This window comes from Pristis pectinata, chromosome 9 (assembly GCF_009764475.1).
Source record: "Pristis pectinata isolate sPriPec2 chromosome 9, sPriPec2.1.pri, whole genome shotgun sequence".
Lineage (NCBI taxonomy): Eukaryota > Metazoa > Chordata > Chondrichthyes > Rhinopristiformes > Pristidae > Pristis > Pristis pectinata.
The window spans coordinates 7,066,771-8,220,203 of NC_067413.1; the positions used below are offsets into that span (position 1 = coordinate 7,066,771).

A 1,153,433-nucleotide genomic window follows, 5' to 3' on the forward strand; every position below is an offset into this window, starting at 1 on the left:
GTGATTGACAGGATATTCACAGTAAAGAGAGAGGTCAGATTCATTCTCGGTCATTGTCATTCATTTGCATGCTATGAATGTATTTAACGTATTAGTCCATGCCTGAATGTGGTCCAATCTTCCTGGAACCAGTCACAAATGCTTCAATGTGCGAAGAATTTCAAATGGAAATAAACACTGCAATTAATCATCAATGAATATCTCTACCTAACATCAGTGTGGCAGCTGTACTGGAATAGCCTGGCTAGGAACATGATTTGATTTTTGGAAAACTCTTAAAACTTATGGTACAGAGGCCATCTTTGGGCATCAAGTTGATGCCAGCTTCCAAAAGAGCTATCAATCATCCCTTTCCTTCTGCTCTTTCACTACACCCTGCAAACTCTCGCTCAAGCACTAAAAGGAATCTACTTTAGGCCTTTAGTTTGTGAATTTCAGATCATAACTTTGCAGAGTAACAGTTTCTCCTCACATCTCCCTTGTAATCTTGCCTTAAAATTTAAGTATGACCTCTGGATATTAAACCATTTGCTAATTGGAACAGCTTCACCTATTTACCTGATCTATTATATGGTGCTATCAAAGATCCACTCAATTTTAATTGCTCCAAAGGGAATAATTCCAGTTTCCTTAGTCTAATCTTGTGGATGAAATCCCTTACCCTGGAATCATTCTAGTCAGTCAATCCCTTCAATGTAATGATCAGAAATAGACATAATTTTCCAGTTATGGTCTGACCAATGCTTTGAAAAGATTCAACAGAAACCTCCATACTTCTATATGCCTGTTTACAACCTTCAGGATTTCATGCGTTTTACTTACCACTCTTTACATGCCCTACCATTTTCAATGAAACATCAAGGTCCATATGTTCCAACGTGCCCTTTAGAACTGTGCTACTCTATCTATATTTGTTATTATAGTAGAGGCACTATAGTTACCACTCATTCTAATCACTTTCCTACAATGAGCAGCCATCCTATCATCTGCTTGTCTCCACAGTTTAGCTTTTTATTTGCATTTAGAGCAAGGATGCAGAACTCCGGTCGACTGTTGTTGCGGCTCATGCATTTGCTGTATCTTATGCATTCAGTTGTTCCTTGATATGATGTGCATTGAGTCAAATTGGATTCCTTTATGATGGCTGGGATCCCATGAGACACCCAAGATGAATCACCACTCATCACTTCTAGTTGAGCCCGGTTACAAATACTTCACTTGATTATTCAAGGTGGGAAAGTCATGGAACAAAGCTTTGATCTGATTTGCTGGAAGGGATTGCCTGTTAGCAGCAAGTTACCTTTGATATTTCAGGTTGATATTCCAGCGTATGCAATTTTGTTTTGATTTTTATTTCATGTTACCTTTGGTGTTTGATTTGCATGTAGTCTTGTGTTTCTAGATTCACCAGGTTGGCATGTGATTGGAAATATGCTTTGTTTTTACTCTGAGCACGTTCTTCTACATTTAACAGTATACCTATATTAATCCCCTGGCTCTATGGTAATAGTAAGGAATGTGTCAAGTCACGAAATAAAAGACTGTGGTGGAATACAATTCTACTGCTAACAGCCCTTTACAGATGCTTAATTTTGAGCTGCTGGACTTGCTGTGAATCAACCCATTTTAGCAAATAAGACAGATGTGCTCTGTGTGAAGACAGGACTTTGCCTGCATAAGGTGTGTGTAGTGGTCACTCATGCCACTATCACACATTTGTAAAAGCTAGACTGGTCAAGTAAATCTTTTCCCTTCTGTTGGTTATCTCACTACTATCACAGGCCCAGTCTGGAAGCTGTATCCTTTGATGGTCAGCCAGTGGTGTGACCAATCTACTCTTTATGTAGCTCCCAATCCATGCCCATTTTAGGTCCTTATTTCTGTTTCTAATTAGTGGCTCAATGTGGAGAACTGATTCATTAGCAGAGGGCAGGCAGTATGTACCAAACAGCAAGAAGCTTACTTGCCTGCATTTGATTGATGCCACTTTTCATGTCATTTGGAATCAAATTTATTCAGATGAACCATTCTGCCAGCTTTGTACCCATCATTGAAACACACTCTCCAAGAATCTTCCTTGATCCTTCAATACTGGTTCTTGATGTTTGCTTTTATTAATCCTTAGTTTTCCCATTTATGTATTTCTTTCAGTGATAAATTTCATTTCTTACTCATTAAAAACAGTGAGTGCCTTGGATATACTGTAGAACTTCAACTGCACATCCATAATGTTCTATCAATTTCAGTAGTTCATACATTTTGTGTATAGCTTGAAAGAGAATTAGTCCCTTCAAAAAATTTAAGTACCTTTTTAAAGATGTGAGAATTAAGACAACATTATGTTTGTGAAAACTAAATGGATAGATGTTGCACACAATCATTTAAGTATTTCCATGATTCTACCTAATTAAAAAAAAATACCATGCCAACTATAATCAAATCTAGTTACAACTTTACATACTTTCTCAATTATATAACTTCCAAATAAAATTAAAATTTAATATAGCATTCAGCTTTGCAGTGAAATAAAACCTTAAATTAATTTACAATATTTCAAAATAAGCTAAAAGTGCAACTTTGCATAAAAAGTTGCAAGTGAAGTTTGTAGGATTGAACTTTGCGACAAGTCCTCTTCCTTTACAGTAGTGCTAAAGATCGAAATGTTAATAACATTTTCTTTGCTGAAGGAACCTCTACACGCCCAACATCGCTTTAAGCTCCTAGCAGTTTCTGGTTTGTAAATGAGCTGAAGTGAAAAAGCTACTTTCAACAGTAATGACTGTCTTTTTTAAAAAAAACTAAGTGTGCGTTTGAAGAAGGTCCTTACACCTTTCTAGGTGAACGTACGAGAGCGATATGCCTGCGGTTAAAAAACCCAGCTGTGACTCGCAGGTCACCCAGCAACAAAACTCAAATGCTGGAAAGCTGAAATAAAACCAGAAATTGCTGCAAAGACTCAACAGGTCAAGCAGCGTCTGTAGAGAGAGGAACACGAGTTTAATGGGGGAATGGACGAGAGGGGAGTTACCTCAACCCCGGGTCAATGGAAGGTCCTATCAGAGGGGAACGGCCGTGGCCTGGGTGGCAGTGGCTGAAGAAGCCCCAAGCTCCAGTTCGAACGACACTGAGGAAGAAGGAGAACCGCCACCATTACAACGTTCGTTTAACTGATCGTTCGCGCTCGACGGTCGCTCCAATTCCCGCCATGTCCTCCCGGAGTACACCGCGCATGCGCCACCCTCGTCCCGCCTTCAGCGGGCGGGACAGCCTGCCGGAAATGACGCGCTTTCGTTTTCGGCGGGAGGGTGGAGGGACGACCTCCCTCCCTCGGGCCGGCCGATGCGGAGGAGTGCGCAGGCGCAGCAGCGTTGCGCTTCGGGATACTGGAGGAGAGCGGCGTTGGTCCTCCCGCGGGTAGCGTTAGTGACAGGAGGAGGAGGAGGATGTTGGAGGAAGCGGCGTTTCAACGTGTGATCGGAACTAGGCGCTCACTGTAGCCGGCCGCTGGTGGCCTGGCGGCTCCCGATGACAGGCCGCGCTCCTGTGATCTCGGGCAGAGGTGCGTCTCTTGAGGGGAGTTTTCTGAGGCCTTGTTTACTCTGCTCCTTAACCCCAGGGAGACCTGGTTTGACCCAGTGTCCGGTTAAGGGATGACGCATACCTCTGCGCTTTGTTTTTTTGTTGTTTTACAATGTACCTGAAACAACTTAACTTGTTAAATTGATTCCTTCTCTACGTGGCACTTCATATTGTGGGATAATAATCTCACGTTTTATGTAACTTCGATGTATGGATAGTTTGACAGATGTGTAGGATTGGCCGCAGTTCAGCGAGACCGACGCATGTGTTTTGCTGTCAATCCCAGCCCCAGTTAAAGTCAAAATACTCTCCTGATTTTTTAAAAATGCTGATTTTAACTTCCTTGGTTCATATCTGGCTCTGTGAGAGAAGCTGGGTCCTGGTTACGTTTGCTTTCCAGATGCCTCTACCTGTTGCCTTCTTGCTTGAGGAATCTTGAACGTAGCGTTGTTGCCTATGTATATGCAAATGCTACCGGATGGGGCACCAAGCACGCTAGTAAATTAAAATAAAAGTTCGATTTATTTTTGCTATTTAAAAGTAATAAATAACCAAATATCGGAAGCGGAAAATGCGGAGGAACTAGTGTCCAATGCTGTTGTCAGATGGTGCTTTCACATTGTTTTAAGAGTCATTCCAAGGAAGCTGCTGTTATTCTTGACTGAGCGAGGACATAGGGATATTGTATATCAAAGGGCAAATTATAGTTGCTTGGTACTTCTGCAAATGTCGGCTTGCTGTGCCTTTAGTATTATACACGTGATCAAATTAGGTTTTTATTTACCCATCCCCCTCTACTCAAACATGCTACCAACATCACCACCATTGCTAAAAGAGCAGGTGGCTTGCTTTATTACCCTTTATCAAATTACTTTTAAATGGAGACCAATTTCTTGATGAGCTCTTTAACTAAATTGAATTATACTGCCTTCTCAGAGCAATTGTGTTTTCTGAACTTCCAGAAAGTTCCAGCATGTCACATCAGTTCAGAGCAAGCTGTTACACTATCGTATCGCTACTGAAATTTTATTATTCATGAAGGATGTTGATTGCAGACAGGCAATGTATCTGGGATGAGGGTCTGGGATGAGGTGTATTACACCCTTGCTCACCTCACTTGATGTCCATAAAAGGCTGATAACAGTTGATTTGGAGTACTTTTGGCTATTTGTTTCGTGACCAGGCTCAGTGAATTTGCATTCCAGTCCAACGACAGCAGAATCATGTTTGCCACCTGCCATGGATAATGCATATCAGGCTTATAATCAAACTTAACATCTTTTGGTCTTTGGAGTAGCTGTCCAACAGTTGAACGCAATTGAATCAAGTAAATGTCAAATATTAGATTCTAACAGTACGTAGATGGGTTCCTTATGGTCGGCATGCACAGAATGAACCAAAGTGCCTGTCTCTGTGTGATATTAAAGAATATTTACTATTTGGCCTTGATTCTTCAGTGAATAGGAGCTTTTGCAGAATTATCCCACACTTCCATAAGACTTAGACCTGTTCTTCACTTCACTCTTTCCCTAGTTCACAATTCATTGTTCACTATTTGTCAGTGAATGATAATTAATTCACACTATCACTTAAATGCATAGCCTTACTAGGGCATATGGTAGAATAACAGTGTAATGATAGGCAATAAATGTTTGGTGGCTTGATTAGATCAGCTCAAAAATTCTTTTGTAACCAGGAAGGTGCATATTGTGTGGAGTAGATGTCAAAATTATGTTCCAGACATGATAACCCATGATTTCAATAGCTGCATAAGCAGTACATTGAGTTGGAAGTCATAACTTTGAAATGATTTGTAACTCACAAGAAAATGCACTTCTAATAAAAAATTGTTCAGTGTCCTATTTTAAAAAGCAACAAATCTATCCATCTGTATAAAACAACAAAAACAGTTGTCAATCTACAGACATATGTATAAAGTACATGAAAAGTCATGCTGTATAGTCTTGCAGACTTGGGTAATTCACAACAATTATTTAGACCTCTTGCCAACTGAAAGAACTTGAGTGGTGGCATAAAACGTAGAGGCCAGGGAAGCGTGCAACTGGATCTCAAATTATTTTCAAATGTCACTTGAACTCAGTTGAAATTGGAAATAACTGTATATTTCTTATGTAGTGATGGATACTCTTTTCTTTTTGTATTATTCACAGCAGCAGAAGATTTCCAGAATGTTGGAGTCTTACGTGACTCCGATCTTGATGAGCTATGTGAATCGTTACATCAAGAATCTGAAGCCATCTGATCTTCAGTTGTCATTATGGGGAGGTGATGTGGTGCTTAGTAAACTGGAATTGAAACTTGATGTGCTGGAACAGGTACAGACTTGATTTCACTTGCAACTTGAATGACTATCACTGCTGTTTAAAGTTAATAGGTTAATAAGTTAACAGCGCAGTAGATTTCAGATTGAACATGTTAGAATGGCTAATCAGTGATGGTTGGAGCCTTTGGTTTTCTATTATTTTTAGGTCTATGAATATACTTGAAAATTATCTCCACAATAAAATAAAGTTTATTTCATGCCAATTTATGGCTGGTTGAGCTTTGGTGACTTCCACCACTTTCAATTTCCCGAGTGGAGGGAAATTAGACTGCAGTTTAGTTAGTTAAACATAGCAATTTGAAGTAGAGTTTTCCATTTTCAATTTGTTATCGGAAGGTTTTAATAGAAAAGTACGGCACTGTTCTTGTCTTTTGGATATGTACTGATTGAGTTTTGGAATGATAGCTCCTGGCTTTAAGGGTGAGAGGGAAATTATACATTTTATGAAATTTGTAACTGAAAGGCAATATAATATGAGGTATTTTAAACAATGGAGTTAAATAATTCTTCCAAGGATAAGTTTACTGTTAAAACAATTCTCCATTTTTTGAGGAACAAATGGTAAATGCAGGTATGTCAGTTTCAGAATAATAAACATTATTAATCTGGTTTATTTATCATTTCTGATCTTTGTTTTACTTTATTTGCATTTGATACACATTGTAATTGCTATTGTAACCATAACTTAAAATGTATTTTCCATCTACCAGTTTGGCTAACGTCCTGCTCACAATAATGTCCATCAAGATCATGGATACCACTTTGATTAATTTATCAGCCTTTGTCACTGTTCCCTTTTTTTCTCAACCTGTGTGCTCCTTTTGATTCTGTGTACCACTCTCAAAAATTGAACACATGTTGCAATAGAAGCATTAACGTTGCAGACTGCAAAATGATTCCCCAAATTGTACATCTTCAGTCCATTCATCAGATCACATAATTATGATACAGGTGATAAATTTCAAGTCTAACTTTGAGATTGCATTCAAACTTGTGGTCCTAATTCACATATATTTCCTTGGGTGGATCGAGAACAAACTTCAAGAAATTACTTTTTAGGGTGCCTTTATTCACAGTACCACTTCTTAGTAATGTATATGGGAGATATTAGAAAAAATATTCAAGTAGTGTTGGAATTTCCAGAGTACCTTTCTTTTAACTTTCTGCTTCCCAATCCATTGTTTTGGTTGCTTACTTTCCCTCCCACATTACGCACCTTCAGCGTCTTTCTTTATTTCTCCCCACTTCTGCACACTGATCTCTCCTTTTGGCTTTCTCTTCTCTCCTTTCCTCTCCCACATTGTACAGTAAATCTTCAAGAGGCAGCACCTCAAGAAGGCGGCATCCATCACTAAGGACCCTCACCATCCAGGGCATGCCCTCTTCTCGTTACTGCTATCGGGGAGGAGGTACAACAGCCTGAAGACACACACTCAATGATTCAGAAACAGCTTCTTTCCCTCCACCATCAGATTTCTGAATGATCCATTAACATGACCTCGTTATTCCTTTGTTTCTGATTGATTTATTTATTTTTGTAATTTATAGTAAATTCATGTCTTTGCACTGTATTGCTTCTGCAAACCAACAAATTTCACATCATCTAAGTCAGTGATAATAATCTTGATTCTGAAAACTTGGTTCATCCAGCATGCATGAGACTTTGGTGCCAGACTGGCAAATTTTTCTGGCTATTGGATGTTATTCCTTATTAATAGTTAACACACCTTTATTTCACATTTTTTAGATGTTACACAACAGTATAATAAGTTTTCTAGTGAACCTGGAATGTTTAAAGGGAGCATGGGAACCAGGGCTCTTGTGTGCCAAAGGGAGCATGGGAACTGGGGCCCTCTTGTGTTGAAGAGAGTGTTGGAACTGGAACCCCGGTGTGATAAAGCAAGTGTTTGAACCAGGGCTCGGTTGTGTTGAAGGGAGCATGGGCAGGCACGGCAGTGTAGCAGTTAGCATAACGCTATTGTAGCGTCAGCGACCCGGGTTCAATTCCCGCCGTTGTTTGTAAGGAGTTTGTACGTTCTCCCCGTGTCTGCGTGGGTTTCCTCCGGCTGCTCTGATTTCCTCCCACATTCCCCCACAACACTCTACGCAAAGTGTTTCGATGGACATGTGACTAATAAAGATATCTGATCTGATCTGAATCAGCACTTAGTGAGCCAGGTGCTGAACCATCTGGATTCCTGAACAATGGGATAGTGGATTATTGGAGTTCCATCAGGTCTCTCAGTAATTATAGTTCCCTTCTGTTCCCTCTACATTTCCTTTGTTCTTGGTTTGTTGGTTGCGGAGGAAAGTTCAATAAGCACCAGGGAGAAGTTAAGATACTATCCTGACCAGTTCATTCTCTGCCTTGAGTTATTTCCAAGCTTCATACTTGTTTTGAGTATCGCCTTCAAACTCCTTTACTCCTGATTTTTCATCAGCTCTGTTGTTGACAGATACTAAGAGCTACCCACCGGTGAATGACTAGGGAGAAATTGTCCTGGCAGGCAGTCATAAATGGTGATGGTACAGGGAATGTGACTGGTTGGGAATGATCCTGGGCATATCAAAATGGTCATGTGGAATTGGTCAGGAACTTCATTTGAAGTGATTGAGCCAAAATATACTGCAGCCATCAGAAAGAAAATTCAAATTGATAATTTTTTAAAACTATTAGTTGACATTTAAACATCATCTACACAGATGAATGGTAAATATTTGAAAAGATGCTCTTCAGGATTTTGCAATGTTACAAGAAATCTCAGTAACTATTACACTTCATTTTCATTTGCTTGTGTTTTTTCTATGAGTTAGAAATACTCAGGATTCTGCTTGACATTAATGCCACAAAATTATTTCAGTAACTACTTGGTTCCTGCTATATTGCCAGTTGGGATTTGTAGCATACAAAATTAAGTTGAGCAATTTGTTGAATTTCTGCAAATAATTCATTACTCCTTGCTACTTGCCAGTTGATTAGAATACTTTTTCATTCCTAATATTCATTTTCACAATCAATTTGTTACTTAACAGTCAGTCTTTAATTCAGCAACTCTCTAAGTATTACTGCCTCAGGAAAGAGAGGATCTTGGATGTGTACTTAAGACTAGACATAACTATGGATATCTGGTGTAATATGTGGAAGGCTGTATAAAGTGAACACATTTTAAAAAGTTTTAAATGAGCACATATACATAATTTTATTCATAAACTTATTTGCTTAAACGTGGTTCAATTCAATTATCATCTGAATTATGCCTTGAAGAAACTATAGCTTTTCTGATAAATTAGTGAATGTACCTTCACAAATACTGTGTAGGCAAGGCATTTTGCCTGGCTAATTTCTATTCTAATGTGGTACCTATCTAATTTATATTTCCTGCTTCGTTACACTTTGCCACATTATAGCAAATGTCTAATAATTTTTGTTTGAAGTTGTTTTACCCCAGTAACTTGCTAATAAAAAAGCTGGATCATTGTATTGTATAAGTTGTTTTTCAGTGAACAAAACATTTAATTTCAATTGTGTTGCTTTTTCAGGAGTTGAAGTTGCCATTCACCTTTTTGAGTGGACAAATTCATGAGTTAAGGATACATGTGCCATGGACAAAGTTGGGTTCCGAGCCTGTTGTCATCACCATAAATACTATGGAATGTATTTTAAAGCTAAAAGATGATGCACATGTAAGTTAGCATTGGTTATTTATGTTCATTGTTAACTATTATCAAAATGTGTAATATTTCCTTTAACTCCCGAATTACTTAGTGAAAATAAAATTCTTAAATGCTGGTTTCAAAGCATTGATGTACAAGAGGAACAATGAAATTTATTGAAATATTGGCTATGGAATATAGTCAAATTACTAGGCATAAAGTAGTTTAATGTAAGCTAATATTGTTTTTGATTTTCTACTGACAAGATGTTATGAATGAGGAGAGTTTGGATTTTATTGAAATATGTGGAAATAAAGTAGATCAACATTGCAACAATGTTAGAAAAAGTATTTTGTTTTGAATGAAGTTGAAAATAGATATATCTGCAGATGGACTTCTCACTTGATGATTATTATCCCGTGATAATGGGATCAGAGTATGAGGGAATCAGTCAATATAATTGTGTGTTTAAGATTAAATTGATATTCTGGAATTTTGCTTGTCAGGAAGATTTAATTGGAGTTTAAATACATTGAATTGTATGGAATAACTGCTGAATAGCATGGACATTCTTCGTTTCTTTAGATATCATTATTTAAAATCTAAGTAGAGTAGGAAGTTCAAGTTATACTTCATCGTCATTCGCCCATATGCTGTAAAACATGTGGAGGAACGAAATGTCGTTTCCCCCAGACTCTCACGACAGAGGACATACATAGAACAGAGGACGTATAATAAACGTAGAGAAAAAAATGTCGCAAGTACAAATAGTGCAAAAAATGGTATATACCGAATACAAAATTAGTGCAGGGTTAGTGCAAAACCGAGTTGGACAAAGAAAATACAGAACTCAGTGTATTGCACTAAATGTACAAACATGTTCAGCAGCAGCCAAAGTTCTTGTATGCCGTTGTGCAAACCAGGGCTTTTGACACTGCATTTGTCTGAAGCTGCCTCCAGGGTATTCAGGAGCCTGACAGCCTGGGGGAAAATACTGTTGTAATTAGGAATTGGAACAACTGGAGAAATAAGGTATTGGTTTACTATTGTCACTTGTACCGAGGTACAGTGAAAAATTTGTCTTGCATGCCGATCGTGCAGGTCAATTCATTACACAGTGCAGTTACATTGAGTAGGATCCAAGATGAATTAAAACGTGCCTTTGAAAAGGTTACCAAGCTTCAATAGTTTTGTAGTAGTGATCGTCATACTATGCGTGATCACTCATCAGTTTTGAAGAAAAGAAATGAATGCAGATAGATACTTGCATGCCAGACTTTCTAACAGAATTACTTGAGATGATATGTCAGCAACTGGGGCTGCAGACTCCATGAAGCGAGAGAGGTTTTAGGAGAGCTAGTGGTAGATGGTAATAAAAACTGAAAATGCTAGAAATAAATACTCAGCAGCTCAGGCGGCATCTCTGAAGAAAGAAATTATTGTTTTAGGTTGACGATCTTTTATCAATGCCAGAGTTAGTCAGCTGCTGAGCGAAAGCCTGTAACAGATGTTGGGAATGGTGGTTATACCTACAGTAGGTCAGGGGAAGATGATGAGGAATGTGCTGCAACAGGTAATATCAGCAGCTGGAGGGAAGATGATCCCCACATTTACTTCCTTTGGGAAGGATGATGACTAAAGGCAGGATCATGAAATGGATTAGAATGCATAGAACATAGAACAGTGCAGCACAGGAACAGGCCCTTCGGCCCACAATGTTGTGCCGAACCAATTACATTAGTAATAAAATGCCCAATTTAACTAATCCCTTCTGCCTACACAATATCCATACCCTACCATTCCCCTCACATTCATGTGCCTATCCAAAAGCTTCTTGAATGCCTCTATCGTATTTGCCTCCACCACCGCCCCAGGCAGCACATTCCAGGCACCCACCACTCTCTGAGAGGAAAAAAAATTTCCCTCACATCTCCCTTGAATTTACCCCATATCACCTTAAATGCATGCTCTCTGGTATTAGACATTTCAACCCTGGGGAAAAGACACTGGCTGTCTCCTCTATCTATGCCTCTCATAATCTTATAAACCTCTGTCAGATCTCCCCTCAGCCTCTGCTGCTCCAGAGAGAAACAATCCAAGTTTGTCCAAACTTATCCTCATGGCACATGCCCTCTAATCCAGGCAGCATCTTGGTAACCTCTTCTGCACCCTCTCCAAAGCCTGACATCTTCCTACGATGGGGTGACCAGAACTGAATGCAATTCTCCCGATGTGGCCTAACTAAAGTTTTATAAAGCTGTAGCATAACTTCCTGACTCTTGAAATCACTGCTTTGACTAATGAAGGCAAACATGCCATATGCCTTCTTTATCGCCTATCAACCTGTGTAGCTACTTTCAGGGAGCTATAACCTTGGTCCCCCAAGATCCTTCTGCCAGTAACAGTGTACTGTCTCTTTACATTTAATCTCCCAAGGTGCAACACTTCACATTTGGCCATTTCCCTGCCCATATCTGCAACTGATCTATATCTCGCTGTATCCTTTGCCAGTCTTCTACGCTATCCACACCACCACCAATCTTTGTATCATCTGCAAACTTACTAACCCACACATATACATTTTCATCCAGGTCATTTATATACAACACTAACAACAGAGATCCCAGTATGGATCCCTGAGGAACACCATTAGTCACAGACCTCCAGCTAGAATAAGTCCCATCAACGACTACCCTCTTGTCTTCTCCGCAAAAGCCAGTTCTGAATCCAAATGGCCAATTCACCATGGATCTCATGCATCTTAATCTTCTGGTGAGCTTCCCCTGAGGGACCTTGTCAAACGCGTACTAAAATCCATGTAGACAACATCCACAGCTCTACCTTCATCAATCACCTTGTCACCTCATCAAAAAAAAAACTCAGTCAAGTTAGTAAGGTACAACTTGCCCTGCACAAAGCCATACTTCAAATGCACTTCAAATAAAGGTGATGGCTTGAGTGAGAAGTTAGCAATTCATTTGAGAATAGTAGTTATTTAGCAGATGCCATAGTTGCTGTATATGTTGTTGTTTACATCTCTTTCTGTAAAACTTACTTTCCACCATTAAGCTACTTCTTAAAACCTGTTTCTTGGATTGACCATTTGGCCATCTACTCTACTATCTCCTTTTTGCAGCTTGGTGTCAAATTTCATTTGATAATGCTGCTGTGAAGCACCTTGGGTTGCTTTATTATTTTAAAGGTTCTATGTGGATTCAAGTTGTTATGGTGCTGCCGTGAGATTATTTATTAGCAGGAAGCAGACAGAATTTTGGATTAATCTGTCATCAGAAAGGTAGCTCAAAAAAGATTGAACCTTTATGTTACACTGGAAAGGCCACACTCGATTATTGCATACAATTTTGGTTACTATATTTTAGGAAAGATGTACGGTCGCAGGAAAGACTTACTGGAATGGATTCAGGAACAAAGGATTATGGCTGTTCCACAGGTTATGATAGGGTTCTGTTCCTGAGAACTGTTCATAACCCGAACAGATCACCAGTCGGAAATGCAGCCACCTGGGAATATGTTTAAATAAAAAACATAGGCCAACCAAGGGCAAGGTGTAGTTAAACCAGAGCGTTTAACTCAATCATTCAGATCTCTCAGCAAGATGCAATGATATTGCCGCAAACTGAGCTCCTACACAGCAGGAGACATCTGTAACCCCACTGCAGCCTGCAAATCCATCCTGCTAGTCTCCCAAATGCTTGTTCGTATTTACAGGCTGTACTTAAGTAGGAAGTCAGGCATTCGTAACCTGGGGAGGACCTGTATAGCTAAAAGGTATGAGGTGGAGAAGCTGCAGTTCTCTTAGTAGCTATGGAGGTTGAGAGAGAGATTTACTAAACATATACAAGATAATGATGTGTTTAGATTGTATATGTAGGGAGGACCTCTCTCAGGCCAACATCCCAGTATTAAGGCCCCAGTTACACACAGTCAACTGTGTTGGGTAGGCCATGTCTTTTACATGCCCAATACCAGGCTCTACCATGAACACTATTCTGAGCTCTGTCATGGGATGGGATTATCAGATGTATAGAAGAAAAGATCGTGGATGTGCTCAAAGCCTCCTTGAAGAAATACAACATCTCCAGAGTCACCTTAGAACCTCTGACCCATGATTACTTAAAATGATGGAGCATTCAGGATGGAATTGAGAGCCATGCGTTAGGAACAAAGAAAAAGTCCTGGGTAAATTTGCAGAAGGAATGTGTCAGCTCAAACTTTCCACCCATTTGCCCACACCCACCCCCACCCCCAGGATGAATTTAAGCTAATCAAAGATGATTTCTGGTTTTACTTTTCAGCGGTTTATTATAAATTTTTTTGAGTCATTATACACTACATTTGTCTTTTGTAGGTTGAAGAACATTTCTGTAGACTGTAATGATGCAGTTGAACATTTTCCCTTTATGGCATGCTGTATGAATGGTGACATTTATAAGAATTGTATGTCAGAACCATAAAACACCATGATGTGTGCAGCACTTCTTCCTCAATCAATATATATAACTGAAAGGTGGAGGAATTGCTGGATATTGGGTCATAGTGTTGTACAGCTCAGAAACAAGCCCTGTGGCCTACCACATCCCTCTGTTCATCAGTATTCCTTGCCACAGTATCATTTACAGTATATGTCCTACCCCTATTTGACTTCCGAAATTTGGCTGACCTTTTTTCCCATCTACACTGATCCATTTTCCAGCATTAGGTTCATATCGTTCTATACTTTGCCTGTTTAAGAACCTGTCTAAATGTTACTTAATGTATCTGACTCCCCACCTCCTCTGGTAGTGAGGTTCCAGATATCAACCGCTCTCTCTGTAAAAAAAAATCTTTCTCCTCAGTTCTGCTTTAAAACTCCTTCCTTGCACCTTAAACCTATGCCCTCTTGTTTTTGATACCCCTACCATGGGAAAAAGATTCTGATTACCTATCCTATATGTGCCTTTTATAATTTTATATACCTCTATCACGTCATCCCTTAGCCTCATTTGCTCAAGGGAAAACAAATTTAGTTTTTCCAATCTCTCCCCATAACCAAAGTCCTGCAGTCCAGGCAATATCCTGGTGGACTGGAGGCACAAAAGGCTTCGACTTGAAATGTCAACAATTGTCTCCACAGATGCTGTTCGACCTGCTGAGTTCCTCCAGCAGACTGTTGGGTTTAACGTCCTGGTGAATCTCCTCTGCACTTTGTCCAGGGCAACCACATTCTTCTAAAGTGTGGCGACCAGAACTGCACATACTATTCCAAGTGCAGTCTAACCAGTATTATGTAAAATTACAACGTAACATTTCTATTTTTATATTCTGGGCCCTGACCTATGAAGTCAAGCATGCCACATACCTTCTTCACCACCCTATCTAATTGTGTTGCTACTTTCCTTGGACAATGACCTCAATCCCAAGTCGTTCTGTTCAGTGACATTCCTTGCCGTAGTACCTTTTACTTTTTATGTCCTACCCTGACTTGTTTTCCCAAAATGCATCACCTCACACCTAAATTCCATCTGTCAATGCTCTGCTTAACTTTCCATCTGATTTATATCTGCTTCAGTTTCAGACGGCTTTCCTCACTATCCACAATTTTCATTTAATAAGACGCAAACTTATTAATCATACCTCTATATTCATGGTCAATTCATTAATATCTATGAAAAACGACAAGTTTCCGAGTACCAATCCCTGTGGTACACCACTGGTCACAGACTTCCAATCAGAAAAGCATCCTTCCAGAATCACCCTCTGCCTCCTATCATCAAGGCTATTTTGGATCCAATTAGCGAGGTCATCTTGGATTCCATGTGTCTCAACCTTTGGACCAGCCTACCATGTGGGACCTTGTCAAATGCCTTTAATAAATCCATATAGCACCATTTACTGCCCTGCTTTCATTAATCTTCTTGGTTACCTCCTCAAAAAACTCAGTCAAATTGGGAAGGCAGGATTTCCCCTGCAAAAGCCATGCTGATGATCCCTGATCAGTCCTGCCTTTCCAAATATGCATAAGTCCTATCCCTTTAGGATTTTCTCCCATAATTTCTTTCCACTGATGTAAGCCCCACAAGCTTGTAGTTACCTAGTCTTTCCCTGCTGCCATTCTTAAAGGGGTGACATTATCTATCCTCCAGTCTTCTGGAACCTCTTCTGGCTAACAAAGTTATAGAAATTTCCATCAGGGCCCCAGTTATCTCGTCCCTTGCTTCCCATAGCAAACTGGGATGGATTTTATCTGGCCCTGGGAACTTATCAACCCTTATGTGCCCATGACATCTAACTCCTCCTTAATACTGACCTGCTCCTTATTATCTATGTATCTTTCCCTGAACTTACTATCTTCCATGTCGTTTTCCTGGATATATTTATAAAAAGTGAAATATCCAGATAGATGCATATCAAAGTCAGCATAATATTCATTTTAAGAGTTTAGGTTAAAATAGAAAGGGATAAATTTAGTGCAATAAAAAGGCCATCAGATTGGTTCAGGTCAGAAGTTGTAAAGATATTGTGCGTGATCAGTGGTGAATGATTACCTCCTATGCTCCAATGATTTTCTCTCTCTGAGATGAGTGCTAAACTTCCAAGATAAGATGAAGATAGGAATTGGCATAAATGTCTACAAAATGACAATAGGATACTTTTAACAATGGAGATTGTGAAGATGTGAATTAAATATAGGGCATTACAAGAGAGAGGATCTTGTGAATTGAGATTCCAAGGATAAATGGAGCTTAGAAATTAATAAAAGGTTATATTAGTCCGATTAAGATAGAGACAATATGAAAAAATATGCAATACCTAAGAGAGAATTTAAGGAGAAACAAAAAAAGTGTTAAAAAGTATAATAAAGTATTCTCCAAATACATCATTGAATTAAATATTGTTAAGTGTGACGAAAAACCCTCAAATGGTGAAAATGGTGCTGGTAAATAATGAACAGATATTGTCAGAGATTCTTAACAAGTTCCTTATATTAGTGTTTTCTTAATGACACAATACTAATTAAAAGTGGCATGAGTTTCAATAGATTAAAGGGAAATAATGGACAAGCTAGTTAAATTTATGATTACTTTAAAAATGGTAGTTGTATATAATGCTGTTGTCTTCCTGATCATCTGGACAAACTGTATGTTAGCCTTTGGTGACTTCTGTTGAAGTACACATAGGTCTCTTGGAATGTCAACACTACTCGATCTTTCACCTTTGAGAGATACTCTGCCCTTCACTGATGTGTACCAAAGGAGCTGCACAGTGGTGCAACTAGTGAAGCTCTTGCCTTACAGTTGCAGCAATTCTGGCTCAATCCTGACCTCCAATGCTGTCTGTGTAGAGTTTACATGGTCTCTCTTTTGTTGCATGTGTTTCCTCTGAATGGTCCAGTTTTTTCCTGCATCCCAAAGACTTGGTAGGTTAATTGGCCACTGTAACTTACCCTAGGTGTGTTACTAAATGGTAGAATCTTGTGGGAGTTGATGGAATTCTGGGGAGAATAGGCTACAGGACAATATCCAGGCCTGGGCGGATAGGTGGCGAGTAATATTCACGCCACACAAGTGCCAGGCAATGAGGACATCCAACAGGGGAAAATCCATCTATCACCCCCTGACATTCAAAGCATTACCATCACTGAATCCTCCACTATTGATATCTTGGGAGTCCAGAAACTGAACTGGAGTAGTCATATACACAAAGTGGCTATAAGAGTAGGGTCAGAACTAGGAATCCTGTGGCGGAATATCTCACCTCCTAACTCTCCAAAGCCTGTCTACATCTACAGGGCTCAAGTCAGGAGTGTGATGGAATACTCTCCACTCACTTGGATGAGTGCAGGTTCAAAAAGCTTGATACCATCCAGGACACACCAGCCCATTTGATAAGCACCCTGTTCACAACCATTCATTCACTCTACCACAGATGCATAGTACCGGCAGTTTGTATCATCTACAGGATACACTGCAACATTCACTCATCAAGATTACTTGGACAGCATCTTCCAAATCCATGACCTTTACCGGCTAGAAGGACGTGGGCAGCACAAGCATGGGAACACCACCGCCTCAGAGGAAGTTGTCCTCGAAGCCACACACCATCCTGACTTGGAAATATATGGCTATTCCTTTACCTTCGATAGGGTCAAAATCCTAAAACTCCCTCCCTAACAGCATTGTGGGTATACCCACACCTCGAGGACTGCAACGTTTCAAGAAGGCAGCTCACCACCAAGGGGAACTAGGGATGGGCAATTACATGCTGGCTCAGCCTATGAAGCCCACATCCCTTGAACGAATATATGAAAAAAATCATGATATTCTCTTTATAAATCCATGTTGTCTCTGCTCAATCCTTTTATTATCTTCAAGGTGTTACATATTACATCCTTCATTATAGATTCTAGCATTTTCCCTATGTCACAAACCAGCAACAAAAGAAACACACTGAGCATGATTCAGTGTTAAAAACTATTTTATTAATCACTACTTATGATAATAAGTAAAATAAAAGTAAAAATGTTAGTATGTTAGAATTCAAGAATGTTAAACCTCGAACGTTAACCCCAAAACTAAACTCTTCGTGTGTGTGTGTGACAAAGTCCAAAACTCCCAGTTCCTGAATGGTTCTTAAAGTTCAGTTCCGCAAGCCATAAGGTGAAACATGAGCAAGGGCTTCTTCAACAACCACCGTTGTCTGAAGATAAGATGTAGATGTAGAAAAATATAGAGAGAGTACATACGAAATCCAAATGTTCCACGATGGAACCCAAACGACACTTCAGTGTTTACTCGGTAGTGACTTGCTCACCCCGAAAAGCATCCGAACCGTGGTCGTCCACACACAAATACCTGTTTCCTTCTACAGGTCAGCAACAAAGTGAACTCCACCGGATTACTTCCAACTTCCATACATGGATTTCAGTGGCAAACACAGTTATTGTTTCTCATCCATCGATAGAGAAAACAAGCAGGCTGGTGTCTCTCTCCCTTCTCTCTCTCTCCTTCTTCTTCTGACTTCTTCAACAACGTCATTACGTCCTTTATCTTCTATTGACGTAAGCACGCCCCACACACACATACACACACACTCTCCTATCTTAAAGGGGACTTTCACTGAGTCCATAACACCTCCCACCTAAAAAACCATTGATATGGTCGCTAGTTCCCTGTTTTCTCTTTCCCTCCTTTCTTAAATAGTGAGGTCAGATTTGGTACCCTCCGATCCACAGGAGCAATTCTGAGGACCCAGAACATCCACTATCTCTAAAGCCCACTGTAGTATGTGGATCATCAGGTCATGGTGATTTATCAGCCTTCATGCTTACTAACTTCTCCAGTACCATTTTTTTTGACTAATGCTTAGTTTCTTCAGTTCCTCATTCACACTAGACCCCAGATTTTCTGAGCTATTGGCAGGTTTTTGTCTTCTGTGAAGACAGACGTAAAATAATTTAATTTCTTTCCCCTTTATAAATTCTGTCCTGCACTGTAATATTATAAGAATTATTCAAAATGACCACTGTTGCCTCATTTTCATGTACAATATGTGCTATCATTATTGAAGGAAACTTTTAGAACTGATCAAGTCGTGTTTATTGTCATATAGATGTATGGTGAGGTACAGGTGTAATGAAAAACTTGGAGCAGCACCACAGGCATGTGGGGACAGACAACACACGGAACATAAATTATGCATGAATTATACATAAATTAAGCAAGGCAGTGAAGAAAAAGACACTGCAAAACAAGACATTATTGCAAAAAAACACAATCAGAGGACAAGTCTGTGGTAGTGCAAGAGGTGGTCCATAGTGTATTATTGCTGAGGAGTGCGCAGGATGGTTCAAGAACCTGATTGTTGGAAAGTAGCTGTTCACCCCTGTTTCTTATTTTAATTGTCAACAATTTTTACTTTGATATTCCTTTTGCAAGTAGCTCTATGTAGCTCTTAGCTTTATGTTTTGTTACGAACTGATGTTCTTTGCCACCAGGGTCTGTGCCAGTCTTTGAAGTTTTGTATGTTTTTAGTTTCATATTGTTCGTTGCCTCTTTGTTCATGTCTGTTTTTGTTGGCAAGCAGACCTCTTTCCCTCTGGGTATATGAACTGATTCTGCATCACATTAAATTGTATTTGACCACTCCTGTTGATCTTATGGAAGACCACATTTGGAGTGTTGCATACTGTTTAACCATAGAACCATAGAACAATACAGCACAATACAGGCCCTCTGGCCCTCCATGTTGTGCCGACCTTCAAACCACTCCTAAGACTACCTAACCCTTTCCTACCGCATATCCCCCTCTTAAATTCCTCCATATGCTTATCTAACAATCTCTTGAACTTGACCAACGTATCAGCCTCCACCACCACCCCAGGCAGCGCATTCCAGGCACCAACCACTCTCTGGGTGAAAAACCTCCCTCTGACGTCTCCCTTGAACTTCCTACCCATTACCTTAAAGCCATGCCCTCTGGTATTGAGCAGAAGTTACTTATTGCTTGTAAGCCTCGATGGGGAAGAACAACCAAGAGATTCTGGAATATCAGTGCACCAAATTGGCATTCAGTAAGATCACAGTTGATTTTTTATCTCAGCACCACTTTCCTGCTTTAGCCCCATATATCATTGATTCCCTCACGTGTATGATTGAGAACAAGAAAATAAAGATTCAAGGTGATTACAAGAGAACTCACAGGAAAACAGGACATTTTCCACATAGTAAATAACTGCAATCTCAACCTGGAAACAGATTTAAATGTGGCTTTCAAAAACAAAAACTGGATAATTCACAAGGAAAAATTATGGGGGAAAGGAAGAGCTAAAAATTCTATCTCGGGTATTTTAACAAAAAAACTGTTTAATGATCTTTACAATGTCTGTTAGGCTGTTGAATGCACTGTTTATGATGGAAGCAGAGGTGATGTTGACATTTTAAATATATTATGTAACTGGTTGAAAGAATGGGTGAGAAACGGATATTGGAGTGGGACAGATGCATTTCTATTTTCATATGCACAGAGACATGCACGAAGCAGATAACTATTGTTTCTGAACTTGAATAGAAAGTTGGAGACACAGTCTCTTTTTGCATAATTGTGTCATGCCTATTATGGAAAGAAAAGTAATGGACACTCAGCATGGACTTGAAGACGGAAGATTTTGCTTGACTGATCTTGAACTTTTTGTAGAGTTAATATGAGAGAGGACAATGGTAGTGCAGTGCGTGTGATTTATCTAGATTTTCTAAAAGGCCTTTTGTTAGAAACCTTATAATAAACTAATGAATAAAATCAGAGAATGAGAATCAGAGGACAAATCACAGAATGAATTGCTAGCTGGTTGTAAGACAAAGTGGAGGGTTTGTGTCTTACTGCCATAAAGATGGTGAGTAGTGGTGTTCCATCAGAATGGGCAGCACAGTGATGCAGCAAGTAGAGCTCCAGTGACTTGGTTTCAATCCTGACCTTTGGTGAAGTTTGCATGTTTCCCTTGTGATCGCATGTGTTTCCTCCAGGGTTCCAGTTTCCTCCCACATTCCAAAGACTTGCAGGTTGGTAGATTAATTGGCCACTGTAAATTGCCCAGTGTGTGTAGATCACTGGCAGGATCTGGGTGGAGTCATACAGTTATACAGCATAGAAACAGGTCCTTCAGCCCAACTCGTCCATGCCAACCAAGATGCCCATCTAAGCTAATCCCATTTGTCTGCATTTGGCCCTTATCGCTCTAAACCTTTCTATGTAACCTGTCCAAATTTCTTTTAAACATTGTGGTTGTTCCTGTCTCTACCACTTCCTCTGGCAGCCTGTTCCATATACCCACCACTGTGTGGAAAAACTTGCCCCTCAGATCCTCTTTAAATCTTTCCCCTCTCTCCTTAAATCTATGCCCTCTAGTTGCAGACTCCCCTACCATAGGAAAAAGACTGTCACTATTACCTTATCTGCACCCCTCATGATTTTATAAACTTCAATAAGGTCACCCAACAGCCTTCTTTGTGAGGAGAATAAAATGGGTTAGGGTAGGATTAGTGTAAAAATGGGTGCTTGATTGTTGGAATGGACTCATTGGGCCTCAGGGCCTGTTTCTGTGCCGTGTCTCCTTATTAGTCCGTGATTATTTTGCGTGATGGATTTGGACTCTGAAATTGAGATCAAATTTCTAAATTGGAAGATGATATCAAGTTCATCGGGAGAGGTGGTCAGTCCTGAAGAGAACTGTGATGTATTATGAGGACACTAATGAACTTGCATAATGGACAAATAATTTGCAGATGAGGTTCAGCACAGATAAATGTGAGGTTGTACATTTCAGTTGAAAAAACAAGGAGGTGACCTAATACTTTGGAAGTACAAATTTGGCACAACATTGTGGACTGAAAGGCTTGTTCCTGTGCTGTACTGTTCTATGTTCTATGTGGGATAGAGATGTTGGAGTACTATTACACCTATCACAAAAAGATGTAGCAAGTGGTATAGTTGGCAATTTTTGGGATTTCTACCCAAGGGGGGCTGTGAAGGCTCAGTTACTTGGTATATTCAAGATTGAGAGATTTTTTAGATAGTAACAGAATTAAAGGATAATGGGTTGGTGCATATCAGCCGAGATCCCATGGAATAGTAGAGTGGGTACAAGGTGCTGAATAGCCTACTCCTGCCTCTACTTCTTATATCGAACATAGAAAACCTACAGCACAATTCAGGCCCTTTGGCCCACAAAGCTGTGCCGAACATGTCCCTACCTTAGAAATTACTAGGTTTACCCATAGCCCTTTATTTTTCTCAGCTCCATGTACCTATCCAAAAGTCTCTTAAAAGATCCTATCGTATCTGCCTCCACCACCGTTGCCAGTAGCCCATTCCACGCACTCACCACTCTCTAAGTAAAAAAACTTACCCTTGACATCTCCTCTATACCTACTCCCCAGCACCTTAAACCTATATCCTCTTGTGGCAACTATTTCAGCCCTGGGAAAAAGCCTCTGACTATCTACCCAATCAATGCCTCTCATCATCTTATACACCTCTATCAGGTCACCCCTCATCCTCTGTCGCTCCAAAGAGAAAAGGCTGAGTTCCCTTAACCTGCTTTCATAAGGCATGCTCTGCAATCCAGGCAGCGTCCTTGTAAATCTCTTCTGCACCCTTTCTATGGCTTCCACATCCTTCCTGTAGTGAGGTGACCAGAACTGAGCACAGTACTCCAAGTGGGGTCATGTTTTGTTCTTGTGTTCCTTAGCAAGGCGTAAAGACAGCAAATCAGGCATTTGGGTTTATTTTCAAAGTGGTAGGGTTGAGAATTACAAAAGTTATGCTAAACATGTATTGAACCTTGGTTAGGCCACACTTTAGTACTTTTTGCATTTCTGGTCACTATATTATGAAAAGAATATATAGAGGCTCTGGAGAGAGTGCAGAGATGATTTACAAGGATGACACTAGAAATATGAGCATATACATTATTAGGTCAAAGACTGAACAGACTAGGCTGTGGCGTGACCTAACGGTCTTCAAAATGCTGAAAGGTTTGGATAGAAGAGCATAACCGGAGGCCACCAGTGTTAGAAAGTCATCAAGAATCCAGTAGTCAATTCAGAACAAATATCTTTACCCAAAGATGTAGAGCAGTTGAAGCAAATAGTTTCAATGTAAGAGGAAGCTGGACAAGCACATGGGGGAAGAAAGGTTTATGCTGATAGATTTTGATGAAGAATCCCCTAGGAAGGTTCATGTGGAATGTAACTGACAGCCTGGACTGGTTGGGCTGAATGGCTTATCTCTGCGTAGTATATGTTATGTAATCCTGTGAATTCAAAATTGGTGGAGGGTTGCCAAGTTGTATTTGGGGAAAATTAATCTCGAGTTTCCAGCACAGAATATCATGTGAAAATTCATTGATCTCAAAAATTCATTGATCTCAAAAATTCATTGTTTGAATCGGCTGTGTTATAATTGGTCTGCTGCTGATTACCTAACAAAGACATGAATGACTAGTGTGATTGCATAACTTAAAAAAATTTGTTGTGTTTGATCCTTGCTTGGTGTTTTGTTTGAACTGTTAGACTATAAATATTGTATTGCTATGCTTAATTTTAGTACAAAAATTTAAAACCTCACTGCATATAATGAAAAGTTCTTCTTGTACATAAATTTGAAGCCAAAACGTGATGCCAAACTGAATTTGTACATTTGTTAAATGATTAAAATGTTGTTTTGTTTTAAGCAGTAAATAACGTTTAAAAAGTGTGCCACCCGTGAAGCCAAATGGAAAAGGGCCTTTTTTAACAAAAGAAAAAGCCTTGTGGTATTCTGAGCACTTCAGTGTGAAGGTGACTGTTTCAAGGCCAGATGTCCCAAGGGAAGCCCATTTTTTGGTGCAGCCAATTATAGATAAATATACAGGCAGCAGAAATAGATTTGGAACATATGAGTTTGAACATTACAGAACCAGTGTTTGATGTTGTACCATGCAGATGGCTACTGGCATAAAGATCAGGTTTCCTACTTGCAGAAAAATTTGAACTTGAATTTAGTGCTGCATACAGTGTTGGATCAAAGGTCAACAAAGTAGAAAACTCTTTTAAAAACAAGTATTTGTTACAGATGTTTTAAAACTCTTGGTTAACGTTTGAGTTTGTAAAATTGCTTATGACGTTTGGACAAATTATCCTGTGGTATGCACATCCCCAGAGGCCAATGATTGGGTCTTGCCAATGCTTGACTTCTTTACTCTTTCTTCTTTCCTTTCACTCCCTCCCATTCTTATTTTTTAGGAAGGAATATGCCAAATCTATTTTTTTTCTCCTTGGGACTTTGGAGACTATTCACATACTTCATGCAAGACCATTTTTTTCATTAACTATATTTCAGAGCCTAACTTAACTTTTTTGGTTTTTTGCATGTTTGGAGCTCTCAATTACTTTCCCAACCCTATTTTGAACATACATTTTATTTGAGAGCCAGAACCTTCATCAAGATTATTTTCTTCAGTTATAAAATTGTTGAGTACTTTTTGTTAATAGTATAATTGGGAATGGTTTTATTTTGTATGTTGGTGACTGAAGGAGTATCATCTTATACACTGTGTTGAGATACCATATGCAGTGTTGCTAAGGGCTGTTTAAAAGTAAAATTAATGCTGGTGAATTAAAAGTTTTGGCACATCAGATATACTGAGATTAAGTATAACATAGTATAGATGTGGTATTAAATTCCTTTAAACTTTCCCCAACAATTTGCAGAAACTTTCAGCTTTAGGAGATGTTGCAAACAGGCTGCAAAAGGATCTAGGTAGATTAAGTGAGTGGGCAATGATCTGGCACATGGAATATAATGTGAGAAAATGTGTACTTCCATTTTGGCAGGAAAAAAAAGGCAAGTTAACTAAATAGTGAGAGAGTGCAGAGCTTTGAGATGGAGAGGGTTCTGGTGTCTTAGTACATGATTCGCAAAACATTACCATGTGGAGATAGATCAAGTAACTATGAAAGTTAACAGTGTTATTGTTTATTGCTGGGGGAATTCAATACAAAAATAAGGAGGTTAAGCTTCAGTTCTATAGGTTATTGGTGAGATTACATCTTGAGTACTATATATTGGTATTATTATTTAAGGAAGGATGTTAATGTATTGGAAGCAGTTCATAGAAGATTTACTAAATAAAACCTAGAATTGTGGGGGGGGGAAGGGAGGGGGAAGGTGGGGGTTGTCTTATGAGAATGGCTTGACAGTCTAGGCTTGTGTCTGTTGGACTTCAGAAGAGTGAGAGGGGACTTGAATTAGACAGAAGATCCTGAGAGTTTGGGACAAGGTGGATGTGAATAGGATGTTTTTTCTTGTAAGTCTGGAACTAGGGTTCATCCACACCAAACTGAGATGAGGAGAATTCTGAAGGGAGCGTTGTAAGTCTTTGGAACTCTCTTTTTAAGGCAGAGATAGATACTTGATAAGCAAAGGGGGCAAATGCAGGAATAATTTAGATTAGTTAACAAATGTTGGCCAAGCAATCTCATTAACAATTTGTTATGTGTAGGTTTATGAATATTTTCAGATTTTTTTTTTCATTTGTTGCACAGATTTTCAAATGAGCAGCAGAGCAACAACACTTGTTGCTGTCCTCAAAGAAAGTTGCTATCAAGTAGCTAGTGATTTCTGTTCTGTAGCCTTCCTCTTTTCAATTGGTTCCTATCTGATATCTGTTTGAAAGGATTTCTGGGTCTGTATGCTCTTGAGTTTTGAAGGATGAGAGGTGATCTCATCGAAACAAACAAAATTCTTAGGTGGCTTAACAGGGATGATGTTTCCGTTGGTTGGGGTATCCAGAATCAGGGTTCGTCTCAAACTGAGGGTTAGCCATTATGGACAAATATAAAAGAAATTTGTTCACCCTGAGGGTAATGAATCTTTGGAATTGTCTACCCAAGGTGGCTGTGAAAGTTCAGTCACTGAATATATTCAAAGACAGAGGTTAATAGATTTTTAAATATTAAGGAAATCAAGGGAAATAGGATTCATGGAAGAAAATAGAACTGAGACAAAAAATCAGCCATGATCTGACTGAATGAAGTAGCAGGCATGAGGGGCTGAATGGTCTACTTTTGCTACATTTTCTGATGGTATGGGCCTGCTATGCTCTTTTCATATTGTAACCTCAAGTATGATCCCCAACTCCCACTTTTAGGCTTTAAGGTTTTGCACCATGGAAGCCCTGGAAAAGGTTCCATGGGGGGCTGCTAGAATAGTACCCAGTTATTAGTTTTGATAGCCGAAAAGAACTAGGTCTTTTTTAGTCTGCAAGTACTGGACCTTGGGGAGTTTTGATTGGTGCATTTAAAATAATGAAAGTACTGAACTATATAATTTTGGATTGACTACTTTAAATCGGGTAGAATAGAGGGAACTAGAAGATGAGTGCTTAAGTTGAATGAGCACAAAACTAAGTGAGATGTCAAGATGCTTTTCCTTTTGCAGACTACTGTAAAATAAAAATTGACCAGAAAATTACAATGAATCCAAACCAAACCATCAAGCACTTCACATTTTAACCTTTGGAAGAAGTGGCTATCTTTAGCATTGAGTTCAGCTTTACTGTAAACATTGAAAATGGAGCAGCTGGATGAGATTCTCTGTGATGCTATTTGCTACTTCAAAAAATTGGTTTGATGCTTTGTTTTGATGCTGGGTGATATGGTTCATGTTCACTTCATGGTTGTCTTCTAGAATTGGAGGTTATAGATATATTTCTTCAATTTTTTTATACCCCAAATTGAAAAAGCTGGTTTATTATTTTCATACAACCAGGACAATCACGTGGTTCCATATGGCTTGGAATACAGTGGTCATGATGCATTAAATACATGACTATACCAGCCAAGATTAATGGTCCAGTCTGTCATCTGATGTTTCTTATGTCCATGTGTTCATATATTAGTGACTGTGTTGAAGTAAACCAGAAACAATAGGCCAGAGTATGCTGCCAGCACGGCACTCTTTTTGCAGCTCCTTTGTTGTCAACTCTCAATCTCCAAAGGTTGTGATTCTAGAAGACGTCTGTGAAGTGAGCCAGCATGAGCCTCAAGGTGAATCCTTGAGCAGCAGCAAGGCTTCGTGTGAAGTAAAGCTGTCATATGAGGGGTCAGAATAAGCCCCAGTATAACAGATAACTAAGCTCCATCCATTGATTTAGCTGGCTGCCAAACCTGTCATAAACATCAAATTTTTTTTAGACTTCACCGATTATTCCCTTTTGGAGGTTTGAGGACTTAAGTCATTGAAATCTTTCCACTGTTGTCACTGTGGAACTCAGTATTATTGTCATTAGTCACTGATCTTGTATTAGCAGGTATTCTAACTCCTACAAAAATTACAATGTTATGGGATTTAGTTTGTCTTGGAGATACAGGAGATTGCAGAAGCTGGAATCTGGAGCAAAAACCAAACTGCTGGAGGAACAGCAGGTCAAGCAGTATCTGTAGATGCAAAGGAATGATCGACATTTTGGGTTGGGACCCTGCATCAGGACAGTTTCTCTACTCGTTGGCCCAAAATACTTATTTTTGCTCAGTGATTCCCTTGAAAACCTGTTCCTGGGTCTTCTAGCCGTAGTTAAAATTTGATAGTGAAAATTGTCAAAGTTGAGTTTATTGTGTTATGCATGTACATGTGTGCACAGGTGCAATGAAAAACTTACTTGCAGCAGCATCACAGGCACATAACATCAGATAAGCAGCATTCACATGAAAAACATAAATTAAACATAAATTATACACACTTTTTACAAGAAAGAACACAATTAGAATAAAAACAAAGTCCATTTTAGTGCAAAGTGATCAAAGTGGTCATAGTGTTGCTGAACTGTGGTGATTAGGGTTTTGCCAGTTGATTCAAGAACCAAATGGTTGAAGGGAAGTAGCTGTTCTTGAACCTGATGGTGTGGGATTCTGTACGTCCTGCCCGATGGTAGCTGTGAGAAGATGGCATGTCCCGGGTGGTGGGGATCTTTGACGATAGGTGTTGCCTTCTTGAGGCAGCGCCTCCTGTAGATACTACTGATGGTAGGCAGGGATGTGCCTGTGATGTATTGGGCTGAGTCCACTATTCTCTGCAGCTACTTACGTTCATGTGCAGTTGAATTGCCGTACCAGACCATGATGCAACCAGTCAGGATACTTTCAATTGAAGGCAATTGTGTTGCCTAGTCTGTAGTAGTGACACCTGAGCTTTTCATTGGCAGATTTCCCATTGTGTTTGGAGAAATTCATCTCAACCATGTACTGCTTTTTAGTTCTACTCACACCTGTTCTTTTGACTAAGGCACCAATGTCCTGATTAACTTTTCCCTCACCTCAATATAGGAACAAGATTATTTGGTTGCATAGTGCAGTTTGTTGGAGGTTGCTACGTACAAACTGGCTGTCTCACTTCTTATGTTGCACTAGTGACTACAGTTCAGAAGTAGAGTGCTTTGGAATGTCCTCAGGCTACATGGATCGTCCTGAGGCCACGATAGCTCCTGTATAAATGCAAGTCTTTCTTTCAAGTCCTGATCTTTCTCTGAATATTTTCTTATAATGCATGTTTGTGTTCACATAATTATACTTAAATGCTTCATTACATGCTATTAACAGACCCCTATTTTCCACTTAAAAATATTTTTAATACCATAACTCAGGCTGAAATGAAACTAAGATTAGATTAAACTGCAGGAATAGTGTACATTAAACATTAAATATACAGTGGTAGGTTCATAAATATAGCTTGTTAAATTTCACTTTCAGACAAAAGGCTCATACTATTCTTTGGGCCTCCCCATTAAGGGTACTCAGCCTTTGCAAAATATTTCCTTAATGTCTGACGTTATTAATTTGATGGACAGACTATTTCCATAAGCACATGCTGAAATGACTTGCAAAGATTTGGTTCTTTATCCTTATTATTAATAACAATCTTACAACCTTGGACTTGTGCTGTATTGTTGGCAAAATATTTGGAACAGTAATTAGTGTGATTTTTTTGCTGCCAGTAATGCATTGGTGGTTCAGTGAGCTATCCTGCCATTTAAAACTACAAATTATTGGAAATATAATTTGCATTGAAATTTGAATATTGTTCTTATGCAGGCACGGTAGTGTAGCGGTTAGCATAGCGCTATTGCAGCACCAGCGACCAGGGTTCAATTCCGGGCCGCTGTCTATAAGGAGTTTGTACGTTCTCCCTGTGTCTGCGTGGGTTTCTTCCGGGCGCTCCGGTTTCCTCCTACATTCCAAAGATGTACAGGTTAGGAAGTTGTGGGCATGCTATGTTGGCGCTGGAAGCATGGCGACACTTGCGGGCTGCCTCCAGAACACTCTACACAAAAGATGTCTTTCACTGTGTTTCAATGTACATGTGACTAAAAAAGATATCTTCTGTAGGTGGTCAGACAGGTAGGGTGTTGTTTTTTAAAGAGCTTTAAGTTCAGATTCTATCCTGCACCCTCAACCTTTTAGTCTTACCATCTGCCTCTCTTGTCCATTGAGATGCTGCTGAAAACCAACCACATTGATTAAGCCTGATGTCTATTTTTAAAGCTTGGTGTAAATAGCTATCGATAATACTCCTATTGGGAAGTTTTGCTACAGTATATGTGTAATTATAGCTGCAAATTATGATTGGTAAAAATATTATACTGTGGGAATGAATGATTGCACCTGTCTAGCATTTCAGGACCTTGGGAACTCCCAGTGTACTTTGAAGTGCAGGTGTTGTGCTAAAGGAAATGGAGCAGTGAATTTCCACACAGAGAGGGAATGCAAGAGGAAACGAGGATTAGTGCAAATGGGTGCTTGATGGTTGGCACAGACATAGTGGGCTGAAAACCCTGTTTCTGTGCCTTATGACTCCAGCAAAAGATAATGCAAGTGAATAAAAAGGAAAACTTAAAAATGATGCACACAACAAGTGTCTCTTAACTATGGTACTATTTTGAAAACAAAAAAATGGATGATAGCATGGGCTGTCAATTTTCTTCGGTCTTGTATTCCTTTTTAGTCAAAAAAGATTGTGCTGTGAAAAAGTGCTGTGACACTTTACTCTGTACTGTTATTGTTTTCACCTGTACTACATCAATGCACTCTGTACTAACTCAATGTAACTGCACTGTGTAATGAATTGACCTGTACAATCGGTGTGCAAAACAAGTTTTTCACTGTACCTTGGTACGTGACAATAATAAACCAATACCAATGCCAATACCAAAAGATTGTATTTGATTGGGAGTGGAAGGGTGTGAGAGTTGTGAGACAGGCAGGAAAGTCAGAACAGTCCATTTATTTGGTCAGGGTAATTGGTATTTTCTTTCCTTTTGTGTTAATCTTTATCTGCAGGCCTGTCTCAATAGGTTTTGGTGCACACATAGATTTTAAATGTGTACATTTGAATCTAAACTAAATTACCAAATATTAACTGTTTAGATTTGAACTCTCAGCACTGATTCCCTGGTAGTCACGCTGAAGAATTGTGTTGGTTGTGTTGGGGCGGGAGTAGAGGTGAGATCACAGGGAGAGTGGGCATTTCCTACAGTGTCTTGAGGGATTTTAAGAATTTTGATTTAGCTTATTATAATAGCTCTCATCTTTCATGCCATTGAGAAGATCTTATTGCATGATTGGCTTTGGAAGAAGTCAGGATTCAAGTGTAATTTTAAATGTTAATGCATAACCAAAGGCTGGAAATTGGATATTCCCTATGGGATAATAACTCTGAGAAAATGTTGGTCTAATTCATGACTTGTACAAATTAGTATAACTTTCTTTAATATGGGATGATTTTTCAGATGGTGTTTGATGTGATCCAAGCAGTATTACTTGAGTGATTTATTTTTTTAAGTACTTGTATAGTTCATAAATCTCTCACTTGAAGATTAAAGAAAATTATTTATTCTGCAATCAAGCAGGGAACTGTGCATAATAGCCTCTTTGGATATATTCTTTTTAATTCTTAAGGTACAGTTAATTGATAATTAAATTGATATATACAATATGGTGTCAAATTCTAACTTTGGTTTAAAGTTTCTTTTTGATATACTAAATATTTCCAGGAAGTGCCAGATCAGAGTCATTCAAAATTAGTGGCATTCCGAGAAAAAAGTGTAAAAAAAATTTGAGCTATTTAAAAACAGTAGAACACATAAAGATGTATTTTCATGTAGGCGCATACTCTCAAGTCTTTGATTGTTGACTGAAAAATGTTAATCTTCTGGTAGCTTCCTGTCCTCTTAGTATAATGAAGTTTGTACTTCATTATTTTATATATTTTTAAGAGTTTCCTTATTTGGATTTTGTTTTTGTCTGGTCTAATAGAAAAAATGCTCATATTTTAGTTGAAAAACTTAATGCAACAAATTTCCTGGAAAGGATAGCAGAATTCAAGTAGTGTCAGATTATGAAAGAAATGCTAATTTGGTATAAATACTAAGTGAAACAAGTTTGTTCTCCTGACATATGCTTTGCTTTAGTTGTTGGAAGTCCATGTTTAATTTGTATGCACCGGTGTTGTTAAATTAAACTTGAAGCAATCTGTACTGATTTAATATTCCTTTGTTTTTGTACATGTGAATGGGAATGAATTTTATTACCTTGTTTCCTGACCAAAGACAGCATCATTAATTATATAACATCTTTGAAGTAGGTAAAATGTTTCAAGGAGCTTCAGAGGAGGAGCTTGGTACGAAACTTCACACCAAGCTGCGTACAGATATTACAATAGACAACTGAAGGTCTTGTCAAAGAAAAAGGCTTTAAGGAACAACTTAAAGAATGTGAAGAGGCAGAGAGATTCAAGGAGAGAATTTCAGAACTTTTCTGCCTGAGCAGTTGAATCCTTGGCTATCATTGAAGCAATGGAGTGGGAGGGCTGTGAGGTTTGGTGTAATGCAGAGATCTGAAAAGGTGGTCAGGTAGGAGGAGATTAAAGAAGTAGAGGGGAGGTGGACCACTGGGGGGTCTTGAACAAGATCAGCCTTGTTTTGATTTGTCCTTTGAATTGTCTTTAGAATCCATTTCTTAAGTGTACGTATGATTCAAAATTAGATATAGCGATTGTGACATTGATCCTATTTTTAAAGGCATTCTTGAAATCTTTCATGTTGCATGTTCTTTCAACAATACTTAAATATATGTAGCTGCATTATCATGGAGCAATACCTCAAGGTATTTCTCAAAGGCACGAAGAAATCCAGTCAGTATACCAAATAAGGAGAGATTGGAAAAGGTGACCACAAACTTAGTCAAAAAGTGGGTTTTAAGGAGGAAAGGTAAGCAGAGAAAGGAGATTTGGGAGATTTGATATGAAACCTTAGCAGCTGCAGCACTATCACTAGTGATCAAGTAAAGAAAGGGGCAGATGCACAAAAGTAGCCTTAGAACAATAGACTGAAAAATGGATATATTATAACATTGGAGGGAATTACAAAGATATGGAAGGATGAGGTAATGTAAGGTCTTAAGCACAAAGATGAAGGTTGCTGATTTTAGGTTTGGGAGCCATGGGGCCAGTGAAATAGATCAGTGAGTGGACCAAATGAGCTATAAAATGGTGAGGGGCTTGGTCACGCGTCCTTAAGTTCTTGTTCTTGGGCCAAGTAGAGAATCAGTAAGGATGTCATTCAGTCTTATTTTTATTACAGTGTTTATATTTTCTTTCCCTTGAGAGCTCACAATCAGCCAATACATCATACTTGTTGACACTTGCTTTCCTTCCTAATTATTGAAGCTTGCCCTTTGTTTCCTTGAAAATTAAGTCAGAGATGACAGAGATATTAATTGTTTCACTCATATAAAAACTTGAAAATTAATCGAAGAGAAACTGGAAGATTGAAATAAAAAAGTTTTGTTTCAATACCCGATTCTTCCGTGTGTGTGTGTGTGTGTTTATGTTTTTTCAGAAACAGAAAAATGTGGTTTGACTTAGAATAATTGGCTAGGTTGTCACTTGCTATAGAAGAAAGTTTTCTCAAACATATGGTCAACTGAAAGAATAATAAACATTGGTATATTGTCAAATACATACCACACAGATTGAAAAATACCACATTGCTTCTTAAATTAGTAAAATTTTAAAGAATTCACACAATTTGTAATTTGAATATAATTGTTTAAACCTTTTCACACAACTGTGTGACAGTTATAATTTCCAGCCTGCTTTATTGACTGTTCTGCAGAAAAGATTTTGTCACATGTTGTAAATAGCCTGGGGATGTGATATAAGTAGCAGAAGAAAATAAGACTGTAGGATTGGCCAAAATAAAAATTTTGCCCGATAAAGCTAATGCTTGAATAAATGATTAAGCTGTTCAAAATATGGCTACATTGGAAATATTTCTAAGCACATGATTTTGTTTTAACAATGTAGTAAGGACATTCTCAATCTTGCCACCATAGTTTTTCTGAGATTTCAACACTGCATAGGCCAGACTCACTTGTTAATTGTCTTAAAATGAGCCTGTGAAGAACAGTACAGCTGGAGAACCAGTCTTTTTTGAACCATTGAGACCATGGTAACAGCATTAGTTTAAAAAAAATGAATTCTACAATGATAATATTAAACTAGCTTATAAAAGGTGTAGGCTATCACTGTTTACATTCGACTAGGCCTCAGAGTATCAGTGCAAATAGTTTGGAGGCTTTGTGATTTGAAGGTGCTTATTACACAGGTATTTTTCACTGTAATCTCACCTATAAATGTATATAGAGAATCAGTTGGGTAGTTTTAATGGAAAATTGGTTGTATTTTGTTCTGCTGTTTGGTGCACTTTGAAATCCGGGTTGAAGTATTTTGTTTGAGATCAACATCTTTAATTCCTCATTTATAATCAATGTTTAAATAATGGTTAGACTCTCATGCCTCCATGAACGCTACTTCGTTATTCCTCTTGTTTTGCATTATTTATTTATTTTGGAATTTATAGTAATCTTATGTCTTTGCACTGTACTGCTGCTGCATAGCAACAAACTTCACGACGTATAAGTCAGTGATAATAAATCTGACTCTGACGTTGTGGCACTTTCATCTGTTTCTAGGAACACTTTAGCTGTAATGCATTCCAAGCTTTGTGTTGTGTTGATCCTGGAGCAGGATTTGGTTGATTGAACCCCTCAACCTTTCTGTTATTGAATAAACAGGATCTCTGATCCCAAGGGAAAAGTTTAAAGGGGATAAGCTATGTGAATGGAGTAAGGAAGCTCTTCCCTGAGAGTTTAACAAGAGTTGCAGGTGCATCTTATTAAGGTTGGTAACTTATTAATGACTTATGGTGGATGTCAGTGGATGCTCAGTTAGTAGAAGTCTCATTTCTGAGTCAGAATGATGTTGGCTCAAGTTCCACCTCAGGGATCTCAACATGAAATCTAGGCTGTATCTATAGTGCTGTTCTGAAGGAGTGTTGTGCTGACGGAAATTCCAGCTTTCAAAAAATGGACATTAAGTTCAGATATTAGAATTTTTTATGGCATCATTTAGAAATAAAGGGTTATCCCATGTGTAGAGACCAGTGTTTATTCAACATCGCTTCATTGTTTAATCAACATTACGAAAACAGAGATTCTGTTCACAGTCACATAGATGTTTGTGGAAGCTTGCTGTATGCAAACCAGCAGTTGTATTTTCAACATTTCAACAGTGACTATAGTTCAAAGAGGACTCCATCCGTTATAGAACAACGGAACAACAAAGGTTGTGAAATGTGCTATAAAATGGAGTGACGTAGAACATAGAACAGTACAACACAGGAACAGGCCCTTTGGCCCACATTGAATGTGCTGAGATTACAGTTGCAGTTGCAGTTAGTTTGCAGTTGACACTAAAATTGTAGAGTTGTGGAGAGTGAAGAATGTTGTCAAAGGAAAGAGCAGGATACAGATCAGTTCAATATATGGGCAGAAAAATGGCAGATTGAGTTTAATCTGGACAAGTGTGAGGTGTTGTACTTTGGGATGTCAAATATAAGGGGAAAGTACACAGTAAGTGGTAGTACCACTTATTAGGAGTACAAATTAGGAGTACCACTCCTAATTTTTAGCTTAAATTTGAAGATATTTGGAATCCATTTATTCAATATTTTCACATGATATAGATCCCCTTTCAATAACTTTCCAATTTAGAGGAACAGAGTCGACGACATAATATTGCTCTGTTTCTACTGAGAAATTTTAGTCCAGTCTTTTTGTTTTGAAATTTTTCTGTTTAGTTTGGTTTGATATATTGTTTATAATTTTCTTATTGATTTGGGGATTTTTTTTCTTTCTCTTATTTTTATATATATATATATATATAAAAAAATCTTTTTCTTTCCTTTCTTTTATGTTATATTCATTTACTAAGAGATCGCTGGATCTACAGATTTTTTAATATTTTATTGTTCTTTATGATTATCTATGCCATGATTGTTCTCCTGATCTCTTTGTATTACATGTACAAACATTGATGTTATATATTAATCTGTATTAATTTGAAAACTAATTAAAAGATTGAAAACGAAAAGAAATGTCTTCAAATTGAAGCGAAGGATCAACATTACCACTCCTAGTTTTTTCCAAGTTTAAACATGATATAGTTTGAGAGAACCATTGAAAAGTAGTAGGGGGTATTGGATTCTTCCATTTAAGCAAAATGGATCGTTTGGCCATTAATGTAACAAAGGCAATCATATGGTTAGTGGAAGCAGATAAATGGCCAGACTCTATCCTTGGTAATCCAAAAGTTCCAGTGATAGGGTGAGGTTGTAAATCAATATTCAATACATTTGAGATAATGTTAAAAAATTCTTTCCAATATTTTTCCAAAAGAGGACAGGACCAAAACATATGTGTCAAAGAAGCCACATACGATTTACATCTGTCACATATAGGATTTATATAGTGATAAAAACAGGCTAGCTTATCTTTTGACATGTGGGTCCTGTGAACTACCTTAAACTGTATCAAAGAGTGTCTGGCACACATTGAAGACGTATTAGGTGAATACTGATGTAAAGTACTTATTTAGTGCCTTGCCCACTTCCTCTGGCTTCGGGCATCATTCCCTCCCTTGTCCTTGAGTAGTCCTACCCTCTCCCTAGTTATTCTCTTGTTTTATTGTATGTATAAAATGCCTTGGAATTTTCCTTAATCCTACTCACCAAGGACATTTCCAGTTCCCTTTAGGCCCTCTTGACTCCCTGTTTAAATTCTTTTCTGCTTTCTTTAAATTCCTTAAGGGCCCTGTCTGATTTCAGCTTCCTAAACCTTACATACACTTCCTTTTCTTTTTGACAAGGTTCCTGAATCTTGCCATCCTTGCCTTTCTTCCTCACTAGAACATGCTGGTCCTGAATTCTGATCAGTTGGTCTTTAAACGACTCCCACATGTGAGATGTGGACCTACCTAGTAACAGCTGCTCCCAATCTTAAGAAATTTAAGATTGTCTCTTAACTAAAACATAAAATCTTGGACTTATTTAGTCAGGAAGTAATTGTGACTCCAACAAAGGACTATTGACATGAAAGGTTATCTTTCTACTATTGATTCATTTTTTGGGATCTGGCTAAGGCACACATTTATTATCTACCTTTAAGAAAGTGATGGTGAACTGGCATCTTGAACCACCACAGGCATGCTGGTGAAGATACATCCCCAATGCCATTGTGAACAGTTCCAGGATTTAGACCCAGTGACAATGAAAGAGCAGGTAAATGTTTCTAAGTTGGGATGATGTGCCTTTTGCAAGCCTTGACCATCTTTATGCTGAAGTGTGTCAGTTTCAGAGGTACTGTTGAAGTAGCCTAGAGGAGTAACTACAGTGCAGTTTGTAGATAGTGCACACTGCAGGCACTGTGTGCTAATGGTGCAGGGAATGAATGTATATGGTCGTGGGTGAGCAACCAGTCATATGGGCTGGTTGTCTTGAATGTTGTGGGAGCTGCACTCATCCAGATAAATGGAGAGAATTCCATCACTCTCCTGACTTGTGACTAGGTGGAAAGGCTGTTTCTCTTTCGCTTTTTCAGTGTAGTGGTTGTAATACAACTGAGTGTCCTGCTGGGCTATTTAAGAGGCAATCACGAAGGTGGGACTCCACAAGTGCTCACACACCTACTGAATGTTCCCGGCTATTTTTGCTTTAGTTTGAATTCCAAGCATCTAAGATGATAAACAATATTTTATTTTTGAGTAGATTGAATTCTTTCTTCTGGATTATCAAAGTTTATTCTGTAAGTGTTTGGAGCTATTTGCCAAGGATAGTCAAATGAATGAAAATGTCGTACTGTTCTGAAAAAGGAATTTGTGATCTGAAACGTTAACTGTGTTTCTCTTAACACAGATGCAGCTTGATTGGTATTGGTTTATTATTGTCACTTGTACCAAGGTACAGTGAAAAACTTGTCTTACAAACCGATCTTACAGGTCAATTCATTACACAATGCAGTTACATCAAGTTAGTACAGAGTGCATTGATGTAGTACAGGTAAAAAAAAACAATAACAGTACAGAGTAAAGTGTCACAGCTACAGAGAAAGTGCAGTGCAATAAGGTGCAACGTCACAACAAGGTAGATCATGAGGTCATGAGGTCATAGGTCATAGTCCATCTCATTGTATAAGGGAACTGTTCAATAGTCTTATCACAATGAGGTAGAAGCTGTCCTTAAGTCTGGTGGTATGTGCCCTCAGGCTCCTGTATCTTCTACCCGATGGAAGAGGAGAGAAGAGAGAATATCCCGGGTGGGTGGGGTCTTTGATTATGCTGGCTGCTTCACCAAGACAACGAGAGGTAAAGACAGAGTCCAAGGAGGGGAGACTGGTGTCTGTGATGCCCTGGGCTGTGTCCACAACTCTCTGCAGCTTCTTGCGGTCTTGGGCAGAGCAGTTGCCATACCAAGCAGTGATACATCCTGATAGGATGCTTTCTATGGTGCATCGGTAAAAGTTGCTGAGAGTTCAAAGGGGACAAACCAAATTTCTTTAGCCTCCTGAGGAAGTAGAGGCGCTGGTGAGCTTTCTTGGCCATGGCATCCACGTGGTTTGTCCAGGACAGGTTGTTTGTGATATTCATTCCCATGAACTTGAAGCTGTCAACCCTCCTGACCTCAGCACCATTGATGTAGACAGGTGTATGTACACCACCCCTTTTCCTGAAGTCAATGACCAGCTCTTTAGTTTTGCTGACATTGAGGGAAAGGTTGTTGTCATGACACCATTCCACTAAGCTCTCTATCTCCTTCCTGTACTCCGATTCATCACTGTTTGAGATACGGCCTACAATAGTAGTATCATCTGCAAACTTGTAGATGGAGTTAGAGCAGAATCTGGTCACACAGTGAATGGTTCCACTATTTCCTGTTTTTAATTTCGGATTTCCTCCATCTGCAATTTCTTGATTTGTATTTACTATCAGAATGTTTTGCCTTTGCGAAAGTTTATTAATTGGAAGTGTTAGAGATTAAAGGGAGTGGTGGGATGTTTCATATGGACAAGTGCACAGGCCAAGTAAGTGTAAAATTGATGGGAACTGACCTTAGGAAATAGCAAGAGGAAAGCAATTTGACGGAAGTTGTTATGGTATTGGGGGTGGATGTGTTGGGAAATTGTAGAATTACATGGTGGTCCTTGGAAAGTGAATTTTCATGATCAGCACAATTGGAGCTGTGGTGAAAGAGGTATGTTGTGTAATTTGAGAGATCAAGAACAAGTCTCGGGAGAAACAATTTGTTTGGGGGAAAAACCCTTCTTGATTCTACATGTTGTATAAGTCGTTGGTGAGGCTGCACTTGGAGCAGTGTGTGCAGTTATAGGAAAGATGTAGTTAAACTGGAAAGAGTGTAGAAAAGATTTATGAGGATGTTGCCAGGACTAGAGGGCCTGAGTTATAGGGAGGGGTTGGCTTTATCCTTTGGAACATAGGAGAATGAGGGGCAACCTTGCAGAAATGTTTAAAATTATGAGAGGCATAGATAAGGTGGATAGTAACAGTCTTTTCCCCAGGGTAGGGGAGTGCAAAACTAGGGGGCATAGGTTTAGAGTGAGAGGGGAAAGATTTAAAAGGGACCTGAGGGGCAACTTTTTCTTGCAGAGGGTGGTCAGTATATGCAACGAGCTGCCAGATGAAGTGGTTGAGGCAGGTACAATAGAATCATTAAAGAAGCACTTGGATAGGTATGTGGAGGGGCGGGGCTTGGCAGGATATGGGCTGAATGCAGGAAATTGGAACTAGCTGGGTGGGCATCGTGGTCGGCATAGACTGGTTGGGCCGAAGGGCCTGTATCTGTACTGTATTGCTCTATGACTCTGATACTATTAGAGGAAATATCCTGGATCTGGGTAAACATATAAATAAAGGCAACCACTTTGATAGGTTAGATTGTACATTAGTTATAAAGTAAGACTACTACTAAGAGTGTTTACATTAGGGAAAAAACATAACTTACTGTTCTTATGAATAGCCATGTGTTCATAAGAACATTAGGTGGGAAGGGGGGGATATGTGATGGCCTGGGAAATGAGTGTGTGTCAGGAGGAATTTACATGAGGGAATCTAGAATTCTCTCTGGAGTTTTCCAAGAAATTGTCCAACTCTTTCAGTGTAACTAATAGTTGGAGACGATGGTTTCTGACCTTGTGCAATTTGGCAAATGTGATGTCCATCAATGGACTTGAACTTTTGTTGTCACCATTGTTTATTCAAAAATTCATTCAGGGATTTGTGAAATGAATGCTGTCATCAGTAGGCTGAACGCCCTTTTTAAAGTTTGGTTGTTGTGCTAGAAAAGCATTTGGAGTGGCTTCCTGTTTAAACAATGAAATTATATAACACAGAAGGAGTCCATTCGGTCTATCTTGCCTAGTTAGTGTCTCTGAATGAGTTACCAATTAGCCCACTTCATGCCGAAACCTTGCACAATTTTTCTTTTGAAGATCCAAATCCCTTTTGGAAGTTATTATTGAATCAGTTTCCACCACTCTTTCAGGCAATGTGTTCCTTATCATAACAACTCACTCAGTGGAGGGGAGAAAGAAAACAGCCCCACCATTCCACCCACACCAGCTTTTTGCCAGTAATTTAAATTTTGTCTCTTCTGGTTACTAATCCATCTGTCAGTGGAAACTGTTCCTTCCTTTCTAATCTATCAATTGTTCTCTTTATTTTTGAACACCTCTTTTGAATCCTTCAGCTTCTCCACTTTGAAAAAAGAACAAGCCCAGTCTTTCCAGATAATCAGAATAGTACATCCCATTAGATTCCATCTGCCATTGAATCATGGCTGACACAAGAAATGATAATGAAAGTTAAAGTGATGGAATGTCAGTCAGTTCTGGATTAAAGTCTGAAAATTGTTGTCTTAGAATTTTTAGGTAGAGTTTCTACATGGTTGCACTAGTTAGTTTGGGTCCAATATTGAATACATGTTATTTTCCATGTAAGTCAAATTTCTGTGATTTATCGCATGAGCTTTAAAAACACTGGATTATAAATCGGCTCTGCGTTAAAACTGTCCATGCTCTCAAGGTGACTTAATCACCATTGTGAGTTTCCACTCATTCTACTCATTTGCAGGCTGTTGATGAGGCTAGAAGCATTAAATTGGGTGTAAGGATACTGATTTACACTATAAAAAGCCTTTGAATCTAATTTTTTAATTTACTAAAGAACTAACTGCCCTGCATTTTGGTAGAATCATTATTGTACAAAAGGAAGCCATCTGGCCTGTCATCTATGCCAATTTCTGAAAGAGCAATGGCGTAAGTCCCATTTCCCGATTCTTTTTCCCTGAAAATTATTCATTCTCAAGTGCCCCTCTAATCCCCTTTTGAAGGCACTTATTAATTCAGTTTCTATCACCTCTTAAGGCAGTAAATTTCAGTAAATATACACAGTAGTTTCACAAACTACTGTGTATATTTGTGTATATTTTTTAATGTTACATTTTAGATTGGCAATTGGGTCAGTTTATGGCAGTTTTTGTGCCCAGCTATATTTGAAAATTAGAGGGTAAAAATTTCTCAAATTGTTGCAATTTTGGCAGCACCCAGAATAGAAATTTATCCCTCATTGTTCATTGTTAGTAAGTGTGATGGCACAATGCTTCTTCTAAAAAGGGCACTCTTTGATATTAGGTATTATTTTTTAGCTGAATATTTAACATGGCTTATGTACTGACATATTTATGATGGAGTTTATTGTCAAAAAGTGTTGTTCTTACAAATATATTTGATACTGAGCAGATATTAACTGTGCATTTAAGTGTATAACAGTTTTCTATAAATTTACTTGTATTTTTATTATATTGCTTCCTCAGATTCGAATGGAAGGAATTTTAATTTCTAGTGAGGTGAATTTTTTTTTGAAGATAATATTAACCAAGTGATTAAAATTTTCATTGACAAACTTGTACAACTAATTTCACAGCTCTTCAAAAGGTAGTAGAGCAGAATTGTTGCATTGTCGTCTTCAGTTGTTTCCAGGCACACACATTTTACTTATTAATGAGGACCTGTGACTGATGCCAAGATGTTGCACATGCTGTGCCTGGGGTTTTGGTTTGCTGATGGAGACATCTGAAGGATTATAGTTTCTTTAGAACTAAACCGGAAAAGATTTCAAAATAGGCAGGAACTGAAGTCCTGCCTGTTACTCTGCTAAACTCAGTAAGATTTCTTTAAGAAGTTTTTGGAAGATCTATATTATTGCGTAGTTGAACTTCCTTAACACAGCTGGAATAATACAAAGTTAATAAATGAATAACAGAAAATCTACTGCCATAGTGTAGAGGGCCAGAAGAAAGTTTTTTTTTAAATTTAGTGGGCTTTTTTAAAGTGATGCTCTGACACTTCTGATTGTATTGAGGAAATTGTACACTAAGACTGGTTAAGATTTAAAAAAAATTGTTGTATGGGTAATACACTTGTGCAAAAGAAACGGAAAAACACTAGGAAAGTAGAGTTCATGGCAACAATAAAATTATCCATACATCACTAAAATTCTGTAGACCAGATTATCAATCTTTGAAAAATCCAAAATTGACAATATATTCAGGTTTCTTTCTTCCCCTTTATTTGCATCCTGTCACAACACAATTTCTATCTGCTTACTTGCAAATCTGCTGTTATATTTTTTGCCTTTATTCATGATACTCAAAACTTTTAAACTATTTTATATTTAAGAGTGGAAGCCATCTTAACTTTTAAGTATTATGTGAGAGTGATGTCACTGGTAATGGCAGGAATAAAATATATTGTGTAATTCAGAGTTCCAAAATGATTTTAGAAAGCAAGACACAATGTAATGAGAGTTACATTTGATCTTGCCTTGGAATTGCAAGAATTTTTCAAATAAGGTGATTTAATCCATCTCAGAATACGTATTAATTTCAAATGCTGATAGAATAACTTGCAAACTGTGTTCACGATGGTGATGTATATGGTGATGTATATTTTGATGTGTAGATGGCCTAGAGTGATTATAATCTGGAATTAGGATCAGGTGATTTTGGGCTTTTTTTGTGTCCCTTGGTTGATGAGAACTGAATCTGATTGTTTATGTAAATATTATTCACCTTTTAAGCTTTTGACTTAATTTTGACATGCCAGAAGAGGAAACTATTTTCCTGCCTTCCCTGAAAAATGCCAATCTGTATTGGGTACATTGTATTTTCAAGTGTGTTCCCTGAACGCTAAGATAAAGATAGTTTAGGATATCAGCCATCCCAGAGTTATGGTGCCATCATTGAGATTTTTAATGGGCCCTGGTGTTTCCCTGATTTTTTTTTTAAACAAGTTTAGAGAAGTCCTTCACATGTATTTTATACTGTCTGCCATCTTGAATGTGCTTTTGTATTTTAGCTGCTGTGATCAGGTTCTTGGCCATCCTTGGTTGGTTCTCCTTTGGACTCTCTGCACAACCCATTTGTGCTTGTGCATATGACAAACTCGACTTTGTCTTTGACTTTGACAATCCCTAGCTTGAGATCCCTTACCACCTGCTCTTCCCATCCACTAATCTGTAGACCCTACAACCCCCCTGATGTCCAACTACTGATAACCATGTCTACCCCCGGCTACGAAGCCTGCTAGCCCCAACAACCGATTAAGGCCTCAAGAGATCCCTTGCAACCATCACTTAGAACATACATAGAACAGTACAGCACAGAACAGGCCCTTCGGCCCACAATGTTGTGTCGACATAGCTATTCCCTCCTAACTACAGAATGCCCGTATCCCTCCATTTTCCTCTCATTCATGTGCCCATCCAAGCCCCTCTTAAAATCTCCCAATGAATTTGCCTCCACCACCCTATCAGGCAACGCATTCCAGGCATCCACCACTCTCTGAGTAAAAAGCTTACTCCTCACATCTGTTCTGAACCTGCCCTCTCTCACCTTAAATGCATGCCCTCTTTATTGAGCATTTAATCGCTCAATAAAGGGAAAAGGCTATTGCTTGTCCACCCTATCTATGCCCCTAATAATTTTTTACACTTCCAACAGATCACCCCTCAACCACTGTTGCTCTAGAGAAAAAAAAGAGCCCAGGTTTGTCCAGCCTCTCCTGATAGCACATGGCCTCAAATCCAGGCAGCATCCTAGTAAACCACCTCTGCACCCTCTCTGAAGCCTCAACATCTTTCCTATAGTGAGCCGACCAGAATTGCACGCAATACTCTAAATGCAGCCTAACCAGAGTTCTATAAAGATGTACCCTTCTAATCATTCAATTGGCCCTGATTTCCTTCCTGCATTCCTTGACTCTCTCTCATGGACAGTCATCCTCTGCCTTGAGCATTTGAACTTTGTTCAGTGGTACATTACTCACATTTTCATTATTCCTTACAGCATAGGAGGCTACTTAACCCGCTAAATTTATGCCAGCTCTCAGAGCAATCCCATCCCCCTACCTATTTCCTTGTAACCTCTCTCAAGTTCCCCTGATTCTCCTTATTTCCACTAACATGGGGTAAATTACAATAGCTGATTGACCTGTTGATCAGCATGCCTTTTTGATGTGAGAAATCCAGGTGATCACTGGGACATTTTGCAAATTCCACTCAGACAGTACCCAAGGTCTTGATCAAGACAAGGTCATTGGAACAGTGGGGCAGCAGCATCATCTGCTCCGCCACTGTGCCACCCAAGGCTCCTCAGATGTTGTGCAGCACAGAATTTCAGAGCAGCCTGTTGTGTACAACTTCAGAGATGCTGACCCATCTCTCGGCATCTCCTTCTTTTTGTCTCCTACATTATTTCATTGATCACGTTATTTACTAGATATTTCCTCAGCGAGCTATGTTGACTTTTTGTTCTAAATTCTTTTTATTCTTGCTTTTTAAACCTCTAACAATATGTTTAATTTATTTAACAAGCCGCCTTGGTTATTTCCTTGTGCCCTCAAAATCAGCCTTGCTAAAATTGTCTCACCCTGCTCTTGCTTTCTGTTTCATTAGCCTAACCTCAAGAGCATCAATATTGTGATTGTTGCTTTCAAAGTTTCTTCGAGCAAATTGTCAGAATTGGGCAATTGCTTTTTTTTAACAATTTATCACAGAATTTTTTAAATGGTCTTTTATGATTGCTGTCTTCTCTTACCCACCCATCACCCCTGACTCTTTCCAACTCTCACTCTTAAACCCACTTACTTCCATCCCTTTTCATGGTTCTTAAATGCTAATGTGGCTTTCTTTGTTAAATGCAGTTGACCCAGTTTAACCAACTGAGTTTGCACCTTCCCACTTCTTGAAGTTCTTTTGAGAATTATTTGAAGAAAGTGTTTTTTATTTGAATGTTGAAAGGAGACTTTGAAAGTTCTCTTCATTGTAAGTTTGACTAGGCTAAGGGACAGAGCCTCTTCCCCAACCTTGTTTCCTTTTTTATGCAATGAGTACATTGAGCTAATAATGGACTTTCTGACAAAAGAAATCAAGTGGAATTGCCTTGGGTACGATAAATATTGTCGACATGAAGGAGTAAATCATATGGTAGTGTGATGCATTGCACTTTGGAGGCCGAATTTGAGGAAAGGATTAGTTATGGGATTTGCCAGATCCAGAAATATGCAAAAATAGAGCATTTTCCAGCAGGGAGACTATGACATCATTTGAAAATAGTTGGAAGAGTTTTGTTGGATTTGACTGTTTACTTGGAGCTATTCTGTTACTTATTAAATGCACTGTATTTCTTATTGTGGAGGACATCATTTGGAAATTAGGTTTGACTGTATGAGTTTTAAAATAGTTGTCAATATTGACTACACAACTATTGTTAGTTATTCTAGTGTATAGATTATAGCAATAAAAGGAAATAGTTAAATAATTTTAAATTCACTGAAGGACAGTGGAGTCATCAGAGTATTATTCTTTAAAGTTCACCCTGCTTTCAGACTGAGATTGCAAAGAAACTTAAAGACTTAATGAGAAATGTTGTGGAGTTCTGCCTCCATTGTTATCTATACCATTTATTTCACAGTTATAAGATGCAATTTCTTTTTTGAAAATTGTTTCTGGGAATGACATTGGCTGGCGTTTTTAATGGAGCTCTGCAAGTGCTTATGCTTTTTTAAGTGAAGGGTGACATAAGGAAACAAAACCAATTCTCACCAACATTGAGATTGGAAAGGAAGTGAATAAAAATAAACACATTTTAATTTCCAAATTTGAACTTCTCTAGTTCGTTTTACAATTACATTTTGGGGGAGGCATTATCTTATGTCTGATTGAAGAGTCATTGACCCACAAAATCAAGTTCATGCCACTTTTAATGCATTTTGAGAGGATTTCCTATCTCCATAAATTTTCTTCATAATTTTCTGTTGCAATTATTAATTCATGCAATGTAATGACAACGTAACATGACCTAAGTTAGTTTTTGCATTAATTTGATTGCAAAATCTTAATTTTTTGGATTTTCAATTCATTGGACAGCATAATACCTCTGCAAATTGTGTGATTACTAATGAAATTACATTGGTATTACTAAGGACATTTACGACTGTGGTACTCAATGATCCTAGTTTGAGAGCCCACAGTTGGCATGTTAAAACTTTGCCTCTTATTGGTGCAAAGCCACTTTCTTTTATAGTTCTTTATTTGGCTGTTAAAAGAAAAAAATGCAAATTTTATTTGAAATCTTGCTTAAAAATTAAAGCTAGAAGCTTCCTCTTTGTCCCTTCTTATCTAATAATGGGCAAGTTCAGCTAACAATCAGCTGTATTATTAAAAGTTAGAACTGTCTATTCTGAATAAATAAAAGCCAGTGTAAATTTTGTTCTTTGATGAAACAAGGGTAGATGAGGGAAGCATGGTTAATGCACAGAACGCTAGAGGTTAATCTTGGGTACGTGGACTTCAAAAGACATTGATACCAAAATTAAAACCTAGAACAGAAGAACAGGGACAGAGCGGACACAAAATTAGCAGAGGAATCGAAAGCACAGGGTAGTGGTGAATTGCTGTTTTTCAGCCTAGAAGTGTGTAATGGTTTTCCGGTGGCCATTGTTGTGTTCTTTTTTTTTGTTGTATATAGGTGTAATTTTGAAGTTTTCAGATCGCATGTCAATCATAAATGTTGTAAACATTGGGGAGGGTAGTAAGGAAATACAGAAGGATATGTAGCAATGATTCCTAATTATTTTCTGAGCATGTTCCATTTTAAATGCTGGAGATATTTGGGTCTTGAAATCATGCCGTTAACTTTTCATAATATGTATTACACTACCCATTTGTAGTTTTTATATTTTAATTGAAAACATCTGAAAATCATTTTTTTAGATTGTAAAAAGAATATTGATCACATAAGATAAGAAAAAGGAGCAAGAGTAGACCAAACAACTCCACAAGGCTCTTCCACCATTTGATAAAACCATGGGTGATTTGATCTTGACCTCAACTCCAACTTCCTGCTTGTTCCTGTAATCCTCTAATGTTCAACAATCTTTTTCTCTCAGTCTTGACTCTATTTGGCTCAGCCCCCACAGCTCTCTGGGGCAGAGAATTCCAAAGATACACAGCTCTCAGTGAAGAAATTCTTCCTCATCTCTTTCTTAAATTGGTGACATTTAATCTGAGGAAATGCTTCCTATTTATAGACTCCCCACCCACCCCTCCTGCCCTCAAAAGGAGAAGAAACATCTCAGTGTCATGAATTTGATTGAAACTTTTGAAGGGGTGACCAAGAGGATTGATGGGCAGGATGGTAGGTGTTGTCTACATGGGCTTTATCAAGCCTTTGACAGGGTCCTGCATTGTAGGCTGGTCCAGAAGGTTAAAACACATGATATCCTGGGTGAGCTGGCCAGCTGGATACAAAATTGCTTGGTGGTAGGAGTCAGAGAGTGGTAGTAGAGGGTAGTTTTTGAGATTGGAGGCTTGTGCTGCAGGGATGGGGGTTCTGGGACCCCTGTTGTTTGTCATATATATTAATAGTTTGGATGAGAATGTAGGTGGCACAGTTAGTAAGTTTCCACATGACACCAAAATTGAAGATATAGTGGACAGTGAAGAAGGTTATCTAATGTTACAACAGGATATTGATCAACTGGGAAAGTGGGCAAAAGAATTGGTAGATGGAATTTAAGATGGAAGTGATGCACTTTGGTATTGGTATTGGTTTATTATTGTCACTTGTACCAAGGTACAGTGAAAAGCTTCTTTTACAAACCGATCATACAGGTCAATTCATTACACGGTGCAGTTACATTGAGTTAGTACAGAGTGCATTGATGTAGTACAGGTAAAAACAATAACAATACAGAATAAAGTGTCACAGCTACAGAGAAAGTGCAGTGCAAAAGTTAAACTAGGGCAGGATATACACGGTGAATGTCAGGTCCCTGGGGAATGTTGTAGAACAGAGAGACCTCGGGGTAGAAGTACATAGAACCCTGAAAGTGGCAATATGAGGAGACAGGGTGGTGAAGAATGCCTTAATCAGCCAAGGCATTGTGTTGGGATGTCATGTTTACAGTTATACAAATCGTTGGTTTGGCTGGACTTGAAGTATTGTGTGCAGATGAAAAACACGATGATGCTGGAGAAACTCAGCAGGCCAGACAGCATCTGTGGAGAAAAGCAGGTGGTCAACATTTCAGGTCAGGACCCTTCTTCAGGACTGAAGATAGGAAAAGGGGAAGCCCAATATATAGGAGGAAAAAACAGAGCAGTGATCGGTGGACAAAAGGTAAATGCAGGTAAGAGATAGTGATAGGCAGATGCAGGGGAGGAGGGGAGAGCAAATCCACTGGGAGATGGGTCAAAGGTAGGGAGAGAGAGGAAAAAAAAATTTCTTCTTTGGACTCTCTTCACAACCCATTTGTGCTTGTGCATATGACAAACTTGACTCTGTCTTTGACTTTGACAATTCCCAGCTCGAGATCCCTTACCATCTGCTCTTTTCATCCACTAATCTGCAGACCCTACAACCCCCCTGATGTCCAGCTACTGATGACCGTATCTACCCCTGGCTACCTATATTATTGGGCTTCCCCTTTTCCTATCTTCAGTCCCGAAGAAGGGTCCTGACCCAAAACTTTGACCTCCTGCTTTTCTCCACGGATGCTGCCTGGCCTGCTGAGTTCCTCCAGCATCATTGTGTTTTTCATCCAGATTCCAGCATCTGTAGTCCTTTGTTTCACAAGTATTGTGTGCAGTTATGGTTGCCACCCTACAGGAAAGATGTGATTAAGGTAGAGAGGGTGCAGAAAAGATTCACAAGGATATTTCGTGGATTGGAGGTCTTGAGTTATAAGGAGAGACTGGATCAACTGGTTCTATTTTTCCTGGAAAAATGGCGGTGACATGATAGAGGCATACCAAATTATGAGCATTGGTATAGATAAGCATGATGGTCAGCATAAATGTGGTGGCCAAAGGCTTTTTTTCTCTGCTGTACAGCACAATATGATTCTATCTATTCTTGTCAAGCCCTTGAGAATCTTATCTTTCATAAGATCATCTCTCATTCTTTGTTCAATGAGTAGAGGCTCAATCTCCTCAATCTTTCAAAACCATTTGTCTTACTCCAGGTATAGTGTCACCAAACCCCTGGAGCATGCTGCAAGTCTTTCTTATTTTTATACAGTTTGTGATAAGGGTCAACATTTTATCTGCTTTTGTAATTATTAGCGGATATTCATTTCCCGTTGAACAGTAGCATAGTGTTGTCTCTTGCCATTTAAACAATATTCTGCATTTATGTTCCTCCTACCAAAATGGATAAGCTGTATCATTTCCATATGCCAATCACATTATCTATCTATATCTGTTTGCAGATTCATAGGGTTCTCTTCACAACTTGCTTTCCTGGCTATCATTGTATTTTCAGCAAATTTGGCTACAATACTCCGGGTCCCTTCATCCAAGTAATTAGTGGAAATAGTGGCCCTAGTATGGATTCCTGTGACATCCCACTAGCTGTAGCTTGCCAACTTGAACATAACTCACTTCTTCTGACTGTTAACCAATTCTCTGTCCACGTTAATGTGGCACTGCCAACACCAACATCTTTTATGTGGAAGCTTATTGAAAACCTTTTGGAAATTCAAATACACTACATCTACCGTTTCCTCTTTAATCACTTTGTTTGTTACATTCTCAAAATGATGCAAATGTAAAATGCTGCAGGTGCTCGAAATCTGAAATAAAACATAAAATACTGAAAATGCTCAGCAGGCCAGGCAGCATCCAAGGAAAGAAGAGGTTAATTCCCTTTCTTCATAAACAAAATAGCATAGTTTTAAAGAGGATGTAGGAACTGGAGAGAGACTGGTGGCAATGGAATTGGAGCAGCTGGGGTAGAGTGGTGTACCTGCTCAAAAGTTTAAAAGAATAAAGTCAAATTGATGAGACTATTAAAAATGATAAAATTGTGGATTACAAAAGCAAAGATGTTATCTTCAAGCATTTGGAGTTCAAACTCATTAATGGTTTGTATAGAACAAATAACTGTTCCTTATATTAGTGTAGTTTGGTAACCAGAGGGCATATATTTAACAGAAGAATACACAGTGAAATGAAGGAAAGAAATTATTTATCTTTTATTCGTGCACTGCCCAAAAGTGAAGTGAAAGCAGATACAAAAATGGCTTTCAGTAAGAAATTAAATAAGTAGGATGAATTTTTAGGCTGGTGGGAAGAGAGCAGGTTGAAGCTAATTGGATAGTTCTTTCAAAGTGCGAGCATTGGCATGATATACTGACTCTTCTGCACTGAATCATTCTTTGGTAGTCTATGTGAGGGAGAAATCAGATGATAATATTTTGTTAAAATTTCAATTAGTGAAAAATTTTCAATGCCATCAGGACTGCCTGCTCTCTGAAGTCTGGCTTTGTTGTTTGGTGAATTCAAAGACATTAAAAATGTTGAAAATGTAGTTAGAATCTAGAGCAGGAGACTTGCCTGTACCAGAGGCATATGGATGGATGGTTAAAAGCCTTCACCTTTGACTGCCAAAGTCCAGAGCTCTGGAATTACCTATTATTGTTTTTAAAACCCTCCTTAAAACTTACCTCTGACTGCTTTTGAACTTTTGCCTCTGCCTCAATATTGTTAATAGATTTTTATTGTCAAATTCTGCTACTGAATATTAAGTGGAGTAAAAATTGCAGAAAATTATTAATTTGTTTTAGTCTTCTTTTAATCAATTTATGCTTTTATCTTTCAAGGACTTCAGCAAACTTCATCTTCTCTGCACTGAGTTGCATTGTCCCCACCAAATCAGTGGCTATTGTGTTTAAAACCTGTGGTGCAGAATTTCACATCGTTGGTGCATGTTTGTAACAACTTCAGGCTGCCGTTACTTCATTGTCTTTCTATAGCTTTTACTTTAAACATAGATGTAACCTGTAGGGGGTTGACTTCTGTGGTTTATTTAGCTTTTCCTTGTTTGGTGACATTCACTGATAGATTGTGTTTTGTTCCTGACTGAGGTAACTATTCTTTCCACTTAATGTAATCTGATGTCTATTTTAGTACTTTAGAAATCTGGCACAGACTCCAAAGATGAGCAGACATTCGCCAGGAGTTTGCTTATTTTGGGAGATGTTTGCTGTTCTAAGAGTCCAACAGAGCATGTTGCTTCATGGGGAAGCTTCAATTAGGTTGGTGGAGGGGATGTAACTGATTTGTTTGAGCTGTTGGAGTTTGTTTTGTGAGCAAACTTGTAGTCTAATCTGAGTGTGAATCAAGTTTCTAACATTTTATTTAACAATTTGCACCGGTCCAAAGATGCTTTGGTCAGGAATAGTTATTATTTTTTATATTCTTATTTACTTCCTTTCTGATGTCTTGGTTGATTAATTTACCTAAAAAGAAGGATTTAGGACAGGAAAGGCAAAAACATTTTTTTAACCTTGTTCTTCCAGCTAATAATTTGAATCGTTTCTTGTTTATTGAAATAATGTTTTAATGATTTAAATATATGTTTACATATCTCTGAGAGGGAGGGAGTCATTGATTTCAATTATGATTTTGCATATTTTCAAGTTATTAAGAACATAAGAAGCAGGATCAGGCCAGTGGGCCACTCAAGTCTTTTCTGCCATTTGGTAAGATCATGGTTGATCCAATCTTGCCCTCAACACTACTTTCTGGCGCTCTTCCCACTCTACTTGATTCCCTTGTTGTTTAAATGTTTGCCAAACTCTGCCTTTACAGCTTTCTGGGATAGAGAATTCGAAAGATTCATGACCCTCTGAGAGAAGAAATTGTTCCTCAACTCCCTCAGAACTGGGTGACCCTTCATTTTGAAACTATTCCCATCAGCTGTAGAAACCTCCACTAGGGGGAACATTCTCTCAGCATCCACTGAAAATCTTACATGTTTCAATAAGATCATCTCTCATTCTTTTCAACTCTCACGGGTATCAGCTCAATCTGCTCAACCGTTCTTCATATGTCAACTCCTTCATCCCAGGAATCAACTCGGTTAACCTTCTCTGCGCCATGTCCATTGCAATTATATTTTTCCTTAAATATGACCAAAGCAATATGCAGTGGTGCAGCTGTGGCCTTACCGGCAGCCTATAAAATTGTACCAAAATTTCCCTATTTTTATATTCCATGCCACTTGTAATTAAAGCCAACATTCCATTAGTGTCTCTAATTACTTGTGTTTCTTATGCCAGGACCCTCAGATCCCTTTGTACCACAATATTTTGTGGCACCCCTTCATTCAAATAATGATTTTCTTCTTTGTTTTCCCTTTCAAAGTCAATAATCTACATTTTCCTGCATTATACTCCCATCTGCCCACTCACTTAACATATCTATATCCCTTCACAGCCTATTAGTGTCCTCTTGACGACCTGCTATTTTCATATCATCAGCAAATTTGGTTACACATGTTAATTGTGAATGAAGTGGTTTATGAATGTCAGCTCAGCCACAGACCTTTATTAAAGTTTATTACTGTGTGCGCTTGGTAACAATGGAGCTGAAATTTCAGGTGACTTTATTAACTGTATTGAAATATTTATTTGTACTAAAAGGAGATAAGAGGTGGATGAAGGTTCAGAAAGAATTCCAGATCTTAATGTTTAGGCAGTCAGTGGTGTGTAAAGGTGGAGTGAGGTGCAAGAGGTCAGAGTTGGATGAGTTATTAATTCCTTATGATGGGGAAAATGTAGTGTGGAAGAATGCTGCAGTGATTGTGAGGCTGTGGAAGGATCTGAAGGTGAGAATTGGAGGGTACTCAAACGAGCATTGGAACAGTTAAATCAGGTGGAGACAAAAAGTATGGTTAAGGCTTCAGTGAGTAGAAGGGTGGAGGCAGAAAGGAGATGAGTGATTTAATGATGGTGAAGTTTGTTGTTCTATGTCGTGAGTGGATATGAGTTTGCAATCTCTGGCTGGGGGTTCAAGGATGGTAAGATTGTAAACAATTTGCTTCAGGTTGAGACATTTGCCAAGAGTAGAGGTAGAATTGAAGGTAAGGGTACAGTATTTGTAACAAGGGCCACAACAGTGGCTTTGTTCTTGTCAGTATCTAACCAGAGGAAACCATGCCCTGTTTCAGACAGGACGTTGGGCAAGTAGGCTTTTAAAAGAGCAAGTAGAACACAGAACAGTACAGCACGGGAATAGGCCCTTTGGCCTGTGATGTTGTGCTGAACTAATTAAGCTAATGACAACTAATTAAACTAATCCCTTCCATCTGCATGTGGTCCATATACCCTCATTCTATGCATTTTCACGTGCCTATCTACGAGCCTCCTAAACACCTCTATTTTATCTGTCTCGACCACCACAGCTGGCAGTGCATTCCAGGCACCCACCACTCTCTATGCAAAAAAAAACTTGCCCCGCACATCTCATTTGAAATTTCCCCCTCTCACCTTAAATTATACTGGCACACTCTCCAGTATTAGACATTTCGACCCTAGAAAAAAGATAATGGCTGTATATTTTATTTGTTCCTCTCATAATTTTGTAAACTTCAATCAGGTCTCCTCTCAGCCTCCGCTACTCCAGAGAAAACAACCCTAGTTTGTCCAACCTATCCCTATAGCACATGCCCTCTCATCCAGGCAGCATCCTGGTAAACCTCTTTTGCACTCTCTCCAAAGCCTCCACATCCTTCCTTCAATGGGGCGACCAGAATTGAATACAATTCTCCAGATATGACCTAACTAGAGTTTTATAAAGCTGCAACATAACTTCCTGACTCTTGAACCTCAACTAATAAAGACAAGAATGCCATATGCCTTACTTACCATCCTATCAACTTGTGCAGCTACTTTCAGGGAGCTATGGAATTCAAGATCCCTCTGTACGTCAGCGCTGTTAAGGGTCCTGCCATTAACGGTGTACTTTCCCTTTACATTTGATCTCCCAAAGTGCAACACCTCATATTGTCCGGATTAAACTCCATCTGCCATTTTCTCCTCCTGTATCTGTACTGATCTATATCCTGCTGTATCCTTTGGCAATCTTCTACACTATCCACAACACCACCAATCTTTGTGCCATCTGGAAACTTACCAATTCACCTGTCCATGTCTTCATCCAAGTCATTTATATATATCACAAGCAGAGGTCCCAGTACGATCACTGCAGAACACCACTAGTTTCGAACCTTCGGCCAGAATAAGACCCATCGACCTCTACCATTTGACTTCTATGGGCAAGGCAATTCTGAATCCAAACAGCCAAGACACCATAGATCCCATGGCTCCACACAAAGCCATGCTGACTGTCCCTAATTAGTTTTTGCTTTTCCAAATGCTCATAAATCCTATTCCTAAGAATCCTCTCCAATAGTTTCCCTACCACTGATGTGAGACTCACTGGTCTATAATTTCCAGGATTATCCCTGTTTCCCTTCTTGAACAAAGGAACGACATTAGCTACTCACCAGTCTTCCAGGACCTCGCCTGTGGCTAGAGAGGACACAAAGATCTTGGTTAAGGCCCCAGCGATCTCATCTCTTGCCTCTCTCAGTAGCCTGTGGTATATTCCATTTGGCCCTGGGGACTTTTCCACCTTTAATGTTTTTCCCAACACCACCTCTTTCTTTATCTCAAAATACTCTAGCATATTGTCATGCTCCACACTGATCTCATTATCCTCCATGTCCTTCTTGGTGAATGCCGACGCAACTACTCATTTAGGACCCTGCCCACATCCTCCACCTCCAGGTACATGTTCCTTCCTTTTCTTTGAGTGGTGGTACCCTCTCCCTAGTTATCTTCTTGCTCTTGATGTATGTATAGAATGCTTTGGGATTCTATTTGCCAAGGACTTTTCGTGGCCATTCCCTTCCTGAGTTCTTTTCTGGTTTCTTTATGTTCCTGGTGGGGGTCCTGTTCGATTTTAGCTTCCTAAACCTTACATATGCTTTTTTTCTTTTTGACTAAATTCACAACCTCAAAGTAGGCTTATGTAAAGGCAAGGAGGCTTATATATTAAAAAAGGTGGAAGGATCAAGAGAAGTGGTGAAGTAATGGAGCTGGATATCACTTCTTCCCTTTTGGTAACTGATGCCAAATCTTAGGATAATGTCAGCCCCATTAGATGGAAAATTTAGAAAAAAGGACCAAAGGGGGATCCTTGGGTGACTTTTTGTGTTTTAGAGAGGCATTGTTAAATAGCTATTTCAAGTTTAGAGTATTCTGGGAGTTTTCCAGAGCGTTCATCTGTAAAGAGTACTTATTAGTGTATTGTTGAGAGCCAAAAATATTACATCTATCATTGTGATAATTATTTTGCAGTTTGACAATATGGGATTATACCTCATAAAATATTCTTCCATCCAAAAAAGTGTCAGATAATAATTTGCTTGATAATAATATGTCGGATAATAATGTGATTGAAATGCATTGGTTCAAGATCTAGACGATTAGCTGCTTCATAAATCATGACCTTGCGTACAATCATGGGAATGCCATCATGGAGCTTAACACCTCCAAAATGGAATGTGGAGTTGTTATTTTGCAATCTTTGGTCTATCTTGTGGATAGTTCTGACATTAGGATGAAAGTTGCCCCTGGTGTCCTGGCTTGTCATAATCCCTCAAACAACATCCCAGAGATGATTATATAGGTCTTAGTGCATTGCTTGATGTGCATAAATTGGATGCAGTGTTTGCAGTGTAACAACAATACCCAGCTACACTTCAAGGCTATACCGATAAACTTTTGAACGTTCTGAAAGGGGCATGGAAGGTGCATTATAAATGCAAGTCTTTATTACTTTCCTTTTCTTTCCTTCCTTTTCTTAACCTATCTACGTGCAATGATATGAAATTTCTAAATTGAAACATTGAACTTTATTGAGGCAGTGCATTATCTTTTATGGAAATTGAATGTTAATGAAAACTTACTGGATGTTGTTGTATGCATTACATATACAAATCAGAACAGCTCTTCACTTAGTTATCAGTTTGTGTAGTAGGCAGTGGAAACAATTGTTGTAAATACAAAAAAAAATCCTAATCCACTTTAATTTGAAGATTTTGGATTTTGTGTAGAAATGTATCCAGTTGTCTTAATCAGATTTGTTGCTGTTTTGTAGAATGATCACGAGAGCTGTGGCTCCAGTTCAACCACCCGTAGCACGACTGAGAGCGTAAAATCATTGGCTAAAACTCGTCGCGTCCAGCAAGTAACCTCAACTGACCCTGACTTACCTCCAGGTGAGTGACATATGAAAGGATGTGATCCAGGTGGAGGTGGGGAACATAAAAGTTAAATAACATATAATAGAGAAATATTAATACAAGAATAAACAATAATGTTATGGTGATTAGCTTTGAATTTTGGGTATCCTGAAGATATTTTAGTTACATCGATGACCTTACCTTCGTCTCAGGGAGTAGGTTAGTTATCAATATCTATTGCAAATCCATAGGCTCCCAGAACTATCTTGATGACACCTCCTCCCATCCTGCCTCCCCAAAGAGCTTTATTCCACTCTCCCTGTTTCTTTGTCTCCATCATGTTGTTCTGTGTCAAAACCTTCACACCAGGAACTCTGAGATATCTTCCTTTTTTCTTAAGCATGGCTTCCCCGCTACCACCAGTTGATGGGCTCTCAATAGTGTCTCCACTGTTTCCTGCACTTCTGCTCTTGCCCTTTCCCATCTAGCTTGAGCAAGGATAGCGTTGCCATTGTCCTCACCTTTTACTCCACCAGCCTATACATACAATGCATTTTCCACTGTAATTTCTGTCACCTTCAACAAGATTTTACATCTTATGCTCCCCTCCAATTTTCGTATTCCGAAGGAGCCATTCCCTCTATGACTCCCTGCTTTGCTCTTCCATCTCCACCAACCACATCCCTTGTCATGCCTCTTTCCAATTCAATTCCAGGAGATGTAGCTCCTGCCGTTTTACCTTTTCCTTTCCTACCATCCAGGAACCTAAACAATTCTTCCACCTGAAGCACAAAATTCACTTGACCATTGTATTTGGTGCTCCTGATGTAGTCTCCTCTACATTGGACAGACCAGATGCAGATTTGGTGACTGATTTTCAGAACACCTCTGTTCATTTTGCAAGGGTGCCCTGAGCTTCCAGTTTGCTTGTCAGTTTAACTCTTCATCTTACTTCTATCTGACTGCTCATTCTTTGACCTACCACACTTTCCAATGTAAGCTCAAGAAACAGCATGTCACCTTCTGTTTGGACACCTCGCAACCCTCAGGACTCGAAATTGAATTCCACAACTTTGGATAACCAGTTTTTCCTATTTGTGTCTGAAGTGGCCAGTTCTGATACGAGGTTATCCACAGGTAAATTAACTCATTTTTTCTGTCTCCACATATATTGACTGATCTGCAGGGTATTTCCAACCATGTTTTTTATTTCAGATTTCCATAACTGCTGTGTTCTCTGTCCCACAGTTCCAGTATGATTTTTTTCCCCCTTCTCTCTCTAACTGCCTTCATTCATCTATCAACCAGATGGCATTGAAAGCAATTGTGTCACCTACAGAAGCTTATTCTCTATCCAAACACATATATTCCCTTTGTTCTCTCCAACCCTCCCCCCTCTGCAATTTAAAATATGCTTGTTTTCTTGCTCCTGTGGCTCTGATGAAGGTCATTGACCTGAAATGTTAACCCTGTTTCTACCTCCACAGATGATGACTGACCATTTCCTGTATTTTCTGTTTATGTTTTGCATTTGTATTAGTTTGTTGACCAATATTTTAATTGGCAAGAAACACTCACCACGTGTCTCGTTAATATGAGCTCATCTTTCTTCTAACTCTTTCCTAGCCTCTCCCATTAACTGAGGAAAAAGCTTTACACCGACAGGAATATGGGTATAGTTAGTTGTTGTACCTACAAAGGGTTGACCCAAGTGATTCAGTCTTGTATCACTGGATCAATAATTTAGGTCTCTGGTTACTGATCTAGTAACTGAGCCACCATGTTACTGACCCTTTAAACAACAACTTTACCTTCCTTAAATTTACTTGTAAGATCATTTACTGAGTGCTGTAGTGATTAGAAAGTATTTGTGATTCTGAGGATGTTCTATCAAATAACCATTGATTCCAAATGTGAATATGTGGGTTTAAAATATTTTTATTTTGTTCCTTACCTAGCCTGTAATGAGTACCGAATTTAGTAAACTGCATATAGGTAATTTTCAGGCTGAGCATCTTTCAGTGCTGTAAATCCTGTATAATTCCATGTGGAGAGCTTAGTATCATGGTCCCCTAAATAAACATCGCCAACAAAAGAGCTCCTGTAATCTATCTTCCAGTTATACACATTGCAGCATTGTTTTGGAGGACCTATTGTCTAGAAAAAGCAATAAGCAAAAGGCAGCATTTTCAAGTAAATTATTCAGTTTCTGGGATGAATAAAATCAAGTTTGTTATGGATTGTTAGCTTTTGCAAAAGAGGCACAAGGCAGGTTCTGGTCAATGTCCTTGTTCGGAGATTGGCACTATTTACTATATTGATCTTCAGGTGTATCATTCAAAACATTAGCATTTAACTTGACTGGGGTCGCTATTTTAGGCCTTGAAATCAGTTTATAAAACAGATTTTAAGTGCATTTGTTAACTACTCCTAATAAGCCAAATAGACTAATAGGCACACTGCACATTTTAGTCACCTCAGTTGTCAGACTAAGCAATGTTGTTGTTTTGATCTTAATCTGTATTAACATATTTCTACCTTGATATGGATGTTATATATTTTCAGGATTAGTCTTTTTAAAAAAGATATGTTTAGATCTTTCTTATCCAGGAAAGATTTACTTAAAATTTCTTCATTGAACTTAGATGTTACTGGCAATGCTGGCATTTATTGTCTATCCCTAATTGCTTCTGAATCAATGAGGCGATTAAAGGCCAACCACATTGGTAGGTCAGGAATCAAAGGAAGGCCAGACCAAGTAAGGATGGTAAGTTTCCATCCATGAAGGGCATTAGTGAACCTGATGGTTTTCACAGCAGTGTTGTAGTTTTATGGTGACTTATTGAGATGAGCTCTCTTCAAATTCCAGATTTATGAAATGATATAAATTTAAATTCTCTGGTTATTCAGGTGGGATTCAAATTCTCATCCCTGGGTCAAAGGTTTAGGACTCTGACTGCTAGTCCAGTAACTTAACCTCCATGCTGCAGTACAGACTGGAGTCTGCCCAGCCTTTTCACTGATTTCACCTTCCATTTCAGTCAGTCTTAATTTATTTCCTGTCCTTCCTCCCTTTCTCCAGTACTCCACAATCCTCTGCCAACCTCGCCACACCCCATCAGCTGAGCTTTTCACATGTTCTTTTGCAACATGAGTGTCTGTAAGTTGTTTAATAATGCTTTCTGTCTCTTGTTGGTTAATATTCTCCCTTCGCTATTCCTCTCATTCTCATAGTTTGCACATGCGGTAATTTTCTTCCAGTTTTGATAAAAGACTCATATCTGACACATTAACTCATCTGTTTTCACCAATCGAGTATTTTTGGTTTTTGTTTAAATTCCCTTTGATATAGTTACAGTTCAGAACTGGAAACTATATTGAAAGCTCCCAAGATTAGCCTTCAGTGCCAATTGTCAGCCTTGGATTTTTCATCCTCTTCAAACTGGAAAGAATTAGGTCAAGCTTCAGAGCAGGTATGTTGGGCCACACAGTCAGCCAGCAGATGGCCGAGGTATTTGGGCACAAAAAGACCATTGGCTTGGCGTGTCAATTGGCTGGAACCAGAAACAACACATTTTGCTGTTTATATATGAAGGCTTAGATAATTGATATGATTGGATACAGTTGTACATGGTTTTAGCATCTTTCAAAGTGGGATCCATTCTTGTGTACTTTGAATAAATGACAATTGTAATGATTTCTGACACAAACTACCATAATGGTAAGACAACTCCTGTGCGCCCTCCCACTCCCAACAAGTAAGAGCATGTCTTAATGAGAGGACATTTTGGGAATTAGGCGGTCTCTGTTCAGATAATTTTGCCGAATCTGGGCGGCCTTCTTTCAGGAATGGGTACTTGTGTTGCATCTGTGGATATGATGTCACTAGATGGTATACCTATTGCTATGGCAAGCTTCAACTGCTGTTGCATCAGCCATGGGTACTCTAGAGGATGTGAGTGGAAGCCTTCTCGGACTTTGTACAGGTGTTTGTTTTTGAGCATTTGGTCTGATATTGCTTCACTAGAAGGATCTGCAGTGGTTATCATTCCCAATCACACTTGCCTCAAGAAGATCCTCATTGCTATTTAATACGTTTGCCATGATCTAGTATTCATCTGGATAGCTAACAGTAAGGTTTTCCATAATTAATAACAGACCTTCACTTGTGTAACTTCTATATAAGAGAATTTGTTGATGTTTCTTGCATCTTTTCTCGCTGCAAGGTGAAGCACTTCTTTTTAATTCTGTATTTGTTGGTTATGCAGCTCTCTGAGTTCATCCAGCATTCTGTTATTGCCCTAATACTTACTTAAGACCTTATTAACCAAAGCAGTGGGTTAAGCAGCATCTGCTAAGGCAAAAGATGCAAGTCAATGTTTTGGCTTGAGACCCTGCATCAAGACTGAGAGGGAATAGGAAAGATTGCCTTTATACACAGTGCGTAGGGGAGTGGAATAGAAACTGGTAGGTGAGAGGTGGAACCAGATGAGAAGGGGATGATGGGCAGATGGAACCAGCTGGGGGAGGCCGATGGGTCAGAGGTTGGTAGGTGACAGGTGGAACCAAATGGAGAGGAGATGATGGGAAGATGGAACCAGGTAGAGGATAGGAGGGATGAACAAAAGGGAGAAGAATACAAGGTGGACAGATAAGTGTGTGTGGGAGGAAATCACCTGAGGGGTGTGGGTTGTCTGAAATTGGAAAATTTAGTATTCATTCAATTGGGTTATGAGCTACTCAAGCAGAATATGAGATGTAGTTCTTCGAATTTGTGTTTGGTGAAGGCCAAGGACAGACAGACCAGTGTGGAAGTGGGAAGGAGAGTTCAAATGACATGCAACCAGAAACACAGGATGGCCATTGTGGACAGAGTGTAGGTGCTCTACAAAATGATCGTCTGGTCTATGCTTGGTTTCATCAGTATAGAGGAGGCCTCATTGTGAGCACTGAGGACAGTAAACCAGGTTGGAAGAGGTACAGGTGAACCTCTGCCTCACCTGGAAGGCTTTTTTAAGTCCCAGGATGGTGGTGAGGAAGGATGTGAAGGGACAAGTGTTGTACCTTTAGTTTCTGGGGAAAGTGCCAGGGGACAGGGAGTGGTGGGTAGGGAGGGATAAGCGAATCAGGGAGTCCTCAAGGGAGCAGTCCCTGCAGCAGGCAGAAAGTGGGGGAGAGGAGATGTGACTAGTGGTGGGATCATGTTGGAGCAGATGGAAATGGTGGAGCTGGATGTGTTGGATGCAGAGGCTGGTGTGGTGATAGGTGAGGACCAAGGGAACTCTATTGCTGTTCTGCCTGGGGGGAGGTCAGAAGTGACGTGCTATAAATGGAGGAAATATGTGTGAGGGCACCATCAACTAAGGCAGATGGAGAGCCGCGCTTCCAGAAGAGCAACATTTCAAAACCTCTAGAGCAGAATGATGAGGCAAGGATGGAAGAAATGAAAAAAGGGATGGTACCTTTATAGGAGGGTGGGTGGGAGGAGATGTAATCGAGGTAGCTGTGGGATTCAGTGAGTTTATAGAAGATGTCAGTGGGAAATCTGTCTCCCGAAATGGAGACACAGAGATCCAGAAAAGGAAGTGGTGTCAGGTGAATTGGAGGACAGAGTAGAAGTGGGTGGCAAAGGTAATGAAATCGATAAGCTCTGCACCAGTGCAGGAGGCAGCACTGATGCAGTTGTCATTTTAATAGACAAAGAGCTGGGTGAGTGCGCAGGAATAAGCTTGGAACAAGGACTGTTTCACGTAATCAACAAAAAGAGTGCCCATGGCTACCGCTTTGATTTGCAGAAAGTGTGAGGAATTGAAAGAGAGATTGAGGGTAACGGCAAGTTCTCCCAAGCAGATGAGATTGTTAGAGCAGGGTAACTGGTTGGGACTTTGTTCAAGAAAGCAATGGAGGGCCTAAGACCTGCCTGATGGGGTATGGAGGTATTTAGAGACTGGAAGATGAGGCTGTTGGGACCATGGAGTTGGAAGTTATTGAAATGATTGAGGGTGCATGAGAGAAATGTCCTGGTTGTAAGTGGACGGGACAGGAGAAGGGAGACAGTTATGAAGAAATGAGTTAGTTGGGGCAAGAGCAGGCAGAAACTTGGTCTACCAGGGCAGTCCTCTTATGGATTTTGGGTAAGATATAGAAGTGGGCAGTGCAGATGAGGGCACTGTAATCTAGAGGCTGTGGGGGGGAGATTGCCTAATGTGATGAGATCTGTAAAAGTTCAGGAGATGCTGGCCTAGAGTTTGTTAGTGGGGTCATGATCCAGAGGGGGGTATAAGGAGGGTCAGAAAACTGGCGTCTGGCCTCTGCAAGGTGGAGGTTCAGTGGCGGCAGGTACCAGCACATCCCTTGTCTGTTTGATGATATAGAATAGTAGAGACAGTTACAGCACAGGGACAGAGGTCTTTCAGCCCACGATGGCTATGATGACCACGATACAAGATAAACTAATCCCATCTGCCTGCACGTGGTCCATATCTCTCTATTCCCTGCCTGTTCATGTGTCTGTCTAAATATCTTTAAATGTTGCCATTGTATTTGCTTCCACCACTTCCCCCGGAAGCACGTTCCAGGCACCTATCATTTTCTGCATAAAAAAAGATAAATACATGGATCTCCTTTAAACTTTTGCCCCTCTCATGTTAAAGCTATGACTCCAGTATTTGACATTTCTACTCTGCGGGAAAAAGACTCTGACTGTCTTCCCGATCTATGCCTCTCATAATTTTATATACCATCAGGTCACCTCTCAGCTGCTGACGTTCCATAGAACGCAATCCAAATTTGTCCAACCTCCTTATAGCTAGTACTTGCTAATCCATGCAACATTCTGGTGAACCTCTTCTGCACCTTCTCCAAAACCTCCACATCCTTCCTGTAATGCCATGTCCAGAACTGGTCAAGGTCAGTCTGAAGTGAGTGGGGTGCTACATGTTTGGAGATGGTGAGGTTGGAGTGGCTGAGGGGAGTAGAGGTCAAGGTCATATCAGCAATTGGAAATGTAAAGAAAAAAAGAATTCTGGATTCCGCCATATGCCCTAATATTAGAAGTCTCTTTTGCCTTCTAATATTAGGGCATATGGCTTCTTGGTCTGTCATCAATAAAATCACTGCTGACCCTTGAATGCCTTTCCACTCCGCCATTCCCCCCCCCCCCCCCCCCCCCGATTTCCATTTTGCTTTTTCTGCTCTTGAAATCTGAATTTAGTAATCCTTCAATCTATCAATTAAAGTGATACACAGTTGTCCTTGTTCACTCGGGTTTCAGATGCTCAGTGTCTTGTCGCTTACTAGTACCAGTTCGCACTTGCTGCAGTTTTCAGTCCAAAAAATTACAAATCTGAACATTCAAGGGCAAACCTAATTAATATCAGAAGATTATAGATGCCCTGCTATAGCTAGATTTACCCTTTTACATTTCACAGCAGCAAATCTCAGGAAAAATAACTTAATGGATTTGAACTGAAGTGCTAATGTTGTATGTAATGCTACTTCTGTGATGTATTTTGTTTGTATTGAAAGAGATCAGTGTCGCCTAAATATATGGCATATTAACAAATTCACATCAAAGGTTTAAGTTTGCAAATATTTGGATTTTTTGTATAAGGAAAGCTTCCTTTGACTTTTATAAGTGTTATTCAAATGGTGAATGAAATGGTAGAGGCATTCTCCTATCGCTGAAAAGGATAATTAAGTGATAAAAGATACCGTATGCATTCATCTCCAAAATCATAATATTTTTCCGCATCATGAATGGGAAAAGTGAAACATGAAATACATTAAAATGAGAACAGTGAGTGGGAACGATTTCAGGGATAATATTTTCAAGGGTCTCCTACTGATGTGTCAAACCACAGAGGAAGCATTTTAGTACAAGAATAGAAAAGTTTTAAAAAATCTTCCTATTTTTGTATCTCTCCTGACATCAACCTGTGTAGTGTAGTCAACTAGAAGGAAATTACCAAAAAATTCAGTTTTACTGAGCTCAAAATGTGAAAGTGCTACACCTTGGTTATATAGCTGTCAGCCCAACTTTATGTGCATTCTCAGCTGAGGCAGAAGGTCATGAGTTCCCACTTAAGGACCTAAAGTCTTAACCTTGGCTAGCATTCTAATGCATTATTCCAGATGCCTACTGTTGGATGAAATGTTTAGCCAAGGTCCCATCTGCCCTCTCAGATGGACGTATAACATTGCGTGAATTCTTCTGGCTGGACCTGTACTTATCCCTCAGCCAATATCATTAAAGCATTACATATGGTCATTTATTGCATTTTTTGTAGGATCTTACCTAAAAATTTGTATCATTGTTCTGACAGTGATGGTACTTATATTTAATATCCTATGACACAGTTTGAGATGCCCAGATATTGAGAAGGGCATATTATTAATCCTGTTATTTTATTCCCAAATGAATTTTGTGAGATAGTCATACAGAAGACATAAGAACACAAGAAAATAGGATCAGGAGTGGGCCATTTGGCCTCCCAACCCAGTCCTGCCATTTGATATGATCATATCTGATTTGCCACAGGCAAACTCTCTTCAACTCCTCTCTTGTGTGCTAGTTCCACACATCTCAATCCCCTGATCTTTCTAAAAAAATGCACCTGCCTCCTCTCTAAGTACCTCCATAGCCATTGCCAGTAACTAGGTGCCATTTTTAAACTCTATGATATTTTATATCCTGGTTTAATGCATGTCTTGCTAACAGAACAGTTGGACTGTGTTGGTGCGGTGTGTCGCCTGGCACAGGCACATGAAATACATTGCATAAATAAAAACAAGCTCTGTGGATGAGTTTTCAAATCTACACCAATATCTGTCCACAGCATTAGCAGATCATTTAGATTCATCAGTGCTGATGCTCTGGTATCTAGGAAGCTTCATTGGTAGCAAGGATTTGCCAAATTTAATTCGTGCTAAGACAAGACCAGTATCAGGTTCCCTACATACACTTAGATATACCTTCATAGGAGTGCAATGAGGGTTCACCAGATTGATACAAATACTAGAGTACACAGCTTAAAGGTGAGAAGGGGAAAGTTTATATAGAGAGTGGTAGGTGCCTGGAACACTCTGCGAGGGAAGGTGGTGGACACAGATACGATAGTGATATTTAAGAGGCATTTAGTCAGGCACATGAACAGGCAGGGAATGGAGGGGTATAGACTACATGCAGGTAGATGTGCAGTTTAAATTGGCATCATGGTCAGCATGGACATTGTGGGCTGAAGGGCCTGTTCCATGCTGTACTATTCTATGTTCTATCCTTTCACAGCCTCTTTTGTTCCAAAGAGAACAGCCCCAGTTCTCAAGTCTGTCTACTTAGCTAAGTCCCTCATCCTGGAATCATTTTAGTGAATCTCTTAGCACTCTCTCTGAAGCTGTTACATCTTTCTTAAAGTATGTGTCTGAGAAATGAACACAACATTCCAGCTTTGGTGAAACTAGTGGTTTATACTTTTTGCCCTTTATTTGTTTACCTGCACTGCACTTTCCTTGTAGCTGCTACGCTATATTCTGCATTCCTTCTTCTTTTTTACTACCTTGATAGACTTATGTATGGCATGATCTGCCAGGATGGCATGCAGACAAAAGTTTTTCGCTGTATCTCAGTAGATGTGACAATAATAAACCAATTCAAAGTCTAATTCCAATAAAGATTCATTAAGACTCCCTTGGTCTTTAACTTTGTGACTCTTCCTGTAAAGCCCAGGATCCTATGTGCTTTTTCAAACAGTTTTCTCAACCTGCCTTTCAACAACCCCTCCAGATCTTTCTCTTCTTGTGTCCCTTTTAGAATTGTGCCCTCTAGCACTCTTTAAAGAATCAAATTTTAGTTTGGCTATCCCTCGATGTGCAGGGGATCTATTTGTACATGCACATGTGTTGTTTTAGGTTTGTTTCCTTTGATATTTTTACATTCTTTTTCTGGACAGGAATATTTTAGAACACAAGTGAATTGTGAATTAGGCATTGTTTACCAACATGTGTAAATCAGAGAGAAATCACCTCTTGTGCAAGATGGTTATAAAAGCCTAACTCACTGGAATGAGAAGAAGCCCAAGTGTTACACTAGACTGTCCGAATTTACTTGTGGACGACTGAGAACAGGAATTCAGAGGGAATACAATGTAATAAAAATCTCTCACATATCTCAGATCCACCTATTCATCCCTATCACCTTATATGTATACAGATTATAGAATTTTATATTACACAGGAGAAAGAATAAACCTACGGTCTCGCCTCTCTGCACTGTTATGACATTTACTTGGATGTATCTGTCATATGGTCTCTGAAGAACCTCTCTGATAGTCTCTTGAAAATATTGACATTTAAAATACGTGGCTAGTTTAAACTCTTAATAGCTGAACCAAAAGGGCCTAACATCTTTCCAGTAAGATTTCCACAAGAGCCAATATAAAATGGGTGGTTGAAAGTACATTTTTCTGGTGACATAAAGGGGAAATGAAGCTGGTACATATTCGTCTACAGCTTCTGCACTACTGTCAATGCTCACTTAAGCAGTCATTAAGTAGAAAAATTTGCTTTGCATCCCTTGCAGACACATTTCAGCATGTTGTCATCTATCAGCCAGGGCTCCAATTAAAGAGATTCCTCATCTTGGTTCCAAATTAAACCAATCACTCAATTCTGATGCTTTATAAACTCATATGTTCGTCATTAAAGTCTACAGCCACATATGTGCTGCAGTTCTCTTGGAGGATGGCCCGTCTCATCTTTATTACCTCTGCAGGGGAATCAGTCAACTGTTAACTCTTAGTTACAGATTCTTTTTGCGGAAAGCATTCAATGATAGAGTTACCATAAGTTCAATTCCTAAGGTCTTTCCATGGGGAATTTCTGATTTCCTTGTTAGTGCAAAGGGAAGAAACTATTCTTGCAATGGATATAAAAATACTTCTGCACAACAGAAACTCTTGGCACCATATGTTTATTGGTGAGAGAATTGAAATAAGCTCTTGGAGGTTATGATATTTCACTCCTGCATTTTGCAGATGATGTTGTTTAATATGCACTGGGAATGCAAATGGAGTTCGTTTTTCCAGCTAAGATATGGTTGAACAATTTTAAATAGGTTTCTTCCCAGTAGGCTGTTATGCAGGTGCCGACTGTGTCAATTGTTGACACAACTCAAGTCTCTCTGCTTAATAGAGAGTGCACCGTAGAGCACCAGTATGCTGGCCTTTACAAATTAGATCCAGAAATAAAAATAGTAGGAGGTTAAATGTTAGCTTACTGTTTTTTTGCAGTGGGGTGGGTGCGGATTGGGAGAAGAACTAGTGGAAGCAAAATTCATTTCAAAACCTCATGAGGAGATAAAGTGTTGAATATGATTATACAGTTTCTAGTTTAACTGTTTGTACTTAAGCTGGTTTAACAACAGATTTAATAGAATAGTTCTATCAGTTCTTGAGCAGAATTTGTAAGCAAATAGTTTGTGAAAATAGCTCATTTTTATAGTCAAATAAATGAATCATTTTCAGTAATGGAATATCTACAAACAAATTTAATTGTACACAGAGAACAAGCTAAATAATTAATTATCAATGGCAGTGGAAGAAATTAGAAGTGAAATGCAAACAAATTCAAAGTGCAGGTTTAGAAATTAAATATTTTTTTCTTAATTTTTATTAATTGCTTCTCTTTTTTCTCTTTTTAAAATTTCAGTTAAATCGTGCATTACATTTTTATTTTTAATGGGAATTAATTTATGTTTTTTTAGAAAAGGAATTGATCTGCTTAAAACCCCAACACCTACAGTTCCATTGGTGATTGGTGTGTTTTCTAACTCCATTGAATTGCTTTACAATTTCTGTTTAATCTGGGTGGGATATGAGAATTCTGGAAGCCAGTTGAGTGTAAGAATAACAATCTGAAATATTTTGTCCTTCTCTTTATTCCTTGCTATTGCTAACAAGATAAGACAAAGAAAGTTAGAAAGGTAGCATGGTTGAAAGTATTTCGTTTGTATCTGGTAGCTCTGTGCTACAGTGTGGGATCAATAGGAATCATCCACAATAGATTTTCTCTCTGTTGTAAAAACACACTGAGTGACATTAATTGTGCCTTCCTCTTTTACCCCGCTACAGGTTATGTGCAGAGTCTGATTAGGCGTGTTGTTAACAATGTAAACATTGTAGTAAACAACCTCATCTTGAAGTATGTGGAGGATGACATTGTTCTGTCAGTCAACATTACATCAGCAGAATGTTACACAGTGGATGAGTTTTGGGATCGAGCCTTCATGGACATCTTAGGTGAGTGAAAAAGATTATTCCCTCATTTCTTCGCTGTAAGGGTGAGCATTCAAAATATCCAAGACAATTTTTCATAAAGTAACATAATTACAAAATGAAAACAAGTTTGTTCTTTTGTGTGAAGTTCATAGTTATCTTTCTAGCACCTTATAATAGCTTATATAAAAGGTGGAGTTGTTCGGGGAGGGTCCGGAGATTTGGACATAGTCAAGGCCACCTTGGCCCAAGTAATTAAAATTGGGGGGTGGGGGGGGGGTGGTGGTTTGCAAAATGCCAGAATTAAATGAGTAACAAGACCCCAGAGAGTTTTATAATTGAAGGAGGGATGAGACCATGCAGAGATTTGAAGATGATTCCATTTCTCTCCTTGGGAACTGTAGCTGAAACACTCGTTCTCAACCTTGCCCAGTTTTGCCATCTCTTTTCACCAGCTACTGAAACCCTATTCGTGTCTTTGTTACCTTTGGACTTTACTATTCCAATGTTCTTCCAGCCTTTCATTTGTATACAAAAGGAAGAATTATAAAATTGAGGTATTGTTGAACTGTGAACCAAAGCAGATCAATGCAGTTGGCATTTGGTGTGAGTTTGAATGTGAGCAGCAGTTTTAGATAATAGACAAAATGAAATGGAGATGGGAATAGTCATCATACCTTCAAAACTTGGCATATTTTTACATTATTTTGGCATGGGACAGATTACAGATGTGATATAAGGTTGGGCCAAGGATAGATCCTTGAAATGCTTAAGAGATAATGAGTGTTGGAGTACAGTCAGAAGCCATTGCAGGTTATTTTTGATCTATAACTCTTAGTAAGAGTGGAATTAACTGAAGGCAATTTCACACAAATTGATGATGGAAGAGAGGGGTTGGAGAAGGATAATGTGTTCACCCATCTAATAGTGGTACATAGGTTGAGGAAGGATAGCCATTTGCCAATTTATTAAGATTTGTTTTGGTTCTTGATGGAACCAAAACATGATTAGAAAAGGTGATATTGAGTTATGGGAAAGATGGTATGGTTTTTGGTGTTGACGACCTATTCAAGGACTTTGAAGGGGGAAGGGAGGTCAGAGATGAGGACTGTACAGTTGGGTGGATTTTTTGAATAGGCAAGTGATGACAATGAAGTTGAAGAACAGAAAAATGTTATGTGAAAGGTAAATTGTAATAATTGTTAGCTAACGCTGGGGAGTCAAGAAAGGAAGCTTGGTACTTAGTTGTTTACTGGGAATAGTGTTGAGGGATTAGGTAGTGACTCATCGAGAAAATGAGCCAAGATCATTTGGTCATTAATTACATTAATGTTGATGGGAACTTGAAACTCTTTACCATGCTTCTTCCTATAATGCGAGTTCCTTTGTCACTGGGCCCAATCTCTCATTAAGCCTTATTTGTAACATAGCCAATGAATTGGAAGCAATGGTATTAATTATATAATTAACAGTCTCAGTCATGACCTGAAGAAACCCAGGACTAGCCATGATCTTATTAAAAGTCACAGGTGGCTTAAGGAGCTGCAGCCCACACTCAATTTTATTTTTTATGTTGGATTCTTTTGATTTTCCTGATTTTCCTGCTTTTCCTTATTATTGCCACAAAATGGAAGATTCTCCATATTTCATAGCAATTTTGTTGATAACAGTTAATAAATCTTGGCCTTGTCAGCGATACTCACATCTCAGAGATAAGTAACTTATAGTACAGCGATGTCTCTTGGACTACTTTTCAAAAATTCATATTGTTTCACAACTTGAGGTGCTGTGTTTTTTTCCCTAAGTTAGACTGCTTTTGACCTATCTGACTTTTGTCTGAAATTAGCAGTGTGCATTATTTGGATGTCATGCTTCGTAGTATAAATGCACTGACAATCTGCTGCTGCTCAAAATATTTGCATTTAGAAGTTTGGAACATTATTTCTGTTAATTTCAAATAAAGTTGACTGTCAGACACACTCAGCTGTCAACAAAGTTCTTCAGTTAAAGGACCCCTGTATACTTTAACTTGAGAGTTGAATTTTAAAGACAGATCAGTTAAAAATTTTGATATAAACTTATTGAATTTTCTGTAATTTCCTCCACCTTCAATGAGATTCCACTATCAAATATATCTTCGCCTTCTCTTCCTTTTCGGGATTCTGTAAGGATTGGTCCTTCTGCAACTTAATGGTTCTCTCTCCTATCTCCTCCAACTTTTCCCCTGCTTACACCACTTTCCCAGATGCAGCACTTGCCATTTTACCTGGTCCTTTTCCGCCGTCCAAGGACCCAAACAGACCCCCAGATGCAGTAGAAATTCACATATTGCATTCAGCACTTACCATTTGTCTCCCCTCTGTTGGTGAAATCAGGTGCAGATTGTGTGGACCCTTTGCAGAATGTCTCCATTCAGCATGCAAGGATCATAGAGTCATAATATTGTATAACACAGAAATGGGCCCTTTGACCCACCGCGTCCATACTGACCTTTATGCTCATCTACACTAATCCCATTTGCTGCATTAGGTCTGTATCCTTCCATGCCTTCCTTTTCAGTGCCTCTCTAAGTGTTTCTTTAATGTAATGATTATATCTGATTCCTCCACCACCTCTGGCAGCTCACTCCAGAAATCAGCTACTCCCAGGGTGATGCCGAGTTTCCAGTAGCCTGTCATTTTAATTCTCCATCCCACTCCCGCTCTGACCACTAGGTCTTTGATCTTCTACACTGTTACAATGAAACCCAATGTAAGCTTGAGAATCAGTGCATTTTATGCCCAAACACTTTGCAGCTCTCAGAACTCAAGATTGATTTCAACCGTTTTAATAACTTTTTTTTCCACTGCTTGTGTCAGAACTGGCCAGTTCTAATGCAAGGTCACCCACCTGTAACATTAACTCAGTTTTTCTCTCTCCAAGGCTCTATTTGATCTGCTGATTTATTTCCAGTATTTTCTTTTATTTCCAGCAATTTCCAGCAACTGCTGTGCTCTGCATCTCTCAGTTCCAATGTTGTTTTTTCCCTCCTTACAGACCTCATTTGTCTCCCTCTATGTATGCTAGTACAGATGAATCGGCTATGAAGGCACGTTAATCATTATCCTCTCAGAAGCCACCATCAGTATTGATGTTACCTGGGAAATCTGATAAGCTCACACCTCAAGGACTGCAGCGGTTCAAAAAGGCAGCTCACCACCACCTTCTCAAAGGCAACTAGGGATGGGCAAAATGTTGGCTCAGCCCAAGAAGCCCACATCCCTTGAGTGATATAAAAAAACTCCCTTTGTTCTCTCCACCCCTACTACTCTCTACAACTTAAAACAGTTACTTTCTCAATTTTGCTATTTGTGATGGAAATTCATCAACCTAAAATATTAACTCTTGTTTCTTTCTTCATAGATGTTAGCTGTAGACTATGTAGTTCAACTTTTTTCTGTGTGATTGGAATTTTCAGTGATTAATGTAAGGCCTTTACCAAAATTAACTTAAAAAAACTTTCTTTTGCAAATGTTGTGATCAAATTTACAAATTAGATTGATTTTAATGAACACATTTAAAACACTAAAGTTTTTTCTCTTGAAGATTTCAGTTTCTTTCAGAAGCTTATCTTGGAACTTTTTGGTTGTGATTATGTTGAGATAAGTACAGTCTGTGTTGCCCAGACATGTGCACACCTCCAGTTTCTGAGAATGTACTGTTACCAATTAGCTCAAGAAATTATGGTGGCTTAGTGCTAAGCTACTGGACCCGGCTATGAGGAGCAAGCTTTTTGACAGAGCATGCTCCAAGGCCCATTCAGTATGGTCAATTGCTGTGTGCTTGGAATATAGTCAATGAATGGTAACCTGTTGAGATAAAGAAGTCCAAAGATTTTAAAGGCATCTGTGCAAAGTTATTTCTCCTCATCTCAGTCTGACATGGCTGACCCCTTTACCCCAACCCTTTCTTTATCTGATTATCATCTGTCCATTTCACCCCACTTTGTGGCTACCACTTTGCTCCAGATCTAGACTCCCACTGGAGAAACTACCTCTGAGTTCTGTATCTCTCACTGAAATCACCTCTTACCCTTCTAAATTCTAATGAGTTTAGGCCCATATATTTAATCTCCCCTTTTAAAAAAACCTCTTTCCAGGAATCATCTGTCTTGTAATCAATGCTACCCTGTCTTCTAAGGGAAGTTTAGCGCCCCTTTGGGTATGGAGGCCAAGACTTCATATATTGAAGGATGAGGACTCCAAAAGTCTTGTACAATCTTAAAAGACTTCCTTACTTTTGTACTCTAACCTTTTGGAATCTAGGGGTGGATTGATGATCTGGGATCATGCCTTTAGCTTAACACTTATGATATTAACTAAGATAAGATATCTTTATTAGTCACGTGTACATTGAAACACATCTTTTGCGTAGAGTGTTCTGGGGGCAGCCCGCAAGTGTCACCACACTTCCAGTGCTAACATTAGCATGCCCACAACTTTCTAACCATATGTCTTTGGAATGTGGGAGGAAACCGGAGCACCCAGAGGAAACCTCCGCAGAACACGGGAAGAATGTACAAACTCCTTACAGACAGCGGCAGAGAACTGAACCCGGGTCGCTGGCGCTGTAAAGCGTTACGCTAACCGCCACACTACTGTGCTCACTGGTTATATAACTTGGTTATAACTTTCTGCAATAAGTTTGATGGAAAATTTGTGTGTAAATACAACTCCTTTTTAATCATGAAGAGGCTAAGAGTAAGGCTAATAGACTAGTTACAACAAAGGAGGAGGCATTTGGCTTGTGTCTATTCTACCACTCTATCTTTCTCTAAATTTCTTGCCAGCCTCTTCTTTGCAGCCTTGCAGATTTTTCTCGACTATATATTCAATTCCCTCTTGAAGGCTACAGTAGAACCTACCTCCACCACATCTGCAGGCAGTGCATTCAAGATACTGACCAAAAGCTGCATGAAAAAGTTTTTCCTCAAGTCACTCTTGATTCTCTCCCTCTTTATTTTATACCTGTGAGCTCTAATCCTCAACTCCTTTAACAAAAGGAACAGCCTCTCACTATCCACTCTGTCCAGACTCTTTTTCATTTGTTATGCTTCTATCAGATCTCCATTCAGACTCAACAGTGAAACAGTCCTGGCCGTTCCAATCTGTCCTTGTAACAGTACTCCCTCATCCCATTTTCTGGACTTCATTCTTTCACAGCCATCATATAATATGGTGGCCAGTTAAAACTAGTCTAACACTTTATAAAGGTTCAGCACAACTCTTCTCCTTTATGCTTAATACCTCGATTGAAAAGGCGCTAAATTGTGCATGTCTTATTAAAAGTTTTCTGAACCTGCCACTTTTATGATATGTGCAGACAACACCCCCTCCACCCCCACCCGGTTACACTGCTCCTGAACCTTTCTACAGCAGTTTCCTTTATTCTATATTGCCTCTCCTCATTCTTCCTACCAAAATTTCACCAGCCTCTATATCCCGCTGCAATTTATCAATATCCTCTTTGCAGTTTACAATACTACCAGATTTTGTGTCATCTACAAATTTAGAAATTTTGGTTTGCATCCTGAAGTCTAGGTCATTAATTATTGATTACAATGAACAATGTCCCTATCACTGATCTCTGGGGAATTCTACTATTCACTTCCGTCCAGTCTGAGAAACAACCATTTACCTACACCCTTTTGTTGTCTGTTACTTTGCTAACTTTGTTTCCAAGCTATCAATGTCCCTTTTATGCCATCAGTAACCTTTTATGCAATCAGTAAGGAAAGGCAGCAACACCCCCGGCACGATTGTTCTCAACACTGGTGCCCCACAAGGCTGCGTCCTCAGCCCCCTACTCTACTCCCTATACACTCATGACTGCATGGCCAGATTCTGCTCTAACTCCATCTACAAGTTTGCAGATGATACCACCACAGTGGGCTGTATCTCAAACAACGATGAGTCGGAGTACAGAAAGGAGATAGAGAGCTTCATAACATAGTGTCATAACAACAAACTTTCCCTCAATGTAAGCAAAACAGAAGAGCTGGTTATTGACTTCAGGAAGGCGGGGGCGATGCACATGCACCTGTCTACATCAATGGTGCTGAGGTCGAGAGGGTTGAGAGCTTCAAGTTCCTCGGAGTGAACATCACCAATAGCTTGTCCTAGTCCAACCACATAGACACCACAGCCAAGAAAGCTCACCAGCGCCTCTACTTCCTTAGGATGCTAAAGAAATTTGGCATGTCCCTGTCGACCCTCACCAATTTTTATCGATGCACTATAGAAAACATCCTATCTGGATGCATCACGGCTTGGTCTGTCCATGACTGCAAGAAACTGCAGAGAGTTGTGGACACGGCTCAGCTCATCACGGAAATCAGCCTCTCCTCCACAGTTTCTGTCTATACTTCTTGCTGCCTCGGTAAAGAAGCCAGCATAATCAAAGACCCCTCCCACCCAGGACATTCACTGGTCTCCCCTCTCCCATCAGGTGGAAGATACAAAAGCCTGAAAGCACGTACCACCAGGCTCAGGGACAGCTTTTTATCCCACTGTTATAAGACTATTGAACAGTTCCCTAGTACGATTAAAATGGACCCTTCACCTCATAATCTACCTCGTTATGACCTTGCACCTTATTGTCTACCTGCACTGCACTTTCTCTGTAGCTGTTATACTTTATTCTGCATTCTGTATTGCTTTACCTTGTACTACCTCAATGCACTATGTAGTGAATGAATTGATCTGTATGAATGGTAAGCAAGACAAGTTTTTTCACTGTACTTAGTGCAAGTGAAAATAATAAATCAATTCCAATTCCAATGTGCTTCAGCTTTAGTTGATAAGACTCTTATATGACACCTTATCAAAAGCCTTCTGGAGAACCATGTATGCTTCACCAACTGCATTGCCTTCAACTTTTAGCTCATTGAAAAAATTTCATCAAATTGGTTAAAAGTGATTTTTCCTGAAACAAGCCATATTGGCTTGTAGATACCTTAGTCCATAGATACCTTTTCCTCAGGTGACTGTTAATCCTGCGCTGGATAAATGTTTCTTTCAGCTTTCCTCCCACTGAGTTAAACTGTCTGGTCTGTAGTTGCTGCAATTATCCCCACTCCCTTTTTTGAACGTTACTTCTCTCAAATCCGAGGATGCATCCCATTCAGTCCTAGTAGCTCTCCTACTTAAGTCAGCCAATTTTTCCAATACTTTCATTCATCAAATCAAATTTTAAAGAATCCAATGTCTCAACCATCTTGCTTCACTATTACTTTGGAGCACCTCTTTAATTTTTAAATAATAGAGTCCATCTTGAAACAACTTAGCAGAAATGACTTAATACTAAATTACTGCCCAGAATCAGTAATTTAGTGTTTAGTAATTAAGTACCCATTCAGTACCTTTACAATGCCCTCAGTATCCATGTGCAAGCTTCCATTATTGTCCTCAATGGGCTCCACTTCACCCTTTTACTATTTTTATTTAGAGGACTATAAATTGAGCAACAATTTGTGATGATGCAGAATTCAGAGTAGCTCATCCTTGCTGTAAGTTGCTGGCTGATATATTTAATAAAACAGTTGTTCACATGCTCCCACTATTTGAATAGATTCTGGGCAGTAATTTAGTGTTTAATAATTTCTGCTCGAGTTGTTTCAAGATGGATTCCATTACTTAAAATTGCAAATTTTAATCAGTTCCATTTTTGCAAAGCAAATGTTGAATTTTAAAGCAGCTGAAAACCTCTAATCAATTATCCTATTGGCAGAGAATATAACTTTTTAATGCCTGTTAGTCATGGAACAGCAAGAGGGCTGAGAGACGTGGATAGACAGGATGTTTTTATCATTTTTTTTAAGATTAATTTTTTTGAAACAAACTGCAGTTCGTATAGTAATGAATTTGTTTAATTTTTTTTCCTGATGTCTGGCACTGCCATTTTATTTTCTCGACTTCTAAGCCATCTCCAATGACATGATTTGTTCTTGGGGCGATATAGTTGTGTGGATTCTGTTTTATTTTTAATTTCTGGCTTTCTTTCATGCTTCCTTCTTTCTTTATTGTTTCACTTTTATCTTCTTCCTCTTACTGCCTGCCAGTGAAATAAGACTCCTAACAAACATTATAATAGGGGGAATTCAGCAAATGCATTCAATAAAGTTATTGTAAAATATGTGTAATGCTTCAGTTTTTAAAGAAGAATTATGTTTAATATCATATTTTGCAAATTTTAAATAATTTTACTTTGAAATGTCAAAATATCAAAGTAATGAGATTTCTGTACGTGGTTAATGTTCATATAACTTCCACCCATGTAGAAATGTTGAATTAGCTAGCTTCAGTGTTAAATTTTCACATAAAAATATTAACCCAAAATTGTGAAGTAAGTCTTATCAACATGTTTTAGTTCATGTAATTGTGACATTTTAAAATTATACACAGATATAATATGTCAGTTTTCTGTTTTGGCTAATTGTACACAGTTGCTGTCTTCATTTATTTTTACAATAATTTCAATCTGCTGAATGGTCTTTAGCTCCAGAATTGGTGTTGAGGAAGGTGATCAACTTTGCTGATTGTACAGTTTGTCTGGACAAGCGAAATGCAAGTGGAAAGATTGAGTTTTACCAGGATCCTTTGCTCTACAAGTGCTCCTTCTGCACCAGACTGCACTTCACTTATGACAACCTCAACTCTAAAATTCCATCAGTTATTAAGGTACGTTTCTAAGAGGGTTTTGTAAAATGGGGCTAACAACTCCTTCATTGGGTCAGACTAAATTATTATTGGGGGATGGTTGTGGAACATTGTAAGTGGGTGTTATTGATTAAGCTGTGAAGTTGCAGTTGCAGAATGATTATGTCATAGCACTTCATTCCCCAATTAAAGCAATGTTCTTAGGCATTCCCTGATCAAATTGTTGAAAATCTACAGCTGAGGAAATTAAATTCAGTAAATTATATTAATCTGGAATAAAAACTGGAATCAGCGATGGTGGACTATGAAACAGCTGGATGTTGTAAAAACCCATCTGGTTCACTAATTTCCTGAAGGGTAGAAAATTTGCCCTCTTTCCCAGGTCTGGCCTGTAAATGACTCCTCATGTGTTTGACTCTTAACTTAGCCTCCTTGAAAGGTAAGGCAGCAAGCACAGATAATGTGCTCTGATTAAAATTATGGTCAGAAGGAGAGGTGTTTTACTGGTAATTGCAGTTTCATTTGGAGCTTCTTAGATAATGAAGCAGTCTGTGCCGATATGCAGCAGGTTACGGACAACATTCAGACTTAGGCTGATAAGTGACAAGTAGTGTAAGTGACATCCAGTGAGGGGGATTCCAACCACCCATTGTTAATGTTCAATGACATGCCATTCTGAACCTCCCAGTACCAATTTATTAGAAACTTAACTGGACCAGCCAAATGGCTGGAATTCATGCGGCAAATAATTCATATTCTGACAACCCAAATGTCATTCCACCAAATGTGAGGCACAAGATTCTCATATTGCCTGGATGAATCCAGCACCAACAGCTTCAGGGAATCTTGAGAGCATACATGATGTAGCGACTTCATTTGTCTGTCCAGTTACACAAAAGCACGATTAGAATGGTGGAAGCCTCTAACAAATTTGGGCTTTTGAAGAGATGCCCACAAAATAATACAAATCTAGATAAAAGTACATTTTTTTGGTCCAAGTCAGAGAACAACTCTCAGAGATTTTTGCCAGAAACAAATAATTATGTAATTTGGGAGAAGGAAATGAATCAGTTTTAAGTCTTTCGCACCACCTTCTATTTGCTGTTGAAGTAGCTTGAACTTATTACTGAACATAAGTTGATGATAAACAATTGCAAATGCAAACTTGTTATTAGGAGTTTGTGAACCAAATTAAACAAGAAAGGGAAATGTTATGCCTGACTATGATACTTCATTAGCATCTACACCAGTGAGAATAACTAGTTGATTATCAATATCAATCGGGGAGCTCTTCTGTTGCCTCAGAATTGTTGATTGTCAGTCACTGGGCCATGCTGTTTATTCTAGTTTAGGAGGCCATCTCCCAGCACTTTGGGGTGGTTGATTGGAGAATGGGAGCATCACAGTACAGACAGACAGCTTTTACAGTGATGGGGCTTGCCCATAGGCTCACTAGATGTCAAAGCTGTCACTGTTACTTCATGTTTGTGAATGTTTGGTTACAATTGAGACCACTTCTTAAAATTTTTTTTTGTTGAGCAATACAAAATACACTCTAGTGTAGTGGTTAGTGTAACGCTTTACAGTGCCAGTGACCCGGGTTCAATTCCGGCCACTGTCTGTAAGGAGTTTGTATGTACTCCCCGTGTCTGCGTGGGTTTCCTCTGGGTGCTCTGGTTTCCTCCCACATTCCAAAGACGTACGAGTTAGGAAGTTGTGGGCATGCTATGTTGGTGCCGGAAGCGTGGCGACACTTGCAGGCTGCCCCCAGAACACTACGCAAAAAGATGCATTTCACTGTGTGTTTCGATGTACATGTGACCAATAAAGATATCTTACCTTTATCTTAAGAACAACTAAAAGCATTGAAAGTATCTTAATCAAATATAGTCCTGTATTTATCTTTTTTTATGTCCTTCATTCATTTTAATGGGGACTGCTGTGTTTGTGTCAGATTTAATCTGATATAAACTCAGTGAGCAGATATCCTAGTGTGAGAGCTGGGAAGCCTTGTTTGTAAGGCCCTATAGAGTCTGAGGAGTCTGCTGGTGTAGCACAGGGATAGTCCAGATGCCGCCTTTGGTTTAGCTCCATGCCAGTGCTGCAATCCAGGTTTTCTGTGAGATAATAAAAAGTTGGAGGAACTCGATGTTTTGGGATGAGACCCTGATGCAGGATCTCGACTCGAACCATTGAACATTCCTTTCCCTCCACGGATGCTGCCTGACCCACTGAGTTCCTCCAGCAGCTTGTCTTTTTGCTCCAGATTCCAGCATCTGCAGTCTCTGGTGTCTCCTGTGGGATTCATGTGCAAGTGCCAGGACCAATGCTGGTGTGGAGCTGGAACATTTGGGCCAATGAATTAAGTGGATGTAATTGCTTTACTGATAACCAGTTGCTCAAATTGAATTTGGCAGTTTTGCCAAAAAAAGTGAGAATAGATTCCTTTGACAAGAAAATAAGGGGTTGGCCTTCAGGACAGAGATGAGATGAAATTTCTTCACCCACGAGGGCTGTGTCAGCTCATTTGCTGTGGATATTCAAGAGAGATGAATAGATTTTTAGATATTAAGAGAATCAAGTGCAGGAAAATGGTGCTGTGCTAAAAGATGAGGATGATTTTACTGAATGGCAGAGTAGCTATGAGGACCCAAATTGCTTATGTTCCCATCACATACTCGTTGGGCTGAATGGGTAAATTCTATACAATTCAATGTCGTAATCTTTCAATATCAAATGCCATAGATTCTACGTTGATCTCCAGTATATTGCTCTATCATTTACACAATTTTTCTGTCACTGAACATTTTTCATATAATGGAAAAGATGTAATAATCCAGTGTTTTGAAGTAAGAAATATCATGAAATCCAGTGTGGAAATTTTATCTTAATGCATGTTTTTCTTTTCACTTATGATCCTGGGGTTGAATTAACACACCTATGTGAACCATTTGATGCCTTGGTGTGAAAATCATTGAGATAATGTTTGCATTAGTTTTTATTGTAGCAGCAAATGAGTTTAAGGCTGTAATTCATTATGGAGTTCTGCTGACATTTATAAACTGCTCAAGCTTCAGTTTCACAGTTGGACACTATTGAAACTGCTTGATTTGAATTACTGCTATGTAATATGTTGCCAGTGATAAATTAACCTATAAGTAACCTATCATTCTTGCAATATGTCATCCTACTAGTGCAATAAATCATTCTTTGGTTTCCATGTTAGTTTTGTAGGAAATGCCCAAAATGTATGGAATTTCCAATATATAATTTCTATTATGCCCATACATTTTGGGTCCTTTCTCTGGTTCACTGTCTCATGCTTAGTTATTAGTTACCATCCTAATGTATCCTTCCTTGGTCAAAGCCTAGGTCCCTAGTTGCAAAGCCAAAGGTTGAACAGAAAACTCTTCATTGAATTTCAGTATATCATGTGATCTGATGATCTTCCTTGACTTCAGAGGACAGTAAAATATTTCATCAGACTGTGGCTTGGCCTGTAAATTGTTACAGTGGGTAAGTGGAGAGCAGCAAAGGCTTCCTGCAGGTTTGTAGTCAGTACAGGCTTAAAAGAATGCAGGGCATTCTCCATGGATGATAGCAAATAACCAAGTTGCAATGAACTGCAGCATAAACTAGTTAATTCACTTAATATTAGTCTCTGTAGAGCAGATTATTGCTGGCATTAGTTGGAATGCCTCTGTACTCATGAAGACTGATTACTTCAATGATGCTCCGATTCAAGCTTGTCTGAGAAACAGAAAATGAAGAAAAAAAATACGCACAAGAAATTTAAATATACTTCTGGTAAAAGTCCCAAAGAGCTGTCAATAAAAGCTGCCAGATGTTTATTATTTGAACTGAATGACTTAAGCTTTTCCAGGCCATGCATAATATGTATTTTCTGGGCTGTTGTATCAAAACAAGATGAACAATTATCAGTGAGTCAATCTGTTGTTTCACCCTCTATCTGCCCTGCCAAAAATGTAATAAACCAGTACCATGGTACATTCTCGTGAAGATATAGCCAAGATAACAAATATATCTGTAATTCTTATAATTTGCTTCCTGGCAATAAAATGAAATAATTTTACAGAACAGAAGGAAACCATTTGGCTTATTGCACCTAAATCTCTGTGAAAGACAGTTCCTCTTCTATGCTTTTTCCACATACTCCTTTAATGTATTCCTTTTTAAAATGTTTAACTAATTTTAAAAGTGTTATGATTTCTTCTTTGCCATTAATTTGTCTCTTCTAGGATATTCCACATCCTGACAACTCTTTTAAATAAGTACATCTCATTATGTTGTTCTTTTAAAATGATCTCAAATTTTTCCTTCTGGTTACCAGCTTATTTTTATATTGTTTTTAGAACTGTGGGTATCACTGGTGTGCGTTATTTATTGCTTTCTCCAAATTGCTTCATGGACATTAAGGATCAATATGAACAGCAGCAATTTGCAGTTATATAGCACCTTTTTCCAGATAAAATGTTACAAAATGCTTCACTGGAGCATGATCAAACAAAATGTGGCACAGAGCCATTTAAATAAATTTAGGGTAACTGACCAATCGCGACAGGTTAGATGGGCATTTTAAAGGAGCAAAAAGAGGTAGACACCTGGTGAGGTTTAATAGGAAATTCCAAAGCTTCATCAGCTAAAAGCATGGCTACCAATGTAGTAATTTGAGGTGCATAAGAGGCCAGAATAGGAGCAATATGGATATATTTAAAGGCTTTTGAACTGGTTACAGATGCCAGCATGGGTGTGGTCACTGAGGAATTTGCAAATGAGGTTGATCATAAAATGTAGGCTGTATCAAGGGGTGAATGTTCTTTACCTTGATAGGGACAAGTCGATGTTTGAAAATTTTACTGCAGTGTATATAGTCATTGAACATTGCAAGTTTTCTATGAAAAACATTTCTGCAACACAGAAGGAGGCCATTTGGCCCATCACATCATGCCAGCCAACAAAGAGGTACCCTGCCTAATTCCACCTTCCAGCTCTAAATCTGAGGCCCTGCATGTCAAACTCCAAGTATTCATCCAAGTATTTTTTAAAATCCATTGAAGTTTTCTGCCTTTGCCACCATTTCAGGCAGTGAATTCCAGACTCCTACCACTCTCTGGGTAAAATGTCCTCATCTCTCCTTTAATCCTTCGACCAACTATTTTAAATCAACTCCCCCTAATCTAACTACACTGCTAAGGGAAATAAGTCTGTTTTAGTTACTCCCTCTAGGCCCTTCATAATTTTATACATCTCACTTAAATTTCCTCTCAGCCTCCTCTGTTCCAAAGAAAACAACACCAGCCTATTCATCCTTTCCCTCCAGCAAAAATTATGCAGTCCTGGCACATCTTCATAAATCTCTGTACCCTCTGCAGTGTAATCACAGCATTCTGGTTTGTGGTGGTTGGAACTGTACGTAGTACTTAAGCAGTAGCTTAGCTTGTGTTGTAGAAAGCTTGAATATAACTCCCTTACTCGTATATTTTGGTCTTGGCTAGTAAAGGAAAGCATCCTGTATGTCACTTTTAATTATCTTATTGACCTGTCCTCCTCCCTTTAGGGATCTCTGGGCATCAATTTCTCTCTGTTCTTCCAAACCTCCCAGTGTTATTCCATTTATTGTGTATTCCCTTGACTTTTTGCACTTCCCCAAATGTATTACCTCGCTTTTACATGGATCCAGGCCATGTACGGTGTAATGTTCTAGTGTTTCAATCGACTTCCCTTTTTTTGCCCTGTCTTCCCCTCTAAGCACCTTATCATTCAAGGGACTCTAAATTTGGCAGGTCCCCTCCCCCCCGCCCCCCCTTTTACTTTATGGAACATGTTTATTCTGAATCTCTTGAATTTCCTTATTGAATATCTCCCATTTAGCTTCAAGTAACCATTCTCAGTCTGCTTTTGCTAATTCACTTCTCAGCTGAGTAAACTTGGCCTTGCCCAATGTAGAATTTTCTCACCAATTTTATCTTTGTTCTTTTCTGTAAATATGTACATTAAATTGATCATTACTGTAAAGCTGCTGCCCCATTGATATTCCCTTAATCTGCCCATCTTCTTAAACTTTTCTGTTCCAGGAAGAATAATTTTGGTTTCTCCAATTATACTTCATAATTATAATCTGGGGTGACACCAGTGAATTTTTCCACATCACTCTCATATCCCCTCTATTCTGCCCATAACTTGTGAAACAAAGGACTGCAGATGCTGGAATCTGGATGAGAAACGCTGTGATGCTGGAGGAAATCAGCAGGCCAGGCAGCATCTGTGGAGAAAAGCAGGTGGTCAATGTTTCGGGTCAGGACCCTTCTTCAGGACTGAAGATAGGAAAAGAGGAAGCCCAATATATAGGAGGGAAAAGCAGAGCAGTGATAGGTGGACAAAAGAGGGGAGGTGGGCTGGGCACAAGGTGATGATAGGTAGGTGCAGGTAAGAGATAGTGATAGGCAGGTGCGGGGGAGGAGGGGAGAGCAGATTCACCGGGGGATGGGTCAAAGGTAAGGAGAGAAAGGAAAATAATGGGTAGAAAAAAGAGAGAGGCTAGGAAAGGGAAGAAAAGAAGCATGGTTGGGGGGGGGGGGGTGCGGGGGTTACTTAAAGTGGGAGAATTCAATGTTCATGCTGTTAGGCTGCAAGGTTCCAAGACAGAAAATGAGGTGCTGTTCCTCCAGTTTGCACTTGGAATTCTCCTGGCAGTTAAGGAGGCCGAGGACTGACATATCAGTGAAAGTATGGGTGGGGGAGTTGAAGTGACTGGCAACGGGGAGATGCAGATTGTGGTTACAGATAGAGCACAGGTGTTCTGCGAAACGGTCACTTAGTCAGTTTTCAGCTTTCATCTATTTTTCCCCAAGCATAGTGCCTATGTAGAAATAAAGTGCAGAGTGAATGAATTGAGTAAAATTAATTTGAATTCAGGAAATTCAGCTTGACAGTTGAGAGTGGAATAACTTAAAGTTGGTAAAGTCAAATTTGGAATTATTGTCAAGAAAGTTTTCACGTACAAATCCATACATAGAATAATGTAACATAATTAAAAATCTTGCAAGCATTTGAGAAATAGATTCCAGGGAATTATTTGAATAGATGAGTTCATTTAAATCTTCGAGTAACTTCTGAATTGAAATTTAAATGGCTGCAGTGTAAACAAAGATAAGTTTAGTGTTGTATTGTGATGAAGGAATTTATTTTGAATTAATTTGAGTTTGACATTGATTTGATTGTGTCTTCAGCTCTACCTCCTAATAGAAGACTTCCATTATAAAGTTGAAATAGCTTTTTATTTTTTTCTCTTCCTACAGATCCATGCTCTTGTTGAAAGTTTGAAGCTCTCTATCACAGACCAACAACTTCCTATGCTAATCCGTATAATCCAACTTGGAATTGCCCTCTACTATGGTGAAATTTGCTCTTACAAAGATGTTGAAGTGGAAGAAACAGGTTCAAATGCAAAGGAAACATCCATTACTCCAGTGGGTAAGTAAAAAGTATTACATTTTTAATCATGCTGAAGGATTGTGGAATAAACCAGTCAGGTTAATTGACATCTTCCTCGTCAGCTTAAAGGGAAACAGACCTCTATTTCTGATGAAATGTGGCGTAGTGTACCATCTACTGGATGTACCGTAGCAATTTGCTAAGGCTTCTTTAGAAGAATCTCCCAAAATCAAGTTTTGGGAGATATAGATCTAGTCAACAAACCTCTGCAATTCTCATCCAAAATCTCCAAAATCAAGTTCCACTACCAAAGATGAAAAGGACATCAGATATGTGTGAACACCACCATCTCCAATTTGCACACCAATCTCATTAGAAAATACATTGCTGGTACTTCCTACTGTCTGGATAAAAATCCTGGAATTTATTACCTTGCAGCATTGGCAGAGCAGGAGTTTCACATGGATTATAGTGGTTCAAGAGGAGTAAGCAAGAGATTCTGGCCTGCTTTGCCAGTGATGCCCACAATTTGAGAATTTTATTTTTTATACTTTTTCACCAGGCGGCCTTAAGATGTAACTTTAGTGTTCCAAGCTTCTGGTAACAACATTACGAATCCAGTACTCATAGTCAGTAATTTAGTTACATAAGTAAATTGGCACGCATGCATTTGTAGTTGCTTTTTTTGACAAGATATCATAAATTGTAAACTGGACTATTGCACATAAACATTATCCATGGAAAGTTCAGATGTTAATATTTTGAGTTGACAGGATAGGGATCTACATCTCCAAGTTTACTGATGACACACAGATGGCATTGTATACAGTATAGATGCAAGCATAAAATTACAGAAAGCTGATGCAGGTCAATCCCCAGTTTACAATGCTGACTTATGTACAGCCGGTGGTTATGAATGAGTGTTTGGAAAACTGGCAATATGGATTTGCTGTCTGCAGGGGCTGCAGGCATCTACTGCCATGTGAGAACTCAGTTTATGGCTGCATTTCCAACTTGTGAACTGTTTGAGTTACGAACAGTTCACAAGAATGAAACCTGGCTGTAACCTGGGGATGAGGTGTATTAGATTTAAATGAATGGGTAAAACAGTGGGAGGGAAAAAGCACGTATTTGTACAATCTTAACATAGCGAAATACGCCAGGACACCAAGGAGCTTCATCAAACCATTCCACGTAAGAAAATTTGGGGAAAGACTGATAAAAATAGACTCAAAGAAGCTGGTTTCACGGTCTACTACAAAGGAGAAAAGAGAGATTTTGGATGAGAATTGCAGAGCTTTGTTGACTAGATCTATATCTGCCAAGATCCAATGATAAAAATTGGCATTCTGCAGGAGACCAGCAGAACATAGTTACCTTGTGGGATTTAGAGATAGTGAACTGTCAGAGAATAAAAGAAATTGAAAACATGATTCAGAATTTTAAAACCAAGGCTTAACTGGGAGCCAGGTATGAGTCAGTAAGCAGAGAGTTGATGGATATAAAGGTGAAATGTGGTGGAGCTTTGACAAATGCAAAGATAATCGATGAAGCTCATGGGATGTGGGCTTTTATAGGTGGTCAAAGCCATGCTGCAGCTGCACTAAGCTGGGGTTTGTCCTGGAATTCTATGTTTAGATCTGGGCACCACACAACAAGTGAACTCGAGAGAACACAGCATTACCAAATGGTTAAATTACAAGATGAGATTAAAAAACGAGGGTTGTATTTTTTGAAAATGAAATCTGACATTGCTCCTTTGCAGCTCGTGGCAGCTGGAGTTGAAATTGTTGTAATGTTATTCAGGTATCACAACAATGTAGCACATTGTAAATCTCCAAACCAGGAAATAGTTGTAATTCTGATTCTTAAAGTACTATATTTATGTTTTCTTCTAAAAGTTATTTGATGTTATGGTTTATTGCTCACAAGTGCTACACAATTGAATCTTATTTTATGTGTTCAAGAAGAATCTGACAAAGGAATGACCTCCACACACTCGCCCATGGAATACTGCCTAAGAACTCGGTGAACTAGTTGTGAAAGAATAAGTAGGAAATCTTCCAGTTCAATGAGCGTTGCTGCACAGATTTTTAAAATATAAAGACTTGCATTTTATTTGATTTGCAGAACACCTCTGTTAGTCTGCAGGTCTGAACTTGGGCTTCTAGTCACCTGTTGTTATAGAGTCAGAGTTAGGCAGCATGGGAACAGGCCCTTCAGCCTAACTCATCCATGCCAACCAAGTTGCCTACCTGAGCAAGTCTCATTTGCCTGTATTTGGCCCATATCCATCTAAACCTTGCCTATCCATATATCTGTGCAAATGTCTTGCAAATTGTAACCTGTGTCTACCACTTCCTTTGGCAGATCGTTCCACTTACTCGCCACCCTCCTGTGAAAATGTTGCCCCTCGCGTCCTCTTAAAATCTTTCCCCTCATAAGTTTATGCCCTCTAGTTTTAGATTAATCTATCCTGGGGAAAAGGTCTCTGACTTTTTACCCTATCCATGTCGCTCATAATCCTGCAAACCTCTATAAGGTCACCCCTCAGCCTCCTACTCTCTAGTGAGAACCAACGCAGCCTATCAATCTCTCCTTGTAACTAAAGCCCTCCTTTCCAGGCAACATCCACAACTGCAGATTCTCTATCAGGAGGAATTAGAAGACCCCATGGGATTACTTATAGAGGACAAGAGAGCTCTTCACAGTGTCCTTCCAATACCTTCTCATCAATTTAAACAACCTGTGATCATAGTAACATTGTGTGCCGGCTTGTTGTCAAGTTTCCAACATCACAGCAATTCAGATGTACCATACAAAATAAAAGGTCTTCCACTTAAGACTAAGAAGAAGAGGAATGTCTTTTTTCAAAGTTGTAAATCTTTGGGATAGAGAACTGTGAATGCTAAGATTGTATACTGATTTTGGAACTGCAGGAGAATTGAGACACTGGTGATCGGGCAGGAATTTTCATTAGAGGCTGAAATTTGGAACAGTCCTGATTCTGCTGAATGAATGTAGGCTTGAAGTTCTCAGTGGCCAACTCCTGTCTTATTTCTTATGTTCTTGTAGCTGCAGTCTGCCTGTGAAGTGTTTTGGGATGTCTTAATCCTGAAAGATAGTTTGTCTTTTTTTCAAAACTAAATCAACTTAAGAAGTGTTATTGTTTTTTTTAGTAGAAAGGTCTCATCTGCATCTTGGAAATACTTTACAAGCTGCATTTATTCTAATCTCTTTGCATCTTGAAGTGCTGATTTTTGTAGAATTCTAATCTAGTGACTTCAATGCCTGATCAACATTGGTTGTGAAGCTGAATCGCAGCTTCCAGAGGGTCATGGTAATTTATTGAGAGAAATGCTGGGTAGTAAGATCTGCAGAAACTGCGAGAAACCTAAGCAATTAGTGTTGGCTGGCATGAGTAGCATTCTTCATTCAGAGCCAGATGTGCAGTTTGTTGTCATGCTGCTGCTATGTGAAACCATGCAAGTGAATTAGGGATCCATCAGAAAAATATACAAGTGGGATTAGTTGCTAGAACAGAAATTTCAAACGACTGTTATGAATGCACGTCGTGTGGATTTAAAGCTTTCATCATTTGCAAAGTATCTTACAGTTTCATTGCTACTGCCAATGTTACTTTTTTTTTTAAGGACACCAGAGTAGTGAACTCTCAAGTAGCAGTGCACAATATATTATCATTTTTGTCAGTTTATTATCTTTATGCACAAGGGGTGGAGAGCATGTGCTTTACCCATACATAACCATTGTAATATGACGATTCAGTCGGTATAGGTAATAGTTGTATTATCAAGCTATTGTTCGAACTTGATTTTGCTTCTTAAGTTCTTGTTTTATTGGTATTGGTTTATTATTGTCACTTGTACCGAGGTACAGCGAAAAACTTATCTTGCATACCGAATGTACAGGTCAATTCATTACAAAGTGCAGTTACATTGGGTTAGTACAGAGCGCATTGATGTGGTACAGGTAAAAACAATAATAGTTAGTGACATAGAGTTTAAATTTAAAAGTGTAGAATGATTATAGTAAGGGTAATGAGTAGATCTGTAGAGAGCAGCTTGCAACGAGTCGCCACCTGTTCATTCCACATTCCCTCCTTTCCCTGTTTTAGACAACAATTAACAAATGTAGGAGCATGAAGTCAGCTAATTTGAAATTATATCAATTGTCAAATGAGAACTGTATGACAACAAATGAGAATTTCCTCAATTGTCACAAAAATTGTTCCTTAGATGCTCTCTGGCCCAAGGAACTCAAGTGTGCAGAGTTGCCTGCCAATGTATGCCTAGAATCTCTCTGAAGGATTGATAATTATCTTGATGTAATCCTTGAAAATATTGTCTGAACAAAACATGATCCTAATACCCAAGTAATCTTTTAAATATTTTGTTGAAAAGTTCAAATGTATTTATAAAATGTCAGTATTTGTGCTAAAATACTTTGCACAATAGATAATGTATGCATTGGCACCAAATTGCAAGTAAGAAAAATTGAAAGAACTGGAATAAGGAAGTCGATTGCACAGTAAAGATTTATGATTTTTATTTTCATGTGACTTAACACTGCAACAGCAACGTGCCATTATATTGCACTCTCAATAATGAAAAATATCTGAAAAGATAAAATCAGATGTTGAATTAAAGCAGAGATTGGGGCATGTGAGAAAGGTACAAGGTAAAGGGTTTTGAGTACAAAATTCCAAACAGAAGGGTAAGATAGCTGAAGTTAGAGTAGCCAGTTGTGGCATGAGTTATAAATCATGGCTTTGGGGGACCAGCAGCCGCTACGGATGAGCAATGATCAAATTACTGGGTGAGTAGCATTATTGGTATGATAGCATGCAGGCAGCAGAATTGTGGAGGTGTGAAGTTTAGATGGTAGATAATGGGAGGCAACTAAGGATTTTCATGAGACAATCTATTTCAACTAATGTACCAAATAACAAGAGTCACTTATATGGGCTAGTTCAGTGTGCAATGCTGGAAATATGAAATTACAAATGAAGTATGCAGGAAATACCTAGCAGCACAGCCAGCATTTATTGAATGCTGTTTCTCTCACTCCACAGTTGCTGCTGGATCTGTTGAGTATTTCCAGCATTTTCTTTTTCTTAAGTGAATGTACCCATTGTGTACTTAGAATTGTGTAATATTTGTCAGATTTTTATCATTAAATCCAGTATACAATTTAAAGGAAAATACCTCTTGCTTTTATTGTTTCTCTTCAAGATAAACAGTTGGAGAACTGCCATTAGGGATTCTGGGCACATGATGCACAAATACTTTTGCCCTGCATTTCATTCTGTGGGAACAGCATTTTATTGTGTGGAACTTTTAAATTGTTGCAATAGAGCACACATTTAGATGTCAGTTCTGCATCCAAAGATTCTCCTTCCATATCTGGACTTAATTTAAAATATGGCATTTGTGGTTTAAGATTTTATCTGACTCTTTGGCTACAGTTGTATCTACATTACATGCCCATCATTTTGATCCAACTTGCAGCCATTAAATTTACAGGTCACAATAAGAGTACTTGACAAAATTCTTAACAGCCTTTGCTGGCAAAAAATGATGTTTCTTTGTGGGTTTTGAAAGTGTATTAATGTGCAACATATTGCACAGTATTCCATGTTATTATTATTTAAAATGTTCAAATGTTGTAATGATGTTGAAGAGTCATAGAGTTGTACAGCACAAAAACAGGCCCTTCAGCCCACCACATCCATGCTGACCTTTTTGCCCATCTGCGCTAATCCTATTTGCCTGCATTAGGTCTGTATCCTTCTGTGCCTTGTCTATTTAAGTGCTTGCTAAATGTCTCTTAAATGGAGTTGACTGTATCTGACTCCTCCATCTCTGCTAGCAGTGAGCTCCTGATATCAACTGCTGTCTGTATATATAAAAAAAACTTTCCCCTCAAATCCCCTTGTAAACTTCCTTTCACTTTAAAGCTATGTTGTCTTGTTTTTGATACCCCACCAAGGGAAAAAGATTCTGATTACCCTATCTGTTGCTCTGATAATTTTATATACCTCCTATTAGGTCATCCTTCAGCCTCCTTCACTCCAGGGAAAACAAACCCAGCCTATTCAATCACTCTGCATAACTAAAATCCTCCAATCAAGGCAATATCCTGGTGAATCTCCTCTGTACTCTCATGTGCAACCACATCCTTGCTACAGTGTGGTGACTGGAACTGCACACAATATTCCAAGTGTAGTCTAAAAAGTGCCTTGTAACATTGCACCATAATGTTCCAATTTTTATATTCTATGCCCTGACCTATGAAGGCAAGCGTGCCATAGCTACCTTTCTGGGTACCCTGATAGTACCCATGTACCCTATCTACCCATGTTGCTACTTTCAGGAACTGTGGATTTGAAACCCGGGTTCCCTCTTTTCATCAATATTCCTCAGCATCCGACCATTTACTGTATACACCCTGCCCATTTTTGACTTCCAAAAATGCATCACGTCACACATCAGATTAAATTCCATCTTCCAGTGTTCTGCTCTACTTTCCATCCGATCTTATCCTGCTCTAGTCTTGGATAACCTTCCTTGCTATACACATCTGCAAACTTACTAATCTCACCTCCTACATTCACATTCAGTTTGTTAATATAGATCCAAACAACAAGAATCCGAGCACCAATCCCTGCAGTACACCACTGGTCACAGACTTACAATCAGAAAAGCATCCTTCCACCACTACTCTCTGCCTCGTATCACCAAGGCAATTTCCGATCAATTAACCAGTTTATTTTAGATCCCATGTACCTTAACCTTCTGGACTAGCCTACTGTACTAGACCTTGTCAAATACCTTACTAAAGTCCATCTGCTGCCCTGCCTTCATCAGTCTTCTTAGTTATTTCCTGAAAAAAAACTCAAATAAGTGAGGCAGGACTTCTCCCATACAAAGCCATGTTGACAATCCATGATGAGCTGCTACCTTTCCAAATATACATAAATCCTATCCCTTAGAATTTTCTCTAATAATTTCCTTACCACTAATATAAGGCTCACTGGCTTGTAGTTACATGGCTTATCCTTGCTGCCCTCGTTAAATAAAGGAACAACATCAGCTGTCCATAAGTCTTTTGGCACCTCACCTGTGGTTAACAGAGGTCCAAAAGTCTCTGTCAGAGCCCCAGCATTCACTTCCAAGCTATCTGCTCCCTTGTTTTCCATAATAACCTGTGATAGATCTCATCTGGCCCTGGGGATGTATCAACCCATATACATCCTATGACATCTGACATTTCTTCCTTAACATTGACTTGTTGTAGATTTTCCATGTACCTTTCCCTGAAAGTGTCTTCCATGTCCTTCTCCTTGGCGAATACAGATGAAAAGTATTCATTTAGGATCTTGCCCATATCGCCTGGCACTACACATAGAGTATTTCCTTTGGTCCCCAAGGGGACCCACTCTTTTCCTGGCTACCCTATTGCTCCTGTTATACTTATAAAATGTCTTGGGATTCTCCTTAATCTTACCAGCCAAGGATATTCTAACACACTCTATATTCCTCCAGAGACTCCCTTGATGCCAGTCCCCTATACCTGCTCTATGCTTCCAATTTTTCCTGATCAAACCTTCAATAACCTTTGTCGTCCAAGGTTCCCAAATCTTTCCATCTTTGCCTTTCACCCTTACTGGAACATGGTGGCCCTGAACTCATACAAAGACTCCCACTTGTCAGCTGTCATTTTGAAAAGATGGACATGAGCCAACAGTTCAGAATTATTAGTTGGAATTGTTGGTTTGTTTATGTTCTTCCAGACTAATTGTTATAGTGGTTCACCAAACTATTTATTCAAAAGCTTGGTTTTAAATTCAGCTTCAATAAGTGACTATTAAGGATCACAAGTACAAAGAGTTCTGGCAGTCTTCATCCAGTTCTCAGTGGAATGAGATAACTGCATAAAAATCCCTCAAATTAATCAGTAATTAATGTGCTATTATTTGAGGTCACAAGGGTATTGTAAAACAATACAAAGACACTTTGAGTATTGCAAAATACTTTTTTTGAAGTTGACGTATAACCATAATCAGAGAATGAGGCAGTATGACTTGGTTTTCTCTGAAATGCTCATTCTGTTCCAGTTGCTGGATGTAATCTTTAATTATATTTGTTTTGTAACCCCATGCTATTGCATTGTACAAACTGATCTTAGTGGATGATAGGAATTGCACCAGAAAAGTATGGGAATGTTGAGTCTGGAGGAGATAGAGGTTTGGAGGATATAATCGGCAACAAATGACTGAAGGGAGGGGTAGAGCCACTATTTTTAGTGAATCATCCTAATGTGGAAAATGCTGGTGAGGGCAGAAATAAAAACAGAAAATGTTGGAAACACTTAGCAGGTCAGGCAGCATCTGTAGAAAGAGAAGCAGATAATGTTTTGGGCCAAAGTCTCTTCATCATTCTCTGTTATTTCAGATTTCCAGCATTAGCAGTTTTTAAAAAAAATTTCATTCAGCTGGAAAGAGTGCAGAGGAGATTTACCAGGGGGTTACTGGGACTTGTGGGATTGAGTTATGGAGAGAGGTTGAGCAGGTTGGGACTTTATTCATTGGAGTGTAGGAGAATGAGGGATGATCTTATAGGGGTGTTTAAAATAATGAGGGGCATAGATAGGGTGAATGTGCACAGTCTTTTTCCAGGGTTGGGGAGTCAAAAACTAGAAAAGATAGATTTAGGGTGAGAGGGGAGAGACTTAATAGGAACCTGAGGGACAACTTCTTTACCCAGAGGGTGGTGAGTATATGGAATGAACTGCCAGAGGAAGTGGTTGAGACAGGGACATGAGCAACATTTAAAAGGAACTTGGACAGGTGCATAGATAGGAAAGGTTTAGAGGGACATGGGACTTGGTTGGCATGGACCAGTTGGGCCGAAGGGCCTGTTTCCATGCTTTATGGCTCTATCACTATGTTTACAATTGAGGGCACCATTTATTGTCCAGTTGTCTGCTAACATTTCTCTTTGACAAATGTGAAGCTAGCTGATCTGCAGTTTAATGCTTTCTGTCTCCTTTTTTTAAAAAAAAGGAGATATATTCACTGCTTCCAAATAGGTCCTTTTATGAATCTAATAATTTTGGAACAATAGAACAAACTGCCTCACCAGCCACTTCTTTTAAGTCCTTAGGATGAAGTCCATCACGAACTGGGGATTTGGCAGCCGGCAGCTTCAAATATTTGCTCTGTGCTTGATGATTATAATTTTCCTGAAGGCCTCCCTCTCTTCTTCCTGATTTATAGCCGTTTTTGTGATGTTACTTGTATCCTTGAAAATGAAGACCAATGCCAATTACCTGTTTTAGTCATCTACCATCTCCTATAATTAATTTCCCAAACTTGTTTTCTGTCAAATCAATATTCACTTTATTAATTCCTTCTGACTTACCACCTCTCTTTGATCAGGTAAATGCTTTTTAAGTTAACTGTGAATGGTGGGTCCTCCCCTTGGTATTTTCCTTATCATCGGAATATATCAATTCTGTGTGTTCTAACAGATCCCCTCAAATGTTTCTCAATGCATTTTGATTGACAGATCCCTTAATCTAATTTGCAAGCTCATTTTAGCTAGCTTGCATTCATGCCCTCATAATTGTTTTTATTTAAGTTTAAACTACTAGTGTTGGAATCATTCTTCTTTCCCTCAGACTAAATGTAAACTTCAATCATATTATGAGCATTGCCTACCTTGAGGCATTTTTACTGAGGTTATTAATTAATCCTGTCTCCTTGCATAATGACAGGTCTAGTATAACCTGCTCTCTGGTTGGTTCCAAGAAACTATTCCAAAAACACTCTATGAATTCGTCATCTAGGCCACTTATATCCATCTAATTATTCCAATATGAATTAAAGGCCTCCGCCCCATCATGATTATTGCCGTCTTTCGTACAAATTCTCGTTATTTCTTCCTTTACAATCCTACCCTGGAGTTACTGTTAGGAGACCTGTACATCACTCCAATATGTGATTTAGTGCCTTTATTATTTCTTATCTCTACATAAACTGCTTCTGTATCTCAGTTTCTTAAATTTGGGTCGTCCCTCTCTATTGCACTAAGATCTGCATTAATTAACAGAGGTGACTCTGTCATTTCTCCTGAATATTCAGGTCCCAATCTATTGTCAGCCTGCACTAATGTCTATCAGATCACACTCATTTATTTCTATTTACACTCTGAGTTCATCTGTTTCTTTCCAATGCTATGTGCATTCAGATGCATTGCCTTTAATTTTGTCTTTTTAATATTTTTGTAACTTCAAGCCGTGTTTTCAGATTTGTGGTTAGATTTGCATGTTTTATCCCTTCCTGTCACAGTCCCTGACTTCTCACTACTTTTCTCACCAGTCTTGTGTCTGCTTTTTGATTTGTCATATCTTCCCAACTTTGATTCCTTGCTGCTACTAATTCATTTAAAATCCTATCTACTTCCATACGATGTAGGTTGCTAGATCATCTGTGCAAGCACAGTTCGGGTGTAGACTGTCCTAGTGGTGCAGCTCCCATTTTCCCCAGTACTAGCACCAGTGCTCCATTAACTGGAACTTGTTTCTCCCACACCAGTCTTCAAGCCATGCATTCACTTCTCCAGTTCGATTTGCCAGTTTGTATGTGGCTTGTTTATAATTCAGATATTCTTACCTTTAAGGTTCTGCTTCTCAATTTGTTTCTTACCTTTGGATTCTGACTCGTCTCAACCTCTTTCCTTGTCCTGTTGTTGGTACCTCTACATATTGCTCCGATTAGATGTCCTGAGCTCTGGTGTTGGGCAGGCAGTATGGCCTTGTGGGCTCTTGCTCTTTGCTGCAGAGAACAGTGTCGATCCCTCTCACTATATTTCCCCCTTAGAGTCATAACAGAGAAACAGGCCCTTGGCCTACTGTGTGAATGCTGACCATCATGCCTATCTATACTAATCCCACTTGCCTGCATTAATTCCTTATCCCTCTATGCCTTCCTCATTCAAGTACGTGTCGAGATGCCTTTTAAATGCTGTTACTGTTCATGCCTCCACTAGCTCCCCTTGTGGCTCATTCCAGATATCCAACGACTCTTCATGTGAAAAATTTACCCCTCGGATTGCCTTTAAACCTCTCTTGTTCATTTTAAAGCTATGTGTTCTAATTTTAGAAACCCCTACCATGGGAAACTGACTCTACCTACCATATCTATGGCTCTCAAAATTTTATGTAACTCTATCACGTCACCTCTCAGCTTCCTTTGCCCCATAGAAAACGGACCCAATCTATCCACTCTCCTTACAACTCAAGCCTTCCAATCCAGGCAACGTCTTTGTGAATCTTTTCTGCACCTTCTCTCACCTAATCACATCTTACCTGTGTTGTGACGAGAACTACACAATACTCTTTCTGCCATTACATTCTTGTTTGCTTACCTGCAGTGTGTGTTTCCATGCACCTGCTGCCTTTGTCTTTCTTGGCTGTAAAGGTCCTGCGTTTGGGAAGTGCTGTTAAAGTAGCCTGGGTAACCTGCGGTGCATTTGGTAAATGATGAAATGAGCATGTGGTTGAGGGAATGAATGTTAAAAATCATTGATGATGTTCTAATCAAGCTGGCTGTTTGTCCTAAATAATGGTGAGCTTCTTGAGAATTGTTGGTGCTGAACTTATCCAGAGAAATTGAGAGTATTCCCTCCACTCTTGATGTGTGCCTTGTAGATGGCAAGCACTTGGGAAGTCGCTCATGGCAAGATACCCAATCTCTGACCTGTAGTCCCAGTATTTATGTGGCTGGTCCATAGAGTTTCTGGTCAATGCTGTCCTCCAGCATATTAATGGTGAGGAGACTCGTTGATGGTAATGCCATTGAGTGTCAAGGGTAGCTGTTTAGATACTCTCGTATTGGAGATGGTCATTATCTGGCATTTTAGTGGTGTGAATGCAGTCTTGGTCTTCCTGCATTGGAGGTATGGGCTGAGGAGTTGCAAATGGAATTGAGCATTGTGCAATATTTAGTGACCATCTCCATTTATGACCTTATGATGGAAGGAAGTCGTTGATGAAGTAGCTGACGATGGCTAGGCCTAGGACATCACCCTGAGGAACTCCCTGCCACAATATTTTGGTACTGAGATAATTTACCTCCCAACAACCACAGTCATCTTCCTTTGAGCAAGGTTTGTGCGGCTTGACTGCATTATATGGAATATAGTTAGATTCATCTTTTTAAAAGCTCTCAGAATTTCAGAACTCTGATTACCAAAGTGTGCCATATTTATTATTGTTTTTGTGTATCTCTTTCCTATAACATTCTGTAGCCTTGATGCCATTCTAAACATATTGGAGATGGGACACAATGAATAATTATAACTTAACCAGTGATTTGTACTGGTTTTACATTACAGTTTCACTTTAATGCATGTCCTGTTTGTGTCTTCCAGGATAGCTTATGTTTTAAAGCTTTTTCGATGTTGCTTTACAGGTTTTTGTATTTAAATACGAATGGGGGGGGAGAGGCTGTACATTATAACATTACATCTCTGAAATTACTTAAGAAGCATATGTTTTTAAACTTTGTGCAGGGGTTTAAAATCTTATGGGAGGCAATATCATTTTGTCTGTTCCTTACATGTTTGGCTGCAATAACTGGGGCTTTTCAGATTAACTCTAACTCAGTCAGATTTGATTTGAAAATGAGGTGAAAGGCTACTCTATAATGGGCTTTTAGGCAACATTAAGATAATTTTTCCCTGCTGAAGAAGATTTGTTGCTCCTGATGTGAAGTATCATACCCCTGTACTCTGCTGAAGGTTGCCAAAGCAATGTTGCAGCATCATGTCCATGTCAACATAAGTGTAAGTGAGGAAATGCAACCAATGTGGATTACTACAGTACATGCCAAGACGTGAAATGTACCTTAACAAAATTCAGAAGTCATGTATAACTGTTTACCTTGTGGAGTTTCATGGATAGAAGGAAAAGTATTGGTATCTTAACTTGCAGGGACATTACAGGATTCCTGTAAAAGGAACAAGTTGAAAATGAAAGATGCTCCCTTCAGCTTATGAGAAGAGCAAGTTTAGCTAATTGATTTAAAGTTATAGATACAAACAGCTGTTTGATTTGCGGCATGAACATTGAAATCTGGCTTAAGTAGTCAAAATGTTTGTGAAGTTGCTCTGGTTATAATTTCATAGACGATGGAAGTGCAACATCCCTTCAATGCTGTGGAGTACGTCGTCTGTTCTTATTCAAATGCTGTTCAGATACTTTTTCTCGATATTTTTTCCATGCTGCAGAAGATTTGTTGCTTCAAACCTTATACCTAGATTTAGATCAACGTTGCCTAAAAAATATACAGGTCTTTTAAGAGACTTTTGGATAGGTACATGGAGCTGAGAAAAATAGAGGGCTATGGGTAAGCCTAGTAATTTCTAAGGTAGGGACATGTTTGGCGCAGCTTTGAGGGCCAAAGGGCCTGAATTGTGCTGTAGGTTTTCTATGTTCTACAACTTTGTCTCCATGCCTAGTGATGCCCACCAGTGAGAAAATATGACCAATAGGAGCTACAGGAGTTTATTCCAAGAAGAAGCAGGCCTGCATAAAATTCTGAAAATATGTGGTCAGGATCCCTTCCATAAGAAATGAAAAGAATCCCCAGTCTCTCTGAAATATTTTGCCTCATTGGATAAACAATCAAACTGTTTATCATCATAATTGTGCCTTGAAAATGGCAACTGCTATTATCTGATGGAACACCAATTGAGTTACAGTTATAGAAAGATATAGCACAGAAACTGGCCCTTCAGCCCACCGAATCTGTGTCAACCATCAACCACCCATTTACACTAATCCTGCATTAATCCCATTTTTTAAAATTCTCCCCACATCCCTGTCAACTCCCCTCAGATTCTAGCATTTACCTGCACACTAGGGACCATTTACAGTGGCCAGTTAACCTACCAACCCACACATCTTTGGGATGTGGGAGGAAATTGATGCACCTGGGGAAACCCACCCGATTACAGGAAGAACGTGCAAACTCCACACCAACAAGACCTGAGGTAAGGATCGAACACCAGTGTCTGGCACTGTGAGGCAGCAGTTCTACTAGCTGTGCCACTTCTCCTCTGACTTGAACAGAAGGCTTAATACTGGTTCTGTTATGGGAACTACAGGCTGTTTGTCCAAGTTGGTTCATGCCATTAGCTTGGAATATGCCATCTCCCACCGTCTTACCCAATCAACATATCCTTCTACTTCTTTCTTCCTTATGTGTTTACTTTTCCTTTAAAGGAATGCACGTGATTCAGCTCATCTACTAAGTGTTTGCAGGTCCCACATTCTCTGAAATTTCCATCTCCATTACTGCTTTGACTGACCTTGTGTGGGTTACAATTACTAATCAGCTTTTCTTTAAGAAATAAAATAAGTAGAAGCAGAAGTCAAATAACAGGAGAAAGAACAGTACATTTGAGTTAGAAGATCTATTGCTAAACATAGAAATCTAGAATCTTTCTGTTCTCTGCTTATAATCTGAACAAACTTCCCTCAACTTCCTATTGTTGTAGCTCACTAAAATATCTGAATAAAGTTTGTTACTGTAAAATCCTGTGTTTAAGGCAATTTTCTTAGATTTTTGCTTTGAAAGGGGCAGAACAGGCAGTGGAGTAATTTATATACTGGTGCAAGATAATGTTAATTTTTTCCAAACTGCAGCAATAGTTGGAGCTCCATTTAAACTACCACTTTGCCATAGTCATTAGATTCTTTGTCCAGCAGGGGTCAGAATGGTCTCCACCACTGGGCTGGGCTGTCCACCCCTGCTGTTTGCCCATGGTTCCCATGTTGTCAGAGTGTCCTCTCCAGGCCTACTGTCTTGATAGTGAAGGCCCAACTGTCTACTGACATCCATGGACTTCACATAAGAGGGAGGTTTCAAACTCTGGTAGTCTGAATAGAAAGGAACCCTAGAAAAGAGGGAATTGGAAGAGAGATGAATGAGGTGTGAATTAGTTAAGGCCATCTACCTGCTGTGCAGCTTCAATGGGTTATACCATTAAGGGAGTCTGCAAAAAAAAAGAAAGTGAGTTGCACAATTGGATTGAAGTTCTGTGTCAGGAATACATAGAAATTGCCAGACTGGGAAATAGTTTGGCATATTTGGAAAGACCACACAAATAATGTGTAAAAGAAGCCTAAAGAGAAGTAGGCTGATAGTGGGGAAGATTGCTTACAAACCAATATGGACAAACTTGTATTTGGACTGAATTGAACAGCAGCAGGCAAACCTGACCCCTATACCAACACAATGGTAAGAATGGACATAGTGTAGGTAACCAACAAAACTTGGCCATTCACACATTATGGGTAGCCAGTACAATAGGTTCATGGGAAGAAGTTGACTACTGAATTCCATGAGTCCATTATCAGAATGAAAATAAGAAACAGCAATGGAGCTGAACAACAGTTCAGAAACAAAGCTGGAGGGAAAACCATCCAGATAAAAACTTCAGGGCACACTTCATTGTTGTCCTTGCTGTTTGCTCAGATGGAACAAAGCTGAAACTGTGGATTATTTTCAAAAGGAAGAATGCCAAAGGAGAAAATGCCTATGTGATGAGGATGAATGGAGGAATAAGAAATAGAGCTGTGGATGAAAACTGTATGAAACAGAAAATGTGGACCCTTAGTTTAAGAAAGGCAATCATAACTGGTTTTGAATTCATTTTGCAACCATCCACAGGATTCTCTGTGTAAATGGTAAAAGTATTGAACACTGACCAGGCCATAATTCCTCAGGTATGAGAGGAATTTTACCCAGTGGACCTTAAAACTTCTGTGAAAAAGGAATGGGTGGATTAACTGACCAAGAATGAGCATACCTTCATAGCTGAAGAAAATCTAAGGTGATCAGAGTGACATATGGTTTGCATCAGATTCGAGATGTCTTGGGAAAGAATTGATCCAGTTATGAGGTCTATTAAGAAGATGTGCATGTCCAGTCAACCGGATGCTCCAGAGTCCAGGTTCAGGACTGATTTACCGAGATGAAGAAACAAATTGCTATTTGTAGTCATTTACTGCCAGAGGGATTGCTTTATTTAAAGAAGAATGCAATATTTTGTCAAGAGTTATTTGATTTTAAGTATCGGCTAGCCAACAATGTCATATATTCTCATATTAAAATATGCTCAAAACTGCAAGTTGATTTCATACTTTTGTGTTTGTTTGATTTCACAGTTAATAGAATGCATAGGCTTCAAACCTTGATTATTTTACCACTCTTTAATCTTGGGGTAAAATTGCAGTGAGAAGAATAACCTTTGCAGTAGGATTAGTTGACAAGACAAATGGGAAACTTCAATTTTAGTTGGCTCCATTCCAAAACCACGGTCATTCCAGCTTCTGTCATCTTGCTGCAATATGCAGAATGGTGCTTGCATTTGTGCATGTTTGGAGGCCAATTTCTGGACTGAAGATGTGAGAAAATGGGCCTTATAATTAGCATCTGCAAGACAAGGGTCCTCTCCCAATCAACCCTGTGGTATAACACTGATCACATTTGCTGCAATGAAATGACAATCAGCAACTGATTCAGAATTAGGGGTATAGCCATTTAGGAGATAAGAAATGTCTTTACACAGAAGATGGTGAAGCTTTGGAATTCTTTGTCCCTGAGGCTCAGACCTTGGGATATGGGAATAGTGCTGAAAAGTGGCCCTTGGGTAGAAGATCGCCACAGTCTTGTTGAATAGTGGACCAGACTCAAAGGGCTGGATGTCTTACTTCTATGTTTTATGTTCTTCTGAAGGAGATCATGTTAATATTAAACTGTATTCCTCTCCAGTTTGGTTCATCTCTTTCCCTTCCTAATTCCCTCAGGCTTATAACTGCCGAGCCCCAAACCCTTTGTTTCCTTGACATTTTGTGACACCACAGTATTTACTTTGCCAGTTTGATATTCTTGGCCAGATCTTTAGAATTTCCTTTTGAAACTGCAATGCCTGTTCACCTCCATCTTCTCCTTTAACAGAGTCTCTCAAAAAACGATGTGATTGATCAAGCAAACTTGCAAGTCCATGCTGACAATCTTGCAACACGATTTATTTGGAGGCAGAATAAGGATAAAGAGAATATTCTGTGATTGGTGGAATGGTCTTCAAGAATCTGTCCTGGAGCCTTTGATTTTCACCATAGTTACCAATGAGTTGGTAATTATGGTTACCAACTCATTGATAACCATGAAAATACTCATCCAGATTTGCAGATTTGGGAGGCACGTATGGAAACAGGGAAAGTTACATAAATTATGTGTATGGGCAAAAAAATGGATAAAGGAGTGTGCAGTATATGGCACTGTTGGGAATAATTTTCAATCCAAGAAAGATATCAGAATTGTAGGAAAATAGTGTAGGAGCAAGAAGAATTAGATGTTCAAGTGAACAAATTACTGAAAGCCAGTGACTGATATAAAAAGTGATGAAAATTAATCTTTACCTTCATATGTAGAAAGGTGGATTGTGAAAAAGAGGAAATATGTTGTAAAATTTTGTGTACTGCAACTCAGGAAGACATAGAGTGGATGTAGCACAGGTGCATCAGAATAATATTATGCTTTAAAAGTATTAAGTAATGAAGATTTGATACTAATCCAGGAAATTTGGTTTTGGTGATCATTGATAAAGGAATATTTTTTGAAAATATTCTGCTTCTCTTAGAAATGTGCTATGGATAGAACATAGAACAGTACAGCACAATACAGGCCCTTTGGCCTACAATGTCGTGCTGACCTTTAAAACCTCGCCTAAGACTATCTAACCCCTTCCTACCACATATCTCTCTATTTTAAATTCCCCCATATGCTTATCTAGTAATCTCTTGAATTTGACCAATGTATCTGCCTCCACCACCACCCCAGGCAGCGCATTCCATGCCCCAACCACTCCCTGGGTAAAAAAACCTTCCTCTGATATCTCCCTTGAACTTCCCACCCATTACTTTAAAGCCATGCCCTCTTGTATTGAGCATTGGTGCCCTGGGAAAGAGGCACTGGCTGTCCACTATTTATTCCTCTTAATATTTTGTACACCTCTATCATGTCTCCTCTCATCCTCCTTCTCTCCAAAGAGCAAAGCCCTAGCTCCCTTAGGCTGTCCTCATAATGCATACTCTGTAAACAAGGCAGCATCCTGGTAAATCTCCTCTGCACCCTTTCCAACACTTCCACATCCTTCCTATAATGAGGCGACCAGAACTGGACACAGTCCTCTAAGTGTGATCTAACCAGAGTTTTATAGAGCTGCATCATTACCTCGCTGCTCTTAAACTCGATCCCTCGACTTATGAAAGCCGACACCCCATAAGCTTTCTTAACTACCCTATCCACCTGTGGATGTTTCATAGACGTTTGAATGACTGATTAGAACAAGTAGGGAGGGTTAATTGTCTCATTAACAGACTGTACTTCGGACACTTCCTCTGTGCTGTGATGGATAATGATCTTCATTATGTGCTCAAGTCCTTTGTGTACCTGACTTTGAGATGGGTCGGTTGAATTATGCTGGCACTTAATTGCTTGGACAAATTGATGAAGCAACATCAAGGAATTAGGTCTGATTTTACTGTATGCTTCCTTTTGAATGGTTGTCAGTGGTGACATTAAAAGCAGGACTGATCTAAGGTGGCCAGTTTTCTGCTTTTTGATCTTGATGACGTCCTGCTTTGTAATTTAGATCCTTTGATCTGGTTTCTGACTTTTTAAAAACTCCTGCAAAATAAACTCACCTTGCTTAAAGTTTTCACACTAGCTACATTGATTTATAGATAGATTTGCTAATAATATTGTGACCCAGAACATAAGAAGATAGAATTGTACTGTTTGGATAAGAAAGGTTTAGAAGGTTATGGGTCAAACGGTGGCAAATAGGACTAGCTTGGATGGGCATCTTGGTCGGCATGGACCAATTGGGCCGAAGGGCCTGTTTCAGTTCTGCATGACTCCACATTAACTCTGGCTCTCTGTGAACTTCATGCGTAGACCTAGTAACTCTAAGCACATGAATTGTTTTATTTTAAATAGATTGCAATTTTATATTAGAGCTTAAATATTGAAAAGGGTGGTTCTGTTCATAAAGCACATTGAAACCATTCACAATCACTGATTTCCATATGGCCATCCATATGGATGCCCAGCCCTTTGTGTTCTTTTTATTTCACACCCATACTTTTTAAAAAATCTATTCATACATTTGCAAATGACTTTTAGAATTATGCCCACCTTCCTTCTGCCATCTTCTCCTGCTAGAATATATCTTGCTTTGCAGCTTAGGGTCATAGAATAATAATGCCACTGACCATCCTGATTGTGCCAGCTCTTTGAAGGAGCTAACAACATATCTCCATTGTCCTGATCTATTGCATAGCTCTGCTAGCTTTACCTTTTTCATATTTTCATCTAGTCTGTTTTGAAAATTATATCCTGGTGGATCCTGTAGTCTTTTTTTCTCATGCTTTGAAATACTCCTAAAGTTTTCTACCTTCTATGTTAAAGGTCTGCTCAAAATCTACCTCTTTAAATTAAGATTGCCTTTATTCTTTTATTACTACTTGGCACTCATTTTTCGCCTTTGAAGACACTGTGGTGTGTTTACTCTTCAGGTGCTATATAAATGTGAGATGATGAGTGGTAGGAGTTTGTCGAGCTTGTATAGCAGTCTAATAAAAAAAACCTCTGCTGCTGGACATAAAGCAGTAACACAGTACACTAATACAGTGGATAGAACAGTAAATTGTATGGAACATTTAAAACCCTCACTTGGAAAATACAAGAGTGTATAGGAGTAACTTGAATTTTGAGTTTAACTGTAGCCAAAATAAGTAACATATAGAAACAAGGACAGCCCTGCATAGGACATTAATTAAAAGCACACAGCAAAAGGAATGATTGCTGATTTGTAATCTGAGGTGATTCGATGAGACAGAAAGACAAGAGATAAAATTAAACGAATGAGTTTCACCTTAGAGTCTGGAATTGGAGTGAGATTTGGAGCGGGAGCTTTGAAAAGAGGTGAGCCTCTGTGCTAGAATTGTTACTAGTTGATTGGCTAATTAACAGCAGCGAATAAAAGGAAGGTAGGTATAAGCGGAGCAGCCATTTTGGGAGTGGGCATTGTATGAGTGAACCAGTGTTAGAGTGGAGCACTTGAGGTTTTGGCAAGAGGAGGCAGAGGCTAAGGTAAGTTTCTTAGAACCATAGAAAACTACAGCACAGAAAACAGGCCCTTCGGCCCTTCTAGTCTGTGCCGAAACATTATTCTGCTAGTCCCATTTACCTGCCCCCAGCCCATACCTCTCCAGACCTCTATAGAACCATAGAAAACTACAGCACAGAAAGCAAGCCATTCGGCCCTTCTAGTCTGTGCCGAAACATTATTCTGTCTTTCTTTCTCTGGTTTTTCCATTAGTGTCAGACTAGTAGTTAGAATGGCCCTGGCGTCAGTGGTGTGTTCGTCTTGTGAGATATGGGAGTTCTGGGAAACCTGCAGTCTCTCTGATAGCTACACCTGCACAAGATGCATCTGGCTGCAGCTCTTTACAGACCGTGTAAGGGAATTGGAGCTGCAGCTGGATGACCATCGGCTCCTACGGCAGAACGAGGAGTCCATAAATAAGAGCTACAGGGAGGCATTCACTCCTGAGCTGCAGGAGGCAGGTAGCTGGGTGACTGTCAGGAGCAGGAAGGAGAATAGACAGGTAGTGGAGAGTACCCCTGTGGCCGTTCCCCTGAATAACAGGCACACAGCTTTGGATACTTTTGGGGGATGACCTACCAGGGAAAAACCGCAGTGACCAGGGGAGAAGAGGAGAGCGGTAGTGATAGGGGTTTCCATAGTAAGGGGGGCAGACAGGAGATTTTAGGTATGTGAAAGAGACTCCCGGATGGTATGTTGTCTCCCGGGTGCCAGGGTTAGGGACGTCTCGGATCGGGTCCACAGCATGCTGAAGGGGGTGGGCGAACAGCCAGAGATCGTGGGGCATATTGGTACCAATTACATAGGTAGGAAAAGAGATGAGTTCCTGAAGAGGGAATATAGGGAGCTAGGTTGGAAGCTGAAAAGCAGTACCTCAAGGGTTGTAATCTCTGGATTACTATCTGTGCCACGTGCCAGTGAGGGTAAGAATAGTTCGATTTGACAGATGAATGTATGGCTGAGGATTTGGTGCAGGGGGCAGGGTTTCAGATTTGTGGATCATTGGGATCTTTACTGGGGAAGGTACGACCTGTACAAAAGGGACGGGTTACATCTGAACTGGAGGGGGACCAATATTCTTGCGGGCAGGTTCGCTTGAGCTTTTGGGGAGGGTTTAAACTAGTTTGGCAGGGGGATGGGAACCCGAGTGATAGCTCAGTGGTTGGTGCATTTAGTGTACAAGTAGATGCAGAGTGTAGAAAGGCTGTGAGGAAGGATAGGCATTTGAAAGGGCAAAATTGCGGTCAGTTGGATGGGCTTAAGTGTGTCTGCTTTAATGTAAGAAGTATCAGGAACAAGGGTGATGAACTCAGAGCATGAGTAAGTACATAGAGCTACGACATTATGGCCATTACAGAGACTTGGCTGTCACAAGGGCAGGAATTGCTGCCGGATATTCTGGGATTTAGAGTTTCAAAAGGGACAGAGGCGGAGGTGAAAGAGCTGGGAGAGTGGCTTTGCTGATCAGGGGCAGTATCACAGCTGCAGAAAGGGAGGATGTCCTGGAGGGATCCTCTACTGAATCAGTGTGGGTGGAGGTCAGAAACAGGAAGGGAGAGATCACTCCATTGGGTGTATTCTACAGACCCCCCAAGAGCAGCAGAGACACAGAGGAGCAGATCGGGAGGCAGATTTTGAGGAGGTGCAAAAATAACAGGGTTGTTGTCATGGGTGATTTCAACTTCCCTAATATTGGTTGGCACCTCCTTAGTGTAAAGGAGGGTTAGAAGGGGCGGAGTTTGTTACTTGTGCCCAGGAAGGATTCTCGACACAGTATGTGGACAGGCCGACTAGAGGAGAGGCCATACTGGACCTGGTACTAGGCAATGAGCCTGATCAAGTTTCAGATCTCTCGGTGGGAGAGCATTTTGGAGACAGTGACCACAACTCCTTGACCTTTACCATAAGTCTTGGAGAGGGGTAGGAGAGGGCGATTATAGGAAAGTATTTAGCTGGGGGAGGGGGAATTATGATGCTATTAGGCAGGAACTTGGCAGTGTAAGTTGGGAACAGATGTTGTTGGGGAAGTTTTTTGGGAAATGTGGAGGTTGTTTAGGGAGTACTTGCATGGTGTTCTGGGTAGGTTTGTCCCATTGAGGCAGGGTAAGGATGGTAGAGTGAAGGAACCTTGGTTGACAAGAGACGTAGAATATCTTGTCAAGAGGAAGAAAGAAGCTCACCTGAGGTTTAGAAAGCATGGATCAGACAGGACTCTGGAGAGCTATAAGATAGCCAGGAGGGAGCTTAAGAATGGACTTAGGAGAGCTAGAAGGAGGCATGAGAAGGCCTCGGCGAGTAGGATTAAGGGAAACCCTAAGTTGTTCTACACGTATGTGAAGAGTAGGAGGATGATTAGAGCGAGGGTAGGACTGATCAGGGATAAAAAAGGAAACGTCTGGAGGTGGAAGAGGTAGGGGAGCTCCTTAATGAATACTTTGTTTCAGTATTCCCCAGTGAGAGAGACCTTGACTTTTGTGAGGATGGCGTACAACAGGCTGAATTGCTAGGGCATGTCGATGTGAGGAAAGAGGATGTACTGGAACTTTTGAAAAATGTGGGGATAGATAAGTCAGTAAGGCCGGAAAGGATATAGCCAAGTTTATTACAGGAAGCGATTGCTGCGCCTTTGGCGATGATCTTTGCATCCTCACTGGCCACATGATTGGAGGGTGGCAAATGTTGTTCCTTTGTTCAAGAAAGGGAGTAGGGACAACCCTGGGAATTTCAGGTCAGTGAGTCTTACTTCAGTGGTGGGCAAATTACTGGAGAAGATTCTTAGAGACAGGATTTATGGGAATTTGGAGAAGCATAGGCTGATTAGGGACAGTCAGTATGGCTTTGTGAGGGGCAGGTCATGCCTCCCGAGTCTAATTGAATTCTCTGAAGATGTGACCGAGCACATTGATGAAGGTAGAGCAGTGGATGTGGTGTACATGGATTTTAGTAAGGTGTTTGATAAGGTTCCTCAGGGAAGGCTCACTCAGAAAGTCAGGAGGCATGGGATCCAGGGAAACATGGCTGTGTGGATTCAGAATTGGTTCGCCCATAGATGACAGAGGGTGGTTGTAGATGGAGCGTATTCTGACTGGAGGTCAGTGATCAGTGGTATTCTGCAGGAATCTGTTCTGGGACCCCTGCTCTTTGTGATTTTTATAAATGACTTGGATGAGGATGTGGAAGGGTGGGTTAGTAAGTTTGCTGATGATACAAAGGTTGGTGGTGTTGTGATGGTGTAGAAGGTTGCTGTAGGTTACAACAGGACATTGATGGGATGCAGAACTGGGCTGAGAAGTGGCAGATGGAATTTAACCTGGAAAAGTGTGAAGTGATACACTTTGGAAGATCGAATTCGAAGGCAGAATACAAGGTTAATGGCAGGACTTTTAGCAGTGTGGAGGAACAAAGGGATCTTGGGGTCCACGTCCATAGATCCCTCAAGGTTGCCATGCAGGTCGATAGGGTTGTTAAGAAGGCGTGTGGAGTGTTGGCCTTCATTAGTCAGGGTATTGAGTTCAAGAGCCGCGAGGTAATGTTGCAGCTCTATGAAACTCTGGTTAGACCAAACTTGGAGTATTGTGTTCAGTTCTGGTCGCCTCATTATAGGAAGGATGTGGAAGCTTTAGAGAGGATGCAGAGGAGATTTACTGGGATGTTGCCTGGATTGGAGAGCATGTCTTATGAGGATAGGTTGAGCGAGCTAGGGCTTTTCTCTTTGGAGAGAAGGAGGATGAGAGGTGACTTGATAGAGGTGTACTAGATGATAAGAGGCATAGATTGAGTGGACAGTCAGAGACTTTTTCCCAGAGTGACAATGGCTTACATGAGGGGACATAATTTTAAGGTGATTGGAGGAAGATATAAGGGAGATGTCAGGGGTAAGTTTTTTTTACATGGAGTGTGGTGGGTGCGTGGAATGCACTGCCAGCTGAGGTTGTGGGGGCAGATATACATTAGGGACATTTAAGAGACTCTTAGATAGACACATGAATGATAGAAAAATGGAGGGCTATGTGGGAGGGAAAGATTAGATAGATATAAGAGAAGGATAAAATGTCTACACAGCATTGTGGGCTGAAGGGCCTGTGCTGTGCTGTAATGTTTTATGCTCTATACAGACTATGTTAGATAAGGCAACTTTATCATTGGCTCTTTATCATACCCATAAAACAATTCAACTTAAACAGCAGGATGAATGAAACATTTCTAAACAAACTTTTCTGTTTCCATCCCATCTATTTGTGGAGTAAATTTAAGAAGCTAGAATTGTATGCAATATTTGTAACATTAATGTGACGAACATCTGTTGGACAGCTGAAGTTGGTCTAAAATTTGCATTCACTGGATCAGGAAAAAGGTATAGATATTGCTTCCCGGTGTTTGCCACATACGTGACTGACTTGACTAAGCAATCAGTCAAGCTGAGTAAAACCAATTAGGATGAAAAAGCAGCTATCCACTGCACCCTTTGAATAGAATTAAATTAGTTCTGACAACTTGTATCTTTTTTGGGGTGTTGCTCCTGAATTGAACAGCCACGTTTGTTAAAATGGGTTCCGCTAAGAGAGCTAATTTGATTTGGGCGTAGTATTTTTCTTAAAGCAAATTTTTAATGCATTGTTCATGTTGACCCTTGAAACATCACCACATTGTGCATACTTTTCCTCAAACAAGATGTATGCTGTTGAACATTTGATAGATATTACGTATATATTTAAAGTAACAATATGTATATATTCGTAGTGAATCTATTGGAAAAAAACATTTTTACTAAACGGAAGAGCACAATTTGTACTGAATTCTTTCTTGTCGACTTTATAGATGTCATCAAAATATTTACTACACACGAGCTGTTATTTACTAACTTCCTTTTGGCCAGAATAACCACATTGTGAACTTTGGCAAGTTGGCATTTCGTTCTCTTCTACAAATGGTTTAAGTGATGATATTAGAAAGTTTGCAATTCTGATAGTTGATGGCTGTGGTCTAGTTGGCATAAAGTGTTTATTGACATGGTCTATTGTTATGTGTCTCCTGGGGCAACCAGAGGCACATTATACTTTAAAAAAAATGTCTTTGGTTCCCTTTATAGAATCATAGAACAGTACAGCACAATACAGGCCCTTCGGCCCACAATGTTGTGCCAACCTTTAAACCTTGCCTAAGACTATCTAACCCCTTCCTCCCACATATCCCTCTATTTTAAATTCCTCCATATGCTTATCTAGTAATGTCTTGAATCTGACCAATGTACCTGCCTCCACCACCGCCCCAGGCAGCGCATTCCATGCCCCAACCACTCTCTGGGTAAAAAACCTTTCTCTGATATCTCCCTTGAACTTCCCACCCATTACTTTAAAGCCATGCCCTCTTGTATTGAGCGTTGGTGCCCTGGGAAAGAGGCGCTGGCTGTCCACTCTATCTATGCCTCTTAATATTTTGTTCACCTCTAACATGTCTCCTCTCATCCTCCTTCTCTCCAAAGAGTAAAGCCCTAGCTCGCTTACTGTCCTTATAATGCATACTCTCTAAACCAGGCAGCATCCTGGTAAATCTGCTCTGCACCCTTTCCAACACTTCCACATCCTTCCTATAATGAGGTGACCAGAACTGGACACAGTACTCTAAGTGTTGTTGAGGAAAAGAAATATTTTCAATTGCGATATTTTATGTAATATAACTTGGTCATTTATTGCTGTGTGCCAAATTGAACAGTTATTATTCAGTGTTTATTGTTTGTTTTGTGGATTATATGTCCAACTCTTATACTCAATTGTTCTCTATAGCTGATTCTTCCAAGTTCCATGGGATTAAAATTATCCAATGGAATAATTTAGCTTATTGAAAGGCATTATGTTGTGATTTGAAGATATTGTTAGACAGAAGCAACAGTGGCAGTGTCTCTGGCACAGAGCCCGGCCCTGTGGCTCAGATGGGTAGGGAAGGAGTGAGGAGGGCACTAGTGATAGTGACTTTATAGTTAGATGGGCAGACAAGCGATTCTGTGGATGCAGGAAAGAAACTCGGATGGTAGTTTTCCTCCCAGGTGCCAGGGTCCGGGATGTTTCTGATCGTGTCCAAGATATCCTGAAGGGGGAGGGAGAACAGCCAGAGGTCGTGGTACATATTGGTACCAACGACATAGGTAGGGAAAGGAATGAGGTCCTGAAAAGAGACTATAGAGAATTAGGAAGGAAGTTGAGAAGCAGGACCTCAAAGGTAGTAATTTCCGGATTACTGCCTGTGCTAAGCGACAGTGGGTATAGGAACAGAATGAGGAGGAGGTTAAATGTGTGGTTGAGGGATTGGAGTAAGGAGCAGGGATTCAGTTTTCTGGATCATTGGGGCCTCTTTTGGGGCAGGTATGACCTGTTCAAAGAGGACGGGTTGCACTTGAATCCCAGGGGGACCAACATACTGGCGGGGAGGTTTGCTAAGGCTACTGGGGGGAGTTTAAACTAGAATTGTTGGGGGTTGGGATCCGTACTGGAGAGACTGGGGAGGAGGTGTTTGGCTCTCGAGTGGTGGAGGCTAGGAGTGGGTGCCGTGGGCAGGTGATAGAGAAGGGACATGTTCAGACAGGCTTGAGATGTGTCTATTTTAACGCAAGGAGTGTTGTGAACAAGGTGGATGAGCTTAGAGCTTGGATCGATATTTGGAGCTATGATATGGTGGCCATCATGGAGACTTGGATGGCTCCGGGGCTGGAATGTGCCGGGTTTTAGATGTCTCAGGAAGGACAGGGAGGGAGGCAAGGGAGGTGGGGGAGTGGCACTGTTGATCAGAGGTAGTGTCACGGCTGCGGAAAAGGTGGACATTGTGGAGGGATTGTCTTCGGAGTCTCTGCGGGTGGAGGTTAGGAACAGGAAGGGGTCGATAATGGTGCTGGGTGTTTATTATAGGCCGCCCAATAGTGACAGGGTTATTGAGGAGCAGATAGGGAAGCAGATCCTGGAAAGGTGTGAGAATAACAGTTGTTGTGATGGGGGATTCTAATTTCCCAAACATCGATTGGCATCTCCAGACAGAGAGGGGTTTAGATGGGGTGGAGTTTGTTAGGTGTGTTCAGGAAGGGTTCTTGACGCAGTATGTATATAGACCTACAAGAGGAGAGGCTGTGCTTGATTTGATATTGGGTAATGAACCTGGTCAGGTGTCAGATCTCTCAGTGGGTGAACATTTTGGTGATAGTGATCATAATTCTATCTCCTTTACATTAGCACTAGAGAGAGATAGGAACAGACAGGCTAGAAAGGTGTTTACTTAGAGTAAAGGGAATTATGAGGCGCTCAGGCAGGAAATTGGAAGACTAAATTGGGAACAGATGTTCTCTGGGAGAAGTACGGAAGAAATGTGGCAAATATTCAGGGGATATTTGTGTGGAGCTCTGAACAGACATGTTCCGATGAGACAGGGGAGTCATGATAGGATACAGGAACCGTGGTATACGAAGGCTATAAAAAATCTAGTCAAAAGGAAAAGAAAAGCATACAAAAGGTACAGAGAGCTAGGTAATGTTAGAGATCTGGAGTAGTACAAAGCTAAAAGGAAGGAACTTAAGAAAGAGATTAGGAGAGTCAGAAGGGGACATGAAGGCCTTGGCGGGCAGGATCAAGGAAAACCCCAAGGCATTCTACAAGTATGTGAAGAGTAAGAGGATGAAATGCGAAAGGATAGGGCCTATCAAGCGCAGCAGTGGGAAAGTGTGTATGGATCCGGAAGAAATAGCGGAGGTACTTAATGAATACTTTATGTCAGTATTCACCATGGAAAAAGATCTGGGGGATTGTAGTGGGGACTTGCAGTGGCCTGAAAAGCTTGAGCATGTAGATATTAGAAAAGAGGTGGTGCTGAAACTTTTGGAAAGCATCAAGTTAGATAAGTCACAGGGACCGGATGAGATGTAGCCCAGGTTGCTGTGGGAGGCGAGGGAGGAGATTGCGGAACCTCTGACGATGATCTTTGTGTCGTCCATGGAGACGGGAGAGGTTCCAGAAGATTGGAGGGTTGCGGATGTTGTTCCCTTATTCAAGAAGGGGAGTAGGGATAGCCCAGGAAATTATAGACCAGTGAGTCTTACCTCAGTGGTTGGTAAGCTGATGGAGAAGATCCTGAGAGGCAGGATTTATGAACATTTGGAGAGGTATAATATGATTAGGAATAGTCAGCATGGCTTTGTTAAGGGCAGGTCCTGCCTTACGAGCCTGATTGAATTTTTTGAGGACGTGACTAAGCACATCGATGAAGGGAGAGCAGTAGATGTAGTGTATATGGATTTCAGCAAGGCATTTGATAAGGTACCCCATGCGAGGCTTATGGAGAAGGTGAGGAGACATGGGATCCAAGGGGACAATGCAGCGTGGATCCAGAACTGGCTGGCCCACAGAAGGCAAAGAGTGGTTGTTGAAGGGTCATATTCTGAGTGGAGGTCGGTGACCAGTGGTGTACCTCAGGGGTCTGTACTGGGACCCTTACTATTTGTGATTTTTATAAATGACCTGGGTGAGGAAGTGGAGGGGTGGGTTAGTAAGTTTGCGGATGACACGAAGGTTGGGGGTGTTGTGGATAGTTTGGAGGGCTGTCAGAGGTTACAGAGGGATATAGATAGGATGCAGAGTTGGGCTGAGAAGTGGCAGATGCAGTTCAACCCAGGTAAGTGTGAAGTGGTTCATTTTGGTAGGTCAAATATGTTGGCGGAATATAGTCTTAATGGTAAGACTCTTGGCAGTGTGGAGGATCAGAGGGATCTTGGGGTCCGTGTCCATAGGACGCTCAAAGTGGCTGCGCAGGTTGACTCTGTGGTTAAGAAGGCATATGGTATATTGTCCTTCAATCGGGGAATTGAATTTAGGAGCCGTGAGGTATTGTTGCAGCAATATAGGTCCCTGGTCAGACCCCACTTGGAGTATTGTGCTCAGTTCTGGTCGCCTCACTACAGGAAAGATGTGGAAGCCATAGAGAGGGTGCAGAGGAGATTTACAAGGATGCTGCCTGGAATGCGGAGCATGCCTTATGAAAGCAGGTTGAGGGAACTCGGCCTTTTCTCCTTGGAGAGACGGAGGATGAGGGGGGACCTGATAGAGGTGTATAAGATGATGAGAGGTATTGATAGGGTAGATAGTCAGAGGCTTTTCCCCAGGGCTGAATTGGTGGCCACAAGAGGACATAGGTTTAAGGTGCTGGGGAGTAGATATAGAGGAGATGTCAGGGGTAAGTCTTTTTACTCAGAGAGTGGTGAGTGCGTGGAATGGGCTGCCGGAAACGGTGGTGGAGGCTGATACGATGGGGTCTTTCAAGAGACTGTTAGATAGGTACATGGAGCTGAGTAAAATAGAGGGCTATGGGTAAGCCTAGTAATTTCTAGGGTAGGGACATGTTTGGCACAGCTTTGTGGGCCGAAGGGCCTGAATTGTGCTGTAGTTGTTCTATGTTCTAGAAGCTAAGGGGAACTACTATGAGAAGTTTTCTGAGAATTAATATAGGGGAGTTTTTTTAGGTGGAGTTATAGGAGTTTCTCAAAAGCACTTTCTTTGCAGAATAGTTGCTTTGTTTATTTTAATGCTCATTAGCCAAAGTTATTAGTGGTGTGGAAATGGTTAAATGTATTTTTGAAGTAGAAATCAGTGCTTTATTAGGATTGATCTGTTTAAAAAAAAATCAAGACAGAGCAGAATTGTTTAACAGCTGACCTTCATGCTGGAAAGTGTTTCAAGCAGGCAGCAATTATTTAATAGGCAGGCAGTGGTGGGGGTGGGTTGGTGAAATGTAGAAGAGATGTGCTGCATTTGCCAGACAAGAAATTCTAAAATTCTTTAGAAATGATAGTTGTTGAAAAACTATTAACTCTGAGAGAAACTTAAGTTAGTTCAATGCTACTTTTTTAGTTCAGTTGACCAGCGTTGGTAGCTTGTTATAATCATACAAAAGTGTTGATGGAATTTTACAAAATAAAAGCCTTGTGTTTATGTGACACAAATTAGACAGTTGATTCAGTTGGCAGATCTGAGCTGAGATAGTTTGGTCATTCTGGTTTTTGTATATGCAGAAGAATTCTGAATTTTTCCCATTTAAGCATCATTTTATTTTCATAAAAGTGCTTTATTAGTCGACTTCTCAGTTTATTCTGTACATTGGTTGCTCCTAGTGTCACGACTTTTGCAACATCAGGCTAATATTTACCTTTCACTGCTGTATCCATCATTATATTTAGCTTCATTTCCCAAGTTTACATTTCCCGTTATGAAAACTTCAACAGTACAGATAAACACAAGTTTCTCATCAACTTCTGTGCACCTTTGACACTGAGAGTCAACCTTGATGTTCTTTCCTGCACTGCCTTCAGTGCTTTACTATCTCCTTCATGACCAGCTTGCCAGGACAGGGTACAAAGTCAAGTTGCAGTCTAACCAAAGCACATTTACTAGACAGAATGTTTTACTAGATGACCATATGGCTTGGTTGCTGTTCTGCTTGGGCTACAAGTGTTGTTACATCATTTCATCTCTGCCACTATTATCCTCTGAGTTTTCAGCAATACTGTTGGGGTACTTTGGCAGTTACCACGACCAAAGTCCCTGCTCTCTACGTTGTGTCCTCTCCCTCTGCCTGTGCAGGACTTCACATTTCTCTTAATTCAAATTCAATGGCAGTTTTTCTATTTCCTTACATATTTGATTTAACTAATTTTATACTTCTGTCCAGCTTTCTTTGATTAAGTTGCCCTTTCCAGTTTGTTGTCATCTGAAAATCACTCTTTTATTACAAAAACCTGTTCTTGCAAGAATTTTTTTTGCTGCAGCATTCTGCGTACTTCCAGCTTATCTGTAACTGTATCATTAATTCCAAATAATTTTAGTCAGTAAAGGTGATAAAAGCAACAGATCAATGCATTGTTAATCAATTGAGTGCTATTGTAGTAGCAAACATGGATGACTTTATCCCATCTTAGTCACAGATGAGTTTTGTGATCATCATAACTTGGCATTTTCATGGGAATTAATGTGTTTTCAGTTTGTACAATTTCAGATTTGCTCCATTGTGGAATCTTAAATTGGCCCAATAAAATACTGTTTCTAAATTTTACTTCCAAGTCCAAGGAAAGCAGATGTATATGTTCCTTTGAAATTTAACAGTTTCCATTTCTTTGAACACAATGTAATTTACAGAAGATTTGCCATGCTTCAATTGTCTCAGATTTTAGGTGGTCATTTGGAAAGTCAAAGTCAATCATCACATTAAGTGTTGAAAAATTACGTCTTTTATGGAGGTGGACAAAGTTTAAATTGCTTTCTTGCGTGTAAGTAATTTTGTGCTACTGTAATACTGGTCTGCTTTGGAAACTCAAAGATTTCTGTTGGTTACACTCCACATCTTCAGAGCATTCTAATGACTTTGGACATGACAATCTGGACACCTCATTATTCATAACATCCAGCCTCTAATTTTTCTTTCATTATTCTTCCCATTGAATGGTAGCAGATGTTTGGTGTAAAACTGCAACTACTTTTAGGTTTGAAGTTGAACCCCTGGTGCTCTGGTCAACATTTATCCCTCAATCAGCATAACTTGAACGATAAAGATTATTGTCACATTGATTTTTTTCTGATACTTTGTTGGACAGAAATTGACTGTTATATTCCCAGTGACCACAGTTCAAAAATGCTTAATCTCCTATTGAACGATTTGAGATGCCTTGGAGTTGTGAAAGGCACTAAATAAAGACAAGTCTCCCTGTCTGTCTTAAACTGTGGTAAATAAGGCAGAGGTAACTGTGACTTCACTGGAGGGTTGGTAGATATGTAAAAGGTTATCCAAGAGACCCATAACTCAGTATTTGTATGATAATTGACTTGTCTCTTTGGACATAACATGAAAAATGTATACAAGAAAGGTCCATACATAAGAAGGGTCCAAAGTTTTCTAGTGCCATTAATGATTAACATGGCTTGAGTGTTTATATTTTTATTTATTTGTTGAGATGTATGCATTGCCCATGCCTAATTGCCTTGAACAGAATGGCTCGCTAGGCCATTTTAGGGAGCATTTAAGAGTCAATCACATTGTTGTTGGTCTGTAGTCACATATTAACATTCCAATAGTTATGGAATCAAGAGATAATATTTTGTAAAGATAGATCCGGTATGAATAGCAGTATCCTTCTCCTGAATGAAATTAGTGAAACAGATGGATTTTTATGGCAAATCAATGCAATGTAACAATTGAATGCCATTGCAGTGGTAAGCATATGGAACTTTATCTAACCTTAGTTTTAAATGAATTTTCTTGGCTATTTATTGGGAATTAATGTATTTTCAGTTTGAACAATTTTCGTTCTGCTCCATTATGGAATTTTAAATTGGCCCAATAAAATACTGTTCCTAAATTCCACTGTTATTCGGAAAACCAATGAAGATGTAACTGCACTGGAAAATATGACAGTTTTGAAGTGATTTTTCATTAAATTCCAGATTATTAACAACATTTAATTTGCACATCTGTCACAGTGGGATTTAAACTTGGTTCTCTGGATTATTAGACCATTCTGCCTTTCAGCCCATGATGTCTGTGCATGGTCTAATAATCCTCAGTAAATTCACCAATGTGCTTCATGGTTAGCACAGACATCATGGGCTGAAGGGCCTGTTCTTATTCTATGTTCTATATGCCATCATAGTACCCAATGTTTGGCTACCCCTGTCTCCACAGGAGATATCTTTTGGAATCTGCTATTTTGTATTTGATATTTAATTGTTCTGCAGTTAAAGATTGTGAAATATACCAAAATAATATAATTCTTTTCCATATTCTGGGGGGGTTTTTGTATTTGTTTTGCTATTCTTTGAGATTGAGTTTTTTCCTTGGAGTTTGACCCTCTTGGCTGCTTGTGATTGTTCCCCAGCGAATGGAATTTGCATTGGTTGTGTTCGATAGCCGGATGATAATTGGTTCAGATTACATAAATTATACCATTTGTACGTGAGTTTAACCCTGATGCATTTTTATCATTGTCATGAGCTGCTTTTAGCCAGTGTTGTTGTGGACCTTTGCTTTTGGAACCAATTCCTTTCATTTGTGCAAGATTTTTATGAATGAATAAGTATTGTTTCTGGGAATTGCTTGTTTGCTCCATGCTGTCGTTGTGAAAGACATCCTTACCACTTGCTCATCCTGGTTATCTTTTACGTCTGATTATCTTATCCGTCCTTGTGTTGTGCAATGAATTGACACTATCCATGAATGCATGTTGCAGATTACATCTTCCATTCCCTGTTGTGTGGACACATATTATCTCTTAACTGCAGATTTCACGTGTTGAACTTGTTCAATGGCAAACTAAAGTGCAAGCTGCCATTAGTCAAACCTAGCTTTTTGTCTAACCTATAGATGCAGGTGACTATCAGGTGTTCTGAAATCCTTTACTGTAAAATACCTGTATTATTGTAGAAACACACACACTTCAGTATATGGTATCTATTTCTAGTAAACTGCATCTCATCACCTCACATCTCCACCACACTCTGTCCCACCTTTGCTATGACTGTCTTTTTATACTTGCTTGGTATCTGCCCTTCAGAATTAGCGACTTCTGCCTCCACAGTATTTTGTGTGCGCATGCGTGTTGGTATTTCTATATGTATTCAGTAACTGCTGGCACCCTTCAGGTGCATATTGTTGATCATTAAGTTTTCTTGTTCTGTAGAGAAAGCTGATGGTATTTTGAGTATGTAAGTGCAGTTGAAATTTTACAACTGTATTGACATTATTATGCATCATTATGCCCTGAGAATGAGTGTATATGGAGTTAGTTATATAATGCATTGTGGAATTTTTAAACATGTGATTAATATCATAGAATCATAGAACAGTACAGCACAATACAGACCCTTTGGCCCACAATGTTGTGCCGACCTTTATACCTCTCCTAAGACTATCTAACCCCTACCTTCCCCATATCCCTCTATTTTAAATTCCTCCATATGCTTATCTAGTAATATCTTGAATTTGACCAATGTACCTGCCTCCACCATCACCCCAGGCAGCACATTCCATGGCCCAACCACTCTCTGGGTAAAAAAAACCTTCCTCTGATATCTCCCTTGAACTTCCCACCCATTACTTTAAAGCCATGCCCTCTTGTATTGAGCATTGGTGCCCTGGGAAAGTGTCGCTGGCTGTCCACTCTATCTATTCCTCTTAATATTTTGTACACCTCTATCATGTCTCCCCTCATCGTCCTTCTCTCCAAAGAGTAAAGCCTTAGCTCCTTTAGTCTCTCAATATGTTACCAAGTCTTCACTGTGTATGATTTTCCAACTATAAATTTGTATTGATAGAAACTTTGTGCTGAGAATTTACAAATTCTTATGTGCACTCTGGATGCACAAGATTGCTCACTGGGAACTTAATATCCTGGTGTTAAGTTATTTTAATGACGCTTGTTTTGTCTCTTTGGAAATGGCCCTGTTTTGACAAAACAGTCTCTTGACAGCATTCTATTATAGAGATAGCAAGAATGAAGAAGTGTTTGGGGATTATGAATGTATCATATTTAGTTTATTAGGAGAGCTACTGTTTCTTCAGGAGACATGGGAGACTGCAGTTGCTGAAATCTGGAGCAAAAAAAAAGAGCTGCTGGAGGAACTCAGCAGGTCAGGCGATTTCCCTCCACAAATGCTGCCTAACCCACTGAGTTCCTCCAGCAGCTCGTCTTTCACTGTTTCTTCACTATTGTTGAAAGAATCTAACACATTAAAATTTCATCTTTAATAACTGGTTATGAGATTGCAAATTGCAATTGTTATTTTGTAATGATAGGAAATTAAAATAATTTGGATGCAAATATTAATTTTAAACAGAAACAAAATTTATGGATTGTAGCATGGTTTTGTGATGACTAAACAATTCCTCTGTATTTACATTCCTTAGCATCTTCCAAGTATGAAAACATTTTGTGGTGGTGGAATATGTCTTCCAGATAATTTTTAAGTGTATGCGTGAATTAGAATGCTTCTGTCTCAAAGTGGCAGAATCTTGGGCAATGGAAGGGGATAGTAAATGTTTATAATGGGGCCAATTTTGGTTTATGTCACCTTGGGAACACTTAATGGCCATTCAGTTGTGAATATGTGTATTTCTGCCAAATACCAATGGACTTCACATCTAGGAATCTGCTGCTATTCTCACATTTAACCTGTGAACAAGATACTTGGATAGAATCTCATATGGTTCAGAATAGTAGTTAGATCTTTTATATAAAATATGGTTCCCATTTTTACTTTTTTACTGGCAATTGTGAACTTTGCTGGGGGTGGGGGGGGGAAGGATTTGACATTTTTTTGGACAATTGTCCAAATCTGTCACGGTGACTGATAATTTAAGTAGAGATCATCAAATTGTGGGTGATTAGAGAAAAATAGAAATGTTAAGTTTTATTTTCTCACATTAAAGTAAGTATCTGGTAAAATAAATTCAGTACTGGCAGTGTCAAGAATTGAGGAACAACATAGGATGGATCACTATTGTCCAACATTGAAGTTGTCCAACTGAGCTTAAATACTGTTTGGTTTCATTAATGTTTATCTACCAGTATTTAAAAGTCATGTAATGTTGTTTACTTAGTCATTAGCTTGGATTTTGTGGTAAGCAATGAACACATAACATTCCTCTTGAGTTATACTTACAACTCATCATAGTGGGATCTTGTGCATCAACTTCAGGTCATTGAGATTCAGAAACAGCCTAGTATCTTCTGAAAAAGGTCTAGGACCTGTATAGACAGGGAATAGGCTAAGTTTTTCTCTTCAGTTAATCAGATTAAAACATTTTTACTGAGTCACAGGGATTCAAAACCCAGAAGTGTCAGTTGGAATAATTATTTCTATCTAAAAGAAAATACAGAAACTTTAATAAAGAGAAGTAAGGACAGGTAGAGCTCAACAAAGAGAGGTAAAAGAGTAAAAGTAAAATAAAGTTTTTTTTTCTAAATCTCAACAGTAACTAAAATCAGAAGGAATGAAAACCTCACTTCCTCTGCAGTTATACATGCAGGGCATGTGCAATAGATTATAAAATTTTCCATTTAATTATAGAATATGGGCTGACAAGGGCTCATGTATTGTCCAGAATTAGTTGCTCTTAACTTCTGGGGTCCTGCTGATGTTCTTCCACTGTGCTGTTGGATTGAAAGTTTGTGGATTTAAACTCAATGGCAATGAAGGAATGGTTATATTTTTACAAGTCAGAATGATGTATGATCCAGAGAGGAACCCGTGGGTTGTGTTGTGGATGTAATGATGGGGAAACAGATAAAGGGGACCAGCAAAGGTGGTAAATTTTGGTATCCAGAAGGCACTCAATAAGGCGCACAGAATATTACTATACAAGATAATAGCTCATGATATTGGTGACACTATATTAGCATGGATAGAAGAATGATAAGTGGACAGAAAACAGAGTTGGGATAAATGGGATATTTTCACATTGGTGATCTGTAATTAGTGGAGGGTGCCACAGGAATCAGTGTTACAGCCTTAAACATTTGCCGTCAGTATTCATGATTTTAGATGAAGGAATCAAGTGTATTGTACCTAGATTTGTTGAAGGTAAGCAGATGAATAGGAAAGAGACCACCCTTTTAGGATGGGGATGAAGACTTATAAATCTTCTGAGCTACAGAACTGGAGTTTTCTTCAATTAAGGTGTCCAAAACTGTGTCAGACAGGCAGGAAAATGAATCTGAAACAATTAAGCAATAAGAAGGACAAATAGTGTGTTGGCCTTTATAGCTAGAGGATTTGGGTACAAAGAATAGCAATGTCCTGCACCCATTGTATTAGGCTCTGTTGAGACCTCACCTAAAATATTGTGCACAAGTCAGGTCTCCCTACCTACCACGAGTCTCTGAAGTTCAAATTTCAAAGAGTCGCGATCCTCAGAGAGAAAACAAAATTCTCCTCATTACTGTCCTGAATGGGCGACTCATATTTCTGAAATTATGTCCCCTAGTTTGAGATATCCCCACCAGGGAAAACGTCCACTTGGTATCCACCTGTTTATCCCCCTCAGAACCTTGGATATTTCATTATGATCATTCTCATTCTTCTGTACTCCGTTGAATGTAGGCTTAACCTGTTCATCCCAGGATTCAACCCAGCTGATCTTCTCTCTGTCGCCTCCAATGCAAATATACCCCTCCTTAAATATGTCTCATCAGCATACTATGAAGTTAAATATTGCATATGTCTATACTCTCTACCATGAACGGTAACATTCCATAAGCCTTCCAAATTGCTGTACCTGTATATGAGCCCTTTGTATTTCATGCAATATTGCCTTTTCTGGTGGAGCAGGCTCGAGGTCAATTTGCCTACTTCTGTTCCTCTTTCTTATGTCCTTGTGTTCTTATGATCTTATGTGACAGTTGCTCTTATCTTTGATGATGGTGATTGCGGGTTTGGCAGATGCTGTCATAATGCCTCATTGCAGAGTATTTAGGAGGTGGCACACATTGCTGCCACGTTGTATTGGGGATGGAGAAGAATGAATGTTTCGATTGATGAATGGGGTGTTGCTCAAGTGGCTGCTTTGTCCTAGATGGTGTTGATGTTGAACATTTTTGGAGCTGCATTTATCCAGGCAGTTTGAAAGTATTCCATCATTGTCTCTTGGCATACAATCAGTGCATCAACCAATATTGAATGATAGAAAATGTATGTCAACATCCTGTGATCATTTTGAGAAGTTCTTTGCATTACTCAAAAGTCTTTGAGAGAAATTGAATTCTCAAGTCTGAGGGAATTGGTGACTTCAGTTGTTAAAGAACTGTTTTCTATTCTAAGCTGCTCAGTCACATATGATTAGTCATGCTTCATGGCTCTGCTTTCTTTGTTGACAGCCAATAGTTGTTACCAAGAATAGATTTATTTTTCAGTCCATCACCTCTTTATTTTGATTTATATTGTGTTTAAAAATTCTCTCTTCTGAGCCATTTGTGAGCCTTAAAGATTTTTTTAATGTGAAATGTTGGAAACTGCTGAAATTCAAGCATTTGTCAAGTAATATTCTTTGTTTATGGAAATTCATCTTTATTAAATATTGTAAATTGGCTGGCTCACTTACAGTGCATTGACAAATAAATTTTCATCTCTTTCAATGTTAATATATCAAGAACACACACAGGGAGAATGTGCATCTTGATTTTAAATCTGTTAATTTGAAGAATTGGAAACTTGACCTGTAATGGCTTGAAGTGAAATAGAAAGTGAAGTCAGTGATGATGGGAAGAATGTAAATGGCACTGCGGGGGATTAGGGGAAGAGCCCACTTGCTGGTCACGCTGAAGGAGGGTGGTATCGCTCTTCTGGTGATATCTCCACAGCATGGCTTGGCTTTGTCAAGTATTAGTATTGCCAGAAATCTACAGGAATACCGTGCACTGCCAGTGCTGTAAAACCGTTCTGCCTTGCTTATGTTGGATTTTAAAATTGCTCAGAATACAGCTTTCATTCCCAGTTTCCCAGCAACTGAAGAGGATTCTTTCGATTCCAATCTATAGTCTGATGCTGCTTCCGTAGCAATTGAAGCAAAAAAAATGGCAAATGCGAAACTAAAACAAAATTAAAAAGACAGAAACACTCAGCAAGTCAGGCAGCATCTGTGGAGAAAAGAACACTTTTTGAGTCAATGATCCTTCACTGGAACTGGAATAGTGAGAATACAAACCTGTTTTAAGCTGTAGAGAGAAGGTTGGAGAGGGAATGCTCATGATAGGGTTTGTCCCAGAAACTTAAATACTTTTGGTGCCCTCAGAACAAGAAAAGAAGCAAAAAGACTTGATGGCTGCAAATTTGAGCCAAAAAGGAATGCTGGAATAGCAGCACTTGTGGAGGGAGCAAAACCAAATTAACGTTACTTGTTGATGAACGAGTCCAGTTGAAGTGTTTTGTCACAGCATTAAATTTCACTGTGTTTGTGTCTCTCTAGGTGGTGAATCTGAAGCAGGGATTCAAGGGCAACATGGAGTCCTGTATCAGAATGCTGATATCCAACAGTTTTTGCAGCAGCAGGATGATGATCAAGGATGGGTATCTTGGGCATGGTCCCTCGTTCCTGCATTGGTCAGTTATTCTGATGACGGAGATGAGAACTATGAAGTCGATGAAAATGGCATTAAAATAAATCGTCTGAGATCATTACCTCCCAAGGATCCAGTGGTTTCTGTGGGATTCTACTGCACCAAAGCAACTGTCACTTTTAAGGTTTGTGAGAACCAGGCAGTAGTGGACAACTACTTGATATAGATGTTCTCTAGTACTTTTATATGCTAATCTAGATGGCGATTTTGATCATTTTATGTTAGGTATTAATATTATGTTAGGGAGTACAATGCTGTAGTATGTTGAATTCCTTTAAGTTAGAGTGATAATCTTCTGAAGAACCACCAAACCTTCCACCCCTTAATTTTTTTCATCTCGTGATCAGCTGCCAGGTCCTCAGTTTTGGAATTGCCTCTCCTTTCTTCCCATTTTGGCATTCCTTAAGAACAATGTCTACTTGGTCTAATCTTTCCTCCTTTGGCTCAATATCAATTCCACGGAAAGTTATACACACGCTAAGTACAAGTAATTGTTGTTGAACTAAATCGATGCATTCACATTATTCATGACTCCAACTCCCTGCATTTAAAGTAATGCACTGAAATTCTGAAATCAAAAGCAGAAGAAGCTGAATGTAGTAAGTCAATATTATGCTGTAAAAACGGGTTTCTGACCTTTAACATTGATTTTTTTAATTTACGTACATTTTCCACTGAGAGCCATAGATCAGTACATGGAATTACGATGTTGTGGCCATTACAGAGACTTGGCTGTCACAAGGGTAGGAGTGGCTGCTTGAGGTACTGGGGTTTAGATGTTTCAAAAGGAATAGGGAAGGGAGTAGAAGGGGTGGGGGGGTGGCATTGCTAGTCAGGGATAATAACACATCTGTAGGAAGGGAGGACGTCATAGAAGGATTGTCTGTTGAGTCGGTGTGGGTGGAAGTCAGAAACAGGAAGGGAGTGATCACTCTATTGGGAGTACTCTATGGGCCCCCAAATAGCCATTGGGACACTGAGGAGCAGATAAGCAGGCAGATTTTGGAAAGGTGCAAAAATAACAGGTTTGTTGTCATGGGTGACTTCAACTTCCCGAAGATTGATTGGCACCTTCTTAGTGCAAAAAGTTTAGATGGGGCAGAATTTGTTAGGTGTGAACAGGAAACGTGACATGGTAGCGTAGCAGTTAGCGTAACGCTATTGCAGCGCCAGCAATCGGGGTTCAATTCCCGCCGCTCTATGTTAGGAGTTTGTACGTTCTCCCCGTGACTGTGTGGGTTTCTTCCGGGTGCTCCGGTTTCCTCCCACATTCCAAAGACATACGGGTTAGTAGGTTAACTTGAGTGTAATTGAGTGGTGTGGGCTCATTAGGCTGGAAGGGCCTGTTAGCATGCTATATAAATAAATAAAGTATGTATACAGGCCGACTAGAGGAGAGGCCATGCTGGATCTGGTATTAGGCAATGAGCCTGGTCAGGTGAAATACCTCTTGGTGGGTGAGCATTTCAGGGATAATGACCACAATTCCCTGACCTTTAGCATAGCCATGGATAAAGATAGGAGCAGACATTATGGGAAAATATTTAATTGGGGAAGGGCGAATTACGATGGTATTAGGCAAGAACTTTGGTGTGTAAACTGGGAACAGATGTTCTCTGGTAAATGTACACCAGAAATGTGGAGGTTGTTTAGGGACCACTTACATGGGGTTCTAGATTGATTTGTCCAGATGAGACAAGGAAAGGATGGTAGGGCGAAGGAACCATGGTTAGCAAGAGAGGTGGAAGGTTTAGTCAAGAGGAGGAAGGAAGCATATTTAAGGTTTAGGAAGCAAAAATCAGATAGGGCTCTCAAGAGTTATAAGGTAGCCAGGAAGGAGCTTAAGAAGGAACTTAGGAGAGCTAGAAGGGGACATGAGAAGGCCTTGGCAAGTAGGGTTAAGGAAAACTCTAAGCCGTTCTACATGTATGTGAGGTACAAGAGGATGACTAGGGTGAGGGTAGGACCGCTCAGGGATTGGGGGGGGGGGGGGGAATTGTGTCTGGAGGTGAAGGAGGGAGGTGAGGTCCGAAATGAATATTTTGCTTCAGTTCTCACTAGGGAGAGGGACTTGGATGAACGTAAGGCTAGCGTAGAACAGGCGAATGTGTTGGAGCATGTCAAGGTTAAGAAAGAAGAGTGTTGGAGCTACTAAAATGCATTAGGATAGATAAATCCCTGGGGTTGGACAGGATATATCCCAGGTTACTATGGAAAGCGAGGGAAGAGATTGCTGGAGTGTTAACGATGATCTTTGAGTCCTCTCTGGCCACAGGAGTGGCACCAGTGGATTGGAGAATGGCAATCCTTGTTCCATTGTTCAGGAAGGGTAAAAGGGATAATCCTGGGAATTATAGTGGTGGGCAAACTATTGAGAGAATTCTTAGGGACAGGATTTATGAACATTTGGAGAAGCATAGTCTTATTAGGCATAGTCAACGTGCCTCATGAGCCTAATTGAGTTTTTTGAGGAAGTGACGAGACAAGTTGATGAAGGTAGTGAGGTGGATGTGGTATATATGTATTTTAGCAAGGCGTTTGACAAATTTCCCCATTTAGGATCTATGGAAAATTAGCTGTGTGCTTTTGAGATTGGCTTGCGAAGGGGAGTATTCAACCTGGAGGATGGTGACTAGTGGTGTTCTGCAGGGATCTGTTCGGGGACCCCTGCTCTTTGTGATTTTTATAAATGATTTGGATAAGGAAGTGGTAGGATGGGTTGGTAAGTTTGCAGATGACATGAAGGTTGGTGGTGTAGAAGATAGAGAAGAAGGTTGTCATAGGTTGCAATGGGATTTAGATAGGATGCAGAGCTGGGCGGAGAAGTGGCTGATTGAGCTCAATCTGGAGAAGTGTGAAGTGATGCACTTTGGAAGAACGGACTTGAAGGTAGAGTACATGGTTAATGGCAGGATTTTTAGCAGTGTGGAGGAACAGAGGGATCTTGGGGTCTAAGTACATAGATCCCTCAAAGTTGCCGCACAAGTTGATAGGGCGGTTAAGAGGGCATATGGTGTGCTGGCCTTCATGAGCTGGGGGATTGAGTTCAAGAGCTGAGAGGTAATGTTGCAGCTCTATAAGACTCTAGTTATACCACACTTGGAATATTGTGTTGGCCACCACATTATAGGAAGGATGTAGAAGCTTTGGAGAGGGTGCAGAGGAGATTTACAAGGATGCTACCTGGGTTGGAGAGCATGTGTTATGAGGAGAGGTTGAGCGAGTTGGGGCTTTTCACTTTGGAGTGATGGAGGATGAGAGGAGACTTGATAGAGGTATATAAGATTATGAGATTATAAGAGGTATACAAGATTATAAAAGGTATATAAGATTCCACTATTAGTGGTATTATTTTCAACTGACAAATTTCTAATCTTTGTAATTTCACCCTGAAACCTTTCTGCCTTTCTACCTCTCATTTCTCCTTAAACCCACCTCTGAACAAGCTTTTGCTCATCTGCCCTAATATCTACTTAGGTAGCTTATTTGGTAACATGACGTACCTCATAGCAAAGCTGCTATGTTAATGGAGCAATTCTTGCTATTCCTTTTCTAACAACTTATAATTTTTTTGATACTTTTGGAAACTAGATTATTTGGTATATTTAAGAGTCTTTGCTTTGTAAAATTTCATTTATACAACTGAAAGTAAGCATTTTAAATGCGTGTCAATCCACCATCATATTATTAATGAATGACAATGCCATCTAAACAATAAACAAAATTATTTTCTGATTACTTTGGGTGTGAATAATCAATTTCTCAGCAATTTTAAAAGGGAAGATACATTGAAAACATTTAAAATTGTACTTCTAATGGTCCGTGCATTCAAAAGATCTAATTTTTATGCTGCATATTGTGACAATGCTGTACCTAGACAGTGTGATAATGATTGGATAATTCCCCTGCCAATCAAATCACTTTACCACAAATGACTGAGGTTTATTTCATGTACACAGTTTCTATGTAACCGGCCCCCACTCGCTGCATTCATCTGGAGATATTATTCGGAGATATTATCTACTTTCTCATTTGGAGAAGTTGTTATAGTTTGTGTTTCCACCATGTTTTGAACAGACTTTGTTTTCTGAGTAAATTGACTTTGCACAATCAGCTATTTACTGTGTGTTCAGACATATGCTTTGCCCTGCTTTGCTTCCAACTTATTGACTGAGACATATTGTAAATAGACCCTCTATAATTTTTAGACCTTTTCCAAAAGTTTGAAAATAAGTGCAATTATTAGAAGCAACCAGTGGTTATAAAGTCACCCAGGGGTGATGACTGGTACTGTAGGGCCAATTTCTGGTGTGATGTTTTTAAAACTATTACAAGGGATTGTGGAAACTTAAGTTACCAGTAAATCCAATTTTCCCTTAAAATTCCGTTATCTTTTGGCCTGGTTGATTTTGAGCAAATTATGATGAGAAAACAATGCAGTGGATTGGAAACACAAGATCAAAGTATATTCTTTTTGAGACTGTTATTAAGTCACTATTATAATGCAAAGGAAGGATCCCTTGGAATATCTTTCATACTCTCAGAGTGGCATCTTATTGCCAATAAGGTGCTTCTGAAGTATATTCAGTGTAATAATGATGGAACAATGGCATCCAAAACTGAACACAACAAAGTCCACAAACTAGCTAAGACTTAAATGCTCAGGTTTCTTGAAGCTGCATTGTATCTTCGTATCCTTGAAGTCCTTAGTGTAGGTCTCTAAGTCTGGTATCTGAAATATCTGTATTTTCAGTAGGGGCTAATAGATAGTGGTTGAAAACAGGTATCCTGTGTTATTTCTTTCGTCACAGCCACACCCCACCCCAATCCACCTTAACAATTTGTGTTGCTCTGTATTGATTCAGAGTTGAATCTTACCTGGAGCAAAAAATAAACTGCTGGAAGAACACAACAGGACAAGCAGCATCTGTGGAGGCAAAGGGATGATCGACCATCCCTTTGCCTCCACAGATGCTGCTTGAACTACTGAGTTCTTCCAACAGTTTATTTTCTGCTCCAAATACCAGCATCTGCAGTCTCTTGTGTTTCTTGAATCTTGTCTGATCTAGTTGTCCCATTAGTGTTTTTATCAACTGATGTTTTCACTAATTGCCAAAAAGGGAAAAAACAAGGAGATTGGGAAGTTTCAGTTGGGATCCCAGCACTGAAGCTGAAATGTAACCAAAAAACTGATAATTTTGTCCTTTTTTGGAGGAAAAGGATCACAATTACATTACTCAAAGTCATGCTTTACTATTCTCAGTGGAGTACTAGACTGAGTAATCATTTGCTGTATATGTAATTACTCCTGGAGTAATTTAATCCTGGAAACTATAGACTGGTGAGTTTGACTATAGACATGTCAGTGGTAGGGAAGCTATTGGAGAGGGTTCTTAGGGATAGGATTTATGAGCATTTGGAAAACCATGGCCTTATTAGGGACAGTTAACATGGCTTTGTGTGGGGCAAGTTGTATCTTACTAACTTGATTGAGTTTTTCGAGGAGGTGATGAAGGTGATTTTAGTAAGGTGTTTGATAAGGTCCCTCATGGTAGGGTCATCTAGAAGATCCACAGTGACCTTGTTGTTTAGATTCAGAATTAGCTTGCCATAGAAGACAGGAGGGTAGTGGTCAATTGGACTTATTCTGGCTGGAGGTCCGTGATTAGTGGTGTTTCTCAGGGATATGTACAGGGACCTCTGCTGTTTGTGATTTATATATAAGTGACCTGGATGAAAATGTGGATGGGTGGGTTAGTAAGTTCGCAGACGATACAAAGATAGATGGTGTTATGGATAGCGTAGAAGATTGCCAAAGGATACAGCAGGATATAAACTAGTTGCAGATATGGGCAGGGAAATGGCAGATTGAGTTTAATCCGGCCAAATGTGAGGTGTTGCACTTTGGGAGATCAAATGTAAAGGGACAGTACACTGTTAATGGCAAGATCCTTAACAGTGTTGATGTACAGATCTTGGGGTCCAAGTCCATAGCTCCCTGAAAGTGGCTGCACAGGTTGATAGGTTGTTAAAGAAGGTGTATGGCATGCTTGCCTTTATTAGTTGAGGCATTGAGTCAGGAAGTCATGTTGCAGCTTTATAGAGCTCTAGTTAGATCGCCTTGAGTGTATTGCATTCAGTTCTGGTCACCCCATTATGGGAAAGATGTAGACTCTTTGAAGAGGGTACAGAAGAGGTTTATCAGGATGCTGCATTGATTAGAGAGCATATGTTATGAGGAGAGGTTAGAGAAACTTGGGCCGAACTAATTAAACTAGTAATTAAAGGCCTAACTAAACTAATCCCTTCTGCCTGCACTATGTCCATATCCCTCCATTCTCTGCATATCCATGTGCCTATCTAAGAGCTGCTTAAATGCCTCTATCTTATTTGTCTCCACTACCACCTTGGGCAGCATATTCCAGGCACTAACCACTCTCTGTGTAAAATAAAAACAAAAGCTTGCCCTGCACATCTCCTTTGAACACCCCCTCTCTCCTTAAATGTATGTTCTCTAGTATTAGATATTTTGACCCTGGGGAAAAGATAACGGCTGTCTACGCTATCTATGCCTCTGGTAGGTTCATCCAGAAGATTAAGATGTATGGGATGCACGGTAACTTGGCTGTTTGGATTCAGAATTGGCTTAGAAGACATGGGGTGTGTCATAGGGACTTATTCTGGCTGGAGGCCTGTGACTAGTGGTGTTCCGCAGGGATCTGTACTGGGACCTCTGCTGTTTGTGATATATATAATATATTCTGTATATGACCTGGATGAAAGTAGGTTAGTAAGTTTGTATATAATACAAAGATTGGTGGTGCTGTGGATAGCATAGAAGATTGCCAAAGGATACTGTGGGATATAGATTAATTGCAGATATGAATGGAGAAATGCAGATGGAGTTTAATCCAGTAAATGTGAGGTGTTGAAGTGTTGCATTTTGGGAGAATATCATTTGTTCCTGTACTGTACTGTTTTATGTACTCTGCACTGCAGATATTGACGTCCACAGTGAGTTCATGCCAGTAAACAACCAGTGAACATTGATGATAGTTTGGACATTGATGTACAGAAGGATCTTGGGGTGCAAGTCCATAGCTCCCTGAAAGTAGCAACACAACTAGATAGTGGTAAAGAAGGCGTACAACATACTTGCCTTCGTCAGTTGGGGTGTTGAGTATAAAAGTCAGGAAGTCATGTTGTGGCTGTGTGAAACTTTGGTTAGGTCACATTTGGAGTCTTGTGTGCAGCTCTGGTTGCCACATTATAGGCAGGATGTGGAGGCTTTGGAGAGATTGGTGGTGTTGTGGATTGCATGGAAGATTGCCAAAGGATACAGCGGGATATAGATTAGTTGCAGATATGAGCAGAGAAATGCAGATGGAGTTTAATCCAGCTAAATGTGAGGTACAGAAGAGGTTCACCAGGGTGTTGCCTGAACTGGACAGTATTAACTATAAGGAGAGGTTGGACAAACTTGGATTGTTTTCTCTGGAGGTCAGAGGCTAGAAGTATATAAGATTGTGAAAGGCATGGATAGGGTAGATGAAGTCTTTTTCCCAGGGCAGAAATGTCAAATACTAGACGGCATAGCTTTAAGGTGAGAGGGGGAAAGTTGAAAGGAGAATTATGAGGCAAGTTTTTTCTACACAAGTAGGTGCCTAGAATGCACTGCCAGGGGAAGTGTTGGAAGCAAATACGATAGCAACATTTAAGATACATTTAGACAGATACATGAACAGTCAGAGAAAAAGAGTGATATAGACCATGTGCAGGCATATGAAATTAGTTTGGATTGGCATTATGGTCGGCACAGACATGATGGGCTGAAGGGCAGGTTCCTGTCCTGTAGGGTTCTTTGTTCTATTTTCTATGCAAGTTAAACCCTGTAATGTATATTCTTTGTTCTTTCCAGTGTGTGTTTATGGAAAAGATAGCCTGCTGTGCCATGTTGGTTTAATGCAAATTAAAAATCGCAGACACTGGAAAACTGAAATAAAAACAGAAATTGCTGGAAGCACTTAGCACATCAGGCAGCATTTCTGGAGAACTTAATAGGTTTAACGTCTTTGGTCTCTTTCCACAGATGCTGCCTGACCTGCTGAACGTTCCCAGCATATTTTATCTTAGAGTTGATGAAAATGTGGGAAGAATAAAAAATGCGATTAATGTAGGATTAGTGTAAATGGGTGGTTGATGGTTGGTGCAGGCTCGGTGGGCTGAAGGGCCTGTTTCCATGCTGTATTTCTTTCTGACTGTACCACTCTATATTTTATTGAACAATCTTTTATCAAGTGTGGGTAAGTAGCTGCTGCAGCAGCCGTTTTTATCATGTCATTCCTGAAAATAACAGCTGAGCATAACAGTGTGAATTGTTCAATTTGCAAAAAAATACTGTTTTAGAGAAGCAAATCTAGAACAGTAGCTTCAGTAGTAGCTGCTTTTAAAAAAAAGTGCAATAATACAAACTACAACAATTTGGAACGATTGAGTTTTAACCTAATTTAGCAAAATTGAAATATAATATTTTATTGTGAACGAATTTCACAACCTCTCAAATACATTTTAAAATTTATCTTGGCATTTTGTTCTGTTTTCATTTAATATGTTAAAGGATTCCAGCTGTAATTGCATAATATTCACAATGTATGATTACCAAGCCTCATATAATCATGCCAATTTTCAGAAGTATTACTTACAATTGTTCTAATTGCCCAGTAAAAATGTTTGAAATTAATTTACACTTAACTTGGGTCAGAAATAGTCTCATGTTGCTGCATTATTGTTGTATGCTGTTGAGATCACTCTAGTATAACAAGATGCCAAATTAATCCTACTGTTGATTTAATAATGCTTAAAATTGTTCTTCTAGATTGAGTTCCTCTAATCAATTAATTGCTTTCCGCTGAAATAATTGCTGACAGATGAAGCTGGTTATGCTATGCATAACTCTTTACCTTATGGCATATTAACATAGCTATGTAAAGCCAACATGTGTAACATGAGTTACACAACATGAGCAGTGGAAATGGATTTGTAATGAGAGCTGTGGGTATTTCCATACTGTAGGAATGAATATTGCTTCCAATCATGACAGTATAATTGAGATAATTGTCAAGGGTGACTTAACCATTGGTAATTGTTTGGAATCTGAATTCAATTTGACAATTTCTAAAATTTCTTGCTGATTGACGATGATATTTTGTAGTTGTATGCTATCTGTTCAGACTTAACTTTTGAAATAATAAAAAAAATGCATGTTAGCATCTCTCCCAAGAATCTTTTCATTTGCTGGACTGCAAGTTGTTTTAATTTTCACATCCAGTTGCATAATTATTCAGTTAAATAAAGATACAGACTTGACAGTGATGAAGGTATTTGACTAGCAGATGTAAAGAAATTGTTAACATGAGAAGTTTAACATTAACCTTATGTTCAAAATACATGTCATTATCTAGATGTGATTAAATCATAGTCAACAGTGAGCCTTATATCCTGATGTGGATAATAATTTGCAGCTGTTTTTCTGCACCTGTTTCCTGTGTAATAACAGAATTTGGTTGAAATGTAAAGACTAATTTGTCTATGGCAATTTTGTGTATTGAGATGACAGGTTATGACTATTTATTGCTAATATACAATGTATTTGAAATGAAGTATTGTCATTTCATTACAGTTGACGGAAATGCAAACGGAGAGCAGCTATTATAGCCCTCAGAAAGTTAAATCCAAAGAAGTGCTTTGCTGGGAGCAAGAAGGAACTACTGTTGAGGTATTCATCAATTCTTTGCCCAAAGTTGTATCAGAGCTTCCTTTAGTAATACTTTGTCATTGGTTTACTAATTGTACATTATCAACATGCATGTATTCAAGACATCTTTTGCATACATTTTCTAAAATGCATATATGAGAAAAAAAACAAAATAACTTTAATTGATATTTTGTGGATGGACTTCCAGTTTATGAACTGACAAATATGCAGAAATCTCTTTGTAAAAATAAGTAAGTGCCAAGTAAAATCTATTGTTTCCATTAAAAGTATGTGTACTGTTCTCAGTTGGCAGTAATATCTGTGAGAAATAGCCAAGACTGAAGTCATTATTACCCTCTCGAACAGCAGATTTCCATTATACGTTAGATAAGGAGGTTGAAACCTGGCCTTAAAACTAAATCTATATTTATATTGATCATATTTAAGCAAGAATTCAAAATCAAAAAGGGGCAGAGTTTGGATGAGACTGAATATGTTTTATTTCAATGAGTTAGTATACACAAAAGGGTTTGACAATTGATTTTATTATTGAAAATGCATACAATTCACCATGTAATAATCGATCTATTTAGGTGTATGTTAAGAATAGCCAATAAAGTAGAACTCTGTTGGTGAAAATTATTTATCAGGCTACTATCTTTATCAAAAATGCTTTAAAATATAAAGAAAAAGGACCCACTGTGTGTATAAGAAGCATTTTCCTTTTCTTCCTTTGGAAGAAATTGTGCTGAAGAATATATTATCTGGGTTGTATCTGATCTTTTCCCAAGGTGCCAGAAACCGTTTACGTGATCTTTGTTGGTTTGTCAGTAGATCTGGTCATATGTTTATTTAGAACATAGAATGGTACAGCACAGGAACAGGCCCTTCAGCCCATGCCGTCTGTACTTGTATGAGGTGCCAAACATGCTTATTATAATACAGTCTTCCAAGGAATGCTTTTTGAGAGAGAAATGCTAGTCCTGTCCACAATTTCATATAGTATTTGGTAACTGGGAGGAGTTAGATTTTGAACCTCCAATGGATATCATTTTTAAAGCGGCATTTTGGTATTAGTTAATTTCCAACACCCTTTCCTGAGGGGGGGAAAAAAGGTTTACCAGAAGCTACGATGAAACAGGCTTGAAGTGCTGCAAGGCCTGCTCCTAATTCGATATCTTATTTCCTCAGGGACAGCACCATGAATTGTTAATGTAATGAATTTGTTATTGAGTTAATAAATAATTAGTTTGAGGACAGTAACTAATTTTTATTGAGAAATATATTTTTTTTATTTGCTCATTTATGTTGCATAGGGAAATTTGATATCTATTAATTTTAGGTGTATTTTCATCTTGCCTTCAACCACGTTAAAGATAGTCTATTTTTCTGCAGTAATTCATTTGCAGATATGTTTCAGAAAATGAAAATATGGACTTTTTTTGTTTGTACATGTAGCATTTATTGGTTTAATCACAATAATTCATCCTATTTTTGACAAGGTGCTGATGATGGGAGAACCTTTCTTTGATTGCCAAATGGGTTTTGTGGGTTGCAAGGCTTTTTGCCTGAAGGGAATAATGGGTGTGAAGGATTTCGAGGAAACTGCAAGCAGATCTGAAACTGTAAGTAATTGAACCAAACTTTATTTTCTGGTAGTTTTTATAAAGCATCTTTAAAATAGAAAAAAATGTTTTTGACAAGGTTCTTTAAGAAACAAGAGATTGGGTGGGGTGGTGGTTAGGAAGGGAATTCTAGAATTTGGGGCTGAGAGGATAATGAGCAGGGAACATAGACTGAATTTGAAGGATTATGAGTGTGGAGAGTGATAAGGTTCGACGAAGGTACATGGATAAGGAGGAATGCAGAAATAAGTAATCCAATTATTTGGAAATTGAAGTTCTCAGTTTCATAGCTGATTAAAAGCTTGAGTGAACCCAAGATGGTGTTGGAAAAAAGTAGTTATGGACGACACCAGAAGCATAGCTCAGGGTCAGATTGCATGTTGGAACTTTGAACAGTTGGGTCCAATATCAGACTGCGGCTGGAAGGGCGTTGGTAGTACTGACCAAAGTACAGAGCATGTTGAGATGGCATTGGCTTTGGACTTCCTGCTTTTCAGCAGGAGCAAAGATGTATGTTGACAAAATGTCTAACAAAATGGGAACAGTGAAGAGATGCTAAAGTACAGCTGGCTGTTGGTGCATGGAATTTGATACCATATCTTCAGAATACGTCATTGAGTGACAGTACTTTGTTGAGAGAGAGAAGAGTGTCCTTGGGGGAAACTTGAGAGTAAATGATGAGGGATGCTTTGGCAGTGATTGCATAGGATCCAAGAGAGGTCAGTCCCTTAGCTAGAAAATAGCTGTGAGGCTTTGAAGGCGATAATAAGGTTGACTGATTCAGCAGCAACCACATTTTAAAGAAGAACTGAGCTTTTCCTATGGTGATAGTCTCAAATGTTCAACGTAGATTGGAGCCATTTCAAAGCTGTGGCAAGAGTGACACTTTGCTGAAGAGATTCATATGTGGGTGTGGGGAAGATGGGCACAAATCTAGAAAGCACAGTGAAAAGGTTTGGTGAATAAAGGGGGAACAGATTTTGGCGTTTTACACGGAGAGAGGTTTGAAGGTGTTAATTTTTTGATGGTGATTGTGGTTTTGAAAGATTTACAAGAAATACTACACAGTGTGTACAGCAGTGTTTGCTTTTATCATGGATAGGAAGTGAGGTTGGGATAACCAACAATTCACGACTAGAGGAGAGACCATACTGGATCGAGTACTAGGCAATGAACCTGGTCAGGTGACAGACCTCTCGGTGGGCGAGCATTTCAAAGACAGTGACTACAACTCCCTGACCTTTAGCATAGCCATGGATAAGGATAGGAGCAGATGATATGGGGAAAGTTTTTAACTGGGGAAGGGCTAATGACGCTGATATTAGGCATGAACTTAGGAGCATGAATTGGGAACAGATGCCCTTGGGGAAATGCACAGCAGAAATGTAGAGGCTGTTCAGGGAACACTTGCATGGGGTTCTGGATAGGTTTCTCCCACTGATTGAGGTAAAGGATGGTAAGGTAGAGGAACCATGGTTGATGAGAGGTGAAACATTTAGTCAGGTGAAAGAAGGAAGCATGCTTAAGGTTTAGGAAGCAAAAATCAGGTATTGCTCTTGAGAATATCAAGTAGCTAGGAAGGAGCTTAAGAAGGAGCTTAGGAGAGCTAGAAAGGGACATGAGAAGGCCTTGGTGAGTAGAATTAAGGAAAACCCCAAGGTGTTCTACATGTACGTGAAGAACAGGAGGGTGACTAGAGTGAGGGTAGGACTGGTCAGGGATAAAGGGGGAAACATGTGCCTGAAGATAGGGAAGGTCCCTTAATGAATACTTTGCTTCAGCGCTCACTAGGGAGGGGGACTTTGATGAATGTGAGGTCAGTGTGGAACACGCTAATGTGCAAGAGCATGTTGAGGTTAAGAAAGAGGTAGTATTGGAGCTTCTGAAAAATATTAGGATAGATAAGTCCCTGGGGCTGGATAGGATATACCCCAGGTTACTACGGGAAGCAAGGGAAAAGATTGCTGGGGCATTGACGATGATCTGTGAGTCTTATGTCAGTGTTAGGCAAGCTATTAGAGAGGATTCTTAGGGATAGGATTTACGAGCGTGCGTGGGTTTCCTCCGGATGCTCCGGTATCCTCCCACATTCCAAAGATATACAGGTTAGGAAGTTGTGGGCATGCTATGTTGGTGCCGGAAGCATGGCAACACTTGCAGGCTGTCCCCAGAACACTCTACGCAAAAGATGCATTTCACTGTGTGTTTTGATGTACATGTGACTAATAAAGACATCATATCTTAGAAGCATAGTCTTATTAGGGATAATCAGCATGGCTTTGTGAGGGGCAGGTCATGCCTCATGAGCCTAATTGAGTTTTTCGAGGAGGTGAAAAACAAATTGATGAAGGTAGAGCAGTAGATGTGGTGTATATGGATTTTAGTAAGGTGTTTGACAAGGTTCCCCATGGTAGGCTCATCCAGAAAGTCATGGAGCATGGATCCATGGAGACTTGGCTGCGTGGATTTGGAATTGGGCTTGCCATAGAAGGCAGATGGTGGTAGTAGATGGAGAGTATTCTGCCTGGAGGTTGGTGATGAGTGGTGTTCCACAGGGATCTGTTCGGTGACCCCTACTCTTTGTAATTTTTGTAAATGACTTGGATGAGGAAGTAGACAGATAGGTTTATAAGTTTGCAGATGACACCAAGGTTGGAGGTATTGTGGATAGTGTAGAAGGTTGTCGTAGGTTACAATGGGATATAGACAGGATGCATAGTTGGGCAGAGAAGTGGCAGATGGAGTTCAATCTGGAAAAGTGTGAAGTGATACATTTTGAAAGAGCCAACTTGAAGGTGGAGTACAAGGTTAAATGGCAGGATCCTTAGCAGTGTCGAGGTAGAGGGATCTTGGGGTACATGTCCATAGATCCCTCAAAGTTGCCTCGCAAGTTGATATGGTGGTTCAGAAGGCGTATGGTGTGCTGACCTTCATTAGTTGGGGGAGTGAGTTCAAGAGCAACAAGGTAATGTTGCTGCTCTATCAAACTCTGGTTAGACTCACTTAGAATATTGTGTTCAATTCTGGTCGCCTCATTACAGGAAGGATGTGGAAGCTTTAGAGAGGGTGCAGAGGAGACTTACCAGGATTCTGCCTAGATTAGAGACCATGCCTTATAAGGAAAGGTTGAGCAAGCTAGGGCTTTTCTCTTTGGAGTGACGCAGGATGAGAGGCGACTTGATAGAGGTGTATAAAATTATGAGGTAGGTAGTGTGGACAGCCAGCACCTTTTCCCCAGGGCAGCAATGGCCAATACCAGAGGACATCAGTTTAAGGTGAGAGGAGGAAAGCTTAGGGGAGATGTCAGAGGTAGGTTTTTACGCAGAGTAGTGGGTGCCTGGAATGCACTGCTGGGGATGGTGGTAGAGGCCGATACAATAGGGACATATTAAGAGACTCTTGGATAGGCACATGGATGTAAGAAAAATGGAGGGTTCTGGGCTGTGTAGGAGGGAAGGGTTTGAATGATCATGGAGTGGGTTTATATAGGTTGGCACAATATTGTGGGCTGAAGGGCCTGTACTATGCTATACTGTTCTGTGCTCATTGGAAATGAGGTGAGAAGAATAAGAGATGTATTTCATTCACTGTATTAGCACACAGAAGGACTGAGAGGAGATGGGACAGAGAGGAAAATTTGGGTAAAGGTGAGGGAGGGAACTTTGGCAAAGTAAAAACAAAATTCTGAATGTGTTCATCATGTCAATGAACTTCTGCTGAGACAGAATAAGGTTGAATCTTTTGGGTCAAGGACTCTTCATCACAGTTAGAAAAGTGAGAAAACAATTGTTTTTTTAAAGTAGAGAGAGGGGGAGGGATAGAGGGAATTGAGGGAATGTCTGTGATAGGGTGCAGAGCAAGGTTGTCAAGGTAACAATTATTTTAAAAACAATCGTTGGAGACTGAATAGGATAAGTAGGGTACATCAGTTTGGTCAGCTTGGGATGGGGTAGGAAACGAAATAGATAGACCTCACCTTAGAGAGATGTTTTTCTGATTCAAAAAGTAGAGCTGCTGTTTCACAGCTCCTGAGACCTGGGTTTGATCCTGACCTCTGTGTGGAGTTTGTACACTCTCCTTGTGACCTGGTGGGTTTTCTCCTAATGCTCTGGTTTCCTCCCATATCCCAAAATATGGTACATGGGTATATGGATAGGAAAGGTTGAGAGGGATATGGGTCAAACATGGTAAAATGGGACCACTTTGGGCAATGTGTTTCATATGTTCACCAATTTATCATTGCCAACCTCTCCACAAGACCATGTTGACCATTATTGATCAACTCCTGCCTCTCTAAGTGTAGATTAATCCTATCCCTCAATGTTTTCCAATAACTTTCCTATCCCTGACATGAGACTCACTGGTCTGTAATTACCTGGCTTATTCCTGCTGCCCTTTTGGAATAAGGTCACCATATTTTTTGTCACTGCTGTGACCAAAGAAGATTTGAAAATTTCAGCACTATCCTCCCACAGTAGCCTTGGATCACATCAGGCCCTGGGATTTATCCAGCTTTAACCCCACAAAGGCATCTGATATTTCCTCCTGTTCAATGACAACTTGTTCTAGAACTATCATAGAGGTGTATAAAATCATGAGGCGCATAGATAGGGCGAATGCACAAAGTCTTTCTTTCCCAGGGAAAGGGAATCAAAAACTAGAGGGTATAGGTTTAAGGTGAGAGAGAAAAGATTTAAATGAAACCTGATGGGAAGTTTCTTCACACACGTATATGAAATGAGCTGCCAGAGGAAGTGGTTGAGGCAGGTACTATAACAATATTTAAAAGACATTTGGACAGATACTGGATAGGAAGGGTTTAGAGGGATATGGGCCAACACTGGCAAATAGGACCAGCTTAGATGGAGATCTTGGTTGGCACGGAAGAGTTGGGCTGAAGGGTCTGTTTCTATGCTTTATGACTCCATGTGGTAGTTGGTAGGTTAATTGACCACTGTAGATCACCCGGGTGTGTAGGTGGGTGGTAGACCCTGGGGGAAATTGGTGAGAATATTGGAAAGAATATGTTAAAGGGAAGAGATCAGGTTGGCATGGACTAGATGGGCTGAAGGGCCTGATTCTGTGCTGGAGTACTCTGACTCTATTGGAGGAATGGGATTGCTCTGAGAGCTGTATAGACTCGATGGACCGAATGGCTCCTTCTATATCAAAAGGAAATATGGAAATAAATGTGTTGTTGCTAGTCCTGAGCCACTAAGTGTTTTGTTCTGGAGAATCCATTTTGCAGCAGCTTTGGTAGGTTTGCAGGAAAGAGAAATCATCAGTCATTTTCTTTACATAACGCCTTTGCCTCATTGTGGCCAACTGTGCCAGTTAATAATAAACACTGAAAATGCTGGAAATGCTCAGCAGGTCAAGCAGCTTCTGTGAATCGAGAAAAGGAGCTGATGTTTGCAGGATTTTCTTTTTGTGTTTCATATTTCCAGCATCTGCTGTATTTTCCTTCTACCAGTCAATAGCTTACATTGTTTAAATAATTCGGTGCAGAGCAGGACGAAATACTCGGGCAGTTTTTGGAAGGAGATACCTTGGGGAATCTGTTTGCTCTTCACTTGCATGTCTCCTGCAGAAAATTGAAGGTTTGGCTCTTGATTTAATTAAGTATAAGTGGATATTAAATAACACCAAGCCATTGACTTTTATTCGTAGATCCATAGACTTCCAAAAACACATTGTCTTTTTTAAAGTACTGCCAATTAGGTACCTAAACAGTTCGTGTTTTCTGATGGCATAATAACATCCACACCGATGGTAAATGATCAGTACTGCCTCTTCTAAGCATCGTCCCAATACTGCCCTCCTCCCCCACACTCACCCGTACTCCAGTGTACAGCTTGCAGCGGTTTAGTTTAATAGGTTGGTTTCATTGCAGTAAAAATACTTGCTTGAAAAGCTGAGGGAGCTTCATGGAAGTTTTTTTAAATATGCATGAATGAAATCTGCTAAAAATCTGAACTATATTTACCCATTTGTGAATCAGTTTTGACTTTGTGAAGCCTATCATAAGATGTGGTTTCAGACCAGAGCAATTGGTAAGTTGGCAGAGAGTTATTTCTGTTCAATTTCCAGTGCTTTGTCCTTTAACATAATTTATTTCTCTCTGAAAACTGTATTGCTGGTTATCCTCCAGGCACAGTAAAACCAAAAGCAAATTATCTTTTTGATGGAGGCACAAGAAACTGCAGATGCTGGAATCTGAAGCAACAATTCTGCTGGAAGAACTCAGCAGGTCGAGCAGTGTCTGTGGGAGGAAAGGAATTGTTGACATTTTGGGTCCTGATGCAAGGTTTCAACCTGAAACATTGACAGTTCCCTTATTCCCACAGACCCACTGAGTTCTTCCAGCAAATTGTTTGTTGCTCACATCTTTCTGATTGTTTTCTCAAATGCACAACTTTCACTTTATTTTTACTTTAATGTCACTTTGGGGTCAGAACCAATGCAACTTGTCATAGGAGGAGATAAGGTAGCACACTGGATGCTGCAAGCCTAGCAAATCTTTTCATCCCAAGCCTTGTGTAACTTGAACTATATTTGAAGTTGTTTCATGAAGCAGCATGTGCAAATCTTGTGACGCAATTATAAGACCTGATTGTGAATTGGTTAACGGACAGAAAGCAGAGTAGGAATAAACAGGTCATTTTTGGGTTGGGCAGTGAGGTATTGCATCCATAAAACCATAGAACACTGCAGCACAGAAAACAGGCCATTCAGCCCTTCTAGTCTGTGCTGAAACTTTATTCCACTAGTCCCATTGACCTGCACCCAGTCCATAACCCTCCAGACCTCTCCTGTCCATGTATCCATCCAATTTATTCTTAAAACTTAAGAGTGAGCCTGCATTTACCACGTCAGATGGCAGCTTGTTCCACGCTCCCACCACTCTCTGAGTGAAGAAGTTTCCCTAATGTTCCCCCTAAACCTTTCCCCTTTCACCCTAAAGCCATGTCCTCTCATATTTATCTCTCCTAATCTAGGTGGAAAGAGCTTACTTGCATTTACTCTGTCTATACCCCTCATAATTTTGTAAACCTCTAACAAATCTCCCCTCATTCTTCTATGCTCCAAGGAATAAAGTCCTAACCTGTTCAATCTTTCCCTGTAACTTGCTTGAAAAGCTGTTATCCCATCGATTGGTGCTGTGGCCCCAGCTGTTCACAATCTATGTCACTGATTTGGATTTGGGACTGAGTTTAATATACCCAAGTTCTCTGCTAATGCTGAGATTTGTGGTGATATGGGTTGTGAATAGGTTGCAGAGAGGCTTCAAGGGAATGTAAAACAGGTCAAATGAATGGACAAAGACATGGCAGATGGGATATAATGTGGAAAATGTGAAGTAATTCACTTTGGTAACTAACAAATAGAAAGGCAGAGTATTTGTTAAAGGGTGTGATATTGAAAGGTGTGGGTGTTAAGAGGGACTTGGGCATCCTTGTACGCAAATGACTGAAAGTTAACTTGCTAGTACAGCAAGCAATTTTAAAGGGAGCAGTATCCGAAAGGAAAGAATTATCAGGGCTTTGGGGAGAGGGTAAGGGAATGAAACCAGCTGGGTTGCTCCTGCATAGAGCCAAAATGGATTCTGCAGACCAAATGGGCTCCATCTGTGCGGGAACTATTCTATGTGTCTGTGACACACAATGCCACATCAATAGTCCATCAGAGAATGTGCCGAACTTAATAAAAAAAAACACTAAACTTAACTAAGATAATTGAAAAAGTAATTACGGGTGTTCCCCTTTGTTTCCTAATCCATAGGCTCAGTAGCTCCAATAAAATCAGACTTCTCTGAACCTATGCCAGGTGTAACTCAGCATACAATCATATAGGTAATTTCCCAGTGTGATGCTGGAGAATCCTAGTAAGACTGCATCCTGCTGCTGGACATGTGGAGTCCACATGGAGTGTAGAGATGGATGCAACACTGTCTGTCAATCAGTTAGTCCAGGTCTTCAGCACTTGACAATGCAAGTCCAAGAGCATTCACCATGATAACAGCACCAAACAGTCCTCAATCTGCCGTTAATTCACTGCAAATTCTGGCCCCACATTCTTACGCTTATCAGATTTGAAGTACCAATAATTTTTTAAGTGAAATAATTTAATTATGCATGTTTACCATCAACTTAACTTCACTTATATATGCATGAACTGTATGAATGTTAAAATTGCTTTTTTCAATTTGGTCAATTAATCCTGAGATGAGGAAGTTCATGATGTGGCCTTTGGTTGATGGAACCTCAGAATTAAAAATACTGAAATTAAAAGCTTATTGCTAATGTAAATAATTAAAATGAAGTCAGGACTACTTAAAGCTTTACCAGATATATGCTGAGAAATGATTTATGATCGCTGTTTTAAATCTAACAATCGAAATGCTTTTGTTTTGAATAGGAGGCCTGTTTCTTCAGTTGTGGTGAAAGTCTGAACAGCAAAGGATTAACATACCTCACCAATTCCCTGTTCGATTACCGAAGTCCAGAGAATAATGGTGTCAGGGCTGAGTTTATTTTGGATGCTGCCCAACACAAGGTCAGGTCATTTTTATAACTAATTAGTACACTGGGAGAATCTATTTTCCCAAGATTCCATTTTAAAAGTACTGCATGAAGTATTTAGAAGATTTTGTATGGTTTTTAAAACAAAGCTTCAGATACAAAATGTGAATCCATCACAGAAACAGTAGAAGCAACAAGTCGAATAAGTTGGTTCTGACAATGTTAATTCAAATTTAACTTGATTTACTTGTGCGATCTGGCCGTGGTGATAGTGTTCCTCAGGTATAATGCCAATGGAAGAACACCGAGGACGTATTGATAAAAAAGCAAATACTGTTGGGTTATTTTACACTGGTTGTGTGCACGACAGTAACTAATAATATCTCAAATCTGAAACCAAACCTTGAGTTAGTAGAAAATCCACTGTATACAGTGGTTGCTAACGTCTATTAAATCAGTTTACAAATATCGCATTTGGTGCGATGTTTAAACATTTTTTCAAGTTTCTTAATTTTTCAGCACAGTAGGGTGTCAGGAAGTATGTAGCTACATCACAGTGCGAATGTAATGGAACACCAGTTATGATGTGTTGGCAATATGCAATTTCAAGCAACAACTTCGAGAAATTTATGCTGGCACTTTCAGCTGTGATATACTTGGGTTGATATCATAGCTCATTCCGTGAATAACAAATGTGCAAAAGAATACACTGGAATAAGAAGAGGCCATTCGGCCCATGGGTCTGTTTCACTACTTAATTAGATTTTTATTAGATCAAGGCTGGTCTGTACCAGTTAGCTCATTGTAAGATGGGGGACAAATCCATTCTAATATAATTGGTTTATTTTGTGTTTTAAAGACACAAGGCTCTTGCAGAATTTTTACAGTTTCTAATAAAAACAAAAGCAGTGGCATAACAGGTTTAAACAAACAAAATGAGGGTCAGCCCAAAACTTGACAATGCTGCTTTATTACTACTAAACAAAATGTGGGCTTTACTCAATACAACTTCTTAAATCCACTATACATCATGTATTTTTTTTATTCATTCACGGGAGGGTGTATTTGTGAACTGACTCCACGAAATGCTTAAGTTCTTCTGGTTAGATATTGAGCACCAGCAATGAAAAATGAGTGGCAAAGAAATTCCAAATCAGGCCCATGTGTGTGACTTGATGTGGAACTTAAATGTTGTTTCCATATCCTTTTAATAATAATGCATTACTAGCTATGGCAGGGGAGCTACCATTGGATAAGGCACCACAGGTGTGATTGAAGGACATGGATTAAAAGGGACTGTAACAACATGAATAAAAAAAGTAACAGAAAGCAGAAAGTAGTAGTGGAAGGTTGTCTTTTGGACTCAGGAAATGCATTGTGGAGTTCCCCAAGGGTCAGTACTGAACCACTGTTTTCCTTAATGGATATTGGTGAGTTGAACTTGGGTGTACAGAGCACATCATCCAAATTTGCAGATGACACAAAATTTGGAGATATAATGAACTGTAAGGGAGATTGTAATAGATGTTAAGGAGTAATTGACAATATAGTAGAATGGGTAGGTAGGCAGCATTAGAAATTTAAAGCTGAGAAATGTAGAGCATTAGATTTTGGAGGAAGAATGAGAAGACAGTATAAACTAGTGTGGATAAGAACTAAAAGTTGTACAAGAACAGAGGGATTTTGAGTGTGTGTTTATACTTTGTTGAAAATGGCAGATCAAGTTGAAAGTGGCTAGAAAAACAAGCGGGGCTTTATAAATAAAGGCTTAAAGTAGAAAAACAAGGAAGTCATGATGAACATTTATAGCACGTTGATGAATCCACAATTGGAATATTGTCTCCAGATCTGGGTGCTGCTCTTGGATACTGTGTCTGGGGAGGGTGCAGAAAAGATTTGCAGAAGTGATTCCAGGGATGAGAGACTTCAGTCATATGGATAGAGTGGAGAAGCTGGGGTTGTTCTCCTGGGAACAGGGGGGCTTTTGAGAGATCTGGTAGAGGAGTTTAAAATCATGAAGGGTATAGTGAGGAACTATTCCCATTGGTGGAGGGGTCAAGGACCATGGGATACGGAGTGAAGGTGATTGCCAAAAGAACCAAAAGTGACATGATGAAAAATCCTTTTTTTACATGGTGACGGGTGAAGCACTAGAATGCACTAGTAATAGTAGTGGAGGCAGATTTGAATGTACTATTCAAAAGGGCGTTGCATATGTGTGTGAAAAAGAAGTAATTTTCGGGGCTGTGGGGAGAGAGCAGGGGAGTGGGACTAGATGCATTGTTCTTAAACGGAGCCGGTGAGGATTTAACAGGTCAAGCAGTCTCGTTCTTCACTGGAACCATTATGATTCTGTGAGGATTGCATATCCCCCCCTGCTGCAGCAATGATATTTATCAAGGAAAATTGTCTAATGTTGCAGTATAGAAGAATGTTTTTGACCAATTGTACCTGTGCCCTTTCTCACCTTAAATTTTCACCAAGGCACCAGCAAATTTACTAACGTGGTAACCTTTGGACTCGCTTTGAGCTCCAGAGAATTCTGTATTCTGGGCCAAACTTTACAGAGCTTTCAGTTTGTGCACGGTGGGACTAAATTTTTACTGATATTACAGTAATAATTTTACTGAAGGCATGCCAGAAAGACTCTCATGATTTCACAATTATATTCTAGCTTGGATTTTAAAGAGTTTTTTTTAATAAATTTGCTTCTACTCGGCCTGACTCATTTCCTCTGTGTACGCAATTTCAAGTTACTTTTATATTTTTCAACCTTTTACATTGTAATACCAAGTATTGCCATCATGGAAGGAGGCCATTTCGCCCAGCAGTTCTGTGTGGAGTTCATATTCTACGTGAGTTTTAATCCACCAGTGAACTCCATCAACATTTCGTGTTCAATTCTTCCTCATGTATGAAACATAATGGTACAGAAGCAAGCTGTGCAGCCATCAAGCCCATGTTGGCTCTCTGTGGAGCAGTGGTGCACAATTTTTTTGCAGGTTGGGTCAGACTTGCAATTCAAACCACTTCCACTTGCAGGCAGCACATTGACTAATACTTTTAACCATGAATAAGAATGTAAAGAGCAATTCCCATTGCTCCACTCACTTTTTTTCTCCCTGCTCCACTAATTGCTTTCTTGCTGCTTCACTCACCACCTTTCTGGTGCTCCTTTGCACCTTGGATGATCTATGTTTGCCATTACTTTACCCATTGTAATATTGACAAACCTTATACAGACCAGTAATGTACTTGATTTAAAGTGTAGACAGTTGCCTACCAGGACAGTACACCTTTGTCAAGAGCAGAACATGGACCTGGACTAAGGCCCAGAAGATGGGACAGAGTCAGAGAGACATTAAATAATACAGCATGGAAATGGGCCCTTTGGCCCAACTCATTCATGCCGACCAAGATGCCCATCTAAGCTAGTCCCATTTTCTCACATCTGGCGGATATCACTCTAAACCTTTCCCATCCATGTACCTGTTCAGCTGTCTTTTAAGTGTTGTAATTGTACCTGCCTCAACCACTTTGTCTGGCAGCTCGTTTCATATGTGTCCACCACCCTCTGCGTGAAGAAGTTACCCTTCAGTTCCCTTTGAAATCTTTCCCTTCTCACCTTAGACTTATGCCCTCTAGTTTTTTTTTTACCCCTTTCCCTGAGATAAATACTGGGTGCATTCACCATATCTATGCCCCTCATGATTTCATAGTCCTCTCCTCAGTCTCCTACACTTCAAGGAATAAAGTCGTGGACTGCTTATTAACTCAGGCCATCGAGTCCTGGTAACATTCTCTCAAATCCCCTTTTCACTATTTCCAGCTTAACGACGTTTTTTCTATAACTGGGTATACAATTTTTATCAATCAGGAGGCTAAAGAAATTTGGTTGTCCCCTTTGACTCTCTCCAACTTTTACCGATGCACCATAGAAAGCATCCTATCAGGATGTATCACGGCTTGGTACGGCAACTGCTCTGCCCAAGACCACAAGAAGCTGCAGAGAGTTGTGGACACAGCCCAGCGCATCACGGACACCAGTCTCCCCTCCTTGGACTCTGTCTTTACCTCTTGTTGTCTTGGTGTAGCAGCCAGCATAGTCAAAGACCCCACCCACCCGGGACATTCTCTCTTCTCTCCTCTTCCATCGGGTAGAAGATACAGGAGCCTGAGGGCATGTACCACTAGACTTAAGGGCAGCTCCTACCCCACTGTGATAAGACTATTGAGATTGGTATTGGTATTGGTTTATTATTGTCACTTGTACAGAGGTATAGTGAAAAACTTGTCTTGCATACCGATTGTACAAGTATACAATGAGATGGACTATGACCTCACGATCTACCTTGTTGTGACCTTGCACCTTATTGCACTGCACTTTCTCTGTAGCTGTGACACTTTACTCTGTACTGTTATTGTTTTTTTTACCTGTACTACATCAATGCACTCTGTACTAACTTGCATTGTGTAATGAATTGACCTGTAAGATCGGTTTGTAAGACGAGTTTTTCACAGTATCTCGGTACAAGTGACAATAATAAACCAACACCAATACAATACTCCAGGTGTGGCCGCACCAACATCTTGTACAATTGCAACATAATGACCTGACTCCTATACTGAATGCCCTGACTGATGAAGGCCAGCGTGCCAAACGCCTTCTTCACCACCCTACCTGTGATGCGATAGGCCCAACGTGGTTCCTGGACCATTCATTACTGGGTCCATTGCTCCAGGCCTGGCAAATGGGAGAGCCCCAGAGATCCAGGCCTTACCTCAAGTGAGCTGTGATGAAAGCAAATGTGGGTCGGATGATCTCATCCTGCAGGCTGGATGTAATCCATGGGCAGTATATTGTACAGCGATCCAGTCAGTCCCAATATCCCACTCTAATAGTTATTCAATGCCTTGACAATTCCCATTTATACAACACCTTTAATAAAGTAAAATGTTTTAAGCTTCATACCAGCATATATCTTTGAGCCAATCTGAATTATTAATTCAAACCCAAAGCTTGGCCAAAGGGGTAAGCTGCAGGGTGTGGCATAAAGGAGGAAAGAAAGATTTAGGGGGGGGTAACTTCAGAGCTAATGCTTTTCTTATAATTGTTAAGAAAGTGAAGGAATTTTCCTTTCCCAAGGGCTGTGAATCTTTGGAATTGTGCCTTTCCACCACAGAGAGACATGGATGCTCAGTTGCTGAGCCCATTCGCGTTGAAAATTTATGGGTCAGGCAGGGTGGATTCGAAACAGGGTCAGTCACGGTCTTCCTGAATGGTGGAGAAAGGGTCTACACCTGCTCCTGCTTCCCTGGTGATTTCTGATGTTTGGCATCAGCTGCCATTTCGGTGACATTGGCAAGACATGAAACTGGACTTCATTGTCATTGATTAGTTGGATTTTGATGTTGAACTCTTGACTCTGGTTCAGTGTTCTGTTCAAAATTTGTGGCTGCAGGGTGTAGGAGGGCTCCTCTTGGCCCAGCTTCTTTGAGATAAGAGATTTATCTTCATCCATTGCAGATATTTTGCCATCGCCCTCACCGCTTAGGGTGCATTGCCATTGTTTGAGTTTAAAGTATAGCTGTGGGTATACTTATTTAGCTTCCCTTAAATGAATCTCTGCTATTCACTTCAACTGCTTCTGGTAGTAATGGATTCCACATTCTAGTCATCATCTGGGGAAGGATGTCCCTTCTGAATTCCCTATTATGCTATTAGCGATTATCTTTCTGGCTTGTAATGTTGGTTTCCTCCATAATACAAAGCTTCCACCCCTCCTGTTTACCCCACCCTGTCAGGCTTTTAAAATCTTAAAGATTTCTGTCAGATTATCTCTTGTTCTTCCTTTTGCTGGAAGAAAGAGCCTCAGCCTGTTCAATCTGTTTTTTTTATTATTTGAGCTGTTTTAAAATACTATTTCATTTTTATTACCAAATTTGATGTTTGTTTCTTCATTGACTTACCATTAATATTAGAGCCAGGATTGTAACTGTCATTGGAACTGTGCCCATGTTTCCATTGTTGTGGCTGGCCATAATCCTTTGAACAAAAGCCTGGAATTTATGTGCTTAATCAGGATACAAAATGCAGAAATGTAGGGAAAATGAATATACATTCTGTTCCAGAATCTGCATGCCGTGTCTGCAATATTTTCGTCTCAAGCAAGTCCTCATTTTATGTTAACTGATGAAGGCAAACTGATGCATCTGGCATCAGTCTGACAGATGTTAGAACCCTGAAATTATAACAAAATGTTGGAAATCCTCAGCAGTCCTGCAGCATTCTTCTAACAAAGAATTAACATGTATTTTGGATGTCCTTTCATCAGAATTGGGTGCAATGTTGACTCTCTCTATCCACAGTTGCTGCCTGTGCGCCTGAGTATTTTGGTGTGTTTTGTTTCAACAGCACACCAGTCACAGAGATCTGTGAGATGCATCTATGTTTGCAGAGGCATTCAATTGTGTATCCCTTGAATACTTTTAGAAAAGGCAGCAAAATAAACTTTTACTTTAAAAGTTAACTATAGCCAGGACTGCAGTGTATACCAATTTAATCACATAAATGATGAGTGGATTTCATAATAAATCTTTAAATATTTCCATTCACTTTCTATGTGAATTCAGATTTTTAGTTCTGTTCCAGAATTGGTCAAGAACTGAAAGCATAAAATAATTTTTTTTTATTTAATTATGTATTTTTTCCTCGTATTTACTGATTTGCTCACTGGAAAGAGCTTTTAATGATTTCCTTCAGAAAACAGTTTTTTCCTGCCTATATTGCTGTATTGAAAAGTGTCCTAAATTTCTAATGTCATTAAATTAAATTTTGAGTGTATCAATCAATTTCTCTTGTGTTCTTTCCATTACATTGATATCCTCCTGAAGGAATGTGGCCAAAACTGGTCCTCAATTTCTCTCATTTTAATAATTAGAATCTTGCTCCTCTGCTTTTTTTTAACCATTTAGTGTCTATGTCCAATGCCTACTCTTTCTCCAAAAATACAATATCTGATATTTCTCTGTATCAGATTGCTTTCATTGGCTGGCTTGAAATTGCTTACAGTCCTCTTCACAGTTATGCCACCTCACTTTGAGACCAAAGGAGGGAATACGAAGTGCACTTAAAGTGGATAAACCTCCTGGTCCAGATTGACTGCATCCTAGTTGATGAGGGAAGTAATGAAGGAAATGTCAGAGCCCTGGCCATAATCTTCTGAACAGCGAGAGGATCAGGGGGATAAAAAACAAAAAAATCTCAGCAGGCCAGGCAGCATTTGTGGAAAGAAAAACTATAAGTGTTTGAGGTTGAAAATCTTTCATCAGAACTGGAAAAGTGAGAAAACAAATTAATTTTAAGTTGCAAAGAGGGTGGGGAGAGATGGCTAAAACAAAGGGAAATATCTCATAGGTTAAGGTCAGGATTAAAGGCTGTCCCCAGTTTATGAATGTTCGACTTATGAGCACCTGTATATATGAACGAGCTCCCATAATTTTACTAAATTCAAAAGTCCAACTTACATACATATATTCGTTACCATAAATGGCAGAGCTAATTTCCCCTCTCCACATTTAGTAATTGTTCTTTCTTATCAGTCTTATTTGTTCTTGATGCCATTCATTACAATATTGTGGAGGTATGTCTATAATGTTGAGTAATTTTGTGTATTTTCCAATTTATGGACAAAATCAACTTAGGGACATCTGTAAAAACAGAACACGTTCATTACCCGAGGACAGCCTATATTGTCGTGATTCATATTTACAAAGCCATCTGGTTGATGGTGGGAGGCATTCAAAAGTGAAATAGAATTCAGAGCCAATATGTTCCTAAAATGGTGAAGGATAAGGCCTTCAAGTTTCAGGAACCTTGGATGTCAAAGGACAAATGTATAAGGTTGTATAAAGACGAGAAAGATAGCTTATGGCAGGTTTAGAGAAGTGAAGACAGGAAGCTCTGCAGGAGTATAGAATGTGTGAGTATGTGGGGGCAAAGGGGCTGGGTTTACTTAAAAAAAATTAATTAGGAGGATGAAGAGAGGGTATGAAGTAACACTGGTGGGCAAGGTTAAGGAAAATTCCAAAGCATTTTATAAGTGTATTAAGGACTAGAGGTAACCAGGGAAGAATGTTGGGCCCATTAGTGACCAAAGTGGCAATCTATGCACGGAGCCAGAGGACGTGGATGAGGTCTTAAGTGGCTACTTGGCATCTTTATTCAAAATGGAGAATGATAATATAGTTTAAGAATTGAGGGGATGGTGAAATTAGACTCATAGAGTAATACAACACGGAAGCAGGCCCTTCGGCCCAACTGGTCCATACCGACCAAGATGCCCATCTAATCCAGTCCTATTTGCTTGTGTTTGGCCCATGTCCCTCAAAACATTACCTATCCATGTACCTGTCCAAATGTCTTTTAACGTTGTTATCATACCTGCCTCAACCACTTCCCCTGGCAGGTCATTCCATACACGTGTGTGAAGAAGTTTCCCCTTGGGACCCTTTTAAATCTTTCTCTCTCACGTTAAACCTGTGCCCTCTCAGTTTTGATCCTCTTGCGGGGTTAAAGCTGGATAAATCCCTAGGGTCTGATGTGATCGAAGGTTACTGTGGGAGTCAATGGAGGAGGTTGCCGAAATTTTAAAATCTTCTTTGGCCACAGAAGTGACAACAAATGTGGTACCCTTATTCAAGAAGGGCTGCAGGGATAAACCAGGTAATTACAGGCCAGTGAGTCTCATGTCAGGGATAGGAAAATTATTGGAAAACATTCTGAGGGATAGGATTAATCTACATTTGGAGAGGCAGGGGTTGATTGGAATAGTCAGCATGGCTTTGTAGGGAACGATAGATTGGTGAACGTATGAAAAAGATTGCCCAGGGAGACCGTGAAGCAGCACCTGCTGGGAAATTGAAGCCAAAGAAGGGTAGAAATATCGAGAAATGTGAAATGCTGCAGCATTTTTGTACCTTCAGGGCTGCCAAGATGGACTGCAATGGTGCTTTATAACTCTTGGACCATGCTATGCTTAATGTTGAAGGGTACATTAAAGTTCAAGTACCCATGTTATATTTTGCTGCAAGATTGTTTTGGGCTGCGTCTGCATGAAATCTTGTGAACATTTTATTTTAGAAAGTGTATACCCAACCCTCAATTATAGTTTTAAAAAAATCTGAGCAACGGAGGTTCTGCTCCACAAACCCGACTGTGAAATTAAAGGTGAGTTCTACCTCAGTGTGATGGAAGGTACTAATGAGAGAGAAAGCATGAATTTTACTGTAAATAATTGTGATCTAACTGAAAAAGAAACTTTTTTTTAGAGCACTACAGGTAGAATTTTGGTGATTTGAATACCAACCATAATCCATATTCTTGTTGAAGTTCTATCATGTGTAAGTAATTTTTAAGGCAGAATTTGTATTGTATTCTTGAATATAGATACCATGCTTCAACAAATAGCATTAATATAATTGACTTCCAAGATACATTTGGAAACAAATTTACTGAGACTTAACTGACTCTAAATGTAACTAAAATTATATATTAACTGGTGAAGTAGTAACACAAATTGTGTCGGTCTCTTGTGCAAAACCTGTATTATGTCACGTTACCTGAATTGGAGGGTGCTTAAGATAACCTCTGTATTCCTTCCCTGATAAGACTTTGTGTAATGGCTAGACAAATATAAATAGGCATCCATGTATAGTGTTGTAATCTCTGAATTCCATCCTTCTGGAACTTAAGATTTATTTGTCTTTCTTTGTTGGTAGGAGACGTACACAGAGATAGCTGGTGTGCAGCGTTTTGGAGCCTTCTACATGGATTACCTGTATACAATGGAGTGCAGTGCTGGCAAAGGTATTGCTTTATTTTCTCTTTGATGTTTGCTTCCCTCCCCTTGAACTACACAAACAAAAGTCTTTTTATAGCCTTCTGGTCCTTGACCTGTTGCCCTCTCTTTCACCTAACTGACCAGGATAGTCAGGTGAGATTATATCTTCAAATTCTAAGTACAGAACCTTAAATAGTGATTAAACTGCAAACCTGAGAAGTGGGCTTTTAATTAGTTCACATGGTCATTGCTTCCTAAATTTAATGGTTCCTTGATGTGTAATTTCTTTAAGTATCAGTAAATAACTGTTGCATCCTCAGCTACAATTAAATGTGCTACTGCAGAGTTTAAAGTGCTGAGAATTTCATAAGAATTCATCCTTTTTCTCAGGTCGCAACATTTGTTACATTAACTGATGATGTATTTGTATTATTTAGTGGATGCAAAAAGCAATTTTGTGACTCCAATATTCACTAATGTATATCTTGAAGTTGTTTTCTATGGACTAAATATAATGGGGTGAATTTTGGTCACTAGTTCTGACCTAAATTGTACATTGGTTTAATATTGTACAGTGAAAAACTTTGTTTTGCATGCCTTTCATTCAGATCATTTCATCACATCAGTACATCGAGGTAGTACAAGGGGAAAACAATAACAGAATGCAGAATAAAGTGTTACAGTCGCAAAGCAAGTGTAGTGCAGGCAGATAATAAGGTGCAAGGCCATGATGAGGTAGATTGTGTCAAGAGTCCAACCGTTCAGTAGTTCTATAACAGCAGAATAGAAGCTGTTCTTGAGCCTGGTGGTACGCACTTTCAGGCTTTTGTATCTTCTGCCCGATAGGAGGGGGGAGAAGAGAGAATGTCTGGAGTGGGTGGGATCTTTGATTATGTTGGCTGCTTTACTGAGGAAGTGAGAAATGAAGACAGAGTCTCAAAAGAAAGTAAAAGCCATAGTTTTTAATCAAATCTATTGTACTTGCAAGGTAAATGGTATTTTTTTAAAACCAAGGCATAAAATTTATTTTGTTTTGGGTAGATTGAAATCACTCCATATTTGCATTAGACCTAGTGGGATTTGGATTACAGCTCAATTTGGTATTATTCCAAACATATTGTAGGCATGATAATTTTTGGAGCCATTCAGCAACAAGTTTTACTACCATTAGTTGAACATGACTCTTGTGGACCAGATCAAAAAAAATGTGTGCTTATTTGAAATGATATAGGGTAGTAGTATGTTAACTAATTAATGTAAGTTGAAAAGATGGATTGTTGGAGCCTTGAAAGGAACTGCTTCTCTCTGTATGCACCGATTCTCTCCCAACACTCTGTCCTCTTAAGATGTTAACATGCTAAATATATTCAATAGATGCTGACACTTCTCTGCTACCATGACTAAAAAAATTCCTTCAAATTTAAACCCATTTTGGGAATGTTTACATGGTATACTTTGCAGCTGCCTATCACCGTATTCTTTCACAATGCATTTTTTAAAATCAGCGAGGCACTAACTGAAAGCAGTAAAGGCTGAGAATGCCGACAATATCTACTGGGTCATGCAGCATCCGTGGAGAGAGAAATGGGAAGAAGTTCAAATAAGAGCGCATCAACCTGAAATGTTAATCTGTTTCTCCCTCTAAGACTGCTACTTGACCTGAGTATTTCTGCAGTTTTCCTCTTTCTATTTCAGATTTTGAGAATGTGCAGCCTTTTGCTTTTGTGCTGCCTTTTCACTTTTCTGTAGCTTGAGTACATTAAGCAAGTTATGACTCCGCTGCACTTTGGTTGGTTATGCTTAACCTAATCCAAAATGAGGTAGAATATTACACAGTGCTCTTGTATATTTCAAAACGTCATTAAGTCTTGTGTTGGAGGTTGTGAGCTGATTGGGCTATGTGATTCCATGGCATGCTGAAGTGAATGTGCAGTTTTTTAACTGAACAATTAATATTGGATCCAGCAAAGTTTTGGTTATCCACCGAATTGGAGAGCTGGTATTGTTCAAAATCTGAACCAAAAAGAAGTGATGTAAACATTGAAAGGTAGGATGCTACATATTGGTTCAAATATTGCAACAAGCAAGTAAAATTTGATTTGAAAAGCATCAGAATCCTTAAATGAGGTCTGAAGGCTGGCCACTCTGATTATTGCAGCTGTATTAGAAACTGCTAGCAAAATTAAAATGCTTTAGCACTAAATATTGGATTTAAGCAACAATATAACATAATTGAATTCAAATGTTCAACCAATAACATTCTATTATTTCCTTCGTTCAGAAACGAGGTCCATTGTGAATCAGGTACCCCACTCAATTCAGAAAATGCTGGAAACATTAAGCAGGTCAGGCAGTATCTGTGCAAAAAGAGTTGATGTTTCAAGTCAGAGACCCTTTGTCAGAATTGGAACAGAGAGAAAACAAGCTAGTTTTCAGTCGCAGAGAAGGTGGGGGAACGGTGCATAGAACAGAGGGAATATCTCTGATGGGGTGAGACCTAATGAGTTAATGTGGCAGTTGGAGTCAGATTATGCTTCTTTGTCTGTGTAATGTGCTGCTAATAAGGTTGTGGGACATGCCCAGAAAACCTAGCAATATTAATGGAAAGAAAATAAAAACTCAGCCAAAATCATAGATAGATGGCTGGCAGAAAAGACGAGTTCTGATACAGACAGAAAGAATGAGTTAGGTAAAGTTGGAGAATTTGATGTTGATTCTGGAAGGGTGTAATGTGCCCAGGTGGGAGATGAGGTGTTGGTGTAACAGTGCAGGAGACTACAGACAAATAGGTCAGAGTGGGAATTAAAGTGACAGGCGGCAAGAAGCTCAGGATCACTCCTGTAGACTGAACGCAGGTGCTCTACAAGTGATCACCCTTGTGTCTCCATTGTGTACCCAACCTGCGTTTGGTTTCTCCAGTGAAGAGGAGGCCACATTGTGAATACCGAATGTAGTACACGAGATTGGAAGAAGTGCAAGTGAATTGTTACTACACTAGGAAACTTAGAAAGACTGTTTGGGTCCCTGGTTGGGGGCGGAAGGGAAGAGGTGAAAGGACAGGCAGTTCATCTCCTGCAGTTGTATGGAAAAGTGCCATAAAATGGGAAGTGGTTGGGAGTGGACCAGGGAGACACAAAATGAATGATCCCTGCAAATGCGGAAGGGGTGGATATATGGAATCTTGTTGGAGCTGGTGGCAATTATGAAGGGTCATCCATTAAATGTGGAGGCTCAGGTGGTGGACGATGAGGATAAGGGAAACTGTACAGGAGGAGAAAGAGTGAGAGCAGAGGGACAGGATGTGGTCAAGGCTCTGTCCATTGGGACAGAGGGAAAGCCATTCTTCCTAAGCTATGATTTCTCTGACACTGAAAACTAATTTGTTTTCCCTCTTTTCCAGTTCTGATGAAGTGTCTTGGACCTGAAAAGTTAATTCTGTTTCTCTTTCCGCAGAGCGTGCTGGGCGTTTCCTGCATTTTAGGTTTTTATTTCAGATTTCCAGTGTCTGCAGTCTTTTTGATTTTTTTTTTATCTCACTCAATTCCAAAGCTCCAACGCTCTCTTTCAAGATGTAAATGAAGTGGCTGCACAAAGGTAGCACAGCATTTAGATGTTCTTAAGTAAACATTTTCCTTGCCAGTTTTTTGTGTGCTGAAAGAATCTACCACATCTTTCCATTTAAACAGGTTTAAATTATTCGGGCCATTGAGAATCACAGGGTTTTAATTGGGGAAAAAATTCCCAAACTTTCAAATAAACAGGCATACTTTAGTTCTAAAATTGAGCAAACTGTTGATTGTATTATTTAATTATGTTATTACATGTCCTTTTAATGTATAATATTTGATGTATTATGTCTGCTTACATGTTGCAAAATTTGCTAAGAGTACTGCTTGAAATATTTCACTCTTTGTTGTGGGTAGTGGAGGAGAGGAAGAAAGGGTGCTATGATCTGTTGATGTGATTTGTGCTTAAAAGTGGTGTATTTTCAGATGCTGTAGATGGATTTGATTTAAAAAAATATATGATTCATCCACTACATACCATTCAGATAGTTTGAAATTTGTAGAGAGCCAAGTTAGTCCATTTGTTTGTTCTGAGGAACAGCAGTAAGTAATTCTGGAATCATATATTTCAAGAAGGTTATGTCAATATGTACTGTGATGATAATAGTTTCCTTTCTGAAAGTTTGTTTAGTTAGATTATCATCTCTTGTAAGTTATTTTTTTTATCTGTTTAAGGGTCTTGCAGACATCCCAGTTATTTTTTCAGAGTGCTAATAGATTTGAACATGATTTTAAAAAATGGGAATAATCGATTTTGAGACAACTCTTTTTCAATAATCCTCTCTACTAGGGCTGGTATTAAAAGTTCAATTTTGTTTACATACGATTTGGAATGAAATTGCTGCTGTGCATGCTAGGTCAGGGAATAAATGTTTAAGCAGCCATTAGCTTCACTGGTTAATGTTCACTTCCTAGATCTGAAGGCTCATGTACTTCTTTGTATTCTGCCTACAGTTTTGCTAGTCTCGTGACATGATCCAAACTGGGCTTTGTGCACGTGCACAGTCGGTCCTCATTCCTTTGGGCTTAACATTTCCAGGGTTTCTTGGATATATGCCTGATCTCTGCTGGCAGGTGCTATTTTGGTCCTGATGTGGTTAACTGAGCGTAATTTTACAAGGTGTCCAGGAATGGACTTTAACTGCTGCTCTAGTTCTACATAACGTTACTGCACAGAAACAAGTTACTTATAGTCCACTTGAAGGTTCTGACATCTTTAGAGTCAGAGAGTCATCAAGTTGTATAGCATAGTAACAGGCCTTTTGGCCCATCACCTTCATGCTGACCTTTTTGCCCATCTACACTGATCACTTTTTCCCCCACGTTAGGATCATATCCTCTTACGCCTTGTCTATTTAAGTGTCTTCCTAAATGCCTGTTAAATACAGTAATTGTATCTGATGCCCTCACCTCCTCTGGCAGCATGGTTCAGATTTCAACAACTCTCTTTGTGTTTTAAAAAAAACTTGCCTCAAAGATCTCCTTTAAATCTCATACCCCTCACCTTAAACCTCTTGTTTTTGACTATCTACAGTCTTATATACTTTTATCAGGTCATCCCTTAGCCATCTTTGCTCCAGGGAAAACAAGCCCAGGCTTTCTGATCTCTCCCTGTAATCAAGGTCCTTCCTCCAGTCCAAGCAAAATCCTGGTGAATCTCCTTCCACTAGTGTGGCGACTAGAACTGCACACAATATTTCAAGTGTGGTCTAACCAGGGTTTTGTAAAGTTGCAACATAACTTCCCAATTTTTATATATAGTGCCCTGATCTATGAAGCCAGGCATGCTATATGCCGTCTTCACCACCCTATCCACCTTTGCTGCCACTTTCAGGAACTATGGACTTGTATTTACTGTATATGTCTTGCCCCTTTTTGATGTCCCAAATTGCATCATCTCTCACTTATCAGGACTAAATTCTGTCTGCCAGTGTTGTACCCAACTTTCGAACTGATCAATAACTTGCTCTAGATTTAGACAACGTTCCTCATTATCCTCAGCACTGCCAATTTTTGTGTCATCTGCAGACGTATTAATCATACTTCCAACATTCACATCCAACTCACTAATATATGCCACAAATAGCAAAAGTCCCAGCACCTATCCCTGTGGTATACCATGAGTCACAGATTTTCAATCAGAAAAGCATCCTTCCACTACTACCCTCTGACTCCTATCACCAAGCTAATTTTAGATTCTCTGGATCCCATGTAGCTTTGTTTGAATGCCATCAGCCTTCTATTTCCTTTCTTGCATTTACGTGCTTACCAAGATTCCCCTAAATATATCAATGCTGTCAAACTCGACTATTCCTTCAGGTAGTTATTGAGTGCTATGGAAGACTTGCCCTCTAATTATTTGAGATTTTGGACAATTCTGTCCCCCTTTGAACACACTGAAAGCTCTCCACTCTAACTCTTCTTGCCCCTTTGCAAATTGTGCCTCCTTGCTATCACTTCGACATAATGCATTTCCATTCACTTTAGCCCCTTACAGATTTAGCCTCACCAGGTTCAGAGAAAGGATTGCAGGGTTCTACATAAAATCTTTCCAATTAAATCTGTTCCATTTCATTTTTTTTCCAGAAAAAATAGTTATCACTGAGGACATTAACAAAAATGAAATGTATTTTAAAATGACTAAAATATGATCTTCCAAGTTGTGAGCTCCTAATTAAACAAACCTGCTGATGGAATAGTGTTTGGAATGAACTTTGCCGCATCGTGTTATTAAATTTCAGGTCCATGACAAAGGGGGATACCTTGAGCTGGGAATGTAGCTGCTCTTTTATGTTGTGTTAAGGGGGAGGATGGCATACAACTCTATCCAACCGTCCACAGTCACTGAGATCATAATACCTAGGGGCGGTGGTCAGGATGGCAGTCAAATCCCGGAAATGCTGTGTAATGTTTAATTGCTCGGTATAACTCATCACTCAATTATTAGATGAGGTAGTGGTCTGGAGAAGAGAGGACTAAGCGAGAAGATATTTTCCATTGCTAAGTAAATAGATAGTTGGAGAGAAGGACAGCTTATTCTATGTTTGGCTTGTTCACTTCTTGATTATTTGGTTTAGATGCATGCTGTTTGTCACCTGAGAGAAACTGGGGAATCAAAATGTGAAGTATTAAATTAATCTTGAAATATATTAGTAATTTTGAAAATATAAATAAATCAGCAACTCTGCTGAAGTGTTAGATTTTATTATCTGATGGTGTCACAAAGATGCTGACGCCTGCTGTTAAACTCAAATGTTTGCCAGAAATTCTTGGGATTTTGAATGCAAAGGCAACAATTACCATGTAATAAAAGAAGAACTTCTAGCATACTTGAAGTTTCATGTTCCACTGAGAAGAAAGATATTGGCATCAAATGAATGAAAAATGGCCGATGAATCACTGTTGAGTAGAGAAGAACATCTAGGTTGTTAAAATTACCTGTTGCTTAAAAGTTCTCAATACAGATGCACTAATTAAGTGTAAATGTATTGAGATTGTATTTAATTGCAATTTTGAGGTGTAAACTTTCAAGTTAAAAATAGCAATTAAACAAACAGAATAATCAGGAAGTCTGTCAAGCATAAACAGCTGCATGGATCTGTCCGGCTACATTACCTGTTTCTGTGCAATATCCTCCAAATTGACTGGAAGGATAGTCCTTTCCCAGGCCAAGATTCCCACCACTGAAGCCTTGGTTTCTGTAATTTTCTGCTGCATGTAGTCAGTGATGTAGATCAAGACCTCAGACCTGTTACAAAACTTATGGTATATGTGGCAATAGTGATTCCTGCCCTTCTATATTCTGCTGAGACCTGGGCTACCAAATGTAGACTGTGTCTGCAAAATCCTTCAAATTCACAGGTAGAGTACATCAATCAGTGTTGTTGTCCTCACCCAGGACAATATCACCAGCATCGAGGTCCTAATTACAACCAGTCTGCTCTGTTCAGCAGGCCACGTAACTGGCTTACCTGTCACCAGAGATGTGAAACTCTTATCACAGGAAGAGATTAACATGTGGACAGGTAGGCATGCAAAGAGTCAAGGGCGTCTGCAAAGCCTTCTTGGAAAAATTGCAACATTCCTACGGATTCTTGAGAATCTCAAGCCTATGACTGCTCAAAGACATAGAGTCGTACAGCCATACAGCAATGAAACTGGCCCTTTGGCCCAACTGGTATATGCTGACCAAGATTCCCATCTAAGCTAGTCCCATTTGGCCCATATCTTTTTAAACCTTTGCTATCCAAAGAATATTTAGGATGGTGTTGAGAATCTTGAGTGCATGTATCAGGAGCTCAGAGAAGCCCTCCATAAACAGCAGAAGAAGCGGACTACCTCATAAACTAGCCATGTGACCATCTCATTGGCCACTACCTGCACCATGTGTGGAAGAGTCTGCAGTTCCCATGCTGGCCTCATCAGTCATCTCAGAATTCACAATGCTGGAGTCATTCTCAATCCTCAGGGACTGCCTTAGAAGAAGCTGTTACTACTTTGCAACTGAAGAACTGGTGTAGCACTGTGGGAAGATTTTTGTCTATGAATTAGTTTGTCATTCTTTCAAATGTCATATCAGGTCTGATACTTCAGAATAGAATTGATGGCAGTATTACAAGTGAGATATGAAACTGATGCCTCTGTTGGTTCAGCTGCACGGAAGAGATCACTGATGAACAATTCTTACTCCCAGCTATAACATCTGAAAATGCTGGAACCTACAGAAGGTCTGTTTCTTTGTCCACGGATGCTGCCTGACCTGCTGAGTACCTTCAGCATTTTCTGTTTTTATTTCCAATTCATGGCATCAACAGTACTTTGCTTTTGATGGTCTCCAAAGGAATTCTTCGAGTGTTCAGGCTAATGTGAATTTCTTAATTGCTACCTCTCTAAATGGGATAGACATTCATCATAGAATCATGGAGACTTATGGCACAGAAGGAGACCACTTGGTCCATTATGCCCATGCCTGTACTAATGCAAGCCAACACAATCTTCCCACTGTGCTACACCAGCTCTTCCGTTATAAAGTAATAACAACTTCTTCTCAGGCAGTCCCTCGGGATCGAGAATGATTCCAGTTTTGTGGGTTCTGAGCTGACTGATGAGGCCAGTGTGGGAACTGCAGACTCTTCCACCCATGGTGCTGGTAGTGGGTAATGGGGTGAGCATGTGGCTAGCCTGTGAGGTGGTCCACTCAATTTCCTTATCATGCAGACTCGCTTCTGGTTATTGGTCATTTCTCTGTTGATTATTCATGGGTCTGAAGAAAACCACAGCAATATTTCAGTCAGATCCATCTCAGATCAATGGAGCAACTGCTGCCAGAATTGATGACCATGATATGCAAGTTGTTGACAAATTTAGCTCTTCAGGAAGTCTCCTGCTTTGCAATTTTGACTTTCCAAAGCAGGTTACAGTTATTTGACAATGTCTATTTACTGGCGACAAAGGTAAAAGCTTACAAGACTCTACTGCTGCCTACAGTATTGTATCGTTGTGATGCTTGGACTATCTATTGCTGTCATGTTTAGAAACTTAATGGCTTTCATCTGCACTGCCTTTGGAAAAAATAGTTATTAATGATCCAGTTTAAAAATGTTATCCTGTTGTTTAGCAGCACAATTAAAACTGGGATTGAGTTGTGATTAGTTCTTTTAATTGCTTTATTTATTAATTAGATTGCTGGTTACTGGTTTAGTTCTCCACAAATGTTGCTTGACCTGCTGAGCATCTTCAGCTTATATTTCTAATTTCCTATATTCACAGTACTTCGATTTTCTAAAAGAATTTGCTGATGAGTTTAGCTAAAGTCAAGTGTGAGGTGGCACTGGCGGAGAGCAGATGGCATGAACACTGGCACAGAATGGTCGGACAGAATAGCCTGTCTTGTGAAATGTGGATATACACTGGTGGCCTAATACTGCTCCTATATCTTATGGTCTAAAATCACTTCCAGCTCTGGGTCAGTGAAGTTGCAGGAAACAACATTTGAGAAGAGCTGGGGCCCAGGAGCCACTGCTGCCACTTGGCAGAATAAACTTGCTGAGTTCTATCCTTGGCAATGTACATAGTTCTTATAAACTGAACGGATCAGTATTGGAGTAATGGGAGTATGCATCACGGGGTTTTCATTGGACCAGTCACATTGCTGCAAGTGAAATAAGGCATGGATCATGTTATTTCCAAAAATTAATGAGCTAACCAGAAGGCAATGTGGTGGATTAAGCAAACAGATTGGAGGGTCACAAAGGGATTTAAGGTTAATGTTTTAAATAGTATGGTAGATATCCCGTTAAGTGGGAATTTGAAACATTGACCACACACTGATAAATTGTACTCAGAAATCCAGATACGTGGTTTTCACTTAACAGATTTTAAAAAAGGACAAGGATAAATTAAGACCTATTTTCTTGTCTGTTTTGTTTTATAAAATATGCTTCTTTCCCACCTCTTCTCCCACCCGGAACACTTACATGCTGAGATTTAACTGTTACGGTCATTGCCATACAAACTATTTTATTTGCCTTTATTCCTCTGTGGCAAAATCTATAGTTAGCAACTGCTTGGTTGCTATCAACAGCAAGGAGTTACAGTGTAGGAAGTCATAGTTTGGAACTGTGTTTTTAAAACGTTTGTGAAGGGATTATTTTTAAGTGGTTCAGTGAAAATGATACACCGTGCACTTTTATATCAAAGGCATATTGGAAACCTTGCGAAGACGATCTGGAGTGTAATTATGAAAAAAAATTCTCCTTGCTTGACTATGATTAAGAGCAAATAGTGTGCATTTAAATAAAACCTATATGTAATGTATAGAAGTTACACACAGTGGACTATTGACCAATGTACCAGTTTCCATGCTGTTGAATACTTAGCTCATCTCTATTATATGGACGTCACCTGGAGCAGAATTAGTTTTGACCACCTTCAGGCCTCTCTATTGGGGGAGCAGTTACACTGAAACTACTAGCCTGGGCAGCTTAATTGCATTTTGGATCTTAAGCCAGGCAAATCCCTGTCTGTATTTTTTTTGCTAAATGGTTGGAACCTCAGCTGTCCTATTAAACAGGGCTCCCTTTCACAGAGCTCCAATTGGATGGTTATAAATGTTCAGAGACCACTGTGAGGAAGAAGGGAAGAGCAGGAGAGAATTCTTCCTGTGTAAACACTTAAATTAAAATTAGATAGGACAAAAAGCGTTCGAGGTCGAAATCCTTGAATAATTCATAAAATTAGTTTGACTCCACATTGAATTTACTCCTGTTCAATGTAGACTCAGCCCTTCAGTTCATTCTTGCCTGGCTTCCCATCTTTTGACCATCATCACAGTGTAGTTTATAAAGTATGTTTTGTTCATATTGCTTATTGTGTTTCCCATGTTACAGTAGTCACTGCACTTCAGTAGTGGCCATAAAGTGCTTTGAAACAAGTTAAAAAGAGTTGTGAACAATCTTATTACCTGGAAAGTCCAATGCACTCTTCAGGTAACTGATGTTAACCAAGTGGAATGTAGACTATATTGTAATCTCCTCCCTGGACCAGGTACATGAAATTAATCACATACTTGGAGTGATGCAGCGGTGGAGGGGTTGCCTTGTGACTCAGTGGATGCCGTCTGAAACTTGGACCCTCAGCTGTAGCCTGCTGGTTAAAAGGTCAGCGGCTGGCTTAGAGGGAGATCAATGAGACTCAAGATTTCCAAGGTTGGGAGAGGGGGAGATCGAGAAGCAGCAGTTGAAGTTGGGATGGGAGAGAGTACTGGAGCATTTGTTGAGAAGGGCATTGAGGAAATAAGTTGGTGGGGGGAGAGCTGATGGGCAGGGGGCAGTGAGTGAGGACAATTGGGGAGGAAGACTCCAAGCATTGAGATAGGTTATTCACTCTACCTGTAGGCTTCTGTGGGATTCTCACTGTGTTCACCTAGGCGTGCCCTGTGAAACGTGACTCCAAGACGACATGGTCCAAGTTCCCCTGAAATAGAAACATAGAAAAACTACAGCACAATTCAGGCCCTTCGGCCCACAAAGCTGTGCCAAACATGTCCCTACCCTAGAAATTACTAGGCTTACCCATAGCCCTCTATTTTATTCAGCTCCATGTACCTACCTAACAGTCTCTTGAAAGACTCTATCGTATCCACCTCCACCACCGTTTCCGGCAGCCCATTCCACGCACTCACCACTCTCTGAGTAAAAAAACTTACTCCTGACATCTCCTTTATATCTACTCCCCAGCACCTTAAACCTATGTCCTCTTGTGGCCACCCTTTCAGCACTGGGGAAAAGCCTCTGACTATCTACCCGATCAATACCTCTCATCATCTTATACACTTTATACTTCAAAAAAGAGCAGTGCATGAGGAATCCTGCTATCCTGTGCACCCTTGATGCCAAAATTGCATCATGCTCAAAAGTTAACGTAGCAAGAAGCATCTGGTCAAATTTCAGAACTGGTGAGATTTGATCCAGAAATTATTACTGAAGCAATTTATTCTGGCAAGAATGGATTTTCATTCATTTAAAAAAAAGCTCTGCAGTCCAATTTCTATATAAATATAGATGCAGTTCTTTTTATTTAGGAAATATACATTTAATTAAACTTGTAGCTTTTGATAATCTGTTTTATTCTTGTCTTCCCTATCATGAAAGGAAAGTTTCCCTGTTTTAATGGAGGAGCTGATTCAATTTATTGATTTGCTGAGTGCAGCATTTTCTATTTTCATTTTAATTAATTGCCATTATCCCTCTTTTTTAAACATTTAAACAACTTAGCTTTCCTCAAGAAAGGTATACTTATGCCACATTGCTTTTTGTTGTATTTTCAGGTTCAGCTAGTCAACAGCAGGATGCTTCCACGAATAAAAATGAAGATCTGAGCAACGTCCAAGAGATGTCAACCAAACGCCTTGTTATAGGCTCAATGGAGCTTCGACTGGACAGTAGCTCTGTTCACAGAATACTGAAGATGGTGGCATGTGGTCTGAATCATGAGTATGAGCCATACAGCAAGCCTCACTCAGGTTAAATAGAAATTATAATGTGTCATATAAAAGTAATTACTTGGGCTGCTTAGCTGAAAGACATTTAAAATGCCACTGCTGTAGTTACTGTTGTTTCTTGCTGTAAAGTATTAGTTTACTTTACTGTATAACGAATTAAAACATAAAACTTTTTATTATTTCACCTTTTAATTTAGGGATCATTTCAAATTTGTAAATTTAACATATTGTAAAATCCAATAACAATCTGCTGGAGGAACTCAGCGGGTTGTGCAGCGTCTGTGGGGGGGGGGGGGGGGGGGGGGGGGGGGGGGGGGGGGTGGGAAGGAATTATTGACATTTTGGGTTGAAATCCTGTATCAGGACCTGCATGGACCCTTCAGCAGATTGTTTGTTGCTCCAGATTCCAGCATCTGTAGTCTCGTGCTCTCCTTTGTTTTAGGTTTGGTTGAAGAGCAGGAGGCAAGACTGTCTAGGTGGGTTGAGTAAAAATGGGTGAAAGGGCAAGGGGGCAGACAGGAAGGTAGAGAACTGACATGGAGAGGCAAGGATGGGGTAAAGTTGCTGAGGATGCCAGGGAAAAGGGAATGGGACAGAAGAAGAAGAAAAAGGGAAAGAGAATGGAAGGACACTGAAAGGGAAGGCTTGGTAGATGGCTTCAATAATCTTTGAAGCTCAGTGGAGAAGGGGAGAGAAAATGATATGCTGAGGTGAGGAGGTTGGTTTTTGGTTTCTGTTTCAGTGTACGGGAAGGGGGTGTGGTAAGAGCTGTATTCAGTTAACCAGTGTGATTGCTCATCAGAGCAACTCGCTTTGAGACAGGTAGAGAGTTCTATGGACTTAGGTTCTCTAAAGAAATGTGGACTTTGATTACCAAAACAACTGAGAGGTAGTTGTTTGACTTAAAGGCTCAAGTTGCTTCAGCATTCTGAGTGGCAATGTTTAGTGGAATGGTTTCAAACTCTGAGGGGGTTGGGGGAGTGGGATCTGAGTGTGAGGGAGCAGTTTACAAGCTCATAGTTTTCATTCTGTTCACTACAGTTCAAGGAGAAGGTCACCCTTGGACTATTGCATTTTGAGTGGAGTAGTAAAGTGGAGACACAGAAGACTGCAGAAGCTGGAATCTGGAGCAGGAAAACAAACTGCTGGAGGAACCCAGCAAGTCAAGCAGCATCTGTGGGGGGGAAATGGACAGTAAACATTTCGGGTCGAGACCCTTCATCTGGACTTAAAGGTAGAGAGGAGATAGCCAATATTAAGGGGAAGGGGTGGAGCAAGAGCTGGCAAACGATAGGTGGATCCAGGTGAGTAGGGGGCGATAGGCAGATGGAGGAGAGAAGAGTGGGAGGAGGAGGCTGGGAGGTGATAGGTGGAGGCAACAGAGGGTTGCAGATGATGAAATCTGGGTAGGAAAGGACGGTGGAGCATAGGATCAAATAAGGGAGGTGGGGTGGGCAGATGGGAGAGGAGTGTGTTTTGTAGAAAGTGGGAGGAATCAAGAGAGAAGTAGTTAGGGTAAGCACAAGTTCTGCCAGGTGGAGGAGAGTGTTAGTAGAGGGGAACAAGTTGGATCTATGCTCAGTAAAGAAACAGAGAGCTCTAAGTGCTTCCTGATGGGTTGTAGAAAGTGGGAGGAATAAAAAGAAATCCAAGTTCAGGTAAGCTGCTTTGCCTCTGTCCCTATTCTCTCTCCAACTGATATGCCCAGTTTCTCCGATACCACCCCCCCCCCCCCCCCCCCCCCAGCCCCATTGCCCTATTTCTTTCCCTTCTTCCAGCCACTCCATCTGTCCATCACCACACACTCCTCCCACTAGGTTTCCTCCCCTTGCTGAGAAGGCTCAGGGGCAAACCATTACAGATATTTAAAATTGTGTTGACATTTGAAAGGGAAGATGTCCTTACTTTCAAGTAATCCAAAACAAGTGCTCAGGAGCATGACATGTCCCGTCATCCCTGTGCTTGCTGGCCGCCTTTGACATTGTTCAGCTTTGCCTCGGTTCTAAAGATCTCAGTCTTTCAAGCCCTCCTATAGCCCTGCACATATTATTGTAACCCAGTCCAATTGTACAACCCTCTTGCTGTAAGTGTTTAGAGAACATAGAACACAGAACAGTACAGCACAGGAACAGGCCCTTCAGCCTATGATGTCTGTGCTGAACACGATGCCAAATTAATTTAACTCTCTTGCCTGCACATGATCCATATCCTTCCATTCCCCAAATATTAAAAGACTTTTAAATGCCGCTATTGTATCTGCTTTCACCACCACCCCTGGCAGCCTATTCCTGGCACCTACCACTTGCTGTGTAAAAAAAAACTTGCCCCTCACATTTCCCTTAAACATTTCCCTTCTCACCTTAAATGCATGTCCTCTAGAAGTTGAAAATACTCCAAAATTGTCCTGCTGGGCAACCCTGAATTTAATTTCTCAATCATTGGTCGTCAGATCTGGAATTCCCTCCCTAAACTTTCCTCTGAATCTCTCTTTGTATGACCAAACTTTTTGTCACTTGCTGTACCATCTCCTTTTGTTGCTTGGCATAAGACTTAACAACTTGTTACAAATTTCCCTGAGAAGTTTGCTAAATAGTTGGACAACTTTGCAGGAGGACATTAGCAAGATTCATCAGGGAACATGCAAGTATCTTGCTGTTGCTTTTAATATATTTTAGCATGTCACATTATGTTGTATATTATTCCATTGCAGTCCCACTATAGTACCTGTCCATTCACTATGCTACTGTACTGATGAAGTACTCTGAAAACAGTCACTGTTTTTAGTATATAATTGACTGAAAATCATCCAGTCAAGTGTTTGTTTGCTTTCCAAAATTCTAAAAACAGTGATATTTATACTTACATTGCCCCTTTGAAACCTTTCAGAAACGGAGGATGAGAATAGAACATTGCCAAGTCCGGAGGAGGTTGCTGCTTTGGAAGAGTATATTCCAACGAGATTAACATGTATTACTATTTTAAAATGCACATTTACAATTACCCTGGCTGAGTTCATCTTCTGGACAACTTACTTCCTATAATTTTAGGTCAAAGGTAATGAGCCTCTTTCTCCAAAAAGTTTTTCTATACGTTACGAGAAATGAAGTGGGAATTTTCTTTAGGATTTCATTGGATTTCTTCAAATAGATTAGTAAATTGAGGACAATAATTGTCTTTAAACAACAATAAATTGTTGCTTTCTGCCATATTCCAATTCAAAACAAAACACTTAAAATAAAAAAAATGCAATGTGTCCTTTGAATTGAATATGTGGAAAGTGGATTGTTTGCAATAACAATAGTGTTTAAAATGAGAATGTAAGAAATGCAAACAAGGGTGCTCCATATGTTCCTTTGAACCTGCTTTCCCATTCAATAATGATGTTTCTGACCCCTCTTTAACCTGCATTATCCTGCTTGGTGTCATAGAAGCAATGCAGCACGGATACAGCCCCTTTGGCCCAATGAGTCTATGCCAACCACAGTGCCCACCCAGCAAGTCTGAATTTTCTGTGTTTGGCCCATATCCCTCTAAGCCCTGCCCCTAGTGCTTCTCAAATGATTCTATTGTACCTGGCAGCTCGTTCCATACACTCGCCACCCTCTGCGTGAAAAAGTTGCCCCTCAGGTCTCTTTTAAATTGCCCCTCAGGTCCCCTCTCAGCCTAAATCTATGCCCCCTAGTTTTGAACTCCTCTATCCTGGGGAAAAGTTACCATCCACCTTATCTATGCCTCTCATAATTTTAAACACTTCAGTAAGGTTGCCCCTCATTCTCCTACGCTCCAAGAAGTAAAGACCTAGCCTGGCCTACTTCTCCCTATAACTCAGGCCCTCTAGTCCTGGCAACATTCTCGTAAATCCTTTTTGCACTCTTTCCAGTTTAATCACAGCTTTCATATGACAGGGTGATCAAAACTGTACACAGTACTTCAAGTGCGGCCTCACAAACAACTTACACAACTGCAACATAATGTCGAAACTCCTATACTCAATGCACTGGCTGATGAAACCAATGTGCTAAATACCTTTTTCAACAGCCCTGTTTACCTGTGATGCCACATTCCATGAACTATGTACTTGAAGTCCCAGGTCCTTCTGTTCCATTACACTCCCTAGTGTCCTACTATTCATAGTGTAAGTCTTGTGCTGGTTTGACTTTCCAAAATGAATCACCTCACATTTACCTGTATTGAAATCCATTTGCCACTCCTCAGCCCACTTCCCTAACTGATCAAGATCCCCCTGTAATCTACGATAACCTTCTTCGCTACCAACAAGACCCCTTAATTTCATGTCATCCATAAATTTACTAATCATTCCTTGTGCACTCGCGTCCAAATCATTTATATAAACAACAAATAACAAGGGTCCCAAAACCGACCCCTGCAGCGCACCACTAGTCACTGGCCTCCATCCCAAGAAACAGCCTTCAACCACCACCCTCTGCTTCATACCTCCGAGCCAATTTTGAATCGCCCTAACTAGTTCTCCCTGGATTCCATGGGACCCTGACCTTCCAAAACCGGCCTACCATATGGGACCTTGTGAAAGGCCTTGCTAGAGCCCAAATAGACAAACATCCACTGCCCTACCCCCATTATACCTTGCTGACATTCAACACAGGTGCACCTCAAGGATGTGCGCTTAGCCCACTGCTTTACTCTCTCTACACTCATGACTGTGTGGCTAGGCACAGCTCAAACACCATCTATAAATTCGCCAATGACACCACTATTGTTGGCAGAATCTCAGATGGTGATGAGGAGGGGTGTATAGGAGTGAGAAAGATTGGCTGGTTGAATGGTATCACAACAACCTCACACTCAACGTCAGCAAGACCAAGGAATTGACTGTGGACTGCAGGAAGGAGGAGTCAAGAGAACACACACCAATCGTCATTGAGGGGTCAAGGGTGGAAAGGGTGAGCAGCTTCAAGTTCCTGGGCGCCAACATCTCAGAGGATCTATCTTGGGCCCAACACATTGATGCAATCATGAAGAAGGCATGCCAGTGGCTCTACTGCATTAAGAGTTTGAGGAGATTTGGTATGCCACCAAAGGCTCCTGCAAATTTCTACAGATGTATGGTGGAGAGCATTCTGACTGGTTGCATCACCATCTGGTATGGAGGCTCCAATGTGCAGGATCACAAGAGGCTACAGAGGGTTGTAGACTCAGCCAGCTCCAACATGGACACAGCCCTCCCCACCATAGAGGACATCTTCCAGAGGTGGTGCCTCAAGAAGGCGGCGTCCATCCACTAGGACCCTAACCACCTGGGACATGCCGTCTTCATGTTACTACCATCGGGGAGGAGGTACAGGAGCCTGAAGACCCACACTCAATGCTTCAGGAACAGCTTCTTCCCCTCTGCTATCAGATTTCTGAACAGTCCATGAACACTACCTCGTTATTCCTCTTACGCACTGTTCATTTGTTTTTTGTAACTCGTAGTAATTTTTATGTCTTTGTGTCTTGCACTGTACTGCTGCTGCAAAACAACAAATTTCATGACATATGTCAGTGATAATAAACCTGATTCTGATTCTGACCTTTTTGATTGCCTCTTCCAAAAAACTCTAAAAGGTTGTAGGGAGATCTTTGAAATCATCAATGCAGTTTGAATATGTAGGTTCAGAAAATATGTTTAGGCAGCCAACACTGATCTCAGGAATGAGGTTTTGCTGGGAATATTTTAATATTTTGATATAGGTGCTGATGAGGGGTTAAGGGATGGACGTGATGAACATGGTCTTTCAGAAAGTCTTTATTAAAGTATTACACAAAATATTGGAGAAGGTTAAGATGTATGGAATTAAGGGAAGGTTAGAAACTTTGATCAATGTGACAACAATAATGCTCTAATTTTATGGACTGCAGAGTTTTTATTTTTTTTGTAGAATGTGGCCACTGTAATTATAATTACCAAAATGATAGTAACCCATTTGAATCACTGCAGTCTAGAATAAGGTTCATCTCGTGGAATGGTAGTTCCAGGATTTAGCCCCAGTGATGATGAAGGAACGAATGTATTTCCAAGTCAGTATAGTGTGTGTGATTTTGAAGGGGATTTGTGCGTGATGGCATTCCCATTCAATTCTGTTCTCCTGGAGAATAGGGATGGCAAGTTTGAAATGCCTCTTAGATTTAATAGTGAGTAGCATATAATTATGGCCCTAGCTTTAGATTCAGCTGGAAATGCCTTGTTCCTGCCACACTTTACTCCAGGTTGCTTAAGTAGGTGAAGCGTCTACATTCTTCTTGAACTCTGTGCAATAGTACCACACCTCATTTTATTTGTGCTCATAATGTACTGTCTGCATTGTGTATTCTTCCTTGGTATATGACAAAACATGATGCATAAAAGTAATGTAAGTATTTTCTTGTTTCAGCATTCCGTGCCTTACTTAAATGCTCCGCAATTTCATCCATTGCGGCCCCTGCCTGCCTTGAGAGTACAGGTGGACAAAGTTAGTTTGGATCATTCAGTGCCAATGTACGCTGGACAACTTATACCCACTGTCAGCAGCCTTAATCAGCCATCTGATAACTTGTTGCACTACTGCTATGTGCACTGTTATGTCAAGGTAATATGTTCTTTTTCAGCCTTCTGCAAATTCATTCAATTTGAAATTTCTCACTTTGATTTAAATATGTTTTTCTTTGAAATATGCCATCAAGAGTTACAGATTGTAATTGAAAGCTATGTGTTTACTCTGCTATAAAAATAAAGACTTCTGGAATAGTAATCTTGGTTTAAGTGTGGAAGTCCAAAAATATTAACTACAACTTAAGGCAGGAAATGAGACCAAAACATTTTGATATCTATTTGATATTCTTGTGTTTACTTCACTGAATGTTATTCATTGTGGCCAGATGTTTTAAACACTGAGCTTGGTGATTTATTCATTTTCACTCTTGGTTTAATGCAACAGGATTAATGAAACTTATTTAATATGAAACATTGATTAAAAATTAGAATTTCTGATAGCAAATACTTTACCTCTCTCTTTCTAACTAGATCCCTTTTCCTTTGTCATGCTTTCCGATCCTTGAATCTTGAATCTTTTTAGTCAAGAAACCAAACACGTGGTTAGGTGCTATGGAATATATTGCAGGAAATTCATCCTGAATTAAGATTCCACATCACTTTGAAACAGTTTTGTTTTGTTCATATTTCTTCTCTATGTGTTCACTATTTCTTTGCATTCTGATGAATTACTGGTTATGTTTCAGATGGACAGTTGTCTAATTCTGGGGATTGCAATTTGGGAAGAATCTCATAAGGGCTTGCAGAGGGTGCAGTGGAGGTTTACCAGAATAGTTGGGAAACACAACTTCAGTTAAGTGGAGAACCCAGGGAAGCTGGGGTTGTTCTGAAAGCAGAGAAAGAAGAGTGCAGATTTAATAAAGGTGGTGGAAATTATGAAGAGGTCTTGTACACTAGATAAGCAGAAAATATTTCAAATAAAATTTGGTCATGATGGGTGCAGGTTTTAGATAATTTGCTGAAGACTTGGATGAGCCGAATTTATTTCATGTACTAAGTTGTTTTGAACTGGAATGCACTGCCCAAGAGAGTGGGGGGAAGCAGGTTCAATAACAGCTTTCAAGATAGAAATGGATAGATGAATAGGAAGCATTTGTTGGGCTCTGGGGAATGGGGAGGAGAATGGGACTAATTTGGTGGAGGCTTCTTCTGTGATGAGATTCTCTGAAACTGGCAGTTGTGACTTTTCTAAAAAATCCCAACACTAAACTATTCTAGACAATGCCCTCTTTTGACATTCATATTATTGGCATATTTTTAACTTAAATAATTCTGCAAGGGTTTTGATGCCAGACTTATACACGTGAAAGCAATTGAATTTTTGGGTTGTAGCCTAATGAGAATTATAACCAAAGTGCAGGAAATGGTTGAGATTGCATCTTGTATATATGCTTTCTCGCTTTTCTTTCTATTTAACAGAGGTGATGGAATAATAATGTACCATTGCAAGCCATGCTTCAGTTTTGCCTGGTCTTTCTAGTTAAAGTATTTAGGTTAAAACAAAATTTTTATTTGCTAAGGCGAATTTTTGACTTGTTGGCTGCGAGGTTACTCATGTTTATTCTAAAATTGAATGTGTTTCTAACAGAAACCTTGGTTATAGGAAAGTATTTCATGAATATTTTAAAAATATGTTGGCTGGATACTTTAAATCTTTATTTATGAAAAGCAAGCAGTTTTGCTACTGCTGTTTTGAATTTAATGTGAGGGAAACAATCTCTGTTTGTTGAGACGTGCACCTTTTCATTGGGTGTGAGGTAATGTTTCAGATTTGATGTGTTTCCTTGGGTTAGTGCTTTAAATTGTTTTGGCTGTTGTGATTGCTTGGAACACTTTTGACAGAACCAACTGAGAAAACTTATTGAGCTCGACTCTTTGAGAAATCTGAATTAACAACAGCACAAATGCAATGATTCAGTCAGTTTAATTGTGTGCAGAGGTTGAGGCATTGATGGTGGTGTCCTTATGGTGAGGGCTAAGATGAGAAGCAGAGATATTAACAGAAATCTGAATTGTTTGTGGGATTATTTTAATATTTTAAAGTTTAAAACAAATGCCATGGTTGAGATTTCCTTTTGCTCTCATCAGTCGTTATCTATGGAAACTTGAGTGATTTTTGATCAGTTCTGGTAAAACCACTTGTACCTATACACATACAAAAAACTTGCATTTTGGGATCATGTTGGGGACTGCACGAGAGAAACCAGTTCTCTTTAGACCTGAAGGAGATCTCTATTCACCTGAGAATCCAAAACTTTCAAACCAATCTTTACATCAAATTTACAAGAACATGAGAAGATCAGACCCGGGATAAGCCTCCAGGCCCCTCAAGTTTTCAATCCCCACCCCAGCTGCTGGAATCTGGAGGAACAAACAATCTGTGTCCTGATGCAGGGTTTTGACCAGAAATGTCAACATTTCCTTATTTCCTTTCCTCCCACGGATGCTGCTCAACCCGCCTAGTTCCTCCATCAGATTATTTGTTGTACCGCCATTCAATATGTTCATGGCTGACCTTTGCTGGCCTCAATTCCTTGATTTTTAAAATATTTGTCTACCTCCATCTTAAATATATTCAGTGATGTGGGCTCCACAGCCCTCGTGGGCAGGGAATTCCAGAGATTCACCCCTATCTGGGAGGAAAAATTCCTACACACCTCAGTTTTAAATGACCCACCCTTGTTGGTGACTTTCCCAGTAGTGAAAACATTTGAATGTCTACCCTGTTAAACCCTCTTAGGATCTTACATGTTTGAATAAGGTCACCCCTGATTTTTCCAAACTCCAAGCTAAAGAGGTGGCCAGGGTGTGAGAAAAATACTATAATTTCAATATTGTACAAGGAAAATCTTCTTAACTTTTGTTAAAGTTTCCATGTTTCTCCTTCTGGGATACAAAATTGATATGTGTGTCAAGAGGCTGAGCCCAGGCAACTCACCAGTTGCAAGAACTTCTGGCCTATTCTGTTGATATTAACTCTAAACTTCTCTTGATAATTTGCTGAATTGATCTGTAAACTATCTACAAACTGCATGTAGTGGTTTTGCATTGCATGTGAATTTTACTCTCATATGCAATATTATTTCAAATTGCAGCATCATCTGGCTAATAAATATTTTTTTCTCTCAATTTTTGTTGTTTGCAGTTCCTTCTCCTTCTCAAATTTGTACTCTCTGCCAGCTCCAATTCTCTGCTCCTCCAAACTGGTTTCTTGTGCATCCCCAGTTTTTCTTTTGAGCAGCACAGCTTATGGAGCTGCTGTCTCTCAACTCCAATGACTCTGGTTCCAGCCAGACCCCCAGTGCTGTCTGTGTGGAGTTTGCATGTTGTCCTTCCAAGCATGTGTGTTTCCTTTGGGTGCTCCAGTTTCCTCCCATATCCCAAAGAGGTGCTGGTTAATTGGCCACCATAAATTGCTCCTGGTGTGTAGGTGAATGGTAGTATCTGGGGGGAGTAGATGAGAATGTAGGAAAAATAAAGTAGGATTACTGTAAATGGGTTCATGATGGTCAGCATGGACTTGGTGGGTCAAAAAACCTGTTTCTGTGCTGTATGGCTGTACTCCACATTTAGTTATTTTTCCATTAGTTGCCTAGCCCCTAAAGTATGGAATTGTCTCTTCAAACATTCATGTATCTCTATTTCTCTATTCTAAAAAATAACTCCTCCAAAGCTATCTCTTTTGGCAAGCTTTAGCTTATTATGTTGTTTGATATCACATTTAATTTGGTAACATATGAAGCACATTTGGGCATTATTATAAGTCATTACAGAAATGCAATTTTGTTTATGTTGATCCATTTTTGCAACTTCTACTTGAACCAGTTGGTTCACAGTGTCACCTTCTCTCCATGCCTACTGTGCTTTTGTCAGCATTTGAATACTATCTTCTACCGCATGATTACAAACATTTGCAAATAATTGCCAGCATTTCATCAAAAGCCATCATTGTCACCTGTTGGTGCTCACTGGGCAGCATGCTTTGTTGCACAGGTGTTTCCTCTCAGCTGCTGTTTTCTCCACTTTCCAGATTATCCACCAAAACTGGAAAAAAATTATTTCTTTTGTTGAAGCTGAATGTGGTTTCAGTGCCAGAATTAGACTTCTAACTCTCCTTCATTCTTGCTAACCTCTGTTGAATTTGTTTGAAATAAGTTAGTTTGGACATATGGTCTGTGTTGATTCTTAAAAACACCCCATTCATATCAGTGAGCAGGTTTCTGAACCTATCACCACAAAAATAGCTCAAGCCCACCTGCAGCTGATTTTTTTTAATCCCATGCATCAGTTCCCCCTTTCCTTGCTTTGTCTGCTATGTAACAAGATGGAGAGAAGAGAAATTAGAAGTTTCAAAAAGACTCAGTTTGCTTTCATAAGTTTATTTTTTAATTTGTATTGATAAATAAGAAAAGACAGAGCCAGTTACAGCAAGTTAATGGTGGTGGCTGTTTTGCTAGGTGCACAGGAGATAGAAGTGGAACCCATGACAATTGTGCGCTGAAGTTTCTACTGAACTAGTTGGCTTTTTTAACCTGAAACTGTGATAAATTTGAACTATTTTATTTTGGAGGATTATAGCTCTTATTGTTTACAATATTAAATAGTTTTGCCCAGATCTACTATGACCTTAATGTATTTTCTGTCATGTAAATGTTGTTAGCCGTCAAACTGTGGTAATAAATTTAAGGACAGGTGTTCTATATGGTCCATAATATTCTTAAGGACTAAGTTACTATTTCTGTTTTTTTAAAAAATTATTTCTTAGCAATGCAGATTTCCACATTAGTTGATAGTGTTGGTCTCTAAAGGCTGATGAAATCATTGCTAGTGCTTGTGCATACCTGATTTCTATGCTTGAACTAGGCGTGTCTGGTATAATTGTGATCAATTCTGATCTTTTGGAGAGGCTTGATCACCATGTTTGCATAGCTGGAAGAAAGGATTGTCCCAATATTGAATCGTGGTAACGTCCACTCATATTCACAAATAGACAGTCAGCTTGTGATATTGTATATATGCTAACTCCATCTGTAAGCCTCTGTAGAGGTAGGCATGCTCGATTCAAAAACTCAAAATCTACATGATAAATTGCACAATAAAAGTACAGACATTTTTTAGAAAATCAAACCAAGACATTGTTTTTGGTGCATAAAAGAAGTTAATGTAAATTTTCAAATTGCTGTAGTTCTTTAGAATAATCTTTTGCTGAGAAAAGCTTGTTGGGTTTCCTAGATGCATTGGCACTTTGTAACTTGCTATGGCAAGACTTCTTTCTTTCCATGTGTTCTGAAATGAATGCTTTCACCAATGAAGAAAATGTGCAGTGCGTCCTGATCACTTCATGACACAGAGAGAAATCAGATTCCTTATTTTTGCAAATTTCTACACAAATGATATTAATGAAAAGATGGGACCAGATCATTTTTAATCAACACAGCTTGAGCAAGAGGTGTGGCTGTGAAAGTAAGTCTTGGTCAACCTAACTTGGACAATATGCTCCACAGTATGAGGGACACCAAAGCAAGATGTTAATAGGTTAAATAACGCTTTAGGGCATCAATCTATTCTTGTATTCTCCTGGTGAATGGATACAAAGGACTGTCTTCAGAGATTCAAGAGTAGTCATCCAACCATAGCATAGCTGACTCGAGGCCTTGACTTCACGCAGGTCCTCAAAACTGCAGTAAAGTAAGTCTGTTGTGTGAAATTCACTCTGACTTATTTGCACTGTGTAACCTTGTTGTATAATTTTTGCCCATCTTCAAATTTATGTGTCAGTTGCATTTATGCATATTTATGGTGACCTAACGAATGCTGCATGGTATTGATTGTGTCTGGTTCATTGCCCATTGCAATTCAATCCATTTGGAGTGTTAATATAGATAACAGACACATCTGGAGTGTCATGAGGTTGGGCCTTTGAAATGATGGTAATTATTACAGGGAATAGGATCTCAGGCACTAATCACTGTCTCATTGCTGCTCTATTTTATATGGATTAAAGGATATAGCTTAGTGGTATATCTCAATTTAAATCTTCTGGCAAATTATCAGTTAAAATCCAATCTCCAGCTTGTAGAATGCTATGAAAATGCTATTAGTAATTGCCAGAAGTATTTAGTCATAAGTGACATTTGATTTTGGGTGGTACAGCAAACAGTGTGATTGTTTAGCATAACTCATTCTCTTGTTAAAGTTACACAGCTCTTCTGTTCATGTGAGCTATTTTTGGGTTTTAACACTCAAGCAACAAGAATGTCCCTTCTTATTTTAAGTTATTTACATTCTTTTGAAAATTCTTTGAAGGTTTCTTTTGCCATTGGTGAAACCTGATCCTTTACTGTAAAGTGACATTTCGATGATTAGATTATTTAATGAGTGCCAGCTGAAGTTTAGAGAATTGAAATACAACTAGTGGAGGTATAAGTTGAATGTCTTGATCACATCTTAATTGCCATTTCTCGGATAACATAAAACGTATGTTGTTTTTTGAGCTTATATTTTGAAACTAAACCTTGTATGCACAATTTCACAGATTTACTTCAATCAAAATAGAAATCAAACCAAAGCAAAAATTCTGAAGTTACTGTCAACTAACACTTTAATCTTTTTATGTCTAATGTTTATTGTGAAAATGATGCCACTAAGTAGCAGCCATAATATTGCTGGTAATTGAGGTAAAGATCTAAAATAATTTTTGATAAGTTCTATTGAGTGAGTGCTAATGATCGCTATGTAGACAAAATGGTAAAATACTGTCCTGACGAAATGTACAATTAAATCCTGTTTAGGCAAAAGATAAGTGCTCACTAATTCAGTCATTTGTTCTGGTCTCTTGGTAAAATACCACCTTGTTTTAGATGCTAAAACTGGAGAGCGTTGGCAAAATTGTATCATGCTTCAATCTGTGCTGTATGGATTTATCTGAATTAACTTATTATATGATTATCAAAGCAATTACATTTTCAATTAATAATAGGAAAAATAATGTGAAAAGGACCTCTTTCAACATTTAAAGGGTCATGACTTTGAGAAATTAGACAGTCTTGGTGGTGATGCAGTGATAGAGACAAGTGTTCAGTGTGTGTTCATTGTAAGGAAAATTGAAGTTGACATGTTTCATCCTGTCTTCATTAAACCTTTTCTTGTTGTGGAGTTTTTGATCCTCTCTGGTTTGTTATTGCAGATATTTGGTTTCCAGGCAGGCCTGACCTCCTTGGATACTGAAGGATCATTCTGTCCTCCTGCCCCGGTCATTCCTTCTTTCAGCACAGCTTTTTATGGCAAATTCCTTCAACTTCCATCATATTGGTGAGTTAAGAATGCACCAGAGGCAGTTCATTTACTATACAATCAAATTGGTCACATTTAAATTATTTGCATTTCTAATTTAAAACAGAATGGTGAAGTTACCTCATTTAATTGATAAACTGTGTATAAAATACACATGAACTTCCCGAAGTGCTTGTAAAATCAAAACTTTTTCTATTATTAGAATTGAATTGATATTTTAGTGTAGTATATTCATCTTTATATAGAGTAGGAACTTGATACTTTGCTTTGTTACAGGCAATATATAAATGTACGTTGCTGCTTGGGAATGCACAGTGTTTAGAAAGAGAGACTCTGTATTTTATTCTCTACTTGTCCATCTCCAATACAGCTCATTCTGACCCACTTCATTTGCTCTGCTTTTGATAATTTTATCTTCCTATGGATTGCTTGTACAAGAACTGACAATGAGATATGAACAAATTATCTATTTTATTCCCTTGCCAACCTATTTCACATAATTCATTGCTCAGGAATATTTTTTGCAGTTCTGTGGAAGTGAAAAGACGATGGAAGTACTTCAACTTGCATGGAATTAATATGAACAAAGATGAATCATCCAACATAGTGATTTTTTTGATACCAATTTGTTTGCAAAGTAGTCTTTGGCCAACATTGGTGGTGAGATCTATGAGCTGAACTATTCAAGGCTTGGTGAAATTTATTTGTAATCAAAAGAGATTGATTTTGTCCGCATGCATGCACCATAACTGGATAGCAATAGAGAGTCATTGCAGTGATCCAGTGGTCTTGAATTTGCTAGCGAGTCCCTGATTTCCAATATGACTGAGTCAGTTAATGCTGTTCAAGTAAGTAATTGACCCCAGGAGACTTCCTGACTGTCTGGCTTGGTATCACAGATAATTTTCCCCATTTAGCCATCTGTGACACTTCAAAAATTGTTTTCCGGTGAAATCTTGGTTTCCCAAAACTCCAGTAATTTCTTCAGTAAAGCATGCACTTACATGAAAAGCTTGCACAGGTTTACATGTTGACTAGTAAATCTCCAGCAGTGTTGGTCATGGTAAATCAAAAGGTATGCTGTTTTATAAGAACAAAAGCAATAGACCAAAAACTATTATTTGTTGCTGAGGTACAGCTGTATGCAACTGACCTCTCTGTATGGCTGTAAGATCCCATTGCTACAGATTGATATTCTTAAGGGTTGTTTGATTTTCACATCCTTGCACACTTGCCTTGAAGATTTGAAAATAGTTGAAGGATTAACAGGCTGATTAACAATATAGGCTAACTGTAAACATGTACAAACTCTGAATGTAATTCATTCTTCAGTAAAACCAGTTCTTTAGTTTTATAGGTTCAAATCTAACACTCATCTTACTAAGTCACCATTTGTCCATATATTTCCCAATCTAACTATTAGAGAAACATAACCATTCGTCCACACAAGAGGGGATTCATAACAGAGTAAGCATACTATAACTGGAATCAGCATAAAAGCACACATATCCACCAAATTCAAGAATCCCGCTGGATATTAACCTTGAATTCAGGACCAGGGCTGAGCTCGAGCCAGAGTCTCAGCTCGTTGGAACTGTTTGTTGTGGGTGGACTCTAAAACTCCTGACTCAGGCTGGAATGCTACCACAATGCCAAAGGCTCACTCATTAATTAGAGAGTAGTGCTTTTTATCGACAACAGCAATAAATTATTGGCAATCTGTTTTTATAACTTACATTTTTATGTCTGCCACAAAGTTATGACAACTGAAATATGATGAATTCAAAACGCTTGCTTACTCTGTCATGAATCCCCTCTTGTGTGGACGAATGGTTATGTTTCTCTAATAGTTAGATTGGGAAATATATGGACAAATGGTGACTTAGTAAGATGAGCGTTAGATTTGAACCTATAAAACTAAAGAACTGGTTTTACTGAAGAATGAATTACATTCAGAGTTTGAACATGTTTACAGTTAGCCTTCTTAAACCATCTCTGGATTTATTCCAAGATTAAAAACACATTATTTAATTGTGGCTTGGGGTGAATGCTTCTGGGTTGCCATTAATCTATAGAAATGTGGCAGTATCTGAGCAAGCAATCTAGTTGGCATTTGTTACTTCTCTAACTACTTGTGACTTTTAGCACAGAAAATACTTGGAGCCTCTGGCTAATTTATGTTGTGACTTGCTTTACTTTGGAATCAAACATGAAAAAGCAGTTTTAAGAACGGTTTAATACAGTGCTACACAACACCTATCATAATCATTTTGCAATTATGTTTAATGGATCAAAATTTTTGATCTCGTCCATTCGTGTGATTAATTAGCATTAACTTTTTAAGTGTGGATGTGCTTCGTTCAACATTAGGTCCAGAAAATTATTCTTGCATTGTCTTTTCATTATTTGATAGAGTATTCTGGCATGCTCTTCACATTGTATTCCATATATTAAAGTGAGGGTTAGAAAATTATTGATAGTGAATAGAAATATTGATACATATTAAGCAAAAATATTGAGGGTTATGGTGCATATACTGATTGCTATAGTTATGATGCAATTGAATGACAGGAAAGACTAATGAAGGGTCGTTGACCTGAAATGTTAATTTTCTTTCTCTTTCCACAGATGCTGTCTGACCAGCTGAATTTTTTGCAGCATTTTCTGCTTATATTTCAGATTCTCAGTACCTAGAGTTTTTTTAATTTTCAGGCTTGAGAGGTTGCTCAGACCCATGTATTACAATGTTTCTACGCATCAGGATAGTAAAGGAACCTTGGTTTTTGTTATGGAACAGACAAAATGGGCTGAATTGCCTTGTTCTGTGATGTAATTTCAATTCCATTTGTGAGCAATATAGCTGTTAACATTTGTAACCAGGTGGTGGTGGTGTCTTCGTTGTTCTAAATTTATTCACCAGATGGTCATGGTGCAATTGGTGTTTTTAAGCTAAACTGGAGAATTGAGACAAACTTAATTATATAATGTGTAAAATAATACTCTGTAAGAAGTCTCTTGTCAACTTGTCAGTCGGATTATTGCAGTTCATAGATAAAGACACCTTTTTTTCACAAAAACAGATGATTGAAAGACTTGGAAGGATACTTTTTATGCACCTGTTTTCATTTGAGCCTTTAAGATTTGCCTTGCTCTTGATCTTGATAGAGTCAAGATAATGAAAAGTTGACTATGAAAAGATTACCAGTATTTCATGTCTGGAAGCTATTCTTGCATGATGAACAATACAGATGAACAAGGAGGGCTGAGAAAGCAAGTAGCTTAAGAAGAATGTGTCGCTTTCAGCACCCCATGTTTCAGTTTGTATTAGTGTTAACGGAGCCTTTCTGTTTCAACGTGAGTTCCCACATACCTAAAGGAAATAAATTGTTGGACATATTGAAATGGGTTATGTTCTGTTTTTTTTCTTACTGTTACAAATGAGAATCACATTGTAAGTTGCTGGGCCGCATAGAAACGGTAATATGCTGCACTGTTCTTCTGCTGCTTCTTTTAGCCCTTGTGTACCTTGACCAAATGATATACTAAGTGATTGTGTTTAAAGAGTAAGGATTGGCATGTTAAGTAGCTTATGATGAGACTGTGAGTTCATTCATGCTCTCACCCAACAAAAGACTACATTGCTTGAGATTAATAAAATATTAATAGATAATTGAATTAGACAAGAGATCAAACATTGTTGGACTCTACAATGTGATATCTCTCAAGATGGTTTAGCATGTACCTTTAGCTTATGAGATTGGTATGATTACATTTTGCTATAAATATGTGAACACAATAGTGATGCCAAAATTATTATCGCTTGTGTATGTGTTTTGGAAGTTTTATATAAAAACAGAAAAATGTTGTAAGCGTCAGGTCAGGCAACATGGAGAGAGAAAGAGACCGTGAGCTAATCTATACACCGATCATAGCACAATATTGTCAATTATAAAGTGTTAGTGTTGGCTCATTGACAGCACTTTCATGGATTCAAACCCCATTCTAAAAATCTTTGGATGTAAACTAGGCTGAAATTTCAACATACTACTTTTGGATTGGTAGGGGAGTCAATTTCAAGAGAAATGAAGCTGTCCTTTCAGATGGATGTGAAAAATCCCAGAATAGCTTTTTGAAAATTAGCAGAGATATTCTAGCATCCTGGCCAAACTTTATTCCTCATCAGACATGACTAAAGCAATTCATGTGCCCCTTTTCTTATTCCTGTTTGTGTGACCTTGCAGTGTGGAAGTTTTCTGCCTTATTTCCCTACATACCAGCAGTCTCCACTTAACGCATTCTTCATTGGATATTAAGTCCCTTGGGACTGTGAAAGCATGAAAGTCTCTATATGAACATAGGTTGTTCATTTTATTTGCAGTTTCCTGTGGATCTTTTCCTGTACAGTAATCTTGTTCTGGACATAATTTATTGTTCAATCTTAACTGGTCTGTAAATATTAGATTAAAATAACATTGAAAGGATTTTCATGAATTCTGGAATGAACTTATTTATTTGCATTTTTTGCAGAAGGTATACATAGTTGAAGGCGAGTGGTCAAATAAGAATGTTACATAGTTTAAAAAGGTATTCCAGGTTATGGCCCTACAAATTATTTTATTCTTGAGTACCCCTGGGAGAGAGCTCTCCTGCTTTTTATCATCATTGCTTGTGACAGTTTTTAGTGGCAAACAAAATTGTAGTTGGCTTTGTAGTTTTGGATGAAATCTTCCTGGAGCTGCTAGAGACTAGGGTGATAAAATGTTGGAGCGTTTCTCACCCTTGGCTTCTTGTGTATCTTAACTTTGCTTCATCTCTTGTCCTTTTCTCTCCCTAGCAATTCTGGCATTGTATCGTATTTAGTAGATTCTTGGGTAAAATGCTCTCTTTTCTGCAGCAGTGTATGTCTTAATGTCTGCAAAGGACATGCTTGCTCAGCCAAATGTCACATACTGTCTGCACGTATGGACAAGATGTTGTGTTGAGATCATGCTTGCTTTCTCATAATATTGAAGAGGAACAGGGGAGTTCTTCCTGGCATCCAAGTCAATATTTATCCCCTAACCATCATTGAAAACAGATCGCATTAAAATCTAATGTTTTTAACACAGTAATATGTCCTTAAAGTGCTTTACAGGAGTACGGAATTTCATCAAAGAAACCTAAGGAACTATTAGAACAGATGAAGGTAAAATTATGTTTTATTCAGTTTTTTGGGTTGCAGGCATCAATGGCAAGACCAGCATTTATTGTGCATCCCTAATTGCCCTTGAGAATGTGATGTGAAGTTACATTTTTTAAACGGCTGCAGGCCTTCTGGTATAGTTCCTGCCACAATGCTGATGAATAGGGAGTTTGATGATTTAGACTTGGTGACAATGAGGGAATGGCAATATATTTCCAAGACAGACTGGTGTGTGACTTGGAGGGAAACCTGCGGATGATGTTTTTTCTTCATTCACTATTCTTCTTGGTGGTCAAGTTTTCGGGTTTGAGAGGTGCTGTTGGAGTAGTCTGTATGCATTTTGAAGATAGTATACACTACCGCCACAGTTGACCAGTGGTGAGGGAATGATGATGCCAATCCAGCGAGTTGTTCTGTGTTGAAAGGTTTCACTAGTGTTGGTGGAGTTGAACACGTGCAGGTTAGTTAAGAGTATTCCGCCATACTCCTTGTGGATGGTGGAAAATCTTTGAGTGTGAGTTACTTATCAATGAATATCTGCTATCCCAGATTGAAATTCTGCAAATGTCCCTGGGTCTGTTTGGCTATCAGAAAAATTCTAAGTACTCAAGCTCAGTTTGGGTTTGGATTTGGATTTGCCATGATTCAGATTGGGTTGAGGTTGAATTTTAGTTTTATGCGCAAGCAGGTGTCAAATTAGGCCTATAGTTCCCTGTTTTCTCTCTCCTTCCTTTGTTAAGTAATTGAATTAGCTTTGTTAGAAAGTTTTCCAATCTGCTGGAAACTTTATAGAATCTAGAAAGTTTGGAAGGTCATTACTAATCCATCTGCTGTATCTGTAGTCACCTCCTTTACAAACCCTTGAACACAGGCCATCAGGCACAGGGGATTTGTCAGGCCTTATTCCCATTAGTGTGCCTAGTAGTTATTCTCTGGTGATATTAATTGTCTTAAGTTCCTTGCTCTTCATTGCCCCCAGGCTACATTCTATTTCTGGAATGCTTTAAACGCTTTCTGCTGTGAAGTTAGATACAATGTATTTATTAAATCTTTCTGCCATTTCTTTATTCATTATTATTTTCCCTTTATTTTATTCTAAGGGACCATTGTTGACTTTTCATGCTCCCTTCCATTTTATGTACTTGTCAAAGCCCTTTTAATCTGTTAATATATTTCTTCTCAGCTTTTTTTGCATCTTATTTCCTCTGTTTTTGTTTTGAGTTATTTACTGTTTTTAAATTCTCTCAATCCTCAGATTCTTCACGAATTTATAAGCATTTTCTTTCAATCCAATACCATAATTAACTACTTTAGTTAGTCATGGATAGATCACTTTTCCCATGGAGTTTTTGTTTCTCAGTGGAATGCCTCTTCAGTGAGAATTCTGAAATATTTCTTTAAATGTCTGCTACTGTTTATAAACCATCATATTTTTCATACTTAAGAGAATCTAAGGGAAAACAAATGAATTTTATGGGCATAGTAACCTGTTGGATACAACATACTAATGTTTTTGTTTAATTTCCCGTAATAATGGTTTGGATTGAATGAGAAGTTAAAATTTGTGAAGTTGGCAATCAGGAATCCAACCTTCTCCAGACCCAGTCCTCTATCCTCACTTCTGATTTTTGAACAAAGTGGACAACTATCCTTGATCTCAACTTTTAAAAGACATTTCAACAGGTAGATGGATAGAAAAGGTTTAGAGGCATATGGGCCAAATGCAGGCAAATGGGTCTAGCTCAGATAGGCAACTTGGTTGACTTGGATATACAGGTTAGGTTGAAGGGCCTGTTTCCGTCCTATATGACTCCATGACTCTTTCCTGCTTTTCTTGAGCATGCCAGGCATTGAATTCTTTCAGTGAGATGGTATACAGGGTTTCTATTTTTATGTCATTTTGGTATCAGAAGGAAGGAGGCAAGAATGGGCAGATAGGTCAGGTAAATGCCTTTACAGCACAGCTTGGAGCTGATGCATTTCCTTTAGGTCCATGAAGTTAACAGGTAAGCAACCCCTCATCTCCCATGGTCATCCCATCACCACCTTTAATGCTTCTGAACCTGACCTGCTTGGTGAGCTATGGTTCTTCTCTGCTGTGCCCATTCCTCCTACCACAATTTCGGACTTCCCCCGTGATCACCTCGGCCCCACCTCCCAGCTATAATCGATCTATCCCCATGCCTTCATGCTCTCTGCTCTTAATAATCATTATGGGGCTGTAGCTATTTATGGATCCTTTCTTGCTTGACAAAAAGCCATGCTAAAAATTAAATCTGATATGGGGAACAGAATTCTAGATTTTGAGGCCTCGTAGTTGAAAAACGGATTGTTTTCTGAAGAGGAAACTTGCATGTCAAATCTGAAACCTGTTTTTCAAAAATTCTCTTAGTTTAGAAAGATGAATTAGAAAATCAATCTGTCGGGCTTTTGCTTAAAAATAGCATACAGAACTAAAACTCTGCATCTTTCCTAATCATAACCATAAAATCTTCCTTGGAAACTTTACACCAGTAAATGTCCAAACCACCATAAAATTTTTTGTAAGCACGCAGTTGATAATATCTTTTGATGCATCCTATTTACTTATGTGGATTCGTACCCTTGTTGTTACTCTGTACAGTTAGAAATGCTGACTGGGATCCAATTTTTCCTATTAATTCCTAATTTCGGGCACTTCTATTATGGCCAGTCCCAGTCTTTTTACAAAAAACAAAAGATCCTGGACAGTCAATCTTTGCTCATAAATGAACAATCCAGAGACTCCAAGTTCAAATTTAGTTATGTGAACTCGTGAAAAGGAATTCCGTAAATCTGGTAGTTTGTGGGTTGGCATCAGAAAAATGACAGTGAAGGCTGGATCATTGTAAAATCCCAACTGTTTCACTGATATCCTTTTGGAAAGGGAACCTGGCCTCCATACTGCTCTGGCTTACATCTGGTTGTCTGATTAAAGCATACGTTTTGTAGAGTGGAACATAGTGTTAGAAAAATCTAACTTTAACAACACAAATGATATGATATTGAATATGGTGAAATACAGCTTTCATACTGTCATGATTCAGAATATTTAACAAAACAGATTCAGAATATTTAGCAAAACAAAAACTTGTAGAGTAATTGAAATGCAAGAAATTGCAAATGCTGAATTACTCAGCTGCTCAAGCAGCATCTGTGAAAAGAAAAGTAGCTAATGTTTCGGCTTGATGATCTTTCATTAACCTCTGCAGTTTTGGGGGTTCTGAAGAAAGGTCATTGATCTGAAATGGTATCTCTCCTGCTCCCAAGTATTTCCAGTGTCGTCTTCTATTACTTATTGTTGGGATTTTATGTGAATGATTGGGAAGATGGGGGTGCATTATCTTTGCCTTCTAACTGGTGAGGTAGATTGATAATATTGATTAAAAAAAACAACAAGATGCTGGAGGAACTCAGCAGGTCAGACAGCATCCGTGGAGAAAAACAGACGGTCAACGTTTTTTCATCTAGATTCTAGCATCAGCACTCCTTTGTTTCTCTAATAACATTGATGAACTTAGACACAGAAATAAATGACTTGTGTAAGAAAGAACTAATATGCAGTATAGCTCTATCACATCCCGATAATTTAGCAAAGTTGTCATTATCATGAATGCATTCTCAGACTGTCCACTTAAGACAGACCTTTGGTTAATACCTCATATGGAAGGCAATTGTGCTTTCACGATTTATGAAAGTTAAGAAGTTTCAGTTGAAGTTATGTGCTGGATTGGGACTTGAACCATAGTTTGATAGTCTTAGCAATGCTCCCTTGTGTCTCCTTGTGTGACTTTGTCTCCATTTTTGAATTGATTATGTTTCTGCAAAGTAGCTTGGAATGCTTTTTCTTCAAACTATACAAAATACCAGTTCTTCTGTAGTGCACTTAAACTTAGAAGTGTTTAAGCATACTTAATTACTTGTTGAAAAGTTTGTAATTTTTTCCATTGATAATGGAGCTATTTGCAGATGTGTGTGTGCTCAAGTGAAGCAAAATCTAATAGGAAATTGGATAATTTCTCTGCAAAATTCATTAGAATCTGAATCAGAATCAGGTTTATTATCGCTGACATATGTCATGAAATTTGTTGTTTCACTAACTAAACTGTTTCACTGTTGACTAAAATATCAAATTATTAATTTAATGTTCACATTAGTTGGGTTGTTTAAATACCATATTTTAAAGGTATTATTATGTCAGTTCATGAATATCTGTGTCATATGACATAGAAGGCAGCCACTTAACACATTTCCTCTTTGTGGCACAGTGGGTGAATTACTGAACAAGTGATCCAAAGGCCTGGGCTAACGGAAACAACTGATGCTGGTAATCTGAAATAAAACACAGCATGTCTGTCAGGAAGCAGTGGTTGAGAAGGAAACAGAATCATCATTTTGGGTCGAAAACCTTTCATCAGAAGATCATCAATCTGAAATGTTAAGCCTCTGGGGATATGAGTTCTAATCCCACCAGTGTCATAGGGTCAAACAGCACGGAAACTGACCCTTTGGCCCACTGAGATCATGCCAGCCATTAAGCACCCATGTATGCTAATCCTGTTTTATTCTCCCCACATTCCCCTAAGCTCCCCGATTCTGCCACTTACCTACACACTTAGAACAACTTACAGTGACCAACTAACCCTACCAACCTGCACACCTTTGGGATGTGGGAGGAAACTGGAGCACCTGGAGGAAACCCATGTGGCCACAGGGAGAATGTACAAACTCCACACAGATAGCACCTGAGGTCGGGATTGAACCTTGGTTGCTGGAGCTGCAAGCCTGCAACTCACCAGCTGCGCCACTGTGCCACCCTATTAATCGTGGAATTTAAAATCATAAATTAAATAATCTGGAATAAAATAAGAAACAAGAAAGTCTCAGCAATTACAAAACTATCAAATTACTGGAAAAAAAAATCTTAATCACAGGGAAGGAAATTGAGACCCTTCTCGTGTGAGACCAGATCACCCAATCTGGTTGACGCTTAACTGCTCTCTGAGTTGGCCCAGCAAACTCTTCATTTATATGAAAAAAAATCACTACTAAGGTTATAGTAGCATAGTGTTTTAATTACTGGATAAGTATTCGGGGACATTCATACAGAGACATGAATTATAATTCCACCATAACTTGGAGAAATTAAAGTTAAGTACTTAAATTCAGTGTAAAATAAAACTGACATCAATATAGTTAACTGTGAACCCACCTGTTTCACTCATGTCCTTAAGGGAAGGAAATCTGCCATCCTTACCTGGTCTGGACTATGTGACTCCAGCCACAGATATTACTGACTTTTAACTCACTCCTCAAATGAGGAATTAGCAATGATTAATAAATGCTGGCATTCTGGATGATATCCACCTCCTGCAAATGAATAAATAAGAAAACTCCCCTACTCTTTCCTCTAAATGTATAATTTTCCTTTTACTTACATTAAGATAAATGGAAATACTGAAGTGAATTTAGACAACAGCATAGGTGAAATTTCTGTTAAAATGTGTGACTCACACTTGCGCTGTAAGTTTACAAAAAGCGTTTGTGTGGCAAGTTTTGCTTCAAGAGCTTGGGGATTCAAAGAACCCCTGGTGGAATGTTAGACCATGACTTCATAAATCTGTTTCAATGTTGTACTCTTATTTCCTTTCGTTATGTTCTTCTTGGAACAGCTGCATTATGAATAACTAAATGGACTGCCTACTGAAGTGATCAGGTTCATTACATGCAGTTCATAACTTGTAATGAACAAAGCAGCACCCCAAATAACTTAGGTGTGAATGGAAGTAAATAAAAACCCAGCTGAAATGAATCAAACTTCATCTGAATTGTATAAAACCCAGCATGCATACTTTGACCCATGAAGGGAGAGGAAGAGATATTCTACCTGCTTCACTGGAATTACCATTAAGCTGTAATTCCCTTTTAAAAAAAACATCTGGATCACATTGATACCTTGAATTTTGAATGAGTCAAAAAAAAACCCTTGAAGTCTCTCCACCTGATTCAATTGTTCTCTCTATCTGAAAATAAAAAAAGAAGTGGAATGTGTGAAAGAAACTAAAATTGTAGGAATGTTTGCAGATTTTTGCAATTATAATTGATATGTGAAAGTAATATTCTTGGACAGTTTACACCATACAAATCATTGTGTATTCTGGATATCTTAAGCATGATAAAATAAACATTTACACAAGATTTTTATGACTCTATCAGCAATTAATGTACTTTGATTGAAGTAGGCTTTAAAAAATATAGCATGTCATTCTAAAATTAATGAAGTTAATTTCAAGGTGAATGAAAACACCCTTTGAGTCCACCTTCATAACTGCATGACTGATACTCATAAAGTATGTGGTTTATTTAGTGCCTCATGCAAAACTTTTCCCAACTTTATAAATTTGTTGTCAGTAGACACCAAAATAGAGTCATTTACTTTTTTTCAGGTCCTGTGGCTGGTGAAACACAGCTTCTTAGTAAAGCAATATTGATACTGTGGCGACTCACCGTCTAGTCGGGCGAACCGGCTCGGCAGTCTGGTCGCGCGGCGTCGGAGCGACGAGGCCCAAAATGGCGGCGGGCCTCGTCTTTCCGAGCGACGGGGAGAACCTGCGCGCGGGAAAGTCCTGATGACGTAGGACTTACGTCATTGCCGGTTGTTTTGGGCGGGAACATTCTCCCTTAAAGGGCCCGCGCAAGGCGGGAAAATAAACCAATTCTGTTTGGCAATCCTCCGAGTAGAGTCTTGTTTTATTCCGCGGTAGCAACCGTTACAATACATATATTTCACAATAAATAGCTATACAGCTAGTTTTATCTTACATGTGCATTATTCCACTGGTTTCTTTACTTGTTTTCTCTCACTTCAAAAACATATACATATATATTTAGCTCTAGTTAAGGGAGTTGCACTAGTTAAAAATATGGGTTAATTTTTTGTTTCTGGCTTATGCCATTGTTTTGAATGGGAGTTGTCTTAATTTGTGCGATGATTGCCAGGAGTAATTGTCATGTCTGATGCCGTGTATGGATAATAAAACCATAAATAGTGTTTAAGAACAATGCTTATAAATCTATTAAGTTGACAAGCGTCTGACCATTTTGAAATATTCTTTTAAATCTTTGCAAAACTTTTCAAATTGTCGTAACTCTCCAAAATTCTCCAGCTCCAGTGAATGGTGGCTGTTGACTGTATTCAAGGCTGTGACTGACGGATTTCTGGCCACTAAGAGAATTGAGCCAATATAGGGATTGAGTAGGGCTGACTGATGACAGAGCAGCCATGATCTAATTGAACAACAGAGCAGTCTTCATGGGCTACATGGCCTGCTCTTACTCTTATTCCTTCTGTTCTTGTAGGGAAAAATTATTTTCCCTTAAGTTTGTATTTAGCAGCTGAGCAATAACATTCCATTTAGGTTTGCTTATTTATTAATTTTGTTTAAATCTGAATTAGCTAATGTCATAAAAATGAATAAATTGCTTTGTGTAATTAAAATCTGTGCAAGATTTGATTTTTAACTATGGTTCAGTTAATAGCAATTTTGCTTCTAAGTCAAAAGTTTAGGCGTGGAATAACTGAGCCATAGAAATGAACATAAGAGCACATTAAATACATAATTAAATTCAACACTGGTGGAGCGCTGCACTGTGGGAGGTGTTGCCTTTTGGTTGAGAGGATAATGATGAACCACTGCAGTCTTTCTGATGAAGTGCTATTGGTAGGGAGTTTCAGGATTAAGATCCAGTGATGATGAACAATTGGCGATATGTTTCCAAGTCAGGATCGTGTGCGATATGGAAGGGAACGTGGAGATGGTGGTAGTCTTTCCATGCACTTGTTACCCTTGGTAGATTTTGAAAATTTGGGAGGTGTTGTCAGAGTAGCCTTTGTGAGAACCGCAGACATTTTTGTCATGTTTCAGGTCTGGGAATCTTCATCAGAAGACTGTTAACTGTTTCTCTTTCCCAAAAACTGCAAGAACTGCTGAATATTTCCAGCAATTTTCTGGATTTGTCCTGTATTTTTATGCCACTATTAATAGTGTATTGGAACAGCTTGGCTAGATCGGTGTTCTAATGAAACTTCCCTCCATTTCTAACCTCAACTGCGTGAGAGAAAAGGGGAAAAGAATCTTCCTTGAGCTTGCATTAAGCTTCATTGGAATAATGTAGGCAACAGATAGATTAGGAAAGTGCGAGTGAGTTGGAATTCAAGTGACAACCTGCTGAAGGCTTGCAATACTTGAGTAAAAGAATGATTTCATCTCTGCTGTGTGGACAAAGCTGTGGTGTAACCTAAGCTGGAAGAAAAGCTGGTAAATTATTTTAGCTGGAAGATGTGCTTGGGACACTGGTCTTGTCAGGAGCATGTGAAAAGGGGAAAAAGTTAGAGCAATACACACAAAATGCTAGAGGAACTCAGCAGGTCAGGCAGCATCTATGGAGGGAAATAAACAGTTGATGTTTAGGGCTGAGACCCTTCATCATTTTCTCCATAGATGCTGCCTGACCGGCTGAATTCCTCCAGCATTTTGTGTGCGTTGCTCCAGATTTCTAGCATCTGCAGTCTCTTTTATGTCAGAGGAAAAAATTAGATGGACAGTGATGGTGAAATTGAGGTGGTGGGACAAGCAGAGAAAGATCCATTAAATGTGGAATGTGGTGGAAGATGATGAAAAGAAAGGGACGGGCGCATGTGAGATATAGAGCGGTAAGATTAAAGGCCCTTTTCACAGTTGTAGGTATCCTTAACTGATAAAAATGGAAAACGTTTTCTGAGGTCCAGTGCATAAAATGGCATATTCATCTGACAAGTTTGTGGAGTGGCAGATCTTGCATGAGGAGAGACTGAGCAGCCAAGGCTTCTGTTCTTTACTGTTTAGAAGACTGAGGGATAACGTAATTGAAACATACAAAATTCAAATGGGTAAATATGGGGAAAATGTCTACCCTGGCTTAGGAGTCTAGAACTAAGGATCATAATAAAGGATAGGGCATTTAGGACCAAAATGAGAAGACATTTTATCACTTAGAGATCCTTTGGAGTTCTCTAACCTGGAAGGCTGTGAAAGCTTATTCATTCATTTCATTCACGAGTGTGATTCATAGATTTCTGGAATCAAATAGGAGAATAGGGCACATTATGATCTTATTGAATGGTGGACCAGCCTGAATGGCCATCTGCTCCTGTTCCTTATGTGATTATTAATAGAGAAATTGGTAAAATCAAATAGTCCTTGCAGAAAGTATAATTAAGGTCACTCTGGAAGTCAATGAACTAGCAATAGACATAGGTAGAAACTTGAAGTCAAATAGAAAATGCTGCATATACTCAGGTAACATCTGGAGTGAGAGAAAAAGAGTTAATGTTTCATGAGAAACATATTACTTTATTGTCCACATGTACAGAGTACATCCAGCACTTTTTAATTTTAGCTTTCTGGTATTTGAGGTGTTTTGTTTTTTGTCGACAGTTTATTGCTTGATGTGGAGACGACGGCCTTGGATAGCAAGAGATTCTAAGAGAACAATTAAAGGTAACTGAGGAGTAGAGTTGGTGAAATATTTCAATGTAGAGCAAGAGCAAGAAGTTGGGAGTCAGAATTGTAAATGCACTGGAAAAAGGGGCCAGGCTGCTGATTGGAAAACAACATTGTAGTCAGGCAAGGGAGGGTGAGGGTGGTGGTGGATGTGGACTAGTTGCAGTTCCATGCAAGGAAGAGGCACCGGAGTTATCTATCCATGGTGAAAAGGAGAATGTTTGGATTAAGAAATTGGAAGAAGATTAAAGTGTGACAGGTGCATATTAGAAGTAATTAGTGAAAAGACAAAAAGAGCCAAAATCAAAGTAATGATTTTCATAGGGCAGGCACGGTACTTTAGCAGTTAGCATAATGCTTTACAGTGCCAGTGACCTGGATTCAATTCCGGCCACTATCTGTAAGGAGTTTGTATGTTCTCCCCGTGTCTGCGTTGGTTTCCTCCCACATTCCAAAGACGTACAGCATAGGAAGTTGTGGGCATGCTATGTTGGCACTGGAAGCGTGGCGACATTTGTGGGCTGCCCCCAGAACACTCTACGCAAAAGATGCATTTCACTGTGTGTTTCGATGTACACGTGACTAATAAAGATATCTCATCTCATCTCATAAGAAGAAATAGGCTAAAATAATGGACTGATCTTGACTCCTAAAAATAAGTGGATTAGAGTTAAAATTTAAAACCACAGGAACAGGAATTCCATCTGTCTTGAAGCTACCTACTCAGATTTTTACTAAGACAAGGCATGAGGTTGGGATCAATCATTAGGTTGTTCACGTTTATTTTATTTTAAATCAGGTTGCCTGTGTTTCCCAGACTTAGGAAGCTGTCAAGTGTAAGGAAGCAAGAAGGGCTGAACTCAATATGTAAATAACTCTTTAGTATTTGGCTTGTAAGCTAGGAGATTCAGGTGCAGAAGTGTTTCCTTCAGATCTGATGGGCTTGGTGTGATTGTTTTTCTCTTCTTCCCTACCTAATACCCACAATTGGAACTTCTCTTCCTGGGCCATCATTCGGGTCTTGAGAACAGATGTCTCCTTGCCTAGAGATCCCTATTTCCCCACACAGTTCCAACTGACAATGTTTAAGAGGCATTTAGATGGATATATGAACAGGCAACAAATGAAGGGATGTAGACCATGTGCAGGCAGATAGGATTAGTTTGGATTGGCATCATGGTCAGCACAGACATTGTGGGCCACGGGACATGTTCTTGGGCTATATTGTTTGATATGTTCTAGATATCCCTGACCTCCTCAGCTACAAACTTGTGCTGCGTTCTTTTGTTCCTAACAGGGTCCGGGTTGTCAATCAGGCTGCCAATGACCAGGAATCTGAAGGGAAGATTTCAGGTTGTCTTGCAGTTAATTGTTAAAAGGCAATTTATGGAGTCCATCAGTTTGTTCATTTTGATAAGAAGGTAGGAGTGGACTGTGCTAATTTGGAGGGGATCCAGAGGACTGTGAGGATATTTGGTGTTGTGGTCTTGGTCTAGTGAGTGAGTATGAGCTGCCAGTGAGGTTCATCCTTCATAAGGTGGATATCTTTTTAGTACAAAGAATTGTTGCAATATAATGTAATTGTAATGTATGTATTTTCAATGAATAAAGAGAAAATATTAAAGCAGAAAAAGGAACTGTGAAATAATCCACCCCATTCACATATAAATAGAGAATATTTGAAATCTCAGCACATTTAGCATTATATGTGGAAAGAAAAAGAGTTAATGTTTCATGTTACAGTTCTGTTGGAAGGTCTTCAAACCTAAACATTAACTCTGCTTTTCTTTCCACAGATGCTGTCTGATGTGCTGAATGTTTGTAGCATTTTTGTTTTTATTTCAGATTTCCAGCATCTGCAATTTTTTTAGAAAACCGTGAATAGAATGAAAATCACTTGGGTAACTTGAAGTGTTAAGCAATGGTCTGGCAATGGTTTTGAAGCTACTGTTTATCTCTTACTTTGTTTCTTAATGGCATAAAATATTCACTGAATCCAAACTTATTGACTGAAGCTGTAGAGATTTCAAAGAATCCATATGCCATTCACACCAGAATAGGTTTTATAAATGCTTCCTGGAATTCTACCTCTGCTCATTATGAAGGTTCAATACCAGTTTTGGAATAAGAGTGCCAGTGCATCATTTATGCTCGATAAACCTGCCAAAGAGCTAAGTATATTTTTGATGCTACTAAATCCAGTGAATCCAGAATAGGATCTAGCAGCATCTCTGGTAAATAGCAGAGATGTGTTGGTTATGTTGAGAATGTAAAAATCATTTAAAATAGAAGAAAGGGGAGAGCACAGTTTGCCTTTCAGTGTGACCATGGCTGTACCTTGCAATTACCTGCCTGAACTCCATATCCCATGATAACCCCACCCAGAGTCTACAGCAATCTGCTGTCCCCAATTTTGCAAGTTTGACTTCTAAATAAATAATGCCATGTAAGTCTATGGATTAGAATTAGTTTATTATTGTCACTTGTACCGAGGTACAGTGAAAAACTTGTCTTGCATACCATTCATACAGATCAATGCATTATAGTGCATTGAGGTAGTACAAAGTAAAACAATACAGAAAGTAGGACATATATGCCACTTCTAACTCTTGTACTTGCTACAGTTGAGGAAACAACACAATCCATATTAGAGTCATAGAGTTACAGAGAGATATGGCACCGAAAGAAGTCTTTTGGCCCACTGAGTGCATGTCGACCATCAATCACCCACTTACACTAATCCTACATTAATCTCATTTTTTCATTCTCCACACATTTCAATCAACTCCCCCAGGTTATACCGCTCACCTACACACTGGGGGAAATTTACAGTGGCTAACTAACATACCAACGCATAAATCTTTGGGATGTGGGAGGAAACCCATGCAGTCATAGTGAGAATGTGCAAGCTCCACCCAGATGTCACCTGAGGTCAGGATTGAACCTGGGTTTCTGGTGCTGTGAGACAGCGGCTCTACTAGGTTTGTCACTGTGCTGTCTATTGTTATAACTTTATGATAGGAAAGTCCAAAGTTCTTTCTTGGCCACATAAAGAAGTATCCTGGGAGGATTTTGTGAATTGTGTACCTTTTTATGCTGGTGACTTCATCAATAAAATTTGTTTTTTCTGCAAATTACAGACAGTATAAGTTGCTTTTATTCTGTTTTCCTTTAAATGGTGAGAGATCATAATGTAGATGTTTAAAACGACCAAGTTGTCCTTGTACACAAGTCACTGAAAGACAACATGTAGGAGCAGCAAATGATTAGGAAGGCACATGGTATGTTGTTCTTTATTACAAAACAATTTAAATACAGGAGTAAAGATGTCAGTGCAATAATATTAAGCTTAAGAGCCATGATTTTGATAAATAGCTGAGTGGGTTCAAAGGGCCAGATAGCCTACTCTTGCTCCTATTTCTTGTATCTTTTTGGTTTGCCTTTATTGTGGCCTGCTCACACAAGTGTGTTTAAGTTGAAGAACAATGAACTATTTATTCCTTTACTGAGGATATTAAATGTTTGTTGATGCTTCTCAAAATTGGAGCATCCTTTAGTTAAAGCTGAAAAAGTTTTGGAAATGTGGAGCAAAATATGCCCATGTAAACTAGTAAGATATTTAAGATAAGATATTCATTTATTAGTCACATGTACACAATGAAATGCTTCTTTTTGTGTTACTGAGAATATGCCGGGGGAAGCCCGCAAGTGTCACCACGCTTCCGGCACCAACATAGCATGCCCATCACTCCTAACCTGTATGTCTTTGGAATGTGGGAGGAAACCGGAGCACCTGGAGGAAACCCATGCAGACACGGGGAGAACGTACAAACTCCTTACAGACAGCAGCCGGAATTGAACCCGTGTTGCTGGTGCTGTAATAGCATTACGCTAACCGCTACACTACATGGTACCCACAAATTGGTGGGTACCATTTCAGGGCTGATGAAAGACCAAAACAAGTATGATTCAATAAAGTTAGATTTTATTAATTTTGTTTTTAAACCTTTTTTTTAAAGGCCTTTTTCAATTTCTTTTGTTGATATTTGAGACTGGGAGAAGATGAGTTGGACACTAATAATGTGGTTACCTTAAAACTAACATAGCTTTTATTTTGTCATCTCATTGGTAGTCAATGAATAAAAAAGTTTTGCTCAATGATCATCTGATGGAAAAAATATGGAAATGGTTGTGGAAATGAATGATAAGACCAACTAATAAATAAGTACAAGAACTAAATACAGCTGATACTGGACGCATAAAACAAACAGAATATGTGGGAAATACTCAACAGGTGAGGCAGCATCTGTGGAGAGAGAAACTGTTAAAAGTTTCAGGTGGATGATGACCATTCATCAGATGCTGTGTGGCCTGCCAAGTATTTCCAACTAATGAAGGTCTGCTCTAATGAAATTGGTAATTCCTCTTATTGTTCCTTTATATTATATTTTCTGCTTCTTGCAAGCTGCATGTTCCTTCTTGATTGGAATTCTGTGAAGGTGACCTGCCCTCCTCCCTGAACTCTGGAACGTGCTTTTGAATTGGAGATTATGAAAAATAGGTTCAAATGGCATTTTTCCTTCCTTTGCTACAGATCTCAATTTACTTTGACATATGATAAATTTGACTTTCTCTCCTAATCATGTGCTGTTGTAGTGGAAGGGCTTTTTGCATTGTTTTGTATCTTTAATTTTTAATAATTTCATGGCACCTGGTTTGAGTTTAATCTGCTGTTGAGTCTTGTCCTTGGATCATTGTCCTTTTTTTGCTCCCTACAATAATTAAGAACCTTCCCCTTTTCCCTTAATCTTCTGTTTAGTTTCTCTTGATGTGGTTTGGAGTATTATTGCTCAGTTTGCCCCTAAATCCCCTGGAGTATTTTGTTTTGTGGTTGCTGCAGTGATTGACCAGTGATTGTGGCATGATTGATGGACCAGCTGGTCTCTTGCACATCAGTTTTGTACCTTCATATGTTCAGCTTGTATTTTCCTAAACTTTGTGATGGAAATATGCAGAGAGCTTACATGCAAATGCAGCTCTGAGCTGAAACTACGGCTATAACTTTGACATGTATTCAACTATACAACAACCAATCTCAGATGTAAAGTGCAATATAACTTAACAATGGTTACTTCTGTTCAAAACTCTTGAGATTTGGTTGCATTTTATGACCACCTTGGATGCAATGCAATTTAAAATATTGCACTCGTTCTTCCTTGGTGGTACTTGTTGAATATATTATAAGCAGCTTCTTTTGAAGTGGACTTTGGTTCCTCATTTTCCATTTGACTTGATTACTTTGAAATTATTAATTACATGTGTGATATTCTTAGCTGTTGTGTTAGCTTTGGCCATTAATTTAATGTTAAAATACATCTGTAGGTTTTACATTCCAAATGTCGATTCAGTCAAAATATGTTGGACCAGCAACGTGCACAGTTCTGTAATAAAAAAAAACTAGTTAGAACTTGCTGTTATTTTGGAAAAACTGAGCCTACAGTGTTACATTGCACAGGATATGAGTAATAATCAAAATTAAATTTTTGGAAACATTCTGTGGGTTTCAAGCTTGCATTTTGGGACACTATGTAAACTATTAAAGCCAGCTGCTTGTTGTAATATTCCTCCAGTGTTAGGCAGGTGTTGATGTTGAAATCTTGAATAGCTGTTCTTTAAGTCTGCACGTATTAAATCCAGTGAATCAGAACTACTTACCTGTACCAAATAGTATGTTTTGGTCAGTGCCAGAGGGAAGTATTTTAAGTATGATTTTTATTAAAGCAGCTTAATTGTTTTGATCATCAACATTTCCAGTTTCTTTCTGCTAGGAGGAGGAAGAAGTATAGAGGGAGACCTGTCAGTCGTTCTACCTCTGTATTTATACTGGATTTTGTCCAAGTTTTGTTTTAATGAGATGCTTGATCTGCTAGTTGTATCGAGATTTATTTTCCCCGGGAGTATAGAGTTTGACCTAATTTTTATAGACCTAATCCTGGAGAACATACACATGTTTTGCAGAGAGCTATAGAGTTATTCACTCTTCACTACTTATTGGATCTGCAAGCCAAACTGAGTGAATGCAAACTTAAATCAGCAATATGATTTTTAAAGAAATCCCAATAAATGTTCATGTTGCAAAAATCTGCAAAGCTGAAAGCATCCTTCAGCTGGTCAGCTTTCAGAATAGATTTCTTTATCTTACACCCGCAACCTCTCACACTCCTGCAATCTTTACCCCTCCTTCTGACCTTTGGTAAAAAAAAAATGTGGTTGCTAGTCATGGGTTATTGTTAAATATGTTTTGCATTCATTAGCCAAGTAGGTTTTGTAACTGAGTTCCTTGGAAAGCACTTGTCAAAGGTTATTCCACCTATTTATTTCTGGTTGGGCCTGTCCTTTCCACCTTGACTCTATAAATTGTTATTGCCACACTATGAATAGAATTTTTTGACATGTAGTTGAGATGAGGATCTAGGCAATAACTGCTTGATGCAAGCTTCTGCAGTCTCCCAGTCAAACACCAAATATGACACTTGACATGTCTTATGTTTAGAGCCAAGGAAGATTCAATGTTCTATGCCTTATGTATATAGAATTATTTGATCCAAAACAGGTAGTGGGAAATGAGAGATTACCTCAGCATATCATTGTGGATGTTTGAAAATACAGTCCCAATTGGAATATACGTGTATATATAGTACAAAGGCATATTTATCTGTGGATAGTATTTAATTTATAGAATTAGGGATATGAACTTAGAAATTCATTTTGATGAAGGTTTTTTTTGGTGTTATGTGGTTGAAAATTGACATAACCTGGAGTGAAATGTGATTAGTTCGTGTAACTCCAGAAACTTGACCAGGCCCTTATTGTCATGAGTTATTTCTGCACGTCCGATGCTGTTTCCTCAGTCTACTCATACAGTCTCAATCGTTGCTCTTTCTGGTATTTCAACCTATCTCCCAGCTGTAATTGTTTATTTTCCCAATATTGCGATGTTTCCTCCTGTTTACCCCCGCCACCCCATTTTCCTCATTGGAAAAACCTTTAGCCAGAAATGTTGAGCTGCCACTCCTCATCCTGAAGCCATGTTTTGGTAACAGCCACTAAGTTACACTCCCACAGGTCTCTCTATTCATCACCTTTATTTCTTAGATTCCTTGAATTAAATTCTAAATAATTAGCCACTACCAAAACATTTACTGCTGTCTCCAGTGCCTAATGGACTAGTATACAAAACCTCTATCTTCTATATCCGATTTTGCCTTTTTAAGTCGTCGAGTTTATTGTCATATGGACAAGTACATGTACGCACAGGTGCAATGAAAAACTTCACAGCATCACAGGCACATACCATTAGAGAGACAACATTCACAAGAAAAACATGAATTATACAAAATTATAAAATAATTATTTTGAAACTGCTGTAGAGTTCCCTTCCTCCTATCAAGATAGTTTAAGTCTTCACGAATGGTTTGAGCTAATGTCATTTTAGGAAAATAAATTCTGGCTTTGAGATGCAGCCTGTTTGGTTTCTTGAAGCATTTCTCCTCTGCTTCAAGAATGTAAAGCCCTTCTTTCTACTTCATTTCTTCTGCTCATTGGCACTGACCTATTACCTGTACTCACTGGCACATGGCATAGGTAGTCATCCAGAATTACCATTCATGATATCATGTTCTTTAATCTACTTCCACACTTCCTGCTATCTCTCTACAAGGCTTCATCCTTTCTTCTACTTGTGTGGGTTGTACCCAAGTGACCTTAATCTCTAGTTGTTAATGCCCCTTCCTCAGAATATTCTGCAGGTGTTCCATGAGATCCTTTACCTTGGGAGGTAATATGCAACCTTGGGATCATGTTTGTGTCCACAGAAATGTTTATGTCCCCCTTGTTTTTGAATCCTGACCTGTCCATTCTACTCCCAGTCCATATAGTTGAGTCAACTACAGCACCATGGACTTCGGCTGCACAGTCTTGAAGAACTATCACCACCTTCAGAATTTAGGGTTATAGAATATGATGCACTCATTGGTGGGGGTAGAGTGGGTTCCTACACAATTTTCCTGTCCTCCTGGTCACCCTGGAAAAGATTCAATCTGTGGAATGTGCTATCCAGGTGGCACTCCTTGTGAATGCACTGTGGTGATGCCAGATGTTGTGTAAGATTCTCCATCCGGATCTTGAGCTCATCCGGTTGACAGCGCACTTTGTAAGTACGTTGACCAAGGCATGCGTTGTGTCTGTGGCAGGAGCTACATTTTGCTGGACTGGGGAACTCTGCCATGGTCCCCTTTATGAGAAGAAGAATTAAAAGTTCAGCTCCTCTCCCAGGTCAGCACTTGGCAAAAGATGCTGGAAATGCTTGGCGTGCAAGTTCATAGCTCCCTGAAACTGGTAACACAAGTAGAAGGTGTGGTAAAGAAGGGTACTGAATACTTGTCTTCATTGATAAGGGCATTGAGTATAAAAGTCGGGGAGTCATGTTGCAGTTGTATAAAACTTTGGTTAGGCCACATAAACTACTGTGTGTAATTCTGGTTGCTGCATTACAGGAAGGATGTGGAGGCTTTGGAGAGGGTGCAGTAGAGGTTCACCAGGATGTTGCCTGGAGTGGAGAGTATTAGCTGTAAGGAGAGGTTGAACAAACTTGGATTGGTTTCTCTGGGACATTGGCGGCTGAGGGGAGATGTGATAGAAGTATGTAAAATTATGAGAGGTTTAGATAGGGTATATAGTCACAGTTTTTGTTCCCAGGGTGGAAATGTTTAATACAAGAGGATATAGCTTTAAGGTGCGAGGGGGAAAATTCTAAGGAGATGTGTGCGGCAAGTTTGTTTTACACAGAGTAGGAAGTGCTTGGAACGTGCTGCCAGTGGGAATGGCAGAAGCAGATCCAATAGCAATGTTTAAGAGGTACTTTAGACAGGTACCTGAACAGGCAGGGAATGGAGGGATATAGACCATGTGAAGACAGATTGGATTAGTTTGGATTGGCAACAGACCTTGTGGGCCTAGGGGCCTATTCCTGTGCTGTATGTTCTATTTTCTAAATATTGTAAGGGTTTGCAGTGCAGCATTCTAAATATATACACAAAAATAGTATTGAGAGGTTTTAAAACAAATATGGGTTTTTAATGTGACAGATGTAAAGAGCATCTTTTCACTATGTGTTTATGAACGTCGGATAGTTCCTGAAAAATCCAGTCAGGAATTTTGAATCTGGTGAAAATGTGGAATTTGGTACCAGTTGGAGTGATTGAGGTGGATGGCTATGAAGGGGAAACCGGATGAAAGTACATGAGAAAAGGGGGAAAAGGATAGGGTATGTTGAATGGATGAGATTGTGAAGTGGAAGGAGGCTTATTTGAAAAATACACTGCCACAGAGTTGTTGGGTCAAAAAGCCTGATTTTGTTCTCTAAAATTTTATGTAATTCAATGTAAATTTGCAGCTTGTTTTTTTTTGTAACAGGTTGAAACGACCATTTGTTACAACATCAGAATGTATATTTGAGTTACCCAGTCTGACTCTACAAGCTACAAGGGCCCAGACTTTGTTGCTGCAAGCCATTTTACAGAGTTGGACACATAATCCAGGAGGATCAGTATCACCACCAGTAGATGAAGCTTTAATAAAGGACATCTTCAGACCTTCAGGTATGTTAGTTCAATGATGTTCTGAATAACTGTAACCTTGCTGCAATTTGTATCTCTGAACCTAGGGTATGTAGTTTAATAGATTTTTAAAAATAATTTTCTTTGCAGCCAAGTGTTGATGATTTGAATGCTGCTCATAGAGTCATCGAGATGTACAGCACAGAAACAAGCCCTTTGGCCCACCATTTCCATGCCGACCGTTTTGCTCGCCTACATTAATCCCATTTGCCCACATTGTCCATCTCTTTCTATGCCTTGCCTATTGAAATGCCTGTCTAAATGCCTCATAAACGGGATTGTATCTGACTCCACCATCTCCTCTGACAGCAAGTTCCAGATATCAACTGCTCTCTATGTTTTTAAAAAAAAGCCCTACCATTTACTGTATATGTCCTACCCCCTAGCTGACCTCCCAAAATGCATCATCTTGCACTAGTCGAACTAAATCCCAACTGCCAATGCTCCCTCCAACTTTCCACCTGATCTATATCTTACTGTAGCCTTAGACAACCTTTCTCACTGTCTAGAACACCACCAGCTTTTGTGTCATCTGCAGACTTACTAATCATACCTCCTACCTTCATATCCAAGCATATCACAAATAACAAGGGTACCAGCACCGTTCTCAGTAGCACACCACTGGTCACAAATGTCCAATCAGAAAAACACCCTTCCACCAATACCCTCTGCCTCTGATCACCAAGCCAATTTTGGATACAATTAGCCAGTTCATCTTGGATTGCATGTGCCAAACTTCTGTATCAGCCTTCCACGTGGGACCTTGTCACATTCCTTACTGAAGTCCATATAGACAGTGTCTACCACCTTACCTTCATCAATCTTTTCCCTTACTACATTGTCGCTTTGAATGATAAACAGTGTTCAGTCCAACAGCTCTGATTTTTGCCCGAACCCTGAATTTTTGCAACACCTGTACTTACCTTTAAAATTACTAATGGAAATAACTTTCCCAGAATATCATCCCAGATACTGATAATTCTGAGTGGAAAAAGCCTTCCACCTTTATAGATTCATGAGAGTTATACAGCGTGGAAACAGGGCTTTTCGCCCAACTCGTCCGTGCTGAACAACATGCATATCTATGCTAATGTTTAGGCTGGTGGATTGGAGTCAGTCAGTTGGGCTGTTTTATCTAGGATGGTGTTAAGCTTTGTTCTTACTTTCCTGCTCTCCCCTTGCCTAGTAGCTGCACTCGTCTAGGCAAGTAGTGAGTAAAAGGATAAGAAATAGGAGCAGGAGTAGACCACTCGGCCCCTCAAGCTTGCCCTGCTACTCAATATTATCATGGCTGCTCTGCTCCAAGCCTCACCTTCTCTTTAGTGCCAGTTCCCAATAGCCTTCAATTCCCTGATCTTTCAAAGTTTTTAAATTGTTCCATCATGATCCTGACTTGTGCCTTATTTGATAATGGAAAGGCTTTGGGGTGTCAGGAGGTCAGTCACTTGCCACAGAATACTCAGCCTCTGACTTGCCACTGTGTTTTCAGTATTTATGTTGGGCTACTCTCAGGATGTTAAAGGTGGGGCCTCGGCAATGATAATGTGACTGAAAATCAAGGTAGGTGGTTCGACTCTTTCTTGTCATTGGTAATTGCTTGGCACTGTTCTGACACAAATATTACCTGCCACATATCAACTTGTGCATGCATGATATCCAGGTCATACTGTATGTAGATGTGGATTGCTGCATGTTTTGAGGTGTTGTGAATGGAATTGAATATTGTGCAGTCATCAGTGAGCATTCTCTCTTCAGATCTGTGATGAAAAAAAGGTTATTGATGAAGTATATGAAGATGGTTGGCCAAGAATAGGGAATTCCTACAGCAATGACCTGAGGCTGTATGATTAACCTCTAACAAGGAATGATTCCAATCAAGATTACTTTGTTGATGATTGACAGTTGACTGCTTGGGCATTAAATAGTTGGATTAGGTTTGTCCTGTTTTGGCCGGACATACCTGGGCAATTTTCCACATTATTGGGTAGATGCAATGTTATACTTGTGCTGGAACAGCTAGGCTAGAGATGGGGTAGGTCTTTAATACTACTGTTTGGATGTTCCATTGTCTTTTCTGTATCCATTGCTGTCATTGCTTGATATCAGCAGTTGCTTGATATCACATGGAGTGAATCAGAGTGGCTATAGGTTGGCTTGACAAGGCTAATGTGGGACCTGCAGACTCTACCACAGAAGAGATGGGAGATACTGGAGGAGGCAGGCAGGTGGGTGGTGTACTCATGCTGTCATTTACAATGGGCTCTTGATGAACTGATGCGAAGATTTTCAGTGCTATCGCATGAGCCGATGAGTATATTATACTTTTGCAAGGAGGCTTTGAGAACCCTTGAATTGTTTGTCCTGTTCACCTTGTCATCTCTTGTCATGAGAAAGCTCAGTGCAAATGATGTGACTTGTGCATTCGTGCCAATGGAATCTAATTATGCTGGCGTTGTGCCCTGGGAGAGAACATTGATGTTGGTTTGCTTATTTTGCTACTGAATTTGTAGAGGCAGGATTAATGGTATCTCTGTAATAATCTGAGATGCTTGTTGTAGGCGGTTCTTATCTCCTGGCTGACCATGAGTTCTGTGTTGGATTTGAGATATTGATTTTTGGGTACACTTTTCCTCAGTGGCCTAAAGCTGTGCTGTCCAACTGAAGGGAATGGTGAATTTCATTAGTGTCTGCCTTCTTCGTAGGTGGCTCCTGAGATATGGGAATTGGTCCACATTTTCCATTGTCTCATTGTGGACATTTATTGTTGGAGAGTTGCGTTGTGCTGTGGAAGGAGATTGGTATTTGTTTCTTGCATATTGTTTAGGCTGTATTTCGTTGTATGCTTCAGTTAATGCATCAATGAAGATTTGGCCTCTAAATGTGCCCATGTGTAAATGTTGTCTGCGCACTGCAGCTGAATGATGAAGTTGGAATGACCTTGGTTCTGGAATGGAGGTTAAGTCTCCTATTTGTTCCATAATTTAGCTTCACTCCATTGGGAAGCTTATAGGAAGTGAGATGTCGTATTGCAGCGAGAAAGATTGAGAGAAGTGTCGGCTTATACCTTTGGTGGACATTACAGCTTTGGCGATGGCAATCAGTTATTCAAATTTATCCTTCAGTGAAGCATCACTTAGAAGGTGGTGCATGTAATTCAATCTATAGTTATGTAGCTGCACATCTAAGAAAAACCTGTTCTTGAAATATGTGCTGTATTCAGAAAGAATATCGCGGTATTTTAGATAAAATCTGAACATGGAACATAGAACATAGAAAACCTACAGCACAATTCAGGCCCTTCAGCCCACAAAGCTGTGCTGGACATGTCCCTACCTTAGAAAGTACTAGGCTTACCCATAGCCCTCTATTTTTCTCAGCTCCATGTACCTATCCAAAAGCGTCTTAAAAGACCCTATCATATCCGCCTCTACCACCATTGCTGGCGGCCCATTCCATGCACTCACCACTCTCCGAGTAAAAAAAAAACTTACCCCTGACACCTCCTCTGTACCTACTCCCCAGTACCTTAAACCTATGTTCTCTTGTGGCCACCATTTCAGCCTTGGGAAAAAGCCTCTGACTGTCCACACGATCAATGCCTCTCATCATCTTATATACCTCATGTTATACAACATGTTACAGGAAGTGTTTTTCTCCAGAATTTTTTCACACAGGGTGGTTGTAGTTTGGAATGTGGTGGAGGCAGATACTCTTGCAACACTTAAGGAGCATCCAGATAAGTACTTGAATTGCCAAGGCATAGAAAGCGACCTAAGGGGGGGGGTAAATGGTATTAGTGTAGTTAGGTTCCATGGGCAGTATGGACATACAGGATCAAAGAGTTTTCTTCTGTTTTATACACTTAATGACTACAGTCTATTCATTTTTAATGTCATGCTTTTGAATTCAGGTAAACATTATGTCAAGAGTAATTTAAACTTTCGGCAACTACAGATTTTTTTGATTTTCATTTTGCTGGGAGTAAATGAATAATATTTCCTTTGAAAATTTCACAGATCTAATTGGAAGAAAATTCAGTTCTAAGTTTAGGATTGTGCATTTAAATATGATTAAACAGACATTTTCACTAACAATATCTGACTTTCCGTGAACCACCACTATGTTACCAATATTAAGTTAATGACAGATTCTTTACTGTTGTGCCAAATTTAACTGTTAGATTTTTGTTTGAACATAAACAACCATGGCAATCAGGGACAGAATCATCATCTTAGACAGTTCCTCAGGGTTAAAGATGAGTTGCTTCCATTCTGCTTCATGAGCTTTGAGTGGCTGATGACACCAGTGTGGGATCTGCAGACTCTGCCACAGGTGAAGCAGGAGGTGCTTGATAGGGTGGGTTGTAGAGGAGGTGGCATGCACCATCTTCCTCTTTTTCTGGGTCTCAATATGCTCCCGATGAAGAGACTTGACGTTCTCGGTGTGAACCCATGTGTCCCATCTCCATTTTGAGCAGTCAATGGGTAGCGATTCCCAAGAATCAGTGAGGATGTTTTTTCAAAGAGGCTTTGAAAACATCCTTAAAGCATTTCCTCTCTCGTCCTTGTAATCTTTTGCCATGATAGAGCTTGGAATAGAGAGTCTATTTCAGGAGTATGGTGTTGGACATACAATTGATGTGGCCTACCCATTGTAACCAGCTGGGTGTAGTTGGAACCTTGAAGTGGAAGATGGAGGAAGTAGGTAAGTCATCTGATGTTGGTGACTTAGATACTTTAAATTCAATGAACTGCTCTAGTGCCTTGTTGCTATCAATTTTTTTTAAACCTATCTAGGTTCTCAACTATCTCTTCATTACTTCGGAAGCACCACCTTGGTGTTGATGGATGCAAAATACTTATTTAGTACCTTAACAGTTCCCTAAGCATCCATGTATAGGTACCCATTTTTGACCTCAATCGGCCCTACTCCTCCGTACCATTTATATTCCTATAAAACACCTTTCTACTCCCATTTTTGTTGCTCCCTCTGCCACTTTCTTAATTTTCACTTCTTATTCTTTTGTAATCTGGTTCTTGAGATTGGATTATTATTGTCACACGTACAGTGAAAACCTTTGTTTTGCATGCCAACCATACAGATTATTTCATTACAAAGGTGCATTGAGGTAATACAAAGGAAAACAATAACAGAATGCAGAATAAAGTGTTACAGTTACAGAGAAAGTGCAGTGCAGGTCGACGATAAGGTGCAAGGCCATGACGAGGCAGATTGTGAGGTCATGAGTCCACTTTATCGTACCAGGGACTGCTCAGGATAGAAGCTATCCTTGAGCCAGGTGGTATGTTTTCAGGCTTTGATATCTTTCTGCCTGATGGGAGGGGGGAGAAGAGAGAATTGTCCGGGGTGTGTGGGGTCTTTGATTATGCTGGATGCTTTACCGAGGCAGTGAGAAGTGTAAGCAGAGTCCATGGAGGGGAGGCTGGTTTCCGTAATATGCTGGGCTGTGTCCACAACTCTCTGCAGTTTCTTGTGGTCTTGGGCGGAGCAGTTGCCGTACCAAGCCGTGATGCACCTGAATAGGATGCTTTCTGTGGTCCATTTGTAAAAAATTAGCGAGGGTCAAAGGGGACATGCCGAATTTCTTTAGCCTCCTGAGGAAGTAGAGGTGCTGGTGCGCTTTCTTGACCGTGGTGTCTATGTGCCGTTATTCTTGCTGTTATTTACAACTTGACACATCGTACGTAGCCTTTCTTTGCTTCATTGTTCTCTGTACTTCCTTTGCCATCTGATTTGGAACACGATTAATATATCACTTGGAGGAAAATGGATTTATTTGTTCATCTTTACGGAATGTGCCTCCACCATACTGGGCTTGAGGTCTTGATCTTTAAATGCTCCTTTTGTCAGATGTCTAAAGGCTTTGCTGGCGCACTGGAGGCCGTGTGAATTCCATCATAGATGTCTGCCTGTGCCAAGAGGTAGCTTCTAAGATATGGGAAGTGGTCCATATTTCGGACCTTTATTTACCAAAGGATGTGCAGGGGGTACAGATTGGGAGGGGACCTTAGTATTGTGTGTGTTTGGTAAAAGGCCAATTCTGTTGCATCTTTCAGTGAATGTACTGAGGATGACCTGGTGTTTGGCCTTCAAATGTCTGCATATGTAAGCAGCTTCTGCGTACTATTGCTTAATGACTGAAGTAAGAGTAGCTGTGGTTCTGGAGTGGTGGGAATGTAGTTGAATAGCTTCCAGTTTATCCAGGGATTAGCTCCACTGATAGTTTCCGGTCATAATTGAAGTGTGAGTTGCCCCCATAGGGTGAGGCTGACTTTGTCTCTATTGGGGAAAGATGCACAGGAGCCCAACAGTCTGGCTGCAGTACATCAGGAGGCTGCATTCTGTCAACATCAGACAGTATCTGGCAGGTGGCTGCATCCTTCCAAAGCTTTTGATGGAGGCCCATGTGGGATCTCTGCCAAACCATGCGGACTGGGCTGGGGCAGAAGTTCCTTGAATGGTTTCTGTCGCTGTTGAGTGGTCAACTGAAAACTTCCCCGATGTTTCACCCAACAACATTGAACGGACAGTAAACTTTTCCTGAGGTTTTTCTCAAGGCTAGAGAGCAGGGGCAGATGGAGAGTGAAGGAGGTTTGTTTGGAGAAGAGTTTAATAATATTGAAAGTGAGGATCAGTCCAAATTTCCAGCAGGTTATTTTGATCCAACAGATGTTTTAATCCATCTAATATACATATATGCCTGGTTTTATTTTACTGCTTTGTTTTGTGAAATAAACCACCCATTCTTTCAAAGATGACCAAGTGTGCTGCAGTGTAATGAGCCGTTTCAGAAATTGCCAAAAAGACATTTCATACCATTTAATTGGAGAATATTGGCGGGTTTTGGCAGATGCTCAAAGTCTTTCTTTTTATTATTTCATTAGTTTGCAGCAGTAGGATTTTTTTGTTCAAAGCCACATGTCTTCAATTTGCTGTGTATTGGGATGTTGGTTGAGAGGTGTCATTGAGTGAACTGCAGGTGCAAATGCCTTCTGTTTAATTTGGAAATAATTGTGAAATAGGTCAGCCATCAGTCGTACTTCAGAGCTAGAGGGAAAAAATGATAGAAACTGCTGCTGGGTTTGAGCTGAAACTCTCTGTGCATTATGTCCAATTTGCTGATCCCTCTTGTCTTTGCTGACCTCTACTTGCTTTTGATTCCACTGTTCCTCAAATGTAAAATCCTCATTCTACTCTTTGTGCTTACAGCTCCCTTAATCCCTCCATTACTGGCTATTGTGCACCTGCTGCTTCTGGCTCCAGTGTTGATGGCTGTCCTTGTAACTGCTTTGGCACCAGTCTGTAAAATTCCTTCCTTCAATTTTCATCCTACTCAGATTTTCTTCTCCTCTAACTCATTGCACAGGTTCTCCTAATTGCTTTTTAACATATTATTATACCCCTGTCAAGCATCTTAGGGCCTTGGGAAGTCATGTTGCAGGTGTATAAAACTTTGGTTACGCTACATTTGCAGTATTGAGTGCAATTCTGGTTGCCACATTACAGGAAGGATGTGGCGGCTTTGGAGAGGGTGCAGAAGAGGTTTGCCAGGATGTTGCCTGGATTAGAGAGTATTGACCAGAAGGAGAGGTTGGATAAACTTGCATTGTTTTCTCTGGACCACTGGAGACCAAACGGTGACAAGTATATAAAACTCAGAGAGGCATAAACAGGGTCGATTGTCAGAGTTTCTTTTCCCACGGTGGAAGTATCAAATGCAAGAGGGCATAGCTTTAAGATGAGAGGGGAAAAGTTTAAAGGAGAGTTACAATGCAAGCTTTTTTACACAGAGAGTGGTAGGTGCCTGGAATGGGCTGCTGGAGAGGTGGTGGAAGCAAATATGACAGTAATGTTTGAACTTGACAGCATTTGAACAGGCATGTGAACAGGCAGGGAACAGAGGGATAGAATCAGAATCAGGTTTATTATTACTGACATGTGTCATAAAATTTGTTTAGTGGCAGCAGTGCAGTACAGATATGGATCTTATGCAGGCAGACGGGATTAGTTAGATTGGCATAGTCAGCGCAGATATAGTGAGCTGAAGGGCCTGTTCCTGTGATGTTCTCTCATAGAGCCGTAGAGCGCAGAAACAGGCCCTTTGGCCCAACTTGTCTGTGCTGACCAAGGTGCCTAACTGAGCTAGTTCCGTTTGCCTGTGTTTGGCCCAGACTCCTCTTAGCCTTTCCTATCTATGTACTTGTCCAAATGTCTTTCAAATGTTCGATATTCCTTGATTATTTAAGTGAAAATTTATTATTGGCTTTCCACTCCAGTTTTGCTTTCATTGGTTCGCACCGAATATTCTGGGCTGAATTTGACTGGCCTGACTGACTGTCTAGATTCACCATCCACAGCTTCCCCATGCTTGTCCAGGTCCATCATGGAGAGCCTATCTTGCTGATACAAGCTAGCCTAGATTCTAATGGCAGGGTCTGACTGGTGGCAGGCCTTCAACACTGCACCGGTGGAGTCTAGCCCCTGACGCACCCAAACAATTTGACAGCTAGCAATCACTTTTAAAGGCTCTCTGCCGGAATCCACGCAGCATTTATAATCCAGTAATCTTTACAGAGACATCATTGCAAAATGACCAATGTTGTGAATTAAATATTCCAGAACAATTTTAAAACTGAAAGGCAAACTGGAAAACAAGGACTCATTGAGGGAACAAGCTATTTTAGATTGTGTCTTGTGAAAGGAAAAAGCGTAATCAATAAAGTGATTTGTAAGGGACCTCTGGGAAGAGTGACCGTAATATTATGGAATTTTATTTAAAAATTGAAAGTGATTTGGTTAAATCTGAAACAAGGGTTGTGGTGTGAGTTGGTGATAATGCATCAGAAAACTGCGTTAAAAGCCATTACAGTAAATAATCAATGGCTCACATTTAAAGAATTAGTACAAGGTTATATATCCCTTTAAAGCAAATAAAAAGGTCCAGTTGTGTCTATCAGGAGAAATTGAAATCACCACCAGCTCAAATATTGCCAAGAAAGCAGTAAGACGAAGCATTTCAGAATTCATCAAAGGAGAACCAAGGCATTGAATTAAAATAGGAGAGTAAGTTAGTGAGAAGCATAAAAAGACAGGAGGAGTTTCTATAGCTTTGTAAGAAGGAAAAGAGGAGCTAAAATTAGCCTGGGTCCCGTAGAGACTGAGACAGGAGAAATTATATCGGTGAGTGAGGAACTGGCAGAGAAATTAAGCAAATATTTTGCATTTGTTTTGACGGACAGAGATAGAAAACCTGGAAATAGTGGAGAACTAATCTAGAGGGAACAGAGGGCTCAAAGAAATTAACATGAGTAAAAAAAAATTTAGGATTGAAGACATGAAGGGCGATAAATCCCCAGGACGTAGTAATTTGGATCCTAGGAGGTGACTTTGTAGATAATGGAGGAACTAGTTGATTTCAAAATTCCATAGTTTCTAGTACAGTTCGGGCAGTTGGAAGACAGCAAATGTAATCCCGCTTATTAAGCAATGAGATAAAGATAAAACATGGGACTGTAGAACAGTAAGCCTGACATCCAGTGGTGGGAAAAAGTCAGAATCTATTTTCAAGGAAGTGGTAATTTGGCACTTGGAAAATAATAAGATTAGATAGAGTCATTACATAGAATATAGAACATGGTACAGCACAGGAACTGGCCCTTTGGCTCACAATGTCAGCGCCGATCATGATATCAAATTAAACTAATTCTCTTCTGTCTGTACATGATCCATATCCCTCCATTCCCTGCATATTCATGTGTCTGTCTAACAGCCTCTTAAACACCTCTATGGTATCTGCTTCCACTACTCCCCCCAGCAGCCCATTCCAGACACCCACCGCTCTCTGTGTAAAAAAGAAACTTGCCCCACACATCTCCTTTAAACTTGTCCCCTCTCACCTCAGATGTATGTCCTGTAGTACTTGATATTTCTACCCTGGGGAAAAAATTTCTGACTGATTACCTTATCTATGCTTCCCACAACCTTTTAAACTTCTATCAGGTCTCCCCTCAGCCTCCGCGCTTCAGAGAAAACGACCCAAGTTTGTCCAACCTCTCCTTGTAGCTCATGCCCTCTAATCCAGGCAGCATCCTGGTAAACCTCTTCTACACACTCTTCAAAGCCTCTATATCCTTCCTGCAATGGGGTGACCAGAATTGCACAGTATACTCCAAGTGCGGCTGAACCAAAGTTTTATATAGTCATTGTAGAATTTAGAAAGGGAAGTCATGTTTGACAATCTATTAGAGTTTTTTGATATGGTAACTGGCAGAATAAATCAGGGCGAACAGGTATTTGGACTTTCAGAAGGTCTTTGATAAGATACCCCACAAAAGATTATTGAACATAATTAAAGTGCACACTTTTGGGGCTAACTTATTGAGGTGGATTGAGGATTGGTTGGCAGACAAAGGAGAGAATAGGAGTAAATGGATCATTTCCGGGCTGGGAATCTGTGATTTATGGGATTCCACAGGGATTGGTGCTGGAGTGCCAGTTCACAATCTAGACTAATAGAGTTGTACAGCATAGAAACAACCCCTTCGGCCCAGCACGTCTATGGCAACTGTCATTCGTACCTATACTCATCCCATTTGCCTGCCTTCATTCCATATCCTGCCATGTCTTGCTTATTCAGGTACCTGTCCAGATACTACTTAAATGTTGTTACTGTTCCTGCCTCCACCACCTCCTCTGGCAGCTCATTCCAGATACCAACTACTCTTTGTGTGAAAAATTGACCCATTAGAATCCCTTTAGCTTCCTCCCTCTCACTATAAACCCAAGTCCTTGAGTTTTAGACACCTCTACCAATCTATGCCTCTCATAATTTTCTATATCTCTATCTTGTTGCACTTCAGCTTCCTTTGTTCCAACGAAAACAGACCCAGTCTATCCAATCTCTCATTATAACTCAAGCCCTCCATTCCAGGCAACATCTTTGTGAATCTTTTCTGCATCGTCTCTGGCTTAATCACATCTCTTCTATAGTGTGGTGACCAGAACTGCACACTACGCTTCCAGAATCAGAATCAGGTTTATTATCACTGACATATGGCATGAAATTTGTTGTTTTGAGGCAGCAGTACAATGCAAGACATAAAGGCATAAAAATTACTATAAGTTACAAAAATATAGTGCAAAAGAGGATAAAGTTCATGGATTGTTCAGAAATCTGATGGCGGAGGGGAAGAAGTTGTTACTGAAACATTGAGTTTGGGTCTTCAGGCTCCTCTACCTCCTCCCTGATGGTAGTAACATGAAGAGGGCATGTCCTGGATGGTGAGGGCCCTTGATGATGGATGCTGCCCTCTTGAGACACTACCTCTTGAAGATGCCCTCTATGGCAGGGAGGGTTGTGCCCGTGATGGAGCTGGCTGAGTCTACAACCCTCTGGAGCCTCTTGCAATCCTGTGCATTGGAGCCTCCATTGATGCTTACCCTGGTTAACCAACTTAGGTAAGGTGAATAACCACACAAAGTCTAATTAATTCAAACTACTCAGAACTTCAATGTATCAACTTATTATAGTAAATGCAAATAGCCACCTAATTCCTGAATTCTTCTGTTCCTTTTGGACCAATACTCACCCAAACTCATTTTCACTGAAATAGGGGATCTCCTGTTGGCCAGCCAACTGCTCCTTCTTCTCCTTGCCCCAGGCACAGTGGTCGTCCTTGTGATAGTTGGTCTCCCCAGAGTCCTCACTTGTCAGTCTCCTGAGTCCTCGCTCTACCTCCGAAATCCTTCATTGTTATACTTTTTTCTTATCAGTTCTGAGGCGTTCCACTTTGGTACTTTGATTCTGTTGGCTCTGATTCATTAGGCCAACCTGTGTCCACCCCTCATTGGCTCTGGTCCAAGGCTGTAGGTGGCACCACCTCACCACATACCTCTGATGTCATTTCTTCATTTTTTTGCTGAATCAGGCCACTTCACACTAATTACAGCTAATTCAAGTCAGACACTGGCCTCAGGCCACTCTAGTTCACGGACACAGACTACTCCTCTTATAAGCCCGTTTTCTTCTGCCTTATCAAAGAGCATCCCACAAATCATTTCTTATTTGGAAATGACCTCCAATTCTCCGATTTAGCAGATTATCAGTAGGGCCCTTCGTTATGTCCACTTCCAAGTACTTCAATCCAAAAAGAGTTAACTCAGGAAACGACAGCCTCTACTTCTTCTGCCACCCAGTGAGAACTAAGACATTTATTTTGTCTACTCATCCACTGCCCTTGACTTGTTTCAGATATCTGTTCTGTGGATTTTTAATTTCTTCAGGCTAACACAGGCGGTGATGCAACCAGTCAGAATGCTGACCATCGTATCTGTAGAAATTTGCAAAGGTCTTTGGTGGCTTACCAAATCTCCTCAAAGTCATAATGATATACAGCTGCTGGCGTGCCTTTGTGACTGCATCAATGTGTTGGGCCCAGGATAGATCCTCTGAGATGTTGACACCCAGGAACTTCAAGCTGCTCACCCTTTCCACCACTGAGCCCACAATGAAGACTGATGTGTGTTCTCCCGATTTCCCCTTCCCGAAGTCAACAATCGATTCCTTGGTCTTGCTGACGTTGAGTGCGAGGTTGTTGTTGCGACACCACTCAACCAGCCGATCTATCTCACTCCTGTACATCTCATCGCCACTGAGATTCTGCCAACAGCAGTGGTGGCATCTGCGAATTCATAGATGGTGTTTCAGTTGTGCCTAGCCACAGTCGTGAGTGTAGAGAGAGTAGAGCAGTGGGCTAAGCACACATCCTTGAGGTGCACCTGTGTTGATTGTCAGTGAGGAAGAGATGTTACGACCGATCCGCAGCGACTGTGGTCTCCTGATAAGGAGATTGAGGATCCAGTTGGAGGGGGAAGTACAGAGGCCCAGGTTTTGAAGCTTATTGATTACTGATGAGGGGATGACACCTGTGGAGTCTAGCCCCTGAAGGATCTGAACGATTTATAGAGTCATAGGGTACTACAGAAACAGGCCCTTCGGCCCATCTAGTCCATGCCAACCTGACCCTCTGCCTAGTCCCATCGACCTGCACCTGGACCATATCCCTCCAAATCCCTCTTATCCATGTATCTATCCAAACCTCTCTTAACTGTTACAGTTGAACCCACATCTACCACTTCTGTTGACAACTCGTTCCACACTCGTACCAGCCTCTGAGTGAAGTAGTTCCCCCTCAGATTCCCCTTCTCTGTTTCACCTTTCACCCTAAACCTATGTCCTCTAGTTCTAGTCTCACCCAACCTTATGGGAAAAGTCCACATGCATTCGCCCTATCTATACCCCTCATAATTTTGTATACCTCTAAGATCTCCCCTCATTCTCCTGCGCTCCAGGGAATAAAGTTCTAACCTATTCAACCTTGCCCTATAACTCAGGTCCTCGAGTCCCGGTAACATACTCGTAAATTTTCTCTGAACCCTTTCAAGCCTATTGATATCTTTTCCTGTAGAAAGGTGACCAGAACTGCACACAATACTCCAAATTCAGCCTCACCAACATCTTGTACAATTTCAACATAACATCACAACTCCTGTACTCAATGCCCTGATTTAGGAAGGCCAAAGTGCTGAAAGCTCTCTGTACGACCCTATTCAAGGAACTATGGACCTGTATTCCCAGGTTCCTTTGTTCTACTGAACACCTCAGAGCCCTACCATTCATTGTACAAGTCTTACCCTGGTTCGTCCTCCCAAAATGCAACACCTCACACTTGTCCGCATTAAATTCCATCAGCCATTTTTCTAGCTGGTCAAGATCACACTGCAAGCTTTGATAGCCTTCCTCGCTGTCCACTATGCCCCCAATCTTGGTGTCTAGACTTAACAGCTTGATTTGACAGCTTGGAATCATTTTTGAATGCTCATTATCTGAATCCACGTAGGATTCATAATCTAATAGTCTATACAGAGACTTAATTTCGAAGTAATCAATGTTGTGAATTAAATATTCCAGGATAATTTTAAAAGCAAAGGGCAAAATGGATAAAGGAGGAATCAATGTGGGAACAAACTATTTTGGATAATGAGAAAGCATAATCAATAACCTGACTTTAGGGAGGAGTGACCATAATATTATTGCTATTAATAAAAGTCACTTTATAAGTGACTCTTATTTAAAAATTGAATGTTTTTTGAGTCACTCTGAAACAAGGTTCTAAAGGCATATGGTGTGAGTTGGTGATAGTAGCTTGGAAAACTGGAGTGGCAGCTGTTCACAATCTAGAGTCATAGAGTTGTACAGCATGAATACAGGTCCTTTGTCCCTCTGTGTCTGTGCCGACCATCATGTCTAATTATACTAATCCAATTTGCCTGCATTAATTCCATAGCCCTCTATGCTTTGCTCATTCATGTATCTGTCCAGATGCCTCTTAAAAATCCTGTCTTCCTACCTCAAAAAAGAGTGCAGTGAAGGTACACCAGGGTTTGTATTTCTTGGGTTTGGTTTATGAGGAGATATTAAGTGGATTGGGCCAATGCTCTAATATAAAATAAAAATGGGAAATGAGGGAAACTGACAGTAGCAGCAACCCAGGTTCATTCCTAACCTCCAGTGCTGTTTCTGTGGATTTTGCACGGTATCATTATGAACACATGAATTTTCGGTGGATGCTATGGTTTCCTCCCACATCTCAAAAGGTGCGAGTTGGTGGGTTAATTCCACGATGTTGTCCCTGTTATGTATATGAGTTGGTGAGATAGAACCTGGGGGAGTTCGTGGAAATGTGGGGAGAATAAAATGGGATTAGTGTCAGATTGATGTAATTGGGTGCTTGATGATTGGCAAGGACTCGTTGGGTCAAGTTTCTGTGCTGTATGACTCTGATTCTATGACTCTGGCTCTGTGATACTCAGCAGGTCAGGCAATTTCTTTGGAAAGAGAAACAGAGCTAAGGTTGAAGATCCTGTGTCAGAACTGGAAAAGAGAGAAAACAAGTTGGTTTTAAGTTACAGAGAGGGTGGAGGAGGGATGGACAGGAGAAAGGGAATGACGGATTGGTTGAAGCCAGGGTTGCTATGGTGATAAGCCATCTAGTTGATTCAGAATAGTTAGAGAGCAACAGAGAGAAAATAAACAGGATCATGTCAAAGCTGTGAGATGCAGAGCTGTAGGGAATCCCCAACAGACCAGTTCGTGTGGGTTAAAATTATAGATTTTCCCAGTTCTGGTAAAGTATCTGTGATCTACACTGTTCCTCTTTCCACAGATGCTGCCTGACCTTGTGAACGTTTCCAATGTCTTCTGTTTTTATATCATGAGCTGACGTACTCTTGAGTTTAGAAGATTAAGAAGTGATTGAAATACTCAAAATTCTTGCAGATTGACAGGAGTTAGATGCAAAGTTGATGCTTTCCTTGGGTAAGGAATCAGTGGTCAAGGTCTCAAAATAAGGGGCTGGCAACTCAGAATAGAGATGAGGGGATATTTCTTCACCCAGAGAGTAAAATACTGTCCAGAAGCTTGGTCATTGTATGTGTATTCAAGACTGAAGTGTGCATATTTTTGGACATTAAGGTAATTTAGTTAGTGCAGGAAAGTGGCACTAAGGTGAAGGATCATCTATAATCTTACTTGATGGTGGAGCAAGCACAAAATGGTGATTGGCTTATTCTTGCTTCTATTTTGTATGTTCTTAGAGCCTTGTTCTCACCTTTTCTGGCTTTCAAAGCTGTGAGGGTCACTAATCAGATTTTAAATATCTTTGGCAAATGGATATTTAAAATTGCATTAAAATTAAGTAAATAATTAAGGAAAATTTAAAAAAAAGTAGTGTATCCTCACATCATGGAGGGGTTACATTCCTAGAAAACTGTTTTGCGATTTTCTGCAATGCACATACTTTTTTCCCATTGAATCCCATATTATAAGTGGAGATGCATTCCTACGGGAAGCTTTTCTTCCAACAGTAATGCCTCACGGGTGTAAGGCCTATAGGCGAGGGAATTCTGATTGTTGTATAGGCAGAAGCGAAAGGGTTATTATTTTAATTGACTATAAATGGATGTTACATTGTTTGATAAATTATCCTTGGACAAGTATCAATAGAAGATTGCCCTATCAGTTTCCAAAGCACATCTCTTGTGGAATCCCGCTGTGAACCAGCAGCCAGTGATTGTTGTGCATGTATCAATAGAAGAGATTGACTTGTCAGTTTCCAAAGCAAATCTCTTAAGTGGCCTCCTGCCATGAACTGGCAGCCTGTCATTGTTGTCCTTGGTAAACTAGTTCAGTTCTCTGTTTCCCTTTTGTGTTTAGTAATTTATTTTTCACATAAATTCCATAAGGATGAATTTTTATTCCATATTGCAAATTTTTAGTAGTGGTTTATGAATTCCATAAGGCAAATTTCCCAAACTGTCATAATGTGGGGTACACTGTATTTAATAAAGATAAATAAACTGAACTAAATACTTCAAAAACATATTAACCTGAACTAAAATATATTTTTTAAGGAAGTGGAACATCTTCCCCTTCATTTTACATTCACAATGTTATTAAGGGGGTCATTGATACTGCGTCAACTCAAACCTGCCACAGCATCTGAGGTGTGATTCCTCATGTAGTCCAGCAATGGTATTGGTTTATTATTGTCAGATGTATCGAGACGCTTAGTTTTGCAAGCCATCCATGCAGATCATTTCAAAACATAAGTACTTTGAGATAGTACAAGGGAAAATCACTAACAGAATGCAAGAATATAGTGCTACAGTTATGGAGAAAGTGCAGTGCAGGTAGACAATAAGGCCATGATGAGGTAGATTGTGAGGTCAAAAGTTCTTTAATGTACAAGAGGTCTGTTTGAGAGTCTTGTAACAGTGAGATGGAAGCTGTCCTTGAGCCTGGTGGTACGTGCTTTCAGGCTTTTGTATCTTCTGCCCAATGGGAGAAGGGAGAAGAGAAATATCCAGGGTGGGAGGGGCTATTGATTATGTTGACTGCTTTTCTGAGGCAGCGAGAAGTATAGATGTCCATTGGTGAGGGGAGAGAATGCAGAAAACTGACAGATTTAGCTCTTGTGCTGAATCTATTAGTTTGTGATTACCAGGTCTGAGAGCACATGCCTGGAAGTACCTGGGCTAGCTTCCATTTAAGCAGGTGAATACTGGCAGTTCTGTTTGAGCTGATAATTCTTATTAAGGCCACATCATTTTGCTCTCCAGGCATGTGCTGTATATTAGTGGGAGGTGTAGTAATGAATTTCAGAGGTAGAGTGCAAAATGCCACTACCACTTTATCGTAAGTATTTCTCTGATGACTGTCATCAGCAATGTTGCTGTTCAGAAGTAATTGTGCTTGGCTTTAGGATGTGGATCCTGACTGTTTAAACTGAGTCTCTGAAGGCTTAGTTAAGGATATCGCACACTGAACTTGTGATGATTTAATCCATTTCAATGGGCAAGCCTGTATGGGAACAATGCTTTAATAATTATTTGTGTGTTTAGAAATCTGTGGTTTGCATGCATGACATTTTGAACTTCATAGTTTTCACATGAAATTTCCTCCAATTTCGTGATTTATGTCGTACAGAATTGCTATTCTAAATATTGCTTTATTAATGCATCCATGTCAGTGCCTGTTGTCCTATAGTATTTCCATCAGAATCATTGTACAGTGTTGCACTATAAATGTTCTATTCAAGAAGCAGTAGGGCAAGGAAGAATTGAGATGTCTGATATTTAACTACCTAATAGTGTTGTATGGGCTCTTGTGTTTATCGTCATTTTTATTCAGAATAAATTGCTCAACGTGACTGGGCTGCCTTGCTCTCCTGATCTGTTGGCAAGAGGAGTGAGCATGGATAGGATCAAGCTCTTCGTCACGCTGGTGAATTAAATTGGGTATTTGTATTATAATGGATTCTGAGCCACCTTTTGTATCCTTGTAAACATTAATATAAACATTTTACCTTCTAGAAAGGCTCATCTTTTGTTAATCTCCCACTTCCACATTGGTAGCGCTGCATGCAACCAGTAAAAAATTGAGAAACAATGAAATACATAAATATGAGCATGTGATTTTACTATTTTAACTCATTGTATTTTATATTGGTATTGGTTTATTATTGTCACTTGCACCGAGGTACAGTGAAAAACTTGTCTTGCACACCGATCGTACAGGTCAATTTATTACACAGTGCAGTTACATTGAGTTAGTACAGAGTGCATTGAGGTAGTACAGGTAAAAACAATAACAGTACAGAGTAAAGTGTCACAGCTACAGAGAAAGTGCAGTGCAATAGGGTGCAAGGTCAGGTAAATCGTGAGGTCATAGTCCATCTCATTGTATAAGGGAACTGTTCAATAGTCTTATCACAGTAGGATAGAAGCTGTCCTTTTGACTGGTGGTACGTGCCCTCAGGCTCCTGTATCTTCTACCCGATGGAAGAGGAGAGAAGAGAGAATGTCCCGGGTGGGTGGGGTCTTTAGCAGGCAGAATTAAACATTTTGCAGTGTGTATTGACATTACTCAATCTCTGAGAATCTATTGGTCTGAGAAGGTATTTGTCTAAACGCAACTGTATCCAAGTATTGGTATTGGTTTATTATTGTTACTTGTACGGAGGTACAGTGAAAAACTTGTCTTACATGAGTAGATTAGCATTGGAGTGTGGTAAAACTAAAAGTGAGTCTTAAAACCTCGGAAGAAAACTTTTGTCAACTTTTCTGTTCCCAATTTGTCCTCCCCTCTTTAATGTTCCAGTTTCTCAAGCCAAATAATTTGGGGAGAGAGGTTAAGGGCATTTTATGACTAATCTGCAAGAAATCAAGAGCAGTCTTGGCAGTAAGTTTGTAAGCTCCCTTAAGTATCCCCTCTTGATTTGTCTCATTAGCTTTCTAACTTGTAAGCACGAGATGAGTATGAACTGATAAAGATTTTTGCTGGGGTGAGACATAGCACAGTAAAGCATAACAATGCTGACAAAATACAAAATCTCTTCAGTTTTCTTTCAAATGGACAGTTTTGGCACTCTTTCATCTTCAAACAAGCTTTGTGTTATATATGTTTGCTAAATACCTCCTCCCTTTCTTAAATAACTGCTGCTTCCATGAGTGGTAGAAAAAAAATGCATTTAATTGGGGGAATTTTACATGATTATGTAAGTACAGCTGTGCAAGAGATATTGTGGATGTTTTGTACTCTCCCTGCAATCCTCACTTTTCAATGTATTGAGGATAAATGGATTGTTAATTCTTCCTATTACAGGCAGGTAATGAATGGATAAATTTGAGTAAGACTGCGTCAGTTTCTTGTTTCCTCTTAAAACCTGTTTTCTTTCAAATTCAAGTAGTTGACCCTTAAGTACCACCACTTTGATTTGTTTTGTCATCTTTCCAACTCATTTTGGCTTGTTGACCAACTGCTCAATGAGATTGGCATTTCATCAAAGACCAATTTCAAAACAAGAGTCAATCTAAATAGCTTCTTATTAGGTGAGTCATTGGTCAGCATGAGAATCTGTCTTCACACATTGATACAAATTCCACTGGCATAGGCATGCCACCTACATTCACTCATCTCCTGAACTGATCTGGTTTGGATGCAAGCAACCAAACTTGCTGTTCCAGACCAACCTGAAATCCAGCAATGAGTCCCTGAGCACTAGTCGGATCCTGAATGATGCAGCGGAGAAGCCTTAATCTTGAAATACCCCTGAAGGTCTTTGACAACTGGCAAAACCCAGCCCCACCCTTTGCTGGCTGACAAAGCTTGGGTATTTAAATATTTTTGAATGTCTCTGACATGTAGGGACTTCCAAAAATTATCGAAAATGAAATGAAGAAATGATAATCAAAAAAAAAGAATTAGAACACTTAATAGTACTTTAAAATAATTAAAACATTAAATGAATCACACAAAATTAAGAGAAAACATTAACTTTTTGCCTTTGTACCACACAGCCTTACAATCTCCATTGAAATCGGTGTGCAAAATAACTTTTGTTTTGGCAAAGATTCTAAATAGGAAAAATCCAAACGTTTTGAATGTGATGTTAACTCATAAACTGCATTTAATTTTGTATAACTTTGTGATGGTGTAAGCTTTAAAACACAACTGTGATCCAGTGATCAGCAAAGCTTATTTAAAAGTTCTAAGTGATACTTGAACCCACAACCTTTCTTTTTGAATGTAATGACCCATGGCAAATATAAGGTCATGCCTAGACCTACAAAACATTGATGTTTGCTCTCCCAGATGTGTAGTTATTCCTCAAATTATCACAGCACAAATTCAATTTTCAAAATTTCCACCATTTCTTGAACCCAATAAAGCTTTGATTTACTTTGCAGTGGCCACTTTTACACTGCTGATGGATGCAGCCAATGTACATCACTAATAGCATTGGCTCTGACAGCAGTCATGCAGCACACATTTAAAGTACCGCCTGCAACGTAATGAATACGCAAGAGTTAAAAGATCTGTAATCTCTGTTCTGTTTTTTGGGGTGGGGGTGATTAGATCGTTTAGCTCAACTAAATTTTACTTTAATGAGATCAAAACTTGCATTTTCGGCTCTGAGATTTATTGGATGATTGTGTTAGCCAAACAACTACAATATATTCCAAATTTGATTACTACATTAGTGCATTACCATTATATTATCATTTTATAATCCTTCAAGTAAATTTTACAATTGTAAAACCAAGTGATTGAAGCAATGCAGTTGTTTCTATAGACTATACATTGATTGTATTTCAAAGCTGTGATTCAGTTATGATCTTATCAGCACACCATGATTGAATTGCAGCCTGTAATTCTTTCAGCGTTAATTATATAAGTGTGTGTGTGTGTGTGTGTGTGTGTGTGTGTGTATGTGTATATATATATATAAAAATCTTCAAAACAACAGCAAATTAAGTCCAAGAAACGGAACATAGAGTTTATCCAAAAGTAGTGCACCAAAAATTCTTTTTTAAATGTATAAAACAGCCTTGTTCTACATCATTTCTGGCACATTTGACATTTAGCTTACTTTTCTTCAATTCTAACATGTTATTAAAAATCATTTTGTCTGGTTTTTTCATGACTTAAAATCCAAAACTAGTCTTTCAGCATTTCGTGGTTTGGCTTTTTTCAGTTCTCTTTAATTTACTGTCAAAATGCTTGTTGTTCACAGCCATACTTCACTGGCTTGCCTCAGATAACAAGAGTGTAGAAGCGTCATTTGAATCTCTTAGGAACTGTTTTTCTTGTGTCATCTCTAACGCTGGATGATACCTATGTCATAGATTGAGATTGTCAATTTTAGACATTTAAATACTGATAATTTGTTTTGCCTTTTCTACTTCAGCGGGTATTGACCACCATCAAATCTAGCATCATTTCTTTTCTCTGTTGCCAAATTCCCACTGAATATTTTGATGTGCCTGGGGTGACAAATCATATTCTTACTGTGCCTGTTGGAATTCAGTTCTTTTTCTAGTTTTGCCTCTCATTACTGAAACATGGACTAATGGAAGTACATAGAACATAGAATATAGAACAGTACAGCACAGGAACAGGCCATTCAGCCCGTGGCGTCTGCGCTGAACACAATGTTGAATTAAATGAAATCTCTTCTGCCTGCACATGATCCATATCCCTCTATTCCCTGCATATTCATGTGTCTATCCAACGGCCTCTTAAACGCCACTATCGTATCTGCTTCCACCACCAGCCCCGGCACCGTTCCAGGCACCCACCACTCTCTGTGTAAAAAAAAAACTTTGCCCCGCACATCTCCTTTAAACTTTCCCCTTCTCATCTTAAATGCATGTCCTCTAGTACTTGACGTTTCTACCCTGGGGATAAAGATTCTGACTGTCTGCCCTCTCATAATTTTATTAACCTCTGTCAGGTCACCCCTCAACCTCTGATGTTCCAGAAAAAAAAACAAATCTGTGCAACCTGTCTTTATAGATAATACTCTCTAATCCAGGCAACATCCTGGTGAACTTCTTCTGCGCTCTCTCTGAAGACTCCATATCCTTCCTGTAATACAGTGATCAGAACTGCACACAATACTCCAATATCCAAAGTTTTATAGAACTGCATGACTTGCCGACTTTTATACTCAGTCCCCCTGACTGATAAAAGCAGGTATGCCATATGCTTTCTTTACCATCCTGTCCAGTTGTGTTGCCATTTTCAGGGAGCTATGGACTTGCACCCCAAGATCCCTCTGTACCTCAATGTTCCCAAGGGTCCTGCCATTTACTATATACTTTCTTGTTGCATTTGACTTCCCAAAGTGTAACTCTTGTCTGGATTAAACTCCATCTACCATTTCTCAGCCCATATCTGCGACTGATCTATGTTCAGCTTTAACCTTTGACAACTTTCCTCACTATCTACAACTCCACCGATTTCTGTCTTCTCTGCAAACTTACTAGTTGGCCCACCTATGTTTTTGCCCTAATCGTTATATCACAGACAACAGAGGTCCCAGTAATGGTCCCTGCTGACCACCACAGGTCTCAGACGTCTCATCAGAATAACATCCCCCACCACTTCCCTCTTCTTTGGCCAAGCCAGTTTTGAATCCAGTCTACCAAGTCTTTGTGGATCCCATGTGCCTCAATCTTCTGGATACCATGAGTGACCTTGTTGAATGCTTTACTAAAGTCCACCTATACAATATCCACTGCCCTATCCTCATCAATCATCTTCATCACCACCTCAAAAAAAACCCATTCAAATTTGTAAGACATGACCACTCCTGCACAAAGCCTTGCTGACTATCCCTAATAGGTGCTTGCTTTTCCAAATGTGAGTAAATCTTATCCCTAAGAATCTTCAGTAATTTCAGCAAAAGGTGGTTAATGCAGACTGCATAATTTTGAAGTTTTGGGTAAAAAGGGCAATTGGTACCTGCACCACATTCCAGAAACATTTAGCAATTTGAAAATGTTACAAATCTAATGGTCTATTGGTTTTAAATCACTTTAAACAATAAGAATGACATATTTACTTTCAGAATTTGCAAAACACATCATAGAAGAGAGTAAATACAAGGGAAACAATAGATATTAAATGTATAAAAATTGACAATAGGACCTAGAATTTACTACTTCTATTTGTCTTCAACTTTTAACTTTCAACTGGTTCCTTGGTTTGTTTTCATGATACCCAACAAAATAAATAAGCTATATTTATTTTATAAAGATTTGATCTAGTGGATAGAGAACTGGTATTTTAAGTGAGGTAGGCCAGAAAGAGGGTGTGTAACTTTAAACTCCTTCACAAAAATGGCAGTGGAACTCTGGCTCTCTTCTTCCCTAAAAATTTGTTGAGGCTGGTGGAGGGGATAAGGTCAATTGAAAACTTCAGAACTGAGATTGTTAGATTTCTTGTTACGCCAGGATACTCAGGGTTATGGAACCAAATGGGATAAATGCAGCTTTGAACCTGATTAGTCATGGTCTAACTGTGTGGGCTGAAATGGTGCAGTTCTGTTCCTATCTTCTTCTTTTCTGCTTCTCCCATTTTTTTTAAACTTTAATTGATTATTGTCAGATAGTACAAATCCTAAAATGGTAGATTTTGTATGATTCTGAAGGCTTCTGCAGGCTCTTGCATACGATGTAACATTTCCCAATTAGCTGGGGAGGATTCCTATTTTAAAAAAAGCACTTCGTTATCATCATTGTGTATTGCATGCAAAAGGCTTTGGCGTTTTAACTAACCGCTTATTTTTTTTTAAAAGAGGCATCCTGTTGATCTAAAATTTCCTTGAGGCAGCACTGTTGAGAAACTTATATGGGAATTTTCAAATGAGATCTCACATCTTGCACAACACAGCACAATTAGTTTGTGTCTAATTGCTGTCCCCCATTGAATCTCCTGCCTGAGTACAAATTAAACAGCAGTAGAAAAATGTGAGCACTAATGAAAATCTGCAGAAACATCCAGTGAAAACATTAAACTTTTTGTTAATTATGTTGCTAAAGGTATAATTTCAACACTTAAATACAAGTGTGTGAATTGGCTTATAAAATTGAACTGCTGTGTATTTATATAGCATTAATTCAACAAGGCATAAGTTTTCTCTTTCGGTTAATGAAATGTAATGGAATGAAACTTAGAAATGTGCATTTTCAATATATAATTGTTGAGATCAAAACTTAAAGAATATATGGCTTGCAGATGTAACTTGATAGAAATGGCATATTTTGATACTTGCTAATGAACCGTGATACTCATAAGATTTAAGTGTTTATTGCAAAGCAAGAGAACGAAGAAAATAGTCTAAGTGCTTTTCAGTACAAAGAATGCAACTAAATTTAATGTGACTGGTCTGGAAACCATTTCAAATTTTTATGTGAAAGGTTTTTTTTGGTGAAACATTCCCAGTTATGTCCCATTATAGGACATTGTCAGGTGGTGGACTAAAAAGTAAAGCAAGGCATCGGACATAGAATGCACTGCCTTTTATATTATTTTCTATATGAACTGTGACATAGCAGTCCTATGACTAATATGGTGCCGTAAGGGATGCAATGGCCATATGGGTTCTTTGGATCATTGCCAGCAAGTGCATGTGAATGATTGCTTTTAGAGGGAATAGAATACTTTATAAAACATATGGAAACATTTCACTTCATTCTCGTAAGGACCTCGTCCCCAAGCAGATCTATGATCACCCTTCCTGAAATTACTTGACTACTTGATTGTTCCAGAAATGTGGCATAAATTTGCATATTCAATGTCTGAATATTTTGGGTATTAGAGATTTTTTTATATTAAAGAATACTGCATTCTTAAAAACACTATTTTCAACTATACTGTGAGTTCAAATGAATATTCTTGAACCACAATGAAACAGTTGACATCATAAGCAGTGCTCTTTCTCCTCAAAATGTCGAATGGAGAATATTGGTCTTTGATGCCAAGATCTTGGTTCCCAAATTGTGAATGAGAAGTTGCAGTAGCAGGGAGGCAAGAATGGATTATCTCTTAGACAGCGTGAAATAGTTTTAGAGCAGGAAGTTGAGCAAAAAAATGATTTGATCCACAAAATCAGCTCCCTCCATCCAAGAGCCTGTTCAATATGAATCGCCTTCATATTTGGAATGAATATTCACAGTGTATGGAATAGAAGTCAATACTACAGTAGAAATTCACTTGGACCATCATATCTGTTTCTTTGGCAGAACAGTCCCAGACTGATTGTGCTGACCCACCCTCTCTAACTAACTCTGTTCTTTACCTTTACTTCTCCCAGAAATGCACCCTGTCATTAAGTATTCCATACTGCATCATTTATGAACAACATTTTTGCCAAAACACTCTCATCAATGTAGTTTGCCATCCTTAGCATTATCTTAGTAAATCTACAATTCACACTCATAATAGGTATAATGTCCTTTGTATGTTTAGGACATTTAAGCAGTACAGTGGCCAAACTGATCTTTGTATAAATTTATCAATACAGCTTTACTCTTGCACTCCTTGCCCTGTTTAGCAGAGTATCTAGTAATCCTTTTGTTTGTATCAACCTCTAATTGTACTTTCAGGCAGTCATATGTCGGAGACCTTATGTTTCTTGTTCATTCAGGTATTTGCATTTCCCATTGTGCATGAACTTCCTGTGCAGTTTATCAACATGGTACAATTAGCATTTATATAGAGTCATTCATACAAATAAGCTACCATCTATTTATACGCATGTTAAATTATATACAGTACCTGTTCAATCATTCCATTAACTTTATGCCTACTTGAAGACTTCTATAGTTCTCATTACAACTTACTGTGCTACCTACTTTTGAGCCTTCAGCAAGCCTCAAGCTTATGCTCACGTCCATATCATTTATGCAGAACAAAATAAAAGTGGAATCTAAACTGCTGTTTGTAGTTATCATTGACAATAATTTTTCAATAAGTGCAGCAAGCTTAAGCAGAAAATCATTTTTTAACCATGGGTATTCTGACTAAGTGTCTTCCCAAATTCCTAAAGTCTCCATTGTCTGATTAAGCGGTTACTTGTTTTTAAAAATTCCTGTCCAGTTCTGCATTTCCGAATGTGTGCTCGTACTTCGTCTTCCCCTTGTGGAACTGCAGAAATTGGGTGCAATGCTGGTCGTGCTTCCTGCTTGATTTAGGCATCTGTTAAGGTCAACAGTTCACCCACCTCCCTGCCCCTCCCCCCCCCCCCCCCCGCTCTCCCCCCTTCCTCTCTACCTCTTTCCTCCGTGCTCTCCTCCATTTTCTCTCTCCCCCTTGACCTACCTCTCCCACTCACTTGCAACCTCTCCTGCTCCCCCTCTTCCCTCTCTCCCCCTCTTTGTTCTCTCCCCATTTCCTTTCCTCCTCTCCCCTCTTCCATTTCTCTCTCCCTCCCCTCCTCTCTCTTTCACCCTCCTTCTGCCCCCTCTTGCCCCACCTCAGCCCTTCCCTTTCATTCCCCCCTTCCTCCTCTCTTCCCCTTTTGCTTTCTCTTCTCCTCTTCCCCTTTCTCCTCCTTCCCTCTCCACCCTCTCTCCCCTTCCCCCTTTCCCCCTCACTCGCTCTCCCTCTTTCCCCGCCTCTCCCCACTTCTTTTCTCATTCCTTGAACATAATTGTTGCAACACTGAAGCCTTCCAGTGCAATTTTTCGATGTAAGGAGGACTGAAAAATGTTAGCAAGTGCCTATAACCAGCTTTAACAGCCTTGGATGGATGCTATCACCACCTGGTGACTTGCCGATATTAAGTTCTGCTTTTTCAGAATCAATTCTTCTTCTGAAGTTATACTTCCTGACCCTTTAAGTAATCAAGCAGAAATTCCAACATAGAAATTCCAACTAACTATCTTCTCTATTCAATTCTGGCCCTCTGCCTTGCACAAAGCAAAATTATTCTCCCACCTCTGTTTGAAGCAACAGCACTGGAGCTAACATCAATCATGTCACGTGGCAGCAATTTATAGCTTTGCCTGTAACTCCAACTCCTAATATGCTATTTATCTAGCTTGTCTTTGAAGCAGTCAATTGACACAATCAGGGATTTTTTTTGAAATTTAGTGATCTTTGTTTATGATGAAAGTGCCTCATGGAAGAGAACCAACTGTATGAAATCAGCATTCAACCTGAAACATTAACTCTCTTTCCACAGATGCTGCTCGAAAGCAACACTTCTTTTTATTTCAAGTTTCCAGTGTCTACTCTAAACTGCTTATGTTTTTATGTAAGGAACCTGTGTAATGTAGGAATTTGTTATTTTCTGCATAAGACTTTTTCAATTGTTCGAGTTCAAGTCTGTTGTCATGGGCATACGTACCCAATGTATAAGTGCCATGAAAATTAGTGTTTTGCAGCAGCAGCACAGTACATTACAAACATAAATAACATAAACTTAAATTAACATAAATTATACATGCACGGTGCAGTAAACAACAGTCGTGCAAATTGAAGGAAATATAGTTTGAGGTACAATTAGGGCTTTACAAGTCGGTTCAAGAACCTGATGGCAGTGGGGAAGCAGCTGTTGTTGAACCTTGAGATGTGGATCTTCAGGCTCCTGTACCTCCTGGCTGATGACAGCAATGAGAAGCAATGGCCTGGATGGTGGGGGTCCTTGACAATGGGTGTTGCCTTCCTGGAATAGCGGCTCATATTTGTAGCTGGAAGAACTGCAGCAGCATCTGTGGATGCTGTTAACACTTCAGTTAACATTTCAGGTCGAAGACCCTTCATCACAACTGAGCAAGTAAGTTGGGGTAACAGTGTGGTGGTGGAGGGTTATTGGTGGAACAATGGGTATGTCAGTAATAGGGTGAAATGATGTAGCCATTGAATGGACAGTTCAGCTCCTTTGTGTGATGTGCTGCTCATGTGACATCTGGGTGATGTTGTAACCCTTTGGTAGGTGGTATTAGTTGCTATATTTGGTAACTTGCTGACCATAACAAAACAGTAAAAACTCTGAAAGTTGTATAAATGTCTATCTGACCATCAGGATATGCAGCTTGCTATGGTGTGTGAAGTTAGATGAATGAAAATGATCATGATACCATCTCGTACTTTCTTTGTTCTTCATTGCTGAGGACTTTGTGGATAATATGTTTTGTGGTGGTGGTCACACCGTATTTTAAGAATATGCAGATAGAGAGGGAATGGGTGACTGTCAGACACACTAGGAAGAAGAGGCAGGTCCCTTGAGTCCATCTTGCTCATTGACAGATTTTCCTCTTTGGATACTGGTGAGGGTGATGGTTTTTCAGAGGAGTGTAGCTGTAGCTGGGAGCAGAGGAGTGGCTTAGTTGCAGAGGAAGAGGAGTGGAAGAGCAATTGATGTTCCTTCAAGATGGTCTTATCTGTGTCTTATCTGGTGCCAGGGTCTAGGATGTTATTGAACAGCTGTAGGTCATATTGAAGGTGGAGGGTGAAGAGCCAAAAGCTGTGATTCACATTGGAAACAATTACATAGGTAGAAGGAGAGATGAGGTCCTGCAGACAGATTTTAGGGAGGTAGGAAAGGTGGGAAAAAAAAGTCAGGATCTTGAAGGAAGTGCAGGATTACTCCCAGTGCCGTGTGTGCTAACAAGTGCAAAGGTAGGAGGATAGAACAAATAAATGTGTGGCTGGAGAGATGGTACAGGAAAGAGAGTGTTAGATACTGAATCTGGAACAGGTGGGACCTGTACTAATTGGATGGTTACACCTCAGTGGAACCAGGACAGTTATCCTTGCAGGGCAGTTGCTGGTGCATTTAAGGGATAAGGAGGTTGGGTGTATCAAATTAATATTAACAATGTAAGGGATATATTCCTGGAATGTATACAGTAACACACACTAGATCAGAATGTTGAGGAACAGACTAGGGAACAGACTATTTAAGATCTGGTACTGTGCAAAGAGAAGTGGTTAATTAATTATTATGTGGTAAAGGGGCCCTGAGGAATGAGTGACATAATACTGTAGAATTCTACATGAAGTTTGAAAGTAATGTAGTTCAAACTGAAACTAAACAGAGGAAACCATGAAGGTGTGTGGGGCAGGTTACAGTGATGAATTGCAAGCCACAAGTAATGGTTGTGACAGTGCAACAAATATAAATTCTTTTAAGTACGAATATCCAACCAGAAATGTAGTGCAACCCTGGATCAGAGGAGAAGTTAAAGATGCAGGCAAACCCAGGTTATGATAGTTTTCTTTGATCCACTTTGATCACTTCACACTAAAATGTTTTTTTTTTGTTCTAATTGTGTTCTTTCTTGTAAAAATTGTGTATTATTCATGTTTTTTCTTGTGAATGCTGCTTATATGATGCTATGTGCCTGTGATGCTGCTGCAAGTAAGTTTTTCATTGCACCTGTGGTTACATGTACTTGTGCGTATGACAATACACTCGACTTTATTCCATTTCCTGAAAACTGTTCGTAACCCAAACTGTTCGTAACCCAGACTTTTCATAATTTGGAAACTAACAAAAAACAGTGTGTGGGAGAGGATCACAGAAACGGCTGTGATGGGAGAATGAGCAGGCGTGGGAAGGGTGGTCGCCAGCCGGCCTCACTGACTCAGTGAGTGAATCTGCTCAGTGCTCCCAGTTCTGCCCAGCTTGATCTAGACCCCAATTATTGTGGCTCGAGGCAGTGGGGGATTGGTGGTGGGAAGACATGTGCAAATGCCTTGTTTCCACCCGACAGAAGTGGGTAGAGGCAGGTACAATTACAATGTCTAAAAGACATTCAGATAGGTACATGGATAGAAAAGGTTTAGAGAGATATGGGCAGATGGGATTAACTCTGATAGACGAGTTGGGCTGGAGGTCCTGTTTCTATAACTCTGTGACAAGAAATGGGAGAAATTGTAATTGGGATTAAGGAAATGGCAGAGGTATTAAACAAATGCATTGTGTCTGGCTTCACAGAAGACAACATGGAAAACCTCCCAGAAATACTGGAGAACCAAGGGTTCAGTACAAATGAGGAAAGAAAATAACTATTAGTCAAGAAATACTACTAGAAAAGTTACTGAGCCTGAAAACTGATGCATCTCAAGGACATTATGATCTATGTCGCAGTGCTTTGAAAGAGGTGGCTGTAGAGAAAATGGATGCTCTGGGTATCATCTTCCAGATCCTGGAATGGTTTCCACAGATTGGAGGGTAGCAAATGTGACCCATTAATTAGGAAAAGAGGAATAAAAGAAGCAGGGAACTACCGACCTGTTATTCTGTCACCAGTAACAGGGAAAATGTTGTAATTTATTACAAAGTTGTGATACCAACAATCTGAGCAGAGTCAACATGGATTTATAAAATGGAAATTATGTTTGACTAATTTGTTGTTCTTAGAGGATCTATTCAGTCGAGTAGATGAATGGGAACCATTGGCTGTGTTGTATTTAGATTTTTTAAGGGCTTTGGAATACACAGTTGTGGCAGGCAATTAGGAAAGAAAATGGTTAGCTGGCAACTTCTGGATAGTAGAGGAATCAAGGGGTGTGGGGATAGTGCAGGAAAACGATGCTGGGTTAGTACATCGACCTTGATCTTCCTAAATGACAGAGCAGGTTTGAAGGGTCAGATAGTCCATTCCTGCTCCTATGTACCATGCTTGCATATTCCTTCCCTGCATCTCTGAGTCCATGGCATGTAACATTTTAAATTAACTTATAGTACGGTAACAGTGATGGTAGGTAGTCAATTGCTTTGTAATTCCAAACTTGTTTAGTGAAACAGGGCAACAGGAATTCCAGCGTGTGTGTGGCAGGGAGAGAAAGAGATCTGCTTAACTTTTACAATTTTTGTATTGCTCCTATTCTTTCATGAGCAGCATCAAGAACTTTATTGGAGTGGCAAATGGGATTACCACAAGCACCAAATGCTTTTAACATTTGTAGTAAAAATTTAAGGTTTTTTTTAACATATCATTATATTAATAAAATGTAATACTGTCATCATATACTAGTGCATGATTTATCAGGTAATGATGTTAAAAGAATTTGGATTAATTTTAAAACTTTGGCTCTGCTGAAGTTTACTGCTTGCATTCTGCATGCCTATCTGATACACAGAATGTGCCATCAAATGAAGTCCCATGCTACTGAGACAATTGCTTCAGTACATGGAAATACATGGATTTACAATTCAGATTTAGACCAACCTGTCAGTGTTTACACACCACGCAAACAAATAGTTCCCATCATGTTTACCCACATTGTTCCCATTTCCATTCAACCTGTTTTCTTTCCTCCACTGATCCAGTCTAACCCTAAAATTTAGTGTTGTTTCTGCAACAGCGACTCACCTGGGAAACAATAATCTCACAACTCTCTTCATTAAAAAATGTCTTCTGCCCCATATACCACATCACTTTAATGCTATACCTTTGACCTTCATTTACTGATGGTTGTCTGAGCTAGAAATTGTTCAGTGCCTCAAAAGGTGATAAGTGAAATCTTCTTTTAGATGGTAGGATAGAGTTGGCCATGGGAAGATTGGGACTTCGAAGTTTAGATTGAGGCATAGATGAGGGGTGGGTGGTGGTCAGGGACACAACTAAATATAAGAACATAGAACAGTACAGCACAGGAACAGGCCCTTCTGCCCATGATGTCTGCACTGAGCACGATGCCAAATTGAACTAAATGTCTTCTGCCTGCACGTGATCCATATTCTTCCGTTCCCTACATGTTCATGTGTGCCCCCAACATCCCCTTTAAACTTTCTCCCTCTTACCTTAAATGCATATCTTCTAGTATTTGACATTTCTGCCCTGATAAGACGTGACCTGCCCCGCACAAAGCCATGCTGACTGTCCCTAATTAGGCCATGCTTTTCCAAATGCTCATAAATCCAATCCCTAAGAATCCTCTCCAAAGCTTCCCTACCACTGACTTGAGACTCACTGGTCTATAATTTCCAGAATTATCCCTACTTCCCTTCTTGAACAAAGGACCATTAGCCACTCGTCAGTCCTCCGGAACCTCACCTATTGGCAAGAGAGGACACAAAGATCTTGGTCAAGGCCCCAACAATCTCATCTCTTGTCTCTCTCAATAACTTGGGGTGAATCCCATCAGGCCCTGTGGACTTGTCCACCTTAACATTCTTCAAGAGATCCAACACTACCTCTTTCTTCATTTCAAACTGCCTTAGCAAATTAGCATGCTCCACACTGATCTCACTAACCCCTCTTAATGTAAATAATTTTCTTTCTTTGAGGTTGGAGTTCAACTGTAATATATTACTTTATATGGTCCAAGTGTGTTTGGCAGCACTACAACCGGTTTTAGTCGTGTATTCTGGTGGAAGGAAGATCTTTATATTCAAGATTCAATTATTATTATATCCCTAGACCCTGGGACTCAGCCCAAAAAGCAGTTCAGCAGCAGTAAATAGTTCTTTTAATTTTTTTTTGATAAGATGAAGTTGGGGGAAGGTCAAACAAAATTCTTTGTGGTTCATCTCTTCTGAATGCCCAATTAGAGAGGCGGGAAATACGTTTTGTGAGTAAAATAAATTGGTCCAGTAGTTTTAGGGACATTTTCCCCTCAAATATGTACATTTGTGCAAAGGCACATTATATACCCAGATAGAACGTGGTTAATTCATCAAAGTACTTGCCAATGCTTGATGCAAACACTTCTCAAGATGTCCCTTGCTTCAGTTCCATATACAGTAGAACTCCATTAATCTGCACTTTGGTGGAACTAGATTGTCAGTTTTTCCAGACTATTGGTTGATATTCCTATTAGTATTCCAACGTACAATTAATTTGTTTTTGTTTTAAGATGTTACATAGTAATAGAATAAATTTTCCAATGAACTTAGTAAGTTTAAGGGAGTGTGGGAAATGGGACCCTGGAGAGTTTCAAGGGAGTGCAGGAGTTCGGGCTGTGGTGAGTTGGAGAGTGTAGGAACCAGGGTCTCAGTGTGCCAAAGGGAGTGTGGGAATCAGCACAAAGTGAGCTGAATGCTGAACCAGTGGGATTTCTGAACAGTGGGATAGTGGATTATTGGAGTTTTCCTATATTCAATCAGGTCCCTCCTCTGCTACAAGGAAAACTAACCCAGCCTTATCCTATCTCTTCTCATTACTGAGATGCTCCATCCCAGGCAATATCCTTGTGAATGCCCTGCATCCTCTCCAGTGCAATCATGTCCTTTGAACGCATTTTGGAACCTGTTTGTTTGTTAACTTCCAGAAAGTAATATTCATTCTTAATGACAGAAGACAATGCTGACTGATAATGTATATTTCCACTAAAATTTAAAGTTTTACAGTCCATGTCCAGTTTAGAATAAGGCATCTCATAGCATTGGGCTGCTGGCCTTGATGGTGCTCACTCCAAAGTAATGGAAACTCTGCTCTGTGAAACCCTTGCTCATCATGAAGTTTATAGCTAACTTGAGTTGCAGAGAAGCTTCAGGGGGACAAAGTCAGGTGAAGTGAATGGTTGAATTCGGCAAATGGAATTTAATATTGGATAATGTAAGGTTATCTATTTCGATAGGAAATATAAACTGTAAAAAAAAGTATTTTTTAAATTGCGAAATTTTGAAAGATGGACTTGTGTGTTAAAAGTTTCTCTCCTTCTGATCCTCCTCTGGTCCCTCTTATTTTTGTCCCCTTTTCTATACCCCACCTCCAGCCCCGTCATCCATTTTCATCCCCTTCTCCTTCCCGGTTCCATCCACCTACTACCAACACATTTCATCCACCTGCCCCCTCCCCTATCTGGTTCATCTGCCATACACCTCTCCCCTCATGATTCCCATTTTCACCTCCCTTACTTATCAGATTCCAGCACTGGTAGCCTTTGTGTTCCTGCTTATAATCCTCCAGCAGCTGTCTCCACCTTCACCTTCCCTTCCTCTCTCCTGGCTCAATCCACCTCTTTTTATTTGTTTGCCTCCATTTATCATCCAACTTCACCACCCACTCCCACACATCCTTTCCCCTACCTGGCTCGATCTGCCTGTCATCCTTCACCCCACCACCTCAGTCAACCAATCACCTCTGGCCCCTGTCGCACCACTCCACCTCTTATCTTTATACTGGTTATTTCCCCTCTCCACTCTGAGTCCTGATGCAGGGTCTCAACCCGAAACATCGACAATTCCTTTCTTCCCCACAGATGCGGCCTGACCTGCTGAGATCCTCCAGCAATTTGTTTTTTGCTCTAGATTCCAGCTTCTGCAGTCTCTTGTGTCTTTGTTAAAAGTTAATAGTTGGATGCAGAAAGTAATTAAGAACACAGAGAATTTGAGAGCAAGAGTAAAGGTGACTTGGAAATTATATAGGACCGTGATGATAGCACACTTCGAATATTGCGCACAGGTCTTGTCTCCCTACCTGATATACTTTCAGGAGAGAGTATGCAACAAAGATTCACCAGATTTTTTTGGGTTGGTGGTTTTGTTGTATAAGTATTTTGGCGATTGAAAAAACTGCAGATGCTGGAAATCTGAAATAAACATTAGCAAGCCAGGCAGCAAGAGAGACAGAGTTAATCTTACAGGTCTGATACCCTCCAGAACTCTCTTCTCTTTCCACAGATGCTGCCTGACCTGCTGAGTAGTTCCAGCATTTGGCTTTTATTAAGCAGTGTTGGCTGGTACCCTCTAGACTTCAGAAAAATGAGCAGTGATCTTACTGAAACAAATGAACCTTTGGATTTCTCCACCCAAGAAGGCTGTGGGCTTTCAGTTGTTGAAGAAATTCAACACAGAAATTGATAGATCTTTGGATATTAAGGGAAGAAAGGAAAGGGCTGTGGAAGTAAAGGATCTGGATGACCATAACAGGTGCAAATGGCCTAATTCTTGTGTTTCATATGTTCTAACTGGAATTTGACATGATCTGGAGCCAGCTCTGTGCATGCTGACTTTGTGTGGAGTACAAACACACTGCAGAGTTGTTGGACTGAAAGTCCTGCTACTTTGCTGTGCAATTCTAAAAGAGAGAAGTTAGTCTGAACTGGGAATGAAAGTAACTTAAATTTCTTACTAGTCTGGTCATATCGTAAATGTACATCAGCCACTTTTGCTATTCTGGCCTGTAATCACTCACTTTCATGCCTGATCAGAGCTGAAAAATTATTTCAGTGATAGGCAAGTTGTTAGACGGGGTCATGAGAGGTAGGGCGTATGAACATCTTGATTGAGTAATAAGAAAATTATGAACTAGTTTACGGAAAAGGAGATCTTTTGGAATTGAACAGTATACTTTACTAGGCTTGTGGTTGTTCGTAAATTACTATGCACTTGGTTTTGTAAAAAAACCTGGTCATGTGCCAGAAATATGATTAGCTCCTGTGGAATTAACAAGGAGAATTTGGGTTGAATGAAAAACGTGGATAGAAGAGGTTGTCGGCAGTGAGGACTGGAGTGTGGGAAGGGTTGCTAAATGTGAATATGCATGCATTAATTAGTGCATACTTAGGACTGATGAATTGCAGTTGAACAGAATGCTAAAGTGTTTTGACCATGCCTTAAAACTAAGCAAAAGTGAAGACATTTTTGCATTGAAATACAAAACAAAAGTTGTGCAGAGGTGGCGAGGAATTTGTTTTCCAAAGTAAGTACGTGTTTGTCTTTTCTCTTATTGGATGGTTATTTGGTGAGGAACGTGGAAAGATGGGAGTTTAATGGATCTGTGCTTTGATTTTGTATGCTCAACTTAAGGGCAACAATCACTTGTATTTTTTTGTAATTTGATTTAGACTTGGATTTGTAATTCTGAGGGAAGAAAGATTAGTATTTTCTTCCTGGACCTGCCTTTTTTATGTCTTATTTTCATGCCAGTCCCTCTCAGAATCTGTTTCAATGAGATCAATTCACCAGTGGATGCAGGCCAATCTTCCTCAATCTCTTCTCCAAGAATTAAGGACTCTTTAGTTAATTTAATATAATTCGTATTTCTAATTGTCTCCTTTTGGATTCTTTCAACCCAATCTTTAATGGGAGATGCTGGATAATGTACCCAGTGTTATGCCTCTACCTATTAACTTCTGCATTCTGAATTGTTTTACCTTGTACTACCTCAATGCACTGTGTAATGAATTGATCTGTACGAACAGTATGCAAGACAAGTTTTTCACTGTACCTCGGTACAAGTGACAATAATATTCCAATTGCAATTCCAAGTTGATGTGTTTAGTGGTGATCTTAAATGGACAGCTCCCCTATTTTATTATGATTCCAAATGAGATTTATTTATTTTGCCTGTCAAGTGTATTCAATTATTTAAGCAGTCCATTGTTATACAGAAGCAATACTACTAATATATTGTATTCAGATTGTGGGTTTAACTTCAATCACTTTGTTTATTTTAATCTGTTTGAGGAAACATTGTTCATCTTTACAAATCTACAATATCTTGGTCAAAGAGCCTATTTCTCCTCAAATGTGCTTGAAACAAGATGATAAATCACCACCAAGTTTTTGCACATGTCCACTTGATCTCATCCTGATTATTCATGTATTGTATTGTAGAACCTAATATAATTTTGCAAAATTAAATACAGAAATCTTTGATATTCGTGCATATTTCATCATTTTTTGCAATTTAATAAATACCTCACAATATTTGATATTTTGAAAGGTTTAGTTTGATTCAGAATATGATACAGATCATTTCTATGCAGTCGATGCAGAGGTATTTATTGAAAATGTCTTCAAAGCACTAGTTTATTGGTTTTGGCCAATTGTGCCAGACCATGTACTTAATTCTAGATGGCAATTTTGTAAGGTTATATACTGTTGCAATAATTCACTGGGTGACTGCTCAGTGTTCTTATAACTGACAGTTTCTGTAGCTTCAGATTCCTGAGAATATTATACCTTTCAACATGTTTTCTGCTTCGCGTGTATATCAGAGGTTTTAAACTTTTAAGGAATGCTTCCAATTCTTAAGAAGTTTAGACATGACTCCAAATGCAAGTTTTGAATTTAACAATGCAAATGAAAGCAAAAAAAATGCAACTCTCAGCAATTTATTATTTGAAATCTATCTTTTGGTGTAAATATGATGCAGCTTTGTGTGGCTGCCTGTTCCTTGCATTGTCTTCTTACTTATATTTGTATTATTGCTTCTGTATAACATTGGAATCTCATTTGGAAGGGAAGTCAAAGTCCAGTTTATTGTCATATGCACAAGTCCATGTACGCACAGGTGCAATGAAAAACTTACTTGCAGCAGCATCACAGGCACATAGCGTCAGATAAGCAGCATTCACAAGAAAAGTATAAATTAGCCATAAATTATACACAATTTTTGCAAGAAAGAACACAATTATAACAAAAAGACAAAGTCCATTTTATAAGAAATAGGGGAAGCAAGCTATTCAAGGCCACCACTTAACATGGTAAACTTCTCGCTCAATAAATGGTTAGAGTCTGAAATTTATTCTATAAAGAGCCATGCAGATTTTATTTTAGGACCAAATTTTGCTAATTTAAATTAAAATTTTGTAATGAGAACAGATGACATTCATAGCATACAAATTAAGAACAGGACTTAAACAATTGGATACACCTGACAATCAAAATAAATAAATCTCATTTGGAATCATGAGGAAAGGAAATGGGGGAAACTGGCCATTTAAGATCATCACTTAACATGGCAAAACTTCTTACTTAGTAAGTGGTTAAATTCTGAAACTTATTTTACAAAGAGCCATCGAGAATTCATTGTCGGACCAAATTTCATTAATTAAAATTAAGACTTTATAATGAAAACAACTTGCATTCATAGCAAACAAATTAAAATCAGAAGTAGGTCACTTGACTCCTCAAGGCCCTGTCACTTGACCCCTCAAGCCCCTGCCACTTAATAAGATCATGGCTAATTTGATTGTAAGCTTAACTCGGCAATCCTGTCTATTTGCTGTACCCTTTCTCCTCCTTGCTTGTCAAGTATCTACCTACCACTGCCTTAAAAATATTCAAAGACTCTGCTTCCACCAACCTTTGAGGAAGAGAGTTTTAAAGAACTACTACTTTCTGAGAGAAAACATTTGTCTCGTCTCTGTCATATATAGATACACCCTTATTTTTGGACAGTTACTTGTAGTTCGAGATTCTAGTACGTGGAAATATCCTCTCCACAGCTACCATGTCAAGAACCCTTAGGATTCTATATGTTTCAATCAAGACCCCTCTCTTTGCTCTAAGTGGACACAAGCCTAGCCTGTCCAACTGTCTCTTGTAAGACTGCCTGCTGCTAGCATTATCTGAACTTCTTAAATCTTCTCCCTTGGAATCTGAAATTCAGTACTAAGCACTTTGGAATGTGCTTTCCAATTCCATAAACACAGCCTCCAGGAAAACTCAAACCCCTAACTCCCTAGCTCCAATTCCAGATGAACAACTTCTTTCTTCACTGTCTGAAACCTTCTCATGAATGAGCCAAACAAGACATCGTTCAGCTTGGCTTGGCCCACATTGGGCTTGACTTTCTTTAAATTTCCTCTCCACTCTGAATCCTGACGCAGGGTTTTGACCTGAAACATTGACAATTTCTCCCCCCCACCCCCCACTCCACCACAGATACTGCTCAACCCACTGAGTTCCTTCAGCAGATTGCTTGTTGCCCCAGTTGCAGTCTCTTGTGTTGCCAGTGTTCAGCTCGTTCTAGCATTTAACTGTTGTTCCATTATGCGCAGAGATCACTGTGGTCATGGAGTAGATTTTCTACATCAGCAGCCCATAAAGATCTGCCAGTTCTTGCACATCCGTGGAATACAAGTGCTTTCAACTAGGCATGCACTCAGGAGTCATTTTGAAGGAAAAGGGATGAGATTGAAGCTAGCAGTGGCACTGAGAGAGTGGGGAGTGGAAGCCAGGCACTTCTACTCTTCCTAGATTCTTTTCAAACTTGCCCACCAGTCCACAGCTCCTATCACTTATTGATCCCTGGGACGAATAGGGCAGCCAAAGGCTCCTCTTTACCTAGAAGGCTGGGCATGGAGCAGCGCCATGCTGATATTTGCGATGACAACGTTCGGAAGTGGACAGCTGAGCCTAGAAGTGCTGGCTGTCCCTCAGACAGCCCTGTGCTTAACCAGTCGATGACTGAAGCTCAAACTTGGCCCCTGCAAGGGAAGTGGCAGTTCAGAAAGCTTATACTCCCTGCTGTAAAGTAAACAAGCCCTCTCTATTAGATTATACATGCACTGTTTCATTATACTACAAATTATGCATACGTTTTCCTTATACGCTGGCCATCCTAACTGACAAGTGTTTAAAAGAAAATCAGTACATTTAATGCCTTAAGTGTCTCAATTGGGTCATGGGACAAAGGCCTTATTACCTGAATAATTCCGATATTGTTGGTCACCTTACCCGGAGCAAAATATTATTGCTTTAACAAAAATCAGGTATCCACGTCAAAGTTGAGTTTCTTGTCATATGCACAGGTACATGTAAACACAGGTGCAATGAAAAACTTACTTGCAGCAGCATCACAGGCACATAGCATCAGATAAGCAGCATTTACAAGAAAAGCATAAATTGTACACAATTTTTACAAGAAAGAACACAACAAGAATAAAATAAAATCATTTTAGTGCAAAATAATCAAAGTGGTCATAGTGTTGCTTAATGTAGTGAAGGTTGGTTCAAGAACTGAATGTAGCTGCCATATGATTGTATTGCAGACAAATTCGGCTGATGCTAGATGTCAAGCTTTCTGACCTGATATGTCCACTTGAAATGATCTGGAGATCTTTGTAAACTTTGTTATATTGTCAGCTCAGCTTGATTCTCTATTCATATCCTTCAATGCCACTATGATTGTGGGCTTTCAAGATTTGTTCTTGACAACATTTCCAGACAAAGGAAATCCTCCATCGTTTATTTGGCCAATTAATCTTATTCTTCTTATGCATTTGCTCTTTTAAAATAACCTGAATTGTTCTTTTTGGGCCTGGATTTGGTTGGTCCTACAGCTGTGCAGATACCCCTGGGTGCATGATCGGAATTTCGGACAATTCAGCTGCAGCTGCTGATTTCTTCTCTGTACTGTGCACCTGTGACTCCTGTCCAGCACTGCTCTACTCCAAGTATATAAAATGATCCCAGCCAAGTGACAAATAACAAATTTTCTTTTGAAATCCATACGTGTAAGTTTCAAGTGCCAGCTGTTGGATTGCACAGGTGCAGAGCTTCCTGCTGATATTACAAAGGAGACATTACTTTTATTTATTTCAGCATCCAGCACAGAGCTTCTCCTAACAATAATTCTGCAAATCTCCACCATGGTCTGTGAAGCAATTTAAATACTTCTTTTAATTAAAAACAGAAGAGGCTATATTGAAAGAAATCTTTGAAGGTTGTCAGGGGAAAAAATGCTCCTTGCATCGATTGTCCTGCTTAAGTCTGCTATACAGGCTTATGAGACCATGTTCGAAACATATTTTCTGATGTGCGGGAAACAGGAAACCTGTGGAATTGTGGTGGCCTGCTTTCTACCAAGCAATTTGGGACTTGGTGGCATAATCTTTCAAATTTAAAAGGCTGTTTCATAACAGTGCAGATTTCTGGCACACAGCATTTTATTGCATAATTTGAGATTAAGTTCCAAAGTAGAATAAAGTTGAGGCAGCTATGCCAATAGCTGATCCTGATCTTCTTGCAGTAGGTATCACTTCAAAGGTTTCTGCCGCTTCTGCAGGTTGCAAGCATATGATTGAGTACTTGTAGCTCTTGCACAGATGTCCTTCAGTAACTCTAGCCAGTAATTTCTTACAATTGTTCTGCGTATCAGCGCCACATGTCATCAATCGTAAATGGTGCTTGAGTGGAACCAAGAATCCAGCCTGACTTGCAAACAGGTGAACAGCCACAAAGCAAATTGCAATGTGTGATGACTACACTTTTAAACATGTGGCAATCAAGCACAGGCCATACTGGGACCACAAAGGCTTAATGAATGGAATTGGAAATTGTTACAATTTCATTTATTTTTCTGTCTGCTTTATGATTGCTACAGAAGGCCTTTGACCAAGATTGAAGAATATGGCTGCTTCTAATTTAGGTCCAAGTTAATGTCAGTACTTGAGTGATTCTCAGCAACAATAGCTGCAATATTTAACTCTATACTAAACAGGAAATGACAGTAGATGATGTGAGCAATCTGCAAAATATTAACTTTCTAAGTTGTAGAAGAACACAGTCTTATGTTGGTTGCAACCAAGGATTTAATCATTGGTTCTTAACCACAGCTGCTGAGCTGCCTGCTGCCCAATCAGCACATGGCTGAAGCCCAAAGGGAATTGAAAGATTTCCCACTTAAGTAAGTGTCAACGCTGATTTACTTCAACTATTAATATGCTTTTAGTTTGCTCAATTAAAATGGACGTGGTAGACACTTGACAGTATAGATATGAGAGGTTTAAAAGAATATTGAGTTATTTTAGATAACAGTTACAATACATTTTTTTTAATGGATGCACAGGAAGTTAGTTATGTTGGTGCCATATGGCACATTGAGAGCTGTAAGTGTGGTCAACATGGCTAATGGGTGATGTCCACAAACTTAGAGACACCAAGTAAATTGGAAAGCGTTTCAGTTTGCTGTCTTTATGCGACTTTACATTCATTCTTAGTCTCTTGTTTGTTTAAACTAATAAAAACAACCCACTGATTTTGGTTGTATGTAGTGTTTATCTTGCAATTGAAAGCTTTTAAAATTGAATCTGAACAGAAATGGTGCAATACACTATAATACACATCAGCAATGCCAAGTAATAACAAAAACAAAAATCACTTGGTTGAGGAGGGAAGCAATTGAAAATTTATGTACAGCTTCTGAGTGTTCTGGAAGACTTGAGCAGAAAAATCTATGTGGACACTCAATTGCAGCACTGATGGTGGGCTGTGCTGATGGAGCTGCCATTTTTCAGATGAGGTATTAAACCAAGTTCTTGTCAGCACTCTTAAGGTGGAAGTAAAGGAACCCATGGCACTCATCTGAGGTAAAGCAGGGTAATTATTCCCAGCATCCTGGCAATTTTACCAGTCATACAATATTACCGAAAAAGCTTATCTGGTCTTAATTATGCAGTAGTGTGTCGGAGCTTGCTCTGACCAAATTGGCTGCCACATTATTTTTACAACACTGACTGCATTTCTAAAGTACCCCTTTGATATTAAAGTTGGTTGGGATATCCTGAAAGGGACATAACAGGCACTGTATGAGTGCAAGTGTGGTCTCATGAAATCTCACATTGGCGCCTTGATGGCTCTCCCAGTGGAAATCAAGACCACCCTCACTCAGTTTCCTGTCTCTGGTTCTTTCTAGTTGCTTCTAGCAGTTTGCTGATCACCATTGCATTAGGCAGGTTAATAACTTCGCAAGAGGCTACCCTCTCCCTGCCCCCACTTCTCCTTTATCAGCCCCCAGAAACAGAGGAGTGATGGACATTTGCCTGCGTTGCAGGCTTCACCAAAGTGCAGGTGTTTGTAGGCTTCATTGCTAGACTTCTGAAGACCACCTTGATGAGCAGTACCTGGCTGTTGCCCTAAAGAGTCTCTGCCAGGGTAGCTCACAGAACTATATTAAGTGGGACACCCTGTATTCAAATGAAAATGGTACTATTATCAGTACCCAGCTAAATTTTCTTCATCTCTGTGCAAGAGAGTTGTTGAATTCTACAAGAAGTAGCAAGAAAGGCACCTGTGGGAAGTAAGTGAATATATTTTTATCAACAACTCTCTGAGGAGTAGGTAAGATTTAAGATATCTTTATTAGTCACATGAACATTGAAACACACAGTGAAATGCACCTTTTGTGTAGAGTGTTCTGTGGGCAGCCCACAAGTGTCGCTACGCTTCTGGCGCCAACATAGCATGCCCACAACTTTTTAACTTGTACGTCTTTGGAATGTGGGAGGAAACCGGAGCACCCGGAGGAAACCCATGCAGACACGGGGAGAACGTACAAACTCCTTACAGACAGTGGCCGGAATGGAACCCAGTTGGCTGGCGCTGTAATACGTAACGCTAACGTCGTAGGATGAAAAGAAAAGTCCTTTATTTTGGAAATACGTTGCCAGATACCATAATTATTATTGGTCCCCTTGAAACAGAGAATATCCCTTCCACTGGTGATTTGATTTTGAAGTCCCTGTTAGCAAACCTGGGAGCAAGCTTCTTAATTTTGGAATCACTGGTGCACCCATGGTGAAGTAAACAACACTTTCTCATTGCTGGAAGACTGCTGGTGGTGTTGTGCGTTTGTGCTTTTATGGGTTGGTTGATGAACTCTCAGCTGTATGTCTAAGCAAAGGCAATTATGGAGTCATACAGCATGGAAACAAGATTCCCATCTAAGCTGGTCCCATTGGCCTGCGTTTGGCCCATATCCCTCCAAACAGTTCCTATCCGTGCACCTGTCCAAGTACCTTTTAAATGTTATTAATGTACCACTTTCTCTGGAAGCTCATTCCATGGACTGATCATTCTCTGGGTGAAAAAGTTGTCCCTCAGCTTCCTATTAAATCTCTCCCCTCTCATCTTAAACCTATGCCCACTAGTTCTTGGTTCCCCAACCCTGGGAAAAAGACTGTGTGTGTTCACCCTATCTAAGCCCTTCAAAATTTTATGCATCTCTATAAGATCATCCCTCATTCTATACTCCAATGAAAAAAGTCCCAACTTGCTCAACCTCTCTTCATAACTCAGTCCCTTGAGTCCCGGCAACATCCTCGTAAATCTCCTTTGCACTCTTTCCAGCTTAATGGCATCTTTCCTATAGCAGGGTGACCAAAACTGAACACAATTTTCCAAATGCGGCCTCAGCGGTTGTGAGAAAATTTCTGCGTTCATGTTAATATCTCACATCTTTCTCTCCATCATTCCACAATTCACCTCTGATAACCTTCCCCAGTAAAGGTCAGTGGGAAATATCTGTTAAACAACAGTACTTGTACCATTTTTTGATGAACATTTCACAATTGGCAATCTCCCTTCAGAGAGATTTCCTCAAGTTTGATTGTGAATCCTTGGAATTCTTGACCTGATGAGGCTGTGGATACACATTCATTTAATATATGCAAGACTGTCAATGGATTTTCATAGACTGCAGGAGGGTAAAGGCACATGGGGATAAGGAGGGAAACTGGAATTGAGTTAGAGGACCAATTAAGATCTTGTAAATGATGGAGCGGGCTTGTGGAGCTATATGGTCTATCTCTTATTTTCTGATTCTTGACATTATAACAATCATTTTGCACAATTTTACTGTTTTCATGAATTTTGAATTTTCCTTCATGCTTCCTCTTCTCTGCTGTCATTTTAATGTCTTCTCGTAATCTTTTACTGCTCCCTTTTTTCTAGTCCACTACTTTTTTCCATTTTTAATTGGTTCCTAACTCCTTTATTTAGTTACAGATTCCTAAAACTCATTGCCACCTTATTCAATATCTTGCAATCCTTTTTTTTAAACTTACCAATGTTGCTGTGTGGTTCTGTTTGTGAACTTGGATCTTGTACTTCCTCTCTGTTAGCTCTCAGATTTCAAAATCCCAGTCTAAACCAGTATGCTATTCTAGTTTTTGCATTGACTTGATTTTTGTTGGGTCTTAAACTCTTTCATAGTGGTGTCACCATTCCCCACATTTAATTCATCCACCTGATTTATTTCATTACTCAGAACTAAGTCTGCCAATGGCTTATGTAGAAATTACAGTGCAAATAAAGGCCACCTGGCTTCAGCTCCATATGTTTATTCTCCCATCTTAAAACATCAAATCAACATCTTCTATTCTTTTCTCTGGCATGTACTTATCTTCCTTATTTATTTATTCCCATAAAAGTGTCCATGCTATTCATTTTAATTAATCCATACAGCTGTGATTTCAACATTCTTACCAAGAACTATTAGAGACCATCATAAATGCATCCACAAATTGAAGCCTCTTTTTTGCAGATGTTAAAATTAACTTCTGTGCACTTTTAAAGACAATTAGCAGGACACCTCTCTGTCTTCTCTGTAGAAACATTGTCCTAGCCTGTTCTCATTACCTCTCCAGGTATCTGCTTTGTTATTCTCATTTGTCTCCTTTTTGTAATATGGCAACAGAGCAATGAACAATGGGACCATGATCCACCCTAGGTTTTGCATAATTCCAACATAATTTTGTCAGACTTGGAACTGTAGAATTTTATTTATTTATTTTCCAGGACGTGGAGATTGCTGGAAAGGCTCACAGTGCTGTTTGGTTGGCAGTTCTAGGATTTATTCCCAATGACATTGAAGGAACTGAAACATCTCCAAGATGGGATGATGTGTGATTCGAAGGGGAACTTGCAGATGGTGCTGTTTCCTTGAGCCCTGCTGACCTTGACTTTCTTGGAGTTTTGGGTTTACGAGGCACTGTTGGAGTAGTCTAGGCAAATAACTACTGTTTTTTTTATACATGGTACACAATATAACCATGGTGTACCGTTGGTGGAGGGAAGGAATGTTTAGAATGGTAGATGGGTTCCAATCAAGCAGGCTACTTTGTCATGGATGTGTTGAGCTGCTTAAGTATTGTGGAGTTACACTCATTCAGGAAAGTTTATCCTCCTTTGAAATGGAACTCATGTTGTATTTTGTACAACTCTGTGAATCTACATTGCTACCTTTAATCATCAGTGAATCCATGTTCCCCACCCCTTTGCAACTCCATTGCACGACTTTCCAAGCAGTAGATGGCTCATTTTTTTCATCTTGACAACATTCATTATTTTAGACATGGTTTTATTGAGAGTAAGTTACCATTCACATGTTACATCTGCAAGTTTACCCATTCCTCAAAGTGATGAAGCAGTGTTAGAAATTTCCATTCCCTCTTCATTTACTCCTATTGTCAAATTGTTGTTATTCACAGAAGACTGATACCACAGAAAGGAGGCCATTTGGCCTGTTGAGGTCATGTCAGCTCCCAGAGAATGAGGAGCACTGTCTTGCTACCTTGCACATTCCCTGTGACCATTCTTTTTCAAAGTGTTTATCCAAATCCCTTTTCGAAAGCCATTATTGAATCTGCCTCCATCACCCAGACCATCAGTGAACTCCAGACGTCCTTGGAGAAAAAGTTTTCTTTCTGCTGCTTTTAGTTCCTTTGCCAGTCAGCTTAACTTTGCACCCTCTGGTTCTCAGTCTTTGGTGGGCAACTAAAATCTGCCAGAAAAAAAATCATTTTATCATTTCTGCACACGTAGCCTGACTCTAAATATCCTGGTCCACTTCCTGCTATGCTGCCTTTTTTCCACTCACAGGAGTTTGGTGTTGCCAGTAAGGTTATCATTTGTTCACCACCTCTACTTCCCTTAAATTGGCTTGCTCAGCCTCTTTAGAGGGCATTTAGAGGAGTCAATAACTTTGTTGTGGGTTTGGAGTCTTAAATCGGCCAGAACAAGGAAGGCATATTTTCTTCCATGAGGGACATCAGTGAGCCAGATGTTTGTTTTAACAATAATCTGGTAGTTTCATGTTCAGTTATTGATAGGAGCTTTTTATTCCTGGTTCACTTAATTAGTTAACTGAATTTAAATTTGCCAGCTTCCATGGTAACATCTGATCTTGGATCTCCATTAGTCCAGGCTGCTGCATTACAGACCCAGTGATATAGCCACAGTGCCACTATATATATGTGTGAAAAAAGCAAGCTTTTTTTTTATCCAACCATATTAACAAGGTCTGGACCTGTTCCTAACTTCAATCCACTCGCATCATGTTTTTACTCTTTTGCCAATCTCACCATTCTACTTCTTTTCTTCGAAATAAATAACAACCTGATTCTTTTCTGTTCTTGTTTAGTTTGTAGCCAGGTCTCTGCTTATGCTGTTAAGTCTACTTTTCTCTGTAAAACAATTGTTCTTCTGGTTTATTTTCAAAGCTTGTGTATTGTATTACAAACAATTTTTGAAACTGTTCTGCTTCCCCCACTTGATTACACAAAGTAAGGCTAACTTTCTTGAAGCTTTTCCCTGTTCATAACTTGTCCATTTGATCTGATTGCTTTACTCTTACCTATTACTAAATGGTTATCTGCCTGGATATTAAACTTACCCATTTTTCCTTTAGTTAGTTTTATCCTTTAGTACTGCCATACTCTTATTTTATATATCTTGTTTTATTCACTCATCGCTTTCTCCTTTAACATTTGTGCCACATCAAAGCACCTCCACTGCCACTGTTCAGATGTAGCTTGTCCTAGTGCTCCTACTTCTCCTTTGTCTTGTGATCTTGTGATCAATAACATAAGCTATAGAACAGTTTTCCTATCCTTCATCTGCTTAATAAACATGGAATCCTGTTTCCTGACACTGTATCTTCAGATATGCACTAATTTCCTTAACTCTCCTGCACATTTATAATGTTTTGTGATTCTAGTCATTGCAGTGCTCAAATGCATTGGGATTCCAGGGAGTTGTAAAGTCTACAGGGAGCATACTTGTTTCCTGATTTCTTGAGCTCACCTGAGAGATTTCAGATCTCTCTCTACCTAAGTGATGAGTCCCATGTTTCTCCTTGCTGCTTGCTTCTCCTTCTCTGGCTTTTTCACTCTGTTGACTATTCCCCTTTCTCTCACACCTGGGACATAACACAGATTGTTCATCCAGTTTGGAAAGGGAGGAGACAGTTCCTCTCACTATTGAATCTAGATGAGCCTTCTCTTGCAGGTTGGTACAACTGGTATTAGTTTTGCGGTTTGTACTAACTCTCATTTTCTGCTCGGAAAGGAAGGCTCTAACACTTTGAATGCATAAACTGCAAGCTGCTAACTTGTAAAAAGTTATTGAATTGATGAATTCAATTACAGTTTTGTGAAATAATATTTTCATTTGTGTTGAAGCCTTATTTTGTGACATTGAGATATCAGTTACTGAGTGTTAGCCACTGATTATCTGATGGCTCTGATTATACAGATAATATGATTGTGGAAGGTTGTTTCTAATGTCCGTTCTTGCCATTCAAGGCTGGATGGCATAAATTATGGAGACACAAGAAACTGCAGATGCTGGAATCTGGATGTGTTGTGAAATGAAGGCATTGTGGCATCTGTCAGCAATATTGGTACAGGCTGACATGCTTCTATTCATTGCTTCCATTTATATATAGGTACAATGAAATATGTTCCTGGTAGAGAAAAGGTTTCTCTCATCTTGTGGTGCAGTGATAGAAGCATGCATGTAGACAGTGATGCCCTTAAGCTCAAGGTTTCAAGCCTGCACAAAACTCATGGTCTACCAAGCAGTAGTGATCCCTGCCCTCTAGTATACATCTGAGACCCAGTCAATCAACAGTAGGAACCTCAAGGCACTCAAACGAGACCGCCAAATCTGTCGCTACAAAATCCTTGAAATTCAGTTGCATAATAAATGAATTAAAGTCATTGCCTTCTCTCAGGTGAACGTCCCCAACGTTGAGCCCTAGTTACACTTAATCAGCACCGTTGGGCTGGCCACGTTTTGTGCACGCTTGACAGCAGACTCAAGAATCAGGCACTCTTTTCTGTCGAGGGAAAAGATTATCAGGTAGACAGAAGATTCAAAGATGTGCTGAAAGCCTCCTTGAATAAAATACAACATTCCAACTGACTTTTGGGAATCCTGGCCCAAGACCACTCAAAGTGGAGAAGGAGTATTCGAGGTAGAATTGAGAACCTTCAGGAATGTGTAGTCAGAGATCTCTTGTCCCAGCTGTGGAAGAGTGTGCGGTTCCCACATTGACCTCATCCATCATCTCAGAAACCGCAAAGCTGGAGTGGAAGTAAGTCATACTCGATTTCAAGGGATGCCTCAGATGAAGAAAAAATAATACACAGAAGAAGCTGTTTAATGTTGAAATCTCAAGAGTTTTTCATTCTGGCTGGTGCAATCCATTGGGAAAGTCATATACTAATTGGCAGTATTAAGAAGACATTGGTGACCTGCTAACTCAACTGTAAATTGCAAATTGAAGCATCTGCTAGTGAATCCTCTGAAGTACAACTTTCAGTTTAGAACTTATTCTGAGAATTTGCTAGTGGATGGGACTTGTGGCTTGCGCAGTCGAAATCAGTGGAGATTGGATTTGTTACAGGAATGGAGTTTGGATATGTCATAACCTGTACACTTCTACGTAGATTACAGCGACAAATAAAAAGTTCCAGAAGCTGATGCATTTCATAAATCACACAATTTGTTGCTCGAAATTTCCGAGAGGCACTCTTGGCACTTATGTCAGTTCTAAATCAATTGAAATCAAAGATCATTCATGTAGTAAATAGAATACGCTGTGAAGAAGAAAGATTTGGCATCGAAAGTAATGTGGCCCAAGAGATTTTTAGTGGTACTTTCGATCTATGAAAATATCCAAAAGGTGAAATTTAAGTAAGCATTTTCACTTGGCCATCTTTAAAGGTTTGTTGAAACAGTTTGTTATGGGGATCTTCAGTGAATGAACTTAAGCAGCACCTCCCATTCATCAAATGGTTTTTCCATTAGTTTACATAGCAGTTCTTCAAACTGAGACCAGCGTATCTCGATTACTTTGCCCCTTTAAATAACAGATTTGATTTTCATAAGTTTAGCAATATAAAGCTTTCAAGTAAAATGATTGTATCTGCAAAGCTAAAAAACTTAAGTGCTAAACATGTAAAGATAGGTCAAAGAAATTTGAAATGAGCAATGGATATGGTATTTCATTTTTGAAATGTAAACTTCTTAAAATTCAGCTGGATTTCCCTTGTATCAAGTGAAATTTCATCATGTTTGCTATACTTCTCAGAAGGGATTAATAAAAAAAGTGGAAGGTCTTGGGCAAAATGAAGATAAATAACACTTCCTTACAGACATTTTAACTCTTTAACATGTACATTTGCTTTTGTATCTGAACAAGAACTGCTGCAGATTCTGGTTCACTAGATTGGATTGATTGTTTTGTTTTATACTGTGACCAGAACAACTTTTGTGTTTTTGACACTTTTTGGTCATAGATTCCCTATCAAAGACGTAATGGTTTTGATGAGGGATTTAGGACCACAGATGGAGCTACCTTTTAAAGTCTAAGATCATGGCCAGTTTAAGGTTCACCAGACTGATTCTTGCGATGGGAGGACTGACGTGTGAAGAAAGATTCGGTCAATTAGGCTTGTCTTCAGTAGAGTTTAAAAGAATAAGAGGGGATCTCGTAGAGACCTACAAAATTCTAACAGGACTGGATTGGTTAGATTGAGCAAAGATTTCCTGATGACTGAGGAGTCCAGGACAGGGGTCACACTGTAAGGATAAGGGATAAGCCATTTAAGACTGAGAAGAAATTTCTTCTCCCAGAAAGTGGTGAACCTGTGGAATTCTTGACCTCAGAAAGCAGGTGAAACCAAACCATTAAGTATATTCAAGAGAGAGTTGGATATTATTCTTAGGACTAGAGAAAGAAAGTGATATGAGGAGAATAGTTACTAAATTTGAATGGTCAGCTATGATCAGATTGAATGCAGAGTATGCTCAAAGGATAAAACAGTCTACTCATCCTATTTCCTGTTTTAATAACTCCATAATTGTTGTAGTACAGATAATTCAGGGTTTGGCCATGGTTCTAGGAAGGTGGGCCCAGACCAAAAATATTCTGTGTTTTGGTTGAAGGCTGTAAGTTGAATCTGTGACATTGTTAAAATGCAGGAGACCTTTTTACTTTAATTGTCCAAATATCATATAAATCCATTATTTCAGATTTGCTGCCTTCATCGTATGATACTGTTATATAAATTGACAAACTTTTAAGCGCTGCTTGATCTTGTGGTGATCTGGGGTTTGGTCCATAGTCACTCATAGAAGCCTTAAACATGTGACACAAAGGAACATCCAGGGTTTCTGTGCTATTATGAACTTCTGAAAATCCTTTGCATTTCAGGTCAAATAATTATTCTGTTAGGTTCTGATCTTGAGCTTTTGTGTACATGATGGTGACTTAAAATTCCCAATCAGGGACCATTTTAGTCATTCCCTGATGCTTATGATATCACTGTTACATACTTTTGCTTGTTGACCTTTGAAAATAATTATCAACTTGAAAAAACATTGATTAGAAGTGAGAAGGACTCAATCATCGTCTGTACCATTTCTCTCTTTACCTTCATTTCATTTGGATACCAGTGTGTTATATTTAGTCAGTCAAAAGTTTTTGAGACTCAGAGTCTCATTCCTTCCTTTCTGCAGTACTAGTCTAATCTCCATGCACAATGAAAAGAGTCTGTCATCCCTGTTTTTAATGGTAACTTTCTGTTCCTGATGGGTTTGTCCTCAGTGTTACCTAACCAGAGAGACTGAAAACCCAATGGCTTATATTCCTTGCTGTACATGCCCTAAGAAATGGTCTCTCATTAATCCTTGATACCTCCTGCCTTGATACTTTAATTGTCCAAATATCACATAAATCCATTATTTCCTATTTTAACAATGTCACAGATTCAATTTATAGTCTTCAAGAAACTTGTCCCAAGAAATCTTCTGATTGTCCTAACGATGCCAATTAATTTTTTTTCTGGTATAGTGGCAGAATGTTTAAGTTACTGGTCCAGCAGTCAGAGTTTTGAATCATTGATCCAGGGACACAAGGCAGCTGGGTAATTTAAATTCAAGTGATTATGTAAATTTGGAACTATTAAAAAGCTTGAATCAATAGCAATAATCTTGAAATTACTGGATAGTTATGAAACCCTTCTGGTTTATTAAAGGGAAGGAAAACTGCTGGTCTTAACTGGTATGGCGAATATGTGATTCCAGATAACTGATGTGGTTGCCTTTTAACGGCCTCTTTAGTTTGGGGAAAGTCAGGGATGGGCAATAAATGCTGCCTTAGCCATTGATACCAACACTAGGGCATTTTGAGATAAGGAAAGAGGTGCTCTTGGGTAATTTGAAGAAATATTCAGGTGGACAACTCTCCAGATTATTGAGAGAGGCAAGAGATGAGATTGCTGGGGCCTTGACCAAGATCTTTGTGTCCTCTCTAGCCATAGGCAAGGTCCTGGAGGACTGGCAATTAGCTAATGTTGTTCCTTTGTTCAGGTAAGGATAATCCTGGAAATTATAGACTGGTGAGTCTCACATCAATGGTAGGGTAGCTATTGAAGAGGATTCTTACAGATAGGATTTATGAGCATTTGGAAAAGCACAGTCTAAAGAGGGGCAGTCAGCATGGCTTTGTGCGGGGCAGGTCTTGTCTTTGCACTTTAAGAGATCAAATGTAAAGGGAAAGTACACAGTTAATGGCATGACCCTTAACAACATTGATGTACAAAGGGATCTTGGGGTCCACGTCCATAGCTCTCTGAAAGTGGCCGCACGTTGATAGGGTAGTAAAGAAGGCATATGGCATGCTTGCCTTTATTAGTCGAGGCACTGAGTTCAAGAGTCGGGAAGTTATCTTGCAGCTTTATAAAACTCAGGTTAGGCCGTATTTGGAGTATTGCATTCAATTCTGGTCGCCCTATTGTAGGAAGGATGTGGAGGCTTTGGAGAGGGTGCAGCTGAGGTTTACTTGGATGCTGCCTGGATTAGAGGACATGTGACAAACTAGGGTTGTTTTCTCTGGAGCGGCGGAGGCTGAGGGAAGACCTGATAGAAGTTTATAAAATTATGAGAGGCATGGATAGAGTAGACAGCTGGTATTTTTTATTCTAGGGTTGAAATGTCTGATACTAGAGGGCATGCATTTAAGGTGAGGGGGGAAAGTTCAAAGGAGATGTGCGGGCAAGTTTTTTACACGGAAAGTGGTGGGTGCCTGGGGTGGTGGGGGAGGCAAATACGATAGAGGCATTTAAGAGGCTTTTAGATAGGCACATGAATGTGCAGAGAATGGAGGGATATGGAACATGTGCAGGCAGAAAGGATTAATGTAATTTGGCATCATTGGGTTAATGAGTTTGGCATAGCATCGTGGGCTGAAGGGCCTGTTCCTGTGCTGTACTGTTCTATGATACCCGTATCCATGACCAAATAAAGAATGAAAAAAAACCCTGAAACCATTGTTATTCATGCTTTTTTTGGCCTTGAAGACACATTCTTTCAGGTTCACATTGGCATCCTTTGCACTTAGGTTTTCTTTGGCTGGTATTACATTATACTTGTGAAACAGTTTTTTACCACCTTTGTTGAGACTGGGCCAAAAAATAAACTGCAAATACGAGCCAATATTCGAGGTTTCAGATCACGTAAAAGAGTTGCAAGCTCCCTTTTGCATTGGAGCATTGGTTGCAGAGCATGGCCTGCTTTTTAATGTAACTGTTTTAATCATTTGTCTCCAATCACAGAAATTCCACAAACCTTTTTGATCATTGAATTTTGGGGGAAAAAAACCTGGAAGAACTGATCTGTGAAAGCAATTTGTCCTCATAAGGAGATCACAGGGTCTCTGCAGTCTGCAAAGAGCTTTGATTAGCACTGGATCTGTTTAAAGATCTGCAATTTGAAATGTGCAGTCCTTTAATTGGATCCAGTGCTATGACCATGTCACCGTTCCTAATCCCTCCCCACCTGGTTCCATCTGCCCATCATCCCTCCCTTATCTGTTTCCACCTATCACTGACCAGCTTCTGTCTCAGCACTCGTAGCTCTCCCTCCCCTCATCTGGTCCCCCCTATTACCTACTAGTCCCTGTCTCACTCCTCTCTCACCCTTTTATACTGGCTGTCTTCCCTCTACACTCTCAGTCCTGATGCAGGGTCTCAACCTGAAATGTCGACCATCCCTTGGCCTCCACAGAAATTGCTTGACCCGCTGAGTTTTCTAAGCACCTGAAGCGTTAACTTTGTTTCCCTCTTCAAAGCTACTATGTGATCTGTTGAAGATTTCCAGCATTTTTCTGTTTCATGTCCCAATCTAATGTTGGGAGCTTACAAGCAGAATTTTGCATGGCCACCCGTTTCCTTGAGCACAAGTCCCTTTACCCAAGAGGCTTTCAACTTGTTTGGATCGGCACCAAGACTGACTGTGTTGTTCTTTGCTTCGTGGATGTCGGCTGATCTCTTGCCTGGTTAAAATCTGTTCCAATTTGGGATTAAGTGCTCTCACCTTCAGGAGAGTTTCAAAAGTTGTCAAAAGCAGCTTTGTACTACAATATTCTTGGCACTGCAAGATTCTGTTCATCAATGGCCAAATCCCCATGCTTTAGAATCCAAGATGGAAGGTTACATGTAAGCTTGCACATGTAGTTTTTAAAGATCCTCTGTTCTTTGAAATTGAAATTTATTGTACATAAAAAGAACACTTTCCTTGTTATATTGCCTTAAGTTTTGGCAAATTGGCCAGCTCAGCTCTACTTAACATATATCTCTATTTCAATGTGACAACTTTCTATCTTGAAGCCTTGCCCTAAATTACTTCTAAAGATGGTGTCGGAACTCAATATTAAGCAGGAAATTACCATTTTCTTTGTTCTAGCCATCACCTCATTAGTCTTGGTTGGAATGTGTACTTTCTTATGTGGATGTCAAGGGTTTCACCTGTAGTGTTGATACACCTAAACCCATTCATAAAACAGGCAACTTTTCATGTTTTGTGGAAATGCACTCTTGAACCTGAATTATCAGAATGATAACATAAGAAAATAACGTAGACTACAAACTGTTCAGTAAACTGAAGGTTTAATCTGCTCAATCTATTCTATTCTGGTTATTTCAAAATGTTACACTTATGTAATCTATAGACTCACTTGGAAGTATTTGCATGGTACCAGCAAAGATTAATCCAAACCAATGACACCTTGCAATTTTTATATCAACTTTTGACTTGAAGCAGATTTCATCCAGGTTAGGATAGCTACGTCCCACTTGGTTTTGAATGTTGGATAGGAACAGGATCAATTAAGAAGATATAGCTTTCTTGTCTGTAGTGACAGCAGATGATCCTTTCTATCTGCAGAACGGATTAGCCATTTAGTTTCCTTCACTTAAAGAGTGTTGCAATCTGCTCTATTCCAAAATTTAAGATAACCCCGCTGTTTTGCTTCTTTGAGAATGTCCATTTGCAATTTTTAGCTTTTGATTATGGTGTTTTCCTGTTCTGGAATTGGTGGGCCAGAGGACTGGGATCCAGTAGCAAAAGTCTGAAAATCTCATAAGAAGGGAGAAAACTGATTTTGAGAGAAAACTTGAATGTAATATCAAAACAAAGGCTAAAGTTTCTATGAATAAATCTCTGCTGTACTGATCCCAGGCTGTTGACCACCCCAAATTTAATTACAAATTCCATTACTGATGCTCAAGCCTTCAACTAAATAGGAAGAGGGCAGCTAAGGTAGATAGGAGATCTCTAGAGAATGAAGCTGATGAATTGTGAGGAGGTGTGAGGTCATGCACCTCGGAAAGAGGAGTCAAAAGGCAGATTATTATCAAAATGGAGAAAGACTGCAAATGAGTGAAGTTCAGAGAGATCCAGACATTTTAGTGCCTGAATCACAAAGTCCAGTGGTCTTTATTGTGAGGGTTTCGAGTTTAAGAATATGGAAATTTTGTTATAGTTGTACAGGGTGTTGGTGAGGCCACACCTGGAATACACTGCATAGTTTTGGTCCCCTGACCTAAAAAAGGATGTTGTGGCATTTGAGGCAGTCCAAAGGAGACTCACCAAACAAATTCCTGGGATGAGTGTGTTGCCTTATCAATAGAGGCTATAAACTTTTGGTCTGTATTCCTTAGAATTGAAAAGAATGGGAGGGGGGGTGACCTTCAAACATATAAGATACTAAGGGGGCTTGACAGGGTAAATGTTGAGATGTTTCACCAGTCAGAGAGTCATGAACAAGGGGACATAGCTGCAAAATAAGGGGCTGGTCATTTAAAATCGAGATGCATAGAAATCCCCTTTCTCAGAGGGCAGTGAATCTCTGGAATTCTCTCCTCCTGAGGGTGTTGGAGGCCACATGGTTGGATATATTTAAGATGGAGATAGATAAATATTTGAAAGATCAAGGAATTGAGGGTTATGGGGAACTGGCACAGAAGAAGAGTTGAGGCCAGCAATGATCATATTGAATGGCAGGGCAGGCTTGAGGGGCCTGGGAGCCACCTCCTGCTCATATTTTCTTGTGTTTGTATGTCAGAATAAGGGTAAACCATCTCAAAGTGAGATAAGAACCTTCTTCACTCAGAGGTGGCAAATCTTTGATCTCCTCTACCCTGGAGGTCTGTGGAAGATGTCATCGAGTTCATTCAAAACTGAGATTAATAGGTTTCTGGATATAAGAGAATTAAGGTATATAGGGATAGTTCAGGAAAACGTTGTGAAGGCAGGAGATCAGCCATGATCTTGATGAGATCCAAAGCAGACCTTTCCCAGTTCTTATGTTCCTAAGTCAGTTTGAATAATTTTTTAAGAAATTATTTGAAAGATAAGTCATGTGAATGAAATTACTGGTATCAAAAACTGCAATTAAATAAAATATAATTGTCCTTCTGATTTCCTATAAGATATATTCATGTATGATGAAAAACACGATGATGCTGGAGGAACTCAGCAGGCCAGGCAGCATCCATGGAGAAAAACAGATGGTCAATGTTTTGGGTCAGGACCCTTCTTCAGGACTGAAGATAGGAAAAGGGGAAACTCAATATACAGGAGGGAAAAACAGAGCAGTGAGAGGTGGACAAAAGAGGGGAGGCAGGGTGGGCACAAGATGGTGATAGGTAGATGCAGGTAAGAGAGTGATAAGCAGGTGTGGGGGAGGAGGGGAGAACAGATCCACTGGGGGATGGGTCAAAGGTAAGGAGAGAAAAAAGGGTTTAGGAAAAAGAGCGAGGCTGGGAAAGGGAAGAAAAGAAGAGGCATGGTTGGGGGGGTGGAAGGAAGGGGTTTGGGGATTACTTTAAGTGGGTGAATTCAATGTTCATGCCTTTAGGCTGCAAGGTTCCAAGACAGAAAATGAGGTTCTGTTGAGGTGGAATTCTCCTGGCAGTGGAGGATGCCGATAGTGTGGGAGGGGGAGTTGAAGTGACTGGCAACGGGGAGATGCAGACTCTTACCTGCATCTACCTATCACCACCTTGTGTCCACCCTGCCTCCCCTCTTTTGTCCACTGATCACGGCTCTGCTTTTCCTTCCTATATATTGGGCTTACCCTTTTCCTATCTTCAGTCCTGAATAAGGGTCCTGACCCGAAACATTGACTGCCTGCTTTTCTCCAAAGATGCTGCCTGGCCTGCTGAGTTCCTCCAACATCATAGTGTTTTTCATCTAGATTCCAGCATCTGCAGCCCTTTGTTTCTCTGGTATATTCAAGCAAATGTCTGTAGTAGCTTGAAGACCCACACTCAGCGTTTTAGGAACAGCTTCTTCCCCTCCACCATCGCATTTCTGAATGGCCCATGAACAACACCTCGTTATTCCTCTTTTGCACTATTTATTTATTTTTATGTCTTGCGCTGCCACAAAACAACGAATTTCACGACATATGTCAGTGGTAATAAACCTGATTCTGATTCTAAAATGCCAATGATAATCTGAAGAAGATTGGTCCTGACCTTGGAATTATGTTGATATTCCTTCATTGTCTCTGTGTCCAAATCTTGGAACTTCCTACCCAATAACACTTGGGTAGGAAACACAAACCACTCAGTAAATCAGGTAGCATCTCTGGAAATAGAAATGGAGTTAATGTTTCAGGTCCAAGACCCTTTGTCAGAACTGTTCTGTTCTGCAAAAAAGGTCTGTTTTGAGGAAGGGTCTCAGACCCGAAATGATGAAGGGTCTCAGACCTGAAACTCTGTTTCTCTTTCCATAGATGCTGTCTCACCTGCTGAATGTTTTCAGCATTTTGTCTTCATTTCAGATTTTCAACACTGTTGGAGCACCATCATGAGAGGGAATGCAGCACTTCAAGAAATTGGCTCACCACCACCAACTCAAGAGTGATTAGAGCTGGACAATAAATGCTGGCAGCAGCACTCAAGCCCAATAACTTTTTTTTTAAAAAGAAGGGAAGAATAGAAGGAGTGTATTCTTTGCAATGGATTGTGCAGAAATTTAAACATAGTCTGACCCATTTTGACCTACAAATTGTATTGGTGTTTATCCTCAGGAGCATATACCTAATGCCATGTGTCCATATGGTTTAAACTTTTTTTTTATTTTCCTTCCCTTCAACCATGAATCTAATCCATTCTTATAAATTGACCTACAATACGTTTCTGTCAATACCTCTTGAGAGTGCATTCCACAATCTCACAAACCATGTGTAAGTAAAAAAAAGTTCTTCCGGCTCTCTGCCACAATTTTCACACTTAAAAACTTTCCACCTAGTCTGCTCCTACTTTGCTTGTATTTGTAAACCTCTCTATCAAATCACCGGGTTATCTTCTCATATTGTAATGGTTCTTTATGGTTTACAATAAATATTTATTTGTATTTCCCCATACCAGATGCTGTACAGTACTTGAACCAATCTATCTTTACTGGTCTATTCCAGATCTTGTCTGGTGTTTGCATTGGTTCAGCATCCACACTCTCATCTTAAAGTCAGATGATTGTCTCTCCCAGTGAATCAAGAATGTCGTCTAGACTGACAGTGCAGTCCAGGACTGAGGAGGTGATGCACTGTCATCTTTCATATGGGATATTGACCTGAGATCCAAACTGCTCTCTCACTTGAATGTAAAAAAAATTCCAGTACTTTGAAGTAGAATCTGGGAGTTTTCCCTCATTTCCTGGTGTGTTAAATAAAGGAGAAGAGAATTAAAATTAACGTTATGAAAAGCCATTCAATGCAGAGGGAGTTGAATGAATATATGGTGAGGAAAATCTTGCAAAGCGATGGAGAAGGGGCAGGAGTTGTAACTTGTGAATTGCTCAGGTAGAGAGCCAGTGTGAAAAATGTGGGCGAAATGGCCTTCCATCAGTGTTGTAACCATTCTATGATTCTATTTAAATTATTGGATTATCTGGCAGTTGAAAGCTTGAACATCAATAATGGAGGAATTAAATTTGGGGTGGTCAAGAGCCTGGGATCAGAAGAGCACTGATTTACCATGCTGAATGACATTACAAAGCGATGGAGGGTAAACCTCTTAGATAACTTTGAAAGCAAGGATGAGACTTTTAAAATCAAAGTATTGCTTAAACGGGACTAGTAAACATAGGGATGATGTGTGAGTGTATTCAAACATGGGCTGCAGAGTAATGACTGACCTCAAGATTACAGGGGAGAGAAGCAGAGAGGCCAGCCAGCTGTGTGTTGGAATAGTGGCAAGAAAGCTGTGGACAAGTGTTTTAGCTGCAGATAAATTGAGGCTGAAGTGGAGTTAGTGATACAGTGGTGGGAACCTTGTTAATATTACCTGGAAACTTCCTTTACTTTTGAGAAATATTTAGAATGCCCCATATTTTAGTAGCATCCAAAAGTTTCGAGTCATTTTCTTCTAACCTTGTATCCAAACAACTGAAGTACACAGTGAATAACAGTAAACGTAAAAGATCTGTGGAACTACTGATGAGCAATTTCCCGAGCAATTCCACACTTGCTAAAAATGAATAAAGTACGTATGTTTAATAAACCTTATTTTTCTTTATAGACCACCGTTACTGCAAATATATAAGTAGCTGTAACATAGTAATTGTGAGGCTGGGCAAACAACCTAGAGGTCAGGAATATAAATCCCACCATGGCAAGCTGTAAAATTGAGATCAATAAATCTGGTAATTTGTGAGGTTGCTAGTGCCAGTTAAAATGACCGTAAAAACCCAACTGGTTCATTAATGTCCTTCAGATAAGAGACCTGGCACTTCTGCTTGTTCTGGCCGTTTTGCGATTCAAGGCCCAGAATACGTGTTCTCCTCTGGGGAGCTAGAGATGGCAATAAAAAGTCTTGCTAATGTCACCTATATCTTCAGAAGCCAGGGGAAAAAAAAGCAGATGCATTTTTGTAACTGACGCCACAACATAAAGATGACTTTAAAATGAGGGAATGTTTAGTGACTGTTTATTGAAAGTATCCAGATCAAGCAAAGCTATTCTCAAAAGCATGATTAAAATAGAAACATTTTTATCAAGTTGGCTTTAGTTTTGAACAAATTGTAGCGGTTGCTACCGCGGAATAAAACAAGACTCTATTCGGAGGATTGCCAAACAGAACTGGTTTATTTTCCCGCCTTGCGCGGGCCCTTTAAGGGAGAATGTTCCTGCCCAAAACAACCGGCAATGATGTAAGTCCTACGTCATCAGGACTTTCCCGCATGCGGGTTCTCCCCGTCGCTCGGAAAGACGAGGTCCGCCGCCATCTTGGGCCTCGTCGCTCCGACGCTGCGCGACCCGACTGCTGAGCCAGTTCACCCGACTAGACGGTGAGTCGCCACACAACCCCCCCCCCCCCCCAGAACCGGCGAGACAGTCCCCAAGGTCCGTGGGCTGTGCCAGCTGCCGCTTAGGGGGGCGGCCTCTGCGTCGTGGCGTGGCAACCTCGACAGGCTGTTGCAGATCCAAATGGGCTGGTTTGAGGCGGTCCGCCGTGAAAACCTGTTCCCTGCCTCCAATGTCCAAAATAAAAGTGGATCCGTTATTCCGTATGACTCGGAACGGTCCCTCATATGGTCGTTGCAATGGCGCCCGAGGTGTGCCCCTGCGAACGAAAACAAACTTACAGTCCCGTAGTTCCTTGGGCTGGCAAGATGGGGCTTGACCATGCCGTGAGGTGGGAATCGGGGCCAAGGCGCCAAGCTTCTCGCACAGTCTTTGTAGGACTGCTGGGGGTTGTTCCCCTTGGTCCCGAAGGGCCCGTATACAAGCTCAGCTGACGAAGTGCGGAGGTCTTCTTTGGGGGCAGTGCGTCTGCCGAGTAGGACCCAAGGCAGCTCATCAACCCAGTTAGGACCCTTCAGGTGGGCCATCAAGGCCGATTTCTGATGGCGGTGAAAACGTTCCATCAACCCGTTTGATTGAGGATGGTAGGCCGTGGTGGTGTGCAGCTGCGTCCCTAGCAGGTTCGCTAATGCAGCCCAGAGACTGGAAGTGAATTGGGTGCCTCTGTCTGAAGTGATGTGGGCCGGAACGCCAAAACATGAGACCCAAGTTGTGAGCAGCGCCCGGGCGCAGGAATCAGTTGTGATGTCAACCAGGGGGGTTGCCTCAGGCCACCTCGTGAACCGGTCCACGATGGTAAGGAGGTACCGGGCTCCTCTTGAAACCGGCAGAGGGCCCACGAGGTCGACGTGTATGTGGTCGAACCTCCTACGGGTAGGCTCGAACTGCTGTGGTGGGACCTTGGTGTGTCGCTGGATTTTTGACGTCTGGCAGTGTGGACAAGTCCTGGCCCACTCACTGACCTGTTTGCGCAGGCCATGCCAGACAAATTTGCTGACGACCAGTCGGACAGTACATCTGATGGACGGGTGCGCCAACCCATGTACCGAGTCAAAAACGCGTCTCCGCCAGGCTGCAGGGACTATAGGGCGGGGCTGACCAGTCGCAACGTCGCAAAGTAGGGTCCGCTGACCTGGACCAACCAAGAAATCTCGGAGCTGCAGACCCGAGACTGCGGTTCGGTAGCTGGGCAGTTCGTCGTCGGCTTGCTGTGCGTCAGCTAGGGCCGTGTAGTCGACACCCAAGGATAGGTTGTGGATGGTTGGTCTGGAAAGTGCATCAGCAACGACATTATCCTTTCCGGAGACATGTTGGATGTCAGTTGTGAACTCGGAAATGTAGGATAAATGTCTCTGCTGACGAGCTGACCAGGGATCGGAGACTTTGGAGAAGGCAAAGGACAGAGGCTTATGATCGGTGAAAGCGGTGAAAGGCCTGCCTTTTAGAAAGTGTCGGAAATGCTGGACCGCCAGATACAGCGCTAGAAGTTCCCGATCAAAAGCGCTGTACTTCAGTTCGGGCGGTCTAAGGTGCTTGCTGAAAAATGCCAAGGGTTGCCAGCGGCCTTCGAGTAGCTGTTCCAGTACCCCACCCACCGCGGTGTTGGACGCGTCTACCGTGAGGGCAGTCGGGACGTCAGTCCTGGGATGTACCAGCATCGTGGCGTCTGCCAGGGCGTCTTTGGCCTTAACGAAAGCAGCCGCAGCCTCGTCAGTCCAGGTGATGTCCTTGCCCTTACCAGCCAGCAGCGAGAACAGAGGGCGCATGATACGGGCTGCTGCAGGGATGAAACGATGGTAAAAGTTGACCATCCCAAGGAATTCCTGTAGGCCTGTGACTGTGTCGGGGCGGGCAAATTGGCAGATAGCATCCACCTTGGCGGGTAGGGGTGTTGCCCCGTCGCTGGTGATTTTGTGGCCGATGAAATCGATAGAGTTAAGTCCGAATTGGCACTTGGACGGGTTAATCGTGAGGCCGAAATCGCGGAGGCGGGAATACAGCTGGCGGAGGTGGGAAAGGTGTTCCTGGCAGTTACGGCTGGCGATCAGCATGTCGTCCATTTCGCGGGTCGAAAAGCCGTTTGGACCGTCGGGGTCACCAATGTAGCGGTTGCTACCGCGGAATAAAACAAGACTCTACTCGGAGGATTGCCAAACAGAACTGGTTTATTTTCCCGCCTTGCGCGGGCCCTTTAAGGGAGAATGTTCCCGCCCAAGACAACCGGCAATGACGTAAGTCCTACGTCATCAGGACTTTCCCGCGCGCGGGTTCTCCCCGTCGCTCGGAAAGACGAGGCCCGCCGCCATCTTGGGCCTCGCCGCTCCGACGCCGCGCGACCCGACTGCCGAGCCGGTTCACCCGACTAGACGGTGAGTCGCCACAAAATATTATTATTTTTCTTGACCTTTGCTTTATGTTATAAGGAATAACTAAAATGAGTAGCTGTATGCTATTAAAATATCAATTATGTAAGTACTTTCTGCCCAAACAAGGAAAGCAGAGCATCCATGTAGATACTTGCCTCAGAAAAATGAGTGCCTACTAATAATTGGTAATTTTCATTTCACTATAAATGCAAGAGAAATCTGAATTAAGATGAATGGCAGCACAATTATAGTCAAAGAATGATTCACAGACTTTATTCCAAGCACATAAAACATGACAGATTGCCTTGATTAGCCCTGGATATTATCAGATGCCTGTCTAAAATAATTTTCATACTTGTGACTTAAGTTGAAATAACATCAGTATGGGTCATTTTGTGCTGGAGGTAGATTAAGTTCAATACTTTGTTTAAAAAGAAATAGACTAATTTATTTCTTCAGTTAAAATATCTTTGTTAGTTGAAGATGAATGGTAAATGTGGGCTTTATTATTAATGTCAACATCCTGTGAATAAGTGGGGGAAAAAAGCTGCTGAAATCCTCATCACGTTCAATTTATCACATTCAATTTTGCTAATCCATTGCTCGTTGACACCCATCTCCATCTCCAATAAAGATCAGCACACCCTCTTGGCTGTCAAACTTAACTTTCACCTAATCCTATTCGCCTTGCACCCTGGTTGTTGTGTTGGCGGTGGAAAATTCTTGCAGAAAGTCCATAGTTGATAATAGTTTGGAAGGTCCCACTCATTGCTCGCCAGTTATACAGCCACAGCATTCTCCATTCCTTCACCCTCCTTTGTATATTCCTAATGGAGTTGAGCAGTCAGCATGAGTGGTATTTGCAGCATGAAGCAAACGTAGTGGTGTGTGCTGAAGAAAATGTGACTGGTCTTCACTCATACTACTATTGTTTGTGTTAATGATTTGGATGAGAATGTAGGTGGCATGATTAGTAAGTTTGCAGATTCGACCAAAACTGGTTATATAGTGGACAGTGAAGAAGGTTGTTGAAGGATCTAGATCAACTGGGAAAGAGGGGAAAGGAATGGCAGATGGAAATTAACTCAGACAAGTGTAGAGTGATGTGGGAAGCTAAACCAGGGCAGGACATACATAGTGAATGACGGGGCCCTGGAGAGTGTTGTAGAACAGAGAGACCTTGGGGCACAAATACATAATTTGCTAGAGGTGGCAACACAGGTAGACAGGGTGGTGAAGAAGTTGTCTGACATGCTTATCTTCATTGGCAGGGCAGTGAATACATGATTTGGGATGTTAGGTTACAACTCAATTGTATGAGATGTTGGTGAGATCGCACTTGGAATATTGGAATGTTGCACTTGGAATAGGGATGGTCAATAAATGCTGACCTTGCTGGTGTCACCCAGACATCAGTCACTTCCCTGAGGCAAATATCTGCTGATGCTCTGATTTCCTTGTTTGGGTAAAAAGTACTTCCATAATTTATATTTTAATAGCACATTGCAACTCAAGCACGTTGTAACCCTTGCAACATAAAGCAAAAGTCAAAAAAATTTACGTTTTTCAAAATTAAAGCCAACTTGATATAAATGTTTCTATTTTAATCATCCTTTTGGAGAATAGCTTTGCATGATCTGTATACTTTAACTAAACAATCACTAAACATTTTAAATATGTAAAGAAAAATCTGACGTGCCATCAAACCGTCATGGTCTTGGCTGCAGGAACAGCATTCCAGGTTGGAAGGTATGCTGATTGCAGAACTGCCCACTTTCCAGGCTCTAGTTCCTTGCTGTAGCACAGAGCACCAATAGACACTCAGAATCCCCCCTACCTCCACAACAGGTAATTGAGACAGCACTGATGTCAGTAGGCATACCTGGACTGTTGAATGGCAGGTAGCCTCTGGTTCTGTGAATCCTGTGGAAGGAATCTTGACTCTAGGGTCAGGAAAATAGATTCATATTGGGGGAGATGAATAGCATAGCCAAGTATAAACCTGCATTTGAGTAGATGCAGCATAAAGTGATTACGTAATGACATAAATCAGCAGGTCATAAACATTTTCCTGCTTCCTTGCACTTTGAGCCGGGTCCATTCTCATTTTGAATCTCAATCCTCTTTAGCAACCTGCTGCTGAACTGGACCAATTAGCCACATCAAATTATCTAAATCCTTGGTCCCATGATCTATTATGTCTGCAGATCAAGTAAAGGGAAGTGGGAAACTTGTTAACTGGGATATAACCTCTAATTGAATATCGCTTTGTGAGCATAATTGATTGCCACATCTAACCATGGATTAAACATGGGGGGGTGGGTCGATCCAGGGATTTCCTGGTTGGTTTGCTTCTGGAACAGGCCAAGGTGGCCATTCATGGGTTGAGGCAGTGGGCACTCGAGGGTTCTGCCCAAGCTTGATTGCCTGCCCCTCTTCTGGGGTCATGTCTGTGCCCGTGTGTCACTAGAGAAGGAGCATGTGGTACCCACGAGTACAATGGGGGATTTCCGGGACTGGTGGGTACCACCATGAGCTCGAATGCATTCTAGATAGTAATGACTGTGTTATAATTTGAAACTGTAAATAGTGTGAATCATGAAGTACTGTAATATTGTAGTAATGTGATTCTGTAATCACTGAATAAACCACCTTCGGAAAAGGGAAAAAAATGGATTAAACTTGCTCCCAGGATCAATCAGATGATCAAGGGAGTGAAGATGAGCAGTACCTGTGAAATGTATGCAGGAAAAGTCGTCTCTAGATCTTGAAGGTGCTATCAGAGTATCCTGGGCATCTAACTGCCACGCACAATGCAGCCCAATATGATTGGCAAATGCAGCTGGGATAATGTTTAGCACCAGAACTTTCTTCCCTTTTTGCATTGTCTTCCCAGAACCCAGATTTAATATTTTAGCGTTTAAATGCTTCCTTTAGCCAGATTGTGTGACCTGATTCTGTCCTTGCCACTTCTGAATTCTTCATTCATGCAGGTGTATAACATCTGCCTTTGCTGCACCAGTGGCACTCGTACCATCAATTGCTTGGATATATCTTGGAGTTCCCTCTCTGAGTGCCTCTTGCCTCTCCACCTCCCAGGTCCTTCAACACATACTTTAATATCTACTTCGGGAACTAAACTTTGGTTCTGATTTATGATGGTTTGACTTGCATTATTTGTTCATGCAAGTTGTTGTGGTAACTGTTATAAAATTAAATATTCCAGACAAAACATTGTTAATTCTTTAAACTCCCATTGTCAAATTTCAGACATAGTGAATTTGAAGGAAGATAAGATTTAAGATTTCTTTATTAGTTACATGTACATCAAAACACACAGTGAAATGCATCTTTTGTATAGAGTGTTCTGGTGGCAGCTTCAGTGTCGCCACGCTTACGGTGCCAACATAGCATGCCCACAACTTCCTAACCCGTACGTCTTTGGAATGTCGGAGGAAACCAGAGCACCTGGAGGAAACCCACGCAGACACGGGGAGAACGTGCAAACTCCTTACAGACAGCGGCCGGAATTGAACCCAGGTCGCTGGCACTGTAATAGCATTTTGCTAACCGCTACACTAACATGCCATAAGTGAATAACCCAGGACTTTTGACTTATTTTACAGAAGCATAAATGGTCTGTGAGGAACATTGTGCCTTTCTCTGAGCAATGTCTTATTTAAGGAATTAGCACAAGGATATATTTGAAAATAGCTTCAACTTGCATTTTATTAAGTGGTGGACTGTAGGTCGTTCATCATCAATAGTTAAAATGGAATTCAAATAAAAAGCAAATAGATACAGGGAATGTTTGCAGTAGTTTTTGATCACATATGTTTTACAGAGCTTATGAAATAGAATTCACCTAAAGGTGAGATCATCATTTTCTGCAGCATTTATTTTCCATTTATCTTGCCACATCAGGCAGACATTACATTTGGAGACGGTATATTCTGAAGGTAGTTTTCTAAAATGAAAACGGCTGACTGTAAAATCATACTCTTCAAACAAATGCTGTGCTATATATAATATGGCATATGATATACAAGTAAAGCAACTCTGGGGTAGGCATAGGGTATTTGCATTAGAAATTGTGCTTTTTTTATGCTTGGCATATGTTTTTGAAGTATTAATACATGGGTTTGTAAATTTAGTTAATCTGCAATTTACCACTCGTTCTATTATACTCTCCACTAGAGTTGCTGTTGTTTCTGGCAACTATGTTTGTTAAATATAACAGAATGATGTTTACAATGCTGAGTGAGGAATAATTAACATTCTCATTATGTGCCAAAAATTCCACTGTGAAATTAGTATGTTTTGTGTTACTTTTAATGCCTGTAAAATGATTGTAATGCATACCAACGTCCATCCCAGTGAAGCAACATTTTCATTGCTAGCTTTTCTAACTATATGGTTGAAAGCTTCCCAGCTATACAGGTCCTCCCCAGGTTATGACTGGGTTCCGTTCCTGAGAAATGTTCGTAACCCAAACAGTTCACAAGTCAGAAATGTTTACTGCCTGGAAATATATTTGAATAAAAACTAGTGTAAAGTGCAGTTAAACCGGGGCATTTAACCCAACCATTCAAATATTGCTGCAAGCCGAGTTCCCACGTGGCAGCAGATGCCTGCAGCCCTGTAGCAGCCAGCAAATCCATCCCGCTGATCTACCAAATGCCCGTTCATATGTACGGGCTCTACATAAGTTGGGCATTCATAACCTGGGGAGGATATAACCTGTTTATAATAAGTAGCCAGGTATGGCAAAGGTTAAATTAATAGAGTAAATGGTTAACAAAATAACCATATGTATAAATACATCGCGTGGTTTATTAATGAACTAAGTAGCTTGTTGAGTTAAGGATGAAGCTTGCAGTCACAGCAAAAAACATCACCATCTCAAAGCCTCTTGAGTCTGAAACAACGTGGACTTCAGACTGTAATTTTCAGAAAATTTTAAACCAAGTTTGAACAAATTAAATATGGCCTTTACCTGAAAGATTTAATGTGTCTTCAGTACCTTTATTTTAGTGTACCTGTTTTTTTCTCTTTGAAGGTCTGTTGCAGATTTGCAAAGAAACATAGTTTAATTAGAAGAGCAAGGATCCTTGTAATTGTAAGGCACTAATAATTATCATAGGAGTCTTGAAGAATGTCAAGGGTAGATTTAATGGGTATTGTCATGCACACTTTCATTAAACCTATTACTATCGTTGAGTAGTGCTTATGTCAGAGACACTTCTGTCCTTCAAGTTACTGTTATATACCCTCTTAAAAATATTTTGTAGTGGTAGCTGTATCCAGTCATGATACTGTTGTGAACTGTAACAGACTTGTTACGACTGTGAAGGTAGGTGAGTTTTCTATCAGCGTTCACTAGTTTAGAGAGATGGTATGTTTTTTTGTGACAGTTTAGATGCATCTATTTTCATTCAAGTGGAACCCTGTTTACAATGCTTGGTTCCTGCCTGGCTGAAACTCCACTGTCCCATTGAGGAAAGGTCTGTGCAAGCATGGATGTGCGTACACATTCCCGTCCAACAATTAGAGATTGAAATGCTGAGAAGGCGTGGAGTGGAAGAAACTTTGAACTAAACACTTGACTTAAGCTGAGGTCATTTTAAGGAGACCACCAGAGCACTTTTATGAACTAGGTATGATGACCATTCTGGACTTGTACACCATGCTGTGTTGAAATGAAGCGGTGTGAGACTCTAGCCTCCAGAATGACGTTGCACTGCATCTTCGAATTTACACTGCCATGTGGCAGGGTGGTAGTGGAAGGTGCAGGCAAAAATGCACCTGAAGTGTCGTTAATTTACTGCCTTGTCTTGTAGGATTAACTGTCTTCATTTTCTGGAGCTATCATTCACAGCTTGTTATTGCATTTAATTTGCAAGTCTGAATAAATCTGAACATTTTGATGATTGAAAACTGCTTCACAATGTGTTTTTGAAAACATTCAAAGTTAATATTGCACTGATACTTTTTTTTGCAATTTATGTAATTCTGTATAAAGCTCTTATAATTTTATACCAACAAAGTCTGTAGAACATTAAATCTCTTAAGTGTGGAGAAATAGCTCCACCATTTAGAGTTCCTGATTATTTAAGTACAGCAGACTACTTCATTTGCAATTTTCTTTTATTAGGTGTGAAATCCCAGAATCCATTGCCAACTCTGGAGGGTTCTATCCAAAACGTTGAGTTGAAGTTCTGTAGCACATCATTGGTAAAATGTGTTTCGGGGACCATGGGATCAATAAAAGCTTGTGCCAAAGCCCCAGGTATGTGCAGCTGGAACATGTAAAAGTTTATTGCCTGTACAGGAGAATTGGCTGATCTCTTTATAAGGGAAGTCGCTGAAATTAGAGTTTGCTTTGTCTGCCATGAATCAGCTTTTTCCCCCAAAAGATTTGTTGTTTTGTCAGTGGACAATCTTATTATGTTAAAAATTGTACCTATTACATGCAATGATTAGGCAGTGAAAATAGTAATCTTTTTTACAATCCGATCTAAACTGTTTTGGTCTTTGCATGTATTCCCCGAAGTTTCGCTCTTAAGAATTACTGTACACTTTTTTGACACACAGGCATCTGTATAAGCCTCACTTAAGGTGTGTGCATGTGGTTTGCTCCACTTTGTTAAAGCAGGACATTTAGTTACACATGACAATAATAAACCAAATCCAATTCCAAAATGTTGCCAGATAACATGCATTCAGAATTGTGTTGATTAATTTAAATTAACTTCGGTTGATAGATTAAGTCTATTAAATACAGCCTTCAATTTTAACACATTTCAATCAAATTCTTATGTACATCCACAGAGCAATTCAAAAATCTAGGCGGAGCACAGTTTCTTTCATACACATGTGAGCCATAAAGTTTAATACGGTAGAAATTTGTCCTATGTATTAAGCACTAAATGCTTGATGTGGAAATGAATGTGCATTGAACTCCACCTCTAAATTCAATAGAACTGAATTTCAGAAGTGAAGTTCAATAGGCAATTGCTACTACATTGTGCATTTAGAATGCATAGCAGAGGAGAGTTTTGATCCTTTTTTAAGGAATGGTTCCAAATTCTAGATTGGAAATCTGTATACAGTTCACAATAATGCTTGGCTTTAAAAGGAGATAGTATTTAACATTTTTTTCTTCAAATTGCTTTATAAATAACACTGTTAGGAAAAAAGCCAAAAGCATAACTGGGTAGTACAGTGGATTATCATACAGATCTAAAATGATGAGATTAAAATCTTTCTTGTAGATAGTCGGTGTGAAAGCTTAATCATCTTCACCTGTTTTCTAATGACTGAGCTCGTAGCGCTATACTTCTTTCCTATCTTTGCATTAAGTTTACCGTGCTTTTATGAACCATTGCCAGGATGTCTGATTTCACAAGCGGAAAACATTTCAACTGTCCAACTGAGCTTGTTGTTTTGAAGTTAAGGCACCTTGAAGAAATTAGATGGAGTTTGAGCATCTGTCCGTCCTTCAAATAACAGCACTGTTTTTCCTTTGAGATTGGCTTCTTTAATGGAAGTTAAGTTGATGCTGCTTTCCACCATCTACAATGTACAGGCCAGGAGTGTGATGGAATTCTCTCCACTTGCGAGGAGGAATTCCGTTCCAATAATACTCTAGACTTGATACTGTCCAGGGCAAAGCAGCCTGCTTGATTAGCACCCCATCCACATGAAGTGTGTTCACTGTTTTAATACATTCTTTCTCTTCGACACCAGCATGGCTGCAGTGTGTACCATGTACAGGAATATATTGTAGTTACACAACTAGACTACTTCAACATCACTTTCTAAACCCTTCTCTCCTACCACCATGATAAACAAGAGGAACAAGCAAAAAATCTGATGATGCTGTAACTCTGACATAAAAACACCAGTGGAGTCACAAGAGAGTGCAGATGCTGAAATCTAGAGCAATTTGCTGGAGGAACTCTGCGGGTCGAGCAATATCCGAGGGGGGAAAGGAATTGCCAGCATTTCGGGTCGAAACCCTGCATCGGAACTAAGAGTGGAGAGGGAAGATAGGGGGAGTGGTGTAACAGGGGCCAGTAGGTGATTGGTGTATCCTGGGAGAGGTGAAGGGTGATGAGCAGATCGAGCCAGGTAAGGGAGGGGGGGAGTGGGTGGAGTTAGGAGACTGAGGCAGGTAGGTGATAGATGGAGGCAGACAAAAGAAAAGGCAAATGGAGCCAGGAGGATGAAGGTGGAGATAGCTGCTGGAAGGTGATAAGCAAGAACACAAAGGCTGCCAGTTCTGGATAAATAAAGAAGGTGAAAATGAAAACTATTAGGGGAGGGGTGAAGGGCAGATGGAACCAGAACCAGGTAGGGATTGGAGGGGGAGGTGAGAGAAGAGAGGAGCCAGTGGGTGAGATAAATGGGTAGTAGGTGGATGGAACCTGGAGAGGGGGGGGGAGGGAGAGGAAAATGGGTGATGGGGGGGGAGGGGTGCTGGAGGGGGTATGGGCAAGCATACAAAAATGGGAAGACCAGAGGAGAATCAGGAGGGGGTGGGGGAAGAAATACAGGATGTGAAGGTTGCCCAAACCTGGAAAATTCAATGTTCATACCATTGGGTTGTAGACTATCCAGGTAGAATATGAGGTGTTTGCTTTGGGCTTCACCCTTGCAGTGGAAAGGGCCGAGGTCGGTGTGGGGGTGGGAAGGGGAATTGAAATGGCATGCAACTGGGAGCTCGGGATCGTCACTGTGGACAGAGCACAAGTCTCTTCAAATCAGTCGCCTAGTCAAGTGTAGACATTGGCCTTGATATGCAAAGGCATTTCTCTTGTCCAGTTTCCTCATCATCAATATCCTGGAGGTCATCATTGGACAGAAACTCGGCAGGACCACCCCATAATACTGTGGCTACCTCAGTAGGACATGTCTGCATAGCCTGAAGTGCTTCACTTTTTGACTCTACAAATTATCGACTTCTGTATACCATGTAAAAGTGTCATCAGAGATGCAACAAAATTCTGGAGCAAACTGTTTGTTTGGTAGTTACTCCACTGACCAGCTTAAATATCCTCAAAGTCCACCACCTTTATATTGTGGTGGGAATATCTACAGGTGTCATGGCAACAGATTCCCATCGTTTCCTTGGCACCACCTCCCAATTCCGTAGGCACTGTCCAGAGTCATAGAGATCCATAGAGTCATAGAGCAACACAGCATGGATACAGGCCCTTCGGCCCAACCAGTCAGTGTTGACCACACTGTCCACCCAGTCCTAATTTCCTGCTGTCAGCTCATATCCCTCTCAGCCCCGCTCCTCCAGGTACCTATCCAAGTGCTTAATGATACTAGTGTACCTGCCTCCTGTCTACAAGGACAAGAGCCCACAGCAGCCATATTTTGACTTCAATGTTCAACATTGTTCCTTCATAACTGTTGGGACACTGTCCTGGAACTTTCTCACTGACAACATTATGGGAGTAGCATCCCCAGATGGACTGTGGTGGTTCAAGAAAGCATCTGCTCATGCAGAACTATGGATGGACCACAAAATGTTGACCTTGCGAGTGAAAAAGTAAATAAAACAATAGACCATATCTGACTGAAGATTCAAGCATTTCAAATTTGGAAATACAAGCCATTGGTGCATAGAAACTTATTTCATCCCACCCACCAGACTGACTGAAACTTCAATACCCCAACTCTGAATGTTTAGCTGGCCCACCCACATTAAAAATTCACAGGATGAACCTCATTTATCTTTTTGCTCTTACTACCTTGAAATGTTCTATGTCCTTGGTTTTTCAAAAGGTATATAACTGGCTCTATCATGTTTCTCTTTTATTGTTCTGCTTTGCTCTTTTATTCTTTTGCTCCTTTATTTCTTTTTCTCAAGGAATTCTGACAAACCTCTGAGGCTCCTTCTGACATTATTTAGCTTCCGTTTTGAATATCGGGCTAACAGTTCTGGCCAGTAAGTTTATTGCCTTGGTTTGAAATAATGGTACTCCAACTTCTATGATCCCAATGTCAATAATTGTCTCATTATTGAGACTGATTATTCATTCAGACAAATCCTTTTGTGAAACCTGCATTTTCAAAGGGTGGGTGGTCACCCAGAGGAATGTTTAATACACCACCAAAGATCTTAATCCAGTATCCTATTGAGATTATTGGCTCTAATAACTCCAGTTAGTTCTAAATATTTAGTTAATTGTCATGGTGCATTGCTCATATAGCAGTTTCTTGAGTCCATTATAACAGTACAGGCTGTCCCTGGGTAATAAACAGGTTCTGTTTTTACAGGCGCCCTTAAATCAATTTTGTCCATAAATTGGAAAATATACAAAAATCACTCAGTGTGGTAACCACACCACCAGAGTATTGTAATGAATGACATCAAAAACTGAAACATAAGACTGATAAGAAAGAGCAATTAATAAAAGTGGAGAGAGAGGGGAAAACTAGTTCTGCTGTTTGTAGGAACAAACGTATGTATGTACATCAGAATTTAGAATTTAATAATATTATGGGAGCTCATTTGTATCTATGGGTGTTCATAAGTCAGATGTTTGTAACCCGAATCAGAACAAGAATCCAATTTATTATCACTGACTTATATGATGTGAAATTAGAACAGAAATGAGAAGAGATTTCTGTAGCCAGAGGGTCGTGGATTTGTGGAATTCTTTGCCACATACAGCTGTGGAGGCCTGATCGTTGGGGGTGTTTAAGGAGGAGATTGATAGCCATCTAATTAGTCAAGGTATCAAGGGATATGGGGAAAAGGCCGGGAATTGGGGCTAGATGGGAATAGTTTAGCTCATGGTGAGGTAGCGGAGCAGACTCGATGGGCTGAATGGCCTACTTCTGCTCCTTTGTCTTGTGATCTTGTTTAATTTGTTTTGTGGTAGCAGTACAATGCAAAGACATAAAATTATTATAAATTACAAAAATAAATAAATACTGCAAAACAAAAGGGATAACGAGGTAGTGATCATGGGTTCATGGACCATTTAGAAATCTGATGGTGGAGGGGAAGAAGCTGTTCCTGAATCATTGAGTGTGAGTTTTCAGGCTCCTGTACCTCCTCTCCGATGGTAGTAACAAGAAGAGGGCATGTCCCGGATGGTGAGGGTCCTCAGTGATGGATGCTGCCTTCTTGAGGCACCGCCTCTTTGAAGATGTCCTCGATGGTGGGGAGAGTTGTGCCCGGGATGGAGCTGGCTGAGTCTATAACTGTCTACAGCCCTTTGCGATCCTATGCGATCCTGACCCGGAGATAGCCTGTAACTGCAAACTGTTTAACTGGCTATAAAGTCCAAAATGATGTGAAAGTCCAGAAGGATCAAAGGGGGTTAAAACTAGTTCTGGTTTCTGGTCATCCAAATTATCTCTTTTAGTTTAAATTTGGTATTTAATGATTATATATTCCTCGATCATAGTACACAAAGTTTTCAACATGCAATATCTTTCTTCCTATAGTATTGTTGTCAACCAAGGACTTCAATGTTAACGATAGGAATTTATTAGCTTTGGTATCAGACCTGTTATTCTAAGTGACCACACCCAAACTTTGGTCTGAGATAGCATCAGAACTTCATTTCTGTTGTATGATTCTTTTGCAGTCTGAATGCGAGTTGTGGAGTTCAGAGGGCAGGCCTAACCTACCTGAGCTTTCCTGTGAAAGGATTACTCCTGCTCTTCTACTTTCTCTCCATTGACCTGAAACATTTCCCTGTACTCGTATATCAAAATAAGTTTTGAATGTTACTTCTCACTTTTCCTTCGTCCTCTTTAGGGTAGTGCATTCTGGATCTGAACGGGAAGTAAGTGTTAAAGGGGACTTCTCATTTGGTTTGTTTACTATTTTTCTTAAATCTGGATATTCACTGATGCTGTGGAAAGAATTCCTCCTCCTTTATTCTATCAAAACCCCAACTTAATTTGATCCTTCTCTGCTCTACGGGTCAAATACCGCCTCCACGTAATTGGTGTAAATTCCAATTTGTGTATGGCACATGGACTCTAATAGAGAAAAATCCATACAGACATATCTTAAAACTCTTTGGGTAAATACATTTGCTACAGAAGAAAATTAACTGGCATGTTCAGTACACTGTGTGACATAATTATCAACAAAAAATATTCATCTGGGCTTTATCTCATTAGAGTTATTAAGTATCAGCTGCAGACATCCATATCCATAAGCAGCTTTATCCACTAATAAATGATCACTCTCAGTAGTGGAGGTATAATGGCCTAGAAATTGGGCGTTACCTCAATTTGAAGCTTAATGTATGTCATCCTTGTACCTAACGACAATTGTGACCACCAAGGTTGAAGTAATGGTACCCCAGCTTCTGTAATCGCAGTGTGAATCACTTCAACATTTGAGACTGACTCTTCAAATACACAGATACCAGTTAGCCACTTGTCTTTATTTACTTATTATCTGTGAGCAGCTAATGTCAGCTTGAGGTCTCAGAAGCAGCTTCCTTGTCATGGAGGAGTTGGGAGAACTGGGATGGTGGTGGGATATTCGGAGGAAGAACATTAATTCAAGCAGCTGTGACGCTAGCTGAAGTTCTTGGCAATTATGTGAGGGAAGGGAGGAACCTGAAGGTATAGGCATTGCTACCCAGATTCCACCTATTTTGTAAGGTAAAGATAAAGATTTGACGCTTACCTTTTCAGATGGCAGCCATCCTTTAAGAGCTGCAGGTTTGGATTCTTAGTGCCTGAAGCACTTGACCACAAATACATGGCACTTACTGTGGTCAGTTGTGATCACATTTTATAAAATGGGTCTTAAACAGGTGGGGTTAAGATGCCTTTTTTTTGGTTATGCACTGTGGGCTGCTATGGAGGAGCTTTAACCAGCATTGTTGCAACTTTCTGTGTTAACTGTTTGGTTGTATTCCAACCATCTCCTTGGGGAGCCTCTCTATGGCTGTAAAAGAAGCACATAGACCCCAATTTTAAGGCCATTAGGTACTTACTGACAATTCTTGGCTTGTGGCATGGATCTGTTTAAAGAAAATCAGATTCTCCTTTCAATCTTTTGTTATATTGTTGGTTTGCTGTGGCATATGATACAATATATGAAAAAAAAAGTTAAATTAATTATATTGGACAGTATTGTATTCCTATGAAATAACTCTTCAGTTGCCAAGATTCCGCACAGCAAATCCTATAGACCTTCCCCAAGGGTTTTGCTGCATATTTTTGTTACATTGGAATGACATTCTAACTCTAATGAATGACTTGCTCTTTTTGCCTGAGGGAAGTGAGTTTGTGTGAAATCATATCAATGTCCAAATATCTTCAACTAGGTGATGTCCCTTGGAAATTCCGAATAAAAGAATGAAAACATATTCCGTGAAAGTGTTATTCCTCAAAGCAGCTTATGTCAAGGATATTCCATTGTGGGTTGAAAATCTTTGGATGCATCTGAGGCAGTGGAACAGCATTTTCTTGGCTGATGGGCAAGGCTTATTGTAGTTGATTTTTTTGAATATGTTTGTCTCAAAATATCGTGTAAATTCTAAGATTCCAGATAAAATAGCCCAATGCCTTTTGCTTTCCTGATTGGTTTGTAGGTAAAAGATAAAAACCGCTATGATGCTGGAGGAACTCAGCAGGCCAGGCGGCATCTGTGGAGAAGAGCAGGCAGTCAACATTTTGGGTCAGGACCCTTTTCTGACCTGAAACGTTGACCACCTGCTTTTCTCACGGATGTTGCCTGGCCTGGTGGCTTCCTCCAGCATCTAAGTGTTTTTCATCTAGATTCCAGCATCTGCATTCCTTTGTTTCTCTGGTTTGTAGGTAGTTTGTGTATGATTTGAGGTGTTAATATATTTAAAGAAAGTTGTTGACAAGATTTTTTTCTATCAAAATTAGGAAGAGGTGATGGGATGAAGGAGAAGCTGATTCCATTAATACAAGGACCTTCAGATACAAGAGAATTGCATAAGAGCAAATGGCTGAATGAGAGCAGGAAACCCGAGTCTCTTTTAGCTCCTGACCTGCTGGCTTTCACTATCCAGATTCCTCTGCATATGGGCAGCTATCAAAACTCTGGTAAGAATTAACTCTGGATATTCTGTTTTTTCTCTTCTGAGTACTCCCATCATGATTATAGATGAGCACCATTTTAATTTATGATTTTCAAGAATGACACTCCTATTACAAATCGCACATGTACTATGGTCTTCTGATGAAGGTATGAAAATGAAAAAGTATATTCAACCCAGCCCAACATTATTTAGTATGCAGACCAACAAATGAGTGCATTTAATATCCGCTGAATGAAATAACATTTTTGTCACACACGAAGGAGAATATAATTGTTCTCCTTTTGCATTACATTACATGTTCTCTCTTTCCTGTTGACAGTGGTTAAAAGAGCAAACAGCTGGCATGAATTTTAATCTTTTAGGAATTTATTTTTATGTAATTTACAGCTCGTGTACAATATGTAACTCTTGGATCTTAAAGAAGCTTTGAATTATTTGATGTGGACAATTTAAGTATTACTGAAGTTGCACGATTGTAAAAATGAAACTATTATGAAAACTCACAGGTTTTTAGGAGATTAAATACTAAAAGGCAAAAATGCTGTAGCGCATTTTGAGAAATAACCTTGGGACACTTGAGAACCATGATTTAAAAAATGATAAATTAAAACATGAGCTCAACAATGTGAATGTTAGCATCTAGTAAAACTGAAAATTCAGCAAATGCCACAGCAACAATGGAGAGAATTCATGTCCATGAACTTTCCATCAGATGGACACCATTTTAACAAACTCCAATGTTGTTCTGAAAGCTTTGTACAGTATGGAGATAGAAAGATATTTTCACCAATAATGGGTTAGTCCCACTACATCAAAATCGTGGAAGTAATGTGTTTCACTTATACTCTACCTTTTAGCTTAGCATTGTCCATAACACATACGGAAACATAGATTCAGGGATTTGGCTATTCAGTCAATTAGTGATTCACATCTCAGCTGCATCTATTCAAGTTTGTTCTGTAACAAATAGGATCTTTACCAAACTAGGGTATACCACTTCATACAAAAAATTAAATCTGACAATTTTTTCTGGTAACAGTAACTGGATTGTTTGTCCTTAGCAGTGTTGAAAGTTTTCGTCATTTTCTTCAACTTGATGACTTTTGTTACAGGAAGTCCACCAATTTTGTTCTTAGGATATTTATAGAACAATATGTCTCACACAATGTGTCAGTCATTGATTTGGGAGTGGTGTATATACTTGGCCTCACTCCAGTTGATTGTACAACAATCTTCAAGATCCATCATTGTTTAACTGATATATCAGCCAAAATTATGTTTGAAATTTTGAAGGATTGAAATTAAATTTCTTCTCAAATGGTAATTATAACATGATTATTCCTTCCTATAAGTTATAAAGAAAATATTGTTATTAGAGGAAGGTTTTAGTGAATCCACAAAATTAACTGATGCAGTGATGAATGGTTAGGATATACTGTCTGATGTATAAAACGAAAATACCGCAGATGCTGGAAATCTGAAGTTAAAAGCAGAAAGTACCAAACAGGTCAGACAGGACTTGTGAAGAGAGAAATAGAGGTAAATTTTTAAATATGAATATTAATTGCTTTTAATAAGGAAAAAATAAAATAAAACATTTATACACAAAATAAAACATTTATACTTATACATGGTGTGGGAGTATTCCAGTAGTAATGGCAAGAATACTGAAAATATTCATTGAAAGTATGCAGTGAATTTTATTAGCTGAAGGAACAATGTTCTGCAATACCTCTGGTATGGCTGGGAATGGAATTTTGCATTTTAAGATTAATTGCATATCTCCTGATATGGCTTGGTATTAATTTTATTATTTTTAATGCTTCTGCGATGCACTTTGTTGTGTTAAAGGCCAGGTAAAAATGGCAGATGTTACTGCTGTGCAGATTTGGATTTGAATGGCTTTTCCCCTTTCTGCTTCTGAAATTCTTATCCTTGTTTTCAGTTCTTGATGCTTTCTCTCCCCATCTCTGCAATGTCTTTTTGGGCTAAAATCGTCCAAAACATTGGCAGTCCTAAATTCTGGTTACTTGATTACCATGAATTTAAATATTCTACCAACAGTGGCTGTTCCTTCAGCTGACAAGACCCAAAGCTCAGGAATTCCCTCTCAGAAAATCTCTACCTCTCCTTGTCCTGTTGCAGGACTATCCCTTGGCCTCCATGGATATCACTTGACCCACTGAGTTCCTTCAGCAGTTTGTTCTTTGCTCTACCTTTCCTTTCTTTAAGGTGTTACCTCATTGACCTTTCTGCTCTGATATTTGCATGTGTGGCTAAATTTTATATGATTTGATGATGTTGGTCTGAATCCATGAACCTTAGGGATGTAGTTGTTGTTGTTTAGTTCGATCAGCAGTTTAAGGACATTTAAAACAACACATCATTGAAACTTGCAGTTGTAATGAGGCCACTTGACCTGTTGTATCTACTGGCTCTTTGAAGGAGCAGTTACACTTACCTAGCATACTTTTTGTTCAGATCTCTGCATCCCAATTAACTCATCTTTCAAGTATTTATGAAATCAAGTTCCATCACCTTTTCAGGTGGAGTGTCCAGATCACAGTTTGAGTGAAAAAAAAATATCCTGATCTCTGTTTTTGTTCTTTTCACATTGGTTTTTATTCTAGGGCCTCTGTGATTAAACCTAGTGAGCAAAGGGAAAAGATTTTCTTACTAAAACCTCTGTTCATGATATTGAAAATCTGTATCAAATCATCTCTTAACTTTTACTGTTTGAAGAACAACCTTTAAGCTTTCCACCCTCTCTTCATAACTGAAGATGTACAGTCGAAGACTGCATGTGCTGGAATCTAGAACAAAAATAAAACACTGGATGAACTGAACGAGTCGGGCAGCAACAGGTCTATGTCAACGTTTTGGGTTGAGACCCTGCATCAGGTCTGGTGGAATCGTGGTTATATTACAGGACTAGTCTGGACTGTTAATCCAAAGACAAGGGTGTGAGTTCCACCACAGTCAATGGGGAATTTAAATAATTTAGTACTTCAGGAATAAAAAGCTCGTCTCAGTAGCAGCAAATATGGAAGCACAGGATTGCTATAAACCACAACCCCCACCATCTCCCACCCCTGGTTTATGTTTGTTCTTCAGGGGCTGAAATCTGCCATCCCTTTCTGGTAAATCTCCTCTGTACATTTTCCAAAGCCATCTCTCTTGAAGTGTGGTGCCCAGAATTGACCACTGTACTCTTATTGAAGCCTAATCAGTGATTTATGAAGTTCTGGCATGATCTGTTTGCTTTTATATAATATTCCTGTCTTTATAAACTCAGATAACGCATAAACAGCATTTTACTTCACACTTCTCTGCACTAAGCTCAATTTTCTTGCCTTATGTCAGCTTGGAAGTGGGCACTGTGGAAACGTTTTTGAGTGGCAAAGGCACCACTTCAAACAAAGGTAGATGAAGGCAGTAATGTGAAGAGAAAATACAAATCTTCCCATTGTTCATTGCATTTTTTTCATGTTTGGCCTTTGATTACTTTCTCATAAGCACAAATTCCCATGTACTGATGTAGTTTCAACACATGACGAACGGCAGCCAATTCACTTAGGAGTGTTAATTGCAACTTTTATTTTTCCACAGCTATCTGGCACAACAAAACAGTTTAGAAATTATTGCTGTGGCTTCAAAGAACAGAACTCTGTCTGAAATTTGCAAATCTCTTTTAGGAAAGCTATTAGATGGACTACACATGAAATGTGGTTATTGTTGATGAAATGTAAGAGTAGCTTTGAAAGAGTTCTGCACATGGGTTTTTGATAACTTAACAGATATTTTGCTAATCCAGTCTGAAATTTGCTTCCTATTCACTGGATAGAGCAACAAATAGAGTTTTAATCACATATTGATAATAATCAATACGATTTATTATGGAAAATTAAGGTATTATAGAACTTGAGGGATATCTGCAAGAGAGAAATGCACAGCATAATGTAATTGTCTCCATGTTGAAATGCTATCTCTGTCAACATCTCCACCCTCATCTGCTTTTGGACTGAGTAAAAGATAACAACATTTAAAAGGACAAACAAGTAGTTTTTCTCATTGCTTCCTGGGTGGTTGTCCACCTCCTTACAGATGGAATTGCCAACAATTTTGCTTTTTTATCTATAGTTAAATTTCAGCAGTTTCTGTTTTTATTTCAGATTTTCAGCATCTGCGCTTTTCTATTTTCAGTTTGGGGAAGTGGTGTTGGGCTGCAGAGATGGACTGATACGCGGTATATGCTTGTGTTCTGTTGTTTGGATCAATAACCGAATTAAGTGTGTTCAGAACTGCAAATAATTGGGTTCATTCCTCACAGTCGTAAACTCAGGAGGGCTGGTAGAGTCTGGCAAAACACCCAAAATGACATGAGGGACCTAGACAATATTGATTGGTGGATACAGGTTTTGGAGATGAAATTTAGAATATGAAAATCTGCAAAGGAAAATCATATGAGGCCTCTTGCACTGCACGAGAAATACTCAACAAATGGAATTCAACTAAGTCGAGGAGAGGTGGGATGACATCTGGAAGGATAGTAGACTTGACACTGACTATGGCCAGACATGGCAAAGCAGCAATCAGCAAATAAAATGGAATGCTGAGTTACAGTGCCAAATCAGTAAAGTACAAATCTGAGACCATCATACTGAAGCTATTTAGTGTTCTTGTTCAGACTGTTTCCTGAATACCTCATGCTGTTCTGCTCACCATAAGGCAGAATTGTAATTTCAATGTTGTGATTAATCAACGCCGTATTCGGAAAACTTGAACTCGACATCCTTAAAGGAGGAGAATGAGCGGGAATATTGTGGACCTCTTAAAGATATATATGGATTAGATAAAGTTAATCCTGAGATACAAGAGGCTGCAGATGCTGGAATCTGGATCAATAAACAATCAGCTGGAGGAACTCAGCGGGTCAAGAAGCGTCCGTGGGAGGAAAGGAATTGTTGGAGTTTTGGGTCGAAATCCTGCCTCAGTCCTGTGCACCATTTAATTTGTACCATGATCGGGAAGATTGATCTTGGGAAGTGTCCAATAGCAGCTGATAAGTAGATTAAATGAGAGTAGAGGCAGAGACCCAGGAACAATTCAGGAGGCAGATTTGATGTAATAGAAAACTTTTTGGTTGTTTACTCTGGAGCGGTGGAGGCTGATGGGAGACCTGATAGAAGTTTATAAGATTATGAGGGGCATAGATAGAGTAGACAGCCGGTATCTTTTTCCCAGGGTCGAAATGTCTAATAGTATAAGGCACATGTTTAAGATGAGAAGGATTAAATTCAAAGGAGATGTGTGGGGCAGGTTTTTTTTACACAGAGTGTGATGGTTGCCTGGAATGCATTGACAGGGGTGGTAGTGGAGGTAAATATGACGAGAGGCTTTCAAAAGGCTCTTAGTTAGGCTCATGAATATGGAAAGAATGGAGGGATATAGACTTGTGTAGGCAGAAGAGACGAGTTTATTCGGCTTTTAATGACTAATTAATTTGGCACAACATCGTGCCAGTGGGCCTGTTCCTGTGCTGTGTATTGTTCTATGTTCAAAACGTACACTAGTTCTCTAGGAAGGATATCCCTGATTTTGTTTTTTGCAAAATTGGGGTAATAATGCCAATTCTGCACTTAATACCTTTCCCAAAGGAGCAGACTGTTCCTTATTCACTGGTTGTATTCTGCTGCAATGGGTTCGCATGCTGGGTTTTAGAGGGCTCTAAAAGTCAGCCATGCTGTTTCTAAACAGTAGTTGTACATAAGCCAGACCAGGTTGGCTGCAGGTTTCTTATTCTGAAAAATATTGATGACTTTGTCGGATGTTTATTACAATAAGCAGTTTGCAAGGTCACTTGTTCCTAGATTTATTGAATGTAATCTCCCAAACTTACCATGGTGGTATTTAAATGTTACAAGTGATAGGCTGCCCAACTTTTTTTAGCTGCAGGCTGCTAGTTGTGAATGGAAATCTGATGCAAAGAATGATATGTTTGGTTGAAATAGTTAATGCCTGTATGAAGCACTGGAATACAGAAACATTAGTTAACTTCTCACAACAGGACCATTAGCAGGATCTTTTGACTTCAATAAATGTAGCAGCTCATGTCAGTTACATAAGGAAAGTTAAGCAGTTTAAACCATTTCGTACCAAATTTTATAGCATTGATGCATATTAGCTGAGTCCTAGCCAAATTATGGGTTGTGTCTTGTTAATGTTTGTAAATTTTTGAAGATTTTTCTCATTTTTTCCTCGCTACTCCTTCCTGCTGTTCTATTCCTCTCTGTTGGAAAGATGCTATGGTTGAACCATGTGTTGGATGTGACCAGTTATGGCCAGAGCGATGTGTGGATTTGGAACAAGCAAATTAGTTACTCCATCATTGCAGTAGACTTGGTTAGTAGCAATAGTTTTGTTTCAGTTCAGTGATCCACCTAACTTGCTCTTGTATGCTTCCCCACTTTCTTCCATAGCTCCACCATGCAAAAAAAACGGTCTTCTGAATTATTCTGGAACAAATTCTGACATTGAAAGTAACTATTTGATCATGAACAACTCTTGGATGTCCTAATGATATGATATCAATGCAAACTTTTTCTTTAATAGCTTTGTATCCCACTTTTCCAAACAGGAATTCATCTCACCCTTTTTAAAAACCTGTCATAGTAATTTGTTCCACAATTTCACAGTAATGCAATAATGCTTTTGGCGAGCAATGGAACATACTACTTTAAAAAGGTGAACTACAGCTGGAATACATTTCTAGGTGCAGTGGTTATGACCAGAGTAGCAGATGGATTGAGGAAACTGTTGAATGTGACAATGGGAAGATGGTAGGCTTGGGGATTCAATAAAAATGACTTTTGGAAGGTGGCATCTATTGAGTCTAATGGTTGCTCTACACAACAATTGACCAAAACTGCCGGAAACGATCCAATTGCTCATCTAGTTTCTCTAACCCAGACGTAATGCAGCCTAATTGCTCAATTAATTCAGCCCCCTACTCCACCCAGTCCCTTAATCTCTACCAGTTTACACACCCCTTAGCAAAGGCAACAAAAGCAGAAAGAACTGTGTGGACACAAACAATATATAAACGTACCATTTTTATTTTTAATCCAAACATGTAAAGTGCCATAGCAATGATGATATCCTCAATTAAAAAAAAGCTGTGGTTTCATTAAAAATCTGTGAAAGTTATTCCAATTTGCCGTGACACATTTCCTCAGCTTTCCCCTGAGATTGTATCAAGTGCTGTTGTTTTGTAATTGCTGCCAGTTTTTCCACTTGCTCCCACTGGAGTTCTGCTTAAGGGAGGGGGGGAAAAAATTATCCTCCTGATGACAGAGTTGCCTGGATGATTTCATGCTCGTAGCATTTGTTCACGGGAATTTGTGAAAAATGTAACTGCAGCAGGGCACTGAAACAATTAATGTTACTTTTAGTTTTAGACTTTGTGCTGTAGACTGAATGAAGAATTGCAGGTGTTCTACTGACCTGGTCCTGTGGGATTTTATGATGGTAGATTTTAAGAAGAAAGTACATGTGTTTGCAGAGTAAAGCAGCAGCTGTCAAGGATTTATGCCTTTGTCAGAACTGTAAGATTTAAAAATGTAACATTTAATAAAAATACATGGAAAGCAGAACAAATTTTAAAGATGTTGGTTATGAACTTTTGGTTTGATCTCTTTACCATAGCAGCAGCTTGTGGGAATATGGAATCAGAATGTTGTACTATCTTAATTTAACTATGGTAAGTGGGATTATATGAGAAAAAGTCACAGGATCCTTTTTATTACTTTGTAGCTTGTATGGGACCACACTTGAACACATAATTACTTTAAAAGGCCTTTTGTTAGTCTATAAGAATGATTACAAGTCCAGTGGGGAGGTAGGAATCAAGTAGGTGATGTACAGAAGAGTCTTAAACCATTGTGTATTTCATGAGTTGAATCCCAGACATGTTCTTGACTTTCTGCTGTTTTGGATGCTTGCTTCAAAAGATTCAGAATCAGTATGTATTTTTTCTGTTGGATGCACTGGTTTTTGCTATGCTTGCCTCATAGTGTTAATTTTTTTTAAAACAGCATGTATGCGCACAATAAGACCCATCTGATTCACCAAGCAGTCATTGGAAAGTAGTTTGCAAATAAATGTCAGTTCTCTGCAGGTAGTAGTAAGAAGCAATAGTGTCGTTTCAGAATACTCGTAATCCTTTAGGGTGGAACAGTGGCACAACAAGTAGAGCTGCTGCCTCATCGTGCCAGAGACTTGGTTTGATCCTGACCTTAGGTGGTGTCTGTGTGGAGTTTGCACATTCACCTACGGACCACGTGGGTTTCTTCTGGGTGCTCCAGTTTCTCCCACGTCCCAAAGGTTGGAAGATTAATTGGCCACTGTAAATTGCTGCTAGTGTGTAGACGAGTGGTAGAATCTGGAGTAGTCAATGGCAGCATGGGTAGAATAAAAATATGGCATTAATATTGGGTTAGTGTAAATGAATAGTTGAAGGTTGGTGTGGACCCGCAAGGCAGAAGAGCCTGTTTCTGTGCTGTATCTCTCTATGACTATGTGACTTTTTTCTTAGTGATTTGAGATTCAGATATTTACACTTATAATTTGCTTCAGAGCCAGAAAGTGCATAAATGGAAGTTACAAAGATACTGCAAAAAAAGAGTTACTTCGGGAGCGATGCAAAATTTTTAGAGAGGGTACAGAAGGAACTCCCCAAAAAGATTCTGGAGTTGAGGTATATTAGTTATGTGTATAGTCTGGAGATGCTGGGACTGTTCTCCTTAGAACAGAGGAGATTGCAATGGGATCTGCTTGTGATAATTATAATCATAATGGGTATAAACAGAATGAGTAAAGTGAAACTAGAGACTGACCATATAAGTTAAGTGCAAAGAAAGGAATGTAGGTGAAACTTCTGTACCCAGAGAATATGAAGCTTTTGCAAGGAGCAATTAAAGCAAACTGCATATAGATACATTCAAGGGGAAGCCTAGCATTCCTTATGGTTTTTTAGCCACTTTCTCAATCTGCTGTTACTTCAATGAAACATGCAAATATACCCAGATACCTCTGTTCTTGTTCTCCTTTTAGCATTGTTTCCTCTGATTTATGTTGCCTCTTATCCTTCCCAGAAAATGATTTATTTCCTTTAAATAAATTCTGTGTAATTTCAGCCATTTTAGTAAGCATCCAGAAATTTGCATTCTACCAGCATGTGACGATATTGTTTTTAAAAAAAAAACTGCTGGAAGTACTCAGCAGATCAAGCAGCATCTGTGGAGGCAAAGGGACAACTTGAAACGTCAACCATCCCTTTGCCTCCACAGAAGCTGCTTGATCCGCTGAGTTGCTCCTGATTCCAGCAATTCTGCAGCCTCTTGTTTTGCCATATTGTGTTTGCTGATTTCTGCAAAGGGAATTTGTTGGGAGCTTGATGTTGGTATAAAAGTATAATATTTTAGTATTTCCTATCATTGCATAGTTTTTGCATGGATTGTGGTGCATACCAGCAAGACCGGTTTAGGAGCAATGTTTATGACTTTAAATTTCTAATCATTTTATTAAATTAAAAATTCTGTAAAATGGCTATAACCATTTAATGCTAAAGCACAAGTTACATGCTTGTGTTTGTCATGTTATTTTCTCATAAGTGAAGTGCCACAAAAGAATAGGTACTTTTGTATATCATGACCTTTATTTAAATCACTGAAATAAATATATTTGTGTAAGTCAATCAAAAGTTAAGACAAAGCATTTGAGAGATGTCAGTTTGAACTGGAATCCAGGCAGTTATATAAATTATTATTAAATAATGAACTGAATAGCAAGGATTATTAGCTTTGAGGCATTTGACTCAGTTATTTAAGGTGCTGTCAATTTCAATGAGGTTATCACAATTTAAATCAGTTGCTCAGAAGAATTCTGTAGCTAATTTATAAATTAATATTGTTCTTTTTAGGGTATATCCAAAACTCAATACATTTTCAGCATGCTCATACTTTAAATTGCCTTATGTTGTTGACGATTTGTGTTTCATTATTTTCATTTGTAGTAAAACAGCAAATTATACCAGATAGCACTTTTTGTAGCACCTCAGAAGATTCTAAAATATTTTACAACCAATGAAGTACTTCTAAAATGTAATCACACTGTGGTAAGGGAGGAAATCCAAAAGGCAAGATGTACACTGTGAAGTCTGAAGAACAGAAATTAAATGAATGACCAGGTCACATGTATCTTTGTTGGTTGAGGCATGAATATTGGTCAAAACAACAGGAGGACTATTCTACTCTCCTTTATATTATGCCATCTGGAATCTTTGCCATCCAACTGAGGGGACAGATGAGGCTTTAGTTTAACATCATAACATCTTATCTGAGAGAAGGCATCGCCAAGAGTGCAGCAGTTTACACCACTCTGAATGTTTGGAGCTAGATTACATAATCAGACTGCCAGCATGGGCATGAAGACATGACCTGTTGATGAAAGCAAGAATAATGATAGTTTGGAAGTGCCTAACATAGATGAGGGTTTCAGTCGCAGATGTGTGGAGGAGAGCCACGTTAAGTAGGTGGAAATACGGGATCTTTGCTTTTGATGACCTTATGGGTTTTGATGTTTAGTTTGTGCAATTAAGATGTTGCACATAATCATTCAGTGTGAGACAGGAGCACAGTCAGTAGTGAAGCAAATATGGCAGGGTGCCTTGTCTGGTGCTTCTGTCTTCCGCATGCTTGTCGGGAGAAAATACTGTTTCATCTAAAACACAATGTTGTTGAAGCAATCTTACAACACCGAGGCTGATGAGGATCGGGAGAGGTGATGGAGAGGTGGTTGTAGATATCATCTGTGTGTTCATGAGTGGTGACTCTGCTTGAAGATGATTGCTGGCAGGTGGCAAGTCATTTAATTCATTAGGTAAATGATATTGAGGTGGGAAGAATAACCATTGCTGGAGCAATAAACAATCTGCTGGAAGAACTCAGTGGGTCGATCAGCACCTATGGGAGGAAAGGAATTGTCAACGTTTCGGGTTGAAACCCTGCATCAGGACTCGAGGACATCAGGACTTATTGGAGCTGCTTTGGCTGTGGTCAAATTGGGAGAATTAGAACCAAGCAAGGGCAGTGTACATTGCTGTGTACTATGTGAGGTTTTGGAGTGGGATAGTGTGGTTGATGATTTCTGCAGAAAGATGAGGAGGCATAGTATCCTATTGAGTCAGAGAGAATGCTGTGCTGGTGGAGCTACATGAGTATAGACCAATTCATGAGGTAAAAATGCATTAAAAGGGATTCAAAACAATTAGTTTGAGCATTGCAGTCTGTGAACAATAAAGCTGCTTTTGAAGTTAAGTGATATTTGATAAAAGAAACATATCTTTAACTTAAAGTACTTACTGACTTGAATTTTAAAAAATAGATATTTAAAAATAGCATTTAAAAATAGAAGCCATTTCTAAAATAATTGGAAATGCTTAATTTTTATTGTCTTTGTGCAGATACCTGGTAACATAACCTCGATATCACCTGCAAATATTTTTACTGAATTAGGTCATGTCATCAATCATTTTATGTTGGAACAGTAGAGTTCTGCTGCAGTAATAACAATGCAAAGCTGTCTTTGCTCCCAGTAATGGCTACTTTAATGGATGATGTGGAAAAATGTTGAGTATTTAACTCTTTAGTCTGAAGAGATCGGAGAAAATGAATGGTTGGACCACTGCGTTTTTTTTATTATGTTGGCTGCTCGTTAAGTTATAAGGCAACCTATATTTGTTGGTCTTTGGTTGATTTAGTCGTTTATAATAAAACAATAATAGCCTGGATATGGCTTTGGAAATCTTGGGAAATGTGGAATGTAGCAGATTGGAAAGCTCAGACATTAGCCTGTGAGCAGCTGGAAAACTTTTCTTTCCTATCAGCTACTGGCAGTGACTGAATTTGGAACAAGAAGATGGGATAAATCTAATTACTGCCTAAACTCATCAATCTCTGCAGCTGCTGCCTCCTAAATTATCGGTCCATTTATTTTCAGGATAATTTTCTTGACTTGGACTTTACCATATGAAATGGACAGTGCAGTGGATTTTTTTTGTGTACAGTTGACTAATAATGGGAGGTCATGTTACTTATTATTATAAGCAGTCCTAGTAATGGTGCTAATTGCTTTTTCATGACATATTTGAGAAAATGTTATTGCTGTTTCACACGAATGGTGCAACATCGTCTATACTTTCTGGCACCAGTGTTGCTCTTTTCAGAGATGTGCCAAGAAGTTGACAATCAAAGGCATCCTTTTGCTTTTGTAATTTGGATTATGACTTGCTGTGTAATCTTTAATGTGTCTTTTAAATAGTTGGCTGAAATATATATTTGAAGTAATTTGCTTAAACTTTAATCTATACAATTTCAGTACTTGGTGAAGGAGTATTGTTCGATGAACACTGGTGTATTTTATAAATACTCCAAATGCAGTGTGATCAGATCAAATGTAATTGTCAGGTAAAGTAGGTAGAGCAAGTGGGGATAATTGGATGTATAAATGCTATTTAATCTTTATTTCAGAATTGGGTATTCTGCCCTTTTCTGTACAATCCTTTGACTTACACTTACATATAATTCAATAGCTATGTCACTAAAACTATTCCTGTTCATCACTTTGTTTTCAGAATTCATGAGCAATGTGAAATTTATATTAGAACAGATGTCATAATGTGCACATTTTCAGTCAAATGTGCCAGGGAGCATTACATTGTTGAAAGTAATCTCTACCTGTTCCAGTGGATGTTGTTACAGGTATCTCCCTCGATTCATATCACTTTGAAAGCCAAGAAATAGACTTTAGTCATAGAGCAATACAGTATGGATATAAGCCCTTTGGCCCAACGAGTCCATGCGGGCCATGCTGCCCACCCAGCTAGTCCCAATTTCCTGCATTCGGCCCATATCCCTCCAAGCCCTGACCCTCCATGTACCTATCCAAGTGCTTCTTAAATGATACTATTGTACCTGCCTCAACCACTTCCTCTGGCAACTCATTCCATATACTCACCACCCTCTGCGTGAAAAAGTTTCCCCTCAGGTCTCTTTTAAATCTTTCCCCTCTCACCCTAAACTTTAGAGGTTCTCACCCTGCAGGGACCTCCATGCGATGCTGAGCTCTCCACAGTAGTCAGCGACCCTGTGGAATCTCCTGCTTTGTGTTGGGGGATGCACTACTCTTCTGATGATCCAGGCAACACTGACCTGAGCTGGTCCACCTGGTCTGACAAACAGTCTATTTTTGGGATGTGGGTATCGCTGATGATGATGACATTTACTTTGCACCTCTCATTGTTCCCTAACATAGCCCTTTTCAGAGGACATGATGTCAGCAAACATGACTGATTTCTTCCCCAGAATGACACAAATGAGCCAGATGAGTTTTTATGATTGGGTATTTTTGTTTTCTTCATTATTATAGTTAGTTGTTTTTGCTTTAATTTTGGATTATTAACAAAATTTAAATTCCACGGCTGCCTTTGGTGAGATTTGAATTCCGGTCTCTGGGTTGATAGTCCTCTGGATTGCTGGTGAAGTAGTTTAACTCTTGCAGTACCAACATACCTATTATCTACTCTACAGTCAATCATTTTCACAGTGAATCTGTTTAAATCAATTGGCCATTTTTCTCTTGACTTGGGGTTCTAATTATGGAAAAGAAAATTCTTTCGAGAAATTTCTTGCCGTGCACAAAAATTCATTTGTTTCAAAATACAAAAATAAAACATTTAGGTGTATCCAGAAGTTTGATACATGAATGGTTAACAATACCAGTAGAGCATCATTACAAGAATAAGTTTGTCTAAACTGAGTTAGCATCTTTTTTATCGATGGGAAAAACACATGAGAAGTGATGCAAATAACACATGAAAGCATGACATTTGCTGTGCTGACTATGGATTTCTTATTTAGGAAAAGAAGGACTATTTCAGTTGACAACATACTGCAGTGTAAATTTAAACCAATGTTTACAAGCCATCCCAGCCAAATAAACCTTGGCCTAGAAATTCATCTGTGCCATGCCCAAAAGACTTATTAACCTGGCGTTAATGAATTTTGTGCACATTTCTGAGTGACTTAATGCCAGTCATTAATAAATGACTTTCCATTGCGAGAATTTCGTATACCCTAGTGTTATATTTTCATTTGTTCAGCTTGCCCAAATGATGTCTGCGGTTGTGCAATGTTCAAGATTAATTTCTCTCGTGATTTTCAGCCAGGTTGGGTATATGTCATATGAACGTAGGGTTTAGGAACAGGGATAGGTCACCCTTGAACATCCTCTGCCATTCAGTAAGATCACATTTCATCTTATGGTAACATTCACTACTCATTCTCACCTACTCCTGTCACCTTGCATAACAAGAATCTATCTACATATACCTTAAAGATATTCAAAGACTCTGATTTCTTTTCCCCCTCCCCCATTTGTCCCCAGCCCCCCAAAAGAGTCTCATGTGTGTACCAAACTGGTGACAACTTATTTTTAATGCCAGCACTTGCAGGAGTTTTGCAGTGCAGTCAAATGCTGTTAGCTCGTGTACAGAAGAACTTGTCTTTAATAACAGTGAAGTCTCAAACTGATTGTTATTTAAAAGATCAGACATGTCTCTCTTGCAATCATGTCTGCTTGGAGTTTGCCTTTCAGAGAAACACAAATGTCTGCACTGCCCTCTGAGTCAAGCTCACCTTCAGAAATATTGCCTAAGGGTTCTTGTAGGCTGTAATAAAACAGGAAAAAATGCTGGAAACATCTAAAGTTCTGATGCAAGCGATTGAGCTGTAATGCTGTTTCAGATGCTGCCTGACCTACTGAGTCTTTCCAGCATTTCCTGTTTTTATCCAAAAATACCAGTATCTGCAGTGGTTTGGTTTTGGACCTGCTGAGATGCACCACAATGGCACTTGCTGACTGACTGTTGCATCGCAGAAGTCCAGAAAAGCTCTGGTGGCAAAGTGGGGAATCCTTTACTTTTGATAAAAGTGATCTTTGTATTCACACCTGGAAGGAGCATCAGCTGCAATTGCAAGGCTCCCAAAAGTGCAGCTATTTGTGGAGGGCACTCATGCCCTTACAGCCACCTCCCTTATAAATGCGAAGTAATGATGCAGCTTTACAAAACTCTGGTTAGGCCACACTTAGAGTACTGTGTCCAGTTATGGTCGCCTCATTATAGGAAGGATGTGGAGGCATTGGAAAGGGTGCAGAGGAGATTTACCAGGATGCTGCCTGGATTAGAGAGTATGGATTATGAGGAGAGACTAAAGGAGCTAGGGCTTTACTCATTGGAGAGTATGAGGGGAGTCATGATAGAGGTATACAAGATATTAAGAGGAATAGATAGAGTGGACAGCCAGCGCCTCTTTCCCAGGGCACCAATGCTCAAAACAAGAGGACATGGCTTTTAAGTAATGGGTGGGAAGTTCAAGGGAGATGTCAGAGGGAGGTTTTTCACCCAGTGAGTGGTTGGTGCATGGAATGCGCTGCCGGGGTGGTGGTGGAGGCTGATATGTTGGTCAAGTTCAAGAGATTGTTAGATAAGCATATGGAGGAATTTAAGATAGAGGGATATGTGGGAGGAAGGGGTTAGATAGTCTTAGGTGTGGTTTGAAGGGCGGCACAACCTGGTGGGCTGAAGGGCCTGTATTGTGCTGTATTGTTCTATGGTTCTTCTATGGTTCTAAACGCCGATATAATTGCGCCCAGTACTATGGGGTCACTTTCTGTGCATATTGTTCTTCAGAAGCCTGTGCAGGTTCCTTACTTTCCCCAACCAACCTGCCCTCTGCCCCCACCCCCACAAACTTTTCTAGTAGGCTCCTCCCTGTAGCTGATAGCATGCTGGTTGTACTGTAGTGTGACCCTGTGAAAACTACTTCCTGAAGTCCGAGTAGTGAGGAAAAGTGTGGCTAATGAGGGAAATTTGACCTTCAAATGCTGCTATTGCTGCAACGGATTGCGCTTACACAAGGGAGCTTGACAGTGCTGTTCTTGAACTGGTGCTAATAAATTTTGCAGTCTTTTCAAGGAACTTTCAGAAATAGCATGACAGTAATTGCTAAAGCTGTTGTAATGCCTGAAAAACAGTGCAGATAAAATTCTAGGCACTTGTCTCTGTACTTAGAACATGCATTACCATTCTTAATTCCAATGTCAAGTCCCAAAATTGTTCTTTTTTGAAACAATGAAGTGTAAACCTGCAGGAAGTTACCAGGGAGATGTCTATGAGGACCCTTCAAGGATATCAGCATTTTTTTGGAGCCTTGCAGTGCAGTCAAATTCCTCTTTCAGGTATGATACAGTATGCATTCATCAAAAATAGTAAGTTCCCCACTTTACCAGCAGAATATTTTCATTTGCAGACAATCAATATTCAGTTTTGCAATTACATGACAGACACATGGTATGTTAGCTCCCACAGGCTAGCAGTGGAGTGGAAATATATTAGGTATATCAAGCTCCCTACTGAAGGAAGGATATTATTTCATTGGAGGCAATTTAATGAAAATGCATTGGGATAATCCCTGCAGATTGTCCTGTGAGGAAAGTCTAAACAGGTTGGGACTATTTACATAGAAGAATGAGAGGTGATTTTATTTAAACATATGAGGTAAGAATCCAGACAGGGTAAATGCTGAGAGAGTGTTTCCACTCATAGCAAAGTCCAGAACAGAGGGCAGGATCTCAGAATTAGGTTGAGGTGAGGCTTCAGGGAAAGGGCTGAGAAGTGGACTTGAGGAATGTCAGATCACCCATGATTCTGTTGAATGGTGGATCGGGCTCGAGTGACTGATTGACCTTCTCCTGTTCCTGCTCATGGTTTCTTCCTGCAGTGCAGTAGCCAGAATTGTACACACAAGTTCAGCTTTGTCTTTCTTGTATTTTATACATTTCCAGCATTTCCTTTTTGCTTATTCATTCTTTGCCTTGGTCAGTACATGCAAGTATGACATATACTTTCTTTAACCTCTTATGTCTTTGTCTTAAGGATCTAAGGATGTGGCCTCCAAAGTCTCACTGTTCCTCAGTGCTTCTATATTCAATATTTGATTGCCTTGTTTGCCCTCAAAGGGAAAACTTTGCGTTTCTCTGGATTGAATTCCAGTTTTTTTGTCTATCTGACCAATCCATTGATATGTTCCTACAGCTTAAAACTACCTTTCTCACTGATAAACATTGCAGCAATTTTGGTATTAATCAATATTTTCACTTCCAGACCTGGGAAGTAACTTCATATTTCATGCCATCTGTAAGAATTTACATAATAGAAAATGGTCACTGTCTAAAAATTAAGGGGTCACTTATTTAAGAGAGAGGTGGGGTGAAATTCTTTATCTCAGAGGGTTGTGAGTCTTTGGAAATCTCTTCATCAAGGGATGTCTGTGAATTTTTTAAGGGAGAGGTAAGTAGATTCTTGATAACCGAGCAGTGAGGGTAGATGGGGGGATGTAGGTAGGTGGAAGCTACCATGGAGAGATTTAAATGTGGAGTTTAGGTTACAATCAGAGCAGCTGTATTCTTCAATGGTGGAGTAGACTTGAAGGGCCAAATGGCCTACTCCTGCTCCTAATTTGTACGTTTACGTGTATGGTCATACATAAGTTGCTGGGCTCATGTTGCAAATTGGACACTGATGGTTGACTTCTGAACTACTACTTGCCAAAATGGATGTGCACGTTTAAGTATTCATCGTAATGAGTTTTCTTGTTGCTGTAAAGCTATACCTATAGGTGGAAATATTATGCTTTCCTTCATGCTTCATACATTGAAAATCAAATTTATTTTTGCAAAATTTTGCAGAATTATATGGTTGTTTGGCTCTCCTGCTGTCTGCAGTAAAGCAGGACGAGGAGAAAGCACAATTTTCTGACTCTTTAGGGATTCTGTATTTGTTACTTTATTGCCAGTTGTTGCAGGGTTTTATTTTTCCCAAGTTTAGATTTTTCCTTTGTTTGACTACAGAGCAGGAAATCTATCTCCTACTGTTACAGCTGGTAGCAGAATTGGCAGTTATGAATGAATTATTCTGCCCTTTGAGGATTGCAGATGAATTTCTGAAACAAGAAAATCTCAACGAGCGCAATTATAAAGTCACCTAGTTAAGTGGTTCATTTCCTTACCAATGTGCCATCCACAGAGTGGAATCTGGTGCTGAATAAGTATCAGTAGATCCTCCACAAAGAACAGAGGTATAATTCATTGCACGGCTTATACTTTGATCCTCTTGTTCAGTGTGCAAAGGAACATTAATAAAAGATCAATCATTTTGCTTCTCTTCTTCTTGGCAGCCAGAGAAACGTGCCAAAGGGGAAAATCTGAAGAGCGAAGAATATTTTATTGACATTATTTTTTAACCAATTGTTTGTAAAGATATCTACTTTTATTCCATATATTCTTCAGATCTCACTTTAATTTATAGCATTTTAGTTTCCCATTATCTCTGCAGTTGTTACATAGTGAAAATCAAACACAGAGATCTGCAGCAGACTTTCAGCCATCAAACGATTAAAGCTAATGGTCTTTAACAATTTCCTTGCTTTTTATACTCCTTTCCTCAACACTTATCCAGTAAGATTTCATCAGCCCTTTGAGCACTGAATTCCTTCATACTTATGGTGTTGGAACATATGTTCAATCACTTAAACATATTCAAGAAATATTCTGTAAAGTTATAACTCCTTAGATAGTGGAGTTAGAAAGCACAACATAACAGATTATAAAGTTTATTATTAGAATGACAAGTGATTTAAAGATATGAAGAAACACTCTTGTCCATGTAGGAATTGAACCATTAGTCATGATACAAAAATATTTCTTACTGTCCCACATTTTTAAAAATTACAGTTAATGTGTGGAGGGATAATTTGAAACTATTTGCACCTTTTTATTCTTTGACTTTTTTCCCTGTCCAACTCTCAAAATCCTACTTAAACCTGTGTTTTCAGAGGTTTATGCTTTATTGATGTGATTTGTGATTATTTCAGGTGAGAGAGACAGAAGGCATTGTTCTTGCAGCTGGTGATGTCTCCTTTCTGTAAGGTATCTGCAATAACTCGATTGAGAAGTTGGTCCCACTTCCACAATTGGTTTGCATATGTGTCATGCCTGGGGGATTGCATTCTGGGACTTGTGAAATGAGCATTTAAATGGTTATATACTGCTTGCCTTTTTATTTAGAAACAAAACTGAAACCATATCTTTTCTGTTGCACTCTTGGACCCATTTGGAAACCAAACAGCTTCATTTTCCTTCTGGAAACCAGGTACCAGAATGAGAGAGGCCCTGAACGTTGCTTTATTCCTCATTGATGGCACCTATGACATTGTGTGATCTCATGCATCCCATCCCATGCTCTCCATAAACCACAAAAGGATTTTCATTTTGTTGGATCCAGTCAATGACTAGCAACACAGAATTTGTGACAGCAGTTAAAACATTTTCATCTGATGATAAACCTCTGCACTTTGACTAAATGAAGGACCAGAGAGAAGACGAAGAATACTGCTGAAACAGTAGTGCTCAATAGATAATTTGGTAAATTGGTTTATTATTGTCACATGCACCAAGGTACAGTGAGAAACTTTGTTTTGAGTGCCATCCATACAGGCCATTTCATTACATCAGTGCATTGAGTAGTACGAGGGAAAGCAATAACTGAATGCAGAATAAAGTGTTACAGTTACAGAGAAAGTGCCGTGCAGGGAGACAATAAGGTGGAAGGCCATAATGAGGTAGATTGTGAGGTCAGGAGTCCATCTTATCGTACTGGAGAACCATTCAATAGTCTTATAACAGTGGGATAGAAGCTGTCCTAGAGCCTGGTGGTACGTGCTTTCAGGATTTTGTACCTTCTGCCCAATGGGGGGGGGGGGGGGGGGAGAATGTCTGGGGTATGTGGGGTCTTTGATTATGCTGGCTGCTTTACTGAGCAGCAAGAGGTGTAGACAGAATCAATGGAGGGGGGAGGCTGGCTTCCATGATGTGCTGAGCTGTGTCCAAAACTCTCTGTGGTTTCTTGTGGTCTCGGGCAGAGCAGTTGCCATACCAAGTATCCAGAAAGGGTGCTTTCTGTGGCGCATCTATAAAAATTGGTGAGTGTCAAAGGGGACGTGCTAGACTTCTTTAGTCTCCTGAGGAAGTAGAGGACCTGGTGCGCTTTCTTGGCCGTGGCTGGCATCTACGTGGTATTTTCTTATTTTAATGGAAATTGCTTTACATACAAAACAGGTCAATATGCTTCTCATCCACATTTATTGAAAAAACGTAAATCATTATCCAACAACTCTACCTTTCTTTCACAAAGGGCATGACACAGCACATCACAGTGTATCCTTTAAGTTCTGTTTATCATTTGGGACTGGTACTTTCACTTTATTACGTAGATTGTTGAGAATGTACCCTATCAATGAAGCACTTCTGGGTCCCTCTCTCACATCTGCCCCTGCTCCTTGATTGAAATGTATCCTTGCTGTCCATTCCATCTGTGTTCTGATGAACAGTCTACTCTCAGATCAGATCTGATTGCATCTTGGTTGGCCACAGCTGTGTTTGGAATTGCTTATTGTTGGCTTGCCTTGGTTTTTTCTGGCCTTGAGCAGTTATTTGTTGAAGTAACTAAATGATAAATCTTTACTGCAAGCAGTGTACTTATCTCAGGCATTTTTGTCTGTAATGCACATTTTCTACCACATAACCAATTAGCAGTAACTAAGAAGCAATCTGCAGTATCAAAAAGTATTTGCATACTTTATTTTAATCTTTAAATACAATATACAAAGTTAAAGCATAGAATAAATGGCACAAATATGAGATGTGCCTCAGATGGTATCCATGTATTTATTCCCAGATTAAAAATAGTTATTCACAAGATTCCCAATTAGTTATATTTGTTTAAGTTATTGGACTATACAGAATTGGAAGGCATTTACTGTGGCACTATTGAAACAGCCATGTTTAGAGGCTGAGTGAAACGAAAGCTAATTCTCTTGCAGTAAAATAGACATTAAACCAGAAACTGGCAGTGCTTCCAGTCAGGTGTCTTGCAATATAATTCCAGCATAATACCTTAGAATATCATCATTTTCTCTACGTTAACAGTTCTGCTCCTATTCCAACACTTTGGCACTTTCATGTCTGTGCTCATTTGATTTGTTGATTACAAATAACAGACTAATTTTTGCATTGAATTTCTGTCTTGACAGTGACGGTCGTGAGTCTATAGTAATCAAAAGGTATGGTTTGGTTAACTTTTGTACCATTTTCAAAAAGAGCATTGTAAAACACACCTCTCCAGTTTATGTTTGGCTATAGGTTTTGATGGGAAAAAAATCCAAACTCAGAACTCTAAGGCATAGAATTAATATTGAATTAGAGTGAGTGAAATTGCCTCTATCAAAGATAACATGTAGGGCGATAACAATGCATCTAGTTCCTTTCGCTTGTCTTGTGTATCACTTTATTGTTTCATCTACTTTAGAACCAGTCTGAGTGTAAAGGTTTTAGAGAGAGCCCCTCATTAGTGTGACATTAGAAGGATAAACATTCTGATAAAGTTGAAACAGGACAGGTTCTTTCTACAGTCCTCATTCAGTGCTCTGCAAAACTCCTCGCACTTCACGCTCTGCCTGTCTGAATAACTCACACTCATTATTGAGGCATTATGTATAACACCATACATGTAAGTAAGGGTTATTCTGTGATGTGCGACTTGCTGTATTTTTAGGAGTTGAATAAATTTATTTGCACAACAGAAAAATTAAAAATAAATTCTCCTGCAGTCGCATTCTGAGTGAAAATGATTGGCTGTGGGGCACTATCCCTGTTCATCATGATGAATGGAACTTCATGATTCCATATTGAAAAGTTTTACACAAAACATCTGCTCCCAAGGTGCCTTTAACTTGCAGGTTTATGTTTCATTTAGTACTTAAACAGATGTTGAATTGCATAGGGTTTGAATCCAATGCCTGTATTTCTGTGAACTTCTGAAAACCACCCTGTTTCAACAATGACTTGCTCTTGGAACAGATGGGTAGTGGAGAGCATGGCTTCCTTTCCTCGAGCCCTCCCACAGCTGACTTCTGTTGTAATCATTCTCCTGTTTAACTTGGATGCAGGATGGTGGGTTTGACAGTAAGGATATAAAACTGATGTTCGCAGTTTTGGGAAGTTGTACATCCGTTCTAGTACAGAACTAATTTTCATGGATCATGCAAGGAGAAATTAAGGTGGGAACAGGAGTGTGATAGACAAAATTGGTTTTGGTACATTGCTTTTCCTTTGTCAATATTGTTAGATGGTCTTTTCTGAAGTTATTGAATGATATCATTTTTTGGTGATGAGCATCCTTCAGTAGTTCATCTAGTTGGTTATCATTCATCATTGAAGTTGATGGTCAACAGGACATGTTATATCTCAGGCCAACGTGCACATGAGCATCTTGTCGGATGCTCAGTTGTGATTGAGTTTAACAATCACCTGATTTTGAAAATTGGTTGGAATTGGAATTGGTTTATTATTGTTACATGTACCGAAGTAGAGTGAAAACCTTGCCTTAAGCACAATTCATTACACAGTGCATTGAGGTAGTACAAGGTAAAACAATAACAGAATGCAGAATAAACTGTAACAGCTACAGAGAAAGTGCAGTGCAGGTAGAAAATAAGGTGCAAGGTCATATTAAGGTAGATTGTGAGGACAAGAGTCCATCTTATTGTACTAGGGAACCGTTCAATAGTCATAACAGCAGGATAGAAGCTGTCCTTGAGCCTGGTGGTACATGCTTTCAGGCTTTTGTATCTTCTGCCCAATGGGAGAGGGGAGAAGAGAAAATGTCCAGGGTGGCTGGGGTCTTTGATTATGCTGGGTGCTTTACCGAGGCAGTGAGAAGTATGGACTGAGACCATGGAGGGAAGGCTGGTTTCCGTGATGTGCTGTGTCCACAACTCTGAAGTTTCTTGTGGTCACGGGCAGAGCAGTTGCCATACCAAGCTGTGGTGCATCCAGATAGGATGCTTTCTATGGTGCATCAATAAAAACTGGTGAAGGTTGACGGGGATATGCCAAATTTCTTTAGCCGCCTGAGGAAGTAGAGGCGCTGGTGAGCTTTCTTCTCTGTGGCGTCCACGTGGTTGGACCAGGACAGGCTATTGGTGATGTTCATTCCTCGGAACATGAAGCCCTTAACCCTCTTGACCTCAGCACCGTTGATGTGCACTGCCCCCAATCCTGAAGTCAATGGTCAGCTCTTTTGTTTTGCTGACATTGAGGGAAAGGTTGTTGTCATGACACCATGTCACTAGGCTCTCTATCCTTCCTGTACTCTGACTCATTGTTATTTGAGATACGGCCCACTACAGTGGTATCATCTGCAAACTTCAGGTGAGTGTTACACCCAATCACAATTGAGGTACTAATCTTACCTCAAAGATTAATAACTCTACCATTAGGGCCTTGGCAGCTGAGACACGATGGCCACTCTCTGGAATCCTCTTCCTGAACCTTGCTGTCTCTTTATCTCCTTTTCCTCATTTTAGGCTCTCCTTAAAGCCTACCTCTCTGACTGTCTTTCTTAGTATCTTTAAGTAGCTCATGGTCAAATCCTCATTTGATAAAACTCCTGTGAAGCATTGGGTTGCTTTGCTCTGTCGGTGGTGCAGGTTTTGCTTCTGTCTGTTATAATGAACATTTTTATGCCAACTCAACTTGTGCCTCACACACAGTGGCCAATATAAGATTGAAGTGAAGTCCCACCTGTCTCTCTGATAGCAATATTAACAGAAGAGTACTGGACCAAAATGAACAAAATCAGCAGAAAGCAGTGTTGTTGAATGTTCAGATAACTTTTCAAAGGCTTCCTACGTATTTAATACTTAATTGTAAAACTGTGCCAGAATCTGTTGAGTTCAGTAAGCCAGTTCACAGCAGTGGCAGGGTTTCTAGAAGCTTTAAAAAGTAATTTCCTCTTGTTAACCTTCAAGAAACATTTTTTCCACAGTGAGGTAAAATTAACTGTGGAATGTTCAAAACTAAATTCCTGCTTGCAAGCAGCCAGTAACTTAATGACGGGTAATCGTGAGGTGTGAACAGCCACTTGAACTGCTCAGTATAATTGGCCCACTTTATACGGTTTAAGGCATCTTTGTAATTGATGCTTATGGTAATACTAAATGGTCAGCACCATTGGTTCAAGCAAGTGGCTAGAAAGTTTAAGCGCTGAGGATTGTATATTCATTAATGCACAATCTCCCACACACAGCGCAGTTAATTTTTAAGGGGAATCCAATTGTTTAATTATAGCTTTGAAATCTGCAAAGAATCACTTTGACAATTTATTGAAAAGGGAGTATTTACTGCATTCTTCAGAGGAATTGCATATCCTTCATGTAATTGTACAAGCAGCTTTGCTACTTAATTTAATAAGGTACTTTATATCTGCTTCCAGAAAATACTAGCTCTTTAATTTTAAATTATCTGGAGCACATCAAAATCAGCAAAAAAACTTAATTGCTCAGACATTTAATTTTAAAGGGATGCCAATTTTAACAAAGAAAAGACTATTCTCCATTAAAATCATTTAATATTTACACAGTGGCGGGCTTCAATTTGGTCAGGTCCTTTATTTTTCTAAATAAAGTTTTTATAGCATTACATTTCAGTTGCACACACCATTTGTTAACAAGTTGATTTGTAGTCATTAATGCTTTTCTACTTTGTGATCAAAATGTAGATAAAATCGTTTTATATTTCAAGCTGGTCAACAATTCAGAACTAGCATCTGAACTAGAGCAAAGTTCAGATTTATGCAGAGAATAAGCTTGTGTAATTTTCTGTCTCATCAGTGGAACAAATTGGAGTTTCCTTGGTCCAGTGCAGAAAACTAAACAACAGCAGTGTGGGAGGGTTATCAGCTAGTTAGACGCACTCATTTATTGGCAAAAGACTGCAGTTAAACAGAATTTTCCCATGCCGGAGTCTTGAGCTGGATATGCAGGAGTTCTCTTGATAAATTTATGAAGTGTGCGGCAGTAAATTACCAGAGAACCAGCAATTGGAGAAGGTCATTAATTGTTGGTTTAGTGTCCTTATCCTTGAAACTGATTGAAAAACAAGTTTAAAATATAGTTTTATTGATAGTGAGACTTGGTGCTGCTTTTTATTTTGCTGAGTTATTTAATTACAGATTGAACCATTAAGGGAGAAATAATATGGACATTTTTTTTCTTGGGTCAGTGGAAATGGTTGTAATGTGGTAATGCTGATCACCCATTCGGTGGGAATGTCTATTAATGTGCAATATGTTTTTTTAAAAAAATGTAGTCTAGAGAAATTTCTGTGCAACCTTAATTGGAATTTATTATTGAAACAAAATTTATCATTTTCTCTCCCTGTATGTTCAAACAAAATTTACACATTCTCCATATCAACATTTATTGTATTTTTGGTCTTAAATTAACTATGAGAGAAGATATAGAACTGTACAGTTGCCATTAGAAGTGTACTTTGTCAGGCAATCCTGATGTATGAATGAATTTTTCAGGAAGATACCGTGCTCAGTTACAGCTCCTCTAAGTTAAGGTGGATATAAAGGTGACAGCTGGCCTCAGGGTGCTGAGGTTGGAAAGATAAAAGTTGTTTAGATTTCAGAATCCGGTTTATTAACGCTGTCATATGTCGTGAAATTTGTTGTTTTGCGGCAGCAGTATAGTGCAAGACATAAAAATTACTATAAGTTACAAAAATAAATAAGTAGTGCAAAAGAGGAATAATGAGGTAGTGTTCATGGGTTCATGGACCGTTCAGAAATCTGATGGCAGAGGGGAAGAAGCTGTTCCTGAAACATTGTGTGTGGGTCTTCAGGCTCCTGTACCACCTCCCTGATCGTAGTAACATCTTTCTTACAAATTTTCAGTAACAGATTTTCTGGTCTAATTACCGCTCAATTGCATCTGCTGGAAATGCACACAAATAGCCACGGAGTGTGTTCAGCTCTGACGCTCTTTTGTTGTCTGTTGTTGTTTATTCTTGAGTCTGATACTAAATTGGGATGGCATTAAAGGTGGGTTTAGTTTAACAAGATGCAGCATAAAAGCACCATCTTTTGTGTTAAGTTACTACTTGAATAGCCATCGTTTTAATTTATATTGATTTATTGTAGTTGTGATTAACCCTTCATAAATATTCTTGAATTGCGATCTTGTGAAATAATTCATGTGATTTCAAAAACATTGTGTTTAAAAAAAAGCAGAATACTTTTCCTGATTGCAATCAAATTTGGGGCACAGAGCCAGGAACATAAAAAGTAAGTTTTCCTTCTGGATTTGTATAGTTGTAGAATAATTTTGTATGTTTACACGATACACTGTGAAATGAGATCAGATTTATATCTGTGCAAAGACTCCTGTGTAAGCAAGTCTAAAGATCATCTTTTTGTCAAACCTTACCTATTATTGCCCCATAAAACTTTTAATTGCACATCCAAAGATCAGTGCAGAATATAGGACTTCAAATTTTTAAATCTTCACATAATAAACCTTCATGGCTTTGGAATGCATTATTTCCAGGAAAATAATTTTGTTGAATAGATTTATTCAGAGCTTAAGGAAACAGACCAATGGATCTTTAGCTAGGTTTCTCCTTCCATCATTGATCATCGAAACTTATCTGCTTATCCTTCTGTATTTAACCTGCCTTCATCATCGTATGGTCACTGTGTTAAAATCCAACAATTTCTGTTTATATAATGCCTTTAACCTAGGTAAAAACATTATAAGGTAAGAGGTAAGAAATTGGATACTGATCCTTCCAAATATTAGGACTGGTAACCAAAAAGGTAGATTTCAAGGAGTGACTAAAAGGAGGAGGGAGAGATAGAGATGCTAAAGAGTTTTGAGTGGGAATTTCAGACCAAATACAAGTTATATGACATAGTCACCTTGTTTTCCTTCAGCTGCATGTCCAACATCAGCAAGTTAATTTTATTGGGCCACAGCTCTATTTCCAGCCCAGACCTACTGACCTTTATGCAGCTGTTTCATGAGAAGACAACAACAAGATTCAGGAGTAGGCCAAGTGGCCTCCTAAGCCTGCTTCCCCATTGAATAAGATCATAGCTGATCTAGTGTTTGGCTTGAACAATTTCCTAGCCGATCCCCTTAATGCTTAATTCTTCACCACTCTAGAAATCTATATTTTAGCCTTCAGCATCCATAGCCCTCTGGGGTTGAGAATACCAAGGATTTACTGAGGGAATTAATTCCTCTTCATCTCAGCATTTAGTGGTCAACCTTTAATCTGTTTTCTGTGCTTATGGCGCAAGGAAATGTGCTCCCATGGCCTTTTTGGGTATAGAGTTGCAAAGTGTTTAGAGAAGCAAAAAAAATCAGGTGGACGTTAAAATAGTGAAACTGAAGTTTAATGGGGTGAGTTTTTGTGAATTTTAAGCTTGATTTGTTTTCTGACTGTTCTTTCCTTGTGACTAAATTAAAATGACCAAGCACTAATATGATGAATGATTCTTCTGGGCAATTTGTCTTGTAACTTGATTCATTGTGTCATTCAGATGTGTTGTTGTTTGACTCAATCTTTTTTTGTGGGAATAGATTCCAACCGTCCACATGATATTAAAACTGTAAAAGTCATGTAAACAATTCTTTAATTGTGCTGTGCCAGTAATATTCGGATAGATAGTTGACTTATTTAATAAGTTCTGGTTAAATTAGCAACTTATTATTAAAAATGATTAATTAGAAGTTGCAGCTTTTTGACCAGAACATGCAATCATGCAGGACATATATTTAGCATTATAAAACAATGACTGATTTACACATTAAAATTTGGAAGTATAGCTGAAAATTTAATAAGAATTCACATTGTTTTCTACCCTAAGTGCTGAAAACAAAGTTTCCAGACTATTCTAATTATCTTTTATTCAAAGCTGGTTTCAATGATATTTATGCCCCATTTACTCGTTCTACTGATGTCATTCTCCTTACCGCCGCCCCCCCCACTCTCCATAACCGCTCTGTACACATTCTTATCTTAGAGGTCTCCTTTAGGTCAGGGAGAGCTGTTTCTTTCCTTCTCTGAATGTTCTTGACCTTTTAGAAACCCCGTAACTCTGCTTGTCTTTGTGTTGGTTTAAAGGCTGAAGTGATTTACCCAAATTCTCAGCCCTGTTCTGCATTTCTCCAAGAGGTTCGTCTCTTCCAAGAATTTCCAAGAACTATCATGTTCTCGGTGCCAATTAACAATCTAGATTGACCTCATTTGTAGAGAAGTGTTGTAGAACTCAGGCTAAGACAGCAACATTCCTTTTCCAGATAGCGATGCAGTAAACTGTTCAGTGGGTGTCTTTTGAAACACGTAATGTTATTACTAACTATGGTCCTTTGGAGAATTATTTTCAGCATGCTTTTCAAAAGTAAATTTTGACATTTTTTTTATGGCAATCACATTGTACAGTGATCAAGCTTTTTTAATAACCTGCATAATTTTTGGTTGATTAAATTAATAGAACATGCCAAGATAAATGATCTGGTTGGAAGTGATGGCTTTATAACTTATTGCAACATCATACACCCACATATAATTCAAATACATTTGCAGTTCATCTCTTGCATAATTTAGCCTTTCATCTGTCAAAATTCATCTGGAGCTTACTGGCATTGTATGGACATTCAACAGTAAATTTTCTTAGCTGTAAAGATAATGCTATGGTGGGCGTCAGTGGATTTGTTCGTAAATATAGTAATTGGCACCATTTCAGCATGGAATACTATGAAGGAAGAACAACTGTTTTCTGGGAAGGAGAAATTATTTACTTTTAAACTGTCTGCCAGCATTTCAAGTACCGTTAATTTAGATTGACAAAATGTACAAGTTTTGTTTTCATAATATTTGTAGTTAGTTAACGGGACATATACTGAAGTTTGGACTAATCCAAGGTGTTTTTTTCTTCATTTTGGTTTCTATTCTTTTCCAATGACATTCTTTTATAGACCAAACTAATCTCTTAAAATATGAACTCTTTCATTTTAAGCATTGGCATATATTAACATTAAATGATAATTAAATTGACTACACTGTAATCAGTTTTGTTAATCACATTCAGATAGTGTAACCTGACTGTTTCAAACTCCTCATGCCTGATGGATTTCTTTTCTGATCACTGTACCTTAATCTGGCAAAACAATATTGTGCATTCCAATAGACTTCACTTTCAGCTGTCTGTAGTATACTATGTTATTACTATGTTGTGCATAGATATTATTTTAAAATGAGGATTTCCTCTGCTCCCCTCCACTTTCTATCCCCAGCCCTCACTAATTGCCCCACCCACCTCACCTTAACGACGCTTTCCATTTACCATATTTCCCTTCCCAATCTCCCCTTGGATGCCCACTCATTCCCTGTACTCCATCTAATTCTTCATTCTCCCTCTTTGGGTTGGAGACAGGGTTGTATTCCAGATGTGTAAAAAGACACTATCACCACACCATGCAACAGCTAGACTATTCCAGTGTGCAGTGAGGAATCATTTGATTTCTTGAGCATGTGTTGCGGCTGCAATTGTTAGTTTTCTCTCTTGGGAAGAATTCAAATTAATTAAGCTCTTCTCCACCTTCTTCTCCATTAATGCTCTCTGTAAAGAAGATCCTTGTTCTAAAAAGCACTGAGCAATGAAATAACATGGCAGTGTAAAATATTAAACTTCCAAAATGGAAACTTTGACTAACACCTCTTGTAGAATGCTACAGTTTTGTTTGGATTCTGTAACCAGTTTTACAGCAGTTATAAATGGTAGAAATTTTTGGCTTCTTGATTATGACTGTTCATTTTATTGATAACATTCTTACGTTACATATTGAAATTATACATGAACATTGTGGAGTATACTTCATATGCTAAACACTCTGATTTCATGTCACAAACTGAAAAATAGACATGACGATATATCTGCTGAAGAAAAAAAATGGCATTGGTCCTTTCTGAATATGAATTATCTGTCCTTGATTCAAGGCCATTTGATTATTTGTCCCTGTACTTTTCTGATGTGCTACACACATATATCATTAAGGACATTAATTTATAAAAGATACGTCATAAAATTCCTGCAAAGTGGATTTATTGAAAGATATTTTTGTTTTACTAAACTCTTGTAATTCAAGTTGATTGATACGAATAATTTTCTTAGCAATCATTCTTGATTTCTCAATTGCATAATGCAAGTAAAATACAACCATTAACTTTTAAAGTTATCAATTTTTGTAATAATATGTGAATTAGAATGCAATTAAGATATTTTACTGTCTTTCTAATCTGTCTTGCATGTAATGTAACTTGTGGGGTAGGACAGCTTTGTGTACATTAAGTTTTATTTTCATTTTAAGGCGATGCATCTCAATCTTGGTGTGGATCCATTTCTACTGAGCTAACTAATCTGCATTCATTGCATTCATTTTTGATTGGCTAAGTTTAAATTAATCATAAATTCATGTTGAATCCAAGTTAAATCTTACATGAAATTTCAATTCATAACACCACACCCACCCATTTACAGTTTCTTTGTTCTAGAGTGTGCATGTAAAGTAGCTCCACAGTTTTGATGATCATGTATTCTGTGACTTCTCCTCATAAAACTGGCAAAGTCCTTTTAGTGTGGAATGTTAATGGAGTGGAGTAATGGGCACAGCTTGTGGTTGTGACAGATCAGATAGGAGTAGGTGCTCAACACTGCAAATCTAGAGACATGAGATCCTTATGGGACAGTAGCATTATAGCAGATAAAAGCAGTGGGAAGGCTGTAAAGGCAGCAGCTGACCATGTTCTGTATTAAAAGGGTCAACAGAGTCCAGTGGGAACCTGGTTGCAAGATAGGTAAAAATGGCAAAGAAATGTTTTGGAGTATTTGGGTGGCACAGAGCAATTAAAAAAAAGCAGGTGGCTGGACTTTATTGGGATATAAGGAAAGTTGATGTGGATGAGGAAGAAGATAAAATTGACTTGGTTGAGCTGAAGGTTTAAAGGAAGGGCTATTTACATTTTCAGCAGACCAAACTGTTTGAAGAAAATGGAAGTAAAATTACAAAAGAAAGAATTAGAAAGAAGTTGGACATTCTTTATTTACAGATTGAGGGAAAGAAACTGCTGGGAACTCGAAGGAATAGAGAAACAAAGGACTGCAGATGCTGCAATCTAGATGAAAAACACTATGATGCTGGAGGAACTCAGCAGGCCAGGCTCCACAGATGCTGCCTGGCCTGCTGAGTTCCTCCAGCATCATAGTGTTTTTCAACTTGAAGGAATAGTACAGTTCAAAGTAATTTTGGATGTGTTGCTTGTTCTCACCTCTGTGAGATTGCTTATCATCCAATATTGTAAACTCTAACTGCAAATCAATGCAAGACTGTTACCTCTCTGAATTGGGTGTGGAATAGACATGGCCCCTGCCAGATTGTATTTGTCCTGGAGCCAATGTTCATTTAATGGCTGCGCTGTGATAACAGTCAAACTTAGTTTTCAATGGATATAGATTCCTGCCTATAACTTTAATTAACTTGCCAGAACACCAGGCAAAAATGAAAATTTCAACATTTAAGTTAATGTCAGGCTCTTAACTTGTACAATTTTCCCCCTTCCATAGGGGATTCTCAGTGTACTGCTGATATGGGTTCATTGCAAATGTCTTCACACCAACTCCAAAGTTTCAGGATGAATGCACTCAGTGAGTAATGAAAGCAAGCGAGTGTGAATGACACTTGAAACTGGAATCTGAGATTCATGCTTCTGTGGGTTGAGAGTTCAACACTGTTGCAATAGATACTGCATACCTCAACCTGATTAACTTTGGAAAGTCAGAAACAAGGACGTATCCTTAACCACATTTAATTACTGAATTAGATTGACATCCTTTAAGAAAACATAGCTAACTATTCAAACAAAAACTTGTATAGGTGTAAAATGAGCATTATTTAGGAATTACAACTCTGTAGGTTGTATGAACTGACTGGTAGGTGGTCAGAAACTATTCATTCTATAAAATTTTCTGCACAACCTTTTGGTTCATTGAGCATTAAAGAGTTGCATGAATTGAAAGGGTTATGGCATTATCAAGATTGTGATGACCCAAGGCCTGCAGGCAGAGTAAGTGTTATTCTGAAAAAACATCTATCGCAGAGTGGCTGACTTTATCTGATTAAGGACCAGAAGAAAATCAGATTATTTGTTATTATATGTAATGGACCTTCAGGAAAGAAATTGTATGTGACAAGCATTAAAATTCAAACAGATTTGGTGTTGGCATGTAGTACAGTGGGGTTGAAAAGGTGTGGTAGTTTTGTAATTTTTTTCAGGAAAGACTTTATGCATTCAGAAACAGTGATGGAAAAGTAGTTGTCAGGTGCCTTTTACAGTCTATCCCTGTGGCCAGGAAAATTGTTAGCCTCTATTAAGATTCTAATCCATTTGAAATTCCTTCTTGCATTCCCATTGTGCTCTTTTACACTTTGACCGAGACAAGGTCACAGGTACTGAGCAAGTTCAGCCAGCTCCAGGTGCTGAAGTAGCTGGAAACTAGATATGATGTTGGACGTCCAGATAATTCCGTATTGTTGGTAACTAGGCTTATCATTATCATAACACCTTTAACTGTTTATGGAGACCTTTGTCTCAGGAATAGTTGATCTGTAGCAGGGAGTTTGCTTCCAACCTCCCAGGCAAACAGTGAGCTATCATGGTTAATGCACACCCTGTGTTGGGTCTGAAGAAACAAATTTTTAATTGTGTTCGTACAAAGCTAACCACCTTCATTGCCCATTTTTTATTTTGTCACGGGATGTTGGCATCACTGGCGTCCCTCCACCTGCAGAGTAGGAGTCAACCACATTGGTGAACACAGAGTTGCACTTAGGCCAGACCCGGTAAAGATGACACATTTCCCTCCCTAAAGAACAACAGAGAACCAGATGAGTTTTCATGACAATTCAGTATTTTCATGGTTGTTATTACTAGCTTTTTATTCCAGGTTTATTTTATTACTTGAATTTAAATTCCCCAGTTGCCCTGGTGGAATTTGAACTCCTGTCTCTGGATTAATGGCACAGTTTCCTAAACCAACATGCCACCTTACCATTATTCACAGATAGGCCAGAACTTCATAGTCAACGTTATTTGATTATTTTTAGGAAAAATGTTTGAGGTAAATTCAGAGATGATTCATTTTCAGAATCTTACAGATTTTTTTCTTCTCAATCACATGGTGTTTATTGGTGATACTGAATAGATGGAATTTTATTGTGTTATTAGAAGATGGGACTCAATTAAATACAACTTAAGTGGCTGACAAATTGTTGGATTTACTGAATTTAATTTTGTAATATGTTATGAGTTTATTTGTGCTCAAGTCCCAGATTGGTGGTCCTGTTCTACAGTTGCCTGCTTCTGAATCCACATCCGTTTTCATCACATTATCCTGAACAGTAATTGAAATTGCAAGGTAGAAAGTAATGAGTTCTATAGGGTCGTTTGTACTGAATTAGGTTAATTCCCAATGAAAGATTATGGTGTGCAGAAGAGTGAATTTATATTATCTTAAAACTAGCAAGAGTGTACAACTTGATATTAATACAAAATCAATACCTGACAATGAAATTTCAAGATGATTTGAACATTAAAGCAGCTTACATTTATGTCTGTCATGTTGATTAAACAATGTGTAAGTCACATTTCTCAATTTAAACTGAAATGTAGCCTGTGGATAAAATGGAAATTGTAACATGTGGATATTTACTTTGGATCTGACCTGGTCCTGCTGCTGTCTACTAAAGTTATCACAATGATAAAGAACAAAATATTTTATGTACTACTGAATTATCTCATTGTTTTCTATTTAGAAGGGAAAATAGTGAAGGCGGGCTATGCATCTCATTGTACAGTTTGCTATATGCTGCATACCACATTTTGTGGTCATTCTGTTTTTATTTCATCAACTACTTATGTCCAGAATTAAAGCTATGTTAAGTGCTTAGTGTTATAGGTCACTGTATGCTGCTCTGGTGTTTCACTGGCACTAACCATGAAATAAACCTAACGAGACCAGTGACCAAGAAGCCCTTTAAAATGCATGATGCTTGTTAAATGGGAACCAGCAGCATGGAGCAGTGCAAAAAGCAGTGTTAGTAATCTTCTGGTGTTCTCACTCACTGATAAAGTAAGGCAACTTTAATTCCAGTTTATTATCATGTCAAAGGTCTGGACCTGTCACCTGCTTGATAAAGAACAGGCCTAAAGGTACAGGCTACAGAGAGGCTCAAAGTTGTCAGTAACCACATGATTGGATTATACTGCTGATTTATGAGTCTGACTGCTGGAAGAATTCATTGGTTACAGCCAACTCTAGTGTTAACACCTTTCTTATCACATTCTTTTCGAGTTCAATTTTCACTTCTTCTTCCATTTCCTGCATTAAAGGGCATGTCAAAAAAACTCCTTAGCCTTCTTCACTTATGAAGAGCCACCCAGTAAGGGCCTAAAATGGCAGAGCATCAGAGGTGGGAGGATATTTTCTTGAAAGCAGTGGCACATATTGGAGTCGAAATGCTGTTTTATCATGCTGGGCTGTGTGGGAGGATTGACATACTAGATGACTCTCTACGGAAAGTGATCTTGTTACCCCCTACTGGGTCGGAGTCTATTGGGTTGACTGCTTCCCTGGGAGTGTTAAGAGTCTCTTTCCAGCATTTGTCTCTGTGAATATGTTTATTTGTTCTGTGTCGTCATTGGGTGGAGAAAGTGCTGTGCATGATGAATATCAGGATCAATAAAAAGTTGTTTGTGTGATTGCTTCTATTATTTAATTAGATCCTGAGTTATTTAGCAATTTAGTGTTCCCAAGATATAGATTGTTCTGAAGTAACCAGTAGGATTATTGATTCAATCAGGAGGAGGAAATGTGGGAAGCCAAAACTGTTTCCGAATACTAACAGTTGCTTGATATCAGCACCTACACACTTGCCAGCTCTTGTCAGCTAATTGCATGCTTGTTCAGCTTTATACTGGTACAATTTACTGAGGTAGTATCATTAATTGTCACAAGTGGCTATGCTAAACCCTCTCAGCAATGTGCAAAGTTGAAACTGTAATTGTAATAGTTGAGAAATGCACAATGTGGAGCACCGTGGAGAAGTGTGTGGCATCTCTAGTACTTTGTGCAAACAGGTTAAAGTTCCAAGAGCTGCGGTACTTCGTGGAATATAAATTTTCTGTTCCACAGAGTTCCATTTATGGGAAGGATGTAGGAGAAAATTTTGATGCATCATGAAATCAATCAGCATTGAGGAAGGCTACTTAGAATATTATGCCTTGTTGGTTCTAATTCATTTTGTGACCTTCCATTTTCTTCATGGCCCTTTAAATTCTTTTCCCAAAATTTACTTCATTCTCAATTGAAAGATACTTTTGAACTTTTCAGACATGCATTCCAGATCATCCTAATTTGCTACGTGCAACCAAAAATATCTCTTCATCTCTCCATTTTGCCCATTATCTAAAATCTGTCTCCTATGTTGAATGACACTCTTGCCAGTGGAAACAATTACCTCTTATTTACCCAACAGAATATCTCATTTTGACCACTACTATTAAACTTTGATGGAACTGCAAGATTTGCGAATATCATGCTCTGTTTGCTTCAAAAAATATGCTTTATTCATAAAATTTGCATATAATTTAAACAACCATAAGTCATAGAAGACAGATTATATTCAATCTTTACAGTAAAAGGTACACTGGGGTGCCTCATTGCAGTTTCTTACAAGGTCATCTTTACATCAGTGTGACATGTTATTTCCTTTAAATGTATTCCCTAAAAGAAAGTTTGAAGAGATTTCTTTCCCCCAGAGGTTTTAGCCCTTCAGTAGGAAATGATGGGAGGGACATAAACTGTGGCCATTCCTGTTCCAAGCTTCAGTCCATCCTGAGTATATAGTACGGGACCTTGGACTGTGCCAGTCTGGGATATTTGGTGGTGGGTACCTCTTTGCAAAGGAAGAGCTGCAAGTTTTGGGCAGACTGAATTAATGGTTTTGCAGCAGCAGATGATGGATATCTCACTGTGTGTTGCTGGGAACAGCCTGTCGAGTATAGGACCCTGTGCTGTGCATTTGCTCAGGATGAACGTTGGTAAAGACCACTGCATCACTTTCAAAACCTTCTGTGCAGACATGCATTCCAGGAGTAGGTGAAACATTTAGAATGTTGAAAGGACTGGACAGAGTAGGTGTGGCTAAGCTGTTTCCCTTGGTGGGTGAGTCCAGGACTAGAGGGCACAGTCTTAGACTTAGAGGGTACCAGTTTAAAACAGAAATGAGGAGAAATTTCTTTAGCCAGAGGGTAGTGAATTTATGGAATTCTTTGCCACATACAGCTGTGGAAGCCTGATCATTGGGGGCATTTAAGGAGGAGATTGTTAAGTATCTAATTAGTCAATGTATCAAGGGATATGGGGATAAGGCCGGAAATTGGGGCTAGTTCAGCTCATGGGGCAGACTCAATGGGCCGAATGGCCTACTTCTGCTCCTTTGTCTTGTGATCTTGTGAGTGATGGTCTCTTCCCCACTGCAGCTATCTCAAGGGCAGTGTGTCACGGCACTTTGACTTCAACTGTCCAATGCCTTAGTGCTTGTTTGAAAGTTCTGGTGATGAGGCATCATGCTAAGTACTTATGACAGTCTACTAGGGGAGCCATTCTTTTGCTGCAGTACCTCAAGGATTTCCTGCATAGATTTGTAAAGCACAGAAATGGGCCCTTCATCCTACCACAATCGTGCCAACCTTTTTGCTGTACTGACATGTGGTCAAAGATGTTTTTCTGCACAGACTTTCCTATGTTTCATGCTCTATGCTGTGATGTAGCTGAGAATTTCAACAGACCAGGATTGTATATTGAATTTATTAGCCATTTAGAATCTCATGAATTATTTACTGTAGTTTTGTAGGAAAATGCAGCCTATACACAAAAATCACCAAATTACCATTTGGGAGAACTCCTGACTGGGAACTGAGCCAGCTGCTTATACTTTGAATAGTACTGCTCATTGGTGAATCATCTCACATTGGGGACATGTAAGCTGAGTGATGGTGCTGTCAGTGACTGCTCTCTGTCACAATATTTTAGTGAGGAAACTAAGAATAGTCAACCACTTGATTCTTTTAGCACTAACTGTAATACTGCCACATGCTTCTACTATAACAACAAAAACATTAGGGTTTACGAGGAAAAAGTGGGTATATAGAATTAGGTCGCAGATCAATCAGACGTGAGCACTACAGTTTCAATGTTCCAAAGACTTTCTCTCTGTGTCGGTCTCTTTGGCAAAAGAGAAGTGACTTCAATTAAAATACATGAGGAGATCTGCTAATGTTTAATTATATTTGCCTATAAGTTTGAAACTATTGAAACATTTTGGGCAATTTGTGTTTTGCACAAATTGCTTGTTTTTGTTTCATTTTAGTTTGAAATGCTGAGCCTTTTTTGTAATTTGCTTGTTTGATGAGGTTATGTGGCTGTTCTACTGCTGTAGTTCTTGTGCCTTGTTGGCCCTATGTTAATACCCTTAACTCAGAAGTTCATAGGTTTAAACCTCTTTACAGGATCTGAGCATATGATCTCAGTTGTAATATTAATGTGGGGCAGAATGAGTCCTGTAATTTTTTGGAAATGCTACCTTTTGTGTGAGATGTAAAGAAAGTTCCTGTCTTCTGCTTCAAGCAGTTGGAAAGGATCCTTAACATTTTTACGCAGAAGAATCTGAATTTTGAGGTAAGCAAACCTGAAGATTGGAAGCAGTTTGGACTTCAGCATAGAATGACACAGAAATTCTTAAGAGAGCAAAAGTAGAGTATGAGAGTAAACTTAGAGGAAAAGTAAAGGTGGACTATGAAAGCTTCTACAGATATGTAAAAAGAAAAAGGCTGATGGAAAGAGTAGGTCTCCTATAGTCAGAATTGCGAGAATTCATAGTGGGGAATAAAGGAATGGCAGAGCAGTTAAACAAAGTTTACAGTTCTGTCTTCGCAGAGGAGTACACAAGTAACATTGCCTAAATGTTAGGGAATCAAGAATCTAATGAAAGTGAGGAATTAAAGGAAATTAGTATTGGAATAAAATGCTGGAGAAATTAATGGCATTGAAAGCTGATAGAAACGCAGGGTTTGATCGTTTTAATTCCAGAGCACTAAATTGTGGTAGTTGCACCCCTAATACCTACAGTTTAACCAGTCTTAACCATTACCAAATTTCCCTACACGACTTTGCAGTACCACTTTATCCTGGTAAAATGTTTCACCTAGAATTGTACAAACTTTACTAGCAGTATGTAGTTCCAACTCAAGACATTAGCTAAATAAGTATTTATGGTGTTAAATAACATATTTCTCAAAATTATATTAGCTACATAATGATGCCTCTAACTTTGTTTTAACATCAAATAAAGTAATCATTTTTTTTGCTGTGGCCCTCTGAAGGTGTGGCTAATGTCGGATTGGTTGCATGTGTACAAAGCAACATTTGGGAATGTTTTCAGAATCAGGGGAAGATCTGTATTTATGTAATGCCCTTTTGCTACTTCAAAGACTCAGAGCACTTTGCAGCCAATGAAATACTTTTGAAAATTCAGTCAAGGATTCATTTAACTTATGCAAGTATTTTTTTCATTTATTCATTCATGGGATGTTGACATTACTGTCTAGGTTAACATTTATCATCAAACCACCTTCTAGTGGGTCTGGGGTCATAAATGGGCTAAACTGGGAAAGAACGGCAGAATTCTTTCTTGGAAGAGTGCTAGTGACATTATAACAGTCTGGTCGATGTTATCCCAGTTTGAATTTAAATTCCCCAACTGCCTTGTGAGATTTGTACTTAGGTTTGAACTTGTGTCTCTCAATCAATAGTGTGGGCCTCTGGCATTTAATCCAGTAATTTAACCAGAATAGCACCGAACCACAAACAACAATTATGTTTAAGTAATGTTGTTGATGGATAATAAGCAAGCCCTTGTCTTCAAGATACAGCCAGAGGTCCTTTTGCATTTACCTGAGAGGGGTGTCATATTGATGGCACATTGTAATGACACCGGAGCATCAGCCTCAACTTTGGCCAGTCTATGGAGTGAGACTGCGAGCAACTGAACCGATTTTGTAGCTCAGTTTATGATAACTCATTGTCTGGTAAACCTGATAATTTGTTACCTTCTCATCCTCTTGGTCACAAGAGATAGATGCTTAACTCCATCTAACCATTGACTTAACATTTTTTTTCAAATCTGAGTAGTTCAGTATTTAGTCCATTTTCTCAATGTAATGAATATAAACGGTTACCTTTTACCACTGTAAAAGTGAAAGGAGGCCTTTCAGCCCATTAAGTGCATACTATTTCCACAGATCATTCAATCCCAATCCCATGCCTTTTACTATGGCCTTACTACAAATTATTTTCTGTCAAGTTGCTATTCAAATTAACATAATAATTGTGTTTTTATAATTTATGATCACAATCCATAGTTGATCAGTTGTTCGCTTTGTAACTTTCCTCTCAATTTTTTGTCATTGCAGATAAAAAAATATTGCTATATTAATTGAAAGGAATAAAATGTTATACTTTTATATTGAGGCGGGATTAGAATTAAGCATTGAATGTAAGTGGATTTGATGATGTGACTCAGTAATAATTTTGAGAGGATACAATCTGACGGCTCAAGGTCAGAAATCCAGACATCATGCTCTTCATATTTTTCTTCACAGCATGGTGCTGATGGAACTAAAGCTCTTAAATACAATTTGACACATTTAGTTGGTAAGAAATGTCTTTTAGCATGTGTTCTGCAAGATGTGATACCCGACATTTATGATGCCACTTATCTTTGTGTTGTGAGAAGTTTCATATAAGCCCCTCAATCTAGAAGCATGTAAAACTTAATTTTATCCCATTGTGCCTAGTGAAGCATTCTGAAAGATTTTCTTTAAGAAGTGATGGAGCATTGATGTACAGAGGGATCTTGGGATGCAAGTTCATAGCTCCCTGAAAGTGGCAACACAAGTGGATAGGGTGGTATAGAAGGCGTATGGGATGCTTGCCTTCATTGGTCGGGACACTGAGTTTAAAAGTTGAGAAGTCATGTTGCAGCTGTATAAAACATTAGTTAGCCCACATTTGGAGTATTGTGTGCTGTTATGGTTGCCACATTATAGGAGAGATGTGGAGGCTTTGTGGAGTGTGCAGAAGAGGTTCACCAGGATGTTGCCTGGATTGGTGAGTATTAGCTAAAGAGAGGTTGGACAAACTTGGATTGTTTTCTCTGAGCATTGGCAGCAGAGGGGTGACCTGATAACAATATATATTTCTTTTTTCCAAGGTGGATATGTCAAATACTAGAGGGCACAGGTTTAAGGAGAGAGGGGGAAGGTTTAAAGGAGATGTGCAGGGCAAGATTTTTTACACAGAGAGTGGTAGGTGGCTGGAACGCACTGCCAGGTGAGGTGGTTGTGGAAACAGATATGATAGCAGTGTTTAAGAGGCATTTAGACAGACATATGAACAAGCAAGGAATAGAGGGATAGGGACCATGTACGGGCAGATAGGATTAATTTAGATTGGTATCATGGTCGGCACAGCCAGCATGGCCTGTTCCTGTGCTGAACTGTTCTATGTTCCAATTAAGTTTGGGTGTGCAGATTTTCTTGGCATTAAAACATTGTTGCATGTCTCCCTTCTGATATTTACAAAAAAGGACTGCAAAACTTGACAGCCATGTCTGGCTTTATGCTGTTTCAGAAATGGTGAGCGCTGTTAAAAAAAAGTGACTTTTCCTCAGCTGCAGGCACTTAGCGACATAACTGAAAACTCCACTGAGCCCTTAAAGGAACATGTGCACAATATCGCCTGCACCCCTTCTAGTTCTGGGACAGTACTGCACTGCTGATGCTTAAGGGGAGGGAGTATGCTTCTTGGTTTACTAATAAGGGTCTTGAGAGGCTGGTGGATTACATCTTGCTCAGAAGGGATATCCTCTCTCCAGGGCCTCAGTTAGGAGCTTCTGGCATGAAGTTGCTGGGATGAGTGGTTAATCTGTGAACGCCAGAAATGCTCTATGGGCTGAGGGAGAAGTAGATGAAATCTGCTCTTGTGAAATGGAGATGACCTCCAATCACTGACCTCTATAATGCACCAATGAGCAGCAAACTCTGTAGATTTGGCTGGAATGATCCTGAATTGAGGAAGCTGAGAGTGAGGGTGACCTTGGCTTCTGTTGTGAGAACAGTACAGAAGTGTGTGTGAGGTTGCACTTGAGGTTTTAAGAGGTCACAGATGTGAAAGAGAACTATTTTTTGGAAGCACTGCTTTGGTGGACATTGCTTCTCCAAAAACTATGAATAATAGCATAGCGCCCTGTGGATCCAAGGTGGATAGGGTGTTGGATTGTCAGCCCTCCTTGAGTGCCTGTAAGATGTCTCTTGTACATCCATGTCCTGCATAAAAAGAAATGTTATGTCTGGACAAATGCATTAACAGGCTATTTTGGTTGCAGCAAACTGTTGAAGACAAGTCTTCAATGTGAGCAGTGTGCAGAGTAAGTTGTGAGTGTGTGGACTGATGTGTAGCAGTACGTACACAACTGCAGGTTGAATGTGATTGATGTAAGAGACTGCAGATGCTGGAATCTGGAGCAAAAAACAAACTGCTGGATAAACTCAGCAGGTCAGGCAGCATCTGAAGAGGGAAAAGAAGTCGATGTTTCAATTCGAGACCCTGGACTGAAAGACTATAGACAGTATTGAGTGTGATTGATGCTGTAACTAACATTGTTTCTGAGTCTTCAGCATTAGAAAATGCTGGTTCTTCTGTGGATGAACAGCAAGTGTTGTTTTTGGAGCAATGTGATAGAAAATCTCACTGGTGACAAACTTTGAGTGTCGCATTACTGTTGATGTCAGAGAGGCATAGAGTTGCACAGCACAGAAATGGGCATACTGACTTTTTTGTCCATCTATGCTAATCCAATTTGTCCCCATCATGTCAGTGTCCTTCTATGCCTTGTGTATTTAAGTGCCTATCTAAATGTCTCTTAAATGTAGTGACTGTATTTGATTCCACCACCTCCTCTGGCGGCGAGTTCCAGATATCAACCAATCTGTGTGTAAAAAAAAAACCTCTCCCTGCAAGTCCCTTTTCAAACTCTTTCCTCTCATCTTAAACCTATGCCCTCTTGTTTTTGATACCTCTACCATGGGAGAAAGATTCTCTATCCTTTCTCTGCCTCTTACAGTTTTATATACCTCTGTCAGGTCACACCTCAGTTTCCTTTGCTCCAGGGAAAGCAAACCCAGCTTGCCCAATCTCTCCGCATAACTAAAGTCTCCCAATGAGGGCACCATCCTGGTGAATCTCCTCTGCATCCTCTCCAGTACAACCACATCCTTTCTCTAGCAAGGTGATCAGAACTGCACACAGTGCAATCTAACCAGTGTTTCATAAAGTTGCAACATAACGCCTGAACAAGAAGATTAACACCTCATATTCCACAGGTAGCCTACAACGCAATGATATGAACATAGCATTTTCCAATTTCATATGACCCATTTCCTCAGTATTCCTTTCCCACTCCTACCAGTCCACCTCGTTTCTCTCCCTTTGTTCACCTTTTCCATCCACCCCCCCACATCCAGTTACCTAGATTCATTACCCCTTCCTGATTCCAACTGACCATCACCCTCACATCTATCCTCTCTCTTGGTCTACTCTTCCTATCCCCTTTTTCCATCTGGTTCCATCTGCCTACCATCTCTCCCTTGTTCCAACCTCTGTCTGTACCTTCCCCTCTCCACCCACCCCACCCCCAACAACTTGGCTTCACCTGCCTGATTTTATTTTGTTATCCCTTTCCAGCTATTACCCACCAGTTTCGAGATAAACTTCCCTCTCCCTCTCCCTCTCCCTCTCCCCCTCCCCCTCCCTCTCCCCTTCCCTCTCCCCCTCCCCCTCCCTCTCCCCTTCCCTCTCCCCCTCCCTCTCCCTCTCCCCTTCCCTCTCCCTCTCCCTCTCCCTCTCCCTCTCCCTCTCCCTCTCCCTCTCCCTCTCCCTCTCCCTCTCCCTCTCCCCCTCCCCCTCCCTCTCCCCTTCCCTCTCCCCCTCCCTCTCCCTCTCCCCTTTCCAGTGCCATCTGCCCATCATCTTCCACCTTGTTCCGCCTATCACCTACCAGCCCCTGTCCCACCACTCCCTCCCACCTCTGTACTGGCTATCTTACCTCTACACTCTCAGTCCTGATGCAGGGACTCGAAACATCGACTATCCCTTTGCCTCCACAGATGCTACTTGACCTGCTGAGCTCTTCCAGCAGTTTGCTTTTTGTCCCAACTTTTATATACTATGCCCAGCCGATCAAGATAAACATGCCATATACCTTCTTCACCACCATATCTCCCTGTGTGGCTGCTTAGACAAGCTTGATGCTGGACAAAGAGCTCTATCAATTATGAATATCTCAATCACAAATGATGATATGGTGGTTGTGACTGGCACCAAAGCATCCTGAAATGTATGCAAAATTGTTTTACCCCAATCTATAAATTATGGCCATGTGCAATTGCAGCAAGTAGATTTGTCATGCTGGCTTGTCCTTCTGGTTGGTTCACTCATCCCTTGCCACAGACCCATTAGGGAACTGCTAACACCAAAATGATTGGAAGGGCAATTCAAAGTAAACCCCATCCATTCAGAAAGATGAAAGAAGTTGGAATGACTCCCAATATACACATTCCACTTCTTCACCATCATGGAAGAGAAACTGCAGAGAGGAGATGCACTAAGATTGAGATGTTATGACAGAAGTGACAGCCACATGCTTTTTTTCCATTTTGCCGCTGATGTACTTCTGTTTGTTTACCTGCATTTGCTTTAAGTTCCAGTGATTACTGTGCATTGCTGTTGGGAAGATTGGATTAGAAAGCGAGTAAACTATTGTCCATGAATCCGACTTAAATGTGACACAAGAAATTTCTTGACATGTAAATGTAATTTCCAAGCCCCTTCTCAATTCATTGAGACTCATCTTAAAGGATCCCGATGACTTCTAATGAATAGCAGCAGTTAAAATAATAATGAACTGAATATGTGTTAACTGACACTACACCGAAGAAAAAATTTTCATGCAAAACTGCTAGGGGTACTTCTCAAAGGATTATGCCTCTATGCTGTTACCTTCTGTTGATTTGATGTGAATGGATTAGTAGTGTTTTCACAATGTAATTTTAGTAAGATTGATGATTATTGCTGGGATAATTTTTGTTAGCCTTGCGAGCTCTTTTTTTCCAAAATGTCAGTGTTCCTTGCGCAAATTTAAACTTAATTGGTAAAAAAAATTCCTTTGAAGATCCCAGCAGACCCACATAAGGTCTGAATGAGCTAGTAAAGAATAACTTGGCAACAGCTTAAACAGTTTGTTTCTTAAGGCTCCTTTAAATTGTAATTAGTTCAAGCTCAGAAAATAGTTGAAAACTCCTGACAATGGATTAGAGTCTAGGTTTTGTGGAGGGAAAGAGGACAAAGCTTTTGCTGAATTCAGCCAAGGTTATTCAATACTTCTGGAAAGTAGCCTTGCCTCTCTGCAGTTTGTATCTACACTGCACCAAGTTCTGTTTGCTCATCTTACCGAGCTGTGGTTCGTGGTCGTCAGATTTAATTCTTTTGTTTTTTTAATTCCTCCACAATCTTCTGTAACCTTCTTCACACTTCCGGTTTTCCTGAATGCACTATTCCTTTGACAAAAGGCGTCAGTACTTTTCTGTACCTTTGTTACTGGTGGCTGCATTTGACTCCTAACCCTCTGCCCAAGCCTTTGATCACTCCACGTCTGGCTCAGTGTTTTGTGCACATCCTTGCACGATGATTCACTTCTAAGCTTTTCTGAGAATTTAATAGATGCAGTATGTCAGAATTGATTGCACCGCTGACAATTACTTCTGAAGTAAGAAGGAAAATCAAGGGTACACTGTGAATGGAAGTTTCTCTCGTTGACGGTTTACCTTGAATACAAAATTAAAAAATAAACTCAGGGAGACAAATGTACTTCTAAACTTCTTGTGTTAGTGTTTACTGACCGGGCAGTTGGTGAGTCAACCAACATGAGGCATAAACCCACTTTTTTTTTGAATTTTTATTCATTCATTGGATGTGGACAAGGCCTGAATTTAATATCTATCCCTTCTTGACCCCCTGAGCTGTCGAGGAACTTAAGACTCAACTACATTAGTGGGGCTAAAGTCACATTTAGGACCAGTCAGGTAAGGATAGTCCAGCTAGATTAGGAGAGATAAGTACGAAAGGACATGGCTTTAGGGTGAAAGGGGAAAGGTTTAGGGGGAACTTCTTCACTCAGAGTGGTGGGAGTATGGAACGGGCTGCCATCTGATGTAGTAAATGCGGGCTCACTCTTAAGTTTTAAGAATAAATTGGATAGATACATGGACGGGAGAGGTCTGGAGGGTTATGGACTGGGTGCAGGTCAATGGGACTAGCGGAATAACGCTTTGGCACAGACTAGAAGGGCTGAATGGCCTGTTTTCTGTGCTGTAGTGTTCTGTGGTTCTAAATTCCTCGCTTGAATAACATCAGATTTCACAGCAATCCAATAGGTTCACAGTTGCCATTACTTAAATCAGATTTTTATTCCAGATTTATTTAATTACTTGAATTTAACTTCCCCAGTTGCCCTGGTGAGATTTGAACTCCTCTCTCTGGATCAGTAGTGCAGGTTTACTAACCTCTATATTACTGTACCACCATAGGTGAGTGGGCCAGAAAATCACAGTAAATCTTTCAGGATTGTTATGTGCACCTGACGATGGTATTTCTGCAAAGTCTCATCTTTATATAAGGACCAATTTCTGTCATGTTGTTTAGCTGTACCATCATATTAAGCGAAATGAATTCGGAGCAAATATAGCAGTTCAAAGCCAGGCATCCATGCGGTGATGTGAGCCATCAGTGGTAGAATTGTATTCCACTGTAATCTGTAACATTATGGCCCAGCATATCCCTCCGCTCTGCCCCCACTGTCAAGCAAGGGGACCAACCCTATTTCACTGGCATGGAGAATGATATACTGGGAGTAGCTTAGGATATTTCTACACTGAGGTGCCAGATAGCAAGACTGAACCATAGGAGAGCATGTGTGTTAATCTGCAAAAGCAGCGTAGTGGCAGAGTTCCTCAATCCCACAATAATGAGAATCAGATTAGAATTCTGTGGTCAGGAATACTCAATGCTTGCCTGGATGAGTGTGGGGGGCCTCAACAAAACCAGAAATTCAAACGTCATTCAGGGCAAAACTGTCTGCTTGATTGACATCCCATCCACCACTTAAACATATGCTCCCTCTACCACTGATGTACTGCAACTACAGAATGTACAGGTCCTCCATAGTTTACGAACACCTGACTTGTGTACAGCCAGTCGAGGATTTGGGAGTGTGGATTTGCCAGCTGCTGCGGGGCTGCAGGCATCTTCTGCCACCTGGAAACTCAGTTTGCGGCCGCATTTCTGACTTGTGAACTGCTCCTGCCGTAACCTGGGGACAATCTGTACTATCTGCAAATATACTGCGGTTACTTGCCAAGGCTGCCTCAACAGTAAATTGGGCATTAGATTCTGAGTATCAATATCCACATTCTGTAAATCAATAAAAATAAGATCTGCTGTCAGAGTTGACATTGTTTGTGATGTGATGAGTGCATGGGGAAATTAAGCTCTCTTGAATTCTGGATTTGTATTTGAACACGGGTCATAAGAGAGAACCTGTGTCCTGATTGGGTTTTGATGTCTAATCAGCTAATGTTAGATTCTGCTGGCTCAGAAACATTCCAGTCATCACATAGAAATATAATGTATTTCATCACGTAGCTTTTGTCATCTTTTTTTAATCTGTTAGTGACAAAGTGACTTTTCAGATTAAAAGGTAAAATGATGTAGAATTAGTGTATTTGCGTGCTTGAAGACCAAGGCAGACAGTGGGCAGAAGGACTTGTTTCTGTGCATGATGTCTCTGACTCTGTCAGTACACTGTGAACATAAATCTTTGGGTCTCCACAAAGTAGCAGTTCAGGAAAGCTTGGGGTCTTAAATCTGGATTCTGTTCTGCAGAACTTCACGTTGGAGCTGCTTGTTTTTAGTATCTGAACAGATACTTGTTGCAAGTTGGGTGTGGGGGAGACTCAAAGTTGTGGCGTCCATGGGGAAGAAAATGATGACGGCAACTTTTGAAATCTGGCAAGGTTTTTTCTAACTTCATTGAGTGTAAATTATCCCAATGATATAGTAGTTTCAGTAAAGGTATTCTTGGCACGTCTCTTTTAACTAAAAGCTTCTTTAAAGGCATCCTGTTCTTAGATTGAAAATTAGTTTGCATAATAACTGGGTTCTATCAGAAGTATCTGATTTCTGTGGGAACAGCTCACGTGCATTTCATTGGGGTGGGGGCTGTTAACAGAAGAGAAGGCAAAAATGCATAGAATAAACATAAGGTAGAAAATAATGGCTAAGTATGGTTACATGCCAGTGATCTGAAGATAGGGTCCTATGCAGCTAAAACCATGCAGCTATTTAAAAACATTAAGTTTGCTAGGAATTTCCAGTGATCAGCATAACATAGACTATATTGTTGATGTAAAACAATGACCACATTGAAAGATTAATATTTGATAGAATTACTAGAAATTTAAGTATTTGGAGCTAGCTTTTACATAAAATAATGTATGGTACATATTGAGGGTTTTTTCTTTATCCTAAATGACAATGAGTATCTGGACTGGCAACTCAAAAAATCCTGATAAAAATTAAAATTTGGTGTCACATTGAGTATGATTATAAAGAGCTTTAGGGTATAGGTGTTTTATTTCCTCAACTCTGTTAACATATAACTTTTGAGAAAAGTTGTATTGCCTGTGGATTTGTGGTATCATTTGTGATTGGTTGTGCTTGTCGAGCTAAAGTCTAACTGCAGTTTTAAAAGACTTAAGTAAGTCTACTGCTTCCTCGCTCACTTCATGGTTGTGACTCAGGATTTTAAAGTAGAATGTTTAATGCTGTGGAAGCATGGGTTCTGGATTTAACTCTCAGCTTACAAAAATGCTGCTTTATCCAAGGACATTTGTTCAGTTCTGATTTTGGAACACAGCACTGTAAATGGTTCTTCGTCACTCTGATGGTTTTCTGGCATAACATGTACTAATGGGACAATGTCAGCAAATCTTAGCTCACCCTGTTTCCACCCTCCAGAACTCTTAACATCTGGGCAACTGCAGTGATTTTAGTTGTCCCACTGGAGTCATAAAGAGCAATGTAAGCAGGGCAGCTTTGAATTTATTTTTAACCATTAATATGCAAGTAACGGTAACTGTACTGATGTCTGCATTTCCTGTATTTTTTTAGTAGACTAAAGGCTAATTGTAAGCTCAAAAGTGTTATATAGCATGTCCTATCTGGTGTACAAAATAAATTAATTTTAATTATTGTTTATTGTATTGAATATGAAAAGCCGTCGAAGCACTGAATTTACATACCTCCCAACTTGATCAATTTCTAGTTGTATTTCATGAGGAACTTCTCTACCAATTTATGCACTTTTATGGACCACAGATCCTTTATTGATATTTTTTCCTAATAACTCATTAGCATTTAATTGGTATAACCCAACTAACCCAGGATGCAGACAAATGTAAATACTCCTGAAAAGACTCTATTCCAAAATTCAATCTGTAAAGGGATGGCTAATTTTATCTCCACGTATCATAGAAAATAAGCTTGATTTATGAGCAGGCCAGTGGACAAGAAAATAATTTAGAATTAGGCTTTTGAATTATTGATTTAAATGCTAGTGCAGTACATTCATACATGCTGACTTAGTGCATCCTTAATCGCTTGTAAATGGTGTCAGAGATAGTGTTCTCCCTAGACAAGACCTTCAGTGTTCTGGCACAAGTTCAGCTTATTCTCTTAATCTATTAGAAAAAACAACTCTGACATTTTTATTTTCTAAAGAAACAAGTTGGAAAATTAGAACTTGGTAAAGAGAGTGCTAAATTACCCATTAAGGTAGGAAGTTGCATTTCCCAAGGTTTAATGTTTCATGTTTTCACTTGATGTCCTGAGTATATCAAGCTCAAAATGCAGTCTACAATTACTGATCAAACTTGGCAAAAATGGCATGAGGATTTGATCAGATTTGCAACCGCCTGTAATTTTCTAGCATCTCTCTTCCAGGTATATTTTCAAACACCAGTACAACTTACTTTGTTGTGGAGAAATTGATCTTGGCTACAGAAATTGTATGGAGGGCTCCTGAGCCTGTGGGATTTCCCATGGCTGACCATCCCAACAAGTGAATTACCCCTACTCCTGTTGAGGCAGCCTTCTTCTGTGTATCTTGAGGCTGCCTCAGCAGGTGTAGGAGCTCCTGGATATGGAAGTCAAGCTGTAATTGCTGGTTGTAAGAATCCATGTAAAGTGTGCCGTGCAAGCTGTGGCCAGTAAGACCAAGTCTTGAGATGTGTCATCAGTGAGCCTTGAAGGGACCTCTCAAGAAATGGCTGTAAAGCTTTTAATATGCTATGTTTCTGTACAGCCAAGAGGAGTATTTAGTTTCACAGAAATACTGCTAGTGATGGTTCATTAGCTGGACCTGTTAAACAATTTAAACACGTGCTATTCTATATTGACATATGGCAGACCTGCCTGAGGAATCTGGCTGTAAAAATCCAGCGTTGAGCAAGTGAAATTGTAATGCATTTCAATTGCAAAACTGAGTAGATTGTTTTCCTTATAGGGTCAGTGGTGACAGATGGAAAATAGTTTTGGTAGGAGCTACAATAAAATGTAAGTGCTCTAAAATTATTTTGAGGGACCTCTGGATTGAACTGTAACTAAATGACAAGTTACTTTGATAACTTGGAGCACCCAATACATTGAAATATGAAGGCAAAAACTGTAGTTAAAGTTTGAAATGAGATAATGTCATTGCTTTTAAATTCCTTATCTGAATTTTATCAAGTTTAGATGCCTTTATTAAATTGATTTTAGGTTAAGTTAATGGATGCAGTTTAATTTCTGCACCATTTCCTTCAGTTATCCATCTCTCAGCTGACTAGTCTCATTGCATATCTGTGGCCAATGATGTTTTGATGATTCTGCAAGACCATACTGTCACCCTGTGGACATAGTTGGTACAGCTTAAGCCTTCCATGTCAAGGTTGAATGAAGTCCGGTGATTAACAAATTTGCAGCAGAAATGGACTATAATTTTCTCTTTTAAGAATAAAGTTGTTTGTATTTTTCTGTCACGGTTGCTGACTCTGAAAGTTGTAGGTTGTTTAAGTTTATTCTCCACTTGAACAGAGTGTAAACGTATTGTCGTAAACTCAATCCACAATGTGATTGTTCATGTTTATGCCTTACATGGAATGTTTAATAAATAGGATCAAATGTTCTTAATTTGAATTGGGTGGTATACAGTGTAAATTCCATGAATTTTCTGCAAGACCTGGTGTGGAAAGCATGTTTACATTTGTACATTGTATTGATTATATGTGCATAGTTAACTGGTCTAATACTGTGCCAAAAGACATTACAATTTGCTACCAATCAAGACAAACTTAAATACTAAAGGTCAAGAAAATAGATCACCTATTAACTAAATCATTGCAAAGCAGTGTTTTGTACTGAAGGAGCAAATGAGTTATCCTACTTGTACAAATGTTGCTCCATATTGTATTTTTTCAATTTAATTATCAATATTTAAGATCGATGGATTTGAAAAAAAGAATAATGGTAGCTTGCAACTTTGTGCAAACAGGTTTTCTGCAGATTTTTCACTGCTCAGTATTCTCCTTCTGCCATTTCATTAGCTGGCCAGTGGTCATAAATTTTCCGTTTTGTTGCGTGATGTACTTTAATGCTGGTGGATGACAATCTAAGAACCCATTTAGAGTTTAAATCAACACCATGTGCAATCTGATCCAACTGTCTTCATTAAGCAAGGGCAGAGAGATCGCCGACAGCTGAAGTTACTCGCCTCTGTTTTAATACATACTGCCTGTCCTTTCTCTGCCCAAAGGATGCAACCCTTAAGATCATGCATATGTCAGACTGGCACACACAAATTATATATTTTTGACCAAATGTTGACAAGATAGTCTTGCAGTTGTACAAGACGTTGGTGAGACTGCACTTGGAGTATTGTGTACTGTCTTGGTCGCCCTGTTGTAGGACAGGCATCATTAAACTGGAAAGAGTGTAGAGAAGATTGATGGGGATGCTGCCAGGACTCGAGGGCCTGAGTTATAGGGAGAGGTTGGCCAGGCTTTATTCCTTGGGTTGAGATTGAAGGTGAATAAAATAATTGGGGGGCATAGATGGGATGAATGCACATAATCTTTCTTCCAGGGAAGGGGAACCAAAAACTAGATGTCATTGGTTTAAGGTGAGAGGCGAAAGATTTAAAAGGGATCTAAGGGGCAACTTTGTGTAGAGGGTGGTGTGTATATGGAATGAGCTGCCAGAGAAAGTGGTTGAGGCAGGTACTGTAACAACATTCAAAAGACATTTGAATAAGACAAATGGAAAGGAAGGGTTTGGAGGGATATTGGCCAAACACAGGCAAATGGGACTAGCTTGGTGGGCAGCTTGGTTGGCATGGATGAGTTGGGCCGAAGGGCCCATTTCCATGCTGTGTTACTCTATGATTCTATGAGATACTGTGACCATCATTTTATAAATAACTTCCTCACAAAATAATTTTACATTTGATAACAAAATGATCCTACAGTTTTCTACATATTGATTGCATTAGAGCCTCTATGTCGATACACAGTGTTATGACTCCAATTGTGTTCTTATACAAAAATGAACAATTATTTCTATGAAATTTATTTTCAAATTTGGTAAATGCTGAATCTTGTATTTAAAAAGTATAATCTTAAAGTGCAGTGGTGTGTGCTTATGAATAAATATGGAGCTGCACTTGAAGATTGAGAATTCTGAATTCTGAGCTGATTCCTACCTCCCTTTATCTAAGTTCATCCAACACTCTCGAAGAGCAAGGGCTTAGGCAGTTATTGATTGTAGTAACACTTCTATTAAACAAACATTTTAATCTTTTCTAACTATGCATTTATTAAAGGACTAAATGACAGTAGATGATCATCTGGCTAATGCTTCTGAGCCTTAGATGTGATAATTCTCATTATTGTTATGACACGTTTGTTGAGTTTCATTTATATGTGAGCCAGAGCGATCAGGTTCTCCTTGTTGACAGAACACAGTCGAGTGTTTTTACTTTTATACTGGCCTTTAGCATGTTAATTGGTAGAATTGCATGTGGGAAACCAGGTTTTCCAAGGGCCACCTACTCTCTGGAAAAATTGGCAAGATAACTTCCAGGTAAATGTCTTTGAATTGTACCTAATGCGAAGTAACATAGTTAGTGATCACATAGGTCTCTTGGGAGGTAAGGTGGGTTCACCTTATGGCTAGAGGAAGATGCACAGTGACAGTTTATCTACTGGGAGGAATAATTATAAGACCGCAGTGAATATATCATGCAGCAATTTCATTCAGAGATTCACTGAATATATAAATAATCTTTGCTTCTTTAATCCAATTACCTAGGCTCCCAAAATAGTGCTCTCTGAAAGACGTAAGTGGTATCAAAAAATATTCTTCAAATTAATGCCTTAGATCAAAGTAAAATTAGTAAATTGCTTTATTATTGTCACATGTACTGAGGTAGTGAAAAACTTGGTTTTGCATGCCATCTGTACAGATCATTTCATTACATCAGTGTATTGAGGTAGTTAAAGGGAAAATAGTAACAGAATGCAGAATAAAGTATTACAGTTACAGTGAAAGTGCAGTGCAGGCAGACAATAAGATGCAAGGCCATAACAAGGTAAATTGTGAGGTCAAGACATATAATGTGATATTTACAATTCTAAATTAATATAAGACTTTTATTTCTTTGCTTTGTTTTCTTGATCCTTTCACACTCTCAGGACAGAATTGTAAATGCTGCCCAAATGATCTGGTATGAAAGATAGAAGAGGGGTGCAGTGTGCCAGTGACTTGGAGTTGTTCAAATTCCACCACAGCAACTGTGGAATTTACATAAAGTTTATTAACAAAATATAGACCACAAGGATACCAGGTTATGGAAAAAAATGCCATTTGGTTCACCAAGGGTGTTTAGGGAATCAGCACTTCTATTCTTACCCAGTTTATATATAACTCCAGATCTGCAGTAATGTGAAGTAAAAACTGAAACTTCTGGAAACACTCATCAGGTCAGGCAGCATCTATGGAAAGAGAAACAAAATTAACATGTCAGATCGAAAACTCTTGATCAGAACTGACTGTTCTGACTTGTAGCAACGTAATTGGCGCTTACCCACCATCTGAGATAGAGCAGTGAATGACTCGTTGTATCAAACTGCTACACACTGAGTCAAATTCCTGAAACTACAGGACTATACCTTCATCACAAGGAATACAGCAATTTAAAAATACTGCTGACCACTCTGTCTGAAGGGCAGTTAGGGATGAACAATAAATGTTTGCCTTGCAATGCTTGATGGAAAATAACATTTCATTTTGTATTTCAGTTTTCTTAACTATATGCAGAAGTCTTTATAGCCAATAAAATACTTCTGAGATATAGTCACAGATGAGCTATAGTCAGCCTGGAATCCAGATTGTGCACATTATGGGCTGTAGAGAGAGAATAGGAATAAATGGGGGAATGGGCTTGCTCAGTGGTTCAAATGGCTGCCTCTCATTTCATAATGAAGGATAGAAATACCTTGCATGTGGCAGTGAGTTAATAAGTGTCGTTGATGCAGGCATAAGTATTAGTTAAGACATCTTCTTTGAGAAGTGCAGTAGGATCTTTAACATCCATTTGAGAAGGCAAATGCAGTCTGAGCTTAAAATTGCACATTTAGAACTGTACTTCTGATGGTGAAACACTCCCTCAGATTCAGATTAGTTTATTGTCATATACACCAGGGTGCAATGAAATTCCTTGCTCGCATGAAGCTCACAGAGTAAACAGTAGATGTGGTAATAATAAATACAACAATAAGTACAGCGCCAAGTGCAAAAACAACAGAACGGTGCAAAGTACAGTAGTGCAATCTGAAGTAGTACAAAAAGAAATGCTAAAGTGTCGATAATGGAACAACCGAGAGGCAGAATTAAGAATGTGGCAGCACTATCGGGAAGGGGAGTGTGAAAAAGGTGATTGGTTCAGAAGTCTGATAGCCATGAGGAAGAAGCTGCTCTTGAGTCTGGTCATCTGGGCTTTCCATCTCCTGTATCTTCTCCCAGAAGGTAGAAGAGAGAAAAGGGAATGGTCAGGGGGTCAGGCATTCTTGGCGATACTATTAGCCTTCCTGTAGCAATGCATCATGAGGAATGACTGGATGGAAGGAAGTGACGAGCCTGTGAGAAACAAGCTGAATCTTCTTTGACACTGAAGAAAGTACATATGCTGATGTGCTTTCTTTATCCCCACATTAGTATGGAGGGACCAGATGATGTTGCTGGCGATATGGATGTTTCAGGAGAGCATTGAGATGCCTGGTTAGAAAGAAAGTAATTTGTTTATACAGTACCTTCCATGTCTCCTTTGGGATGTTGGAAAGATCTTTAAAGTTAATGAAGTATTTCATAATGTAGGAAACGCAGCAGTCCGTTTACTCTGAGAGACTCCCACAAATTGCTTTGTGATAAGCAGTAGATGATCTTCTTTAGTAATGTTAACTAAGTAATAAATATTATTAAGGAAACATGGAGTAACTTCTTCACAATAGTGCCAATAAATATGTTACATAGGTTTAACTTCCTATCAGCCATTACCCTTTGTTTCCTGGCAATGAGGGAATGGTGATATACATCCACGTCAGGATTGTTTGTATCTAGAATGGAAGGTGCTGGTGGTGGCATTATCATATGCTTGTTGCCCTTGTCCTGGCAGAGGACACAGCTTTCGGAGGTGCAGATGGAGTACAAATATCTACAATGCATTTTGTTCACGGCACTCATTGCAGCAATGTTCACCGGAGGAGGAGATATGAATGTTTAGAGTGGAGGGTGGCCTGCTTTATCCTCCTTGATGTTGGGTATCTTGAGTGTTGCTGGGCTGCACTCATCCAGACAAGTGGGGAGTTTCCATCATGCTCCTGACTTGAACCTTGTTGATGATGGAAAGGCTTTAAGATGTTGGCAGTGTGTAATTACCATGGAGCCAGTCTCTAATTTGTTCTTGTAGCCATAGTATCATGTATCTGGTCCAGTTGAGTCTTTAGTCAACTGTGAGGAGCAGGATATTTGATGGCGAGGGACTCAGCAATGGTAATGCCATTGAATATCACAGATATTGATATTGCCTAGCACTCTTGTGGCACAGATGTTACTTGCACTTATCAGCCCATGGCTGAATGTTGCATGGGTCTTGCTGCATGGCAATAGGGACTGCTTCATTTGTGTGGAATTGCAAACAGGATTGAACATTGTGTGGTCATTAGCAAACATATCCACTTCTGACCTTATGGGCAAAAGGTCATTAATGGATCAATTGAAGATGCTTGGGTCATTGCCCTGAGAAGTTCGTGCAGTGATATCCTAGGTCTGGGGTGATTGAACTACAACTACATTCATATTCCTCTGTATGAGATATGACCCCAGTTATTGTTACCTTGATGCCCATTAATTTCAGTTTCTCCAGGAATCCTAGATGCCACACTCAGTCAAATGCTGCCATGATATCAAAGGCAGTAACTCTCACCTCATTCTGGAATTCATCTCTTTGATCCACGTTTAGCCAAGGCTTTGTTAGATCTGCTTCTGAGTATTATTTATGAATTTTTTGCAGAAAGACTAATTGCAAGGATGCCTTTGTTATAATCCTCAATTGTCATGGTCACACACCATGGAAGCTGGCCCTTAAGCCCACCCATCATACGCCCATTTACACTAATCTTGTACTAATCCAATTTTAATATTCGCACAATCCCATCAACCGTCCCCAGATTCTCTCACTCTGACACGCACTAGGGACAATTTACAGTGACCGGTTAAGCTTCGACTCCACACTATCGGCACTGGAGGTCATGATTAAACCTGGGTCCTTAGAGCTGTGAGACAACAATGTAGTAGCTCTCCACTGTGCTGCCCAAAGTCTCCAGTTTATGAAAGACTTGTAGTCAATTTGTCTTCTGGCACAAGCTAAATACTAAGTCCTAAACAGACCTTGTATATCAAGTTTATAATAACTTTCCTGAATGAATCAAAAGGCAGAATAGTGTGTTGGTTAATTTACAATACAAACAACCAGAGTACTGGACCCTTGATCCAGAGTCATGGCAACTGGGGAATTAAATTCAAGTAATTTAATAAATCTGGACCTTTTAAAGAGAAAAGCTAGTCTGTGTGATGGTAACTATGGAACTATTGGATAAGACAATCTGTTGTCCTTATCTGGTCTGGCTTATGCGACTTCAGACCTGCCAATGTAGTTAATTCTTAACTGCCTCTCATTTCAGTGGAAAATAGGGATGGATGATAGATGCTGGACTTGCCAGCAAGATCCACATCCCGTGAACAAATAAGTGAATTGCACATGCTGTAAATTGAAATCTGTCTTTCAGTTAAGACTCAATAACGCAAATTAAAAATATTCTCAACTGAGTAGGGTGAAATATGTTCACGCTTCCTCTTTTTACACTGGGAAGATTACACAGTTTTTGGAGAATGGATCAATGGAAGGTAATTTTGCTATTGAGTACCATTAAATTGGTGTTCAATATTTTTGTAAGCTTTTTTGATTTGCCCTTTGACTAAAATGGGTTAAAGCATTAGCAATGGAACACCTGTGCTGGATGGGTGCAGTCTGTGAGCAAGGCTTTTATCGGTTGTTGCAGATATACCAAAAGAAACTGAAAATGATCCCCTTTGCATTTGTCAAGCTTGAATAGTAGAGAGTTCCCTGATAACTGAGTGTTTCTAAATGGTGTCTTTATCTTTGTGCTATAAGTAGCATTTTAATAACTAATATTATTTTTTTAAACATATAATTTCTTTCATTAATTTTTAAATAACTGTTCAAAAATGTTTAGTCTTTTTACCATTTTGACAGCTGGCTAGGCTTTCAAGGTTTTTCCTGCCAAGCAGATTTATGGGTGGGGCTGATTCTGGTATCTGTGCTGGCAGAGAAGTCAGCAGGACCTCACTACTGAGCTTTCACAGCAGTTTCAGGAGGGAAGTCAACTTCAGGTAGAGAAAGCACACAGTTTAATTTGCTTATGTGCTAATCAAATACACTAGCTGCCATTAATAGACAGTCTGCTTTGGAATATTGATATCAGTATTGCTGATGTTTAAGATCCTTCTTTAGAATATTTCCTTTACTAATACCTCTACCATCTGTCAATTGATTGGTAAAATTAAAAGTGAAATTGTATTTACTACTTTTAAAGCTAAATCAGGGGTATTAATCAAAAACTGCAAGCATCTATTAGGGCATTCTGATGAAATATTCACATAGAATTCAGGAAGATGGTGTGCAGTTCTGTACTGTAAGAAGGACACGATTGTACTGGAGAGGGTGCAGAGGAGATTCTCCAGGATGTTGCCTGAGATGGAACGTTTCAGTATAGAGGAGAGATTGGATTGGCTTGGTTTGTTTTCCTTGGAGCAGAGGAAGCTGAGGCAGGATCTGATTAAATGAATACTTATATAGAAAACTAAATTAAAGGAACAGGCCCTTTGGCCCATGATGCTGTGCCAACCGTGATGCAAATTAAACTAATCCAATCTGCCTGCACGTGATCCATATCCCTTCCTTCCCTGCCTGTTTATGTGCTCGTCTAAAAGCCCCTTAAACATCACTATCGTATCTGCTTCTACCATCCACACTGGCGGTGTTTTCCAGGCACTTACCAATCTCTGTGTAAAACAGGACTGGCCTTGCAAGTCTTCTTTAAACTCTCACCGTAAAGCTATGCCCTCTAGTATTTGCCATTTCCATCCTGGGAAAAAGACCCAGTATCAATACCCCTCATAATTTTACATACTTCTATCAGGTCACCCCTTAGCCTCCGATGCTCCAGTGAAAACAATCCAAGTTTGTCCAACCTCTCCTTATAGCTTATACCCTCTAATCCAGGCAGCATCCTGGTAAACCTCTTCTATATCACTGTAAAGCCTCCGTATCCCTCCTTTGACCTTGAGTGGTCCTACCCTCTCCTGAGCTACCCTCCTGTTTTTAATGTATGTATAAAATGTCTTGGGATTTTCTATAATCCTTCTCATCTCTATTTACTGTGGTGAAGGATGTGGAAGCTAGTGAGTTAAGGGGAGGGAAATGTGATATCTTGGAGTATATCAACATTACAAAGGAGAGAAGTGTTGGAAGTCTTGAGATGCATAAAGATGCAGAAATCCCCAAGGCCTGACCAGATGTATCCTAGGATGTTATGGGAAGCAAGAGAAGAGATTGAAGGGGTCTTGGCAGAGATTTTGTATTTTCAATAGCCACAGGTGAAGTACCCGAAGATTGGAGGCTAGCCAATGTTGTGCCTTAAATAAAGAGGGGCAGCAAGGATAAGCCAGGGGACTGCAGTCTAGTGAACCATATAGTGGTGGGAAAGTTATTGGAAGGGATTCTGTGGCACAGGATTTATTTGCAGTTGGAGACTAATTAGGGATAGTCAGTGTGGCTTTGTGCATGAGAAGTCATGTCTCACAAATTTGATTTTGTTTCTTGAAGAGGTGACCAAGAGGATTGATGAGGGCAGGCCAATAGACATTGTCTACATGTACTTCAGCAAGGCTTTTGACAAGGTCCCACATGATAGGCTGGTCTGGATGGTTAGAACACTTGTGAATCAGGGTGAGCTCACCAATTGGATACAGAATTGGCTTGGTAGTAGGAGGCAGAGACTGGGAATGGAGGGTTTTTCCTATTGGAGGCCTGTGACCAGTGGTGTGCCACAGGGATCTGTGCTGGGTCCTATATTAATGATTTGGATGAATATGCCGGTGGTTGTGATTGGCAAATTTGCAGATGACACCAAAATTGGTGGAATCAATACACAAAAAGTGCTGGAGGAAATTAGCAGGTCAGGCAGCATCCATGGAGGGAAATAAACAGTCAACATTTTGGGCCAAGACCCTTCATCAAGACTGGAAAGGAAGAGGACTGAAGGGAAAGTTGGCAAGGGAATGGCAGATGGAATTTAACTCGGATAAGTACAAAGTGATGCATTTTGGGAAGTTAAACCAGGACAAGACATACACACTGAATGGCAGGGCCCTGGGGAATGCTGTTGAACAGAGAGACTTTAGAGTACAAGTGCTTAGTTCCCTTAAAATGGGAGCACAGTTAGACAGGGTGGTAAGGAAGCCATACAGTATGCTTTCCTTTATCAGCTGAGGCACTGAGTGGAAGATTTGGGATGTCATATTTCAGTTGTACAAAATTTGTTAGGCCACACTCGGAGCATTGTGTGTAGTTCTAGTCCCCACACTTATTGGAAGGACATGATTAAGCTGGAGAGGGTTCAGAAAAGATTTACAAGGATGTTGCCTGGATAGGAGGGCTTGAGTCATCAGGAGAAAGTGGCTGGGCTAGGTCTGTTTTCCCTGGAACAAAGAAGGCTGAAAGGTGACATGATAGAGGTACAGTATATAAAATGATGAGAGGCATAGATAGGGTAGACAGTCAGTGTGTGCTTCCCACGGTAGGGGGTGTCTAAAACTAGAGGGCATATGTTTAAAGTGAGAGGGAGGAGGTTTAAAGGGGATCTGAGAGATAACTTGTTCACACAAAGAGTAGTTGGTATCTGGAATGAGCTGCCAGAGGAGGTGGTGGAGGCAGGTGCTCTCACAACATTTAGGAAGCATCTGGCCAAGCACCAAGGCGTTATCGGCCATAGGCCAAGTGCTGGTAAATGGGATTAATTCAGATAGGTACTTGATGGTTGGCTTTAGACGTTGTGGGCTGAACTGCTTGTTTCTGTGCTGTATGACTCCATAATTCTATGATTATCTAGATTGTCTAATACATTACATTTAAAAATTATCTCTTTTAAAATTGATATATCATTGTGTTTCCAAATTTGTTAGCTTTTTTATTTGATAATGGAATTTTATGCCTAGCAGTAGAACAGAACTTGTTCCACATTCACGACAGTCATTAATAATCTACAAAGAAAACAATTTAAGACATTGATAGGTAAAAGCAAATGAATAAAAATAATGCAGTGGATGCTCAGACAATAACAGTAAATACATTTCTACTGGATATACCCACGTTGATGACACTTCACCAGTGAACTAATAATTCTTTGCAGAACTTTTATTAAAACTCCCTAATTCCCTACAGTTAGGTTAGTCAGGTAGCTCTGAGATTGAGGAACTGTGCTGCTGTCGGGAAGATTGTGAGCTTGACTTGACAATCACTTTGAATGAGAATATGTATTTCCTCTTGGCTGGTTACAGAATACTGCTGTCGGTTAGATGAAGTTAGGAAAAGCAATCACAATGCATAGAATTGGGCAGGTTCTGACACCTACAGAAATGTTTGTATTTTATGATGTGTATTTAATTTGTATTGCTTTAATTATCAGTAGTAGCATTGTGCTATTTGGTGGCTTGAGAATCTGATTCTATCAGTCATACATAGAACAATCTACTGTATGTTTTCCCTGCTTTTAAATTGTCAGTATATAAAGTTAAGTCTGAAGAATGTATTGCTAAAGTTGTAGGGCCATAGGTGCCTGAGAGGAACGGTGAGTGGATGTAAATATCTAGAGCTCTAATGGAGGCGTGACAGTCAACTGTTCAATGTAAACTTCAATCTCACACACTCTAAAATGAAGTAATTGCAGTAAGATAGTTATAGAGTGAGTGATTCATCGGCCTTACTAATTTTTTTAAATGTTTCCATTTTAAGACAACTGAATATAATATTTTGGTCAGATATTTCTGCTGGCAAGTTGTCTTGCGGATGATGGATCATGAGGGAAAGCCCCTGAGCTCAGGATTTCCCTTTCTAATCTTCTCCACTTCTCTTTCCTTCTTTAACACTGCTTAAAACCTATGTCAACACACATGCAAAATGCTGGAGGAACTCAGCAGGTCAGGCAGCATCTGTGGAGGGAAATAAACAGTTGACATTTTGGGTCGAGACCTTTCACCAGGACTGGAAAGGAAGAGGACAGAAGCTAGAATGAAAAGGTAGAGGGAGGGGGAGAAGCACTAGGTGGTAGGTGAGTCCAGGTGCACAAGATGGCAGCGGAGACGAGTGCCCAGGAAGGACACGTGGCTGTGGGTGAGCACATGTTCAAAGAGCTGGAGAGCAGCAGAGATCACAGAGGGGGAGCAGTGAGAGAGGGCCTCACAGAACTCCCATTAAAGAGAGGAGGAAAACTTCTCCAGGGTAGGCATACCTCAGAGAGACTTCACAGTGGAACAGCAAAATAGAGACACAGATTATGTAGATGCTGGAATCTGGAGCAACATACACAAGATGCTGGAGGAACTCAGCAGGTCAGGCAGCATCTCCAGAGGGAAATAAACAGAAACCTTTGTCTTTCAGGACAATGGTCAGATAAGCCATGGCATTGCTGAGTGACAGAGCAGGCTTAGTCTTCAGTCCTGTTATCTCCTGGTGCAGTATGATGTTGGAGATACAAGAGACTTCAGATGCTGGAATCTGGAGCAAAAACTAAACTGCTGGAAGAACTCAATGGCTCAAGCGGTATCTATGAAGGCAAAAGGGATGTGTCAAAGTTTTGGATTGAGACCATGCATCAGGACTGGGGGAGTAGAGGAAAGATGGCTAGCATATAGAAGTGTGGGATAGGAGGTTGTAGGTGATAGGGTGGAACCAGATGAGGAGGGGAATGATGAGCAGATGAAGCCAGATGGGAAGAGGAGGGGGAGGGTTGGGAAAGGTGAATAAAGGGAAGAAAGAACCTAGGTGGACTGGTGGGAAAGGGAAAGGAACACATGGGCAGTGGGTTACCTGAAATTGGAAAACTTAATGTTCATACCCTGGGGTTTGTAAGCTTCCCAAGTGGAGTAGGAGGTGTTCTTCTTCTGGTTTGCATTTGGCCTCACTGTGGCAATGGAGGAGGCCGAGGACAGACAGGTTGGGTGTGAGAGAAGGGAAGGGGAGTTGAAATTATATGCAGCTGGAAGCTCAAGGTGGCTGTTGTGTATTGAGCACATGTGCTTTGCAAAATGGTCACCTAGTCTACTGACCATTTTAACCCCCCCAGTCCTGATGCAGGGTCTCAACCCAACAGATTGACACATCCCTTTTGCCTTCAAATATGCTGCTTAACCCACTGAGTTTCTCTTGCAGTTTATTTTTACTTTGTATGATGATGCTTCTGTGCAGGATCTAGGGAATGATTTCTAAAGTTAAAACTGTGACATAAATGTGAGTGTTGTTTACACATATACCCTTTCTACCTTTCCATCAGAGGTCACTGGATGCAGAACATGAAGTACAGCTAATTTCCTTCACTGTACCTAGCTGCAGGGGAGTGAGGCCAATTGTGTTAATTTACTTAACATCTACAGACCAATGTTTATACTAAGTCCTGATAGCTTGGTACCTGCACCATGTGATGCATTTCTTCTTAAAACCATCTGTTATATTTTAACCAAAAACGTTACTTAAGTAAGAAATTAGGATAATCCATTCAATTATAGGCCAGCTACGAGCTTTTGGGTTAACTTCTCGAGTCCATTCCATGATACAAAATTACTGCACATTTAGTAAAGGCATTGGCTTTTTAAGGACAGTCATAAGAATGTGAAAGATTAATTGTGTTTTGCTAATTAAATTGCATTTTTTGGGGGGAAATCCTTCTGTTTGGGTTTAAAGAATGTAATGAATAGCCAATTCCCTCTTGAATTTAGAAGAACAAGAGGTGATCTCATTGAAACATTTAAGATTTTGAAAAGAATTGACAGCAGAGGTGATGAGAGATTCTTTCCTCTGGCTGGAGAATCTAGAATGTGGGGCATAGTCCTAGATTAAGGCATCAGACAGTGATGAGGAGAAGTTTCTTCACTCAAGGAGGTGTGAATTTTTGGAATTCTCCAAGCCATAGGGCTGCAGAAATGCATATCCAAGACAAAGACTAATAGGTTATTGGAATAGGTTGAAGTAATCAGGGGAAGTGGGGATCAGTGAGAAAGTTGAGGTGAATGATGGAGCAGGCTCGTGGGGCCGTCTCTTGCTCCTATTTCTTAAGTTACGTTTATACAATATTTAGTAATAATAACAGTAATTGATCTGCTATGATGTCAGTGCCAAGCGCAGTATTCGGGTCCAGCAGGATTAGAAGGCAAGAGATAACCGCACATTGGAGGAGCAAGGGTGATTCAATAAGAGGGGCAAAACAAAGGGAGTGAAGAAATGGAGGAAATTTCTTAATTTTTGAAAATTGTTTTATATGCTCCCATTTTTTGATATTTCAAATGCTTCCAATTTGTTCATTGGACTCATCTAAATTCATGCTGTTTCTGTCGTGTTAGGAGTTTTAATCAAAGCATTTGTTAAAAAAAAATTTTTATTCTTCAGATTAATCCACAGTTTTCCCTCGTGTGAATTTCTTTTGATCTGCACTTGCATTGTTTTAATCATCTTGCATTTCTACCAGTTTTTGGTGCTGTTGGAGCAAATTTTCTCAATGTTTACTGGCATATATTTGCAAGTTTTTTACCCAGTAATTTTTCCTCGATACATACAGGGCTCAAAGATGGCTGTAAACTAGACTGCAGAAAGAGACCTTGTCTCTTAACACTAGTTCGTGGGCAGACCATTAACATTTGAAAAAGCTAGAACAGATACTGCTAGCTAATGCAATATTTGTAACTTTAAAACTGAATTTTCATGCATATGTCCATTGAAATTTTTAATGTATTTTGAATTAAAATGTCATGATTCATGTCAAGATGTCATGAAAGAAAGATGTAGATTCTCATGACAATTGATGAATTGTTACCAAAATTGAAAGGTCAAGATTGAACAACTATAGACCTTGGAAAAGGGAGATGGTTCAGTTAAATGCAAAATAATTGATAAGCAACTCTTGTTCAGATTTTCAAAATTCTGTAAGAGTTTGAGGACATATAGTGAATCTGTAACTAGTGTCATGGGATTCAAATTTATTGGAAGATGGTGGTAAATTGGATTTTTTTCCCTATTTAGACATTTGAGAGATCATAGGTAATTTAAAATGGATTAATATGTGGTGCAAAAAGATGAAAACTTGATATTGTGAAGGAGCAGGAAATTAAACTTGGAGTGTTTAGCTCCAGCATGAGCACAGGCATAATGATCAAAATTGCCTTTTTCCATAATGTCAGTTATGTGGTTAATTGACTTGTTATAGGCAACAATTTGTAAGTATTTTGGCAGAAATTGAATTTTCTCAGTAATGAATACAGGATATGCAGGTTTTCCTATATACTGCAAATGACTTCAGTGGTAGTGACAGAGCTGTTTCAATTAATGCCAACTACTTCTGTTGCCGTAATGATAAATTGCTGTTGATATAAATAAATTTCATAACAATTTTTGCAATTTATGAGCAACAGAAAATGTACACTTTTATTTTTGACAAAAGCACATTTTGTAAATTGATGCTGAAATTTGAAATCTCTCAATAATGAATGAAGACAATAAGGCTCTCCCGAATGCTGCAACTGGCTGCAATGATGTGTAAGAGCTTTTCAATTATTGACAATAGTAATTACAACACAGGGGTTTGATAGTGTTCTTTTTAGGAATTTTGACTTTTACTGGGGTCAGAATACAATTGCAGGAATCTGTTGGAGGTGCTTCAGAGCCAATATGTGATCAGCATAGGAACAGGAATCAGCCATCCAGTCACTTGAGCTTGTTCTGCCTTCAGTCAGATCTGGGCTGATCAGTTATCTGACACCTGATTGCCCTTGATAGCCTTGTGAACCAAAATCCTATATCATCAATAGACAACTCAAAGAATAAACTGGTCAATGGTGGCATTCCCTTGTCAATGAAACATCATAATTTCTATGTGCCAATTGTTGTTCAATGCAGTCTGCTGAGTATTTCCAGCATTTTCTGTTTTATTTCAGATTTCCAGCATCTAGGGTTTTGTTTTCAGATATCTTTATGTCTGTCCTCTCAAGAATTACAATTTATTTGGGGAGACATGACATGCATGCTTAGTATCTATAATGGCATTTGCTTTTATGCCAAACATTGATAACATCCAGTAAAATGCTTGTGGGGTGTTTCCCCAATATAAATTTTAGACTAACTATTTGTAATACCCAACATTCTGCAGCAATAGAGCCTTTTGAAAAGATGAAATGAAAACTAGGATTGATAGCAAGTTTAACAAACATTGTTCTAAATTGGGATTAGCGTGACTTGTACTTTTTTCCGTCTTCTTTTATTTCTGAAAATGCAGTGGTTTATTTTTACAAGCATTACTGTTGACTTGTTTGAAGTGCTAACAGGCTTTAGCTAATAGTTCAAAGTTAAATTATTTGTTTAATTAAGGGAGTGCGTTCACTGCCAGCAAAATAAATCTGCACCTGAACAAGCTTTATATCATATCTTCAGAGAGTTATATTATCTGCATGCCTCTGATTCTTAACTAAACAGATTCTAATTCTTTTCCTTCAGAAATGTCATCTTTTTGCTTTTGACTTGTGCCAAAAATGTCTGCACATCTTGGAAAAGCAAATCTCACTGTAACTTTGTTGCGTGACTCATAATTAATCAAGTTAAATTTGGGCTGTTTTTGCAGAGGACATAAGTGCAAATCTTTGAGCAGACAGAAAATACTTCCTCCTCAAAGCCAGAACCCACTGCGAAGCATCTTTAATTTGTAAATAATTACACTGGCTCTCTGGTTGCTATTTGCCTGAATAACATCAACTGCCACAGGCACAAAACAGCCCAAATTTGATTTTCTGTTGATTATTATTATTATTCTTGCCAGTTTATTATGAGAATAGCAGTAGGCATAATCTTTTCGCTGTGCATTTGGTTCGTACGAAACTGAGCCTGCGTTTTACAAGGTGTAAATAATTTATTTCTCAGCAAAGCTTTGCCACAACATTTTGTTGAAAAGTGGCAGAGCAATGAATGGCACACACTGATAGTTAGTTGCCTGTTTTACATGGGCAATATTATGAATGGCAAGTAGCTAGAAATGTCCTCTATGGGGCATCTGGCACTTGGTTAACAGTTGAGCATCTCCTGATCGATTTGAGTGAAGGATTTTGGAATGAACAACAGATGAACCGGGTAGGAAGTGGAAGCATGAATGTGTGAATTTATTGTCAGATCAGGTAAGAACAGAAGATCCTAAGAATGTAAGAAAATAGAGGCAATAGTAGTCCACTTGACCCCTTGTGTTCCACCGGTCACTAAAACCATTGCCGACTTCTTACTCAGCAGTCACTTTCCTGTACCAATCTAGTATCCTTCATTATCTTTGTATCTTTTTTTTTGCAAGACGGTGCCCGAGCATGGTGACTCGGTGCAAGCTGCTCTCTGCAGCCTCTACTCATTACTTCTATTATAATTGTTCTACTCTTTTAAATCTAAATTCTACGACTGTAAGAATTACTACACTTTATCTGCATTCTGTTATTGTTTTTCCCATGTACTACATCAGTGCACTGATGTGATGAATGATTTGTATGGATGGCATGCAAAACAAAGTTTTTCACTGTACCTTGGTATATGTGACAATAATAAACCAATTTACTAATTTACCAAATCTTTCAGACTCTATCTTAAATATACTCACTGACTGAACCTCCATAATACACTTGCATACAGAATTCAAAAGATTCATTCCCCTCTAGGTAAAGGAAATTTCTTCTCTTCACTCTCCTTATTTTGATACTGTGACTCCTAGTTCTAGATAGTCCAGTCGGGCAGCCTTGTATGCCTTGTTGATTCCCATAACACTTGTAATTGTTAATTTGCTGTATCAGAGAGCTCAGCTGCTCACAAATAATATACATTGGACTGAAATGAAGATGCCTTGATTTTCTGTTCAGTTTCATTCGTATCTGCTGTGCTGGTTAATGAAATTAATGCTGCTTTATGTATTTGAATGTATTTCCAGCTGGCAAGATACTAATGATGGAGTGACACATCCCTCACAGCAACTTTCTTTCTTCTGTCTCTGATCACTCAAATCCCTTGCCTGACATTGCTCTAGCATTTGGTCAGAAATAATTGGGAATTCCTATTACCTTGCCATTATTTTGACAGTAAGGTATGGCTAAATATTAAAGTAATATCCTTATATTGATGAAAATTTGAGTTTTATGACCTAAGCAATAAGATACTGCAGAGTTTCCAAATAAAAAGTAAATGTAGTGGTTCAAAGCTTATGCAGTTCAGTAGGTTTTTTGATACCGAATATAAGAAAAAATAATGTACGTTGTTAGGTCTTTTCTTTGAAGGGACATTACCTGGTACCCAGTTCCTCTTCTGACTTTCCCAGTCTTTCTGCTGAGAGGATATCTGACTGATATTCTCCCAGACCTCAGCAATGCCATACCTGAATCAGGCACTAGAGGATGCAAAAGAGTGGTCAGTGATCTTCAAATTTTGGTTGAGACTTCATTAGTTCTTCCCACTTTCCTGAGATTTGGAATTCAGTAGAATCGTAGAACATCCAAAAGCGTGAATGCCGGAATAGTTACAGCTTGGAAGGAGGTTATTCAGGCTGTTGAATGTCGACCAGCTCTATGCAAAGACAATCCAGCTAGCCACATTACTCTGTACTCTCTCCATAGCCCTGCAAGCTCTTTCCTTTCAGATACTTATCCAGTTCCTTTTTGAATGCTGGAATTGAATCTGTCTCTACGATTGTCTCTGGCAGTGCATTCCATCCACTCATTGTTGGGGGTGGGGGGGATATGTTTCTTTGTGTCACTTTTGGTTCTTTTCCTATTCACTTTCATTCTATGGACGCCAATTTTTTGATCTCTCTAACCCTGGGAACAGTTTCTCTCTACCTATTCAATCTATGCCTGTTCCAAGGAAAACAATAACTCCAGCTCCAAGTCCATCCACATAACAAAAGTCACTCATCCTGGAATTATTGTGCCAAATCTCATCTGCACCCTCCTGAAGCTTTTACATCTTTCTCAAAATATAGCACTAAGCACTGGACACAACACTCCATTTGTAGCTGGGCCAATATTTTACGAAGGTTCATCATGATTTCCTCGTACTTCTTGTCTCTATTTATAAGATCAAGTCTTGAATGGTTTTTTTAATGGCTTTCTCAACTTGTTCAGCCACATTCCATTAACTGGGCATACTCCAGATATCTTTGTTCTTATACACCTTATAGAATTACGTCCTATAATTAGATTGTCTATCCTTTTTTATCCTTTTATATATCCTTTTTTAAAGTAAGGAGACCAAAACTATACACCAATACTCCAAGTGGGGTCACACCAAGGCCTGATATTATTTAGGTGAAACACCTTTAGTCCTCTACTCAGATCCTTTATAATCAACGCTGACATGTCATTTGCCTTCTTGATCACTTACTTCACCTGCGTGTTTCCTTTCAGAGGACTGATGTACAAGGACACCACTGAAGCCCTCTGAACATCAACATTAACCAGTTTCTCAGCAGTTGAAAAGTACTTTTCTGTTTTGTGCAGCAAAGTATAAAACCTCTATTCGATTTGTCATGTTCTCGCCCACTCTCCCAGCTTGTCTACATACCCTTGAAGCCTGCTTACATCCTCTTCCTACTGTCAGTTATTATCACCAAATCAATATAGATTCATGGAAGCCGGGACCCAAGCACTGATCCTTGCTATGCCCTATAGTAACACATTAACTTTAATCTGCTATCTATCTGCCCATTCACTAGCCTGTCAATAGATCCTTGAAGTTTAATACTATTCTCACAGGTTTGTGTCATCGGCAACCTAGAAACCCAAGACCAAATAATTAATATGTGTATTAAGAAAAACAATAGTCCCAAGAAGGATCCCTGGGGAAATTCACTGTATACTTTAACTTATCTGAAAAACCCCTTTTATTCCACTGCCTTCAATCTTGATAAGAAGCCTATTATGTGCACCTTATCAAACACGCGGAGTTATGGAATCATATGGCACAGAAATGGACCCTGTTACCCACTACATTTCATACCGACCTTTTTACCCATCTACATAATCCCATTGCCTCTCGTAGTCTTATGTTTCATTACTCAACAAACCAGGATGGATTCCATTTGCACCAGCCAGTTTATCTACTTGAAGTACAACTTGTCTCAGTTGTTATCAGTCTTTAGCTCATTCAGAACATCAATTCAGTCTTCATCTGCTGAGACTTCTGCAGCACCTTCTTCCTTGAAGAAGAATAATGTGAAGAGACTCACATGATGCTCATCAGACAATATATTTAAATATAACCGGAATTAATCTTGTATGTTTTGTAAAGGGCAGGATTTTGCAGGGAAACATTGACAGTTACCTTCATAACTGACAGCAACTTTGGGATTTCAGTGCAAATCCTGTTCATTTTATTTTTCTTGGCTGTAGTCCAGTATCGAACACTGATGGAATCCAGTGGAGCAATGTTTGGATATTCACCATCACTTATGGTGGAGAATCTACTCGAATATGCCAGGCTCAGTTTGGTTGTGAAGGACTACGGTAAATGTTAGAATTTTAGTTTTACAAAAATGTTCTGAGTTTAAAACTTTAGTTAAGTGTTCTTCTTCAGTATATTTTTGTTTTTTTTTGTAATGACTTGAATAATTTATAATCTTTAAATGTTTCATTAACATTCATGGAAGGTCCTGCTGATTCATGGAGCCTTGCAGTTGAGAATCAGACTGACTTCTTTCAGCAAGTTCCTGCGAGGGAACTGCTGATGTACGAGAACTTTTCACACGTCACCATTGATTGCAAATTCTGGGACATTGCAATGTGAAATAATTCATACTGTAAATTGACAACTAAATTAGTAATTTTAACAAGTTATTTCTCCAGCATCTGAGGGAGGTAAATTGATGCTCCTAGTATCCTTTTGCCAAATATCTTTTATATTATATTCCTTTTTCCCTAATTTTTTTGCTGCTTTCATTCCTGCAAGATATATTGGCAAAAAAAATTGGGAGCATCAGTTTACCTCCCTCAGATTCTGGAGACATAACTTGTTAGAATAACTAATTTAGTTGTCAATTTACAGAATAAATTATTGCACCTTGCAATACCCCAGAATCCCATAGCTCTCCTCTCTTTTATCCTCTCTGTCCTGGTCTCTCTTGAACTGCCTCATTCCTTCTGTATCTTTCTCATCTGTCCTTCCATTATTTTCCCCTCCACTTTTCCTCTTTCATCACTTCGGACTCCTCAACCTCATTCCTCTGCTTCCTCCTCTCCACGTGCTCTCCTTCATTCTCTTTCCTCATTCCCTCTAATTACTCACACTCTCCCTTCCACCTGCCCATCATTGTTTGTACTCTTCAGTCTACTCGGCCTGAGCTAGACTCTCAGCACTCCACCCAAACCATGTGATCTCCTGGGGAAGGTGAAAAATTAGATTAAAAACCCAGAGAATTTGAGGGGAAAATATTTGGGAACATGATCTCTGACCTAACAAGGTGATCAAATTGAATCTCATGTCACTCTGTCCTTGTCTTCCCTTTGGTGCTTATCTTTATTAAGAATTTGTGGTCTTCATAAAAACCAGCCAATCCAGTGGGAGATCAACTACTTTAATAATTCACAAAGTCCACAAGTTCATCCCAGCAAGAAAAAAAATCACGTCTCACTTGAATGAACTCAATAATTTGGCAATCAAACAGTGGTAGCCTATCTCAGAGTTACACTGAAAGAGAACCAGCTCCTGATAGTGAGTCTAGACCTGACCTTACCCAACTGAAAATTAGTCCCTAAGCTAGAAAAAGTTGTTAACCAGAACACATTCTAGATTGACTTTTCACCATCTCTCACCAAAACCCTTATTCATGCTCCTCCCTCCTTTTCTTTCTTTTTTTCATCACCTTTGGCCCTGACTGACCTTCTTCTCTCCTCCTATTCCATATGCACTCACTACTCGTCATTGCCTTGATCCATTTACTTCAAACTCTATGTGACCTGAATGTGGCATATGGCCTTTGCTGGTTACGTGCAGTCCCATGGGAGATCAACTCATTTAATGATTTACAAAGATTGTAACTTCAGAGCCTGGAAACACTCCAGGTTTTTTCAAAGCAGACAATTTAACACAAGCCTGGACACTAAACTGGTAATCCTGAGAGCTCCAACCTTAATATGTCTTTTAATGTACGGTTGAGTCATGGAGCCAGAAGACTTGACCAGCTTTATGACCAATTAAATACACAATACTTTGATATTTAATATTGAAGGACTAGAGGTTCTGGAATGTTCTGACCGTCAGAAAATCTGCCGGCAGTTAATGTGTAGCTGTGCAATAACCTATTTTTCTTTTAAATCTCATTTAAGGGTTTTACTCATCTTAAGTGATCTCTGTTAGTGAAAAATTGACATAATGGCAGCAAGGAAATGGAAAACCACCTAAATGTACCTGAAATGAGAAAAGTAGATAGTTTTGTTTTGTGTTTTTAAAAAAAGCAAAGTGGTTTGAAGATCATTGAAAGCAGTATCAAAACAAGTGTGCAGACTAAGGCTAAGCAATGGTCTTATTCTGAACATCCAACCATCTCAGTTCTTTCTTTAAGCGTTATGGTTAACATTTGGCTAAACAGAAACAGAAAGGCTGGACATCATGGTGTTTTCCAAGCCAAGGCAAGTAGACAGTTTCTCCAATATCTCCACCTGCTGTTCCCTCCATCCAGCTCATTTACTTCAGCTAGTAAGTCGATTCAAGTATGTGCACCTCAGTGATGCTCAGTTTAAGCATATCAGCAATGGTTATATTTGAAGATGCAACCAAGGTAAGTTGCTCAAGTATCCATCAGGTTCTCTCAGTCCTTTATTAACAAGGGCACTATTCACAAGTCTGAAAACCCTCGCATCATTCAAATGTGGGAGACCATTAAACCAAATGATTGAAACAGGTATTCTTTTATGTGAAATACTATCATTTAACTTCAGGCAGAATGTAAAGCCATCCAATGTTGTTTATAGCTTTTGCAATAAGTACAGACTGATTTCATTAATTATACCCAACTTGCCACATACAGAAATGTGACTTCAAAGGGAAATCCTGCTGCAGTATGGCAGTTTCCAAGAGTATAAAATACTACTGTGGGTGTGAGGGTTATCTCTTTCTAGCTAGCAGTAAAATGAGCTGTTTATATTATAAATATATATACAGATGTCTAGTGGTCGACATTGTTTAAACAAAGAAAATTAATGAACAGAAAACAATAAACTTGGGTAGTGACTTGCTCTTTGAGGTAGTGATGCATTACTAACCACTTCCTACAGTAAATGATAACCTGCCAGAAGGGATTGCTTATGAGAGCTGGAAGTGGACTTTGTAACCAAACAGAAAGAAACCAAAGTAAGAATGGACCAGCTTTTGTTTATATCTGTCTTCAACTTGATCATCGCCTGAATTAAGATTCAGTCTCATCATCATTTCTGCCGAAACAAGACCCACTGCTCTCCCTACTAAGTGGTTTCTGGAGACTCCAAAGCTACTGAATGTAAACCACTTGTTAAAAGTGGGATAAAATTGATATCTTTTAATTTCCTCAACAAATCAGACATGGAGCAATTTATTTCCAGCACAGTAGTAGCCCTCATCATTCTTCTGTTGGGTGTTCTGAATGGACAGATTGATCTCATAGAGCTTTTTTAGTCCCCTCTGTGTGTGGCATTTCTGGAAACGTATGATGATTTTTCTAGGATAGTGGGTCATATAGAAATATATATAGCTTTCCTGGGAGTACTACATTCAAAGCTAGAAGTGTTTATATGAAGTGTAAACATCAGGCTTGAGCAGTGAAATTATATAAATAAATGTGGCTAAAAAGAGACTGAAAGTGTATTTAAAGTATTTAAATTGCAGTGTAAAATCCTGACTTTTACAAGTCAGACAAAAATAGGGCTTTGCACTCCCATGTTGCAGGCTTGCTTTTGTTGAAAGCAGCAAGGCAGGCCAAATTGCATTTAGTATTGGAGCTCTTCGCTTAACCTGAATGAACTGACAAAGGGTGAGAGATACTTAGCCTGCTAGACGCCAGGCTAGGGACAACAAGATCAGGAAATGTGGCATCTTTTAGAAGGGTGTCACTTGCAGTATAAAGAGAACTGGCTGTTCATAACTACATGGCAAAAGAATAACTGCAGCATTGTGTGGTTGGAGATGTGCTGCAGGAGGAACAAGAAAGCTGGATAATTCTGTTTGCAACAGAATACTTCCATTTAAACAAAAAGTAGTTAAAAACTAATCAGATCACCAACTGAGGTGGTGGTTTCTAAATGCAGTCACTCAAAACTGGACATATCATTATTGCAATTCAAATGACCTGACCTTCCCACTGTTTCTCACTGAGGTTTAAGAATGAGTAGCACTTCCTGAATTATCTGGCAGATGTGGCCTCAGCCTTATGAAACTTCTCTGCCCTTCTCTCCCTTCTTGTAGCTTCTCTTGCTGTACGTGAACTTGTCCATTCTCCCAGTCAGGCAGTAACCTAAGGGGAATGGACAAGTTTGTGTAGAGCAAGTTCATGTAGAAGAGTATAGAGAGATACTTGATGGTTGCCATGGAAGTGTTGGGCTGAAGGGTCTATTTCTGTGTTATATAACTCTATGACTCTATGAAACGTACTGGTAGCTGAGGATGACTGGTTTGTGCTGAAGCCTTAAAGTTAGGAAAAGACTTTCGAGCTGCAAGGATAGCCATAGCCTTAAAAGGGCAGTATTGATACAAATTTCTTCCAGACAGAACCATCCACACACCTTGTCCTTAATTGTTGCAATTAAGGCATTAGTGCCTTAACGTCTATGTTCTATGTTCTAACATAAGAAGTGAATGCACTTCCCAGTTCTGATGGTTAAATCCATCGAGAAGACTGAATTAAAAAAAAAATGATGGGAACTGAGCCCATCGTTCCATGAAACGTTGAAATTCCTGTGCAGTTTCTTTTTACAAAGGAGACTCGTGCTGCCTTCAGAGTCTTGTTAGTGTAGTACAGTTATCTCTTATTGAAAATACTTATTAAATTATGATTACTGGTCACACACACATTATTGGTGGTCTGGAATCGGGTACATGGTCTCGCATCTGAATTCTGACCTATGCTTACAGGAACAGCGGTGACATTTTCAGCAATGTGTGCCTAATTGTTTGAAGATCTCACATTCTAAAAAAAAGCACATTTCTACAACACATTAACAGATTACTGATCCAGACCTATACAGTCATTTAAGTATAAAAGGCTTCTTGAGTTTTCCTGTTATTTTAATGATGCTTTGTGTCATGTGATTGCATACTTGAAAGTAATTTCAGAGACATTTTAAGGTGTTGTGTGAAATTTCATCTATTTCCAGAGGCAATGAAAAGGAGGATGTAATTAGAATTATTGTGTTGAGTTAGCTCTTGCACAACAGATATCTTGAATCGTAATGACTTGATTTTGATAAGTGCAGTATTGCATTTTGATTGGTTAAAAACTCTATGCCACTGAAGTTCCTTGGAGCCTTCCCCTTTAAATAATCCACAGTTTGTCCTCCCTTGGCTATCCCTCCTCCTCCAACCCACTTCTCCACCGAGCTCTTGATCCTTGCCAGCCCTAGCTCTATCCAGCAATGTTCTAGCCGCTCCCCCCACCCCGCCCCGCTCACCATGCTTCTAATCCTTGCCTGATGACCCCACCGTACATAGTGCTAGGCTACTGACCACTTGTTGTCACTCCTACCCTCCCTGAGCATAAAGCCATCACAAAGTGTCGGTCAGACCACAGGAACCAGCGGCTGTTTGGGATTTCTTGTCTCTTTGCTCTTCATTTGCCTGAGTTCTGAAATAAGGCGGTAATTAATGAAGCATGAGCACCACTCTATTTTCATTCTTCTTTTGCCAAACTATCTGTAAAGGATTAATTTCTCCTAATCTGTCGATAACAAATCCAGTGTCCTTTTTGTGCTTCTCATCATTCCCTGGATTACTGTTCAAGAGCACAGCTAATCCATTCTGGTCTAGGGTGGATAATCCATTTTAGGTTTATTTCTGTTTCCTCCTTCTTTCTGCCTTTTTCTATGTTCTGCTGAATGCTTTTCTGTGCCTCTGATCTGCAGTCTCTTTATTGTTTTTGGATGATGTTGGAGGGCATTCCGTTGATGAGAAAGGGGGGAGGAACTTGGGTGCGATCCTGGACAGTCCCAGAGGTAACAGTGTGAATGCACGGAGAGGAGCCATTGCTGATGCTGCAACTGGATATATAAGAATGGAACCAGGCGAGAGTCTTCCTGACAAGTTGAACAATGGTGATAAAGCACTGGCAAAGGTTGGTGTGGTCTGTGATGACAAACGCTGCAGATAGATCAACAAGGGCAAGTTGACAGCTTACCTTTGTCAGAATTGCATGTGATATCCACTGGTAGCTTTGGTCAGAGATGTCTAGATACTGTAGGAGGGACAGGAAGCTAATTCCAGGAGTGTGAGGAAACATACCTAGTACTGAAGTGAAGAATGTCGAGGGGTTGTGATGGTTGCTAATTTCAGTCAGTGGGGGGAGAGATGGGGTGGTTGAAGGATGGCACAGGAAACAAGCAGGGAATGCACAAGCTTTGCTCCTAGACTCTGGTGGTGTATGCATATTCCTGAATGTAGTTACTTACCACTGGTAAGTGTGTAGCACTGCAGTTTATGGTGCAATTGGTTCCAGATCATCTTAATCCTAATGAATGCATGCAAATTGCTCCCTTCTGCCAGTAGTGCAGCCAGAAGGCACTTGTTCTCTTTCTGAATTCTTGTTCAGAACCTAGTTCAACACAACCTACCATTCAGTCACTGGGTGTCAATTTTCAGCAATGCCAAATTCATTTCTGAACTTCCAGGAGTCAAACTGAAAACTCTTTATTCTCTTGGAAAACATAACAAACTGTATGGCCTGAAGAGATAGGATTTTCGCTGTACTCTGCCAATGATTAATAACAGAATAACAATACCAGAGAAAATGCTTACAGTGTAATGTATTGGACTAATTGATCAGCGGTGAAGCAATGGTATTCACCTCGAAGAAAGCTTCCTACAAAGATTTAGTGATCTTTGCGGCCTAGACTTCCTCTTCCTCGATGTCGTGGTCAGGCATCAGTTCAAGGGATCTCTGGAGTTATACGTGATGTCATCAAGCATGCTGTGCGGCCAATCAAGTTGAAGCTCTAGCTTTTGAATGTTTTTAAACATTTGGCAGAGTGAAAATAAGATTGGGACAAAGACATAAAAATTATGGTAGAAGCTGAAACATCAGAAATTTTAAGAATGAAATCATTATTTTTATTATTTTTAAGCATAGTGCTTTAAAATAATTATTTGAGGGAGATGTGTTGTCATTCTAACAAGAAATTCTTTCGGAGGACTTGAGATCATGGGAATTGGATTTCCTCACAAGATAAGATGAGATTTCTTTATTAGTCACATGTACATCGAAACACACAGTGAAATGCATCTTTTGCATTGAGTGTTCTGGAGGTAGCCCGCAAGTGTCGCCACGCTTCCAGCGCCAACATAGCATGCCCACAGCTTCCTAACCCATATGTCCTTGGAGTGTGGGAGGAAACCAGAGCACCCAGAGGAAACCCACGCAGTCATGGGGAGAACGTACAAACTCCTTACACAATGGCAGGAATTGAACCCCAGTCGCTGGCGCTGTAATAGCATTACGCTAACTGCTACACTACCATGCCTGCCAATGCACCAATGGGTGCTGAAGATGCTGACCCATGTATTATAACTACTCCTATATCCCAGGAATGCTGAATAGCAAACTCACAGTATCCTCAGCAGCCTCATTGTCTAAGCTGCTATTCAGAATGATTTGACGTGTTAACCTGATGAACATTCGGATGGGGAGGTGGTGGGGGGAGGGGGTCATGTCATGGGTCAACTTCTGGGAGTACCAATATTTTCAATCTTGCAGAAAAGAATCAGATTTCCAAGTGGTTGATAGTCCAACTCCTGTTTGATTTTGATTTTAATGCTTGTCACATCTAGTGCCTTCCCAATCCCCCAGCCACACCCCAACCACAAATTGGCAGTGCACTATGTCAGTGGCCTCCTTAACTTCAGGAACAGTTTTTCATTGCAATCTCAATGGAGCCTGAGCCTTCTTCAAATGGATGGCTTTTTTATGGCATCTTGGTAACAGACTTAAGATTGTGCACCGCTGCAGCTGTCAATCTACCACTGTACATTTGCCGTGAACTGATTTATCCCAATGTGGTGAGGTGATTCACTTTCAGTAGAAATAATAAATAACTACTTGATATCCTGCAATGTTATTATGCGTAATCTGATTTTGGATGAATGGTCATCATGTTTAACTACAAAGATGGTGCAACATTTGAGTTGGTCTTTCTCTTTAAACTAGACCAACTATCCCCCTGTGGTAAGAAACCTAAATCTTAAGGATAATTGACAGTTGCTTGCAAATTCCTGGTTCCCGCCCTTGGGGAAGGAGAACTTGTCAAACTCAGAAAAAGTTGCAGGATGTTACCGATTTTCTTTGGTATATTCATGACTGTTTAAATGATGCTGGATGCCTTTTAGATGTCTTATAAATAATCTTCCAGCATTGACTTTTTCTCCCCATTAAACAGTGTAGTGTTCTTTACTTATTGGGACTGGAATGTTGTATAGCACAATGCATTTGATATTTCCATTAACTGTCTCATTAAGACTGCAAGGTCTCAGTTTTAATTTGGGTCACTCAGAGTTGAATTGCTAGATTACGGAACTTTGGAAATTGAATTGTGTTTGCTAATTGCAGGCTGCATTCAGCAATTAAGATAGTTTTAAGCATCTGGAACAAAACAAGTGACGTATGTATGGATAAGTTAAACACATGCACACATACTATTTTTAGTTTGTTAAGTTATTCTTTAAATCTACTGTGGTGCTCATTAATTAGAGAGCATTACAGAATCAGGGGAGTGAAGGCAGAGTAGTTATCAGTCAAATCCTGATGCAGGGTTTCAACCCGAAATATCAACAATTCCTCTCCCACCCTTCCCCCCCCCCCCCCAACTCCCCTCCCCCTCACCGATGCTGCTCGACCTGCTGAGTTCCTCCAGCAGATTGTTTGTTGCTCTAGTTATCAATTCTACCAGATTGAACTGAGTATTTATTACCTTGTACTGAGGGCTTTTTATAGGGCATATTTTAAAGAAAGATTTGAAATATAAAGTGTGTATGGCTGGAAATGGCTGCCTGGCACCAGAGGATGACAGGCCTGGCTCTTTGTTTCCAGTTCTGCAGGTTTCTGATGCAACATTTGAAGCCAGGTCTGACTGTTCCATGCTGCCCTATGTTATCCCGGGTCATTACATCATCTGGGTCAGGATGCTTTGCTTGCTATCCCTACATGTGTCCTCTATAGTCAATCAATACCAGAGAGAGTATTTTGTTTTTTGTTTTTATGCAAATGCCTTTGAGTTGTTTCTAGTCTGGGAAAAATTTTCAGGGGTTGGTTGGATTCTGATTAACCATGTTCAGGCTGGGTTTTAATTTTATACCTGAGCAGACCTTTACCTGGTGGGTTGTTCACTTGGAATTGGGAAATCATTTGTATCGCAACACTAGGGAAAGGAGTTAGGTGACATTGTGGCATTTATGGAAGTTGGAGAAAACTTCCCCAATTTAATCTTCTCTCTTGACTACTCCACAGCTGATTAATTAATTGATACATGTAATTTTTGTTAGACCTTAATATTTGCTATTATATAATTCTGTTATTGAATTCATGGTGCAGTGCTCTTCTCTCTCAATATCTGACAGAACCTCTGACCAAACAGAAAAGACATTTTATTTTCTGAGTCAAAGTCTTCTCTGAAATACAGTTTTACATTTGAATCCAGTTAACTTTCAACATGAAAATATTTTTGAGAAAACTCTTCTGAAATTGTAAGTGTTCTTCGTAAAATATGTTTAAGATTGAGATCGAAAGGTTTTTATTTGACTCCAAGAAAATGTAATGTGGATGTGAGAAGGATTAGCCCTGACCTTATTGAGTGGCAGAACAAGCTGAGGAACCAGATAGTCTTCACTTTGTTCATTTTCTTCTGTTCTTAAGCATGAGCTTTAATCAGCAGATATGTCTGACAATTTCCATTTCACGTGATGCCTCTGGGGAAAAAAAGACACTCACTACTTTTATGTGGAAGCTTTGTTGAAGAAAAGGCTTTTAGAACTTGGCCTCCCACTTGTACCCTAACACTTTTTCCACACGTTTGAAACGCAGGGGTGTGATGTTCTTTCAAGTTTAGCTGGAGCATTCGTTTGCACCATGGAGTCTAGGAATGGGTTGAACATGCGGCCAAGCTGTGCATTTTTCAGCAGACAACAAAGCAAACAAAGCCACTTTGCAGATTTTATTTGAAAAGAGCCCCCACTAACTGGAACAAATAGAAATTGAGCGTAAAATCAATTCCAGTCACTTTCACCCACAAATTTTCTGATGTGATTGACAGGTTAAATTACTCAATTACCCCCATTCTCTCTGGAAATGATGATGCCACTATATGTAACACATGGTAGCTACAGGCACAGTTGCCAATTTCTTTGGGCTCAAAGAGCATGACTTCAATAAAGAATATCATCCAAGCTGTGGCTTTATACAGATGGTCTCTAATGTGGGTGAAGATCCTCAGAGACTTAAAAGAGTTTTTTGCTGAACCTTGATATTTGCTGGTTTGTGGGCAGTAGGCAGGCAGAAGGAGAGTGAAGTGTGCCATATTGAACTATTTTTAAAGAACATTTTGAATGTTTTGATTATTTATCTTTAGTCAGGTTTTTGTATTCAGTTTTGTTTATTCATTAGGTTCAAAATATTCTCAAGCATTCAAGATATGGAAAGATATTTTGATAAAGTTAACTCATTCCATTGTTATGCATGAAGCTTCTTAGTCAGGTACTTGGGTTAGGCAGCTTTATATTGCACAGTTTATGGTAAAATAAAGGGTGATTGTTTTTAGATGAGAGTTATGCTATGTGAAGTATAACTCTTCAACTAACGTGTAGAGTGTCTTCCTTTAAAGATCCTTGTTGTCTCTGCTCTGTATTCTTAAAATCTGTGCTTGGTCTCAGTGACTGTCTGTTCCAAAAGCAGAATTTAATTTTTCAGTCATGGAGCTTCAGTCATGTGTGTTGGCCAGTTTTAGCTCATACTTTATAAAATGCACATTTCACATCACTTAAATTTACTGATTTCAATCTGTCCCTTTGTCCTTTAAATTTAAATTTCAGGCAGCCTCATAAACTACAACTTCAAAGATCTTAACTCAGCTGAGTTAAAATTGTCAGAGGCATAGATAGGATAGATAGTCAGAATCTTCTTCCCATGGTAGAGGTATCAAAAACAAGAGGGCATAGGTTAAAGGTAAATTGAGGGAGTTTTAAAGCAGATCTGAGGGTAAGGTTTTTTTCCACAAAGAGAGTGGTTGATACCTGGGATGTGCTGCTGGAGGAGGTGGTGGAATTAGATAAAATCACTGCATTTAAGAGACAATCAATCTGGCACTTGAATTGTGGCAAGGAATAGGAGGATATGGCTCTAAGGCAGGCAAATGGGATTAGTGTAGATGAGGATTAAAGGTCAGCATGGATGTAGTGGTTTAAACCCATTTTTGTGTTGTACAACTCTATGACTCATCAGCTGGGATCAGTTTCCCAGCGGAAGACTGCACATGTTAGTCTGTTCCAGATAACAGCAGACAGATTGTACTGATGAAGGATCTTCAATCCGAAATTTTATGACTGCCAAGGATCTCGAATGACCCTCCCCAGTTGCATTGAATTTTGTGATCCTCTTCAGGTTGATCACCCACTACTATCCAGTGTTGTTTACAAGGTCCAGAGAACAGTACTGGAATTGTTAGTAAATACCTTGTAGTTATATCTCCAAGTTCTAGCTTGTCCTGCAGTTGAAGACATCCTCACTATGTCTTTTTCTCTTGAAATACAATCATAATCTTCAAGATTTCTCTCAGGTCCTCCTGAAGTTACTTTTTTCTGGAGATTAGAACCCTGATTTTATTCTCTGATAGGCAGAAACTCTTTGTTCTTAAGGCCTTAATTATTTCAATAGTTATTCTTCATATGTTGGACTGTTTTGTCTTCTTTGATGGACTGGTCTTTGGGTAGAGTTACCAAATATGGGATGATCAATAATTTCACGGCAAATGAAGTATAATTATGTTTTACTGGCTATGGTTAAAGAATTGTTCAGTAGCTTTGTTACTCTTCAATAAAATAATAGAGAAACAAAAAGATTGTAATCAAGAGAGATTGGATAGGCTAGGTTTGTTTTCCCTGGAGCAAAGGAGGCTGAGAGGTGATGTGATAGAGAATTTAAATTACGAGAGGCATAGATAGGGTAGATAGCCAATGTCTGTTTCCCATGGTAGGGGGGGTTAAAACTAGAGGGCATAGGTTTGTGAGAGGGAGGAGGTTTAAAGGAGATCTGAGGGGTAAATCTTTCACACAAAGGGGAATTGGTATCTGGAATGAGCTGCCAGAGGAGGTGATGGAGACAGGAACAGCAACAGCATTTAACAGGCATCTTGACAGGTACAGTGGCAGGTACTGAAGACCTGACTTATGGAAATCTGACTTTATGCAAACTCTCCCATAAAGTTTTAAAGAATTTTTCGAGATAGGAAAGTTAGTTACGGAAATGCAAACACCTTCAGGAGTTATGGAACAGCTATAGCAGCTGGTTAATTCAAAAGACAACCAGTTTTCAAGAAAAACCTGTTGACATGAAACCTCCCTGCAGTAATCAAACAACAGCATTGTCGATTAAAAATGCAGGCTGACGGTTGACAACAGTAGGCTACTTTGCTTTGGAAACTGACAAGGCAATTTCTTCTATTGACATTTGTAAAATACTTTATCAAACAATATAACATCCATTGATACTTTAATGCCATCCAGACTAGTCACTGGATGTTGGACATTCTAATTCTCTACCATTATAACTACACAGGGAAAGACAATAAATAAAGGTTCATGTGAATCAACCCTCATTGATATTGTTTGTTTCAGACTTATGAAAAAATTGATTTAGCCATAGAGTCATATAGCATGAAAACAGGCTCTTTGGCCCAATTGGTGCATGCCGACCAAGATTCCCATCTAAGCTAGTCCCATTTGCCCACGTTTGGCCCATATCCCTCTGAACCTTTCCTATCCACAGACCTGTCCAAGTCCCTTTTAAATGTTGTTAATGTACCAGGCTCAACCACTACCTCTGGCAGCTCGTTCCATGTATGGACCAAACCTCTGGGTGAAAAAGTTGCTCCTCAGGTTCCTATTAAATTTTTTCCCTCTCACCCTAAACCTAGGCCCTCTGATTCTTGATTCCCCAACCCTGGGAAAAACACTGTGTAAATTCACCCTATCTATGTTGCTCAAGATTTTACACACCTCTATCAGAACGCCCCTCATTCTCCTACACTCCAATGAATAAAGTCCCAGCCTGCACAACCTCTCTTCATAACTAGAGTCCCGGCATCATCTTTGTAAGTCTCCTCTGCACTCTTTCCAGCTTAATGGCGTCTTTCCTTTAGCAGGGTGACCAAAACTGAACACAATATTCTAAATGTGGCCTCACCAAAGTATGGACAGTTCTCAGGAACGCAGCCCTTACATAACCCAGGGACTGCTTGTACTTGAATGAGCAGGGCAGAGAGGGATATGAAATTAATGTAGGCAAGTGGCATTAGTATAGGTAGGCATGATGGTCAGCATTGACATGGTGAACTGAAGGGCCTGTTTCTCTGCTGTCCAGCTCTTTGATTCTGTGATGGTAATTACCCCTCTCAATTAAAAAAGAACATATTGGTTAGAACCTGAGACTTTGGCATTACTTTTTCTGTCTAAGTGAGAGCGGTCATCGTGAAAGCATTTTCTAGTCTCTTATGTGCAGGGTTAAATTTCTATGTGTCTTGTTATTGGCTTGTGAGATTTTGAGCAAGTTATTGGCACACCCAAGATGGTTGGAAATATGATACACCCATCCTTTATTCCATGGTCCACTGCCTTCTCTTACTGGATTCCTCCTCCTTCAGCTCTTGGCCTCTTCTATGTATCACCTCTCAGCTTATTATATCTTCTCCCCCTCCCCCACTCACTACCTTCCCCCTCTCACCTGGAATCGCCAGGTGTACAAAATATTAAGAGGAATAGATAGAGTATACAGCCAGCGCTTCTTCCCCAGGCCACCAATGCTCAGTACAAGAGGGCATGGCTTTAAATTAATGGGTGGGAAGTTCAAGGGAGATATCAGAGGAAGGGTTTTTACCCAGAGAGTGGTTGGGGCATGGAATGCGCTGCCTGGGGTGGTGGTGGAGACAGGTACATTGGTCAAATTCAAGAGATTGCTAGATAAGCATACGGAGGAATTTAAAATAGAGGAATATGTGGGAGGAAGGGGTTAGATAGTCTTAGGCGAGGTTTAAAGGTCGGCACAACATTGTGGGCTGAAGGGCCTGTATTGTGCTGTACTGTTCTATGATTCTATGACTCGCCTATCATTTGAACTCACCTATCTCCTGCCTGTGTGTACTCTTCCCCCTCCCTCGACCTTTTTAATCTGGCTTCTGCCCTCTTCCTTTCCAGTCCTGATGAAGGGTCTTGGCCCGAAATGTTGACTCTTTATTTCCCTCCATGGATGCTGCCTGACCTGCTGAGTTCCTCCAGCACTTTTTGTGTATTGCTCCAGATTCCAGCATCTGCAGAATTTGTGTCTCCCTGTCTTGGACTTTGGGTTAAACAATCACAACCTAATTCAATACATGGTTTGCAGATCCCAAAATGCCTTTGCCTCATGTAACTGTCTTCCATCTCCCATTATTTTGCCTCCCTTAACCCGCTTCAAGTGATCTTGCTTCAACCTAAACCCTTTTTCTTGACTATACTCTCTACCTAACAGTTTTTTTGCTTTCAAATCCAGTAATAAGCCACTGAATGGCACTTTCAAAGCTTTTAACATGTTAATCAATTTACAATTCCCAAAACGAGATTCCATGTGAAATATGTTTCCAGATACTTCTTGTAGCTGATGACTAAGGATGATACTTCTGAATAAAACTTTGTGATATTTTATGCTGTTTTGTACAAAAATATGTTGGGACTGAAATACTTTGGAGCATCCTTAATGTTTCTGCAGCATCTAAAACCGATGGTAAAGATAAGTTTTTCAAATTGGCCAGGTGAACTGCAATTTGATTGTTATAATGAAGTAATAGCACTTCACATCTCCCTATTAATGGTCCAGGAGACACGTCAAGAGTCTTTTACATGGTCGTAGTTCAAAACATTTCCATAGGTTGGTTTGCTTCTGCTTTCCAGCTGTGAGTTTGCAAATGATTGCTGATAGGTTCCATTATGTCTATGATTCATGATTATTTGTCAAGATGTATGAATATCTTGTGCTGCCACAGGGTGCTATTATAATCTCGTGTTACGAGATGTAAAAGCTTTCAAAATGAAAACTGTCAGTGTTGTAAATAGGACAGTCTGATTGACTTTTTGTCAACACTAAGGTGCATTTTGCTCTTCTGTCAAATTAAGAGAAAGTAACAACTAGATGTCCATGGAGCTAGAAAAGAAAAATTGTTTAAAATTAGCCATACTGCAGTCTTTTAAAAATTATTTTTCCCATTTGTGTTTACTTTTAATAGGCAGCAAGAAAAAAATTGTTGGCTGGCCCAAAACAATTTCTGACTTGAATGATTGCCCCAAACTTAGCTGGCACAAATTCTGACCTGAGCCCTTCATACACTTGTTCACTCTTTTTTGCTGCACAACATTGCAACTGATTAGCCTTGTTAATTTATATTTGAACCGATGAGACTGGTTTCTTTTAAAATAACATGTTACTGTCTTGTATTTTTTTTCCAAGGGAGCTATCAGCTAGCTTTATCATGCATTTTTGCTCAACTTCCAATCTCATCAAGCTATAAGTATTATTCTCAGAGTGACAATTATTCACTCAAGTGCTGGTACAGTAAAGGATGTCATCAGATGAGATCAATATGTAATTAAATGTCTTTTTTAATCTTTGGAAACTTAACAACTGTGTAATTTCTTGGATGAAGGTAGCAATAAATATATTTTCATTAGCTGGAATTCTGTTCCAACCTTGTCCCTTTTCAAATGGTGGTCCAGGACTGCTGGAGCACGATTTATGATGCTTTCTTGAAAAGGCATCAAAGATAATGGCGCTTTTGTCTTGAAAAATAGACTGGAAAGGAATAAGACTTTACTGTTTGAACTTTGTATCATTTGCCCTTTTACTTGTTTGGTTCACTTGTTAAGATAAAATGCAGGACATTCTGTCCCTGCGAAGTTGCTGCTTTACAAGGAAGCTGTATTGGCTTGTTGAATGTATTCCAAAACCGCCAATAACTGCACAAGTTTTTATATGCCTTCCAATTGAGATGTATAATTTCTGCTTCAGCTTTCATTCTTATACAGAGGATGTAACTGTAAGTGATTGAGGTGCTCTGGGATAGTTAATTGTTTAAGCCTGTGTGGAATGTGGATCCCTGAGCCATTTTGGCAACGTGCTGAGTAACAATGCACACTTTTTTCCTGGCTGTGCCTAAACTAAAATTAAACAGAGCGAGATATTTCCTTTTCAGTGATTTACAACAGATTTGCAGTGAGTCATCTTAACAATCACTGCTAATAGCCTGGACTCTAGCACAAGGAGAACATCATTTCTGTACTATTTCTGGAACCTTTGGTACATATCCTGGGACCTCAAATGAGGTTATAATTCACCTTTTATATTTTAATTAAAGTGCTTAAATGTTAATTGTCTGAGTTGGATACATTTTAAATTGAACGCAGGCCTCTGTGAATCTGCCCCAACACCTGCTCGATTCTATGCTTTTTTTTCTAGAAGTTTTGTGCATGATGCCAACCTATTGTCACAATCTTGATTAATATCTAATGAATTTATTTTACTTAATTGAAAGTCAAATTTAACAACTATTGTTACACTGGCAGACAATCCTTACTTGCATTCCTTGAATAATGTTGCACTTGTTCAATAGCTTGTCACGTCTATTTAGTTATTTTTTCATTGCTCTTGTTCATATTTTCCAAGGACACAAAATGGAGGTTCTTTGGCCCATCAAGTCAATGCCAGCTCTCAAAGCAATCCCATTTCCCTACTTATTTTCCTGGAACCTATTTTCTCTCATATGTACATCAACTTCCCTGATTCTCCTGCCACTGGAACTAGCTTAGATGAGCATCTTGGTCGGCATGGACCTGTTGGGCCGAAGGACCTGCTTCCATGCTGGATACACCAGGTATAATTTACAGTTACCAGTTAACCTATCAACCAGCATGTCTTGGGGTATAGGAGGAAATAGGAGCATCTTGGAGAATCAAAGGGAGAAAGTGGAAACTCCACAAAATCAGCATCCAAAGTCGGAATTGAACCAGGGTCACTGAAGCTGTACAGCAGCAGCCGTAACTCCTCAGTACTGTTTTTGTTTAAAATCTAATGATAATTATTATGAAAACTCAGTATTTCACATTTGGAACATTTCATTTTGCACCAATGCATATCCACCCTTTTCCTGATTCATTCCAATGCATAGCTCAGTAAGAGGGACAAATAAATGATTAGCATGGATTTTAACACCTTTCACAGTCTCTGGACATCCCGGAATAATAAAATGCTTTCCTTTGAAGTGTAGTTCTTTTTCTAATGGAATTAAAATGCAGCAGGTTTGTACAAGCAAGGTTTTAGAAACAGCAATGCAGTAATGACCAGTGAACTTTTACTTTATACAGTGGCTGGTTGATCAATAAATATTTGCCAGAACACTTGCAAGAATTTGCCTAGATAGTGCCCTGGAATTTTTTATGTACATGACAGATGGCAGATCAAATCTTGGTTTAAAATCTCATTTAAAAATTGCAACCCATGTCAATGCAACACTTCCTTAAGACTGGAGACACAAGAGACTGTGAAATGTCGACTATCCCTTTGCCTCCACAGATGCTGCTCAACCCGCTGAGACTCTCCAGCTGTTTTTTTTATATTTCCTTGGTACTGCACTGGAATGGAAGCCTAGATTTTGTTGTTGGAGTGAAACCTGAATGTAGAAATCAGACATAAGACAAGAGAACTACCAGCCAACCAAACTGTAGTTTAGATTATGGAATGTTGATTCTAACTGCAATAATATTGGACACCTGGCATGTTTTAGTGGAGGAATTTGAGAGCACAAATTAATTGAGCATTAAAGGCAGATTGATGATATTTAACAAAAAAGAATGGAGTATTTGGTTTTACCATACAAGGCCCAGTGAATAAAAGTAGAAAGGAAAGTCTTGGCTTGAGTTGGAATTCAAGCACCTTCTAAGGCCCACTTGAGAAGCCTGGTCTGACACTTCTGTACAACAATGAGGGACAGCTGCACTGTCAGATGAGATAATTGACAGAGATGCCCTCTGTCTGTTTATGTTGGATGCAAGAAATCTCATAGCCGTATTCCAAGAAAATCGAGAGAATTCTTGCCAGTGACCAAACTAATATTCATTCCTCAATCAACTACAAAAAAACATAATTTTCTGGTCATTATCACACTGCTATTTTATTTTATTCCTAGCCATGTACAAATTGGATGCTGTGTTTCCAATATTACAACTGTGTCTGCACTTCAAAAGTACTGCATTGGCTGTAATCCTTGGTAGTACCTCAAGTTGTTTGCAAACTTGTAAGTTGAAGTGAAGAAGCCTATGTTGTATTTGGCAAGCCCAGCCAATCTCTCTCACATTCATTCACAGAAATGGTTCTTACTGACAGGGATGTGATTCTGCGTACATACTGCTACCTGCTTTAAACTATGAGTGTCAAAAGCCTCTTCTTACTGTTGAAATTGTGGTCACCTGAACACATTTTATTAGGTATATTTTTTAGGTACTTATATATTTCATGTAAATATTTTTTAAAAAAACTGTTGTATTGGTCACGTAGTCCGTGAAGGTCAGAAACTTTGAAACATTGATCAAAAGAAGTACACACTGTTAAATGATGTCAACTGTTGTATTTTGGCCTCCATTTCATCCATCAGATGTCCAGCACGTTTTTAGCTCTGCTGTAAGTTTCAAGCCAGGCTCTATCCTTTGAGTATTAATCCGCAATCTCTGTGAATGTGCAGGGCTTTCCTTTCTCGGCAATTAAAATATAAAAGTTTGCATTGTTGTCTGTACTCCCCTAAACATTGAAATTAACTCCAAGTAGGTTTCAAATACAGTAGATTCTGCACTTTTTAAACCAAAGTGATTTCAAACCTGGATGATAAAATATGGTATCCAAGAGGAAAGGCTCCAACCTTGGCATAGAACAGTACAGCACAGGAACAGGCCCTTCGGCCCACCATGTCTGTGCTGATCATGATGCCGAATTAAACTAATCCCTTCTGCCTTCACATGATCCACATCCCTCCATTCCCTGCACATTCATGTGTCTATTTAACAGTCTGTTAAATGCCACTATCATGTCTGCTTCCACCAGTACCCCTGGCAACCAGTTCCAAGCACCTACCCCTCTTTGTGAAAAAAAAAACTTGCCCTGTACATCTCCTTTAAACTTTTCCCCTCTCACCTTAAATGCATGTGCTCTAGTACTTGACATTTCTACCCTGGGAAAAAGATCCTGACTGTCTACCCTATCGATGCCCCTCATAATTTCATAAACTTCTGTCGGGCTCAAAGCTCCAGGGAAAACAACCCAAGTTTGTCTAACCTCTCCTTATTGCTCATGCCCTCTAATCCAGACAGCATCCCGGTACACCTCTGCTGCATCTTTTCCAAAGCTTCCAGATCCTTCCTGTAATGTGGTGACTGGTTTATGTTGATGTAATGTGGAAACTTCCTTATGTCAATGTTCAAATTTTTGTTCTTGGAAATCTTATTTGCAAACATATTTCGTCAAGTTGAGGTTCACTTGCCATTTCAGTAACAGCTCAACATTTTTAAAAAGTTTTCCCAGAGGATTTGGTGTTGCTGGGAAGGCCAGCATTAAATGCCCGACCTTAGTGTTGCTCTTGAGAAGATGGTGATGAGCTGATTTTTTTTTTGAACCGCTGTAGCATTTGTGGTGAAATTGCTCCCGGGGTACTGTTAGATGGAAAGTCCTGGATTTGGGCCCAGGGAAGATGAAAGGAACAGTGATGCATTTCCAAGTCAGAATAGTGTGCGACTTAGAGAAAAACATGCAAGTGGTAGTTTCCATGTACTGCAGCTCTTGTTCATGAAAGGAGGCCTTGCAGTTTTCAGAAGCAATGATAAAATAATTTTGAATATTATGGCATTGCATTCTGTATTTGGTGCACAATGCAGCTAAGGTGCGCTGGCGGTGGAGGGTGTGACTATTCAGGCTGGTGAAATAAGGGTGGGAATAAAGGTATGTACTTTCACCTGGATAGTTTAAGCTGCTTGGGTGTTGTTAGAGTTGTACTCATCCAGGCAAGTACAGAGTAGCCCATTACACTTCTGACTTGAACCTCATAGATGGGAGACTGGCAAAGGGAAATCCAGGAAATGATTTACTCATGTTTAGCCTTTACTTTGCCCTTCTAGTCACTGTATTTATGTGGTTCAGCCGTCATGTTGAAGGCTAACTATCATTCCACTCCATGTTAAGACTTAAAACACAATTGGTTATTAGAACAGATCTGGAATTATCTGTTAAATCATAGCCTGGAAATTGCACCAAAAATGTTGATATTCAAGGGCATGTTGATACTAAGAAGGAGGAGGTATTGGGTGTCTTGAAAAGGTGGAATCTCTCCAAATGCTGAAGGAGGCTAGGGTAGAGGTTATTGGGGCCTTGACAGAGATATTTGTATCCTCTTTAGCCACAGGTGAGGGCCCAGAAGACTGGAGAATAGCCAATTTTGTTCCTTTGTTTTAGAAGGACAGCAGGGATAATCCAGCAATTTGTAAGGCAGTGAGCCTCACATCAGTGGTAGGAAAATTACTAGAGAAGATTATTTGGGACATGATTTACTCACATTTGGAAAAACATGGACTTAATGGGTTTAGTCAGAATAGTTTTGTGCGGGGGAGGTCCTGTCTCACAAATTTGATTGAGGTTTTTTTTTTAGGAGGATTTGAAAATGATTGATGAGAGTAGGGCAGGGGATGTTGTCTGTCTGGACTTTAGTAAAGCATTTGACAAAGTCTCTCGTGATAGTCTGGTCCGGTAGATTAAGTCATATGAGATCCACGGTGAGTTTGTAAATTGGATACAAAGTTGGCTTGGTCATAGAAGACAGGGGGTGGTGGTGGAGGGGTGTTTTTCTGACTTAGAGACCTGTGACCAGTGGTGTTCTGCATGGATCAGTGCTGGGACCTCAGTTCTAACAGACTATAAGCTCCCTGAAAGAGCATAGGATGGTAAAGAAGGCACAAGGCAAGTTTGCCTTCATTGGTTGGGGCATTGGGTGTAAGAATCAGGAAGTCATGTTGCAGCTGAATAAAACTTTTGTTAGGCTACCTTTGGAGTATTGTGTGCAGTTCTGGTTGCTATTATCGTAGGAAGTACTTGGAGGCTTTGGAGAGGGTGCAGAAGAGGTTCACCAGGACGTTGTCTGGATTGGAGTGTATTAGCTATAAGGAGACGGTGGAAAACTTGGGTTGTAGTTCCTGCAACATCAGAAACTGAGGGGTAACCTGATAAAAGTATATAAAATTATGAGAGACTTGAATAGGGTAGGTAGTCAAAGTCTTTCTCCCAGGATGGAAATGTCAAACACTAGACAGCATACGTTTAAGGTGAGAGGGAGGGAAAGGTTAAAGGAGATGTGTGAGGCAAGTGTTTTACACAGAGTGGTGGGTGCCTGGAACACGCTGCCAGGGGAGGTGGTAGATGCAGGTACTATAGCAACATTTAAGAGGCATTCAGACAGACACATGAATAGACAGGAAATAGTGGGATATGGACCTTGTGCAGGCAGATGGGATTAATTAGATTGGCATCAGGGTTGGTGCAGACACGATGGGCTGAAGGGCCCACACCTGTGTTGTACTGTTCGAAATTACACCCATCATATTCTGATTGTGCCTTTGTCGAAATATGCTCAAATTTATGGCCAGTCTCAATACAAAATGTCAATATAGATGTAAATCAGCAGAAATCATCAAAACTCAATCAGGACTTGGAGAAGATGCCAAATCAAAGCATACATTCCTTCATTTAGATGTAGAAAATGCTGTGCAGTTCACAATGTGGATAATGCATTTTCTAAATAAAGCTCTCCAAAAGTTATTCTGTTCCTGCTGTAGTTTTATTTAATACTCTTTTCACTGTGTGATTTCAGTAAATAATACCTGTGCAGGCTTTTAGCTGGGGAGGAGGTAAAGCAGTCGAATGGAATAAATTTCAGTGGGAATGATCACTCAAGAGTTGTAAATATCATGGAGTTTTGTGCATATGTCTGAGTTATATAGGGCAAATCTTCCATGTAATGTTATGATTTGAGCTCTTGGGTACAAATACATTGTAAATTTCCGGCCAGGATGGGTGATTTGTTTTGGAGAGTTTTTCAGTCATGGCACTCCAGTCATTTACTGCTGAGAAGCTTTGTTATTCCCAGTCATCTACACCACGCAACTTTCCTGTGTGTCTCTTGTCATCAGGGTGTGGAAGGTGGCCTGCTCCTGAGCCCTTCTCCAATTTTATTTTTGGTGACAACATCCCCACTGTGCCCTTGACCTACCTACCCAGCACAGCATTACAGTATTCTGAGGTGGGGTCCCAAGGTGCCCTCAGATCATGTATCTCATCAGATCTGTGCTGCTCTGTCTTTTATTTTTTCAACATCATTACAGAGTATCATATCATATGATACATACCTCTGCCATGTTATAAGAAAATATGATTTTGTGTTATATAGATACTGTGATGTATGATGTATCATTAATAATTTCAGTAAACAATTCTATCTTTTCTTCTAGGGGCTGTTCTTTTGGCCTCTGTGCAGGGAATTGCAGTCAATGTGGACCCAATCTTCTACACATGGCTTCTTCACCAGCCTCAGAAGGGGAATGTGAAACATAGACCACAGGTATTGAGATATGTGTGTGAAGGATCCAGTATATCTGCTTGAAGTTTGCTGTAGACTTCTCTCTCTGTGACTTTATTGAAATTAAATATCAAAGTACTGTAAATTCCCATTATAATTAAACATGAACAGTGAATTGTTTTAATTTAGATTATATGAAAATGAAAACCCATTTGTTACATTTTTGATATGGTAGATGCTCATTCATAAATCCTTTTTACTGTTTTACATTTGTGAAAAGCAACGTTTACTTTTCTTCTGGGAAGTAAAACACAAAGTTGAATGAGGTAATGTCTTAATTTGAGATTTCTTTTTGAGCAAATGAGATACATTTTTAAACAAGAAAGAAAACTCTGCCACCTATTTTGTGTTTTGTTGATAGCTAGGAAATTAATAGATCTCAAATGCAAAGAGAGGGAGAGAGAGGAATAAGTGCCTTTCTTAAATATTTTTTATCAATTAAATTTGGAAACTAAACCATACTCTGTAAATATCATTGTTGTTTTGTTGCTAATTTGTAACTGTTTGTTTACTTGCAAGTATTAGATAGAACCATAGAACACTACAGCACAGAAAACAGGCCATTTGGTCCTTCTAGCCTGTGCCAAAACTTTATTCCGCTAGTCCCATTGACCTGCACCCAGTCCATAACCCTCCAGACCTCTCCCGTCCATGTATCCATCCAATTTATTGTTAAAACTTAAGAGTGAGCCTGCATTTACCACATCCGATGGCAGCCCGTTCCACACTCATCTGCAGCTTGGTAAGGTTTTAAATAAGCTTTGACCCACATTTTGCTTTGAGTGGGAGCCACTGTCACCACTCTCTGCACATTTAGTCTGTTCATTTCCCAATATCCTGAAATTATCTGCACCATCTTGATGTCAACCACTGAAGCTCGTGCACCACACAGGACCTCGAGTGACATAATCTGGACATCTGGGTGGGTGCAACAAGTCCTGTCTATGAAACTCCTTTGAAAACTTTAAACATATGGCAGAGTCATACTGCCAACTTTCTCAATGGCTTCTCAATGATTTTGAACATCTTTGGCATTTAGAAGCTTTTAAGAATTCTTAAAAATGGAAAAAAAAGTTTTCAATATGTTAAATAATCAACTAAAATAAAACTTAGATTTACTTTTAAATAATTAAAAATCTCAGTCAAACACAAATAATTAAAAAAAAATTCTTAATGGGTCCAACCTGCTGCAGGATCAGAGAACAGACTCCCCAGTGTAAATGTTGGAGAATCTTAATAATATCCTGTTTCACTACTGGATTCCAGCAGCAGAGTGCAGCTGGGAAAATGCTGGCAGTGCTCAGCCAAGAAGATTGGGACTTGTGTATTTGCATGGGAGCCCTGAAACTTGTCAGCACTTGCGTGGGTTAATGCTGGCCATTTGTGCAGAACTGTTGGCAACAATGAACAAAATCTAACCCATTAAATTTGATCCAATATGATTAGTTTCTTGACATGGTTTATTTGTGCAGGTATCTAGAAACTAATCCTGAAACACTAATGACTGAGGATATTACCTAATTTAACCATCCCAATATAGCCCCCCAATCAATCTAAATTATTCACTAATTTATCAATGACATCTTGTGCTGTATATTCTCATTGTTAGAAATTGTAAGGCTTGTAAGATAAAATTAATTGAATGCCACCTACTTAGTTTTTCAGAAAACCAAAAAGGCTTGAGAGGACACCCCCGGGAATCAGTAAAAGCCTCAGAATGTAATTAGCAGAAATGAAAGTTAGTTTCTTAATTTTTCAACCCCAATTTCACCTATCAGTGTATTAATACTGCTATTGATGTTAGACTGGCTCTTCTGAACACAGATGCTGGAAATCTAAAATAAAAACAAAAATTCTGGAAATACTCAGCAGGTTAGTTGGTATCTGGGAGTTGACCTGTCGTCAGATGTGTTTGATGCGTGTCTCCTAAATATGTTTGTATACATGTGTGTACAAATATATTTGTAATTATCAATTGTAAGTCTGTTTAAAGTGTGAAAGCAATGAGCCAGCTGAGAAGTGTATTCTACTCAAGCATTTTAATCTATTAAATGTAATACTTCTGCACTCTATGTTCCTATACATGCTTATGTCAAAATTAATATTATCTTTTGAAATAAGTAGTTATGACTTATTGACATTGTAAAGTTGAATTTAATTAATTGTTATCTTTAAAGCAAACAATCATACCAGTGTATTTCAAGAAAGACAGAAATGAGAAGTAAATTGGTTTATTCTTGTCACATGTACTGAGGTACGATGAAAAACTTGTCTTGCATACCGTTCATACAGATCAATTCATTACACAGTGCTCGAGAAACAAAGGACTACAGATGCTGGAATCTAGATGAAAAACACGATGATGCTGGAGGAACTCAGCAGTCCAGGCAGCATTCATAGAGAAAAACAGGCGGTCAACATTTTGGGTCAGGACCCTTCTTCAGGACTGAAGATAGGAAAAGGGGGAACCCAATATATAGGAGGGAAAAGCTTCTGTCTTGAAGAAGGATCCTGATCTGAAGCGTTGACCGCCTGCTTTTCTCTACAGATCATGCTTGGCCTGCTGAGTTCCTCCAGCATCATCGTGTTTTTCATTACACATTGCATTGAGGTAGTACAAGGTAAAACAATAACAATAAAAGAAGGCAAATGCATTGCTAGCATTCATTTCAGGAGGACTAGAACATAAAACCAAGGATGTACTGCTGAAGCTTTATAAGGCGTTGGTCAGACTGCATTTGGAATATTGTGAATTCTGAGCCCCGTATCTGAGGAAGGATGTGCTCACTCTGGAGAGGATCCAGAGGAGGTTCACATGAATGATCCCAGAAATGAATGGCTTAACATATGAGGAGCATTTGATGTCTCTGGGCCTGTTCTTGGAGTTCAGAAGAATGAAGGGGGATCTCATTGAAACCCACTGAATACTGAAAGGCCTGGATAGAGTGGACGTGGAGAGGATGTTTCCATTAGTAGGAGAGTCTAGGATCCGAGGGCACAGCCTCAGAATAAAGGGATGTCCCTTTAAAATTGAAATGAGGAGGAATTTCTTCAGCCAGAGGGTGGTGAATCTGTGGAATTCGTTGCCACAGAGGGCTGTGCAGGCCAAGTTATTGCGTGTATTTAAGGCAGAGATCAATAGGTTCTTGATTGGTTAAGGGTTACAGGCAGAAGCTGGGAGAATGGGGTTTAAAAAAAAATCCGCTGTGATTGAATGGCAGAGCAGTTTCGATAGGCCGAATGGCCTAATTCTGCTCCTATATCTTATGGTCTTTTGGACTGCTGTGTTATTGCAGCAATGCTTTATGCTGGCCACTTTATGTTCCTCTTCCTGCTGTAATAAGGATGGCATCTGGGTTGTCTTGGTGTGTGTGTGTGTGGCTTAACTATCTACATTTAAAGTTACTGAACTGTTGGAAAGCCCACTTAAGAACAAGAAATTATCACAAGATCTTTTTAGTTTACAGAGTTGTGAAATGTGATTGATATGTTGATAAATGATCTAAATCTGGGAGTTCTCCCAATCTCCTGGCATAACTTCAGTGAAGACTGGCAGAAAGGTAATTTATGCCTTTTTTCTGGGCTTCTAAGAAGGATCTGGAGAACATATGCATACTATAGGAGGCCATGTAAGCAATTAGAATGTAACATTAGTGGATTTTTCCATTTTTTTTCCTTCCGGTTTTCATGACCACAAATATTATTACTTTCATGAACTGCCTCAAACTGTCCTCCGATGCATGGGGTAGTCATTTCTTCAAGAGTTATCATCTTCCATGTTTTACTTTTAGTACAGATTTGCCTAAATACCTTCTGACAGATCATCTGCAATCATAGAGCATCTGTTCCTAATAGGCCTGACTTCTGTAGTTTTTGCTTTTCCCTGCAAGCACAAACTGAATACCCATTTTTACAGGAGCCTTTGCTCCCTTTAGCCTTCCAATTATTACCTTCATTACTTGATTCAGCCTTTAGGTAGAGAACCCAGCCAATAGAATAATAGGATAAAGACTCAAAATATGGCTGAATACCTACCTTCTGTCTCTCAAATATCACATTATCAGTCAATCTTAGCAGAAACTTACATTGATTTACCGCTGATGCTGAAACTGTAGCTAATAAGAGCTTCATGTTCTTTGCTCATTCCCAAACCATCCAGGTTGGGATCTATCTGAACCATGTCTTTTAAGTCCTGGTTCTTCATCTGTCATCATCCGCTTTGAAGGTTCATTCATTGCAAATCCAGAATCCTCTCATGACTTTATCAATGTGCCTCTGAATTGCATTTTATCCAGCCTTATGGTGCATTGCCCTTGAATCCAGCCTTCCCATTTCCCTTACTTTCATCACAACTTAATGCTGGAATCTATTATTAAGGAAGTGCAGGGGAGACAGACAATAAGAATAGAATTGGCAGAAACAACATGGATTTATGAAAGAGAACTCATGTTTGATAAATCTGGAGCTTTTTGAGGTTATAGCTGGCAGAATAAGTAAGGAGGAACCAGTTAATATGGTGTATGTGGACTTTCAAAGACCTTCAATTAGGTGCCACACAAGCTAGGGAGAGAGTAGGTCCCCTTAAGCAACAATTTGGTGATCTGTGCGAGGAACTACAGGAAATGGGTGAGGTCTTAAATGAATACTTCTTGTCCCTATTTACTGTGGAGAAGGACACGGAAGCCAGTGGGTCCAGGAGAGGCAACAATGATATCCTAGAGCATATCAACATTAAAAAGGAGGAGGAAGTCTTGGAGGTCTTGAAACGCATAAAGGTGGATAAATCCTTGGGACCTGACCAGGTGTATCCTAGGTTGTTGTGGGAAGCAAGAGAGGAGATTGCTGGGGCTTTGGCAGAGAATTTTCTATGTTCGTTAGCCACAGGTGAGGTACCAGAAGACTGGAGGATAGCTAATGTTATGCCTTTATTAAAGAAGGGCAGGGAGCTATAGGCTGGGGAGCTTTACTTCAATGGTGGGAAAGTTATTAGCGGGGATTCTGAGGGACAGGATTTTTTTGCATTTGGAAAAGCAAGAACTGATGAAGGATAGTGAACATGGCTTTGTGCATGGGAAATCATATCTCACGAATTTGAAGAAGTGACGAAGAGGATTTGTGAGGGCAGGGCAGTAAACATTGTTCACATGAACTTTACACAGTAACAACATATAAGAGGCATGTTGACAAGTAAAAGACAGAGTTAAACAGCATGAAACAGGTTCTTCAGCTCAACTTGCTGACAAAGGTGCCTTTCTGAGCTTGTCCCATTTGCCTACATTTGCCCATGTTCCTCTAAACTTTTCCCCATCAAAGAATCTGTCAAGATGCCTCTTAAATGTTACTGTTCCTGCCTCCACTACTTCTACTGGCAGCTTATTTCCAGATACTAACTACTCCTGTGTGAAAAATTTACCTCTCAGATCCCCTTTAAATCTTTTCCCTCTCACCTTGACACCCCTGCCATGAAGAACTGGCTTTCTACATAATTTTATGTACTTCTAACATTGTCACCTCTCAGCCTCCTCTGCTTCAGGGAAAACAGACCCAGCCTATCCACTCTCTTATAACTCAAGCCCTCCAATCCAGGCAACATCCTTGTAAATTTTTTCTGCACCCTCTCTAGCTTAATCTGATCCTTGATATAGTATGGTGACCAGAACTGCGCACAATATTCCAGGTGCTATCTCACCAACGTCTTTCACAGTTTTAATGTGACATCCCAACTCGTGTACTCAGTGCCCTGTCTGATGAAGGCAAGTGTGCCACATGCCTTCTTCATTACTTCTTTGAGGGGACTATGTACTTGTACACCTAGGTCTCTCTTTTTGACAACACTCTCCAGGGCCCTGTCGCTCACTGTGTATGTCCTGCCCTGGTTTAACCTACCAAAGTGCATCACTTTGCACTTGTCTGAGTTAAATTCCACCTGCCATTCCTTTGCCTACTTTCCCAGTTGATCAAAATCCTGTTTTTAACCTTAGACAACCTCCTTCACCCATTTTGGTCTCATCTGCAAACTTGCTAATCATGGCGACTAGATTCTCATCCAAAACGTTAGCATATATAACAAATAACAGGAGACGCAGCACTGGTCCCTGTGGCCCAACGCTGGTCACAGGCCTCCAATCTGAAAAATAACACTTCATTATCACCCTCTGGCTCCTTCCATCAAACTAATTTTGTATCCAATTGACTGGATCGCTTTGGATCCCATGTGATCTCCCCTTCTGGACCAGTTTACTATGCAGGACCTTATCATAAGCCTTGTTAAAGTCCATGCAGACAACACCTTGTCAATCATCTTGGTCACTTCTTCAAAAAAATTAATTTAAGTTTGTGAGACTCGATTTCCCATGTACAAAGCCATGCTGACCATCCCTCATCAGACATTGCCTTTCCAAATGCAGATAGATCCTGTCTCTCAGAATTCCCAGTAACTTACCCACCATTGATGTTAGGCTCACTGGCCTGTTGTTCTCTTTGCCTGTCTTTGCACCCCTTCTTAAACAAAGACACAACATTAGCTACCCTCTAGTCTTCCAGGAATAAGGCAGACACAAAAATCTCTGCCAGGGCCCCAACGATTTCTTCCTTTGCTTCCCAAACATCCTAGGATATACTTGGTCTAGCCCTGAGGATTTATCCACCTTTATGCACCTAAAGACCGTCATGATAGATGGGTGAGGACATGATGGATGGAACATAATGGGGAAAAGAATGAGGTCATTTGTGTTAATGGAAAAAAAAATAAATTTTAATTGCTGACAAATTGAAAAATGTTAGTCATCAGAAGGATCTGGCTGACCTTCCACCATGAATCACTGAAGGTTAGCATGGAGAGAAGTCAAACAATTAGTAATGCAAATGATATGTTGGTCTTCATTGCAATAGTGTTTGAGAATAAAGACGTCCTACTCCAATGATATAGGGTGCTGGTGAACTTGCATCTGGAATATTGTGAATAGTTTGTGTACAGGTCTGAATTAATGGAATTGCGATAGAACGAGTACAGCAAAGCTTCATTAGATTGAGTCCAGGAATGGAGGAGTATGAGGGAAAATTAAGTTGACTGGCCCTATAATTTCTTGAGTTTGGGTGATCTTGCTGAAGTGTACAAGATTCTTACAGGATTTGACAGGGTAGGTGCAGTAATAATGTTTCCCTGGGCTTCTAGAACCGGTGGTCACAATCTCAAAATAAGGTGTTAACCATTCAGGACAGAGATGAGAAGAAATTTCTTTAGGCAGAGGGTGGTGTATCTTTGGAATTCCCTACCCAGGAGGTCTGTGGAGGATCAGTTAATGAGTATGTTCAGGATGATAATTGTAAGTCTTTTAGATATTAAGGAATCAAAGGATATGTGACGAGTGCAAGAAAATGTTGCTGAGGTAGCAAATCAGCCTTGACCTTACTGAATGGTGGAGCAGGTACAAGGGACCGATTGGTCTCATCCATATTCTCTTTCTTATATTTCCCCTTTCCCTTTTTTATTAACAAAAGAACAAGAATGGCCTTTTAATTCCTTGAACCTGATCCACAGTTCAGTTCGACTCGAGTTATTTTGTATGTAATCACCAATTTGCCACCTTTGTCTCATGAAGCTTATTATTCTGGTCAAACAGTTGATTGTATATTGTACCACATCAATTTTAAACAGTTCTGCAATGAAATTGTTTAATGTGCGTTCCACACTTTGAAGAAGCATGAATCCCCTAATATTTGTCGGATTCTGGTAATGAAATCTTCTTTCCTGTGCCTTCATAGGTCTCTGGGTTTACCTAGAAGTTGTGATGAAATTAATGCAAGATAAATTATTTAATATTTTATCATCTTTAACCAAGAAAACAAGCTTAAAAGGGGATGAATGGTTCTCTTTTTTATGATTGTGGTGTTGTTCTTTTTATCCACTACAATTCTGTAGTAAACTCATCTATGACTAATAGATGAAGTAACTCACAACATTGAAATATTGAGCATTGGGCTGGCTGGGGGAGAGGAAAGTAGAAGGAGAGACTGACACACAGGAGAGAGTCAACTGTTCTTACTGTTGTGGGGTGCTGTAAGGGTATCTACTTTGGTATATGTACCTGAATATCAAGGATCTGCCACTGCATGAGCACCTTGTATAATAATCAGTATCTTGTGACTGATACTTCAGCTCAAAAGATATGAGAATTCTGTGGAGATAGTTTGAATACTTCTGCCATCACAATCTACATTTACAAATATCCAGTTACTTAGCCTGGAAATCCCAAGTCTGGAACATAAAGGTAGGGCTGGCATGTTCTGGAATGAAATGCTTGAAAGTTGCTAAGAAGTGGTAATGTGTGTTTCTGGGATACAAGAGCTGAACAGAACCAATGTGTCCTATACATCAGGCCACAATACACTCTAAAACAATATACACAAGTGGACTTAAAGGTAATGTGCTTTATGGACTTAATCTGCAAAGTTAATGTGCAAATGGACTTAAAGGTAAGTTCACTTCATCTGATAATGGTACCTTATTAAGGCAAGGTTATTAATCGGAAACTAGAGCTATCCGTGTTTGAAAAATCCTAACATAAAAACCATTGTTGATTTTATTGCTCCTTGATCATTTTGTGGAAAACAAATATTATGATCTTTGTTTATGGAAATTAAAACATAGTGGCAAATAAATTTGCATGTCTGAGAAGTTGCTCCAGTTGTACTCATTTGGTTCCATTGGCTTCAGTGCAGTCAAATGTACAGTTGTGAGAAGAATCAATGCTGGAGCTCTTGCATATATTTTGCACTGACGGCAAAGACCAATTTCTCCCTTTGACCAATATTAAGTTCCTAAGTAACACCAAATGTCCTCCTTGATTTCTAAGTTAGGACTTCTTACATTGTCATGTTAAGCTCCTCACTTGTCCACTGTATTCCGTTTGAATCTTAGTTCAGATTGTTCCACTTCAAGTAACACGTTATTTTAAGTTTAATACTGGCTCTTGATTGCATAATTCCAAGCTGACACATCTTTTAAGGAGGAAAGGTTGCCTTATTAGAATTACCCACCAAAAGAAGGGATGTTGAACTGAGGTCCTGGCGGTTTGGTTCAGTAGCTTTTAACAATGCATTGGGACTGTTTGGAAAAGAGCGGGAGAACCTGTGATGTGCTGCCCAACATTTTTCTGTCCACTAGTACTGCAAAAGAAAGAAATTACAGCTAACCATTTTACTTATGTTTGTAGGGCTTTGTTACCACAAAATAGTTCACTCCATTTCATTGTGTGAAACATTTTAATGAAGTGTTAAGTTATATAAATGGAAGTATTTCTCTGTATTTCTTTCCAAAGCACATAGTCAGACCATCTGGTGCCTTAATATCTACCAGAATTGGTTCCGTGAGGCTATTGTCTTTGTAGCTCTCTATAATTAAAAGGATTATGCATTGCATAAAAACACATTGAGAGATTATTTTAGAATAGCAACCATCTTGCATTTATTTTGCAACTTTAGTGTGAAAAAAATGCTCCAAGAATTTCAGAAGAGCATTAAAGAACAAGCATTAAACCACAAAAAAGGCATTGAAACACATGACCAAAAGCTTTGTTAAAGAGATAGACTTTAATAAGTACTTTAATGGATTTGGGAGGGGATGGCACAGAGGATTAAGAATGCACCTTAGCTGAAAAGAGGCTGAGCGTTTTCATGTCTGTATCCTGGAAATGAAGCTGGTCCAGAATTATGGCATGAAACATTTTTCTGAAAGTTACCTGCCAAGATCTAATATAAAATAAGTTTGTACAATGTAAGCTCATTTTCATATGGATATGAACCTATAATGCAAAACAGCACAATAATTATACTAAATGGGCCATGTTAAATAGGGAGGCCGTAAGGTGGCCGAAATGAAAAGTGCATCATGTCTTGCCAGATGATTCTTCCTGTGGCTTATGACTAAGGCACATGTTAGGAGCAGGAGAAGGTATCTTTGCCTTTTAGCTATGCTATACTTGAACTAGGATGAATTAGTTCTAATGCCGGGTGTTTCCTTTTCTCTTTACAGCAGTCTGGAGGAGCTGTTCAGTTAATCATGCCAACAACAAGGAAGAAAGAAGATGAGGTATCTGTTGGTAGCACACCTTTGGCAATGCAGCAGTCAAATCAGGCCTCAGAATACGCCAGTAGTCCTGTCAAAACAAAAACTGCAACAGGTATTTTGGTTTGGTTTTCACTTAGTTAAGTCAGACATCAAACAATCAGCTGCAGAAATGGTAAGATGTACCTTATGGTGTTCACAACTTGATCCAGACCATAAGAAAATATTTTCAAATACGTGAACTTAAAAACAAAATTGCCTACAATTTTGAACCAACATTGATTAATTTTGGTCAATCTGAATTGATGCTTGTACGCAGGCCATTTTCATAAAAGAATAAATTGCAGTGCATGTTTAATTGGAATTGGCAGCAAATATTACTGGAAGCGGCTTAGGTGATCTTTGGTTGTTCCAGTCAACAAGCAACAAGTGTACGTTGTTGTTTCCTTATCTTCTAATCTTACATACTTGGCAGAAATTTCCAAATTTCCAAATAAATATTTGGGTCACTTCCCCCAGTGGGAACACTATATTGGTGGTGCAGTGAAACCAAAGGAGCAACGAAATAGGTAAATTGGTGCTTGTACAGCTGCACTAATATAGTGTTTGTATTTTTTAGTTCTTGAATTTTAAATGAAATTGCCACTATGTCTTTCTTTTTCATAAGTCCTGTCAAAGTTTCCATTTCTCATAGGGGTGATTTATTATGATTAACTATATGTTTTATGCCACATACTGACATTTCATGGTTAAGTAAGTGTTTTTTCTCACTGGGTTCTATCAGACAGTACATGGCGTGCAAAGGCACATTATTAGTATTTATTGGTGTGGCTGAGAGAGTAAGCCATTTTTATTGGAGGAGATTGTCATCTAAGTGTGTAGAATTATATATAGGCATTGATTCTTCTCCATGGGCATGTATTGATAATTGTTCATACTTACTTTCAGAACATAAAAAGCAGGAATAGACTAATCAGGCCTTCGAGCCTGCTTCACTGCTCAATATGATTGTGACTTGTCCAGTCTTGGCCTTGACTTACCCTGCGCTCTCCCCTTAACCCTTTGAATCTTTGTAGTTTAAATGTCTGCCAGGCTCCACCTAGAGTAGAATTATAGATTAGGCATAAATAGATGAAGGTTATTTGGCCCATTAAACTATTCCTAGCTCTGCTACCAGAGCAACTTCCAGTTCTGCTCTCTGGTCCCTTCTCAATGGCCTTGTAAGATTTTCTCAGCAAATACATTTTCATTTCCTTCTTGAAGGCTACATTGGAACCTGCCTCCACCACGTCAGCAGGTAGTGCATTCCAGATTACAGCCACAGGCTGTGTAAAAATGTTTCCTTCATGTCACTATTAATTCTCTTCCACTTACACACTTATTCTCTTCCATTTTATACTTGTGACCATGAGTCCTCTACTTCCCCCATTAAAGGGAACAACCTCCCCCATCCATTCTGTCCAGACCCCTCCACGTTTTAGAGACCACATGCGATGGTTCAAGATTGTCACATTGTCAACATTGTCACCACGTTGACAGGAATTAGGATTAGGCAATAAAAATAGACCTGCCTGTGGCACTTAGACCATGTATGAATGAAAGAAGCAGTCTCTTCATTTGGTTTTCAGGCAGAGTCTCATTCTTGTTTCTTGCTGAGGAGAAATTGTAGTGAAGGAAGTCATTTGTACCTCATGCCACCTTCAGCAGAGCAGTTAAAAGTTATGAAGCTTGAGTTCCCACTGGCTCAGGAAGAGAAAAGTGACCTAAGAATTAGTGAAGATACCAGATGAGTTGTGAGGAAGAACTGTTTTAATGCATTTGGTAATTGAATGTTGCGCTGGATGTACATGGTTTACTTCTGCTCAAATATAATGTGTTTTATTTAGCTTGTTGTTATTTAGAAGGAAGAAACTAAAATTAGTTCCTCATAGGGTCATATAGCAATACAGCACGGATACAGGCCCTTCAGCTCAACCAGTCCATGCCAACCACATTGTCTACCCAGCTAGTCTCAATTTCCTGCATTTGGCCCATATTCCTCCAAGCCCCATATCCCTCTTGGGATATCTAGGAGTATGAACTTGATTGGTTCCTTTTTGATGTATCTATGTTTAGAAATAGTTTCACTTCAGAATGATGCAGTGATGCTCTTGTGGGTTGAACTCACTCACTTGATTCCACTCCCACCTCTGTCCTGCAACGGTTGCTCTTGTTTTTGCTTACATTTTTTTCCTCTTTAAGCTGATCACTTACATTTTTTAATGTGGAATAATGGATCTTCTGGTTGTGATATATGACATTCATTTTTGGAAAATTATTAACAGTTAGTGAGTCTATTTCTAAGACCAACTAGAATGGTGGAATGGTTTCTTTGGAAATTCAGGACGGTATGATGTCATTACCTAGTTATTGATAAATTACATTCTATATATTGCAACTCTCAAAATGTTTAAAAAATCAACAGTTCAATTTTTTGTAAATTATCAATATACCATGAAACTGAAGTGCAGACATTTGCTGGTTCTCACTAATTAGGTGTAAATGTACAAAAGAAAACTTGAATTCATCCATCATTTTCCATGATCCTAGAGCATCCTAAAGTTCTTTAAAGCCAATAAAGAACTTTTGAAGTCTAATTCCTGTAGTACAGCCAGTTTAAGCACAAAATAGTTTTGCAAATGGTATGATGTCATGATATTATTGGCCAGAGCACCAGGAGAACTTTTATTTATCCACTGGTGTTGTAGAATCTTTTGTATCCATCTCTATGGGCCGATAGTTCTTCATTTAATCATTTTATCTGACGGACAACACATTACTTCTTCAGAACTACAATGATCTATGCATCGTATGTGAGTGCGACTTGAATCCATATATTCTCGACTTGAGATGCAAGGCTCATGCCTGATAAATATGTACAAGATTTAGGAGGTACTAACAAGACATGCCAGATTAGGATGGGTGGATCATTGGGTATTTTCTGACTCCAGATTCTAGAGCTGGTGTCACAAACCAGCAACAAAAGAAACACACTGAGCATGATTTAGTGTTAAAAACTATTTTATTAATCACTACTTATGATAATACGTAAAATAAAAGTTAAAATGTTAGTATGTTAGAATTCAAAAATGTTAAACCTCGAACGTTAACCCCAAAACTAAACTCGTCGTGTGTGTGTGTGTGACAAAGTCCAAAACTCCCAGTTCCTGAATGGTTCTTAAAGTTCAGTTCCGCAAGCCATAAGGTGAAACATGAGCAAGGGCTTCTTCAACAACCACCGTTGTCTGAAGATAAGTGTAGATGTAGAAAAACATAGAGAGAGTACATACGAAATCCAAATGTTCCACGATGGAACCCAAACGACTCTTCAGTGTTTACTCGGTAGTGACTTCCTCACCCCGAAAAGCATCCGAACCGTGGTCGTCCACATACAAATACCTGTTTCCTTCTACAGGTCAGCAACAAAGTGAACTCCACCGGATTACTTCCAACTTTTCCATACATGGATTTCAGTGGTAAACACAGTTATTGTTTCTCATCCATCGATAGAGAAAAACAAGCAGGCTGGTGTCTCTCTCCCTTCTCTCTCTCTCTTCTTCTTCTTCTGACCTCTTCAACAACGTCATTACGTCCTTTATCTTCTATTGACGTAAGCACGCCCCACACACACATACACACACACTCTCTATCTTAAAGGGACTTTCACTGAGTCCGTAACACTGGTGCTATTTAATGAACTTGTTTCTGCATCCAATCAATTACTTTATTCCACGAAGTTACTCAGTTTAGAAATTAAGCCCCAAAACGATGTCATGGACCTGAATAGTAGCGATAAACAAAAGCAAAAGGAAGCAAGCAAAAAATACTGAGGGGAATGGTCACAGGGGAATTCTACAGTCCTTGCCTACCCTTTCTGTCTTTCCTGGTGGTTACCCAACTATCTGTTGCCTGTACCTTCGGAGTGACCACCTCACTGCAGCTCCTGTATATGATGCTCTTCTGCTGTAAGTAAGTTTTGAGTTAATTTAAAATTGAACTAAACAGCTCTTTAAACTATAGCGCTGTCCAAAATCACTCTTTGAAATATCAGTGAAATAGCTAATCAAAAATGTAAAATAAAAATGGAAAATGCAGGATACATTCAGTAGGTCAAACAGCGACCATGGAGAGAAAAACAGGTAACGTATCAGGTCAATGACCTTTCATCAAAATGTAGCTCCCTGAGCAGTTAGAATGTATGGTCTGTTCCTAATATTGGATGATTATAAGTAGGCATTGACTAATCGTTATGGAAGCAGTTGTATAATTTGCAGTAATCTGAGTACAAAGTAGTATAAACAGAATGATTGCTTTTCCAGAAAAAAAATAAACTTCTCCCACTAATAATTACTGTATTGTGGAACAGATGTAAAACACTGAAGTATTTCCTGTTGTAATTGAATTTGGCATGAAGGTTTAAAAAATTGCTGTAATTATGACACCGTCAACTGGTAAAATCTGCATTGTAAAGAAACTGCAATTTGATTTCTGAATTGATTTTAGTGCCAGTAGTACTTGGTTAAGAGCTTTTGCATGTAATTTATAATATGCCACATGTTTAGTTCCTGAGCTAATCACATAACTGGTGCAAAATGAATGTGAAATCAATAAAATTAGTGAGAACTTCATTCTCCTGAAGTGTGAGAATGGTTTCACTGCACATAGAAGTTATTAGTGCTTGCTTGGAATCTTTTGTATATGTTTTTGTTTGCTGTTGCTATTAGAACTATGCTGTCACTTCAGAATTTAATTTCTGTCACGAACCAGCAACAAAAGAAACACACTGAGCATCATTCAGTGTTAAAAACTATTTTATTAATCACTACTTATGATAATACGTAAAATAAAAGTAAAAATGTTAGTATGTTAGAATTCAAAAATGTTAAACCTCGAACGTTAACCCCAAAACTAAACTCTTCGTGTGTGTGTGTGGCAAAGTCCAAAACTCCCAGTTCCGGAATGGTTCTTAAAGTTCAGTTCCGCAAGCCATAAGGTGAAACATGAGCAAGGGCTTCTTCAACAACCACCGTTGTCTGAAGATAAGACGTAGACGTAGAGAAACATAGAGAGAGTAAATACGAACTCCAAATGATCCATGATGGAACCCAAACGACACTCCAGTGTTTACTCGGTAGTGACTTCCTCACCCCGAAAAGCATCTGAATCGTGGTCGTCCACACCAAATACCTGTTTCCTTCTACAGGTCAGCAACAAAGTGAACTCCACCGGATTATTTCCAACTTCCATACATGGGTTTCAGTGGCAAACACAGTTATTGTTTCTCATCCATCGATAGAGAAAACAAGCAGGCTGGTGTCTCTCTCCCTTCTCTCTCTCTCTCCTTCTGACTTCTTCAACAACGTCATTACGTCCTTTATCTTCTATTGACGTAAGCACGCCCCACACACACATACACACACACTCTCTATCTTAAAGGGACTTTCACTGAGTCTGTAACACCTCCCACCTAAAAAAATATTTTCCCAAGAAAATTTTAACCGCGCATACAGTTAGTAATGTTAATAATTATCATGCTACACAACTACAGACTATCAGATTAGTACAGATACATGTTTCCCATTTAACATCAAGAAAGACAATCAGCAATCACATTATCTTTGCCTTTAATGTGAGTTATCATGAGATCAAACCCTTGCAAAATTAAACTCCAGTTTAACAGCCTTCTGTTCTTGTTTTTGACTCGGCTCAGAAACACCAATGGGTTATGATCTGTATATACAGTCAATGGTTTCTGAGCGGTGCAAACATATACACTGAAATGTTGCAAGGCTAAAACAAGTGACAGTAATTCTTTCTCTATGGTGGAATAATTCTTTTGATGCTCATTAAATTTCTTTGAAAAGTAAGCTACAGGATGGTCAATATCATCAAGGTCACCCTTCTGCAACAACACAGCTCCTGCAGCTTCATCACTGGCATTTACTGCTAATGAAAATGGCTTTTCAAAGTCAGGTGTTTTGAGCACAGGATGGTAGCATAAAATGGCTTTCAGCTTCTCAAATGCTTCTTGACAAGAATCTGTCCAAACTTTACTCCCTTCTTCAGAAGATTAGTTAGGGGAAGAGCAATATCAGCAAAACTTTTACAAAATTTTCGGTAATATCCAACCATTCCCAAAAATCTTCTAACAGTCCTCGTACCTGTGGGAATAGGGAACTCAGATATTGCTTGAACTTTTGCCTGAACAGGAGCTTGCTTGCCTTGACCTACAACATAACCAAAATACGTCACAGTGGCATGGCCAAGTTCACTTTTAGCCAAGTTAACTGTAAGGTTAGCCTTGGAAAGTCTTTCAAACAACCTTTCTAACGCAGAGATGTGATCCTCCCATGTATCATTCCCAGTCACTAAGTCGTCAATGTAGGCATCTGTATGTTTTAACCCATGAATCACTGAATTAATCATTCTTTGAAATGTTGCCGGAGCATTTTTCATTCCAAATGGCAAAACATTGTATTCATACAATCCAGAAGGGGTTGCAAAGGCTGAAATCTCCCTTCCTCTATCTGTTAATGGAACACACCAGTACCCTTTTAATAGGTCAATCTTTGTAAGAAATTTTGCCTTTCCCACTCTGTCTATGCAATCATCCACCCTAGGAATAGGGTAAGCATCTGACTTTGTTACAGCATTCACTTTCCTGTAATCTGTGCAAAATCTAACAGTTCCATCAGGTTTAGGTACAATAACACAGGGCGAACTCCAATTTGAAGTATAATGTCTAATAATATCATTTTCCAACATGTATTTTATTTCCTGATCAACAAGTTTACTTTTTTCCACATTCATTCGATATGGGTGTTGTTTGATTGGTTTTGCATCCCCAACATCAACATCGTGGGTAATTATCGATGTTCTGTTTGGAACATCTGGGAACAGATTTTTAAATTTTAAAAATTAATTCTCTCATCTGTTGTCTTTGTGAAACTTGTAAATGGTCCAACTTCGTTTCAAGGTTCTCCAGGATATTTTGGTTTTTTAGTTTCGATGGAACAATACTTGGTCTAAATTGGCCTTCCTCAACATCAACATCAGGCATTCTAGAAACAACCTTTACATCATCCACCAAGGCCACAACTGAATCCCTCTCATAATAAGGCTTTAGCATGTTTACATGACAGAGTTGTGTTTTCTTGCATCTATCTGGTGTTTTGATTATATATGTTAAATGAGTCACTCGAGATTCAATAACATAGGGTCCAGAAAAGCGAGATTGCAAGGGATTATTTTGGCTAGGGAAAAATACCAACACCTTTTGCCCCACTGCAAATGTCCTAGGCCGAGTACGTCTATCAAAATATGTCTTCATTCTTATCTGGCTGGTTTTCAAATTCTCTCTCGCTAGCTGGCAGACTCTCTCCAACCGAGTTTTAAATTTTTGGACATGGGGAGGTCTCCATTTCCTCATTAACACTCCATTTTTGACATAATATCCAATTGGCACTTTTTTAATCTCCTCACATGAGAGTGCTTTTTCTTTCAATTCTGTCAACTCAGGGTCCTTTGTCTGTTCCACCATAAAATCCCTCCTCGACAAAGACAAATCTTTAAATTCAGGTTCACTATAAGGATGTTGATCCTCCAGTGAAGACAGAAAAGTCTCAGATAAGGCATCATAATTTTCTTCCTGTTTAGGACTGTCACAAGGAACCACATCAGACTGCACAGGACTGTCGGCCTAGCACATGATGGGTAAACATCTGGATCATTCTCAGACTCATCAATCCTTGGTTTGGTCGTTAACCGTACCACAGGAACAATTTCTCCATCTGCAAGGTCATTTCCCAATAACAAAGAAACTCCTTCCACTGGCAACCTAGGTCTTATCCCTATCTCGACTGGTCCTTCTACGAACTTTGACTTTAAAATCACCCTGTGTAAAGGGACAGATATGGTGTCATCTGTAACGCCTCACACTAGATTTACCTCACCAGTGTCAGTTTCTTCACCAAAATTTAAAACACTGTCCAGCAAGAGAGATTGGCAAGCCCCAGTAACTCTAAGAATTTTCACTGGCACCTGGGGTGACTCATCATTCAGTGAAACAAAACCCTCTGATACATAAGAACGGAATTCCTTTCTCACCTCCTCCAACTTTTCCGCTTTTACCTCTTGCAAGGACTGATCTTTAACAGCATCTCCTAAACCTTTTTGATTTTTAATTGCCTGAAAGCAAGCATTGGGCACAGCTTCCTTCTTTTTCTTCAAAAGGGCACAATTAGATATCACATGGCCAGGTTTCCTACAGTAATAACAAGTACGCTCAACAGGTTTCTCCAGCCCTGGCTTCTTTTCATCCTTTCCTTTTTGATTACCTCCCAATTTAATCTCTGGTTTACCTGGATTGTCCTTGTAACTCTTTTGAAAGGTTTTAGGTTGTCCCCATTTGGATTTATGGGTTAAAGCATAATCATCTGCCAACCTAGCAGTTTCTTGTAAAGTTTCCACTGCCTTTTCATTTAAATATGTTGTTAATTCAGCTGGAACACATCTTTTAAAGTCTTCCACTAATATCAATTCTTTCAATTTATCAAAATCCCCATCTACATTTTTAGCCATGTACCATCGTTCAAAACATATTCTCTTTCCATTGGCAAATTCCATATAAGTCTGATCTGCAGATTTCCTCAAGTCTCTAAATTTTTGTCTATAAGCTTCAGGTACCAATTCATAGGCCTTCAATATAGCTTGTTTTACCTTGGTATAATCAGCTGCATCCTCAGCAGACAAAGCAGAATAAGCTTTTTGAGCTTTACCTTTAATCACACTCTGTACCATAAGAGCCCATCCTTTCCTTGGCCAGTTTGAACTCACAGCAACCTTTTCAAAATGTTGGAAATACTGATCAACCTGATCTTCCTCAAAAGGAGGGACTAATCGAACCTCCCTGCTGGCTAAAAACCCATCATCAGAATCAGATTCCAAACTCTTTCGCTTCATTTTTAACTCATGCTGCCTCTGTTTTTCCTTCTCCTCTGCCTCAAACTTTAACCGAATTAGTTCCCGTTCCCGTTCAGCCTCTAACTTCATCCGAGTTAGCTTTTGTTTGGCCTCTAATTTATTTCGTTCTCGTTCAGCGTCTAATTTCCTTTGTTCTCGTTCAGCCTCTATCTTTAACTGGGTTTGCTCTCGTTCAGCCTCTATCTTTGCCAGCTGCACCTGTGCCTCAGAAATTGCTATTTCACTTCCAGGAAACTGTTTTAACACTTCCTTCTCAAACACCTTCTTTTCCACATAATGGCCAGCTATCAGTCTCTGAATATCTGCCTTTCTCATAGACTGCTTTACTTCTGTAAGGTTTAGCCTTGTAGCAATCTTTATCAGATCATCCTTTTTCGCCACCTCCAATCCCTTTTGGGTTGGTGACTCCAAAAATGCCTTAATATCCATTGCTGCTGGTTTCCACACACACAAGCCAATTTAAAAAGAATTTATCAGTCCTCCCTCAAAAATCTTTGGATTGAATCCCGAACAAATCTTGTCAATCTGGGGAACGATCCCAGACGACACTCGTTAACCTTTGGGTTGGATCCCGGACGAATCTCGTTAACCTTGGGAACTATCCCGGACGAGCCCCCAATTTTGTCACGAACCAGCAACAAAAGAAACACACTGAGCATGATTCAGTGTTAAAAACTATTTTATTAATCACTACTTATGATAATACGTAAAATAAAAGTAAAAATGTTAGTATGTTAGAATTCAAAAATGTTAAACCTCGAACGTTAACCCCAAAACTAAACTCTTCGTGTGTGTGTGTGGCAAAGTCCAAAACTCCCAGTTCCGGAATGGTTCTTAAAGTTCAGTTCCGCAAGCCATAAGGTGAAACATGAGCAAGGGCTTCTTCAACAACCACCGTTGTCTGAAGATAAGACGTAGACGTAGAGAAACATAGAGAGAGTAAATACGAACTCCAAATGTTCCACGATGGAACCCAAACGACACTCCAGTGTTTACTCGGTAGTGACTTCCTCACCCTGAAAAGCATCTGAATCGTGGTCGTCCACACCAAATACCTGTTTCCTTCTACAGGTCAGCAACAAAGTGAACTCCACCGGATTACTTCCAACTTCCATACATGGGTTTCAGTGGCAAACACAGTTATTGTTTCTCATCCATCGATAGAGAAAACAAGCAGGCTGGTGTCTCTCTCCCTTCTCTCTCTCTCTCCTTCTTCTGACTTCTTCAACAACGTCATTACGTCCTTTATCTTCTATTGACGTAAGCACGCCCCACACACACATACACACACACTCTCTATCTTAAAGGGACTTTCACTGAGTCTGTAACATTTCCAAATGAAATAGTTTTGTGGAAAAGAATTTTTACCTGGCGAGAAAGATATTTGATTTGACACAGAAACAAGTGCATTATATGGTCCAACTTCATTAGAAGGTGTGGAATGAAAACTAATCATTCATCCAGGAAGCCTGCTAACACCAGGTAATTCTGCACACCATTGCAATTGCCATTTATTTATTTAATTCTTGAAACAGCAGATGTTGCTATCTTCTCCATAAGTGAAGTATAAGCAAAGCACAGAATAACCATGCATTCTAGATCTCCACCAGTTAATCAAAACCAATAATTTTCCACAGTCTGTATATCCTCTGAACATGGGCAATGAGGCCATGGATTTGTGACCGAAGCACTTCACTGCTGAATCTTAGGACTTCATTGGTGATATTGTCTGCTCTCAAGGCTTGTTTATTTTGGTTGGGATCTGGGCTTCTAAATTCTCATCGGCTGTGTGTGGCAGCAAGGCTGGCCTGCATAGCTTGCTGTGGGATGGAATCAAATATGCTTGGATCAATGAGAGAGTTGCTGTTATGAGTCTTTGAAGTTTCCCTTCCTGTAGGCATGGATTGCCTCTGTGTCCCTGAAGAACTCATCCCTGTTTCTGGTTCTCAGTGTGGTCGGGCCTTGGATATTGGAGCACTGAGGAATCTGCATATTTCTTGGCCATTGGTACATGCTCTCTCCATCTCCCAGGTTCATTAGGTCCTGGGTCTTTTGCTTGGCATTTGCCTTCAGGTGCCTGTGGAGCTGTTTCTTTCAATCCAAGAATACTTTGTGTAAAATAAGATATCTTTATTAGTCACATGTACATCGAAACACACAGTGAGCATCTTTTACGTAGAGTGTTCTGGGGGCAGCCCGCAAGTATTTGTGGATAATTAACCCTTCACCTCCTGGTCATTCTTATCCAATCAGTCCTGGTTCTTCTTGCTAGAAATGCCAAGAATCTGTTCACAGGCGCCAATTATGGTGGACATCAGGGCAGCTCATGAGCTCTGGACATTTTGTGTCACCTGTAAGATGGGAACTGACGTTGCCTGTGAGGTGCTACCTTTGTGAGGATTCAACACTGATATTTTTAAATAAGAGGGATTCAACACAAGATATCTTTATTAGTCACATGTACATGGAACAATAGAGTGGATTAGGCAGTGATCTGTCCAGCAGTCATTGATGCAGGTCTGGTTACCCTCAATCCTTTGAGCTCTTATTTTGTACAGGAACCTTTGGTGTGGTGCATTATCAAATACCTGATGAAAATCCAAGTCTCACAATCCCACCTCTTTCTGAACTCCACCGAGTGCAGACCAATTTTACTTAATCTCTCTTCGTAGGATAAGCTTCTCATCCCAGAAGTCAATCTAATGAATCTATACTGCACCGACTCCAAGGCAAATTTATCTTCCTTTAGGCACAGAGACAAAAATGCACACATTGTTCCAAATATGAGCCAAGACATTGAAGGCTACAGAGCAAGTGCTGGTAAATTAGGTTAATATAGATGGGGGCAGTGTACATGCACCTATCTACATCAATTGTGCAGAGGTTGAGAGGGTTGAGAGCTTCAAGTTCCTGGGAGTGAACATCACCAACAGCCTGTCCTGGTCAAATCACGTAGATGCCATGGCCAAGAAAGCTCACCAGTGCCTCTACTTCCTCAGGAGGCTAAAGAAATTTGGTTTGTCCCCTTTGACTCTCACCAACTTTTACCGATGCACCATAGAAAGCATCCTATCTGGATGTATCACGGCTTGGTATGGCAACTGCTCTGCCAAGGACCGCAAGAAACTGCAGAGAGTTGTGGACACAGCCCAGTGCATCACGGACACCAGCCTCCCCTCCTTGGACTCTGTCCTTACCTCTTGTTATCTTGGTGAAGCAGCCAGCATAATCAAAGACCCCACCCACCCGGGACATTCTCTCTTCTCTCCTCTTCCATCAGGTAGAAGATACAGGAGCCTGAGGGCACGTACCACCAGACTTAAGGACAGCTTCTACCCCACTATGATAAGACTATTGAATGGTTCCCTTATACAATGAGATGGACTATGACCTCACGATCTACCTTGTTGTGACCTTGCACCTTATTGCACTGCACTTTCTCTGTAGCTGTGACACTTTACTCTGTACTGTTATTGTTTTTACCTGTACTACCTCAATGCACTCTGTACTAACTCAATGTAACTGCAGTGTGTAATGAATGGACCTGTACGATCGGTTTGTAAGACAAGTTTTTCACTGTACCTCGGTACAAGTGACAATAATAAACCAATACCAATACCAATGCTTGATGGTTAGCATGGACAGGGTGGGCTGAAGGACTTCTTTCTGTTCTATATCATTCTATGACCATAGTCCTACAGATTCACAGAAAGATTTTGTTGCTATTCAGTTCCAATGCCTCTTGTAATGAAGGTCAATATATTTCATAGAATCATGGAGTAATACGGCATGGAAACGGGCCCTCCGGCCCAACTCATCCATGCCAACCAAGTTGCCCACCAAGCTAGTCCCATTTGCCTGTGTTTGGCCGATATCCCTCCAAACCCTTCCTTTCCATTTGTCTTATCCAAATGTCTTTTGAATGTTGTTATAGTACCTGCCTCAACCACTTTCTCATTTGGCTTCCTAATTCCTTGCTGCATGTAATTTTTACTTCTGTGTTTCAGGAACCATGCCGTAGTCACATACCTCTGAACACCATTTTCTAGTATTTAATGTTTTTCTAGTTTCCTAATCAAATGGATGCCTTCGCATTTTCCCATTTAAACTCCATTTTCCACCTCCTTGTCCACTCACTTAACCTGTCTGTATCCCCTTTCTTTTGCTGGCTCTTTGTGTTCTCCACACAGCTCACTTTCCCACTTAGTTGATCTGTTACAATAGAACATTACAGCATAGGAACAGGCCCTTCAGCCCACCATCTCTGCACTGACCATGATGCAAATCTCAACTAACCCCATTTTCCTGCACATGGTTTGTGTCCCTCTATTTTCTGCTTGTTTATGTGTCTGTGTAAATGCCTCTTAAACATTGCTGTCGTCTATGCTTCCACCACCTGGCACTGCATTCCAGGCACCTACCACTCTCTGTGTAATTCTATCTTTTTGTCTGAATCAAATAACATTTTCTTCAAAGTCATTAGTGTAATTTGGGAATAGCTGAGGATCTAGCACTGCACTAGTAAGATTTTGCACCTTGAAAATGACCCACTTATTTCTCCTTTCTGTTTTCTGTCCCTTAACTGTTGTTATGGACTAGGTTACTATTAGTGAATGTCCCTTTAAGATAGGGCATTGTGTGTGTGTGTGTGTGTGTGTGGCGTGCTTACGTCAACAGAGGATAAAGGACGTAATGATGTTGTTGAAGAAATCAGTCAGAAGAGAGAGAGAGAGACACCAGCCTGCTAGTTTCTCTATCGATGGATGAGCAACAATAACTGTGTCTGTCACTACAATTCACGTATGGATTATTTGGAGTACTCTGATGGAGTCCACTTTGTCATTAGTGGAGGGAAACAGGTTTTTGTGTGGACGGCCACGGTTCGGATGCTTTTCGGGGTGAGGAAGTCACTACTGAGTAAACACTGAGGTGTCGTTTGGGTTCCATCGTGGAACATTTGGATTTTGTAATTACTCTCTATTTTCTCTCTACATCTATGTCTTATCTTCAGACAACGGTGGTTGTTGAAGAAGCCTTTGATCATGTTTCACCTTATGGCTTGCGGAACTGAACTTTAAGAACCATTCCTGGGAGTTTGGGACTTTGCCACACACACACAACGAGTTTAGTTTTTGGGGTTAATATTCAAGGTTTAATATTTTTACTTCTAACATTCTAACATTTTTACTTTTATTTTTCTTATTGTCATAAGTAGTTATTAATAAAGTAGTTGTTAACACTGAATCATGACTCAGTGTGTTTCTGTTGTTGCTGGTTCGTAACACTGTATCTGTAAAAGGAAGGAGGAAGTGCCAGAAATATTGGAGCACACTAGGGTAGATAAATTCCCAGGGTTTGACAGGATGCTCAAAGAAGCTAGGGAGGAGATTGTTAGGGTTCTGACAGAGATTTTTGCATCTTTGTTAGTCACGGGTGAGGTACCAGAAGACTGTGATGTTGTTCCATTGTTCAAAACAGGCAGTAGGGATAAACCTGAAAGCTACAGGCTGGCAAGCCTTACATCAGTGGTAGGGACGTCGTTGGAGAAAACTCTGAGGGACAGGATTTATTTTCACTTGGAAAGGATGGGACTGATTGGGAGCAGTCAACATGGTTTTGTGCAGGGAAGAACATGTCTCATAAATCTCACTGAATTTTTTGAGGAGATAACCCTGGAGATTGATGAGGACAGGGTGGTAGATGTTGTCTATGTGGACTTTAGTAAGGCTTTTGTCAAGGTCCTGCAGGGTAGGCTGATCCAGAAGGTTAAGGCACAAGGGATCTGAGGTGTGTTGGCAAACTGCATCCAAAATTGGCTGGATGATAAGAAGCAGAGAGTAGTGGTGGAAATCTGTAATAAGTAATGTACTGCAGGGGTCAGTTCTGGGAGCTTTGTTGTTTGTAATATTAATAAATGATTTGCATGGGAATATAGGAGATATGATTAGTAAGCTTGTGACATGAAAAGTTGTGGAATCATGGATAGTGAAAAAGGTTGTTGAAAGATACAATGGGACGCAGGTCAACTGGAAAGTTGGGTGGAGTGGTGGCAAATAAATTTTAGTCCAGACAAGTGTGAGGTAATGCACTTTGGGAAGTCAAAGTCTATAAGGACATTTCAACTAAATAGCAGGGACCTTTGGAGCATTGATATACAGAGAAAACTTGGGATACAAGTTCATAGTTCCCTGAAAGTAGAGACACAGATGGATAGGGTAGTGAAAAAGGCATCTGGTATGCTTGCCTTCATTGGCTGTGGCATTATGAGAGTTGGGACTTCATGTTGCAGGTGTACAAATCATTGGTTGGATCAGACTCAGAGTATTGTGTACAGTTCTGGTCACCACACTACAGGAAGTATGTGATAGTAAGAGAGAGAGAGTGCAGAAGAGATTCACTAGGATGTTTCCTGGAATGGAGGGCTGTAGTTATAAGGAGAGATTGGAGAGGCTGTGTTTATTCTTACTAGAACAAAGAAGGCTGAGGGATGACCTCATAGAGGTTTATAAAATTATTAGGGGCATAGATAGGATAGATAATCAGAATCTTTTTCTCAGGGCAGGGGAGTCTAGAACAACAGGGCACAGGTTTAAGGTGAGAGGGGAGAAATTTAAATGAGATCTAAGGGGTAAGTTTTTCACTCAAAGGATGGTGAAGTTTTTGAACGAACTGCCAGAGGAGATAGTGGAAGCAGATATTATTACAATGTTTAAAAGGCATTTGGACAGGTACTTGAATCAGGAGGGAATAATGGGACACAGGCTGAATATGGGCAAATGGAATTAACATCGACAGCATCACAGTTGGCATGGAAAAAGTAGGCCATAAGGGCCTGTTTCTGTCCTGTATTTCTCTATACTTCTATCATTCCAACTAATCCACCATCAGAATTAATATGTTATCCTAAACTCTGTGAGCCTTTATTTTGTGCAAGAACCTTTTAGTGTGCTACTTTGTCAGATCCTTGTTAAAGATCGAGATGTACTACATCCATTGGTTCCTCCTCAACTACCCTGCTAGTTACATTATCAAAACACCTTTGTTATAGTTGTTAAGCATAGTTTTCCTCTCATAAAGCCATATTGACTCTGCCTAATCACAGTATGATTTTCTCACTGCACTGTTATCACTTCCTTAACTTGTTTCTGGTTCCTGTTTTTGCCTTAAACGGTGGTGTTATGTTTGCTATCTTCCAAACTGCTGGGAATCATAGAACAGTACAGCATAATAAGGCCCTTCGGCCCGCAATGTTGGGCCGACCTTTAAACCTCGCCTAAGACTATCTAACCCTTTCCTCCCACATATCCCTCTATTTTAAATACCTCCATATGCTTATCTAGTAATATCTTGAATTTGACCAATGTTCCTGCCTCCACCACCACCCCAGGCAGCGCATTCCATGCCCCAACCACTCTCTGGGTAAAAAACCTCCCTCTGATATCTCCCTTGAACTTTCCACCCATTACTTTAAAGCCATGCCCTCTTGTATTGAGCATTGGTGCCCTGGGAAAGAGGCGCTGGCTGTCTACTCTATCTATTCCTCTTAATGTGTCAGGATCTCAAGAATACTGGAAGATTTTCATTAATGTATCACCTATCTCTGTAGCCATCTTTCAGAATCCTGGGATGCTAGAATTTAGTTTCTGCAGATTTACTCATGAATTGATGTGAGAAACAGACACTTTTACCTTTAACTTACTTATATGTAAAATACTTTAGTGTGGCGACTCACCGTCTAGTCGGGCGAACCGGCTCGGCAGTCGGGTCGCGCGGCGTCGGAGCGACGAGGCCCAAGATGGCGGCGGGCCTCGTCTTTCCGAGTGACGGGGAGAACCCGCGCGCGGGAGAGTCCTGATGACGTAGGACTTACGTCATTGCCGGTTGTTTTGGGCAGGAACATTCTCCCTTAAAGGGCCCACGCAAGGCGGGAAAATAAACCAGTTCTGTTTGGCAATCCTCCGAGTAGAGTCTTGTTTTATTCCGCGGTAGCAACCGCTACATTGGTGACCCCGACGGTCCAAACGGCTTTTGGACCCGCGAAATGGACGACAGCGCAGCAGCCAACGCAGTGGCCCTCAAGCTGCCCACCTTTTGGACACTTCGGCCCAGCGTCTGGTTTGACCAGGCCGAAGTGCAATTCCACCTTCGGCAGATCACCTCCGACTCCACGAGGTACTACCATGTGGTTAGCTCTCTGGACCAGGAGACAGCCCCCCAGGTTGGAGACTTCATCCAGTCGCCTCCGGAGGAAGATAAGTACCCGGCTTTCAAAGACCTTTTGATCCGGACCTTCGGCCTCTCCCGTCGTGAGCGCGCCGCCCGCCTGCTTCATCTGGATGGCCTGGGGGACAGATCCCCATCCGCCCTAATGAATGAGATGCTGGCATTGGCCGAGGGACACAAGCCATGCCTGATGTTCGAACAGGCCTTCCTCGAACAGCTCCCCGATGACATCCACTTGTTGTTAGCTGACGCCGACTTCAGCAACCCCCGTGAGGTGGCCGCCCGGGCAGATGTCCTGTGGAGGGCCAAGCGCGAGAGCGGTTCGTCCGTCAGTCAAATCACCAGGCCGCGAGCCCAACGCCCGCCTCGCCCGGCCCCAGCAACCGAGCAGCCACGCCCCAGGAACGCAGACGACGACACGGGTGACCAGCTGTGCTTCTACCATCAGAGGTGGGGTGCAGAGGCCTGTCGATGCCGCCCACCCTGCAAGTTTCAGGGAAACGCCAGGGCCAGCCGCCGCTGATGGCTACGGCGGCTGGCCGCCGACAGAGCAACCTCTTCGTTCAGGACAAGAAATCTGGACGGCGTTTCCTCGTTGATACTGGAGCGGAGGTCAGTATTTTGCCCCCAACAGGCCGCGACACTCGTGACAGGCCACCAGGTCCTCTACTCAATGCCGCCAACGGTAGAACGATACGGTCTTTCGGCACCCGTACGCTTCAATTACACTTTGGCGGCAGCCGTTTTACCTGGACCTTTACCCTTGCCACCGTCGCCCGACCACTCCTAGGAGCCGATTTCCTTTGGGCCCACAACTTGTTAGTCGACCTGCGAAGGAAGTGGTTAGTCCACTCTAGCACTCTCCGGACCTATCCCCTGGGAGAAATCAGCCCACCAGCCCCGCGCCTGGACTCCATTTCCCTTTCTGGCGACGATTTCGCCAAGCTCCTAGCCGAATTCCCATCGATTTTGGCACCTTCGTTTACAAATTCTAGGCCCACACACGGGGTACAACACCACATCATTACCACAGGGCCACCCCTTCATGCCCGAGCACGACGATTACCTCCAGACAAGCTCCGCCTGGCAAAGGAAGAGTTCCGTCACATGGAGGAGCTGGGGATTGTTCGCAGGTCAGACAGCCCCTGGGCCTCCCCCCTGCACATGGTCCCCAAAGCCACCGGAGGGTGGAGGCCCTGCGGCGACTACCGCAGGCTGAATGATGCCACCACCCCGGACCGCTATCCCATCCCTCACATCCAGGACTTCTCAGCGAACTTACACGGGGCCCGCATCTTTTCCAAAGTGGACCTCGTTAGGGGATACCACCAAATCCCGGTCCATCCGGATGACGTCCCCAAAACTGCGATTATCACCCCATTCGGCCTGTTCGAATTCCTTCGGATGCCGTTCAGCCTTAAGAACGCCGCGCAGACCTTCCAGCGGCTGATGGACGCGGTAGGCCGAGACCTGGACTTCGTGTTCATTTACTTGGACGACATACTGATCGCCAGTCGTAACCGTCAAGAACACCTTTCCCACCTCCGCCAGCTGTATTCCCGCCTCCGCGATTTCGGCCTCACGATCAACCCGTCCAAGTGCCAATTCGGACTTGACTCTATCAATTTCCTCGGCCACAAAATCACCAGTGACGGGGCAACACCCCTACCCGCCAAGGTGGATGCTATCCGCCATTTTGCCCGCCCTGACACCGTCAAAGGCCTACAGGAATTCCTTGGGATGGTCAACTTTTACCATCGTTTCATCCCTGCAGCAGCCCGTATCATGCGCCCTCTGTTCTCGCTGCTGGCTGGTAAGGGCAAGGACATCACCTGGACTGACGAGGCTGCGGCTGCTTTCGTTAAGGCCAAAGACGCCCTGGCAGACGCCATGATGCTGGTACACCCCAGGACTGACGTCCCGACTGCCCTCACGGTAGACGCGTCCAACACCGCGGTGGGTGGGGTACTGGAACAGCTACTCGAAGGCCGCTGGCAACCCTTGGTATTTTTCAGCAAGCACCTTAGACCGCCCGAACTGAAGTACAGCGCTTTTGATCGGGAACTTCTAGCGTTGTATCTGGCGGTCCAGCATTTCCGATACTTTCTAGCAGGCAGGGCTTTCACCGCTTTCACTGATCATAAGCCTCTGTCCTTTGCCTTCTCCAAAGTCTCCGATCCCTGGTCAGCTCGTCAGCAGAGACATTTATCCTACATTTCCGAGTTCACAACTGACATCCAACATGTCTCCGGAAAGGATAATGTCGTTGCTGATGCACTTTCCAGACCAACCATCCACAACCTATCCTTGGGTGTCGACTACACGGCCCTAGCTGACGCACAGCAAGCCGACGACGAACTGCCCAGCTACCGAACCGCAGTCTCGGGTCTGCAGCTCCGAGATTTCTTGGTTGGTCCAGGTCAGCGGACCCTACTTTGCGACGTTGCGACTGGTCAGCCCCGCCCTATAGTCCCTGCAGCCTGGCGGAGACGCGTTTTTGACTCGGTACATGGGTTGGCGCACCCGTCCATCAGATCTACTGTCCGACTGGTCGCCAGCAAGTTTGTCTGGCATGGCCTGCGCAAACAGGTCAGTGAGTGGGCCAGGACTTGTCCACACTGCCAGACGTCAAAAATCCAGCGACACACCAAGGTCCCACCACAGCAGTTCGAGCCTACCCGTAGGAGGTTCGACCACATACACGTTGACCTCGTGGGCCCTTTGCCGGTTTCAAGAGGAGCCCGGTACCTCCTTACCATCGTGGACCGGTTCACGAGGTGGCCTGAGGCAACCCCCCGACTGACATCACAACTGATTCCTGCGCCCAGGCGCTGCTCACAACTTGGGTCTCACGTTTTGGCGTTCCGGCCCACATCACTTCAGACAGAGGCACCCAATTCACTTCCAGTCTCTGGGCTGCATTAGCGAACCTGCTAGGGACGCAGCTGCACACCACCACGGCCTACCATCCTCAATCAAACGGGTTGGTGGAACGTTTTTACCGCCATCTGAAATCGGCCTTGATGGCCCGCCTGAAGGGTCCTAACTGGGTTGACGAGCTGCCTTGGGTCCTGCTCGGCATACGCACTGCCCCCAAAGAAGACCTCCGCACTTCGTCAGCTGAGCTTGTATACGGGGCACCACTAGTCGTTCCCGGGGATTTCATACCTGCCCTTCGGGACCAAGGGGAACAACCCCCAGCAGTCCTACAAAGACTGTGCGAGAAGCTTGGCGCCCTGGCCCCGATTCCCACCTCACGGCACGGTCAAGCCCCATCCTGCCAGCCCAAGGAACTACGGGACTGTAAGTTTGTTTTCGTTCGCAGGGGCACGCCTCGGGCGCCATTGCAACGACCATATGAGGGACCGTTCCGAGTCATACGGAATAACGGATCCACTTTTATTTTGGACATTGGAGGCAGGGAACAGGTTTTCACGGCGGACCGCCTCAAACCGGCCCATTTGGATCTGCAACAGCCTGTCGAGGTTGCCACGCCGCGACGCAGAGGCCGCCCCCCTAAGCGGCAGCTGGCACAGCCCACGGACCTTGGGGACTGTCTCGCCGGTTCTGGGGGGGGTTGTGTGGCGAACCGGCTCGGCAGTCAGGTCACGCGGCGTCGGAGCGATGAGGCCCAAGATGGCGGCGGGCCTCGTCTTTCTGAGCGACGGGGAGAACCCGCGCGTGGGAAAGTCCTGATGACATAGGACTTAAGTCATTGCCGGTTGTTTTGGGCGGGAACATTCTCCCTTAAAGGGCCCGCGCAAGGCGGGGTAATAAACCAGTTCTGTTTGGCAATCCTCCGAGTAGAGTCTTGTTTTATTCCACGGTAGCAACCGCTACATTAGTTTTGAACAGCAATTCAGTATGTTAGCACTGCTTGTTTAAGTTTATTGTTAAAGAACTCCTGGTGATTCCTAAAAATGAGTCTTGTCTTTGCCTCTGTAAATAAAGTGACTTATATACATCATTACCTAGCATTGGGGAAGAGTGTCGTGGTTGACTGTTGTGATAGATTAATTCTGATTTCTTATGCATGGTTTACATTTTATTCACTTTCTCAAGAATTATTTGACGGGGAGGCTTATATGTCTATAATTAATGTGAGATGTTTCTACCTCACGTTAATTGTGAAGGTATTGCAGTTAATCAGTTGCAGTAAAGCAGTTTTCAGCTGTCCTTGTGCAGATATTCACAATGAAGTCAAACTTACAGTTGGCAGTTTGTACTTCACATTTCAAAGTGCTTTAAAGTGGTACCCAGACTGTTGAAAACCACCTTCAAAGCTCTTTTTCCCAGATCCCATTCATTATCTTAAAAGAGCAATGATGAAATATCGCAGAGACGTATTTTTAATACGCACATTGAAGCTATGACAATCTATATGAATTATGATTCCAAATATGCAAGGTTAAATAAAAGTAATTAGCAGCAGTTGATAATGGGCTGCTTGTCTAACGAGGTTCAAAATTGTGTGGACACTTCAGTCCAGGCTAATAGTAGCCATCTGTGAGGGTACTTAATAGGAAGTGTTTTCCTAATTGATATTTCTTCCCTCTGAACATCTTCTCTCCAAAATTTCCCTTACTTCAAATGGAGAGTTCTGGCAGAATATGTAACTGGAGAATATCAAAGCCAAATTTATTCTTATCTCCATGCAGACAAATGTGCACTTTCCAAAAATAGTTTGTGGAGAGCAACCAGAAAAGCTAACGTTATTTCAAAGCTGCTTCTGCTTTTCTGTATTTTACCACCATTCACTCATCATAGTTCAGTGATCCTTAATACATCTGACAAGCAAAAGACTCTCGGATTTGAAATTTTTAGTTGTCCTTGACTCTTCCATCACAAACCTTGAGTATGTCCTTATTTACCAAATTTGGCGGCTGTGAGAATCGGTCAGGATTAAGTGTTCCTGGCTGCCCTCAACATTGACGCTGGACCCCATGAAGTCTCCTGGCACCAACAAAATGGGCAAAGGAATCATGATTACCATATATTACGGTCTGTCAGCTGGTGAATCTGTTTTCCTCAAGCTTGTTCACAACTTGGTGGAAGTGTTAAGGGTAGCAATGAATATACTCCGTTAGGGGACTTCAGTGTCCAAGTGCAGTTGCCAGACTAGGCCAGTGGCAGTGTTTGAGACGACAAATATGCTTAAAAAACAGTTCACTTGAACTTGTCCTCAATAATCTGCTTATTGCACATGATCTGTTCTGTTACGGACTCAGTGAAAGTCCCTTTAAGATAGAGAGTGTGTGTGTATGTGTGTGTGGGGCGTGCTTACGTCAATAGAAGATAAAGGACGTAATGACATTGTTGAAGAAGTTAGAAGAAGAAGAAGGAGAGAGAGAGAGGGAAGGGAGAGAGACACCAGCCTGCTAGTTTTCTCTATTGATGGATGAGAAACAATAACTGTGTCTGCCACTGAAATCCATGTATGGAAGTTGGAAGTAATCCGGTGGAGTTCACTTTGTTGCTGACCTGTAGAAGGAAACAGGTATTTGTGTGTGTGGACGACCATGATTCGGATGCTTTTCGGGGTGAGGAAGTCACTACCGAGTAAACACTGAAGTGTCGCTGGGGTTCCATCGTGGAACATTTGGATTTCGTATTTACTCTCTCTATGTTTCTCTACGTCTACGTCTTATCTTCAGACAACGGTGGTTGTTGAAGAAGCCCTTGCTCATGTTTCACCTTATGGCTTGCGGAACTGAACTTTAAGAACCATTCCTGAACTGGGAGTTTTGGACTTTGCCACACACACACACGAAGAGTTTAGTTTTGGGGGTTAACGTTCAAGGTTTAACATTTTTGAATTCTAACATACTAACATTTTTACTTTTATTTTACGTATTATCATAAGTAGTGATTAATAAAATAGTTTTTAACACTGAATCATGCTCAGTATGTTTCTTTTGTTGCTGGTTCGTGACAGTTCATAGAACATAGAAAAACTACAGCACAATTCAGGCCCTTCAGCCCACAAAGCTGTGCCGAACATGTCCCTACCCTAGAAATTACTAGGCTTACCCATAGCCCTCTATTTTTCTCAGCTCCATGTACCTATCCAACAGTCTCTTAAAAGACCCTATCGTATCCGCCTCCACCACCGTTGCCGGCAGCCCATTCCACGCACTCACCACTCTCTGAGTAAAAAACTTACCCTTGACATCTCCTACATACCTACTCCCCAGCACTTTAAACCTTGGTCCTCTTGTGGCCACCATTTCAGCCCTGGGGAAAAGCCTCTGACTATCTACCCGACAAATACCTCTCATCATCTTGTATACCTCTATCAGATCCCCCCTCATCCTCCGTCGAAAAGGCCGAGTTCCCTCAACCTGCTTTCATAAGTCATGCTCCGCATTCCAGGCAGCATCCTTGTAAATCTCCTCTGCACCCTTTCTATGGCTTCCACATCCTTCCTGTAGTGAGGTGACCAGATCTGAGCACAGTACTCCAAGTGAGGTCTGACCAGGGACCTATATAGCTGCAAGAATACCTCTCGGCTCCTAAATTCAATTCCCCGATTGATGAAGGACAATACACCATATGCCGCCTTAACCACAGAGTCAACCTGTGCAGCCGCTTTGAGCGTCCCTCTGATCCTCCACACTGCCAAGAGTCCTACCATTAATTCTATATTCTGCCATCACATTTGACCTACCAAAATGAACCACTTCACACTTATCTGGGTTGAACTGCATCTGCCTCTTCTCAGCCCAACTTTGCATCCTATCTATGTCCCTCTGTAACCTCTGACAGCCCTCTAAACTATCCACAACACCACCATGGCAGTATTGATGGGAGTTAACCACTGTGTGGTCCTCGTGTAGTCAAAGTTCTACACTGCTGAACCGTCCATTGCGTTGATTGCCTCTGCCTCTGAACTGAACAGCATGGAAGAAATCAAGCAGTTGATATCTACTCCCCTCAGCATCAGCAGATATCGGTAGCAGCAACTTGCCAAGGTTTCTTCAGCTAACACTCACAAACCTACAACTTCTGGAAAGGGAAGGGTAGCAGGCACCTCCACCACCTCCGAGTTTCCTTCCAATTTGCACACCCTCCTAACTTTGGAATATATCACTCTTAATTCTTCTTTGCTGCGTCAATGCTCTGGAAATACTTGCCAAATAGTGGTAACTTCACCTTCAGAAAAGGGCAGCTCCTCAGAACCTTCTCAAGGGCAAATAGAAATGAATCTCAAACACTAATGTTTCGGGGGATACCCATATCCTGTGTGAACATTAAAGCAGCAGCTCTTTGGAGTGTGACCAGATTGTGTTATCCTTTAGAGACACACGAGACTGCAGATGCTGGAATCTGGAGCAACAAACAAAGATCTGCTGGAGGAACTCAGCGGGTCAGGCAGCATGCTGCTTGACCCGCAGAGTTCCTCCAGCAGATTGTTTGTTATATTATCCTTTGTATGAAGAAAAGTTTTCTGATTTTATCATTGAATTTCCAATTTCTGAACTTAAGATTCTTCCCCATCGGAGGAAATGCTTTCTCCCAACCACCAGTCTTTATTTCCTTTAATTACTTAAACACTAATTAGATTACCCCTTGATTCTTTTAAACTAGTCTATGTGATGATAACCTGTGATCATAAAGAAACTCTAATCCCTCATGGATGAGCACTTGACCATTTCCAATATATCCTTTTAGAACTGAAGCACCCAGTAATGAACCTGTAATTGAAAATGAGGTGTAATTTGTCACAAAATTTCTCCTGGTTTCTAATCCAGCCCCTTTGAGATAAAATTCCACAGTCCATTGATCTAATTCTTGCTGGTCATTGCTTGAATCTAAAATGGATGAACACAGAATTTTCTACATTGAATTCCATATGCCTCAATTTTTTTTCCAGTCATCTTCTGCCCCCATTAACATGATTTGCTTTACCACCAAAGTGTCAGCAAACTTCAACACATGGCTCTGTTTGTTCATTCAAGTCATTTATAAATCTAATGAAAAGTATAGGTTCTTGAGGGACACCATGAACCATTTCTGTTGCAGTCTTATTTACGTAAATGAACTGTTACAATATAGGCCACTTTCTCCTCATGTCCTGCTTTACATTATCTGAATCCAGAAGTTACAAATTAATTCTCTGAGACATATCAAACAAAACTTCACTTTCCATATCACTTCTTAATCTCTAAAATAAGAAAGCTGACTAATTGTCTGACAATCAGGCTGTCTGTCCTGCCATATAAACGTGGTAACACTGGAGTTTGTCAGGAGTTGGCCGGAGCCACACTTGGAGGAACAAATGGCAGAAGAAACATGCTGGCTTTCATCCAGATCACATGCTCAGAGGAGAAAACCTTCATACCAAGAAATTTGATTTCTTGGAAGTGTACTTGGGGAGAAAAAGCAGAAGAAATAACGCCATGCAGCAATATATTTTTTTAAAGAAAGATGCGTAATCACATCTGCCGAGACATTTAAGGCATGCTGGATCACTTCAAAGATTAGCCGTGGAACATCGGCAGCCAAATGACATCTGTCAGTAGTAGCGTAATTGGATGGGAATATATCTGACCTAATAAATTCCCCTGTAACTAGGTTTATGAGCCTAAATTAATAATCCGTCTCCAGTCTTTTAAATTGCATGTGTGGCAACCTAAAACAGTCACTGCTCTACATATTTTAAGGATTAAAAGCAAAAGTAGGTTGGAAGTTACAGAAACATGAAATCATTCAAACCGACAGGGTCATTCATTGGCCAGAAAGAAGAATTGAAGCCCCCTGTTTTATACTTGCGCAACCAGGCAGGTTAGGCTACCACGATGAGATGGACTCTTGACCTCACAATCTACGTTGTTATGACCTTGCACTTACCTGCACTGCACTTCCCTGTAGCTGTGACACTTTACTCTGTATTCTGTTATTGTTTTTACCCTGTACTACCTCAGTGCACTGTGTAATGAATTGATCTATATGAACGGTGTGCAAGACAAGTTTTTCACTGGATCTCGGTACATGTGACAATAATAAACCAATACCAAAACTACTTTTATGCCCTAATGGGTTGAATTTTGCTACCATAGAGCAGCATGTTAATTTGCGCTGTAGAATTAAAATACCCGAAGAATCTTGTTTTGTATCCTCCTGCTTGCCCTTGTTGCTGGAGTCTACCAGTATCTTCATTCTTTATTTTTGCAATTTATGTTTTCCATGGAGGCGTATGAAATTGATTGCAATGGCATTTTGTTACTAATAGCAACATAACGCATAACAGTTTACTGGTCAAAATTTATATGTCTGTATTATTATTTATCAACCCTTAAAATATGTGTGTGAAATTCTGCATTTTGAAAATATTGACATTTTTAAAAAAGTATTCTATTGTAAGAACACTTCAGTATTTTGTATAGCATTTAAGTTATTGAAGTGCTCCCACATTATTGTCTGCTGCAGGAACCACCCAAACTGATGACTTGGGGTGACACATCAGGTGGTGACCTGAAGGTACATGTAACCAGGGCATTTAGGAGTGGGAGCCGATATGCCTAGAATGCGCATTTAGAGTTATTGAGTCATACAGCACGGATTCAGGCCCTTCGGCCCAACTGGTCCGTACCGACCAAGGTTCCAATTTAAACTAGTCCCATTTGCCTGTGTTTGGCCCATGTCCCTCTAAACCTTTCCTATCCATGCACCTGTCCAAGTGTCTTTTAAATCCATGTACCTGTCCAAGTGTCTTTTAAGTCCAAGTCAGGGAAACACATGTATAAGTTTTCTCCAGCCACCTTGGCTAATTATTTAAAAATAGCGAGAACAAATAGGTAACTAGTTCCACAATTAACAGATCAGATTAAATATCTGTAGTTGCACCACACCTGGTCTTGAATGGTGGTGGCCAATTAAACAGCTAATATGAGGGGCAGGCTCCAAGAACATCCCCGTTCTCAACTGGGCCATGTGTCAGTGATAAAGACAAGGCTGAAGAGTATTCAGCCAGAACCACTGAGAGGATTATCTGTCTCAGTTTCCACTTGAGACCCCCACCATCATAGAAGCCAGTCTTCAATCAATTTGATTCAATCCAATATGATGTCAAGAAACGGCTTGTGGCCAAGTATCATCCTGGCCAATGTACTGAAGACTTGTTCTTCAAGCCCAGTGTAACCAAACTGTTCTAATGCAGTTACAACATTGGTATGTACCTGACAATGTGGACAAATGCCTAGTTCATTAAGAGCAGGTTAAATGCAATTGGTCTTAACTAGCACCCAATCAGCCAAGGTGATGGGAGGTGCAGTTTTTAGTGCTATCAAACAGCAGTCTTTCTTCTTCCAACTGAATCTAAATCCTGGAATTCCCTACCCAGATGAGATATTAATAAACTGTTGACTGATGGCAAGTTTGGATTTTCCCAGATCTAGTGGCTCCAGAAATCATCACAGCTATGGTTCGAGTATGAACTAAGGAGGTAAATTCCTGAGTTGAGGTGAGAGTGGCTGCTCCTGATATCAGGAGTGTGGCATCAAGGAATCCTGGTTAAAATAAAGTTAATGGGCGTCAAGGGGAAAAGACTCCAACTGTTGGAGCTGTAGCTTGCACAAAGGAAGATGGTTTTAGTTGTTGGAGGCCAATGATCCCAGTTCCAGGACATCATTGCAAGAATTCCTCAGGGTAGTGTCCCAGCGTCTAACATTATTCATTTGCTTCATTAATGAGTTCTTTTCATCATAAGGTCAGAATTGTGTTTGTTAATTGATTATAGCACAGTGTTCAATTTCATTTGCAGTTCTTCGTATGCAACAGGGCCTGGATAACATTCAGGAAAATTAGTAAATTGGTTTATTATTATTGTCACATATACCAAGGGACAGTGAAAAATTTTGTTTTGCGTGCCATCCATGCAGATCATTTCATTTCATCAGTACATTGAGGTAATACAAGGGAAAAACATTAACAGAATGCAGAATATAGTGTTACAGTTACAGAGAAAGTGCAAAGTAGGCAGACAAAAAGGTCCAAGGCCATGACGAAGTAGATTGTGAGGTCAAGAGTCCATCTTATTGTACAAGAGATCTATTCAATAGTCTTATATCAGCGGGATAGAAGCTGTCCTTGAGCCTGGTGGTACGTCCTTTCAGGCTTTTGTATCTTCTGATGGGAGGGGTGAGGAGAGAGGGGTGGGCGGGGCCTTTGATTACTTTGGCTGCCTTGCTGAGGCAGCGAGAAGTGTAGACATCGTCCATGGGAGCAAGGCTGGTTTCTGTGATGTGCTGAGCTGTGTCCACAACTCTCTGCAGTTTCTTGTGACCTGGGGCAGAGCAGTTACCATACCAAACAGTGATGCACCTGCAAAGGATGCTTTCTATGGTGCATCTATAAAAATTGGTGAGGTCAATGGGGATACACTGAATATCTTTTAGCAAAGAACATTCATGCCATGAAAGTGCTAGACAATAACCAGCTCCAACAAGGGAGAATCTAATGTATAACTACTTATATTGATTTGCAATGATAATACCTTCACTGACTCCCCTGCCATCAATGTGCTGGGTGTCACCATTGTTGAGAAACAATAGATCAGCCACATGAATACTGTGGCTATAAGAGCAGAACCAAAGCTGCGTATCCTGTAATGACTCAGCTGCACACTAAAACCTTTCTACCATCGACAAGGCACAAGCCAGGAGTGTGATGGGATACTTTCCAGCTGTTTAAATAAGTGCTGCTCGAACAACTCTCAAGAAATGGTACCCTATCTACACTCTGAACATTAATTTCTTTTGGAAGAGGAACATTGTGGCTACAGTGATACCATGTACAAAATTTACTACAATTACTCACTTAACCTGCACCTCTTTTACCTGTGACATCTACCACCAAGAAAGGCAAATGCAGCAGTTGCACAGAGAGACCACCACCAGCAGTTTTCTGTCTATGTTGCAGGTCATCTTGACCTGGAATTATATTGCTGTTTCTTTATCTTGCTGGGTCTAATTCCTGGAACAATTTACCCAGATGAGGTGTTTGACTGAAGCCCCACCTAGAGTCTCAAGTGGATGTAAAAGATCTAAAACTGTTTTTCGGGTGGGGGGGGGCTAGTGGGGGGAAGCTAACCTCTCAATTTATATATGTAAAATAAGACTGTTATCTGCTCATAATTAAATTGCTGTTTCTGGGAGCTTCCTATACATAAATTGGCTGCTAGACAACAGTGAATGCACTTCAGAAGTAATTCATTGGCTGTGCAGCGTCCTGGGCATTCTGAAATGCACTTTTTTTTCTTTTAAGCAAAACAAATATGCTTTGCACTGTTCAAACTTATTGGGATTGGCAGCTTTACTTTTTGTAAACTTAATTTCTGGCATTAAGAATAACACTTAAAGCTGTGCTTTGGTGCATTTGTTTTCCAAAACAGCTGACATTTGCATAGAATATTTGTATAGAATTTGATTATAATAGTTCATCCAACAATACAAGGATATGAACCAGTAATGGCCTTGAGCCACAATGTTATCTTGTAGCTAGGTGATGGCAGATATCTTTGTGTGCTTTTTTAAAATTTCATATGCGGGCCATATTTCACCAACATTGGCCAGAAAATAAAGCAGAAATACATGACAAATTGTCTTCATCATCAGTCATTGAGCCATAATAATATTTTGGTTCTTTTGGCATGAGATGAGAGTTCCTGATCCCTACATGTTATTGTTCTTCAAGCTGCTGCAGTCCATGTTTATCAAATAAAGTTATTAATTTTAAAATGCATTACTATAGTTCATATACACTTATAAGAACTTTATTGTTAACCCATTTCTGCATTATTGTGAATTTTGATAAAAATAATCCAATGAAAGAAAGCTGGGGGAAAAAAAAGGTTGCTGATCTTGTTGGCAACAGTGAGTTAATTTGTATTAAGGATCAAGATGAAAGCAATGAAGCACTTATTTACAGATGGAATTCTCCATAATGTAATATGAAATTTACAGTGTTTCAATGAATTGTTTCTATGGGTTACACTAAAACAAAAACGAAACAATGTGGATGGCTGAAATCTGAAATAAAGGCAGAGAGTGCTGGATATCCTCAGCAAGTATCCTCTGGAGACAAGAACAGAGTTAATCTTGCAGGTCAGTCGTTGACCATCAAACTGAAATGTAGTTTCTGTGCCTCTTGCCACAGAGCTTGTCTATCCTCTTGAGTATTTACATTTACTATTTCTGCTGAAATCTATATCCTCACTTTGGAAAGAGATCCACTCCAGAAAAAAATCCCAAAATCAAAGCATTGTTCTTTCTGACAGCTCAGCCTTCAATTGTTTTTATTGTAAAGCAGCTAATGTTGCCATTAATTATGTTTGGAGTTGATTATCATGTGTACCTGACAATACATGAACCAGTGAAGTCTATGAATGGCGTGATCACCTTGACTTTAGGCTTCCACACCTAGTTTTGTACATACCTGGAAGTTAAATGTTTGTAATTGCAATGTCTGTTTCCTGAACTCATGTTAGACCTATGCTTCTTATTGAAACACTTGGCCAAGTCTCTGTGGAAAAAAATACCTAACCCTAATGCATAACATTATCACTGTGTAAATTGGCCACCAAACTCCATGGAAACAAACCCAGGATTTGAAAATCTCTTCACAAATTTGCTGGACAACTTCCTTTATACAAATGGCATTCCGCCTCAACCTCCCTGTTATTTTTAAAAACTTACTGGATTTGCACATTAATCGCCAATTAAACTTGTTACATCTCATTCTTACCACTACAAATACCTGTTTAACAATGTGATAATTGTCAGTGCATTCCAATCAATTCTCCAGCTGGAAAGGAAATACATAAACTGTTGAGTCTCGTTCCTGTTTATTGTAAATTCTTAAGAGATTACAAGATCTTCAATTTTAATATACTTTTCCCCTTTTATTACTGTCTCAATTTTCCCCTATCTCTTTGTCCTCTTGTCAAATAAAGTGAAAATTCACTTTCTTTTGTGTTTTTCCTTGCTTCTATTTGGTTCAGAAATGTGTAAACCCACAATTTTTATATTGTATCTGTAGATCAAGATCTTTCAATAAGTTGTTAGGACAGGGTGACATGGTTAAATCACAAACATGTGTTACTCTTAAGACCATAAGGAAAGCTCGGATGAATTTGTGATGTCATGCAAATGCCGGATCATAGGATTGCAAGAATAATGGCAGACTTTATAGCTTGTGTAGGTTCTAGAGAGAAGAAGTTGCAGATTTTGGGGTGCATGCACAGTTAATTTCCTATCCCTTTGGAATCTGTCGTTGATTGGGAAAGATTTGCAGAGTGCATGGGGTTTGGCAGAGTCAGCTTGCTTGTGGAGCATTATGCAGTGAGGCAGACTGTCAAATTTTGTGACGAATTTTACACTTGACTGTTGCTAGTGCATGAATATGTCTTTCCTGTAAATGACTTAGCAACCATTAAAACACTCATAGGCACTTGAATTATGCCCAATGAAGTGTGACAGAGCAGTCTTTCTTTTCCTCTTATTTCTTTCTCTAGTTGTTTTGGAATTGGAATTGTTTTATTATTGTCACATGTACCGAGGTACTGTGAAAAATTTTGTCTTGAATGCCGTTTATACAGATCAATTCATTACATTGAGGTAATATGAGGTAAAACAATACAGAATGCAGAATAAAGTGTAACAGCTAAAGAGAAAGTGCAATGCAGGTAGACAATAAGGTGCAAGGTCATAACGAGGTGGACTGTGAGGTCAAGAGTTCATTTTATCTTACTAGGGGGCCGTTTAATTTAATGGGATAGAAGCTGTCTTTGAGCCTGGTGGTACGTGTTTTCAGGATTTTGTATCTTCTGCCCGGTGGGAGAGGGGAGAAGAGAGAATGTCCGGGATGGGTGGGGTACATGATTATGCTGGCTGCTGTACTGAAGTATAGACAGAGTCCATGGAGGGGAGGCTGGTTTCGTTGATGTGCTGAGCTGCGAATAAGAGTATGGAGGCTAAAGAAGTTCAGCATGATCCTGTCGACCTTTACCAATTTTTATCGATGCACCACAGAAAGCATCCTATCCTGATGCATCATGGCTTGGTATGGCAACTCCCTGCACTTTATTGCGGCCACGGGCAGACCAGTTGCCTTACCAAGCCATAATGCAACTGGATAGGATCCTTTCTATGGTGCATCGATAAAAATTGGTGACGGTCGACAGGGTCATGCCAAATTTCTTTAGCCTCCTGACTCTGATTCACTTTTCCATTGTTTAGCTATTTGTTTTTCAATCTGTAAATCTTACAAGTTAAAAGTTTGCATTCATAGTCTTGACATTCATCGGGGTCCAGATACCCCATTGTGAACTCTTGGTTGCTTTAAGTTATAGAATCAATTATAATCAGGCTCAAGGGTGGAGGAAAATGTCTGAGGGTCGATACATACTGTGAGATACCCTATCCAAGCATTATTTGTTCAGTTTTTATATTACAGTATTATTCACTATTTTCCATCGTCAGATTTCAGATTAGTTTATTGTCATATACACCAGGGTGCAATGAAATTCCTTGCTTGCATGAAGCTCACAGAGTAAACAGTGTACGTGGTAATAATAAATACAGCAATAAATACAGCAACGAGTGCAAAACTTTCTAACTCATAAAACTTTGTAAGAGTTAGCAGAATAAAACCGAGTAAACAAAGCAACAGAGGAAAGATTATCTGTAGTTTCGTACAAGAGCCTAATGGTATTTAAACACATCCAAATTGTGATAGTTTAGTAGTGTATATACAAGTTTTGACATCTGCCAGATCTTGTTCGGTGAATAAGAGATGAACTTATTAACACCGAATTTTGTATCATATATCAAAGCTAAGGCTCAGTGAGATAAAGAAAATTGACTGGTTGAAAGGCCATTGTGATTAAGGTAACACACTATGGGGGGTATTGGTATTGGTTTATTATTGTCACTTGTACTGAGGTACAGTGAAAAACGTGTCTTGCATACCGATCGTACAGGTCAATTCATTACCCAGTGCAGTTACATTGAGTTAGTACACTGAGGGAGTACAGAGTGCATTGAGGTAGTACAGGTAAAAACAATAACAGTACAGAGTAAAGTGTCACAGCTACAGAGAAGGTGTAGTGCAATAAGGTGCAAGGTCACAACAAGGTAGATCGTGAGGTCATAGTCCATGTTATCATATAAGGGAACCGTTCAATAGTCTTATCACAGTGGGGTAGAAGCTGTCCTTAAGCCTGGTGGTATGTGCCCTCAGGCTCCTGTATCTTCTACCCGATGGAAGCGGAGAGAAGAGAGAATTACCCCCTTGTTGTGCACTGGCAGAGGCTCACAAACCAGAGCTATTAGATTCAATATTCAGTTTGCGTCAAGGACTCTGTTCGGCCATTGACTCGATGCTCCGCTGAGATGTAGGACCACTGAATATATTGCTAATATGGAGTGACCATGTTTCACTGGCATTGATTGCCTTTGAACACTATCTTTTGGTCAGAGCAACATAAGATTATTCAGCTGCAAGTGATTAATTGTAATTTTGCTGGTAGAGTCAAAATGATTAGTGTATTTCAAATGTTTCAATATAGAACACTGCAAGTTTACACTTCAAACTTTTAGCATGTTCACCGTTTGGATTAATAAAGATAAATGATTATGCTTGGCCACGATAAAGCTTGAAAGACTTCGGTTAATTTCAATCTGACATTTGTAATAAATTTTGTAATGACAATCATGTGTTTCTTCATTGAAACATCCAATTTTACGTTGGCCATGGGTTGTAGCAGCTGCCAAGGGTTTTCATACAAATTTCTAAAGCCTAAGGTCAGCAGTTTAGTTCCATGCTTCTAGCATTTGGCACTTAGTCTGTTGAGGTTTGTTGGATACTGGTGCACAAGAAACAAATTGCACACAGCTTTCAGATTGGTCTTCTATAGCCTTACATCACTTGTTTTCTTATACTCTGTATATTAGATATTTAGGTCACGTCAAGAATTGCACACAGGGGTTTTGAAATTTTGCAACAGAAGTAACAGGAAAAGCTTTTTACATTAGTAATGGCATTGTAGAGGATTTTGTTTCATTTGGCTGCCTCTATTTTCACGTCAAAATTTATGAAAGGGAATTACATGATTACTCTGACCTCTCAAATTAAAGTGTATTTAGGGCAACTTAGGGAAGGAAACCTGTTCATAAGCATTTCTCAATAAAGAAATCACAGTATTTTGACATTGTAGCATTTTGACTGTTTCTCTGCTATCTCCCAATCTCATCTTCCCCACTTCACGCATATGCTTTTCTTTCCTGATCTCCATCTTTACAAAATTCCGCATTCCTTAATCCATGCTCTGTTGATTTCTCACTCTGCCTTCTCCAGTGCTCTCAACTGTAATACCTTTTTGCAATAGTCACAAGAGCTTGGTGTTTCTGGGCAAGGCTATTTTATCTCTGCTTTAATTTGGGCATCCTTCATTCCACTCACTTCAGTCATGTCCTAAGGTTCCAAGCACTGACACTCAACCAATTCTTTTCTGATCTCCTGATGCTTACCATTCCAACCTATGCCCAACATGGCTCCTCTGGGGCAGATGGAGCTAACTGATAGAGACTCCTTCCCTCCTAGCAAGGCCTCCTTGTGTAACCATACATTTCCATTCACTGTGTTCTGTAAGTTCAATTTTCAATTACTTTCTTGCATACCTTTGTTGTGTACCAGCCCCTTTTGCATTCTTGATTAACCCATGTTAGATGCGCCCAATCACTTTTAGAGTACTATTATTCCTTTTCACAAAACTACAATTGCTAAATTTGGTTCATTATTGTCACATACTGAGGTACAGTGAAAAACTTTGTTTTGCATGCCATCCATACAGATCATTTCATTACAACGGTACACTGAGGTAGTACAAGGGAAAACAAAAACAGAATGCAGAATAATGTGTTACAGTTACAGAGAAAGTGCAGTGCAGGCAGACAATAAGGTGCAAGGTCATAACGAAGTAGATTGTGAGGTCAAGAATCCATCTTATCGTACTAGGGGACCATTCATTAGTCTTATAACAGGGGGATAGAAGCTGTTCTTGAGCCTGGTGGAGTGTACTTTCAGACTCTTGTATCTTCTGCACGATGGGAGAGAAGAGAGAATGTCCAAGGTGGGTGGGGTCTTTGATTATGTTGGCTGCTTTACCGAGGCAGCAAGAAGTATAGACAGAATCCATGGAGGGGAGGCTGGTTTCTGTAATGTGCTGAGCTGTGTCCACAACTCTTTGCAGTGTCCACAACTCGGGCAGAGCAGTTGCCATACCAAGCTGTGATGCATCCGGATTGGATGCTTTCTATGGTGATTTGATAAAAATTAGTGAGGGTCGACGGGGACCTGCCAAATTTTTGTAGCCTCCTGAGGAAGTAGAGGTGCTGGTGAGCTTTCTTGACTGTGCCATCTATGTGGTTGGACCAGGACAGGCTATTGGTGATGTTCACTCCTAGGAACTTGAAGCTGTCAGTCCTCTCTCTTGTTGTTGAAACAACACTCTTGTTGTTTCACATCATCTTGAACAACAAGAATCATCTAAGCTAATTTCATGCACAATCATCTGCACTCTAAACCTTTTCCAACCTCCAGCTTATCTTTGTCACTTTCCTTGAGTGTTTTGCAGCAATAGAATAGTGAACTGTTATTCTGTGTTCCATGTTCTTTACTTCTCCATTGTGCTTTGGTGTAATTGTGCTTATAGTTATGCCATTTTTCCTCAATTAATTTGCGTCTAGGTAGGAACTGTCTTGCCTCTCTGTTACAAAATGGAGTGCAAGTAATGAGGGCCTGAGCGATATAGGTTTGATTATGGATTCAGCTGGGTACAGCATCTCAACAAAGATGAAGGGTCTTGACCTGAAACATCAACTGTCCATTTCCCTCCACAGATGCTGCCTGACCCGCTGAGTTCCTCCAGCTGTTTGTTTTTTTGTACAGAGAACTTGCCGTTGAGTTTGTTAGATTTTGCCTTATTTATGTATTTATTAAAAATGTAAAGACTGAAGTATAAATGGCACCTCTTAATTTTATTTTTAAAAATATTTTTACATCTTTATGGCAAGTGGATGTTGTTTGCAAGGGCAGCACTAATTGCTTATTCTCAGTTATTCTCGCAGGTAGTGAGCTGACTTATTGAATGACTGCAGTGTCTCTGATGAATGTACTCCCCTGCTGCTGTTATGGAGGGTTTTCCTGCATTTAGACCCAGCAATGGTAAAAGAATGGCAATATAGTTCCAGGTGGAAATTGTGTATGATATGGAGGGATTCTGCAAATGGTGTGTTTCCATGTGCATGGTGTCTTTCCAGGTGCTAAGAGTCACAAGTTTAATAGTTGCTACCAGAGCAACTAGAGCACATTTTGTGGATGTGCCCCTGGTTTGTGTTTTTGATTTGGCCTGAATCACTAAGCTGCAGTTAAATTTCAGCTGTTTCTCTGGTGAAATATAAGCTCTTTGCTGATGGCAAGAAAGTCACCTTAACTAGATACAAACATCCTCAGATCAAGGAGATTACAAAAGTAAATGTTCACCAAATCTTATTTGGTCATGCAATGTATCCTTGCACACCTTGTGAACAAAATCAATCTTTTGTTACCTTTGGTTATGAATATCTTGTTTATTGTTGTTTTTGCATATTCTTAATTCTTATTCTTGTAAATAATTCAATTTGTAGCTTCAGCCTGAATCATGGCCTGACATTCTGTTAAGTGTGGATCTTGTGCCTTCAAAGAATACATGGGATCTTTTTTGTTAATTACAGCGTGGTAACAGGCCCTTCTGGCCCAATGAGTCTGCGCCGCCCATTTTAAACCCAAATTAACCTACCCGTATGTCTTTGCAATGTGGGAGGAAACCGGAGCACCCGGAGGAAACCCACGCAGACACGGGAGAACGTACAAACTCCTTACAGACAGCGACGGGATACGAACCCTGATCGCTGGCGCTGTAATAGCGTCGCACTAACCACTACGCTACCGTGCCGCCCCAAAAAACGGCACCTGGTATTCCCAGGCGGTCTCCCATCCAAGTACTAACCAGGCCTGAGCCTGCTTAGCTTCCGAGATCAGACGAGATCTTGTATCGATGCCAGTGTGAATTTAATTTGTTAAGGATAATTATTATGCTCTTGGCCAGAATCTTACAGGTTGGGTCAGACAGAGTGGGATTCAGGTACTTTTAACTATGATGTGATTCTTCTCCACAAGAAGCTGCACAGCACCTTAAATGCATTGTCAATTTGTCAGCCTTACATGAGTTACTCAGCAAGTATCAAATAAACGTAATAATGAACTTTTAATTCTCTTTCACCACCAGCATCAAAATATTAGAAGGTATGTAGTCTTAGGAATAGGCTGCTTAGCCTCTTGAAACTGTTTTACCATTCAGCCATATCACGTTTGACTTGTATCTTTACTTCATTGATTTGCCTTGGTTCCATAGACATTAGTATAATTGCCCGACAAATGCAGTTAATTTGTAATTTGGTTGCCTATACAGTATACTGCCCTGATTGAATCAGGTGTATTTAGTTCAACACAGAGACAATCAAGGTCCAGATTTTGCCATCAATCGCCAGACCTGCTCACTCAGCCTTGATGTTCCAGTTGATCTACATGTGACCTATTTGTTCCACATCTGGCCAGATACCAAGCCTGTCTTGTTTCTTCTCCAGAACACTGTATGACTAGTTTTCTGTTCTGCCGCTGCCAAAATCCCAATCATTGCCTTTGTCACTGATCTTCAAATGTTTCTCTTTTGTTTATATTCTCTAACTTCATCTTGAGCCGTGTAGCTTCTTCGTGAGATGTCGTCTTGCACTTTCTTTGCTCCACCGTTTCTCCCCTCCCCAGTCTCCCTGCACCTCACCTCACCTCCCAGATCTTTAATTGCACCCTCTTATCCACATTTCCATTCACCTCTTGTAGCTGAGGTCCCCTAACTGTGGCCCACAGGCCATGTGCAATTTGTGAATCATGGCTATCTGGCCCATGGAATCCACAGTGACTCATACACTTGCAATTTCCTCTTGTTCCTTCTGTTTCTGTTGGTCATAAATGTTTCAATTGCTGATCAACTCGCCAGATGGGAGAGTAATGCTGTGTTCAAACCTCTTGGTTACCAAATAACAGAAATCCATTGGCACACAGTACAATCGGAGTTCCTTGCCAAAATAATAAGTACCCTGTAAGTTTCTGGTGAAGTAAATTAAATGACATAATAATTTTAAGGACTTATTTTCCTCTGCCTCTTACACTCTAAGGATGCTCCCTGACTTTGTTATTTTGCTTCCTTAATTAATAATTTAGAAGTATGCATTGCAAAAAATGCTTAAGGCTGTTGGATTTTTTTCAAGTTTAAGGAGTATATTCCTGGTCTTCTGACCAATATTAATTCCTCGGTCAACATTTCTGAAAGATTATCCAGTGATTAGCACATTGCTGATGGTGAGAACTTGCTGTGTGCAAATCGACTTGCTTTTCCCGCACCATAACATTCACAACATTTCAAAAGTACTTTGTTGACTCTGAAGCATTTGGGGATGTTCTGAAAGGGATGTCGAAAGTGTTGTATGAATGTCTGTCTTCTTTTTTTAGTGTATTTAATATTAAATTTTAATCACTTACCTGGGTCTGAATGCTGGATATGCTCAACTTGGTTATGAGAATAAAACAGCATTGAATGTTGGAGCTGGGAAGTTATGTTGCAGTTATATAAGACATTGGTGAGGCCGTACTTGGAGTATTGTGTACAGTTTTGGTCATCCTGTTGTAGGAAAGACATTATTAAACTAGAAAGAGTGCAGAAAAGATTTGCCAGGATGTCGCCTGGACTTGGGGGCCTGAGTTACAAAGAGAGGTTGTGTAGACTAGGACTTTATAGTGTAGAAGATTGAGGGGTGACCTGATCAATGTATAAGGTAAGGTATCTTTATCTTTATTAGTCACATGTACATCGAAACACACAGTGAAATGCATCTTTTGCGTAGAGTGTTCTGGGGACAGCCCGCAAGTGTGGCCACGCTTCCGGCGCCAACATAGCATGCCCACAACTCCTAACTTGTATGTCTTTGGAATGTGGGAGGAAACCGGAGTACCCGGAGGAAACCCACACAGGCATGGGGAGAATGTACAAACTCCTTACAGACAGCGGCGGGAATTGAACCCGGATCGCTGGCACTGTAAAGCGTTATGCTAACTGCTACACTACTGTGCCTGCATAAGATCATGAGGGGCATAGACAGAGTGAAAGCACATAGTCTTTTTTCTAGGGAGGAGATGCTAAAAACAAGAGGGCATGGATTTAAGATCAGAGGCGAGAGATTTAAAAGGGACATCAGGAGCAGCTTCTTCACACAAAGGGTAGTGCGTATTTGGAATGAGCTGCCAGAAAAAGTGATTGAGGCGGGCACATTAGCAATGTTTAACAGCCATCTAGATAAATACATAGATAGGAGAGGTTTAGAGGACTATGGGCCAAACACGGGCAGATGGGACAAACTTGCTAGGCAACACAATTGGCATGGATGAATTGGATTGAAGGGCCTGTTTTTGTGCTGTTTGACTCTATGACTTTGTAACCTCTGGTTTGCATTAGGTTAAAGGAAGAGTCTAGGTTCAGCTCTATTGCAGCGCATAATACAATTTAAGTAATTCAACTTTCCTTTTTATTTTTAACCACAACTGATGTGACTGTGCTTTTAACAACATAAAAAAACAGATTTTGGGATCATAGAATCAGAAATTTGTTATAGCATTGGAGGAGGTCATGTGCTCATTAAGACCATGATGTTAAATTTACATTGGCTGTGGTCTTAGTGAGGTCCCCAATGAAACACAACATTTGGACACTTCCCTCTCTATTTGCCTCGCTAAACGTTACCTGAGTGTCCTTGTCCAGCCATTTGTACTATCCATGTCCTCTGTACTGATGCTGGAGGACACCAGTTGACTCTCACTTAGCTGTTGTACTGCTGGAGGTTGATCTTTCAGTGAACTTCTGTCAATAGTAAAATACTTCATTTTGTCCCTTTTGTTTTGCTTAAGTCTGCAATGTACATTTTTTATTGTCTCTTACCCCAGCCTCTCACTTTCAATTGCTCTACCTGATCTCCCTCTTTCACCTTTCTTAAATAGTCCGGGTTTGCTTAACTATAATATTGTAAGCTTCTGCCTGAACTATACCTTTCTATGTTGCACTGTTAGAAGTGTTGTCTTTTGATGAGATATCTGTCTGACCTGATCTTATTGAATGGCGGAGCTGCCATAAGGAGCCATAAGGCCTTCTTCCATTTAATATGTTCTCTTGGTTGAATGTAGATTATTCCAAGTGATGTTCCCAACAACTTTTTTTTAAAGGAATGGAAAAAAAACTTGGTCTGGCTTTTTGCTGGTTCTTTAACAGGTCAGGATCTTATATTGAAACGGGTTTCAAAATATTTGACAAAATGGAAAGGACCAAGCCAGGCCTAGTGAGACCAATGTGATGGAACTGATTGTACAAGTCCCAACAGCATGGAATACGTCTTATTTGCCCACATGCATTGAACAGAGCTTAAGTTTGACCCACAGTAGAGCATCACTTGTGGCACAGCTGCCTCACAGTTCCAGTGACCTGGGTTCAATCTCTGGTGCTGTGCCGAGTTGGCATTTTCTCTCTAGGTTTTCCAGTCTTGTCCCACATCCTTAAGAGGTGTAGGTTGGTAGTTTAAAAGATCTTATTCTGCCAAAGAACCTGCAAATAAACAGATTAAATGTTCTCATTCCTTTAAAAACAATACATTTGTTGATAACATTGCTTAGTGATCTTGGAATCATTGTTTTGCATCTGTATTGTGTTTGAGTAAATTGAAAACTTTTGTTGTCACTTTGTGTATGTATGTATATGGGGGGATGGGAGGGTGGATTGGCAGGGTAAGACTGGAAAGCATTGATGTTTATTTTTGGAGGAAAATCACAATGATCAAAGAAATATTTTTTTTAAAATGTTTTAAACAAAGCTGAAAACATGACAAACATCTGCATCCCAAACATAGCATTAAGAATGTTGCATTGGAAGTGGAACAATGATAAGGCAAATACTCACTGAACTGGTTAGCTTGATGTTTGTTTTAAAATAATACACAGTGTTCTCTTACAGACTCGGAGAAGAATTTCAAATTTAAACACAAACAGTATTTCTGTAATGAGGAGCCTTAAAGAGGTTATGCAACGGAAATGATGCCCAGCTCCACTTTTGGCAACCAGACAACTGTGTTGATTGACAATATAAATGATTGCAGAGGCCCTTTATGATAAGCATGGGGTCTACCATTTGAGGTTAACGATATCAAGAAGTCGTTAGGAGGTCAAGATGGAAAAAATCAACTATTACCCAGAAAGAAAGCTGAAGAAAGGAGCATTAAGAATAAAATACGTTCTGAAGCAGTAGTGGGTAAATAGGAAGTCTAAATTTAAGGTGAACATTTTAAGAACCCATGTTTCTTTGTACTAATCAAAGTCTCTGTGTTTCAGGCAACAGATGTGTGTGATAGTTAGCAATAAGACCCACAGATTACAAGTTTCACCACTCTGATTTTACCTTGGATGCAGTCTGCACAAGTTGTGTCCAAAGTAACCTAATACTGCAGATAATAGAAATCTGAATTAATAAGAATGAAAATATTGGAGCTACTCAGCAGGTAAGGCATCATCACAAGAGAGAGAAACAGAGCTAATGTTTCAGTTAGGTGATCTGTCATCAGAACTTCCAGCTCATAAAAGGTCATTAGTCTGAAATTTGGATTTCGTTTAGCTGTCTACTGATGCTGCTTGGCTTGCTGAGAGTATCCAAAGTGAATAATCATTTGAATCTCAACACAGTAGGCTTCGATTATTAAATTTGGATTCATCATCTCTCCTCATTTAGTATTGACTGACAGAACAAACATAAAGGAATAGAAATATAACAACATTGTTGGAGGTGAAGGTTTTTTTCTAACTTCCACACAACTAACGACCTGGATTCTATTTCTGTCCACCTTTTTCTGTGGAGGCTCCCTTCCATTTCAGAATCAGGTTTATTATCACTGACTTGTTAAATTTGTTGTTTTGCAGCATAAAAATTGCTATAAGTTTAAAAAATAAATAAATAGTGCAGAAAAAAAAGGAATAACGAAGTAGTGTTCATGGACTGTTCAGAAATCTGATGGCAGTGGGGAAGAAGCTGTTCCTGAATCGTTGAGTCTGAGTCTTCAGTCTCCTCACCAATGGTAGTAACGAGAAGAGGGCATGTCCCGGATGGTGAGGGTCCTTAATGATGGATGCCGCCTTCTTGAGGCACCTTGGAACCTTTCAATACATTGAATGCGCTGTAAAATTGCTGTTGTAAATATATTTAGAAAATAAATGATAAACAAGTGAAAATTGTAACAATATTTAAAACTTGTTTCATGTCCTTAGAACATTCCACTGAACTGCCACTGAATTACTTTTTGAAGGTTAATCATTATTGTCGAGAAATGCAGAAATCAATTTCTACACAGTGAGGTCTCAGTAGCAATTGAAACAAGTGATCAGTCAACTTAGCTTTTGAGAGCGCTGGTTGAGGTATTCATGTTGACCGAGTAATGGACTCTAGCATCTGTAATGCTACAGCAAAGATGCTTGCAGTTTAATCTGGAACCCTCCAGGCAGGCACCAAGCCAAGTTATAAAGTGAAGATTAGTTGGCCAGTTTATCCCCTTTCAGTGAGAGGCTGTGTTTCCTGGGATCCATTTGATTTTGCTTTAGAAGAATACAGCACAGGAACAGGCCCTTCGGCCCACCATGTCTGTCCCGACCATGATGGCAATTTAAACTGCACATCTGCCTGCACTTTTCGTCAACTTCCTGCCTATATGTGTGCCTTTCTAAAGGCCTCCTAAACGTTGTTTTCATATCTGCTTTCACTGCCTCTTCTGGCAGCGCATTCCAGGCACCTATCACTCGCTGTGTAAAGCAAATCTTTCACATAACTCTGCTTTAAACTTTCCCCCTCTCACCTTAAAGCTTTGTCATTTCCACCCTGGGAAAAAGACTCATAACATCTATCGGGTCACCCCGAGACTTGCAGCCCGAGATCTCTCTGTACATCTTTTCTCTTGCTTCATCTGTTTTCGTGTAACACAATTGTGCCATGATCTGGAATAGCAAGAACCTTTGTCCCAATCCTGATGGAAGATTGTCAACCTGAACTGTTAACTCCTGTTTCTCTCTCCAAAGACACTGTCTGCAGGTTGCAAATATAGCACGACTAAATGGTTTATCATTTTCAAAGCTGTTTATGGGATCTTGCTTTGTGCAAATTGACTGTTGAGCTTCCTGCATCACAACAGTGACTGCATGTGAGCTAGTGATTAGCCTTCAAAATGTAATTCAGTGGCTGTTCAATGGAATGATCTAAAGACGTAAAAAAAGTTCTTCATATCTATTTTAAAGTATTGTTTCCATTTTCACTTGTTCATTGTTTACTAAACCTAATTAGCCGTAAAGTCTTTTTTTGCCATCCTGAAATTGTGAAAGGTGCTACAAAAATGAAAGTCTTTTTAAAATACTGACTTGTTTCTCCATGAACAACTGTTATGTTCTCAGTGTTTCATCCCCACGTGAGCCATGGGAACGTGCTTAATTTGACCTACAGTTTTATAAAAATGACAGGTTATTCGAACTAACTCCAATCAAAGGATGGTTCTTAGATTTAGATCCTTTTTATGTTGTTGATGCCTCACCAGAGCTCCTCAGAAACTTGATTGCTGTCAGCCTCATATGAATAACTGAATCAAGCAAAGTGCAAAACATGCATTTGACTCATTCACAGGCCTTCTCTACAGGGGATATATTTGCCCAGAAATTTGTCCATTTGTCTAAAGCCTGATGGGCTAATGAATGTTTTATTCATATACCTACCCCTGAGAAATTCAGTAGCCATTGAGGCTGAAGTTCTTGCTTGCTGAAGGCATTTTCTTCAAAGGAAATGTATATGCCTGCAACTGGGTCTACATTTCAGGCGTTGTGGGTTGCGGGAGAGAGGCGGTGGTAGGATTGGTAATCACTTTGAGGCTTACCTTGGGGATCAAGGGCAGTGATGTTATTGATTTTACCCTATACTACCTCAATGCACTGTGTAATGAATTGATCTGTACGAACGGTAAGCAAGACAAGTTTTTCACTGTACCTCGGTACAAGTGACAATGATAAACCAATACCAATACCAATGTTCAACATTGTGTGCTATTGATGAGGGGGTTGTGTGGTGATGATAGCTGCTGGCTGAATGATTTACTTGCCTTTGTATTCAGTGGGATAGGCTTGGTAGATGGGAGTGAGTGATGGTAGGGGTTGTCAGTTTGGGGATATAATTGTTCTTGGATTGGATTGGCAGTGTGATTGTTCAGGAGTTGAGGGGACAAGGAAAGGATAATGGAGGTGCATGATTGAGTTGGGAGCTTGATCAGGGATGGTGGGGGGGGGGGAGCAAGAAGGAGAGCTGGTTAAGTGTCTACATTAAAGAAGACCTACTTGACAGACGTGTGGAGGAACTGGAGGAAACAAAAATATCGCACAACTCATGTGAAATCTGCAATTTCTAATCATGCTTTATTTCTAATTAAAATTGGATCTCACGGGGCATAAAAATGTTGCACTATAAGATCCGATTTTGAGGTCAAAGACATTCAATTTTGCAGCCAATGTAATTTTGTGCTTTGGGGTTATATTTTGTCCCCTTGGGGTTGGAAATGCTTAGGTGATGAGAAAGGTCAAGATAAAGCTGAAAGGCTCTTTCAGTCAGAATTGTCAGTATCTGGGATGATGTTCTGGGAAAGTTATTCACATAAGCAATTTTAAAACAAAATTGGGTAGGTGCTGGAGTTGCTAAAATTCAAGGTTCAGACAAAAATCAGAGTTGTTGGACGAAGCATGTTTTTCGTTTAAAGGACCAATGTGGTAATTAAAACAAAATGAAAAACACGATGATGCTGGAGGAACTCAGCAGGCCAGGTAGCATCTGTGGAGAAAAGCAGGCGGTCAGCGTTTCGGGTCAGGACCCTTCTTCAGTTAATTAAAAAGATTGACGAAAGCAGGGTGGAGAAATTGTCTACTTGAAATTGAGTAAGGAATTTGATAAGGTCCCATGTGATGTGCTGGCACAGAAGGTTAAGCTACATGCTATTCAAGGCGAGCTGGCTAATTGGATCCAAAATTGGCTTGGTGATAGGAGGCATGGGTGGTGGGGCCTTGAGGTTCAAGACCATAGTTCCCTGAAATTGGCAGAATAGGTAGACAGGCTGGTGATGAAGGCATAAGGCATACTTGCTGTTTTAGGTTGGGGTATAGAATGTAAAAGTCAGGACATTATGTGGCAACTTTACAAGACACTGGTTATACCGTACTTGGAGTATTGTGTGCAGTTCTGGTTGTGGGAAGAATGTGGTTACACTGGAAAGAGTGCAGAGGAGTTTCACCAAGATATTGTGGATGGGAGGACTTCAGTTATGGAGGAGCTTGGAAAGACTGGGTTTGCTATCCCTGGATCTGCATCCTCTTTTGTCTTTTTATAAAATTATAAGAGTCATGGACAGGTTTGATGATCAGAATCTTTTATCCGTGGTAGGGGTGTCGAAAGCAAGAGGTCTTAGGTTTAAGATAAGAGGGAGTAGTTTTAAAGGGGATCTGAGGGAAAAGTTTTTTGACACAGAGAGTGGTTGATATCTGGAATGAGCTGCCAGAGGAGGTGGTGGAGTCAGATATAGTCACAGTCAGGAGACATTTGGGCAGACACCTGAATAGGCAAGGGGTAGAAGGATACGGACCTATTGTGGGCAAATGGGATTAGTGTAGATGGACAAAAAGATCAGCATGGATGTGGTGGGTTGAAGGGCCCATTTCTGTGCTATATGACTCTATGACTGAGTTTTTCTGATTCTCTGATATTCTCTGGTTTAGTAGAGTAAGATGTGATCTCATATAAATGTCCAAAATTCTTTGAGGGATTGACAGTTCTGAGAGAATGCCTACTCTGGAAGGAGATCCTAGAACTGAAGAGTCAGGATAAGGGGTTGGCCCATTAGGATTGATATAGAGTGAAACAGTTCCTCTCGATTGTGACTCTTTGGAATTCTGAACCCCAGAAGTTTGTGGATCCTCATTCATAGAATTCATTCAAGATTGGCATTGATTGATTTTTTTTTTGGTACAAAGGATATTGAGGGATTCTGTAATAAGGTGGAGATTTGGAATCAATGTAGGGATGTTAAGTTATTGAATGGTAGCAGGTTTGAGGGTCTGTAAAGGCTGCTCTTATTTTTTATGTTCTCATGATGGCGAGCTTTTAAAACATCATTGTCCCATAGGATTGTGATGGAGTCTTCAGGATTTGAAGACTGATTCTTGCAACACTAGAAACAAATCTAGGAAAAAAAACCATCTGTACAGCAATAAGGATTATAATTCTAAACAGTGGTGGACTCGGGTAATGAAACCTCAAGGAATATCTCCAACCAGAAGTATCAAGCTTAGCTACCAGACCAAATCAAAAGTTCATTTCTTTATTGAAAGGAAAGATCTGCAGATGCTGGAGATCTGAAAAAAAGCAAGTATTGAAAATAATTATCAGCACAGACAGAGGGACACAAGAGACTGCAGATGCCAGAATCTGGAGCAACAAACAATCTGCTTGAGGAGCTCAGTGGGTCGAGCAGCATTCAACTCGTAACCTCGACAGTTCCTATTCTCCCAGAGATGCTGTGTTTGTCTAGCAGATTGTTTGTTGCATTAGCACAGACAGCATTGATGGAGATAGAAGTGTCTCAGATCAGTTCCTGTCATTGGAACTAGAAAAAGTTAGTCTCCAAACATGTACAGAGGCAGAGAAGAACAGATCTGTGATTTAGCGATGATGTAGGATTGAATAGGTCTGTCAATGCTCATTTGCCTGAATCACCAAATCATAGAATCGTACTGCACAGGCCCACTTTGCCATGGCGACCATGATACCTATCTATGCTAATCCCATTTGCCTGCATTTGGCCTGTATCTTCTATTCTTTTCCTATCCAAGTATCTGTCCAAATGACTATTAAATTTTATCTGCCTCTGCCACCCCCTCTGGCAGCTCGTTCCAGATAACTACCAATTTCTGTGTGGAAAAACATACCTCTCTGATATTCTTTAATGTCTTCCAACTCATAAGGAAGCCTGAAGGTGGTGATGTTCTCACTACACTCATTCAAAGAGTTTGACATCAATCCTAAAATGTGGTGCCCGGAATTGAGCAATATTCCATCTGATATGGAACATCAAGGTCTATCATAACTTCCTTGCTTTTCTACTCCAAGCTTTATTAATAAACAATCTCAGAAACCTTTTTCAATTCTGTTCCTCAATTTGAATTGGAATTGGTTTATTATTGTGACATGTACTGAGGTACAGTGAAAAACTTGTCTTGCATACCCTTCATATAGATCAATTCATTACACAGTGCAGTGAGGTAGTACAAGGTAAAACAATAACAAAATACAGAATAAAGTGTAACAGCTACAGAGATAGTGCAGTGCAGGTAGACAATAAGGTGCAAGGCCATAACAAGGTAGATTGTGAGGTCAAGAGTCCATCTTATCATACTAGGGAACCATTCAATAGTCAAAGGACCGTTCAAAGGACAGTGGGATAGAAGCTGTCCTTGAGCCTGGAGGTACATTCCTTCAGGCTTTTTTATCTTCTGCCTGATGGGAGAGTGGAGAAGAGAGAATGCCTGGAGTGGATGGGTTCTTTGATTATGCGGGCTGCTTCACCAAGGCAGTGAGAAGTATAGATTAAGTCCATGGAGGGGAGGCTGGTTTCCGTGATGTGCTGAGCTGTGTCCACAACTATAGATGACTTAGATGAGGGGGTGGAGGGCTGGGTTAGTAAGTTTGCGGACGACACTAAGATAGGCGGTGTTGTGGATAGTGTGGAGGGCTGTCAGAGCTTACAGAGGGATATTGATAGGATGCAGAGCTGGGCTGACAAGTGGCAGATGGAGTTCAATCCGGAGAAGTGTGAGGTGGTACACTTTGGAAGGACAAACTCCAGGGCAGAGTACTGGGTGAATGGCAAGGTACTTGGCAGTGTGGAGGAGCAGAGGGATCTGGGGGTTCATATTCACAGTTCATTGAAAGTTGCCTCACAGGTGGAAAGAGCAGTTAAGGCCAATGGGATGTTGGCTTTCATAAGTCGCGGGATTGAGTTTAAGAGCCGCAAGGTGATGATGCAGCTTTACAAAACTCTAGTTAGGCCACACTTAGAGTACTGTGTTCAGTTCTGGTCGCCTCATTATAGGAAGGATGTGGAAGCATTGGAGAGGTTGCAGAGGAGATTTACCAGGATGCTGCCTGGATTAGAGAGTATTGAATATGAGGAGAGGCTTAAGGTGCTAGGGCTTTATTCACTGGAAAGGAGGAGGATGAGAGGAGACATGATAGAGGTATATAAAATATTGAGAGGAATAGATAGAGTAGACAGTCAGTGCCTCCTTCCCAGGGCATCAATGCTTAAGACGAGAGGTCATGGCTTTAAGGTTATGGGTGGGAGGTTCAGGGGAGATGTCAGAGGGAGGTTTTTCACCCAGAGAGTGGTTGGTGCATGGAATGCACTGCCTGGGGTGGTGGTGGAGGCAGATACCTTGAACAGGTTCAAGAGCTTGTTGGATAGGCATATGGAGGAATGTGAGATAGAGGGATATGCGGGAGGAAGGGGTTAGGTAGTGTGAGGGTGGTCTGATGGACGGCACAACATGGTGGGCCGAATGGCCTGTTTTGTGCTGTATGGTTCTATGGTTCTATGGTTCTGCAGTTTCTTGTGGTCCTGGGCAGAGCAGTTACCATACCAATCCATGGTGCATCCAGATAGGATGCTTTCTGTGGAGTATCAATAAAAATTGGTGAGGGTCCACGGGGACATGCCAATTATCTTTAGCCTCCTGAGGAAGTAGAGGTGCTGGTGAGCTTTCTTGGCTGTAGCGTCTGCGTGGTTGAACCAGGACAGGCTATTGGTGATGTTAACTCCTAGGAACTTGAAGCTCTCAACCCTCTTGACCTCAGCACCATTGATGTAGACAGGAGCATGTGCACTGCCCCCTTTCATGAAGTCAATGACCAGCTCTTTTGTTTTGCTGACATTGAGGGAAAGGCTGTTGTCATGACACCATGATAATAAGCTCTCTATCTCCTTCCTGTACTCCAACTCATTGTTATTTGAGATAGGGCCCACTATGGTGGTATCATCTGCAAACTTGATACTTGTAGAGTTATGGAGTTAGAACAGAATCTGGCCACACATTTATGAGTGTACAGGGAGTAGAATGGGGAGCTGAGGAAGCAGCCTCGTGGGGCACCAGTATTGAGAATAATCGTGGTGGAGGTGTTGTTTCCCATCCTCTCTGATTGCGGTCTGTTGGTCAGGAAGTCAAGGATCCAGTTGCAGAGGGAGTCGTTGAACTTTCATCTTCTGCTTGTGCACCTATTTCACAGGATCCACTGTTCCTGCAACTCTTTAAAATTGTGCCCACTAGTTTCCTCTCCTAACCCTTTGTATAAAATGCATCACTTCACCATTCTCTGCCCTTTCCATCAGCCTTTCTAAATCCTCTTGAAATCTGTCAATATCCACCTCATTATTTACCATAACTAAGTTTCCTCTCGTCTGCAGACTTTGAAATTATGCTCCATGTACCCAAGTCCCAGATCATTAATATATGTCAGAAAGACCAGTAGTATAGTTACTAACCCGATTTTTGAGTGTGATTAGCTGATGGCCATCAGCTGCTAATTATTTGAAGCTGACTTAAACCGGCCTGTGAAATTCAGCTTTGGTTTTGATGTCCAGGAATAAGAGGTTTGCAGTAAAGAGATGCTGTCCTTTCATCACTGACTGAGGCTGAAATTAAACACATATTAACAGTGTGCAGGACCTCCCTTTGCCAGCTGGAAGGGCCCGGGTGAAATGAGTTTGGGCAGCCTCAGCTCATTTCTCCATTACCTGACCGACAACAGAAAATTGCCTGAAATTAACTGCAGATTGGCAATCAACCTGAGAGGCCAGAAGGACAGCTGATAGGAAATGGAAACGCTCATGCCAGTGCTCTAAGAATGCCTTTCTGTATTTTTATTTCAAGCATGTTGTTAGAATTATACTTTGCCTATTGCTGAACTGTACCATTTTGGAGCTTGGTTGATATTGATGCTGGGATTCTCAAAGCAGAGGTCCTGTTCTCAGTGCTAACATTCTGTATTTGATGAGTCCCAATTTTACATTTCAGAACATGGAGCATAGAACAGTACAGCCCAGGAACAGGCCCTTCAGCCCACAATGTTTGCACCGAGCATGATGCCAAGTTAAACTAAATCTCTTCAGCCTGCACACAATCCATATCCCTCCATTCCCTGTATGTTCATGTTTCTATCTAACAGCCTCTTAAATGCCACTATTGTATCTGCTTCCACAAACCACCCCTGGCAGCCCGTTTCAGACACGTACCACTCTCTCTAAAAAAAACATGCCTTCTGCATCTCCTTTAAACTTTCCCCCTCTCCCTTTAATGCATGTCCTCTAGTATTTGACATTTTCACCCTGGGGAAACAATTCTGACTGTCTACCCTATCTATGCCTCTCATAATTTTATAAACTTCTGTCAGGTCTCTCCTCAGCCTCTGACACTCCAAAGAAAACAATCCAATTTTGTCCAACCTCTCCTTATAGCTCATACCCCTAATCTAGGCAGCATCCTGGTGAACCTCTTCTGTACCCTTTCCAAAGCTTCCACTTCATCCCGTAATGGGCCGACCAGAACTGCACACAATACTCCAAGTGCGGTCTAACCAAAATTTTATACAACTGCAACGTGACTTCCCTACTTTTATACTCAACACCCTGACTGATGAAGGCAAGCATGCCGTACACCTTCTTTACCACCCTATCTGCTTGCATGGCCACTTTCACGGAGCTATGGACTTGGACTCCAAAATCCCTCTGAACATCAATGCTGTTAAGGGTCCTGCCATTAAGTCATCGATATATATATAGAATATAGAACAGTACAACACAGGAACAAGTGCTTCGGCTGATGATGTTGTGCTGATCTAATTGAGTTAATGATGCCTAATCACACTAATCCCTTCTATATCACAAACAGAGAAAAGATTAAATTAAGTAATGAAAAGGGAAGCAAATTATTAGCAAGTATTTTTCAGAGAAGAAACTGATATGATGCACTTATCGTAAGTAAAAAACAAACAGTGAGAGGAACTCAGTGGGTCAGGCAGCATCTGTTGAGGGAAATGGACAGTTGACGTTTTGGGTTGAGACGCTTTATTTGTACTGGAGGACAACTTCTTCAAAGTGGGCATACTTTGAAGAGCCTTCGCAGTGGATTGGTAAAATGGAGATGCAAGAGACTGCAGCTGCTGGAATCTGGAGTAAAAAATACAAACTGCTGGAGGAACTCAGCAGATCAGGCAGCATCTGTGGAGGGAAATGAACAGGTGGCATTTGGGGCTGAGACCATTTCAGATGAAGGGTCTCGACCTGAACCATTGACTGTCCACTTCCCCCCACAGATGCTGCCTGACCTGTTGAGTTTCTCCAGCAGTTTGTTTTTGGTTCCACATTCCAGCAGCTGCAGTTCTTTTGCATCTCCACTCATTCTAATTTTCAAATAATTCATTTTTAGGACGTGGGTGTCACTGACAAAGGCAGCACTATTCCATTGCCAGGTACATTTAGGAAAGTAGAAGTGAGCTGCCATGGAGCTACTGCAGTCTGTTTGGGAAAGATGCTGCCACAATGCCCCTCGGCAAAGTGCCCCACTGTCTATGAGTAAAGAAGGAACAGAGATACATGTATAAGTCGAAAGGGTGTTTGACTCAGCAGTGTTTATGTTCCTGCTGCTCGTGTTCTTGTAGGAGGAAGAAATGCTTTGCGAAGCACTGCCGAAAGAAGCCTTTAGAACAAGTTACAAGGCATCCCCTGGATGGCACTTGCTACAAACCATGCTGTGCTGCTGATGGAGGGAGTGGACACTTAAACTGTTGCATGGGAGGCCAATCAGATGGACTGCTTTGGCTGAGATATTGTGGATGCTTCTCCCATTATTTTGCAGCTGGCCCAAGATGATGTTCCCACTTATTCTTGACTTGCTTGGTGGAGAGGCTTTATGAAGCCGGAGATCATTTCTGCATACATATTTTGGACAACTTTGGCAAAGCTGCAATTACTGCCTTACTTGGGTGGCCTTTGAGAAGGTAGTGGTGAGCTGCCTCCTTGATCCACTGCAGTTGTTCTCATGGTGTTAGTCTCACAGTGATGGATGAGGTGCCAGTCAAGTAGGCAGTTTTTTCTTGGGTCTATCAGCAGCAAACATGAATACATTATACACAGTTCTTTTATATAGTACAAGTAAATAAAGCCGTGGAACTAATGTTTTGCCGCCAACCACAAATTATTGAAGGCTATGTTCATCTGCCGTTTGCAGAAAATGCAGTGTGTTATGTCAGAATACACTCCCAAACTACGCCATCCTTTTTAGTTTTAATTGCTTTTAGGCAGGTCATGATAATTGAGGAATGGAATCATGTACAAGTATTCATTTTCCTTGGCAGAGAGGTCAAAAACCAGGAGGTAAAAATTTAAAGTGTTTATTAGAAGGATTAAAGCAGAGATGAGAAAACTTTTCCCCACCGGGAGGGTGGTAGAGAGTCTGGGACTGAAAGACAGAAACCCTCATCACACTTAAAAAGTACTTGGATATGTACTTAAAGAGCTGTGACCTGCAGGGCACTGGGTTAAGTGCTAGATGGTGGGATTATGTTGGATAGCTGTTTTTCAATTCACAACGAACACAGTAGGAGCAGGAGATGGCCACCTGGCTCCTTAAGCTTGCCCGCCATTCAATGTAATCAAGGCCTCAGCTACTCTTCTGTGCTAGTTCTTAATATCCCTCAGTTTCCAAGTCTTTCAAAAAAGTATCTATCACTTCTTTAAATACCTCTGGTGATCTAGCCTCTACAGTACTCTGGGCAGAGAATTCCAAAGATTCACGATTCTGAATGGTAGAGCAGGCTTGAGGGTCCAGCTGGCCTACTCCTGCTCCTATTTTCTCATGTGTTTCTTGTTCCCTCATTCAGGAATCTCCCATTCATGAAAGTATATCAGGATCTACCCTGTCATGCCCCCTTCTGATCTTAAAAGTGTTCCAATGGGATCACCTCTCATTTCTCTAAACTCTAAAGAATACAGATCTAACTTCTTAGTTTCTTGTTAGAGGACAAGCCTCTGCTCCCAGGAATTGGCCCAGTGAATCTCATTTGGGCCTCAGATCATATTATATCCTTCCTTAAATAAGGGGACCAAAACTGTACTCAGTTCTCTGGATATGGCCTCATCAGGACCCTGCAAAATTGTAACAATGCTTTCCTATTTATAAGTTCCAACCCTCCTGCAATGAAGACCAATATGCCATTTGTCTTCCTAAATTCTTGCTGCACCTGCCTGCATTTGTGATTCATGCACAAAGACACCAAAATCCCTCTGTACTTTACTCATTTGCCATTGATGGGGATAATGTTCTTCCCCGTGTCATAAATCTTCTTTCTTTTAATATCTGAAGTATGGGTCCAATTCACCTCCTGCCAGAATGGATGCTGGTGAGCAGAAGAAAATTTGAGAGAAGTAATAAGAAGTTTGCCATTATGTAGTAAATTAAGTGGAATTGATGCTGTGCACAATGGGTTGGGTTTTGGTGGCATTTAAGACCGAGATCAAACACCATTTGAACTACTCAATAACAAACTTATGAGAGAATTAAATTCCAGGGTAACAAACAAATAGAATGACGAAGAGATTTAAAGTTTGGAATGAATGCGTAGTTTTTTGAAGGTGCATAGCAAAATGATGATAAGGGTTAGTTGGTGATTAATCCAATATAAAAGGCATCAAGGGACATCAAGAAACAAGATTGTTGATAATGGCAGTATTAGGAAACAGCAAAGGATGCTTATAAGTTTGTATCAAACCAGAACTAATATTTCTCAAATGTACTTGATTATAAATCAAAATAACTTATTTCCATTCTTTAAAGATTGGCAAGATGCAATTTGGATTGCTATGTGCAGTTTTGGACACAAAACCTTATAAAATATATTTATGCATTGAAACTTTTAGGGAAGAGTGACTTATGTTGAGTTACAAGGAATTTTTTGCAGAACTTTACATGCTCCTGTTGAAGGAAAAAAGAGAGACAACATGACCTAAGAACTTAAAAAAAAATTGGTTCTATAAGAAAAAGTACATGGATAACATTACACTAGTGCATTTTTGTAGAAGAATCATTGCAGTCATAGGTCAGGAATCTTTTCATTCAATAATAGTTCCAATATTTATGGCAGAGCACTCATTTGAAATATGATTTAATTACCTTTACTGTTTGGGTCACAGGTAGGGTGATTTGAGTAGAAAGCATCTTGTAATTGCAATGAGACCAGCTTTCCCAGTGCAGCCTCTTTTTTCAACTATATTTTGGTACGATTCTTTACTTCATGAGTTCTGTGAGTGAATGTGAAACAGACTGTAGTTTTGGATTACAGATTAGGAGTTACTGGCATTAGTTTGTCACTTTTATTTGTTTCTGTTACCATTTTCAACAAAGGTTTAGATGGACTAAGAAGAAAAAATATTTGAAAAAAATGAATTCAATTTGTAGACATGATGGCAGATTTATTAGGGCATTACACCTGGGCGTATTGGGTTGCTGGGGCATGCAACATCAAGAAAATCAGATAGGTCTGAAAGGGAATCCACATGATTTTCTGTATGAACTTAGAGCCACTCTTTTGTCTGAATAATTTTCCTATACTTACTCTACCTTGGCATGGTATGTGGCCAGGAAGAAATGCCTCACCAAGATGATGTAATTTTGTGATCACTAACTTTATGATTGTGGCATTGTAAATGGATTGCAATTTTCTACTGATTCAAGATCACTTTTTCCTGTCATAGATGAATGTTGAACTCATGAAAGTAGCCTTATGTACATTTTTACCCCTAAGTCTGCACAGTGAAGCTCAGATCTTGCAGTGAATAGCTGCTAATTTTGGGGCAATGTTCAGCACAGGAAATGTTTCAGATCCTCTCCTATTTTACCACTTACCCAACTGTCCACAGCCATTTCAAGAAGGCAGAGGAAGAATCTGTGTACAATGATAAACTCAACTTGAATGTCAGGATCATTGTGGTTGGGTATTAAATCTCATCTGCTGTCCCATTGCACACTACGCTGATCATGTCCATAATAGAATAATAGGTTTAGTCTTGCTGTGTGTTTTGGGAGTCTGGTGATAGGCATGAAAATGACGTGAAGCTCAATGTGTATAATTAAAGTTCGGTAATGTGGATGTTGGCCTGGGAGAGGACAGTGACATTAATTTGCTTATCCTGTGAGTGGATTTGGAGGATTCTGCAAAGACAATGTTGGAGGTACCTCTCCGGTGCCTTGATACACCTGCTGTTGTTGTCCATATCTCAGAAGCACTGCTATCCAGTAGACCATGAGCTTTATTCAGGAATTGAGGTCTTCATCTGCAAACACACTTTTCTTGACATGGACAAAGTCTATACTGGTGCACTGAAGGCCATTATGAATTGTCTGCCATCACTAGGAAGTGGTTGAGATATGGAAATAAGTCCATGTCTCCTTGAATCTTATCGTGGACCTTTTTGGTCGGGGGGGAGGGAGCGGGGGTTGCAGAGCAGTGCATTGGAGCAGGTTAGCTGGAGACCTTTGTTGAATGAATGTTAAGTATAGGCCAGTTCTCTCAGTGTCCTCAGTGACTGAGTCAGCAGTGACTTGGAGTTTGGTCCCTACACTTACGTATATGCAAGATTGTCAGCATTCTGCATCTTGATGACTGAGGTTGGAGTGAACTTGGCTCTGGATTGAAATCAATGTAGTTTAGATAGTTTACCTCTTAGTTCTGTAGATCAGCTCTACTTTCTGTGTGCATACAAGTCTGTAACAATGCTGATACAATAGAGATGGAGGAATTGGGGGAATGGAATGGACTCCTTTAAAGATGGGAGGAAGTATAGTTGAGATAGTTGAAGGACTATGTGGGTTTACAATGGATATCGGTTCTTCACCTATGCCCTAAGATGGAGTCATGGAAATTAAGAAAGGGAAAAGTTAGAGATAAACTGTGTAAACGTGAGAGCAGGGTGAAAATTGGCAGTAAAAGTAGTGACATGTTCAGTGGAGAAAGAGCAAACTAAAAATAATGGGTCTGCCTCATGGACCTGATTATGGATCTTGAGTAGGATGTAGAAGTGGGCTGAACGCAGTTGAGAAACTAAGGCTAGAGGCTCTGGAGGGAAGATGTCTCAAGGCGGCGTCCATCACTGAGGACCCTCACCATCCAGGACATGCCCTCTTCTCGTTACTACCATTGGAGGGAGGTACAGGAGCCTGAAGACCCACAGACAATGATTTAGGAATAGCTTCTTCCCTCTGCCATTAGATTTCTGAACGGTCCATGAACACTACTTCGTTATTTCTTTTTTTGCACTATATATTTATTTTGTAATTTATAGTAATTTTATGTCTTTGCACTGTACTGCTGCCACAAAACAACAAATTTCGTGACATGTAAGTCAGTGATTCTGATTCTGAGTTGAGGTCACTGACTTTTCTGGGAGACAATGGCCTGATATTCACTGGTGGGGTAATGGTCCAGAATTAATGACTGGTGTTGTAAAACAACTGGAAATAGCTCTGACATAATAACAGAATGAGAACTTGCATCCATGTGGCATCTTTAACTTAGTAAACAAAAAGCAAGGTGGTTTACAGGAGTACCGTGGAATAGTGTATGCTTCTCAGGACATTATGATGGAAAGCAAATTTCTTCACCTTAAATTTGGTGCAGAAAAGCAACATGTCAGGACATGACAACTTTGGCAGAATGGCCAGGTTCCCTGAGGCACAAGAAACTATACCTTACACCCAAGAGAAAGTTATGTACTTCTTTGATCAATTATCTGTATGTACATGAACAGGAAAAGATTATGGAATTTAAAACTCCTACATATTTGCAACCAGATGAGTTGCATCAGTAATCAAAGCACGGCAGCATCTATGGAGAGCAAAAATTTGTGTTAAAGGTTGATGATTTTCCTTCAGAACTGGGTAGTCATGATACAAGCTGGAAAGACTGGTTATCTAAAGCTGTTGAATTTATACTTAAGTACAGAGGACTGCAACATGCCCATTTGGAAGATGAGATGGTGTTCCATGAGCTTATGTTGAGCTTCATTCGTACAGCGTAAGAGGCCAAAGAGGCCTGACGCTGAGTATTTTCAAAGTTTTCAGTTTTTATTATTGAATTGCGTCAGTGCACTCTTTTGGTGATGTGTCAGTGGGTTCAATTCAAGACAGACCATTGTGCTGGGACCTTTTGATTCAAAAAGGCAAGTCTCCGGTTCACGTTTCAAAATCATTAGTACTCCATATCCATGATGATACCTCCGTACTTTCGAGTGTGATGAGCAACATACCCTAAATATGAAGATTGTGAATGCATAGCTGAATAACTAACTCATATTTTTCATCCATCTTTAGCCTTTGGATCGATAAGAACATAAGAAATAGAAGCAGGACTGGGCCATTTGACTCCTTATGCCTGCTCCATCATTCAATAAGGTCATGGCTGATCTTTGATTTTGGGGCACTTTCTTGTCATAACCCCATGATTCCTTTAAATATCTGTTGGCCTTTGTTTTCAGTATCTAAGCCTCCATCACCCTCTTGGACAGAGAATTCCACAGATTCACGACCCTCTGGGTGAAGAATTGTTTTTCTCATCTCTATGCTGTAAGGCTAGCCCTTTATTTTGAGATTGTGATATCTGGTTCCAGATCTTCATCTGCTCTGTTATGATCCTTTCTGCATTGTAGTGGTCTATGATCCATAAGAACTTTTTATATTTCAATGAGATCACCTCTTCTCATCTCAAAGTATGGGCCCAGTCTGTTTATTCTCTCTACATAAAACAATCCCAGGAATTAATTTGGTGAACCTTTGTTGTACTCTCTTTATTGCCAATATGTCCTTCATCAGGTATGGAGACCAGACCTGTGCACAATATTCCAGGTGCACAGCCTCAAAAGGGCCCTTTATAATTGCATTAAAACATCTTCACTCGCTATTCAAATCTGAATTGCTTGGCTGTACTGGCATGGTAGGAAGACAAAGGGTAGTGGTGGAAGGGTATCCCTTTGACTGGAGGTCTGTGACCAGTGGGATTCTGCAGAGATCAGTGCTGTAACGTCTGTTGTTTGTGATATATTGGATTAAATTGTAGATTAATAAATTTGCAGATTACACTAAAATTGGTGGAGATGATGATAATGAAAGAGGTTTTCAAAGGATACCGCAGGGGATAGATCATTTGGAGATATGGGACAGAGAAGTTAAGTTTAATCCAGGCAAGTGTGAGTTGTTGCATTTTGCAAGCCAAGTGCAAGGGGAAATTATACAGTGAATGGCAGGAGCATTGATGTACAGTGGGATCTTGGGGTGCAAGTCCATAGCTCCCTGAAAGTGGTAACGCAAGTAGCTAATGCATACAGCATGCTTGCCTTCATTGGTCAGGCTGTTGAGTGTAAAAGTTGGGAAGTCATCTCACAGTTGTATCAAACTTTGATTAGGCCACATTTGGAGTATTGTGTGCAGTTTGGTTGCAGCATTACAGGAGGCTTTGGATAGGGTGCAGAATAGTTTCACCAGGTTGTTGCCTGGATGAGAGAGTTTTAGCTATAAGATAAGATATCTTTATTAGTCACATGTACATCGAAACACACAGTGGAATGCATCTTTACCTAGACTGTTCTGGGGGCAGCCCGCAAGTGTCGCCATGCTTCTGGTGCCAGCATACCATGCCCACAACTTCCTAACCTGTATGTCTTTGGAATGTGGGAGGAAACCGGAGCACCCGGAGGAAACCCACGCAGACACGGAGAGAATGGACAAAGTCCTTACAGGCAGCGGCCGGAATTGAACCTGGGTCGCCGGCGCTGCAATAACATTACGCTAACCGCTACACTACTGTGCCTGCCCTGGCCGAAGCAGACACAACAATGGGGTTTCAGAGGCATTTCAACAGGCACGTGAACATACGGGGAACAGAGGGATACGGACCATGTGCAGGCAGAAGTGATTAATTTGGTATGATGGTTGGCATAGTCATTGTGGGCCAAAGCGCCTGTTCCTGTGCTCTACTGTTCTATGTTCTGTCTTAACTTTCAGTGATTCATGTACAAGGGCACCTAGCTCCCTCTCAACATCAACACCTTTCTAATAACTGTGCATTTTAAAAATAATCTATGTTTCTTTTTTTTAAACCATGGTGGATAATCTCACATCTTTCCACATTATAGTCCATCTGCCATGTCCTTTCCTATTCACCCAGCCTGCCTTTATATCTCCCTGAAGCCACCCTGAATCGTTCTCACCTTCCATAATGCCACACTGTATGATCAGCAACTTTTGATACGATATACTTAGATCTCCTTGTCCAAATGATTGATGTGGGTTGTGAATCACCGTATGACAGAGGAGCAGAATTAGGCCATTTGGCCCATTGATTCTGCTTTGCCATTCGATCATGGCTGATTTATTAATCTCCCTCAATTCCATTCTCCTGCCTTCTCCCTGTAACCTCTGATGCCCTTACAAACAAGAACCTATCAACCTCCGCTTTAAATATACCCAATGACTTGGCCCCCATAGCTGTCTGTGCAATGAATTCCACAGATTCTCCACCCTCTGGCTAAAGAAATTCCTCCTCATCTAAATAAAAGGAATGTCCTTCTATTCTGAGGCTGTGTCCTCTGGTCCTAGACGCTCCCACTACTGGAAACATCCTCTCCACATCCACTCTATCCAGGCCTTTCAATATTCAGTAGGTTTCAATGAGATTCCCCCTCAGTGAGTACAAGCCAAGAGCCATCTAACGCTCCTCGCGTGTTAACTCTTTCATCCCCAGGATAATTCTCGTAAACCTCTCCAACACCAGCATCAGAATGGTATCTACATTTCCTCTTTATGTATTTTGCTAGTTATATATTGGCTTATCTGTTCTGCTGGTTGCATTCTCAAAAGCATCCAATATATTTGTCATTGATGATTTCCCTTTCATAAATCCTATATTTTTTCTTTTGATATCCCTGATCATTTAACTGTTAAATCTGACAGCAGTAACATTCCTCTTACCTTCAAACAGACAAGATCCCGGTAAATTGGTTCATAGGTTTTGGAGCCCATCTGAGTTTGAATCAACCCTAGAAATTTTGGTGGATTCACAGACAGAATTACTGCTGCATTTTCAGCAGAGATCATATTTGCAATGTTAAGTATCACACCAGAAAGTTAGCAAAAGATTTCTTTTTAAAACACGAAGAGTTAAACAATACCCAACAACATTTCTTGAGCATTAAAGGAGTTTCCAAAGATAATTGGCAGCCATGAACAAATAAAAACCAGTTGAGCATATCAGAACTGGTTTGGCACTGGAATGATCAAAATAGCACAGTTAATTGCTTGAATAAGTATCAATAGGGCCATTAAACCAGAACTGATAATAGTTAATTTTTAACCAATGTGGGAGCAATTTTATAAGTTCCTTGTAAAATTATTTCTGGTAAATTCTTTTCTTCCATTGTATTGTGCCTTTCAAAATCTCAGTACATTGCAAAATGCTTTACAATTCAGGCAAATGCTTTTCAACAGCCATAGTCTAGGATATGTGACAACCAATTATCACACAGTAGGCTCACACATCAAACATTGAAATAACTGATTGGTTAATCTGCCCAGTATTAACTGAGGGGTAAATCCAGGCCAGGATGGCTGGAGAGAATCCTTTGCTCTTTGAATAGCACCGTAGAATCTTATTCCACCTTTGATTAAATAGCATAACTAAATCACAGCATTTTTGAAGCACAACACTCTCCTATTACTGTGCAGAGGTGGCTGCTGGATTTTATACTGATATTTGTGGTGACATGAAATCGGAGTGTAGACTGAGGAGACTGTTAAAAAGGCATACGGGATCCTTCATTTTATAAGCAACGACATGGAGTACTAAAACAAGGAAGTCATGCTGAACATTTCTTTAAACGCTGGTTCAACCCAGTTGGAGTATTGTGGCCAGCTGTGGGCACTACATTTTCAAAAGGATGTCAAAGGGCTTTGAGAGGGTGCAAGGGTGGTTTATTGGAAGGATTAAAGATTTCCGTTCTGTGGTGAGACCAGAGAACCTGGTGTTATTCTGTTCAGTGCAGAGAAGGGTTAAGCGGAGATTTCATGAATGGTTTTGATAGAGTCAATATTTTCAGTGCCAGGAGGTTCGGTAAGCAGGGGACACAGATTTAAGGTAATTGGCAAAGGAGCTATAGGCGACATGAGGAAAAAATAATCATGTGGTGAGCTATTATGATCTGGAATGTGCTGCTTGAAAGGATAGTGGGAGCAGATTCAATGCCGAACTCTGTTTATAGGCCATAAGTTCAAAATTGCATCCATTAAGCATTGCTCTGTTGTATAATCAAAGTTCCATTCCTTTCTCCCTTGTTCTTCCAGTTTGTCATGTGGCACCTTATAAACAAAAAATAACTCTTGAAATTTCATATGCACAACAAATATAACATTTCTATTATCAATTAATTCTGTTATTTCCTCATAGAAAATGTATGCCTGGTTTTAGTAGTGCAAATAAGAATGAGGCATGGTAACATGGTGGTTAGATTACTGGGGCTAGCAGTTGAAGTTCTGAAATGTTGATCCATTGACACAGACTTGAATCCCACCAGAACAACTGGAGGGTTTAAAAATAAATGCATCTTTTTTTTAAATAAAACTAATCTCAGTAATAGTGACCATGAAGCTAGAAGATTGTCGTAAATAAAATCATCTGGTTCAGTCGTGTCCTTCAAGGCAGGCAATAAGTTACGTGTACCTCTTGTGTTTCATATGTGACTCCAGTCTCAGCAATGGGCTTGACTCTTAATTGCCTCCTAAGATTCAGAACAATGAGAAGTGGTAATAAGAGATAATGTTGCAGCTATATAGGACCCTGGTCAGACCCCACTTAGAGTACTGTGCTCTCACTTCACTGTGGGAAGGATGTGGAAGCCATAGAAAGGGTGCAGAAGAGATTTACAAGGATGTTGCCTGGATTGGGAAGCATGCCTTATGAAAACAGGTTGAGTGAACTCAACCTTTTCTCCTTGGAGCGACGGAGGATGAGAGGGGACCTGATAGAGGTGTATAAGATGATGAGGCATTGATTGTGTGGATAGTCAGAGGCTCTTTCCCAGGGCTGAAGTGGTTGCCACAAAAGGACTCAGGTTTAAGGTGCTGGGGAGTAGGTACAGAGGAGATGTCAGGGGTAAGTTTTTTACTCAGAGATGCATGGAATGGGCTGCTGGCAACGGTGGTGGAGGCGGATACAATAGGGTCGTTTAAGAGACTTTTGGATAGGTACATGGAGCTTAGAAAAATAGGGGGCTATGGGTAAGCCTAGTAATTTCTAAGGTAGGGACATGTTCGGCACAACTTTGTGGGCCGAAGGGCCTGTATTGTGCCGTAGGTTTTCTATGTTCTATGTTTCTATAAGTGTTGGCATTGCCAATGTCTTTCTTATCCCACAAATGAATGAAAGAAGTAACAACTGTAGGTGAATAGTTGACTTGAATGCTCAGAAATAATTATTTTGCGTGCTGTTGCTCTTTGTATCAAAGCTCGGAACTGTGCCCTGGGCTACAGAACCAAGATAGATGGAGTTAACAGATTCACCATGACCTAATTGAATTGGAGAACTGGGTCAGGGAGCAGAACGACCTACTCCTCTTCTTATGTTCCTGTTTGTACATGCTCATCCTCTGACCTTTAAAGGTACCGACGAGTTTAGGAAGTAGATGACATGGACAGTTATGGGTGGTGAATGGTTAGTTAGCTGACACCGTGATCTGTTGAGCGTAGCCAAGTTCTCCTGGAGCTTGACTGCCTGGGCGATTTGGATGAGAATTTGCAGGTTTATCTTCTCTGCTATATTTATGCAGCCTTTTCCTTTGCCCCTCTTCTCATGATGCAGGACTTCTGAGTGGACAGAGTCCTCTTTCTTTTCCTTTGCACTGGGACATTTTTTTTATTGCAGAGTTTATTTACAGTGACAGACTGAGAAATCCTAATTGTTGTAACAGTGGAAAATGAGGATCAATTTGAATAACAAAATCAAGACAAGAATGTTCTTTTCAAACTCTGCTTTATAAATCCTTGGTAAAGCTGAAAATTGCATTCTTAATTCACAAAGAATAGCAGACTAAGTCAAAAAGTTAAAGGGATATTTTTATCTTGGAGGCACAGTGCTGGTGTGCCATGAGGTTTGGCCCCATTTCCCTTTCTACTCAGATCACTGGAAAAGAAGCATGAGCCTGAGATGGTTGATCCATTTTTACTTAAATTATTGACCTTTCAGTTGCATTTTGAGTAGGTGCTCTACCAAAAAGAAATACTTTATTCATAACACCTTGTTAAAGTTGCAGTATTGTGGTTTGTGCAGTATCAGGCCTCTACTGCAAGGGACCAGATTGTCCAACCTACCACCCCTACATTTTGGGAGGGTCTTCTAATCCTGGGGTTCCTTGTCTCACTTCTGTCTACTCCTTGAGCTTGCAGTCTGTTTTCCTTATCTCAGACACCAGATGAACCAGTTCCTGCAGCAGACTTTTGCAAAATACCACAATGGAAGTAAATATCAGTTTTCTGCACTGTTGTCTGTTTTCCCTACAGTGCATCCATGAGTCCTTTTGAAGCTCATCCTGGAACTTTGGGTTTTATTTCTTCACACTTAAGCTCCAAACTAATTTTGCTTCACATGATAAACTAAATACAGGGAATACATTTGACACACATTTTTATATTTTTTGTGAAATTTATGGATCATAAATTGGTCACCACATTAGCATTAGCAACATGTTAAAGCCAGGAAAATCAAATTAAAACCTGTTTTGAATCCATGCTGTGAACCTACTCACAGCCAGCACTCCAATTCATTTCTGAGAAATGCCTCAAAGTCAGAGAAGATGAGACCTTAACTGAAACTTTTATGCACTCTCAGTGAGTGAGAAAGATCCTATAACAATATTTTAAGGATTCTCCTCAGTGACCTGGCCAAAACCTATTACTCAATCAACATACTTGAAAACTATTATCTGGCTATTATTATTTTGTTGTTTGTCAGAGTTTACGGTACTCAAATTCACTGCTGCATTTCCTACATTACAATAATGATTATACTTCAGTTGTAAACACAAGAGACTGCAGATGCTGGAATCTGGAGCAATAAGGCAAGACAAGATATCTTTATTAGTCACATGTACATCGAAACACACAGTGAAATACATCTTTTGCCTAGAGTGTTTTAGGGGCGGCCCGCAAGTTTCACCACGTTTCTGGTGCCAACATAGCATACTCACAACTTCCTAACTTGTAAGTCTTTGGAATGTGGGAGGAAACCGGAGCACCCGGAGAAAACCCACGCGGACGTGGGAGAACATACAAACTCCTTACAGACAGCGGTCAGAATTGAACCCAGGTTGCTGGTGCTTTAACCGCTACATTACCATGCCTGCCCAATGCTGGAGGAATTCAGCAGGTCAGGCAGCATCTATGGAGGGAAATGGACAGTTGATGATTCAGGTTGAGACCCTTCACTTGGACTGTCCAGCTGAAGGGTCTCGACCCGAAACATTGACTGTCCATTTCCCTTCATGGGTGCTGCCTGACCCACGGAGTTCCTTCAGCAGTTTGTTACTTCATTTGTACTTCATTTTCTGCAAACTGTTTTGGGATGTGTTGACAGGAACTTGCAAGGCAATGCATAAATGCAAGCCTTCTCGTTACAATTCAGAATTTTAGCAGTGGAATTTACACAATCTTTAGCTTACTTGAAGTGGATAATACTTCCAACATTTGCTTTTTGTCACTAATTGCAGCTCTCGTTTGTTTTTGTCCAAGAATCCCGACCCCTCTCTGTACCAATCAAAGTAATGCAAAACTGTGAAGAATGGACCAGTCCAGAAGAACGAATGAAAGAGTTTATTGGAGTAGTTTGGGATGCCGTCAAACGCCTAACAGTTCAGGTGCGTTGTGCCAAACCAAACTTCAGACGGATATGCTGTTTATTTCTTTAATAAATAACTGATGTGGTTCCTTTCAGCAAGATTTCATCCAGAACTCTGCTACCCTTGTCCTAAATCTTCCATGTGTGAATCATGCATCATTCCTGAGCTCCCTGATCTACATCTGATCCAGGTCCAGCATTCCCTTGGTTTTAAAATTCTCATCTTTATCTGTAGCTCTTGGCCTTGCCTCTCTCAATCTCAGTGTCTTCTGTCAGCTCTGTAATACTTGGAGGTTTATGCATGTACCCAGTTACAGCCTGTTGATCATTCTGCCCCATTTAGCCTTTCACCAGCCCAATTTACCCCCTCCATCTCAATTTTGCCATATCTCCAGGCCAGGCTGTGTGGTTGCCACAAGAGTTTACTGTAACAACAGGAGCCAGGTTCCCAGCGGGCAATACAGGAACAAGACAGCTGCCGTGAGCCCAGCAAGCAGCAGCCGTCCATGAATGCACATATCTATTCTCTCGCTTGTAATTGGGAGAAAACCACAAGAATGATTTCTTAAAGCCCAGTTGTCCCAATTGTGCCAATTTTTCCCCCTGAATTGGAGCTTGGCACAACAGATTGCCCATTTAGAACACCAGTAATGGATGAAATCCAAAATTCGCCATTTGTGGAGCCGGCTGCATGCAAAACAAATAAAACTGCAGGGTGTTGGAATCTGAAACAAGAACAGAAAATGCTTGAAGAACTCAGGCACTCAAACAGCATGTGTGGAAAGAGAACCCAGTCAACTTTTCAGGATCAGCGACCCTTCCTCAGAACGAGGGGGGGAGTGGAGGGTTTACAGTTTTCAAAGCAGAGCTAAGGGGGAGGAGTGAGGTGTAAGACGAGAGCCTAAATAGAGATTGATTGAGATGGATTAAGCAATAAGGTGCAACAAACAGTATGCTGAAGGAACTCAGCGGGTCATACAGCATCTATGGGAGGAAAGAAATTGTTGACATTTTGGGTTGAAAGTATGAGTACTGACTGTTAGCAAAAGATTTTAAAGAAACTGGGTAAGAAAGGGGCATAAGTATGATAATAAACGTAGAACATAAATGAAACTATGAGAGAGAAATTTACCTGATGTTGGAGGATTCGGTGTCCATTCCAGAGGGTTGCAAATGGCCTAGATGGAAAATAGGTTGTTGTTGTTCTTGTTTATGTCAGGCCTTACTGTAACAGTCAAGGGGACCACAGACAGAGGGGTCAGAATGGGAGAGGAATTGAGAATTAAAGTGGTGGGCAACAGGAAGGTCAGGATCACCCCTGTGGACTGAGCACAGATCACCCAAGCTGTGGGCAAGTTGGCTGCTGTGTTTCTTACCTTAGTGACTGCACTTAAAATTTATTTACTTTGCTGTATAGTGCAATGAGGTGGCAGACCTTCAGAAGGCATGATATAAATCCAAGTCTTTCTGTAGTATGTCCCATTTGAACTTTGTCGCCAGGTGGCTTGGAAGTCCTACTTTTAGAACTGTTACCTCTTTGATGATTGGTTGTAAATCAGAACACAGAGTCTGTTGGTATTGGCGATTTGTGATGAATGCAAATTAATAAAAACATGATTTAAACTTCATACATGAACCTCATCCCCCCCAATCTCCAATAGTAAGCATTAATCAGGTACTTAAATTATAAACTGAATGAATAGTGACAGAAACTGTACCCTTTACTGTGTTTCTTTTCCAACTGAAGGATGGTAATAATAATGTATGATGAAAAGTTGAAATTGGTAACTTAAGCAGACTGAATTTTACCGAAAGAGTGATCTCTCATTAGTGTAATTTCTGATGACATGCATTTTGAATTATTTGGAGTTCTCTTCATATCTGGAAGGTTGTTTTCAAGATTTTCATTCACTCAAGACTGTCATGTATTCACAGATGTTTGTTTTAAAAACTTACAGTCTATGAAGCTGTTTTTGGACATTGTGATGCATGTGCTATTGTCAACGGTGCAAATAATAATGCAGTTTAAGTTCAATAATTTAACAATGACTGTGCACATTTGGCTTCAAATTACTGCTGGAAAAATATACTAATTTTAAGCATTCAGTTCCAAGTGATTTATTATTCCATATTTAACCCTGCTGGCTTTTTTCCTGGTGTGAATGGCATCGGGGCAGTCAGGCATGGTGAGGGGTGGAGTGGTGCATATAGGTAATAAAGTGATGGATCAACCACAATCTCAATGAATGGTGGAACTGCTTCAGCTAGTGCAATAAATTGGCAGAACCAGAGACACCTCAAAGTTCTTTAGCTGCCTTTGTTATAAGATGTGCCTGCTGTTGAGCACTTTCTGAACCACCTTATCTCAATAAGGGTGCTCTATTCAGGTTCACTACCAACACCTTCAGGGCACCCCCCCCCCCCCCACCCCCACTCCACCTAAATACCCCAAGCTCCATGCCTCTGGTCCATGTCCCAGACTCTCAGATTATCCCTGACCTCCCAATTCTGTCCCCCCCCCCCCCCCCCCCCCCCATTGAAACCCTGATCTAAAGCCCTGACCAATGATCACAATTAATTCTCTCGTCCTTTTACTTGTTTGGTTCCCAGACTTGCCTGATTCTTTCACCTGCATGCCTGCAATGGTAGAGAAAACAAAGGAAAATGTTTAAGAGACAATCAGTAGCACCCAACACCTAGAGCTGAACCTTTCTCTGTTGGACCAATGACCAAAACTTGCATAGTACACCATCAGCCATCTTCACAGAGCTGCTGGATTTTTGGGCCAGAATGTCATATTTCTGTGCTTTCTGTTCAGATGTTCAGTAGGATTTGATATTACTGTATTTGCCCAAGTAACCGGGGTCCCACTTGTGTAAGTGAATTGTGGCCAAGAGAATAGCAGAAATATTTGTTTTATCACACCACTATGCTGCTATTCATGAATAGGTTCAAAGAATGTCCCTGCTGTCCAGTTCCACTGCACATCACATGTACCATTTCTTTGTTGTTGCTCTTTCTAAATCTTGAAATAGCCTTCTGAGCAGCACTAGAGTAACTACATTGGGCAGATTGTGGTGGCTTCAGAAGCTGGCTCACCACCATCTTCCCAAGGGCGTAGCATTGGATAAGATAAGCTATTTATTTATTTATTAGTCACATGTACATCGAAACACAGTGAAATGTGTCTTTTTGCATTACTGAGAATGTGCTAGAAGCAGCCCGCAAGTGTGGCCACTCTTCCAGCACCAATATAGCATGCCCACAGCTCCTATCCTACACGTCTTTGGAATGTGAGAGGAAACTGGAGCACCTGGAGGAAACCCACGCAGACACACGGGGAGAATGTACTCACTCTTTACAGACAGCGGTGGGAATTGAACCCGGGTCGCTGGCACTGTAATAGCATTACGTGATGCCCACATCCTGCAACTTAATAAGAAGAACTGAAATGTCCCACGTTTGTAGAAAATCATGCATAAATATACTCGATGGCCCAAATTGATCCCCAACTGTGATGCTGTCTCTGCTCATTCCCAGCTCCATTTGGACTGAAATTTAAATTTAGCTTCCTTTGTGTTCAGCTTTAACAACTCACTGTAAACTCAGTGATACTTCAAAAGCAGATCCATGTTCAGCTTGTTTAGTTCATAAATTTTGATGTTCAATGTTCTCTCAATCTTTCCCCCTTAGGACATTCCTTTTTGCTGGCTTTCCACCACACATTTGTATTAAGAATGCCAAGGGACAGATATTGTGGAAGGCTAGTTAAGCTGTGATAAAATAATATTGGGTAGGGAACTAGCATTGAAATTCAATTGTACTTGAGGTCCAGTGTAGAATAGAGGAAGTTGCATAGTTGTGGTTCATGGAGAAGGTGGGTGGAGACATTGTGAACATGTGAGTGTGGGCAACTGTGTGTAGTTGCACTTTAGGAGGTAAAATGTAAGGCAAAAGTATACATTTAATGGCAGGACCCTTAACAGCATGGATGTGCTGAGGGATCTTGGGGTCCAAGTCCATAAGCTCACTGAAAGTGGCCACGCAAGCAGATAGGGTGGGAACATTGACTATAAGAGTAAGGAAGTCATGTTGCAGCTATATAAAACTTTGGTTAGGCTGCACTTGAACTATTGTATGCAATTCTGGTCACTTCATTACGGGAAGGATGTGGAGGCTTTGGAAACGGTGCCTGGATTAGAGGGTACGAGCTATAAGGAAGTTGGACAAACTTGCATTGTTTTCTCTGGAGGGTCGTAGGCTGAGGGGAAAATTGTGAGAGGCATAGATAGGGTTGACAGTCAGAATCTTTTCCCAGCGTAGAAAAACCAAATACAAGAGGACATGCATTTAAGGCAAGAGGGGGTGAATTTAAAGGCAATATGAAAGCCATGTTTTTTACACAGAGAATGGTAGGTACCTGGAACAGACTGCCAGGGGTAGTGTTGGAAGCAGATACGATAGTGGCATTTAAAAGGCTTTTAGACAGACACATGAGTATGCAGGGAATGGAGGGATATGGATCATGGGCAGGCAGAAGGGATTTAGTTTAATTTGGCATTGTGTTTGGTGCTGATATTGTAGGCCGGTTCTTGTGCTGTACTGTTCTAAGTTCTCTATATTTTATGGGTACAGGTGATGTCGGGCAGATCATGCCTGCAAAAGGGGACATTGGGCACCTGTGGGTTTGTTTAAACAATCAACTGTCAGGAGCTGATGGGGTGGTGACAGGGTAATTTTGATTGGTAGGTTGATAGTCAGTTGGTCAATGGTCCATTGGAGGTTGGTTGAGTAGATATGCTAAGTATAGACCCAAGGACATTCGTAGCTACTTATGGACAGAACTACCTGCAGGTCAGTGGATGCTTTGGATCCCATAGCATACACTGTGTAGGATCAGGCTCCTTTGGTGAATACTGAAACAAGCTCTGATCCTCCAGTCAAGCCTACTTTGTGTGAGTGGCCCATATCAAATGTGGAGCTCAACTGTACAGGAGAATTTTACACAAGCATTCTTAAAATATATGATGAATGCTCCTTGATCTCATCCTTAGTATCTGGTGAATGGAGGACCCTGAATGATTTTAAAGGAGTGCATTCTGCGTGTGTGTGCATGATTGAGTCTTAAGTAAAGTTCATTTGTGTGACACACATGATCAGAGCCCTACACGTCTTCGTAATCTGAATTACAAGAAAGCACCTTGACTTTATCATTAATCAGTAAAAATGTTGCAAGTAATGCTAGAGTATGTCCCTTTAGATGTCAGTCACTTTAAATGTCAGTCACTTTAATCAGGCATATTGATGTCAGACTGATTGTGGAGCAAAAGTCCAGACATATGAAATATTTGGTTTACGCTAGTAAAGTCTAAGCCTGTAAAAGAGGTAAACAAATCCAATGAACTCCCAATCTCCATTAAGGCTTTGACCACTCATATCGACCAAGAGCTTCTTTATGAGCTATCTTGTTTCTTTGTATTTAGCTCTCTCTGTTCCTAAGGTTTGCTAGAGCTCCATTCCTGATGAAACTCCTATGGAATTTAACAATGGCTTTCCTACGTCCTGTCCCTGTCTCCAATGATAGCCAGTCAACCAGTCAAAATGTTACACTAATACTGACAATAACAGATTTTGTATAGAGAAGTATCAGCCACAGTGTTGACATGTCATTTTGCCTGATTGACATTCTACCCATGTTTCTCAAGGATATTTGAATCTTTATATAGATATTTACTCTGGAATTTACTAGGCTTTCAGAACAGGAATATCCAATGATGCTGTCAGGTATTTTAACATTTGACAAGTTTTTTTGAAATTGAGGCATGACGATCTTTTGTTCTTGTGCACTGGTGATGTTCAACTTGGAAAGTGAAGAACTTACTTCCTTCACCATTTCCAAAGACATTGTTGCAGATGTTTCGCTGAGCCAAAGTTGCTCAGATTCCAGCATATTAACAAGGCTCAGGATAGCACCTTTGCCAATGCCTGAGGGTGTCTGAAGTGACAAAGACAGTGATGAGGCCCTGGGTCACCTATTGCCAAACTTACTGATTCAATGGACATATTTCTCAGTCTGAGAGTTGGGAAATCTACAGTAGTTCATGCTGCATCTTTGGATTCCATGAGAATCCCAACTGGGCAACATAGAAGACCCCACTGGGGTGAGCGGGAGGCTGTAATATGGTCTCCACGCTGGAATTGCCCAGTTATAGGCATATCTGTCATGGATCTTAGCAGATTTTCCTTGTTCATTTTCATTTCTATTTGTTTAGATAAATGTGGTGGATTCTATCATGTTAAAGCTACCTCACACAAGCCTTGAATTAGGCATTCCAAAGTAGCAGTGGGAATTATTCAGTATTAATTAAATAGCTAATGGTTATTTACCATCTTTCTGGCCAGTGGTGAGGAAAATGAAATGGGTTTCAGCAGCCATCATTAAATAGTTGTCAAAATGCCCTTGCCTTCAGAGATGTTAGCAGCAACAAAGATGAACTCTCCAGGGGCTGTAGAATTCTCTAACTTGCTTGACCATACTGCCACTGAGGACACTGTTGCCAGCTGCAAGAGGGCTGTTGCATGACTGCAGCATGACCAAAGGCTTCATTCAAACTGTAAAGGAACTTCTTTACATGGTATAATGGATCATATTCACATTACTGGTTGTGTAGGTATAATTACCAACTGAACCGCAATGAATAGTATCACTGAAATTTATAACCCACATTACTAATGCCAGGTCATGTTTACTGAGGAAAGGGCAACTGGTTAGAGACTTAATTTGTGGCAAAGGGTGGCTCAAAGCAGAGTTGATGCTCAAATCATTTTGTACAATTTTCAAATTAATATGATAATTATTTTGTCCACTTCATAAATTTAATTCACATTTTGAATAGTTGGGTAGCAACAGTTTATATTTTATACTCTTGGTTTTACTTTAATTTTCCCAAAACTTTAATCATTCATTACTTTCTGACTTGTCAGCCTGTTAAGAGTAGCTCTAGATTTATACTTCAGCTCTTAAACTATTTTGGGAGCTCCTGCTTCATTATCTTTGGTTAGCCATCATCTTACAAGTACTTTTTGTGCTGCGTCAAACAAAGCACCATTTTAGTTGTGCCTACTACATTCTATTACAGTAGCTGGACAGCGCTGAGAAGACTTTCCTTGTACATGCTAATTAACATGGCAAGCAGTTGGTGGGATTAGTGGATTGTGACTGGGCAGTTATTGAGTGGAAGTCTGCTTGCTGAAATCGGATCCATTCTCACAGGTTATTTTTATTGTGAATAAAATGTTTTTAATGAAGGAATGGAATTTTAAACTATGTTTAGAGTATGAAAATCTAGCACTGTTTGAAATTAAATTAATTTCCTATTAAAAGCTGAAAATATGATTAAGTCACCTGCCAATAGATATAATTCCAACTGTAACGTATATAAAAAAATGACGAACATGATATATTTGGGATTTACAAGTTCTGATGTAACCGTAATTAAAAAGAAATGATTCTATTTCAGGAATTTGCAATAACTCTTAATATTTAACACATGAATGTGTTCAATATTGATGGAGGGATACGTTGCTACCAAACTGAAATCAGATCCTTGAAACAGAAAGGACGTTACCATGGAAAAATGAAGTAACACAAGTTGCAGCTGTGATGCATTAATGAATAGGATATTTTTTTAAAAGATCATTTGTGTTTGGTGTGGCTCGAAGGGACTGAACCAGATGGTTTCCATGAACAGAATCTGACCCTCAGCATGAGTGCTGTTACTGGCATATTACTTCATTTTCTTTCCCTTGATGAACGGTGTGTTGAATTATAACGTGATTTACAGTTATAGGTTGATTTTCTATTTACATTTTAACTCCTGAATTTCTGTTACCTTGACTTACTGACATGTAGTCAGCAACCCGAATCTATCTGTGAACAGGAAAACAGTGATAAATTGATTTGAAATTGAAATTCACAAGGTTTCACTTACCTTTTCAAGAAACCTGCTGGTGAAAATGTCTCATAGATCTTAAACTCTACAATTCCCATCATATCAGCTTGAATTTAAGCAGTAATGTATTTAATAAGGGATGCAACCATCAACAAAGTAGTTCAATGCAATTATTGATCATAGTCTAGACTATTTCACTCTTTTACATTATTAATTGGAGTATAAAAATCAATGACATGAGAGCAATGTTAGTGTTACACATTTTTCTTGCATTTAGTGTTTACTGTATTGTTGCACGAATATTACAAGCCTGCATGTTGGTCTGTACTCACTAAATACCAGATTATACCTCATCATGTTTTCTGTGACATGTTTTGTTTCTTCTTCCTTCAATATATGGATAAATTAGAAGGAAGCAGTTTGTAATGAACATTGTGCTGAAGTTCAAGATATGTATGATGTCTGCTGTTGAGTACTGACACCTTTTGCTTCACATAACTATTATTTTGGGAAGCTTAACTTCTTTCGCATTGCAGTTTCTCTTTGCAGAATGGAATTATATTACTTGATGAATATTAGAAATAAAATAACAGAAGTAGGCCACCAGGTCCTCATGCCTGTTCAGCATTCAGTTAGATTTTGGCTGATTGACATCCACCTTTGTTCCATATCTCTTAGTACTCATTGATCAACACTTTGGCTGAAGGTTGCTTAAACTGCGTACATTATATTTCATGTAATTGTGAACATTGCTGTTTTTATAGAAGTGATTGCAAATACTTGTACGGTGTAATTTTTTTAAGCAAATATTCTATTCAGTTGATACGTAAACAGCTGAGGAGCCATAACATCCGGAGCACCTTTTAGTGTAAGTCAGTACCCCCAAGCATTTCATACAGGCAGGACCAGTGATACAGCTGGGAATAGTCAAGTCAAGTTTATTGTCATATGCACAAGTACAGTGAGGTACAGGTAGAATGAAAAACTCGCTTGCAGCAGCATCACAGGCACATAGATTCAGGCAACAACACACAGCATAAGTCAGACATAAATTATACAAGGCAGTGGAAAAAAACTGCAAAACAAGACATTAGTGCAAAGAAAAGCACAATCAGAGACAAGTCCATGGCAGTGCCAGAGGTGGTGTGTAGTGTTCCGTTGCTGAGGTAGGATTACGGTTGTGCAAGTTGGTTCAAAAACCTGATATGAGGGTTGAGCAAATTTGCAGGTAATGAAAGCTGTTATTTTTAATATAAGATTTATTTATTAGTCACATGTACATCGAAACACAAAGTGAAATGCATCTTTGCTTAGAGTGTTCTGGGGGAAGCCGACAAGTGTTGTCATGCTTCCGGCGCCAACATAGCATGTCCACAACTTCCTAACCCGGACATCTATGGAATGTAGGAGGAAACTGGAGCACCCGGAGGAAACCCACGGGGAGAACGTACAAACTCCTTACAGACAATGGTTGGAATTGAACCCGGGTCGCTGGCTCTGTAAGGCATTACGCTAACTGCTACACTACCGTGCCTGCCCTTATCGGGATGTAGATGTTCTTGGCAAGGTCAGCATTTATTGCTCATCCCTAATTTCTCCTGGGAAGGTGGTGGTGAGCTGCAATTCTTCTGGTAAAAGTATGACCACAACTGAGGCTGCTGAGAAGAACCCTGACATATCTATTCCAAATTCTGTCATCAGAAGAGATTGTCAGATGGACAGAGGAAAAGATTCAAGGACGTGCCGAAACCTTTCTCAAAGAAAAGCAGAATCACCGCTGTCTCTTGGGAATTTCTGACCACCCAAAGTGGAAAAGGAGCAGTTGGGATGGTATTGAGAAACTTGAGTCGAAACATCAGGGACACAGAAGACCTGTGTAAGTGATGGAAGAAGTGGACCAGCTTGCAAACTATCCATCCACCTGCCTCGTAAGGTGCCTTCTACCGTACCTGTGCCCTTATCAGCATCTTCAGAACCCACAAAATCAGAAAGGAGGCAAGTCATCTTTGATCCTTAGGGACTGCTTGAGAAGATAAAATAGGTTTACCAACCAATCCTTGGTATTTGGATCCTTGCAGTTGAATATGTGCATGGTGCTTGTACATTTGCTGTATACAGGACTCTCTTGATGTGATAGCCTATACTGGCCATCTCCCCTTTACACTCTCAGTCCTGATGCAGGGTTTAGACCTGAAGCGTTGACTATCCCTTTGCCTCCACAGCACTGCTTAATCCGCTGAGTTCCCCCAGCAGTTTGTTTTTCACTGTTGATGTACTTATTTGAATTGTTCAAGCAATATATTATTATTCTTGTCATGCCTGCAATCAAAGTGAATTATCAGCGTTATATTTTTCTGGAACTGTCCGCAATTGCTGTAGAAACCAATTTGAGAAAACAGTGATGAAGTGAATGAAATAAGTTGGAAGGTTTGCAAACAGCATTTTGATCCTAGATGATTATTTATGCTTGGAACAGAATATTTTCTTCAAATTATTTAGCGTTTTTAATACGTTTACAAAAACATCACCTGGATATGGATGTACAGCAACACCATTTCTGATGAAAGTATCACCAAATATTGCAGAATCCAAGAATGCAGTGAAGGAGGAAAAGAAATACAGTTCACAGAGTCGTAGAGCATAGAAACAGGCCCTTCATGCAGATAATTAAGTATTCATCTACACTCAGTCCGTTTTATTCTTCCTATCATTCCCATCAACTCTGCCAAGATTCTACCATTCACCTACACACTAGGGGCAACCAGGGCCAATCAACCTACCAACCCACACATCTTTGTAAAGCGGGAGGAAACTGGAGCATCTGGAGAAAACCTATGTGGTCACAGGGAGAACCTGCAAACTCCACACACTTTAGCAACGGAGATCAGGAATGAACCTGGGTTGCTGGTGCTGTGAGGCAGCAGCCACACATTGCTAATTAGTGTACTATTAAGTTAATACATTTTCTTAAATGAATGATTGTTTTTCTTCATTAGAAAATATTCTGAAAGACTTTGCTTTAGTAGTATAAATTTTTGATTGAATTTTCAAGTTTCCTGACATTTCAGTGTGGTGAAATGATATGAAAGAAGAAAAATACTGCATTTCCATTCTGACTTTAACAATATCAGAACATCCCTGTGTGATTTACACTGTGAGGTATTTAGAAATGTGGGAAAAGTGCTGTGAAACTCCCCTCCCCTTGCTTAGAAATGAGATAAATGACTAAATCATCCATTTTAGTTGAAGCATAAAAGTTGGGCATGGCATCGGGAGAACTCTATAACATTGCTCCAAATAACAAATAAAATAAATGTGCCTCACCAGTGTCTTCAAATAACAAATCAATTGTTCACAAGAGAGAGGATAGGGTCCCAGAATAAAAACTCATGAAGATGACAATACCTCAAACAATATGGTGCCCCCTCAGCACTGAAGTTCCAGCTTAGATTGAGTGTTAAATTGAAGAGTTTTGTTTGTGAATTTGGGTCATTGTGACCGAAACTCTAACTTAAGGATTAAATCATGGATATTGTTTTTGAAGCAGAACTCATCAGTGTGAGAAAGACTGTTCCAACTAGCTAGGAATGGCAGAGGTGAACAACTGTGTTTCAGACTTTGAACTGTCTTGCCTGTTGCCAAGAGCAACAGCATCCATAATGATTGGAGATTTAGCATATTCTTTCCAAGAATACAATTTCCCAAGAAATCCAAATGATGCATCCTTCATGTAGAATCTCTATGCAAAAATTAAAATATCTCTGGAGATTCAATGAACGAATATCGAAAATCAAATGTAACTGAAGTGCGGGAAGATTGCTTGCTTTCTTGGACAGTGGTACAAGGAGAGGCATACACCGAGGATCATTTTATTTGGGTAGGAACTTGTAGTGAAAAAAATTGAAGTAGGCTTGTAGTCTGCTGCCATCCTGGATACTGTTGAGTGGTCAGTTTGTTTATATCTGGAATTTCTGGCTTGCAAGCCGGAAATTCCTGACAATGCAGCCCCCTTAAATGTGTTCAGCTGCACTCTGAATCACAGAATCTTCCTTTACTGAATGACTTAGTATGTGATAATGCTGGAAGCTTTGATTTTATGCCAGTCTGGCATGCAGATCATAAATGTTCCTTTTTTAAGCTATTATTCAGTACATTGTTTCTTAAACAAACTGACACGAATTCAATGTGGAAAAATAGTGATTGAATTAAAAAAAATAAATAGATTGTTACATTAAAAGCCTTTGTTTGTTTCTGGTATAGTGCTATTCGAGGCACATGCCGAGCTTAATTATGCCTTTGATCAGTGGTTTATTGATCCAAGATTGTTTATTTTGGATTTAAAACTCTCTTGTAATGTTACAGATGTTTAAATTTCTGAAGATTTGTGGCAGTGAAGCTAGTTACTGTACTGATGTGCTATGTTTGCTCAAAATGTGCCTCACCAGTGTCTTTTTCAAAAAAAAATCTGGTGCTAAAGGTCATAACAGCTCATCGCACTGGTGAGCACATGTTAACAGTTTGCAGCTTTAAATCTGAGTAATCCTTCACTTGTCAACACATTTACTGTATAAACAATTTATAGCTAATAATGCATCCAGTGTCTCATTATTGATTAATAACAATTTTTTCCAGAATGAACAAGGCATGTCATAATGATTCAAAAGCATCATTTCCTAGGTAGAGCAGGTTCCTATTCCATTTCTTGGTATTTATGGAAAGGGTATTTCAGGTCTGCTTGTTGCCACTCCAGCTGCAATTTATTATAGTAAAACATCAGCTTGTTTTCATCCTCACTCAAAATTGTGTTATGTTACCATTTTACGGGAACCACCTAATGGAAACCATAAAAATAATTTTTATGGAAGGCAGTCGAACTTCGCTTAAGGCTACCTACTTGCCTCGTGGCATCGGAGTCATTCTGGGAAGTGCAGCCTGTGTGGCTTAGTGCTTCTATAAACTTCCAGGAGTTACTACTTGTCCTGCAGAGCACCTTAAAACTTAACTATTCAAACATCTGAAAGGGGAAGTCTAGACTCCTGATGATACAAAGTTGGTGCCTACAAACTATAGCCGGAAGAGATGGTGAAAAAAAGCTCTATCAGCTTCTGCACAAAGACAGGTTGACCCCCAGCTCTGGGGAATAAATAGTTCCATGATCCTCAAAAAAAGATTAGCAGCACTAATGGAGACACAAGAGACTGCAGATGCTGGAGTCAAAAAGCACTGGAGGAACTCAGCAGATCAGGTAGCATCTATGGACAGAAATGGACAGTCGACGTTTCGGATCGCGATGTTTCTTTCCAGTCCAGATGAAGGGTCTTGATCCGAAATGTCGACTGTTCATCAGCAACACTTTGTTTTTATGTACATAAATTTTCATTCTCTCTCACAATTCAACCTCTGGTGTTCAAAAATCTATTGTCTCTGTTCGTTCTTATTTCAAACTATGTGTTTCCAATCAAATTCTACAACGCTTGCTCTGTATTGTTCATAGACTCATAGAAAGTCATAGAGAGATACGGCACAGAAATAGACCCTTCGGACCAACAAGATCACACTCACCATCAATGCCTGTTTACACTATCTTTCCCCAACCCATTTTATTTGAACTGAAGTTATCCTGTCTGCTGTTTGATATTTGTTCTTTTTGTGGCTACTATCTTAAAAAAATATAGCTTTAAAGCAGGAGCCAAGCTTAAGTCACAAATTGGAACGGGTGGCAGAGCTCCACCGGGTTTGGTCCCGACCCCCAGTGTTGTCCGTGTGGAGTTTCAAGTTCTTCCTGGGATCAAGTGGTTTCCTCCTGGTGCCCCTGTTTCCTCCCACATCCCAAAGATATCTTGATTGTTAAGCTACTTGGCTCCTGTAAATTGTGCCTAGTGTAGGTGGGTAGTAGGAGAATTGGGTGGGTTTGATGGACAAGTGAGAGAGAATAGGTTATAGGAAAATAAACAGAGGGATGAGATTACTCAGAGACAACATGAACTAAATGGGCTAAATGGCCTGCTTCTATGTCATTGAAAAAATATAAGATTGGCTGAACTCAAGCAAGACATTATGACGAGCAACACACAATCTGTTGCAGGTACTCGGTGGCAAGAGCAGCATCTGTGGGAGGAAAGGAATTGTCGACGTTTCAGGTCAAAACCCTGGATCAGGCATTAAGAAGAAGTTGTACCATCAGGACAAAAACCAACAAGGAAGGGCACTGGAGGGAGGATATGATCAGGGTTGTTGATTTGTGGAGGATAACTTGCCCTCTAAATTCCCGTCGCCACGTTACTAGAGCTGATAGAGCTGTGTAGTTGTTTAAGTGCGTTGTACCCTGCCGATGAAATTTATTTCATTAAAGTCAACAGAATGAATTTCACTTGAGTGCAAGCACTAATGTACACATTTAGTACTACAACAGAACGATAAACTTCTAGATAATTAAATCACATTCCACTTTTACTAGATACTGGAATTTCTGTCACTGTTTTGAAGACCAAGTTGTGCAATTCTGTATATTTTCTCTTAAGAGTACGATTTTATCGACTTATTTATCTCTCTTGTATGATCTTGAGCTTGGATCATTGCTTTTGTATAAATAACAAAGTCATATTCAGTCAAGCTTAGTAAGGGAGCCAGTATTACAAATAGGAAGAAACATCACAAGCTTATTAAAAATTATCCTAATAAGCAGCAGGAACTATTGTCTGTTATAAATTCAGTTAGTAATTCTCTATAGTTATTATCGTAGAACTGCTCTCTGGCACTGATGTGATAAGTTGCTTGGTCAGCATCTTTTATAGATGAAAAAGAAAGTCTCTGTGACATGATTCCTTCCATCAGTATTTAGTTTGCCATTTCTGCATCATGAGCTGCAACTGTCCACCTTCGGTTTCTGCACATCTCCTGGTTCTAATGTATGCTTCCCTTTCTGTGACTATCTCTGTTTTTGTCTGAATGCTATTCTGCTTGCCTCTTGCACCTTTCCTGCTGTCATTGTTTGTTCATGTGTCTTTTTTCCCTTTTCACTCTCCTGTCATTGAGAGTTAAAAGCTGAGAACCTGAGACCTAAATCTGTTGTGAATATTAAAATAATCTTTCTGCAGAGCAGAGGACTAGAGCCTGTTATTCTGTTGGTTTTTTACAGGGCAGTGCACACAACAAAAGCATATATCTGGTGTTGCATCAATTGGAAATTTTTGTCTCTCAATTAAATTCAAGGACATAAGAAATAGAAGCAGGTGTACAGCCACTAGAGCTTGCTCTTCACTGAGTGTAAAAGCTGAAGTGCCTTGTCTATTTTCTTGCTTGCTTACTTGCTATATCCTTCTCATGTCAAAAAATGTCTTGATCCAAGGTATACTCAATGATTGAGCATCTATAGCCCTCTGAAGTCGTTTACACTGTTTTTACAGAATGGTAAATCAGGTGCGAGATGCTCATTGAATACATTGTCTACTTTCAAATATAATCGTTGGTCAAAAACATGGCATTTCACTTTGTTTGTGAGACAATAAGAACTTAACATAAGGAATAAAACCAAGATTAGGCACCTGATCTACCTCAATTCTGTTGCCAACATATCCTTTTTTGCCTTGCTTCTCAAAGTGTCCAAAAATTTCAGAGCTCAGATTTAAACCTATTATGTGACTGAACATCTACGGTCAATGATGGGCAGCAGTTTGTGTCTTTTATGTTTGATCTAAACAGAAATTACACAGCACGGACAGTTCAGATCTCTTATTTGTCCTCAGTTGCATGGATCTTGAACTTGAATAGGGAAAGGGGTAGTGATTCCAAGCTTATAGTGTTGATATTATGTGAGGCACTTATAAAAGAGGAATAGTCTTTTCTCTTTTATTGTTTGTATATTTGACAGTGTTATTATGATAAATGTATATTTTCAAATAATTCAGAGGTGCCATCTTTCAGTTGTAGAAGATGTGATAAGAGTATTTGAAAAAGACTAGGGGAGGTCTCCCTAGTGTCCTGGACAACATCCCTCAGCCAACATATTGAAAATATTAAAGATGTTGCCTACTTATTACCACAATGGGCTGAGTTAATCTGGACACATTGCCTGCGGTCCCTGTCAGTTTGCATTTGCCTGGGCCAGGTACAGAAGGCCAATGAAGCTAACCGCCCACCACCTGGGGGGTTGGGCATTGAGACCTTGGCAAGGAGTTAGCTGGTGATCCTAAGAACCAACCCCTGGAACTGTCTTTGACAGGGTCAAGTTTGGGCTGGAGTTTTGCCTTATGTCAAAGCTGGGAGACTTTTTTAATGGTTATTAAGGATCTCTGATAGAAACAATTAAAATTGTCCTAAATAATTGAAACAATAATTGATTTAAAAATTAACTCAAGCAGTTAATTAATAAAAACATTAAAATAAGAAAAAAGTATTATATTTTTCTTATTTTAAGAAAAGATAACATCTTAAGAATATGATTAAGAAAAATATGTTTTTTTTTCTTAATCTGCAGGTAGAGAATTCCCATTTAAGTGACTAAGGATTCCGATCATACACCAAGTTTGACTGGTGTAGAATTATGGACACACATTCCTCAGGTTTTGTTGTTAGACTCCATGTTGATCCAGTGATAGCACGTGAATAAGGTGCTGGCATCTGTCAATCATCTTGACTTACAGACTCCATGGCTACATATCAGGGAGCAGCTCAACATTGGCCATTGTCTTCCAAACCACTGGCCGTAATCAGCAGAATCTGGCAGGTTGCTGTCTGTGGAACACTGGTGTGTGTAATTTGGAAAATGTTGTCTGGAAATTAGATTACATGAATTACGCCATGATTTTGAGCGCTTTGTTACTCTGTTTATGTGGGAAATGGACGATGAACAGAAGTCAGGGACTTAACTCGATTCACATTTTCTGAAATTGTCCTTCGTCATCTGCTCTGTAAAGCATTGGGAACCTGAGGTGTACAAAGTGGACCCCCAGCACTTTCTGGACTTCCATTCGCATTGGAATGGTCCATACTGTTTGCTGGATGGTTCTGTAGGATTTCACGAGACCTGTAGGGCCAGCTCCTGCATGCCTTCAAAGGGGATTTGGCTGAACAGGTTCCAGTCCAGCACTCGGACCTTAAAGGGAAGGTCCCTTTAACATGTTTAACTTTCACCTCTGACTAGCAACACGGACCTCCTCTCTCCTGACCCTCTTCCAACCCACAGATTAACTTTTCCCAACCTACCCACCTCCTCCGCTTATTCAGCTGACCATCCCCACACACCATTTTAACACATTCCCCTGTATGTCTGCAGCCAGTCTCCACCATGACCAAAGCCCTCCCCCTATCTAGCCCTGATCCCCTCTCCCTCTCCCTCTCCTGGGGTTTGTTCCCCACTTGCCCCATTACAACTGGTTGCAGCCCCAGGCACCATACTCCTTTCTTGATTGCCTTTGCCAACTCTGCCTTCACACAGTGCAGGAGGAAATGCCTCAGCTTATGTAAGGCTGAATCATTGGTAGCTGATCTCTTGTGCCATTGTTGAATTACGAAGTCGTGGGATGATAATAGAGGTGTACATTGGTGTCGCACACAACCATCATTTAACCTGCCTCTGCAGGCACCACTGAAGTTCCAAGCCTGTATTTATATGTAGTGTAACAAAAGTACTTTTACTTCAAAAGTACTTCTCTGAAACATCAAGAGGTAATAAAAGTTAAAATGCACATGCAAGGCTTCCTTTTCCTTTCAAAGTAGGTATCTGTCTTTGAACCAATCACTTATGTGATTATGAATCTTAAATATTTGTACTGAAATATTTACACATGCCCTTTCCTCTGCAGATTAATCCTAACGGCTTTAGATTTGCCGTTTATTTATCAGATGAGCTTGGCATTTTGAACAAACTTAAATACATTCTGATATGCTGCAGTAGGAGAATTAATTGTTCACTAATGGAAACTAGTGTATTGGTGTGATTGTTGGTACAATATAATAACTCCTTGCCATGTTTTATACTCTTAGCTCATTCAAAACCAATTTCTAATTGATTTATTTCAACATACTGTATTTTTGTCTTTCAGCTGGAGGTTCAGTCATGTTGTATGTTCTTTCCAAACGAGAGCCTGCCGTCGCCAAGTACAATCGTGGCTGGTGACATACCTGGGACAGTGAGGAATTGGTACCATACTGAAGAGAACATGCCTGGGACTTTGGTTATCTGCTTGCCCCAGATAAAAGTGATTAGCGCAGGCCACAGATACATGGAACCTCTGCAGGAGATTCCTTTTGTAATTTCGAGGCCTATTCTTGAAGAAGGTAAGCTCCATTTTCTGTTCTTGCACCAGCTCTCCTTCTGCTGTTTGCTTACAGAATGTTGAGTAGATGCTGTGGATAATGAAAAGCTGATGGCATGCCAAGAGGCATTTGCTCATTCTGTTGTTCTTTAAACCAAGTGTTTGCTGGCATTGAATTTACTTCAGTGAAGCCAATTGCTCACGAAGGTGCAAACCAAAATATGGTGGCTCACAAAACCAAAATACTGCTGGAAATTTGAAATAGATTTAGATTTAGATATCTTTATTAGTCACATGTGCATCGAAACACACAGTGAAATGCATGTTTTGCATAGAGTGTTCTGGGGGCAGCCCGCAAGTGTCGCCACGCTTCCGGCGCCAACATAGCATGCCCACAACTTCCTAACCCGTCCGTCTTTGGAATGTGGGAGGAAACCAGAGCACCCGGAGGAAACCCATGTAGTCATGGGGAGAACGTACTAACTCCTTACAGACAGCAGCCGGACTTGAACCTGGGTCGCTGGTGCTGTTATAACGTTCCGCTAACTGCTACACTACCGTGCCTGCCATAATAAAAGCAGAAAATAGTTAAAATTCTCAACTGTTCAGACAGCAACTGTAGAGAGAGAAACAAAGTCCATATTTCTGTTCAATGACTTTTCATGAGAAAGAGGAGATGTTTGAAAACAGAGATGTTTTAAGTTGCAGAGAGGGAGGAGGGTTGGAGAGAACAAAGGGAGTGTCCATGAAAAGATGACGTGGATGGTGTTGTTGTTGGCTGAGAGAAAGCGGGAAAGGAAGTAAGTGGGAGAATGGGATCGATGGACAGCTTTCAGAACTGACAGATGTCTACGTTATAAGGAAATATATGAAGGGTTGTTAATTACAGGTAATCTGTATGGGGGAAATGACTGAGAGAAAACACTCGGAACTGGAAGATGCAGAACACTGCAGTTTTTGGAAGAGTGAAATGAAACAAAATGCTAGAAATTACCAGCAGGTCAAAGAGCATCTGTGGAGAGGGTAAAGCTGAAATAACATTGCTGGTTCATTACCTTTCATCAGAACTGACTAGTTTCGACACAAACTGGAAAGGCTGGTGAGCTGAAATTCTTGGAAGTGTTAAGGTTTGAGGACTGTAATGTGTCCAGATGGATGGTGAAATGCATTTCCTCGAGCTAATGTTGGGCGTTGTTTAAACAGCGTCGGAGGACAAAGACAGAGATGTCAGAGTGGGAGAGTGGTTTGGAGAATTAAACTGACAGGCTATTGGAAGCTCGGGGTCACCCTTGTGAACTGGACTGAATTGTTCTGCAAAGTGGTCATGCAATCTGTGTCTGGTTTCTCCAATGTAAAACAGACCACATTGTGAGGTCTGAATGCAGTTGACTGAATTTGAAGAAGCATATGTAAATCACTACCATATCACTCAGAAGTCTGGTTCCCAAACAGTTGTTGCCTCACCTGCTTCCCAGACAGATACAGCCTCACTTGCTTAGCATTCCAGGATATGCTGTTCTTAAGTAGGATCATTTAAGAATCTGAGGGGTCTTGACAGGGTGGCACATGGGGAGAATGTGGAAGAATCTAGAAACAGGGTTTACTGTTTCAAAATAAGGGGCGGTCCTTTTTAAGCAGAGATTCCTAGGAGTGAACATCACCAACAGCCTGGCCTGGTCAAATCACGTAGATGCCACGGCCAAGAAAGCTCACCAGCGCCTCTACTTCCTCAGGAGGCTAAAGGAATTCAGTTTGTCTCCTTTGACTCTCATCAACTTCTACCGATGTACGATAGAAAGCATCCTATTTGGATGTATCACGGCTTGGTACGGCAACTGCTCTGCCCAGGACTGCAAGAAACTGCAGAGAGTTGTGGACACAGCCCAGCGCATCACGGACCTCAGCCTCCCCTCCTTGGACTCTTTACCTCTCGCTGTCTTGGTGAAGCAGCCAGCATAATCAAAGACCCCACCCGCCCGGGTCATTCTCTCTTCTCTCCTCTTCCATCAGGTAGAAGATACAGGAGCCTGAGGGCACGTACCACCAGACTTAAGGACAGCTTCTACCCCACTGTGATAAGACTATTGAACGGTTCCCTTATACGATAAGATGGACTCTGACCTCACGATTTACCTTGTTGTGACCTTGCACCTTATTGCACTGCACCTCCTCTGTAGCTGTGACACTTTACTCTGTACTGTTATTGTTTTTACCTGTACTACCTCAATGCACTCTGTACTAACTCAATGTAACTGCACTGTGTAATGAATTGACGTGTACGATCGGTATGCAAGACAAGTTTTTCACTATACCTCAGTACAAGTGACAATAATAAACCAATACCAATACCAATTACAGTATTTTCTGTCAGAGGGCCGTGAGTCTTTGGAACTCTCTTCCTCAAAGGACAGTGGAAGCAGAGCCTTTGAATTTTTTAGATAGATTCTTGTTAAGCAAGGGGTGGGGGTGGTGAATGGTTACTTTGGGTAAATAGGAATGCAGACTTGAGGTTAAAATCAAGTCAGTCACTGTCTTAATGAATGGAGGGGAATGCTCAAGGAGCCTCTTCTTGCTCTTAATTTGTATGCTCATACATAACTTTATCATAGATTTCACACTGATTGACATTCATTATAAAAATGTATGATAAACCAGAGGTAGGAAAGATTTTTCCATTTGAGGTGGAGTCCCAAGTTGAGGCTTACCCGAATAAGATATTAAATATTGCAGCCAACACAGAATTCAGGAGAAATCTCTTCACCTAGAGATTAGATAGAAAGTGGAACTTGCTTCAAGATGGATAACAAAGATATACAATTTCCAGCTTAATGTATGGAGAACATAAAAATATAAAGATAAGAACATTTGAATTAGGAGCAGGAGTAAGCCATAGGGTTGTTCCTCTAAGCCACTTTAAGAGAAACCTTGGTCTACTATTAGGTAATTCCCTGACAACCTGATTTTCCCAGCACCTATCAGATAAAACACCTCTTACCTTTAAACCCTTTTGCCTGTCCCTGCTTTATGCCAGCCAATCACCCTTAATTCCCATCCTGACCACGACCCACCCTAATCTTCCAATCCTGGTCATCCATTAGAATAAGCTCCTGATTCCTTCCCGAACACCAACTGTCACCTATCACAGGGCTTTGATGTCCCACTTGCCACCCGTTATACGGGTTCTGTGACTACAACCAATCCAGGCTTTAGAACAAGCTTTAATGCTGCACATTTTTGAACCCAAAGTTTATTGCCTTCAATTTATTGCTTGAGACTTATACTTTTTGCTTACCGCTCCTTTCTATCTCTGTATTTTCATCTCTGATTTCAGTACTACTTTGTACTTTCTTTCTCTGGTGAAGTTGGCCAGTGTGGTCAGGATTGCTTTACAATATAATGTCCTGGGACTTACAGAGAGACAGGCGTTTATTAGATTTAGTTATAGGTAATGAACTGTCTATAGTTAAAAATGTCCTCAAGGTTGTCGCGCAGGTTGATAGGGTTGTTAAGAAGGCATATAGTGTGTTGGCCTTCATTAGTTGGGGTATTGAGTTCAAGAGCCACGAGGTAATGTTGCAGCTCTATAGAACTCTGGTTAGACCACAGTTGGAGTATTGTGTTTAGTTCTGGTTGCCTCATTATAGGAAGGATGTGGAAACTTCAGAGAGGATGCAGAGGAGATTTACCAGGATGCTGCCTGGATTGGAGAGCATGTCTTATGAGGATAGGTTGAGTGAGTTAAGGCTTTTCTCTTTGGAGAGAAGGAGGATGAGAGGTGACTTAATAGAGGTGTACAAGATGATAAGAGGCATTGATCGAGTAGACATTCAGAGACTTTTTCCCAGGGCAAAAGTGGCTAACACGCATAATTTTAAAGTGATTGGAGGAAGGTATAGGGGGGATGTCAGGGGTAAGTTTTTTTACACAGAGAGTGGTGGGCACATGGAACACACTGCCGGCAGAGGTTGTGGGGGCAGACACATTAGGGACATTTAAGAAACTCTTAGATAGCCACATGAATGATAGAGAAATGGAGGGCTATGTGGGAGGTAAGGGTTAGATAGATCTTAGAGCAGGATAAAATGTCAGCACAACATCGTGGGCCGAAGGGCCTGTGCTGTGCTATGATGTTCCATGTATTTACCTAATAGTGATGTTATGAGTGCTTTCAATGTAGTATTTGAAATAAAGGAAACTAAAGATTCTAGACTTCGCAAGGCTAACTTCACTGCACTGAGAGAGTTCACGCCTCATAGGAAGGATGTGGAAGCGTTGGAAAGGGTTCAGAGGAGATTTACCAGGATGCTGCCTGATTTGGAGAGTATGGATTATGAGGAGAGACTAAGGGAGCTAGGGCTTTACTCTTTGGAGAGAAGGAGGATGAGAGGAGACATGATAGAGGTGTACAAAATATTGAGAGGAATAGATAGAGTGGACAGCCAGCGCCTCTTTCCCAGGGCACCAATGCTCAATACAAGAGGGCATGGCTTTAAAGTAGTGGGTGGGAAGTTCAAGGGAGATATCAGAGTGAGGTTTTTTTACCCAGAGAGTGGTTGGGGCATGGAATACGCTGCCTGGGGTGGTGGTGGAGGCAGGTACATTGGTCAAGTTCAAGAGATTACTAGATAAGCATACGGAGGAATTTAAAGTAGAAGGATATGTGGGAGGTTTAAAGGTCGGCACAACATTGTGGGCCGAAGGGCCTGTATTGTGCTGTACTGTTCTGTGTCCTAAAAAGGAAAATCTGTTTGTACTAGTAGGTCAATGGGAAGTCGGGGGGGGGCCGGTGGGGGGGGGTTGTGGGGGGGGGGGGTTGTTGGGGGGAGGTCAGGATGCATCACAGGGAACTCCGGAACTAAATTCCCAAAGCTGCCAAACCCATTTTCTCCTCAAGGTTAAAACTCAGCTCGCCAGAAGAAAAATGCCATGTGTAGATAATTTTAATGGAAAAAAAAGTATACAAAAAATATAACACTGCCACATATTTTGGTGATTGGGAGGGATATAAAGAACAACAATAGGTCATAAAAGAAGTGGTAAGAGGTACAAGAAAAATGGGAAGAATATTACAAAGGATATTAAAATCAACACCAACACAATGTTGTAATAGCAAAGCTGGAATTTGCAAGCAAACAAGGGTGATGTTGCAAATGTAAATAAAGGAAGTCCCACATTTCAATAACTAATTTGCACCACGATTTGCAGCTAAGAAGGGAATACCATGTCAGAAATCCCAAGAAAAATATTATTGAATTGTGGTGGAGCTTTAGCCAATTTAATGTAAGGAAAGCAATGAAGAAAGTCATGGCAAGTTCCCAGAATAAGATTAAAGAAAATAGATGACAACATTGTTGATGTTTTAATTATAATCTTGCAAAATTCTCTCGATTCAGGAACCATTAATTACATTAATTAAATTAGAGATGAAAACAAAGAAATTATGGAGTAGTAAACCTAATATCTGTTGTTCAGAGAGACCCAACAGAAGGATAGATTGCAGGAGAGAATAACCAACAAGGCAAATGATGGCACATGAATAAGAATCAGAATTCAGAATCAGATTCAGGTTTACTATCACTGACACATGTCGTGAAATTTGTTGTTGTGCGGCAGCAGTACCGTGCAAGACATAAGAGTTACTATAAGTTACCAAAAAAGAAGTGCAAAAGAGGAATAACAAGGCAGTGTTCATGGGTTCATGGACCATTCAGAAATCTGATGGTGGAGAGGAAGAAGCTGTTCTTAAAACTGAGTGTGGGTCTTCAGGCTCCTCTACCTCCCCCCCAATGGTAGAAATGAGAACAGGGCATGTCCCGGATGGTGAAGGTTCTTAATGATGGATGCCGCCTTCTTGAGGCGCCGCCTCTTGAAAATGTCTTTGATGGTGGGGAGGGCTAAGTCTACTACCCACTGTAGCCACTTTGGATCCTGTGCTTTGGAGCCTCCATACCAGGCGATAATGCAACCAGTCAGAATGCTCTCCATCGTACTTCTGTAGAAATTTGCAAGATTCTTTGGTGATGTACCAAATCTCCTCAAACTCCGAATGAAGTAGAGCCACTGGTGTGCCTTCTCCACGATTGTATCAATGTGTTGGGCCCAAGACAGATCCTCTGAGATAGTGATTTGAAACTGCTCACCCTTTCCACCCCTGACCCCTCAATGAGGATTAGTGTGTGTTCTCCTGACTTCCCCTTCCTGAAGTCCACAATCAATTCCTTGGTCTTGCTGACGTTGAGTGCGAGGTTGTTGTTGCGACACCACTCAACCAGCTGATCTATCTCACTCCAATATGCCTCCTCATCGCCATCTGAGATTCTGCCAACAACAGTGATGTCATCAGTGAATTTACAGATGGTGTTTGAGCTGTGCCTAGCCACACAGTCATGAGTATAGAGAGAGTAGAGTAGTGGGCTAAGCACGCATCCTTGAGGTGTGTCTCTGTTGGTTGTCAGCGAAGAGGAGTTGTTATTACTGATCTGCACTGACTGTGGTCTCCTGATAAGGAAGTCAAGGATCCAGTTGCAAAGGGAGATACAGAGGCCCAGGTTTTGAAACTTGTTGATTAGTACTGAGGGGATGATGGTGTTGAATGCCAAGCTGTAATCAATAAGCAGCAGCCTGATGTATGTATTGCTGTTGTCTAGGTGCTCCAAAGCTGAGTGAAGAGCCAGTGAGATTGTATTTGCTGTTGACCTGTTGTGGCAGTAGGCAAATTGCACTGGGTCCAGGTCCTTGCTCAGGCAGGAGTTAATTCTAGCCTTGACCAACCTCTCAAAGCACTTCATCACAGTAGATGTGAGTCCTACGGAGCATAATGAGCATTGTAATGGCTGACAAGCCTGACAGAACTTTGGACCTGGGAAAATTTTTGTATGTTATTTATATAGAGTTCCAGAGGGCATTTAAGAGGTTTGTCTTGGCAGTTTGTCGTAGCTGAATTTGCTCAGGGAATTGAAAGCAAATTATTGATCAGGTTCTAAGATTGATTAAGCACCAGAAGACTGGGAATAGGAATAATGTGCAGATAGATGAGTGGGCAAGATGTGACATTGGTCTTCTGCAAGGTTTGGTGATACAGCTGTTTCTGTTCACTGGATACATAAGTGACTTAGAAGAGGAGATAGAAAGCCACATATCCAAGTTTATCAGCAGTATATGGAAGGTGGTATTGTAGACAATATAGATGAAAACACTGAGCTCCAAATTAAGCTTCATAAATTGAACAGGAAGATTATGGCAGGTGGATTTCAATGCTGGAAAAACTAAGGACATTGGATTTAAAACATGAAAAATTGAGTATTTTCTAAAGGTTGAAAAACTAGAGATAGTGTGAAACAAGAATACTATGGCTGTATGGTACATTAAAATGTCATGGACAGAAAATAATACAACAAATTAAAACAAAGAATAATACATAGAATAGTAAAAAAAAGAATGAAGCTCTGGCCTGTTTCGCTGGAAGTTTGGAGTGCAAGGGGAGTGATGTAATGTTACAGCTGTATAAAGCTATACCCATATAAAATGGTTAGCTTTAGGCACCATCACTCAGAAAGGATATGTTGGCCATAGACAAAGAACAATTTGACTGAGTTGAGAATTGAGATATTAAAGAAATACAAGGCTAGCTTGAGGAAAAAAATACAACTTTGGCTCTTTGATGAGTCACAAGGAGACATGGACTAAAAATTAGAATTAGCACATTTGTTGTAAAAATTAAAGTGAGCACTCTCTGAGGAGGAATTAAGAAACCCTTCTATGTATAAAGGCGAAAAGCAAAAACAGAAAATGCTGGAAGTACACAGTTACTCAAGCAGCATCTGTGAAGAGCGAAACTGAGCTGAGTATCACTGATGACCTCTACTGAGGATGCGACCTGACCCACAGACTATTTTCAGCACTGTTTTTATTTCAGATTTATAACATCTCCAGTATTTTGCTTTCAGAGACATGCAAACTGAAAATTATTCTAGGTTAATTACTTACCTTAAATAAAAAATAATTAGTCCTTTGTTAACCAAGGGTAATAAGTGATGTGAATTGGAGGTGCTTACATGGAATTAGATCACGGGTCAACCATTCAGAATGGTGGTACAAATTGGAGGGGGTAATAGACTAATAGATCTATTTGACTTAAATTTCCATGCTTCCTTCTCATTAATTTCCGTCTTCAATTCTGGCTACTGGTTAGGCAGACATACAGTTCATCCACTTTCTCAATAAGGTCCCCGATAACACTTTTCCCTTGCTCTCTCCCATTTGTAGTAATACACATTACAAATCACTTTTAACTTGAAGAGTGAGGAAAAGAATCATAACTAAGGGGGAGCACTGCAAGAAGTCCAACTTAAGTAAGATCTGGACCATCAATATGTTATAATTTGGCTAGGCTACAGATGGTTAATGTGATAAGATTCAAGTCCAACACCAAGTGTTTGAGAACTTACAAGTAAGTGATGTGGTTGCCAAAACCGAACGTGCAGTTAAAGTTCACGATTGAGGTATCCGTTTATAACTGAGAAGAAGGAGATGTTGCCTCAATTCTTGTTCAAAGAAATCTACTCAAAGGTGACTATAAGTCATTGATTAATACAATATTATCAACAATATTTTACAAGATCATACTCTAGAAAATGTTATCACTCCACTCTTTTCTTGCCAAGTGGTTCACTGTACTTGAAGACTTCTTTGTCAATTCAATGCCCACAAGCCAAATACTGGTTTCACCATACTAATTGATGACAACCCCCTAAATGGAGGAATGTCTTGTTGAAATAAATAACATTATTTATAGACTGGGATCTGAAATAGAAAAACATTAAACAACCCAAAATCTGTTTTAGTACTGGCCCAGGCCATTTTTGCTTAGACTATACACTGCCCAATAAAAAATACATTTGGATAAGTACATCAATAGGAGGTGTTTAAAGGGATATGGGCCAAATGTGGGCAAATGGGACTAGCTTGGTGAGCACCATGGTTGGCATGGACGAGTTGGTCTGAAGGGCCTGTTTTCATGCTGTATTACTGTATGACTATGACACAGTAAGTGTCTTTTTTTATAATACATCAAATAGAAGTAGGGCTGCAGTGAGTCATGGCCTATAACATAATCTAAGCGTCTGATGGGTTTCATGAACCATTCATTTCTGCTCTTGTGCTGAAGGATATCACTAGATCTCCTTGGTTGTGGTATAATTTTATTAGAATAGTGTTGGTCATGGACATAAAGTTTAATGAAAGATCTATGTTTGCCTCCCTGCCTTTGTCTCTTCCTCTCTCTCTGCCAATTTCCCATTCATCAATTGATGTGTAAAGCTTCCTTTTCTTTTGTTTCAGCTTTCGTCTTTTTTGTTTATGCAATTTTCTCTCTGCTTGATATTCTTTCTCTTATCAGCTCAGTTTCTCTCTGAGTACCACTGTCTTCTCAATCATGCTTGAGTTAAAAGTAGAGACACAAGAGACTGCAGAAGCTGGAAATTGATTGTTTGTTGCTTGAGTACTAATAGACATTTGCTTCATTTTACATGAATCTGTGGGGATCTGGAAGGAAACAGATGGAGCTTGGGTTTTGCAAACCTGAGAGAAAGTTATTTGTGGAGGTGTTACGGGAACCTCTGCAAGTATGGCTAGTTCCTTGCTGTCTTTGTTATGGCCTTTCTCCTTTGATTAGCACGAGCTAACATCATGCCATTACTTCTTTTGGCACAAACTGACTGGTTTTCTTGAAACTGGAACAACTTTGGAGTCAATTTTAACCTCATTCTTAGCAAAATATATGAAGAATCTCCTAGGCGTTCTTGCTAGGTAAAGTTGAGGGAGGATTTGAACCAGAGGAGGTACTTCAGGCTGTTATTCGTTGTTGGACTCTTGTCTTAATAGGGTGTCGTAAGACCTTTGAAGTCCAGATGAACTAGAAAGGCCATACTTGTCCTGCACTTTTCCTGTGGCCGCACTTGTGTTTGTGACCATGCAGGATTGATTGAGCTGGAGGCCTGGTTGTCACAGCCATCCAGTACGACAGAGTGATCCACAAGCACTGACTAGGCATCAGGTGGTGAATCCAGAGGCCCTGCACAAGGATTGCCCTGATTAACTTTTGACAGCTTGTCGGTCTCAGGCATGTTTAAAATCTGTTGAAATAGATTCAAATAACCTGAGTCAATTTCAGGATTTTTTTACTCTTTTAAAAAGCATGTTTAAGTGGTAGAAAATAATTAAAAACATATCAATATGTAAAATAAAGAAACCACATCTTTCAATCAAGGCCAGCCACCCTATTAAAAAGAATCGACTTGCACCACATACACCAGGCGTGGCTGGTGTAAATCTGAGGGGTGGAATAAGAAGTGCATCTAGCCAGGAGACCTGCTTGGGTATGAAATTAGAGCTTGGTCTGTTCTATTCTGTGTGGATACCTGACCTGAGTGCTTATGTTTCTCATGCCTGATCTGACTCAACTATTGCCTGGGTGGCTGTTCACATGCACTGGTGCTGAGCAGGTTGTCCTGACCTGGGTCAGGCCAACAGAGAGCAGTCTGGCTCCAACTGATCCACAGTGTTTTGTCAGATTATGCATCTGACCTGGTCCAAGCCTGATGTGACCTATTAGGCTTGGGTCAGATATCCAAGCTCTAATAAGGCTCCTCAACTCAGTACGTTTGCACTCCACAACTGCACCCATTGCAAAGATGATCAGTGGACTGTGAGGCCAGATACAACCACATACAACTAGATACAACCTACAGAGGAGATTTAGGAGGATGTTTTTGGGACTCGAGGGACTGAGTTATGGAGAAAGATTGAGCAGGTTGGGACTTTTTTCATCGGCGCGTCGGAGAATGAGGGATTATATAGAGAAACCGTGCAGATGCAGGAATCTAGATGAAAAATACTATGATGCTGGAGGAACTCAGCAGGCAGCCTCCGTGGAGAAAAGCAGGCGGTCAACGTTTCGGGTCAGGATCCTTCTTCAGAACTGAAGATAGGAAAAGGGGAAGCCCAATATATAGGAGGGAAAAGCAGAGCAGTGATAGGTGGACAAAAGAGGGGAGGCGGGTTGGGCACAAGATGGTGATAGGCAGGTGCAGAGGAGGAGGGGAGAGCAGATCCACCAGGGGATGGGTTATATAGAGGTGTATAAAATCATGAAGGGCATAGATAGGGGCAATGAGCACTGTCTTTTTCCCACGGTTGTGGAATCAAGAACTAGAGGTCATAGGTTTAAGATGAGAGGGGAGAGATTTAATAGGAACCCTAGGGGAAACTTTTTCACCCAGAGGGTGGTCCATACGTGGAATGAGCCACCAGAGGAAGTGGTTGAGGCAAGTACATTAACAACATTTAAAAAGGTACTTAGGTACATGGATAGGAAAGGTTTAGAGGAATATGGTCCAAATGTGGGTAAATGGGACAAGCTTAGATGGGAATCTTGGCCAGTGTCGACCAGTTGGGCTGAAGGGCCTGTTTCTGTATCATTCTATGACTCTATAACTACATCTAACCTCAAGCTTGAATCTGTCCTCTGCATTGCAATGTGCAAGGAAGGAAGTTGAACTCAAGCTGACCCAAGAGAGGGACATTTCTGACAGTTTTCTACAGACCTGCTAGGAAAAGGTAAGTATGGGTAGGTCCGTTGTCTTAGCAATTGCCTGCTATTAGTTTGGAATTTCAACCTAGATTGCACATTCTGATCTGTGCTCAAATCTTCTAATCCAAATGCAAGAGTAGTAATTGAGTTAAACTGATGTTATGAATTTTAATTGTCTGCCATAATGTCTTAGCATCACTGTAATTTCAATTTCTGTTGTGCGTCGAAATATGATGATATAGTGCAGTCCCTACGTGATAATAGGCCCTTTTGTTTAGAATGTGGGTATGAAAATAGAAGTTTTTCTATTTCTTAATGCTCTACGGAGTATTTTTCTCGGAATTGTGAAGTGCTCAATGCATGCTTTAAAATGTAAAAATCCATGGGACGTGCAGATCAAATCAACTTTGTGTGACATGGAATAATGTGCTCACATTGTACAGAATTCATAATGTCAATAGGTGATAAAGCTGCAAATTATCTGTCATTTGTGGTTAATCAAGACCTAAACTAAAGAATGGTTCTGTTTGTCAAATGACCCCTTTGCAATCACTAACACTTCATGTACATGCTGTATGCTGTGTTACATGCTGTATGTTGCCTGCAATAAGAAGTCATATTTCCTGTATATAAATGTGGTTTTATTTAAAGGACCTTGGTTTCTGTGTCTTAGTTTTATAAATGTGAAATGTGGCAAGTGTTTAAATTAACTTAATTGACTTTGTAATTTTGCTTGTCACAGTTTGTCATTTATAGTATACGCAAAAAACATATTCTTTGAAAGTAGTGTCTGAAATTTTGTCTAAATTATATTAGATCGCTAATCAGCAATAATGTAAAAGTCATCTCGGACAGTGCAGGATTTCTTTTGTTGGCATTTAACAAATAGGTAACGCTACAAATCGTTCACCGTATTTTTAGAATTTGCTGACCTTAGTGATGTATTAACAGCAAACTATAAATCTGCAGTAAAACATCTTTACTATGCCTTACCAACAGTTTAAAAGCAAGTATGTTGTTTAGTTTTCTGTCTGAGAATGTTTTAAATAGGCTGCAACCTGATTGCTTGTTTGAGTTAGAGTAGATTGAAGCTGTAGATGAGATTAACTTTATGGATTTAAAGTCTCCATTCCATTTTGCGAAGCAGAGATAAGCAGGAGGAGTGCTGTACCAGTGAATTTCAAATATTATTTTTGGAAGTAAGCTTTGTAGGCATTGAACAAAATCCAGAATTAATTTTTATATACTGAGCAAGACAGAAAGCAAAGCAGTTTATATTAACAAAGACTAAAAGCTAGAAAAACATTTTAGATTTTGGACAAGAGCAAGCTACTTTATAAATGTACGGTAGTTGTTTTCACTGAGATTTTTGGAAAAATTATAGCTTGAAAAATATACACAGACATCTCTGAAAATTGTACTTAGTGTTGGAAGATTTTATTTAGAAGTAAGGTGTTGGTAGAAGTTAATATAATTGTGGTGATCTATTTTGTGCTTCTGCTGGCAATGAAGTGACAGCAAATTGACAGGAGCTGAAGACCGATTTGAAAATGCAGGTTAGATATAGGAGCTTTCTTGGTGTAGTCCCAATGGAACATTTTGAGTTCCATAAATTTCTAACATTTAGCAATACCGATATGATTTGAATGATGCAAAAGTTTTCAGCTGAGCTGTTGGGCAGAGCCCCTAGTGAAATAAAGAAAAAGATGAAGATATCAATGAGGTCAGGGCAGAGATGAAGGGAGAACTGGGTGCTGGCTGCATGAACAGACCTGGATGCTCACTTTCTGTTAACTATGCTTCAATTGGCAAGAGACAAGAAAGTTAGAAAACTTCTTTTGGGTATGTTTTTTTTTCATTCAAAGGATATGGACCTGCCCATCCTTAATTGCCCTTGAGAAGGTAGTGGTGAGCTGCCTTCTTGAACCGCTGCAGTCCTTGAGGTGTGGGTGTACCCACTATGCTGTTAGGGAATTCAAACATTTTGACCCAGTGATGGAAAAGGAACGGTGATATATTTCCAAGTCAGGATGGTGTGTGGCTTCGAGGGCAACTTCCAGGTGGTGGTATGCACATGTTAAAACATTATACAAGTCTTATGTTGTGCTCAAGGCAAGAAGTACTGTGAACCATTTTTCATACAAAAGTGGGGAAAATACATGAGAAGCTAATTATATCCAATAATCCACAGTGCTATTTTATTGAGTGTTACACATTCTGGTTTGCCATTTAGTTCATTCAACTTAATATTAATTATTGGGATACAATATGTTGGAAACTTTTGCTATGCTTTATCCAAGATTTATAAATGAAATTTAGGCAACTGCTTACCATACCAAACAAGGGTCAACTTTGGTCTCTGAAAGGAGACAGGAAAGATTTTGGCAGCTGACAAACTCATTCACATATTTATACAAGTGTAATTACTTTCTGAGCAATCTTTGCTTTATCACTGGCAAGGAATTATACTAGGAAGGTACCAGAGGATAAGGGACTTCAGTTATGTGGAGAGACTTAACAAACAGGATTATGCTCTTTAGTGCAGGCAATGTTGATGGAAGAGGTGTTGAAAGTTGAGGTTTTTTGACAAACTAGGGAGACTGCTTCTGGCAGCAGGAGAGTCAGTAACCAGAGGGCACAACTTTCAGATAAATTCTGGAAGGACCAGTGGGGAAATGAGGAAACATTTCTTTGCACAGCAGTTTATGATTAGAAATGCACTGCCTGAAAGGAAGGTAGGAGCAAATTCAGTTGTAGCTTTCAAAAAAAATGCAGATATACTTGAAAAGGAAAAAAAAATATTGCAGGACTATAGTATTGAGCAGAGGAAAGGTTCTAACTAGACAACTCTATCAAACTCACCTTCAGTGGACTACATAACCTTTTTATGGTGTGTCATTTTACGATTCTCTGAAAGTAATATGGCATGCAGCCTTCCAAGATGAGTAATTGGTTTATTATTGTCTCATCTACTGAGGTACAGTGAAAAACTTTGTTTAGTACAGATACAGATCAATTTTAATCACATGATACAGATCAAATGATACAGATCATTTCACAACATCAGTACATTAAGGGTGTACAAGGGAAAAGCAACAGCAGAATGCAAAATATAGTGTTACAGTTATAGAGAAAGTGCAGTCAGACAATAAGGTGCAAGGCCATGATGAGGTAGATTGTGGGGTTAAGAGTCCATCTTATTGTTCAAGAGTTCCGTTCAATAGTCTTATAACAGTGGGATAGCTTGGTGGTACGTGCTTTCAGGGTTTTGTATCTTCTGCCCAATGGGAGGGGGGAGAAGAGAGAATGTCCAGGGTGGGTGGGGTCTTTGATTATGCTGGCTGCTTTACCGAGATAATGAGATGTGTAGGTGGAGTCCATGGAGGCGAGGCTGGTTTCTGTGATGCTCTCAGCTGTGTCCACAACTCTCTGCAGTTTCTTATGGTCTATGGCAGAGAAGTTGCCATACCAAGCCGTGATGCATCCCAATAAGATGCTTTCTGTGGTGCATCTATAAAAATTGGTGAGGGTCAACGGAGACATGCTGAATGTTCTTAGCCTTCTGAGGAAGTAGAGATGCTGGTGTGCTTTCTTGGCTGTGGCATCTACATGGTTGGACTAGGACAAGCTATTGGTGATGGTTACACCAGAAGCTCTCAGCCATCTCCACCTTAGCACCATTGATGTAAACAGGAACATGTACTGCACCCTTCTTCCTGAAGTCAATGACCAGCTCTTTTGATTTGCTGACATTGAGAGACAGGTTGTTGCCACTAGGCACTCTATCTCCTTCCTGTACTCCTTTGTTGTTATTTGAGATATGGCCCACAATGGTGGTATCATCTGCAAACTTGTAGATGGAGTCAGAGTGGGATCTGTCCACACAGTCGTGAGTGTATAAGGGAGTACAGGAGGGGTCTGAGGACGCAGCCTTGTGGGGCACCACTATTGAAGATAATTGTGGCGGAGCTGTTGCTGCCTATCCTCACTGATTGTGGTCTGTTGGTCAGGAAGTCAAGATAGTGATGTTACCCTGGGGAGGAGTGAACAACAACTTCCATTACATGAAGCGTGCTCTTACTGTGTTAGCAAGTTTGCTTTATAGGAAAAGAGGTAGTGTCCCAACAACCTACTCTATGGGGACAGACAAAAGTTCAGATTCTGCCACTTAGAGGGAACATTCTTATTACTTATGTGACAAGGCAACGTCCTTCTCATTATTGGAATGAACTGAGTATTTTAAATCTTCCATCTTTTACTTTGTATTACTTTCTTATTTAAAGTTTGATACAAAAGCTGGACAGATTTTTTGATATATCATGTGGTGATAGATACGCCGCTTGAGCTTGTGAACTGCTTTCACTAATTATTTCTGTGGAGCATGTTAATTGGTATTAAACAAAATGATAAAGAGAAAGAAAAAATCATGCCTGGTTTGAGGGAATAATAGCACTTGTTGCAATCCACTGAAGGGAGCTTGATAGCATTAAGCATTAACACATATTCCAACAGACCAGACACATCTCTCTCGTAAATGTGTTAACAATGCATGCCGTTATTAATGTGCAAATCCATCAGCAAATTAATAGGTTTAAAAGAAATGTAGTGCGTTGTAAATCTACAGAATTTGTCAGTTAATTTATGTTGCCCCATTGTTTGCCTTGCATTAATGTTACTTTGCCTTTAGGCGCCCTGTATTAATTGCCCATTAAGTTCACAGTGGAAAATTAAGGCTGTGAACATAACAGTAGTACCTTTAAAACCATGGTGCAGCACAGTGCAGTCACCAGGCTAGATCTATGAGGACTCTGATGTTGGAAGGCCTTTGGAACGTCTGTGGCAAGGGTTTCTCAGTGAGGTCTCAGCTTCTGCATTTATGTGAGTGACTTTCAGAAGTGTAATGGATTGTCAGTCTGGCCCTACCAAAAAAAGATGAGCAACACACAAAGCACTGCAGGAACTCAGCAGGTCTGGCAGCATCTATGGAGAGAAATGGACAGTCGACATTTCGGATCAAGGCTGAGTCCAGATGAAGGGTCTCAACCAGTACTGTCGACTGTCCATTTCCCTTTGTATATGCTGCCAGACCTGATAAGTTCCTCCAGCTGTTTGTGTGTTGCTCCAGATTCCAATATCTGCAGCTTCTTGTGTCTCCAAAAAAAAGAGCTCCTACAACTTGAAAATTATTAATGAAAGATAATGTAAACACAATAGAAATAAATAGCTAACATTTGGGTTGGGGGGCTGTGACTTAGCGGGGTGCTGCAGAGATCGGGATTGGGACTTGAGCTGTTGACACTCCAAAATTATGAGAGTCATAGATAGGGTAGATGGCCAGAGTTTGATTCCCATGGTAGGGGTGTCTAAAACTAGAGGGCATAGGTTTAAGGTGAGAGGGAGGATGTTTAAAGGAGATATGAAGGGTAGTTAGTATCTGGAATGAGTTGAGGAGGTGGTGGATGCAGGAAAAGTAAAAAAAGGCAGCTGGACAGGTACTTGAATGAGCAAGGTATAAGATTGATATGGAATGATTACAGGCAAGTGGGATTAGTATAGATAAGCATAATGATTGGCATAGACATTGTGGTACAAAGAGCCAGTTTCTGTGTTGTATAATTGTGTAACTAGAGAAACCTGAAGAAGAATCCTGACCGGAAACGTTGACTGCCTGCTTTTTTCCACGGATATTGTCTGGCCTGCTGAGTTCCTCCAGCATCATAGTGTTTTTCATAATAATTCTGTAACTGTTTGAATTCATTATCACTGATTTCGATGAAGGAACTAAGTATAATAATTTCAAGTTTGCAGATGTCATGATTTTGGGTTGTGAGGAAGATGCAGAGAGCCTTCAGGGGAATATAGGTAGACTGACTGAATGGTTGAGGGCATGACAGATGGAATAAAATGTGGAATTTTGGTAGGAATAGTAGAGTAAAGACCTGTGACTAGTGGTGTGCCTCAGGGGTCAGTGCTGGGCCCATTGTTGTTTGTCATCTATATCAACAATTTGGATGAGAATTACAAGGCATGGTTGGTAAGTTTGCAGATGACACTAAAATAGGTGGTAAGTGAAGATGGTTATCAAAAATTACAGGGGGCGTCTTTATCAGCTGGGTAAGTGGGCTGAGGAGTGGCAGATGGAGTTTAATTCAGATAAATGTGAGATGTTGCATTTTGGAAAGTCAAATCAAGGTAGGACTTTCACAGTAATCAGTAGGGCCCTGGGAAGTGTTGTCGAATATAGGGATCTTGGAGTTCAGGTGCATGGTTCTCTGAAAGTGGAGTCACAGGTAGATAGGGTGGTGAACAAGGCTTTTGGCACACTGGCATTCTTCAGTTAGGGCACTGAGAATGGAGGTTGGGAGGTTATCTTGCATTTGTACAAGATGCTGGTTAGGCCGCGCTTGGAGCTTTCAGTTCAGTTTTGGTCACCATGCTTTTGGAAAGATGTTATTAAACTGGAAAGGGTGCAGAAAAGATTTACAAGGATGTTGCCAGGACTCAAGGGACTGAGTTACAGGGAGAGGTTGGACAGGCTAGGACTTTTTTCCATGGAGTGTAGGAGACTGAGAGGTGATTTTATAGAGGGTTATAAAATCATGAGGAGCATAGGGTGAATGCAAAGTCTTTTTCCGAGGGTTGGGAACTCAAGACTAGAGGCCATAGGTTTAAGGTGAGAGGGGAGAGATTTAATGGGAACTTGGGGGGCAGTTTTTTTTACACAAAGGGTATATGGAATGAGCTGCCAGACAAAGTGGTTGAGGCAGGTACAATAACAACATTTAAAAGCCAAATGCTGGCAAATGGGACTGGCTTGGATGGGCATCTTGGTCGGCATGGGCCAGTTGGGCCTAAGGGCCTGTTTCTGTGCTGTATGACTCTATGAGATGCAGGGATGATGGTTCCCCTGACTGGGCTGTTCAGAAACTGGGATCATAATTTCAAAATAAGAGGTTGGCAGTTGAGAACTCATTTGAAAAAAAAATTACTTCACTCAGAGGGTATTTTATCTTTGGAATTCTCTGCCCAAGGGGGCTGTAGAAGTGTAGTCGCTGAATATATTCAGGATAGATATCAATTAGATATTAAGGGAGTCAAGAGATATGGAGTTAGTGCAAGAAAGTGGCACTGGGGTAAATGATCAGTTACGATTTTATTGCATGGTGGAGTAGGCAGGAGGTCTGAATAGCCTACTCTTGCATGAATTTCTGATTTTGTTAAAGAAACAAAAGTAGTATTTACACGCACTTTTACTGTCACATGCAGGACATCCTGAAGTGTTTTACAGCCAATGGAACATAGTTGTGAATCATAGCATTTAATTTGTATGCAACAACCTTTGCAATAATGATCCTGTTTAGATAAAAATCTATTTTCATAATACTGAGTGAGGGGGAATTCGTCTTCAGAATGATAGCACGTTATCTTTCCCATTCACCTGAAAGAGTGCACAGGTCTTAATATTGTCTTAATATTTTTATTTATCCATTTTTTGGGATGTCATTGACAAGGCCAGCGTTTATTGTCCATCCCTGTTTGTCCTCATGAAGGTGGTGATGACCACCTACTTGAACCATTGTAATTCTTTCGGTGGAAGTCCTACAATGTTGCTGCGTCAGGAGTTATGGGATTTAGGTCCAGTGATGGTCAAGGGGTGATGATATATTTCCAAGTCAGAATAATGTTCATCTTGGAAGAGGACTGCTATTGTCCTTGTTGATGGTGAGTGTTGTTGGAGTGTTACATTACGCTCCTAAACTGGGACTTGTAGATAGTGGGAAGGCTTTGGGTTTTTAAGAAAGAGAGACTCATTGCAGTATACCCAGCCTCTGACCTGTCTCAGTAGCCACAGTATTTATGTAGCTGGTCCAGCTGAGTTTCTGTTGCATGGTGATCCCCAGGACGTGACGGTGGGGGATCAGAAATGACATCATTAAATATCAAGGGTAGGGTGGGCCAACTCTCTCATGTTGCAGATGGTCATTGCTGAGCACTTTTGTGGCATAAATGTTGCTTGCTCATGCATGAATGTCATCCAGGTTTTCCTGCATGCAGTGCAGGTTGCTTCATTGGCAGAAGAGTTGTGAATAAAATTGAATGTTGTGCAATATCAGTGAACATCACTATTTCTGACCTTGTTTTGGAAGGAAGGTCATTGATGAAGCAGCAATGACCTTGGATCTAGTATGATAGACTTCCACCATCCACAACCATCCTCTTTCATGTGAGTTATAGCACCAACCACTGGAGTGTTTTCCCTTTGATGCCCATTGACCAGTTTTACCAGGGCTCCTTGATGCCACACTTAGTCAAGTACTGCATTAGTGTCTTTGGAATTCTCTACCCCAGAGAACCTTGGAGGTGAAGTCATTGCATATATTCAAGGTGATGGACATTGGAACTGCAATTGAGTCAAAAGGTATGGGGAGAGAGCGGAAAAGTCAAAGCCAAGATTGAATCAGCCATGATCTTACTGCATGGTGGAGCAGACTTGAGGGGACGTTTAGTGTTCCTGTTCCTTTTTAAAGATGCCAGATTTAAAATGGTAATTTTCTTCCCTTTCATTTTTTCCTTCATTTTCTCTTTTAATCTAATCTTTCCTTCCTTCTGCTTCATTTTCTTTACTACATTTGACTCTAATCTGCTCTTTTGGTTCCAGGCGCCTGTGATCCATGCTGTACTGTTATCAGTTCAGACTCGGTAAATTGGAATGCAAAAAGATGTGGAATGAAGGTTAAGATCAGTTCCATTTGATCTGTCAAAAATATTTTAAAAATGTGTTTCCTTAGTTCAATCAAAATGTTTTGAAACGTGTAATGGGCTTGCCATGTAGAAGACGTGATATCGATGTTGAATTTATGAGAAAAAAATCTTTAAGGATTCCCAAAGGTTTCTCCTTCTGGTGTTACTAAAGACAGGCAAAGTGCCATTTCATTAACACGTACAAGATTATTGCAAGATTTCTTGCTGGTTTCCCCAAATAATTTTGCAGTTTAAATTTTTTGCTCTGTTGGATATTAATTGTCGAATACATATTCAGTTGATTCCAAAACAAAGAAATGTAGAGTTATACTCAAGAAGCTGGATGAAAAACAAAATCTGCTAAGGTCCAGCTTTAACCACACCATTTGAAGTAATCCTCTGGTGTGCTTGTGGTTTCAAAAGACTGCTGCATGAATCAAGGATTGATAAATATATATTACTGCACATTACCTTGTTTCCTTTGATGAAAAACACTGTGATGCTGGAGGAACTCAGCAGGTCAGGTAGCATTCATGGAGAAAAGCAGGTGGTCAACATTTCGGGTCAGGACCCTTGTTTCCTTTATTGTACCTGCTAGATATCTAACTGTTGGAGTCTTCACATATTGGTTCTTCATTGCACAATGATTACCTTTTATTTGCTAAAAATTTAGGAGCAGGAGTAGATCATTCATCCTTCTGGAGTCTGCTTTCGAATTCAATTAGATCATGGTTGATCTGTATCTTAACTTTGTGCTTTAACATTCCTTAGTAGCTCGGTAAAAAAAACTATTGATCTTAGTCTTGGAGTTCTCAGATTGACAACCCACATTGTTCATCACAATCTCAGTGGCACACTGGATCATGAACAGGACTGAGGCGCCTAGGAGTTATTCCATAGAACACTACAGCACAGAAAACAGGCCATTCAGCCCTTCTAGTCTATGACGAAACTTTATTCCGCTAGTCCCATTGACCTGCACCCAGTCCATAACCCTCCAGACCTCTCCTGTCCATGTATCTATCCAATTTATTCTTAAAACTTAAGAGTGAGCCTGCATTTACCATGTCAGCTGGCAGCCCGTCCCACACTCCCACCACTCTGAGTGAAGAAGTCCCCTCTAATGCTCCCCCTAAACCTTTCCCCTTTCACCGTAAAGCCATGTCCTCTCGTACTTATCTCTCCTAATCTAGGTGGAAAGAGTCTACTTGCATTTACTCTGTCTATACCCCTCATAATTTTGTAAACCTCTATCAAATCTCCCCTCATTCTTATACACTCCAAGGAATAAAGTCCTAACCTATTTTCCTGAGAATTCCTTCTTTCATTGCTCAACCTAACTGGGGGAGAAAAGCACTACTGACGTAACTTCACAGTATTCTTGTGAAAGAAGCTGGCTGACTTTTCCCTTTATGTATGGGGTTGCAAAGACAGAGACCAAACCTACTTGTTTATTGAGCCTCCAATTGAACGTTGATTCAGCTTAAGTCAGGAAATAAGCTTGCGATTTTCTTGTGTTGTGTGGCTAAGTACTACATTATATGTTCAATTTATACCGAACACACGGTCTCCAGGTCTCCATCATTTACATTCTTCCCAAAATTTTCAGAGCTATCAAGGTTCTGATTCTTCTTTTCTTCCTAATGGCTCTTTTTCTGCCTTGGTACCTGATTTTGAAGTGCCTTTGAATATTTCTTTACATCAACCCCATTTGTTGTTCCTTTGATAACCTTGTCCTCAGTGACTCCCCAATTTCCTCTAACCACGTGATCCTATACACACCTTCCACTGCTCCATCACCAGATCTGTTCTCAGTTCTTCATCCAGCACCACTGATTGTTCCTTCAGTTGCAACGCTTCCATCCATGAAACATGTCTTCAAGTCTGCTTCTCTGCCTTGAAGCTTTCCACTTCCCTTTTAAAAGGACTCTCAAATAGGATTCTCTTTGATGTTCTTTACTCTGTCTCCTTATGCTCTCCAAATCTTTCAAAGTGCTTAATGTTCATGTTTTAGTTGCTTTGCTGTAAAATGTTCTGTAATGCCTGCATGTACCTGAACTTTGAAGTTTTTCCCTAGGAGTTTGGTCCACCGCCAACTAAACCATGTCCTTCTCATGCAGCCTTCTTCCCTTGATCCTAATATTGTCAGCTCTATTCACAGTCTCTAAATCAACGTTCTGGAATTGTTCTTCATTTGTCCAATTTCCATTCCCCTCTTTTAGATTCCTCTAAAATGTGTTGTGTTGCATCTTGCCATGAGGAACATAGAGACTTTTCATTTTAGAATCCTTTGTCATTTAGATTAAGACCATGTCCAAACCCTAACTCCTCATCATGTGAGTAGATACAGAGTAAGTTTGGCATATAATTTAGAAGAGAGAGAGCCGGTTACATTGACATTCTGATAAAGATTGACAAGCTAATTAGTGAGAGGTTCTTTCCACAGGATGGTGAACCTAGAACGAGAGGCACAGACACAGCATAAGGTGTAAGCCATTTTGGACAAAGAGGAGGAAACCTTTGAAATTTTCTGTTTCAGAGGATGACTGTAGATGGTCAACAAACATGTTCAAGGCTTATTTCAATAGATTTTTGGACACTTGTGGAATATGAGGACATAGGAAACAGGCAGAAGAGTAGATGAAGCATTGTCACAATCATATTGAATGACAGAACAGGCCCAAAGGGCCATTTGGCCTATTTCTGTTTTTATTTCTTATTTTCTTAACTCAGGTTTCGGTCATCTTCCTGAATATTTCCATCTCTGGTTTGTAAGTGATTTCTCTCTTTAAAAATTCTGTGAAGTAGCTTGGGATGTTTATCCATGTTAAAGCTGTTACGTTAATAGAAGCTGCAGTTGTTCCTTAGTCATTGCTTTTTGTTTTTCTTTCATTGTCATAGTTCAACTCTTTGCAAAATAAGAACATTTCCATTTACATCATAATCAAATATAATCAAAACCATTTAATCCTTGGTTGTTATTTTGTACTCATAATCATGCACGATATCTCGTAATGAAAAATGTGTTGTGTTGCATCTTGCCATGAGGAACATAGAGTCTTTTCAGCACTTGGTGAAATCAGACATGCTCCTTGGCAATCGATTCATCCTTAATTAAGTCATCATCCACAAATATCAGAATCTGCCAACATTACAGCTGTGAATAGTGGCACAGTTTTGGCCTGTAATGAGGTGATATAAATGCTTGTCCATTTTTCCTCCTTTTCCCCCCTTAACTTGGGAGGAATGGAACCATGCCAAGAGCATGGAGTGACAGAATTTGGTTTTGGATCTGTAATTCCCCCAGGCATTAACATTCCTATCTTGTCTCCCACTTCCAAATGGCATCAAATGGTGCACGGGTGCTTAGCTCAAGAAGTAGGGAGAAAAAGTCTATTGCAGTTGGCTTTGGAGGTGTGTGGGATGGTGAGGTAGTTTGTGCTCAGAATCCTTCTACCAAGTGCTGGCATTGCATGGGTGTGGAAACACATTGCTCACTGCAGCATCACTGAGAAAACATTACCTTGGACAAATCTTAAAAGGTGAGAGAGTGCTGCATATTTAAGATGGAACTAATACATGCATCTTAGGAGCTCATCATTTCTGTGATCTGATTGGGAGGGCTCACGAATGGAAATGGGCAAATTTTGGAATAATGAACAGCTTCCTTTTGTTGGAGAGAAGGTTCACTAGATGATGCTGATGATGAGTTCAGGATGATAACTATCTCCTATTTGTTATTTTGCAAATAATCCAGTAAATTGTCAGGGAGGGGCAGGTGGGAGTGGCTCTGGAGGGACCTTGTTTGAAATGCTAACTTTAAAAGGTCAACATTTCTTGTCATTTCTTAGGCGATGCTTTCCCCTGGACGGTCAGCCTCAGCCAGTTCAGTGTGTACACTTTGCTCGGCCAGTTGAAGTCTTGTAACCTGGTGGAACCCTTGGGCTGCACTTCGACACTGGCTGTCACTTCGCACAAGATGCAAGCCTGCGGCCCTGAGACTAGACATTCTTTTGTCGTCTGCCTGCATGTGGACCTGGAGTCTCTGGAAGTGAAATGCTCAAACCCACAGGTTGGTGTTGGGGCAGCTAATTGATTTATTGTGAGGAAAACAAGAAATGACTGGCTTTAAGTTAATTTGTCCTATACTTTATAGGAGAATCCTTATTCCATTAAACATCTTAACTCTCTTTTGAGTTTGGTGACCAAGATCGGGCAGAAAGATTAGTTTACTGCTTTGATGTGCTCTCAAGTTTTTTGTAATTTAGACTTTTCCAAAAAAAATTTAGTAACTGCAGTCTAAAGTGCATCTTAAAACTGATGGAGTAAAATGAGTTACAGATGTGCCGTTTTGAAACGTATTATGTAGCAGAATTAATGTGCAGCAGCTTTGAAAGTGTCCACCGGAGCTGCTTGTTCAAGGGTTTATCATAACTTCACACAATATGTTTATAGATGTGCGCTGTAACATTAAAGAGATTTCGGTTTTAAATAATGTGGACTTAAGTTTCCATTGATCGAATGCATTCCATTCAATGGTAGAATCTTCTGCCAAACCTGACATTCATTTTTATTTTGTTATCATGAAAAAAATTAAATCCGAGGGCAGTGGTATGGTATCTTGCTTACTGTCACAAAAGATGTTTAATGGTATCTTCTTTAGAATTGTTTTCTGGTAAGGTAGAATATATTGTTTTGTTGCAAATTGTACTGGAAAGGACATTTCAGTTTTATTCAGCTAGATCGGTACGACTCAAGTGAACCATTCTCCCATTCTCAACCTTTTGCCATCGGATGCACTGGTAATATAATTAGTTTAAACTATTTTTATTTTCTCATATGTGCATCTCATATAAAAATCACTTAAGATTTTGTTTACGATGTGGAAAACTGCCTTGCTTCAGCTCAGTAATCACATAATTCTCTCCCTGACAATGTTTCTAAACTCATGTTGCCATTGAAAATATTTCTGTGTTAGAATGTAACATCACCCTGTCCACTGAGTAGTCCATTTTTACTTAAGTTTAGGCCTTCACTCGTTCCTAATGCTTGCTGCTAAAGGCAGTGATACAGCATCCTCTTAAGTGCTGAGCCTCAGTTGTGCCTTATGAATTAAGAGGACTTTGTACAGTTTCAGCATTAACTTAATTTATTTCACAGAGCTTTGGTGAAATGAAACAGTTTGACAGTTTGGTTTCTCAGTGTGCTCGGTTCTTCTTAAGCAGCTCCTCAGAATCGAAAGGGACTTGCTCCCACTCTGGTTTTATGAGTTCTGGGGTGGTTCTGAGGCCAAAGAAGGAATTTCAGACTCTTCCACAGATGGGGCAGGAGGTGTCTGACGGTAATGATAGGTGGGTAGCTTTCGAGCTGATGCATTCCTTCCACCACTTACACAGGGCTTCTGTGTGCTCCTGATGCATGGCCTTGAGGTTCTCAAGTTCATCATAGAACGTAGAACAGTACAGCACAGTACGGGCCCTTCGGCCCACGATGTTATGCCGAACTATATGAATACCTACCCCATGATCAATCTAACCCTTCCTTCCTGCACAATCTATAACCCTCCATTTTTCTTACTTCTGTGTGCCTATCTAAGAGCCTTTTAAATGTCCCTTTTATATCAGCCTCTACCACCACCCCCAGCAGTGTGTTCCATGCACCCACCACTCTGTGAAAAGAACCAACCTCTGACATCTCCCCTGAACATTCCTCCTCCGACCTTAAACAGATGTCCTCTGGTATTGGCCATTGCCGTCCTGGGGAAAAGGTGCTGCTATCCACTCTCTCTATGCCCCTCATAATCTCATACACCTCTATCAAATTGCCTCTCCTCCTGAATCACTCCAAAGAGATGCTGTTTTTCCATTTTGAGCACTCAAAGCCAGTGGCGATGTTGAGGTTCTTCAAGGAAGCTTTGAGCACATCCTTGAATTTTTCTCTCTGTCCACCTAATTCCCCTCCACCATCAGATTTCTGAATGGTCCATGAAACTATGAACGCTACCTCATTATTCCTCTTTTGCACTATTTACTTATTTTTGTAACATGGTAATTTTTATATCTTGCATTGTACAGCTGCTTCAAAACAACAAATTTCACAACATATGTCAGTGATAATAAATCTGATTATGATTATCTCATGATAGAGCTCGTTCATTTTGGGAGTCTGGTGTTGGGTATGAGAGCAATGTGGCCTTCTCAATGTAGCTGACTGAGAGTAATTAGGGCCTCATTACTGGGGATGTTAGTTGGCAAGAGGACACTAATGTTGGTTTGCATATCCATGGAGGATTTTGCAGAGACGGTGTCATGGTATTTTTGTTATGCCTTGAGATGTCTGCGCTTCTGGTGTTTGAAGCATACAAGAAGGCAGGGATCGCTGCCACTTGGTTGGTCATGAGTTTTGTCCCAGGTATAAAGTCTTGATATCCAAACATCCTTTTCCTTAATTGACCAAGACTATGCTGGCACTTTGAAGGTGGGGAGAATTTTAGTATAGATATCTGCTGTCGCCAGGAGGTGGTTCCTGACATGTGGGAAGTGGTCCTTATTTTCCATGGCTCGCTGTGAATCTTTTTGTCAGAAGTCTATGTGGTGCATTGGGGGCCGGTTGGTGGAGGATCTTAGTGTTGCAAATATTGAATGTAAGGCTCATTCTCTCGAATGCTTTGACGAATGAGCTGAGAGTGTCTTGGAGCTTGGCTGTCTGTGTACTGCAGCTCAACTACTGACGTTGGGTGACCTTGGTTCTACAGTGGTGTTGCCAGAAGGCTGAACAATTTCCCATTAGTTCTGAAGATTAGTGCCACTCCCATGGGTAGTTTGTCGGAAGTGAGTGAGGTGCAATATTGCGGCAAGAAAGATTGAGAAGAGTGTTGGGGCAAGGACACAGCCTTGTTTGAACTTGTCTTATCTAATCAAATTACTATTGCCCTATTTCAGTCTCATATGTTGGAGTCGTCAAAGCTGTTAGTAATTCAGTTTAGTAGCTATGATTCTTTTGGATGCAGTGTCTGGAGTAAGAACGTGATAGGAGAATTGTAGCTGAACAAATTGTGCCAGAGCAATGATGCGTTTAATGTGCACATCATTATTAATTTATAAATATTCTTTTGACAAGGAAGCAAAATTTTACAAATAGCGAGCTGTGTTGGATGTTTTCACTTGCTCCACCTCTGGTCTTGTAAAAGTGTCATTTTGCCCTTGATCACCTTGTGAGTTTCTAAAAAAAATTAGCTTATTAGTTTCAAATTAGACATGTTGTAGGAAGTTAGGTCAAGACTCAGTGAATTAGACGTGTAAGCCTGTGGAGTTTCATTCCGGCAAGATATAACAGAAATGTTTCAGTATTTAAATTTAGGAAAAAAGTTATTTCCTTTCTTTTTCCTTTTTTTTACTCAGTCTTTCCTCCCCTTTTCTTTCCCCTTCTGAACCTTTGATTCTAATGCTACCAGATTCTTTCTCTGTCATTACTCTGTTTCTTTCCCAGTACTTCAATCCCGGTGTCTATAGACTATAAGCCCTCTCATTCATAAAGATCCCAAATACTTCTCCAACCTCACAATCCCCAGTGCAAAAAAAAATTGATCTGCTGGATGATTAAAGACGTCAAAAAATAGGGCATATCACGAGGTGCTCTGTACCTGAAACCTTTTAGCTTAATTTTTTACAGTAAAGACTGATTGAAAACCACTCGTTACTTATTGCGGACATTTCTTTTTTGCTTTATTTAGTTTTAATTTAATTTTCACCAGACACTTCCACATGTGATGCACTGTGCAGATTCTTTTTGTATCATTGTAGAATCTTAGACAAAGTTGTTCTGGGAGTGACCATTGCTAACTTCATGGACATCCATGTTTCAATAGTCTAATATTTTCTTTTGATTTCTTGCGTTCTACCTTGCTGACTCAGTACACATTCCAGGATGTAACCCCCACTCCCCAGCCCCCCTTCCCCCCACCACCACAGGCTTTGGTCCTCGAAACTCCTATTTTCCTGACTTCCTTCAATGCCTCTCTATTTCTTCCAACTCCACCTGTTCCAACCCAATATCACTGAGACTGCACCAATGTACAGCGGTCAACCCCTCAATGGATGCGGCAACTTCAGTGTGAGTTTCAGCTTCTAGAGGAAGCTGAAGCATACAAGCACTCTGGACTCTGGCTCTGGCCACAATCCTACCCATGTTCCTGACCCTGTGTGTTCCTGACCTTGACCCCAGCTCCAGCTGCACACCACCAACTGAAACCTTACTATTTGCCAGCACATCAAATGCAATCCATCTTGTGGCAAACAGGACTCAGTGGACAGCACAGCAGAGGGCTCTGGAGGAACACACTATATTTACCAACACTCCCAGTAATACACATCTGACCTTGTAAATCCGTGGATCTATGGATAGTAAATCAGTGGTAGTGAGGACTTTGTTTGTCCAGCACTAACATCACTTACCATGGTGATCACAGACCTTCATCAAGGAGACAAAACTGCTTGGACAAGAGTGCAATTTATCCCTTCGCAACCTAAGAAGTCATAAATTTCTGGGAATTGGACAGTGCATAACCAGCTGTATAGCACATAAAAATGAATGCGTGAATAAGTGCGACAATGCTTTTGCAGCTCCTTTGCAGCTCTAATTTTCCTACTTTTTTTCACATAGGAAACATGCCAATTTTTCCAATGCCAATTTCCAGTCTATTTTCATTCGGCTGAATATAGTGATAACGCTGATCCCAGACCCCGGTGATCACACTGCTGCAGTTGACTGAGTTTGATTTTATGTGCAGCTATCTTCTACTTGCGGCTCTTTTCTTTTTCCTGAAGAAATTGATTTTGGGAGTTGCTGAAGTTTGGTCATGTTCTGATCCCTCCCCTCTAAATGTTTCAGTATTTAAATTTAGGAAAAAAGTTATTTTTTTCTGAGTACTTACTGAGTAAGTTTTTTTTTGTGTTACTTTTTAAAAATTTTTATTTACAGCGTGGTAACAGGCCCTTCCGGCCCAATGAGTCCGCGCCGCCCATTTTAAACCCAAATGAACCTACCCGTACGTCTTTGGAATGTGGGAGGAGACCGGAGCACCCGGAGGAAACCCATGCAGACACGGGAGAACGTACAAGCTCCTTACAGACAGCGACGGGAATTGAACCCTGATCGCTGGCGTTGTAATAGCGTCATGCTAACTGCTACGCTACCGTACCTGACTAGTCATTCACCTCACCATCCCTCTAACCTATTGACTGACAGTGTTGTCTCTAGGCACTCTGTAATTATAAAGGATTAAGGCAAAAAAAAAGTAAATCTCTTGTGAATAGTGTTATTTGAAATCACACTTCAAATCCAACATTATACCAAGACACCTACTTGCAAAGTTAAGGCCTGAGAGTTAAACCTTTGAGATCAGGTCCATGTTTCCTGGTGATTGGAGCCAACATTGGTAATGAACTGTGAACAGCAGAAGATCAACATAGGCTGTAAGATATTTATACAATGTAATGATGTCTGGCACTCAAGAAAGCTCCAGATGAATTAGGATGTTGTCGCTACTGCAAGATGAGCCTCGTCACACCATGTTCTGTTTAAGGCATGATAATTCTGGTGTGGAACTACTTACCGAGACACCTCCCACTTGATTGCTTCAGTGATCTACCCAAGTGTGTGAAATAACATTCTGTTGTTTGCAGATAGCAGCTAGCTTTGATGCAATGGCATATATTCTGTATTTATTACTAGTCAAGTCAGGTCGAGGTTATTGTCATATGCACAAGTACGAGTATGCACAGGTGCAATGAAAAACTTACTTGCAGCAGCATCACAGGCACATCACATCAAGTACACAACATTCACAAGAAAAACATAAATTGTAAAAGAATTGTATAAGAAAGAGCACAATTAGAACCAAAAAATAAACAAAGTTCATTGTAGTGCAGAGTGATCAAAGTGGTCATAGTGTTGCTGTACTGAGGTGGTGATTAGGGTTGTGCAGGTTGGTTCAAGAACTGAATGGTTGAAGGGAAGTAGCTGTTCTTGAACCTTCTGCACCTCCTGCTCAATGGTAGCTGCGAGAAGGTGGCATGGCCCAGATGGTGGGGGTCTTTGATAATGGATGTTTCCTCCTGAGGCAGTGCCTCGTAAGTACTACCGATGGTGGGGAGGGATGTGCCCATGATGTATTGGGCTGAGTCCACTACTCTCTGCAGCTTCTTACGTTCTTGCACATTCGAATTGCTGTACCAGACCATGATGCAGTCAGTCAGGATACTTTCAACAGTACATCTGTAGAAGTTTGTTAGAGTGTGTGGAGACATGCTTGACCTCCTTAACCTTCTATGAAGATAAAGACACTGGTGTGCCTTCCTTATGATTGCATCGATGTGCTGGGCCCAGGACAGATCATCTGCTATGTTAATACCCGGGAATTTAAAGCTGCTGACCCTTTCCACTGCTGATCCACCAATGTAGACTGGCGCATGTTCACCCTCTTTCCCCTTCCTGAAGTTAACGATTAGTTCTTTAATTTTACTGACGTTGAATTTTACTAATGATAGTACAACTTTTCTAGTGAACTCCCTTTCCTCTGGACCTTGGAATTCGATGAAAGATGATGCACTGTTATATAGCCGTATATTTGTGGTGTTTTTCAAGAGTTTTGAAGCTAAAATAAAGCAATCCAGTTGTAAATAACTAACGCAGTGGACCAGCTGAACTTAGGCAATTTTTAATGCATTTCACTTGTTGGCAAGGTGTCACTCAATCCCATATTCCAAATTGAAATGGTTAAATAGTGTATTACATAACATTTTTGTACAGTCCCACAGATATCTGGAATTATTCAGGCAATTGCAGAATATGATAGGAATTTCACTTACTTATTACTTTTCTCTGATTTCATGAACAACACAAAACTGACTCTAAATTTTGGATGATGGCATTGGGTGTTGACCTCATTTCCTGAATAATTAAATGCATGGTTGAAAAGAAAAATAGTTTTGTTATTTCTAAATACTCACTAATGGTTGAGTTTAAAATAATGTATAACAGGAATTAGATGATTGGGGTTATCAAATTGCATTCACAATATTGTCCAGTTGTACTGAGCTAACGGTGCAATTCAGTTCAAAATATTTCACTTGAAATTTAAGCTGTTTTATTTATTCTTTGCTAACTTTTAATTGAATGGGGTGCTTCAGCCTGTAAAATTACCCATAATCACAGAAAGTGTATAGTATGGAAAGAGGCCTTACAGCCCATTTAGTTTGTCCTGGCTATACACATAGGCAATTCAGGAGCCTCCTCCTGTAAGCCTGTAGTGTTTTTTCTTTCACCTAGTTATCCAGACTCCTCCTGAATAAAAAATGAAAATGTCTTCTCAAATCCCCGTGATGGTGCATTCCAGATTCTAACCACTCTTGCATAAAGAAGCTTTTCCTAATGTCACTTTTGGTCCTTTTCCAAGAACTCTCATTCTGTGTCCTTGTGTTCTTGATTGTTGCACCAGTGGGAATGGTTTCTCTCTTTCAGATATCTTGATGGATAGACAGATCAAACAATTTGTAAAGGAGCATTATACTCTTAGAATAATATGATCTGTACTGATTTCCTCACTCTCCCTTGGACTACATTAGGATATTGTGGGAAATTATGTTTGTTTAACCCAAGCAGCTTTTTAAAGTGTAGCTTCTTTTCTTCCTTTACTCCTCAGGCCAGAAGCCATCCCTGGTACGCCGTTGAGAAACTAGGCTTCATGCAAAAATTTTTACCTTGCCTTTAAAGATGTTTTATTTTATATATATGTATACATTCACTTATACGTATGAGGAATACACATATACATTTGAGGAATACCTTCATTTTTGGATTCACACAGCACAGAAGGAAGCCATTCAGCCCTTCATTTCTGTGCCAGCTCTGAAAAGTTCTAAAATTAGTCCCACTTTCTTCCACATCGTGCTGCAATTTTTTCCCCTTTGGGTACTTATCCATTGCAAGCTTCAACATGTATACATTGTTCTTTGAGGTCCTGTGTTTCAGGTCTTAACATATCATTCACGTTAATGTGTTGAAAGCAGTTCAGAGAAGCTTTACTGGATGAATACCTGGAATGTGTTGGTTGTTTTATGAGGAAAGATTGAACAGATTAGTTTAAAAGAATGAGAAGCGACTTGATTGAAATGTTTAAGATCCTCCAGGATCTTGATGGGAGAATCTAGAACTTGGGGTCACTGCTTAAAAGTAAGAATCACAAAGAGGTGAGTCTTTGAACTACCTCCCTTAAAGGACAGTGGAAGCAGACTCTTTGAATATTTTTAAGGCAGAGGTGAATTAAGGAAAGGGGTAAAAAGTCATTGGGATAGGCAGGAGTATGGAGATGAGGCTACATGGAACATAGAAGATAGAACAGCACAGCGCAGGAACGGTGCTGAATTAATTAATGTTGGCTAACTAAACTAATCCCTTCTGCCTGTACATGGTCCATATCCCTCCATTCCCTGCATATTCATGTGCCTATCTAAGAGCCTCTTAAATGCCTCTATTGCATCTGCCTTCACCACCACCCCTGGCAGCACATTCCAGGCACTCACTGCTCTCTGTGTAAAAAAAAACTTGCCCTGCACATCTCCTTTGAACTTTCCCCCTCTCATCTCTAGTATTAGACATTTCGACCCTGGGAAAAAGATATCGGCTGGTCTATCTGTGCCTCTCATAATTTTATAAATTAATATCAGGTCTACCCTCAGCCTCCGCTGCTCCAGAGAAAATAACGCTCGTTTGTCCAACTTCTCCTTATCTCACCTGCCCTGTAATCCAGGTAGCATCCTGGTAAACCTCTTCTGCACCCTCTCCAAAGTCTCCATGTCCTTCATATAATGGGGCGACCAGAATTGAATGCAATATTCCAATTACAATCAGGTCAGCTTGATCTTTTTAATGGTGGAGCTGGCTTGAAGTTCTAAGTGGCTTACTCCTGCTCTTAATTTCTGTACTCGCATGTTCAATCTCAAGAAAGAAGACTTAAAGAAAGGAAAGGAATAATTGACTTAGAAAATGCATCACAGAAAATGCTAGCCATCAAAGACTGGAGAAAAGGAAACATAAGAACATAAGAAATAGGAGCAGGAGTAGGCCACCTTTCCATCGAGCCTGCTCCGCCATTCAATAAGATCATGGCTGATCCAGTCATGGACTCAGCTCCACCAAACAAACTCTGTTTGGTTAGTGCTGTTCTATCTTCTCACCCACAGCAATAACTCTGTGGCTTAATGAACAACCAAAATATGGACCTCTCTAACATACCCAACATCAGAAACAATGCCAAACCACAAGCTACTAAAATTCTCATAGCATAGGATATGATGCTAAATGGGAAACCATAATGCTTTTAAAATGAAAATTTAGGGAAGAGAGCCTTATTGGGTGGCTTAATGAATTTTGGGTAAGTCTGCATCAGTTAATAGCTAGTCTGTCAATGATAGTCTTTAACATAATGGAATTTCCTGAAACTTCACACGACACTGTTTATTGCTTTAAATGTCGCCTGTTTAGTCCACAAGAGTAGATAGCTTGTTCAAATAAATCACAGAATGTGATAAACCAGAGTAATTTGTACTATTATGAAATATTTATAGAGAAAGCACTACAAATTTGGTGCTCAGAAACAAGCCAGCTATTGACTGGAACTGTGACTAACACTAATGGTATACAGCATGTAGTAAGTGATTTACTGTGATCATTATTTTTATAATGTTTGAACTCAAAAACAGTTTTAAAACACACATAGGGTATGCTTCCCAGTTTTCTCTAATTTCTTTGAAAGCAGTAGAAATAAAGTGTGCTAATAACGTTAAATGTGCATTCTGCTAATAATGTATGTGTTTTTTAATCAATGCTCATTTAAAGTTGTGCTTTGCTTTCAGCTTCTTAATTGTTTTACTTGAAGTGGTTAAAAGAATTAACTCTACTTTCTCAACTATCTTGTTTGCTCGTTGAAGGCACTACACTGCAGGCCAATTTCTTAATTTCAGGAGAACTTGTTAAAAGTAGAGCATTGATAAGAACTGAAAACAGTTGGGTTTTAATCTTAAATAAGGAACATTTCTGAATGTATCATTTATGAGTTTCCAAAAATGATTTAATATATGGGTGTGGATTTTTTTTTTCTTTCCTGCCTGCTCTAACACCTTGTATGTAACAGTTCTATTGACATCAATGGAGCCAAATTTTGGTAAAAGTGCATAATGTGCAGCTTCTGGTCTATCGCAATATAAGTAATAGACAACAAATTTCTACTCACATTGGAAGAACAGGAGAAGATTTAACTCCTTGGGCCTGTTTTTTTTATTCATTGACATCATGCCCTCTCTGTGACCTAATTCCATATACCCACTTTCTCCTCATAATCTCAATGCCTTGCATTAACAAAAAGATTATCAATTTAAGGCTTAAAATTAACAATTTATCCAGCATTAGTTTATTAGTTTCTACAACTCTATAGTAGTACCTTGAACTTTACTCCGAAATGTTCTGATACTAATTTTTATAAATGTTCTAAGTACCTCAAGCAGCTGAAGTATTTCCATCTAATTTATCAGTTTCGTTTAATATTTTGAAAACTTCAATGAAATCACCAAAATTTTACATTGACTATGTAGGGATATACTGATCAAGAGAAGCTGCATAGTCCAAAAGCATTGAAAGCCTCATTTTCCCCAAAACCTAAACCATTTTGTTGCAGCAAAAGCTAATAAGAGTATTTGCTTTAAATCAGTGCCATCTTTTGAACATCCAGCAACAATTCAAAGACAGTACAAACTTACTGGAGCACTTTGTCATCCCCTTCAAAAATTAATTTGAAAATGAGTCTCAATTTGTGATGTTAAAGGCAATATCCCTTGATCAGTTTCAAAATATTGCGGAGCCAAGCGCCGCCATGCTTCCTAACAGAATATCTACGAACAAAATAACTGAGTAACACATGATGCAAATCAGGGAGGGTAGTTCACCATTCTACAAAGGACTATTGTGATTTACAAATCCAGAAGCCGAAGCATTACAATGCACATAAGTGTGCGTGAAAACTAAGGGACTAATTGAAATAAAATCTGAGTTGGAGAACAAGACAGAATGCCCAGCTTACTCATGTAGAAAACTATTTAGCTTCAGAATTAAAAAAGTCCAATGCATTGATGACGCAGCCAGTAGAGCTGCTGCATCACAGCTGCAATAACCCGGTTCTTGAGATTTATCCCTCATGACTCCTGACATTTTCTCCATTACCAATTTCTTAAATTTGTATTGAAACTGGAAGCTCCCTCTTTATTTATCTTTTTGTGTCAGTCCCACTCACAATGTAACCTCTTGGGCTACCATGAAAACTGATGCCATGAGCTGAGTTAATATATTTGCCAGCACCTTGGCCACTATTAAAGTATCCCCTGCATCTTTCTTTAGTAAGCCTCCTTAGCTAACCCTCATTATTATTATCTTCATAAACACATTTACTTGGAAGTTTTTTCATATTCCCTCTGAATGCCTTGAAATATTTTCTTGTCTCCCTTTATTGCTCACTATATTTCCTCTAGTTGACTGGATTGCGATATTTCATACCATTTGTGTAAGTCACTTCCTTTAGTTTTATCAAGCTTCTTGCCTCGTACATTGAATATAGTTACTTCACAGTACAAATGGAACTTTTGCTTTCTTGGCAGGAATGGGTAGGACAGAGGATATATTCCCAGTACTAGTACCTTTCAATATCTCTCATTATTTTCCTGTGAGTTTCTGCATTTTGGTAGTAGTGCAGTGAAGTTAAATGAAAAACAGAATCAGAATCAGATTTATTATCACTGATTTATATGGCATGAAATGTGTTGTTTTGCAGCAGCAGTACAGTACAATGACATAAAATTATGTTATTTACAAAAATTACTTAATTGCAAAAAGAAGGAATAATGTAGTGTTCATGGGTTCATGGACCATTCTGAAATCTCATGGCAGAGGGGAATAAGCTGTTCCTGAATCATTATGTGTGGGTCTTCAGGCTTCTATACCTCCTCCCTGGTGGTAGTAATGCAAAGAGGGCATGTCGCAGATGTGGTGAGGGTCCTTAGTGATGGATGCCACCTCCTTGAGGCACTGCCTCTTGAAGATGTCCTCGATGGTGGGGAGGGTTGTACCTGTGATGGAGCTGGCTGAGTCTACAGCCCTCTGCAAGTGGGTTCATTGGAAGGGTAAGAATAATAAATGGCAGTGAAGATTGACGTTATTTCTCTTCCCAGAAATATGGCCTGACCTGCTATTTCCAGCATTTTCTGGTTTTATTTTAGATTTCCAGCATCTGCAGTTTTTTTTATTTTGCTTTAACCTCAGATGACTCCTGGCAACCTACAGACACTGTGCCTTGCCCCTCATATTTAAGCAGAGCATGGTTAAGTGGGTGGAGTGGAGTGGACTCAGATAATTTTCTCACTCTGATCTATCTTGCAGGTCGGACATATTTTAACCATTGGATATTAATCAGGAATAGATCAACCAGTTAAACATTAAATTTTGATGAGTGCAAGCCCTCAAGCAAGTTTGCAACCATCTTTTGATTTCAATGGAAATTTTGTGCAGCTCATTTTATATTTAGATTTACAAAAAAAAGCACTGAAGCAAGCTTCCAACAAAGGCTTGAGTCGAACTGAGCAGATTCCAGATGCCTGGACTATTGATCTGGATCTGGACTTGAGTTTAAATTCTATTGGATAAATCTGGAATAAAACATTAGTGTCAGTAATGGTGACCATGAAACTACTGAACTGTCATAAAAATGCATCTGGTTCACTAATGTCTGTAGAGAAGAAAATTGGTATCCTGGCTTATATTTGACCCCATGTCCACTAATGTGGTTGGCTCATAACTGACATTCAGAGGCTTTTAAAATTGTAATAAACAAAGAAAAGTTAACTAAAAATGCATAAAACATTATAAAATAATTATAAACATTGTACTAAAGCAAAATCATTTAAAATTTTGTCATCTAGCACTCTATCCTGCAGTCTCCATTGAAGTTAGTCAGGTCTTGGCTCCTGCATCAGGGTTGACGTGGAGCAGGGTCCTTTGGAATTCCCCTGTAGTGCTGGGGAATTCCATTAAGGCTGGACTGCATGTGTAATCAGTCTTTATGTCCTGGACTTGTGCATTCCATAGTGTGTACCTCAGTTTCAGTGGTTGATTAAAACTGCTGGCAAAAATCAGCACAGTCTGTCCCCATGTATTTTCCGTCTTAATCACTCAGTTGCATCTGACCATCGATGTTTACATTTGGGTCTCAGTACAAAAAAGGATTGAGAACCACTGATCTAACTGTAATTATGTAGGCTGCAAACCATACTGGTTAAATGATTTTGACAGAAAGATGGCATCTATCGGTCAATGATACTGGAGTCATTATAGTCAGAATTATCTTGAATCATGTGATCTGATGCTTCAGAACCAAAAGAAGTCAATGAACAGATTTGGAAATGTGGAAGAAAATTCATAAGCATAAAATAAAATGTTAGAGATATTCAGTAGATCCACACAATTTGTAGAGAGAGAAATAAAGTTAATGTTTGAGATCAGTGACCTACCGTCACAACATCATATTAACATTATTAAGTTTTTCAAGTTTGTTTTAGGTCCTTTTTGCTTTCCTATGTGTGCTTTATCTCTCTAAAGAAGGCAATGGTGTACGAATTTGAAGACAAGTCATAAGGGGAAAATGATCCAATCTGACATAAAGTGGTGAAGCAAACATGGTAGCAAGCATTTTTATATTTCAAGAACAGTGGTTAGAATAGTGTTTGAGGCAGTAAGTTTGTGAAAGAACATTTTTAAAAATTGTGTGAGATACTGTGAAGCATTAATTTAGTCAGAACTTTTGTTTTGAGGTGGTTTGGATATGAAGCTTTTTAATTGGCAACAGATTTTTGTGGCAGCTGTAATTTGAGAGAGTTATTTTCAGAATATAGTTAGTATTATTGTTCATTTGAAGGCATAACTTTAATTATTTTTGCTTTTACTTTCATCTTGACATATGACCAGTGAGATTATTCTTCACCACTGTTGTTTTCTTATTTACACATTTTCCAGGGCAGTATCTTATTCCTTTCAGCACACTGTAACTAAACTGGGAACTTAATTAGAATAGTTACCAAAAATTCCGACAATGTCCATTTAGGCAGACGTCGTCATGCTCTGTCTACGTGCAAAAAATCCTTAAGTGAAACTTTAAACAGTCATTCAAAATTAATCAGAGAAACTGCAGGTCTGATATTTAACATAACATACAGGAACTAACATCTATATCACACTTATACTTTCTTCTTTTATGTGGCTGTAGAAACGTTAACAAATTAAAGGTTAGATCAGTAATGAGCTGGTAAATTTCCTTCAGACCCCGAACAAAAGAATAAAGATGACACTCAGAGGTACTTATTTCACTTGTTCCCAAAGCCAACAATCATTTCTCCATCCCTAATTGCCCATGAATGGGTTTCCAGGACATTGCAAAGGGGAGTTAAAAGCCACCTAAAATGGTGATTCGTATATCAGCCACACAGGGTAAGGATGTCAAATGTCTTTCCCTGAAGGACATTTTTGAACCAGATGGGCTTTTACGAAATCCAGTAGTTAAGTGATTACCATTACTGAAATTAGCTTTTAACTCTATACTTGAATGGAATAAAGTCAAGTTTGGTCTGCCCATGGCCATGTACAATGGACTTATTCTCCATTTGAAGGAGGTCTGGCCTTGTTTCTCATGTGATGTCCTGAAGTGAGCTGGTCTTTTCGACACAGATCAAAACTAGGAGTTCCTCAATGGGATAACTAATAAAATTTATTTCTCACTGTTGACACACTCTGTGACGCCCTCCAATGTTGCTCAGTATTGGAATTAGGTGCGAGGGTCTTGAGCAGCTTCCCTATGGGGTTGCAGGATTTTAATCTTCCTTTCATTAGAATCAGACTCTTGAACAGGTCTCTTATATGCTTAAAGATGAACTATTGACCTCCCTATCTACCTTGTTGTGGCACTTGCACTTTATTTGTCTACCTGCACTGCACTTCCTCTGTAACTGTAACACTATATTCTGCATTCTGTTTTTCCCTTTTACTACCTCAATGTACTTATGTATGGAGTGGTCTGGCTAGATGGCATGCAAACAACTGTATCTCGGTATCACTGTATCTCGGTACACGTGACAATAATAAACCAATTCCAGTTCCAAGGTTCTTCAACTCACTGTGGAATAGATTCTTCATGTTTGTGTCAAACTCACTGCGAAAACATAATGCCCAATAATTACTTCAGTCATGTGGTTGTCTTTTAGGATCAGGAGCCAGTTGATAGGTGACACTGGAGACACCTGAACTCACCCATCCCCTGCCTGCTTGTACTCCTCCCCCTCCCCCCACCTTCTTATTCTGGCTTATTCCTTTCCAGTCCTGATGAAGGGTCTCGGCCCGAAACGTCGACTCTTTATTTCCCTCCATGGATGCTGCCTGACCTGCTGAGTTCCTCCAGCACTTTTTGTGTATTGATAGGTGACACTGACATACTGCTTTGCAATGAAGGAGTGAGGATGAGCTGTGAAAGATAGGAAAGTGTTGAATGTTGACAAGAGACTAAAGGGATGACTTCCAAGGAGTGTTTTGCAAGAAGAAAGTGAGATAGAGAGACACAATGGGCTGGAGGTCCAAATGGTCTGGCAGAGCAACAGTTCTAGCAACATCTTTTAATAACTTTCTATTTATAAGATCTTGCCAGATTGTTTAGAAATTCCTAAAGCAGAGTTTAGCTAACTCTTAGAACTGGAGCGACAACATGGTATTCTGCATCTGTGTAACCCACATGAGAGGCAAATTTTACAGTCTTGATCTCCCTAGAGGCTGTACATTTTCAAAAGCACCAGATTTTATTTTTAAATTAAAATGTTTAGTATGGTGCACAGCTGTGTGCACTTCCAGTGCAGTTCGTTTACTCTATAGAATCAAAGATTCCTTTCCTTATGTGTAGTGAACTTGCTACACTAAGGAATATAAATGTGGACCGAGTGGTATAGAGTTGGATTAGACCATTTGCCTCGTGGGGGAGTTTTAGTGCAGAGTTGATGGACCAGGTGGCCTATATTTTTGAACAAGAATTATATGATTCTAAATCACTTCTCTCAATTGCATTGAAACATAGTGAAAATGTTGTATTTTTATTAATAGCTAAGGTCTTCATTGTGCATTTGTGCTGTATGATTCTGTTATAATGAAATTCCTACATAATAGCACTTTAAAAGAACTTTATTGTCTGCAAGCTGCTTCAGGATGACATAATAACATAATAGGCACTATGTAAATGCAAGTTTAGTAGCCTGGATTTTGTAGTCAAGTGGCAATACTTGCCTTTGGTGAAATATGCTTGCAACATGTAACAATGGGAAGGACAAACTTCCCAGGCAGGCAATTACAACTGAAAAAAATCTCAACTACAAATTAATATGCAAAAAAATATACAAATCAATCTAACATTTTAAATGTTTTAAACAGTCAGAAATAAACATTGTAATATAAGCATGACAGCTGAAATTTCGTGTACACATTAAAGTAACATATAATCAATGTTATTTTAGAACATAGAACGTTACAGCACAGTGCAGGCCCTTTGGCCCACGATGTTGTGCCGACATGTTATCCTGCTCTAATATCTATCTAACCCTTCCCTCCCACATAGCCCTTCATTTCTCTATAATTCATGTGGCTATCAAAGAGTCTCTTAAATGTCCATAATGTATCTACCCCCACAACCTCTGCCGGCAGTGCGTTTCACGCACCCACCACTCTGTGTGAAAAAAGCCTCTGACATCCCCCTTGTACCTTCTTCCAATCATTTTAAAATTTTGCCCCCTCATGTTAGCCATTTTCACCCTGGGAATGGTCCATTATTACTTGAAGTATTTTTCCCAGGGAAACAATTTCTACAAATACCAAAAATATTAGCCCAGAGTTTCCTCGGCAATAATGACAGTTTTGTATGCTATTAAAGCCTAACTTGCACCTCATGTATCAAAGCATAATTTTTCAGGATTGATTATGGCAAGAATAGTTAATAAATACTGAATTCTGAAGGTTATGTTGGACCCATGGGTGATATCATGAAAAGGCTTTTCACTTAGCAGGTAGTCATCGCGTAGAATTCGCTGCCTGAGAAGATGGTAGCAGAAGATTAGTTTGTCTCTTCCGTAAGAGAAATGGATAGAAATGGGATAGATAACAACAGTTATAGGTCTCAGGGAAAGAGCACCAGAACCCTCCTGCACTTTGCAGAGTACGGCAAATGGCAGATGGAACTTAACTCAGGCAAGTGGGAAGTGATGTATTTTTCAAAGTTAAACCAGGGCAGGACATACACAGTGAATGGGATTGTTGTGGAACAGAGAGACCTTGGGGTGCAGGTACATAGTTCCCTGAAAGTGGCAACACAGTTAGACAGGGTAGTGAAGAAGACATGCTTGCCTTCGTAGGCCAAGGCACTGAGTACAGAAGATGGGATGTCATGTTACAGTTGTACATAACATTGGATAGGCTGCACTTGGAGTATTGTGTGCAGTTCTGGTCACCACACTATGGGGAAGATGTGATTAAGGTAAGAGATTTAGAGGGGATCTGAGGGGGACCTTTTTCATCCAGAGAGTAGTGAGTACCTGAAGTGCACTGCCAGGGAGAGAGGTGGAAGCAGAGTTTCTAACAGCATTTAAGGGGTGTCTAGATGAGCACTTGAATCGCCCAGGCATTGAAGGCTACTGGTCTGGTGGTGGAAGATGGGATTAATAAGCATGGGTGCCCACTGGTTGGTGTGGACATGTTGGGCTGACTGGCCTGTTTCCCTGCTGTATGTCTCTCTTACAATAACAGACTTGCAGAATGTACAAATAATTGGCAGGTGAAGTTCAACACAGGTAAATGTGTCACATTTTGGGAGGAATAATAGGGAGATCACTTAGTTCATGGAAGTTGTAAACTTGGTAGGGTGAAAGAACAAAGAGATCTCAAGTACAGAAGCTATGAGGGTGTACATATCAGGAGCGAATCAGTAGACTGTGTTCCTTTTCTCTTGTGGAAAACAAGATGAGAAGTGACCTATTAGAGGTCTTTAAAATGATGAAGGGTTTTGAGGGATTGGATGCTGGGAGAATGTTTCCATTTGTGAGGAAAAGCATATTCAGAGGCTGTGGATATAGGACAGTCACCAAGAAAACCAGGAAAGAATTCAGAGAAGCCCCTTTACCCAAAGAGTAAGAATGTGCAAGTCAGTCCCACAGAGATGGTTGAGTTGACTAGTTTAGTGGAGGTTGGTCAAAAGGGAAGGGAGTAGAGGGTGACGCTGATAGATTTAGATGAGGAAAGATGAGAAGGGCCCAATGGCTCGGTTCTGTGACATATTTCCCACGTATTGCCCAGAAACAACATGGATCGGATTTCTCTTACTGGCCAAGCTCAAGGGGCTAAATGGCCTTCTGTGCTATAAGTATTCTATAAATTGTAGTTTGCTTCATTATTAGGGATAGAAGTAGTTTATAGGAGTTGCAGAATTATTGTCATCAGTACCTGGATATGTTTCTAAAACCCATTTTTTCATTCCTCTACCTTTCAATAGGTACAATTACTATATGAGCTGGCACACAGTATGAATAATGCATGGGAGAAAATACAGAAGAAAGGCATTTTGCGGCAGTCTTCTGTGCATCCAGAGTCTTCCTTGGGACCGATGCCAGGGTCACCAGTGAGAAGTAGTGTCAGTACAGCACCACCAGATGCCAGCACTTGTAGTCCTTCTGCTGATATTGGCACCACTACTGAGGTGAGTAGACTCCCATTAACAAGAAAATTGTTGTTGTTTCTTTTGAACCTGTATATAGTTTTACCTTTCTCATTTGGATCTTTCAACTGTGAGCATGCTGCACAACAATACTAATTCATTATTTAAAATTTGAAAATCTAGAGAAACTTTTGCATAATTCTTAAAGAATTGCCATTGGCAAAACCACCCTAATGTTGTCAAATTACTCTTGATTGAAATGAATGGATGTGGTAATTTGCAGAACTATGTTGTGGTCATATTTGCATGTGGGCTTAAAGTGAATGGAAAGTCAGTATGAGTTAGTCACTGGAGATGTATACAGTTCCCATATAAACAAACCAGGGATAATTGCTATATTTATTAATGTTTTGCATATCTTTAGATTTGCTCTTGTTTCATTTTGTCATTAGCAAATTTAGATTTTAAATAAAAGTTTTGAAAAACATTAGTCTGCTTTTGACTGAATTCTTAAGTCAAATGGCTTTTTAAAATTAATATTGGAAAAATCAGGGGCAGCTTCTTTACGTAAAGGGTGGTGCTTATTTGGAATAAGCTGCCAGAAATAGTGGCTGAGGCAGGCACATTTGCAGTGTTTAAAAGCCATCTAGATAAGTAAATGGATAGGAGAGGTTTTGAGGGCTTTGGCCAAACGTGAGCAGATGGGACTAGCTCGTTGGGCAACACAGTTGGCATGGATGAGTTGGGCTGAAGGGCCTGTTTCCATGCTGTATGACTCTTTGACTCTATAAATCCATAGAGTATGTCTTATATCTGATTAGTTACGAACATGAAGACACAAAGAGGCTTCAGGGTGATAGGAACAAGAATGGCTGGTCAACAGTATGGCACATGGGGTATAGTGCAGATAAATGAGAGGTCATCAACTTTGATTGAAAAACAGAAATGTTGAGTATTTTGTTTAAGTGGTGAGGGAAACGTTGATGATCAAACAGACTGGGTATCCTTGTACGTGTCACTGAAACTCAACATGCAGGTACAGAAAGCAAAAGGTAAGTTGACCTTTTTTGCTTGAGGATTTGAGTACAAAATTAAAGATGTCTTACTAAGGTCCTATGTAATTGTTGTAAGACCACACCTGCGATATTATGTTCAATTTTAGTTTCTTACCTAATAAAGGACATACTTGTGATAGAGGAAGTATAGCGAAGGTTTGCCAGACTTTTCCTGGGATGATGGGTCTGTCATCTGAGGAAAGGTTGATTATGCAGGACTTCTGTTCTCTCGAGCTCAGAAGAATGAGAGGTAACTTCACTGAAATGTACAAAATTCTTCCAGGGCATGACTGGGTAGATATGAGGAAATATTTCCCAAGGCTGAAGAGATAAGAACCAGGAATCACAACCTCGAAGTAAGCCCTGGGTCATTTAGCACTGAAATGAGGAGGAATTTCTCCACTCAAGAGGTAGTGAATCTTTGGAATCATTGATTGGATTAAAAATGAAGGTCGATAGATTTCTGGATATTAAGGGACTTGGGGAAATGGGAATGTAGCGGTTAGCGTAATGCTATTACAGCGCCAGCGACCTGGGTTCAATTCCAGCCACTGTCTGTAAGGAGTTTGTACGTTCTCCTTGTGTCTGCATGGGTTTCCTCCGGGTGCTCCAGTTTCCTCCTGCATTCCAAAGATATACGGGTTAGGAAGTTGTGGGCATACTATGTTGGCGCTGGAAGTGTGGCGACACTTGCGGGCTGCCCCCAGTACACTCTACACAAAAGATGTATTTCACTGTGTGTTTCGATGTACGTGTGACTAATAGAGATATCTTACCTTATCTTAGAATATGAAAATGGTTTTGAGGTAGACATGCAGCCATGCTTTTGTTGAATGATGGAGCAGGCTGAATGGACTGAAAGACATTCTCCTACTCCTGTATCTCACGTTCACATGTATTTATTCTGTACATTTAGGATGATATTAGAAGTTGCTAAGTGAACTGTAAATGATGTTTCTGTCCTGAGTATTCTCAGAACTCCAATCATACCACAAGGCCTTCTCCTGTTAGGTAGTCCTATAGTTTTAAAGGCCACATGTTATGCAGAATTGGCAATTCTATTTATATTTTGACGGTATTTGATGGGTATGAATTAAGGTGAACATAGGAATACTTGCATTGTATTCTTATTTGTTAAAAAAAAGAAGGCAGTTGTTTTTACAGCTTTAATGTAGTACTTAGCGCTGAGGTACTTCTTTTCAGCTGATGAGTTTACACACATCTCAAATGGAGAACCATGCTGCATTTAGCTTCCTGAGTTATGAAAATGGGAAAGTAATGATGTGAGTCGTGACACATAGGGAGTGTTTAATCATTTATACCACCCCTGAGTTTAGAAATATTATGTTGTGCAAGCTGTGACAACCCACTCTATCTGTTTACTCAAGTGCGAGTAGTCGTCAAACTGTTTGGTCCGTGGGGAGGCCAAGTGATTGAACAAGAATGCAAGAACGTTTTGCTAAAGGGGAAGTATAAGAGTGCCAAAAAAGTGATCATCCCCTGCCTCTGGGTAACACAAGGGAAACAAGCCCTCTGTGTTTGTGCCTTTTGATGAATGAAGACAAATTTCTTTCAAGGAAAATAAACTCTTCATTTTGTTAAATTCATAAGAAGTTCTGCAGTGGATGACTGACTTCCAGTTTATATATCATTTGGCAGACTGTTGTGTGGGAAAATGTATGTCAGATTCTGTAGTGTTCTTTACTTGCCCTGCAGTTTGGAAAGGAAGAGGAAAGTTTTAAAAAAATTGAAGATTTACAACAAGATATGTTTCTGTCTTTGGATATCATTAGCAAACTAAAAGCCCCATTTAGAGGATCTTTGAATTGCCAAGAGTTTAGAATTCTCATGCAGAGGATCAGTGGGGATGGAACTATTAGTTCCTATTAAAAAAAATTACAGGAAACTGTTTTGAGATATGGGAGAATTAATAGATTTTAATTGTTGTTAAAACCGAGTTAATGGCGGATCTGAATTACAGTGATCCATGCAATTTAATGTCCTTCTGAAATGTTCAACACAATCTTGGTATTGGTTTATCATTGTCACATGTACTGAGATACAGTGTAAAGCTTTGTTTTGCCTGCCATCTGGACAGATCATGCCGTACATTATTACATCAACATAATAAAAAGAATATAATGCAGAATATAGTGTTATAGTTACAGAGGAGGTGCCGTGCAGGTAGAGAAATAAGGTGCAAGGGCCACATCAAAGTAGGTTGGGAGACCAAAAGTTCATCTTTTAATGCATGAGAGGTCCATTCAAAATTCTGATAACAGTGAGATAGAAATTGTCCTTGAGTCTGGCGGTACATGTTCTCAAGCCTTTGTATTTTATTATCCAATGTAGGATTATCTCTCAATGGTTGCTACCTGAGCTGCTGAATGTTCCCAGCATTTCTCGCTTTAGCTTTACACACTGGATTAATTTAGCCTCGGCACCTCCAGTACTACTGATTTAACATTTTTCAGCCAATAAAGAACACTGAAAAGTACACTGCATGAAATATTTAATAAGCATTTCATAATCTGTATAAGTGGGCTCCTGAGGTGATGTTGATTCACTTATTAAATTGCAATGTGTTTAACCATAAATTCCTTTCTCTATTGGTTAACTGGAAGCCACCATAGATAGCCTAATGCAGTATTACATTGATAAATGAACTTGAAGCCATAGAAGTTCATAAGTTGCCTGTATATTATTCCTGATTGTTTTAAAGAATTGTTTAAAGAAAAACTGTTGCTTGCATTTACGTTGTGCCTGAAACATATTTTTAAGAAGTCCAAAGCTTTTTGAGTGATGTAATATCAGCCATAATTTGACTTAGAACCACAAGAGGTGAATTGGTATTGAGCTACATCTTTTAAGGCAGAGGAGAAGTAGAGGCTGAGAGATTTAGTAAGGGAAAACCAAACTGCAGGGCCTGGGTAGTTAAAGGTGAGGACTGAAGAGAATCAGAGATGTGCAAGAGATCAGCATTGGAGGAGTCCTGAGATCTTGGAGGGTTGTATGTCTGGGGAAGGTTATAGTGATAGGGTGATGGCCATGGAGAAGTTTTCGTGCACAAATGTAAATTGTAATATCTGCTACACTAAATTATCAATTTATTGCTCTATTAGTATAGATAGTATATATTTCTAGCAATTATTTCCCAACAGAGTGTTTATCAAGCCACTTCAGAGGCAATTCAGAAGCAACCACTGATGTCTGTACCAACCAGGTGCAGGTTTAGAAGGCTTCCTTTTCTGAAAGATAGAATCAGATTTTTTTGAAGACAAGAGCTTTGGCTATCATACTTCCATAAAATAACATACCTGGATGGGATTTCAACTTGTGTCCTTTGAGTTGCAAGTATAAATGCCCCTGTCACTCTCCTCAGCTCCTGGCAATGCATCAAGAGAGCATTCAACTGAATGTGATATTCGGGACCCAGAGTGAAATTGAGGACAAGGAGCATACTCACCATGAGCTCATGTCTGACACAAAGAAAAGCGGTTGCACATTTGAAGGTATCAGGACATGACTGGAGAGTCCTCAGCTCTACCATCTTCAGATGAATCATTGACCTTCCATGTGGATATCATGTGTACTCTTGGCTAACATTCCTTCAGTGTTCTCTTTATCTATTGCTGCTTTGAAATTATTAAATTATACAAGGAAATATATAATACCCAGCCAGTACTTGATGGGTATATCTACGGGTCACTCAAAAGCTTGACACAATATAGGACAAAGGGTCTATCCATTTGGTATTCATTCCACCTGACTCGATGCTCATTCCTGCAATTTTGCAGTATGTATAACTTGCTTGAGGTACTGCCCCATTTCTGAGGATAATTCAGCACCATCTTCCAACCCCAGGACCTCAAGGAGCTTAGGAACAACACTAGCCTATTTAGCTCTTTGAGTATTCAATGACATCATGGCTGATCTGTGACCTAACTCCATAATCCTTTGTACTGTTGGTTAGCAGAAAACCTGTCATTCTCAGATTTAAAATTAACCATTGTCCTGGCATTAGTTCTCAGAAGAGAAATCCAAAATATTGCCACCTCTTTTCGCAGGACTTCTGATTCCTCACGGGCCTGGTGATAATTCTTAAGCTGCGCCCTATTGTCCTGGACATCCCAAACAGCCAAAAGAGGGTTTCTTTGTCTACCTCTTCACAATATCTCAAAAAAAATTCAAATAAATAAACCTGTAAACTTAAGAATTTCAGAGAATCTAACTTCATTCTTTCCTCATAGTTTTACCCTCTGAGTGCAGGTGTTATTCTGGTAAGCTTAGGCTGGAGTCATGCTCAGAATTGTTCACCATAGTCCAGCTCTGGTCTGACTATAAATTTGTATTGCTCTAACATAACATTTGTCTGCATACATACCAGCCCTTCAGCCGTAAAGATTAGCAGTTCATTAGCCTTGGTGACTGCCTTCTATACCTCTCCATGACATTTTAATTAATTATACAGTGGCATGCAAAAGCTTGGGCACCCTGGTCAAAATTTCTGTTACTGCAAGTAGTTAAGTGAATAGAAGATGAACTGATCTCCAAAAGTCGTAAAGTTAAAGATGAAATATTCTTTTCAACATTTTAAGCAAGATTAGTGTATTATTTTTGTTTTGTACAATTTTAGAGTGAAAAAAGGAAAGGAGCACCATGCAAAAGTTTGGGCACCCCAAGAGATTTGAGCTCTCAGATAACTTATACCAAAGTCTCAGACCTTCATTAGCTTTTCAGGGCTATGGCTTGTTCACAGTCATTGTTAGGAAAGGCCAGGTGATGCAAATTTCAAAGCTTTATAAATACCCTGACTCCTCAAACACTGTCCCAACAATCAGCAGCCATGGGCTTCTCTAAGCAGCTGCCTAGCACTCTGAAAATTAAAATAAATGATGCCCACAAAGCAGGAGAAGGCTATAAGAAGGTAGCAGAGCGTTTTCAGGTAGCCGTTTCCTCAGTTCGTAATGTAATTAAGAAATGGCAGTGAACAGGAATGGTGGAGGTCAAGTTGAGGTCTGGAAGACCAAGAAAACTTTCCAAGAGAACTGCTCGTAGGATTGCTAGAAAGGCAAATCAAAACCCCCGTTTGACTGCAAAAGACCTTCAGGAAGATTTAGCAGACTCTGGACTGGTGGTGCACTGTTCTACTGTGCAGTGACACCTGCACAAATATGACCTTCATGGACAAGTCATCAGAAGAAAACCTTTCCTTTGTCCTCAGCACAAAATTCAGCATCAGAAGTTTGCAAAGGAACATCTAAACAAGACTGATGCATTTTGGAAACAAATCCTGTGGACTGATGAAGTTAAAATAGAACTTTTTGGCCGCAATGAGCAAAGGTATGTTTGGAGAGAAAAGGGTGCAGAATTTCATGAAAAGAACACCTCTTCAACTGTTAAGCACGGGGGTGGATCACCCATGCTTTGGGCTTGAGTTGCAGCCAGTGGCGTGGGGAAAATTTCACTGGTAGAGGGAAGAATGAATTCAATTAAATACCTGCAAATTCTGGAAGCAAACATCACACCGTCTGTAAAAAAAAAAGCTGAAGCTGAAAAGAGGATGGCTTCTACAACAAGATAAAGATCCTAAACACCCCTCAAAATCCACAATGAACTACCTCAAGAGGCACAAGCTTGAAGGTTTTGCCATGGCCCTCACAGTCCCCCGACCTAAACATCATCTAAAATCTGTGGATAGACCTCAAAAGAGCAATGCGTGCAAGACGGCCCAAGAACCTCACAGAACTAGAAGCCTCTTGCAAAGAAGAATGGGCGAAAATACCCCAGACAAGAATTGAAAGACGCTTAGCTGGCTACAGAAAGCATTTACAAGCTGTGATACTTGCCAAAGGGGGTGTTACTAAGTACTGACCATGGAGGGTGCCCAAACTTCTGCTTTGGGCCCTTTTCCCTTTTTGTTAATTTGAAACTGTAAAAATTGGAAATAAAAAAGTAATCTTGCTTAAAATATTAAAGAGATGTGCCATCTTTAACTTTATGCCTTTTGGAAATTGGGTCATGTCTTACTCACTTAGCTATTCACAGTAACAGAAATTTTGACTAGGGGTGCCCAAACTTTTGCATGCCACTGTATATAGATCATCTATTAGCATTAAGAGCAAAAGCCATCAGATCACGATAGCTTCCAGTTTTATTTACGTCACTTCCAAGTTTTATTTACCATTCTCATTTTGGCATTTTTTCCCTAATATCAAGTCAGAATCCTAAAATGTTCTAGTGCGTTTGTGATAGGGTTATCATCACAGACAACTAATGAAAGAATTAATTTATGAAATAATGCCTGTATTCACTGGAAGAATGAAAGGGGATCTCATCAAAACATGAGGTATGGAGAGACTGTATGTAGGGAGGATGTTTCTGTGATTGGGGGGTGGGAATGGAATCTCGAACGAGGTGTTACAGACTCAGGACATGGGGTAAGGCATTCAGGACTGAGATGAGAAATTTCCTCACTGAAAAGTGGTGAACCTGTGGAATTCTGCACTGCATAAGGCAGTGAAGGCCGAATTGTCAAATATGTATATGGAGGTAGACAGATTTGCAGATACAAGCGGCATTAAGGGGTCTGGGGGAGAGAGTGGGAATATAGTATTCTGATAAAGGATCAGTTGTGATCATTTTGAAAAGTGATGCAGCTTCAAAGGGCCAAATGGCTGAATAACCTACTCTTAGTCCTTTTTCTATAACTGGTCAATCAGTTAATGGTGCTTCATGTTGGTGAGGAATGTTTCTGAAAATCAAAAATCTGCAGATGCTGAAAATTTGAAAAAAAAAACGGCAGTAAATGTTGGAAACACTCAGCATGTCAAGCATATCTGTGGAAAGAGAAACAGAGTTAATGTTTCAGGTTGAAGACCCTTTGTCAGGATTGCTTCTGTTCCTTAATCAACTAGATTATTTTATATTCAGATAGTTCTTTTACACAATGCAATACTCCGTCTACTGAAGTATTGGCCTGTTTGCTCATAATAGAAATTGTATCCAGGATTTTCTAACCTGGAGACAACAAGCATTAGCTGAAACTGACACTTGCTTCACCAACTAGCACTTTGTCTTGTAAAATAGATTACCTTGTATGGATGTGCATTCTGAGGGAATGCCAGATATGCATGTGTGTTTGTAATGCTGGCAGTGAAGAGGAACTCCAGAGTAGTGAAGATATTGGAGAAGCTGAAAAGGAAGTTGGGACTTAAACCTGGGAGAACATTTTAAATTTTTCCATATGTTCACTTTTATGTGATATGATTGCGGTGGTACTCTTTCTGCGAAGTTAATTGCTGTTGGAAATTTCGAATGGAGAAGATTGATGACACTTGTGGTCACATTGTCACAGTCAAATATCATTCTTTTAAAATAAAAAGTAGCACACAGTTAATGAAGCCAGATTTATTTTGCCTCATTTATAAATATATCTATCTGTTTAAATGCATGTAACCCATCTACCGTTTTCTAGGTCTTTTGTGCATTGGTTCTCCATGGGCAGCCATTTAAAGATACATTTATATTCAAAAATGCATTTATATTGGAATTACCTGTTTGAGATTTGTGACTTTTGGACTGGTCTGCATGAAATCAATTTGTAATCAGTAGCTCTGATTACAGTTCAGCAACACTGAAAGTGCTTAGGAGTAGTGTTGACCTCCTAGCCAATCTGTTTTGTTTTTGGATCTCCTGATGTGGGTATCCACAGTCGAGGTAGTTGAAATAAAATCTAGGTAATTCTGAATAAGAAGGGTGGTTAGCTGCTTTGCTGGACTTGTTCTCCAGCTGGTGGTGAAATAGTCACTTACACAATTATAAGATGGAACAATTATCAGAAAAGGCGATATTAAGGGGGTTTATAGATCATCTTGTAGGAGAGAAAGAGAGAGAGATGGTGAGGTTTAGGAATGAAATTCGAAGCCTGCAACCTAAATGGTTGGAGGTACAGATGCCTATACTGAAAATCAGGAATGTATATTTGTAGGAGATGGAACTATGGAGGGATAAAGAAGACCTTGAGGACAGCTTTTATCCCGCTGATATAAGACTATTGAATGGTCCCCTAGTACGATAAGATGGACTCCTGACCTCACAATCTACGTCATTATGACCTTGCTCGTTATTGACTACCTGCACTGCACTTCCTCTGCAGCTGTTGCACTTTATTCTGCATTCTGTATTGTTTTGCCTCGTACTACCTCAATGCACTGTGTAATGAATTGATCTGTATGAATGGTATGCAAGACAAGTTTTTCACTGTACTTTGGTACAAGTGACAATAATAAACGAATTCCAAGACCATGGGACAGAATAAAGAGGCAGTCTGCTGTACATGCAGACATTTGCTTACTTCAGGAACCTCTGCTTGAAGTTCAATGACTTAGGATAATAGATATAGATATTTATTAGTCACATGTACATCAAAACACACAGTGAAATGCATCTTTTTCATTACTGAGAATGTACTGGGGGCAGCCTGCAAGTGTCACCACTCTTCCTGCGTCTACATAGCATGCCCACAGCGCCTAACCTGCATGTCTTTGGAATGTGGGAGGAAACTGGAGCACCCGGAGGAAACCCACGCAGACTCACAGGGAGAACGTACAAATTCCTAGTAGACAGCAGCGGGAATTGAACCTGGTGTCACTGGTGCTGTAATAGCGTTACACTAACTGCTACACAAAGCAAGACAAATCCAATCCAAGTAATTGCCCCGTGCCGAATTTGAATTTTGCCAGGACCACTTAGCCCAAATACCAAATGTGATATCAAGGCACTATTTAACCGATTGTATTCTGAAGTCAATAGGTAACAAGGGTAACACTCCATGGTTGGAATCATATCTCACAGAAAAGAAGATGCTTGTGTTTGTTGGAAGTCAATCACATCAGCCCCAGGACTTCACTGCAGCAGTTCTTTGGAGCTGTGTACTCAGCTCAAACTTCTTTAACTGCTTCATCAATGACTTTCCTTCCAATGTAAGGTTAGAAGTGCGCATGTTTGCTGATGATTGCACAATGTTCAGTTCTGTTTGCAACTCCTCAGCAAATGAAGCAGTCCATGCTTGCATGCTGCAAGTCCGAGACAAGGTTCAGACAGGGGCTGATAAGAGGTAAATAATATTCTAGAAGAAGAGAGAATTGTTGATATTCAGTGGCATTGCAAAGTTTCTCATCTTCAAAATCTTGGGGGGTCACCATTGACCAGAACCTCAACCAGAGCAACCACATGAATGTTATAGCTATATGAACAGTTCAGAGGCTGGGTATTCCGCAATGAGTGACTCTCTTTCTAGCAATCCAAAGGTTTTTCACCATCTACAAGACAAAGAAAATGTTCTGAGGACTGTTCTGAAGAGGATGTTCTGAAGAATCTTTGTAAGAAATGTAAAATCCCCGCACACTATTGGGAATCTCTGGCCAGTGACTGATTAAAATGGAAAATGAACACCTAGGCTATCACTGAGATCCTTGAGTCTTTTCATCAGGAGCATAGTAGGCACTATACAAGTGCAAATAGATATTGTATACCTTGCAACCGTTACATAGACTTGTAGCACTAAGATAGTTTGAAGTATATCAAATGGTCTCTGAAACTGTATCCAGTTATGAGAGTTTAAGAGAAATAAATTGTCTGTATGGGACTTGAATAATATTTTTTAAGCAATATAAAAGTTGTTGATACTTCTGCAAGTACTTTCACATTGTTTACACTGAATTGGAGTATATGCACTTTTGTTTAAAATATGAAATACTTTATGTAATACTACTGTAATGTAGCTCTGTCGCAAGAGATTATCAGATAAGATCTTTATTAGTTACATGTACATTGAAACACACAGTGAAATGCATTTTTTGCGTAGTGTTCTGGCGGGCAGCCCGCAAGTGCCACCACGCTTCCGGCGTCGACATAACATGCCCACAGCTTCCTAACCTGTATGCCTTTGGAATGTGGGAGGAAACTGGAGCACTCGGAGGAAACCCATGCAGACACGGGGAGAATGTACAAACTCCTTACAGACAGCGGCGGAAATTGAACCTGGGTCGCTGGTGCTGTAAAGTGTTACGCTAACCGTTACACTACCGTGCCTGCCAGAGAACAGAGGGACAGAGGTCAGGGGGACAGAGGAAATGAATCAAGGATGAATTCAAAGAAATCCACTGGGAATCTCTGATCCATGACCTCCAAAGGTGGAGAAGGAGCAGTCGGAATGGTTTTGAGAGCCTCAGGTCAATGCATGGTCAGGTTACAGAGGCCTTGAGTAATCAGTGGAAGGGACACATCACGTCACAAACTACCTACCTGTCTGCCCATTAGGCACCTCCTGCCCCTAGCCGTGGAAAAGTCTATGATTCCCATTTGGCCTCGTTGGTCACCTCAAGTGAAAGCAAATCACCCTTGATCCTGAGGGACTTCCTGGGAATTATAATGTCAACAAAACAAATTAACTCTGAATTCTTGAGGGCAGTTGACCCAATCGTCTACTGTCGGAATCATCAAAGAGAAGGAGCCATACCAGAGAGAAGAATCTCAGGACATTCCTTAGTCTTTTACAGTTACTGTACAAAATACTTTTGAAATGTAGTTAATGCAGTAGGAAACATAGCCACCAATTTGTACACAGTAAGATCACAGAAACAGCAGTTGTGACTGTTGATAATATTCCAACGATAATATGATAATATGCCAACTATTTTCTTAATTTGGTTTTGGGTGGTTATAATTAGCAGAGGGTTGTTTATGAAAGAGTACATTTCCCCCATCACATCATTAAAATAATGCCGTCAGATCTGTGGCGTTCCTCTGTAAGGCTAGACGTGGCCTCAGTTTAAATTCTCATCCGAAGAATGGCACATCATTCAATAGGATCTCCAGCCCTTGTTCATGGAGCTGGCATGGAGTGACAGCCTAGATTTTCAGCTCGTCGAGTGGGTCTTGAACCCTAAAATTTCCAGTCGTGCAATAATACTACCAACTGAACCATAATTGACCCATGTCACCTTTAAAAGAGGCTTGAATAGTGATATGCTTGGAAAGAAGGTAAGAAGTTGCAGCCTGAGATGATTAAATACTCCAGGGGACGCCATGCAGATGAAGTATTTTGTTCATGGGATTGGCAGGGTGGTTAGTATAATAGAGGTAATCAAGAAGAGTAATGAAATGGAGGAAGTAGATGAATATACTGGATATATTTCTTTACCTTTGGGAAATGGGGAGTATCTGTATAGCAGTACTTTCTCAAGATTAATGACTAATTTAGAATCTATGATAGAACAGATTGTATTGGAACGGTGAAAGTAGTGGGCTTACTAAAAGGGATTTCTATTTACCATTCCAATCTTTATATCTTTGTAGCTTTCAACTTCACATTGTATATTTATTTACTATATGCCTAATAATTTGCTGCAAGTATAAACTAGATTCTGTTAATTCTGTAGAACCAGAAGAGTAAGGACTAAATTACATGGTTGGTTAAAGCATTGTCATTCCACCTTTTTGACTCTTGATAATAACCATTCCAGACTTTTAATTGTGCCGAGTGAACTGAAATAATATAGTCTCAATGCTGCCTGTGCAGAAAGCAATGAAATGGCAGTATTTGCTTTCCTTGGAGAGTGGGAGGCTGTGGGGGACCTGGTAAACATAGAACAGCACAGCACAATACAGGCCCTTTGGCCCACAATGTTGTGCCGACCTTTAAACCTCACCTAAGACTATCTAACCCCTTCCTCCCACATATCCCTCTCTTTTAAATTCCTCCATATGCTTATCTAGTAGTCTCTTGAATTTGACCAATGTACCTGCCTCCACCACCGCCCCAGGCAGCACATTCCATGCCCCAACCACTCTCTGGGTAAGAAACCTTCCTCTGATATCTCCCTTGAACTTCCCACGCATTACTTTAAAGCCATTGGTAGAAATGTACTATGTTATGAGGAAACTATTCACAGCAGAAGTATATAAAACTAAAGAGTATAGGTTTAGGGCAAGAGGTTTAGAGGGGAAGAAGTTACTTCACCTAGAGGGCGTTGGAATCTGGAACATGCAACTTGGGTGGATAGTGGAGGCAGGTACTTTCACAGCATTGAGGCGAGCACTTGACTTGACAAGGCATAGAAAGCTACGGTCCAAGTCATGGTAAATGGGATTAGTACCAATTGGTCCTTGATGATCAATATGGACAATGTGTGCTATTTGACTTTGTGATTCTAATGTCCTGTGCAGTTCTAAATTTGTAATTGCTTTGAGAATTTGTCCAGATTGTTCAGAAAATAGAAATATCCCACAGGCACAGTTAGGATTGAAACTGACATTTACTATTTGTGCCTTTTATTCTAGATTTTGTCTGTTATTTACCTGTAGCATGGAGTGCTAGAGTGGGTGGAAATAATTTCTCGACTGTCTTTTGGCATTGTTGCATTGAGTAATACTGGAAACTAAAATTAAAAGTTAATTGTGCAAGATGTGTGCAAAATTCCACACAGGCAATAAACTTTGTGTGTGTGTGTGTGTGTGTGTGTGTGTGTGTGTTTATTCCTTTTGATTGGTTTTGAGTATTATCACATAATTATTTTGGTGTTGATCACAAGACAAGGGAGCAGAAGCAGGCCATTCGGCCCATCGAGTCTGCTCCAAGGGATAGGGAAAAAAAGAAATGAGAAATGGGGAATGGGGGGGGAGGGGAGGACAAAAAAAAAAACTATTCTAATCCCAATTTCTGGCCTTATCCCCATACCCCTTGATACCCTGACTATTTAGATATCTGTCTATCTCCTCCTTGAACGCCCCCACCGATCTGGCCTCCACTGCTGTATGTGGCAAGGAGTTCCACAAATTCACCACCCTCTGGCTAAAGAAATTTCTCGTCATCTCTGTTTTGAAACTGTACCCTCTAATTCTAAGATTGTGCCCTCTGGTCCTGGACTCACCCACCAAGGGAAACAGCCTAGCCACATCTACTCTGTCCTTTCCTATCAACATTTTAAATATCTCTATGAGGTCCCCTCTCATTCTTCTATACTCCAGTGAGTACAGTCCAAGAGCCGACAAACGCTCATCATACGTAAGCCCTTTCATTCCTGGAATCATCCTCGTAAATCTCCTCTGAACCCTCTCCAACGTCAGCACATCCTTCCTAAGATGTGGGGCTCAAAACTGCACACAATATTCCAAATGAGGCTTCACTAGTGCCCCGTAGAGCCTCATCAACACTTCCTTACTTTTATACACAATACCTCTCGAAATGAATGCCAATATAGCATTCATTTTCTTTACCACCGATCCGACCTGGTGATTAACCTTTAAGGTATCCTGCACGAGTACCCCCAAGTCCCTTTGTACTTCCATACTTTGAATTTTTTCTCCTTCTAGATAATAATCTGTCCGCTTATTTCTGCTTCCAAAGTGTACAACTGCACATTTCTCAACATTGAATCTCATCTGCCATTTCCTTGCCCATTCTCCTAAACTGTCTAGGTCTCTCTGCAACCTTCCAATCTCCTCAATACTCCCTACTCCTCCACCTATCTTGGTGTCATCCGCAAACTTAGTCACAAAACCATTTATTCTATCATCCAAATTGTTAATGTACAAGGTAAAAAGGAGCGGCCCCAACACCGACCCCTGCGGCACACCACTAGTAACCGGTAGTCAACCAGAACTAGATCCTTTTATTTCCACTCTTTGCTTCCTGCCAACCAGCCAATGCTCCACCCATTCTGTTATCCTACCCGTAATTCCATGACCTCTCATCTTACTAATCAGTCTCTTGTGAGGCACCTTATCGAAGGCCTTTTGAAAGTCTACATACACAACATCTACCGCCTGTGATTTCTTCAAAAAACTCCAATAGGTTGGTCAGGCAGGATCTTCCCTTCACAAAATCATGTTGGCTAGGACCTATCTTGCCTTGCGCCTCTAGGTATTCCATAACCCCATCCTTGAGGATAGATTCCAATAACTTTCCCACCACTGACGTTAGACTAATAGGTCTGTAATTTCCTTTATGCTGCCTCCCTCCTTTCTTATACAGCGGAACTACATTTGCGACCCTCCAGTCCTCTGGAACCATGCCAGAATCTATCGATTCCTGGAAAATTATCACCAATGCCTCCACTATCTCTAAAGCCACCTCCTTCAGAACCCGGGGATGCACCTCATCCGGTCCAGGAGACTTATCAGTCTTTAGCCCATTTAGTTTTCCTAGCACCTTCTCCCTAGTAATCTTAACTGAACTCAGTTCCATTTCGTGAGACTCCTGACTAACCGGCACATTGCTGATGTCCTCCACGGTGAAGACTGATGCAAAATATTCATTCAATTCCTCTGCCATCTCTCTATTGTCCATTATAATATCTCCTGCACTGTTATCAATTGGTCCTATATCAACCCGTGTCTCTCTTTTACTCTTTATGTATTTAAAAAAACTCTTAGTGTCCTCTCGAATGTTATCCGCCAACTTCCTTTCATAATTCATCTTTTCTTTCCTAATGACCTTCTTAGTTTCTCTCTGCAGGTTTTTAAAAGCTTCCCAGTCCTTTGTTTTCCCACTAATTTTTGCTTCTTTGTACGCCGCCCCTTTTGCTTTTATTTTAGCCACCTCTCTCGTTATCCACATTTGTGCCTTTTTTCCATTCAAAACCTTTTTTCTTGGAATATATCTATCCTGCATTTTCTTTATTTCCTGTAGGAATTCCTTCCATTTCTCCTCCGCCGTCCCTCCAGCTAGCTTACTCTTCCAATCAATTTGGGCCAACTCTTCTCTCATACCATTGTAATTTCCTTTGTTCCACTGAAATATCAATACACCAGTTATCAGCTTCTCTTTCTCAAACTTGAAACTGAACTCAATCATATTGTGATCACTGGTTCCCAGTGGTTCCTTTACCTTTAGTTCCCTAATCACCTCCGGTTCATTACACAGCACCCAATCCAAAACAGCTGATCCCCTGGTGGGCTCATCAACAAGTTGCTCCAGAAGAACATCCCTTAGACATTCCACAAACTCACTCTCCTGAGTTCTACCACCTTGCTGGATTTCCCAGTCCACCTTCATGTTAAAATCCCCCATAATTATCTTCACATTGTCATGCTTTTTCTATCTCAAACTGCAACTTATCATCCACTTCCTGACTGCTATTAGGGGGCCTATATATGACTGCTACTATTGTCCTTTTACCCTTGCTATTTCTTAGCTCCACCCATAAGGATTCCACCTCCTCTGACCCAATGTCCTTCCTTTCTATTGATTTTATATCACTACTAACCATCATGGCCACACCTCCTACCTTCCTATACACTGTGTACCCCTGGACATTCAGTTCCCAATCACATCCATCATGAAGCCATGACTCGGTGATTGCCACAATGTTGTATTTATTAACCTGTAGTTGTGCCACTAGGTCATCTACTTTATTCCTAATGCTACGTGCATTTAAATATAGTACGTTTAGTCCGGTATCTGCTATTGATTTTGTTGTACTTCTATTGTTCAGCAGATTATCCTGACTTTTCACCTGTCTATCCTTCTTACCTCCTTCACTACATACTATCTTAGACATGTTCCTATTTTCCTCATCCTCTATCCTAACATTCTCTATCCTAACATCCTAATTTGTTGTACTTCTATTATTCAGCAAATTATCCTGACTTCTCACCTGCCTGTCCTTCTTGCCATCCTCATTGGACTTGTTTCTATAAACTTCCTCCCTTACCTTCGCATCTTGTAATCTAACATCCTGGTTTCCATCCCCCTGCCAGATCAGTTTAAACCCTCCCCTACAGCTAAATTAAACATTCCCGCCAGGATATTGGACCCTTTGGAGTTTAGGTGCAACCCATCCTTAGCGAATAGGTCATGCCTCCCCCAAAAAAGGTCCCAATTATCCAAAAATCTGAAGCCCTGCCCCCTGCACCAGTCACTCAGCCACGCATTCATCTGCCAGAGCTTTCTATTCTTCCTATCATTGACATGTGGCACAGGTAGTAATCCTGAGGTTACTACCCTTGAGGTCCTACTTCTCAACCTTCTCCCTAACGCCTTGTATTCCTCCTTCAGGACCTCTTCTCTTTTTCTACCTATGTCATTGGTACCTACATGTGTTGAGTTAAATTGTATGATTGTAAATTGCTGAGTTAAATTGTATGATTGTAAATTGCATTTGCTTTTTGCAAAGAGACAAAAATGTCCTGTAGATGATTTGCACTTAAAATTATAAATGACTGAAATTGGACTTATCATTGGTGTGAGCAGCATGCTGAGATTGAGATGGTGGTTAGATATTTAATGCATTTCATGCAATGGCAAAGTAAAAAGCTAATTTGCATTCATACAGAACAGTAACCACAAATCAGCTTCAGATTCATTCAGTAAGCTTTTTTGAGGGTTTTTAGAGAATATACTAGAGGGTATGCGTTGAAGGTGAGAGGAGGTAAGTTCAAAGGAGATGTGCGCAGCAAGTTTATTTTACACAGAGTGGTGGGTGCCTGGAATGTGCAGCTGGAGGTGGTGGTGGAAGCAGGTATGATCTTAGGTAGGTTCTTAGATAGACATGTGAATAAGCAGAGAATGGAGGGACAGGGACCAGGTGCAGGCAGAAGGGATTATAATTGGGCATCGTTACCTTAATTAGTTTGGCACAACATCGTGGGCCAAAGGGCCTGTTCCTGTGCTGTTCTAATGTAATAGAATAATAGAATGTTCTATATTCTATAACACACTTACATTCTTGGCTTATTATAATTGGAAAAGTTATTGATCTGATTTAAGCCAAGAATTAAGCAGACTTTGGTGGTGAATTTATGTTATTGACTTTAACAAAACATTGTCGACAGCTGCTTTTTATTATGCCTTGTCAGTTCTGATGATTGTTCGTGAAAACTGTCTGAAATGTTGTGGCAGTTAGCTCTGATTTGTAAATTATGAATTAGATGAGGACTGCAAACAGGCTTGTATGAACTGTGTTTTACAATGGGAAGTTATAGTTGAGAGAACTGCCCCTCGTTGTCTGCATATTTCCAAAAGATTAATTCAATTGAATATTGTTACGTTTGGATTCTGAAACAAGTATTAAAAACGATACTAATTTTGTCTTTGAATAAATTTAGCTGATTGGCTATCCACTAGAGGGCACTGGTAAAATCTGGGGGTCATTATATAACATTTCTTTAGCTGTGTGTGATGACACATTGAAATACTGCTTTTACTTTGGTCTTGAATTACAGAAAATAGCACTTGTCAATAGTAAATCTGTGTTTGCTGTATTTAAAATAGTGTACGTTATGGCTGATGCAGTTCTAAATCTTTTGAGCAACAGAAATATTTAAACAGGTGATAGATGATTTCTGTCTGCTGACTATTTTAGATTCACTCCATTATCTCTTGACCGTCTTTTGATTTGATTATAGGGCATTCAGTGAAGTGAACAAGGAAATTTACTCATAAATCTACTCTAAAGAATATCTATATCTCGGAACTTCTCATATTCAAATTAACACAGGAACTGTAGATAGAGGAATTGCAGGATGAAATATTGCCCTCCTTATTGAAAAATCTGGGTATTTGATCTTAATGAATGAAAGTTCACCATGCAGAAACCCTTGGAACGTGATCGAAGAAAACCCATGAATATAGATTTTAATACCTATTTTAAATTCAGTGCAAATGTTATCCGGATCTTCTTCAACCATCATCGAGATTCAAAGATTGTATTGGCTTTTGTTCCATCAGGTTAGGATCCTTAGGTTCAACAATGTCTTTTCTCTTGAAACCAGCAGAGAAGAGTATATAGATTGTAAAATACTGAAATTCTAATTAGTTTGTTCATAGGTAAACCAATGAATGAATCACTACCATTTTCCTTAAAGTGTTTGAAATTTGTTTCCTGTTTGAATAAAAGCAGTAATCCGGAAAAATGTGTGGGTAAGTGCCATTATTAAAATAGCAGTGTACTTACGATAGTAGTTAGCACAAATTAAACAAAGCTTGAGTAACATTGTACCAAATGAAACTCGGTTTAAGTCCTCAATGACCCATTTAGTTTAGTAATGATGCATCACTATCTGATTGGACTGATTTGAAAGAAAACAATTTTTACTCTGCCTCTGTCAAAGGACCATGCAAACCAATCACTAAGAGTCAGACCATGGATCCCAACACCTTAATTTGGAAATTATTTTGTTTGTGGCAGAGTTCCTCTGGAGCAAAATGTATTCAATGTCTAACTATCATCTCAATCTCAGCATGCTGCTGACACCAATGAGGAGTCCAGTTTCACTCAATTTCAAAGTGTAAACCTTTTCAGGACATTGTTGTCTCTTTGCATAAGACAAATGCAGTTTACACTGGTTTTCTTTGCACAAACTCTACTTTCACTTTCCTTCCCTCACTCCCACTTAGAATCTGTCTGCTCGCCTGGAAGTTGATACTTACAGGTTGGTAGATGTTTCTTTATTCCTCTGTTAAGGCTTAATAGTTCTGACTAACTTTTACATCAAAAGCAGCATATAAATCTTACAAGATATACATGGTCTTGCTTGGTGTGTGAATGTTAATGGTACCATAGCCAGTTGGTGTGTGGAAAAGATCCTTCATTTGAGGAGAGAACTGCGATGTTTCATTTTGGAAACAGGCATTAAGTTTTAGCTTCAGCTCATTTTTCTTTGGTACAGATTATGGAAAAAACAACAATAACACCACCTTATGAAATTTTGATTAGATGTTTTGACTTGCCTAAAGAAAATAAATTTTCTGAAAGACTAGTTGATTGTTTCTTATAGAAGACAGTTCAAAGCAACTCAGTCCAACTTCTGTTTATAGTCATGGAAATGTGGTCAGGTAGGGAACTGCTTTCTTGCAGCAGTGTAACAAATCTTGGAAAATAAGCCTTCTCTGTTGTGGCAGCCGTGCTCACATATACATGTTTGTTAAAGCTGGTTAAGCCACTGTTGATCACAGTGTAAGAGCTTGAAAAAATGTCTATAAACTTGCCATTGCTATAACCTTGCCATTGCTATAACAGGTCATCAATAACCAGTGAATGTCACCGAGATTAATGCTTCCTTTAACACAAGTATTTAAAAGAAATCTGTTTCGAAATCTTGGGAGTAAAGAAACAAGTTTAAATGTAGAGAAGTAATTCATAGTGTGTTATAAGATTTTTTAAATACTTTCTGAGTAGGAATAACTAGTACATGGTTACATTTGCAGAATTGAAATGGTAAAGATAAAACAATACAAATGTTAATAATAATTAAAACAAATGATTTATTATCTTTGTTATCTTGGTTTGATTGATAACACTCTTGCCTCAAGGTTCATCTCTTACTCCAGAGACTTGATTATTAAGTTGTTGGATGAGGTGTTAAATCAAGGACCCACCCAATGCCTCAGGTGGATGTATAAAGTGTACACTTTTGAGGATGATAAGGGAATGCTTCCTGCTGTTCTGACCAATATTTATCCCTCAAGCAACAGATAACAAATGTTGATCTGGTCATTCTGGTGACTTCTGGGCCTTTGCCAAGTGTGAATTGGCTGCTTTATGTCCTTCTTTGAAACAAAGTCTTCAATTTTGTAATTGATTAAATAGTTTTGTTTTGTGGAAAATTGGAACCTCTTGAAATGACACACCATGCTATTTAAGTTCTCTTTCCCTTTACCTGGAGATGTAATGAGAATTGGAGTTGACAGATCTGTAACTACTTTCCTTGCACCTCATAAAATTTAGTTAAAAAAGAATAAATGTAGATGATGCATTATTTCTGTTCAGATTCCACCTACAGGGTCTCGGTTTCCAGAGATGTGGTTTAATTGTGGTTAATAAAGGAAACTGTCATGTGTAATTATTTTATTCTACAGCTGTTGAGAAAATTCTTAAACATAAATATTTTCCACAGGGTGATTCAGTCCAAATGGTTGATGAGAGTCCTTTCTCTGACTCGTCCACCTTGGAGCAGAAAACTAGTAGTATTGGTGGGACCACTGGATGTATCAGTTTATGGATGCAGTGGATGTTGCCTAAAGTGACTGTTAAATTGTTTGCACATGAATCTGGCAGTAGTGGCACAGGTGAGAAATGTTTCTTCTCCATTAATTAATAAGGCTGAAGTTCACTCATCCACCTGTTAATTCTTTGGCATTCAGATTATTGCATTTCCTCACAGAAATTTGGATGTTCAAATTGAGAACCTGAAGCAAGTTCCCTTAAAGTTGAATACTTTCAAGTAACAAATGAGAGAAGCATGTGTGGCTATACAAGCTATTAAATTTGTTTCATCATTCAATTAGTTCGCAGCCAACTCTACTTTCCCAACAAATCCCCATATCCATTCATTGCTATAGCATGCAAATATCTATCAGCTAGATGTCCATGGATCTCTGGGGTAGAGGATTCCAAAGATTTTCTTTATTCAAAGAAATTTCACTTCATCCCAATCCTCGGTGGCTGAGCCCTTGACATTTCCCTGACAAGGGTGAGAACAAATAATCAGCGACTTTTACTCTTGAAATGATTTCTTTTCTCGTTGACATCAGATTTCAATTCTCAACATGCATTGTGCTTTGCAGTGATGGAGGATTTTGCTCAGGTTCTTGATAATAATTGTCCCTAACCTTGAAGAGGAGCTCTACAGTGGAGTTTAAGTTCCATTATTAAGAGAGAGGGAGAGAGAGGGAGGGAATTTGGAGGAATTCTTGATTTAGACACTATTGCTTCTGGAAACTTTTTGTGTATGTCCTGGAAATCCATGGACAAAGAACTTGTAATTTTGTTTTAATTGAAGAGGGTAGAAACGAGGAGGTATTTATTGTGTGTCAAAAACTTGATGCTTTGACTTGCTACAAAGATATGAAGTTGTGTGGCATGGAAGGACTAGTTGGACCATCAAACTGTGTCACATTCGTGATGGTTGGAACATCACAACTAAATACTTCCTCCCTCCCTCATTTAACCCTCAACCATGTAAATTCCTGGGAGATGGAAAACCTAAGTCTCAGTAGGGGAGAAAGATACTGTGGAAAATTCCTCTCTCATCCCCTCAGGCTGTCAAGATGACATTAGCCAAGTGGTATTTGTATGGTTCCGTTGCACTCCAAAGAATTCTGTGCTACTAAGTTACTCCGGCAGTCACATATCAGAGTATTTTTTTAATAAAATTTGAAAATCATCACTTTTCATAAGAACTGTTAGTGTGAATTGCAGATATCAAAAGACCAACTTTAGAGAGTGGGATCATGACTTTTAAAAGGAAAATGCAATGCTGTTGAATAAGTGCGCTGTTAGTTTTGGACCTTTGTGTCATGTCGAAATAGTGCTTTGATTCTCAAAACTTAGTAGAGGCTGAGTTTATTAGTACAAAACTAATCTGCTCTTTCTTTTGCTGGATGATTTGTAAGGCATTGACAGAATTATCATTTTTTGAATAAATACAATTCTTTGATTATGCCTACAGAGGTCTGTGTTGTGGGTGAACTCGAAGACCTGAGTGCTTCAGTTGATATACAAGATGTTTACACTAAACTGAAGTGCAAAGTGGGCAGTTTCAATATTGATCACTACAAGAACAGGTAAGTTCATGATAGTTTCTCAGTCAAGACAGGGTCATGATTAGCAAATTGAAGAAGTCCATCTGTGCTGCTGTTGGGTGCTTTGATATATGGTGTATATCTGCAATACAATTTCAAATTGAATTGAAGGCCAAGTTTAATGTCCAGTCATAGCATATATTGTGTCTGGCAGGATTTGTATATGGCAGTATCCCTGTACCAATGAACTGAGAACCTTGGCTTTCTAGCCTGTGGGACTGCAAGGTCTGGTACTAACGTCATGCTGTTAGATTGTGGAAGCTATTATGCACCTCTCACACCAGACCCTAGCCAAGGATATAAGGATAATATGAGGCTTTCCCTGGTACTGGCATTTAATAAGCTTTACAGCTTGCTGTGTCGCAGTTTCCTGTGAATTTCTGTTAGTAAAATTGTGTGGATTTTGGTGGACTGAAGCTTTGGGCATTCCTGCAAATTCTAACATCAGTTTCTCAACAGTTTTTGAAACAGATTCACATGAAGAGTTCTAATGACCCACACTGGTTTTCAAATATACCCACCCAAGAAGTAAATACTGCCAAATAATGCTGATTATATCACACGGGCACTACTGCCTGCTTTCAATCACCTCACCCAGTTTTGCCTCCCACCACTTACGTAAGCCTAATTCACAGAAGTTTATAAAGTTATTCACAGACCAGAAACATCTATATGGAGAAGTATTTAGATATAAAGTTATTTAGGCATGACTTATTATTGAAAAGGCTGCTTTATAACTTGTTTCCATTGTAATCTTTTCGAGTTTTCTTTTGTATATCAGTAAAATTGAAGGAAAAATGTTAGGATGCTTTTATCTTTTGCACTTGATTTAAAATGGAGATATAGATTAGATCAGCTATAGTTTGAGATTTGCATTTCTGAACAGATCTTCATTACAGTTACCCTACAGCACTTATTATTCATATCTTTTATTGGTTGCTGAATGAAGACTAAATATTATTCCATCCATCTTCTAAAATGGAAGATGAGAGAATGTTAGAAAAGAAACAGGAAAGCTAAGTGAGAGAGAATCATAGCTAAAATTCCAAGTTTTCCATCATGGACTATAAAACATTTAAGTCGATGCTTTTAATTAAACAATAATTCTCATTTCAGGCTGGTGTTACAACTTTAGGAATGTATCAGCACACGTTAAAATCTCAACAGAAGTGCTCTAATAAGGAACTGCAAGCTCAGTTCTGACGCTCTTTATAATGACATCCGTTGAAGGTTTTGACCTTCAAAACAAAAATCCCCAGTCTCAGAGATGCAATTTAATTTGTCATCTTTATTTAGTTCATGGAAATGACATTTTGAGTATAATTTACATGACATTATTTGCTCTTACTTGCCATTTACACCATGAATATATCAGAGGCCTAGACTGATGATTAGTTCAAATCCTGCCGTGGTGGGTGGGGTATTAAAATTCAGTTAATTAAATTAATTTGGAATAAAGTTAATTTCAGAAATGATGATTGTGGAACTACCAGATAGTTGCTAAAAACCCATCTTCAATAAAACCCTCTAGGGAAGGAACTCTGTTGTCCAAAAGACATCCAGACTTACAGCAATGTGATCGACTGCCATATGAAATAGTCCAGAAAGCTTTTAAGTTCAAGAGTAATTAGGGATGAGCAACATAAACCAGCCTTGACAGTCATATCCTCATCAAATGAAGAATAAAAAAAATACTACTTCTAATCATGTTCTTGAAGTTTATTTCACATAAATTTCTGTGTCCACATCTTTGCATAGTCATTTCACAGTCTGGTTGCTGGATGCCTTTGTACCCTATTATCCATATAAGACATACCTTAAATATGTGCATGGATAAATAATCTGTGGTTATTATTTTTAAGGACTTTCTCCAATTACCCATTACCCTGTCAGAACAGTGCTGTAAATGACCTGAATCCTGGCGATCTGAATTGGATACTTGTTTCCCTTGTTCATATCCATCACTTCCTTTCAAAGACATGCTTAGAAAATAATTGTTATGGTGCAGGCAGATATCAAACTGCTGTTCTTTATGCAGTGCAAAAGATACCTTGAGATGAGTTAGTGCACTTTAATAAAACAAAATGAGCAAGTCATGCATCTCCATGTCAATAGGTTATCAATTTTCACAAAAAAAGCACCAAACTGTGATCTGATTTTTAATGGCAGGGCTCTAAGTGAGCAAAGTTCCCAGCTGATCTGCATTTTACCTTTGTTAAGACCCCCCACATAGTAGTTCCTGAAATGATTTTGCTATCTTTGCCTCTGTGTTTTTTAAAATTTTCTCAAAAGGATCTGAGGTGTATATTGCTTACCGTGGTAGGTTATTATCCTTGCTAAAATTGTGTGTGAATATTGGGGTAAAAGTAACTTAAATTTCTTACAGTTACAGTGGTATCACTAACACTGATCTCTTATTGAAAGGCCTGGATAGAGTGGACATGGAGGATGTTTCCATTAGTGGGAGAGTCTAGGATCCAAGGGCACAGCCTTGGAATAAAGGGACGTCCCTTTAGAACTGAGGTGAGGGAGAGTTTCTTCAGCCAGAGGGTGGTTGCCATAGAGGGCTGTAGAGGCTAAGTCATTGGGTGTATTTAAGGCAGAGATTGGTAGGTTCTTGAATAGTAGGGGGTTAAGGGTTATGGGGAGAAGGCAGGAGAATGGGGTTGAAAAAGAAATCAGCTATGATTGAATGGTGGAACAGACTCGATGAGCCAAGTGTTCTGTTTCTGCTCCTATATCTTATGGTCTTACCCATTTGTACAGATGTACAGTATGCTGTAATAGCTTGTACCAGCTTAATTTCACCTCTGGTAAATATAGTAGTCTGGAATTCTGATTATATAGTGCAGCTACTTTCAGTATTTGATCGACGAACATGACGCAGCTGGTTTACTTGCTACTGTAAATTGCCCCTAGTGTGTAGGCGAGAGGTAGCGTCTGAAGGGTGTTAATGAGAAAGTGGAATTAACGTAGGGAGAGTGTAAAATGGGTGGTTGATGGTTGACATGGATTCTGTGAGCTGAAGTGCCTGTCTCCCTGCTGTATCGCTCTGTGACTCCATCTCATCCTGCCCTCACCGATCGACTCAGTGGACAGTGTACGTGATACAACAAACAACAGAATTGGCATTGGCTTTGAATTTCCTGTCCCAATGACTAGCTTATAGACTGATGTTATAGAATTATGCATTTGTATTAACAGATTCCATTTAAGTGTGGATTAAGAAATAGAGTACTACAGCACAGAAACGGGCCCTTTGGCCTAACTTATCCAAGCCAACCATGATGCCCACCCAACTAGTCCCATTTCCCCACATTTGGCCCATATCCCTATAAACCCCTCCTATCCATGTACTTATCCAAATGTCTTTCGAATGTTATTACTGTACCTGCCTCAACCACAGATGCTGCCTGACCAAATACTTTGTGGAAATGGGAACGAATAAGTTCAGGAATCATGACTTCACATGAGGGCTGAATTATATCTGTGTCGCCTGTCCAATTTTCCTGTCTCATTCCAGATGGGCCACTTGGCTTTGAATCCCCACATGCAGCTAAATTATACACAAGAATCTCATGAAACTTTCTTACAGAATAGACATTCATTTCCATTAGTGTTGGTAAGATGCTGATCAATCCACAAATATACCTCTATTTCATTAATTAAGATAAGTATTTCTAAATGGAAATTCAAGTTTGATTATTGAGATTAGTGATGATTATTTCTCCTTGTGGTTAAATAAAAGTTGGGGCATATATTTTCAGTGTAGTTTATATTTTGTTTAAGTCACTAAAATCACAAGACTGCTTAGACTAGACAAGGCAGGAATTGTGTTTTCCAGGCCAGGTGAAGGCTGGCACACAGGACAGTTTGATGGACTCCTTCTACAATGCAAAGAAAAACCTGGGGTGAGACTCTCATAGTGAATAACTCACTACAGACTTCAAACTGTATGATAAATATCTTGCAAATTCTGAGGCAGAATGTGAAGACAATGGTTACAAGTACTAATCTATTTAGCAGAGTTTTATCATTAGATTTGACACTTTGCATGCTTCATACGGCCTCTTTAATATGTATGAGGAAAAATATGTTTTAGCACATTAATCCCATTTACTGCTGTGGACTATTTACAATCTGACCTAGTCCTACAAATCCTACAAAGGCTGATTCTCAATTTATACTGATCCTCAAAGGTAATCAAACAAAGCTCTTAATTTTTCATATTTGTTATTCAAGTATAGTTTCCTAATTCCAATTGGACAAGAGCTTTCTTCCAGTTCCTCCTCCTTCATTATCTCAGGAGCATTTGATCATCTCAGTCTAGCCTATCCATAGAATTTCAAACTAATATGCCAGTAATTATTTCCTTTTAAATTCATTTTTATTGGTGAAAACTAAACCTCTCTATATCAGAATTACTGTTTAAAATTGCAAGAGAAAATGGCAAACATAATTCTGAACAGATGGCTGCCACTCTGATCTGTAAGACTTCCCCCTCATAAATAAAAGTTATTGTTTATAATAATTGAAAGAATTATATAAATACTTTTATACATTTGCTTCAAGATCACTTTCTTGTTTATGATAAAGTGAAAAAATAACAAAGGTTGAAGTAATTACTGAACTGATGTCGGTGGTATACCATTCTAAAAACTTAAGTGCAAATTTACGACACTATTACAATTATTTTTCTGCATAATTTAAAACTGAAAAGTTGCATTTTGTTTCCGTGAAGTATGTAGAACTGCATTTTGTGAAGGCAGTGATTTTAGTTCTTGTAACCGTGTCTTCTCATTTCTGATGGTGCTTACTGCTTGTATTCCAAATCAAACAGGTTTTGTTTTCTACTCTCTGCTGAATTTAATTCCATACATTAGACCAACAGGAAATCTGTAAGTCTGTCTCCATGTTTTCCCTTTGTTATGTGTCCCCAATTGAATAATTACAAATTCAATATTAAAACATCATTCGAGGTTTTTTTTTGTACATACTCCATTAGAATTTCCTAACTTTTGTTACTGTAATATCATGTTATTTTGGAAATTTGAAAAATAAGAGTTTAGTTCTTGATATTGGTGATGATTATTTCTCCTTGTGGTTAAATAAAATTTGGGGCATGACGTCCTCAACCCTTTGGGTGACATGTGCATAAAGAGGTCTATCTCATTACTTGGTACTGGGAACACATAACATGGGATCACTTAGATGACTGTACCTCCAGCTGCCTTCAGCTGTTATAACCTTCAGTATAATCAACACAATCTTTAATTTTTTTTTTGCTTATGGCCTTTTTTTATTGCTTTTTCCCCTCCCCACCACTGTCTCTTTTCTCTCTCTTGTCCATTATCTCAAGCCTCGGGGAAGGCCCATGGTCTCTGGGGCATTTTGGAGGTGTCGTACTTTCTTGTACTGACAAGTTGAACAGACGCACCTTGTTGATTCGACCCCTCAGCAAGCAAGATCCTTTCAGTCATTTCTCTGGCTTCTTTCCTCCTGTAAGGAATAAGTTAAATTACTATTAATGATTTAATCTTTTAGTAACCTTTAATCTATATAAATTTACTGCAATGTATGTGTGAAATCTTCAATTTGTGATCAACCTTTCAATTAATTCCTTGGGTAGCACCACTGCCTAATATTTTTTGTGTTCGTGTGCATTGAACTATAACAAAGCAATTCATAAAAATAAAGATATTATCCCTTCAACTGTCACAACAGTGCTCTAATGTTTCAGAGATCAGTAGGGTCCTTTCATGCTTTGTGACTTCACTATTGTGCCCAATGAAGTAAGGGAACAAGTGAGCACAAGGTGCATTTAGTCACTTTAATGGAACAATTATATATGTGGTGCTATATATTCCCAGATTTATTTAAAACAAAACACTTGGAGCAGGTGTAGAAGTAATTTTAAAACAATGAATCTTTGTCAGCAAGCAGTACTTGCAACTGGAAACTAGTAATGAAAACCATTAAAATAATTTTTCACTCAAAGTAAACGTGGGCTTCATTTACAATAGTATTGTGTGTTTTCGTTTAAAAGAAGGGCCCACCTGGTGCTACACAAGGAAGTAATTTGCTTGTAAGAGACTTTGAAAAAGGCTACTTTCATTTTTATATATTTATTGCAGATGGTCATGCTTGCAGCTTAAAATGAATGACTTTAAAACTGTCTTAAACATTAATAAGCATGCATACTATAAAGTAACTTTTCTCTGTTTTACTTGGCACAAATATCCGCTACCCATTATTGATCTGTGGTGTGTACTTTGTGATCATGCAGATGGCAGCCAAACTTTTAGAAGGCTCCCACCAGCAGCATGGATTTCTTTCCCTTACCTACACCAGGGCGGTAACACGAAACGTCAGGCACAAGTTAACATCGAGGCCGGAACGGGCTTCGCGGAGCCTGCACAGGCTGGCAGAAGGCGTCATCGACAGTTCTCCCCAATACCTTCATGAGATCCTCCTAAGTGCCCAGCCGTTCGATGTTGTGCTCTCCTTCCCACTGATTCACAAGGTGGCAAGTATATTCCAAGCTGAGTTGCCAAAGAAGCCAAAGGGAAAGAGAAGATCAACTGGGCAACCTATGAGGGCGCATGCCCTGACATCACGGGACTTGCCACTTATGTACATCAACACAAGTGTTATTCGAGTGTTCTTTCCCAAAGGAGAGCATGAGCAGCATGAAGGAGGTAATCCATCGAACGCTGTTTCAGAAGTGGTTGCTAGCTCTGCATTGAATCTGGTATAAGCCACACTGAGAATATAGTGTGTAGTTCTGGTCTCTGTAGTATAGGAGGGATGTGATGCTCTGGTGTGGAGGAGATTCACCAGGGTATTGCCTGGATTCGAGCATTACAGTTATAATGAAAGGCCAGGTAGTCTAGGTTGTTTTTGCTGGGGCAGAGGAGGCTGAGGGGTGACTTGATTAGAGGGATATAACATTATGAGGGGGTAGATAGTAAAAATCTTTCTGGCCGGGATGTCAAAGACAAGAAGTTTAAGGTGATAGGTAGGAGGTTAAGAATGGATGTGAATATTTGCACAGAAGGTGGTTGGTGTCTGGAGTATGCTACTTAAAGAGGTGGTAGAGGCAGATATTCTCATGGCATTTATGAAGCATCTAGACAAGTACCTGAATTACCAAGGCATAGAAGGCTATGAGCTAATGTAGGTAAATGGGATTAGTGTAGGTAGGTACAAGGGGTGGCATGGACATGGTGGGTCGAAGGGCCTGTTTCTGTGCTGTACGACTCTATGTCTCTATGGTTTACTTGTTCCTTTTGCTGACCAATTTCTTAGTCAAAAGCCATTAGCTTAGAAGGAAGTCAAGGCTGATGCAGGGTTGACCATAATTTTGCCTCCACAGATGCTGCCTGACCTGCTGAGTTCTTCCTGCAGTTTATATTTTGCTTTATATTCCAGCGTCTCCAGACATTAGCTTCACAAGCTTCAAATCTCGTATTGTGCAGCAGGTGACTTAAATGGAGAATACCAGACAGGTTACTGTAGTACCATTTTGTCCAGTGACTGAGGATGCTAGGGTGAAGTTGGACTAGTTTATACTTCTGAGATATGCCAACGGTGAATGAGGCTGCTGATATACTGCCCTTAAACAATTTCCTCAAGTGAATCAGGAACTTAAAAGTTAGAGCTAAACTTGGAGCTGTAGTAAAGATCCATCTTAACAGCAGAGCAGAGGCACAAGAAATTCTGTAGATGCTGGAATCTGGAGCAATACACAAAAAATGCTGGAGGAACTCAGCAGGTCAGGCAGCATGCATGGAGGGAAATAAACAGTCCACATTTCGGGCCGAGACCCTTCATCAGGACTGGAAAGGAAGAGGGCAGAATCTAGAATAAGAAGGTGGGGGAGGGGGAGGAGCACAGGCAGGCAGGGTACAGGTGAGTTAAGGTGATAGACGAGTCCAGGTGAGAGGGGGAAGGTAGGTGGGTGGGGGAAGGGGTGGAAGGTGTAATAAGCTGAGAGGTGATAGGTAGAAGAGGCAAAGGGCTGAAGAAGAAGGAATCCGGTAGGAGAGGGCAGTGGACCATGGAATAAAGGATGGAGGAGGGAAGGAGAGGAGATGGGCAGGTCATCAAGGTGGGGGAAGGGAGCCACAGGAATAAGGGAAGACAAAGGAGTTAGGGAGGGGAAGAAAAAGAAGGGTTGGGGTTACCGGAAGTTAAATCGATGTTGAGGCCATCAGGTTGGAGACTCCCAAGGCAGAGTAGTAGTTATGCAGAGCAAACTCAATGGGGTGAATGGTCTTCTCTTCTTCATATATTTCTTAATCTATGCCACACATGGCATTATGTCCTATTTGAAATCTGCAGCTATGATAAACATCATTCATTGTTCAGTTATTACTTTGCTAAAATAGGGTGTTGATAATTAGCAGACCATTGGAGCCTGGGATTAACCATGGGGTTTACCAGAAGAGACACTTTGTCATCAGAAGAGATTATCAAGCGGATAGAGGAAAAGATACAAAGATATGCTCAAAGCATCCATGAAGAACTGCAGCATCTCACTGACTCCTGGAAACCTTTGGTTCATGACTCTCAAAATGGAGGAGCATTTGGGATGGGATTGCATGCATGCACCAACTCACAAACTCTCATGCTCTCTTCCCTGAAAAAAAGGGGTGGCACAATAGTGCAGCTAGTTGAGCCACTGTCTCACAACAGCTGACATTCTGCTTCAGTCTTGACCTTGGATGCTGTCTGTGTGGAGTTTGCATGTTCTCGCTTTGACTCTGTGAGTTTCACCTGGGTGCTCAGGTTCCCTCACACCTCCCAAAGATGTGTGGGTTGGTAGGTTAATTGGCTGCTGCAAATTGTCCCTGGTGTGTAGGTGAGTGGTAGAATCTGGAGAAGTTGAAGTAAATGTGAGGAGAATAAAAAAATGTAGGGTTAGTCTAAATGGGTGGTTGATAGCATGCACTTGGTGGGCTGAATGGCCTGTTTCTGTGCTATATCCCTCTCTCTCTGACTCTAAACTACCCACCAGCTGCACCACCAGCCATCTCCGGCCCCATCTGTGGAAGTCTGTGGTTCCCACACTGGCCTCATCAGTCACCTCAAAACCCACAAAACTGGAAGCTGTCAGTGCTGGAGAATTATAGTTTTTAGAGACTCTCTTGACTGGGGCAAAAAAAAGAATCCTAAGGGGAGATTTAATTGAGGAAGGCATATGAAATTACAAGACGGGGGAAGCAGAAAGGACCCAATTCCCTCAGCAGAGAGATCAGTAACAAGGGGGTGTAGATATATAGAAATTTGCAGGATTAGAAGGAAGTTGATAGATAAAAATCACTCAATGATTTGTAGGGGTTTGAAGGTCACTGCCTGAAAGGATGGTGCGGTCGTAAGCCCTCTCTTCATCTAAACCGTACCTGGATGGGCACAAAGCCATAACCTGCAGGGCTAGGAACCAAAATCAGGGAAGTGGGAGTAACCTACTTCATTTTCCAGCGGGCATAAACTCAGTGAGAAGATTGACCTCGTTCTGAGCCTTAAACTTCCATGGTTTCCTTGGCGGTTAATTTCAGTTAGTAGTTGACAGACCTATAAGCCCAATCAGCAATTGGCAATGAGGTTGTGAATAGAGGGGGTTGCATTGAATTATCAACGCCAATATTAAAACAATGAGAACACTGAACCACTCAGATTAATTGAAGGAGACTGCACGATTTTTGTGTCAAAAATGTCTTATCTAAAATGAATTGGGAGTTGTGGGTTAGTGGTTTGTAATTAAAAGATTTTTATAGGAGTATTCAATTTGTATTTATTGCTCTACTTATCCCATACAGTTTTGTATTCTACATAATCAGTCAATAATTCAACTGTAGTCCATTGTCATGGGGAAATGCATAAAATCTATTTCCTCATTAAATGTGCTCTCAGAAGAATTAAAGCTGGAAAATTCTCAAAACCCTCAGCTGGCTGGACAGTATTATAGAGAGAGAAAAGACTAACATTTCAAATTGCTGCCCTTTTGACAGAATGGGAAGTAATCAGAAGTTTAGAAAATTATGAAATTGTGAGAGGCATGGATAGGGTAGATAGAGTCTTTTTCCCAGGGTGGAAATGTTAAATACCAGAGGGCATAGGTTTAAGGTGAGAGAGGAAAGTTTAAAGGAGATGTGCGAGGCAGGTTTTTTTTACACACAGAGGCGTGGGTGCCTGGAACGCACTGCCGGGGTGTGTGTGGGGGTGGTGGATGCAGATGCGATTATGCTGTTTAAGAGGCATTTAGACAGGCACATGAACATACAGAGAATGGAGGGATATGGATCATGTGCATGCAGATAGGAATAGTTTAAATTTAGCATAATGATCAGCACAGACATCGTGGGCCATAGGGTCTGTTCCTGTGCTATACTGTTCTATGTTTAAAATGTACATTAAGCATTGGTTAACAACGAGAGATACTTTTAAAAGTCCTATTCTCAGAAGTATTAGAACAGCTTTATATTTTCTATAATTTGCTAGAATCTCATACATTTGTTTTTATTTCTCCCAAAACTAGGGAAATATTTCTTTAGCTGTTCAGTAATAATAAACAGAAAATCCTGATTGGGAGAGGGTTTTATTCCTTTGAGTTGAGCATTGGGATCATAACAGCATGTCTTACCTCTGTAAGTTTAAATTCAATTGGAATTTACAACCCTGTGATGTACATTTCCCAATTTGAATTGCAGGAAGTGCACAGACAAAAGAAGATACGTTGGTGGTTAAAATTGGTTCAGTATCCATGGCTCCGCAGGCTGATAACCCCCTTGGAAGAACAGTTCTGAGGAAGGACATTTACCAGTAAGTAAATCTGACAGGAAAAGCTGCCTGGAATTTTTTTGCGTGTGTACTGAACTTTTCACTCAGTGTCATTTTCAAGGGAGCTGACTACCAGAAACAAAAGCAAATTCACTCTCATCCTATGCAGCAAACAATCCTCTGGAGCTACCTAGAGGGTTGAGCAGCATCTTTGGGGGGGAGGAATTGTCGATGTTTTGGGTTGAAACCCTGCATCAGGCCGAATGCAAGGTTTCGACCCAGAAACATCAAGAATTCCTTTCCCCCTTACAGATGCTGCTCGACCCTCTGAGTTCCTCCAGCAGATTGTGTGTTGCTCCAGATTCCAGCATCTGCAGTCTCTTGTGTCTCAGTATCATCCTATGTAGTCTGTTACCCCAAAACTGATGACCAGTATATGTTTTCTTCATTAAAAAAGCAGCATTTCTTTTTTTAAAGCTCACATCTCTTCTCATTCACTATTCTTTTGAAAAACTGGCAATGTTGACAGTGGAGATGGAAGAGTTATTGTTCTGGGTCACTGATAAGAACTGGAAAAATTGAGAGTGATACGAAGCAGGATTGTATTGATCTTTAATTTCTGGTTCCTTGGTTTGTCCTTGCACATTGAAATTTGGGAATCAGAGGTGAACCATAAGACCTTAAGACATAAGAGCAGAATTGGGCTATTCGGCCCATCAAGTCTACTCCGCCATTCAATCATGGCTGATTGATTTTTCCCTCTCAGCCCCATTCTCCTGCCTTCTCCCTGTAACCTATGACATCCTTACTAATCAAAAACCTATCAACCTCTGCTTTAAATATACCCAATGACTTGGCCTCCACAACCGTCTGTGGCAATGAATTCCACAGACTTACCATCTTCTGACTGAAAAAAATTCTTCCTCATCTCTGTTCTATAGGAATGTCCTTTTATTCTGAGTCTGTGCCCTCTGGTCCTAGACTACTGGAAACATCCTCTCCATGTCCACTCTGTCTGGACCTTTCAAAATTTGGTAGGTTTCAATGAGGTCCCCCCTCATCCTTCTAAACTCCAATGAATACAGGCCCAGAGCAATCAAATGCTTTCACTCCCAGGATCATTCTCGTAAACCTCCTCTGGACCCTCTCCCACCCCAGCACATCCTTCCTTAGATATGGGGCCCAAAACTGCTCACAATACTCCAAATATGGTCTGACCAATGCCTGAGAAAGCCTCAGCATTATATCCTTGCTTTTATATTCTAGTCCTCTCAAAATGAATGCTGACATTACATTTGTCTTCCTTATTATGGACTCAACCTAAGATAAGATATCTTTATTAGTCACGTGTACATCAAAACACACAAAGAAATGCATCCTTTGTGCAGAGTGTTCTGGGGGCAGCCCAGAAGTGTCACCACGATTCCAGCGCCAACATAGCATGCCCACAACTTCCTAACCCATATGTCTTTGGAATGTGGGAAGAAACCAGAGCACCCGGAGGAAACCCACGCAGATATGGGGAGAACGTACAGACTCCTTACAGACAGCAGCGGGAATTGAACCTGGGTCGCTGGCGTTGTAATAGCGTTACACCAACTGCCACAAGGACCTTTAGGGAATCCTGCACTAGGACTTCCAAGTCCCTTTGCACCTCCGATTTCTGAATTCTCTCCCTGTTTAGAAAATAGTCTACACCTTTATTCCTTCTACCAAAATGCACGACCATACGCTTCCCTACATGAGAGGTAGATTCTGGTGTACCTAGCCTTTAGCAGATCGCAGGCATACTAGGCCCCCGGCTTTATGGCTCGAGGAAGAAGCACCACGCCATTCATTTTTCAGTGGGTTCATTGACATAAAAAGATTGATTAGTGATTTACTTATACACTACTTCACTCTTTCAATTAATTTCAAATACTTTAAGGTGCTTTTAATTATTTTTCATTTTTTTATATGTTAAATAATATTTATTTTATTACTTAAGTTGCTGCACAGTTTTGAATGTCTTTGATTATTGGAGATAAGAGACATTTAAACAATTAAAAGGAGCTTGACAGTGACAAGCTGTCACTGGGACTTAAGGGCCTCCCACTGAGTGACCTTAGGATCCAATACCTGACATGTAGTCAGTGCTTGCAACTTGCCCGGCCATGTGGGAGCACTTTTCAGGGATGGAAGGCTGGGTTGCCCACCTATTTGTACCCGTAGCAGGTTGGTGCAACTTGGTGGGCCCCACGAGTGGTGTGTTTGGGCACTGTGGCACATCTAGTGGAACCACAACCTTGCAGTGCCAAAGGCCCAGGTTCAATCCTGACCTCATGTGCTGTGTGTGTGGAGTTTGCACTTTTTCCCTGTGGCTGCACAAGTTTCCCCTGGATGCTCCAGTTTTCTCCCACATCCCAAATATGTGCTACTTGGTCACTGTAAATTGCCCAGAGTGTGTAGGTGAGTGGTAGAATCTGGGGGAGGTTGATTAGAATGTAGGGAGAATTTTAAAGAAATGAGATGAGTGTAGGATAAGTGTAAAAAGAGTGGTTGATGGTTAGTGTGAACTTGGTGGGTCAAAAGGCCTGTTTCCGTACTGTACCTTTGTATAACTTTATGCATCTATAATTCTGCAAAGAGCTATATGGAGTGAAAAGATGCATCAAAATGGGGGTTACTCAGTGAAATTATAATCACATATAACGTTATTATATTCCTGCAATCGTGCTTTACAGGGATTTTGTTTTGCAATGAAAGTGATATTTCATTAATTAATTGGAGACAAGTATGGCACAAATTTGTGTTGAGACCATGTTGGCTACAAATATGAAAGGAAGAGTTTCTAAGCTGAACATTTTGACAAAACATATTCCCAGGATTTGTAAACCACACTAATCACATAGTTTGTAGAAAGAGGCAGCTATTAGTAATGTGAAAGATTGCTAATTCTCTGCTGGCATCACTGCACTCATCAGTTCAAGAGCTATTCAGTTGTGAGAAAAGTGAATTGATAGCATTGAGCTTCAGTAAGTTTGTCAGATATTTAATTATTATGTAGATCAGATGACACTAATATGTTAAATATGAACGCTTGCCACAGGTAATTCAGTATTGCTGAAGAAATATTTGCAAAAGCCACTGAAAGCTTTAATACATGTAATGCTTTTAATGTTAATTGGAAATAGTTCAGTGATTCAAGAAGCATTTGAAATATTAAACCAAAAAATATACAGTGTGATGCTCTCACCTCTACAGCATTCAAAAAATGCCTTGCACATTCAAAAAATGCCTTGCACATCTCCTTTAAGCTGTCACCCCTCTCATCCTAAGTGCATGTCCTGTAGTATTTGACACTTCTACCCTGGGAAATCATTCTGACTGTCTACCCTATCTATGCCTCTCATAATTTTATAAACTTCTATCAAGTTTCCCCTCAGACTCTACATACTGTACATACTCTACAGCAACCACTTCAGGGTAATGTTGGCAATGTAGACTCAACCATAATGAAATAAAATCCTGTTTAATAGAAAGACTTCTATGCAACAAATCTCCTTGGTGTATTGTGTTATGGTGCAACATCAACAGTATAACAACAAATCTTACCTCAAATCTAATCAGTTAAGCTGAGTTTTATACTATTGACTTGGTCTCTGGGAAGTGTTGAATACTATATATTGTGCACACCAGCAGTCAAAGCAATTTATGATGTAGCAGTGTATAACCTCTCACTCAAAAAGTTTCCAAGAATTGCATGTACTGGCTTAGCCTGTCAGGATCTCCTACTATTTTGATGGCTTAATAGGCAGATCTCATGTTCTTTATACTCCTTAACAGTTTTTATCAGTTGAAACAAATGTTTAGTTACAATAAAATCATGTACTGATTTAGCAGATTTTGCCTTTAACATACAGTAATAAAGTGTCCCAAGAAGCTTCACAGAGGTGTGCAACCAAAAGACAGAGGGTAGTGGTGGAAGGGTGTTATTCTGGCTGGAGGTCCGTGACCAGTGGTGTTCCGCAGAGAATGGTGCTTGGGGCCTTTGCTGTTTCTGATAATATATATATATATATGACTTGGTGGAAAATGTAGATGGGTGGATTAGTAAATTTCTAGATGACACAAAGATTGGTGGAGTTGTGGACAGTGTAGATGGCTATACAAGGAGAGCAGGATGTAGATCAGTTAATGTTACGGGTTGAGAAAGGCAGATGGAGTTTCATTCAAGCAAATGTGAGTTGTTGCACTTTGGGAGGTCCAATGTAAGGGGAAAGTATACAGTTAATGGCAGGGCCTTAACAGCAATGGTGTACAGAGGGATCTTGGGGTCCAAGTCCATAGCTCACTGAAAGTGGCCACACAAATAGATAGGTACAAATAAGTAGATAGGCATATAGCATGCTTGCCTTCACTGGCTTGGGCACTGAGTATAAGAGTAAGGAAGTCATATTGTAGCTATATAAAACTTTGGTTAGACCGCACTTGGAGTATTGTGTGCAATTCTGGTTGCTCCATTACAGGAAGGATGTGGAAAGGGTACAGAAGAGGTTTACCAGGATGCTGCCTGGATTAGAGGGTATGAGCTACAAGGAGAGGTTGGACAACTTGGATTGTTTCCTCTGGAGTGTTGGAGTCTGAGGGGAAACTTGACAGAAGTTTATAAAATTATGAGAGGCATAGATAGGGTAGACAGTCAGAATGATTTCCCAGGGTAGAAGTGTCAAATACTACAGGACATGCATTTAGGATGAGAGGGGTGACAGTTTAAAGGAGATGTGCAAGGCATTTTTTGAACACAGCGAGTGGTAGGTGCCTGGAGCAGCCTGGCAGTAGTGGAAGCAGATATGATAGTGTCATTTAGGAAGCTGTTAGATAAAGACATGAAGACAGAGGGATATGGATCATGTACAGACAGAAGAAATTTAGTTTAATTTGGCATCGAGTTCGGCACAGTCCTCATGGGCCAAGGGGCCTGTTCCTATGTTGTACTGTTCTATATTCTGTATAAGTTTGATGCCAGGTCTGATGATGAGATGATAGGTGACCCAAAAGCTTGGTCAGAGACGTAAATTTTAATGGGCATCTAAAAGGAAATTGGTGTCTAGAAAATGGTTGGTAACTGTACCTGATTGAAGCAGCACCGTGTTACGTGCTACATCTGATAATCATTCCATTGAAGTTCATTTATTTTTAGGCAGTAATGATTTTGGAAGAGGATCCAAAGGTTAGAGGCTAAGCAGTTAAAGGCACAGCCAGCACTGATGGTTAACATTGCAAATGAATGATTTTCATATACAGAATATAACATGGACCAGGTACAATCAGGTAGAGTTACCAGCCATTTTCTGGGCACCAACCTCTCCCTCCTTTTAGACTCCTCTTTGACCAAGCTTTTGGGTCCTCTAATTTTTTAGTTCCTTATGAAGCTAGGCAGCTGAAGGCACAAGCAGCACCGAGGAGGCCAGACTTGGTAATGCTCAGAGATCTCGAGTTGAAACCTTAATGTCTTATCTCGAATTTGAGGAGATTGCAGAGAGAATCATACCTTTCTGTTCCTTGGTTAGGGATGTCAGAATCTTATGCATTAAAAATTGTGCTGACTATCAGTCCAAATATTGTTTGCCCTATCAAGTCATTCACTTATGATACATAAACCACTTCTGTCTTTACCTCACCCTCGTCATTGTTTACTAATACTTTTATTATCTCTGACTTCAACTTCTCTTGAACCCATCATTCTAATTCTGTGCCCAGGAGGGACAGAAGCCTGAAGTTCCAAACCACCAGGTTCAAGAACAGCTACTTCCCTTCAACCATTCGGTTCTTGAACCAACCGGCACAACCGTAATCACTACAGTTTAGCAACACTGTGATGACTTTGATCACTTTGCACTATATTGGACTATGTTTTTTTTTGTTCTAATTGTGTTCTTTCTTGTAAAAATAGTGTATAATTTGTGTTCAGTTTTTGTTTATCTTGTGAATGCTGCTATGATGCTCTGTGCCTGTGATGCTGCTGCAAGTTTTTCATTGCACCTGTGCACACATGTACTTGTGCAGATGACAATAAATTTGACTTTGACTTTGATCACGTTCAGCCTATGCTGACATTGAAAACTGAGTTGTATCTCCTTCAGTTATGTTTGTTTGCTTTTTGCATTTATTTTACCATTGCCTTCTTTCAATACATTGGGTTGTCATACACAATTTCCTTTCTACTGGCTTCACTCTGCTTTACTCCCATAGTTTTCTTGAATCTTTTTCAGTTTTTGTGACTTTGGATCCTCAGGTGCATGGCACCATCGTCAAGGGTCATCATCATCTTATCCTCACTCTGTCTAAATCTCCCAAATTTGTAATGTCCTACTTTAAATGTCCCTTTAATACCTCTCTATGGTTTCTCTCCTAGAGTGTGAGATATTTAAAAAAAGACGTGTTAATTTTACTTTCAAACTCCATTGGGAATAACGACTTGCGGTGATAAACCCGTATTAATGTCGGAAAAGCTCCCAAAGTGGATCCCAGGAAGACCACTAGACACTGAGTTACGAGGGTTTAGGGGGACAGAATAAGCCTTGTACCTGTTTGCTCATTCAATTAAATTATGATTGATTTGTACCTTTGCTTCATTCCCCTTGAACCCTTCTGCTCCTTTGGGTTGGAGATTTTCAGATTTCCACCTCATGTTGAGAAACAAATGCTTGCTTAATTCACTTTTCGTATTGTCTGGCCCTAATATTAACATTATATATCTCGGATCTGTATTTCCCCCAATCATACTGATGAAGTGTCGCATAAAGATTCAGCACAGAAAGAGCCTTTCAGCATATTGTGCCCGCACTTCTTCTTTGCTATCCCATTATTTCTACTTCCCTACGCTTTTCTCCTTAGCCACTAAATTTTCACCTTCAACTATCCTGAAAGTGGAGTCACAGGTAGGCAGGGTGGTGAAGAAGGCTTTTGACATGCTGGCTTTCACCAGTCAGGGCACTGAGTATAGGAGTTGGGAAGTTACGTTGCAGTTGCACAAGACATTGGTGAGACTGCATTTGGAATATTGTGTTCAGTTTTGGTCGCCCTGCTATAGGAAAGATGCCATTAAGCTGGAACAACTGCAGAGAAGATTTACAAAGATGTTGCCAGGACTCAAGGGGCTGAGTTATGGGGAGAGGTTGAACAGGTTGGGCCTCTTTTCTTTGGAGAGTAGGAGGCCAATGGTTGTTTTTATAGAAGTGTATAAAATCCTAAGGGGCATAGATAGGGTGAATTCACAAAGTCTTTTTCCCAGGGTTAGGGAATAAAGAACTAGAGGTCACAGGTTTAGGGTGAGAGGGGAAAGATTTAATAGGAAACTAGGGGAAACTTCTTCTCCCAGAGGGTGGTCATATGTGGAATGAGCTGCCAGAGGGTGGTTGAGGCAGATACATTAATAACACTTAAAGACACTTGGACAGGTACATGGATAGGAAAGGTTTTGGAGAGATATGGACCAAATGTGGGCAAATGGGACTGGCTTAGATGGGTGTCTTGGTTGGCATGGACCAGTTGAGCCGAAGGGCCTGTTTCCCAGCTCTGACTCTCTACAACTCTATCCATCCACTTCCAGTTTTAACAGTTCTGTACGTCTCAGCTCAATACTATCAGATGCACTCGGCATAAAAGCAAATGCTTCTTCTTTTGTCTCCTGGAGGAAATAGTTCCCCTGGATCTTCCCTGTGGAATATGATTTCCATTCTAATGCCTCAATCAGACCACCCATCAACCTTCTAAAGTCAAGAGAATACAAACTGCTCGTATAACTTAAGTCTCTGAGGCACAGTATTATGCTGGGTGAAATTTGTACTTCTCTCTCTCTCTCTCTCTCTCTCTCTCTCTCTCTCGCTCTCTCGCTCTCAAGCCAGAATATCCTTTGCTTCCTTTTTAATAGTGGTCATTATCTCCTTGAAGAACTTGTACTTGGAAGCCTTCCCAATCCATGACTCCACTATCAAGAGGACAAGGTTAGCCACCTCCTGAAAAGGTTCTCTCCCAGTCATACACCATTCTTGCTTGGAAATACATTGCCATTCCGTCATTGCCACTGGTTCCAACTCCTGGAACTCCCTATCCAAAACCACCATAGGAGTATCTTCAGCACAAGGATTCAGTGACTTAAGAAGGTAGCTCTGCAATGCCATCTCGAGGACAGTTGGCTATGGGCTGGCAATTAATGCCCACATCTTGGAAAACTGAATTAACAAAATTGTTGGCTCCTGTGAGAAGATGAATTCTGATCCCAGTGTTTGCCTGCAGAAAGAAAATAATGCTTGAACTGCATTCCAGGCATGCAAATCAGTGAAATGCCAATTAAATGGTTCAATTTGCAGCACTCTGAAAGATCTGCACTCCCCCTCTCCTGTCCCCAGGCTGTCTTTTTGTAAACTGAGTAGAAGTAGAAGCTCAAGACACAATTTGGTTGTTACAGTACTTTAGTATTGTGCACTAATATTTCTTTTTCTTCTTTAATGCATAGGAATTAACCTTTGCTTGGCAGCATTCCAACCCAGGAGAAGTGTCTTTCACAGAGAGTGGTTAGAATGAGGAGCTTACTGTCAAATGAGTAGTTGAGATGTTTTCAAGCAGCAGTTAAATATGTTTTGGATAAAGGATTAGCCGAATGTGCAGAAAGAATGAAACAGTGTGAGGGGGGTGTTCATGTCACATTACCGTGGACTGCTGTGGTCAAATTGCCAGTGTCTCTGCAGTAAATTCCATGCAAATACAATCTGAAAAAAAAACAATGCAACAAAAAAAATTAAGATAAGTATTTACAATGGCATAATTTTGATACATTTGATCATGTTTTGATGCTGGGGAGGTTTACTTTCAACCCTGATGAACGTATTTCATGTGAATGCTGTGATGTATTATACATGCCCGGATGATGCAGAATGATATGCTGGACATCTACATACCATTCATATTTTTATATTTCAATGACTTGCCCTCCTAACTTCCCCCTATTTCTGGCTGGGAAGGCTGCACAAAATGGGAGATGGAGAGAATGTTTTAACTTGTTTTCAGGAGAAAACAAGGCCACAGGTCCAGATTTATTGCCCATCCTTGGAATCACATTGTATTGCAGGCCATTCAGTCTGTCGTGTCCATGCTGACTCTTTGAGACCCCATGGCCTTGTTCATTCAAGTCATTTCATCCCAGAGCACAGATTTTCTCCCCCATTCCACATATTTATTAACACACAAAGGAGCTGGAGGAACTCAGCTGGTCAGGCAACATCTATAGAGGGAAATGGACAGTCGGCGTTTCGGGTTGAAACCCTTCATCTGGACTCCACAGAGGGAGAGCAGTGAGAGAGGGTCTCACAGAACTCCTATCGAAGAGAAGAGGAAAACTTCAAGGCATACCTTGAAGAGACTTCGCAGTGGAGCAGCAAAGTGGAGACAGAAGGGACTGCAGATGCTGGAAATCTGGAGCAACACACAAAGGAGTCCGGATGAAGGTTCTCGACTCGAAATGTTGACTGTCCATTTCCCTCCACAGATGCTGCCCGATCTGCTGAGTTCCTCCAGCTCCTTCCTTTGTGTGTTGCTTCAGATTTCCATCATCTGCAGTCTCTTCTGTCTCCATATATTTGTTAAGTTCTCTTTGCAGGCTTATTGCTGAATCTGTTTCCACCATTCTTTCAGACGCTACATTCCAAGATCTGTGCATTGTTAATTGTGGATTTCCAAAGCATTTCGCAGCTGGCAGTTTGCCGGTTTGTGATTTTCTTTTCCCTTACTCTGATTAAGCACACATTGCTAATCAAGGGTTTTTTGTGTTTCTTTACTTTGGATGGATGCGTAGGAGTAGCAGAGCACTCATGATAATGCCTCTAGGCCAGTATCTGTCAGTTTAACATACCTTTTCAGAGACTTTCTCTTAGCAATTCAACCAGCGAGCTTCCTTTGTTCTGTGCATTTAAATTTGAATTGGAGCCCAGTTTAGTTTATCAAAAATAAGAGATTTTATTTTTCTGTTTAATGTGATTTCCATCAAAATCTTTCAGAAATTGTATTAGATTACCATTACAATGACCTGTTTTAGTCTTGAGCATATATTTTAAAAAAGGAAGTGTTATTGGCATTTTGAGCAAAGACCAACTTAGCCCCAAATCACATGGTTCCAGTCAGATGTTCCCCACTTCTGAATGTCCCTGCGACCACTGCGGAACAGAGGGGAAAAGGATGCAAAGTCAAATTCAGTGCAAGAATTTCTGGAACATTGCTTTTTCAACCCCCACGTGGTTTATATTAACTGTGCACATGACCTGATATTTCACCAATTGTCTATATAAAAAAACTAACGTCAATCCCAACAAAGTAAATCAGCATCAACCATGAATAAATTAGCCGTCTCTTTGGAAAAAAAGAATGATCTAACATTTATCTAGTTCTATTCATACATAACACATAGAGGATGACCAGAGGTCATATTTATCTAGTTGAAAAACTCCACCAATTAGAATGCAATCTAGCCTTTAACTATTTTCTATGTATTTATTCATCTACAGCATTGTCACCTTTGGCAATGTCACCATTTACTGTCTATCCCTTATTGCCCCTGAATTGAAAGATAGTTTACAGCCAATCACATTGATGAGTCACAGACGGATATGCCAGAGAGGGTAAAAGTGGCAGATTTCTGTCCCTGAAGGACATTAGTGAAACGGATGAGATTTAATGACAACCCTGTGATTTTGTGGTTGCCTTTCCCAAGACTCTTCCTTCTGAACCAGATTCAATTCTGTTTCCTGTAAAATGATCATGCCCAAGTGTAAAACACTGCACCAATCTGAATTTATTCCAACAGCTTATTCTCAAAGTTCAGAAATTTGTTGTCCTTAACAATCAATACTTGAATAAATGATCCACAAGTGCCCAACACATAAAATTGGGAAATAAAGAAAAAATTGAAAGTAAAAGCAGGGTCCCTATGCCAATCCCTGTGGGACACTACTCACTCCAGGCTGATTCACAGCATTGATGATAACTCTCTGACTATTGGAATACAACTAATTTTTCATACAATTCACCAACAATTTCAGATTGACATGTGGAACAGACTGACATTCATAAAGCTAGAGATCTACTAATTGAACCCTGATGAAGGGTCTTGACCCAAAACGTCAGTCCTGATGAAGGGTCGCGACCTGAAACATCAACTGTTTATTTCCCTCCATAGATGCTGCCTGACCTGCTGAGTTCCTCCAGCACTTTGTCTGTGTTGCTCCAGATTCCAGCATCTGCAGAATCTCTTGTCTCTCCAGATTTACTAATTTGTTTGCACTCACGGTTCTAAGTGGAAGGACAAAAAGCCAAAGGACATTAGGGACCTGAAATGTCAACTATTCCTTTACCTCCACAGATAGTACTTGATCCGCTGAGTTCTTCCAGCTGTTTATTTTTTTGCTCCAGACGCCAGTATCGGTTGCCTCTTGTGTATCAACACCAGGACTGAATTTCTTAATGTTTTGGGTTTTTACTTAGATAGAAACAGCTTATATTTGTCCTCGTAAGAAGTCCCAAGTTGCTTTACAGGAATGCTGTCAAACAAAATGAAGATGTAGATCTTAAGAAGGGTGTTATAGGAGAGGGAGAGAGAGTGAGGCGGAGAGGTTTAGGGACTGAATTTAGTTTTGGAGCCCTGGCAATGGTAGAATAATCAAAATCAGGCTGCACCAGAGGCCAGAAGAGGAGGAGCACTTAGATCCTGGAGGGCACTGGGGCTGGAAGAGGTTACAGAGATTGGGAGGGAAAATGAGGCACAGATGGAGCTGAGAGGTCATACAGATTAGTAACTTTTTTTAGAGCTTTTGGCTCATCCTATAAATACCTGTGGGACTGGATATAAAATGCACATGATTTTTCTGTAACAATTTACACCGCAGCATGGGTTTTCCTCTGGCCTTGTGCTAATTTTTGAGCTATACTTTAAGTGAACTCAGTAGTTAAAGGAGCAATAATAGTTCATTTAACAAAGCAAATTGTCACCTGCTTAGATATATATTCAGATCATTCCTTTAGGGTATAACTAGAAAAAATGAAGTATATGTTGCAGAGCTTGTGACTTCTACAATTAAAATTGGATGACCTGTATTATGATGCGTATTATCCTTGGATGATATTACCAAGCCCCATGTGACTTTGATCACAATTAAAAAGTGGGATGAACGGTTGACCTTCCAAGAGTCATGAATAAAAATAATGCACCTACTCTTTAAAATGCTCAGTCATTTCCCACTCCTTTCTATGTCAGCAATTTTATTTAAGGAGTAAATGTTTTCAAATCATTTGATATACAAGCATGTAGTAAGGTAAATTTTTATTTTGTTAATAATCACAGTAGGTGAATCTGAATAATATGAGATGCAATTCACTGTAAATGGACCTACTTGGCTCCAACTCATCTTTGATTTGGATAAGAATCAGCTCGTTGAGCTTGCACTGACATTCAATAAGATCGTGGCTGACCCAATCTTCAGCACCACTTTCCTGCTATCCCCCCATACCCCTCAACTCCCTGGCATTTCGAATATCTGTCAATCTCCACTCTGAATATATGACTCCCCCTTCACAACTCTTTGGGCAGAGAAACGCAAAGATTCACAACCCTCTGTGAGAAGAAATACCTCCTCATCTCTGTCTGAAATGGACGGTCCCTTATTCTGAAGTGCAAGTTTCCTCTCGGCAACCACCCTGTCAATCTCCCACAGAATCTTATGTGTTTCAATACAGTCATTCAAAATTACAATGAGTATAGACCCAACCTGTTCAACCTTCTTTATAAATAAAAAATGAACTACAAAATTTAATCCAATGTGTTTTGTAGACAACCAAGATACCTTTTGTGAACCTTTCTGAGGCAAGATGTAACAGTGCTATGAGGTTTTAGAGAATGTTGCCTAGAAATTGAGCTGGAAATTTTTTTCTTGCATTTAGAGCAAAATTCTCCTGTTTTGAAGAGTTTTTGGCCATTTCTGGCAGACCCCCACCCATCAGGAAACTGGACTGGGCACTTCATATTGTTCTCTGTAACCCAGGTTTTATTTGCTCATTGAATTTCCAGTGGATGATGAAATCATCAATGTGAACAATTTGTGTTAGTTTTTTAAACAGGTGAAATTGGATCACAACCTATACCTTGGTAGTTAACTCACAATAAAGTGAGAAGTACACCATGCTGTAAATATTGAGCCATGTATCATTTAGAATGTCCCCCTGGTATATTGTTTTTCATTCAAAAGATCCTCCCATAAAATTTTTATGAGGAAGTAATTGATTCCAACAGGCTTCTATAAAGGGCAAGGCTTCTCTGAACCGATGAGACTGGTTCATGGACCTCTTGATCTGTGGATCTGATGGCTGCGGCTGATCGTGGGGGCTTGGGCTAGTAGTGATCGTGGGGCATCATCAGGTTTCTGGGAGGGTTGGGGCTTGGGGTGGTCTCCTCCAGGAGATCCTTTTGGTGTTACTCCCTCCCAGGCTGTTTTCCCCTTTACCCCCCCCCCCCACCCTGATTCCCTCATCTCCCCCTTCTGCACTACAGGCACGGTAGTGTAGCAGTTAGCATAACGCGTTACAGTGCCAGCGACCCGCGTTCAATTCTGGCCACTGTCTGTAAGGAGTTTGTATGTTCTCCCCGTGTCTACGTGGGTTTCCTCCGGCTGCTCCGGTTTCCTCCCACATTCCAAAGACGTACAGGTTAGGGGTGAGCAAACCGGAATAACAATCTTAAAGCAATGACAATTCCACTTAAGAATTTTTTGTGAGACTTCTGAATAGCCATCAGTATACTTCTTGGCGCCCTTTTAGCAGACCAAAAATTCATAGTCACGGAGTCGCACAACATCGAAGTGAGCCCTTCAGCCCACCATGTCCAGACCAACCTTTTTGCCCATTGACCTACATTAGGTCTATATCCTTCTATGCCTTGCTTATTCAATTGCCTCTCTTAAACAATGTGATTGTATCTGATTCCACCACCATCTCTGGCAGCGAGTTCTAGATCTCAGCCACTCTCTTTGTTAAATATCAAATCCCCTTTAAAACACTTTCCTCTCACCTTAAACCTATGCCCTCTGGTTTTTGATACCTGTACAATGGGAAAAGGATTCTGACTATTCACCTCCTCTGCCAATCTGACTATGCCTCTTATAATCTTATATTCCTCTGTCACCCCTCAGTTTCCTTCACCCCAGAAAAACAAGCCCAGTCTATCCAATCTCTCCCCATAACTAAAGTCCTCCAATCCAGGCAACATCCTGATGAATCTCCTCTACACTCTCTCCAGTTCAACCACATCCTTCCTGTGGTGTGATGACCAGAACTGCACACAATACTTAAGAGCAACTCCAAGGCATTTCTCACAACTGTCTCAAACTGAATGTTTTCAACACCGATTCTATGGTGCTTAGTTCCCACTTGCATTACACATTTTACTCTTTCTAACCTCACAACAGGTTCTTAACATCTTGGAAATACATGATTTCAAATGTGATAATACCATGTTCAAATACATGTATTGGAGTATTAAATACAACAGCAGTTTCAACTAAAGAAGTGTCTTAAGATACCTTATTTTGGTAGCTCTTGCACCTAGATAGTCAGTGTACTGGTTTGACATGTCATCAATTATCAAGAAGAAGAATTTTTAAAGTTGGACTCCCAGTAAAGCTCCTCCCTCTTGGCCTACTCATCCTTTGCCACTCAAATATAGTAATAAATTGAGGATCATATTAATGTTCCGCATTCAGATATTATTTTGGTGATTCAATGATAGCTATTGATGGATTATATAAATCATGTTGTTTCAATCCTTGGTGGACTAAATGTGCAGGATATAGAATCTGAGTGTAACTAGTGCCTCAGTACTGTGGATATTAGCCTGGGAGAGGACACTGACAGTGTTTGGCTTACTCTTCCAGGTAATTTGGAGGATTTTGCAGAGATAGTGTTGATGGTATCTTTCCAGTGCCTTGATGCCCTGTTGTATGCAGTCCAGATTTCAGAAGCATATAAAAGGAAAAGAGTGGAGACACAAGGCTGTAGCCGCTGGACTTTGGAGCAACAAATAAGATGCTGGAGGAATTCAGCAGGTCAGGTAGCATCTGTGGAGGGAAATAGACAGTCGATGTGTTGGGTCGAGACCCTTCATCAGATGATGCCTGACCCGATGAAAACCATGGATATTCTGAGCTCTTAATCTTTACAAACCTTTTCCTCAGTTGACCAAGGGCTGTGCTAGTCCATGCATTGGGAGCACACAGAGGTTCTGTGTAATTGGCAGAAGGAATCCACCACCTCTCAAGCTATCCACCTGCTCACCATATTAGGTACCTCCTGCCCCATCTGTGGAAGAATATTGTTCCCACATTGGCCTCATCAATCATCCCAGAACCGCGAGGTGATAATGCAGCTCTACAAAACTCTGGTTAGACCACACTTAAAGTACTGTGTCCAGTTCTGGTCGTCTCATTATAGGAAGGATGTGGAAGTGTTGGAAAGGGTGCAGAGGAGATTTACCAGGATGATGCCTGGTTTAGAGAGTATGCATTATGAGGAGAGACTAAGGGAGCTAGGGTTTTACTCTTTGGAGAGAAGGAGGATGAGAGGAGACATGATAGAGGTGTACAAAGTATTAAGAGGAATAGATAGAGTAGACAGCTAGCGCCTCTTTCCCAGGGCACCAATGCTCAATACAGGAGGGCATGGCTTTAAAGTAATGGGTGGGAAGTTCAAGGGAGATATCAGAGGAAGGTTTTTTTTACCCAGAGAGTGGTTGAGGCATGGAATGTGCTGCCTGGGGTGGTGGTGGAGGCAGGTACATTGGTCAAATTCAAGAGATTACTAGATAAGCATATGGAAGAATTTAAAATAGAGGGATATGGGGGAGGAAGGTGTTAGATAGTCTTAGGCGAGGTTTAAAGGTCGGCATGACATTGTGGCCGAAGGGCCTGTATTGTGCTGTACTGTTCTGTGGAAACTTCTATGAAACCCACAAAACCAAAGTGGAAGCAAGTCATTCTTGATCCCTACTAACTGCTTACAAAGGAAAAGATAATATCTTTATCTTCTGCACATTGCACTCTGTTGAAGTCAGTGGATCTGAATTTTAAGAGCTATGTTTGTCCAGCAAGGTGCCATTAAGAGGGCAATTGCGTATCAACACATAGATGGATCACGGGTCACAGCCCGAAAAATGTAAGGGTGCTGGATTTCCTTCCTTCTGAATATCGTTAGTAACCAAGAAATGAATTGCTCAAAATGACACATGTTTAAGTATATGTACAACGGTCTGTTGGTTGTTTTGGGAAGCCACTTACATTGCATAATTCTGCACCATCTAGGTCCTTGTTCTTTCCAGCTCCCTCTCAACCTAAACTGTCGGCTCCAGATCTTGACTACCACTCCCGCACACATGTGCATGTGATTACTTTTGGAACCATCTATGTCTGTGTTTGCCAAAAAGCGTGATCTGCCAATCAGAAATTCTTGTTTGTTGGCACTGATGTGTTTCTAAGTGCTTAGTAATTGAATTATATTTAATATAGATTCTGGTGCAATTTACTAGCAGGAGAAGTAAACCGCGCTTTCACATCCTGACAATTCTCAAAATTACAAGGCTGACAACAGAATTGTGGAAAATTAGAGTAATTTCTTCCCTTAGCTTCTTCAATATCTTGGTCAAATTTCAAGTGACCAGCCTTCTAACCAGAGCAAGATATGTTTCCCCCTCAGGTCATGCATAATGATAACATAGTGTACGGTAACATAGTGATTAAGTTACTGGACAAACATCCGGAGTCTGGACCACTGATCCAGAGCCATGCATATGAATCTCATGATGACAGTTAGGGAATTCAAATTTAATTAAATGAATAAACCTGTAATTTAAAAAAAAACATGGTTAGTCTTAATAATGGTGACGATGAAATCACTGGAATGTCGTAAAAACCTGTTTCCCAGTATCTTTGGAGAAGTAAATCTGCTGTCCTTATCCAGTCTGACTGCGGACCCACCTAGATGGTTGACCTTTAACCACCTCCACAGTTCGGAGACGGACAATAAAGGCTGAAATTGTTGGCGATGTCTGTACTCTGTGAACATATCAAAAATTGGTAAATAGCTTTATTATTGTCACATGTACCAAGGTACAGTGAAAAACTTGTGCATACTGTCCATACAGATCTTTTCATTATGACAGTGCATCGAGGTAGTACAAGGTAAAAGAATAACAGAATGCAGAATAAAGTGTTGCAGTTACAGGTAAGGTGCAGTGCAGGCAGACAATAAGGTGCAAGGTCATAACGAGGTAGATTGTGAGGTCAAGAGTACATCTTATCGTACTAGGGGACAGTTCAATAGTTTTATAACTGTTACAATAGTAAAGTTAATTAAAGATTTATTGCTGTAATGTTGACCATTCATCACATAAGTCTTAAAAGATAGCTTTAAGATACAAGGTGTTGAAATACCTCACTTATACTAAGTGTCTCTGTGCATTGCACTCCATTGGAACTGAATTTTGAATGCAGAATACAACTCACAGCAGCTTCCAGCAACAGAAGACAGATTTCTACTTCAGAATATTTCTGCTCACTCTGACTTCTTTGTTTTTCCCTTTTATTATTATACACAGTTTAAGTTTCTTGGGGTTTTTTTGTTTCTAGTTAAGTCCAACACAATCCATCAATGCTTGCTCTTATTTTTCAAGTGAACTAAAACCGCAGTTTAAAATGATCAGTGACTTGTCTTTCTCTTTCACCCGTATCCTGTTATTCATTTTGATAGTGGAAACAAGTTCCAAAAAAATTGGCTGAAAGCCAGGGCTATAGGCTATTTTTTTTTCTCCTTGGCCAATTATAAACCAAAAGTGTACTGACTGACCGGGACATGTCCCTAATCAATTATACTTGAAATCTGGCAGCTCTGTCACCAGACAAGAAAGCTCAACTGTGGGGTAAATGTGTAACACATTCCAGGCTCTGTTACCCTTCATGTCAAAACTTGCAGGGCCACGGGGAAAGAGCTAGGGAATAGGACCAATTGGATTTTCTGGCACAGGAGCGATGGGCCGAATGGCCGCCTCCTGTGCAGAATAATTCTATATTTGGCCCTTAAGTCAGTAGAAAAATGATACGCTCATTGTATCACTTTGGAACAACCATATATAGTAATTTCTGTAAAATTCATTTTTATGAGTTGCATCTGCGATTTTTACACTGGTCTGCAACTGATCAATCATACCAGTTCTGGATCTAAAAATATTGCAAGATATGTGAATTTAAAACTGGGTTTTACACTTAGTAACACAATTTTTAAAAAATAACTTGCAGCCTTATGTAGGGTTAGGACACATGTTTAGGTGAACAAAGCCAGCATTGATCAATCATTTTTATGAAGAAAAATGATTGAAGGGGTGAAACTCATGGTGCTGTGGAAAAAGACCAATAGAACTAGTAAGATACCTATTTTTTTTAAAGTGGTACAGTGATGATGGGACATAAGGCATCTGTGTGGTATGATTCAATATATGAGTATTGAAGTTTTGATTGATAATAATAGGTAGGGGTACAGATGGAAGCATAAAATTAGAAAATGACGTTGATAGGTTTGGATATCAGTGAAAGTAAGCCCAAGACTTTGGATCAAAAAATTAGTTCTGAGTTGTTTTTAAATGATAAAAAATGACAAACAGTGAATATCTGTAGAGGTTTAGTATCACAGTCTACAGATCACTGATATTTAGATGTCAGGCACAAAAAGAAAATTCAGACAGCCTAATGGAGCCTTCAAGTGAGGAGGGCGGCAATATGGACCCAATGCTACATTGAAATAAAACTCTGGTTGGACTGTATCAGGAGTATCAAGTATTGGAGTGTAATGTACGGTCCCGGAAATCCTTTGGCAAGGATGACACGAAAGAGTGGCGGTGTTGTGGAAAGCGAGGAAGGTTGTTTAAGGATATGGCAGGATATATATCAGATGGAAAGTTGAGTGGAGTGTTGGCAGATGGAATTTAATGCCGATAAGTGCTAGGTGATTCATTTTGGGAAGTCATATAGGGGTAGGACATATACAGTTAATGGTAGGACACTAAGCAACGTCGATGAACTACGTGTCCTCGAGGTCCAAGCCCATAGTTCCCTGAAAGTGGCAACACAGGCCCATAGGTGGTGAAGAAGACATATGGCATGCTTCTTTTGTAAGTCAAGGCGTGGAATATAAGAGCTGGGACGTGATGTTTCAACTTTGCAAAACACTAGTTAGGCCACACTTGGAGTATTGTGTGCAGTTCTGGTCATCTTACTCTGGGAAAGATGTGACTGTGCTGGAGAAGATTCAGAGGAATTTCACCAAGATATTGCCTGGATTGAAGAACATTAGTTGTGGGGAGAGCTTGGAGAGGCTGGGCTTGATTTCCCTAGAGCAAGGGAGGCCGAGGGATGACCCGATAGGAGTACAAGATTATGAGAGGCATAGATAGGGTAGATAATCAATTTTTTTTCCCCATCGTTGATGTAGAGGGCATAGGGGTAATGCGAGAGCAAGGAGTTTTAAAGGGCATTTGAGGGGAAAGTTTTTTTTACACAGAGAGTGGTTGGTATCTGGAACTCACTGCCTGTGGAGATAGTGGAATCAAATACAATTGCTAAGTTAAGAGGCATTTAGATAGACACTTAAATAGGCAAGGCATAAAGAATGCAGTCCTAATGCAGGCACATGGGATTAGTTGTAGATGGATAAAAGGGTCATCATGGATGCGGTGGGCTAGAGGGCTCATTTCTGTCCTGTACTACACTATGACTCGAAGGATAGTCCAGCCTTGAAGAGACTGTTGCCTGGATTCACCAGAATGGTGCTGGATCCCAAGCATTAAATTATAAGACATTATATAATCTAGGAATGCAATGCTGAAATAAACTGAAATTAAAGAGTGGAGTCATTCAGGACTTAACACAGGAACACAAGAAAATAAGAGCAGAAGTAGGCTAACAGGTCTCTTAAGTTTGCCCTACTGTTCAATCTGATTATGGTTGATCTATGCTAGCTTCAGTTCCTCATCTGTGCCATTTCCCCATCATCCTCAATTCCTTGATAGAAACATAGCAAAACTACAGCATAATTCAGGCCCTTCGGCCCACAAAGCTGTGCCGAACATGTCCCTACCCTAGAAATTACTAGGCTTACCCGTAGCCCTCTATTTTATTCAGCTCCATGTACCTATCTAACAGTCTCTTAAAAGACCCTATCGTATCCGCCTCCACCGACGTTTCCGGCAGCCCATTCCACACACTCACCACTCTCTGAGTAAAAAACTTACCCCTGACATCTCCTCTATATTTACTCCCCAGCACCTTAAACCTATGTCCTCTTGTAACCACCATTTCAGCCCTAGGGAAAAGCCTCTGACTATCTACCCTATCAATACCTCTCATCATCTTATACACCTCAATCGGGTCCCCCCTCATCCTCCGTCTCTCCAAGGAGAAAAGGCCGAGTTCCCTCAGCCTGCTTTCATAAGGCATGCTCTGCATTCCAGGCAGCATCCTTGTAAATCTCCTCTGTACCCTCTCTATGGCTTCCACATCTTTCCTGTAGTGAGGCGACCAGAACTGAGCACAGTACTCCAAGTGGGGTCTGACCAGGGACCTGTATAGCTGCAACAATACCTCTCGACTCCTAAATTCAATTCCCCGATTGATGAAGGACAATACACCTTATGCCTTCTTAATCACAGAGTCAACCTGTGCAGCCGCTTTGAGCGTCCTATGGACTTGGACCCCAAGATCCCTCTGATCCTCCACACTGCCAAGAGTCCTACCATTAATACTATATTCCGCCAACATATTTGACCTACCAAAATGAACCACTTCACACTTATCTGGGTTGAACTGCATCTGCCACTTCTCAGCCCAACTTTGCATCCTATCTATGTCTCTCTGTAACCTCTGACAGCCCTCCAAGCTAACCACAACTCCCCCAACCTTCGTGTCATCCGCAAACTTACTAACCCACCCCTCCACTTCCTCATCCAGGTCGTTTATAAAAATCACAAAGAGTAAGGGTCCCAGTACAGACCCCTGAGGTACACCACTGGTCACTGACCTCCACTCAGAATACGACCCTTCAACAACCACTCTTTGCCTTCTGTGGGCCAGCCAGTTCTGGATCCACACTGCAATGTCCCCTTGGATCTCATGTCTCCTCACCTTCTCCATAAGCCTTGCATAGGGTACCTTATTAAATGCCTTGCTGAAATCCATATACACTACATCTACTGCTCTCCCTTCATTGATATGTTTAGTCACATTCTCAAAAAATTCAATCAGGCTCGTAAGGCAGGACCTGCCCATGACGAAGCCATGCTGACTATTCCTAATCATATTATACCTCTCCAAATGTTCATAAATCCTGCCTCTCAGGGTCTTCTCCATCAGCTTACCAACCACTGAGGTAAGACTCACCGGTCTATAATTTCCTGGGCTATCCCTACTCCCCTTCTTGAATAAGGGAACAACATCCGCAACCCTCCGATCTTCCGGAACCTCTCCCGTCTCCATCCACGACGCAAAGATCATCGTCAGAGGTTCCGCAATCTCCTCCCTCACCTCCCACAGCAACCTGGGGTACATCCCATCCAGTCCCGGCGACTGATCTAATTTGATGCTTTCCAAAAGTGTCAGCACCACCTCTTTTCTAATATCTACATGCTCAAGCTTTTCAGGCCACTGCATGTCCCCACTACAATCCCCTAGATCCTTTTCCGTAGTGAATACTGATGTAAAGTATTCATTAAGTACCTCCGCTATTTCTTCTGGATCCATACACATTTTCCCACTGCTGCACTTGATAGGCCCTATCCTTTCACATCTCATCTTCTTACTCTTCACATACTTGTAGAACGCCTTGGGGTTTTCCTTAATCCTGCCTGCCAAGGTCTTCTCATGTCCCCTTCTGGCTCTCCTAATCTCTTTCTTAAGTTCCTTCCTTTTAGCCCTGTACCCTTCCAGATCTCTAACATTACCTAGCTCTCTGTACCTTTTGTATGCTTTCCTTTTCCTTTTGACTAGATTTATTATAGCCTTTGTACACCACGGTTCCTCTATCCTCTTGTGACTCCCCTGTCTCATCGGAACATGTTTATGCAGAACTCCACACAAATACCCCCTGAATATTTGCCACGTATCTTCCGTACTTTTCCCAGGGAACATCTGTTCAGGTTCATTTCCCAATATCAAATCAAGCACAGCCTCTCCTCTTGTAGGTCTATCTACATACTGTGTCAAGAACCCTTCCTGAACACACCTAACAAACTCCACCCCATCTAAACCCCTCACTGTCTGGAGATGCCAGTTGATGTTTGGGAAATTAAAATCCCCCATCACAACAACTCTGTTATTCTCACACCTTTCTAGGATCTGCTTCCCTATCTGCTCCTCAATAACCCTGTCACTATTGGGCGGCCTATAAAAAACACCCAGTAAAGTTATCGACCCCTTCCTGTTCCTAACCTCCACCTACAGAGACTCCGTAGACAATTCCTCCACAACGTCCACCTTTTCCGCAGCCGTGACACTACCTCTGATCAACAGTGCCACTCCTCCACCTCTTTTGCCTCCCTCCCTGTCCTTCAACATTTAAAACCCGGCACTTGAATCAACCATTCCAGCCTTTCACATCTTTCACATCTTTATATTTCACATACTTATAGAACAGTACAGCACAATACAGGCCCTTCGGCCCACAATGTTGTGCCGACCTTTAAACCTTGCCTAGTACCATAGAAAACTACAGCACAGAAACCAGGCCATTTGGCCCTTCTAGTCTGTGCCGAAACATTATGCTGCTAGTCCCATTTACCTGCCCCCAGCCCATACCCCTCCTGACCTCTCTCGTCCATGTATCTATCCAATTTACTCTTAAAAGTTAAGAACGAGCCCGCATTTACCACATCAGATGGCAGCCCATTCCACACTCCCACCACTCTTTGAGTGAAGAAGTTCCCTCTAATGTTCCCCCTAACCCTTTCCCCTTTCACCCTAAAGCCATGTCCTCTCGTACTTATCTCTCCTAATCTAGGTGGAAAGAGCCTACTTGCATTAACTCTGTCTATGCCCCTCTTCATTTTGTAAACCTCTATCATATCTCCCCTCATTCTTCTCCACTCCAAGGAATAAAGTCCTAACCTGCTCAATCTTTCCCTGTAACTCAACTCCTGAAGACCCGGCAACATTCTTATAAGTCCCCTCCGCACTCTTTCAATCTTACTGACATCCTTCCTGTAGTTCGGCAAACAGAACTGCACACAATATTCTAAATTTGGTCTCACCAATGACTCATACAACCTCACCAAAACATTTCCAACTCCTATACTCAATACTTTGATTTATAAATGCCAGGCTGCCAAAAGCCTTTTTTACAACCCTGTCTACCTGTGACTCTACTTTCAGGGAATTATGTATCTGAACTCCCAGATCCCGTTGTTCCTCCGCACTCCTCAGTGCCCTACCATTTACTGGGTATGTCCTCCCTTGATTTGTCCTTCCAAAATGCAACACCTCACACTTGTCTGCATTAAATTCCATCTGCCATTTTCTGGACCATTTTTCCATTTGGTCCAGATCCCTCTGCAAGCTTTGAAAGCCTTCCTTGCTGTCCACTACACCTCCACTCTTAATGTCATCCGCAAACTTACTAATCCAATTTACCACATTATCTTCTAGATCATTGATATATACAACAAACAACAGTGGCCCCAACACAGATCCCTGAGGCACGCCACTAGTCACAGGCCTCCAATCTGAGAAACAACCATCCCCAACCACTCTCTGTCTTCTCCCTCTCAGCCAATTTCGAATCCAGTTTACAACCTTACCATGGATACCCATTGACTGAACCTTCTGAACTAATCTCCCATGTGGGACCTTGTCAAAGGCCTTACTAAAGTCCATGTAGACAACATCCACAGCCTTACCTTCATCTACTTTCTTAGTGACCTCCTCAAAAAACTCCACAAGATTTGTTAAATACGATCTACCACGCACAAAGCCATGCTGACTATCCTTAATCAACCCTTGGCTGTCCAAATACTTATATGTCCTATCTCTCAGAACACTTTCCACTACTGATGTCAGGTTCACTGGCCTGTAATTACCTGGTTTACTCTTCGAGCCTTTCTTAAACAATGGAACAACATGAGCTATCCTCCAGTCCTCTGGCCTCTCCGCCTAATACTGTCTAACCCCTTCCTCCCACATATCCCTCTATTTCAAATTCCTCCATATGCTTATCTAGAAATCTGTTGAATTTGACCAATGTACCTGCCTCCACCACTGTCCCAGGCAGTGTATTCCATGGCTCAACCACTCTCTGGATGTTTCTCCTTCACAAATATTTCTAATGATCTGGTCTCCACTACCCTCGGAGGCAGAGAATTCTAGAGATTCACTATCCTCTGTGAGAAGAAATTTCGACCCACCTCAGTTTTAAATGACCAGCGTCTTATTTTTGCAGCTATATTCCCCTGTTTGGGACTCTCCCACTCATGAAAACATCTCAATATCTACCCTTTCAAGCCTCCTTAGGGTCTTATATGTTTGAATATGGTCATCCCTCACTGTTCTAAATTCCAAGGAATACAAAGCCAAACTATCTAGCCTCTCTTGATAGGACAACCCTTCTATCCCAGGAATTAGCCTGGTGAATATCTTTTGAACTGCATCCAATGGTACTATATCCAATATAAGGGGACCAAAACTGCACATTTTATTCCAGGTTTGGCCTCAACAACACCATGTACAACTGTAACAAAACCAACTTACTCTTGAACTCCAACCCCTTTACAATAAATGTCAACATGCCATTTGCTTCCCATATATTTGTTGGACCTGCGTGCTAACTTTATGTGAGTCATGCACTAGAACAACTAGATCCCTCTGAGCCTCACTCATTTGGATTTTCTTTCCATTTGGTCAATAATCCGCTTTTTGATTCCTCCCACCGAAATGCAGTCTCACACTTCCCCATGTTGAACTCCATTTACCAGGTTTTTTGCCCAATCACTTTATCTATATCCCATTGCAGAATCACATTGTTCTCATTACAACTTGCCCTTCCACCTATTTTTGTATCATCGTCAAAGTTGGAAACCTTACATTTCATTCCCTCCTCCAGGTCTTTAATGTAAATAGTAAACAATTGAGAGCCAAGAATCAATCTCTGGCGTACTCCATCTCTCCACATTTATTCTAACTCTTTGTTTTCTATCTGATAGACAGGTTAGGAAATTTTTCTTTGTATAAACAACATAGAGACATGAGTATCTTTCCCAGTAAAAGAGGGAAATTGATCATTAATAAAGCAACAGACAATCTGCTGGAGGAACTCAGTGGGTTGAGCAGCATCTGTGGGAGGAAAGGGACCGTCGACATTTCAGGTCAAAACCCTGCATCAGGAACCCGAAACGTCGACAGTTCTTTTCCCCCACAGATGCTGCTCGACCTGCTGAGTTCCTCTAGCAGATTGTTTTTGCTGCAGGTTCCAGCACCTGCAGTCTTTTGTGTCTCATCGATAGACTTGTCAAAAGCTATTTTGGAATATGAAGACAAACAGGGTAAAAGTATTTAGGACTCAAGTCAGCAAAGTATAACTGGAAACACAGGATGAAAGAGATGAATAAGCAACTACCTTAATATTCCCATTGTGATAAATCCTCTGAAAAGTTTATTACATTTGTACTCAATTGAATCAGTGACTAGCATAATATCTGGTGTTTGTTTACATTGCTATGAAGTGCTTTGGGAAGTTTTAATGCATTAAAAGTATTATATAAATAAAGATTATTGATGTTGCTGTATACTTTTCCCCTTTATGCAATAATACCTGGAATGGTATTCCATTAGGGTGGTGCAGCAGAAATTCTGGAGTCAGGTGAACCAATTAAGTGTAGTAATTGGTCGGGGGAGGAATGAATCTCAGTGGATAAAATGGCCTCCTTCATCTCAACTTATCTTTGTGATGTCTCAGACCTGTTTGAAGAATGCACTGGAATTTGTGGCATTTTGTTCTTTGATTTTTATGATCTGTAAGTGTATTGCCAAAATATCTGAATTTATGTATCACTGAATTAATGACAAAGACCTCTTGGCAAGCTGTCTCTGAAGAATCTGAAGATAATAATGTGGAACTGAGCGGGAGAAGTATCATGGGTGGCTGCTTTACTCCACTGCTATTATAGGTCAGCTGGAAAACTGAATACTTGTGACAGATAAACCAATAAATATTATTCCGAAAACGGGTCAGGTGCAATAGGGTGTGCAATGATCAAAAGCAGAAATGCTACAGAGGTATGTAGAGAGCACAATGCCATATCCAGTTAGTGTCTACTTCAGTAAACAAATTAAAAGCAACCAATTCAAGTTAAATTTAAAACTCCAGCACTTTTACAAATTAAATTGAATAATATATATGGAGCAAACTTCTGTCCTGGAAAAGTTCTCCTGGAAATAACAAAGATATAACATTTGATTTATGATTGCGTTAATTTATTCTTTTGGCTTCTGAATAAAGATGCATCTGTTACTTCAAAGCCAACCTCCTTAAGTATACTTTAAATGAGTTAAAGATGGTCAAATATTCAGAGCTAATTTCTTTCCCCAAAGAACTGAACTATTCTAAATTATTTAATTAGCATTTACATTATTGTTCTAACCATGCAGTTTGATGTTACAGTTCTGGCTTTTGTTGGAATGAACCTTATGTTTTAAGGTCTCTACACATGTTAGTACAGAGATATTTATATACAAAACATATTTCTCATAAATGTTTTAAGTTCTTCTCTCCAATGTATCAGGCATGAACCCCATTTCTTAAAGTCATAGGGTAATACAGCACAGTAACAGGCCCTTTGGCCCAACTCATCCATGCCAACCAAGATGCCCATCTAAGCTAATGCCATTTACCCACGTTTGACCCATCTCCTTCTAAACCCTTCCTATCCATATACCTATCCAAGTGTCTTTTTAAATGTTGTTATTGTACCTGCCTCAACCACTGCTTCTGGCAGCTCATTCCATATATGTACCAACCTCTGTGTGGAAAAAGTTGCCCCTCAGTCCCTACTAATTCTTTCCCCTCTCACTTATGACTCTGTATGTTATTATGTCTCTTATTTATTTGAGCACGGGAGAAGTTGAATCAGCCTCTTGATCACGTAGCATCAGATTCAAATTGTGAACTGTCACATTTACTAATGTGCCATACGCACCTCGGAAATTGAGTCAGATGGAGAGAAACTACAATCATTGTAATACATTGTAATTTGGCTAGATTGCTACTTTGCTAACTTGAATCTTGTATTTATAGGTCACCTTTTGTAACTTCAGAGCATTTCATAGCACTTTACCTCCAATAATATACCTCTTTATTTAAAGCTTATTCACTGGTGTAATGTACGGATGAGAACAAAAAGGAAACCAATGTTTGCTGACTTCCTTTCCATTCTGACTTGAAATCGATTGATTTAAAACCCATTACTCGCAGTATTAGAAAATGAAAGGTTTTGTACTTAAATTACTCTTTCTACATTTTCAACTAACCCGAATTAGAGGTAGAGTTTTCCTATTATAATATCATTAGATGTTACACTCTGCAGATGGTCTGCATGGGTTACAGAAAATGCAATTTAACCCATTTTTATATTGCATTTTTTCCTCATATTTTCACGGCAGTTAAACTATCAACAGAGTGCTCTCCTGTTATTTGTTACAACAGACCTGATCTTCCCCACCCAGTGTCCTTCAGCAGAGAGCTCCATACACATACAAAATGCTTGCCAGTCTTACCATTGCCCACATTAAATCAGGAAGCATGCTTTTTATGAGTACAGGAACATATCATTCCCTGAGTAATTCTTCCTTTAATGTTTCAGTCCTTGATTATGGTCAAATTTATATCATCTGAACAAAATTTGTTTGGTAAGCGAATGTTACTAATTTGAATGTGCCTGTAGATATAAAATTTTGGCCAGAAGCACCCACTATTTAAATTACTAGGGTTTTCCTTTTCTTCATGTAATTGCTAAGTCCTGTTAAAAGGCACAGTCATTCAGGCTTCCTTGTCAATGTAAGAACTATAATTATATACACATATATAAGGTTTTATTAATTCTCCCAATTTTAAGTTGGAATAGTCAGAGTGAACAATAGGGGTGTAATCTCATTTAATGCTCAGTTTAAGATCTAAACCCTTGATATATGGTGACTGCACAAGTAAGATTGTATGGGATTTTCATTGTATTTGGAGAATTAATTTCCATGAATGTTATTCTTTGTTAACTTATAAATGTAAAGTCTGAGGCTTACATGTTTGACTCTATATTTAACTTCTATCTTTTTCAATTTTTATAAGTCCAACACAGAAAGATAATCTATAACACATAACATGTAAGATCTAGCCATGTTGAATAGTGTTTAATACAATTGGAGTCATGCAGCTTAGTAGCACTGGAGGCAGTTCTGGACATTTCAAAGTCGAATTTATTATCATATGCAGAAGTACATGTGTGCACAGGTGCAATGAAAAACTTACTTGCAGCAGCATCACAGGCACATAGCATCATATAAGCAGCATTCACAAGAAAAACATCAATTAAACATAAACTATACACAATTTTTACAAGAAAGGACAAAATTGGAACAAAACAAAACCACAAAGTCCATTTTAGTGCAAAGTGATCATAGTGTTGATAAACTGTAATGATTAATATTTTGCCGTTTGGTTCAAGAACCGAATGGTTGAAGGGAAGTAGCTGTTCTTGATCCTGGTGGTATGGGACTTCAGGCTTCTTGTGGCATGGGTCGGGGCAAGTTCTAATTTTGGCATTACAGGGGAAAAACATGATTCAATGGGGAGGACGCAGAGGAGATGCACAAAGATGCGGCCAAGACTGGAAAATTGTATTCATGAGGAAGGATTAGATAGGCTAGGGTAGTTTCCTTTGGAACAGAGGGACCTAAGGGGAGACTTAAAGTTATAGAGTAATACAGAATGGAAACAGGCCCTTTGGCCCAGTTCATCCACATCCACCATGGTGCCCACCAAACTAGTCCCATTTGCCTGCATTTTACCCATATCCTCCTAAACCTCTCCATTCCATGTACTTATCCGAATGTCTTTTAAATGTTATTATTTTACCTGCCTCAACTGCTTCCTCTGGCAGCTCATGCCATATACGCACCATCCTCTGAGTGAAGAAGTTGCCTCTCATGTCCCTTTTAAATCTTTCAACTCTCATCTTAAATCTATGCCCTCTAGTTTTAGTAATAAAAAGGCTATGTGCATTCATCCTATCTTCAACCCTCATGATTTTATACACCTCTATAAGGTCATACCTCAGTCTCCTACGTTCCAAGGAATAAAGTCCCAGCCTGCCCAACCTCTGCCTATAGCTCAGGCCCTTGAGTCCTGATAGTATCCTCATAAATCTTCTCGTCAAGTTGAGTTTAATGTCAAATGCACAAGTACATCTATGCACAGCTGCAATGAACAACTTACTTGCAGCAGCATCACAGGTACATAGCATCATATAAGCAGCATTGCAAGAAAAACATAAATTAAACATAAATTATTTACAAATTTTACAGGAAAGAACACAATTAGAATAAAAAGACACGGTCCATTTTAGTGCAATGTGATCAAAGTGGTCATAGCGTTGCTAAACTATAGTGATTAGGGTTGTGCAGATTGGTTCAAAAACCAAATGATGCAGATACTACCGATGGTGGAGAGGGGTGTGCCTCTGATGTATTGGGCTAAGACCACTACCGTCTGCACTTTTTCCAGTGTAATGATGTCTTCCAAAACTGTACACAATACTCCAAGTGTGGTCTCACCAATGTCTTGTACAACTTAATTGAGTTGTAAAAAGATTAGGACAGGGCAAGAAAGAGTAAATTGGAAGTAACTATTTCTGTAGCTGAAGGGTTAAAATCCAGGGGCAGAGATGTAATTAGTGGAAGGATTGGATAAGGCAGGGCGAGGGGAAGAAAAACATTTTTACTCAGAGGCCGATTGGGATCCGAAACTCTTTGCCTGAAAGGGTGTTAGGACAGGCACACTCATCATATTTAACATTACTTGGAGGTGTACTTGAAGAGCTGTGACCTGCAGGGGTATGTACATGAATCAGAATCACAATCGTTTATTATCACTGACACGTTGTGAAATTTGTTGTTTTGCGGCAGCAGTATAGTGCAAGACATAAAGACAGAAAAATTACTATAAGTTACCAAAATAAATTAATAGTGCTAAAGAAGAATGACGAGGTTGTGTTCATGGACCATTCAGAAATCTGATGACGGAGGGGAAGAAGCTGTTCTTGAAACGTTGAGTGTGGGTCTTCAGGCTCCTGTACCTCCTCCCTGATGGTAGTAACATAAAAAGTAGCTGTTGTTGAACCTGGTGGTGTGGAACTTCAGGCTTCTGTACTTGTGTTGTCCAAAGTCAGCTGCATTGGAGAAAACCTTGCCTAAAGATGATGTTCACATTGATACCATTCTCTTTTAATTAGCTAACATTGTTGGCAGTCTTATTGAATGAAGGATCGACTGAGAGGGCCAAACAGTCTACTCTTGCTTCCTGGATTCTTCTCAGTCCTGAACAATCAGTATTGTTGCTGGAAACAAGCTCACTGAGGCAAGTGTTTCAGTGTAGGAGATTTCACTTCCCATATAAATAGAACATAGAACAGTACAGCACAGAACAGGCCCTTCGGCCCACAATGTTGTGCTGACATAGCTAATCCCTCCTACCTACAGAATGCCCATATCCCTTTATTTTCCTCTCATTCATATGCCCATCCAAGCCCCTCTTAAAATGTGGCATTTTTCTTTATACGTTGTAAAAATTACTGACAGGAAGGATCCATTGTGGCTGTGCCGGTGTTCATTCATCACTTAGAACTCTCTACTCTAATCTCATGTCCCTCTCATTTGGCTGTAGGATTTTATCGTTTTCCTTTTACAAATATTCAACCCATTTGTAACATACATCTCTCAATGTAGCTAAGTAGAAAAAACATTTTCCCAATTCATTTCTTTGTTTTTCATGTTAATCCCAACTCCATACCCTTCAATATTAATTTACCAAATTTCTTCCCGTGGTGATTATATCATACCTGTGGCTGTCTACACATCTGTTTGAAGTCATCCTGCATGTGCAATGATGCCAAAGTGCTAACAAGATTAAAATCTTGAATCCAACAAAATGTAATCGGAATTTGGGAAAGCCAGTGTCAACCAAATACCTGAAGTCAACGTGAACTCAAAGATTTGCTGTTAGTGCCTTCTCAGTAAGATCATGAATTATGATGCAGTGAATTAAAAAAATTAAGTTTAATTATTTTATGAACTACCTGCATTTTTACAAATCTTATTATACGTTGTATACATTTCCGTCACTAGAGAAAAAAAGTCAGCCAGAACATTTTCAGAAATCCTTTTCAGTGCTTTGAATGGTTTGCCCTGTGATTTTTTTCATGATTGTTCAGGACTGATAAGAGTCCAGGAAACAGGAGCAGGCAATTAGGCACTCATTCAATAAGATCATAACTGATCTTTTATGTCAGTACTAATTTCCTGTACTAACCCCATATCTCTTGATTTTTTTACTATCAATCTTTGTATTGAATTTTCTCCGTGACTAAGCTGCCACAGCTCTCTTGGGTAGAAAATTCTAAGGATTCATTACCCTTTGGGTGAAGATGGTTCTTCTCATCTCAGTCCTGGCCGACCCTTTAGTTAGGAACAATGACTCCTATTTCTAGACATACCAGTGAGGGGAAGCATCAATCCTGCATTTACTCCTCAAGTGCCGTGAGACTTTTGTGTATTTTAATCAGATCACTGTTCATTGCTATAAGCTCTATTGCGTTGATCCATTCTGCATAATCTCTTCTCATAGGTCACTCCATCCATCCATCCTAGAAATAAAGCTGATGAATCTTTGTTACACCCCCTTTCATCATAAATATATTCCTCCTTGGGTTGGAAGGCCAGACTAGTACACGATATTCCAGGTGCTGTCTCACATAATTAAAGTAAGATGTCTCCCTCCAGTTCTAAGGAATGGTTCCTTACCCAAAGCTGGTTTGTCTTTTCACAGATGCTGCTTGACTGACTTAGTTTTTCCAGATTATCTGTTTTTGTTTCAGATTCTAAGACCTCTTTCCCCGCCTTTTCTTGCAAGAGAAAATCTGTCAATCTCTGTTTTGAACACAATCTGTGACTAAGCCTCCACCGTCCTCCAGGCCAGAGAGTTAAGGTTCACCACCCTTTAAGTGAAGGAATTTCTCCTTATTTCAGCCCTACATTGCTGAGCCCTTATTTTTCAACTGAGACCCCTTGTTCTAGACTCCTTCCCAGGGGAAACGTTCTTCCTCCATCTACCCTCAGAAGTTATTATTTTACGGATCAATAAATTTGCGAGAAAATAATTACCTCCTTATTGTATTAAACCCTTTCCCAGTTGAATCCCTCAGGCTTAGTGAAAAGCTGATCACCACTGGGAAAACTTAATAAAACATAAAGAAGCAATTAAATTGTCCCTTTCCTCTTCTGTGCTGTTCTTATGAGCCAATTTCTGTTAATATCTTTTTTTAAAATTGCTGATTCAGCTTCTAAAATTCCTGCATAAATCACATTGCTGTCCATATTTAGTTGTTCTTGTTGGAATACAAACTTTTAATCTATAAGGTATAAGTGTGCCAAGTTGTTATGATTTGCAAATGTAACTCATAGGGATCATGTGCGCATCTGGAGCTCAGGATGGTTATGTGTGAATTCGCGGAGGCATGGGTGGTAATAACTATAGAAATGAAGTGTCTTGGCTCACAGTGCACATTAACCATAACAACCTGCACTTATCCTAAAGAAATATCCTAAAGTGCTTCACAGGAGTGTTACTGAACAAAGTTTGACATCAAGGAGCAGGCTAAAAGAGGAGAGGGAGATTGGGGAATGGAGTGAGGATTCCAGAGTAAATACATTAGGTGAGGGAGGAGCAATGGTAAGTGGGGAATTAGAGTGAGATGGAATAGGCAGGAAGATTGATTTTGTTTTTGGCTTTCTGGGAAATTAATGGTTATGGAGTTGGAATGGATAACTGGAGGCCAAAGATCAGATCAGCTATATTTAATGGGGGAGGAAGCTCAAGGAGCTGTATGACCTGCTTCTCCTACTTCTTATGCTCTTATGAAAGGCTAAGTTTACATATAGCAGCTGAGGTTTACATAAGTTTTGCAAAGCAGTGTTCAGTGCTTAAGCAGTGAGGTATTTTTTAGTGCGTCACATGCCTTGGAAGGAGACAAGGAATGAGACTGGACTTGTACCTGGAGGGTAGGAACTATTCTGCCATATGTTAATCAAACCTCCATCTTTCATGTTTCTTCTCTAATTCCAGTTAGTTTGTGTTGAGTAACTCACTTTGTCTTCTTGGCTTCATGGTAATATAGCGGTTAGCGTAATGCTTTACAGCGCCAGCGACCCGGGTTCAATTCCGGCCGATGTCTGTAAGGAGTTTGTACGTTCTCCCCTTGACTGCGTGGGTTTCCTCTGGGTGCTCCGGTTTCCTCCCACATTCCGGGTTAAGAAGTTGTGGGCATGCTATGTTGGCGCCGGAAGCGTGATGACACGTGCGGGCTGCCCCCAGAACACTCTATGCAAAAGATGCATTTCACTTTGTGTTTCAATGTACATGTGACTAACAAAGATATCTGAAGTAATTAGGTTGTGGGTCTACTCCAAGGCTTCATCTAGATAACACTTTAATCCACAACTCAATGCTAAAATAAAACAGAAAATAGACCTTTCATTGACATGTCTCCATAGATGCTGTGTAAGCACTTGATTCGCCAAGGTAGAGAAGGCTATGGACCCAATGCGTGCAAATGGGATTAGTGTGGTTAGGAAAAATGGTTGGCATGGACATGATGGGCTGAAGGGCCTATTTCTGTGCTGTATGACTCCATAACTCTGTGCCTGACATGATGAGTATTTCCAGGATTTTCTGTTTTCTGAAGCTGCATCTTTGCTTTGCAACTTATTGACAGAAAATTAAATCATTTGAGATGCTAAACTGAGATGCTGTATGTCTGGACAAGGGATGTAAGACTTTTTACAGGTATGTAAAAAGGGAAAAGATAATGAGGGCTTGTGTGGGTCCCTTATGGGCAGAGGCAATAAAATTTATAACAGGGAAGAAGAAAGTGGCAGAGGAATTATCAATAACTTAGTGTCTTTCTTCACAGAATTAGTGGATAATGAGGAAGCTTACCTCAGGCTACAGTAGGATAGAGATCAGACTGAAAATCAGGCAGAACATTGGCAGATGGAATTTAGTCCTGACAAGTGCAAGGTGATGCATTTTGGAAGTCAAATAGGGATAGAACATGCCCGGTAAATGGTAGGATGCAAAAGAATGTTAATGAAGGGGACTTTGGGTTCCAGTCCATAGGTCCCTGAAATTAGCAACACAGGTGGAGAGGGTGAAGAAGGCATATGACATGCTTGCCTTCATAGGTCAAGGCATAAAATATAAACACTGGAACATTATGCTGTAACCTTACAAAACACTAGTTAGACTGCACCTGGAGTATTTTGTGCTGTTCTGGTCATCACACCATAGGAAGGATGCGGTTGCAATGGAGTGAATACAGAGGAGGTTCACCAGGACAATGCCTAGATTGGGGGACTTTAGTTATCGGGAGAGACTGAATAGGCTGGGCTTGCTTTTCCTGGAGCGATGGAGGCTGTGGGATAACCTAACGGAGATAAAAAAAAATTAAAAATTATAACCTTTTTCCCACAGCAGGAATATCAGAAACGAGGGCACAGGTTTAAGGTGAGAAGAAGGAGTTTTAAAGGGGATTTGAGGGTGAAAGGTTTTTTTTACACAGTTGCTGACATCTAGAATGTGCTGCCAGAGGAGGTGACGGAATCAGATACATTTAAGAGATGTTTAAACAGGCACTTGAACATGCAAGTCACAGAAAGATATCGATGTAATGTGGGTAAATTGGATTTCTGTAGATGGGGGAAAATATACAACTGTATGACTCTCAGACACACAAAACCTGCCAGATATATTAGAAAATCTAGGATCTAGTGAGAATGTGAACTATAAGAACTCATTATTATTCATGAAATAATATTAGAGAAGTTGGTGAGCTTGAAAGCTGATAAGTCTCAAGGACCTGATGATTGATTGGTATTGGTTTATTATTGTCACTTGTACCGAGGTACAGCGAAAATCTTGTCTTGCATACCGGTTGTACAGATTAATTCATTACCCAGTTCAGATACATTGAGTTAGTACAGAGTGTATTGAGGTAGTACAGGTTAAAAAAAAACAATAACAGAGTACATAGTAAAGTGTCACAGCTACAGGGAAGTGCATTGCAGGTAGACAATAAGGTGCAAGGTCACAACAAGGTAGATTGTGAGGTCAAGAGTCCATCTCAACGTATAAGGGAACCATTCAATAGTCTTATCACTGTGGGATAGAAGCTGTCCACACAGTGGTATGTGCCCTCAGGCTCCTGTATTTTCTGCCTGATGGGAGGACGAGAGAAGAGAGAATGACCCAGGTGGGTGGGGTCTTTGATTATGCTGGCTGCTTCACCAAGGAAGTAAGAGGTATAGACAGAGTCCACGGAGGGGAGGCTGGTTTCCGTGTTGCGCTGGGTTGTGCCAACAACTCTCTGCAGTTTCTTGCAGTCCTGGGCAGAGCAGTTGCTATACCAAGCCGTGGTGCATCCAGATAGGATGGTTTCTATGATGCGTTGATAAAAGTTGGTGAGTATCAAAGGGGACATGCCAAATTTCTTTAGCTTCTTGATGATGTAGAGGTGCTGGTAAACTTTCTTGGCTGCGGCGTCTATGTGGTTGGACCAGGACAGGTTATTGGTGATGTTCACTCCTAGGAACTTGAAGCTCTCAATCCTCTCGCCCTCAGCACCGTTGATGTAGACAGGTGCATGTACACTGCCCCCATTCCTAAAGTCAATGACCAGCTCTTTTGTTTTGCTGACATTGAGGGAAAGGTTGTTGTCATGACACCATGTCACTGAGCTCTCTATCTCCTTCCTGTACTCCGACTCATCGTTATTTGAGATATGGCCTACTACGGTGGTATCATCTGCAAACTTGTAGATGGATTAGAGCAGAATCTGGCCACGCAGCCATGAGTATATAGGGGGTAGGGTAGAGGGCTGAGGACACAGCCTTGTGGGGCACCAGTGTTGAGAGTAATCGTGCTGGAGTTATTGCTGCCTACCCTCACTGATTGATGTCTGTTGGTCAGAAAGTCAAGGATCCAGTGGCAGAGGGAGGTGTTGAGTCCTAGGTCTTAGAATTTGGTGATGAGGTTGCTTGGAATTATGGTATTGAAGGTGGAGCTGTAGTCAATAAACAATAGTCTAAAGTCGGTGTCTTTACTGTCCAGATGCTCCAGAGCTGAGTGTAGGGCCAGGGAGATGGTGTCCACTGTAGACCTGTTATGGTGGTAGGCGAATTGCAGTGGGTCGAGGTTTACCGGGAGGCTGGAGTTGATGCATACCATGACCAGCCTCGCAAAGCACTTCATGATGGTGGATGTCATTAAGGCATGTTACCTTGCTTTTCTTCGCTACCAGGATGATAGTGGTCTTCTTAAAACAGCTGGGAACCTGAGATTGAAGCAAGGAGAGGTTAAGTATGTCTGCAAATACTCCCGCCAGCTGATCAGCACAAGATCTGAGCACTCGGCCAGGGACACCAGCTGGGCCAGATTCTTTCCTCGGGTTCACTCGATTTACTTCCCAGAGTCTTGAAAGAGGCGATTTTGGAAATCATGAATGCTCTGTTTAGCATCTTCCAAAGTTTCATAGATTCTGAAATTGCTCCCGTGAATCTGTGGATGTCAAATGTTAGCTTAATGTCAGTGGTAGTGAAGTGCTAGAATCTATAGTAACAGAACACCTCAAAAAGAATAATAAAATTGAGCCGAGTCAGCTGAAAACTGAAATGAAAATCATGTTTGACTAATCTGCTGGAGGATGTGATTGGTGGAATAGGTAAGTGGGAACCAGTGGATGTGGTGTATTTGGACTTCTGGCGTTCAATAAGTTACCACACAGGAGGTTGATCAACAAGGTTATAGCACATGTGATTAGGGGTAATATACTGACATAAATTGAGAATTGACTGTGGGACAGAATGCTAAAAGTGTGGATAAACAGATTGTTCTTCGGTAGGCAGATTGCGACTGAGAAGGTACACCAGGGTTTGGACCCCAGTTTCTCAGAAGCTGTATTAAAGATTTGGCTGATGGGACCAAATGTTATATTTCCATGATTGCTGACAGTACTAAACTAGGTGGGATTTTATTACGAAGGAGGATGTTTAAAGGCTTTCGGGGGATATGAACAAGCTGAGTGGGTGAGAATAGCAGATGGAATATAAATTGGAAAAAATGTGAGTTCATCCATCTTGGTGCACATAATAGAAAACAGTATATTTGTTAAATGGTGAGAGATTGGGTATCACTGATACTCATAGGTACCTGGGCAAGTCGCTGAAGGCCAACATGCAGGTGCAGCAATCAATTAAGAGAGCAAATGGAATGTAAGTGAGGGAATTTGAATGAAGGAGTACATAAGAACACAAGAAAATAGGAGCAGGAGTAGGCTACCAGTCCCCTCGAGCCTCCTCCACCATTCAAAACGATTATGATTGATCTGCCTCAGGCTTGAACTACTCCTGTTCTATTTCCATATAGCCCTCAGTTCTCTGATCTTAAGCAATTTAATCTAACTCCTCTTTAAATACTTACAGTGATCTATCCCCGAAAACCCTTTGGGGTATAGAATTCCAGAGATTCACCATGTGAATCTCTACACATCTCAGTTTGAAATGACTGGCCCCTTTCCTTGTAGTTATGTCCCCTTATGCGAGAATCTCCCACTAGTGAAAACATCCCAACATCTACCCCAATGTGCCCTCGAAGGATTTTATCTGTTCAGTGAGATTACTCGTCATTCTTCTAAACTCCAGAGAGTACAGATGTAACTTTTTTAGCCTTTCATGATACGACAACCCTCTTACCCCAGGAAATTGACTAGTGTATCTCTTCTGGACTACCTCCAATGTTAGTATATACTTTCCTAAATACTGTACATCGTAAGGAAATCTTACTGAATTTGTAGTGAGCCTTGGTGAGACTGCACCTGGAGTATTGTGTGCAGTTTTGGTCTCCTTATCTAAGAAATGATGTAATTCTCATTGAGGGAGTGAAGCAAAGGTTCACTCGACTGTTGGCAGTGATGGCAGGTACGAGAGATTGAATAGACTAAGACTGAATTCTTTAGAATTTAGAACAATGAGAAGGGATCTTTGTTCCAAACTTTTGAAAGGGTTTAACAGGTTGGAAGCAGGGAAGATGGTTCTCCTGGCTCAGGAGATTAGAATCTTAAAGTGCAGTTTCAGAATAACAGGTAAACTGTTTAGGATTGAGATGAGGAGAAATTTCTTCACTAAAGGGAATCTTTGGAATTCTCTGCCCTGGAGGGCTCTGTGGATGCTCAGTAATTGTGTTGATTCAAAACAGAGATTTCTGGATATTAAGGGAATCGAGATGTAAGGATCGTGCTACAAAATGGCGCTGAGGTAGAAGTTCAACCATGATCTCAAAGAGTGACGGAGCAGACATAAATTACCTGATTGCCTATTCCTGCTCCAGTCTCTGATATAAAATATCCCATATCAAGGGGATCAGAGTTCCCTGGAGTATTGATGAGTAATCCCACCTCAGCCAACACTTTCCCCTTCCACCTTCTCATCCCCATCCCTGAACTCTCTGTTCCTCCCAGTATTGGTTTGTTATGTCTTCAATCCCACAATTCCTGTGTTTGCTTTCGGTTTTCCATGCCCTATGCTCCAGAAATCTTATCCTGCACCCCTCCATCTACTCCTCCTCAAAACCCTCCTTAAATCCCACCTCCTGACCCGAAACATTGACTGTCTGCTTCTTCAGAAGGGTCCTCGCCTGCTTTTCTCCACGGATGCTGCCTGCCCTGCAGAGTTCCTCCAGCATCATAGTGTTTTTCGTCTAGATTCCAGCATATGCAATCCTTTGTTTCTCTAAATCTTCAAATGAGTCAGTTCAGTGGAAGGAATATGCCACAAGCCAATTGATATGATACTTGTCTTGGAATGTGTACATCATTTGAGAAATGTGATGTGAAAACTATTTTACTTGTATTTTATACTTATTTTGTGTATAAACAGTTTGGAATTCTGGTACTTTTGTGAACATGAGCAAAGAACATATTTTGACTATATTTAGTTAAAATAGTCTATTTAGAAGTTGGATGTCTCAATCTTACTCACCCAGAACAGATTCTTTTTTCCCTGAACTTTATCCTTGTTCCACAGCATCTGGATGGTGGCATTTCTGGGGAGTTTTGCTTTGAATATTTATATAGCCATTTGTAAAACCTTTTCCCCTTTAATGTGTAGAAAATTGGTGTTCACTACTTCTTGGTGTGCTAAAGTGGGCAGAGCATGTGGCATGAACGCCTGATTGGGGGATCACAAAGAACAGCAAAATTGGTGAAAAAGCTAGTTAAAAAATTGTTGGAGCAGATCTCATTCTTAATCATGTGCAGAAGTTTCACTTGCCTATTTCCTGATGGCAACAGGTAATAGCAGAGATAGGCATCATGGTCGGCGGCATGAATGAAGTGGGCTGAAATGGCCCATTTCTTTGCTGTATGATTCTATGTTTCTATGATTCTAAATGCCCGCAGGGCTTATGGCTGCTGCCTTATTGCCATGCCAACCACTGGAAGGTTAGTCAGCTCTTAAAGTACACTCTCCAAGACAGTCACACTGCAGCTATATACAGAGAGGTGAGGAAAAGTGGGCTAGGGGATGGGTATGGAGAATGCACTTACCTGTAATGTTGGGCATTCACTGTGCAAAGGTGTTGCTTGGGGGAGTGGATCAGGCCACAAGTATGTATAGAGATATATAAGACCATGAAGGACATAGACAGGGTGAAAGCACATAGTCTTTTTCCCAGGGAGGGGGGGTGCTAAAAACAAGAGGGCATAGGTTTAAGATCAGAGGCGAGAGATTTAAAAGGGACATCAGGGGCAGCTTCTTCACACAAAAGGTGGTGTGTGTTTGAAATGAGCTGCCAGAAATACTGGTTGAGGTGGGCACATTAGCAACGTTTAAAAGGCATCTGGATAAATACATGGATAGGAGAGTTTTAGAGGGCTAAGGGCCAAATGCAGGTGGATGGGACTAGCTCGCTGGGCAACACAGTCGGCATGGACCAGTTGGGCCAAAGGGCCTCTTTCCATGCTGTATGACTCTTAAGTGTCCCCCAAGCTACTTCAACCTGCAAGCTGTACAATGTGCCAATGATCACAAATGGTTTTAAAAAGGCTGTGGCTATTCAGTGAAGTTCCAGGGAATCATGTAACAGAATTCCAACAACTAAAAAGGGAGAGGTTGCTTGTGGGTCATTGAACTCACAGTGCAGGCTCCATAATTGCTGATGCTTTTCCGAAAACAGTGAAATGTGCCCCTGCTTTCTATTTAATCAGTTAATAGGAAGGTCGTAGATTCCCTGAAAAGCACCAACATCTGCCAGCAGTGGAGGGAGCATGTGCAACCTTCAGCTGTGTGGTGGGAATCACACGAACAGGCCAATTTCTCGCTTGTTGCCAATTGACCCAGAAATGATCGTTAGCCTGAACTAATGTGAGCAAAATGGCCTTTTATGCGCAGATCACATATGGAAATATGTGCAAATGGGTCCAATTTCTACCTATAGATATGTATCTAAATCAAAATAATATTGAAAAGGTGTCGGTGATATATTAGAGAAAAGTGATAAATTTATGTTGCATTATAATGGGCATCGCGGGAGGTTAGAAATTTGTCTTCAGCCCCCAGTGTTATATGGAACTTCATTGTACACTTCTCTCAATATTAGGTTCACTTGAGCTGTTTAGCACTAGATATCAAAGACAAATTTCTGTGCCTGATCAGTGCAAGGATTATGATCCATATTGCATCTAAATCCATTCTATGAAACTCATAAGTAGATTTTTTAAAAAATAAAGAACTACTTATTAAACAATTATGTGGGGTACATTATTTTAGAGGAGGTAGGTATTGTGCATGCTGAAAAGGAATTTTTAGTAGTGTAAATTTATTAGGTGTTCAATCCAATAAATCTGTCTATAACATAAAGCATCGCCAAGCAACAAAACTTCCTAAAGAGCCAGAGGCACAATAAATTTATATGTGGTAAATTCACAGTGTTTCACTAGTTACAAGTCTAGGGTAATTAAGTCACACATTCATCTGGTCAACCAGCTGTTCTCTTTAACATTCAAGTGAAACCAGGGGATGCAAATAAGTTGAAATAATCTACAATGTCTCTGTTGAGGGTAAATATGTGCAAAAATCTTAGTTCTTAATTCATGCATATTATATTAAAATAGCAAAATAAGTGTTGACAATTAAATTGCACCACATCTGTAAGTGAGACCAATTAATTGGTCTGTGGAAGGCTATCACTCATCATTAAGAGGACTATTTAAGTTCTTGGCTTCTGAATTCTGGAGAGCATTTGCGATTCTAAGTCTGTCAGGTGTTGTCGATACTTCCCAAAGTGACTATTAGCCTCGTCAAAGGCTCAGAGACTGCAGTTATTAGAAATGTCAGGGGGGGTGGGATTACGGGGTGGAAATGGGGGTAGACAGAGTGGATGGGGGAGGGGTTAGGTGAAACAGTTTGCTGAACAACTACACGTACCCTTGGGATCTAGTGGTACCAGCAATGCCTGTAATAATATCACTTATTGTAAAGTCGATTTCTAAGATGCCCAAATTTGATGTTGTTTTCATCGTTGTTCAGATCGCATCTGCTTCAATCTGAAAATATCATGTTTTATTGGGGATTTGTGTTAACAGCAATGTTGTTGGATAACTATGGTCATCATCAGTCTGACACTTGCATAACTGCTGCCTAAAAACTGCCCAGTTATGTGTGATCTAATAAATTCTTTCTCATGAAAATGTTAAATTTAAAATACCATGTATCCAGAATTTTACACTCACATCAATGCTTCAGGTTGATGAGTAAATTAAAAAGCAATTGTACAGTTATTTTTTTCTACTCACAGTGGGTTAAACTCCCAATTACTTTGACTTGTGATAAATTTAAGTTTCACCATCTAATACAATAGGGTCATGGAGTTATAGAATTAGACAGCACAGAAGCAGGCCCTTTGGCCCACCATGTCCATATTGACCTGTCTGCTCATTACACTAACCTGCTCCCACTGTCCTTTCAGGAAGTGTTCTCAAGATCACAGATGCTTGCAGTGTAAAATTCTTTCACCTCTGTTATTACTGACAGTTCTCCCACTGGAAACCTATTTCTCTTTATTTATTTTATCGAAACTGTCTATGAGAGTTCTCCAATAAACTTTTTTGCTCCAAGGGGAATAACCTCTTTACCTAACTGAAGTATTTTATCCATAGTGCTATTGCAGTAGTTCATGGGAACCTTGAGGCAAAGGTATCCAGAACTGAACACAGTGTTTCTGAAAATCCTTCATAAAAACTTATCGTCCTTGTTTATGTACTCCACGTGTCAATTAATAAAGCCAAGCATATCATTTGTATTTTTGATAATAGCCTTTCAACATATTCTGCTGCCTACAAAAGCCCCATTGACCTCTACATTCTGGTACCTCCTGGAAGATTTTACCATTTTGTTCATATAGCTTGTTCTCATACTTTTAAGAAAATCTGTCACTTTACACGTCTTTGTTTTAAACTTCTTATCCTTTTTCATCTTGTGTCTCTGACCTCATGAAATCTGTAACAATCCTCACTGTTTGGCACAGTTTCAGGGTCTGGTGTCATGCGCAAACTTAAAATTCTACTCCGTATGTTCAAGTTCAGGCCATTCGTATGTTAGTTATCATAACCAGTAAGAATTATTGGACACACTGGAGACACAAGAGACTGCAGAATCTGGAATCTAGAGCAACGGACAAGATGTTGGAGGAACTCAGCGGGTCAGACGGCATCTGTGGAGGGAAATGGACAGTCGACCTTTCAGGTCAAGACCCTTCATCTGGACTAATTGGAATTATATGGAGAGAGAGAGAGATATCTAAGATTGGATAGCAATTCCAGTTTAGTTTTATTATTGTAGCTGACACTGATTGTATTTTGAAAGAATAACGTACAAACCAGGAAGACACCACTTCATATCTTGGGGTAATCACATCTTGAGCCTCAGCAGGTGGTCTGACATGTTTACCATTGTATTTTCATCTGAGTTTCTAGACATCCTTGGCATCTCCTGTGCTGCCAGAATTTGGGGGGCAGATACCTTGGTTTTGATAAAGGGTCTTTGACTTGAAACGTTAACTGTTTTTTCTTACCACCGATGCTGCTTGACTGGCTGAGTTCCTCCAGCATTTCTCTTTTTGTTTCCAATATCTTGATTGTTGGTCTGTGTGGAAATTAAAGAGGTCAAGGAGGAGTTTGATTACAAAGAAGGACATTTGAAAATTGTGCAGTGTAAATCACTGATCATTCATTATGTCAAAATTTAACTATTAAGTGAGAGTACAAAGAATGAAATTTTAAAATCGTGCAGTATAAATCACCAACCATCCTCCATGTAAAAATTTAACTATTAGATGAGGCTACATTTGGATATGTTTGGACTGCTCAATCAAATGTCTAAACATGAATACTTGCCCAAGGTACCGGAGAGGGCAGGCTGTGTCCAAGCACTTAAATGTAGGATATTGCAAAAGAAACACTAAGCCAATATAAAAACAAAAAGGCTACATGTATTATGAATGCACTATTGAGCTTCTCCTTGTTAATGTGAATGGTGAAATTTTCACATGTGTTTTGTAGGGTTCTCAAAGTCAGCATTAGTTGTAGTTAGATCCTAAGTTAATTGCACCCATGGTTTTTGGTGTAGTTAGCATTGGAAACAGTAGCAATGAAAAGATGGGTTCCAGATGCCGAACTGCCAGAAGGCCTTGTGTTCCCTCACCTTCGTCCCAGGCTGGATTGCAATCAGTGGTTGGAAAGATGTGTGGGGGGGAGAAAGAGTTTGTAAAAATAAACCTACAGTGGCTTCCCATGCATCTTTTTTAAGTTAATTATTTTTCTTGCCCAATAAAATTACACACGCTAAGGGGTACAGCGCTGGGGTGTAGCAGCAGGGCGTTGGGCATCCATCTGGATGACAGTTGAAATTATTTTTGGCTGCTCTGTCTAACCTTTTGTACTGTAATTGTGTGGTTTTGTTGGCAGAAAGATAAAAACAAATGTGCAAAGCTGCAGTTCTGTAAATTGGGTTTAAGTCGACCAGGACCATCTGCTTTGTTACATTTACTGTTATTTTCATAGAATTTTCATGCTAAGGTATTTGCATCTCTTTGCATTCACCTAACTACACGCTTCTGTATCTGAAAAGAAGGAAACATATCCTACCCGCACCACTCCTCTTGCCCAGGTCATCCCTTTTCTACTTCTCATTTTCCAAATTGGAGGGATTGGTTCCCCTGCATAATATTTACATAAATGTGACACAGGATTTTATTATTAGCTGTACATACATATGAAAAAGGACAAGAAAGCTGGCCCACTGATCTTATCTTAACCAAATCAGTGCAGCATGTCCTCACAGTGAAACTGAATCCATCCATCAATCCACACTCATAATCCTGTGGAAAATGTGCAAAAAAATTTCAGGCCAATTTGGAAGGCATCTGCACAATTCATTTCAGTCCATTGCCTGTGACCAGATAGGTTCCAGAAATCTGCAGTAACCATGACCACTATTCCCTTTTATTCCCTTAACATCTGTGCAGAGAGAAACAAAGTTAATGCTTCAGGTCAAAGGCCTTTCACATACCATGTTGGCGTGAGATGGTCGCAGTGTCCTATCTTGACCTAACACACACATTAAGGGCTTCCAGCAAAGCATTTAATAAAATCTTCTGTGGTCCAGTCATCAAATAATGGTGGGAAAGCCACAGATAGATTTTTTTTTTCATTTTGCCTTAATAGCCACATGGATGTAAGGGCTGCATGAGTTGCAGTGAGAGCACAGTGTCTGATCCTGAGATTCTTATTCATGTATGTTAGAGAAATGTCTACCTATCCACTGGTAATTCCACTGGGTGCTTAAAATTTGTCATGCATTTTCCAGGTCAAGTGTAGTCAAGTTGTTTATTTGTCATATGCACAAGTTCACTGAAGTACAGGTACATGAAAAACTTGCAGCGGCATCGCAGGCACATAGATTCAGACAACATGCAGAACATAATTTAGACAAGTCAGTGAAAAAAAACTGCAAAACAAGACATCAGTGCAAACACTCAATTATAAACAAGTCCATGGTAGCGCAAGAAGTGGTGCGTAGTGTTCCATTGCTGAGGTAAGGTTAGGCTTGTGCAGGTCGGTTCAAGAACGTGATGGTTGGAGGAAAGTAGCTGTTCCTGAACCTGGTGGTGTGGGACTTCAGGCTTCTGTACCTCCTGCCCGATGGTAGCAGCGAGATGAGGGCATGAACCAGATGGTGGAGATCCTTGATGACAGATGCTGCCTTCTTGAGGCGGTGCCTCATGCCAATGTTTTTGATGGTGGGGAGGGATGAAAGACGCATTAAGAGATAATTACTTTTATTCATGTGGCCATTACTGGCGATCATTCAGGAACTGTTATTACAGGATTGAGGCAAAGACAGCCAAGATGATAGAGGAAGAGGCAGGTCACCTTAGTGGTGGAAAAATTGCAGGGTCAAAAAGGTTGAGGTTGTGAACTTTTTACCAATCTGATACCATTGTGGGGCTGAATGATGGAATTGGCAAAGAGGGAATGAAGATGACCAAAGACCGCAGAACTGGTCTTTTCTGTTGTTACCTGACAGTAATTGTGGCTCATATAGGAGAGGGCAGGAGAGGCATTGCAGAGGTTGAGCTCGGTATATGTGTGGCCATGAGAAACACAGTGCCATGTCTTGTGGATGAGGGAAATGAAAGTGTCGAAGAAAAGTCTTGGATGCACTCCAGAGGTAACAATGCAGGGCAGGCTGAAAATGAATCAATGCAATGGACCACGTGATATGCAATAGCTGCCCTTTCCATTTGATGAGATTTAAACTGTGAGGAAAGTTTTTGAATTTTTTTTTACCAGATAACCCCCCCCCACTGTAGAAACTCAAGTAATGCAAACAACCCATACTTGGCAGGTCAGACAGTATCTGTGGAAGAGAGACACAGTTAACATTTCAGGTTAATGACCTATTACTAGAACTGCTGAGTGTTTCTCTCTCCACAGATGCTGCCTGACCGACTAAGCACTTACAGCATTTTCTGCATTTTTTTCATATTTCCAGAATCTGCCTTTTTTTTTCGATTTTCAATTACTGTAGAAACTTGAGGTTAAATAATCAGTTCACAGCCTCTTTTGATTTTCACACTTATGTTATTACAGGAGTACCAGGTCCAGCCGGTCCCTGCCTTGTGAACAGCGTAAACTGGCAGCAATTACTCTCGAAAACTGAGACATTTTACTTGTGTGCTTAAAACACACATAAAGACTTCTGCTCAGAAGTAGTGGAAGGCGTCTTAATTTTTTAATGTTAGTGGCTATCCAGATGGCTTATTACCATGATAAGATCTTAAAGCCTATCCAGTAAAGGATATTTTGAATTCCATCATAAATTGAGGCTTCAGTCTTGCATTTCACAAATGTGGACTGGTAATTGATTGCTTTGAAACTTATTTTTTGTCATGTAAAATCCTCTCCCAGCTTTTCCCCTTTTCACTCCCTTGATGTGCACTGAATTTACTTGATGTGCACTGATTTTACTTGGCTTTCATGTGTGTCTCTGGCTTGCCCCCCTTTTCTTCTGTGATTTAATTTTAACCACAAACCTCCATAACCATGGAGAACTTCAGGTGACTGGAGCTGCCACTGTCACTCAGATTGGATTCAGGTTGGTTTATTGTCATAGACACCAGGTTGCAATGAAATCCCTTGCTCGCATGAAGCTCACAGAGTAATCTGTGCACATAGTAATAATAAATACTGAAGAAATGAGCGCAAAAACAATGGAATGGTGCAAAGTACAGTAGTGCAAACTGAGGTAGTGGAAAAAGAAATGCTAAAGTGACAATAACGGAAGAGATAGAATTAATGGTTTGAGAATGTGGCAGCACTACCAGGGAGAGGATCTAAAGAGGTGATTGGTTCAGAGGTCTGATGTGCTGGTCATCCATAATTGTTCCATGTGAGGAATGTGTAATTAAGAATGAAACAGTTGGTTAAATAATCTTCTGCACAACATTGATGCTAATAATGACTGTAGTGCCTCAAACTGCCCCACAGCTTATGTTCACTGACCCTTGTTGAATCTTTTGCTTTAGCTATTCTTTAAATATATTTCCAAAAATAAATATAGTCTAATTATATATACCCATAAAAGATTGATATCATTGCCACATTTTGCCTTTGTACTTTTTAAATTGTATAATGCTGAAGATCTGTTCTGTGTTAAATAGAAAAGAATCTTAAAGAGAATGCCACTGAAATTTCAACATAACCAAATAAAAAGAAAATTAATGCCTGACATACACAAGAGAGAAACTAAAATGAAAAGTGATGGCAGCTGTCTTCACAGTGCTTTGCAGCGTCTAGTCAGGGGTAAATTTTCTGCTGCTGTATTTTTACAGTAGTAATAATAAAGTTCTCTCTTTTAAATGGAAAGGCCCCGTCTGTGGGTTGACTGGTCATTTTGCAGGTTATTTCCAGCACTTCCTCTGAATATGATTGAAAGAAGGAGCTCCAAGCAGCAAAATATCAGCTGTGTAAAGACAGAAAATTAAAATAAATAATTTTTGGGTTATCTTTCCAAATTTCTCATACGTCTGATTATTTGATTTATTTTTAATTAATAAATGCGAACACGACAACATCAAAATGTTCTTAATGCCAGGGGTGTACAAAATCATTACATGAGAGCCATCTGTACCTCCCTAGTCTCAGATTTCTTTCATTTTTATTTGAATTGTATGATCTTGTTTGCAGTTTCAAATGCTTTGTGGTAAAATTACAGTGTAGGTAATATTTTGCAGATGTAACAATAGCTGTAATGTGAGCTGTATCCATTTACTGAAACTGAGCTGGGAATCTGCTACTGGGCGCTGGAGGAAGGATGTGGATTTTGCAAGTGTCGGGCTAAATCCTTTCTGTTCATCATTTCAGAAATACGTTTTGAAGAAAAAGTGGGTTTTGTCTACATTTAATTAAAGTTGGAATGGTTAAGAGTGTGGATACAGCCCATGAAGTCCGTATTGGTTCAATGTTAGATCAACCTTGTTCTTCCCACTCACTTGCCCTCTCTCCATACCTTTGCAAATTCTTTCCTTCCAAATACTTATCCATCTCCCTTTTGGATGCTATAATTGAATCTGCTTCCTTTGCTTCCCCCGGCATTGCATTCCACACCTTAACCACTGGCTGTGTAAAAAAAAGTAATTCCTCATGTTACTTTTGGTTCTTTTGCCAATCACCTTCATTCTGTGTCCCTTTGTTCTTGGCCCTTACATTAATGAGAGCATTTTTTCTCCATTTACTATGTCTATTACCTTCGTGATTTTAAATAGCTGCCAGCTCTCCTCACAACCTCCTCTGTTACAAGGAGAACGAGCCCAGCCTCTCCAGTAATAGAATCAAAAACCTGCAGATGCTAGAAATCTGAAATAAAAACAGAAAATGCCAGAAACACTCAGCAAGTCAGGCAGCATCTGTTGAAAGAGAAACAGAGTTAAAGTTTCGGGTCAAAGAAATGATATTGCCTGACTTTTTGAGCATTTCTGGTACTTTCTGCTTATCTCTTTGCCCTCCAGATAACAAGTCCCTCGTCCCCTTCCTTAAGTGTTGGATCTAGAACGGTACACAGTCACGGGATAAGCATAGGATGATGGGATCACATAATTCATGTACAGCGTGCATTGCTGAAGCCTTTCCACTCACTGATCAAAAGTAAAGTAATTTATGCTTGTGCACTGCCTAGTGAATTGGTTATGTATATTGAGGCTTCAGTAACCTGACAATAACCAAATTATTTGAGATGAAATTTTGAAAAATACACCTGTTAAAATTTAGGATAACCTATTCATGAAGTGAGAGAACTTCAAGGTGATTATTTCATAGCTTTGACAATGTCTCGCGTATGTACAATTTACTTTTCAAGATTTCTTGACATACTGGCTCCCCATATTGTTGATTTCTTTTCCTTGAGTCTGTACATTCATATTCCGGAGGTAGGCTTACAGCACTTCGGTTCCAAAGCAATCACCAGGAGATATGAAAATGAATTCCAAAGAGACCAGTTTATTGGTCATAGAGTCATGGAGTTATACAACATGGAATCAGAGCCCTTTGGCCCAACTTGTCCATGCCAACCAAAATGTCTATCCAAATTAGTGCCTGCCTTTCACGCATAAATAAACATTTTCTATCCAGGTACTGTCCAAATGTCATTTAAACATTATAATTGTACCCACCACTACAGCTGCCTGTGGTAAATCGTTTCACATATCCACCACCTTCTGTGTGAAAAAGTTTCCTCTCAGGTCCCTTTTAAATCTTTCCCCTCTCACCTTAAACCTGTGCCATCTAGTTTTAGACCAGGGAAAAAGACTGTGACCTTTCACCTTATCTGTGCTCCTCATGATTTTATATACATCTAAAAGGTCACCCCTCAGCCTCCTACACTCCAGGGGAAAAACGTCCCAGCCTATCCAGCCTCTCCTCATAACTCAAGCCCTCTGGTCTTCGTGAACCTTTCCATTATGGTCAAGGATCTCAGTGAAGTTCAGTCATTCCTAAAGGACTCCAGCCACTGTACTTAGTACCACATAGGAAAATATGACTGTCAGTAAACATAGAACAGGTTTGGGAATCTTTATACTTGAACAGAGAAGCATAATGGGTGGTCTAATGAAGGTTTGTAAAATGACAGAGGGACACACATTGTTTCCGTTTATTGAGGAGTATCAAAATGTTAGGTTATAAAACGGTAGTGTAGCGGTTAGCGTAACGCTATTACAGCGCCAGCGACCCGGGTTCAATTCCCGCCGCTGTCAGTAAGGAGTTTGTACGTTCTCTGTGTCTGCGTGGGTTTCCTCCGGGTGCTCTGGTTTCCTCCCACATTCCAAAGATGTACAGGTTAGGAGCTGTGGGCATGCTATGTTGGTGCTGGAAGAGTGGCGACACTTGCGGGCTGCCCCCAGCACATTCTCAGTAACGCAAAAAGATGCATTTCACTGTGTGTTTCGATGTACATGTGACTAATAAATAAACATCTAAAAATATCTACAATAGTCATCAGTAAATCCAATAAGGCCCAAAGATCATGGTTCTTTACCAAGTAGGATGGTCTGCAAGCAGTGACTGAGCCACAGGTATCGATTCCTGAGGACCTGCTCCTGTGGACTGCAATAGTGACCTTTAGACAGCTTGCTGCTGTCATATTCTTTGAACTACTTTTAAGTGTCACTTTTGAAATTAAATACTCAAACAATTAAAAGAACATAAGTACATGGATAGGAAAGGTTTAGAGGGATATGGGGCAAATGGGATTACCTTGGTGGGCACCATGGTCGGCATGAATGAGATGGATCAAAGGGCCTATTGCCATGCTGTATTACTCTATGATTCTCTATGATTCTAAGAAATACAAAAAATAAATGAGGGACCCAGACTGAAACATTAAACTGTTTCTCTTTCCACAGATGCTGGCTGACCTGCTGAGTTTTTCCAGCATTTTCTGCTTTTATTAACTCGGTGTCTCTCTCGCAGATGCTGCCTGACCTGCTGAATAGCTCCAACATTTTCTGTTTCATTTTAGGATAAGTACTGTAATTGGTTCCTAATATAAGAAATTAAATCATTTTCCTGCATGCATTCTGGGTCTCAACCTGAAACATCGACTATCCCATTGCTGCCGCAGATGCTGCTTGATCCGCCGAGTTCTTCCAGCAGTTTATTTTTTGCTTCAGAGCCCAGCATTTGGATTCTCTTGTGTGTCACATCATGGGTTAACTGTATAATGTGTTTAAGTACTTGATTATTGGTTTATTATTGTCACATGGACCAAGATAAAGTGAAAAGCTTTTGTTGCGTGCCATCCAGACAGATCATTCCATACATAAGTACATCGAGGTAGTACAAAGGGAAGACAAAACAGAATGCTGAATATAGTGTATTTAAAAGAATATAATAATTCCTGAGGTATTCATAGTCAGGAATACATTTAAGGCAAAAGAGTTAATCAAGAATTAAGGTAAAAGAATGACACTGTAGTTTAGACTGCATGTGTAACACTTGTAATCTACATAGATTTTATTTGGGAATGTTTTCTTAAATCAGTCAACTTTTCCTTTCTGCATACTTCTACTGCGCTTGGAGAAGGCAAATCTCTCTGATTTTTCAGGTTCAGGTTCCTATTATTGGCCCCTAATGTCCATGTTAGCCAAGATTGAGTGGTCAGGATGAACGTGCTTTCCTGTACAGTGCCATTGTAGGAAATTATAGTTTTAAATAACTTTCTCAGAGTATACTGCCCTTTTTAAAGTTCAAATACACTGTACGTTTATTGGAACATAGCTTAGAGATTAATGGTGTTATAACAAAAAAATGATACATGATAAATGATGAAATGATAATTGTTGATGTTGCTGTTCCTTCATTACCTAGAAGTATGGCTAAGGAGCAATTAAAATATATAACTGTTTCGTTAAATACTTACGCTGGATAATTGCACAAGACAGAACTAATAAATCTTGCAAATGTTGTTGCTTGGGGTCAAATTTTAAAAACTAACCATTACTTAAACAATTTAGAATAAAGCCACCTTTGTTCGGGTTCCAGAGTACATGGTTGACTGCAAGACCCCTGGTCTAGTAAGTTGCTGTGTAATACCCAATGATCAGGCAGCTACAGATATGCACAAGGTTGAATTAGCTATAATTATTCCCCAAAGGTTTTGATCTATGGACTGTGCCTAAGCTGCAAAACCCATATGTGAGTGTGAAATTCAAGCTATGTGCTTATATGTAAATAAAGCCATCTGTTATATAAATACACCTGTACAATATTAGATGGGAAATAGAATAACACTTTAATTTCTTCTTTAGAATTATTAATGGCTCTCTCATTTCCTATGAGATCAATTCAAGTGGATCTTGTTAACACTGGTAACGTTTAATTATTTCTTCACAGTACAAGTACGATGTTACTGTGTCCACTTGGTCAAGGAAGAAAATACTTCAGACAGAGCAAAACTAACAAAAGAGATACAACCAGATCTCATAGAGTCATGGAATTGTACAGCACACACTCAGGCTCTTTGGCCCAACATGTCCATGCTGACCATTTTGCCCATCTACTCTAATCCCATTCACCCACATTAAGGCCATATCCTTCTATGCCTTGCCTATTTAAGTGCCTGTAGACACAAGAAACTGCAGGTTCTGGAATCTGGAACAAAAAAAAAACTGCTGGAGGATCTCAGGCAGCATCTGTGGAGGAAAAATGGACAGTCTGGACCCGAAACATTGACTATCCATTCCCTCCCCAGATGGTGCCTGACCTGAGTTCCTCCAGCAGTTTTTTTTTGCTATTTACTTGCCTGTCTAATTGTCTCTTAAGTGGAATGATTGTATCTGATTCCGTCACCTCCTCTGGCAGCAAATTCTAGATATCACGCACTCTCCTGAAATTTGCTAAGATATCTTTATTAGTCACATGTATATCGAAACACACAGTGAAATGCACCTTTTACATAGAGTGTTCTGGGGGCAGCCCACAAGTGTCGCCACACTTCCAGCGCCAACATAGCATGCCCACAACTTCCTAACCTGTACATTTTTGGAATGTGGGAGGAAACCGGAGCACCCGGAGGAAACCCACGCAGACACGGGGAGAACGTACAAACTCCCGGGCTGTAATAGTGTTACGCTAACCACTACACTACCGTTTTGGGTACTTTATAATAATTCCAAGCATGCAAACTTTTAAATCCCATACCTTTGTCCTTAGTGACCACTTCCTCAGTTGGCTCAAATTACTGCTTCCTCCTTGATAGTTCCTGCTATTTCTCTCTTCTCCCTGCCCTTCAGCTTGTTCAGAAGTCCCACCTCCTGTTCTATCGATCCTTTTCCCACTCAACTCAACTGAGCTGATCGTCCAGCTCCTCCTCCTCAGCACCCATGTTGGTTGATGTCTCCTCCTCATTGGGGATCATCTGTTTCACCTTCAAAACTGCTGTTATCACTCTCCTTAAAGAAGACTGAAGTGATGGGGCGAAATTCAGTAGGGATTCACTAGAGGCTCGTCACAAGAGCAAGTATAGTGCTGGAATGGTACATCAGTGGACCAGCCCAAAGCCTGACCAAAACATTGGTATTGGTATTGATACTGGTTTATTATTGTCACATGTACCGAGATACAGTGAATAGCTTTTGTTTGTGTGCCATCCAGACAGATCATGCCGTACATGATTACGTCAAGGTAGTAAAAAGAAAACAGAATGCAGAATATAGTGTTGCTGCATATACCTTGTCCTGCATTAAATCCTGAACAATGCTCAACCATGTTCCCTCCACCCCAAACTTAATTCTTTGCTCCCCATCCACGTGAAGCCCAGGTCTTTATTTTTCTTAACTTGTGGACCTTGAATTCAACCTTACCACTTGTGGCAAACACTTCAACCATGTGTGTCTAACTTTTCTGGAATTTCCTCCTTACGTTTCTTCCTTCACCATTCTCCTTAAAAATGCCTTGTTAAATACATCCCTTTGACCAAGTTTTCAGCCACCCCTCCAAATCTCTTCCTTTATGGTCTGGCGTCTGTTTTCCATATGCTTGCCTGTAAAGTGCCTAGGGAGTTTTTCTTTAGATTAAAGGCATTGCACAACCAAGTTGTTGCTGCTGGAGTGCACTGGTGCTGTGTGTGTGTGAGTGTGTGAGAAACTATGCGCTTGTGTCCAAGTTTGCAATTTGCAAGGGGTCACCACTCCTGCTGAAAGGAGATGAGAAATGGTTGCAGCAAATGCACCATATAGAATGGCAACACTGGATGATGCAGCTGAGCTGTGCTACTCACTGCTATCAGAAGCACTGCAGAGATCCAACTGTGGAAACAGCTTGCATTCATAGAACATTTTTAACACAGTAAAATGCCCCTAGGCACTTCATGAAGGTGTTATCAGACAGAAGTTTGACAGTGAGCCCCCTGATGCGATGCATGCATACAGAAGAGCAAAAGCTTGGTCAAAGTGATAGGTTATAAAGAAAGAGAGAGGCAGAATTCCAGAGCTTTGGGGCATGGCAACTGAAGGCAGAGCTACCAGTAATGGAGCGCAAGTGGCCAGAATTGGAGGAGCAAAGGGTTGGAGGGCCAGAGGTGCCTACAGAGGTGGGGAGCGATTGGGCCATTGGTGAACTTGAAAACAAGCACAAAAATTTTCAAAGCAAGACATTCAAATTAATTCTCGAATATTAGTTCTAGTCATATGAATGTGACGGAAAAATCAGTGCTGCCTTCTGCACCTAATCGGGTGTAAGTGAAAGTGAGCGAGCTCTTGGGAATGTTGCCAAGTTTAATTTTCCTCACCATTTGATTAATTTTGCTGTGCAAGTCACAGTGTTTCAGTTTAAAATTGAGCAGCCTTTCTTATGGTGAAAATGTGCTGTGGCATTTCATTAGCACATTTCCAAATGCGCTGGTTGTGTATGTGCAGAAGTAGTTACCCACGTCTTCATGCTGAACGAAGAGCTTCCTTCACACAATCATCTTGGTTTCTGAAGGAGCAGCAGAACTGCGTGAGGTGGTGGTAGAGACAGAGAATCTCACAGCATTTAAGAAGTAGCTAGACAAGCACTTGAATTTCCAAGGTATAGAAGGCTATGGGCCAGTTGGGATTGGTATGGGTGCGTACTTGATGGTTACCATGGATGTGGTGGGACGAAGGTCCTATTTCTGAGCTGTATGACTCTGTGCACTTTGTCCTGAACATTTGGTCAAGCTCCTGAAAAAGAAGCTCATACTAGTAGAAATTGAGAAACCGAGGGCAACACGCAATGTTAATATATAGTAAGTTGAAAGCTCATAATCGAGGGTGAATTTCCAGCCCAACAATTTTTTTTAAGATGTAGAGCAAACGAGAGGAGAAAAAAAAGGTGATCTGTAATGAAGTGGAAAGCAAGAGAGAGCAAATGACCAAAGAGATGTGAGGGCAGGATACAGGGAGTTGGTAATGGAAGAGGTAAAGAAGCAGATGATGGTCCAAAGGTGGTGCAAATGGGATAAACAGAACCTCTGTCCGAAATATGGTGAATCCAGAAGGCGGTCTTGTGCTGGGTTGTAAGATGAGCTAGATTGGAATAGCTAGGAGTTCTAAGACATTAGTAATTAAGCTGACAGGCAATCAGACAGTAAGAGTTACGCTTGTGGACTGAACAGATATTTTGCAAAGAAGTCACCAATCTGCATTTAGTCTTCCCAAGACAGATGAAGCCATGTTATGAGTAGCAGATTTTCAGCTTTTGTAGAATTCCAGGTTTATTTAACTTGGTGAATTTGGCCTTGGGGTGAGATTCAAAATCATGTCTTGGCTCGGTTACCCAGACCTCTGGAAGCTAGTCTAATCTCGTAACCACTGTTACCATAACCTTGTGAGAGAACTTGATCTGCAGTCTGCAAGAATTGAGTCCCAGTTTGTAACAACTCTAACCACCTTTCCAGGCATAGAAAAGAAAATGGAAAACCAAATCATTACTTTATGTAGGCTCATGTTGACTGAGTTCATCATCGAAGCTCCTCAGTGATGAATGACAGAATATTCATAACACATCTTATGTTAATTTTGATTAATCTTTTCTAATTCTATATCATTTTAATCTATTAAACAGGGCTGTACAACTGACCTGCTTATCATTTCTTCTGTTTACCATATCTTAACGTCAAAGCATAATACAAGTCTTGTTCTAAACTAAATGATATCATCTTTGTAATGGGATCACCTGAGGAAACAAGTGAAACATTTTTAGTTTATAGAATGTTAAACACATCTTGAAATATTTATGAAATATTTATGGGCTGGTATTTTATAAACAAAATCCTTTTTGTACAGTTGTGAATTGGGAATTTGCAAATTAAACAAAAAATCCTAGTGGCATGAAATGTATGCAGTGATAATTTCAGGCATATATGCCTGGAAATTGAAGTCCACCCTCTTGTGATGTGCTGAACATATGTTGTGTATAGAGTTAATGCCCACCTAGATCTCCCAAAAAGTTTTGCAGAATTAGGCAGTATGTTAAAAGCAGTGCAGTGGGACTTTACACATAGAGCATTGAAATGGGACCAGTGTGGTTTCTGTCCAGTGCTGCAGGCAGACTTTGGAGCTGATGCAACACTGCCACTGGGAAGTAAGTCAGCGCTTTGGCAGCACAGAAAAGGCTGCCATGGAAGTGAAGGAAAATGCTGTGGGGGTTGGGTGTTGCGTGCTCCCCAGCGTGTCTGGGACCTCCCTCCACAATGAATTGGTCTGATCAACTCCTGTACAATGCCATTGTGGGGTGCAGGCAGTCAAAGGGCCAGGGGTCATTGTGCGCAGCTTACAATAGATTTAAAACCATTGCATTCACTGAATCATTTAACTGAGGCTGTCCATTGTAAAGCGAAATTGGGAAATGCTGTTTATGGGACCTCAGTGTGACAGTGCAGACCATGAAAACCACCGTCCTCGCCACAGACTCTCTCATTGCCCTAGTAAAGCTACCAACATAATCAAAGACCCACCCACCCCAGACATTCTCTCTTCTCCCCCCTCCTGTGGGGCAGAAGATACAAAAGCCTGGAAGCAAGTACCACCAGGCTCAAGGACAGCTTCTATCCCACTGTTAGAACACTATTGAACAGCCCCCTAGTTCGATAAGGTGGACTCTTGACCTCACAATCTACCTCGTCATGGCCTTGCACTTTATTGTCTGCCTGCACTGCTCTTTCTCTGTAACTGTAAGACTTTATTCTGCATATATATTGCTTCCCCCTTGTACTACCTCAATGTACAGATGTGATGAAATGATCTATATGGATGGCATGCAAAACAAAGTTTTTCACAGTAGCTCAGTAATGTGACAATAATAAACCAATTTACCATTTTCAATTGCCATCTCATTCCTGAACTGTATATGACGTGCTCCTAGTTTTATTTCACAAGTTGACAACAAAGATTTTAGATTTCTGCAAAAGCTCTAATTTCTGAAGGCAGTGGAAGAACTATGCAATGTTACGTTATTAGGTGCATACCTGTCATCAGGTTTGGGAGAATCACACCCGGAAGTGCCCAGGCCAACCTCCAACTATTCAACTCAGAAACAATTATGAGCATTATCAAACCTGTGCAAAATATCCCTTCTGCATGACCTACAAATAGAAAACGTGCATAAATTGGTCCAATTACTAGACTATGCAGTTCACTTTTTCAATAAATATTTAATAGCATTCCTTAACCACCGACATCACTGGGATATTTAGGATGATTTTCTCCTTTACTTAGGCATTCTGTTAAATGTTTGGACAGAGATAGAATGCTCGCTGTTATTTTTCCGCCACAGGAGAGCCTTGAATTTGGGAATACTGCGAGACCCAGGATCCGAAGTTGAAGACAGACAATACCAGATAGACCTGCAATCCATTACCATTGGAACAGCCCTATGGGATCAGCTGAAGCCTGAAAAGGAAGTTAGCAAAGGAGGACTTTGTACAGAAAATGAAAGGAATTATCAGAATCCAGCCTTGGAATGGAATATGGCCAGTAGGTGAGTGAATCTTTGGAACTTGTAAGATGTTGGCTGAACCTCCTGGCTTAAGTCATCTCAAGCAATGTTTCCACTCCCTTCTCATGAAGTATGTTTTGGATCTGACCAAGTTGCTACATAAAAGGAAAGTTTGTCTAACTCTCCATTGGCTGTCTTAGGTTTATCTCCTCCAGTTATCAATCCTCCTGTCAGTAGAAATGGTTTCTCCCTAGTAAACCCTTCATCCTTGTGAAACCTCCATTAAATCTGATTTGAATGGTCAAATTGCTAAAATCTCATTCTAAATCAGTTACTGGCAGATTCAATTCTCTTTTCAGATTTTATGCAGTCTTTGAAAATGTCGTTTAATTCCACATAGAGCATTCACAACTCCCCAAAGTCATCGTTTGCATCAGGGGGTTTGAGGACCTGCTTGAACTTTAACCCCTGTTTGGGAATGAGCGCTAGTAACACACAGGAGCCACCTGTGACTGAGCTTAATGTTTCACTGACTCTGACTGCAAATAGTAGAAGCCGATTACTTCCATTGTTTTAAATTGCAGCAGATGTGGCCTTTAAAATTACATTGTAAAGTGGGTTTTGTGCTTTTAGTTTTACTGCACACCGTCTTTTCTATCAATCTGAACAGCAAATAAATAAATATTCAAGATGAAGATTTACCTTTTGGGCTTTTTTGGAGTTAAGTTTTTAGAGTTCATCGTTCAGCAACTGCCATCAAATTACAGTTCATCTGAGAGCATTATGTAGGAGTAAGTTGTAAGCATTTGTAATTGTATATATTCTGGATATGTAGTTTGAAAAAACAAACCACAGGTGGTCTTCTCCGAAGGGTGGATGATCAAACAGTGGGGTTAGAAGGTGCCTTCCACTCATCACTCACTGTTTAACTTTTGGAAAAGATTAGAAGATGGATTCCAATGCTATTTCAGTAATTTTGGGCACAGGAAATGCATTACCAAGATAAAAACCAAATGTAAATTAGTTCCATTAGAACGATAATAGTAGGAAGCCATGAAGGGTGATGGTCACGACTTGTAAATTAATACATTAACATGAGTGCACCGCATCTAAATAAATCTGGCCAGAGCTGTATTGGAACAGACTATCGTAGTGCTTTAAGTGCACTTATTGGTGATAATGCCAGCAATTCTACCAACTGATGTGACACATACATATAGTATTCCAATTTAAGTATTATTGCTCACATATGTGTCATATATTCATCAGTTCTGCAGGCATATATGTGGTAATATCAGAATGTTATGTTAGGAGCTAACATGGATATATTATTGAGGAAATATTCTTGAATTGGTCTTTGAAGTATGTTATTATTAACCCCTTTTATCCAAAAGCGGAAGTGCGTGTTTTTCTTTAAAACCGTGACATGTTTACTTAAGCAGAGTTTAAGTACCAACTGATTGACTGACCATCAAGTGATCATGATACTGGCTTTCAACTGCTGTAAATAGATACAAATGAAATCTGTAACCCCTGAACTGGCATTTTGAATGAAATACTTTTCAGCCACATTGTCCTTCTGAATAAGTAATAATGCTCTGGCATTATAGCAGAAACTAAATTAATTCAAATAGCAACATATAAATTTATCTGGACGAAAGGTAAATTTTTGAATGCATATCATTACGCTACTAAATATAAGTAAATTGCAGCAGGATCTCTGGGTGTGAAATTGTCGCATATACTTATTTTTTCTTTTATTGTTGCTGCAGCTTATGGTCTTATGGATTTCTGGCATTCCCAATGGGAATAAAGTGACACATTAAAAAAAAGATCATCTTGTGCAACAAACAATTTGCAGGAGGAACTCAGTGTGTCGAGCAGTCCTGATGCAGGGTTTCGACCTGAAATGTTGACATTTCCTTTCCTTCCACAGATGCTGCTCGACCCGCTGAGATCTTTTTTTTAATGTGTCACTTTATTCCCACTGGGAATGCGCTGCTTGAAAACGTGGTGAGACCAGATTCAGTAGATAATTGCAAAGGAATTAGATCAATATTTAAAGAGAAAGTGAGGTGAATCACTCCCTCTGTGATTAGTTGGCTGAGCTGTTGTTTATTCTTGTTGCCGGGTAGAATGCTAATTGTAGAGTGCCAATTTATATTTAATTCTTTAGAAGCCAACTGGATTTACTTCTGTGTTAATTACAGACACAGAATTGTATAGCACAGAAACGGGACCATGTCCATGCTGACCTCTTTAACCATCTACACCAATCCCGTTTGCCTGCATTAGGATTGGGGTTGTGAAAGTGATTGTACCTGACTCCACCTCCTCCTCTGGCAGCATGTAGCAGATACCAACCACTCCCAGTCTTAAAAAATAACTTTCCCCTCAAATCTCATTTGAATCTCCTTCCTCTCACCTTAAACCTGTGCCTCTAGTTTTTGACTCCCCAACCCTGTGACCATCCACCTTACCTATGCCCCTCATGAACCTCTATAAGGTCACCCCTCAGCCTCTTTTGCTCCAGGGAAAACAGTGTCAGCCCAGTCCAAACAGTCTCCTTATAGCTCTATCCCTCCAGTCCTGGCAGCATCATTGTGAGTTTTTTCTGCACCCTCTCTTGCTTAATCACATCCTTCCTATGGTGTGGTGACCAGAACTGCGCTCAATATTCCAAGTGTGGTCCTACCAATGTCTTGTACAGCTGTATCGTGACATCCCAACTCCCCATCCAATGAAGGCAAGAGTGTCAAATGTCTTCTTCACCACCCTCTCTACCTGTGTCACTACTTTCAGCGAACTATGTACTTGTACCCCTAGGTCTCTCCATTCTACAACACTCCCCAGGACACTGTCATTGACTGTGTAAATCCTGCCCTGGTTTTAACTTACCAAAATGCATCACTTCGGTCTTTGAGTTAAATTTGATCTGCCATTCCTTTGCCCACTTTCCCAGTTGATCTAGATCCTGTTGTAACCTTAGACGACCTTCTTTGCCGTCCACCACACTACCAAATTTGGTGTCATCCACAAACTTACTAATCATGCCACCTACTTTCTCATCCAAATCGTTTATATATGTGATAAACAGAAAGAGATCCAGCACTGATCCCTGCTGGTCACAGGCCTCCAATCTGAAAAACAACCCTCCACTACCACCCTTTGATTCTTTCTACCAAGCCAATGATGTATCCAGCTGGCTAGCTCATCCTGAATCCAATGTGCCTTAACCTTCTGGACCAAGCTACCATGTAGAATTTGTTCAGTACTTTATATTTTAATGACTTTCCTCCTATCGCCATGAGCCATTTTATTGAATATAATGGACATTTAACGTAGATTATCAACAAAAAATTGCAGATGGTAGAAGTCTGAAATAAAAGCCAAAAATACCGGAAATACTCGCTAGGTCAGTCAGTATCTTTGGAGAGGGAAGCAGTGTTAATGTTTCAGGTTGATGATCTCTCATCAACACTTGGAACTGTTAGAAAACAAGTGAATAGTGGCGTAGAACTGAGGAAATGATTGTGATAGGGTTAAGACCAAAAGATATTAAATGTTGCAAGTGATGCTGGAACTGGCTGAGGTGGGTGGGGAGGGCTTGTCCGTCACCGCTGATCTGCTCGGAGGAGGTGTAAATGGAAGAAGATGAATGACCTTAGACAAGAGAAAAAATATATAAACGCTGGAGTTGTAGGATACAAAATACTGCTTAAGCCACATTGTGAGCACTGAACACAGCATTCTAAATTGGTAGAAGTGAAAGTGAATTACTGCTTCACCTGGAAGGAATGTTTGGACCACTGGATAATGAGAGGGATGAGGCTGTGGTTGCATGGGAAGGTACCCTGAGAAGGGCAGTAGGTGTTGTGAAGATGGATGAGTAAACCAGGTGGTCAAAGAGGAATGTCCCTTTGAAATACCAAAAGGTGAGGAGGAGATATTTCTTGAAGGTGGTATCTTTTACCTTCCAGCCACAGCTTTACATATTTATTACCAGGTGCTGCTTGGAAATATTGAGCAAGTTGTGTACACTGGAGCATTGGAGACGTATAGTATGGAAACAGGCCCTTTGGCCCATCAACCACCCATTTACACTAATCCTACGTAAATCCCATTTTTTATTCTCCCTTTATTCTCATCAGCTCCTCCTAGACTCTACCACTCACCTACACACTAGGAGCAATTTACAGTGGCCAATTACACTGACCAACCTGCACGTCTTTGGGATGTGGGTGGAATCTGTGCACCCTGAGGAAACCCACATGGTCACAGAGAGAACATGCAAACTCCACACAGCAACACTAGAGATCAAGATTGAACCTGGACAGCTGGAACTGTGAAATTAGCTGTGCCACTGTGCAGACCGACTTTGACAAAATTCTTTCATACGAATTCTTGAGTTGGCCTTTTTAGACATTCTGTCAGTGACTGTCAAAACATTCATATCTGTTTAGGAGTTCTGGAGCCAGCAGTCCATGTTAGTAACACAGAGAAAGTTTGAACCAGGCTGCAGGTGCTATCTGGGGGTTTAAGTTGAAATCTCTACCTCCATCCCTGAGGAAGCCAGTGCACGTAAACACTGAGCGACGCACCTCATGTGAACACATTTGAGACGCAGTCAGAGTTGGGATGAACTATGTTTTGTTTTGGTCCTTTCCACCTGACTTACCCATTGTGGTGATGGAATTAGTTCTACCATGTGCAAAGATGACTGAAATTTCAGCTTTAGAAACTGGGCTGTATTGTAACAAATTTGAAATTATAAGGGTAGCTTTTTATCATTAGAAAATGATAAACATATTCAGTTACACAGGAGTTCCGCTCATAAGATAAGATCTTTATTAGTCACATGTACATCGAAACACACAGTGAAATGCATCTTTTGCGTAGTGTTCTGGGGGCAGCCCGCAAGTGTCGCCACGCTTCCGGCGCAAACATAGCATGCCCACAACTTCCTAACCCGTACATCTTTGGAATGTGGGAGTAGACCAGAGCACCCGGAGAAAACCCACGCAGACACGGGGAGAACATACAAACTCCTTACAGAAGTGGCTGGAATTGAACCCGGGTCGCTGGCACTTTCTACTCTCTCTATATCTCACAGTACTTCTATTACTATCTTCTTTTGGATCAAACATTAATCCAAAGACCCATTTATCTTCTCAAGTGAATGTAAATGTTAATCAGTAAAACTGCAGATGCTAGAAATCCGAAATAAAAACAGAAAATGCAGGAAACACTCAGCAGGTCAGGCAACATCTGTGGAAAAGAAACAAGAGTCAATGTTTCAGTTCTGAGAACATTTGTTGGTTTATGGTTCACACCTGCTGAGTGTTTCCAGCATTTTCTGTTTTTATTATGAATGTAAAAGCTCCCAGAAGAGTTATCGTAATGTTTTAGCCAACAGTTATTCCTCAGCCAACACTGTATCTCGTTATTTACCTGATTGTGGGCTGTTTGCTTTGCCAATGAGGGTGGTAAATCTCTGGAATTCTTTACCCATGATGATTGTGTTGGTTGAAATACTGGAGATATTTAAAGAGGATGTATTTCTGAAAGATTAGGGGATTTTTAAGGCTACGGTGAGTGGACACACAAGAGCACTTGAGGCCTGGGATTGTTCAACCATGATCACACTGAATCGCGGAGCAGGATAGAAGGACCAGTTGACCTGCTCCTGCTTCTATTCTCATATATTATTGACGCTGTGACTACACTTCAGAAAGTACTCCATTAGCTGTGCATCATTTTGGGACATCCCTGGATTGTGAAATTACTTTTAAAATTTCTCTCTTCTGTACCACACTTGACAACCATGCATGCAGCTTTACATGGTACTCCATAAGCTCAGAACTATCTCCAGGTCAGATGATGCTTATCGATTTTCTGCAATTTAAAATAGTCATTTCAATCGATCAGCTTCAGCAAGGAGTGTTAGTAAGCTTCATGTGTTGGTTGTGGACCAGTCTTATTTGACTTGGCATGCAGATAGAACTGTACTCAGATCTCTTCCTAAGTTCCTCCCCAAGGGGGTCTCGGAATTCTTTGTTATACAGGACTTACAATTCCTTCCTTTTATCAAGCCCCACATGCTTCAGAAGTGCATCTTAGATTCCACTTTGCAGATGTAAAGAAAGATCTGTTTTTACATCAGCAGCTAAATTCTTATGAAATTCAAGTCAACTAATTCAAATCTTATGGGGTAAGGACCCTTGGAAATCCTGCCATGAATCTGGGATTAGCAAACTAAATTGTTCAGTGCTTACTTTACTGGTACCATCTGGTGGACTGAAGTAAAGTCTAGCACCATGACCAAATTCAGGGCTAAAAAAAAAGGCTTAGTTTAAATGAATTATTTAGGAAGATATTTGTAAAATGCTGCTTGAGATAGCATGTTAAAGCACACTAATTGGTCTTCGGATGAGAGGTCATTAACCAAAGAGGACTTTTAGAATTATTTTTCTGGAAAGCAATTGAGACCAATTTTAACCCTATCGATGCTATTTGCTACAAGAATTTTCAAAGAAAAATCATTGTAATATAAATTCCCCAAAAGCAAATTCAACAATTGTTCCCAAAAATATTAGCCTGATGCAGTTGAAAAAATGAACAAAAATTATAGTCAACAATGGCAACTATTAGACAATCAAAGGGAGAGTTTTGTATTTCTGCAGCACCTTTCTTGCCCCAAAGCACTTGACATATTTTTGATATGTTATCATTGTGGTAATGTGGGAAACACAGCAGCCAATTTGTGCATCCGGATGCATCACAGCTTGTTATGGCAACTGCTCTGCCCAAGGCCACAAGAAACTGCAGTGAGTTATGAATGCAGCCCAGTCTATCATGCAAACCAGCCTCCCCTCCACTGACTCCATCTACACTTGCTGCTGCCACGGGAAAGCAGCCGACATAATCAAAGACCCCTCCCACCCCAGTCATTCTCTCACGTCAGGCAGAAGATACAAAAACTTGAAAGCACTCACCACCAGATTCAGGGATAGCTTCTATTCTACTGTTATCAAATGAATGGACCACTCATGTGCTAAAGATTAATCCTTGATCTCCCAACCTACCTCATTATGGCCCTTGCACTTTATTTGTTTACGTTCACTGCACTTTCTCTGTAGCTGCTACACTATATTCTGCATTCTATTTTCTTTTTACTGCCTCAATGTACTTATGTGTGGTGTGACCTGCCTGGATGGCATGCAAACAAAAATTTTCACTGTATCTCAGTATGTGTGACGGGTAATAAACCCATTCCAATTTTATCACTCACCAACTTTTATCACTCATCAATTTTTATCACTCATCAACTTTTACCGATGCACCATAGAAAGCATCCTATCTGGATGAATCACGGCTTGGTACAGCAACTGCTCTGCCCAGGACTGCAAGAAACTGCAGAGAGTTGTGGACACAGACAAGCATGTCACGGACACCAGCCTCCCCTCCCTGGACTCTGTCTTTGCCTCTTGACATCTTGGTGAAGCAACCAGCATAATCAAAGACCCCACCCACCCGAGTCATTCTCTCTTCTCTCCTCTTCCATCAGGTAGAAGATACAGGAGCCTGAGGGCACGTACCACCAGACTCAAGGACAGCTTCTATCCCAGTGTGATAAGACTATTGAACGGTTCCCTTATACGATGAGATGGACTATGACCTCATGATCTACCTGGTTGTGAACTTGCACCTTATTGCACTGCACTTTCTCTGTAGCTGTGACCACTTTACTCTGTACTGTTACTGTTTTTACCTGTACTACCTCAATGCACTCTGTACTAACTCAATGTAACTGCATAGTGTAATGAATTGTCCTGTACGATCGGTATGCAAGACAAGTTTTTCACTGTACCTCGGTGCAAGTGACAATAATATACCAATACCAATTCCAATTCAATAGCAAGCTATTGCAAGCAGGACTGTGATAGTGATTAGGTATTCTGTTTCTACTAATGTCGATTGAGAGATAAAATGTTGACCAGGGCACCTTGAGTGTGTCCCCTGCTTATCTTCAAAATAGTGCAATAAGATCTTGAGGTAGAGCACACAGGTCCTCTGTTTAATGTCTCATTTGAAAGACAGTACCTCAAACAGCTCCGGACTGCCTCAGAATGTCAGCTTTGATTATGGATTAAAAAAAGCTTCAGTTTATTCTGCAAGAAAAAAAAATTCCTTTTTATTGTAATAGTAAATACTTCCATCCTGAGGAGGAACTCAGCATAGGGATATGAAAAAACAAATGTATTAGAAACAGGAGATCGCTTGGCTCCTTAAGCCTCCCCTGCCATTTAATAAGATCTGATTGTAACTGCATTCAGCCTCTCCATGCTAAACTTTCACCCCCTCTTGCTTATCAAGTATCTATCTACCTCTGCCTTAAAAATATTCAGAGACCTTGCTTTCAGTGCCCTTTGAGGAAGAGAGTTCCAAAAACTCATGATCCTCTGAGAGGAAAAAAAAATTGCCTCAACTCCATCTAAGTGAACAATCTCATGTTTTCAAACAGTGACCCCGAGTTCTAGATTCTCCCACAAAGGGAAACAGATTGCTTATCTTATGCTGAACTTCCTTCATTTTTCAATTATTCTCTGTGGCTTTCTTCATACCACATTCCTTTTTTGGATTGAGAAAATTGGACACCTGTTTTGCTGAATAATAGAGTAAATTATTTTGTTTGACTGACTGAAGAGGGAGTTTTAGTGTGGGTGATTGTTCGGATGTTAAATAACGAAAAAGACCAAGCATTTGAGGTAAATGCTGTCAACCAAGATTTCGCTGATGTGGGACAAGGTGTGAATAAGCAGTCAACTTTGGGAGGTGGTTTGCATTTTGAATGTATGGAGGTGGCAGGCACAGGCCTCAGGAGACACAGCAGCAAAAGAAAAGTGTGGACAACTTTGGGGAAAAATTAGCTGTCTTTACATCACTATTTATGGGTCAAGAGGGCTTCCAGGCACCCCCAATCCACCATACCATTGACATATGACCTCATACAAAAACCTTTGGTGTCTTGAGCCAGAACCTCCTTGGGCCATGGATTGGACCTACCTTTTTCCACTTTTCCCATCTCTACAACCCACCAGTAAATATTTAGACCTTAGTTATTAAGCTGTGACATGTTTAAGGGATGTAAGCAAGGGTCAGTCCAACTATCTGACTTAATCACTTGGAAATGAATAGAGTCACTGTGTTAATTTGCCAGCTGGACAACTGGGCTATAGCTGTAAGCTGATGCAGAGGACTAATAACATGCCGTTACTGTTTGTCTTTTTACCCAGTATTCGACGTCATCAAGAGCGAAGGGCAATTTTAACTCCAATTCTGACAGATTTCAGTGTACGAATAACAGCTGCCCCCGCCATTCTTTTCAAAAAGCTCTCACCTGAGAGTGCACAGACCGAGGTCAGTAATGTGAATTTTAATAAACTTATTATTTTTATAATGATGAAATGGTCTATTTACAATAAGGTAAGATATTTTTATTAGTCACATGTACATCGAAACACACAGTGAAATGCATCTTTTGCGTAGAGTGTTCTGGGGGCAGCCCGCAAGTATCACCACGCTTCCGGTGCCAACATAGCATGCCCACAACTTCCTAACCTGTACGTCTTTGGAATGTGGGAGGAGACCGGAGCACCCGGAGGAAACCCACGCAGACACGGGGAGAACGTACCATCTAAAATGATTTAGATTCTCCATCTGCTAAAGTTGGTTCGACCTTTCCTCTCTAATCCCCTAAAATATTGGTGCTTCTCCAGTTCTGCCTGACTTTAGTTGTTCTGTCATCGGTGACCTATAATTCCCTCCTTACACCTTTCCACTGTTTAAAGCACTTCTTAAAACTTACAGTTCAAATCAAGTATTTATTATTTGCCCTAACATTTCGTTTTGTGGCTTGATATCAAATTTTACTTGTTAATATTACTGTGATTTCTCCCAAAGTTTTATTGTTAATGGCACACTTAAAAACAATTTGCTTTTTTTAAATAAATTCTATTCCTGCTTCAATTAAGATGAGTTCTTGTCAGCCCAGTGTTTTCGTTGTTAAGTCACTTTCTAATCACATCCAGTTCACTTTACAAAGCATCCCTTTTACTCTTGGAAGGTGGAAGTTACCAAAAGAGGTAATGGAGATCTGGTGCTCCTTCCCAAAAAACTCAGTCAGGGTGACTGGGGCAAGGACGCTGAGGGTAACTCTTAAAAGTTTTTAAATAAAGATTGAACAATTTTTCTTAGATAAGATTATCAAGAATTACAGAACCAGTGTGGGTACAAGAAGTTAAGATATTAGATATTTATTTATTAGTCACATGTACATCAAAACACACGGTGAAATGCGTCTTTTTGCGATACTGAGAATGTGCTGGGGGCAGCCCCCAAATGTCGCCACTGTTCCGGCATCAACATAGCATGCCCACAGCTCCTAACCTGTACGTCTTTGGAATGTGGGAGGAAACCAGAGCACCCGGAAGAAACCCATGCAGACACACGAGGAGAATGTACAAACGCCTTACAGACAGCGGCGGGAATTGAACCCGGGTCGCTGGTGCTGTAATAGCGTTATGCTAACCACTACACTACCATGCTGCCCATATCAGATACGGATTGGTTATGATCTGACTGACTGCTGAGGGGGTGAATGAGCCCCATTACTATGCAAGTGTATTCCTAAAGTCTGAAGAAATATTCTATGAAATATTAACTACCTGATGTATTGATTTGGATTTACTACTCTGTTGTATGTGTCTCACATATAAACTTGTGACTTTAATTTTAATATTCTTGTCTTGAAATGTTCGTATGACTCCACTATGCAGGAAGTCAGGTTGTTTGTAATTTATGTATAATCCCATCACAGGAAATAGTAGTGTGCGGCCATTCACTGGAAGTCAACATCACCACAAGTCTGGATTTCTTCCTCAGTGTAGCTCAAGTACAACTTCTACAGCAGCTGGTACAAGCCAATATGCTTGGAGTGGAGGTGCCAGACCAAACATCAGAGGTAATCTCACACCTGATTTCAATTTGCTTTCTCATTTTTTCCCCAATTTTTGAATTACAATTTCCAAAGAGGAAGATAAAGCACAAGGATAAAGAGAAAACACTGGCGTTAAAAATAGATCTATAACATACATCCTGCAGCAGGTTCAATCCAATCCTATCCAATCCAAGCTATTGTTGTCCATGAGTTAGGTAGAATTTACAGCATGGAAACAGGCCATTTAGCCCAACTGGTCCGTGCTGCTATTTATGATTCAGATTGTGCTAAGAATCATTAAAGAAGTTCAACCACATTATTTGCCTGTGGTTTGAAGGTCTTGAGTCACATGAATACTGGTTGCCAACATTTCAAAAGCCAACACAAAGAAACAGGCAACAAAGGGGATCCCTGTTGAATGTTCTAATGGAAATGTGATCTCATTAGGGACAACTGATGTATGGAGCTGGGAGATAAACAATGGTCTTTTAAACTATAGCTGACATTAAAAAAAATGAAGAATAACACAGATTATGCCTTGCAGAATATCGCATTACCATCTCATGCTATGTGTATGGTTTTCTTTTGGAAGCCAGAAAACGACTGGGGATTCAAATCGGACAGTTCACACTAATATGGTCCACAGATTGTGGTGTTGAACTTTAATTGGAAGGAAGAAGTATTCTGAATTATAGGACTGTGAATACTTCTTTTTGTCAATCAGCAGTATATTTTTTGTCAAATTTTAGAGTACATTTAAATATTGTTGTTTCTGTGTATATTTTACTTTGTGGTTAGCTGACCTGCTTATCACTTGTAAAACATAGTTCTTTAAAGTTTGATATTAGTTTGAGATCTGTAACCAAATTAATTTTCTATAAAAATAACCTTTCTTTGCCCATATAGCTAAAAGCCATTACTCCATCTAAGTGAACTGTCTTGCTTAATAAAATGCTAACTTGGATGTTCTAAAAGCCCATTTTGAATCAGAATCACGTTTATCATCACTGACTTGTATGTTGTGAAATTTGTTGCTTTGTGGCAGCAGTACAGTGCAAAGACATAAAATTACTATAAATTATAAACTAAATAGTGCCAAAAAAAAGGAATAATGAGGTAGTGTTCATGGGTTCATGGACCATTCAGAAATCTGATGGCGGAAGGGAAGAAGCTGTTCCTAAATCGCTGAGTGTGGGTCTTCAGGCTTCTGTACCTCCTCCCCGATGGTAGTAACGAGAAGAGGGCATGTCCTGGATGGTGAAGGTCCTTAGTGATCAATGCCGCTTTCTTGAGGCACCACCTCTTGAAGATGTCCTCAATGTGGGGAGAGTTGTGCCTGTGATGGAGTCTACAACCCTCTGCAGCCTTTTGTAATCCTGTGCATTGGAGCCACCATACCAGGGTGTGATGCAACCAGTCAGAATGCTCTCCACCATGCATCTCTTGAAATTTGCAAGAGTCTAGTGACATACCAAATCTCCTCAACTACTAATATGAAGCAGAGCTGCTGGCGTGCCTTCTTCATCATTGCATCAATGTGTTGGGCCCAGGATAGATCCTCCAAAATGTTGACACCCAGGAACTTGAACGAGGAAGAACGGGTACGTTTTCTTCAGTGTGCAGCCTATATTTATTCCTCTATAAGTACCTTAAAAACAGGTTATCTGTACTCTGTCTTTTTGGTGCTGTTAGAAGCTTGCTGTGTGCAGATTAGTTGCTTCATTCCTATGCTCTACAACACTATGCCATTGGTTGTAGAGCACTTTGAGGCATTGTGCAAATGTAAAAGGTGCTTTATGTATGCAAGTATTTCTTTATTTCGGTTTCTTGGTTGTTAGCCACCATCTTGTCCGTTTGAAAATTTAAGTGATAAAAATGTTTTAATTGGGCTTGCAAATGATGTTATGAAAACTCACCTGAAAAAATTAGAAGTGAGGCAATGGGTGGAGGCAATGAAACATTTGTGTCGGTTAAACAACACTTTGTTTTTTAGAGTTTTAAATAAGCAAATTAAGCATTCTAAATGCAACACAGGTGACCCCCCCCCCCCACCCCATTAACAGGGGTTTGTGTTCCTAGAAAACGGTCCATATCACGATTTTCTTTAACACAAAGCTGCTTCATCCGGGCGTGTGTGAAGGAACACAACTTGAAAAGAAAATTGTGCTTATTATTTTTGTTTTCCCCACTTAAATTCTAAGAGCGAACTTTATTCCAGATCTCAAGTTGTGATTTGTGAATTCTGTAAGGGCGAATTTCTGTTACCCAAACAGCCATAATGCAGGGGCTGCCTATATCTTATTCAGAACATTTCAGAATCAGGTTTATTATCACTGAGGTTGTTGTTTTGCGGTAGCAATACAGTGCGAGATATAAAGATTGCTATAAGTTATCAAAATAAATAGTGCGAAAGAGGAATAACAAGGTAGTGTTCATGGACCGTTCAGAAATCTGATATTAGAGGGGAAGAAGCTGTTCCTAAAACGTTGAGTGTGGGTCTTCAGGCTCCTGTACCTCCTCTCCAATGGTAGCAATGAGAAGAGGGCATGTCCCAGGTGGTGAGGGTCCTTAGTGATGGATGCCGCCTTCTTGAGGCACTGCCTCTTGAAGATGTCCTAGATGGTGGAGAGGGTTGTGCCCGTGATGGAGCTGGCTGAGTCTACAACCCTGTGCAGCCTCCTTCTATCCAACACTTCAGAGCCTCCATACCAGGCCGTGATGTAACCAGGCAAAATGTTCTCCACCATACGTCTGTAGAAATTTGCAAGAATTTCATATTGCTGAATTCCACTTTCAGTGTCAAATTATTCCGAAATATATTGACACCCTTCAAAGTGCCTTTGACGCTGATAATTTGACAAGCTAAGTGGTTTGAGTTTGCATGAGGACCATCATCCCTCCACCATATATCTCTTTGTGAGGACTCAACTCTGATAACCACCTGCCTGTTGAACTCCCTGTACTAAAACCAATAAAATGTGCATTTTCAGGAAAGAATTCTGTGCTCAATAATTCATGTGTTAAACATGGCAATGGGTTTCTTCATGTGCCAAAATACACAGCAAATCAAAAAGAAATATAATGAAATAATTTTTTAAGTATTGTCAAGGTTGAGTTTATTGTCATATGCACAAGTACATATGTGCACAGGTGCAATGAAAAGCTTCCTTGTAGCATCATCACAGGCACATAGCATTATATGAGCAGCATTCACAGTAAAATGTAAATTAAACATAAATACAATTTTTACAAGAAAAAAACACAATTAGAACAAAAAAACAAAGTCCGTTTTAGTGCAAAGTGATCAGAGTGATCGTAGTGTTGCTAAACTGTGGTGGTGATTAGGGTTTTGTCGATTGGTTCAAGAACCAAATGGTTGAAGGGAAGTAGCTGTTCTTGAACCTGGTGGTGTGGGACTTCAGGCTTCTGTACCTCCTGCCCGATGGTAACTGTGAGAAGATGGCATGGCCTGGATGCTGGAGATCTTTGATGATGGATGTTGCCTTCTTGAAGCAGCGCCTCCTGTAGATAATACTCATGGTGGGGAGGGATATGCCCATGATGGTAACATCAGCTCAAGATACAGCACTTCACCTTCTGACAATATATGTTACTGTTTTCCAGACTGAACATTGAACTCAAATACTCAAGATTATGAACAATTCTGACATTTTTATTTCTGATCTCAAATATGTCTCAACTTAAATGTGGTAATTTCAAATACTCTTTCTCCATTTACTCCTCTAAACATTGCACCTTGCAGGATCAGCATTTTTGTCATTGAATCTCTCCTGTCTCCCACATACTATCACAGACCTTCCCTTTTCCACTGCCATAACAGCATAAGAGAAGGTGTAGGCCCTATGCCCTCAGAGCCTGCTCAGCCATTCATTAATCTCATGGCCGATTTTCTGCTTCAGTGTGACTTTCCATCATTATCATGTATTCCTTGATTCCCATAACACCCAGAAGTGCATTGTTCTCTCTTTTGAACACAATCGATGATTGAACCTTCCCCATGATGGAGAATTCCAAAGATTCACCATCCTCTGAGTGAAGAAATTTTTCCTCAGTCCTAAATGGCCTATCCCTTATTCCCATCCAGGCTTTTCTTCAGATGAAACACCTTTCCTGCATCCATCCTGTGAAGCCCTTGAAGAATTTTGCAAGTTTTAAAGAGATCTCCTTTCATTCTTTGAAGCTCAAGATAATACAATCCCAGTGTACTCAACTGTAAATGAAAATCAAAAAACTATAGATGATAGAAACCTGAAATAAAACAAAATAGAGTAAAAGAAACAAAGAATGTTTTAAGTCAAAGACAGCACAGTGGCAGAGCTAGTAGAATCACTGCCTCACAGCGCCAGAGATTGGGTTTAATCCTGACCTCGGGTGCTGTCTGCGTGGAGTTTGCACATTCTCCCTGTGACTGTATGGGTTTCCTGCGGATACCCAATGATGTGTGGGTTGATAGGTTAATTAGCCACTGTAAAATGCCCCTGGCAGGTAGGTGAGTGGTAGAGTTTGTGGGAGCTCTTGAGAACTCCCACAAAGAAGGGCTTAATGTAGGAGTAGTGTAAACGAGTGGTTGATGGTCGGCATGAACTCATTGGGCCGACTGGTCTGTCTCCATGCTGTATCTCTATGACTCAATGGCGACAAGAATTATCCACAAAATGCAGGTTGAGGTAGAAATTGGGGGTAAGTGCTAACATTTACTAGATGTGGGTTTGACTTTTGCTGGATTTGACTAGGGCTGGATGTGGATTTGACTTTTGAGTGCAATGGTGTTGAGGTGGGTTTGCCTTATAAAAGGAAGAAAAAGGTTTTAAGGAAAATATAGGTGGACGCAAGTGAGGAACAAAGTATGGACTCCTCCAGTATGACCAGGCAAAGTCTTGCTCAAGTCTTTACGCTGTAATGAAGTTTAGATTTATTCAGGAATTATTCTGTCATTTTGTTTGAGAAGCCTCAGAATTTGTAACAAAGCAACAATGAGGGAAGTGGTTCCACTCCAAGCCTTGTTTAAGGAGTGTCCGTCGCATTGACCGAAGCTTAGATTGAATGCTCTGAGGTTCAATTGACACTCCCTGGGGAGTGGGCAAAGTTTTTGTGTAATATGGTTAGTGAACGCAAGAAGTTCACAATAGCCATCTACAATGAAGAAAGAAGCAATGAAGCAGATAGGCGTTGACAAAATGACCTCTAAGCTTTGACTTTACACAACATAGGTTGATTGATTTGAACCTAATTTGGAATGAGAGCAACTACTGGAACTGCTTGACTTTCCTGACTTGTTTCTCTGCTTGAATTTACTGCTCCAAGTCTCTTTCTTCACAATTTTCAATGCACTTTATCTTTGGCTGCAAAGCACAGGTGGGATGTTCTGAGATATGAAAGGTGCTATATACATGTAATTATTTTCTTTTTTCTTTATCCCTTTGATATGTTATTTTGTCTTGAAGTCCACTTTTCTTTCTCTGATATCTCTATTCGACATCTAGGAATATTTCTCTATGAAATCAAAAATGACAGTGTGGGGTGTATAGAACAGTGGTTATGTTACTAGTCTAATAATCCAGGTGCTTGGGCTGTTGATCCAGAAACTTGTTCAAATCCAACCATGGCTAACAGAGGAATATTCATTCAAGAGATTGGGATGTTACTGCGTCCTTAATTACCCCTGAACTGAGAAAATTGAGTCAGAGTACAGGAAGGAGATAGAGAGCCTAGTGACATGGTGTCATGACAACAACCTTTCCCTCAATGTCAGCAAAACACAAGAGCTGGTCATTGACTTCAGGAAGGGGGGGCGGTACACATGCTCCTATTTACATCAATGGTGCTGAGGTCAAGAGGGTTGAGAGCTTCAAGTTCCAGAGTGAACATCACCAATAGCCTGTTGGTCCAACTACCAGGACACCATGGCCAAGAAAGCGCATCAGTCCCTCTGCTTCCTCAAGATGCTAAAGAAATTTGGCATGTCCCTTTGACCCTCACCAATTTTTATCGATGCACCATAGAAAGTATCCTATCCAGATGCATCACAGCTTGGTATGGCAACTGCTCTGCCCGTGACCACAAGAAACTGCAGAGAGTTGTGGACACAGCTCAGCACATCACAGAAACCAGACTCCCCTCCATGTCTATACTTCTCACTGCCTTGGTAAAGCAGCCAACATAATCAAAGACCCCACCCACCTTGGACATTCTCTCTTCTCCCCCTTCCCATTGGGCAGAAGATACAAAAGCCTGAAAGCACATACTACCAGGCTCAAGGTCGGCTTCCACAGGACTATTGAACGGTCCCCTAGTACGATAAGATGGACTCTTGACGACACAATCTACCTTGTTATGGCCTTGCACCTTATTGTCTATCTGCACTGCACTTTCTCCGTAACTGTAACACTCTATTCTGCATTCTGTGATTGTTTTCCCTTGTACTACCTCAATGCACTGTTGTAATGAAATGATCTGTATATATGGTTTGCAAGACAAGTTTTTCACTGTACCTCGGTACATGTGACAATAATGAACCAGTTTACCAATTTAAATTGTTGAAGGTCAAGAACATTAGTGTATCTGAAGTCATTTCTGGCTCAGAAAGGGTAAGGACAGTTCATTTCCTTTCCTGAAGGACTTTAACAAACGAAGCGGATTTTTTATGCATTCTGCTAATTTACAATCACCTTTGCTGTAACTAGCTTTTTAGTCCAGACTAGATGCAATAGTGGAGACACTGCAGATGCTGGAATCTGGAGCAACAAGCAACCTGCTGGAGGAACTCACCAGGTTGAGCAGCATCTGTGGGATGAAAGGAATTGTCGATGTTTTGGGTCCTGATGCAAGGTTTCAACCCGAAACATCAGCAATTCCGTTCCTTCCATAGATACTGCTTGACCTGCTGAGTTCGTCCAGCAGATTGTTTTTAGATACAATAGTGTTTAAGTTAACGGCTAGCAGAAAAGGTTTCATTGATCTACAGACGTGAGCTCAAATTCTACTATGGAACTTGGGGAATTTAAATTCAAGTAATTACATAAAATCCGGAATTATAGAGCAAAAGCCAGTCAAAGTGGTGACCATGAAACAGCTGGATAGTTGTGAAACCCCATCCAGTTTATTCATGTTCTTCAGGGGATGCAATCTACCATCCTTACCTGGTCTAGCTTGTATGTGACATCAGTCCCACCAATGTCATTGGCTTCTAATTGCCTCCTTTGTTCAAGGGAATTTAGTAATGGACAATAAATGGCAACACTGCCAGTGGTGCTCACGTACTGTGAATGAATAAGCTGCTGTGGTGGGATCCAACCTCGTGCATCTATAATCAGTGGGCCAGGCCTCTTGATATGAATCCAGTAATTTAATCACTCAGATAAATAAAATCTCAGGATCAGTAATAGTGACCATGAAACTACTAAGTTGTTGTGAAGCCCATTGGGTTCTCTAATATCCTTCACGGAAGGATATCTGTCATGTTTATCTTGTCTGACCTATGTGTGACTTAAGACCCACCAATGTGGTTGACTCCAATTGCCCTTTGAAAGGCCCTGGTATGTTATTTAGTTCAAGGGCAATTCAGAACAGACAATAATTGTTGGCCTTGCCAGAAATGCCCAAGAATTTGACATTTTTTGCTTGGGTTTTTGTTTCAGGTCACTGTCCCTAACAATATCCTCACTTGACATGGTCTGGTCGAGGCTATCTGGTTAGCATCCAGCTCCAACTCACGTATGTCAGGGGGAAAAAAAAGTACAGCAATTAACTGCTGAAAGATTGATTGTTCCTTGTTCCAAAACAGACATTTGAGATACATGGGAATGGATGTATGTAATTCTGACTGATTATTTTCAGAATTTAGTATTGTTACAGTTCAGTGAATGTTATGAATAGCATATCTCCAGTTGCATATGTTGAAGATAAATCTTCTGTTTCACCAAGTCTAGATTGATTCAGAAATTAGATATTCAAAATATTTCTGTAGTTTCAGGCACATGTGAAAAGGAGGTTATTTCTCCTAGGAGGTACTATTGGGAGTGTTGGTTCCACCAACACGTGAATTATGAGTTATGACTTATGGCCAAGTAAGCCACCTGTGACGTCAGAGTGCACCACGGCTCGGGTCTGCTGATCTCCCACTCAGCTGATTGAGTGTGTTGTAGTTCAATCTCATTGATTAGCACCGGAAGGCCGCTGAAAGTTAAAATTCAGCCTTGGAATCAGCTGGGTTAATCAGCCGAACTGTCTCCTTCAAGTTCTTATGTTAACTGTAGTTTGAGTGATGCATTTCACTGCTTACAGACAAAACACAAACCAGAATGTTTCAAGCAGCATAAGTTGTATTCCCCCCCTCCTTCAGGTTTGCAGGTTGTGTGTTGTTCATCTCATCATAAGTGACTTACTTGTCATAAGATATGCTCAGCCAAATTTATCCTTTAATGTTCATGAGTATCATGAAAGGCAGTAAAGCATGTTATTCTTGTGGTAATGACCTTCCCGTCATCCATTTGTTTAAAAGAATACTTTTACTTAATAGCATTTTTTTCATCAAAGTCGAGTGATATTCTTATCGAAAAGAGATTTATCTCTGCATTATAATTCCTGAAACAGTGTTAAGGGTATAGCCTTTTTATATAGTTAAAGGTGCTATGACAGCTGCTGGTGTTCTTTACTTTGCAGAGGTTTTTCTCAGCAACTGCTATCTTGAAGTACATTAAATTTGACATTTCTGCTCTTAAAGACTATGGCCATAAAATTCCCTCATCTACAGACACTCCATCCTCTTCCCTTTTCTGTAATTCCCAGTGTGTTGGCGCACCCTAGAGGGGTCACATAGTTATTTGCTCGATCTGTTTTAATGTTTCCAAAACCTGATGATAATATCAGACACAAATTGTTTCCACGAAAATTTGTTAACAAGGAACTTGAAGCCATTTTTTTCTATATTTTAAGAAATCAAGACCTTAGCAAATGCATAATACCTTTGTTCAAAGAACTATATTTGGTTCAGCAAGTCCATTATCTAGTTTGTGCAAGGTTTGATGGCTGTTTAACATTCCTTTCCAGCTATCTTTGAATTCATTCTAGTTAACCCATTCTTTTATGCATAGGCTGAACTAGTTGGGAGGAAGATGCAAGTACGTAATCCCCAGTACACTCCCAATTTATTGCTTCGGTTTGGCAAATTCCTGTAACCCTTTGAATTATTGCACAAGCTATCCATTGGGCACAATTCTTTTATTTTAGATGTATTCATTAAAGCAGAGAAAGGCAATAGCTTGCTGTTAAATTTTAAAGTAAGCCAATTAAGACAATGCCATTGATTCTTTTTTGTACCTTCATCTCGGTGGACTAAGTTTTAATACAGCTGGACTGTTGGAGACAAAAGCTTTGCTTCCGCTGGCTACAAAGGATCCATGTGATGTTAACGTTGGCAGTTTCCAAATCCAAACTCCATGGGTTCAAGTCTGCTGTGCAGAATTGTCCATAACTTGGCACTAAATTGGCTGTTCTTACTGACAAAAACCACAAGAATTGCTGGTATGGAAATAAAATTGCATTGCAGTGGAGAATTGTGATTATTTTTCCCAGGAAGGTGGAGATAGATTGTGCTTGTGACAGGTCAAAGCAATCTTTGCTCTGTACTTGGCCCCATTCAGTACCCACAATGGAGCTTCTGCTGCCACTGGGTACCAGAGGCAAACTACAGTCTCCCCCCAAAACAGAAACAGACCTCCTCCTCTCTCCATTTTTCTTAATTGAAAAGTAAAACCAATGGAATAGTTGGCAGTGGAATGAATGTGACGGAGACCAGGCTTACCAATCAGGGCCAGCATTTTCCTATCATCTAAGTGAATGAAGATAGATTAATAGCAGTGGAAAATGCGCGCCAGATTTTATGCTTTGTTCTTTTTAGTTTAATTTTGCTTTTTATCAAATTAATCACAAAGAAAGAGTATCTTCTTTCCCCTACTTTATGACTCAGTGTGTACTATACCTATTTGGGCAAATAATCTTCTGTCAGGCTAGGTAGGAGGAATCATTGTGTTTGTCATTTTATGGTTAGACAACTGGTTTTAGTCAGATTTAGAAGAAGAAAACCACATTTTAATTGATCCTTCAGAGATATCTCAAAACTCATTAACAGCAGTCAATTACTTCAACAACAACTTGTATTGCTGCAACCTTCAAGGTCATAAAAAGTACAAAAATAATTTGAAAAGAATGTTATGAAAGAAAATTTAACACTGAGCAGATGCGATATTTGGGCTGATATTCAGAAGCTGGAGGGGAGCTCCACACAACCGTACCACCTGGAGAACTTCGATGAAGGCTACAGTTGGAAAGGTGAAGGCTACAGTTGGAAAGGTCAAGGCTCAAGTGGTTGAACTCTCAGACAGTGAGTTCCCAATCTGGTCTCCTGGATCAATTGCAGAAGATGGACGAGCAGAAATCTGTCTCTTTTTTCTTGCAGGAATTTATGTGGAATCAGGAGGCCATGACCATGTCTGTGGAGTTCATGAGCACTTGCTTGCAAGGACTCAGTGCCAAAGCTGTCCCACATTACATTCTGGAGAAGGTGACATATGTTATGGAGACACAAATGGAGGCCATTTGAAATGTTTCTGCACACATGCAGTTTTGCTGTGATCCCACTAGATGCCTGATCTCTGTCACATGGGTGCAGTTTCATGTTCGAAGGGAACAACGAAATGCTAGATGGAAGCGGTTTGATGTCGTTGTAGAGCAGAGAGATTCCATGGATGAGCAGATCGTTATTTCACAGGCTTGAAGGCACGTACCACCAGACTCAAGGACAGCTTTTATCTCGCTGTTATCAGACTCTTGAACGGACCTCTCATATGCTAAAGACGAACTCTTGATCTCCCAATCTACCTTTTTGTGGCTCTTGCACTTTATTTGTTTACCTGCACAGCACTTCCTCTGTAACTGCAACACTATATTCTGCATTCTGTTTTCTTTTTACTATCCTCATGTACTTATGGATTGATCTGCCTGGATGGCACGCAAACAAAAGTTTTTCACTGTATCTCAGTACATGTGACAATAATAAATTAATTCCAATTCCTGGAGAACAGAAATGGAAAGTGGGAATTTGTCTCTTACCTGCAGGAAATTCTTGCCCTCCTCCCTTCCCACGTCAACTTTAACCCGGACCTGTCAGCCAGCTCTGCTTCAGATCAGGAGGTTGAAACAATGGTTGACCGATTAAGTGCCGTGAGACTGTTGCTACACTGTCCATCTAGTCCCCAGAGAGGTCGCCTGGCGTGCAGGTTCAGCAGGCTGAGGTCTTTCTTCATGAGGACCTGCTACAGCTGCCTGTCAGCAGCGTGCCCACCTGCACCCCACATCTAGCAATCCCAGAATGCATCTTCACTTGGCCCTGTGTGACATCTGCAGCTAGCTCACCTCGGACAGGACCTTCTCGTGGCACATCAAGGACATCTGTGCAATTTCTACAGGAAAGAGAGCAGGCAGACTGCAGCCTCACACGAGACAGAGCAACATGGTATTAGCATTTCGAAACCTACTTACAAATTAGTGAAATATAAAGAGACACCAGGAAATGTTATTTTTCATTGATGTTAAAAGTGACTTTATCATGTTATAAAGTTGTATTACTGCATTCAGCCCTGCGTGACCTGTCTGATGGTGGAACGAGCAGCAAAATGCGATACCCGGCAGAGATCTACTACAGTGGGTGTGATTGCACTGGAGAGGGTGCAGAGGAGATTCACCAGGATGTTGCTAAGGATGGAATGTTTCAGTTACGAGGAGAGACTTGACAAGTTGGGTTTTCCTTGGAATGGAGGAGATGGAGGGGGGAAACTGATAGAGGTGCACAAAATTACGAGAGGCACAGGTAGGATAGATAAGATAGTAAGAAACATTTTCCCATTGCAGAGTTGACTAAGACCGGAGGACATAGGTTTGAGGTGAAGAGTAAGAGCTTAAGAGGAGATCTGAGGAAGAATTTCTTGACCCACTGGGTGGTTGCAATCTGGCACATACTGCATGAGAAGTTGGTGGAGGCAGGTACCCTCACAATATTTAAGACATATCTGGACAAGCACTTGAATTGCCAAGGCATAGTTGGCATCAGACCAAATGCTAGTAAATGAGATGAGTATACATAGGTAATTGATGGTTGTCAATGACAAGGTGAGCTGAAGGGCCTGTTTCTGTGCTGTATAACTCTGGCAGACTTGAAAAGGTCCTGTGGTGGGAAGTTAAGGGTGAGGGTCATCTTGCTGCAACTGAGAGAGCAGTAAAGACTTGAAGTTATTCTTGCAACACCTTAGGTTCTTGGAAAACCTTAGGTTCTCCATCGAGATCTAGGTAAGAGGTGGTCAAAGGAGCCTGAGGAAGTAACTCTCTGTGGCTAGGCAAGCCTGCATCTCCTGGCCTGAGATCCCTGATCCACTCTGTCTGACCTGTAATCACTAGAATGACATCTCCAATAATAAATGGCTGTTAGTGGTATGGCTATAAATGTCCCTTTGGACACAGTTGAATGGTGTAAATGGAAGTGACCACGTCATCAGGAATGTTCTTCACAGGGAGAAATAATTGGTGCATTAGGGTGAATCATGCCCAAAAATATCTGGTCCAAGTTCCCGACAGGCTCTTCACGAGCTAACACATCAAAACTTTCCAAAGATCACATCTTGCACGCGATACATGTATAAAACGTGGACAAAAATGAGTCATACAGTCCTACAGCATGGACTAGGCCCTATGACCCACCAATTCCAACTCATTAATAAGTGTTCCTTGCCAACAACAAACCTCTCCTTACTTATGAAGATTTTCCTTGCTACATGTCAGTCTTACTTTGAATTTTTTTTTGTGAATGACATAGCTATCATATTATTTCTGGTTACATGCTATTCAGTGGTCAAAAGGGAGCAAAAATCATAGTCATGTAAAATTAAACCAAATCCTGATCTTGCATATATAAGAATAGGTCTATTCCAGAAGGAGCTCCAAAGCTCCCCCACCTTCTCTGCTCCTGAAAACTAACTTGTTTTCTCTCTTAGTTCTGACAAAGAGTCCGAGACCTGAAATGCTTATTGTTTCTGTTTCTTTAGATGCCGCCTGACTGCTGAGTATTCCCAGCTTTTCCTAGTTTTAGTGTAAAGCTGTAAACCCATATAAGCAATAGAAAGGCATTCAGATAAGCTGCGTACCATCAGAAATCCCTTTTAAAAGCCTTGCCTTAAGATGGACAGTTAACTTGCAGTCTGTTCCCAGAACCAATATGCATAGCCAAGAAACATGCAATAGGAGTTTATTAAGGGTTTTAGTATTGAAATACTATCAGAGGAGATGAATACTGCTGTTAAGGGTTAAAAGTACAGGGTTCAACAGCAAGACAGAATAGTGAGCTGCAAAGCAAGCCTGCCCATGAGACTCATCAGAGTAACCATTAAGAAGCCTGAGCAGGCTCAGAAACTGATTGCAAAGTGGAGGAGCCACATATTTCAGCCCCTACTCCTTAATATTTCAAGTACCAAATATTCAGCAACTGTTCTGGTCTTGAAATTACTGTGGTTGAGCCCCAAATGAGGCTAAGAGCTGGAAGAGAGGGAGTGTGAATGGCATAACCAAAACCATGCAATGTGGGTCGCCCAACGATGAGAATGAGAATTAAAGTGTTCACCTCGTCATTAGTGCTGTAGCATTTTCTGAGAAGCCGTGTTTCAGAATAGGAAGGAGCAGCAGCAATAGCTACAAGGCTCATCTTCAAAGGCTTCAACAAGAGAATATGACATTTATTGCTTTGTGTTCTTAGATGTGGAAAAGTTGACCATTTTTGGCACTGTGGACTAAAATGTACCATGGGCTAATCAGCTGTCAGAAATAAGCAGATTTGATGGGTGCTGAATTTACTTAGCAGAGTTAGTTCAGTAATTTCTGCAAGTGATTTTCCAAACAGGAAAAACTTAGGTATCTGCCCCTTGCTTCTTATTGAAATGTCAACCTCCAAACAAAAGGTCAGCATTTTCCTGCACTTGGACAACATCGCCACTTTGATATTTTCCATCAGTTCAAATGACAACAGAAAACCTCCAGAGGTCTCTGGATTATGCAGTGGAACAACTTTACATCAACGATTTCTACTGAGCACACCCTTCCAACAAACACACAATGTATTTGTTCAATGAAAGAAGTGAAGTCAAGAAGCAAAAAGAAAACCTACAGATGCTGGAAATCTGAAATAAAAATAGAATTCTGGAAATGCTCAGGAGATCAGGCAGCATCTGTGAAGATAGAGGCAGAGTTAATGTTTCACTAGAAAAAGTAGCATGTTATAAGAATTGAATTGTTAAAACCAAGAGGACCCTAATGCACCAGCTGAATATTGATTAACCATGGCACATCAGCAACACTATGTCATGGTGGGCTAGTTGCAGGTCTGGACTATTCTGCCCCAGAACTTTCTTTAGTCTGCTTAATCCTGCAGTATACACTTCCAGCTTGGTGTGCAGTCAGAAAGTTACTAAGGGTTAATAAATGAGAAGTGCACCATATTACCTCTTACACTTCATCTGCTCACTCTTTCTGTGGACTCCCAACAACGCAAGGAAGGCTTCTGAGTCTCCAGCTTAGGCAAGTGCCTGCACAAGGGAAAAAACAATCCACATTCACAATGCCAGGCTTGCCTGAGTACATCTGCAATCCAGCCCTGACTATGAGCCTCCATTTGATTGCTCACCTTACAATTACTGTGCCAGTATTATCACTACACCCCTCAGAGTACACTGTCCCACATTAATAAACCAAAAGATGTTAGAAATACTCAGCAGGTCAGATAGCAATTATTTCATATTTCCAGCGTCCACAGCAGTTTGCTTCTGCCCTATCTTTACTGAACTGCCATCTGTATCCTTCTTAAATCCAGAAAGTTAGACTGAAGTGGAATGGAATTCAATTATTCATTAGATACATGAATTAAAAGGTTAAACTGCTGCTGCATTCTCAGTGAGTTTGGGAACCATGCAAGTTATGATCAATGCGAGTAAAAATTATTGAGCCAGCTATGCTCTGGAATTCTTGTTCTCCGGTATTCTGGACTGAGCATCAAGAGCTAAGTTGATGAAATCGTATTTTAAAATTTCAATGGATCTATTGAATAATGTTCTATTGTATTCTAAGTACAAATGCAGCATACAGGCATTGTAATTGCTCACACGAGTTGTCGTACAATAGCAAAAAGAAATGTGTACCACTTTAAAATTTCCACTCATTTTCCTCGAGATTTTTTACTTCAAACTATTTGTAACAATAGTTTTAAGTATATCTGTGAACACTGATCTTCAACTGAAGTCATAATTTAACAGGAACAAATTAGAAATTGTTCTCTTTCAAATTATTTATTGTGTCTTTTTTGTGGAGGATTGTAGATATTTTTCCCTTCCCCTGCTGACTCCTTGGGTCTCCCAAGTCATATATAATTCTCCATCTGAGGAAGTGAATAAGTGTGTTACTCTCTGACCTCAGTCAGTTTTATTTTCAGTTGGTAAATGGGAACTGATGTGTACCACAGTAGCTTGGAATGACTTGTCTTCAGATGTGACCTTCTTTCTCTGTCCACCACTCTGCGCTTTTCACCCATTTCACATTCCCGCCAACTGCCTCTTCCCTCTCCCCACCTCCCCCCGTCCCCCCATTCCCCTACCACTAAAAGTGGCCATATTGGGCACAGTGCATTGAGTAACAAAAACATTAGTGTTCCAGCCTGCTGGGGAAGTCAGAGGCTAAGACCTTAATCATGGCTTAGAGCAATTAGTTTTGCCAATAACTTGTTGCAGCTTCTTTGAACCGTGGCTTTTGACTCCTTCATAACAACTTATTTTTGAACTTCAAATAACCTTAGTTTTGTTGCTAGCTCATCAACTGTACTAAATGTGCAACCGTTTGCTGTTTTATATTTATGAAGGTTATCATCTATAGGGGAAAATTATATTATATCTAAAATATTTAAGCTAACAAGTCGGCTGTGTTTATTCCAGTGGATTGCTTTTATTCTAGTGGGTTGCATTTGTAGGGTCTCTGTGGGTTCCAGTGCTTTGGTGTTCCAGTGTAATACTAGCCAGATAGAGATATTATGCATCTGGAAGCAGACTTTTATCAATGGCCCATACCGGCCTTTTAAAAAGGCACATCCTTTCCAGAAGCTAGTCATGAGATGGACTGTTTCATTGAGGACAGTGTTTGATTTTCTGTGGTTGCTTTAGACCACATTTGTATATAATAAAAAGGTGGGCCCCACTGGTTTCATTTTCATCCTGACAACACTTAAAAAGACAAATTGATTTTAAGTACTTTAGTTCCACATGTTTGTTGTTGCATTGTTCCTAATTTCTTGACTACGTTATTGAAATTCTGTCTATAGACAGGGATTGTCTATAGACAGACAAAAGGGATTGTCAATGGTCTCTATGTGGTAATGTTTGAAGAACATAAATTAAAAACACTGTTGCCTTCACAAAATTACATCATTTACTTTGAATTACTATTTTCAGGTAGGACATTACAGATGGTGTGGGTCTGCAAGTTTGTAGCTTTTCATAAATGCCTATTAATTGTGGTTCTGTGGCTCAGAATAATTTTTGCCATCGTTTGAAAACCAGAGAATATTAAATTGCTGTAATAAATATCAGAAGGGAAACATTAAATGAATTCATTTTCCAGAAATGTTTACCTCTGACCAGAGAAGGTCCAGAACAAAATTGGAGTTGGGTCTTTCAAATCTGATATCGGGAGGCATTTCTACATCAAAGGATGGTCCAAATCTGGAGCTCTCACTGTCCAGAACCTGTTGTTGTCAGTCAACCGAAGATTTTATGAGTATTAAATATCTGAGTAGCTGGAATTAACATGCGGATCAATCTTGAAGTAATTGAATGACAGAATAAACCCATGGTGCAATTCAACGAAAGTGGCATTCTCTCTGGCCAACATTTAACTCAAAACACCTATGCTGCCATGAAAGGTTGGTGAAAGCAGATGCAATGGCAGTTGTCAAAATGGAGTTGGAAATGTCCTTGACAACATAGAACAGTACAGCTTAGGAATAGATCCTTTGGCCCATGTTGCCTGTGCCAACCATGACACCAATTTAAACTGCACATCTGCCTGCACATGGTCTATATCCCTCAATTCCCTGCTTGTTCATGTATCTGTCTGAATGCTTCTTAAAGGAAAATATGTCAATGCTGTGGGGGAAAAATAGTGGTGTGGGACAAATCAGATAGATCTTTTAAAGAGCCAGACACACATAATGGGCTGAATGATTTAGTTCTCTGTTGATTATAATGTATCTTGTGAATTTGTATTTGATTACAATATATTTTATGAATTTGCATTGAAATGGAATTGTGTATTAGAATCAAGAATATAAACAGGATTCTGCAGATGCTTTTAAGCTATATTATTAATTGAAAATTATCATTTGCTGACTGTAATCTGGAGGTATTATGTGTATTCATTTCCTCTACATACAATGGCAAAATAAGTGACAAGCTCGTTACAGTAAAATGTAAATGCCACCACTGTAACTCTGTAAATTAAGAGTAATGCAGTTAAACCATGCTGGGGTTAATTCAGAGGCACTGAATGCATGTCAATGCAACAGGATAGAAAAATGCAGAACTCTCCAAGAGAGTCTTCTATCATCTCACTATGAGAATCTGACTGTTCTGCATTGTACCACTTGTGTAACTTCAAAACACAGTGACCATGGATTTCCATCAACATAAATGTGTTGTTTCTTTGCCACCAATTTTGCTCTCTATTCCCCATGGTTTTTCTCTTTGTAGCAAAAATCTAGAGTTTCAAAATAACCACCTTCTTTTATTTCATGCTTGCTTTGTGTTTTAATAATGTTACAATATCTGGCCCTGGTGGGTTAATGAAATGTGTGACTTAAAGATGTTGGAATGTTAAAGCAAAATTGTCACCCTTACAAGATATTTTAGGGCCAGAATCTGACATCATTTGCTTTTTATAGTTTTAATGAATCAGAAATAGGAACAATATGAGTATATTATTAACATTCCTAGCTGCTTTATACTGATGTCATAATAATGTAATCAGTAAATTTATATTCTCTTGACAGAGCAAATGAGCTGAAAATTTTGATAGCATGAATTTCTCTGATCATCTGTTTTGTATTTTTTTAATGTAATATTTGAAATTAGCATTACTAGAAGCGGTAAAACAGTTGTAGAATTGTTACCTATTGTTAGAATTGGTAACATGCGCTTTTAAAATGAGTAAGTGAAGGGAACTGTGGGGTTCCTGAAATGAAAATTAATGGTGTATCTTTAACTCCTCAAGTCATCTTGCCTGTGATAAAACCTTTTAACAGAGATATATTTACATCAAGTCAAATGCCTGCATTTTCTCTGAAATGACCATTGCATGACATCATATTTATTAGATCAGCTTCAAATAAATAATGCAGTGCAGTTAAAGAAACTTTAAAACCCCTTTTTGACCCTTCAAGTGTCTCATTAATCGCTCAGTCTTGGGACATTAAGAAGGAAATACTGTTAGTCTTCAATAATCGCCATTTATTACAATAATGATTGAAAACTTGCAGGACTCTCCTCATTACAGCCTACTGTAAGTCTATTTGTGGCAAATAGTTTTGTCTACATGTTAGAATAGTGGAGCCTTGAGTAATTTATTCTTCCGAGTAGAGATTATATAAGATCAGCTGAGCAAAGGGTCAATACACAAGAAAACAAGCAACTAGGAGCAGGAGCAGGCCATCAGGACTTCAAGCCTGCCCCACCATTTACTGTGATCATGGCTGATCTATGCTGGCCTCAACTCCTATTCTGTGCCATTTCTCCATACCCCTCTATTCCTCGATCTATCATATATTTATCCACCTCCACTTCAGATGATCCAGCTTCCACCACCTCCTGGGGCTGAGAATTCCAAAGATCACCACTCTCTGAAAGAAGAAATTTCTATGTGCCTCAGTTTAAATGACCGTCCCCTTATCTTGTAGTTACGTCTCCTCCTTCAAGACTGTCCCATCAGTGAAAACATCCCATCATTTACCCTGTCGAGCCCTCTTAAGATCTTATATGTTTGAATAAGGTCACCCTCATTCTTCTGAACTCTAAGGAATACAGACCCAAACTATTTAGTCCCTCTTGATAGGACATTCCTCTTACTCCAGGAATTAGTCTGGTGAATTTCCTTTGGACTGCCTGCAATATCATTGTATTTTTTCTTAGGTAGGGGGACTAAAACTGTGTGCAGTATTCCAGGTGTGGCCTCACCAACACCCTGTACAATTGCAACAAAACCACCCTATTTTCAAACTCCAATCCCTGTGCAATGAAGGCCAAAATGCTCTTTGCCTTTTTAATTACTTGTTGGAGCTGCCAGCTAACTTTTTGTGATTGGTGCAGTAGAACACCTAGATTCCTCTGTACTTCACTCACTTAAAGTCTCTCTCTGTTTAGACAATAATCTGACTTTTCATTTCTCTTACCAAAGTACATGACCTCATAGTTCCCCACATTAAACCCCATTTGCCACTCTTTTGCCCACTCACTTAAACTATCTATATTCTGTTGCAGAATCACAGTATACTTATCACAATATGCCCTTCCACCTATTTTTGTATCAATGGCAAACTTGGAAACCTTACATACTGTTCCTTCTTCCAGCTTATTGATGTAAATAGTGTACAATTGCAGGCCAAGAACTGATTCCTGTGGTACTCCACTAGTTACCTCTCTCCAGTCTGAAAAGAACCTATTTATTGCAACTCTGTTTTCTATGAGACAGCCAGTTTTCAATCCATTACATTTTAGTATTTTAAAATACATGTTAGCATGCTAAACCCAGACCTAAAAACTCTTACTCTGTAAATAATATGTTCTGACAAATAGTATTGTGAAAGTTGAACTCATGAACAGAATGTGTCACTTCATCATTGTCCCTTGATGTAATTTTCGATTAAAACTAATTGCTGGATCAGTCAGTCATTTTCTGACTTATGTGAATAAAAAGATGGAGAACTAAAATAATGTTGGATACTTAATCATCAAGAACTATTTGGGGTTAAATGGATATTTCTGTATCAATACAAATTCACCGCCTATGAGATTAATATAATTCATTTTATGGGAAGCAGTGTTGCTAGCAATGGTGGCATTGTTTGCTTATCTCTGATTGCCCTTGAGAATGTGCTGATGAGCTACTTTCTTAAACTGTTGCATTCCTGGTGAAGGTATATCCATAACTGGGTAGAGGGTTGACGGTGTGTGATTGTAGGTGATGGTGCTCCTGTGTGCCTGTTGCTACTGTACCTCTTGGCGTAGACTTCACAATTTTGTGAGATGCTGTGGGTGTAGCCCAGATAAGTAACTGCAATGCATTTTGATATTGTCCACTTGGGCAGAAAAAAATAAAAAAGGAAAAAAGCATATTATCTAAATGGTGAGAGATTGCAGAGCTCTGAGATGCAGAGGGATCTGGTCGTCCTAATGCATGATTTGCAAAACGCTAATATATAAATTCAACAAGTAATTCCGAAAGCTAACAATGTTTTCATTTATTGCTCAGGGAATTGAACACAAAACTATCGTGGGTTTGTTTCAGTTATACCAGGTGAGATCACATCTGCAGTATTGCAAACGATATTAGTCAGTGCGGACTTGGTGGGCTGAAGGGCCTATTTCTTGCAGTATGAGTCATAGAGTCATACAGCAAGGAAACAAGCCCTTTGCCCACAGAATATACATGGACATTCAGGCACCCAGTGCCTGAATTTGTTGATTCACTCCCTCACAGTGCCAGAGACCCATGTTCAGTGCTGACTTTGGGTGCTGTCTGCATGGAATTTGGATATCCTCCTTGCAACTGAGTGAGTTTCTTTTGAGTGTTCCAATTTCCTCCCACATCCCAAGGGTGCGCAGGTCGGTAGGTTAAATTAGCCACTGTAAATTGTCCCTAGTGTGTGGGTAGATGGGAGAACCCGGGGGAGAGCTGATGAGAATGTGGGCAGAATAATAAAAAGGGATTAATGTAGGATTAGTGTAAAAGTGTGACTGATGGTTGACAAAGTGGGCTGAAGGGCTTGTTTCCATGGTGTTTCTCTCAATGACTTTGTGGCACCCATTTGTAGCAATCCTACACTAATCCCATTTTATTCTCCATCAACTCCCTCCAGATTCTACCACTCACTCCCACACTTGGGGCAATTTACAGTGGCCATTTAACCTACCAACTCTCTTGTTTTTGGGCTGTATGAGGAAACCAGATGACCCAGAAAGAACATACAAACTCCACACAAACAGCACCCAAGGTCAGAACTGAGTCTGGGTAGCTAGTAATGTGAGGCAGCAGCTCTACTACCTGCTTTTTTTTTCTTTTTTTTTAAATATGAAAAATGCAGTCAATGCAATGACTCTCTAAGAAAGCAGGAAATATTTGAAACATTCAGCAGGTCAGACAATTGAAAGGTGCTTTCCATTCCACTGTGATAAGACTATTGAATGGTTCCCTTATACAATGAGATGGACTCTGACCTCACGATCTACCTTGTTGTGACCTTGCACCTTATTGCACTGCACTTTCTCTGTAGCTGTGACACTTTACTCTATATTGTTATTGTTTTTACCTGTACTACCTCAATGCACTCTGTACTAACTCAATGTAACTGCACTGTGTAATGAATTGACCTGTACGATCAGTACGCAAGACAAGTTTTTCACTGTACCTCGGTACAAGTGACAATAATAAACCAATACCAAGAGAAACAGTTTACGTTTCAGGTCGAAGACTTTTCTTCAAATGTCAAAACTCTTATGACTAATATTGGTCTCCTTCTTTAAGGAAGGATGCTATTGGATGGGAAGCAGCTCAGAGAAGGTTTACTGAACTAATATCAAACTGAGCTGGTATCTTATGAGGAAAGGTTGGACAGGCTAGGATTGTATCTGCTAGAAATGTAGAAGAGTAAGGGGAGACTCAATTGAAGCATACAAGATCTTGACACAGTAGATATGGAGGGGATGCTTCCTCCCCTGGCAGAATCTGGAACTAGGGTTCACTGTTTAAAAATATTTAGTCTTCAGAACTCTCTTCCCGAAGTGTCAATGGAAGCAGAGTCCTTGAACATTTTTAAAGCAGAGTTAGATTTTTGAAAAAAACAAGGGATAGACAGGAATGCAGCCATGATCTTATTAAATAGCAGAACAGTCTTGAGGGGTCTAGTTGCCTAAATCATATACACTCCAACCATGGTGTGCCTGTAGTGGAGGGAGTGAGTGTTTAATGTGTTAAATGGGGTGTCATTCATGTAGGTTGCTTTGTACTGGATGGTGTTGAGTTGCTTGAATGTTGCTGGAGCTGCAGTCATTAATGGGGGGGATGGGAATATTCCAACACACCACTGACTTGTAGGTGATGGGAAGGCTTTGGGGTTTCAGAAAGTGAGTCATTTGCTGCAGGATACACAGCCTCTGAGCTGCTCTTGTAGCCACAGCATTTATGTGGCAGGTCCATTTCAGCAGTGCCTCCCACAATGTTTATAATGAGATTCTCACTGATGGTAAAGCTATCAAATGGCAAGGATAGGAGGGTAAACTCTGGCTGGAGCTGGTCATTGTCTTACATTTTTGGCTCAAATATTACTTGTCACTTATCAGCCCGTCCTTGAATGTTGTCTGGGTCTTGCTGCGTGCAGTTATGAACTGGGTCATCTTCTGAGGCAAAGTCAAACTGCTTGAAAAACTCAGTGGGTCGAGCAGCATCTGTGGGGGGCGGGGGAGGGGAAGGAATTGTCAGTGTTTGGGGTCAACAGTACTGATGTAGGGTCTTGACCTGAAACATTGACGATTCCTCACTCCCCCCCGTCCCCCACAGATGCTGCTCAACCCGCTGAGTTCCTCCACCAGCCGAAGACCCCTCCTGATGAAGAACCTTGGACTGAAATGTTAACTGGTTTCTCTTTGCACAGTTGTTGCTTGACTGGCTGAGTTCTTCCAGCATTTCTGTTCTTCTTTCATATTCCAGCATCTGCAGTTTTTTTTTTGTTTTCCAATACTGGTAAAAACCAAACTGGGCAGGTTATTGGTGAGTAAGTGTCCCTTGATGGCACTCTCAATGACAACTTTCATCACATTGAGAGTAAACAGAGTAATGGTAATTAGTCAGAATGTATTTCTCTTGCATTTTGTGGACAGGTCACTTAGTGTTGTATCTCTCCCATCCAAATCATTCCCAGCAAGTCCATGGTATGTATCGTGGAGCACATCTGATACATGTGGCTTAACTCTCCAACTATCGGTGGATTAAATGTTTTTTTTAAAGATTGCCAAGTGTTTTTTTTCCTGTCATAAAGGATAGTTTCTGCTGGTAAGTTAATGAAAAATGAGAATGATGATTGATGATTACCTTGGGAAGTGCAGGAAATACAGAAGGTTATTAAAGAACTGGCTCACATAGGTTATTAAAGAACTGGCTCTTGAGACAGAGGCAGTAATCACATTTAAAATGAAATTGAATAGATATCGGGGACAAAGTGGTCAAATGGTTTTGAATTACAGCCTTTGTGGGGTGAATGGGACTGAAGGGATTTCTCTATGAGAAGCTGGCATAATCTCAATGAGTTGGATGGCTTCCTCCTGTGCTATAATTCTATGATATAGATCAGCCATGATCTAATGGAATAGTGGAACATGTCTGAGGAGCCAAATGGTCTACTGTTGTTCTTTTGAAATGTTCACAGATTTTTTTTTTAAAGAATTGCACAAATATAGTGTTTTATTATTTATGCAGGACCCATGGTATTCCAGATAAATAGGCCAGAGCATTTGGTAGTGATGTGGGGTGCTGAAGGGGTACCGTGGTGGTGCAGTGCTCCAGTTGCTGGACTAGTCCAGAGGACTGGACTAACAGCAACCACATCCCACATCCCAAAGAAACATGGATTGGGAGGTTAATTTGCCACTGTAAATTGCCCCTTGTGTGTGTAAGTGAGTGGTGGAAACTGGGGAAGAGTTGATGGCAATGTGGGGGGAAAAATGGGATTAGTATAGGATTATTGTCACAGAGTCATCACGTTATATAGCATGGAAACAGGCCCTTTGGCCCAGCTCGTCCATGCCAATCAAGGTGTCTGTCCGAGCCAGTCCCATTTTCCTCCATTTAGCCCAGATCCCTCTCAACCTTTTCTATCCATGTACCTGTCCAAATGTCTTCTAAATGCTGTAATTGTACCACCCTCAACAACTTCCTCTGACAGTTTGTTCCATATCCTCACCACCCTCTGTGTGGAAAAAGTTGCCCCTCAGGACCCTTTAAAATTTTTCCCCCTCGCCTTAAATCTCTGTCCTCTAGTTTTGGACTTCCCTACCCTGGGGAAAAGACTGTGACCATCCATCTTTGTTCCTCATGATTTTATATACCTCTATAAGGTCAGACCTCCGCCTGCTACCCTCCAGGGGGATAAAGTCCCAGCCTTTCCAGTCTCTCCTTATAACTCAAGCCCTTCAGTCCCAGTAACATCCTTGACAATCTTTCCTGTACTCTCTCCAGCATCATGGCATCCTTCCTGTAGCTGGGTGACCAGAACTGCTCACAATACTCCAAGTGTGGTTTATATTTAATTGGGACCACACTTGGAGAATTATTATAAATGGGTGTAATTTTTTTTTCAAAATAAATACTTGGTTCATGATGGTTTATCAGTAAATTCTGTTAAACTATTCCTTTGGATAAACTTTTCTTCATGTTTGATATTCTTAACTGGCAGCATAGTGGCACAGCTAGTAGAGCTGCCACCTTGCAGCTCCAGGGACCCAGGTTTGATCCTGACCTCCAGCACTGTCTGTGTGGAGTTTGCACATTTCCCCTGTGCCGGTGTGAGGTCCCCCTGAGTGCTCCTGTTTCCTCCCATATCCCAAAGACGTGCAGGTTCATAGGTTAAGGAGAATAGATAGGTTATAGTGAAAATGGATGCTCGGTGGTCAGCATGTTCTTGATGGGCTGAAGGGCCTGTTCCATGCTGTGTGGTTCTGTGACCATAAACCATAATACACTGGCAGTGCCTTAGACAGAAGATGAAATTGAGAATTTGAAAGGTTGCTTTTCTCCGCTATAGGACTGTTCATGTCCCATATTTATGATCAAACTGAGGTGTTTAGACGCATTACAAATATTATTCATATTTTACTAAATTACCTGCCTATAAGGGTGATGTATGAGCCAAAATAATAATGCCATCTGGCAAGAACATCGAGTGCACTCCAGTTTTCACCCTCTCAGTAGCTTAAGTCTGTGCACATTGTAGCTTTTAAATAACTTCAGTAAAACTATATCAGTCTCTCCATTACCAAGCTTCCCCCTTCAGTGTGGTTGTTGGAGTGCACAGCTGCTGCTCATTTCTATTTGTGATCAGCCCACAGGAGATTTGCTTCAGTGGAGCAGAATGGGGACCTGTCAGGTATTTTTCCCCCTCTCTCTCACTTTCAAAGGAAATGTTTTGCAATGGGAAAGTTGCTCTGTTTGTTGAGGGAGGCTCATACACCATAAAAACAGGGCAACTTAGCGATAGCTGAGTTTGTCAGATCTTTGGCAAACCTGGGATTTAAGCTGATTTATAGCAGTAGATATATGGTTTCATGGAAGCTACATCTTCAAAGTTTGGTCAGGAGCTGAACACAATTGTTCCTGGATTGTGCACTTCAAATTAATAGCAGAAATCCTAGTTAGTTGGTATCTTGCTATTGGGGTGCAAGATCAGTTGGTACTCTCTAAATATAATAATGTTTTATTCTAATTGAGAAATCCAAGTGTTAAACAAAGCAGAATGCACAGAATAGGATAAGCTGTCAGAGTAGGGTAAGCCAAGCTTGGCTCTTAAGAGCTTATCACTTCCACTGACAATTCCGATGTTTGCAACCCACCCTGTCCCACACACATTTTATGTTCTCCATAAACCTGAGATCATTCTAAACTTTGCTGCCCATCATCTAACTTACATTGCCATTAACTCCATGCCTGCAAACCTGCCCTGGTCCCTCACCTAATAATGCCTCTATTTTAAAATAAGTATGCTTGCTTCCTGACCTCTCTATGAATTTAGAGACAGAAAGTCAAAGAGATATACAGCACAGAAACAGGCCCTTCATCCCACTGATACCGTGCTGACCATTGCATTCATTTAGACCAATCCTATACCGACTTGCCTCACTAATTTGATTGAATTTTTTGAGGAGGTACCTTAGAAGATTGATGAAGGCAGGATGGTAGATGTTGCCTATATGGACTTTAGTAAGGCATTTAACAAGGTCCTATGTGGTAGGCTGGTCCTGAAGGTTAGAGCATATGGAATCCAATGTGAGCTGGCTATATGGTTCGAGAATTGGCTTGGTGATATGAGCAGTGGGTAGTGGTGCAAGGATGTTTTTCTGATTGGACGTTTTTGACCAGTCGTGATTGGTGCTGGAACCTTTGTTGTTTGTAATATATATGTTAACGATTTGGATGTGAATGTAGGAGGTATGATGAGTGAACGTAGGGGATGACATGAAAGGTGTGGTGGTGTGGATAGCAAGGAAGGTTGTCAAAAGCTGCAGCAGGATATAGATCAGATGGAAAGTTGGGCAGTGCATTGGCAGGTGGAATTAAATCCTGACAAGTGCGAGGTGATGTACTTTGAGAAGTCACGTAGAGGAAGGGCATATACAGTAAATGGTATGGCAGTAAGGAATGTTGATGAACAGAGGGACCTTGGAGTTCAAGACCAATATTCCCTGAAAGTGTCAACACAGGTAGGTAGGGTGGTGAAGAAGGTATATGACATAGGATGTAAAAGTTGGAATGTTAGAGTGCACTTGGAATATTGTGTGCAGTTCTGGTCACCACGTTATAGGAAGGATGTGGTTGCTTTGGAGAGAGTGAAGAGGAGATTAACCAGGAGGTTAAAAACATGATGCTAGAAGAACTCAGCAGGTCAGGCAGCATCTGTGGAGGGAAATGGACAGTCAATGTTTCAGAAGTCCCAGTGCAGGTTTCCACCTGAAAAGTTGACAATTCCTTTCCCCTCACAGGTGCTGCTCGACCTGCTGAGTTCCTCCAGCAGTTTGTTTTTTGCTCCAGAATCCAGCATCTGCAGTCTCTTAGGTCTCTAATATAGGGCTTGATGATTGTGTGGACTCAGTGAACAGAAGGACCTGTTTCCATGCTATATGATTCCATCTCCAGGTAGTTAATGGAGAAGTTCATAAATGTGCTTTGAGGTACAACAAAGCAATGAGTTTAGAGCAGAAGACTTAGAAATAAGGACTGAAAGCAGTAGAGCAAATGTGGTGCTCAGGAGCAGTAAGTTCCAGGGAAAGCAATAACCATGCTACAATCCACTACTGTTCTGATGGCATGAAAGCCACCAAAAACAGGGCTTCCATTATATCATGTCGTTTCTCTGCCATAATCTGCAGTTAGAAAAATAATCTAGCAAATGGAATTTGACACGCAGGGTACAATAATGAGTCTGTAGAAATGCTTTTCTGTGAGCTTAAAACTGTGTTTGGAGCATGATTTTTTTGTGTACATTTGCACATTTAGTATTATATGACATGACATCAAGCAATTGCCCAATAAAGATATTAGCCTTCGTTTTTGCTGACGAACAAGTAATTGATACTCAACAAACTGACTCTCCCAGTGAGTTTATTAATTTTGAACAAATGAGTTGAGAAAGGACTTCCAGCTCTCATATTCTGATACAAATGGCTTGCAGCTAGGATTAATAAATTCAATACAACAGCTACAATTTTTAATTTCCACCCCCCACTATTCACAATGAAGCAGCATCAAAGCCTGTTGGAGTTAACGATAGAGTGATCATTAATGCTATTGATACAAATGAGTAACAAATTGTTTTAAGTTATCATTTTAAATAAATCTGTAATTGGTATGAGAGAAAGTTACACTATAACTTCAAGTTAACTTCTGCTCTCTTTTATGTTTCTTCAGCTGTGGCAGAATCCAAACCTGTAGATTTTAGTCACTTGGTCTCAATTGGATAAAGGGGGGATTTTTATCTTCAGCTCTGTTTCATATGAAGCATTATTAAATGCTATCATGCTGTAGATCTCTAGAATCATACCGACACAATTTGATGAAATATAACCCATATGGAACATATATTTATGCCTCCTAATGTGGCTATTTGGGAAAAATCTTAGATTCGTATAAAAAGGACACATCCTTTACTCATTAGGTGGAAGAAACAGGATTTTTGGCATAGGATTCTTGTGGAAACACTATTGCTTTTTATATGGATTGGTCTAGTTTTTGATGACACTGTTTAGAATAGGAAGTATCTAATAAGCAAAGCATTTTCTTTAATGTGTTGCCAACTTATTTAATGTACGCCTGGAGGTCTGAAATTTTATATTCAATGTTGCAATAATATGTATTTAATTCTCTGAAGTGTTCATACCAGAAGCTTCATACTTTAAGGGCAGTAGAAAATATGTTTTAACATATAATAATTTGAAACATCTGCAATGATTAAAAAGCATAAAATGTGCAGCAGTCTATTATAGCTCAATCAGATGCATGTTAACCCATACTGAGGGCCAATCACATTTTCTTATTTGCTTCAGTTCAACTTAGGAAATGTGTTTCCTCCTTTTAGTTAATTTACATAAAGTTTGAATATGGTCCCGATCAGTGGAATTTTGCAATATTTGGAGTGATAGCAACAATTCCAGTAGCATTCAGAGCAGGGAACTTATCTGGCAGGGGTTTTCAGAACCAAAGGGGGAGAAATTCATCTTCAATAGCTATCAGTAAACACGGGCAAGAACATCAACGTTGGTCAGATTCACTTTTGCACCTTCAGGTCATTGATGGTGAATGCAACCAGTGGCCAAGATTCTTGCACATCTTTACTGCTAGTGACCAAAGATGAATGCCCGCTCAAAGGGGAAAATAACGTTGATGGAGATGGGTAGCAATTTGTTTATGTTATTGTTTTGAACGTGTAGATCATGTACATCATTCACACAAGTGTGCCAGCACTTTGTCAGTATCCATATTAATTTGACCACCCTTTGGGAAGACACCACACTTTGTTTCTGGTCAGATACTTGGAGACCATGGGAACTCGTGTTCATCTCCAATGAGCAGGAGCTTGTGATCTCAAGCATATGCTGCAGCAAAGCCTTCCCCTCCAGTTAAGTCCCAGGTTCCAGAGACCCGGCTCTCTGACTTGGAAGTCTTCCCAATGAATCTGTGTGCATGCACAGTCGTTTACCTTATTTAACTTCTTTTCAAACTGACTTCTGCACCCACCGATCTCACTCACACAGCTCCTGACTGCCCCAGCTCCTAAGTCCACCTCTTTCCACTTTTAGCCCTGACTCCCAGATAGATCCCCAATTCTGGCCCTTTCTGGCCCCTCATCCCAATCCAACCCCAGACTGCTATGCTTCTCTCCCCTCATGACCAGCCAGTCCTGGATTTACCCATCATTGGTAAAGAGAGTTTGTAAGAGCTCTTCAAGCACTGCTTACTTTTACTGTTGCCTGCCTGTAACCAAATTGGTCATGGGCCCACCTCGTGACAACCTCCCTCACACACCCCCTGAGGTGTCAATGAACTTCTAGGCTAACGTTTTTAATATATGATGCTTCTCCAAATTTTCTTAATTGCTTTCTTCTTGGCATGGTGCCAGATCCTATACAAGACATTGGTCTGAATTTTTCCTCCTTTGGGTACAGCCATTTTCACTGCTGTCTGCATGGAGTTTGCACATTCTCCCTGTGACTATGCGAGTTTCCCCTGGTGCTCCAGGTTCCTCCCACATCTCCGATAGGTTAATTAGGTGCTGTAAACTTTTTTTTAAAACTTTATTTACAGCGTGGTAACAGGCCCTTCTGGCCCAACGAGTCCACGCCGCCCATTTTAAACCCAAATTAACCTACCCGTACGTCTTTTACTTATTATTAAGTTATTATTATTAAGTTACTTATTATTGGAGCTAAGTGGCAAAAAGTCGAAGGGGAGTTGACGGGCATGTGCAATAGGTTAAGTTGCAGGGCCACTTGGTAAATAAGGAGAGAGGGAAGTGCTCTGGTGGGATAGGTCTGTTGGGACTTGATGGGCTGAGTGGCTCATCAACAAATAAGTAAGTGCTCCACTTAAGTGCAGAAAAAAGTTGCAGTACCTAGATATATGAAATATTAACAAATAAACATTGTTAGAGTAGAGGGGCATAGTAAGGGTATATAGTAAGCATCTTTTTCCCATGGTGGGGATGTCTGAGGCAAGAGGGCATAGATGTAAGGTGAGAGGTAGGAAGCTTAGTGGGGATCTGAGGGGAAACTTTTGGGAGTGGTTGGAATCTGCAATGTGCTTCCTGAGAGGGTGCTGGAGGAAGGTACTCTCACATCATTTAAGAAATATCTAGCCAAGGCATAGAGGGCAATGGACCTAATGCGGGTAAATGCACCACAGAAAGCATCCTATGCAGATGCATCATGGCTTGGTATGGTAACTGCTCTGCCTGAGATCGCAAGAAACTGCAGAGAGTTGTGGACACAGCTCAGCACATCACAGAAACCAGCCTCCCCTCCATGGATTCTGTCTACATTTCTCGCTGCCTCGGTAAAGCAGCGAACATAATCAAAGACCCCACCCACTCCGGACATTCTCTCTTCTCCCCCCTCCCATCAGGTGTGAAAGCACATACCAGCAGGTTCAAGGACAGTTTCTATCCTGCTGTTATAAAACTATTGAGCAAACCTCTAGTACGATAAGATGGACTCTTGACCTCGCAATCTACCTCGTCATGGCCTTGCACCTTATTGTCTATCTGCACTGCACTTTCTCTGTAACTGTAACACTATATTCTGCATTTTGCTGGTTTACCCTTGCGCTACCTCGATGCATTGATGTAATGAAATGATCTGCATGGATGGCATGCAACACAAAATTTTTCGCTGTACCTCAGTACATGTGACAGTAATAAACCAATTTACCAATTTGTAGACAGCTGCAGTGGTTGGCATGGACATGATGGGCTGAAGGGCCTGTTTCTGTGCTCTATGACTCTATGAATCTCTGACTCTAAAATTGCCTTGCACTTGGTACACAAAATAGTCGCAGATTATTGCAGACTGCTTCCATTAAAGTCAGTGGGATGGATTTTTGGAGGCAGAGTACAGCGTGCAGCCGACACTGTCCTGCACATTTATTACAAGTGATGGAGAGCTACTTTCAACTTAATAAAATGCAAACTCCACGTGCCACTAAGATCCAGCAGGGAGGGAAGTGAGCTTAGAAATATATTTGCAACTATAATTGATATAAGAGTAACAGGTACAAAATTAAAAAACTGCAGATACTGGAGATCTGAAATTAGAGCAAAGTGGGGGTACATTGAACGGTGTAATCAGGTAATCCCAGATGTCATCAGTACGGGGGAATGATTGCAGTTCAAATGAAGGTAGAAACCTTTTTATTAAAACATAGAACAGTACAGCACTGGACAGGCCATTCCCTTCATATTCATGTGTCTGTCTAAAAGCCTCTTAAACTCCACCAAACTGCCTACTTAGATTACTACCCCTAGTCACCCATTCCAGGCATCTACCACTCTCTGTGTAAAAAAAACTTGCCCCTCACGTCGCCTTTAAACTTTCCCCTTCTAACCTTAAAAGCATGTCCTCTGGTATTTGACATTTCTATCCTGGGGAAGGATTATTGGAAACTTTTTACTTTTTGACTGTACAAAATGGTTGGGGAATGATTTGCTGTGGTGATGCATCTTTCGATAGCTGGCATTCTCACAGCTTGCTCATGCATATTTGACTTTGACCACATTGCTGAAAGTATGAACTGATAATAAGAGAGAAGAGGAAAGAGGGAACTGAGACGTGAACACACTTGTGTCTCCTTGTGGAGAGGACTGAGAAATAGATCGAGATGTAGAATTAGATTCAGTTTGGTTGGAATTAAGAAGCAGGAAAAGGCAGAAAACATTGGTGGGAATTATTCATTAAAGGCCACCATATAATAATTGTAATGTTGGGCATGGCGTCAATCAGGAAATTAGAAGTGCAGGTAATGTAGTAATCAGGTTTTCATTCTATTTATAGGCTGGACAAGTCAAATTACAGGTAATAAGGTGGATGATGAATTCATGGGAATGTGTGCAAGATTATTTTCCAGATCAATATTTCACAATCAAACAGGATAAAGGCTATTCTTTATCAAGTACTGTCCAATGAGAAATGATTAAGATAAGATTTCTTTATTGGTCACATGTACATCGAAACACACAGTGAAATGCATCTTTGCATAGAGTGTTCTAGGGGGCAGCCCACAAGTGTCGCCACGCTTCTGGCGCCCACATAGCATGCCCACAACTTCCTAATCCATGCGTCTTTGGAATGTGGGAGGAAACCGGAGCACCCAGAGGAAACCCACGCAGACACGGGGAGAACATACAAACTCCTTACAGACAGCGGCTGGAATTGAACCATTACTATGCCTCTCTACTCTAACAATGTTTATTTGTTAATGTTTCATATATCTAGGTACTGCAACTTTTTTCTGCACTTAAATGGAGCACTTATTTGGTGATGAGCCACTTGGCCCATCAAGTCCCAACAGACCTATCCCACCAGAGCTCGTAACCTCTGTCAACTCCCCTTCGACTTTTTGCCACTTAGCTCCAATAATAAGTAACTTACAGCACCTAATTATTATTACCGTGTATTAATGATTAATTAATAAGATTATTAATTAATAATCTTATTGTGAAGGGACCTTTAGTGAAGAATGACTATAACATAATGAATTTTACATTGAGCTTAAAAGTGATATTTGGTTTTTAAATTCAAACCTGGGAAACGACAGAGGTATGAGAGGCGAGTTGTGTGATTGATTGGCAAGTTGTGTGATTGATGGGCAAATTAAAGAAGGAATTTGATTTGCAAAGACATATTGCTTTAAGGCACAACAACCCAACAGGGAAAGTGGTTCCCGTGGCTGACAGGAGAAATTAAAGATATTGCTATGTATTAGAAAGGGAGGCTTATAAAGTTGCCAGAAACAGCAGTAGGCTGAAGATTGGGAGCATTTCATAACTGTGTAAAATAAATATGGTTTTGCAAATTTTTCCTTTCATACAGCTGCGAGTCTTTGAAATTCTGTTCCTTGAAGAGCGATAGAAGCAGAGCCTTTGAATATTTTTAGAGGCAGAGGTCGATAGATTGTTGATAAGCACTGGGGCGAAAGGTTACCAGGGGTAGGTGGGAATGCAGAACTGTAGTTACAATCAGATCAGCTATGATCTTATTTGAATACCGGAGCAGGCTTGAGGAGCTGAGTGACCTAACGTGCTCCTAATTCGTATCTTTATGTGTAACTCAGCAAAAGAGGACCAAGAAATTGATATACAAAGGGAAGGTACAATATGAGGGTAAACTAGCGAGAAACATGAGAAGGAAATGACTAGCAGCCTCACTGACAGAGACAGCAGAAGTTATAAGGGGGAATAAGGAAATCGCAGAGGAAATTAAGCAAATACTTTGTGTCTCTCTTCATGGAAGAAGACTCAGAGCACCACAGAAGTACCAGAGAACCAAGGCTCTAGCAAGAATGAGGAACTGAAAGAAATTATTATTAGTAGTGAAAAAATATACCAGAGAAGTTGGTGATATTGAAAACCAATAATTTCCAAGGACCCACTGAACAGTATCCCAAAGTTTTGAGAAAGGCAGCTTTGGAGATAGTGCATGCATTAGTTATCTTCTGTCAAAATTCCACAGATTCTGGAATGCATTCTTCAGGTTGGACAGGAGGACATGTGAGCCCACTATTTAATACCAACGTGCTATCCTAACATCAGTCGTTGGTAGAGTGTTGGAATTTGTCATTATGTAATGTCGCTTAGAAAAGGATTGAGCAGAGTCTGCATGTACTTATGAAAGGGTAATTATATTTGAATAATCTATTAGAATTCTTTGATGATATTACTAGAAGAATAGATAAGGGGGAAACCAATGACGTAGTATATTTAGATTTTCAGAAGGCTTTTGATAAGGTGCCACGCCAGAGATTGGTCAGCAAGGTTGGAGCACATGGGGTAATATACAGGGTTCAATTGTCGAATGATTAACAGACAGAAAGCAAAGAGTGGAAATAGAACATAAGTACAACACAGGAAGAGACCCTTCAGCCCATAGTCTGCGCCAAACTAATTAAACTAATAATTAAACACCTAACTAAACTAATCCCTTCTGCCAACACAATGTCCACATCCATAGAGCAATACAGCATGGATACAAGCCCTTTGGCCCAACGAGGCCATCCCTCCATTCTCTGCACATTCATGTGCCTATCTAATAGCCTCTTAAACGCCTCCACTACCAACCCTGGCAGCGCATTCCCGGCACCCATCACTCTCTGTAAAGAAACTTGCCCCTCACATCCCCTTTGAACTTACCCCCGCTCACCTTAAAAGCATGCCCTCTGGTATTAAACATTTCGACCCTAGGAAGAAGGTACCAGCTGTCTTATCTATGCCTCTCATAATCTTATAAACTGCTGTCAAGTCTCACCTCAGCCTCCCCTGCCCCAGAGAAAACAACCCAAGTTTGTCCAACCTCTTCTTATAGCACCTGCCCTCTAATCCAGGCAGCATCCTGGTAAACCTCCGCTGCGCTCTCTCCAAAGCCTCCACATCCTTCCTATAATGGGGTGACCGGAATTGAATGCAATACTCCAGATGTGACCTTAATAGAGTTTTATAGAGCTGCAACATAACTTCCTGACACTTGAACTCAATGCCTCGACTAATAAAGGAAGCGTGCCATTGTCCTTCACAGACTAGTGTGCCGTGACTCATGGTGTACTGCAGGGGTTGGTGCTTCGGTGTCAGCTCTTCATAATCTAGATCAATGATTTGGCTGAGGTTAACAAATGTAATATTTCCAAGTTTGCTGATGATACAAAACTAGGTGGGATTGTGAATAGGAGGTGGATGTAAAGAAACTTCAAGGGGATAAGCACAAACTGAATGAGTGGGCGGGAATATAGTTGATGGAATATAATTCGTGGAATAGAATAGTGTCCGTGGGAGGAAAGGAATTGCCGCGCTTCAGGTTGAAACCCTGCATCAGGATCCTTTCCTCCCACTGCTGCTGCTAGACCTGCTGATTTCCTCCAGCAGATTGCTTGTAATTCCTGGGATGTGAGTTTTGCTCTATTAGGAGAGGTTGAGTAGATTAGGCCTGTATTCTGTAGAGTTTAGAACATCTGAGAGGTGATGTCAGTGAAACAGAACTCAACAGGGTGGATCAGAGGAGGATGATTTCCCTGGATGAGGAGTGTAGAACCAAGGTGACTGTTGCAGGATATGGGATGGTCTCAGAAACATATTGGATTGAGATGAGTTGAAATTTCTTATCAATTGATATGGAGGTTCAGTCATTGAGGTTATTCAGAGCAGTGATTAAAACATTTCTGGATGTAATGGGAATCAATGAATACAGAGATAGTGCAGAAAAATGGAGCTGAGGCAGAAGATTAGTCATGATCTTGATGAATGGTGGAGCAGGCTTGAAGGGCCAAATGGTCTACATTTCCTTCTAATTCTAGCGTGAATTAGAGTGGGTAAGTTAATTGTCCAGCTCAGAAAGAGAGGCAACGTGGATTGGATTGGGGAATGAGAGAGCAAGAGAAGGAGACAGAAAGAAAAATAAAAAAAGCCAAAGTTCATAGGCTTGCATTTTCAGTCAAAAAATGAGATGTTTAATTGCTAATTTTAAGGATGGTGTTTAAGTTGCAATGGATATCTCTTTATATCTCTGCATCATTTACTTTATATGTAATACTTTCGTGATGTTTAATGCTTATCAGAGGTGATGCCATCCTCTTCAAGATAATAGTGGAGCACTAGAATTCACGCAACAGACTTTAGATACTTGAGTTGGACGGTGCTTCTGCTCCTTGCCTGAATTTGCAATCCCATTTATGGATAAATACTGAGTCGCGTGTGTGTCAACAAAATCTGGGCCAATGTTATTGGAAAAAGTTGGATGATAAGAACTCGCTGTGTGTAATCTTGTGTGCTGCTAACATAATCATTACAAATGAAAGCAAATAAACAGTAAGAACATGAGTAGCCATATTGTAAAGCCAATATCTTGCTAATAAATGTAATTTCCACATCTTACTATTGCAGACCTGTCAACAAGATCAGAATAAGATTACTTCTCCAGAAGGAGCTCCTATGGATGCTTCCTCACGACACAGTGGAGCCCGGGACAGTGGTATTGGAAGCGATAGTGCGCGAATTCGCATTGTTCAGATTGAACAACAGAGTGGAACCAGCCATCACCGGCTTGCGAGGCCTTCCCGCCAATCTTCCATTGTGAAGAACTTAAATTTTATCCCTTTTGATATATTTATTACAGCTGGCCGTATCTCACTGATGACCTACTCATTCACAATTAATCCCAAAACAAAGCCCCAACAAGAAAGCCAACAGAAGAAAGAGAGTGACAAAGTCAGCAAGAGTACACTAAACCTACAAAGCACTGAGACCGAAGGGGTGCCAGAGAATAAAGCGGGTCAGCTAGGGATTGCGGTGATGACAGCTGATGACCTCCTGAACAGCAATGCGTCATTGTCCACAGGGAAGGTCACCGGTCACTTGTCACTGGAGAGTCTCCACACACCAAGCAGGTCTTCAGCTCGACAAGCTCTTGGAATCACAATAGTCCGACAACCAGGCCGCAGAGGAGCAAATGATCTTCAGCTGGAGCCCTTCCTGTACTTGGTGATAGCCCAGCCTTCATTGCTATTGAGTTGTCATCACCGGAAGCAGAAGGTGGAGCTATCGTTTTTTGATGCCACAGTGAAAGCTGTGCCACCAGACTACAAATGTATGGGTAAGAACATCATTATTTACCTCTTCTCATGAAGCTTCCATCTCTCCCTACTACCATAAATGATAATTGAGGATAGGATTCTGAAATATAGTGTAAGTACCAGAATTTTTGATGGAGGAATGTTGTAAAGATATTAGCTTGTACAAGTTGGGAGGGGGACCCGGGGTGGTGGGTTCTTACTGACTGGGGAGACTTACAAATAGGGAAATCAGGAAGAAGAGGTTTGTTGGAGACCTGGCTAAATTTAAAAGGACTCATTTTTTTTCTCAATTTTATTATACATTTTTCTTCAGTTTGAAAGAATATTTGGTGGTTGACCTGTGGCTAGATATCATAGCCAGGGATCATGGACAGGCATGAGTCGGGGATTTACTGTCGAGACACTTGGGCTTTGGGTAGGATATCAATTGGAGTTGGATCTTTGGGGAAGAGGACTGGCCTTCAGAGAAGGATTGGGCTTTTGAAGTGAATTGAGCATTGGGCCTCATTTGGGTTTCTAGTAGCTACAGAGCATTGCAGCATTCAGCAGTGTCACATAACAGAAATTTGGCTTAGTATTCTGTTCTCGGGAAGTCAGACGTTGAGAGGGGAATAAGGGGAATGGATATGTAGGGCTCAGGTGATTGGAAATCTGTTTCTGAAATGCTTTACAGGTAAGCAAGGGATCTGGTAGGAAGCATTCCTGATTGTCTGTCCCCAAATGTTGCTGGAAAACCACATAACTGTTGGATTCAAGCTCTGTCACCTCCCTAATGCTGTCAGAGTTCTTGATGCCCAAGTAGCACCTTTACCATATCAAAGGTGTTATCTTAACGTCAGGTAGCATGTGAGGATCCTACTTGTTTAGGTCATGTGGCCATAAGATTCCTTTTGAACGTGCTAAAGTACTGGCACAGCAGGTGGGTAGACTGTGCATGCATTCAAAGTATGCCAAGCTTCATTTGGTCACTGAAGAGCTATGCAACAGAGTAGGAATTTGTCAACACTTACTGAGCAAAGCCCACAATGAAGATATGACTATCTCTGTTCTATAGAATTTATTGCATGGAAGAAGGTCACACTGTGCTTGTATTGAAGTGCAGCAGTCTACCTTGTATTATCTTTCCACTTTTACTTACTTATAATGATGCTGAAGGCTGCTATTCAGCCCATCAGGTCCTTGCCAGCTCCCAGGACTGCAATCCCACCAGTCCCATTCTACTCATTCCCTTGTCGCCCTGGTATTCCATTCTCTCTCACTTGTCCTTTAATTATCCTTTGATCCTTTTGCCACTTATCTGCACTGAGGGATCATTTACAGTAGCCAGTTAACCTATCAGCATGTCTTTGGGAGGAAACCGGAGCACCAGCAGAAACCCAAGAGGTCACCGGGAGACCTTGCAAGCTCTACACGGGTCATTGTGGAACATGGGCCCTTGGAGCTATAAGGAAGCTGTGTTGACTGTTGTGCTACTGTGCTGCCCTGTATTTTTACATGTTTTACATATTTTTCCTTTGAAAATGTTTACTGGAATAAGGGTGATATATTGGATAAATTATTGATAGGAATAAATGGTGTGGCACTAGTAGATATTGGTTGAACTATTAATCCATTGAATAGAACTGAAATGTGTGCACAGAGCTTGATGAGTATGATAATAGTTACAACATGGAAAGTCTTTTATTAGTAATAACAAAAGCCTGAGCAATCAGGAGTCCTTTAGCCTTTGTATGGAAAATAAAAGTTGATTGTTTTATGGTTGAGAGGATCAGATTAAGATATGTAGATTAGGCAGCAATAGATGTTTACCTATTTAGGTTATGGATAGAACTGTTGAGTTTTTAAAAAAAGAGCATGGAGCAAAGAAGGATTTACTTGCCTGTGTTGGATATTAATGGTGAAGAGCAATAAAAATTAGAAAAGATGATTTAATTTTATAACATCAATGCTTTTTTTAATTAATTCACACCGTGTAAATATTAATGGAAAAGCATCACTAATTATCCTTGAGATGATAGCAGTGAACTGCAGCTTTAAATTTCTGCAGTCTATGCAGTGAAGATATTTTCACAAGGCTATTGAATGTTGAGCTCCTTGACATTGATCCAGGGACAAGGAAGGAACAACATCTGTTGATTGCTTTGGAAATGGCACAAGAACTTTGCCACTTAACACAGCTTGACTGGCACTTAATTTAAAGTTCAGGATTACAAAATCTTTGGCAGAGTTACATTGCATTCAAGATGGGACTGGATGCCAACAAATTTCCTTAGTATTGTCCTTTGGAAGGGTCTGGCTGTGCTTTTCCTGTTCTTACTGTGTAAGCTGATGAAAGTACATTGAACTGAGATAGACAAGGGCCCTTTTATCCTCAACAGACAAGGGGAAAGTCAACATAATTTGCAAGGATTTAACACGGTATTTGAGATTAGTTTTATCCAAATGAATTTTGTTCTGTTGTGCAATTCATCTTGGGGGCAGCTAAATTCATATTTTATATTAAGCACAAACCTGCTGAAGAATATCTTTGTACAAGTTAACTTATTTTCACTGGGATAAATGTTACCTCTGGCATTTAAAGCAGCTTGTCGAATTTGGCAATGCTTATTTCTCACATTTCAGTCCTTCAAAAAAGAAATTTTTAATTTCATTCTGGTTCTGTTATAGATCCAGGTAAGACCCTTCCAGAAGCCCTGGACTACAGTGTGTTTTGGTTGCAGACCGTTCCGGGGGACGCTGACCTCAAAGCTGGCATCCCCCCTCCACTCCTGTCTTTGCAAATTAAAGACTTTCTCAATGGGCCAGGTGAGAGCACGAGACTTTACATCCCCAGTGCCCAATTTGTTTTGATTATGGTTGCAGTGTCTAGGAGCTGTCTTCGGCTGCAATACCTTGCCCAAAGTGCATCTCCCGATTTCTTCAAAATCTTGCACATGCATGTCATCGAGAGAGTACGGCTGAATAGATCTCGGGTGGACCTCTGTCATTTATTTTCGTGCATTTAGTTTTATGTGGTACAAGTTGCAGCAGTAATCCTTAATGGGTTGAGTGAAGACTTAATATTTATCCAAGTGCACTGTATGTTGTAAACAATTTGTCAATTGGCAGGAGAAGGGGGTAAACACATGCAGTTTAGCAGAAACCTAATCTTGCAATTTAAACATGCAGGAAGTCCAGCAGTCATTCTGTATTATAAAAAGCCGAGTTCAGTGACAGCAAGTAGCTAGACAGTGAAACCACTAATGAATGGGTAATGGCAGGATATCGCAATGCTTGATACCACATGAAGAGGCATTTTTTCCATACATTTGGCAAAAGCACCAACCAAATATTTTTTCCAGATTTAAGTAATAGGATCCCAGTATTAGTGAATACATATTATAGTTCCTGCAGGAAATGGTTCTAGCGACACCCAAATCTGGATGATAAGAATGCAACGGTGTGTTTTGTAAGAAAAAGGCCGATTTATAACATATCTGTGCAGGTTATAAATCGGTGGTATAAGCCCGTCCATCATTCCACTGGGCTTCAAATGCCTGTAGTTTAAGGTCCTCCACGGCTTAGTTTAGTTTATTACTAGCCAGAGAGACATAGCTTTATATGGGCCTTCAGAAAATAGCAATAAAAAATAATGTTGGCATCCTGTTCACCTAAAAAATAGTAGCATTGTGTTACCATTCTGGCAAAAAAAAGGATTATTTGCGCTATCCAAAATGTTACACATTACATAATTCAAATAGAAGTTCTGCTGCTGCTGTTATAAACTTGTATGTGATTGATTGACCCCCTGCCCCTGCTCGTTGAGGATACCAAATAAGTATTTCTTCAAGAGATTCCTGAATTTAGCAAAGGATATAATTCCGTCCATTAACAAGTTCAGCGGCTTCCCGAAAAGCTGCAGAATAATGTGACCAGAAACCCACTAGAGCAATAACTCTGGCAGGTGATAGATTAGTTGGAACAAATTGGAACCATTATGGCCTGGCATCCCTGGTTTCCATCAAGCGTTTTTTTTAAAAGAAAAAAAATGTCGTCATTTTTACACAGTGGTTGGCCCTGCAGAGTGCCTATAACAGGTTAATTTGAATCATATGAAGTGTCACTGGCCTCATCTGACACGAGCTTCATTCCATGTGTGAAACAGTAATAAATCCATTCCCAACCGAGTCAAATCCCCAATGAGTGGGTGAACTAATGCAGACCTCCTCCTGGCATGCTGGCCCTTCATAATTTGAAGCAGGGCAACTGGTCGCGTTGCAGGAAAAAAAAACCATAGTGAAGGAGCATTAGATCAGATGCTTGCTGAACCTACACATTTCATTCTGTACAGATGTTTGCCACAGATATGGCATCATATAACTTCAGGAATGTGCCCAATTGATCCCAATTTTGCAGAGTTCCTAAGCCCAGTGACGCTGCTTAAAGTAATGATCTTTGATTTAAAGGGAGCTGACATGTAAAAAATAGAGTTCGGCAGTGTTATAATGTACTCAGGCTTCGTTTAAAATTTAACTTAAGGTCATTTGTTAATGTAATGATATGCTGTCATTAATAGTTTTTTTTTCACTTGAGGGGCAGTGTTTGATATTTCAGCAGCGATGTAATTCAGCACCAAAGTCAGTGCTTCTGATTAGGGAAACAATGTCAAGTTTGATATCACACTAACAACAACTTAAAGTTAAGTAAGTAAATGCACTCAATTAGTTTCATAGCAGTGATATCACATTAAATTTAACACCACGCCACTTAAGGAGATATTAGACTGTTACACAGTAACTTTTGTTTCAAAGTTTACCTGCATTATAAAATCACATCATTCAATGCCACTGAATACTTCCAGAACAAATATTGTAAATGAGTTATGTGACTAAGATTTGACAATGATGTCTGTGTCACTTCAACCTAGACTCAGCTTGGAAAGGTAATCAGTCATTAGTCTGTTCTTGATATTCCTTCCAAGTGTAGTTATGTTCTAATCTTTTATTTTGCTCATAGTCTTTTTTACATGGCACCAACAAATGCAGTTCATTTCATAATAATTATGACAAAATCCTCTTCATTATTAGAAATACATATCAGTTATAGCAACTCCTCATCAAAATAAATCTCATGTAGTAAACATGCATCAAGCTGATTGCACTAAATGCTAAATCTAAATGCTAATGTCTGATATTTCTGCAAATCTTTTCTGTGATTCTTGTGCCAGAGGTTTCTGTGATTGCAAGTGCTATTTTAATGCTAAGCATCAGACATGGCCTAGTGGGTACCGCACTCATCACTGATTCAGAAAGTTGTAGTGTCAGGTTATGCTCCAGGTACTTAAGCACTAAATTTAGACTGAGACTCTACCCTAGAATAAGACTATCAGATGAGCCATTATAGCAAGAAAACCATCTGCTGTGGATGTGAAACATCCATGGCATTATTTTGAAGAAGAACAGGATAGTTCTTGCAGTTTCTTGGACGTTATGTATCCCTCAACTATTAAGTCTGATAACTCTATTCACTAACTCATTACTGTTGTGTTTTATTGGAACAATGACCAAGTAATACCAGATGAAGTGTCCTGAGGTCATGAAAGATGCAATGTAAATTCATTTCTTTTTATTTCCTCCTTGTTGTATTCATCGGGGATAGAGTTAGCCTTGCTCAACTGTGCTTCAACAGTGTGGGCAGCAACTTAGCTGATATCATAAGTGGTCAGTGTAGTAGCCTTGGAGACAGAACAGTTCAATATAGAAATTTTGTAAGTTGATTGTTGTCCTTGTTAGCTTTGGAGCTGCTTTGAATAATTGGTACAGCTATCAGTTAACTTCTGTGTACCATTATTTGCTACTTATCATCTGTACCTTGGAGAAAGTTACCCTCATCCTGTGCCAGTGCAAATGCCAATGTCAGATAAGCTTCGTCAGATAGAGCTGCTGGCATAATGATGAACTCACAAACAGGCTCATCTCCTTTCACTTTCCTTGATTTTTGCCAAGAAGTCCTGCAATTTGGGTACTTTTAAAGCAACATTAATTGCAGTTAAAGTTTCTATCACAGGGCCCCATGGAAAAATCCACACCAGGATTTTTCTGTTTGCCTGATTCTTACAAATACTTTTAAGGAAGTTTTGAATTACATAAAGTTGTCCAACACAGAAATGAGCCATTGGGGACTGTTTATGCTGCACGTGACTCTACTTAGACTTTTTTCATGTCTTAACATTACCCTGTAAGTATTATTTTATTCATCATATTTATCTAAGTTTCCCTTATACAATGCTTGTCTGAATCATTTCATGTGGTAGCAAGTTCCACATTCTGATTTTTTTTTAAGGAAAGAAGTTTCCCATGGATTTCTTATAGGATTTATTAGTGACTATCTCATTTTTTATATCCTAGTCTTCTGACCCCCACCCCCCCACCCCATTAATGGAACCCAGTACTCCTTCTGTCCTATTGAACCCCTTCATAATTTGACACGGTCATCTCAGCCTCTTTCTAGAAAATGATTCCCTCATTGTTCTGTCTTTCAAAATAGAAGTACATCAAAATCAGAAGATGAAACAAAAAATAAGGGAAAGAGTGCAAAAGAAGCACAGAACTTGGATAGCCATCTGACCCATGGGTCACATAGTTCTGGGAATCTCTGGCCCAATATTGCCCAAAGTGGAGAAGGAGCATTCAGAACGGTATTGAGAACCCTGAGCCCATATGTTGGGAGCACACTGAATCCTTGGGTAGGTGGCAGAAGGAATGCACCACCTCCCAAACTACCCACCTGTCTGCCCTATTAGCAACCTCTTGGCCTCATCTTTGGAAGAGTGAAGTTCCCAATTTGCCCTCAGCCCACAAAATCAGAGAACAAGCAAGTCATCCTCAACCTCAAGGCACTGCCTAAAAAGATTATTTTCTGGGAGTTATTGTATCCATTGTCTTGCCCCTCCACTCCCACTACTTTCTTTGATTTTTCTACTCTTTCCCCCTCGTATGCTGTCAACTACCTTTCCTCTCTACATTGCTTTGGAGGATTCATCGCTGCAGAGGACAGTGCTCTTTGGATGTAATCTCTCATAAGCACATTAATATACTGCATCCAACAGAAAATTAACAGTTCAAACAGTCATTATTTCCCTTTCATTGGTTCTGTTGCCTAACACATAGACATAAATGCATTCCTTTAAAATCCCTCCATGGTCTCATTTTGTTAAATTTAGGTCAACTTATCCAGCCATAAATACTTGTCCCTTACAGCATAAGGGTTTGGATTACTGCTTCTACATCATCACCTTTGCTCTACCTTAAGGGATTGTCATCTGTCTTACATTACTCTATTGCTCTCTGTAGTTCTCCTTCAAAACCACTTTGGCTGGTCCTCTTGTTTCCTTCCAAAGCATCCTGAAAAACATGTCTGTTAGCATATCCTTGCTCTAATTCTTTCACCATGTCACTGACCCTTCCCCAACCCCCATCCACCTTTCCTCCAACTGTCATTTCACTTTCCAATTGGCAACCGTATTTCACCTCCTTGTAACTTATTCAGAAACCTTATATACGAGAGAAACACTGGTAAATACAAATAGTTTGGACTCAATAAGTAAATCTTAAAAGAAATTATTTGTAATTGTAATCAGTAAAGATACTATTATTCTTCTGCCCTCTAATGCATAACGTTTAGTTGGGCTATCATGGTACTGAGATGGATTTGAGAAGTTTGCTTAATAGTCTGGTTTCTGGAATATTGCCACAGTTACTTAACACATTACTTTCAATTTTCAATGAAGTACTTGAATGGCAGTTCTTTCGCGTCCAAAAACATTTTTAAGATGTGTACTTATGAAGGAAATGTAAACAACTTGGTCATAATTAAATAATACATAATTTTCAGAAATGTATTTGCTGGCAAGAAAAAAATACAGCTTAAAATCTGTTACAAATAAGAGTAAATGATGATGATTTTATTACTGGTCGAGGGACTTCTGTTTTTACTTGACCTACATTTTTGAAAACCTTTTTTATGAAGAGAAATGTAATTTTCTTTTGAGGTTATCCATCCAAATTGCTAATATACCTAATCCACAAATATATATTTTGTGACTAAAATATTAAAATAACTCCAACAGTAAACCCCATCTAAATAATATGTTTTAATTTCTATTTTCAAACTTTATGTAATGTCAGGCTGAGCTAAGTGGTGACGCTTTTGATTCTGTGTCAGATGATCATGGGTTCCAGTCACACTGCAGGTATTGTAATGCGTAGTCTATGCCAACACTTTAGCTCAGTGCTGAGGGACTGCTGCACTGCTGGAGGTGCTGTCTTTCAGACTAACCCCATTCCCTCTCTGGTGGATACCAAAGAACCTTTGGCAACATCCTCTTGGACAATATTTATCCTTCAGCCTATGTCACTAAAACAGTTGTTTATCTCATTAATATTGGTGGGACCTTGCTGTGCACAACTTGACTGCTGCGATTCCCTACTTTGCAACAGTGAATACCTTTGTAACCTTGGCTGTAAAGTGAATGGGGTTCTCCTGAGGGTTTGAAAGTTTCTATGTCAGTTCAAGATTTTTCTTTTCTTTCACAAAGACACAATTTCTGCTTTCACTTATGTATTAGATTGAATGTACTTCATGGCTACATTTATGGCTCACCTAAAAATGTGCCTGAGAATCAATCCTTGCATGTTTGGTCATAAGACTTTTAAATAAATTTGAGACTAAAGTTTAATTTAAAATTTAGAAACTGTGGAATGGGATTTAATTAAGGCACCTTCCTGAACATTTGAATGCTAATTATTTAAATGGCAGCATCACCCCACTTAAACTCAAGTTCAGTAATAATCAGATGCGGCAAAGTGCATTTTCTAATCTATAACAGCTCCTTCAATCCAATGTGAGCTTTCACTTTCATAGTGTCCAACTATCCACTGTGTTACAGTTGTAACAGATGCTGGTCCACATCGTATACTTCACTTGCAACAAGAGTGACCATTTCTTTTCTTTTTAATAAGAGGCAAATGCAAACTAAAAGCTGAACCTGTCTACCACAAAATAACATATGCTTGAAGGAAGCAATGCAGACGTGCACAGGATTCCTAATTGAATTTGAACACTTGTGGCACAAACTGGGCCAGCTCCACCCCAGGACTGCATACACCTCTTGTAATTCACCCCAAATGTCCATTACTTGACGTACCACACAGTTTAATCGTAACTTGAGATTTATTATGTGGCGTTTACTGTATTGTTTAAAAATTAGTTGATTTGTATTTCTCCCAGTGTTGGTAAGAAGCCTGTGGATTTGACAAATTGACTAATACATACAAGATGTACACTTGAATAAATTTTGTTTCAGCATTTTATTTTAAAGAAGGTAAATAGATTTTGAAAGCAGCTGGATTTTGAGGAATAAGGAGATTCCACCCACTCTTAACTTAAGAATTACTGTCGATAAATAGAAGATAACACAGGCTTAAGAGAGGATATCATGTTAAAAATTATTTTTAAGCCCAGATTTGTACAAAGGATAAGGTGGAGGAAATGACCCATAATATTTAGAAAAAAACAAGAAACTCAATGTTGGTGGACAGGCATTTATGATTGTCAGGGCTAACTGATCAGAAAGCTGTTGTGGTCTACATTTCAAGTAACAAAAGAAAATCATGCAAACAAGTTACTGAAAACTGATGGAACTTTTTTATGCATAGATTTAAATATTTCTTTTCCTTCACCCTATGCTACTGTTTTTTCTGGCTGCCATGGTTATATGTGTGCAACTATAGAACATGCAGCAAAATAACAAAAGTAGCCTCTTTGCTTTGACATGTATGTCAGTCTTTCTTCCCTTTTTTTTGCTTGGTTATGAGTGATTTTTTTTGTTAAATACAGTGTTTTATTTTTTAAACAGCTGAAGTTCATTTGGAATTATCACGTCCCTGGAAAGTCAACTTAAGTCTTGTCAAATTGGATCAAGTAACAAATTTTGTAAAGAGAATACGGCCTAGATATGGTCATGAGATCACCTCCAAAGCTGCAGTCTCCCCCAAAAGAGTTTACAATCAAGACGAGATGTTTACATCATCATTTGGAATGAGGAATGAACCTGGATCATTCACTGAGAGGGCAATCGGTCAAGGAAGCAGTTGGAAAGCCATGTCATTTTTTCAGAGGTTTTCCGTCCACACAGTTCAGATTGTTCTTGTGATGGAGACATTACCTCATCCCAGCAGGCCTTGTATTCTGGCCTCTCTTTCAAGTCTAAAAGGTGTTCTTAACATAAAAGCAGGCCCCAAGCCCACAGGTGAGTAACAACAGAACTGATAGTTCCAGGTTATATCACTGTGATCTAATGTTGCAATTAATAACTAAAATTTACCATGAGAAAATGCACTGTGTTAGTTTAAGTCCTATTTCTCCCATTGCCAAGTGTGGAAAGAGCCATTTTGTTTAACCTATAGGATGACTTGTCTGGAATAAAAACACAAAATGCTAGAATTACTCAGCAGCTCAGACAGCATTTATGTTGAGAGTAAAAGAGTTAAAAGTTTCAGGTCAATGACTTTTAAGTTATGATGAAAGAGCATCAGCCTGAAATATTAACTCTATTTCTGTCTCCATAGATGCTGCTTGACCTGCAGAATATTTCCAGCAATTTCTGCTTTTATTTTTAGATTTCCAATATCTGTGGTATTTGGCGTTTGGGTGAATGTGATTTAATATTGTGTTTGAAACTAGCTAGATAGGAAGGGAAAGCCAACAAAGATCGCTTCTCAATGGTAATATGTTTAAATGTGGGTGGATGCAGTACTCCTTATAGGGATCTAAAAGTTTGTGTAATATGTATTCTTAACTTTAAGATATGCCAGAAAGTTTTTATTTAATGTCTGATCTGACATGCTATTAAATATTAAGGAATTGAATCATTTGGATTAAAGTGGCACAGAGAGGGCTAACCTGTTACCAGTTATTTTCTGGCTGTGCTATCAAATTACACTTTATTTTTGAAAGTTGAAAGTACAGTGATTTTTTTTATACAGAGTATATGTAAAAAGAAACTACCTCTATTCCACTGCAAGGATAAATGGTGTGCTGTGTTTCCTGATCTCCTGAGTCGTACCAGTTTGTTGAAGGCAGCTGGTACAAATGACTGTCAGACTTGCCAGATTTCATTCATTGTGAAAGTTTACATTAGAAGAAAAAAAATGCTGCTCTGTATTTAAAATGTACCTTGCATTTTCAAACAATTTTCAGGGTAGTTATTCACTTAGTTATTAAACAAAGTCATAACAATATTTCAAAGCAGCACCAGGCAGTTAAGCATGTTCTTGACCAATATTTATCAACATCGCTAAACAGATTATCTGGTCATTATCACATTGTTGTTTGTAGTAGCTTGCACGAGCAAACTGGCAGCTACTTGACCAACAATAGAACAGTCTTAAAATTACTGTTCTTAAAATTACATCATTGGCTGTAAAATGGTTTGAGAAAGGAACATGAAAGGTGCTATATAAACACAATATACATGCTATATCTAGCTGTTGAAATCCAATATTAACAGCAGGCAACTAGTTCATTGACACAGTGACACAGTTAGTAGAGCCATGGCCTCTCAGTTCCAGCACCTAAATAGATCATCCAATAATCCATCTCTGGTCATTCTATTCATTCTCCCCTCACCTTATCCACATCAACCCTCTCCATTCCATCCTTCTTCACCCTCCTACTTCTATCACACTCTCATTTCACTTCCATCTTCTCTCGACTTTACATCCATGAGACCCAATTCCCACTAAAGTGCTGACTGCACACCTTCCCTTTCTGGCCTTTCTAGCATGATAATCCCAAACCATGTTATCTAATGGCTGGTCTTCCCATTGTCATCTTTACCCTTGTCTCAATCCCCTCGGAGCTTCCCAAATGATCCATCCACATTTCCAACATCTATTAGCTATTTCCTGGCAGGAACATCCACAAAGATGGAACTGACTACCACATGGATACCAAACCTTAATGGCCAGCCCTTTCACAGGCATGTCCATCCACGGCCTCCTCTGCTGCCACATTGAGGCCAGACACAGGTTCGAGGAGCAACACCTCATATTCTGCCTTCATAACCTCCAACCTGGTGGCATCAACATTGACTTCTCTAACTTCCGGCAACCCCTCCCCTCTTGTTTTCCCCTTTTACCCCCTTCCCCCCTTTGTTTTTCCTCTTTTCCCTCATTACTGTGGCCCCCTCACCCCTTCACTTACCCCTCCCCTGCCCTCACGACCTGTCCATCGCCTCCTTCTCGCTCCCCACCTCCTTCCCTTTATTCCATGGTCTACTGTCCTCTCCTACCGGATTCCTTCTTCTTTAGCCCTTTACCTCTTCCACCTATCACCTCCCAGCTTCTCACATCACTCCCTCTCATCCCCCCTCCCCCCACCTACCTACCTTCCCCCTCTCACCTGGACTCACCAATCACCAGCCAGCTTGTGCTTCTCCCCCTTCCCCCCACCATTTTATTCTGGCTTCTGCCCTCTTCCTTTCCAGTCCTGTTGACTGTTTATTTCCCTCCGTAGATGCTGCCTGACCTGCTGAATTCCTCCAGCATTTTGTGTGTGTTGCTTCAGATTCCAGCATCTGCAGAATCTCTTCTGTCTCCCTTTCACAGGCTCTGTCAAGTTAGATTGGCTAATATCCAATCACTATTGGAAAGACCGTCATGTGCACTTGCCTAATTGTTCCACTGCTGTGCTCACTAGCTTCCCAGTATCTCAAAGTTCATTTAAAATTCTGCTGCCCCATTTCTTGTCCACTTGCTCCCCTGCACCCTCCATTTCAACTACATCTTACCTATATGCAATGCACAAGCTGTGGGCTGACTAGTGTGGCCTGCAGTTCTAGAATAACCTCCCAGCTCTTATCCTTTGTACTTCAGTTTCTTCAAGAAAGCAGGCAATATAGTTTTTTAAAAGCAACAAGCAAAATAATGGAGGAACTCAGCAGGTCAGGCGTCACCTGGGCAGGGAAATGGACAGTTGGCGTTTTGATTCAAGACCCTTCACCTGGACTGCCAGGAAGAGCCTGAAATATCGACTGTCCATTTCCCTCCACAGATGTGTCCGATCCGCTGAGTTCCTCCAGCATTTTGTTTGTTGCTCCGGATTCCAGCATCTGCAGTCTCTTGTGTCTCCTTAGTTCTTTTAAAGTACCTTATTAATCTGTCCTGCTACCTGAAAGTTCGATGGATATACATCCCAAGGTCTCTCTGTTCTTCTACATCTGTCAGTATCCTCCCACTTACTGCCAATATTTATCCCCTAACCAACCTCTAAAACAGAGGATGAGGTCATTTATTTCATTGCCATTTGGGGGAACTTTGCTGTACATTATTGGCTGCACGTATGGAGCATGTTTTTGAGTCTGGACACACAATGCATCAGGTTTCCTTGCCTGATGCACACACTTCCAACACTGGTTACTAGTTAGTAATTGAGAATAGGGTCCGTGTTTGGTATTTCTGTAAGGATATTTCTGCCCAGGATATTGAAGCCAATTCTGCTAAACTTACTGTGGAGGTCAACTAATTCTGATCATCCAATTTACTATCTCCTGGTATGTTTATGACCCAAGACAAATAGGTCTCTGGCTTTTTTGTTACACAGAATGCCAAAACAACCCAAAACACAACTTACAATAGCAATGTTCATGGTCTGTATTGTTTAGTGTTAATTTGCCATGTTACTGACTCATCTCCAATCCACGAAAGCTGTATTAGACAGAATCAAAAGTTCTGCACCTCTAGAAAGCAGCTCAAAAGTATACCACTGCGTCCACTACAGGAAATAAATTCTTTTGTCAGTGTAAGCCAGCGGACAAATTAAACATTAAGGAGACCTCGGGGGATTGAAACTAAGTGTAGTTTGTAGAGATGAATACAAATCACCATTAAAATTTCCCCTGGAACTGTGGCGAGAATATTGGGTGTGGGTACCTTTATTTTGTCACATTTGACACCTTGTCACAAGTAGCTTAAACCCTCTCTCTTCCCAGCACTCAATGAGAGGTTACGACCATATTGGCTCTGTAACAACTGGGATTTTGAACGTCATTACAGCATATCCACCACTCTCTGAAAAGAAAAACTAAAAGGATTTAGCTGACACCTATCTAAGTTCACTGAATCTTGCGATAATACAAAAAGCAGCAGAATCTTAATTCCTGTCAGTGTTTGCCTGCTGCTGAGGTGTGTTTGAAATTCACTGAAAGTAAAATGTAGGAGGAAAGAACAGATGTTGTAATGTTGAAGAAACAAGCCACCACCTAATCCTTGGGCCAGAAACCTGCAATAAATTGTGAACTCACAGCGGACTGAAGTCTCCAGAAACACTCTGTGATAAAATGTTGACACTGATCAGTCCTGCAGAATTCAAATAAATATAACAAATGCAAGGGAGCATGAAAATTAAGCCTGATGTCTCGTGGATTGTTTAAAAAAAACACTGAAATATTTAAGTGAAGATTAGTGGAGCTAAAACAAGATCAGATATCATTCATGTAGTTGGTTCTTTTTTCTCTTTAATCATTTAAGTTTTAAGGGAATCGCAACATTTTTCAAATTTGTAATTTTTAACGGTGGTTTATTGGAGGAATTAGTTATTGTCAAATCTGTGACTTGGTCTGTTGCCTCTTCAATGTCCTGACAGCTGTTTACCTGCCTTCTCTGTGATTTAGCCAGATGAGATCATATAAATTGATAACCATCTCTGTGTTTTCTTCTGATTCATCTCTGACCTGAACTCTGCTTGAACCTAGTTAGACACAAAACATCCAGGATTCTTGGCTGAAGCCATAAAATTTAATTAAAAGCTACAGAAATGATGTGTAAAAGAACACCACAGTGCCCCAATAAAGTGAAAATAAGTACTGTGATGGATTAAAATAATAAATGTGCCTGCTTCTCTGTGTTTGAAGTGAAGGCAACAAATATGGGCTTCCAGCAGTCAATATAGTAATGATGTTAACAGGAAAGGTTATAAATGACATGCACACGGATCTCATCTGCTTAAGATCACTCTGTGCATTTACTGATGACTAAATGATATTGACTCTGCAAAGGAATACACTCTGCTCAACAAAGCTGCACACATTCACTTTGAAGCTCCATTCAACAGCGTCTTGCTCTGACTGCATACAGTTAGAAATTACAGCGATCACTTAACTCAGTGGTGTGATAATGCATGCAATTTGCTTTCACGTGCTTCTGCTGAAGGAGTGGTGGAGAAAATTTGAATAACAGAATATATGTCAGCATTAAACAAATTGTTTCCATTGTTTACTTTGGACTAAATTTAATACCTCTTAAATCGCATGTTAAGTGTTTTCATGTTCCTGTGTTAGAGTGGAAAGGGACAGCTACGTAGACCTTAAGTACCATCCCCAGAGCTCAATTTGCTACAGTCAGCATCTGTAAGAGTGCAGTGTAAAAGATGTGCTTTATGCTTCTGCCCCAAGCAATGCTTGAGGAAGCTGTTAAATTATTTTTTCAAGAAGCTGAATTAAAATACAGGTTTGGAAATTTTCAAGTATGCGGAATATTCGGCCGAGCACAAGAGTACATGTTATATTTCCTTTACAAGGCAGATCAGTCAGTCAGCAAAATATATTGGGTTCCATAAATTATTGCGGAGAGTTCAGTCGCTTCAGCAGTTTGCTCATAATTCCACAATGCTGCTTAGGAGCTGGCATCCTGTATTAATTACGTACAGATGTAAAGATCAGAGAACTGATTCATAAGAACTGCAGAAAGAATGAAGGCTAAGACAAATGTTTCTTTTAGCCTTGCACTATTTAATTTATTGTGCAGTTGTGCGAGAGAGGATAAATCTGACGTCCTTTTCTTCCTCTGTTTAAGGAATGATCTTGGGTGCCACATTTGCACTCCAACTGAAGGATCTGCTCATAAAGACATGCCTCAAAGACAGAAACAGGGCACTAATTGGCCCGTTCTGCTGCTCGATGCAACTGGAAGCTAAGTGGTGCAGGCACAGCGGCGACCCTGACCCTTTTCACTCTGTTCCAAAAGTGCTGGTTGACGTGAAAGCTGGACTGATCCAGGTTTGTGTGGGTGGCAGTGGTGTCTGGGAGAGTCTGGCTTTAATGAGTCTGTTCCTTGTTTGACCCAAATGTCTTTTATTTCCAGCTCTCTAAATCAAGCAGAGAGCACCCTTGTAACATGATCAGGTTATCTGGTAAAGCTCAACACTCTTGCATTTGAAGTAGTTGATTTTTTTGCATGAGTAATAAACTTCTAAGAAGATCACAGTAAAACAAACAAAAGTGTGGGGCAATAAAATGAAACAACCAATATCATAAGCATTGTACCTACATTCATAAATATTTTGTTTTCGTAGTAATAGAGATATATATTTTTTCAGGAACTGCTGGGATGAATAGTTTGTCATAATGTTCATTCTGCTAATGAAGATCACACAGTGGGCACAGAAACCTATTTTCGATATAACCCTTGGCGTCCCCATCTTGACTTCAGTGTTGAAAAGAGACATAAATTCTTTCCACCTTTTATGGAGGAATATTGCATCTGAATTTTACTAATTCACAGATTTGTAGATATTGGGTGGTTCAAAAGGTTTCTTTTCTAATTACTCTGAGGTCTTTCTGATTGGCCTTAGTGTCAGTATGCATAGGAGGGAACACTCTTGAGTCAGAAGGTTGTCGTTTCAGAACCTTAAGCACAAACATTTAGGCTGTTACGCCAGAACAATACTGTGTGGTCCATTGTTGAGTTTCATTATGAGACATTAAAAAGCGACCCTCTTGCACTATGAAAAGGATGTATAAAGATTGTAAGGCACTATTTCAGAAAACTGCATGTTTGTGACCTGACCTGTGTTTACCGTCTGCCAACTTCATTAAAACAGATTCAGCTAGAACAATCTCATCATCTTCCTGAGATCCCCACTATCACAGAGGCCAGTCTTCAGCCAATTCAGTTTGTTCCAAGTGATGCCAGGAAACGGCTGAAAGAAATGGATACAGCAAAGGCTATAGGATCAGCCAGTGTTTGAGCTGTAGTACTGAATACCTGTGTCCCAGAACCAGCTGCACCTCTTGTGCAAGATGTGGACATACCTGACCATGTGGAAAATTGTGTGGATGTATCCAGTTTCAAAAAGGCAGGATAAATCCAATCCTCCTGCAGATTTCTACCCATTCTGCTTAATCTCCTTCATCGGCAAAGCAATGGAAAGTGTTGACAGTGGTAATTGGTTTATTGTTGTCGCATGTACCGAGGTACAGTGCACGCCATCCATACAGGTCATTTCACACCAGTACATTGAGGCAGTACAAGGGAAAACCAATAACAGAATGCAGAGTACAGAATGCAGACACAGGGCTGTCAAGAAACACTTACTCATCTATACCCTGCTCACTGATGCCCAGTTTGGGTTTCACCAGGACTTCTCAGATCCATACCTCATCATAATCTTGGCCCAAACGTGGACCAAAGAGCTGAGTTCTGGAGGCGAGAAATGACTGCCCTTGACATCAAGGCAGCACTTGACCGAGTGTGACATCAAGGAGCAATGGTAGACCTGGTCATTGGGTATCGAGGGAAACCCATCCAATGGTGGGAGTCATACTTCGTGCAAAGATGGTTACGGTTGTTGGATGTCACTCATCTCAGTTCCAAGATATCACTGCCGGAATTCCTCGAGGCAGTTCTTGGCCTAACCGTCTTCAGCTATTTTATCAATGCCTCTGCTTCTGTGATAAAGTCGGTAGTTTGCTGCTGATTGCTCAATTCTATTCACAGCTCCTCAGGAACTGAAGGCGTTCATGCATGCATACAACAAGACCTTGACAACATTCAGGCACAGACTGATAAGTGGCAAGTAATATTTGTGCCACAGAAGTACGAGGCAATCACCATCTCCAACAAGACAGAGTCTAACCACCTATCCTTAGTATTGAGAGGCATTACCAAGTGTTCTGTTTTATATTTGCATTTCTTAGGATGTAGGCATGGCAGGCAAGACCAGCGCACATTTCCCTTTCCTAATTGTCTTTGAAAAGGTAGTGGTGAACTGCCTTCATAGACCACATTATCAATATTATGGAGGTCACCTTGACCAGAAACTCAACTGGACCTGCCACATAAATACTGTGACTGCAAGAGCAGTTCAGAGGCTGGGTATCTTGTACATGATACTCGCCTCACCTTGCCAACATGTGCAAGGCACAAGTTAGGAGCATGATGGGATATCCTCCACTTGCTTGGATGAGTGCAGCTTCAACTATTCCCTAGAAACTCAACATCATCCAGGACCAAGCAGCCTGTTTCATTGGTACCCTATCATTCTTTCCCTCCAGTGTTGTGCAGTTACTTGCCTGTGCTATTCCGACAGCACTTCCCAAACCCTTGTCCTCAACCACCAAGAAGAACAAAGCTTATGAGGGCACTACCACTTGCAGATTCTCCACATCACCATGACTTGGAACTATATCAACACTTCTTAGTTGTGCTGGGTCTAAATCACAGGCCTCCTAATTCTGATAATGCTGTGGGAGTACCTTCACCAGAACAGTGAGCAATAAATGCTGGCCTTGTCAGCGACACTGTGATCCTGAAAAATTAATAAATAAATAACTCCCTCCCACCACGGTCATTCGCTCTCCTCCCCCCTTTCATCAGGCAGAAGATAGAAAAGCTTGAAAACACGTACCAGCAGGCTCAAGGACAGCTTCTATCCCACTGTTATAAGACTCTTGAATGGATCTCTTCTTCTACGATAAACATGAACTCTTGATCTCACAATCTACCTCGTCATGGCCCTTACACCTCACTTGCCTACCTGCACTGAACTTTCTCTGTAACGTTAACACTATATTCTGCATTCTGTTATTGTTGTCCCTTTTGTGCTATCTCGATGTACTTATGTATGGAATGATCTGCATGGATGTCATGCAAAACAAAGCTTTTCACTGCATCGCAGTACATGTGACAATAATAAGCCAATTACCAATCAATGCCGAGGCTTTGTTGTGGGAGCATGCTGCGTGCAAGGTGCCTACCCAGCTTCCCACTTTCCAACAGTGACAACATTTCAAAAAGTTGCTGGCGGCAGGAGCAGTAATCCCCAGGGTCGATGGTTAAATCTGGTGGTGTTAGAAGGTAAATTTAGCCTCCAGTTGCTACAGAGGTTTGTCTGCCCTTTTTATTCCTGTGACTATGATGTGATGATTTTCCTCAAAGGAGGTTTCTCCTTCTCTGAGAAGTCTTCACCAGATAATAAAAAGACATTTGGACAGGTACATGTATAGGAAAGGTTTTGAGGGATATGGGCTAAACATGGGCAAATGGGACTAGTTTAGATGGGTGTCTCAGTTGGCTTGGGCCAATTGGGCCGAGGGGCCTTTTTCTGTGTTGTATGACTCTGTGACTTAACATTACTCCGGCCTGCTGTATCCCACTGTATGGTGTTTGTCTTGAGGATGTCTGAGTGTTTCTTTTGGCCTCTCCATTTCTTTTCTCTCTTGAGTTGAGTGTACAGCAGTTGTTTTGCTAGGCTTGCATCAAACACATGCACATAGTGCCCCACCTCAGTTGACACTGGGTAATCAGGACTTCAACGCACAAGATGTTGGCCTCTTGGAGGACACAAGTTCATGCAGGGGCTCCTGCGTTAATATTGAGGCTCTTCCAAAGAAAATGCTGGCGCTGATGTTCCATATTTTCAAGGCCACCCAAGTCTAGCAGCCTTAGAGGAGAGTTGAGCTTACCACAGCTTTTAAGCTAGAAGTCTAGAACGTATTTGATCTTGTTGTTACTGAACACACAGCAAGACAGCCTGCTGAAAGCAAGGCTAACACATCATATTCTATGCTGAATCTCAACATCTAAGCTGGTCCTCTGGAAGGGACCCCTACTGAGGTAAGCAAAGTGTTTATACTTGTTCAGTTCCTCGCTGTCACTTTAGATTGTCTTTGCTGAATCAACTGATTGACCAGGATCCGGCCTGTGAACCTTGTTTTGCCAGAGTTTAGTGTTAGCCCTGGGCTATTGTAAGCTTCAAAGCAGCAATGATGTGCTTTGTCTAGGTCTTTTTTCGAGTGTAGAATGTTACTATCCTCAATGTATTGAAGTTGGATTATTGTTGCCAACAATAATTTGTTTTTGATATCTATAAATAACTAATATATATACAGTATATGTGTCTTGTATGAGAAAAGGGAGTATGATTGGTAAGGTTGCAGATGACACAAATATTGGCGTTGTCATAGATAGCAAAGGATAGCTAAGGATAGGTTGTCTTATGGTTGCCTCATTATGGGAAGGATGTGGAGGCTTTGGAGAGGGTGCAGAAGAGGTTTATCAGGATGCTGCCTGGATTAGGGGGCATGTGCTATAAGGAGAGGTTGGACAAAACTTGGGTTGTTTTCTCTGGAGTGATGGAGGCTGAGAGGAGACCTGATAGAAATACTTAAGATTATGAGAGGCTTAGATAGAGTAGACAGCAGGTATCTTTTTCCCAAGGCCAAAATGTCTGATACTAGAGGGGATGCATTTAAGGTGAAAGGGGGTAAGTTCAAAGAAGATGTGCAGGGCAAGTTTTTTTTACACAGAGAGTGATGGGTGCCTGGAATGCGCCACCAGGGGTGGTGCTGGAGGTAAATACGATAGAGGCGTTTAAGGGGCTCTTAGATAGGCACGTGAATATGCAGAGAATGGAGGGATGTGGACATTATGTAGGCAAAAGGGATTAGTTTAATTAGGTATTTAATTACTAGTTTAATTAGTTCGGCACAACATTGTGGGCCGAAGGGCCTGTTCCTGTGCTGTACTGTTCCATGTTCTAGGTTGATACAGCAGAACCTGGATTAGCTGGAAAGTTTGGCAGAGCAGTGGCAGATGGAATTTCATCCAGACAAGTGTGAGGTTATGCACTTTGGGAGGTCAGATTCTGGTGGAGCATATAGACTGAATGGCAGGGAACTTAGAAGAGCTGAGGTACAGAGAAACCTGGGGGTGCAAGCTTATAGCTCCCTGAAAGTGGCAACACAGGTGGATAGGGTAGTAGAAAAGGCATTATGATATGCTTGCTTTCATCGGCAGAGCCATTGAGTATAAGTTGGGGTGTCATGTTGCAGTTGTACAAAACTTTGGGAAATAGTTCACACAGCTGGTCCTACTCTTTCTTCAATACACTAGAGTAGCAGATAGAGCTTGTTCATCAGTGTTTCTTCCCCTTCAATATTTCAGCTCGATTACCATCAGGACCTGATGTTTCATTGTTCTTCATTTACTTAATTGCTATTTGGATATCTTCAGACTTTGGTGGTTTGGTGACAGTTCCCCAGACTGGGTACCAAGGGATGGAGTCGATAGTGTCATCAGTCACAGGCAGAATTTGGTGCTCTATGACTGATTCATCAGCTTTAAGGAGGACACTACATCTTCAGATCTCAGTGGTGGGAGGCCACGTGAGCTTGGACCTTACAGGGTCATTACCTCACTGGAAATCTGTGTACATCATTCTGCCAGTGAATTCTTTTGCTTTGCCCATCCACCCTTTGTTTTTGGTTTCTCAGATCCTCCTCTGAATTGGAGTTTTGAGCTGATGAAAAAAGCTCTTCATCTGACAAGCTGATGATTCGTTTTGTCAGTTACACAAAGCTTTCCTCTGCTGGTCCAAGATGAATTTGATCTCAGTGACACTATCTTCAAACCAGTCCTGCTGGCAGTGGTATCAAGGCCAATGGATTCCTTTGAAACTTCATGTATGATCAACTGTAGGGCTCCTGAGTCTTCTTAATTACTTGTTTATCTTTTTCAAATGTACTTATGGCCAGTTTTTCATTGAGGTGCACTTGGAAACTCCCCTAGTGTACTGAGAATTGACATCTTCAGATGTTGGATTGTGATTTGTGTTGCCTTCAGCATTTATGGGCAATCCTGATGAACATGAGAGACCTCAACAAATTTTGCTGGTTACCGAACTGAGTAATGATCCATGACCCCTTGAATCATTGAGTTGTACAGCATAGAAATGGGCCCTCTGATCCCCCACGTCCACACTGACCCTTCTGTCCACCGACTAACCCCGTTTACTCACATTTGCTCTGTATCCTTCTATGCCTTGCCTATTTAAGTGCCTGTCTGAATGTCCCTTAAAAATAATGAATGCATCTGACTCCACCACCTCCTCTGACAGTGAGTTCCAAATATTAACCACTCTCAGTGTAAAAAAAACTTTCACTTGAAATCCCCTTTAAAACTCCATCCTCTCACCTTAAACCTGTGCCCTCTTGGTTTTAAAAAGATTCCAGCTATCTACCTTATCTATGTGCCTTATAATTTTATACACCTCTCTCAGGTCATCCCTCAGCCACCTTCACTCCAGGAAAACAAACCCAGCCTGTCCAACCTCTCCCCATTACTAAAGTCCTCCAATCCAGTCAACATCCTGGTGAATCTCCTCTACACTCTCTCCAGCACAATCACATCTTTCCTATAGTGTAGCGACCAGAACAGCACGCAGTACTCCAATACTTAGTACTCCTTAAACCCAATGAAATTTTCGTTTATTGCTGGCTTCAAACAAGGCCAAAAAATGGCTCGATATTGAAATAAATACCCAGACTCTATCCATCAATTTGTCTAAGTGGTGTAATTAGATCTTTGATTTTTAGTGTCTTGTTCCCCTGCATGTTATCAGTAGCTGTGCTACTCTTTTTGGTGTCTATTTAGATATTCTGGGGCCAAGAGCATTTGAACTGCTTGAATCTGCTACATGAACTTCTCCAAGGCTATCTCAGGCAGGATGCCAAGTCACAGATGTCAGACCACACACAGCAACCATCATCCACCATGGGCAGACACCAAGCTTCCAAGACTGAACACAGTTCTGATGACTTGAGAACTGGGCAGTTTCAGTACATTCAAGATGCAGGTACGTGGAATTATTGCTGAAGCATTTATATCCTTTTATTATATAAAAAAATCTCCTCATTTTGGAGTTGACAGTTACAGATTTACAAGCAAGCACTGCCACTTGCCCAGCCACAGCATTGCTCCTGCAACAAAGGAAGTGGAGAGGGTGATTCAGGTCCTCAAGTCCATTCTGTCATTTAGTTAAATTATGCCTGACCTGTGGCTTAACTCTATTTTAGTTCTATGACCCTTAATATCTTTTGCTATCAAAATTCTATCAGCCTTAATTTTTTTTATTTCATTTTCGATTGAGCACCAGTCTGAGTGACTTCTAAATGACTTCTTTCTACTATTGTACGTTTCTGAATCTTATCTCTTATTTCAATCTGAGTAAATGAGAAACAAAAAAAAGTAAGCACATTTAAAATGTATGCAATCATTTTTGTTCTGTTTCAAATCATTCAATGAAATCTTTTTGGACTGTTTTGTCCCAGTAGCAGGAGGGGGCAGGTGGGGGTAGGGCAGGAGGGCGGGGCCTCAATGGCTGTCAAAGCCATTCTGTGAGTGCAGCTGGCTGCCTGTGCACTGGGCCATTTGAAGCATCAAGAGCCAGTTTTTCAGCAGAAGGTTGGGCAAAAGACCATCCTGCAACAAAGAGCTTGGACCAGGGCAAACGGGGTGGGACTTCAAGCATGGGAGTGTGGTGGCATCTGTTTATACACTGAAGTAATAACTTTACAAATACACAACTTGGTTTAAGATGGAGAAACCTCACCTAGAGATTTTCAGAAACATAATCAATATAATTTGGATGCTGAAACATAGATATCAAGATATGCAATCAAAATCTGTTTTGGAGGTGGATTAGAGGAAGGACCTGAGGAGAGAAAGTTGAGGGATTTGGAAAGAGCATTTGTGTATGTGAGGCCCAGATATCCAAACGAATAGGATTGGAAAAGGGTGGTGATGAAGGAGTTCAAAAGGCCAGAGTTAATGGAACTCAAAGATCATGCTTTGATTGGAGGAGGCTGCAGAGACAGGGCGGTATTGGTGTTCTCCAAGTTATGTTGAGAATTGTCTGAACAGAGTAGGAGACCAAATATAAAGAGGTCGGGGTGGGAATGGGATAGAGAATTGAAGTGACACACAACTGGAAGCTCACAGTCACCTACCTGGTGGACTGAATGGAGGGTTCTCTGAAGCATCCAGTCTGCTTTTGGTTACTCCAACGTAGAGATGACCACGTCATGAGCCCTGAGTGCAGTATAGCAAATTGGCAGAGCTACCAATAGGTCCCTGCTTCATTTAAAGGGAGTGTTTGGAAAGCTGGATGTTAGGAAGGGAAGAATGAAAAGAAAACAAAAACAAAAAATGTCCTAACCCAAGCAACGGAGAGAGAATGTTTTGGTTGGTGACCTTACATCATCGATCTGAAGTGTTAGGTCTGTTTCCCTGTCCACAGATGCTGCCTAACCGCTAAGTATCTCCAGCATTTTCTGTTTTTATTTCAGTTATCCAGCATCTGCAGTTTTTGTTTGTTTCTTGACGAGGTAAAAGGGGAGGTGGCTCCATTGTTTTGGAGAAAATAATGATCCATTGAATGTGGATGCTGATGGGGTTGAAGAGGAGCACAAGGACAACCCATCTGTACTCGGGGTAGAAGGGGACAGACTGAGAGAGAAGTGTGGGAAGTGGAACAGAGGCACTTGAGATCCCATCAGAGTTTTTATGTGCAGTCCAGTTCAGCCTGTGGGGGAATGGAATCAGTGACAAGGTTACAAAATCCCTGACAGGAACCATGGATTTAATTTGTTAGTTTGTAGTGAAATTAAGCTGACACTTGTGTTTCATGCCCCTTGGACATTTGCCAGATGTAAAACTTTTAATTATACCGATTAGTTCTATCTCGTTTTCAGCAAACAGACTGCATGCATCAATGACTGCTCATGCTGTTAAGGGTCAAGGACAATTGTGATGGCAAAAATCATGTTGCATAAAACTCATTGTATAATCATATTTTCATCTTAATCCCAATAAATCAACCTCCTATGTTTCATGGATTTGGAAACATGCATACAATTGAGACTCTCACGCTGGAACTTGATATACAAAGCTGGGCGAATGCAAATGTAATACAGATTTTTTTCCCCCCTTTCTTTCTTAAAGCTATAAATAATTGTGCACTTCTCTGGTGTCAGTTTTGGCTGAGTGGTAGCACTTGTGCCTTTGATTTGGAGGGATAAGCATTCAAGATCTGCTGAAGTGCATACCACAGGCTGTGACTCCCATTCAGCACTGAGGGAGTGCTGCACTGTTAGAAGTGCTATCTTTCAGATGAGAGGTAAACCTACAGACCTGTTTGCCCTCTCAGGGATGTAAGTGATCCCAAAGCAGGAGAGGTCAATTTCCCCACACACCCCCCCCCCCACCCCTTCTAGTGTCCAGCACCAATGTCATAAAGTCATACAGCACAAAAACAGGTCTGTTGGCCCACCATGTCCATGTTGACCATCAACTATCCATCTGCACTAATCCCATTTACCACTTGGTCCATGATCTTCTACAAGTACCCACTTCCACCACCTCAGGCATATGTCCTTCAACCAACACTGGCAAATTAGATTCGAAGACCATAAGACGTAGGAGCAGAATTAGGCCATTCGGCCCATCCAGTCTGCTCTGCCATTCAATCATTTATTTTTTCCCTCTCAACCCCATTCTCCTACCTTCTCCCCTAACCTTTGAAGCCCTTGCTAATCAAGAACCTATCAACCTCCAATTAGTTGGCCATCATTCCTTTGCTTTTTGTTGGAAGTTGGCAAATGAAAATCAGTCGCGATATTTCTCGCCAGATCAATGTTCTCTCATTATGAGACCACATCCAGTACTTAGCAACAACAGTGACAAATTCCATTTAATGCAGCAAAACCACTTTAGTGTGTTTCATTTGTACCACATAAAAGGATATTAGTGCAGATGAGCAAAAACTTGGTCAGAAAAGTAGTCTTAAAGGAAGAAAGATAGTGAGGAGTTGGTGGGAAATACCAGAGTTTAGGATCTTAGCAGCTGTAGGCTCAGGCATTAGCGTTGGAGTGGATAAACAGGATACTTAATAGGGTGGAATTGAAACAGCACAATTATATTTCAGAGAATTGTGGGACTGAATGAAGTTACAGAAGTGGTTTCAGAGAGAAGAAACCATGGGGGGACTTGAATTTGAAAACAAGGGTAAGGATTTTAAAATTGAAGCATTGCTTAACCAAGATCCAGTGTAGCTCAATGAACACAGGGATGATGGGTGATTGCGATTTGGTACTTGAAAAATTTGCCAGGTTCCAAGAAAGAGCAAAGGAATAACGACCAAATGAGCTGCCATGCCAATGTTGGTTGAGGGATTGAGTGGGTGGTGGAAGTGGGTATCTGTAGGAGGTCATGGACTATGTAGATGGGATTAGTGTGGATGGATAATTGATGGTCAGCATGGACATGATTGGCCAACAGGCCTGTTTCTGTGCTGTATGACTCTATGACATACATTGGTACTGGACACTGTGGGGACTGAAGCAGGGAAGGGGGAATTGACCTCTCCTGCTTTGGGATCACTTACGCTTGTTTGGGCTGGAGAACTTTAGAATAGTCAACTCCATACACAGAAAGACATGGATGAAGGATTTAACAGCGGATGAGCTGAGGCTGGAGTTGGGTGACATAAAGAGATGAAAGCAGTCTTGGTGATAGCATGAAGCGAGGTCCAAAACTCATCTCAGGCTCAAGTATGACAAGGCTGTAAGCAGTCTAGTTCAGTTTCACATAGTTGCCAAGGGAAAGGATGGACTAAGTGGCTTGCGAACAGAATTGTTTCAAAAAAAAACAAACAAAATTAAAATTCCTGCTTTTTTGGGTCAAAAGATCTATATTCTGGGCTGATATCCAACAAATGAGTTTAATATACAGTGTTGAAAAAAATAACAATGTCTTGGAGATGTAAGCAAAGGTTGCTGTTGGTAAAATTACAGGTTCAGTGTCTTGCAACTTCCCCAGATTTCCTTTTTTTTCCAGTCATGTGGTGTTTATGATGAGTGAATGCAAGTCTGGAATTGTTTGACTGGTGCAGAAATGTTTATGTACCTTTGTTTCAATCAGAGCAAGTTCTTAATTGCACGGGTAACCTCTGTTGTAAACCCATTTGAAGCTTCTGTCTAATTAACACATAGTGTTGATTGTTGCTCTGCTGCCACATCAAAACAAGCTTTAGCTGGAATGTGCATGGCTTTCGCATCTGCATCATGGATTGGATCATCATATTATAAAAGCCGAATCCAAGGCTGATCTGGAACTTCCAAACAACCAGCAATTAGTTCCCTCATTTCATGAGCTGCAGATGCTAATGGTCACTCATGAAAAGCCATGAAAACAGTGGGTTCTTTGAGGATTCTTGTACACTGATGCCCTTCGGCAAAAAGTTCATCAACAAATACTCTCTCAGAACTTTTCTGTGGTGATTCATAATGATGCGCAATCCCTTGTAAGTGATCTTTCAGACTGCGTGGACATAACACTGTCCGGGTACTTTTGCCAGCTGTGTAATGTCACTACAGCTGCTAGGCAACTTGGATGCTGATAGATGTTTGCTTCATTTGTTAGCCAAGTGGTTAATTGTCAGAAATTTGATTGGTTGTCATGAAAGTCATTTTGCATTGTTCATAATTTGACTTCCTGCCAACCCAAATCCTGACATTAAACCACTTCTCCTTCCCAGAAAGCCTGCCAATATTGCTTGCTAGTTCTTTCCTTCTGGTGTCATCCCTTTCACTGTACCTCAGAAGAGCAGACATGAAATAGTGCACCCAGGACCCACTGACAATGTGCTTATTTCCAACATAAGCAAAATACCACAGTGGCTGGAAATCTGAAATTCAACCAGTAAACGTAGAAATACTGAGCGAGAGAGGGAGCACTTGTAGAGAAGAAACAGAGTTAACATTTCAGATTGATGACTTCTCAGTTTAACTGAAAATGATTAAGGAAACCCAGCTTTATCCTCCTCCCTCCACTATTTTGGAATTGTCAGGCTGTTTGTTTGGCATCCAGATAATCTTCTCTCCATATCTCTCACTCTCTATTTCTCTTTCTCTCTCTCTTTCTCTCTCTCTCTCTCTCTCTCTCTCTCTCTCCTGTTTTCTCTCTCTCTCTCTCTCTCTCCTTTCTCTAACATATAGACATACAAGGTAGGAGTGGGAGTAGGTCCCTCAGCCCTTCAAGCCTGCTCCACTATTTAACAAAATCATGCCCAATCTGAATGTAACTTCTGCTTTAATCTTTACTTACCACGTATCTCTCTAGCTCTGCCTTAAAAATATCCAAAGCCTGTGCTTCCACTACCCTCTGAGGAAGAGGGTTCCAAAGTCTCCCAGCCCTCTAAGAGTAACTACTTTACCACATCTACCTTAAATCCTTAAATAGGTGACCTTTGTTCTCTTTTTCTCCTTGTATCTCTCTCTCTCTCTCTCCCTTTCTCTCTTTCAACCAATCTACCTCTGGCAGGTCCTTTGGAAGAACTGGCCACCATATATTTCTTGTGGACACAAAGTCTGTCTTCACTCTGAGGTTATATTCCATTATGTTGTTTGGCACTGCATTTATGCCGAATGGGACAGGCTCAGGATAGGTCTGTGGACCATCAGCAGCACCAGAATCTGTCATCTCATGGCCTGGCGCATCCCTCACTTCATTGTTATTATCAAGTCAGGTGGAGCACTGAAAGGCGTCCTGCAAGCTCGCACCGGTTGTACCTAACAGAGGTGGGAATGCATTGAAGCTGCAGCACAAAACAACTTACTTACTAAACAGTGAAAATGGCATGTAGTAGGTATAGCTTAGCGATCTCAGAACAAATGGATCAGATCAAAGCTCTGCAGACCTGCCACCTTTCATTGCAAACCTACATGAGGCACTGCCTCAAGAAGGCAGCACCTATCATCAAAGGTTCCCACCATCCGGGCCATGCTATCTTCTTGCAGCTACCATCGGGCAGAAGGTACAGAAGCCTGAAGTCCCATACAGTAGGTTCAAGAACAGTTAATTCCCTTCAACAATTCAGTTGTTGAACCAACCTGCACAACCCTAATCACAACCTCAGTGTAGTAACACTTTGACACAAGAGATTCTGCAGGTGTTGGAATCTGGAGCAACACACACAAAAAATGCTAGAGGAACTCAGCAGGTCAGGCAGCATCTATGGAGGGAAATAAACAGTCGACGTTTTGGGTCAAGACCTTTCATCAGGACATTTTTCTTGTGAATGTTGTGTCTCTAATGATATGTGCCAGTGATGCTGCTGCAAGTAAGTTTTTCATTGCACCTGTGCATTCATGTACTTGTGCATAAACTCGACTTGACTTTGACTAGTGGACAATTAACTAGCTAACAGAAAGAGGAAGGTCCAAGAGCATCCCCATCCTCTGATGGCAGAGCCCAGGATGCTAGTGCTATAGACAAGGTTGAAGCATTTACAACTGTGTTCGGCCAGCAGTGCTGGGTAGATGATTCATCATGGTTTTCTCCTGAGATTCCCACCATCACAGAAAACAGTCTTCATCCAATTTGATCCATTCCACATGATGTCAAGAAACAGCTGGGACCAGATGACATCCTCATGGAAATACTGGAATATTGAAGACCTCTGCTCCAGAGTTAATTGTGCCTCAGGCTTGAGCTATTCCAGAACTGTTACAGCAACAGCATCTACATCACAGTGTGGAATCTTGCCCAGATACATCCTGCTCACAAAAAGCAGATCATTCAATCTGCTTAATCAATTTACTCTCGATCATCAGCAAAATGATGGACGTTATCGTCAACAGTGCTGTCGTGTGGCACTTGCTCACACTGAGTTCCAGATGTGTGATGACGTCAAGGTAGCATTTGACTGAGTAATGCATCAAGGAGCCTGCTACTGCCGTAATATTGTCAAACTCCACTCCTACCTTGGGCCACCTGCTGCTGAAATTCTCAACCATGCCTTTTTACCTGCAGACTTCACTATTCCAATACATGCCTGGTCATCCTCCCTGGCTTTACCCTCTGAAATTCTGCTGTATGTATCTTTACTTGCATTGGGAACTGTTAATTCATGACCACTGTTGCATGCTGAGCTACATTGTCTCCTGATTAATGAACACCTCAATTTTAAAGTTATTTTGTTGCTTTCAATTCCCTTCATATCTTCATCCTGCTCCACCTTGAATCTCTTCCAAGCCTGTGCATTATTTATGCTCATCCAATTCTAATTTCTTGTTCATCCATGAATTTAATCACACCACCATTGGAGCCTACATCTTCAGACACAAAGGCCCAATGCCCTCAAAACACTTCCCATGACCTTTCACCTCCTTTTCCTTAAAACCTACACTTTTGACCAAGATTTTGGGGATCTGCCCTAATATCTCTTGTTGCCTTAGAGTCATAATTGTCCTTCAACCATTCCTGCAGAGCGGATTGAGTCCTTTGGTCCTGTATAAATTCTAGTTATTGTTGCTTGCTATTCCCCAGTCAGGCTCCCTCTCCAATTATCCTCTGTCATTTAACATGGAGACATTAGTCCTCAGCACACTTTTGTAAATGCCTTTACTTTGCTACCATTCTCTCTACTATCAACAGCTTTTTTTCTTCTCAACTGTGCTATCAATGACTTCATTCTCATTTCTACTCCTGGGAAAAGTTATGCTCGCAGCAATGTATTAAATTGGTAAATTGCTTTATTATTGTCATATGTACTGAGGTACAGTGAAAACCTTTGTTTTGCGTGCCATCCATACAGATCATTTCATGACAACAGTGCATTGAGGTAGTACAAAGGAAAACAATAAAAGAATGCAGAATAAAGTGTTACAGTTACAGCGAAAGTGCAATGCAAGCAGACAATAAGGTACAAGGCCATAACGAGGCAAATTGTGAGGTCAAGAGTCCGTCTTATTGTACCAAGGTGCCATTCAATAGTCTTATAACAGCAGGATAGAAGCTGTCCTTGAGCCTGGTGGTTTGGGCTTTCAAGCTTTTGTATCTTCTGCCCGATGGGAGGGGGGAGAAGAGAGAATGTCTGGGATGGGTGGGGTCTTTGATTATGCTGGCTGCTTTACCGGGGTAGTGAGAAGTGTAGACAGAGCCCATGGAGCGGAGGCTAGTTTCCGTGATGTGCTGAGCTGTGTCCACAACTCTCTGCAGTTTCTTGTGGTCACGGGCAGAGCAGTTGCCGTACCAAGCTGTGATGCATCCAGATAGGATGCTTTCTATAGTGCACTGATAAAATTTGGTGAGGGTCAAAGGGGACACGCCAAATTTCTTTAGCCTCCTGAGGGAGTAGAGGCACTGGTAAGCTTATCAGCAGAAATTTCCAAAGTGACTACACACTTGCAGGACTTCAGTGAAAGAGCTGGAGAGTGGGAGCTATTGGATTCCGTGTTTAAAATAAGTGCTGGCCCAGACACACGGGAACTGGAGTAAACCAAGCTCATTGACTCTGTTCTGCCAGTTAGTTAAAATTGTGACTGCATTGTATCCCAACCTTAACCCAGAGTACACGTTGGTTCTGTAACCTACAATACTCATACCAAAAAAATCTATGATTTTTTTTTTAACTTTCTAATTAACCCTCAGCCCCAATGGCAAATGGTTTCTTCCTAGCAGTTCGCTTGTACTGTTTCTGTATCTTATCCAGGGTACCTCAGTGGAAAATCATTGATATTAAATGAAGAACATCAAAATGAACACGCTTTTAACGCAAAAAAATTGTCTTTTTAGTTTTATTTCAAATCATTAACCAAAATCTTTTGGACTAATACCACAAACAAAGAATTTAGTATCAATCATTTATAACTGACGATTTCTAAGAAAATTTCCAAGTATGGGATTATAGTGACAAGCTTTGGAACAAGGTCTGTTTATACACTGAAATAACAGCCTTGCTGAAACTTGAGGTTTGCTCCTTTCATCCAAGTGAACCTTAAAACACATCTGGCTGGTCTCTTAAGCCAAAGAACAGAAATTTGGATAAATTAAGTTCTGAGATAATCTCTTTTTTAGAAAGGACAAACATCTGTAAGATTCCATAGGACACAGGAAATATTATCTCCAGCAGATAACAACATAAGAACATCTGCAACATAAATGTCGATGCAACATGAATAAGCAAACAAGTTGTGTCCCATGTAGCAAATGGCACAGCTCAGAATTATTTCTCATCTGTTGCAAATCAAGGGAATAATTGTTTTTGCCTGAGAAACAGTTGGAACTTGAAAGTTAGTGCTAAAATGGCCTCAGCATCAGAGCAACAGAATGGGATTATGTTTTGCTGTGATTGAGCCCAACATAATAAATCCACCAAGATCTTTAACTTGAAGTATAAAAGTTGTTTTTCAGGGAGACTGTCTAAAAATATCCAGTCCTGCAAGACAGTCCTAATAATCATCAGAACATAAGAAGCAGGAGTGAGCCAATTGGTCCCTTGAGCCTTTTGCGCCATTTAAGAAGATCATGGCTAATTCATTCTTGGCCACAACGTCACATTTCTGCTCTCTTCCAATACCCCTTGACACCATTGTAGTTAAAATATCTTTCAGTCTCCATCTTACATATATTCAAAGACTCTACCTCCAAAGCCCTCTGGAGTAGAGGATTGTCTGAGAGAAAAAGTTCCTCCTCGTCATAATGGGTGACCCCTTATTCTCAAACTATGGCCCCTGGTTCCTTTTAAAACCTGTGTGTTTTAATAATATCTTTGAAGTAGGCTCAGTTTGCTCATCTTTTCGTTATATGTGAGCACTCCAGGAACCAATCTCGTGAGCCTTGTTTGCACTGCCCCCAGTGCAACCCTATTCTTTGTTAGATATTGAGACCAAAACTGGATGTGTGGACTCACTGCTATCTCAGCAGTGATAAGTTATATCAAAACTGCCCTACTTGCAATAAAGGCCAATATTCCAGTAGCCTTCTTAATTACTTCTTGTTCCTATATGCCAATCCTTTGCGTTTCTTGCATTAGGACCCCAACATCCCTTTGTATCACAATACTCTGGTATCTCATTCCATTAAAATAATACTTTGTTTTTCCATTCTTCCTTCCAAAGTCATTTAACTTAACTAATCTATTTCCCTTTCCAGGCTCTTTGTATCCACCTCATTCTCCCTCTCTCTGTGTCTCCCGCTCTCTCTCTCCTGCTCTCTCCCTCTCTTTTTCCCTCTCTCTTGGCTCTTGATTGATTGGAGATATCTTTACACTTGCAAACAAATTGATAGAGGACCTATGTGTTCTGGATATTTACCTTAAGGCCCATTCTTTTAAAGTGAAGGAGTCAATGATGACTTGGAGCTTGTTTTCCAAATGAGCACTTAGACAAACTTTGTGCACTGTGAATCAATGACTGAAGTTGGGGTAACCTTGGCTCTGGAGTGGAGACAACAAGGGTTAAGTTGTTTCCCACTCAAACTGTGAATTAACCATTCCAGTGGGAAGTTGCTTGGAAGTGAGACGCAGATTTGCAGCAACTAAGGTTCGAGCAATGATACCAATGTCACCAACCTCGGTGAGACATGAAAGGCAGGAGAGGACCAAGTTGAAGAATATGGTAACAGGTAAGTCCCTGGAATGACAGACTAGAAGAGGATGGTCACTTTCATATGATTGATTTTGCCATCTAGAATGAGCTGGTCTAGCATATTAATCCTGTGGGATTAGTGATCTTCATATATTCCAGTTTCTCTACAGCAGAACCAGCAAACTGTAGCCATCAATAAGTATGTCCCAATTCTGGAACCAATGGAAAAGTCCACAGATGAATTCTACTTATTGAATCCTATTCAAAGATGAATTCCTGGCCCAAATCCCAATGGATGACTTCTTTGTCAGAGATAAGAAAGGACGCAAACCTCAAAAATTAACTTGTGCCTTTTTGCACTAAGGTCTTGTTTTTACACTGTCTTTTTTCCACTCTATGGTGTAATTTATGTATAATTTATATTCTGTGTGTTGTCTGTACCTACGTGCCTGTGATGCTGCTGCAAGCAAGTTTTTCATTGTACTGCATCTCACCGTACTTGTGCACATGACAATAAACTCGACTTGAGATGTGTGATTGTCAAGGATCGAATGATGAAGAGCTGACAAAATGCTTGGAATTTGGTGTTGTCATAACTCATAGCCTGTTTTATCAGAGAAACAAGTACAAGGCCTCAAGACAGCACCCTCCATCCAAGCATTGGCATTTGCTAGATTACACTGTTATTCTTTTGAGACATCATGTATATCCTGATAGTGGAAGCAAGCACAGACAGCACCTGCCTCCTGACCAGCCAATGACAACAGAAATGCTTCTGTTGCATTCATTGAAGGGCTCAAAGAGCTGCAGAGAAAGAGTCACTGAAACAGTCCCTCAACTAGATGACTTCCAATCAACAAGAAACACAGATTGGAAACACAAGAGACTGCAGATACTGGAATCTGGAGCAAAAAGCAAACTGCTGGAGGAACTCAGCAGGTCAGGCAGCATCTGTGGAGCTGTGGGCTGAGGGGTTTATTCTTGTCCTGTACTGCTTTATGAAAAGAGGTGATTAAGAGCACTATAGGAACCACAGATTGTCCACAGTGCTAGGTCAGCTGTGAAGTTCAGCATAATAAGAGACTATTGGCTTCTCTACCAGAAAGAAAAAAGAAGAGTGGTTTAATGAGAACAACCAGGAGATCAAGGATAAAATTGATCATAGTTTTTTTTCCATTCCAAGGATGACTTGAACTGACATTGTCTCTTGGGATAAAAAACAGATCTTCAGGGTTCTGAAGGCAAAGGTCCAACAAAGCTGTGGCCTACAGTCCAGATGGTGTGTGGAAAAAGTGCAGGAGATCCAGCAACCAGTCAATAATCATGATGTCCATGAATTCTTCAGCGCTGTCATGACCCAAGCAATGAAGGACCCACCCAACTGAGAGCCAAGAACGGAAGAGAACTTTTCAAGGACAGAAAGTCGATCATCACCCACTAGAAGCAGCACTTCAAGGATAAGCGAACCAAATGTTTAGTTTTAACAAAAGGTGAATATTTTATGCTCACCATTACTGCATTAGCTTTTACTTAACTGAATTTAAATCCATGAATTTGAGTCCAAGTCATCAATGGAACATTTTTCCATGTCTCTGGACACTGGCTCATTAATGTCATAAATATGCTTGTCAGCAGGAGGGTCATAGGTGTTGGTTTATTTGTTGAGCCCATAAACCTGATAGAATAATTGAGGTAATTTGTCAAGGTGGATATTTCACTTTCAATAAAAACAGAAAATGCTCTGGATACTCAGCAGGTCAGGCAGTAGTTGTGGAGAGAGAAACAGAAATAAAATGAACGTCGATGACCCTTCATCAGAACAGGAAAAGTGAGAAAATGAATGAGTTTTAAATTAAAGAGAGGTGGGAAGGATAGAGGATGATAGGGTAGAGTGAAGTTTGTCCTGCTTGGTTGCTCAATAAATAAAACTTCCAATATTTGAATGCGGTACTCTTTATCTTGTCCCAGTACTAACACACAAGGGATTATTTAGCTGATGCATCAGCTCTTCAAACTCTTTCTCGCGAAAAGCTGTTCCCACTGTTCACTTTGTTAACCATTTTCAGTAAGTCGTTGTATCTTTAAACCTTGATATCACAGGGTGATTTATGTGGATCAGTCTCAAAATCCCTGACCAAAGGATCTTGACAAAGCATACATCACGCATGATTTAAAACACTGAACTTGGCAAAGAATAAAGATAAAGAGGACTGCTTAAAATCAATTTGAAAGTAAACAGACAGTTATTTGTGATAGGGGTGGCAAACTCCGTTGATTCCCTTGGCTGCAGAATGAACTGTTATCTACTTAATTATTTATAAGCAAATTGAAGACAACTATCCACTTTGTGCCAACGCACCATAACTGTTTTGGAGCAAGAACCCTGTTGCTATGATGTGAAGAGAGTTTGGAAGTTTGCTTCATCTCAGTGTCTATGACCGCATCGGACATCTTGATGGCCAACATGGCAAATCTTCACGACAGCTGGTTAAATGTATCTGGCTTCAGCCTTCTGGGGTGCTCAGTCCATTGACACAGATTGGAAAATCCCTAACCCTCCCATTGATGTTGCTCAGTTCATGCACCAGGCTGATGCAGGATTTTGACCTGAAACATTGACAATTCCTTTTCTCCCACAGATGCTGCTCAACCTGTTGAGCTCCTCCAGCAGATTGTTTGTTGCTCCAAATCTGATATCTCATTTGCCCCTCTGGAAAATCCCATGGTGGATCTTGATGTGTGGACCTTATCTTGATCCCTCCAATTCTGCACATTGTGGACTTTCAGCAGAACAGCTCAGATGCTTTGCTGGCTTCAAAGAAGTTCAAGCTCTTAATGTAATGGTACTAATCCTAATGGTACTAATGCAGTTGATCATTAGCAGAGACTCCTTTACAGCATACAACATACAGCATTCTGAGGAATTAACATGTGGCATTGAAAATACATTGTATTTGGCTGGAGAGATATCAACTTAAATAATGTGTTCTGTTTCCCAAGTGGTTTTAATGTCCACACATATGGCTTACACCATAATTGGGGTCCTAGTTTGTATGGTGAGATCATTGCACAAATCAATAGACTGCATTTACCCAACAGAGTAACTTGAATGCATCTGAAAGCATCAAGAAAAAACCATGAGGGTTGAGGAAGGTGATCAATAATGTGTGTGGTTTCTGAGAAAGCCTTTGAAAGTGGATAGGGGAGGAGTTTGAGAAAGTATACCGCAGATGTTTGAAGTTTTTCTCCCAGTGGGTAATATTATAGTTGGCGGTATAAAGCAGAAGAAGGTTGAAGAGAGGAGATGGGACAAAGCAGTGGAATGATTTGTTGTTGTGGATGAAACTCTGAAATCTAGTGCATTTGTGGACCAGAATCTTGAGTAAATCAATGAAACTGTAATGTCCAGGAAGAAATCAGTTGTAAGGGGTATGAAGCTTTTGCCATAAGATAAATTGTAGCTGCTGGATTTCTCAGGTGGAATGTCAAGTGAAGAATTCCAAAGTTTCTTGACTATCTGAAAGAAGAAACTTTTCTTTATCTCAGTTCTAAAGAACTGGGACTATTCCCACTAGATCTAGTCTTCCTAACCCAAAGAAGCAGCCTTTCAACACCTATCCTGTTGCACCCTGCTAGGTGTTAGCTGGAAGTGCTCGAGTCCCTGGAGTGGGACTTGGAAGTCAGGAGTGAGAGTACTGCTGCTGAATGTAGAGGCACCAAATTGCGAAGCAAGACCACAAGGCTGGTGTACATGTGTCACGTGCAATATTAATTTTTAACAATCAATTACTATTTCAAGGCCGTATCAATTTGTGTCTCATGACTCTCTGTTTAATTAGCCCCATGTCTCATTGGTTAGTGTGCAACTTCCACAAGCTGTCTGTCTCATGGAAATGAAAAGCCTCAGCAGGAATACGTGATCCTGACGCTCACAGTTTTTCTCTTACTTAATAAAGTACCTTGCTGTTAGTTTAAATTGCCAACTATTTTACCAGTGTTCTATGGAGAGATACTGAGATAGCTGCTATTCTCAGGACTGTTTCTTGCAAGGTAAGGAGAGGTAGGTCAGCAAAGTCACTGCAAAACAGGTGGGAAAGATTCCCATTCCCTGATCATAGGTGGAATGTGGGAAAGCTAAATCAAAGGGATGATCTTCACCTAACTGCATTTAAGGCAGGCTGCCTTGTTTTGTGTGCTGTTGGACTATTCAGGCAAGTGGGGAGTATTTTGAGATGCTTTTGACTTGTGCCTTGTAAATGATGGAGAAGATTTGAGGAGTTGGGCTATCCTTCCCCATCCCTTCACTCTCCCCACTCCCCAAACCCTTGCAGAATGTTGTTGGCAAGGGACAGTGAGTCAGTGATAGTAATCCCGTTTCAATATCAAGGTAGGAGGTTACGATCTCTTTTGTTGGAGATGGTCTTGTCTGGCTCATGTGGTGTGAACATAAGTTCCCTCTTACTGGGTCTTCTCCAACTCTTGCTATAGTTATGAATAGAACTGAACACTGTGAAACCACCAGCTGACGTATGTTAGACAAATGGTCCATAGCCTTATTGAGGGACTTGGGATACAGTTTTAGAATTATAAGACTAAGGTATTAAATGGGTTTTCAGCCAAGTGCAGTTTCTCTGATGCATTTTGTATATCTTCAGCTCTTAAGTATCCTGTTGATATTTATTTATTAGAAAGGTATCATCTTCCCTGATTGACGTAAAAAAAGACACAGTTGGAGACAAGTTCATGGTAGTGCAAGAGGTGGTCCATAGTATTCCATTGCTGAGGTAGGGTTAGGGTTGTGCAGCCAGGTTCAAGAGCTTGGTGGTTGCAGGAAAGTTCCTGAACATGGTAGTGTGGGACCTCAGGATTATGTACCTCCTGCCTGATGGTAGCAGTGAGAAAAGGGCATGAGCTAGATGGAAACCCATGCAGTCATAGGGGGAATGCACAAACTCCAAACAGACAGCCCCCAAAATCAGAATCGAACCTGGATCACTGAAGCTGTGTGACCACTGCAATACCTGGAGGGTCAGTGTGTTACATTAATTCTTTTTGGGTGAAAAAATTGGTAATTTTGTTTATTATTGTCACATGTACTGAGGTACAATGAAAAACTTGTCTTGCAAACCGTTCATACAGATCATTTCATTACAACAGTGCATTGAGGTAGTACAAGGTGAAAACAATAACAGAATGCGGAATAAAGTGTTACAGTTACAGTGAAAGTGCAGTGCAGGTAGACAATAAGGTGCAAGGGTCATGACAAGATAGGGCCATGATGTTGGCTGATTTCCGTGATGTTCTGAGCTGTGTGCACAACTCTCTGCAGTTTCTTGTGGTCATGGGCAGAACAGTTGCCATACCAAGTGGTGATGCATCCAGTTAGGATGCTTTCTATGGTGCATCAATAAAAATATTCCTGAATTATGAGCGTCTGGTTAAGTGAATGTATGTGAATGAGAATTTTATGTGGAAAGAAAGGAATGAATAGGTAAAATGTAAAGGAATATTAGAAATCAAGCCAAAGGAATACTCAAATAGAAACTGTTTGTATTTATTCACTGTTTATGGCTTGTGGTATGGCTATATTAAGATTTTAAGGAACCTATATTATATTTCTCTATTTATAGATGCACAAAAGTTGCCAAATGTTTTTGAGGTGGTGTTTTACAATGAGACTGATGAGCATCCAGGGATGATGATGTGGAGATATCCAGAGCCCCGTGCCCTGACTCTCGTTAGAATTAACCCAGTGCCTTTCAACACTACAGAGGACCCGGACATCAGCACAGCGGATCTTGGAGATGTCCTTCAGGTCTGTTGGACGTATTTTAATTCAGTCCTTCTGTTTTTCATGGACAAGCGAGTTTCTTCTGCAGACTGTGTTAATGACTTCTCCATGTGGACTTCACAATATGGTCATTCGAAACTTACAAATGTCCAATATTGCAAGTGGTCCTGCAAAAATCTAATGCACAGTTTTGCTTGGAGTCCACTAGTTTGCTTGACGTTTTCATCTTAAATATCCATGCATCATTTCATTTATTCTGTATTTTCCTTTGGGTAAAAAGATAAATGTAAGGATTTAGCTTAGAATTTGTTCTAACCAGACCCATGAAGAGCATTGCTTTCATTTTTAACGGGGCTAATGGAACAATGTCTGGCATGGGGCTGCTGTAAAACCGAATACTATATTTTTTTTCCATGTTTCCTCAGAAATTTAGTGCAAATTTCCCAGGGCTCTAAAATTACCATTTCCCAATACCAAAGGGAAAATAAATGTTAAGTTCACTGCAGTGTTTATACATGCCTGGTTTTCCGGACAGGAAGACAATTTTGATGCAGTGCAGTATTCCACAATACTTGTGGGGCAACACAGGTGAAAAAGCCGCAGCTGTGTCTTCTTTGCAAAAGTCAATGCTGCAACTCTGGGCAAGTTTTTTTTCCTGTGGAGCACTACTTTTTTGTTTCCCAAGAGTGGATTGCATTTAAACTTTTGAAATCCATTCCTGCACCTTGGCAGAATGGTTTCTCATCCAGTCTGAACAATTTTTTTCGGAGGAAAATGAATTGGTATTCACATCTAGTAAAATAATGCAGTCAATCTTTTGTATGATGATGGTGCAGAGCTTTTGGAACCCGTTTTAAAAACTTTGGTAAACTGTTCTTCTGAATTTAGCATTTTTTGCTTCCCAGTCTGACCTCCGGGTGATATTGGGGGGGTGAGAGTTAAAAGGAAACAGAAATATTAACAGTGCTTATGTGGGAAAATGGGCCTATTTTGATGGCTCTCTCAAAGAATTGGCAGAGGCAAGATGGAACAAACGAACTCCTTGCATGCACTGTGATTCTATGCAGCTGCCTCCCATTCATTTTTTTTTGACAAAGTTATGTACCTCGTCTCTGACTTCTAGATCATCTAGCTGTAGTGCCTTATAGATTTCTGGCTGGGTCATTAGAAGTACTTCAGGTGGAGGTCGATAAATTTTTGAGAGATCGAGGAATTGTGGGCTATGAGGAACTGGGACAGAGGAAGAGAAGGTCATGTTGAACAACAAGTCAGGCTTGAGGGGCTAGTGGACTACCCCCTGCTCCTATTTTCACGTGTTCTATCCTGCTAGTTTAGAATGACATGAGAAACTTTGAGGAAATTTGACGAACTAGAGGCTGAAGAAATCTGAGGCAGCACCTAATATTGGACCCATCAACAAAAAGGAAGTTGGCAACATTACATTGCAGACATGAAATAAGGATATTGCAAACAGTGACACACAGTTAAAATGCCAGGGAGAAATGCATTTCATTTGGGACAAGGTAGACAAAACTTTAAATATTAGTGTCTTTAGGAAAGAGGGAACAGAGAAGAAAATAGATTGACACACTACATGGATAATTCTCTTACATTGGTAAGAACATCAACAAAATCTTGCAAAATATAGCTGCTGCAGCATGGTTAAATGATCCAAGGGCGCCACATGATCATTTGTCAAACAATATGGAGCATTGAACCAGATGAGCAGAAACATGGTCAAGGAGATTTTTTTTAAGAAGAATCTTACAAGAAAATGGGCAGGAAGATTCACTGAGGGAACTCCAGGGCATAGGGCAAGAACAGCTGAACTTAAAATTGGGGATGATTCTGAAGCCAGAATTGGAAGAGTGCAATGGATTTTTCGGGCTGGAAAATGTTACAAAGTTCAAGAGCCCCTGGAGAGAGAGATGGTCAAAAACTCACATTGGGAAACACTTCTTGGAAGCACTTAACATTGAGTAACATGTTCCATCAAATCTGTGTGGTTTTGATGCAGTATATAACCTGTTTTCTAAATGTATTTTGTTTGTGCAACATAGTTTTGCACAGTATCTTTGGGAGTGGCTTTCATACAACTATGTGCTTTGAAGAACAACCAAAGCTATCAAACTACAGCTCTTGCAATTGGAAGGGTCTTTATTTTGTTGCATGTAGCCCATGCATCACTTAAATTCAGGCTCTTAGCTCAGAAATGGCTGTCAAGGCTGGGGAAATAATGGTCCCATGGGCTGACTAGTTTTTTTGTGTTGTCAGATCAAACGCTGCTGTGCTGAATTAGACACTAATATTGGAGTCATAAATCTGCTTCAATTTCAGGACCACTTTATTGATGTAATGTTAAGCACACAAAATTAAAATATACATTCAAAGTGGTTATAAAGAAATAGTAATAAAGAAAGTAACTATAAAGAAAGTCTTTAAATTTGAATCATTTTAGCTTGTGGAGAGAGTGTATAACTGGTTGCCGTTGGATCAAATGCCTTGGTATATCATTGCAAGATCATCAGTGGACTGCAATATCAGGCAAGCTATGTAACAAGTGGCTTGCCTAACGGGTGTATAGTGAGGTCCTGCAGAGGTGGTGGCATAATAGAAGATGGATAGTGGAAGGGTACATTAGGAATGGCTTATCGGAAGGGTATTGAACAGACAGTTTATAGAATGGAGTGGGTGGCCCAATAAAGGTGTGGATGGAGAGAAAGTATAAAGGATAAAATGTCTTGCAGTGGAGTTATGCAAAAGCTACAGTGTATAAATAATAGGGAATCTAACAGGTGACCAATTGGACTTTGACCCACTCTGATGATTTAAACACCATTGGCCAACGTTAGAACTAACTCTCTATTTCTGCTTAATCTTGCATCATTTTACCTTTCTTTTTATCTTTCTACTTCAACCTATTCATCTATTTTTTCTTTATTCAGGGGATGTGGGTGTTGCTTACAGGCCAACATTTGTTATCCTTTCTTAATTGCCCCTTGGACTGAGTGGCCTTTACAAAGGGCAATTAAGATGTAATCATGTTGGTGAGTCTGGAGTCATATATAGCCTAGACTGGTAAATGATTATAGATTTCTTCCTCTAAGGAATATTAGTGAACCCGAATGTTTTCCCCACCCATCTACCTTCCCCCTCTCACCTGCCAGCTTGTGCTTCTCCCCCTCTCTCAACCTTTTTATTCTGGCTTCTACCCTCTTCCTTTCCAGTCCTGATGGATGGTTTCAACCTGAAACGTTGACTGTTTATTTCCCTCCATAGATGCTGCCCGACCTGCTGAGTTCCTCCAGCACTGTTTGTGTGTGTTGCTCCAGATTCCAGCATCTGCAGAATCTCTCGTGTCTCACAACAATCTGCTAGTTTCATAAAACTTACTGGGCAGAAACAGACCATACAACACATTTGGTCTATTACAGTGTTTATGTTCTACATGAGCTTCCTTCAACCCAACATCATCCAACCCCATCAAAATCCTTTCTCCCTTATGATATTGGTAAATTAAATTGCTTTATTATTGTCATGTGTACAGAAGTACAGTGAAAAACTTGTCTTGCATACTGTCATACAGATCAATTTCATTACAACAGTGCATTGAGGTAGTTCAAGGTGAAAACTATAACAGAATGCAGAATAAAATGTTATAGTTACGGGGGAAGTGCAGTGCAGGCAGACAATAAAATGCAAGGCCATAACGAGGTAGATTGTGAGGTCATACTTATCATACTGGGGGATCGTTCAATAGTCTTATAACAGCGGGACAGAAGCTGTCCTTGAGCCTGGTGGTACGTGCTTTCAGGCTTTTGCATCTTCTGCCCGATGGGCGAGGGGAGCAGAGAGAATGACCAGGGTGGGTGGGGTCTTTGATTATGTTGGCTGCTTTACCGAGCCAGTGAAGTTGTCTCGCGATATTGTCTAGTGTCCCCTTGAACACACTAATAACCCAAGTGATGCTGTTTATAAATCAGCCTTTACCAGTTAACTTCTTATGCATCTTCTTCTTTGGCTTCCATTTGTGGAAAGAAAGTAAACCAGCACTAAAGATACTGTTTCAGTGAATGACATGCAAAGCAGGTCTGAATCTTTGTGATCGAACTGTCACCTGATGCCAACCTGGGTTAAGTACATACATTATGGATTTGTGAAGGGCAAGGGAATGAACAATAAATGTTAGAATACTGAGAAATGAAGAGGAATAAAGTGACTTATGAGCTCATGACTGCAGAAAGGAGCGGGACAAGTAGATGAGGCAGTTAGGAAGGCATACAGGAGGCTATTGTGAGGCCATAGTTGGAATATTGTGTACAGACATAGACTCAATGGGCTGAATGGCCCCCTTCCATGCCACAACAGTTCCAAGATTCTAGTTCAGGACACCACACTTTCAGATGGATGTGAATTGGAATTGGTTTATGATTGTCACATGTACCGAGGTACAGTGAAAAACTTGTCTTGCATACCGTTCGTACAGATCAATTCATTACACAGTGCTTTGAGGTAGTACAAGGCAAAACAATGAGAGATTGCAGAATAAAGTGTCACAGCTACAGAGAAAGTGCCGTGCAGGTAGACAATAAGGTGCAAGATCATAACGAGGTAGATTGTGAGGTCAAGAGTCCATTTTATCATAGTGTCCATGATATGATAGCACTGGTGAGGGTGCAGAGGAGATTTGTGAAGATCTGGAATTGCTTCCTTTGGTTAAAATAAAGAGACCAAATGAGTATTTATAAATTACAAGTGCCCCAGACATGGTGATTAGAAAGGATCTCCTTCTAGGAGCAGTGAGCATAATTGGAGGGAGGGTGAAATGTGAATCAAGGAATAAAATTTGATTCTTTGTTGTGTGTATATGGAACGAGCTGCCAGAGGAAATGGCAGAGATGGGTACAATTACAATGTTTAAAAGATATTTCGACAGGTTCATAGACAGGAAAGGTTTAGAGGGATGTGGGCCAAACACAGGCAAATGGGACTAACTCAGGTAGGCACCCTGGTCAGCATGGATGAGTTGGGCCAAAGGATCTGTTTCTGTGCTGTATAACGCTATAGGACACATCAGCTTTAGACCCTCCTCTCTGACCACATTTTTGCTCACCTGCCCAAGTATGTGACTCATTCAAATTTTATTTAAAATCTCTCCTGCGAAGCACCTTGGGACATTTTACTCTGATGAAAACCAAAGTTTCACATGAACAGGCAGGGAATGGAGGGATTATAGACCAGGTACAAGCAAAAAGGATTAATTTCGATTGGCATCATGGTCGGCACAGGCATTGTGGGCCGAAGGGCCTGTTCCTGTTCTGTGTTCTATTCAAAGTGAGGTTGAGTTCTGGAACTTGCTGTCTGGAGGGGAGAAACACTCAGACAGCAAGTTCCAGAACTCAACCTCACTAAAAAACTACAGGTAGTCCCCAGGTTATGTAAGGATTCCATTCCTGAGAACTATCCATAAGCCAATTTCCCTGAGTCAGAAACATCCGTTTTCTCCAGCTACCCATATCATATCGCTCTACATACGCTTGCCATAATTCTTTAATTTCATTGAATATTCACCCTATTACAACCCATAATTAAACTAGTGGAATGTACTGTATACTGTATCATTGTTAATGAATACCACAATACATTTTATTATTATTATTACTATCATGCAAAATGCATTAAAAATGTATGGGAGAATTTGCGTAAAGTCAAATTTCTGTAAGTCAGGTCATCTGTAACCTGGGGAGTCCTAATACCTCAAAGAATACTTGATGTATCATAATGCACCAGGCTTTGGACCAAGAGCTGAAAGTCTATATTGTCTAAATAGATTTTTCTTCAGCCAACATGGATGTGAGGGCTAAATGGCCTCCTTCTGGGCCATATATTTCTGTGAATATATGACTATTATTCTGTATGGTTTAACTCCACAAGCATACCCAAGAGTCCAATCCACCCAAGCAGATAGATCTAAGAGAAACACCTGATTGGTTTATTTTATAATGATAATTTCTTTCTTATTACTTATTATTTATTTCAAACAGGTACCATGCAGCCTGGAGTATTGGGATGAACTTCAACAAATATTTGTGGATTATCGTGAATTTAGCTTGTCTGAAAGCAAAGCGTGTGAGCTACAGCTACCTAACGTCACCTTGGCTAATGACCAGAAGGAGCTTGTAGCTTCTGACCTGTGGAGAATAGTTCTCAATAGCAACCAAGAAGTTGCTGAAGAGCAGAGGTGAGACTAGAGTCTATCGTGTTTCCATTTGAAGTGGAGTGGAGAACTCTGTTATTGGATTCCTGGAGCCTCGAGTGAAAAACAAATAGTTTGGTTTCAAATGATTCAAAATTGATATGAAATAGTCTGCTTTGTGACTCTTTAAAACCTACCACTTTGACCTTGTGCTTCCTTTTTTTGGGAAAAAAATTAACCTTAAACCAAACTCAATGTGTCGAACTCTGGGCCTTGAGTTGAAGTCCAAACACAGGTTGTTATCTATTATCCCAAACTCAGTTGCTGATTCCCTAAACTCAGAGTCATATATAGACTCTTAGATGATGGAAACAGGCCCTTCAGCCCAACTAGTCCATGCTGACCAAGATACCCATCCAAGCTAGTTCCATTTGCCTGCATTTGGCCCATATCCTTCTAAACCTTCTCATTCATGTACCTGTCCAACTGTCTTTTAAAAGTTGTTATTGTACCTGCCTCAACCACTTCCTCTGGCATATACCCACCAAAAAAAATTTTCCCATGAAGAAGTTTAACTTTGTTAAGCCACTAAACATGTGTAAGTTTATGTTGTTATTATAAGGGTCTTCTGTTAAAAAAAAATTGCCCCTCAAGTTCCTGTTAAATCTTTCCCCTCTCACCTTAAATGTATGCTCTCTAGTTCTTGATTCCCCAACTCTGGGGTAAAAAGACTGAGTGCATTCACCCTATCTATGCCCGCCATGATTTTATACACCTTTATAAGATCACCTTTATCAGTCTCCTACACTCCAAGGATAAAAGTCCTCGCCTGTCCAACCTCTCCCTCGAGTCCTGGCAACATCCTTGTAAATCTTTTCTGCACTCTTTCCAGTTTAAAAACATCTTTCCAATAGCATGGTGACCAAAACTAAATACAGTACTCCAAGTGCGACCTCACCAGCAGGACTGTGAGACCAACTTGCACCAAAAATTTGTTCACTCATCACTTTTGTTGTTACTGACCTATGTTGGGTCCTGGACTGGTGATGCCTAAAGTTAAAAATTTTCAATCCCATCTCTCAATGGCCATGTCTCTCCCTATCACCACCCATACAACTCTTTGTAGTGTTCTATGTTCTTCCAACATAAAAATTAAACCAGATAACATTGCTTTCAAGAGATCAAAACTGTAAATGGAGTACTTTGATTTATAATTTTTCAACTGTTCACACAATGTTAATTATTAGTTGTTAATTTAATTAAGATAATTAAATGTTAATTCTTAGTTGACGAGATTCTTTTGCGTCTGACCAAGGTTGTGACTGACATTAACGTGCCATGAATACTCCTCCTGGGCATTGAGGTTCCATGAGTATCAGAGGGTGTCCAATTGGTCCCACTCCCCATGTTCTTTTTCCATTGTTCCCAAACTTAGTCACGCTTGTGTTATCCATAGATTAGGTTTAACTTTTCTGGAGGGTGAATGGTTTTGTATTGAACACCCAGCTGTGCATCCTGCACAGTGTTTAGTGGACAGCCACTTCAAGCAGGTTGTATAATGAATGGGTGCCAAATAAGTGATGTTTGTGAGTGAGGAAGGCTGGAACCGATAGTTACCATCTCATGGGCAGTGTGTTTGACAGCCAAATGTATAATATTGAAACTCATTGTAATTATTTTAAAGATATAAAATGGGAGAATTAGCATCTGGTTACAATGTCAGTGACAACAGTACACAGCTGTCATTGGGAGAAGGATTGATAACTAGAAAGTTCAGATTTAAGTTATTTATCAAATGAAATTGATGGAGATTTCTTATCTGAAATAGCATCATAAAGTTATACAGTATGGAAACAGGCCTTTTGGCCTAAATTGTTCTTGCTCACCATGTTGCCCAGCTCAGCTGGTCCCATTTACCTGCATGTGGCCCAAGTCCCTCTAAACCTTTCCTATCCATGTAGCTGTCCAAATATCTTCTAAACATTGATATTGTACCCACCTTTATCACTTCCTCTGGCAGCTCACTCCATATACTTACCACCCTCTGTGTGAAAAAGTTGCCCCTCAGGTCCTCTTTAAATCTTTCCTCTCTCACCTTAAACCTATGTCCTCTAGTTTTAGACTCCCCTACACTGGGAAAAAGGCTGTGACTATTCACCTTTTCTGTGCCCTTCATGATTTTATAAACCTCTATGTCACTTCTCAGCCTCCTGCAGGCTACCTATCTTTCACCCACCAACTTGGCAGTAACGTATGCAGCAATTGCTGGCTGACACGAGTATGACAAAGGCAAGGGAGAAATTGGAGACTTGGTGAAAATTAGTCCCAGCTTTCTTCCCTGCCTTATGAGGGAAAACAATTGGGAACCATGGAGAAGGAAACAGTGACAGTGTAAGAGCAGCTGCAGAATGAGAAATATAAATTGGGAAAGAATCTTGTAAACAAAGTTAAGATTAAGATATCTTCACAAGACAAGAGAGCAGAAGTAGGCCATTTGGCCCATCTTTATTAGTCTCATGTACATCGAAACACACAGTGTAATGCACCTTTGCGTAGAATATTCTGGGGGCAGCCCGCAAGTGTCGCCACGCTTCCAGCGCCAACATAGCATGCCCATTCCGAACCTGTACCTCTTTGGAATGTGGGAGGAAACCGGAGCACCCAGAGGAAACCCACGCAGTTACGGGGAGAATGTACAAACTCCTTACAGACAGTGGCTAGAATTGAACCTGGGTCTCTGGCGCTGTAATAGCGTTACGCGACCGTGCCTGCCCTAAAAATGCCCTAAGTTATCTGGTAAATGAGTGAATGAGAACATAGACGAAATAACATAGATAAAAGAATTTGCAAGGTTTCGACCTGAAACATCGACATTGTGTTAACCACTGAGTTCCTCCAGCAGATTGTTTGTTGCTCCAGATTCCAGCATCTGCAGTCTCTTGTGTCTCCATGGACAAAAGAATGTAGAAGTTGCAAAATGCAGAGCAGGAAGACATGCCCAACAGATCAGGTTGGACATGTCCTCTACTTTCAGAGAGAGAAAAAAAGTAAAGAGGAAAAACAAACATGCTGGGCCAGTATCACAGATGGACAACTTTTACATTCCAAGAAATCAGGTTACCTGAGGTTGTAGAATTCAGTATTGAGTACAGAAGGCTGCACTGAAACCAGACAGAAGATGAAGTGCTTGTTCCTCATGCTCGCATTGGGCTCTCATTGTAACAGTTCAGGAAGCCACAGATTGATAGGTCAGAGTGAAGTGGGATAGAGAATTAAAGTGGCAGACAACAGGAAGAATCATTTTTGCAATGCTAATAGCAGAACAATGAAAATCATCCAACAATTTATGACAATTCGCAATTGACATGTTTTCCTCTCTAAAATTTGCTGGATGATTTGCACATTTGTAACAGTGAATTACATTAAAATTACTGTGTTTTCGTATCAAAACCTGACCCATTGAAACACTTTTGGAGTAACACTGAATAAATTTCTACTTCATGAAGTAACAGGTACATTACAGAATTTAGAAAAAAAAATATCTGTTTCAAATTAAGGAAGATGACTTGGCAAAGACACCTCCTATTTAAGAGATCAGGAATGTGTTTTGAATGCAAAAGAATGTAGTGACTTGGGTGTATTAAATTTCTCTTTATGTTCGGATGTTGCTAAGTGGCGCTTCATTGGGTTACTGATAAAATGGAAACATTTTACCAGCTGTCTGAAGCAAATGAACCAGCAGAAGTCCAGTGTAAGCATCTGCAGTTTTTTTTTGTTCAGTAGAGGTAATTGCCCTTCTAGTGCAATTACCTTAATTGAGCTACCAAATCATTCTGTCCCTTGATTTGATGCCATTTTGAACGACTATCCTCTATGAATTGAAGCTGGTATCTATTATACTCGTTTCCTCATTCTTTATACATCTTTTCTAACTGTGTCTGAACCCCGCTGTGAATATTGGAATGATCAGAGTTAGAAGTAAAAAAGAAACACTTGCATTGACATAGCTCTTTTCACATCCCTTCAGAACTTGACACATTCCAGTCATTGAATTTTGAAGTGTGGATACTGTTGTAATGCAAGAATCTGTACAATCTATACACACTGTACAAAATCTTGCACAAACGGCAAAGTGCTGTGACCAGAGAATCCGTTTTGGCATTGTTGACGGAGGAAGAAGCATTGAGTTGTATCTGCTTAGACCTCACCCACCCACCCCCATCCCTGTGCTAGCCCAGAGGCCACACTTCAGCTGTGCCATGGCTCCTCAGGTCTTGCTGGCACTGCTGTCTCAGTCAGTGCGTGAGATGAGAAGCAGCTGAATTACAGGCACCCAACAGCCCTCCCATATGCTCTCAAGAAGTCTTTTCACTGATTCCAAATGTCCTTGACTGTCACACATTTGAAAATAATTGAAACTCTGAAACAGAGACTGGATGGGCTAAGACTTTTTTCCCTGGAGCATCGGAGGTTGAGGGGTGACCTTACAGAGGTTTATAAAATCATGAGGGGTGTAGCTGAGATGAATGGTCACAAACTTTTTCCCAGGGTAGGGGGCAAAGAAGGCATAGGTATAAGGTGACAGGGGACTTAAAAGGGATCTGAAGGGTAACTTTTTCACACAGAAGATGGTGGGTATATAGAATCAGCTGCCAGATGAATTGGTAGAGGTGGTACAGTTGCCACATTTAAAGGATATTTGGACAGGTGCATGGATAGGAAATGTTTAGAGGGACGTGGGCCAAACACAGGGAAATGGGGCGAGCTCAAGTAGACAACTTGGTTGGCTTGGACGAGTGGGGCTGGAGGGCCTGTTTCCATGCTGTATAACACATTGACTGTGACTCTAATGTTTTTAATTAAAAAATATTAATTATGAATATACTTTTAATATTAAATATAATTATAACAGTTAATCACTAAAATAAAGTTTTTAAAAAAGCAAACAATTTAACTTCACTTATCTTCTTCATGAGGCCCAGTGACCCAAATGAAAGACGCTCTCAGAGATGAACCAGCTGTGGCAGGTGTAAAGCTAAGGGACCAGTAGCACTGTGTGCCTGATCCCAATAAGTTACAGAATGCTCTTGGACTCGGTAGTGAATTCGGGGACAGAGCAGTGTGCAGGGGCTGAGGCTGGGGTCACACTTCCTAATGCAGTGTGGTCCGTCCACTGGTTCCCTGCAGAACCTTGCGCTAGCCATCAGCGGGATTGGACCCATTGGCTTGGACACTGGAGATAGCTCCCCAGCTCTTATTTGAAACTGTGCTATGGTATCTTTTACGTCCACTGAAAAGGAAAACTGGGAGCTCAAACAATGCAACTCACCTTAAGCATGACACTGAAATGTTAGCATTTTATTTCAGACTAATGTCAGACTTCAAGACTACAACCTTCTGGCTTGGAGGCCAGACTGCTGCCCTCTAGCCCTTGGCTGAAACTCAAGATCCAAAAGAGTGTCCTTGAGCAGCCATGCCAGACTAAAATGTTATTCATTCACATTTTTCTCATCAAGTCGCTTAAACAGCATTTTCAGTAGGTCTAAACTATACTTTTGAATGCGAACTAAAATCCCACATCAGTTGTTGAAGGGAACCCTGTGGCCAGCTACTATTTTAATAAACTCAAAAGAATGGGCAGAAACACATTATGTCATCTGCAAGTACATGTTTACATCTGACATTCAGTACTTAGAAAAGAAAACATATTCATGTGAATTTCCACAGTCCCAAATGCCATGGTAATCATTTTAGATTAAAACATTAAATGCTGCTTGGAACAAACCACAAACTTTCCCTATCGTGGAATCCAGCAAATTCTTATCATTTTACAGTTCATCTATAGGTTGTAGGTGTCAGTGTAAGGTCAGCATTTATATCCCAGCTCTAAAGTGCCCTCGAGAAGGTGGTGACAAGCTGCCACCTTTTTTTGCCTTTTCCACAGGAGGTTTATTCAGTGATTACAGCATCACATTATTACAATACTACAGTATTCCATGATTCACACTATTTACAGTCAACAGCTTCAAATTATCACACTATCATCTCTATCCAGAACGCACTCGAGCTCCTGTGGCGCCCACTGGTCCTGGAAAGCCCCCAATGTACCCGTGGATACAGCGTGCTCCTTCTCCAGGAACACATGGGCACAGACATAACCCTGGAAGACGGGCAAGCAATCAGCTCGGGCAGAACACCTCGACTGCCCACCGCCTGGACCCATGAATGGCAATCATGGCCAGCCCCAGGAGCAAACCAGGAGATCCTGCGACCGACCCACTCCCCTCCGCACTGGGTGACCAAAGATCAGGAGCTTGGGGCAAAAGTGCAAGCTGCCACCTTGAACTTCTGCCATCCTTATGTTGCCTGTCCTCCATATTGCTGTTAAGAAGCGTGTTTCAGGATTTTGTCCCAACAATGATAAAGGATCGGTGAAGTGTTTCCAAGTCAGGTTTGTGACTTGGAGGATCCTTTGACCCTCCTGCCTCTGACTGATCCAAAATTTAAACCCCAGTGCTGGCCATTTGCCGAAGAGCTTCTTGCTATCAGTCTTTAACTTGCCTTTCAACCCTTTCCACCTATGCCCTTTGTTCTGCTTCATGTCAGTATAGAGTTCCAGATTTACCTTGTCCACAAAGGTCATTATGTTAAATGCGAACCATAAATAACAGCCCCTCCTATTTATTAGCTTTTGAAACAGCTGAACACTCAGCTCTTTCTGTGTAATAATCGTAAAACAAGTTTGTGGTTGTTCTCTGCATTGTTCTCAGAATACATTATTTATTTATTGTTGTATGCTGTATTCATTGTTGTATTTACTATTACCATGTACTTTGTTTACTCTGTGAGCTTCACGAGAGCAAGGAATTTCATTGCACCCTGGTGCAAATGACACACTAATTTCTGAACTGATCTGATCTGATCCTGCCAACCACAATGGAAGTTCTCAGCAGAGCAAGGCAGCATCTGCAGGAAGAGAAGCAGAGTTAATTTTTCAGACCACATTAGTAATTTGGAAGAAAATATAGGTGGCATGATTAGTAGGTTTGCAGCTGACACCAAAATGGGTGAAGAGGGTTGTCTAAGGTTACAGCAGGACCTAGATCAACTGGGAAAGTGGACAAGGGAATGGCAGATGAAGTTTAACTCAGACAAATGCAAAATGACACATGTTGGGAAGTTAAACCAGGCCAAGAAATATACAGTGAATGGCAAGGCCCTGGAGTGTGTTACTGAAGTTTGGGGTACAAGTACATGAAAGTACAAGTACAAGTACTGAAAGTGGCGACACAGTAGACAAGGTGGTGAAGAAAGCATCTGGCATGATTGCCTTCGTCAACCATGGCACTGAGCACAAGAGTTGGGAAGTATGCTACAGCTGTACAAGCCGATGGTTGGAGCATTTTGTGCAGTTCCAGTTGCTATGCTATAGGAAGGATGTGATTAAGCGAGAGAGGATGGAGAAAACATTCCCAGGAATGTTGCCTGGACCAGAGGGCTTGAGTTATAATGAGAGATTGGATAGGCTTGGACTGTTTTCCCTGCAGCAAAGGAAGCTGAGGGGTGACCTTATAGAGGTTTATAAAAGTGTGAAGGGCATAGATAGAGCAGAAAATCACAGGATAAGGGAGTCTAAAACTAGAGGCATAAGTTTAAGGTGCGAGGGAGAAGATTAAAAGGGGATCTGAGGAGCAAATTTTTCACACAGAAGGTGGTGAATGTGTGGAACGAGCTGCCAGAGGAGGTTTTAGAGACAGACATAATTACGTTTAAAAGACGTTTGGACAGCTACGTGGATAAGAAAGGATGAGAGGGATATGGGCCAAATGCAGGCAAATGGGATTAGAGTAGATAAGCACCTTGGTCGGCATGGACGAGTTGAGCCTAAGGGCCTGTTTCCATGCTGTATAACTCTGACTCTCGGAATTAATCCATGAATCTACCTTTCATCAGAATAATTGGTAAACTCAATTTCTCTCTCTGCTGATGCTGTCTGGCCTATTGAGTATTTGTAACACTTCAGATCAATTTATTTATTGCCATATACACCAGGGTGCAATGAAATTCGTTGCTCACATGAAGCTCACAGAATAAAAACTATAAATACAACAATAAGTATGATGGCGAGCCCAAAACAGCAGAATGGTGCAGAGATTGTAGTGCTATCTTTGCACCAAATAAAAACTTTGTTTTTATTTAGATTTCCAGCATTTGCAGTATTTTACTTCTGTATTGTAATGAAAATAATATTGTGTTATTCGACTGCTGTGTGACAGCAAATTATACAATTAGAATAAAAACAAAAAATGCTGAGGTAACCACCGTGTAAGCCAGCATCTGTGGAGAGAGTTACATATCAAGTCAATGATCTTTTTCATTAGAACTAGAAAAATGAGAAACGAAGACAGTCAGAGACTTTTTCCCGGGACGACAATGGCTTACGCGAGGGGACATAATCTTAAGGTGATTGGAGGAAGGTATAAGGGAGATGTCAGGGGTAAGTTCTTTACACAGAGAGTGGTGGGTGCGTGGAATGCACTGCCAGCAGAGGTTATGGGGACTGATACATTAGGGACATTTAAGAGACTCTTAGATAGCCACATGAATGATAGAAAAATGGGGGGCTTTGTGGGAGGGAAGGGTTAGATAGATCTTAGAGCAGGATAAAATGTCGGCACAACATTGTGGGCCAAAGGGCCTGTACTGTGCTGTAATGTTCTATGTTCTATGAAGCATGAAAAGGCCTCCTTGTGGTAAGGAAATACAGGTCCTAGCAAGTTACAAATGCCTGACTTACGTGCAGCCCATATATACGAACGAATGTTTAGGAGACCAGTGGCATGGATTTGCTGGCTGCTGTGGAACTGCAGGCATCTTCTGCTGTGTGGGAACTTGGTTCATGACAATATCTGAATGGTTGAGTTAAACACCCTGGTTTAACCATACATTGCCCTTGGTTGGCCTTTGTTTTCATTCACATATATTGCCAGGTGGCCACATTTCCAAATTGCGACCTGTTCGGTTTAAAACAGTTCTCAGAATCAGAACCCTGTCGCAACCTGGGGAGGATCTGTAAGGTAGATGGCGTCTTGTTCAAAGTCCCATCTGAAAGTGACAGCCCACTTCTGAAAGTGCAAGATTCCTCATAATACCTTGTATTGTCTTTTGTTTCTGTCGTCTTACAATATATTTCTGTCGCTTGTTTAAATATCTTTGTCGAATATTTTGTCAAGTCTTTGCATCAGCACCCAGCGCCTGGTTCAGAAATAGTCAATACTACCATGAGTTAAATGAAAATTGTGTGTCTTAACTTTGGTTGTAGAAATATATATTTAATAAAACAAGGTTTCTTTGCTCTTTTTAAATTTTAATTTCAGTTTAATGTCAGCAGAAATGTGATATTGATCAGGTTATTTTTATCATGTGCTCTCATCAGCAGCGATGGCGAGTCCGGCTCTCAGAGTATCTGTGACCAGCTTGTGTCTCCAATGGCCTTGGCAGCCTGCACCAGGGTAGATTCTTGTTTTGCCCCATGGTTTGTTCCTTCTCTTGGCATTTCATTACGCCTTGTTCAAATTGAACTTCATCTTTGCCATCATTTGGATCAGCTGGGTACAGGTATGTCACTGAAAAAAAAATTGCCTATTTGGTCAAGTCATTCTCTCAGTTCTAATCTAAAACTTTGATATTTTTATTTGAAGGAAATCTGGAAAAATGCATTGATTTTTTTCTACAGCTAAAGAAGAGCCAAATTTACGTTTACATTAATCAAAAGCATTGAATAACTGTCCATAGAATACTTAAAATTATTTGAGGTAGCTTTCTCTGGCACCAAAGTTTATTGAAGCTATATTGTTACTATCAATAATACTGTATAGAAAGCAACATGTCGGATAATCAAACCAAACTAAGCTCCATAATAATTCAGATCATTAAGTTCAATGGTTAAGCATAGATGTGCCTGAGTGAAATCTTAATGAGGAAGAATTGCAAGACAGAAACACCAGCATGGACCAGCTGAACTAGTTAACCTGTTTCTGTGCTCAGATTTCAGTCTAATATATAATTCACTGTTCATCCATTGAACATTTGTATTGGAAATGAGAGAATTAGTTTTAAATAAAGAAGCCAAGATTCTTTCTTTTTAATCCATTTGTCTTAGCTTTGTTTGTGGAAATGTATCTCTCAGTAATTTTTTTTCCCTGAGTTTTCAAATTTCAGTGAATGTTAATTATGTTTGCCTGTAATACATCTCTGTGCTATATTGTTGCAGAAATAACTGTTTAATTTTGGTGATTTCAGTATTTGTACCAGTTAGGGTTTTCAGTGACCTGATTTTAGCAGACAAAATCCTTACAAAGTTGACTTTTATAGAATCATCTCATGTGAAAGGGGGCCATTCAGCCTATTATGTCTGGGTTGATTTTTGGAAAGAGCTACCAGTTAAGAATGGCAGCAGGCATAAGCCAGGTAGCTACAGACCAGTGAGCCTTAGGTCAGCGGTAGGGAAATTATGGGAGAAAATTATAAGGGGTAGGATGTATGGACTAGGACATAGGGCTGATTAGGGATGGTCAGAAATCCTGTCTCACTAATTTTATTGAGAGGGTAACCAAGAAGATTGATGAAGGCAGGGTGATAGACGTTATCCATACGGACTTCAGTAAGGCACTTGACAGGTTGCCTCATGGTAGGCTGGTCCAGAAGGTTAAGGCACATGGGATCCAAGGTGAGCTGACTAATTGGATCCAAAATTGGCTTGACAATGAGAGACACAGGGCGTTGGTGGAAGGATGCTTTGCTGATTCAACATCTGGGACCAGTGGTGTACTGCAGGGATCGGTGCTGGGTCCCTTGTTTGCGATAGACTTAAATTTGAATGCAGGAGGTATGATTAGTAAGTTTGCAGATGGCACAAAAGTTGGTGGTGTTATGGATAGTGAGGAAGGTTGTCTCAGCACGATATGGATCAGGTGAAAAGTTGGATGGAGCTTTGACAGATGGAATTTAATGAGGTGATTCATATGGGAAGTCAAATAGGGGTAGTGTATATACAGTAAATGGTAGGGCACCAAGGAATGTTGATAAACAGGGAAATCTTGGGTTTCAAGTCCATAGTTCCCTGAAAATGGCACACAGGTAAATAGGGTGGTGAAGAAGGCATATTGATATTGGTTTACTGTTGTCACTTGTACCGAAGTACAGTGGAAAACTTGTCTTGCATACCGTTCGTACAGATCAATTCATTACGCAGTGCATTGAGGTAGTACAAGGCAAAAACAATAACAGAATACAAAGTAAAGTGTCACAGCTACAGGGAAATGTAGTGCAGGTAGACAATAAAGTGCAAGGTCATAACAAGGTAGATTGTGAAGTCAAGAGTCCATCTCATCGTGTGACATGCTTGCCTTTATGGGTGGGGTCATAGAATATAAAAGTTGGGATGTTATGTTGCAAATTTACAAAATACTGTTTAGACTGCACCTGGAATATTGTGTGCAGTTCTGGTCACCACACTATGGTCTTGTGCTGGGGAGAGTGCAGAGGAGATTCACTAGGATGTTGCCTGGATTAGAAAGACTTTAGTTATGAAGAGAGATTGGATAGGCTGGGTTTGTTTTCCCTGGAGTGAAGGAGGCTGAAGGGTGACCTGACAGAAGTATATCAAACTATAAGGGGCTTAGGTGGAACAGATGGTAAGAATTCTTTTTCCCATAGTAGGGGTAAAGGAAACGAGGGCATAAGGGTATGAGAGACAGGAAGGGGCATTTGAATGTTTTTTTTTACACAGAGAGTGGCTGATCTCTGGAACTTGCTGCCAGAGGAGATGGTGGAATCAGATACATTCACTATGTTTGAGAAATATTTAGACAGGCACTTGAATAGGCAAGTCATAGAAGGATACGGACCTAATGTGGGAAAATGGGATTAGTGTAGATGGGCAAAAAGTTCAGTATGGATGTGGTGGGCCGAAGGGCCTGTGTCTGTGCTGTATGACTCTATATGACCCTAAATATCCAATGGTGTACTTTGTGTGGATTTTAATGAGACTTTTGAGAAATGTCTCACGTAGGAGTTTGGTCAGTGAAGGGAAAACCCATGAACTGCAGAGGAAAGTTAGATGCAAAATGGGTTTGATGGCAGGAAGCAAATGGTTTTGATTCACAGGTGACTGGCAGACGACTTGCAGAGAGGTTCCACAGATCTCAGGACTAATTTCCTATGCTTTTTATGATATAAATAAATAAATTAGACTGAACTGCAGTGGGTAGAATAAAACATTTGCAGACATTACAGATGTTGGCCATGTGGATGACAGTGAGGAAGAAAGTTTTAGATTGCAGAAAGATGATCGTTACTGGTAGTTGAGTAGAAAACAATGGAAAATAGAATTCATTCCAGAGAAGTGTGAGAGGATGCATTTGCGGAGGACAAACTAGGCAAGTGAATACTGAATTTGGACAGGGAAGAAAACAGGTCCTTGGAATGCATTGATAAGGTGGGTAAAGAAGGCAAGTGGAATACTTTCCTTCATTAGCAGAGGGTGAAAATCATAGAAAAAAACTGCAGAGATTAGAAATCTGAAATAAAAATAGAAAGTGCTGGAAACACAACAGGTCAGGCAGCATCTGTGGAAAGAGAAGTGGAGTTGATATTTCAGGAGACCTGTTTCTTTTTCCACAGATGCTACCTGACTTGCCGAGTGTTTCCAGCATTTTCAGTTTTTATTTAAGAGCAGAGGGTAATTTTTGGGTGACATGGGCACAATCGGTCTCCTGGTTGTCTTTAGTGCCATAAATTTCGATGATGCTTCTGTGATTCTATTAATGAACGACAATTATATGCTTTCATTTGGTCTTGAAGCAATAATTAAAAATATTTTTAAAATTTACTCATGGGATATAGATGTTACTGGGAAGGCAAGCAGTTATTAACCATCAGTCATTGGTTCCTCAGAGAGCAGTTAAGAGTCAACCACTTTGGGGTGGGTCTTGAGTCATACATAGGTCAGACCAAGTAAGATTGTGGATCTCCCTACCTAAATGCCAATCATAAATCAGTGCAACATTTTAAGCTATATCAAGAACATGATTACTTGAAATATTTATTTTGTACCACAGCTCAACCCAGCTGCCTGCAGACATTCGTCCCTGATAGAAAGTTGCCTTCTGAGCAAGAATACATGGTCATTTCTCTGAAAAATCCAAATGTCTACTTGCGCCAATGGTCTGATGGCCCTATTTGCCGAGAGCTCCAGTTCTCCACCATCGTCAAATGTAACCTGCTGGAATACCGCAACCTCACCATGCTCAGCATTTTAAAGCCCTTGATTCTTCACGGACAAATGGCCATCAGCAACAGCTCTGTGGAGCAACTCATGGACGGAAATGTGTTTTTCGATCCCGTGTTTATCAATGTGGGGCAGCACGCAATTCATTCATTGGACACAGCAGTCCGTGCTTGGAAGCAGGTACATTAGAACAAGTGTAACTGTGGCAACTCATTCCTTTTATTGATTTTTGAGATCATTGGAGCAGGGCTTTGTTAATCAGTGAGATTGTGACTGAACTGTAACCTAATTCTTTACTGTAAAAGAAGTCTTTCAATGTCAGTTGACCCAGCATAAACTTCATTTGCAGCATTATAATGAGGGCAGGACTGGTTTGTCCTAGCAGTTATCAATCCACAGGACATAAATCTGATAGAGGTACCTCCTTAAATTATAAGCACCAATATTATCAATTATTTAAAAAAAACAAAGGAAACTCAGCAAATAGAATCCTAAAATTATATTCTGTGCCAGCAATGGACTTCAGTTCCAAAGGTCATAACTGCCTTAATCCGACAGTTGATTAAACTGTCTAAGCCTCCGTGTTTAGTATGAAATGTCTCTTTTCTTGAAAATTTCTGCCTCAGCTGAGGCCTGCTTACTAAGATAAGATAAGATATTTATTTATTAGTCACATATACATCGAAACACAGTGAAATGCGTCTTTTTGCGTTACTGAGAATGTGCTGGGAGCAGCCCGCAAGTGTTGCCACTCTTCCGGCGCCAATGTAGCACGCCCACAGCTCCTAACCCGTACGTCTTTGGAATGTGGGAGGAAGCTGGAGCACTCGGAGGAAACCCACGCAGACACGGGGAGAACGTACAAACTCCATACTGACAGCAGCAGGAATTGAACCCGGGTCACTGGCACTGCAATATAAGTTAATCTGAAGCAAGAATCCAACCCACTTGTTTTGCAGTGTTAATTATGGGAGACACAAGGGACTGCAGATGCTGGAACCTGGAACAACAAACAATCTGCTGGATGAACTTAGCAGGTTGAGCAGCATTCGATCCGAAACATCGATAATTCTTTTCCCGCCACAGATGCTCCTTGACCCGCTGAGTTCCTCCAACAGATTGTTTATTGTATTAATTACCATTGCCTGGAAATTCATCTCTCGTGATAAGAACATCAGAAATTTTCCCTTTGCTCCCTTCCAATTTTCCATTCTTTTTCTTATGATCTTAAATGGAAACGGTTGGCTGTTCAGGCCCTCTAATCTGCAGTTCATAGTTGATTTTCTACCTTTTTCCTGTACTAATCTCACTTGGTTCCTTTTATATCCAAAAGCCTACCTGTCTCTGCCTTGAATTTACCGTAGCGGCAGGCACGGTAGTGTGGTGGCAGGCACGGTAGTGTAGCGGTTAGCGTAATGCTTTACAGCACCAGCAACCCAGGTTCAATTCAGGCCACTGTGTGTAAGGAGTTTGTACGTTCTCCCCGTGTCTGCATGGGTTTCCCCCCACATTCCAAAGACGTACAGGTTAGGAAGTTGTGGGCATGTTATGTTGGCGCCGGATGCGTGGCGACACTTGCGGGCTGCCCGCAGAACACTCTGCGCAAAGGATGTATTTCACTATGTGTTTTGATGTACATGTGACTAATAAAGATATCTGATCTGATCTGATCTGACTCAGTGACCAAGCCTCCACAGTCCTCTTAGGCAGAGAATTCCAAAGATCCACCATCCTCCAGATGAAGAAATGCCAACCCCTTATTTTGACACTGGGACCACTGATTCTAGATAACCTGGCCAAGAGCAACATCAACCCTGCATCTACTCTATCAGACTTCCTAAGAATTTTCTGTGTTTCAATGAGATTTTTCTAAACTCTAATGAGCATAAGACCACTTTGCTTTAATCTATCCTTGTAGGGAAATACCCTGCCCCCATCTCAGGAATCAATTTGACAAATCTTGGTTGCACTCCACCCATTGAAAGAATATCCTTCTTCACAAGAGAATATCGGACCAAGTGTGGTCGTACCAGGGTCCTAGATAATTTCATTAAGACATGTATACTCTTGCACTCATCTTGTAATAAAGGCCAACATGTTGTTTACATTCCCAAATCTTGATAAGCTGATATGATAATTTTATTTGATTTGTGTTCAAGGACACCCAAGTCCCTCTGAACATCAGCACCTTTCAATCTCACGCCATATAATTTTCCCACCTTTTCTAATTTTCCTACCAAATTGGATGCCCTCACATTTTTCTATCTGTCATGTCCTCATCCATTCTCTTGGCCTGACTCTATTTGCCTCAAGCCTCTGCATCCTCCTTACAATTCAGCTTTGTACCCTCAACAAAGTTGGATATATTACACCCAGTCCGTCATCTAATTCAGTGATGTAGATGGTAAACAGCTGGAACCCCAGCCAAGAAGTCCTTTTCTCCTGGATATAGATATAGGTATATTTTATTAGTCACATGTACATCGAAACACACAGTGAAATACATCTTTTACGTAGAGTGTTCTGGGGGCAGCCCACAAGTGTCGCCATGCCTCCAGTGCCAACATACCATGCCCACAACTTCCTCACCCGTGCATCTTTGGAATGTGGGAGGAAACCAGAGCACCCGGAGGAAACTCACGCAGACACGGGGAGAACGTACAAACTCCATAGAACCATAGAACCATAGAACAATATAGCACAATACAGGCCCTTCGGCCCACATTATTGTGCCGACCTTCAAACCACTCCTAAGACTATTTAACCCCTTCCTCCCACATATCCCTCTATCTTAAATTCCTCCATATGCTTATCTAACAATCTCTTGAACTTGACCAACATATCAGCCTCCACCACCACCCCAGGCAGTGCATTCCATACACCAACTACTCTCTGGGTGAAAAACCTCCCTCTGATGTCTCCCTTGAACTTCCCCCCCATTACCTTAAAGCCATGCCCTCTTGTATTGAGCATTGGTGCCTTGGGAAAGAGGTGCTGGCTGTCCACTCTATCTATTCCTCTTAATATTTTGTACACCTCTAACATGTCTCCCCTCATCCTCCTCTCCAATGAGTAAAGCCCTAGTTCTTTTAGTCTCTCCTCATAATCCATACTCTCTAATCCAGGCAGCATCCTAGTAAACCTCCTCTGCATCCTTTCCAATGCCTCCACATCCTTCCTATAATGAGGCGACCAGAACTGGACACAGTACTCCAAGTGTGGTTTAACCAGTGTTTTGTAAAGCTGCATCATTACTTCGCGGCTCTTAAACTCGATCCCACGACTTATGAAAGCAATGTCCCATAACCTTTCTTAACTACACTATCCACCTGTGAGGCAACTTTCAGTGGTCTGTGGATATGAACCCCCAGATCCCTCTGCTCCTCTACACTGCCCAGAATCCTGCCACTTACTCTGTATTTCGCCTTGGAGTTTGTCCTTCCAAAGTATACCACCTCTGGATTGAACTTCATCTGCCACTTGTCAGCCCAGCTCTGCATCCTATTAATATCCCTCTGTAAGCTTCGACAGCCCTCCACACTATCCACAATACCACTGATCTTTGTGTCATCTGCAAACTTGCTAACCCACCCTTCCACCCCCTCATCTAAGTCGTTAATAAATATCACAAAAAGTAGAGGTCCCAGAACCGATCCTTGTGGGACACCACTAGTCACAGCCCTCCAATCCGAATGCACTCCCTGCACCACAACCCTCTGCTTTCTACAGGCAAGCCAATTCTGAATCCACACTGCCAAGCCTCCCTGGATCCCTTGGCCTCTGACCTTCTGAAGAAGCCTACCATGCGGAACCTTATCAAACGCCTTACTAAAATCCATGTAGACCACATCTACTGCACTACCTTCATAAATCTTCCTGGTCACCTCCTCAAAGAACCCTATCAGGCTAGTGAGGCAAGATCTTCCCTTCACAAATCCATGCTGGCTGTTCCTAATCAGTCCATGATTCTCCAAATGATCATAGATCCTATCTCTTAGAATCCTTTCTAGCAGCTTACCCAACACAGACGTAAGGCTCACTGGTCTGTAATTCCCTGGACTCTCCCTACTACCTTTTTTGAATAAGAGAACAACATTCGCCACCCTCCAATCCTCCGGCACCATCCCCGTGGACAACGAGGACTCAAAGATCCTAGCCAACGGTTCAGCAATCTCCTCCCTCGCCTCACGAAGCAGCCTGGGGAATATTCCGTCAGGCCCCGGGGACTTATCCGTCCTAATATTTTCTAACAGCTCCAACACATCCTCTCTCTTGATATCTACATACTCCAGAACATTACCCTTACCAACACTGTCCTCAGCGTCATCAAGACCCCTCTCCTTGGTGAATACTGAAGAAAAGTATTCAGTGAGAACCTCACCCACTTCCACAGCTTCCAGGCACAGCTTCCCACCTTTGACTTTAATCGGACCTACCTTTACTCGAGCCATCCTTCTGCTCTTCACGTACGAGTAAAAAACCTTGGGATTCTCCTTAACCCTACTCGCCAAAGCCTTTTCATGTCCCCTTCTCGCTCTTCTCAGCCCCTTCTTAAGTTCCCTCCTTGCTACTCTATATTCTTCACGAGCCCTGTCTGATCCTTGCTGCTTACACCTTATGTATGCAGCCTTCTTCTTCCTAACTAGTTTTTCCACCTCTCTTGTCACCCATGGTTCCTTCACCCTGCCATTCCTTCTCTGCCTCACCAGGACAAATTTATCCCTAACATCCTGCAAGAGATCCCTGAACAGTGACCACATCTCCACAGTATATTTCCCTTCAAAAATGTCATCCCAATTTACACTCTCAAGTTCTTGCCTTATAGCCTCATAATTCGCCTTTCCCCAATTAAATATCTTCCCGTCCTCTTTGCTCCTGCCCCTGTCCATGACAATGCTAAAGGTTATGGAGCAGTGGTCACTGTCCCCCAAATGCTCACCCACTGATAGATCTGTCACCTGACCCAGTTCATTACCTCAAACTAGATCTAATACCTAAGATCCATCTTGGGAAGTTTAGTATTCTGGTGCCTGTAATAAAATATTCAGTTGCAAATTTTCGGCACTCCATCAGATCTCCATTCAATAAAGAACACAGTCCCTTATTGTCTCTTTGTTCCATTTGCTTGTGGACGTAAAGTCAGCTAAAATATGGCGTATAATAAGGTTAGGGCTGAGTCGTAGGAATTAAAGTTGTGCTTACATGTGACTACTTCTCTCTGATTTATATGCAATGACCAGATTTCTTTTGCATTTCTGGCATGCTGCAGAAATGTCCCACTCTTTGGGTATCGAGTACTGATGTCAGTGCAATAATCTAATGTCCATGTTAGTAAACAATTACCTAAGCACTGGTGATTTATAATTTTATTACCTTGGATTAGGTCCTAAAAATCACTCTGACATTGCTCACAGATTGATGTAGATTTGGGCACTTCCCTTATTGGTGTTGGGCAGCTCTTATATACTGGGGTAATTGAGGGCCTCTCATGGCAACTGCATCTTAGATTCTTCGCTAAGTTTCTTCCCTATTGTTTTTAAGTTCTACTATTTTTCTCTCCTGAGGACAGAGAGCAGCTGGCCAAGCTTGGCCTGCAAAATCACGAGGCCGTGCTCCTGTGAGTATGGTGCACTGGATCAAGTTATTCTTGTAGGCTGGATTACAAAGAGTTTTCCCAAGTGTAGTAGGTAGAATTGAATATTCAGCAGCCAGGAACTGAATTGCGGAACCATGTCCTGGAACACAAAGTTTTCTTTAATCCTCCTGTGCAGTTCTGTGGTTCTTTTCTGCTTATATCACATGAACATATAATAAACATGTTTGCTGTTATGTGTATTTTTTTAAAGTTATTTTTCTTGCACCATGCTATACCTTGTGTGTTTGATGCTAGTGATGTTTCTCACCACTCAAAGGTAATATTTGAATCACTTTGCTGATTGCTTTGGTCAAACTGAATGCTTTGCTCAGAAATGAACATCTTACTTCTGGTGCTTTTGGAATGCTATGATGCTGTGATTATGTTTTAAATCAGTCACTCTCTCCCAGGCTCCTTCTGCCTTTAGCAGACTTGATGTGTATTTCCCAATTCCAAACGTAGGGATTTTTCCCCCACTAAGGTTGCTTTCTCTCTCTCCCTGCTTCATCTTTTGTGTTTGAACATCTGGCTTTGAACACCCTAAAACAAGTTAAGCTTCGAAGACATTGCCAACTACAGGTTCTAAATCAGTGTATATGTGAGACTCACAATCTCCAGAAGGATCCTTTACTTTTTTAAACAACTGTTTTGTTAAGCACTATGGAGAATTTGAAGTACTGGTGTTGACAGTAACCAGCTTTTGTCAGTCATCTGAAATATTAATCGGAGTATTCACATCCTTCAGCTTTCAAGCTGCAGTATTTACCACTTAGGCAAGTGACTGCTAATCATCTTTGGGGCTGATCTAATGCACACTGATGCTTTCTGTTCCAGAACCAACATCCAGAGGCAGAGGAGCTGGTCTTCAGCCACTTTGTGATATGTAACGACACCCAGGAGACACTGCGGTTTGGCCAGGTGGATACTGATGAAAACGTTCTATTGTCTAGCCAGCACAGCCATCAGTACAGTTGGCGCTCCCACAAGTCCCCCCAGGTATTACAAAATGTCGATTTCTGAATTATTGTTTGGCAGCTCTCTCTGGGAAATAAACAGTAATAGTAACAGCAGGTGCCTTGAAAGAACTATTAATTATAGTTGTAAGTTTAAAGCAAGCTTTTTATTTGTAGAGTGTCGCTGATACACCAATGCAGCTGCCTCCGTTATAGTTCAATTACAGAGTGCCAAAAACAAAGGGCTGCTTATCCTTAATTCTCCTAACAAGTCAAGCCAAGGAACCAGCTTTTAAGACCATGAGTAACTTTTCTTTATTCTGCCTTTAAATTGCAAGATTGGCATTTTCCTCTTGGCTACTGTATAACACTAATGAGCATTCTTGCCTCTTCTCTCCCTGTAAAACCTGTCATAATTGTTGAAAGGAAATTGCGAAAAGAAACATTATATTTCTGGTAACACAGTTATGCAAGGTTAAGAGAATGTTAGCAAGCACAAGGCAGTGATGTGTAGTGTGTTTCGCAAAGGTATTTGCAATTCATTTCATTTTGAAGCAGTCTATCTGTGACAGTTGCATTTATGTGGAGTGTGCTCGTGTGTGTTAGTGTCCTAATTGAGCCCAACAGCACAACTGTAAGGATTTTTCGACCTTGGTTCTCAAAGTAAACTTTCAAAAGGAATTGCAAAAGCAGATGATTGAATTCAGACCAAGTGCTAGAGCTTCTCCCTGCCAAGAAGTCTCACAGCTTCTCTTCCACTTACTTACCTTCCTTATACCACTCATCTTCAGATAACGCCTCCTCGCCAAGTCCATTTCCTTTTACTTATTCACCAATATTTTTCCTGTATCAATCCAGCACTACTCTGTACTTTCAAATTATTTTAGCACTTTCCTGTATGCCATAAATGAAAAAGTATTAGTAATTAGTTTATTATTGTCACATGTACTGAGATAAAGTGAAAAGCTTTTGTTTGCGTGCCATCCAGACAGATCATTCCATACGTAAGTACATCGAGGTAGTACAAAACGAAAGCAATAACAGAATGCAGAATATGGTGTTACAGTTACAGAGAAAGTGCAGTGCAGGTAGACAAATATGGCTCAAGGGCAGTGACGAGATAGATTGAGAGATCAAGGGTTCATCATTATCGTATGAGGTCCGTTCAAGCGCCTTATAACAGCTTGATGGTCTGTATTCTCAAGCTTTTGTATCTTCAACCTGATGGAAGGAGGGAAGAAGAGAAATTGACTGGAGTGGGAGGGGTCTTAGATTATGTTGGCTGCTTTCCCGAGGCAGTGGGAAGTGTAGACGGAGTCAATGGCTCGTATATTGGTTTCACCAATCTTGCTAGCCCCATGGTAATATGGTTCCTAACATCCTCCTGTGCCACAGCCCTGGCCCTTCTGTGAAGTGGAATGGGCTGCAGGGGGCAAGTAGATAACAGGTGGCTGAAACAATGACTCCACCTACAGGCCGCCTTGATGGCTTTCTGACAGCTTGGCTGTCAAAGGCTTTTTCCACTGTGAATCTAAGTGAATCTGATGATCAGAGATATTTAGAGACAATGGAAAAACATTTCAATAACTAAACAAAATTAAGCAATATTAGTAAAACATTAAAAAGTAATAAATTTACTTCAAACATATTTTTGTAGAAAGTAATTAAAACGTTAATGTAAATAAAAATAAAGTTAATACCCAAACAAATCTTCACTTAACCTTTTAATAAAGATCATCATTTCTAAATGGGGCAAGATGCAAAGTGGTATCAATGTGTTACAGAGCAACCTGGACACAGCTGTGAGTCCATGAGTGGATGGAGAGGTCAGATGCGCCACATCTGGCTTCCAACATGTTCCATGGAGACCCAAGAGACTGCAGCTGCTGGAATCTGGAGCAACAAACAATCTGCTGCAGGAACTTATTGTGTGGAGCAGCATCTGTGGGAGGAAAGGACTTGTCAACTTGTCAGGTTGAAACTCTGCATCAGGACCTACAATCTGATGCAAGGTTTTGAACCCAAAATGTTGACAATTCCTTTGTTCCTGCAGCAGATTGTTTGTTGCTCCAACTTGTTCCATACCTCCGTGCTGTAGTGCACAGGCACAGAAATCCAGACATGCCAAAGCGAGTGCTGCAGCTACAACTGCCAACTGTCCTGGGGTCCACGTCCATAGATCCCTCAAGGTTGCTGCACAGGTCGATAGGGTTGTTAAGAAGGCGTATGGTGTGTTGGCCTTCATTAGTCGGGGTATTGAGTTCAAGAGCCATGAGGTAATGTTGCAGCTCCATAGAACACTGGTCAGACCACACTTGGAGTATTGTGTTCAGTTCTGGTCACCTCATTATAGAAAGGATGTGGAAGCTTTAGAGAGGGTGCAGAGGAGATTCACCAGGATGCTGCCTGGATTGGCGAGCATGTCTTATGAGGATAGGTTGAGTGAGCTGGGGCTTTTCTCTTTGGAGAGAAGGAGGATGAGAGGTGACTTGATAGAGGTGTACAAGATGATAATAGGCATAGATCAAGAGGACAGTCAGAGACTTTTTCCCAGGGCAAAAATGGCTAACACGAGGGGGCATAATTTTAAGGTAATTGGAGGAAGGTATAAGGGGGATGTCAGGGGTAAGTGGTGGGTGTGTGGAATGCACTGCCTGCAGAGGTTGTGGGGGCAGATACATAAGGGACATTTAAGAGACTCTTAGATAGCCACATGAATGAAAGACGGATGGGAGGGGCTATGTGGGAGGGAAGGGTTAGATAGATCTTAGAGCAGGATAAAATGTCAGTGCAACGTCGTGGGCTGAAGGGCCTGTACTGTGCTGTAATGTTCTATGTTCAACATATTCCGGCACAATACCTCAGATGGTGGATAAGAAAAATGCAACAGAAAACACTAGGAGAACTCAGCAGGTCAGGCAACTTCTGTGGAAAGAGAACTTGAATTGATGTTTCAGGTCAAAGACTTGCAATACTACTAGAAGATGTTAGTGATGAAACAGTTTTGAAGTGAGTGTGGGGCAGTGAGAGAAATCATGGGATGAGTGGGGAGAAAAACAAAAGGGAATGCCCGTGATTCTGTAAGATCAAAGCCAGCAGTAATGGGACAAGAAAAGAAATAAAAATGACAGCAGCAACATCATTTAAAATCTGAAGTTCTTGAATTGTGTTGAGTTTGGAAGATACATCCCAAAGTTGAGCAGGAAAATCTCCCTGGTATAAAAACAGAAATACTTAGCATGTCAGGCAGCTTCCACAGAGAATTAATGGAGTTAAATGTTTCAGGACAATGACCTTTGATCAGAACTCTCCCCATCAGAAGTCTCCCCTTTCTATATCACCCTGTTGCTTTTGATGTTCTCCCTGGTGTCCTGGCCAATACTAATCTCTTAATCAACATTACTGAAAAAATTGATTATCTGATCATTATCACATTGCATGTTTGTGGCAGCTCGTTACATGCAAACTGTCTGGAGAGGCTTCCTTTATTTCCACAATGCCTTCACCACAAATGTTCCTCATTAGCTGCATAAATCACATCAGGGCACTGATGTGATTTATAGAAATGTACAGCACAGAAACGTGCCCTTTCTGCCCACTTCATCCATGTTGACCTGATGCTGTCTGCAGTAATCCCATTTGCCCATGTTAGGCCCACGTACTTCTATGCCTTTCCTATCCAAGTACCTGTCCGAACGCCTTTTGGACGTAGCATTTGTATCTGCCTCCACCGTTTCCTCTGGCAGCCCATTCCAGATATTCACCACCCTCCATGTAAAAAAACTCAGATCTCCGCTTACCCCTCCAGATGCTATATAAATGAAGAGATTCTTTTTTTAATATATAGGGGCTAGTAGATTATTTGGAAAGCTGAGCCAGCAGTAGTTAACTGCAGGTATAAGGAAGAAAATACATATCTGATATTTAATAAAGCTGAGAAAGAGTTTACACACTCACAAGCGTACTTTATTGTGATAGAACCATTAAAATTTTCTTTGAGAAATTGGAGTTGCCAGCTTTTTTGCACTTCGAAATTATCTCATCAGAATACTAGAATGGAATAATAGGTACCATGTGCTGTAATGAAATGCCACAAAAATGTTAGTCAACAAAGATTATTTTGAATATTTACTTATGGTTAAGTATGGCATTTGGACATAATTGTTTCCATGCTAAATAAAGTGTTCAATAATTCATAGTGGATGAAAGATGGAATTAAAGCCTCAAGTGTGGACAAGCCTTCAGAGTGTTAGATTAGAGGAATGTTAGATGACTTCATAGCTATGAAATTGTTTCATTCCTCTTGATAATTCTGAACTTGCCAAGTTACTGAAGTTTCAGAACATTTAAACCAGATCTGAAGATAAATGTGAAATAATCTGTGCATTTGGAATCAGTGACTGCCCCAAAGGCTCTAGTTCATTCTTGACTTCCACCAGGGAATAAAATGAATTAGGAAAGGGGTCTCAGATACTACATACTTACAGTGGGAAAGAAAATGAAGTTATTCAATATAAGCATCTCATGTTTCATATTAGGCAAGCATTGTACAATTATAGGGTGTTGCTTTATATTAAAAAAAATCTTCCCATTCTATATGACCCTATTGCAAGTGATTATTTCACTATGTTAGCTGTTCACAAGGATTGGCCTGTTGGCCTTCCATGAGGTCACTCTACAGATTACCTGCCTGGTACATGTTCTGTTGACAAGCTTCCCAAATTCCTTCTTGAACAATGACAAAAGCTGAGGTTTTGTATGGCCTAGTTACATTGTTGTTTTCTTAAACATGTTGTGAACTCCAAAATAGATGTGTTACATCTCATGCACCAGCTTTGGAGTAACACGTGCTGGAATTTTTCCTATAAAAATGTTTAAGGACATAATAAATTGTCTGAACTTCTGGCAGTGAACTTAACCCACCTTGCCCAGTGTATTGAGTATACAGAGCCTTTTCTTTTACCTTAATAGTGCGCCGTTGAATACATTGTGCAGATTCACTGGGGACAGTCAGCATACCAGATTGGTGACCTAATTAGTTTGTGTTTAATTAAATTGATTTCTCAGACTCTCTTTCAAAGAGGAGAGACACATTTCACAACTACCTCAGCAGCAATGCTCAACTTTCTTTTTCTTCAGTTCCCTCTTCTTCCAGCGCTTTGAACATCCAGTTTAGAATCCATGCTCTTTCTTTTTTTCTGCAGGAACCAGCGATCTCTTGCATTTTGAGCCAAGTCATTTGTCCGTCTGTGCCACATGCAATAAAACCACATTCAGTGAGAATTTATTCTTTACTATTGTGCACAATCGGCTAAAATGCCCTAATCCTTATCCAATAGGGCCTCAATGAAGATGTTGTGTTGTTAGCTCGCCAAAAAGAAACTTAAGCTTCAAATGCAATCAGTCCCAATAACTAAGCTTAGCACCCTAATAACCCTGTGTGTTACCAGAACCATTGTTGGTCTTACTTTCTAGTGTTTATTTCTCCATTAAACTACTATTAGAATGAATCGTTATGTTGCCTGCAATAATGTAATTGAACAGCTTCTTAAAGAGGAGTTAGTTCCTTCATTGTTTGTGAGTGCTTCATTAATAAAAGAAAACAGTCCCTTTTGCTTCTGTGTAGCTCCCTTGGACAAAGTAGCGCTTTCTCTGTCTTGTGACATTTCTTCCGATATATGATGCTTATGTGAATGGAGAGGTCATACATTACAAGGCGCAGTACATGGAAAACACAGCAGGGTGCCACCCTGGTGAGCCGCACAGAAGCGGATGCCAAGGACGTTCATAAATTGTGACTTCTAAACCAACAGTGAAATTCAATGCAGGAATGCTGTGAGGAAGTCTTTTATCTGACATAAATGACTTCTTTTTAAATTAAGTTCCTGTAAAGCTAGATTTGCTATTGTAGTATTGTGAATAGTTCTAGTTTTTCCCCGATTTGTCAGCAAAGCATTAATTTAAAAACAACACTGATTCCACAGACATCTGTTACAAGCTCTTGAATTCTCAGAACTGTCTGGGAAATACTTTCTTCCCATCCTGTGTTCTGTAAAGTCTCCATCCCTTTCTCACAGTTTCTGTACTCTGGGACTTCCGAAAGGATCTGAAATTTATACCGCAAAGCATCTGAAATTTGTTCTTTATTTCCCTTGGCTGTGGCGGACCATCCCTTTTCCCTTTTTCTTATTCTCCTTGATGACGTGAATCCCCTTTTTCCACCACACTTTTAGACCACTTCTCTCCAGCCGTGTAGATAGATATAACACTCTGCACGTTTGTGGTGGAACGAACTACGAATCCATGACTCCAGTCGTTTTCTCCCAACTACATGGTTGTGCCACCAAGCATGTCATCCTCTGTCCAAGGCACCCTTGTTTGTTCTTTCAGCTCCTTCACTTCCAGCTGTTGTTACCGGCAATGTGGGTGAAACCACACCACACAGTCTGCAATGGTTCAAGAAGGCAGTTCACTATGACCTTCTGGAGGGGGATTAGACCAATTAATTCTGACCTTACGAACAATACCCTTAATAATCAATTAAATAAAAGCCCTGGGCACGTCCATCTGCAACAGTATCACTCACTCACAACAAACAAGATGCTGGAGGAACTCGGCAGGTCGGGCAGCATCTGTGGAGGGGAATAGACAGCCAACGTGTCAGGTTCAGATCCTTCATCTGACCTAACCCTTCACCTCCATCCAGATGAAGGGTCTCGGCCCGAGACATTGACTGTCCATTTCCCTCCACAGATGCTGTCTGACCCGCTCAGTTCGCCCAGATTCTTGATTGTTGTTCCAGATTCCAGCATCTGCAGTCTCTTGTGTTTGCAGTATCACTCACTGATGTCCTACAAGATTGTGCAGCTAACATGGCACGGAAAGCAAGTTTGGTGTACTTGGTCTAATCTGAAATTATTCACAGAGAGATCTCCTCCATCACAAAAGGCCCACCACTTACTCAGTAACCACTTTGTCCTGGATCTGCATTCTACTGCAAGTGTAATCCTGACTTCTCCATGAACGACCATCTCACATACTCAGTCTCGGCAATTCCATCTGTGCTTCCTGTAAAGTTCCAAACAGATTCGTTGCCAGTGTCAAAACCAGCACTTGAAACATTTACTCTGGTGTGTCCTCTCTGCATTCTGTCAGACTGGCTGGCTGTCACAACACATAGGTCCTGCCTCAACTCAACATTTACAATAGTAAATATCAGAGCCTAACTACCCACCTCCACAATTTATGCTGTTCTTCCTATTTCTCGGTCTGACGAAAGATCTGCCCTCTGGCTCTCCTTTCTCCTCACAAATGACGGTTTCCTTTATGTTTGTGTTGTTACTCATTTTAATTTATTTGATAAAGATTTTCATTTCTGTCGGCCTAAAAAAAATCAAGAAACATTAACACCGATGCTGGAAATCTGAAACAAAATGTTGCGGATATTCAGCAGAAGAGGCAGCATCCACAGAGAGAGAAAAACAGAGTTAACATTTCAAGTCAATGACCTTTCATCAGAAGTGGAAAGGTTAGAAAACAAGCATGTTTAAGTTGTAGGGAGGGGCAGGGGTAGATCAAGCAAAGGGAATGGAGACATAAGGGAGACTGCAGATGCTGGAAATCTGGTGCAACACACAAAATGCAGGAGGAACTCAGCAGGTCAGGCAGCATCTGTGGAGGGAAACTGTTCATTTCCCTCCATAGATGCTGCCTGACCCACTGAGTTCCTCCAGTATGTTGTGTGTGTTGAAGTAAAGGCAATGTCTGTTATAGACTGGAGACCAAGGTTGTTCTGGTCACCCAACTGCTTTCAATACCACCTTAAGAAAGGGAAATGAATGTTTGGAAGAATGCAAATAGAGAAAGATGAATGAAGGCAGTCTGGAGAGAAAAAAAACAGGTGCCAAACTTTAAGAAATTTGAAATAAAAGAAAATGTTCAAAATGCTCAGTAGATTAGGTAATGCCTGTGAAGAGAGAAAAATTGAGTTAGTGTTCTAGCCAGGTGACTTTACCTCAGAACTGGCCAATTCTGACACAAACAGGAAAGGCTGGTTATCTGAAATTGTTGAATTCAATATTGAGTCCAAAAGGCTGCAACATGCCTAGGCAGAAGATGAGGTGCTGTTCCTTGAACTTATACTGGGCTTCACCGAGAAGAGGAGGTCCAAGAGAGAGAGGTCTGAGTGGGAGTGGTTTGGAGAAATAAAATGACTCGTGGTCTCTCTAACAAACAAAGCAGATGTATTCCGTCAAGCTGTTATCCATTCTACGTTTGTTTTCTCCAATGTGGAAGAGACAACATTGTGAGCACAGAATGCAGAAACTTGATAGGAAGAAGTGCAAGTGAATTGCTGCTCCTCCTGGAAGGACCTTCTAGGTCCCTGGATGGTGGCAGGGATGTGGTAAAAGGCAGGTGTTGCATCTCCTGTGGTCGCATGGGAAAATGACACAAGAAAGGGAGTGGTTGGTCGAGATGGAAGATTGAACCAAGGAATGGTTCCTTTGGAATGCTGCAAGGGGAGGGGAAGATGTGTCTGGCGATGGAAGTTACAGTGAATGTGCTGGCAGGTGGAGAGGAAGGCAAAGACATCCTCTTTCCTAGCAGGAGAGGGGATGAGAGCAGAAATGCTGGAAGTAGAGGAGACATAGTTGAGTCCCTGTCATCGATAAGAGTGGAAGAAGGGAAGACATCCCAGAAGCACCGGTGTGCAAGGTATAATGCTTAACTGATTCTGTCATGATCATTTCAGACAGGCATCCTCAAATGTTTTGTTGGTTTTTGTTAAGTTAATTAGCAGAGTGAAGTTAGGTGGAGAGAGCTATAATGCTTTTTCAGCTCCTGTCATTTGTCTGCTGTTAAAACTGACTTGTTTTCTTTAAAAGAGACACTCATGAACAATCTTCTTTCAATAATTTCTTTTGACTTTCTAATTGAGGTGTGAGAAATTTTTATTGATAATGATGAATTAAAAATGTCTCCCATGTTGAAATTTCTTGCTTGGTAACAGGAAAAATTAGTATTTCTATTAGTAACACACCAGTTAAAATTTCAGTGACAATAAGATCAATATTTAAAGCAAATTATAAATGCAACACTCTATTCCAAAAATCAAGCCAGAATGGCCTCCATAAAATAATATGTCAGTTTAACTGCACAGTATGTTTTATCTTTCAGATAGGTTGCTTTTGCAAGTCTTACAATATCGAATTAAAGTGTAGACTCTGTTATGGGGTATATTGTACATGCTAATTATATGCAAAGCTACAGGGCAAAGTATTTCTGCACCAGCAGAGGAGGTCTTCAAAATGAAAATATTCCCAAACATCCCAGCTTATAGTGTACTATGTTTTAAAATTATAAAATATCCTCAATGTATAATGAAGGTGATATGTTGTACAAGTAGAGATTAGGGTGTTTGGCTATTTAATCAGCAACAAAATATGAAATGTTTAATCCCATTGATGTAGTGGAAAAATATAATGCAATCTATTCATTCTCCATTGTAATGGGAAGTGTTATACATCCAACCATATCAGGATAAGTGCTGTTATCTTTGATTTAGGCAGGGAACAAGCAGATATAGGATTTTTATGTATGTGGTCTGTAAAAGCACACAGAATATGAGTGAGACTTATAGACATTTAGTCCATTAGTCCTGATGCTTTTAACATCATGTGTCAGTTGAACCACCTTGGTCTCTTGCATAGCTTATTTAATATCCTGAAGTAGGTAAATAAACAAAACATCTGAGACTATAAAGCTCTTCCTTGACCGTTGAATGTAATTGATTCAATTCTCTGGGCTCTCCATCTGACTTACAGTCTAATTTTTTTATTCCTCACTTCATTGTGTTCCATTAATGACTTTTCCCAGCTGGACTGTTTCGAAAGAGTGTTTCGCCACCAATGCTTACTGCTGAAATTCTTTTCTTGACTACATATTTATACAACTTTTTTCACATTGATCGCCTGTCAATACATCACTGTTGGGAATGGAAGCACACCGGTTAAGTTACTGGACTAGCAATTTGAAGGCAAGAGTTGACATGAGTTCAAATCCCACTATGGCATCTGGGGAGTTTAAATTCAGTTAATTAAATAAATGTGAAGTGAAAAAAGCTACTCCCAGTAATGAAAGTGCATCAGGTTCAGTAATGTTTCTAAGATGGGAAAATCTTCTGTGACTGCGTTACTCCAGACTGAGCAACGTGGTTGACTCTTAGCTGCCCTTCAAAATGGTTCACTCAGTTTAGTAAGGGATGGGCAATAAAGTGGTGGCTTTGCCAACTATGAATAAAACTTGACATTTTTACTCCAAGAAGTGCCTCTGCGTATTTGTATTGAGGTACAGTTAGAGCAATGCTTCAAAGCCCTACCAAATGACTATTCTTCATACAATAATTTGCAAGACAAGAGCTCTCGAGTTATTTGGCCAGTGATTGCGGGTGGGGTTAGCAAAGTTGAGCATTTTCAGTGGGGATAAGTGGGGGTTGTTAGATAAGCATATGGCGGAATTTATGATAGAGGGATATGTGGGAGGAAGGGGTTAGATAGTCTTAGGTGTGGTTTGAAGGGCAGCGCAACATGGTGGGCTGAAGGGCCTTATTGTGCTGTATTGTTCTCTGGTTCTATACCTGACGAAAGAACTGGTAGCCTATTCTCTCAGCCCCTCTTGTGTTGAAACATAAAACTTGCTAATATCTGAATACAGAACCAGGTCTGTAGTCTTTACTGCTCAGTACCTCACAGAATGAGGCAGCTAAGGTAGATGGAAAACTTGATTAGAAATCCAAATCGGATAGGAGAGTGAAAATGGCTTGCTGTGAGAATCAAAGGAGAAGTTGTGCAGAATCAAAATAATAGGCACATTTCACATGACCAGTTGTTGGACATTGAGAACATAGAACAGCACAGTAACAGACCCTTTGGCCTATGATGTCTGTGCCAACCATGCCAATTTTAATGAATCCCTTCTGCCAGCCATAGAACAAAGCTCAGAATTAAGCATAGCTCAGAATTTCTTACATAGTTAACTGGGACTCTCTGTTATTGATGTGCAAATCATTTCAACAGTTTGTGGTAGGGTAGTGAGACTCTGTGAATCACCAACAGTTCCTTTCAGCCATTGGCCTTACTATTGGTATTGGTTTATTGTTGTCACTTGTACCGAGGTACAGTGAAAAACTTGTCTTGCATACCGTTCGTACAGATCAATTCATTACATTCATACACGGTGCAATGAGGTAGTAAAGGGTAAAAACAATAACAGAATACAAAGTGTCACAGCTACAGAGGAAGTGCATTGCAGGTAGACAGTTAGGGGCAAGGTCATAACAAGGTTGATTGTGAGGTCAAGAGTCCATCTTGTCGTATAAGGGAACTATTCAATAGTCTTATAATAGTGGTATAGAAGCTGTCCTTGAGCTTGTGGTATGTGCCGTCAGGCTCCCTTATCTTCTGCCTGATGGAAGAGGGGAGAAGAGAGAAATACCCAGGTGGGTGGGGTCTTTGATTATGTTGGCTGCTTCACGTAGGCAGCAGGAGGTATAGACAGAGTCCATGGAGGGGAGGCTGGTTTCATGATGTGCTGGGCTGTGTCCACAACTCTCTGCAGTTTCTTGCAGTCCCGGGCAGAGCATTTGGCATACCAAGCCGTGATGCATCCAGATAGGATGCTTTCTATGGTACATCGATAAAAGTTGGTGAGTGTCAAAGGGGACATACCGAATTTCTTTAGCCTCCTAAGGAAGTAAAGGCACTGGTGAGCTTTCTTGGCCATGGCATCTACATGGTTGGACCAGGACAGGTCCATGTGATGTTCCTCCCAAGGGACTTGAGGCTCTCAACCCTCTCAACCTCAGCACCATTGATGTAGACAGGTGCATGTACACTGCCCCCTTTCCAGAAGTCAATGAACAGCTCTTTTGTTTTGCTGACATTGAGGGGAAGGTTGTTGTCATGACACCATGTCACTGAGCTCTCTATCTCCTTCCTGTACTCTGACTCATTGTTATTTGAAATACGGCCTACAAAAGTGGTATCATCTGCAAACCTGTAGATGGAGTTAGAGCAGAATCTGGCCACAAAGTCATGGGTACATAGGGAGTAGAGTAGAGGGCTGAGGACGCAGTTATGTGGGGCACCAGTGTTGAGAGTAATCATGCTGGAGGTGTTGCTGCCTGTCCTCACTGCTTGCAGTCTGTTGGTCAGAAGGTCAAGGATCCAGTTGCAGAGGGAGGTGTTGAGTCCCAGGTCTCGAAGTTTGGTGATGAGTTTGCTTGGAATTATAGTATTGAAGGCAAAGCTGTAGTCAATAAACAATAGTCTAACGTAGCTGTCTTTACTAAAGTTGTAACTTGCTGTTGACCTCACTGTGAATGTTAGGAATATGTTCCCAGCCTATATGCAGTGCCTTGCACAGGCCTGACTAGCATCAAGAATAAAGTAGCAATGACTGGCGTGTCCAAGGAGCAATGCCTTCTACTCGTTTATGACCATCAGCATTGTCACACCTGACTGGGAAGAAAGCACTTTGTGCTCTGTTGTTGTATCAACCACATCATTGGAATCAGCCAGAACTACCCTGTGGCAAATAAACCTGGGAGAAACCAGGAGGCAAAGCTGCAGAATGGAAACAAAGCATCTGGCTCCAAATTTCAGGGCAGGCGGCACTTGAACCAGTTTACATTGAGTGAAAATCAAAAAAAACTGCTCGTGGAAATCTGAAGTTAAAACAGAATAATGCTGGAAACACTCAGCAGGTCAGCAGCATCTGCAGAACAAGGCCTACTCCTGCTCCTAATTTTCTATGGTTCCTATGTTTCAGCATGAAATCATATATTTCCTTTCACTCTGTAAATATATTTATTACTTCCAATGTAATTTTCCCCGTTGCTACTAATTTATCTTATCAAAACACTCAAGCCTTTGTGGTCCACATGATCCCAACTACTTACTTTCTAACTGCTTGAATGGCTTCAAGAACTGTGGCTGCTTTTCTTCGACATCAACTAATATTTATAAATTAAACACATTACAGATGGAGGTGCAAGAAAGACCAGTACTTGATCAAATCTGCCTTGAAGTAATTAACATCAGCAGACCCTTTTGGTGTTAGTTGTGTTCATTTCCAAAATTGATTGACTGGTTGTATTGAAATGACAATTATATTCTTTGGCTTTCCAAAATTATTATAGCTTTAGTTATTTTACAGGCTACACATAATAAATCCTCTTTTTTTTTGTAGAAACAGCCTGTGATTCAATTACTTTGTTGGGTTTGTGAATTTTTTTAGTTTTGCTGCCTGCTTAATATAAACCTTCACAATATATGTGCTATTGTAGTTCCCCTCAATAAATAATAATTAAATAATCACAATTGAAAAAAAAATGCTTTTGTGATCCTGCAAACCTGTGCCCGAAGCAGAGTTTAATATAATGACTTGGATTTTGTGTTGTGAATAATCTGTAGCTGTGAGTGCTCAGCATTATGCAAGAGTAAATCAGACCTCAGTGTTGTAGAGTCATAGACCAATACAGCACGGATACAGGCCCTTCAGCCCAACCAGTCCATGCCGACCATGATGCCCACCCAGCTAGTCCCAATTTCCTGCGTTCAGCCCATATCCCTCCAAGCCCCGCCCCTCCAAGTGTCTCTTAAATGATACTGTTGTACCTGCCTCAACCACTTCCTCTGACAGATCATTCCATATACTCACCACCCTCTGTGTGCAAAAGTTGCCCCTCGGGTCCCTTTTAAATCTTTCCCCTCTCACCCGAAATCTATGCCCCCTAGTTTTGGACTCCCCAATCCTGGGGAAAAGACTGTTACTGTCCACCTTATCTATGCCTCTCATAATCTTAAACACTTCTATAAGGTCACCCCTCATTCTGCTATGTTCCAAGGAATAAAAATGTAGCGTGGCCAACCTATCCCTGTAACTCAGGCCCTCTAGTCCTGGCAACATCCTTGTAAATCTTTTCTGTACTCTTTCCAGTTTAATCGCCTCATTGCTGTAACAGGGAACTGCACACACAGGGTTAAGTACGGCAATCCAGATGTTGCCTTTCATTGCCCTGCTCCTGCAGAAGTTGCTCTGGAATCTCACCCAGAGACTCCAATTGAAATACATAGAATGGATCTAATTGTTCTGGTTGCTCAGTTGGTCTCCACTAAGCTCATCAGAAAAGATTACTCTTGCCCATTCTTAGTGCAAGTGTAATTTTTACACCATGCTGAATCTTCAATAGTGAGATTTCCGGCATCTGCAGTTCTTTTGATTTTCACACTTGCCCTCACTGCCATTTCCTCTGTTAGACAAGTACAGGTAATTAGTGATAATTCAAGGATATGATGCTGCAGAATCAGTTGCCTGTTCTCTCAGATCCAGGATCCTATTTTGAGGATTGAAAAAGAAACAAAAATTGCGGATGCTGGAAGTCTGAAATATTGACAGAAAATGCTGGAAATATTCAGCGACACAAGAGAGACTGCAGATGCTGGAATCTGGAGCAACACACACAAAATGCTGGAGGAACTCAGCAGGTCAGGCAGCATCTATGGAGGGAAATCAACTGTCGATGTTTGGGGCCGAGACCCTTTTCTTTCCAGTCCTGATGAAAGGACTCAGCTGAAACGTCGACTGTCCATTTCCCTTCATAGATGCTGCCTGACCCGCTGAGTTCCTCCAGCATTTTGTGTGTGATGCTGGAAATATTCAGTACGTCAGGCAGCATCTGTGAAGAGAGGAACAGAGTAAGGGTGTCATGCCAGTGATCTTTCATCAGAAGTGTGAAAAGTTAGAAATCAACATGTTTTTAAGTTGTAAAGAAGAGGACGGTTCAGAGAGAACAACAGAAGTGTGGTCATGTGGAACCCAATGGAGAAAGAATGGTACAAATGCTGGTGGTGCTGGCTGAGAGAGAGTGGTGATCACAGCTGAATCGATCTGGAGGAGCTGTTAATAGAAAGGAATGAATAAGGACAGAGGAAAGCGAAGAAATTTTGCGCATCCCCATTGACTCTCACCAATTTTTGCAAATGCACCATAGAATGTATCCTATCTGGATTAATCACAGCTTGGTACGGCAGCTGCTCTGCCCAAGGCTGCAAGAAATTACAAAGAGTTGTGAATGCAGCCCAGTCCATCACAAAAACCAGCCTCCGCTCCATTAACTCCATCTACACTTCCTTGGGAAGCTATTAAAGTGCCAGCGACCCGGGTTCAATTCTGGCCACTGTCTGTAAGGGTTTGTACGTTCTCCCCATGTCTGTGTGGGTTTCCTCCGGGTGCTCCGGTTTCCTCCCACAATCCAAAGACGTACAGGTGAGGAAGTTGTGGGCATGGTATGTTGGCACCAGAGGCATGGTGACACTTGCGGGCTGCCCCCAGAACACTCCATGCAAAAGATGCATTTCACTGTGTGTTTCAATGTACATGTGACTAATAAAGATATTTTATCTTAATAATCAAGGCCCCCTCCCACTCAGGTCATTCTCTCTTCTTCCCCCTTCCATCGGGCAGAAGATACAAAAGCTTAGGAACATGTACCACCAGGCTCAAGGACAGCTTCTATCCTGCTGTTATAAGACTCTTGAACAGGCCTCTTATACTCCAAAGATAACTCTTGAACTCTCAATCTATCTTGTCGTGGCCCTCAGACCTTATTGTCTGCCTGCACTGCACTTTCTCTGTAACTGTAACACTATATTCTGCATTCTGTTATTGTTTTCCCCTGTACTACCTCAAAATACTTATGTATGGAATGATCTGTCAAGATGGTATGCAAACAAAAGCCTTTCACTTTATCTCAGTACATGTGATAATAATAAACCATTTACCATTTACCAGAAAACTACTGTAGGTATGGAATCCAAAAAAATTTCCAGTCACTGGAAATGTGATATGAAAGGAAATGTTGAAATTGCTCAATAGATCAGATGCTGTCTATGGAGAGAGAAAAGCAGGGTTAACATCACAGGTCCATGACTTTTCATCACAAACTGGAAGGTCTGGTTATCTAAAATTGTTGAATTCACTGTTGAGTCTGGAGCGCTTTTTGAGGACACAAGATATTCATTTTTAATTGCTAACTGGTGATCATTATCACATGGAACAAAATATTTTTTGAGTAAGTATTAAGGTAATTTAACTAGAAACTTACACCCACTCAGTAGTATTATGCATGTTATATAGTGGCGCCAGCGCTGTGTATTCTACCTCAGAAATTCATTTCCATTGTCCTATAGAGCTGAATTTCTGAGGCAGATTAGAATGTACCGTTGCTAGTATTCCAGTGATGACTTCCTTGATGATTTTTCCCTTGGAATACAAGACAAGGAGCAGGTCCTAGAAATCTAAAATAATGCAGAAAATGCCTCTGATACTCAACCGGTCAAGCAGCATCTGTGATGATAGCATTAGAGTTTCAACACAATGTCCTTTTGTTAAAACTCAACTGGGACTGCATTAGGAAGCAAATGATTGATGTGGTTAAGAATATAGAAGCCCCAGCTATTTTAATTGCTACTATGATAGAGAAATTTGCTGCTGATGTGCTAAGCAATAGATCGAGAATGATGAATTGTTGTAATCTTACATGCTGTTGGTCACTTTTTTGTCAGAAGTACATTCAGCCAAGATTTGAGTGCAAAACATATCTTGCAGTAAATATTATTAATTCCCGTTCAGAGTCGTAGAAACCGCACAGAAGTTAGTCTTTTTGCCCATTAAATCCACATCAACCATCAACTAATTCTACAATAATCCCATTTTATTCTCTCTGCATTCTTGTCAGTGACCCCCAGACTTTACTGGGGCTAGACCAGGGCCAACCAATTAATCTACATACCTGCACATTTTTGCTCCATGCAGTCACAGGGAGAATGTGCAAACTCTGCAAAGACAGCAGCTGAGGTCAGGATTGAACTAGGGTCTCTGGCGCTGTGAGGCAGTGCCTCTACTAACTGCGCCACTGCACTCCTGAAGTATCTAAACCACACAAGACCTGCTCAAAGTTACTATTCGCCCAAGAATTGGTCACACCTTGTGCATCATTACTCGTTCAGTTTAAAATTGGTTTGTTACTGTCATATGATGTACTGAGGTACAGTGAAAAACTTTATTTTGCATACCACCCATACAGATCAATTCATCACAACAGTACATTGAGGTAGTACAAGGGAAAAGCAATAACAGAATGCAGAATAAAGTGCTACAGTTACAGAAAAGGTGCAGTGCAGGCAGACAATGAGGTTCAAGGCCATGTCAAGGTGGATTGTGAGGTCAAGAGTCCACTTTTTTGCACTAGAGGACCGTTCAATGGTATTGGTATTGGTTTATTATTGTCACTTGTACTGAGGTACAGTGAAAAACTTGTCTTGCATACTTTTCGTACAGGTCAATTCATTACACAGTGCATTGAGGTAGTGAAGGGTAAAAACAATAACAGAATACAAAGTAAAGTGTCACAGTTACAGGGAAGTGCATTGCAGGTAGACAATAAGGTGCAAAGTCAAAGTCTTATAACAGCAGGTATATGAATTGTTCTGAATCCACTGCAGTTTATGGACAGGTACTACATGGGTAATCCTGCTCCTTAAATTGATCGAGCTGTTTTAAAAGAAAATGTGGCTTGCTAATTGCTTACATGCCTCCATCCTATAAATAGATAGAAACAAATCATTCTGGAGAAAATTGTAACTGTTATAAAATGTTGTGGGTTGCACTGTTTTATCTCAGACCATTTGTCAATACAAACATATTCATTGTTCTATGCAGCTGCTGCACATCTGTATTGAGGGCTGGGGAAACTGGCGCTGGTCCGAGCCATTCAGTGTGGACAACATAGGCACATTTGTTAGAAGCATCCAGTACAAGGGAAGAACAGCATCACTGATCATCAAAGTGCAGCCACTTAACAGTGTGCAAAAACAAGTAAGTCTCTTTCATGTGGTTGCCAATAAAAACCAGCCGTTTTTAAAAATATTATAACCCTTTAAATACAGACGAAAAATTTGGAGTTTGTGGTCTATAAATATGTTTTCTATTTTCTTATGTTTTAAAGAGCCGCCTTTAAACACTGAGACTTGATATTTAAAGATGGGAAAGATGAATGAATTTTTTTTTATAATAAGACAAGTTGGGCCTTTTGAGAGAGAGAGAGAGGGTTGATTGCATCAAAGCAGTCCAATTTAATATTAAGGCACTACTTAGTACATTGTTTTACTCATTACATGGTTTATTAACTTGCTGTGTGATCCATGCCTTCCAGTTTCTTCATTTGTCTGGTCATAAACCTGAAATCACAGTTCTTTATTGTTCTTTTTCTGCCCTCAAAGCTCTTTGTAAATTTGAAAACTTCCATCAGTATCCAATGTACCTCCACTGCTGATATTGAAACAGCCCCAGATCTTAAGTCCTTTCGTCACAGCTGTATCCTGTTTTTGGAGTAAGGCAGGACATTGTGCATATACTCATTGTCAGGCAGCATCTGTGCAGAGAGAAAAACAGAACTAACCTTTTATCAGAAGCAATGCTGAGTATTTCCAGCATTTGCTGTTTTATTTCAGACCTTGAACATATGCAAGTTTTGCTGTTGTATTTGTAGTGTTTATCACCATATTACTTTTATGAAGTCATTATCCTTCCAGTAGTGGCCTGCAAAACCAGCACTCCGTGGAGCAAAGAGTAGGCAGAATTGTCAGTAACAAGGGGAAAAGGATTTAAAATGAAAGGCTAAAGAACCACAAATGAGATGAGGTAACATATTCACTGCAGCTAATGGTCATAATCTGGAAAGCAGTGCTTGAAAGGGTGTTGGAAACAGGCTGAACAGTTGAATGAATAAGGGAAAAGTTACTCAACATTGGAGAAAGAGCAAGAGATTGGGTCCAATAAGCCAGTTCTTAAGATCCAGTCCAGGCATAAGGGACCGAATGGCTTTTTGCGTTATATCATTTTCTGATGAATCAAAAATTTGGGGGGGATTATCCGGAAAATGAATCTTTCTTATTACATCAAAATGTTTAAATGTCTATGCCTCTGCTCTGGTTATCAAAATGTAAGGGCATCAGCTTACTAAGGTCTGGATTGGTACATTGTGCACAATACATGGGAATGATCGACACAGGAGAATATAGAACAGAACAGTACAGCACATGAACAAGTCCTTCGGCCCACCATGTCTCCGTCAACCATCTTGCCAATCTAACTAATCCCATCAGCCTATGCATGGTCTATATCCCTGCACTCCATGCCTGTGCATGTGTCCTTCTAAGTGCCTCTTAAATGTTATCCTATCTGCTACTTGTTCTAATTATATTCTTTCTTATAAAAATTATATATAATTTATGTTTAATTTCTGTTTTACTTGTGAATGTTGCGTATCTGATGCTATGTGCCTGTGATGCTGCTCCAAGTAAGTTTTTCATTGCACCTGTGCATACCTGGACTTGCGCATGTGACAATAAACTCGACTTTGACTTTGCTACTACCACCTTCCCTGACGGTGCATTCTAGGAACCCACCACTCTCTGTAAAAAAAAACTTGCCTCACACGTCTCCTTTAAAGTTTCTCCTCTCACCTTAAACCTCTGCCCTCTAGTTTTTGATATTTCCATCTTGGAAGAAAGGCTGTCTACGCTATCCATGCCTCTCATCATTCTATGCACTTCTATCAGCTCTCCCCTCAGCCTCCGATGCTTCAGAGAAAGTCCAAGTTTGTCCAACCTCTCCTTATAGCTAATACACTCCAATTCAGGCATCATCCTGATGAACCTCTTCTGTATCCTCTCCAGAGCCTCTACATCCTTTGTATTGTGTGGTGGCCTCCAAATGTGGCCGAAGCAAAGTTTAATGCAGTTGAACCATGACTTCCTGACTTTTGTACTCAGTGCCTCCCAACCAGAGATGGCCACATGATCTGTACCTGCTTTACTCCCCTATCTACTTGTGTTACCACTTTCAGGGAGCTGTGGACTTGCACCCCAACATCCCTCTGTACATCAATGCTCCAAAAGATCTTTTTACTGTATACTTTCTTCTTGCGTAATTCTGAAGTAATCCCAGTGGATTAAAGCTAAACTCATTCTTTTGCAATAATTTTTTTCAAAATAAATGTGAAGCATTTTGGATATTTTTCTGATTATTCTGTGATTTACTATTCAGACCAAACATGCAAAATGACTGTTGTTTGATACTGCTTTCTTTCAGATAATAATCTGTGGAAGGCAAGCCATTTGCAGCTACTTGAACCAGGACATAGAACTGAAGGTGGTGCAGTGTTGCAGTGGGCAGGATGGAGAAGTGTCAACCAAGGAGCATCTTAGCACCTTGCCAGCAAATCAGAAGATACCGTCTTTTGTTCTTGAGAATACAGAGTTCACTCAATTATACGTCAAGGTTAAAGGGGATGGCCTGGGCTGGTCATCAGATTTATGTCCAGAATCTCTTCAGTCAGATGACAGCACTGTCATTCAGGTATTTAAGATAAACAGATTGCTGGAAATCTGACTTCCAGACTCAAGAACAGCTTCTTCCCCACTGCTGTCAGACTTCTGAATCAATCACTTCTTTCACATCCCCTTCCCAGTGGTGCTGCCACGTTCTCGAACCCTAAATTCTACTTCTTCTTTTATTGTCACTTCAGCATTTCTTTTTGAACTACCTCAGATTGCACTACAATACTTTGCACCATTCTGCTGCTTTGTACTCATCGCTGTATTTATTGTTGTATTTATTTATTATTGCCCTGTATGCTGTTTACTCTGTGAGCTTCATGTATTGGTATTGGTTTATTATTGTCACTTGTACCGAGGTACAGTGAAAAACTTGTCTTGCAAACCGATTGTACAGGTCAATTCATTACACTCTGCAGTTACATTGAGTTAGTACAGAGTGCATTGATGTAATACAGGTAAAAACAACAACAGTACAGAGTAAAGTGTCACAGCTACAGAGAAAGTGCAGTGCAATAAGGTGCAAGGTCACAACAAGGTAGATGGTGAGGGTATAGTGTGAACAAAGAATTTCATTACATCCTGGTGTAAATGACAATAAACTAAACTTATCTAATCTAAATAACTATAGGAAAGAGAAACAAAGGCCTGCAGATGCTGGAATCTAATGAAAAAACAACAAGATGCTGGAGGAACTCAGCAGGCCAGGCAGCATCCATGGAGAAAAGCAGATGGTCAATGAAGTCCTGAAGAAGGGTCCTGACCCGAAACGTTGACCGTCTGCTTTTCTCCACGGATGTTGCCTAGCCTGCTGAGTTCCTCCAGCATCTTGTTGTTTTGAAATAACTATAGGGGCAGGAAAAGAGCATTCAACCTCTCAATCCATGGCTGTTTTGCAGCTTAATTCCATCTACTTCTCACAGTTCCACAACCCTTGATACTCCTTTCTACCAGAAATGAAGGTTTTGAAATTTTCATTTGAATCCTGTCACCTTATCAGGTTTTATAGGGAGAGAAAGATTTCTTTATGAAGAAGTTTTTCCTGCTATCACCCCTGAGTAGCCTCTGATAATAAAACAATGCATACTTATCTGGTCTGGAGTTTCCCTGCAGAAGAAATACTGTCTCTCTCCCTCTTTCTACACCTGTCAGCTCCTTTAAACAGCCTAAACCCCTCAATTAGATCAATGCTTAATCCTCTGTGTTAAAGGGGCCCATGCCAAGACCAAACAAGCCATTTTCTTCACTTAACCCTTTTGCCCTCATATTATTCTGAATTGATAAATAAGCCTCGCTAAAAATGTGTTTGTTGACCAATTGAGTTTGTGCAGACTATACTGAAGAGACCTTAACAATGGGTACTGTCACTTGAAATATATTATTGGATCTGCCCATGTTACCAGATTTTCTGTGAATTTGTAATGCCATTAGCCATGAATAGCTTTATGTTGCTTATTTCATTTTTGCAGTGCCATGGACAGATAGCTTGGAGCTGTTTTGCCTGTTCTAGCCAGAGAGAAAAAATGTGCAAACAAGCTTGCTTCTGCACACAGAGCTGAGCTCACTTCTGATATTACAAAAGAGTTGACAAACCCCATCAATGTATATTAACATTATAACACGAAAGCTTATACTATTAACATTAAATATTCAAAATCTTCCAACGGTATGGGCTTTGAGCATCAGAAATCAGCTTTATTATCACTGTCTTACATGACGTGAAATTTGTTGTTTTGTGGCAGCAGCACAGTGCAAAACCATAAAATTACTATAAATTACAAAATAAATTAATATTGCAAAAAAAAGTTCACGGACTGTTCAGAAATCTGACGACAGGGGAAGAAGCTGTCCCTGAATCATTGAGCGTGCGTCTTCAGGCTCCTGTACCTCCTCACTGATGGTAGTAACAAGAAGAGGGCATGTCCCGGATGATGAGGGTCCTTAATGATGGATGCCGCCTTCTTGAGGCACCGCCTCTTGAAGATGTCCTCGATGATGGGGAGGGTTGTGCCCGTGATGGAGCTGGCTGAGTCTACAACCCTCTGCAGCTGCTTGCGATCCTGTGCATTGGAGCCTCCATACCAGGCTGTGATGCAACCCAGTCAGAATGCTGACAGTAAGAATGTGTCAGATTGATGTAATACATCACAATTTTACTGTTCATATTATATTAGTGTAAGATAAGATTACATTGCACCAGCACAATTGGTTTACAACATACTCATCAAGATAATTGCACAAGATTTGTCTGCACTCCTGCCCCTGAAGCATGTAAAATTACTTCTTTTGGACAGCAAACATTGAATGTTGTGCGAATTGTCTCCTCTCGTGTAATTAACTTGCATTTCATTGTTATTGATCCATGCAGGTCCCAGATTCAAGCAGCTCTGTGTTACATGTGTGGTGCTCGTCTCTGAGTCTGGATGCAGAGTCTTCTGTACAGCAGAGAATGGTGAGTATGCTTTCTTCACTCAGTGTTAGCCCTTTCGAAACACTGGTTACATTGATTTCTGCCATAATAATAATATTAATAATAATTTTGGTCAGCCTAATCAAAGAACTTTAACATTGGCAATAAAAGCAGAAGAAGGCCATTTGGCCTCTTGCAGCTACTCCTTTCAGTGAGATCATGCCTGATCTTTTACCTGAACACTAGAATTAAGTATTGGTATTGGTTTATTATTCTCACTTGTACCGAGGTACAGTGAAAAACTTGTCTTACAAACCGATCTTACAGGTCAATTCATTACACAGTGCAGTTACATTGAGTTAGTACAGAGTGCATTGAGGTAGTACAGGTAAAAACAATAACAGTACAGAGTAAAGTGTCACAGCTACAGAGAAAGTGCAGTGCAATAAGGTGCAAGGCCACAACAAGGTAGATTGTGAGGTCATGAGGTCACAGGTCATAGTCCATCTCATTGTATAAGGGAACTGTTCAATAGTCTTATCACAGTGGGGTAGAAGCTGTCCTTAAGTCTGGTGGTACGTGCCCTCAGGCACCTGTATCTTCTACCCGCTGGAAGAATAGAGAAGAGAGAATGTCCCGGGTGGGTGGGGTCTTTGATTATGCTAGCTGCTTCACCAAGACAATGAGAGGTCAAGACAGAGTCCAAGGAGGGGAGACTGGTGTCCGTGATGCGCTGAGCTGTGTCCACAACTCTCTGCAGCTTCTTGCGATCTTGGGCAGAGCAGTTGCCATACCAAGCAGTGATACATCCTGATAGGATGCTTTCTATGGTGCATCGGTAAAAGTTGGTGAGAGTCAAAGGGGACAAACCAAATTTCATTAGCCTGCATCTTTAGTTGAGGACTTGCTGGAATTACATTGTGATGCTCTCCAAGGCTGCAGCCTGTTGACATTGTGGTGAGAAGGTTAACAAGATTAAGCACTGGGCAAGAAGATAGCAGGCAGTGTATAATTAGGTATTACTTTGGAAGAATATGAAGCAAAATATTTCTGTACAATGTGAGAAACTGCAAATGTTATTATCAAAAGGGATTTGGATACAACTATCAAATTTAACATAAATTTACAACAAGCAATTTGGATGACAAGTTACCTTATTATAAGGAGGTTGGAGATTAAAAGTAGGTAAACCTTGCTGCTATTATGTAGAGCACTGGCAGAAACCTCACCTAAAAAGCTATGTGAAGTTTTGGTCTCCTTATCCAGGGAAGGATACACTTGCTTTAGAGGGGGTGCAATGGTGGTGCCGAAGATTGAGTAACACCAATAGTCTCTGGAGTTTCAAAGAATGAAAGCATATATCATTGGGAGGTTTAAGAAAATACCAAAGCCTTTTATAAGTATATTAGAAGTAAGCGGGCAGCTACAGAAAGAATAGGTCCCTTTAGGGACCAAGAGAGAAATCTATGTGTGGAGCCAGAGGATTTGAGCAGGATCCTAAATGAATATTTCTTGAGAAGGAAAGGACTGCAGATGCTGGAATCTAGACGAAAAACACGATGATGCTGGAGGAACTCAGCAGGCTAGGCAGCATCCGTGGAGCAAAGCAGGCGGTCAACATTTTGGGTCAGGACCCTTCTTCAGGACTCATCGGTATTCACCAGGGACAAGGATGTGTAGGATGGAGAGCTAGAGGAAGGGTACACGGATAGTCTGGAACATGTTAAGGGCAGGTCCTGCCTTACGAGCCTGATTGAATTTTTTGAGGATGTGACTAAGCACATCGATGAAGGGAGAGCTGTAGATGTAGTGTACATGGATTTCAGCAAGGCATTTAATAAGGTACCCCATGCGAGGCTTATGGAGAAGATGAGGAGACATGGGATCCAAGGGGACATTGCAGTGTGGATCCAGAACTGGCTGGCCCACAGAAGGCAAAGAGTGGTTTGTGAGGGGTCGTATTTTGAGTGGAGGTCGATGACCAGTGGTGTACCTCAGGGATCTGTACTGGGACCTTTACTATTTGTGATTTTTACAAATGACCTGGGTGAGGAAGTGGAGGGGTGGGTTAGTAAGTTTGCGGATGACACGAAGGTGGGGGTGTTGTGGATAGTTTGGAGGGCTGTTAGAGGTTACAGAGGGATATAGATAGGATGCAGAGTTGGGCTGAGAAGTGGCAGATGCAGTTCAACCCAGATAAGTGTGAAGTGGTTCATTTTGGTAGGTCAAATATGTTGGCGGAATATAGTCTTAATGGTAAGACTCTTGGCAGTGTGGAGGATCAGAGGGATCTTGGGGTCCGAGTCCATAGGACACTCAAAGTGGCAGCGCAGGTTGACTCTGTGGTTAAGAAGGCATATGGTGCATTGTCCTTCATCAATCGGGGAATTGAATTTAGGAGCCGGGAGGTATTGTTGCAGCTATATAGGTCCCTGGTCAGACCCCACTTGGAGTACTGTGCTCAGTTCTGGTCGCCTCACTGCAGGAAAGATGTGGAAGCCATAGAGAGGGTGCAGAGGAGACTTACAAGGATGCTGCCTGGGATGCGGAGCATGCCTTATGAAAGCAGGTTGAGGGAACTCGGCCTTTTCTCCTTGGAGAGACGGAGGATGAGGGGGGACCTGATAGAGGTGTATAAGATAATGAGAGGTATTGATAGGGTAGATAGTCAGAGGCTTTTCCCCAGGGCTGAATTGGTGGCCACAAGAGGACATAGGTTTAAGGTGCTGGGGAGTAGGTATAGAGGAGATGTCAGGGGTAAGTTTTTTACTCAGAGAGTGGTGAGTGCGCGGAATGGGCTGCTGGAAATGGTGGTGGAGGCTGATACGATAGGGTCTTTCAAGAGACTGTTAGATCGGTATATGGAGCTGAGTAAAATAGAGGGCTATGGGTAAGCCTAGTAATTTCTAGGGTAGGAACATGTTCGGCACAGCTTTGTGGGCCGAAGGGCCTGAATTGTGCTGTAATTTTTCTATGTTCTATGTTCTATGTCTGTGTCAGGAAGGAGAAAGTGTTAGAGATATTGGCACACTATAAGGTGGATAATTCCCCAGGGTCTGACAGGATCTATCTCAGGATGCTATGGAAAGCAAGGCAGGACGTTGCTGGGGCTCTGATGGAGACTTTTACATCTTTGTTAGCCACGGAAAAGGGACCAGAAGACCGGAGGATAGCTAATGTTATTCAAAAAGAGCAGTAGGGATAAGCCAGGAAACTACAGGCTGGTGAGCCTTACATCAGTAGTCGGGAAATTATTTGAAAAAATTCTAAAGCACAGGATTTATGTTCACTTGGAAAGGCAGGGACTGAGTAGGAGGAGTCAACATGGCTTTGTGCAGGGGAAACCCTCTCTCACATTGAGTATTTGAGGAGATATCTCAGTAAATTGATGAAGGCAGCGCAGTAGATGCGGTTTACCTGGACTATAGCAAGGCTTTTGACAAGGTCCCACACCATAGATTGGCCCAGAAGGTTGGGGCACATGGGATCTGAGGTGTGTTGGCAAACTGGATGCAAATTGGCTTGGTGATAGGAGGCAGGGGGTAGTAGTCAAGAGGTGTTTTTCTGACTGGAATTCTGTAACCAGTGGTGTACTGCAGGGATCAGTGCTAGGGCCATAGTTATTTGTCATATTTAAAAATGACTTAGATGAGAATTTAGGTGGACTGATTAGGAAGTTTGCTGATGACACAAAAATTAGTGGACTAGCAGCAAAGAAGGTTGTGAAAGGATACAGAGGGACATAGATGAGTTGGGCAGAGATAAGATATCTGTATTAGTCACATGTACATTGAAATACACAGTGAAATGTATCTTTTGCGTAGAGTGTTCTGGGGGCAGCCTGCAAGTGTCGCCACGCTTCCGGCGCCAACATAGCACGCCCACAACTTCCTAACCCGTACGTCTGGAATGTGGGAGGAAACCGGAGCACCCGGAGGAAACCCACGCAGACACCGGGAGAATGTACAAGCTCCTTACAGACAGCAGCCAGAATTGAACCCCGGTGGCTGGCACTGTAAAGTGTTACTCTAACAGCTATACTTTCTATTTTTATTTTATTTTATTTGATCTAAGCAGAAAACATATCCCTGAATCTGTTGACTCTTTTAGGATGTTGATACAAGCTCAACGGTCTTTAATCTAGTTAATGACCCATAGAGCTTGATAGGAATATTAACAAAAAAAAATTAGCATTGAGTGAGAGAGGAGTTGTCAGGATGGGTTACTTAAAGGTTGATCAAAGAGGTAGGTTTAGGGAGCGTCTTGAAGGAGGTGAGAGAGGCAAAGAGTTACAATATTTAAAGAGCCAACAGAACACCAAAAGGAGGCTAATACAGTCCTTCAAGCTTGCTCAATGGTTCAGTGAGATTATGGAGAAGCCACCTCATTCATTTTCTCAACTGATGCAAAATTCCCTTGAATTCCTAAAATCCTTTCCTCTCAGTCCTGAATACACAAGTGATTTGATCGCTTGCAGTGAGTATGTAATCCTAAGCATTCACCATGTTCCGAGAGAGGATACTTTTCATCTCAGTTCCAAATGGCCATTCAGCTATCTTGGACTGAGACCCTTGTTCCAGACTCTTGAAGCAGAGGGGAGTGCCTCTTGGTATGTTATTTCTAATAGAGTCATGGAGCTATAAAGCACAGAAATAGGCCCCTCTGCCCAACTTGTCTGTGCCAACCACAACGCCCATCTACTCTAATTCTATTTGCCCGCATTAGGCCTGTGTCCCTCTACACCTTTCCTATCCCTGTCCAAATGCCTTTTAAACATTGTAATTGTATCTGCCTCCACCACCTCCTCTGGCAGCTTGTTCCATTTAACCCTCACCCTCTGTATGAAAAGCTTACCCCTCAGATCACCTTCAAATTTCTCCCCTCTCATTTTAAACTTATGCCCTCATTTTAGAGGAAAAAGACTCTATCTATCCTATCTATGTACCTCAGCCTCCTGTGTTCCAGTCAGAATAAACCTAGCCTATCCAATCTCACCTGACAAGTCAAGCCCTCCATTCCAGGCAGCATCCTGGCGTAACTCTCCAGTACTCTCTCTATTGCTACCATACCCTTCCTGTAGTGTGGCAAACAGAACTGAACACAGTGCGGCCTGTGCAATGTTTTGTACAGCTGCAACATGGCATCTCAACTTTTATACTCAATACTTCAGCCTACGAAAGCAAGCATAACGAATACTTTGTTCACTACCCTATCCACCCGTGTCGCCATTTTCAGTAAGCAATGAAGTTGCACCCCAAGGTCCTCTGTATAGCAACACTCCTGAGGTCCCTGCCATTTAGTGTATATGTCCTGTTAGTAATCTTGCTGTCCTAAAATGCATTAACTCACACTTGTTTGGATTAAATTCCAAACTTTTTCCACAAAATACGTTGCCATTCTTCCTTTCCCACCTTTGTACTAATGGAGTCATTTTTTTCAGTTCTCGAAGACTACTCTGTGCCTTGTATTTTGTTTGCAGCTGGTCTTCAGCCCTCTGTTTGTCATGAGAAGCCACCTCCCTGATCCCATTATTCTACACGTGGAGAGGCGAAGCTTGGGTTTAAAAGACCCCCAACTCATCATGGGGAAAGGACGGGAAGAGTCGCTTCTGAATGTGGAACCAGAACTTGTGCACCACTTGACATTTCAAGCAAGGTAACTATAGGATTCAGACCAGTGATGGCAATCAGCCTTGTCCCATTCATCCATAAGTGGCTCCGTTGACAGCAGTCTCACTCCTGAGACAGAAAACCAGGGAGTTAAGTCCCACAACAGAGACACAGCGTCAAAAACCTAGGTCAACACTCCAGTGCAGTACTAAATGCGTGCCATACTGCCAGAAGTACTGTCTTTCAGATGAGGCCTTATCTTCATTTGCAGGTGATATTAAGAAAAACTCCATGTGACTTTTTCAGAGAAGGGTTCATCCTGGTATCCTGGCCAAACACATATCCTTTAATCAACATCATAAAAACATTATTGCATTGCTGTTTGCTTGTGAGCTTGCCGTTCACAAATTGGCTGCTCTGTTTCCTGTATTACAGCAGTGACTACCCTTTAAAAGTAGTTCATTGGCTGCAAAGTGCTTTGGAACATTCCAAAATGGGTGTTGCAGAAAGACATATTTTTGTTTCATTCTAATTTACAATGGGTTTTGATCAAACCTCTCTTTCTGTTTTCTTAGCCTACATGTACAACCATGTGTAGTGGCATTTCTATGGGGTATAATTAGTGGTAAATTGTTATGTTTTCCCACAGGGCGCATTCTGTTTTCTGAGGTAAGCTGAAGGATTAGTAGCAAAGGGTGAGGAATGCACAGCTTCTGACATCATATTTCTCTTTTGTGCCTGCAGATTTATTGCTGCAAACTGCAAGGTGACTTGGCATGTTGGATATGTCAGCAGAATATGAAGCAGTGGGGGAGGGAGAGAAAGATTTGCACTTATAAGGTCCTTTCATGATCCCGAGGTTCAAAGCACTTTACAACCAGTACATTGGACTCATAGGAAATGGGGCAGCTAATTTGTGCATGGTAATATCATATGATCCACAATTTAATTGTGCTGATGTTGGAGAGGGTTCAGAGAAGATTCACTAGAATGATTCCAGGAATGAGAGGGTTAACATATGAGGAACGTTTGACGGCTCTTGGGCTGTCCTTCTTGGAGTTCAGAAGAATGAGGGGGGACCTCATAGAAACATTTTGAATGTTAAAAGGCCTGGACAGACTAAATGTGGCAAAATTGTTTCCCATGGTAGGGGAGTCTAGTACAACAGGGCACGACTTCAGGACTGAAGGGCACCCATTCAGAACAGAGATGCAGAGAAATTTCTTTAGCCAGAGAATGGTGAATCTGTGGAATTTGTTGCCATGGGAGGCTGTGGTGGCAAAGTCATTGGGTGTATTTAAGGCAGAGATTGATAGGTATCTGAGTAGCCAGGACATCAAATGTTATGGTGAGAAGGTGGGGGAGTGAGGCTAAATGGGAGAATGGATCAGCTCATGATAGAATGGCAGAGCAGACTCGATGAGCCAAATGGCTGACTTCTGCTCCTTTGTCTTATGGTCTTAATAAAGATCTGTGTTGGAACCTGAAGTATGTCTGTTTTGAAAGTTTCATTTAATCCACATCAGTAAGAAAATTCAGTGAAAGAAAGATGGAGGTATAACAGCTGCCCAGTGTAGTGCTTGTGAATCCAGACAGACTAATGTCTACAGTTACTCAAACAACTGAGTCGACCTCAACTGTTTTAGTAACCTGGGTTTACTCTTTAAGGGAGCTTGTGAATGAAATGCTGCAATGATATATCTAAGCTGGTGAAATGTGAAAAATATATGGCACAGAAGGAGATGTTTTTACCTCTCATGTTCCAGATTGTAACAACAAAAAGTCACCTCACCTCTCTGTTTCGTTGGCCAATCTTGTTCAGTCTGTGTCCTCCTGCTACTGGGAGCAGTTTTCTCCCAATTACTCCATTTGAACACCTCTATCAAATCTCCCCTTAACCTTCCAGTGTAAAGAACAGAGCCCAATTTTCCTCATGACTAAAATTCCTCATTGCTGGTACCCCTCCAGTAAATCCATGTACCTTCTCAAACCTTAACATCCTTCCTAAAGCATGGAAAGCATTTTTATTTATTTATTCTAATTACACTTAAATAATGTCTGTAGAAATAAAATTGATTTTTTTAGTTCTTAGTCAAAATTGGGTTAGAATGAGAACACAGGGAAATGTAAATATTGTTCCTCTTCCTTTTCAGGGAGGAAGATGAAGCATCCCAGTGTGCTGTCCCGATCTCAACAGCGCTTATTAAACAAATCGCACGTGGACCACAGAGAAAATGCACTGCCAGCAAGTTACTTGCAGAGTTCTACAAAATGGGCACTGACACATGCCTCGCCTGGCCCTACATAACAAAGGAAACTGACAGGTACTGCCATGCAATCCTTCAATTGCGGTGCAGCCTGCAAATGGTCGTTTGAGGACAGCTAAATATTTAATGCAAATGGATGTCATTACATTGTGTGTACTTTAGCCGAAATCTTCCTTAATCAGTAAGCTCATAACTATGGTCAGATATGAGATATTGTGTCTAATAATATTTAAGATTTCTTTTTGTACCCTCTTTTATGAAATTATTTTTGGATTAAGAAAAATTCTTAAGGAGGCATTCAGAATTTAAACAGTATGAACTTGTTTCTGAGAGTGTTTGCTGTGTCATCCTTATTCAAGAAAATATTTATTTTGGAGATAAAATATATACATTTACAATCCTTTGGCTACAAAGTGGCCGTTTTCTTTGCAGGCCTGTCATGGTTTTGTTCGAGTCATTCAATCTCCATACTTACTGAATCAAAACATTATATCAACTGGTAATCCACAGTTAAGAAGATGGATGTCATTCTAGCTATGTCTGGGAAGATTGTAGAGTAACACAAAAGAATTTGGGGATAATCTTTGTGTAAACATTTCCTAACAGTCTTTGAAAAGAAATAACATTTTTTTTAAGGATCTGACACTATTGACATGAGGAATTATGACAGCTTAAATACTTGTTTCAAGCACAAAACTGCCAGTGATGATAATGAAGAACTAATCTGTTTCTTTAATGTGTGCTTGCATTGAACAGCAAAAACAGCAGTGAGGTTCTTGCTCAGTGGGATAGTCCAATGCAAGTTAAGCTATCTGCCTGGAAGCCCTGTCTCAATACACTTCTCGTTGAACTGCTACCTTGGGCCTTGTTTGTCAACCAGTCCAATTGGGACCTCTGGCTATTTGAAGGTGAAAAGATAGTTGTGCAGGTACCAGCTGGGAAAATTATTGTACCACCAAACTTCAAGGTAAATGAATTAATTGTTTGTTTTAAAAAAAGTAGTAGCTTTTGAAAACACAGCATTTTACTTTCTGGGATAACTTTGTGATTTGCTTTGTGTTGTTAAGATGATGCTAATATAACAAAGATCTTCAGCTGGTCCTTCAACCTGTCTAATTATTTGGATCCCAGATGGGATTATTTTAAAGCTATCCAGTCCTATCGCCTATTCACTAATTTATCTTTAAGGGTTGACATCTAGGTGGCATATTCATCATCCACCATTGCATCACTCCACAGGACAGACTTACTTTGCTCAACCCTTAATCATTTTCACTACCAGATTAAAGATTTGATTTTGCCACAAGAAAAAAAAGGAAAATCGTAGAATGAGCACATTTCCTGTTGAAGATAAAAGACTCCTTGTGAATGCAGGTTGCTCACCTTTCTTTTAAGGATTGGTAAATTGGTTTATTATTGTCACATGTTCTGAGGTACAGTGAAAAACTTTGTTTTGCATGCTATCTGTACAGATCATTTCATCACATCAGAACGTTGAGGTAGTACAAGGGAAAAGCAATAACAAAATGCAGAATATAGTGTAACAGTTACAGAGAAAATGCCATGCAGGCAGACAATAAGATGCAAGGCCATAACGAGGTAGATTGTGAGGTCAAGAGTCCATTTTATTGTACAAGAGATCCATTCAATAGTCTTATAACAGCGGGATAGAAGCTGTCCTTGAACCTGGTGGTATGTGCTTTCAGGCTTGCTTGGCACTAGCTTAGGTTGCAATGCTGAACATAAGAAATGGAAGCAAGCCTGTGCCATGTGGCCCTTTGAGCCTGCTCCATCAGAGATCATGGCTATGATTTGTCCACTTTCCCACCTGATTCCCCTATCTTCTTCATATCCAAAAACCAATCTAACTAGGGCATTAATATACTCAAGGACTGAATGAGAATTTAAAAGATTTACAACCCAACCATATGCACAATCTAAATCCATTGGAGATGCCGTAAGATATATAATGGTATGTGCTTTAACAATTATTTTTAGGAGCCTTTTCAGATTGGTATCTACTGGGCCAGTACCAACACTGTACATAAATCCACCGCAATCCGGCTCGTGCACGATATCACTTCCCCCAAGTGGCAGGATTATCCCATCTCTGATGTCATCACGCTGGATGAGGAAGGGATCGCTGACGCAGATGTAGAACTAGGTGCTCTCCCAGATCATCAGAAGGTCAGTTTGAAACAATAGTTAATCATCTTTTGCACTCGTTGAATCACTTTAGAAACCAGCCTTGTGAGGGCTCCATTCACAATGCTATTCAGAACCATGGTGGTCAGAAGAAAGTTTCTTCTCGATGGTGTTCACAGTCTTCCTGCAAGCTGCTTCATCCTGGCACATAACCTTCCAGGAAACACAACACTTTCTGCATTACAAGCTGATGCATTTTACAAACACTTTCTTCCTTTAAGTTTACATTCTTCAGAACATAGAAACAGGTCCAGGCCTTTTATAAGATAAGATATCTTTATTAGTCACATGTACATCGAAACACAGTGAAATACATCTTTTGCATAGAGTGTTGTGGGGGCAGCCCGCAAGTGTCGCCATGCTTCCGGTGCCAACGTAGCATGCCCACAACTTCCTAACCTGTATGTCTTTGGAATGTGGGAGGAAACCGGAGCACCCGGAGGAAACCCACACAGTCATGGCGGGAACATACAAACTCCTTACAGACAGCGGCCAGGATTGAACCTGGGTCGCTGGTGCTGTAATAGCGTTACACTAACCGCTACACTACCATGCCTCCTATGCCTGGTTCACCACTCAGTCGGATCATGGCTAATCTGTATCTTAACTCCATCTGATTTTGTAACCTTCAATAAACCTCCCCAACAAAAAAATTACCAACCTCACTTTTGAAACTTCTGTTGGCTGCCCCTTCCACTCTAGACATGGCAGCTTGTTAGGAGAGGGACAGATTGAAATTGGATTTCAGGCATTTTTCCCGTGATAAATGGGCACAATTTTTTATCCTGATGCCAAATGCTGTGATCTTTAGAGGTGCGGTCTGTTTGCTCAAAGGCAGCACATTACAGTCAATGCTGGGCAGTTAGTGAGAATAAGGCAGTGTCCCAGCTGAAGCAACAAACAAACTACTGGAGGAACTCAGTGGGTCGAGCAACATCTGTGGAGGAAAGGAATTGTTGATGTTTCAGGTTGAAACCCTGCATCAGGGCTTGCCTCCCACAGATGCTGCTCGACCCGCTGAGTTCCTCCAGCAGATTGTTTATTGCTCCAGATTCCACCATCTGCTGTCTCCATTGTCTCAGCTGAGTTCACGTCAGGTTCCCAGTGCCTGGGTGCTGCACTCCTTGTTTTGCTGTGAGTAACTAAAGAGAGTCACGACTTGTGACCTGTTGATCCAATTCCTGTTGGAAGGTCAAAACTGCATGGCATGCACCAGATGACATTATCACGGGTGCAGAACACAGTGGGGAAATGGCACCCGCTCAACGGTGAATCATAACTGGATGAGCCCGGTCCAATTTCTCAGTGGCCAGGATTTCAGCAGAAATAGGCATAGAAACTTCATGCAATAAAATGCTTATTGTCATAGAATTGGACAGGAATGGGCCCTTTCTGCCCACCGTCTCCATGCTGATCTTCATACCTAATTATGCTAATCCCATTTGCCCGCTTGACCCACATCCCTCTACGCCTTTCCTGCCCAAGTACCTGTCCAAATGGGGTGCATTTTAAACATTGTAATTGTATCTGCCTGCATTAACTCCTCTGGTAGCTTGTTCCACAACACACGTCACACTTGTGAAACACTTGCCCCTCAGATCTCCTTTAAATTTCTCCCCTCTCACTTTAAACTTGTGTCCTCGAGTTCTAGACTTCCCTGCTATGGGAAAAAGACTCTGACTATTTATCCTATCCAAGCCCCTCATAATTTTATAAACCTCCATATGGTCACCCCTCAGCCTCCTACAGTGAGAATAAACCCAGCCTGTCCAATCTTGCCTTATAACTACAGCCATTCTTCCCAGGAAACATCCTGGTGAATCTCTTACACACTCTCTATTGCTACCACATCCTTCTGTAGTGTAGTGACCAGAACTGTACGCAATACTCCAAGTGTGGCCTAACCAATGTTTTGTACGGCTGCAACATGATGTACCAATTCTTATAGTCAATGCCTCAGCCCGTGAATGGAAGCATGCCAAATGCCTTACCCTGTCCACTTGCATCTCCAATTTCAGCGAGCTATGGACTTGTATCCCAAGGTATCTCTGTACATACAGTAAATGCCCCCAACATTGCTGCCATTTACTCAAAATGTTCCACCAGAATTTAACTTCCAGTTTTGCCTGATTTATGCATTAAAAAGTACTTTTTTTTCTAATTCCATTTCTGGGCTAGAGTTTCAGATTTCCTTTGTATGAAGAAGTGCTTCCTCACACCTCTGGTGAATACTCTGGCTCTAATGTTACGGCCCCTTTTTTTCCGGACTCTCCCAGTGGAGCCGCAGTTTGTCCCCATTTGTCCAAAATATCTGATCAGCCCTTGCCTTTCAATACGATCTGTGTCCATGCAAACCTGTCTTTGTACTTTAATGGCAGTATCGTTCTGATGAATCTATGTTATACTCTATCCAAGACCAGTACATCCTTCCTGAGTTCCCCAGATTAAATGTGTTTACTCCAGTTTGTGGTCTTGCCAGATCTCTGTATAAATCTAGCACAACTTCCACCCCCTTGAGTAAAAAGCCAAAATTGCATTAGCGGTTTAAATCATTTTTTCTTTAGCTTTTCATGATATCTGTAGATGGACTCCTCAGCCTCCCTGTTCCTCCTGTTGAAAGTGGCCTAATCATTCTTTATTAGGTCCAAGTTGGATGACTTCACTGTGCGTAGGATGAATCATTCTGGATCCAGCCTGCTGCCTGAGCTTGCAGTCCTACTCATATTAACCTATTCTGGATACGGAAGAAAATCAAAATTAATGAAACAAAAATTTAGAACATTGATTTAATTGAATATACCTAACACTAACATTAAAGAAAATTAAAATAAGTAAAGCCTGTTCCTATTTTTCACAGGAATGGTGATCCTGTACAAATGAATGGGGTCACGGTTCCTGTGCCAGCCCTCCTTGCTGTAAAACCAAGGGGTCACTGCTAAGTGCACCCAGCCCCTCTCCTCAGCAGGTCAGTGCTCCACCACGGGACTCAATGGTAAGTTCACCAATGGAGTAAGAAATCAGATGTGTCAACATCTGACCCCCCAGCTTGTCTTGGATTTGCAAGTGCATAAATCCGAGACTTGCTGTGCAGATAGCTGGCAGTTCCCTATGGAACTGCTGGTTAAAGGAAAGGTCGATCAGCCCCAATGACCTTCCTTAAGGAAAAGGAAAGACAAATCGCATCAAGTTTTGTCCACATCCAACACACACAGCTGATTACAGCAGTTCCCTTGAAGCTACTTAAGTAACAACTCACCTCCTTCATGCACACACACATATTGTTTCCTTTTAAGTCTATTACACAGATGCTTTCATCCTTTCTCCCAGATCCTTTCCGATTAAGAGGCTGAATATCCCTCCATCATATTCTGTTCACAGTATGACTGCACTCATTCACATTTCTGCATTTGACAATCGCCTACTTACCACTCCAGATGATGATTAAAAGTGTAGCTTTTCCAACAATGTACACACCCTGTTCTCATCTGGGGAAAAAAAATCTGAAAAATAAGAATTAGAGCTAAGCTTGGGATGAATTACCTCAACTATCACTACTTCTTCTGTCGCTAAAGTACTTGCTAGGAATGCCTGTTCTAAATTTCTTTCAATATTGATAGTGCTTCATCCTTTTCTCCAGTATTGTTAATGCCTCAGCTCAAAGCTCTGGTGTTCTCTTCCTACCTCCCTACATTCCTCTTTTAAGATGCTCCTTAAAACTTTTCTTCACATTTTCCAATATCTCCTAATGTGTCTCAGTTTTGTGTCTTGTTCGATAAATGTTCCCGTGTGACTTTTAATAAAGACACTAGAGTCTGAGAGTAATACAACATGGAAACAGGCCCTTTGGCCCAACTCGTCCATGTTGACCAAGTTGCCCCATCCAAGCTAGTCCCATTTGCCTGCATTTGATCCATATCCCTCTAAAGTTTTTATATCCATGTACCTGTCCAAAAGTATTTTAAATGTTGTAATTGTATCCACCTCTACCTTTATTATAAAAGTTATTGATAATGTAATCTGTTTAAGGTTGTCACCACACCAACCTATATGTGGATCTTCATGCAAGTGTTTTGCCTAAAGCTTTATTAATTTTGGACATTATATATTTTTAAATGAATTGTGAGTTTTCTAAGAAATGTAGGATAATAATGAACAAGAAGGTATTCATACATTAAGGATTCTGGATTGCTAGTGAAATGAGAGGTGTGAACCTATTAGGAATCTTTTTGATACATAGGCTCATATTAATAGATTGTGGCATTGTGTGTATTAATTGCTAGCAAGAGATAAATTTATTTGGTGTGAAGCCACATTCTGGTCTAAATGATCGCAGCTTATAACTGGTGTGGCACTCAGGAATCCAAATTATCAGAAACAAGGAACGTAAAGCTACCTGGTCAAGTTAAAAACCTGTGCTAACCCTTTTATAATTCTTCCACTTCCCATCACGTTCATTGTATCATAGCAGATTTTTTTCCCCTCCTTTGAATGTTTCGACAGTTTCCTTTTGAAAGCTACTTTTGAATCTGGAGCCGCCACCCCAGAAGGCGGTGTCGCCAGACCCAATCTCCTGCTGGAATGAAAAATCCTTCTTTCATTCCTGTCTCTTTTACCAATTATGTTAAACCTGTGCCATGTGGTAACGGCTGTGTTTATTCTTTCTAAACCATCCGTAATTGTAAGCAGCTCCAACACATCTCCTGTCAGCCACTTTTTCTAAAGAAATCAACCCCATCCTTTCTACTTTATGCCCCCACACCTCATGGTGAATTTCATTCATGCCTCCTCCAAAGCCTAAACATCCTTTCTAAAGAGCAGTGCCAAGTGTTGGACACTGTATCCTACCTGGTATTGAGCAAATGTTTTACATCACTTCAGCATAACTTCCTGGCTGCTCTCTGCCCTGGATGCTATGTGTATGCAAATACCTCCATGCCTCTCTGTTCTTTCAAAGTTGTATTGTTGACTTGGATGGTGGCACACTTTTCTGAATCGAAGTTCTGTCACCAATCTGGCCTTTCTAGAAGGAAGTCTCTGACCTCTTGAAGTTTGTTATGACCTTGGTTACTGTTTTCTGTGCATCAAGTTGTCGACTACTTACAAGTTTCAACATTGTGCCCCATACCCCCAGTTCAAATCATTAACGTATTATCAAAATAGCAGTGGATCAAGTACTGAGCTCTCTAGAACATCAGTGTACACCTCCCTTACAATATTGTGTACCTCTGTCCTTAAACTACACCTCTGCTGTGGTAACAATAGTGATTCTATTCCTATTTGCATACTGGTTAGGATACATGTCATTATCTTACCCGGGCTCAGCAATGATATAGATATTATTACTGGCAATTTTGGTCATCTCCCTTTCTGAAGTTCAACTTTAGTTGATAAGTAAAGAGTAAAACATTTGAAACATAAAAGTATCATTTCATAAACTATGCTAATTCTTCTGATATGTTTTCATAACTAATGGTGTACGAAACTGTATAACAGGATGAATGAGAGTTATTTATATATTTCCCCTTCTTTGCTGCAAACGCTGTAGGAATCTCAGTGCAGGGGTCAATGGGATAACAGTAAGTGGGCCATGTGTCTTTTGATTGCAGAGCAGCTTGCCTACATTACATCTGTGACTACACTTCAAAAGAAATTCATTCAATACAAAGTGCTTTGTAACATCCCAAGAGTAAAAGTGATTATTATGTACTGTGCAAGTTCTTTCTTTTTGTTTCATTCTATTTTACTGATAAGTTCCTTGTGCTCCACAGCTGTGTCAGTTCTGCATATCTTCAGCGGTACGACATGGGATTCAGATCCTTGTGATCGAAGACAAGACAGTTATAATTAACAACACAAGTCACAAAATCTATTATCGCCCCATGCTCATCTTCCCGGAACAAGCGACACTGAGAGAGGTACGCTTGATGCAATAATTTTTTTTTATCAAATTTACTTAACCGCAAGTAGTAACCTTATGATGATAGTCACTAGACACTCGCACCCCATTCAGCATCACCCACAGGGTGCTGATTCATTATACTGCTGGAGTACACAAATGAACAAGTATATATTTATGTTCCAAGAGAAATCTCTGGGCTGCGGTGAGTCAAACAGACAGGCAGGGACACAGCAGCTTCCATCAGGAGGTGATGAGAAAACCGTAGGATCCAGATGGTCAAGGCATGGAGCAGGTACTACCATTCTCCAGCAATGGCCATACTTGACAAGGTTCCACACGGTAGGCTGGTCCAGAAGGTTAAAGCACAAAATCCAGGGCGTGTCGGCAAACTGGATCCAAAACTAAAACACAAGAAATTCTGCAGATGCTGGAATCTGGAGCAATGCACAAAAAGTACTGGAGGAACTCAGCAGGTCAGGCAGCATCCCTGGAGGGAAATAAACAGTCGACGTTTCAGGCTGAGACCCTTCATCAGGACAGTTTTGTGTATGGATCCAAAACTAACTTACTGATAGGAGGCAGAAGGTAGTGGTGGATGGGTGTTTTTCTGACTGGAAATCTGTAACAGGTGCTATACTGTAGGGATCGGTCCTTTGTTGTTTGCTATACATATAACTGAATTGGATGAGAATGTAGGTGGTCTGATTAGTAAATTTGCAGATGACACCAAAACTGGTGGAGTCGTAAATAGCGAAGAAGGTTGTCTAAGGATACAGAGGGGCATAGATCAGCTGGAAAGTTAGGTGGACTGGTGGCAGATAGAATTAAATCCAGACCAGTGTAAAGTAATGTGCTTTGGGAAGTCAAATTCTGGAAGGACTTGTAGAGTGAATAGCAGGTTCACGAGGAGCGCTGATGTACAGAGAGACCTTGGGGTGCAAGTCCATAGCTCGCTGAAAGTGATGACACAGATGGATAGGATAATGAAGGAGGCATTTGGTTTGCTTGCCTTCATAGGCCAGGGCTTTGAATATAAGAGTTGGGACATCACGTTGCAGCTGTACAAAACATTAGTTAGACCATTTGGAGCATTAGTAACATTTCTGGTCAGGAAGGATGTGGTAGCTATGGAGACGGTGCAGAAGAGATTTACCAGGATGTTGCTTTAAGTGGAGGGCTGCTGTTATAAGGAGAGGTTGGATAGGCTGGGTTTATACTCACTGGAACACAGGTGGCTGAGGGGTGACCTTATGCAGGGTATTCCCAGGTTACGGCAAGGTTCTGTTCCTGTGAACAGTTCGTAACCCAGACAGTTCGCAAGTCGGAAAAGCGGCCCTAAACTGAGATCCCAGGCGGCAGAAGGCGCCTGCAGCCCCACAGCAGCTGGCAAATCCACACCGCTGGTCTTCCAAATGCTTGGTTGTACATATGAGCTGTACGTAAGTCTGGTGTTCGTAAGCTGGGGAGGACCTGTACAGAGGTTTTCAAAATTATGAGGTGCACAGATAGGATAGATAGCCAGAGCCTTTTTTCCCACAGCGGGGGAGTCTAGAACTAGATGATACAGGTTTAAAGTGAGAGGGGAGAAATGTGAAGGACATCGAGGGGTACGTTTTTCACACGGAAGGTGGTGGTTATCTGGAGTGAGCTGCCAGAAAAGGTGGTAGAGAAGTACAATTACAATGTTTTAAAGGCACTTGGACAGATGATTAGATAGGAGAGGCGTAGAGGGATATGGGCCTAATGCAGGCAAATGGGATTAAGCATAGTTAGTCATCACAGTCGGTATGGATGAGGAGGACTGAGAAGGCCTGTTTTCTGTGCTGTATGATTCTATGGTTTCTCCGCACTGGAGAAAGTGTACAGTTAATGGTGGACCCCTTAATAGCATTGAGGTACAGAGGGATCTTGGGGTCCAGGTCCATAGTTCACTGAAAGTGGCTATGCAAGTGGATAAGGTGGTAAAGAAGGCACATGGCATGCTTGCCTTCATTGTGTTGAATTTAAGAGTAAGGAAGTCACGCTGCAGCTATGTAAAACTTTAGTCAGACTGCACTTGAAGTATTGTGTGCAGTTCTGGTCGCCCCATTAGAGGAAGGATGTGGACACTTTGGAAAGGGTGCAGAAGAGGTTTGGTATGGAGGCTCCAATGTGCAGGATTGAAAGAGGCTGCAGAGGATTGTAGACTCAGCCAAATCCATCATGGACACAACCTTCCCGCCATCAAGGACATCTTCAAGAGGCAGTGCCTCAGGAAGGCAGCATTCATCATTAAGGGCCTTCACCACCCAGAACATGCCCTCTTCACATTACTACCAATGGGGAGGAGGTAAAGGAGCCTGAAGACCCACACTCAATGATTCAGGAACAGCTTCTTCACCTCCGCCATCAGATTTCTGAACGGTCCATGAACCAATGAACACTACCTCCATATTCCGCTTTTGCACTATTTATTTATTTTTGTAACTTATAGTAATTTTTATGTCTGCCACAAAATAACAAATTTCACGACATATGTCAGTGATAATAAACTGATTCTGATACCGATACCAGGATGCTGCCTGGATTAGAGGATTTGAGCTATAACAAAAGGTTGGACAAACTTGGGTTGTTCTTCCTAGAGTGTTGGAGGTTGAGGGGAGACCTGATAGAAGTTTTTGAAATTATGAGAGGCATAGATAGACAGTCAGAATCTTTTCCCCAGCGTAGAAATGTCAAACACCAGAGGGCATGCTTTTAACGTTAGAGGGGAGAGGTTTAAAGGCAACATGAGGGGCAGGTTTTTGTGCCGAGAGTGGTAGGTGCCTGGAATGGGTTACCAGGGGCAGCAGTGGAAGCAGGCAGTTTGGTGGAGTTTAAGAGGCTTTTAGATAGACCCATGAATCTGAAGGGAATGGGAGGATATGGATGATACACAGGAGGAGAACATTTAGAAGAAAATGGCATCAAGATTGGCACAACATTGTGGGCCAAATGTCCTGTCCAGTGCTGTACTGTTCTTCATTTAACCATGCAGTGATGGGACAACTTTCACTGTTGCATTGCTGTTAGAGCACCAGCAGAGGGCTGAACCTTCAACCAGGTTCCCAGCACAGCAGAACAATGAGGTGGGCAGTTCATGCCAAGTTCCTGGCACAGCAGCACTGTCAGTAACACATCTTTCTGTAACTTATAATGTTATAATGACACCTTTTGCACTGACTTCATTAGCACTTTCATCCCTGGGAGGTTCTAGTATAATTACAGACCAGTGAGTCAGTGATTCATGAATTTAAATTTATAGCTTTCTCTTGTCTGACATTGAAACAAGTTTCCCCTTGAGTCTTTCATTGACCTCTGCTACAGCTTCTGAGAAAAGAAATAGTAACACAGAGTAGGTCAAACTCAAGAGTGTGACTGGGATCTCTGCAATAGATTTTTGTTGGGTAAGGGTATTATAGATCATGGACTGAATGTTATTTGATGGAATTGATCTTAGAATTGACTTCACTGAACCTTTTTTTTACAGTTTATAAAGGCCATTTAGTCCAAGAGTTTTGTGCTAGTGTTTATGCTGGACTCCAGCCACTTCTCACCCCTCTTCGTATAATCCAGTCAAACATTCTTCTCTCCCTTTTATGTTAGTTGAGCATTCTAACCATTTCCTGGGTATTGAGGTTCGTCCTGAACTCTTGAAGACGCAAGAGACCGCAGATGCTGGAACCTGGAGCAACAAGCAATCTGCTGGAGGAACTCCGCGGGTTAGACAGCATCTGTGGGAGGAAAGGAATTGTTGACATTTTGTGTTGAAACCTGTCTTGATGCAGGGTTTCGACCTGAAATGTCGACATTTCCTTTCTTCCCACAGATGCTGCTCAACACTCTGAGTTCGGCCAGCAGATTGTTCGTTGCTCCTGAATTCTTGGCTGTATTTATTTTTGGCTGTCTTCTACTTGTGGTCTCAGTTCTTCTCTTCCCTGAATGGAAATGTTGTCTTCGCCAATGAAATCCTTTAAAATCCTGCCAGATTGCGCCTACTCGTTTTTGCTTTTCCTTTTGCCTAAGCTTCCTTGAAAGTGGCCACGCAAGTAGATAGGGTGGTAAAGAAGGCATACGGCATGTTTGCCTTTACTGGTCAGAGCCTTGAGTTTAAGAGTAAGGAGGTCATATTGCAGCTGTATAAAACTTTGGTTAGGCCACACTTGGAGCATTGTACACAATTCTAGTCACCCCATTATAGGAAGGATGTGGAGGCTTTGAAAAGCGTACAGAAGAGGTTTACCAGGATGCTGCCTGGATTAGAGGGTATGAGCTACTGTAAGGAGTTTGTACGTTCTCCCCATGCCTGTGTGGGTTTCCTCCGGGTGCTCCGGTTTCCTCCCATGTTCCAAAGACATACGGGTTAGGAAGTTGGGGGCATGCTATGTTGGCGCCGGAAGCATGGCGACACTTGCGGGCTGCCCCCAGAACACTCTATGCAAAAGATGCATTTCAATGTACATGTGACTAATAAAGATATCTTATAAGGAGAGGGTGGACAAACTTGGCTTGTTTTCTCTGGAGTGTCGAAGGCTGAGGGGAGACCTGATAGAAGTTTATCAAATTATGAGAGGCATATGTAGGGGAGACAGAAATGTCCCAGGGTAGAAATGTCAAGTACTAGAGGACATGCATTTAAGGTGAGAGGGGAAAAGTTCAAAGGAGATGTGTGCGGCAAGTTTTTTTACACAGAGTGTGGTGGGTGCCTGGAACTGGCTGCCAGGGGTGGTGGTGGAAGCAGATACAATAGTGGCGTTTAAGAGACTGTTAGATAGACACACGAATATGCAGGAGTGGAGGGATACGGATCATGTGTAGGCAGAAGAGATCTAGTTTAATTTGGCATCATGTTTGGCCCTGACATCATGGGCTGAAGGGCCCGTTCCTGTGCTGTACTGTTTACTGTTCCATATGTTCTGTTCCTTTGTACATGTCTGAAGAGGTTCCAGTAGTTTGGACATCAGCACCCAAACAGATGGCATGGGAACAGACAAAGGGCAGTGACTACATGAATTACAGACAATTATTACGAACCAAGCTATTATTTATAGCTGCATCAGGAGGGGTGTTTATTGATGTTGCACTAATAGAATCATGTATTACAGAGGTCATTCACCCCATTGAATCTGTACTGCCTCTCAGTAGTTCAATCCTGTCAGTCCCATTCCCCTGTTCTTTTCCCTTAGACCTGCAAATTACTTCCAAGTAACTGTCCAATTCCAATGTTTTAACCCTGATTATCACTCTTTCCCTCAAAAGCAGTGAGATCCAGATCATAGTTACCCTTTGCATAACAGAAAGGTGGCCCACATTACCACATCTACGTCTGATTTCATGCTGTTCAATTCTCATAACGATAACTTGGTTGAAAGTTTGTGTTAGAATTTGGGCCTTTCATCTTTGTATGCTTTGTCACATTTCGTGACGAAGCATACAAGAATGAAAGGTGCAAATTGCTACAACTATGAAAGATTGAAGATGATAACTTAAAAGCGTGTCTTATTTTCATCTAATTGATTTCATAATCCCTGCTCGAAACTCTTGAATCAACTAACTTTCCTAGTTTGGTATAATCTGTGATTATTGGGATAGATTTTCACACTGAATAATTTTCCATTAAGCAGTGGGAAGAGCAACGAAAGCATGCTCTCAGCCTTAGCAGTCTGAAGTCTCAGATTAATTCATTTAGCTGCTCATTAGTACACTTGCAGTGAAGACTGGCTGACCCACCAGCAGGAAAGTGACATTTACAATAGCACCTGCTTAGAGTAGTCCTTTAACTCTCTGTCAAATGTCTGCTCCTTCGGCAGAACTAGATCACTAGCCATCTTGGGAAGGACCATCTCCACTTAGTCAGTGATGGAGGCTTTCTTTGAGTGGCAAAGGCATGGAGCCAACTCCATTCCCCCAGATGGATTTAGAGTAGGCAGGCAGACTCTACAGCAGGTCTGGAGGTCTGTGGCTATACATGTAAACCCTCTGCCAGAGCTCTACTGGAACTGTTCTTCTATAGACTTTGATGCATAATTTGTAAATGTGATAGTTTAATTTTTTAAATCACATGACTCAAATTGGCAATCTGCACATCCTGAACTGCTATAAATTAACAGATAGCAGTCTCAACGGATTTTGTTTAACTGACAAATCTTTTACAAATTTCCAACTATTTAATGATATGGCCAAACTAATTATTATATAAATTCCTTTCAAAATTTGACATGCTCCTGTCTTGTAACGAATAGCTTTCAGTGTAACTTCAGTAACTTGTGAAGTCTTTAACAGATTTACACCCAGTTTCATTGCATAGATTTTGTTACCATTTTTTTTCAAGAATAATTGTGGTGTAATATGAGATGTCTGCCTTTGTTATATTAGACGTTTAATGCCCATTTACTAGCTTCAGTTAGGCTGGACTTATTTTCAATAACCTCAGTATGTTGGCAGCTGTGGTCTTGGCATGTTACCCTGAGGGGGGAAACACTGCCCTTCCACCCTTGTCATCTGTTGACATTTAACATGCTCGTTGAAGTAAGACATATACATTTCAAAACAAGTAGGAAGCCCTATTATTAGCTACTTTCCTGCTAGACAGTTGTTTAAAAATACAAAGTGCAGATCACACACAAGGAGAAATTTGTACTTTCCATGTTGGAAAGCATGGTAGCCATAAAGGCATGATATATTCCTCATCGTCCAGACAGTTGTGGGATTACCTTGAATCATAGAGATGTACAGCGCAAAACAGGCTCCTCAGCCCACAGAGTCTGCACGAACCATCAACCACCAATACCTAGGGAGTGTCTGGTGATGTTACTCATGTCCCATTCACTGATGCTGGGCTAAGACTGAGAATGAGGTTGTGAGATATGTCTTCGCTGAGCTACTGGAGTACAACAGGTTATTCGCTGTGTCAACCCTGTCCTCGCTCTGTCATAGAATCATAGAGCTATTCAGCATGGAAACTGGCCCTTCTGCCCAACTTGTCTGTGATATCAGATATATGCCTTCCCCACCCTCTCTGCAACTGAAAATTGACATTTTGTTTTCTTTTCCAGTTCTGGTGAAAGGTTTTGAACCTGAAATTCTTGCTCTGTTTCTCTTTCCATAGGTGCTGCCTGACTTGTTGAATATTTCCACCATTTTCTGGTTTTTTTGAAGCACAGGTTGCTTTGCAGATCCCATACCATGTTAGCTGATTAAAAAAGTGTTCAAATTACATATTTAATGTATACTCCTAAACCTTCTGCCTTCTAATCCTTACATTTTTTGAAGTGGAAAATAAATTGTAAAATTTGCAGTGTCATAGAATTGTGTTAGATCAGAATGAATTGAACCTCTTGGTCCAGCTCATCCCAGTTAGTGTTTATGACCTCTTTCTTAAGAACATTGAATGTGGAACATTACAGCACAGTACAGGCCCTTCAGCCCACAATGTTGTGCCAACATTTTATCCTGCTCTAAGATCTATCTAACCCTTTCCTCCCACATAGCCCTCCATTTCTCTATCATTCATGTGTCTAAGAGTCTCTTAAATGTCCCTAACGTATCTACCCCCACAACCTCTGCTAGCTGTGCATTCCACGCACCCACCACTCCCTGTGTAAAAAACTTACCTCTGACATCCCCCTTATACCTTCTTCCAGTCTCCTTAAAAATATGCCCCCTTGTGTTAGCCATTTTTGTCCTGGGAAAAAGTCTCTGACTGTCCACTCGATCTGTGCCTCTTATCGTCTTGTACACCTCCATCAAGTCACCTCTCATCCTCCTTCTCTCCAAAGAGAAAAGTCCTAGCTCACTCAACCTATCCTCATAAGAAATGCTCTCCAATCCAGGCAACATCCTGGTAAATCTCCTCTGCACCCTCTCTAAAGCTTCCACATCCTTCCCATAATGAGTCGACCAGAGCTTGTTATTCTTGACATCTCACCCAATCTAATTCAGTCTCTTTACCTCTCTCTGTTCCTTAGACCCAACCCCTTTAACCATTCGTTTGGTCATCTGTGTCCCCATATCTCCTGATCCAGCTTCATATTGGATTTTGTTTGATAAGGTTCCTGAAAAGCTGCTTAGGACGTTTGACTGTGTTGAAGTTAACACTTGTTGCTGGATGACCTGTTATTAGCAAGTCTAGCAAGGGATCTAATGAGGGAGGGGAAGTATCATAGAGTCATCGAGTTATACAGCATGGAAACAGGCTCTTTGGCCCAGCTTGTCCATGCAGATTCAGGTTCAGATTCGTTTATTGTCATGTACACCAGGGTGCAATGAAATTCCTTGCTCACGTGAAGCTCACAGAGTAAACAGTATACATGGTAATAGTAAATACAACAATAAATACAGTGACAAGCACAAAGCAACAGAATGGTGCAAAGTATAGTAGTGCGAACTGAAGTAGTGCAACAAGAAATAAGATACATGGACAGATGGGATCAACTCGCTGGGCAACACAGTAAGTATGGATGAGTTGGGCCGAAGGGCCTGTTTCCATGCTGTATGACTCGATGACTCTTAAGATCATAGAAGTCTACCTGAGCTAGTCCCATTTGCCTGTGTTTGGCCCATATCCCTCTAAACCTTTTCTAAAAGTCTTTTAAACATTATAATTATACCTGTCTCTACAGTTTCCTCTGGCAGCTCGTTGCAGATACCCTCCACCCTCAGTGTGAAAAATGTTCCCCTCAGGTCCTTTTTAAATTTTTCCTCTCTCACTTTAAACCTATGCCCTCTAGTTTTTTTACTCCCCTACCCTGGGATAAAGACACTGACCATTCACCTTATCTGTGCCGTTCATGATTTTATAAAGTTCTGTAAAGTTACTTCTCAGCCTCCTACACTCCTGGGAAAAAAGCCCCAGCCGATCCATCCTCTCCTTATAACTCAGGCCTCCAGTCCCGGTAACATCCTTGTGAATCTTTTCTGCACCCTGTCTATCTTAATGACATCCTTCCTATAGCTGGGCAAGTGTTTGCATCAACCCAGCAACACGATTGGTTGAAGTCCATCTTTTCCTCAAATGGGTAAGACCTAAAGAGGAAATGAATAAAGTGGGGCAAAAATATCTTTTAACCAAAATATTCCCAAATGCACATTACATTTTTACTTTTTTCTGTTTAAAAGATTCTGTGCTTGTGTATTAATGAAATTTAGTTTAATCTAATTTCTCAAGGCTATCTCAGGTGTCAGCTATCGCATATTGGTCTTTCACCTCCCTGGGGTTCAAGTCCCACTGTATAGATTTGGGGAGGTAGAAAATGTATGCATCATGCACGCAATATAGTTATGTATGCACGTTGAGCTCTGCTTCTGATATTTGATTCCATTAACCTCAGTGGAACTGAATTTCAGAAGCAGAGTTCAACATGCAGATGTTAAAACACCGCAAATAGAGCAAACTACTGTTCTCTATTCTTTCAATCCATAAGCAAACCTTCTTTACTACCGTACTAGGAGAGCATTATGTTCGTCTTTCATTGTTCATCTGTGAGGCCAGATAAAGACTAAAATTGGTGAAAGTTGCTAAATAAGTGAACAATTTCCTTTCATGGTGTTGTTCAATAATTAATAACCTTATTTCTGTTTTTCAGTGTGATTATATACCAGAGAGTGCTGTATTTAGCCTCTCTCCAGCAAGGGCCCAATCTCCTGGTGTGCCAAGTTCCATTCCTTGCTGGGACTTCGTCGCTGGTGGAAGTCTATCAGACTTAAGCAATCCATTGCCCCAGAAGCATCTCCTGCTCAGTTACTCTTCACATGCTGGCACAAGCGGCTGTCGGAACTGGAGCCTGCCAGTTGTGATTAGACAGGATTTTCCAAGGCAATGCGTAGCCGTGCCTCTTGGGGATTGCACTGAAAACGGATTTTGTTCCAGGTACAGTTAAAGTAGTTTTTGTTAAAAAAGAATGTCTTTTTGTCATACACTGCTGTGCAGAATTATTTGACTTCAACATTGATATTTCAAGAAAGCTAACAAACATCCACCATCGGGACTTCTTGGAGGGCTTTCTTGTCTGAAGATGGAAACAGTACTTCTCCCCTTCTTTTATCTAAAGCAAAGTTGCTTTTGTATATTTTGGGACTAATCGTTCTTGATCTTACTTCTCCAAATAGCAAATTTCCCCTCACGGTTAATAGATTGAAATCTGGCAGAAACACCCGATCATTTATAGAAATGATCAGCAATGGCATGTTTACTTTCAGTAGATTTATTGATGTCAATATGTGCCTCTCCTGCTTCTAATCCAAAAGCTCTGTTCAAACAATATGTATTGTCAAATCTTATTCTTATCAAACCTTTGAGGACCTGCAATGTAGTTTAAATTTGCTGAGCAGCATTTAGAGTCATAAGAGTCATAGAGTTATACAGCACGGAAACAGGCCTTTCAGCCCAACTGGTCCATGCCGACCAAGATGCCCAAGCTCGTTCCATTTGTCAACATTTGGCCCATAACCATTAAAACCTTTCTAACCCACGTACCTGTCCAACTGTCTTTTTAAAGTTGTTATTTTACCTGCCTCAACCACTTCCTCTGGCAGCTCATTCCACATGGATACTACCCTTTGTGTAAAAAAGTTGCCCCTCAAGTTCCTATTAAGTCTCTCTCCTCTCACCTGAAACCTATGCCCTCTAGTTCTTGATTCCTCAAACCTGGGAAAAAGACTGAGTGCATTCACCCTATCTATGCCCCTCATGATTTTCTGCACCTCTATAAGCTCACCTCTCAGTCTCTTACACTGCAAGGAATAAAATTCTGGCCTGTCCAACTTCTCCCTATAACTCAGTCCCTCAAGCCCTGGCAACATACTTGTAAATCTTTTCTACACTCTTTCCAGTTTAATAACATATTTCCTATAGCAGGGCGACCACAACTGAACACAATACTCCAAATACAGTCTCATCAGCGTCCTGTACAACTGCACCATGACATCCCAACTTTTATAAAAGCAGAGGTTCATTGTACCTGTGGTGAAACTTTGTCCCCCTGTCCTGAAAAAGTTTTCATTGATGGCACCTGTCAGGTAAATTATTCTATAAATGGCTTCAGGAAATGATAACATAATGAGCTATATTAATGCAAAGATTATATTTCTAATTGTAATAGAGTTGACAGCCAAGCAACAAATTTGTCCTCAGCATTTTTGACATTTGCCTACTTGAATGATTTCAAGAAATTATCTCAAAGCTTTGAGAGCTTTGGCATTCCTTTGAGTAATTTTTTGAATATGGTCAGCAATGAACACTCGTGTTCAAAAAGCGAATCCTCACACTGTTCCTGTTCATCTCTTTCCTTATGAAATCAGTTATTTTGAAAAAGATAAATTAAAGCAGATTTTCAGACAGAAGTTAAGATTCAGAAGATCTTTAACTTTGTGGGCTGAAGGGCCTGTTCCTGTGCTGTACTGTTCTATGTTCTATATCAAACCCAGGTCACTGGAGCTGTGAGGCAGCAGGTCTACTAACTGTACCACTGTATCACCATAATTACTGAACATGGAGAGAAGGCAAGAGGCAGGAAGGCAAGGCCAGGCAAAATATGAATGATTTTTAACTATCCATTAAAGTTATGGAAAAATTTACAAGTTAAAAGAGATTTACTGCAAGAATTTTTATACAATGGCATAGTCTCTGTCAGTCCTTTGGATCAGAAAATGTAATAATATAAAAGTGCACTCTCAATATGAAATGGGATAATTTAGTGGGTTGAATTAGTATTCTTATTTTACTTTTAACTTACCCCTATGATATTCTGCATGACAGTTTTCCCAGTTAAAATTTAGTCAATTGACTCGAACATAGTTGATGAGGATACACCTCTCAGCAATTATCATAATAAAGGGAGACTGTTTTCCTTGACTTTAATCAGAAAGTGACTCTTAAATCAATGACACCAAAGTAGTTTTGTTCTGTGCGTTCAACCTCCCTTTATAAGCAAGAATGATGAGGGCTTTTTTTTAAAGAGTACATGGCAAGAAATCATTTCCGCTGACTTGGGTGGTCAGTGAGGAGAGGACAGAAATTTAAAGAAGTGGGGGGAGCTGTGGGGAGTTTATTGATGCAGCGACAAAGCTCCTCACCTGAAAGGATAATGGAAGCACATTCAATAGTACCTTCAATAAAAATATTGGATAAATAGTTGAAAAAGAATGATTTACTGGGTGCAGACATGTCGATTATCCAATTAGGTCTTCCAAGGAGTTGGCACAGGCTTGATGGGATGAATGGCCTCTTTATGCTGTATGTTTAATAGTGAACATTGAGGATAAATAAGGGGAGACACAAGATACTGCAGATGCTATGCAGATGGTCTTGATGCAGGGTTTTGACCTGAAATGTTGAAAATTCCTTTACCTCCACAGATGCTGCTCGACCCACTGAGTTCCTCCAGCAGATTGTTTGTTGCTTGAGGATAAATAAGTTGGCATTCAAATTGGACTGTTCCCAATTAAAGCGGGCCATGGAAATATGTAGAAACCATTTTTTTTGTGTGAAGACTTATTACTATCCCTCCATTGCATCTTCTACATTGGATGCTACAAGGACATCTGCAGGTCAAATAGATTCCCAGAAACTGTTTTTCTCCAGTGTCGTATTCTGTAATAATATCAGGAATTGCTCAAACTAACCCTTTCAGGTTGGATCACACATTTGGCATTGAGACAAATGCCACATTTATTCATTTTCTTATCTTACATCTGTTTTTAATGAAGCCTTCAGATCTTCTTTTAGGGAGGGTGAAGCAGCTAAAATTTTTAATACTTTTTTTTAATCATGAACCACATAAATCTTGGAACAGTATGGGAGGTGACTGGGGTTGTTGGTGCCGTTCCACTGACTGGGAAAACCTGGCTGTGAATCCCAAACTCCTCTGACAGCTAGTTACTGATTTCATCCTGTCCATTGGCAGCATTGCTGAAGAGCAGCAAAGAGGGGAAAGGGGAAAGTTTGGGCTGGGGTTTTGCAACTGGTGAGTCTTGGTGCATGCCCCTGAACTGCACAAGCAGAGAAAACTCAGAATAAACCATTTTATCTTTTAGACAAGATATTGGGCTTTGTTCCCCCCCAAAAAAAACACAAAATATAAAAAGATCTATGCTTTTTTTCAAAAAAATAAGATTTATTGTCCTCTTCCAGTTTGTATTTTCTCACCACTCACTCTCACAAACCAGTCTTCCTCTGAAAGAGTTATTTCCTGATCTGCTGCCTGAATGCCCATGAAAATAATTCACTTACAGGTGCCCAAAAGTAATAATTGCCCTTTGAGTCTTCATATTATTCTTTAAAGACCCTGTCTTATTTCCAAATGAATGAACCATCTTGCATCACCAGGCTCAAGGACAGCTTCTGTCCCACTGTTATAAGACTCTTGAATGGTTCCTCTTGTACGTTAAAGATGAACACTTGACCTTACAATCTAGCTTGTCATAGCCTTTACACCTTATTGTGTACCTGCACTGCACTTTGTCTGTAACTGTGACACTTCACTCTGCATTCTGTTATTGCTTTTCCCTTGTACTACCTCAGTGTACTTATGTTTTGAAATGATCTGTATATATAGCTTGCAAAAGATTTTCACTGTATCTTGGTACATGTGATGATAATATTTCAATTCCAACAATATTGTAGCCAGGCAGATAGTTAGGTTACAAAGATTTATGTGAAGCAATTTGGTCTTGGCTTTGAAAAGGAAGATTACTTCTTGGGGAAAAAAAACTGGTGTTGGGTACCTGAAATATATGTTCTTATTAAAAGTACAAATCGACTGCATAGGAAAAATAAAAACAGAGTTTGTGTTTATGTTAGAGACACAAGAGACTTGCAGATGCTGGAACCTGAAGCAACAAACAATCTGCTGGAGAAACTTAGCAGTTCAAGCAGCATCTGTAGGAGGACTGTTGCAGGATTTCAACCCGAAACATTGCCATTTCCTTTCCTCCCGCAGATGCTGCTCGACCCGCTGAGTTCCTCCAGCAGATTGTTTGTTGCTTGTGCTTTTGTTATCTTTTTTGAGACTTCATTTCATTGCAAAGTTCTTTACTGTACCTCTGAAGTATAATTACTATTGTAATGTAGAAAAAGAGGCAGTTACTTGCGAACAAGCAATCTCCCACAATCAGCAGTGTACCAATGACTGCATAATCCTTTATTTTAGTCATTTTAATTGAAGGACAAATATTGCCCTGGGCACCCAGTGAACATCCTTGTTTTTCTTTGAAATGCTGCCAGGAGATCTATTATGCCCCTGTGAGAGGGTAGATAGGACCTCAGTTTAATGTCTCATCTGCTATGGTGCAGCATAGAACAATGCAGCACAGGAACAGGCCATTTAGCTCACGATGTTGTGCCAAACTAATTAAGTTAATGACACCGAATCCCTTCTGCCTGCACAATGTCCATATCCTTCCATTCTCTGCACACCTATGTGCCTATCTAAGAGCCTCTTAAATGCCTCTATCGTAACTGCCTCCACCACCACCCCTGGCAGCACATTCCAGGCACCCACCCTCTCTGTGTAAAAAAACTTGCCCCACACATCTCCTTTGAACTTTTCCCCTCTCACTTGAAATGCATGCCCTCTAATATTAGACATATTGACCCCGGGAGAAAGATACCGGCTGTCTATCTATGCCTCTCATAATTTTATAAACTTCTATCAGGTGTCCCCTCAGCCTCCGCCGCTCCAGAGAGAACAACCCAAGTTTGTCCAACCTCTCCTCATAGCACCTGCCCTTTAATCCAGGCAGCATCCTGGTAAACCTCTTCTGCACCCTCTACACAGCCTCCACATCCTTCCTATAATGGGGTGACCAGAATTGAATGCAATACTCCAGATGCGGCCTAACCAGAGTTTTATAAAGCTGCATCTTAACTTCCTGACTCTTGAACTCTGTGCCTCGACTAATAAAGGCAAATATGCCATATGCCTTCTTTACCACCCTATTGACGTGCGGCCACTTTCCAGAGCTATGGACCTGGACCCCAAGAATCTCCTCAGAATTGTGCTGGGAATATCAGCCTGGATTTAGGGTTAGAATGTCTGGAGTAGGGTTTAAGCTCACAACCATCTTACATTATTGTTCAAGTTAGTTTTCATGAATTAGTTCATTATTATAGGGTGCATGTGCACAGTCTGTTTCCCAGGGTGGAGGAATCAAGAACTACTGTGCATAGGTTTATGGTGAGAGGGAGAGATTTAATAGGAACCTAAGGGGCAACTTCTTCACCCAGACAGTGGTCAGTATATGGAGTGAGCTGCCAGGGAAAGTGGTTGAGACAGGTACATTACCAACATTTAAAAGGTACTTGGACAGGTACATGGATAGAAAAGGTTCAGAGGGATATGGGCCAAATGCAGGCATACTTGACTAGCTTAGATAGGAATCTTGGTCAGCATGGACCAGTTGGGCTGAAGGGCCTGTTTCCGTTCTGCAAAACTCTATGACTCCATTGTCACATGTACAGAGGTACAGTGAAAAGCTTTTATTTGTGTGCCATGCAGACAGATCATGCCGTACATAAGTACATTGAGGCAATAACAAGAAAACAATGAGGAATATAGTGTTGCCATTACAGAGAAAGTGCTCTGCAGGTAGACAAATAATGTGCATATAAATAGTCTGACCCCAGACTTCAACTGGGTCCTGACGCAAGTTCTTGACCCAAAACATCGACTATTCTTTTTCTTCTCCCTGACAGATGCTGCTCGACCCGCTGAGTTCCTCCAGCAGTTTGTTTTTGACTTGGTCACTCTCAGTTAAAGATTGCCTCCACCAGAATCACCTCCATCCCTCTGCTGGATAGCTCCTACATTTTATTCTTTATCTTTTGTTTTAAACCATTTTCCGATGGGTCACCATGCATAAGTCCCTGGACAATGGGGGTAAAGGTGTCCCCAGTGTCGCCCTCCTCCTGATGACCACCTTCATCTGTGGCTGCATCAGGCTCTGCGTGGAACCCAAGTACGTGGGCACCAAGTGTCACTACGTGCCGAGGTTCTACCTGTCCTGGCTGTTGCGAAGGATGGGCCTGGCCCAGTGGCCACACGGCGTCCCAGTCAGCTGGACGTTGCCGCACTACCTGTCCTTCGTGGAAAAGTTCTTCCGGACAAGTCCCTTGGACCACAAGTCCATCAGGAAGTGGTCAGCACAGAACATCCTGCAGACACTGCAGAAGAAGGACTCGATGGACACTGTGGGGTGGTTCCCTGAGCAGACTGTCCAGACCATCTGGCAGAATGCCTCATTGCCAGAACTCACCAACAAGTACCAAGACCTCGCTTGGCTGGCGGTGAGAGGGGCACTCCCTGTCAGATCCGTCCTGCATGGTTGGGGCATCACCCCCAGCGCACGCTGCCTCCGGGAGGACTGCGCTGGGGACGAGACGGTCACCCACCTCTTTGCTGGCTGTGGGTTTGCGAGGAGGGTGTGGCGAAAGATGCAAGGGTCCTTGTCATGTTTCATCCCCGGCAGCAGCGTAACAGAAGATTCTCTGATCTATGGGCTGTTCCCAGGGACGCACACAGAGATGGAGATCAACTGCTGCTGGAAGGTCATCAACTCGGTGAAAGACGCTCTTTGGTCTGCCCGAAAATTGTTGGTCTCCCAGCACTGCGAGATGTCTGTAGGGGAATGCTGCCACTGGCACATTCCAGGCTGCAGGAGTACGTGCTGAGGGACGCACTGAAGCTGGGTGCAGCCAGCGCGAGGGCTCGGTGGGGAAGGACGACAGTTTAGGGTTCTTCTGCCACAGGAGAGGGAAGGGCGTGGTCTGGGGAGGAAGCCCCTCAAATGTTGTAAATATGGGATTGGAGTATCACCCCAGGGAGCCACACATGTGGCATCGGTGCTGTGTTTTTTTATATATATATATATATATATATATATATATATATATATATATCAAAAGGTAATACTAAGAACGGAACTGTACACGAATGTAAAGGTTTGAACTGTTTTATTATTGTATATAGTTTCTTTTATGAATAAAGCTTATTTTGGAAAAAAAATTGTTTTACAGTACACCTTGTCAAGGCTGCTTGCTAACTGCAAGTCCTCTTCCATTTTACTTTGTTTCAGAGCTGTAGTGATGACTTTTCAAGAGTACCTCGGTGTCACCTATGTAACTGTAAGTGAGGATTCCAGCCCTCGCATGGTCATTCACAACAGATGTCCTGTGGCAATCATGATGAAAGAAAATATCAAAGGTAGAAATCTGATTTAATATCACTGAACTGTGGTTACTGTTTGTTTAAGCATTTTGCTTTGATTCTCGGAGATAATCAGTTTAGCTTCAATAAAAGAGAAAAGATAGGGCTTGTGGGGGAGTCGAGAACCGGAGGCCATAAATATACGATCGTTACTAATAAATCCAGTAAGGAATTCAAGGGAAATGTCTTTACTCAGAGAGTGGAGAGTCCATGCATCTTACTACTGAATGGAATGGTTGAAATGAGTGGCGCTGATAAAGTTAAGCAGAATAAGGACAAGGCAGGAAGGATTAGAAGAATAAGCTGACAGAGTCTGTTGAAGAGAGGAGGCTTGTGTGGAGTATATGCACCAGCACTGTTGAGGTACTGAGTGGTCTATGTGTACTGTAAAACTCTTATGTCGCGATCTGCAACTAAAAGAGTAAATGTCTGCTGATATAAAGTCACAGTGTTGTACGGCACAGAAGCAGACCTTTCAGCCCACCATGTCCATGCCAACCTTCCTGCCTATTGACATTTATCCCATTTGCCCGCATTAGGTTCGTATCCTTCTATGCCTTTCCCATTCAAGTGCTTGTCTAAACATCTCATAAGTGTAATGATTGTATCTGATTCCACACTTCCTCCTCCAGATATAAACCACACACTGTGTAAAATCCTTTCCCTGCTACCCACTGCTCCTGTCACCAAAGTGTTCTACCCCTATGCCTCATTGCACGTTCCTTCCAGGACATCCTCTCTTTAGGTACTGCTATTATGTTCTCCCTAAACAGTAGTGCAATTTCCCCTCCTCTGTGGCATTCTCCTTTGTCATGTCTGAAACTTCTATCCCTGGAGCATTAAGCTGCCCTTCCCTCAACCACATTTCTCTGATAGTTCCAATGATCCATGCTCCAAGCTCTTCTGATCCACCTGCAACTGCATACATTAAAGTAAATGCAGTTGATTCTGCCAGCCCTGCTGTGCTTCCTAACCTGCCTCTGTCTGCTCGGCCCACTGGTCTTGCTTAATTTATCCTCTACACTTCTCTCCTGCCTGCTGCACTGCTGCTGTGCTTTCCACCCATTTGCAATATCAGTTTAAACCCTCCCGAGTAGCATGAGCAAACCTCCCTGCAAGGATATTGGTCCCCCTTACAGTTCAGGTGCAACCTGTCCTTCTTGTACAGGTCCCACCTACCCCAGAACCCATCCTAGTTATCCAAGTACCTGAAGACCTCCCTCCTACACCAGCTCTTCAGCCCTGTCTAAATCTGTCCTAACTCCCCGCACTCGCACGTGGCACAGGGAGTAATCCTGAGATGGTAACGCTACACATCCTGTTTTTTAACCTTCTGCCTAACTCCCCATATTCACTTTGCAGGACCTCATCTCTCTTTCTATCTGTGTCATTAATACCAACATGTACGCCGACTTCTGGCTGTTCTCCCTCCCACTTCAGAATGTTCTGTATCTGATCTGAGGCATCTCTGACCCTGGCACCAGGGAGGCTACATACCATTCTGGAGTCTCACTCTCAGCCACAGAAGTGTCTGTCTATTCCCCGCACTAACGAAGGCCCCACCACAACTGCTCACCTAGACTTCTCCCTCCCCTGCTGTGCATCAGAGCCAACTGATAGAAATATGCAAATGGAAGTAAAATCTGTGGACGTATGAGTTGATTTTACACCACAGCTTGAACTCTTGACTTTCTTTGATCTTTAATTATTATTAATGAGTGTAAACAATGCAGAAATTTAGTTTTTCGGTATTAGTAGAAACTGCATGGTGTTCCAGGAATGTTATCCGATCATGAACCAAGACAATTGAGATATATTTTTTCACCATAATCTCTGACTTTTCCCAATTTTGCAATACTTGGAATAAATGGGACAGAATTTATTGGGAAATGCTGGCCCAACCCTACATCAGTGCCACCCTCTTTGGGTTTCCCTCTCAACCAAACTCACTTGGGTCTTGCTGATCTCGCACCAAAACACCTAATCCATTCCATCTAATGCAAAGTAACAGTATGAGGGACATGGGAAAGGATTAGCCATGTGATTTTAAATCAATTGAGTTTACTTTAATGTTTCTGTGTTTTAAATGTTTATATTTTTGATATACTTTGATCTGTAAACATTTCTGGATTTTCTTCAACTTTTCTGAATTCAATTCAACAGGCCATTTGGCCCATCTGATCTATGCTGGTGTCAATGTTTCACACAAGCCTCCTTCCCATATGTCAACAGTTGATCATAGTTTCTTTCTTCCCCATGTATCTGTCTAGCAAGGTATGTTTTCCTACCATTTAATCTGGGTAATTGTGCCTTATTTTAGATGTCCCAAAATGCACAGTTTATTGTCGAAAAATCCCCAGTGAATCATCGATTCATCATGAGCTTTACCATCATGTTTGGAATTTTCCTGACTGCAAAACTGAAGGCAGCCTGCCCGGGGTCCATCTCAGCAAGATGTCGTTGTCGGATCTCTCAGAGGAATGGAGTGATGTCATTGACCTGAACAGTCCTGGGACTCAAGTGAGATGTTGCAGCTTTGTCTGTGCTGTGTGTTCATCTGAGGTTCTTTTTGCTGGGCTTTTGGGCTCACACTGTGTGTTTTCATCAGGAATCTAAATGCATAGTGTTCTTTGCAATATCTCACACGAATGGGGCCCAGTTTTTCTGATTATTGGTGTTGGTTTATTATTGTCACTTGTACCGAGGTATAGTGAAAAACTTGTCTTGCGTACTGATCGTACAGGTCAATTCATTACACAGTGCAGTTGCATTGAGTTAGTACAGAGTGCACTGAGGTTGTACAGGTAAAGACAATAACCGTACAGAGTAAAGTGTCACAGCTACAGAGAAAGTGCAGTGCAATAACGTGCAAGGTCACAACAAGGTAGATCGTGAGATCAGAGTCCATCTCATCATATAAGGGAACCATTCAATAGTCTTATACAGCGGGATAGAAGCTGTCCCTAAGCGTGGTGGTATATGCCCTCAGGCTGCTCCTGTATCTTCTACCTGATGGAAGAGGAGAGAAGAGAGAATGACCCAGGTGGGTGGGGTCTTTGATTATGCTGGCTGCTTCACCAAGACAACGAGAGGTAAAGACAGAGTCCAAGGTTTCCATGACGTGCTGGGCTGTGTCTACAACCCTGCAGTTTCTTGCTGTCCCGGGCAGAGCAGTTGCCGTACAAAGCCGTGATGCATCCAGATAGGATGCTTTCTATGGTGCATTGATAAAAGTTGGTGAGTGTGAAAGGGAACATACCGAATTTCTTTAGCCTCCTGAGGAAGTAGATGCGCTTCAGGTCAAGTTTGTAGCACAGAAATAGATTTTTCATCCTAACCAGTCCATTTTGACACTCATGCTTCACACAAGCTTCCTCCCTCCTCAGCATGGCCGCTATTCTTTTTTCTCTCATGTTCTTTTCCGTCTGCTCCTTAAATGCATCTGTGCCATTTGCCAAAAGTTCCCTTTGGTGCAAGGTAGTTCACATTCTTACCACTATTTGGAGAAAGGTGTTTCTGAGGAATTCCCTACTGAAATCATGGAGTGATTTGGTGTTCACCAAGAGCAGCCTCAAATGTGCTTCAGCTGCAAGAAAAGGTCAGAGGCTGGGTATCCTGAGGTGAGTGACTCACCTCCAGGCACCTCAAAGCTTTTCTGCTCTACAAGGAACTAGTCAGGAATGTGATGGAATACTCTCCTCTTGCCTGGATGTATGCAATTCCAACAACATTCAGGAAACTCAAGATGATAAAACATGATTGGCACCCATTCATTCCCAACATCAGTGGTGCCCTGTGACTGCCATTTGTACAATCTACAAAATGCACTGCAGGTACTTGCCAACTCTGATGGCACCTCCCAGACCCATAACCTCTACCACCTGGAAGGACAAAGACATCAGGCCCTTGGGAGCAGCACCTGCAGGTTTCCAAAGTCACACACCACCCTGAAGTAGAAGTATACCACTGTCCCTTTATCAGTGTGAAGAACCAGAACTCCCTGCATGACACTACAGGTGAGAGTATCATCATTTTTAGAACTGCAAGAACCATAGAGGAAAAAAATTGCTCTCCTTGTCAATGACACCTTCATCCTGTAAGTGAACCTTCTACTCAACTCGTATATAACTGGAGTCAGATTCCTTAAAATGCCTATCTCCTCAAGTATTTGCTCTCAGGTTCTGGTCACAGTGTCTGATGGCTACTGTGTGTGCTGATCAAGGTGCCATAGAGTGCCAAAGAATGGCAAGCTTTCTTGCAATCACCTATGGAGTCATAGAATAACACAACATGGAAACAGGCCCTCGTTCCATATACCCACCAACCTCTGCGTGAAGAAGTTGACCCTCAGATCCGTTTTAAATCTTTCACCTCTCACCTTAAACCTATGCCCTGTAGATTTTAGTTCCCCTTCTCTGGGAAAAAGACTGTGTACATTCACCCTATCTATACCCCTCATGATTTTATACACCTCTATAAGGTCATCCCTCAATCTCCTACATGCCAAGGAATAAAGTCCAAGCCTGCCCAACCTCTCCCTATAACTCAGGCCCTCAAGTCCTGGCAGGATCCTCGTAAATCTTCTCTGCAGTCTTTCCAGTTTAATGGTCTTTCCTATAACAGGGCAACCAAAACTGTACACAATACTCCAAATGCAGTCTCACCAAAGTCTCGTACAATAGGACCACACAAATCTCTGCAAACCGTATATGTGATATTAGTGGCAGGGTAGTTCTGTTATTGTTCCCCATTTTACGGCTATTGACCAATGGTCATAGCACTTCACAGGTTTTTCACCTTGTCAACTGCTTTACCTCTCATCCATCTGTAATGTAGGTTTGGGGAATCTTGAATATTCCTTACCCTTTACAGGCACCAGACCACCAACACACTTTGAAATTTGTGCAGCAGTTCCATAGGACCACTGTGGCACATTGATCCTTCATTGCTACACAAAACTCGAGTTTCATTGAGAGCATCTTTAAACAAGAGCCATGAGCTTGTAACACAGCCTCTGCGGGACCCAACACTACACCCATTTGGAGACGGCTTTATGCCATGTGGTGGTGCTGACAGCTTTTCCATTTTAAGCATTGAGTCAGCCCGACAGCACATTTGGTGCATGAAGTACTCGAGCCAACAAAGAGGAAACCTTTGCATGTCAGACAGCAAAATCCGTAGTGTAGAGTCTTGGAACGGTGGAGTTGCCAGAATATTTGATTAGGGAAGTCTAGAGCAGGCATGCCTGGAGCCCTTGTCTGAAAAATCCAGGAATAGAAATCAAAAGGTCCTGTACATCATCAATAACATTGAACCTAAAGAGAAAATCCATCAAAGTGATAGTCTGTGGTGTGTTTTGGAAAGAAGTTAAATGAATAGAATCCTCTTGTTTTTGCTTGATAGAATTGTATTTTGTTTAAATAGAATTGATGGAGTAATAGAATGCCTGAAGATTTCTCCTCTTTAACTGCTTTTATCCTGGGATTTGTCATGGGATGTCATTCCATTAGAAGGCAGCTTCTCTCTGGCACCTTGTCCAAATTGCCACTTCTCATAAATGAGATGAGTGATAATCAGCTTCTGCCAATATGAATGTCAGACCTGGGGCGACCACTAGACAACTCCTCCACACACGTCCCCCAGCGCATTAATATGAAGACTTACTCGTCGGTGCCACTGGTTAATGATTGAGGAGGGGAAAACATAGTTAATTTTTCCCCTCCTCAACAGCTCTGCCCACACTGCACTCACTTAGCATGTCAACACTGATTATGTCTGTACAACCATTATAATAAAAACAGAAACACTCATCAGATCAGGCAACATCCATGCAAAGGGAAACAGAGTTGATGTTTCAGGTCAAAGACCTTTCGTCGGAACACAGAACTTCTTCAAGGTTGGCATTCCTGGAATTGAATTTAACAGTAAATCAGAAGACTGCAAAGGCTGAAAATCTCAAATAAAAATAGAAAATAGTGGAGACACTCGGCAGCTCAGGCAGTATCTGTGGAAAGAGAAAGAGAGCTGGAGACACAAGAGGCTACAGATGCTGGAATCTGAAGCAACACACAATCTGCTGGAGGAACTCGACGGGTTGAGCAGCATCTGTGGGAGGAAAGGACCTGATGCGGGGCTTTGACCCGAAACCTCAGTTCCTTTCCTCCCACAGATGCTGCCCAACCTGCCGAGAAACAGAGCTAATGTTTCAGGTTAGACTGCATTACCATGCCTTGGATAACACAAGACAGATCTTGAATTAGACCTTGATCTTTTCAGGTCTATACTTCTCAATGTATTTGTATGTACACTCCACTGTATTCTTAAGAGATCCCACATTTGAGACATTATTGTTCAAATCTCTGTTTCCTGCTTGAGCAACAAAATAGACTAACTTTTTTCTCAGCTAATCCTTCAAACAAGGTGACTTGTAACCTTGTCGGCCAAAACAATACAGGTTTAGGATCAACATAACTTTTTTACATTGCAGACGTTATTCATGAAAATCATTGTTTTTGTCACATTGACAATGTCACCAAATAATGTTTAGGCAAACAAACTATGCAACTCAATCTTTCAGTGAGCAAAACAGATTAAGATGACTGCTGGAGGGTTTTAGCTTGAAAATAAACCCTTTTTTTCATTAATTTTTGTTCTTCCTTTTCTCTCCTTTAGGTGGTGTTTCTGCCCAGTTATGGCTGTGTGTATGTGGATATCACTCATCACTCTGGCACCATAACCATGACCATGGCACCAGAGGGTAGAGCTGGCCCTGTTCTGACCAGTCTTCATGGGTAACTATCTCCACAAACTTAACCTTGATTCTACTTTGTACTCCACCCCTTTTGCAGAAGGACTTCCCTTCTGTATACCTTTCCTAATTGCATGCTGCAGCTCTATTTAAGAATAACAGGACACATCCCAAAAACAAAATCCATGAGCAATGATAAGAGATAAAAAAAACTAAAGGGGCGGCATGGTAGTGTAGCGGTTAGCGCAATGCTATTACAGCGCCAACGATCAGTGTTTGATTCCCGTCGCTGTCTGTAAGGAGTTTGTGCGTTCTCCCGTGTCTGTGTGGGTTTCCTCCGGGTGCTCCGGTTTCCTTCCACATTCTGAAGACGTACGGGTAGGTTAATTTGGGGGTTTAAAATGGGTGGTGCAGACTTGTTGGGCTGGAAGGGCCTGTTACCACGCTGTAAATAAAATTTTAAAAAAAGTTCCTCAGTAAACACACTGAGATAGAAGTTTACCTTAAGTTACATGTGCCAAATATGCAATACAGCGTTATGCTTGGTTTTCAGAATTAACTATTGTCGAAATCCATTGGGTTTCTTGAGTAATTTTGCACTCCTGCACCACCTTTTGATTAATATTTATGTCCAGGCACCTAAATGCCTTACTTTCTCCACAGTTTCTAGCTTCCGCCATATGTGAAAATAAAGTGGTGATTTTATTGAGATTTAGAAGATCCTAAGGTGGGTACGACAGGATAGATGTCGAGATGTTTTCACTTGTGGGAGAGTCTTGAACGAGGGGACATAGTTTCAAGATAAAGGACTGGTCATTTAAAACCGAGGTATATCGAAATTTGTTCCTCCAGAAGGTGGTAAATCTCTGGAATTCTCCACCTTAGAGAGTTGTGGAGGCTAGCTTGTTAAAAGTATTTGAAGAGCAGGTAGATAAATTTTTGAAAGATCAGGGGATTGAGGGCGATGGGGAACCAGCACAACGGACGTAAAGTTTGGGGTGGATCAGCCATGATTGTATTGAATGGGGCAGGCTCGAGGGGCCTTCTAGCCTACTCCTGCTCCTATGATTCCTATGTTTGTTTTTCTCACACTCAAAAGTAGCTGACCAAGCCACCTAAAGAGATACTAGTTCATGTCAATGAGGAATGCTTAATGGAGGATAGAGAAGTTAAGACAAAAGACTGGTTCAGTTTTCCAAACGATAGAGCCCAGGAAGCTGAGGCTTTGCCTCCAGTAGTGGAGCAGTGCCAGTACAGAGGGCAGAATTGGAGGCATGCAGAGGATTGAAGAGCTTGAAGCCGTTCAAAAGATGGAGAATGGTGAGGTCATGGAGGGATTTGAAAACTAATATAAGGATTTTGAAACTGAAACCTTGGTTTAGCAAGCACAGAAGTGAAGGCTGCACAGTATGTGTTAGGATACAGAGCCCATGGCTTTGGAAGACCTGATGTTTATAGAAAGGGCAAGGTCATAGAGTTGTACAGCGCGGAAACAGGCACTTCGGCCCAACTCATCCATGCCGACCAAAATGCCCATCTGAGCCGGTCCCATTTGTCTGCATTTGGCCCAGATCCCTCTCGGCCTTTTCTATCCCTGTATCTGTTGAAATGTCTTTTAAACATTGTAATTTAACCCACCTCCACCACGTCTTCTGACAGCTCATTCCATATACAGTACTAACCACCCTCTGTGTGAAAAAGTTGCCCCTTTGGTTCCCTTTTAAGTCTTTCCCCTCTCACTTTAAACCAATGTCCTCTAGTTTTAGACTCCTATCTTCCCTATCTTCATCATTTAATAAACCTCTATAAGGTTACTCTCAGCCTTCTATGCTACAGGGAAAAATGCCCCAGCCTATCCAGACTCTCCTTATAACTCAAGCCCTCCAGTCCCGGTAACATCCTTGTGAATCTTTTCTGCACCTCTTCCAGTTTAACGACATCCTTCCTATAGCAGGGCGACCAGAACTGCACACAGTACTCCAAGTGTGGTCTCACCAATGACTTGTACAATTGCAACATGACACCTCAACTCCTGTACTCAGTGCCTTGACCGATGAAGGCAAGCGTGCCAGATGTCTGCTTCACCACCCTGTCTACCTGTGTCTCCTCATTCAGGGAATGATGTACCTGTGAGAGGAAGGAACCATCAAATATAAAGCTAAGGAAGCAACCTATATTGTATTTCACCTTATGACTCTTCTAGGACAAATTAACTCATTCCAAATGTAAATCACATCCCTGAAATATCTGAACCAAAACCACCCAACAACTATTCTGTTTAAAAGAAAACACAAAGCATATTGGGGCTTTTTGGTGCAGCAAAGTTTAAAATGCCTTTGTGACCGCCAGGAAGAAAATGGTTAAATTCCAGAAAGATGGCAATCTTTATGAATAGCTGGTGTGATCCTTGTTAGTGGGCTCATGAGAAACAGTTCAAAGAGCTTTGTGCAGAATGTTTGAGAAAATTGCTGTTAACATTTCCCATTCATCCTCAGGAGAATTCCTTAAACATTTAAGAATTTAGTAACATGCCTTATGTCTTCCAAGGCTCTTAAAAATATATTTTGTCTGTTGCATTACTAAACTGTAGATTAATTTTCAACTCATTTTTTGCACAGGATGCTGAAACAGGTTGTCGCACTGCGAATGCTGATCACTCAGGCAAGCCTGACGATAAACGATGATGTAACCAATCAGTGTAAATCATCAGAACTGCTGAGGCTGACGCTGGACAACGTCCTATTGAACCTCGCACCGCTGGCGAACCACTCCAGGCCTCTGGCACGGGAGTTCCGAGCAGAGCCCAGTCATGGCTTCTCAGAGCTCTACATGCTGGAGGTGTGCATTGGGGACCTGCAGATTGACAACCAGCTTTATCACAAGACCAGCTTTCACTTCCCCGCCCTGCTGTGCCAAGAGCTGAAACCTGAAAACCCACAGTGGAGAATTGGCTTCAATTCAACACTTTCAGCCAAAGACCTTGATGACTACAAGCACAAATGTTTTATAAAAGCCCACATCCTCCTGAGAGAACAGAATTTTGTGTTCACCATAAATGAGATTAACTTTGAATTGAAACCTGCCAGGCTCTATGTGGAAGACACATTTGTTTACTACATAAAAACTCTGTTTAGCACGTATATCCCTGACACTGGGGCGAACCAAAAGCAAGGGAGGACATCATCTGTTTCAGCAGCTGACCTCTGCCTGCCTGAGCAAGTAACGAGTGCAACACATGCACTCGTGAATCCAATCAAACTGCAGCGATTGACCATCCAAGCTGTGAGCTTGCTCGTCAGCGTCCACGCTTCCATCAAGCTATACATTGCCTCAGATCACGCTCCTCTTTCCTTCTCCCTCTTTGAGAGAGGGCCCATCTACACCACCCCTCGGCAGCTCATCCACGCACTCGCCATGCACTATGCTGCAGGAGCATTATTTCGAGCAGGTTGGTACAATGATCAGAAGTTTGTCATTCCCATAGTGTGGCAGAGCTGTCACCTCAAGCCAGGGCCGGAAAAGCAGTAGATGGCATTGAACAATGACTGCGTACCTCCTACTTAGGAACAGGTAGATGAATTGGCCCCTTGGATGTTCCTCCCTGCAAGCTCAAACTCTATCTGCCCATTCTTACCCGTATCGCATTGGGTAACAAAAATCTATCAGAATTGGATTTTAAATTGTCCCAGTGTCATCCCCCGTTTGTGAATGGGGGTTCTAAATTGCCATCATGTCGAACTGTCTCCAAAGTTCCCACCTGAAACGTCTAGTCTGATCTTGCCCAATTTACATCCCCATTAAAGGTGAGGGTTTGGCTCTGTGTATTTTCTGGCTCATGAGAAACTCTTCAGAATCTTCAGCTTTTTCACAAGCCCACAGATATTGACGTGCTTTTGCTCAAAATAAATGAGAAGGACATTAAAATGACTATCTGTGATGAAGTTGTTGATCTCCTTCTGGGGAGCAGCATTTGAAGTTGTGCAGTTGGCCCCAGTATTTTGAATATGGTAAAACCCAGTTCAAGTGGCCAGGATCCGTCTACAGGTAACCTCATAAATTCCAGAACATTAACTAGAATTATTTCATTTGGGTGAGAGGCACTTGCTGTATTTTGGAAATCCATTTACCATTAAATCATAATGAAGTGCAATGCAGATACCGAGAGTTCCAATTTTAGCAATTCCATCCCAATATGTAGGTTTTGATCAGGAGACATGAAAATATGGAATTCATTGTTAGCTTCTCAAATGACATAGTTGAGACCAATAACTTTGTTCAGAATCAGGTTTATTATCACTGACATATGTCATGATATTTGCTGTTTTGCAGCAGCAGTATAGTGCAAGACATAAAAATTACTATAAGTTGCCAAAAATTAAATAAATAAAATGGTGCAAAAGAGGAATAACAAGGTAATGTTCATGGACTGTTCAGAAATCTGATGACAGAGGAGAAGAAGCTGTTCCTGAAATGTTGAGTGTGGGTCTTCAGGCTCCTGTACCTCCTCCCTGATGGTAGTAACAAGAAGAGGGCATTTCTCGGGGGGGGGGGGGGGGGGGGGGTGGGGGTGGTGAGAGTCCTAAATGATGAATGCCGCCTTCTTGAGGCACCGCCTCTTGAAGATGTCCTCGACGGTGGGGAGGGTCGTGCCCGTGATGGAGCTGACTGAGTCTACAACCCTCTGCAGCCTCTTTCAAGAAGGAAGGGGATATAGCGCACCCACCAATTGGGGGAACTGAGGAATCCATGGATGGGGTCTGAAAATGGGCCTCGATCAGCCATGACCTCACTGAATGGTGGATCTGCCGTAAGAGGCCAGATTACCTTCTTCAGCTTGTTCATTATGTTGTGCACTGCATTATGAAATACACAGTGAAAGGTATACTGAAAGGATCTAGCTTTTGGTTTGATGTTGACATTGCTGCCTCTGAGTCTGAAGGTGCAGGGTTCGAACCAGCCCTCCTGAAATCTCCCAGTGAATGGAGACCTGAACCATGAGTTGACACACAGCAGTTGTACTTGTGTCTGCTGGGGTGGGCAGTACTTCCTCATGGTTTGGTTGTAGAGCCCATCCAACCTGCTGTAGATCACTTCCTAGTCCATAGCTCCCTGAAAGTGGCATGCAAGTAGGTAGGGTGGTAAAGAAGGCGTACAGCATGCTTGCCTATATCAGTCGGAGCATTGAATATAAGAGTCAGAAAGTCATACTGTAGTTGTGTACAATTTTGGTTAGGTCACACTGGAGTATCGTGTGCAGTTCTGGTCACCTTATTACAGGAAGGATGTGGAGGCTTTAGAGAGGGTCCAGAGCAGGTTCACCAGGATGCTGCCTGGATAAGAGAGTATTAGACATAAGGAGAGGTTAGATACTTGCATTGTTTTCTCTGGAGCAGTGGAGACTGAGGGGAGACCTGATAGAAATTTATAAGATTATGAGGTGCAAAGATATGGTAGATAGTCAGAGTCTCTTTCCCAGAGTAGAAATGTCAAATGCTAAAGGGAATAGCTTTAAGGTGAGAGGGGGAAGCTTAAGGGAGATGTGCAGGGCAAGTTTTTTTATACAGAGAATGCTAGATGCCTGGAACGTGCTTCCAGGGGGTTGTGGTGGAAGCAGATACGATAAAAAGTGTTTAAGAGAGGCATTTAGGAAGACACATGAATATGAAGGGAATGGAGGGATGTGGATCGTGTGCAGGCAGATGGGATTAGCTTCATTTGGCATCATGATCGGCGCAGACATTGTGGGCCAAAGGGCCTGTCCCTGTGCTGTACTATTCTATGTTGCATTGTGACTGGCTGTAATGATGGTCACCTTGTGGCCTGTTAATCCACCAGTGAATATAACTATGCACCATTCACCAAGACAATCTGCCATTTCTAAAGCTTAATTCAATTCATTTATTTACTTCAATTTAATATCTTCATTTGTGTAGCAATTTCCTTCATACCTTTTTATTTACATACCTGGTAGGCTGGGTCGTTGGCTCCCTGGAAATTCTTGGAAGTCCAGCTAATTTGGTGCGAAGCATAGGGAATGGGATAGCGGACTTCTTCCGGCTTCCGTACGAGGGACTGACCCGTGGTCCAGGCGCCTTTGTCAGTGGAGTCTCCAGGGGAACAACTTCATTTGTAAAACACATTTCCAAAGGTAATACTTTGCCTCACCATTGCCTGGATATTCATCCCCAGTGGATGCCAGTAAGTGCATTATATTGCAGTGACTATACATTGTACTCTACTTCTGAAATTTAGCCCCTTGGTACATTTTCCTACATTCTAACAGTTTGCCATGCTATAATAAAGCATAAGAAAGTAAGTTCAGCAGCTTAATTGCTGCATCACCACTGTACCCAAACATTTAAGGATCTTTTGGTATCCCAAAGTTTTTTGCGGCCAATGTAGTACCAGCAAGCATTTATTTGTGTCTGTATAAGTTGTTGTATGAAGTAAAAAGAGAAAGAAAATATTTAGATAGATAGATAGATATCTTTATTAGTCACACTACATAGAAACACACAGTGAAATGCATCTTTTGCATAGATTAGTCTGGGGGCAGCCCACAAGTGTCGCCACAATTCCACGCCAACATAGCATGCCCACAATTTCCTAACCTGTATGTCTTTGGAATGTGGGAGGAAACCGGAGCATCCGGAGGAAATGCACACAGACACGGGGAGAACATACAAACTCCTTACAGACAGCGGCTGGAATTGAATCCGGGTCGCTGGCACTGTAATAGCGTTACGCTAACCACTACACTACTTTAGTGACCTCAAGACTTCCCAAAGCACCTATTCATTAATGAAATGTAGGGAGGAAAAGTACCTAATTATAGGAACAGATGCTTTGATTGGATATGATGCTGTCATCTTACAGTGTTTTGTGTTCTTTTATTCAGGCACCCTGACATCGATCACTAACCTAGCTACAAGTCTAGCCAGGAACATGGATCGGCTATCTCTGGATGAAGAGCACTACACCCGGCAGGAAGAATGGCGGAGGCAGCTTCCAGACAGCCTGGGGGAAGGTCTGAGGCAGGGGTTGTCCCGGCTGGGAATCAGTCTGCTAGGTATGGCAATATTGGTGAGGCTGATAATAAATCAAAAATGTAAATGCAAAACTCAGGAGCTCATCAGAGTAAATTTTGAAATTAGACCTCCAAACCCAGCGCCTGTTGAGGTTTTGAATCTGTGCTGTATCAGAAAACTAATAACCCCTTCACTGGAGCCCATGCATTATAAGGCAGACTGTGTTTCACCACTGGCCCTTTAATGTGGGTTTGGTTATTGATGACTGTAAATGTGTCTACGATGTGTCTACCGTTTATGTTGAAGCACTTCAGCTTTGTTTATATGGTTTTAAGTTTTGTGTAAACTTTGAAGAAAATCAGTTCATAATGAAGGAACCCAGATCCCCCACCTGCCCTGAAATGATTCTGTTGCCTTCAGGAAAATGAATCTATTAATCTCAATAAAATATTGCAGTTCCACTCTCGCTTTGCTTATGAAGCAGATTTACATGTCTGCTCACTGCACTCTGTGGCAAGTTCGGTGCAAGTTTATCTTGGAAGAGTGTCCTATTGTGACCATTTCATTTCAAATCTATTCGTAAATAAAGATGAATATATCAAAAGCAGTTTTGCAAAAGGCTTCCTTCAACAACCGTTAATTTTTGGGGGGAGTTGTTCTGCAGATGAGAAGTGCAAAAATATTTTACGTGAACGTCTTGCAATCCTTTGTTACCATCTATTTGAATTTTACTCCAGGAAGGAATTTTAATACAGCAGGTATCTCCATTATTATTTTAGTACATTGTAGACCTGACTTCCACAGTGAACTTCAATATTTATGTTGAGGTGAGCCACCTTTTTGAACTGTTCCAGTCCACTTGGCAAATATTATTTTGATAATGAGGAAGTTCTGGAGTTGTTCACTTTTAGACTGTCTAGACTGGTAGTTATTAAAAAGTGATGCATTCATGTAGCCCTAACAGTTGAACAGTCTGCAATGCGCCAAGATAAAACTGCGAACCTGGAATGGAAAACTGAATGGAATGTACATTGAATAAGATTCAGTGAAAGTAGGAAGCCAATTATTTAAAAACAAAATGTTTAAAATAGGTGGACTAATAAATTTGAAAGGACCATTATTGGCTAATGTTGATTTTTTTTTAATATCAAGAAGACAGACGGACCTTGGAGTACAAGTACATGGTTTACTGAAAGTGGAGTCACAGATAGACAGGGTGGTGAAGAAAGCTTTTGGCGCGCTGGCCTTCATAAGTAAGGGCATTGAGTATAAAAGTTGGGAGGTCATGGTGCAGTTGTATGGGATGCTGGTGAGGCTTCACTTGGAGTATTGTGTTCAGTTTTGGTCACCCTGCTGTGGGAAAGAAGTTATTACACTGGAAAGTGTCCAGAGAAGATTTACAAGCATTTTGCGAGGACTTGAGGGACTGAGTTACAGGGAGAGGTTGGATAGGCTAGGACTTTATTCCTTGGAGCTAGGAGACAGAGAGGTATATAAAATCATGAGGGACATAGATAGGGTGACTGCACAGTCTTTTTCCCAGGGATGGGGAATCAAGAACTGGAGGGCATAGGTTTAAGGTGAGAGGGGAAAGATTTATCAGAAACTTGAGAGGCAACTTTCTTACACAAAAGGTGGTATCCAGGTGGAATGAGCTGCCAGAAGAAGTGGTTGAGGCAGGTACAATAACAACTTCTAAAAGACAGTTGGACAATTACTTGGATTGGAAAGGTTTAGAAGGTTATGGGCAAATGGCAAACACTGGCAAATGGGACGAGCTTGGATGGGCATCTTGGTCGGCATGGACCAGTTGGGATGTTTAGCTCTATGCCTCTATGACTGTGACTCCAAGTGATAGAACATAGAACAGTATAGCACAATACAGGCCCTTCGGCCCACAATGTTGTGCTGACCTTTAAACCTCACCTAAGACTATCTAACCCCTTCCTCCCACATATCCTTCTATTTTAAATTCCTCCATATGCTTATCTAGTAATCTCTTGAATTTGATCAATGTACCTGCCTCCACCACCGCCCCAGGCAGCACATTCCATGCCCCAACCACTCTCTGGGTAAAAAACCTTCCTCTGATATCTCCCTTGAACTTCCCACCCATTACTTTAAAGCCATGCCCTCTTGTATTGAGCATTGGTGCCCTGGGAAAGAGGCGCTGGCTGTCCACTCTATCTATTCCTCTTAATATTTTGTACACCTCTATCATGTCTCATCTCATCCTCCTTCTCTCCAAAGAGTAAAGCCCTAGCTCCCTTTGTCTCTCCTCATAATGCATACTGTCGAAACCAGGCAGCATCCTGGTAAATCTCCTCTGCACCCTTTCCAACACTTCCACATCCTTCCTATAATGAGTTGGAATAAGTTTGGGCTGAACGGCCTTTCTCTGCGAGAAGGCCACATGACCTCTGAAGCCGCTTCCCAATTCAGTAAAGTTGTTCAGATCAGTTTATTGTCATATACATTAGGGTGCATTGAAATTTTTTGATCGTGTGAAGCTCACAGAATAAACAATATACATGGTAACAATTAATACAGCAACAAGCACAAAACTTGTGGCTGATTCTGAGCCTCAAATCCAGTTTCTTGGCTGATTCCCCTAACCTTGATACCCCTGCTGGTATTATTAGAGTCATACAGCACAGAAGCAGGCCCTTTGACCTACCATGTCCATGATGACCACCAAATATTTATCTATACTCATCCCATTTTCCAACACAGCCTTCCATGCCTTGGCCATTCGAGTGCTTGTCTAGATACTTCTTAACTGTTGTGAGAGTCTCTGCCCCCACCACACCCTCAGTAGGTGTGTTCCAGATTATCCATCTGAGATAACAAAGTTACCCCACCCCTTACAGATTCTGCCTTTACTACTTTGTATTTTTCTGCATACGTTTGTAGAAAAAACATTGCAGTTTGGGAAGCAGAGGGATACGAGTTGTTTGCAGCTGTGAACACTTTTCTGCATCATGGCAGGTACAAGCCCCAATGCCAGGACATTACTGTCAGATGGCTATAATTAAAGTGTGATAAAATTACAGAGAATGTTTCCAATGCCAGCATTACAAATTAGTTTATAATGGAGAAAGTTGACAGGTGATGGACAGATATTAAAGCATTGTATTACATCTAAATTTTTGATAATTGGCAATCGGTTTGTTATTGTCACAAGTACTGAGATACAGTGACAAACTTTGTTTTGCATGCCATCCATTCAGATCATTTCAAAACGTATATGCATCAAAGTAGTACAAACGGAAAAGCAATAACAGAATGCAGAATGTAGTGTTACAGTTACAGAGAAAGTGCAGTGCACGTAGACAATAAGGTGCAAGGGCCACAATGAGGTAGAATGTGAGGTCAAGAGTTCATCTTTGTCGTACAGGAGGTCCCTTCAAGAGTGAGGGTGTGGGACCAATTGGATAGGCTGAGGGGCTTCCTTCTCCAGAATCAGAATCAGATTTTTTATGACTGACTTGTATGATGTGGATTTTGTTGTTTTTTTGGCGGCAGGACAGTGCAAATAAATAAAATTATTATAGACTACAAAAGTAAATACATTGTGCAAAAATAAGGAATAATGAGGTTGTGTTCATGGACCGTTCAGAAATCTGATGGTGGAGGGGAAGAAGCTGTTCCTGAATCATTGAGTGTGGGACTTCAGGCTCCTGTACCTCCTCCCCACTGGTAGTAATGAGAAGAGGGCATGTCCCAGATGGTCAGGGTCCTTAGTGAAGGATGCTGCCTTCTTAGATAATTTCTTGTATAATTTAGCCCTGCAGGATGTGTCTCCTGTGGCACTGATGCTGGAGACATACTGGGAGAAACTCACCTTTGGTTGCCAACACCAAATGCCTGCATGTAGCTAAATCCCATTTAGCAGAGATGAAGAAAAATGGATTTCTCTGCCGTAGTATTTCTGGCCAAAGGAGTGGTGGAGGAAGAATTCAAACTAATTTCCTTGGAGTGGGAGTTAGAATGGCCTGCCTCTAGAGAAGGCAAGATTAGATTGTTACCTATTCCCTTTGATATTTCAGGTGCCATCGCTGGTATCGTGGATCAGCCAATGCAGAATTTCCAGAAGACGTCAGAGGTTTCAGCTGGCCGCAAAGCCAAGGATGTCATCTCAGGTGTGGGGAAAGGGATTGTGGGCGTTCTCACCAAACCAATAGGTGGGGCGGCAGAGCTCGTCTCCCAGACCGGTTACGGTAAGTTTTCCCAGTTGCTTTTCTGGTGGCACCACCCCTTTGTACAAACAAATACACCTGATTATTTGCCATCCGTCCCAGTAATATAATGAATCAAACACAAGTCTTTCCACATTCACTGACAGCAACCCCAAGAACTTGCAATCACAGAACACTTTTAACTTGATCGCATGCCCCAAGACGCTTGCCATGAATATTAGCCAACAAAATTTGATTTAAATCCTTTGAGGAGGTATTAGGACATTCTGAGCACACTGGAACCTCCTAAAGGAGGCAGCAAGACAGAGACATTTAGGGAAGGGATTCCAGAATTTAGCAGGGCCTTGGCCACTAAAGGCATCGGTAGTGTATTGGGGCGACACAGTAGTGTAGCAATTAGCGTAACGCTATTACAGTGCCAGCTACCTGGGTTCAATTCCGGCCACTGTCTGTAAGGAGTTTGTACATTCTCCCCGTGTCTGTGTGGGTTTCCTCCCACATTCCAAAGACATACGTGTTAGGAAGTTGTTGGCATGCTATGTTGGCACCGGAAGCGTGGTAACACTTGCGGGCTACCCCCAAAATACTCTACACAGAAGATGCATTTCACTGTGTGTTTTGATGTACATGGGACTAATAAATAAATATCTTAATATTTTAATATCATCTTTTCCATTAATGGGCCAGTTACAAATGGGGAAGCACAGGAAGCCAGAACTGACAGAGATCTGACATATCCAAGCTCTATCAAGCTGGAGTGAATTAAAGCATAAAATGGACCAAGAATACAAGAGGGATTTGGTAATAAGGTCTTTAAATCAACTGGGAGCCCTTCCAGATCAGAGACCACAGGATTGATGACTGAACAGGACTTGATGAGCATTAGGATATGGGCTGCAGAGTTCCAAATGATAATTAAAGTATGGATGAGTGATGCAGTGAATCCAGAAAGGAATGCTAAGAAAATTGGTTGGAATGATGAATGGTTGAATAGTTGCATCAAGTAAGGGGAAGTCAGCTAAGTACACAAAAGGGGAAAGAAATGTAAAGATATATTGGTTGGATTGGATGAAAATGGGACTGATAGGACTTGGAGTCAGTATAGACAATGGGCTGAATGTTCTCCTTCTGTCCCTTGCTGGGCTGGGCCTCATGAGACCCGATCCATGTACTAGCCACGTTGTTGCACCAATGTTCTACCATTCCAGCTACCATTATCACAGCAAACAGGAATCCAGCAGTGGGAATTAAGGTCCCATCCAAAGACAACCCCAATGATCTTCTGCTGTTGGGCCATCAGAGAGTATTTTCCACTCTTTCTAAATGTCTCTGATTATGAGAATTGTATTGCAATAGTGTAAAGATAATTTTTTTAAAAATGATTGTTACAAAAGACTTAAAAGCACACTTCCAGAAATAAGTTCCAGAAATAAGTTAAAATATTAATTTTAATTAAAATAAAGTAAAATAAAATATACTTTTAGTAAAATTTGGTGACCTCACTTGAATGAACTGCAAACTCTGGGGTAGACTTGTTGGGAAGACCAACCTGCTTTGGGTAATATCATCCTGTTTTTATTCAATAAAAGCAGTATTTCTTGATTTGTTCAGGATTCCACCCAACAAGTTGACCTTTACTTTGAAAGTGTACTGTCTGAGGTTTTCAGTTTCAGTCTGATTTCACCAGTTGCAGTGTAGTTTGGCATCTACAGCTAAAGTTAATTATTTTACAAGGACCACGCATTGAGTATCACTTTCTACATGTACTTGTAAGGTTAACAAAAGTTGTATGTTGGTTGGCAAGCAAACCAGAGACCAAACATGGAATTTCCCTGCTCTGTTTGGCTCAGGAACGCACCATGTGATGCCTGGCATTTCTCAGATTGGTAAAGGTGAATATTTTCTGTGCATAATGGCACCTTTTCAAATCCTTGATAAATGCAATCATGTTTCAATCACTCAGACCTTTCTGCTTATTCCATTATTCAATGGCTGATCTTTCTGTCAACTCCACATTTAGTGTAAGTCCCTTAATTACCCGTTCTTGACAAGAACTTCATTTCACTGGAATTTTCAACTGACTAACCTCAGCAGCTTCTTCCAGGAGAGACTTCCAGATTTGTACGACATTTTGTGTGGAAAAGTGAAGTCAAGATGACTCGCTTCCACTTCATTTCTGTGGGTCCTGAAGTGGTTAATGTGGGGCTTACAGTCTCACCTGCAGGTGGGACGGGAGGTGTTTGATGGAGCAGGTGGATGGGTCGTAAGAGAAGTCATGTACACCTTTCACGACATATGCTGGGCTTCCAGTGAAGACATCTGAGTTCTCAGTGACATTCTGCATGCTCCTGCTCCAATTTGACCAGTCATGGGCCAAGGATTTTTAAAAGATACAAAAGCTTGAGAGCACATACCACCAGACTCAAGCACAGCTTCTGTCCCACTGTTATCAGACTCTTGAATGGACCTCTCATACGCTGAAAGATAAACTTTTGATCCCCCAATCTATCTCGCAGTGGCCCTTGTGTTATTTGTCTACCTGCACTGCACTTTCTCTGTAACTGTAACACTATATTCTGCATTCTGTTTTCTTTTTCTACCTCAGTGTAACTATATATGGCATGAACTGACTGGATGGCATATAAAACAAAAGCTTTTCCCTGTAACCAATACCAAAAAATGCAAGCCAGTGAAGATCTTGCATTTTTCAAGGAGGCTTTGAGAACATCTTTGCTTCATTTTCTCTGTTCTCAGGAATAAATGCAGCTTAAATTTCTTACTGTACTGGTGAACATAGCCAAGTTTAACCATTTGCTCTGAATTCTTCAGCCATGTTCTTACCATACTCTCTGGAAATCTGTATCCACTTATTTTCATCTTTGTCGGTTGTACTGGTAACCTCTCATTGTGGTGGGAGTTCAGAGCAGAGTGTCACCTATCACAACCTGAAATCGGAATTGTGGAAGATATGGTCTGCCCTTCAGAGTTGACTTGAATGTGAGTGGAACCTCCATGCCAGGGAAGTTGTCCTGGGAGGGGTCAATGACATCATGCAAGAGGTCTGTTCAATAGTCTTATAACAGCAGGATAGAACCTGTCCTTGAGCCTGGTGGTACGTGCTTTCAAGCTTTTGTATCTACTGTCCAATGGAAGTGGGGAGAAGAGAGAATGACGGGGTGGGAGGGATCCTTGACTTCATTGGCTGCTTCCCCAAATGAAGGAAACAGAAACTGCAGCAACTTCTCCCAGTGAAAGCTGGGCTATTTGTCCATAACATAGCAGTGTATGGACGATAGTTACATACAAGTTATACATATAAAATTAATCCCAGTCATTTACAACAGGATGGTCAAGCTTGATTGACAGGGGAATTAACCAATCACATTCACCTTAGCTGGCTCTAGCATTGTACTTGCAGCAGCCATTCGTGAGTGTATAAAATCAGACCTCCCACTTCCTTCTTCAGCTCCAAAGGCTTCAGTGCTTCCTCCAGTGAAGGATTGCTTTGCACAGGCCTGGAAAATCCAAGGTGTGTTTCCCAGTCTCCCACTAATTTAACTGCTACATGGCAACGAAGCTCATCGCCACCGAGGTAGGAAGAAGAAAATCAACTCAGATGTCCGCTTCCAACAGTTGGAGAACTTGTGCTTGGTGACAAGTCTGTGTGGACTTGGATGATTATAGAAATTTGATCTTCCCAAGAATGAACTCAAAACTGTTAAACTCACAGATGAATAAACAGAATGAACAGTTTTCACAACCTCAGGATATTCCAGTGCACTTTGCAGCCAATAAAGTATTTTTGAAATGTTGGTCACTGTTGGACAACAGGGCGATTAATTTGTGGTCCCACAGACAGATGAGTGAGCTGATGAGATGAGATATCTTTATTAGTCACATGTACATTGAAACACACAGTGAAATACATCTTCTGCGTAGAGCGGGCAGCCCGCAAGTGTCACCACGCTTCTGGCGCCAACATAGCATGCCCACAACTTTCTAACCCGTATGTCTTTGGAATGTGGGAGGAAACCAGAGCACCTGGAGGAAACCCACGCAGACACAGTACGAGCTCCTTAGAGACAGCGGCGGGAATTGAACCCGGGTAGCTGGCGCTTTAATAGCGTTACTCTAACTGCTACACTACCATGATGACCAGATGTTTGTTCAGTGATGTTGACCTGGTTGCTTTGAGCTCCCCCTTATTCTCTGAAAGCAAGCCTTGGTATTTTTTACATCTACTGAGAGAGCAGATTGGACCACGGTTCAGTGTATCTTTAGAAAACAGCTAAGTTACGGTTTTGAACAGCTGGACAAGGAACTGAAGACCAATTGGTTTCTGCAGATCCACTTGTGGGATTCAGGGGTGAATAACCTTGACTTGATGTGTTGCCAGCTTTTATTCATAGGATGCCTAGCTAAGACACAATGATATTCCACAGAGGAGCACTCTAAATCCTGAGCTGAAAGTGTAGAGTGTAGGTGGGGTTTATGCAGTGATTACAGTTTAACAGTCAGAAGACAATGATACAGATTTGCACTGTCTGCTCAGAGCTTAATATAACCTGGAGCCCTGAGCCTCTGCAACAGTTAGGGAGGGGGGAGAGAAGGTTGAAATCTTATCATGTTCAACCTCACATGTGTTTTGAATACTGAACATGTTTTTTTATTTGTTTTAATCGTGCAATTCTGTTGATTTAGTTTAAAGATTACCCCATGACCATAATAAGAAATGGATATATTTGGGAAGAGAGATTGTTTCTCATAACGATACGACTCAGAAATACTATCCAAGGGAAATTATCATACTTGAATGTTGAGCTAATGTAGTTGTCATAATATATAGAAATCAACAATTGTGCTTGCTTTAGTTTGAAATGATCGCGTTCAGTCTGTTATTTAGAAAACTCTCCCACCACCTCACCCATCCTGGCAGTTCGACAATGCTTTCCCTTAGCATTTATGAGATTGGCTTCATGCGTTTTAATTTTTGACACCATTATACAGCTCTGACTTTTACATAATTGCGGTTAAAGAGATGAATATCCCTATCAGTCTGTTCCAAACACATTACATCATTTCAGCACCGCACTGCTGCTGAGTTAAGTACAAGTTAGAATCTTGTCTTTATTGCTCTAGGTATTTTACATGGAGCTGGACTTTCTCAACTTCCCAAGCAGAGGTTTCACCCCACTGAGCAACAGACTGACCAGGCCCCAAACAGCCACGTCAAATATGTCTGGTAAGAGTATTCTGGCAGTCAGTCATTTTTATGATAGCATTATTCATTACATTGGTCTGGCTTTGTATCAAACTAACAGGTCATTTATCTTGGAAAGGTTTGTTTCTTACACAAAATGTTTTGGTTCTGGAATTTTAAATATATAAAAAAAATTAATGGTATCTGTTCAACATTTTATGTCCTGACAGGAAAATGCTCCAGTCTTTGGGCAGACCTGAAGTCTTTATGGCCTTGGATGTGGTAATCGTGAGCAATTCTGGCCAGGAATACCAAGGATGCCTCCTACTCACCTCTGAGGTACTGTTTGTGGTCAGTGTCAGCGAGGACACACAGCAGCAGGCGTTTCCAGTCACCGAGATCGAGTGCAGCCTGCATCCAAAGAAAGAGAATTTACTTCGCGTTGTGCTCAAACAACAAAGGGTTTCGTATGACAGTGAGGTATGGTGCACCCGAATTGGAACTTTCCTGGGAGAGGGGCAGTCTTGGGTTTGATCATTGCAGATTATTTATCCTGGGAGGAATATTCCCATCTTGCAAATCTTATTATCTCATTAGTTCACATTAATACAAATCACCCTCTTAGTTAAAACTCGTAACCCTGGAGTCAGACGTCACAAAATATGACCTTGTCTATTCCGTGCTGAGATGTTCCAAGAGTAGGTATCTTGAATTGACAAGTCCAACCTGCAATGATTGACGTCCAACATGCATTCATTGACAAATCCAACAGGTATTGTCTACACCAAATGGGTTTAATGTTGTGGTAAAAATTAAAATAAATGTAGATGTTGGAAAATCTGAAATAAAAACAAATTGCCAGAAATATTCAGCAGATCAGGCAGCATCTTTGGAAGGAGAAGCAGAACTAGCATTTCAGGTCAAAGACTCTTTGTTGAGGTGTTGATGGTCATCCATAATGTGGGTTTACTTGGAGATTTGATACAACTGTAGGGTTTGTTTGACCATTTAAGAATACAGTTAAGAATCATCCACATTGATGTAACTCAGCTGTCACATACAAGTCCAACTGGATAGATTTGCCTTCCCAGATGTCCCAGTAGCCATGTGGGAATTGAATTCTTATCCTTGAATCATTAGTCCAGGCCATTGGTTGGCTAGTCCAGTAATCTAGCCTCTGTGTCACCATTTCCTTTTATGAGTAATACAGTAAATCTATTGAGTCCTGTATTGAAATTAAAATGGGTTAAAATTATAATCATTTATGTACCTTGCCCAATATTGAGCAATTGTGCTGTTAACATTGCTTTCAATTAGCTGGTTCCACCAATTATCACATGTGATTGAACGTTGTTCATGACGACAGCATAAATCTCTGGCTTTAGTCACAGAGGAGAGAAGATAGTATCAACTTGGAGAGGCTGATCCTTGCTGAGGATTCAAGGATAATCACTACCATTTCCAGTGGGGAATTCAGAAAATCCTTTACCCAGAAACTGGGTAGATTGAGGAGCCCACTACCATAAGCATAGGTTGCTTCCATACTTAGAAGGAGAAATTAAATGTACACATGAGTGAGCAAGGAACAGAAGGTTGTACTGAAAGGGTTAAATGCAGAGTCATACATACGTACAATTGTACACCATAAAAACAGGCCTTCGGGCGAACATCCATGCTGACTCATGTGCCTTCTGAGCTAGTCCCATTTGCTCGCATTTGGCACATATCCCTCTAAACCTTTCCCATACATGTACCTGTCCAAATGTCTTTTAAGCATTGTAATTGTACCCGCCTCTACCACTTCCTCTAGTGGCTCGTTCCATATCCCCACCATCCTTGTGTAAAATACTTTCCCCTTTTAAATGTTTCCCCTCTCACTTTCTGTCCAGGAGGAGTCAACAGTGAAGTCCCATTTCCAGCATTAGTACTGGAGAAAGCTGTTCCTGAAACGTTGAGTGTGGGTCTTCAGGCTCCTGTACCTCCTCCCCGATGATAGTAACATGAAGAGGGCATGTCCTGGGTGGTGAGGGTCCTTAGTGATGGATGCCATCTTCTTGAGGCCCCGCCTCTTGAAGATGTCCTCGATAGCGGGTAGGGTTGTGCCCATGATGGAGCTGGCTGAGCCTCCATACCAGGCTGTGATGCAACCAGTCAGAATGCCCTCCACTGTACATCTGTAGAAATTTGTAAGAGTCTTTGGTGACATACCAAATCTCCTCAAATTCCAAAGGAAGTAGAGCCGCTGGTGTGCCTTCTGAAGTGATGATCAGAGACGTGCGGACAATTGAAGAGCCTTTGGCTCAGGAGCTGTCAGAAGGCCAATAGGGACTATACAGGGCCTGGCCTCAAGATCTGCCGCCAACAGTCTAGAGGCCACTTGCAGAGCACTCCGCTCTGAATGGACAGTGTAGATCGGTATCATTGTCTTCTGACTCTAAAACTGTAATCACTTCTTCAACCCTGCCACTCTCTGCACTTTCAGCTTAGGATACAGGGTGTTCCCCTTTGGAATATTACTAGGCATCTCCATGTATTCCTGAGTATAAATGCTGGTAACACATCAAGTCAGTGTTTCAAAAGTGAAGACAAGTCCTCAACAAGAGGAAGGACACTCCATTGTTTACTCACCCCTGTCCCCGCCCACATGTGGATCTGCTGAAACCAATTGGTCTTCGGTACCTTGCCCAGCTGTTCAAACCTGTAACTTGGTGGGTAATCACCCTCACTTCAGAGTCCAAAAGATCTGAAAGACCCACGTCAGAAACTTGAGGGCCAAATCCAAACAGCTGCAGCAGCAATATCCCAAGGGCATCAGGACCAGAGAAAGTAACTGCGACCTCTGAATTTGCAGAGATGTATTTGAGATGCAGGACATCTTGAGTACAATTTGGACACTTGATTCTGGCTAATGGTGTGAAATGGGCAGTATTGGTTTTGTTTGCATTTCCATTGGAGCAATGTATGACAGGTGACTGAGCTGAGGTGACACAGTAACACAGCTAGTAGAGCTGCTTCTTCATAGCTCCAGAGACCCAGGTTCAATCCTGACCTCCACTGCTGACTGTGTGGACTTCATCTGTTCTCCTTATGACCCCATTGGCTTTCTCCTGGTGCTACAGTTTCCTACCACATCCCAAAGATGTGCAAGTTGGGAGGTTAATTGGTCACTGTAGATTGCCCCTAGTGTGTAGGTGAGTGGTAGAATCTGGGGCGAGTTGATGGGAATGTGGGGAGATTAAAATGGGACTAGTAGTCAAAGTCAAAGTCCAGTTTATTGTCATATTCACAAGTACATGTGTGCACAGGTGCAATGAAAAATTTACTTGCAGCAGCATCACAGGCACATGAGACTATTTTAAGATATCTTTATTAGTCACATGTACATCGAAACACACAGTGAAATTCATCTTTTGCGTAGTGTTCTGGGGGCAGCCTGCAAGTGTCGCCACGCTTCCGGCGCCAACATAGCATGCCCACAACTTCCTAACCCATACGTCTTTGGAATGCGGGAGGAAACCAGAGCACCTGGAGGAAACCCACACAGACACGGGGAGAACGTGCAAACTCCTTACAGACAGCATCCGGAATTGAACCTGGGTTGCTGGCGCTGTAATAATGTTATGCTAACCGCTACACTACCGTGTCACAACTTTCACAAGAAAAACATAAATTAACAACATAAAAATTATACAAAATTAAGCAAGAAAGAACACAATTAGAACAAAGTTCATTGCAGTGCAAAAGTGGTCATAGTGTTTCTATACTGAGGTAGTGATTAGGGTTGTGCAGGTTGGTTCAAGAACCGAATGGTTGAAGGGAAGTAGCTGTTCTTGAACCTGGTGGTGTGTGACTTTTCAGGCTTCTGGCTGGGTATAAATGGGTGCTTGATGGTCAGCAGGGATTCCGTGGGCCGAAGAACCTGTTTCCATGCTGTGTTCCTCTACCCACTGATCTTGCTTTACTGGCCCATTAATTCCAACAAGTTTCATTTTCTCTTGATTAGGGAGATGGCATCCGAGAAAGGCTCTCTGAGCAGCAGTACGAGCGACTGGTCGACTATGTCACAAGGACGTCGCATTTCATCATTCCCAGCAGCGCAGCCATGCAGCAGGCTACCCAAGTGGTTGTGGCTGATCCTCCAGCTGTCAGGACCAAAACGTACCAATACCTGGTCGACCAGCACTATGGAAATGTGTTTGTGAGCAAGTTTTCTATGGTGAAAAACAAGGCACTGCAAAAGGGATTTCACTAGCCCCACATAAGTGGCAAAGTTGAAGATAATTATTTTTTAAGCAATGCAAAATGCTGACCTATTTGTGATTAAAAGCTCTTGGCCAACTTCAGTTAAGTGCACTGCAACCTATTCCTAAGAATCTTTAATTAAATAAATGTGATCTGGGTCAGTTCATTTATGTAATTTAGTTAATTTGCCTATGTTAATAATGGGTCTAATTAATCAACTGTGTAACTACTGTGTTTAATGCAAAGGGTGTGGCCACTAATGCTCATAGACCTTTTGATATCCAGGAACAGTGAGGTAATTCTGTCAGCGATAAGATTTTATTATTCTCTAATGCTCATTTCAGCAAAAGAATTCATAATATAACTGAGAGTATTTAAGGTAAATAAATTTTAAAGTCAGAATTGAATTGCACGGTTGCATTTTATTTGAATGATTGGAGGAGAAAATCAGCTGATACCCTGGCAGGTGAAAGGAGACGGAACAAAGTCTGTGGTTGCCGGCAGTGGTGTGGGAGAGGTGCTTGATGCTCAAGCTGCAAACCTTCCTGTAGAGGCTGCCGGATCCCTCGCCAGAGCACTCGTAGCTTCCTGGCTCCCTAATCAAGGGAAATTTGAAAAACATTGGCATTGATTGTCCAATGAAGAAGGATCATTTCACACTGACCCTCAGTGGTCCTTATCCCTTTACATGGAATACAGAAACGCTTCCTGCTCTTTAGAACGTGGAACATAGAACATTAACAGGCCCTTCAGCCCACGATGTCTGCCGACCATGATGTCAAATTAAACTAAATCTCTTCTGCCTGCACATGATCCACATCCCTCCATTCCCTGCATGTTCATGTGCCTGTCTAAAAGCCTCTTAAACGCCTCTATCGTATCTTCTTCCACCACCACCCCCAGCAGCGCATTCCAGGCACCTACCACACTCTGTGTAAAAAAAAACTCACCCGACACATCGCCTTTAAACTTACCCCCTCACCTTAAAGTTATGCCCTGCAGTATTTGACATTTCTACCCTGGGAAAAAGACTCTACCTACCCTATCTATGCCTCTCATAATTTTAGAAACTTCTATCAGGTCTCCCCTCAGCCTCTGAAGCTTCAGAGAAAATAACCCAAGTTTATAAGAGAAGATATCTTTATTAGTCACATGTACATCAAAACACACAGTGAACTGCATCTTTTTGCATAGTGTTCTGGGGGCAGCCCGCAAGTGTCGCCATGCTTCCAGCGCCAACATAGCATGCCCACAACTTCCTAACCCGTACGTCTTTGGAATGTGGGAGGAAACTGGAGCATCCGGAGGAAACCCACGCAGGCACGGTGAGAACGTACAAGCTCCTTACAGACAGCGGCCGGAATTGAACCCGGGTCGCTGGTGCTATAAAGCATTACACTAACCTCTATTCAGCCTCCCCTTACAGCTGATACTCTCTAATCCAGACAACATCCTGGCAAATGTCTAATGCAATCTTTGCAAAGCTTCCACATCCTCCCTGTAATGGGGCCACCAGAAGATCCCTTTCCTGGCCAATGTGTCCTACCCTTTGGCTGTTTCCTTCCATTCTTTTTTCCTTTAACCATTGAGCCCGTTTCTCTTTAAATGTGGGCCTCGGCTAGATCTCTCTGTGGGTACCCCACCAACCTTGACCCATCTTCTCTGGACTGAGCAGTTGTAGCCCAGGCTCTTCCTGTTGTCCATGGGGACACAGAGTTCTGTACTTGACCTTGTCACTGTATTGGAGCTTTGGCCTCTGTATTGCTGTTAGTCCTAGGGTTGGTCATAGTATGACATATTAACAGCCTTAATAGTTTGACATGTGATTAACAAATTTCAGAAAAGATATCTTGCGATTTAATATGTTGAGTTTCATTTGATGTGAAACAAAGTTTGTGAGAATTTGATAGGAGGAAGTCATGCACTGGATGGGCTTCAACATCTTCGTTCAGATGTGGAAACTGATGGCAGGTGTACTCTGCCCCCATCCTTTTTCCAGCCTCCTATCATCTGACCACCACACAGATTTAAAGTGGTTGGCAAAAGAACGCAAGGAGACGTGAGGAAAATCTTTTGCAAGCAACAAGTCAAGACTGTGCTGCCTAAAAGGTTGGTGGAAACAGATTCATTTTGAGAATAGAATTGGATAAACACTTGATTGAAAAAAAAATGCAGGACCAAAAGAAAAATGACAGAGAATGTAACTGGATTGATTTCACAAAATCCAGCACGGGTTCAATGGGCCAAGAGTCCCCTTTCACTGTTGTAGTGATCCTGTGAGTCCCACTCACGCAACCCACGCCAGAGAAGTAACTGGAATCTCGGAAGAATTGGCATTGGGTCAGTTGTGCAGTGACGACATGGTGAGGCATCCCACCCTCTTTATAATGCACAGTATTTTGGCCAACATACATGTCCACATGGCACAGATCATAGAGTCACAGAGCATAGAAACAGGCCCTTCAGCCCAACTGGTCCATGCTGACCAAGATTCCCATCTAAGCTAGTCCCATTTGCCTGAGCTTGGCCCATATCCCTCTAAACCTTTCCTATCCACGTACCTGTCCAAATACCTCAACCACCTCCCCTGGCAGCTCATTCCATATACTGAACACTCTGGGTGAAGAAGTTGACCTCAGGTTTCTATTAAATCTCTCCCCTCTCACCTTAAACCTATGCCCTCTGGTTCTTGATTCCCCAACCCTGGGAAAAAGACTGTGCGCATTCACCCTATTTATGCCCCTCATGATTTTATACACCTCGATATGATCACAACTCATTCTCCTACGCTTCAGTGGAAAAAATCCCAATCTGTTCAACCTCTCTCCATAACTCAGTCCCTCGAGTTCTGGTAACATCCTCGTAAATATCCTCTGCACTCTTTCCAGTTCAATGACATCTTTCCCACAGCAGGGTGACTAAAACTAAACACAATATTCCAAATACGGCCTCACCAATGTCTTGTTGCAACACAACCTCCCATCTTCTATACTCAATGCCCTGACTGATGAAGGCCAGCTTGCCAAAAGCCTTCTTCATGAATGTACATTCCCCATGCCAATTACATGCCATATAAGTAACCCTGCAGAGATATATTTGGAGGAAATTCTAGATCTACCAGGCAATTGAAGACACTGCCAGCAATAATGGAACAAAGTGGGGACTGAATCGGCAACCAGAACTGGTGGAGCAAAAAGATTTTGTAGGGTTGGAAGAGATCAAGAAAGTCAGGAGGAATGGAAAGTCTGGGGAAAAGCCATGGAGGGCTTTAAATACTAGAATGTGAATTTTAATATCTAATTGTAGGAACAGGAGCAAAGAAATGAAACAATATATAAAACCAATAATAAAGAACCTGGAAAATGACTAAATGGGACTCAGCACCTACACCTTTGAGAGGCTTCGTTTCCAGTTCATTAGTTGGAGGAAAGTGTCCATACGTTACTCCACCACATTTTGTGTGTGATTTTGTATATGAGTGGATTTGAACACAGAATATTACAGCACAGTACGGCCCATGATGTTGTGCCGAACTTTTAACCTACTCTAAGATCAATCTAACCCTACCATCCCACAAACCCCTCCATTTTTCTATGATCCATGTGCCTATCTAGGAGTCTCTTAAATGTCACTAATGTGTCTGCCTCTACCAGCACTCCTAGCAGCACGTTCCACACACCCACCATGCTCTGTAAAAAAAACTTACCTCTGATATCCCCCCTGTACTTTCCTCCAATCACCTTAAAATTATGCCCCTTCGTGTTATCCATATCCACCCTGAGAAAAAGTCCCTGGCCGTCCACTTTATCTATGCCTATCATCTTGAACATCTCTAGCAGGTCACCTCTCATCCTCCTTTGCTCCAAAGTGAAAAGCCCTAGCTCGCTCAACCTATCGTCATAAGACATGCTCTCTAATCCAGGTAGCATCCTGGTAAATCTTCCCTGCGCCCTTTCTAAAGCTTCCACATCCTTCCTATAGTAAGGCGACCAGAACTGAACACAATATTCTAAGTGTGGTTCAGCCAGGTTTTTATAAAGCTGCAACATTACCTCGCGGCTCTTGAACTCAATCCCCCGACTAATGAAGGCCAACACACCATATGCCTTCTTAACAACCCTATCAACTTGCGCAACAACTTTGAGGGATCTATGGACATAGACCCCAAGATCCCTCTGTTCCTCCACACTGCTAAGAATCCTGCCATTAACCCTGTATTCTGCCTTCAAATTCAACCTTCCAACGTGAATCATTGCACATTTTTCTGGGTTGAACTCTGTCTGCCACTTCTCAGCCTAGTTTTGCATCCTATCAATGTCCCGTTGTAACCCTTGAAAACCTTCTACACTATCCACAACACCACTAACCTTAGTGTCATCTGTAAACTTACTAACCCACCCTTCCACTTCCTCATCCCAGTCATTTATAAAAGTCACAAAGAGCAAGGGTCCCAGAACAGATCCCTGCGGAACATCACTGGTCGCCAACCTCCAGGCAGAATACGCTCCATCTGCAACCACCCTCTGTCTTCTATGGGCAAGCCAATTCTGAATCCACTGATCTATAATTCCCAGGGTTATCCCTACTCCCTTTCTTGAACAAAGGAATAACATTTGCCACCCTCCAATCATCTGGTACTACTCCTGCGGCCAGAGAGAACACAAAGATCATCGCCAAGGGCTCAGAAATCTCCTCTCACTTTCTGTAGTATCCTGGGATATATCCCATCCGGCCCCAGGGACTTATCTATCCTAATGTTTTTCCAAAGTTCCAGCACATCCTCCTTAACATCAACATGTTCCAGCTTATCAGCTGTTTTACGCTGTTCTCACAAACGTCAAGGTCTCTCTCACAGATGAATACTGAATCAAAGTATTCATTAAGGACCTCCCCTACTTCCTCCAACTCCAGGCACATGTTTCCTCCTCTATCCCTAATCGGTCCTACCTTCACTCTAGTCATCCTCCTGTTCTTCACATATGAGTAGAACACGAAGTTTTCCTTAATCCTACTTGCAAAGGCCTTCTCATGCCCCCTTCTAGCTCTTCTAAAGCCATTCTCAAGTTCCTTCATGGCTACCTTGTAACTCTCTAGAGCCCTGTCTGATCCTTGCTTCCTAAACCGTAAGTAAGCATCTTTCTTCCTCTTTGCCTTCACCCTTCCATCCTTTTCCTGCCTCAATGGGACAAACCTATCCAGAACCCCCTGCAAGTGATCTCTAAACAACCTCCACATTTCCATTGTGCATTTCCCAGAGGACATCTGCTCCCAATTTACACTCCCAAGTTCCTGCCTAATAGCATCATAATTCCCCCTCCCCCAATGAGATACCTTCCCATACCGTCTGCTCCTATCCCTCTGCAAGGCAAGGGTAAAGGTCAGGGAGTTGTGGTCACTGTCTCCAAAATGCTCACCCACCGAGAGATCAGACACCTGACCAGGTTCATTGCCTAGTACCAGATCCAGAATGGCCTCTCCTCTAGTCGGCCTGTCTACATATTGTGTCAGGAATCCTTAATGGACACACCTAACAAATTCCGCCCCATCCTAACCTTTTGTACTAAGGAGGTGCCAATCAATATTAGGGAAGTTGAAATCACCCATGACAACAACCCTGTTATTTTTGCACCTTTCCAAAATCTGCCTCGCGATCTATTTCTCACTATTCTCTGCTGCTATTGGGGGGGTCTGTAGAATACTCTCAATAGAATGATTTATCCCTTCCTGTTTCTGACCTCCACCCACACTGACTCAGTAGATGATCCCTCCAGGACGTCTTCCCTTTCTGCAGCTGTGATACTGTCCCTGATTAGCAAAGCCACTCCCCCACCTCTTCTACCTCCCTCCCTGTCCCTTTTGAAACATCTAAACCCCAGAACAACCAGCAGCCATTCCTGCCCTTGTGACAGCCAAGTCTCTGTAATGGCCACAACATCGTAGTTCCACGTACTTACCCATGCTCTAAGTTCATCACCCTTGTTCCTGATACTTCTTGCATTAAAGTAGACACACTTCAACCCATCCAACTGACTGCAATTTTGCCCAATCAACTGCCTATCCTTCCCCACAGTCTCTCTACACACTGCATCATCCTGTACACCAACTGCCCCATCCTCTGACCTATCACTCAGGTTCCCATCCCCCTGCAAAACTAATTTAAACCCTCCACAACAGTTCTGGCAAACCTGCCCACAAGGATATTAGTCCCTCTCCAGTTCAGGTGTAACCCATCCTTTTTGTATAGGTCATACCTTCCCCAGAGGAGATCCCAATGATTCACAAATCTGAAACCCTGCCCTCTGCACCAATTTCTCAGCCACACACTCATCTGCCAAATCAGCCTATTCTTACCCTCACTGGCACGTGATACAGGCAGCAATCCACAGATTACTACCCTTGAGGTCCTGCTTTTCAGCTTCCTACCTAGTTCCCCAAATTCACTTTTCAGGACCTCATCTTTTTTCAAACCTACATCATTGGTACCAATGTGTACCACAACCTCTGTCTGCTCACCTTCCCCCTTTAGAATGCTGTGGACCCAATCTGAGATGTCCCTGACCCTGGCACCTGGGAGGCAACATACCATCCGGGAGTCTCTTTCACGTCCACAGAATCTCCTGTCTGCTCCCCTAACTATAGAGTCACCTATCACTATTGTTTTCCCTTCCTTTCTGAGCCACAGAGCCAGACTCAGTGCCAGTGACCTGACTGCTACGACTTTCCCTGGTAGGTCGTCCCACCCAACAGTATCCAAAGTGGTATACCTGTTATTGAGGGGAACGGCCACAGGAGTACTCTGCACAAACTGCCTATTCCCTTCCCCTCTCCTGACAGTCACCCAGCTACCTGCCTCCTGCAACTTAGGTGTGGCTACCTCCCTGTAGCTTTTATCTATCACCTTCTCATTCTCCCGTATGAGCCGAAGGTCATCCAGCTGCAGCTCCTTACAGACCGTGTTAGGGAACTGGAGCTGCAGCTGGATGACCCTCATACAGATGTAGCTATCAGGGAGACTGGAGGTCTCCCAGAATTCCCACATCTGGCAGGAAGAACACATCAGTGACCCTGGATTGTTGTCACTACTTGAGCTAGGCACTAATACACAAAGGAAGAAAGAAAGACACTTACCAGAAACTTACCGTAGTCTCTTCTCGCCAAAGCCATTTGAGCCAAAGCCTCAGTTGCCCACTCTAACATTGGTCCACCTGTCCGAGAGTCTCGCTTCTCACTTCAAATCACATCCCTCGCTACCTGGAAAAGAACTGGGTCCCAACATTCACCTCTTTATATGGCTCCCACTTCTCGCACCGAGAGTCCCGCTTCCCACTCCGTCACGGCCCTCACTACCCGGAAAAGGTATTTGGAGAGGCATTGATTATTTTAAAGCAATTTTAAAAGATACTGGATGAGCAAGACGTTCAGGAATAAAGGGTGGAAGCTGGCTTAAGTCTTTGCATCATTAACTATTGCCATCTTCCAAAGTTTATTTAATGACCTCATGGGTTGGGGAGAAGTTAGCCAGGTACTTCCTGAAACTGACCAGGGAATGTTTGTTCCCTTTGATGTTTTTGACTTGCAGAATTAAAGAGCCACAAACCACTTAAGTAAGCCTGGAGCAGCTCTTTGGTACAATAACCAAATTATTCCCACATCCCTCCCTTTTCCCATCACACTGCAATATTTCCCTTTCCTTTAAATATCAAATTCTCCCTTGAAAATTAATCTTGAATCTCATTTCACAACACCAGACATGCATTTAAGGTGAGAGGGGAAAAGTTTAAAGGAGGTGTGTGGAGCAAGTTTTTTACACAGAGAGTGGTGTGTGCTGGGAACAGGCTGCTGGGGGAGTGGTGGAAGCAGATTGAATAGTGGCATTTAAGAGGCTGTCAGATAGACACATGAATATGCTGGGAAGGGAGGGATATGGATCATGTACAGGCAGAAGAGATTTAGTTTAACTCAGCATCATGTCCTGCTCAGACATGGTGGGCCGAAGGGGTTGCTCATGTTGTCTGCGTGGGTTTCCTCCGGGTGCTCCGGTCTCCTCCCACATTCCAAAGACGTACGGGTTAGGAAGTTGTGGGCATGCTATGTTGGCGCCGGAAGCGTGGCGACACTTCTGGGCTGCTCCCCCAGAACACTCTACGCAAAAGATGCATTTCACTGTGTGTTTCGATGTACATGTGACTAATAAAGATATCTTAACTGACTGGACAGACATCCAGTGACTTGGACCACTAATTTGGAAGCATCATTTCAAATCCCACCATGGCAGCTCGAATACTTAAATGCATCTGGAATAGAGAGCTGGTATCAGTAATGGTGACCATGAAACAACTGGATTGTGTTATTTGGTTCCACTGGTGCCCTTGGGGAAGGAAATTTGTGTCCTACTTGTGCCTCCAAAGCCAACAGAATGGTGACCTACTTGCCTCCTTGGTTCGTGAGCACTTAGGGATGGACAATAAATGCAAGCATTGTTTATGAAGTCCACATCTCATGAATCAATAAGAGAAAGTAGCAACTCGCAGAGTGAAAGGAAACATTTCCCTTTTGTTCCCTTTGGTTCTGACATCCATACCCTTGCCTCGTCCATCCCCAATTATGCAAACAGCTTCTCTTTTATCTTCAGAACCTTTCATGATTTTACTGTTTCTTTGACATGTCCCCTTAACCTTCTGTTCTGTAAAGTGAGCAGTTCCTGCATCTCATAAATCACCTGTCTGCACTTTCCAAGGCTTTGACGCCTTCCTATAGCGTGTTACGGGTGACCCCCATGTTATAGCGAGGGTTGCATTCCCAGAAAAACACCCGTATCATGATTTTCCGTAATGAAAAAACCACATCATCTGCACCTATGTCAAGAAATGCGTGCCAAAAATAAAATAAAAATTGACACACAAATTCCATAAGAGCAATATTTTATTCCGTATCTTAGATTATTTGGTTGTGCATTGTGAATTCCACAAGGGCAGATTTCCATTACCCGATCTGCTGTAAACCAGGGGTCCCCTGTACAGAGAAAGAAGCACAACCATCCAGTTGAGGTTTGCAAAGTTCTGGCATAACTTCCTCGCTTTTGAACTGGATATCCAACATTCCCAGTGGTTGTTACAAGTGCCTCAGCACCAGATGGTTCACAAGACCCCGAGCCCTCATGGTTTGGTTGAACATAAGGTAAGATATCTTTATTAGTCACATGTACATCAAAACACACAGTGAAATACATCTTTTGCGTAGAGTGTTCTGGGAGCAGCCCACAAGTGTCGCCACGCTTCCGGTGCCAACATATCATGCCCACAACTTCCTAACCTGTACGTCTTTGGAATGTGGGAGGAAACCAGAGCACCCAGAGGAAACCCACGCAGACACGGGGAGAACGTACAAACTCCTTACAGACAGCGGCTGGAATTGAACCCGAGTTGCTGGCACTGCAATAGCTTTACGCTAACAGCTACTTCTCGAATGTTGTTGAATCTGCACTCATCGAGACAGGTGGAGGGTATTCTATTGTGCTCCTTGACATCTTGTTGATGGTGTCTTTAGGGTGTCAGGAGATGAGTCAGTCACTGTACCATAGCCAGTTTCTGACCTGCTCCTATAACCAGCATATTGGTATTGGTTTATTATCGTCATATTGCTACCGATATACATCACTAGGGCCAGGAGACATTTCCAACCCATTTCAGCCGTGCACTGTAGGCGACAGGCCTTACAGCAAACAATACTCTATACTCACTTTTTTAAATATATAATTCTGTGGTGTTGGGTGTTGTTGGCCATTATTACCCATCCCTTGAGAAAGTGGTGATGAGCTGCTGCCGTGAATGGCTTCAGTCCCTCTGGTAAAAGTGTTCCCACAGTGGTGTTGTGAAGGGAGCTCCAGGAATTAGACCCAGCAAACATCCCCAGTTCTGACCTTTTGATGGAAGGAAGATCATCAATGAAGTTGCTGAAGATGATTTGGCCGAGGAACTCTAGCTGCATCTTGGAGTTGGGGTACTTGACCTTCAACAACCACAACTATCTTCATTAAGCCAGATTCTCACCATTGGAAGTTTACACCTTGATTCTCAATAACTTAATTTTTTTCTGAACAATGCCACATTGGATTAAACATGCTTTGATGTCTCCTGTTGAACAGTGCAATACAGCACACAGTCAAAACAGTCTACTCAAAAAGGTGCTCAATATACTAAGGCAAATAGAATAAATAAATGAACCTGTAGCACCTCTTTCCCAGTGAAAACATCAAATTGTTATCGCATGGTTACACAATACAAACCTTACAGTGGTGCAGCTAGTAGACCCACTGCCTCACAGTGCCAGAGACCCGGGGTCAATCCTGACCTCGGATACTCTCTGTGTGGAGTTTACACGTTCTTCCTGTGACCACGTGGGTTTCCACTGGGTGCTTTTGTTTCCGCTCACATCCCAAAGACGTGTGGGTTGGTGGGTTAATCGACCACTGTAAGTTGCCCCCAACGTGGAGGTGAGTGGTAGAATCGGGGGGGGGGGGGAGGGTGAAGTTGATGCAAGTGTGGGGAAAATAAAAAAATGGGATTAATGTAGGATTAGGGTAAAAGGGTGATTGGTGGTTAGCACAGACCTAGTGGGCCAAAGGGCTTGTTTCTATGCTGTACCTCTCTCTGACTTATGAATATAATCAGTCCCAGTCACTCACAGCAGTGTACGTCTGACAGAGGAAGTACTCAATCATCTTCTTTCTGGCCTAGATTAAGACAGTCACTTTATGCATTGATTTTGGCACAAAGGTTCAAAAGAGACCACCTCTGACCTGTAAACCATGGATTCTATGAGTAATGTGTCCCATGCTTTGATAGATATGTAGCAAGATATCATTGGCTATTACAAAGACTTTCTGCCACATTAAAGAATTTTTAAGTCAATGTTTTTGTGCACTATGCAACTAAACTTTATCTGAAATCCAATTTCTAATCATGTTGGCTTAATCTGGGTCTGTCATGCAAGTGCACAAAGTTCCCAGAGATACCCAGTGTTGTCAGAGAATGTGTGTTGCTTGCTATAATATCACTTACACAAAATTCGCTTGCCTGAACTGGTGAGTGTTGAAGTCTTGTTCACTACTGGTGACAGGGACTAACCTTGCCTCGTCCATTGTCATGAAGTCCTTCATTAAGTATCTTCCTTGGTATTAGCTAATACCAATACCACCACGCACTGACATTGGTATAATTGCTCCACGCGTGTTTGGTTGTCTCCCACGGCCACCCCAAACACAACACCCTCATCCATTTACAAGCCCTGGAACTGATATCCCATTGTGGATCCATCAGCTCTCATCCCTCTTCCTAACACCCCACTCAACTTCAGAACATGGAACAGAGAACATTACAGCACAGTACAGGCCCTTCGGCCCACGATGTTGCGCTGACACTTTATCCTGCTCTCATATCTATCTGACCCTTTCCTCCCACATAGCCCTCCATTTTTCTCTCATTCATGTGGCTATCAAAGATTCTCTTAAACGTCCCTAATGTACCTGCCCTCTGCCGGCAGTGTGTTCCATGTAGCCACCTGATATCCCCCTTATACCTTCCTCCAAACACCTTAAAATTATGCCCCCTCATGTTAGCCATTTTCGCCCTGGGCAAAAGTCTCTGACTGTCCACTCGATCTATGCCTCTTATCATCTTGTACACCTCTGTCAAGTCACCTCTCATCCTTCTTCTCTCCAAGGACAAAAGCCCTAGCTCACTCAACCTTACCTCTCTGCTCTTGAACTCAATACCCCGACTAATGAAGGCCACAAACCATACGCCTTCTTAACAACCCTACCAACCTGCGCAGCAACCTTGAGGGATCTGTGGACGTGGACCCCAAGATCCTTCTGTTCCTCCATACTTCTAAGAGTCCTGCCATTAACCTTGTATTCTGCCTTCAAATTTGACTTTCCAAGGTGAATCACTTCACACTTTTCCGGCTTGAACTCCATCTGCCACTTCTCAGCCCAGGCCTGCATCCTATCAATGTCCTGTTGTAACCTACAGCAACCTTCTACACTATCCACAACACCACCAACCTTTGTATCATCAGCCAACTTACTAACCCACCCTTCCACATCCTCATCCAAGTCATTTATAAAAATCACAAAGAGCAGGCAGTTCCCCCCCCCCCCAGCTTCTACCTCCACCAACTGGTCCTCCTCCTCCTCATTGCCCCAGTCCTTCCTCTGCCCTCCCACCCAAAATAAAACATAGCCAGTCACCAATCTGACACCCAGATACAACACAGGCGAAGGACCCCTACACCTTTCAGCTCATCGCCCGGCTCAGAAGAAGTTCTGGTCCATTGAATGCAAGCAGCACCGCAGCGTTGAATGTCAGCCACACAAAGGAAAAAAGCCTCCAGTAAGAATGGACGGGAAAAGCAGCCAAGTCATAAAAGTTAACAGATGCAGGGCAGTGCTGGGCAGATGAAACAATGCAGATGTTCACAACAGGATATATAAATCTAGGTTGTACACACACACACACACACACACACACACACACACACACACACACACACACACACACACACACACACACACACACACACACACACACACACACACACACACACACACACACACACACACACACACACACACACACACACACCTGCCTTCATAGCAAGATGCAAAACCCATTTCAGTTTTGTCTTAAGGCCAGATTGAAACCGGAAAGATTCAGTCCTGCAAATCTGATGGGCATACTTAGTGGTTGAGGCATTTTGTCTTTCTTTCAGTTGCCATATCATTGACGGCTGCCTGACATCACTGTGACTGAGGTGTGGCTTCAATCCAGTCATGCTTGAGGTCTGCTGTACTTTGAAACTGTCAGGCCTCTTAAAGTACCTCCTTGAAGCATATGTTCCCAACATCTGGTTTCAATTTCTTTTCTTAAATAATCTGTGTCTAAATAACAATATTTGTACAACATCTACCAAGGTTCATTTCATATTGTTTCCTAATATGCTGGAGGTGAAGTCAGATAGTTTGTTATAAAAACTGAAAAAGTGTCAGAAGTTTGGCAGCAGAGCTTCACATGGTCTCTCTCGATGTATAATCCTGGATAAGTACAGATGCATTTTCTGGTCTGTCAACAATTTTCTAATGTTGCTTCCAAGGTTGACAATTATGTCTGAGACTGGAAAATGCTCCATTATTTTTTCACCGTACTACCAGATAATGACATCGACTTGTGACCAATTTCCTGTTTGAGATGCATTTTATCATGACTCCTTTTCCAAATTGTCAAAGCTTTTGCAGGTAGATATATTTGCTGCTGCTATTCACAAACTTGCATAGACTCAGGGAAGAATCAGGGGTAATGGAAGAGAAAGGCGTGCAATTTTTGTAGCTCTTTTTATGACCTCATGGATTCCAAAGGAATTTTACAATCACTGAAATACCTTTGAAGTGTAGTCACTGGTATAGTGCAGGAAATAGCGGTCATTTTGTCCACAGCAAGCTCCCGCAAACAGCAATGGCTGGATAAAAAGCTAGCATCAGTAACGATGACCGTGAAACAGATGGGTTGTTGTAAAAGTTCATCTGATTTGCTGAGGTCCTTCAATGAATCTTTACCTAGTGTGACAACAGCCCCGCCAATTTCATTTGCTCCTCACTGCCCTCTGCAATGGGCCAGCTAAGGTTTTCTAGAGAGGATCTATGGAGGTAAGAGGGCCATCCACCGATCGACAATTATCATCGTTTCTTTGTGTCATGTATCTGATATGTGAGCCACAGGACAACATTCAGGCCATCAACTCTGTGCTATCTCCTAGATGAGCGTTCTCATCAGTCCCATTTCCCCACAGTCCTGAAAGCTAATCTCTTTCAACTGTTCATCCAATTCCCTTTTGAAGAAGCTGTTTAATTTTATTTCCACTGCATAAAAATATTCTTACATCCCCCACCACCCCTACTCCCTTGACTTTGCTGTTTAATGTGCTGTTGTCCTTGAATTATTCGCTAAGCTGGGAACAGCTTCCCTCTCCCTGCCATATGGAAACCTGTCATGGTCCTGTATGCCTCTATCAAATCTCCTCTCAACCTTCTTGCTTCAAGGAGAACAAAGCCCGCAACTTGTCTAACCTTGTAGCTGGAATCTCAGTCTAGCATTGACATTGATTGAGAGGACATTGAGACAATCTTCCCCCAGACCTTGGCTGATTTCAAACTGGAACATATGCTGGGGCATCCTTGGATAATCTACAGCCTTCACACCATATTGCCCTCATCCTGAACAAGCAATTAACTATATTTTGTTGGACCCCATTTAGACGTAAATGTTCCATCTGGAAATTTACAAAAAAATGCTGGAGGAACTCAGCAGGTCAGGCAGCATCTATGGAGGGAAATAAACAGTCGACGTTTCGGACCAAGACCCTTCATCAGGACTGGAAAGGAAGAGGGCAGGATCCAGAATAAGAAGGTGGGGGGAGGAGGAGGAGCACACACAGGCAGGGGATAAGTGAGTTCAGGTGATGGGTGAGTCCAGGTGAGAGGGGGAAGCTAGGTAGGTGGGGGAGGGGGAGAAGATGTAATAAACTGAGAGATGATAGGTAGAAGAGGCCAAGGGCTGAGGAAGGAGGAATCTGGTAGGATGGGGCAGTGAACCATGGAATTTGAAATATGGAACCATGGGCAGGCACGGTAGTGTAGCGGTTAGTGTAACGCTATTACAGAGCCAGCGACCTGGGTTCAATTCCAGCCACTGTCTGTAAGGAGTTTGTACATTCTCCCTGTGACTGTGTGGGTTTCCTCCGGGTGCTCCGGTTTCCTCCCACATTCCAAAGACGTACGGGTTAGGAAGTTGTGGGCATGCTACGTTGGCGCCAGAAGCGTGGCGACACTTGCGGGCTGCCCCCACAACACTCTGTGCAAGGATGCATTTCACTGTGTTTCGATGTACATGTGACTAACAAAGATCTCTTGTCTTAAAGGATGGAGGAGGGGAGGAGAGGAGATGGGCAGGTGATCAAGGTGGGGGAAAGGAGCCACAGGAATAAGGGAAGACAAAGGATTTGGGGGGGGGGAAGAAAAAGAAAAAAGAAGGGATGGAGTTACTGGAAGTTTGAGAAATCAATGTTGAGGCCATCAGGTTGGAGACTCCCAGGGTGGAACATGAGGTGTTGTTCCTCCAACAGATTCCAGCATCTGCAGAATTTTTTGTGTCTCCATCTGGAAGTTGCAGCTCAAGAAGAGAATAATGGTCTTGAAAGCACAGGACCTTCCCATGTTGCGAACGCCTGACTCAAGTACAGCCTGTAAATACGAGCGAGCATTTGGGAGACCAGCAGGATGATCTACAGGTCATTCAGAGGTACAGATCCCTGCTGTAACCTGGGAATGACCTGCAGAAGGACACTGATCCACTTGAATGCTGGTTAGGTTAAATTATGGGGACAGGTGACAGGGACTTGTATTCTTTTGCATTGATAAGTTAAGGTCTAATCTGTTCGACGTGTTTAAGGTATATTGAAAAGGTAGGTAGAGAGAATTTCCTTTGGTGGAGGAGTCCAAAGCAAGGCACCAACAGAAAGTGGAGGGAACTCCCTCCCCAAATAGTTATGGATACTGGTGGGGTGAGAAGGATGGTCCATCAACTGAAAAAAACGAAGATTCATGTATAAAATAATGAATGATATAGACAGGGTGAATGTTAGATGAGAGAGCTTTATTGGTCTCCTTCGTCTCTTTATAAAGAGATGTTGCATAAGTTGGGACTTTTTTCCCTGGAGCGTAGAAGGCTGAGAGGTGACCTTATAGAGGCGTATAAAATCATAAGGGGCATAGAAAGGGTGCATGTGCACAGTCTTTTTCCCAGGGTTGGGGAATAAAGAATTAGAGGGCATAGGTTTAAGGTGAAAGGGACCTGAGGGGGCAACCTTTTCACCCAGAGGGTGGTCAGTATATGGAGTGAGCTGCCAGAGGAAGCGGTTGAGGCAGGTACATTAACAACATTTAAAAGGCACTTGGACAGGTACATGGATAGGAAAGGTTTAGAGAAATACAGGCCAAACACAGGCAAATGGGACTAGCTTAGATGGGAAACTTGGTCGACATGGACCAGTTGGGCTGAAGGGCCTGTTTTTGTGCTCATGACTCTAAGACTCTTGTGACTCTATAATGTTTTTTTGTTAGTCAATGGGATACAGAACCAAGCAGGGTCGGTGGATGAAGATTCAGATCTTCCATGATAAAACTAGAAGACAGGACACCTAGAGTGTGGTGAGGTCAGACCCAGAGTACTGTGCACAGTTTTGGTCCCCTTATTTAGGAAAGGATATACTGATATTAGAGGCAGTCCAAAAGTGATTCATTAAGTTGATTCCTGAGATGAGAAGGTTGTCATATCACGTGGCTAAAATTTATATTCTTTGGAGTTTAGAAGAATGAGGGGTGACTTTGTAGAAATGTATAAGACCCTTAGAGATCATGACAGGGTAGGTGACAGGATGTTCCCACCAGTGGGAGACTCGAACAAGGGGACATGGTTCCAAGGTTTGGAGGGCAGTCACATCAAACTGAGGCGTGTAGGAACTTCTTCTCACAGAGGGTGGTGAATCTCTGAAATTCCTGAGCTTGGAGGGTGGGAGCAGGTTGAATTACTACAGGTGTTTAAAGAAGAAGTAGATAAATCTTAGTGTAGTGGTTAGCGTAACGCTATTACAGCGCCAGTGGCCCGGGTTCAATTCCCGCTGCTGTCTGTAAGGAGTTTGTACGTTCTCCCCGTGACTGCGTGGGTTTCCTCCGGGTGCTCCAGTTTCCTCCCACATTCCAAAGATGTACGGGTTAGGAGCTATGGGCATGCTTTGTTGGCGCCGGAAGTTTGGCAACACTTGCGGGCTGTCCCCAGCACGTTCTCAGTAACATAAAAAGACGCATTTCACTGTGTGTTTCGATATACATGTGACTAATGAATAAATATCTTAAGACCTTGGAATTGATGGCTATGGGGAACTGGAACAGAGGAGAATGTGAGGCCTGGAGCAGATCGGCCATGACTATATTGAATGGCAGGGCAGGCTTAAGGAGCTGAATGGCCTCCTCCTGCCTCCATTTTCTTGGCTCCCAATAAGAGGGACAGAGGTTGAGAAGATCAAGGAAGAGTTGTGTAATGAGTCTGATGTTTTCAAAGACCAACAAATGGAAAATGGAAGGAGCTGTCAACCTGAATCAGATGGTGCTTCTCAACCTGTTGATTAATTTGGATCCGATGAGTAGCCCCATCCATTCCCACGTTCCAATTTTCCCGAAGTTCAGAAGACTACAAGGTAGATGGATGTGAATCCCCATTCACCCTTTAGACTCCAGTTGGAGATCTAAACTTTTCATTCTCTCAAATACAGTTTGAGGCATTTTCCATGAACATTTTATTGCCAAACAGGTTTACTTACTATTTTTGCTTTCGTCTGCAAAAAAAATGTGATCTTGTGATCTTGATAATATACTGGACTTTTCCTTAAGTAAATTTGTGTGAAATTAGCAAGGAATTCCAAAATGCCATTGATCCTAGAATGGTTCCCATAGATTGGAAGTTGGCGAACGTTGCCCTTCTGTATAAGAAGAAGGAGGGAGAAAGAATCCAAGGAAATATAGACCAGTAAGCTTGACATTAATTGTAGGGGAAATGCTGGAATCTATTATTAAGGAATTGGTAACAGGACTCTTGGAAAAAATAATAGGACTGGTCAGAGTCGGCATTGATTTATGAAAGGGATCTCATGTTTGACAAATCTGTTGGATAAGTTTGAGGTTTTAACTGGCAGAGTAGATAAGGGCGAATCAGTTCATGTGTATTCCAAATTTCAGAAGGTCTTTGATAATTTGCAACTCAAGATGTTATTAAACAAACTCAGAGCTTTGGGGAAATAAACTGGCATGGGTTGAATGACTGGTTAACAGGCACAAAGCAGGGAGTCGGAACAAACTGGTCATTTTCAGGCTGGAAGGCTGTGACCAATGAAACTCCAAGGGATCATTGCTGGAACCCCAGCTGTTCATAATCTATAGCGATGATTTACATGAGGGGATTATGTAATATAGTCATAGTGTTATACAGCACAGAAACAGGCCCTTCAACTCAACTCATCCATGCCGACCAAAATGCCTAGCTGAACTAGTCCCATTTGCCTGCATTTGGCCCATATCCCTCGAAACCTTTCCTATCTATGCACCTGTCCAAATGTCTATTAAATGTCGTAATTGTACCGGCCTCTACCACTTCCTCCGGCAGCTCGTTCCATATACTCACCACCCTGTGTGAAAATGTTACCCCTCAGGTCCCTTTTAAATCTTTCCCATCTCACTTTAAACCTGTTCCCCCTGGTTTCAGACTCCCCTACCCTGTGGAAAAGACAGAGATCATTCACCTTATCTATGCCCCTCATGATTTTATAAACCCCGAGAAGGTCACCCCTCAGCCTCCTAGCTCCAGGAAAAAGGCCCAGCTTATCCAGCTTCTCCTTACATCAAATCCTCCAGTCCCAGTAGCATCACAGTAGTGTAGCAGTTAGGGTAACGTTATTACAGTGCCAGTGACTCGGGTTCAATTCCGGCTTCTCTCTGTAAGGAGTTTGTACATTCTCCCCGTGTCTGCGTGGGTTTCCTCCGGGTGCTCCGGTTTCCTCCCACATTCCAAAGATGTACGGGTTAGAAAGTTGTGGACATGCTATGTTGGCGCCGGAAGCGTGGTGACACTTGTGGGCTGTCCCCAGAACATTCTACACAAAAGGTGCATTTCACTGTGTGTTTTGATGTATATGTGACTAATAAAGGTATCTTATCTTACCTCATCTCATCTCATCTCATCTCATCTCATCTCATCTCATCTCATCTCATCTCATCTCATCTCATCTCATCTCATCTCATCTCATCTCATCTCATCTCATCTCATCTCATCTCATCTCATCTCATCTCATCTCATCTCATCTCATCTCATCTCATCTCATCTCATCTCATCTCATCTCATCTCATCTCATCCTCATAAATCTTTTTTGTACCCTCTCCAGTTTAATGGCATCCTTCCTATAGTAGGGTGGACAGAATTGTATGTAGTACTCCAAACGTGGCCTTGCCAATGTCTTGTTCAGCTGTAACTTGAAGTTCAAACTCCTGTACTCAATATCCTGAGTGATGAAGGCAAGCGTGCCAAAGTGCCTTCTTCACCACCCGGTTTACCTGGGTCACCACTTTCAAGGAACTATGTACCTGTGCTCCTCGGCCTTTCAGTCCTAGTTAAGTGGTGATGCAAAGCTCTGTGGCAGTGTGAGGGAGATGCAGAGAGCCTCTGGGGGATGTGGATAGGCTAAGTGAACGGGCAAGGACATGGTAGATGGAATATAATGTGGAAAAATGAAGAAATCAATCTGGGTAGGATAAATAGGAAGTTGGAGTATTGATTTAATAGTCAGAGATTGAATGGTGTTGGCATTCAGAGGGAACCTGGGTGTCTTTGTACATGAATCACTGAAAGTTAATACATAGGTTCTGCAAGCAATTAAGATGGCAAGTGGTATGTTGGCCTTTATTGCAAGAGGATTTGAGACATCTTGTTCCAATTATATAGACCCATGATGAGACCACATCTGGAATATTGTGTGCAGGTCTGATCTCCCTACCATAGGAAGGATATGCATGTGATAGAGTACAGCGAGGCTACCAAATTGATTCCTGGGATGGGAGGTTAATGTATGAAGAGAGATTAAGCAGACCAGGGCTGTTCTGTCTAGAACTTAGAAGAATGAGAGCTGATCTCATTGAAATGTGAAAAATTCTTTACCGTGCTTAACAGGTTGGATACAGAGTTGATGTATGACTGTGGTATCCAGAATCAGGCATCACGGTCTCAAGGAAAGGGGTCAGCCATTCAGGACTGAGATGAGAAAAAAATTGATAAACCTTTGGAGTTCTCTACCCAAGAGGACTGTGGAGGTTGAGTCACTCAATTATTCAAGACAGAGATTGATAGTGTTTTGGATATTAAGTGAATCATGGACTATGGCATTAGTGTAGGAAAGATGTTCTGAGGTAAATGATCAACTACAATCTTTTTGAATGGCAGACTAGCCATGAAGGGCTGAATGGCCTATTCCTCCTAATTTTTTACATTCCGTTGTTCTTAATAGTTAGTTCATTATCGATCAACACAAAGTATATGGTGTAGAAATAAAACAAAATGATTCTTCAAGGATATATGAAAGAACATTTTGAATCAATGACACAAGAAACCACAGATGCTGGAATCTGGAGCAACAACCAATCTGCTGGAAGAATTCAGTGGGTTGAGCAGCGTCTGTGGGAGGAAAGGAATTGTTGATGGATTGGGCTGAGACCATGCATCACACAAAAAGCTGGAGGAACCCAATGGGCCAGGCAGCGTCTATGGAGGGAAACAGACAGTTGATGACGTTTTGGGTCAAGATCCTTCATCAGTCCTGATGCAGGGTTTCGACTTGAAACGTCAACAGTTCCTTTCCCCCCCACAGATGCTACTCGACACATTGAGTTCCTCCAGCAGATTGGTTGATCATTTTGAATTGATGTTGGTTTGTCAATGATCTCTGATCAGTTGACAGCATCCAGGCATATTGAGTTTGCCAGATCAGGCCATTATGCAACTTTGTCCTAAACTCCCTCCTGCCCCAAAAAATTGCTCTTGAGGCTTGAAGTCAATTTAAGATCTCAAAACTAGAACACAGACATAGAACATAGAACAGTACAGCACAGGAACAGGCCCTTTGGCCCAAGATGTTATGCCAAACTAATTAAACACCTAACTAAATTAGTTCCTTCTGCCGACATGTTCCCATCCCTCCATGTTCTGCACACCCACGTACCTATCTAAGAGCATCTTAAACTCCTCTAACGTATTTGCCTCCACCACCACCCCTGGCAGTGCATTCCAGACACACACCACTCTGTTTGTAAAAAACTTGCCCCACACATCTCCTTTGAACTTACCCCCTCTCACCTTAAATGCATGCCCTCTACTATTAGAACATTTCAACCCTGGGAAAAAGATACCGGCAGCCTACTCTGTCTATGACTCTCATAATTTTATGAACTTCTATCAGGTTCATCCCCTCAGCCTCCGCCGCTCCAGAGAAAACAACCCTAGTTTGTCCAACCTCTCCTCATAGCACATGCCCTCTAATCCAGGCAGCATCCTGGTGAACCCTTTCTGCATCCTCTCCAAAGCCTCCACATCCTTCCTGAGAGACCAGATTTGAATGTAATACTCCAGATTTGGCCAGAGTTTTATAAAGCTGCAACATAATTTCCTGACTCTTGAGCTCAGTGCTTCAACTAATAAAGGCAAGGATGCCATATGCCTTCTTTACCACCCTATCAACCTGTGCAGCTAATTTCAGGGAGTTATGGACTTGGACCCCAAGATCGCTCTGTACATCAATTCTGATAAGGGTCCTGCCATTAACTGTGTACTATCCCTTGACATTTGATCTCCCATAGTGCAACACCTCACACTTGGCCAGATTAAACTCCACCTGCCATTTCTCTGCCCATATCTGCAACTGATCTATACCCCGCTGTATCCTTTGGCAATCTTCTACACTATCCACAATGCCACCAATCTTTGTATCATCTGTGAAGATACAAAGATGGAACTAAGATGGAAAGACCTCCATTCGGTAGATATAGTAAGAAATGTTACAGTAATGATTTTCAGTAAATGCACTTGCTGGAAAATGTTAGTCCTCTCAGTTATGGTTAACCATAAAACCAGCCGATTTCGTATTACTGTCAAATAAATTTGAACAATATTTGCAGCTGCCTGTATTTCATTCCAGAGATAAGGGGGTTAGCCCATGAGGAGAGATTGAGTCGCCTGGGACTATACTTGCTGGAATTCAGAAGAATGAGAGGGGATCTTATGGAAACATATAAAATTATGAAAGGGATAGATAAGATAGAGGCAGGAAGGTTGTTTCCACGAGTAGGTGAGACTAGAACTAGGGGATATAGCCTCGAGATTTTGGGGAATAGATTTAGGACGGAGATGAGGAGAAACAGCTTTTCCCAGAGTAGTGAATCTGTGGAATTCTCTGCCCAGGGAAGCAGTAGAGACAACCTCATGAAATATATTTAAGACACAGGTAGACAGATTTTTGCATCATAGGGGAATTAAGGGTTATGGGGAAAAGGCAGGCAGGTGGAGCTGAGTCCACGGCCAGATCAGCCATGATCTTATTGAATGGCGGAGCAGGCTCGATGGGCTAGATGGCCTCCTCCTGCTCCCATTTCTTATGTCCTTATGTATTGTGGTGTCTCTGAAACTGTTTGACCAAAATCTACTGTAAAGATGTTGCTTCAATTATGGACAGGGCAGTTTACTGCGTAACAAGCTTACCCCTTTGTCGTCTATTTTTGACTTAACCCCTTTGTCGTCTATTTTTGACTTAAAGTTTCTTAACAGCGATAGCCAAGTGCAAGTGCACACACACCGAGACTGTGTCAGTCAATGCCCAGTAGTCACTATATTAGTTCAATTTTTGTGGAATTCTGGACAATTATTATAAATTGCATCTAGCAAACATCTCGAGGGGATCCAAGGAAGAATTCTGCAGGATTGTTTGGGTTAAGTTTGTAATAAAAAAAAGTTATATTTATGTTAAGTCCTAAATTTGTCCAGATAATGAAACTGACTCCTTTTGGGAAGGGTTTGCAAGCAGACTTCAAAAGCAGAGATGTTGTTGCAGTTGGTTGCACATGAGGTAGCAGCCAGTGGAAGATATAAACATACTGGTTCTGCAGATGTCTTGCATTAAGAGTACAGTATCTGTGAGGTTTAGCCTGCAGCAGTATTTATTGCTTTTTACAGGGAGAAAAATCTTCCAGAGTGAAATGGATCCAAGGAGGATAAACTGCAAAGGGGAGCTCAAATGGAAAAGAATCATGGAGTCAAAGCATGGCAATGTAACAACAGGAGCTGGCCATTCAACCCCTCAATAAATTCTGCTGTCTATTTGGAGTGCCTTGCTCCACTTATCCAAAGGCTCAATATTTCTCACTTCCCCGATCCAACAAAATCTTACAATCTTGGTTCTGAGATCTTAAATTGAATCCCCAGCCTCAATAATGTTCCCAATGCTGCTCACCAGTTTTTACAGATCCATAGCAAAGCATCCTATCCGGATGCATCACAGCTTGTTATGGCAACTGCTTTATCCAAAACCATAAGAAATTGCAGAGAGTTGTGAACACAGCCCAGTCCATTACGAAAACCAGCTTTCCCTCCATTGACTCTGCCTACACTTCCCACCGTCTTGGGAAATCAGCCAACATAATCAAGGACCCCTCCAAACCTGGTCATTCTCTCTTCTCCCCCCTCCCGTCGGGCAGAAGATACAAAAGCTTGAGAACACGTACCACCAGGCTCAAGAACAGCTTCTATCCCACTGTTATCAGACTCTTGAACGGACCTCTTATACGATAAAGACTACCTCGTCGTGGCCCTTGCATTTTATTTGTCTACCTTCTCTGTAACTGGAACATTGTATTCTGCAGTCTGTTTCCTTTTTGTACTACCTCGATGTACTGATGTATGGAATGATCTGTCTGGATGGCACGCAAACAAAAACTTTTCACTGTATCGCGGTACATATGACAATAATAAACCAATTACTAATTACCAATTACCAGTAGCAACTTTTTGGGGTGGGAGTTCTGGATATGGTTGCATGATGGTGATTGGATGCCCATCCAAAACAACATGTTGATCTGGAGCCACGGGTTCAAATCCCACACTGGCAGCTGAATAATATATATTCAAGTGATTAAATTTGAGATTAAAATAAAAGATAAGATAAGATCTCTTTATTAGTCACATGTACCTTGAAACACACAGTGAAATGCATCTTTTACATTGAGTGTTCTGGGGGCAGCCCGCAAGTGTCGCCACGCTTCCGGCGCCAACATAACATACCCACAATTTCCTAACCCATGCGTCTTTGGAATGTGGGAGGAAACCGCAACACCCGGAGGAAACCAATGCAGACATGGGGAGAAGGTACAAATTCCTTATGGACAGCGGCCGGAATTGAACCCGGGTCGCTGGCGCTGTAATAGTGTCACGCTAATGGTAACAATGAAAACAATGAACCCATTGGGTTCACTGATGTCCTTCAGAGAAGAAAATCTACCATCCTTACCCACAGACCTGCATGTCGTACAGTCGATAGAGTCATGTAGCACGGAACAGACCCTTTGGCCCAACTCATCCATGACGACCAAGAAACCCAGTTAAGCTAGTCCCACATGGCCCATATCCCTCTAAACCTTTCCTATCCATGTATCTGTCCAAATGTCTTTTAAATGTTGTTACTGTACCTGCCTCAACCACTTCCTCTGGCAGCTCATTCCATATACACACTGCCTTCTGTGTGAAGAAGTTGCCCCTCAGCTCCCTTTTAAATCTTTCCCCTCTCACAATAAACTAGTGTCCTCTAGTTTTTGATTCCCTTTCTCTGGGAAAAAGACTGCGGGCATTCACCCTGTCTATGCCCTCCATGATTTTATATACCGCAGTAGAGTCACCCCTCAGTCTCCCACATTCCAATGAAAAAGTCTGAGCCTGCCCAACCTCTCCTTTGAGTTCTGGCAACATTTTCATAAATCTTCTTTGCATTCTTTCCAATATGTGAGTCCAGGCTTTCAACTGCCCTCTGAAATGGCCAAACAAATTACTCAACACAGGGCAACTCGGAATGGAGAATAAATGCTGACCTTGCCTATGATGTGCATGTCCTGTGAATGAATAAGAAGTAAAACTTCCACCACTCTGTGTGAAGAAGTGCTTCCTGACATCAACTCTGGATGGGTCTGGATCTAATTTTAACGTTCCGGTCTCCCGCCATCAGAGGAAATAGTTTCTGTCTATCCACCCTAACAATACCTTTAATCATCTTAGATCACCCCTTAATCTTATGTATTTTAGGGAAGATAAACCTGTCTGCGTAGCCTGTTCTCTAAACTTAACCCTTCTATTCCAGGTATTATCCAGGTGAAGGCATCAATGTAGATCCACCTTTTTAATTGGTAAATTGGTAAATTGGTTTATTATTGTCACTTGTACTGAGTTACAGTGAAAAACTGTGTTTTGCATGTCATCCATACAGATCATTTCATCACATCAGTACATTGAGGTAGTACAAGGGAAAACAATAACAGAATGCAGAATAAAGTGTTACAGTTACAGAGAAAGTACAGTGCAGGCAGGCAATAAGGTGCAAGGCCATAACAATGTAAACTGTGAGGTTAAGAGTCCATTTTATTGTTCAAGAGGTCCGTTCAAAAGTCTTATAACAGCAGCATAGAAGCTGTCCTTGAGCTTGGTGGTATGTGTTCTCAGGCTTTTGTATCTTCTGCCCGATGGGAGAGGGGGAGAAGAGAGAATGTCCAAGGTGGGTCAGGTCATTGATTATGTTGGCTGCTTTACCGAGGCAGCGGGAAGTGTAGACAGAGTCCATGGAGGGGAGGCTGGTTTCCGTGATGTGCTGAGCTGTGTCCACAACTCTCTGCAGTTTCTTGCGGTCTCGGGCAGAGCAGTTTACATCTATTTGAATCTGATACAGATGTAAAAGCTTGATATCATAAACATTTCTTCTCTTCTCTTACGCTGTGGTATAGAGTCTCATAAAGTTTTCTGTCACAGGGAGAAGAACAGAAAGAGGCCATTCATCCCATCCCTGGCACTCCTTCCACCCAACATTTGTTAAGTCATGGTCATTATCTTCTTGTTAATCATGGTAGTTCTGTTTTTGCTCTTCCTGTATTTCACAGCACCTTTTCCATTGATATTGATTTCTATTTAGTTTCTTCTTCCTTGGCCAGTACATTATCAGCTTTCACTCCACAGATCTAAACCATCTACAGCACCGACTGCCAGGGTAACCTTGCCATCCCTGTTACACCTCTGATCAAGGAGCCATAGAGTTATACAGCATGGGAACAGGCCCTTCGGCCCATCTTGTCCATGCCAACCAAGATGCTTACCTCAGCTAGTCCCATTTGCCTGCGTTTGGCCCATTTCCCTCTAAATCTTTCCAATCCACATCCAAATGTCTTTTAAATGCCATAATTGTACCCGCCTCTATCATTTCCTCTGGCAGCTCGTTTCATATACCCACCACCCTCTGTGTGAAAAACTTGCCCCTCAGGTCCCCTCTAAACCTCTCCCCTTTCACCTTAAACCTATGCCCTCTAGTTTTGGATTCCCCAACCCTGGGTAAAAAACTGTGACCATTCACCCTATCTGTGCCTCTTATACACGTCTATAATGTCACCTCTGAGCCCTTTATGCTCCAGGGAGAAAAGTCCCAACTTATCCAACATTTCTTTATAAAGGGACAAAGCAGCTCTCTCATCCCATCTCCACCTCTTTCAGCTACAGTAGTTTCTATTTAACGGTTCCTGAGCTGACGTACTGCCTCTCTGACCTTCCTTACCTTATTGTTTGTAATCTTTAAATAGAATTATCGAGAGAGGCACAAGAGAATGCAGATGCTGGGATCTCGAGCCAAAAAAAAAACAAACTGCTGGAGGAACTCAGCGGGTCGAGCAGCATCTGTGGGGTGGAAAGGAATTGTTGATGTTTTGGGTCGAGGCCCTGGATGAGCACTGAGAGTGGAGAGGGAAGGTAGCCGGTATCAAGAAGAGATGGGGAGGGCTGAGACAGACGGTGGAGGGTGATTGGTGGACCGAGGAGGGGTGAGGGATGATGGGAAGAAGGAGCGGGGGTGGGGTGGTGGAGTTGGGAGTCAGAGGCAGGTGGGTGAGAGGTGGAAGAAGACAGGGAAAGAAGACCAATGGAATCAGACGGAGAGGGGAGGGTGAATGTGGAGACAGAGGCCGGAGGGACACGAAGGGTGCAAGTGTTAGAATCTAAGGTGAGGAAGGTGATAGATGAAAGACGGTGGAACCAGATGATAAGATATTTTTATTATTCACATGTACATCGAAACACACAGTGAAATGCATCTTTTGCGTAGAGTGTTCTGGGGGCAGCCCGCAGGTGTCGCCACGCTTCCCGCGCCAACACAGCACGCCCACAACTTCCTAACCCGTACGCCTTTGGAATGTGGGAGGAAAAGCGGAGCACCCGGAGGAAACCCACGCAGACACGGGGAGAATGGACAAACTCCTTACAGACAGCGGCCGGAATTGAACCGGGGTCGCTGGCGCTGTATTAGCGTTACGCTAACCGCTACACTACCGTGCCTGGGGAGTGTGTGGATCGAACGCATGTCACAGGTGGATGGAACCAGGAGTAGGTGGGAGATGAATATTGATGATGGGGTGCTGAAGGAGACGGTGTGGGAATGGGAACAAAAATGGAGAGACCGGAGGTGGATTGGAACGAGAGAGAGAGTGGAACACAGGAGGTAAGGGTTACCTGAAATTGGAAAATTCAGTGATCAAACCATTGGGTTGTAGATTACCCAGGTGAAATATCAGGTGTTGTTCTTCTGCAGGGAAGTAACAGTCATGCAAGGAACTGATAGAATCCAAGTTGTGGAAAAGACATTCAAGATTGAGAGCAGGAGGGTGCAAGAAAGTTCTGAAATTTTGGAAGAATCAGTTGATGCCTTCAGGAAGGAATTGGGTGTTCACTTGGGAGAAAGATTAAGTTGAAGGGGTAGAAGGAACAGGATTGATTAGCTTGATGGGCCGAGTGACCTCCTCCTCTGCTGCAATGGTTCCGTGCTTCTCTGAACGATTGAACAACTCAATTCAGCTCTCCGTCTTGTTATGGTACAGCAGGATATTTGTTAGATTAATAGGCTAGTATCACCAATGCAGAGGCCAAAGATCTAGATAATTGATCTGAGGAATTTGAATTCTACCACAGCAAAGAGGGAATTCACACAATTAAATAAATCAAGAACAAGAAAGCTAACAGCGGCTGTAGTTATTATGATACTATGAGACTGTAGTAAAAACTCATTCTACAGAGAAGGAAATATACCTCTTTACTCCAACTGGTTTGCATGTGAGTCCAGACCCAACAACATGGTTGATTCATAGCTGCTTCCAGGGGCTGTCTGGGGTAAATACCAGCAGTATCAGAGATATTGACATCCTCTGAAAGAATAAATTAGAGCAAAGGTTTTCAGATTGTTGGGAATAGTATATATGGTTCTTAAAAATAATGTTGAAGGTTGCATGAGCAAAATGAAATTTAATGCTGAGAATCTTACAACACCATAAATTGTTGGTGATCCCATTCACAGTTATGTATCAGTGTTGTCAGTATTTAACATATAGCGCATGAAGCAAGCTGAATGCCCATGTAAAAACAAAAGCCATTCCTACTGTGTTTATGTTAAATAATCTGCAAACTATGGAGATTTTGACTGTAGGCTATGACAGCTCAGTCCAGCTTCACACATATCTGCTTAAAATCTTTGTTTTGTCTGATAAGATTGGATCTTAGAGATATGGCCACAGTTTTACTGGATTGGATTATAATGGTTTTATCACAGTAATTGTTTCACAGCTTTTCCATTTGGTTCTAGTAATCTTGTGTCAATCCACATTCAACTATACTTAATTGGATCTGCTGGCAGATCACTCAGCTCTTGTTTCAGAAGATTGAGTTCAAATCCCACTGAGGGACTAAGGGTGTGCAGCACAAATTGGGCTGCTCCCTTTCAGATGAGACATTGAACTGAGACTCGTTTACTGCCTTGGATTCCATTTGAAAAGTAGAACGGTGAATTCTTCCAGTGTCCTGGTCATTATTCATCCCTCAAGCAGCATCATATCTTCCCATTCATCTCATTTTAGATTGTATTGTTGAACACAGATGGGTTGTTGTTCTTCAACAGTAACAACATGAAAAAAAAAGCTTCATTAGCATTCTTTGAAATCCTTGGGGAAGCTGTGACAATTGTGAAAAGAATAATCCAAATTTGTTCTGTCTTTAACTGAGGGAAAGAAAAATTACCTAGCTGGCAAGAGCCTTCTCCCCTTCAAGACATAAGGCCCTGCTTATATATATCTGGAATAAATCAGGGAAGACACTTGGAGGAAGTAAGACACAGAGTAATTTCCCAACAAGATGCTTCAGATAAAATAGGACAGGCACGGTAGTGTAGCGGTTAGCGTAACTCTATTACAGAGCCAGCGACCTGGGTTCAATTCCGGCCTCTGCCTGTAAGGAGTTTGTATGTTCTCCCCGTGTCTGCGTGGGTTTCCTCCGGGTGCTCCGGTTTCCTCCCACATTCCAAAGACGTACGGGTTAGGAAGTTGTGGCCCTGCTATGTTGGCGTCCGAAGCGTGGCAACACTTGTGGGCTGCCGCCAGAACACTCTACGCAAAAGATGCATTTCACTGTGCGTTTCGATGTACATGTGACTAATAAAGATACCTTATCTAATCTTATCTTATTAAGTATTTTATTCTGTAACCAAAGCCTAATTTTACTGTTGATTAAATCTTCTGTGTAATGATGTAATCAGATAAATACAACAATTAAAGCTCAATTAATTATGTTTTCTGTGTAATCACGTATGCGGGAAGGTTTATAAGGCTGTCCCGAGATCATATCTGGGGAGATTAACTCTATCTGGTCCCCTGGTGTGCACCAGTTTCAATGAATTGCCCATTGTTTGGACACCAGCTTCGTGTTGCCTTTCTTGTTCACGCCTACAGTTGGCATGGGCCAGATGGGCTGTAAGGCCCCAGTTCTCTGCTGTATGTTTCTATGACTTTATGAATTCCTGATTGGATTCTTGTCCATCCAGCATGTTCTTTGGCAGGAGACAACCCTTGGATTCCAAGGAGTGTGACAGTCCGTGCTGGTCCCATAAAAGAAAGCAAAACTAAATGCAGATATTGGAAATCTGACATCAAAGTAGAAAATGCTTGGAATACTCTGCAGGTCAAGCAGCCCCTGTGGTGGTAGACTTAGTTATAGAGTCATAGAGCAACACAGCATGGATATGGGCCCTCCGGCCCAATGAATCCGTGCGGAACACAGCGCCCACCCAGCTAATCCCAATTTCCTGTGTTTGGCCCATATCCCTCCAAACCCCACCCCTCTGTGTACCTATCCAAGTACTTTTTAAATGATACTATTGTGCCTGCCTCAACCACTTCCTCTGGCAGCTCGTTCCATACACTCACCATCCTTTGTGTGAAAAAGTTGCTCCTCAGGTCTCTTTTAAATCTTTCCCCTCTCACCCTGAACCCATGTCCCCTAATTTTAAACTCCCCTACCCTGGGGAAAAGACTGTTACCATCCACCTTATCTATGTCTCTTATAATTTTAAACAGTTCTATAAGGTTGACCCTCATTCTCCTACATTTCAACAAATAAAGACCTTGGAATGTAAAGTTTCAATACTGCATCCTTTCATTATATCTCAACCAGCACTGCTTCAGGAAGCAAATTATGGGTGAAGCATAATTCTGTTTTTCTGTCCTCAGATGCCACCACTCCTCCTCCTGTTTTTTTATTTCCGTCCCTGTAAAGATTCCACTGTCGTGATGACCCTAACATCTGTGTTGGACTTGCTTCAGGGAGGTTTTTCTTCATGGATAGTTGGAACTGTCTTCCTCAAAGGACAGTGGAAGCAGAGGCTTTAAATACTTGGAGGTTCTTGACGAGCAAGAAGGTGAACAGTTACCAGAGATAGAGGGAATGGGGAGCTGAGGTTCCAGTCAGATTAGCCATGATCTTAGTGGAGGAGGTTCAAGGGGGTGAGTGGCCCTAATTTGTATGTTCGGATATACTTCACATTGAAACTCAATGTAAGCTTAAGGAACAGCACCTCATCTTCTGCCCCATTATCATCACACAGTAAGCTTGCCAGAGTTGGAAAGACCTTCCCCATGGCAACCATGGACCAAATGCAGAAAGCACTACCCCGGAGAACACAAGGTGAGGGGACATGGCGATCTCCTCTGTGGGTCTCAGTACCTCCAACATGACGGTCTATCCTGATCGAGGCCCACACCACCACCATTTAAAAAGAATGGGCTGCCCATTCAAGGCAAAGATGAGGCAAAGTATTTCCTTACAGAAGATGGTGAGTCTTTGGAACTCCCTTCCTCAAAGATCAATGGAAGCAGGGTCTTTTGAAGGGGTAAAGAGATTCTTGAATATTAAGGGGATGAAAGGTTACAGGGAGAGGCGGGAACGTGGAGACAAGGTTACAATCTAATCAGCCATGATCTTTCCGAACAGTGGGATAGGCTTGAAGGGCTGAATGGCCAACGCCTGCTCCTAATTTGTATGGTGAGATAGACTCCCTGGATCGTGATGTGATACTCTTGCTGTTGTTCTTTACTGGATTATTAATGACCTACTTAATGTTTAACAGCCTTTGGCTTCAGGTTCCCCCATCAGTGTAAGCATCCTCTTGATCTGAGGGTGTGCTATAAATCTAGCTTTGCCAGTGACATCCTTACACCCAGTACAAATACAAGATGATCAGCTCTGGTCAGTCTAGACATCTGAACAGCAATTTTTGCAACCCAGTGAGCTTCCAAATAATTAAGTCTAATCCTCTTCAATGGTTTCTTGAGTTTAACAGCTTTGCTCTCAAAGCTACATGTTATAATTATAGAGGAGGCTGAGTGTTGATATAGGAGGGAGCGGATTAGAGCCTGATGCTTTGTAATTGAAGAAGGTTAAAGAGGTGCGGTGTGAAATCGATCCACAATGAATGTGAGTTGAGTCTGAGGCAGGGGCATGAGGCAGGTGTTGTTGCCAGAGTGGGCAGTGAAGGAATGGGAAACGGTTCACCCCTAGGGTTGGGGAGCTTGGGTTTAGAAGGGAAGGCAGTGGAAAGGAGGTGCCCTATGATCAGACATGCAACGGGGGTCGCGACTGAGGGTCAAGTGAGGAGAAGAATCTATGTGTGGATCAGTGCAGACACACACTCTCGGTCCCAATGCAGGATTCCGACCCGAAACGTTGATAATTCCTTTCCTCTCACAGATGCTGCTCAACCCACTGAGTTCCTCCAGCAGATTGTTGTGTGGATCAGTGGGAATCAGTGGTTGTCAGAGTCAAAGTCAAAGTTGAGTTTATTGTCATGTACACAAGTACATGTGTGCACAGGTGCAATGAAAAACTTGCAGCACCATCACAGGCACAGAGCATCATATAAGCAGCATTCACAAGAAAAATATTGTGGGCCGAAGGGCTTGCATTGTGCTGTACTGTTCTGTAAATTAAACATAAATTATTGGTATTGATATTGGTTTATTATTGTCACTTGTACTGAGGTACAGTGAAAAACTTGTCTTGCATACTGATTGTACAGATCAATTCATTACACAGTGCATTGAGGTAGTACAGTGTAAGAACAATAACAGAGTACAGAGTAAAGTATCACAGCTACAGGGAAGTGCAGTGCAGGTAGAGAATAAGATGCAAGGTCAAACAGGGTAGATTGTGAGGTCAAGAGTCCATCTCATCGTATAAGGGAACCGTTCAATAGTCTTATCACCATGGGATAGAAGCTGTCCTTGAGCCTGGTGGTACGTGCCCTCAGGCTCTTGTACCTTCTGCCTGATGGGAGAGGAGAGAAGAGAGAACGACCTGGATGGGTGGGGTCTTTGATAATGCTGTCTGCTTCCCATGGACTCTGAGGCTGGTTTCCGTGATGCGCTGGGCTGTGTCCACAACTCTCTGCAGTTTCTTGCGGTCTTGGGCAGAGCCTTTGCCTTACCAAGCCATGGTGCATCCAGATAGGATGCTTTCTATGGTGCATTGACAAAAGTTGGTGAGTGTCAAAGGGGACATGGTATTGGTATTGGTTTATTATTGTCACTTGTACTGAGGTACAGTGAAAAGCTTGTCTTACAAACCGATCGTACAGGTCAATTCATTACACAGTGCAGTTACATTGAGTCAGTACAGAGTGCATTGATGTAGTACAGGTAAAAACAATAACAGTACAGAGTAAAATGTCACAGCTGCAGAGAAAGTGCAGTGCAATAAGGTGCAAGGTCACAACAAGGTAGATCATGAGGTCATAGTCCATCTCATTGTATAAGGGAACTGTTCAATAGTCTTATCACAGTGGGGTAGACACTATCCTTAAGTCTGGTGGTACATGCCTTCAGGCTCCTGTATCTTCTACCCGATGGAAGAAGAGAGAAGAGAGAATGTCCCGGGTGGGTGGGGTCTTTGATTATGCTGGCTGCTTCACCAAGACAGCGAGAGGTAAAGACAGAGTCCAAGGAGGGGAAGCTGGTATCAGTAATGCGCTGGGCTGTGTCCACAACTCTCTGCAGTTTCTTGCGGTCCTGGGCAGAGCAGTTGCCATACCAAGCCGTGATACATCCAGATAGGATGCTTTCTATGGTGCATCTGTAAAAGTTGGTGAGAGTCAAAGGGGACAAACCAAATTTCTTTAGCATCCTGAGGAAGTAGAGGCACTGGTGAGCTTTCTTGGCCGTGGTGTCTACGTGGTTGAATCAGGACAGGCTATTGGTAATGTTGACTCCCAGGAACTTAAAGCCTTCAACCCTCTTGACCTCACCTCCTTTCCTGAAGTCAATGACCAGTTCTTTTGTTTGGTTGACATTAAGGGAAAGGTTGTTGAAGTGACACCATGTCGCTTGGCTATCTCCTTCCTGTAGTCTGACTTATCATTAAACACTATTTTTACAAAAAAGAACACAATTAGAACAAAAAAAAGTACATTTTAGTGCAAAGTGATCAAAGTGGTCATTGTGCTGCTAAACTGTAGTGGTTAGGGTTTGGCTGACTGGTTCAAGAACTGAATGTCCTTGATTGGTTGCGCCCCATATTCAAGTCAGGTGTGTGACTTTTGTTGTGATGACCTTGGGTTCCCATTTCCCTGATCATGTGAGGTGGGAGGGGCAAGTCTTGGTGGCTGCCTTTGGGGCAAGCTGATCTTGGAGAGAAGACCTCAAGCATGCCTTTACCAAGGACCTGCAGCCGCTCTTCATGTGGGTAAAATAATTTCTTTGTTTGCTGCCTGCCATCACTTTATAGGTGAGAATAGATGTTCCCAAGAGCCTCTTGCAAATTCCGGATTGAAATCTGTGAAGGAAGGGAGACATTCAGTCCTAAAAATTACTCCACAATCGCATGTGAAGCTGCTGCACACTGCGACCCTTCCAAGAGATTTTGATATTGAAGCAGCATCGTGCTCCAGCCTGTCACTGCCACAGAAGGAGAGAGAATCATTTTACAGAATGGCATCGTTGTGATTCCCTGTGTAACACTGCCCAGGTTGGCTGATGCAGCTCAGCGTTCCCTATTGATGCAAAAAACAAACTGCTGGAGGGGCTCAGGAGGTCAGACAGCATCTGTGGAGGCAGAGGGATGGACAATGTTTCAGGTCGAGACCCTGCATTAGGATTCCCTATTGATGCGTAGGAAGTTCTCATAGTTGTTGCAAGGTAACCCTTAACAGCACTGATGTACAGAGGGATCTTGGGGATCAAGTCCATAGCTCATGAAAGTGGCCAAACAAGTTGATAGAGTGGTAAAGAAGGTGTCTGGAATGCTTGCCTTCATTAGTTGAGGCATTGAGTTTAAGAGTCGGGAAGTTATGTTGCAGCTTTATAAAACTCTGGTTAGGCTGCATCTGAAGTATTGCATTCAGTTCTGGTCACCCCTTTACAGGAAGGATGTGAAGGCTTTTGAGAGAGGGTACAGAGGAGGTTTACCAGGATGCTGCCTGGATTAGAGGGCATGTGCTATAAGGAGAGGTTGAACAAACAAGGGTTGTTTACTCTGGAGCGGTGGAGGCTGAGGGGAGACCTGATAGAGGTTCATAAGGTTATGAGAGGCATAGATAGAGTAGACAGCCGGTATCTTTATCCCAGGGTTGAAATGTCTATTACTGGAGGGCATGCATTTAAGGTGAGTGGGGAAAGTTCAAAAGGAGATGTGCGGAACAAGTTTTTTACACAGGGAGCAGAGGGTGCCTGGAATGCGCTGCCAGGGGTGGTGGTGGAGGCAGATATGATAGAGACGTTTAAGAGTCTCTTGGATAGACACATAAATATGCAGAGAATGGGGAGATGGACCATGTGCAGACAGATGGGATTAGATGTCATTAGCTTAATTAGTTTGGTACAACATCGTTGGCTGAAGGGCCTGTTCCCGTGCTGTACTGTCTATGTTCTCTGTTCTATGTAAAGGGATGTACAAGGTTTACTCTTCCAGTGTTCCAGTGAATGAATGGATGGACTGGTGTGGAGTTGGAAGCTGGAGGAACAAATCTTCTCAATGGTTTTGGTCGTTGTGAAAGGGGCCACAGAGAGCTTCCAGTGGAAATCCTGGCAACAGGTTGAAAGGTTAGGAGTGCCTGAACTCTGGGGCACCTGCAATGCAGGTAACTAACTATGTGTAACACATGCAAAATACTGGAGGAACTCAACAGGTGAGGGGCAAAACCCTTCATCAGGATTGGAAGGGAAGAGGGCAGAAGCCGGAATAAAAGGATTGGGGGAGGAGGAGGAGCACGAGCTGGAAGGTGATAGGTGAGTCCAGGTGAGAAGGGAAAGGTCGGTGGGTCGGGAGGAGGGACTAAAGGGGATGATGTGACAAGCTGGGACGTGATAGGTGGAAGAGGCAAAGGGCTGAAGAAGAAGGAACCTGATAGGAAAGGACGGTAGACCATGGAATAAAGGGAAGGAGGTGAGCAGGAGAGGGGAAAGAGAAGGGGATACAGGAATGACGGAAAACTCAGGGGACAGGAGGAAAACAGAGGGGAGGGGTTACCAGAAGTTAGAGAAATCGACGTTGATGCCCTCAGGTTGGAGAATCCCAAGACGGAATATCAGGTGTTGTTCCTCCAACCTGCGTCTGGCCCCACTGTGACGGTAGAGGAGGCCGTGGACAGACATGTCAATGTGGGAATGGGAAGTGGAATTAAAATGGCTGGCCACTGAGAAATCCTGGCTGTCTTGGTGGATGGAGCGAAGGTGCTCGACGAAACGGCCCCACAATCTGCGCCGGGTCTCACCGATGCGCACTATCTACGTGCACTCGGTCTACTTCTGCGAGCTAAAAGAGGATGAAACCTCCTCACGTTTGGGTGGTCTCCCTAACACAGCAGTGAGCAGCACACCATGAGTTGCAGCAGGAGTCAGCAGCATGCTGGACCACTCCCGAGACTGGGAAGGTGACCCTAGTCCTGACCTCCACAGGCAGAGCACACAGGACCCAGGCGGGAGATTGTATTGGAGTGTTGCAGAAAATCCCGGAACTTAGTGCAGACTGAGAGATGAAGGGAAAACAGGGCTCCTGAAAACCAGTTATTCTGGGAAGAAATAAGAATCCAGGTCAGTCAGAATTACAGCCAGTGCAGACAAGTCTAGTGTGTTTCTCGTCTGATGATGTCATCCGGAAGAGCTTTACACTGGGAAAAAATGTGCTGGGAGAGTTCCACGCTTGCTTTGGACAAACTAGCCCATCTGTGGAGCCCAACACGGGAGTCAGAACTGTGCTGGAAGTTTGATGGCAGCACAGCTGACCTCCCACTTTGTCACAGGGCCCCAGACAGCTGAGGGCCAGGATGAACTTCGCCTCTGGACCCTCAGCTTTACAAACAGTCGGCCCATTCATGTGACCTTCATTACAAAGGTAAGGTCAGGTTCTTTTTTATTTTGTTTATTTTCCTTTATTTCACTTTACTTATGGAAAGTAGAACATCGAACAGTACAGCACAAAGGGGCCTGGATGGGCACATGAATGAGAGGAAAGTGGAAGGATGTGGGCATTCTGTAGGTAGGAGGGATTAGCTATGTAGGCACAACATTGTGGGCCGAAGGGCCTGTTCTGTGCTGTATTGTTCTATGTTCTACGTTCTAGCACAGGAACAGACCCTTTGGCCCGTGATGTCTGCACCAAACTAATTAAACGCCTAACTAAATTAGTCCTTCTGCCTACACAATGTCCATGTCCCTTCCATCTCTGCATATTCATGTGCCTGTCTAAGAGCCTCTTAAATGCCTCCTAAGAGCCTTTTAAATGCCTCTATCGTATATGCGTCCACCACTGCCCCTAGCAGCACATTCCAGGCATCCACCTCTCACTGTGTGAAAAGCTTGCCCCCACATCTCCTTTGAACTTACCCCCTCTCACCTTAAATGTGTGCTCTCTGGTATTAGACATTTCAACCCTGGGGATAAAATACCGGCTGTTTACTTGATCTATGCCTCCCATAATCTTATAAACTTCTTATTTTCCCTTTTTATTTTATCAATTTACTATCATTTAGTGCATTTTAAGTAATTATTTAAACCCATTTAGACTTTTTTAAAATGCCTCTGAAAATGCCTTTTGGACTGTTAACCCAGGGAGCCCTGGTAGATGAAGCCCCAGGTTCCACCGTCTGAGGTCTGGTTCATGCCTGTGGCCCTGCCTCGTGGATGGGTCATTTGTTGGGGCCCCCTGGCAGAATGGATCTCACCGGACCGTATGAAGTCAGTGCAGCAGTGGACGTCACATGGGGGCCGGGGGAGACGGTCTGGGCCAAGTACAAACTGGTCCAATCTGTTTCCATTAGATTTTGATTTCTAGCACTTTCTTTTCTCCCCCTGCAGAGGACAGACATACCTGGATCTTCTGAAATAAATGTGATTGATGTAGATTCCTCCTGTCTTCTGTACCTGCATTCCTGATGTAAGCTTTGTGGCATGCTCTGTACAACCTTCTCTGGAGGGAGACAGTAATTACATCTGCCACCCTCTGTAAATACAATGTGTGCAAACAGTTCAGATTTATATGACACTCTGCTGGGACTTTATTTCTCCTGTCCATCACCTATATGGATGTTTTTATACAAAAACCAGTAATAAGTTCACCATCCAGTGTGTGCCCCTTTAAGTTTATCCCATGTTTGTCATGTGGGACCTTGCATTCCTCATGTTACAACTACTGGGCCACACAGTAACATGAAGAGCAAGCTCTCACTGAAACCTGATTTATTACTGACTCACTGCAGTTCAGGTCTTGTAAATACCGAAAGAGATTGACTGTAAACATTTTAAAAGAATTATATCAGACCAACAAATTCTGTTGCAGTTTTTTTTATGAAGCTCTTGCATGTTGTGAGGAAATTCTTGAAGAATTCCAGTGACCACTTGAATTATGTTTTAATGGTTGAATACTTATCAACAAGGCTGGTAGATTTCCTGCAGTCTTGTGCATTGGCACACTGGGAGTTTCTGATCTTTATTGTACTTTATTTTGTAATCTTCCTTGTCATAATTCTGGGTAGTGTGGAGGAGCAGAAGGATCTGGGGGTCCATATCCACAGATCCCTGAAAATTGTCTCACAAGTGGATAGGGTAGTTAAGAAAGCTTATGGGATGTTAGATTCATAAGTCGTGGGTTCGAGTATAAGAGCCGCGAGGTAATGATTCAGATCTACAAAACTCTGGTTAGACCACACTTGACACACTGGACACAGTACTCTCAGTTCTGGTCGCCTCATTATAGGAAGGATATGGAAGCGTTGGAAAGGGTGCAGAGGAGATTTACCAGGATGCTGTCTGATTTAGAGAGTATGCATTATGAGGAGAGACTAAAGGAGCTAGGGCTTTACTCTTTCGAAAGGAGGATGAGAGGAGACATGATAGAGGTATACAAAATATTAAGAGGAATAGATAGAGTGGACAGCCAGTGCCTCTTTCCCAGGGCACCAATGCTCGATACAAAAGGGCTTGGCTTTAAAGTAATGGGTGGGAAGTTCAAGGGAGATATCAGAGGAAGGTTTTTTAGCCAGAGAGTGGTTAGTGCATGGAATGCGCTGCCTGGGGTGGTGGTGGAGGCAGGTACATTGGTCAAATTCAAGAGGTTGCTAGATAAGCATATGTGGGAGGAAGGGGTTAGATAGTCTTAAAGGTCAGCACAACATTGTGGGCCGAAGGGCCTGTATTGTGTGTACTGTTCTATGATTCATTGATTCTATAATTTACTCAACTAGATTCACAATTCACTTTGCACTAAAATTAACTTTGTATTTTTGTTCCAATTGTGTTCTTGTAAAAATTGTGTGTAATTCATGTTTTTCTTATGACTGCTGCTTATCTGATGCTATGTGCCTGTGATGCTGCTGCAAGTAAGTTTTTCATTGCACCTGTGCACACATGGACTTGTGCAGATGACAATAAACCTGACTTTGACTCGACTTTGACTTTGAACATGCAGGGAGTGGAAGGATGTGGATCATGTGCAGGCAGATGGAATTAGTTTCATTCGGCATCATGGTTGGCACAGATATTGTGGGCTGAAGGGCCTGTTCCTCCACTGTACTGACCTATGTTCTATATTCTTATATGCGGACCAACCCACGTTATGACGGTGGTGGCCCATGTTAGACCAAAGTCCACTCACCGAATCTCTGCTGGGAGAGATCCAGTTCTAGTATCCTTGCAGCCGTTTACACTCTCACCCAGCACCTTGAATGAATTGCTAATTTTAATATCACAATTTGTGTCAGTCCTGTGCAGGAAAATAGCAATTCATGCTCAACCTCCTCAATCTGCATGAGCTTCAAGAAATTGCTGACCATTCACATTAGTTACGAATTAAACCCTCCACATAAAGTTTTGGTATTTAACTGCATACACACCCTTACAACGCAGACACGAGAGACCGCAGATGCCGGAATCTGGAGCAACAATCTGCTGGAGGAACTCAGTGGGTCGAGCAGCATCTGTAGGAGGAAAGGAATTGTCGACATTTTGCGTCAAAACCCTGCATCAGGACCCTGCATAAATCCTGATGCAGGATTTCAACCTGAAATGTCGACATTTCCTTTTCCCCCACAGATGCTGCTCAACCCACTGAATTCCTCCAGCAGATTGTTTGTTGCTCCCTTACAATGATTTGATTCATGTTTCTGTTGTTACATTCACCAGACAATTATGTGAAACTGTGGAATCTCATTCCCACTATTAGTAAATAGACATTTTTGAAAATGTAAAATGTTCTTGATACTGCCTTGTGGTGACACAGTGGTAGATCTATCACCTCACAGCTCCAGTGACCCCTGTCCAGTCCTAACCTCAAGTACTACCTGTGTGGACTTTGCACATTCTGCCTGTGACTCTGCAGGTTTGCCCCGGGTGCCCCGGTTTCCTCCCACATCCCAAAGGCATGCGAGTTGGTAGGTTAATTGACTGCTGTAGATTGCCCCGTGTGTGTAGGTGAGTCGTAGAGTCTGGGGGGAATTAGTTGGGGAATAAAATGGGATTGGTGTGGGATGATTGTAAATGGGTGCATGATGTTCGACTTAGGGCAAGTACCTGTGCTGTGACTCTCTCTGACTCTTTAACACTGCTGCTCTTCTTCAAAAGAGTGGCATGAGATATTTTACATAAACATAGGAGGACAGATGCAGTCTCGGTCCAAATAAAGGCATCTCCTGTAATGTAGAACTCAGTACCACACCAGGATTTGTGGTCAGCTTTCCCAAGCAGAACTTGAACCACAACCTTTTAGCAAATAAATCGCAGTTGAGGCAGGCTGCAGGTGAAGGGGGTTGGGTTAGATACGTACAATGAAATGCTGAGTGCATTGGGAGTCTGACTTGGAAGCCTGCCTTCACTGTTACCATCTGAGCATATGGCTTTTTACAGAGCTTGAAGTACATCCTTTTGATCCGAAGAGAGTGGGCATTACCACGCGGTGTCCCCCACCGTCACCATTATGGGAGTCACCATCACCCAGAAACTCAAGTGGACCGGCATCACAAAGTCAAAGTCAAAGTCAAGTTTATTGTCATATACACAAGTACATGTGTGCACAGGTGCAATGAAAAACTTACTTGCAGCAGCATCACGGGCACATAGCTTCAGATAAGTAGTATTCACAAGAAAAACATAAATTAAACACAACTTTTACAAGAAAAAACACAATTTGAACAAAAGAGAAAGTCCATTTTAGTGCAAAGTGATCAAAGTGGTCACAGTGTTGCTAAACTGTAGTGATTAGGGTTGTGCTGGTTGGTTCAAGAACCGAATGGTTGAAGGGAAGTAGCTGTTCTTGAACCTGATGGTGTGGGACTTCAGGCTTCTGTACCTCCTGTTCAATGGTAGCTGTGAGAAGATGACATGGCCTGGATGGTGGGGATCTTTGATGATGGATGTTGCTTTCTTGATGTCAGATGTCAGAGGGAGGTTTTTCACCCAGAGAGTGGTTGGTGCATGGAATGCGCTGCCTGGGGCGGTGGTGGAGGCTGATACGTTGGTCAGGCTCAAGAGATTGTTAGATAAGCATATGGAGGAATTTAAGATAGAGGGATATGTGGGAGGAAGGGGTTAGATAGTCTTAGGTGTGGTTTGAAGGTCGGCACAACATAGTGGGCTGAAGGGCCTGTATTGTGCTGTATTGTTCTATGGTTCTGTGGTTCTTGATTCTTGAGACAATCTACTTCGTCGTGGCTCTTGCACCTTATTGTCTACCTGCACTGCACCTTCTCTGTAACTATAACATTATACTCTGCACTCTGTTATTGCTTTTTCCTTGTACTACCTCAAAGTACTTGTTTTGGAATTATCTATATGGATGGCTTGCAAAAGTTTTTCACTGTATCTTGGTACATATGACAATAATAAATCAATACCAATATGCCGGTTATAGGAGCAGGTCAGAAACTGTCGGGTCAGTTTGAGTCAGTGACTGACTCATCTCCTGACACCCTAAAGACACCATCAACAAGATGTCAAGGAGCACAATAGAATACCCCCCACCTGCCTGGATGAGTGCAGATTCAACAACATTCAAGAAGTAGCGGTTAGTGTAACGCCATTACAGCGCCAGCGACCTGGGTTCAATTCCCGCCGCTGTCTGTAAGGAGTTTGTACGTTCTCCCCGTGTCTGCGTGGGTTTCCTCCGGGTGCTCCGGTTTCCTCCCACATTCCAAAGGTGTACGGGTTTGGAAGTTGTGGGCATGCTATGTTGGCGCTGGAAGTGTGGCGACACTTGCGTGCTGCCCCCCAGAACACTGTATGCAAAAGATGTATTTCACTGTGTGTTTCGATGTACATGTGACTAATAAAGATATCTTATCTTATCTTATCTTACCTTATCTTATCCAGGACAAAGTACTCCATCCACCACTGTCTGCAGTGAATGTCATTTATAAAATGCACTGCCATTACTTGCCAAGGCTACGTTGACAGCGCAGTGGGAATATCTTCACCAGAAAGACTGCAGCAGTTCAAGAGTGTTGCTCACCACCACCTTCTGAAGGACAATGATGGACCAATGCTTGCCTTGCCATAGATGCCTGGATCCCAGAAAAATGAATAGGTAAAAAACATTTAGATACATACAGATCCAGGCAATATGCAATGCCCGATGAGCAGGCAGATCCATCTGATGTCTGAGTGATGCATTGTAAGCTCCTAGTTCTCCCCTTTGAGGCTTCACCAGGAAACTGATTAAAGTTTGCCACAGCAGCAAACAATCTCCTGGGAGAACTCAGTGTGTTGACCAGCATCTGTGGGAGGAAAGGAATTGTTGACTTTATGGGTCGAAACCCTGCATCTGGACTGGATTACTTCCTTTCCTTCCACAGATGCTGCTCGACCTGCTGAGTTCCTCCAGCAGATTGTTTGTTGCTCCATGTTCCAACATCTGCAGTCTCTTGTGTCTCCAAAGTTTGCCACAGCCTATCCATGTGGAATTTCAATGTTCTCCACTGTACATAGCCTCTAATTTAGCTATTATCTGCTGTGTAAAACATAACTATTTGGATGGACTTTGGTTAAAGATTTTGCTAACTTTTGTTACCTGCACTTAATACTCCTCTTGGAATATTGTGTGCAGTTCTAGTCACCACACTACAGGAAGGATGTTATTAAACTGGAGAGGGTGCAAAAGAGGTTTACGAGGATGTTACCGAGACTGCAGGGCTTGGGTTAAAAGGAAAGAATGGAGAAGCATGAGATTTTTTTCCCCTGGAGGCTGAGGGGTGACCACATAGAGATTTATAAAATCACGAGGGACATAGATACATTGAATAGTCACAGTCTTTTCCCCAGGGTAGGGAAGTCCAAAACTAGAGGGCATGAGTTTAAAGTGAGAAGTGAAAGATTTTAAAGGAACCTGAGGGACAACTCTTTCACAGAGAGTGGTGGGTACATGGAATGAGCTCCCAGAAGAAGTAGTAGAGGTGGGAATAATAACAACATTTCAAAGGCATGTGGACAGGCACGTTCTGCTGGAGACACAAGAGACTGCAGATACTGGAATTATTCACTGTAATGAATTCTTACAGATAAGAAATCAGAAGGAAAAAAAATCACAATTTCCAATTTTAAAACCTTTTACAGAGCACGAAATAAAGATTTGAACATACATTTGAGATTAAGGTAGAAGATGAAACACTCATATATTTAAAAATGGAAAATTCTGATCCTTGATTGAAAACAATAGTAATTCACATTTTGAAATTCATCTTTTAGGGCCAAAGTATTTGCTAAGAAGAAACTATAGCTTAATATGACATTTAAATGTAACCTTCCTTTGAGATGTTTTCACCAGTGGGAAAGTCATGAACAAGGAGAAATAGTTCCAAAATAAGGGGCCAATCATTTAAGTGAGGTGGGATTATTCTGGAGTTAAGAAATTATGGATAGTAGATATTGATTAAAATGAGAACCAGTCTTCAGGAAATAAAATCTGTTAACAATTTAACTTCAACAGATACTTTAAGGTCATTGAAACCAATCATCGGGTGTGGGACGTGACAGGCAGTGATGCCTCACTCCCTGATGAGCTCAACACCTTTTATGCACGCTTTGAAAGGGAGAATAATACTGCACCTGTGCAAATCCTCACAGCATCTGGCCACCCTTTGATCGCCGTCTTGGAGGCTGATGTCAGAGCATCCTTCAAGATGGTGAACTCTCACAAGTCGTCAGGCCCCGACAGTGTACTGAATATCTGTACCAACTAATTGGCTGGAGTGTTCAAGGACATCTTCAACCTCTCACTGCTGCAGTCGGAGGTTCCCACCTACTTCAAAAGGGCAGCAATATACCGGTACCCAGGAAGAGCAGGGTGAGCTGCCTCAACGACTATCGCCCAGTAGCACTCACATCTACTGTGACGGTGCTTTGAGAGGGTGGTCATGGCTAGAATTAACTCCTGCCTGAGCAAGGACCCATACCCGCTGCAATTTGCCTACTGCCACAAAAGGTCAACAGTGGAGGCAATCTTGCCGGCTCTCCACTCAGTTTTGGAGCACCTGGACAACAGCAAGACATACATCGGGCTGCTGCTTATTGATTACAGCTCAGTTCAACACCATCATCCCCTCGGTACTAATCAACAAGATTCAAAACCTGGGCCTCTGTACCTCCCTCTGCAACTGGATCCTCGACTTCCGACTTCCTTATCGAAAGACCACAGTAAGTGCGGATCAGAAGTAACAATTCCTCCTCACTGACAATCAACACAGGCGCACCTCAAGGATGCGTGCTTAGCCCACTGCTCTACTCTCTCTAAGTTCATAACTGTGTGGCCAGGCACAGCTCAAACACCATCTATAAATTTGTCGATGACACCACTGTTGTTGGCAGAATCTCAGATGAGGAGGCGTACAGGAGTGAGATGGATCTGCTGGTTGAGTGGTGTCGCAACAACAATCTCACACTCAACATCAGAAAGACCAAGGAATTGATTGTGGACTTCAGGAAGGGGGAATCGGGAGAACACACACCAGTCCTCATTGAGAGGTCAGCAGTGGAAAGGGTGAGCAGCTTCAAGTTCCTGGGTGTCAACATCTCAGAGCATTTATCCTGGGCCCAACACATTGACGCAATCATGAAGAAGGCACACCAGTGGCTCTACTTCGTTAGGAGTTTGTGGAGATTTGGTATGTCACCAAAGGCACTTGCAAGTTTCTACAGATGTACGGTGGAGAGCATTCTGACTGGTTGCATCACCGCCTGGTACGGAGGCTCCAATGTTCAGGATCGAAAGATGCTACAGAGGATTGTAGACTCAGCCAGCTCCATCACGGGCACAACCCACCCTGCCATCGAAGACATCTTCAAGAGGTGGTGCCTCAAAAAGGCAGCATCCATCACTAAGGACCCTCACCACCTGGGACATGCCCTCTTCTTGTTACTACCATCGGGGAGGAGGTACAGGAGCCCGAAGACCCACACTGAACGTTTCAGGAACAGCTTCTTCCCCTCTGCCAACAGACTTCTGAATGTTCCATGAACCCATGAACACTACTCCATTATTCCTCTTTTGTACTATTTATTTATTTTTGTAACTTACAGTAATTTTTATGTTTTTATGTCTTGCACTGTACTGCTGCTGCAAAACAACAAATTTCACGGCATATTTCAGTGATAATAAACCTGATTCTGACTCTGAAATTTCTTCTCTTAGAGGGCAGTGAATCTCTGGAATTCTCTGCACCCGAGGGTGGTGGAGGCCAGACCATTAGATATAGTTGAGATGGAGATAGATAAATATTTGAAAGATCAAGGAATTGAGGGTTGTGGGGAACTGGCACAGAAGAGGGGTTGAGATTAGGAGAGATCTACATTTTATTTTGTTATCGTTTTCCCTTGTACTACCTCAATGATGCGTTGAGATGAAATGATCTGTATGGATGGCATGCAAAACAATGTTTTTCACTGTTCCTCAGTATGTGTAAGATAAGATAAGATATCTTTATTAGTCACATGTACATTGAAACACACAGTGAAATGCACCTTTTGTGTAGAATGTTCTGGGGGCAGCCCGCAAGTGTCGCCACGCTTCCGGCGCCAACATAGCATGCCCACAACTCCTAACCTGTACGTTGTTGGAATGTGGGAGGAAACTGGAGCACCCGGAGGAAACCCACTCAGACACGGGGATAACGTGTATCAATACTAAACCAATTTACCAATTTACCATGTTCATATTGAATGGTGGGACAGGCTTGAAGGGCTGAGTGGCCTACTCCTGCCCCTATTTTCTTGTGTTCTTGTTTTCTAACTTTAGTAGTCGATGAGGCCCTGCCCCTTCAGGCTTACCAGCTGTTAAAACTGTTAGTGGTGTTAAATGTTTGTCAATGACTCTCTAAATAAAACACAAATAATGTTAAAACAATTAAAACTTTCATAAAAACCTAAAAATTTCAAGACCAAAACAAAGTGCCACTTAAACTAAATTTCAATTCAAAGCATTGTAGTGGTTAGCATAACGCTTTACAGCGCCAGCGACCCGGGTTCAATTGCGGCCGCTGCTTGTAAGGAGTTTGTACGTTCTCCCTGTGTCTGTGTGGGTTTCCTCCGGGTGCTCCGGTTTCCTCCCACGTTCCAAAGACGTACGGATTAGGAAGTTGTGGGCGTGCTATGTTGGTGCCGGAAGTGTGGCGACACTTGCGGGCTGCCCCCAGAACACTCTACACAAAAGATGCATTTCATGGTGTATTTCGATGTACATGTGACTAACAAAGATATCTCTTAAAAAAGGATTAACTTTGTGGTGTTTCTGAGTGGGATTACTTCATGAATATCTTAACTTCATGTCAATGTCTGTCCTCAGATCTTAAGGAAAAATAGCATACGGTGCATTTGGTGTAATGCCAGCAGACGCTAATATTTTAATCATTCCTCTGCAAAATTCGGGCCACAAATCTGTTCCTTCATTGTCAGTGGATGACCGTCCAGGATCGCCCCAGCTAACAGTAGTGTGGGAGCACGTTTACCATATGGGCAGCAGAGATAATGAAGGCACCTTACCACCAAACAAAGTCAAGAGCCGGCCATAAATAAATCCTTGCTGGTGATGTCCTTTTCCCTAGAAAGAAATTCCCTTAAAGTGTGGAAGTCCTTTGAATAGATCTCCCACACCTGCTGTTTGAACTGGAGCCCCGAGCAATGGCACGTATACAACGTTCCTGCTGGATCATATTCAATGCTTTCATTTCAACAGAATCGATGTTTCCAGATCCATGTACGATGATTAAACTACCAGATGGTGACTGGTGGGCAAACTGCAGACATTTGAGATGATGAACCTGTTAATGAACTGTGTTCACATCTGTCGTCCAAGGTGCAAGTGTACCTGCTCTCCAACATAAAATACATGCAAACTCTTAAAATGGGAACTGATTTTGGATAGAGACTATCTGTGACAGATTAGTTTCAGGCCAAAGCTGTCACTGCAGCACCGAATGGGTGGGCTTTGATCTACAATCTCCTGTAAAGTCTATTTTTGAACATGAGAGTGTCCATAAACCTGCCTTTTGACAAATCGCCACAGCTCAAATTAGGATAATCTCCAGTTAATAATATTGGTGAACAAACAAGGATACTTGCAGCATTCCCTGTGTTGATTCTCTGCAACCTCCTCCCATACCATGAGTCATAGAGTCACAGAGTTCTACAGCACGGAAACAGCCCCTTTGGCCCAACTCCTCCATGCCATCCAAGTTGCCTTCCTGAGGTAGAACTATTTGCTGCATTTGGCCCATATCCCTTTAAACCTTTCCTATCCATGTACCCGTCTAAGTGTCTTTTAAGCATTGCCTCTGCCACTTCCTCTGGCAGCTCGTTCCATATAACCACCACCCTCTGTGTGAAAAACTTTCTCCTCACGTCCCCTTTTAAATCTTTCCCCTCTCACCTTAAATTCTTGCCCTCTAGTTTTAGACTCCCCTACCTTAGGAAAAAGACAGTGACCATTAACCCTTGCTACGCCCCTCATGATTTTATAAACCCCTATAAGGTCACCCCTCAGCCTCCCGTCCTCCGGGGAAAAAATTCTCCAGGCTATCGAGTCTTTCCTTAGAACTCAAACCCTCCAGTCCCGGTAATACCCTTGATTCTGGAATAATTCGAATGCATTGTCCTCAGGATTGTGACGCTCTGCCCCAATGTTTCCAAAATGTTGAAGCTCCTTTTCCGTCAACACCCAGCGACCCCTTCCGAATTTCTTCCTTTGGGAGGTGAAGAGGGCTGATCCTGTTCTCGCACTGAGTCTGAGGTCTACAGTTGTTGGATTGTGCCAACACTCCAGATGAAGAGATAGCCAAACACGTAACAGAGAGATATTACAGAATCATACAAACTTATGGAGAAGAGGGAGGCCATTCAGCCCATCAAGTCCATGCCAGACAAAAATATCAATCTGTCCCTGCTGCTCTCAGTACTGGTGCTGTGGGTCATGTGCTTACTCAGGTGCTGTTTAAATGCAGTGAGTGTTTTTCCTCTATCATCCTTTCAAACTGGGAGCTCCAGACCACTATCATTCATTGAGGGAAATCATTTCCCCCAACTCCTCTCTAATCCTTCTTCCAATTAATGAATCCATGCACATCTACATATCTTCCTCTCTGCCAATGGAGACAAGACCTTCCTGTTCATTGTCTCTGCCTCTCATGACTTTATTCACCTCTCCTTTGTCTCCTGTGTTCCAGATGCAATAATTCCAGCCTTGAGGGAACAAAATACTGCAGATAATGAAAATCTAAAATCAAATGCTTGGGCCCTTAGCTTGCCGGTCAGCATCTGTGGAAAGAAGAACAGTTTAATCATATTTTATTTTATCCTATCAGCATAATTCCCTCCACCCCACCCATCACCCTGCCCCACATTCTCTGTGACCCTGACTAACAGAGTCCAGAGTTATGCAGCATGGAAACAGGCCCTTCGGCCCAACTTGTCCATGCTGACCGAGGTGCCTACCTGATTTAGTCCCACTTATGTACCTGTGCTTGGCCCGTATCCCCCTGAACGTCACCTATCCACGTAGCTGTCTCAATGTCTTTTATACATTGTAATACACTTCCACTGGCAGCTTGTTCTTAGAATCACCACCCACCGTGTGAAAAACGTGCCCCTCAGGTCTCCTTTAAATCTTTCCCCTCTCACGTATGCCCTCCCCGATTCCTCAGCCTTGGGACAAAGACCGTGACCATCTGCCACACCTATGCCCCTCACAACTTTATAAACTTCCGTAAAGTTACCCCTCAGCCTCCAGGCAAAACAGCCCCAGCCTATCCAGTCTCTCCCTATTTGAATTGGAATTATAATTGGTTTATTATTGTCACATATACTGAGATACAGTGAATTGCTTTTGGTTTGCATTCCATACAGACAGCTCATTCCATACATAACTACATTGAGGAAGTAAATAGGGAAAACAGAATGCAGAATATAGTGTTACAGTTACAGAGGAAGTGCAGTGCAGGCAGACAATAAGGTGCAAGGGCCACGATGAGGTAAATTGGGAGATCAAAAGTTCACTTTCAGCTGATAACAGCAGGATAGAAGCTGGTGAGCCTGGTGGTACGTGTTCTCAAGCTTTTGCATCTTCTGCCCGATGGGAGGGGGGAAGAGAGAGAAGGACCGGGGTTTTTGATTGTGTTGGCTGCTTTCCCGAGGCAATGGGAGGTGTAGACAGAGTCCATGGAGGGGAGGCTGGTTTGTGTGATGGACTGGGCTGTGTTCACAACTCGCTACAATTTCTTGTGGACTTGGGCAGAGCAATTGCCACACCAAGCTGTAATGCATCCAGATAGGGTGCTTTCTGTGATGCATCAGTAAAAATTGGTGAAAGTCATTCAGTCCCGATAACATCCTTGTGAACTTGCTTCTCTGTTTCTCAGCTCTGATTTAGGGTGCTGGACCTAAACGTTAACTGCTTCTCTCTCCAAAGTTGCTGTCTGACCAGCTGAGATTTTTGAACATTTTATTCTGACCTGGATAGTCTCTCCTCGTAACTATAATTATCCAGCCCTGGGAACATCCTCGTAAATCTCTTCTGCAGCATCTCCCGTGCCATCAGATCCTTCCTGCAGTGGGTGACCAAAGTATTATTGCTGAACTTATTATTTTTTTACATTTAAACCATCATCATGGACTAAATACCTTATTGCAGCACAAAAAGAGGCCATTCAGCCCATTGGTTCAATGCCAGCTGTCAGCACAAGAGCCCATTCCCCTTCCCCTCTGTCGCCCTGAAAATTATTCTTGCTCACGTGCCCATCAACTCCTCTTTGGTTGTTTTGCCACTTACCTACATGAGGGATAACTTACAGTGGCCAATTAACCCACCAGGTCATCTTTAAGATGCGGGAGAAAACCGGAGCACCCATAGCAGACCCACATGGTCACAGGGAGCACGTGCAAACTCCACACAGACAGCATCAGAGGTCAGGAGCTGTGAGGCAGTTGGACCAACTGCTGCACCATCATGCCACCAACATATTAATTCCAAACAAAGCTCCATTTGGTTTTCTCCTGGCTGATAATATTTTCCATTTATTACGATGGGAACGTTGTGCTTGTCTTATATCTTTATCTTTATTAGTCACATGTACATCAAAACACACAGTGAAGTGCATCTTTTGCATCGAGTGTTCTGGGGGCAGCCTGCAAGTGTCACCACACTTCTGGCGCCAACATAGCATGCCCACAACTTCCCAACCCGTACGTTTTTGGAATGTGGCAGGAAACCGGAGAACCCGGAGGAAACCCACGCAGACACGGAGAGAACGTACAAACTCCTTACAGGCAGCGGCTGGAATTGAACCCAGGTCGCTGGCGCTGTAATAGCATTATGCTAACCGCTACATAGCAGGTTTAAACCAGAACCTGGGGCTTTCGCCAAGATCTCCAGCTAAGTTCTGGCACCAGGGCAGAAGATCAGACTCACTGACTCTTCACAGCAGGTAGTCTTCTTTCAGATGATATAACTTGATCAAATTTGGATTGTTAGCCAGAAACTGGGCTGGTGTTAGATTGACAATCTTTCTGCATGTCCTTGGACGGGGATGTAGGCTGGAGTCGGGCCCCCCAATATTCATGAAGCAGAATATGAGCACAGATGTTTCGAGTGTTCCTCCAATAACAGCCAAATATAAGCAACTCCATGAATTCGATATCAGTCTCCTGGGTATTACCTCAGCTGTGTGGCTTTTTAATCTCCAGTCTTCTACATATTGTTGATATACTGAGGGAACAGAGTCAGGGTAGGAAGTCTGAAGGTCAGAGGCTGCTTCTCTTTATCCATTTGTGGAACATTAACAATTTTTGTAAATCAGAAAGCTGCAGGTTCTGGAACTCTAAAGTAGAAGCAGAAAATGCTGGAAACACTCAGCAGGTCAGGCAGCATCCGTGGGAAGAGAAACAGAACTGGTGTTTCAGCTTGAGACCTCTCATCGTAACTTTGTGGTCAGTCAATAACCGACCTGAAATGTTAACCCTGATTCTCCTGCCACAGGTGCTGCCTGTCCTGCTGAGTATTTGATGGTTTTCTGTCAACATTTATTGCCCTTTAAGTTGCCTCGAGGAGGCAGTTAAGGGTTAACAACTGTAAGACGGGAAAGCCAGGGGAATAATATAATCAGGCAGGTTCAGGACTGTAAGAGGTACAATTAGGCAGGTTAATATAATTAGGCAGAATAATAGTTATAAGAGATTCTGCAGACGCTGGAATCTGGAGCAACACACACAACATGCTGGAGGAACTCAGCAGGTCAGGCAGCATCTATGGAGGAAAATAAACAGTCGACGTTTCAAGTCAAGATCCTTCATCAGGACTGGAAAGGAAGAGGGCAGGAGCCAGATGACTGGCTTCTGCCCTCTTCTTTCCAGTCCTGATGAAGGGTCTTGACCCGAAATGTCGACTGTGTATTTCCCTCCATAGATGCTGCCTGACCTTAATAGAGTTAGGTTGGTTTATCCATATTGTGGTTGTACAAGTAAGGACAATGTGATCTTCTTATTTTTCAATATAATGTATTGTCGTGATCTTGTGGAGAGCAACTGCTGAACAAACAGGATGCAGCAACTCGACAGGGTCCTGATAATAGGCTCCTGATAGCCTCCCCCCTCCCATCGGGCAGAAGATACAAAAGCCCGAAAGCGCGTACCACCAGGCTCAAGGACAGCTTCTAGAAAAATATTGACCGGTCCCCTAGTATGATAAGATGGATTCTTGACCTCACAATCTACCTCATTTCGGGGAGGAGGCACAGGAACCTGAAGACGCACACTCAATGATTCAGGAACAGCTTCTTCCCCTCTGCCATCAGATTTCTGAACGGTCCATGAACCCACGAACATGACCTTGTTATTCCTCTTTTGCACTATTTATTTATTTTGTAACGTATAGTCATTTTTATGTTTTTATGTCTTGTACAGCTGCTGCAAAACAACAAATTTCACAACATATGTCAGTGATAGTAAACCTGATTCTGATTCTGATTCTATGTCCTTACACCTTAATGTCTACCTGCAGTGGACTTTCTCTGTAACTGTAATACTTTCTTCTGCATTCTGTCATTGTTTTCCCTTGTACTACCTCAATGCACTGTTGTAATGAAATGATCTGTATGGATAGCATGCAAAACAAAGTTTTTCACTGTACCTCGGTACATATGACAATAATAAACCAATTTACCAAATTTACCAATATTGTGCGGAAGCAACATCATAAGCTCTGTCATAGTATATATTGCCACGACTCTGTAAGTCAGGTAGAACAGGCCAGAAACATTCTGGGTCGTTCTCCTGATGCATCGGTTCGGCTGAGCTCTGAAATAAAACCACTCTGTTAACTGACCGACTTCAGTGTTGATTTTTGAATAGCTCCAACAACACTTTTGGTGGATCTGTAATCACGTACGAGCCACACTAGGTAAGGATGACTTGAGGAAGGGAAAGTCAAACGAACACACACCAGTCCTCATTGAGGAGTCAGCGGTGGAAAGGGTGAGCAGCTTCAAGTTCCTGGGTGCCAACGTCTCAGAGGATCTATCCTGGGCCAAGCGCAGAGATGCAACCATGAAGAAGGCGTGCCAACGTCTCTACTTTCTTCAGAGATTCTGCATGTCATCGAAGACGCTGACAAATTCTACAGGTGTACAGTGGAGACCATTCTGACTGGTTGCATCACAGCCTGGTGTGGGAATTCCAATGCACAGGAACAAAAAGAGGGTCCAGAGAGTGGTGGACTCAGCCAGTTCCATCATGGGTACAGCTCTCCCCACCACTGAGGACATCTACAAGAGGTGATGTCTCAGGGAGGTGACATCCATCATTAAGGACCTCCACCATCGGGGCTATGCCCTCTTCTCATTGCTGCCTTTGGGCAGGAGGTACAGGAGCCTGAAAACCCAAACAAGGTTCAACAACAGCTTCTTCCCCACTGCCATCAGGTTCTTGAACTAACCTGAAAAAACCCAACATTACCTCGGACTATATCTCCCTCAACTTGCTCTAATGTTGTTATGCTTATTTTCGTTTATTCTGTTGTGTAAGTTATGTATAATTTATGTTAATTTAGGTTTATGTTAACTTAGGTTTCTCATGTTTGTAATGTACTGTGCTGTTACCGCAAGAAGCAAATCTTCATGGTGTTTATACCCTGGGTATGTATGCCCATGACAATAAACTTGAAACTTGAACTTGAAACTTGAAACCCTTTCAGGTTGTTTTGTGGTCACCATAACTAATGCTAGCTTTTTATTCCAGATTTATTGGCATTTTATTGGTGGTTAACAGCCAATGGAATACTTCTGAAGTGTGGTCATTGCTGTAATGTGGGAATTTATGGTGATTTATATGTTGAGCTGCCGTGTCTGGATTGGAATTCTTCAAGCCAAGATATGGTCCAGTAATCTAACCACAGTGCTACCATGTGTGGAAATCTCCTGCAAAGAGTTGGCAAAGGTAGACGGGGTGCTTATTAACCTGATTCAAAGTAATTAAAGTGTTCAGAACACTCTCCAAACCTGCTGTTTGCTTTATCTCACCTCTTTTTCAAAAGTTATACAAAAATACACCAGCAGCAGTAACAGTGACCACGACACAACCTGAAAGAGTTTTGTCATCCTTACCTGGTGTGGCTCCTGTATGACTACAGACCCACCAATGGTCTTAACTGCCTGCTCAGGGGCATTTGAGATAGACAATATATGGTGACAGAAAATGCTCAGTATACAAACCAAGAAACTGAGAGTAGGATGCTACTCAGTCGCTGGAGCCTGCTCAGCCGTTCGATCGGATTATACCTGAGCTGACTTCAATAGGAAATGTAGGATGTTTTTGTTCCGTTACATGCTAAGGCCAACTACTATTCTCACATCTAATTTATTACCAAGACTCCATTCTATCAGCACTCATACACTAACAATGTAATCTTCACACTTATTACCTCAAGGCTAAATATCTCCAAGGTTCTCAGCATTGGAACGGGATAAGTTTGGCCTATTCCGCTTTGAGTGATATCCCACATCACTTTCCTTTCCCGGTCCCCAAGTCCCTTGACTCCCTGGCGTCTAAGGCTCTGATGGACCCTTGGTTTAGAATAAACTTGATCACCCTGCACTTATGACTTTCAGGGGTAGAGTATTTGTTGAAAATTTGTTATCAGAATCTGGGCTTCGCTGGTAGGGTCAGCATTTGTTCTCCATCCTAACTACCCTTGAGGTGGTGGTGGTGAGCCACCTTCTTGAACTATTGAAGCCCTCTGGTGAAGCTTCTTCCACAATACCTTTGGGTAGGGAGTTCCAGAGATTCATAAATCCATAAGTGCTGAAATTTCTCTTCTACTCAGTAATAAATGGTCAATCTTCACTGCAAGTGTGAAGTGTTGCAGTTTGGGAGATCAGGTGTAAAAGGAACGTACACAGTTAATGGCAGGACCCTTAACAGTGTTGAAGTACAGAGGGATCTTGGGGTCCAAGTCATAGCTCCCTGAAAGTGGCTGCACAAGTCGACAGGATAGTAAAGAAGGTGTATGACATGCTTGCCTTTATTAGTTGAGGCACTGAGTTCAAGCATCAGAAAGTTATGTTGTAGCTTCATAAAACTCTGGTTAGGCCACATCTGGAGTATTGCATTCAATTCTAGTCGCCCCGTTATAGGATGGATGTGAAGGCTTTGGAGAGGGTGCAGAAGAGTTTTACCAGGAAACATCCTGGACTAGAGGGCACGTGCTATGAGGAGAGGTTGGAAAAACTAGGGTTAATTTCTCTGGAGACTGGAGGCTGAGGGGAGCCGTGATAGAATTTATAAGATTATGAGAGGCATAAATAGAGTAGACAGTCGTTATCTTTTTCCCAGGGTCAATATGTCTAATACCAGAGGAAATACATTTAAGGTGAGAGGGGAAAAGTTCAAAGGAGACATGCAGGGCAAGTTTTATACACAGAGAGTGGTGGGTGCCTGGAATGTGCTGCCAGGGGTGGTGGTGGAGGCAGATATTATAGAGGTGTTTAATAGGCTGTTAGACAGGCACATGAATGTGCAGAGAATGGAGGGATATGGACCACGTGCAGGCAGAAAGAATCACGTGTCATTAGCTTAATTGGTTCAGCACAACATTGTGGGCCGAAGGGCCTGTTCCTGCGCTGTACTGTTCTATTTCCTATATTCTCATTCCAAGACTATGTCCCCTGATGGCTAAAGTCCCTTGTATGTTGCAGTGTGATTGTTGAAGATGCACAGTGCTGAGGTCCAAGTTCACATCAACATAAAGCCCAGCACAGTTGTCACCCCTTCCCTTCTCATGGCTCTTGTTCATCATACACTTGCATTAGGATCCTTGCCTTGGATGTCAGTCATCACTCAGCAGCTCCACAATGAGCTCAACAGGCCAAATGCCCTCCTCTGCACTGTAATGTTTCTGTGCTTCCATTCTGTGATTCAGTGGGTTCAGTTCCCACCTCCTCCCCTATAGCATGACTTCAGGTTGATGTTTGCAGTGCAGTTGTGAGGGAGAGCTGCAGGGTCAGAGGTGTTGTGTTTCGGGTCAGCTTTTAAAATGAGGCTGCTCCTGCTCTTCCAGTAAAAATCCCAAAGCATCATTTTGAAGAAGGATGGGACAGTTTTTTCCTGGTGTCTTGGCCAATATTTAACCCTCATTCGATCTTCAAACAGACATTCTGCTCCTCAATGCATTGTTGCATTTCTTCTCTTAAAACAGAGAATGTACACATTGGCTCTCCCAGCTCAATGAGACAGCACGAGCTTCCACAGAAACACCTACCACTACCTGTTTGTCTCCCTTGTATCCTTTTTGTTTCCCTTTCTCTTGGTTCTTGTACCTACTGCTTTCCAGAGGAACAAAGAGGAGATGACCATTTCGCTCCACTGTGACACCCAATGTTGACTGAGGGATCAGTATTAGCCAGGACACCAGAGACACCAATTGAGATTGGTTTATTATTGTCATGTGTACCAAAATACAGTGAAGGCTTTTGTTTTGTGTGTTATCCAAAGAAATCATACCATGTGTAATTACATCAAGGTTGTAATAAGAAAATAGAATGCAGAATATCATGAGGAAGTGCAGTGCAGATGAACAATTGAGGTACAAAGGCCATGATGATGTAGATTGGGAGATCAGAGTTCAAGAGTTCAACTTTTAGCCTATGGTCCGTTCAAGAGTCTGATAACAGTGGGATAGAAGCTGTCTTTGAGTCCGGTGATTATGCTCTGAGGCTTTTGTACCTTCTGCCTGACAGGAGAGGGGAGAAGAGAGAATGGATGGGATAGGAGGGGTCTTTGATTATCTTGACTGCTTTCCCGAGGTAGTGGGAAGTGTAGACGGAGTCAATGGAGAGGAGGCTGGTTCCTGTGATGGATGGGGCTGTGTTCACAACTCTGCAATTTCTTGCCGTCTTGGGCAGAGCAGTTGGCGTACCAAACTGTGGTGAATCTGGATAGGGTGATTTCTATGGTGCATCTCTAAAAGTTACCCCACTCTTTCACAAAGTAATGCCGGAGAGAACAGATAGAACATAGAACATGGAACAGTACAGCATAGAAACAGCCCCTTTGGCCAACGTGCTGAACTAATTAAACAGGAGATAGAAAAGGCATGTAAGACAGGTAATGTTACGGTGGTCATGGGGGACTTCAATATGCAGGTAGATTGAGAAAATCAGGTTGGCACTGGATCCCAAGCAAAGGAATTTGCAGAATGTCTACGAGATGGCTTTTTAGAGCAGCTTGTGGTCAAGCCCACTAGGTAAAAGGCATTTCTGGATTTGGTGTTGTCCAATGAACCAGATTTGATTAGGGAGCTTAAGGTAAAGGAAGCCTTAGGAGGCAGTGATCATACAATTCAGCCTGCAGCTTGAGAAGGAGAAACTGAAATTGGATGTATCAGTATTACATTTGAGTAAAGGTAACTACAGAGGCATGAGAGAGGAGCCGGCCAAAGTTGATTGGAAGAGGACCGTAGCAGGGATGATGGTAGAGCAGCAATGGCAGGAGTTTCTGGGAGTAATTCGGAAGATGTAGGATCAGTTCATCCCAAAGAAGAATAAACATTCTAAAGGGAGGATGAGGCAACTGTGGCTGACAAGAGAAGTCAAAGACAGCATGAAAGCAAAAGAGAGGGCATACAATATTGCAAAAATTAGTGGGAAGCTGGAGGACAGGTAAGCTTTTAAAAACCAACAGAAGGGAACTCGAAAAAGCAATAAGGGGAGAAAAGATGAAATATGAAGGTAGGCTAGCCAATAACATAAAAGAGGATACCAGAGGTTTTTCAGTTTTTTCAGATATATAAAGAGTAAAATGACAAGAGTGGCCATCGGACCACTGGAAAATGACACTGGAGAGATAGTAATGGGGAACAAAGAAATGGCGGAAGAACTGAATAAGTATTTTGCATCAGTCATCACTGTGGAAGACACCAACAACATGTCAGAAATTTTAAGGAGAAGGTGCTTGGGAAGCTGAAAGGTCTGAAGGTGGATAAATCACCTGGACTGGATGGACTTCACTCCAGGGTTCTGAAAGAGGTAGCTGAAGAGATTGTGGAGGCATCAGTAGTGATCTTTCAAGAATCACTAGAGTCAGGAATGGTTCCAGAGGACTGGAAAATCACAAATGTTACTCCACTCTTTAAGAAGGGAGGGAGGCAAAAGACAGGAGATTATAGGCCAGTTAGCCTGACTTCAGTGGTTGGTAAAATGTTAGGGTCCATTATTAAGGATGAGGTTTCGAGGTACTTGGAAGCTCATGATAAAATAGGCCGAAGTCAGCACGGTTTCCTTAAAAGGAGATCTTACCTGACAAATCTTAGGAATTCTTTGAGGAAGTAACAGGCAGGATAGACAAAGGAGAGTCAGTGGATGTTGTTTACTTGGATTTTCAGAAGGCCTTTGACAAGGTGCCGCACATGAGGCTGCTAAACAAGATAGGAGCCCACGGTATTACAGGAAAGGTACCGGCATGGATCGTAGATCGGCTGACTGGCAGAAGGCAAAGAGTGGGAATAAAGGGGGCCTTTTCAGGTTGGCTGCCGGTGACTAGTGGTGTTCCGCAGGAGTCAGTGTTGGGTCCGCTACTTTTCATGTTCATGATCTTGATGACAGAATTGATGGCTTTGTGGCCAAGTTTGTGGATGATACAAAGGTAGGTGGAGGGGCAGATAGTGTTGAGGAAGCAGGGAGTCTGCAGAAGGTCTTGGACAGGTTGGGAGAAGGGGCAAAGAAATGGCAGATGGAATACAGCGTAGGGAAGTGTGTGGTCATGCGCTTTGGTGGAAGGAATAAAGGCGTAGACTATTTTCTAAACGGGGAGAAAATTCAGAAATCAGAGGTGCAGAGGGACTTGAAGTCCGAGTGCAGGATTCCCTAAAGGTTAACTTGCAGGTTGAGTTGGTAGTAAGGAAGGCAAATGCAATGTTAGTATTCATTTGGAGTGGACTATGCTGAGGCTTTATAAGGCATTGTTCAGATCACATTTGGAGTATTGTGAGCAGTTTTGGGCCCCATATCTAAGGAAGGATGTACTGGAGTCAGAGAGAGTCCAGAGGAGGTTTACAAGAATGATCCCAGGGGTGAAAGGGTTAACGTATAAGGAGTGTTTGACAGCTGTGGAGGCCAAGTCATTGGGTATATTTAAAGCAGAGGCTGATAGGTTTTTAGTTAGTAAGATCATCACAGGTTACGGGGAGAAGGCAGAAGAATGGGGTTAAGAGGGGAAAATCAGCTATGATCGAATGGTGGAGCAGACTTGAAGGGCTGAATGGCCTAATTCTGCTCCTATGCCTTATGGTCTTAAGCTAGTAATTAAAAGCCTAACTAAACTAGTTCCTTCTGCCCAGACAAGTCCATATCCCTCCATTCCCTGCATATTCATGTGCCTATCTAAGAGCCTCTTAAATGCCTCTGTTGTATTTGCCTCTACCACTGCCCCTGGCAGCGCATTCCAGGCACCCACCACTCTCTGTGTAAAAAAACATGTCCCACACATCTCCTTTGAACTTACCCCCCTCACCTTAAATGCATGACCTCAAATATTAGACATTTTGACCCTGGGAAGAAGGTACCAGCTGTCTACTCTATCTATGCCTCTCAAAATCTTATAAACTTCTATCAGGTCTCCCCTCAGCCTCTGCCACTCCAGAGAAAACAACCCTAGTTTGTCCAACCTGTCCTCATGTTTAACATCTCAATCCAAGGCACCACCAGCAGTGGGTTACTATCTCAGCACTGTACCAAAGTGTCTGCCTAGATTTTACGATCCAATTTTCTAGAGTGGGATTTAAACCTATAACGTTCCAGCCCAAATCTTTTCTTGAACAGAAGGTGGCCTTTCAACAGTGAAGGCCAAAAGCTGCAGAAGGCTGCTGTTAATAAACAAATGGGTAAACTGAGAGCTTGAGAGATTGTGCCAGAAAGGAGGATCAAGCTTGTAAATAGCTTGAAAAAGTATGAGTGAGTTTGTAATGCAGAGCTGAGAGTGGATTTTAATGCAGTCTGTGGTCAAAAATGCCCAAGCACACTTGGGCCCTAATCGTAAAAGCCCTATCATATGACATCTCATGTCACGGGGCACCAGTGTAATGAAGAGACCTTCACCATTAAACAAACTTACTGCCCTCAGCATTGCTAATGAAAATATTTTAAAAATCACTCTCCTTTAACTAGTGTAAATAACAGTGACCGGCTGTGAAGGATTTAAGCAGTAATGCAATCTCAGGCATAAAAGGATCAGGATTCACCATCATGTTTTGTCACATCATCTTGACCTTTGGATTAATTTATAGTCTTGCATTTACTGCTTGGTCGATAGTGCTCCTAGTGCTCAGAGCCTGTCACAACTGGGTTTGAATCCACAAGAAAATCGTTCTGTTTTCACAGGATATCAGAACTCAGATGCAGTTAGACAGGATGGCCCATTGGATTGATCCAGTTACAGTTCAGGTACCCCAAGCAGGTTTGGGATTACACTGATGGGGACTAGGGAGAAGACTGCATACAGTTAACAGCATAGAAATCAGGCCATTCAGCCCAAAAGCTCCCTGCTTGAGAAAACCTACTGCAGCCCATCACAGAAAATGCTAGAAATACTCAGCAGGTCAGGCAGCATCTGCGGGAAGAGGACTCTTCTCGCTGCCTTGGTAAAGAAGCCAATATAATCAAAAACCCCTCCCACCCCAGATATTCTCTCTTCTCCCTCCTCCCATTGGGCAGAAGATGCAAAACCTGAAAGCGCGTACCACCAGGCTCAAGGACAGCTTCTATCCCGCTGTTATAAGACTATTGAATGGACTTCTTGTACGATATGATAGACCCTTGACCTCACAATCTACCTCATCATGGCTTTGCACCTTATTGTCTACCTGCACTGCACTTTCTCTGTAACACTTTATTCTTCATTCTGTTCTTGCTTTTCCCTTGTACTACCTCGATGTACTGATGTGATGAAATGATCTGTAGGCATGGCATGCAAAACAAAGTTTTTCACTGTACCCTGGTACATGCGACAATAATAAGCCAATTTACCAGTTTATTGCTGAAATCCTAAACATGACAACACCTTAGAACCTCAAATAAAATCCATAGCTGTAAAGCACTTCAAAAAGGCCTGAGACTACAAAGGTTGCTATAGAAATGCAAGTCTAACCTATTCCTTTACCCACCCTTGTGTACGTGCAGACATTTTTGCTCCTCACTCCAACCACTCGGCATGGTAGTGAGTTCCACGTTCTCGCCAGTCTCTAAATAAAGAGGTTCCCTTGAAACCCCTCAGGATCTCATGGTTTTGAACTTATATTTACAGCTTCAACATTTGGATTTCATGTAACGGCTGAGTTTCCGACCAGGTTTTAAGGGGTCCCTGTTGGTTAATAGACTGTTAGCACCCTCTACTGGCCCGAGCTTCATTACGATGCAATGAGTCACAGAGCCCAGGAGTTGCACAGCACACCACATCCATGCCAACATTTTTGCCCATCTACACTGCTCTCATTTGCCCACATTAGGTCTGCATCCTGCTATGTCTTGTCTAATTAAGTGCCTGTCTAAACACCTCTTAAACCATTGTTATCTGACTCCACCACCTCCTCTGGCAGCGCGTTCCACATACCAATCACTCTCTACGTAAAGAAACTTACCCCTCAGATCTCCTTTTTAACTCCTTCCTCTCACCTTAAACCTATGGCCTCTTGCTTCTGATACCCCCACCATGGGAACAAGATTTTGACTACCTACCCTATCTATGTTTCCTATAATCATTCTCTCTCTCTCCTTTTCCATCAGGTAGAAGGTACAGGAGCCTGATGGCATGTACCACCAGGCTCAAGGACAGCTTCTATCCTACTGTGATAAGACCATTGAACGGTTCCCTTATACGTTGAGATGGACTCTGACCTTACGATCTACCTGTTGTGACCTTGCACCTTATTGTCTACCTGCACTGCACTTTCTCCGTAGCTGTGACACTTTACTCTGTACTGTTATCGTTTTTACCTGTACTACCTCAATGCACTCTGTACTAACTCAATGTAACTGCACTGTGTAATGAATTGACATGTACAATCGGTATGCAAGACAAGTTTTTCACTGTAGCTCAGTACAAGTGACAATAATAAACCAATACCAATACCAATACCAATATAATTTTAGATATTTCTATCAGGTCACCCCTCAGCCTCCATTGCTCCAGGGAAAACTAGCCTGGCCTATCTAGTCTTTCTTGCCTGCTGATTAAGTTGTGAGCTGCATCCTCACTGCTAATGAGGGCAATTCCATGCTTCTGTGTAAACACTGAAAGCCCATTAGATGAACCTTAATAAAGCCTAATAGGCTGTATAACTTTAGAAGCCAAGTACAAAAGAATGATTTGCTTCAGAAAGGATTGTGTGGCAGCTTGTATATCTCCAATGTATCTTGTTCTTTTCTTAAATCTCTTCTGAAGTTATTGATATTTTGCACATTTACATATTATGTCATGATTTAGAAAGATGCCATTTAGACCATGAGGCTTCCTGGAGACTTCCCATCAATCCCATGTTCCCACTTTTTCCATGTCACATATTCTCTCTCTCAAGCTCATCAACTCCATCCTGATATCTGCAATTTGAACCTAACATTTTCTATGCTATTTCTAGGAAGAGCAGATTTTTTCCTGTGTTCTGGCTGGAATTTGGTAAGACCTCACTTGGAGTACTGTGTGCAGTTTTGGGCTCCTAATTTAAGAAAGGATGTGCTGACATTGGAGAGGGTTCAGAGAAGATTCACTAGAATGATTCCAGGAATGAGAGGGTTAACATACGAGGAACGTTTGACGGCTCTTGCTCTGTCCTCCTTGGAGTTCAGAAGAATGAGGGAGGACCTCATAGAATCATTTCGAATGTTAAAAGGCCTGGACAGAATAGATGTGGCAAGGTTATTTTCCATGGTAGGGGAGTCTAGTACAAGAGAGCACGGCTTCAGGATTGAAGGGCGCCCATTAAGAACAGAGATGCGGAGAAATTTCTTTGGCCAGAGAGTGGTGAATCTGTGGAATTTGTTGCCACGGGTGGCTGTGGAGGCAAAGTCATTGGGTGTATTTAAGGCAGAGATTGATAGGTATCTGAGTAGCCAGGGCATCAAAGGTTATGGTGAGAACGCGGGGGAGTGGGGCTAAATGGGAGAATGGATCAGCTCAAGATAGGATGGCAGAGCAGACTCGATGGGCGGAATGGCCGACTTCTGCTCCTTTGTCTTCTGGTCTTATGATCTTATGGAATTTCTCCCTCAGACAACATCATAATAGGGCCGGATTGTGCTGGCTGTGCCTGCGATTCCGATAGGAACATCTGGCACTGAGTTGCTTCCAGATGAAGATACCCAGGATTTAATGCTGTAGGTCTGGGGTGTGCTAAACGAAAAACACCATAACATCTGCAACCCTGCTTTGACACCAGATTCCGTGTGGAGTCAGGCAGTGAGGTCTCTTCATAGCGGGATACCCCAGTGTTATGCTGGGGAAATCCCCCTCTCAGATACCACACCAGCCAGACAAGATTCGGGATTGGAACCCTAACGACTTGCATGGAGACTTACAGCTGAGAAATTTAGCAGAAAAAGGCTATTTATTTTTGGCTATTTATTTTTGCACAATTTAGTTTAGAATCGTGGAATCGTACATCAGAGAAATGGGCCCTCTCAGCTCACCTCATCCATCCCGACTGTGATGCCTGTCTACGTTAATCCCATTTGACTGCATTAAGCCTGTATCCCTCTACTCTTTTCCTATCCCTGTCCAAAAGCCTTTTAAACATTGTAATTGTATCCACCTCTACTAACTCCTCTGCGTGGACAAACTTACCTCTCAGATCTTCTCCAAATTTCTCCCCTCTCACCTTAAACCTGTTCCTTTTAGTTCGAGACTCTCCTGCCATGGGAAAAAAATATTCTATCTACCCTATCTATGCCCCTCATAATTTTGTAAACTTCTATAAGGTCACCCCTCAGCCTTCTACATTCCAGTGAGAATAAACCCAGCCTCTCCAACCTCTCCTTATAACTACAGCCCTCCATTCCAGACAACATCCTGGTGAATCTCTTCTGTACTCTCTCTAATGCTACCACATCCATCCTGCAGTGTTAAAATGTTATTTTAGTGTTTTCAATTGTTCCTTTATACGTAATTGTTTTAATTTCTATTATTTTTTTAAAATTAAGTAATTTAAATCTTATGAAAATTTTAACTACTTTCAAATCACACTAAAATCCTACGAAGCCTTGAAAGCTTTGATAGCAAAATTGACCATCAATTTTGACACCTGTCATCGGCTGTGAGGGCTCTTAGTGGATGGGGCCTCAGCAGTCCACTACTGAGGCTTTGGTAGATGTCTGCTGAGTGCAGAGGACCCGTTTCACCACCAGGTTCAACGACAGCTTCTATCCCACTGTTATAAGGCTCTTGAATGGATCTCTTACACATTAAAGATGAACTCTTAATCTACCAATCTACCTCGTTATGACCCTTGCACATTATTGTCTGCCTGGACTGCACTTTCTCTGTAACTGTAACTGTAGCACTACATTCTGCATTACAGTAGTGTAGCGGTTAGCGTAATGCTATTCCAGCGCCAGCAAACTGGGTTCAATTCCGGCTGCTGTCTGTAAGGAGTTTGTATGTTCTCCCCCTGTCTGTGTGGGTTTCCTCTGGGTGCTCCAGTTTCCTCCCACATTCCAAAGACGTACGGGTTAGGAAGTTGTGGGCATGCTATGTTGGCGCCGGAAGTGTGGCGACACTTGTGGACTACCCCGAGAACACTCTATGCAAAAAAGATGCATTTCACTGTGTGTTTCGATGTACATATGACAAATAAAGATATCTTACTACCTCGATGTACTTATGTTTAGAAATAATCTGTATGGATGGCTTCCAAAACTGAGTTTTTCACTGTATGTAAGTACATGTGACAATAATAAACCGATTCCGATTTCAATTCCATTGCATTGGCCCAGGCCCAATGGAGGTGAGTCAATGTGACAGGCCCAATCCAGCTCAATTCAGCCCCTTATTCGATTACTGTTTGTAGGATCTTTCTGTGCACAAGTAGGCTGCCCTGTTTCTTACATTACACTGCAAAATTACTTCATTTAGCTCTACTGTACTGTGTGACATCTTGGAAAGGATGTGAAATATGTTGTAGAGAAACACCTATTGATCTTTTTCATTGAAGATTTTTTTATTTTCATTTATTATTTACAAAAAATATGCTGTTATATCATTCAGGAAAGTGAAACCTCAAAACCACAGAACACTCCTAGCTCTGATAATACACGAGAAAAGCAACAGTATGTTTTAGTGGCATAAAAAAACATATCAATATTTTTAAGTGAGGATGATTTGAAATAAAGATCAGAGCAGACTCCTCAGAGATGGAACTGCAGAGAAAATGTGCAATTTACTTCAACAGTGTGCATTAGTAATGAAAATAGAAGGCATTCTGCACAGAGTACAAATTCCCCAAACATTTGTGGGGAAGAGAATGGGATTTACTTTGCCTTTCCCACAGAAGATGTGTGTAATCAGATGACAGAGCAGATACCTGGAGTAAATGATTGAGAAAACTCTGGGGGCAGGTGGATTAAGCACCTGGTTACCTTCCCCATAGACTACCTCTCTGTTTTAGGTCTACTGTTGATCCCTGTGCCCAGATAAATCTTACTCCAAAACGCTGATGACATTTCCAGGCTGAAGAACAGTATGTGTGATTCTGCTGATTAAATATGTGTAAATTCATAAATTGGTTTACTATTGTCACATGTACCGAGGTACAGTGAAAAACTTGTTTTGCATGCCATCCATACAGATCACTTCATCACAACAGTGCATTGAGGTAGCACAAGGGAAAACAATAATAGAATACAGAATAAAGTGTTACAGTTACAGAGAAAATGCAGTACAGGCAGACAATGTGCAAGGTCATAATGAGGTAGATTGTGAGGTCAAGAAACCATCTTATCGTACTAGGGGACGGTTCAATAGTCTTAGAAGCTGTCCTTGAGCCTGGTGGTATGTGTTTTCAGGCTTTTGTATCTCCTGCCCGATGGGAGGGGGGAGAAGAGAGAATGTCCGGGATGGGTGGGGTCTTTGATTACATTGGCTGCTTTACTGAGGCAGCTAGAAGTATAGACAGAGTCCATGGAGGAGAGGCTGATTTCTGTGATCTGCTGAGCTGAGGGATGACCTTATAATAGAGGTGTGTAAAATAATGAGGGCATCGATAGGTCTTGTTCCTTTTAAATCACAGGTCCCTTTCAAATCTTTGCCCTCTCACTTCAAACCTATGCCCTGTAGTTTTTATTTCCCTTTCCCTGGGAACACCCTATCGATGCCTTCATTACTTTACACACCTCTATAAGGTCATTCCTCCATCTCCTGCATTCCAAGGAATAAAGTCCTAGCCTGCCCAACCTCTCTTTATAACTCAGGCCCTCGAGTCCTGGCAAAACTCACATGAATCTTCTCTGCACTCTTTCCAGCTTAATGATGTCTTTCCTATAACAGGACGACCAAAACTTGTAAGCAATTTTGGGCCCCGTATCTAGGGAAGGATGTGTTGGCCCTGGAAAGGGTCCAGAGGAGGTTCACAAGGATGATCCCAGCAACGAAAGGCTTAACATATGATAATATGTTTATTTATTAGTCACATGTACATCAAAACACACAGTGAAATGAGTCTTTTTGCGTTACTGAGAATGTTCTGGGGGCAGCCCGCAAGTGTCGCCACTCTTCCGGCACCAACATAACATGCCCATAGCTCCGAACTTGACCTTTGGAATGTGGGAGGAAACTGGAGCACCCGGAGGAAACCCACACAGACATGGGGAGAACGTATAATCTCCTTACAGACAGCGTCCAGAATTGAACCCGGGTCACTGGTGCTGTAATAGTGTTACGCTAACCGCTACGTTATTGTGCTGCCTTATATGAGGAGCGTTTGATGGCTCTGGGGCTGTACTCGATGGAGTTCAGGAGGGGATTTCATTGTGAGACCTACCGGATACTGAAAGGCCTGGATAGAGTGGACACGAAGAGGATGTTTCCATCAGTAGGAGAGTCGCGGATCCGAGGGCACAGCCTCAGAATAAAGGGACGTCCCTTTAAAACTGAGATGAGGAGGAATTTCTTCAGCCAGGCAGTGGTGAATCTGTGGAATTCATTGTCACAGAGGGTTGTGGAGGCCAAGTCATTGGGTGTATTTAAGGCAGAGATTGATAGGCTCTTGATTGGTAAGGGAGTTGAAGCGGGAGAATGGGGTTGGAAAAAAATCAGCCATGGTTGAATGGCAGAGCAGGCTCAATGGGCTGAATGGGATAAATCTGCTTCTATATCTTGTGGTCTTTTGTGCACAATCCTCCAAGTGAGGCCTAAACTGCACCTTGTACAACTGCAACATAACATCCCAACCCAAGAGACAGAGAGAACACAAAAGAATATGTACTAGCTGGAGATGCAGAGCTGTGCGAATCTCCCTGCAGATCAGGGTCTGCCAGTAGAGAGAGAAAAACTGGGTCTGTATTATAAATGGATGATCTACAACAGGGCTGACAGACTCTGACACAACAAGGGCAGCATCTGGAGTATTGTGCGCAGTTCTGGTTCCCCCATTACAGGAAAGATGTTGAGGCATTGGAGAGGGTGCAGAATAGGTTTACCAGGATGCTGCCTGGATTAGGGGGCATGTTCTATGAGGATAGGTCGGAAGAACTTGCGTTGTTTTCTCTGGAGCGGCGGAGGCTGAGAGGAGACCTGATAGAGGTTTATAAGATTATGAGAGGAATAGTTAGAATAGATAGACAGTATCTTTTTCCCAGGGTTGAAATGTTTGATACCAGAGGGCATGCATTTGAGGTGAGAGGGGGTAAGTTCAGAGGAGATGTATGAGGCAAGTTTTTTACACATGGCAGGTGCCTGGAATGTGCTGTCCGGGGTAGTGGTGGGGGCAGATACAATAGAGACATTCAAGAGTATCTTAGATAGGCACATGAACGTGCAGAGAATGGAAAGATATGGACATTGCGTAGGCAGAAGGGATTAGTTTAGTTGGACATTTGATTACCAATTTAATTAGTTCAGCACAACATTGTGGGCCAAAGGGCCTTTTCCTGTGCTGTACTGTTCCATGTTCTATGTCCTAAAAAGAGGAAGCTAGTTACATTAAATTGTTGAATTAGATATTGAGTCTGACAGGAAGATGAGATGCTGTTCCTCAAACTTACATTGGGCCTTGTTATAACAGTGCAAGAGGTCACGGATAGAAGGTCAGAAAGGGAGTGGCATGGAGAACTAAAGTGACAGACAACTGATTGATACCGTCATCGATCAATAGTCACTAAAGTCAGATTGAAGTGAAACACATTGTTTCATGAATCTCACAATGAAGAAGTGACAAGTTCTGATGGCAGAAAGCTACTGCAGCCACAAAACAACAGATTTCGCATCATCTTTGTCAGTGATAATAAATCTGATTCCGACTCTGATCCTGAGATCTGAAGAGAAGCTCTGATTCTGGTTCCACAGATGCTGCATGACCTGCTGAGTGTTTCCATCATGTGTTGAACTTTTCCATCGGGAAGTAATGTTGCAGGGGTAGTCAAGCTCTGCATGAAACATTGTTTGGCCAATTTCTTGCTGAACACTGCACACCTGGAGAAATTTTGATGAAGAGAAGATTGGGAAGACATCTTGGTCCTTGTTCAAACTTTTTTGGCTTTTGGAATTGAATAGAAGGAATTGAGTTAAAAATGTCTCTTCAGTATTAAGCACAAAGGTGGCTTTTTCAGACAAACTGAGCACCTTCGTGTTCTAAACCCAACTACTGAGTTGAGCTCATTCAAGTGGAAGGTAGGAAACAGAGGTTTGTGGAAACAAGAGATAATTATATGAAAGTGGTGGCAAGATCCAATATGTTCATGTGGATGAAATATTCACTGTTGGAGATGAACTAAGTCTGGTTGGATTGTGAATTGTATCTGTGCTGGACCCAGTGCAGACCTCAGGAAGTGAAGTTACAAATCCCAGCAAGTCCAGTAATGAAACAGAGCCTTCCTTGAGTTCAAAACCAGAACCAAGCATTCTAGAGAACATCTGTATCAGGAAGGAGGAAGTGCTGGAGATATTGGAGCACATTAGGGTGGATAAGTACCCAGGGCCAGATGGGATCTATCTGAGGATACTAAGAGAAGCATGGGAGGAGATAGCTGGCACTCTGATTGAGAGTTTTGCATTTTCATTAACCACAGATGTGGTACCAGAAAATGGGAGGATAGCTAATGTTGTCCCCTTGTTCAAAAGGGGCAGTATGGATAAGCCTGCAAACTACAGGCCAGTGCACCTTACATCAGCGCTGGGAAAGTTTTTGGAGAAAATTCTGAAGGACAAGATTTATGTTCAATTGGAAAGAATGGGACTGATTAGGAGGAGCTGGGTCAGTTTTGAGCAGGAGAGATCATGTCTCACAAATCTCACTGAGTTTTTTGAGAAGGTAACCAAGGAGATGGATGAAGGAAGAGTGGTAGATGTTGTCTACGTGGACTTTAGTAAAGCTTTTGACAATTTTCCATGTGGTAGGCTGGTACAGAAGGTGAAGGCACAAGGGATCCAAGGGGTGTTGGGAATTGGATCCAAAATTGACTGGATGATAGGAGGAGGAAGGTAGTGGTGAATGGGTGTTTTTCAGACAGGAAACCTGTAACAAACTGTGCTGGGACCTTTGTTGTTTGTCATATAAAATGTCTTGGATGAGAATGCAGGGGAGTATCATTCGTAAGTTTGCAGACCACCCAATAAAAGGATATAGTGGGGCATAAATCAGCTGGAAAGCTGGACAGAGCAGTGGAAGAAGGAATTTAATCCAGACAAATGTGAGGTAATGCTTTTTAGGAGGTCAAATTCTGTTAGGACATTTTGACTAAATTGCAGGGACCTTAGGAACGTTGATGTACAGGGAAACCTTGGGGTACAACTCCATAGCTCCCTGAAAGTAGCAACACAGGTGGATAGGGTAGCGGATAAGGCAATGGGCGTGCTTGCCTTCATCAGCTGAGGCACTGGATACAAGAGTTGGAAATGTAATGTTGCAGCTTTACGAAATGTTGGTTAGACTGCACTTAGAGCATTGTGTACAATTCTGGTCACCACACTACAGGAAGGATGTGCTAGCAACAGAGAGAGTGCAGAAGAGCTTCACCAGGATATTGCCTGGAATGGAGGGCTGTAGATAAAAGGAGAGATTGGAGATGCTGGGTTTATTCTCACTAGAACATCGGAGGCTGAGGGGTGACCTTTATAAAGGTTTATAAATTTATTAGGGGCATAGATAGGATACATAGTCAGAATCTTTTTACCAGGGCAAGGGAGTCTAGATTTAGTGGGCGCAGGTTTAAGCTGAAAAGGGGATAAATTTAAAGAGGTTCTGAGGAGTAAGTGTTTCACAAAGTGGGTAATGGTTATATGGAACGAGGTAGTGGAGACAGAAACAATTACAATGTTTAAAAGGCATTGAGGCAGGTACTTGGAGAGGAAAGGCTTACGGGCCTCTGGGCAAATGGGATTAGCGTAGATCGGCAGCAGGGTCAACGTGGACCAGGGTGGGCTGCTGAGGGACTGTTTCTGTGCTGTACATTTCCATGATTCCATGATTCATTAACAAAACCAGAGGAGACCAGGAAGACCCACTGACTTTGTTCTTGTTCCAGGAGACTTTATCATCCAGCTGTTTTCCAGCATCGTGAACAGTAGGTCGGCCTTGCTAATTCTAGAGTTGACTTCTCTGTCTTTTATCAGCGTACTCCCTGCGTAAGTCAGCTCACTCTCTCTCTCACCTTCACAGGTGCTCACACACTACCTTGCTCACACACTCACTCACACACTCACTTTCATTCACTCACAGACTACCTCACTGCTTGCACACTCATTGTTTGCCACACATTCACTCTCGCACTACCCCACTGGCACATCATTTTCTCACATACCTACACACTACCTCACTCCTCACTCACACTCACACACCACCTGACTCACACACTTACTCTCTTCCTCACCCACACACTACTCCACTCACACTCGACCTTGATCACTTGTGCACCATTCCATGTGTCCCTTGCTCATGCATTCCTGCACATGAAGGTTAAGGTGATTAAGGCAGGCACGGTAGTGCAGCGGTTAGTGTAACGCAATTCCGGCCGCTGTCTGTAAGGAGTTTGTACGTTCTCCTCGTGTCTGCGTGGGTTTCCTCCGGGTGCTCTGGATTCCTTCCACATTCCAAAGACATACGGGTTGGGAAGTTGTGGGCGTGCTATGTTGGCGCCGGAAGTGTGGTGACACTTGCGGGCTGCCCCCCAGAACACTCTACGCAAAAGATGCATTTCACTGTGTGTTTCGATGTACATGTGACTAATAAAAATATCTTAATAGTGACAATTGAGATTACAAAACCCAGAGCAAACAGGTTCTCGAGACAGGAAGGCTTGTGACCAGAGGACCCACATTTAAGGAGATTGAGAAAAAGCTGAAAGGGGTGAAGTAGAGTATTTTTATTTAGCAGAGTGAGCTCTTATGATCTGCTGAAAGAGAGGTAAACAATACCTGCCAAGTGGATAGTCAGGAAAAAGAACTTTCAGAGCTATGGGAATAGAAATTGGCAAAGGGAGGGGATGTTGCAGCTGGAAAAGGTACAAGGATTTGAATCATTCAATCATTTCTTGGGGATGTTCAATGATTTGAGATACGCAGGTGCAGGGATAATAATCAATTAAAAATATCTGAAACAACTTGTAAAGCTAGAAATGAAAATAATTTGTACAGAAAAATATAAACTGTGTTGTTACCAAAATGGAGAAGCTGGCATTATAGCAACCATTTAAATCAGGCTGTGGAACTTGGGGGCTTGGGAAAGATCCCATTTCAATTTCAAGCCGTAATTTCCATATTTTACCCTGAAGCTGCTGTTTACCATGAGCAATTACAAAATGTCCAATGTAAGCAGGCATTCTAGCTGGAAAAGGGCTGTGTTGGCCTGAGGGGTGGTGCACTGTTTGCAAAAGGCACCTTTAACAACCTACCATGAGGCTTTCTTTACACAGAAGCAACTTCATTAACACAGACGATTCAGTGCATCCTTCCCTGGAACATGCCTTTTTATCTTATTCCTGGGTGACTCTCTATCTCCTTCTCCTTCATATAGAGTTGGTCATGGAGTTATACAGCACAGAAACAGGCCCTTTGGCCCAACTCATCCATGCCAACCAAGGTGCTTCCCCCAGCTAGTCCCATTTGCCTGTGTTGTCCCTCTGAACCTTTCCGATCCATGAACTCACCCAAGTGATTTTTAAACACTTTTAAAATACCTGCCTCCACCAATTCCTCTGGCAGCTTGTTCCATGTACCCACCACTGTCTGTACGAAAAACTAGCCCCTGAGGTCCCCTTTAAAACTTTCCCCCTCAGCTTAAACTTATGTCCTCTAGTTTTAGACTCCCCTACTTTGGGAAATAGACCATTACCATCCACCTTTTCTATGCCTCTTCTGATCTTACAACCTTTATAAATCTCAGCCTCCTTCGCTCCAGGGAGAACAGTCCCAGACTATCCAGTCTCTCCTCATAACTCTGTCCCCCAGTCCCGGCAACATCCTTGTGAATCTTTTCTGCACCGTCTCCAGCTAAATCACATCCTTCCTGTAGTGTGGTGACCAGAACTGCACTCAATATTCCAGGTGCAGTCTCACCAATGTCCTATACAGCTGAAACATGAAGTCCCAACTCTTGTATTCAGTGCCGATGAAGGCAAGCATGCCGTATACTTTTTGTTTACCCGTGCTGCCTCTTCCAGAAAACCATGTACTCTTCCAGAAAACTAAGTACTTGTACCCCGAGGTGTTTTTGTTCTACAACACTCCCCAGGGCTCTGTCAGTTACTGTGTAAGTCCTGCTCTGGTTTAACTTCCCAAAATACCACTTCACACACGTCCAAGTTAAATTCCATTTGCATTCTTCGGCCCACTTTCCCAGTTGATCTAAATCCCATTGTAACCTTCGACAATCTTCTTCACTGTTCCCCACACTACTAATTTAATGTTATCTGCAAACTTACAAACCATGCCTCCTACATTCTCATCGTAATCATTAAAAATACGATACACAACAGAGGACCCAGACTGATCCCTGTGGCACATCACTGGTCATAGGCCTCCAATTTGAAAACAACCCTCCACTACCACCCTCTGACTCCTTCCACCAAGCCAATTTTGTATTCAATTGGCCAGCTCATCCAGGATCCCATGTGATCTCACCTTCCACACCAGTCTACCACACAGACCTTTACCAAAATGTCTACTGCCCTGTTCTTGTCAATTCTCTTGGTCACCTCTTCAAAAAACTCAACTAAATTCATTAGACGTGATTTCCCACGCCCAAAGCCATGTTGACTGTCATAATCAGTCCTCAAAGTACTTGATTCTTCCTGAGACTTTCCCACCTGCATGTATGGTTGTACTGGGATTGAATAACGGTTCCTTGCGTCAACAGCTCTTGACCTCTGTTGACTCGTCCCATCACTTAACTACTATGCTGTCACATCAAAAGAGAGGATCAGAATTTATTTAGTGCTTTATGTGCTGCTGGGATTTCTCCACAGCCAGAGAAGTACATTGAGAAGTGGATTCTCTGTTCCGATGTTAACAGTGTCAGACACTTGAATAGGCAAGGCATGGAAGGATACAGTCCTAATGTGAGCAGATGCTGTTAGCGGGTTGGGACTTTTTCTCACTGGAACGTAGGAGAATGAGGGGTGATCTTACAGAGGTGTATAAAATCATGAGGGTCAATGCGCACAGTCTTTTTCCCAGAGTTGGGGAATCAAGAACCAAAGGGCATAAGTTTACGGTGAGAGGGGAGAGATTTAATAGTGACTTGAGGGGCAACTTTTTCACCCAGAGGTATGTGGAATGAGCTGTCAGAGGAAGTGGTTGAGGCAGTACGTTAACAACATTTAAAAGGCACTCAGACAAGTATATGGATAGGAAAGGTTTAGGGGGATATGGGCCAAATGCAGGAAAATGGGACTAGCTTAGATGGGAATCTTGGTTGGGATGGACCAGTTGGATCGAAGGGCCTGTTTCCGTGCTGTATGACTCAATGACTCTTGTGTGGCTACTCCCAAAAAAGGGTCAGCATGGACGTAGTGGGTAATCATTGTATGGACAGGAGGGTCTGATAAACTGAAAGGTAAAAATAACAAAATTGTCATATTTAATTTTAGGATGAACATTTTCCAGAATTATAGAGAATAATTTTTACATCATTGAATGGGTCAGCCTCTAAATGATACATGAGATTTAATGGTAATTATTCAAAATTGAATTGGATAAAGCCTCAGAGAAGAGAATTATGGGAAAAGTGGCGGACGAATGGGTCAAAGGGGATTCTCTTTTAAGAGTCAAAATGGGCTGAAAGGCCTTCTCCTCTGTCTAAGTGCAAACATGAACAAACTCTCTTCCTGGTGATGTTGGAAGCAATTGGTGACTGACGTCCACCACTTGGTCAGTTGTGACATCTTAAAAATAATGTAAATGTTTTAAAATAGAAGAGTTTTTAAATGTGAGCAGATTGGGAAGTGTTATGTCAGGGAAGCGCCATGGGTGACGGACCCTTGATGTGTGAGGAGCTTGAGGAGATTCGGTATGTCACCAAATTTCTATAGATGTACGGTGGAGAGCATTCTGACTGGTTGCATCACCGCCTGGTATGGAGGCTCCAACGTACAGGATCACAAGAGACTGCAGAGGGTTGTAGACTAAGCCAGCTTCGTCAGGGGCACAACCATCCCCACCATCGAGGACGTCTTAAAGAGGCGATGCCTCAAAAAGGCGGCATCCATCACTAAGGACCCTCACCATCCAGGACATGCCCAATTTTCATTACTACCATCAGGGAGGAGGTACAGGAGCCTGAAGACCCACACTCAATGATTTAGGAACAGCTACTTTCCCTCTGCCATCAGATTTCTGAATGGTCCATGAACCCATGAACACTACCTCGTTAGTCCTTTTTTTGCACTATTTATTTTGTAATTTATTGTAATTTTATGTCTTGCCCTGTACTGCTGCCGCAAAACAACAAATTTCACGACATACGTCAGTGATAATAAACCTGATTCTGATGTTACAGTCTCAAAATCATTCCAGGGTATCCGTTGGCGACTTTGGTTGAGGAGTAGGATTCAAAGTTATCCAGAGTTATCCACCAGATGGAGCTAGAGGTGACCAGAGAGCAGAATGACAAGAACGAGACTGAATCAATGAGAATTTTAATGCAAACGTTCAGCGTTTTTCTCAGCTCCATGAACTGAATGGAAATAAAAATTCGCAGTTTCTAAAATGAGCAAGTTCTCCCTCCTCCTCACTTTCCCCCCTTCCCTTTCTTCACCCCTACTCCAACAGAAGCAGTTGAATAACCGTCTCTGATAGATCGCCGACCACTGTCAAAGACTCATATCTGGACCTTGCTGCTGTTGGTGAAGCAAATGAAGAAAATGTTGGAAATATTCAGGCAGCATCTGTGGAGAGAGAAACAGGGTCAAGGTTTCAGGTTGATGACCCTGCAAGATCAATAATTCACCTTTTAGCGTCAGAGAGGTCCATTCAAGGGTCTGATAACAGCAGAACAGAAGCTGTCCTTGAGCCTGGTGGTTGGTGCTTTCAGGCTTTTGTACCTTCTGCCCAATGTGAGGTGGGGAGAATGTCCGGGGTGGGAGGGGTCCTGGATTATGTTGGTTGCTTTTCGCAGGCAGTGGGAAATGTAGACGGAGTCAATGGAGGGTAGGCTGGTTTTCGTGATGGGACTGGGCTGCGTTCACTACTCTCTGCAATTTCTTGCAGTTTTGAGCAGAGCAGTTGCCATACCAAGCTATAATGCCTCCTGATAGGATGCTTTCTGTGGTGCATCTGTAAAAATAGGCCAGAGTTATCAGGGACATGCCAAATTTCATTAGCCTGCTGAGGAAGTAGAAATGTCAGTGTGTTTTCTTGGGTATGGCATCAACGTGGTTTGACCAGGACAAATTGTTGTTGATATTTACATCAAGGAACTTGAAGCTCTCAACCATCTCCATCTCTGCATCGTTGATACTAGACAGGGGCGAGTACTTCACCCCGCTTCCTGAAGTCAATGACCGTTGTCCAATCTATCTCGTCATGGCCCTTGCACTTTACTTGTCTACCTGCACTGCATTTTCTCTGTAACTGTAACACTATATTCTGCATTCTGTTTTCTTTTTACAACCTTGATGTAGTTACGTATGGGATGAATCTGTTTGGATGACACACAGACAAAAGCTTTTCACTGTATCTCAGTACACGTGACAAAATAAACCAACAAATTTCAGATGGCAACGAGGAGTCATACAGGAGTGAGACAGATCAGTTGGTTGAGTGGTGTTGCAACAACCTCATACTCAATGTCAGCAAGAGCAAGGAACTGATTGTGGACTTCAGGAAGGGGAAGTCGGGAGAACACACACCAGTCCTCATTGAGGGGTCACGGTGGAAAGGGTGAGCAGCTTCAAGTTCCTGGGTGTCAACATCTCCGAGGATCTGTCCTGGGCCCCATACATTGATGCAATGGGAGATCAGGTGTGGGGACATGTTGTGGTGGGACGTAAGGTGTGGGGATGTGTTGTGGTGGGACATGGTGTGGGGACGTGTTGTGGTGGGACATCAGGTGTGCGGACGTGTTGTGGGACATGGTGTGGGGACGTGTTGTGGTGGGACATCAGGTGTGGGGACGTGTTGTGGGTGGGACATCAGGTGTGGGGACGTGTTGTTGTGGGACATCAGGTGTGGGGACGTGTTGTGGGTGGGACATCAGGTGTGGGGACGTGTTCTTGTGGGACATCAGGTGTGGGGACGTGTTGTGGGTGGGACATCAGGTTTGAGGACCTGTTGTGGTGGGACATGGTGTGGGGACGTGTTGTGATGGGACATCAGGTGTGGGGACGTGTTGTGGTGGGACATCAGGTGTGGGGACGTGTTGTGGGACATGGTGTGGGGACGTGTTGTGGTGGGACATCGGGTGTGGGGACGTGTTGTGGGTGGGACATCAGGTGTGGGGACGTGTTGTTGTGGGACATCAGGTGTGGGGACGTGTTGTGGGTGGGACATCAGGTGTGAGGACCTGTTGTGGTGGGACATGGTGTGGGGACGTGTTGTGATGGGACATCAGGTGTGGGGACGTGTTGTGGTGGGACATCAGGTGTGGGGACGTGTTGTGGGACATGGTGTGGGGACGTGTTGTGGTGGGACATCGGGTGTGGGGACGTGTTGTGGGTGGGACATCAGGTGTGGGGACGTGTTGTTGTGGGACATCAGGTGTGGGGACGTGTTGTGGGTGGGACATCAGGTGTGAGGACCTGTTGTGGTGGGACATGGTGTGGGGATGTGTTGTGATGGGACATCAGGTGTGGGGACCTGTTGTGGTGGGACATGGTGTGGGGACGTGTTGTGATGGGACATCAGGTGTGGGGACCTGTTGTGGGCAAAGTTTGACAAGGGAAGTACCAGTTGCCCAGGAGCCCTGTCAAATGCAGGGTTTGCGCTCCGCCTTGTAGCAACTCCACATACTCCAGACATCCTGCGGGGTGATATGTTTGAACTTATTTTTGCAGTCAGTGAGGAGCTGGCTCTTCTCACTAAGCTCCCTGTCTTTGGCTCCTTACAGACTTGGGGCTTGTCCTGTGTTTGTCAGGTACCTCGTCCTTTGTGTGTCCAAGGCTGGATAATTTAGAAGGCAGATTGGACTTGTGGTGATTGGAATTGGAATTGGTTTATTATTGTCACATGTACCATAGTATAGTGAAAAACCTGTCTTGCATACCGTTCATGCAGATCAATTCATTGCACAGTGCATTGAGGTAGGGCAAGGGACAATATCTTTCTTGTATAACTAAGAGGCATTCCATTGAATACAGACAGTTGTCAACCATACTTCACACTGTGCAATAATTCATTTCCCCAAATAGAGTTATAGAGTTATACAGCATGGAAACAGGCCAGGAAAACAACAAGGTGCTGGAGGAATTCAGCGGGTCAGCAGCATCCATGGAGAAAAGCAGATGGTCAACGTTTCAGGTCAGGACCCTTCTTCAGGACTGAAGATAGGAAAAGGGGAAGCCCAATATATAGGAGGGAAAAGCAGAGCAGTGATAGGTGGACAAAAGAGGGGAGGCAGGGTGGGCGCAGGGAGGTGATAGGTAGATGCAGGTAAGAGATAGGGATAGGCAGGTGCGGGGGAGGAGGGGAGAGCAGATCCACTGGGGGATGGTTCAGAGGTGTGGAGGCAGGTGGCATGAGGGGAGGGGAGGAGAGGAAAAGGAGAGAGAAGAAAATAAAATGGCGAGGAGAAAAAAGATAGGCAAGGAAAGGGAAGAAGAGGCAAGGTGGGGTGGGGGATGGTTTGATTTACTTAAATTGGGATAATTCAATATCCATGCCGTTAGGCTGTAAGGTCCCAAGACGGAAAATGAGGTGCTGTTCCTCCAGTTTGCGTTTTGGACTTCTTCTGGCAGTGGAGGAAACAGGCCCTTCGGCCCAAATGGTCCATGCTGACCAAGGTGCCCATCCAAGCTCATCCCAATTGCTAGAAGTGTTCACCAATTTCTGTCGAAGTTCTCTAGGAAGTCCATTGTGATCCTCTTCACAACTTAGCACATTTCGGAGTCTTGTCTCATCTGCAGATATTAGAATTATATCCACATTCGGCTTATTTGCAAATAAGAAAAAGAGCCGTGGTCCCATCACTGTCCTCTTGGTGGCACCATTGCTCCCTTCCCACCGATCTGAGAAATATTCCCTCATGGTTCCTCTACTTTATAAACCAGTCCCACATCCACAGTCTTGCTTCAGCCAGGGTGTTCAGTTTGTATCTACTGTTGCTCCTTCTGACATTTGCATTTCCGGTGGTGAAATGTTTCAAGACAATGATCCGGAATCAAATTAATCTGCACTTAAGTGCCGATGAGAGAGTCAGCACACTTATTGAAGGCAATTCATGTTTGAATTAAGGTGTTTGATAATGTAACATCGAGTCACACAGCATGGAAACAGGCCCTTTGGCCCACTGAGTCCGTGCTGCCCATCAAGCACTTACGCTATTTTGTTCTCCCCATATTCCTGTAGCGGTTAGCATGACGCTATTACAGCACCAGCGACCCGGGTTCAATTCCCGCCGCCGTCTGTAAGGAGTTTGTACGTTCTCCCCGTGTCTGCGTGGGTTTCCTCCGGGTGCTCCGGTTTCCTCCCACATTCCAAAGACGTACAGGTTAGGAAGTTGTGGGCACGCTATGTTGGCACCGGAAGCGTGGCGACACTTGCGAGCTGCCCCCAGAACACTCTACGCAAAAGATGCATTTCACTGTGTGTTTCAATGTACATGTGACTAATAAAGATATCGTGTCTTATCATATCAATAAACCCTAGATTCTACAACTCACCTACACAGTGGGTACGCAACAATGGCTAATTAACCTACTTACTCTACTCTTTGGGATGTAGGAGGAAACCAGAGCACCCAGGAGAAATCCACACAGGCACAGGGAGAACGTGTAAACTTCACACAGAGAGCACCCGATGCCAGGATTGAACCTGGGTCACTGGAGCTGTGAGGCAGTAGCTCTACTAGCTGCATCACTGTGCTGCCCAGGAGGTTGACATGGAGTTGTGTGTCCTTGGAACATCACCTCTTGTGTCATTTAATTGCTCTTGCTTTCCATTTTCTTTAGGTCTTTCCCTCTCTCCTTTCTGCTCCTCAATGTTTTACCCTGTCCTTGACAGATTGCTTATGTACACAACTGGCAAGTATGTGTGTCATATTAAGCAAACATCACTCTGGGTGGCAAGGACATGTCTTTAGTATCAAGGATGGTCGAACCACCAGAAACCATAGAGAGATACTGGTATTGGTACCGGTATGGGTATTGGTTTATTAATGTCACTTGTACCGAGGTACAGTGAAAAACTTGTCTTGCATACCAATCGTAGAGATCAATTCATTACACAGTGCGGTTACATTGGGTTAGTACAGAGTGCATTGATGTAGTACAGGTAAAAACAACAGTACAGGGTAAAGTGTCACAGCTATAGAGAAAGTACAGTGCAATAAGGTGCAAGGTCACAACAAGGCCCTTCAGCCCACTGAGTCTGTACCAACCATCAACCATCAATTTACATTAATCCTACATTAATACAGTTTTAAAATTCCCCTCACATTCTCATCAACTTACCCCGATATTCTAGATGAGAAACTCAGCAGGCCAGGCAGCATCCGTGGAGAAAAGCAGGTGGTCAATGTTTTGGGTCAGGACCCTCCTTCAGGACATGTCATTACCACTTTTCAACACACTTGGGGTAATTTACAGCAGCCAGCTGACCAACCAACCTGCATGTCTTTGGGATGTGGGAGGAAACTGGAGCACCCGAAGGAAACCCACGCGGTCACAGGGAGAGGATGCAAACTCCACACAGACAGTACCCGAGGTCAGGATCAAACCCGGGTCTCTGGCAGTGTGAGGTGGTGGCTCTACTAGCTGCGCCACTTGAAATGAGAGCTCTCTTCTCACAAGGGGACCAACCAACAGACCGAGGGCATGATTCAAATGCAAAAGGGACACAAAAGTACTCAGAGCTGACCAGAGTACCAGAGAAAAAATACTCAAAGAACCAGGTGGCAGTCAACAATTCCTAAAGGGATATTGATCAGCAAGAACATGCAACCCAACAAGCAGAGGTGATGTTTTCCATGAAGATTCAACCCTACAAGAAAATGCATGGAAGAGTTTATTTCCTGTAAGTTTAATGATATGCTTGTGGTACGTGGACTTGCACACTGGAAGATCAATAATTCTATTATCTGTTCTTTTGGATGGCTGCTTGAAGCAACAGCTGCAAATCTAGTTTAAACATAGACATCCAGTCCAGTGCTCTCAAAGGGAGGGTATCGTCAACCTTTAAGGAGGCACAGCATTGTTATACTGCCAGAGTTTGGTCAGGGTTACCACAGTTACGTTCTGCAGAATCAAGTATCTGTGGCAGCTGTGTCCCTGTTACATCTGATTTAGAAACATCCAGGTGGCAGCTCACAAATGGGAGACTTTACTCTTGATTCTGAAATTAGATCATTATTCCAGCGAAAAGGTGTGCTTGTGTGCTTATGCTTGTTCTTATGCTTGCATCTATGCATCTGCGTCTGTGTGTGTGTGTGTATCTGTGTGTGTATATCTGTGTGTGCGTTTGTGTCTGTGTATGTATATTTGTGTGAGTCTGTGTGTGTATGTATGTGTGCGTGTCTGTGTGTGTATGTGTGTGTATCTGTGTGGGTGACTGTGTGTGTGTGGGACTGTATGTGTGTATACTTGTGTATGTGTGTGTGTCTGTGTATGTGTGTGTATCTGTGTGGGTGACTGTGTGTGTAAGACTGTGTGTGTGTGGGACTGTATGTGTGTATACTTGTGTATGTGTGTGTGTCTGTGTATGTGTGTATATTTGTGTACGTGTGTGTCCTTCTAAGCTTCTTTCTTTCTAACACATTCCAGTTCTGATGAAATAAACTCTCTCTTTACCACATTTCCTGACCTGCTGAGTTTCCCAGTACTTTTAATTCTGATTTCCAACATCGGAAGTCTGATTCTGTTTCAATTCTTTCTTCATTGATCCTGCTCATGATCAGGAGACTGTGGAGTCCATTGCTCAGTGTGGTAGAGTCATAGAGTCACAGAGTCACAGAGACGTACTGCACGGAAACAGGCCCCTGGGCCACCTTGTCCACACCCACCATGGTGCCTAACTGAGCTAATATCATTTGCCTATGCGCTAAACATTTCCTATCGATGTACCTGCCCAAAGGATTTTTAAGATCTGTTATTGTATCCGGTTCTACCACTTCCTCGGAAACTTGTTCCGTATATCGGCCACCCTCGTTCTATATACGCACGACCATCACCAGGCTAATTCCTGGGATGAAAGGGTTGTCCTATGAAGAGAGGCTGGACAGTTTGGGTCTGTGTTCCTTGGGGTTTAGCGAGGGGGAACCTCATTCAAATGTATAAGATCTTAAGGGGGCTTGACAGCAGAGATGTTGAGGTGCTTCTAGTAGTGGGAGAGTCACAGACAATGGGACATAGTCACGAAATAAAGGGGTGGTCATTTAAAACTGAGGTGCATAGATATTTCTCAGAGGGTAGTGAATCTCTGGAACTCTCTGCCCCTGAGAGTGGTGGAGGCCGGATCATCGGATATAATTAAGGTGGAGATAGTTAAATATTTGAAAGATCCAGGAATTGAGGGAGATGGGGAACTGGCACAGAAGAGGAGTTGAGACCATCAGAGATCAGCCATGATCGTGTTGAATGGCAGGACAGGCTAGAGGGGCCAAGTCGCTTACTCCTGCTCCCGGCTTCCTGTGTTCTTGTGTAAAAAGATGCAGGACGAAAGGTCATGGTTACAATAAATCTATGCTTAAAATTGTTTTGAAAAGGAGCAGAAGAAACAGCTCAAGGTTTTTCAATTGCACAGCTGCTGTTATTTTGAAACATCTTTCTTTGAAGAAAATAAATAATACATGAGAATGAAACGCAGAGAGCCTGCCCGTCTGCTCTGGTCTGTTGCCAACTCCAACACTGAACTGGGAGGCTGTTCTCCCTGAAGTTGGCCACTGGGTGTCATTGAGATCATGTTCTACTCCCTCTGTCTGCTGGAGACTGAGCCTGTTTCAGGCAAATAATTAGGCCCTCCCTAATTTCGATGTTGTGGAAGTCGAAGATTCCCGAATTCCAGGCCTTGTCCTAACTTTACTCCTGGAAAGTCTTGCTGTATCTTTCAATTCTACCCCTTATTTCCATATCCCTCGACAATTGGGAACAGATTTTTATGAGTTTTCCAGAATATCAAATCACTCCCCAACCTATCAATTGTCTGGTACAGTAATTTGAATGTGCAGGAATGTAAGAAGCTGCAGAGAGTAGTGGACTCTGCCCAATACATCATGGGTACATCCCTCCCCACCATCGGTAGTGTCAACAGGAGGCATTGCCTCAAGAAGGCAGCATATATCAACAAGGATCCTCACCATCCAGATCACGCCCTCTTCTCGCAGCTACCATTGGGCAGGAGGTTCAGAAGCCTGAAGTCCCACACCACCAGGTTCAGGAACAGCTACTTCCCTTCAACCATTCGGTTCTTGAACCAAGCAGCACAACTCTAATCACTACAGTTTAGCAACACTATGACCACTTTGGTCACTTTGCGCTAAAATGGACTTTTTTTGTTCTAATTGTATTCTTTCTTGTAAAAATTGTGTACAATTTATGTTTAATTTGTGTTTATCTTGTGAAGTCTGCCTATCTGATGCTATGTACCTGTGAAGCTGCTGCAAGTAAGTTTTTCATTGCACCTGTGCACACATGTACTTGTGCACATGACAATAAACTCGACTTTGACCTAAATTCCAGGGGTTTGTACTATCTCTTCTCAGGACTATGCAACAAACAATCTGCTGGAGGAACTCAGCGGGTCGAGCAGCAGGGGGAGAAAGGGATTGTCAGTGTTTCAGGGTGAAACCCTGCATCCACCTGAAACCATTTGACTTAAAACGTTGACAATCCCTTTCTCCCCACAGATGCTGCTCGACCCACTGAGTTGCTCCAGATTCCAGCATCTCCATAGTCAGCATCTGGAGTCTGCAAAACGTCATGGAATTTCCATGCTGTATGACTCCATGACCATCTGCAATCTCTTGTGTCTCCATTGATACATCCTCATCTGCTCCCTCCAAGGCCAATCCCTCTGAGGTGTTTTCAATGCTTCAGGGGTGTTCTAACCAGTTATTTGCATCACAGTGTATTAACCCTATGTACTCTGTTCTTCTACGTACAATGATTAGCATTCCAGTAGTTATATTTTCTATAACCGCTCATGGCATTTTAAGATAAGATTTCTTTACATGTACATCAAAACACACAATGAAATGCATCTTTTGCGTAGAGTGTCCTGGGGGCAGCCCGCAAGTGTCGCCACGCTTCCAGCACCAACATAGCATGCCCACAACTTCCTAACCTGTACGTCTTTGGAATGTGGGAGGAAACCGGAGCACCCGGAGGAAACCCATGCAGACACGGGGAGAACGTACAAACTCCTTACAGACAGCAGCTGGAATTGAACCCGGGTCGCTGGCGCTGCAAAGTGTTACGCTAACCGCTACACTACTGTGCCTGCTACTGTGTACTTTAATGATCCATGTACAAAGAGAGCACACATGCCTCTCCTAATCTCCGATGGTTTGTGGTTTTCATCATACTCTGTTTTATCCTTGAACAAAGATGCATCTGAGAAAGTTTGGTTAGCAAAATGTTGACATATGGAATGGAAATTGGCCTAAAGTCGGAAAGCAGAGAGAAGTGGTAAATGAAGATTCTGCAGATGCCGGAATCTGGAGCAACACACACAGAATGCTGGAGGGACTCAGCAGGTCGGGCAGCATCTATGGAGGGGCAGTTCTGATGAAGGGTCTCGACCCAAAACATTGACTGTTTATTTCCCTCCATAGATGCTGCCTGACCTGCTGAGTTCCTCCAGCATTTTGTATGGAAGTGATAAATGGTTGCTTTATTCAGATGGAGGATGGTACATTGTGGATTTTTGCAGCAGTCAGGGCTTTCAGTGGGGAGTTTGATAGGCCTATGAGGGAGAATCATTTGTTGGGTTTGACGAACACCACGGACTCAATGGGCTGAATGGTCTCCTCTATTGTGGCAAAACTATGATCTCACATTTCGTTCATTAACAATTCAACAATGAATGATTATAGAACATAGAACACAGAACACTACAGCACAGTACAGGCCCTGCGGTCCACAATGTTGTGCCGACATTTTATCCTGCTCTAAGATCTATCTAACCCTTCCCTCCCACATAGCTCTCCATTTCTCTATCATTCAGGTGGCTATCTAAGAGTCTCTTAAATGTACCCAATGTATCTGCCCCCACAACGTCTGCAGGCAGTGTGTTCCACGCACCCACCACTCTCTGTGTAAAAATCCTACCCCCGACGTCCCCCTTATACCTTCCTCCAATCACCTTAAAATTATGCCCCCTCGTGTTGGCCATTGCTGCCCTGAGAAAAAGTCTCTGACTGTCCACTCGATCTATGTCTCTTATCATCTTGTACACCTCTATCAAGTCCCCTCTCATCCTCCTTCTCTCCAAAGAGATTGTAGCATATTAAAACAATAATTTAAAAACATTAAAAATGAACTAGGTAAAAAATAAACAGATGATCTTACTTAATTATTAAAAGAAATTTTAATAATTTTTAAGTATTTCCTCTCAAAAGCCATTCTGAACACCATCTGTGCCTGCCACTGTTGAGAACTCACCTCTTCATACCTCCCTACCTTCCTAATCCCTGGGTGCACAGGGAGGGAGGGACACAGTCAGATCAGTTGCTCCTCTGTATCTGGGCCAGATGAGCAAGAGCATTGGGTCCAGGCAGCAGGCTAAACCCAACTCCACTCAGCCCATTACATCACCTTTGTGAGGTCAATGAACTTCGATAAGAAGGATCAAAAGGCGGCCTATTACCAAAATAGAGAGAGTCTGAGAATGGACGAAGTTCGAAGGGATCTTGGTGCTCTAGTGTAGGAATTATAAAAAACAGGCAGATTGAACAAATAGTTAAGAAGACAAGTAGCCCTTGAAAAATGTCTGTTAAGTCTTTCTTTCTCCACAGGTGCTACCTGACCTGCTGAGTATTTGCAGCATTTTGTGTTTTTGTTTCAGATTCTGTGCATCTGGAATTCTTTTGATTTTCAGCATTAATAAATGTTGGCCTTGCTGTCCATACCCTCATTGGAAGAAGAATAAAATAAAGCCTAAATCAGGGTTATCAATGTTTAATTCTGAAGTTTCAAAATGATATCAATTGCCTGTCAATTTCTTTGGTGAGCTGCCACAGTGCATCTGGTCCAAAATTAATCTGGAGCTGTTTGTTTTCCTGTATACCATGGAGTAATAGAGTCAGAGAGTCATACAGCACAGAAACAAGCCCTTTGGCCCACCATATCCCTGCTGATCATTGTAGCAATCCACAGTAATCCCATTTAGAAGTCCCACATCACCAGGTTCAGGAACAGCTACCTTCCTACAGCCATCAGGTTCTTGAACTGACCTGCACAACCCTAACCCTACCTCAGCAACAGAACAGTACAGACCACCTCTTGCACTACCTTGGACTTGTCTCTGTGTGTTTATTTTTGCACTAAGGTCTTGCTTTTGCACAGTCTTTTTTTTCTCTCTCTCTTCACTGTCTTGTATAATTTATGTTTAATTTATATAGACAATAGACAATAGGAGCAGAAGTAGACCATTCGGCTCTTCGAGTCTGCACCGCCATTTTGAGATCATGGCTGATCCTCAACAATCTGTTTCTGTTCCTACACGCTTGTGATGCTGCTGCAAGGTTGTCATTGTACTTATACCTCACCGTACTTGCAGAGATGACAATAAATCCAACGACTTGACTTGACATTTACCAGCACTTGGTCCATAGCCTTCTATGCCTTGGCGATTCAAGTGTTCACCCAGTTAAGAGTTTCCCAAACCACCTGCATCTACAAGGGGAGAAATTGTGCAGCAAAGGCAGAGAATTCTGGAATTGATGAATACTGAAGGAATATCATTAACCTGACTCTGTTTCTCTCTCCACAGATGCTGCCTGACCTACTGAAAACCTCCAGCATTTCCTGTTAATTATTTTCGGGAATGGATGTAGGCAAACATTAGAGATTTTCTTTATTTCAGGGAGCTGGTGTATTGCAATACTGGGCCTCCTGGTTTCAGGGCTACAGTAGAATGGTGATTCAGTTACTACTCATGCTCTCGAAAGACCTAGACTGTTGCAGTGAGTTTCAATCCCACCAGTGTGGTTGGAACATAAAAAGTCTGAGCAGGGACAGACCAAAATAAAACTACAAAATTATTTTAAAATTCTTTCAGGAAATCTGTCATCCTCATCCAGTCTGGCCTATGTGTTACTCCAGCATCACAGCATGCGTCACAACAATGAGGTAGACTGCAAGAAGGGTATAGAGAGCATAGTGGCATGGTGTCAAGACAACTCTCTCTTAACGTCAGCAAAATGAAGGAGCTGGTCATTGACTTCAGGAAGCGGGGTGGAGTACACGCAACTGTCTGCATCAATGGTGTTGAGGTGGAGTTGGCTGAGAGTGTTAAGTTCCTAGGTGTAAATATCACCAATAATTTCTCTGGTCCAGTCAAGAAAGCATACCAAAGCCTCTACTTCCTCAGAAGGCCAAGGAAATGCAGCATGTCCAAGAAGACTCTTACCAATTTCTACAGATGCACCATAGAAAACATTCTATTCGGAGACATCACAGCTTGGTACGGCAACTGCTCTGTCCAAGGCAGCTAGAAATTGCTGAAGACATCCCAGTCCGTCACGCAAACCAGCCTCCCCTCCATTAACTCTGTCTACACTTCCTGCGGCCTTGGAAAAGCAGTCAACATAATCAAGGACCCCTCCCACCCCTGGCATTCTCTCTTCTCCCCTCTCCCATTGGGCAGAAGTTATAAAATCTTAAAAACATACACCACCAGGCTCAAGGATAGCTTCTATCCCACTGTTATAAGACTCTTGAACGGACCTCTCATACGGTAAAAGATGAGCTCGTGATCTCTCAATCTACCTTATTGTGGCCCTTGCACTTTATTTATCTGCCTGCACTGCACTTTCTCTGTAACCATAACACTGCACTGTGCATTCTGTTTTACTTTTTACTACCTCAATGTACTTATGCATGGAATGATCCGTCTGGATGGCATGCAGACAAAGATTTTCCCTGTATCTCAGCACATGACAATAATAAACCAATACCAATACTGCAATGAGATTGGCTCTTCACACCCTCCAAAATGGTGCAGCAATCGCTCAGTTCAAGACTATTCATACCAGACAATAAATTCTTGTGTTGCCAGTCAGGTCTGTAAATTGTGAGATAATAAGTGAAGTCTCAGTTAGAGTAGGGAGACATATGTGGTCACTGAAAGTTGGAAACTGAAAGGGTTTGTTGATTTAATTCCTTGATGTCTTATTTTCCATAAATACAAACTTTCAGTTGTGATTTATTTAATTCATTAATTTGCATTTGGTTTTGCTGGTCCAAACCTTGATTGCATTTGTTCAGGGTTCTTAACCTTAATGAAGTAATTAGTGGTTGGTGTCATCTGACTGCATTATTCAGCTCATCAATTGGCTGTTTGTGCCGCACTGTCTGAGCTGTGTGGTGTGAAGAAAGTGGATATAATTGATCTGATAGCACCTGAGACTCCTCATTACCACCCCAATGCCTGGTGTGTTGGGCAGATTTATTTCCTGAATGCATTGTCAAAATCACTTTCCCCGACCCTCCGTTGCATCTGTTGAGAGTGCATTTATTTACTGGGTCATCCACAAGAATCTCTTCAAGATCAGATAAGATTTCTTTATTAGTCACATATACATTGAAACACACAATGAAATGCACCTTTTGCGTAGGGTGTTCTGGGGGCAGCCCGCAAGTGTCGCCACACTTTCAGTGCCAACATAGCATGCCCACAACTTCCTAACCTGTATGTCTTTGGAATGTGGGAGGAAACTGTAGCACCCGGAGGAAACCCACGCAGACATGGGGAGAACGTACAAACTCTTTACAGACAGTGGACGGATTTGAACCCGGGTTGCTGGCGCTGTAAAGTGTTATGCTAACAGCTACGCCACCATGGCCATTTATCATTCTGGTGGATCTTTCTGCTTGCTCGCCAGTTGCCTCTGGAGCCTTTCCCATAATGCCATTCATTAAGGTGAGATAAGGCAGCAGAAACTCAGTTGAAAGGTAGACTGTGATGGAGAGTGAGAACAAACTGAGAGAGGGGGAAGGACAAGAGTAAGCAGAGGTCTGAGAAAGGGAGATACGGTGGGTGGGGAGGTGGGGGAGCAGCGGCGTTGACTTCCAAGACCTCTGCACTTGCCCAGTTTCCTTATTTTGTTCCCCTAGTGATTTCCATTGCTCCACTATTAGTGGAGACACAAAGGACTGCAGATGCTGGAACCTGGAACAACAAACAATCTGCTGGAGGAACTCAGCGGGTCGAGCAGCATCTGTTGGGGGAAAGGAATTGTCGACGTTTCAGGTCGAGACCCTGCATCAGGTCCTTATACTGCTTGACCTGCCGAGTTCCTCCAACAGATTGTTTGTTGCTCTACTATTAGTGCCCATATCTCCCGTCACAGATGTTTTAAGTCCTGCAGTTCCCTTTTTAAACCTCCCTGCCTTCCTTCTGCTTCCTATTTGATCAGAGTTTAGATCATATTTTAGGTCCTTTATTGCATGAAGGCAATATTGGCTAGGTCACCTTATACTGTCTCTCTGCAGTTACCCTCGAGTTGAATGGATTGTTAATAGACAATGGAGAGAAACTCTTTCCATTAGTTGTGGAATCTGGGATGAGGCATCTCAGACTAAAGCCAGGATTTTCAGGAATAAATTTGGGCAACATTGCTACGTGAAGAGAATGATAAAGGCTTGAAACCCTTTTTAGTACTTTGTACTTTATTAGTTGTCAAATGATAGACTCATTGATTCATGGGGTTATACAGCATGGAAACAGGCCCTTTGGCCCAACTCATCCATGCCAAACAAGCTGCCTATCTTCATGAATCCCCTTTGCCTGCCTTTGGCCCATATCGCTCTAAACCTTTACCATCCAAATGTTTTTTTTTTAAAAGTAATTGTACCCGGCTCTATCACCTCCTCTCACAGTTCATTCCACATATCCACCATCCTCTGCACAGAAAAGCTTCCCCCTCAGATCCCCTTTAAATCTTGGTATTGGTATTGGTTTACTGGAACATAGAACAGTACAGCACAGTACAGGCCCTTCAGCCATCGATGTTGTGCCAACCTATATAAACCTAATCCATGATCAATCTAACCCTTCCCTCCCACACAGCCCATAACACTCCATTTTACTTACTTCCATGTGCCTATCTAAGAGTCTTTAAAATGTCTCCATTGTATCAGCCTCTGCCACCAGCCCCGGCAGTGCGTTCCAGGCACCCACCACTCTCTGTGTAAAAAACGGTGTCTTCCTTTGGCAGACGTTCCAGGAATTGATTTATTATTGTCACATGTACCGAGATACAGTGAAAGTGCTTGCATGCCATCCAGACAGATCATTCCATATGTAAGTACACCGAGGTAGTAAAAAGAAAAGCAGACTGCAGAATATAGTGTTGCAGTTACAGAAAAAGTGCAGTACAGGTAGACAAATAAAGTGCAAGGGCCACGACTTGGAAGATCAAGAGTTCATCTTTTAGCTCATGAGAGGTTTGTCCTAGAGTCTGATAGCAGTGAGATGGAAGCTGTCCCTGAGTCTGGTGGTGTGTGCTCTCAAACTTTTGTATCCTTTGCCCGATGGGAGGGAGGAGAAGAGAGAATGATTGGGGTGGGAGGGTCCCTGATTATGTTTCCCGAGACAGCGGGAAATGTAGACAGAGTCAATGGAGGGGAGGTTGGTTTGTGTGATGGACTGGGCTGTGTTCACAACTCTCTGCAAGTTCTTGTGGTCTTGGGCAGAGCAGTTGCTGTACCAAGCTGTGATGCATCCCAATGGGATGCTTTCTATGGTGCATCTGTAAAAATTGGTATGAGTCATTTGGTAAGACTTGCTGAATTTCCTTTGTCTTGTGAGGAAGTAAAGGCTTTGGTGAGCTTTCTTGGCCATAGCATCCACATGTTTGGACCAGTACAAGCTATTGGTGATATTTACACCAGGGAACCTGAAGCTCTCAACCATCTCCTCCTCAGCACTGTTGACACAGACAGGGTCATGTACTCCACCCTGCTTCCTGAAGTCAATGACCTTTCTTTTGCTGACATCGAGGGAAGGGTAGTTGTCTTGTCACCATGCTACTAGGCTTCCCTCTCACTTTAAACCTGTGCCCTCTAGTTTTAGACTCCGCTAACTTGGGAAAAAGACTGTGGCTATCTAACCTATCTATGCCCCTCATGATTTTGTATACCTGTATAAGGTCACTCCTTAGCCTCTGTTGCTCCAGGGAGAACAGTCCTAACCTATTGAATCTTTCCTTCCAGCCTTCCAGTAGACCTTAGTTAACCAAAGGTAGCAATGTGGTTGACTCTCAATTGTTCTCTGAAGTGGCCAAACAAGTCATGTAGGTTATGTCGAACATGCATCAAACCTTGATTAGTTCACCCTCAGTGTTCTGCAGGCTTCTTGGTAACCATATTACTAAAAGGATAAAGAGACATTGGAAAGGGAGCAGAGCAGAATTACAAGGATGATATTAGAAATTTGAGGGTGTACGTATCAGGAAATGTGAATGGTCTGGGTTGGAAAACAAATTACACTGTAGATGTTGGAATCCGAAGCCAAAACAGAGACTGCCACATAATGTTTTGGGTCAGAACTCAGAGAGTGGAGGATTTACAATTTTCTAAACAGAGCTGGGGGAGGGAATGAGGTGAATACACAAGAGACTGCAGATGCTGGAATCTGGAGCAGAAAACAAAGTGCTGCAAGAACTCAACGGGTCAGGCAGCATCTGTGGAGGGAAATGGACAGTCGACGCTTCGTGTTGAGACCTTCACCTGGACTGGACTGGACTGAAAGAGTGAGGTGTAAGACAAAAGATGATATGACAATTGGTTGAGGCAGATCAGGTGTTATGGAGCATACATACTGACTGTTAGGGAGGCATTTTATAGAAACAAGGTGAGAAAGGGACATGAGCAGGATAATGGGAAACGATGAGAAAGCAGTTTACCTGAAGTTGGAAAATTCAGTGTTCTTTGCAGAAGGTTGCAAATGCCCAGATGGAAGTTAAGATGTTGTTCTAGTTTACGTTGGGCTTCACTATGACAGTAGAGGAAGCCTTGAATTGGAGGAAAGGTGAGAAGTTAACACCGAGAGATGTACCAGAAAATATTGCACAAAATATGAAGACTAACTTATTCCAGAAGAGGAAATTGAACCAACTACCGAAGAGCAATCTCAGTGTAAAAGTATGCAGTAATTAATATGCTGAATATGATGCAGGAAAAGTCAGGTGAATGTCAACGAGGGGAGAAATCTTCCCCCCAGTAATCATTCAAGAATAACAACCGGGAAATTCTAATTGTGTCTACTCAAAGAGAAGACAAAGCCAAAATAATTGGTGGTGTTGTGGACAGCAAGGAAGGTTCTTGAAGACTACTTCAGGATATAGATCAGATGGAAGTCTGGCCAAATTGTTGGCAGGTGGAATTTAATCCTGGCAAGTGTCAGGTGATTCATTTTGGAAGTCAGATAGGGGTAGGACATATAGAGTAAATGGTAGGGCGATGTGAAATATTGATGAAAGAGGACCTTGGGGTTCAAGTCCACAGTTCCCTGAAAGAGGCAACATAAATAGGTCGAGTGGTGAAGAAGGTATATGGCATGCTCCATAGGTTGGGGCATAGAATAGAGAGGTTGTGTTGCAACTTTACAAAACACCAGTTAGACTGCGCTTGGAGCACTGTGTGCAGTTCTGGTCACCACGCTATAGGAAGGATGTGATTCCACTGGAGAGAGTGCAGAGGAGATTCACCAGGATGTTGCTTAGATTGGAGGACTTTAGTTATGAGGAGAGTTTGGATCGGTTAGTGTTTCTCCTGGAGTGAGAGTGGCTGATGGGTGACCCTGATAGAAGTGTATAAGCTCATGAGAGGCATAGATAGGGTAGACAGTCAGAATCCTTTTCTCATGGCAGGGGTATCAAAAACAAGAGGACATAGGTTAGAGGTGAGTAAGGAGTTTTAAAGGGAATCTGGTGGGTAAGTTTTTGTTTAACAGAGTGATTGATATGTGGAACGTACTGCCAAAGGAAGTAGTGGAATATGATACAATCACTGCGTTTAAGTGACATTCAGAAGACATTTGGAAGGCCAAGCCCTGGAAGGATATGGACTTAATGCACAAAATGGGATTAGGGTAGATGGGTAGAAAGATTGGCATGGACAAGATGAGCTGAAGGGCTTATTTCTGTGCTGTACAACTCTATAACACTATGACTTTACGATAAATCACGGGATTTCAGCAGGGAAACGATTTTGATCCACTTAGAAGACGCATTTGGATTTAGGTTTGCTCTGTGTGAGATCAACACGAAGCCACAGGTCTTTCATTGCACTAAGAGCTATGCTCCGGATCTCATTTGAAGAAATCCCTTGCATTACAAGCCTGGGCTTTTGGATAATATATTTAAATACTCCTCTTGACGCTGCTTGAGAGGACGCACTCACATTTTCAAATGTTTCATTCACACTCTACAACAGAAATGAGGAACAGCGCCTCATTTTCCATCTTGGAACCTTGCAGCCTAACAGCATGAACATTGAATTCTCCCACTTTAAGTAATCCCCACCCCCCTTCCCCACAACCCTGCCCCCCCCACCACGCTTCTTCTCTTCTTCCCTTTCCTAGCCTATGTCTTTTTTCTACCTTTCTCTCCTTACCTTTGACCCATCCCTCAGTGGATCTGCTCTCCCCTCCTCCCCCGCACCTGCCTATCACTATCTCTTACCTGCATCTACCTATCACCACCCTGTGCCCACCCCGCCTCCCCTCTTTAGTCCACCTATCACTGCTCTGCTTTTCCCTCCTATATATCGGGCTTCCCCTTTTCCTATCTTCAATCCTGAAGGAGGGTCCTGACCTGAAACGTTGACCGCCTGTTTTTCTCCACGGATGCTGCCTGGCCTGCTGAGTTCCTCCAGCAACATCATGTTTTTCATCTAGATTCCAGCATCTGTAGTCCTTTGTTTCTCTAGTTCAACAGAAATTTTTAATCATTGATGTGAGATGAATGTCTTAAAGAGTGCAGTATGCAGCAAGGTTCCTCCTGCAAACTGGGAAGTAATTTGCTGTTGCAATGCCATGAAATCTACTGAAACATGAGTCATATGTGAACCGACAGCATTGTGGTTCTGGCAATTCCGGTGTAGTGGGTTTAATCCTGATCTCCGGTGCTGTCCATGTGGAGTTTGCATGTTCTCCCTCTGACTGCTTGGGACATTCCTTGGTGCTCTGGTTTCCTGCCATATCCCAAAGATGCGCTGCTTGGTAGGATAATTGGCCACTTATCTGCCCTAGTGGGTGGCAGAGAGTCAACGGGCATGTGAGAGAGTGGGAGACAGATGGGAGGTTGGGATTGCCCTGATGTTTGATGGACTGAATGGCCTCATTTTATAGAGGCACAGAGAGATACAACGTGGAAACAGGCTCTTCGGCCCTTTGAGTCTGCGCTGACCATCTGTTGTAAGACAAGTTTGTGAGGTCTCTAAGAGCAAGGACTCTGGACACAGTCTTTGGAGTTAAAATGATTTATTTATAAAAGACAAACGCGGGACAGGATAATGGGGGCAATACACACATACACATGGGTGATCGCGAACGTGGGGGAGGGAATCGCAACAAGGGTGAGATGCGCGTGCGCACACACACACCCCAAACTGGGTACAAACAAATCAAGGAAGAAACAATACAACACCTGCCACCTTCTTTGACTCAGTGCAAGCATTGGCTGCATGCTAGAGGGATATTCTAACTAACTATTCGTAAGCAGTGCACAGTTTACCTCAGCGTCCCTTGGAGACAACAAAGAGGCAGAACCAAACATGTGGCACTCTTTATAGTGCTGGAGGGCTGGGGGTGGTCCAGCCAAGGTAGTTCAAAAGGGCCAATGGTCAAGTGTGCCAGGAACAAAGGTGCTCAAGGACCCAATAGTTAGGTGTGCACTAATGGGTGGGAGTGGAGCCAAACCTTGATTGACAGTGGTGTGTCTTCTGACCAGGTAGGTGCAGTGCTGTCATCCGACCAGATGGGGGAAGTATTGTCACTGTCACGTGACAGCCATGACCCTCCACAATACACCATCAATCACCCATTTACACTAATCTAGCATTAATTTATTTTTTATTCTCTGCACATTCTTATCACCTCTCTCCAGATTCTACACTCACCCAGTCTCTGGGGGCAATTTAAAGTGGCCAATTAACCTATCAAGCTGCACATCTTTGGGATGTTGGAGGAAAGCAGAACACCCAGGGGAAACCTACGGGGTCACACAAGACCGTGCAAACTCCACGCAAACAGCACCCGAGGTGAGGATTGAACCTGAGTCTTTGGCACTTCAAGGTAGTAGCTCCACCAGTTGTACTACTGTGTTGTAAAGAAGTATAGAGTTCTTCTTTGCAAGTGTCAGGACAAGTTGACAGGTCTAATATCAAAGTAAGTGGACCAATAACATTATCAGAAGGATCACAGGGTTTAAAGGGTGGTGCAGGGTGCTGGTGATTACTGTGTGGTTTAAACATGATTGCTGCTAAAAATCAGCTGGTTATCATTTGAATTAATGCACAGATAATTGAAAATTTAATGGAAAGACTTCTGTGAAAGGAGGAAGCCAGATATAATTCTGGTCCAACCACGTATACATCATGGCCAAGAAAGCTCACCAGCACCTCTACTTCCTCAGGAAGCTAAAGAAATTTAGCATGTCCCCTCTGACCCTCACTAATTTTTATCAATGCACCACAGAAAGCATCCTATCTGGATGCATCACCACTTGGTATGGCAACTGCTCTGCCCATGACTGCAAGAAACTGCAGAGAGTTGTGGACACAGTTCAGCAGATCATGAAAACCAGCTGCCCCTCCATGGACTCTGTCTACACTTCTCGCTGCCTCGGTAAAGCAGCCAACATGATCAAAGGCCCCACCCACCCTGGATATTCTCTTCCCTCACCTCCCATTGGGCAGAAGACAAAAAAGCCTGAAAGCATGTATCACCAGGCTCAAGGGCAGCTTCTATCCCGCTGTTATAGAACTATTGAATGGTCCTGTAGTACAATAAGATGGACTCTTGACCTCACAATCTACCTTGTCATGGCCTTGCACCTTATTATCTGCCTGCACTGCACTGTCTCTGTAACTGTAACACTTTACTTTGCAATCTGTTTTCTTTTTACTACCTCAATGCAATTATGTCTGGCATGATCTGTCTGGGTGGCACACAAGATAAAAGCTTTTCACTGTATCTGTGACAATAATAAACCAAAACCAATTGAAGAATACAGTGAAGCACTCCCTCGGCACTGCCGGCAATGCACTGAATGTGCAGCAATGCATGTGCAGCATTGGAATGTAAGGTCAGGTTTTTGTTGTCAAACTCTATTCTGCAACATGGTCCCAAACTCTTCTCAATCAGATGCGTGTGTAACTGAGCCACGGCAATTTTTGGATGGCATTTATAGGTGACTGAGTATAGGAGTTGGGACAGTATGTTGCAGTTGTCTAAGTTATTGGTGAGGCCGCACTTGGATTACTGTGTACGCTTTTGGTTGTCCTGTTCTAGGAAAGATGTGGTTAAACTGAAAGAGTTCAGGGAAGATTTACAAGGTTGTTGCCAGGACTTGAAGGCCTGAGTATAGGGAGAGCTTAGCCAGGTTCGGTCTTTATTCCTTGGAACAGAGGAGAATGAGGGGCGACCTTATAGAAGTATTTAAAATTATGAGAGGCATAGATAAGGTGGATGGTAACCGTCTTTTCCCCAGGGTAGGGGAGTCCAATACTAGGGGAAAGATTGAAAAGGGACCTGAGGGACAACTTTTTCATGCAGAGAGTGGTGAGTGTATGGAACGAGCTGCCAGAGGAAGTGGTTGAGGCAGGTACAATAGTATCATTTAAAAAGCACTTGGATAGGTACATGAAAGGATGGGGCTTAGAGGGATATGGGCCGAATGCAGGAAATTGGGACAAGCTGGGTGGGCACCGTGGTCGGTATGGACTGGATGGGCCGAAGGGCCTGTATCCGTGCTGTATTGCTCTGTGACTCTATGACTGAAATTGGCCACACATGGAGATGAAATTTAATACAGAGAAAGACGATAAACTAAACTATATAATTTAATTGGACTGAGAAATTTGGGGGCCATATGTACATACATTTTTGAAGGTGGCAATTTAAGTTTATAAGTCTGTTAAAATAACATACAGGATCATTGACGATATAATAAGGCAGAGCGCACAGAAGCACTGAGACATAAAAATTGCTGGTTAGCAAGAATCCGGAGCAACAAACAATCTGCTGGAGGAACTCAGCGGGTCGAGCAGCGTCTGTGGGAGGAAAGGAACTGTCAACGTTTCAGGTTGAAACCCTGCATCAGGACTGAGAGAGGGGAGATGGCCGGCATAGAGAGGAGAGGTGAGACAGGAGTCCGAGGTGAAAAGCAGGGGTCAGTGTTTCGGGTCAGGACCCTTCTTCAGGTGTTGTCCTGAAGAAGGGTCCTGACTCGAAATGTTGACCGCCTGCTTCTCTCCACGGATGCTGCCTGGCCTGCTGAGTTCCTCCAGCATCACAGTGTTTTTCGTCGAGATTCCAGCATCTGCGGTTCTTTGTTTCTCTGTCCCGAGGTGATTGGTGGAGTGAGGAGGGATGAAAGGTGACCAGCAGCTTGTGCCAGGTAGGGGAGGGGAGTGGGGCTGGAGTTGGGAGACAGTGGCAGGTGGATGATAGATGGAGGTAGAGAGGGAAAGAATATATTGAGAGGCAAATGGAGCGAGGTGGGGGGAGGATAGTGTGAAGGTTGGAGACAGCTGCTGGAGGGAGATAAGCAGGAACACAGAGTGCTGGACTCTGATAAGTAAACGAGGTGAGAATGAGAACCATTAGGGGAGAGGTGTATGGCAGATGGAGCCAGAACCAGATGGGGGAGGATAGACAACCTGTGGGTGGACTGTGGGACTGTGGGTGATGGAATCAGGAGAGGCAGGAGGACGAATATGGGTGATGGGGTTTCTGGAGGGGGAGGGGTTGAGGGAAAGAGGATAAAAATGGGAAGACTGGAGGAGGATCGGAAGGAGTGAGGGGGGGGAAGGGGAAAGATCCCACTGGAGGGGAGGAATTACCTTAAAATTGGAAAACAATGTTCATAGCATTGGGTTGTAGAGCTACCCAGGTGGAATATGAGGTGTTGTTGCTCCAATTTGCGTGGTGCCTCCCCCCAGCAGTGGAGAATACCAAAGATGGACAGGTCAGTGTGGGTACGGGAAGGGAAGTTGAAATGGCATGCAACAGGGAGCTCGGGATGGCCATTGTGGATCGAATTTAGGTGCTCTGCCAAGTAGTCACCCAGTCTGTACTTGGTCTCCCTGATGTAGAGGAGTCCACATCAGGAGAACTGAATGCAGCAGATGAGGTTGCAGGACAAAGAATCTTGCATCTGGATGTCATCCATTAGAAAAGACATTAAAATCTCGGGCACTCTACCACTACATGCAAGACTTCAATTATTTGAAAGGATTAGTGAAACTGGGTTAATCTCTGAAGAGTGGAGAAAGTTACGAGGTGACTTAACAGAGATGCTGAAAATCAGGATGGGGTTGACAGAATAAACAAGGAGAAACGAGTTTTCACTGGCAAAAGTTCATGTAAACAGATTTAAGATAATTGGCAAGGCATCCAAGATTTCAGAGGGAGATATGGAGAATTTGTTTTCCCTTCAAATTGATTTTGAACGTACTGCCTGGGAGCGTGGCAGAAACAGACTTTCAAGGGGCAATTCAAAAGGAATCTCCAAATTCACCCAGACCCATCACACAAGGACTGATGCTGCAGAACAGATCAGAGACTGTGCGTCCTGCAGCTAGTTATTCACCTTCGGATTCCCTACAGATGTTCCATCATCTACAAGGTACAATTCAGGGGTATGATGAATACCCTGCGTTTTCCTTGATGACTGAAGTTTGAACAACTCTCAAGAAGCTTGACACCATTCTGGATAAAGCAACCTGCCTGATTTGTACACTATGCAGTTCTTTCCTCCACTACTGATGCACAGTGTTTACTTTCTTAGGAGGTTAAAGGGGTTCAACTTCTCACCGAATAGTCTAACAAACTTCTACAGATGTACTGTTGAAATTATCCTGACTGGTTGCATCATGGTCTGGTACGGCAATTTGAATGTGCAGGAATGTAAAAAGCTCCAGGGAGTAGTGGACTCAGCCCAATACATCACAGGAGCATCCTTCCCCACCATTGGTAGTGTCTACAGGAGGCGCTGCCTCAAGAAGGCAACATCCATCATCAAAGATCCCCACCATCTGGGCCATGCCATTTTCCTGCAGCTACCATCAGGTAGGAGGTACAGAAGTCCCACACCACCAGGTTCAAGAACAGCTACTTCCCTTCAACCATTTGGTTCTTGAACAACTGGCACAACCTTAATCACTACAGTTTTACAACACTATGACCACTCTGATCACTTTGCACCAAAATGGACTCTCTCTTTTTGTTCTAATTGTGTTTTTTTCTTGTTAAAATTGTGTACAATTTATGTTTGTTTTTCTTGTGAATGCTGCTTATCTGATGCTGTGTGCCTCTGATGCTGCTGCAAGTAAGTTTTTCATTGCACCTGTGCACACGTGTACTTGTGCATCTGACAATAAACTTGACTTTGACTTTGACAGTGGCTGCCATATGTATTATCTGCAAAATTGGCTTGGCTGCTCCCAAACCTGTGATCACTCTCACCAAGAAGAACAACAGCAGGTACAGAGTTTCCCCTCCAAGTCATCTTGATCCAGAAACATATCACCAGTCCTTCAGTGGCGCCAGGTCTAAATCCTGGAAGTCTGGGTCCAGCAGCGTGGTGGGAGCCCCTTCACCAGAAGGATTGCAGCAGTTCAAGATCACCTTCTCAGGGGCAGCGAAAGATGGGCAATAAATCCTAGCTCTCCCCACATCCCATAACATGAATACAAAAGATCTGAAGAGGAAAAATTTGTAGGGATGGAAGCTGAGAACAGGGAAATGAGATAGTTCTGTCAAAGAGCTGGCCTCCAATTTTACCATATCATTCAACTATTGTATGAAATGGAGCATAGGTCATAACCAGGTTCATACAAAGATGCACTGGGTGCACATTGATTTGAGCTCACTTTTGGAATTTGTATAAAAATACTTATTCACCTTGTGCAGGCATTAGTTAAGTGACAGATGTGGAGCTGCAATATAGAAATGACTGATAATAAACATATGTTTTATTGGAGACTCAGTTCTTGAAGGATATTTTTGGCTTGTTACCACTGATTGATTCCAGACTGAGACGCACAATATCTGTTGGCTTTAAGCCAGTCACTGAAAATGGCTTCTTTACAACTCAGAGGCTCAGAAGGACGGGGAACGGTTAGCAGGATCTTTTCCCTGCAGTGGGTTAAGTAACACTGGGACAGGAGATGAAGGAGACAACCTGAACAGAATTGGTAATGAGAGAAAAAAATGATAATTGATAAGGGCTGCTCATTGGATCACAAATTGTTTAGGTGAGAGGGGACTTGCAGGTGATCACAGTGAGATAATCAGGGAAGAAAATTAACACAGGGGATGAGAGGAAACCTTGGGAGCACTTGGAAGTGGATTGTTGAAAGCATACATCACTTTGCATGGAGGTGATAAATGGCTTCCTCAGGCAGTTTTGTGAATTGAATGCACATGCGCACACACACACACACACACACACACACACACACACACACACACACACACACACACACACACACACACACACACACACACACACACACACACTCTCACAAATATGTGAAGCTGCAGTTTGGATGATAGAGAATGAACTGAAGTCAAGTAAGGTACAGTTGCAATGAAAAACTTGCTTGCAGCAGCATCACAGGTACATAGGTTCAGACAACATACAGAATCAGAATCAGGTTTATTATCACTGACATATGTCATGAAATTTGTTGTTCTGTGGCAGCAGTACAGTGCAAGACATAAAGCCATGAAAATTACTATAAGTTACAAAAATAACTAAATAGTGCAAAAGAGGAATAATGACACACAGAACATAAATTATACATAAATTATGATGAGATAGACTCTTGACCTCTCAAATTACCTTGTTATGACCTTGCACCTTATTGTCTGCCTGCACTGCATTTTCTCTGTAACTGCAACACTTTGTTCTACATTCTGTTTTGTTTTACCCTGTACTACCTCAATGCACTGTGTAATGAATTGATCTGTACGAATGGTAGCAAGACGTTTTTCACTGTACCTCAGTACAAGTGACAATAATAAACCAATTTACCAATTTACAGTGAAGATAAAAACAAGACTGTGCAAACAAGACGTTAGTGCAAAACAACCCACAATGAGAGTCAAATCCATTGTAGTGGAAGAGATGGTCCGTAGTGTTTCATTGCTGAGATGGAATTGGGGTTGTGCAGGTCGGTTCAAGGACCTGATGGTTGTAGGAAAGTAACTGCTCCTGACCTGGTGGTGTGGGACGTCAGGCTTCTGTACCTCCTGCATGATGTTAGCAGCAAGAAGAGGGCATGGTGAGGATCCTTGATGATAGATGCCACCTTCTTGAGGCAGTGCCTCCTGTAGATGCTGTCAATGGTGCGGAGGGCTGTGCCTGTGATGGATCGGGTTGTGTCCACTTCTCTCTGCAGCCTCTTGGATTCCTGTGCGTAGGTATTGCCGTACCAGGCCATGATGCAACCAGTCAGGGTACTTTCAGAACTCAAGCGGACCTTTCTTCAGTTGAGAAGCAGTTAGCTCGTACGGCGTGGTACTTTTGTAAAGGAACATTGCTTGTGAATTGAACATAGAACATAGAACATTACAGCACAGTAAAGTACAGGGCCTTCGGCCCACAATGTTGGGCCGACTCTTTATCCTGCTCTAAGATCTTCCCTCTGACGTAGCCCTTCATTTTTCTATCATTCATGTGGCGATCTAAGAGTCTCTTAAATGTCCCTAATGTACCTACCTCCACCACCTCTGCCGACAGTGTGTTCCATGCATCCACCACTCTGTGTAAAAAACCTACCTCTGACATTCCCCTGATACCTTCCTCCAATCACCTTAAAATTATGCCCCCTCGTGTTAGCCATTGTTGCCCTGGGAAAGAATTGAAAGAATTATTAATGCATGTCGCAAATGGCATTGAGAAGGCCTTAGCAGTAGAAGGGCGTGAGGGTTGGTTGGCAGACCTGTGGTAGGATTACACCAGAACAGAAAGAGGTCACTTAGCCCAACAAGTCTATGCCTGAATTGTGGGTCACTGGACTATTGCTGAGCTTTAGAAGGCTCAACCTACTGCATCTCAAAAGGACATAAATTGTTTATTCCTATTTGTACATTAAGTTTAAAAAAATATTATGTCTTCTGGAGTCCTGAAGTATTCTACAGGTCTGGGAGCAAAGTATGGAGACACACTGTGCCTCTCAAATCTTCACTGATCACACCTTGGTCATGCTGACCAGTACAAACCCATAGTCCACGTCATCAGATTGTTAAAAAGTAAAGTTTATATATGTGGTAGCTAATTTTACACAGCATGATCCCACAAATGGCAATAGGAACATAGAACATACAGCATAGGAACAGGTCTTTTGGCCCACGATGTTGTGCTGAACTAATTAAGCCAATGATGCCTAATTAAACTAATCTCTTCTGCCTGCACTTGGTCCATATCCCTCCATTCTCTGCATATTCATGTTTCTATCCAAGACCCTCTTAAATGCCACAATCATGCCTGCCTCCAACACCACCCCTGGCAGCTCATTCCAGGTACCCATCTCTCTGTGTAAAAAACTTGCCTTGCACATCTCCTTTGAACTTACTCCCTCTCACCTGAAGTGCATGCCCTCTGGTATTAGATATTTTGACCCAGGTAATAAGGATCTGAAATCTGTTTTAGTGATGTCGGAAGACCAGAAGAACTGCCCTGATCTTCTGTGAAAGTGGTACTACCTCACAGTTCCAGGGAACTGGGTTCGATCCCGACTTCAGGTGGTGACTGCAGTTTGCACATTTGCAATGTGATCGTAGAGGTTCCTCCTGGTTGCTACGGTTTCCTCCCGCATCCCAAAGGCAAACTTCCACATCTGAAAGGCATAATTGGCTGCTCTAAATTATGCTTTAGTGGCAAAAGAATCAAAGGGGAAATGATGGACATGTGAGACAGAATAAGTTGCAGGGGTAGGGGGAAATAAAGAGAGGTGGGGACTGGAACTGAAAGGATTGCGCTGATGCGAATCAGTATGGATATGATGGGCTGAATGGTCTCCTATATTATAATAAGTAAATAAGTTGGGTGAGACACAAGAGATTCCAGGGATGAGACACAAGAGCTTTCCTTTTCAGTCCTGATGAAGGGTCTCAGCCCGAAACGTCCATGGATGCTGCCTGACCTGCTGAGTTCCTTTTCAGTCCTGATGAAGGGTCTCAGCCCAAAACGTCCATGGATGCTGCCTGACCTGCTGAGTTCCTCCATCATTTTGTGTGTGTTGCAATAAATTGGATGACATATTTTATAGATGTGTCATCTTTTGGAATTTTCATCTGAAAGCTGTCTCCTATGACTGTATGCCCCCTCTCGGTACTTTACTGTCTCAGAACTATAACAGAAACGTGCAATGCATTCCTTCAGGCATGGGGCATGTCTGGCTTCGGCTGTGTCACAGCTGGTGTTATATTAGTCACTGCCCTCGGACAATAAAGGTTCATGGGGAGATCAAGGACCACCTCCCATGTATGTCTCAGGAACCACCGATTAGCGAAGGTGGACTCTGTTGATGGAATTCACCACTGCCTTCAATGCACCAGCATGAACTTTGGTCAACTGAGGAAGAGTATTTGAAGATCAAGATGAGAGATTCTGCAGATGTTGGAATCTGGAGCAACACACACACAAAATGCTGGAGGAACTCAGCAGGTCAGGCAGCATCTATGGAGGGAAATGAACAGTTGACGTTTCGGGTCGAGTCCCAATGAAGGGTCTCGACCTGAAACGTCGACTGTTCATTTCCCTCCATAGATGCTGCCTGACCTACTGAGTTCTTCCAGCATTTTGTGTTTGAAGACTAAGACCTGAGACTTGGTACAGAAGTTATGTACGGTTGGGGTAGCAGTGACCCTACTCTTCTACATGCCCCTAGGACTAGACTACCTACAGCAGGCATCTCAAGGCACTGGAAAGTTACCACCAGTGCTGGCTCTGCAACATCCCCATTGACTCCTGTCCACAAGCACTAGGAGCTGGAGTAGGCCACCAGGTCTCTCAAGCCTGTGCCACTATTTAATATGATCATGGCTATTCCATGCTGGCCTCCTCCTCCTCTGTGTCAAACTCCGCTGTTCTTTGATCTGTCAAATATTTATATGTCTGCACTTTAAATACTTCCAATGAACCAGCTTTCACCACCCGCCGGGGCAGAGAATTCCAGAGATTCACCACCCTTTGGAAGAAGAAATTTCTATGTACATCAGTTTTAAATGCTGGCTGCTTGTAGTTATCTCCCTTTGTTTGCACTCTCCCATTAGTAAAATCATCCCAAAATCTGTCCTGTCAAGCACCCTTTGGATCTTATATGTTTGAATAAGGTCACTCCTTGTTCTTCTATACTCCAGGGAATTCAGGCCTAACTCCAAGCAATACAAGCCTGCTTGAAATGGAGGAAGAGCATTCAGGGTGATATTAAGAACCTCAAGCCTATACATTAGGTGTACACAGAGGCCACAGATAGATGGCGGAAGGAGTGCACCTCTTCACTAACCAACCAGCCACCGTCCTGTCACTGCTTCCCCTCCCATCTCTGGTAGAGTCCGCAGTTCCGTTCCCACCTCTGCCTCATCAGGCTCCTCAGAATCCACGGAATTGGGGTGGAAGCAAGTCGTCCTTGATTCCAAGGGACTGCCTAAGAAGGAAGAGTCCTTCCACATGGGAAACTGGTTGTACTGTAGGACTGGTATCAGATGTGCAGATATACACAGAGAGATATCAAGTTAGGCCATTCAGCACTCCAACCCTCCCCACCATCCCCACCCCCCCAACACTCCCCACCATCCCCACCCCCAACCCTCCCTACCATCCCCACCCCAAGTGTCCCCACCATCCCCAACCGCTAACCCTCCCCACGATCCCCAACCCCAACCGTCCCCACCATTCCCAACCCCCCAACCATCCCCACCATCAAAGACATCTTTAAGAGACAGTGCCTCAAGAAGGCGGCATCTATCATCCATCATATTCAGGAAGGGGAAGTCGGGAGAACACACACCAGTCCTCACTGAGGGGTCAGCGGCGGAAAGGGTGGGCAGCTTCATGTCCCTGGGTGTCAACATCTCTGAGGATCTGTCTGGACCCCACACATTGATGCAATCATGAAGAAGGCACACCAGTGGCTCTACTTCATTAGGAGTTTGAGGAGATTTGGTCTGTCACCAAAGACTCTTGTAAATTTCTATAGATGTACAGTGGAGAGCATTCTGACTGGTTGCATCACCGCCTAGTATGGAGGGTCCAATGCACAGGATCACAAGAGGCTGCAGAGGGTTGTAGACTCAGCCAGCTCCATCATGGGCACAACCCTCCCCACCATCAGAGACATCTTTAAGAGATGGTGCCTCAAGAAGGAGGCATCCATCATTAAGGACCCTCGCCATCCGGGACATGCCCTCTTCTCGTTACTACCGCTGGGGAGGAGGTACAGGAGCCCAAAGACCCACACTAAATGATTCAAGAACAGCTTCTTCCCCTCCGCCATCAGATTTCTGAATGGCCCATGAACCCATGAACACCTCATTATTCCTTTTTTTGCACTATTCATTTATTTTTGTAATTTAGAGATTTAATGTCTTTGCACCGTACTGCTGTCGCAAAACAACAAATTTCACATCATACGTCAGTGATAGTAAACCTGATTCCGATTCTGAAGTCTGCCCTGCCATTCAGTAGCATCATGGTTCCTTTCATTGTAACATCAACTCTGTATTCCCACCTGCCACTGGTAACCTTTCATCCCTGTACATCAAGAATCTGTCTACCTCTGCCCTAAAGATATTCAAAGACGCTGCTTCCATCGTCTTTTGAGGTAAAAAGTTCCAAAGACTCACAACCCTCTGAGAGGAAAAAAAAAATCACTTTATCTATATCTTAAATGGGCAACCCTTTATTTTTCAACAGTGATCCCACAAGAGGAAAGACCCTTCCATGTCCACCCTAAGATGACCTGGACTACTGATCTGGAGACTTGAGTTCAAATCCCATCGTGGTAACTGGGAAAATAAGTTTCAAATAAAGAAAAGGAGTTTGGGATGAAAACTAGGATCAGTAATGCTGATCATGAAATTACTGTAATGTAATTTTAAAGAGTTAAAATTCATAGAATTGTGGAGTTGGAATCAGAATCAGATTTATTATCATTGACTTATATGATGTGAAATTTGTTTTGTGGCAGCCGTACAGTTAAAATTAAATTACTGTAAATTACAGAAATAAATAAAGAGTGCAAAAAAAAATGAGGTAGTGTTCATGGGTTCATGGACTGTTCAGAAAGCTGATGGCGGAGGGGAAGAAGCTGTTCTTGAAACGTTGAGAGTGGGTCTTCAGACTCCTGTACCTCGTCCCCAATGGTAGTAATGAGAAGAGGACATGTCCCGTACGGTGAGGATCCTTAGTGATGGATGCTGCCTCCTTGAGGCACCACCTCTTGAAGATGACCTCAATGGTGGGGAGGGTTGTGCCTGTGATGAAGCTGGCTGAGTCTACAACCCTCTGCAGCCTCTTGCGATCCTGTACATTGGAGCCTCCATACCAGGCTGTGATGCACCCAGTCAGAATGCTCTCCACCATACATCTATAGAAACTTGTAAGAGTCTTTGGTGACGTACCAAATCTCCTCAAACTCCTAAGGGGTTAGAGATACAGCACAGAAACAGGCCCCACACTCACTGAGTCCGCGCTGATCATGAACTACTCATTTTTACACCAATCCTCCTCTAACCTATTTGAATCTTCCCACATTCCCATCCGCTTCCCCTTCCCTCCCAGATTCTACTATTTATCTACACACTTAGAGCAATTTATATAGGGCATTTAACCTACCAATCTGCAAATATTCGGAATGTGGGGGAAACCAGAGCACCCAGAGGAAACCTCAGTGGTGGGATTCCTCTGAGAAAGTGCAAATTCCCGACACTGGTGGTCAGGATTGCTGGTCACTGGAGCTGCGAGGCATCATCTGCAGCTGCTGGAAAAAAAAACAAATTGTTGGAGAAACTCAGGAAGTCAGGCAGCATCTGTGGAGGGAAATGAACGGACGATGTTTCAGGTCGGGATCCTTCATCTGGACTGGGAGCTAGAGGGGAGATAGCTGGTGTAAAGAGGTGAGGGGAAGGGGTGGAGTAAGAGCTGGTGGGATCCAGGTGAGGAGGGGTGACGGGCACATGGAGGTGGGGAGAGTCGGAATCATGATAAAGGCTGGGAGGTGATAGGTGGAGGCAAAAAAGGGCTGCTGATGGGGGCATCTGATAGGAGAGAAAGGTGGAGCATGGAACCAAATAAGGGAGGTGGGGAGGGCAGGTGGGAACAGTAGGGGGAGGGACACCAGTGGGAGGGGTGTGTGGGTGATGGGTAGATGGAGAGGGTAGAGGGAGGGGAATAAAACAGGGTGATGGGGGATTGGAGATGAGGGCAGGTATAGGACCTGGGCCATTAATGTGCTTCAGAAAAGGAAAGACCCCTTTTGCAGTCTGCCCTGCATGTGACTCTAAACCCACCAACGTGGTTGACTGTTCACTGTCATCAGCTTTAGGGCATTTAAGGATAGATTGTAATTTATCCTTAAATTTCCAATCATGTCCACATCCTATGAATAAATCACCTGGAGAATGATGCACTATTACAATAAAAACAGAAAATGCTGGAAATACTCAGCAGGTTAGGCTGCAACTGTGGAAAGAGAAAGAGAGTTAACATTTTAGGTCAAAGACCCTTTGTCAGAACTGGCAAAGATTAACTTGATGAAGGCTTCAATGCACAGGATTGCAAGAGGCTGCAGAGGGTTGTCAACTCAGCCAGCTCCATCACGGGCACAACCCTCCCCACGATCAAGGACATCTTCAAGAGGTGGTGCCTCAAGAAGGCAGCATCCATCAGTAAGGACACTCACCATCTGGGACATGCCCTCTTCATGTTACTACCATCGGGGAGGAGGTACAGGAGCCTGAAGACCCACACCCAATGATTTAGAAACAGCTTCTTCCCCTCTACCATTGGATTTCTGAATGGTCCATGAACCCACGAACACTACCTCATTATTCCTTCTTTTTGTACTATTTATTTATTTTTGTAATTTACAGTAACGTTATGTCTTTGCACTGTACTGCTGCCACAAAACAACAAATTTCACGTTATCTAAGTCAGTGATAATAAACCTGATTCTGACTCTGAAAGAAAACAACAAACAATCTGCTGGAGGAACTCAGCGGGTCGAGCAGCATCTGTGGGAGGAAAGGAATTGCTGACGTTTTGGGTCAAAACCCTGCATCAGGACTCATTATGTCTCCGTTGATGAAAGATAATTTGACAGATATTTACCTCTTTGGAATTTACCACTACCATCTCATAACAGTGACAATGAAAAAAATGCATATCCAATCTGAAGACAGGCCACTCAGCCCAAATGGTCCATGTGTATGCTTCTGTTCCACATGAGTCCCCTTCCCACCACAATCCTGCTCTTCCTTTCACTTACTTCTTTCTCCATGTACTTACCTACCTTGAGGTTTGTAGTATTTACCATAACTCACACGTTAAAGGGATCAAGTTACACATTCTGGCAACTCTCTGGGTAAAGAAATACCTCCTGAATGGATTACTTGATTTATTAGTGAAAACTAACATTTACGATCCTTAGTTGTGCATTTGGATACAAATAGGTTCACTTTTTCTGCTTCTACCCTATCAAGCTGCTGTTTGGTCCTTATCTGTAACCTCCTGTTCCAGTATCATAGATGTAAATCTTTATTGCACCCTCTCCCGTGCTTCTCTGTGATGTCTGTTACATAGATACCAGAACTGTGCAGAGTACTCTCAAATCTGGCCCAATCAAAGTGCTTGCTAAATCCCTTGCTAGGTCAGTTTCTCTGCTTTGCTTACTCCAATGGAAATAAATCCCAGTTCACTGTCTACCGAGGTTACACATTGCATTTCCCAAGATTTGTTTTCAACGCATTGAATTCTAATTTTTCTCACCTAGTTAGGCCCACAGTAGGTCTCACTGCTAGCTTTGCCAAATGGCTTGTGTTCCTCTTTAGGGGGTTCTGTGTCATCTTCAGTTGAGGAGCCAGCTGTGTGATTGAATGCAGGCTCCAACTTTCTGTGCTGCAGAAAACACAATTACAAAAACCATGAGCAAAAAGTTACATGCTGTTTTATATCAACCAGTGTCTTCTGCGACATGCTGGGTTTTAAGCTTCATCTGCCTGCCCCGTGTGTACCTGACAGTGTTGATAATTCACATCCTAAATAAAACAGGGAAACAATTTGCTACTCAAATTGCTTCTTCTTTAATTAATCCCTTCAGACTTCTAAAAATCTTTATGAAGACAAATAGCCAATCAACCTAATTAAGGTGATGTCTAGAGTACAAAATCTGTACGCAATGAATTACTATGCAGAAGCTAGATTCAACATTTATTGCCTGGTCGACTGACCATTTATTGTATAAATTAATCTCCCTGAATTATGGAAGATTTTGAAAGGGCCTGACAGAGTGAATACTGAAGGGTTGTTGGCTGGAGAATTGAGAATTGTTAGTTTGTTTTGTTATTATATTGAACTTTTTTTTTGTTGTTCTTTCTGGTCTCCAGGAAGGATGTGAAGGTCCTAGAGAAGATGCAGAAGAGATTTGCAAGAATGATTCCAGGGATGAGGAGTGATAGGGTCATCGAGTTATACAGCATGGAAGCAGGCCCTTCTGCCCAACCCGTCCATACTAACCAAGTTGTCTACCTGCTTTGGCCTTACCAAAGTCCACATAGACAACGTCCACTGTCCTGCCTTCATTAATCCTCTTCATCGCCTCTTCGAATGGTCAGGTCAAATTTGTGAGACATGATTTCCTATGTGCAGAGCTGTGCTGACTATCCCAAATCAGTCCTTGCCTTTCCAAATGCTGTAGATCCTGATCCTCAGAATCCCCTCCAGTAACTTCTCCACAACTGATGTTAGGCTCACCAGCCTGTAGTTCCTTGTCTTGTCCTTGCAGCCCTTCTTAAATAAAGGCACATTTGCTACCCTCCAGCCTTCTGGTACCTCACCTGTGACTAAAGATGATGCAAATATCTCTGCCAGGGCCCCTGCAATGTCTTCCTCAGCTCCCCACAACATCCAAGGATAGTTATCCACCTTAATATGCTTTTAGACCCCCAACACCTTTTTTGCAATGTGGATATGTCCAAAGACATCACTATTCATTTCAATTAATTCCTTGGGTACTTTTGGGAAAAGCTAGGGTTGTTCTCCTTGAAGCAAAAAAGGTTGAGAGGTGATTGTTTGGAATGGACGAGACCACGATTGGTTAGAACATAAGAACATAAGAAATAGGAGCAGGAGTAGACCATCTGGCCCGTCGAGCCTGCTCCGCCATTCAATAAGGTGATGGTTGACGTGGCTGTGGACTCAGATCCACCTACCTGCCTTTTCCCCATAACCCTTAATTCCCCTACGATGCAAAAATCTACCTGTGTCTTAAATATATTTCATGAGTAGCATCTACTGCTTCCCTGGGCAGAGAATTCCACAGATTCACTACTCTCTGGGAAAAGCAGTTTCTCCTCATCTCCGTCTTAAATCTATTCCCACGAATCTTGAGGCTATGTCCCCTAGTTCTAGACTGACCTACCAGTGGAAACAACCTTCCTGCCTCTATCTTATCTGTCCCTTTCATAACTTTATGTTTCTATAAGATCCCCCTCTCATTCTTCTGAATTCCAGCAAGTATAGTCCCAGGCGACTCAATCTCTCCTCATAGGCTAACCCCCTCATCTCCGGAATCAACCTGGTGAACCTGCTCTGCACCGCCTGCAAAGCCAGTATATCTGTCCTCAGATAAGGAGACCAGAACTGCACACAGTACTCCAGGTGCAGCCTCACCAGTACCCTGTACAGTTGCAGTATAACCTCCCTGCTCTTAAATTCAATCCCTCTCACAATGAAGGCCAACATTCCATTCGCCTTCTTGATAGCCTGTTGCACCTGCGAACCAACCTTTTACGATTCTTGCACAAGCACTCCCGAGTCCCTCTGCACAACAGCATTCTGCAATCTTTCACCATTTAAATAATAATATGATCTTCTATTTTCCCTTCCAAAGTGAATGACCTCACATTTACCAACATTGTACTCTAACTGCCAGACCCTTGCCCACTCAGTTAACCAATGTATATCTCTCCGCATCGTCTGCACAATCTGCTTTTCCACTCAGTTTAGTGTCATCAGCAAACTTAGATACGCTGCACTCGGCCCCCTCTTCCAAATTGTTAATGTATATCGTGAACATTTGTGGGCCCAGCACCGACCCCTGCGGCACCCCGCTCACCACTGATTGCCAACCAGAGAAACACCCATTTATCCCAACTGTCTGTCTTCTATTGGCTAACCAATACGCTATCCATGCTAATACATTACCCCCAACTCCATTCATTTTTATCTTATGGATGTCTTTTATGTGGCACCTTATCAAACACCTTCTGGAAATCCAAGTATACAACATCCACTTGTTCCCCTCTATCCACTGTGTTCATTATATCCTCAAAGAACTCCTGAAACTTACTGAAGTTTGTCAAACAGGACCTGCTCTTCCTGAATCCATGCTGTGTCTGCCTGATGGAACCACTTCTATCCAGATGTCTCGCTACTTCTTCCTTCATGATAGCTTCAAACATTTTCCTGACTACAGATGTTAAACTAACTGGCCTATAGTTACCTGCCTTTTGTCTACATCTTTTTTTAAACAGTGGTGTGACATTCGCTGTCTTCCAATCCCCCAGGACCTGCCCAGAGTCTGGAGAATTTTGGTAAATTATCACAAACGCCTCTATTATAACTTCCCCCATTTCTTTCATTACCCTGGGATGCACCCCATCAGGACCAGGGGGCTTGTCTGCCTTTAGGCCCACCAGTTTGCTCATCACTACCTCTTTAGTGACAGCGATTATATCGAGGTCATCACCTCCCATCATATCCATAACATCTCTCTTTGGCATGTTAGATGTGTCCTCCACCATGAAGACTGACACAGAATAGTCGTTCAAGACCTTGGCCATTTCCACATTACCCAATATTAATTCTCCCTTCTCATCTTCCAAGGGACCTACATTCACTTTAGCCACCTTTTTCTGTTTTATATCATTATAAAAACTTTTACTACCTGTTTTTATATTTTGTTCTAGCTTGTTTTCCTAATCTATCTTTCCTTTCCTTATTGCTTGCTTTGTTGCTTTTTAAAATTTTCCCAATCTTGCACTTTCCCACTACTCTTGGCAACTTTGTATGCAGGTAGGGTATATAGAGGGAAGCTGTTCCCATTTGTGGATGGTTCAAGGACCAGAGGACAGGGATATAGAGGGAAAAAGACATAATAAAGGATGTAAGAAAAGAGGGTTATGGTCTGGCACTCACTTCCTGCAGGTTTGGTGGACTCAACTGGGGCTTTCTAAAGGGAATTATATAGGCAAGGGAAAAGAATTTTCAGGAATTCAGGGAATTACCCGGGGAATGGGACAGAATAGATTGCATTACAGTAAATGAGCATGGACTCAATGAGTTCTTTTGTTTGTAACAAGTCTATGATTGTATGGTTATGTATATACTATCTAAGTGCCTCACAGCTTGGTATGGCATCTGCCCTAGAGCTCAAATTGCAGAGAGTTGTGGACACAGCCCAGGCTATCACGAAAACCAGCCTCCCCTCCATTGATTCTGTCTACGCTTACTGCTGCCTCGGGAAAGCAGCCAACATAATCAAAGACCCCTCCCACCCCGGTCATTCTCTCTTCTCCAACATTCCATTAGATGGTAGATACAAAAGCTAGAAAACATGCACCACCAGGGTCAGTTTCCATCCTGCTGTTAAAAGACACTTGAATGGGCCTCTTGTACGATAAAGATGTACTCTTGATCTACCTCCTCGTGACCATTTAACCTCATTTGTCTACCTGCACTGCACTTTGTCTGCAACTGTAACACTATATTCAGCATTTTGTTATTGCTTTACCCTTGTACTACCTCGATGTACCGATGGTTGGAATGATCTGTCTGGATGGCAAGCAAAACAAAGTTTTTCACTGTATTTCAGTACATGTGAGAAAAATAAATTAATTTCTAATAAATTTACCAAAGATGGCTCGCCCATAGAAGACAGAGGGTGGTGGTAGATGGAGAGTATTCTGCCTGGAGGTCGGTGACCAGTGGTGTTCCGCAGGGATCTGTTCTGGGACCCCTGCTCTTTGTGAGTTTTATAAATGACTTGGATGAGGATGTGGAAGGGTGGGTTAGTACGTTTGCTGATGATACAAAGGTTGGTGGTGTTGTGGATAGTGTAGAAGGTTGTTGAAGATTACAACAGGACATTGACAGAATGCAGAGCTGGACTGAGAAGTGGCAGATGGAGTTCAACCCGGATACATTTCGGGAGATCGAATTCAAAGGCAGAATACAAGGTTAATGGCAGGACTCTTAGCAGTGTGGAGGAACAGAGGGATCTTGGGGTCTATGTCCATAGATCCCTCAAGGTTGCCACACAGGTTGATAGGGTTGTTAAGAAGGCGTATGGAGTGTTGTCATTCATTAGTCGGGGTATTGAGTTCAAGAGCTGCGAGGTAATGTTGCAGCTCTATAGAACTCTGGTCAGACCACATTTGGAGTATTGTGTTCAGTTCTGGTCGCCTTATTATAAGAAGGATGTGAAGCTTTAGAGAGGGTGCAGAGGAGATTTACCAGGATGTTGCCTGGATTGGAGAGCATGTCTTAAGAAGATAGGTTGAGTGAGCTAGGGATTTTCTCTTTGGAGAGAAGGAGGATGAGAGGTGACTTGATAGAGGTGTACAAGATGATAAGAGGCATAGATTGAGTGGACAGTCAGAGAATTTTTCCCAGGGCGACAATGGCTAACATGAGGGGACATAATTTTGAGGTGATTTGAGGAAGGTATAAGGGGGATGTCAGGGGTAAGTTTTTTACACAGAGAGTGGTGGGTGCATGGAATGCACTGCCAGCAGAGGTTGTGGGGGCAGATACATTAGGGACATTTAAGAGACTCTTAGATAGACACATGAATGATAGAAAAATAGGGGGCTATGTGGGAGGGAAGGGTTAGTTAGATCTTAGATCAGGATAAAATGTCAGCACAACATTGTGGGCTGAAGGGCCTGTACTGTGCTGTAATGTTCTATGTTCTATGTTCTATAAGGCTATATATGCTTTATGTTAAGTGTACCTGGGGTTGAGAAGGGACTCTAATGGAACTAAAGGATAATGGGATTGAGAGGGGAAGTATAGTTTAGGGAAAGGATCGGATGTCTTCTGTGATGAAGCAGGCTCGAGATACCAAATGGCCTACTCTGCTCCCATTTCTCACATACTTGTTAAATTGTAATTTGCCTCCAGTCCACGTTTTCAAACATCAATGAAGTTTGAATTTCAGTTTCTTTCTAAGTGACATTTTGTCATTTGTAGAGAAAGGATAAATAAATGCATTTGATAGTGGAAATAATGGCATGTAGAGTACATGCAAACATTACATTGTCTGTTTATAATATTGCAAACAATGAGATGGAGAGCAACAGATCTCAGGATGTGAACAAACTCATGAAAAGGCAAAACATTGCAAAAGAAGTACTTAATTTTGGAAGAACAAATGAATAAAATATTGAGGGGTGCTGCAGGAAAGAGAAACCTCGGGGCTACATAGTTGAGGAAAATTTGCTCTGTTAAAGTTAAACTAAATGGGACCTTTGGCTTATTATGTAAAGGCATGGAGAACTAAAGCTAGGGAGCTAGGTCACCTGAATAGACATTGATCCAAAAGCAAAATACTGCTGATACTGGAGATGTGAGATAAAACAGAGAGGCTGGGAATGTTGTACAGGTCGGGCAGTATCTGTGGAGAAAGAAACAGAGTGAGCATTTCAGGTTGATGACCTTTCATCAGAACTGGAATAGTTAGAATTGAAACAAGTTTGGCATTGCAAAGAAAGGGGGAGGAGCAAAGAGAACAAGAGGGCAGGTCCATTTTGGGATGGAGGGCAGGAGAGATTGAATAGTACAATTGGTGGTGGTCCTGCTGAAATAAGATAAGATAAGATAACTTTATTGCTCACATGTACATCGAAACACACAGTGAAATGCATCTTTTGCGTAGAGTGTTCTGGGGGCAGCCTGCAAGTGTTGCCACGCTTCCGGCGCCAACATAGCACGCCCACAACTTCCTGACCCATACGTCTTTGGAATGCGGGAGGAAACCGGAGCACCCAGAGGAAACCCATGCAGACACAGGGAGCACGTATAAACTCCTTACAGACAGCGGCCGGAATTGAACCCAGGTCGCTGGTGCTGTAATAATGTTACGCTAACCGCTACACTACTGTGCCTGCCGAGGGCACCTGAGTATTCTGCACTTGTGGTAGAGCACAAGGGTTTACAAAAGAAATAGAAGCAGGAGTAGGCCAATCTGCCCCTCCTATCTGTACTAACATTTAATAAGATTATGTTTTACCTCAGTGTGGCTTTCTTGCACTAACTCCTGCTCACTACCTCCCTTCTATTTCCCATCTCCTTCCCTTTATTCCATGGTCTACTGTCCTCTCCTACTGGATTCCTTCTTCTTCAGTCCTTTACCTCTTCCACCGATCACCTCCCAGCTTCTCACATCACTCCCTCTCATCCCCCCTCCCCCCACCCACTTACATTCCCCCTCTCACCTGGACTCACCTTTCACCTGCCAGCTCGTGTTCCACCCCCTCCCCCCACCATTTTATTCTGGCTTCTACCCTCTTCCTTTCCAGTCCTGATGAAGGGTCTCGACCTGAAACGTTGACTGTTTATTTCCCTCCATAGATGCTGCCTGACCTGCTGAGTTCCTCCAGCATTTTGTGTGTGTTGCTCTAACTCCATATCCCTTGATTCCCTTAATATTTTCCCCTTGAATTCATACTGCGGCAGAGTCTCCGACAGCCATTAGGTAGAGAATCTGGAAGGTTCATCGTCCTCTGGAAGAAGACAGTTCTTCTCATCTCAAGTAGGCATCTTGATTGGCAAGTTCAAGTTTAATTTTATTGTCATGGGCATACATACCCAGGGTATAAGTGCCATGAAAATTAGCTTTTTGCAGCAGCAGCACAGTGCGTTACAAACATAAATTAACATAAACTTAAATTAACATAAATTATACATCATTCAGTCTAATATATTCATATTCATATAATTATACATCTCAGTCCTGAATGGCCAAGCTCTTATTTTGAGATTGTGACCCTTGGTTCTAGATGCACTGAACAGAAAAAACATCATCCCTGCATCCTCCCTATTCTTAAGAATTTTAAGAATCCCTTTAGAAGTTTGTTTGACATCATTTCTTGTTCTTCTTAACTGGAGAATTTTGGACCTATCAGCTTAGTCTATCCTTATAAAATAAACTACCATTCCAGAAAGCTTTGATGCATTCCCTCAATTACTCAGGTGGGGAGACCAGACCTGAACACAATATTCCAGACGGGGTCACGCCAAGGTCCGATACAGTTGGAGCAAGATTTCAGCAACATTTTTGACAAAGTCCCTCAGGGCAGACTGATCACGAAATTAAAAGCCCACGGAGTCCATGGCAAAACGGCAAGTTGACTCTTGAAAAAGCAAAGGGAGATTTAATGCCTGGAGAGCTGTGTGTTTTGGGGTTCTGCAGGGGGTGATGGGATGCAGAGTGGTTGGGAAAGGAAGGGTGTGGTGAGTGGTGTTGTGGGGAGGGGTTGGAGGAGGGGGTGCGGGGTTTGGGGAAAAGAGCCATAGAGAGATGCAGCACAGAAATAGGCCCTTCAGCCCACCAGATCTATGTCGACCATCGACCATTCATTTACACTAATCCCAGTTCTTCTTATTCTCCCTCACATTCCCGTCAACTGCCCCAGATTCTACTACTTACAGCACCTATACATGAGGGGTAATTGACAGTAGCCAGTTAACCTGCCAGCCTTTGGGATGTGGGAGGAAACCAGTCACTTCTTTCCACAAGTAAGATGTTGGCTGAGCATTCTCTGCAGTGAATTCTGCCACTCTTTCATTACACACACACACACACACACACACACACACACACACACACACACACACACACACACACACACACATGCATGCACACACACGCACACGCACACGCACACACATGTTCACACACACGCACACACACACACACTCACACACACACACGTACACGCACATGCTCACACATTCACACACACATGCTCACACATTCACACGTGCACGCACACACATGTTCACATGCACACACACACACTCACACATTCACACACGGGTACACACACAGAGACACATGCATGCACACACACGTTCACACAATCATGCACGTGCACACACACGCTCACACATTCACACATGCACACACACACATGCTCACACATTCACAAACGCGCGCGCACACACACACGCACATTGCCCTTCTCATCTCTTATTGCAGAGTTAAATCTTCACAACCCACTTTGAACAGACCTCATGAAAAATAATCCCTAACAAGCGACATCAGTAGGTATCATACATATTGTACAAAGGTGTCATTGCAAAGTACTTCTCTATGTTTCTGTCAAGGGGAACACTCCACCTCACGATGTTGTCTCGAGATATTGCCACGTTCAGTTAATATCAGTGCTATCGAGAAACTCAAAGGGATTTCATTGAGGCTTTATGTTATTATTTATTTAAACCTGCTTGGACGTGAATAATGCATAATTTTTCTAAAAAAAATCAGCATTACAGACTAATGTGGGACTAAAAGCAAATAAATTTAAGCTTCGATTCTTTCCTGACATGCTTCACTTTCTGACTCACACTTTTAAAGGCATTGATATAATGCACATTGAAACAGTATACTTCAGTAAGACAAGAGCTCCCACGGGAAGATCCATGACCTCCCAAGAACATCAGACCGAACTACAGATTATGCTTAAGCGCACATCTTTGGAGACTTTTAATAGACTCACTGAGTACTGAGTGATTCATCAGAAAGGCTGTGGGATAGACATCTACAGAAATATCTTTCCCACATTAAATACATTGCACATCAAAAATCAGAATTACTTTGAATGAAAGTTTGAGATCTTTTCTATCTTTTTAAGGCCTGTGAATTGCGCTGGTTGAGAAGGTCTGGATTTTAGTTGTGTAAAATGGTGAAGCTGTTGATCCGAATCGTCCTGGATCTGGCTGGCTACCCAACGTACCGCCTGACCGCATCAACTTCTCCTGAATACAGAAGCCAGGATTAAATGCTTCTTTATGGAAGCCCTCGCTAAAAATCAGCATGATCCCACCTTTTATGTTCTGCTTGAACCCTTCTCTACCTCATTTCTCAGCAGCAATTGAAAATGTTCCAAAACATTGTGAGAAATGTTTTGCTTGGTGAATCATCTCCACAAGGTGCTGCCGGTTGATTCAACTGTTTTTGAGATGATAAATAACTCAAATCATCAGGTTGGGGATAATCTCCACCTGAAGGAGAAGCAAGTTGTTGCTCTTAGGAGAGACGTCAGCCACCAGTCCGTCACTCAAAGAGTGGAACCCTCCCTCACAAAAAGATTCAACTTATCCTTTTAAATCCGAGAGCAATATGTTTTTCCAGCCAAGGACATCGAACAGAGGGAGTGCAGGAATATGGGAACAAGAGCAGGTTCCTTGGCCCACCGACGTGTGATCTGGTTCCCATGTGGCGTAGTGGTTAAGTTGCTGGGTTAGTGTTTAAATGCATGGATGATTCTTCCGGACAGGTGAGTATGAATCGATTCGTTGCAACTGAAGTAATCTAATAAATACCTAATGAGTTGTTGTGAAAAAAAAAATTACCTGGCTCACTAATACCTTATGGGGCAGGCACGGTAGTGTAGCGGTTAGCGTAACACTTTACAGCGCCAGCGACCCGGGTTCAATTCTGGCCGCTGTCTGTCAGGAGTTTTTACGTTCTCCCCGTGTCTGCGTGGGTTTCCTCCGGGAGCTCCGGTTTCTCCCACATTCTGAAGACGTACGTGTTAGGAAGTTGTGGGCGTGCTATGTTGGCACCAGAAGCGTGGCGACACTTGCGGGCTGCCCCCAGAACACTCTACACAAAAAAAAGATGCATTTCACTGTGTGTTTCGATGTACATATACATGACTAATAAAGATATCTTATCTTATGAAGAACACAAGAAAATAGGAGCAGGAATCCCTCTAGCCTGCCCTACCATTTAATATGATCATGGCTGATCTATATTGGTCTCAACTCCTCTTCTTTGCCATTTCTCCATACCCTTTTTTTCCTGCATCAATCAAATATTTATCCATCTCCACTCTAAATACTTTCAATAATCCATCTTCCACCAACTGCCGGGGCAGAGAGTTCCAGAGATTCACCACCCTTTGTAAGAAGAAATTTCTACACACCTCAGTTTTGAATGACCAGCCCCTTGTAGTTATGTAGTTATCTAGTTATGTTCCTTTGTTCGAGATTCTCCCACTAGTGAAATGTCCCCTTAGTATCTTATATCTTTCAATAACATCACCACTCCTTCTTCTCAACTCCAAGGAATACAGAACCAAAGTCTCTTGGTAGGACAGCCCTCTCATCCCAGAATTAGTCTGGTGAATATCCTTTGGACTGCTTTCAATGTTATTATATCCATTTTTAGGTAAGGGGTCTAAAACTGTGCGCAGTATTCCAAGTGTGGCCTCATCAACACCCTGTACAATTGTAACAAAATCTCCCTATTTTTAGACTCTAACCCCTTTGCAATGAAGGCCAAAATGTTGTTTGCCTTCTTAATTGAGGTAAGATAGTTATTTATTAGTCACATGTACATCGAAACACACAGTGATATGCGTCTTTCTGTGTCACTGAGAATGTGCTGGGGGCAGCCCGCAAGTGTCGCCACGCTTCTGGCGCCAACGTAGCACGCCCACAGCTCCTAACCCGTACGTCTTTGGAATGTGGGAGGAAACCGGAGCACCCGGAGGAAACCCGCGCAGACATGGGGAGAGCGTACAAACTCTTTACGCTAATCACTTATTGGACCTACCTGTTAGCTTCTTATGATTCATGCACAGGAATCTAGATTCATACAGAAACCTAGATCCCTCTGTATGACTCGCTTGCAGTCTCCTTCCATTTATATAATAATCTGCCTTTTGATGTCTCTTACCAAAGTACATGACCTCACACTTCTCCACATTAAATTCCATTTGCCACTCTTTTGCCCACTCACTCAATCTATCTATCTTCCATTGCAGAATCACAGTATCCTTATCTCAACGTGCCCTTACACCTATTGTCATATCATCAGCAAATTTGGAAACCTTACATAATGTTCCTTCCACTAGGTAATTAATATAAATAGTGAACAATTGTGGACTAATATCTGATCACTATGGTACTCCACTATTACCTCTTTCCAGTCTGAAATGGACCCATTTTTTCTATGAAATGGGCAGTTTTCAATCCATTCTAACACACTTTCTCAGATACCATGGTGTCTTAATTTATGAACCAGCCTCTTATATGGCACCTTGTCAAATGCCTTTTCAAAATCTAAATACATTACATCTAAAGGTTCCCCTTTATCAACTCTCTCTGTTACATCATTAAAGGTTTTCAACTGATGGATGCTCTATCTCTTCAGCCACTTCCTTTAAAGCCCTAATGTACAGTCCATCAGGTCATGGCAACTAGCCTGTCTTTAGCCCCCTGAGTTTCTCTAATACTTTATGCCTTTGTAAGTTCTATCATGTTATTTGAGGTGAGCCCATCTGATATCTCAGGGATATTAGCAATGTCTTCCACCATGAAGATTGATGCAAAGAATTTATTCAGCATATCTGCCATTTCTTTGTTTGCTGTTATTAATTCACCAGCTTTGTTCTCCAGAGGCCCAATATTGACCTTAGCCATCCTCTTCAATTTATATATCCATAGAATAATATATCCTTCTACTGTTTGTTTTTATTCTACGTGCAAGTGATCCCTCAAAATTCATTTTGTCCCTTCTTATGAGCTTTACAGTCTTCTGCTGCTGGATCTCAACAATCTCCCAGTCCTTTGGTCTACCACTAGTCCTTGTCACTTTGTACACCCTACTTTTCAATTTAACATTACCCTTTACCTCTTCTGGTATTGGTATTGGTTTTGGTTTATTATTGTCACTTGTACCGAGGTACATTGAAAAACTTGTCTTGCAAACCGATCGTACAGGTCAATTCACTACACAGTGCAGTTACATTGAGTTAGTACAGAGACCGTTGAGATAGTACAGGTATAAACAATAACAGTACAGATTAAAGCGTCACAGCTACAGAGAAAGTGCAGTGCAGGTAGACAATAGGGTGCAAGGTCATAACAAGGTAGATTGTGAGGTCAAGAGTCCATCTCATCATATAAAGGAACTGTTCAATAGTCTTATCACTGTGGGATAGAAGCTGTCCTTAAGTCTGGTGGTACGTGCCCTCAGGCTCCTGTAGCTTCTGCCTGATGGAAGAGGAGAGAGGAGAGAAGGACCTGGGTGGGTGGGGTATTTGATTATGCTGGCTGCTTCACCAAGGCATTGAGAGTCCAAGGAGGGTTTGCTAACCATGGACGGTGCCTCTTTCTCATGGAATCCCCCTTTTTGATTGGGATGAACTCTTGCTGAGAATTATAGACCAGCTCTATAAATATCTGCCACTGTTCCTCCACTGATCTGTTTCTTAGTTTCTTTACCCAGTCCACCTTGGACAACTTCTCCCTCATACCATTATAATTGCCCTTATGTAAATGGAAGACATTGGTTATGGAACTACAATGTTCATCCTCAAACTGCATTTGGTATTCCATCATATTATGTTCACTACCCCAGGGGATCTTTAACCACAAGATCCCGTATTAATCCTTCCTCATTACATAAGATCAAATCTCATCTAGAAAGTCATGAGGCATGGGATCCATGGAGACTTGGCTGCATGGATTCAGAACTGGCTTGCCCACAGAAGGCAGAGGGTGGTAGTAGATGGAGCGTATTCTGACTGGAGGTCAGTGGCCAGTGGTGTTCCGCAGGGATCTGTTCTGGGACCCCTGCTCTTTGTGATTTTTATAAGTGACTTGGATGAGGAAGTGGAGGGATGGGTTAGTATGTTTGCAGATGTTGGTAAGGATACAGAGTTGGGCGAAGAAGCGGTAAATGTAATTCAATCCGGAGAAGTGTGAAGTGATGCACTTTGGAAGAACGAAATTGAAGGCGGAGTACAAGTTAATGGCAGTGTGGAGGAACAGAGGGATCTTGGGGTGTAAGTTCATAGATCCCTCAAAAGTTGCCACTCAAATTGATAGGGTGGTTAAGAAGGTGTATGGTGTGCTGGCCTTCATTAGTCAGGGGCTTGAGTTCAAGAACCGTGAGGTAATGTTGCAGCTCCATAAAACTCTGGTTAGACCACACTTAGAGTAGTGTGTTCAGTTCTGGTCACCTCATTATAGGAAGGATGTAAAAGCTTTAGAGAGGGTGCAGAGGAGATTTACCAGGATGCTGCCTGGATTAGAGAACATGTCTTATGAGGAAAGGTTGAGTGAGCTCGGGCTTTTCTCTTTGGAGCGACGCAGGAAGAGAGGCAAATTTATAGAGGTGTATAAGATTATGAGGGGCATAGGTAGAGTGGACAGCCAGCACCTTTTCCCCAGGGCGGTAATGGCCAATACCAGAGGACATCCGTTTAAGGTGAGTGGAGGAAAGTTCAGGAGAGATGTCAGAGGTCGTTGTTTTTTTACACAGAGAGTGGTGTGGGCCTGGAACTCACTGCCGGGTATGGTGGTAGAGGCTGACACAATAGGGACATTTAAGAGACTCTTAGATAGGCGCATGGATGTAAGAAAAATGGGGGGTTATTGGCTGTGTAGAAGGGAAGGGTTAGGTTGATCAGGGAGTAGGTTAATACAGGTTGGCACAACATCATGGGCCGAAGGGCCCATACTGTTCTACGTTCTTTAAATCTAAAATAATCTATTCCTGGATTGGCTCTGCAATGTACTGCTCTAAAAAGTAATCCCTGACAAATTTGTCTTCAACGTTACCCTTGACAGTTTGGTTTGTCCAATCAATATATAGATCAAATCTCCCATAATAATTGCAGTTCCCTTCAAACGTGCCCTTGATACTTCCTCATTTATGCACTGACCGACTGAGAGGTCACATTTTGAGGTCTACGGACTACTCCCGCCCATGTCTTCTTTTCCCCTGTTGCTCATGATTTCAACCCAAACCGATTCCACATCACTATCCACTGCGTTTATATCATGACTCAGCACTGCCCTGGTACCTGCCTTGATTAACTAATCCACTCCTTTCCCCTTTGGCCTGTGTGTTTAGAACAGAGTCTAACCTTGAATGTTGAGTATCTAAGCCCTGGTTACCCTGCAATTACATCTGTCACAGCTGTTACATCATACACATGTGTTGCTTTCTGTGTTATCTACTGATTTCTCTTGTTGCAAGAGCTATGTGCATTCCAGAACATTAAGCTCTGATTATTTACAGCTCTGGATCTGTTCTATTTTACATATTGATATCTTCTACCCTGGCCTATCACGCAATGACTGTCAGTTTCCCCTTTACTGCCCTGCACCACTGCTCTTTCGTTCCCTCCCGATTTATTAAACCTTCTGCTCTCACCTTCCTGGTTAGTTTAAAGCCCTGTCTAGTTATGTGAGTCACCAGGACACTGGTCCTAGCACCATTCCAATGGAACAACTCTCTCGTTCCCCAGTACTGGGGTCAGTGTGCCATGAATTAGAACCCATTTCTCCCACATCAAGCTTTGAGCCAAGCAGTTGTCTCTAATTCTATTTATTCTTTGCTAATTTGCGTGTGGCTCAGGTAATAATCCAGCAATTGTCACACTTGTGATTCTGGTTTTCAATTTCCCCCGAGTTCTTCGTAATCCTTCATCAGAAACTTCTTCCTCATCCTTGATATGTCATTAGGGCCCACATGGACCATAACCACTGGATCCTCCCCCTCCCACACCATGGTCTCCTCCAGTCAAGAAGAGGTACAACTGTTCAGTATAGCACAGGTCCTTCAGCCCACCATGTCTGTGCTGACCATAATGCCAAGCTAACTAATCCCATCTGCCTGCACAAGGTCCATATCCCCCCATTTCCTGCCTGTTCAGGTGCCTGTCTAAATGCCTCTCGAATGTTGCTATTGTATCTGCTTCCACCACCTCCCCTGGCAGCATGTCCCAGGCACCGCACTCTGTGTGTAGAAAACTTGTCTTGCAAATCTTCTTTAAACTTTCCCCCTCTCACCGTAAACCTATGCCCTCCAGTATTTGACATTTCCACCCAGGGAGAAAGACCCTGACTATCTACCCTATCTATGCCTCTCATTATTTTAGATACTTCTATCAGGTCTCCCCTCAGCCACCGATGCTCCAGAGAAAACAATCCAAGTTTGCCCAATATTTCTTTATAACTAATACTCTCCAATCCAGGCAAGATCCTAGTGAAGATCCTTTGCACCCTCCCCAAAGCCTCCACGTCCCTCCTGTAATGGGGCGACCAGAATTGCATACAATACTCAAAGAGTGGCCTAACCAAAGTTTTATGCAACTGCAACATGACTTCCCAACTTTTATACTCAATGTCCTGACCAATGAAGGCAAGCATGCCACACACCTTCTTTACCACCCTATCCTCTTGTGTTTCCATTTTCAGGGAGCTATGGGAGTCGTCCCTCCACAGATGCTACCCGACCAGCAGTGGCAAACAAGGGAGGAGAACCTGGGAGAGTGCAGGGAGTGGTAAATGTGCTAAAAACACAACCCAAAACTCCAGCACATCCAACACCCTACAGCAGCAGCAGGGGATCTGTGTGAGCATATATTCACGGTGGGGCAATTGGAGACAGCTGATTGGTCAGTACAAGTCAGCTGACTGTGGCAACAAGGTACGTGATTGGTGGGTATTTTTCTTTCTGCCTGTTCTGATTGGTTCAGTTTAAAATCAGGACATTTCAATGTGAACAAGGCCTCTTCCCCTGAAGTGGTGAAACCTAATGTAAAATCATTCAACTAATTAATGCAACTAATTACTTAGAACATTCCTGTGCATGAATAAATATCTGAAATCATCAGCACATCCATATTATGAATAGTGGAAACGTGAGGCAGAGAGACTGAGTACCAGTAACTGTTGAAGGTTATATTGTGGTAAGTCAGTAGATGAAATCCTGGGCCTCCCTCCCTCCACAGATGCTGCCTGACCTGCTGAGCATTTCCAGCATTCTCTGTTTCACTTCCAGTGTACAGATTATACAGATATGTACTTGGGTGGCTGAAGAAACAGCTATTGATGTGATATTAAAATTAGCAATCCATTCTGGTGCCAGTTGAGACAGTGTAAACGGCTACAAGGGTACAAGAACTGGATTTCTCCCAGCAGGGATCTGGTGTGTGGGCTTTGGTCTAACATGGGTCACCACCATCATAACGTGGGTTGGTCCGCATATAAGAATATAGAACATAGAACAATACAGCAGAGGAACAGGACCTTCAGCTCACGATATCTGTGCCAACCATGATGCCTCATGAAACTAATACCATCTGCCTGCACATGATTCATATCCCTCCATTCCCTGCATGTTCAAACTCAAGTTTATTGTCAGATGCACATGTGTGCACAGCTGCTATGAAAGACTTGCAGCAGTATTACAGGCACATAGCATCATAAAAACAGCAACATAAATTAAACGTAAATAAGACACAATTTTTACAAGCAAAAACCACAATTAGAACAAAGAAAAAACAAAGTCCATTTTAGTACAAAGTGATTCATGTGTCTAAATGCCTCTTAGACACCACTATTATGTCCACCCCCACTAACACTCCTGGCAGCACGTTCCGGACACTTACCACCCTCTGTGTAAAAAAGCTGGCCCAGCACATCTCCCTTAAACTTTCCTCCTCTCACCTTAAATCTATGCCCTCCCGTGCTTGACACTCCTACCCTGGGAAAGAGACTACTTTTAGCGATGGGTTGAGGGCTGAAGATTGCCCCCCGTGAGTGAGGAGAACTCCCTTCCTTTTTCCCAACACGATAGCAAAGGCTCTCTCATATCCATTTGAGCAATGGAAAGGGCCAAAAGACAGCATTCCTTCAGTGTAGGCACAATGTCAATTCAGATTTATGCCTTCAGGTTACTGGAATGGGGATTAAAGCCACAGGAGACGGTGTTTACATATTCATGTTTGCGTGAGGTAGCTCAGTTGAAAATGAGTGAAATCTCAGCTCTCCAAGGTCACCAAAACAAACAAGATTACAAATTAGCTACCAGTTACATGAGCTGCTGTCACATTCTTACCCAAATGCAGATTCTGACTGCAAATTCAGTGCGGTATACTTCACTCACTGGAAGGTGACTCATGTCACAGAATTAATATCAAGCCACTCAGGTGAGCAAGACATTTATAGAATGCAGCTAAAAACCCACCAAAAGTTTAAAAGTTTAGTCATTTTGCAGACACTTTTCTTTCTTAGTTCATGCATTTTTATCCTTCCTGCCTGATGGTTTTGTCTGTGAGGAACTTTAGCATTTGACAGATTTGGAGCAGTCCCATTGAACCATCTCTTTTCATTTACCTAATTGTGTTTAGTTTAGTTTATTGATTATTGCCATATACACTAAGGTGCAATGAAATTCCTTGCTCATGTGCTCACAAAATGGTCATCCAGATCTACGTTATCACTCTACTTGGGTGGCATTGTGTGTCTGACTGTGAAAGGAAGTTTTACAAGGAGCCAGAAGGTTAGCGTAACGCTTTACAGCGCCAGCGACCCAGGTTCAATTCCGGCCGCTGTCTGTAAGGAGTTTGTACGTTCTCCCCGTGTCTGCATGGGTTTCCTCTGGGTGCTCTGGTTTCCTCCCATATTCTAAAGATGTATAGGTTAGGAAGTTGTGGGCATGCTGTGTTGGCGCCGGAAGCGTGGCGACACTTGTGGGCTGCCCCCCAGAACACTGCACAAAAGATGCATTTCACTGTGTTTCGATGTACACGTGACTTATAGGCATCTTATCTTATCTTATCTTGTCTATTAATGATAATGATAAACTGCAGTTCCATCAAATTAGCTGACTGGCTGTTGTTTGGATTTATAGGAGACAGAGCAATGTTCCCAGTTTTGCCTTCTGTCTGGATGTCAAGGGGAGGGGCACAAGGACTGTGCCACCAAAGGCCAGGACATTGCGAAGACTTTGCTGCCCAACTCCGTGGTATGTGAGAAGGTCAGTGAGATCAGATCTCCAGATGCGGACTCAAATCGAATGTGAGTGGGCAGGGAACGCGGGCAGTGACTTCAGGGGTGGGGTGTGCATATAAGAGTGGGGTCTAGCACAATGCTGCTCGATGTCTGCAAATCACTTTGGGCAGCCCTGAAAGTTTCTTTTTTTTAATTTCAAAAATAAACTTTACTCATAATAAAAAATATGTATACAAAAGAAGAAAACAGTTCAAGATACAAAAGCTTAACATTCATGGTTGTTACATTCAGTAGTGTAAAACTTCAGGGAGAGAAAAACCACTAATGTGGCTCCCTGAGGTGATACACCTTTCATTGTTCGAGGGGCTTCCCCACCCTACTCAGCCCCTCCATGTGTGGTAGCAGAAGGAGCCCAGACTGTGGTCGTTCCTTACAGAGCCTTAACATTGGCTGCACCAAGCTTCAGCGCGTCCCTCAGCACGTACTCCCGCAGCCTGGACTGTGCCAGGCATTGAAAGTTTTTTTTTGTGTATCAAAATAAACTTTATTCATAATAAAAGACAAACTATATACAATTATAAAACAGTGCAAGCCTTTACCTTCTTGTATAGATCATTCATTAGTGTTACCTTTTTATATAAAAAACAGCACCGATGCCACACGTGTGGCTCCCCGAGGGCTACCCAGTCCTGTATTTACAATACTTAGGGGCTTTCCTGCCTGACCCCACCCCTCCCTCTCCAGTGGCAGAAGAACACTAAATTGTAGTCCTTCCCCACCGAGCCTTTGTGTTGGCTGCACCCAGCTTCAGTGCGTCCCTCAGCATGTACTCCTGCAGCCTGGAATGTGCCAGCCGGCAGCATTCCCCTACGGACATGTCACAGTGCTGGAAGACCAACAAGTTTCAGGCCAACCAAAGGGCGTCTTTCACTGAGTTGATGACCTTCCAGCAGCAGTTGATGTCCGTCTCTGTGTGTGTCCCCGGGAACAGCCCGTAGATGAGAGAATCCTCTGTTACGCAGCTGCTGAGGATGAACTGTGACAAGGACCCTTGCATCTTTTGCCACACCCTCCTCGCAAACACGCCGCTCGCAAAGAGGTGGGCGACCGTCTCGTCCCCAGCGCAGTCCTCCTGGGGGCAGCGTGCGCTGGGAGTGAGGTTCCGACTATACAGGAAGGATCTGACTGGGAGGGCCCCTCTCACCGCCAGCCAAGTGAGGTCTTGGTGCTTGTTGGTGATTTCTGGCGATGAGACGTTCTGCCAGATGGTCTGGACAGTCTGTTCAGGGAACCACCCCACAGTATCCATTGAGTCCTTCTCCTGCAGTGTCTGCAGGATGTTCCGTGCTGACCGCTGCCTGATGGACTTGTGGTCAAAGGTGTTGGTCTGGAAGAACTTTTCCACGAAGGACAGGTAGCGCGGCAGCGTCCAGCTGACTGGGGACGTTGTGTGGCCACGGGGCCAGGGCCCATCCTTCGCAACAGCAGAGACAGGTAGAACCTCAGTACGTAGTGACGCTTGGTGCTCACGTACTTGGGTTCCACGCACAGCCTGATGCAAGCCACAGACAAAGGTGGTCATCAAGATAAGGGCGACATTGAGGACACCTTCACTCCCATTGTCCAGGGACTTGTGCATGGTGACCCTTCAGACCCACTCCATCTTGGATCCCCAGATGAACCGGAAGACGGCACGGGTGATTTCCAAGCCGGAGGAGTGAGGAACAGGTCACACCTGCGCCAAGTACAGCAGCCCTGAGAGCACCTCACACCTGATGACCAAGTCTTCCCAGTTATCGATAGGGAGCACCGTTCCCAATAGCATTGAAAGTTTCGATGCAAAGTGTCCTGAAGGCCATTTACCTCGATTGTGCTTTCACCTCCTTGGCTGCCCTTACCCCTTTCACTCAACCTCCTTTTGCTGATGGTATCTCTGAAAACACAACAGAGAAGGAATATATAATAATAATTAAATTGTATAACTGTATAACAATTATAATGTCTAACATATACAGCAATGTGGAATGGTGTCATGACAACAACCTTGCCCTCAATATCAACAAAAGAGCTGGTCATTGACTTCAGGAAAGGGGGCGGTGTACATGCACCTGTCTACATCAATGGTGCTGAGGTCAAGAGGGTTTAGAGCTTCAAGTTCCTGGGAGTGAACATCACCAACAGCCTGTCCTGGTCAAATCACGTAGATGCCACGGCCAAGAAAGCTCACCAGCACCTCTACTTCCTCAGGAGGCTAAAGAAATTTGGTTTGTCCCCTTTAACTCTCACCAACTTTTACCGATGCACCATAGAAAGCATCCTATCTGGATGTATCACGGCTTGGTCTGGCAACTGCTCTGCCCAGGACGGCAAGAAACTGCAGAGAGTTGTGGACACAGTCCAGCGCATTACGGACACCAGCCTCCCCTCCTTGGACTCTGTCTTTATCTCTCGCTATCTTGGTGAAGCAGCCAGCATAATCAAAGACCCCACCCATCTGGGACATTCTCTCTTCTCTCCTCTTCCATTGGGTAGAAGATACAGGAGCCTGAAGGCATGTACCACCAGATTTAAGGACAGCTTCTACCCCACTATGATAAGACTATTGAACAGTTCCCTTATACAATGAGATGGACTATGACCTCACGATCTACCTTGTTGTAACCTCACACCTTATTGCACTGCACTTTCTCTGTAGCTGTGACACTTTACTCTGTACTGTTATCATTTTTAACTGTATGACATCAATGCACTCTGACTCAATGTAAATGCACTGTGTAATGATTTGACCTGTACGATCGGTACAAGTGACAATAATAAACCAATACCAATATCAATACCAAAAAACACTGCATAATCTCAGTAGGTCAGGACAGTGTCTCTGGTGAATGAAACGTAGGCGAAGCTTCCAGCTGAGAACCCATCATCGGAAATACAAATGTGCGTGTTGTTCTTTCTACATCAACTAGTGTTGCTCTATTCTATGGAAAGAGACTCACAGTGAAGATAGACAAAGAGAGCACATAGTGATGAGGTTGGATGTCCTGTGCCTTGGAAAAGGAGTTTGCTCCTGCCTATTAACATTAAGAACATATTGCCCTTACAATACTGTCAGGAGTGCTAGCTCTGGCTAACTTAGTGCTGACCTTCTTGAATGAGATCAATTTAATTGGGAGGCTTAATAATTACACATTGCAGAGGTTCAACTTATTTTTTGGTGCTCATTAAAGCAAGGTGTGAAGGCACCTGAATTTCTATTCACCATGTCTCAGTGCGACTCAGAATGTGCCAATTAGTGCCAGATTCAGGAGAGTCCACTGGAGCTTGTCAAATGGGACTTAGAGCGAGACTTGCCAGTTCATTCCCCATTCGTTAAGGGGTCATTATTTGCTCTATTATGTTTAAACTCAATGGAAAGATGCCAAAGATATTTTGTTTGCTTACAAACAGGCAATGAGGAAGCCAATTAGAGGAAGATTCCATTAACACAGTAGTTCTCTGTGCCTGCTCAGTTCAGGGTTATTTAGGAAAGAGCAATAAATTCTGTTAGTGACGACAATGTCCACATTTTGTGAATAAATAAATAAAAATAAATCTTTCAGGAATACTCAGTCATTGAAAAGCATGTTTAGAAGCATTGAAATTTACACAACAATATAACGTTACAGTGTCCTTGAAGCGGATGGTGTATTGAGTACGGCAAACATCATTGAACTGGCTTTATCATCAAGGATCCTCAAGGACAGAATGCATCCTCAAGGATGTATGCTTAGCCCCCTGCTCAACTCTTTTTACACCCATGACTGTGTGGCCAAGCACACCTCCAACACCATCTACAAATTTGCCGATGACACCACTGTTAAAGGCACTGTCATGAGTGGTGATGATTCAACATACAGGAATGAGGTAGAATAGCTGGTTGAGTGATGCTGCAATAACAACCTTGTGCTCAGTGTCGACAAAACCAAGGAGATAATCATTGGCTTCATAAAGGTGAAGACAGGAGGCCACATGCCAGTCCTCATTGGTGGGTCAGAGTGGAGAGAGTCAGCAGCTTCAAATTCCTGGGCTTCAACATCTCAGATAACCTTTCCTTGGCCCAGCACATAGAGGAAATCATGAAGATGGTGTGCCAACACCTCCACTTTCTTAAAAACTTAAGGAGATTGGGCATATCACCAAATGCTCTAACAAATTTCTACAGATGAACTTGTTGAAAGTATTCTGACTGGTTGCATCACGGCCTGGTACGGTAATTCCAACGCACAGGAATGCAAGAGGCTGCAGAGAGTAGTGGTCACAGCCCGGTCCATCATGGGCACAGCCCTCCCCACCATCGACAGCATCTACAGGAGGTGCTGCCTCAAGAAGGTGGCATCTATCATCAAGGATCCCCACCATCTGGGTCATGCCCTCTTCTTGCAACTACTTTGGATAGGAGGCACAGAAGCCTGAAGTCCCACACCACCAGGTTCAGGAACAGCTACTTTCCTACAACCATCGGGTTCTTGAACCGACCTGCACAACCCAAACCCTACCTCAGCAATGGAACACTACAGACTAACTCTTGCATTACCATGGACTTGTCTCTGTTTTTTTGCATGGTCTTTTCTTCTCTTCACTGTCTTGTATAATTTAAATATAATTTATTTATGTTTTGTGTGTTGGCTGAGCCTACATGCCTATGATGCTGCCACAAACAAGTTTTTCATTACACCTGCACCTCACTGTACTTGTCTACATGACAATCAACTTGACCTTATACCTGATGGAAATGAACACAATAACTTCCCAGAGAACAGACTAGTTTTGAGTTCAGAAACTGAGCAAAGGATTCTTATTGTGGCTGACATATCTTTCCAACAGTGGAGAAAATGAAGAGCACAGGGCAAGACATGCCAGCAAAGGTTCTTTATCGGACCAGTGCATTGACCCACAGAAGCAAGGGCAGTCACTTGGGGAAATATTCTCAGCTTGGGCAATGGGTGGCTGAAATCTGCAAAATAAGAACAGTCCTGCAACCATACGACAAGTCACCTAGGATCCATGCTGACTCAATACATTGGATTCAAATGTGGCTTGGCCTCAGAAGTCAGAGGGTAGTGGTGGAGGTTCATTTTTTTGACTGGAGGTCTGTGACCAGTGGTGTTCCACAGAGATAAGTGCTGGGACCTCTGTTGTTTGTGATATACATAAATGGGCAAAAATGTAGGTGGTCTGATCAGTAAGTTTGCAGATGACATGGTTTCTCTCTCACCCTCTGTATTTCAGACAAGGTTAAAAACTCAAGGGAGAAGGAAATGGAGGGTCACCTTGAGACCTTCTCTTTCATAAAGTGGAGGTCTGGATACAAAGTGCACCAACACCTTTTCCATTGTCATTACTCAGCTGGGGTGCAGTATGATAAGTGCAGCAGCAAGGTAGGCTGGCTGGTTGGATGTGCCGCCCTCAACTCCTTTGGTCAAGCATTCCTGGAAATCCGAGATGAGCTGAGCCATGATTGACTGAGTGCATGGCATCCCCTATGGAGCCACCAACTGTCAGTCAACTCTAATCTGCCATAAGATCATAAGATATAGGAGCAGAATTAGACCATTCAGCCCATCATCTGCTCCGGCATTCAATCATAGATTCATAGAGTTATACATCACAAAAACAGGCCCTTCAGCCCACTTGGTCCATGTCGACCAAGATGCCCCATCTAAGCTAGTCCCATTTGCCAATGTTTGTCCCATAACCTTCTGAACCTTTCCAATCCATGGACCTGTCCAATTGTCTTTTAAAAGTTGTTATTGTACCTGCCTCAACCATTTCCTCTGGCAGCTCATTGCACATACATACCACCCTTTGTGTAAAAATGTTGCCTTTCAAGTTTCTATTAAATCTTTCCCCTCTCATCTTAAATCTATACCCTCCAACGAATTGTGGCTGATTTTTTTTCAACCCCATTCTCTCGCCTTCTCCCTGTAACCCTTAACCTCCTGAACAATCAAGAACCTATCAATATCAAGGCCCAATGATGTTGGCCTTTGAACAGAGGAAACTTCTGCTCATCCACTAAAGGGCAAGCACCAAGATGATCGATGGATATGAGATACACCAGCACAGGCGGAGACTGTTATATTTAATGGAGACACAAGAGATCCTGCAGATGCTGGAATCTGGAGCAACACACACAAAATGCTGGAGGAACTCAGCAGGTCAGACAGTATCTATGGAGGGAAATAAACAGCCGATGAGGTTGGATCCTGATGAAGTCCTGATGAAGGGTCTCGACCTGAAAAGTCTTATTTCTTATTTGTATAATTTATGTTTCTCCTGTGAATGTTGTGTCTCTAATCTCTCATTTCTAATCACCCACCTGGATCATTCTCCCTTCTCTTCCCTCCCATCAGGCAGGAGATACAGGATCCTGAGGGCACATACCACCAGGCTCAAGGACAGCTTCTATTCCATGATGATAAGACTATTGAACTGTTCCCTTATATGATGAGGTGGACTCTTGAATTCACAATCTACCTTTTTTGACCTTGCACCTTATTGTCTACCTGCACTGCACTTCCTCTGTAGCTGTGACACTTTACTCTGTGTTCTGTTATTGTTTTTACCCTGTACTACCTCAACGCACTCTGTACTATCTCAATGCACTGTGTAATGAATTGATCTGTACAAATGGTATGCAAGACAAGTTTTTCACTGACCTCTGTACAAGTGACAATAATAAACCAATACCAATAATTCAATGTACCTGTGATGCTGCTGTAAGTCAGTTTTTCATTGCACCTGTGCATATATGTACTTGTGCAGATGACAATAAACTCGACTTTGACTTCGGGAGGAAACCAGAGTCCTGGAGGAAACCCACTAGATCACAGGGAGAATGTGCAAACTATACACAGACAGCTCCGCAGGTCAGGATTGAGCCTGGATTGCTGAAACTGTGAGGCAAAGTTATGCCACAGTGTGCCAGTCCGGATGATAAGTCATCATTCCCTGTTTCAGTCCCCCTAAGTGTGGAGAGTAAAGACCAATATTTTGCTTCTTAATTCAGAATTGTACAGATATTTGGACAGATATTTGGATTGTAGATATTTGCTTGGCTAGATATTTGGATGCCTAGCAAGGCAGAATAATAAGCCCAATTACAAAGTGTGCTGGTGTAATGCAGCCAGTATCTGTCAGAATGTGTAATATCTTTTGGGATCAGTTTATTAGTGGTACAAAACATCTGAGTGAAAGGAAACAATGCAACAAAGAAGAGCCTTGAATTGATTTATTATTGAACTTGGATAGTGGGCCAACCAATAGACAGAAGTGGGTCACCAAGCTTTTATATTCTGTTCCAATATCTCAGCACGCCCTTGCCAGCTGATTGACTTCAGTCTTCTTTTGTGAGATCATGTGGTCGGAGAGCTGCTGGTGCTAAGTTACAACAGTCGAGTAACTGTGCATGGAAAAGAAAGTTAAGAAGGAGAATTTCCTCGATTTAATGAGACCAAATCAACAGAGAAAAGTAAGTGCACCTGGATATCTTTTTCTGTTTGTTCCAACTGGGGATCTGCAGTGACTGCTCTTCCAGGAGACATTTTAATTCCTCTAAAGAGCTGCAGCACAGTTCTGAGTTTGTGAAAAGCACAATATAAATGCAAGCCTCCACTTGGCAGAACTGACTCGCTCTTAAACCTGTCCATTAAATCCAGAATTTTCAGATTTATCGGCAGTGAGCGGGGTCTTTATAGCACTGTGAAATGCAGTGCCTGGGGATGAAGTCTGAAAATGTATACAGGATGTGAAATACAGTGATGTAAAGTTAAATATTCATGGAATAATCAACACAATTACTTCAGAGGAGACAGATATTGAAGGATTGTCAGTTCAGATCTCTACCCATCACGCTACACTGTACTGATGATTATTAAACTGGTAGATGGGATAGAGTGGACTACAAATCCCTGAAGGTTAATATTTGGATATAATGTCAATATATCCAAATATCTACATTCAGGGCTATGCAGTTCATTGTATTCTCTCTACCAGTGTAATAATCATCATCAATACATTACAAAAACACAAGAAAATAAGAAAATAGCAGGAGTAGGCCACTCGGCCCCTCAAGTCTGTCCTCACCTCTCAGATCTTGCAGCGTCTGCTTGGAAACATCACACGCTTCACCAGGGGTTCTAGCCTTGCATAGTCAGAGAGAAAGGAAAAGATAAGTATCTTAATATTATTTTACTTTAGTTTAATGTTTTTATTTATTTATAAGTGTTCCTATATGTTTTAATTAACATTTCTTAAAAAAACTAAAATATAATTGGTAATTGGTTTATTATTGTCACATGTGCTGATGTATAGTGAAAAACTTTGTTTTGCATGCCATCCATGGAGATGATTTCACCGCATCAGTACATCGAGGTAGTACAAGGGAAAAGCAATAATAGAATGCAGAATAAAGTGTTACAGTTACAGAGAAAGTGCAGTGCAGGCAGACAATAAGTTGCAAAGCTATGATGAGGTAGATTGTGAGGTCAAGAGTCCATCTTATTGTACAAGGGGTCGTTCAGTAGTCTTATAACAGCTGGATAGAAGCTGTCCTCGAGCCTGGTGGTACGTGCTTTCAGGCTTTTGTATCTTCTGCCCGATGGGGTGGGGGTGGGGGTGGGAAGAGAGAATGTCCGGGGTGGGTGGGGTCTTTGATTATGCTGGCTGCTTTTCTGAGGCAGCAAGAAGTGCAGATGTAGTCCATGGAGGGGAGGCTGGTTTTTAGCTTCAATTTTAATAACTTTGAAATGACATATAGAAGGGATTAACATCAATGACAGCTTCGACAGCTAGCGGAATTCTACCCCTCTACCACCAATTCCTTCTTCATCTGGACCAAATAAACACAAGGGGATAGGTCTACAGGAAGCAAGCTAAGTCCAGCAGAATCCATGTTCGATTTTTTTCTCATAATGCTCTGGAAATCACTCTAAAATGTTTACTGTGTTAAAGTTGTTATCTAAGTACAAGTTGCTGTTAATGTTTAGTAAAATATAAATTGACAGACCACGGCACTCAGTGACTGAGCAAGAGCTGTATTACTCTAAGGAGTAAAAGATGTCACTAGTGAGAGATGGGAAATGGGAATGAAGTAATAATTTGATTATGGAATTGAAACTGGAATTGGTTTAATACTATAACGTGCACCGAGGTTGCAGTGAAAAACTTGTCTTGCATACCGTTCATACAGATCAATTCATTACAACTGTGCATCGAGGTAGTACAGGGTAAAACAATAACAGAATGCAGAATAAAGTGTAATAGCTACAGAGAAAGGGCAGTGCAGGTAGACAACAAGGTACTTTCTATGTCGAATTTTCTATATAGGATCATTTCATATTTATTTTCTGTTAACACCACAATAAAAACATGTCTAAGAAGGATTAGGTTCTTAAGTCCAATTGTACAGCTAATTCTTTTATTGTATTTGAAATCTACAGCACCTCACCTGGTGACAGGGCACACTAAGATAAGATAAGATATCTTTATTAGTCACATGTACATTGAAACACACAGTGAAATGCGTCTTTTGCGTAGAGTGTTCTGGGGACAGCTCACAAGTGTCGCCACACTTCCGGTGCCGACATAGCATGTCCACAACTTCCTAACCCGTACGTCTTTGGAATGTGGGAGGAAACCGGAGCACCCGGAAGAAACTCACGCAGACACGGGGAGAACGTACAAACTCCTTACAGACATTGGCCGGAATTGAATCTGGGTTGCTGGCGCTGCAATAACGTTACACTACAGCATTCCAGGCTCAACAGTGAGTTGAACAATTTCAGATAATCAGTATTATTATTTCATATTTTCAGGGTTCATGGTATTTTCTCTATAATAGACATGAAATTTCCACCATAAATTGAATAGTTGCATACAGACATTGCTGCATTTGTTTCTCTAACTGTAAAGAGGTTCAGGATTCCCGTACAAGCATCATTCAAATAAAATTCCCGAATCTCCCGTTTAGCTGATTGCCTCTGTAAGGATCACTGGGCTCCCAGTCTGGGAAATCAGCTGACTGAACTTGCCCCAGGTTAGACCCAGTGCAGCTGCTGCAGATCTATTAATTTCTATGCACAAAACTGGCAGTGATGGAAAAGATTAAGTTTCAGGTATTTATAATCTTTTTCCTTGGGGAAGAAAATCTTTAATGGTCTGGACTATATGTAACTCCAAACCCACCAACATCATTGATGCCCAGTTCAGGAGCAATTAGGGATGAGGAATAAATGCTGGCATTGCCATGTCAATGATTGAAGAACACAGTTGTCTGCTGACAATTGGTCATCCTGTCCAATTGGGGCCATGATTTTACGCCATTGCGCAGTCCTTCTTCTGCTGCTTCTCAACGCTAAACAGCACAAAAAAAGTTGTGGATCTGACACTTAGAAAAATAAAAGTAAACAAAAGATTTCGGTTTCAAAAAACATGCTCCAGGTAACATTCACTCCTGGAGAAAGTATACAGCAATCTCACAACAGAGGACAGAGATTCAGAGAACATTCACCATATGCTCAATGACAAGACGCATTCATGTTATTAAACGTGCAACTGTTGTGAACCCCTTGTCTCAGCAAAGCATAATGGTGGAGAGCAGGAGGAAGTGTTAATTACGGTATAATGATCGGGGAACAAATTAAATTGACCAATTTTATTGCTGTGTGTAACAATGGTATACAATTAGCTATGAAAATGATGGGAATGAGGAGCTGAGGGAATACTGGTGTTGATATATGATGTAACCAAGAATTTGATATGCAAGTAATTTATGGCTGTGGGACCCATAATATAAATAAATCATGTTAGTGGTAAAACATAATCAAATGTTCAACTAAGCTACACTTGCTTTGCATCTATAAAGCAGCTGGTTCAAAAGATGCATAAAGGAGTGAGAAATTTGGTTAACTTATTTGTGATACACTTTTGTCATCGGATAAATAAAAGTCAAAGTCGAGTTTGTTGTCATATGCACAAGTGCATGTGCGCACAGGTGCAATGTAAAACTTACAGCAGCGTCACAGGCACATCACATCAGATAAGCAGCATTCACAAGAAAAACATAAATTAAACATAAATTATACACAATTTTTACAAGATAAAACACAATTAGAACAAAAAGAAGTCCATTTTAGTGCAAAATGATCAAAGTGGTTACTAAATGCTAAATGCTAAATGCAGCATCCTTACAGGGAGTCTAAATCAGATGCCATTATTGCTGGGAAAATCAGCCAAGATGTCAGGAGAAGGTGGGGATGGATCCAGATGTGATGTGGCATGAGTTCTTCTGTGCTTTGTGAAGTTAAAATGGATAAAAATCATTTCAAATGGCATTTTAAATGAGTGATTCATCTACAAATGGTAAAATAGTGGCATATCTTTATGGGATTTTGTCACTACGTTGAAGGGAAGTATTACATCTAAAACAGTGCTAACCAGAAGTGAGAATGGTGGAAGGGAGCTGCTTTGTGATGAGAGGTAACCACACGTTGAAGGCAGGATTAGCTTCAATGTACACTGCAGTGCCAACCAGTCACCCGAATGGTCAGACAATCATGGAAAGTATTGGCTGAGAAGGAGGCCATTTGGCCCATTGAGTCAATGTCAGCAGAAAATCACAATCCCCAGCCCTTGGTCTATAGGCCTGTCGATCATCAACCTCCCTGACAAGCTGAGTTGGACCTTCCTGCTCACCATGCTGTAGCCTCTCGTAACTTTGTATGCCTCAATTAATCTGTGATTGTGGAAAGGGGCTGCATTTTAATCATTGTATATGGAAGGCAGGGTTGTTACCTTATTGGCAGCACAGTGGCACAGCAGTAGAATGTTTGTTATGCACAGCTACAGCGGCCCAGGTTCAATCCTGAGCTCTGGTGCTGCCATCAATATGGAGTTTGCATGTTCTCCCTGTGACCATGTGTGCTTTCCCCTGGGTGCTCCAGTTTCCCACCACATCCCAATGACATGCAGGTTGTTAGGTTAATTGGCCACTGTAAAATGCGTATCAGGCAGGTGATGGGATGGGGTGGGGTGGAGAGTTGGGGATGTGGGCAGAATAAAATGGCAATGGTGTAGGATTAGTGTAAATGAGTTGGGATCAACTTGCTGGGCCGAAGACTTGTTTCCTATGATTCTTCTCAATTTTCAGCTTCAGTTGAAGTAACTGCAGCCCCGAAAATTTCTCCTCACAGCCATGATACTCCAACCTTAGCAACATTTGGATAATTCTACGCACCCTTTCCAGTGCAATCACGATGAAGGGTCTCGACCCGAAACATTGACTTGTTTATTTCCCTCTGTAGATGCTGTCTAACCTGCTGAGTTCCACTAGCATTTTGTGTGTGTTGCTCCAGATTCCGGCACCTGCAGAATCTCTTGTGTCTCGATCATATACGATGATATCTTTTATTAGTCACATGTACATCAAAACACACAGCGAAATGCATCTTTTGCATAGACTGTTCTGGAGGCAGCCCGCAAGTGTCACCACGCTTCCGGCACCAACGTAGCATGCCCACAACTTCCTAACCTGTACGTCTTTGGAATGTGGGAGGAAACCAGAGCACCCGGAGGAAACCCACACAGATATGGGCAGAACGTACAAACTCCTTCCAGACAGCAGCCGGAATTGAATCCAGGTCCCTGGCGCTGTAATAACATTATACTTGCTGTTATGCAGTGAATGGAACTACGCATAGTACTCCAGCTGTGTACTAAAGTTTTAAACAACCTGAACTTCCTGCTCTTATAGTCTATGCCTTGACTGATAAAGACAAGTACAAGCAGTCTCCAGGTTATGACAGGATTCCAGTCCTGAGTTCCATTTTTTGTTCCAAAATGCTGACAATTCCTTTCCCCCCCACAGATGCTGCTCGACCCACTGAGTTCCTCCAGCGGTTTGTTTTTGTTCCAGATTCCAGCATCTACGGTCTCTCGTGTTTCCCTCCCTGAGAATCGCCTGTAACCCAAACTGTTCATAAGTTAGAAATGAACAGACACAGAGTGTGGGAGATGGTCACAGAGACAGCAGTGATGGGAGAGCGAGGAGGCACGGGGAGAACGGCCACCAGCTCTTCAGTGAGTGAGTCTGCTTGGGGCTCCCAGCTCTGTTCAGCTCCACCCAGCCCCCGATTGTGGGGGCCTAGGTGGGATGGGTGAAGAGGATGGGGAGAGGAAATGTGGAAATACCCTGATAGGAGATGCCTGCAGCAGCTGGCAAATTCATCCTCATCCATCCCGCTGGTCTCCCAAACACTTGTTTGTATGTATGGGGTGTCCGTAAGTCAGGCATTTGTAACCTGGGGAGAACTTCTTAATAAAGTTAAAGATAAGAAGACCATAAACATTCTCAATAAAGATAAGTCTCCCTTGTGTCTTCTTAATTGTTTTAATCAGATGTTCAATCAACATAATACATGTTCCTCATTGCATAAACATTGTGAATATTCAGGAAATGCTTCTCCTGCAATGCCTGAATCAGTTTCAATCTTTGTGACAAAGCTTTGATTTTTGATGCTGTGCCTCCAATCTGTCATTTATTAACAAGGAGGTGACCTTCTCCCCTTCAAAAGTTGCAGTTGTCAACCCTGCCTCTCAGGCAGCTGAAATCAAATAAAAATACCATAGCGAGCAGCAGTTATTGCTTCACTTCCTTTACTGCTTCCAGAATCCTTTTTTTTAATTTTACAGCTGCACTGCTGAGTCTCCATTCTGGTTTAAGCATGATATGCATCCACTGAGCAAGACAGGAGATGGCTTGTTTATTTAGCATTGACGTCTCATCAGTTTTAGCCAGACACTGTAGGAAATGTGTTTTATCTACATCATATAACCATCCATTCGTCTTTATCTGTCTGTGTCCAGGGGAAACTGAGCAAAAAAAATTTGAAGGATCAATAATAGTTGTCAGATATAAGCAGCAATGACATTTCCTTCCATTAGGCAAGGGGGGAAGAGGGAGGGAGGGAAAGCGGAAGGAAGGTGTGGAGGAAGAAGGAAAGAAAGGATGAAGGAAAAGAAGGGAAGGAGGGAGTATGGTTGTAGGGGAGGCTGAGAGGGTGGGAGGGAGGATGGAAGGTGGAAGGGAGGGGAGAGGGGAAGGGAGGAAGATCATATGGGAGGAAGAAGTGGAAGCGTGCAGTATTGCTGAAAGGAATTTGCCATACTGCTGAAATAAAAAGAATGTTGATAGTCTGAAATACATATCACTAAAGCAAATCTTATTGTTTGTCAGAAAAGATGTTAGTGAGATTTCTGGGAACACTGAACATTTTAAAGTCTTCACCAATATATAAGCAATCACAAAGTGATTCATCTTAGCCCACAATTCTAACTTACCTGGAGAATGCTGCAATTGTAAAGTTACAGGAATAATTGTGGTTCTTCTCATCAAGAATTCAAAGCTGATTTATGAGGAATTGAGAGAACTGATGTCTTAGTTTAATATCTCCCCTAAAAGACAACACCTCAAACATGTCTCCGTAACACACAAGGAAGTCAGCCTAGATTTTGTTGCTCCAGCTTTTAAAACCCCCAAGAACTCTCTTGCACAAACAGTAATTAATGCTGGATCATCAATAATTTCAGAGCTATGACTGACAGATTTTTGTTAGCCAATGGTATTAAGGGATCTGGGGAATTGTCAAGTATCTGGAGTTAGATCACAAAGCAGCCAAGACTTCAGTGAATGGCAGAAAGGGCTCAAGGGTCTAAATGACTGGCTCCTGTTCCCATGTTGCTGGAAAATGAGATGTGAATCCACAACTAGTTGATTCAGAGGTAAGTGTGCTGCCTGGTAAACTACTGGTTGCTCCTTAAATATATGATATAGAGTGCAAGTGGTAACTTATTACAAACGCAGAAGCAGACCATTCAGCCCATTGCTGGCTCCTGACAGAGCAATCCTACTTGTCCCATCCCTCCTCTTGTTTCCCTGTAACCCGTTCCCTTTCACTTGCTCGTCAACTCCCCCAATTCTTCTTTTACCACCCACCTACACCAAGGCATGTTTTACAGTGGCTAGTTAACTTTTTGGCTGTGGGAGGAAGCAGGAGCACCCAGGGGAAACCCACCCGGCCACAGAGAGAACGTGTAAACTCCGCAGACAGATCAACTGGAGATCAAGACTGAACCCAGGTTGCTGGTGCTTAAGGCAGCAGTGCTAACTGTTGCAAGACTGCCAACTTGCAGTAGTTCATTTTCAGAGGGAGAGGATGCAAAAGTAAGGATGAATATTAACCTTAACCCTATGGACTGCTCTTCCTGGGAAAACCAGGAGACACTAAGAAAGACCAGAGATAATTCAGAAATATTAAGCAAATTGAGAAAATGCATTCATTAGATGTGAACAAGCAGGTTGAGCTTTGTCAGTCAGAAAAATTCTGAAGGATGGTGCCTGAGGGACTCTACATAATACAGAACATAATAAAAGGCATGTATTCAACAGATTCAAGAGATTGTAGGAGCTGGGTACTGTAGGAACTCAATGGGTCAGGCAGCATCTGTGGAGGGAAATGCACAGTTGACATTTTAGCTTGATACCCTCAGGATGAATTTATGTACACAGAGAATGCGCTTCTTGGAGTGGTCAAAGCAGCTAGCCCTGACATGTTTAAAAGGAGATAACACATGCACGAGAAAGAAAGTTCAAATTGGGCTGAATGTCCCATGATTACACATGCTATTGAGGTAATTGTAATTAAACTTGCACATTGATCTGTAGTGGCAATTAGATAAACTACAGGACCGTGGCGTCCATTGAGGCCAGTGATTGAAGTGTTAAGTTTATCTCTTTGGTTTTCATCCATTCCCACCACAGTAAATCTTACACTGTCTCTCTCAGGAATATAAAGGACATGAGGGTCTAGAAATGCTTGCCGATATTTCATTCTTCAAGTATTGCACTTTGTGTGTTTAATTGGACTTTGGTTAGTGTGAGGCATTGAATCTTAGAAAGTCAAATCAAGGTAGAACTTTCACAGTGAATGGATGGGCCCTGGAGAGTGTTGTCAAACAGAGGGACCTTGGAGTTCAGGTACATGGTTCCCTGAAAGTGGAGTCACAGGTAGACAGGGTGGTAAAGGTGGCTTTTGGCACACTGGCCTTCATCAGTCAGGGCACTGAATAGAGAAGTTGGGAAGTTATGTTACAGTTGTACAAGACATTGGTAAGGCTGCATTTGGAGTAGTGTTCAGTTTTGGTCACCCTGCTAAAGCAAAGATGTTACTAAACTAGAAAAAGTTCAGGGAAGATTATAAGGATGTTGCCAGGACTCATGGGACTGTGTGAAAGGGATAGTTTGGGCAGGCAAGAGCTTATTCCTTGAAGTGCAGCAGACTGAACATAGAATGTAGAACACTACAGCACAGTACAGGCCCTTTAGCCCACAATGTTGTGCTGATATTTTATCCTGCTCTAATATCTATCTAACACTTCCCTCCCACAGCCCTCCATTTTTCTATCATTCATGTGCCTATCTAAGACTCTCTTAAGTGTGCTTAATGTACCTGCCCCCCACCACCTCTGCCAGCAGTGCGTTCCATGCACCCACCACTCTAAAAAAAAAACTTACCCCTGACATCCCCCTTATATCTTCCTCTAATCACTTTAAAGTTAAGCCCCCTCATGTTAACCATTGTTGCCCTGGGGAAAAGTCTGATTGTCTACTTGATCTATGCCTCTTATCATCTAGTACACCTCTATCAAGTCACCTCTCATCCTCCTCCTCTCCAAAGAGAAAAGCCTTAGTTCACTCAACCTATCCTCATAAGACATGCTCTCCAATCCAGGCAACATCTTGGTAAATCTCCTCTGCACCCTCTAAAGCTTCCACATCCTTCCTATATTGAGGTGACTAGAACTGAACACAATACTTTAAGTGTGCTCTAACCAGAGTTTTATAGAGTTGTAACATTACCTCACAACTCTTGAACTCAATACCCTGACTAACGAAGGCCAACACACTATACGCCTTCTTAACAACCCTATCAGCCTGCGTGGCAACCTTGAAGGATCTATGGATGTGGAGCCCAGGATCCCTGTTCCTCCACACTGCCAAGAGTCCTGTCATTAACCATGTATTCTGCCTTCAAAAATCGATCTTCCAATGTGCATCACTTCACACTTTTCCAGGTTGAACTCCATCTGCCACTTCTCAGCCCAGGTCTGCATCCTATCAATGTCCTGTTGTAACCTACAGCAACCTTCTACACTATCCACAACACCACCAACCTTTTTGTCATCTGCAGACTTACTAACCCACCCTTCAAAATCCTCATTTAAGTCATTTATAAAAATCACAAAGAGCAGGGGTCCCAGAACAGATCTCTGCAGAACACCACTGGTCACCGACCTCCAGGCAGAATACTTTCCATCTACAACCACCATCTCGTCTATGGCAAGCCAATTCTGAATCCACACAGCCAAGTTTCCCTGGATCCCATGCCTCCTGACCTTCTGAATGAGCCGTCCATGAGGAAGCTTGACAAACGCCTTACTAAAATCCATGTACACCACATCCACTGCTCTACCTTCATTAATGTGCTTTGTCACATCCTCAAAGAATTCAATCAGGCTTGTGAGGCACGACCTGCCCCTCACAAAGCCATGCTGACTGTCCCTAATCAGCCTATGCTTCTCCAAATGCCCATAAATCCTGTCTCTAAGAATCTTCTTCTGTAATTTGCCCACCACTGAAGTAAGACTCACTGATCTAAAATTCCCAGGGTTGTCCCTTTCTTGCTACCCTCCAACCATTCAGCCCTACTCCTGTGGCCAGTGAGGATGCAAATATCATCACCAAAGGCACAGCAATCTCTTCCCTCGCTTCCTGTAATAAACTTGGATATATCCCATCTAGCCCGTGACTTATTCATCCTAATGTTTTTCAAAAGTCCCATCACATCCTCTTTCCTCACATCGACATGCCCGATCTCTCTCTCTGGTGAATACTGAAGCAAAGTATTCATTAAGGACCTCTCCTACCTCTTCCGACTCCAGGGACATATTTCCTCTTTTATCCGAGGGGTCCTACCCTCACTCTCGTCATCCTCCTATTCTTCATATTTGTGCAGAACGCTTTGGAGTTTGTTAATCCTCCTCGCCAAGGTCTTCTCATGCCTCCTTCTAGCTCTCCTAAGTTCATTCTTAAGCTCCCTCCTGGCTACCTTGTAACTCTCCAGAGCCCTGTCTGATCCATGCTTTCTAAACCTTAGCTAAGCTTCTTTCTTCCTCTTGACAAGATATTCTACGTCTCTTGTCAACCACGGTTCCTTCACTCTACCATCCTTACCCTGCCTCAATGGGACAAATTTATCCAGAACCCCATGCAAGTATTCCCTAAACAACCTCCACATTTCTGCTGTGCACTTCCCCAAGAACATCTGTTCCCAATTTACACTGCCAAGTTCTTGCTTAATAACATCATAATTCCCTCTCCCCCAGTTAGATATTTCCTCATATCGTCTACTCCTATTCCTCTCCAAAGGTCAAGGAGTTGTGGTCACTGTCTCCAAAATGCTCTCCCACCCAGAGATCTGAAACCTGATCAGGCTCATTACCTAGTACCAGGTGCAGTATGGCCTCTCTTCTAGTCGGCCTGCCCACATACTGTGTCAGGAATCCTTCCCGGACATACCAAACAAACTCTGCCCCATACATCCCCTTTATACTAAGGAGGTGCCAATCAATATTACGGAAGTTGAAATCACCCATGACAACAACCCTGTTATTTTTGCACCTCTCCAAAATCTGCCTTCTGATCTGTTCCTCAGTGTCTCTGCTGCTACTGGGGGGTCTGTAGAATACTCCCAGTGGAGTGATCTCTCCCTTCCTGTTTCTGACTTCCACCCACACTGACTCAGTAGAGGATCCCTCCAGGACATCCTCCCTTTCTGCAGCTGTGACACTGTCCCTGATCAGCAAAGCCACTCCCCCACCTCCGTCCCTGACCCTTTTGAAACATCTAAACCCCAGAATATCCAGCAGCCATTCCTGACTTTGTGACAGCCAAGTCTCTGTAATGGCCACAACATTGTAGTTCTTTGTACTTACCCATGCTCTAAGTTCATCACTGTTATTTCCGATACTTCTCGCATTAAAGTAGATACACTTTAGCCCATACAATTGACTGCAGTTTTCCCCCTTTCAAATGCCCATCCTTCCTCACAGTCTCTCTTCATGCTGCATCTACTTGTACACTAAATGCACCAACCTCTGACCTATCACTCAGTTTCCATCCCCCTGAGAAGCTAGTTTAAACCCTCCCCAACAGCTCCAGCAAACCTGCCCACAAAAATATTGTGGTCCCCCTTCAGTTCAGGTGTAACCCGTCCCTTTTGTACAGGTCGTACCTTCCCCAGAAGAAATCCCAATGATCCACAAATCTGAAACACTGCCCCCTGCACCAACTCCTCAGCCACACATTCATCTGCCAAATCATCCTATTCTTACCCTCACTGGCACATGGCACAGGCAGCAATCCAGAGATTACTACCTTTGAGGTCCTGCTTTCAGCTTCCTACCTAGCTCCCTATATTCTCTCTTCAGGACCTCATCTCTTTTCCCACCTATGTCATTGGTAACAATACGTACCACGACCTCAGGCTGTTCACCCTCCCCCTTCAGAATACTGTGGGCCCAATCCGAGACATCCCTGACCCTGACACCAGGGAGGCAACATACCACCTGGGAGTCTCTTTCACGTCCACAGAACCTCCTGTCTGCCCTCGTTACTATGGAATCCCTTATCACTACCACTCTCCCCTTCTCCCCCCTTCCGTTCTGCACCACACAACCAGGCTCATTGCCAGAGACCTGGTCACTGTGGCTATCCCCCAGTAGGTCATTCCCCCAATAGTATCAAAAGCGGTATGCCTGTTATTCAGGGGAACAGCCACAGGGGTACTCTGACCCACCTGCCTATTCTCCGTCCTTCTCCTGACAGTCACCCAGCTGCCTGCCTCCTGCAGCGCAAGCGTGACTGCCTCCCTGTAGCTCTTATCTATGAACTCCTTATTCTCCCATAGGAGCTGAGGGTCATCCAGCTACAGCTCCAGTTCCAGTTCCTAACAGTCTGTAAGAAGCTGCAGCTGGACTCACCTCATGCAGATGTGGTTATCAGGGAGACTGGATGTCCCCCAGAACTCCCACATCTCACAAGTTGAACACACCACTGACCCCAGATCCATTCTAACTACTCTAGCCTGGCACTAAAGGAAAAATCTGAGAAACAAAGACGGACAAAAACTTACCAGAGACTTACCTTGGCCTCCACCTCCTCTCACCGATTCCTCTTGAGCCAAAGCCTCAAGTGCTCCGCTCTAATACTGGTTCACTCACACAATAGCCTCTCCACTGATACCTACCTTCCTTTCATTCGCTGCTGTTAATTAGCCAATCAACAAGTAACAATTTGCAAATGTGCCTCTTTTGGACTCCTGCAAGGTGAAACTCACAAGCACACGCACAGAGACTCACCTCTGAGGGATGATCTTATAGAGGTGTATAAAATCATGAGGGGCATAGATAGGGTGAATAAACTCAGTCTTATTCCCAGTGTTGGGGAATCAAGAACTAGAGGCCATAGGTTTAAGGTGAGAGGCAAGAGATTTAATAGGAACCTGATGGGCAACTTCTTCACCCGGAGGGTGGTGCGTATATGGACCAAGCTGCCAGAGGAAGTGGTTGAGGCAGGTACATTAACAACATTTAAAAGACACTTGGGCAGGTACATGGATAGGAAAGGTTTAGAGGGATATGGGTCAAACACAGGCAAATGGCACTAGCTTAGATGGGCATCTTGGTCAGCCAGGACAAGTTGGGACAAAGGTCCTGTTTCCGTGGTGTATGACTATGACTCGATGTGGACTATGTAGTCACATTGTAGGTTGCCTAATCAAAAGAACGTAAGAAACAAAAGGTGTTCAATCCCTTGTCCCTGCTCAGTGATTCAGTAAAATCATGGCTAATTGCTTACCTCACCATCACTTCCCTGCTCTCACTTCAAATCCCTTGACTCCCTTATTAGCTGAAAAAACAAAACGTGTGTGATTTTTCCCCCAATCCTCACGTGTGGGACATATGTGATGTATGAAAGAGGTGACAGCACTGGCGATGACGCAGAGGTGATTCACCAGGATGTTGCCTGGGATGGAGCAGTTGAGTTATAAGGAGAGACTGGGTCTGTTCTCCCTGGAGCAGAGGAGGTTAAGAGGGGACATGATTGAAGCAGATAAAATTATGAGGGTGTAGATAGGGTAGACTGCAGGGAACTTTTCCTGTTGTCAGGGATAGATAAAACTAGAGGACTTAGATAAGGGTTAAGAGATTTAGACATGAAGTGGACTTTTTTCACCAGTACCTGGAATGCACTGCCTAGAAAAGTGATGGAAACAGAGTGGCTGACAGTGTTTAACAAGTATCTAGACCAACATGTGAATTGTCTGGGTATATAAGGCTATGGGACAAGAGATGGAAGATGGGATTATTGTGGATGGTGCCCACTGGTTGGTGTGGATGAGGTGGACTGAGAGGCCTGTTTCTGTGCTGTATGACTCTATGTTAAAGCCCAGAGAACCCAGGCCTGTCTGCAATTTCCAGAATTTTCATTAATTTTGTATATGGCCAATTGAGACATGTGCTTGCTTTGGTGTAATGGAAGGAGACGCAGGTCCCAGCTCTTGGTATCCATGTTGTCGGATTCACCTGGGTTCACTGAGTATAGAACGTACTTTATGTGGTGGCTTGCTCTCAGACACACCTGCCAACCCTGTTCCAAAGCAGCCCTTGCATGACGCCTAATTAAATTGCAATTGTAATAGGTAAATGGTTTATTATTGTCAAATGTATCAAGAGACAGTGAAAAGCTTTTGTTTGCGTGCCGTTCAGACAGATTATTCCATACGTAAGTACATTGAGGTAGTACAAAAGGAAAAACAATAACAGAATGCAGAATGTAGTGATACAGGTACAGAGAAAGTGCAGTGCAGGTGGACAATAAGGTGCAAGGGGCCATGACAAGGTAGATTGAGAGATCAAGAGTTCCTTATCGTACAAGTGATCCATTTAAGTCCGATAACAGTGGGATAGAAGATTGTAGTGCAATCTGAAGCACTGCAAAAAATACTAAAATGACCATAATGGAATAACTGAGAGAGGTAGAGTTAAGAGTTTGAGAACGTGGCAGCACCACCGGGAAGGGGATGTGAAAGAGGTGATTGGTTCAGAAGTCTGATAGCAGTGGGGAGGAAGCTGTTTTTAAGTCCGGATGACTGGGCTTCCTCCCAGAAGATAGAAGAGAGAAAATGGAAAGGCCAGCATTGACTAGAAGTGTGTTAAAATACAGACAGCAGAGTTTTTCACATTTTCTGTGCATGCATATCTCCCTTTTAAAATTATTTCCAGATTTTGCTTCAACTCTTGGCACCCAAGACGAGAATCTAATCTTGTTACCTTGTTAGAGAGTAAGACAATACTTTAAATATTGGTGGTGACTTTACAATATTTGGCAAGAACCTTACAGAATAATTGGACAGAGTCCGACTCTGAGCTTTAAGCAAATAAGCTCGGTCTAGGAAATGGTAGGAGACCATGTCTTCTGAGATTGAAGTCGCTCATTATCACCTTTCTTCATTTAAAAATTCTTGCAAACTATCTGCATTGTGTTTGGTTTAATAATAATTATTAAGTTCCTTCGTCATGGGACAAAAAATGCTTCTAAAATTGAAAGAACCTGGCCAAATAAAAAATGCGATCCACATTTTGAAGGTAATTGGATTTATAATTGAAACAGCATTAAGCACAAATATTTTCTCTTCCAGGTTCTAAGGGACTACTAATTGGGTTGGCACCAGGTTATAGAGTAAATCAGCTTTGGGTCTGATGGAAATTAAAATAGAGATCAGTGTAATCTTGGCTGGTGACAGGTTTTCACCCGATATTGCAGCATTGCAAAATCTCTTTTATTCTGTTATTTCACAGAGAGATTTCTGAATTTATTGGAAGTTTTCAAAAGATTGATATTTTATCTTCAGTGTCGAGGAATAGCTTGCATTTGTTAGTTAAAATGTCAATGAGATAACTCTGTGCTTTCTAAGACTCTGATAATGGATTCTGGTAAGAAGAGAAAATCTGCTTCTTATGATTATTAATTGGTGAGCATTGAAAAAGAACCAATCAAGCTTCAAGACAGAAGAGTGGAACTGGCTTTAGATTTGTTTAGATCCCTAGAGGAGATGCAAACAAGATATTTCTGCACACAAACAATCTGTTGGAGGAACTCAGCAGGTCGAGTAGCATCTGTGGGGAGGAGGAATAGCCAGCATTTTGGGTTGAAACCCTTGCATCAGGACTGAGCGTGGAGAGGGGAAATGGCCAGTATAAAGAGGAATGGGGTTGTGATGAGACAGGGGCCAGAGGTTATTTGTGGATTGAGAGGGTATGAAGGATGACAGGCAGATGAAGAGAGGTAGGGGAGGGGACAGGGTGGAGTTGGGAGACAGAGGCAGGTCAGAGTCAGAATCAGAATCAGAATCAGAATCAAGTTCATTATCATTGACTGAAGTGAAGTGACATTTGTTGTTTTACAGCAGTACAGTACAAAGACATAAAATTACTGTAAATTACAAAAGTAAATAAAGAATGTAATAAAATAACGAGGTAGTGTTCATGGGTTCGTGGACCGTTCAGAAATCTGATGGCAGAGGGGAAGAAGCTGTTCCTGAATCGCTGAGTGTGGGTCTTCAGGCTCCTGTACCTTCTCCCCAATGGTTGTAATGAGAAAAGGTCATGTCCCGGGTGGTGAGAGTCCTCAGTGATAGATGATAAAATAAGACATTAGATAAGATATTTATTTATTATTCACATGTACATTGAAACACGCAGTGAAATGTGTCTTTTTGTGTTAGCTGTCAGGAAATGAGTGTTTGGGACACGTGACCAACATCCTTGGAAAATACTCAGAAAGAAGCTTAATGTATGCAGAGAGATAAGTGCTTTTTGAGTGGCTTCTTTTCATACCCGAGATAGGCAAGATGCCGCTTTCTTGAGGCACCGCCTCTTGAAGACATCCTTGATGGTGGGGAGGGTTTTGTCCGTGATGGAGCTGGCTGAGTCTACAACCCTCTGCAGCCTCTTGCGATCCTGTGCAATGGAGCCTCCATACCAGGCTGTGACGTAACCAGTCAGAATGCTCCCCACCATACATCTTTAGAAATTTGTAAGAGTCTTTGGTGACATACCAAGACGGAGGCAGGTGGATGATAGATAGAGGCAGACAAAAAAAAAAATGGAACTGGGTGGGGGGGAGGCTGTTATTCCCGATTCCAGCATCTGTAGTCTCTTGTGTTTCCACATTTCTGCCCATGTTTACTGATTTGCTTTGTGTTAGGCAGGTTCCAGTGGAGAATGAAAGGCGTCAGGAAATGACAGGAGACCAACATCATTGGAAAATACTTAGAAAGAAGCCTAATGTATGCAGAGAGTTAAGTGCTTTTTGAGTGGCTTCTTTTCATACCCGAGATAGGCAAGTAAATGAATTTGATTTCACATTCCACACTCACAGAAGTAAAACTCTACATGTAACATAGGGGAATAAGGAACAGCAGAGCGTAGGATCGATGGTGCCAGTGGCTACCCAGGTAAAAGTGAATGCTGCCGATTGGCACATTCCAGGCTGCAGGAGTACGTTCTGAGGAACACATTAAAGCTCGGTACAGCCAACACAAAGCCTCTGTGGGAAAGGAAGACAGTTTAGGGATCTGTGCCACTGGGCATTGAGGGGCTAGGCCTGTGTACAGCTCCTCAAACACTTCACGAATCCACTGTTTAAGGAGAAAACAAGAGAGCACTGACACATTGTGGCGGATAGGATGCTGGCCTTTATTAGTTGAGGCATTGAGCTCAAGAGTCAAGAAGTTATGATGCTGCTTTATAAAACTCTGGTTAGGCTGCATCTGGAGTATTGCACTCATTTCTGTTTGCCCCATTATAGGAAGGATGTGGAGGCTTTGGTGAGGGTGCAGAAGAGGTTTACGAGGATGCTGCCTGGATTAGAGGGCATCAGTTATAATGAGAGATTGGACCATCTTGAGTTGATTTCTCTGGAGCAGCCGAGGCTAAGGGGAGACCTGATAGAAGTTTATAAAATTATGAGAGGCATAGATAGAGTAGACAGCTGGTATCCTTTTTCCATGGTCAAAGTGTTTAATACTAGAGGGCATGCATTTAAGACAGGGCTGGGTGGAAGTTCAAAGGAGATGTGCGGGGCAAGTTTTTTACACAGAGAGTGGTGGGTGTCTGGAACGTGCTGCGGGGAGTAGTGGTGGAGACAGATATGATAGAGACGGTTAAGAGGCTCTTAGATAGAATGTAGAAAGAATGGAGGAATATGGACCATGTGCAGGCAGAAGGGATCAGGTGTCATAAGCTTAATTAGTTTAGCACAACATCGTGGGCTGAAGTGCCAGTACCTATGTTCTATGTTATAGAAGGCAGGCACGGTAGTCTAGCGGTTATCGTAACACTATTACAGTGCCAGCGACCCGGGTTCAATTTCCACCGCTGTCTGTAAGGAGTTTGTACGTTCTCCCCGTGTCTGCGTGGGTTTCCTCCGGGTGCTCTGGTTTCCTCCCACATTCCAAAGACGTACGGGTTAGGAAGTTGTGGGCATGCTATGTTGGCGCCGGAAGCGTGGCGACACTTGCGGGCTGCCCCCAGAACACTCTACCCAAAAGATGCATTTCACTGTGGGTTTCGATGTACATGTGACTAATAAAGAAATCTTAACTTATCTCATTCTTTGTTAAATTAGTCCCCCCAGTGCTTTGCAACTTTTTGGGCCGATGGGCGCAACGGATGTGTTTAAATGCAGCATCTACTGGGGTGACGTGGAGTGCAGCAGTTAATGCTGCTGCATCTCTGCTCCAAGGACCCGAGTTCGACCCTGACCTTAGGCACCGTCTGTCCAGATTTGCATGTCCTCTCTGCGACGGTGTGGGTTCCTTTCCTTTGTTATTTGGTTACTGTAAATTGTCCCTTAGTGTGGGTTAACTTCAAAAAGAATCAAAGGAGAGATGGGCATACATGAGAGAGAATACGTTTTGGTGTGAAGGGAGATTGTGACTAATGGCATTGCTCCTCTGGGAACCAACATGGACTCGATGGGCCAAATGGCCTCTTGCATCATACTTTGTACATGAGCAAGGCTGGATCACTGTGGAGATTTACCAGAATGATGTCAAATCATGAAGATTACAAATAAGAGTTGATTCCATGGAATTTTGAAGGTTAAGGGGTGATTGGGCACAATATTGAAAAGAGCTGGTGGATGGGGAGAAGCTTTTTCCATTGGTTGGGGAGCTTGGGACAAGGATACACAGACTAAAACTTAGAACTGGACCTTTCAGGAGTGTCATTAGGAAACACTTCACATACAGAGAGAGGAAGGAATTTGGAACCTCCTTTTGCAAACAGGCCAATTAGACACGGACAAATATGGGTAAAGTTCATTTTATCGGAAAAGACTTTACAATTTTCATATTTGTTTTCAAGCTGTACCTTCACACTCGAATTATTCTGCCACTTCTCTGGGATCTCTATGCTGCTCTATTCAAGGCTCCTGAGCACCCCCTTGTTTAAAACATCCAATTAATGGCCTACAGCTGGCAAGACCCAAGTGCGGGGAAATGGGATTGGTATACATGGCTACTTGATAGTTGGTTTGACCAGGGTGGGCTAAAGATCCTGTTTCTGTGCTGTGTGACTCTATAACTCTGTGACTCTATAATTACCTCCCAACTCCTCTCCACCTCTCTACTTCTCCCTCCTCCTTAAAGTTCACATCTTTTTAATCAGTGGCTCTAACATGGCTGGGTGTCAACTGTTGATTACTGCACTGAGACTTCACCATACCAAAAGCACTACATAAAAGCATTAAAATTGTTCGGTGAACACACTAGTTTTTGCCTAATATTAACAGGGACCTCAAGACTATGATCATATGGATAGGAAAGGTTTAGAAGGATATGGGCCAAACATGGACAAATGGGAAAGTGGTAAATTGGTTTATTATTGTCACGTGTACTGAGGTACAGTGAAAAACTTTGTTTTACATGCCATCCATACAGATCATTTCATCACAACAGTGCATTGAGGTAGTACATAGAAAACAATAACAGAAAGCAGAATAAATTGTAGATCCGCAGAGAGCAATTTGCAACCAGTTGCCACACTCTGGTGCCATCTTCTTTAGAGAATAGAATCGCTAACTTAGATGGGCATCTTGGCCGGCATGGATGAGTTGGGCCGAAGGGCCTGTTTCTGTGCTGTATGACTCTGTGACTCCATTTGATGTTGGTGCAAATGATAAATGGTTATTGCTTGATGACTTAAGCAGGCATAGGTTTAAGCGTGTGTGACTTAAGTAGTGCGGACTGTGTTTAAACACAGTTGGAGATTAGAATAAGGATTAAACTTTATCTTCACCCACAAAGAAAGTCTGGAATACTCTGGCTTTTCCCCACTGGGAACTTAATAACATCTGCATGTATCAAAGTGAATTTGTACCTCTAATGAAAGAATATTGTGCGCTGCAGTGGGGATTGTATCTGCAATGTTTTTCTGACAATTACACGAAAATAGCTCACTCAGTCTGTGTTCAAATTCACAAGCATGATTGTGTCATTATTTTATTTATTCTACACAGACTGTAAATTCCTATTTGTAATCCATGTCTTCCTCTGTTGATTAGCTTTGTGGATGGAAAGAAAAGCAGATTCATCTCGGCTCACCTTTTTTTTGTGTCGGGAAGTATGGAAAATGTGACATTCACAAACAGAGCTGCCAGCCTGAATAAACAGCAAAGAGTTTGAAAAAAACAAGCCTAATAAAATAAAAGCAAATTTCAGCACGACTGCATCGCTGTTGATTACAGCCTGTGGAACAAATCAAGGAATGTTTGCAACATGGAAGGTGTCATCAATTTCACACCAGCTCTGGATAAGGTGTATAGGATTAGTTTAAATTTGCATCATTGTCAGCACAGGTATTGTGGGCCAAAGGTCCTGTTCCTGTGCTGTACTGTTCTATTTTCTATCTTCTATGAGAAAAATCCTGCCACTCCCACTTCCCACCCCTCTCCACCACGTCCTGCAACGTCTATTCTGTCGGGTAGTTACCTAGCTCCCCTTTGAATGCTACTTTTGAATCTGCCTTCACTCCTACCCCTGGCAGTCTATTCCAGATCCTAATCACTCACTGTGTAAAAAGGTTTTTCTTCCTGTGCAGTGAGACAGCACGTGGCTGTCACGTGACAGTAATGACACTGACCCCCGCTGACTGGAGGACAGCGTTGCTCCTCTGATTGGAAGTGATACTACTGTCAATCAAGGTGCAGCTCCACCCATCCCTCAGGTATGAGAGTACCTTTTGTCTCTGAACTTGCCTGACCATTGGCTCATTTAAATCACAACAGTGAGACTCCACCCAGCCTCCTAGCACCATAAAAGGGGCTGCGATCCCCTAGCGCTTCCTCTTTTGACGACCCCAGGAGTAGTGAGACAATGCTACAGAGATCACTGGTAAGAGGGCATCACCATGTGGTTTGGGAGCATTTCACTCAAAATCCAGGCAGTCTTAAAGCCAATGCTAGTGTGGGTCAAGCATTGAAGTATTATATCCTGAAGTTGTACATTGTTATTGTGCTTGTGTGTATCAATGTGTGTGTGTGAGTGTGTCTTATCCTAGTTGCGATGCCCCCCCGCCCCCCCCGGCATGTTCGCGGTCTCCTGTGTGTATGTGAGTGTGTGTCTGTTCCCATCCATTCTGTCCCCATGTTTGCCTTTGTGATTAAACTAGTTTTGATATCCAAAGTTCGTGTCCAGAGTCCTTGATCCTTAAGACTGTAAGAACCATTTCACACAACACCCTGTTAGTTATGGATCTTTTGCCAATCACATTCATTCTACCTCTCCTAGCCCTGAAGCCTTCTGCTGTTAGAAATAGCTTATCTCTGTCTACTGGGTCTATATCCTTCAAATCCCTGTCAAATTTTCTCACAACCAAGGAGAATGATCCCACTTTTCCCAGTCTCTCACCCCTGGAATGATTTTAGAAACTCTCTTTAGCACCCTCTCCAAAGTTCTCACATCCTTACAAAAGTGCTTTCCCAGAACTGGACACAACATTATTAAGATAAGATAAGATCAGATATTTCTTTATTAGTCACATGTACATCGAAGCACACAGTGAAATGTATCTTTTTTGCGTAGAGTGTTCTGGGGGCAGCCTGCAAGTGTCGCTATGCTGCCGGCGCCAATGTAGCATGCCCACAACTTCCTGACCCGTACGTCTTTGGAATGTGGGAGGAAACTGGAGCACCCGGAGGAAACCCATGCAGACACGGGGAGAATGTACAAACTCCTGACAGAGAGCTGCGGGAATTGAACCCGGCTCGCTGGCGCTGTAATAGTGTTATGCTAACCGCTACACTACCATGCCGCCCCCCCCCCCCCCCCCCCCACCACCACAAAACCGTCTCCGCATCGGGGAACTGAACCCCAGTCTGACTACTATATTACAACATTTAAAAGACACTTGGACAGGTATATGGATAGGAAGGTTTAGAGGGATACTGTCCAAATGTGGGAAAATGGGACTAGCTTAGATGGGAATCTTGGTCAGCATGGACCAGTTGGGCCGAAGGGCCTCTGTGCTGTATGACTCTATGACTCCATTTGTGGTTGAACCAGTGACTGATAAAGGTTTATTATGATTTCCTTGCTCTTGAACTCTGTGACTCTATAAAACCCAGAAACCCATTTGCTTTCCTAATCTCCTTCTCAGCCTGTCTTCTACTTTCATATACCCCCTTACTTCTCTATTCCAACGCCCCTTTGTGAATAGCGCCCATTACTTTATGTCACCTCTTTTTATTCTTCCTACTAAAGTGTAATGTTTCAAATCTCTAAGCATTTAAGTTCATCTCACCAATCCATCCATCCCACTAGCCTGTCGATATCTCCCTGACATCTACGTTATCCATGTCACAGTTCGCCCTGCCTCTGCCTCTTGTGTCACTGCAACTTTGAAAGTTGCGCTGTCATTAATGCATATGTTAAGGAAAGAAGTAATCCCAGTGCAATCCCTGGGAGGCTCCGTTATACACATCCCTCCAATCCGAGAAATAATAGACTCATAGAGTCACAGACAGCCCCTCGACCCAACTGGTCCATGCCAACCAAGACACCCATGTAAGCTAATCCTATTAGCCACTCATTTGTCCCCTATCCCTCTAAACCATTCCTATCCATGTACCTGTACAAATGTCTTTTAAATAGTGTTAATGCACTTGTCTTAACCATTTCCTCTGGCAGCTTGTTCTATATATAGATCACCCTCTGGGTGAAAATGTTGCCCCTCAGGTCCCTATCAAATTTCTCCCCTCTCGCCCTAAACCTATGCCCTCTAGTTCTTGATTCCCCAACCCTGGAAAAAATTACTGTGTGCGCTTACCCTATCGATGCTTCTCATGATCCCTCCTCAACAATAATAAAGTCACCGCCTGCTCAACCTCTCTCCGTAACCCAGTCCCTCAAGTCCCAGCAACGTCCTTGTAAATCTCCTATGTTGCATGACCAGAGGCCAAAAGTTTAAGGTGAGAAATAAGAGGTTTGAGGGGATCTGAGGAAGAATTGTTTTCACTGAGAGAGCAGCTACAATCTGGAACGCACTGTCTGGTGGAGGCAGAGACTGCACCACAGACAATATTTAGGAAGCAACTTGAAGAGCACTTGAATTGACAAGCCATAGCAGGCTATGTACTAAGTGCTGGTAAATGGAATAGGTACTTAATGGTCAGCATGGATGTGGTGGGCAGAAGGGCCTGTATGAATCTGTGACTCAATGACCTGACTGAAAATCAAAAAAATGCTTGAAGTCTTATGCTTAGTTGGGTGAGCGTAACTGAGTTTTTAATGCCATATTAAAACATAATTACCACACAGCAACCTTTCCTGTCCTTAAAAAGTAATTTTATTTGTTTGGGTTGTTGTTCCTCAGAATAATTCCATAATTTCGTTCTTCTTAAAACACAAGGTAAAATATTATTTATTATTTAAAAACTTTATTTATGACACTGTGGACTCTGCCTTGTGTTTATTCTAGTCTTTATTTCATACTCTACCACAAGTTTTAAATGTTCATTGAAAATACTCTTCCCTGCTTCCTGCCTTGCTGTTGTGAGAGTTCATCATGTGATTGGCTGCTCAATCACCGTTGCTGGACCCCTTTGAACTGATGCTCGAGGAAGTGGATGTCTGTGTTGCAAAAATGTCTCGACCTTCTTCAAAGCAAAATCCAGGCCAATATTATTTTGTCTCTTCAACAATATTGTAGCAGCATTTTTTACAAGTGTTTTGCTTCCCTTTGCATACAGGTGAAGATGTCCGAGGAGTGCTTGTTAAGGTAATAGTGTAGCAAATAAAACATAACTCTCGAGGTCCATTTGAGACCCTCTAACAGTGAGCAATCACACTCAAGGAGACACACAACATCTGTACAAAAGCTTTATTGCTGTAAACATAACCTCTGCTATAACATTTATCCCCTCTGGGTAAATCAACCTTGTCGGAGTACTTCTATCAGGCTACCGTCGGGATATCCACAGCTTGACATTTCCACGGATTTAATGAGTGTATTAGAAATCCCAGACCCAAAGCTTTGCTTTTCTTTCGTCCATTTATTATATGTGTCTCAGAATAGAAATAGTACTATAATGGTTGAGAAGCCATTTCCCAAGGAAATTGAATGTTTCCACTTTTCCTTATTGCATGCATGTGCAAACAATGTGAATCGAGTTTTATAGCTTGCTCTTCATTTCAGGCAACCCAAACTGACTCCAGATAATATTCAGGAAAAAGCTGTCAGGCTGCGGGGAAATGATAGGGGTGTTCAAACACTTAAACTCCCCCATCCACTCAACCCCACACAATTCCACCCCTTCTTAGAAATCTACCTGTCGTTGTAAACTAGTGATTTCATGGAGCGGCAGGCAATAGTAGTCACCAGGTTCATGGTTGTGAGATGGATGACTCATTAGCTTCTTCCCACAAGCCAGCAATTAAATTAGATTGGTCATTTTTGTCAGAACTAATGACTGCATGTCTTCTCAATGAGCCATCAGCACTACCACAGCTTGTATAATCTTACAGCAAATGTTTAAATGTGTACATCATTTACAAAGGATCAGAGGCTGAAAAATGTTGGGGAAATCAATGGAAGAACGTAACAAAATGGAAGCAGGAGTAAGCCACTCGGCCCCTCAAACCTGCCCTGTCATTTAATATGATCATGGCAGATCTGCTCCAGTTCTCATCTTATATGGGCCAAACACAGGCAAATGGGACGAGCTCAGGTGGGCAACTTGGTTGACAAGTTCAGGTTTATTGTTGTCATAGGCATACATACACAGGATGTAAGTGCCATGAAATTTAGCTTTTTGCAGCAGCAGCTCAGTACATTACAAGACAAGGACAAACATAGGTAAACATAAATTTAAATAAACATAAATTATATGTAACTTGAGTGCAAAATTAACAACAAAATAAACGCAGCGACACTAGTGCAAGATTGAGAGAGAAAAAAAATACAGGTTGGTTCAAGAACCTGACGGCAGTGGGGAAGAAGCTGTTGTTGAACCTTGAGGTGTGGGTCTTCAGGCTCCTGAACCTCCTGCCTGATGGCAGCATCGAGTAGGGTGCATGGCCTGGATGGTGGGGGTCCCTGATGATGGATGCCACCTTACTGAGACATTACCTCTTATGGGTGGCCTCGATGGTGGGGAGAGCTGTACCCGTGATGGAACTGGCTTGAGTCCCACCACTCTCTGTAGCCTCTTGCCTAACTGTGCATTGGAGTTTCTATACCAGGTCATGATGCAATGCTTTTCACTGTACATCTGGAGGAGTTGGGTGGAAGGGCCTGTTTCCACGCTCTATATCTCTGTGACTCAATGACACTTCTGTACCAGTTCCTCATGGCTCTCAATTTCCCCCCCCCCACTATAAATTATCTATTTCATATTTAAATAACTTCAATGATCTAGCCTCCACAACCCTCCAGAGTCAGTAGCCTCTGTGGAGGATGTGTGGGAATATGAAAAACACTGGATATTGTGAGGGTAGAACATGAGACAGGTACTTAGTACAAAACTTCTGTAGCCCTCTCCAGTTCCGCATCCCCCTCTGCTGCCCTCTTGTTGCAAATCCCCATTTTCCTTCACACCCTCAACACCCCCAGCGGACTGACGGGGACATAATTTTAAGGTGATTGGAGGAAGGTATAAGGGGGATGTCAGAGGTAGGTTTTTTTTACACAGAGTAGTGGGTGCATGGAACGCACTGTTGGCAGAGGTTGTGGGGGCAAATACATTAGGGACATCTAAGAGAATCTTAGATAGCCACATGAATGATAGAGAAATGGGAGGGAAGGGTTAACATTTGGGAGGGAAGGGTTAGCTAGATCTTAGAGCAGGATAAAATGTCAGCACAACATTGTGGGCCGAAGGGCCTGTACTGTGCTGCAGTGTTCTATGTTCAAAATACCTATATTGCCTATTTAGATGTTTATTTATTCATTCTGAGGATGCGCCAATATCTATTGTCCATCCCTAACTGAACTTGAATTCAGGGGGCAGTTAAGAGTCACTACATTATTGAGTCTGGTCACATATAGGCCAGGCTGCAGGATGGCAAATTTTATTCCCTGAAGGAGATTAATGGCTTTTACAATAATCCAGAGGTTTCATGTGAACATTACTGAGACTATCCTTCTGTTTTCAAATTCTAGGTGCATTTAATCACTTGAATATAAAGTCTCAGCTGTTACTTGAACTCGTGGCAGAGCTAGGAGAGCTGCTGCTTCACGGCATCAGAGAATAGGGTCCAGTCCTGACCTCGGGTGCTGCCTGTGTGGAATTTGTATGTTCTCCCTGTGACTGTGTGGGTTTCCTCCAGGCGCTCCGGTTTCCTCCCATATCCCAAAGGCGTGCAGGCTGGTAGGTTTATTGGTCACTGTAAATTTCCCCGTTTGTGTAGATGGGTGGTAGAATCTGGGGGGAGTAGCTGGGAATAAAACATAGAACTAGCCCTTAACTTAGAGACACGAGAGACTGCGGGTGCTGGAATCTGGAGCAACACACAATTTTCAGGAGAAACAGACAATCTGCTGGGTCCTGATAGAACATAGAATAGAACATAGAACGTTACAGCACAGTACAGGCCCTTCGGCCCAAAATGTTGTGCTGACATTTTATCGTGCTCTAAGATCTATCTAACCCTTCCCTCCCACATAGCCCTCCATTTTTCTATCATTCATGTGCCTATCTAAGAGTCCTTTAAATGTCCTTAATGTATCTGTCCCCACAACCTCTACCGGCAGTGTGTTCCATGCACCCACCACTCTCTGTGTAAAGAATTTACCTCTGGCATCCCCCTTATACCTTCCTCCAATCACCTTAAAATTATGTCCCCTCGTGTTAGCCATTGTTGCCCTGGGAAAAAGTCTCTGACTGTCCAAAATGTGGGGAGAATAAAAAAAAACTGGGATTAGTGTAGGATTAATGTAGATGGTTGGTGTTCAGCATGGACTCAGTGGGCTGAAGGGCCTGCTTCTGTGCTGTCTGTCTCTATATGATGCTATGGTTCATGTCTAACAATGAAGAAGAACTCCAGCTGATGGACCAATAAGTTAATCACTCCACTACCGTATCCCTTCTGTGTTGCACCATATCCCTTAACTGTCTTATCCTCTGGAACCCTTCCCCTTCCAACTGCAACCCATTCCTTGCGTGCTATTTTTCTCTCTTTTGGACACTCCAAATTATATTTTATCTCAAGCTTTTGGTCACCTTCTCTCATATCTCTTCGCAGAGCTCAATGTCAAATATTGTTGGATAATGAGGTTGAAAAATGCCTTGGGATATTGAACTATGTCAAGGTTGCTGTACAAATGCATGTTGTTGTTGGTGTACCAAAACAACAAGAAAATATTGTTCTATTCTCTTGAAAGCTCTGATTCTGAGTTGGAAGGTGTAACAACGGGAATACCTGACAAAGCAAATGCAGAAATTTATATCTGGCATCATCAGCTTTTAAGATTCTGCTTTAAGTATAATGGTCAACCTACACATAGACAACAAATGTAAACAACTGGTAAAAGCAATTGGGAAATCAAGATGACTCCATCACTGAGAAATTATTAAAGAAAGTTGTTTACAGGAATTCCCTTTTGATTAGGACTTGCTTTGCTGACTGTTTAAGATGGTAATGGGCAGGCGCGGTAGTGTAGCGGTTAGCATAATGCTTTACAGCGCCAGCGACCTGGGTTCAATTCCGGCCCCTGTCTGTAAGGAGTTTGTACGTTCTCCCCATGTCTGCGTGGGTTTCCTCCCACATTCCAAAGCCGTACGGGTTAGGAAGTTGTGGGCATGCTATGTTGGCGCCAGAAGTGTAGTGACACTTGTGGGCTGCCCCCAGAACACTGGACGCAAAAGATGTATTTCACTGTGTGTTTTGATGTACATGTGACTAATAAAGATATCTTATCTAATCGCTGTCCTTGGTAGCGTCAGCCAGAAATTGGCTCTAGGTTAAGAAGTAACTTGTTTATTTAATTTTCATCTTTACTTTCAAATTCTTCCATGATCATACCCCTCCTTGCCTCTCTAACTTTATAACCATCTGTGTCTCTTGAAGACACAAGAGACTGCAGATACTGGAACCAGGAGCACAAAGCAAACTGCTGGAGGACCTCAGTGGGTCAGGCAGCATCTGTGGAGGCAGAGGGAAACACAAGAGACTGCAGATGCTGGAATCTGGAGCAAAAAATGAACGTTGCTGAATTTAAGCATTCCACCATTGGTGACCACTTTGTCAGCTGACACAGCCTTGAGCTCTGGAATTCACTCCCTGATCACTTCCTCCTCTTTACCTCCCTTCTTTAAGACACTGTAAAACTTACCTCCTTGACCAAGCCTGGTTTGACTTCTCATTCAACAACAGGCACAGGGATATATCTGTTTATAAAAAAAAAGATAACAATATTCCAGCTCTTGGTATCATAAGATTCATTCCTCTAAATTGGTCTTCCTCCAGGAGTCATTTACCCAATAGTAACCCAGTGGTTAATGAATAGATTTTGAGCATAATTCCTGCTGTGCTGATCAGCCTGAGTATGGAACTGCAACTTCCTTCCTATGTTTTAATATTACTGAAACACACCTCAGCAGTTGCTAAGTGCTTATTGAGAGGAATGTGTTAGTGTCTGCAGCCTCCCCACTCAGCTTGATGGAGTTATGGTTCATTGAAGTCCCAGGTCATGCCTGCACACTGTGCTGAGTTGGCCAATAGACAACAACCAAGATCCACTGAAAATGTGGAACTGGATTCTGCATGAAGAGACCTGCATTGAGTGTTTTAAGGGTTTGCTGGAGAAACACAGGAGGGAGAAAGAAGTAGCAGGATGGTGTAAGGTGAAGTTGTGTCGGAGGACACCAACGTTATGCATTTTAGAGGTCACCGATGACTACAAATGTAACTGGACCAGCCAGCTACATACTATGGCCGACAGATCTGTGTTGATCCTTCTTACAATTAGCAAGTGTGGCTGAGATATGTTGCAAAGAGATACCAACATTTTGTTTATTCATAAAGAGACAACCCTAAGTACAGAAGTCAAAAACGTGCTTGCATTAGTTCTGTTCAGTTTTGCATCAGGACCCAAGAGGATAGGACAAATTAAATTGGTAAATTGGTTTATTATTGTCACATGTAACAAGGTGCAGTGAAAAACTTGTCTTGCATACTGTTCATATGGATCAATTCATTACACAGTGTACTGAGGTAGGTCTTATCTTATCTTACCTTATCTACAAGGTAAAACAATAACGGAATGCAAAGTAAAGTGTTACAGTTACAGAGAAAGTACAGTGCAGGCAGACAATAAGGTGCAAGGTCATAATGAGGTAGATTGTGAGATCAAGAGTCCATTTTATTGTCCTAGGGGACCATTCAATAGTCTCATAACTGTGGGATAGAAGCTGTCCTTGAGCCTGGTGGTACGTGCTTTCAGGCTTTTGTATCTTCTGCCTGATGCGAGGGAGGAGAGGAGAGAATGTCCAGGGTGAGTGGGGTCTTTGATTATGCTGGCTGCTTTACCAAGGCAGCGAGAGGTGTATCACCTGATATAATCACCTGACTTGTCTTCTGGTGAATGCCATGAAGAACCCTCAGTGATGCCTTACTCCTTATATCTTTCCCCTCAAAACCCTAATATTCATCTGAAATAAACCAAAAAGCAGTAAATGCTGCAAATACTCAGAAGGAAGTCATCCCTGACAGCGACTCACCTCCTAACATCCCAGATCCTTTCCACTCACAGTGCATGTTAGGAGTGTGAGTGAATAGCCTTACCTCCATGGACTCTGTCTACACTTCACGCTGCCTCGGTAAAGCAGCCAACATAATCAAAGACCCTACCCACCCTGGTCATTCTCTATTCTCCCCCCTCCCATCGGGCAGAAGATATGAAAGCACGTACCACCAGGCTCAAGGACAGCTTCTATCCCACTGGTATAAGACTATCGAGTGGACCTCTTGTATGATAAAATGGACTCTTGATCTCACAATCTACCTCGTCACAGCTTTGCACCTTATCATCTGCCTGCACTGCACTTTCTCTGTAACTGTAACACTCTATTCTGCATTCTGCTGTTGCTTTTCCCTTGTACGACCTTGATGTGCTGATGTTGAGAAATGATCTGAATCAGGTTCAGAATCAGCTTCATTATCACTGACATACGTCGTGAAATTTGTTGTTTTGTAGCAGCAGTAGAGTGCAATGACAAAAAAATTACTATAAGTTACCAAAAAATAAAATAATGCAAAAGAGGAATAATGAGGTAGAGATCACAGGTTCATGGACTGTTCAGAAATCTGATGGCGGAGGGGAAGAAGCTGTTACTGAAATGTTGAGTGTGGGTCTTCAGGCTCCTGTACCTCCTCCCCGATAGTAGTAATGAGACGAGGGCATGCCCCGGATGGTGAGGGTACTTAATGATGGATGCCGCCTTCTTGAGGCGTCACCTCTTGAAGATGTCCTTGATGGTGGGGAGGGTTGTGCCCATGATGGACACGGCTGTCTACAACCCTCTACAGCCTTCTTCGATCGTGTATGGATGGCTTGCAAAAACAATGTTTTTCACTGTACCTTGGTACATGTGACAATAATAAACCAATTACTAACAACCAGCACTTTGCAATTGCCAGGGTGAGTATAGCTCCAACAACATTCAAGAAGTTTGACACCATTCATGACAAAACAACCCACGTCGAATCCCATCTACGGCCCTAAACGTTCGTTCTCTCCTACACCAGGGCTTTATGGCTATAGTATGTACTGTGTACAAAATTGTCTGCAGTTACTTGCTCTGACAGTAACTCCTAAAACCCACAACTTCTTCAAGTCAAGTTGAGTTTATTGTCATGTGCACAACTACTTCAGCAACGGAACACTACGGACCATCTCTTGCGCTACCATGGACTTTTCTTCGATTGTGTCTTTGCTTTTTTTTTGGTTTTTGCAACTAATGTCTTTTTGGTATAATTTATGTATAATTTATATTCCGTGTGTTGTCTGTACCTATGTGCCTGTGATGCTGCTGCAAGTAAGTTTTCATTGCACCTGTACCTCACGGTATGTGTACACATGACAATAAACTCATGCACCAAAGGCAGTCAGTGTATGGGAACGACACATGCAGGTGCACATTGTCCTGACTTGGAAACATATGCTCACTGGTTCTAAACCCCAGAGCTTCTTCTCTACAGGCACTATGGGAGCACCTTCATCACTGCAACGGTTCACGAAGGCAGCTCACCACCAGCTTCTCAGGAGCAATTATTGATGGGCAATAAAAGTTTACACTTCTCACTGCCTCGGTAAAGCAGTCAACATAATCAAAGGCCCCTCCCACCCCAGACATTCTCTCTTCTCCCCCCTTCCCATCAGGCAGAAGATACAAAAGCCCGAAAGCACATATCACCAGGCTCAAGGATAGCTTCTATCCTGCTGTTATAAAACTATTGAACGGTCTCCTTGTATGATAAGATGGACTTGTGATCTCACAAACTACCTCATTATGGCCTTGCACCTTATTGTCTGCCTGCACTGCACTTTCTTTGTAGCTGATACACTTTATTCTTCATTCTGTTATTGTTTTCCTTTGTACTACATCAATGTACTGAAGTGATGAAATGATCTGTATAGATAGCATGCAAAACAAAGTTTTTCACTGCACCTCAGTACATATGACAATATTAAACCCCTTACTAAATGCTGGTCTTGCCAGCAGCACCCAGATACTGTGGGAAAAAATAAATGTAAAATATTACAGAAAGACCCAGGAAGATGTAATGGATACAGTGGCAGAGAAATGTCAACTGTTTGATGCTTCTTTTCAGATACTGCCTGACCTAATGAACATTTATTCTCATTTATATTTTAAACATCTCCTCCTCGTTGGATCACCCTTTCTTGTTAATCAGGTACTTAGACTAGTAACTGTGAAGCTAGCAGAAGGAACATAATTGCCAACCTCCTTGCAATGCCTGTTGTAAGATTATTTTTAGCAGGTAACTGACAACTGATAAGATAGATAAGATAAGATCTTTATTAGTCACATGTACATCAAAACACAGAGTGAAATACATCTTTTGCGTACTGGTTTTTGATCTAAAACATTAACTCTGTTTCTCTCTCCACAGATGCTGCCTGACTTGCTGAGTGTTTCCGGCATTGTTATCCCAGATTATAGAGAATGCCTGGCTCCTTCACTCTTCACTGAGTTTGCTGAACTGTAGTTTAACGTTCAACTTGTTATTTTGATCTAAAGGGGCTGTCATGTTGATTTGCAGCATAATGACATCAAAGTCTTTGAAATGAGGGAAAGAACACTCTGTGTTAGTGTAGCCATCAAGGACGGAATGAAAATGGGCCAAGAACTGATCCCATGAGAACCATATTATGTACAGCTCTCCACAGCAGAACATGCAGAGCAAATAAAACAGCTTCTGGAGGAACTCAATGGGTCAGGCAGCATTTGTGGAAGGAAATGGATAGTCAATGTTTCGGTCCAAGGCCCTTCCTCTGGACTGAAAGAGTAGAGGGGAGATAGCTGGTTAAATGACGTGAGGGGGAGGGGTGGGCAATTTTCCAGATTCCAGCATCTGCAGCCTCTTGTGTCTCCATATTATGAAGGGGTTTGTTATCTCTGCCTAAAGAAGGATATGCTTGTGGTAGAGTGAACACAGTGAAGGTCCACCTGCTTAATTCCTGGGATGGTGGGTTTGTCGTTAGAGGAGAGAAGATTGGCCCAATACTCACTCGAGTTTAGAATAATGAGAAGTGACCTCACTGAAGTGCACAAAAATTCTAAATAGACTTGAGAGGGTAGAAAGAACCAGGGGTCAGAGTTACAAATTAAGGCATCGCAGAAAGCATCCTATCCAGATGCATCACAGCTTGGTATGGCAACTGCTCTGCACAAGACCACAAGGAATTGCATAGAGTTGTGAACGCAGCCCAGTCCATCACGCAAACCAGCCTCCCCTCCATTGACTCCGTCTACACTTCCTGCTGCCTCAGGAAAGCAACCAATTTATCAGCTTAACCAAGGACCTACTCCCATCCTGGTCATTCTCTCTTCAGAAACTTGAGAACATGTACCGCCAGGCTCAAGGACAACTTCTACCCTGCTATTATAAGACTTCTTAAGAAGAAGGCGTGATGGCAGCTCTACTTCATTAGGAGTTTGAGGAGATTTAGTATCTCAACAAAGACTCTTAAGATTTCTATAGATATATGATGGAGAGCATTCTGACTGGTTGCATCACCGCCTGGTATGGAGGCTCCAATGCACAGGATCGCAAGGGGCTGCAGAGGGTTGTAGACTCAGCCAGCCCCATCACGGGCACAACCCTCCCCGCCATCGAGGACATCTTCAAGAGGCGGTGCCTGAGGAAGGCGGCATCTATCATTAAGGACCCTCGCCATCCGGAACATGCCCTCTTCTCATTACTACCATTGGGGAGGAGGTACAGAAGCCTAAAGACCCAAATTCAATGATTCAGGAGCAGCTTCTTCCCATCTGCCATCGGATTTCTGAACAATCCATGAGCCCGTGAAAACGATCTTTTCATTCCTTTTTTTTGCACTATTTATTTTGTAATTAATAGATCTTTATGTATGCACTGTACTGCTGCGACAAAACAACAGATTTCACGTCATATGTGAGTGATATTACATCTGATTCTGATCTTTTATGATAAAGATGAAGTCTTAATCTATCAATCTACCTCATCATGGCCCTTGCACTTCATTTGCCTACCTGCACTGCACTTTCTCTGTAACTGTAACACTGTATTCTCCATTCTGTTTGTATCTTCTACCTGACAGGAGGGGAGAGAAATGAGAATGACTGGGGTGGGAGGGGTTCTTGATTATGGTCGTTGATTTCCCTGAGGCAGCGTGAAATGTGTACAGAGTCAATGGAGGGGAGGTTGGCTAGCACTCTGTTCACAACTATCTGCAATTTCTTGCTGTCAGAGCAGTTGCCATACCAAGCTGTGATGCATCTGGATAGGATGCTTTCTCTGGTGCACCCATAAAAATTGTTAAGAGTCTTCGGGAACAAGCCGATCATTCATTACCCTGTATGAGTGCTTCCTTTTGTAGTTGATATCAGTATCATTGCTCTTTTGAAACTCACTGACCCGGTCCACTTAAATGGAATCATAGTCTTGGGTATATCGTCAGCACGTTTACCAGACCTGTATGCAGTTGGCCTAGCCTGCTGGTCTTCTAACTTCCCAGAATCCCTCAGCATACTCTCCGCAGCACCAGGGTCTCAGCTGACGCAGTAAGTCAGTGCCATCCCTGAAATGCCCTTGGCTTTTGGCAAAGCTGAAGCTAGTTACGAGAGAGGGATTCAAAGTTACATCCCCAGATCAATAATCCGGGTCCGGTAACATCCCCACTTTGTCACCACGCCCAGCTGAAGTTGGTATACATATCAGAATCAGAATCAGAATCAGGTCTATTATCTGTCTTTTATGACGTGAAATTTGTTGTTTTGCAGCAGCAGTGCAGTGCAAAGATATAAAAAAAAACCTACAAATTACAAAATAAATAAAGAGTGTAAAAAAAAGGTTTATGGGTTCATGGACCATTCAGAAACAGTAGTGTAGCGGTTAGTGTAACGCTATTACAGCACCAGTAACCCAGGTTCAAATGCGGCCACTGTCTGTAAGGAGTTTGTATGTTCTCCCTGTGTCTGAGTGGGTTTCCTCTGGGTGCTCCGGTTTCCTCCCACATTCCAAAGACATACAGGTTAGGAGCTGTGGGCATGCTATGTTGGTGCCGGAAGTGTGGTGACACTTGCGGGCTGCCCCCAGAACACTCTACGCAAAAGATGCACTTCACCGTGTGTTTCGATGTACCTGTGACTAATAAAGATATTTTACCTGATGGAGGAAGAGAAGAAGCTGTCTCTGAATCGTTGAGTGTGGGTCTTCAGGCTCTTGTACCTCCTCCCTGATGGTATTAACAAGGAGAGGGCATATCCTGGGTGGTGATGGTCCTTAATGATGGATGTCTCCTTCTTGAGGCACCGCCTCTTGAACGTGTCCTCAATGGTGGGGAGGGTTCAGCCTGTGATGGAGCTGGCTGAGTCTACAACCCTCTGCAGCTTCTTGCGATCTTATGAAACATTTGAACTTATGATATATATGACAGGTGCAGAAAAAAATGAAGAATTTTTAGAGTAACATGGAGAAGTAATGTAAAGCGCAGGAACATTAGAATACCAAATTGAAAAGGTTCATGGAGGTCAAATGGAATTTGTGGCTTTATAAACGGAAGTGCAGAATATAAAACCAGGAAAGTTATGCCAAGTGTTTATAAATTACTCAGTTTGAGCTCTCAGTGGAATATTGGCACTACAGTTCAGGAAGGAGGTCTTGGAGATGGGACAGAGGAGATTCCCAGGGATCAGGGACTTTCCAAAGATGGAGGGTGTGGAGAGGCTGGGGTATGGAGAGGGTGAGGGTGCTTCCGGTACAGATGGTCAGACTAAAGCAGAATCCAACTAGATTATGAAAGAAAAAATTATTCCAATGACAGAAAATGAAAATATGATTGAAAGAGGCAGATGTTAAAAAATTAGCCCCAAACCAGTGGGACACATGAGGAGAAATTGTTTGATTCAGTGAACTGGATTCTCGAGTGTGCAAACAACCAGCTGAAACAGATTGAAAAGTAACATCCTTAAAGGAGTGGGATAAACACTTGGAGAGGAGAAGATTCCAGGGCTACAGAGAAAGTGCGGGGAGTGGGATTTGTTTTGAAAGCTATTTCAAAGATCCAGCAAAGCCACAATAACCATTTTCAAGTGTTGTTTGTTCACAGGATATGGAGTTACTGGCAAGCCAAGCATTTATTGTCCATCGGTAATTGTCTCTGAACAGAGGGGGCAAATACAAGTCAATCACATTGGTGGGTCTCGAGTCACATTCTGACTAAATCAGGTAAGAGCAGTAGATCTTCTTCCCTGCAGGACATCAGTTTGTTTTGTTACAATAGTTTTGTGCTAACCATCACTGAGACTTATTTTTTCTGTTTTGTAATTCAGATTTACTTAATAATTTGAATTTAAATTCCCCAGCTGCCATGGTGAGATGTCCCTGGATTATTGCTTCAGAATTCTGGCAAAGGATCCAGTGACCTAACAATTGTTCTATCATATCCTTATTGTATTTGGGCTGAATAGACTCTTTCTTTATTGGATCATTCCATGATACATTTCATCTGCCAAAGATCTGAATGAATTGACATTTTTTGTGTTGTTATATTTCAAGCCACACTTTGATCTCCTGCAACAACTCTGTTCTTATCCTTGCCCATGCTATTGCCATTTACTAAGATAAGGTGGCTGTGTTATTACTAAATCCTATTGTTATTAAAGACGTCCATAACCACAGTGTAATTATCTGTGTTACTAATGCCAATATAGTCCCAATCTCAAATAATTGTATCTTTGTTCTCCCATCACAGTGGATTGGCAAAGCAGCTTCCCTCATATATTCCAGGCTGAGATTTAATTAGCAGGCAGTCCTTGCCTAAGATCTGGCTTGATTTCAGAGCCTAAACTACATTCAGTTGATGTCATGACTGTTTTGTTTTCACTCCTCTGGATTCAGCAAGATTAACGCAACTCACCTTGAACATGAAGCTATCTACTGGTCAATCTTGTGTCCTTGACACCCAACAGTCACTCAGACCAAGCAGGAGAGGAGGTTGAAAAACTTCCACCTTTGTTGTCTTGGAAAGATCCTTAGGCATCTCTTGGGACCAGGAAATCACCAACAATTGTCCCTCCTGCACTGATACAACAAGACCTGACTCAAGACCCAATGTCAGGGCATCGAGTACAGAGGCTGGGACATCACGTTGCAACTGTACAAGTCATTCGTGAGACCACACTTGGAGTATTGTGCTCAGTTCTGGTCACCCAGCTATACGAAGGATGTCATTAAACTGGAAAAGGTGCAGAAAAAGTTCACAAGGATGTTACCAGGACTGGAGGGCTTGAGATAGGCAGGATACCCTTTTGAGGAGAGGCTGGATAGGCTGGGACTTTTTTCTCTGGAGCAAAGGAGGTTGAGAGGTGACCTTATAGAGGTTTATAAAATCACGAGGGGAGTAGTAATCAAGTGTATCAGGTGAATCAAGTATCAAGTGAACGGTCACTCTTTAACCCAGGGTGGAGGAGTCTAAAACTAGAAGACATGGATTTAGGGTGAGACGGAATAGATTTAAAAGGGACTTGAGGGGTAACCTTTTCACACAGAGGGTGGTGGGTATATGGAACGAGCTGCCAGAGGAAGCTGTAGAGGCAGGTACAATTACAATGTTTAAAAGACATTTTAACAGGTACATGGATGGAAAAGGTTTAGAGGGATATGGGCCAAATGCAGGAAAATGGGACTAACTCGTCTTTGGTTGGCATGGACGAGTTGGGCCGAAGGGGCTGTTTCTGTGCTGTGTGACTCTCTGAATCCATGACTCTAAACTGGAGGAACAACACCACAACTTCCTCCTGGGCACATTACAGCCTTCCAGACTTGACAACGAACTCTCTAACTTTAGATAACATGCTCTTTCTTCTTCAGCAACACACAAAAAGCAGGAACTTGGCGGATCAGGCAGCACCCATGGAGGAAAACAGACAGTCGACGTTTCAGGTCGAGACCCTTCACCTGGACCAGCATTTTCTGCTTTTGTTTCAGATTTTGAGCATCTGCAGTTTTTTTTTGTCATCACCAATAATGAGATCCTCAGAGATGTTACCGTAACTGCACCCTGCACTTTCTCTGTAACTGCAACACTATATTCTGCATTCTCCTTTTTCATACTCACTCAATTAATAATGTACGGCATGGTCTGTCTGGATGGCATGTAAAGCAGAAGTTTTTCACTGTATCTTGGGACATCTGACAATATAAACTAATACAATACATAAACATTGTTGGGGCATGTTTGGGGCTCAGTCAGTAAACTCAACTTGTACCAGAAATATTCTTCCAGATAAATTATAATGAATGTAGCAAGCTGCAGGGTGTGTGGAAGGATGTCAGGGGTGCATTGTTGCCTGAGCGTCAAACCTTTCCTCTCTCTGTGGTCCGTGCCACATTCCTGCAGACACTGTTGGCTAGTGTACCGTCTGTCTTTCTTTCTTTTTCAATCTTTTTATTAGTTTTCAAATTAGTACAGATTAATATATAAAATCAATGTTTGTACATGTAATACAAAGAGATCAGGAGAACAATCATGGCATAGATAATCATAAAGAACAATAAAATGTAAAAAAACCTGTAGATCCAACAATCTCTCAGTAAATGAATATAATATAAAAGAAAGGAAAGAAAAAGATTTATTATATAAATAAAAAAAGAGAAAAAAGAACCCAAATCAACAAGAAAAATTATAAACAATATGTCAAACCAAACTAAGCTAAACAGAAAAATTTAAAAAAGACAAACAAAAAAAAAGACTGGACTAAAATTTCTCAGTAGAAACAGAGCAATATTATGTCATCAACTCCATTCCTCTAACTTGGAAAGTTATTGAAAGGTGATCTATATCATGTGAAAATATTGAATAAATGGACTCCAAATATCTTCAAATTTAAGCGAAGGATCAACAGTACCACTCCTAATTTTTTCCGAGTTTAAACATGTTATAGTTTGAGAGAACCATTGAAAAGTAGTAGGGGGTATTGGATCCTTCCATTTAAGCAAAATGGATCGTTTGGCACTATCTGTCAAAGACTGTGCCACCAGTAGCCTGTCCTGGTCCAACCAGGTAGATGCCACTGCCAAGAAAGCTCACCAACGCATCTACTTCCTCAGAAGGCTAAAGAAATTTGGCATGTCCCCTTTGACAGTCACCAACTTTTATCGATGCACCATAGAAAGCATCCCATCTGGATGCATCATGGGTTGGTATGGCAACTGCTCTGCCCGTGACTGCAAGAAACTGCAAAGGGTTGTGGACACAGTCCAGCACATCACATAAACCAGCCTCCCCTCTATGGACTCTTGCTGCCTTGGTGAAGCAGCCAGCATAATCAAAGACCCCATCCACCTGGGTTATTCTCTCTTCTCTCTTCCATCATTCAGAAGATACAGGAGCCTGAGGGCACATACCACCAGGCTCAAGGACAGCTTCTATCCCACTGTGATAAGACCGTTGAACAGTTCCCCTATACAATGAGATGGACCCTTGACCTCCAATCTACCTTGTTTGACCATGCACCTTATTGTCTACCTGCACTGCACTTCCCTGCAGCTGTGACATTTTACTCTGTATTCTGTTATTGTTTTTACCTCAATGCACTGTGTGATGAATGGATTTGTACAAATGGTATGCAAGACAAGTTTTTCACTGTACCTCGGTACATGTGACAATAATAAACCAATACCAATACCTAAATTCAACACAGTGGTGGACTCAGCCAGGTCCATCAGGGGTACAGCTCTCCCCATCACTGAGGGCGTCTACAAGAGGTGATATCTCAGGAAGGTGACCTATTGTGAAGGACCATCACCATCCAGGCCATGCCCTCTTCTCGATGCTGCCATCAGGCAGGAGGTACAAGAGCCTGAAGACCCCACACCTCAAGGTTCAGCAACAGCTTCTTCCCCACTGCCATCAGGTTCTTGAACCAACCTGAAAAACCATAGCACTACCTCAGACTATACCTCCCTCAACTTGCACTAATGTTGTTAGGTTATTTTTGTTTAGAGTGTTGTGTAAGTTATGTATAATTTATGTTAATTTAAGTTTATGTAATTTTGCCGTGTTTGTAATATACTGTGCTACTGCTGCAAAAAGCTAGTTTTCATGACATATGTACCCTGGGTATGTATGCCCATGACAATAAACTTGAATTTGAACTCGAACCCCCTTGTGACACAGAGCAAGGCCAAAACACTGATAGAGGTAAATCATGGCCCAAGTGAGACAACCTTGTCTATGGCCATTGAGTCTGGAGAAGCAGGGCCAAGACTGATGTCCTCATTACCGAGAGCCTCCAGGGAGCCCAAGCTGAGACCTTCCGGTGAGCCAGGTAGCAGAGTGTGTGCCAACTTCCCTCTGGTAAGGGCAGATGCAGCTTCTGAGGAGAGGCCCGTCACTGAAGCATTGGATTCCTTATTGCTGGGCACCTCTGGCTGACTGACACTCCATCGGTAAGAAGTTGGGCAACCTTCCACTGACCCTGCAGCTCCCAAAATTTGTTGCATTGAGCATTAATTTCTCTGAAAGAATATTTCTGATTCAAGGTAAGTTTGCTAATACCCTAAACAAGTCTCAGTAATGTGCAGTTATAGTGTCATTACTAACTTGGCTGACAAAATTCAGCTATCAGATCTCCCAATGAAATATGTTTTACTATACACTACGTTTGTGCTCTGAATTTAATTGACTGATTCTTTCTTTAACAATGCTGAATTTAGTTGACCAATGCAGCAACAAAAAATTTGCATTTATATAGCATCTTAAATGCATGAAAATATTCCAACTTTCTTCAAGGGAGCATCAGAAGATCACAGGGTTCCAAAATCTTCACAGCATTGTAGCCTCTGATGACTCTTAGGAAAGAGCAATTCAATTTAATACCTTTTGGTATTGGTTTATTATTGTCACTTGTACCAAGGTGCAGTGAAAAACTTGTCTTGCATACCGTTCATACAGATCAATTCATTACACAGTGCATTGAGGTAGTACAGGGTAAAAACAATAACAGAGTACAGAGTAAAGCATCACAGCTACAGAGGAAATGCAGTGCAGGTAGACAATAAGGGGCAAGGTCAGAACAAGGTAGATTGTGAGGTCAAGAATCCATCTCATCGTATAAGGGAACCGTTCAATACTTATCACCATGGGATAGAAGCTGTCCTTAAGTCTGGTGGTACGTGCCCTCAGGCTCCTGTATCTTCTGCCTGATGGGAGAGGAGAGAAGAGAGAATGACCCAGGTGGGTGGGGTCTCTGATTATGCTGGCTGCTTCACCAAGGCAACGAGAGGTATAGACAGAGTCCATGGAGAGGAGGCTGGTTTCCGTGATGTGCTGAGCTGTGTCCACAACTCTCTGCAGTTTCTTGTGGTGCCGAGCAGAGCAGTTGCCATACTAAGCTGTGATACATCCAGATGGGATGCTTTCTATGGTGCATCGATAAAAGTTGGTGAGTGTCAAAGGGGACATGCCAAATTTCTTTAGCCTCCTGAGGAAGTAGAGGTGCTAGTGAGCTTTCTTGGTCATGGTGTCTACCTGGTTGGACCAGGACAGGCTATTGGTGATGTTCTCTCCTTAGAACTTGAAGCTCTCAACCCTCTCGACCTCAGCACCATTGATGTAGACAGGTGCATGTACATCGCCCCCCCCATAGTCAATGACCAGATCTTTTGTTTTGCTGACAATGAGGGAAAGATTGTTGTCATGACACCATGTCACTGAGCTCTCTATCTCCTTCCTGTACTCTGACTCATCATTATTTGAGATACGGCCCACTATGGTGATATCATCTGCAAACTTGTAGATGGAGTTAGAGCAGAATCTGGCCACAAAGTCTTGAGTATATAGGGATTAGAACAGGGGCTGAGGACGCAGCCTTGTGGGGCACCAGTGTTGAGAATAATAGTGCTGGAGGTGTTGCTGCCTATCCTCACTGATTGTGGTCTGTTAGTCAGAAAGTCAAGAATCCAGTTGCAGAGAGAGGTGTTGAGTCCCACCTGTTTTAAGAAGACCTCACCCCGGTACCTAAGAAAAACAAGGTAACATGGCTTAATGACTACCAACCGGTGGCTCTGACATCCACCATCATGAAGTATTTCAAGAGGCTGGTCATGGCAAGCATCAACTCCCAGGTCTCGGAGTTTTGTGATGAGCTTGCTTGGAATTATAGTATTGAAGGCAGAGCTGTAGTCAATAAACAATAGTCTAACGTAGGTGTCTTTACTGTCCAGATGCTCCAGAGATGAATGTAGAGCTAATTAGCTAGTAGTATGCTGGGGAGGGGGGGGTGTCTTGTACCCACACTGTTTCAGCCTCACCTGCAGCCCAGCCTGGGAAGTCCTGGAGCGGAGCCACCTGGTAAGTGATTGCTTAAGGACAGACCTAATTCTTTCCATTCTGTACATATTGCGTGATGGGTTGGTTAAAAAAAAATTAGTTCTTCATCATCACTGTATCTTTATTTTATACCTAATAGAATTAAGGGCGATGAATGTCTCATTTTCCCGCATTTACCCAGTGTTAATTACAACAAAAACAGAAATGCTGGAAGAACTTCATCAAGCTGCATTTGTGGAAAGAGACACCATGAACATTTCAGCTCGAAAGCCCTTCATCAGAGCCAATGTCAATGACATGATCAATTATCTCCTGTTCCTTGGATGGTGGCTCCATCACCATTTTAGGAAGTACATCAGATGGTGGTGCTTCTGTCTCTTGTTAGGTTGGTTTGGGTTCAAGCTCCATTTCAGAAAGTTGACAATGTAAATCAAGGCTGTCACACATACGACAATATTGAGGAACTGCACTATTGGAGGCCCCATCCTTTGGATGAGATTTGGCTGCCCTCACAGGTAATGCCAAAAAGTCCATGAAACTATTTTGGAGAGGGCTAAACTAAGTACTACCAGTAGAGACACAAGAGACTGCAGATGCTGTAATCTGGAGCAACAAACAATCTGCTGGAGGAACTCAGAGGGTCGAGCAGCATCTGTATGGGGAAAGGAATTGTCAACCTTTCGGGTTGAAACTCTGCTTTAGGACCCTGCATTACTACCAGTATCCTGGCCAAAATTTACCCTTTGACTAATGCTCAAAGGGCAGGCACAGTAGTGTAGTGTTTAGCGTGACCTGGGTCCAAATCCCGCCACTGGCTGTAAGGAGTTTGTCTGTTCTCCCCATGTCTGAGTGGGTTTCCTCCGGGTGCTCCGGTTTCCTCCCACATTCCAAAGACATACAGGTTAGGAGCTGTGGGCATGCTATGTTGGTGCCAGAAGCATGGCGACACTTGCGGGCTGCCCCCAGAACACTCTACGCAAAAAGGTGCATTTCACTGTGTGTTTCATGTACATGTGACTAATAAAGATATCTTATTTTATCCTGAAAATCAACATATCCGACTGTTATCATATTGCTGTTCATGAGAAATTGTGTTCTCAAAGTGACTGCCATTAATTGACTACATTATAACATTTTTAAAATACTTCATTAGCTGTGAAATGCTTTGGGACATCTCAAGGTTGTGCTAGAAATGCAATACTTTCCTTTAATCTTTAATCTATTTGCAACTTTCAGTCCCGAGGGTTCAGGGACAGAGAATAGCTGATTAATGCTGTGTAATTTAATACTCATTTGTTTTAATTTCTCCTCCAATTAGGGTGCATGAACACAGCCCAATATTGGAACAGCGGAGAGTGAAGTAATGACTGGGCTTTAGCAGTTCCCGTGTGAACTGGCTGAGTACTCGATGGATTTGTCGCAATACTCAGAACAGCTGCCAGAATGTTGGCAGGCACAATGGATCTCTTTGACAGCACACACTGTACACCCACTCCATGTGCCTGTTGCAAAATTAATATCACTGCAGTCCTACATGCTCAGCCCAAGTCAGGGTTTATGGACTGTTTCTTTACTCATTCAGTGGATGTAGACTTCACTGACCAGGTTACAAATTATTGCCCATCCCTAATTGTCCCTTGAAGTTACTTGATACCACTTAAGGCTCAATGATGGGTCTGCAGTCACATGCCGTCAGTATATGGAATGAGCTACCTGTATATGGAATGAGCTGCCAGAGGAGGCAGGTATATTGACAACATTTAAAAGGCAATTGGACAGGTACACGGATAGGAAAGGTTTAGAGAGACGTGGGTCAAATGCGGGCAAATTGGACTAGCCTAGGTGGGCACCTTGGTGGCATGGATTGTTTGGACTGAAGGGTCTGTTTCTGTGCTGTATGACTCTATGACTCTAATCCAAACCAGGTAAGGACAACAGATTTCCCTCTGTGAAGGATATTAATGAATGACTTAGGTTGTTAATGACTGTCCAATTGTTTATAATTGTTCATACCATTCTTGAAATAAATTATACTCGACATCTAATTAATATTTTGAATTTAAGTTCCTGAACTGTCATGATGAAGTTTGAACTTGCTCATCTAGACTTCTGACTCTCCTCTATTATGTTGAGGAGTGCAGGGTCCAACCATACTCTGGATGGAGGTAGAATGATAGCCGTAAGGGAAGGTGTCTCACTGCACTCAGACCTCACTGTGGTGCACAATTAGATTTTGAAAGTATGTTTACTTGGACCCATAGACTCCCTCAGACATTTCTTGATTCTTGAGACTAAAAGAGGTGGTATCGTTGACAGTGAAGATTGTTATCAGGATTTACAGGGGTCATGATCAGCTAGCTGAGGAATGGCAAACGGAGTTTAATTCAGATAAGTGCGAGGTGTTGCATTTTGGGAAGACAAATCAGGGTAGGACTTTCACAGTCAACAGTAGACTCCTGGGGAGTATTGTAGAACAGCAGGACCTATACAGCTGCAACAATACCTCACAGCTCCTAAATTCAATTCCCCGATTGATGAAGGACAATACACCATCTGCCTTCTTAACCACAGAGTCAACCTGCGCAGCCACTTTGAGCGTCCTATGGACTCGGACCCCAAGGTCCCTCTGCTCCTCTACATTGCCAAGAGTCCTACCATTAATACTATATTCCGCCAACATATTTGACCTATTCAGCTATGACTCAATTAGTTATGACTCTAATTGCAAGGTTTAGAGATGCTTTTTCTTTTGAATGATCTGAAAAGCCTCAAACTTGGATGTCCACTCTGCCAGTCCATTCACTGGAGATGTTAAGTGTAGAACGAGATGCTTCCTGCAGCAGATTGACTGGGCCAGTTGATGTGACATACACCGTGGTTTGGGACTCCCGGTCACATTCACATTCTCCTCGTGTCTGCGTGGGTTTCCTCCGGGTGCTCCCGTTTCCTCCCACATTCCAAAGACGTACGGGTTAGGAAGTTGTGGGTATGTTATGTTGGCGCCAGAAGCGTGGTGACACTTGTGGGCTGCCCCCCAAAATCACTACGCAAAAGATGCATTTAACTGTGTGTTTCGATGTACATGTGACTAATAAAGATCTTATTATCGCGGACTTATCTCCGATTGTCTTTTTTTGCACTAATGTCTTGTTTTTGCACAGTTTTTCTTTCCTCTCTCTTCACTGCCTTGTATAACTTATGTATAATTTATATTCCGTGTGTTGTCTGTACCTAAGTTCCTGTGATGCTGCTACAAGTAAGTTTTTCATTGTACCTGTACCTCACATGACAATAAACTCGACTTGACTTGACTGGGTCATTTACAAATGGGTATTTGAGGAGCAGATGGCCACATCGCCCATAGCTGGTGTGGATTCTGGGAAAGGCTGTTCAGGATCTTCAATGGAGGTTGGAGCCAGGGATCCTGGCTGTGGGGTCGATGCTCCCTGTGTTGGATGTGTCTCACTGCTCCTTCCATTGGTAAAGTGGGCTGTGTGTATGGCACAGATAATGGCTGCACTGAGTCTTTGTGAATGGGGAAGGCAGGCATTGTTCACGGCTTTTCGTCGATCTTGCTGGAGTCGCAGTGAATGGTGGGGCAGTGGATGGGAGCCAGCGCCAGGAGGGTCTCAGCTGGAGAGGATTCAAGGGTCTCTGTTCCCATCCACAGAGCAACATTCAGCGGTAACTGGAGGACCAAGAGGTGGACGTGTGGCGAGTATTCTGGCTGTGCTCCCTCATGCGTTATAGGGAAAGGTTGGGCAGCTCGGACTTTATTCATTGGCGCGTAGGAGACTGAGGGGGTGACCTTCTAGAGGTGTATAAAATCACGAGGGGCTGGCTGAGTTTCTCCAGCAGATTCTTTATTGGCCCACTTGCCATGTGGCCTCTGTTGGTTCCTCACTAGCTTCTTCCCACCTCTTCCTTCTCCCGTCCAGTATAACTGTTCATACGTCGTAGAACATAGATTCATACAACATGCAACATGGAAGCAGGCCCTTCGGCCCACTCAGCCCATGCTGACCATTTATACAAATCCTACACTAATTCTATTTTATTTTCTCCACATTCCTATCGACTCCCTCTGGATTCTTCCACTCACCCACACACTAGGGGCAATTTACAGGGGCCGATTAATCTACCAACCCATCCATCTTTGGGATGTGGGAGGAAATCGGAACACTCCGAGGAAACCACACAGTCACAGGGAGAACATGCAAGCTGCATATAGACATCACCAGAGGTCAGGATTGAACCCCAGAAGAACAGTACAGCACAGAAACAAGCCCTTCGGCCCATGGTCTTGTGCGGAACAAATTAAGCTAACGACACCTGATCTCTTCTACCTGCACATAGCCCATTTCCCCTTCATTCTCTGCATATTCATGTGCCTATGTAAGAGCCTCTTAAACACCTCTATCATAACTGCCTCCACCACCACCCCTGGCAGCACATTACAGGCAGCCACCACTCTCTGTGTAAAAAAACTTGCCCCACACATCTCCTTTCAACTTATCTCCTCTCACCTTAAATCCATGCCCTCTAGTATTAGACATTTCAACCCTGGGAAAAACATACCGAATGTCTACCCTATCTATTCCTCTCATAATTTTATAAACTTCTATCAGGTGTCCCAACATGTTCTGTCTCAATGAGTTTTTGTAACTTCCCTGAAGTGCATTAGCGTGACTCACCTCTGCCACTCCCTGTGGCTGTGAGCTCCACACTCTCTTTGCTCTGTGGAGAGAATAAGAGATGGGATTAATGTAGGATTACTGAGAATGGGTGGTTGATGGTGGGCAATGGATTTGTGCTGTATGACTCTATAATCAACCAAAGTTGATCTTGGTTTGAATAATGAGAAACTGGGACAGATGATGGAAAACCTTGTTTTCAGGAACCTCTGTACTGAGGAGTGGTGGAGGTGGTGAGGTTCAGGAGGAAATTGTGGGCAGTTGACATTGCCCGTGGTCAATGGTATGGCTACATCTGAGAACGATCAGGAAACCACTGTTGGAGGAGCGCAGATCTCTCAGTGGATTGTAGAGCTGACAGGGATAGAGAAGAGTGAGACAATGGGGAGGATTTGCAGATTCCGATGCGAGGTTTAATGTTGAAGTAAGGGAACCCAGGAGAGTGAAGTGAACGGCTCCTGGTGCGAGTTAAGACAAGGACAGCACAGTTTTAATTGACATCAAGTTCACAGGGAGGCTGGTCAGGAATGTACGAAGCCCTGATGAAACTAAAGCATGGCTTAGGGTCTTAACAGCAGATAAACTGAGACTTGGAAAGAGTTAAACAACGTTATGGAGATGAATGGAGACACTGGAGACTGCAGATGCTGGAATCTGGAGCAGCAAACAATCTGTCCAGAGGAAGGGTCTCAACTCAAAACGTTCACTGTCCGGTTCCCTCCACAGATGCTGCCTGACCCGCTGAGTTCCTCCAGCATCTTATTTGTTGCTTACGGATGTGAACAGAGGAAATAGCAACAATAATTCTTTGACCCACCTACAACTTATTAGGTGCCTACAGGAACCTCATCCAGGTGCCTGCATTAAGTGCCACACTTATTGCTGACTCTTGATGTTCACTCTAGAGGTCATGAGGCATCCTGTGCATGTCCCAAATCTGCTTTCTTATTTTGTTCTGATGGTCTACTTTTCTTTTCCCTCAGTGTGTTGACGGATGCAAATGAATCTGGTTTGTGACAAATCACCATAAGGTTCAAATAGGAACACAGCAGTCTCATAACAAATAAAACACATAGGGAAGGGGGAATTCTGAGGCAAGGTTCCATCCAAGGCAGAAAGTGGACCTATCAGTGAAATTCAGTCATAAATAAAGATTATTTTTACATATTTATGTTTGGAATCTGACAAGACCAACACTTATTGCACATACTTAATTGCCATTGAGAAGGTAGTGTGAGCCACCATCTAGAACTGCTGTAGTCCATCTGGTGAAGCTGCTCCTAAAGTGTTGTTGGGCAGCAACTTCCAGGGTTTTAACCCAGTGTTGACAAAGGGATGGCAATATGTTTCCAAAGTCAGGATGGTGTGTGATCTGGAGGGGATCCTGCAGGTGGTGGTGCTCCGATCCACCTGACATCCTTGTCCTGCTCGGTGGCAGAAGTCATGGGCTTGGCAAGTGCTGCCAGAGTAATCTGAATGGCAGTTTGTAGGTGGTGCGCACTGCAGCCACTGTACACCAGTGCTGGAGGCGGGGGGCCATTCTTTCGGGCAGCTTTGTTCAGGAGCCTTTGTGTGTACCTGTAGAGGCTAGTGGCACATATTCCATCAAAGTCAAAGTCAAGTTTATTGTCATACACATATACACAGGGGCAATGATAAACTTACTTGCAGGAGCATCTTATATGATGAGATGGACTCTGACCTCACGATCTACCTTGTTGTGACCATGCACCTTATTACACTGCACTTTCTCTGTAGCTGTGACACTTTACTCTGTACTGCTATTGTTTTTACCTGTACTACATCAATGCACTCTGTACTAACTCAATGTAACTGCACTGTGTAATGAATTGACCTGTACGATCGGTATGCAAGACAAGTTTTTCACTGTACCTTGGTACAAGTGACAATAATAAACCAATACCAATACCAATAGCAATCACAGGCACATAGCATCAGATACACAATGTTCAAAACAAAAAACATAAACATAAACTATACACAATTTTTACAAGAAAGAACACAATTAAAACAAAAAAAGATAAAATTTATTGTAATGCAAAGTGGTCAAAGTGGTCATAATATTACTATACTGAGGTAGTGATTATGGTTGTGCTGGTTGGTTCAAGAACCAAATGGTTGAAGGGAAACAGCTGCTCTTGAACCTGGTGGTGTGGGTATTGTGATGTGCACACCACCACATCACAACACCATCGTAGTGCATCACAATGCTGGCTTGTGCCTTGTGGTTACCTCCATTCTGAACCGTTCTGGCAGCCACAGTTTTATGCGGCTGGAGTCAAAACTGAATGGAGTTTTAGCAGAGACACAAGAGAATGCAGATCCTGGAATCTGGAGCAACAAACAAACTGCTGGAGGAACTCAGCGGATCAGGCAGCATCTGTGGAGGGAAATAGACAGTCGACGCTTTGGGTCGAGATGCTTCACCTGGACTGGATTTTTAGCATCATGCAGCAATAGGATTTGGGGTAAGGGGAAGTGGGAGGAACAAAAAGAACCTTAAAGAATAAACAGACCAGAAGGACTTGACATTTTCTGGTGACAGATGGTAGAGGACACAGATTAGCAACAGAAGCACAGGAAAATCTGCTAACAGTTACAACTCAATGTGTCTAAAGGGTGCTGGAAACAGATTCAATCAGATCTATCAATAATTGAATAAATATTGATTAAGAAAACTTTTGAAGAGCTCTCTGGACCTACCAAGGGAGTGTGGCTTTTATGATGGTGAGGATCTCAGGAGGAGGCTGAGAAGAAATATTTAGCTGAGTGTGGTTGTGAAGGCTTCAGTTTTGTCTGTAACACTCATGTGGTAACTCCATGATGAAATATCATGACAAATATGAATCAGCCTCCCACTCACCCAGAGGACGGTTCATTAACACAGTTTTGGATGCATTTTGCACTCCATGGGGTGTGTGTTTTTTGGACTGTATTTTTGGAATACTCACTGCCTCCCCCCACCCTCTCTCCATCGGGGAATTGATGTCTTACAGAAAGCTAATTCCAAATAATGCCCGGTAATTCTGCAAATGCAGAGTCTGGAAAGGACATTTATTTAAAATGGTAACATGGTGTCATGACAACAACCTTTCCCTCAATGTCAGCAAAACAAAAGAGCTGGTCATTGACTTCAGGAATGGGGGAAGTGCACATGCTCCTGTCTACATCAATGCTGCTGAGGTCGAGAGGGTTGACAGCTTCAAGTTCCTAAGAATGAACATCACCAATAGCCTGTCCTGGTCCAATCAGGTAGATGCCATGACCAAGAAAGCTCACCAGCACCTCTACTTCCTCAGGAGGCTAAAGAAATTTGGCATGTCCCCTTTGACACTCACCAACTTTTATCGATGCACCATAGTAAGTATCCTATCTGGATGCATCACGGCTTGGTATGGCAACTGCTCTGCTTGGCACCGCAAGAAACTGCAGAGAGTTGTGGACACAGCTCAGCACATCACAGAAACCAGCCTCCCCTCCATGGACTCTGTCTACACTTCCTGTTGCCTTGGTAAAGCAGCCACATAATCAAAGACCCCACCCACCCTGGACATTCTCTCTTCTCCCCTCTCCCATCAGGCAGAAGATATAAAAGCCTGAAAGTACGTACCACCAGGCTCAAGGACCGCTTCTATCCTGCTGTTACAAGACTATTTAATGGTCCCCTAGTACAATAAGATGGACTCTTGATCTCACAATCTACCTCATTATGGCCTTGCACCTCATTGTCTGCCTGCACTGCACTAACTGTAACACTTTATTCTGCATTCTGTTATTGCTTTTCCCTTGTACTATCTCAATGCACTGTGTAATGAATTGATCTGTATGAACAGTATGCAAGACATGTTTTTCACTGTACCTCGGTACATGTGACAATAACAAACCAATTCCAATTCCAATTTAAATATATTTTCATTTATACAATTCACAAGATGTGGACATCACTGACAAAGATGGTGCTTCTTCCCCACCCTGCATTGCCCCTGAACTGGTAGCTTGCTGAGCCATTTCAGAGGGCAGTTAAGAGCCAATGACTTGTCTGTGGGTCTGGAGCCACATATCGACCAGAATGGGCCAGGAAGGCAGATTTTCATCATGAGTGAACCAGGCAGTTAATCCTGATGACTTGTTAACTTTTGTGGTCAACATCACGGAGACAAAGTTTTTAATTTCCTGTTTATTTTATTACTAGAAGACAAGACTTCTACTTCAGAAACAGAGAAATTTCTTCCAAAGCCTCATGCAAAGTATCACTGAAACTCTAGCCCAGATACAGACTGCTTGGGCCCTTCCTGTCTACCCCTGTGCTAGCACCAATGGGTGGGTGCCAAACAAAAAAAAAGAATTTGCATTTATATAGTGCTTGGATTCTTCTTAAGTTTAAAAAAATTACACTGTTTAAAAGGTATATGGATGGGAAAGTTTTAAAGGGATATGGGACTAGCTCGTGTAGGCAACTTGGTCAGCATGGACAAGTTGGGCTGGAAGCTAAGTATTTCTCAATGAACAAGCAACATTTCCTCTTTCATTTTATTTATTCTGGTGCAGCATTTATTGCCGATTGCTAATTGCCCATGAGAAGCTGATGGTGAGTAGCCTTCCTGAACTGCTACATGCTGACCAAGATGTCTATATCAGCTAGTTCCATTTGCCTGTGCTTGGTCCATATCCCTTTAAGCCTCTTCTATCCATGTACCTGTCTAAACATCTTTTACACATTGTGATTGGACCCACTTCAACTACTTCCAATAGCAGCTCGTTCCATATACCAACCACCCTCTGTGTGGAAAAAGCTCCCCCTCGGGATGCTCTTAAGTCTTTCTCCTCTCACCTTCAATCTATGTCCTTTAGTTTTAGACTCCTCTACCTTTAGAGGACAGAAGGCATTGTGGGCCGAGGGGACAACGTCATGGGCCGAAGGGCCTGTCCCTGCGCTATACTGTTCCAGGTTCAAGAAGGGTTTAGAGGAGAGTTAAATAAAACAATGCTTCACTTAGTGAGTTGGGGGTCTGGAACCCATTGTCTGAAAGGGTGGTGGAAGCAGGAACTCTCACTACATTTGAATTGGATGTAGACTTGAAGAACCGTGCTCTCCATGGCTACAGACCAAGATCTGGGATGTGGGATCAACGTGGTCTATTTTTGGCCCGCATGGACATGATGGGCTGAATGGCCTCCTTTTACCTCATTAGGTTCTATGAGTCAAAGAATATCAAGTCAAATTATTCCCAGCATCTTTTTGCAAATAATCGCCCCTGCCATCATTATCAAAACCTTCTGTCATGTCATCATGATAAGTATGTGGATGTCAAGCAAATTAACCTGATCTTCATTTGTCCTGCTGATCAATCTGCCTTCAATTATCCCCATAGCAACAGGACTGACCCTTGATGCGAATGGTAGCTCAGTGATATTTCAGTACATGTCCATCATCACTTCAGTAGGGCTCCATAAACAGAGTCAATTGACTGAGAGCTTGACCTCTGTGGGTGTAATAAAATGCCCTGAGGTGCTCTCTGCTTTATTGAAAAGAAGAAGACCCAGCTGTTCAATGAAATATCAAAGCAAAACCCTGAACGACAAAATCCATACTCTGAATTGATCCACATATGCAGCAACATCTGACTTAATCTGCCACAGGTTATTTGTACGTCAGTTAAAGTGGGTGTCTAGCATTGTGGTTACATTACTGGCTTAGTAGTCCTATGGTGTGGAATAATAGTGCTGAGACTTGGGATCTATTCCAGTTTGGGATTAAAATTTGGTTAACTCTTGAATAAACAAGTCTCAGTAATAGTTATAGAGTCATGAATCATACAGAACAGAACAGGCCCTTTGGCTCCTTGAGTCCATATTGACTATTAAACACTTGTTTACGCTAATCCTACCTTTTTTTTGTTCTACCCATATTCTTATCAACTCCCCCCAGATTTTACCACCGACCTCCACACTAGGGTCAATTTACAGTGGCTAATTAACCTATCAGCCCAGACATCTTTGGGATGTGGGAAGAAACCAGAGCACCCGAAGGAAACCCATGTGGTCACAGGGAGAACATGCAAACTCCACACAAACATCGCTGGATATTAGAATCAACCCCAGGTCTACTGCTCAGGCCTATATTGAAAATGGAATTAGTTCATTCCTGTCACATGTACGGACTTACAGTGAAAAACTTTGTTTTGCACGGCATCCATACAGATCATTTCAAAACATAAGTACATTAAGGTAGAACAGAATGCAGAGTATAGTACTACAGTTAAGATAAGATTTCTTTATTAGTCACATGTACATCGAAACACACCGTGAAATGCACCTTTTGCATAGAGTGTTCTGGGGGCAGCCCGCAAGTGTCGCCATGCTTCCAGTGCCAACATAGCATGCTCACAACTTCCTAACCTGTACGTCTTTGAAATGTGGGAGGAAACCGGAGCACCCGGAGGAAACCCACGCAGTCACGGGGAGAGAACGTACAAACTCCTTACAACAGCAGCCAGAATTGAACCTGGGTTGCTGGTGCTGTAATAGCGTTAGGCTAACCACTACACTACTATGCCTGCCTTATAGTTACAGTTACAGAGAAAGTGTAGACAGAGTCCATGCAGGGGAGGCTGGTTTTCATGATGGACTGAGCTGTGTCTGTAAGGAGTTTGTACATTCTCCCTGTGTCCACGTGGGTTTCCTCTGGGTGCTCCGGTTTCCTCCCACATTCCAAAGGTATATGGGTTAGGAAGTTGTGGGCATGCTATGTTGGTGCCAGAAATGTGGCGACACTTGCGGGCTGGACCCAGAACATTCTACGCAAAAGATGCATTTCACTGTGTGTTTCGATGTACATGTGACTCATAAAGATATCTTATCTGTCTCATCATTAAAAATGCTGAAAACCTATGAACATCAGGAACACAAGCAGGAGTAAGCTGTACAGCACTTTGGATGCGCTCTGCCATTTAATAATCTATGATCCTGTGCTTTGAGTCTATTTCCCAACCAACCCCCACATCCCTAATCCCCATAGTCTCCAACAATATATCAATCACGGTCCTCATATTTGATTGTACCCAATTGTCCACTTTCCCTTGGATCCCATGGACTTGTTTGACAAAAAAACAATCTTCTGGAGGAACTCAGCAGGTCAGACAGCATCTGAAGAGGAAAATGGACAGTCAATGTTTCGGGCTGGGACCCTTCATCTGGACTGGGTGACAGAAAAACCTACCAGCCTCAACACTACCCCCTCCCCCTCCCCCGCCTGGCTCCATGCGCTCATCATTTCCGCCCCTCTTTCTTCTAGTACTGTCTGTCACCTGGTAGCCTCTGCTTCACTCCTTCCTCTCACTTCTGTATACCAGGTATCTTCCCTCTCGTCTTCTCATTGCAGAGTCTCGGTCATCCCTTTTCCTCCGTAGCTACTGTTCCATCAGCTGAGTTCCTCCAGCAGTTTATTTTTGCTCCAGATTCCAGCATCTGAAGTCCCTTGTGTCTCCATGTTGACCCCAAACCTCTTGAATCTTCTTCCACACTGCCCTTTGAGTGATTTACCTTCAAGTAGCTGCTTCCAGTCCATTTTGTAGAAAGTCGGTAAGAAGAGCTGTGATTAATCCAGACACACCTTTTAGAGCTGTCCATGTTTCCTGTGTTTCACTCTCCTTTCCTGCTTCAGTAGATTAGGAACAGCTAATATTAACAAAAAGGTTTCTTGATTGATAGAAACCATGCAATGTCTTTTCATTTCAAGTACTAATTTCAAACTGCAAGAAACATAAAGCGACATGCTGACTTTAAGGGGAAACTTAAAGGAGAAAGGACTCAAAGGATAAAGTGAGATTTATTTTTTATCTACCAACTCATGGAATGTGCACATTTAATGGTTATCACCCATCCCCAATTGTCCTCGGACTGGATGGCATGTTGGGCCATTTCAGGGGATCATCTTCCTTGCTGTCGATCGCATTCAGGCCAGACGGGATGAAATGCCAGGTTTCTTTCTCTGAAGGGTGAGAGTTTATCAGATGGGCTCCGTACAATTTCATTTTATACCAGATGTAGAACCATAGAACCACAGAAAACTACAGCAGAGAAAACAGGCCATTTGGCCCTTCTAGTCTGTGCCGAAACATTATTCTGCTAGTCCCATTTACCTGCCCCCAGCCCATACCCCTCCAGACCTCTCTCATCCATGTATCTATCCAATTTACTCTTAAAAGTTAAGAGCGAGCCCGCATTTACCACATCAGATGGCAGCCCATTCCACACTCCCACCACTCTTTGAGTGAAGAAGTTCCCTCTAATGTTCCCCCTAAACCTTTCCCCTTTCACCCTAAAGCCATGTCCTCTCGTACTTATCTCTCCTAATCTAGGTGGAAAGAGCCTACTTGCATTAACTCTGTCTATGCCCCTCATCATTTTGTAAACCTCTATCATATATCCCCTCATTCTTCTCCGCTCCAAGGAATAAAGTCCTAACATGCTCAATCTTTCCCTGTAACTCAACTCCTGAAGACCCGGCAACATTCTTGTAAATCTCCTCTGCACTTTAATTCTGCAAAGTTAATTCCCTAGCTATTGTGGTGGGATTCAAACTCGCATCACTAAATCAAAGGTCTAGGCCTCTGAATACTAGTCATGCAGTCATCTGACCAACATATTCCCGATGATGCGAAAGCCTGAAAGCATGTACCACCAGACTCAAGGACAGTTCCTATCGCGCTGTTATAAGGCTATTGAATGGATCTCTTGTATGACAAGGTAGACTTATGGTGGTGTAGTGGTTAGTGTAATGCTTTACAGCGCCAGTGACCCAGGCTCAATTCTGGCCGCTGTCTGTAAGGAGTTTGTACGTTCTCCCCGTGTCTGCGTGGATTTCCTCTGGGTGCTCCGGTTTCCTCCCACATTCCAAAGACGCACGGGTTAGGAAGTTGTGGGCATGCTATGTTGGCTCCGGAAGTGTGGCGACACTTGCGGGCTGCCCCCAGAACACTCTACGCAAAAGATGCATTTCACTGTGTGTTTTGATGTACATGTGACTAATAAAGAAATCTTAACTTATCTTAACCTCACAATCTACCTCATCATGGCCTTGCACTTTATTGTCTGCCTGCACTGCACTTTCTCTGTAACTGTAACACTTTATTCTGCATTCTGTTATTGCTTTTCCCTTGTACTACCTCAATGTAAAGAAGTGATGAAATGATCTGAATGGGTTGCATGCAAAACAAAGTTTTTCACTGTACATGTGACAATAATAAACCAACTTACCAATTTACCAATGATGGCAGTGGGTATGAAGCATGGACAAAATGGCCTGTTTGAATGCTGTGCACAAACTGTAAGTCACCTTTGACAGTAAAAAATCTTTCTGCATTGAGATTAGTGAAGCATCTTTCTCTTTGTGCCACGGTCTGTGTCAAAAGTACGTCAGTGTAATATTTGGGTTTGTTTGATTTGAAGCCTGTAATTCATCACTTTACTATCATTTCTGCCTATAATACCCCCGAGTGTTTGGACTTGGAACCTCCTCTGGGGAAATGGAGGAAACATTATTAAAAACCTTTCGGTGGATTGCACGTGCTGAGAAGCGATGGATTTTTTTTTTGATCCGTTATAGATTTGATCCTGTGGGCTTTGAAAGACTAGTGCAAACAGGAATTGAAATGTTAATGTATTCCAGGAAATGCTCAGCTGGCAAGTGAAGGCAGAGAAGGAAAGGACAAATTTCGCCAAAAAATGTTGGGAGAAAATTGTTTCCATCTGGAAAAGGGAAGATATTATGGCAAGACATTAAGAACTAATAAATCATAATGGTGTGGATCAAAACAGGGGATAATGTTTTTAAGAGGTTATTAATCCAATTGAGCATATTGAATGCATTCTAAACATTGCAATATTTGAACTTAAAATACCTGCAGTCAGCTAAATTCAAGGTGAAAAATCATTTAAGACTTTTTTCTCAAAATTGTTAACGTTTACTTCCTGCTTTACCTGTAAAGCCATGGCTTAACATCAAGACGTTGTTGATACATGAGAGAGTGTGCTATTACCTTCTTGCCTGTGACTGATGAATTCTTCTCTTTTTTTAGAAATGTGTGCTGTATGTTAAAAGGCTTCACTGTAAGATTAGTATAAAGTTTCCTTCCAGAGTGTATTGCTTCCCTGGCAATAAAATGACTCTGTCTGTTGCAGTTGGCTTAAAAGTTTGGATTTGAAACAAATCGTGTGTATTTTTTCCCAAGATATTATGGAAATATTAATTTTAGAAACTGGAGAGATTTTTCATTATGTGCTGAATAATTTCACAATTCCACTGTTTTTATATCTCCATACCTGGAAATTACCTTCAGAGGTTACCAATTGACAGCAAATACAAACCAAACTGATTGGACTCATAGTCATAGAGCAATACAGCGTGGATACAGGCCCTTCAGCCCAACCAGTCCATGCGGGCCATGCTGCCCACCCAGCTAGTCCCAATTTCCTGCATTTGACCCATATCCCTCCAAGCCCCGCCCCCCCATGTACCTATCCAAGTGCTTCTTAAATGATACTATTGTACCTGCCTCACCCACTTCCTCTGGCAGCTCATTCCATATACTCACCACCCTCTACGTGAAAAGGTTGCCTCTCAGATCCCTTTTAAATCTTTCCCCTCTCACCCTAAACCTATGCCCCCTAGTTTTGGACTCCCCTACCCTGGGGAAAAAGCTATTACCATTCACTTTATCTGTGCCTCCCATAATTTTAAACATTTTTATAAAGTCACCCCTCATTCTCCTACATTCCAAGGAGTGAAGACCTAGCCTGGCCAACCTCTCCCTATAACTCAGGCCTTCTAGTCCTGGAAATATCCTCGTAAATCCTTTCTTCACTCTTTCCATTTTAACCACATCTTTCTTATAACTGTACACAGTGTTCCAAGTGCGGCCTCACCAATGACTTATATATTAGACACACTAATCGGTCACAACCTATTTCCAAGGGTAGGGGAGTCTTAAACTAGAGGGCACAGGTTTAAGCTAAAGGGGATCTGAGGGGGCATGTTTTTCACAGGGAAGGTGGTGAGTATATGGAAGGAGCTGCCCAAGAAAGTGGTAAATTAGGGTACAATTACAGCATTTAAAAAAACATTTGGACAGACACATGAATAGGAAATACAGATATGGGCTAAATGCAGGCAAATGGGACTAGCGTAGATAGGCATCTTGGTCAGCATGGACGAGTTGGGCCGAAGGGCCTGTTTACGTGCTGTATACTCTTTGAATTTGTAATTGTGCAAATTTGCCTAAATGCACTTCTCCGCTGACCAGAGTACTTTGGAGCTATGGGGAAAGGAGATCAGATCAGATATCTTTATTAGTTACATGTACATTGAAACACAAAAACCTTCTAATGAGCTAGTATGAAGCTAATTAAACAATCCAACCTTCAGGGCCAAAGGGCCTGTATCTGTGCTAAATTGCTCTATGATTCTATGACCCTATGACTCTAATTCACTTTGTCTTGATCCTTGATGTTTTTAAAAGCCTCTGTCAAATCATTCGTTGACCATCGCTTCTTGAAGTGGAGCAATAAAATTCCTCTGAAACATATCAGTAAAAGGATCATGGATTTGCAGAGTCAATGTTGCTCAGAAGCAAGCCATTCAGTCTATTGGGCTTATATTGGCTCTTTGTCTATCCTTTTCCCAATTTTTTCTCTCTCTAAGTTCCATCCAGTTCCTTTTTAAAAGCTAAAGTTGAATCTCCTTCCACCTCCCTTACAGGCAATAGGCTCCAGACTATGAATGCCTGCTGTGTGAGAACACGTCGACCCTGGATCTTTACACAATCACCTTAAATACTCTGGTTCTTGAACCATCCACCGGTGGAAAAGTTCTCTCTTTTCAGCCAAACGAAAACACTGCAGATGCTGGAAAGTTGAATTGAAATGGCAATATTAGAAACATTAAGCAGATCAGGCAGCATCTATGGAGAACCAAACAGTTATCATTGCAGGTGGATTGACCTTTTATTACCTCAGTTGGGACTAGCTGGGTGGACAATGTGGTTGGCATGGACTGGTTGGGCCGAAGGGCCTGTATCTGTGCTATACTGCTCCATGATTATATGATGCTAATTCACTTTGTCTGGATCCTTGATATTTTTAAAAGCCTCTGTCAAATCATTCGTTGACCATCACTTCTTGAAGTGGAACAATCCCAGGTTCCCCATCAAATTGAAGACCATCATTCCAGGAACCATTCTACAAACTCTTTTTTGCACCGCATCTTTGGGACAGTCCCATTCTTCTCAGACACTCCTAACTCTAGCTGAACCAGAGCTTGGAATTGGAATTGGTTTGGTCTTGTCACATTTACCGAGGTACAGTAAAAAATTTGTCTTGCATACCGTTCATACAGGTCAATTCATTACACAGTACATTGAGGTAGTACAAGGTAAAAACAATAACAGAATACAGAATAAAGTGTTACAGTTACAGAGAAAGTGTGGTGCAGGTGGACAATAAGGTGCAAGGTCATAATGAGGTAGATTGTGAGTTTAGGAGTTCCTCTTATCGTACTAGGGTCAATAGTCAATAGTCTTATAACAGCTGGCTAGAAGCTGTCCTTGAGCCTGGTGGTACGTGCTTTCAGGCTTTTGTATCTTCTACCCAATGGGAGGGGGGAGAAGAGAGAATGTCTAGGGTAGGTGGGGTCTTAGATTATGCTGGCTGCTTTACTGAGGCAGCAAGAAGTGTAGACAGAGGCAATGGAAGGGAGGCTTCTTTGAGGTTCAGTGTCATCTCTTTGTTTTTGTACTCTATACGTCTGTTTTTAAGACCTTGGATTGACTGATTACTCGGCCTACATATCCTGCTACTTTGGACACTATTGGTCATTTCATGTTTGCCTTAACTGATGCCAACTTTTTATTGTTGTTTATCCAACAATACTTTCAGAGCTGACATAGTAGGATCAGAACTCTTGTAGATGATTAAACGAAGCCCCTAGATTATGATTATTGGATCAATAGCCTTACCCCATGCTACCAAGCCACTATGATGGCGGTTGACAATTGATTATTACGCCAAGCCCTTTTCCCCCAGTCATTACCATCTTGGCCTGGCATCTCCCCCTATCATGTCTCTTGGACACCGGGGACTCCAGTGATCCAGGTCTCCCGCTTCCTTCATCATCCAGTAAACTGAGCCACAGTCCCCTCCTGAGCATCTTATGGGCCTCCAGAGTGCAGAAGGTCCTTAATCCTGTTGGGACATAAGCTCTTTTCCTCCCCAGACTCTAGACCCCTCTCCAACTGTTCCTGGGTTCAGGACTGCTTCCAAGTATTGCGGACCTCAGGCATATCTTCCAGGTTTCAATGGTTCAATATCCACAACACCTGGCATTTTTCAATCTGTCCAGCTAATTTGCCATCAATTCCCATGAATCCTAACTTTTCTTTAAATGAATGTATGTTCTTACTAATTCCCGAAGGAAAATCCACACTAATTAAGTCCGCTGATTTTTGCTCGCACATTCATTTATTTCTGTCTTCAAAGGACTGCAGTAAATTGTTAAATCCAGCCTACTACTAAAGCCTAAACTGGCCATCTCTGTGGCCTCTGTGAATTTTACATGAGTATTGATGGTGCAAGCACATGTTGTGAGCACGCTGATCACAGGGATGCGGGAGGCAGTGGGGGTGCTGACCGATCGATAGATTTCAGCTTTGAACCGTCAGCTGCTTTTTTACCAGTATTAAGAGAACACTCATTATATCACTGTCCTGACTTTAACCTTGCACATTCAAAATATACTGGGGTGGTGGGGCTAATTTCACACCCCCATCTCCGCCTGAGATGGGGAAGAGTATTGCAGCATTAACTAACAGCAGTGGCATGCCAGATTCTTGCTGCCAGATTTTATCCTGATTAGAGCAAGCAACCAAACAGTTCTACTAACAATGCTGACTGTCACTTGGAGATCTTGCTTGGTTCATTGATTTTGCTTCCCATTTTTTTCTATCTGCTCTTATGATGCAGGTGGAAGCCATTTGGCTCATTAAGTCTATGAACAATCTCAGAACAATCCTATCCACCTCATTCCTCCACTTTAGGTAATCCCCACCCGCCCCCCCCCCCCCCCCTTCCCCACAACCACACCCTCCCCTCACCCTTTCTTCTCTTCTTCCCATTCCTAGCCGCTTTTTTCCTACCTTTTTTTCCCCTCTCTCACCTTACCTTTGACCCATCCCCCGGGGGATCTGCTCTCCCCTCCTCCCCCTCACCTGCCTATCACTATCTCTTACCTGCATCTACCTATCACCACCCTGTGCCCACCCCGCCTCCCCTCTTTTGTCCACCTATCACTGCTCTGCTTTTCCTCCTCTATCGATTGGGCTTCCCCTTTTCCTATCTTCAGTCCTGAAGAAGGGTCCTGACCCGAAACGTTGACCGCCTGCTTTTCTCCATGGATGCTGCCCGGCCTGCTGAGTTCCTCCAGCATCATCGTGTTTTTTCATCTAGATTCCAGCATCTAGAGTCCTTTTGTTTCTCATTCCTCCACTGATTTCCCTGTAACCTACCCTCTCTCACATGCCCACCAACTCTATTGACCATCCACACTTGGGGTAACTTACAGCAGTGACTTACAGTAGCAACTCAATCACTAACCTGCACATCTCTGGGATGTGGGAAGAGACTGGACCCACGCAGTCACAGGGAGAACGTGCAAACTCCAGTCATTGTATTAATCCTTTATCTTCATCCCCCTCCCTGCCTTTATTCCGTGCTGCACTTTCCTCTCTTATTCTATCATCTTCAGCCCTTTGTCACTTTCAGCTGTCACCTCCCAACTTCTGGCACGATTCTCACTCTCTGCTCCACCATCTGCCTGTTCAACCCACACCCTCCCCACCCCTGACCGGCATCCACCTATCGCCTGCCAGCTCTTGATCCACCCGCCTCTTAATAACCGCACAGTAGCGTAGCAGTTAGCGTGACGCTATTACAGCGCCAGCGACCCGGGTTCAATTCCCGCCACTGTAAGGAGTTTGTACATTCTCCCTGTGTCTGCGTGGGTTTCCTCTGGGTGCTCCGGTTTTGTCCCACATTCCAAAGACATAAAGGAGTTGTGGGCATGCTGTGTTGGCGCCAGAGGAGTGGCGAAACTTACGGGCTGCCCCCCCAGCACATTCTCAGTAATGCAAAAGGATGCATTTCACTGTGTGTTTCAATGTACGTGTGACTAATAAATAAATATCTTATCTTATCTTGTCTTATCTTATCTCTAACTTTCAGTCCAGTTAAGGGTCTCGACCCGAAATGTTGACTGTCCATTTCCCTCCATAGATGCTGCCTGACCTGCTATGTCCCTCCTGCTTTCTGTGTGTTGTTCCAGATCGCAGCATCTCCAGTCTTTTGTGCCCCCTTTCTGCCAGTCACTATATTATTATTGGTTTATTATTGTCACATGTACTGAGACAGAGTGAAAAACTTTGCCTGCCATCCAGGCAGGGCATGCCATACACAAGTACACTGAAGTAATAAAAAGAAAAGTGAAAGCCGAATACAGTTTGGAGAGAGAGTGCAGTGCAGGTAGACAAATAAAGTGTAAGGGTTGCGATGAGGTAGCTTGGGAGATCAAGAATTCATATTTAGCGTATAAGAAGTCTGTTCAAGAATCTGAAGCTGTCTTTGAGTCTGATGGTACACATTCTTAAGCTCCTGTATTTTCTGCCCAATGGGAGAGGGGAGAAAAGAGAATGACCCTGGTGGGAGGGGTCTTTGATTATGTCGGCTGCTTTCCAGAGGCAGCAGGAAGTGTAGACAGAGTCAATGGAGGGGAGGCCGGTTTGTGTGATGGACTGGGCTGTGTCCACAACTCACTGCAGTTTCTTGTGGTCTCCAGCAGAGCAGTTGCCGTACCGAGCTGTGATGCGTCCGGATAGGATGCTTTCTATGGGGCATCTATAAAAATTGATAGAAGTCTGTTAGAGTCACTGGGGACATGCTGAGTTTCCTTGTGAGGCATCACTGTGCTTTATTGAAAGTAGTGTCAATGGCATTGGACCAGGACAAATTGTTGGTGATATTTATGCCAAGGAACTAGAAGCTCTCTAGTCTTGAAGACAGTACCAGAGGCTGGGATTGGACCCCTGAGTCGATTGAGCTGTGAGACCGCAGCTCTTCCCACTACGACACTGCGTCAGGTGTCACTGGCAACGGTCCCATTTGTTGCCCATCACAACTTAACCCTTGAACTTAGTGGCTTCCTACTCCACTTCATAGGGCAGTTCAGGGTCAATCCTTATTGCTGTGGGTCTAGATTTACGCATAGGCCTGAACAAGGACAGGAGATTAGGGACACACGTCCACTGGTCCTTTCAAGGATATGGTAGTTTCATGGTCACCTTGGCTATTACTTATTTTACATTTATTTAATTAACAAGTGAAGGGGAATAATTTAGTTTTCTGGCTGCTGTGCTGGAATATGAGCATGCCTCCAGATCAATAGTCTGGGCCTCTGGATACTTGAGCTGTAACTTCGCTCTGCAAGCTCATCAGCACGCCTTGTTTAAATGGGAAGTGTATCATGCCTGCGGGAAGGCAATGTGGCGCTCGTTCTAAGATGGGCGGTGAAAGCTGGGGGGAGTTGGTGGGAATGTGGGAAGAATAAAATGGGACTGATATCAGGTCGGAGTAACTGGGCATGGATTTGGTGGCCACGGATTCAGTGTCACATGATCTGAATAATGCACTATGAATAAACATAGACTGGAAGGATGGTGAGGGATTTATTCCAGAGGTGATATATGCTACTTGCAAAATGAGTGTACAGTCCATATCACCAGGGCAATCCAGCGATCTTTGAGAACTTCTGTGCTCACACTGCCTGATGCTTTCTGTCATCAATGTACCCAATGGTGAGCCTCAGTGAGCTCCCTGACTCGAATAGGGTCATGGAGGCTCAGAGTCAGACAGCATGGAAACAGACCCTTCGGCCCAACTCATCCATGGTTTGTTGCCCAATGAGCTGGTCCCATCTTCCTGCATTTGGCCCATAGCCCTCTAAACCTCTCCTATCCATGTACTTATCTAGATGACTTTTAAATGTTGCTGATGTGCCCACCTCAACCACTATTTCTGGCAGCTCGTTCCAAATTCGCACCACCCTTTGTGTGAAGAAACTGCCCCTGATGTCCCTTTTAAATCTCTCGCCTCTGATCTTAAACTTATGCCCTCTTGTTTTTAGCACCACCCTTCCCCCACCTGCCCCCCCCCCCCCACCTCCGGGAAGAAGACTATGTGTTTTCACCCTGTCTTTGCCCCTTATACACCTCTAGCAGGTCACCCCTCAATCTCCTGGGTTACAGAGAGTAAAGTCCGAGTCCATGCAACCTCTCCTTGCAACTCAGGAAATGGGGATATGTTGTAATTATCTCCCACTCTAGCCGGACCCAGTCTCACAGTGACAGACACTGGCAATGCGGTTCTTGCCATTCTGATGTTGGAACTGTGACTGCAGCAGCTGGCAGATTTCAGTCATAGAGTTATTGAATCACACAGTATGGAAACAGGCTCTTCGGCCCAACTGGTCCATGCCAACCAAGATGCCCATCTAAGCTAGTCCCATTTGCCCACGTTTGGCCCGTATCTCTCTAAACCTTTCTTATCCGTGTACCTGTCCAAGTACCTTTTAAATGTTGTTAATGTACCCTCCTCAACCACCTCCTCTGGCAGCTCATTCCATATACTGACCACTCTCTGGGTGAAAAGTTTGCCCCTCAGGTTCCTATTAAATCTCTCCCCTCTCACCTTAAACCTATGCCCTCCAGTCCTTGATTCCCTTCCCTAGGAAAAAGATTGTGTGCATTCACCCTATCAATGCCCCTCATGATATCATACACCTCTATAAGATCACCCATCATTCTCCTACGCTTCAATGAAAAATGTCCCAACCTGCTCAACCTCTCTCCATAACTCAGTACCTTGAGTCCCCGCAACGTCTTCATAAATCTCTCCTGCACTCTTTCCAGCTTAATTTTCCTGGGTGACCGAAACTGAACACAATGTTCCAAATGCGGCCTCACCAATATCAAGACATCCTAGTGGAATGCTCCTTTCCTGGCTCCTTGCTGGAGTTCGGCTCAGAGAATTGCTCCCTCAACACACTGGGCACTCTCTCCTCCTGCCAAGAGTCCCTCTTCCCTTTTCCATTACCTTGCCCTGCACTACATGCCCTCTGGTTCTCTGGGCATGCTGCAACCAAAGAAATTGTCTAGTGTCTGGGAACGACTGATTTGTGAGAAGCCTTAAAACAGGACAAGGCTGTTCAAGCTTTATTCTCCTTTCTCTGTCCTCATACATCTCTCATTTACACCTCTTTCAGAGAGATGAGCTGTGATTGACAACCTCCCTCTCAGTTGGTACTGACAACATCCATGTCACTGAGTCTCTCTTTGTCTCCACCCCAGTTCTCCCCATTCCTTCCCCTTCATGTTGATTTCTAACTGTTCTTTGCACTGAGAGTTGGTCAGCCTGACACATTAACTTTGTGTCTCTCTCCACATATCCTGCTCACTATTCCCAGCATTTACTGCTTTTATAGAACATAGAACAGTACAGCACAGGAACAGGCCCTTCGGCCCACGATGTTGTGCTGAACTAATTAAACTAGTAATTATGTGCCTAACTAAACTAATCTTTTTTGCCTGCACAATGCCCATGTCCGTCCGTACTCTGCACATTCATGTGCCTATCTAAGAGCCTCTTAAACACTTCATTTGTATTTGCCTTCACTACCACCGCTGGCAGCACATTCCAGGAACCCACCAATCTCTGTGTAAAGAAACTTGCCCCGCACATCTCCTTTGAACATTCCCCCCCCTCCTTCGCTCTAATATTAGACATTTTGACCCTGGGGAAAGATATCGGCTGTCTACTCAATCTATGCCTTTCATAAACTTCTATCAGCTCTCCCCTCAGCCTCCGCCGCTCCAGAGAAAACAACCCAAGTTTGTCCAACTTCTCCTTATAGCTCATGCCCTCTAATCCAGGCAGCATCCTGGTAAACCTCTTCTGCACCCTCTTCAAAGCCTCCACGTCCTTCCTATAATGGAGTGACCAGAATTGAATGCAAAACTCCAGATGTGGCCTAACCAGAGTTTTATAAAGCTGCAACATAACTTCCTGAGTCTTGAACTCAATGTCGCGACTAATAAAGGCAAGCATGCCATATGCATTCTTTACCGCCCTATCAACGTGTGGCCACTTTCAGGGAGCTATGGATGTGGACCCCAAGATCCCTCTGTACATCAGTGTTGTTAAGAGTCATGCCATTAACTGTGTACTTTCCCTTTACATTTGATGTCCCAAAGTGCAAAGACAAGACCTGCCACATACAAAGCCATGCTGACTGTCCCTATTTAGACCATGCTTTTCCAAACACTTATAGATCCTATCTGTAAGAATCCTCTCCAATAGCTTCCCTGCCACTGATGTGAGACTCACCGGTCTATAATTTCCAGGATTATCCCTACTTGAACAACGGAACAACATTAGCTACTTGCCAGTCCTCCAGGACCTTGCCTGTGGCTAGAGAGGACACAAAGATCTTCATTGAGGCCCCAGCAATCTCATCTCTTGCCTCTCTCAATAAGCTGGGGTATATTCCATTCAGCCCTGGGAACTTATCCACCTTAATATTCTTCAAGGGACCCAACAGAACCTCTTTTTTTTGATCTCAGAATGCCCTAGCGTTGGTATCAATGGGTAGACCAGCATTTATTGTCCATCCCTAGCTTTCACCGAATTGAAGCAGTTAAAAGGCAAACATGTTAGTTATCTGGATTTGCATTTAGGCCATACCTGTTAAGGCCAGCAGTTTTCCTTCCTTTAAGAACACTAATAACACCCCACACTTGGCTGAATTAAACTCCATCTGCCATTTCTCTGCCCAGATCTGCAATTGATCTGATTCCTGCTGTATCCTTTGGCAATCTTCTATGCTATCCACAATGCTACCATTCTTTGTATTGTGTGCGAACTCACTAACCCACCCATTCCCCATTTTCATCTAAGTCATTAATATTTATCACAAAGAGCAGAGCTTGTAGTGCAGATCCCTGTGGGATCCCTCCAGCCAGAATGTCCCAGAGCCCACTCCCCTCTGTCTTCTATGGGCAAGCCAATTCTGAATCCAAACAGCCAAGTGTGATGAAGTGTGTCAAGAGGTTGGTTTTAGCTAGAATTAACTCCTGCCTGAGCAAGGATCTGGACCCACTGAAATTCACCTACCGCCACAACAGGTTTACAGCAGACACAATCTCACTGGTTCTCCACTCTGCTTTGGAGCACTTAGATAACCGCAAGAAATATGTTAGTCTACGGTTTATCCATTACAGCTTGACATTCGACACCACCATCCCCTCAGTACTAATAACCAAGCTTCAAAACCTGAGCCTCTGTACGTCCCTCTGCAACTGGATCCTCGACTTCCTTATCGGGAGACCACAGTCAGTGCGGATTGGAAATAACATCTCCTCCTAGTTGACAAGAAACACAGACGCACCTCAAGGATACGTGTTTAGCCCACTGCTCTACTCTCCCTACACTCATGACCGTGTGACTAGGCACAGCTCAAACGCCATCTATAAATTCACCGATGACACCATTGTTGTTGGTGGAATCTCAGATGGCAATGAGGAGGCGTACAGGAGGGAGGTAGACTGGCTGTTTGAGTGGTGTTGCAACAACAACCTCACATTCAATGTCAGCAAGAGCAAGGAACTGATTGTGGACTTCAGGAAGGGGAAGTCGGGAGAACACAAACCAGTCCTCATTGAGGGGTCAGCGGTGGAAAGGGTGAGCGGCTTCAAGTTCCTGGGCGTCATCATCTCAGAGGATCTATCCTGGGCCCAGCACATTGATGCAATCATGAAGAAGGCACGCCAGCAGCTGTACTTCATTGGGAGGTTGAGGAGATCTGGTTTGTCACCAAAAGCTCTTACAAATTTCTATAGATGTCAGGTGGAGAGCATTCTGACTGGGTGCATCATGGCATGGTATGGAGGCACCAATGCACAGGATCACAAGAGGCTACAGAGGGTTGTAGACTCAGCTAGTTCCATCACGGGCACAACCCTCCCCACCATCGAGGACATCTTCAAGAGGCGGTGCCTGAGGAAGGCGGCATCTGTCATTAAGGACCCTCGCCATCCAGGACATGCCCTCTCCTCGTTATTACCATCGGGGAGGAGGTACAGGAGCCTGAAGACCCACACTCAACGATTCAGAAACAGCTTCTTCCCCTCCACCATCCGATTTCTGAATGGTCCATGAACCTATGAACACTACCTCGTTATTCCTTTTTTTTGCACTTTTTTTTGTAATTTAGAGATTTTCAACTCTTTGCGCTGTATTGCTGCCGCAAAACAACAAATTTCACAACATATATCAGTGATAATAAACCTGATTCTGATTCTGCTGCTGAAGTCACCATGGATCTCTGACCTGCTGACTATTTCCAGCATTTATTGCTTTTATTTCAGATCTCCAACATCTGCAGTAATTTGCTTTTTCAGGGTCCATCAGCATTGGACACGCCACTCTCCATAAGATTTATCAACTTCAAAGAATGCAGAAAGCACCTAGAATCATTGAAAAACTCAGTAGGAATCAATCAGCAACAAATCTGACAGCAGTTGATGGTCCCTTTAAGTATAGCTATTGCTGGTCCCCTTCACATTACTTAACCCCAGCTGTGAGAATTAAAGAAGGTATTAGCAGGAGTACTGAGCTCCGAAATACCAGTGCTGACATCGAATCAGCCTTGGACTCTGACATCAAGAACTGCCAACTCTGCAGAGTTCTGTCGGTGCTCTGACTAACACCCGCACCAATACAGTGCCTGATGTTGTGACTTGCATCACAATTTACTCATGTACTGCAGTCACCTGAAGTGGGGTCCGACAAAACAGCTGTGTGTATCCAAATTTTGCATCCATCACCAAGCAGGTTGTCCTTCTTACTGAATCCTTTACATTGCACAAATTTGTCACCAAAAACTCCCCTTAGTTCACTCTGACTTATGTGACAGGATTTTCAATATACACTGCCACTTGCAAAGCCAGACTTGACTCAATAACCTCAGTCTCTATGTTACACTGGAGACTGATAGCTACCGATTTAGTTGCAATCTAAATCCCCAGACCATTTATTATTAATAGCAAGGATTTTTACTAGGACTTTGAAAGTCACTAATGATTGATAAGCTTGCCTTTAGCTATTGCAGTGTAACATACCATGACTTCTAATACAGTGCATTCTGGTTGAGGAGGGAAACCCATGTTTTACTGAAACAAAGCAGTGACTACATCTCAACATCTCTGGGATATTCTGAGATTATAAGTGGAAGAAAGACCTTGTTTTTGTGTGTCACCATTCACATCCTTTTCAGGACATCCAGAAGTGCTTCAGATCCAATGAAGTGTAATGGAGTGAAGTTACTGTTAACACGGAACATAGAACAGTACAGCACAGGAACAGGTCCCTTGGCCCACGATGTTGTGCCAAACTATTTAAGCTAGTGACACCTAATACCTTCTGCCTGCATATGATCCATATCCTTCCATTCTCTGCATATTCATGTGCCTATCTAAGAGCCTTTTAGACACCTCTGTTGTATCTGCCTCCACCACCACCACTGGCAGCACATCCCAGGCACCCATCACTCTCTGCGTAAAAAACTTGCCCCACACATCTCCTTTGAACTTTCTCCCTCTCACCTTAAATGCATGGCCTCTAGTATTAGACATTTCGACCCTGGGAAAAAGAGATCAGCTGTCTACTCTATCTATGCCTCTCATTACTCTATCTATGTCTCCCCTCAGCCTCCGCTGCTCCAGAGAAAACAACCCAAGTTTGTCCAACCTCTCCTTAGAGCACATGCCCTCTAATCCAGGCAGCATCCTGGTAAAGCTCTTCTGCACCCTGTCCAAATCCTCCACATCCTTCCTATAATGGGGCGACCAGAATTGAATGCAATACTCCAGATGTGGCCTAACCAGAGTTTTATAAAGCTGCAGCGTAACTTCCTGAGTCTTGAACTCAATACCGCGACTAATAGAGGCAAGCATGCCATACGCCTTCTTCATCACCCTGTCAACTTGTGTAGCCACTTTCAGGGAGCTATGGATTTGGACCCTGAGATTCCTCTGTACATCAATGCTGTTAAGAGTCATGCCATTAACTGTGGACTTTCCCTTTACATTTGATCTCCCAAAGTGCAAAGACAAGACCTGCCTCGCACAAAGCCATGCTGTCTGCCCCTCTTTAGGCCATGCTCTTCCAAATGCTTATAAATCCTGGCAAACGTCTTCTGAACCTTCTCCATAGACTTCATATCTTTCCTATAATGGGGTGACCAGAATTGACTGCAGTGCTCCAGATGTGGCCTGACCAGGGTTATGTAAAGCTGCAACGTAACATGCTGGTATGTGGGAAATGAGGAACACAGCAGGGTCTTGCAAATGACTGAGTTACAGACAAAGATTATTCAGGACCTGTGTAATTACTCACTGCTGTTCTTTGAAGTAGTTTTTAAAAAATTATTTATTCATTTTCAAGATATTGTTGAATGTTACTGCAAATACTCATAATTATTTCCCATCCCTGATTAGTCCTGAACTGTAAAAAACCATCCACTTTGGTGAGTCTGAATTCACATTAAGGTTGGACTGGGTAAGAACAGCAGATTCCCTTCCCTGAAGCAAATGAGTTGTTTGTGACAATTCAGAAGTTTCCTGCTTACCAATACTGACGTGTACCTTTAAAAAAAATCCAGACAAATGTAATGACTGAATTTTAATTCCCCAACTGCCATTGTGAGATTCGAACTCCAGATCAATGGTGCAGACTCCGGCTGAAAGTCTGGGAACTTAACCACCACACTCCTGGAACACCCAGGAGATCATTTCCTTCCCCTGAGAGACCGGACTGAGCCTTGGACTAACATCCCATCTGAAAGATGACATCCCTGTCAATGCAGCACTCCCTTAGTGCATCAGCCTAGATCTTTGTGCTCTTGTCCCTGGAGAAAGACTTGACCCTCTTGCCTTCTGACATACTGACAATGCTGCATGTTGAGTCACAGCGATAGCTAAGTCTCTATAAATACGTCTTTTATTTCTGTAGCAATGAGATTGATTTTTTACCTATCTGGACAAGTGGGCAGATTGTGTTGCCTCCATTACTTACCTGCCCTGGAGCCAATGGCCACTGAATTTTTTAGCTTATCATTACCGTCAGGCAGGAGGTACAGAAGCCTGAAGTCCCACACCACCAGGTTCAGGAACAGTTATTTTCCTACAATGATCAGGTTCTTGAAATGACCTGCAAAACACTAACCCTACCTCAGCAACGGAACACTATGGACCATCTCTTGCACTACCGTGGACTTGTGTACTTTTTGCACTAATGTCTTATTTTGCCAGTCTTTTTCTTCTTCACTGTCTTGTATAATTTATGTATAAAATGTTCTTTGTGTTGCTGTATGAATCTACGTGCCTGTGTAAGGAAAGAGCTAGTCAGAAACCATTTCTGATTCTTCCTTGATATGTGCAGTAGTGTGTAACACAAAATGGTGGTTGTAAGACAAAATGGTGTCAGTTTGGAATGTGGTAATAGCTTGAAAATGTGCATGGACGCGCATCCTTGAGATTAGATACCAGTGAAGAATGTTTTCTCCCTTGTAGACCTGCTGTCTCTGTTTCTAGGTATTGTCTCTAAGCCAAAGGTCGTGAGAGATAAGAAGGTACAGACTGGTACTACAAGGGCATGGAAAAGTACTGGGGTAAAAATTATGTTAGGTTTTTGAAGGGTATAAAAAGGGGCAACTTCTCGGTGCAAATCAGAATCTTCCCTTAGGCTGGGTCGCGACCAATGCTAAGAGACAGAGAGAAGACTGCATGAAAGGCTGTTGGACACCTGAGGTTCCCTCCAGCATTATAAAAGTCGATTCATTGATTGGTTGCTAAGTATTGTTTCTTTTTCCCTTTTGTTTTCCTTTATTATAGTGGTTAGTGAGTAGTCTATGTATAATCCTAACAGTGTAGCTTTATATAACGTTTAACATGTGTATAGTGACTCCTTTGTTTGTGAATATCTCTTGCTACTAAATCAGGAAAGAACAAGGAATGAATTTTAAAATATTTTTGTTTCAGCCTGTGATGCGACTGCAAGCATATTTGTCACTGTACCTTTACCTCACCGTGCTTGTGCATATGACAATAAACTCGACTCGGCTTGACTTGACTTCTCTGAAGAGGTAGTAAAGACACCTGGATAAAATCCTTAGGTTTTGGGATGGGTCCTTCTAAATATGGATGGTGATTCGTGTCACTCTAAGATGAAAAAGTAACTGCCTCACATATTGTGCTTTTGGAGCATTGGCTGATCAAGAATAATGCCCTGGATTTTGCAGGAAAATGGAGGTGGTTTTCCGCTCTGTAAGTGCGACATTTCCGTGTGAGCCTGGATGCATGGTAGTGCAAGGGCAGGCGCGGTAATGTAGCGGTTAGTGTAATGCTTTACAGCGCCAGTGACCCGGGTTCAATTCTGGCCACTGTCTGTAAGGAGTTTGTACGTTCTCCCCGTGACTGCATGGGTTTCCTCCGGGTGCTCTGGTTTCCTCCCACATTCCAAAAGACGTACAGATTAGGAAGTTGTAGGCATGCTATGTTGGCGCCGGAAGCGTGGCGACACTTGCAGGCTGCCCCCAGAAGACGCAAAAGGTGCATTTCACTGTGTGCTTCGATGTACATGTGACTAATAAAGATATCTTATCTTATCTTATGTACAGGAGATGCCGCCAGCTATGTGTGGAGGTTTTGCTGAGTGTGTCCCTTGAGGACTCCACTTTGCCAACCTGCAGAAGAGTTCCAGCAGAACCCTGGCTTCTGAAGCTGAATGGTCACCTCTTTGCTGATCACATTTGTGTTCTGGCTTTGTGTGTTGCCAAAGCAGATTAAAGGCATTATACCATGAGATTACTTTGACTTGGCTTGTGTTCTTAATTCTGCATAACATATAAAATAACCTAATCGAAGTGTGTAATCTGGTTAAAAGAGCTCACAGAGAGATACCTCCTCCTCTGGTGTGTACCCAGATGAGTGGCCACATTATTAAAGTTGGAGGCAGTCTTTTCAGGCAAGACATTACAAGGTAATTCTTCACACATAGGTCCCTTCACCTCCCTTGAGCCCAAATTGTCAAGGCTCTCAGACATTAGAATCAGAATCAGGTTTATTATCACTGACTTAGGTGTCGTGAAATTTGTTGTTTTGCGGCAGCAGTACAGTGCAAAGACTTAAAATTACTATAAATTATAAAAAAATAAATAGTTCAAAAAAAGGAATAATGAGGTGGTCATCATAGGTTCATGGACCATTCGGAAATCTGATGGCGGAGGGGAAGAAGCTGCTCCTGAATCATTGAGTGTGTGTCTTCAGGCTCCTGTACCTCCTCCCCAATGGTACCAGATGGTGAGGGACCTTGGTGATGGATGGAGTTACTACTGAATGAGAGGAAATTTTCTCCAACCAAATAGTGGGGAGGGATGGGAGGGGTGAGGATGTGCGGGTCAAAGTCACTGCTTTCACAAACCCCATTCCCTTGTCACCAAATTCATGGCAACATCCATCAACAAAGATCCCCACCATCCGGGCCATGCCATCTTCTCACAGCTACCATCGGGCAGGAGGTACAGAAGCCCGAAGTCCCACACCGCCAGGTTCAGGAACAGCTACTTCCCTTCAACCATTCGGTTCTGGAACCAATCAGCAAAATCCCAATCACCCAACAGTTTAGCAACACTATGACCACTCTGATCACTTTGCACTAAAATGGACTTTGTTTTTACTTGTTCTAACTGTGTTCTTTCTTGTAAAAATTGTGTTTAATTTATGTTTTTCTTTGAATGCTGCTTATCTAATGCTATGTGCCTGTGATGCTGCTGCAAGTAAGTTTTTCATTGCATCTGTGCACACATGTGCCTATGACAATAAACTTGACTTGACTATCTGAGTTTAAACCATTCTGTTCACGGCCTTGGTGGAATGAGCTCCTAGCCTGATATCCACACTGTCAGTGAAACTGCCTTTTTCAACATCCATAGCATTGCTTAACTCACTGTATCCTGGGGATGAAGCCCACTTTCATCTCTTCATTTCCTCCAGGGTTGACTACAGTGATTGACTACCAGCTGACATCCTGTCCCCCATTTTCATTTAGCTCAAGGTCAGGCAAAAACCCTACTGTCTCTTTAATAACAGTCTCCTGTACCCTGCACCCCTGTGCTTATTGATCTGCACCTTCTCGCAGCTAAGCCAAATCTTAAATTTTTCATACTTGTTTCCAAATCCTTCTGTGCCTTTCTCTAATCTCCTCCAGCTGTGTAATACTGCGGCATCTCTGTGCTTCATCAACCCCAAACTTAATCGCTCCACCATACCAAACTGTGCTTGAAGCAGGTTAAGTCCCAAGGACAGGAATCTTGCTCCAAACGTCTTCTCTTCACGACCTTTCTCTCCTACAAATGTACCTCTTGATCAAGCTTTAGGTCATCTTCTTTAATATTATTGTTATCATCATAATACTTTATGTGTCCTGGAATCAAATTTGATTTGATTGCTCTTGACAAGCGCATTGTGATGAATTATTTCCTTCAAGATTTAATATAAATATAGATTGCTCAGGAAGAGCTTGCTGGCCTGTTGTCAGAGTTAATTAGCAAGCTAAAAAGTTAAAATGAACTGTGCATAGACAACAGGTAAAAAGCCATCTGCAGAAACCTGGATAAATATTTAACAATATTTGCTCTAGCAAACTAGGGTTATGCAGAGAACTGAATGATTTGTTACAGTCATTGCAGAATGCTTGTCTCTTTGCATTCACCAACAAGTGTGAAGTGATGCATTTTTGGAAGTTAAACTGGGCAGGGCATCCACAGTGAAAGGCAGAGCCTTGCGATGTGTTGTAGAACAGAGAGACCTAGGGGTACAAGTACATAGTTCTCTGAAAGTGGCAACACAGGTAGAGAGGTTAGCACTCATGCATTCATCGGTTGGAGCATTGAGTTGGGATGTCATGTTACTGTTGTACAAGACGTTGGTGAAACCACACTTGGAGTATTGTGTGAAGTTCTGATCATTGTGCTTTAGGAAGGATGTGACTAAACTAGAGAGAGAACAGAAAAGATTCGCAAGGATGTTACTGGGACTGGAGGGCTTGAGTTATAAGGAGATTATAAGGAGTTATAAAGATTCACATAGATGTCTCTGAGTGGGCACAGGATATGTGGCATGGAAAAAATGTGGCACGGTAGTGTAGCGGTTAGCATAATGCTATTACAGCACCAGCGATCCTGGTTCAATTCCGGCCACTGTCTTTAAGGAGTTTGCACATTCTCCCCGTGTCTGTGTGGGTTTCCTCTGGGAGCTCTGGTTTCCTCCCACATTCCAAAGACGTACGGGTTAGGAGCTGTGGGCATGCTATGTTGGCGTCGGAAGAGTGGCGACACTTGCGGGCTGCCCCCAGCACATTCTCAGTAACACAAAAAAGACGCATTTCACTGTGTGTTTCAAAGTACATATGACTAATAAATATCTATCATCTATCTATCTGTCTGTCTGTCTGTCTGTCTGTCTGTCTGTCTGTCTATCTATCTATCTATCTATCTATCTATCTATCTATCTATCTATCTATCTATCTATCTATCTATCTATCTATCTATCTATCTATCTATCTATCTATCTATATTCTGCAAGTGGAAGGTGAGCAGCCAGAGATTATGGTCCATATTGGTACTAACAACATAAGCAAGAAGAGAGATGAGGTCCTTCAAATTGAATTTAGGGAGTTAGGTAGAAAGTTAAAAAGCAGGACATCCAGGGTTGTAATCTTAGGATTACTCCCTGTGCTGTGTGCTAGTGAGGCAAGAAATAGGATGACAGTACAATTAAATGCGTGCTTGGAGCTGGTGTGGGAGAGAAGACTTCAGGTACATGGATCATTGGGCTCTCTTCCAGGGCAGGTGGGATCTGTACAAGTGGGACTGTTTGCACCTAGGCTGGAGGGTCACTAATATCCTTCTAGGGAAGTTTGCTAATGCTACTCATGGGTGTTTAAACTAACATGGCAGGAGGATGGGAACCAAAGGAATAGGTCAGCAACTGGATGGATTGAGAAGGAGGTAGAGGTTAGGTCAAGTAAGGCTGGAAGGAAAGACAAGCAGAGTCAGATTAATGAGCACGTTGGGCCTGATGACCTGAAGTGTATTCAGTTCAATGTAAGTAGTGTCATGGGTAAGGCAGATAAACTTAGGGCTTGCACTAGTACATGGAACTACAACGTTGTAGCCAGTACGGAGACTTGGTTGAGAGAAGGGCAGGACTGGCAGCTCCACTTTGCAGGCTTTCGATATTTCCGATGTAATAGCGAGGGATGTAAGAGAGGTGGGGGAGTTGCACTACTGATCAGGGAGAACATCACAGCAGCACAGAGAGAGGACATATTGGAGGGCTCATTCAGTGAGGCAATATGGGTAGAACTCAGGAATAGTAAAGGGGCAATCACTATGATGGGGCTATACTATAGACCTTCCAACAGCCAGCAGGAGATAGAAGAGCAGATATGTAGGAAGATTATGGAAAGATTTAAAACCAACAGGGTCATTGTAGTGGGTGACTTTAATTTCCCCAATATTGACTGGGACTCCCTTAGTGCCAGAGGCTTAGATGGGGCAGAATTTGTTAGGTGCATCCAGAAGGGTTTCTTGACACAGTATGTAGATAATCCAACTAGGGAAAGGGCAATACTGGACTGAAAATGAGAGGTTGGACAAACTTGGATTGTTTTCTCTGGGGCATTAGAGGCTGAGGGGAGACCTGATAGAAGTTTATAAAATTATAAAGAGGCATAGATAGGTAGATAGAGTCTTTTTCCAGAGTGGAAATGTCAAACACTAGAGGGTATAGGTTTAAGGTGAGAGGGGTAGAGTTTAAAGGAGATTTACGAGGCAACAAAGAGAGTGGTAGGTACTTGGAATGCACTGCCTGGGGAAGTGGTGGAAGCAGATACCATAGCAATATTTAAGAAGCATTTAGACAGAGATGGATTGGAAAGATATAGACCATATTCAGGCAGATGGGATCAGCTTTGATTGGCATCATGGTCAGGATAGACATTGTGGGCCAAAGGGCCTGTTCCTGTGCTGTATGAGAGACTGGGGCAGTTTTCCCTGGAGTGAAGGAGGCTGAGGGGTGACTTTATCAAGGTATAGAAAACCATGAGGGGCATAGATAAGGTGGATGGTCACAGAGTAGGGGAGTCTAAGACTAGAGGGCATAGGTTTAATGTGAGAGGGGAAAGATTTAAAGGAGACCTGAGGGGCAAATTTTTCACACAGATGGTGGTGGGTATGTGGAAATGGTAGAGGTGGGTCACAGTTATAATGTTTAAAAGTCATTTGGGCAGGTACATGGATAGGAAAGGTTTAGAGGGATATGGGCCAAACGCAGGCAAATGGGACAAGCTCAGGCAGGCACCTTGGTTGGCATGGACAGGTTGGGCCAAAGGGCCTGTTTCTGTGCTATGACTCTCTGACAGAAGGAAATTTAAATGCTGCCTAATTCCTGGGATTCTCTACTCTGGAAGGTTGTGGAGGCTAAACCATTTGGGGTTACTTAAGAAGGAAGCAGATAACTTTTTGAAAGGTTAAGGAATTGAGGGCTGTGGGGAACTGGAACAGAAATGAGGCCTGGGGAAGATCAGCCAAGATCATATTGAAGTGGGGCAAGTTTGAAGGGCCGAGTGGCCTACTCCTGCTCTTATTTTCTTATACTTTTACGTGTATGTTCTTGTGGATCAGAATGTGGGGAGAGTAAAATGGGATCAGTGCGGTATCAGTGTAAGAAATGGTTGTTGTAGACTAGGTGAGCCCCAAGGACCTGTTTCCATGTCATGCGACTGTGAGAGTAAAAAAATTGCTCCTCAAAATCCTGCAACTCAAAGAATTTAAAACAATCTGACACCTTCAATTATAAAGAAAAATGACCTTGATAGATGCAGGGAATGTCTTGTTTCATTGGTGTGAAGGGTTAACAATCTGAAGGCTGACAACTGCCTTCCTTTGCTGGCAACACCTAAGTGATTTCCTGAGCACGGAACAGTCTAAGGCTTCATACGCAGCTACCCACCACATTAAAGCAAATGCCTCTGGCAGCCCTGAGGCAATCACATTTAAACTTGATTCTGGATTTTGACATGTTCATTAAAAATCTCACATTGAAGTACCGAGGGACCAACTGGGCATGTTCTCTGTCAGCACATCCCGAGAGCTGACAACTATTCTTTAAGGTAACTGCACATTCTGCCAATTTGTTTGCTGGAGTATAGAAACTCCAAGGCCACGTCTGCACCACAGGACACATGATAGAGTGGGACATCGACATACTGCCTTGCAGAAACTGCAGAGAGTTGTGGACACAGCTCAGCGCATCACGGAAACCAGCCTCCCATCCATGGACTCTGTCTACACTTCTCGCTACCTTGGTGAAGCAGTCAACATAATCAAAAACCCCTCCCACCCTGGACATTCTCTCTTCTCCCCACTCCCATCGGGGAGAAGATACAAAAGCCTGAAAGCACGTACCACCAGGCTCAAGGACAGCTTCCATCCCGCTGTTGTAAGCCTATTGAATGGTCCACTTGTAAAATAAGATGCACTCTTGACCTCACAATCTACCTCATAATGGCCTTGCACCTTATTGTCTACCTGCACTGCACTTTCTCTGTAACTGTAACACTTTAGTCTGTATTCTGTTATTGCTTTTCCCTTGTACTACCTCAATGCACTGTAATGAAATGATCTGTCTGGATGGCATGCAGAGCAAAGGTTTTCACTGTACCTCGGTACATGTGATAATAATTAACCAATTTACAAATTTAGTTTACCAAGTGTTTTTCCTTGCACCTGTGCATGTACTTGTGCAGATGACAATAAACTCGACTTTGACTTTGAAGTCTAACATAAAAACAGAAGCCGCTGGAAATGCTCACTAGAACAGACAGCATACGCGGAGAAATAAAAGCAGCAAACATTTCGGCTCAGTAAGCTTTCATCAGGACTGGGAAAGGTGAGAGATGCAGAGGGAGGAGAATGGGAAGGCAAGGATGTAAGGGAAGTTCTGCAAAGGGATGAAGGAAGATATCGAGGAAAACTCTTGGCATCCGAACTGCCAATCCATCTTGGAGATGTTCTAACTCCTTTTAAATCTGATGACGCTGTTTGCCACCGCTCACCGGACAAAAATCATTCCACTGAACGACCAGCAAACCACTGGAGGACAAGACCATCTGGTTTATGTGTGATCTCAGCTTGTTCAGTCGGTAAATACCTCAGAGAGATTCAACATCTGTTAACATAAATAGAGAGGAATCCCCATTACAGACAGGAGCAAAGGAAAGATTTTGATTCTACTTTAAGGCAAGAATTAACCATCACATGTTATTACGAGCAGCTCTGCTGATGTGGATGTGACGTTCTCACCTCTGGATCCAATTACCCACTATAGTGCCTTAAGCACATGATCCAGGCTAACACCATCAGTGTGGTTCTGGGGGTGTTTGTTACATTACATTAGCTCCCCAGAGTCCAGCATCTTCTCTTCTACAGGTCTAGACTGCAAGGGAGCTAGAGATCCACCTCCAGTTCCCTACCTGTTGTACAGACCATCCCCCGCACACCGGTTGGTGTGTTGCCTCCCAAGTGCAAGGATCAGGGATGTCTCAGAGCTGCTGCAGGGCTTTCTGGAAGGGAAGGGTGAACAGCCAGTTGTCGTGGTGCATCTAGGTACCAACGATATAGGAAAAAAGCAGGATGAGGTCCTACAAGCTGAATTTAGGGAGCTTGGAGATCACCTTTTATTCTTCTAAACTCAAGAGAATACAGTCCTGGTCTACTCAATGTGTCCTCTAATATGGCATATCATGACCTGCTGAGTTACTCCAGCAGTTTGTGTTTTGCATGTAGAATCAGCAAGATGTTAAAAAGACAAATGGTATGTTGACTTTCATTGTGAGAGAATCTAAGTACAGCAGTAATCATATAGTTACATCGTGCCACTGTGAGACTGCACCTAGAGTTCCTATCTCCTTACCTAAAGAAGGATATACATGCCATACAGAGTACAGTGATGGTTCACTAGACTTGTTCCAGAGACTAGAAGATACAAAAGCCTAAAAGCACGTACCACCAGGCTCAAGGACAACTTCTACTTTAATAGTTCCCTAATTGAACAGTTCCCTTGTACGATAAGATGGAGTCTTGACCTCAAAATCTATCTCATTACGACCTTGCACCTTATTGTCTGCCTGCTCTGCACATTCTCTGTAGCTGTGACACTTTATTCTGCATTCTTTATTGTTCTACCTCAATGCACCGTGTAACGAGTTGCTCTGTATGAATGGTATGCAAGACAAATTTTTCTTTGTACCTTGGTACAAGTGACAATAATAAACCAATTCCAAAAAAAAGATGGTGGGATTGGTACAAAATGTGAGGGCTTCCAAATCAGAAAACAGTGAGCAGACTGGGTCTCTCACCACTGAGAAGTAAAAGACTGAGGAATCATGGAATTATACAGCACAGAAACAGGCCCTTCAACCCATCTTGTCCATGCTGACCATCAAGTGGAAAAATGCCCAGGTATTCCAGTAGGACCCCCTCAGCGAAGTGTCCTAGACCCAACCATCTTCAGGATCAGAGCCTGCATCGTAAGTTCTGAACTGTGAATGGTTGCATAATGATCTGCTCATGTCTTCAGGTAATGGACAAGGCAGTCCACTTCAAGATGAAGGATCTTGACCTAAAATGTTGACTATCCCTTTGCCTCCACAGATGCTGCCTGACCTGCTGAGTTTTGTTTTTTTTTGCTCCAGATTCCAGCATCTGCAGTCTCGTGTACAATACACAAAGCACTGGAGGAACTCAGCAGGTCAGGCAGCATTTGGAGCAGATTCGACGGGCCGAATGGCCCACTTCTGCTCCCTTGTCTTGTGATCTCGTGATGGAGGGAAATGGACAGTCAGCATTTTGGGTCGAAATGTTGAGTCATCTGGACTAAGAGTTAGAGAGGAGGTAGCCGGTATAAAAAAGATGGAGGGAAGGGGTGGAGCAAGAGCTGGCAGGCCATAGGTGGATCCAGGTGAGAGGGGTCATAGGCAGATGGGGGAGGGAACCAGGAGCTGGGAGGCGATAGGTGGAAGTGACAAAGGGCTGATGGTGAAGGTGAAGGTGACGATGATGGTGATGATCTTGTTATATTGGCTCTCTCTCCTCTCTATCTTTCAGTCCAGATGAAGGAGAATTTTGACCCAAGCCATCAACCATTTCTTTGTCTCCACAGATCTTGTTTCTCATTCCAGATTCCAGCACCTGCAGTCTCGTGTGTCTGATACTCTCGTGATTTAGAAGGAGGTCATTTGGCTCTTCCTATGCCGGCTCCTGGAGTAATCCCATCCATGCCATTCCTCCACTTATTGCCCTGTAACTTATTCTCGTTCTCCTGCCATCCTGATTCAACTCCCTTCTAACTTGCCCACCACAGGAGGGGTAACTTACTGTGGGCGGTTGACCTACAAACCCACATGACTTTGGGATGTGGGAGGAAATGGGAGTATCTGACAAAAGCCTACGTGGTCACAGAGAGAAGAGGCAAACTCCATATAGACAGCATTGGAGGACAGGATTGAACCCTGGGATGATGGAGCAGTGGGCACTACCTGCTGAGCCCTATCCTTTCAGGAGCTAGCCACAAAACAGCAAATCGGTAAATTTTATGCAGACCAGAAAGCATAAGTCTGAGATAGGGAGATGGTTGTAAATCTTTGTAACTCTCTACATCAGAGGAGCCATGAATGCCCAGATATGAAATGCATGGTAATTCCTCTTTGTACAAAGGCTTTCCAAGTTGTAAGCAAAATATTGCTGTGTCACTTTCAGTGCACAGTCACTGCAGTGTGGATCAGCTAAAAGGTGCACTCATCCAGGCTGCTCTGGTAGCATCTTCCCATTCAGCAACTTCTTTTTTTTAAAGATATCTTTATTAGTCACATGTACATTGAAACACACAGTGAAATGCATCTTTTGCGTAGAGTGCTCTGGGGGGCAGCCCGCAAGTGTTGCCACACTTCCGGCGCCAACACAGCATGCCCACAACTTCCTAACCCGTACGTCTTTGGAATGTGGGAGGAAACCGGAGCACCCCGAGGAAACCCACACAGACACACAGGGAGAACGTACAAACTCCTTACAGGCAGCGGCCGGAATTGAACCCAGGTCACTGGCGCTGTAATAGCATTACACTAACCGCCTCACTACCGTGCCTGCCTGCACCCCCTCCCTAGGAAAAAGACTATGTGCTTTCACCCTGTCTATGCCCCTCATGATCTTATATACTTCTATCAGGTCACCCTTCAATCTCCTACGTTCCAGGGAATAAAGTCCTAGTCTATACAACCTCTCCTTGTAACTCAGGCCCACGAGTCCAGGCAGCATCCTAGTAAATCTTTTCTGCACTCTTTCTGGTTTAATAACATCTTTCCTATAACAGGGTGACCAAAACTGTACATAGTACTCCCAAGTGTGGCCTCACCAACATCTTATATAACTGCAACATAACTTCCCAACTCCTATACTCAGTGCCCTGACTGATGAAGACCAGCGTGCCAAACGCCTTCTTCACCGCCCTGTCTACCTGTGATGCCGCTTTCAGCAAACTATGCACTTGTACTCCTAGGTTCCTCTGTTCCACGATGCTCCCGGGGGCCCTACCACAATCTTTTTGAATGGGGCATCAGATTTGAGTGCTGAATCACCTATTCCTGCTTCTGATTTGTATGTTGATTTGTATGCTTGTACCCAGATCAGTATGGGGTATGATTTGGAGAGGGACACCAGTGGTTGAATTCCTCTGGGGCTGCTGCTCTTGTCAATTTTGGTGGTGAAGGCACAGACTTGGGAGGTGCTGGTGGAACAGTCTGGGTGAGTAATTGCAGCGCACTTTGTGGATACAAACTGCAGCCCACTCACTGAGCACCAGTACTGAAGAGAATGAATATTTAAGGGTGGTCGGTGGGATGGCAATCAAACAGGCTACTTTGTCCTGGATGGTGTCGAACATCTTCCGAGTTGCTGGAGCAGCACTCATCCAGGCAAGTGGAAAATATCCCACCACACTCCTGATCTCCTGACTCGTGTCTTGTAAGTGGTGAAAAGGCTTTAAGGGGTCACGCAAAGTCAAAGTCTTACTGTCATAAGCCCAAGTACATGTATGCACAGGTGCAATGAAAAACTTACTTGCAGCAGGCATGGTGGTGTAGTGGTTAGTTTAACAATGTTACGGCACGAGCGACCCGGGTTCAATTCTGGCCGCTGTCTGTAAGGAGTTTGTACGTTCTCCCCGTGTCTGCGTGGGTTTCCTCTGGGTTCTCCGGTTTCCTCCCACATTCCAAAGACATACAGGTTAGGAAGTTGTGGGCATGCTATGTTGGCGCCGGAAGCATGGCGACACTTGCAGGCTGCCCCGGAACATTCTTCGCAAAAGATGTATTTCACTGTGTGTTTCGATGTACATGTGACTAATAAAGATACCTTATCTTATCACAGGCACATAGCATCATATAAGCAGCATTCACAAGAAAAGCATAAATTAAACATAAATTATACACAATTTTTACAAGAACGAACACAATTAGAACAAAAAAAAAGTCAATTTTAGTGCAAAGTGATCAAAGTGGTCATCGTGTTGCTGTACTGAGGTGGTGATTAGGGTTGTGCCGGTTGGTTCAAGAACCGAATGGTTGAAGGGAAGTAATTGTTCTCGACCCTGATGGTGTGGGACTTCAGGCTTCTGTACCTCCTGCCCACTGCAGGATACCCTGTCTCTGACCAGTCTTAGTAGCTACAGTATTTATGTGCTGGTCTGGATGAGTGTCTGTTCAATAGAGACCCCCACGCTATTGATGATGGAGCAATATGGCAATGGTAATGCTACAGAATGTCAAGGGTAGGTGGGTCATTTCTCTCTCTTTTTGGAGATGATCTTTTTGTAGCACAGATGTTACTTGCCACATAGAATCATAGAGAGAGACAGCACAGAAACAGGCCCTTCAGCCCATCGAGTCCATGCCAGCCATCAACCACCTGTTACGGACTCGGTGAATGTCCCTTTAAGATAGAGCATAGTGGTGTGTGTGTGTGTGTGTGTGTGTGTGTGCGTGTGTGTGTGTTTGTGTGTGTGTGTGGGGGGGTGTGTGTGGCATGCTTACGTTAACAGAAGATAAAGGGCGTAATGACGTTGTTGAAGAAGTCAGTCAAAGTCAGTCAGAGAGAGAGAGGGAGGGAAAAAGGAGAGAGACACCAGCCTGCTAGTTTCTCTATCGATGGATGAGAAACAATAACTGTGTCTGTCACTGCAATCCACATATGGAAATTGGAAGTAATCCAGTGGAGTTCACTTTGTTGCTGACCTGTAGAGGGAAACAGGTATTTGTGTGGACGGCCACGATTTGGATGCTTTTCGGGGTGAGGAAGTCACTACCATAACACTGAGGTGTCGTTTGGGTTCCATCGTGGAACATTTGGATTTCGTAATTACTCTCTCTATGTTCTCTACATCTACATCTTATCTTCAGACAACGGTGGTTGTTGAAGAAGCCCTTGCTCATGTTTCACCTTATGGCTTGCTGAACTGAACTTTGAAAACTATTCCTGGATTTGGAGTTTGGGAATTTGCCACACATACATGACGAGTTTAGTTTTGGGGTTAATGTTCAAGGTTTAACATTTTTACTTCTAACATTCTAACATTTTTACTTTTATTTTTCTTATTATCATAAGTAGTTATTAATAAAGTAGTTTTTAACACTGAATCATGACTCAGTGTGTTTCTTTTGTTGCTGGTTTGTAATACACCCATTTACACTAATCCTTCATAATCCCATTTTTTAATCTCCCTCCAGATTCTGCCACTCACCTACACACTAGAGGCAATTTACAGTGGCCAATTAACACTTCATCCTGCATGTTTTTGGGATGTGGGAGGAAACCAGAGCACCAGGAGGTAACCCACGCGGTTGGTCACAGGGAGAATGTGCAAACTGTACACACACATGTGCCCGTGCCTAAATGTTGTCCAGGTTTTGCTGTCGAAATATGGGCTGCTTTGTTTGCTGAGAAACTGCAAATGGAATTGAACATTGCAATTGAAGGGGGAAAATTTTCATAATAAAATTTAAATATGCAAAAAACAATTAGAATATTAATTGTCCTTCCGAGTGCATTTGTGGACAGTAATCCTGCCTGCTCTATTTCTCTCTGATTGACTTCTGTCTGATGGTGATAAGTCTTTCAAATGTTCTTGTGGTTTTGCTGTCCATCACTCCTCATGTTGTACAGTGAAGCATATTATTGTTCAAAGGCCTGAGCATGGTTTCACAGTGGCTGACAGTCTTGGCTCTCAAACCATCTAATTCCACTCCATTATTCCCCCAGTGGGAGTGTCAGCGGGGCTGACTGACACTTCCACTAGGGGGAACCAATGGCCTACAAGTACTTTTAGGGAGGCACAAGAGACTGCAGTCGCTGGAAGCTGGAACAACAAACAAGATGCTGGAGCAACTCCACAGGTCAGGCAGCATCTGTGGAGGGAAATGGACAGTTGACTTTTTGGGTCCATTTGGTTCCAAGCTCCCACCTTCCTCTCCTATCAGATCCCATCATCTGCAGACCTTTGTCACCTCCACCTATCACCTCCCAGCCTCTGTCGCTATTCCCTCTCTCCCCTGGATCCCACCTGGATCCACCGATCGCCTGCCAGCTCTTGCTCCTTCCCTTCCCCTTACCTCTTCATACCGGCTATCTCTGCTCTATCCTTCAGTCCAGAAGAAGTCTCAACCCGAAACATCGACTGTCCATTTCCCTCCACGAGTATGCATGGGGATTTAGAAGGAAGAAGGAGGGGATGGTCTCAGTATAAGAGGATAGAAATAGAGACATTTCTTCACTCAGGGAGTTCTTCTCTTTGATATTTTGACTCCAGTGAGTGAAGTCACTGTGCCTGTTCTAGCACTGAGATTTTGTTCTAGCACAAAGAGATTTTGGAATGAGGGGAAATTGGGATCGGGGGAAAGAGGATTAGCCGCAATATTGAACAGCGGAGCAAACTTGAGAGGCTGTGCAGCCGAAAAAAATTAATAGTTTTACAATTATTGTGTTCTTCATTAGGAAACTAGACAAGTGTGTGAGCGTATGTGCGACAGCGATATGGAGAGTGGGTCACATCTCCTACCCAAAATAAACAGATATGGGCCAAATGCAGGCAAGTGGGACCAGCTCAGGAAGACACATTGTTCAACATGGACAAGTTGGGCCGAAGGTCCTGTTTCCGTGTTGTGTAACTTTGTGACTATAACATACAAGTAACATTAACCTGAGTTGCTCTTTGTGAAGTTCTGCCTAAATAGCAGTGCTGTAATGTGGCTGTTAATGTGCCTCCCAGACTGAACAAAGAACTCAACAATTTCAGATGATCAGCATTCCCAACATTTTTATTCCAGATTTCCAGCATTCCCATCAAGTTCCTGATTCCTGACTCATGACAGGTTTACATGTGCCAAAAAGCTGACTCCACTGGCTTAAGACAGATTTAATATTTAGGGCAAAGGATTAAAGGGAGATGTGACACAGCTTTTTTCCATGGGGAGGAGTGGTGATCTGGAACTCATGACGTGCAAGGGTTCAGGAAACAGAATCAGTAAGGGCGAATTGCTGGAGAAATTTAGCTGCGGTGAAAGATCAGCCATGGTTACATTGCATCACTGTTTTAGTTTAAAAAAGTTTATTAATATATTTACGATCATTCCTAATTCAGTATTTACAAATTTGCATTCAATTAAAACACTAATTTAAAACTAAGTTAAATTATCCAAGCTTCACTCTAGCCCCTTCAACACCCACCAGTCATAGTCAGTGGGCATCATGTGCTCCCTCTCCAGGATCACCTTGGAAGAGAGGCCTGTAGTTGGCTCGGGCAGAACCCTTGATGGCACAACTAAAGGCCATTTGTGGCATTTAATTACTAGTTTAATTAGTTTGGCACAAAATGATGGGCTAAGGGCCTGTTCCTGTACTGTACTGTTTCTGTATTGTACTGTTCTATGTCCTATGTTCTTTCTTTTATTTTGTTTGCAAATGTCTTCTTCAGGGATGATCCAGTTCCCATTTTAATCTGGTCTGACTGATTGTGTGACTCCAAGCCCACCAATGTGTTGACTCCTAAATTCCTCAGCTCAGGGTCAATTGGAAATGCTGGCAGTAATAACAACTCATCACCCTCACCACCGTCGAAAATATCTACAGGAGGCGCTGCCTCAAGAAGGCAATCTCTATCATCAAAGATCCCCACCATCTGGGCCATGCCCTCTTTTTGCAGCTACTGTTGGGCAGGAGGTACAGAAGCCTGAAGTCCCACACTACCAGGTTGAAGGACAGCTACTTCCCTTCAACCATTTGATTTTTGAACCAACCTGCACCTAATCACTACCTCAGTGTAGCAACACTATGACCACTTTGCGCTAACAAAGGACTTTTTTTTTGCTCTAATTGTGTTCTTTCTTCTAAAAATTGTGTATAATTTATGTTTAACTTGTGTTTTTCTTGTAAATGTTGTGTACCTGATGCTCTGTGCCTGTGATGCTGCTGCAAGGAAGTTTTTCATTGCACCCATGCACACATGTATTGGTGCATATGGCAATAAACTGACTTTGACCTAAATCTGGTAAACTAATGAAATTCATTTGTTTTCTAATTGTCCCTGGGTAAGTGGGAGGATGGACAAGATGAATTGTCATTGAAAGGGATGGGGGCATTTGGTGACCGGAAATCATGTGACCTCTACACATAGGTGCATGGGAACACCACATCATGCAAGTAATTGGTTATTGGTTTGTTATTGTCATATGTACCGAGATACAGCAAAAAGCTTTTGTTTAAGTGCCATCCAGACTGATCATTCCGTACATAAGTAAACCAAGGTAGTATAAAAGGAAAAAACAACAGAATGCAGAATATAATGTTACGTGGACGTAGAATGCTTTAGAGCTGATATAGAATCAATGAGCAGAGAGGCCTACTTTTAAGTCATGAGGAAATGTGTAAACTCTTAGCAGTGTGGAGGAACAGAAGGATCTTGGGGTCCACGTCCATAGATCCCTCAAGCTTGCCACACAGGTTGATAGGGTTGGAGTGTTGACATTCATTAGACGGTGTATTGAGTTCAAGAGCCGCGAGGTGATGTTGCAGCTCTACAGAACTCTGGTCAGACCACACTTGGAGTATTGTGCTCAGTTCTGGTTGCCTTATTATAGAAAGGTTGTGGAAGCTTTAGAGAGGGTGCAGAGGAGATTTACCAGGATGTTGCCTGGATTGGAGAGCATGTCTTATGACGACAGGTTGAGTGAGCTAGGGCTTTTCTCTTTGGAGAGAAGGAGGATGAGAGGTGACTTGATAGAGGTGTACAAGATGATAAGAGGCACAGATTGAGTGGACAGTCAGAGACTTTTTCCCAGGGCAACAATGGCGAACACGAGGTGATGTAATTTTAAGGTGATTGGAAGAAGGTATAAGGGAGATGTCAGAGGTAAGGTTTTTACACAGAGAGTGGTGGGTGCGTGGAACACACTGCCTGCAGAGGTTGTGGGGGCAGATACATTAGGAACATTTAAGAGATTTTTAGATAGACACATGAATGATAGAAAAATAAGGGGCTATGTGGGAGGGAAGGGTTAGATAGATCTTAGAGCAGGATAAAATGTCGGCACAACATTGTGGGCCAAAGGGCCTGTACTGTGCTGTGCTTCTATGTTCTATGTTCTATGAGGTGAAGCAGGACTTGTGGTTAGACACTGCCCTGCACACTTTAGCTCAACACACTGTCTCCCATAACATTTCTGAACATGTAATCTGGTAACAGGATGGAGAGAGGGGAAACAGAACATCTCAGGACCTGAGTGAGAAGAGCAACAGAGACACGAGACACTGCAGGTGTTGGAATTTGGAGCAACACACAAAGCACTGGAGAAATTCAGCGGGTCGAGCAGCATCTGTGGGGGAAAAGGAACTCTCGACATTTTGGATCTAAGCTCTGCATCAGGCCAGCAGGCTTTTGACCCAAAATGTCGACAATTCCTTTCCCCCCACAGATGCTGCTCGACCCGCTGAGTTTCTCCAGCAGATTCTTTGAGAAAAGCCAGCAGCTGGCTTCTCTTTCATCACTAGATGGAAGGATTGAGTAATAAGTAACAGAAGAATTTTGAACAGATTGGGTGAGTCCAATGTCTAAACCTGAATAGGTACATAAACAAATGGAAGGATTGAGAGAGAGAGAGAGATAAGAGACAGAGAAAAATTGGAAAAACAAGGGCAAAGGAGTCTAATGTTATGATTTTTAATATCTCCCAGGAACAGTTGCAAGAATAAGCCTTAATGTGTGAATGCTAAGTTTTAGTGTCTGGCAGCAATGAGCAAATATCAGCTTTGTTAAAAGGACACTCATTGTGGAATGGATAAGATTTAACTATGTCGCTGAGTTTAGTTTGTACCTGCAAGGAAAATACATATAGGAAGCAAAAAACGGGAGAGGTAATGTAACACTGATCACTTTCCCCTTGCTTTTACTATGCTTCTCTGACTCTCATCTTTATCTTAATCCAATCTGACATCCTTCCCTTATCTCTCCATCAGTTCCAGTGCTGAGACTGTCATTGCAAAGTAGAGCGATACAACTGGAAACTTTTGGATCTTGGCACTTAACCAAACATCTGCCACTTGCCTGTTATTGCTGCTCTGTTTAGATCTAAATCCTGCATCACGGGACATCCTGAAATGGATGCAAAGGGTGCTGTATAAATGCAAGTCTTTCTATCTAAATAACAGATCAATCGACTGCTCTGCTTGTTATTTTGATTGACAGTTCTGGCCCAGTGTGTACATCAGTGGCTAGGACCGGCTCTCTCCAAATGCCACAAAGCCAAATATGTAATAAATGTGTCACTAATGTAAATCGATGCAGATTAAATCTGATGTATTTCTGAATCCAGTTCAGAACCAAAGATCCAGGAGATGGCTGTAGAGAGCTGAATTCAAGGGAAATTAGTGATTATCATTAAAGGCAATTAACCAGACTCGGTCCCAAACTGAAGACTATTGTTCACTTCTGGGAACCCTGGAGGTATTGTTTTACATGGTAAGGTTATAAAGTCCTTTTAATTGGTTTCTTTCTTTTCGTTTTTACTCTTTATAATGTAGATAGAGTTATCGAATCGTTACAGCCCAGGAGAAGTACATTTGGCCCATTGAGTATATGTTAGCTGCTAGCAGACCAGCTCAGTGAGTCCCATTCCTACATTCTTTCCTCATTAATTTCCCAGTTGTCTCTTGAAGGTACTCATTGATTCAGTTTCCATCAGCACGGCTAAGTAATTCCCAGATAAATACTACTCTCTGCATAAACGTTTTCCCTGAGAACTCCCACATTTTTGGTAATTGGCTTATTGTTGTCATATGTACTGAGATACGGTGAAATGATTTTGTTTTGCATGCAATCCAGACAGATCATTCCAAACATAAGTACATCAAGGAAAAAGCAATAACAGAATGTAGAATGTAATGTTACAGTTACAGAGGAAGTGCAGTGCAGGCAGACAATTAGATGTAAGGGCCATGACGAGGTCAATAGTTCATCTTTGTCATACAAGAGGTTCATGTGGGATGGAAATCTGGTGACACATGCTGTCAAGCTTTTGTAACTTTTGCCTGATGGGAGAGGGAAGAAGAGAGAATCACCGGGGTGGGAAGGGTCATTGATTATGTTGGCTGCTTTCCCGAGGCAGCGAGAAGTGTAGACGGAGTCAATGGAGGGGAGGCCTGTTTTCATGATGGACTGGGCTGAGTTCACAACCCTCTGCAATATCTTTTGCCCAAAATCCAAAATCTCTCTCCCTCCCCCCCAATCCTAATCACAATAGCATCCTTCTGTTTATAGCAAAACAAAACTGCTGGGAAAGGTCAGCCAATCGGGCATCATCTGCAGAGGGAGAAGGACTGTCGTCCCTCTGTGTAAAAAAGTTGCTCCTCAGGTCCCCATTAAGTTTTTCTCTCATTGTGTGTAGTTCTGGTCACCACATTACAGGAAGGGTGCAGAGGCTTTGGAGAGGCTGCAGAAGAGGTTCACCAGGAAGTTGCCTAGATTAGAAAGTATTAGCTATAAGGAGAGGTTGGACAAACTTGGGTTGTTTTCTCAGGAGTGTCGGAGGCTGAGGGGAGACCTGATAGAATTAGATAAAATTATGGGAGGCATAGATAGAGTAGATAGGGTATTTTTTCCCCAGGTGAAAATGTCAAATACTAGAGGGCATAGCTTTAAGGTGAGAGGGAGAAAGTTTAAAGGAGAATTGTGAGGTAAATTCTTTACACAAAGAGTGGTAGTTGCCTGGAATTTGCTGTCGAGGAAGGGGTAGAGGCAGGTACTTTAGCAATATTAAAAAGGCATTTAGGTAGACAGATGAACAGGTAGGAAATAGAAGGATATAGACCATGTGCAGGCAGATGGGATTAGTTTGGATTAGCATTGTGATCGGCACAGACACTGTGGGCTGAAGGGCCTGTTCCTATGCTGTGCTGTTCTATGTTCTATGACTGAAGACCCTTCGGCATTGCAGTACATCTCATTCAATTCAGGTCGAGATTCGAAACGTCGAACGTCCGTTTCCCTCCACAGATGCTGCCTGACCCCCTGAGTTCCTCCAGCAGCTCGCATTTTGCTCCAGATTCCAGCGTCTGCAGTCTCTGTGTGTACTGCCACCCCCAACCACCCACCCTGCGCTCTGGGTAAGTAAGATCCCAGTGCATCATTTTGAAGAAAATCGGGGGATTTTGTGGTGTTTTTGTGGCCAATATTTATCGTTGAACCCAACATGATTAAATGAGAGAGATTTTTCATGGATTTATGGAGTCATACAGCACAGAAACAGCCCTTCGTCACACCATGTCCATTCCAACCATTGCGTAGAAACATAAATAGAAACATAGAAAACCTACAGCACTAAACAGGCCCTTCGGCCCACAAAGTTGTGCCGAACATGTCCCTACCTTAGAAATTACTAGGCTTACCCATAGCCCTCTATTTTTCCAGGCTCCATGTACCTATCTAAAAGTCTCTTAAAAGACCCTATCGTATCCGCCTCCACCACCGCTGCCAGCAGCCCACTCCACGCACTCACCACTCTCTGAGTAAAAAACTTACCCCTGACATCTCCTCTATACCTGCTCCCCAGTACCTTAAACCTATGTCCTCTTGTGGCAACCATTTCAGCCCTAGGAAAAAGCCTCTGACTATCCACACGATCAGTGCCTCTCATCATCTTATACACCTCTATCAGGTCCCCTCTCATCCTCTGTCACTCCAAGGAGAAAAGGCCAAGTTCCCTCAACCTGTTTTCATAAGGCATGCTCCCCAATCCAGGCAGCATCCTTGTAAATCTCCTCTGCACCCTTTCTATGGCTTCCATATCTTTCCTGTAGTGAGGCGACCAGAACTGAGCACAGTACCCCAAGTGGGGTCTGACCAGGGTCCTATATAGCTGCAACATTACCTCTCGGCTCCTAAATTCAATTCCACAAACTCCATATGAATTGGGAGCAGGAATAGGTCACTTGGTTTATTGATTGTAATCTCAAATTCCCAATTCCCATCTCCCCCTTGTAACCCTTCACCTTTTTCTATGTCGGCCTTAAAAAATATTTAAAGATTCTGCTTCCACCATCGTTTGGGAAAGGGAATTGCAAAGACTTGCGTGGTCTTAAATGGGTGATTGGAAGGCCAGAGGCTCTAAGGATCTGTGGCCTCGTCCTGCTCCTAATTTGTACGTTCGTATGTAATCAAGAGGTAAGGGTTCAGAAAAGAATGGCATGAGATAAAAGATCAGTCATGACCTCTTGTGGCAACCATTTCAGCCCTGGGAAAAAGCCTCTGCTATCAACACGATCAATGTCTCTCATCACCTTATACACCTCTATCAGGTCCCCCCTCATCCTCCGTCGCTCCAAGGAGAAAAGGCCGAGTTCACTCAAGTTATTTTCATAAAGCATGCTCCCCAATCCAGGCAACATCCTTGTAAATCTCCACTGCACCCTTTCTATGGCTTCCACATCCTTCCTGTAGGATGCATCCATCTATACTAATCCCATTTAACCACATTGGGTCCATAGCTCTCTATACTTTGATGATTCAAGTGCTTGTGTGGCTCCTTAAGTGTTGTGAGGGTCTCTGTTCCACCCTCTCCTCGGGTTATGTGTTCCAGATTCCAACCACGTGCTGACTGAAAAAATGTGCTCATTTTCCTCAGATTTGCCCATTCCCTCATTACTGTTTTTTTGGATCTTGCTGTGTGCATTGGCCATTGTGAGCAACACACACACAAGGTGCTGGAGGAACTCAGCAGGTCAGGCAGCATCTATGGAGGGAAATGAATCGTCGACATTTCGAGCCGAGACTCTTCATCAGGACCGGAAAGGAAGAGGGCAGAAGCCAGAATAAAAGGGTAGGGGGAGGGGGAGGAGCACGAACTGGCGGGTGATGGGTGAATCCAGGTGAGGGTGGGTGGAGGAGGATGGGTAAATCCAGAAGGTAGGTGGGTGGGGGATGAAAGGGGATGATGTGAGAAGCTGGGAGGTGATAAGTGGAAGAGGCAAAGAGCTGAGGAAGAAGGAACCTGATAGGAGAGGATAGTAGACCATGGAGTAAAGGGAAGATATGGGCAGGTCACGAGTACAGGGGAGGGAAAAGAGAAGGGGTGAAGGTGCCACAGGAATGAGGGGAAAAAAAGGGGGGAGGAAGGAAAACAGAGGGGGAGGGGTTACTGGAAGTTAGAGAAATCCATGTTGATGTCCTCAGGTTGGAGACTCCCAAGACGGAATATGAGGTGTTGCTCCTCCAACCTACGTCTGGCCTCAGTATGGCAGTAGAGGAGGCCGTGGACAGACATGTCAGTGTGGGAATGGGAAGTGGCCATCGTGATACAGCTCTGAAGCACTTCATTGTCTGCAACTAAAAGTCGCTGTGCCATTTGCGCAATAGGTCTTTCTGTTTTTCTTTAGCTCGTCCTTCCTCTTATCTTCCTATTTTGCGTCTGTAACACTAATCATTTTCACACAGTCTGCCTGCAGCATGACAAAATTTATAGCCTCTGGTGCTCGTCACAGACTTCTCTCTCTGATGATGTGATTATTTTTCAGAAATTGTTTTTCCATTGATGTTGTCAAGCTGTGGCTGAAGATGTGGATTGCATGGCCTGTTAGCTACACACATTAAAGTCTTGTGGTCTTTGTCGGATGTAACAACTTGCAGATGTGTGACGGCGAATTTAGGTTCCTTTGGATTTCATTTCTTATCTTTCAAGGTAAAGAAATAAGTTGAAAAGCAGTGTTAACTACTTATGGTAAATCCAAATTTAGTTGTATGTCATGACAGTAATTTCTCTAAATAAGAGATGTTTCAGATTAGTTTATTGTCATTTACACCACAGTGCAATGAAATTCCTTGCTCACGTGAGACTCACAGGGTCGACAATGTGGTAGTAATAAATACAACAATAAATACAGCTGTAAAACACGATGAAGCTGGAGGAACTCAGCAGGCCAGGCAGTATCCGTGGAGAAAAGCAGGCGGTCAACGTTTCGGGTCAGGACCCTTCTTCCTGACCCTCCTCACTTTGCACTGTTCAAATCTTTCTTTGGATGGTCAGTGACTTGTACTACCTCCATTTCAGTACCCACTTCCCCCAGTGTGGTTCTGGGAAGGTCAACTGCAAACCGCTCACCAACTTTCATCACTGCACCATAGAAAGCATCCTATCTGGATGCATCACAGCTTGGTATGGTAACTGCTCTTCCCAGGACTGCAAGAAACTGCAGAGAGTTGTGGACACAGCCCAGCGCATTACAGAAACCAGCTTCCCCTCCATGGACTCTGTCTATACCTCTTGCTGCCTTGGCGAAGCAGCCAGCATAATCAAAGACCCCACCCACCCGGGTCATTCTCTCTTCTCTCCTCTCCCATCAGGCAGAAGATACAGGAGCCTGAGGGCACGTACCACCAGGCTCAAGGACAGCTTCTATCCCACAGTGATAAGACTATTGAACAGTTCCCTTATACGATGAGATGAACTCTTGACCTCACAATCTACCTTGTTATGACCTTGCACCTTATTGTCTACCTGCAATGCACTTCCCTGTAGCTGTGACACTTTACTCTGTATTCTGTTATTGTTTTTACCCTGTACTACCTCAATGCACTGTGTAATGAATTGATCTGTATGAATGGTAAGCAAGACAAGATTTTCACTGTACCTCAGTACAAGTGACAATAATAAACCAATACCAGTACCAAATTGGGTGACCACTTTGCAGAGCACCCTTTTTTCAATTGTAAGTGTGACCCTGAGCTTCTAGTCAATTGTTACTTTAATTATCTGTCCCACTGCCGCTCTAATCCCTCAGTTCACAGCCTCAAATGAAATCTAATGTTTGCCAAAAGAACAAAACTCCATCTTCTAACTTGGCTTTTCACAGCCTTCCAGGCTCAATGATTTCAAATAAAGATTTACACTCCTTCTGGATCTGCTTCGCTGCTTGTCCCTTCACCTCTCTCGTTTTACCTTGCACCAACATCTCTTTTACCGTGTCATCTTTGCTGCTCTCCGCCCTATCAATGACATGACTTTCTGACTTCCCCCCTTCCTTTCTCTGAATCTTAAAACTTGTTCTCTGTGCAAATTCTCCAAGTGCTGTTAAAAGGTCAATGATCTATGAATTACCTGATAGAAGCATATAAAATTATGAGAGACATATATAGGGTAGACAGTCTTTTTCCCAGGGTGGAAATATCAAATACCAGAAGGCATAGGTTTAGGGCGAGAGGGGGAAAGTTTAAAGGAGATGTGTGGGGCAAGATTTTTACACAGAGGGTGGTGGGTGTTTGAAACACACTGCCAGGGGAATTGGTGGAAGCAGATATGATAGCAATGTTCAAGAGGCATTTAGACAGACACATGAACAGGCAGAGAATAGAGGGATATAGACCATGTGCAGGCAGATGGGATTAGTTTTGATTGACATCATGGTCAGCACAGACATAGTGGGCCAAAGGGCCTGTTCCTGTGCTGTACTGTTCTATGTTCCATGTTCTATCTGGTTCATAGAGTCATAGAGTCATCCAGAACAGAAATGTACCCTTCGGCCCACCACATCCATGCTAACCTATGTGCATGAATTCCATTTGCCTGCATTAGGACAGTATCCATCTATGGTTTGCTTATTCAATTGCATCTAAATGCCTCTTAAAGGTGGTGATAGTATCTGAATCCACCACCTTCTCTGCCATTGTGTTCCAGATATGAACTACTCTCTGTGCAAATAAACTCACTCCTCAGATCCCGTTTAAAACTTCTTCCTCTCACCTTAAACCTATGCCCTCTTGTTTTTGATACCCCAACCATGGGAAAAAGATTTTGACTATCTACCCTATCTATGCCTCTTATAATCTTATGTACTTAGGTCAGGTCACCCCTCAGCCTCCTTCGCTCAAGGGAAAACAAGGCCAGAATCTCCAATCTCTCCCCATAACTAACGTCCTGTAATCCAGACTACATCCTGGTGAATCTCCTCTGCACTCTCTCCAGCGCAATCACATCCTTCCTGTAGTGTGGAAACCAGAACTGCACACAATGTTCCAAGTGCAGTCTAACCAATTTTTGTAAAGTTGCATCGTAACATCCCAATTTTTACTTTCTATGCCCCAACCTATGAAGGCAAGCACGTCATATGCCTTCTTCATCACCCTATTTATCTGTGTTGCTACTTTCATGGAACTATGGATTTGAACGCCCAAGATCCCTTCATTCATTAACATTCCTTAGCACCCTACCATTCACGGTATATGTCCTACCCCTTTATGACTTCCCAAAATGAATCACCTCACACCTGATGGGATTAAATTCCATCTGCCAACACTCAGTCAACTTTCCATCTGATCTTTATCCTGTTGTAGCCTTATCAGAATCAGAATCAAGTTTATTATCACTGACTTATATGTCGTGAAAGTTGTTGTTTTGTGGCAGCTGTACAGTGCAAGACATAAAATTACTGTAAATTACAAAATAAATAAATAGTGCAAAAAAAAAGGAATAACGAGGTAGTGTTCATGGGTTCACGGACCATTCAGAAATCTGATGGCAGAGGGGAAGAAGCTGTTCCTAAATCACTGAGTGTGAGTCTTCAGGCTCCAGTACCTCCTCCTCAATGGTAGTAACGAGAAAAGGGCATGTCCCGGATGGTGAGGGTCCACAGCCATACCAGGCTGTGATGCAACCAGTCAGAACGCTCTCCACCGTACATCTGTAGAAACTTGCAAGAGTCTTTGATGACATACCAAATCTCCTCAAATTCCAAATGAAGTAGAGCCACTGGTGTGCCTTCTATGTGATTGCATCAATGTGTTGGGCCCTGGATAGATCCTCCGAGATGTTGACGCCCAGGAACTTGAATCTGCTCACCCTTTCCACAACTGACCCCTCAGTGAGAACTGATGTGCGTTCTCCCGATTTCCCCTTCCTGAAGTCCACAATCAATTCCTTGGTCTTGCTGACGTTGAGTGCAAGGTTGTCGATGTGACACCACTCAACCAGCCGATCTATCTCCCTCCTGTACACCTCCTTGTTGCCATCTGAGATTCTACCAACAAGCCCTAGACAACCTTCCTCATTATCTGCAAAGCCATCAATTTTCACGTCACCCACAGACCTACTAATCATACCTCCTACATTTACATCCAAGCAGTTAATATACATCAAAGACAACAAGGGTTCCAGCACCCATCCCGGAGGGACACCACTGGTCATAGACTTCCAAGCAGAAAAACTTTCTTCCACCACAATCTATTAAAATTAGAAAACGTTGGAAACACTGGAAACAGTTAATGTTTCAAGTCCACAACCCTTCATCAGATTTTCACTTACACCTGAAACAGTAACCCCGTCCCACTCTCTTCAGTTGCTGCCTGAGTTGCTGAGATTTTCCAGCATTTTGATCTCTAGCAGAAGGAGTCTATAGTTCTCTGTACCCTGGGTTGTTCAATTGCATTTTAAAGTCAGATTTATCTAAATATTTCTGAGAGAAACCTCTTGAATCCAAAGATTGGGGGCTAAATTGAGAAAATTTGGAACTAATAAGGTGGGTAAGCTTGGAAATTCGTCTGAAGCTTTACAAGACGAGAGGACATGGCTTTAGGGTGAAGGGGGAAAGGTTTAGGGGGAACATTAGAAGGAACTTCTTCACTCAAAGAGTGGTGGGAGTGTGGAATGGGCTGCCATCTGATGTGGTAAATGCGGGCTCGCTCTTAACTTTTAAGAGTAAATTGGATAGATACATGGACGAGAGAGGTCTGGAAGGGTATGGGCTGGGGGCAGGTAAATGGGACTAGCGGAATAATGTTTCGGCACAGACTAGAAGGGCCGAATGGCCTGTTTTCTGTGCTGTAGTTTTCTATGGTTCTATGGTTCTAAGACCCTGGTTAGGCCTCAGTTCTGGACTCCAAACCTTGGGAGTGTAGCAAAAGGCCCAGAGTTGTCACAGGAGTGAGGAACTTTGTACTTGGAGACTGGAGGAACTGGGCTAGTCCTCCTTTGAAATGAGGTGGTTGAGGAGAGATTGATGGAAAGGTTTAGACTCATGAGTGGATAATGGAGGAGAAACATTTAGTCGGAGAGTTAAGGTATTTGGCAAAGTAACAAATGTAATGAGAGAAGAAAAACTAAGTAGTGGATTGTGATCAGGAATGTATGAGGGCCTAGTGGAAGCTAATTCAGTGGTAGCTTTCGGAGTGAATGAGATGAGCACCACGGGAGAAACTGTCAAGCTATGGGGTTCAGTTGAGTTGGCCAAATAATCCAGTGTAGGCTTAATGGGCCAAAATGGCCTCTGGTATTGGATTTCCTATTTTCAATTCAAATAAGGCATCTTGAGAGCTTTATTTTGAAATGGGTCAGTGTCTCCTTTGGAGTATAAGAGGCAGAAATTTGCATTTTCTTTCAGGGAGTGTATGATTTGTTAAAGTGAGTCTGGATTTGCAACCGACAGTGCTATGCCCACACCAGATTGGACTGCCCAGTTCCTTCCCCTGTGATAAGGCTGTGCACAATGACAAGGTCTTCTGGAACAGCAAGGAATGGACTGGGGGAGCTGTGGAGTTAGTGAGAAAAATCAAACTAAAGAAGGTATTCTTCTCTTTAAGACTTTCCCCCAATTTAACCAACTGTAAAAGCTTTCAGCTTTCTTACTGAAGTTTAGAAATATGCAAACACTATTAAAAGTAATCAAAGTCATTCAAGTGTTTCACTGGATTGAAGAGTTATTTGCATTTATTTCATACTTACAGAATGTCGTTTTAAACCTTGTGCAACTCTGGTAAATCCTAAAGAACAGTAAGCAATTGGAAAAGTTCAGACAAGGCTGTGAGTACAGTAGAATGACAGTCTCCAGCTGGCTCTGTTTATTGACTAGAGCTGCTAGGCCCAGGTTGTCAAGGTTACAGGACTACAGAAAATGTATGGGTTATGCAGTAAGGTCAAAGATAATTGAGGCAAGAGAGTGACTCAAAGGAAAGATGCTTTTACCCCTTGCTGTCTGTTTTTTTTAAGGAGAAAACTAAAAGTACTAAAGGAAATTAGTATTAATAAGAAAATATTGTTGGAGATGTTATTGGCACTGAAAGCTGCTAAATTTCCCAGGGCCTGATAATTTGTATCCTAGTGTACTAAAGGAGGTATCTGTGGAAATAGCAGATCCATTGGTGAGCATTTTCCAGAATTCTACAGATTATGGAATAGTTCTTGCTGATTAGGAAGTGTGTGGCAAATGTGAACCCAATTTTTAAAAACATGGAGAGCGGAACAAGAAACCACAGATGGATCAGTCTAACATCATTAGGTGGGGAAAATACCAGAGGGGATTCAATGATAAGATAACAAGAAACTCAGAAAATATCAAGGGAATTAAGATAAGATATCTTTATTAGTCACATGTACATTGAAACACACAGTGAAATGCATCTTTTGTGTAGAGTGTTCTGGGGGGCAGCCCGTAAGTGTTGCCACGTTTCCGGCGCCAACATAGCATGCCCACAACTTCCTAACCCGTACACCTTTGGAATGTGGGAGGAAACTGGAGCACCCGGAGGAAACACACGCAGACACGGGGAGAACGTACAATACCCTTACAGACAGTGGCCGGAATTGAACCCGGTTTGCCGGCGCAGCAAAGCCTTACGCTAATCTCTACACGATGTCAATATGTTTTTCTGAAATGGATATAACTTACTGGATATAACCTACTGGAGTTTTTTTAAGGATGTAGCTCATAGAATGTATAAAGGAGAATCAGATGTGGTGTACTTGGATTTTCAAGAACGTAGAATACAGAACAGTACAGCACAGGAACAGACCCTTCGGCCCACAATGTTGTGCTGAACTAATTAAACTAATAACTCCTAATTAAATTAATCCTTTCTGCCTGCACATGGTCTATGTCCCTCCATTCTCTACACATCCATGTGCCTATCTAAGAGCCTCTTAAACTCCTCCATTGTATCTGCCTCCACCACCACCCCCTGGCAGCACATTCCAGGCACCCACCACTCTCTGTGTGAAAAAAACCTGCTCCGCACATCTCTTTTGTACTTTCTTCCATTCACAAAGCTCAAGAAGCTTTGTTTCTCAAGAAGCTTTTGTTAAACATCCCACAATGCCCATACAGTGGTGCAGCTAGTAGACTCGGGTTCAATCCTGACCTCAGACACTCTCTGTGTGTCTTGCTCTTCTTGTGGCCTCATGCGTTTCCTCTGGGTGCTCCAGCTTCTTCCCACATCCCAAGCACGTGCGGGTTGGTAGGTTAATTGGCCACTGTAAATTGCCCCTAGTGTGTAGGTGAGTGGTAGAATCTGGAGGAAAGTGGGAAGAATAAAACATGGGATTTAGGTAAATGGGTAGTGATATTGGTTTATGGAAGGACTTATTTCTATGCCGCTATGGCATTACTCCAATACCATGCACGTTGGTTTTAAGAGTGATGTATTGGCACAGATTGAAAGCTGGTTGACAGACAGGAAACAGAGTAAGAATAAGTTGGTCTTCTTAAGGTGGCAGGCAGTAAGTAGATGGGTACTGCTGAGATCAGTGTTGTGCTCCAGCTATTCATAAGGTATATCAATGGCCTGCATGAGGAAACCTGATAGAACATTTCAAACTGGAATTGGTTTGTTATTGTCACATGTACCGAGATACAGTGAAAAGCTTTTGTTTGTGTGCCATCCAGACAGATCATTCCAAACGTAAGTACATTGAGGTAGTTCAGTTCTGGTTGCCTCATTATAGGAAGGATGTGGAAGCTTTAGAGAGGGTGCAGAGGAGATTTACCAGGATGCTGCCTGGATTGGAGAGCATGTCTTATGAGGATAGGTTGAGTGAGCTAGGGCTTTTCTCTTTGGAGAGAAGGAGGATGAGAGGTGACTTGATAGAGTTGTACAAGATGATAAGAGGCATAGATCGAGGGGACAGTCAGAGACTTTTTCCCAGAGCGACAATGGCTAACACGAGGGGACATAATTTTAAGGAGATTGGAGGAAGGTATAAGGGGGATGTCGGGGTAAGTTTTTTGCACCGAGAGTGGTGGGTGCATGGAACACACTGCCTGCAGAGTTTGTGGGGGCAGATACATTAGGGACATTTAAGAGACTCTTAAATAGACATATGAATGATAGAAAAATGGAGGGCTATGTGGGAGGGAAGGGTTAGGTAGATATTAGAGCAGGATGAAATGTCGGCACAACATTGTGGGCCAAAGGGCCTGTACTGCGCTGTCATATTCTATGTTCTATGTTCTATGCAGTAAAAAGGAAAACAGGATGCAGAATATAGTGTTACAGTTACAGAGAAAGTGCAGTGCAGGTAGACAAAGTGCAAGGGCCACGACAAGGTAGATTGGGAGATCAAATATTCATCTTTGAGTATACAAGAGGTTCATTCAAGAGTCTGATAACAGTGGGATAGAAGCTGTGCTTGAGTCTGCATGAAGGGTCTCGGCCCGAAACCTCGACTGTCCATTTCCCTCCATAGATGCTGCCTGACCTGCTGAGTTCCTCCAGCATTTAGTGTGTGTTGCTTGAGTCTCGTGGTACGTGTTCTCAAGTTTTTGTATCTTCTGCCCAATGGGAGGGGTGAAGAAGAGAGAATGACCAAGGTGGGACTTGACTTGATGGACCAAAAGGCCTCCTTCTATGCTGTAATAATTCTAGGATTCTGTATGGGTTTGCACATGGAAACGCAAAGCAGTCTTTGCTTCAAGGCAGCCACACAGCACGGAGTGACATACTGGCGATAGTGTTATCATCAAACTGTCATATTCTGATATAAAACACTAACCTATCTGCTCTTTAATCAACCCCGTGCAATGTGGTAAAGAATGTGAAATCAGGCCTGAATACTTTAATGTTGTAAGATTTCAAGAACTTGCAAAAATCCACATGATACTTTCTCCCGTGATGGAAAGCAGTTTTGGTATCGAATCTATACTCAAGCTAATTTGACAAAGTCAGGCAATTCAGGGTGTACAAATTAATGTGTTCTGATTTGTGTAGGCTACAGATGAGTGAAGGAATGATGCTTTATTAGGATAAATGATTTTATAATTGAACGTGAAAGCACAGCAAGGGTCCTATTGCTTCCTGACTGCCAAATGAAATTCTACTCTTCTGGAATGAAATTATATCAGAGATGATTTTATTTCTAATATAGGGAGTAGTTGCATTGAATAAAAATCTTGTTTTTGGTGCAGGCATTGTATCCTGCAAAATTGACTGTGAAATTCTGAGTTCCTCTGTGCTCTCAGTGTGTTGAATGCAGCTCGATGCATTCAGCAAGCCCTTTGCCTGATCTCTGCCTGATCCCTAATTGCATGCAAATCTCCCTGTGCAATCTAAATGGGAGTTGCACTGGTTCAACAACACTCAACACATTGCTGAGAGGCAGTGATGCCGTGATCTCACTGGGGCTACCAACCAGGTTTACCTAAACAGACAAGCTGTGATTTTATTGCTTTGTCCCTGTGGTATCTGGATTCTGCTGTGGCCATTCATGAGTAATTGCAGTTGGAAAGTGCATCCCCACAACCTTGGAGCTCTCTCAGAGAGTCACATGCAACATGCAGGGAAAGCTATGGAAATAATCAGGAGCAGGGAATCAAGAGCACTTGAGGACACTGTAATATTGTGTCAGGCTCATGAATATAGGCATAAAACCTGTCTCATTAACCAGTCTTTCTGTCACCTCGATCTATTTAGCAACAAACAATCTGCTGGAGGAGCTCAGCGAGTCGAGCAGCATCGGTGGGAGGAAAGGAATTGTTGACGTTTCGGTTCAAAACCCTGCATCGTGTTATGGCTAACGAGAGGACCTAATTTTAAGGTGATTGAAGGAAGGTATAGGGGGGATGTCAGAGGTAAGTTTTTTACACAGAGAGTGGTGGGTGCGTGGAACGCACTGCCGGCAGAGGTTGTGGGGGCAGATACATTGGGGACATTTAAGAGACTCTTAGATAGACACATGAATGATAGAGAAATGGGGAGCTATGTGGGAGGGAAGGGTTAGATGGATCTTAGAGCAGGATAAAATGTCGGCACAACATTATGGGCCGAAGGGCCTGTATTGTGCTGTAATGTTCTATGTTCTATTCTATGTTCTATCAGGACCGAGCAGATTGTTTGTTTCTCCTGAAGGTTGTGTTTTGCTTCAGACTCCAGCACCCGCAGTCCCTCGTGTCTCTAATATCTCTTTAAATGGCTCCATGTCAGACTTGCTCTGACTATACTCTGAGAGACACCTCTCCCATCTTGAAGCTGCCATAAGTTGTTCTGTCTCAAAATAAAATCGTTGCAAAATACCCAGAAGAACCTCCTTAGTTAAAAAATAAGGGGCAATAAATGGAAGGACAAGGCTTATAAAATCAAAATATTACATTTTTAAGATAAGGTAAGATGGATACCTTTTATTCATCACGGGTACATCGAAACACACAGTGAAATGTATCTTTTGCGTGGAGTGTTCTGGGGGCAGCCCGCAATTGTCACCACGCTTCCGGCGCCAACATATCATGCCCACAACTTCCTAACCCGTCCGTCTTTGGAATGTGGGAGGAAACCGGAGCACCCGGAGGAAACCCACGCAGACACGGGGAGGACGTACAAACTCCTTACAGACAGTGGCCGGAATTGAACCCGGGTCGCTGGCGCTGTAATAGCGTTACGCTAACCGCTACACTATCATAGAACCTCTACAAAAGAGAAGGAGGTATCCGCCCTTTGTGTTTCCGTAAATCTGACTGTTCATCACTGGGTCTGAAGCCCAGCAGGTCACACCCATACAAAGATGATGAGGGTTTCTGCCTCCACCACCCTTTTAGACAATGTGTTTCAGATTCTCAACACCCTTTGGATGAAAACCTTTTTCCTCATCTCCCCTCTAATCCTTCTACCAATTACTTGAAATCTATGCTTGCTGGTTTTGAACCCCCTGCTATGTGAAACAGATCTTTCCCATTTAGTCTATCCAGGCACCTCAAAACTATACACCTCAATGAAGTATCTCCTCAGCTTCCTCTGTTCTAAAGAAAACAACCCCACCCTGTCCAGTCATTCCTCACAGCTACAATTTTCCATTCCGGTTGGGGTAGTACAGTGGCGCAGCTGGTAGAGCCGCTGCCTCACAGCTCCAGAGAACCTGGTTCAATCCTGACCTCCGATGCTGTCTGTGTGGAGTTTGCAAGCTCTCCCTGTGACTGTGTGGGTTTCCTCCGGGTGCTCCAGCTTCCTTCCACATCCCAGAGCTGTGCTGTTTGGCTGCTGTAAATCGCCTCTTGGGCATCGATAGGTGTTAGAATCTGAGGTGACTTGGTGATAATGTAGGAAGAACGGAATAGGTTAGAGTAGGATTACGTAAGAATGTAAGAAATAGGAGCAGGAGGAGGCCATCTGGCCCATCGAGCCTGCTCCGCCATTCAATAAAATCATGGCTGATCTGTCTGTGGACTCAGATCCACCTACCTTTTCCCCATAACCCTTAATTCCCTGATGATGCAAAAAATCTATCTAACAGTGTCTTAAATATATTTAACGAGGTAGCCTCCACTGCTTCCCTGGGCAGAGAATTCCACAGATTCACTACTCCCTGGGAAAAGCAGTTCCTCCTCATCTCTGTCCTAAATCTACTCCCCTGAATCTTGAGGCTATGTCCCCTAGTCCTAGTCTCACTGACCAGTGGAAACAACCTTCCTGCCTCTATCTTATCTATTCCTTTCATAATTTTATATATTTCTATAAGATCCCCTCTCATTCTTTTGAATTCCAGCGAGTATAGTCCCAGGCAACTCAATCTCTCCTCATAGGCTAACCCCCTCATCTCCAGGATCAACCTGGTGAACCTCCTCTGCACCGCCTCCAAAGCCAGTACGTCTTTCCTCAGATTAGTGTAAGTGGGTGCTTGACAGCTGGCATGGGCTGATGGGCCTGTTTCTGTGCTGTATCTTTCTGTGACTCAGTGAGTATAGGATCCACACATCTCCTCTGCACCCTCCCTTGTGCAGTTAATTCTCTCCTGTTAGTGACCAGAGCTGTCTGTGGCACTCAAGCTCTGCCGTAACTACTACAGTATTAAATTCTGGCATCACCTCCCTGCTCTTATGTTCTACGCATTGAATGGAAAGCATCATCTTTTTAACCACCTCATTGATCTGTCCTGTTAGCTTTAAGAATCTGCAGGCATACACTTCATGGTCCCTCTGTTCCTGTAAACAACACAATATCTGTCATTCATCCTATATTCCCTTATCTGTTGCATCTCTCCAGGTTGTGGTTTAATCACACAACAAGTCTCCTCCCGACACTCCTCCAGGCACGGTAGTGTAGCGGTTAGCGTAACGCTATTACAGTGCCAGCGACCCGGGTTCAATTCCGGCCGCTGTCCGTAAAGAGTTTGTACGTTCTCCCGGTGCCTGCGAGGTGGTACGTATATGGAATGAGCTGCCAGAGGAAGTGGTTGAGGCAAGTACATTAACTATATTTAAAAGATATTTGGACAGGTACATCGATAGGAAAGGTTTAGAGGGATATGGGCCATATGTGGGCAAATGGGACTAGCTCGATGGGCATCTTGGTTGGCATGGATCAGTTAGGCTGAAGGTCCTTCTTCCGTGCTGTATGAATCTATGACTCTACGACACCTACTCCCTGTGGCTCGAGGCAGTGTGTAGGATGCACGGCAAGTCTTCCAGCTCCATATCTGGCCAGTAATTCTAAACCACGTCTGACGGCCACAGGCTCCTGGCAGATGTCACTGGGAGGTCACTTAGTTGAACTGACAGTGTAATGAAGAAGTTCAGATCCTGGTGTAATAGTGATGGACAGGGCAGCGGTCACTGTTACAGTGGTTAGGTCAGCCGAGAGTCCACAGAGCTAAATACAGCGCAGATGGTGAATAAATGGAGCAGTGGAAGCTGAGTTAATTGACACTCTGCCACCTGCCTGCTAATTACTTGGTGATGCCATTGTTTGCTGTGTGCATCAATTTGCTTTTTGATGTAAATAACTATCACAGAATTGTTACAGTTCAGAAGAAGGCCACTCAGCCAATTACATCTCTGCCAGCTCCCAGTAGAGTAATTCTGTCAATTCCATTCCTTCATGGAGCTCCCACATGCCTTTCCAGTCTCTGTGCATTGACTTAGTTTCTACAGGTAGTGAGTTCCAGATCACCACCGCTCTTAGTGTGATAATGCTTCCTCACATCCCCCTTGTACCTTTTGTCCAAAACTTTATATCTGTGCGACCATCTGCTGATTTTAGATTTCATGAATCTGCAGCTCTGCCTTCAACACCATAATTCCAAACAAACTCAGCTCCAAACTCCTCGATCTAGGATTCTGCACCCTCCTCAGTAAATGGATCCTTGGCTTCCTGACCAATAGACTGCAATCAGTAAGGATAGGCAGCAACACCTCCTCCACAATTATCCTCAACATTGGTGCCTCGCAAGGCTGCATCCTCAACCCCTTACTAATACCCCCTGGTAAATTGGTAAATTTGTTTACTATTGTCACATGTACCGAGGTACAGTGAAAAACTTTGTTTTGCATGCCATCCATACAGATCATTTCATTACAGCAGTGCATTGAGGTGGTACAAGGGAAAACTATAACAGAATGCAGAATAAAGTGTTACAGTTACAGAGAGAGTGCAGTGCAGGCAGCAATAAGGTGCAAGGTCATAATGAGGTAGATTGTGAGGTCAAGAGCCCATCTTATGGTACTAGGGGACTGTTCAATAGGCTTATAACAGCAGGATAAGAGGCTGTCCTTGAGCCTGGTGGTACGTGTTTTCAGGCTTTTGCATCCTTTGCCCAATGGGAGGGGGGAGAAGAGAGAATGTCCGGGATGGGTGGGGTCTTTGATTATGTTGCTGCTTTACCAAGACAGCAAGAAGTATAGACAGAATCCATGGATGGGAGGCTGGTTTTTGTGATGTGCTGAGCTGTATCACAACTCTTGGGCAGAGCAGTTACCAAATGAAGCCGTGATCTATGGTGCACTGATGAAAATTGGTGAATGTCAAAGGGGACATGACAAATTTCTTTAGCCTCCTGAGGAAGTGGAGACACTGGTGAGCTTTCTTGTCCATGGCGTCTATGTGGTAGGACCAGTACAGGCCACTTGTGATGTTCACTCCTAGGAACTTGAAGCTTTCAACCCTCTTGACCTCAGCAGCATCGATGTAAACAGGAGCATGTGCACCACTTCCCTTCCTGACGTCAATGACCAGCTCTTTTGTTTTGCTGACATTGAGGGAAAAGTTGTTGTCATGACACCACACCATTAGAATACAGAACATAAATCATAGAACATTACAGCACAGTACAGGCCCTTTGGCCCACAATGTCGTGCCGACATTTTATCCTGCTTTAAGATCTATCTAACCCTTCCCTCCCACATAGCCCTCCATTTCTCTATCATTCATGTGGCTATCTAAGAGTCTCTTAAATGTCCCTAATGTATCTGCCTCCACAACCTCTGCTGGCAGTGTGTTCCACGTACCCACCACTCTCTGTGTAAAAAACTTACTTCTGACATCCCCCTTATATCTTCCTCCAATCACCTTAAAATTATGTCCCTCGTGTTAGCCATTGTTGCCCTGGGAAAAAGTCTCTGACTGTCCACTCGATCTATGCCTCCTATCATCTTGTACACCTCTATCAAGTCACTAGGCTCTCTATCTCCTTCTTGTACTCCGACTCATCGTTATTTGAGATTCAGCCCACTACAGTGGCATTATCTGCAAACCTGTAGATGAAGTTAGAGCAGAATCTGGCCACTCAGTTGTGAGCATCCCTATACACTCACGACTATATAGCCAGGTTCTGCTCTAACTCCATTTATAAGTTTGCAGATGAGACCACTGTCGTGGGCTGGATCTCAAACAATGATGGGACGGAGTACAGTAAGGAGATAGAGTGTCGAATGGCATGCTGTCAAGACAACAATCTTTCCCTCAATGTTAGCAAAACGAAGGAGCTGGTCATTAGCTTCAGGAAGCAGGATGGAATGCATGCCCCTGCCTGTGTCGACAGTGCTGAGGTTGGGGATGGTTGAGATTTTCAAGTTCTGAGGTGTAAATGTCACCAATAGCCTGTGCTGGTCCAGCCACATGGATGCTCCTGCCACAATAGCACGCCAAAGCCTCTACTTCCTCAGAAGGCTAAGGAAATTCGGCATGTCCCCGATGACTTACCAGTTTTTATAGATGCACCATAGAATGCATCCTATCCAGATACATCACAGCTTGATGTGGCAACTGCTTTCCCCGAGATTGTAAGAAATTGCAAAGAGTTGTGAATGCAACCCAGTCGGTCACTCAAACCAGCGTCCCCTCCATTGATTCCACAATATAACATAACCAAGGACCCCTCCCATCATGGACGTTCTCTCTTCCCCCCACTCCTGTCAGGCTGAAGATACAAAAGCCTGAAAGCGTGAACCACCAGATCCAAGGACAGCTTCTATCCTGCTGTTATCAGGCACATGAATGGAACTCTCATACCCTAAAAGATGAAATCTTGAATCTCCCAACCTACCTTTTTGTGGCCCTTTCACTTTATTGGTCTCCTTGCACTGCACTTTCTCTGTAACTGGAACACAATATTATGCATTCTGTTTTCTTTTTACTACTTCAATGTATGGCATGTTCTGCCTGGATGGCAAGCAAAAGTTTTTCACTGTACCTTGGTACATGTGACAATAGTAGACCAATACTAATATCATTGGTTGATTTTCATTGATAGATTTTTGTGAAGCTATTAAAGAAAATGGGGCATAGGAACATGGAATTAGCTCTCTACTGATTGTTGGGAACTGCATCATTGGGCTGAAGGGCTTCCTCACTAACCTGAAATTTTATCTTCTATGGATGCTGACAACACCAGGCTGAATTTCCTGGCATTTCAACAGCAGGGGCAGGCACGGTAGTGTAGCGGTTAGCGTAACGCTATTACAGCGTCAGCGACCCGGATTCAATTCCGGCCACTGTCTGTAAGGAGTTTGTACGTTCTCCCCATGTTTGCATGGTTTTCCTCCAGGTCCTCCGGTTTCCTCCCACATTCCAAAGACGTATGGGTTAGGAAGTTGTGGGCATGCTATGTTGATGCCGGAAGCGTGGTGACACTTGTGGGCTGCCCCCAGAACACTCTACGCAAAAGATGCATTTCACAGTGTGTTTTGGTGTACATGTGACTAATAAAGAAATCAAATCAAATCAAAATACTATAGCTGCAGGAAATTTGAAAACACAATCTGTTTTTTATGACAATCCAATTGCTTCATGCTCACCATTGTGTGGGTATGGTGAAGCAGTTAGAGCTGCTGCCTCACAGCTCCAGTTACCAGGGTTCGAGCCTGACCTGTGTGAAGTTTGCACATTCTTCCTGCACTCCAGGTGCTCCGGTTTCCTCCCATATCCCAGAGGTGTGCTGGTTGGTGGGCGAACTGGTCATTGTAAATTGCCCACAGTAGGCAAGTGGGAGAATTGGGAGGTTGGTGTTTGGGAAGGGGTGGGGAGTTGATGGGGATGCAAGAGAAACAATGGGAATATTGGAGATGGGTGGCTGATAGTCGGCGCGGACACAGTAGACTGAAGGGCCTGTTTTCGTGCTGTATATGGTTCTAATGGCAGCAAAAATAGGCCATTCAGCTCCTCAAGCCCAATTCGCCATTCAATGAGATCATGGCGGATCTTTTATCTCATGCCATTCTTTTCTGAACCCTTACCTCTTGATTACATACATACGTACAAATGAGGAGCAGGATTAGGCCACAGATCCTTAGAGCCTCTGGCCTTCCAATCACCCATTTAAGACCACGCAAGTCTTTGCAATTCCCTTTCCCAAACGATGGTGGAAGCAGAATCTTTAAATATTTTTTAAGGCCGACATAGAAAAAGGTGAAGGGTTACAAGGGGGAGATGGGAATTGGGAATTTGAGATTACAATCAATCAGCCGAGTGACCTATTCCTGCTTCCAATTCATGTGGAGTTCATGGAATTCAATTTAGGAGCCGAGAGGTAATGTTGCAGCTATATAGGACCTTGGTCAGACCCCACTTGGAGTACTGTGCTCAGTTCTGGTCGCCTCACTACAGGAAAGATGTGGAAGCCATAGAAAGGGTGCAGAGGAGATTTACAAGGATGCTGCCTGGATTGGGGAGCATGCCTTATGAAAACAGGTTGAGGGAACTTGGCCTTTTCTCCTTGGAGTGACAGAGGATGAGGGGGGACCTGAAAGAGGTGTATAAGATGATGAGAGGCATTTATCATGTGATAGTCAAAGGCTTTTTCCTAGGGCTGAAATGGTTGCCACAAGAGGACATAGGTTTAAGGTACTGGGGAGCAGGTATAGAGGAGATGTCAGGGGTAAGTCTTTTTACTCAGAGAGAGGTGAGTGTGTGGAATGGGCTGCTGGCAGCGGTGGTGGAGGCGGATACGATAGGGTCTTTTAATAGACTTTTAGATAGGTACATGGAGCTGAGTAAAATAGGGGGCTATGGGTAAGCCTAGTAATTTCTAAGGTAGGGACATGTTCGGCATAGCTTTGTGGGCCGAAGGGCCTGAATTGCACTGTAGGTTCTCTATGTTTCTATATACTGTATCTGCGCATATGTGAGACTCTGGTAACTTAACACAATGCTCTGGAGTAGTTCAGTGTTTTGCAGCAACACACAAAATGCTGGAGGAACTCAACAGGTCAGACAGCATCTATGGAGGGAAATGGACAGTTGATGATTCGAGTCGAGACCCTTCATCTGGACTGAAGGGTCTCGGCCTGAAATGTCAACAGTCCATTTCCCTCCACAGATGCTGCCTGACCCACTGAGTTCCTCCAGCATTTTGTGTGCTGCTCCAGATTTCAGCATCTGCAGTCTCCAGTGCCTCTCTCTAGCTAAGTATTTTGCTCAGTTTAAGGCCAATTTGGGATCAGGAGTAAACACTGGTCTTTCCAGCAATGCCCACATCCTGTTCATAAATAAAAGTATTTTATCATTTACTTCATTGTAAAGCATAAAAAACTGTCTGGTATAATGGAACTTTAAAAAATGGATGTAGAATCAACAGTGACAACTCTGCACATATTTTAGCAGTTCATCATCTCTGCAGAAGCAGCTCATCAATGAACGCCTGCCTTTTAGTGCAGACACTAGATTAATTGTGCTCTCAGGCTTGTAAGGAGGTTGAGACACAGACCCAATGAGACGCTCCTCACACCTAAACAAAAGTGCTTCTGGTATCGATTGCAAGAAGGTGCTTGAGCTGTACAATGTAATGAGATGGATCAGACTCTGAAACTGGTTACTAGGCATCTTCACACCTTAACAACAATGCATAGACAAAGAGGTTAACGTATCGATTGGGAAAAAGCCTTTGATGCATCAGCTTTGGTACAAAGGAAGGACTAATTGTTAATGAATAATTCTAGGCTTCTGAAATTCATGTAAGGTTTTATTCAGTTGAATTCACAACAAAATTCAACAACAGAAAGACAAAATACAGCAGATGCTGGAAGTTAAAAATGAAAAAATATGTTGGAAAGATGTTATCAGGTCCAGCAGTGTTTACTAATCCCTCTGTGGTCTATCCTCTCCCTAATAGAGTAATTTCATACAAACCTACAACCAAAGCTGTGCCCAAGAAATGTGGAAATAGCAATTTGTGGGACTTGACCCCTTTTGTCAACCTATTTTCTTCATCTCAACAGAAGGTCTGAGTTATAGGGAGAGGTTGGCCAAGCTGGATCTTTATTCCTTGGAGCGTCAGAGAATGAGGGGTGACTTCATAGAAGTTCATAAAATCATGAGGAGTACGGATAAGGTGGACGGTCAGTCATTTCCCCAGGGTTGGGGAGTCCATAACTAGAGGGCACAGATACAAGATAAGAGGGGAGAGATTTAAAAGAGACCTGAGGCAACTTCTTTACACAGAGGGTAGTGAGTACCTGGAATGAGCTGCCAGAGGAAGTGGTCGAGGCAGGTACAATTGCAACATTTAAGAGGTATTTGGATAGGTACATGGAGTAAAGAGTCATAGCTCCAGAGAAAGTGCAGTACAGGTAGACAATAAAGTGAAAGGTCATAACGAGGTAGATTATGAAGTCAAGAGTCCATTTTACCGCACTAGGGAATCATTCAATAGTCTTGTAACAGCGGGATAGAAGCTGTCCATGAGCCTGGTGGTATGTGCTTTTAGGTTTTTGTATCTTTTGCCTGATAGGAGGGAGGAGAAGAGAGAATGTTGGTTTGGGTGAGAGCTTTGATTATGTTGGCTGCTTTACCGAGCCAGCGAGAAGTGTAGACAGAGTCCGTGGAGTGAAGGCTGGTTTCCTTGATGTGCTGAGCTGTGTCTATGGAGTGTCAAAGGCTGAAGGGTGACTTTGTAGAGGTATATAAAATCATGAGGGGCATGGATAAAGTGGATGATCAGTCTTTTTTCCCAAGGTAGGGAAGTCTAAAACTAGAGGACAAGGATTTAAGGTGAGAGGGGATAAACTTAAAAGGGATCTGAGGGGCAACTTTTTCACACAGAGGGTGGTGGGTATATGGAACGAACTGCCAGAGAAAGCTGTGGAGGAGAGTACAATTTTACAAGATTTAGAAAACTTTTGGACAGGTACATGGATAGGAAAGGTTTAGAGTGATATGGGCCACACACAGGCAAATTGGACTAACGCAGATAGACATCTTCGTCGGCATGGACAAGTTGGGCTGAATGGCCTGTTTCTGTGCTGTATAACTCTATAGCTCTATGTCCCAATGACATTCTTGTCCCTAACACAAGAGAGGCAAACTTGGAGTGGAAGCAGAGATGCCTCTTTTCCCCTCCCGTTGAATACCCATCACTGGAGCCTCCCCAGTCTTCCTGCCCTCACCTGCACAGCAGAGCCATCCATGGTGCCAGATTCTTGGCTGCTGCTGGCTTCTATAGAGTCATAGAGAGATATAGCATGGAAACAGGCCCTTCAGCCCATCTGGTCCACATTGACCATCAACCACCCCTTTTACAGGTGACCCCCGCGTTACAGTCTTTCAGGTTATGGAAATTCACCCTTACAGATTCACAGATCACTGCCCAAAAATTTAAGATACAAAATAAAATTCACTCTCATAGAACTTGTGTGGAAAAAAGTAAAAAATAAACACAATTTTTTTTAAACTCGTGCTTCTTGACACATACGCAGATGACACGGCTTCGCGTTATGGAAATTTGTGATACGGTCCCAGGGCACCAATGCTCAATACAAGAGAGCATGACTTTAAAGTAATGGGTGGGAAGTTCAAGGGAGATATCAGAGGGAGGTTTTTTACCCAGAGAGTGGTTGGGGCATGGAATGCGCTGCCTAGGGCGGTGGTGGAGGCAGGTACATTGGTCAAATTCAAGAGATTACTAATCGGCATATGGAGGAATTTAAAATAGAGGGATATGTGTCAGGCAGCGTCTGTGGAGAGAGAATCAGGCTTAATATTTCAGTGAACTTTGGGTGTCCCCTCTAAACTTGTCATTGAGTGAATGCCAGCAGTATAAATGCCTTGAAAAAGTGGATTATTGAAGCACAGTTGAAACGAAAATAACAAGCAAAAGGAACATCTGTTATAGATAGGGATTAAGTCCTCAGTTTGAATGATTTCCCATGCGTCTATTAGAAAACACTAGTTGAATTCATTGCATGAAATATTGTTACTTGTGTAGTGTTGTTCCTGTGGAAATGATTATATATTGTATTGAGAGTGATTTAGAAGTAAAATTGTACTCAATGGACCATGGGGAAGGCAGACAGGGTTTTGAAATTATTTCCTACTATATCAAATAGTAGTTTCATTTTCTGGTTAAGTATTGCATTATTTGTTGATTTCTAATGAGATTACATGGGTGAATGATGGCCTGTGATTCCCCTTTCTCCTAGACGTTGTGGTGTCATGATTCCTCACTGAAGAACTGAGATTAATATTTCTCCTGTAACGAAGGGAGATGAAAGATGGGATTTTCAGAAATGGGGAAGAAATTTTACACGATAGAGTATTTCATAATCACTGGCTGTGAAAGGAACACTATTACTTCATTTCAGATGAAGGGATGGAAAGAAATAAGATGTAAACCTGGGCTTTAAGCAGAGAGTTTAGTCAATGCATTCTTGGTACACAGCCCTTGTCCTACCTCAGCAATGGAACACTCTGGACCACCTCTTGCGCTACTGTGGACTTGTCTCTGATTGGAACACACTGAGTTCCTCCAGCATTTTGTTTGTTGCTCCACATTCCAGCATCTTCTTGTGTCTCCTTGTCTCTGATTGTGTTTTTTACACTGTCTTGTTTTGCACAGTCTTTGTTTTCTCTTCATGATCTTGCATAATTTATGTATGATTTAAGATAAGATAAAATGAGATATTTATTTATTAGTCACATGTACATCGAAACACACAGTGAAATGCATCTGTTTGCGTAACTGAGAATGTGCTGGGGGCAGCCCGCAAGTGTTGCCACACTTCCGGCGCCAACATAGCATGCCCACAACTTCCTAACCCATACATCTTTGGAATGTGGGAGGAAACCGGAGCACCCAGAGAAAACCCAGGCAGACACACGGGGAGAACATCCAAACTCCTTACAGACAGCGGCAGGAATTGAAACTGGGTCGCTGGCACTGTAATAGCGTAACGCTAACTGCTACACTATATTCTGTGTGTTGTCTGTACCTATGTGCCTGTGATGCTGCTGCAAACAGATTTTTCATTGTACCTGTACCTCACCGTACTTGTGCACATGGCAATAAACTTGACTTGACCTGACTTAAACTTGGGTTTTAAGCAGAGAGTTTAGACAATGCATTATTCTTGGTGCATTCATTCTGCCATCCTCAGAAATCTCTGTGCTCTTCCAATTCTGGCCTCTTTAATAAGCTTGGTTTTTAATCACCCAACCTCTCCTCCCTCCCTGTACAAGTTGCTTCTTTAAAACTTATATCTTTCCTAATACCCCCCCAGCACAACTTGGCATCCAAGGAGATCACTTTGGATAATACTGGGGGAGATGGACTCTCTGGAGATAAGCAGCACAGTGGCATAGTTAGTAGAACAGTGTCGGTGACCCAGGTTCAATCCTGACCTCGGGTGCTGTCTGTGTGGACCTTGCACATTTGTAATGTTTCTGTGAAGAGCTACATTAAAGGAAGCATATAGATGAAAGCCATTGAGGTCAAGTTAAGTCGAGTTGAGTTTGTTGTCATGTGCACAAGTACCGTGAGGTACCGGTACAGTGAAAAGCTTGCTTGCAGCAGCATCACAGGCATGTGGATTCAGACAACACACAGAACATGTTATACGTAAAATAATACATAAATTATACAAGGCAGTGAAAAACACAAAGACAGTGCAAAACAACAATCAGAGACAAGTCCATGGCAGTGCAAGAGGTGGTCCGTAGTGTTCTGTTGCTGAGGTAGGGTTAGGGTTGTGCAGGTTGGTTCAAGAACCTGATGGTTGTAGGAAAGTAGCTGTTCCTGAACCTGGTGGTGCAGGACTTCAGGTTCGGGCAGGCACAGTAGTGTAGCGGTTAGCCTAACGCTATTACAGCACCATCAACCCGGGTTCAATTTCCGCTGCTGTCTATAAGGAGTTTGTACGTTCTCCCCGTGTCTGCGTGGGTTTCGTCTGGGTACTCCGGTTTCCTTCCACATTCCAAAGACATACAGATTAGGAAGTTGTGGGCATGCTATGATGGTGCCGGAAGCGTGGCGACACTTGCGGGCTGCCCCCAGAACACTCGACGCAAAAGATGCATTTCACTGTGTGTTTTGACGTACATGTGACTAATAAGGATATCTTATCTTATCTCATCCTGTACCTCCAGCCTGACGGTAACAGAGAGAAGAGGGCATGACCCGGCTGGCAGGGATCCTTGATGATAGATGCCACCGTCTTGAGGCAACGCCTCCTGTAGATGCTGTCAATGGTGTGGAGGGCTGTGTCCATGATGGACCAGGCTGCATCCGCTGCTCTCTGCAGCCTCCTGCGTTCCTGTGTGCTTGAATTGTGAGCTGTCAGGAAACATTGAGTTAAATTTGCCACTTTCAGTTCTGTAATGCATCAATTTATATGCATTGTCAACTTTGATGGTCGAGATTCAGTTCCAGTCAGTTATAGCTCATTTACTAATCCATGTTAAATTGGTTCTGTATCATCTCACTGGCATCTGAACCACGTGTTAAAGAGAAGATACCTTCACCTCTAGGTTTATAATTCAGAGAGGTACAGAGGGTGTCCAGCAAAGAAGGACAAGAGGTGCTCAGGAACACCACCATCCAACTTCCCCTCCAACTCACGCACCATCCTAACTTGGAATTATGTCCACATACCTTCATTGTCCCTGGGTCTAAATGCTGCATCTCCCTACTTAGCACTGGGGGGTGTGCATTCTTCACAAAGACTGCAGCAGTTCAAGAAGTCAGCTCTGCACCATTTTCTCAAGAGCAACTCGGGGTGGGCGATTAATACTTGCCTTGTCATTGAGTCCCAGGTTTCACAAAGACCATTCGGCCCAAATGGTCCCTGCTAGGGAATGTGTTCCAAATGAGTTTGCTCCCAGATATTCCTTCAACATACCATCTCTTCCACTCTCCCTTCTATACCTAACCAGCTTCCTGATTTCATTTAAAAATCTCTTCAGGTTAAAAGAGCCAGATTAATCCAAAATTGCATCAGTCTGTAAGGGGTTAAACATTTTGTAGGGTTGAAGGTTGCTGATGTAAGTCACGTGGCCACAATTTGCATAGATTGATAAGGCTCCTCCTACCCAGCCTGGAGAGTGTCCGTAATGGGCTTGGGGTGAACAGGGATGGTGGAGAAATTTAACTCCCTTCGTTTTAACTTTGCTCTTTCTAGGTAGAGAGACATAACTTCATGAACCCACGCCCACCTCCCAAGCTTTATCACATTCTGGGTGGAGCTTAAACCAGCCTGATTGAGCAAGAGAGTGGCAGAAGCAGAATTGCTGATAGCATTTAAGAAGTGTCCAGATGAGCACTTGAATTGGCTCGCAGCAAAGGGCCAGGTGCTGGAACATGGGATTAATATGGGTGGGTGTCCTCTGGTCAGTATGGGTGTGATGGGCCGAATGGACTGTTTGCATGCTGAATGACTCCAGTGAATTTTGATGAAGTGTTTCTTTCTGGAGAGAAGGAGGATGAGAGGTGACTTGATAGAGGTGTACAAGATGATAAGAGGCAGAGACTGAGTGGACAGTCAGAGACTTTTTCCCAGTGTGACAATGGCTAACACGAGGGGGCATAATTTTAAGGTGATTGGAGGAAGGTATAAGGGGGATGTCAGAGGTAAGTTTTTTTTACATAGACAGTGGTCGGTGTTGGAATGCACTGCCTACAGAGGTTGTGGGGGCAGATACATTAGGGACATTTAAGAGACTCTTAGATAACCACATGAATGATAGAGAAATGGGGGGCTATGTGGGAGGGAAGGGTTAGATAGATCTTAGAGCAGGATAAAATGTCGGCACAACATTGTGGGCCAAAGGGCCTGTACTGTGCTGTAATGTTCTATATGTTGCGACTATCAGGGGTTGTCCTCCTGCCCCAGTGCTACTGCTGGAACTTTCCCAGGTACCCCCTGGCATCGGCTTACATTGCCAGCTCCATCCACCACCCCCAGCTATGTTTGCTCCCCCCCTGTGCTCCTCTGGTGGAATCCTCCTGGAGCCCAACAACACAGGACAAGCTGCGCCAGGCCATAGCTCTCAGGCTGGGGAGTGAGACTCCAGGACTGCTGTGGGTTAAATCCAGGGCCACGCTGTAGCCTTCTTCAAGTAAACAGGAGACATTGGATTCTAACAGAGCGAGGCAGGTCGTTTCTAAAATTATTTGAAACAAAATCAGAAAACTCAGTAATGGTTGCAGACCCAAAACGTTTCCCTTTCTGCAGATACTGCCTGACCCTCTGAGTGTTTCCAGCATCTTCTGTTTTTGTTTCCAGTATCTGCATTCTATTGAATTTTAAAAATTATTTGTTGGCTTCAGTTATTTGTATTAATTTTTAATGACTGAGTGTGGTTTTTAACTTCATTGAGTTATACAGCATGGAAACAGGCCCTTTGGCCCCACTGGTCCATGCTGACCTTCCCGAGCTTGTCCCATTTGGCCCATGTCCCTCTAAACCTTTACTATCCATGTAGCTGTGCAAATGTCTTTTAAACATTGTAATTGTACCCACCTCCACTACTCCCTCTGGCAGCTCGATCCATATACCCACTACCCTCTGTGTGAAAATCTTTCTCCTCAAGTCCCTTTACGTCTTTCCCTTCTCACCTTAAACTTATGCCCTCTAGCTTTAGACTCCCCTATCCTGGGATAAAAGATTGTGACTATCTTCCTTATCTATGACCTCATGGTTTTATAAATCTCTATAAGGTCACCCCTCGCCCTCCTTTGTTCCAGGGAAAACAGCCCCAACCTATCCAGGCCCTCCTTGTAACTCAAGCTCTCCGGTCCCAGCAACATCTTTTCTGCATCCCTTCTCCCTTTAGATCGGTGGCTAGAACTGCACACAATACTCCAAGTGTGGTCTAAGCAACGTCTTGTACAGTTGCAACGTGACGTCCCAACTTGCCTTTCACCTCACCAGGCTCCGCATCCAGCACATTATTCTTTGACATCTCCACCAGCTGCAATGAGACCCCACCACCAGCCACATCTTCCCCTTCCTGCCCCTTCCTGCTTTCTGCAGGGATCACTCTCTTCCTGACTCCCTGGTCCACTCATACCTCCCTTATTTGGTTCATCTACACCTTCCTCTTCAGATTCCATCATCTGCAGTCCTTTGTTGCCTCGACCTATCACCTCCCGGTCTCTGTCACTATCTCCGCCCTTCCCTCCTCCATCTGCCAATCCAATCCCCCTTCACCTGGATCCACCTATCATCTGCCAGCTCTTGGCCCACCCACTTCTCCCTTCCCCTTGCCTCTTTACACTGGCTATCTTCCCTCTATCTTTCAGTCCAGATGAAGGGTCTTGACCCGAAACATCGTCTGTTCATTTCCCTCCACACATGCTGCCTGACCTGCTGAGTTCCTCCAGCCTCATTTTTTGTTAATACCTAGTTCTGGATTCGTCCACATGAGAAAAATCCGCATTCATCCTGTGAAGATCCTTCAGTGGAAAGCACTGCGATTATAAATGTGAATTAAAAGACAAAGAATGGCATAACTCAATGCACAAATGCTTTTACACAGTTTCCTGATTGCAACTGAGAAGCTATTTTTAATCCTAGTCTGTCACGGTTTTTGATTTGAGGCAGGGATTATATTTATTTGTCTGATCTGCAGCTGCCTTGTTTATCCTGATTATTTCAATGAAATCAGAAATAAACTGTGTCAGGAATGACGTTTGGGAGCCAGCTAATTAATATTATTTACTGTAATGTCTGCAGGTTTACATGCTTCCTTAATCTTCATTACCCATTGTGTTGTTCAGCAGTGACATCGGCACCACAATGGATGTATTTGCATTTAAAGTTGGTCTGTATGTGACTCCTCAGCAACAAGGAAGATGCTGGAGGAACTCAATGGGTCAGGCAGCATCTGTGGAGGGGAATGGACAGTTGACCTTTCAGGTCGAGACCCTTTATCGACCCAAAATGAGTTTTACAAGAAAAAACTCAATTAGAACAAAAAATAAACAGTCCATTGTAGTGCAAGGTGGTCAAAGTGGTCATGGTGTTTCTACACTGAGGTAGTGATTAGGGTTGTGCAGGTTGGTTCAAGAACCGAATGGTTGAAGGGAAGTAGCTGTTCTTGAACCTGGTGGTGTGGGACTTCAGGCTTCTGTACCTCCTGCCTGATGGTAGCTGCGAGAAGATGGCATGGTCCGGATGGTGGGGGTCCTTGATGATGGATGTTGCCTTCTTGAGGCAGCGCCTCCTGTAGATACTCCCGATGGTGGGGAGGGATGTGCCCCTGATGTATTGGGCTGAGTCCACTACTCTCTGCAGCTTCTTGTGTTCCTGCGCATGCGAATTGCCGTACCAGACCATGACGTAACCAGTCAGGAGGCTTTTAGCAGCACATCTGTGGTAATTTGTTAGAGTGTTCGGTGACAAGCCAAACCTCCTTAACTTTCTAAGAAAGTAAAGATGCTGGCGCGCCTTCCTTATGTTCTGGGCCCAGGACAGGTCATCCGATACGTTAACACCCAGGAATTTAAAGCTGCTGACTCTCTCCACGGCTGATCCCCCAGTGTAGACTGGAGCATGTTCATCTTCCTTCCTCTTCCTGAAGTGAAGTCAACAATCAGTTCTTTAGTTTTGCTAAGAGGTTGTTGTTTGTGGTACCACTCACCCGGGCATCTTATCTCCCTCTTGAACGCTGATAGGAGCATCTGTAGAGGGAAATGGACGGTTGACATTTCGGGTCGGGACCCTTCATCTGGACTGAAAGATAGAGGGGAGATAGCCAGTATAGAGAAGTGAGGGGAAGGGGTGGAGCAAGTGCTGGCAGGTGATAGGTGGATCCAGGTGAGGACGGGTGATGGGCAGATGGCGGTGACTTCAAGGCTACAGAAAATCTGCCCTGGTGACGTAAAGTTAGGCTAAATTTCTCATTACAATCACTTGGGTTAACAGTAAAAAAAATCTACCACCTTCAACAAAGTAAGAGGTCTTGAGCTTCTTAATTGCATTTAAGATAGTGACATTAAGTAGAACACGCAAAGCTCATGCCTACTTTATGATGAGATCATTTATTATTTTACATATTCATTGCTGTACTCTGTCTGCTCCCAGGAAGCTGATCATTAGTGAATTCCATTTTGGCCCAGTACAACTTCTCAGGGTAATTTGCTGTTATTCAGAGCATTTGATTGTGGGCTGCAGGCGTTATCACCTGGTTGGGCTTCCGGTAAAACCTCTGTGCAGATGCGATGAAACTAATACTTCCCTCATTCCTGCTTTTACTGTTCCTCTATAGTGTCTTGAGGGAATGAGTGAATGATGGGACCCTTTCGGTTTAGACGGCAGACATTGCTGTTTTTCCTGGGGAGTGGGAGTGTATGGCTGCAGTACATTTGGGAGCGGCACAGTAGCGTAGCGGTTAGTGTAACGCTATTACAGCGCCAGCGACCCGGGTTCAATTCCAGCCGCTGTCTGTAAGGAGTTTGTACGTTCTCCCTGTGTGTCTGCGTGGGTTTCCTCCGGGTGCTCCGGTTTCCTCCCACATTCCAAAGACGTACGGGTTAGGAAGTTGTGGGCATGCTATGTTGGTGCTGGAAGCGTGGCAACACTTGCGGGCTGCCCCCAGAACACTATGCAAAAGATGCATTTCACTGTGTGATTCGATGTACATGTGACTAATAAAGATATCTTATCTTATCTTATAGCACCAGCGATCGGGGTTCAATTCTGGCTGCTGTCTGTAAAGGAGTTTTTACGTTCTCCCTGTGACTGTGTGGGTTTCCTCTGGATGCTCCGGTTTCCTCCTCCGTTCCAAAGACGTACAGGTTAGTAGGTTAACACGGGTGTAATTGGGCGGCGCGGGCTCATTGGGCTGGAAGGGCCTGTTACCATGCTGTATAAGTAAAAGTTTTAAAAAAGTATGGGGACAGGGTGTGACTGAGTTAGACCCAATCCACCCTCTTGTGATCAAAATCAGCTGGGGACACACATAACCTGTGAGCTAGGATAAAGAAGTCAGATGAAATATCATAGAGTCATAGAGTTATACGGCATGGAAACAGGCCCTTGTCACAAGTTGTCCATGCCGACCAGGATGTCTGTCTGAGCCAGTCCCATTTGCCCACATTTGGCCCATATCCCTCTGAACCTCTCCTATCCATGTCCCTGTCCAAATGTCTTTTAAGCACTGTAATTGTACCCGCCTCTAGCACTTCCTCTGGCAGCTCGTTCCACATACCCACCACCCTCTGTGTGAAAGGGTTTCCTCTCGGGTCCCTTTTAAATCTTTCCTCTCTCACCTTAAATCTATGTTATTTAGTTTTAGACTCCTCCACCCTGGGAAAAAGACTGCAACTGTCCACCCTACCTGTGCCTCTCATGGTTTTATAAACCTCTATAAGGTCATCCCTCAGCCTCCTATGCTCCAGGGAAGGAAGTCCCAGCCTATCCAGCCTCTCCTTATAACTCAAGTCCTCCAGTCCCAGTAACATCCTTGTGAATCTTTTCTGCACCCTTTCCAGCTTAATGATGTCCTTTCTACAGCTTGGTGACCGGACCCACTCACAATACTCCAAGTGTGGTCTCACCAACGTCTTGTACAGTTGCAACATGTCGGCCCAGCTCCTGACTGATCACGGCAAGTGTGCCAGACGCTGCCATCAACACCCTCTCTACCTGCATCATGTGTTGGAACCCAGCAAGCAGTCACCACACATCAGCTGCTCGTTGGTCTTCTGATCCAACAGTACTTCCATTTTGAAATTCTCTTAGAGAGATACAGCAGGAAAATGGGCCCTTCAGCCCATCTAATCTGCACTGACCATTAACCACCCATTTACTCTAACCCTATATTAATCCCATTTGCAATTCTCCCCATGTTCCCATCATCTACCCCAGATTCTACCACTCACCTGCATACACAAAGGGCAACCTAAACGAATCTGGGGATATGGAAGGAAACCAGAGGAAACTCACCTGGTCACAACTCTTTAAACCACCATCATGCCCAGTGCCTGGCGGGAGAGGTCGAGGTGACCCTGTTCAAGGGAAAAGGGACTTAAGCGAGTGCAAACTCCACACGGACAGCACCCAAACCCAGGACTGAACCCCGGTCTCTGGAGCTGTGAGGCAGTGGCTCTAACGGCTGCACCACTGTGCCACCCAGTTCCATTCTCAGTTCTCAAGTCTCTGTATGATCTCACCCCTCCCTGTCTCTGTAACCACCTCTGGTCCAACTCTACCTTGAAGTGTGGTTTAGTCTTAGATGGCTGAGAGACAATTTGGTTTCCTTGGCTGATTTCTGATTTTATTCCTATTTCTTCATGTTTTTGTATCTGCAATCATTCTTCAGTGTTAAAGGTACCGTTGGAAGTGATTCACAAGGACAGTGTAGTGGTAAGCGTAACACATTACAGTGCCAGCGACCCGGGTTCAATTCTGGTCACTGCTTGTAAGGAGTTTGTATGTTCTCCCCGTGACTGCATGGGTTTCCTCCGGGTGCTCCGGCTTCCTCCCACATTCCAAAGACGTACGGGTTAGGAAGTTGTGGGCATGCTCTGTTGGTGCCGGAAGCGTGACGACACTTGTGGGCTGCCCCCAGAACACTCTACGCAAAAGATGCATTTCACTGTGCGTTTCGATGTACATGTGACTAATAAAGATCTTATCTTATTACAGAGACTGCAGATGCTGAAATCTGGAACAACAAACAATCTGCTGGGGGAACTCAGCAGGTCGAGCAACACCTGTGATGGGGGGGGGGGGGGGAGAGGGACAGAAAGGAAGTGTCGATGTTTCAGGTCGAAACCATGCATCAGGCAATATTACTCTTGTTTTCAAAGTCTGCCAAGGACAAGTAACCTCCTCCAGTTCCACAACCCTCTGAGATACCTGTTGTCCTGCAGTCCTGATACATCTCCAAATCTCCTATGTGCTCTATACTTCAATCTGCAGAAGGTGCTGCATCGAAGGTTATTGCATAAGGAATATGGGCAGGTTTAGACAAGGATCTAGGAACTGGGTTGTAATGTAAGAAAATGTGAAATTGTTAATTTTGACATGAAAAGTTTTTAAGAAAACGTGCAGGATCACAAGAGGTGGCAGAGGGTTGTAGACTCTGCCAGCAACATCATGGGCACAACCCTCCCCGCTATTGAGGACATCTTCAAGAGGTGCTGCCTCAAGAAAGCGGCATCCATCATTAAGGACTCTCACCATCCGGGACATGCCCTCTACTTGTTACTGCCATCGGGGAGGAGGTACAGGAGCCTGAAGACCCACACTCAACATTTCAGGAACAGCTTCTTCCCCTCTGCCATCAGATTTCTGAATGGTCCATGAACACGACTTTGCTATTTCTTTTTGCACTATTTATTTATTTTGTAATTTATGGTCATTTTTACATCTTTGCACTGTACTGCTGCTACAAAACAACAAATTTCACGATGTACAAGTCAGTGATAATAAACCTGATTCTGATTCTGACAAGCATATTATCTGAATGGTGAGAGAGTATCAAACTCTAAAATGCAAAGGGTTCTGGATGTCCAGAAGGCGTAGTTTGTCACTAGGAGAGCTAACAGAATGTTATTTTTTATTGTTGAATACAGAGGTATGGAGGTTATGCCTCAGTTGTAAAGAGCATCAATGATGAGACCACACCTGTAATAGTCTCCATATTTAGAGAATGATGTTAATGCTTTAGAAGCAGTTCAGAGAAGGTTTATTCGACTGACATCTGGAATGGGTGAGTTGTCTTCTGAGGAAAGGTTGGACAGGCTAGATGTTTTCATTGAAGTTTAGAATCCATCTGCCATGCCAGCGTGATCTCGCGGTGGGCAGCCATTTTACTTCCCATTCCCACACCACATGTCTGTCCACGGCCTCCTCCACTGCCAGGGTGATGCTAAATGCAAATTAAAGGAACAGCACCTCGTATTCCACCTGGCTACTCTCCAGCCTGATGGCATGAACATTGAATTCTCAAATCTCTGGTTACTGCTCCCCTTCTCTCCCTTTTCCCCTTTTCTCGCTCCTCCTGATCCCACCAGGCCCCCGTTACCTTCTCTCTGCCCCCTCCCCTACCCTATCCTTGTGCCCATCACCCACACACTCCTCCCACTGGTTCCCCTCCCCACCTCCCTCCCTTTATTCCACGCTCCGCCTTCCTCTCCTATCAGATTCCATCACTTTCAGCCGTTTTTCGCTTCCACCTATCACCTCTCAGCTTCTGACATAATTCCCACGCTGCCCCCTCCCCCGTCTGCCTATCACCCCCTCTCCTCACCTGGATCCACCTGTCACCTGCCAGCCCCTGCTCCACCCCTTTCCTCCACCTCTCTATACTGGCTATTTCAGTCCAGATAAAGGGTCTTGGCCCAAAACGTAGACTATCCATTTCCCTCCACAGATACTGCTTGACCTGCTGAATTCCTCCAGCCATTTCTGTGTTGCTTTTGATGAATCATTGTAGACCTGAATTATTAACTGTTTCTCTTTCCACAGGTGATGCCTGATGCTGAGTTTTTTTTAAGCAGCATTTTCTGTTTTTATTTCATGAAACACATCAGATCCTGAGAGATGTTCACAGGCTGATGTGGAGAGGATGTTTTCTCCTGCAGAAGAACCTAGGATTTATGGTCATTGTTTAAAAATAAGGGGTTATTCATTTAAGACGGATGAGGTGACTTTTTATTCTGTGTGTTGTGAGACTTTGGAAATCTCTTCTGAAAAACATATTGGAAGCAGAGCCTGTGAAAGATTTTCAGGCAGAGTTGGATAGGTACTTGATAAGCAAGGGGGCAAAAGATTATCAAGAGTTGACTGGAATGTGGAGTTGAATTACAATCAGATCAGCCATGATCTTATTAAATAAAGGACCAGACTTGAGTGGCCTATTCCTGCTCCTAATTCATATGTTTGTCATCTGTCATCAGTGGCTGTGTCTTCAGTCTGAGTTCTCAAGTTCCCTTCACTACCTATCTCTGTTTTTATATGTCTATGTTTCTGTAGGTGTAAGGTGGAGAGCATTCTGACTGGTTGCATCACAGCCTGGTATGGAGGCTCCAACGCACAGGATCGCAAGATGCTGCAGAGGGTTGTAGACTCAGCCAGCTTCATCATGGGCACAACCCTCCTGAGGACATTTTCAAGAGCCGGTGCCTCAAGAAGGAGGCATCCATCACTAAAGACCCTCAACATCTGGGACATGCCCTCTTCTCATTGCCACCATCGGGGAGGAGGTACAGGAGCCTGAAGACCCACACTCAACAATTCAGGAAGAGCTTCTTCCCCTCCGCCATCAGATTTCTGAATGGTCCATGAACACTACCTCATTATTCCTTTTCCTGCACTATTTATTTATTTTTGTAAATTATGGTAATTTTATGTCTTTGCACTGTATTGCTGCTGCAAAACAGCAAATTTCACGTCATCTAAGTCAGTGATAATAAATCTGATTCTCGTTCTGTCATCCTGTAAAATGCTTTGGGTTATCTGTCCCAACATCTCCTTGTGTGACTGGGTAACAAATGTTGCTTGATGGTGCTTCTGTGAAGCACCCTGTGATGTTTTTATTTGCATCAGTGCAAGTTGTTGCTGCTTCGGGAGAAACACAGATTCCACGGTCGAGGAAAGAAGCCACACCATGCAACCTTTGGGAGCTAATGGGTCAGATTGTACTGACTGGTGCCCACAGGTCCAGGAGGGTATCAGCTGTTCATGCCTCTGTAGGCATGTCCGTATTGACTCTGACCAATTTTATTGATGCACCATAGAAAATTTCCTATCCGAATGCATCACAGCTTGGTATAGCAACTGCTCTGCAGAGTTCTGAACAAAGCCCAGTCCGTCATGAAAACCAGCCTCCCCTCCATTAACTGTGTCTACATTTCTCGCTGCCTCGGAAAAGCAGCCAACGTAATCAAGGACCCCTCCTACCCCAGTCATTTTCCCTTCTGCCCTTTTTGTTGGGCAGAAGATACAAAAGCTTGAGAACACTTACCACCAGGCTCAAGGACAGCTTCTACCCTGCTGTTATTGGACTCTTGAGCGGACCTCTCATACTCTAAAAATGTGCTTTTGATCTCCCAGTGTACCTCATTTTGGCCTTTGCACTTTATTTTTCTACCTGCACTGCACTTTCTCTGCACCACTATATTCTGCATTCTGTTTACTTTTTACTACCTCGATGTACTTATGTATGGAATGATCTGTCTGGATGGCACGCAAACAAAAATTTTTCACTATATCTTGGTACACGTGACAATAATAAACCAACATTACAATTCCTTGGATATGTGCAGATGTGTGATCAAAGGCAGGTGCCAGAGGCGAGCTGGTGGTCAGAAGTGAATGCGTCTGACCAGTCCCACCTCTCCAAGCCTGCTCCAGTGCTGGACTTGCCATTGAGACCACTGACGTGGTGGAGAGTCTGGGTGCACCTCACATCAGTTCCTTTGGCTTCACGCCAGGCAGCCCTGTTGTTGGAACAACCACCCAACTCAGTTGACCATTATCATCAACCCTATGTTAAAAGTTAGATGGAGGTATGTACTTAGTTATTTGACTTTATTTTAATTTGTTGTTGGTCTTTGAACATCTTATTAATTGAAGTTTAAAAAGTATTTGGTTGAGTGCTTCAAGAGCCATGAACTGCAGGCTACAGACCAAGAGCTTAAGGCTCAGGGTTCATGCTCTAACCTCTATTTTTGTCCAGGCCAGTATGAGTATGATGGACTGAATACCCTCATTCTGTGCCATAACTTTCTCTGGTTCTATAAATATCTCCTTGCCCACTATCACCTTGCACATCCCCCAGAGTTCAGCTTTTGCTTGACAATATATTTCCATGAATCCACTTCACTAAAATCTCAAAACCTGCTCTGATGATTAGAGTAAGGTTTAAGAGGCTTGTGCAGGAAGCTATAAATCCTGTTTTGCATTTTCCTCGCTATCAATCTGTCACAAAATATTCAGTCAGCGTTACACTCTTGCAGATGTGACATCATCTTGTATTACCTATCAGTGGTTGAGTCAGAGAGCAAGGGAATTGCTGCAGCACAGTTGTGTAACAAGGTAGCTCATCCGTAACTTCTAAAGAGCAAATTTTTGAAAATGACGATAAATTGCCAAGTTCTGCTGCGTTTGCTGAAGAAACAATAGTTGACCTTGCTTCAGAACTGGACTGTTTGCAAAGATTGCATTTTCAATTGTAGAGTCGCACAATCATTCTTCTCAAACTGCAATAACTGGGAGTGCAACAGTACAATGTAAAAGACCAGTTATTATCTTGTTCTTTCATAGGCTGTGGGGGCAGACTTGCTTGGATCATGTCCACTAGCAGAGACCAGTTGGGCCGAATGGCCTTTAAAATAAAATCATCTGCGAAATCTGACCCTCACTGGGACAGCCAGCATTTATAGCCCGTGCCTAAAGGCCCTTGAGAAGGTGGTGGTAAGCTACTTTCTTGAACTTCTGCAGCCCTTCTAGTGGAGGTACATCCAGTGACAATAAGGGACAGTGAGAAATTTCCAAATCAGAATGGTGTGAGACTCAGAGGGGACTCTGAATATGATGAAAGACTCCCCTCCTGATCGGCTGGTCCAGAAGATTAAGATGCATGGGATCCATGGTGACTTGACCATTTGGATTCAGAATTGGCTTGCCCTTAGAAGACAGAGGGTAGTGGCGGAGGGGTGTAATCTGACTGGAGGTCTGTGACCAGTGGTGTTCCGCAGGGATCAGTGCTGGGTGCTCTGTTGTTTGTGATGTATATAAATAACTTGGACAAAAATGTAGATGGGCTGATTAGTAAGTTTGCAGAGACAACAAAAAAATTGATGCGGATGTGGATAGTGAGGAAGGTTGTCAAAGTTTACAGCAAGATAAAGATCATTTGCAGATACGGGCAAAGAAATGGCAGATGGAGTTTAATCTGGGTAAGTGTGAGGTGTTACACAGATGCTGCCTGGTCCACTGCAATCCCCCAGCAGTTTGCTTTTTGATCCAGATTCCAGTATTTGCACTCTCTTGTGTCCCTGTGGTAGTAGTTAAGCAACTGGACTAATTTTCAGAGGCATAGTTTGCTAATCCTGAGACATGAGTTTGAATCTCACTATGATCACTGGAGAATTTAAATCCCACTAATTAAATAAATCTGGAAGAAGAAGCAAGTTTCAACAAAAATATTGGATTTTTGTTAAATCCGTCTGGTTCACGGAAGTCCTTCAGCTATCCTTACTTGATCCAACGAATCTTCATCACTTCTTCATTTCACTTAAAGATTTATAATAAAGTCAGGTGATGTCTGTGAATAAATAAATCAGTCATCCTAATCTGACTTGTAAGTGATTCCATGCAGTGCAATGACGCAGTTGCCCATTAACTATCCTCTCTTAAACGACACCCTCCATGAACATGGGCAACAACTATTGACCTTCCCAGTGACGGTCGAGTTCCGTGGAAGAAAAAAAATTGTAAACTTACTTTTGAGCTAAATCCAGAAGTATTAACAAAGTCCCTTTGACTAATTCAGAATTCCTGAACACTTCAGAGTAAGGTCATGAAGTAACACAGCACAGAAACAGGCCCTTCGGCCCAACTCGTCCATTCTGACTATGATGTCCATCTAAACTAATCCAATTTGCCCATGTTTGGCCCATATCCCTCTAAACCTTTCCTATTCATGTACCTGTCCAAATGTCTTTTAAATGTTGTTATTGTACCTGCCTCAACCACTTCCTCTGGCAGCTCTTTCTGTAACTGTACCACCCGCTGTGTAAAGAAGTTGCCCTTCAGGTCCCCTTTAAATCTTTCCTGTCTCACCTTAAATCTATGCCCTCTAGTTTTTTATTCCATTTACCTGTGATAAAAATTGTGTACATTCACCCTATCTATGCCCCTCATGATTTTATACACCTCTATAAGGTCACCCCTCAGTCTCCTACACGCCAAGGAATAAAGCCCCAGCCTGCCCAACCTCTCCCTATAACTCAGGCCCTCGAGTTCTGGCAACATTCTCATAAATCTTCTTTTCGCTGTGTTCTACAACACTCTACAGGGCCCTACTTATTTTTTCAGGTTGACACATCTAATTTCATAAAAACAGGAGACAAAATGCTAATCTCTGCTGTGTCCCCACTGTATATTTCTGAGACTTGACTGTGCACTACCCTTCTGCAAGCTATCACCTAACATTCTATTGGCTGGTATCCTCCAGAGTTCACCTCACTGCTCGATTGCGCACTTAACTTATTCCCACCTGAAATAATGGAAAACTCTGCTAGAAAATTTATCCCCACAGCAACCCTGGCCTCAGCCTCTCATAGGTGATCTCTTTGTCCAGGTGAAGGGTCTCGACCCGAAACACCGGCTGTCCATTTCCATCCACAGATGCTGCCTGACCTGCTGAGTTCCGCCAGCAATTTTGTTTCTTGCTCCCTTTGTTCTGTCCATCCCTGCCCCCATCTTCTCTGCAACTTAAAAAGGACTTGCTTTTCTCTTTTTCTTAGTTGTGATGGAGTTTCTTTAGCTTCAAATGTTGCCTCTGTTTCTCTTTCTACATGAGCTGCCTGACCTGATGAGCACTTCTCTGGGGACAAAATTTATTTTTTATTTCAGTCAACAAATACTTTACAAGTCAGACAGCATCTGTGGAGAGAGGAACAGAGTTAATGTTTCTGGTTGATGACCTTTCATCAGAACCTCCCCAGAGCTGTCACATGATTGGCTTCATGAAGAGGAAACGATATTGGAGAACTTTATCAGAGTTCTTTGAAAAGTATCAGCTAACGTAGATGTAATATATTTGGATTTTCAAAAGGCATTCAGCAAAAAGTGCCACACAAAAGGTTACGCTGCAAAATAAGAGCTCATGACCATACGAGGTCAGAACGAGCAGAAAGAAGCAAGTCAAAGTCAAGGTAATTGTCGTACACACAAGTACACGTATACACAGGTGCAATGCAAAACTTACCTGCAGCAGCATCACAGGCACAGAGCATCAGATACACAACATTCACAAGAAAAACGAAAAGGAAATTTAAGGGTATTGGTAACCTGTAACCACATGTTGCAGGGATCGGTGCTGGAATGACGGCTGTTTACAATAGATATGAACAATTCAGAGGAAGACAGCAAATGTACTCCAGCCAACATTGTGGGTGATTCAAAAGGAGGAGTGAAGACAAGCTCTAAGGAGTCCACAGAGAGATATTGATAGGTTAAGTGAGTGGGCAAAATATTGGAAAGTGGAGGATAATCGAGGAACAGGTGAAGTTATTCACTTTGGAGGGAATTATTATAAAAAGAAAGATTATTTAAGCAGGGAAGTGCTGCAGCACAAAGAGAACGCCAACACCTAATCAGGAAAGCTAATGGAATGCTGGCTTTTATTTCAAGGGAGTTGGAGTACAAAGGGAGTGAGATCTTACTGCATTGACAAAGTTCCAGTGAGATCACATCTAGAGTACTGCGTTCAGTAATGGTCCCCCAGTTTAAGGGACACCACCACTTGGAAGTTGCCCTCCAAGCCACACACCATCCTGACTTGGAAGTATATCGTTGTTCCTTCACCGCCATAGAGCCATGAAGTAATACCACCAGTCTCAATTACAACTTCTATCCCGCTATTATCGGACCCTTGAACGGACCTCATAGAACATAGAACATAGAACATTACAGCACAGAACAGGCCCTTTGGTCCACAATGTTGTGCCAATATAGCTAATCCCTCCTACCTACAGAATACCCATATCCCTCCATTTTCCTCTCATTCATGTGCCCATCCAAGCCCCTCTTAAAAGCCCCCAGTGAATTTGCATCCACCACCCTATCAGGCAGCCACCACTCTCTCAGAAAAAAACGTACCCCTCATGTCTGTTCTGAACCTACCACCTCTCACCTTAAATGCATGCCCTCTGGTATTGGATCGCTCAATGATGGGAAAAAGATATTTCTTGTCCACCCTATCTATGCCCCTCATAATTTTATACACTTCCAACAGATCAACCCTCGGCCTCCACCGCTCCAGAGAAAAGAGCTCAAGTTTGTCCAGCCTCTCCTGAAGCCTCCTCTGCACTCTCTCTAAAGCCTAGATATCCTTCGTATAGTGAGGTGACCAGAATTGCATGCAATACTCTAAACTCAACTTGAGGAAACCAAAAAAAAACAAATGTTCTAATTTTTACCTTTCTCCTTTGCAGCCATTCCGCTCCAGTCTAATGAATGGGGTGCAAAAAACAAACAGCTGGAGGAATTAAGTAGGTCAGGCATAGAGCCTGATGCAGGGTCTTGACACAAAATGTCAACTATCCCTCTGCATCCACAGATACTGCCTGATTCACTGAGTTCCTCCAGTAGTTTTGTTTTCTTTGCTCTAGGTTACAGCATCTGCAGTCTCTTGGGTCACTGATAAATGGGCTTACTTTTCCCATTCACAATATAACTGGAGATTGGAAAAGTGCATCGTTCCTCCAGCATAATCAATAGGAAATCGAGGAAGTTTGCACTCAGCTGTTGGACTCCAAGTTTGGAAAATTCCTCAGATCAGTTGTGTGTAGATTTGGGACTGTTATGTTTGGATGAGAATCCTGAATCTTCACACCATAAGAAAGGTTAATATCTGTCGCGGAATTGCTGGGAATTCTGCAGAAGATTCAGGCATGTGTAAAATGGTGATTGTAGGTGGAAAACTGAGGCACCATCTTTTGCAAGGTTCCATTCCTCTTGGAAGTAATCTGACTGCAAAGACCCAGGAGACCCAACCAATTACTGGGACCAGGAAAACCAAAGCACACAGCCTGGACTGAAAAGAAGGAATGCTAGGAGTCAAATAAGCTTGCCTGTGTAATGTCAGTGCCTAATGGAACAGTTAGTTATTATGAGGTGCTGACTGAAGGAAGCATTTTAAGAAACTATTACCTAATTAGGGAACATCCTCTGGGATACCAACTGCTCAGAGTTAGGAACTGGACTCAATCATTAAAAATTACGTAAGCACCTCATCATCGGTACATTCTGCTGCCTATCTCCTGGGAACATCAGGACTTAATAGCTATTTTTATGGTACTACAAATACAGCCAGTTGAAATATTCTCAAGGAATATTTTTGATGACATACAACAGGGGTCTACTTTTCAAGAAACTGTTAAAAATGAAAGCAGTGATCCTTCCATAGATTTAGTGTCCCTGATCTTTTCAGCCCTGTCTGCTCTCTCCCTCACTCTCCCCTCTACACCCCTCTCCCTCCCTCCCTCCCTCTCTCCCTCCTCCCTCTCTTTCTCTCCCCTTTTCTCTCCCTTTCCCTCCCTGTCTCTTTCTCCCTCTCCCTCCTTCCCTCTCCCTCATTCCCTCCATCTCTCCCTCTCCCTCTTTCCCTCCCTCACTCTTTCTCTCTCCCTCTCCCTCCTTCCCTCTCCCTCTTCCCCTGTCTCTCTCCCTTTCTCTCTCTCTCCCCCACCTCTCTCTCTCCCTCCCTCCTTCACTCTCTTCCCCTCCCTCTCCCTCCCTCCCTCTCTCTCCCTCCCTCCCTCTCACCCTCTGTCCCCTCACTCCCTCCCTCTCTCTCCCTCCCTCCCTCTCTCTCCCTCCCTCCCACCTTCTCTCTCTCTCACCCCTCCCTCTCTCTCCCTCCCACTCTCTCCCTCCCTCTCACCCTCTGTCCCCTCACTCCCTCCCTCTCTCTCCCTCCCTCCCTCTCTCTCCCTCCCTCCCACCTTCTCTCTCTCTCACCCCTCCCTCTCTCTCCCTCCCTCTCTCTCCCTCCCACTCTCTCCCTCCCTCTCACCCTCTGTCCCCTCACTCCCTCCCTCTCTCTCCCTCCCTCCCTCTCTCTCCCTCCCTCCCACCTTCTCTCTCTCTCACCCCTCCCTCTCTCTCCCTCCCTCTCTCTCCCTCCCACTCTCTCCCTCCCTCTCTCTCACTCTCTCCCTCCCCTCACTCTCTCCCTCCCTCCTTCTCTCTCCCTCCCTCACTCCCTCTCTCTCTCTCCCTCCCTCGCTCCCTCCCTGACCTGTATGCCACTCTGCAGCATTGTGCATGAAATGATGGTGACAGCAAGTATGCCAAACGCCTAGCTTCAGGCTACAGTCACCCTTAATATTCCTTGATGTGCACAGACCATATCAGGAGCTCTTGGGACATGTCGTTGTCTATCTTTCCACCCGCCCTCATGCAATTCCTGCTGGCCGTCTCATGATCCCAGGACACACTGAAGGACCACAAGCAATGTGGTGAGCTTTACACATGTGCTTGCTGCTGACATTTTGTGCACAGAAAGATCCCAAGACCAGCAGTAGAGCATATGTAGGACATAGTACAGCACAGGAACATGGTCTGTGCTGACCATGCTGCCAAATTAAATTAGTCCCATCTGTCTGCACGTGATCCATATCCCTCTATTCCCTGCCTGTTCATGGGTCTGTCTAACAGCCACAAGAGGACATAGGTTTAAGGTGCTGGGGAGTAGGTATAGAGGAGATGTCAGGGGTAAGGTTTTTACTCAGAGAGTGGTGAGTGCGTGGAACGGGCTGCCGGCAATGGTGGTGGAGGCGGATACGATAGGGTCTTTTAAGAGACTGTTGGATAGGTACACAGAGCTGAGAAAAATAGAGGGCTATGGGTAAGCCTAGTAATTTCCAGGGTAGGGACATGTTCGGCACAGCTTTGTGGGCTGAAGGGCCTGAATTGTTCTGTAGTTTTTCTATGTTCTATGTACCACTATTGTATCTGCCTCCACCACCTCCCCTGGCAGCACATTCCAGGCACCCACCACTCTCCGTGTAAAAAACTCGCCTCACAAATCTCCTTTATACTGTCCCCGTGTCACCTTAAAGCTACGCCCTCTGGGAGCGTGATAAGGGTTAGGTAACTTGCTTTACAGCCACGTCGGGAGAAGGTTAAATCCTGGGGAAAGCTCTTCTTTGAAAGAGTATCTTGGGGTGCAGCAGGGTGGGGGAACTGGCCGACTGCCAATGGCTTTTGCAATTACGTCAACCAATGATGCTGAAGTTCATCTTTGACACAGGCCCCTACTCGCCCAAAGGTGAAAGTTCAAAATGGGTTAAGCACTCAGATGCCAGCGCAACTGAGTTTCACCCCTCCCACCCCCCCACCGCCCCCCACCACTGGGAGAGTTTACAAAGCATTTTTGATAGAGGAGCAGGGAAGTTGCATTGAACCCATATAAAACATTTGTTACACCACAAATGGAATATTGTGTCCAGTTCCGGTCACCTCACTTGAAGAAGGATGTGAAGGTCCCAGAGAGGTGGCATATTTCCTTGAGATGTACACAATTAAATAGATAAATAGAGGGATGCTGTTCCCATTAACAGATGGTTCAGGAACCAGACAGCACAGATTTAAAGCAACAAACAATCTGCTGGGGTCGAGCAGCATCTGTGGGGGGGGGTGGAGGGGGGAGGAATTGTTGACGTTTCGGGTCGAAGCCCTGCATCAGGATCTGCTCGACCCGCTGAGTTCCTCCAGCAGATTGTTTGTTGCTCCAAATCCCAGCATCTGCAGTGTCCTGTGTCAGCACAGATTTAAAGTTCTGGACAGCAGATACAAAGGGGAAATGAGGCAAATTCCTTTATGGGAGGAATAGTTAGGATCTGGCAATTGCTCCCAGAAAGAAAGTGGGAACACAGTCTCTCCGTCAAAAAGGAATTGGAGAGGGAAAGTAATTTTCAGGCCGGTGAGAAAAGATCTGGCAAATGGCAGTGATGGGATTAATAGGAGTTAGTAATGACTCAGTGAGCCGTGGCAATTCGATGATTCACTGTCAGAGCCTGCTGGAAGATAAAAGGGATTTGCAATTAGTAATATTTCAGGAGAGTCACGACTGGCCCCCGCAGAATAGATAGTTCACAGCTGGTGGTGGTCAAGGTCACCACATCTCTCAACACCTCTGCCTCAATCCAGATGTTTCAGATATTATCAGATGTGATAATAAAGATGATTCTGATTTTGAGTGAAGGGTATGTGATCCTCGAAGTCAAAACAACGGCATAGAATACAAAAGCGGGGAGGTTATGTCGAGGAACACACAAAGGAGCTGGAGGAACTCAGCGGGTCAGGCAGCAGATATGGAGGGAAGTAGGCAGTGGACATTTCAGGTTGAGACCCTTCATCAGGATATGATCAGGACTCAGAGGTTATGCTGAACCTTCCTGGAATGAAAGTTATGTTTATTATCCATAAGATAAGATTCCTTTATTAGTCACATGTACATCGAAACACACAGTGAAATGCATTCTTTTTGCGTAGTGTTCTGGGGGCAGCCCGCAAGTGTCGCCACGCTTCCAGCACCAACATAGCATGCCCACAACTTCCTAACCCGTACGTCTTTTTGGAATGTGGGAGGAAACCGGAGCACCTGGAAGAAACCCACGCAGACACCGGGAGAACATACAAATTCCTTACAGACAGCGGCGGGAATTGAACCCAGGTCGCTGGTGCTGTAAAGTGTTACACTAACCGCTATGTTACCGTGCCGTGCCAGCCTCAGATATTTCAAGGGCATTAGCACTTTAACTATGTTCTAAACAGCATTGGAAGGTCCCTGGAGATGCAAGCGACTGTAGATGCTGGGATCTGGAACAATGGCCATGGAGACAAGGGGGTAGTCAATGTTTCACGTTGAAACTCTGAATCGGCACTGAGAGTACAGAAGGACCTTGGGGTCCAAGTCCATAGCTCCCTGAAAGTGGCCACACAAGTAGATTGGTTGGTAAAGGATGTCTGTATGGTTGTCTTCACTGGAGGGAAGTGAGAGGGACGGGTGAGGTAGCAGCTGGTAGTTGATAGGTGGAACCAGATGGAAGGGGAGGGGATAATGGGCAGGTGGAAGGGATAGGGAAGGTGAACCAAGGAAGAAGAAACCCAGATGAATAGGTATACGGGTGACGGGTAGATGGAACCAGATGGGGGAGGGTGATGAGTCCAGGTTACAAGGATTTTTGTTGTGGGTGGGGGGGGAGTGGAAGGTAGGGATGGAAAACATGTGAACATAGGGAGAGAGAACTTAGGTGGACAGGTGGGATTGGGAAAGGAACACAGGGAAAGTGGGTTACCTGAAAATGGAAAATTCAATGTTCATATTATGTACAGAGGGATCTTGGGGTCCATTTCCATAGCTCCCTGAGAGTGACCATGCAAGTAGATAGGGTGGTAAAGAATGTCTGTATGGCTGCCTTCATTGGTTGGGGCATTGACTATAAGAGTAAGGAAGTCATGTTGCAGTTGTATAAAACTTTGGTTAGGCCACACTTGGAGCATTGCGTACAAATCTGGTCGCCCCCATTACAGGAAGGATGTGGAGTCTTTGGAAAGGGTGCAGAAGAGGTTTAGAGGATGTTGCCTGGATTAGAGGGTATGAGCTATAAAGGGAGGGTGGATAAACTTGTGTTGTTTTCTCTGGGTGCTGAGGGAGACCTGATCGAAGTTTATAAAATTATGAGAGGCATAGATAGGGTTGACAGTCGGAATTATTTCCCCAGGGTAGAAATGTCAAATACTAGAGGACATGTATTTAAGGTGAAAGGGGGAAAGTTTAAAGAAGATGTGGGTGCCTGGAACGGGCTGCCAGGGGTGGTGGTGGAAGCAGGTACGACGGTTGTAGAGGCTGTTAGATAGACACATGAACAGGCAGGGAATGGAGGGACATGGATCATATACAGGCAGAAGAGATTTAGATTAATTTGGCATTGTGATGGGTGCAGACATCAGAACCATGAGAACCATGTGTACCATGAGAGCCGGCACAGGGTCAATGGGTAGAATGGCCTCATAAGGCAATGTGAGAAAAGCAGGGAGGTTGTGTTAAAAAACAAAGATCTGCCAATGCTGGACATGTGGTAACATAACAAAAAGCACAGGAAAGACTCAGCAAGTTAGTCAGCATTTGTAGAGAGAGAAACAGTATTAACATTTCAGGTGTGTGAAACTGCTTTGCAGCTGTTACAACTGGAAGACTGCTTCCTGTGCTGTTCCCCACACTTTAGAAAGGTATATGGTGATCAACCCAGAAAAGCGTGAAGTGATGCACTTTGAAAGATCAAATTTGAAGGCAGAATACAGGGTTAATGGTAGGACTCTTAGCAGTGTGGAGGAACAGAGAGATCTTGGGGTCCAAGTCCATAGATCCCTCAAAGTCTCCACACAAGTTGATAGGGAGGTTAAGAAGGTGTATGGGTTGGGGGGTGGGGGGGAGATTGAGTTCAAGAGCCACGAGATAATGTCACAGCTCTCTAAATCTCTGGTTAGATCGCACTTGGAGTATTTTGTCCAGTTCTGGTTGCCTCATTATAGTAAGGATGTGGAAGCTTTAGAGAGGGTGCAGAGGAGATTTACCAGGATGTTGCCTCGATTGGAGAGCATGTCTTATGAGGATAGGTTGAGCGAGCTAGGGCTTTTCTGTTTGGAGAGAAGGAGGATGAGAGGGGACTTGATAGAGGTGTACTAGATGATAAGAGGCATAGATCCAGTGGACAGTCAGAGACTTTTTCCCAGGGTAAAAATGGCTAACACGAGGGGGCATAATTTTAAGGTGACTGGAGGAAGGTATAAGGGAGATGCCAGGGGTAAGTTTTTTACACAGAGAGTGGTGGGTGTGGGGTCGCACTGCCAGCAGAGGTTGTGGGGGCAGATGCATTAGGGACATTTAAGAGACTTTTAGATGGCCACATGAATGATAGAGAAATGGAGGGCTATGTGGGAGGGAAGGGTTAGATAGGTCTTAGAGCAGGATAAAATGTTGGCACAACATTGTGGGCCAAAGGGCCTGTACTGTGCTGTAGTGTTCTATGTTCTTTGTTCTATGTTCTATGAGGGGTATTTGGAACGAGCTGCCAGAGGAAGTGGTAGGGGCGGGTACAATTACGGTGTTAGAAACATACTTGGACAGGCACATGGACAGGAAAGGTTAAGAGGGATCTGGGCCAAATGCGGGCAAATGGACGAGCTCAGGAAGTCACCTTGGCTGGCATGGATGAGTTTGGGCCGAAGGGCCTGTTTCTGCGCTGTATAATTCTATGACTCTGTGACTGTATGAAAGATGTGAAGGTCCTAGGGAGGATGAAGAAAACACTTATTAGAATGGTTCCAGGGATGGGGGAATTTCAGATACAAGGTCAGACTAGAGAAACTGGGGTTAAAGGTTGAGGGGAGCACTGAAAGAACGTACAATGTCCAGAGTGATTTTGAGCAGGTAAGTGGAGGAAATCTTTTCCCACTAATAGAACCAAGAAATACACTTTGAGGAAAATCTTTGGTAATACTGAGGGGTTGAAGATCTAGAACTCACTGGTAGTAGGGATGGAAACAGAGTCAATCAGGGCCTTCAAAAGCAATACTAAACCAGAAAATATGGGAAGCACTCAGCAGGTCAGTCAGCATCTGTGGAGAGAGAAACAGAGTTAATGTTTCAGGTTGAAGAGCCTTCATCCCTTCAAAGAGGAATTGGATGCGCACTGAGGACAGAATAATTTGCAGGACTGTGGGTGAAGAGCCATGAAATGGAACTGATGGGATCAATCTTCTAGGAGCTGGCATGGACTTGATGGGCTGAATTGCCTCCTTCTGCAGCATAACAATCCAAAGATTCTATCATACTATCAGGGAAGGATGCATGAAGCCTGGTTCAGCTAATAAAGGACACAGGAAAGATTGCAGATGTTGGAATCAGGAGCAACACACAAAGTGCTGGAGGAACTCAGTAGGTCAGGCAGCATCTATGGAAGGAAATGGACAGTCGACGGTTCAGGTTGAGACCCTTCATCAGGATTGGAAAGAAAGAAGGGAGATAGCCAGTATAAAGAGTTGGAGGGGAGGGATGGAGCAAGAGCTGGCAGGTGATAACCTTCATAACCAAGACTGTGCTTAGCATGAAAGAAAGACTTTCGTTTCTACAGTACCTCGAGCAACCTTACGGAATCCCAAATGCTTTACAGCCATGGAAAAGCTTCTGAAGAAACAGCTCCCCCTCTGTCCCTTTTCCCCTTTTCTCGCTCCTATTGATCCACCAGGCCCCCATCACCCTCTCCTTTTCCCCTCCCTGACCCTCTCCATCTGCCCATCACTCACACACCCCTCCCATCGGTTCCCCTCCCCACCTCTACTCCACGATCCACTTTCCTCACCCATCACATTCCATCATCTTCAGCCCTTTGTCACTCCCACCTATCACCTCCCAGTTTCTGACATCAATCCCACTCTCCCCCCCCCCCCCCCCATCTGCCTATCACCTCCTCTCACCTGGATCCAGCTCTTGCTCCACCCCCTTCCCTCCACCTCTTTATACCAGCCATCTCCTCCTTTTCTTTCCGTTCAGATGAAGGGTCTCAACCCGGAAACGTCAACTGTCCATTTCCCTCCATCGATGTTGCCTGACCCGCTGAGTTTCTCCAGCACTTTGCCAGTTGGACTAACAGGTCTGTATCCATGTGTAAGTATAAGCTCTTCTTTTCCATGCGAGTTAAACATGACACAATCACCAATGCCCTTTAATGGAGGAGAACCCTCTTTGAAAACTCTGGAGATGAGACAGATCTTGCTCATTGATAAATCACTCACATTTCAGGATGGCAAGTATGCAACACATTTTGCATTGAGTGTAAACAAGATGTTGAAATGGTCTCTGGGAACGAGTGAGAGATGAATAGCTTCCTCAGGAAAGCGCTAAGTTAGAAGCAAAATGCAAGTTGTCCAGGTACTTGCTGACTGGCAGTTTAGCAAAATGACACATTTTCCAAGGCAGAGCTAAGTGCTTGTCTGTGAATGAACAAACCCGATCGATGAATAGTTCCACTGGCTCATTGCAGTCAAACTCTGCAAAAAATAAAGAGCTTAAGTGGCCGCCTGCCTATGAAAGCTGCTCCCACATGACTGAAGTGAACGAAGTAGCTCTGGGGATGGTTTAATTTTTCCTTCATAACCAAGCCTGTGCTTAACATGAACGAAAGACCTTCATTTCTACAGTGCCTCAAGGAAATGCTTTACAGCCATGGAAATGCTTCTGAAGTTGGCCACTGTTGTATAGCAGGGCCAATATGCAGCCAGTAAGATCCCACAAAAACAACATGATAATGACCGGATAATTGGTCGGATTTGGTGATGTCGGCTTCAGGATAGACACCGGTTGATATCCGTGGAGAAAGTGTCATGGGACATTTTTTAGTTCAGTTAAGAGAGCTGACTAAGCTTCCTTCATACAGACATAAGAGACTGCAGATGCTGGAACCTGGAGCAACAATCTGTTGGAAGAACTCAGTGGGTCGAGCAGCATCTATGGGGGTAAAAGAATTGTCAGGACCTAAATATGCAAGGTTTCAACCTGAATGGCAGGCATGGTAGTGTAGCGGTTAGCGTAACACTTTACAGCGCCAGTGACCTGGGGTCAAATCTGGCCACTGTCTGTAAGGACTTTGTACATTCTCCCTGTGTCTGCGTGGGTTTCCTCTGGGTGCTCTGGTTTCCTCCCACATTCCAAAGATGTACGGGTTGGGAGGTTGTGGGCATGCTACGTTGGTGCCGGAAGTGTGGTGACACTTGCGGGCTGCCCCCAGAACACTCCATGCAAAAAGACGTATTTCACTGTGTGTTTCGATGTACATGTGACTAATAAAGAAATCTTATCTTATCTTAAACTCTCTCTGAACTTGCACTAGTGCCATCATACTTATTTTGTTTTGTAAGTTATGTATCATTTATGCATTATAACTTCTGTTTGTCATGTACATAATGTACTGTGCTGCAAAGAGCTAATTTTCAAGGCATTTATACGCTGAGCATGTATGCCTATGACAATAACCTTGAACTTGAACTTGGAATGTCGACAATTCCTTTCTTCCCACAGATGCTGCTGGACCTGCTGAGTTCCTCCAGCAGATCATTTGTTGATCATGCTTCCTGAGTGGTTGAAGAAGGGAAAGATGGCGGATAAATCCCTGGCAACCCATGGCTGACCATTGCGTGAAGAAATAGGAGCAGGAGTAGGCCACTCGGCCCCTCGAGCCTGCTCCACCATTCTATGAGATCACAGATGATCTGATCTTGACCTCAGCTCCACCTTCCTGCCTGTTCCCCTTGATTCCCCTATAGCCTGACGATTTGACTATCTCAGCCTCGAGTATATACAGTGACTCTGCCTCCACAGCTCTTTAGGGTGGAGAATTCCAAAGATTTGTGACTTTCTGAGGGAAGAAATTTCTCCTCACTTCCAGCTTAAAGGGGGATCCATTATTCTGAAGCTACGCCTCTAGTTCTAGGATTCCCAAGGAAGGGAAACATCCTCTCAGCATCTACCGTGTGTCTCCAAACCTCATTCCATTGATCGAGTAAATGGTTGGGAAAGTAAGCTATGGGGTGGAGCATGAACAATCAGCTGAACAACAGAGACAGGTTAAGTGAATGGTTAGGAAGGTGGTTTATTGTATATAATGTGGGGAGGTGTGAAATCCTCTTCTGGTAATTGGTAATTGGTTTATTATTGTCACATGTACCAAGATACAGTGAAAACCTTTTGTTTGCATGCCATCCAGACAGATTATTTCATTCATAAGTACGTCAAGGTAGTACAAGGGAAAACAATAACAGAATGCAGAATATTGTGTTACAGTTACAGAGAAAGTGCAGTGCAGGTAGGCAAATAAAGTGCCCCTCCAGGTCACACACCATCCTGATTTGGAACTATATCACCAATTTTCATGGGAAAGTGCAAGGGCCATGATGAGGTAGATTGAGAGATCAACCTTATTTTAGAAGAGATCTACTCAAGAGTCTTATAACAACAAAGGAAGAATAGAAAGGAAGGATACTGGGAGACAGGGTAATGCAGTTAATCAAAGGTACTTGTATCTTTGCTTGCAAACTACAGAATCAGAATCAAATTTACTTAGATGACGTGAAATTTGTTGTTTTGCAGCAGCAGTAGAGTGCAAAGACATAGAATTACTGTAAATTACAAAAATAAATCAATAGTGCAAAAAAAAAGTAAAATCAAGGTAGTATTCATGGGTTCGTGGACCGTTCAGAAACCTGATGGCGCAGGGGAAGAAGCTGTTTCTGAATCATTGAGTGTGGGTCTTCAGGCTATCTATAAAACAAAACAGAGAATGCAGGTCAGGCAACATTTGTAGAAAGAGAAACTGTTAACCTCTCCATTCGATGACCTTTCTTTGCTTAGTGATTATAGAAGGAAATCATGCAGGTTGAATAAACCAGTAGGAAAGCAAATAAACTTCTGGAGACACCAGATGCTGGAATATGGAGCAACAAGCAATCTGCCGGAGGAATTCAGCTGGTCGAGCAGTATCTGTGGGGGGAAAGGAACTGTCAATGTTTGGGGTTGAAACCCTGCATTAGGACTCAGAAATCTTGAGTCAAAAAATCTTGATGTCATCAGGTAGGTTTTTGGCAAAAACCACACCGGCAGAAACGATAGTTTTGGTCTCCTTGTCAAACAAAGGATCCTCTTACCTTAGAGAGGGTGGAGTGAACATTCATCAGGTTGATTTTCAAGAGGGAATGAGAGGGTGACGTATCTGTTATTCATCAGCTTGTGAATTAATTGTTGAGGGGTGCAATTATTGAAGACCCTGACTCACAATCAGCTTCACCAATAGCCTCAAGCCCGTGCCAGGGCCCTGGACACAGACTAATATCATGGAAATTTACAACACAAAAGGAGGTCACCTGGGCCAGCAGAGTGCACAGCAGTAGAGGCTAATCCCACCCCCTGACTCTCATCTATGGCTCTGCAGGGCACAGCACATCAGAACCTCATCAAGTTATTATTTATGGAATTAAAGCATAGGTATACCATTCCACCTGCTGACTCTACATAGAACGACTCTCCCCACCCCGTTCTCCCGGTGGTACCCCACAACCCTGTACATTATTTTCCCTGAATTACCTTTCTCAGAGCCTTGATGGATTCTATTTCCACCAGCCCTGCAGAAAGGGAATTACAGATAACTACTCTGCATAAAACAAAGGTTTCCCCACATTCACCTTTTACCTTCTAAACATAGTGTTATATCCGTGTCCTCTAGTCTTGGGCCATCCATTACTGGGATCAGCTTCCCTCTATTTATCCTGTCCAAACAGCCATGATCTTGTCCACCTCTCTTGAATCTCCTCTTAACCTCCTTTGCTCCAAGGAGAACAATATGATGAAGGTTTTAGCCTCCACCATCCTTTCTGACTGTGAGTAAAAGTAGACTGCAATGGAATTGGAATTGGAATTGAAATTGCTTTATTATTGTCACTTGTACCAAGGTACAGTGAAAAGCTTGTCTTACAAATTGATCGTACAGGTCAATTTATTACACAGTGCATCAAGGTAGTACAAGGTAAAACATTAACAGAATACAGAATAAAGTGTTACAGTTACAGAGAAAGTGCAGTGCAGGCAGACAATAAGATATTGGTATTGGTATTGGTTTATTATTGTCACTTGTACCAAGGTACAGTGAAAAACTTGTCTTGCATACTGATTGTACAGGTCAATTCATTACACAGTGCAGTTACATTGAGTTAGATAAGATAAGATAAGATAAGACAAGGCGAGACAAGACAAGACAAGACAAGACATCCTTATTAGTCACATGTACATCGAAGCATGCAGTGAAATGCATCTTTTGCGTAGAGTGTTCTGGGGGCAGCCCGCAAGTGTCACCACACTTCTGGTGCCAACAAGCATGCCCACAACTTCCTAACCCGTACATCTTTGGAAAGTGGGAGGAAACCAGAGCACACGGAGGAAACTCACACAGACACGGGGAGAACGTCAAAACAGTGGCCGGAATTGAACCTAGGTCGCTGGCGCTGTAAAGCAATACGTTAACCGCTACACTACCATGTCTGCCTGGCAGAGGGAATTCAACAAAGATTCACCACACTCACACAGTGAAATGGTGAACAGATGACAGATCTGTTATCTGAGGAGAGATTGGGTCGGCTAAGTCTCTATTCCTTAGAGTTCACAAGAGCGACAGGAGATCTTACTGAAGACTACAAAATTCTTAGAAGGCTAGATATGGGTAGGATGCTTCCCTTGGCTGAGGAATTTGGAACTAAGTATCACAGTTTTGAATAAGGGGTAGGCTATTTGGAATTGAAAGGTCGATACATTTCTTCACAAAAGATGATGGAAATTTGGAATTCTCAACCCCTGAAGGCCTGTTCAGTTAATTGATTTAATTCAAAACTGAGGTTGATAAGTAGTTAGATATTAGACGAATCAAGAAGTAGGTGGATTGGGCAGGGAAATAATGTAGAGGTGAAAGATCGGTCATGATCTTGTGGAATGTCGGAGCAGTTTCCAGGAGCCAGTGGCCTCCCACTCCCACTGTTGATATCCTTATGCAATCAGAGCCAGGTATTGTTCAAAAGGGACAGATTATGTTCTCAGTTGTGGTGTTACATCGAAATCTCATCGTATAAGGGCACCGTTCAATTGTCTTATCACGTTGGGATAGAGGCTGTCCTTGAGCCTGGTGGTACGTGATCTCAGACTCCTGTATCTTCTGCCTGATGGGAGAGGAGAGAAGAGAGAACGTCCCGGGTGGGTGGGGTCTTTGATTATGCTGGCTGCTTCACCAAGGCAGCGAGAGGTATAGATAGAGTCCATGGAGGGGAGGCTGGTGTCTGTGATGCGCTGGGCTGTGTCCACAGCTCTCTGCAGTTTCTTGCGGTCCTGGGCAGAGCAGTTGCCATACCAAGCTGTGATGCATCCAGATAGGATGCTTTCTATGGTGCATTGATAAAGGTTGGTGAGTGTCAAAGGGGACATGCCAAATATCTTCAGCCTCCTGAGGAAGTAGAGGCACCGGTGAGCTTTCTTGGCCATGACATCTACGTGGTTGGACCAGAACTTGTCCCTGAACAGAGAAAGCCGCTAAAAGTCACTCACATCGGTGGGTCTAGATGCACCCTGGGGAAGAATGATAGTTTCCTTCCTGAAGGATACCGAATCAGAATCAAAATCAGATTAATTATCTTTGACTTGGATGACGTGAAATTTGTTGTTTTGCAGCAGCAGTACAGTGCAAAGGCATAACATTACTATATATTACAAGAATACATCAATAGTGCAAAAAAACCAAAATAACAAGGAAGTGTTCATGAGTTCACGGACCGTTCAGAAATCTGATGGTGGAGGGGAAGAAACTGTTCCAAAATCGCTGAGTGTGGGTCTTCAAGCTCCTGTACCTCCTCCCCGATGATAGTAACAAGAAGAACACATGTCCTGGATGGTGAAGGTCCTTAATGATGGATGCCGACTGCTTGAGGCACCGTCTCTTGAAGGTGTCCTTGATGGTTGGGAGGGTTGTGCCCATGATGGAGCTGGTTGTAGATAGAGTCCATAGAGGGGAGTCCATGAGTCTACAACCCTCTGCAGCCTCTTGCGATCCTGCACATTGGAGCCTCCATACCAGGTGGTGATGCAACCAGTCAGAATGCTGTCCACCGTACATCTGTAGAAGTTTTCAAGTCTTTGGTGGGGAGGGTATTATATTGCATGATATTGGGCCTGGCCTGTAACATGCACTTTCCTCATAGGATGCCTGTGATTTCCCTCACCCTCTGTGGTCTTGAGGCTCCCAATGTCCTGCCAGCCTCCTACCACTTTGTGAAGCGGAGAATGGCGACTGGGCCTGTGAGTGACAGGTATTGGCCCCACCCACAGACTGCTTGATGGCTTCTTGACAGCTTGTGCTGTAAAAGGCCTTTTCTGATGTTTCCAATGATCAAAGACAGCTAGAAACCACTGAAGTACATTTAAATAATTAACAATATATTAATAAAACATTTAAAAACTCTTTTAAAAATGCATTCAAAACTATATTAACTTAAACACTCTGAAATAAATAGCATCTTAACGAGTATTGCCAAGCCCATTCAATGAGCAGTTGCCTTTCCAAGCTGTGATGCATCCGGAGCGGATGCTCTCTCTCTGCAACTGCGTGGGTTTCCTCCGGGTGCTCCAGTTTCCTCCCACGTCCCAAAGATGTCGGGTTGGTAAGTAAGTTGCTGCCACTGTGTAGATGAGTGGTAGAATCTGGAGGGAGCTAATGGGAATGTGAGGAGAATAAAATGAGATTACTGAAGGATTAGTGTCAAGAGGTGTTTGATAGTTGACAAGGACTTTATGAGCTGAAGGGCCTGTTTTCACCTTGTCTGAAACTATAGCTTCTTACTCACAGACTGCCATTGCAGACACTGAGTGCCAGAACATGCTGACATGTAAATTGGTAAATTGATTTATTATTGTCACATGTACCGAGGTACAGTGAAAAACTTAGTTTTGCATGCCATGCATACAGATCATTTCATCACATCATTAAATCAGGGTAGTACAAGGGAAAAACAATGACAGAATGCAGAATATAGTGTTACAGTTACAGAGAAAGTGCAGGCCGACAATAAGGTGCAAGGGCCATGACGAGGTAGATTGTGAGGTCAGAGTCCATCTTATTGTACTAGGGGACCATTCGATAGTTGTATAACAGCGGCATTGAAGCTGTCCTTGAGACTGGTGGTATGTTCTTTCAGGCTTTTATACGTGTACACTATAGCTGGGTGTTGCTACTGTACAGAAGAATTGACTTCTCTCAGCACCATCCCACCCATTACTGAACAATCTATTATTCAGGTCCACCATCTCGTGGCTACCATTATTGATGCAGCCTTTTTAAGAATACTAGATTTGTTTATTTGTTTGAATTTACATTGCTCAGCTGCCCTGGTGGGATTTATATTCATATCTCCGGCCAACGCAACAAGTCTCTGGAGACTGGTTCGGTGAGATAAATCTTTCCCACCCCACTGTGTTTACCATGGCCGTCCGAAAGCACTCTAAAGCTTGCATCATTGTTGCTGGAGCAGCACTGTGGGAGTACAATCACCAGAAGGAATGCAGTGATTCTAGAAAGCAGCTCACCAGCACTTTCTCAAAGGTAAGTAGGAATCTGCAATAAAAGCTTGTGTAGTGAATGGCATCCAGGCTTGGATAATTCAAAATTAGATAATGATAGTGGTGTTCAAGGGGCTTTTGCAGCACGGTAGTGTAGTGGTTAGTGTAATGCTTTACAGCGCCAGCAACCCGGGTTCAATTCCGGCTGCTGTCTGTAAGGAGTTTGTATGTTTTCCCCGTGTCTGCGTGGGTTTCGTCCGGGTGTTCCGGTTTCCTCCCACATTCCAAAGACGTACAGGATAGGAAGTTGTGGGCATGCTCTGTTGGCGCCGGAAGTGTGGCAACACTTGCGGGCTGCACCCAGGACATTCGACGCAAGAGGTGCATTTCACTGCGTGTTTCGATGTACATGTGACTAATAAAGGTATCTTGTCTTATCTTATCTTAGATAGGCACATGACTATGCAGGGAATGGAGAGATCTAGACCATGTGCAGGCAGAAGTGATTAATTTAATTTGGCATCATGGTTGGCACAGACATTGTGGGCCGAAGGGCCTGTTCCTGTGCTGTACTGTTCTATCTTCTATGTTCTAAATTCAAATTTTGTTAAAATGAATCCCAGTCACTAAGTTTGCTTCCTTTCCCAGGCACAAGTCAGGAATGTCTTGGAATGCTCTCTACTTGCCTAGATGAGTGCAGATTCAACAACTCTCAAGAAACCCAACGCCATTCAGGACAAAGCAGCCCACTTGTGTGGCACCCCGTCAACCACCCTAAACATTCACTCCCTCCATCACTGGCTCACAGTGGCTGCAATGTGAACCATGTGCAAAATGCACTACAGCTACTCACATGGGCTACTCCGACAGTATCTCCTCAACCTGTGACTTCCACCACAAGAAAGGCAGCAGAGGCATGGGGTCCACCTGCAGTTTCCCTTCCAAGTTGCACACCATTGTGACCTGGAAATATATTGGTACTGGTATTGGTTTATTGATGTCACTTGTTTTGAGGTACAGTGAAAACCTTGTCTTGCATACCGATCGTACAGGTCAATTCATTACACAGTGCAGTTACATTGCCAATCCTTCATTGTTGCTCGGTCCGAATCCTGGAACTCCCTCCCAACAGCACCGTGGGAGCACCTTCACCAGAAGGACATCAGTGGTTTGAGAAGATGGTTCACTATCACCTTCTGAAGAGCATTTAAGGTTGGTCTAAAATTCTGGTCTTACTGGCAATCCCAAAGAATTCCCTCTCTGCCACAAAGAGCACCTGTTTTCATCTGTAACATTGCCTGTTCTTCACCTTCCTTCCCCACATCTTCTTGAAAACTGCAGAGAGTAATGGACTCATGGGCACATCCCTCCCCACCATCGATAGTATCTACAAGGAGCCATTGCCTCAAGAAGGCAACATCTGTCATCAAAGATCCCCACCATCCGGGTCATGCCATCTTCTCGCAGCTACCACTGGGCAGGAGGTACAGAAGCTTGAAGTCCCACACCACCAGGTTCAGGAACAGCTACTTCCCTTCAACCATTTGGTTTTGAAACAACTGCACAACCCTAATAACTAGAATTTAGCAACACTGTGACCACTATGAACACTATGATTTTGATCACTTTGCACTGAAACAGACTGTTTTTTTTTGCTCTGATTGTGTTCTTTCTTGTAAAAATTGTTTAATTTATGTTTTTCTTGTGAATGCTGCTATGTGCCTGTGATGCTGCTGCAAGTAACTTTTTCATTGCACTTGTGTACACATGTACTTGTGCAGATGACGATAAACTTGACTTTGACATTACCTCTGGACTTCAATGGTCTTTCATTCTCAACCCTCTTTAATAGTTCTGTTCAATCCCACAACATGTCCCTCTCATTCATTCCCCTTGTCGTTGCACAGCTCATCTTTAAAGTCATCATCCTGTTTAAAACTCCCTCTGTTTCTCTGTGGCCTTTCCCAAAACTTCAACACCCCTGCTCCATGAAAAGCAGAATCCTCCCACTCTGTCTTCTGCCTCCACACTATTGCCAGCCATTTCTCCCCACTGCGATCCATTCTCGTAGAGTCATACCGCACGGAAACAGGCTCTTCGGCCCAACTGTTCCATGCTGACCAAGATGCCCACTTAAGCTAGTCCCATTTGCCCAAGTTTGGCCCACATCCCTCTAAACCTTTCCTATCCATGTACCTGTCCAAGTACCTTTTAAGTGTACCTGCCTCAACCACTTCCACTGGCAGTTCATTCCATGCACTGACCTCCCTCTGGGTGAAAAAGTTGCCCCTCAGGTTCCTATTACATTTCTCACCTCTCACCTTAAACCTTTGCCCTCTAGTTCTTGATCCCCCAACCCTGGGGATAAAGACTGTGTGTATTTACCCTATCTATAGCCCCTCAAGATTTTATACACCTGTATAAGATGACCTGTATAAGGTGTACAAGATGATAAGAGGCATAGATCGAGCGGACAGTCAGAGACTTTTTACCAGGGCAACAATGGCTAACACGAGGGGACATAATTTTAAGGTGATTGGAGGAAGGTATAAGGAGGATATCAGGGGTAAGTTTTTTACACAGAGAGTGGTGGGTGCGTGGAACGCACTGCTGGCAGAGGTTATGGGGGCAGATACATTAGGGACATTTAAGAGACTCTTAGATGGCCACATGAATGACAGAGAAATGGAGGGCTATGTGGGAGGGAAGGGGTTAGATAGATATTAGAGCAGGATAAAATGTTGGCACAACATTGTGGGTGAGAGGGCCTGTACTGTGCTGTAGTGTTCTATGCTCTATGTTCTATAAGATCACCTCTCAGTCTCCTACGTTCTAATGAAGATCCCAACGTGCTCAATCTCTCTCTCCATAACTCAGTCTCTCGAGTCCGGGTAACATCCTGGTCAACATTTTTCTCACCTGTCAATCCCTCTGACTTCCTTTCCAAGCTCCTACTGTAAGACATTGAATAGCAGAAAATTTATAATGCTAAATGAGGCCATTCAGTTCATCACAAAGTCAGAGTCATATGGCACATAAAGACACCCCACAACCAAATATATCCGTACTAACTACCAAGCATGATCCCACTTAACAGCAACCTTTTGCCTTACACGCATGGCAATTCAAGTGCTGGTCTAAAATAGGGGAGAATAAAATCGGATTAGTGTAAATGTGTGGTTGATGGTCAGTACAGACTCATTGGGCCGAAGGGCCTCTATGACCTATTTAAAATATATACCTGACAGCAAAACTGACATCCTGGGTCTTGCAGGGCTAGAGATCAAAAAATCCTCCAGGAAACTTCATGATTGAGAATTCGGAACTTCTGCCATGGTTCTGAACCTCATTAGAGGCCCCCCTTTATTCTCTGTTCAATAACATTTTGATGAAAAGAGCATTATTTTAATTGCACAACATTTTTTTGCCAGATATAGAATGGCATTGACAAAGAAAGACTGCCAATATAGAACGATGAGAAATGTTAAAATCTGCCCTAAATCACACAAATGGCCTGATTCATATTGATTTTACTAGCAGAACATAAGTCAAGAACATCCCAACAAATCACTCGTCCCCGTGAGTACAAGTTTACTTTTAGGTATGTTGACGTGCTGTATGGGTTCTGGACCATAAAATACACATCTTCTCATATCCATCGCGTGCTACCTGAGCTGTAGTACATTACACAAACCCAATAAGCCGATAATTAATCATTCATTCTTTACCAACACAGTTCAGGACTCAGCTACGTCAACCCAAACTTAGAGGTTAGGAACAGAGTCACAGGAACAAGCTTCTCGACCCCTTGAGTTACCCTTTCAGATCATGGTTGATCCATATTTAACCTGCATTGGGTCCACACAGTGGCATTGCAACAATTTGCCAATCTCATTGGTGAAGCTTTAAAATGAACCCCAAACTCATGGGTTGTTGGGGGAAAGGTTTCAAGATTCCTACACCCCACTGTACAGGGAAGTCAAGACATATTGTGCTCTCTTATTCTGCAAGGAACAGTTTCCGTCCGTTGGTTATCTGCCTTCAGGACACATTTAGTCATTATCTCAGCCTCAAAATTAATATGTAAAAGAGTGTGGTTGTCTCATTGGAAATCAGAATTTCACATGAACAATGGGTTCATTCAACCAGCTTCTGCATAAAATGACACCAGAGCTCTTCAATCAATTTCCACAGAGCGGACTTGTCAAATATTCCCAGAACCATTCTCAGACATGTGCATCTATTCAAGTTTTAACTTCAATTTCTTTTCCTTTGGAGATTATATGCAGGAGAATTTAAAGTACTCATGCAGGTATGGGTTCCAGTTTCTACACAGGTGGGTATCTGCAGCAAGTGACATGTCTCCTGACATCCCAAAGCCTTTCAACCTTGTGCAAGGCACAAGTATGAAGGAGTATTCCCCATTTTCTGGATGAGTGTAGCTCCAATGAGTCTTAAGAAGCTTAACACCATTCAGTAGAACGCATCCTGCTCCATCAACCACTAAGAAGATTCGACTTGTCCACGAGGATACTCTCAAACTTCGACTGATGCGTTAAAGAATGTATCCTGATGGGTTGCATCTCAGCTTGATATGGCAGCTGTTCTGCTCTGGACTGACTCAACTTACAGAGAGTGGTGAACACAGCCTAGTCCATCACAGGCTCCTCACTTCATTCCATCCAGTCCACCTTCACAGTGCATTGCTTCAGGAAGGTTGACGGTATCGTCAAGGATGCCTGCCACCCTGGGCCATTCCCTTTCCTCTCTTCTACCTTCTGGGAGAAGATGCAGGAGTTTGAAAGCCTGGACGACCAGACTGAAGTTAAGTTTCTTCCCCACTGCTATCAGACTCCTGAACCAATCACCTCTTTCACATCCCCTTCCCGATGGTGCCGCCACGTTCTCGGACTCTTAACTCTCCCTCTGTTATTAACTCTGTTACTGCCACTTTAGCATTTCTTTTTGCACTGCTTCAATTTACACTACAGTCTTTGCACTATTCCATTGTTCTACGCTTGGCGCTGTATTTATTGCCATATTTATTATTACCACACCTACTGTTTACTCTGTGAGCTTCATGCGAGCAAGGAATTTTATTGCATCTTGCGGTATATGACAGTAAACTAATCTGAACTAATCTGACCCTGAAGATTGATTCCCTCTACCATCAGTGAGCGGTGGCTGTAGTGCCCATCATCTTCAGAATGTAGCGCGGCTTGCTCTCGGTCGCCTTGGTCGTGCAGACAGCATCTCCCAAACCGAACCTCCATGAAGGTGAAGAGTCGTTGGTGACTGCAGGTTCTCCATCAAGTCACACACCATCCTCGCAAGGAAGGATACTTCTGCTCCACCCTTATCACTGGGTCAACGTGCTGGAGCACTTGGGTGTATCTTCACCACTCAGTAGCTGTGTAAGAAGGTGGCTGATCATCTAAAGTTCATGAGGACCATTCATGTCAAATGGGGAGAGAATGGATGGTGTTGATGCTCAAAGGGACTTAGGTGTCCTTGTACACAAGTCAGAGGTGGCCAACAAGCAATTAGGATGACAAATGGTATGTTACCCTTTATTACAGAAGGATTTGATTGTATAGGGGTTTTGGTGAGATCACACTTGGAGTATTTGATCTCCTTACCTAAGAAAGGATGTATTTGGCATTAAGGGAGTGCATCAGACTGTTTCAGGGATGATGGGTTTGCCATATGAAGGGAGAATGAATAGGTTAGTACTGTTCTTTAGAGTTTAGAAGTATAAGAGGAGCCCTCATTGAAACTTATAAAATACTTGAAGGTTTTGTTAGGCCGCACTTGGATTATTGTGTGCAGTTCTGGTTGCCCCATTACAGGAAGGATGTGGAGGCTTTGGAGAGGGTGCAGTGGAGGTTTACCAGGATGCTGCCTGGATTAGAAGGGATTAGCTGTAAAGAGAGATTGGACAAACTTGAATTGTTTTCTCTGGAGCGTCGGAGACCGACGGGAGACCTGATAGATAAAACTATAAGAGGCATAAAGAGGTTGGACGGTCAGAATCTTTTTCCCAGGGTAAAAATGTAAAAAGTGAGAGAGTACAGCTTTAAGGTGAGAGGGGAAAAGTTTAAAGGAGATGTATGAGGCAGGTTTTTTTACACAGAGAGCGGTAGGTGCCTGGAACGGGCTGCCAGGGGTGGTGGTGAAAGCAGATACCATAGTGGTGTTTAAGAGGCTTTTAGATAGACACATGAACATGCAGGGAATGGAGGGATATGGATCATGTGCAGGCAAAAGGGATTTAGTTTTATTTGGCATCATGATTGGCATAGACATCGTCAGAATCAGAATTAGAATCAGTTTATTATAACTGACATATGACATGAAATTTGTTGTTTTATGGCAGCAGTACAGTGCAAGACATAAAATCTATAAATTACAAAAATAAATAAATAATGCAAAAAAAAGGAATAACGAGACCGTTCAGAAATCTGATGGCGGAGGGGAAGAAGCTGTTCCTGAATCGTTGAGTGTGTGTCTTCAGGCTCCTGTACCTCCTCCCTGACGGTAGTAATGAGAAGAGGGCACGTCCGGGGTGGTGAGGGTCCTTAATGTTAGATGTCGCCTTCTTCAGGCACCGCCTCTTGAAGATGTCCTTGATGGTGAGGAAAGTTGTGCCTGTGATGGAGCTGGCTGAGTCTACAACCCTCTGCAGCTTCTTTTGATGTTGTACATTGGAGCCTCCATACCAGGCGGTGATGAAACTAGTCAGGATGCTCTCCACAGCACATCTGTAGAAATTTATAAGAGTCTTTCATGACATATTGCATCTCCTCAACCTCCTAATGAAGTAGAGCCGCTCGTGTGTCTTCTTTGTGATTGCATCAATGTGTTGGGTCCAGGATAGATCCTTTGAGATGATAATGCCAGGAGTTTGAAGCTGCTCACCTTTTCTACCACTGACCCCTCAATGAGGACTGGTGTGTGTTCTCCCGACTTCCCCTCCCTGAAGTTCACAGTCAATTCCTTGAACTCGCTGACATTCAGTGCAAGGTTGTTGTTGTGACACCACTCAACCAGCTGATCTATCTCCCTCCTGTACACCTCCCCGTCGCCATCTGAGATTCTGCCAACAACAGTGGTGTCATCGACAAATTTATAGATGGTGGGCCAAAGGTCCTGTTCTTGTGCTGTACAGTTCCATGTTCTATGTATGTTCTGTATTTCACAGGCTAGGTGCAGAGAGATTGTTTCACCTACTGAGAAGTTTGGACCAAGGGCCACAGTCTTAGAATGAAGGGGCAACCATTTAGGAGATGAGGAGAAATTTCTTTGCTCAGAGGGTGGTGAATGTTTAGAATTCCCTAACTCTGGATGGCTGTAGAAACTTAGTGGTTGTGATCCTTTGAAGCAGTGGTCGATAGATTTCAGGGCGTTAAGGGAATCAACGGATTTGTAGAAAGTGCTGGAAAATGTCATGGAAGTAGAAGATCATTGATGATGTTGATGAATAGAAGAGCAGGATTGATGGGCTGAATGGCCTACTCTTGCTCGTCCTTCTTACATTCTTGTGTTTAATAACATCTCGTGTGGCACCACATTGAGGATCTTCTGTAAGACCAAATAAACAGCTTCTCCACAACCTATTTTGCTATTTACAGGTATTAACTGCATAGCTTTGGTTGACTAACAGAGAGTCAAAAAGAATTCATGCATTCACAGTACATGACAAAGAAGAATTGAAGCAACTTTCAGCACAGACATTCCACATTTTCACCATTCTCTGTTGGTGAAGTTTTCCCTGAATTCCTTACAGGATTTATTGATGTTTATCCGAAATCATTGGGTCCTAATTTTGACCCTAGCACCTGAGATAACATGTCCATCAGATCAAACCCCATCACCATTTTAAAGCGTACCGTCAAGTCAATCCTGGTCAGTATTTATTCTTCAAATCTATACAGCTAAAATGTTTACCACATTGTGGAATCTTGCTGTGTACAAATTGCCTGCTGTATTTCATACAACACAGCAGAAGCTACACTCACAAAGTGCTCCATTGGCTGTAAAGCGCTTCGGGAATATCCTGAGGCAACAAAAAGTGTAACACAAAAGCTGTGTGTGGTTCTAATGCCCAGTGGAAATCCACAGTGGCAGCTCACAATGTCAATCGTATGAAATGTTGGCGGGTGAAGTCTGGCGAGGAAGTGTGGCTGGCGGTGTTGCTTCCATTGCTTCTCTCCCTCACATACAGTCCTCTCTCCCCAGATTCTCTGAGTCCAATACTTGAAACAAGCAGACATATGAATTAGGAGCAGAATACTCGGCATTTGGTCTCTTGAGCCTTCTCTGACATTTAATAATATCGCGGCTGATCTGATTGTCACCTCAACTCTGCATTCTGTGGTAACCTTTCACTCTTTTGCTTTTCACAAAGCTATCTCCCTCTGCCTTAGAAACATTCAAATACTGCATCCACAGCCCTTTGAGGAAGAGAGTTCCAAAGATCTATAAGCCTCTGGGAGAAAAAAAATCATCCCATCTCACTTAATTGAGTGAAGCCTTACTTTAAAATAGTGCCTGCACTTCCAGAAACTTTGTATGAATTTTGGATTTTCGGTCCAAAGCTTCAAAAATTGTGGAGACACAAGAGACCGCAGATGCTGGAATCCGTAGTAAAAAAAACTACTGCAATAGTCCTGATACAGGGTTTCCACCTGAAACGTCGACCTCCACAGATGCTGCTTGACCCGCTGAGTTCCTCCAGCAGTTTATTTTTTTGTTTAAACATTGTGGGTTAGACTATTGTACAAAATATAAACCATCTCGTAAAATGTTCTGTTTCTCGCTTTCATTAAAAATTAATTTGGCAAAGCGTTAAACGATTGATTTGCAGCCGCAACAAAAGATTAGTTTAATGTGGTAGTATATTTGGTTTGGTTCCAATGTATCCATCAATCTAGTTACCTGTGTGTTGGTTAGTCAATCATACAGGAGGTTGGAAAGGTTATATTATGAACATTCTTTAAGGGAACGTCACCTGAATAATCAGAATGTAATGTACTCCGATGTTATCATTAAGCATAAATAGTAATGGCATTCCCATGCATTAGTGTAGGTGAAATCACTTTTTCTCTCCTCATTGCTTGTCATCCCAAGGTTATCCTTCAGCCCATGATGTCTGTGCTGACCATGATGTCAAATTAAACTAAATCCCTTCTGCTTGCATATGATACATATCCCTCCATTTCTTGTATGCTCATGTGCTTGACTAAATGTCTCAAATGCTACTTTCATGTCTGCTTCCATCACCACCCCTAGCAGCCTGTTCCAGGCACCCACCGCTCTCTGTGTAAAGAACTTGAGTTTTTTCCAGCATTTTCTGTTTTTTTCCCTGATTTCTAGCATCTGCAGATTTTTTTATTTGCATTTATAAAATTTTGATTTTTAGGGGAAAATGGGCTAGAATGATAGAAAAATGGAAGGCTATGTGGGAGGGATAAAACGCAGGCACAACATTGTGGGCCGAAGGGCCTGTACTGTGCTGTAATATTCTAAAAAAAACTTACCCTGCACAACTCCTTTGGACTTTCCCTCTCTCACCTTAAATGCATGTCCTTTAGTATTTGACAATCCACCCTGGGAAAAAGACTATCTACCCTATCTTTGCCTCTCATAATTTTATAAAACTCTGTCAGGTCTCCCCTCAGCCTCCAGAGAAAACAACCCAAGTTTGTCCAACCTTCCCTTATAGTTAATACTCTCTAATCCAGCCAGCGTCCTGGTAAAACTCTTCTGCACCCTCTTCAAAACCTCCATATCCTTCCTGTAATGGGGTGACCAGAACCGCACACAATACTCCAAATGTGGACCAGCCAAAGTTTTGTACAACTGCAACATGATTTCCTGACTCTTACACCTAATATCCTGACTGATGAAGGCAAGTACGCCCGATGCTTTCTATACCACCCTATTTACTTGCATTGCCACTCTTGGACGTATGTGATATACTTCAACATTTTGAAAGACATATTGCATAAATGCCTTTCCTCAATTCTTCCCCTGGAACCCTAGAAATGTTTCTTTTTTCGGCATATATTTTGGAAGTATAACAGAAGTGAGAAACTAGAGTTATATAGTCATGGAAAGAAACAGCACAGAAACTTGCTTTTGGCCCACTGAGTCCACACCAACCATCAACCACCCATTTACACTAATCCTACACTGAACCCATTTTTAATTCTCTCCACATAGAACATAGAACATAGAACAAATTATGGAACATAGAACACAGAACATAACAGCACAGTACAGGCCCTTCAGCTCACAATGTTGTGCCGACATTTTATCCTGCTCTAAGATCTATCTAACCCTTCCCTCCCACATAGCCCTCCATTTTTCTATCATTCATGTGTCTCTTAAATGTCCCTAATGTATCTGCCCCCACAACCTCTGCTGGCAGTGCATTCCACGCACCCACCACTCTCCGTGTAAAAAACTTACCTCTGACATCCCCCTTATACCTTCCTCCAATCACCTTAAAATTATGCCCCCTCATGTTAGCCATTGTCACACTGGGAAAAAGTCTCTGTCCACTTGATCTATGCCTCTTATCACCTTGTACACCTCTATCAAGTCACCTCTCATCCTCCTTCTCTCCAAAGAGAAAAGTCCTTGCTCACTCAGCCTATCCTCATAAGACGTGCTTTCCAATCCAGGCAACATCTTGGTGAATCTCCTCTGCACCCTCTCTAAAGCTTCCACATCCTTCCTATAATGAGGTGACAAGAACTGAACACAATACTCCAAGTGTAGTCTGACCAGAGTTCTATAGAGCTGCAACATCACTTCACGGCTCTTGAACTCAATACCCCAACTAATGAAGGCCAACACTCCATACACCTTCTTAACAACCCCATCGACCTGCGTAGCAACCTTGAAGGATCTATGGACGTGGACCCCACGATCTCTCTGTTCCTCCACACTGCTAAGATTCCTGCCATTAACCTGCCATTAAGCTAATTGAAATTAAATTCTGATCAGCCACAATAATATTTGAACTCACATCTACTTATTTAAAGCTCAGATATCTGGATGCAGGACCAATGAGATAACCACCATTCTGACTTAGTTGCTATTCCATTGGGCCTACCTGCTTTCTCTTTGTAAGTCTTTAATATTTCTGAAGAAAGAATAAAGGAAAGCTTTGCATGACATGAGCAATACAAGAAGCATTGGAGGAACTCAATGGGTCGGGCAGCATCTATGGAGGGAAATGGACAGTCGACGTTTCAGGTCAAGACCCTTTATCTTTTCTGCTTTTTGTGTTGCTCCAGATTCTAGCATCTACAGTCTCTCGTGTCCCCATTTTGCATGTTATGAAGTACTTTACATGACCTCAAGATGCTTCATGCACGTTGCAACCAATGATGTACTTTTAAAGCATGGTCATGCTTGTAATGTAGCCAACTCATCAGCCAATGTATGCGTAACAAGCTCCCACCAATAAGAATCATGTCCACACAAGCAGCTTTTGGTTCCAAAGTAAAATACTGCAGATGCTGGAAATCTGAATCAGAACGAGAAAGTGCTGGGGATACTCAGAAGTTCAGGGAGCATCTGTAGAGAGAGATACAGAGTTCATGTTTCAGGTTAATGACCAGTTAGTTGAGAGATTGGCCAGGATACATTTTAATAACACAGTTATAAACAAATCTGTATCTGGAAATTCCAAAAGATTATATGCAATAATCAGCTGAGTTATTTGCAATTGTTCAATCTGATTCGTGTAAGAAAACTTTTAGTTTATTTCCGAAAAGTAATTTCTGAAACCATTGCCTTCTTGTGAGCACAAGCTAATGTACATCAATTATCTTTAAAGCTAGGATTCTTGGTCCTCAGTTTGGTAGCCACATATTCTCAGGTGCTGGCTCTGCAGACTCACAAATATTTCCAAACAATAGTTACTGACTGCTCAACAGAAAGAGAACATTGAAGCATTGTTTCGGTATCATGTTACATTTTGGCCAGACATTGAGGAGATTCTTGTTTGTCTTAAGTAAGTTTAGGTGAATGCATGAAATGACTGTCAAACTGGACCTGAAGGAGAAATACTGATCCCAACTGAAACACTAACATAGACAAGGTATCTAAAACTAGAGGGCATAGGTTTAGGGTAAGGGGCATGAGGTTTACAGAGAGTTGTGGACACAGCTTCAGCACATCATAAAAAGCAGCCTCGCCTCCATGGACTCTGTCTACACTTCTCACTGGCTCAGTAAAGCAGCCAGCATAATCAAAGACCCCACCCACCCTGGACATTCTCTCTCCTCCCCTCACCCATCAGGCAGAAGATACAAAAGCCTGAACGCACGTACCACCAGGCTCAAGGACAGCTTCTATCCCACTATTGACCTCACAAGCTACCTCGTCATGGCCTTACACCTTATTGTCTGCCTGCACTGCACTTTCTCTGTAACTCTAACACCTTATTCTGCATTCTGTTATTGCTTTTCCCTTGTACTACCTCAATGTACTGATATGATGAAATGGTCTGTATGAATGGCACAGATGACAAAGATTTTTATTGTACCTCAGTATATATGACAATAATAAACCAATTTATCAATTTAGTGGGGACATAAGGATGAACTGTTTCACCCTGGAGGATGGTTGGAATTTGAAACAGACTGCCTGAGAGGTTGGTGGAGGGAAGTACTGTCACAACATTTAAGAAGTATCCACACAAGCACTCAAAATTGCCAACAGATTGCAGGCACAGTAGTGTAGCAGTTCGCATAACGCTCTTACAGCGCCAGCAACCTGGGTTCAATTCCCGTTGCTGTCTGTAAGGAGCTTGTACATTCTCCCCGTGTCTGCGTGGATTTCCTCCGGGTGCTCCGGTTTCCTCCCACATTCCAAACACGTACGGGTTAGGAAGTTGTGGGCATGTTATGCTGGCGCCGGAAGCGTGGCGACACTTGCAAGCTGCCCCCAGAACACTCTATGCAAAAGATGTATTTCACTGTGTGTTTTGATGTACATGTGACTAATAAAGACACGTTATACCTTAGATAGAAGGCTATGGACCAAGTGCTGATAAATGGGGTTATTATAGATAGGTCATTGATGGTCAGCATGGACAGGGTGGGCTGGAGCGCCTATTTCCGTGCTGTATGACTCCATGACCAACAAATGTTGAATAACGGATCTTTTATTTCTCATATTACCTGAAAGTAATTCTCATTTCATATTTCTGACACTCGTCATTATTTTTCCACTTTGCTGTTGTCAGGTGAAACATTTATGCCTGTTCCCTGGCATTCCCAAGTCTCCAGATTGTCCTGAAATCTCTAGGAATTGAAGGTTGGTGATCAGAATAAGAGCGAAATCACAGAGGCCTTAAAAATATACTGGCTTCTTTTTCAGTTTCTTCAAACAATTCTCTTCATTGACTGTGGGAACATTACTGGCAATGGCAAAGAAAGTCATTTTGGCAGACAGACAAGAGCAAGGCAGTTGGATGATGAAAAGTTAGATTGCTTTTCAAAGGCTACAATGTAGAACCCAATGTCTACAGATAGACTGGGTGACTAATGGTGGGGGAGTTTGAGAACTTGGGTAGCTGTTGTTGTTTGTTACTCATTCTCAATAAGACCATGACAGCTAGTCTTTCCTGTTGCAATGTTAATGGATCAATCTGGTTGTTGGTGGAAAGTCCTCGGTGAAATCTCCAGAAATGTACAAACAGATGTGTCAACTCCATTGCTTTCCAATATCTGTAGGCGTATTAATATAATAAGTAGCAGTTAGTTTCCCTTGTGTTATGGGCAGGGACTGGTATGAATGTAATAGAACATGGGGTCATACAGCACAGAAACAGGTCGTCTCGCCCACCAAGTCTGCATCGGTCATCGGGCACCCACTTCCACTAATCCCATATTATTCCCTCCACATTCCCATCATCTCTCCCCAGATTCCACCATTCAGCCAAACACGAGGATCAAGTTACAGTGGCTAATTAACCTACCAATTCTTCAGGATGTGGGAGGAAACTGGAGCACCCAGAGGAAACCCACACGGTCACAGGGAGAGCGCACAGACTCCACGCAGACAGCACCGGCAGGTCAGGATTGAACCCAGGTCTCTGGATCTGTGAGGCAGGAATTCTCTTAGCTGTACCACTATGTCGTTGCAATTTTCTCATTTGGCCTTACATTCGTTTATCTAATCTCCTGAAACCCAGAAAGATGAATAGTTCAGTGATTGCTGGCAGGATCTGAATCCTTAACATCTACTTGCAACAAAAATCTACTTGCTTTAACCATCTATCAGCTTCTCTGCATTGTTAAACAATTGTAAAACTGTACCACAATGTTACATTTATTGGGTTAAATCATACTGATGTAACTATTTGTCCTATGTTATATGTGCTACACATATAATAGTGTGAGCACTGAACTTTGCCAAGGAAATTTGATTCCATTGAATTCAGTGAGGCTGAAATTCAGAAGCAAAGTCGACTGGAAGCTGTTTCAACATTCACTGCACGTTTAATGCAGTCTACAGAAGATGAATTGCAACCTCATTGTCTTTTGATCAACTTTATTGCTTAAATCAGACTGGAATCTCTTCTACAGCAGGGCAGCTTCCTTCTTTCAGATGACCTGCCTCTCTCAGTAGAACACAGGTTAGAGATTTTTTTGAATCTCTAAATGTATGTTTACCACTCCACAGATGTGAATACAGAGATCCACACCAATACTTCAAGACAGTGTTGATGGAGTACTATATTATCAGAGACATTACGTTTTGGAAAATTAACATTTCATATTAATTCGTTGAGTTAAAGGCGGTTCGTTTGTTACTTAAGGTTGCCTGGTACAGAGGCTCCAGTGCACAGGATCACAAGAGGCTGCAGAAGGTTGTAGACTCAGCCAGCTGCATCATGGGCACAACCCTCCCCACCATCGAGGACATCTTCAAGAGGCGGTCCCTCAATAGGCGGCATCCATCACTAAGGACCCTCACTATCCGGGATATGCCCTCTTCTCGTTACCACCATCAGGGAGGAGGTATGGGAGCCTGAAGACCCACACTCAATGACTCAGGAACAGCTTCTTCCCCTCCTCCATCAGATTTCTGAACGGTCCATGAAACCATGAACAATACTTTGTTCTTCCTTTTTTTGCACTATTTACTTATTTTTGTAATTTACTGTATAGTAATTTTATGACTTTGCACTGTACTACTGCTGCAAAACAACAAATTTCACGTCATCTAAGTCAGTGATAATAAATCTGATTCTAAATTCCAAGGCTGTGCTTGGACCTCGATCATTGTCCAATCATGACTATGCCATTCTTAAAGGTGCACTGAAATTCTTAGGCCATTGATTCTCCTGACAAAGAGGCAACTGTTTCACCCAGATATTTGAACCAGCCATCCAATTAATCTCAACACCCCAGTCTGTCCCCATAGCACTTCAAATGTTACCCCCTTGAGTCTTGGATGATGAAAACTGATCTCACTGAGAAACACAAGATTCTGCATGGATGTTAAGAGGCTGTTTCTTCCAGCTGGGAAGTCCAGAGCACAGGGGACAGAACCTCAGGATAAGGTTTGCACATTTAGGACAGAGATACAGAAAAGTTACAGCCATTGAGTATAATTAAGGCAGAGGTCTTTGGTTATTAGGTACCAAAGGATTATGGAGATTGGATAAGAAAATGGACAAGTTCCAGGGTCAGCCTTGATCCCATTGAATGTTGGAGAAAGATGAAGAACCTCCTACTGATCTTACTTTGGTGTTCTTATGTTCAAGTCAGTGTAATTGTTATCACCCAGATCACCATTACTGCAGGTTTTGTGCTCAAATGATCAACATTTTAAAAAGAGAACCACAAAAGCTGCTTAGAGATCCAAGATAATCAAGTGTTGCAATGATACATTTTAGAGGTATATAATCAAGGAATAACATAAATAGTCCTTTTGGCCCACAACGTCCATGATACTGATCTATACAAATCCCATTTACCAGCACTTGGTCCGTAGTCTCCTGTGCCTTGGCAGTTCAATTGCTCATCCAGATGGGTTGTGAAAGAATCAGCTTCTACCACTTTTTCAGGCAGTGTGTTCCAGATTTCACCCACCCTCTGAGACGGAAACATTTCGACATTAGATTCCTTCTAAACCTTTTACTCCTCTCCTTCAACCTATGCCCTCTGTTCTTTGACACCTCCATGGTAGTGGAGAAAACCTTCTTACTATCTGCCCCATCTATGCTCCATATTATTTTGTATATCTCTATCAGGTCCTTCCTCAGCCTCCTCCACTCCAAGGAAAACAAACCCAACCCATCCAGTCTCTCCTCATTACTGAAACATTCCATCCCTGGCAACATCCTGGTGAATCTACACTGTCTCCTTTCAATAACATCTGCTCCAAATGATATTGATTTTCATGATAAAGGTGACTATTCATGCAGGGAATTGGAGACTGAGGAACATTCTCTGCTCATCCAGCACCAAGAGTCACATGAAAGTCAGCCAAGGGCTTAGAGCTGCCAGACACAAGCACTGATATTGTTCCAGACTCAGGCCAATGTAAGCTATCAGTGGAGAGAATGTCAAGCATTTCAAATGGTGGCCCATTTGTTTATTAACAACATTAAAAGGGATGGAATGTGCTTGGCTCAATTCCAAAAGTAACATAAACAGGAAGAATATTAGTCCATGCACTTCCATGATTTATGGGGCAAATAACTGGAGGGTTTGAATTTTCTCCAAGAAAGGGACACTGTTATGCCTCCACAAAAGCATTAAGGCACAGTATATCAATATATCCAAAGAGGTGGTGGCTTATTTGCAAGGCAGATCACTTCAATTATAATAACACTGAGACTTTACATTCATGCCACAAGCTCTATTAGTGACACAATTGGGGTGGCACCATGGCACAGCTAATAGAGCTGTTGCCTCAAGTTCCAGCAACACTGTAACACTATATTCTGCATTCTGCTGTTGTTTTTCCCTTGTACTACCTCAATGCACTGATGTGGTGAAATGATTTGCATGGATGGCGTGCAAAACAAAGTTTTTCACTGTACCTTGGTGCGTGTAACAATAACAAACCAATTTACCAGCAACCCCGGGTTCAATCCTGACCTCTGGTGTCGTCTGTGTGGAGTTTGCATTTTCTGCCTGCAACCATGTGGGTTTCTTCTGGGTTCTTGTCTTTTAATGTACTGTGCTGCTGCTGCAAAAAGCTGGTTTACATGGCGTTTATACACTGGGTATGTATGCCCATGACAATAAACTTGAACTTCAACTTGGGTGCTCCGGTTTCTTCCCACATCCCAAAGACATACTGGTTGATACACTAATTGGCTATTGCAAATTGCCCGCAGTAGGTAGGCGAGTGGTAGAATCCAGACGGGAGATGATGGAGATGTGGAGACCATTAAAAAAATGGAATTAATGTAGGATTAGTGTAAGTAGGTACTTGATGGTTGGCACGGACTTGATGGGCTGAAGTGCCTGTTTCTGTGCTGTATCTCTCTATGATTCTATAATTGTACTGCTATACAGCAGGCACACCAGAATCTCCTGTTCGATTAGGATCACAGTATGAAATCAGACATAAGTACACAGATAACAGCATGCTCATCTTTAAAAATATACTTCATTCCTTCATCTTTTTAAAAAAAATAGTAAGCTATTTTAGTCTATCTCAATTTATATTTTCAACAATCTGATATAAGGAATGTCCATGTGCATCCAACAAACACTACCAGCTAAACAAATGAGTTTTGGCGTCTTTCTGATCTCCAAGCAAGTTTTGTGACTGAATCCACTTTCGGACTCTTTGGTTCTGGATTTGAACTCAGTGAACATTCTCTTGCTTTTTCGGACTTGCTGGGATTTGGAACTTCGCTTCCTGACATGTGCACTGGCTCCAACTCAGACGCCACTTCATGATCAAGTGGCCCACCTGCCAGACTTAGTTCATGCCCAGCAGAGATCATTTGATCTGCATGAATGTGTTACATCTTGTTACCAACTTCAATCAATTCTTTCCCCTCCCCGCCGTCATAACCTGCCCATCAATTCCCCACCTCCTTCCCTTTATTCCATGGTCCACTGCCCTCTCCTACCAGATTCCTTCTTCTTCTACCCCTTTGCCTCTTCTACCAATCACTTCTCAGCTTCTTACATCACTCCCATTCACTCCCCCCTCCCTCATCCACCTACCTTCCCCCTCCCACGTGGACTCACCTATCACCTGCCAGCCTGTGCTCCTCCCCCTCCCCCCCAAACTTCTTATCTGGCTTCTGCCCTCTTCCTTTCCACTCCTGATGAAGGGTCGGCCTGAAACATCGACTGTTCATTTCCCTCCATAGACGCTGCCTGACCAGCTGAGTTCCTCCAGCCTTTCGTGTGTGTTGCTCCAGATTCCAGCATCTGCAGAATCTCTTGTGTCTCAATCAAATGTCTGGCAGCCTCACACACCTCTGTTTCGTAAATCCCATTAAATAACCAGTCTTGGTGAAGGGTTTCGACCGGAAGATTCGACAGTTCCTTTCCCCTCCCACAGACATCGCTCATCACAGGTCTCGTCACCGCAGGAGATCACCCCTCCACAGTCTACAACCTGATAGTTCCCCAGCCCCGCACTGCCTGTTTCTATCTCCAACCGAAGATTCACAAAAAGACTGCCCTGGTAGGCCCATTATTTCTGCCTGCTCTTGTCCTATCTACTTTCAGGTATACTGCTCCCCCTCGGTCTCTTTTCTCCCCCCTCCTGATCTACCCAGTTCCTTCTACACCCACCACAATCCCCATCACCCTGTTCCTTTCCCCTTCTCCATTCACTCTGAATGCCCATCACCCAACACTGTTCCACTGGGTCCCCTCCCCTCCCCATTCCCATCTGCCCTCCCGTCCTCCCAGTTTGAATCCATGCTCCACCTTCCTCTGTTATCCGATTCCGTCATCTGCAGCTCTTTGTTGCCTCTACCTATCCCCTCCCGGCCTCTGTCGCTACCTCCACTCTCCCCTCCTCCATCTGCCTATCCGCCTGGATCCATCTATTGTTTGTCAAATTTTGCACCACTCCTTCCCTTCATCTCTTTATACCGGCTACCTCCCCTCCATCTTTCAGTCCAGGCGAAGGGGCTCAACCCAAAGCATCAACTGTCCATTTCCCTCCACGGATGCTGCTCGACCCATTGAGTTCCTGCAGCATCTTGTGTGTTGCTCCAGATTCCAGCATCTGCGGTCTCTTATGTCTCAATTTGCAAGGTGGGTTATGAACAGGAAGGGGCTCATTTTGCTTGAGACTGCCTTCTTTGTAGTCAGTTTCGTATGTACAAACATACAAGCGGGAGTAAGCCACTTGGTTTATCAATCCTGCTCCACCATTTAGTAAGATCATGGCTAATCTAAGTGCAAACTCAGTTCTGAATTCCAACTACCACCTTTTACCACCTCGTTGTCGTACCTACCTACATCTGTCTTAAAAAATATTCAAAGGCATTGCCTCCACCGCCCTTTGAGGAAGAGTTCCAAAGACTCTTGAGAGAAAAATGTTTGCCTTATCCTTGTCTTTAATGGGTCACCCATATTTAAAATAGTGACCCCTAATTCTGGGACCTCCCGCAAGAGGAAACATCTTCTCCACCTCCACCCTGTGAAACCTCTCAGAACATTATTTGTTTCAATACTATGACCACTTTGATCATTTTGCACTAAAATGGACTTTTTTTTCTAATTGTGTTCCTTCTTGTAAAAATAGTGTATAATTTGCATTTATTTTATGTCTTTCTTGTGAATGCTGCTCATCTGATGCTATGTGCCTGTGATGCTGCTGCAAGTAAGTTTTTCATTGCACCTGTGCACACATGTACTTGTGTGTATGACAATAAATTCCTCTTTGACTTTGACTTTAATCAAGTTATCTCTCACTTCTCAACTCTAGGGGATACATAGAACACACTGTAGAACAGTACAGCACAGGAAAAGGCCCATTGCCCCATGATGTTGTGCAGAACTAATTAAACTAGTAATTAAATGCTTAACTATACTAGTCCCTTCCACCTAAACAATGCCCATGTCCCTCCATTCTCTGCACATTCATGTGCCTATCTAAGAGCCTCTTAATTGCCCCTATCCTATTTGGCTCCACCACAACCCTTGGCAGCACATTCCAGGCACCCACCACTCTGTCGGTAAAAAACTTGCCCACACATCTCCTTTGAACTTACACCCTCTCACCTTAAATGCATGCCCTCTAGTATTAGACATTTCAATCCTAGGAAACAGTTACTGGCTGTCTATCTATGCCTTGCATAACCACATAAAGTATTATCAGGTCTCCCCTCAGCCTCTGCCACTCCAGAGAAAACAACCCAAGTTTGTCCAACCTCAGATATATCCAACCTTCTCTTCATAACCCATCCACGAGGACACCCCAGCCATTCCTGCCTCAAGGCTTCTCCTTCTTCTTGCCTCCATCATCATTATATTAGTGGCCTCTTTTATTGGGAAGTTGGGCATTAACTACTCTTCAAAAGATTTAAAATGACGAGGGGTTTTGAGGCAGGAGATTGGTTTCCACTGACAGGAGGGTCGATAGAGGAAACCAAAGTAAAATCAATGGCAGGAAGTCCAGAGCAGTAGGTGAGAATATTTTTTTATGTAACCAATAATTCAGAGGAGAAGCAAGAGACAGCAGATGCTGGAATGTGGAGCAACAAACAGTCTGCTGGAGGAACTCAGCGGGTCGAGCAGCATCTGTGGGAGGAAAGGAACTGTTGACGTTTCGGTTCGAAACCCTGCATCAGGACTGAGACTGGAGAGGGGAGATGGCCGATATAAAGAGGAGAATGGGAGAGACGAGACATGGGCCAGAGGTTGATTGACTGAGGAGGGGTCTAATAATTCAAATTTCACTACCTGGAAGTGTGAGAAAAATAAATTCGCTCACAACTTTTGAAAAGGAAATTATTACCCTGCTTAATAAAGAGAAAATAATTGTTCAGCTGTGGTGTTGTGACAGGGCGAATAGGTCATTTTTTAAGTTAATTGACACATGTATAGCCAAATGAATGGGATCCCCCTGTGCTCTGTGAAGGAAAGAGAGCCAAACTTCTCTGCATTAATCTGGAACATTTCTTCTTCACAAGTGGAAATTACGAAGAGCATAAAAGATATTTCACAGAAAATGGTGTGGAGCGGACATTAGTCTTACTACACAGTGGAAGATGGTTCCAAAATTACTTTTCCGAAAGACTTTAAGTCTCAGGCTTCCTCGAATTGCTCCTGAGCCCGATAAAGTAGCTCTTTCGTGCTGTGTAATTGGCTGCCTGATTCATCCTCCATCCTCAAGATGAAGATTGCTGCTACAAATTCTGAAAACAATTTTCTCAGCAGGAGGATTATAAAAGTCAAGGAATCCAGGTCAATGGAAAACGGGACCTGTGGCAGTGTAAGGTAATCGAGGCATCGTCCATACACTTCCTGCCACTCAACCCTCTCGGTAAAAGTATTGTGTGCAGTTCTGGTCGCCCCATTACAGGAAGGATGTGGTGGCTTTGGAAAAGGTGCAGGAGAGGTTTATCAGGATGCTGCCTGGATTAGAGGGCATGAGCCATAAGGAGAGGTTGAATTTCTCTGGAGTGTTGGAGGCTGAGGGGAGACCTGATAGAAGTTTATAAAATTATGAGAGACATAGATATAGGGTAGACAGTCAGAATCGTTTTCGCAGGGTAGAAATGTCAAATACAAGAGGATGTACATTTAAGGTGAGAGGGAGAAAGTTTAAAGGAGATGTGTGGGGCAAGTTTTTTTACACAGAGGGCGGTGGGTGCCTGGAACAGGCTGCCAGGGGTGGGGGTGGATGCAGATACGATAGTGGCGTTTAAGAGGCTGTTAAATAGACACATGAATATGCAGAGAATGGAGGGATATGCATCATGTGAAGGCAGAAGGGATTTAGTTTAATTTGGCATCGTGTTCGGCGCAGACATCATGGGTCCAACATCCTGTTCCTGGGCTGCCCTGTTCTATGTAAGTGTCATTAGAGTCATGGCAACTGGGGAATGTAAGTTCAAGCAATTAAATACATCTTGTCTCATGAATAATAATCATGAAACAACCGGAGTGATGTTAAAAAATACCTCACCTGATTCGCTGATGTCCCTCAGGTAAAGTGCAGTTCTTACCTGCTCTGGCCACTCTAACGCACTATTGTGGGGACTCTTGACTATCTCATAGAGTCATTGAGCTACACAGCACAGAAACAGGCCCTTTGTCCCAACTCATCCATGCCGACCAAGGGGTCGACCTGAGCTAGTCCCATTTGCCTGCATTTGGCCCATATGCCTCCAATCCTTTACCTATCCATGTCCCTGTCTAAACGTCCTTCTGCCAAACTTGATGTCTTTCTCCTCAATTCAGTGTGAAATAGGGGAAGACATGACTGGTATGGGTATTGGTTTATTATTGTCACTTGTACCGAGGTACAGCGAAAAACGTCTCGCATACCGTTCATACAGATTAGTTCATTACACCGTGCATTGAGGTAGTACAGGGGAAAAACAATAACAGAATACAGAGTAAAGTGTCACAGCTACGGAGGAAGTGCAGTGCAGGTAGACAATAAGGTCATCAGAAATGTTCAGATCTTCTGAATGAATTAAAAAAGAAATAATATATCCAATTACTTTTTACATATGATTTACTGCCCCTTTTAGCCAGAATGTTCTTCATTGCACAACTTTATGCACAAATTAAATGTCATTAAGCTGAAACATAAACTCTGTTTCCCTTTACACAGATACCGCTTGACCTGCCGCTGCCTCCCGCTCGTCCTTCTGTCAATTCCTTGTTCCTCATTACTTTATCCAAATGCTTCATTGTATGAACATATCTCTCAAATTTACGGTCTCTAAAACTGAGGAGGAATTAAACCTTCCAGGGACTTGGTCCATCAGATTGAAACAAATATTGACAGGCCCAAGAGGGTTCTCAATGATCAGGCCACGCATATGAACAGTTTGCATCCTCCCAGAAACTGCTTCTCAGACTGAATGATGCACTGTCCTTCTCAACCACAGAAAACTCAATGAATGTGTCAGACTGAAGTGGATATTCCAATATTCCAATGAAAAAGCTGTTTGTGGAGCTTGAAAAATCATCTCCAAGATGCTTACAGGATGGCTAGTTAGGTAAAATCAGGCTCAGACTCAGCATGGAATAAATTTATAAATTCTTGGGATGGGGTTAGATTTGGATTGACAGTGGTCAAAATGACTTTGTGTGGGGGGTTAGCTTTCTGCCTGTGAAGACCTGGCAGAGAGTCATATAGTTACACAGCATGGGAGTAAGCTCTCAGCAGACAGTTCAAGCCTAGCTGAGTTATTAACGATTCAAGACAAAATAAGAAATGACATTTGACACAAAAATTGGATTGCTGCCCATTCACCACCTCTATCCGTACATTCTGGGGGACTGATATGATGTTTTATTGGAACATATAAGACACTGAAGGGTCTTGGCAGAGTCCCCAGAAGTAAAAAGAGGCATAAGTTTAACACAAAAAAAACATGTCATTTATAGGAGACTGATTAGTTCTTCGCAAGACTATTGTGTGCAATTTTGAGCATCAGGCTTAAGGAAGGACGATAATAAATTTAAGAGGGTGCAGAGGAGATTTACCAGAATAGTGCTGGTTTTGAGGATTTCAGTTGTACAGTGAGTCTTGAAGATGCTTACGTAGTTTTCCTTAGGCCGGGAGGTGGTGGGGGGGGGGGGTGGGTTAAGAGGAGATTTCATAGCAATTTCTTCAGGATAGATAAGTAGGAACTGTTTGGAATACTCGAATTTTATAACTGGAAATGAATCAATTGGGCCAATAAAGAGAATTATTTATTTTACAGGTGGTATCAGAGAATATCCTGTCTGAAAGGATTCTGGAAGCAAATTCAAATTGGATAAATACTTAGAAGAGAGAAATTTGAAGAGATTTGGATTTATAAAAACACCGGTGAACGAACTGAATGGCTATCCTTTCCAAAGATGGGCTAAACGGTCTCCAGTCTTGGCTAAATGGGGCAAATTGGAGCCTCTGAAAAGTCGCAGTGTCCAAGAGAGCAAATCACCATCCTGTTGTTTGCAGGCCACAGATAAGCTGGATTTGAAACCAAGTGTGAAAGGGAAACAGATGACACTGGGTGATAAAAGTGCAGAAAATTAAATAAATACCAGCCAAAGGCACAATACAGAGTGTTCCCAGTAACACTGTAATGTCTTCAGAGCTGAAGAATCACTCCAACCTTGTGGCGTTTGTCAAGAAGAAGAAATTAAACTGTAGCAACAATGTCTAACCTTTTCTAATAAAGATACCTGGAGGCAAAAATCAATAAATATTGGAAGAGTATTAAGCAGGAGAAACAACTTTACAGCACAAGGTAATAATAGTGCCACTTAGGACTATAAAAATGCAATTTGAAAAGATTCTTTGACAAATTACTTATAAATTGCTATAGGCCATATTCTCATCAGTATTCGTCATCAGTGTTTCTTCCAGTGTAGGGGAATGTGTGAAACAGAGGAGTTAGTCACAGATGGACGTCTGAGTTTTGGTTCTGGGTCGAATTGGATGGTGACTGTTAACAAAGAGAGAGAATGTTGGAAACCTCAGCTCCCCAGGTGCATCTGTGGAGGGAGGGAGGCAGAGCTAAGAATCTGCAAGCTGCTTGAAAGCAAATAAAAAACTGGATTCAGTGATCAGGGGAGGAGAAGGGGAGTGGGCGAGAATACTCCAGGAATGATCAGACATGCTTCCTTTAAAGATAGGATAAAGGCTAGGAGTTAGTTTATTTTTTAATTATTCATTTCTCAGAATCTGCCACTGCTGGCATTGCAATGGCATCCCTCATGGCCAATGGGAATCTGTCTGCTTGAGGTGCTGCAGTCGTTCTGGTGAAGGTATTCCAACAGTGCAGTTGGGCAGGGAGTTCCATTGATGACGAAGGAACAACAAGGCAGGATAGTGCATAACTTGGAGGGGAACCTGCGCGTGGTGGTGTTCCCAGTCACCTGCTCCCCTTCTTCCTTTGTGATAGCGGTCAGATAGTTGAGAGGTGCTGTCAGGGTAGCTCAGATGAGTGACTGCCATGCAGATGGAAGATGGTGCACACTGCACTCACAGAGAGACAGTGGTGGGAGGAATAAATATTTTGCACGGTGAATAGGACGCCAGTAATCAACCTGGTTTGCCTTGGATGTCGTTGAGCTGATGGAGTCATTCAGTATTCAGGCAGACTTTACAATCCACAGCGTCCGTGCTGACCATCAAACACCCATTTAGCTTCATCTCCTTTTCCCTCTTGCATCCCAATCAACACCCCCACCCCCACCCCCACCCCCACCCCCACCCTGATAGATAGAGAGATAGATAGATACATACATAGATAGATAGATAGACAGACAGATAGATAGATAGTTAGACAGATAGATAGATAGATAGATAGATAGATAGATAGATAGATAGATAGATAGATAGATAGATAGATAGATAGATAGATAGATAGATGGATAGACAGACAGATAGATAGATAGTTAGATAGTTAGACAGATAGATAGATATATAGATAGATAGATGATAGATAGATAGATAGATAGATAGATAGATAGATAGATAGATAGATAGATAGATAGATAGATAGATTATAGATAGATAGAGATAGATAGACAGATAGATAGACTGATAGACTGATAGATATAGATAGATAGATGATAGATAGATAGATAGATAGATAGATAGATAGATAGATAGATAGATAGATAGATAGATAGATAGATAGATAGATTAGTTTATTGTCATATGCAACAGGGTGCAATGAAATTCCTTGTTTGCATAAAGCTCACAGAGTAAAGAGTGTACATGGTATTATAAATACAACAATAAATACAATGATGAACACAAAACAACAGAATGGTGCAAAGACTGCATTGCAGTCTGAAGTAGTACAAAATGAATTCCCAGAGTGACAATAACAGAATAACCTAGAGAGGGAGAGTTAAGAGTCTGAGAACATGTCAGCACTACCGAGAGGGGGTGTGAAAGAGGTGATTGGTTCAGAAGTCTGATACCAGTGGGGAAGAAGCTGTCCATCTGTGGTCGTCCGGGCTTTCAAACTCCTGTATTTTCTCCCAGAAGGTAGAAGAGAGAAAAGGGAATGGCCGGGGTGGTGATACTTCTAGTCTTCCTGACCCCCAGTCATTTGCAACTATCCTAACACCCACCCACCCCAGGACTAATTTACAGAGGTCAACTAACCTGCCAACCAGCCCATCTTTGGTATGTGGGAGGAAACTGTAGCACCCAGGGGAAACCCACAAGATCACAAGGTGCAAGCTCCACCAGACAGCAGCCGAGGTCAGGATTTGAACCTGAGTTCCCGGAGCTATGAAGCAGTGGCTCTACTAGTTGTGGCACTGTGCTGCCCTATTCTCTGTGCCCCATGTAACTTTCTGTCCTGTTTAAAACTTGTCTCGTTCCCTCCTGAGTGTTGTTGGAGACAAGTGCAAAATGGTCCATCACAGTTCAGACTTCTGCCTTAAAGATGATGGAAAGGTCGTAGAGAGTCATTAAGTGAAATACTGTATTTATCTGCTTAGTACAATGGATTCTCTGGTCAATGGTAACTCCCCCAGAATATTATTTATGGAATATTCAACCACAGTAATACCATTGAATGTCTGGAGAGGTGGTTACATTCTCTCTTGTTGGCAATCGCCATTACCTGGCACTTGGTGATGCAAATGGTACTTGCTGCTTGTCAGCCCATGCCTGAATGTTGTCTAGGTCTTCATGAGTGCAGCAATGGGCTGCTTCATTTGATGAGGAGTTATGAATGGAATTGAACATTGTGCAATCATCAGTGAACATCCCCTGTTTATGATGGAAGCAGGGTCACTGATGAGGATGGTTGGGTCTATGTGAAGGGCAAATAAGTTGGCGGTGGTGGTAGGGGCAGGGAAGGTAGACACAGAAAGAGAAGATCGGCGGTGGCGATAATGATTGTAGAAAGCCTGAATGAAAATGGAAGTTCTGGTCCAAAGATTTTACACTTAAGAGTGCAAAGTCCTTGATTCCGTGAGCTTTTTTTGGATAGTGCTAAAATTCTAATTGTTGATCATTTTTACTGAAGTCGTAGCCTTTGCACTGAATCTGCTCAGAGCCATTCATAAATGTTGACAGGTTTAATGAACCATTGAAACACCAATTTAGCCATTTTTTTGCATGAGGGGATATTATTTTTAGTCATGTTGCAAATTCTAAATTGCGATGTGGTGGATTTATAAATCTGACCAGATCTTAAATCAAAAACTGCAAAGAAGGGGTGAAGTGACTGATTTCTTTCTTTAATATTTAGTGGAAGGTGTGAACTAAAATGAGTGTAATTCCCATTCTGATGTATGGGAGGCATCATGTATAATTAATGATGAAAACCCTATTTGTATTATATTAGTTCATCAACTAACATTAGTTTTCTCTTGCTTAATGACTTAAGTGCCTCCTGGTACCTTATCAATGTCCTCCACTAATTTGGTTGTGGCATTACACAACTCATCAGTAGATATGGGAAGAACATTGATCTGTTAATCCTCATCGGAGCTGTTGATTACTGAATATTGCTGAGAGATAAAGAATAATTTGCATAGTTTTCAACTGCAGCAGACAATTACCGTACCAGCTGAGCTGCGGCCCAGTGGGTAACAATGTTATCTCTTGAATTGAAGGCTATTAGATCTAAGGTATAAATACATCACTAAAAACATTGATTTTAATATTTATGGTGTGGGTAAATTTGGCAAGGCCAGCATCTTTTGCTCATCATTGATTTGCTTTAAGAAGATGGCAGGGAGTCACCTTCTGGAACTAATGTAGTCCCTCTGGTGAATGTTCCACCACAGTTGTGGGATAATGCTTTTCCAAGTCAGAATTGGTGGTTTATTATTGTCACATGTACCGAGATACAGCTAAAAACTTTGTTTTTGCATGTCATCCACACAGATGGGCGGCACGGTAGTGTAGCCGTTAGCGTAATGCTATTACAGCGCCAGCGACCCGGGTTCAATTCCAGCTGCTGTCTGTAAGGAGTTTGTATGTTTTCCCTGTGTCTGTGTGGGTTCCTTCTGGGTGCTCCGGTTTCCTCCCTCATTCCAAAGACGTACGGGTTAGGAAGTTGTGGGCATGCTATGTTGGCGCTGGAAGTGTGGCGACACTTGTGGGCTGCCCCCAGAACACTCTACACAAAAGATGCATTTCACTGTGTGTTTTGGTGTACACGTGACTAATAAAGATATCTGATCTGATCTTATTGTTTCATAACATAAGTACATCGAGATAGTATAAAGGGAAAAGCAATGACAGGATGCAGAATTTAGTGTTACAGTTACAGAGAAAATGCAGTGCAGGAAGATAGGGTTATGACGAGGTAGATTGTGAGATCAAGGGTTCTCCTTTATTGTACAAGAGGTCCATCCAAAAGTCTTATAACAGCGGGATGGAAGCCGTCCCTGAGCCTGGTGGGTGAGGGGCCACGTGCCGCATTTCCTTAGCCTTCTGAGGAAGCAGAAGCGCTGGTGTCCTTTCTTGACATATTATCAATGTGATTGGACCAGCAATGGTGATGTTTACACCAAGGAACATCTCAACCATCTTCATCTCCGCTCCACTGTTGCATACAAGGGCATGTGCTCTGCTGTAGAATGAAGACCCTCTTGGACCACGTGCAGTAGCTAAGCCAGGCAAGAAAGAAGCAGCAACATCTCCATTTTACTCATACTTAGATTAGTTTATTGTCACATACACCAGGGTGCAATGAAATTCCTTACTCGTGCAAATCTCACAGAGTAAACAGTACACATTGCAATAATAAAAACCACACATGTTAATAACAAATACTGAGCAGCAATATGTGTGTTCAATCACAAATATGTGATTTAAACTGACAGAGTCTATACATCCCGTCAATGGCTTAGGGAATGGGGATGCTGAAATTGCTGGTGTGTCGTGGGAATGCCATTAGACATGTTTCTAAAGCCTCCAAGCATTTATATCCCATCTTCTCACAGCCTCGGGATATCCCATAGCACATTGCATCCAATGATGTTACTTGTACCTTCAGCTATGTTTCTAAGAGTGAACTTATAGAGGTGTATAAGATCACGAGGGACAGAGATAAGGTGAATGCACACAGTCTTTTTCCCAGGGAAAGGGAACTAAAACTTAGAGGGCATAGGTTTGAGGTGAGAGGGGAAAGATATAAAAAGGACCTAAGGGGCAAATTCTTCACACTGTGGGTGTTGAGTATATGGGGCAAGCTGCCAGAGGAAGTCGCAGATTGACCAGCATCTGTGACCAGTTTGAGTTGGCATCAGGGGCCAGCGTCAATCGCGCGAAGAGCGAGGCCATGCTCTTTGGCAACTGGCCCGACCGATCCATCGTCCCCTTCACCGTCAGGCTTGACTATCTGAAGGTGCTGGGGATCTGGCTCGGAGGGGCTGGGGCGTGCAACAAAAATTGGCGGGAGCGGATTGGGAAGGTGAAGCAGAGACTGGGACTGTGGGAATGGTAGTTCCTATCGATAACTGGGAAGACTTGGTCATCAGGTGTGAGGTGCTCTCAGGGCTGCTGTACTTGGCGCAGGTGTGGCCTGTTCCTCGCTCCTCTGGCTTGGGAATCACCCGTGCTGTCTTCCGGTTCATCTGGGGATCCAAGATGGAGCGGGTCCGATGGGCCACCATGCACAAGTCCCTGGACAATGGGGGTAAAGGTGACCCCAATGTTGCCCTCATCCTGATGACCACCTTCGTCTGTGGCTGCATCAGGCTGTGCGTGGAACCTAAGTACGTGGGCACCAAGTGTCACTACGTACCGAGGTTCTACCTGTCCCTGCCGTTGCGAAGGATGGGCCTGGCCCCGTGGCCACAGGACATCCCAGTCAGCTGGACGCTGCCGCGCTACCTGTCCTTCGTGGAAAAGTTCTTCCAGACCAATACCTTTGACCACAAGTCCATCAGGCAGCAGTCAGCACGGAACATCCTGCAGACACTGCAGGAGAAGGACTCAATGGATACTGTGGGGTGGTTCCCTGAGCAGACTGTCCAGACCATCTGACAGAATGTCTCATCACCAGAACTCACCAACAAACACCAAGACCTCGCTTGGCTGGCGGTGAGAGGGGCCTTCCCCGTCAGATCTTTCTTGTATGGTTGGAAACTCACTCCCAGCGTGCGCTGCCCCCGGGAGGACTGCACAGGGGACGAGATAGTCGCCCACCTCTTTGCGGGCTGTAGGTTTGTGAGGAGGGTGTGGCAAAAGATGCAAGGGTTCTTGTCACGGTTCATCCTCAGCAGCTGCATAACAGAGGATTCTCTGATCTATGGGCTGTTCCCGGGGACACACACAGAGACGGACATCAACTGCTGCTGGAAGGTCATCAACTCGGTGAAAGACGCTCTTTGGTCTGCCCGAAACTTGTTGGTCTTCCAGCACTGCGAGATGTCTGTAGGGGAATGTTGCCACTGGCACATTCCATGCTGCAGGAGTGCATGCTGAGGGACGCACTGAAGCTGGGCGCAGCCAACGCAAAGGCTCGGTGGGGAAGGACGACAGTTTAGGGTTCTTCTGCCACTGGAGAGGGAGGGGCGGGGACAGGCGAGAAAGCCCCTAAATATTGTAAATACGGGACCGGGTAGCTTCCAGGGAGCCACACGTGTGGCATCAGTGCTGGGTTTTTTTTATATATATAAAAAGGTAACACTAATGAATGACCTGTACAAGAATGTAAAGGCTTGCACTGTTTTTGTAATTGTATATAGTTTGTTTTTTATTATGAATAAAGTTTATTTTGAATAAAAAAAAGAGGAAGTGGTTGAGACAGGTACAATGACAACATTTAAAAGACATTTTCCTTTCCAGTCCAGATGAAGGGTCTCGGCCCGAAACGTCGATTGTTCATTTCCCTCCATAGATGCTGCCTGACCCGCTGAGTTCCTCCATCATTTCTCTGTGTGTTGCTCTAGATTTCCAGCATCTGCAGTCTCTCTTGTGTCTCTGGATAAGTATACGGATAGGAAAGGATATGGGCCAAATGTAGGCAAATGGGACCAGCTTAGATAGGCACCTTGGTCAGCATGGATGAGTTGGGCCGAAGGGCCTGTTTCCGTGCTGCATTACTATTTGACACTATGACTCTATGGGGCCGTTCATGTACCAACGATAAAGCAACAGCTCCCCTGCGTGTAACTATGGGTACCCAACTCAAACAAGAGACATGCTATAACTTCTCGACAATTGGTGCTATCCAATGAATCCTAGGTCGTAAACCATCAGTCCAAATTACAGTTCTAATAATCCATGGAATGATTGGCATGATCACATTTTACCAGTGGTACCATCAGCCCTGGCTTAACACATTTCTGGCAAATGGTTTTTGTTTTAATTGACATTAAATTGATAAATTGGTACATGCATCGAGGTACAGTGAAAAACTTTGTTTTGCATGCCATCCACACAGATCATTTCATCACATCAGTATATCGAGGTAGTTCAAGGGAAAAGCAATAACAGACGCAGAATATAGTGTTACAGTTACAGAGAAAATGCAGTGCAGGCTGACAATAAGGTGCAAGTCCATGACCTGGTAAATGGTGAGGTCAAGGGTCCACCTGATCGGACAAGAGGTCCATTCAATAGTCTTATAACAGTGGGATAGAAGCTGTCCTTGAACCTGACGGTACTCGTTTTCAGGCTTTTGTATCTTCTGCCTGATGGGAGGAGGGAGAAGAGATAATGCCCAGAGTGGGTGGGGTCTTTTGATTATGTAGGCTGCTTTACAGAGGCAGTGAGAAGTGTAGAAATGCAAGTTACATTAACAAAGCTCCTTCAACATGATTCACACAAAATGCTGGAGGAACTCAGAGGGTCAGGCAGCATCTATGGAGGGAAATGGACAGTCAACATTTCGAGTTGAGACTCTTCATCAGGACTGACCGGAAACATCCACTGTCCATTTCCCTCCACAGATGCTGCCTGACCTGCTGAGTTCCTCCAGCATTTTGTGTGTTGCTCCAGATTTCCAGCATCTGCAGTCTCTCTTGTGGTTCAGCAGGACTCAAACCTCCCAAGCTGCTGCACAGGAGCATCAATTAATAAAGCATAGTGTTGGGTTTTATAAAGGAAAATAAGATCGGTTGGACGAAGAGGTATGTTTACAGAGCTTCTGAAGGGAAATCTACAGAAATTGAACGTTATAGCCAAGGCTAGTGTTTATTGTCCATCCTTAATTGCCCTTGAGAAGTGAGTGGAGACCTACCTTCTTGTACTCCTGCAGTCATACAGCACGGAAACAGGCCCTTTGGCCCAACGTCCATGCCAACCATGGTGCCCACCAAGCTAGTCCCATTTGCCCGTGTTTGGCCTGTATCCCTCTAAACCCCTCCTACCCATGTACTTATCCAAATGTCCTTCAGATGAGGGATGAGGTTCCAGGATTTAGGTCCAGTGACAATGAAGGAATGTCAGTGTGGTGTGTGACGTGGAGGAGAACTAGTGGTGGCCCTCCCAACTGCCAGCTACCCTCGTCTTCTTTTAATGGTTGATGTCACAGGTTTGGGAGCAGTTGTCGGAGTAGCCTAAGTGTGTAACGGCAGCTCATTATGTAGGTAGAACCTACTGCACCAATGGGAGAGGGAATTAATAGGTATATTGGAGCTCTAATCAGGCTGGCTGCTTTGACCCAGATTGCTTCAAGTGTTGTTACCCTGACACTCATCCGGGAGAGTGGAGACAGAGAGGTGAGTGAAGCTTAGACCTTGGGGAGCTGGGAGCTGAAGAGTTGGCAGAGGAATTCGAGAAGGCAGTGTAACCCAGAAGGGAGGAATGAATGGAATCAAGATGATGGGAGATAAAGATCCCGGAGGGGTTGGGAGAAAAAAGTGGAAAATTAGGGCAGCTAGTATTGCTCTGTGCAGGACTGCAAGAAACTGCAGAGAGCTGTGGACACAGCCCAACATGTCACGGAAACCACCCTCCCCTCCATGGACTCTGTCTATACCTCTCTCTGCCTTGGTGAGGCAGCCAGCATAATCAAAGACCCCACCCACCCAGGTCACTCTCTCTTCTCTCTCCCATCCGGTAGAAAATACAGGAGCCTGAGGGCACATACCACCAGGCTCAAGGACAGCTTCTATCCCACGGTGATAAGACTATTGAACAGTTCCTTTATACAATAATTTGGACTCTTGACCTCACAATCTACCTTGTTTGACCTTGCACCTTATTGTCTACCTGCAGTGCACTTCCCTGTAGCTGTGACACTTTACTCTGTATTCTGTTATTGTTTTTACCCTGTACTACCTCAATGCTCTCTGTATTAACTCAATGTAACTGCACTGTGTAATGAATTGACCTGTACAATCGGTATGCAAGACAAATGTTTCACTGTACCTCGATACAAGTGACAATAATAAACCAATACCAAAACCAATCATTGAGCAGCTGCCTCACAGCTCCAGGGACCCAGGTTCAATCCTAAACTCAGGTGCTGTCTACATGGAGTTTAAACTTTCCCCCTGTGACCGCATGGCTTTCTTCCCGTTGCTCCAGTTTCCTCCCACATCCCAAAGACGTGCAGGTTGTTAGGTCAATTGGCCACTATAAAATGCCCCTAATGTGCAGGTGAGTGGTAGAATCTCAGAGGAGTTGATGAGAATGTGGGGTGATTGAAAAACAAAATGAATGTAGCATTGATATAAATGGATTGTAGGTGATTGGTAAGGACTTGATGGACTGAAGGGCCTGTTTCTGTGTTGTATCTCGATGACTCCATGAAGAGGGGAGAAAATGGGCTGGTCTGGACAATGGCTTTACGGCCACATCATCAGTAGTATAACTCAAATGACTGTTCTATATTAGAAATCCATGAGGTTAATTCTTTACAGCTGATCTTACATTTCCTCTGTATTGAGCCCCACTTTCATTTTAAAATGAATGGCTGCATATTTTTCATGCTCATCAAACCGGCTCCCTGTAAGTCTCCCTCTGTCGCTTTTCCTCAATTCATCCTCTCCAGAGCCAGCAAAGCAGACGTGTTCTCTTTAATCTCGCCCCCTGTCTCTGCTGGAGTGCACAGTCTCAGCATGCTCTCAGTCTGAAGCAGCGGTAATCTCTTCTGAGCTCGGTCGAGCTTCCAAGCGAGTTTTCCGAATGGTCAAGTCCAACGGTTTCTGTATTGCAGTCTTTGACGTGAATCTGTTTTGTCAGACTCCTCCCTTTGAGTAAGGAATTCATGTCATCTTTCCAATTTTATTTCGAACTGCTATTACATACATGCCAAATCCAGGATGTCTGTTTATAATGCATTCATGAACTGTGTCCATTACTGGTTGAGGCCAACATTTGTTGTCTGTTTCTAATTGCCCTTGAAATACAGCTTGCTCGGCTTTTTCAGAGACCACTTCAGATTCAGTCATGGGGCTGTGTACAAGGAGTCATATACAGTACAGCTCAGAATGGGTAAAGCCAGCGAAGTACCCTTCACAAAGGACCCTAATGGACAAGATGAGTGTTTCTGACCACTTCATGGTCACCATCACTGATACCAAGTGTTTCATCCAGATTTATTTAACTAATTAATTTAAGCTGCAGTAGTAAATGTGGAGCTCCTGTCTCTGGGTTATTACTTCAGGCGACAGGGTTGCGCAGTTAGTAAAGCTGCTGTCTCACAGTTCCAGTGACCTGGGTTCAATCCTGACCTAGGGTATTGGTATTGGTATTGGATTATTATTGTCACTTGTACAGAGGTACAGTGAAAAACTTGTCTTGCTTACCGTTCGTACAGATCAATTCATTACACAGTGCAGATACATTGAGTTAGTACAAAGTACATTGAGGTAGTATCAGTAAAAAAAAACAGAATACAGAGTAAAGTGTCACAGCTACAGGGAAGTGCAGTGCAGGTGGACAATAAGGTGCAAGGTCACAACAAGGTAGATTGTGAGGTCAAGAGTCCATCTCATCGTATAAGGGAACCGTTCAATAGTCTTATCACAGTGGGGTAGAAGCTGTCCTTGAGCCTGGTAGTATGTGCCCTCAGGCTCCTGTATCTTCTGTCCGATGGGAGGGGGAGAAAAGAGAATGTCCCGGGTGGGTGGGGTCTTTGATTATGCTGGCTGCTTCACCGTGCTGTGTGTGTGGGGTTTACATATTCTGTGTTTGACTACTTGGTCCCTCCCACATCCCAAAGACGTGCAGGTTAGTAGGTTAATTGACCACTGTAAGTTGCCCCAAGTGTGTAGGTTAGTCTTAGAATCTGGGGGAACTTGATGGTAATCTGGGCAGAATATATGGGATTAGAGTAAATGGGCAGTATGGACTTGATGGGCTGAAGATCCTGTTTCCCTGTGGAATTTACAATGGCCAATTAACCTACCGACCTGCATGTCTTTGGAATGTGGGAGCACCTGGATGAAAACCAAGCAGTCACACACAAAACATGCAAACTCCACACAGACAGCACCCGAGGACAGGATTGAACCCGTGTTGCTGGAACTGCACTTTCTCTGCAACTCTAACACTTTATTCTGCTGCAATCTGTCTTTGTTTTCCCTTGTACTATCTCGATGCACAGTTGTCATGAAATGATCTGTGTGGATGGCATGTAAAACAAAGTTTTTCACTGTACCTCGGTACATGTGACAGTAAAAAACAAATTTACCAATTTATGACTCCATGCCTAACGGTCAGAATTACTGCACCATTCACTACGGGAGTGAGTAGCCCTATTCTTATCTATGTGAGCAGTATTTCTGATTAGCACTGAGGAAAAAGATCAGCCACGATCTCAATGAATGTTGGAGCAGGCTCCCCATTCCTACACCTATTTCTTACGTTTGTTATGCCAAGGAAGCAATCACAACACAGATGCTTCCCGGAGCTGATTTATAATGACATCTTCACTGAATGGAAAAGGTGTTTCACGTTTTTGCCACAGCTTTATCGATAACAACAATCAAAGAGCATCAATGGAAAACGTCAGCACACATCTATACATCACCTTTGTTTCCCACTGCTTTGAGAGCATGTGAGGCAGGTTTCTAATTGATCCGCTGTGTCAAAGAATTCTCTCTCAACACCTGTACTCTGTCCACTATCGACTATCTACTGACTTACTTCCCCAGTAATGCCTACCAACATCCTCATTAATCATTAAAATGGATAGTCAGGCTCTCCCTCCAGTCAGTGATAAACTAACGGTCTTCCAGCATTCTCAGAGGCCCATAACTCATAGGCATGGCAATCACAGTGTGCATTGACAGTTGCCCTCCCAATGAAGACTACATCTGTGCCTTACTGTCATCAGTAAGACGTCACCGGTCCACGAGCTGTAGTGAAGATCGTGGTGCTCCAAGGTTAATTACACAAGAATTGTTGCAGCAACTTCTTGTAGTCAGGGCTGAGCACTGAGTTCAGGTGCTTTCTCTTCTGGCACGTGCACGGTAGTGTAGCAGTTAGCGTAACACTATTACAGCGCCAGCGACCTGGGTTCAATTCCGGCCGCTGTCTGTAAGGAGTTTGTATGTTCTCCCCATGTCTGCGTGGGTTTCCTCCGGGTGCTCTGGTTTCCTCCCACATTCCAAAGGCATACGGGATAGGAAGTTGTGGGCATGCTATGTTGGCGCCGGAAGCGTGGCGACACTTGCAGGCTGCCCCCAGAACACTCTACGCAAAAGATGCATTTCACTGTGTATTTCAATGTACATGTGACTAATAAAGATATCTTATCTTATCATTTGGACAAACACTTACAAAGGAGAGGCACAGAAATACCTGACAAAAGGGGTTAACATAGATAGGCAAAAAGGGTCCTTTTCTGTACTATACCACTCTATGCTCTATGACTCTAAACAGTATTCACGAACCAAAAATTGAAGGAGAGACATCAAGCTGGCCAGTATTGTGGGGTTGCTGCCAATGCCCAAAGCCCTGCCAATAACAGCCACCACACTACTGTAAAATACAATGCATTGCAATCAGGCTCAAATACTATGTGTGCTGTTATGTATCAGCTTTCATGTAGAACCCTTTGAGAAGTATGGAAGCACAAAACACATCTTAACAGGACAAAGGGATGGCTGTGAACTCCTGTTATAAAATGAGACAATATTTTGTAATCCTGCTTTTTAATATTTAAGGAACTTAACAATTTACAGAGTGAGCCCACACAGGAAATTAAACAACAGAGGACAACATTGGACCCTGTCTAGGTTATCTCATTAAGAGGTTTTACATAGAAAACACCAAATTTCAAAATTACATTGGAACAGGGGAAAATATCATAATTTCCACTATATTGCTGTGTAGATTTCAACTGCATTGTATGAGATCACATAGAATGAGACTATTCACCCTATTGTTTCTGTGCCAGCTCTTTGGAAGACCTATTCCCCAGGTCTTTCTGCACGTTACAAATTTCTCCTTTACGTATATTTCCATGCATTTTTCTTACTCACTTGAGTCACATTAGCCACATCCCTAATTGGCCTTGAGAAGGTGATAGCGAGGGACCTTCTTGGACAGCTGCAGTCCTTCTGCTAAACACGTTTCCACAGTCCTGCTGGGAAGGGGTGTGTCAGGCTTTAGACCCAGCATTGACAAAGGACTGACGATATTTTTCCATAGAACCGTGGAACACTACAGCACAGAAAACAGGCCATTCGGCCCTTCTAGTCTGTGCCGAAACTTTATTCTGCTAGTCCCATTGACCTGCACCCAGTCCATAACCCTCCAGACCTCTCCTATCCATGTATCTATCCAATTTATTCTTAAAACTTAAGAGTGAGCCCGCATTTACCATGTCAGATGGCAGCTCATTCCACACTCCCACCACTCTCTGAGTGAAGAAGCTCCCCCTAAACCTTTCCCCTTTCACCTTAAAGCCACTCCAAAAAGGGATGGTGTGCAGCTTGGAGGGGAACCTGCAGGTGGTGGCAGAGTCATCGAACTGTACAGCATGGAAACAGGCCAATCAGCCCAACTCGTCCATGCAGACCAATGGGCACCCTTCTGTATTAATCCCATTGCCCAGCCTTTGACCTATAGTTGTCTCTGTCCAAACGATGCAAGTGTTCATCTAAGTACTTCTAAAATGCTGTCAGTGATCCAGCCTCAACCACTCTATCAGGAAGTGAAATCCAGGGACTCACTGCTCTCTGGTGAAGGAGGTCCCCCTCATGTCTCCTCTAAATCTCTTCCCCCTCATCCTAAACCTATGTCCTCTAGTTTTGTCCACCTCATCCCAAGGACAAGCATCACCAGAAAGAAAGTACCTGAAGAAATTGGATCTATATTCTTTGGAGTTTAAAAGAATGTGAGATGATGTTACTGAAACATATAGGGTGCATTTTCTATTTTTGTTTTAGAGGTCCTCAGGGGGCACTGCAGGGTAGATAATCCCATCCACCTGCTGCCCTTCTTGATGATGAAGTTCATGGGTTTCTACTCTAAGCTGCTCATGGTCTTTGGAGAACAACCTCAGTCTCTCTGCACGACTGAGCCTTCATCCTCAGTACCATTCAAATAAGTATTTTTCTGCACCCTCTCCAAGGGGATGTGGTTATGAGTCTAACCCCACAATAGACTGGAGGGAAATAGGAAAGATTGGATAGGCTAGAACTATTTTCCTTGGAACAGCTTCAGCTGGTGAGTGTGGATGGAGACAGAATGAAACTTTAAATGAAACATGTCAAATAACGAGGGCCCAGATGAAGTAAATAGAAGTTAGAATAGAACATAGAAGAGTGCAGCACAGGAACAGGCCATTTGGCCCACGATGTTTGTGCTGACCATGATGCTAATTTAACCTGTGCATCTGCCTGTATGTGTTCTATATCCCTCCATTCCCTGCATATTCATGTGCCTGTCTAAATACCTCTGAAATGTTGCTGTTGTATCTGCTTCACCAACCCCACCCCAGCCGCACGTTCCCAGGCACCCACCACTCTTCCGTGTAAAATACTTGCCTGATTATCAGCTTTAAACTTCTCTACTCTCACCTTAAAACTGTGCCCTGACAGTATTTGACATTCTTACCCTGGGAAAAGCACTCTATCTACCGTATCTATGCCTTTCATAATTTTATTAACTCCTATCAGGTTGCCCTGTTATCAGGTTCACTCACAACTTTATCGATGCACCACAGAAAGCATCCTATCTAGATGCATCATGGCTTGGTACAGTAACCTGCTCTGCCCAGGACCGTAAGAAACTGCAGAGAATTGTGGACACAGCCAGCGCATCACAGAAATCAGCCTCCCCTCCATGGACTCTGTCTATACCTCTCACTGCCTTGGTGAAGCAGCCAGCATAATCAAAGACCCCACCCACCTGGGTCATTCTCTCTTCTCCCCTCTCCCATCAGGCAGAAGATACAGGAGCCTGAGGGCACGTACCACCAGGCTCAAGGACAGCTTCTATCTCAGTGATAAGACTAATTGAACGGTTCCCTTATACAATGAGATAGACTTGTTTGACCTTGCACCTTATTGTCCTACCTGCAATGCACTTCCCTGTAGGCTGTGACATTTTACTCTGTATTCTGTTATTGTTTATACCCCTGTACTAAGTCAATGCACTGTGTAATGAATTGATCTGTAAGACGGTATGCAAGACAAGTTTTTCACTGTACCTCGGTACAAGTGACAATAATAAACCAATACCAATACCCTCAGTCTCCACCGCTCCAGAGAAAACAACTCAAGTTTCTCCAACCTCTCCTTATAGCTAATACTCTCCAATCCAGGCAGTGTCCTGGTAAACCTCTTTTGCACCTCTTCAAAGCCTCCACATCCTTCCTGCGGTGTGGTAACCAGAACTGCACACAATACTCCAAATGCGGCCAAACCAAAGTCTTATAAAGCTGCATGACTTCCTGACTTTTATACTCAGTGCCCTGACCAATGAAGGCAAGTATGCTGTACACCTTCTTTACCACCCTAACCACCTGTGTTACCACTTTCAGGGGGCAATGGAACTACATCCCAAGGTAAATAGAAGGACCTATTTCCCTTAGCCTGCTTCCTCTCTAATCCCAAAGACATGCTGGTTGGTAGGTTAATCGGCTACTAGTGCAGGAAATGTGTTATAGAACCTGGGAGATGTTGGGAATATGGGAAATACAGGGAAAATTGGTGGGGGGGAGGCTGGAATTGCTCTATGAGCCAGCAAACACTCGATGGGCCGAAATGGCCTCCTTCTATGTGACGAGGAATTGCATTTTGCTCACATAATAGACCATAAGATATAGGAGAATTTGACCCATCGAGTCTGTTCCAACTTTCAATCATGGTGGAATTATTTTCTCAACCCCATTCTCCCGTCCCCTCCCCGTAACCCTTAATCCCCTTGGCAATCAAGAAACTATCAACCTCTGCCTTAAATATACCCAATCTCCACCCTCTGGCTGAAGAAATTTCTCCACATCTCAGTTTTAAAGAGACATCTGTGTCTCGGATCCTTGATGCTGCCCGACCTGCTGAGCGTTTCCAACATTTTCTGGGTTTTTTTTATTCCTTACATTCTGGGGTGTACTTTTTTTATATCTACCGACCAAATGTAGCCTCTCTCTGCTTATGAATCAGGAGCCAGTCAGCTAATGCTATTTATGTGGAGATAAGATATCTTTATTAGTATATCTTTATAATTGCATCTGATTCCACCACATCCTTAGGCTTAGAGCACAGAACAGTACAGCACGGGAACAGGCCCTTCGGCCCACCATGTGCTGAACATGCTGCCAAATTAAACTGCTTGCATACGATCTGTATCCCTCCATTCCCTGCACATTCATGTGTCTAAAAGCCTCTTAAATGCCACTATTGTATCTGATTCCACCACCATTCTCGTTTCAGACACCCATATCCCCTTTTAACTTTCCCCCAACTCACCTCAGCTGACTTTTAACTGTCTCTGCAGTTAGGAAGGGGAGAGGTGAGACAGGAGCCCAAGGTGACTGGAGGACTGAGGAGGGAGGGGCAGGTAGTGCCAGGTAGGGGAGAGGAACAGAGGTGGAGCTGGGAGACAATGACAGGTGGATGATGAATGAAGGCAGACAGAGAGAAAGAGAGAGAGAGAGATTCACCTTCCTGTCACCTTACACCCTTCCTCAGTCCACCAATCACCTCAGATTCCAGTCTCACCCCTTCCCTTCCCCTCGTTATACCGTCCACCTCCCCTCTCCACTCTCAGTCCTGATGCAGGGTTTCGACCTGAAACGTCGACAATTCCTTTCCCCCCCAGCAGACGCTGCTCGACCCACTGAGTTCCTCCAGCAGATTGTTTGTTGCTCCAGATTCTAGCATCTGCGGTCTCTTGTGTCTCTCTAATGGAGGAGCTGACATTGAATGGACCAAATCTTGTTGGTGTGGGCCCTTACACTTTACGGAACTGGGGACTGTCCTCAGAGGCTGTGCAAACTGCTGATTACTTCCAGCCTTTTCTGTTGCTGTTTCGGTGGTACTGGGTTGGGGTCTAGAGGTCTGGGTCTCTAACCTGGAGACATGAGTTCAAATCCCACCTTGGCAGATGGGGTGTTAAAATTCTGGTAATTAAATATGTCTAAAACGCAATCTCAATAATAGTGACAGTGAAATTGTAGTATTTTTGTTAAAACCCATTCAAAATGTCTTTCATGGAAAGAAACCATAAAGACAGAACATGCTGCGAACATTCAGGAAGTCAGGAAGTCATGATGTAGCTGTATAAAACCTTGGTGAGGCCACACTTGGAGTATTGCATGCAGTTCTGGTCGCCCCATCACAGGAAGGATGTGGAGGCTTTGGAAAAGGTGCAGAAGAGGTTCACTAGCATGTTGCCTGGATTAGAGAGTATAAGGAGAGGTTGGACAAACTTGGATTATTTTCTCTGGAGAGTCAGAGGCTGAGGGGAGACCTGTTAGTAAGTTTATAAAATTATGAGAGGCATAGGGTAGATAGTCCTTTTCCCAGGGTAGAAATGTTAAATACCAGAGGACATAGCTTTAAGGTGAGAGGGGGAAAATGCAGGATAGGTTTCCACACAGTGAGTGGTAAGTGCCTGGAACACACCTAGGGGAGATGCTGGAAGCAGACATGATAGTGGAGCTCTAGACAGGTACCTGAACATGCAGAGAATGGAAGGACACAGATCATGCGTAGGTAGATAGGTTTACTTCAGTTTGGCATCATCGCCAGCACAGACATCATTCGCCGAAGGGCCTGTTCCTGTGCGTACTGTTCTATGTTCTATGTTCTATTCAGCAGGTCAGGCAGCATCTGCGGGAAGAGAAACTGAGTTAACGTTTCAGGTCTGGGATCCTTCCTCAGAATTGCTGCCATCCCAACCTGGCCTGGACCATATGTGAGAAACAAAGGACTGCAGATGCTGGAATCTAGATGGGAAACATGATGATGCTGGAAGAACTCAGCAGACCAGGCAGCGTCCGTGGAGAAAAGCAGGCGGTCAACGTTTTGGGTCAGGATCCTTCTTTAGGACTGAAGATAAGCAAAGGGGAAGCCCAATATAAAATCCACTGATACGGTTGACTCTTAAACTGCCTCCTCAATGCAGAGACAATAGGCGATGGCCAATAGATGCCAGCATTGCCAGTGGTTTCCACATCTTGTGAATAAATAAATAAAGGTTCGGGTTTTGTTCCATATTTTGGCACGATAATGTATTTAAAGATCCATATTTTGCTTTTGCCTCAGTGTCTAAAAGTAGGGGGGGAAGATGTGAGGGCAACACTCCCAAGTATAATCCAGTCACACCAGGGTATTTGATAAAACATGACAGCCAACACTGAAAGTCAGAGTCCAGGGGAGGAAATGGAGAAGAAATACTAATTAATTGACAGTATTAATATTGGAAGATATTTAACTAGTAGTAAAACTTATTGTCCTCAAAAGCCAGTCTGTTTATTCGAGGGAAATTAGGTTATAAATATCTCCATAATGCTAGGATCTATCATTGCATTGTGCATTAGTAAATGTAATTTTCCCTTCAGTAAATTACTTCCTGTTCAGTGAACTCTTGAACTCTCTGGGAGCTGTAACTTGCACTTCCAAAAGCTGGAAAACAAAACCAGGACGCTGAAAGTATTTCAACAGATGATGATATAAATCATGAAGCATTGTAAAATTGGTCCATTGAGGATGTTACCAGGACTGGAGGGCTGGTTATGTGTTTTTTGCCCCCTGGAGTACAGGAGACTGAGGGGGTGACCTTATAGAAGTTTATAAAATCATGAGGGGCAAAGAGCAATACGGCACGGATACAGGCTCTTCGGCCCAACCAGTCCATGCCGACTACGGTGCCCACCCAGCTAGTCCCAATCTCCTGCGTTTGGCGCTAAGCCTCGCCCCTCCGTGTACCTATCCAAGTGCTTCTTAAATGATGCTATTGTACCTGCCTCAACCACTTCCTCTGGCAGCTCGTTCCATATGCTCACCACCCTCTGGGTGAAAAAGTTGCCCCTCAGGTCCCTTTTAAATCTTCCCCCTTCACCCTAATTCTATGCCCCTTAGTGGAACTCAACAGGGCCTAACCCTAAAGAAGCTTGTTGTTTTTTCATCTGGATTCCAGCATCTGCAGTCCTTTGTTTTCTTTATGACCCCTAGTTTTGGACTCCCCTACCCTGGGGAAAAGACTGTTATTGTCCACCTTAACTGTGCCTCTCATGATTTTAAACATTTCTGTAAGGTTGCCCCTCATTCTCCTATGTTCCAAGGGGCATAGGAGAGGTGGATGGCCACAATCTTTTTCCCAGGGTAGGGGAGTCTAAAACTAGAGGGCATAGCATTAAGGTGAGAGGGAAAAGATTTAAACGAGACCTGAGGGGCAACTTTTTGCCACAGCGGGTGGTGGGTACATGGAATGAGCTGCCAGAGAAAGTGGCAGAAGTGGGTACAATGACAATGTTTAAAAGACATATGGACAGGTACATGGATAGAAAAGGTTTAGAGGGATATGGGCCAAATGCAGGGCAGGCATGGTAGTGTAGCTGTTAGTGGCTTTACAGTGCCAGTGACCCGGGTTCAATTCCGGCCACTGTCTGTAAGTAGTCTGTACGTTCTCCCCGTGTCTGCGTGGGTTTCCTCCGGGTGCTCCGGTTTCCTCCCACATTCCAAAGACGTACGGGTTAGGAAGTTGTGGGCATGTTATGTTGGCACCAGAAGCATGGCGACACTTGCGGGCTGCCCCCAAAACACTTTACGCAAAAGATGCATTTCACTGTGTGTTTCAAATGTACATGTGATTAATTAAGAAATCTTATCTTATCTTATCTTACATGGGACTGGCTAAAATAGACACCTTGGTTGGCATGGACGAGTTGTGCCAAAGGACCTGTTTCTGTGTTGTATAACTCTATGTCACTATGATACTATGGTTTCTCAGCCATGTTTGGGTCTGGTAGTACAATGGTTATGATAATAACAGTCTAGACCAAGAAGACTATAATTCCATCATAGATGGGGAACTGAAATTCCATTTTCAATAATCAGAACTTGAAAATCTAATGTCAATAATGGTGATTATTGTTTAAAAATCCTTTTGCTCTTCATGGAAGGAAATCTGCCATACCTACCTGGTCGGATCTACACATGACTTGAGACGCACTTTGATGTGATTGACTCTCAGCTGCCCTCGGAGATGGTTTAAATTGCCACCAAAGTGAAGGACAATTAGAGTTGGGCACTAATTGTTGGCTTGCCAGTCAATAAATAAAAGAATAAAACAATGGCATCATAATAATTCGAGGCATAGAATCGTAGAGTTATACTGCATGAAAACAGGCCACTTGGCCCAAGTCGTCCATGCCTTCCTGAGCTCGTCCCATTTGCCTGTATTTGTCCCATTTCCGTCCAAACCTTTCCTATCAATGAACCTGTCCAAAGGTCTTTTAAACGTTCCAATTGTACCTGCCTCTACCACTTCCTCTGGTAGCTCGTTCCACAAACTCACCACCCTCTGTGCGAAAAATGTACCCCTCAGGTCCCCTTTAAGTCTTTCCCCTCTCCATTTAAACCTATGACCTCTAGTTCTAGACGCCCTGAGAAAAAGATTGTGACAATCCATATTATCTATGCTGCTCATGATTTTATAAACCTCTTTTAGGTCATCCCCTCAGTCTCCTTCACACAGTCTCAGCCTATTCAGTCTCTCCTTGTAACTCAAGCCCTCCATTCCTGGCAACATTCTCATGAACCTTTTCTGCGTCCTCTCTAGTTCGAAGTCACAACTGCGAACAGAAGCTAACGTTTCCATTTCTTTGTTTCCCTGCTTGTTAGCCAAGGATTGTTGGGTGGCACCAGGATCTATCTCTGGAATAGGCTACGATGAATCATCGGACTGCAGAAATGATACAACACAGAAACCTGTTTGGCTCACTCAGTCTGTGTCAGCTACTGGTGGAAAAATCCCATCAGTTCCTTTCCTCTGCTCTTTTTCCACAGTTCTACAAGTTATTCTTTCTCAAGTGTCCATTCAATTCCTTTCTGAAGGCCCTGATTGACTCTGTTTCCACCATCCCTACTGGCAGTGAGTCCCAGATCATCACAACCCTCTGCGTAAAAAGAGCTAAGCTTCACATTAGTGGCAGAGTGAGTGGGTGAGTAATGGACTCGATGGGCCGAAGGGCCTGTTCCCTGCTGTATCTCACTATAACATCAGCTTATACCTTCTGCCCAAAAGTTTAAAACTGTGTTCTCTATCTGCTAATGAGCATAGTTTCTCTCTGGTTATTCTCTTCAAACAAGTTAGAATCTTCGACATCTCTATTAATTCTTTCAGTCTGATTTGCTCCATTGAAACAAAAAACACGGATTATCTGGTTTAAAGTTGCAGCTGAAATGCCTTGTCCTTCAGGTGAATATTTTCCGCACCCTCTCCACAACCTTCAAGTGCTTTCTGGGATGTGGTGACCAGAACTGAGTCCGAATTAGAACCTAAATCAGGTTTATTATCACTGACTTATATGATGTGAAATTTGTTATTTTGCAGCAGCAGTACAGTGCAAAGACACAAAAATTACTATAAATTACAAAATTAAATAAATAGTGCACAAAAAATGGAATAATGAGGTAGTGTTCATGGGTTCATGGACCATTCAGAAATCTGATGGTGGAGGGGAAGAAGCTGTTCCTGAAATCCTGAAATGTTGAGTGTGGGTCTTCAGGCTCCTGTACCTCCTTCCTGATGGTAGTAACAAGGAGAGGGCATGTCCTGGATGGTGAGGGTCCTTAGTGATGGATGCTACCTATTGAGGCACCGCCTCTTGAAGATGTCTTCGATGGCAGGGTGGGTTGTGCCCGTGATGGAGCTGGCTGAGTCTACAATCCTCTGCAGCCTCTTGTGATCCTGTGCATTGGAGCCTCCATACCAGGCTGTGATGCAACCAGTCAGAATGCTCTCCACTGTACATCTGTAGAAATTTGCAAGAGTCTTCCGTGACATACTAAATTTCCTCAAACTCCTAACCAAGTAGAGCTGCTGGCGTGCCTTCTTCATGATTGCATCAATGTGTTGGGCCCAGGATAGTTCTTCTGAGATGTTTATGCCCAGGAACTTGAAACTGCTCACCCTTTCCACCGCTGACCCCTCAATGAGGTGTGTGTTCTCCCGACGTCCCCTTCCTGAAGTCCACAATCAATTCCTTGGTCTTGCTGACATTGAGTCTGAGGACCTGAACACAATAGTGTAGCTGTGGACTGATCAATATTTTCTTTCAAGTTTCCAGCTTCCAGCAGGACATTAGTGAGAGAACACTTGGAGTATTGTGTGCATTTCTGGCTGCCCAGCTGTAGGAAGGAGGTCATTGAGCTGGAAAGGGTTCACAAGGATGTTATTGGGACTGGAGGGCTTGAGTTACAAGGAAAGACTGGAGAGGCTGGGGTTTTTTTTCCCAGAGTGTAGGAAGCTGAGGGATGACTTTCTAAGATCATGGGGGGCATAGACAGGCTGGATCAATGCAGTCATAGAGTCACAGAGCAATATAGCACGGAAACAGGCCCTTCGGCCCAGCTTGTCCATGTCAACCAACATGTCTGACCATGCAAGTCCCATTTGCCCTCGTTTGGCCATATCCCTCTGGCAGCTCGTTCCTTTTACCCACCACCCTCTGAATGAGCAAGTTACCCCTCAGGCCTTTTTTAAACCTTTCCCCTCTCACCTTAAGTCTGTGCCCTCTGGTTTTAGACTTCCTTTCCCTGGGATAAAGTCTATGTCCATCCTCCTTCTCTACACCCCTCAGGATTTTATAAACCACAGCAAGATCACCCCTCAGCCTCCTATGCTCCAGGGAAAGAAGTCCCAGCCTATCCAGCCTCTCCTCATACCTCGAGCCCTCCAGTCCCAGTAACATCCTCATGATGTTACCACAAGAGGAGACAAGCTGGGGGAGGAATGGTTAGAACAAAGGGAATATCTTTGATAAGATGAGACCAGAAGGGTTAATGGGGCGGTTACAAGTTTCTTTGTCTGTGTAATGTGTTGTCAATGGTGAAGCGACAGGACGCACTCAGCAGGCTAGGCCATGGGAACAGAATAAGAAAAACTGACCCAAAATGATGACCGGCAAAGCTGACTCATTCTGACAGAGACAGAAAGAAAGAGTGAGCTACTTAATATTGGAGAATTCAACACTGAGTTCAGGAGGAATTGAGGAATTTCAGCTGCGATGTGTTCAGACAGAAGATGACGTGTTGTTTCTCAAACTTGCATTGGGCTTTTGAAATATTTAAGGCAAGCTAGCAGCTCAGGTAAATGAAAAGCAAGGTTATCTGTGTACACTGAAAAACGTTTGAATATTCTACTTTCTGAGCCTTAAAGAGACTGATGATTCATTTTGCAACTGATGTTAATTGTCCTATTGCCGAACCAATTCCTTTGGCTCTTTAAATCCCATTTAAGATGCATTTCCGGAGGCATTTAAATTATATTGCAGTAATGGAGTTATTAATGGTTCTCTGCCTAATTTAATCCGATTATGAGTTTGCATTGATTGGTTTGCAAACTCTGAATTAAAGAAAGTGATAAATGGTTGAGAAAAAAAGAGTGACTTTAACTCTTTGATTGTAAAGGAAGATAATTCCTGTATCAACAGTGAGATATTAATCATTCAACTTGGTGATTCTGCACTCCAGAAAGGATCTGGTTATGGTGAGTCAACTTCGCTGAGATCAAATGTAAAAATTCCAATCATATTGTATTTTAAGCCACATTTCACACTGCTCAAATGTTATTAAATTTAATTAAATGGATGAAGGGAAATTTCAGATATTCTTTTCGATGACGGTCAAATCGTACAATATTACTATCTTGGTTATAAGAAAATACAGAAAATGGAAATGTGACAATTTTAATTTTTTTTAAATGATATTCTTAATTCTTTAATAACAACAAGGGGAAGAAATGTTACTAACAGAATCCCAATTCAGATTATTCACCCTATTCTCATTGGATGTACAATGGGACACCTGGTTGGTGACATTTCATGCTCACCCCACATCTTTATGGCCACACTCTGTTAACCCCTCTGGCTGTCAAAGATTCCTGCCACCCCGGCCATTCCCTTTCCTCTCTTCTACCTTCTGGGAGAAGATACAGGAGCTTGAAAGATACTTCCCCACTGCTGTCAGTCTCTGAACCAATCACCTCTTTCACGTCCCCTTCCCATTCTCGGACTCTTAATTCTTCCTCTCTTGGATATTCCATTATTGTCTCTTTTTGCGCTACTACAGACTGCACTACAATCTTTGCACCATTTGGTTTTGCACTTGTTGCCATTTATTATTACCACTTACACTGTTTACTCTGTGAGCTTCATGTGAGCAAGGAATTTCATTGCACCCTGGTGTGCAAGACAATAAACTAAACTGAATCTGAATCCCTCCAAGATACCCGCACTCCTTCATTTCTGGCCTCCTGAGTATCCTCAGGTTTTGTTGATCCACCATTACCAATTGCGCTCCGTTGCCAAGACCGCAAGCTCTGGAATTCCCACCTTAAGCCATCTTGCACCCTTCCGTCCATGTGGACTAAATGTCCTTATTTGACCAAGCTTTTTATCTTCTGCCTGAATATCTTCTGCTTAGAATACATGATAAATTGGAAATGTAGAGAATTCTTATGGGGGCTCGACAGGGAAGATGTGGGGATGAATTTTCATGAAGATCAAATAAATTAACAATGTTGGAAATCTAAAGTGAAATCAGACAATGCTGGAGTTGTTTTACCCTGTACTCCCTCAATGCACCGTGTAATGAGTTGATCTGTATGAACAGTATGCAAGACAAGTTTTTACCGTACCTTGGTACAAGTGATAATAATAAACCAATTCCAAAACACTCAGCAACTCAGACAACAGCAGTGGGAAGAGAAACAGAGTTAATGTTTCGGGTCAAAGACACTTTGTCAGATTTCCACTGGCTAAGCAGTCCAGAGCTAGAGTTCAGTCTCAGAATAAGGGGATGTCCATTCAGGACAAAGACAAGAAGAAATTATTTCACCCAGAGACTGGAAACTGTTTGAAATTCTCTACCCTGGATGGCTGTGGAGGATCATTCGCTGAGTGTATTCAAGAGAAAAGTTGATAGATTTGTGGATATGCAGGAAATGAGTACCATAATAAAAGCTCAGCCATGATATTATTGAATGTAGAACAGAATGAAGGGCTGAATGGCCTTCTTCTGCTTCTATTTGTTACTTTCTTTTTGTTGGTCAAGTATTGTTTGGTGATGTTGCAAAGCATTTTGGAATATTTTACACTTTGCAGATATCAGATCAATACTTTGTTGTTATTCATTGTGACTGGTTGGCGCTGGGGGCTCAGGGTTTGAGGATATTTTCAGAGCCATGCGAAATAGAACACAGAACATCAAACAGTACAGCACAGGAACAGGCCCTTTGGCCCACGATGTTGCAATGAACTAATTAAGCTAATGATGTCTAAGTGCACTAATCTTTTCTGCTTCCATGTGGTCCATATCCCTCCATTCTCTGCACACCCATGTGCCTATCTTAGAGCCTCTTAAACACCTCTATCATATCTGCCTCTATCACCACCCCTGGAAGCACATTCCAGGCACCCACCACTCTTGCGTTAACAAAAACCTACCATGCACATATCCTTTGAACAGTCCCCCTCTCACCTTAAATGCATGCTCTCTGGTATTAGACATTTCAACTCAGGGAAAAAGATACCGGCTGTCTACTCTATCTATGCCTCTCATAATTTTATAAACTTCTATCATGTCTCCCCTCAGCCTCCACCGCTCCAGAGAAAACAACCTTAGTTCGTCCAACCTCTTCTTACAGAACATGACCTCTAATCCAGGCAGCATCCTGGTTTAATTTGTGCCCTCTCCAAACTGTCCACATCCTTCCTGCAATGGGGTGACCAGAACTGCCCGCAATACTTCAAATGTGGCCTAACTAAAGTTTTATATAGCTGCAACATAAGTTCCTGAATCTTATACCCAATACCTCGACTAATAAAGGCAAGTATACCACACGCCTTCTTTACCAAGGAGGGGGACTGAATGGATTGCTGGCATGGATTTGATGGGCAGAATGACCTCCATCTTTGCCTTAATGATTTGCAGGTTCTTAATCAAAACTTGAACAGGAAAATGGGAGCTTGTGTTTTGAACAGAACTGGAAAGGTGAGGGACGTGGGTGAAATGAATGCTCAGAACTCACACACCACTCTTCTCACACCATGGTTTCTCCCTGCCTTAACAGACTGAGGCTTGGGTATCTCCTGCTGGACAGAGTGCAGAGGAGATGTTGCCTCGACTGGAGATCTTCAGAAATTAGGAGAGTTTGGATAGGCTGGAGGCTGAGGGGTGACCAGACAGAAGTATATAAGATTATGAGAGGCATAGAAAGGGTGGGAAATCAAAATCTTTTTCCTATGGTAGGTGTATCAAAAACAAGAAAGCATTGATTTAAGGTGAGGGGAAGGAGTTATAAAGGAGACTTAAGGGGAAATATTTTGATACAGAGAGTAGTCAATGATGAGGAAGGTTTGGAGAGGGCGTAGAAGAGGTTCACAAGGATGTTGCCTGGAATAGAGGGCATTAATAATAAGGAGAGGTTGGACAAACTTGGGTTGTTTTCTCTGGAGCATTGGACGCTGAAGGGAGACTTGATCCGTCACCCATCATCCATCATCCATCATCAAAGATCTCTGCTATTGGGGCCATACCATCTTTTCACAGCTACCATCAGGTAGGAGATACAGAAGCCTGAAGTCCCACACCACCAGGTTCAATAACAGCTACTTCCCTTCAACCATTCTGTTCTTGAACCAACCGGCACAACATTAATCACTACCTCAGTATAGCAACACTATGACCATGCTGATGCTTTGCACTAAAATAGACTTTGTTTTTTTTGTTCTAATTGTGCTTTTTTCTTGTAAAAACTCTGTATAATTCATGTTTGATGTATGTTTTTCTTGTGAATGCTGCTTATCTGATACTATGTGCCTGTGATGCTGCTGCAAATAAGTTTTTCATTGCACCTGTACACACATGGACTTATGACAATAAACTCGACTTTGACTTTGATAAAAGTTTATGAAACTATAAGAGGCATGGATAGGGTAGATAGAGTTCTTTCCCAGGGTTGAAATGTCAAATACTAGGGGATATAGCTTAAAGATGAAAGGGGGAAGGTTCGAAGGAGATGTACGGGTCAAGTGTTTAACACAGAGTGGTGGGTGCCTGGAACGGGCTGCCAAGTGAAGTGGTAGAAGCAGATACGATGGTGGCGTTTCAGAGGCTGTTAGATCTTAGGGTTATACAACATGGAAACAGGCCCTTCATCCCAGCGGATCCATGCCAACCAAGATGCCCCATGCAAGCTAGTCCCATTTGCCAGAGTTGGTCCCATAACCTCCTAAACCTTTCCAATCCATGTACCTGTCCAACTGTCTTTTAAAAGTTGGTATTGTCCACTTCCTCTGGCAGCTCATTCCACATAGTTACCACCCTTTGTGTAAAAATTTGCCCCTTAAGTCCCTATTAAAACTTTCCCCTCTCAGCTTAAACCTATGCCCTCTAGTTCTTGATTCTGCCACCCTGGGAAAAAGGCTGAGTGTATTCACCCTATATATGCCCCTCATGATTTTATACACCCCTATAAGATCACCTCTCAGTCTCCAAGGAATAAAGTCCTAGCCTACCCAACCTCTCCCTATAACTCTGTCCCTCAAGTACTGACAATATCCTTGTAAATCTTTTCTGCATTTAGCCACATGAACATGCAGGTGAGGGAGGGATATTGATCATTTAAATTGGTAAATTGGTTGATTATTGTCACATGTACCAATATACAGTGAAAAACTTTGTTTTGCATGCTATCCATACAGATCATTTCATCACATCAGTGCATTGAGGTAGTACAAGGGAAAAGCAATAACAGAATGCAGAATAAAGTGTTGCAGTTTCAGAGAAAATGCACTTCAGGCAGACAATAAAGTGCAAGGCCATGATGAGGTAGGTTGTGAGGTCAAAAGTCCATCTTACCGTATAAGAGGTTCGTTCAATAGTCTTATAACAGCGGGATAGAAGCTGTGCTTGAGCCTGGTGGTATGTGCTTTCAGGCTTTTGTATCTTCTGCCTGACGGGAGGGGGGAGAAGAGAGAATGTCTGGGGTGCATGGGGTCTTTGATTATGTTGGCTTCTTTACCGAGGCAGCGAGAATTGTAGATAGGGTCATGTACAGGCAAAGGAGATTTAGTTTAATTTGGCATCATGTTCAGTACAGACATTGTGCTGAACTGTTTTATGTTCTATGTTCTACGTTCTAAGTCACAGACTTTAGGGCTCAGGCAGGAAATTGCTGATTTCCTCCCCTGTAGAGACCAGTGATCTAGATAGGTGTTATAAAAATCCAACAGTTTCTTAATCACCATTATTGATCCTATGTAATTATTTCAATTCAGATTCTACTGCTGTTACAGTGGGATTTGAACTCATACCTCCCGATGAAAGTCACAGGCTTCTCACATCAGTGTAGTAGCTTAAACACTGCACCAACACTCCTTCTACTTGGCTACAGGGAAACATTCTGGGCACCACTCCTTGGGAAAGATGTTCTGGACATGGGTGGGGTACAACATTCACTCACCAGAATCAGGTACCTTAACAGGTACATGACCAACATTTAAAAGGTACTTGGACAGGTACATGGATAGGAAAGGTTCGGAAGGATATGGGCCAAACGTGGGCATATTGGAAAACACTACGATGCTGGAGGAACTCAGCAGGCCAGGTAGCATCTGTGGAGAAAAGCAGGCAGTCAACGTTTTGGGTCAGGACCCTTCTTCAGGACTGAAGACAGGGAAAGGGGAAGCCCAATATATAGGAGGGAAAAGCAGAGCGGTGATAGGTGGACAATAGAGGGGAGGCGGGATGGGCATAAGGTTATGATAGGTAGATGCAGGTAAGAGATAGTGATCGGCATCTGCAGCCCTTCGTTTCTCTCTTTCTCTCGTGGGCATATTGGCCTAACTTAGATGGGAATCTTGGTCAGCATGGACCACTTGAGCTGAAGGGCCCGTTTCCATGCTGTATGACTCTATGACGAATCGTAGCTGGGTTCCAAAGGTTAAAGTAGGAGATTGCACAAACGAGATATTCCCTGGAATTTTGGAAGTTAAGGGATAATTTGATTGGAGTTTTCCAGATAGATGGGGCAACACATAGGATGGAGGGAGAGAAATGATTGGCATGTTTGGAATGAGTCTAAAAATTAGAGCCAGGGTTCTCTGATATCCTTCACTGCTAACTTAGGCTGTGTTATATGTGACTCCAAACCAAACAACTGAGTTCAGGGATGAGTGGAGGTGAACAGGGTAAGACCTGACAATAAATATCCCTGCTCTGATTTTCTGACAAACTGATGGACACCCTCTAATGCAAGTCCACCCACATCATGGTGATGGAGCCGTTAGATGGTACAAAATGGTACAAATCCACCCTCCGCAGACGAGCTAGAGTATGTAACGTTTCCACATGAGCCAGGCAGCACAGCTCTCTACTGCAGTGAGGGACAAGATAAACAAAGCACCTGGAATTTTAATCTTGAGACAATTGTAATCTAATATCGAAATGCTCTGATAATTATTCACTTGTGCAGAAATGTGAGAAGCTCAGAGACTTTGATTATAATCATTTATCTAAACCCACATTACAGATCAGTGACCAGGAATTTAAATTAATTTGTTGGAGATGCCAGCTGGCTGATCTTGTTGACAAACACTGAAAGATTAGACAAAGAATTAATTTTAATTTTGAAGTATTTATTGCAACTAAGCTAGGGGCATGAATATTTGAAAGTTATTAAACAATCTATAAGGGGATTCAGAAAAAAAACTTTTCTGAGTGGGGGGAGAATGTGGAAATCATGGGGTAGTTGGCGTAGGTGCATTCTATGGGAAGAATATTAGAACAGAGCAAGAGGGAGCATTTAGTCCCTCATGTCCGCTGCACCAGTCAATAAGATCATGGCTCAACTTTCATCGCTATTCCATCTTTCTGCTCTAAGCTTGTATTTCCTTCGCTATTACCATCTGCCTGCACGTGGTCTGTATCCCTCCGTTCCTTGTCTGTCCATGTGCCTGTCTAAATGCCTCTTCAATGTAGCAATTCCTTTCATATCCAAACACATAGAAAACTAGAAAAATGAAAGGAACGAAGTTTTCAGAGAATGGCTAAAAGGAGTAAGATTCTGTGGAGGGGAAACCAATATCAATGGTTATTGCTCAAGGTAAGGATGGTAAGGATGTGGGCATGCTCAGGGGGAATGGTAGTGTAGTGGTTAGCATAACGCTATTACAGTGACAGCAACCCGGGTTCAACTCCCGCTGCTGCCTGTGAGGAGTTTGTACGTTCTCCCCGTGTCTGCGTGGGTTTCCTCCGGGTGCTCCGGTTTCCTCCCACGTTCCAAAGATGTACAGGTCAGGAGTTGTAGGCATGCTATGTTGGTGCCGGAAGAGTGGTGACACTTGCGGGCTGCCTCCCAGCACATTCTGAGCAATGCAAAAAGACATATTTCACTGTGTGTTTCGATGTTCATGTGACTAATAAATAAATATCTTATCTTATCAAGGCCTGTGTGTGATCGTCTCACTTGGGGAAGCTACTGCACAAGCAACAACCTCATAAGTCCACAAGAAGGAGCCTTACGCCAATAACAGGGAGATCTAAGTCAACCAAGGCTCACTATCCTGCTTCAACCCTTATCTGCCCTCACAGTAACACACTTGTTAAGTTACTGTACTAGTATCTAGAGGCTTGGGCCAATGATTCAGGGACATGAGTTTGAATACCGTCAAGATAGCTCCAGTATTTAAATTTAAATCTTTAAATAAATCTGAGATGCAAAAGCGAGTATCAGCAATGGTAATCTGAAACCAATGGATTGTCGTTAAAAAACTAACCTTGCTCACCAATGTCCTTCAGCAAAAAGGAACTGTGCCATCCTTACCTGGCCTGACTGAGATGTGACTCCAGACTCAGCAACTGGCCTTTCAGTCAAGAGGCAACTAGGGAGAATATTACGAAGGAAGGTAGCTTGGTTGCTTCATCAATGATAAGAAGTGGGGAAGACTGCAAAATGTTCGATTCCAATGGCACCTCCTCCTCATGTGAATCAGTCTATGCCTGCATGCAGAAAGATCTAGAAAATATCTAGGCATGACTGATAGCTGTCAATTAATATTAATGCCATAAAGGACCAGGCAATGACAATATCGTACAAGAAAGTGTCTAACTGCCTACCCTTGATGTGCAATGACATTACCATCACTGACTTCCCTACCATCAAGATCCTGGAGGTCACCATTGACCAGAAACTCAACTGGACCAGACAATTACAGTCAATAGCTTGTCTACAAGAGCAAGACTATCCTGACTGAAGTAAGTCACCTCCTCAGAACCGACAGTCTTTACACCATCTACAAGGCACATCAGGAGCATGATGGGATGTTCTCTAGCTGCCTATTGAGTCCAATTCCAACAACTACCAAAAGCAGCCCATTCGACTGGCAGCCCATCAACTACCCTAAACATTCAGTCCCTTCCCCACCAGTGCCTGCAGAGAGTACCATCTACAAAATGAACCACAGTTACTCACCTAGGCTACTCCGACAGCACCTCCCAAACCCGATATTGCCATCACCAAGACGGACAAGGGCAGCCAGCACATGGGGACATCACCACATGCAAGTAGTTCACTAGATGCATCTTGAAAATATGTTGCTGTTTCGCCATCGCTGGATCTAGATCTTGGTACTTCTTTCCCAACAGCACTGTGAGAATACCTTCAATGAGTTGTAGAGTCAGAGAGTAACACAGAACAGAAGTAGGTCCTTCGGCCCAACTTGTCCATTCTAACCAAGATATCCACCTAAGCTAGTCCCACTTGCCTGCGTTTGGTCCATATCTCTCTAAGCCATTCCTAACCATGTACCTGTCTAAATGTCTTTTAAACATTGTAATTGTACCCGCATCTACTACTTCTAGCAGCTTGTTCCATATACGCACCACCTACACGGTATGGTAGTGCAGCAGTTAGCGTAAGATTATTACAGCGCCAGTGACCCGGGTTCAATTTCCGCTGCTGCCTGTAAGGAGTTTGTACGTTCTCCCCGCGTCTGCGTGGGTTTCCTCTGGGTGCTCCGGTTTCCTCCCACATTCCAAAGACGTACGGGTTAGGAAGTTGTGGGCATGTTATGTTGGCGCCAGAAGCGTGGTGACACTTGTGGGCTGCCCCCAGAACACTCTACGCAAAAGATGCATTTCACTGTGTGTTTCGATGTGCATGTGACTAATAAAAGTATCTTATCTTCTGTGTGAAAAACTTGCCCCTCAGGTCTCATTTAAATTTTTCCCCTTTCACCTTAAACCTATGCCCTCTAGTTTTAGACTCCCCTACCCTGGGAAAAAGACTGTGACCATCCACCTTATGTATACCCCTCATGATTTTATATCCCTCTATATAATAGAAAGGCTGCTGTGGTTCAAGGAGGTAGCTCATCACCATCTTCTCAAGGGCATTTGGGGTTGGACAGTAAATGCTGGCCTTGCCAAAGGTGCCCGGAGCTCACAAAATAAATAAAGAAAACAAAACACAGGTAAACAGGATGGTGAAGAAGGCTTTTGGCATGTTGGCCTTCATCAGTCAGGGCATTGAGTCTAGAAGTTGGGATTGTACATTGCAGTTGTACATGAATTTGGTGAGGCTGCATTTGGAATATTGTGTTCAGTTTTGGTCACCCTGCTATAAGAAAGATGTTATTAAGCTAGAAAGCGTCCAGAGGAGATTTACAAGGATGTTGCCGGTTCTCGAGGGACTGAGTTATGGAGAGAGTTTGAGCAGGTTGGGACTTTCTTCATTGGAGCATAGAGGTGTATAAAATCATGAGAGGCATGAATAAGGTGAATGTGCACAGTCTTTTTCCCAAGGTTGGGGAATCAAGAACTAGTGGGCATAGGTTTAGGGTGAGAGGGGAGAGATTTAATAGGAACCTGAGGGGGCAACTTTTCCACCCAGAGCTTCCAGAGGAAGTGGTTGAGGCAGGTACATTAAGAACATTGAAAAGGTACTTGGACAGGTGCACGGATAGGAAAGGTTTAGAGGGATATGGGCCAAACGTGGGCAAATGGGGCTAGCTTAGATGGGAATCTTGGTCGGCATGGACCAGTTGGGCCGAAGGGCCTGTTTCAGTGCTGTATGACTCTATGACTCTAGAACAGTATATGGAAGCATTGCTTGCAGTCTTTGTATCTGATAAATGAATAACTTTATCAAGAAACAACTCACTCACCCACCCGAGAACTGTGTTGCACCACTGTGATTTTCTGAAGTTTCAGAATTCATTGCACAGGAATCTTTACCTCAGACCTGTCCTGAGGCCTCCCCACCGAGGCTCACTTGAAGGCATAAACATTGCCTAGATGGGCCGAATGTCTCACTTCTGTGCTGTGTACTCCACGTGTGATCTGACTGTAAGCTGAAGTTTGAACAGAATTGGCAACAGCTTCATGCGTGTACATCGATCTCCCGCTGTCTTGTTCGTAGAAAGGCCAAACACTTCCCGAGATTTGTATTGATTTCTAAATAAATGAAATGTTTTGGCACAGAATGTAATCAATTCATCAAATGAAGCAAATCCTGTAGGGAATGGGGGGCCACGTAATGTTGTTAGTTTAGTATTTCATCACCTGCCCATACAAGACCCATCATGTTACACTACATGGTGACGTCCTGACTTTAATGTGTCCATTGATCTTTGTAAACTGAGCTTTGTAGTTTTAGTAATTTGCTTTTCCCCCTTTCCCTCTCTCCAAAAACCTAATGAGGCAGTTTTTTATGGGTACACTGATGCTGTTGTCGTGTTATTGAACGAGATATCCTGGGGGGCCCAGGCAATAATTCTTTGTGACTTTGAATCCCATCACAGCAATTCAAATTCAATACTGTTTTTTTAAGATCTGGAGATGAAAAGTTGGTGTCAGTAAAAATGATGATGAAGTTGTCAGGTTGCTGCAATAAAAACAAATAACTCATTCCTCTGGGATAACCTAATCTAGCACATATGTGAGTCCTTTTAACTATGAGTTTGTTATTCATTCCTGAGATATGGGCAAGACGAGCATTTATTGTCCATCTCCTTGTCCTTGAGGCGATGGTGATTCGCCGCTTTCTTGAGAAACTGCAGTCCTTAGAGTCACAGAATCATTGAAAATTGGCAATTAAGAAGAAGGCTATCAGTCCATTGTTGTCTCTGTGGGAGTTACTCAGCCTAACCTCACCTTCCAGTGTTTTATCCAGAGCACTGACTCTTCAAGTGAACACTACTTCATTCTTCCTTTTTTTTGCACTATTTCTTTATTTTATAATTTATGGTAATCTTTATGTCTTGTACTGTACTGCTGCTGCAAAACAAATTTCATGGCATATAAGTCAGTGATAAGAAACCTGATTCTGATTTTATTCTGATGAGAAATTTTACTGACGGTACCTGACTCAACCTCCCTCCCTCCTTTCTCGTGCTTCCACCAATTACAAAATAAGAACATGGAATGTGGAACAAAGTACAGCACAGGAACAGACCCTTCTGCCCACCATGTCTATGCCAACCATGATGCCAGTCTAACTAATCCCAAGTGCCTGCACATGGTCTGTATCCCTCGACCCCCTGCCTGTTTATGTGCCTGTCTACATGCCTCTTGAACTGTTGTATCTGTTTCTACCACTTCCCCTGGTGGCGTGTTTTACACGTTCTGTGTAAAAGAACTTGTCTCCTCCATCTCCCTTAAACTTCCCCCCTCTCACCTTAAAAGCAAAGCCCTCTAGTATTTGACATCTGGGTAGAAGACTGGTTACCCTGTTATAGGAAAAACATTATTAAGCTGGAAAGAGGGCAGAGAGGATTTACAAGAATGTTGCCAAGACTCGAGGGCCTGAGTTATAGGGAGAGGTTGGGCAGACTGCGGTGACTTGGCCGTTTGGATTCAGAATTGGCTTGCCCATAGAAGATAGTGTCCAATGGGACTTATTCTGGCTGGAGGTTCGTGACTAGTGGTGTTCCGCGGGGATCCATACTGAGACCTCTGCTGTTTGTGATATATATAAGTCACTTGGATGAAAAGTTGGATGGGTGAGTTTGTAAGTTCATAGATAATACAGAGATTGATGGTGCTGTGGTTAGTGTAGAAGATTGCCAAAGGATACAGCGGGGTATAGATCAGTTGCAGATATGGGCAGAGAAATGGCAGATGGAGTTTAATCTGGCCAAGTGTGAGGTGTTGCACTTTGGGGGATCAAACGTAAAGGGAGAGTACACAATTAATGGCAGGACCCTTAACAGTATTGATGTACAGAAGGATCTTGGGGTTCAAGTCCATAGCTCTCTGAAAGTGGCTGCGCAGGTTGATAGGGAGGTAAAAAAGGTGTATGGCACGCCTGCCTTTCTTAGTCAAGGCATTGAGTTCAAGAGTCAGGAAATTATGTTGTGGCTTTACAAAACTCTGGTTGGGCTGCATCTGGAGTCTTGTATTCAATTCTGGTCCCCCCATTATAGGAAGGATGTGGAGGCTTTGGAGACGATGCAGGAGAGGTTTACCAGGATGCTTCCTGGATTAGAGGGTAGGTGCTATAAGAGAGGTTGGACAAACTTGGGTTGTTTTCTCTGGAGTGGCAGAGGCTGAGGGGAGACCTCACTGAAATTTATAAGATTATGAGAGGCATAGACAGAGTAGACAGTCGGTATCTTTTTCCCAATGTCAAAGTATCTAATACTAGAGGGCATGCGTTTAAGGTGAGAGGAGGTAAGTTCAAAGGAGATGTGCAAGACAAGTTTTTGTACAGAGAGTGGTGGGTGCCTGGAATGTGCTGCCAGGGGTGGTGGTGGAGGCAGATATGATAGAGGCGTTTAAGAGGCTCTTAAATAGCCATATGAATGTGCAGAGAATGATATGGATATTGTGTAGGTAGGAGGGTTTAGTTTAGTTAGGCATTTAATTATTAGTTTAATCAGTTCAGCACAACATCATGGGCTGAAGGACCTATTCCTGAACAGTTCTATGTTCTACTAGGACTTTATTACTTGGCACATAGGATACTGAGAGGTAATCTTACGGAGGTGTGTAAAATCATGAGGGGCAGAGATAGGGTGAATGCACAATCTCTTTTGGGTTACTTCCAATCCAAGCTCCCTGGTTTTTGATCCACTAGAGGAAATTAATCCTTCTTGTTTCCTCTATCTAAGTCCTTTACAATTTTATACAACTTAATTAGGACTTCAATCACCCTCTTCAATTCCAAAGAAAACAACCCAAACCTATCCAATCGATCCTCATACTTACAGTTTTCCAGCCCTGCCAACACCCTCTTGTAGCTAGATCTGCAGCAAGAACACATTTAACTCAAAATAAATGAACATTAAAGTAATCGGGGAACAGTAAAGCAGTTTTGCAACCTTCACATGCAGTTGTCCATATTTTATACCCTAACATGTGTAAAGAACCAACAGGACTTTTAACCAAAATAACAACAGAAGATGATTTGAGGTTTTCAGTGCTGTCTTGAAAATGCCATCTTCAGACAGGGCAGTGAAGAAGGCCTTCATCAGTCATTAAGTATAGAAGTTGGGAGGTTATGTTGCGGTTGAACAAGACATTGGTGAGGCCACACTTGGGAGTATTGTGTTCAGTTTTGGTCACCCTGTTACAGGAAGGATGTGATTAAACTGGAAGAGGTGCAAAAAACATTTACAAGGATGTTGCCAGGACTCGAGGGACTGAGTTATAGGGAGAGGTTGGACAGGCTGGGACTTTACTCCTTGGACCGTAGGAGACTGAGGGGTGATCTCAATGAGATATATAAAATCATGAGGGGCATAGACGGGTTTAGGAGTCTTTTTTCCAGGGATGGGGAATCGAAAACTAGAGGGCATAGTTTTAAGGTTAGAGGTGAAAGGTTTAATAAGGACCTGAGGGGCAACTTTTTTACACAGCGGGTGGTAGATCTATGGAACCAGCTGCCAGAGGAAGTGGTTGAGGCAGGTACGTTAGATACAGTTAAGAAGTATGTGGACAGGTAGACGGATGACAAGGGTTTAGAGGGAAATCAATCCTTCTTGTTTCCTCTATCTAAGTCCTTCACAATTTTATACAACTTAATTAGGACTTCAATCACCCTCTTCAATTCCAAAGAGAACAACGCAAACCTATCCAATCGATCCTCATACCTACAGTTTTGGGCTAAATGCTGGGAAATGGGATCAGCTTGAATATACACCTTGGTCGGCATGGACATTTTATGAGCGGAAGGGCCTATCTCCATGCTGTACAACTCTATGACTCTATGACTTGCATTCGCAGGAGGCAGCTGAGTCGTTGCAATTTTTCTGCGAGGTTGTGGGAACATCCCTGAATCGCTTCCTCCATCCACCTCATGGTTCCCTTCTATGCTGGAGCTGGGAATAGAGTGCCTATCGTGGAGGTTTGGTGTTGGGCATGAGAACAACTTCCCTGACTAAGAGTAGCTGGGGCCTCGTGGAATAAACGATTTGTCATTTAACACTTTGAACCTCTTTAACTTTTAATTAGATCATGGCTGATTTGAACATAGAACATAAAACAGTACAGCACAGGAACAGGCCATTCGGCCCATGATGTCTGTGCCAACCATGATGCCAATTTAAACTAATCCCATTTTCCTGCACAAGGTCCATACCCCTCCATTCCATGCCTGTTCAGGTGCCTGTCTAAATGCTCCTACCACCTCCCCGGCAACATGTTCTGGGCACCTACCACTCTCTGTGTAAAAATCTTGCCCGTAAATCTCTTTTAAACTTTCTCCTCTCTCACCTTAAAGCTATGCCCTCTAGTATTTGCTATTTCCACCAAAGGAAAAGGACCCTGTCTATATCTCTCAAAGCTTTATATCTCTCTATCAGGCTGCCTCCCATGCTCCAGAGAAAACATCCAAGTTCATCCAGCTTCTCCTTATAGCTAATACTCTCTAATCCAGGCAACATCCTGGAGAACCCTCTTCAAAGCCTCCATATCCTTCCTTCCAGCATTTTATTTCAGATTTCTAACATCTGCGGTATTTTGCTTTCTGGAGGTACCCCCTCCTCATCACCTCTCACTTTGAGCTGACCAACTCCTTCTCATTGTGGTCCACTCAGGGAGGAGCTCTCAACGTCAGGGCTTCTGAGTTCCTGGGCTCTGACGGCAGTGCTGCCCACTATGAGGTCAGCAGATGGTGGTCACCTGCACTTCTGCGGGGACCTCGGTGGCTTCCACTGCCCAATTGAAGGCCGATTCGTCCTGTGGGAGCCAGAAAACATCACGTGGCCACTATCATCACTTTTCAATGATGAATGTCTCTCAGAGGAGCACAGGACTTGCCTATGAAACCTGTCCTCAAAACCTGGCCCTTTCATCCCCAGAAGGAACACATAGAGTCATAGGTACATATAGAAACAGGCCCTTTGACCCACCAATTCCATGCTGACCACCAGCCACCCATTTACACCAATCCAAAATCAAACCAAGTTTTTTTATTCTCCCCACATTCTCATCCACTCTCCCCAGGTTCTACCCCTCACCAATACACTAGAAGCAAATTACAGTGGCCAATTAACCCATCTGCCTGCACACAGTAGTGTTGCGGTTAGCGTAACGCTATTACAGCGCCAGCAACCCAGGTTCAATTCCGGCTGCTGTCTGTAAGGAGTTTGTATGTTCTCCGCGTGACTATGTGGGCTTGCTCCGGGTGCTCTGGTTTCCTCCCACATTCCAAAGACGTACGGGTTAGGAAGGTGTGGGCATGCTATGTTGGCACTGGAAGCGTGGCGACACTTGCGGGCTGCCCCCAGAACACTTGACACAAAAGATGCATTTCACTGTGTGTTTCGATGTACATGTGACTAGTAAAGAAATCTCATCTCGTCTCATCTTTGGGATGTGGGAGGAAACTGGAGCACCTGGAGGAAACCCATGCGATCACAGGGAGAGCATGAAAACTCCACACAGACAGCAGCGGACGTCAGGAATGAACCTGGGTCTCTGGCGCTGTGAGTCAGTCACTCTACCAGCTGCACCAGTGTTCTGCTCTTCTCAATGAGTTTATTGCTGTATCATTGCTGACACGTGTACCGAGAAACAGTGAAAAATGTTTGTTTTGCGTGCCAGCCTAGTAGATCATGCCATACATAGAGAAACAAAGGACGGCAGATGCTGGAATCGAGATGAAAAAGCAACAAGATGCTGGAGGAGCTCAGCAGGGCAGGCAGCATCCGTGGAGAGAAGCAGGCGGTCAACGTTTCGGGTCAGGACCCTTCTTCGGGACTGAAGATAGGAAAAGGGGAAGCCCAATATATAGGAGGGAAAAGCAGAGCAGTGATAGGTGGACAAGAGAGAGGTGGCGATAGGTAGATTCGGATGCAGGTAAGCTTCTATCTCTTTTTTCTTCTCACCATTTTTTTCTCTCTCCTTTTCTGCTCCTCCCCTCCCCCCATGCCGCCTGCCTCCACACCTTTGACCCATCCCCCGGTGGATCTGCTCTCCCCTCCTCCCCCACACCTGCCTATCACTACCTCTTACCTACATCTACCTATCACCACCCTGTGCCCACCCCGCCTCCCCTCTTTTGTCCACCTATCACTGCTCTGCTTTTCCCTCCTATGTATTGGGCTTCCCCTTTTCCTATCTTCAGTCCTGAAGAAGGGTCCTGACCCAAATGTTGACCGCCTGCTTTTCTCCACGGATGCTGCCTGGCCTGCTGAGCTTCTCCAGCATCTTGTTGTTTCCTGCCATACATACAATAGGTACATCGAGCTAGTAAAAAGAAAACAGAATGCAGAATATGGTGTAGCAGCTACAGAGAAAGTGCAGTGCCATTAGACACGTAAAGTGCAAGGGCCATGACGAGGTAGATTGAGAGATCAAGAGTTCGTCTTCAGCATATGAGAGGTCCGTACAAAAGTCTGATAGCACCAGGATAGCAGCTGCCCTTGTGTTCATTGGCATTGATGGAACCATCTACTGGAGAGTTGGAGCATCGTTCTGTCTGTGGCTGCAGGTAAAGTGAGTTGTGATTCAGAACACACAGGCTGAAACGTCCATGGAAGCAGATTAAACAATAACATTTCGGAACAAATTGGATAAGTAATTCATAAAGAGGAAAAAAATTGGGAGTAAACAGTTACATGTTTAAAAGACATTCAGACAGATACATGGAGAGAAAATGTTTACAGGGATCTGGGCCAAATACAGGCAAGTGGGATTAGCTTGGATAGACATCTTGGTCAGCAAGCAAGAACAAGTTGGGGAAAAGGGCCTGTTTCTGTGCTGTATGTCTCTATGACTCAAAGTAGACCTTGTGGTATATATATTTATTTATATCTAAAACACACACACACACACACACAGACACACACACACACACACACGCATATATAAAAAATATAGTGTACCTTTATGAACTGGTTTGTATCACATGTACATTGCTATATCAGACACTGCAGTTCAAATGAAAGTTACTGCCTTGGATAAAGGACTTCTGTCTATGGTGTTCTTCTGTCTCGATTTGCTTACAAGCAGCAACATGAAAGGAAACCTGCAGACAATGCAGACACCTGCCCCTTTGCATGTGAGGTAAGGGAATCTCACTGATGCAGAAGTATTGTCTCCATTGTTGCTAGTGCCATCATGTTCCGATCTCCCTATCCCCCAACAACTGACCCATTGCTGAGACCCTATCCTGCCAGCTGCCACTCACCTTACCCACACAGTCAATGATTCCTTCCCTGCCTCCTTTTCTGTCAGGCCGTGATGCTTCCCAGGACACTGGGCCACAGGGAGTGTGTTCCGAGACCCATCGTCCACGGAATCCTGACATCCCCGCTCAAGAAGGAGAAGTATGCTGGAATATGGAGGTGGATCATCCAGAGTGAGCAGCAGTACAATGGGCCTAATGGCTTCCTTCTGTGTTCCCTTGGGGTAACGAGTTGTGGCGTGACCCAGCTATTAGAAGGTGGGTCGTTCTGTAAAATAGCACAGATAATGTGGGTGATGTTAACAAAGTTTGCCTGTGCTTGCAGCATCTTTGCTTAAATGTTTAGCAGGTGATGGGGCTCCCTTCTTGACATGTTGTACTAACTTCCATGTGTAGCTGTTGCTACCGCGGAATAAAACAAGACTCTACTCGGAGGATTGCCAAACAGAACTGGTTTATTTTCCCGCCTTGTGCGGGCCCTTTAAGGGAGAAAAACTCCCGCCCAAAAAAACCGGCAATGACGTAAGTCCTACGTCATCAGGACTTTCCCGCGCGCGGGTTCTCCCCGTCGCTCGGAAAGACGAGGCCCGCCGCCATCTTGGGCCTCGTCGCTCCGACGCCGCGCGACCCGACTGCCGAGCCGGTTCGCCCGACTAGACGGTGAGTCGCCACACATGTCAAATTTCCACCCCCAATGAAAATTCATGAGGAACAGGCGTGTGAGTCAGTGACCAGGGTGGCAGCCTAACTTTCTAATGCCTTTCTCATGTCATTGTATTCTCCTTTTGTCAAGGGAAGTACATCTGTTACTCGCTCAATTCAATCAACATAGCATTCAATGCAAAGCTACTGAAATCCTTTCCTGGTGACACCTAGGTGCCAGTGCCATGAATATTGATCGCATCCTGCTCAACTGCAGCTGTTCAGGCAGTGGATCGGGAACATTCACTGATGCCTGGAACAGAACACATCGCACCACTCACTGCTCACTGGTCCTTTGATGCTTCCCATGGCTCCTCTCTCTCATGTCTTAAGCTGGCAGGTGGCGCAGTGAATCATAAAGAACCACAGGAGGCCACTCAGCTCACCAAGTCTGCGCTGCCAACTAGCAGACCAAGCCCGACACTCCCATTTCTCCATTTCAGTCCTGATGAAGGGTCTCTACCCAAAATGTCGAGTCCACTTCCCTCCATAGATGCTTCCTGACCTGCTGAGTTCCTCCAGCCTTTTGTGTGTTAATCCCACTTCCCCGCTCTTTTCCTGTAGATCGTTCCCTCTCAAGTGCCTTTTTTATTCCAGGTGAAAGGTCTCGACCCAAAAAGTTGACTGTCCATTTCTCTCCACAGATGCTGCCTGACCCACTGAGCTCCTCCAGCAACCCATGTTTTGCCTCAGATTCCAGCACCTGAAGTTTCTTGTGTCCACCTTTCTTGATCCTTCTTGAAAGCCCTGACTGATTCAGTTTTCACTACTTCTTATGGAGTCACACTCAGACAACTGCCCAGGATTCTACCACTCACCTAGGGGCAATTTCCAGTGACCAATGAACTTGTGAAGTGGGTGAAAACCCACCTGGTGACAAGAAGAACGTGCAAACTCCACACAGACAGTACTGGAGGTTAGGACTGAACCCAGGTTGCTGGAGTTGTGAGGCAGCTTCTAGCTACATCACTTGTAGAGACTGGTCAGGCTGGGATGGTTTTCCCTGGAGCAAACTCTGGATAGGATGGGACTGGTTTTCGCTGGAAAGAAGGAGGCTGAGGGGTGACCATAGAGAGGTTTAAAAAAAATCATCAGACACATAGATAAGATGGATGGTCAGTCATTTTCCCAGCATAGGGGAGTCTAAAACTAGAGGGTGTAGGCTTAAGGTGAGAGGGCAAAGACTTAAAGGGGATCTGAGGGGCAATTTTTTCACACAGAGGGTGGTGGGTACATGGAACGAGCTGCCAGAGGAGGTGGTAGATGAGGATACGATTACAAAGTTTAAAAGATATTGAACAGGTGCATGGATAGGAAAGGTTTTGAGGGATATGGGCCAAATGGGCCAAATATGGGCAGGCACGGGAGTGTAGCGGTTAGTGTAATGCTATTACAGTGCCAGCGATCCGGGTTCAATTCCAGCCACTGTCTGTAAGGAGTTTGTACATTCTCCCCGAGTCGGCGTGGGTTTCCTCTGGGTGTTTCGGTCTCCTCCCACATTCTAAAGACGTACGGGTTAGGAAGTTGTGGGCATGCTATGTTGGCGCCGGAAGCGTGGCCACACTTGTGGGCTGCCCCCAGAACACTCTACGCAAAAGATGCATTTCACTGTGTGTTCTGATGTACATGTGACCAATAAAGATATCTTACCTCATCTTAAATGAGGACAAAGAGACTAGCTCAGAAAGGCATCTTGGCCAGCATGGATGAGTTAGGCCGAAGGGCCTGTTTCTGGGCTGTACAACTCCATGACTCTGTAGAGTCATACAGTGTGGAACAAGGCTATTTGACCCAATGAGTCTACACTGACCATCAACCCCTCCCCATTCATGTCAATCCCGTTTTAATCTTTCCATATTCTTATCAATTTCCCACACTCTACCGCCCCCTTGCACGAGAGGCAATTTACAGTGGCAAATTAACCTACCAACCCACACATATGATGTAGAAGGAAAACAGAGCACCTAGAGGACACCCACACAGTCACAGGGAGAACATGCAGACTCCACACAGACAACATCAGAGGTCAGGATTGAACCCAGGTCACTGGAGCTGTGAGACAGAGGCTCTGCTAACTCTACCATGGTTCCACCAAGTTTAACCTACCAACCAACAAATAACCTACCAATCTTTTGTATTTTGTGAATTTACTGACAAATATGTTGACATGAAAACACCGGATTCTTTCATCCCTTCCTTTGTGTGCAAGTGTTACAGGCAGCTGCTTTGCATAAAGCAAGCTCTCACTGCATTCTCACCTCAATCCATTAGCAGTCTGTTCTGCTGTATGCATTTAATTCTCACAGTTACAAGTGTGGAGAATGGTTATAGTAATGGTTGTAGGCTTCTTTGAGCAAAAAAACAACAAACTGCTGGAGGCACCCAGCAGGTCGAAAAGAATTGTCAACATTTCGGGTGGAGACCCTGCATCAGGACTGGGAATGGAGAGGGAAGGTAGCCCATTTCTTTGGATTAGTTAATGCAAAGAATACTGCAAACAACTGAGACAGCAATGGGAGAAGCTCTCTTGCACTGTAAAGTGTCAAAAACCCATGAAGCATTATGAAGATCAGGAAAGCTGTTGGTGAGATTCCAAAAGATAGACTTCAAGGACTCTTGTTCATTCTTGAAGGTTTAACATCTCAACAGAATGACACTCATCTTCTTCAAAGATAATGCAGGGCTGCCTCAGTACTACACTGGAGTGCCAGTCTTGATACCTTTTCTTGCTTATTCCAGGTGCAAAGGATTGTACTGAGGAAAGATTGAGCTGGTTGGGCCTGCCATCAAGGACATTTTCAAGACGTGGTGTCCCAAGAAGGTGGCATCCATCGCCAAGGACCCTCACCATCCGGGACATGCCCTCTTCTCATTACTACCATTGGGGAGAAGGTACAGGAGCCTGCAGACCCACACTCAATGATTCAGGAACAGCTTCTTCCCCTCCGCCATCAGATTTCTGAATAGTCCATGAACCTTGTTATTCCTCTGTTGCACTATTTATTTATTTTGTAACTTACAGTAATTTTTATGTCTTGTACTGTACTGCTGCCGCAAAACAACAAATTTCACGTCATACTGTATGTCAGTGATAATAAACCTGATTCTGATTCTGTACACTCTGGAATTTCAAAGAATGAGAGATGATCTTATCAAAATGTGCAGAATCCTAAGGGGAACTCATAAGTTCTGTGCTGAGTGTTGGGCATTGCTCCTAAATTGGTAAATTGGTTTATTATTGTCACATGTACCAAGGTACAGTGAAAAACTTTGTTTTGCATGCCACCCACACAGATCATTTCATTACAACAGTGCATTGAGGCAGTACAAGAGAAAACAGTAACGGAATGCAGAATATAGTATTATAGTTACAGAGAAAGTGCAGTGCAGGCAGACAATAAGGTGCAAGGCCATAACAAGGTAGATTTTGAGGTCAAGAGTCCATCTTATCATACAAGGGGACCATTCAATAGTCTTATAACATCGGGATAGAAGCTGTCCTTGAGCTTGGTGGTACATGCTTTCAGGCTTTTGTATCTTCTGCCTGATGGGAGGGAGGAGAAGAGAGAATGTCCGGGGTGGGAGGGGTCTTTTATTATGTTGGCTGCTTTACCAAGGCAGCGAGAATTGTAGACGGAGTCCACGGAGAAGAGTCTGGTTTCCATGATGGGCTGAGCTGTGTCCACAACTCTCTGGAGCTTTTTACGGTTGCAGGCAGAGCAGTTGCCATACCAACCCGTGATGCATCTGGATAGGATGCTTTCTATGGTGCGTCGATAAAGATTGGTGACGGTCAACGGGGACATGCCAAATTTCTTTAGCCTCCTGAAGAAGTAATAAGGCAACTCGCGGAATAAAGGAGCGGCCGTTTAAAACACGGGTGAGGAGAAATTTCATCCCTCAGAGGGCTGTAAGTCTTTGGAATTTTTTTTACTCCAGAAAGCTACAGAAGCTGAATATATTCAAATTGGTAAATTGGTTTATTGTTTTCACATGCACCAAGGTACAGTGAAAAACTTGCCCAAGGCCTTGGACATAGATCTTTAGGGGAATCAAGGATTAAGGACAACAAACAGGCAAGCGGAACAGAAGACAAGATCAAATCAGGAAGCCCTCGACAGTCCTTCCAGGTCCTTCTATTAGAGAAATGGGGGGCTATGTGGGAGGGAAGGGTTAGATAGATCTTAGAGCAGGATAAAATGTTGGCACAACATTGTGGGCCGAAGGGCCTGTACTGTGCTGTAGTGTTCTATGTGAGGTATTCCTTTACACGTGAATCCATTGGTGTCATCCGGTGCTCCTGGTGTGGCCTCCTGTACATCAGAGACACCTAACGCAGGTTGAGGGAACCGCTTTGTCGAGCACCTTCACTCCGTCCGCCGTGTCAGCCAGGATCTCCCCGTGGCCAGCCATTTTAATTCCACTTCCCATTCCTACACCAACATGTCCGTCCATGGCCTCCTCTGCTCCCAAGTTGAGGCTAGACATGGATTCGAGGAACAGCACCTCATATTCTGCTTTGGTCACCTTCAACCTGACGACGTGAACATCGATTTCTCCAACTTCCGGAAACCACTCCCCTCTGTCCCATCTTTTTTCCCCTTATCTCACTGGCCCCATCACCTTTCTCTTACACCCTCCCCTGCCCTCTCCATCCGCCCATCACCCACACTCCCTCTGGTTCCCTTCCCCACCTCCTTCCCTTTATTCCACGGTCCACTGCCCTCTCCTATCAGATTCCATCTTCTTCAGCCCTTTGTCACTTCCAGCTTCCTACATCATTCCCACCCTCCGGCTCCCTCAGCTGTCTATCATCCCCCTCACCTGGGATCCACCTATCACCGGCCAGTTCTTGCTCCACCCCTTCTGCCCACCTTTGTACACCAGCTATCTCCCCTCTTTCTTTCCAGTCCAGATGAAGGGTTTCGACCTGAAATGTCGACTGTCCATTTCCCTCTAGAGATGCTGTCTGACCTGCTGAGTTCCTCCAGCATTTTGTGCGTTGCATCAAATCAGGAATGATTGTATTGAATGATAGAATACAATCGAGGGGCCGAATGGCCTACTCCTGTTCCTCTTTCTTTTGTATTGTTTTTCTTTCTCGCGTCTCTGACTTGGAAATGTTTCACTCAGAGATGAGAGCAATACTTTCAGCCGACAATAAAGAAAGCGCAATTTGTTCAAAATCCCTTCATAAAGGTGTTGCGTGGAGATATTGAAACATTCCCAGCATTGTG

At 41.6% G+C, this 1,153,433-nt stretch overlaps 1 protein-coding gene across 1 annotated transcript; it reads left to right on the top strand.

Annotated features, from left to right (window-relative positions):
- Positions 1–3,362: 3,362 nt before the first annotated feature.
- On the top strand, positions 3,363–799,308 carry LOC127574065 (intermembrane lipid transfer protein VPS13B-like). Its single transcript, XM_052022696.1, is given in 64 exon segments — positions 3,363–3,559; positions 5,751–5,915; positions 9,464–9,607; positions 56,084–56,204; positions 68,294–68,461; positions 76,973–77,154; positions 84,453–84,627; positions 123,834–124,108; positions 133,664–133,759; positions 135,241–135,363; positions 143,782–143,919; positions 153,666–153,753; positions 166,121–166,315; positions 169,181–169,306; positions 169,309–169,348; positions 170,986–171,001; positions 172,702–172,881; positions 180,031–180,155; positions 204,354–204,538; positions 273,356–273,490; positions 281,092–281,271; positions 373,649–373,758; positions 383,810–383,957; positions 449,213–449,337; positions 467,314–467,548; positions 491,710–491,930; positions 510,525–510,728; positions 531,644–531,815; positions 533,198–533,312; positions 537,175–537,241; positions 539,617–540,028; positions 544,043–544,154; positions 601,936–602,139; positions 611,394–611,517; positions 612,977–613,120; positions 649,365–650,073; positions 652,721–652,858; positions 659,949–660,341; positions 665,944–666,146; positions 672,802–673,003; positions 689,207–689,391; positions 695,412–695,608; positions 705,000–705,181; positions 708,685–709,034; positions 715,324–715,485; positions 733,224–733,379; positions 735,657–735,923; positions 738,270–738,353; positions 743,791–743,966; positions 746,074–746,244; positions 746,944–747,154; positions 748,186–748,374; positions 754,161–754,307; positions 763,894–764,177; positions 771,380–771,507; positions 773,831–774,030; positions 778,183–778,301; positions 780,877–781,706; positions 784,230–784,406; positions 785,157–785,327; positions 789,336–789,506; positions 794,625–794,727; positions 794,916–795,165; positions 798,689–799,308. Coding segments are annotated over 63 exon segments (12,036 nt in total). The 5' UTR covers positions 3,363–3,559; positions 5,751–5,768; the 3' UTR covers positions 798,938–799,308.
- The last annotated feature ends 354,125 nt before the right edge of the window (positions 799,309–1,153,433 follow it).